The following is a 976,594-nucleotide window of genomic DNA, read 5'->3' on the forward strand; positions in this document are numbered from 1 at the left end:
TGCTTTGTCTTGAGGAAAGGAGAAGTTCATTATGCATCTTTCAGACCGACCTCACGGTGACTCCTGGTCCTGACCTGATTTTTCTCAGGCTCCAGGCAGGGGCTAATTTACATTGCTGCAGCCACACATGCAGCCAGAGATCACTTCTCCGGCTGCAAGCCTTTGCTCAGCAGTCATTTTATTTGGGTACACATTGAGTTCCTTGAATTCTTGTGTGCTTACTCAGCAGGCCTGCTGTCTCAAAAAGAGGACACTGCATGACAATGGCCTTCAAGAGCCCTTTGGAGCTTTTAGGCAGTGGATTTCTTTGCTTCTGTAAACATTTATACCCACCCGCTAGCAAATTCTGATCAATAAAGGATAATGCTTTGTGGTAGTTTTAACAGAAACTCTTTTCCTAAACTCTACTGCCATTTAAGAGTTTTTCCTAAGACCATGGGGTCAAACTGATTGTGGTGCCATTAACTCATGCAAAAATTCTGTGCAGATGTCTCCTCTGCTCTAGGTATCAATCAAAAATGAACAAAACATTCCCTTTGGTTGAACCTTTTCAAACAAATAAAAGCCCTGGATAAAAGGGGCATAGCTTCCCTTACCCACCTATTTGCAAACTTAAAAGTAATTGCCAACCAACTTCTCAGGCTCTTCCCTCCTCTCCCCTCCCTCCTATTCCACCCCTCTCCTTTTCCATCTTTCCTTCCCTCCTTCAATCTCTCCCTCTTTACCTTCTCTCTTCCTTTTTTCTTTCCTTAAACTATATGCCTACTGGGTTTAGGGTAAGTACTACGGGAGGTCACAGATATAGGTGGACACTGGGAAAAGGTGGGAATAGCACCTACGTGACATAAGCCACATGTTACAAACTCATTAGAGGCAGATCCTATACAATTTACAATTCATTTTGAAGAGACCCCACCCCTCCCCCTCCACTATTCACTGACAAGCATACAAACGTGTCCACTAACACTGTAAGTTCATTCTCCCAAGACCTCTTGCTGCCATGAATATTAGCAGCAAGATCTGCCATGGCAAGCCTGGAGAGATGAAACAAGAAGCCTGGGAGGGAGTTCTCAAGTTCACAGAGCTTTCATTCTGCTTCATGTCCTGCTCCTGTTTGATTCTATTTTCTCTCTCATACTCATTCTAACACAATGAAAAACGGAAAATGTGCCTTGAACCCCAGCAGCAATCGTCCTACTGTCTCTGAAGGTGATCACGTGCTGCTACAAGCTATACATTATTCTAAAAGAACTCACATTTTAGAATCCTAAGAGAGAAGAGGTATGGCCCAAATGCTACACAGCCCAATACATGGCCTGATGTGGTTTAAACTCCCTCTTTCCATTTTAATACCATTCATGTAATTTAGAGGGTATATCCATTAAGAAGGCTGAGAAATTGTCTGAGATAGCCCCACTGACCAATATGTAGTAGAGACTTAGGAGAGACAAAAGTCAATGCCAAGACACAGCATTTAATCCACATGGAGGAGACTGTCTTGGAAAGTGATAAATACCACAATGTAAGTAAGAATATAAAATTCTCCAATGCTTTATACTAAGACTTACTTGCTAGGACTCCAAAAACATAAAGGATAACAGAGAGAGAGAGAGAGAGATGGGTATTTCCTAACATGATAAGAAAATGTAAAAGAGCACAGGAAAAAAGGAAAAAATAAGTAGATTATAGAAGGAGTATTATTCAATGGTGGAAATATAAAAGGAAAGAAAATACCAAAATTCCCCAAATAAGAAAGTTAAAAGATAATAATTTCAGATTCTTCTCAAACTGTACTGACAAGCTTTACCTTAAGAGTTTCTAGGTCGTTTAAATAATTGCAAGTATTAGGACCCAGCAACCAATCTCAAGTGAGCAAACTTGTCAGGATGCCAAACCCTCAACGCTTAAAAAAACCCAACAGGATGTTGGTGAGGATGACCATATTGATGTCAATCATGGCTACTATTATTGCTACATCAACAACAAGAAAACATCAGCAAACTGTTCTAGGTACTTTACAAATCTTGGCTTAATGGTAAGATGGTAACCATATTACTTGGATCCTTTCTACACACGAGAAAACCCAAAGCACCATGACAAGCCACCAGCTCTGCTGCAGGTGATAGTAAAGAAAAAGCTATCTGCTCCATGAAGATCAGATCTTCTGGGGTAATTTGGAGTCACCCCAAGTTTCAGGGTATGGTACTCATCCTGATACAGTCAAGAATATCCTTTGTTGAGTTGACCCAAAGGTAATCAAGTGTCAAGGATGGAGCTGAATCAACCAACATGATTTCAGACTTAATTACAAACCAGAGTACCAATTTATTAATTGAGATTCCTAAATTTCCATTGGTTCATGGTTCAGTCATTTTTTCACTGCACCCCTAATAAAGGAAATATCTAATCATTTCTTTTATTCAGTATCTAAGGCCAAACAACTTAATAAGCATTTATGTTCTAAACACTTTAGCTGTTTAGAAAAATATGAGCATTGAATGAAAAATAATATACTTTCTTATTAATGTGATGTGAGTGACTGTTGGGCTCTGCACTTTCTCCAACCTTGAAATTTGATCAGATGCTGTCACCCTCATCCCCTGCTCCATGTTGGTTTTTGAGCTGTACCTGCTTTTATCACAGCAACTGCTAAAACCCTGCTTTGCAAAGATCTGACATCATCAAAAGGAATGCAGTACAAGCTAATGCTTCATGTGTACTACCTGGAGCTAGCATTTCCTGCGATGTTCAATAAATTGCAGCACTGCTGTGCTTCCCTTGAAAACAGAATATCCCATTCCTGTGAACTTGCTGTGGGAAACCAGGCGCCTCAGTGCAGTTGGGTAACTGCATTAATTTACACTATGAAAAATAACTGTCAAGCGTACTGTACTTCTCACATATTTTCCCCAGTAGCATTGGGAAACCAACACAGAATCAGAAAACCTTTGGGACCGAGAGTCGATATGGAGGATGACCTGGGGTTGACCAATCTTTGATTTGGTTACTGCAGTTATAGTATAGTCTAGAACAGTATAGCTTGTGTTAGTGTGTGTGTGTGTGTGTGTGTGCACGCGCACACATACTATACTATTTCACCTGAATACTCAAATCCCAGGATCAAACAAAAACTCACAAGTTATTTTTTCTTTCATATAACATCTGCTAAAAGGCAAAGGCTTGATTTGTTAACTAACTACAACTTTTTATGAAATACATATGTATTTTTTTAAGATTTTATTTGAGAGAGAGAGAGAGAGAGAGAGAGAAAGCATGAGCAGGGGGAGGGGCAAAGGCAGGGGGACTGACTGTGCTGTGCACTGGGGCTCTATCTCATGACACTGGGATCATGACCTGAGTCAAAATCAAGAGTTGGACATTTAACTGACTGAGCCACCCAGAAGCCTAATGAAATATATATGTATTTTTAAATGTTTCTTTAAAAATTTTTCATCTAAGGGAATTCTTAGAGAAAGAATTCTCTAAAAGAAAGATACTTTCAAAAACAGTACTAGTTTTTAATTAAGAAAAACAGTATTTGCTTTAATCAGTGTGTAAGGAATAGTAGCAACATTTTTCCTATTAGGAAGTTCATATTTTCAGTATTTTAAAAGTCAGAGGCACCTGGGTGACTCAGTTAAGCAACTGCTTTCAGCTCAGGTCATGGTCCCTGGGTCCTGGGACCGAGCCCCGTGTTGGGCTCCCTGCTCAGTGGGGAACCTGCTCTTACCTCTCCTTCTGTCCCCTGGCTCATGCTCTCTCTCTTCCTCTCAAACAAAATTTTTAAAAAGAGAAAAATGATAAATGTCAATAAAGAAAATGAGTTAATAATCTGCTCTCAAACCTAAAAGCTAGAAAGGTCAAGTTAAAATAATCTGCTGTGAGATATAACGACTTCATCTCACCAATGCCAAGCACATGTTCCCCCTCATTTTTAACATCTCTGGGGTCAGGGTGCATCTTGCAGGTGCTCTTGGCCAGGCAAGTGGCCTCAGTGATCACGCTATTATTGCTCGCCACCTTCTGGCTGGATCAAGAAATGCCAACTCAAACCTGGCGGAATGTCAGAGCTGGACTCAGGCCATTTTAGGAATGCCTTCACCTAAATGCATTTTGCTTCTATTTCCCTATTCATCTATGTACAAGACTATTATGTGCCAAGACTCTATGTCTGAATGTTGAAGGAAGCTCTTCCAAATATATGAAATAGGACCAACTTCCATGCAAGATCTGATTCATCTTGGACCACCAACATCCCTCCTAAAAGGCACACCACTGTGTCTGTCTGCCCCAGCTTGCCTCCCAGGCACAGACACTTGCTCAGTCCTTGTGCGTGCACACTCAAGAAGTGCAGGGGAGTTAACTCCTGGAAGCAGCCTTCAAGGGCAAGCAGGCTTGGGAAATAAACAACTCAGGCTCCTGTCAGTGGGTAGACAACTGGATGCTTCTTTGAGGTCCTAAAGGGATTGAGTTTCTACTGCCTACCTGCAGCACTGAACTGATACTCAGTATTTTACTGGTCTTTCCCCTTCCCTGCCTCTCTCTCTCTCTCCCAGGTCCCTGCCTCCTGAACCCTGGGATCTCCTCTCAAATTCTGCACTCAAGTCCTTGGCTCAGGTTCTGCATTTGGGTGGATCCAAACTAAGAAACTTGTGCTTTTTATTACAGACATATGACAGTCAAGAACTGAACACGACCTTCCTTCCAGTAGTTTCAATTTCCATTTTGCTGTAATTCATTTGCCACCATATTTTTAAAATAAACTTTATTTTTTGGGTACAGTTTTAGATTTACAGAGAAATTAAGAATATGGTACAGATTTCCCAAATAACCCATACCCAGTTTCCCCATATTATGTGTGTATGGTACATCTGTTACAATTACCAAATCAATACTGATAATCATTTACAATCATTCATAAAGCCTGTATTTTATTCAGAATTCTTTTGTTTTTAGCTACTACTCTATTTCTGTTTTACAATCCAATCCGGGACACCACATTACATCTAGGAGTTCTGTCTTCTCAGGCTCCTCTTGGCTGTCAGTTTTTCAGATTTTTGTCTGTAATGACCTTAATAGTTTTGAAGAATTCTGGTCAGCTATTTTGTAGAATGTTCCTCAGTTGGGATTTGCCAGATTATTTGTAAAGAAGACCAAAGAAGTGAAGTATTATTTTCATGGTATCCTATCCAGAGTCCATAATAATAAATGACTTATCACTGTTGACTTTGACCATGATCACCTGCCCGAGATAGTGTTTGTCTCTATAAGGTTGCTCTTCCCACCTGCCTTTCCATATTATAAACTTTGGAAGGAAATCGCTATGTGCAACCCATGCTTAAAGGTAGAATATCTTAAGTCCAGAGTATCTATGTAAATTACTTAGTATTCTGTATGAGAAATGGTCTCTTCTTCCCCATTTATGTATTCAATCATTTATCAGCATGGACTCATGGATTACTTTATACTTTGGGTTATAACCCAATGTTTATTTTGTTGTTCAAAGGGTTCCAGCTTTAGCCATCAGATCTTTTAATTGGCTCCTTCATTCTTTTGACATATTCCTCTCATTGCAGTGCTTGTTTTTTGTTTGTTTTTTTTTTTTTAAAGATTTTTTAAGCACTGGGTGATATTCTAGATGTTGGCAAATTGAACACCAATAAAAAATAAATTTACCAAAAGAAATTTTTTTTATTTATTCATTTGAGAAAGAAAGATAACATAAGCACAAACAGGGGGGAAGGTCAGAGGGAGAGGGAGAAGCAGACTTCCCACTGAGTAGGGAACCCAACTCAGGGCTCTATCCCAGGACCCTCTGGGATCATGATCCAAACCCAAGCTACTTAACTGACTGAGCCACCCAGATGGCCCTTTTTAACACTTACACTTTACTTTTTTGGTGCTACAAGATGCTCCAGGCTAATCTTACATATTTTCTGCCACAGTTTTAGAATCAGCCATTCTCTGAAGAGCCCTAGTTCCTTTTTGGAGAAAGGTATTAGAAACCAGTAATCTGAGCGTCATATGTGGTCTTTGCTACTGGGATGCCATTGCTTTTATGCCTCTTCAACTGATGAACAATGTAAAAAGTGTATTTACTAGCCTGTGTATGTTCACTACCTAAATATATAATCATCTGTATCTATATTAAGCTAAACAGGAGTTTATACTGACATCTCCAACTCTAATCCTTTACTCCATGGATCATTTTAACGTCCTCTTCTTGCTATTTATAACCTCATAGGCTAACAGTGAAACCTGGTTCTCACCATCTGCAAACCATGTATTTAATTGTTCAATTTTACATATTCTAGCAGTGTCAGAATTGTTAACCCATACTGCTATGACAAATAACTATCAACTGGAACATGGTGCTTATACACAGATACTTTTGCCTTTCATCTTACAGACTCATTTCCAAGGTTAGGTCAGAATCCTTCCCCAAAACCCATTCCATTAGGTGGTTTCACACATTTGTAATAGTTAGATTGTTTTGTCACATCCTGCATTCCATCCAGGAACCTCCTCTCTAAATGAATTAATTTTTATGCATATATTAAGACTCACTCTTTGTGCTATAAAGGTTTATGGGCTTTGGTAAATGCATGTCATATCTCCACGATTATCATATCATTCAGAATAGTTTCCCTGTCCTAAAAATTCCATGTTCAACCCTTCCACCCTCCCCCAATCCTCTGGCAATCTCTGATCTTTTTAGTCCTTCCATAATTTCACTTTCTTCAGAATGCCATATAATGGGAATAGTAGAGTATACAGCTTTTTCAGACTGTCTTATTTCACCTAGCATCCATGTTTTTTGCGGCTTGGTAGCTCATTTCTTGTTATCGTTGTACAACATTCCATTCTGTTAATGTATCACAATTTGTTTATCCATTCATCTATTCACAGACATTTTGGTTGTTTTGGTGATTATAAATAAAGCTGCTGCAACATTTGTGTGCAGATGTTTGTGTGGGTATGTTTCCCATCAGTTGGTTAAACAGCTACATGCATGACTTGTGGATCAGATGGTAAGACTAGTAAGAGTATTATCCACTTAAATGTATTGTGACTACTGTGTTAAGATTTATTTCCAGCATTTTGGACTTCCTATGGTTCTGCCCTTTCCTTTTTATTCTTTATTTTGGTCTTTTAAATTAACTGAGGCCCCTCCCCACCCCAAGCCCCCACTACTTTAAAATTTACATCCTCATTTTCTTTTACTATTACCCAGAAATATTTTTATGTGCATATCTTCACCAACCTCCCCAATACTTTTTAAGGGCCTAAGAACATTTAAACTACAATTGAGCCCTCTACTTGTACCCTATTTTGTCCTGTTTTTTAGTTCCATCTTGCTCTTAACATCACAAATAAGGCATTATTTGTACTGTTTGTTCAGATTTACCTACATTTTGGTCACCATCCTTTCTTGGTGAAACCTCTCTGAACTTTCATCAGATCATTATCTTTCACTGTACATCTTCTAAACTTTCTTTAGTGATGGGTCTATTGGTGACAAACTCATTCTGTAGGAAATTTCATATTCATTCCTAAAATACAGCATTGCTGGGTATTAATTCTTGGTTAATAGTTTGTGTTTTTTCTTTCTGGCTTTCCTTGCTGCTAAGTCAGTTAAGTCCTACTACTACTCTATTGTGGGTAACAGGACTGTTCTCAATGACTGCTTGTACAAATCTGACATTCTGCAGTTTTATACACACAGACACACACACACACACACACAGAGGTGTTGATATATGTAACTCGTTTGGGATTTGTATAGCTTTCTGAAGGTTGGTATCTTTCATTTGTCTATAAAACCTGTCTTTATCTTTTCAAATATTGTCAATTTCCAATTCCCTCCTTCCAAAACTCTAAGACATATGTTAGATCTTCTGTCTCTCCTCCACATCTTTCCTAAGTTTTACATTTCTACCAATTTTCTCTGTGTGTTACCTACTGGGTAATTATTTGGCTTTACTTTCCAGTTCATTTTCTCTTCCAGTTTATTTCTCAATAAATACTGGTTATTTGACAAGGGATTAATTTTCATATGAGCAACTCCTATTTAAGATTTGAGAATGTTGTGTGTGTGTGTGTGTGTGTGTGTGTGTGTTTTAGAAGAGGGGCAAAGGGAAAGAGAGGGGGGAAGGAGACTCCCCATTAGCAGAGCCCAATGCAAGGGGGCTCATCCCACAACCCTGAGATTGTGACCGGAGCTAAACGAAGAGTCAGAGGCTTAACTGACTGAGCCATCCCAGCACCCCAGAAACTCTTATTCTTTACTTATTACATATTAAATGTATTCATCTTATATTGTATATCTGAAAATTCCACTAAGTCTTTGCAGGTCTGACTGTATTATCTGTGTTCTGCTGGCTTTCATTCAGGATACCTTATTTGTGGATTTGTGATTTAGGACTATGAACTCACGTTCCTTTGAAGGTTTATCTGTAGTGTGTTTAAGGACTAAGTTCAAGTTGTGTTCTTTCAGGAAGAACTTCCATGCAGTTGCTTTAGCAATGAGCTCAGAGGCATTACCATCTTAGGACCACTTTAAGAACTTGGTTGGAGAGGTTTTGAAACCGCACGTACCATGAGAATTTAAACTGCTTTTGACCTCTGAGAATGCCTTCCTTTCTTGTCAGCAACAATTTAGAACACTAAAAAATACTTTTATCCAATATTTTGAGTTATTATCACATGAGTTGTTCAGAATATCTAGTCCTTCACACACTGGAAATGCAAAGCTCTAAAGTCTAATTCCTGACATTACTGAAAGACAATGCTGATGAAGTAGAGGTAGGTAATCTAGACTGCTCTTCAGTTTTCTCAAGCCATGTGGAAGTGGTGAGCAGAAAGCTAGAATGGCTGAGGTTCCCTTTGGTGATGGGTAGGTGAGTGACTCTATCAGGAAATGTGTCAGTGGCTACTAAGAGAGACCAGGATGGAAGTCACTTCTTTCCCAGTCACAGAAATCTGGAGAAGGCAGTCCAGAACTGGCTTACAGTGGCTCCACGGTGTCATCAGGAATATTATCCTTATAGCTTTGCCTCTATAAAGATAGCCCTTGGCCCAAGAAGGCTGCATCCACAACTACACTTCTGTCAGACAGCAGAAGGGGGTTAAGTCCAGAAAGGGCATATGCCATTTGTCTGTCCCTCTGAAGAAGCATCTGTTGTAGCCAACTTCTGCCCACCTCCGTCCATCTGGCAATCCATAGCTCCAAGAAGGCTGGAAGTTTAATCTTTTAGCTGATCCTATTGCTCTTGGGGTAGAATTGGAGAATCCTGGATACATGATAGGCAAGTAGTAGTCTCTGCCACAGAACCTAAACATTCTCACTTGTCTGAGGTTCCCCATCAAGGGAGAGACTGAAATCAAGAGGATAATTTGCTGGAACAAAGTCCTGAAGAATGTGGGAGAGAGTAAGGTCAAAAGCATAGAAGGAGAGTTTCAACTTGGGAGAATAGACACATCCTCATTTGAGACCAAATGGAACAGAAGGAGAAGACAGGCCACTCTGTCGGTATGGGATGGTAAGACTGGAAGCCAAGGGGCTTCCTCATAGGGTGCACATGACAAGGTCTGCTATGGAGGTCACAGAGTTGTGGTGGGAGGGGGTCAGCGTGCAGAAGACAGACCATCTGCTGTGTGAATGTAAACAGTACCAAAAATGCATGTTGAAAGCCACCTGTCAAAAAGGTTATACTTATGAGTAAAAACTGGTTTCCATAAGCAGGAGAAAATCATTTCATAGAAACATGATTCTAAAGTAGGCAACACCGTCACAACACATTTGGCCTGTCACACTTGAAAAGCACTTTGTCAAAATCTGGTCTCGTTACATAAGAAAACTGAATCTAAAGTTGGAGGTAACAAATGGCAAAAAAAAAAAAAAAAAATTTAGACATCGGTGATAAAGAACACCCTTAACATTCTTTTCATAACTCTCCTAAAGTGCCTTTCATATGCAGTAGAACTCTTCTGAAGTATTTCTGAGCCACCCACCTTGGAAGCTCTGTGGTAGATATCTGCTGAAGCCATGGTCAGCAACCTTGGGGAGTGAGGATATAAATTGAGGTTTGCAATAAGATAGGAGTATACAACTCATCTACAGCCTTTCCTTCCTCTACAAATAAGGAAGAATCAATTTTATTTGATTATTCTTGTTCTATTTCACTTCTCCCAATTATTATCCCAATTTTCCTGAACCATTTCTTACCAATCACTTAAGAAAGGACTACCTGGGGAACCCTGGGTGGCTCAGCAGTTTAGCACCTGCCTTCAGCCCAGGGCGTGATCCTGGAGTCCAGGGATCAAGTCCCACATTGGGCTCCCTGCATGGAGCCTGCTTCTCCCTCTGCCTGTGTCTCTGCCTCTCTCTCTCTCATGAATAAGTAAATACAGTCTTTTTTTTTTTAAAAAAAAAGGGCTACCTAGTACTTCCTATAAACCTTTCCTCCGAACACTGGAAGACAGACTCTAGGTATCCTTTTTGTTTGCCTTCCCTAATCACTGTGTGTTTCTGCTGTGGAATTAGATAAACCCAATGTTTAAGCATCAAATTGTATCAACTGTCACATCACAAATGCTCCACATGAAATAGAAAGTTAGTCGTAAATAGCAAAGTCTCCCAAAATTAACTTACAGAAATTTGCCGCTCAGGTTCTAATAGCAAAGTCTCCCAAAATTAACTTACAGAAATTTGCCGCTCAGGTTCTAAATCACAATACTGATTTTAGAAGAGAGATGTTTCTATTTAAATCAAGTTCAGCCAGCATGATTAAATAGCTGCCTGGGGCCTAGGTGCCATGTGGCCAGAAAGGGCTCACCAGCCACATCCAGAGGTCCCAGAGCTGGTGTTGAGCTCACACTATAAGCCTTAGCCCAGCAGAGAGGCAGGATGATGAGGCAGTTCTCAAACTTACAGAGATCAAATTCGCACAGTGAACATTTAGAAGTACATCCTGCATGAGCTCCACAGTGGAATAAAGCCTGCTGTTTTCCATCACGGTGGACACTGCCCCCCACCACGCTCAAGCAGTGTTCTCTCAAGAGCTGTATGCATTGCAGCTCTCAGTCAAATGCAGCACTCTAGATTTTCACCTTTATTCTTCCCACAACATTTCACTTTAATGTCAGCTAACAATAGAAAATCAGAGGAGGCAGCTCTCCCACAAAACCCATGGTACTACCAGGCAAGTGAAAGAACTGACCACACTTGTATCAACCTGCAATTAAAATTTCATGAAAGATCCTTCAAAGTAAATTTGTTAGATGAGTACATTTTTAAAACCAGCACTGGCTCTCATATGTAGGAAAACAAATATTCACTAATACAAACACTTCTGACAGATAAAAATGGGTCACAGCTGTTTGTTACTCTGAATTACAGCAAAAATAAATTTTGTAATGTAATCTGAAGGAACTCTAGGCCTTCCATAATTCTTAGTTTTAAGATTCAAACCCAGATTAAATACTACATCATTCAACATAAACATTAGAGAACACTTCCCCTAATTTTTCTATTAATGTTATTTTGGCAAGAAGTGTTAAGTGCTAAGAGGATTCTACTTCAGAAAATACTTGATGCTTTTTACTGATGGAGATATAATTTATCATTTTATGTGCTATTATCTGTCTACAAAAAAATTTAAGGTGGTCTTTTACAGTAATTGGGATTAACTGACATCTCAGGCTGAGACAAAAATTATTTTAACTAGAAAAAAACATTTAACCAAAAATGGCAAGAAACTGGAATCTTTCAGTTACTCTTTTGAAAAGACAATGTTTTATTTTTTTATTTTTTTAAGACAATGTTTTATAAAAATGATTGCCTATTTCTTCTAAATAAGACAAACACTAAAATTTTTCCTATCAATCTTTTTTTTAGTAATTTTGTTGCTATCCTTATAAAGCAAAAATAAATGATAATGTAACTATAAAGCTTAGTTTGCAATTTTTCCACTGTATAATTTAGTCACATTATTAAAAAACACTTCACATTCACTCTTATGTAGCTGTATGTGGATAAATGGTGAACAGACAGTTTCATAGCTTAAAATATAAGTAAGGAAAACTTAGACATCTGCCATACCAATAGCTGGGGTTTTGTTTGTTTATTTATTTATGGAAAGGTTATTCATTTAAAAAGAGAGTTCTAAGAAATGTAACACAATTCTCAGCAATAATGATTCTTGAGATCTGTGAGATTTGAAATATAATTGTAAAAAAATTAAAAGCTGAAAAGAATTTCTATTTTTTCCTTTTTAAAAAAATCCAAATGATTTGTCACATCAAGGAAGTCTGGCACATTACCAAGGCCACAGTCTTAGTCATCCTCAGAATCGCTGTCCCTTCTTGTGGGAATGGAGCACCGCACTGAGGATAGCAAAGTGTCTTCAATTGGTTTCTTAGGGTTTTCCTCCAAGTCTGTCTTGATGGCTCCAGACTCTGACAGTTTCCACTCCAACTCTACATGATAAAGAAAAACCAAATTACCTAAGACAGTCGGCACAGGACCCTCACCCTCAAGCCCATCAAGCCAGTTTTTATCTAAGCAGAACTATGCAGCAACATTTGATGATAATTTTAGTGCTGTAATTATAAGGCACCTAGAAAAGAAAAAAATCAGACCTTTAAGAAGGAAAACAAAACAGTTGTACTTTTTTTAGAAAAGGAGATCAAATGAGATACTATATATATTTGAATCTACGGTAATTAAAAGAAAAAAGACTAAACCTGTCTTCTAATGACTAGTTTCTCAACTCACACAATTTTCCAGGAAAGAAGTCAGCAAGAAGCATTTAAAGGAAATACTTTTCACAGTCCTGCTGGCAATCTAATCATTACATCTAATTTTAGTTAACAAAAGGAAATTCTTAGGCCTCATTCCAGTATCTCAATCTATTAGAGTCAAAGGATAAATGTATGATGACATCCTAGAACTTATAATTTGCTCCAAGTAATAAAAACAATACCAAGAAAATAAAGAACCAGCAACCAAAGCCTCAATTCCTATTTCACTCTCTTAGGATCCAATGAAACTCCATATGGGTGTGAGACCTTGTGAAGTGAAATCAAGTGATACATTTTCCACTGCAGAAAAGACCCCAGACACTACATGAGTTAGGAACTACATGAGACACTCTACAGCAAACTGCCTGGTTTCAGTGATGCTCTGTTAATTAGACACCTCTATTAAAATGTGACAATCAATTTTATTTAAGTTCTATTAATTAAAATGCTCCATGGAGATCAATAATACCAGTATTTAAAGTCCTCAGAAAAAAAAAAAAAAAGAAAGAAAAAGAAGAAAAAAAAAAAAAGTCCTCAGTACCTGAGTTGAGTGTTATGAAAATTCAGAAAATTTCTTTAGAAAAAAAAAAAAGAAAAACCTTGATTCCAATTCTTGACTCAAGAATATATTTAGATCCACCTAAACATACATATATATTGGTGTATGTATTAATGTTACTGTTCATTTACACACAGTAATCAGTGTAAGTTCACTAATCTTCAGGTAAGACTTTTTCTAGAAATACACTGACCTACTATTATATTCCCATCTCTTTTCCCCTCATGGTATATCAAAAGACCAGACTAAGATGCAAACATATACTTAGTTTGAAATGCAGTATGCCTTTGAACATTAGAATAATGCATAATTGTTGTAACACGCATTGTATATACATGTGCACAGATGTTAAAACTTATCCCAGTTGAGCGCCTTATATATTTATATAAAATGGTATATAGAGTCATACCGTAACATGTTTTTAAGCACAGGTAGACATGTTATTTCAATAATGAGTGACTTAGGAGAAAGCCCTCAGGCCTTAAGTTCTATCTTTCATGTTATGAGTATATACATTTTTTTTTTTTGGTTAAAGATTTTATTTATATATTCATGAGAGACAGAGAGAGAGGCAGAGACATAGGCAGAGGGAAAAGCAGGCTCCCTAAGGGGAGCCTGATGCAGGACTTGATCCCAGGACCCCAGGATCACACTTTGAGCCGAAGGAAGCCACTCAACCACTGAGCCACCCAGACATCCTGAATCTATACGTATTTTGACACCTCGTATAACAGGTAGAAAGGAATAAAAAAGATACATCCTTCAGGAATAAAAGGATACACCCTTCAGGAGTTAAGAGGTAGAACTCAATAAAATTTTAACTTAATAATCACTAAGATATTCAACTGAGAAAATATGAATGGGGTGTGTGTGTATATGTGTGTGTATTCACACACATATACATATAACCTATACACGTACATAACCAATATATGTATACAACTTACGTATATACATATTTAAGCATCTGTTAATAATATATTCATGTGAATTAAACAAAAAATGAATGTTGAGATCTTGATCTATAACTTAAAACATATGCAACTATAGGGACAAACAAAAGATATTAGACATTAATATTAAATATACATACTTTAAAACCCAGTGTGCTCTTTTAACAGAATTCTTAGAGAGCTGTTATAACTGCCCCCAATGACTCATCATCTTTTTTTTTCCCCCAAAGATTTTATTTATTTATTTATGAGAGACACAGAGAGAGAGGCAGAGGCACAGGCGAAGGAGAAGCAGGCTCCTCACAGGGAGCCTGATGCGGGACTTGATCCCCGGACCAGAGGATCACGCCCTGAGCCAAAGGCAGATGCTCAACCGCTAAGCCACCCAGGCATCCCCTCAATGACTTATCTAATGAGAGAGTAAATCTGCTTCCTCCTTTTTATCACTCACTCACAGGGTCAAAGGTAACTTTGACAAATCATCATAACACATGTCTCTTCAACAGAAACATCCTCTCATCATTTATAACATGCACTGGTCATCCCTCATATGCCCTGGACCATCTCACAAAGAGACTCTTACCATCTATTGTCAGATTCATGCCACCAAACACTAGAGGTCCAATAAATTGAGCCTTGATATCACCTTCAAGGTAAACAAATATTGTAGGCAGATTCCTATCAGGATAATTGGGTATGCAGGTTGTTGAAATGGCTTTGATAAATTTGACATCAGGAAACTTCCTGGCAAGTCTGCTGAAGTGTTGATTTATGAGGGCACAGAGGGGAATCCTGTAAAAGAGAAATGGGAAACAATGATGAGAGAGGAACTCTATAAAAAAGAAACAGAAGCAACTGTAATTCTGCATTTCTATAGGGCAAAGCTCAACTACCTTTCTACCTATGTAAACTCTCATCATAGCTTCATAAGTGATTCTGGTACTCCAGCCTAGATGAATTAACATCTTTTTAAAAAACTTTCTAGTATGTTCGGGGAAAATGAAGAACTCAAAATCCAAAATCCAATTTAATTTGACTCAATAATAAGTGAGAAAAAGGGCTTCAATGTTAAAGATAATTGTTTTGCCCATCTGTATGAGAGAACATTCAAGATTTAGAAGGTGTGAAAGGGTCAGAAAGCATTTCCTGCTTTTAAAAAAAAAACTTCCACACAAGTGCACAGTAGGAGAATACGGCTGGAGGTGAGAAATAGTGGAGGGCCACTGCAACACTTGGCCTGGAACAATTATTATAAAGGTCAACTCTGACATCTATGAGAATGATTCACTACATGGGATTCTGAAATGCCAGAGTTTCTCTAGAAGAGTAAATCGGAATTCTTTTTCAATAAAAGCAATCTTCATTGCTACAATGTAACAAAAGCATTATTTTTAGTCACAAATATTAATTTTAAAGTCTGAAGACGGGACACCTGGGTGGCTCAGCGGTTGAGTGTCTGCCTTCTGCCCAGGGTGTGATCCTGGAGACCTGGGATCGAGTCCCACATTGGGCTCTCTGCATGGAGCCTGCTTCTCCCTCTGCCTGTGTCTCTGCCTCTCTCTCTCTCTCTCTCTCTCTCTCTCTCTCTCTGTGTGTCTCTCATGAATAAAAAAATCTTTAAAAAAATAAATAAATAAAGTCTGAAGACTTAGACATTAGGTGTGGGCAAATCAGCAACAAAACACACTAGTAAAAAAAAATGATAAAACAAAAACAACAAACCTCCAATGTGGATTAAGCCTGAGATGTCCAAGACATAAATTCAAATTAACATTAAGGACAGTGTGTAAGATCAGCTCACCCTTGTTTGTAAAGGTGCAAGATTACCCACAAGCCCTCACCGGCTTTGGTAACTTCTTGAACATAATCCTTTCCTGAGATCTCTAAAACTTCTCCAAATTTATTCTTCAGTTGTGTTGCTTTCCACTCAGCCAGCCTTTGCTGCCTGCACAGCACAAGGAGAAAGAGCGACATCTTACACATATACACACACCTTTCAGACAGTGACCTTTATAAAGATCCAGATCCTTTATAAAGATCCTTTATTTGCCATGTGGCAAAAGTCTAAGACCAGTTCACTGAGGTCCACAATATTACTACTTAATTATAGTCCTTCCCAAAAGCTATCTCAGGCAGAAATCTAACTTTTCAAAAGACACACATTTTAGTGCCACACAAAAAACCAAACAGTCCCTCTCGGTGGCACTAACCTGTACATTTCAATAGCACGTTCATCTTCCTCATTAAATTCGTCTTCATTATCCTCCAGCTCTTCCAAAGTCATATCTTCATACGTTTTCACTGAATGTAGTTAAGTTAGCAAAAACCAAAAAATGTAAAAGATGAACAAACCTGCATTTTGTTTTTCCTCCTTTATTTTTCTCCTAAAGATGTGCATGCAACATCAAGCGAAAATAAAACTCATTCACCAAAGCTAAAATAAAAAATACTGAAGGTATTACACTAGTAAATCAGAACCTGAGATTGTTTTAAAAAGATATAACCATGTTGACAAATGCAGCAGGACTAACTCTCCTACCTCCACACAATAGTAAGTATATGAATGAGAAGTTTCCCAAGTTCATAAAACCAGAGAGTTGTATTTGCCTGAACTCACCTGGTCTGCTCTTCAAGTACATACACCCATGGACCAGTGTATTAACAATTCTATCTTTGAGGACATGGAACGATACAGTGGGTGTCCCCCACACACCCTTCCTAGAGTTAAAGGGGTCATCACAGGACGTCTTGGTCTCCAGAGTGATAGGCAGCTCCCTTTTCTTTTAACCAACTGCTATAAAATCTTTATTTCATTTTTATTGCCATAAGCATTCTTGCTTCTTGACATCAAATCAGATTTTTGTTCCCCCATTCCAATTCTATCACTACATACTGTTCTTACCAGGGTCAACAATGACCTCACCTTCCTGACTGATGGGTAATAGCACTGATCCAACCCACCACCGCTTCCTCTTTGAAGCTGGTCCTCCTCTGGCCTCCAGGATGCTTTCTCTCCTACTTCTATGACTGCCCATCCTTTGGACCTTGGCTGATTTGACTCCTTTTACATCTATACCCACTCCCTTGGTGATTGCATCTCATGGCTTTATGCCTCCAGCCCATATTTCTCTGATTTGGAGAAAAACAGACAACTGCCTACTTGCCATCTCTATTTGACTAATAAAAATCTCAATGTTTCTATGTTCCAAACAGAGCGCCTGATCCTAGCTCCAAACTGCTATTCACCAAGCCTTCCTCATCTCGGTTGGAGGATATGCCATCCTTCAGGCTGCTCAAGCCCAAAGCCTTACAGGCATCCTTCACTTCATTTTTCTCACAGCTCTCACAGGATCCACCAGCAAATCCTATTGGCCCTACCTTCAAACTATTTCCAGATCTGACCACATCTCACCACTTCCACCAACACTAAGTGGACTGGTCTAAGCCAATGGTGCCTCTTGCCTGAATTACTGTAGTTTCCAGACTCATCTCTCTACTTCCTGACTTGCTCCCCATCTTCCATACTTGGAAGGGCAGCAACAGGAGGGTGCTGTCAACATGTCAATCCTCTGTTCACACCTCCAGTAACTTCCACCCAACTAGATATAAAAGCCAAAGTCTTGGTTATAACAGATACAAGGTCCTCAGCGGTTTGACCCCACTTGACTCTCTGAACTTACAACCCTTTCCTAGTCATACTGGCTTCCTGGCTGGTTCTCCAACATGCTCTTCACTCACTTAAGTAGCTCAGTTCAACTCCCTCCCATCTACTTAAATGTCACTCTCAGTAAGGCTCTCTCTGACCCTATCTAGATTTATACTCACCCTTCTTCCAACCCTTTCCAGGCCCTTTCCCTGCCTTATTTTCCCATATTTACTTATGTCTTGTTTATTGTCTGTCTCTCTCACTAGAATGTAAGCCCCATAAGAACAGGGATGTTTTGTCTGGTCTGTATACAGCAAGAGCCCCAGTGCTTAGAATAACACCTGGTAGACAGTCATTATTCAATAAACATTCACTGGATAAATGCTTTCTAGTGAATTCATCTCTAAATTAGCTCTAACATGGAAGAAGACAAAAGTATTGGCCCCTGTGATCAATGGGGCATTAAGTCAAGACTCAGAAATATTTTCTTCAGGATTATCAGGTGCTCATCTGATACAGACAAGAAGCTGTGGAAATGTGGAAATTCTACAGCTCAGGAAGTTGAAGGTTAGAGGACAGCCTGTGACACACTTAAGGTCCCAGAAATAGTGTCTATCCCAGCACTCCAATCCCTGGTTCCCAATTCCTGCTCAGAACATCCTTCTACCAAAGCAGTTAGAGGCTTAAAAAGTTGTTTCTTAATCCACAGACAGAACAAATAAAGAATATAAGCAATCTCACCAACTGACTGCTGAAGGACTCGCTGTTCTTCTTCTTCTGCCTCCTTTTCCAAATCTTTCAAACTTTCCTTTGAGGGCAAGATGCCCTTTTTGCGTAAGATGTCATTCCACTCAGTGTCTGCATTAGGGTCCTGGGGGAAGTGGACCAAAAATACTATGAGTGCAAAGTCCACTACAAAGGGTGTCATGTTAGGGAAAGGGTTGAATGGGAAAGGTGGCGGGAAGAGGAATTCAAACCAAATTATTCTGTGGCCTATTTCTGAGAAAGTGTCAAAAGATCCACCAGCCCTGTTCTTTTCCTGTTCATTCAATTTCACCCTCACCATGCAAGACACACACCCAGTAAATAGCCTTTGGTAAAAATCAGGATATGATGTGCAAATCAGTATCAATTCTCACACCAGGACTCTAACCTGGCTTCTATTTGATATTTTTATTAATGCTTCAGAGTGATTCATTCAACATATACTAAATGCTTGTGGCAAGTGTAATGATCAACAAGCTGTCGATCTAGAGAGTTGTAAGAGGTCTGCATTCCACAGAATGGGTAGGGATATTGTCTCAGAAGTAGATATTTAACCATCACTGAAAAGTGAGAAGGAAGCAGACGTGAGGAATGATAACTTAAGAAATTACTTTCCAGGCAGAGGAACCAGCACGTGCAAAGGGCCCAAGAATGGAGATAGGAGTATCGTAAAGTTCTAAGTGGCTCCAGTAGAGTCAGGAGGAGGAGAGCCTGATCCTAGGCTGACAAATTCTCAAACAGCTCAACCTGAGAGGAAGAACGGAGACCCCTTGGAATAGCTCACAATGGGTAACGCCTACTGAGTACCAGGTGCTGGGCACTCTCTGAAGCCCTTTACCTGGACCTACTTAGTAAATCCTCACAAGCCTAGGAAAAGATGTGACATTTAGGAAGACACTGTCATACTGGGACGAGTCAAATTTACCAGGATCAAATGTCAGAAGGATACATGTCAAAGTGGGCTCTAGCTCCCCAAACTAGCGAGTCAAACACTGGTTTTGCCTGGCTGCTAATGGACCGGTCTGGCATAGGAACTCCAAGAGCACTGTGGAGAGAGCACTAAAACAGCCAGGCTGCAGCCCCAACTCCACATCACTGTCTTGCTGAGATCTATCAAAAGAAAATGAACAGAATCCTTTCAACGGGGTGGTCAGGGAAGGCGCTCAAGAAATGACATTTCAACGCAGGGTTCTAAGGGACAGAGAACGCCAAGGAGGCCAGGGCAGCCCTGGAGCTCTCTCTTCCCCACTCCCGAGTGTCTGGCTTCTGGTAGACACACTCTATTTGTAGACGCTTATCCTGCCCAGCTCCCAAGCAAACCCACACTAACTCCATTTGTCATGTGCCACTTAGCCAGCGAGGATTTCATCAGAATTCCTAACTACAGTGAGGTCTAGGAAGCAGCAGGATGACCTCTGGCAAAGGGTCCTTCGACAAGGGGCAGCATTTAGTCCAAAACTTTTGCTAATTTCCATGATGTCTTCATTTTCTTTCGCTGTAAGTTTGTCCAATTCCATTAGAAAATTTCTGATACGAAAAAAAAAAAAAAGAGGACAAAACTAGGGGGTTTGGTTTTATCTATTTTCAGACAGTAACTGAGAAGGACCTAGGGCTGAGCTGGGAACCGGGGAATCGGAGAGGGAGCGCACCTCAACCTGCACACCAGCGCGAGGGAGGGAGAGGATGGGACAGATCCCTCACCCGGCTCCGGCTCCGGCTCCCGCTCCGGGTGGGGTCGGGGACACGGGCTGCGACACCGATTACGTCATGGGATCTCCAGGCGGGACCCTTCCCTCATCCGCCTCAGCTTCCACATCCACACAACGGGCCCCTGACACACTTGCTCAGGTGCGAAGAGAATTAACAAACAGGAAGTAACCCTGTCAGGTGGGATGGGCGAAGCTGTTCACACACGCCACGTGACGGCCCCAAAAGCCTGAGATTTAGGGGCGAGGCCCACGGGGTGCGGGTAGCCAGCCCGCGGCGCCCGGCGGGACCACGCCCGCCCTCCCGCACTGCGCCTGCGCCTGCGCTCCGCCTAGGCTCGCGTGACCTTTCTTGCGCCGGTGGCGCCCGGCGCTCCCCACGGTCCCAGCCCAGACGGTCTGCCGCTGCCACGGACCCAGCGGGGCAGACGCGCTGCGGCCCCCCCAGGCCTCGGCCCCCCAGGTTCTTTACCTGCATGGTGCCCAAAGTTGGTCACGCCAGGCGGAAGCCGTGTCCCCGCCCCTCAGCTCTCCGCGCATGCGCCCAGCCGCCACCCCCCCTTCCAGCCCGGCCTTGGCCCCGCCCCCTAGCAGGGAGCAGGGCGGAGCCAGGGAGTCAGTGAGACGTCTGCGCCTGCGCCTGCTGCTCTAGAAACCGGCGCGGAAGCTGTGCGCATGCGCATGGGGTCCTGTCAGTGCGGGGGGCGGTCCGCTGGCGTCACGTGACCCGGAGCCCCTTCTCTTTGCTACCTTATTAGGGCAGGCCTCGGTCCTTGGAAAGGTGGGGCCGGATGGAGGAGGTGCTCGTTGCGAGGTGTCGTCTGCTGCCTCAGACCCTACCGTTGTAAGGAGGGCTCGGCTCCCGAAGTCAGAAATAGAAAGGTGTTTCAGTGCGCCAGTGTTAACAATTGAAAATGATGCAGGGTCGTCCGGAATTCACTCGCTTATCGTTTCAGCGTCAGATAAGGCAGTTAATTCAGACACATACTTACCAGGAGCCTATGTGCACCAGGCACTAGTCTAGGCTCTGCGGATACGGCGGTGATTACGACAGACAAAAAGGTGAAAGTCATTTCACCTGGTTAAGCCTCAGGCGGCCCATCTTTGCAAGTGTTCGGCCCTGCCCAGGCACACAGGAGGCACCGAGTAAACCAGAAGAATCTAAATTGTAAAAATGCAGGTGCTGGGCTCCAGGCTTCTGGCTACACAGCGCTCCGAATTTGAGTTAAGAAAGTAATCTCACTCCTGGGACAGCTGGGCTGACGTGCGGCCTCAGCAATGAAGCAAACACAGAAGATACACATCCGCACATCTGGGAGTGGGCTCACGACTCCCAACGTCGACCCCCTGGGAGCTTTCAGACACTGCAGTTATGCTGGGGCACCATCCCCAGTTAAAAGAGTTGACTGGAACTGGTATTTTCTTGAAGATCCTCAGGTCTTTGCTGCTAACATGCAAAACCAGGGATACAGAGTGAAAATAAAATGATTCCTTGAAGGCAAGGAGCTTTGGTTTTTATAATTTATAAGGATTCTTAATATTTACCTAACTCCTTACCGCAGAATTACAGGTCTCCTGAAATATTTGTTTATTTATTTATCTGCAGCAAACTGTGAATGAATTGTCCCTTGTCTTACTACCAAAATCAGGAACCAGACTAGTTTGGGGTGAGTTTGGCCCTATGCTAAGTTTTGCAACCTTCCACAGCAATAGAGTGGGTGCTGTTATAGCCTTTCTTCATTCCCAGCCCTATTTCCTCACACCAGGACTCATCCCCACCTGGTGATTCCTCTCTCCAGAGATTGACAAGCCAAAGGCTCAAACTGCACAGCCTCCTCTGTGGAAATGTGTGTCTCCCACTTTTGTCAAAGACTCTTACCTTGCTCTAAGTCACAGTCTCTCCCACCTCCCTAAAGACCCCTGTCCATCCTTCCATTCAGCACTCTTGGGTCTGGAAAAAATAATTAGGGCTCAGGAGAAAAAAAAATCAGAGCCAAAGGAATTGTAAAAGAAAATAATTGGAAAATAAATTTGTTTGTAGGTCATATGACATAGTAGCATACTTGGAAAACCCAAAGAATCAAGTCTTAAATCCTTGCAATATGAGAATTCTATATAGGAGCAAGATATAAAATTAACATACAAAAAATAGCCTTTGAATTTACAATGACAAACTAGAAGATACAGATGTACAAACTAGAAGATACAGATGTTAATTGCAATAACAGAAAAGAAAAAAGCACTTAGGAATAAACTCAAAAAGTGTACAAAAACCTACATGAGGAAAATTATAAGACATTTTTGAAGATATAGAAGTAGATTTGAACAAATACAAAGAAATCCCTCCTTTTTGGATAGAATGACTCGATATCACAGAGATGTCAGTTTTCTCCAAGTTTACGTGTAAAATTTAACACAATCTTAATTTTAAAACCCAAGTATTTCCTGAGGCTAGGCAGGTTGATTCTCAAGTTTTTATGATGAAATAAACAGTAAGAATTGCAGACTACGGGGGCAGCCAGCCTCTACCAAATATTAAAACAATGTGGCAATGGTAGATGAACAAATAGATCAATGGAGCAGCATGTTCAGAATTAATCTACAAATAGAGCCAAGTACATACAAACGTTACTGTATACTTAGGATAACATCTCAATATGCTGGGGGACAGGGTGAAGTTTTTAATAAGTGGTGTTTGGGCAATTGGACAGCCATTTGAAAACAGATGAAAGTGGATGTATACCTCATGGTATATCAGGTTAAAAATTGAAAACTAAAAGTGCTAGAAGAAAATAATTTTTATAACTCCAAAATAGAAAAAGTCTTTGATGACTATTACTAAAATCCAGAAAATCAGATGAAAATAATGATAGATTTGATAACTTAAAAAAAAATGCATAAGAAAATGAACACCAGCATGCCACCTTCGGTGTAAAATAAAAGGTTAAGTAAAAATACATATGGGGGCGCCTTAGTGGTTTAGTCAGTTAAGCATCTGACTCTTGATTTTGCCTCAAGTCATCATCTCAGAGTTGTAAGATAGAGCCCCATGTTGGGCTGCACACCGACTATGGAGTCTGCTTGATTCTCTCTCCCTCTGTCCTTGCCCCTTGCTCGTGCTCTCTCTTGAAAAAAAAGAAGAATACATATGAGTATATATTCCAATTTGCCTTATTTTACAAAAAGAATCACAGAAAGAGGAAATCAGAAATTAATGAAATGGTTAACTGTGGCAGTGAGGCAGGGTGGGGGTGGAGATGAGGTAGTAGCAACAGAAAAGTAGGAATGAGAATCCTCTGGTAAACTTTATTTTAGGGGAAAGCAAGTTTTGTGGGGCCTGAAACACATTCAGTCTTGGAGGATCTCTTTAAGAATCTGTCACTTATAAGTGGAATCTAAAAAAACAAAAACTAAAATTCATAGAAAAAGAGATTATGATCTTTCTTACAAGGAAAAAAGTATTTTCTTCTTTTTTCTTTTTCTTGTATGAGAAGAAGGGTGTTAGCTGAATCTATTGTGGTACATGTTGTATGCCTTAAACTTATACAGAAAAGTATGTAAATTATTTTTCAATAAGACTACAAAAATATTACACTCTTTACAAGAGTGTAAAGGGGCCCTGAGACCCTATTTGAGAGATTTTGAAAATTTTTGTTTAGTGATTAAATGAGATATCTCCTAGAATAATGCCTGCACAGAATAGGCATTCAACAAATGTTTTTTAAAATGACATTGACTATGATATTGCAAGAACAGTAAGTTTATTATTTTTTTCTAAGGATTTTATTTATTCATTTGACAGAGAGGAAAAGAGAGAGAGAGCACAAGCAGGGGAAGTAGTCAGAGGGAGAGGGAGAAGCAGACTTCCTGCTGAGCAGGGGACCCCTCCCCACCCCCGATGTAGGTAGGGCTCCATCCCAGGAACCTGGGATCATGACCTGAGCTGAAGGCAGATGCTTAACTGACTGAGCCACCCAGGCATCCCAAGAACAGTAAGTTTTTTATGCTATCTTTCCTGTCCTTATAATTTAAATGATACAATATAAACATACAAAAAAATAAGTATACTCTGTGTTGAGTAGAGATTGGCCTATATAAACATTATGATGACATTTGACCAAATAAAAATAGAAAGTTTAAAAAATACAAAATTATGCATATAAAAGTGGGCATGAAAGTAGAAATTTATTTAGAATGGAGAAATAGTAACAAATTACCATTTTTAAAAGCTGATGAATACCATAAACATCACAAAATCCAGAGAAATAACATAATATTTCTATTAATTTATTCTCTAACCCATCTAAATGATACATAGATTAACTTCTGACTTGTGCATATTGTTAGAGAGGGAGACATTTCCTCTGTACCCCATTTCCCAGTGTTATTCTCCCTGGTTTAAGAATTAAACTGACATGAGACAGATCAACAGGAAAAAAGACCAAAGTTGTATTAAGTGTACTTGGAGGCCCAATATTGAAATTGAGACCTAAAGAGATGACCCAAACAGGCAGTTTTTATATATTTTGGACCAACAAAAAATAAATTTGCAAGAAATTGACAGGATAAAGAAAATACAGCGTAAGGAATTCTAAACAGAATTTGGGCTGAGATAGTTAAAATGAAAAGTAGCAAGGTTGGGGTGTCAGGGTGGCTCAGTCAGTTAAGTGTCTGACTCTTAATTTCAGCTCAGGTCATGATTTCAGGGTCATAAGATTGAGCCCCACATGGAGTCCAGCAACAGGCTCAGCACAGAGTCTACTTGAGATTCTCTCCTCTGCCTATCTACCTGCTTAGTGAGCTCTCTTTCTCAAATAAATAAATGAATAAATAATCTTATTTTAAAAAGCAACAAGATTTATTTCCACAGTTTTCTTAGCTTTAAAGTGCCCATATCTGATGATAAGGATGTCATTTTACTTCTTAGCATAGGGAGGGTATTTTTCATATGGGAATTTTATTTCCTGTTTTCAGGGGGACAGAGGAGGGTCTGAATGTCCTTGTACTGGCTGTCTCCTAAGTAACTTTTACTTAAAATACTCAATGTGCCAAGAGGGCACATTTTGGGGTAGCCTGCCCATGGCTCCTGGAATATAAGATCCTGTTTCTTCCAAAACTACCTAAATATCTCATTCAAAGATAGACTCCATGGATTACTTTTATATCACATTATGTTCACTGGCCATGCAACTTCATGTCATGTTACTGGTTGAGAAGCCAGTAGTCTTCCAAGTTATTTGTCCCCTGGATGGACAGCTGTAACTATGGGTGGAAATAACTGCAGGCACATAAATGTATATCAGTAACTATATCCCCTGTTCAACTTTTCCTTAGCCAGATTCCAAAAATATGTGTGACTGCTCTAAACTGTCTGACAAAGAGATGTCATTGTGAATACAACTGGTGCATATGTACACTGATACCGTATGTTGCCTTGGTGACTGAAATACTACAGGCAGAGTGAGGATTTTCTAAAATAGTGAACAACTTGGTAAAATTCCAATGAAAACAAAGTACAATCTTCCCTCGTTTTAAAAAAGAATTGCTGTCCTAGTAAATTTGGTGTATTCCTAGAAAAATTCAGCTAAAACTGGACAAAAATATATGCTTAAATTTAAGTAGTTTCACAGCTACGTGAAAGTCCCATGCCTCGTAGAACATCTAGCTTTCCTGAACCCTAGAGATGTCAGCAGTATCCTTCTCCCTATTCAGTCATTGAAGTGGCCAAAAAATTCTCAGTATTTGCTGAGATGTCCCTTAGGGGCTGTCTCTGCCCTCCTTGAAAATCATTGCCAGACCCAAACTTGTCAGGCTGACGTATTTCAAATCAAGTTCACTAATCCTAAGGTCAACAAAGAGTAACCAAATGTAAATGTCATTTTACTTTTTAGTATAGGGAGGGTATTTTTCATATGGGAATTTTATTTCCTGCCTTCAGGGGGACAGAGGAGGGTCTGAATGTCCTTGTACTGGCTTAAATTTCTTAAAATGTAACCAAATGCTAAGAAGGATATGGTATTTTCCAGAGCTCAGGATCTTTATCTCATTGGTATAATTTTCCCCAAAATGAACAGCCTACCCCTTCCATAAGTCCTTTTCTACTATACACAAGGAAATAGTTTTGTGTAGTCTCAACACTATGAAACTACATCCAGGAAGCAATGATCATGGCTTGTATGTAAGAATTCACAAATGGAAAAAGCCAGTTAATCTCTTTTATCAGTTTTCTCAGCTGCAAAATAAAAACAACAACCTTATGGGGTTGTTTTAAAGATCCAATGATTTAGTACATGTAAATACTGAGAACAGGTGTTGCTTGGAAAGGATGTGCAAAATGACCTCCAAAGGCCAAAAGAGCCATAAAACTGAAGGAAAAAGACACACCCAGTTTGATGAGAAAGGTTTCTTAAGGGGACCAATGAAGAGAAGTATGTCTTGGGCAGCTGGAAGACTAGTAGATCTCTATAACATCACCACCTGTAACACCTGCTTTTATAGCCCTAGAAGCTGGGAAATAGTCATGAAAGACTTCCGGGAAGAAATGTTCAAAAATCATAGACATGGGGTGCCTGGGTGGTCATTTGAGTGTTTGCCTTTGGCTCAGGGGGTGATCCTGGTGTTCCGGGATCAAGTCCCACATCAGGCTCCCTGCATGGAACCTGCTTCTCCTTCTGCCTGTGTCTCTGCCTCTCTCTCTCTCTGTGTCTCATGAAAAAGAAAGAAAGAAGAAAGAAAGAAAGAAAGAAAGAAAGAAAGAAAGAAAGAAAGAAAGAAAGAAAGAAAGAAAGAAAGAAAGGAAGGAAAGAAAAGAAAAGAAAAGAAGAAAAGAAAGAAAAGAAATAAAGAAAAGAAAAGAAAGGAAAAGAAAAGAAAAAGAGAAAAGAGGGGGGATCCCTGGGTGGCTCAGCGGTTTAGTGCCTGCCTTTGGCCCAGGGCGCTATCCTGGGGTCCCGGGATCGAGTCCCGTGTCGGGCTCCTGGCATGGAGCCTGCTTCTCCCTCCTCCTGTATCTCTGCCTCTCTTTCTCTCTATGTCTATCATAAATAAATAAATAAATATTTAAAAAAAAAGAAAAGAAAAGAAAAGAAAAGAAAAGAAAAGAAAAGAAAAGAAAAGAAAAAAATCATAGACATATCTCCAGAGCAGATCAGGGACATTATCTTCCCAGAGTGTACTTGAGGGTGTGATTAAACAAAAAGAAAGAATGATGGGAGGGATGTGTATTCAAGAACACTTCAGTTCACAGAGTGGTCACCATGGCATCTGTCCAAGATGGCATCAGACAGGTTCACACAAATGCCCAGCATGTGGTAGGTGCTCAGTGTTAACTGATTATAGTAAGACAGTTGTAGCCTTGCTACAAGACTTAAAATAAAATAGATTGAATCTTCTTAAACATGAAGTGGAATATCTCGTGGAATGCTCTTGGCTTTATATTGCCTGACAGGATTGAAGGACACATTTAGAGCTTCACCTGCTCCTTGTAAGATGGCCCCCTTCACCCATACCTCACCCCAATCTCAGGCAGGACCTAAACTGGCCCACAGAGCTCTATTCCTTGAATATCAATACTTATCTTTCCCCTTTGTTAAATAATAAAATTCAACCAAGTAAATTTGACAATCTAATTGGCTTTATTAAACAATTCATGTGGGGCACCTGGATGACTCCGTTGGTTAAGTGTCTGATCTCAGATCATGATCTCAGAGTCCTGGGATTGAGCCCGCATCGGGGCTCCCTGCTCAGCAAGGAGTCGTTACTCCCTCTCCCTCAGCCCCTCCTTACCTCCACTCATCCTTGCTGTCTCTCTCTCTCAAATAAATAAATAAAATCTAAACAAAAAACAAAACAACAACAACAAAAACCAATTCGTGTATTAATAGCATCCCATCTGGCAAGTAGAGGGGAGCTCTGAGGAGGCATACAAAATGGAAGGTCTTTCAAGAAGAAGGATGGAGCAAGAAAGTTATTAGCAGAAGAATTATTCCTGGCAAAGTCACTTTTCTTAAGGGAAAGAATAGATCTTATCAGGCTGATTAGCTTATCTTTCTTTGGAGGATGTAGAGGGCCTGTCAAAAGATTCCTGATTGGGCTATTAACACTACATTTGTGGGGAGGTTGAAACTGCAATTAGATTATGTACTAAGCCCCAGTTTGGGGACTCAGCCTAAGTGACACTATTTTGGGACTGTGGTTTTCTTTTTAATACTGTGATATCTATACTCCAGCCATTTGGGTCCATTAACTTGTCACCTTTTTGCTGTTTCTCAGGTCTTTTTGCTGTAGGGAGGGAAGTGAAGATTCATATTTTATCACCCTTCATTCTGATCACTCTAGACTCCCTTGCTCTTTTATCAAACTTGCATATCATCCCTTAGTACTAGTTACATCCCACCTCTTGTCCACTTGGGGCCCAAACATAGCTGTAGAAACACACACCACTAATCCAATTTGCTTTATTTTTTTTAAAGATTTTATTTATTTATTCATGATAGACACAGAGACAGAGAGAGAGAGAGAGAGAGGCAGAGACACAGGCAGAGGGAGAAGCAGGCTCCATGCCGGGAGCCTGACATGGGACTCGATCCCGGGGCCTCCAGGATCGTGCCCTGGGCCAAAGGCAGGCACTAAACTGCTGAGCCACCCAGGGATCCCCTGCTTTGCTTTAGATTTATAACCACACAGCAGTCTCCACCTCCCAAAAATGTAACCTTTAGCCAGTTAAGTTGGAATTTCCTGATCAATACTAGGAAACTTACTGATGGACCCCCTTCTGCTCTCCTTTGGAGAACAACCTTGACAAAATAATGCATTCCTTGCTAAGAAATTCCTTTCTTCCTTTTTTTTGTGCCCTCTGTCTGCCTTCAAAAATCCTTCTTTTATTGGACTCAGAGGAACTCCGCTCCACTTGCTAGTTGGGATGCTGCCCAATTTATAAATCATTTAATAAAGCCGATTAGATCTTCAAGTTTACTTGGTTGAGTTTTTTTTTTTTTTTTCTGTTTTGTTTTTCAAAGATTGTATTTATTTATTCATGAGAGACACAGAGAGAGGCAGAGACACAGGCAGAGGGAGAAGCAGGCTCCACACAGGGAGCCCGACATATGGGACTCTATCCCAGGACTCCAGGATCAGGCCCCAGACTGAAGGTGGCGCTAAATCGCTGAGCCACTGGGGCTGCCCTGAATTTTGTTTTTTAAAGGCCCTGTCCAAAAAAAAATAAAAAATAAAAAATAAAAAATAAAAAATAAAATAAAAGCCCTGTCCTAGAGAACTATTTTATACCTTCCCTTTTTTTCAAAATCCCATTGCCTTGTTCCTTTCCTGAGTCTCAAAAGATGATCTTGAATCTATTACACCTAGATCAAAAAAGAAATCTCCCATGCTCCCATTGGCAGCTCTACCATCTACAAATACTTGAATTCATGGACTCTACTATCCTTTCTTGTGATTGTCTTGTCTGTGCTATTGAAAAGGGGAAGCCCCCCACACCTACCCCTTTGGGCGGTGGAGCCCCTGCCATCTTTTGTCCACAGCTAGACTTTGTTCCAGCAAGTATTCCCCCTCCCACTCCTGTGCCTACAGTGGATTTTATCCTCTCTAGTGTCTCATTACATGAACACATGAACATGCTGAAATATTTCTAATGTTAAAAACAAAAAACCCTTCCTCGACCCCACATTCCCCTCCAGCTACAGAGCCTCCCAGCAAAGCTCCTTAAAGACTATGTTCATTGTGTCCATCCCCTCCCTCCAATTCTATTCAGCTCACTTCTGTCAGGCTTTTGTTCAGCCATTAAATAGGCTTTTGTTGAGGTCACCCTTGACCTCCACGTTGGAAAATCCAATAGCTCATTCTCTGTGCACTTCTTCCTCAGGTCTCAGTAGATTTGACTCTGTTGCTCACTCTCTCCTTCATGAATCCTATTCTTTGCTTGGCTACTCCAACTCTCTGCTCTCTTGAGTGTCCTACCTCACTGACTATTCGGCTTGCTGGGTCCTCTTTTCTTCCTAAACTCTAAGCTGAGATTTTTACAAGGACTCTGTCCTCAGCTCTCTTCTCTATCTAAAGAGATGGGGGATCTCAACTGGTTAATGGTTATGAATATAAATGCCATCTATATGCTGAAGGCTTCCGAAATAAACTCCCCCCTTGGTCTCTCCCCTGAACCCCAGGTTCATAGACCCATGGCCTACCTGGATGTCTGTTGGGTGTCTCAAATTTAACAAGTCAACCCCAGAATTTGGGATACCCAACCCCCAACTTCTCCCTCCACTGTTCATATCCTGGTAGCATTAGGCTCAGCCCAGTGCATCAATTTCTCTCATAGCCCACGTGTAATCCAGCCTTAAGTTCTGCCATCACACCTCTCTTACCAAGACATTTTCATGCTCTACTGGACACTGCAATGTCCCAATGGATCTCCCTCCTCCTCCCTTCACTCTACTTCCTAGTCCATGACCATTGTCCCTGGAGAAGAAAAGGACCTGTCCTCTTATAAGGTCAGATCATATCACTTTTGTCAACCTTCTCTATATCATAGTTAGAATGAAGTCCAGAGCCTCAGTATGCTCAGGCCTCTGGCCCTCCCTGACTTCCCTGCCACTCCTCCCATCTTTACTCTCCAGCCACATTGGCCTCTTACTGGTCTGTGTACATGCCAAGCATGATTCTGTCTGGACTTTTGTATTTGCCATTTCTTCTTCCTGAAAACCTAGCTCCAGATCTCTGTGTGGGTCACTTCCTCATTTCTTTTGGTTCTCTGCTTAGATATCAACGTAGAGAAGACTTCTCTAGGAGTCTTTCTACAATTGCAGCCTCCTCTCTCCCCATCATGCCTCACTCTCTTTTACTCAACTTCATAGAACTTACTGGTCACTATGATTTAGAGTAATTGATCTAATGATTATCTGTGTCACATGTCTGTCTTGTTTACTATGTCTCTGCAGCCTAAAACAATAGTTGGCACATCACACTCTGTTGGTAGATGGGGATTCAAAGTGACAGTGGCTTTCAAGCTTGGTTTTTTTGGTTTTGTTTTTTATCAAGCTTGGTTTTAACAATGAAATCCTTTCTTTCCTTTCACATCAAGGCTGTGTATCTGGTTGACTTTTTTTTTTTTTTTTTTTTTTTTTTTTTTTTGTGGTGGCTGGGGAATGGAGTGAGGGTTCCAGTGAACAGGCTAGGGCTTATGTAGTTTGAGCTGCCTGCTGGTACCTAAGAAGAGAACACTCAGGTTTTCTCATCAACTTGCAAAGGTGAGAGGCAGAAGTGGAAGAAGAATGGATGTGGCTTAAGACTCTTAGCAGTCAAACATAAAGAAATGGAGTCAGATTCTTTATTATAGGGGATAAGAAATGTTCAAGAGGTAAGACTGGCAATTTGTCCAAATTAAAGATAAAGATAAGAATCCTTGGATTTCAGAAACACAGGAAGTCCTGAGCAGGAAAAATGAAGATAAATCTACACACAGAGATACTGTAGTAAAATTACACAACACAGATGTGCTAAATATTATGTATTCATACTCAGATTGTCCATTTATCCTTTTATGATCTTACCTATACCACTGGGACATTTCACAAATCCCAAACTCCCTTGCTAGCTAGGTTCTAAGGAGATACTCCCAATCTAAAATGGGAGGCACAGAGAAGCTCTTCTGCTTCTGGTAGTGCCTCTCTGTCAGTGTTGGAGGCACTGTTTCCCACTCAGTGATGGCAGCAGTACCTTCAGCAGCATCAGTGAAGGTTGTGTCAGTAGTCTCAGACAAGGCTTTTAAATCAATGGAAATTCATACTTATTGCAAAAATTTACAATAAGCTATGTTCACTGCTTTGCTTTGCAATTCCATTTTACTGGGGAAATTACTTAAATGTTTCCTATTCATTTGTTGTAGCGTTTGTGCAAACTCAATAAGGAAGTGTATTTAGTTGCCTTTGTGAAGGAATAAAACTGCTTGAGCTAATCACATCAAAATTTGAAGCTTTTCTCAATATTCTTAAAGCAAATTTCCATACTACTCAAAATAAAGTTATTCCAACAAAATAAATTTTGTTCATTTTCAAAACAGGAGTTTGTCACTTCTGACTTCTCTTTATTTGAGTGAAATCAGGGCAGTCAGAACCAAGATGTTAATTTTCCTATCTGACTACTGGATTGAGCAGCAGAAGGCCTAATAGAGGCATGGTAGGGCCTTGAACGGGTATTGAAAATTGTTGCATCAAATCTACCCCGTGGCACAATGGACTGCAGCAGCGCTCTATGGGATGGTGGAGTCTGAGCCAAGGTCAAAGAACTTGCAAACTGAAGGAAGCTGATACTAGGGAAAGATCCAGAGATCTGGAAGAAATGGAGGAATGTTCTTCCTGAGTCAAATGCACCAATGACTGCTGCAGATTTTTCTGTGATGTCCCTGGCCAATGACAAGGAACAAGGGTGGCTGAACAGAATAGATAGATATAACCAAACTCACTGGGGGCCATTCTCTTTCAAATTCTGAGTTCTTTTGTAGAAATCAAAACCTGGAAATTTAGGAGAAAGAAAGTGAGCAGTAAGTGCTGTCTTTCATCTTTGTATAATAAATCCCCTCATCAATAGCTAATTGATTAGAATATTTATATGTTCCTTCATTTAGGAACATAATGAATATTTTACTGAACTCAACATTTATCAAGCTTCTACCTACCATGTGCTACAACCAGTGGCAGATGCTAAAAATCCAAAGATGAATAAAACACAACCCCTACTTTCAAGGTACTCACTATTGAATTGGCAGTCATGTACATGAATAAGTTTAATCAGGTGTTGTATAGGTTACATCAAAATACCACTACTTGTGAATATGTAATACTATTAGTTCAGGGTTTTTTGTTTTTAGTTCAGGTTTTAAAAAACCAAAATCTGATTCATTTAAATCTTGAGACCTGCTCAGAGTTTGGGATCACATTGACATTTAGAATAAAAATATGAGCCACAATGTCCTTCGACAGATGAATGGATAAAGAAGGTGTGGTCTATATAAACAATGGAATATTACTCAGCCATCAGAAAGGACAAATACCCACCATTTGCTTCGATGTGGATGGAACTGGAGGGTATTATGCTGAGTGAAGTAAGTCAATCCGAGAAGAGCAATCATCATATGGTTTTGCTCATATGTGGAATATAAGAAATAGTGAAAGGGATTATAAGGGAAAGGAAGGGAATTGAGTAGGAAAAATTAGAGAGGAAGACAAACCATGAGAGACTGCTAACTCTGGGAAACAAACAAAGGGTTGTGGAAGGGGAGGTGGTTGGGGAGTTGGGGTAACTGGGTGATGGGCACTGAGGAGGGCACTTGATGGGATGAGCACTGGGTGTTATACTATATGTCAGCAAATCTAACTTAAAAATAAATGTAAAAAATAAAATAAAACAAAAATAAAAATAAAATTATGGCCTCAGCTTTTCACCTGTTTAATACATTTCTGTGGTTTCTTGGTACTGAATCAGATCATCCATTACATCCTTCAGACCCACCTCTGACTTCAGGAAGGGACTGTTTGGGAATGAAGGGTATGTAGGAGGGGTCTGGGAGACTAGATGGGAGGAACAGGGAAGTAAGGGTCTCATGCCTCATGGTACACATGCCTCTAAATCCAAGCACCTCCAAGTATCTCATCAGAGTTAAACTGCCCTTCTTCCTCACCCTCTGTCTTCTAAGGCCAAGTTCTATTCTCTTTAGCAGGGCTTCTCAAGCTTTAAAGTGCATGTAAACCACTGGGGATCATGTTCAGAGACAGATTTTGATCAACAGGTCAGGGGTGGAGCTTAAAACTGCATTTCCAACCAGCTCTCGGATGAGATATGCTTCTGGCCTCCAGATCACACTTGGAGTGGCAAGGTCAGTACTTCTCAACATTGGCTGCCCATGAGAAGAACCTGGAAAGATTGAACATATGCAATGGCTGGCATCTACCCCAAAGGATTCTTTTAATTGGCTTAGACAAGGACAGGGAGGGGGTAGTGACAGAGACTGGCATTATTTTTAAAACTTTGGTGGCAGGAGGGATTAATATGCAGCCAGGATTGGAAGCCACTGTCTCAGATCCCATCATCCTCCTATAGCATAACAGGATTCTCTTCCGCAATCATGCTGCTTGAAAAGACTCATGCCAAAAGGCACAGGAACCTATTTCTGGAATGCTGGCCTTCTTTCAGGTAGATCAGCAATGGAGTAGCAAAGCATAAAGGAAAATATATTACTATTATGTGAAATAAAAACAAGGAAGATGTCATTTTGGTGTGTTATTGTAGTCACTGTGATGAACCGAATAATTGCTTGTGCATACCTGGATGTGTGTGTGATGGAAAACAGGCAGAACTGGAAGACAAGAGATCTTTCCCACTTTCTGGATTCAAGCTGCTTCATGGTAAAAATTATATGATAATTTAAGGACTTTGTAAGCCTCAGAAGGCCAGGTATCTCTGGGTCATTGACAATTGTCTGATACAGGATGTATGACCATTTTTCAGTTTTGTATGGAATTTGGCTTTAAAGCTTTTTCAATAAATTGTAAATATGAAAAAAAATTGTAAATATGATCTGAAATATCATCATAGAACCATGTAAAATAGTAGGTATTGTCATTTTATTGGGTTACTGGTCAATGTCTCTCAGCTGAGGACAAAAGATAGGGAGAGGGGAGAGACACATAATATCAAGGTCTTCCAAAACTAAATCCAGGGATATTCTCACCATGTGATTCTGTCACTAAAGTTCCCTGTGAAATTTGTTATTGGCTCAAATTTATATGAGAACAGTGGCAGGACTTGTCTTTTTTTTTTTTTTCTTTTTTGAGAATCTAGAATCCATTTTATAATAATGAACACAAGCTCCTTTGTTGTGTCAAATGATTCTCAAAGCCTCACAAGTGCTTAGTATTCCATTACTGAGCCCTGGGAATTGAGTGTAAAGGCTTTGTTGTAACTTAAAATATCAAGATGAGTCATGGCAGGATAGACGGAAGGAAGGCAGAGAATCAGAGATTATTACTGTAAGTCAGTCTTAAAATATAGTTCAGATCTTACCATATTGAACTCATCCCCAGCACTGATCCTTGTTAACCACTTCTCTAGACTCCCCAGAAGACTTCCTCAGAGCAAGGATAAGCCATGCTAGATTCTGACTTTTCCCCTGGAAGTGATGGTTTCAGTGCAAGGAGAAGTGGAGTGGGACTTTTCCTGGTATCTAGAGATTGGTGCTTGAAGTCCAGACAAAGGCCAGAGGGAAATAAACTCCTCTTGGTTTAAAGAGCTGATCAGGGGATCCCTGGGTGGCGCAGCGGTTTGGCACCTGCCTTTGGCCCAGGGCGCGATCCTGGAGATCCGGGATCAAATCCCACGTCAGGCTCCCGGTGCATGGAGCCTGCTTCTCCCTCTGCCTGTGTCTGTGCCTCTCTCTCTCTCTCTCTCTCTCTATGTGACTATCATAAATAAATTTAAAAAAAATAAAATAAAATAAAGAGCTGATCAGTTGGATCCAGATACCTCCCTTGTACTTTTTAAGGTGTTGGTTACCTGCCTTTGCATTTTATTAACCAGCTAGATGTCTCCTGAAACTGTGGACAAGCATGTTTGCCCCTGTGCCATTCTGAGCAAGGAATTAGAGAAGCCCTTGTTGCCAAGGAAACAGAAGTTTCTGGGAGTATGGAAATAGCTGTACTTAAATCCCCGTGCTTGATGCAGTCAAAGAGGGCTGCGTGTATGGTGAGGAATCTCTGGAACTTATGAGGTGCTGAGGCTTCTGCTGGGGTCAAGAGTCCAGTAGGGATAGAATTTGAACCAGCTCTCAGCCAGTTGTTCAGAAAGGCTGCTCACCATAGACCTCTAAGGAGCTCTTGTGGGTGCCAGAGAAATCGGCAGGAAAAGCAGCAGAGGACACCAACTGCTGGTTGTTAGGTAAAAAGATGTTTACCCTTCCCCCATTATCATTCCCAAACCCCAATGCCAGAAGTAGTTGGGTGCTAGTAATGAGGAAGATGTAGTGTCCCAGACTCAGATCACCTTCTCCCCTTTCTCAAGGCACCTCCTCATACCTGCACTTGGAAAAGAAAGAAAGGTTTTGTAGACTGCTCTATGCCCTTGAGAGAGGGCTCAGATGTCTACCCTGGACTAGTTCAAGTGTCATAGGTGTGAGGAGAGAGGACCAGCAGAACAATGTCTAGAGTTCTTGGACGGTTCCCTGCTTTTTCTCTTGTCTGCTTTGGGGGCTGACCCTGGCCACGAAAGCGCCTGAGTCTTTGTGCAAGGGGTCTCCAGGTAGGTGAGGAAGCAGCTGTCACCTATCCCCATCATCAGCTCACACAACTGCGTCACACAGAGAAAGGGCTCTGAGCCCTAAAATAAACTACCCATGTTACTGTGCGAGCACCAATCCCCCAAATAGGTTACACCTTGACTACTATCTTGTAAGGTACTGACTTTATCCTTGACTTTCTTGGTGCTGATGATGACAGATATATGATGCCCTTTGTAGAGATGATCATTTTGTGGGAAAACCACAAGAGGTTTTTTAATTTTATTTTTTAATTGAAGTATAGTTGACACACAGTATTACATTAGTTTCAGGAGTACAACATAGTGATTTGACAAATCTATTCACTGTGCTAGAGAAAACCACAGCTTTTTGCAACATAATCAGACCTGTGTGTACGTGTGTGTGTGTGTGTGTGTGTGTGTGTGTGTAAACTGCATACTGTTCTCTGAGCCTCTGAGATCTGTCATTAATTTTTGGAAAATCCTGTTTCAATTTGGATAGTTTCCCTCCCTATGTCTTTAGAGTTCTAATCTTTTATTCTGCCATGCTGATCTACTATTAACCTCATTCACTGCATTTTTCTTCTTAGATATTGAATCTCCAGAAATTTGACTTCAGTCTTTTTATCCCTTCTAGGTCACTCTATTTCTCTACATATGATGCTCAATCTTTCCTCTTTCCTTGTAGTTTATTCCCATTTATTAGTCCCTTACCAGCACAGTACTTAGTGGAAGTGGCACTAAGCACACATGCTCACATTGCTATGTTTACCAAAAGTCCAGACTTTCTGAATTTGATCTAGGAGGCAACTGATTGATTAGCTGGTTTCTCAGCCAACAGTAGAACAAAGAGAGGAGGTGGCTGCCACTGCTGCAAAAGTGACTGAGTGGAGAGAGAAGATTCTTTCCTCCTTCATGTAACTAAGAGCGACACTGTCAAGACTAGCTTTCTGTCCTGCATCCCACTACTTCAATAGTAAAATCATTTGGTCTTAGTCACATGATTTCATTGCAATTTTTATAAAGTCATCACCCAAATGGTCCATTGTTGGAGGAGTGTTAAAATCCAAGAAACAGGGTCCATATACCGAAAAGAAAATCCAAAATGACTTTGCCCTTTCTTGTGTTTCTCACATACTAGACAGGAACTTGTTGACCACAGGAAGACTTATAACAACCCCATTTTCTACTCCATGAACTGCTATACTTTTGTAGCTGCCCATACAGACTCTTTTTCAAAGTAGCATGGGAAACACCCCCACCCAACCTCACTTTTAAGCTTTTTATCATTTTCATTCTGATTTCATTCTAATTCTGTATCTCAAAAACCAAGAGAATAAGTTGAGCAAGGCAGGACCCTCCTTAAGCTAGTTAACTCAGAATCTTCTTTACGGTAATGGCTGGCTGGAAGACCAGGGAATCAGACATAATTATGTTTTCTCCAGCCATGTAATTATTTGCAGTGGGATGAGTTTACTTCCTCTAATTCTGGTACTTTGGAATGTCCTTTCAGTCCCTTCATGATGACCTTTCTCCCAGGGCCTTCATGTTTTCATATTTGCACACCTGCCCCAAATAAAATCCCTCTTACTAAATTGTATGTGGAGGATAAGGCTAATTATCTTCCAAAGGCATTTACATTTTTAGGGGCAAAGCTTTAATCCAAGAGCCCCTCTGCCCCCAGCAAGCCTAGGAATGGGATTGAGATATCATCCATCTCTAGAAGAAATTAGACCATAGAAATATCCATCCACCAAGAGGCACATGGAGAACTCTGCCTGAGGTGCCCCAGGGATACATAAACTGGAGTTAGAAAATCATGTTAAAGGAGCAATGGTTGAGCTCCTTCTGCTCCTTCTCCAGAGAAATAAAACTCATGAACTCAAAAGAGCATGACATAACTTGGAAAGGGCTGCTCAGCATTATGCTTGGAGAGACAGCTTCTGCAAGTTGCTCAATGACTGGTCTAATTCACATGTCACTTATTTTCATCTTCCTCCCATCCTACAGACTTATTAAGTCATTTTATTCTCTAAAATGAATGAGGGATGAAGATTCATTTTGTCTTAATGTACACAGAACCTGGGTATAAACCTTCTAGGAATTAATATAAAGCAACTTATTTATTGTTGAAGACACCATAGGGAATTAGATGCAGCTACGGGTAAAATAAAAATTCGGAGCTCATATCTTAAAAACACAGGAGTGAGCAGGAGGCAGAGCTATTTCACAAGGAATTAAATATGTTACATACTTCGGGATGCAATCCTAATTTAGGAATGAGCTGCTCCTTATTTAAGAATGAATATCTGCAAGTATCATTCTATACGTTTTACAAATATCTTTAAACCATCAAAGTTATTGTACAAAAACAGATGATCTTATCCTTCCTTTGCCTATGAAGAAACTGAGGCACAGAGAGGTCAAAAAAACACCCTAGGTCACACCATGGCTGAGCAGATCTGTGTTCCTGTCAATGTTTTCTGTGGCTAAAACAGGGGTTCATTTCTCCCACTTCATTAATCCCACTTAATGAAATCACTATCTGAAAGAGATATCTGTCCCCTCATATTCATTGCAGCATTATTCACAATTGCCAAGACATGGAAACAACCTACGTGCCCATCAACAAATGAATGGCTAAAGGAAATGTGATACATATAATGGAATATTATTCAGAATCCTGCCATTGGCAACAATATGGATGGACTTTGAGGGCATTATGCTAAGTGTAATAAGTCTGATAAGGAAAGACAAATACTATATGATGTCACTTATATGTGGAATCTAAAAGCATACTGATAGAAGCAGAGTAGAATGGTGGTTGCTGGGGGCTGTGGGGTGGGAAGAAAAGGGAGATGCTGGTCAAAGGGTATAAACTTTTAGCTTTAAAATGAGTATGTTCCAGGGACCTAATGTACTGCATGGTGACTATAGTTAACAATATGGTGTTGTATGTCTTAAAGTTGCTTTTAAAGTTGTTTTAATGTTCTCACTATAATAAAAAACAAAATAACAATCCTATCAGGTGAAGGATGTTACTACTTAACCTTATTGTGGTAAACATTTCACAATATATACCTGTATGAAATTATCACATCGAACACCTTAAACTTACACAGTGTTGTATGTCAATTATTTCTCAATAAAGCTGGGAATATAAAACAAAAAATATGGGCCCTTGACATCCTACCATCTTACCTTTACTTCAGTACCTAAACATTCTAGGAGTCCAGAAATATGTTAATTTAATTCATATTTGTCATAAAGTACTTCTCATCACCTCTAATACATTTAAAATGATAGATTACAGGATCTGGGGCCATGATTGTCTATGTTTTATTTCTGTTTTTGCAGCACATATACTCAGATCTACATTGTGTCTAGCAACTTCTCAGATTGCGGTAAGAACTGTAATTCTATTAGCATCACACAGAAAGAATATGATTTTTCAAGAAGCGACTTGGCCTTTCTGTGGAAGAGTTTCTCCTTCTTAAGAAGACTGGTAAAAACACAGGGCCAGTGATTACCATTTAACATCAGAAAAGATGAAATAAATGTATTAACTCTGCCTTGACTACCCCAGCAGGCATATTTCATTGCTCAGCATTTCCTGAAGTTGTAGAAGCACTTTTTATCCTGCTGGGACTTACTTTATTAATGGAGGCACCTTGATTCAACTCAAGTACATGGCCCTGAAAAATGATACTCTTGTTCCTAACCGCTGAAATGAGACCTTCTCCCCAGCGTTAACCACAGAAGTGGTCTGAACTCAGCTCTGAGGCTGCATTAATCTGTGAGTGGAGGAGGGGAAAAATCTATCATGGGACCCAAGAAAACTGCAAAATCACCGGGGACCCTGTGATTATTTCTTGATAGTTACAACCCAGAAAAAAGATAGGGGCAATAAAAGATAATGCAATGCTGGGGCACTATCTCTCTACTTCCAGCCTTTCCTTAAAAATGTGTATGTGTGTGGGAGCTGTAAATGATTTATCAGAGCTGAATGATTCTGTATGCACTCTGTTCTATTTTTCATCTCCACACTGGGCTCAGTTTGACTTCTATCAGGAATCCCTTCCTCAGCTCCCATACCCCCTGCTACTCACCTTCCCCACCTTTGGTTGGCCAATTCCTATCCAACTGGTCCACTCTTCCAGAAGCTTCTACTGAAATTGATACTGTGGTTCTCTTTGAGTGCACATCATTTCTGCATCATTGTAATATAGTATGTATCTATCTCCCACACTGAAATGGGAATTAATTTGGGACAAGACTGGGCTTCTGTTTATTCTTCAAACACAAAACATAGAGCTTGGCATGGAATAGGTGTTCAGTAAATATTTTGAATAATTGACTAAATACATGAGTAAGTCTATTCCAAAGCTAATCATCAAAGCTCATTCAAAAATGTCAATCAGGAAGGAAGCAACACAGGCAGATTGACCTGTTGTCTTCTGCTGCTCTGCAGCAGACATTGTGTCCACTTGCACATCCTGGCCCCCAGCTCCCTTAAATACATAGAACTCAGGAAACAAATAAGTATAGGGCACCAGGGATGACTGGGAGTAATAGCTGGAGATTCATGTTGTTCAATGACCTTGATCCCAACTGTGCAATTTTTCCCAACAGGCCAATAATTGACACTATGTCTATCATCCAGAATGATATTAAAAATCAGAGATAACTGTCATCCTACCTTGATCCGAAACTTTAATAATAGAAATTCTTAATGGGGTGCTGATATTCCCCTTCAGAGAAACATCATAGAAATGAAGTGAATGCAGAAGTAGGAAACAAGCTGACAATATAAGCATATTGTCAAGCCACATTTTCAAAGCATATTCCAGAATGCACTGGTCGCTTGAGGTGCTGTGTTAAAAAAAAAAATCCCAAGTCAAATACATTTAGAACCCTGTAGACCAATTCCTTTTCTGACTATTCATAATGTATTTCAGTCCTTTAAAGGGGCCAAGCCCTTCTTTAATAAAAGAAACCACTCTTGTTCTGTGCAGTGCATACCAAACTGATTTAGCCATGGAAACTTGATTTCACATAAAAATCTATTAGGACCCCAAAAGCTACGCTTGGAGAAAGGATGCATCACAGAGACTCATCTCTTCACACTGTGATAATGACTACAACTACACCTCACAGTTAAAATCATGGATTTCGGGGCAAGTATATCTGGGTTCAGGTCAGATTCAGCTGCTTAATAGCAGTGTGTCCTCAGGAGTCAATAAATGTAGAGTGCCTGGCATGATTCTAGTGCATAGTTGATACAAATAAATGACAGCAGCTTTCACTAAAACTGCATGATGTTAAGACAGATATTTATACATCAGAAATCAAAGGAATAGAGAGAAGCTAGGTGTGCTCATCAAATCCACATCACATCCTAATCCTGAGCTCCCAGAGACAAGTTTTTGGATAATCAACAAGCAAGTTAGGGAGCACTCTCCACAATGGGCGATACAGAAGTTTCAGAAGGTGAGTCCCTACCCTGGGAGATTTCACTGAAGGAAAAATCAAACAGTGAGTGATAAATAATGGCGCAAAGGGACTGTTACAGTTCTCAGAGTGAAAACTTGCCCTGTGGGTTTAAAGTAGAAGGAAATCAATGAACTGGAGCTGAGTTTTCAGAGACAGGGAAGGTGTGGAAATTTGAGAGAAGAGGCTGTCCAAGGGAAGAGAAGTGTAAGTGGAATGGGTTTAAAGTGAGTGAGGATGAGCTCGGTGTGTGAGAATGCAGAGCAGAGGGGCTTGGAGGGGGGCAGGAGTCAGATGCGGGATTAAGACAGATGATGGAGAGATTTGCAGGGGCAGGCAAAACTGAGATGTGAAGAACTGAAAACAGGGAGCCACTGAAGGTATTTGAGGAGGGAGAGCAGTATTATTGAAACAAGATTTAAGGCAAATGAGGCTAACAGCAGGGTGCAGAGTGGATAGGAAGAGGAGAGATCATGGGCTCCAGACTACAGGCTAAAATAGAGTAAAACCACCATTAATGAACTAGTGAGCATGATAATCCTGAGAGATGGCTGAGGCACAAAACAACTTCTGAAGGGTTTGGTTATAAAGTTGAAATTTCAGATCCACAGTAGGTTATTTCAGAAATCAGTCCCTTGGATTCACACCATCAGTATCCCCCCTCTGAACACAGAATTGCAAATGCTAAGATGATTATTTTGACCTCCATCATCTTAACTTCTGTGTCTTTCTCTCTTTTGGTTCAGACCTCATGAGGGAAATGGAGAAATACATGTTGACCCGTGCTCCCTCAACAGGAAGCATCATGCTCTTGACCATTTTGTAGGCCTAGGTCTGGCCTCCATCAATAAAAGCCCACTGTGGTCCCCAATCTTAGGAACCTTCCTATGACGAAGCCCCAAGGGCAGAGAGGAGGGGTGTCACATTGAAAGACTCTACAGACCTTCCATTTCATGGCTTCAGGCTGGTAATGGCAGCTACATCACTGCCTCAGCAACTTCTATAATGTACTATATGGCTTTGCTGAGTATTGGGATCATGGAGGAAAGAAAAGAATTTGGTGGTTGAAAGTAACTAGCATCCATCTCATTCTGCTACATAGAGGAAAGAGGATTATGAAATAGGGTTTCCAGATAAAAATATAGAATGCTGACTTAAATTTGATTTTCAGCTAACTAATAAATATTTTTTGGAGTATGTCTCAAATATTGCATGTAACATATACTAAAAATTATTCATTAAAATTAAATTTTAATTAGGTGTCCTGTATTTTATCTGGTTTGGAGTAAAAAATCCTGGTTCTCAGAATAAACTTACCATGGACTTAGATGTATGGACTTGAATAACCAGGTAACTTCTTTAAGCCTGTTTTTGCAAGGACCATATATACATAAAGGCATCTTGTAGGTTTAAAGTTCTACAAATGTACTTGTTGTTGTGCTTTATTTGACCCTTCTACTCTGCAAGATTTTTTTAAAATTTATTTATTCATGAGAGAGAGGCAAAGACACAGGCAGAGGGAGAAGCAGGCTCCATGCAGAGAGCCCAACGCAGGACTGGGTCCTGGGTCTCCAGGACCAGGCCCTGGACTGAAGGCAGTGCTAAACTGCTGAGCCACCCGGGCTGCCCTACTCTGCAAGATTTGAGAGAAAGGCCATATATTATTTAGCTCTGACTCCTTAGGTCACCCCAGGAGGGCCTTGACCTGTAGAAGGAGGTATCACGTGTTCATTGAGACAATAACAGCATTATTCTCACCTGAAGTCTATCATCTGGCCAAGTCTCAGCCCAAAAGCCATAAAGATGCAGACAGTCTCTCTGGCAAAGCGGGATGGGGGCTGTTGTCCTCAGGTAGCAAGACTTTGGAAGTCATGCTTATGTGAACCCGGGGAAGAGCTGGAGACAAGACTGTGGAAAGAGTTGGAGATGTAGCTGTAGGTTTCAGACAGGAAGATCACGCAGAAGTGTTTTATGTTAGCGCTTCTCATTCTTAAATGGTCATGAGACTCACTTGGGGATCGTACTAAAATGTGGGTCCTGATTGTAGAGCCAATCTCCACTCCTGAAGGAGTGGAGGATCTAACACAAAGTGACCATGGCAACCAGTGTAGGCTATTCACTGCAATGTATCACCAAATGAATGATGACATTAATCACAGGGGAGTCAAAACCAGTGATTCTCAGAATGACTGCACATTGAAGGCACCCCAGAGCATTGAAAATCCATCTTTGCTCAGGCTCATCCCCAACCAATTTACTCAGCCTTCGGGAGTGGGACCTGGGCATCCTTTTTTTGTTCTTGTTTTTAAATCTCCCCCTCTTCCAAGCTGTTTATTCTCAGGCATTGATTTGGACACAGGTAAGATTCCATTCTGGTCCATGAGATGCAAAGAGCTGGGTGATTCAGAGTAGGATTTTGGTGTTGACACATAGGGGAGGAAAGACTGTTCTTCAACTCAACACTGTTCTATCTGCTTTTGATGCTGTCTTATAAAAGGTAAGTCTCAACATACTGAGGATGGAAGAACCCAAAGATCCTGGGTCCTTGTCTCCTTTAGTACTCCTCCTCTGTGAGACAACAAATGTCCTTGTTTTGGGTTTTCTGCTATTTAACAGCCAAAAATGTTGATCTGTCAAGCACCAGACTGTATACATTGTACACATAATTTAAGCCTCACAATAGTCCTTCAAGATAAGTATTATCTCCATTTTACAGCAAGGAAATGGAGGCCCAGAGAGAAATGAGTTATAAGCATATCTCAGATCTAACTGGTGTCATGGTCATGAAGAAGACTTGGTATTTTAGTTAGGGTGGCGCTGTTGGATATACAGAGTTTTTTCTGTGCCCCATCTCCTCTCTCATCAGCCTGAGGAGTCAACAGAAGCTGAAATAAACTCCTTTACTGTGGTTTTTCAACCCTGGGTGCACATTGACTCCCCTGGGAAATTTAGAAAAATTCAAATTCCCAGGTAGAATTTTTTTCAATAACTCTAGAAGTTCATCAAAGGCAATGATTTTTTTAAAAAAAGAGCCAGCTTTTTGTTTCATTAATTTTCTCTATTTTCCTATTTTAGTTCCATGATACCTATCATTTATTATTTTCTTCTTTCTGCTTAACTTGGGCTTATTTTTCTCTTTTTTCACTATTTTTCTTGTTTCTTGAAGTAGAAACCTAAATTATTGATTTGAGGCCTTTTTCTCTCCTAAGCCGAGTACTTAGTGCTATGAATTTTCTGTTAGCTTTGCTTAAATGCATCTTAAGAAATTCTGATATGTTGTTTTCATTGTCATTCAGTTCTATTCACTTTTTTGTTTCTTTTGAGACTTCCTCTTTGACCCATTGATGATTTTTTTTCTAAGTAGGCTCCATGCCCAACATGCGACCTGAATTCATGACACTGAAGTCGATAGTTGCATGCTGCACCAACCGAGACAACCAAAAACCCCACCCATTGATGATTAAGAAGTGTTGAGTTGGGACCCTTGGTTTCTGGAACTGTTTTGAAAGCATACACAAAACTATGGTTGTATTAGTTGCATTATTAACTTAGCTCCATATTCTGCTTTGTTCCCTACTTACTTATGTTCTGTGCACTTTTTAACCTCATGCTTGACCAATTATTACTCCTATTCATTTACCCAGTGGTTGCAGAAACCTAATGGGAACAGGATGGTATCATTTGTTTTGACATATCTGATCATACCAGGTCCTAAATAGTATCCCATTTTCCAAAAGAATGCTTACCTCCAGACTATTTTAAACTGTCCACCCTTACCCCCCATTTCAAGGAATCTCTTACCTTTCTCTCATGTATATAAGCTGTCCATAGGCTCAACAGGGCAAGGCAGCTTTGGGAATGATTCCCTGCCTTTTCATTGGACTGTTTTTCTTTTCTTTTTTTTGGGGGGGGGGCGCTGCTTTTCTGATAATAAATCTTTCTTTGCTTCAAAATCAGTACCTCAGACATTGCCTTACTATGCATCAGGTGCACAGACAAGTTTGAGTTTGGTAAATATGTGCTGTTAATTTTCCAAGTGTTTGGAGATTTTCAAGTGCCTTTTATTTTTAAGATTTTATTTATTCATGAAATACAGAGAGAGAGAGAGAGAGAGAGAATGAGAGAGAGAGAGGCAGAGACATAGGCAAAGGGAGAAGCAGGCTCCATGCAGGGAGCCTGACATGGGACTCAATCCCGGGACTCCAGGATTATGCCCTGGGCCAACACTAAACTGCTGAGCCACCCAGGGATTCCCTCAAGTGGGGAATATATAATATAGACTCAAGTGGCTTTTTATTATATATGTTTAGCTTGATTCCACTATGGATGGAATGGACTCTGTACAATTTCAAATTTTTGAAATTTGTTAAGGTTCATTTTAAGATCCAGGATATGGCCAGTCTTGGTGCATGTTCTCTGGGCACTTAAAAAAGGTGTTTCCAGTCCTGCAATTGGGGAACTCTCTCTTGACTGCCTGCTCCACCTAGATCTTCCTTATGGAGCAGGAGCTGTGTGTACTGACAGTGGGGAGTGGAAAGTGGTCCCATACTAGGCTGCTGCCACTCCCGAGTTTATCCCCACTATGGATCATCTGCAACACAGGTCCAAAGAGGATAAGATCTGAAATTTACTGGTTGCCAAATCTACCCAGAATACATTTTCAGCGCTGGGGAGCTAAGGAAGAAGGGAGCTGTCATTTATCTTCTGAGCCCAGGAAAGTATCTCTTCTGAGACATAGAGCTGTGTTGAAAAGGTGGGTTTTACTCTTCAATAGCTTCCCTTCCAGGATCTTCTTTACATAGTGGAGGTTGTGAGTAAGGAAATAAATGCCATCTAACTGCCACCACTCACTTGCTATAGGCCTTCTACAGCACAGAAATATAGAAAATGAAACCTACTCATGCTGTCTGCTAAAAGCATCGGGAATATCTATTCCAGCCCAGAGAGCTGGGAGAGACATGAACTCCCATGTGGTTGCTGAGCTCATTGGAACAGTTCTTCCATAAGGCAGAGCTGTGGGAAGATAGGCTTGAATACCATGGATTTCTACTCTTCCTGCTAAGTTTCCACAGATTTTGTTCAATTAATGTTTCTCCGTTTGTTGCAAACCCTTCAATCTCCAGAGATTTTGAACAATTGTCTGTATTAATTTTGACCAGCTTCCTAAGGGTCTCTGTTGGGGAAGGTTGCCTGAACACCTCACAGTCCCATTCCAAGAGGTCCTCCTTGGGGTCTTTGGTTATGCAGTAATAAATAACTAACAACAATGGCCAAGAAGGAGGTATAACAAATCAAGACAGCAATCAGTTGGGTGGAAAGCAGGGAAGGCATTTCAAGCAAGAAGAACAGAAAGTGCAGGAAGTAGAGAAAGTACTAAGGAAGCTCCAGGTAAGAGGAGTGGTTCTCAACTGTGGTCCCTGCACTAGCACCATCAGCATCATCTGGGAACCTGTTAACTATGTGAATTCTTGGGTCCTACTGAATCAGAATATCCACAATCTTGGTTTCAGCAAGCCCCCAGGTGTTTCTGAATCACGTTAAAGTCTGAGGACCACTGGAGTGTGAGTTGTTTTTTATCAGCCACAATAGCTGGGCTCCTCATGTGTCCAGATTCTAAGTGGTTTTTGTTTATTCTTTTTTTTTTTTAAGAAGTGAGAGATAATAAGCTAATAAGCACTTTTTCTTATTGAATGCTTTAGGGCCTTATTAGAGATAACAGTTCCCTGACACCAGTCGCAGGAGGTTGGTCATGCAACAGCAAGCAGATAGCTCACTCCATTTTTGCTGGGAATAAGTCACCTCTGATTTGAGCCTGAGTTTTATTTGACTCCAATTGTTTTAATGAACCATCCTGCAGTTACCCTGCACATGGCCACATCCGGCTTGGCAGGGCCTTTGATCCTGAGTGTGCTTGGTGGTCATCACGGCAGAAGGAAATGTGGGTATCTGGCTTTAGCATGATTTTTTAAAGGAATATTTAAATTGGCAAAAGCCAATTAAGTGAAAGAGTTAAAACTTATCCAGGCCTAAAAGAATGAAAATAAGCTCAGACTGAAAAACAGTAAAAACAGCCCTGCTGTTTACCAAGCTGGCAGAACAGACCCAGATAAAGCCAAATGCAAAGTTCACAGAAAACCACATTTCTTCTGGTTGTGGTTGTAAAATGCCATAACAACCCCTGCTTTGAATAGCCACTGCTTTCTTACCAGCAATTCCCCTAGATCTGCTTTACTACACCCATCTTTTACTAGGGATATCCAGATGCTGAGCCATCCTTACCACGGTATCCAACCCCTGGTTAATTCTACTTTCTCCTAATTCTGCCTCAGAAGCTGCAACCATCACAGATATGCTCCCCACTACCTTTAGACTCTCCTAAGACCCTTCAGCAGGAGCCTTGACCTTACAAAGCTCATCCCTCCTATTGAGCAGATTTCACAGCTCCTTTGAAGTGCCTTCTTCACTGCCTCATGTCAATAAATCCAATTTTGTTGGCTTGTCCCTGGAGGTCTTCATGATGAAGCTTTAATAGAAGGAAAATGGTTCCTTGGTCCTGTATTTGGGGGAGGGGGTGGTGGTGATGTTTGTTGTTGTTGGTTGGTTTTATTTGACTTTATTACCAATTTTAGATCCCAGGTTACAGAAAGGAAGCCAGGGGACTGAAATTGTCAATGATGACTTGTCATCACATTTCAGATAAGACCTTACATCTGTCTCCCCTTATCATTAGGTATTTTTCTTATAATAGCCTCACACAAAGATCTAATATTATCAGCTCTGTGGATAAGGTGATCAAGAAATCCAAGTCTGGAGTGTCAGACAGATGTTTGCAGGGGCTTTGAGGCCAATCCGGATGACACAGGACAAGAAGTAGGGAAGGAAACCATGAACAAATTCCTGTATTCCTTGAGGGAAGAGAGAAACACAGCCAAGATGTCTGTAGATGACAAAATTGAGGAGGGGAGGGCTGACTGAGCCTAGAAAAATGAGCTGCCAAGAAGTCCTGAGTTTTAGAGGAAGATGGAGGACAACTGGTCTGGAATTCTGGAATTCTTTTTTATTTTTTAAATTAAATTAAATTAAATTAATTAATTTACTTATTTATTATTATTATTATTATTTTTGGTCTGGAATTCTTAAGGTAGTGAAGAGGACCTCCCCTGGAGGCATCCTGGAAAACCTGGTGCTGGACACTGAGCAGTCTCTCCCATCCCACCCCCAGCCCAGGAAGCCTCAGGGAAGAGAAAGGAAGTGGAGGTACAGAATTCCGGGAAGAGATTGGATAAAGAGGGCTTTTTATCCTGGTGCAAGGGTCCAAGATCCCAGAGGGAGCAGTGGCCCTGGGAACAGAGCGGCAATGTGAGGATGGCTGGGAGAAAATTCTAGGGCAGTGTGATGCTTGTCTCCTCTTCTGTGAACCTGTAGCTGCTGGCAGCATGTGCAGTGACCATGTGTGTGGGTAATGAATGGGTCCATTGGGTTGGGCTGTTTTGAGGGACCCTAATGACTGATGCAGTCATGAGCAGCTAACAGTGACTGGCCTGGGCAGGTACTCAAGGCCTCCGTAGATCAGATACCCTGTCCAAGGTCCTGAGGTTGATGCAGGCAGATGCCAGAGGTGGCTCTGAATCCCTGGGAGTGATCTCAACTGCATTAAACTGCAGTCCCTCCATTTGTATTGTTAGAAGCCTTTCCCCTGTTTGGTAACAGACCATAAGGCCTCGAAGAAATTCAATTCTTGAGCACTTACTGTGTGTTGAGCTTTTATTAGGAACTCTAGGTATAGCATAGACCTAAAGAGTTGGGGTCTGTGCCCTCAGGCCCTCCTGCCTTCATGGTGATTTAATCTCTGGGTGAGAAGATACATTGAGTCAGGAATTATGACTAATGAGTGGTTCGAGGGTGAAGCACAACTTACTAGAGGAGAATGTCAAGGAAAATCTGCCTTGTGTGGGCCAACAGAGTTCCTGTCGAGAACCTTCTCACTAAGCTGGAGAAGCATAGCCCTGCAAATGTTCCTCCCACCCCTAACACAGTAGAAGAGAGTAGAATGGTCCATCCCTAAACAAGCTGCTCAGGATCCAGAAGGATTTCTCTTTTTTAGGATTTTATTTATTTATTCATGAGAGACACATAGAGAGAGGCAGAGACATAGGCAGAGGGAGAAGCAGGCTCCCTGCAGGGAGCCCAATGTAAGACTCAACCCTAGGACCCTGGGATCATGACCTGAGCCAAAGGCAGAGGCTCAACTGCTGAGCTACTCAGGCATCCCAGGATCAAGAAGGATTTCAAACAGTTTTTCACTTCAGGTTCCAGTCATGCCTTCTCATCCTTTGAGAGAATATTCACAGGAATGTTGGGGAATAGTCTCCTTACCATCCAGCTTACCTTCTCTCATCAGGTATCTCTTCATCAAACACAGCCTTCACTTTGCTTCTGGGGCAGCTACATACATCCAGCCCTTCTTGTAGCCACAGGGTCACTGACCCTTCCCCTTTACATCCTCTCTCTTTCCTCTTTTGGGTGGTCTGGTCTGCAGAATACCATCTATTCTCCTTGACCTCCAATTTTGGTAGACAATTGTCAAGTTCATCAAATTCCACTCAGATGAGGTGAAGAGAGCATATTGGATCCTGTTGGTAGATGTCCTACCAGCCCATGACAGGCTTTTGTACTATTGACATCCTCCTCCCCATCACATATCACAGCATTAGTACTTTGCTGAAAGAATTGCTTCTTCTAAAAAAAAAAAAAAGAATTGCTTCTTCTTCCTCAACACTGAGTCCTGTGTTAGTCTGTAGTGGCCCACCAGGCACCTTTCTTCTCTTCTTCTAAGGCAGGAGGGCTGTAGTGGAACATGGCCACCCAGGTACAGATTACATCCCCCAAGTGTGGCCCTGTTGTTTATTTCTCTCCAAGGGAGGGAAGTGGCCTTAACACCTCACCAAGCTGGAGCACAGACTGGTGGCAACTCAGCTCTGACAATGCACAGTATAGTGGGGCAGTGATTTTCGGGCCCCGTATCTCTGAATGGCTCATGGCACAGAGCTGCTCCACAGATCTGGGTCATCCACATTGGGACTGTAAGCTGGGAGAAAACCTTACTTGTTCTTTAAATCACAATATTGTTGGGTCTTTCACTCTAAATAATATAAGTCTCAATACCCAAAGATCTATTTGTTTTCTAGTTCAGTGGGAGTGGTCCTTATCCCCTGATTTAAAAAAAAAAAAAAGTAAAATTTACAGGGCTATCCATTGCTTAAGCACCAATCAAGCATCAAATCTACTCTCCTGCGACTTTTTTCCCACAAATGTTCCTCACAGTTCTTCCACTGCTTGAGGTCAATGGTGAGTTTTCCCTGGGAACTGGTAACAAGTGGTAATGCTTCCCTTTGGCCACCTCTTTTTCTGGGTCTGCAGCCATATAGTCTGCTGCCCATTGCCCGGTGGTCCAGCATCCCTGTAGCTGCTTTGCACTGAAAGCCTCTTCTCCTGGGCTCTGCTTTATTACAGCAATTTCATAAGTTCCATTTTGCCAATGTCTGGAAGACAAAGACTAAGAACATAAATAATGTAAGTCCTATTACCTTCTTCTTCAAGGTTTCTATTGATTGTGACTTAATCTCTTGAGGCAAATTGATGGCTTTAATATTAAACTGAAATGCCAAGAGTCAGCAAAGAGATCAGAGAATTGAACAAAAAATAAAATTGTCCAGAAGTGGAATTTTTCCAACTCTCTGAAGGGATTTGTTTGGACCAGGCACATCTGTTTCTTACAGGGACTGAGATACACAAGAAAAATACTTTAAAAAGCCAGAGTGTCTAAACATCTTGAATTAGGAAAGAACTTGAGAGCCCAAGCAGAGGTGGGGAGGTCCCTGCTCAACCTCACCCAGTTCATCCAGATCCCTCCCTCAGCCCCTAATCAGACATGGCCCTGGAATTAGTTGGCGGCAGTGAACTCTTGCTTCACTCCATTCTTGCACTAGGCACATCATCTCTACCTAGCAAGTCAAGGGCTGAGGTAGCAGTGATTATAGCTTGTAACTTCATGTACAACTCAACACTCTGACCTAAAGCCATCCACTCCTGCACCCAGCCAAGGGCTAATGCTGGGGGACAGAGAGGCAATGGTGAGTCAGCCAGCAACGTTGAGTCATGAGCTATAGATATTGGAGCCAGTTACACCTGGGTTTGAATTCTGATTCTGCCATTTAATGAAAGATCTTGGGCAAGTATTTAATATCTGAGTATCAGTTTTCTCATGCCTTAAAGATAATGCTTTTACTATAGCAGAAACTAACCAGCTGTTTATCAAATCTGCCACTCCTTCTTCTAGGCCACTAAGCTAGGTTACATTTCCAGTCTCCTTTCGAGTCAGGCATGATCATATGACGGAGTTCTACTAAAAGGAGTGGTCTGGTCCATAAAAATCCTCCCTCCTGAGAGCCTCTTATCTTTCCCCATCCACCCACTGAATAGGCCTGTAGACCCTTCTGCTCATCCTAGACAGCACCTATCATGGGAGAGAAACCTGAAGAGTCCAATAATAAGGAACATTTGCAGTGCACTATCTAAGAGTTGTAAATGAAATTCTACTGGATTAAGCCAGCAAGAATATAAGATTTTTCTGAGGCAGTAACTAGCATTTCACTAATACACTACTTTTTAGGACTGTGAAGATTAATGTAAAATATCCACCAGAGTACAGACTCAGGAAATGTAACTAATTCAGGTCTCCATAAATGGAAACTCATTGCTCAGTACCTATGATATAACATTGGTATGTAGATATGTGTTTGTAAATTGTGTGTGCACCACACTTACTGAGACCTTACATTCATTCTTATGTTTAATCATAACACTATTATATAGTAGATTCTATTATTTGTCCCACTTTACAGATGAATAAACTAAGGCTTTGAGAAGTTAAATAAATTATCCAAGATTGTAAGAAGACATTACACAGGGAATAGCCAATGACAGAGCTGAGCCCTTAACTCAGTTCTCAGTTATAATATTTTTTTTTAAATTCAGAAAGGAGAAATCTATAGGATACGCAAAGGCTAATCATTAATTTAATGTAGGAGAGAGAGAGAGGTTTTAGAGCCCAGTCAGGGTGACTTCCCTGGCATCAGGCCTCAGAAAATCTCCTTTACTCATGCTGTAATAACAATGAAAATAACAAATACCAATAGAATTCCTATAAGATATCAAGCACTGTTCTAAATTCTTTACAAGTATTAACTCATTTAATACTCAGAACAACAACAACAACAACAACAACAACAACAAGAACTCAGAACAGCCATACAGGATAGGTTCTATTATTGTGATCACATTAATGTAAGGAAACAGGCACAGAATGGTGAGATAATGGGCCAAGATTACACAAAAAGTGAGAGGAAAAGTGGAATTTGAACCCAGGCAGTCTGGCTGTCAGGCCATACACACCACCCATATAACTAAACTATGGCTTGTCATAGTACCTCAACATGAGCCATAGCCTGATCTCCCAGTTGCTTGAAATCTCACCTCACCCTAGTTTCAGCAAGTGATATCTAGCTTAACAGGAAGGTCGTACATGTGTGTGGGGGCTGGGATGCGAAAGCAGGAAGATACCATCCTACTACTTGTGGTCCCTTGAACATGTCCTGAATCTTCTCACTTTCCCATCATTATTTGTTATTCTTTCTATCAGGGATGCTCTTTTCCATTGCCATCTATAAAAATCCTACAGATGCTTCAAGAACCAATTCAAGAACCACCTCTCTCTTTGATTTTCCTGGACCCAAACAATCTCTTCCTTCTCTGTGCTTCCACATAAATTCATTTACTGATTATTACTTTTTACAATATTAATACCTAACATAAAGATTACCAATGCAATAGAAGCCCACTGTGGCCCTCCTGGTTTGTGCCAGTCTTCCTGCCCTCAGGAATCACTGGTCTTCTAAATTTGGTATTTGTTCTCACCATAGTATTCAACTTACATAAATGTTGTCTTGTTATAAAAAGCATCTTGCTTATTTCACTCATCATCATGATTTTAAGACTCTTCTAACTTTATGCAAGTGATTCATTCATTTTTGTTGCTATATAAATGTCATCTATATGAATATTATAATGTTTATTTTTTTCTCCTGTTAATGGACATCTGGGTTCTTTCCAACTCTTTTGCTTTAAGAAACCACGTGAACACTCTTATCTGTGTCCTCACGGACTTTGAAGACTTTCTCTGGTAAGTGGGTATCAGGAAGGATAATGTGGCAGTTAAGAATTAAAAGGTCAAGATCTGATTAAGATGTAAACGCAGAAAGATAAAATAAGCCTTGGGGGCTAGTATATTTCTTATATGAATTGCTGAAGGTTTCAGAAGGGCAGCTTTGAAACTGAAAAACTGGGCAGCAGTCTTTGTCATCCTTTAAGGACCAGGGGACAAAAACTGGAGTCTTGAGTGTACAATGGGGGAGCTCATGAAAAACTCTCAGCTATTTCATTAGGGCCCCAAAGAACTAAGAGGTAGGGTGAATAACAAGCAAAAATTGAGATAAATAACACAGTGAAATAGACATCAAGGGAATCTAGGTAATTTACTCATCAGAAAGACCCTGAAAATATCTATACTTACTATGTTAAAGGAGAAAAATGGTAAGATTGAGAATTTCATTAGAAAGCTAGAAAATAATGAAATTAGCAAATAGAAATTCTGGAGTTGAAAAACATAATAACCAAAATTAAGAACTGAGCTGGTCATTTTAATAACATAAGAGACACAGCAGAATAGAGATTTAGCAACTGGAAGGTGGTGGATCAGAAGAAAATATCCATAATGCATACCAGACAGACAAAATAATATGGGAGATATATAGATTGCAGTGGAAAGAACTAATGTAAATGTGATTGGAGAAAAAACAGTAAGGAAGTATGTCTCAATATCAGTGTTTAAAGAGTATCTTTGAAAGAGAATAGAAAGGCACTAGACAAAGAGGAGAGGCCACATGAGGACAGAGGTAAAGAATTGAGTGATGCTGTACAACCAGGAGAAATATCTGGAGCCAACCAGAGGAGAGAAGAGGTGGGGAAGGATTCTCCACTAAGGTCTTCAGAGGGAGCATGGCCCTAATGATACCATTATTCTGGACTTTGGCCTCCAGAACTATAAGAGAATACATTTATTTTAAAGATTTTATTTATTTATTTATTTATTTATTTATTTATTTATTATTTATTTATTTATTTATGAGAGAGAGAGCACCAATAGGAGGGATGGGCAGAGGGGAGATGAAGAAGCAGGCTCCCCAATGAGCAGGGAGCCTGATGTAGGGCTTGATCCCAGGACCCAAGATCATGACCTGAGCTGAAGGCAGATGCTTAACCTACTGAGCCACCCAGGCAACCCAAGAATACATTTCTGTTGCTTGAAGTCAATAAGCTTGAGAAAATTTGTTACTGCGGTCCCAGAAAACTGATATGAGATAATAAAGTTAGGGTGAAGAAAGCAATTAGGCTTTAATTGAAAGATGTGAGTTCTGTTCTGGACATGGTTGCCAGTAGACTTGTGGCCATGAGCAAGTCACTTGGCTTCTGTGGGCTGCTTTCCTCTGAAGCCCACAAGAAGGTGGGGGTGAATGATCAGCGAGGCCTCTGCCCCCTTTAACGTTCTGAGAGTTCCTTTCAAGTTCTGTTCTGCTAGCCTCAGACCTCTGATCTTCCTGAGGCCCCCAGGGCCTGGGCAATTGCCTGAGGCATGGCCTCTTCCTATAAAGTGACCACGAGGGTTATGAAGGCAGGCAGCCTCTCTCTAGAGACCAACATTGGGCCTAGGACTCGGTCTTATTTGATGCGACACCTGGTTAGAGTGAAAATGTAAGGCTCCTTCTCATAGGACACCAGGCTAAAAATACCCCAGCACTGTACGTAGGGAGAACCAGGTGTCACAGTGTGGAAGCTGAAGCTGTAAATCATAGTCTGCTTTCCTCTCTGAATTTATTGGCACTGGTGGTGCATCACTGGTCACTGCTGTAAGCGAAAGGAGTGAGGTGATGTCTGAGATTTCAGAGTCTGTCTCTACCTCCCCATCATCAGAGACTGGTTTGGCAAAGGAAGAGCTTTTAGCTCAAATAGTGTTCCTTAGAAGCAGTGGCCCTCTTTGCCCACCCTTCACTCTCATAACCATTGTCCTGCAGGCTGGCCTGCGGCAGGTCCGTGCCAAGTGTATGATCCTCCATTGGAGTGGAAATGATAATCACTGGTTTAACGAAGAGGATTCCAGGACTTTGAGGTGGAAACAGTCATCCTTGGTCACTTCAAAATGTTGAGACTGTTCCTACAGACTTGTACTGGAACATTGTTCACGAACACTGTGCTCTGCCCACCCTGTCACGGAGCTGTGAGGTCAAGTCCACACTCCCTGTGCTCCCAGGACCTGGGATATACACCAGGAGGCCAAACCTGCCCTGTTTCCTACCTACTGCAGGGTCTCAGACCAGTGCCTTGATCCCTCTGCCTGCAGCCTGTGCTCAGCAAAATGTCGTGTGGAGTCAGGTTTGCTTGACTCATCTCTGTGTGGTAAGATCTACTGAGGGGTCTTAAAATATCTTATTTGAGAGAATAGGCTTGAGACTTATTACAAGAGCTTATAAATGCTAAAAATAAAAACTAATCCTAAAATGTGACATCTACATTATATTTTAAAAGGAGGACTTTTAAATTTCATGAGAAGCTTAAAAGGAGAATGTTTCAATGCAGCTTAGATTCGTTGCATGTATCACTAGGGTCCCTCCTTGTGTCACTGCCCATCTTCTGCATCATCTACTCCTTTGAATGATCTTGGGAGGTCTGGAAGTCAAATACTGTTTACAGAGGAGGAGCCTGAGAAAGTAAAATGCCTAAGCCTCACGGTTTCCTGAGAAGTCTGGAATTGTTATATGTTAACTCAGTGCAGTAACCTCAAGTCCCTGGTCAGCAAGATAGAAGAAGCTGTCTAGGGCAAGTCGTTCTGGTACTATTTGTGTCATCAGAATCATCTTTGAAGTGTAATTAGAGCCAACACCTATTGCATGCTCTCTAGGTACCACCACGCTAAGCCTTTACGTAGGTGGTCTCTGCAGTCCTCACAAAAATTGTGTGAAGGTACTATTATTACCAATCCCATTTTACTGTGGAGGAGAATAAGGCACAGGGATGGGAAGTGACCAGCCCACAGTGCCCCAGCTAAAAGATGAACCAGAACAGGAAGACAGTCTATCCCTAGCCCCAGGCTCTCAATTCTTGATAATAACAAGATATTTGGGGTGTGCTTAAACAATCCCAAACACAGAACATTAAAAAAAAATAGAGAGAGAGAGTATTATTTTTAAAATACATCTAATCCCTCCCCTAAAACTTCCCAATAAGAAATGAAAATATTGTGTCCATGCTCCTTTATTTTTTATACAATTGCATATTCCAGTGAGTATAGAGCAAGAGAATTATCTTTTATTGTTCACAGAAAGAAAGTTGACATTTGTTCAAGATAATTGCTCGATTTCTTTATCTGATCCAGTTTCTCTTTGCCACAGAACTCTGAAAAAGAGGAGAAAAATGCACTGCTTGGATCAAATCATTACCAGAATCAAGACGAGGCCTATGGGCATGTTATTGTACAACATATTTTAAAATTACTCAATTTGATAAGTCACAAATGCCCCCAAATCGGTACTTATTCATTTTTGCAGCATCTAATTAGACCATTCGGTCTGTGTCAGTGCTGTGGCCTCAGGGAACCTCTTCCTCTCCTTTCACCTGGGGAGTCCTGTTTTGCAGCATCTGGACAGCTTTCTCAGGCACCCTTGGCCTGCCCAGGCTCTGGCAGGTCAGATCAGGCTCCAGGAGGGAGGCTGGGACACCTCCAAAGGACAGCCACCTCAATGACCCCAGGACCACACCATCATGAGAGACAGAGGAGGCCCAGAGCTGCCCTCATACGTGGACTTCAATTCCATGGGCCTGAAGACCAAGGAATCTCCTGAGATTTAAACTCTGGGTCTCAGCTCACTGTTGAACGGAGGGAGTAGCCTTGCCCGGCTACGTCTGCTGTACTCAGAGATGTTCCCACTATAAGGTACCCCCCTTCCCCTGCCAAGGCTGCTAGGGCGGCTTTGCCTTCCTTCAAAGGGTCAGGTGAGAAGTCCCGAGGATCAGCTGGGCCACGTGTGGCCCTCACTGCCTCGCAGGTCCTGCTAGAGACGACATACCTGCAAAGGGCCAGCACGGAGGCGAAGGCTGCCTTGTGTGCTTGGGACAGCCTGTTTCTACCAGGCTGCAGTGGGGTCTCTGTGGTGTGGAGAGTAGGGAAGGGAGGGAGGGGGTGGAGGACCCTCAGAGGTTCCACGTGGCCCCCCTCTATTTTGAATTGCCACCCCTCTGGCTGCCTCTCACCACCCCCCAAGTCAGACACAACATTTACTTGGAGGAGAACAGTAGCAATGGGGCTGACCTTGGACTTCCCTACAGGGTGTTATCTTCAGTGTTTCTTCCATTCCTTGGCTGGGGGAGAAAAAAAAAAGGAGCAGTTTACAGATACTGAGACAAAACTGCCTAGAACCTGTTTCCAGGCCTTGGATCCTTCCTCAACTGACCCTAAGACTTCGTTTTCCTAACTGAAATGTCAGCAGCCTCCCTGGGAGTTCACCTGGTCAGCCCTAGCCCAGGGCTACCAGGCCAGTGCTCCAGGACCCTTGCTGCTCCTACAGCCCTGACACTGTCCTCTACCCCACCGCTCCCCCACCCCAGGCTCTATTTATGTAGCAGAATGGTCTTCAAACCATTTATCACAGGACTTCTCACCCTAAAGACATTGTGGAGACCCATTGTTCCTCAAAGTACCTTCTAGAGAATGACCACCAATAGGTCATACAGGGCCTCTATGATCAAACAAGTTGGGAACTATATAAGAAAGCTGAGAAAAACAGGTTGTTTCCTGCAAGACATGCTGATATGTGCTGTAAACTTTTGAGAGTGTTTGGTGCAGTGTTTTCCCATCTTGTCTGATCTTTGCAGAGTAACCTCTTGGCACCAGTGACCCATAGAGTACAGTTTGAGGGGCATGAATCTGTCTGATTCAGAGTCCGATTTTTTTGATGCAAACACTTGAGGATCTAGGGGAAGAAGCAGAGCTAGTGAGTGGCAGACCACAAACTAAGACAGTTTCTGACTCTGTGACCTTCACAAGGGGCTCTGGGACCCCAGGAAAGGGGAGAACAGTGCCTATGCTATTTGGGTGCACGGAACCTGGACACAGGGACACAGACCCCAATTCTGGTTGGCTCCCATGTCTGTCTGTCAGCAGCACTCCCACCTCCTACCCATGCTCCCGGAGCCCTGGTTCTCTCAGCCTATGTCTTTCTGCACCTTTTCTTTTCTAAACGTCAAGTTTATAGGAGGAGACTTTGAAGGTCTCTCCTAAGGAAAGTGTGAGAGAGTCCCCATAATTATTCACTAGCTTGCCATAGGGTGCTGGGCTGTGCTCATTCTGCAGGAATCCATAATTGGGTGGCAGGAGGGAGTCCGAGTTCAAAACAGAGAAAAAGAATGCTATACCCTGAAAAGGAAAAATGGTCGTCCCCAGGTGGCAGTGTGATCCTGCAACATAAAAACACAAGCCATTATGCAACCACTTTGTGCCTAAGGTCTTCTGAAAATGTCTATGACAACAGTTTTCAAAGTGTGGTCCCCAGACCAAAAGCATCAATGACACCTGAGACTTTGTTAGAAATGGAAATCCTCAGGTCTCTACCAACTATCTGGAGCTGGGACCCAGCCATCTGAATTTTAACCAAGTCCCCAGGTATCTATGATTCATGGTCAACGTGGAGAAGAACTGGTATATGGATGGGGTTGTGCCACTTGCAGTTTACCTCTCCCCAAGTTTGTACAACTGGCATGTGGGCCCCTGAGCCACATAAAGCAAATCCTCAGGAACAGATGGTTCCAGGTGACTCATCTACAAGACTGGAGATGAAATATAGTCAGCCAGCAGCATTGCCCCATGATTCCTTTCTGCCTCGGAACAAGCTCAGAAAAACCTGAAATTAAACTCTCGGCCTCAGATTTTCAGGGGCAATATTGTGGGACCAGTTCTTTCCAGAAGTGATCTAGAGGAGCTACAAGATTGCCCAGCTCCAAGCACTTCCTAGGCTTCTCCTGCAGATCTTCAGGAGGTTTGGGTTCTCAAAAGGGCTTACACACCTTCTTGGTGAAATCCACTGCAGCAGTCCTCGAATCCTGTGAGGGAATGAGGTGCAGGTTATTTAACAGGAACCACACCCCCTAGGGTTGCAGTCATTAGGCTGTGACCCTGTACCTCCTTGGCTCTGTTGTGCCCAAGAATCCAAGGAACCACAAAGGAGTCGACACCGATGCAAGTACACGAGGGTTATTTACAAGCTTGAGCTTGGGTCCAAGTATACTCCACACAGAAGAGTGGGGGCTTGGACCCCGAAGTGGGTTACAGCTCCGTTTTTTATGGGCTGGTCTAGGGGATTTTCAGAAGAGGTAGAGGAATTTTTTTTCTCATTCCAATATGGGGGAAAGTGTGGGGGAGTTTCTTAAGATCTGATACGGGGTTTCTCTGCCTAAGGCATTTTGAGCTCTGTTGTCTTTCTGATATGGGATTCCCTGTCAAGGACATTCTGCAGTTTTTCCTATAAAGTTCAGCTCTTATTCACAGGGGGCTAAGATGGCTGTACTTGTGCTAATGCTAAACTTGAGGTGGAATGGCCTTACTCTTTTCAGCCTCCACAGCTCCATCCTCAGGTAGCCAGAAATCAGGAGCAAAAAAGTAGTTCAGGGGAAGGGCTAACCACGTAGCCGATTATAATCTCCTGTTCAGGAAGGCAGCCGTGTTTTCTTGATTGAGGTACCATTTATGTCCAAGACAAGGTTAAATCGGCTTGTTCTTCCCAACAGTATCACCTTGAAATGGACCCCCATCCAAGGATAAGCCATGGCAGCTTCTCCAGCTTGTCTTTGCTTATGAGTCTAGCATAACAACAGATCGGACTCAATCCGGAAGGCTGTGCAGTGAATCAGACAAGACAAACTGCTGTCTACACTTACGATGACCCACCCGCTTTCTAGGAACTGAGCAGCTTCCTGAGGGGTCTTGGGATTTTTCAGAGCTAAAACCAGGAAAGTCCGGGGCAAACTGGGATGAGTTTCAGTATTCAAAAGGAATATTCTTTTTATTTTATTTTATTTTTTTATTTTGGCTCCCATGTAATTGTGGAGGCCGAGAAAAATTTAGGCCATTCCACCTCAAGTTTAGCATTAGCACAAGTACAGCCATCTTAGGGCCCTGTGAATAAGAGCTGAACTTTACAGGAAAAACTGCAGAATGTCCTCGGCAGGGAATCCCATATCAGAAAGACAACAGAGCCCACGCCCATGGTAGAAAGTCCCATATTAGAATGAGAACAGAGCTCAATGCCCTTGAAAGCCCCATATCAGAATAGTGAACAGAACTTGAGAAATTCCTCCACCTCTTCTGAAAATCCCCTAGACCAGCCCATAAAAAAAACCCAGCTGTAACCCACTTCGGGGTCCAAGTCCCTGCTCCTCTGTGTCAGGTATACTTGGAACCAAACTCGAGCTTGCAAATAAACCCTCGTGCGCTTGCACCAGTGTCGGCTCCTTGGTGGTTTCTTGGATTCGCAATCTTGGGCACAACATTATTCTTTTATTTTGGCTACCATGGAATAAAACTTCAATTAGGATTTTGGACAACTATACCTGTTACTGAAGCTGGTAATTTCAAAGCTTCAAACCAAACCAAACAAAAAAAAGCTATTTTTAAAGAAATAAAGTTCTGAGATAGGACAAAAGGCCAGGCGGAGCCACAAGGGGAAGCCCAGGGGTCACCAAGGCAAATGTCCATCGGAAGAGGAAGGGTCAGGGAAAGTGGAAGGAAACTTGGAAGACGAGAGCGGAAGAGAAGAGGCCATCTCTGCCCTAAGGGGACTCCCCGGGCCCTGCAGCCATTCTGTGGGGTTCAGGGTAGGGGACTGTGGCATAAGGTAAGGCCTGCTCTCCTTCCCAAGGTGGAGGCCGATTCAAAGAGAGCCTGCAAGTCAGCGCTCCCTTTCCCGCTCCCCTGCTCCCTGCCCCCCAGCGACCACCTGAAGTCACCACGGTTAAGTGAGGAGAACACCTACCCGTGGTTGCAGAAATCTTCTCATCCTGGGGCTGACGAGCTGCGCGGCCAGGCGCATCAAGGGGTGCACAGGAGGGAACTGCAACAGATGGGGGGGGTGGGGGTCGGAGGCTGGCCTCGCCAGGTCGCAGCCCAGGCTACCTGTCCTCTCCACGCCCTCCCTTATGAATGGGTTTAATACCCCGGATAAAATTCACATCCACACCTAGGCTTGAAATTTTGTGTTTTCAATAAAGAACTGCTTGCCCTTACAACAGATTATAATTCCTACACAACACTTACAAATATTCCCTTAGGGTAAATCAGACTTTTATGGGCCTTATCCACAAGTGTTCTGTCCTTCTGGGGAGGAGTGCACTGTCCCAAAGAAGCAAGCCCACGCAGATCCTTTTGCGCCCCAGGTGTGCTCTCCTAGTCTTGGGCGGGGGGAGGTGGAAGGACAGCACCTTAATCCCCCCTTCCTAGTGCATTTGATATTCCTGCAAGTGCTAACACCTGAAAATTTGATATTCCCCCAAGTGCTAACACCTGAAAATCAGCACAACAGGCCCCTCCCCCAGAAGACCAGCTAGACGGACAAGTTCCAGGGGAAGTCAAGGGACTTAAAGTATACAGAAACAGAAGATACTCCCCCGTGTTTTTTGTTTTTCTTTTTTTTTTGCTTTTTGATTTCTGTTTGCTTCCCCCCACCCCCTTCTTTTTCCTTTCTTTCTTTTTCTTTCTCTTTTTCTTCTCTTTTTTTCTTTTTTCTTCCTTTTTTCTTTTTTCTTTTTCTCTTTTCTTTCCTTCTTTCTCTCCTCTCTTTTTCTCCTTTTCCCAATACAACTTGTTTTTGGCCACTCTGCCCTGAGCAAAATGACTAGAAGGAAAACCTCACCTCAAAAGAAAGAATCAGAAACAGTCCTCTCTCCCACAGAGTTACAAAATCTGGATTACAATTCAATGTCAGAAAGCCAATTCAGAAGCACTATTATACAGCTACTGGTGGCTCTAGAAAAAAGCATAAAGGACTCAAGAGACTTCATGACTGCAGAATTTAGATCCAATCAGGCAGAAATTAAAAATCAATTGAATGAGATGCAATCCAAACTAGAAGTCCTAACGACGAAGGTTAACGAGGTGGAAGAATGAGTGAGTGACATAGAAGACAAGTTGATGGCAAAGAGGGAAAATGAGGAAAAAAGAGACAAACAATTAAAAGCCCCTTGCCTTCCTGATACTATCTATCCCCATCCTCACCTGATCCTCATTCCTAAATCTATGCTACTGATGAGTCTTTACCTCTTAGGGAAAAAAACACTTCACTATTTTTTCTTTAAAAGGATGTTCTTGAAGACGTGAAAAGATATGGTTATATAAATGACTTACTAATGGTAGAATTTCAGTTACTGTAACAGAGCCACTGAATTAAAAATTTTATACTATGACCTTCCTAATATTCCTCAAATCATACCCTGCAGAAATTCACTTACACAACCTGCTTCTGAGGGTATTTCAAGTTTAAAATAACAAAGTTAGGGGTGATGCATGTTATCTCCTTAGCATATATACATAGTGATGGTTATAGAAGGTGCACCTCTATGGATCACTACTAAGGACACAGCACTTTATGCTTCACAAAATTCTTCTTAAAATAAAAAAGTAGGGATGCCTGGGTGGCTCAGTGGTTAAACATCTGCCTTCAGCTCAGAGTGTGATCCTGGGTCTGGGGAGGAGCCTGTTTCTTCCTCTGCCTGTGTCTCTGACTCTCTCTCTGTCTCTCATGAATAAATAAAATCTTTTAAAAATTTAATTTAATTTAAAAGGTAGTATAATAAATGTAAATTGAGCTCAGTTTTATCAGGTCTTTTTCAAACATCTGTTAAAGTGCATAATAAAAAACTCTCCTCACTTATTTTTTCCTTTTCTATAATATACTATCTAACCTTTTCGATCTCTCAGCCTCCCACCAGCCGTAGCCCAGACAGGGAAAGAAGAATCTCTGAAGCTCCAGGAAAAAGCCCTTAGAAAGCTATTACACAGACAATGTCTGCAAGCCCCGTGCTTTTCTACTTATCTACACATACTAATTTGGATAAGATAAAAGGCAAGCAGAGGAGAGTCACTTTTACAGAAAGATGAGAATGGTAAAGTACTGACCCCACTTTTAACTGGATGTGTTGGCTCCTGAGTTCTGGAGTAGTGAAATAAAAACTGAATAATAAAAAAGTTTATTTTAGTACAAGTGTCACTTGCTATAAACATGAAAGTTGCATGCCTGTGTTACCACGCTAGGCAGTACTCACCCTTTTGTATATGTCTTGATTATCCTAGAAAGAGAATTGTGAGGGTAAGATACATGGAATTTAATTGGAGCAGGCAACTATAGTTGATGAAGGGTCTTACAAAAAAAAAACAAGTTCCCAGTAATACATAATTATTTTAAGGTTGACTCTCATTTCACCTTTCCAATCTTAGGGAGAAAAACATATTCTGTAGTACATAGAAGCAATACCCTAATCCATTCCGAGATAACCATCTAAGACTTGGAATAAAATTAATGATTGCAATTTTTAATTTGTTGCTGAGTATACTCTAGAATTCAGTTTTTTAGAGTTGATTCAAATTGACCAAACTCGTTTTCCTCCAAAAGCTTTCTACATAAATCTCCACTCTTTTTGCAAAAAGTCCAACTTTTCATTTCTAAATCCTTGCATGAATGACAGTTGTATACTAAGCATATTCTACTCTGATATCTTGCTGTGAAGAAGATGTCTTACAAAACAATAAATCAAGTTTCTATGTGTGCATTTTGTATTGCTTAAGATGATTACTGTGAATATTTTAAATATGCTGATCTGGCTAAGATTGATCATTCTCATCTCAATCACCTTGAAACCGCTTTGAGTCGGCTCAAACTTCAATCGAGACAGAAATGAAAGTTGTTAATAACACTTATAATTTGTTGCTGTTGACACAATTACATCTTCCTACCTACTGTGAAGAGTTTCTGCATGGGAAGCCACCCATACTTATGTATTCTACATACACACACATGCACACATACCCCACTCGTTATGTATGTGTGAGTGTATGTGTGTTTTCTGGACACTAATTAGTCAAATAATTGTTTTTGTGTACCACACTTATCAGCTTAATGCTGTTAGATTTCAAGCCAAAAAACAACAAGAAATATGAAGATGCTTTTCCTGGTGCTCAAACACCACTCTCAACATTTTATCTGCACCTTCCTTGCTTCAATTTTTTCTTTTTACAGAAAAAAATGTATTTCCAAATGTACTTAACTGTCTAATTTATTATTTATGTCCCCAACTAGAACTTTTTACAGAAAAAAATGTATTTCAAAATGTTCTTTACTATCTAATTTATTATTTATGTCCCCAACTAGAACTTCAGTTTCATGAGAGCAAGTAGTTTTCTCTGTTTTGATCACCATTGCACATTTAGCACCTAACACGTGGTGTGCTCTCAGTAGATATATTTGTTTGAAGGGATGAATAGTAGTACTGTGTTCCCAAGAATTCATTGTCCCCTTTCCTGTCTGAACTTCTGATCCCACCAGAAGCACAAAACAAGAAGACTTTCTGCAGGTGCCATTATTTGTAGGATGTAACTGTGCTTTCTGAAATGCTTAAAGACGAAAGTCCCGCAGACACCCAGATCTGGCTTTTCTGGAGACCAGAACTGGAAGAGGACTTAGAGCCCAGGTAGATCATCTGGACATGAGATAGTTGAGGGAACCAGAGCCCCAGGAGAGGGAGTGACATGCCAAAGGTCCTTTATTAATGCAGCAGCAAGACCAGGAAGAGCTACAGTGTCTCTATTAATAGATTTAAGATATTGAGAGTTTTGTTCACTGAATAATCTCTTGCTGTTCTATGACTGGAAATGATGAGCAGGACCAGCTTTGGGAAAATGGAGGAAGTGGATGGAAATTCATTCCAGGTGGGCCCTTGCACTTGGGGAAGCCCACAACCCAATTTAAGGCTATAGGTAGCACATGTGACAGCCACACTTTCACTTCTGCCTATGTAGGGGACATCCCTACAGCCTTTATGTGAGGGATAGAGAAGCCCATTCTGTGTGAAGTGAAGAAACAGTGCCAAGGAAATGGAAAACTTTGGATTTTCACCCTGAATTTTTGCTCTAGATAGCAAGGCTGTAAAGATTAGTTCTAAAGATAAGAAATGGCAATTGTCTTCAAACATGTGCATAAGGATAAACTGAAAATAAGGAGAAATAGGCATGATATATTTATGAAGTTTAAGAGAGAAAGCAGTGACACCTGTACGGCTCAGTCTGTTAAGGGTCTACCTTTGACTCAGGTCATGATCCCAGGGTCCTGAGATTGAACCCCATATTGGGCTTCCCACTCAGCAGGCAGTGTGCTTCTCCCTTTTCCTCTGCCACTCCCCTGCTTGTGCTCTCTTGCTCTCTCTCAAATAAATTTAAAAAAATAAAAGAGAGAAAGTAATGTTTGAGTTTTCAAGAATGGCCATTAGTTGCATCAGGGACAATGCTAGCAGGTGGCACTTAGGTGCTGTCATTTACTGTGTTCTAGACACTGTTGAAAACCCTTCAAAGATTCCAGCACTCAATCTTCACAACAACATTATGAGGCTAGTATAACTATTATTCCCATATTACAGATGAGGAAACTGAGACATAGAGAGATTAAGAATTTTGCCAAAGTTAAGTAGACTAGGTTTTGAACCCAGGTTTTAGAATCTGAGCTGCAAAGGCATTTTTGGCTGAGGAAAAACCTGTGCAGATATAAGAGTCTGGGGTATTAGGGGAATAATAAGAAGTTCACCAAGATGAGGTATGCTGTGGCTTGGGGGAGGGGAAGGAGGAAGAAAAGATATGGTTCAAGGTGAAAACATTCAGTTTATGCTTTAGAATCATGGGCTCCACCCTAACACCACCATCCTACACTTTTGATTGAATCAATATTTACTTTGTATCCACTGAAACATATCCGTTTTGGTGACTATCACTGTTAGGTCCTTCACCTGAAATCTATTGTTTTGAAGAATTATCATATCATACTATATCAATGTGTAACATATGTCATGATATCTCATAACATACATAATTAATGTAATTATACATATATATTATTATAATTGTAAGAATATACATGAATGACCAATATTCCATGGTATTTTATTTTGAGAGATTCACTTGTTATTTCCTACAACTACCTTCTTACCCATATGCTTAACCATATACACAGATTTCTCCTGCAGGTGGCAAAAAAGTGTGCTTGTTACAGATACCAATTATGGTATAAGCATGTGCATTGTTATAATTAAAAGAATTCTTATATGGGGGTGCCTGGGTGGCTCAGTCAGTTAAGTGCCCCATTCTTTTTTCCCCCTTTCTAAAATTTAAATTCAATTTGCTAACATAAAACACTCAGTGCTCATCCCCATCAAGTGCCCTCCTTAGTGCCCGTCACCCAGTCACCCCATGTCCCCACACTCCTTCCCTTCTGCAACCAAGTGCCCCACTCTTGATTTCAGTTCAAGTCATGATCCTAGAATCGTGATATTGAGCTGCATGTCAGGTTCCGAGCTCAGCCAGGAGTCTACTTGAGATTTTCTTCCTCTGCCCCTCCCCCTGCTGTGCTTTCTCTCTCTCTCTCTCTCTCAAATAAATAAATAAATCTTTAAAAAAATAAAAATAAATGAATTATATGTATATAATTTTTTTTACCTTAGGTTGCTTAGAAAGAGTGGCCCAATATGCCAGTCGCTAAAGAAAAATATGAACAATGAATCAAAGATTGGTACAAATTAGTCAATAGCAATCTATTAAAACATATGTAAAATACTAAAGTTGTCCCATTTATGAACCTTGCATTATCTTCTCACACAGAGGCAGTGAATTTCAACACAACTCTCGTGATGTCTTAAATGAGGCCATGAAAATGGCAACATGAGTTCCTGCTGCAGCCAAGAATCTGATCTTAAAATAGTTTCAAGTGAACACTATCCACATGATATTTTCAAGGCCAAGACTAAATAAAAATCTCACATTACTGAACAGCAGTGTACCTCAAGCTGCATGATATCCAAGCCATTTGGGGGATCAGCTAGAGGTCGAGGAGATCCTATTGTGAGAAATCATAAAAATATTAATTAGAGGGGAAATAAAGGTCATAGCATGGACTTTTAAATCTTTACCATGAAGAACATACAAAGATTCTAGAAATACAGTTTTTTTTAAAAGGATTTACAAAGAAAACACACTTCTGCCTACTAACAGTAAATATGAGATTTGTACCAAAATTAATTAAAAACAGAGTGTTTCTTTATTCAAGAGTGACCATTATAAGAGTAACTAAGAAAGAGGGAAAGATATCTAGGTGATGACATAATGTGTATTTTGATGGAACTTATGAAAATAGAATATCAGGAAATGTTGTCAAGAAAGTATGTACATCAGAATCACTCTTGGAACTTTTGAGCAATACAGATGCTCATCTCTATAGGAGTAGGTTCTGGGCAAGGTTGTTGCCCGCACGCAGCTGCACCCTATGCTAATCAACCTTTATCTGGTCTAAATGAAATCTGCATCTCATTTGTGTGTGATACAACACTTGGGAGGATAGTTAGGAATCAATTGGATAGATGAAGTTAAATGGGGTTAATGTAAAACCCTGAACTTAGATTTTTTATTTTATTTCATTTTTAAGATTTTATTTATGTATTCATGAGAGACACAGAGAGAGACAGAGACATAGGCAGAGGGAGAAGCAAGCTCCTCCCAGGGAGCCCGATGTGGGACTCAATCCCCAGACCCCAGGATCACGCCCTAGCCAAAGGCAGACACTCAACTGCTGAGCCACCCAGGCATCCCTGAACTTAGATTTTTAAAATGTGGGACAGGGAATATCTGGCTCAAAAGTAATATATATATATATTTTAAAATATTGAGTGATATTTTGCTTCCTGTAACCTCTGTATGAGCCGAGAAAAGCTAGGGCAATCTTGTGCTTTATAGAAATAATAGTGTCCAAGCCCTGAGTAGTAATCCTACTAGAATGATAGAATATGTGGTAAAGTTAGAGAAACAGAATAGTTTTCTTTGGCAAAAAGGAAAATTAAGAAGTGTATGCTAACTGCCTTCAATTATTTTGGGAACTATCATAAGAGATATTAATCATATTCTGTTTTCCCAAAGGATAGAACTAGGGCTAATGGTTAGAAGGCACATGTGATCAGATTTTAATTTAGTGTAAAGAAATTTTTGCTGATTGGAGACACTCAAAGATGCAAAGTAATTTAAACTAATCCTATAAGGATTTTTCGAGAGATTCTGTGTTAACAATACAATGATAGGGCAGCCCGGGGGCTCAGCGGTTTAGCGCCTCCTTCAGCCCAGGGCGTGATCCTGGGGACCCGAGATCCGGTCCCACCTCGGGCTCCCTGCATGGAGCCCGCTTCTCCCTCTGCCTGTGTCTCTGCCTGTGTGTGTGTGTGTCTCTGCCTGTGTGTGTGTGTGTGTGTGTCTCATGAATAAATAAATAAAATCTTTAAAAAACAAAACAATACAATAAAGAGCATAGGGACCCACCCTCAGGAAACATAAAATCAAATAGGAAATAGGGAGGTGTATATAAATATACAGACGGATAGGAAATAATAATAAATTCCCCAAAACGTAATACAAACAGATTCTATTGGAGCCCAGAAGAGGAAGCTACTGGCTCCCTTAGGCTGGTAGTGAGTTGGCTGTCACTGAAAGTAATTAGAGAAATCATAGATTCCCTACTCTCCATAAAAGATTAAACTAGATGACTTCCAAGGTTCCCTGCAATGCCTAGGTTTTGTGATTACACTACGGAACATAGCGAAACAAACATACTGTTTGAAATATATTTTCTGTTTGAATATACTTTCAAAGATTTTCTATACTCCCTAAATCAAAATTCTAATGGAAAAATCTGAAATTTTGAAATAGTCCCTGTTTTCAATCAGAGTTTCCAACACATGCTTCCTTGCATAATTTGGTGAATTACCTTGAAATGGGTAATGCATTCTGACTACTGATCCCATACCCCACCCCTGGTTCCCTGCAAAGGCACTGGTTCTCAGAAGTTAGGAAAGCAACAACGCCATCCAGTCAGCACCTCGGACAGCACCCAAGCCCAAGAAAGATTGGGGCGTCCACAGGTTTGTCTGGGATCCTGCCTCCTGGGAGACTACAGAAAAGCTATGAAAATATTCCTTTTTTTCCTTTGTGTGCTCCCTCTCCAACTGCCCCTCAATCCTCAGTCTTTGGGTCTGTAAAACCCAGTTTTACCACCTCTGTTCTCCTCTCTGCAGAATTCCTGGAGTACAGATTACTAAGACATTGGGGTCCCCAACTCATCCTTCACAGTTTTAGCAGCACATCTTTAGGACAGCCCTGAGTCAGCAGCTGTTTAAAGAGAGTTCCACAAGGGAAAGGTGCCTCCTTTGGTGAAAGGCTATGGCTTCTGGTTCTGTCCACCCTCTCAAAGTTAGAGACAAATGGGAAGCCATTTCAAAAGGGTAAATGGGGTAGGTGAGGGGATATAGTTTGACTCCCTCCAGAAACCAGAACCACTGTGAAGGATCAAGGTCTGTCTCAGTCTTCCTTAGAGCTCAGGCTAGTTGGGATCTGATGAAGGGGTCCCCTTACCTGAAGAGGGAATCTGTAGCATGCAGAAGCAATAGATGGCCAAGATGGAAGGGAATTGAGGAAGAAGGTGTTTCATCTTCAAAGCTGGTTTCACTTAGCTGGCCACAGATGTATTTTGCTAGGACAGGAGTTGAGCATTTCCTAAAGTTCCACAGGCAGAAGCAACACACTATCCTGCATCTGAACGGGCCCGGTGGAGAAGGTGGTTTTATTTGCAACGCCCTGGAGCCCATTGGCTGAGCACCAATCAGTTTTGCACAGAAGGACCCTGGCTTTCTCATAAATGTCACGCTGGGCCCTTATTTGTAGAATAATATCCTCCTGGTGCAGGCATTGTAGACAGTCATCTTTTTCAATCCAGCAATAAAAATGAAAAGTGGAGAGTCATAATGGTTATTCTATAGTGGTTTGAGAAACGTTTCTAACTCTAGAAAGGCTTTTTCTCTTTTTTTTTAATCAAAGAACTGGACATAAATCTATATACTCTTGCATGACGGAGTTTTATTTCCTAAGAAGCTGTTTATTTTCCACCATTAACAAAAGATGTTTTATAGTCTTTGGTGCATCTAAGAACAAAATTTGGAGTCCTGAATATAATATTACAAGAAACTCAAAAGTTCAAGTAGATTTTTTTTAAATCATGGTTGGAAATTAGACTCCTTAAGTTTTCTCCAGACTCATTTCTATGAACAAGTATTTCAAATTAAATCAGAATGCAAGAAAATATGTTTAATAATAATAATTATAATAATGTTTCATCTACTGAGATCCTACTTAGAATTTCACATAGATTATTTCATGTAGTTCTCATAGAAAACCCATAAAGAATGTATTATTATCCCAATTAAATGAACGGGAAAATCAAGGATGAGAGAGAATAAGGAACTTGTCAAGGTCACCAAGCCATAAAGAATACAAAGCAGGGATTTAGACTCAAGGGTATCTGAGCCCATTCATGTCTGTAAAAGTGTGGAATTTTAGTCAATGTGTTCATTTTTTTATAAAAAGATCCTCCTTTTTTGGTATTTTTTTTATTGGAGTTCCATTTGCCAACATATAGTATAACACCAGTGCTCATCCCACCAATAAAAAGATCCTTCTTGATAGGAAAGTCAGTCAATCTGTAGATCACTTTGCATAGTATTGATATTTTAACAATAAGTTATCATGCTAAGTGAAATAAGTCAAAGACAAATACCATATGATTTCACTTATACGTGAAATCTATAAAACAAAAAAGCAAACAAACAATAGCCACAACAAAACCCAGAAACAGACAGATTCATAAATACAGAGAACAAACTGGTGGTTGCCACAAGGGAGGAGGGTGAAGGAATGGGAGAAACAGGTAAAGAGAATTAATCTTACAATACAAACTTCCAATTATAAAATAAATAAGTCACAGGATGAAAAGTATAGCATAAGGAATATAGTGAATAATATTGTAATGTCATATGATGACAGATGGTACCATGGTGAACATGGTGTAAGGTATAAAGTTGTCAAATCACTATGTTATACACCTGACACTAATATAATAGTATGTCAACTATACTGCAATAATAAAAAATTTTTAAAGAGCCTACTTGAGATTGGATATGGGATAGAAGGAAGGAGAAAGAATGAAGTTTGCTGTCTTGCAGAAAGTGTAACCTATATAAAGCATATAGCAAATAAATATCTTTTTTCATTATGCATATCTTTAATTTTTGCTCTTAAGGGTTAGAAGGTAACTAACAATTTTTGAATGTTTACAATGTGCTTAAAACAGGTTAATCCTTTATCTAAGTCATCTTATATCATTGTTTTCAATGAATGAAAGTTTTAAGAATAATTTTGGGTGGGTGTGGGTCAGAATGGACTATTTATGACTTAAAATGTGGTATTTTGCTAAAAAATTCTAAGTCATAAGACGGTGGGAATTATAAGCTACTGTATAGCCATAAAATTTTGTCTACTTCCGTGAGATAGCAAGAAAGAGAGATTTCTATTTGTTACAGTATTTACCACTTTAGTACAAGAAGAATAATCTAAGATCTTCAGGCAGCAGGAAGAGATGATGCCTTTTTATTGAAATGCACCCATTGTCCAACTCCAAGTCTTTATAGACCACTAGTTAAAAATGAATGATTGCTTTTTGAACATAAACCATCTATCTATATGGTATTAAACATCCTTATTTATGGACATTTTAAACACAACACACATATAATAGCAAAGGTTTGTGGCAGTTCTACTGTCAATTAATAGGTATTTTTTAAACAGTTGGTTTCTCTCTACCATGAACTAGGTACTCTAAGTACAAACATATTTTTCAAGTAAACCTATGTGATAACTCTGATTTATACCAAATTGATTTTGCTTCTTCTGTACATTGTACACTCATTATTTCTCAGATATTCAGAACAGAAAATAAAACATTATTGAAACCATTATTTTTTTCAACAATTTTATTTCTAAGTAACCTTTACATCCAACGTGGGGCTTAACTCACAACCCCAAGATCAAGTTACATGCCTTACCAACTTAGCCAGCCAGTTGCCCCTAAAATAATAGTTTTTAATGCTAATGCAGAAATGCGATTATGTTGATATCCCAGAAATGAAATATGTTGAAGCCCTGATCCCCTGTGTAACTATATTTGGAGATTTGGCCTTTAAGGAGATAATTAAGGTTAAATGAAGCATAAGGATAGAGGCCTAATCTTTGAGGGCCGGTAGCTTTAGAAGAAAAGGAAGTGACACCAGAACTCCCTCTATTAGTGCACACAAAGAAAGGGCCAGGAGAGGACACAGTGAGAAGTCACTGTCTGCAAGTTGACAAATGAGGTCCCATTGGAAATGATCTTTTTTGGCACCTTCATCTTGGACTTCCAGACTCCAAACTGTGAGAAAATACATTTTTGTTGTTTAAGCCACCCAGACTGTAGTCTTCAGTTATGATAGCCTGAGCTGACGAATACGAACACACAGGGGGTTTTAGCCAATTCAGTACCAGAAAAAAGAAGAAGAAGAGGAAGAAGAAGAAGAAGAAGAAGAAGAAGAAGAAGAAGAAGAAGAAGAAGAAGAAGAAGAAGAAGAAGAAGAAGAAGAAGAAAAATAATGAAATTAAAGGTAAAATAAAAGAAAGTCTCATGGGTTTTTTGTTTTTGTTTTTGTTTTTAAGATTTTATTTATTTATTCTTGAGAGACACAGAGAGAGAGGCAGAGACATAGACAGAAGGAGAAATAGGTTCTCCCCTGAGTACGGAGCCTGATGTGGGACTCAACCCTGGTACCTCCAGGATTACCACCTGAGCCAAAGGCAGATGCTCAACCACTGAGCCACCAAGGAGCCCCAAAACTCTCATGGTTTTAAATGATATGATTATCTACCCAGAAAATCCAAAGGAACCAAATGACAAATTATTAGAATTCAGCTTACCAAAATGCTAAAATTTAAAGAAAATTTTCAGGAATAATTTTCTCAAACATGAGCAAAAATAAAATTTAAAATGTATTTTTAAATGTAAATGGCTTTAAAAAAATGTCATTCTGAGGACTAAACCAAAGAATAAGTATGCAATATATTAAAAAAGAAAACTGTAAAACATTACTGAAGGACATAAGAAATATATGAATAAGGAAAAAGGCATATCATGGGGTGCCTGGGTGGCTCAGTCAGTTAAGTGTCTGCTTTCAGCTCAGGTCATGATCTCAAGGTCCTGAGATTGAGCCCCGTGTTGGGCTCCCTGCTCAGCAGGGAGTCTGCTTCACCTTCTCCCTCTGCCTCTCCTCCTGCTTGTGCTCCCTCTCAGTCTGTCTTTCTCAAATAAATAAATTAAATCTTTAAAAAAAAAACAGAAAAGGCATATCATGATCACTGACAACAGGAGTCAGTGTTTGTTAAAAGTTCAATGGATGGCAGATTATAAAGTTAATGTCAGCCTTATTAAAATTCTGAAATGACTTTTTTCATGGAATTTTAAAGCTGATTCTGAAATTATTTTGAGAGAATATTGAAGAATATTCAAGACATTTTTGAAAAAAAAAAGAAAGATATTTTGCCAATGTCAAAACTACTAGAAGGCAGCAGTAATTGTTACATTGTAGTAGTAATTTTGCTACTGATCTGGTAACAGGCAAATAAATAGATTAATGGAATAGAGTCTTGAAGCAGATCATTTACATACAAAGTAAAGGTGGTACTTCAAATCAGTACAAAATGATGAACTACTCTAAGTGGCGTTTAGAACAATTGGCTATCCAGTTGACAAAAAAATTCCCTATTTCACGCTATAAATTCAAATGAATTTCAGAAGATTCATGAATTAAGCCTAACACACCCACACATGCACATAGACACTCACATAAAATTCTGTATTAGAAAAAATAGAGTATATATTTGATTGGAAAATTGCTCTTGAGCAAAATTTAGAGTGGGGAGGCCATTAAGAAAAAGACTGATAAATTTTATTGTATTTTAAAAATGTCATGAAAAAGATAACCAATATTAGCAGAGAAAAGGCGGAGTAAGGTAAGTATAAAACAACTATAGAGATGCTTAAAATATAGAAAAAATGGGGGGACAGAGAGAAGGAAGGAGGCAGGCAGGCACAACCTAAATGTGTGACTGAGAAAATAATAAACTGTAGATAATTCATAATATAGAAATGTATACAACTCTTAAAAAGAAGAAGATGGATCTTTATGTATTGACAAGTCAAATTCTTTGTAATGTAGTAAAGAAAAAAAGTTATAGAACTACATACTATATGGTCTAGTATCAGCTTGCTTCTGCTCATAATAAAACCCATCCTCACACTTAGCTGTTTAAAAACAACCATTTATTTAACTTAAAATGCAGGTCAGTAATTCAGGCTGGACTCAACTGGGTGATTCTTATGGTTTGGGCTGGGCTCAGCTAATCACTTACATATTTACATTCATCTGGTAAATAGACTGGGGTGCCTGGGACCTCTTTCCATGTGGTCTCAGTCTCCAGATGGCTAGTCCAGAATTGTTCCCATGCTGGTTTCAAAGTTCCAGGGCAGTGAGAGTAAAAGCGATGAGGCCTCTAGGTTTGGGTCTGGCACAACATCCCTTCTGCATTAGAACAATCAAAGCAAGTCACAAAGCAAGCTGGAATCAAGGGGTGGGAAAATAAACTCCCTCTTTCAATAAAAGTAGCTGAAAAGTATACAGCCAATTTTGCAATCTACAGATTTCCACTTCGGGATAATTTTTTCAAAATAGCAGACGCAATTCTATGAGTGCATATGTAGGTAATGCAAAGAAAAAGGGTTGGGATATGACACAAACACACAAATAGCAGTGGTTCTAGAGAAACAAGATTGTGAGGGGGTCATAAAAACCTTTTACGTTATCTATACTTTTTAATGATCACATTGGCTGATTGTAAATTACCTGTATAAGTAAAATTAAATCTTAAAAATGTAACAAACTCCAAACACTATTGTTAGTATATGGGTTCATATTTAAACATCTGAACTTACATATATGAAAAAGCAACTTCTTTCTTTATTTCATTACATTTATTTTTCCAAAGTGTTTCCTTTGTTAGACATTATTGAAGAGGTTGTGACCAGTGGATTTGTCAGTGCCAAGCCAATTTAATGAGATATCTTTTTAAAAAATATATGAACTCACCATGTGGAGCTCCCACACCATCTGAAGCAGAAGCGAATGCTGAGAATTACACTAAAAATTCCTCCCCCTTTCCACATCAGCTTAGCTCCCACTTTGTAATTGGTTATTATGAAAAAACTCAGCAGGCTTTTAAGGAACTGGACTTTAATCTATAGGATATAAAAAATGTAATTTCAAAATTGATTATATGTTCCTGTGTTCAAAGCATAACTTTCTGAGTTCTTCAGTGGCATCCAGAGGGTCCTTCAAGAGCCCTCTGAGTCTACAGCAAATTGAGATGCAGGTACAAGGATTAATGTTTGAGGGCTTCTATTCCTAGCAGGATTTCACAGAAAGTAGTGACAGGTTTATTTGAGAGGCTGGCTGTTAAACTCCCAAAAAGCTGTTTGGTGACAGAAAAGGCCATCCTCCCACATCTCTAGCACTGTCTCCACTCACCTGAACACACCCTCTCTTTTCTTCCCACCTTCTGTGCCTGTAGCCTGTACTTTTCTCTTGGCCTTTACATCTGCACTTATGGTGAGCTACTTAGTGGAGGCAGGGGATGGGAGAGTGTGTAACCTCAGGGGAACCAGCATATGCTAATAGACAAAATCCATGACAGTAAGAACTGTGGCTTTACTTACTACATATTTTCCTTTGCCAAGAGTGATATATTAGACAGTTGAGCCAGTTACTTGTCCATTGGCTTTCAACTCCATAAATGCCTTTCCTTATTACCCTCTGATCATGAAGAGCTAGAAGGCTACAAAGTCAACACTCTTCTCAGCCAGCTTCCTGTTAGCTTCTGTCAATAGGAGAGGAGGATGGGAAGAGTTTGGAAGATGGAAGGGAGAGCCATTTTTTCTTTTCTGCTTTTGGTGATGCCTCCAGCAGAGGCAGCTCTCCTGGGCTCCACGGGCACTCCACAAGCAGCAGCACTTACACATGACTTCACACACCCCAGGTGTAATAAGAATGTGTGCTCCTGGCTTCTTGGAGAGAAGTAGAGGTGGTAGTTGAAAGAGCAGTTTTAGTAGAGACCCCATTAGTCTTAGTGGCCAAGGAACATGGGCTCTGGGAATACCATTTTTCCTTATGTTCCTCCAATCCTAGGGGTAGACAGGGGCTTTATGCAGTTGCTAATCTCTGGGTTATGTCACCACTTTTCAATTCCAGACTCCTTTTGAGATTATTTGTTTACGGTTTTGTTGAGATATATCAAATGTATTCAAACTACATAATCTGATAAACTTTAATATAAGTATATGCTGTGATACCATCATCACAGTAAAAATAACTTGTTATTTCCCATGCTCCAAAAGTTTCTCATGCTCCTTTGTAATCTCTCCCTCTTCTTCCCCCACCACAGATCTGCTTTCTGTCATCATAGCTTGCATTTTCTAGTATTTTATATAAATAGAATCATACAGTATGTATTTCCTTTTCCTTAATTTAAATTCTTTTAATTAGCATAATTAAACTGACCCATGTTGCATATTTTAATCATTCATTCCTTTTTTGTTGCTGAAGAATATTCTGTTGTATATATGTATCACAGTTTGTGTTTTCATTCACCAATTTTTTTTTTAAACAGAGAAAGAGTACATATGTGCAGAAAGGGGGTCAGAGGGAGAGAGAAAATCTTAAGCAGGCTCCATGCTCAGCACAGAGTCCCACCTGGACCTTGATCTCATGACCCTGGGATCATGACCTGAGACGAAATCAAGAGTTGGACACTCAACAGACTGAGCCACCAAGGCGCCCCTTCATTCACCTTTTGATGGACATTTGTTTGTTTCCAGTTTTGAGCTGTTACAAATAAAGCTGCTAGGTCACTTGTGTACGAGTCTGTGTATGAAATCTGCTTTCATTTCTCTTGGGGAAATACCTAATCTGGGAATGACTGGATTATAGGGTAGTTTTACATTCTCACCAGCAGTACATGAGAATTCTAGTTGCTCCACATTCTTGTCAACACTTGAGATGGTTTGTTTTAACTTTAGCCATTCTACTCCTTCCAGTACTTTTGTAACCAAGTCACTAAATTAAATTCCTGTTTAAGATAACTAGAGTGATTTCTTTTTTTTTCTCTCTAGTTTGGTGCTAATTCCATACAAAAATTATGTGACTCAACACTCAATATGTATTGGATGAATAAATGGAGAGGAAAGCTCTCACGGCTTGAAAGGATGAAAGATCACGTCTAGGCAGGCAGAAACTAGGATGAAATGAAAATATAATATCTCTATTTGAAGCATAGGCACAGGAGCGAAGCAAGAAAGGATCTCTAGCACACACATAGGTGAAGGTTCAGAGGTATGAGATGGGAAACATTTAACAGAGAAGAGTAAATTGCCAGTGTTTGTAAATAGAGACTAATGGAAGAGTATAGATGAAAATCATATTTTGAGCAAAGTAAATTGAGCAAGCAATAAAGAGCAAAGTAAATTGAGCAAGCAATAAAGAGTAGATAGGAATGGCAATCAATAGAAAAGACAATGGCTTATGTCCAGTGGAGTTCTATATAAGGACAAATTTCAAAAAGAAGGAGGAGTTTCATGGCAGCCAATTAAAATAAATGAACATAAGAAAATATAAACAAACAGCTCACCCACCCCAGGACAGCCTCAGGAGATCAGACCAGGTACTGACCAGGTACTGATATTGACTAGGTACTGACTCTAGTGCCTTCGGGACAGGTGACTGGGGTGGGTGGGTGCGATGAGTCAATTTGCTGTGGGCAGGCACACAAGTCCTTCTAGCCTGATGATTCAGGAGCTGAAGGAGAGGGGAGGATGACCAGAGCAGGAAAGAAAGGATGACTCTTGCTTGGAACATGGAGCACCTGGAAACAGTGTCTCCTCCTCCCAAACTCACCATTTATTAGTTAATTCCACTGTCCTGTCTGCCCATGGCACCTGGAACAATGGTATCATTCACTCGTTCACTCATTCATTTCTTTATACATTTGGGGAACTCCAACTAGATGCCAGGCACCAAAGATAGGAAGATGAGTAAGAAACTCAAGGAGGTCCCGGTGTAGCAGGAAAGGCAAACGCATCAATAATTCTCTATGAGAGCATGAAAGAAGGGCATCCATTGCAGGGGAAGCAGGAAACACTCTACAGTGGAGCTGGCTTCAACAGGGGTTTTGAAGACAAAGTAGGTTTGGCAGGCAGTGGAGGGGGATTAGCCATATGAAAGATACATTGGTGGGAAAACATCAGGCAAAAGTGAAGTTTGGTGTTTCCAGAGGCTGTGACAGAAGCGGGGCTAATAGCTGGAATGGGAGGAGAGATAGTTGTGGCATCTTTTGGAAGGTTCCTTTGACAACGACAAAGATGTTAAGGGAAACAGAAAGATGAGTGAAATGGAAACAGGTTGTCAGGCTGCAGACTTGGAGAGAGTGTAGGAAATGAATGGTGTCGTTTTTATAAGCTCACTCTCCCCATCTGCAAACGGAGTGCCTGCCACCAGCTGGGTACCTCTGATGTTAGAACTTGGCCTCACTTCTGATAGGGAAGGGAAGCGAGAGGGAGAGGATCACACTGGTTAGAGACATGGAAATGCTGTACTGGAGAGCCCGATATGGCATTTCAGGTGTGGGATGTATTGTGTTTCAGGAAGTCATGAAAGATTAAAAGCAGGGGGTGTTGGGATCTCCCCCAGCTGTGGCTATAGAGAGAAGCTTAAGCGAGAGGTGAGACCTAAAATGGAAATCTATCAGGAAGCATCTGCAAGTGAAAAATAGTGAGGACCAGTCCCAAGGTAGTGTCAGCAGGAACGGAAAGGAGGGGGTGGACTCAGACATTTTAACTGGAGAATCCACAAGAATTGGGGATGATTATCTGGAGGCTAAAGGAAAGGAAGGAGCAGGAGAGGCCTCCAAGGGGTTAGGCCTATGACGCCAGAACAGAGAGTGGCCGCCTTCACGGAGACTGGGAATGGAGAGAAAACAGTGGGTTGATGTGTGGGACATATGCCTGTGGAGGACGCAAATGGAGGTGTCCAGGACGTAGCTGGAGATGAGTGGCTCGTGCTTAAGAAGGAAACTGAAGTCATGTGTGTAGATTTAATCATCAGGAGCACGTGTGTGGTGGCTGATGTCACCAGAGAAAACGCGATCGCTCTGGGAATATGAAGGGAGTGAAGGAACATGAGACCCTGGCAAACATCAGGGCTTGAGCAGAAGCCAAGAAGCCATCATCAGGGAAAGCGCCCTGCAGGAGGGGAGCAGTTAGGGTGTCACTGGTGAGCAGTGTCAATAGGGGCTGGGCTGAGGGTGTGCAGAGGAAGCAGATACAGACCAGCCTTTCAGGAAGGACAGGAGGTGGAGGGCTTGGGAACCAGGGACGCTTTATAATAAATGAAGGGTGAAGGAGACATGAGCATGCAGACAGGCAGAGGAGAGGAAGTGGGGAGACCGGGAAGCGAAGAGTCAAAGTCATGGAATAATCGAGAGGGAAATAATCATAACCCAAGAGGAGAGATGAGTCTTCTACCCCTGAAACAAGAGGGAGGAAGGCAAAGACACAGAGAGATCTGGAGGTGGTAGGAAGGAATTTGACCAGGTCACATGATGGGGAACCTCTGCTTTCTATGTAAAGACGAGGCCACGTTACCTAGTTGGAGCCTGGTGGGAAGAAGCAGTGAGCTAGAAAGGGTAAGCTAGCTGCTAGACCTCACACTCCACTTGTTAAATTCTCTTTTTGCTTTTTCCTGCTCTATCGTTTTTTAAATATATCATCAAAGCAGGTTTGCATTATTTTTCATAGTGCTAAGTAAAGAAAATCAAAGTCTTGAAATAACAGATCCTTCTAACTGCAGGTGAGAGAAATCTCAGCTAGTCAAGAAGAAAATAGATCTTCTACATGAAACAAAACAAAAACACAAAGAAATATTCTTTGACGTCTTTACCTATGCTCATTAATGTTATTTCTAACTCAGGAGTAATAAAACATCTGAATTTTGGAGATTGTTGCTACGGCTTGTGGATGTAACCATAGCTTTCACAAAGGTGGTAATGCTCATTGGTCTTGTTTAAAAACATGTGGCGGGAATCCCTGGGTGGCTTAGTGGTTTGCTGCCCGCCTTCGGCCCAGGGCGTAATCCTGGAGACCTGGGATCGAGTCCCACATCGGGCTCCCTGCATGGAGCCTGCTTCTTCCTCTACCTGTGTCTCTGCCTCTCTCTCTCTCAATCTGTGTCTCTCATGAATAAATAAATAAAATCTTTAAAAAATAAAAAAATAAAAAATAAAAACATGTGGCTCGAGTCTTGTTCCATTTGAGACATGTTTTCCTGAAAGGCATACATATTGGTGAGTCTCCTAAGTCAGGAGAGGGTTATGGACACTTCTCTCATCTCTCATTCATGCAAAAGTAAGAACATAATAATAATAAAATTAAACTCTATGAATCTTTTATCTTGTTTAAATAGAGTTTGAAAGAATAATTCATGCAAATTAATAGTAATAAATGCTTGAGAAGTCATGTAGTAAATGGAAAAAAATATCCAAGGGCAGAGTTAAGGTTAGCATGGTCAATATGGATGCCCTCTGTTACTGTTACTGTGTTACTGTTACTGTTCTTCAGCCCACCGTGAGAGGAAGGTTCTGGAAGCTCAAGGAGCTGTGGAGGGGGCTCTGGAACCGAAGCCAGAGGACTAGAAAGACCTTCTAATCAGACCTTTGACTCTAAGGGTCCTTTCCCAGGCCTTGACTGAGGAAAACCAGCACCTGGGGGAACTCCATGCTCCTCAGGCTATCTTTGTGAGCCATTAGCAAGGCTGTTTTGTGCACAGAATTGCACTGCTATCTTTGTTTGCAGAGACAAGCTGCTTATCCATCTCAGTGGGATGTCTCTTTGAGCACTTTCCCAATAGTGACAACAGAGTCACAGAGACCCAGCCATTCTCTGACCAAAATTCTGTCAAGCCAAGTATGTTCATAATTCTGAGATGCTAGATGGGTCTGGGTGAGTTATCTGAGGTTGGAGGTGGAGAGAAGTTAAATGCCTTCTGTAGAAATAGAGATCTGATCATTAGCTTCGTGGAAACTGTATGCTGTCACGGTTTGTAACTTCTGAGGGGACATGGATCCTTCTGAATATGTGAGGAAAGGTATGGATTTTCATCTTTGAAAAATGCCCAGGCACATATGGATGCTCAAGTTTTCATACTGTTTTGGGGGTTCAGGAGCATGACTCTTTTCCATAGTCCTTTTTCATGAACCCCCACCACAAACAATTACCCACCAGCAGTAAAGGGTTTCCTCTGAATATAGTCCCCAGACCACACATTTCAGAAATACCTGGGGTGCACAGGTTTGTGGGTCCCATTCCAGACTCTGAGTCTGAATCACTGGTTGTGGGGCATAGGAATCTGCATTGCAAACAAACTGGATTTTAAACAAATCCAGAGGATTCTATACCAGTCTGAGTTTGAGAACAATTGCCTATGGGTTCAGACTCTAGGTTGAGAATCTCAGTTCAGCAGAACTAGGCATTTTCTCTTTTTTGCTCAAGTGCTCATTCTCAGCCCATTTTGGGCTCTTTCTGCCTTCTATCTCTAGCCGGCATGATCCTGGACTCTCCATTCTCCAACACCATAGAAATGCTCAGGACATGCAAAGTTATATGTATATTGGTTCTTGAAAAACTCTTACAAAAATAAATCTTATGCCCAAAATAAGTAATAGAGAATTCCCCAGAAGCCATGTGGAATGTCTTGGGTGATCCGTGCCACAGCCCGGTCCCATCACAGCTGCTGGCGCCCATATGATCTGTGCACGGCCATCTGTATATGTAAAAATATCATTTGTGCACTTGCCTAAGCAGCCCTGGTGAATGGAAAGTTTTGCAAAGCCTTTGATGACTGCAATTTGTCATTTAGGGAAGCAGTATGCAAACAACACCCGAGTATTGCTGGCTGCTCTGCTCAGTGGGCATCCTGGCCTTTTCATTTTATGACCCACTATGAATGATTCTCACTATGCTCCATCTCCCTATTAGTCAGATGTCACAAGCTTATTTTTTTTCATCCCAGAGCCATATTTTAATACCATGTAGCAATATTCTTCCTCAGGATTCTGTGTTTTTAATATCCATCATGACACCATAGCAGCATGCTTCCCAGAAGGCATTGAGGCACATATACTGACTGCTACCAAGGAAGCAATCAGTTCACGGGAAATTAAACTGGACTATACCCACACATTTATTCCTGCACTTCTCATGCTAATAATTTTCTTTGTGGAGAGTTTGCTGACCAATTCATGGGCTGACTTAGTTCCCTACTGCGGATTATTGCAATTATAATTACCCAGCTATATCTGATACCACTGTATTTATCAGAAGGCACAACTCCAAGTCCCAAGCCCATGCCATACTATTAGGCATCTGTATAAAAGGCTCTGGATTGTGTTATGAATCTTTAAAAACTGGAACGTGTCATCCAAAGGAAAATGAGGATTTCGATTTCTTTCACTTCAGCTCTGAAGCATTTAGACTTTGGACATTTAGAATCCACAAACCAAAATCAAGATGCTAACATTTGAAGTTGTCTGTTTTACATAAATGATTATATTAGCTATTGTATTCACAGAGAGACACTGGCTTTTAGGGGTATTTGATGTGGGAGATGTTACCAATCATGGGGAAGGACTGGTCAGTAAATGGAGTTGTGTGTTGTCTCATGGCACTGAAATCTCAAGGAGGCCCAATTAGAAATAGAATAGAAGATATGAGTTGTACCAATATCTTCATGAGATCACAGGGTCATCCTTAAGTGTTGATGTGACATTCCCCCCCAACAAAGCCCTTTCAACCTCCGAGATGATATAAAAGGCAGGCCACCTCGATTCTGCAGCCTCTGGGACTTTTCTCACCCCACAGGCTACTGAGACCCCCCAATATTCAGACACAAAACAAAGGAGATTTTGGAGAGCTGTTTCTTCAAAAGCATGCCCTTAACCTCCTATGATCCTTTGTCCTGGTCATTGACTGGCTCAGTAGCAAATAAGAGAGAAAGCAACCCAAGCCAAGTGAGGTCACCATTCTCAACAGTCCTCTTATTTATACCAGCACTTGTGATCTGGCCTCAGTATCATTCTAAGAACCGGGAAGACCTCAACTGAATGAAAAGAAAAGGCAACAGATCCTAATACCAAGATGACAAAGGTGTTAAGATGATCATACAAAGATGATCATACAAAGATCATACAAAGCAGCTATCATAAAAATGCTTAAACAAGCAGTTACAAACACATCTGAAATAAATACATAAAACCAAAACAGAGTCTCAAGAAAGAAATAGAAAGCCTCAAAAAAGAAATAAAGGATATATATAAAAGGCAAATAGAAATTTCAGAACTGAAAAACGTGATAACCAAAATTGAAAACTCACTGGATGAAGGGGAAAAAGGACTCAGTGAACTGAAAAAATACAATGATAGAAATTACCCAATCAGAAAAACAGAAAGAAAATAGACTTAAAAAAAGAAAAAAAAAAAGAGCAGAGCCTCAGGGATCTATAAGACTCTAACAAAATATCTAACATATATATAGAACACTCAAAACTCAACAATAAAAAATATCCAGTTAGAAAATGGACAAAAGATTTGAAGAGTCATTTCAATGAAGAGAGTATACAGATCCAGTTAAGCATATGAAAGGTTTGGGGTTTTTAGAAAAAGATTTTATTTATGTGACAGAGAGCACAAGCAGAAGTAGGCAGAGCGACAGGCAGAAGGAGATGGAGGCTCCCTACTGAACAGGGAGCCTGATGTGGGGCTCCATCCCAGGATCCCAGGATCATGACCTGAGTTGATGGCAGACACTTAACCAACTGAGCCACCCAGGTGTCCCACAGGTGAAAGGCATTTAACATCATCAGCCAGGAAGGAAGGAAAGAAAGAAGTATTTATTGAGGGCTGATGTCGCAGGTATTGTATGAGGCATTTGTGGGGATGCTTAGATCTTAAGACAAGGATCCTTCTTTCAGGGTATTTACAGTCTAACAGGGCAGGGAAAGTCTCAGATAAATATTATGTGGAGATGGAAAGTGTAAGTGTCCCACTAGAGAGAAAATAAACCCTTTAGGGTTTAGAGTTTCTTTTCCTTTATTATTATTTTTTTATTCATGAGAGACAGAGAGGCAGAGACACAGGCAGAGGGAAAAAGCAGCTCCCTGCAGGGAGCCCAATGCAGGACTCAATCCAGACCCCCAGGATCACAACCTGACCCAAAGACAGATGCTCAACCACTGAGCCACCCAGGTGCCCCAGGTTTAGAGTTTCTAGCTAACATGTACCAAGAAAGATGTGTGTCATGGCTGACATTGGGCATGAAGAATGAGTAGGATTTGGGCAAGAGGAAACATAAGAGAGAAGACATTTCAGGTGGAAAGAGAATCAGAAGCAAGCCTTGGAATTAGTACAAAGTAGAGGGTTCACGTGGCTGGTGCAGCCAGGATGAAAAGGAAATGCTAAACTAAGGAAGTGAGGCTAGAAAGGGGGGATGGAGGCAGAGCCTGGAGGATTGTACGGATACTAGTTAGAAATGTGCTCTTCGTATTAAAGTTGGCATGATCTATGTTGGTTATATGTGAAAATAACTTCATTTGGTGACTATCCCACAGGAGCAAACTAAATGGACCTTCTACTCTTAGGCTACTCTTTTTTTTTTTTTTCCTTTTTTTTTTTTTTTTCTTAGGCTACTCTTAAACTTTGAGAAGAGAAGTGCCAATCTCTGATCCTATTGCTCTAATGGCACTAAAATTTGGAGCTTGGAGCCTGGAGCTAAAAGAGGAAAGCTAAGGACACAAAGAATATGTTTCCATCTTCTCAAAAAACATATGCTGCAGCAAATTATCAACTGTTATAGATTCATTTGATTCCCAAGCTCCTCTTTTAAAATGCAAACACCCTCAGGAGTTTGGGATTGGAGGGATGGTGGGTTAAATAATTTCTTGAGTTGTGCTTTATCTTCTTTGATGAATTCTTTTTCTATAGCGGTCTGTTCCATTTGCAAGTTCTTAGATAATCCATCATATTAACAGATAAGAAGAAGAACACAGACACCTCCCTAAAAGGAAATTCAATCACCATGTTGCTTATGTCCGTGGAACCTTCAATTATGTAACCTCAACATAAATTTGTGTGATAGGGATGCTACTCTGAGCACACAGGGGAAATAGAAGCTGTTCTGAAAGCTTAGGTTAATCACTGAAAATCAACCAGGCCACTTTCCTATCAAGTCTAGCAAATAATGAATTTCAACACTGAATATAAAATTATCTGACCTCCCCACACCATTTTGTGGAGAATAGTACTGTATGCATAACAGTGCTTCTCAAACTTTAACACGAAGGCAGATTACTTGCTGATCTTGTTATACTGTAGATTTTGATCCGGTAAATCTGGGTATGACCCAAGATTCCAATAGCTTGCAGATGCTGGTGCTGCCGGTGTGTGGACCACACTTGAGTCCTGAAGATAAAGGCAAAGTTTGGGCATCATACAGAACTGTCCAAATTCCAGCTACACAACTTATGAGTTTTGTAGCCTTGAGGAAATCACCTAACTCTTTTGAGGCTTCATCATCTCATCTGTAAAATAGAAATATGAATATTTATCTTGTAGAGTTAGAGAGAAAACTAAATACTATGTATTAAAGGTATTTGGCCAGGGCATGATACACAGTAGTGACTCAACACATGACAATGTAGTTTTTAGGCTTAGTGGGCAGCATTACTATAAAAGGCAAAACTTAACTACTAATAGCCAGGATGCCTGGGTGCTTCAGTGGTTGAGTGATCCCATGGTCCTGGGATTGAGTCCCACATCAGGCTCCCTGCATGGAGCCTGCTTCTCCCTCTGCCTGTGTCTCTGCCTCTCTTTCTGTCTTTCATGAATAAATAAATAAATAAAATCTTTTTTAAAAAAAACTACTAATTACCTGCTGTTGACCAGAAGCTCAGTGGAAGAGAGAGTTGTAAATTATTGTTTTAGTACGCAGATAAGAGACATACTATCATCGTTTTCCTATCAATGAAGATAAAACCTCAAGGTGTTCATTTGCTTGTTAGGAATATTGACATACTCTTATGAGTTATTCTTGGCTGATACACATTAGCTTCTTTCTATCAAATCTAAATATTTTATATATTTTATATATTTTAATAGTTGCCTTAACAGTAAGCGGTACATCTATAGGAAGGTCTATGTCAGAAAGCAATGAACATAAAACTTAAAATGATTATACAAAATTAATCCTAACATTCACACAATAATTTTAGGTCTAGTCTTTCTAATCTTTACCCCTATAGATACAAAGCAAAAAGGAGGCTAGTGCTGTTTCTTTTTTTATCTTAGAGAGGTTTGGAGACCCAAATAGGATGGTGGAACAACTCATGCTGTTCAAGGGTCAACTGTGTATCTCTACCTGGTTTGTAAGAGTCTGGTGTGGTTGCAGACCATGACTGACACTGCAGATTCCCCCTGACTGGTGTGAGGCAGCAGCCAGACCCACAGCTCTTCCAACCCCAGTTGCATTCCTCCCTAGGCTTCTGGGCTTTCTATCTCCTGCAAGGGGCACACTAGCTTTGTGACAATGGGCACACGATTCTTCTTCAGGTCGTCAGTGAAGTCAGAAGAACGAAGGCAAAAATAAAAAAAAATAAATAAAAAAAGAAGAAGAACGAAGGCAGTAAGGGACTGATATGGATTTTAGTTCATCCTTGCAGGTTCCAGCTTGTCCTTGCTCTCATTTCATGCACTTTCTTTCCTGACTGCCTTCCCTAGTGACATCAGGCCCAGCTCCAGATACAGAGGCAACCTCTGTGTGTAAGCTGTTTAATTAGCTCCCACAATTGTGTAAGGCCAAATCCCTGTAGTAAAATCCATATTATTTATCACTCCTACTGGTGTGCTTCTCTGATTGAACTCTGATGGGAATATCCAGATTTTTCCACCTTCCATAACCATAGTCTTGGTTAACATTCCATCAAACACCCTCCCATCTATGCCTACGGACAAGGTAATTCAAAAAGAATTAAACACTTGGGGTGCCTAAGTGGCTTAGTCACTTAAGTGCCTGACTCGTGATTTCGGCTCAGGTCATGATCTCAGGTCATTAGACTGAGCTCTACATCAGGCTCCATGCTCAGTGCAGAGTCTGCTTGTCCTTCTCTCTCTGCTCCTCACCCTTGCTTGTGTGCTTTCTCTCTCTCTCTCTCTCTCTCTCTCAAAGAAAAAAGAAAAAAAGAAACACTTTTTAAAATGTCACTCAATGTCAGGTATCTGGAAATTCTCACAGCAAGAGTCCATATTCATTCATTTCTCAATTGCTCTAAAGCAATAGCTTCTATTTTTCTATATTACAAACATGAAGCATGGACTTTTCTTTAGAAGTTATTTTAAACTGCAGAGAAGCCAAAAGAAAATATAATCACCTATAATCCCCACTCCAAGAGGTAACCACTGTCAACATCACATATCTCTCTCTTCTGGTATTTTATCAATGCATACAGTATATAATATACCATGTGCCCTTTTTAAAAAATTGAATTACATCATATATCATATTTTTCTTTTAAAAATATACTATGAATGTTTTCTATATCATGATATATTTATCAGAAGCATCATTTTTAGCTTTATCATATTCCAATATAGTAAACTTCTATTACCTAATTGAGAATATCTAGGCTTATTTGCAGTTTTTATAGAATTCTAAACAACATTATGATGGACATCCTTAAAGTTAAATCTTCACACATATAAATAGTTATTTCTTGTGACCAAATTCCTAGATATGGAATTGCTGAATCAAGGGACTGCAAAATGTTGTCTTCTGAAGCAAATTTTCTGATTTCCAACAACCAAGACCAAGTCCTGTTCCTTCCTAAAAACTTTGTACTGCAATTAACTGGACCAGTTTTTATCCCATTGGTGCCATGAGTCAAGTACGTCTATGTTTCAGGATTTCCATTAGTGCCCATGGTTCTTGGTCATACTGTTCGAAGAATGAAGAGGTAGACCAGACAGTGGCCAGTAATGCAAAGTTTATTGAGTGATAGCAGAAAGTTCCATAGGTTCCCATATGTCTTCGCTCTCTCCCACAACTACAGCCCCCGACCACTGCTTTCTGGCTGACAGTCTCGGCTATCCTGTCCACTGCTCCCTTGCAGTGGATTCAATAAATTTTTATCTCCTTTGTTCTGCCTTGGGTGAATCCTTTCACTACCTGTGTTAGTGGCCTCCACCCGATTGGGTTACTCCACTCTCCTGATCAAAGCCATTTCATAAGATTCAATACCAAAAGATGTTTTGTTAGATATATTTTAAGTAAAAAACGATTTGGGAAATTGTGTGAATATTGTTCTGATGGTCACAGAATTATGCTGACACACTCCCCAAGATGAAAGAAATTAAACAGAACAAATCGAACTGAACAAGCATTGGGTTATTGACGCCAGCAGGCCAGGTCCAGGGACCCAGATGGGGTCCTGCAGGACCAGCCAAGAGGGTCCTTGGCTTCACAAAGGGTGGAAATCAAACTTGAGCCAACAGGAAATGAGAGCAGAGTTTTTTTGAACATATATAGAAAAGGGAGATATAGATGGAATATCCAGAAGACTCAGAAAGGAAAAGAGCATGAGTCTGATCTTTGTTTGGGGTCTGGGGCTTTTTATTGGGGATTGTAGTCTGGTGCACACGTCCTCTCAGGAATCCAGGAACTTGTTAGAACAAATACAGAGGCCCAAGTGTTACTTCTTGGAGACAGGGGGCCTTGGCGTTGAGATGTCTAGAACCTGGTGATCTAGAATACACATATGATGGCCTTGTCCACTCATTCTCACCTGATTCTTCCTTAAATGTTATCTTTTCCATAGAAATCATTAACTCTTTGTCTCTTACAAAGAAGACATACACTATTTGCACCATGAGGCATGTGCAAAGTGCGGATACAGGTCCTAGCAAGAATAGAAGCAGTAAAAAGCAGGTTTTTATGGAGTTCTTCAATCTCCCTGTCTCATTATGACCTGGAATATTTACATGTCAAACCTTATAGAATGTAATCAAAGCCATACTTACAGAGATATTAACTGTTTTAAATGTAAATATTTTTTTAAAAAAGAGAAAAGTTGAAAATAAATAATCTAAGCTTCTATCTTAAAAGGAACAGCAAACAGGGATCCCTGGGTGGCTCAGTGGTTTAGCTCCTGCCTTCAGCCTCGGGCGTGATTCTGGAGTCCCGGGATCAAATCCCACATCAGGCTCCCTGCATGGAGCCTGCTTCTCCCTCTGCCTGTGTCTCTGCCTCTCTCTCTCTCTCTCTCTCTGTCTCTCATGAATAAATAAATAAAATCTTTAAAAAAAAAGAACAGCAAACAAATAAAAAGATAAGAAAAAAGATAAAAGCAGAAATCAATAAAATAGAAAGTAGACTGCAACAGAGGAAATCAATAAGATCAAATAAATTAGTTTCAATACATTTTTATAAATTAGTAATAAATTAAACATTAGTAAGACTGGGCAAGAAAAGAGAAAAATACAAATGACCAGTATCAGGAATGAAAAGGGAGACATTAATGTAGATTCCACAGATATCAAAACAAGATAAGATACTATGAATAACTTCATGCAAATAAATTTGAAAACTTAGATGAAATGGAAAATTTCTGCCCAAAACACAACTAACCAAAAGACAACTAACCAACTTACATAAAAGAAAATAAAAATTCTGAATAGCCTTATATCTGTTTAAAAAATTGAATCCATAATTAATGCATATTAATGCTCCTAGTAATAATGTTCTAGATCAGTGGCTTTAAAACTGTTTTGAGCAAAACAATAGGAAATACATTTTATATTGTGACCCACTGGGCATAGATGTATGGATGCATATGTATATGAAATAAAAGTTTTATGAAGCAATTCTTACTGTTGTTGGGGAGGAAGAATTTCCTCTGCCCTTCAAGACCCTTCTACCTGGACTAAGAATCAAGTTGACTTGACACAGATTAACGGGAAAAAATCAAATTTGATAGTGTACACATGAGGAAATCAAATAGCGAGATGGAAATCCCAAAGACAATGAGGCAACAGGAGACTTACATCAGCTGAATAAAGGGGTAGGGGTCCGAGGACACAAAAGGGAGAACACCTCAGCAGGAAGAGTAAGGAGATGTTTGGAAAACACAGGCACCCTATTATGCAGATAGGTTTCTTAGGTAAAGAAGAATCTCTATTAAAAGCTCTTTTCCTTGTATTAGCAGGCAGCAGATGGGGAGATAAAGAGCTTTTCCTGAATCTGCTGAGTTTTGATTGCTTTTAACTCAAAACAATGTTCATGCCAAAATGGCCCATCTTGGGACAGCTGGCCCTAAGCCCTACAATCTTAATATGAGGGAACCACTCCATTATTTCAATTCTCCTCTGTTCTTTTAAATGATGGTTGTGAGGTGGGAGCAAAACCAACGCCTGGCTCAGAGCAGTAGCCTCGCCGGCCGCCAAGGATTTCTCTGGCTAGTGTTGCTCCCACCAGTCTACAGCATGGGAAACATCTTCGCGAACCTCTTCAAGGGCCTTTTTGGCAAAAAAGAAATGCGCATTCTCATGGTGGGCCTGGATGCTGCAGGGAAGACCACCATCCTGTACAAACTAAAGCTGGGTGAGATCGTGACCACCATTCCCACCATAGGCTTCAACGTGGAGACCGTGGAGTACAAGAACAGCAGCTTCGCCGTGTGGGATGTGGGTGGCCAGGACAAGATCCGGCCTCTGTGGCGCCACTACTTCCAGAATACACGAGGTCTCATCTTTGTGGTTGACAGCAATGACCGGGAGCATGTGAACGAGGCCCGTGAGGAGCTCATGAGGATGCTGGCGGAGGATGAGCTCAGGGATGCCGTCCTGCTGGTGTTTGCCAACAAGCAGGACCTCCGGAACACCATGAATGCGGCTGAGATCACGGACAAGCTGGGGCTGCACTCCCTGCACCACAGGAACTGGTGCATTCAGGCCACCTGTGCCACCAGCAGGGATGGGCTCTATGAGGGACTGGCCTGGCTGTCCAATCAGCTCCGGAACCAGAAGTGAGCCCCCCCCCCCCGCCCCAACTCCCTTCTTCCACCCTGCTTTGCTCTCCTGTGGTGTGAGTGCCAGAAGCTGTCTCCACGGTCGGTCACAGTGTGCTTCACCACGCTGGAAATGTGCAGACGCAGCCTGCAGCCGGGTTTTTATTTAATGTAAATAGTTTTGTGTTCCCAACGAGGCAGTTTCTGGTACTCCTATGCAATATTACTCAGCTTTTTTTTATTGTACAAAGACAATCAACCCACTGTTCAATACTGAGAAGGGATTTAGGCACACGGGGCCTCCGGGAGTCGCTGTGTGGGACCAGCCTGGCACGCCTCCTCGGGGCATTAGGTCTATGTTGAGATCCATTTTGGTGGTTGGTTTTTAACCCAAACTTAGTGCATTTTTAAAATCGTTACAAATAACAAGAAAAGGAGAACACTTGAACACACAGAAGGGAGATATGTGCCTAGTGTAGGTTCTGCAGGGGCAGCCAGAGTCCAGTCCACCAGTGGGCCACTTCCCGTCGGGAACGTGAGACTGGGGCAGAACCAGCCACGGTCCATTCTGCATGGTCACAATAGGGTCCCTGTGATCACTCTTGTCTCGGGTCATCCTGTATCCCCTAGTGTTTGTGCTCGTACTTGTGCTTACATGGCCATCCAGGAGATGGGCTGGGGGGCTGCATTACCGCTCACAGACCCCTTGGAGGGACCCCGGCCTCCCTGGGGGCAGTGTGGGCACTCTGGCTTCCTCTGGGCCGCCTGGGGTCTCACCAGCAGGAGTGCAGGGGGGGGGGGCAGGCCAGTCATCCCAGCGCCTCAGCCCCGAGCCCCGGGAGCCCCTGTCTACATGTGCTTTCACTCCCTCAGCCTGCAAGGGTCAGGTTTGCCATCAAAAGGATGACCTCTATTGTTTTCTTTTGTATAAAGTGTATTGATAAACACTGAAGAAGCTGGAGCTGTTCAACTTTATCTTGGGGAAGTTCTCAGAACTGGTTTATTTGGTGTCGTGGAACCTCTTACTGCTTTCAATACACGATTAGTAATCAACTGTTTTGTATACTTGTTTTCAGTTTTCATTTCGACAAACAAGCACTGTAATTATAGCTACTAGAATAAAATCTCTTAACTATTAAAAAAAATAAATGATGGTTGTGAAACACTAAATTGATTTTGTGACCCACTAATAGGTTGTTATGTGCAGTTTGCAGAACAGTGCTTCCATAGGGTAGTCACTATATAAATGTTTGCTATTATTACTATTATTCATCTAAGGATCTCCAACACTTGTGCAATATCTGGCACACAGTAAGCATCTGATAAATGACTGTAAATGAATTATTTGTGGCCTTTAAGAGAGTGGTCTCAGTAGAGAGTTGGGAGTAGTATCCCCCTCTTGAGACATTCTTCTCCTTAACTTTTACTAGGAACTAGGGTATCACCTACACCCATGTCTACCTCTTATAACTAATAACAAAAGAAATTTGCCAGTCACCAGAATGAAAAAGAGGTGGTCATGTAGTTGTCATCAGCTGTACATGTATAAACTGTCTCACACAGGCAAGGCATCTCTTCACTGCATTTTCATCTCAACTACTTTGGTAGCCCCAAATGTGGCTGAAATTTTTTTTTTTAATTTATGATAGTCACACAGAGAGAGAGAGAGAGAGAGAGAGAGAGGCAGAGACATAGGCAGAGAGAGAAGCAGGCTCCATGCACCGGGAGCCCGATGTGGGATTCGATCCCGGGTCCCCAGGATCGCGCCCTGGGCCAAAGGCAGGCGCTAAACCACTGCGCCACCCAGGGATCCCATGTGGCTGAATTTTAACTTGAATTTGGATTACTAATTTTCATTAACAAAGAAAAGGCCTACCACCATGATGCAGCATTGAAACTGGGTCTTTGGATATACAAAACAAGTCAATTCAAGGCAGAGGGAAATATTAAACCTTTCAAATCACAGAATTTCCAAAGCTACATAAGGTCATTGTAACCAACACATACACTGGAATAGTCTATTCCAATGCATTGAACTACTCAAAAGCCTCTGACCAACTTTGAAGAAGAACTTTTGAACATCCAGTCATGCGTGATTCAATTAAGGGGAGAGGAAACAAAAAAGATTTTGACCAAATGTAAAATACAAGTCAAACACTAGTATTCTTCAATGTGTTTCGAAGCACTCAATCCTAAGAGTTTTCAATCCTAAGAGTTTTCAAGCAATTAAGAATATGGGCATAGGTTAATAATGGCAGCTTGTTTCCACACTGCTGTGCATCACTGTCAGGGAATCAGTGGCCTCTGAAAACTGGAAACAGGATGTAGGCTAAAACTTTGAATGTGGTGCTGTAAAAGGAAAGGTATGTAATTGTATGGATGCATGATTACTATTTTCACTTTGTAAAGAGTTTTAGTACAATTAATGTAGTGTTTCTGTTCTGTCCCCAAATTAAATAGAAATTAACAGTGCAGCTGGGGCATAAGGGCACAGTAGCACCTGACTCCCAAACAGACCAAATTGGGCTCACTCACCACTGACAAAATCCAAAGGCAGAGAGATGACTGGCAGCGAAACAAGGAAGGAATATATCTCCAACACTGGGAAGGCCAACACTGAGGAGACATTGGACTAACATTTCAAAGACTGTTTCCAAAGTGCTGAAAATACTTGTACGTTCACATAAGGAAAATGTGGGACAAAGCGGTGGGCAAAATGTGGTACATGCAGGTGCGCAGTAAAAGTCAGGTCCATCGCTGTCTTGGAGTCAAATACAGGGGGTCTTGCTAGCAAGAGGCAGTTCCTATTGCTAGAGGGGTAGTTTTCGTTTGCATCACAGGATTCTTTGCCTGCAGGGTCCTCACAACACAGGATACTTTGCCTGTAGGGTCTTTTGCCTGAATTAAGAGATAAGCTGGAAAGAAGAACTTAATCAATTGGTAAATACAGACTGAGGTCAAAATGGAGATAGCTGAAGTCCTCTTTCAAGAGTGTTTTATAGTCAGTGGCATCTGAGTACTAAGGATATATAGTAATTCAGGGCCTTGATTAGACAAGTATTCCCAACAGCTTTGGGAATACTTGTCTAATCAAGGCTCTGAAGAGCTTTTAAAAATTAGGGTCTCCAGGCTTTAGCTGGACCTATTGAGTATGAATCTCTAGGGAACAGAGCCACTGATCTGCATTATCTTTACAGATTTCCCTGATGATCAGCCAGGTCTGAGAATCAATAGTAGATGGAACCAAGTAATATTCTCATGGTGTGAAGAATCAATGCACCTGCACAATTATTTGGGTGGTGACAAAAATAAAGCATATGTGTGGTGAATTTCCAACATTCCACCTGATGTAGAGATTTTCTGATAACAATCCTAAAAAGAATCTTTAGTAATAAGACCTCTGGAGTTTGTTACTTCTTAGTCTACTCATGCTTTATTATTAACACATCTTATCTGGGAAGGATACTTTTTCCCATGCTTTATGAACTCAATGTCAGAAGTGAGGGCCAATTTTTCAAAGTGCCACCCTAGCACTACGTAACTTACTTACCATGCTGCATTCTGGATAACATTTTTTTTTAAAGATTTTATTTATTTATTCATGAGACAGAGAGAGAGTGAGAGAGGCAGAGACACAAGCAGAGGGAAAGCAGGCTCCACGCAGGGAGCCTGACATGGGACTCGATCCCGGGTCTGCAGGATCAGGCCCTGGGCTGAAGGCAGCACTAAACCGCTGAGCCACCCAGGCTGCCCAACCATGCTGCATTCTGAACAGCACTGCTTGTATGAAAAAATATAATAGTAACTTTATTTTAATTGGCAGTTTCCTTATCATAAGTAAGAGATGTAAAAGTAGGTCCCATCTTGCCATGATTGGAAAGAAAGTAGTAATTATATTTTCAACCAACTGGATAAGTAGTTAATTATGTAACCGTATGTCACACACACACAAAATTTACTTACTTTTTTTCTTTCTCTCTCCTTATTTCTCCGTATTATTTTCTTCTTAGATGAACATTTCTGACATTTTTCCTTCCACACTTCACTATTTTCGTTACAGGACTTAAACCCAGATATAAATGTACATCCCCCACAACAACTCTGCACAGATTCAGATCTAGTTCCCATAGAATAATTGGCTATTAGTGCTGGAGAGGAACACAGTAGTCATTCAAAATATCATATTTGACTTCATATTAGAAAATTGGGGCTCAGAAGTTAAGTGATTTACCAGATTCTACACAAAAGCCAGATTGGGAATCACATCTCCTATTAGCAGAGCATTTTTCCACCTTCCCTTCCATTCAACAGATACATATAATGAAGTGAACCACAATATATGTGAAGGAATTTTTCTAAATCACTACATCTGCCCATTTTTAATCAAAAATTTTTATAGAGATATAATTCACATACCCTAAAACTCATCCTTTTAAAGTTCAATGTCTTTTAGTATGTTCAGAGTTGTGCAGCAGCAATTACTACAATTTGATTTCAGAATATTTTCCATCACCTATATCTATGAATAGTCACTCCCAATTCCTGATCTCGTCTCCAGTCCCAGGCAATCACTATTTTACTTTCTGTCACTACAGATTTGCTTATTTTGAACATTTCATATAAATGGAATCATAGGGTATGTGGCCCTTTGTATCTGGCTTCTTTCAATTAGCATAATGTTTTCAAAGTTCATTGATGTCATTCCTTTTTTTTCCCAAGTCATATTCTACTGTATGGATATGCCACATTTTGTTTATTCATTCATCACTACAAATAGTGATGTGAACATTTACATACAAGTTTTTGGATACACTTATGTCTTCATTTCTCTCAGGTACTCACCGCAGAGTGAAATTACTAGGTTATATGGTAACACCATGTTTAACGTTTAAGGAACTACCAAGGAGTCTTCTAAAGCAACAGCACCATTTTGTATTCTTACCAGCAATGTATGAGTGTTGCATTTCTCCATGACTCCTTGTTTTTGTCTTCTTTGATCCTAGCCATTCTAGTTGGTATAAAGTGGTATCTCCTTGTGACTTTGATTTTTATTTCCCTAATGATTAATGATGTGGAGCATCTTTTCATGTGCTTACTGGCTATTTGCATATCTCTTTTGGAGAAATGTCTATTCAGATCCATTGCCCATTTTTATTGAGTTTTTTTTTTTGTCTTTTTGTTTTAGAATTGTAGAAGTTCTTTTTTTTTTAATTTTTATTTATTTATGATAGTCACACAGAGAGAGCGAAAGAGGCAGAGACACAGGCAGAGGGAGAAGCAGGCTCCATGCACTGGGAGCCCGACGTGGTATTTGATCCCGGGTCTCCAGGATCGCGCCCTGGGCCAAAGGCAGGCGCTAAACCGCTGCGTCACCCAGGGATCCCGAATTGTAGAAGTTCTATATATATTCTAGATACCAGTCCCTTATCAGAAACATGATTTGCAAAAGTTTTCTCCCATTCTATGGATTGTCTTTTCATTTTTGTGATAGTGTCCTTTGAAGCACAAAATTTTTTAATTTTGATGAAATGCAACTTATATATATTTTTTAATTTGTGCAGTGGTGTCATACATATCTAAGAAACCATTGTCTCAAGGTTGCAAAAATTTATGCCTATTTTTCTGCTTGTTTTTTAGTTTTAGCTCTTGCAATTAGGTCTATGGTCCATTTTTAGTTAATTTTTTAATATGATATGACAGAGGTGTTTTGTTTTTTTTTGTTTTTTTTTTTTTTGACAGAGGTGTTTAAATCCATTATTTTGCATGTGGATATCCAGTCATCCTGACACCATTTGTAGAAAAGACAATTCTGATTTCATTAATTGCCTTAGCAATCTTGTCACAAACCTATTGACCATAAATATGAAGGTTTATTTCTGGACACTCAATTCTACTCCATTGATCTTTCTATCTCTTCTTATGCCAGTTAGACACTCTCCTGATTACTGTAGCTTTGTAGTAAGTTTTAAGATTGAGAAGTATGATTCCCCTGACTTTGATCTTATTTTTCAAGATTGTTTTGGCTACTCTGAGTTTCTTGAATTTCCATCAAATTTTAGGGTCACGTTGGCAATTTCTCCAAAGAAGCCAGATGGAATTTTGATGAGGATTGCAATGAATCCGTAGGTCAATTTAGAGAGTATTGCCATCTTAACAGTATTAAATCTGATACAGAAACATGAGATGTCTCTACACTTGTTTAGGTGTTCTTTAATTCCTTTCAGAAATGTTCATAGCTTTCAGATTATAAGTTTTCTACCCTTTTTGTTAAATTTATCCCTAAGAATTATATTACTTTAAATGCTATTATAAACAGAATTGTTTTCTTCATTTCATTTTTGGATTGTTCATTGCTAGTCTATAAAAATACAATTGATTTTCATAGGTTGGTCTTGTACACTGTTACTTTGTTCACCTCATTTATTGGTTCTAATAGTTTAATAGAATCCTTAGGATTTTCTGTATGCAAGACCATGTCATCTAAAATAGAAATAGCTTTGTTTATTGCTTTCCCATATGGATACTTCTATGTCTTGTTCTTGCCTAACTGTCCTACCTAAAACCTTCAGTAAAATGTTGAGTAGAAACAATAAGAGCGGACATCTTGTCTTGTTCCTGATCTCAGGGGAAAGCTTTTAGTCTTTCACCATTAAGTATGATACTGTCTGTGGGGTTTTGTAGATGCCACTTATCAGGTAAAGGAGATTCCCTCCTATTCCTAATTTATTGCATGCATTTCTAATAAATGGGATTTGAATTTTGTCAAATGTTTTCTGCTTCTAGTTAGTCATGTGATCTGTCTTTATTGACATGTGTATTACATTAGTTGACTTTCAGATGTTAAGGTGATCTTGCATTGTGAGATATATCCCACTTGTTCATGGTGTATAATCCTTTGTATATGTTGCTGAATTCAGTTTGCTTGTATTTTGTGGAGGATTTGTGTGTCTGTAGTTATAAGACATATTGGTCTATAGTTTTCTTGTGATGTCTGTGTCTAGTTTTGGTATCAGGGTAATACTAGCCTAGCAAAATAAGTTGAGATGTATTCCATCCTCTTCAATTTTTTGGAAGAAGTTATGAAGGATTGATATTAATTCTTCTTTAAATGTAGAATTCAACAGTAAAATTACTGGGGCTTGGATTTTTCCCTGTAGGAAGTTTTAAAACTAATAATTCAATCTCTTGCATATCACAGGTCCACTCAGATTTTCTTCTTGAGTCAATTTTAGGTAGTTTGTGTCTCCCTACAAATCTGTCCATTATGTTAAGTTATCCAATTTGTTGATATAAAATTGTTCAAGTATTCACGTATAAAACATTTTATTTCTTCAAGTTTGGTAATAATGTTCCCCCTCTCATTCCTGATTTTAGTAACTTTATTTATTCTCTCTTTTTTTCTTGGTCAGCCTAGAAAAATGTGTATCAATTTTGTTGATCTTTTCAAAGAACTAATTTTTTTGTTTTGTTTTTCTCCCCATTGTTTTACTATTTTCTTTTTCATTTCTTTCCATTTTAATATTCATTATTTCCTTCCTTTTTTCTTGCTTTCAGTTAGTTTGCTGTTCTTTTGCTAGTTTCATAAGGTGAAGGGTTAGGTTAAATTTGAGATCTTTCTTCATTTTAATGTTCCCATTTATAGCTATAATACTGCTTTCAGTGTACTCCATAAGTTTGGGTATGCTGTGCTTTTATTTTCATTAATTTGAAAGTATTTTCTGATTTCTTCTTTGACCCATTGGGTTGTTTAACCTAATTTATGTATTTTATGTGTTTCTCAAATTTTCCCCCATTATTGACTTCTAATTTAATTCCACTGTGTTTAGAGAATTTTTCTTTATATAAATTCAACCCTTTTACATTTATTGAGGCTTGTTTTATAGCTTAGCACACACATCCTGGAGAATGCTCTGTGTACCCTTTTTTTTTTAAATATTTTTATTTCATTTATTTCATGAGAGATACAGAGCGTGCACGCGCGCGCGCGAGAGAGAGAGAGAGAGAGAGAGAGAGAGAGAGAGAGAGAGAGAGAGAGGCAGAGACACAGGCAGAGGGAGAAGCAGGCTCCATGCAGGGAACCCAACCCACTCGATCCCGGGTCTCCAGGATCAGGCCCTGGGCTGCAGGCGGCGCTAAACTGCTGCGCTACCAGGGCTGCCCTACTCTGTGTATTCTTAAGAAAAATGTGTGTTCTGCTGTTATTGGGTGGAATGTTTCATAGATATCTATGAGGGCTGATGTTTATAGATGAGAAAAATGAGATACAGAAGGCATTAGTGGACTATCCAATGTTGCATGCCTACCTGGTCACAGAGGTGGAATTATTAAGGTGAATCATGTGAAACTGCCATTCTTGAACATCAAAAATTAATGATTATCAACAATTTCTTATAGTTCAATCCCACACAACCTAAATCTCCTAACTCTCAGTCCAGCATTCTCATCACTTAACCAGAATATTATGTTAGGATAGTCTGTGCTACATAAGGCATACACCCTGAGCTATTTTTGGCTTACAACAATGCATACTGATTTTGTGCTCATCTTATTCTATTCAGATACTGCAACTTTCCTCCGAATGGTGACAGAGGGATCACAGCTGCTTCTATTTTGTGTGCTTGCCTTCCAGGGCATATGTCAGGGGAAGAGAACTTCAGAATCACATGGCATGTTCTTGATGGTGAGCCCTGTGGGTGGCTTAGATCACTTCTGTGTACAGCTCATTGGCCTAGTCACACAGCCCAAACTTACTCTGTGTGGCTGCCTTACTTCCAATAGAATTTTCTATCCTTTGGTCAACTACATTGAGAATGTAGTCTAACCTGACAGTAAAGTGTGCCTTCTCATCTCAAGAGTTCAGCATTTGATTCTTCAATCTCTTTGGCTTTTCTCATTTTAAGACTTAAAATGTATTTTAAACAAATCAAAATGTAGGGCTGAAATATGCCTCAGAATTCAAAGACGAAATAAATCCTATTGGTGGATTTTTCCTAATGTGAAGCCCTATCATATTTTAGCTAATTTAGGAGAAATTATTAACAAGACAAAACAAAGCCCCATAAAGACCATAATAAACTCATTGGAGGTTTTCTGAGAGTCAGAGCATGGGATCAGCCTATTTCACTTCACTGCCTCCTGGTAAACAAATAAATGAATGAAAACCCTTTGAATTACAGGGCCATCTATAAACTGGAAAGGGACATCAACTTGTGTGGGTCTGGATAATCTCTACTTCTACAACATGTCTACTGAGAAGAACCCTCTAGGGATCCCTGGGTGGTGCAGCGGTTTGGCGCCTGCCTTTGGCCCAGGGCGCGATCCTGGAGACCCGGGATCGAATCCCAGGTCAGGCTCCCGGTGCATGGAGCCTGCTTCTCCCTCTGCCTGTGTCTCTGCCTCTCTTTCTCTCTCTCTCTCTGTGTGACTATCATAAATAAAATAATAAAAAAAAATTAAAAAAAAAAAAAGAGAAGAACCCTCTAAGTAACTGAACATTTCACAGTTCTAGAACTACATAGAGATGCTTGGCTGTGGCCACTACAGCTTTCTCAAAGGCTCAACCCAGGAAAAATCTCATTTCAACTCTGTTTTAAAAAATCTCATTTTGACTCTCCTTGTATACCCATCAAGGGAGCCAAGTGCAATTTTTCAGTGGGCTCCGAAAAAGGAACTTGGATGTGCGCTCTCTGTATGCAATTTTCCATTGCCTTTACAGTCCAGGGTGGCTGAGAAATAATTTCCAAGCACACGCTGTTTAAAGAAAACCCAAGGAAGCCTCTGAGTGGCTGATGTCAACTGTCAAAACTGAGATGAGAGCTCAAGAGGGGGACAGCCAGGATTGTGGGTACTGTCTCTTGCCTGGGCTGACATGGAGAATGCATGTGGCATATTGAGGAGATGGGGAAGTGGTAACAAGGAAGACAATGTCAATTTCTAGTATCTGACACCAAAGGACCCCAAGTCCATTTGTGCTTAAGCCAAAATGAAGTACTGTAGAGAAATTTGTAAAATCCTACCACCAAAAGATGATCAGAGGAACGAACAAATTCTTACTCTCACAGAAAGATAGTTCTTCATATAACCCATATCCCCATAAGGACATCTGGGTTTCTCTAGATGTATTTATTTGCTTATTCCACTGGTTTGGTTCAAATAGACAGCAATAATTTGGGTCAGTGGTTAACTTCCATTATTTCATAGTATCATCTCCAGTCTTGACTTTAAAGATATACAATTGGCAGTTGTGGAAGGTGAAAGAATCTGGTATATTTTTCTCTTACCATTAAGAATTTGGGTTTCTCTTAGAGCAGCAGTTCTCAAACCTTTTGGCCTAAGGATTCATTTACTCTCTTAAAAATTATCAAGGGGGATCCCTGGGTGGCTCAGCAGTTTGGTGCCTGCCTTCGGCCCGGGGTGTGATCCTGGAGTCCCGGAATCAAGTCCTGCATCGGGCTCTTGCATGGAGCTTGCTTCTCCCTCTGCCTTTGTCTCTGCCTCTCTCTCTCTCTGTATCTCTCATGAATAAATAAATAAAATCTTAAAAAAATTATCAGGGAATGCAAAGAGCTTTTGTTAATCTGGATAGATATCCAGATATCTAAACTTAGAGAGTCAGTAATTAAAACTGAGAAATTTAAAACCTGTATTTATTTATTCACTTGAAAATAATAACATTCCCATTATATGGTACCATAAGTAACCTATTTTAAGGAAAAATAACTATATTTTCTACAACAAAACTTTAGCACTGTTTATCTTTTTGCAAATTCTTTTAATGTCTCGTTTAATAGAAGATAATTGGATTCATATACTTGTTTCTGCATCCAATCTGTTGCCATGTTATTTTGGTCAAAGAATATGAAGAAAATCCTTCTCATGCAGATAAGTAGAAAAGGAAGAAGTATTTTAATAATCTTTTCAGATAATTTTGGGTGTTTTTCTTTAACACTAAGCTTAAACTCGCCAAGTGGTAGTTTCTTGAAGTTTAGTACAACGTGGAATCTAAAACACTGTCATGAACTTTTCAAATTCTGTGACATTAAAATTCATCAGCCTGGGTGTTTTCCAACACCAAAAACCAATTCTCTGATTCTCCAGACACTAACTGAATGTCTCACAATTCAATTTTATTCTGACACTCCCTGAAGTTAACGTCAAACTCCACAGGATTAAGGGCTCAGTCCCACAAGGATGTTCCCACTTCAGACACCACTCAAAAATATTGGATCCCCAAGATACCCATACTTCTGTCTGAGTCTGGCTTGGCTACAAATCATAGGTTCCATGAGCCCCCCCTACCCCCCCCACCCCCCTCAGTTTTGATTATGTTAGAACAGCTCACAAAACGAAGAGAAACAGTCTATTTATTACTACAGGTTTATTATAAAAGGACACAACTCAGGAACAGCCAAATGGAAGATATTCCTAGGGCAAGTTATGGGGGGCTGTGTGCATAGAGCTTCCATGCCCTTTCTACATGGCCACCTTTCCAGCACCTTAATGAGCTTACCAATGTAGAAGCTCTCCAACCCCCGTCATTTAAGTGTTTTTATGGAGGTTTCATCACATCAGCAGAATTGGCTATTAATTCATTCTTCAGCCCCTCTGCTCTCCTCAGAGGCTGGGGGAGGTGGGGTTTAAAGTCCTAAGCTTCTAATCAAGGTTTGGTCTTTGTGGTGACCAGTCCCCATCTGAAGCTAGCTAGAGCTGCCTCATTAGAACAAATGATGCTCCTATCACCCAGGAAATTCTAAGGGATTTAGGAGCTTTGTGTCAGGAACCAGAAACAAAGGCTAAATTAGAACAAAAGATGCTCCTTTCACCCTTATCATTCAGGAAATTACAAAGGTTTTTGGAGCGGTGTGTCAGGAACCATGGAAAAGGCCAAATATATAATATATGTGTCTTATTGGGCCACAATCTATCAGTATACAATATACCAAGAAAGAAAGAAAAAAAAAAAAAGAAAGAATGAAGGGAAAGGTTGTTAACATCACCACTGACTGAATCAGAAAAATCTTTAAATATTGGGATACTGTCAAACTCCTAGTGGCAGATACAGGTTTTCCAAAAGCTTGAATTTTCACTTAAAAGCCTGCGTTTTATCACTGGCAACAGATACCATCAGTTGTTTCCCTGAAGTGACAGGCTCATTTCATTCATTTTGGAGAAAATGTCTGCCAAATACCCAAGTTTGTGTAACCACAGTGTGTCTGTCAGTTCTCCTTTGAAGTAAAATGGTGTTCCATGAAAAGAAATATCACAAACCATCACCCAAGAGCACCCATACTTGGCTATGCAGCAAGAGGGCTTGTGTGCACTTCCCATCCCATCCCAAAGGGTATGCCTACTTCATGAAGGACATTCCTCAGTGACATTTTTTGTTTTTATTGCAAATGCTTGATGGTGACAAATGCAATGCCCACCAATCCCATTTTATTCCACTGCCTAGATTCATGCTAAGTGTCATCAATTTTACCCATCACTACTTTTGTGCCATCAGAACAAATGTCTAAATAGTGAAGACAACCAATGTCCTAGCATTGCTGGGAAAAAAAAGTCCAACATTACAGATCCAGGGGTACAAGGATCACACTTTGAGAACCACTACATTAGAAACTATCCTCCTGTTATAAAGACTAAATATTAATACTTTCCTGAAGTTCATTCATAGAAACAAAAAGAAGAACTAGAATAATTTGGGAAATACCCCAAGAAAAATACTCAGTTACTTTAGTCACCAATGTGTATGCCCTAGAAAGAAATATATTTTTAAATATTTGAATAGCACCTTGAGAATGCAGTAAGTAAATGGTAACGATGAAAGTCGTTTATGTTTACTGTAATATTTACTACTGGAAGAGAATTGTGCTATGCATTTTATTTATTTATTTATTTTAAAGATTTTATTTATTTATTCATGATAGACACAGAGAGAGAGAGAGGCAGAGACACAGGCAGAGGGAGAAGCAGGCTCCATGCAGGGAGCCTGACGCAGGACTCCATCCCAGGTCCCAGGATCAGGCCCTGGGCTGAAGGCGGTGCTAAACCACTGAGCCACCCGGGGCTGCCCTGTGCTATTTTAAATGCATTATCTCCAATATTCTATAGAGCCATATCCTTATTTTAAAGATAAGGAAAACGGGGCACAGAACAATAACATAATTCGACAGTGTCACAAGCTGTATGTGGTGCTGTAAAGATTTGAACCCACAACGCTTAATTCCCAGAGCTTGGACCCTTAAACACTGCATTATATTCTACTTCTCATTTGAGCTCCAAATTTACTTATTGTGTGTCTCCCACGTCTGTGTGTCCATTCAGATCCTCATGGAGAAAGCCAACAGTCTTGTGTCAACCGTAGTGCCCAAGGAAAGGGTTTAATAAATATCAGGATGAGTGACCAAAAGACCAAGTAAACCACCTTGCTATCTTTAAGCCACAATGGTTAGTAATCATGTTAAAAGTGAAATTCTGAAATGGCCAGCCCCATCCATATTATGTTTAACTCCTTAAGAAGGGAACCAACAGGGTAGGCCAATAAAACCGTGATTCTTTGAAAGCTTGACAAGTTTTACCAGTGCAGGTGAATGCGGGTGTGCACAGTACCTACCACCTCGTCGGCTGAACAGATACAGCTAAATAGATACAGATACAGCGTCTGTAGGTTAGATCAAAACAAAGCTAGTTTACCTTTTCCAGGGCAATAACCCCCCCAACAGCTTTGGGATTGGCTTCTCTACCAGGCTCTACAACCTCAGCGTCTTACCCACTTCTGCAGGTTAAGAAGTCACAGCTCTACAGGGCAGTAAACTGTCGGGGCCTCTATCAGTTGTGTATTCATCACCTGCACCTCGACAGCAAAGCTGCATCCCCCGGACTGTCAGCAGAGGGGCGGTCTGCAAAGAACAGAAGGCCCAGCTTTTACTGGGACGGCTCATCAGAAAATGCTGGGAGGAGGTAAAAACCGGTTGGGCCTTTTTCCAAGTTTGGATTTGTTTCTTCTTCATTTTTCCAAGTTTGGACTTTTTTTTTTTTTTTTTTTGGTCCTCAAACATCATACCTGTTTTTCCGGATGGAGATCCGGCGGCATCAGGTTCGGCCGCACGTCTCTGTGCAATTTCCTGGGACGGAGTTCGTTGGGGGTGCAGGGGCCCCTCCGCCGCGCCTCCCCGCGCGGCCCCGGCAGGCGCGCGCACCGTGGGGACGGCGGCGGGGGCGCGCACGGGGGGGGGCGGGCAGGCGGGGGCGCGCACGTGCGGGCCGGGGGGGGGGGCAGGCGGGGGCGCGCACGGGCAGGCGGGGGCGCGCGCAGCCGGGCGGGGGCCGCGGCGGGCTCGCCCCCGGGAGAGGGCCTCGCGCGCCCGGCTTCCTCCTTCCGGCGCGCCGCCGCCACATCCCGGGCCTGGCGGGCCGCGGCGCGGAGGCCGCCGGTGGCGGCGCCGAGGCCTCCGGGCGGGGCGGGGCGGGCCTGGCCTCCCGCGCTCCCGGGACGCGGGGCCCCCGCGCGCTCCGCCCCCGGCCAGGCCCGCGAGGCCCGGGCTGAGCTTCGCCGCCGGCGGCGCGGAAGGGCCCGGGGACCCCGGCGAGCTGCGGCTCCACGGAGGGTGAGCTCGGGGGCGGGCGGGCGGGCGGGCTGTGGGTTCCGTAGCGCCGCGGCCCGGTGGACGGCAGCACCGGGCGGGCCGGCGTTTCTTTGTGAGCTCCGTCCCGGTGTGTTCGGTGACTTGAGGACCTCGCTGGCTGGTGGGATGAGTGAGGAGGTCGCTCCTCGCGCTAATTATGCAATAGGCGGCGGCGTCCTCGCGGCGGGACGCTGTGACCGGCGGGATGACTGATACTTGGTGATCCGTAATTCACTCCTTTCGTCTTTGGCTGATGATGTGCATTTGCGGTTGGTGCACAGCGAAAGAAAACGTTCCGCGTGGGCGCGAGGAGCCGGCGGAGAGGGCAGGTGCGAAGGCAGGAGCGCGCCCTCCCGCAGCGCGCAGCGAAGTGAGTCGGTGGGCGAGAGGGGCCAGGGTGGCTGGAAACGAGGTCTCCTGGCGGAGGGGCTGCGGAGGGGCTGCGGAGGGCTCTCGATGTGGACGGTCGCAGAAGTTGGAGGACGAAGTAGGAATTTCTGCACTTCTGGCTGGGAAGATTGAACCAGGTTTTCCAAAAGCTGTCGTTTTTGTTTTTCCAAGTCTCTGAAGGCAGGAAAGGGCCGGGCAATGAATAGAAAGCGGTGCAGCCAGGCTCTGCCTGGTTAGCTAAGCCGAGGACTGTCATAAAGGGCTTTTTTTGGGGGGGGGGGGGGGTCTGAAACACCCAGAGCCTGAGGCTTTGGGCCATAAAGAGTTGGGTAATGGTCAGTTTTGACTGCCAGGGTGAGAAATGCCTCAGACATTCTGAAAATTAGGTAGCTCAGTTCAGGCTGGGCAGCTCAGGTTCGGTCCTGCAGCTCAGGCTTGCTGGTCTCCAGGACCTTACTTATTCACTCGGAAATTTTCAGTGACTGGGTGAAAAGAAAAAGACACAAAGGAAATAGTCTTCTCCCTTTTCTACCATTGTAATTATGAGTCCATCTCGGCCCAAAATTGGAATTTCAAGATGGAAAGAAAAATCTTTCCATCTTTTTTGCTCTTGACCCTGAAGAAGAGAATCTCAAAGTAATACCTGAGAGAAAAATTCTTTCCTTCGCTGGAATGAAAACTGGAGTGCTTGCAAAACTAAACAAAACAAGGAAAGACTCAGGAAGTATCCCAGGCAGTTTGCAAGGTATATTCAGATCATCGTTCAAATGCGTGAGGTTAGATGATAAAAAGGTGGGAGAGAGCTGGAAATAGAAACGGGAGAGAGGTGAATTCAGGACCTTTCAGATTGCAGAAAGGAAGAGTCTGTTTTCTTCTGATACAGGTCTGGAAGAATCTGGATGTGAGTACATAAAGCTTAATCTTTCCATCTGCATAATGTGAAATTGCTTTTAGTTTTAACATTGAGCTCTTCAGAGTAAAAGGAAACACGGCTAGACTGTGCTACATGAATCCCAAGCAGTTTGGGCTACATTATGTGTTAAATGAGTTGTATGTTTATTTTGCCAGCCAACTCTATTAAATCTGTAATCTCTCTAATTCCACAAGTTCGGCTTGTTTCCAGTTATTCATTCATGATGTGTCATTTGGCTAGAATTTTGCCGGGGTGTTAAAGCCTAAAGAAATGCAAAACCCAGAGAACATCTTGCTTTGGAAGATTTCATCATCCTCTACAGGAATCCTTTACCCAATGTCAAACATATAAAATAGATAAAACAGAATTTGATTTTTTTTTTTTTTGCTACAAAACTTATTTTATTTTTCATATGAAGTTACAGGGAACAGTCTTTTAAACAGCTACCCATTTTGGCACAGTTGGAACATTTATTCATTTGCCAGGAATGCCAAGTATAGCCCACCTCTGTAAGAGACCTGTTGTGCAAACTGTACTGGAATAATCAAAGTGGTTAACTATTTCCCAAATATAAACCAAGTTGTATTAAATAAGTTGATCTTATCATTTCTAATGGTGCCTATTGTTTTTGTTTTTGTTTTTAATTATCTTATACAGTGACAGGAGGAACCAAGAATCTCAGGCAAAGCAAATACTGCAAGGAAACGTGGATGCCAGGCCTCAGAAGTTAGATTAAGGAGAATGTGAGCTCACTATTTGAGATTCATGTCATTTACTGTTCTTCTCACTGCCTCTTTTCTTGCTTGTATGGAGATTTTAGGAGATTTAAAACTCTTAAATAGGAGTATGTACACTTATACTTAGAAATGTTTTCTTAAATATAATAATAGAAGCACCTTCCCAGGCTGGGAATTAGGTGAGTTTGGTCCTTACTGACAGCAGTGCCTGACATGTAGATAACCCCAGGCAGGTGTTTGCTGTATTTTATCATTACTCATGAAAATCTGTCTTTACCTCAGATACATTCTTCAGCTGGACAGAGTAAGGAGTGTGTTTGCATTTCTGGTAACTAAGGATGATTAATCATTCTATGACAGTAAATTGTAATGATCATGGCCAAGTAGACAGAGGAAATTTCTGAACTTAGATTGAGAGAAACCCTATAGGAAGGGAGAAGAAATGTGTGGGAAATATCAGAAAGGGAGACAGAACGTAAAGACTGCTAACTCTGGGAAACGAACTAGGGGTGGTAGAAGGGGAGGAGGGCGGGGGGTGGGAGTGAATGGGTGACGGGCACTGGGTGTTATTCTGTATGTTAGTAAATTGAACACCAATAAAAAAAAATAAAAAAAAAATAAAAAAAAAAAAAAGAGAGAAACCCTATAAATTTAAAAATCCCCATGACTGTCATTGTCATGGCACTTTATATATAATATGCATATATAATATATATAAAAGATATATAAAGATATACATAATACATTTATATGCAGTATTTTATTGCATAGTAATTTATTAATTTTATTGATTAGATGATAAAATTTTCGTTCAAAATCTAAAGATACAGAAGCGTTGATTGTAGAATGCCTCCGGTTGCTCCAGCCTGTAGCTATGTAGTTTCCCTTCTTCCTGTGAATCTCCCCAGTGCTACCAGTTGCTTGTGCATTACCAGGCTTTTTTTGGTGAAGTTTCCTTTAGTGCTTGGCTGTGTTTTGAATGAATGTTTTAAAAACTGAACATTGGATGCATGGTCCTTTCCCTGGAGTATGTATGTGATCGGGGTGGGGATCTAGGAGTTTCCAGCTCAGTAAAGGACTGTGGACAGGATTCTTTATCTGGGCCACTCCCTAGACCTCTAGCTCACTCAGCACGAGGGATGCTGTCTCCTTGCTGCTTTTGAGACACTGGGACACTGACCAAGCTGTTGGCTTGGGTGCTGCAGGATTTCCCTACGCTGTTCCGTCTCTTCTCAGGATTCCCCTTACCCTTCTTTGTTATTAACCGTGGCCCTACACACTTGGTGTGATCACATAGATTTGTTTATTGGCTGGTCCACCTCTATAGAAGCGCCGTGAAAGCAGGGAGTGTTACGTTGCCATATCCCCAGGGCCTAGGACAACTCCTGCCTCAGAGTGGGCACTTGATCAATATTGCTGAATGAATGACAGTTGGAAAAGAAGCTATTTAAACAGAGTTAAACGGACTTATTTACCATAGGATTTTTCAGAACCTTTAATAAGTATGTATAGCAAAAGTAGAACAGGGCAGGTGGAGTCAAGCTCTTCAGCAGAAACCCAGAAAGGTTTTGTGCTTTTGGATGATAGCTCAAACACAGGGAAAAGCCACTGGCAGCTGACCAAAATGGATTTACAAGCATCTTTTTGAAAATGCAGGGGAGGGAAAATCTGCCCTAGAGGATGGTAATAATACCAAACCCATTGTTAGTCATTACAAACATATAAAATGTGTGCTGTGTTTCTTTTAGATTAGAAGGGGGAAAAAGGACTGAGACTTCTGGTAGGTTCAGCTATGTTCTTGCTTCCCTAACCCTGCTTTCCCCATAAGAGGGGAAACCACCTTAACCACCAGTCTGACTTGTGGGTTTTCTGAGTCCAGCCCTCTGGCTTGGCTTCAGAACCTGACATCTCTGAGTGAAAGTCTCATTTAATGAGTGGAAATAGGAAAGCTCTAAAGACGGGTATGCTGACTCCGGGGGGCCCAGGGTCTCAGTTCAGGGCAGCACACTGTTACCACAGGGGGCCTGAGGAACACTCAGGTTTGCCACCATTAGCTGCAAGAGGCAACTTGAGAGTTGTCTTGGCTCTTTGAACAAAGGAGAGTTAATTACAGAAAATGTCAGGCTTTTTAAAGGCCATTTGTCACTGAGCTACTGGGAGAGCAGTGGCCCTTGGCAGAGGTATGGAGGAAGAACTGTTTGTTTCAGGCTCTAGTCTCTGTGCACACAGAAAATGAGCCTTGAGGGTGTCATCGTTGTAAAGGAGGCAAACCTCATGGAGAATTGGTATATTCAGGGAAACAATCCAGATTGTGGGATGGGCTTAAAGGAGCTGGCCCTAAGGGAATTTGGAATGCCTTTCGTTTTACTTAAACAAATGGGGAAAATTATTGTAATTTTTCCAAAGTCGGACCAAATCCTAATTCAACAGAATCTAGTTACCTATAGGTAGGAGGGCTGGAAAGAAGAATAAATTGGAACAGTGATGGAGTTCTTTGATTCTTATTAAACCTCTTGAAGCTGTTTTTACAGAGCATCAATGGATGCTAGTTGACAGATACTCTTTTGCTGCTAGTTTTTGTTCTTATAATAGAAGGAGGTGGTAGGAAAGTGGCTATTATGTCAAAATGCCTAGAATCTGCATTTTAACAGGATGCACCCTGGGATTTATGTGGGCATTAAAAGGAAGGGCTGGGGACTTGGACAAGCAGTTCTCAGCCCTGGCTGCTCATTAGAATCCTGTGCAGAGCTTTTAAAACAAGCCCTGGATCCATTGCCAGAAATATGTGTTGTCTTGGCTTCAACATTCTTGGGGCCCAGGGCCTTGCTATTATTTTTTTTAAAGTTACACAGGGCTGGAACCACTGCCCTAAACATAAAGTCAGACATCATTAGGTAGATACCTAGATTCAGAATGTATGAGCTCTCAAAGCAGAAGCATGCTATGGCTAACTGGAACCCCTAGTCTTTAGGATCCGTGAAAACCCAACCTGTTAGATATTGTGGATCTTTACTAGTTTATGTGCTAGGTTTTAGCAACCTTGATGGCAATGATGATGATGGCAGTGTGAAGGCAGTGGTGGTGGTGGTCCTGGTTGTCATTGTGGTCATCTAGGAGGGTAGGTCTAGGTGGTGATGCAGAACACTTAGCTGTGTTAGAACACTTCTGTGCCACTTATGTAAATGATGTTGAGCCTAGAGAATGACCAAGTGGATAGTGCTTTACATTTTTGACTGTGCTGCTGGAGAAATAGTTTCAAAATTTAAATCAGGTCATGACACTGCTGCCCCTCTTCTTGTGGAAAACTCTCTTCTGTGGCTTTTCATTGCTCACAAGGTGAAACTAAATTCCACAAACTGCTCTTTAAGATGCAGTATTCTCTGACCATAGCTGCATTTGCTCATCTCTAACATGGATCTGGAAACTCCGGCCACTGGGGTTTCCTTTGGTTCCTCAAAGGCCCCTGGCTTGCTCCTGCCTACCCTCAGGCCTCCATTCCCTGCTGGTCCCCTGGGGACGTCCTTACATAAGTGCTGTCCCTGACCTCTCCACCCAAGTTCTATCCTTTTGTATTTTCCTCTCATAGAGCCATGTCTCCACCTCACACCACTTGTGGGATAGACTTTGTTGCATGTGTGTCTCTCTGTTAGACTGCAGACTCTATAAGGACATAAACTGTGCAAATGTGTTTGGTTTGGGAGTCAGTGTCATATCCCTGGCTTCTGGTTTGTTGGATGGATGAATATCCCTTTTCATGATGAATTTGGCAAATAATTATCTTTAGGTTATTGTGTCCTTAAAAGTATATGCAGATGAACATCTACTCATGTTTGTGTGTCATATGTTATGAGCTGTAGAGATAATGGGCCTACGGGAGGGGTATTTGAGAGGGACCAGGCTTTTGTCTTACGGTTCTGGTTGGCGCATGTAGTGCATGACTTGGAGAACAAGTGCTGGTTTATCTAAATTTTCACCTTGACAGCTTTTTTTTTCTTAAGTCTGTGTGTAATTTGTGAATTTCTTCACAATAGACCATGAAAAAAAAAGGTAAGCACTTAAAACAGTGCATCTCTCCACCCCAGGGTTTCTCAGCCCAGCAGGAGCCTCCCTAGAAAGCATCATCATGTAATGCAGTGTTTTCCTGTCAGCCTTGGGTGAACATGCTTTCCCACCTTCGGCAGCCAGCCCCGCCTTTCTCTGTGCAGGGAAGACTACCTTCCTAACCCCCTTCTGTCAGAGGAGTTGAATCTGACAGGTGTAACCCCCTGATGGAGCAATAGCTCTCGGGTGCAGGGTGATTAGAGCCGGGCGGGGGCATACAGGGGCTTCTTTCCTTTAAAAACACTTAAGTGAGTACAGCAAAACTATTAGAGCCAAGAACCTGTTTTTGTTCTATTAGTCTCTGTACTTTGTTTTAAATATTAAATCATTTTTAAAATAAAATAAAAACTAATGAAGACAGAGATGTATTTACTGAATATCCAGATACATGTTGACTTTGTCAGTTAACCACATTTTCTCCCGGCTGGAAAAGTATTTACCATCCTTTCCTTCGCTTTACTAAGCAGGAACTCTAGTGAGATCTCTTAACCCCCACCCCAGTCAGTATATTTAAGTTGTATATCTATTCAAATGCATGTCAAGTACTCTAACTTATAATTTTATTTTCTAGTAATACTGAAGTCATAGTAGTTTTTGTTTCCTACTCTTAGGTAATAGGTATTAAATATATAAGCACTCTCACTGGATATTAGAGAAATACTTTGGGGTTGAAATTGGAGGCTTCATCCTTTAAAGAATTCGGAAACTCTCAGGTAGAAGGTTGGGTGAGGTGCCTTCAGAAGTGCCTTTCAGCTCTCCAGAGTTTTCCCTTTAAGTTTCTAGGTGGATGTAGGCATTCAGCAAATAATGGTTGTTGTCTGACTGAGTGCCGGGTACTATTCTAGTCCTTGTTCTACTCAGAGGCACTTATATTCTAGTAGTGGGCCAGATGGTGAATGAGTAGTAGGTATGGTGCGGAAATGAAACAAGGCAGAGTGTTGGAGAGGGGCTTTGGGGGGTTCCAACAGAGTGGGTGTCAAGGTGAGCTGACTTTTCCTCTGCTGTGCACAGGAGGAGAGCAGGCCCTGCTTACTGCCCATTTACAGAAGTCTGCTGGCCAGCAGCGAGCACTCCCTCCAAGCCACCTTTCACAGTGACCGCTCTCAGGCTCTATGGCCTGCGAGGGCAACTGCACAGGGTCATTGTCAGGCCTCAGTCTTGTCTGGGCAGCTCTACCCAAGACACTTTATCTTTTTTTTTTTTTTTTTTTTAAGATTTTATTCATTTATTCATGAGAGACACAGAGAAAGAGGGAGAGACACGGGCAGAGGGAGAGGCAGGCTCCATGCAGGAAACCCGACATGGGACTCGATCTTGGGTCTCCGGAATCACACCTTGGCCTTGAAGGCAGGTGCCAAACTGCTGAGCCACCCAGGCTGCCTAGGGCCTGCGACTTTATACTCCTCTTCTCAAGAGAACATTTTTTGGCAGGGCCTAGGGTTTATGCATCACACAAAACTTCCCACGCCTGCAGCCCTCATCAGGGTCCCCAGGTGTCTTTGGTTGTCTCTGCCCAGTCCGGGTGGGCTGTGATAGGGACGAGAGGGATGTGGAGGCCTTACAGATCTCACTTCTCCTGACCTAGGGTAGCAGCCAGGCTCACAGCAGGAGAGGACACTCTAGATGTCCTAGTTCAGTAGGGGGTTTGATTGAAGTCCCTTTTGAAGTTGAACGTGTTTCAAGTAAAATTGCCCATCGGGAAGAAGACATTGGCTGATGTAAGTTGTAGAGAAGGTGCTTCAGTGGGTTCTGTCTCACGGGGGGCCTCACAACACACTGGTAGGTGTGCAGTGGTGGTTTTATCTTACAGATGAGAAAATTGGGGAGATTTTCCAGAAGAGAATAGACTAACCGCCCCATGCCCATCCCTGACCCCAGGCCTGGGGTGAAAGAATAAAGTATTCCTGGCTTGAAATTAAAATCCAAGATTTAGGAAGGCAGGCGTGGCTTCAGGATAATGCAGGTCTCACTTTTCTCCTAGCCCAGATGTAGAGATCCTATCCCTGAGCTCCTTGGCTTCCTGAAAAGCAGATGATATGACCCTTCATTTTCATGTAAGGCTGTTTATTCATTATCTTCCTACTTTTATGTAGAGGTGGACTCAGTCCGCAGACTCAAATTAGATCTCTTCAGAAAACTGGCTCCCATTAGAAAGATGCCCCAAGTGCCGGCTTTATACCCAGGAGGGTGCCCAGGGGCCAGAAGCTTCAGCCTCCATCTGAGCATGGCAGGACACTGTGAGTGAGCAGTGCCGGGAGGTTCTCTTGCTCTGCAGTGAAAGCCCATGTGAGGGAAGCAGCCCGAGGTGCCTTCCCTCATCTGTATTCACTTGTCTTTAGCACTTCTCTTAGCAAAGTGGGGTTGCAAGCCCCAGGCCACTCAGCAACCAGAGTGTTCCTGGGCCTCTCAGGCTTCCTGAAAGCTGGTATAAGGGAACAAAGTTTCTCTGTTCTGGTCACTTATCTCCTGCCTCCTTTCTTTTTACCCCCTCCGCAGCCCTCACTGGTTCTTCTGCCCCTCTGCCCTTCTGTTAGAAAAGGCCTGCAGTTGGGATTTCCCAGTGGAGTGCTCCCACTGGAAACCATGGGGATGGACACCTCTAAGTATCACTGTAGTGAGGGACAAGGCCAGTGGACTCAGGACTGCAGTACCCTATGCCTCTGGTCACAGCCTATACCTTGGTTGTCTCTGGAATAGAAGAATTAGGAACTTGAGTCCCCTGGGATGAGTCTGGCTTTCTTTCCTCCCTTCTTGGGAAGACTAGCAGCTGTCTCACTCATTTCTGGCTATTTAGAAGGCTGTTTGCAGATCAAATTGGAAAATCAGAGAGGATCACTTTATGTTTACAGGGGGACAGCTACAGACCTTTTAATCCTCATGACCACCCTGGAAGGAGGAGAGCCTTGTCTCACGAGTGGAAAATCAAGGCTTAGGGAGGTTAAGTGACTTGCTGAGTCACAGAGCTGTGAGTGGTGGAGCCATCTAGGCTTTCTCCCTCAGTCGAGCAGAACTGAAGGAGAAATGGAGACTCAACTCAGGCAGGCCAGCTGGCTTCAGGCAGCTGGAGAGGGGTGGGCATGCCCCATGTTAGGCAGTGTGACCGGGTAAAATACAGGACTCCCAGTGAAATTTGAAACTCAGGAGACAACAAATAGCTCTTTATAGTGTAAGTATGTCCCATGTAATATTTGGGACATACTTCTACTAAAACGTTATTCACGGTAGTCCCCTCTTCGGTGGTTTCAGTTACCTGTGGTCAACCGTGGTCTAGAAGCAGATGATCCTCCTTCTGACAAATGGTCAGAATGTTAGTAGTTGCCCAACACTATGTCGCTGTGACTATGTCATTCCCCTCACTGTATCTCATCTCATAGGCAGCTTACCATCTCATATCATCACAGGGAGGGTAAGTACAGCACAGTAAGATCTTTTGAGAGGGAGAGGGCACATTCACATAACTTTTGTTATGGCATATTGTTATAATTTTTCTCTTTTATTATTAGTTATCATTGTTAATCTCTTACTGTGCCTAATTTGTAAATTAAACTTTCTCGTAGGGATGTATGTATACCAAAAACCCCAAAATATATAGGGTTCAGTACTCTCTGCAGTTTGGGGCATCCACTGGAGGTCTTAGAAAGTATCCCTGGTGGATTAGGGGACACTACTGTATTGTTTATCTGAAATTCAGTTACAACTGAGTGTCCTACATTTTTATTTTATTTAATCTGACAACCTTGTTTGAAGACCCCAGGAAACACACTGGGTCTGATGTGTGAGAAAGACAGAGTTTGGCTCTCAAGCCGCCCAGTAAAGTAAGGTGGTAAGCTCCCCATTGCAGGATGTATTCAGGTATAGGCTGGATAATCACTTGGTGGAGGGAATTCAGGTTTCAGATGTCTGGTTCCATTGAGATTCTAGGAAGTAAATGTTGTTGAGACAAAGTGGAGAGTTGATTACCTGGGTCCCCGCTGAGCTCTGTCCCATCCAGTGTTCAGAAGCTGTCTGAAATCATAAGTCATCAGCACCTTGTTGAGAGGACCATTTCTCCCTGCTGCCCAGGAGTGATGGATGGCCTCAGTCAGCTAGTGGAAACCAACCCAGCCCAGCAGGGTCTCTTTAAGTGGTTTGGTTTGGCTTGAAGAAGCACTGTGTTAAAGGTGAAATGAAACACCCTTTTTGTTTTCTCTCTCTTGCCAAGAATTGACTGTGACTTCCCTGCTTTTTATGTGTCCCTTGCAGCATGACCTGTTGAGGATTGACATGCCCTGTGTTACTCTCGGGCCGTGACAGCATGAAAAACACCCACCCCCAAGGTTCTGCACAGACTCTCACAGGCAAGTGAATGGAGACAGAAAAGCTCCAGTGTTCATTTTTACCATTTTAGAGATTCTGTAGGTGTGGCTACATCTATCTTGTCAGCATGTCAAGATTTTACCCAAGGCCTGCTTGTAATTGCCTCAGTATGGCTTCTGCCCTCTGCAAATTACCACAGCAAAGGTCTGACCCTTGGTAGACTTCCTTCTGCCCACCTGCTTCCAGATGCAGGCTATTGCTGGGTACCAGCAACTGGTTTTGATGTTAGGTTGAGCCAGAAGGGAGTTACAAGGCAAATCTGCAAAAGCCAAATCTTACCATGTATTCTAAAAACAAACAGAAATGGCTCCTTTCCATTAGAGTGTTTTAAATTTGTTTGAATTATCAGATTGATAACTTCATATTATTAATAAAATTTAAATACTAAGTCAAAATTCTGTGTCAATAGAAAATTTTTTTTCAAATATTTGCATTGATGCTATTAATTAAAATCACCTGTTCTTTTTATTACCTTTTGTTTAATTGACTTATTTATGAGCATCAGGGGCATTTCACTTTTGTTTTCCAGGAAGAATTACTGAATGGCTGACATTTGACAACATGCACCACCAGTGGCTTCTGTTGGCCGCATGCTTTTGGGTGATTTTCATGTTCATGGTGGCTAGCAAATTTATCACATTGACCTTTAAAGACCCCGATGGTAGGTATGCTTCCTCATGGGATGGATTTCAGTTAATCCAGATAATGCCGTGGTATTGTTCCTGGATACATACATAGATGACCTTTGTCACAGAATCAGAGGAACATTAATGCCAGAAGCGACCTTGGAGGTCATGGCGTCCAATTCCTTCATGTTACAGAGGTGCACAAGAGGAGGTGGAAAGGGACAAAGGTGTCTTCTCTGCATCTCCCCTGGGGGCAAGTGGAGCACGCTTTCTATGTGGGCTCCTTTGGTGGCCTTTTCCCAGCAATACCATTGCCAGGTTATCTCCTGGGCCCCATGCTTGGTAGGTCTCCTACTCTGTGTCATCCAGAGATGCTGCCGTGATTGACCAGCATCCCTGTGTTCTAGCTGGCACTGTGTGCTGGTAGCCATGCGTTTGAAAGTCACCTTCAGTTCACTGGAGGGGAGGTGATTTAAATACTCTGTCCAGTAGTCTTTGAGGACTTTTTAGCTCTTCTTGACTTGATGTAGGTGTTCAGGTGAAGACATATAAAGAACACCAAACCCAGATTCAGAAGAACTTATTTTAAGTTATGCCCTTGACCTTTGCTTACTGAGGCATTAGTGTTTTTTTTCTACAAAATGGACATGTCTGACAGCTCCAAGATTGACCTGAGTACAGTGAAGCTCTCTGATCTGTGAGGATGCTGGGTACGTAAGGAGGTGCACTGATGGTCTGGAACCCCAAGGCGACTCCTTCCATGGCAAAGTGAGACAAGGCAAACGGGAGATACTGAAAAGGCTCATGAGCAGCTTCAGATTGGCCTATGTCTACCTAATAAAGAGGGTGCTTGTGAACATGGGTATGCACAGCATCTTCACTGTGTACAAGCCTTCACACATGCCCCTGCAGGTCGGTGGCCCTTAGGAAGGGGGAGTTCAGGAGAGTATCCATTCATTCCAGCAGTTTCCCCCACTTACTGCAGCTGCAGGAAATGTGCCTTCTAAGTGGCCAGCAGACTACCATTCCGCTCCAGCCCAGAGAGCCCCCTGCTGGGCTGAGGGCTGCTCAACGGGCAACCCTCCTGCTCCCACTCATCCTCTCTCTTCCCTCTCCCCTCCGTCTCTCAGCCTGTCTATAGAGGAACAGTGAGGCTGGAAGGCAGATGTGTAGACCAAAGAGGAAGTCCCTGAAATTAGCCCCAAGAGGTGAATCTCAGCTCCGTGCTTTCCACTCAGTAACTCAGCTAGCTCCTTTGTGCTCAGGCCTGATAGATTGTCATTTCAGGTACCACCCCCACCTTCCAGGAGCCCTTGTGAGAACCTGGGAGGTTTTCACAGCCTTGGGAAGGCTGCTGTGTTAACTGCAGGTATATGGGGTGGCCAGGAGCATCACAGAGCACGATGGATAATCACAGATACTCAGGGCTCACACCATGGACCAGGGCCTCTGTCAGAACAGCAGGCATTGAAACTTTAGGGAGTCTTTGGAATCTGAGACAGTCATCTCAGCTTGACCATTTAGATGTTTCTCTAGCTGCTCCAGAACAGTTACACTTACCTGTGATGGAGATCCCTCATTAAGAGAGCACTGGGTCTCATCCCCATGGTACTTTAGAACTATCTGCAAGACTTTGTAAACCTTTCCCTGTTAGCTCAACCAGAGACCAAATGAGTTAGAGTTAGAATCTCTAGGAGTGCAACTGTGGAGACCCACAAATGTAGAAAGAGCTGCAGCTGCTGAGAATATGAATTTGTTGGTACAGCAAGTCCACACATTTTAATGGTTCCCTTAAATGTCACCTCCTGGCAAGGAAGGCACTTCAATGGCAAGTCATGAGGTTAAATTGTTTATTATTTATTTTGTTTCAAAAACTAGGAGTATAGGGAATATATTTTATGAGACTTCCACCAAAAATAATTAAGTGAGGTGTGTGCCTTTGAGTTATAATATTCTTTGGCAGAATAGCCTCTAAAGAACTTTTCATTCCTCAGTATGAGGATAAGCTAGGATCTGATAAGCTAGGATGTGGTGAGTTTTTTCAGGAAAATGTAGAAGCCCTAGAGGGCTTTGTAAAGTGTGGAGCAAACAGTTAAAGGGATAGAAGGAGAAACCCGCAAGGAAGGATGAGAAGCTTTAAGATTTTAAACCTGGAGGAAAGATCTATGGTAGCTTTAGGTGCTGCTCACCAAATGTTTCTCACACTGGTGGATGTTCGGTGTGATTGCTGTGTTTAGTGAATGGGAGTGCAGTGGTGTGGACTACTTCTGGTTGGAACCCTAGATCCGGTGCACGCTTGGCCCCACTGCCCTTCTCCCACCTCTGGGAAGCAGGGTGGGTCACCAGTAAGCCCCACAGCATGCAGGTAACTTGGGGTGAGAACCCTTTGTTGTCAAGGCCAAAACACAACCTAGCCTTTATGAGCACACAGAAACTTCTCTAATTGTCCCTAAGTACCTGGTTGGGATCACGAAGATGGGCTGAGTTCTAAAGGAAGGAAGTGAGCTCGCCTGCAGGGTGTCTTGCTAGCCTGGGTGATTGAGCAGGGATGGACACCCATGAGAAGGTAAACATGCAGCTTCTGAGGAGGCCATCAGAGAGGGTATCTCCTGCCCCCTTTACAGCTGTGGTTTGGTGGGCTTAGTCACTTAGCCTTAGGGGGCCCCCTTTGTCTAGGGGAGGCACTTAAGCCCCCCTGGTGAGTCTTACTGCTCTGTACAGGGAACTGAAAGAGGTTTGTTAACATGTGACTGGAAGAGATTTTTCTCATGCAGGAGTTTGTTTCACTCATGTTCACAGTGTTTTGGTTTTAAACCAAAAGCCCAATGTGTAGTATCATCACAAAGAAATAATTGACAACACAGTGGTCTCCTATATGATGAGGTTCCATTTCCTGTAAAGCAGATGGGGGATCCGTGGTCTCATCATTCAAGGGGCCTGATGTAACTTCAATGTCTGTGTGGCTGCTCCTTCTGGCTGTGACCTCTGGGACACAGAGCTCTGTTCCAATCTGTGACCGGGCATGTGTGTTTTCTTCTCACCTACCTGTTCTTAATGATTTCCCTGCCACTTAAGCTGATAGGAAGAGCAGATTTACCTTGAAGTACTGTTCAAAAAGTTGTGTTATGGTCTGTCTTCAGCTCAGCAGTGAAGCCATAAAGGTATTTGTAGCAATGATCCATCCTTAGTTAACAAACTTCAGTGTCATATGGAACTAGGCTCAGATGTTATAAGTAGACTCTGGCACAGGGACATAAAGCCCATTCAGTGTTGGGAAATTTGATGGCATGGTATGGTGACACTTGAAATCAAAAACGACATCCTTGTCAATCTGGTGTGTATGTGTAGACACTGATTTTTCTTCTCAGCTCACTTTGACTTCCTCTTCTAATCTTTCGCCTCTACTCAGCCTCTCAGCTTGGCTGTCAGCTGCTTAAGGACGGAGCCCATGCTTTGAGTATCTTTGCCTTTCTACTGCCTAGCATGTGATGGGGCAGGTGACAGACACTGAGGTGCTGGTGCACAGCACGATGAGGGAGATTCGTGGATGTGATCCCTTCTAGAAGAACAAGGTGGTACATTGCTTGGCAAATGTAGACATCTTATAAAGCATTGCAAATATAGTGATGCCTGTAACAAAAGTTATCTGATACACTGGGGGCACCTGGCCATACCTAGAGGCTCAAAATGCTTGATCCTGGAGCTGGAAACTTGCTCCTGAGGGTCAAGATGGGGAACGAGACCATCTGTGCCAAATATAATGACTGGCTGAGAGATGAGATGTTCCACAGCTGCCAAAGCCTGTTCTCTCTGCTTCTGAGTATGGGAAACAAGTTGCTTCAGAAATTCATTGACAAGTCAGCTGTTTAGAATTCAGGATGCATTGTCCCATCTAAAATGTTATTAAGGAAACTTAGGATTCTGCAGAACCCATTCAACCTGTGACAGAGCTAAGCATTGCAACGCTGGTCTTTGAAGATGCCATCAGAACACAAAGTGACCAGACAGGCATCAAGTGTGAATTGTCTTGTTAGCATGTGAGTACTCAATGATGACAAGGTTGCAGTGGAGGAGGATGAATAGAGGGTGGTCTTTTGGGGTCCTCGGGGTGCATTGAGGAACTCTGGGGGCTAGTGGCGCCGATACTCTGTCCATTTCATACCATAGAAAGGGCTCGTGACCTTTTTTTCTTAAAGATTTTATTTTATTCATTCATGAGAGACACAGAGAGAGGCAGAGACACAGGCAGAGGGAGAAACAGGCTCCATGCAGGGAGCCCGATGCGGGACTCGATCCCGGGTCTCCAGGATCATGCCCTGGGCCGAAGGCAGGCGCCAAACCACCGAGCTACCCAGGGATGCCCGGGCTCTTTGACCTTGTTGCAAGTACAGAAGAGCTTCTGTGTACAGCTTTGGTTAGGATGGCATTTTAAATCCCACGTAGGCTAGGAAAAAGACTTTAGTGGCATTCCTAAAGGTGTGTGACAAAGAGGTTTATTTTGGAGGCAGAGAACTCAAAGATGTGTAACAGATGGGGAGATGGGATTATTATTATTGTCAGGTACCTGTAAGATGTTTTACCCTCCCTGAGTAGGGTGGATAGCAGGCCATGGTGCATACTAACAGCAGGGCTGGCTAGGGCCTGGGGGGAGGTGTAACAGCCAGCCTTGGGGCAGGTAGAGGGCTCCAGTCCAGTGTGTGTGGTGTGGCTATTAATGACCCAAGATGAAGTTTTGATTGTTTTTTAAATGAAAAAAATGTGCCTTTGTTTATGCTTTGTTACGCTGATTTTATGCTTTTTTTGTTACCTTTTTTCTAATTATGTTTTTAGGCTTTGGAGAATTTTGAAAGTAAATGTTTCTTTGATTGTAGGAATTTGAAAATTATCTTCAAATTCTACCCAAAGGATTTTCCCAAAGCAGTTTTTTTTTTTTTTTTTTTTTTTTTTTTTTGTAAATTATTACTCTGGTCTAGCATTTTGTAAGATTTGTCTCATCTCATCTCACTATCCATGAATTTTTAAACTAATGTATAAATACTAACTTGACTGCTAACTTGGATTTTTGTTTTTTAGATTTTATTATTTCAGAAAAAGAGAAGAGTGGGGGAGGAGCAGGAGAGGAGACTCTCAAGCAGACTCCATGCTGAGTGCAGAGCCTAATATGGCTCTGAGATCTCACGAGTCTGAGATCATAACCTGAGCTGAAACCAAGAGTCAGGCACTTAACTAAGCCACCCAGGCACCCTAACTTGGGTTTTTTTAAATTACACCATTAATTTTGAGATCGCTGTAGAGTCATGTAGTTATAAGAATGCAGAGTTCTATGTACCATTTACTCAGTTTACCCCAATAGTAACATATTCTAGAACTACAGTGCAGAGTTGCGATCACAATATTGACATTGATACAGTCAAGATGCAGAACATCTCCATCACCACAGGGAACCCTGGGTTGCCCTTTTATAACCATACCTAACTGCCTCTCCCTATCTCCCTCCCCTGGCCTCTACCCCCTCCTTGGAAACCACTAATCTATTTCTCTCTCCGTAATTTTTTTTTTTTTAAAGAATGTTATAGACAGTGTATGACCTTTTGGCCTTGGCTTTGTTTATTCAACATAATTTCCTGGATAGGGGATCCCTGGGTGGCGCAGCGGTTTGGCGCCTGCCTTTGGCCCGGGGCGTGATCCTGGAGACCCGGGATCGAATCCCACATCGGGCTCCCGGTGCATGGAGCCTGCTTCTCCCTCTGCCTGTGTCTCTGCCTCTCTGTCTCTCTCTGTGTGACTATCATGAATAAATAAATAAAATCTTTAAAAAAAAAAAAATAATTTCCTGGATAGTCATCCAACTATTATTTTGTGTATCAATACTTTGTTCCTTTTTATTGCTGGGTAGTATTCCATAGTATGGATGTATTACTGTTGTTTATCCATTCACTTGTTGAAAGACATCTAGGTTTTCTTCCAGTTTGGGGCTACTACAATATAGCAATGAAGTTGCTATAAACATTTGTGTTTAGGTTTTTGTATGGATATAAGTTTTCATTTCTCTGGGATAAATTCTCAGGAATGCAATTAATAGGTCATATGGTAGTTAAATGCCTAGTTTTTAAAGAAACTTCCAAGCTGTTTTACATTCCCACAGCCATGTAGGTTCTTCAGTTTTTCTGCACCCTCATTAGCATTTGGGAGTTTTCACCTTACTTCCTTTTAGCCATTTTGATAGATGTGTAGTGGTATCTCATTGTGGTTTTCATTTGTATTTATTTGCCTGATTGCTAATGATGTTGAGTATCTTTTCTTGTGTTTATTTGCCATCTGTAGATACTCTTTGGTAAAATGTCAGTTTGTGTCTTACCCGTTTTCTAATTGGATTGATTTTTTCTTTTCTGTAGAGTTTGGAAATTTCTTTACATATTCTAGATACTAGTTCTTTGCCAGATATTGATTTGCAGATAATTTCCCCCAGCAAGTGGCTCGTCTTTCCATCCTCTTTATAGGGACTTTTGCAGAGTAAAAGCCTTAAATTTTTATGAGAGTCAGCTTATCAATTTTTCCAAAGATTTTCTCCAATGTTTTTTAGCTTTTTTTTTTAAATTTTATTTACTTATTCATGAGACACACACACACACACACACACACACACACACACACACACACAGAAGCAGAGACATAGGCAGAGGGAGAAGCAGGCTCCCTGCAAGGAGCCCTATGTGGGACTCGATCCCAGGACCCCAGGATCACACCCTGAGCCAAAGGCAGATGCTCAACCTCTGAGCCACCCAGTGGTGGCTCAGTTTTATTACATTTAAGTGCTGATCCATTTTGAGTTTGTTCTTGAATAAAGTATGAGATTCAGGTAAAGGTTCTCTTTCTTTCTTTCTTTCTTTCCTTTTTTTTTTTTTAATTTTTTTTTATTTATTTATGATAGTCACACACACAGAGAGAGAGAGAGGCAGAGACGTAGGCAGAGGAAGAAGCAGGCTCCATGCACCGGGAGCCCGACGTGGGATTCGATCCCAGGTCTCCAGGATCGCGCCCTGGGCCGAAGGCAGGCTCCAAACCGCTGCGCCACCCAGGGATCCCCCCTTTTTTTTTTTTTTTTTTGGTCTGTAGAGGTCTAGTTGTCAGACCACCATTTTTGAAAGGACTCTTCCACTGAACTGATTTTGCACCTTTATCAAATGTCAGTTGGGCATATTTTTGTGGGCCTATTTCTGGGGCCTCTGTTCTGTCCTGCTGATCTGTGTATCTGTTCTGTTCTTCCATGAGAAGACACCTTAACCTCTTTGTCTCCTAGCATATGGCGCCAAACAGGAGTTTCTGTTGCTGACAGCCGTGCCTGATGCAGGGAAGCCGCCTGGAGAGAAACACTTTCCTGAGGAACTGAAAGTAAGCACAGCAAGGTGGAGGGTACTATCCCCTCTGAGGCCGTCAGCGGAGGGGCAGGGCTGCCTCTTCCTCATTTAGCTGTGGTGTCTTGTTCTCACCCTCTCTGGCCTCCGTGGGGATCCCCATCACATGGGACTAGCCTCCCCTCTATCTGTACTCACATCAGCTGGCTTCCTCTCACTGTCTCATCACATTCTGCTCTAGAGTTGTGGCTTTTGTTACTTCTGTACATTTCCACTCATCTTTTAGTTTCTCTTTGGAGGTGGCACAGTCACATCTGTTTTTAGGTTCTTCACAGTGCTTTGTACATCATGGATCCTCTGTAAATGTTGATTGTATTGTGTTCCTGACCAGCTTAGAAGGAGCCTTGCCAGGGGAATGGAGGATGTTGAGCTAGATCAGGAGAAAACCAAGGGAGTGGGGGAAAGTCTCTGACCTAGAATCATGGAATTTTTAAGTTTAGAAGGGTTCTTGGATAGAAGAGCAGCTAATCTCACCTTTGAATGGTATGGATGAGAGAACAATTTAGAGAAAAGGCTAATCATCCCAAATCATATGGGAGTTGGTGGCACAGCCCAAGGCTGCTGACTTACCTGGTGCTCACCTTCCTGCGTATTCTGACTCCCAAGTGTTTCTCCTCAGGCTCCTTTTATACAAAAATTCCTAATTAATCCCAGCCAAGATGAGGAGGGGACACACTCTTGAGATTCCCCTCTCACTGGCTAACCTCTATTCTGGGTCTGGAAAGTTTGGGTTGCAGGTATGTCTAAAGGAATGAAATTGGTAGACCAAACTCTAAGACATTTATCAGCCCAGCATTAAGCTGCAGAGAAGGAGACGTTCTTGTCCTTGATTTGCACTGCACAAGTTAGAGCGCAACAAAGTCTAGAAAGTGTGTACCTGGCCAGAGTGAAGTGCTGTTGGATCAAGTTTACAAGATGCAGAACACTGATTGATTGGTGAAGTCTGCAGAACTCCCTGAAGCATGCCTGGAATGTTGCTTTTGGGTCGAGGCATTCCAGGACAAGGGAAGAGAGTGGATGGACCACAGAGGAAACCAGAAAAATCTGTAGGAAATAGGAGGGTGGGAAGAGGAAGGGAAATAAACGTTTAGGTGTTGAGATCAGTAATGATACAGAGTTGGGGTAAGAGTTTCACAAGAGGAACACAGTGCTCTGAGACAAGGGTGCAGCTACAATGCAGTAGCTCGTGAAGAACAAAAGTGACCATCCCAGGAGGTGCTCTTGAGGAAAGGAGGAGCACCCTTCCCACAGACTGTAGGCCCTGTGGGGGAGTAATCGTGGTTGGAAATACAGCAGCAGAACATGCCTTGCAGTCCACAGAAGACTTACTGGGTTTTATTCTTACAAAAACGGCCCTCTGAGCTCTAAGTATTTTTATTCTCATTTTGCATTTGGAAAGTGTGAGGCTTCAGGAACAGAGCCTGTGTGTCAGAGGCAGCAAGTAGTGGGCTGGGACTTCCAACTACATGTCCTGTTTTCCGTTCTTGCTACCCTGTCCCCTTGAGGCTCATGAAACTCAAATGCAAGGTAAAGGGAGTGGGAATCAGCTGGTCAGACACAATTCTCTGAGACCCGGAGTCATTAGATGTTAAACTCAGCGTCTGTCCTCCCAAAAGAAAGGTGATTTATAAAAGTGATCAGGTTGTGTAGCTTATCTTTAAAAGTTGATCTTGTGTAGCTGTTGAACCAATATGTCATACACCTGAAACTAATATAATGTATTTCATTTACACTTCAGTTTTTAAAAACTGCAAAAGAAAGTTTAGCTGAATATTTGAATGGAAAACAATGTTAATCACTGAAATTGGTTTAGTATATTTGCAAAGGAAGAAAACAGAAAACCATGCCAGTCCATAAGCACAATTGAATGAGAAATTGTTTTTCTTTACATATAAGGCTTAAGCTTGAGGAAAAGCAAATTTAAAAATGAAGGAGATTTTTCTGCAGTTTCTCAAGAAAACTTGTTTGGGGGTCAGTACTGCCCTGTGATGCACTGCTCTGGAGTGTCATCCATGATCCAGGTTGGAATAGAGTGAAAGAAAAGAGAGAAAGACCATATCAATAAGTGAGCAAGAGTTGGGGTGAGTGAGGGAATGAGATTAAATTAGACTCCATTTGGAGGAGCAAGATGGCGGAAGAGTAGGGTCTCCAAATCACCTGTCTCCACCAAACTACCTAGAAAACCTTCAAATTATCCTGAACATCTATGAATTCGGCCTGAGATTTAAAGAGAGACCAGCTGGAATGCTACAGTGAGAAGAGTTCGCGCATCTATCAAGGTAGGAAGACGGGGAAAAAGAAGTAAAGAAACAAAGGCCTCCAAGGGGGAGGGGCCCTGCGAGGAGCCGGGCTGAGGCCGGGGCGAGTGACCCCAGGACAGGAGAGCCCCGTCCCGGAGACGCAGGAGCTGCACCGACCTTCCCGGGCGGAAAGGGGCTCGCAGGGGGTTGGAGCAGGAACCAGGAGGGCGAGGATGCCCTCGGGCTCCCGGGGACAGTAACAGCAACTGCGCGCCCAGGAGAGTGCGCCGAGCTCCCTAAGGGCTGCAGCGCGCACGGGGGACCCGGCGGGACCCGGAGCAGCTGAAGGGGCTCGGGCGGCGGCTCCGCGGAGGGGGCTGCGCGGCCCCGGGAGCAGCTCGGAGGGGCTCGGGCAGAGGAAGAGGCTCCGTGCAGAGGGGGCTGCGCGGTTCCAGGAGCAGCTCGGAGGGGCTCGGGCGGCGGCTCCGCGGAGGGGGTTGCGCGGCCCGGGAGCGCGAATCCACCAGCGCAGGCTCCGGAGCACAGGGCGCCGGGACACAGCCCAGGATCCCGCCTCCCCCGGGACAGGCAGAGGCCGGGAGGGCCCAGGACAGCGAGGACGCTCCTGCCCCAGCTGAGCAGATCAGCGGCCCCGCCCCGGAGCCTCCAGGCCCTGCAGACGGAGTTCCTGCCGGAGCTGAATCCAGGTTTCCAGAGCTGCCCCGCCACTGGGGCTGTTCCTCCTGCGGCCTCACGGGGCAAACAACCCCCACCGAGCCCTGCACCAGGCAGGGGCACAGCAGCTCCCCCAACTGCTAACACCTGAAAATCAGCACAACAGGCCCCTCCCCCAGAACACCAGCTAGACTGACAACTTCCAGGAGAAGCCAAGGGACTTAAAGTACACAGAATCAGAAGATACTACCCGGTGGTTCTTTTTTTTGTTTGTTTTTGTTTTTGTTTTTGTTTTGTTTTGCTTTTTGATTTGTTTCCTTCCCCCACCCCCTTTTTTTCTTTCTTTTTCTTTCTCTTTTTCTTCTTTTTTTTTTTCGTTTTTTTTTCTTTTTCTTCCCTTTTTTTTCTCTTTCTCTTTTCTTTCCTTCTTTCTCTCCTCTCTTTTTCTCTTTTTCCCAATACAACTTGCTTTTGGCCACTCTGCACTGAGCAAAATGACTAGAAGGAAAACATCACCTCAAAAGAAAGAATCAGAAACAGTCCTCTCTCCCACAGAGTTACAAAATCTGGATTACAATTCAATGTCAGAAAGCCAATTCAGAAGCACTATTATACAGCTACTGGTGGCTCTAGAAAAAAGTATAAAGGACTCAAGAGACTTCATGACTGCAGAATTTAGAGCTAATCAGGCAGAAATTAAAAATCAATTGAATGAGATGCAATCCAAACTAGAAGTCCTAACGACGAGGGTTAACGAGGTGGAAGAACGAGTGAGTGACCTAGAAGACAAGTTGATAGCAAAGAGGGAAACTGAGGAAAAAAGAGACAAACAATTAAAAGACCATGAAGATAGATTAAGGGAAATAAACGACAGCCTGAGGAAGAAAAACCTACGTTTAATTGGGGTTCCCGAGGGCGCCGAAAGGGACAGAGGGCCAGAATATGTATTTGAACAAATTCTAGCTAAATTAGACTCCATTTGTGGAAGCAAGAAGGCAAGAGCCAGAGTGGCAGACTCATGCTTGTGCTTTCTGGGGAGGAAGGGATATCTCTGCAAAGGATCAGACCTGGGTAAGGCTGCAAGTGCCCACTCTCATTTCTAGAATGTCTTGACCTGAGAAAGTAGCTGTTAGGAATTCCCAAGACACTTCCCTTCACCAGGGAAACCCAGGAAATTCAGTCAAACACTTGAGAAGGTATGTCAGGGAGTTTGGTTATGGCAGATTCATGAGGTAAGAGCAGGGAGCTGGAGTCGTGGGGTGGAAGCATTTATTATCCCAATATTTCCAGTGTCCTTGTTCTCTTGTGTTCTGGAAGGCTATGTCCTTCTCCCCCATTTTGTAACTGACACAGTCCCTAGGGGAGGACTGGTTTTACAACTGCCCATTAAATGGATTGCCTGAAAATCTTGGTGCATTTTAACAGATAAAAGGGCATTTTGGTCCATTCAGTAAAGTTAATTTAGGGGACCATCTGGTTTGAACTTTTGGGAAGAAGTTCTGGGTAACTTAAAGGGAATGAATAGACAATAAACAGCAACAGAAACATTTCAAAATGCTGAGGGGAAGGCGCCACAAGTAGGGGTAGCCAAAAGAGTGGGGTTAGAGGAACAGACTCTTTATTCAGACCTGCCTTATGGGATGCTTCTTGGAAAGCCAGAGGTCTCTGTGGGCAGACATTCCACCATGATGTGAACAGGGAGGGATTAATAAGTCACTGAGGACAGGGTGTCACTGAACTGCCACACACGTTGTTACTCAGCTGAGGTTTTCTCAGTGTCTGCACAGAACACCTGTAACTGCATCCAAGCACAGAGTAAAGACTTGATAAATATTTGTCAAATGGTTCACTCTGCCGAGTAACAGAGCAGTAGATTTTGAATCAAGTGTTAACGAAAGCCCTTTTCTGTTATAGATATTCTGTTAGGTTCTAAAGCTGTCCCAAAGAGTATGTGTCATAATTTGGAATTTGAGCTTTTTCATCTCTTTTTGTTTTTTAAGTCAACTTTCTCTTGAGAGGAAAAGCCAAATGAACCCATTTTGTGTCCACTTTCCTTGCCAACCATACTGACTCATCTCTGATTTATTGGGCAGTGGAAGGGCCCTGAGGCCACTTCAGGAAGTGGCTGGAAATATTGGCTGTTGCTGTAGAAAAAGGGAGGAAGGAAAGATGAGAAGGGGCCCATGGCTGGTAAGAAAGGGACAGGTGAGCCCTGGAAGGAAATTCAGAGGGGGCTCTGCAGAGTTGTGGCTTTTAGTTAGTGATGATTGTGCTGAAGGAAGAGAGACAAAAATGTGCTGTTTTTACAGAGCCACCTTTTAATATAGAAAGTACCCAGATGCCATTCACAGACAACTTGGAACAGTTTTCTAGAACTTTATAGAAGTGTTTATAGGTGCTCTCCCCCAACAGCCAATATTTCTAAATCAAGTTTTTTATGAAGGAGATAAACTCTTTGTATATTTTTTTAAAATATCCAGCCTTAGAAGGAAAAAGACCTCAGCTATACCCATCACAATCCATAATTTTCTTTAACCACTGTCAACACTTTTGTATGTTTCTTTTTTAAAAGACATCCATTGAGGTGTAACAAATATATGGTATAAGACTCCATCCCTTGAGTGTTAAGCACAGAGTTATGCCTCTTAAACTACCTGTAAGCAGAGGGGATGGGTTCTGTTTGGTAGGGGTGTCAGTCTTACGGCAATGGTAGCCATTGTGAAGAAATGCTGGAGCACAGTGGCACTGGTTTCTGTTCTAAGGAGTCCCTCCCACCTGGTGGGAAAATCCATGTGAGCTGCGGGGCGAAGACTCTGATCCAGAAACCCTGCCCACCTCCTCACATAGGCCTCCTAACCTAAGATAACTTTCACCCACTGTCGCATATGAGCTCCACCCCTGCCTAAGTGTCCTGAGGAAAAAAAGACATTTTCTGAACCGAAAGTGCAGGTAGAAAGGGCTCCCTGCCTTTGAGGCAAATCAGAGGAGAAACCCACACTGATCTATCCTGATGAATTTTTTCATGTGGTGGAACATTACAGAAAAAAATCCTACAAGCACCTGGGTATTAAAAATGGGTTGCTTACAAAGAGTGGCAGTTGAGGCAGGGGTGGGAAGGGTGGGCCACAGACTTCTCTCCGGTGTTCAGTGCCAGCTAGAGACTTTGTAGGGAGGATGATGACTCAGTATTCACACTCAAGTAGTATTCCATATGTGAAGTCTACAGAGGAACTGTCCTGTGTCCTAGATAACACACAGACTGGAAATTGTACTGCTTTTGAGAGGAAAAACTATTGAGAGATCTATTCCAGATAACTCAGAGGTGATCAAAAACGCTTGAGACATCACAGAATAAAAGCAGCAACAATGCCCTTGTGCAGCTTGCACCCCAACCTCAGAAACCCAGCCGGAGGCCATGCCCCAAGTGGTCCCCGTGATCCTGGGTCATCCAGGGCAGCCCACATGCCCACTTCTGCTTGCTTCCAGACCCACTTTCCTGGCAGGTGGGGGTTTCTGGATCAGAGCCTTTGCCCCACATTCACATGGGTTTTCTCACTTGTTGGGAGGACTCAGCAGAAACCAGTGCCCCCAGCACTTGCCCACAGTGGCCATGCTTCCAGGAAGACTGACACCACTGCTATACAGACCCCATTCCCCTCTCCTTAAACTGCCTTACAAAGAAGCTTGGCCCCATGCTTGTCATGGAGGAGATGGAGTAATGGCTCTTGCATTTTTAAAACCCATACTGAATGACCTAAAGTAGGTTTTTTTAAATTAGTAAACCATTACACCAATAATACCAGTAATACCAGAGCATCTGTGAAACAATCCGCACGTGTGTAGATGACTGGCCCTTCTCTACCATCCATCTACGTATACAGAATTAGGTGGAGGGAAATGCTAGGGAGAAGGAAGGAGGCACTAAAATGCTCAAATGCAGAGTATCCTGCTATGCCCGAGATGTTGTGGGCCATAGTGCCCACCATCAGCAGAGTGACAGGCAGACAGCCCATCCGCTGCCTCCTCCCAGGTCTGTTCAAGCTGAGGGTGAAGAAATACCCTCAGGTCTCTGACCGAGCTTTGGTCCAGCACATCCATGCAGCCTGAATTCCAGGCCCCTGGAGGTGAATCATGCCTGCAGAGTCCTGCTCTTGCTAAGGTGGCTCTGGTTGTTGCCCTCTACCTGCTAATGTGCTGCATGAGGTCAGGGGTTAGGGTACCTTGGGTGGGCCCCGTGGTGGGGGTGTGCTCCCCTGTTTCCTGTTCAAGAAGCTCTTATGCCCCTTTTGCCTCCTTGTGACTTGCAGCCGACTGGGAAAGGGCTGGTTCAGCCCCTGGTCTATATGGAACGCCTGGAACTCATCAGAAACGTCTGCAGGGATGAAGCCCTGAAGAACCTCTCGCACACTGCCATCTCCAAGTTTGTCCTGGACCGTATATTTGTGTGTGACAAGCACAGGATTCTTTTCTGCCAGACTCCTAAAGTGGGCAACACCCAGTGGAAGAAAGTGTTGATCGTGTTAAATGGTGCGTGCAGTGCCCGGTGGCCACCTGCGGTCTATGGTCGGGCGCAGGGTTAGCCTGGGGGTGCCCTGTGGCCTGAGCAGGGGAAGCTGAGGGGGACAGCACAAAGGAGCCACAGGCAGGGACTGTCGACTCAGAAGGGCTGGTAACCTTATAGACGGTTCTCCGTTGTGTTTCCCCTGTGGGTATTATACTTTATTATTATTATTATTTAATATTTTATTTAAATTCAGTTAGTCAACATACAGTATAACACCCAGTGCTCATCCCATCAAGTGCTCTCCTTAGTGCCTGTCACCCAGTCACCCTGGGTGTTGCACTTTAAAAGCTGGTGGTTTAAAGTTTTAAATATTGAGGTTTTCAAGCCACTGCCCCCACCCCACCCCGCCCCCAGTGGTCAGGATCTCTCCTCACTTTCCAGAGCGGAATCCCTATCTCAGACAGCCTGTCCCCCACCACCCTGGGCTGATCTCTTTTCTTCTCTTCAGAGGCATTGCTTTGCCTCTTAGCAGTTGCTAGCTCTATGGTGGTAAGTCAAGGCTCACACTCAGTGCCCTCCCAGCTGCTCCTCTGCAGTAGAAGGTCCTGTACCCAGGCCTGGGAGGGGAGCCCTGTCAGGTGGGGGTGTGGGGGCCCCTTCACCCACAGATGAAGTATTTTGTGCCACTTGGCTAAGAAAGAAGGCGTCCCATTTTGTACAGAGCCTCTATGTTCAGAGGATTGAATCCACTTGCTTCAGGAAATCATGTTTATTTAGGAACAAATTAGGTCATTGGAAAGTGACCTCATACACTACAGGTTTTGATTACTCACTGCTCTTTTCAGATACCATGTTTGTTTGTTTAAACTCCAATTACCCTGAATTGGTCCAAGATAATTATGGGCTCTGTCTGTTAAATCCAGCTTCAAAAGGAGCGTAATTCCAGTTGACAGCACTGTGACTCCAGGACCAGGAATCAGCCCTCAGAGCACTGTGAGAGGTGGCCCTGTGGCCTCTCCTCCAGCCTACCACTCTTGCTGCTGTTCTTAGAGTTGGTGGTCAATCGGCCTTCTCATGGTTGCTTCATTTGACCTTTTTGTGGTTGTTTGGGGGAGAAAAGTGAGACACTTGCCTCATCTTATAGTATATAATTAATGTGTTTCTTGGAACTCTGACAGTACGTTGGATTTTTGACATCAAAGAATGAGGTTACAAATCAAATTTAAAACAATAAATACACAAAAGTTTTATAAGTCTGCCGCCATAATATAAAGCATCACACTTTAAATAAGTAAACACCAATTTGCAAGCGCAGAATAAAAGTGGGGGCAGGTTTGCCAGGCCATAAATAGAGGATGGTCCTTGTGGCTGTCTCCAGTCGTCCCTAGAGACACCTGCACCAGGACAGGTACTTGAGCAGGTCCAGGTATAAATCTTCAGAGCTGGTTCTTTCATTATCCTCTTCAGAGCAGTTGCTCATCTTGCTCATTTCATGGCCATCCATAGCACTTAGCGCAGAGTTCTGGACTGGTGCTTACGTACTTGGGGAAGGGATAAATCAAACAAGGCAAAAAAAAACCAAACAAACAAACAAAAAAAAACCAAGGCAGTGGCCCTTGTATAAGGTGGCCCAACAGAGATCCTCCTTTGCCAGACTCCAACAAGACAGGATTAATATAACGATGGATGGGAAGGTTTGCAGAGGCCTGGCTAGAACCTTTGTGGGTAATGATGCTTTGTTTCCATTTGTCTTAAGTTGAGAAGAGAAGGAAAAACCTGCCCAGTCCACCAACCTGAGGGTGGGGTGCACTCAAGGCTCCATTCAGCAACCCCAACCTGGGCACTGTGGCTTTGCTCCTGCCCTGCCTTCTTAGACACATTTTGTCCTCTTTGTCCCCTGCTTCAGATATATCACCCTGCTCCCACAGCATTGGCCAGGTTTTCCCAGCACCAATCAGCTTTGCCACTCGCCAGTCTGGGATGTGGTGAGGTTACCTAGGAACCACCACAGGCTTAGGAATGTGGAACTGGGAGGGACAAGCCTGTTGGGAGTGATGGGCCCCTGATGGGGCATCAGCCAGCAGTATGTTTCATAGTCCTGCTCCCCTGGCATTTCCTCCCAATTTCAGAGTAGAAGGAGCATGGCTCGTTTTAGGAATTCTTTCTGCATGCAGGGAGCTTTTTTAAATGTCAGATTTCACCTAATTTAGGTGCATTGCCAGGGGTAGGGATTGGCAGTGTTTCTTCCCCTGTTCCCCCACCTACCGTGACTTGTCTGTTTCCTCTAGTTGGCTTATGGATTACCAGAAGCTTTTCTTCATTCTCTCATCCTGCTGGCAGAAGCAGCTGGAATTCAAATACCTAAACTGGGATTTTGGTGGATGGGCTTGTGGGGAACTTGGGGCCCAGGTTAAGAGACCAGGCATCTTCCTTGAAGGGTAGCACTGAGGCAGCCAACCTGTCCTTCCTTGTTTCCTTCCCAGGGGCTTTTCCTTCCATTGAAGAGATCCCCGAAAATGTGGTTCATGACCACGAGAAGAATGGCCTCCCTCGTCTCTCTTCCTTCAGCGATGCGGAAATTCAGAAGCGGTAGGAGTAGGTTCCTAAGGGGGTGGGTGGACTCAGAAATGTGCTCGCTCCTCACGGGATTTTGGTAAAACCCGAGGCTTAGTTCTGCCCTTGCCATGCACTTCAGATTGTTCCAAGGACTACTGGGGGCTTTTGGTTTACATCGGTGAGAGGCAGCCAAGTATACACCCAGGGTTCAGTGCATTTAAATTCCTTCATGAAAAAAAAAATCCTTCATGAGAATTTCAAAACATCTCCTCCACCCTTACCTTTATGCAGTCCATTAAAACAAAGGTTACACAATTTTCTTAATAGAAACGAGTAATTTTTTTTTTTGTTCTCCTTTAGTTCTGCTAAGCTTTATGGACTCCTTACTGAATATGACCTTTAGATCATAGGAAAGGGATTTGGATTACAGAGGAACCCCACCTAGTTTTTTACCTTCTTCCAGAGGCCTTACCCCAACTTTCATGGTAGCTGCCCAGAGGACTGAACCTAACACAGGCCGAGAGAATCAGACCTCACTGATCACAGCAAGGGCAGAGACTCGGCATTTAAAAAATTACTTAGCTAGTAAATTGAAAACTTCTTTTTAGTAACTATGAAATGACCCTGCAGAACAAGGCTTAAAAGAAATCAGAATGTTGTTAAGGGCACCAAATGAACTTTGACTCCCTTGCTTTTTAGCCATTTGATTCTAATTTTTTCTGGTGCTGGTTATTTAGTCTTCCTGGTTTGTGCAAAACCTGTAGAACGCAGGTGTTAGATGCGGGATCAGAGAGCCTCCTGGGTCAGGGCTGTCCTGCTGCCCGCCTGAGCACTGACCTCATAGGGGCTTCTGTGATAGAAGACAAGTCCAGGTGTGCAGGGCCCTGATCTGGTCTCTGGCGGGGAGTGGGCACTGTCATGATGGCAGTGGTGATGTCACTGTTCTGTCAGCACCATCCCAGGCCGTCACGCTGCTGCCACTGCGCCAGCCCCGCCACTACTGGCAGCTACCCCGGGCCACCTTCCTGCCACCTGGAGCTAGCAGCCTCGCTCCCCACTTTCTCTTACCTACTCCGTGCTCTAGGTGGCCTTCCCCTGGCAATTGTAAATTGAACTTATACAGAGGTTTCCTAAAGTAACTTCCTCTGGCCTCCACTGTTCTGCCTCACTCAGGGTCCTGCCCTTAAATCAGTTCTCTGCCCAAGAACAAGACTTTTAAACCCCTTTGAAGTTTGGAAATACTTGAGTATCTGTTGAGATAAGTAGATGTCTTCACGGTGGCCCTCTGGGATGAAGAGTCCCGTGGCCTGGGACAGTTACGGTTCTGAGTCTCTATTTCCTCACTGTAAAATGGGTCAGTAACAGTCTGCTTCCGAAGGTGGGTGGGTGGACTCAGAAATGTGCGAAGCTCGCTCCTCACGGGAGGGCGAGTTCTAGCCACAGTGGCCGCAGCTGCTCCAGCAGACGCTCTTCCGTCGTCCCACCTCTCCCTGGTTATCACCAATGAGCATCAGCCTGACTGCTTGTTTATCTTCATTTTTTTCCTTAGCTTGAAAACATACTTCAAGTTTTTTATCGTAAGAGATCCCTTCGAAAGGCTGATTTCTGCGTTTAAGGATAAGTTTGTTCACAATCCCCGCTTTGAGCCTTGGTACAGGCACGAGATTGCCCCTGGCATCATTAGGAAATACAGGAGGAACCGTACAGAGACCAGGGGCATCCAGTTTGAAGATTTTGTACGGTACCTGGGCGATCCAAACCACAGGTGGCTGGACCTTCAGTTTGGGGACCACATCATTCACTGGGTGACGTATGTTGAACTGTGCGCACCCTGCGAAATAAAGTACAGTGTAATTGGTCACCATGAGACCCTGGAGGACGATGCCCCATATATCTTAAAAGAAGCCGGCATAGACCACCTGGTGTCTTACCCCACCATCCCTCCGGGCATTACCGTGTATAATAAAACCAAGGTGGAGCGCTACTTTCTGGGCATCAGCAAACGAGACATCCGGCGCCTGTATGCACGTTTTGAAGGGGACTTTAAGCTCTTTGGGTATCAGAAGCCAGATTTTTTGCTAAACTAATGTGTAGAACTAATGTGAATTCAAATACCTTTTAGACCAGAGGCTAACCAGATGGGAGACGTGAGCACAGAAATGACATGTCCTCCATTCAACTCCTTCTGGAGACTCCGCAGCCTCCCATGGACCTGTGCATGCCTCGGCCAATGAAGCTGGACCCTGACCGTTACAACTTAGTTTGGACATCAGGTGCACTGAGGGCCCTGGCAGGTCCCCCCTCGGTCTCCTCCCAAGTTGATGCCATTAGAATTCTCTCTTCAGAACGTGAAAGGGACTGAACATCTGCAGTCTGACAGGCTGGGAGGAGAAATATATGGTGTAGGAGTCATTTCCCTCGGTTGTCAAAGAGGCAGACACACTGGCAGCTCCCCTAGAGGGTGGGTGGTCCTGCCCGTCACTAACGGATTGCAAGAGTGGCACCTGGCACTTTGAGGAGAGATAGAGAAACTAATGGTCTGCAAAAATCGCATGGGGCTAATACAGGATCAAATCTGGCTTTCATCTTAGCGCTGCTATCATCACAGAGGCAAACCATTCTTTCTTTCTAAGACTCTTTTGTTCCTGTGAAACTCAGAGGTGACCTGAGGGTACTTTTTGGCAGTCCATCTTTCCAGGATACATGCCTTGGTACTTCTAGTCTGTATTTCTGAACTGCGTGCTGAACAGTTGTCTCACTCACCCCGAGAGATGCAACTTAGGAAAGAGGGGAGTGTACATTCTTTCCACCTGAGGAAAGGAACATCGTGGGGGGCCTTACAGGATACGTAGCTTGGGAGAAGGGAGAGCTGGTTGGGTTCTGGCACTCCCACTGCGGTGGGTTTGAGCATGTCCATGCTGATTATTGTTCACCTCTTTGTCCTATCCGGAGGTGACAACACCCGTCTCTGGGGCTGTCCCTTGCGGCAGAGGCAACCATGGGCCACATGCCGGCACTGCAGAATCAATGCAGTGTTCACATGGCAGTTTCCATTCATCTCTGCCACATGCTCGCCACTGGACCCGATTCTGATAACACCATCATCCTGGACTATATGTTGGATAATCAAGTTCACCAGCAATAAAATCCTGGGCCGAGGCATCTTCCAGGCATGAAGGAGCAGGCCACAGCTGCTCTTTCAGATGTCGCCTGACAGCGAGGGCTCTTGAGATATAGGCCAGGTATCCTTGTGAGAAGTCCTAAGTGCCCGACTCTGCGCAGTACCCACGAGCCCAGCTTTTCTTCCAGGCAGCCTCAACCTCCCCTTTCTCCAAATGGCTTCCTGAATTTGTAAATGTGAAAGTAAAAGAAAATAAAAAATATGTGCCAAACCTGACATGTGCTGCAGTTCTAGGGAAGGTGCTCTGTGGCCACACCTGGTCCTTAAGGCCTGGCAACAGTGATGGGTGGCTTGGGCCTGCTTAGATGGCTGCTGGTGACAGAACTGTGGAGGAGAAGCAAGACTCAAGTGTGACTGTTGGCATTGACGAAGGGCAGTCGATGTCGCCTTTCATCCTCAGCTGACACACAGAAGATGTAATATGAGTTATTTTTCTATGAAGTTTTAGCAAAGTCTTGTTAAAATCATTACATACCTAATGAGCTGATTACCTCCTTTCTATTTGAAACATAATAGCGTGAATAACGTATGTGAATTTAAGGCCCTAGAGTTAGTCCTAATTTATTTTTTTTTTAAGATTTTATTTATTTATTCATGAGAAACACAGAGAGGGGGAGAGAGAGAGGCAGAGACACAGGCAGAGGGAGAAGAAGGCTCCATGCAGGGAGCCCGATGTGGGACTTGATCCCAGGTCTCCAGGATCACGCCCTGGGCTGAAGGTGGCGCTAAACCGCTGGGCCACCCAGGCTGCCCGATTTAGTCCTAATTTAAAAAGGTATTTTCTTTTGGAAACAAAACACTGGGCCCTGGGGTGCCAGCCCCTACCCTCCTTACGCACCACCGCCCCCCCACCACCACACTTCTGGCATTTAGATTTAGGTCATTTTTGTCTAGCATTTGGTTCATTTTCCTAGCATTTTGCCAAGCAAACGGAGGCTGCCATCACATCTCCTGAGCACTCTACCGTGTGTCCAAAACCTGCATTCCCACAACCATCCCTACCGACCAGGGTCCTAACCCTGCATGGCCAGTCCCCTGGAACTGTGCAGCCCCTCACCCCCCACTGAGGTCATCTGACTTCCTTCCACCCCCAGAACCCACTGCCTCCCTTCTGGGCCTGGGCAGGTGTCCATGCCTCTGTGTCCTGAAGCAGTTTTCTCCCATACTGCTGCAGCAGAGCCTTACAAAAGCAATGTGGAGCAAACCTGGCCGCTTCCTTTCTGGTGTCCTTCCTGGCAGCACCGAGGACCCAGGACCTCCTCCCCCAACAGTCCCAATCAGCCAGAGCCTGCTCCACTGCCCCCCTCCACACCTCTCACCTCACTGCTTCTGTGGGGATGGGTGGGCTGGGGTCAGGCCAGAGTGGTGCCACCACCTACCTGGGAGCACAGCCTTTGCCTCCGGGTAAGAAGAGATGGGCAGCCCCCATGAAATGTCTAGGTGGAAACTCAGAAGTAACATTAAGCCTGGATTAAAAGGAACAAGTAGTCACTCTGCCTCCCAGAAGTGGTCTTAAGATAGGGAGGCCAATTCCTAAATGTAAAAGTTTAATGATTGTAGGTTGGCTTAATAGGCTTGTATCTTAAATTGCTTTCTCTTATTGGATTTCTCTCCTCACATGTTTTAGTTTTATTGGTCTAAGCCCTGAAAACCATCACAGTGAAGTGTTTAGAGCCAAGATGAAATTTGATTTTCATAGTGGCTGAGCGTACACAGAGATGCTGCAGATCCACATGCAGGCTCTCCAGCTCCAGCTCAGGTTCATGGGAGGAAAAGCCTCCAGGGAGGGGTCCCAGCAGGTTCTCAGGGATGTTGGTCTCCCAGCCCCCACACTGGACCCCTCACCCTATCCTGACGCCAATCCCTGCCTCCCCACTTCTAAGCCCCAGCATGGCCTATTCAGCTGGAATCTCCAGAAGCAGGAAACAGCAGAAACCTGGATTAGGAGAAAGCAGTAATAAGGATGGTGGCTGTTTGAGAGGAAGCAAGCCTTGCCACCTTTGGGATGAAATTTAAGTTGTTCAAGGTACATTTTCCAAGCTTTGCACCAGGGCTGTGGGGTTCCAGGCCTGAACCAGGAACAGCAGGCTCACAAGAGAGGAGAGACGTGGCAAGTGCTGAACAAGGCGGCAAATTTACTCCCCTGGTAAATGGCGGAGTTTCTGGTGAAAGTGGCAGGTAAAGGGGAAGATCAGGGAAGGTGTAGGGAGCAGGAATTATGTCTTAGCTTCCTTGCCCCCAAGCCAATCTTTCTGTCAATTACTGTTTATCAGAAAGCCATTTTAAACAAGACTTGGATGAGAATATCATGTCCATAATAATTTTCCTCAAGGCTGAGTCACTGCTTACCTGACAAATCATAATGGGCCTTTGCTTCAGGTCTTTTTCAGTCTTATTTCCTATTGTCTGGAATCCTTAAACACTCAATTTTTGTAACAAAACAGTCTCTGTTTTCTCTTTGTCATCCTCATCACAGGTAACAGTTTCACTCAATATTGCATTACAGTAGGACCTGAGTCTCAATCCATCTACAGTATTTTTTTTTTTTTTTTGCCACTCAGCACCTTACTAGTAGTTCATGTATGTAAGTAGCCTCAATATCAAGGTATCAGGGTTTTTTTTTTTTTATTAGATAGGAAAACACTAGCTGTTGCAACAAACACCAGGATTTCAGTGGCTTAAGACAGTAAAATGATTTTCTTGCACACCCAATAGTCTGTTCCTTGTAGGCAGGGATTTTTCCATCATATGGTTCCATCATTTCAGTGCCTTATCCCTCTGCTTCTAAGAGAAGGGTAAAGAGCCTGGAGCAGCACTGGGGACATTATTTTGGGCCAGTTGTGGAACTGGGACACAACTTCATTCCTTTGGCACAGAACAATTTCAAGGGAGCTAGGAAATGTTATTCCTGGCTATTATTAATAGATATTTCCTGGTGACAACTCCACAAATTTGTGGGGGATGTTGACTAATTGGTAATAGCCTCTGTGTAACTAAAGTGCTTTACCATTTATAAAGCATTTTAATGTAAATAATGACATGAAGTAAGCCTAAAAGGTTTATTATCTCCATGTCATAAAGGGAGAAATGGATACAGAGATGTTAACCTGTGCAAGATTGTATCACTCGACTTCTGGTTTCAGATCCAATGCGTAAAGAGCTTGGAAGTTATCACTCCTCTTACAACAACAAAACAAAATTGAAAGAAAAAGAAAAACCCTGAAAATCAATGCCTTTTCTTGTACTCACCAGAGAATTGAGGTTACAAGACAAACTGCTGTCCTGAAATCTGTAGAGAAGGGTGAAGACAGAGATTCACAGCTGAGATCTGCTTACCTAGAGTGAAAACTTCCGGAGCCATCAACTGTAGGAATCACTTAGATGGCCATTTTGACAAATCACTGGGTGCTGAGTGTGGGCTAGCTTGAGAGTGAAAAACTCCTGGAGGCCACAGTCATAGGAAATTTTACAGATTTTCAAAGGTTTTACCTCCAAGAGAACCCCACCAGTTTATTATGATGAAGAATCAAGAAATACCTCCTGCTGGCTCTGGCAGGTGGAAGAGAAAGATAACCATTTTGAGATATGCCCAAAACATTCTCCATTAGAAAGACTTACTTTCTAAGGGAAAAGACTACCAGAGCATTATCCTGCATAAGAAGGTCATTTACCCAATTCCAGTCCCCTCAATCCTTCCTATTTTACCCCAGGGGTAAAAAAAATAATGCCAAGAATCCCCTGTAAAGGTCGCAGCCTGGGGACAGGCCCAAAAGACAGATTTTATCATTAAAATTATAGAATGCTTCCCCTCCCCTACACCTTGCCACCACAGCAACAGGAATCAAAAATAATTGAGTTCCAGTTAAAGGAACGGAAAGAGCAAGGAGCAGACTCTGAAGAGGAGTTCTTAGGGAAGCCAAAACAGCAGAGGACACAGAAGCAGAAACCCTAGAGGAAGCCAAAACCTCTGGCGCCTACAGTAACAATAAACATTAAACACAGCCCAAATCCTTGGCAGATTAACATAAATCCTCACACTAAAGGCCTTTTACCTCAGTTTCTGTTACCTGATACATTATGGCTGGAGTCTAACAAAAAATTGCAAGGCTTGCTAAAAGACAAGGAAAAAAATCTGAAGAGTATCAGAACCAGAATCAGATATTGACACAAATGTTGGAATTATCAAACAAGGAATTTAAAATAACTGATTAATATGTTGAGGGCTCTAAGGAAAAAAGTAGACACCACGAGTGAACAGATGGGTAATGTAAGTCAAGAGATGGAAACTCTAAGAAAAATCCAAAGAAAATGCTAGAAATCCACAACAATGTGACAAATTAAAAATCCCTTTGAAGGGCTCATCTGTAGACTGGACACTACATCTGCAGCAGTATATTGTGCTGTTTCAGGGTGGACTTAGATTATTTATTTATGTAAATGCAAACTCAAGTCAACTACTAAACGGTATAAAAAAATAATTGATATTCTATTTTTTAAAACCTTTATTTTTTTAAGATATTATTTATTTATTCATGAGAGACACAGAGAGGCAGAGACATAGGCAGAGGGAGGAGAAGCAGGCTCCATTCAGGAAGCCCAACATGGGACCCGATACCGGAACCCAAGGATCATGCCTGAGCTGAAGATAGATGCTCAACTGCTGAGCCACCCAGGCGTCCCTGTGATTGATATTCTAATAGAAGAGATAAAATGGAGAGAATAACACTAAGGAATTAGCCATAAGCATATTGCTCTGAGAAATTATCTGGAAACTAGGATAATAAAAAAAAAAAGTAGTGATGTATCTAGTCTCCAGTGGGTGAGTAAATATAAGACAATTGTGACCAAAGGCTGGACTTCCAGGCCAAGGACCACCCCATAGAAGGCATGGTCACCCCATCTAAGTCAGGAAGTCAGGGAAACCCCAGGACCTCCAATCCACAACAGCAGAAAGAAGGGACAAACTGTTTCCTCCTCCTCCAATGTGTGTGTGTGTGTGTGTGTGTGTATATATATATATATATATATATATATATATATATATGAAACCATGATTAATGAATTTCCTGATGTTTTGCAATTTGGGCTTTCCCATTGATGGTATCTCTTACTGATCTTAAAAAATAGCCAAATATGGGAACACATAAAATGTTGCATAAATCGAAAGTGGTTCTTTAGGAGGAAAATATCAAGGGCCTCTGACCTGCATGGTATTGTATACACTACCAAATATAAGAAGATGAACAGGAAGACTGATGTGAGAATACCTGTTTCACAGTTGGAGACATCAAAGAACAGGAGCTGCAATGGTACCAGGGCTTTAAGGGCCACCCCATTGTTCACCGGCAGTTTCTCTGCCCACTTAGTTTCACCATCTTCCTCCAGGGGGTGCTGTTTCCTATTCTAGCCCCTGCTAACCCTAGGTTCCCTTTTGGCAAGCAGGGAAGTCTGCTAAGATATTTTCAGTAACTACAGGGATGACAGTACAAAACACTACTGTACAGAAATTAGGCCCAGGGGGTACATGGACAGATTTTTCTCTGCTAAAGAGCAGGTAGAGAATAGGAGATCAAGTCTACAGAGGGATCCCTCAAAATCTCTGAGCCACGGAAATAGAAATCTTTTCTATTTCTTTAATTGGTAAGCTGTAGAAAAAACAGTGGATAGCTTCCTCATCAGGAGGTAATTCTTAGTAAAAGCTTCTAAAGCTTGCAGTTTTTGTTGTTGTTGGAGGGGTGGTGTTGGTAGTGGTTAGTTTTAAATCTGGAACCCCTTGCTTTGGTCTTCGTACAATTCCACCCTGATTTTACTCATGCTTGCCCCAGTGATAGCTGGAGCCAATCAGGCTAACTCTCTGTCTTGTTCTGAAAGGAATGGGGACCTACTGTGGACGCAGAGCAGCTGATCTGTTTGTGGGGGGTGGTCTTCACCTGCAGTGGAGAACTTGACAGTCCACCAAAGAGGGCTTAACCTGCCTCTGCCTGAACAGACACTCCTCAAGGCTTTGGTGTGAGTTTCAAAAAAAGAAACCTTTTTCCATGCCTGTCAAGAATTGCACACTTATTAACATCTACAAAACCCAGCTAACTAAAACCAAACAATGGTTAAGCATGTAGCATTTGTGAGCAGTTTTTCTATTCAACAGCTGCTCAAACTTGCAGATTAATTATTATTCTACAGAAATGCTGCTTTCCTGCTTAACAAGAGCCCAGCAACCAATACAATTAAGATATGCAGTAAAAAGCTTTCCGTGTGTGTGTTTGTATATATATATGCATGTGCCTATCTGTGCACATACACATATCCGCATATCTGTAGCTATGTGTAGTTTCAGTAAGCCTACAGCTTCTAGGCTTGGCAAACAGGTATGAAATGTATGCTTCACTTTCATGTGCTCACTGGGGTTTTCCTTTTTTAAAAGCTGTGTGTTCCATACATTGACTGGTGTGTTGCTTCGCCTGTTACGTACAGCAGGTTCATTGACGACCTTCAACCTATATCACCTAAGGTAATTATCTCCCAGGCAAGGAAGCCACAGCATCCTGTTGATTTTGCCTTCCCAGTATTAACAGAAGGTGGCTTTAAAAATGTAGGTGGGAACCCATGTGTGAATGCAGTCCCCTGGAGAGGCCTGGTGGATACAATCCTTTAATGCCATAAGTAAAGATCAGAAAGGTATGTAGTGAGTGAGTCTGAGAAGTGGGTACATGGCCCTTTCAGAAAGAGCTGTGAATGAAGACAATGCAGAATAGGTATGATTGTTTTATGTCTTTAATTTCTTCTTAGCCTACTTGCTTGCTTTTTTACCAGATGACTCTGGAGAACGGAAACCAATTGCTAGGTGGTATATGAAACTGAGTTATATATTTAAGGACTACTTTGTGAAGAAGATTTGCCAGGACATTGTGGAAAGGATTTGTGGAGAGAAATGTCTGTTGTAATGCTGTGCATGCTCAGGTTCAGGGAGTTTCCAAAGAAGAAAAAGGCCACAGAGCTTTTGTCCAATCAATAGCCTCATTACTGCTCAGCCAATAACTCCATTAACACTAAGAGCTGGTTTCCACTTTTGGCAACAAGTTCCAAGCTAAAGAATGATGGATGGTCACTTCATACAGAAATCCACGCCCTCTCTTGCTCACTGTGCATCTGTGTCACAGATGGTCGCAATGTTTCCCATAGTTTATTTTTATACTCTATGAAGCCTATAAGGTCTATGCCTGATTTAAAAAAAAAAATCCATCTGCCAAGGGCCAGTATATAAATGCAGTGATGGGTGATGTTAACCGTGTTGACCAGCTTTCACATCACTATCCTATAGGAATTCCTCATCCATCATTCAGCTCTTATGTGTAGAGAGTTCTACTCTTGTGGGCATTAGCATGTTTTCTCAATGAAGTCAGCAAACAGAATATGACAATAACAAGGAGTATCACTGCTGTATATGTGTGTGTATCTATCTATCTATCTATCTATCTATCTATCTATCTAATTTTTTTTAAGGGAGAGAGCATGCACATGGGGAGGGGAGGTAGAAGGAGAGAGGGAAAGAGAGAATCTTAAGCAGGCTCCACACCCAGCACAGAGGCCAACATGCAGCTTGACCTCACTACCCTAAGATCATGACCTGAGCCAAACTCAAGAATCGGGCACGTAAAAGACTGAGCCACCCAGGTGCCCCTGATTGCTAAGATTTTTAAACCAGTGATTGAAACCAAGAGAGATAATTTTCTTGCCTTTCTTTGTTTCATCTGAGCATAGAGTGATGTTGGGTTCATAAGTGAGTTGACCAGCTCCATTTCCCCATTATTATCTGTTCTCTGGAACAGTTTGTATAAGATATTTGTTCCCCAGAGATTTCAGAAACTACACCTAAACTGTACCTTAAATGTACCTTAAACCCTTGGTATGGAGAATAGCATTTTGAATTTTAATTCATTTTTTCCTATGGTTATCAGCCTATACATATTTTCCACTTTCAGCCAACTTGGGTAATTCCTATAATCATGTCTATTTCATCTAACTTTTAAATTTAATGAAGTAATATCAATTTCAATTTAAAAATCTTTTCTATATCTGTATTCAAGCCTCCTTTAATTCCTTTTGTTTTTCATTACTACCTTTATTTTTCTTGGTTATAGTTGTAAATATTTGTCAAATATATTGGTCTTCTCAAATAATCTTTTGACTGTGTTCAACTCCACTCACTTTTTTTTGTCTGTTATATCAATATTTTGCTTTCCTTTTATGATTACTTCAGTTTACTTTCTTTAACTTATCCTCGGGTTTTTTCTTATCTGTTTTGAGTGAAATTTATTAATTGTTCAATCTTCCTTTAAGGTTCCAATTTTTTTCTCTCAGCACTGTTTTTGAGTTGTAGGTCTTTTATTATTATAGATACAGTTTTAATTTACCCTTTAATATAACCACATGTAATTACTAGAATTTCATATTTTGTTTGCTTGTTGAGTACTTTCAATGACTCCCAATGTCATCACAGTATGTCCATATACACACACACAGTCCAGCATCTGGACTGTAGGACAATAGCTTCGAAATTTTTGTTGAGGTTTCCTCTGTAGACAGAAAATTGCCAAATTTTTGTGAATATTCATCGTATGTTTGAAAAGCATGTGTTTGCTTTTGTGAAAAGAAGTGTTTTTTATAGTAGCTTTATTAAGATGTATTTCATATAACATTAACCCATTTAAAGTTTCCAATTTGGTGGTATTTAGTATATTCAATATATTTAGTACATTCATTTAGTAGATATCTACATCCATAGTCATACAAGATAGTTATCTACTATTTTCTTGTGATGTCTTTGTCTGGCTTTAGTATCAGGATAATAATAATAGGAGTAGGATGAGTTGGGTACCTATCTTCAAGTTTGCTGATTCTTTTCTTCTGTCTACTCAAGTACACTGTTGGGACAGCTTAGTAAATTTTTCATGTAAGTTATTGTACTTTCCTATGCCAGAATTTCTGTTTTTAGTTTTGTTTTTGTTTGTTTACTCTCTAGCTCTTGATATCCTCTATTTGGTGAAGCATTGTTCTCATGCTTTCCTTTGGTTCTTTAGACATGGTTTCCTTGAGTTTTCTGAAACAGCTAACCTTTGTCTAGTAATCCAACATCTGGGATTCCTCAAGGACATATTCTATTGATTCCTTTATTTCCCCCCGGGTGTGGCCCTTACTTTCTTATTTCTATGCATGTCTTATAATTTCTTGTTGGCAATTGGACATTTTAGAGAACATAATGTGGCAGTTCTGGAATCCAGATTCGCCTCTCTCCCCAGGATTTTTGTTGTTATTGTCGTTTGTTTTTTCAGTAACTTTTCTGAAATAATTCTCTAAAGACTACTTTCTGTTACGTGTGGCTGCTGAAGTCTCTGCTCGGTTAGCTTAGTGATTAAGCAGACAGAAATTTCAGTGAGAACCAGTGAGTCTTCCAGTCTTCTCTGAGATGCTCTTTGTGTGTTGAGGCACACTTTCAGCACTTAGGTAGGCACCTGACAACTCTGCCTTAGCTTGCCCTTCCTGTTTTCACAGAATCACCAAGTTCGGTTAACATGAACACTTAGGGCCTTCTCAGGTCTTTTCTGAGTGGTACAGTCCAAATGTTTGTATACGCTCCCAACCCAAACTCTTGTGTTGAGATTCCAATATCCAATGTGATGGTATCAGTAGGTGGGGTCTTTAGGAGTTACTTGAGTCATGAAGGTAAAACCATCAAGGATGGAAGTAGTGCTTTTCAGGTTCCAGACAGATCCCTTCCCCTTCCCCTGTATAAGGATGTGGCTAAAAGATGCCAATTATACACCAGGGAGAGGGCCCTCACCAGAAGGTAACCACATTGGCCCCTTGATCTTAGATTTTTCTAGCCCCCAGAAATGGAACCAATAAATTTCTGTCATTTTATGCTACCCAGTCAATGGGTTTTGTTATAGCAGCCTGAACAGAACAAAACAGAGTATGTGCACAGCCCTGGGCACATGCACAGCCTTATGCGTGTGTGTAGCCTTTTCAATTCCCAGGAATATATATGGGCTTTTAAAAAGCCTTATGGATGGATATCTCATTCACCAGCTTTTACCTTTAGGCTTTATGGTTAGTCTGTTGTTTTCTCTAAATGTTACCCACCTCCTCAGGCAGGTGTAAGGTTGAACAATTGCTTCTAAATGTTTTCTACAACTGCCTTAGTCTTTCCTGCTTTGTCAAATATTAGTTGACCATAAAGTTGAGGGCCCATTTCTGGCTCTATTCTGTTCCATTGATCTATGTGTCTGTTTTTGTGCCAATACTACACTGTCTTGATCACAGCTTTGTAGTATAACCTGAAATCCTACGTTGTGATGCCCTGGCTCTGATTTTCTTTTTCAATATTCCCCTGGGTATTCGGGGTCTTTTCTGATTCCACACAAATCTTAAGATAATTTGTTCCAGGGATCCCTGGGTGGCGCAGCGGTTTAGCGCCTGCCTTTGGCTCAGGGCGCGATCCTGGAGACCCAGGATCGAATCCCACGTCGGGCTCCCGGTGCATGGAACCTGCTTCTCCCTCTGCCTATGTCTCTGCCTCTTTCTCTCTTTCTCTCTCTCTCTCTCTCTCTCTCTCTCTCTCTCTCTCTGTGACTATCATAAATAAATAAAAATTAAAAAAAAGATAATTTGTTCCAACTCTCTGAAGAAAGTCCATGGTATTTTGATAGGGATTGCATTGAATGTGTACATTGCCCTGGGTAGCATTGACATTTTCACAATATTAATTCTTCCAATCCATGAGCATGGAATAGTTTTCCATCTCTTTGTGTCTTCCTCAATTTCTTTCAGAAGTGTTCTATAGTTTTTAGGATATAGATCCTTTACCTCTTTGGTTAGGTTTATTCCTAGGTATCTTATGCTTTGGGTGCAAATGTAAATGGAATTGACTCCTTAATTTCTATTTCTTCAGTCTCATTGTTAGTGTATAGAAATGCCACTGATTTGGGGGCATTGATTTTGTATCCTGCCACACTGCCAAATTGCTCTATGAGTTCTAGCAATCTTGAGGTGGAGTCTTTTGGGTTTTCTATGTACAGTATCATGTCATCTGCAAAGAGGGAGAGTTTGACTTCTTCTTTGCCAATCTGAAAACCTTTTATTTCTTTTTGTTGTCTGATTGCTGAGGCTAGGACTTCTAGTACTATGTTGAATACCAGTGGTGAGAGTGGATATCCCTGTCGTGTTCCTGATCTTAGGGGAAAGGCTCCCAGTGTTTCCCCATTGAGAATGATATTTGCTGTGGGCTTTTCATAGATGGCTTTTAAGATACTGAGGAATGTTTCTACTATCCCTACACTCTGAAGAGTTTTGATCAGGAATGGATGCTGTATTTTGTCAAATGCTTTCTCTGCATCTATTGAGAGGATCATATGGTTCTTGTTTTTTCTCTTGTTGATGTGATCTATCACGTTGAATGTTTTACAAGTGTTGAACCAACCTTGCATCCTGGGGATAAATCCCACTTGGTCATGGCAAATAATCTTCTTAATGTACTGTTGGATCCTACTGGTTAGCATCTGTTGAGAATTTTTTATGTGTTCACCAGGGATATTGGTCTATAAATCTCCTTTTGGTGTGGTCTTTGTCTGGTTTTGGAATTAATATGATGCTGGCCTCATAAAACGAGTTTGAAAGTATTCCGTCCCTTTCTGTCCTTCGCAACAGCTTTAGTAGAATAGGTATTGTTTCTTCTTTAAATGTTTGATAGAATTCCCTTGGGAAGCCATCTGGCCCTGGACTTTTATGTTTTGAGAGGGTTTTGATGACTGCTGCAATTTCCTCCCTGGTTATTGGCCTGTTCAGGTTTTCTATTTCTTCCTGTTCCAGTTTTGGTAGTTTGTGGTTTTCCAGAAATGCATCCATTTCTTTTAGATTGCCTAATTTACTGGCATATAGCTGCTCATAATATGTTTTTAAAATCCTCTATTTCCTTGGTATTGGTTATGACCTCTCCTCTTTCATTCATGATTTTATTAATTTGAGTCTTTTTTCTTTGTAATAAAGCTGGCTAATGGTTTATCTATCTCATTAATTCTTTCAAAGAACCAATTCCTGGTTTTGTTGATCTGTTCTACAGTTTTTATGGTCTCTATTTCATAGAGTTCTGCTCGAATCTTTATTATCTCTCTTCTTCTGTTTTGTGTAGGTTTTATTTGCTGTTCTTTCTCCAGTTCCTTTAGGTATGAGGTTAGTTTGTGTATTTGAGTTTTTTTCCCAATTTTTTGAGGGATGCTTGTATTCCCTCTTAGGACTGCTTTTGCTGTATCCCAAAGATTTTGAACAGTTGTATCTTCATTTTCATTAGTTTCCATGAATCTTTTTAATTCTTCTCTAATTTCCTGGCTGACCCATGTATCTTTTAGTAGGATGCTCTTTAACCTCCATGTGTTTGAATTTCTTCCAAATTTCTTCCTGTAATTGAGTTCTAGTTTCAAAGCATTGTGGTCTGAAAATATATAGGGGACAATCCCAATCTTTTGGTATAGGTTGAGACCTAATTTGTGACCCAGTATGTGGTCTATTCTGGAAAAAGTTCCATACATACTTGAAAAGAATGTGTATGCAATTGCATTCAAATGGAAAGTTCTGTATATATCTGTGAAATCCATCTGGCCCAGTGTATCATTTAAAGCCCTTGATTCTTTGGTGATGTGCTTATAATATCTGTCATTTGCAGAAAGTGCCATGTTGAAGTTTCCTACTATTAGTGTATTATCTAAGTATGTCTTTACTTTGGTTACTAATTGATTGATATACTTGGCAGCTCCCACATTCGGGGCATAAATATTCATGATTTTTGGGTCTTGTTGGATAGACCCTTTAAGTATGCTATAATGTCCCTCTTCATCTCTACTACAGCCTTTGAGATAAACTTTATCTGATATGAGGATTGCTACCCCAGCTTTCTTTTGAGGACCATTTGAATGGTAAATGGTTCTCCAACCTTTCATTTTCAGGATGGAGGTGCCCATAAGTCTAAAATGAGTCTCTTGTAGACAGCAAATAGATGGGTCTTGCTTTCTTATCCAGTCTGAAATCTTACGTCTTTTGATGGGAGCATTTAGCTCATTCACGTTCAGAGTAACTATTGAAAGATATGAATTTAGTGCCATCATAATACCTATTAAGTCCCTGTTTTGTGAATTATTTCTTTGGGCTCCCTCTTTCTTTTACAGTGTCCTCCTTAATATTTCTTGCAGAGCTGGTTTGGTGGTCACAAATTCTTTCAGTTTCTGCCTATCCTGGAAGCTCTTTATCTCTCCTTCTATTCTGAATGAGAGCCTTGCTGGATAAAGTATTCTTGGCTGCATGTTCTTCTCATTTAGGACCCTAAATATATCCCTTCCAGCCTTTTCTGGCCTGCCAGGTCTCTGTGGAGAGGTCTGCTGTTAATTTAATATTTCTCCCCATGTAAGTTAGGAATATCTTGTCTCTCACTGCTTTAAGGATTTTCTTTTTACCTTTGGAATTTGCAAGTTTCACTATTAAATGTTGAGGTGTTGAAAGGTTTTTATTGATTTGGGGGGGGACCTCTCTATCTCCTGGATCTGAATATCTGTTTCCCTCCCCAAATTAGGGAAGTTCTCAGCTATGATTTGTTTAAATATGCTTTCTGGCCCTCTGGCCCTCTGGCCCTCTTGGTGCTCTCTGGAACCCAAATTATATGCTATATTCTTCCTTCTGAGGGTATCATTTATTTCCCTTAACCTTTCCTTATGGTCTTTTATTTTTCTCTTTCTTCCTCAGCTTCCTTCCTTGCCATCAACTTGTCTTCTTTGTTGCTCACTTTTTCTTCCACCTCATTAACCCTCATCATTAGGACCTCCAGTTTGGATTGCATCTCATTTAATTGATTTTTAATTTTGGCCTGATTAGATCTAAATTCTGCAGTCATAAAAATCTCTTGAATCTTTTGTGCTTTTTTCCAGAGCCACCAGTAGCTTTAGAATTGTGCTTCTGAATTAGCTTTCTGACATCAAATTGTAATCCAAATTCTGTAACTCTGTTGCAGAGAGTACTGTTTCTGATTCTTTCTTTCATGATGAGTTCTTCCTTCTAGTCATTTTGTTCAGTGCAGAGGCTGTATGAGTGGGCTGAGTCAAGAATGTCAACCATGACCTAAGTAAATTTCACCCTAGATGATTCTGATGAGGTCAGAGGCCAGAAAATTAAGACAAAGATCAGAACAAAATAAAACAAAAGCACCACTAAAGTGAAAAATTTTAAAACAAAGTAGTAAAAAATAAAAGGCCAAGAACTGCAAAGAAGAATGGAAAAAAAGAAAAGAGAAAAAAAGAAGAGGAGAAAGCAAAAGTAAGGAGGAAAAAAAAAAAAAGGAGGGGACTGGGAAATGGTGGTGGTGACGAAGTTGTAGTAGAGAGAGAGTGTAGTCTACCTGAGAGGTCCTAGAGGGTGATCCTCTTGGTTCTGAATGTATTAAGTTCTGTATGTTAGAAGATGCTCAGTCCCAAATTTATATAAACCAGAAATACTTGTAGAGAGCCCCAACATTGACCTTCAAAACATAAACAAGATAAAAGAGTGGGGAAGAATGGGAATGAAGAGATAATATAAACTCACAGAATGGACCAGCATGGTATACCACTTGGTTCTGGGTGCATGCTGGTCATGTTTTAGAAGGTATTCTGCCATTGTAGAACAAAATAAGGCAGAGAAAACAAAAAAACACAAAACAAAACAAAAAAACATATCTCATATATCTCCCAAAATTAAGTTGAATATATTGAAGGGCATCTGGAAGTGGAAAATATGTCTTGCTAGAAGCGAAAACCCTTATCTCTATGGCATTCTGGCTGTTCTTTCTTTAAATCTTAGGTCGAATTCATAGGTGTTCAGGATGATTTGAAAGTTATCTAGGTAAGTTGGTGAGGCCAGGTGAGTTGAGGACCCCTACTCCTCCGCCATCTTGCCCTGCAGCCTTACCAAAGTTCTAAAAAAAAAAGTTGATTCTATAAATTTTTGCCAGTTTTTTCTTTGCTTTTATGGAGAATATAATTTTTGAAGGTCTTTATTGTAATATTTCCCTTTGTGTAACCCTCTTATTAGCTGTTTAATGGCTGTAGGATCTGTAGGGATAATCCCTATTTAATTTCTGATGTGTCTTCCTTTTTATTGTTGTTGGTCTTGCTAGAGATTTATTAATATTAATGAATTTTTTCAAAGAAACATTTTTGTCTCCTTGATTTTGCTCCTGTTTTTCTATTTTCAATTTCATCACCTTCCATTCTGATCTTTATTTTTGCCTTATAATTTTCTTGGAGTTATTTTTCTTTCCTTTCTTTTTTTGTCTTTTTGTTTTCTTTTTTTGAGATAAGAACTCAAATAACTGATTTGAGACCTTTACTCTTTTCTAGGGTATCCATTTAGTACTATGAAATGTTTTTTCAGAACTGTTTTCAATGCATCCCACATATTTTGATATGCATTTTAAATTTTCTTTGAGACTTTCTATTTGGCCTATGGATTAATTAGAAGTGTATTATTTAATTTCCTCATATTTACAACTTTTTCCATTCTTTCAGTTACTAATTTGTACCTTGAATCTCTTGTGGTCAGAAAATATATTTATGATTCAATTTACTTTAAGTTTTTTTAAATTTATTTTATGACCAGGCTCTGGGGCTTTACTGGGGGTAAAGTGTATATTCTGCTGTTATTGGGTAGAGTACATAATATATATGAATTAGATTCATTGGTTGATTGTGTTGTTCAGATTTTCTTTATCTCAGCTAAGTTTTGAGTCTGGTAGTTCTTTCAGTCGCTGAAGGAGGATGTTGAAGTTCCCAACTATAACTATGGATTTGTCAGTTTTTATTCTTTTTATTTTTTTAGCTCAATAAGGCTCTGTTGTTTGGTTAATACACACTTAGGATGATTATATCTTTTGGTGAATTGATTCTTTTATGATTATGTAATGCCTCTCTTTGTATCTAGAAATTTTCTTTGCTCCAAGTCTACTTTATCACATATTAGTAAAATCTATTGTCTAAAAATTTAAATTCTAAATTAAAAATAAGTAAATATTAATCATTTCAACAAAACATCAAGAATTAAATAGTAGATATCACTATAAATATTTTTAATAATCTTAATTATTACATTTTTATTTTTTAATTGATGTTTTCATAGTATATATTTTTATATCCTTTTAGTGCCTTATGTCATTGAATTTGAAGTTGAAGTGATTTTCTTTTTTTTTTCATACATTCTGCCATTTTCTGTTCTTGGATAGTAGATCTGCTAGTCACAAATTCCTTTAGTTGTCCTTTGTCTGAGGTCTTTATTTCCCCTTTATTTCTCAGGAATAGTCTCACTGGATATTGAATTTGCAACTGACTTTTTTCTTTCATCACTTGAAAAATATGTACCACTTTCTGCTGCCTCCATGGTGTCACATGAGACCCACTATCATTTTAATTGGTGTTCCTTCATAGGAAATGCTTCATTTGTCACTGCTTTCAAGATATTTTTTCTTTGCTTTTGTTTTCAGAAGCTTAATTATGATGCATGCAGTAGGCAGAATAATAGTCACAAAGACATCCAGGCTCTAAGGCCTATTACCCATGAATATATTACCCTACATGGTAAAAGGGACTTTGTACATGTATTAGGTTAAGGTCTCTGAAACGGGAAGATTATCCTGGTTTATCTGGGTGAGTACAACCAAATTTTCCCAGCTATAATCAGAGAGCAATGTGACAACTGAAGAAGGCACAGAGAAATGTGATATTGCTGGTTATGAAGATGGAGCCAAGAAACATGGGGAGAATCTGGAAAAGGCATGGAAACATATTATCCCCCAGAGCCTCCAGCAAGGAATGTAGTATTGCTGGCAACTTGACATTAGTCTGATGAAATTTATAATGGATCTCTGACTTACAGAACTATATGGTAATAAACTTGTTATGTTTTTAATTTGTGGTAATTTGTTATGACAGCTATAGAAAACTAATACAGTATGTCTTGATTTAATTATCTTTGAGTTTATTTTGTTTCAGGTTCATTATGGTTCTTGAATCTGCAAGTTTGCATTTTTCACCAAATGTGCACTGATTATTTCTTTGAGTATTCTTTTAGTTCCACTTTTTTTCTTATCTCTTTTTTGGGACTCCAATGATAACAATGCTAGACCTTCTATTATTTATAATAATTCTGTAGGGCTCTGTCCATTCTTCTGAGTCATTTTTCTCTCTGTTGTTTTGTTTGTTCTCTCTTTTCTCTTTGTTGTTTTGAGAGAGTTCTATTAATCTGTCCTCACATTCATCAATTCTATCTTCTGTCATCTACACTATTAGAGTATACACTATACAAGAAGTTTGAGAATTTTCCATTGTATTTTTCAGATCTGTAATATCCAAAATGTTCTTTTCAAACTTCTATTCCAGGGCTGAGATTTTCCATTTTTTCATTTGTTTCAAGAGAACTTGTCATTGATTGTTAAAAAACTTTTATGAAGGTTGCTTTAAAATCTTTGTCATATAATTCCTCCTTATAAATCATGTCAGAGTTGGTGTCAGTTGATTGAGAATCAAGCCAAGATTTTCTTTGTTCTTTCTATTATGGGGGGCTTTTATTGTATCCACAGCATTTTCTCTGTTATGTTAGGAGATCCTGGGCCCTATTAAATCTATTATTTCTGAGGGAGTCACCCTGTTTAATTAGAATACAGGTTCTGGTCTACTTTTGTGGGCTGTGGTTTCAATGCCAATTTAATTTTCAGAAAACTCTTGAATTTTCAGAAACTTGGTAATTTTTACCTGAGTATCTGGTGCTGCAGCTGTCTAAGAAGGTAGAAGGGGTCTTTCATCCTGCCTTCCTGTTATCTCTCAGGTCAGGGAAGGGAGTCTCAAGCCCAGCAGAGAAGTAGAACATTTCCCATGGTGGTTTATTGTTGGCTGGGCTCCAAATCCATCCCTTTGCTGGTAGTGTTTGGCTCACTTGATGTTGTTAGATAGATTCCCATTAGATGTGGGGAAAGAATAGCCCATCTGGACTGCCTGATACTGCTGGGTCAGGAGTCAAAAAATGCCAGGTCCAGGTCACCTTATTCTATTGGTTACAGAGATGTAAGGCACTCTGCCACAGTGCTGTTCCTCTAGTCCTGTGGGTCTTCTTACCACATTTGAGATATCTCTTTTGATTATCTCTTATGTTACTTTCAGGGTTTACAGTTGCCTAATGGTTAGAAGCAGAGTGAGAACAGTCTACACCACCTAATATGGACTGCCTCAGTTACAACTTTTATCCTTCCCCTTACAAGGCAATAGTGTTATACTACTTTAGTTTTATTTACTACCCTCTCTCCTTTTTTATTACTATTGCCAAGTATTTCAGTTAGACATATATTTTAAACTACACAACATGTTTTTTATTTCAGTTCTTTCATATTATTTTAGGCTCTGTTTTTATTCATGTCTTGATACAAAATTAAATCACAATTCCTTTTTGCTATTGATAATGTTTAAATAAGGAGGTTTTCCTGCACTTTTAGGGACAGATTCTAGTGTACGGGTGGGGATGGACCAGAGTAGGTTTTTAGATTCCTGGGTCAAAGTCTTCTTCCTTTGTTGAAAGTAACAACAAATGGCCTGAGATCTGGCTCCCCTGATTCTCATTTTTCAGTATGGGTACCCTAGTTCTTACTATGCTCATCTGATCTACTACTAGCAGTTGTTTCATTGTGTTTCTGGAGGGGAGAGTTTGTTAAAGATGCGGGCCACTCTCTCATCTTCCCACTGCCACTCAGCAGATCCCTGTGGCCCCTCTGCCCTTGCACCCAAATGGGAGTAGAGACTCGATCCCAGGACCCTGAGATCATGATCTGACCCAAAGGCAGATGCTCAACCACTAAGCCACGCAGGCATCCCTGTATTCCTGTTATTAACCATGGCAACAACTACACTTACCTTTCATCTAAGTACACCACAATGCTGCCTTATTTTTGTGTGTGTGAGGTTCGCCATGCTCTCTAGATCTTTTTCTTTTGTTATCTCAAATAGAAGGAAATTCCTAATTGTATTTTTCACAGTTCCTCTTCCTCCCCTCTCTCCTCCTTCTTTTGTGGACCTTTCTTTTTTTTTTCTGAGCATTTTTCCCCCAGCCCTTTTTTAAACAACAAAGTGAAAGATTTAGACGAGGAAAACTAATTTCAAACCCTAAATGTGTACAAAATTGCCCACCAACATCTGTGAATAGATCAGCATATTTTTCCCCAAGGCATTTCATAAAATCTTTTAACAATATCTTCAGCATGATTTACAGGGATTTGAGCATTTTTTTCCACCCACGTGTTTAGCCATACTATTTATTAAATTGCACGTCTTTATGCTTCAGCACATCTTGTACTGACTATCCAGTGAGAAGAGGCTTTAAATGTTTTATTAATGCCTCATTCATTTATAGCCTGTACCTTCCTTGCTCTCACCACTGTTGCATTATGTGCTGCATGAATGAATATTTATTTGGCTCAGCCTTAGGCTTATAAAATCTGCTACTTAAGTCTTATTTTGTAATTAGGACTTCTCTCTGTGATTTTATTCCTCTTTTTTCCAGTTTTTTCTTTTTCCTCTCTACTTCACTCAAGACTAAAAATAATACATATAAATTTTCTATCTGCCTCATATGCTAGATTTTTTCTTTTCTTTTCTGATTTTCTGCTGAGACTTGCTATGATCAGGATACCCTGAATCCCTTTTATATTATCAGGTTAGCTGTAAAATAGAATTGAGAGGAATGTACCTAGCTCTCTTTGGGCTATGAAAAAAACAAAGTCTCCATATTAAGCAAAATTGCAGAAAATATATTAGTACCTGAAGAAGACTAAGGGAGTTTCATGTTTTTCAAAATTGGCTAGGAGAGATGATTCTCAATTTTTTCTTGGATCTTTCTGGCCAGTACAAGGGCTGGGATGGGTTCCTACTCTTGATAGCATTGACCAGGACTCCACCCAAAACCTGAAAACGGATCCTTTCTACAAGAGAATGTTTGATTTTATAAGAGAGGAGTTTGTCCTGCAGCCTCCTCATGCCCAGGAGTACAACCAACCCCATGCCCTGCAAAGAGCAACATCATTTTGTGTTAAGGAATGAGAGAATCAATAACATACTGTGCACTGACACAGGTGTCAGGTGAGGTTGGTGTTTTCCAGCCATCCTGGCTGATTGGCACAACACTCCCGACCCCCTGAGACTCATTATTATTTTATCAAAGATTGTTGGCAAAGTTAAAGGTTTATAACTATTAAATATTAAGGTGGAACTAAAATTCAAATCCAGGTTTTTCTAATTCCTTATCTCAACCTCTTCCCACCATTCCTCTATGATGGCATCTTCTTATCTGTTAACCCTGATACCAAGAGGACAAACACGTAACAATAGAGTATATAACTGCCATTTAACTCTAATGTATTCTTGTCCCCAGATTTTGGCTTTTTTTTTCTTTTTTTTCTTTTTTTTTTTTTTTTTTGGCTTTTTGGTATAAATCCTTGCTTCGTTCTTTACAGTCTTGTTCAATTTTGATCTTATTTAAGTATGTTAGATGAATGTTGCTGTTTTGAAATTGGAATTATTCAGAAATCAGGGTTTATTCATATGAATATGTCTTAGAGCTTACTTGGGTAGGTGGGCTGCCCCACTCAAATTGCCACTAAGCCACTGCTGATGAAGGGAACGTTCCCTGCAGGTAGTCAGAATCCTCTGGTTCTGGCATCGGGAGTGATCCAATGCCTTCCCCTCCATGTGGGTGATAGCTATCTCTCCCTTAATTCCTCCAATGTGATCATTGTCCATTTGGTCTCCTTTTCCTGCTGTGGGAGTTGCTGTCCTTGTATGCTTGCTGGTTCCTCTGGCAACTCCCCACTGTTCTCTGAGGGGTATGCCTTGGTCTAGAAAAGAGCTCAAACTCAAAGCACTTACAGCTCTGGTAAAACTGTACATTCTGATTCAATATATCCGAAGCAAGACCTGAGATCTTTCTTTATGAAATAGCTCCAGGTGATGCCAGTGCTGCTGGTTGGCAGACCCCCTTCTGAGCAGCAAAGTTTGAGAAGCTGCACCCTGCCCTACCCTATAGCATAGGCTATTCCCAATTATCCAGATTACCCAGTGGAAGCCAATTTACAGATAAACATAATGGTAAAAACAAGGCCATAGTCAGCCCTTGATTATCCAGGAAAAAATTAACTGTGACAGCTGCAGCAGAAACCTGGATCAAAGGGGCCAATCTCCCTAGCAGGTGTCCTTAATCAGGTTGATAATTAGGCACCAGTTAATTAGAATTTCTGACTGTCACAGTCCCAAAGAATGCCAACTGGGTGGGTGGGCAGCCCAGGAATGGCACAGAACAACAGTTGAGAGAACCTGAAGCCCAGATAGCCCAGGATGTTACGGGAGGGAACTGGGACTGACCATGAGCACTAACTGGGAAGGATAGAGCTTGCAACAATAATGAATCCACAAAAGGAGACCCTAAAACAGCACAGAGGTGATAACATTCAATAGAATGATATCTGAAAGTTGGCTTCCGAGGGGTCCCATCGTGACAAAATAGGGGATCCTGCAATCTGGCCTTGGGGTACTCACCCACTACACTTCTCAGACTCTATATGTATCTAAGATCCTGGGAGTCAAGTCTACTGACCACTGCCATGTTCATGATGTGTAATCTGACTCGCTTCTCCCAATTGGGAACATCACTATAGATGCCATAAATTACTCTGAAATGATATAATCTTGATCATTCTAATTTTGATAATCCTTCTATCTTGACCCTTTATGCTTTATAAGCATTTCCATGATACTAGCTTATTTGATCCTGAAAACAACTTGGGATTTAACAGAGCACTGGTCATCACCTCATTTATAGATAAGGGAATTGAAGCCCCAAATCACAGAGTAACAGTTTATAATTGAAACTAGAATCCATGTTTCTTTATTCCCAGGCTAGTCATCTTTTCATCATGTTGCCTGCATTGTCATTTCTCTTACCATTCATACAGTACACCAGAATAGTTTTAGATTAATCTTAGTGAAGATCCTGAAGAAAACTTTAAAATATCAGTTTCTTTTTTTTTTTTGGCTTTTTCTGGGATGCCGGGGAGAAGAAAAGCTGTTTGTTTAAGTAGTTTCCTTCCATGGACTTACTTCATTTATTTATCAGATTAAGTTTAAGCTGAGATAAACTTAGATCCTCAAAGAGCAGAGGGATCGTTTCTGTTTCAGTAGTAAATATTGTGGATATGGGAAGGTTTATTCTCTATTATTCTATGCATGCAAAAATTATATATATTTATCCCCATGATGCTCTAACAATCTACTCCAACTCTTTATTTGGAGGCACAGTTTGAATCATGGAGCAGGGAAGGGAATCCCAAACAGAACAGAATGCTCATGGACTTTAGGAGACAGATAGGAGTACAGGTCACTGGAAGTTGTGGGGCAGAGTACAAGAGAGAAAAGGGTAACAAAATAAAAGATACAAAGAGCCACAGAAATTTGCATGAGTGTCTCCTTGTATCTTTCCTGAATTATAAGATAGTGTGTACAGGATGAAACTACATGAGATATGGCAAAGGTCAGAGAGTAATGAGCTGAATGGTTCCCAGAATTCACACAATCCTAGAAATTATACAAGTTCACCATTAGCCGAAGAGTCCTCCTTTGTTATTCAAGGAATTCAAATAAAGGCAACTCCAGATGAATCATAACAAAGCTTAAAAGAAACATCAAAAGAAGCTGAAAATAACCTACCAGAAAAATGCCCTACACATTTGAGAACAAACAAAAATCCAGGGATGCCTGGGTGGCTCAGTGGTTGAGCATCTGCCTTTGGCTCAGGTCGTGATCACAGGTTCTGGGATTGAGTCCCGCATCAGGCTCCCCTCAGTGAGCCTGCTTCTCCCCCTGCCTGTGTCTCTGTCTGCCTCTCTCTGTGTCTCTCATGAATAAATAAATCTTAAAAAAAAACTTTTTAAAGTCCAGATACTTACCAAAAAAAAAATTATAATTTCCAGCATCCAATTAAGAATTACCAGAGAAGCCAGGAAACAGAAAAATGTGACCCATAACTAGGAGAAAAATTAGACAATAGAAACAGATCCAGAAATGATAGAAATGATGGAATTGACAGAGAAGTACATTAAAATGGCTACTATAATTCTGTTTATGTTGTTTAAAAGAAAATATTAATATAGTAAAGATAGAAATGAAAAACATATAAAGAACTAAATGGACTTTCTTTTTTTCTGTTATTGTCACAAATTTATTTATTTGTTTATTTAATATATTTTTTAACTAAGCTATGTATTAAAATGCCATTTTACATAATTATTTCCAGAAATCTGTTCTTCTGCATGTAGGTTTGGGTAACCTCTGGTATAACATTCACACACACACACACACACACACACACACACATTTTTTTGTATATTTTTTTATTGGAGTTTGATTGCCAACATATAGTATAACACCCAGTGCTCATCCCATCAAGTGCCCCCCTCAGTGCCCATCACCCAGTCACCCCCACCCCCATCCATCTCCCCTTCCACTACCCCTTGTTCGTTTCCCAGAGTTAGGAGTCTCTCATGTTCCATCACCCTCTCTGATATTTCCCACTCATTTTCTCTCCCTTCCCCTTTATTCCCTTTCACTATTTTTTATATTCCCCAAATGAATGAGACCATATAATGTTTGTCCTTCTCCGATTGACTTAGTTCACTCAGCATGATGCCCTCCAGTTCCTGGTGGGTATTTGTCGTTTCTAATGGCTAATATTCCATTGTATACATAGACCACAGCTTCTTTATCCCAAATGGACTTTATTGAGATTAAAAACAATCTCTGAGACTATTGGGTGGGGGAGGGGGAGAGGCTGGAAAGATGGTAGAATGGGAGGACCCTAAACTCACCTTGTCCCACAGGTACAACTAGATAACATTCACATGAGCAAAAATAACCACCCAAATTATCTGAAGGCTGGCAGACCAAGAACTCCACAACAAAGATAGAGAAGGCCACATAAAAGAAAGGTAGGAAGGGTGAAGACATGGTTTGGGACTGAAATGGAACATGGCTGTCCATGGTGGGATGGGGGCAGGTGGCATGGAGAAGGGCGAAAAACAGACTATCACACTAGGGATTCATTTTCTGTACTGGGAAAATGAATCCCTATAACATTTGGTTTTGAAAACTGAGTGAGGGCAATCTCATGAGTTCTTAGAACCAGCAGGATTTAAAGCCTGGAATTTTAAAAATTGGAGGGCTTGGCTCTGGGAGAGCCTGAAGGACATTAAGAAGCTGAGACCCCACCCTTCAGGAGACAGCATGGTAAACAACAGAGATATAGCAGGGAAGAAGCAGTTTGAAAAACTGTCATGGGCAGAAGAGAGGGAGAGTGTTTACTCATCTCAGAGCATGGCCCAGAGAGGCAAGAATCATGAGGAGAACCCCAGGAAAAAAAGAGCTGGCAGGTACCATCTCCTTCCTCTGACCAGCATAAACACAGTACCACCTGTGGGAACCAGTGTGGCACCAGCACTCCCTACCTAACTTGCTTACACCAAAGCTCCCCACAATGTTTCAGCAGATCCCCCCTCCCTAGTCATGCTTGCCTCAGTCCTGGCCGTGGGGCCCCTACCCCAAGAAGAACAGCAAAAACTTGCCAGCACTGTTTTCCCACATGCAACTTTTTACATGGCCGAGTTTCCAGTGGCAGTGGTGGCAGATCTCATTTTGCAAGCAGACCAGCACAGACCTTGTTAAAATGTACTCCACTTGGCCAGGGACCAAGCACTGCTTGCTCACCACAGGCAAAGACAGCCTCTGCAGACAACTGGACTCAAAGGAAAAGTGGCCAGGACTAAATAGCAGGGCATAGGCAACACACATAGGAGTCACTCTGTGAAGCACCAGGTCCTAGGGAACAGGGGACACCACACTGCAGGGCATTACAGGACCTTTTCTTCATAAGGTCATTACTTTCAAGAGCAAAATATGTAGCTGACTTTTCTAATATACACAGACACAGAGTTAGACAAAATTGGGAGACTGAGGAGTATCTCCCCAGTGAAAGACCGGAACCAAACCACAGCAATAGACCAAAGTAAAAAGGATATAAGTAATATGACTAATAGATTTTATTTTTTAAAAAGATTTTATTTATTTATTTATTTGCAGAGAGAGAGCACACAAGGAGGGGGAGTGGCAGGCAGAGAGAGATGTAGAAGCAGACTCCCCACTGAGCAGGGAGCCTGATGCAGGGCTCAATCCCAAGACCTGGGATCATGACCTGGGCTGAAGGCAGATGCTTAACCAATTGAGCCACCCAGGTGCTCCACCTGATAGAGATTTTAAAGTAATGATCATAAAGACACTCACTGGACTTGAGAAAAGAGTGGAGGACATCAGTGAGACCCTTTACAAAGAGATAACAAAGAACTCATCAAATATAAAGAACATAATAAATGAAATTAAAAATACACTTGATGGAAGGCTAGATGAAGCAGAGAATTAATGACCTGGAAGACAGAGTAATGGAGAGTAAAAGTGCTGAGCAAATCAGAGGGAAAAATATGCAAATTGAGAATAGTCTTAGGGAAATCATAACTCCATCAAACATAATAACATTCATATTATAGGAGTCCCAGGAGAAGAAGAGAAAGGGGGTAGAAAATTTATTTTAAGAAATAATAGCTGAAAAATTCCCTAATCTGGGGAAAGAAACAGATATCCAGGTCCAGGAGGCACAGAGATTTCCCCTAAAAAAGATCAACCCAAGGAGGTCCACAAGACACACTGTAATTAAAAGTAGTGCTAAAGAAAAAAATTTGAAAAAAAAAAAAAGAAAAAAATTTGAAGGCAGCAAGAGAAAAGAAAACAATTACATACAAGGGAAACCCCAAAGGCTGTCAGCAGATTTTTTTTTTTTTTTTTTTTTTTTTTTTTGTCAGCAGATTTTTCAGCAGAAACTTTGCAGGCCAGAAGAAAGTAGCATGATAGATTCAGAGTGCTAAAAGGGAAAACTCTGTAGCCAAGAATACTCTATCCAGCAAGGCTATCATTCAGAAGAGAAGGAGAGATAAAAAGTTCCTAGATAAACAGAAGCTAGGGGACTTCATGACTACTAAACCATCCCTACATGAAATATTAAAGGGGACTTTTAAATGGAAAGGAAAGACCATAAGTGAGAGTATGAAAAGTTAAAAACACAAAGGCAGTAAAAACAAGTATTTCTGTAAAAATCAGTCAAGGGATTCATAAAATAAAAGGGTGTTAACTATGGCACCATATACCAAACTCATATACCTAGAACAAGGGTGGGAGAGAAGAGTAAAAACTGGGTTCAAACTTGAGCAACTATCAACATAATATAGACAGTAATATGGAGAATATGTTATATACAAACCTATGGTCACCAAAAATTAAAAACCAGTAATAGATATGCAAAGAATAAAGAGAAAGGAATCCAAGGATAACACTAAAGAAAGCCAATAAACCAGGAAAGAGATCAAGAGAAGAAAGGATCAGAGAAAAACTACAAAAGCAACCACAAAACAAGTAACACAATGGCAATTAATACCATTGAGGTATATATTATATGTAAATTTATATAATAAATAAATTATTGAGGATAATACTCAATAAGTATTACTTATTGAGTAATAGTCACTCAATAAGTAATTGAGTAATTACTCAATAATTACTTTGAATGTAAATGAACTAAATGCTCCAATCAAGAGACATAGGATAACAGAGTAGATTTAAAAAAAATAAGACTTATCTATATTCTGCCTATAAGAAACTCATTTCAGACCTAAGGCACCTGCAGATTGAAAGTGAGGGGATGGAGAAACTATTATCATGCAAATGATGTCAAATGAAAACTGGGGTAGCAATACTTATATCAGACAAAATATACTATAAAACACAGACTGTAACAAGAGAAAAAGAAGGATACTCTATAATAATAAATAGGAAAACCCAACAAGAGGATGTAACAATTATAAATATTTATGTACCCAACACAGAAGCACCCAAATACATAAAACAGTTAAGAAACAAATATAAAGGAACTAATAGAGAGTAATAAAACAATAGTAATGGACTTTAATAATCCACTTAACCTGGATGAACAGATCACCCAAACAGAAAATCAACAAGGAAACAGTAGCTTTGAATAACGCACCAGATGGATGTCAGATGGATTTAACAGATATATTCAGAATAGTCCATCCTCAACCAGTAGAATACACATTCTTTTCAAGTGCATATGGAGAATTCTCCAGAATAGATCACAATTAGGCCACAATACAAGTCTCAAAAAATTCAAAAAGATCAAAGTCATACCATGCATCTTTTCTGATCACAACACTATGAAACCAGAAAACAACTACAAGAAAAAAAATCTGGAGAGAACATAAATACATGGAAGTTAAATAGCATGCCACCAAGCAATGAATGGGTCAACCAAGAAATCAAAGAAGAAATAAAAAATTATGTGAAAATGAAAATACAATAATGCACAACCTTTGAGATGCAGCAAAAGTAGTTCTAAGAAGGATGTTTATAGCAATAGAGGCTTACCTTAAGACGCAAGAAAAATCACAAATAAAAAATCTAACTTCATGCCTGAAGGAGCTAGGAAAAGAACAAATAAAAGAACAAATGAAACCCAAAACCGTATAAGGCAGGAAATAATAAAGATTAGAAAGAAAGAAATGATACAGAAACTAAAAACAAAAAAACAAAAAAATCAGTAGAACAGATCGATGATTGAACTGATTCCTTGAAAAGATCAACAAAATTGATAAGTCTAGGTTTCAGGTTCAAAGCCAGACTCATCAAAAAGAGAGGGAGGGGTACCCAAATAAACAAAATCAGAAATGAAAGAGGAGAAATAGCAATAGCCACCACAGAAATACAAAGTATTATAAGAGAATATTATGAAAAATTATATCTCACCAAGTCAGACAACATAGAAAGAATATGTAAATTTCTCAAAACATACTACCTACCAAAACTGAAGGAGGGAGAAATAGAACATCTGAAGAGACTGATTACCAGCAATGAAATTGAGTCAGTAATCAAAAAACTCCCAACAAATAAAAGTCCAGGACCAGATACCTTTACAGGGGAATTCTACCAAACATTTAAAGAAGAGTTAATCCTTATTCTTCTCAAGCTATTCCAAAAAGTAAAAGAAAAATAACTTCCAAATTCATTATATGAGGCCAGCATCATCCTGATGCCAAAACCAGATAAACACACTACAAAAAAGAGAGAGAACTACTGGCCAATATCTCTGATAAACAGAGATGCAAAAAATCCTCAACAAAATACTAGCAAACCAAATCCAGCAATACATTAAAAAAAAAAATCATTCACCATGGTCATGTGGGATTTATTCCCAGGATGAAAGTATGGTTCAATATTCACAAATCAATCAACATGATACATCATATCAATAAAAGAAAGGATAAAAACCACATGACCATTTCAATAGATACAGAAAAAGCATTTGACAAAGTATAATATCCATTCATGTTAAAAAAAATCTCAAGAAAGTAGGCTTAGAGGGAACATACTTCAACATAATAATGGCTTTATATGAAAAAACCCACAGCTAATATTATACTCAATGTGGAAAACTTTAGAGCTTTTTCCCTAAGGTCAGGAACAAGACAAGGATGTCCACTCTCACCACTTTTATTCAACATAGTACTTCGAAGTCTTTGCCACAGCAACTGGACAACAAAAAGAAAGAAAAGGCATCCAAACTGCTAAAGAAGAAGTAAAACTGTCACTATTTTCAGATGACATATTATATATAAAAAAACCTAAAGACTCCACCAAAAAATCTATGAGAACTGATAAATGAATTCAGTTAAGTCACAACAAACAAAATCAATGTACAGAAACCTATTGCATTCCCCTACACTAATAAAGCAACAGAAAGGGAGAGTAAGAAAACATTCCCATTTACAATTATACCAAAAAGAATAAAATGTCTAGGAATAAACAACCAAAGAGGTGACAGATCTGTACTTTGAAAACTATAAAACATGGGCAAAAGAAATTCAAGACAAAACAAAGAAATGGAAATGCTCATGGATTGGAAGAACAAATATTGTTAAAATGTCTATACTACCCAAAGCAATCTACAAATTTAATGCAATCCCTATTAAAATACAAACATCATTTTTCACAGAACTAGAACAAACAATCCTGAAATTTGTATAGCATCACAAAGACCTCAAATAGCCAAAATAATCTTGAAAAAAAAAGAAACAAAACTGAAATGTGTCAAAACTCTAGACTTCAAATGATATTACAAATCTGTAGTAATTAAAACAGTATGATACTGGCATAAATATATACACATATATCAATAGAACAGAATGGTAAACCTAGAAATATACCCACAATTACATGGTCAATTATTCTTTGACAAAGCAGGAAAGAATATCCAGTGGAAAAAAGACAACCTCCACAACAAATGGTATTGGGAAAACTGGACAGCTACATGTAAAAGAATGAAGCTGGACCACTTTCTTACACCACACACAAAAATAAACTCAAAATTGATTGGGACGCCTGGCTGGCTCAGCGGTTGGGTGCTTGCCGTCACCTCAGGTCATTATCCCTGGATCCAGGATCAAGTCCCGCATCAGGCTCCCTGCGAGGAGCTTGCTTCTTTCTCTGCCTGTGTCTCTGCCTCTCTCTCTCTCAGTCTGTGTCTCTCATGAATAAATAAATAAATCTTTTTAAAAAAATAAATAAACTAAAAATTGATTAAAGACCTAAATATGAGACCTGAAACCATAAAAATCCTAGAAGAGCACAGGCAGTAATTTTTCTAACATCAGAGAAAAGAAAACAAAACAAAAGCAATGTTGGGTTTTTTTTTCTTTTTTTTGAAGATATTTCTCCTGAAGCAATGGAAATAAAAGCAAAAATAAACTATTGGATTACATCAAAATAAAATGTTTCTGCACAGTGAAGCAAAACCAAAAGACAACCTACTGCATGAAAGAAGGTATTTGCCAATGACATATTTGATACAGGGTTAGCATTCAAAGTATATAAAAGAACATATACAACTCAACACCCAAAAGACAAATAATCCAATTAGAGAATGGGCAGAAGCCATGAACAGAATTTTCTCCAAAAAAGACATCCAGATGTTCAACAAGACACATGAAAAATGCTCAACATCATTCATCATCAGGGAAATGGAAATCAAAACTATAATGAGTTATCACTTCACACCTGTCAGAATGGCCAAAATCAATAACACAAGAAACAACAGATGTTAGTGAGGATGTGGAGAAAAAGGAGCCCTTGTGCACTGTTGGTTGGAATGCAAAGTGGTGCAGCCACTGTGGAAAACGGTATGAAGATCCCTGAAAAGGTTAAAAATAGAACTATCCTACAATCCAGTAATTGCATTACTAGGTATTTACCCCCCAAATACAAAAACACTAATTCAAAGGGATAATTAAACCGCTATGTTCATTGTTGCATTATTTACAATAGTCAAACTATGGAAGCATCCAAGTGTCCATCCTTAGGTAAATAAAGAAAAGGTGATATATAGATACAATTGAATATTATTTAGCAATAAAAAAGAATAAAATCTTGGATGGAGCCAGAGAGTATAATGCTAAACAAAATAAGTCAGTCAGAGAAAGACAAAGACCATGTGACTTCACTTATATGTGGAATTTAAGAAACAAAACAAATGAGCAAGGGAAAAGGAGAGAGAGAGAGAGAAACCAAGAAATAGGCCCTTAATTATAGGGAACAAATTGATGGTTACCAGAGGGGAGATGAGTAGCGGGATGGGTGAAAAAGGTGGTGGGATTAAAGAGTATAATTATTATGATGAGCACTGAATAATGTTTAAAACTGTTGAATCACTATATTGTACACCTGAAATGAATATAACACTATATGTTAACTATACTGGAATTAAAATTATAAACTTAATAAAAATAATTGCTATTGGATTTTAAAACATTCAAAGTTGTAGTCCCTATTATTAGAATTGAGAACATTTACATTAAAACTGTAAATTAAATTTTATTAAATTTAAATTACTCCCAGGATGCCTGGGTGGCTCAACAGTTGAACATCTGCCTTTGACTCAGGGCGTGATCCCCAGATCCGGAATTGAGTCTCACATCCAGCTCCCTGCATGGAGTCTGCTTCTCCTTCTGCCTATGTCTCTGCTTCTCTGTGTGTGTGTCTGTCATGAATAAATAAATAAAATCTTTAAAAAAAATAAATTTAAATTACTCCCAAATAGCCATAATTAACCATTGGGTGACCTGGCACTTTTTTCTGTGCTTAAAATTATTTCTAATTTTGTGTTTAAACAATGGGTTTGATTTTACATAAGCATTTTGAAGCTTGCTTTCTTTCATTAAGAATATTTCACAGAACTTTCTCATGTCAATGGACTTCATGTACTTTGGGACATTTAGTGGCTGCCTACTTCTTGATCCATGACTTCCCGTTATATATTAAAGTAATGCTTTCTTGGTGACCATTTAGGTTGTCAAAATCAACTTTTCATCCATTAAGCAAAACATGACAAAATAACATCTTATAAGAATCATTCATTTCAAAGCTTCCTTTGAAATCCTGTCCTGCTTTTTGAAAGAGATTGTCACTTTTACTTTGAGCCCAATATAATCCTCTCTATAGAAGTTTTGGAAGTAATAACAGTATAAGGAGACAAAAAACAACAACAACAACAAAAAAAACAAACAACCAATTAAAGTACTTAGATGTTCCCGTTCCCTGGGAGCAACACTATTCTTAATATTTGAAATATTTTCTCCTGGTCATTTTTCTATGCATATTAAATTTTGAGGTCATACTGTGTAATTTTGGTTTTATTTTTTATTTATTTTTAAAATATTTTATTTATTTATTCATGAGAGACAGAAAGGCAGACATAGGCAGAGGAAGAAGCAGGCTCCCTGTGGGGAGGCCAGCGTGGGACTTGACCCCAGGACCTTGGGATCATGATCTGAGTCAAAGGCAGATACTCAACCACTAAGCGACCCAGATGCCCCGTAATTTTGGTTTTATTTTTCAAATTTATGCATTTATTGAATATATTTCATTGTGTATCATCTCACAAGCAGTTATCTACGTCACAAAAAAGTCTTTTGTAATTCTTATTTCTAATAAGTGCATAACATTCCTTTAAAGGGTAAAAAAAAATCTCTGAAAATTAAAAAATTCACTGTATAGTAAAAAATGTATAGATTAGATCCTGCAAAAGAAAAGATTGGTGAACGTGAAGACATAGCAATAGATAGTAATAGAAACTATCCAAACTGAAGCACAGAGATACACAAGATTGAAAATAAATGACCAGAACCTCAGTGATTCATGGGACAATATCAAAAAGACTAGTGTACCTATTATTGAACTACCCAAAGGATAAAAGGAGGGACAGAAACATATTTGAAAGAATAATGGCCCCCAAATCCCCAAATTTGATCTAAACTATATACATTCATTGAGTCCAAGAAGCTCAATGAGCCCAAGAAGTGAAAACAAAACACATTAAGACACCTCAGTGTCAAAAAAGTGTTAAACAGAAAACCTTAAGAGCAATCAGAAGAAAAAAGACATATAACCTAAAGAGCAACAAAGAATAATCATGGACTTCTTATCAGAAACTATGCAAACCAGAGCAATGGAATGACATCTTTAAATTGCAGAAAGAAAGTAACTTTCAACTTAGAATTCTGTGATCACCAACAGTAATTTTCAAAATTAAAAAGAATTGAAGATTTTTTTCCAGAATAAAATATCTAGGACAGAAGAGCACAAGGGTGGGGTGGAGAATAGAAGTATGTTGTAAGTTTCTTGAGTTATTATTGAGATTACATAATAATCTGCTATAGGTTAACATAACAACCAGTGTGAACATTTTCAAATGTAAATCAAATCATGTCATCCCTCTGCTTAAAACCCTCTAAGAGCATCCCACTTCACTCAAAATGAAAACTAAGGTCTACAACATCCTGTGTAGTTGGGTAGAAACTACTCCTAATGCCCATTACTACTGTGACCACAATTACTAATATATTGACAGAAATTCATGTTTGTGAGTCTTCTTTCTTTAATAAAGTTTCATCATAATTCATGATTATCTTTTCTCTGGAAATTATGAAATACACTTTTTAAGATTTAGGGCACATGCCAAGTAATGCCAGCCTCTTATTCCTTGCCTATAATGCGCTCTAACATAGCAAACAATTTCTTGCAAGTTCACATCACTCCCCTTTTGCCAAATAGTCTCTCCTAGAACTGAGGTTGGAGCAGAGGTTCCTGCTTATCGCCTTAATTTTCAAAATGATTTTTACAAAATAGAAACAAAATACCTTAAAATCACATTCTACTTGAGCAGCTGCCAAGACACTGCACTTCTGTGATAATTTTGAGTTGTCCGAATTTTATAACCTGTGTCAGGCAGCTATAATCTGTCTGAGCATCTTTTCATGTATCTATTTGCTATCAATATATCTTCTGTAGCTGACTGTTCAAATCTTTGGTCTACTTTTTAAGTCAGTTATATGTTTTCCTATTATTGAGTTTCCTGTGTTCTCTGTATATACTTGATTAAAGTCCTTAATCAGACAGACACATAACTTAAAATTTTTCTTCAAGTCTGGGGCATATTTTTTTTAAAATTCAAGTTAGTTAACATATAGTATAGTATTGATTTCAGGAAGTGTGGGGGCATATCTTAGCAGTCTCTTTCAAAGAATAGAAGTTCTCAATTTTCATACATCCAATTTATCAATTCATCAATGCCCCAAACCACTAGGCACGCTGTGTCTTATATTTTTATAATTTATATTTTGGTTTATTATTCATTGCAATGAGGGAGAACACTTACTGTGGGGAATCATAGGTAGTCTTGGTGAAAGGATGTTAGAAAGAATCTGTTATGGGGCTTGGGGTTTGGTTGGGTAATATTAGCTTTGGCAGGTGAAATTCTGTAATTTAGGTTTTACTAAATCTTATTTAAAAGGAGAGCACACCAGAATGAGGATGAAGCTGCACTTGCTAAAGAAGTAGTTATCGGGATCCCTGGGTGGCGCAGCGGTTTAGTGCCTGCCTTTGGCCCAGGGTGTGATCCTGGAGACCCGGGATCGAATCCTACATTGGGCTCCTGGTGCATGGAGCCTGCTTCTCCCTCTGCCTATGTCTCTGCCTCTCTCTCTCTCTCTCTGTGACTATCATAAATAAATAAAAATTTAAGAAAAAAAAAAGAAGTAGTTATCATTCATTTTAGCTGGGAGAGGGGAATGGTTAATATTTTGTGAGTTACATAGTAACCTTGTTTTTGTGTTTTTTTAAAGATTTATTTACTTATTTTAGAGCAAGTGACCAGGGTGGGGAAGGGGCAAAGGAAGAAGGATAGACAATCCTCAAGCACTCCCCACTGAGCACAGAGCTTGACACAGGGGTTGATCCCAGGACCCTGAGATAATGACCTGAGCTGAAATCAAGAGCTGGCTGCCTAACTGACTGAGCCACCCTCTGATTCAATAGTGACCCAATAGTGACTTTGTTTTTGTTTCACTTTATCATGGTCTCAGGATGACTTTGTCTGATGTTGGTGTTTTATGAGATTGTTCATGTCCATTAGGAGAGCAACATTAACTAGCTGTGTGCACCAGGCTAGCTTTGTAATAATACTGAGGCCTCACTGTCAGACCAGATGTAAGAAACTCCTTTCTTTTATGGATCATGATTTTGCTGTTAAATATAATGCCCAGAGTCACAAAGGTTCTCTTCTATGCATTTTCCCCCCTATAAGTTCTGTAGTTTTACTTTGAGGTCAATAATCTTTTTAAAAAAGATTTATTTATTTATGATAGACATAGAGAGAGAGAAAGAGAGAGAGAGAGAGAGAGAGGCAGAGACACAGGAGGAGGGAGAAGCAGGTTCCATGTCGGGAGCCCGACGCGGGACTTGATCCCGGGACTCCAGGATCATGCCCTGGGCCAAAGGCGGGCACCAAATCGCTGAGCCACCCAGGGATCCCCTCAGGTCAATAATCTTTGAGTTGATTTTCATATATGATGCTTGGTATAGATCAAAGTTTTTTCTTCTTTTATTTCTCCCTCTCCTCCTCCTTTTCTTCCTCTTTTTTTGCCTATAAATAACCAATTAGTCCAGCAGTATTTGTTGAAAAGACTATCCCTTCTCCACTGTATAGGCTTTGCCAAGAATCAATTACCAATATATATATGTGTGGGTCTGTTTTTGGAATCTCTAACTTATTCCATGGATCTACTTGTTTATTTTGAAACCAAAACCATACTCTGTTGGTTATTGTTGCTTTTTATTGTAGAGTCTTGAAGACTCTGCTTTGTTCATTTTTTTAAAAGTAATTTTGGATATTTTAGGTAATGTGCATTTTCATGTGAGTTTCAGATGTAGCTTGCTAATTTCTACAAAAAGACATGCTGGGATTTTGATTTAGATAGTTTTGGGTTTATAGATCAATTTGGGGGAGATCCTTCAAAATATTTGAAGCAAAAACTGATAAAATCATAAGGTGAAATAAATTCATAATTATAGCTGGAGATTTCAATATCCTTCTCCCAAAAATCAAAAGAATATGTATGCTGAAAAGAGAATATTACCAATCAAGCTGATTGGTAATACTGGTCAGGTCTTCTATATCCTTATTGTAGAACATTTCACCTGTCAACAGAATACGTATTCTTCTCAAGTGCACATGGACATTTACTAATATACTACATATTTGAACCATCAAACAAGTCTCAATAAATTTTAAGAGATTCAAGAAGTCATACAAAGTATGTTCTTTGACTACAATGGATTGAAAATAGGAATCAGTAATAGAAAAGTATCTAGAAAATCCTCAAATATTTGGAAACTGAAGAACATACCTCTAAGTAACCCATAGAATGAATAATTGGAATGAATAATTAGATTTCTATATACTAGCAACAAGTGAAAATTGAAATCTTTTTTTTTTTTGAGAAAATTGAAATCTTAAGACAATAGTATTTATGCTATGTCAAAAATTATGAAAAACTTAGGGATAAGTGTGAAAAAAAGCACAGCGTTGAGAGAAATCAGAGAAGACCTAAACAAATGGAGGGACACGTGTTAATCTTTAGTGTATCGTCTTTGTAGCTCTAATTTACTCAGCTTTTTTCTCCTAGCTTTCTGGTTGTGAATTTGTTGAATAAGCAATCTTTGGGTAAGTGAATTATTACTGTATAGAGAAAGTAGATAAAAATTCAAAAGGAGGGGCGCCTAGGTGGCTCAGTCAGTTAAGCGTCTGCGTCTGCTCGTCTGCTGGGCTGGGGTCATAATCCCAGGGATCTGGAATGGAGCCCTGGGACAGGCTCCCTGCTCAGTGGGGAGTTGGCTTCTCCCTCTTTCTCTGTTCCTTCCCTTGGCTTGTGCGCTGTCTCTCTCTCTCTCTCCTCTCTCTCACACACACACACACACATAAAATCTTTAAAAAAAAAAAAACCCTCAAAAGTGATTAAAGAGAGAGTTTGGAATAATTCAGTAATGAGAAACAGATCAAAACCTACTTCGACTACAAATGTTATCAGTCAAAATAGAGAGCTGGGGTGGAAATCATTCATGGAAAGGGCTGGTGGTGGGATGGGAGGTGGTGGGATTGCCCTACATTGATCACAGGACTAGAAGGTTCGCCAAAGTTGTCTCTTTTTTTCCTATTGCTAATTAGTCTAATTTTTCTCTCCTTACCTAATGAGGAGGTATTTCCTCTTCCCCAAAGCCAGATTTGATTATTTTATATTTTCTTCAGTCATCAGTCTTAACGTTAAACCTCACCAATTTAGAACAGAGACATTCCGACCTGACACAATGAACATGCAGATTCTGGAATATTGCATTTTATTGCATTCACAGAATAAAATAAATGGTGAGACACTAGGCCTTATGTAGTGAAGAATTCTAAAAACTGGTTAATGAGCACAGAAGGGAACATTTAGTCCTTGCTTATACACCAACGTAGCTTTTAACTCCCTCCTTCCAGCAACTTCGGTCTGCAGAACCCCACGTTAGGAGACATTTTAAAAACTTCGATTTCTGCTTTCTAAATCAAGAGCACGCACACCTGTCCGTCTCTCAGGTCCGTCCTGCCCCGGCACCCAGCATGGGCTCTCTTTACGTTCTCTATTAAAACTCTTGCTCTAAAATGTTTGGGTCTCAAATTTAAGAGGTCCCCGAGGAGGCTGGCTGGGGATCCGCTCAGCGCCTACTTCGGGCTCTCGCGTCCCTGGAGACAATTTCCCAAGTCAAATTCGCGGCGTGCGGCGCAACCGCCCGGTTCCCTTGGTTACGGCGGCCGCAGGTTGTGGGGGCGGCGGCGGCGGCGGCGGCGGGAAGGAGCGCGCGGCGAGGGGCGCGTGGAGGCGGGGCGGGGCGGACGCGCACGCACACAGGCGCGGGGCCGCGGGGCTCTCACGGGCCGCCTGGCCTACGGGAGCGAGCCGGCGACGACGGGGGCGCCACGCGCGCGGGGCGCGGGGCTCGGGGCGCGGCCTGCGGCCTTCGGCGTGCGCCCGCCCGGCCCGGGGTGTGGGCCCGCGGCACCTGCCGCCCCGCCCCTGGGGGACCCCGCCCCGCCCCGCCCCTCCCCCAGGCGCGGGGCTCTCGCGGAGGGCGGCGGGCGGCGGAGCCTCCTCTCGCGTCCGGCCTGCGGCGCCACAGCCCGCGGCGATGAGCCCCGAGCCGGTCCCGCCGCCCCCGCGCCCCGGCGGCGACTGCGGGGAGCCGCTGGCCCAGCGCCTGGAGAGGGCCGACGAGGCCTTCCGCGCCGGCGAGTACGGGGCGGCGGCGGAGCTCCTCCGCTCCGCGCTGGCGGGGCTGGCGGGGCTGGCGGGGCTGGCGCAGCCCGAGCGCGGCCTGTGCCTGCGGCTGGGGGACGCGCTGGCCCGCGCGGACCGTCTCCCCGAGGCCCTGGGCGCCTTCCGCGGCGCCGCGCGGCTCGGCGCGCTGCGGCCCGAGGAGCTGGGGGAGCTGGCGGGCGGCCTCGCGCGCGCCCTGGGCCGGCGCGAGGGGCGGCTGCGGGCGGGGCGGCCGGGCGGCGCCCCCGGGGAGGCGCGCGGGGAGGCGCGCGGGGAGGCGCGGGGGGAGCCGCGGGAGCTGCTGGGCTGCCCGCGCTGCCGGCGGCTGCTGCACAGGCCGGTGACCCTGCCGTGCGGGCTGACGGTGTGCAAGCGCTGCGTGGAGCCGGGGCCGGCGCGGCCGCCGGCGCGGCGAGTCAACGTGGTGCTGAGCGGCCTGCTGGAGAAGTGCTTCCCGGCCGAGGGCCGCGTGCGCAGGCTGGCCGGCCAGGCGCGGAGCCTGCAGCGCCAGCAGCAGCCCGACGCCGCGCTGCTCAGGTGCGACCAGGCGCTGGAGCTCGGTAAGTCGGCCCGCGGAGCTGCCCGCCAGCCCGCGCAGGTGGCCCCCTTCCGAAGGGGGGAAGGCGAACCGGCGCCCGAGGGGGCCAGCGGCAGAGGCAGGTGCGCCCCCGGGCCGTCCCGTGCCGGACCTCCGCCTCCTTCCCCAGTGGCCGTGAGGCCGGCACCGCCTTCCACCCGGTCTCCGCCGCCCGGGAGTGGCGGGATGACCCGGTGTTTTTATTTGTCCTGCAGGAAAGTGCAGCACCCTAGAGGCACGCGGACGGGGGAGTGCCTTGTGCCGGGGCAGGATTTGCTCTGGGGGTTTCAAGTAAGGAATCCAGGAAGGAGGATCCTTTTCCGTTGTGCTTTTATTATTTGCACATTCTCTCTCAAAGGGCATTAGATGTCCTTAGGGTTTATTAGTTAAATTAACTAGTGTGTGTTTAATTTTTAAAAGTTACTGAAATTCGTGGCCAGCACCAGGCTCTCTGATTCTCTTCCCACCTGTTAAGAATATGTCATTTAAAAAGTCCAAACTTGGGGATCCCCGGGTGGCTCAGCGGTTTAGCGCTGGTGTCAGCCCAGGGCGTGATCCTGGAGACCTGAGATCCAGGCCCACATCAGGCTCCCTGCGTGGAGCCTGCTTCTCCCTCTGCCTGCCTCTCTCTCTCTCTCTCTCTCTCTCATAAATGAATAAATAAAATCTAAAAAAAAAAAAAAAAAAAGACCAAACTTCCTGTCATTGTACTTGATTCCCACTGCATATACTCTATTGACAATTTTTGGGGGGTGGTGAAGTCTATGTGGAGGGTGATTCGGATTCCCTGGTTCTGCTACAGGTTATGTGTGAGTTAAATCACCAGCCAAGAAGACTTCGCTTATTTTTTTTGTTACTAAAAGAATCTTGTGTGCTCTATTCATTATGCATTTTATTTTAAATTTAGAGTTAAGGTTTTCCCTTTTAGAAGATACACTTGTATTTAATTTGGGGGATTCTTTGTTGGATAGAGCAGTTAAACTGTATTATATAACAAATATCCTGTACCATTTTTGCAGCTTGTATCCATATTTTAACAGGCTGTATATTTTTGTATTTTCATCTATCATGTTTTATATATGTAGTGTTGAGCAACACTATCCAGTGGAAAAATTGTGTAAGCCACATATGTAATTTTTAAATTTCTGGTAGCCACGTGTAAAAGATGAACAGAAGCAGATAACATTTATCTTAATATTTTTAAACCTATATTATCGAAAATACTATTCAACATATCTTCAATGTAAAGTATGGAGATTTTACTTTTTTTTCAAACAGATCTTCCAAATGCATTGTAATTTTTACATGTACTGCCAACTTCAATTTGGATACAAAATTTTCATCAGAAATCCCTCCTGTATGTTTGTTTCATAAAACTTAGTGTTGAAAAAGTAGATTGCCATGTTGAAATTGTTCCAGATTAACTTAAAAGCTTTCCACTAGTCAATGGAATATCAGCTTTTAAAATTAACTTTCAGTTAGTTAAATTTAAAAAGTCCGTGTCTCACTTCCTTTGTCATTCCAACACCATTTCATTTGCCCTAGTGGCTATTGTCTCAGTAAGTATAGAACAGATAGAAACAGTTGCTGGGGTGCCTGGGTGGCCCAGTCCATTAAGCATCTAACTCTTGATTTTGACTCAAGTCATGAGCTCTGGGTTTGTGAGATCAAGCCCAGCTTCAGGCTCCCTGCTCAGCAGGAGTCTCCCCCTCCCCCTCCCCCTCCCTCTGCCATACCCTCCCTCTCCCTGCTTATGCTTTCTTTCAAATAAATAAATCAGAAATAAAAGCTGCTAGAAGTGTAGAAGATCACAATACCAGCTGTTGGAGAAGATGGAGGAAATGAGAACCATCATATGTTGCAGATGGGTCTGCAAATTATACACCTGGAAAATTGGTAGTATCTGAAGTGTTAAATAGAATATTGGCCAAGCAGTTTCAATAAGGTACATATATATGTGCACTGAAAGAATGTACAAGAATGTGCAAGAGCTTATATCCTTATGTAGAGATACCCCTGAAGTGGAAACAACACACATGTCCAATAAATGGAATGAATGACTAAATATATTATGCCTTTTGGAATACTGTACAAAAAGAAAGTAAACCAGCTACAGCTACACATTACAACATGGACAAATCACAAACATAATGTTGGGTGAAAGAAGTCAGACTCAAAAGCATTTTTACCATATGATTCTATTTATCTATAAATCCAAACAGACAAAATCACAATAGCATGTTGTAGGTAAGGGCAGTGGTTACCTTTGGGAAACAAAATATTAGCAGATTGAATCCAGTGATACACTTAAAACGGGTCACAATCAAGTAAAATGTTATTTCATCTAATCATTGTGTCTCAACTAATGTAATTCACTACATCTGTAGAATAGAGAAAAATCATATAAGCTGTGTTAAAATCTTTCAGGGAAGTAGGAGTACAAGGGAACTTTCTTAATATATTAGAGTATCTACAAAAATCTGTAGCAGGGAAATACAAATTAAAACCACAATAAGATACCATCTCTCACCTGTGAGAATGGCTAAAATTAACACAGGAAACAATAGATATTGGCAAGGAAGCACTGTTGCACTGTGGGTGGGAATGCAAACTGATGCAGCCGCTTTGGAAGACAGCATGGAAAACGTCCTCAAAAAGTTAAAAATAGGACCACCTTATGACCCAGCAACTGCACTACTATGTATGTATCCAGAGGATACAAAAATAGTGATCCAAAAGGGCACATGCACCCCAATGTTTATAGCAGCAATATCCACAATAGCAAAACTCTGGAAAGAGCCCAGACATCCATCGTCCATCGACAGATGAATCGATAAAAATGTGGTTATATATATATATATATATATATATATATATATATATATATATACATACATACACACAATGCAGTACTAAGGCATCAGAAAGAATGAAATCTCCCTATTTATAATGACGTGGATGGCAATAGAGGGTATTATGCTAAGCAAAATAAGTCTGAGAAATACAAGTACCATAGGATTTCACTCATGTGGAATTCAAGAAATTAAGTTCTGTTTATCTGTTAAAGGTAGGGAAGAGAAGGAAAAGTAAGACAGAAACAGTAAAGCAAACCATAAGAGACTCCTTTAACGCTAGGAAACAGTTGCTGGAGGGGATGTGAGTGGGGGATGGCGTAGCTGGGTGATGGGCATGAAGGAGGACACTTGATGGAATGAGCACTGGGTGTTATATTGCAACTGATGAATCACTACATTCTACCCCTGAAACTAATAATACACTATATGTTAACTACATTGAATTTAAATTTTAAAAAATCTGTAGCAATCTTCATAATGAAATATTGAATGTATTACCATTGAGGGAAAAAGTGACAAGGCTGTTCACTGCCGTTACTGCCGTTTTGTATCATATTAAGATTCTAGGTGCTGCAATGAGGAGAGAATAAAAAGTACTAAGATTGGAAAAATAAAACATTATTTGTAGATGGCATGGTGGAGTACATAGGAAGTCCAGAGGAATATTTGAACTATTGGAAATTATAAGTGAATTATCAAGATTGTTGACTATAAGATTAATACAGCAAGATCAGTGATGATTATATATACTTAGTAAAAACCAAAAAATAAAATAGAAAACCCATTTAAGTAACAAAAAACTTCTTTGGAGTAAATCTTGACATACCTGAAAGTTCAAGACCTCTTCACTGAAATACGAAACATTTCTGGGAGAAGTTGAGTAAGTGGAAAGGTACGTGATTTTCACAGATTGTAAAACTCAGTATTGATGTCAGTTCTGGGCATACTGAACTATAGATTCAGTGCATTCTCAGTCAAAATCTCAGCTAATGATTTTGGTGGAAGTTGATGAATGGCCAAGGCAATACTGAAGAAAAATAATGAAAGTGGAGAACTGATACTTGCAAGATACCAAGACTTATTATAATACAGCTGCAGTAATTAGCACAGAGTTGTATTGGCCCAAATATAGACACATAGAAACAGACTCTCATGTACAGTCACTTGATTTGCTACAAAGATGCCAATAGAGTTAAATGGTTGGGGAAGGGGGAGTGTTTTAAATAGTCCAAGTCTGTTGCTTATCCATTTGGAAAAAAAAAATGAACCTAGATGCCCATCATACATCATACATGGAAATTATAATCAGATATCTAAAAGAAATCATAGAATATTTTCATGAATTTAGGGGAGGTGATCCTTTTTAAGGCACAAAAAGCATAACCATGCAGGAAAAGATAGATAAATTCAATTAAAATTAATAACTTTTGTTCCTCAGAGACCTCCACAAAAGACTGAAAAGATGATGTGTATTGGTAATATGTATCTAAATGAGAATGCTAATTCAGACTATTGAAAATAATGCTTATAGCTCAAGAACCAAAAAGGAAGTCTGTCTAAATAATAGGCAGAGTTGAACAGATGCTTTGTAAAACTAGATCTCAGAATGGAAAATAAATATATGAAGGGGTGCCCAATGTAATTACTGATCAAATGCAAATTTAAAACCAAAGTAAGATATTAGAACATACCTGAAAATGAAAACAAGTAACAGTACCTGGTTTTGGCAAGTATTGGAAGCAATCGGAACTCTTACATTGCTAGTTGAAGTGGAAATTGGTATAAGTTAAATATACTTAGGAGTACCTACTAAAGCCAAACGTAACATAACTTCTGGCACGGTATTCACACTTTTGACTATGCCAAATAGAAATTAATGCTTTTACTTGACGGGATGAGCACTGGGTGCTATGCTATATGTTGGCAAATCAAACTCCAATAAAAATAATATATACAAAAAAAATTAATGCTTTTGCCCAACAAAAGACCTATACAAGAATGTTCATAGCAGCTTTATATTTATTTATATAAATAAATGCCAAGAACATTTGGATAACAACCCACCAGTAGGATGAGTATATAAATCAAATCATACAGTGTAGTATGCAGCAGGTCTTTTATTCTCTTAAAGAAACAGACATACAGCAGTATGAAGGAATTTCACAGAATGATAGTGACAGATACAAGAGTATATTCATATAGCCCCATGTATAAGTTCAGAAACAGGTGAAAGTAATCCATGGTGATAGAAGTCAGAATGCTGGTTACCTTTAGAAAAGGTGTACTACCTGAGAAAGTGCACAAAGGAGCCTTCTTAGGTCCTGATCTGGGTCACGATGACTTGGGTGTATACTATATAAAAGTTCAAGATACACACTTAAAATTTGTAGCCTTCACTTTATAAGTCCTTACATCACTCTAAACAAATAACCCATGAGGAGTATTACTGTTGATTCTTTATATTCACCAGGACCACTACTTAGCTGTCATTGCTTTATGTATCAATTCATTCAGCTCTTCCTAAATAACACTTGTACAGTTCTCTACTTCTCACCACTGCCCACTCATTTGACAGATCTTATGGTGGTAACACTAGCTCCCAGCACAATGACAACTCTGGGTTGCAGTTGGAAGAGAACAGTCTTTGATTAACCCTAAATGCAAATGCAGACAGTAGACTGTCTCTTCCTCACAAAGCCTGATTCTCAGACTGTACTCTTTTTGGCTCATTTCCCTGTACAAGGGTTAATTTATAAACTGTTTGCATATTTGTGTCAATTTCTTGGAAGGTGCACACATGTCTTTTTCTTCCATAAGCTGTCTTCACACAAAGAATTTTTAAGTTGCTTTTCCTCTTCGATTTTTTAGTGATTCCTCCATAAATTCTCTCAGTTTTATTAAGCTTAAGGCTTAATACTTAGGAAATGTGTAGAGATTTACTTGAAATGTTTTAAAAGATTAAATTTTGAAGTTCTGGCGTCATAAGTGGATTACAAATGGTGGAAGTCAACAAAGAAAACCGTTTGATTCACTCAGTGTCTTGGGTGAGAAATGACTTTTTTTGGACTTCGGTAAAAGCTTTTAGACTGTGAGGAGTAGAGGCTTAAATGCATTCATTAGAAAAGAATGATTAAAAATAAATGTAAATGAAGAGTATTTTTAACTCCAAAAACTTTGTCAAGATAATGAAACTAACACAAGTGTAAGCAAAGAGATAATGAAGAAAACATTAGTGAAACAAAAAAAAATTGATTTCGTTAAGTCAGAAGCAGATTCATTACAGAGACCAATAAAAGAAACAAATGTTCAGCAAATGTGATGAAGAAAAAGCAAAACACAGGATCAGGAATGAAAAAGGCAGCATAAATGCAGATATAAAGGAACATAACAGATTTTAAAGCCTATATAAAAAGGACAATTTTAAGGAAATTATAAATTATCAAAATTAACCCAAGAAGAGGTAAAAACTTGACACTGACCAATAATCATAAAATAGAAGTGCTACTCAGGGCTTTTCTTTTGAAAAAGACACAAAGGTCAAGCAAGTTTTAACAAACTTTGAAGGAATATTAACTTTCATCTTATTTCAGATCATGCAGCGATATGAGAAATTTTTCATTTAATTTTAGGAGATTAGTGTTGATACTACAATCAAGTAAAGCTTAGGAAAAAGTTTATAGGCTTATATATGTACATAGCTGCCAAAATCTTAGTTAAATCTCTTAGTATTTGAATCTAGCAATATAGTAAGACTCAAGGCCAAGATGAGATTATCCCAAGAAAATAAGGATAATTAAGTATTAGACAAATTGTTCAATGTAGTTACTATAAGGACAGATTTAAGGAGATATGCTCCATGTAATTTTTCACATGCTGAAAGAGCATACTATAAAATTCACCGACTTCTTATAATGTCTTCATAGAAAACGAGGAATAGAAAGAAGCTTGACTAATTTGATAAATATTCTCTGTCAGGAGCTTATAGTAATAGTTCATGTTAAAGCATTCCACATATCCCTCTTTAAGTTCAAAAATAAGAGGAAAATGCTATCACCACTGTTACTGCAATGTGGAGTAAAACGAAACACAAAGAATAAAAACTAGCTTTCCAGAATCAAAGCTGATTGCACATGATATGGTTGCTTAGAAGATTCAAGAGAATCAACTCTGGCAAAGTGGGAACAAAGTGGGAGATCTTCATTCTCACCCACATTTGCAGCAGGTGTATTTCTCAAGCTCCAGCTATAGTTTCAGTGGCATTTTCTTTTTGAGATTTCCAAAATCTCCAAAGATTATTTCTGTATTTGAAAATGTATTTAATTGTGCAGTTGAGGAATTTTCACTTAATCTTCAGTTGGAAATGATTAATCTGTAATTATATTTCCTGTATGACACACTATGGAGACAGATAGGAGGATCTGATAGGATTCAATAAAGAACTTCTAAGCAATAAAATGCTCAATTTAAAATCCTACCCTAGTGGATTGACATCTGTATTTCATATTCCAAGATGAAAAACAAAGTTTCATTACAGATCATAACCAACACGAACATTTTCAATTTATTTTGATGATAGGGAACATTAACTTTGAACTTTAAGGAAAATGTTATCCCTTCCCCCAAAGAATTCCATTCTTCGAATTAGTAGACCTTTGTCACAAAAAAAGTACTAAATTATTAATGTTTTTTTTAATTTTATCAAAAAAATCTGAAAGTTTGTTTTCTCTATTGTTATTTAAGTACTTGTACAATATTCTCAAATTTCTTCCTGGCCTGCAAAACCTAAAATATTTACTCTTCAGCTTTTTACAGAAAAAGTTGTTGATTCCTAATCTAACCAGTCAATGTCATTTTAAAAGACATTGTTTTGTTATTGCTTTTATTGTTAAGATTCTCCATTCCTGCCATTTCTTTCCTCTTTTCCACACTTTTTTTCCTTGTCATACCTTCTCTACATTAAACATATGTAGCAGTAACACAGTTATAAGTAGCCTCATCATCTTGATATGATGTCTTTCTGCATGAGTTCTATTCTGCACTCTTGCTCAGTTACCTACATAAGCTAAGAGGAGAGGTAGTCACGTTTGGAAAGGTGGCTAGCTTGAGAGTCAAAGTCTAGGATTTGGAGCAAACTTAAATGGGTATTGGGTAGAGAAATGAGACCACATTTTAGGTACTTACAATATTTATTATCAATTAAAATGCATACTGTAGCTCTCTTTCAAAGATCCTGCAATGAGTATAGGTAGAGTGAACCAGGTCCAGAAGTATGAAAATGGCTGTGATGGTTCTGTCACTTTTCCACGGTATCTTGCCAGGTCAAGGACTAAACATACTACACATTAGAGAGTCTATCTTGGCTTCTGCGTAGCTAGGCTTATGTCCATAGTCTAATATGAGCAGTTCTCAACCTTTCTTCTGTTTGAGAAAGATTTTTTCCCCCTTCTTTTCTCACTTAAGAGAATATACTATTGTAGGTACAATTATGATGATAAGTTCATATCCATGCAGTTGTATTAGAGGACAAGTTATGCATTCTTTTGTTTCTTGAGCATGAATCTCCTTGTGTACTTCAAGAAAGTTATTTTAAATCTTTTCATTTTTAATACCTAGTTACAGCATTAAGATGATTCAGCATTTACTCATTATTGCAGATTATGTTAAACCTAGTGTGTATTCAGCAGTCTGTTTTTCTTGATTTTGAAGTCTTGTTAATTTTCTTTCTGTTTTCCTGAGAGAGGTCTTTTAAAATATACTTACCAAGCTACCAAACCACATGTGATTTGAGGGAGGAAGTGTTTATTTTGCCTTTATGTTTATTTTCCAATTTAATGTTTTTAGTGACTTGAAGATTGATTTTTAAATGTAGTCATTTAATTTTTTTTCTATTCTCCATGTCTTTCAGCTCCTAGAGATAACTCGTTATTGCTGCTGCGAGCAGAGTTATATTTAACTCTGAAGAATTATGAGCAGGCTCTACAGGATGCCAATGCAGTTTGTCAGAATGAACCTCTCTTGACTAAGGTATTTGACTAATATATTGGTTGTCTTTGGAGATAATAAATGTTAAGTTCATGGGACTTCCTTAAGAATAAACTAAGATGATTGTATTAGGTGCCTAACACAGCATACATTTTCCTCATGATAGTAGTCTAAATGTAGCAATCCACTTCATAATAAACCAACTCAGTTTAAAAGACCAAAAAGTCTCCCACTTTTGGGAGAAACACTAATTCAGATTATTTTTAGGAGATACTCAGTTGCCTTATATAATATGTCTTATATACTAAATAAATATATAAGCATAATGATAAAGTTATATAAATTTGTGAGTAAAGGGAAAATGTTTAAAACCACACTTTATATAAATAGGAAGATTATATAATATTCATGATTAACAGTTGTACCCTAATATGCGTGTAGCATATAAATGTTATATGCCTTTGTTAGTGAAAGGATGAATGTTTTCTATTTATTTTGGAATAACTTTAGTCTGTGTTGGAAAGGTCTAATATTTCTTCCTGTGATGATACAAAATAAGCTTTGTTAATTAAAAATAATAGCTTAAGTTATCCTTGAAGATTAAGAAGCCAGACAATAAAAGTTGTAGCTTTTTCATGAATCTCTGGATTTTAAAACCCAAAAGATATTTTAAAGTTTTAAAGAACTTGTAATGAAATTAACATGGATCACATGCTCTATAGCTAGTAAATACAAATATTTTTGTCCTTCTATATTACTTTTTATCATTTTTGTTTTAGAAGCATTGAAGAGGCATTAACCCATGTTAATAGAAAAGATGCCCTTCTTTACTTTCTTCCATTCAACCTTCCATTCTTTAAAACAAAATGTTTTCAGATCAGATTGAGTGTTAAATCGAAATTGGGGATGAGTATAAGGGTGGGAAACAAATGTTTGTTGGACTAAGCCCAGGAATCTATTTTTTTGCTTGCTTGCTTCACTAAAAACATTTTCTCCTCCTTTTTCTGATGACTTTTCTCCTATCCCTAGATCTCTTAATCTTCTGAGGGAATTTCTGTCAGTAATGATTGAGCCTTGATTGTTATGAATTATAAGTTTAGGATTTCTGAATGACAGTAGACCTGTGTTGTCCTGTGAAGCTAGTTTCTTCTCTACAGTATTGATTTTTGAGCTAAAATCTTGGTAAGTTGGCAGTGTGTCTTTGAAGAAAGACAGACTTAGTTACTACAAAGTTATGGAGATAATTTTAACTGTAAGAGAGCCAGCAAATGAATCATTAGCTTTTGGGATTTGGGTTATATCTTTAGGGTTTATTGCAAATCTGTGGACCTCAATTTTTGATAAATGGCTAGAGAAGAACAGCTTTAGTGGAAGTATACCCTGATAGTATACCCTGATAAATCAGTTTAAGATAATGAAGGATAGAAATGTATTTCCAGGTTAATATTATAACTAAAGGATTAGGGCAGAAGCAATATTGGAAAGTAAGTTGAAAGGACTGAGGGAAGGATGATGTTGTCCAACTGTGTCTGAGATGAGATGGAAGCACTTTAGAACCAACTTCGAGTTTTCAGCTGGGGACTACTATACCAGTGTATTTTTTCCAGGCAAAACTATCCTTTCAAGCCATCTGTCATGGCTGATGCTGATTCACAATTTTTGGTGCAAATGGAGATAAGCCAATGCAAACAAAATATTTGCCCATATACAGAACTATAAATAGGCATGTGAAAGTTTGACCTTAGCAAATGGGTAAGCATACTTGTGCTTTTTAATGCTCATAGATTCCTATGCTGGTAAATTAAATCTCAATAAATTTCAAATTGCTGAAATCTTGAAGAGTCTGCTCTCTGACAATAGAATGAAAAGAGTAATCGATGATAATAAAATATCCAGGAAATCCTTAAATATCTCTTATTTAATTATATTACTTCTGAACAGTCCGTGGAACAAAGATGATATCACAAAGGAAATTAGGAACTATTTTTAAATCGTTGATAATAAAAGCATATTACATCTAATTCATCATATGCAGCTAAAGCTATTCTTTGAGGGAAATTTATAATATTAGTAAATTATTAAAGAAATAAGGTCTCAGAAGAGTGATGTTTCCTTCTTAAAATACTAAGACAAGAAGAGCAAATTAAAACAAAGATAAGCAGAAAGAAAGAAGAACTATAAGAAACAGGGAGTCAATAAAATAGAAAAAAACAATAGAGAAAAGTCGATGAAACAAAACTTGTTGTTTTGCAAGGATAAATGAAAGTGATATACCTCACCAGACTAATCAGGAAAAAAGAGAAAAGGTACCGATTACTAATAGCAGGAATGAAAGAGTTGATACGACTATAGATCCCACAGACATTGAAAGGATAAAAAAGGGGCACCCCGGGTGGCTCAGCGGTTTGGCGCCTGCCTTCGGCCCAGGGTGTAATCCTGGAGACCCAGGATTGAGTCCCACATTGGGCTCCCTGCGTGGAGCCTGCTTCTCCCTCTGCCTGTTTCTGTGCCTCTCTCTCTCTGTGTGTGTGTCTCTCTCATGAATAAATAAAGAAAATCTTAAAAAAAAAAAAGGATAAAAAAGAACAATTTTATGAACAAAGTTATACCAATACATTCAACAACCTAGAAGTTAACTCCTTAAAAAACACAAACTACCAATGTTCATTCAAGGAAAGATAGAGCCTCCAATAGCCCTATCTCTATTTAGTGAAATTGAAATTACAGTTAACGCCCCCCCCCCCCAATTTATCAGGACCTTATAGAATTACTGGTGAATTCTATCATACATTTAAGGAAGAAATAATGCCAATCCTTCAAGATTCTTTTGGAAATCAGAAAAGGAGGGAATACTTATTTTATGAGAACAGTATTATTATTGATAACAAAACTAGGTAAAAACAGTAAAAAACAAGCTTCAAACTAGTATCTCTATCTCATTTGAAAATTAATTTGTATTGACAGACTGAAAAAAATGCAATAAATGGAGATAAAGCACTTGATAAAATTGAACACTCTTCATGTTAAAAACTTTGAATGAACTAGGAATAGCAAGGGATTTCCTCAATCTGATAATGACTATCATACTTACTGGGGGGAAATGGAATACCCTTCTGCTAAGACCAAGAAAAATAAAAGGTGTTTGCTTTTAGCACTTACCAGTATGGTATTGGAGGTCCTAGCCAGTCTAGTAAGGCAAAAAAAAAAAAAAAAAAAAAAAAAGAAAAAGAAAAGAAAAGGCATATATATATATTAAAATATTTTATTTATTCATGAGAGACAGAGAGAAAGAGAGAGAAAGAGAGGGAGAGACACAGGCAGACACAGGGTCATTGTATGATTTACTTGCCTAAATGAAATACTGTGAAACTAATAACATTTCTTTTTAAAAGTTAAAAAATGTAAATAACTAATCACTCAGTGGAATGAACCCAACCTGGTGATAGGGAGTAATGGAGTGTCGATTGATCCATTCAGTAATGTGGATGAACCTCAGAAGCATCACATTAAAGTGAAGGAAGGCACACAAATAAATGTGTGATTTCATTTATATGAAATTCTCAAAAAGGCAAAACACTAGTGGCAGATCAGTGGTTCCTGGACTAGGAGAGAGGAGAGGATTGACTTTGAAGGGGCATGAAAGAACTCTCTGGGGTGATGGAAATGTGCTACATCACGATTGTGGTTGCAGTTACACACTGCATACATTTGTCAAAAGTCCTATATTATACATTTACAATTGATTAATTTTACTAGGTATAAGTTATACCTCCATAGAACTGTAGCAGCAAGAAAGCATAAACAAGTATAAGTCCATCACTGAAGGGAATCTCAGCAAATTTTTAAAATGCAGGTGAATGGATGAAAAAGCAGAGATCATGATAGTTCAAATGGGAGCTGAGCTCATGTCATAATACAAACTCCAGAGAAGATTCAATTTAAGCTCTTAGGAAAGGAGTAAGAAAGGTTTGTTTGATGGTACAGTTCACTCCACCATGCAGAGTAGTAGTAGGGGAAAAAAATCCTAGCCCCCCACCCCCACCTCCTGCAAAGAATTTGGACAGACTGCTTGGGGAAAGTTGTGGCTGCCAACAGGGCCCCCCACCCCTGAGTAAACCCCTCTAAATCCTGGTACATGAGGCTCCCAGCCTAAGGCCTGGCTTCTGTACCACACACACCTGAAAATAAAACATCTCAAAAAGATCTCCCACATGTAGATGAAGGACCCAAAGAGCCTTCCATTCAGCAGTGAAGTCTATAAAGTCAGGAGTCTGACTCAACATGGATGAAAATCAGTTGAAACAGTACATCTTTTTTATTTTTATTATTTTTTTTAGATTTTTTATTTATGAGAGCAAGAGCATGCAGGGGGAGGGGCAGAGGGAAAGGGAGAAGCAGACTCCCCGCTGAGCAGAGAGCCCAAGGCTCTGGATCCCAGGACCCTGAGATCATGACCTGAGGTGAAGACAGACACTTAACTGAGCCACCGAGACACCCCTAGTACATCTTTTTAAAATATGAATGAAGAAACAGGGATTAACAAGAAAAAATTCAATGAAATAAAGAATAAAGAGACTAATATGAATGATCAGGACACCTGACCCCAATGGAAACATAATATGTGAACTGATAAAACAAATTACAGTGTTTACTATGATTTGAGAAAATACTACAGGCACAAAAAAATGCTAGTGAAAATACTGATTCATATTGCACTTTGTTTATTTCTGTTGTAGTATTTTGTATGTTTTGCTTTGTGTTCTAGGTATTTCTGGTCATATCTGTCTTCTCTCACAAGATTGTATGCTCCCTAAAGACAGGAACATAGTTACGATCTGTGATGACTGAATGTATTTAAACTTGGTAGATACCACTTCTCTCTTACTTAGCATGTCCCTTGAAACCCACCTTGGGTTCATATTCCTAGTCTGATGACTGCTGTGTTCTGATTGTAGATTGTGTTTATGAGGTATTCAGATTTGCTCAGGTTCCAAGGTAGTAGAGCTAGTGTCATCCTAGGTGGGGTTTTGTTTATTCTAGCTAATATGAAAATTAAGTAATTCTAATGATTTTTTTTTATCAAGGCTCTTTGTATGCAAGTATATGATCACACTTTTTAAAATGCATATCTTGTCTTTTGATGAATTCAGGGGCATCATGTGAAGGCTCAGGCTCTTTCTGCATTGGGAAGAAGTAAGGAAGTGTTAAAGGAGTTTCTCTACTGCCTTGCTTTAAATCCAGAATGTAACTCAGTGAAGAAAGAAGTACAGAAGGTGTGATTTTCTTTAAACTTTCTTTTTTAGGTCTCATTTATAGCCTTTATGTCCATGCTGAGTAGCTCCTACATGGAGCATAAAGAAGAAATATAATCCTGAGTATTCATGACAATGTAGTTAAAAATACAGGAATAATAATGAGTTTCACATGTTTGACACCTTTTATCCAACGATAAAGCACAATGTTTCATTAGATGGCATTTGCAAGGCTCAGTTCTGCTGGGATAGTGACAGGGCTAGGGAGGCAGGGTCCGTGTGTGAGACTGGGGAGGCAAAGCAAATTTTCTTAGAGTTGTAATTTCAAGCATTATAGCTTGTATAGGAATTCTATGAAAGACATTGTGATAATATATAAAATATACAGGTTCAGCTGGTGTTAACTTAAAATTTTTAGAAAAGCTTTACTGGCACAATGCAGAAAGATCTTTTCTCTTATTGGGTCCTTAGCCCAATCTTGTTTAGAGGTCACTGAGTCACAGTTACTGTGGGAATCCACCCTATAAGAGCCTGTGCAATTGTTACAATCTTAGCACTTCCAGTGACCACAGTTCTTGTTTTTATGTCAGTGTTTCCCTATTTTAGCACTATTCATTGCTGACTTCTATCATACATTTACCTTGTAATTTTGACTTTAGAGTCTAGTTTTATTTTCTGGAGCAAGAGAAAATGAATCCATTCTTCCTCTTCCATTTTAAACTACCTTAGATATTTGAGATTGGCTGTTATCTTTGCCTTATGTCTTTGGACCCAACAACATCCTTTTCACATGGAATAAGGTTGTAGGGTTTCCTCCTCTGGATGCATTCTAGTGTACCTCCATATCTGACAGCTACAGGTGGGGAACTTTGACCTTCCCTTGTGTTCATATCATGAGGCATGTTTGTTTATTTTTAGCCTAATACCATCACACTGTTGGCTCCTATTAGAACCATAGTTAGCCCAAATACCTAGATCTTTGTTTTTAGTGAGAACCTTCTAGCAATACTTTTCGTCCTTTTATTGTGTAGTGGATTGGTCTTCATTAATGCTGTCAAATATCACTTACAGGTTTTGGCCATTGTTTCAACTTCTCAAAATAATAATGAATCTTAACATTGGCTCTTCTAACTATCCCTGCCTGCTCTGTCCCACCTGCAAATTTCACAAGAACCTTAAAACATAACTCAACTGCTCTTTACAACAGCATCGTAAGAAATTCAGCCTGAGCTCAAAATTAAGCATATTTACAAAGGTCCAAGGACCAGCATCTAGGTCTTGTGGTACTTGTGGTGCTTCATGTCTGTCAGGTGCTATTTAAATTATGATGCTTTTCCCTGTAGCATTCTGTGAGAGGTAGATGTCTTCTGTCTCAGGGTCAAAACAGTGCCAGCCTGTCAATGCCCATGAAATGTAGTAATCTACTGGGCAGCCTTCTGCTGCTTTACTGAAGCCTCTCAGAGCCAGCTCAGAGGACACCAGTGTCCCTGCCAAGTGCTGTTCCTTTTTGATAGAAGGGTCATTGGTTCTGGTGCATTGACCTGTCACATGAGGAACAGTGATGGGTTCTTTATTGGGTCTTGGTCACTCCTTTGTACCTCTCTTTAAGCCCTTGAATTCAGCTGAGTCCATGAGGTTTGGCAGGACCATCGAGTGACTGGCAGTCACTTCCCACCATCAACAAAGGCTGGTCCATGGCTTTTGAATTAGAATTATGGCCATTCCCTTGGTTTTCCTTTAAAATTCCGTACAAGGCAGCTCTTTCTGGTTCTCTTGTAAGTTGAGTAGTCCTCTAGAAATATCTCAGTCCTGTGGGTGATCACAGCTTGGATTTAATTTAGGGTCCCTGCAACCTCTACACCCTACTTTGCTCTCTTAACCATGAGACTTTTAGGGGTGATCTTCTGTAACAGATGTCTAAGGACCAGACAGAAAAAAAATGGTAATACTCATATTTTGTAATTGGTGAGACCAAGCTGGAAAGGGACTGGTAGCTAAAATGCCTAAAGCATTGATTTTGGTTTCAGAAACTTGAGTTTTGAAATAGTGGCAATTGAAATACGATAATTATTCTTTTCAATCTTTTAGGCCTATTTGGCCTTATAGTTTCCTTTGGATCTTTCGGGCATATTATTTATTTTTCAAGAGTGTTTAAAATTTTTTTTTCTTCTCGGAAATTTTGTAGGTAATGTGTGAGGTATTTTTTCCAGCTTCAGAAAATGTGCATCAGAATTTGACATCTTCCATCCAAAGCAGGATATTAAACAGCAGGTTGAAGGCTCAATGTGCTAGCCATGTGAACACCGAGCCTCTGGAAGAAGGGGACAGTGCAGGGAGTTCTAAGGTATGACGTGCATGTGTTTGTCAGTGTTATCTTGATTAAGCTTTATGTAATTCCTTAAAATTTGAACATAAGTTATTCAGACTGTGGCATTATGTTAGTTGGAAATACTTCTCGAGACTGGTTCCAGCTCCTCATACTGAAAGTTGATCCTTTTAAAGGAAGTTGGTGGAAGTAATGGACATGATCAAAAAAAAAAAACATATAGAAACATTTAGGACATCATATAGAAACATTTAGAACTTCACACATCACATCCCAAGTATCAGGAAACTTGAATTGGTTTTGGCTTGGAGAAAAGAAAGAGAGGGATGATTTGAATATATGCAGGTTGATGTTCCATTGATCTATCTCAAAAATAATTATTCTGTATTTTACCATGGAAAGCATAAAGTTCATCTAGAAGTTGTTAGATGAAACCAGTTGTGAAGGAAGAGTGTAAGTCCTTTTTCCCAGAGTTTTTTAAGAAAGGCCACTGCATGAATATTGTTTTCTCTTATGCTATGATTTCTTTAATATTCAGGATTCTTTTTTCCTACTTGACCAGAATCCATCTGAGAAATCTGATGTGTTTAGAAATACCAGTTCTTCAGTTTTGTATTTTATACTGGGTCTGCACTTTGAAGAGGATAAAGAAGTGTTAGAGAGTATCCTTCCAGTGGCACCCAGCACTGGTTTAAAGAGACAATTTCCAAATGATTTGGAGGATGTGCATGACCTGAATGGCCCTGGGAAAATTCCCAAGAAAGGTCAGTAAGCTCTTTTGTCATGAGCTATGTGACTCCAGAGTGATAGGAAGTTAGTTATATTCAAGATATTTTTTTAAAATTTTTTACATGGTTTTAAAAAATTATTAATAAAAGAATATATTAGCTTTACTGTTATAGAATAGTTTAAGTAGTTAATCCTATGAAGACTTCATTGTCAGAAATAGGGAAGATTTTGTTATAACTTTAACTCCCGTTTGTGCTCACTGTCCAGATAAATTATTGAACTATTCCTGCCCAGCATGGTTTGTGAAATTGGCAAAACACACTTTAGCCAGAATAAGTGAAGTTACTGCATGCTTTTGTCCAAATGAGCAATTTTAATTATAGCATTGTAACCTTTTTTCAGAGGTGGATTCCTCACCTCAAAGGAACATGACCTCCAACACAGGAGAAAGTCCAGAGCTCTCCATAGATGTAACTGACTTCGAGTGTGCCCTTTGCATGAGGTAGGATGACAGAGAATCTGTGCAACTCTCTGAAAAACTCATCGTTTCTGAATTTGATATCCTAAATATAATGGGCTTTTTATTACCAGAGAAATTATGTGTACCTTAGTAATAAGTGATTTATTTTCTCAAACTTTGATAAAGAAGATCTCAATGGGAATGGATATCAGTGATTTCTGCAGCCGTAAGGGAATTGTAAGCAATTCTTAGAAAATAAATAGTTTATTTGAAAATCTCTTCTGGATATTTTTGGCTAAAAGCTCAGATATATTTTCCAGGTTGCTCTTTGAGCCTGTCACTACACCATGTGGACATACATTTTGCCTGAAATGCCTTGAGCGCTGCCTCGACCATGCCCCTCATTGTCCGCTGTGTAAAGAAAAACTGTCAGAGGTAAGTATCTCTTCTGAAACAAGATTATTCAGCTCCTCTTCTCATCCCTCAGTAGATGCCCATTTCTTGGGTTGGCTTTGCTTCTACTACCCATTTATTAAAGAAAGTTGGATTTCTCTAGTCAAAGGTAGGTCTTTTTCCTATATGATTTCTCAAAAAATACACAAGAGAAATTTAGATACAGAAACAATTAAACTTCAGGAAAATTTTTAGGCATAAATTATAGTCGAGGTATACTGAAAACAGGTAATATAATTGGAGCTCTTACTATGTGTTTATTATAAATAGTTGAGATAACAGTACTGAGTCCTCACCATATGTTAATCATAAAGGGTTGAGATAACATTATGGTGCACTTAATATGTGCCAAGAATTCTGTCCTTTTCCCCATCTCAAGGTGAAGTTACATTGTAATACTCAGTTTTGCATAGGATTGAAGACTTGATCATTTTTGACTACTGGAAATCCCTTTGGTGTGCTGTCAGTTGTGTCTTCTGTCTGTAATCAAAGCCAGTAATATTTAAAACTTCATGAAGGGAAGCTATTTAATTATGTCTAACTCAAAAATAAACTGTTAAGTCTATATATTGGGTATGGTAAATATAATAAACACCACTTAAAGGCTTTTAAAGGCTTTCTGATCAACTTTTCAAATCGTGAATATGTATCAACTCTCTTGGGCTCTGGTGCCACTAACCTTCCATGAAGCAAACTATTTAACTTCCTGGGGTAGGAGAGGGGTTTTTTAAATCATGAAAATGATACTAATAATATTTGCCTTAATTACTTCTGGGGATTCAGCTTACTTAATGCATTTTAAGTAGGATAAAGTGTTTTTATTTTTTAAAGATTTATCTATTTTTTATTTTTATTTCTTTATTTATTTTTTCAGATTTTATTTATTATTTATTCATGAGAGACAGAGAGAGAGAGAGAGAGGCAGAGATACAGGCAGAGGGAGAAGCAGGCTCCATGCAGGAAGCCCGACATGGGACTCAATACCGGGTCTCCAGGATTAGGCCCTAGGCTGAAGGCTGCGCTAAACCGCTGAGCCACCCGGGCTGCCCAGATTTATCTGTTTTTTAGAGAGAAAGAAGCATGTGTGTATATGTGTGTGTGTGTGTGTGTGTGTGTGTGTGTTTGTGTGTGGGCATGTGTGAGCCAGGGGGAGGAGGACAGAGCAAGAGAGAGGGAGAGGGAGAGAATCTCAAGCAAACTCTTTGCTGAGGGTGGAGCCAGATGCTGGGCTTGATCTCAAGACCCTGAGATCATGACCTGAGCTGAAATCAGAGTCAGACAAGTAACCGACTGAGCCACCTAGGCACCCCAGGATAAAGTGGTTTTTTAAAACAGATGTCTGGTAAAATTTTTAAAATTCAAATTTATTTTTGAATTTGATATGGTAAAGGAGATACTATACTTACATGAATTTTCGAATAATTATAACTTAGTTTACTGCTAAAACTTGTTGAACTAAGTTATTATAATTAGACTTTTCTATATCATTATATGTTCATACTTGCTTTTTTAAATTGCATACATCCTGAATCTAGGTTATTTAGGGTTCTCATGAATACTGCTCATTGTACTGTGCACCACGTGTCATGACAGTGGATGCTTCTTGAGTCTGTGTAGCACTTCTCTTTGGCAGTTCCTGTGCGGGTCTACTGCACTGTGTTTGCTTTCTTTGCTTGCTAACAGTGACACAGCATCTGGCCTGCTGCCCTGTTGGGCCTATGCTTGTTGGGGCCAGTGGGTCTGGAGGCAGCTTGTTTATTCTAAGACAGTGAAACGCATGTCTTTGTGACCACTGTTTGTTCACTTTTGTTCAGTGCTGTCTGGTAGGGGGCTGTGTGATGAAGCAGTATGCTTAGGTTAGCACAGTAATATAAGCTCCATAGGGATAGAGAAGACTTCTGTCTTGTTTTCACTCTATCTCTAGGGGCCAGAACATACGCTAGAGGTTCAGGAAATCCGTGTTGAATGAATGATTAAATGAATGAATGATTAAATGAGTGAATGGTAAAGTGTAAGCTCTGCATAGACTGCCAGTGTTGCAGAAATTAGAAATTATAACAAAACCAATTAAAATTTAAAAACCACAATTTGATCTTTCTTCAATGCAGAAATCCCTTCATGAGCTTTGACTTTGTCACATACATTAGTATAAACATGAAGCATCAATTATCGGGATCCCTGGGTGGTGCAGCGGTTTGGCGCCTGCCTTTGGCCCAGGGCGCGATCCTGGAGACCCGGGATCGAGTCCCACGTTGGGCTCCCGGTGCATGGAGCCTGCTTCTCCCTCTGCCTGTGTCTCTGCCTCTCTCTCTCTCTCTCTGTGACTATCATAAGTTTAAAAAAAAAAAAAAGAATCATCAATTATCTATGTATGCACAGAAGTCTTTAACGTAATGCCAAGTAAAGCAAATTTTATGGTATTACTCTTCAACAAGATGGTGCCATAGCAGTATAAAATACTGATGTCATTAATCATGCTAATTGTGAATTAAGTTAAACTTGTTTCTGCTAGTTATTCTGTTACTGAGGGTCTCAAACACAGTCCTGTCCTTGAGGTTGAATTCCTAGTTCTTAGTCAATTACAGCAACACATGTAGCTTATTTCATAGAAGCTAAAGGGAAACTTGGCAGTATGTCTAGGACTCACCCAGATGTAACTGTTAGAAATAGGTAAAGCAGCCTAAGCCCAGAAATGCAGCAAGTTAACAAAGAAGCAGCAGCCCATTGAAACCTACCAGCCCTGAGGTCCTTGCTGTGCCATGGTGGCTCTATACTCACCCTTTAACCTTTCTGAGTCCCATCTTCCTTATGAGTGCATTGTAGAGAATACCTATGGGATAGTGCTATTTTAAGACCTAACTTAATTTACATGAAGCATCTGCAATTGGTTCCTGATACATGTTAGGATATTAGTGAAAAACAACTGTTATTTGCAAATTCACATGCCTAAGATAAAAGCAGTGCACACACACAGAATAATGGATCTTCAGCTACATAGGACCCTTCCACTCATACTAATCCTAACACATTTTAATGCAGTTTTCACCTGTTTCCTTCCCTTCACGTCCAACTGTAATTCCTTGGTTCCTCAGTCCCTTTCCCAATCCAGATAATGTCAGCGCTGCCTCTTGCACATGTCCATATAAGTAACGAAGCAAAGCTAGAGAAAAGCCACAAAATTGGGAAGATTGGTTTCAGTTTAAATTCATAGTCTTAAATCTTAGACTTGAAACTCTAGTAGGCACGGTGGCTGGCTGACCTCTGAGCTTTCCATCCCCATCCTTTTGTCTTACCGGAGACCCCAACCTTCACCCTCCTTGTTGGCCTTTTCTACTGGGGAGAGAGTATTTTGTCCTCTAGAATTAATTACCACGTGGTATTACTTAACATTTCCTTTTGTTTACAGTTGTTGGCAAGCAGAAATTTTAATATAACTATTCTGGCTGAAGAGTTAATATTTCGATATTTGTCTGATGAGCTCTCTGATAGGAAGAGAATTTATGATGAAGAAATGACAGAACTGTCAAAGTAAGTCCTCATGTGGTACGTACTTGGTCTTAAGTTCAGATTAAAGAAGGAAATCCTTGCATTCATAGCTTTATCTCAGGTTTTTCCCCCCTTGGCAGAGAAATTAGTACTTAAAAAAGAAAAAAAATTAATTGGGGAGTTTATGGAAATTTAATTGAAAGGGGTGATAAGAAATATTTCAAAAGTGTGTCTTCATGGGGCCCTTGGGTGGCTCGGTTGGTTAAGTGTCTGACTCTTGATCTCAGCTTGGGTCTAGATCTCGGGGTCATGAGTTCAATCCCCATGTTGGGCCCCATGCTGAGTATGGAGACCACTTTAAAAAAATGTGTCTTCAGAAGATTAGGTAGTTGCTTTTTGTATCTGAATAAGTGGTACTAAATTTTTCAGATTTGAAAAGGCACAGTATATGGAAACAGGAGGGGGAGAACAGGTTTACCACTGGAAGTAGGCTTGACAGTTGCTTTTATCTTTTAAAATGAGCAAAGTTGTGTATTGTAGCAACCTTTAACTATTGAGGTCTTATAATTCTTCCACTCTTTTCCTCTCATTTCCTTTGATTACTGTGTAATTTTTGCTTTTGTCAGAACTTTTTTCTCCTTTTCCTTTTATATTTTTTGAGGTAAAATTGATGCATAACATTATATTTGATATTTCTATATATTGCAAAATGATCACCACAATAAGTCTTAACATCCATTACTATACATAGTTAACAATTTTTTTTCTTTTGTTAGAAACATAACTTTTAAGATCTGTTCTCTTAGCATCTTTCAAATATGCAATGCAGTATTATTAACTATTGTCACCATGCTGTGTGTTACATCCCCAGGACTTATATTTATTTTCCATCTGGAAGCTTGTACTTTCCACCCCCTTCACCCAATTCATCCACCACCACCACCACCTCAGCCTCTGGCATCCAACAGTCTTTTTATCTCACTTAGCATAGTGCCCTCAGGGTCATCAGAATTTTTTCTTAGCATGGTCCTAAGCTATCACTTTTTCTAAGTCCATGAATACAATTCAGCAGTTCTGTTTCATCAGATTAAATAGGCTTGGCAGGAAACCTGGAGAGCTGAGAACTTTTTCTTAAGGTGGTCCTTGGTTTCCTTTTCCCACTAAAGACCAAGACAGGCCTGAGGGTTTTATTTTGTAAATGACAGAATTGAGGTTGGCTAGCTTTTGCTATTTTATAGGGACTAATATTGCTTTCTGCTTCTAACTGCTCCTCCTCCTAAGTCTACATTTTCCTTCACCCAACAGTCTGACCAGAGATGTCCCCATCTTTGTGTGTGCCATGGCCTTCCCTACCGTCCCGTGTCCACTTCATGTCTTTGAGCCCCGCTATCGGCTTATGATAAGAAGATGCATGGAAACTGGCACCAAACGGTTCGGCATGTGTCTCTCTGCTGAGCATGCAGGGTAAGAATTGTCAGCATTCAGAGGGTCCTAAGTAAATACATAACTTGTTACTTTTCTCAAAGAATAATTTAGATGATGTTGAAAACTTCCAGTGGCTCCCATTACATGACAAGGTATAAGTCTGAGGCCATCCTTGATGTGACTCCAGACTTCTTTCTAGTCCCACCTCCTGTTCCTTTGTTTCAGACATTATACTTGCTAGCCCATACCATATTATTTGCCTTTCTATAAATACAATTCATATTCATACTTCCATGCTTCTCTCTGCCTATAATTCCTTTCTAGTTCATCATCATACAAACAAATCTAGTCTAACTTTTAAAGTCTAAAAAATTTGCTAAAAAAATAAAAAAAACCTCCATCTACACAGCCAAATTTCAGTCTTTTTTTTTTAATTTTTTTTAAATGTTTATTTATTTATGATGGTCACAGAGAGAGAAAGAGAGAGAGGCAGAGACACAGGCAGAGGGAGAAGCAGGCTCCATGCACCGGAAGTCCGATGTGGGATTCGATCCCGGGTCTCCAGGATCGCGCCCTGGGCCAAAGGCAGGCACCAAACCACTGCGCCACCCAGGGATCCCGCCAAATTTCAGTCTTATAAAAACCACAGCCCTAAGTTTTTACCTCTTTTCATTTTACATCAGATTGGCAGGTGGCTCCCCTCCATGGCTGCTCTGGGGACTCTGGGGACTCTGGGTCCTTCCCATCTGTGGGCTTCCTTATCCTCTAGGGCTGTCATTACTGCTTGGTTATGATGAGGTCACTACATGCAAGTTCTAGCTGGTGAAAGAGGCACAAATGCTCTAAAAGGATTCTGGAAAAACAGATACACATCACTATTGCTCACACCTACTGCAAAGAAGGCTGGAAATTGTAGCCCACGGATGTGCCCAGGAAGGAAGGGAGAATGGACATGTGGGACCATCCACTAGTTTCTACCATATATACTTAGGAACACATCTTTTTAAAGATATGTGCAGGACCTTCATGGAAAAAATTCTACAGATTTATTGAAAAATATTCAGGAAGATCTAAATAAATGGAGAGAAATACCATATGTATGGATGGATGCATTGACTTCCATGTCACAGAAATCTCAGTTTTACCCAAATACATCTACAAATCTAAAGTAGTTTTCAGTCAACATTACAAGAGGGTTTTTTCATGGAATTGTTTAAGCTGATTTTATAATTACGGAAAAACAAAAGACCAAGGTCACGATAGTTTTGAAGAAATCAGCAGTAAGATGGGAGAACACTGCTGTAATAAACTCAGAAGCCCTAATAAGTAGACCACTGAAACAGAATAGGGAGATACAAAACAGAACCACTCATATATGGACCCATATTTACATACAAGTTTGTGAGAAAAAGCAAGCTGCTCACTTTAAAGGTACTTAGAAAATTTGTGGGCAGCCCAAGTGATACAATATTTTCTCTGCCTTGTACCATATACACAAATTAACACATGTTATTTACATCTCTATGTGAAAAACAACCTATAAAATTTTTACGAGAAAACACTGGAAACTATAATTAGGAAAAGGAAAAGATTTTTTTAAATACAAGATTCTGAGAGTGCATCACATAGAGGAAGAGATTAATAAATTTTAATGTATTAAAATTTGATTCATCAAAAGCAGAGTGAAAACCCAAGTTCCAGAAATTCTGCTTCCATGAAGGATACAGCACACTAAGAAGGGCATTATCCAGATAAACTATAGAACATAAGTCTCTTCAACTTGTTGGTGAGCAGAGGTTGCTGAGAGTAAGTGAGGAAAGGCAAGTCCTACCATGGAGAACAGTAGACAAAAGCGTGGCTCACCTGTGGCAGAGGCCAGGAGAAGGAGACATGCAAGTGTGTAGGAAGAATTCAGCTAATTTTGGGGGGCCATGTTCTGATGGCCTCATGAGAGTCCAGATGTCCTGAGAGTTATAGCTGCAAAGGAAATTTGCATTCATTCACAAGTTCTTGTCCACAGACAGGACAGTATGCTCATTGGAAAGACAGTTTCCACAGCTGAGACAGGCTTTGGGAGCAGCCATTTGAAGGCATTTGTCTGCCGATAGCTGGGGCAGTAAGTCTTCCTTTGAAGATCTTCAGGGTACCTCCGCCCATGCCCTGGCTATGGATAAGATAGCCCCGTTCAATAAGCAGAAAGAGTTTTCGGAGAGATCCAGGTAGAGGTGTCCAGCCTTACAGGCCTGTGTGTGACTTGAGAACTGTCACTTAAAGTTAGCTTGAAGGTATGTAATGAAGTTGTTCATTCACTTTAAAATTAGATAGGGTTAGGCTCAGGTCTCAGCTCAAAATCTTACTGTGGCCTTACATAAGTTATTTGACTTTTTTTAAACCTTCCTGTTTTGGAGGAGCTTGACTGAGTACATACTATAAACTCCACGTGGTGCTTGACGTGTAATAGGCACGATCAGTGTCCTCAGGAAGCAGACAAGAGTTCAAAGAGCAAGAGTGGGTAAGATCACATGGAAGAGTTTGGGAGTGAGGATGCCACCCTGGGTGACCTCCGTGTGTGAGGGACGTGTGGAGGAGGGAGGCAAGCTGTGAAGGGCTGGTCACAGCTGATCAGAGAGAATGGCAGAGAGCAGCAGTGGGGGTTGGCTCAGTGACAGATCAGCAGGCTCATGGCAGGGTTATTTGTGACTTCCAGTGGTAGAGTCAGAGGCCTGATGGGAAGCAGAAGATGAAGCAGTGACTGTAGATGACTTTCCATAGCGGTTGCTAGGGAGGACAGAGTTGGCCAGCAGCAGTGGAAATGGGGGAGGAGGGAGCAGAATCTGTGAATGGTATGGGGGCTTGGACATACCTTGTGCTGTGTGTACCTCCTGCTGGTGCCCGGACCACGATGATTCTTTCTCCACCTCTTGAGTCTTTCCAAACCACTACCTTGTTTGAGCAACCAAGGCACAAGGGCCTTTCCCATCCAGCCCTCCCTCTGCAGCCCTTGCACACTCTATGTTTCACATTAACAGAAGGAATCTCTGCCAGTGTCTCTTAGACAAAATAAGCTTGCTGGTCTCATGTGAAGACAACCATTTGTTTTTTTTGGATCTTCTGCATTTTTCAAATCAGTCATTTCTCCCAACTGTCCTGTCAGAATTTCAGAGTATGGCTGCATGCTGGAGATTAAGGATGTCAGAACATTTCCTGATGGGAGTTCGGTTGTGGATGCCATTGGAATAAGTCGATTCAGAGTCCTAAGCCACCGTCACAGAGATGGCTATAACACAGCTGACATTGAATATCTTGAAGATGAAAAGGTGAGGTTTATTTTACTGCTGCATTGTTTAGAGGTCACTCATCTTGGTTCCCTCTGCGTAGTGGAAAAACTTGGTCGGATTTTTATTGACGGTATTACTTACATCCTCCCTAATTCAGCATTTTGTTACTTATTACCTCAGTGGATTTTTCACCTGAGTTGGAGCTGGTGGAAACATCTCCTAAAAAAAATTTACCTTACTGCTGCACATTTGAAATGCCTTTGTGATTTGTTGTCTTGGTGTTCTAGTTCAGGACTTGGCAAACTATCTGCAGAAGGCCATACAGTCAATACTATAGACTTTGCAGGTCATACAGCCCCTGTTGCAACTACTCAGCCCTGCCATTGTAGCACTGAAGCAGCCATAGGCATTATGTAAATGAGTTGGCATAATTGGTTTCCAGTGAAATGCTACTTACATAAACAATAATACAATGAACAGGATTTGACTTGTGGGTAGTAGTCCATCCCTGTTCTAGATACTTGTATTAGTGCAGAATGAGATATAGTACAAAAAATGGTGCTTAAAAATAGGTTCTTAAGCCCAATATAAAAGGTTTGGATCTCTTACCCCTTAAGAAATATTGATATGCCTAATAGAAATATCAGAATCCATATTTTGACAGATTAACAAAATGTTTTCAAGGGATTCTTGAAAAGACGTGTACAAAGATGTCCCTAGCAGACATATTCATTAGTGGCCAAGACCAAGAAATAGTGCAGATGCTCATCAGCAGAGGAATGGATAAACAAACTGTAGTGTATTTATACAATGGAATACTACTTGGCAGTAAAAACGAAGGAACTGCTGACATAGAACAACGTGGAACAATCTTCTAGGTCTCTCAGGGAACACCTGTCTTAGCGTGATGCCAAGCCAAGGGAGCCAGACTCACAACCTCACATGATATGTGGCTCCATTTATATAGTCCAGGACCAGGCATCACTTGTCTATGGTGTTGGAGGGCAGACACTGGCTGGGGGTGGGGATGTTGTAACTGACTAGAGAGGGGATGGGAGGGCTATTGTGGGTGATGGAAATATTCTCTATCCTGTTTAGGATCGTGATCCCACTAGTGTGTACAGCTGACAGTACTTTAAGCCAACCATTAAGATCTATGCATTTTCTGTATGTAAATTATCTTGCAAGAAAAACATTACCACCATTTAGAAAGAGGAAATCCTTGGAATTACTGTATCCCTCTTTTGAATTCTTTGGTTCACATTTAGAAAGATGGAAAGTGAGTCTTCAGCTGTCTGACATCACACTGGAAGTCGCTGTGGGGACAGTGATGTCCATTCGTGATGCCCCTGAGGAGAGCTACCCCGCAGCAGCGCCAGCACTGTCTCTTTTCTGGCTGCTGGTTCTGGCTCCTGGTCATCGTCAGGACCAGGGAGGGGAGTGTAAAGAGTGTGACAGAATGGGATTGTTCTCAGGGTCTCTCTGCTGATGAGAGGGTTTACTGACTCTTGATGTGGATGGTGATTGTTAGTGGTATATATATTTAAAATGAGAGCTTACATGGCTACAACATGAAATAATTTTGGTGTTTTTTTAAAAACAGAAAATTCTCTACTACTTGTGAGTATTTAATTTGTATAAGTCAAATTGAGAATGGTTGTATGCATTATCATCTAATTCCTCAGTTTACCCTAGTTTTCAGAGATCCTGGAATTTTATAACCAATAAGGACCAGAATGGTTTATCCCCATTTTATAGATGAAAAAACTCTACCCTCAGGGGGCTGTGTGACTGGCTCATGAGAATCAGCAGTGAAGCCAGAACACACCTGGATCCCTGGCTTCCCCAACCCAGTGCTTTTCCCACTCGGTGTTCCTGAGTAGGACTGGGACATACTTAAACTGAGTGACTTGGCACCCAGAAGCAAAGCATGGTAAATCTAAAGTGGCAGGGCTTCCTGCTGCATAAGGCTAATGTAGGGAATGTGTGGTGATAGTAACATGTTTTTTGGAATATAGTTTGATGATATGGAATACAATATTTTAAATGTCTCACTCTTTAATTTGGCAATTCTTCTTCTAGGAAACTATCCTGAGGGAATGATAGCCCCTTCTCTTACCACCACCAACAAAATTTCTTAAAAAACACTTACTTTTGCATAAATACTTATATTGCTGTGTTATTTTTAAATCTTATCTGAATGGTGGAGTAAATTCTCAAATATAGATTTGCATGTAGCCAGTGAAAATTATTCATAGTAACGTGGGATTTATGTATACGTGGTTAAGAGAAAAATCAGGGTGATATAGACAGGGTAGATAGATCTTCCCTACGTAAGAGAAGTAGAGATTTGTGTGGTTGGGCATATAGTATGTTCTAAAACACAAATGAATCATCTAAATGCCACGAGTTCACATAGCAAATGCAGCAGACATCAGTACGTTCACATGTAAGAGTGGATTCCTTTCTCCTTGATCAGGTGGAAGGACCAGCATATGAAGAACTCACCAGTCTTCACGATTCTGTTTACCAACAGTCAGTTTCCTGGTTTACTTCCCTTCAGGATCACATGAAAGAACAAATTTTAAGCCATTTTGGGTTAATGCCAGACAGGGAATCTGAACCTCAGGTATATTCTCCTTATTTCTTTTATAATGCTCTTATTTGCTGCCGTAATGTGTTAAGACATACTATTCTGCTGGAAAATTAGGCAGTACTATGCCGCATACTCCATTATGCTCACTTATGAACCGATTCATTCATCGAGAGCCCAGAGAAGCACCTAACAGAGTAGCATGTGCCTTTTGGAGCAAAACAGTCAGTGCTTTCTGATTAATATACTGCATAAAAGTAATTTCTTTTCTATCGGAAATGAATTTGTTCTGATTGGCTGTTACCTTTAGTACTTTCACTTCTCTCACCAACTATTTCAGTCAGCTGTTTAAATCTTATAATTTAGGGATGCCTGGGTGGCTCAGTGGTTGAGCATCTGCCTTCGGCTCAGTCATGATCCTGGAGGTCCTGGGATCTAGTCTTGCATCAGGCTCCCTGCTTCTCCCTGTGTCTCAGTCTCTTTCTCTGTGTCTCTCATGAATAAATAAATAAAATCTTAATAAAATAAATCTTCTGATTTAGAGAGTAATAATCTTTGTACATTAACATGAATGCTCCATGTTTTACATATAATATTGCCTTGTGCCTAAGAAACAGGTGTTGAATAAATGAAGAGAAAAATCTAGCTCTGGGTAAACGAGAAGCCTTCCTGCCCTCTATCCAATGTGGCCTCCTTGGGTGCTCTGCAAGTATGCTTTTAGTGAAGCTGGCTCTTCAGGCAGAGTGTGGCTTCAGGCTGTGAAGCAGTTCTAAGTGCAAATGAATCCCCTCCTCTTCTGGATGACCACCAGGCAGGAATGGCTTAGGCTCATAGCTGAGAGTATGTAGTTCCTTCTACTGTACATGCTCACCTGTCTCATAGAGAAAGTAGAGCTGGAGGACCAGCTTTCAGCAGATCGGGGGGAAGGTGAAATGTCCTTTATATTTCTCTCATCCATTTTTAGGTTCTTTTTCTGTCTCTCGAGGACTTCTGTCTTGTCCCCACCCCCATCCAAATTATGACTGTCCAAACTCATGACTGTCCTGTCCTTGAAGCCAAAAATTGTCCCAAATATGATACTCCCAAACTTTCAGTAGAATCTTTCTCCTCTTAAGCTAAGATGACTCCAGAGTCCACCCTCTGTAGTTCCCAGTGGGATTCTGTATACCTTTGGGTGGAATTGGGAGGAGAATCCAAGACAGGAAACAGGGAGGCCTGGATATTGTGGTTCTTAATGCCAGGAATACTGAGAACAACTTTATGACCAACTTTGCTTAGAGCTCAATCCAGAATTGTGTGTTTTGGTATGTGAAATAAAGGCTGTCAGCTTAATAACTCTTATATAGTTAATTCATGGGATTAACAATAATTCATACATAGATGTTGCATCTATATGTGTACATTCATCACATAGATATTAGAAGCATTATAATACCCAGACACATATTTTTTGCCTTCCTAATATTGAACTTTCTAAAGTGTATTTAAAACTTAAAAAACAATAACACAACATTGGAAATAGAGGTAAAAATGTATGATCTCCTCTTCTGACTGATATATACTCACAACTAGAGCTTTGAGAGAACAGAAGCAAATAATTCATGGAATTTCCTTGTGGAAGATACTTCTCATTGCAAGCTCTATATTTTGAGTTCTCCCATATTTAAATGTGTAACAGGAATGTAAACTTTGTATGTCAAGGGCTGAATGGATGGAAAGTAGACCTAAAAGACAAAGTGGCATTTAATTCTTCCTCATGACTTGTTGGTGAAACACAAGGACAGTATCAGGGAAGAGACTTGTATTTTAGATGATAATTTTGTTTTGCTTTCATTTCTTTTTCAGAGTAACCCTAGTGGTCCTGCATGGTCCTGGTGGATCCTGGCAGTGTTGCCATTGGAGCGCAAGGCTCAGCTGGCTATTCTTGGCATGATCTCACTTAAAGAGCGTCTGCTTGCCATTCGGCGAATATTGGTCATCATCACTCGTAAGATGAATAGTCGGCAGGAGCTGGTTAATAGCAGGGAGAGAAATAATTGATTTTTTCTGGGAGCCCTTGTACATTTTTGAGGAGTGCTAGGCATGGACGAGTAGCATCCCATTCATCATGCTTTGTAATGTGCTTGTTAATAGGGTTACAAAATGGAACATTTAGCAAACATTGACTCCTACTGAAATGTTAAAAGTCTGTGCCTGGTGGAACCTGACTGTGTACAAGGTTAGTGTGAAGTTTGAACAGAGCCTATGGTTGGAAAAGAACCTAAGAGAATCTCTTTGAAGCAGATGCTCTACTTTGTAGTTCGCTAACAGCAGGGAACACCACAGATGGTTGAGGAGTGGTTTAGGTTTTGCAAGAAAGAAGGACTCCCTCCCCAGTAAAGTATTTTGCTACACCAGATGGAAACAGCATGCTTTAGTGGCTAGACAGTAAGGGGGAAACCACATTTTTATCTAGAAGCAGATTTCTCAGCGCACAGGCTAACTGAAAATGCACTTAGGCTTTGTGTGTCACTGTGAAGTTGTCTGTGAAATTGAGGAATCAAACTGTTGTCCAGTGCAGGAGCCAAAATTAGTCCTCACCCAAGAAGTAGTAGCTGCCGGATAGAACTGTGTTTTGTGTCCTGCAGTAGTTCAGGTGTTGTACATTGCATGTTGTAATCAAATGAACGTCAGAATACACAAAGGTGTACCTTGGATATAGAAAATCTGAGAACAGTATGGTGACTTAAGGATACATATTTATACACACTCAATGAAGAGTGAGAGCAAAAGTTAGCTAAAACTGTACATGCATTGGGATGTCAAACATAGTCAAATTAGTGCAAATAAATAAAAATAAAAACCTCCTTGAAAGCATAACCCTATCTCATTAAATTGGTAGATACAAAGCATTGAGAAAATAGCCCTCTTTCTGATGGATTTGCATTGGAAATTAGGCCCATCAGTAATTTGAGTTTACCATCCACCCAGTCATATATGAAGATATTAAAAAGCTCCTGTGGAATGGGAATTTATCTATTCCAGGAAAGCCTAACAGGACAATATGCAAGAAGAGGGAGATGGTTATGGGATGTAAATATTCGGCAAGTTTTTCCTCCATCCTCAACCTAAAAATTGGCTTTGTGTCTTTTGAAAAGAAGTTGTAGAAGTGATAAGACCTGGTGTTATCTGTTAAAGAACCATATAATGACAACTTCAACCTCTAACAGATGTTGGTAGTATTAATTGAAATAACCACTTGAACCTGAGATACTGAATTGTCCTCACTGGCCTAACCAGCTGGTGTGTTGATTGGCTTCTTGGTATATGCTGTGGATGTTCTTAACTAAAAGATGATGAGAACCAGACCAGGGAATAAATCACAGTTTTAAGTTTCGCTTTATTCATTCAAGGTATATGATATTTGAATTTTAACAAATATATTTCATAATGTCAAAAGTTGGTTTATCAATCCATCAAGCATTTTATTAGAAAGACTCTATGATTGTATTTTGTTTTCATTGGAGTTTTCAAGCTAAAGCTCAGTTCCATTATGGGAGTGAGAAAATACTATTCTTGTGTAACTTAGTCATAAAGAGAAAATGTGAAAGTATTTCCAGTCAGATGTTTCTAGTGCCTCACTTATTGCAAATCTCAAATTTCATCTTGAACATGGTTTAAAGGCTGTTTAGCCAAGTGATTTTTAAACTGTTTTATTGATTCATGTGTTAATGACAATATCCAGCAGTTTTAGGATGTGTATCCTAAGCTGATCATCTAAAAGAAAGCAAAACTGTATCTAATATGTCAGAGGACCTTTCTTAGGAATGGTTCATGAAAATAGGTATGTACTGACCATTCTCTTTCTTTTTCTTTTGGAGAATCTTTCCTACCCTGAAACCATATCATTGCTGTTTCCATCTGGGAATGTGTAAAATAACCACATTGTGATCATAGTTTCTCCAGGAGCTTTCCTGAAATTAAGTCTCTGTGCTCAGAGTACCAGGGCTTCTCCTGTACCCATTGGATGCTGTTGCTTTCTCAGTCTTACTCCTGAAATGTCATAACTGGCACAGATCTCTTACCAGAGCTATAACGTATCTCTTCCTAATTATGTCTGCCTCTTTCTGAGTTGTCTTCTCATTCTGAGTATTCTGGTGTAAAAGCCTGTTTGTCAGTAATGATGTAAATAGAGCAGCAAAACTTTCTGTTGTCTTTGTCTTTTGACACCCAAGGGAATGGACTGTGACTACTTCATGCTCTGTTGAGCATCTAGTGTCTACCTAAAGCAGAGCAGGAGCAGATGGCCACTTCGTGAGCACTTAGATGGCATTCTTTTTAAAAAAGATTTTATTTATTTCTTTGAGAGAGAATATGTGTGCACGAGAGCATGAGCAGGGAGATAAGGAGAGAGAGAGGGAGAAACAGACTCTCCCTGAACAGGGAGCCCATTGTAGGGCTCGATCCCAGGACCCTGGGATTATGACCTGAGCCTAAGGCAGACACTTAACTGACTGAGCCACCCAGGTACCTCTCAGATGACATTCTTTCTCAGGAAGTTGGACCAGGGAAATAATATCTCAAGTCATATTATGAGAGAAGCTTCCTTTTACAAATTTAAGGAAGCCTAAACTCCAGTTTGCTCATTTTGCTACTAATTTAGCTAAAGCAGTAGAACAGCTCCCCTCCACACACACACCTCTTTTCTATCATGGAGATGTCATGTCTAATATTTCTCAGAAAATAAGGTCTCATTCAGAGTCAGAACATTCAAGTTTAATTTTACTGAAAATGTTCCAACACTAACGGTCTAGTTGCATCAGAATAAAAACAGAATCTACTTAGAGTAATAATAACAGTGTGGAGGAGTAATTTTTCTTCTTTAAGTATAGTACTTGAAGTACATTCTGTACACTCTGTTAGGTATTTTTCCATTTCACTCTCCTAAGTGGCTTGACTCATAATTCCATCCCTGCCTACGTCTCTGAAATACAGCTGATATCCTGATGGGCAGTATGCTGAAAGCTCATGAGATTTTTAGGGTATCACATTCCCTGTGTATGCTCATCTTCAGAATGTTAGAATATTTTTTAAAGTTCTGAATTAAATTGTTTTTTAAATTTTAAGATTTATCCATGCAACCACAATAAGTGGTTCATAACCAGTTCATGTGCCAACTTTTGGAAGTGTTATCCCATTTTATAACCCTAAAGGTGTCCTTTCTTCTCTTAAGCATCACCCCCCTACCTCCCATATCAAAAGACACCAAGATTGTTTAGTAAATTATATCTCAACTAGTAACACATATCAAGTCTTACTACAGGACTTTTTAATCATCAGGGAACAAAATTATAGATGGTAGAATTGCCATCAACTGTGATATTATCATTTTTGTCCTAAAATTATTTGAAAACTGGCAGTTGTTATAATCAAAATACTCCATTGCCTGACCTGGCTGTATTACATAGAAGTCATTATGGCTTTTACATTGCTTTTTAAAAGTACTCATCTGTTTCTTCTTCCTTTCTCCTTTTATGTATCTACTTTGGTAGATACCACTCCTTAAAATTTAGATGCTATCTGTCAAATAATGTGACAGATATGAGGAAGAAAAAGCATTAGGAGGGAAAATAAATGTGAGTGGTTTTTGTTTGTTTAAGGCATGGGTTTTTATTTTTTCTAAATACCCCTATGGAATAGGGTAGAGAGGTCCCTATCTTCATTCTCAGCATGGATGCCAGTGGCAGCTTGCAGAAAAAAGTTATTTGTCTGTAGCTTTGCCCCTACTAAAAGACCCTGTTCTGATTCTATAGTTCATCAAAACTAAAAACCAGGGAGGCTAGATCTGAATGAGTAGGGTGAGCTATGCAAGTCATGTGGGAAAAATTGAACCCTGATTGTTGCCCAGTATCACCTCATCCCTACTAGGACTAATGTTTCATTCTGAGGCATTGCCTTCTGACTTGTGGGAGATCTTTCCACTTTGCAGCTCCTCGCCTTAACTTCACCTTAACTTTGGCCTTTCAACTGCTAAAAAAAATGTACCCAAATCTGCTTTTAGTCAAATAGCTTTTAGTAGTGTATCGGCTTTTGGGTGAACATTAGCATATTGAGTATTAGAATATTGCAGTAGCATAAACTACTGAAGAAATTCAAGTGCCCCCATGGTGGGTGGACTAGTTGGGGACATTAGCTCTGAATTGTGCCCAAGACTTCTAAAGTTGCCAAAGAGGTCCATGGCATTGAAAGGAAAATTCATTGCTACTCATATTTCCCCTAGAAATGACAGGCATGCACTTAGGGCCACATGGGGAAGCACCAGAGCCACAAGGCAGAAGCAGGAGTGAGGGGAAGAGCCCTTACTGTGTTTTGGTAGGAAACACCAGGCAGGGCAGTGGAAACAGCTTAGGACTGTCTAGTTTGGATGATGGTGGTGGACTCTGGATTATAAGGGTGGGATCTACTTGTCTGGTAGTGAGCCCTGGGTGATTAAGGCCAAGGACTCTTTTCTCCTAGACTGTAAGAGCCAGACAAAGAAGGTGGCTCAGAGTTTAGGCTCTGGACTGGTTAATTCTCATATGAAAGGTATGCTTCCTTGTGGGCCCTTTGCTTCTTCTGAATGACCAGCCCAAGACCAAGACCAGCCCAAGACCAGCCCTTGGTCTCCTCAGCCAGTGAGGCCCCCAAGGTGTCAAAATATCATACTTCTTAAACACATGATTAATACAATTGGCCCTCTGATGTGACATCATATTAAGGAATCTTTGGAGTGATGAGAATGGAGACATAAAAGAGTAAGGCATATGTTAGCTTAAACAGAACAGAAAGCATTTTATTATGAGAGTAGAAAGGAGAAGCACAGGCAGGGGTGTAGGGAGTCCTTGAGGCTGGTCTATAACTAAGGTTCCCATTTATACACATTAGCCAGGATCATAGATCTGGAATCTTGGGGGATCTTCAACACTATCTGGGTGGAGTTGTAAACTATATGAAAAGTGTGAGTGTGGTAATAATATCTTGATATGTTTCTTGAGTCAAGATGGCAGGTCCAGCAGTTATGCTATTGGAGCCTGTGATAATTTAGTAAATAAATTAATGATTAAGCAGTGAGTATGTGTAACCAAGGGAAAGGAGTATTATGATTGGAGACATGGGGCAGGAGGTTCTTTTTTTTTTTTTTAAATTTTTATTTATATGTGATAGTCACAGAGAGAGAGAGAGAGAATGAGGCAGAGACACAGGCAGAGGGAGAAGCAGGCTCCATGCACCGGGAGCCCGACGTGGGATTCGATCCCGGGTCTCCAGGATCGCGCCCTGGGCCAAAGGCAGGCGCCAAACCGCTGCGCCACCCAGGGATCCCGGGGCAGGAGGTTCTGGTGGAAAGCTGGAGAGGGCAGTAGGAGAAGGCAGTGGACAGTGAGTGAGTGGTCCTCTCCCAGAGACTTCAGGGGTTGACTGAGAGTTCCTGGGGAAAGTAATAATCACCATTCATTTTTTGGAATACTGTACAGATAGTAACTTCTATCAGATTTCACTTTAGGCATGAGAGTGTAGGAGTGTGTGTTTTGGCAGAGAGCAAGGAATATACCAGGGCAATGCACTAAACGGGCAGGAAGCTCAGAAACATAATAGAATTCTTAATATAGAAGGAAGAGAACTAAAAATGCCCTGTGTCTAATTTGTGACTTAGCAAAGGTAGTCCATGGGCATAAATTCTAGTGTCCAAGGTAGAGTTCTCTCCAGTGGCAAGCTTATGGTCTGGGAGATGTTATCTGAGTAGTGAGCTTCTGACCAGAGTGATGTTGTCTGGGGTGTGAGACATGGAGTATCCATTTTAAGTGGGTACCCACTCAGGTTGGTGTGGGTTTGATATGTTTGCTTGAAACAGTGGTTTACTTGAGGTGTTTGCAAACCAATGAAAGCAACCAGACCAGCAGTAATAAGACCAACGGTCAGTGGAACGGTGGGCAGCTACACTGGGCAGTTTTTGCTTTTGCTTTTTGGTTTAGGTTCACTTGGGTCTCTTAACAGTTGAGCAGCCGCCTGGCCTGTGGGAATGTCTGTGATTAATGGGTCCCAAGAAAGTATGTGCCCTCAATCTGGCCTATATCCCTTGTGGGATGAGGGCAAGATAGAAAAATTTATAAAGGGAGGGGGAAAACTTGTTAAAGGGCCTAACATGTAATGAATTTTTAATGTACATGAGGGCAACATACCCCCATTTATTTTTTTTTACTTAAATTTTAGGTACCTAACATATAGTGTGATATTGGTTTCTGGAATAGAATTCAGTGATTCATCATTTATATACAATACCCAGTGCTCATCCCCACAAGTGCCCTCCTTGTTACCCTATCACCCATCTAGCCCATCCTCCACCCACCTCCTTCCATCAACCCTAAGTTTATTCTATCATTAAGAGTTTCTTATAGCTTGTTTTCCTCTCTCCTTTTTTCTTTTCCCCCTTCCCATATATTCATCTATTTTAGTTATTAAATTTCACATCAGTGAAATCATATGGTATTTGTCTTTCTCTGAGTGACTTATTTCACTTGGCATAATACACTCTAGCTCAATCCATGTCGTTGCAAATGACAGGTTTCATTCTTTTTGATGGCTGAATAATATCCATCCTGTATATATATATATATCACATCTTTCTTATCCATTCATCAGTTGATGGACATTTAGACTCTCTCCATAGTTTGGCTATTGTAGATAATGCTGCTATAAACACTGGGGTGCATGTACCCCTACAAATCTGTATTTTTATATCCTTTGGGTAAATCCTAATAGTGTAATTGCTGGATTGTAGTGTATTTTCTATTTTTAACATTTTGAGGTACCTCAGTACTGTTCTTCGGAGTAGCTGCACCAGTTTGCATTCCCACCAACAATACAGGAGGATTCCCTTTCTCCACATCTTCGCCAACACCTATTATTTCTTGTGTTGTTAATTTTAGCCATCTTTACAGGTGTGAGATGGTATCTCATCTTGATTTTGGTTTGTATTTCCCTGATGGGTGGTGTTGAGCATCTTTTCATGTATCTGTTAGCCATCTGAACACATATCTCCCTTTAAATAGAGGAAAGTGCAATCAGAAATTTCTCCCCAGCTTTATTAAAAATGAATGAATATAATTATGTATATTCAAAGTGTACAACATGATGATTTGATGTACATGTACATTGAGATAACACAGCTGTCACTTTACAGTGTATGTGTAATGAGAATGTATAAAATCTATTCTCAGCAGCTTTTAAGAACATGATAATTAACTAATTAACTCTAGTCCCTATGCTGTGCATTAGATCCTCAGAACCAACTCTTCTTATAACTGAAAGTTTGTACCTTCTGACCTACATCTCCCATTTCCCCCTCTCCCCAGCCCCTAGCAACCACCATTCTATTCCTTATTTCTATCAAATCAGCTTTTTTGTTGTTTTTTTTTAAAGATTCCGTATGTAGTGTTACCATATGGTATTTGTCTTTCTGTGTCTGGCTTACTTCACTTAGCATAATTTATCCCTGTTGTCACAAATGATAAGATTTCCTTCTTTTTAAGACAGAATAATATTCCACTGTGTGTGTGTGTGTGTGAGAGAGAGAGAGAGAGAGAGAGAGAGATTTTCTTTATCCAGTCACCCATTGAAACACATTAAGATTTCCCTATCTTGACTATTGTGAAGAAGCTGCAGTGAACAGAGGGTGCAGAGATTTCGAAATCCTAATTTCATTCCTTATATGAGTTCATTTCATTTCCTGTATGGTTCAAATATTTTTTCCCATTCTATAGATTGCCTTTTCAATTTATTAATCATTTTCTTTGTTGTACAAAAGTACTTTAGTACTTTGTGGTCCTCCTTGTTTATTTTAGCTTTTCTTGCCCGTGCTTTGGGCATCTTACCCCAAAAGAAATCATTGCTAATACCAGTATCAAGGAGTTTCTTTTCTTCATTTTCTTCTAGGAGTTTTACAGTTTCAAGTCTTACATTTAAGTCTTTAACCAATTTTGAGTTAATTTTTATAGGTATAAGATAGATGTCTATTTTCATTCATTTGCATGTGGATACCCAGCTTTCCGAATACCATTTATTGAAGAGACTATCTTTTTCCCATTATGTTTTCTTGGCTCCCTTGTCAGGGTTACTTGACCATATCTGCATGGGTTTATTTTGGTGCTGTCTGTTCTGTTCTACTGGTCTGTGTGCCTTTTTATGCCAGCATGACATTGTTTTAATTACTGTAACTTGATAATTTTGTTTGAAATCAGGAAATGTGATGCTACCAACTTTATTCATCTTTCTTAAGATTGCTTTGGCTATTAGGGTCTTTTGTGCTTCCATAAGAATTTTAGGACTTTTTTCTATTTCTGTGAAAAATTCCATTGGAATCTTGATAGAGATCACATTGAATCTGTAGATTACTTTGGGTAATATGGGCATTGTAACAATATCAATTCTTCCAATCTAAGAACGTAAGATATCTTTCCATTTATTTGTGTCTTCATTTTCTTTCATCCGTGTCTCATAGTTTTCAATGTACAGGTCTTTCATCTCCTGGAATAAACTTATTTCTATGTATTTTATTGTTTTTTGATGCAATTGTAAATGGGATTGTTTTCTTAATTCCTCTTTCTGATAATTTGTTGTTAGTGTATAGAAATACTATTGATTTTGTATCATGTGACTTTACTGAATTCATTGATTAGTTCTAACAGTTTTTTGGTGGGACCTTTGGGGTTTTCTATTTATAAGAGATAATTTGACTTCTTGTCCCATTTGAATGCTTTTTATTTATTTTTATTGCTCAATTGCTGGGGCTAGGATTTCCAGTACCATCTTTAATAAAAGTGGTGAATGTGGACATCTTTGTCTTACTCATGACCTTAGAGGAAAGACTTTTAACTTATTACTGTTAAGTATGATGTTAGCTATGGGCTTATCATATGTAGCCTTTATGACATTAACATTCATTCTACACTTAACTTATTGAGAGTTTTTATCATGAAAAGTTGTTGAATTTTGTCATATATTTTTCTTCATTATTGAAAAGCTCATTCTGATAATGTGGATGTCATATTGGTTGATTTGCATATGTTGAACCTTCCTTGCATCCCAAGGGTAAATCCCTCTTGATCACGATGTAAATCATGATGTAAATAATGGGTAAATCTTTTCTATATGCTCTTGAATTTGGCTGACTGGTATTTAGTTGAGGATTTTGTAAGTCTATCTTCATCAGGGATATTGGTCTGTAATTTTCTTTTCTTGTAGTGCCCATTACCTGGTTTTGTATCAGGGCAATAATGACCTTGTAAAGTAAGTTTGGAAATATGCACTTTTCCATTTTTTTGAGATGGTTTGAGAAGGATTGGTATTATTTAAATGATTGATATAATTTGCAAGTGAAGCCATCTGATTCTAGGCTTTTCCTTTTAGGAAATTTTTTTTTTTGAAATTTTTGATCACATATTTCATCTCCTTGTTCGTTATTGACATACTCAGATTTTCTATTACTTCATGATTTGGTCTTGGTAATTTGTATATTTCTTTGAATTTATCCATTTCTTCTAAGTCCTGTCATTTGACATAAATGCTCACAGCACAGTAGTCTCCCCTACGGTCCTTTGTATGTCTGTAGTATTATATGTGGTGTTTCCTCTTTCGTTTATCACCTACTTGAATCTTCTCACTTTTTTCTTAGTCTGGTTAATGAATTGTCAATTTTATCTTTAAAAAAAAACAACTCTTAATTGATCCTTTCCATTGTCTTTCTAGTGTCTATTTCATTTACTTCTCTTATTTTTATTATTTCCTTCCTTCTGAAAACTTTGGACATAGTTTGTTCTTCTTTTCCTAGTTCTTTAAAGTTTAAGATTAGGTTTATTTGATATATTTCTTTATTCTTAATGTAGGCATTTATTGCTATAAACTTCCATTTTAGAACTGTTTTTGCTACATTCTGTAAGTTTTAATATGCTATGTTTCCATTTCATTTGTCTCAAGATAAACCTTTTTGATTTCTTTTTTGATACATTGATTGTTCAAAAGTATGTTAATTTCTCCATATTTGTGAATATTGTAACTTTCTTCCTGTTATTGATTTCTAGCTTCCTATCATTGTTAGGAAAAGATAATTCATAACATTTCATCTTTTAAGTTTCTTAAGACTGGTTTTGTGACCTATACATGATCTGTCCTGGAAAATATTTCATATACACTTGAGAAGAATGTATGTTATGCTGATGTTGGGTAGAATATTCAGTATGTCTGTTAGACCCATTTGGTATAAAGTATAGTTCAAGCCCATTATTTTCTAGTTGATTTTCCTCTAGATGAAATCCTTGCTGAAAATGGGGTTAGAGTCCCCTCTTGCATTGCTGTCTGTTTCTAGTTTCAGATCTGGTAATAATTTTTTTTTAAATATTCAGGTATGTGGTACCTGATATGTGGTATCTATATATACAGTTGTTATATCCTCTTGATGAATTGATGATCCCTTTGTCTTTGCATAATGACCTTGTTTCTTGTTACAGCTTTTTATTTTAGATTATTTATTTGTTTATTTATTTATTCATGACAGAGATAGAGAGGGGGGAGAGAGAAAGAGAGAGAGAGAGAGAGAGAGAGGCAGAGGGAGAAGCAGGCTCCATGCAGGGAGCCCAACACGGGAGTCAATCCTGGGTCTCCAGGATTACATCCTGGGCGAAGGCGGCGCTAAACCACTGAGCCAACTGGGTGCCCTCTTGTTATAGCTTTTGACTAAAAGTCTGTTTTATTTGACATTAAGTATAGCTACCTCTGCTTTCTTTTGGTTTTCATTTGCATGGAATATCCTGTTCTGTGTCTTTACTTTTAGCCCGCGAATGTCATTAAAGCTTAATTGAGTCCCCGTGGGCAGCATATAGTTGAGTCTTAATTTTTTTTATCCTTAGCCACTTTATGTCATTTAATTGAAGAATTTAAACCATTTACCTTAGAGTAATTATTAATAGGCAGTGACTATCACCATTTTGTGAATTATTATTATTTTATAGTTAATGTGTTCCTTTTTTTCTTCTATTACTGTCTGTCTTTCTGAATTAGTGAATTTTTATAGTGGTATGCTTTGAATTTTTTTCTCTTTATCATAGATGTATCTGTTAATAGGTTTTTGCTGTATGATTTCCATGAGTCTTTCATAACATATCTTACAGTTTTAATAGTCTATTTAAGCTAATAACAAGTTAACTTTAATTTGCATTAAAAGTTCTACACATTTACTTGTCCCATACATTTTATGTTGTTGCTGTCAGTTTCCCTGTTTTTATATTGTGTGTCCATTAACAAAATATTGTAGCTGTAGTTCTTTTTAACACTTTTGTCTTTTAACCTAGATGCTAGAGTTCAAAGCGATTTGATTAGAGTATTTTGAATTTGACTATATATTTATCTTTACCAGTAAATTTTATATTCTATGCTTTAATTTACTAATTAGCATCCTTTAGTTTTAGTTTTAGTTTGAACTTCTTTTAGCATTTCTTGTAAGGCAGGTCTAGTGGTGATGAATTCCCTCAGCTTTTGTGTATCTGGGAAAGTCTTTATTTCTTATTTCCTTCTGAAGGACAACTTTGCTGGGCAAAACATTTTTGGTTGGCAGTTTTTTTTCTTCATCCCATTTTCTCCTGGTCTGCAAGGTTTCTGCAGAGAAATCTGCTGATAGGCTTCTGAGGTTTCCTTGTATGTGATGTCTTTTTTCTCTTTGGCTGTTTTCAAACTTCTCGTTTTGATTGATTGATTGGTTGTTTTAGAGAGGGAAAGAGAGTAAGAGGTGTGGAGGAAAGGGAGAGAAAATATTTTTTTTGTTAAGATTTATTTATTTTAGAGCATGCACACATGCACAAGTGTTGGGGAGGAGCAGAGAGAGAGAATCTCAAGAAAACTCCCCACTGAATGTGGAGCCCCACATGGAGCTTCATTTTAGGACCCATGAGATCATGACCTGAGCTGAAATCATGAGTTGGAGGTATAACCAGCTGAGCCACCCAGGCACCCCAGGAGAGAGAATCTTAAGGGGACTCCCTGCTGAGCATGGATTGTGACATGGGGCTCAGTCTTACAACCCTGAGATCATGACCTGAGCCGAAATCAGGAGTCAGATGCTTAACTGACAGAGCCACCCAGGATCCCATCTTTGTCTTTGAGTTTTGAGAGTTTCCCTATACTGTGTCTTGGTGAAGATCTGTCCAAGATGAATCTGTATGGGAAACCTTGAGCTTCATATGCCTGGATGATCCATATCTCTCCCCAGTTTGGGGATTTTCTTCCATTATTTTTTAATTTATTTTCTCTCTCTCTTCTCCTTCTATGACATTCATTGATACGAATATTTTTTTGCTTGCTGATGTCCAGTAATTCACATAGGTTTTCTCCACTCTTTTTCTTTTTTGGCCTCTGATTAGATAGTACCAGTTCTCTGTCTTTACGTTCACCTACCCCATGAAGATTCTTTCTTCAGCTTGTTGAGCCAGCTTCACTGAAACTTTTTGTTGCATTTTTCATCTAATTTATTGTATTTTTCACTTCTAGAATTTCTGTGTGGTTATTTTTTATGATTTCTAATTTTTTTGCTGAACTTTTTGTTTTATTCACGCATTATTTTCCTGAATTCACTGACTTGTGTTTTCTTAAATTTCACTGAGCTTCCTTGAAATAATTATTTTGGATTCTTTTTCGGGTAACTCACACAGAGTTCCAATTCTTTGGGGTCAGTTGCTGGAAGTTATTGTGTTCCCTTTTGTCATGTCATGTGTCCTTGCTTTTTTGTGTGTTTCTAGTGGGTTTATATTGATGTCTGAGCATTTGAGGGAGAATTTACCTCCTCCAGCCTTTTCAGACTGGCTTTGATGGGGAAAGACTTTTATCTGAAGGTGGGCTGTGAGGGCACTGTCTGAGTAGGGTGCATTTCTTGTGGGGAGAGTACAGTGACACAGTCTCCACGCAGGCCTGTTAGATGAGCTCAGTGTCAGTAAAGGCTGTGGAGATCTTTGGTGGCCCAAACTATGGAGGGCTTGCTGGTGGCAATAATTGACTAGGGCTACTGCAGTCCTTGGTGGTGAAGGTGCTGAGGTTCTCTTGTTCTCCTTTGTTGTCCATGGAAGGAAGTTCTAGCTGAGAGTATCCCTGCTGGCACCAAGTCAGTACACTGATCCTCAGTGGAGCTGTGCTCCAGGGATGGGTTGCATGCAGAACTGCCATCGTCCTGGGTCCTCAGGCACATTAGCCCCAACCCTCAGTCCAGGGGAGCTCAGTACCAAGAGGGATCCCCTCAGAGGGATTGTATCCCACAGAGAAAGGAGAGCAGGGGCCCCCAGCAATGGACATTTACAGCCTTTGCTACAGAGGACCCAGGCAAAGCACAAAGCGGGGCTTGATCTCATGACCCAGAGATCATGACCTGACCTAAAGCCAAGAGTCAAAGCCTTAACCAACTGAGCCACCCAGGCACCCCTTGAAGCAACATGTTAAGCCTTTTGAGATCCGTGGTTTCCATGAGGAGGGCTCTCACATCATGTTACTGATGGATCCCTGTAGTGTCCTGGGGACTAACACTTGGATTTCTGCCAGAGACACTTTCTAAAAGGAAGATATTCTGGAGGAAGTTGGCATCAGTGTGATGGGATAAGTTGGTCACAGAATGAGGAGAGAGCTAACTCAGTCGAGCAGGCCTGACTGGCTTTGGCATTGCTGGCTTAGTCGGTCAGGCTTACATCTCAACAGTCTGTTAGAGGAAGCTACTCTCGGTCCTGGTCGGGAAAAGCCTCTTGCCTATGGGAGCTCTGCAAATGCCAGTAGCTCAGACATAAGTGTCACAGCTACAGCAAGTCCATGTGTGCCTTGTGTGTTTTCCAGTTATCCTAGTCCATGAGGGTCATTAGTCCAGAAATTAGGCATATCAGGGTAAGCAATCATGTGGGAGCCATGAGTCCAGTTATTTATCCCGGTAGGGAATTTGGATTCCCATCAGCCTAGGCTACAGCGCTTAAGAGTAAATGAGGACCATAGACACACACGCCTTTGAGGTCTTCCTACAAGTTAGGCTGGAACACCATGTCACCATATGGCAGGTGCAGCATAAGTGTAGCTGCCAGAGTACAAGCATGCCAACAGCTGGCTGTGCTTTCATAGGCAGTGCAGGCTACTTAGTGAATCTATTTAGCAAGTCAGGAGCAGTGAAGAGGCTTGCCCCTCTGACAAAATTGTCAGCCTTCTTGCTGCATCAGTTGTGTTAAAATATACCCAGAGGATTTTATTTATGGAGGCAACCGAGTGACAACATGGAAAAGCTAATGCCATGCCAAAAGCCACAGGGAAACACACCAGAGCCACTGAGGAGGAAGAAGCAGGAGGGCTGGGAAAGAATGGAGTGTTTTTGCAGGAAAGGCCAGGCAGGGCAGAGGAACATCTTAGGATTGGCTAGCTTGGATAATGTCAGAGGGCTCTGGGCTATAAGCCAGATTGACCTCTATTTGTGTGGTGCTGACTCTGGGTGATTAGGGCAGAGGAATATTGCCTTCCAGAGCATAAGAGCCAGATAGAGAAAGCAGCTGAGAGTGTGGGCTGTGGATTGGCTGGTTTTCATAGGAAGGGTGTGCTCAGTGGTGGGTCTTTTGTTGTCTCTAAGAATTGGCCAGACCAGGAAGAGCAGTTTCTTCACAATCAGGGAGGCCCCCATATTGCTGAAACGTCACAAAATCTTTTAAAAAATGATTAAAGAAGCTCTACTAGCATTTCTGACTACAGCCCCTGTAAAAGAGAGGTAGATGTATTCTCCGACGAGTAGGCATTTCTCTACAGAAGTGGGGCCTGGGCCCATGGGCACAGGCCTTCGTATGTGCAGAGCTCAGCAGCAGAACCACTGTTGTAGTTGTGCGGCAGGCAGAGGGGTAGCTCTGCAGAGCAGGGAGGCCTCTCAGCGTAAGACAGTCCCCAGGGAAAGAGCGTGAGCCCAGGTAACAACAGAATCCGTTGAGGGAGTCTGCCCAAGTCATAAAGCTGAGTTGGTCTGTGTGGCTCTTGAGGACAAAAACAGCATTTGCAACATGGATTATCTCTAACCTTTTACTCTTGAGATCATTTGAAACATTGCATTGGGACCTTTGTCATTTATTTGTCTTTTAGCTTGAATGGTTTGGTCAAGTTTTGTAAGCTAACAGTTTGATCAGTGACTGGCTTATCTTACCTCTCATACTACTCACCCTCTATCCCCCCAACCCATACACACAGTTTTCCACTGAACTGTAGAAAAAAATTGTTAATAGGTCAGAAAGCTCTATTTGTATATTGTTCTTTGCTAGTAGAGGATGGTGTCATTAGCATCTTTTATAGCTGTGAAATGATTTTACCAGTTAAAAATTTAACGTGTATTTTTTTCTTAATTAGAAGAGCAGGTTTGAACTATTAAGTCAAAGTAGATAAACTTAAAAATTATGCTTTTATCTGTTTAGAGATAGGCAATGTGTTATCACATTCATTAATGTAGATTATCCTGGCCTTTTATTTTTTAAGATCAAGTCAGTGGTTAAAGATGTAATAAGTATTTGGCATTTCCTGTTGCTTAAGTGAGGCCAGTCTTAAATGTTGCAGTATTTACTTCATGTATTCTTGTACTGTTCATTTTCATTCATTGGAATTCTATATCTAAGATGTGATATTTGGAGTAAATAAAATATACAGTGTTGTAAATGCTCTTTAATAAATAATTGCACCCAAATAATAGGGTACAACGGCTGGAATTTAGATCAGTTTAATGCATAGAATATTGTGTTCATTTCCTATGGCTGCTCCAACCAATTACCACGAACTTAGTGGCTTAAAGCAACAGACATCTATTCTTTCACAGCTCTGGAGATTAGAAGCCCCAAATCACGGCATCAGCATGGCTGCACTTCCTCCAAAGGCTCTAAGAAGAATTCTTCCCTGGCTCTTCTACCTCATGGTGGTTGCCAGCAGTCCTTGGCTTGTGGCAACTTCACAGCAAATCTGTCTCTGTCATCACGTGGCCTTCTTCCCTGTGTATGTCCATGTCTCCCTCCTCCTGTGTAAGAACACCAAGGAAATCTAAATCATTGGATTTAGAGCCCACCCTAATCCAGCATGATCTTGATTACCTCTGCAAAAACTATCCCCAAAGAAAGTCATATTCACAGTTCTAGTTGGATATGAATTTTGGAGGAACACCATTTAACCCAGTACAGATGTAGAACTATTCCAGCTTAATTCAGTATTAGAAAAATAAGGGAAGAGGCTGTCAGTGGCTTTGCCTTAAAAATAAAAATCACTTTTTAAGAATAGTTCTATCCAAGGCATATAAGATTTTATAAGAACTGAGGCTTATGCAGTTTTGGGGGAATAAGTGAGTGGAGTAGGACTTCATGAGAAAAGGAATATAAAATTGCAAATACAGAGTTAGGTTATAAAAAAATGTATATTTAGAATTGTAAAAGGAGTAAGTTAAAAATTTTGAAAATGGATATACCACACTCATTGCAAAATACTAAAAACTATTTTTATTAATAGCCTGACACCTTTATGATACATTTCCTCCTCTTTTTTTTTTTTTTGGTTGCATTCACTTTGATCTCTTCTTCCTATGATAATTTTGTATTAGTTTCTCAAGAGAGAATGATATTTAAATTCTACTTCTCTTGTGGTTGTTGAAAGAACTTTATGATTTAGAAGTTTCTTTTAGTTTCCACAAGTTGTTGGTTATACCATTTATGAGGATTGTTGCTAAATTTGGGAAAACCTAAACTGGTATTCTTTTATACATGAGCATTTTCAAGGTATTTCATGGAGTGCCTAACCTTAAATCCTTTAGCACTACATCACAGAATTATCTGAAATGATGGGAATGTCTATTTGTGCAGTCCAGTATGGTCACCAGTACCCATAGGTGGCTGTTAAGCACTTAAGCTGTGGTTGATGTGGCTGAGAAGCTAAATTTTTTATTTAACTCAGTTTTAAACTTGGCTTTTTGCCCAGAAATCTGCCCACTCCCAGCCCTGTGGCCCACCTCAGTACCCTCTTCTGGGCTTCCCTCCAGGCCCGGTGACCTGTTAGCAAATCAAGGCCCAAGCCAGTGAATTTGGTGAAACTAACCAAGGACATGGAGATATGAAAAAAATTGTCTGTCTCATCTACTTACATGTGTTCAGAATGATTATTGAATCAACATGTTTTAAAAAGAAAAGGCATACTATTCTGGGAAAAACGTTCCTTTTTATGTCCTTGAGACTTGAAAGATGTCTTTCCTTTCTTTCAGAATGCAATCAGATGTATCAGTCAGGATAGGCTATATGATGCTACAGTAACAAGCATCCTCTCAATCTCATGGTCTTCAAATGGCAAAGATTTATTTTTTAATTACAGGACCTATCCACAGAAGTAGCATAGAGATAATGCAAAGGCTCCTTCCTATAGGGGCTAACACTTTGTACCCCTCAGGATCTACCCCACCTATCCTCCTGGTTACTAAGCCTATAATAGGGTTAAATCACAGTGAAATTCTCCTGGGGATATTCTGAGCCTGATAAAGGGGTTGGGGAGAGTATTGTATCCCAAAGGAATAGACCTACCCCATTTGTACCAGCAGAAGGCAAGAGACTTCGTGGGGTAGGATTCTGGGATGTTCTCAACACAATTGGAATATAACCTGCTTAAAAGAGAACTGATCAATTTGGAAGCAGCCTCCTAGGACTCAGGATTTCTTTAACATGCTAACAAGGACCCCAAGAGATGGGAGAGTGCCCCAGTGAAAGGAGTCCCAGCAGCCCTAAAATCCAGCCAGAGCTGATGATAGGGGAAGGGTGTTACAGAACCCAGTCCACTGATGTTTTTTCGGATTTTGGACTTCCAAAGCAATAGCAGCAACATGACAGCATAGAACTGCCAGAAGCCAGGTGAATAGTTATTGTACTGTGTAGCAATGCCCCAGCTGTAAAGGGAGAGATGCTGTTGACCATACACACAAGGATGGATATTAAAACAAGGTATCCCGGGGCAAAATAGATGAATAGCCAGTGAGGGAGCTATTCAGTCTACTGCTGAGAATATATATTAAGAAGTCCAGAGGTGAAGGAGAGTTGCCCCAAGGAGAGTTGCCCAAATTCACAGTCCTTTGCCCAACTTCCGTATCTGAGTCCGTTTCAGACCCGGAACCTATTGAGTGAAGAAGATAACCAGCTCTCCACGTTGGAAGGGGACTGTAACACCTTGTTAAATCTCTCCTGGCCTTTCTCCAAAGACACCTTTGGACATTCGTTCAGCCCACAACGCACCAGGGGAAGAGAAATAGTTCATATAACAAGGACTCTTGGACAGATGATGCAAGTCCATATTGTTATCCAAGTCCACAAAGCACCATTGTGGTACCCCTTCTGGAGTGAAGCATATGAAGACCAGCAGGAGTAAGTGCAGTGTGGGTCAAGATCCAAGTCACTGTGGGTCGGTTGCTTCACAGACACCCCCGCCCCCCGCCAGTGGCCATTTCTCTGGTGGCTGAGTGTATAAACAGAATAGACACACTTTAGTGTCCTTGGCCTATGAGGTGAGAGCTATCCTAGTAGGGAGGGACAAACGAAAGCCTCTGAAACTATTCCCCCACTCCCTCAGCCAAGATAGCAAATGAAAACAATATCCAGTCCCAGCAGGATGGCAGAAATTTGTGTCACTATTAAATATCAAAAGGACACAGAGATAGTGGTTCCATCATTTCTCCATTTAACTTACTAGTCTAGCCCTTGAAAAATCCTGGTGGAGCCTGGCAAATGAGAGCAGACTCCTCTAAACTCAATTTAGGATTAGCCCTGACTGCAGCCTGCGATGCCAGATGTTCTGTCTTTGCTAGGACATATTGACTTGTGCTGAGGCAAATGGTATATAGATACTGATTAGGCAAATGCATTTCCTATCAGAAAAGAGGCACTTTGCATTCACATGTATACATTTACAGTCTTTCCTCTGGACCAGTGTTGACCTTCTGCTCTTTGTCATAATAGTCTGAGGAGGTCTGGACCATCCAGTTCTGCAGAACAGTCCACTGAACTACTGAGCTGATCCCAGTCAAACTGGATGAGCAAGAAGTGGCTAGCCCATGGAAGGCCCAGGTAAAACACATGCACTCCAAAACATGGGAAAGAAGCTCTACAAAGACTCAGGGCTTGCCACATCAGGGGAATTTGGAGGGAGTTCAGTAATGAGAAGCATACAGGATATCCTATCCAAAGTAAAGGAAAATCATTACACCTCCCACAGTGAAGAAAAAAGCATGGCATCTTGAAAGCCTCTTTAGATTTTAGAGGCACCATGTTGCATAAACCCACATGCAAAGTGAATCAAGAGCTGCTAGCTTTGGATGGGGCCCAAGGGGACAGGGAAGGCTCCTGCAAGGATCCCTAACATTGAGACCATATAACCAGGCAGATAGACCATTGGTGGGCAAGATGTTGAGCAGAATTTATGGCAGACTACAGTAGGAGAATTGTAGCACATTCACCCCTTTGGCCTCTGGAGAGCAAGACTGTGCCATTTCCAGTTTATGTATCTTTAAAAGACATTCCTGGTATGCTAGTGGGCCCTGGCAGAGACAGAACTCTTGACCATGGGGTATAAGGTGACCATGCAGCCACAAGTGCCCACGATGAGCTGGGTTCTGACAGACCCACATCATAAGGTTGGGTGGGCTGGCAAGAATCCATTTTTTTTTAAAGATTTTATTTATTCATTAGAAAGCACAAGCAAGGGTAGCAGGAGAGGGAGAAGTAGGCGCCCCACTGAGCAGGGAGCCCGATGCAGGGCTCTATCCCAGGATCCTGGGATCATGACCTGAGCCAAAGGCAAACACTTAACCATTTCAGCCATCCAGGCGCCCACTGGCAAGAATCCATTTTAAGATGGAAGTGGTATACCTACAGTCACACACAAGCAAGAGCAGAGGGCACAGCAGATGACAGCCAGTAGCCGAGATCTCTTCCCCATCCACCAGTCTTGCATCAGTGCACCTTCACAGCTCCTACCTACATCTGCCTTGGGGATTCTGTATGGCTGGATGAAGGAGAAAGAAAAAGTCCAACCTTAGTTCATGGGCAGGTAGTCTTGATATGGGTGTATAAGCAGAAAAGAGGTGGCAGCTGTCTACAGCCTCAACCAAGGGTGGTCTCAAAAGCATAGGGAGGAGGGGATCCCTGGGTGGCTCAGCGATTTAGTGCCTGCCCGTGGCCCAGGGCACGATCCTGGAGTCCCGGGATCGAGTCCCACGTCGGGTTCCTGGCATGGAGCCTTCTTCTCTCTCTGCCTGTGTCTCTGCCTCTCTCTCTCTCTCTATGTCCATTATGAATAAATAAATAAAATCTTTAAGAAAAAAAAAGCATAGGGAGGGGAAAACCTCTCAATGGGCAGAATTTGGGGCAGGGCATCTGGTTGTCCATTTTGGGTGAAAAGAAAAGTGGGCCAAAATTGGAATATATATGGACTCAACAGGCAGTGACAAGTGGCTTGTCTGGCTTCAAGATCCTGGAAGGAAGACGATTGGAAGGTGTGGGACAGGGTCTGCTAGAGGCATGTGGGTGGGCATATGGGGAAGGTGGGCAAAAGGTGAGGAGACTCATGTCACCTGTTAGTGTTAACTGCAGAGCATTCACCCAGTAGAAGCTCTGAGCTTCCAGGGGGGACAAAGTGATGCAGCCAGGCTCTGACACTGATCATCCTAGTGCTGACACGGTGGCAGGGATGGAGGCTGTGGACAGGCCTGGCAGCATGGGCTTCCACTTATCAAAGCTGATGTAGCTACTGCTGCTACCAAATGTCCAATCTGCCATCTACAGAGACACAAGCCAAGACACAAGCCGAGTCTGTGACATGTCCTCATCCCTCCAGGAGACTTGGCAGCACGCTGACTACATTAGACCCCTTTTACCCTGAAAGGGCCAGTAATTTTCTCTGACAGAAATAGACACTTTGGGTATTAATTTACCTTTCCCACCAACAGAACCACTATTAACGTGTGTAGGGAGTATTTGATTCACAGCATGGGGAGTCACATATCATGGAAGCTCAAGAGATCCTCTTCATGGCAAAAAGGCAGGAGTGGCCTGTGGCCATGGGTTCCTATCACATACTGAGCCCCTGATGGTGACTTGCTATGGCCTGTTAAGGAATAGTGCCACCTCAGAGGCCCTGCTTTACAAGAACGGGATGCCATCCCCCAGGATGCAGGATACACATTGGATCCAGCCCCCTTATGCAGGACTGTGTTCCCAGTAGGAAGAATACAGAGGTCTGGGAACTAAGGGCTGCTTACCGTGACTCCCAGTGAGCCACCTGGAGCATCTGTACTTCCCATAGCCTCGTTTTGAGCTCTGTAGGTTCAGATGTCTTGGTTCCCAAAGGCAGATTTCTGCCTGGGAACACGATCAGACTCGCTGGATTACAAGCTGCAGTTGCATCTAGACACGTCAAAGTGACTAGCAAGTAGGAAGAGAGTCCCCATCCTGTTGGAGGGTAGTTGACTTCGGAAGGAGGAGGCAAGTCTGTTGCACACTAGGGAAGGGAGGACTGTGTGTGAAACCTGGGTGATCCATGTAGGTGCCCCTTGGCACTCCTTTTCTCAGTTTCAATTGAAGATGGAAAAAGTGCAGCAACCCAAGCCTAAGAAGGGTGTGTAGAGCAGGGGTGCATACTTCTCAGAGATGAGGGTCTGGTTAAGGTACTGAGACCAGCAGAAGTGCTCACTGAGATGAGGGAGAATGGAATGAATGGTGCAGTGGGGAGATGGTGCTCATCAGCTGAGGCCTGAGACCAGCAACAGAGGCAGGAGCTGGAGAGCATCCTACTGATCTTGATTGAAGTTTCCTCCAGGAAAAGAGGCCCACCAGAATCTTGAAGGATCTGCTTCCCATACACAATAAGTCTGAGAGGCACTAGGTGTGGGCTGTAGTGAGCATTGTGATGTGCTGCCCAGACCCCTTTCTGTGGAGACTAGTCACTGTAGTGGCTGAGCACATTGGCAGCATGTGGCCTACAGCCCTCTGACCCTTCCAGAATTGTCTCAGGTGCAGAGACTTCCCAAGGAGCCTACATCCCATGACTGACCAATATGGAGGTGCAAAGGCCTGACCCTCTCTGCTAGACTTGGACATCTCTCAAGGATCATTCTGGCTCCAGAGCTCTCCAGGGGAGTCAGCCCAGGCTGTCATTGGGTTTGTGCTGTGGTTCGGCTTCTTTCTCTGCCCACTTCGGTCTGCTTTCCTTTGCCTTCCGCAGGTGTTGATTCTGGGTGCATTCCTTAATAAACGTTCTGCACACCACAGCCCATCTGGAGTCCATTTCCCAGAACCCAGCCTGCAGCATCACTCCCAACAGGGAAACACACTGGCTGCAGAATGTGTTAAGGACAAAAGCCTGTGTCTGTGACCAAATCAGAAGTATGGGGCTGTCAGCAGGGAGGGACAGAATAAGGGCACAAGGCAAGGACTGGATGGACTTCTCTTGGTAACAACAATTCCTCCAAACCCAGACTGAGCCATGCAAGAAAGCCTTACTCAGGTTCCCATGCTCCTCATTGGTGGCACCCTGAGAGGCAGTGCCTGCCTAAGTGCCCACAGGCTGTTGAGACCCCATGAGGTAGGCAAAATAATGAGCCCCCATAGATGTCCAGGTCCTCATTTCAAGACCCGTGCATATGTTAACTTACATACCTAAGGGACTTTGCAGACTTGAATGAATTAAGGATTCTGAGAGGAGACTATCTGGCTTATCTGAGCAGGCCCAATATAATCATAAGGGTCCTTAAAAGTGTGAGAGAGGGAGGCAGGAAAGTCAGAGGAGGAGATGGGATGATAGAAGCAGAAGTCAGAGTGATGCAGTTGTGGGCGTTGAAAATTAAAGAGAATCGAGGCACATAATGTGGGCAGCCTGGCAAGGGCAAACCTGAAGTTGGAAAAATGGATTTTCCCCCCCCAGATGCTCCAGAATGAAGGCAGCCCTGAGGACACCTCGATATGGGCCCAGTGAGACCTGTGTCAGACTTTTGACCTCCAGAACCAAAAGATAACTAACTTGTGGTCATTTGCGCCACCAGCAGCAGGAAACCCATATACTCCAGAATGGCTCTTTTTCCAGGGCCTGGCCCACCCCCTTTGCCAGTCCTCTTTGCAGGAAGGGTGAGACAGCTCTGTCAAAGAAAAAGAGACTTCTTACTTCCTTGGCTCTTCAAACCTAGGACTGTCCCAGAGATGCACTGCCTGGCATTGTCAGAGCTCTGTATTCCTTATGAAACCTTAGAAGCTGACTTTGGAAAAAACAGAAACAGTTCATTGTTTCAGAAAGAAGGGGAAAAAAAAGAAATGGAGAGGTTTGCACAGGAAACAGAAACAGGCAGCAGATTTCTTCCCCTTGCAGCAACAGTGTCAGCAACTCCCCCCAGACAGACGATAAAGCTATGGGTAGATGCTAAATGCTCAGGCTTCCCAGGGATGGAACCAACACAGGGGCGGCAGCACAGGAGAGCAGGTCCAGGCTCTGTTTCCAGATCACTCTTCCTTTGCTTCTTCACCACTTCAGGACTTTCAGAAATGCATTTTTGTGAAAAGGTCTTATTTCCAGTAGGAGCCTGAGGAGCAGAGCCTAGCAATTAGCATAAACAAGCCCTGGAAAGAAACAGCAGACCCTTAAAAGCTCAGCTCACAACCCAGGGCCATTAGATTGCTGCTGGGGAATGTAATTTTTTTTTTTTTTTTTTTTTGGTGTTTTGTTTTCCAGAAGAGTACAACCAATGTGACTGGAGCCAAGGCCTTGGAGCTACAGGAAGGGAGGGGGACTTCGATTGGGGATACCTGGTTTGTACCCAGAGCTGGCTCTATGGTGCTCTCTTCCTGCAGCCCACCTCCAGACAAAGCAGGACCCCTGCCCATCCCTAGCCACTGTTTACAGGAGAACAGGCCTTGAGAGGCCCCCAGGCCCTAGGTAGCTGCTGCAATTGAAGTCAACACATGAATCAAGTTACATAAAAGCAAAATACAGCACCCAAATAAATTATGTTACTGGACTATTCCTTAACATGTGCCATATTGAGCCATTTCTGTGTATATTAGTGAGGGGAGAGCTGCAGAGCCCATAGGAGATGAGCTAGCAAAGCGCACTGTGGTGCCTCAACCCGAGTCAGGGCAAGATGCATCAGTAAAGCCAAGAGGAAAAGGAGCTCAGGGACAAGTCATTCTTAGGTGTTCACCCCAGCTGAGTGACTAACCCAGATCCAGTAGTGTCTAGGTCCCCATATCCTGCTGGTGGGAAGAAGGCCATAGGCTGGGCAGAAAGGCCCCCAGCTCAGTGCTCTCTTGAAACCACTTGAGGATTCTGAGTTTTCCCTGGAAATTACCACACCCGGATTAGTGGGAAGAAAGGGATCCTAAGCCCCTGTGTAACCAAAAATGCCCCTCCTAGAGCTCCATTGGATCTGGGGCACTTTAGCCAATGGAAACGTGGAGCCATTGGCACAAGGCAGGCATCAGTTCACTGTGGAGCATCACCAACAGGTAGCCCAGGGTCGTTAGTGTGTTGTGATGTCAATTTAGTGGGTTGTGAACATCATTTCGAAGCAACGAAATAAAACGAAATAAAATAGAAAACTGCAGAACTCACTGCACATGGTAAGAACACGTTCGGCTATAGTTCTCAGCATGGCATAGGCTGTCGTGTGAAACGTAGTTCTGAATGGCTAGGGGAGGGCTACAACTCAAAATTTGGAACTCCTTGCTGGGGCCCAACCTCACACTTCAACCCAGAGTAGTACAGTGAAATGCTATGGCCACAGGCTAATTCAGGCCTCCCAGATCCTTGCCTCTGGCCTGACCTCAGTTTCAGCAAGATCACTTCATCTGATTAACTTGACATCAGCCCCTGCTCTTAACACAGAGCCAGAAAGCATGGTCTCCAAAGGCTGGAGCACCAGCTATGCCATGCAGGGCAGGATCTAGGAGACTAAGAACAGAATCTGTGGAATGAGCACCTGGCATATGGTTGGCACTCAATAAATGGGGTGGACAGCAGGGGAGGGATGTTGCTCAGGAGTCTACATGGTGCCAGGCCTGGAGGAGGAGGAGAGGGGCAGGGCTGTGCACGTGGGGGGCCCACACATTTCATCACACTCACAACTTGTCCTCCTGGATACTCATGCCAGATTTCCTTTCTTGGGACCCACTTTTCTTCTTCCTCCCAGTCTTGAAGTAGGGGCTTTCACCCCAGCACCATGCATGCTGTGCTTCACTTCTAGAGGATGAGACAGAGGCCCCAATGTTCCGCCTGGCCAGGAAGGGGCCATATCTCTCACCCCTGTGTACTCAAGGAGACTGAGGGCCCTGGTATCCCATAGACCATTATGCCCTAATATGGCACTGGGGACACACTCTGTGGCTCAGAAGGGCAGTTAGCACTGCCTGGCCAAACAACTGAGCCACCAGCCACTGAGCCAGAATTAGCAGCCCCACAGGCTGCAAAGGGCCAGACTCACTAGTTGGCCCAGGTCCCCAAAATGGAACATTGGCATGCCCTCAAACCCATGTTTAAGACTGCACAGGTATCATCTGCCCCAGAGCCCATTCCACTGGTGGATTGCCCTACCATCACTGGGCCTGGAGGGAATAGTCATCAACCTAAGGGAAGGGGGGAATGGGGGCTGGCCTGAGGCATCTGTGCCACCATCTGTGAGCAAACACAATTACTAGCCCAAGGATACTCCTGGAAATGGGTCAGTGGTGCGCTGGCTGCTGCTTCTGGGGCGGGAGGAGGAGATGTGGACTAGATTAGCTCAATGTACGGTGCCCTCCCAAGCGACAGTGGTTCTGTGTTTTGGTGTCCCTAGTAAAGGAGAAAAGGAGCAAAATGGGTCTGTGACATCAGGGGTTAGAAGGCACTGGTCACTCAAAGAGGCGGTCATGGTGGTATTTTCCTGCTGCAGCCTGACCTTTGGGAGAAGTGCTATTTCCTGGAACCCTGCCACTGGCTCTGAGTCTGTCCTCCCAGCCTGGCTAACATCGGGGCTGCTTTTTTCTCTTTTCAGTAAGCTGATTTTACAATTTTAGTTTTGGCAGATTTTTACTCTTTCACTGGGGAAGGAATTCAGAAATATGTTGAACAAGTATCCACATAAGCACAACTCCCCAGAGCACGAAAGGTTCCTTCAATCTATAACGTGCCTCTCAAAACAAGGATGGTCTTTTTAATGTGGCTACGTATGACAAATGCCTATGGAATAAATGCGTGCATGAAAGAATGAGTTACATGTGTTAAATAACATTTTGAGGATTTTTATGTGTTAAGTGTTTCATATCAAATCATGTACTCCAACGGTATGGAAACCTCATGGGGTGATCTACTGTGTCCCCATTCTGTGGAGAAGGAGACTGAGGCTTTGAGAGATTAAGGCACTTGCACAAAGTCACAGTAAGCATGCAGTTGGGACTTGAAGACAGACAAGGCAGGTCTAACTGCAAAACCTATAGGCTAAGCTCAAGGATGACGCTACTCCCTTAGCAACCTGTCAGCCTCAATTGTCTGTTGTATTTTTCTTCATATGCCCTGGGATCCTCAAAGACAAGGACCTTGTCCTAATTCATTTCCCCCACTATCTTGCACAGAGCCCAGCTTTAAGCTTTCATAGATATTTGACGAATCAATGAATAAAAGGAGAAAGGGAGGGACAGAGAAGGGAGGGAGAAAACAGGAGGGAGGGAAGGAGGGAGGAAGCCGCCAGGTTCGGGAACCATCCCCTCGGAAGGACAAGAGATGTTTTGCGCCATCTGCTGGGCGTGCTGCGGTCCTGCCAAGGCTTGAGTGCTGCCCGCAGGGATTCCCAAGGGGCCTCCTGCCTGTGTCTGATGGTTTTCCAAAGAACTTCACCCAAATAATGAAAGTCTAAAGTGGGATCCCATGACAAATGGCTTTAGGAGAACAAAGCACAAACACCATTGCCCAGGCGATTGATCGTGGAGCAGAGTGCTTCCAGAGGCCCGACTGTCAACATTTCTCTTCATTATCAGAAATCCTAGGCAGAGTTGGACTTTGCTTTATAGGAGAGACTAGTGGGAAAATTCTGGTTATAAATGAAACTCCATTTTCCCACTGATCTATACTGCGCTATCTCGTGATTCCCGTATGATCGTTACTTGGCAGTGTGTCACACAATCTCGTTTTAAGTTTCTCTGTCCGTAGGCGATTTAGCCAGCTAGTTAATACCTAAAAATATTGTATACTCCAAAATACGGGAGACCTCCAGTTAAAGGAACCCTGGAAGGAGTTCTGTTCTGAAGCCAAGAGCCTTTTTTACAACCAAAAGGATTGGTCTATTTTCTACATTTAAATGATTTTTTTTACGATTCTGGACTCAAGTACGCAAATAGTAAAAGATGACAGACTTCAGACCGAAATAGCCAAGAGTCCTGTGGAAGATTTCACTGCGATTACAAGGTCAGCAGCCAGGCAGAAAACAGAGGAAGGGTCTGGGAGAAATGCATGTGGGCAAACTTGTTTATTTAGACCAGACTGTTGCATTGAACGCTCTGCCTTTTACAACAGGGGCGGTGGCGGCAGAAAGGTCCTACTCCTGAAAAAGAATGTTTTAGTGTTGTTTCTCACCACTTACCATGAGGGACCAATGATAACTCCCAAGGATAGATCGGTGATAAATGCTCAGGGAGCAGCTTTGGAATGGAGCCCTTATGGTAAAATACCTGGAGGAGTCCTGCGGTTCTTCCCCTGCGCCTGGTGCTGTAATGTTAGGACTGTTACCGAAACCCGAGTTCAGCTGCTCACTGCTCAAAAACCAATACTCCAGAGACAAGTGTTGGTTGAGAGGAAAATTGCTTTATTCAGGAGGCCAGCAAACTGGGGAGATGGCGGACTGATGTCCAAAGACCATCTCTTGGGTTCTGGGTTAAGGAGTGGGCTTTTTTAAAGGGGAAATTCAGGGTAGGAGATTGAATAGGTATTGATGAGAAGAGCGGGAAAGCTTATGATTACTCACGAGGAAGGATGGAGCATGCACATTGAGCAAACATATAGTCAACATGCATCCCATGTTCACTTTGGGGTGGAGACTTGAGTCAGAATAAGGTGGAATTCAGCTGCTGACATCAAAAGGTTCTCTTAGAACAAGCACAGAGGTCATGGGCATTCTCCAAGGACCCGTATAGCCTGGATGGGATCCTGGGCTTGTTATCTTGGGTAAGGAACACGGGGGCCTTGCCTGTTGCCAGGCTGGAACCATTATCAGCTGACCTTGAGTCCAGGATTTTGCAGAGACAGCTGGCAGACTTGTTAGCGGGGTCTGGAAAGACACCGTAGCTGATTAGGGGGAACAATTCTCTGAAAAACAAGCTTTAAACTTTGTGCTGGTTTCAACCTCATCAACCCTATGATGCACAGTTTCAAGAGTGTGAAATTTGGAGTAAGATCCAGGTTCAGATTTTGTCCCATCTCTCACTGGCTGTAGTGCAGGTGACAACCTCGCTCAGCTTCGTTTTTCTCCCCTGTGAAGTAGAATAACAGATTCTGGCAGGTTATTCTGAGGGTAAATGAGACAGTGCGTGTAAACGCAGTAGACACTAAAGAAATAGCAGGCATTATAATCACCACTAGTTACAGAGGAAGCTTCTAGTTGTCTGTGTCTTCATTCTCCCTGTCCTTTTTTTTTTTCTTAAAGATTTATTTATTTATGTTAGAAAAAGAGAGAGAGTGACCAGGTGGAGGAGCAGAGGGAGAGGGATAATCCTTAAGCAACTCCATGCTGAGTGTGGAGCCCAACACAGAGCTGGATCCCAGGACCCAGTGATCATGACCGAAATCAAGAGTCAGGTGCTTAACTGACTGAGCCACCAGGCGCCTCTCCCCTTTCTTTCTTAGCAATGTGCCCAGCTTACAAAACTACAATTCCAAACCTCTTTTTACAGATAGGGATGGCCAATATGAAATAAGGGAAGTTATTGGATAATGGGAAAAGCTATTTAAAAGGAGCTTTTCAACTCTGGCAAGAGAGATTTTGCTCTTCCTCTTTTCTTTTTTCTGCATGGAACTCAGAATCAACAGGTGAGTCTCTAGCAACCATATTGTGATCACGATGTAACCTTATGGATGGAATTTATTCTTCAGGGCTGATGAAGCAGAGGGTAGAAGAGCTGAGGTCTCAGATGATATAGCATCTGTGCCAACTACCTCAGAGGGACTTTAGTTAATATTGACTTAAACAGGCTGAGTCTGAAGACCCAGAGGGGGTTCCTGAAGGACCAGCCAAGAGCGTCTTGGCTTTGCACAGGATAGAAATGAAATGTAAGTTGGAGAAAGTGAAAACAGAATTTATTGTTTGGTGATAAGATATATCAGACATAATGTCTAGGAGACTCAGAAGAATGAGTCTCCTGGTCACTGATTAGGGGTTTACATTGGAAAGGGGTCCAGGATATGTGTTCCTTCAGGAATCCAGGGTAGGGTCCCATCAAAGGCAAGTGACAAGTGAATGATAGGTGTTATTTCACAAATCATCGAAGGAAGGGGGTATGGGTGCAAGTATCAGCCAAGTTTTGTTTGAAACTGATATCCTGGAAAATGTTTGGGATCCAGCTCTTCTCAGATGTTATCAAATGTTGAAGGACCTAGGACAAAACTCAGAAAGTGATTAACTTGCTTGCTTCCCCCTTGAAATGGGAAAATGGCTTCTTTGGTTTATTCAGATACAAAACATAGAACATGAGTAAATAGGGCCCAGCAGAAAAACAGCAGAGATTGAGCCTTTCTAAAAATGGAGTCCCTTTCTGTTTCCCTGCCTCAGTATGAGAGAAAACAACCCCTACCTTCTTTAAATCACCATGACTTGACCTGTGTTAGTAGCAGCCATATGCAAATCCTTGCTGGGTGCCTTTAAGGAGAAACTTTCTAAGACTTCTGGCCCTTACTTTTATTTATTAAATAAAGGGGAGCTTAGATCACCCCCACGGGCCTTCCCAACTCTCACATCATAGGCCCCCATCTCCACTTCCTAAGTCTGGAGGTTACACCAGAGCAGTTTCCTGGTTGTGCCTGCCTGCTTTCATCTTCCTCTAGGATGCAGCAGGTTGGCCTGGGGAGCAGGGGAGGGCTGGTGGTGCTGTGGAGGAAGGAGCCAGGCGCGGGTGCAGAGAGGGTGGAAATGGACCTTGAGGTTAGCTGTCCTGATCACTGTATCACCGTGTTGTTGTCCCTCAAATACTGCCTTAAGGGGACGCTCGAGCCCACTTCCTGAGCTCTAAGGATCTTGTGGTCAGCTGACTGGAAGGACATTTTTTCCCACAAGTTCAGCCTATCACTCAGAGCTGCTTGTTTTGCCTGCCTTCTCTAACAAGACATCAATCTGATGATTTTTTAAAATAATGAACTATCAAGCAAGCGGTTGCACTGGGAAATGGCCACGTGGGGTCACTGCACGCTCAGGAATGAAGGGACAGCAGTGAGGGGCCTGTCCGGCACAGCTGAATTTAAGAAAGGAGCTGCCCTTGGAAGGGATGAAGATGCTCCCTTTCTGCAAAGCTGAGCTGACCAAGACACATTTGAGCCTCTCCTAAAGTCTTAAGTTTAGAAAACAGCTTGTGGAATATTACTCTTTTTTTATGTTCATTGTTATGGGATTTTGGAATTCCTTTGTGATCTTTTTTTGTCTCACAGCTGATAAAAGCTGTAAGTCTTTTCTCTAAAGAGGTCAAATGCCCACTAAAATAAATCAAGGCCAAAGCCTTTGTAAAGCGTCCTGATGTGAGTGTCTAGTTTTGTCTGCTGGGTGATTGGTTTTGGCGGAAAAGAACAGGTGGTGTGGTGGTGTAAAACGATTGCTATGCCAGCTCCAGACATAGGTTTGAATCTCATGCTGGCTGGGTGACCTTGGGTGAGATGCTTCACTTCCTGGAATCTTTATTTTCTTACTTATAAAGTGAGAAATCTAATATCTACCTTGGTTTGGAGTGAATGTGCATAGAGCTCCTGTCTGAGCTGGGCACATGGTGAGCAATCAATATGACCATGTTGCTCCCAAAGTAGGGAGCACAGGAAGCAGACAGGCTGGGGGAGAGGGTGGTGGGTTCGGACATACGTTTGGATGTGTTTGCAGTATTCTGGGAGGGGCAAGTGGAGGAGCAGCAGACAGGGAGCTCAGGACAGCTGGGTCTCTTCTCTAGAATGACGCAAAGGTAGAGCCATCCCCAAGTAACTAAGGTCACCGCAAGTGGTGTGGGCCACTGGTTCTCAAACTTCCACAAGTTCAGAAGCATCCGGAAGGCTGTTAAAACACATGGTTGTTGGGACAGCCAACCCCAAGTACCATGCAATTTGTAACCAGCTATTTTCAGGGTTCACAACACGAGGCCTGGACTGGTCCTTCTCTGCTGGCTGGTTTAAAGCCAAAAGTGAATTTGAGAATTTCTAGAGGGTTTGAATCGTGCCTTAGGAAGTGTCTAGCAGGGCACCCCTGACCCCATGCCATCACCTTGCTCCTTATTTTTGCACCTAAGAGATTTCATTTGATCAAAGGGTTCCCTGGCTTTAAAACATTTGAAGATCATTGGTTTGAAGCAGTAGTTCTCCAGGTACATTCCCAGATCGGCAACACCAGCACCGCCTGGGAATTTGCCAGATTGGCAAAATCTTGGGCCCTACCCAGACCTAAGTATCAGAAACAGGTGGAAACCAGCAAGCGGGGCTTTAACAAGCCCTGCAGGTGACATCAATGTAAATAAAGTCTGAGAAGCACTGATACAAAGGAAGAGTGGGCACAGTGCCCATGCTCCCGCCATCCTTGTGCTGGCAGACGTGCTTCTGGTGTCATTCTCCTAAGTGGCTCTTTCCTGTTTGGCATCCCAGCCCCACCCTTTCCCCTGCCCCTCATCAGACTCCAGGCATTGCTCCTGCATCTCTCAGCCCCCCGGCCTGGCACCTAGCAGGGAATAGCGAAGGGCTAACCAGGCACATTCATTTCTCCTGGTCCCATAAAGTGAGTAATGAAGTTCCCTCCCCGATTTCCACCTGCAACAATGCGTGCTTCCTTAAGAATCCTAAAAAAGAGGGCAGCCCCGGTGGCGCAGCGGTTTGGCGCCGCCTGCAGCCTGGGGTGTGATCCTGGAGACCCAGGATCGAGTCCCACATCAGGCTCCCTGCATGGAGCCTGCTTCTCCCTCTGTCTGCGTCTCTGCCTCTCTCTGTGTCTCTCATGAATGAATAAATAAAATCTTAAAAAAAAAAAAAAAAAAGAATCCTAAAAAAGAGAAAATAGTAACCGCGGGGCTAGATGTGGATGCTGGGATATTTTGTGGCCTTCTGACACCGTTTAAATGGCTAAGGGTAATGGTCACTGTTGGTTGCACAAGGAATAATAGCAGTAATGATAACAAGCCAACAAAAACAGCCCCAGCGGCTGACACTTGCGGGCACTTTCTGGATGCCAGCCACTGTTCTACACCAACTTACTGGCTTCTCCTAACAAACCACGAGGTTCTCAGAAACGTTACCCACTTTACCCAGGAGAGAAGAGAGGCTCAGAGAAGTGACCTGGCCTGCATTCACACACCTGGTTAAGTGGGGGAGCAGCCTTTGCAGTCCAGCTAGGGTGACCCCTGCCCCCCATGGACTCCTCACCCCAGCTCTCTGCCCACTGGGCTGCATGAAGATCTCCAAGGAGACAGTAATTGTAAGACAACTTATTGTGACTGAGCAGGTCTATACCTCTCAAATTATCCAGGTACTCCTGTCAACTGAACATCCTCCTCACATTATCAGATCAAGGAGATCTGAGACGCTGGGGGTTCAGAATTTCCATGACATTTTGGGACTATGATGAATCAAAGCACAGGCATGACTGTTGCACTTGGGAAGCACACTCAGGACAGCTTCTTAACCTCCTTGTACCTGAGTTTTCCCCGGTAAACTCGGGATGAGAATAGTGCCTGCTTTCTGGTGTTGCTGTGAGGATCTGATGCAGGAACATACGTGAAGGGATCCCTGGGTGGCGCAGCGGTTTGGCGCCTGCCTTTGGCCCAGGGCGCGATCCTGGAGACCCAGGATTGAATCCCACATCGGGCTCCCGGTGCATGGAGCCTGCTTCTCCCTCTGCCTGTCTCTCTGCCTCTCTCTCTCTCTCTCTCTCTCTATCATAAATAAATAAAAATTTCAAAAAAAAGGAACATACGTGAAGCATTCAGCACGGAACGAGGCGTCTAGCTGTGACTATGCACAAGCAGCAAACCAGACAATCCTCCTCCATCTCCCTGAGCCAGTCATCCTGCATCAGAGGTTCCAGCCACCAGAAGTCCTGAGAGCAAAGCCCTTCCAGGAGCCCCTACTCTTGTTTGGTGACAGCCTTCATTCTGGCTTCATATCTTGGGGGCTCAGGACAGGGAAGCCTAGGGAGAGGGCAGTGGTGGGCTGGTGCGAAGAATCACAGGTAGAGGTGGGTTGAGTGTACTTGCTCTGTGCAGGGCAGGCCCTGACTCCCCTGGATTTACCCCAGGCCTTGGGGAGATACTTTGTGGGCACTTTCTTGGTGCCAATTGCTTCTCTTTATTCACTCACTTGCTCTTCCAACTGCAAGTGTCTTCCATTTACAGCTTTATTGTATTCACCAAGCAATCCAGGAAGAGAGTTCATGAAGATCGGTGATGTCTGGGAAAAAAAAAAAAACAACAACAACCATGCCCTGGAAGCTGAGCCCCTAGGCTTTGCAGCCTCTAGTGTGGAACCCTGCCTCCCCAGCCACAGCTGCGACCTGGTAACACTGCAGATGTCCAACTGCTCTTGGGCATCTCCCCTTGCCCTTTTGCAAAATCTGATTCCAAATTCCTCATCTCATCATATGCTTTTCAGGGTGGGGTACAGTGCTGGGATTTGGTACCAGTCACTGACTTAGGTGGATCACTTTTCAATATACCAAGGTAGCTTGTGGAGCAATGCATCATCCACTCAGGAAGCTAGCTGAGGCCCTGTTTTTTTCATGGCGGTGATCACTATGAACATACCTGCTGGGGTGTGGCCATGTGAAGCTGGAGCCTCACTCTCCACTGGCTGGATTGAGGGAGTCTAGACAGACATGGCCACAGGGACAGGTGGTTCTGACCAGGTGCAGGTGCTGGTGACCATCTCAGGTGTTCTAAATAAATACAAGTTGAGCACAATCTGAGGGAGTTTACAAGTGGAATGTTCCTAAACAGAGCCAAAAGTACGTCGTCTACTCAGAATAGATGATACAGCAGATCTTGCAAACCATGACTCTATAAATGAAGTGAAAATATGTCCCAGCACTACTGAGTGTTCTTGTGAGTTTTCCAAGTGCCAGGAGGGTGTTTATTGCAGAATAAGTAAATAAGAAAAAAATAGATACCATTATAAATGTATGCAAAAGAGGAAAAGAGGGATAAAAAATATTATAAATAAAACATAATAAATGTATAATATAGTTATGTATAATTATATGTTATATAGAATTATACTAGCTATATATAATTATATATTAATACACACAAACACTTTTCTTTCTTTTTTTCTTAGAAAGAGCATGAGCTGGGGGGGGAAGGTGGAGAACAGAGGGAGAGGGAGAGAATCCCAAGCAGACTCCTTGCTGAGCATGGAGCCCAGTGCAGGGATCAAACTCAAGTACCCTGAGATCATGACCTGAGCTGAATTCAGGAGTTGGATGCCCAACTGACTGTGCCACTCAGGCACCCCCCTACACACACTTTTCAAAGGAAACATAGCCCTTTATTCTATTTTAAAAAATTGTTACTACATTTTGGTGTTGAAAATGCCCTTTCTCTCATGAAGCATTGCTGACAATCGATGGTAGTTTTCTATTTTAACCTCCTTATTTGGTGAAATGAAAAAGTTAGCAACCCTAGGCCTACTTCCCCAGATATTTCTGGAACGTGACTAGTCCATGAAATCCAAATCTGGGAGCCTACCCCAGTGGCCCCCTTCCTCCTTCCGAATTTCCTCCCACAGCCCTCATGCCCACTGCCTGGGGCGAGGGGTTGGCCAGACCCCAGAGACATACTTGCCCTCATCTGGGTGCTAAGGAACCTGTGTGGGCCCACCTGAACATCTCGGCCCTGTCACTCTGTCCATCCTTCTCCTCAAAGAGCTCAGCGTAGGGAATGGGGAGATCGTTCTCAGTATCCTCTGCATAAAATTCAGCTCCAAGCACACATTTCACACCTGCCTCATGGCACTTACCACGTCTTCCTTAAATTGAATGCAAGCTCGGGCACCGGGGTGGCTCACTGGTTGAGCGTCTGCCTTGGACTTAGGGCATGATCCCCAGGTCCTGGGATCAAGTCCCACATTGGGCTCCCTGCAGGGAGCCTGCTTCTCCCTCTGCCTGTGTCTCTGCCTCTTTCTGTGTCTCTCATTAATAAATAAAATCTTAACAAAAAAAAAAAAAAAATGAATGCAAGCTCCTGGGTGAGGGTCCCAAGCCAGGCCCATACATCGCTGAGATGGACTCCTGCCCAGGTCACTCTTTGCTCCCTGGGAGTGCTTAATACAGGGGCTTAGATTACAATCAACTCCTACGGACCTCCAGAACTTTGACTGGAGGACATAAATACCAAAGTCTTACGAGCCACTCTGGGAACAAAGCACTGATATTGTTGTAGTCACCCACACTGGAGTGGAGGACATTGGCCTCTCCTGGGCCCCTCTGAATCTGTCTTTTTCAGCTCCAAACCCCAGAGTAGTGTTTCAGCACGATAATGTGGGGTGCCTACAACAGGAAGGACCCCAGTGCCAGAGAAAGGCCGTGGCAGGCAGCAAGAAAGAGGAAGATGGTTCTGAACCTGCACTAAAGCCATCCCATTTGCCTACTCCGTTTCCTTAACACACTGCCTTGTGGGTGGAAGGACAGCTGAGAAAGAAGTCCCAGCTCCTCTCCTCTGCAGGGAAAACTGGCCCTGGGCCGCTGAGGGCACAATGAGCATGGATCCAAGAGTAGGAGATGGGAAGGGAGCACAGTGCTCCCCAGTGGATGGGACCCAGTGGATGTCAAGTTCTCACCAGTCAGATGAGCCCCGCCCCCACCCCTGATGTGAGATAATATGGGAGATTCCCTCCTCTCTGAGCCATGAGAAAAGCGAGAAGCCCCCACCCCGTACCCTATGTGCAGGAGGTGTTCAGTAAGTACATAATGGACCCATGATTGCTCATCTACCTGAGGCCCCCAGGGTCTGGGTCACTCCCTCCGTTTTTCCTGAGGTCCTGGTTACTAAGGACTCTGCTTTCTCCTGCCATGAAAAGGTGCCTATTTTTAGCCTCAGTTCTCCCACACAGCAGCACTATTGATTCACTTCAGACACTCAGCTAGGAGGAGTTCAGATTAAAGGATGGGGCAGGGGGTGGGGGTTGGGGGGAATAGGGGGATGAGCCAGGCTCAGCATCTAAATACAGGGTTTCGAAGAACCTAGGACCCAGGAGGTGCAGGAGCATAAGGAATGCCTGTGCCTTGCAGAGGAAGTGGTTCCAGGCCTCCTGGGTATCTGACGCACATGTGTGCACTTAAGCCAGGAAAAAGCAGGTTTTGGACACATTTTTGCAAGCTGATGAAAATCTACCTTCAAAGGGCCCTGGATCCAAAAGCTAAAATGCAATGAAAGGAGCTGCAAAGCCACAGGAAGTGATCATGAGCTTAATCAGAATCTCCCCTTCCCTGAGGGGCCTCCCTGGTTACCTCTCTTTCTTTGCTCCCAGCTCCTCTGGTCATGGTCCCAGCCACACTAGAAGACTAACAATGGTGGCACCGAGGATGCCAGGCATGGTCCTGAGCACTTTACACATGTGTTGCCTCCAGATGGATATGATCACTGTCCCCAGTGCATTGAAGGGGACATGGGCACAGAGAGGCCAAATGAGCTGCTCAGGATTGTGCAGCATGCAGTGGGGCAGCTAAGCGCTGGAGCCCAGATACTGTAGACTTCCTTTTCCCACCTCTTCCCTGGGGCTAGCCTGTGAGGAGCTGTGAAGGTTAATTTTATGTGTCAACTCGGCTGGGCCATGGTGCCCAGATATTTGGCCAAACATTATTTTGGGTGAGTTGAGAGTATTTGGGGTGAGATTAGTGTTTGAACTGGTAGCCTTTGAGACTACCTCCATAATGTGGGTGGGCCTCCACCAGTCAGTTGCAGGCCTGAAGAGAAGAAAAGATGGACCCTCCAAGTAAAAGAGAATTCCTCCAACCTGCTAGCCTTTGAAATGGGGCATCTCCCTGGTTCTACACAGCTGCTGGCCTTTGGACTTGGAATGGGGGCATTGGGTCTGCAGATTTGGGAGCTGCCAACCTCCATGATCGCATGAGCCAATTCCTTTTAATAAATCCTTTTCTATTTCTACACATCTTATTGATTCTGTTTCTCTGGAGAACCCTAATACAGGAGCCTTTCTTAAATTCTATGCTTTTTGCAGACCCAGGGCACTTAGTGTAGCACCAAGCCCATGGTGGGGGCAATGAAGGCATTTTGGGGGGGACTGGTCGACGCCTGGGGTCAGGGGAAGTCAGCGTGCACCTGGGGTGAGGCGGGAGTTAATGAGAAACTAAGGTGGGGGAGTCAGCGTGCATCTGAAGGGTGGGGGGCTGTAGGAGCCATTCCCCCGGGGGGCAGGAAGGTGCTATTCAGCCCTGAAGTTGTTTATAGTAGCAACTCGATGGTGATAATAAAAAGCAGACTGACTTTTGGTTGAGTTTTATTGTTTTTAAATTCTCTACAGACATCCCATCCCTTATTGCCCTCGCCAGAGCAGCCACTCCCACCACCCTTGGTAGGAAACCCTTGGAATAAATGAGTCATGGAAGCCAAGTGTTTGTGATTTTGGTCGTTTTTTAAAAGCCTGGATTCCCTTAGAAATATATAGGTAGATATTCCCTCAAAACAATTGAAGTATAATGTTAGCCACATATGCGAGTCACACGGGTGATCTAGTGGTCCTATTTTCAACAATGAAATGAAACAGCTGAGGATCCCTGGGTGGCTCCGCGGTTTAGCGCCTGCCTTTGGCCCAGGGCGCGATCCTGGAGACTCGGGATCGAGTCCCACGTCGGGCTCCCGGCATGGAGCCTGCTTCTCCCTCTGCCTGTGTCTCTGCCTCTCTCTCTCTCTCTCTCTCTCTGTCTATCATAAATAAATAAATCTTTACAAAAAACAGCTGAGATATAAATATTAACAATATTTTATTTAAACTAGCATGTTAATTCAATACGTAATGATTAATTATCTGATGTTAATTCCATATGAAATGATTAATGAGCTATTTGCCTTTTTTATTCTCTTGGAAATCCAGGGTGGGGTTTAAAGGCAGCCCCCGTCTCAGTTTGGGGGCCACCCTTCCCGCTCAACAGCCACGGGTGAGGAGGGGCTCCCCCACCAGGGGTCACACCTGGCAGCCCTGCCCCGGTGAGAAAATGACTCTAGAGACGTGTCCACTCAGAACACGTTAGTCGCTTGGCAGTGTTTTGTCTGCTTTTTATTTTTTTAATAGGATCATCCCCCAGTCAGCAGGCACGTGTCACTTAGGTCTCCGTGCCACCTGCGTGCAGCCACCTGGGGGGGGGAGGGGGGGCAATTCTGCCCATGTCTGCAGCAGGAGGGGCATGCGGCCTTTGGAAGGCAGAGGAGGAGCTGCTGAGGGAAGAGCTGCTTCCCCCTGTCACCTCCCCAGCCATCAGTCACAGGCGCGATTCTGTGGGCAGCCAAGGGCCCAGAAGGGCCTTCGGGAGGCGGGTCCGGCGGGTCACGGGCGGGTCACCGGCAGCTCCCGGCTCCTCTGCCCACCGCGGCCTGCCTGCTGTCCCTGCTGTCCCTGCTGTCCCTGCTGTCCCTGCTGTCCCTGCTGTCCGGGGCCCGCTCCCTTCCAGGCCGACGCTACTTGGTTCTGGTAAAGGACCCGGTGTGGAGGCCGCCGGGTGGGCGCTGGGCGGGAAAGCACCCGGGCCCCAACGCCGCGCCTGGCCTCAGCCCCCCTTCGGCAGGAGGAGGAAGAGGAGGAGGGGAGGGGAGGGGAGGGGAGGGCGAGGGCGAGGGCGAGGGCGAGGGCGGCCGAGCCTGGCGACCTGCGCGGCGAGGGCTCGCGGAGCCGGGGGACCACGCGACCCAGGCCTGCTGGCCCCCACGGGACAGTCCGGGTCGTGCCTCGCCGCCCTCGCCCCTGCAGGCGGCCCGCCTCCCGCCCCGACCGGCCGTGCAGGACGCACCCCAGCGGCTCCCGGGGCCCTCGTCCCGGCCCTTGCGCGCCCGCGAAGCCGGGCCTGGCCACCTCCTCCCGCAATGTGGACGGGGGGGGCGGGGCCCAGGAGGCCCACGCCCGAGCTGCGGGAGGGGAGCCCCGCCCGGCCCTCCCCGTGGCTCCCCCGCAGCCCTGTCCCGCGCCTCCCCCCCACCCCCCCACCCCTGTCCCTGTCCCGCGCCTCCCCCCCACCCCCACCCCTGTCCCTGTCCCGTGCCTCCCCCCACCCCCACCCCTGTCCCTGTCCCGTGCCTCCCCCCGACCCCCCACCCCTGTCCCTGTCCCGTGCCTCCCCCCACCCCCACCCCTGTCCCTGTCCCGTGCCTACCCCCCACCCTCCACCCCTGTCCCTGTCCCATGCCTCCCCCCCACCCCTGTCCCTGTCCCGTGCCTCCCCCCCACCCCCCACCCCTGTCCCTGTCCCGTGCCTCCCCCCACCCCCACCCCTGTCCCTGTCCCGTGCCTCCCCCCCACCCCTGTCCCTGTCCCGTGCCTCCCCCCCACCCCCCACCCCTGTCCCTGTCCCATGCCTCCCCCCCACCCCCCACCCCGTCCCTGTCCCATGCCTCCCCCACCCCTGTCCCTGTCCCATGCCTCCCCCCTACCCCCCACCCCTGTCCCTGTCCCGTGCCTACCCCCCACCCCCACCCCTGTCCCTGTCCCATGCCTCCCCCCCACCCCTGTCCCTGTCCCATGCCTCCCCCACACCCCCCACCCCTGTCCCTGTCCCGTGCCTCCCCCCACCCCCCACCCCTGTCCCGTGCCTCCCCCCACCCCCCACCCCTGTCCCGTGCCTCCCCCCACCCCTGTCCCTGTCCCATGCCTCCCCCACACCCCCCACCCCTGTCCCTGTCCCATGCCTCCCCCCTACCCCCCACCCCGTCCCTGTCCCGCGCTTCCCCCCACCCCCCACCCCTGTCCCTGTCCCGTGCCTCCCCCCCACCCCCACCCCTGTCCCTGTCCCGCGCCTCCCCCCTACCCCGGGGAGAAGGCCCTACGCCCTCCTTTGGGGAGAACCCTTGACAGAGGCAGAGGAGGTTCCAATTCTCACGGAGGGTCCACGCGTTGCGTTTGGTTGCGCCGCTCGCTGCGGGCGGTCTGGGAGATTCCTCCCCGGGCCTCGGACCTGGCTCGGTCCGTCCCGGGGCCGCAGAACACGCCGCGGAGCGAGCGGACGGGCCCTGGACGAGGGTGAGCCCAAGATGCGCGGACTCCAGGCTCCCCGCTGTCCCTGCGCTTCCCCTCAATTCAGAGTTCAAAACGGCGCGGGAGGAACGCGTGCGGCCAGGAGCAAGGCCTGGCGGCTGCACTGACGCCCACTCCCTCGGCTTGGGCAGCAGACCTTTCCTACCTGTCTCGTGACCTACTGGCCTCACCTCGAGACAGCATTACCTCCGCGCATCCTCCATCCTGCGCTGCGACCTCCGACAGGCCAGGGGCGCAGAGCGGCCGCTCAAGGATCAACTGCTGGCTCCCTAAGGGCACATAAATAAGTTGGTCATAGAATTCACTGACATGAAGGATATGTAGCACAGAACTTACAATGGTAAAACATATAATATTCTTTATTGTAAATTCTATATAGCTGGGCAGTCCGGGTGGCTCAGCGGCTTAGGGCCTGCTTTCAGCCCAGGGCGTGATCCTGGAGACCCCGGATCGAGTCCCACGTCGGGCTCCCTGCACGTAGCCTGCTTCTCCCTCTGCCTCTGTCTCTGTCAGAGAAAAAAAAAAAAAAAAAAAAGCACAAGAGGGGCATGTCAGGGTGGGGAAAAGGGGCAGAGGGAGAGAGAGAATCTCAAGCAGATGCCATACTGAATGCAGAGCGTGACTCGGAGCTTGATCGCACAACACTGAGATCATGACCTGAGCTGAAATCAAGTCAGATGCTTCACCTGTTAAGCCACCCAGGTGCCCCTATATTTGTTTATATTAATAAGAAGGTGAAACAACAAAGATGTATATTGGAAGTTCACTTGTCAATGTGAGCAACTTCTTTGCTAAATTAGATAATAGTTTTCAAATACTAGAGGAACAATTTTGCAGTTTAATAGCAAAAGGCACAACACACTTTTAAGTTTAATCTTCATTGTTAACTTTTTCTTCATCACTTTGTCAAATCTAGACAATCATCAGAATAATAAACCAATCCTTGGTTCACAGTATTTGCCAATTTCCTGAGTGTTAAGTACTCCCACAATGGGTGATTTCGAGTTACTGACTTGTCACAAAGAAGTGACACCCAAGCTCACTTTTGAAGTATAAGCATGGGTTACCTTGATGGACAAAAGAAGGAACATTCCAGGCAGAGAGAAAAGCATGAGAAGGGGATCCCTGGGTGGCTCAGCAGTTTAGCGCCTGACTTTGGCTCAGGGCGTGATCCTGGAGTCCCGGGATCGAGTTCCATGTCGGGCTCCCTGCGTGGAGTCTGCTTCTCCCTCTGCCTGTGTCTCTGCCTCTCTCTCTCTCTCTCTGTCTATCATGAATAAATAAATAAAATCTTAAAAAAAAAAAAGCATGAGGAAAATGTATGGGGCACAGACAGAGCCCGAAAGGTCATGGAAGGCCTTGTCTATCCACCAAAATTGATACTAATTGAGAGCTAATATTCACTGAATAAGTACACTGTGCAGTCACTGTGCTAAGCATGACCTCATTTGATCCTCATTAGAACCCTATGAGATAGACATCGTTAGTTCTTATTACATGCAAGGAAACTGTTGTGATTTAGAGCAGATGAATGACTTACCTAAAGTCACTCAGCTAGTAGATAGCAAAGCAGGGATTTGAACCTACGTTAGTCTGACTCTAGAACTCTGAATTTCCCTATCACCTCTGAAAGCCCTCTCCTTTCTTATAGAAGTCCAGGCAGAAAGTGATGGGGCCCAAACCAAGAGAGGCCGTGATAAGGGGATAGGGTGGAGGGAAGCAGTAATGAGGAAAAAGCCTCAGAGAAAAGCCATAACCAGCTGGTTGTGGGAAGTAAGAGAGAGGAGGAGGGAGTATAACAGCAGAATTTTTAACTTGAACAGCTAGGCGAGAACTGTTGCCATTAACCAAGGTAAGGACTAGGGAAGAGGAAGGAAGTAGAGGAAGTACGGAGGGAGATGATGAAGTGGTTCTGGATGTGCTGAGTGAAAGGCATCCAGGTGGAGGGTATCTAGGAAGCATCAGAAATACGGCCTGGATATTAGGAGGAAAACCTGGCCTGTCGGTCTGGATGTGGGTATCATAAGCCTGTGGGTGGTGGTCTCACCTGTGAGCATGTGAAATCATTCAGGAGAAGTGACAACATTACCCTTGGTAAACCAAACACTAAGAACCAACATGGAAGGATATGCCTCACATTTTGATAGTTACTACTGAGTTGAGCATTCCTGGAAGGTTGATTTTAATTACGACAGATTCTATTAAACCATAAGAAAGCAGTCTTTCTGGGAGTTGCTGCAGTACTTTATTTTCGGAGATAAGCCATTTGTTTCCTTTCCACTGGAGAGAACCCACTTGAATGTAGAGCCTGCTCTGCAGACCCCCACTGGGGGCTGGCCTGCCCAGGCCAAACCCAGAGGCTGCTTTCCTGAAGGCTCTCATTCTACTGTCTTTGAGGGGAAGGAGGAAGAGAGAATGAGGGACCTATGATCCTGCTGGCCAAAAAAAGGCCATTAAAGTTCTCTGCTGGCCACAAATCTCAGAGAAGAGCAGGTGTTCTCATTCACAGAAGAACAAGAATTTTCCCCTCACTCCTTGCCCCCCATGGTGCCTATAAGGTGCAGATTCCTGGGGTCCTCCAAAATTCTGATTCATTAGGTCTGGGACAGGGCTGAAGAATCCATATTTTACTGACTGCTTGTATTAGTGTTCTCCAGGAAAAAAAAAAAAAAAATATATATATATATATATAATTGGCTTATGCAATTAGAGAGGCTGAAAAATCTCCTAATCTGCTGTCTGAAAGCTGGAGGATCAAGATGGCTGAGTGGTATGATGCAACCCAAGTCCAAAGACCTGAGAACTAGGGGAGTTGATGGTTAAGTCTGAGTCCAAGAGCAGAAGAAGACTGATGTCTCAGCTTAAGCAGTCACCTAGTATAGGGACAAATTCTCCCTGCCTCTGCTTTCTGTTTGATACAGGCCTTCAAATGTTTGGACGATGCCCACCTACACTGGGGATGGCAATCTGCTTTACTCAAGTCTACCGATTCAAATGCTAATTGGATCCAGAAACACCCTCACACATGCACTGAGAATAACGTTTGACCAAATGTCTGGACACCCTGTGTCCTAGTCAAGTTAACATACAAAAATCCTCATCATATTACGCCAGGTGAGTCTGAGGCTGGGCAGAGGACCGCGCCGGGAGAAGAAAAGAGAGGGGGAAACTAGGAAGGATATTGAAGAAAGGTAAGCAGGGAGCCTGAGGAGGTTTGCACCCTCCAGACCTCGGGAGGGTTTTAGGAAAGAGGAGGGATCAGTTGTATCAAGAGAACTCCAGTCGGGCAGGACTGGACAGGGTCTGTGGACTCTTGACACAGAAGGTCACCGAAGGCTTGGGTTAGAGCAGCCCTCATGAGGCGGGGCAGAGCCTGACTGGGCTGGAGTGAAGCCTGACGGGGGTGAAGAGTTGGCCAGGAGGAACAGATAGTCTCGGGAGGCTAGCCAGAGAGAAGAGACAGGACCATGGCTTGTCTTGTCACCGAATGATCCAGCAGCTGAGGAGTTTCTACTGTTTCAGCTCTAGCTTGCTTCCCTTGCATGCACTCGCAGGCACATGCACACACACACACACACACACTCACACACTCACACACTCCAGAAATGAGTGCTAGGATCTGACCTTCTCCTTCTCTAGCCTGGTCAACTCTGTATTCTGTGCAGGGTACTGAGACCATTGAAGGTGGGGCTCCTTTGACCATTCGCTTTGTCCTTAAACTTGGGCACATCCTTTGCACTGTTTGCTGTTCTTCAGTAAAACAAAAGAAAGTAGCCTGTACCAAGCACGTGTCCTCAAACCTAGACCACCTTCCCCATTGTCCTGTACATTTCCCTTGGCAACACGCTGCCATGCTCAGCTTTGTGGAGAATTCATATTGTGTGACTGTGCCTCAATATACAGATCCATCCCCCTCTGGTGTACATTTAGGTTTTTTCCATTTCTGTACTAAACAAACCTATGATTAACATTATTTACCAGCACTGGGCATTGCTTTTAATTTCAGGTGATCTGACATGATTGAAATGGTGCCTCGCTGTGGTTTTAATTTGCATTCCCCTGCTTCTGGTGAGGTTGAGGATCATTTCATGTGCTATTGATCATACTACTTTCTTCTCTGAGCTGACTGTATGTATGCCCTTGGTACAGATAGTTTCTTCATGTAAGAGTGTGTCTATCCATTGTGTTTCTGTCCCAGGGGAAGGCACTGTAGAGAGGGAGCGATTACTGGCTAAGGGTGAAACAGAGGTCCTGAGGAGGAGAAGATGGGACCCAGAACCTGGGAGGGAGGTTAGATTTTGGGGAGAGGAACATTCCTCTGCCAGGAAGGGAGGAAGGAAGGACTGTTTGCCAGGTGGAGGGAGCCGAGGAAATTGAGGACACTCACCCTGGGCCTCTGTTCTCTCCATTTGAGTGGTTGTGGCTGGATGCAAGGCAGGCTGTGGGACTGGAGATGGACCCTCCGGGGAGCACAGTGAGAAAAATGAACCAGACTGTATAAGAGAAGGATCAGATGGGCCTATTGACTGTTTGGTTTGGAGCAACATTTTAAAGCCACTGTGCACTCCTGGATCATGTACCGTCTGCCGTGTGGGGAGAGATTGTTGTTAAAACAGTGCTGTCAGCTATTCCTACAGCAAATAACTGTGATTTTGTTTGTCTCCAAAAAAAAAAAAAATTGATTGAAGGTCTTTACAGAGCAATATCCAGACTCCAGATGCAGCTGCCAAGGAGACCCCATTATGCTGTGGGTACCAAATAGGACACGGGATGGGTGGCTTTTAGGCTCCCTGGTGCCTATCTGTCTCTGACATGATAAAGAGATATTCAATGATGAGAATGTCCTATCAGCAGAATGGCTCCAGAAAAGGAAACATTTGGTAGAGGTGTGAAGTACCCCACCAGCCAGAGGGGTTTGTCCAGCCAGTTTCCCAGGCACCTCTTCCTTTCACTGGAAATAATTTTCAGGTGTTCTAACAGACGGGGGCTAATCTTGATTTCAGTCACAGTAATTCCACTGAATAGTTTCGTTTAGAAACATTTACAGATGAAGCCAACTTGTGCTTTAAAAGTGAACATGTGTATCACCACTTTGTGTTCATATAAAACTATTTATATTTGTTTCCTGAATGGCTACCAGAACAAATTACCACAAAATGAGTGGCTTAAAACAACAGGAATTTATTCTTTCACAGTTCTGGATGCCAGGAGGGCAAATTCTAGGGGTTGTGGGGCTGGGCTCCTTTTGGAGGCAATAGGAGAGAATGTGTTCTCGGCCTCTTTCAGCTTCTGGCGGTGGTTGGCCTTCCTTGACTTGTGGTCACATCTCACCCCAGTCTCTGCCTCTGTCTTCACATGGGATCCTCTGCTATGTGTCTGTGTGTCTCCTCTGTGTGTCTCCTAAAAGACATGCTTGTCATTAGATTTAGGACTCACTCAGGTAATCCAGAATGATCTCACCTCAAAATCCTTAAGTTCCTCCACAAAGACCTTTTTTTTTTTTTTTTTTTTTTTAAGTCACATTCACAGGTCCTGGGGATAAGGATGTGGACATATCCTAGGGGAGCCACCACTCAACCTACTGTACTACTTGCTCAGGCAAACCTTCTAGAAAGCAGATGTAACCTGAAGCATCTAAGATATGTGACTCAGAGACCCCTCAGAACTGAGTCACAGAATGGCTGGGGTCCTAGAGAAGCCCCAATACAGTCCCATTGTGCAAAGGAGGATGTTGAGGCCCCAAGAAGGGAAGTGACAGAGGCCAGGAGAGGCTGATGATACTTCCTCTTTTCAGAAATAAATCTTATACCTGGAAACAACATTCATTTGCTCTGTCTGCAAATGACAAACCTTGTTTGAGCATCTTTTCTTCAATCCAGAAGTCAAGTCCATGAGCAGACCCTGGCACATATTCAGGAAAGTGTATAGGGAACAGGAACATATTGATTTTGGCTGAAGCTCTTAATGCTTCCTGGCCCGTGTAAATGATTGTCCTTCTCTTAAATTGATGCCTGGAACCCATTTGACTTTTCTTGAAGAGCACAACTGATTTTAAATGTCATATTTTGTAAACCTCTGTAGCTAAACCGCAGTGTATGTTGGAACAAAGACTTACTTGTTATTGTGAGATTTTTGTGGAGGGAGATGGAGGGTTATTGTTTCACAAGCTGGAGGAAGGACCTGTGTTCTAAATCATCTCTGATCTTTTCATTACTAAGCTCTGTGCCCCGGGCTAATTAATTAACCTCTCTGAACCTCTTCTTCTCCACCTATAAAAGGGGAGTGACCAGTGACCAGTAACGCCCAGCAACCAGAGTTGGCTCCAGGATTGGTGACACAGTGATTGTGAAAGTACCTGGCATGTAATCATTACTCAACAAATCACTTTGAATTTTGCTACCTAAAGGAAGAATGCTCACAGTCTAGAAAGGAAGGTAAAATGTAGTACTTAATAGCTAATGCTTAGAGGTTTTAGACTGCTCCAAGTGTATCACATGTATTCACTCATTTACTCCTCTCTATGAGGCTGTCTCTCTTACTCTCATTTTACAGATGGGGAAACTGAGGCCTATGGCAGTGAAGTGACTTGCCCAAGGTCACAGAGCTACTCTGTGTTAGAGCTGGGACTTGAGCTGAGGCTAATACACTCCTGAGCCTTGCTCAATGCTGCCCTCCAACATGTCAGAAGGAATGTGCTAAAGGAGGTAAAAGATGCTCGGGGTGGATCTAAGGGTTCAAAGAGAGAGGATACCTCTGGTCGAAGACATGCAGAAAGGCTTTAGGACACTGGAGGCACTTAAAGACTTGGGCTGGATTTTAACAGACCTGGGTGTGCAGCACAAGCCTTTTAAGTCTCTGCACATGGACAGGGCATCTGGTTCCCTCTAGCAGTACCTCTTCACTCTACCTCCCCTTCCTCTGGTTTTTCTAGAGCTTCAGGAAGCAAGCTTACCCCTCACCAACAGGGATGGAGATGCTTCAGACTGAGGCCAAGGAGATGGTGCTGGGCCTAATCTTATTTACAAAGTAAGGTGATCGTAGTTATTATCTAGATGGAGACTGTCTAGGGAAAGCTACTGGTCCAGGACAAGAAGTGTCATCGGAGACTGTCCCTGGGCAGCCAGGTGCCTAGGCCCATAGAACATATCGAACTATAGTCCAACAAGGCCTCTCTCACCTTGTGAGATTTGTGAGGATCTCACAAAGCCCTTTGCTAGGGGCAGCCAGGGACTGCCCTGGACACACTGTAACGACACCCAGCAGCCCCCACTGTGTTTTGGGAATTGAGAAGAAGCCCCAGGTAAAAGATCTCAAGCCTAAATTTTCCACCAAGAAGGGACTTTCTCACTTATGAAAGGAAGACACCACTGGGGTTGTTATTTGAGTAATACAGGCAAGAAAGCCCAATGTCTGCCTCAGTCAATAGAATAACAGGCAAAAATAGCCTTGTGGGTGGCTTTACTTCTTTTCACTAAACGGGCCTTTGAAGGGCTTGTGGTGTGTCCCACGTAATGATGTGCCCTCGAGAACTCTCAGTTCTCTTTTTCAGTGTCCCTGGGGAGGAGAAGTGGCACCGCTCCCGTGCCCCAGGAGCCACAGCTGTGCCTACACCCCTCTCTTCTTGTCCCTCCTCAGCATCTAAGACCCCTCCAGGAAGCCCTGCCTGCAGAAGGGGATCACAATATGCCTTGTTGTTAAGAATCTGTGTCCCTGAGGGGAGAAGCAGACACAAAGCAGGGCCCTAAGGATAAGATGAGGATAGGTTAGTTTTGCTGGAACACAGGGTGAGTGACACTGGGGTGCACAGGCAGCTTGAGGAGGGTGGTGATGACAAACTTCCTTCTTCACACCAGGGCCCCAGGCCAGGCTGTGGTGGGCTAGTCACAACATCAGTGAAGGCTCCCAAATTTTCCAGTGTTTTTGAGGTGGAGGGGGAGCAGGGCCAGTGGACACCAGTGTAACGACCACCCAGGCTTCCTGCAGGTCCTCATCCATGGCCCCGCTCCAGGTCACTGAGCCCTTTCTGAGACCACACTGCAGTATGACTAACCTACAACAAGTGCTTGTGCTTCTCTCTGGAGCAGAATTTATCCACTTACCCTCGGCATCCCATGAATTTGCTTTGTCTCTGGGGGAATAATTAACTAGTGTTAGTATGATATCAGAAAATTGCTAATTATGGCAATGAGCTAGCACAGCGATCTGAGAACTTGTGGAGCTATAGTTAGTGATGACAGAAGAGGAAAATATTTGACTGTTTTGTGCTGTACCCCGGTTCTCAGGAGGGGGCGAGAGACAAGGCTTGGCAATGTGCCACACACGGCACCCTGGTCCCCCCTTCCTGTGAGTTTGGAGCAGACACAGTCAGCTGGGAGTTCGAGATGGTATGAGGAATGAGGATGGCTGGGGGGCTCGTGTCACTGGGACCTGTGCCCGCCCCTCTGCTCACAGCGTTTCATGCACATTCCCATTCATGCACACTCACATTCATTCACACACACAATCTCAAATTTATATACCACATTCACACACACTTGCACACTTACTCTCAACCACACACATTCACCTGGATTTATATACACTCACAGTTTGCATACACTCACACATACTTTCACATGCTCACAGGTGCTCATGTATTCTCTCTCTTTCTCTCTCTCTCTCTCACACACACACATACACACACACACACCTCAAATCAGATTAGAGTTTTCTTCCTGGTCCTAGAAAGAAAATAGTCACCTCAGTGTCTTGGGTTCACCTCTGCCTCGGGGGTAGATCCTGAGCTGACAGTTTCTTGAGAATATACTTTCTCCACCTTTCATATTTTCTGGATGTTGAGAGAAGGACTGAGCTCCAGAGTGGCAGTATAGGGGGTTGGGGATAGGCAGAGAGAATTCTAGCAGCAGCACCAGATGTAAATTCTGCTAAGATTCTTTAACTCTGGGAAACATTGGTGTAAATAGTACTTACAAATTGTTGCACAAACAACAAAAAACAAAAACCTTCATTTGAATGGGTATCTTCTGTGAGGAGCATATAGGAACTCTATTACTTTCTCAAATTTCCTATAAATGTAAAATTTTCCAAAACAAAAAGTTCAATTTTAAAAAAGGTCCTGATTCCCAGCATACTAGTACCAGTGAAATCAGAATTTCTGGCATGGGAGTGGGCATTAGGACTTTTTAAAAACCCTTGATGATTTTGATTTGCAGACAAAGTGAGAAACTTCAGGCCAGTTTGTGCTACAGCAACAAATAGCTGTAAAGTCTCAGGTACTTAAGACAGATTTTTATGCCCTTCCAGCTACACAGGTTTTATGGGAGGCAAGGGCTTGCTGTTCATTCTAAGTGACTCAGAGGCCCAGCCTGGTTGGGGCAGCCATCTCCAGTGTTGGTGAAGGAGATCTCCCAGGGTCTTACACCAAGTAATTCCAGGCTCTGCCAGAAGGAACACATGCCACTGGCTCTCATGACTCGTTAGACTGGTCACATGACTCCATCCAACCACAAGGGGGACAGGAAATACAGCCCTACCGTGTCCTCAGAAGGTGGAAAGCAAAAATGTTTGGCAAAGGCTACAGTGGCTACCACAAATGTGCAGCCAGGGCTTAGCAGGAGGTATTTAAACAAAAAAGTTGTTCTTCCTGATGTGTGGTATTGACTGGGGGCCTGGATCTGCCTCATGCCCAAGCCCTCCCTCATACCTTGTTGGTGGAAAATGGCTGCCTGGCTTGTATCCTGTGCCCCTGGCTCTGTTTCAGTGCCCCATTTAGAGCTCCAGTCTCTCTAAGAGTAGGGACTCCTAGAGCCTGGAGTCCCAAAGAGCCACCCCTTGGCTGAGCAACTGATAGATGAGGTCTCACCATCTGCTGACCCTAAGGCCCCTCAAGATGCAATTTCTTTTTTTTTTTTAAGATGCAATTTCTGATGAGGATCTGCTCTAAATTACCCGTTTGGGGGCTCTGCCCAGCTGTCAGGACACCTGTGACTGCGCAAAGCCTGCTGACCTGACAGCTGAGCTCAATGACTGACCACCTCTTGTCTGTGCCCACACAGCAACTGCCACATGTTGCCTGGGAGGCCAGATTCCTTCTAGGTGTAGATACACCCCTATGATCTGCCCCATCCAAAGTTCTCAGTCTGCCCCCCACATTCCAGGGCTCAAACTACATGATTGTCAGGGTCCTGAAACAGGAAGGCCTTTCTTTTAGAGAGTTCAAGGATGGGCACGATCAAACTGACGACAAGTAAGGCTACAGGGAGAGGGAGCTGCATGAAGACACACCTAAGTTAGTTTCAACCTTCCTGCAAATCTCTCTGTGTTCCTTTCCTTAATCAACTGAAAACCTAACATCAATTTAGTTCAATTCTGAAGTGGAGCATGATGCCAGACATTGTTTAAGTGCCTGCGACCAGTAGAGAATAAAAGACATGGCTGTACCCTTGAGGAATTTAGTCTATGGGGAAGATAAATATTGTGAAAATATGAAAAAGGTGTGTGTGTGTGAGAGAGAGAGAGAGAGAGTGCACTATAGGAGCATGTACAAAAAAATGATTAACCTAGTCTAGGAGGTTAGAAAAGACTTCCCAAAGAGCATGGCATTAATGTGAAATTGAAAGCATCCAGTAGTATTTGGCCAGACAAACAGGGTATGTGGTTTAAATGGTCACAAATTCTTTATTCCTCCTTGCCCTGATATTTGGGGTCTAATTCTTCTCTCCTTGAATCTGAACTGGCCTTAGCTTGACCTATAAAATGTGGCAGAAGTGATGTTCTGGATCTTTTGAGCTAGGTCGTAAGAAGCCTTCAGCTTCTACCTAGATCTTTTAGAACATTTGTCCGGGGGAAAGGCAGGTGCCATGTAAGAAGTACAATTACTGAGGGGGATCCCTGGGTGGCTCAGCGGTTTAGCACCTGCTTTTGGCCCAGCGCGCGATCCTAGAGTCCTGGGATCGAGTCCCACATCTGGCTCCCGGCATGGAGCCTGCTTCTCCCTCCTCCTGTGTCTCTGCCTCTCTCTCTCTCTCTCTCTCTCTCTCTCTCTCTCTCTACCATAAATATATAAATAAATAAAAATCTTAAAAAAAAAAAAAAGTACAATTACTGAGACCGCCATGCTGTGAGGAAGACCAGCTAGCCTCATAGAAGAGCATGGAAGGAGATACCCAATCAGCCCCTGGCTTTTCCAGCCATCCCAGCAGTCCTAGGCACGTGAGTAAAGGAGCCTTTTGATGATTCTAGCCTCAGCCATTATCTGACTGTAACGGAGTAAGAATTGCCCATAAGAGTTCGGTCACCCATAGAATTGTGAAAAATACTAACAAGCTATTGATTTAACCCATTGAGTTTTGGGGTGATTTGTTATGCAGCTATGGATAGCTGGATACTAGGGGTGGTGGGGAGTTCTGGGCAGAGGAATAGCATGTGAAAAGGCCAAGACTCTGTGGCCTTAGACTTTCAGAGGAGAATAAGGCATTTTAAAAAATCTTAGAAGCACCCCTGCAGGACCAGTTGCAGTATGAGATTCGTCCCCAGGCATAGGACAGATACAGAGGGATTTTTAATCCATCCATGGATGGACTGGGGAGAGGAGTGATTCACACACCCCTAGAGACTATGGCTAAATTAGCTTGGGTACGGGTGCATTAAATGTCTTCTGGGCAGAGGGCCCACCAGATTTAAAAGGAGTCTGGGAACTCTAAGAAGCAGGGGTGGTGTTTCAGATTTTAAAAACAGTGTTTTCTAAGCCAGCCCCGGTTACGGTGGGAACAAATAAGACACACTCCTAGCTGGGTACAAAGTAGATTCTTTAAAAGAAGAATCAAGGGAAGGAACAGCGTTTGGGCCAGGAAGTATGTGCTTTACACGTCTTCTGAGCTGACTTAGTTTATAAAAATAAACATTCCCTCTGAGTTCTTTGAGTCTGTAGGGTTAGAATACATTTGGTGAGACTAAATGTGAAGAAAAGAACAAAACCCTCAAATCCAAGGGAAGCTGACAGAGCTCTGGCGTCTGCTGGCCTCTCCCTGGGTCCAGATTGCCCTTGGGGCCTTGCGAGTGAGAGGCCCTGGCTGTGCCTGAGCCTGTCCAGGGCTGGGGATTGAGGGCTGAGGGCTCAAGGCTGGGGAATGAAGGTGGGGAGAGTGGACCGCATTTGGCTTGGTGCTTGCTGTGGCCCGAGTCCCTCTGAATATTTAGCCACTGCTGCCTCTAGGTGGCACTCTGCAGCCACCATCCTGCCTCTACGTGGGAAGTGGCCTGGTGATCCCCGTTAGGCCTCAGACAGGGTCTCCCAGAGAACCTGGGGGCTAAGCCAGTCCTGTGGCTATTAGCAAACTCCAAGCCGTGCTTTCCAGAAGTGAGGAGAGAAGAGGGTAGGAAGGCATCCTGCCTCCTCCAGGCAGGGTCTCTGACTGAAGTTTTGCCTTTGGGGTTTTCTCTTCCTGAAGTAAAATAATTCACATCTTACACTCTTTTCTAGCCAGAGGAACTAAAACATTTATAACAGGGCCAAGCCTGTCCAGCATTTGCTTTCCTTTTCCCACCCTGTCACATTTTCTAACACCTGGGCAAAAGGCTCTTTCCAGAGCCAGGAAAGATTGCCAGCTTCCTCCCTATTTTATTCCCTTCTGTCGGCACCTCACATCCTTTCCAACAGGTCACATTCACCTGCTTCCCAGAGGCCTGAGCACCCAACCACACACAGCCGACTGGGGTGCTCCACCTTCCTGTAGCTCACACTGCTTCAGACAGGAAGTAGTTAGTGAGCCCACAGTGTGCTCAGGGAAGGGTGTTTTGAGTTCAGGAAGTGAGAGGACACTCTTTCTGCCCTGTGAGCCCCCTTTCAGCTCATACCCGTCAGGAAGTGCCTCTTCTCTGCAGAGACAAAGGATGGCTCTCCCCTCTAGTCTCAGCAACAGGTCAGCTTACAGAGCAGGGACCAGAGATCATCAGACTCTGGGCAAGCCCAGGGCTCTACAGCCTGTAGAGAGGGTACCAGCATGGACACTCCAAACAGAGGAAGGCACTTTGCAGAGTACTGCATAGAATGAAGCCTTTTTTTACAGTCCTGCCAATAAAACCACTGTGGCTCAGCTTTGTACCAGATCCTAGAAATGACATCCTAACACAAACTTTGTAGGACAAGCAAAATCCAGAAAAGAGAAAATACAGGACTGGCCAATGAAAAAAGCCAAGAAATCTGGACAAGCCCAGAGCAGATACAGTATTTTCTCCACATGAGGCTAAAGAGGTTCTCATGCATGAGGAATTGAAAATTAATATCAGAATCTTTTTATATTACCTACAGATAGTTTTATGTGACTATGTTTAAGTTAACTGTGTAAGAAACTAATGCACTTCTAGAGCAAAGAGCAGCTGGTCCTTTAGAGTCCTTATGGAACCCATGTTCATTGAAGCTCTTATGGGATTTGTCACAAATATGTCTTTGGTTCGAGCATCCAGAGGAGCCACCAGTCATGCTTATAAAATGTCGTTCTAAGCAGCCACATCCCTACCTGGTTCTCCATGTAATGTAATGTGTGGTAAGGGAAGAAGCTGGCAGTTCAGACCTGTGGGCAACTGGTTGCAACCTGCGGGGTCCTGGTTTCTACAGCAGTGGCTGTAAGAGGTGAGGCTGACGGGAGGAGAGGTGATGCACAAAAGGTGGCCCCCTCATAGCCACGGGCCTGATCAGTATAGGGTGATCGGTGGCATTCTGACCACACTTCTCCATTGAAAGCATTACAAATAAGTGGTGGCCTGACCCTGTGGGCCAGCTCACAAACAAACTGCAATCTGGATGAACTCATTGCACAGGGAAATGTAACATCAAGGCTTTTACTATGGAAGACAACAGAAAAATAATCATAGTGAGTAAAATAGTATTTTTAAAGTTGTTTGGCATGTTAGTGCTTGAGGAAAGCAGGTTTCCTTGGTGAGATAGAATGAGGTAGTTAGAGACTCATGGAGATTGACAGGTGCTTCTGGGTACTTTTCAGAGCTTTAGAAACAGCACTAGTGCATCACTGCATTTACCTCCATGGCAAATGTAGATGTGTCCCTTTCCTGGATGCACTTGGATTATCAACACTACTTTTATGTCGTTCTCCCCTAATTTTGGTTACTATTTGGTTCCCAAATAGAAGGGAGAGAGGATTAGAAAATGGATAGAGATTTTCTAATACAGAAACTCAGAGTTGCAAGAGAATGAGGAGGAAGAGGTTCTAGAGAAGATGGATGGGCATGTGAGATGGAGAATGTCCATGAGAAGTTAACTAGTTCTAGATTATTATTTACTGTATGCTTAAAGACCCAAGGACCACAGTGGAGAGAGGTGTGTGGTGTATATGGACCCCCCACCCCACCCCAAGGAAGCAGGGAAGCAGTGAGGAGCCAGCTGTAGTCACTGGTGCTAGGGGGCGCTGTGGGCGCAGGAAAGCTTGGCTGGTGCCTGCCAGGTGAGGCAGGGCAAGTGCAGTCATTGTTCATGTGAACGGAAACCTGTTTCTTTTTTTTTTTTTTTTTTTTTTTTTTTTTTGTGGAAACCTGTTTCTTAGGGGGACGGTGCAGGGCATGTGAATCCCAAAGGTTAACTTGAATTTTTAAAAACGTGATGCTGATATCTCACTGCAGCAGAAGAAAAGCTTTGGGTGTTCCGTAGAGTCTAGATTCTATCTCTGAAATGTTCTCACAGGTAAAGATTTATATAAAGTGCCCAGAGGAGGCTGTAATAGATTTTGATGCATATTTCATATTTTCAGGCATACCGCTTGATCTCACAAACAGATTTATGAAAATGCAGTCTTTATTGTACAATAGTCATTTTTTATTAAATGTGATTACATAGTGAGTAAGAGAGCTGCTCTAGCAGCCTTGCTGCAGAGCTGGAGCCCGACCCATCTCCCCAGAGGCCCCCGTGGGACCTCCCTCCTTGGGTTTATAACCTTGGGGTCATCCTGCCTTGGGGAAGTCCCTGTCTCTTCTGACTCTCCCTGTAGGAAAAGAACAGCACTAGCTCCTTTAGAACCGGGCAGAGTATTCATACACCTTCAGAGACAGAGGCGTCGATCTTATCTGAGGTAGAAAGGAGACTGGTTCCTTATCCAGTGTGCCGTCCTTGGCTTCTCTAAGGAGCCACAGAGCCTGGAATTCCTTCCTCGGTCCACGCTCCCAGCTCCCCAGCAAACCTTCCCTCCTTGGAAACTTGAGAGGGTTCGCTTCAAACACGGCTTTCTGGGCCTGCAATCAAATTGGCCTGGCTCCCTTCTGATCTCCCCAGTCTGGGAGCAGGGGGTCCAGGCAGCTGGAGTAACTCTACCCTGCACAACCCAGCTTCTTTTCTTTTCCTGGACAAGATTTATATGGCGGGTGTAGACTTACCACAGACGTTCCCGAGAGGCCCTGAACACCCGCGTCACCCCAGCCCCTCGGCTGCAAGTTAACTTTAAGATGGGTTTTTAGATAAAGTTGGGTTGATACTTAGGGAAAATCAAATTTGTGTGTGATTGAGAAACCACTTTATACAGCTTGATGGATTGCTCGAACCCTTATGGGGGGTGGGGGTGGAGGAGGGATGAAAGAACCCAACCTGCAGCCTGCAGTTTCAGATGCTTTGTCCTCCCCAATGCTAGAGCAGTGACAAGCTTGGCCTTGGAGTCAGAAACAAACCAGACTGGAGTCCTGGCTACCTCAGTTACTGGCTGTGTGACCTGGGGTAGGTGACTTACCCTTCCTGTGCTCAGGTTTCCTTAACCCCGAAGATGAGGATAATAATGTTATGGGATTGTTGTAACATAGTGGATATTAAGCACAGTGCCTGGCACAGAGGAAGATGTCAATGACTGTTAGCAATTACAATGAAGTCGTCAACTCATTCAAGCCACAAGGCCAATGGCTTTACTGTTGTTGTTTGATACGAGTCAGTTTTGACAAGTGGACAGTGTCACATACTTGGATATGAAGAGAGGAACCAAGAAAGAGACCCCAGGCAGGTACCAATCCCCACCTAGTGCTAGAGTCCAAATGGGCCAGGTGTCTGGTGTTGGGGGTAGAAGAAGTGCTAAGTGACACAAAATAATAAATTGCATTGTGCACAAAGTGTACCCCTGCATCTGGGGGGCTAGAGACATTTTCCACAAGATGGCTATGAATGCTGTGGGTGCAGGCATGCACTTTTTCTAAGGCGGGACACAAGAACATGCATAGTCTACAGTAAATGCCCTTTTATTTACCTGGAGATGTCAGTTCCAGACAGCCTGGGCCTCGCTGCTGATCTGAATAGTAATCAGATTCTCATGTCTCCCTGTCTTTACAAGAACCCCAGACACTAACAACATCCCCAGGGAGGGGCTACAGTTTTCCAAGTGTCCGCCACAGATGCACAGCTTGCCTTGCTCATCCTCATAGGCAGCAGCTGGGATAAAAAGGATTTTTCAGTGGGGCTGGGAATTTCATTTGGAAAAACAAAACAGAATAAGCACTTGTTTCTGTTGGACATAGTGGAATGACGTTTGTATTTTTTTAAGCAATTACTCAAGATTACTTTCTATGGAGTCTCCATTTTTATTTTGTTTGCTTTTAAAGTCACCCCAGAAAATGCCTGACCTCTATTGATTTGTAACTCAGTGCCCTAAGAGACTGTGACAACAGCCTTGTATCCCACTCTAGGTCTAATAGACAAAGGGCATTGCACTGGAGGAAACTCCAGTGTGTGCAAACACCTGGAGAAAGGACCTGAGCTGTTGTAAGGATGGTTTTATTTTAATGTCCGTGAAATTAGATCTAGCCATTCTTTCATTCAGTATATATTTGCTGTGTGCACACCTGGATGGATTGAGACCCTGCCCTCGGGGGCTTCCGATTCAAGACAAGAGTCTGGAAGCTTCAGCCTGAAGGTCATTTGGGTGCTTCTTGCTGCCCAGGTCCTGGCGTTCAGTAACCCTTGTTAACCTCCCCTCCCCAGCAGGTTGTGCTGGGGGTGCAAACAGGAAGGGAGGTGGATTGCCCAGCGAGGAGTTTGGAGGCCCTCTCCTCAGTGAAGCTGGGGCCTCCCCATGGACTTCAGGCCTGCCCTATGCCTGTCTCCCAGCCCCCGGAAGAATACAGATGATTACTGCGGGGACCTCTGGAGAGGTTTCCATTCCCACGTCTAAATTTATTCCATCAGAGTTTTTTCTTTGCCTAAGTCTAATTGGTACAGTCATTATGTCAGAGCGAATATTATTATTTTAGTCAAAAGCAGTAAACTAGGAAAGACGTTCTGTATTACAGTTCTTTCTGTCCTAGGGTCAGAAGCCTGATGAAAGAGCCGACAAGCCCTGATTGTGTACCATGGCCATCGTACCAGACCTTGCAGAGCTCTCAAAGAACAACAAGAAAACTGGCCTGTGGGGTGTGTCCCAAATAATCTTAAGTGAGGTGGTGAATCTACACATATGTAGACTACATCTGCATAGATAGAAAAATAGCTCTACTTCTTGGATTTGTTTATTCGGTCCTGCAGGATTCTTCATCATACAGAGTGCCCAGCCCAGTAACAGAGAGCTTGTTTGTTGAATGAATGAATGAAATATGCGGTGTCCATGTGTGTGGCTCTGTGCCATGCTTGTGCTTCATAAGGCAAATTAAACACTAGCCTCAACTTTTAGTGAGCTCGTGTCCTGACAGCCTGTCAGGTGTTGGATAACATGTACCAGTGATGGAAAAAATACAAAAAAGGAATTCATGTTTATCCTTTCAGCCAGCAACATGCATATCAGATTGCAGAAGAATTAAAATGTCTCTGGGTAAAATTATAGCACAAAGTTTTATGAAGTCATCAAGGTAAATCCTATTGTACAAAATGGCCACAAAATTGTGAATGTTCTCATGGCCCTAATTCAGGATGCATTCCTTAAACAAAGAACATCTTGGTTTGATTCCGTTTGTTTTGAAGCCCATTTTCTAAAGAATTATTGTTTTCAGTATGGTATAAAAACGTAAGAACGGTAAGTGGAAAAATTAGATCATTTTGCCAGATGTATAGATTTTTAATTGGCATTTATATGGAGGACCAAAACATGGCTAACTATGACCAATATACACTCAATCTAATTATCATCTAATATTTGAGACTTTATGCTTCAGGAATCAGCAACCTGTCTTTTTGTTTTTATTTAAAATATCACTTAAGACTCAGATCTATCCTGTAGGTGACATAATGCTACTCTTGATGTATAGATGGTTCTTGGAAGCCTTCCTAAGAAGTGAGGGAAATGTCATGGAAGGCCCATGGTCCTATTTTGGGTTGAAAGCACATAACTCTGCCTTTATTGTATTTTAAAGATTTATTTATTAGAGAGAGAGAAAGAGAGAGAGAGAAAGCATGAGCAGAGGGAGAGGGAGAGAGAGAATATCAAGCCGACTCCCCACTAAGCATGGATCCCAACTTGGGGATTGGTCTCACAAATCTGGGATCCTGACCTGAGGCAAAATCAAGAATCAGACACTTAACCAACTGAGCCACCCAGGTGCCCCTGCCTTTGGTGTATTTTAGTGTGTAGCTTTATACCTGAGAATTGTGGTCTACAGTGTAGGTTTTCTTAGCAGAGCTTTGAAATTGAGCTGTTGTATTTTAGTTTGTAGGACTGCCGGAACAAATTACCCCAAACTGGGCTGATCAAACCAGAGAAATATGTTCTCTCACAGCTGTGGAGCCTGGAAGTCTGAAATCTAGGTGTCTGCAGGGTTGATACTTTCTGAGACTCTGAGGGAAGTATCTGCTCCAGGCCTCTCCTTGGCTTGTAGGTGACCATCTTCATGTTCACATGACGTTCTCCTTGTATCTGTGTCTGTTTCCAATTTCCCCTATTTTATAGGAACACCAGTAATATTGGACTAAGGCCCATTGTACTCCAGTATGTCTTCATCTAAAGTAATTATGTCAGCAAGGAATCTATTTCCAAATAAATTCACATTCTTAGGAACTGGGGGCTTTACCATGAATGGGGGCGGCACACTTCAACTTATAAGGGTTATGAAGAGGTCTGCCTATGCCACATGATTTAAGTGACTGAGAAGCCCCCTCCACCCACCCCCTCTTCTCCATGGCCTCTCCTTGCTTGATCCCAAGCCTTTCCCCATGGGTGTCTGAAACAGTCTTAGAGTCTTGTTCATTTACGTCTTGAAGATGACTTCATCTTCAGGGATCTCACCCAGAGGTAGTTATGCCCAAGAGAGGTAGAAAAAATTGCTCTCATTTAACTCTTTAGCACATTGACTCTCAAATTATGTGGCTAAAACCTTCATTGCCAAATTCTGACCAGCATGTGGATTTTTAAAAAAGATTTTGGTGGGGGGTGGTGGGCCAGAGGTTCAGTGGTTGAGTGTCTTTGACTTAGGGTGTGATCCCGGGGTCCTGGAATCAAGTTCTACATCGGGCTCCCCACAGGGAGCCTGCTTCTCCCTTGGCCTACATCTCTGCCTCTCTCTCCATGTCTCTCATGAATAAATAAATAAAATATTTTTAAAAAAATTAAAAAGATTTTTAAAAAATTTATTTGAGAAAGAGAGTGAGTGAAAGTGGGAGGAGAGGCAGAGAGGGAGAAGCAGACTCCCTGGGATCATAACCTGAGCCAAAAGCAAACACTTAACTGATTGAGCCACTCATGCACCCCCAGTGTGTGGATTTTTACAAAACTATGCGTTCATTCTATCACCCTGCTGTGTCTCAAAAGGGGTTCTGTGGTGGGACCATGAGCTGTGCTGAGAGACAGCATCATCTGCAGTGAGTAAGGGCTGAGATGTAGGAGGTAAGGTTAGGCAGGCTCCACTTCCTCAGTGTAGACTGAGGGAGCTTGGAGTGTGGATGGTCCCATTCACACAGGGATGTGGGGCTGAATCTGACATGATCAGAGATGCTCTTTTAGGTTTTGGGAAACAGTGTGACATTGTAGTGTGATTGCTTTATAATTATCGCTTAGGTTTCTAATTGATTTTTGAATACTAATTAAGATTAGCCTTCTAACGTATGCAAAAGGACATCACAAACAGAGATAGATGGAGAAAGCCTGCTTTGGGCAGGTCCAGCTTTCTTAGTGGTTGGCTCATAAGTATAAGAGAATGATGTGGGACACAGGAAGGGATGGGAGACATGCCTGGAAAGAGCCAAAAATCAAAGGCAGCAATATGAGAGCAAGAGGAGCCAGGTGGATCTGAGTTTGAGCCCTGACCCAGTTTCTTTCTGGCTGGATGACTTTGGACATCTGATCTCTCTGACCAGCCATGACCTCCTCATCCATTCAATGCACATTGTAATGCCTGCCTCATGGAGTTGTGATGAGGGTCAGGCTGGCACAGAATGCCTACAACATCCATTACAATGGCTCTAATGTCGTTGACTGCATCACTCTCTGTGTCCAGCCCTGGCTGGCAGTAAAAGTGTAAGCTCTGCAAGACTGTTCCAGGTTCACTCAGTGGCTGTGAACTTGTCTCTGCTACAAATGCTGTTCTTACAGTGAGAATGGGTCTGGAGCCCCTGGCTCCCAGGGCTCCTGAGCTGCTGTGGAGTTCTGCATGCACAACCAGGACCGCACAGCTTCCTGAACAACAGGGGGGCCATGGGCAGGAAGGGGAAATGAGAGTGGCCAAGGCTGTGCACACCTGGGCTGCATCAATGGCCACGTTGTGGAGTAGGCCCTCCAGGGTGGCCTGGAACGTGGGGCTCTGGAGCTGTGTGTCAGTCATCACCTCGTTGGGCCTTGGTTTGTTTTACAAACTTTTGTTTGTGTGATTTACGCCTCTAGTAACTCATCTTAACTGCCCTCCTTCCTAATGACTCAGTTCCTTTCTCCTTTATATTTTTTCTTCCTAACACATTTCTCTCTGTTTCTCTCTGTCTCTGTGCGTGTGTGTGTGTGTGTGTTTCTGTCTCTTGAATTTTCAGAGTAGATGGGGAATCAGAAGGCCTGGGATGAATAAGAGAGAAAGTACTGGAGTGGGAAAGGCCACTGAGGTTATGCTAGAAAGCTCTGTGTTTAGCTAACTTAGAGGAGGTCTCTCAGCTCTCACTGGTCTGAGCTAACATGAGCAGCACGTAGCTGCCATTGCTAGGAGGAATCATTTGCCCACCCTCCACTTACCTGTCTGCTGAGTCCTTCTCAACTAGACCTTTAAAGGACACTTTGCCCATCTGCAAGTTACCGATAAGGAAACTAAGACTTCAAGAGACTTCAAAATTACTTGTTCAAAGACCCACAACAAGTGCAATTCTTGATGTGGGGATCTAAATAAACCTTGCTACATAGACTTGCCCATATCTCTCCTTGTTTATTCACACTGGAAATTAGTGTCCTAAAGCCTCTATGAAGTATCACTTCATATGCCCACATGTTTACAAATGTTATGAATAATTCCTGCAAATATTCATTGAATGGAACTAAGTTTCAGAACTACCCTAAGATGGGCTTCACTTCTTTCTTTTCTGAATAAATGGGCATATTTATGTAAAATTCCAAACTGTAACAGAAGGTACATAATCTCACTTCTAGAGACATGCTGTCAAAAATTGGTACAAAATTCTCCATCTTCTTTTTTACACTAATATTAACTCTTGATGTTGATTATTTTGGATATGAACTCATATCATTAATGCTGCCCTGGAGCTTGCATGTTTCACTTTCCACATCAGTACAGAGAAATCTAATGCATTCTTAAGTCATGTATAGTATTCCACTATGTGGATGTCCCAATATTTATTTAATCTTCTTTGGAGTTCATTTGGGTTATTTACATGTTTGTAATACTTTTGCATTTTTAGACAAAGTCATAAGGAACATATTGAGTACTTTGAGCACTTACAGAAGGGTTTTGGAGGCATAAATCTTAGAAGTAGAAAAAGTGGTTCAAAAGTATCAACTTTAGGGGCCCCTGGGTGGCTCAATTGGTTAAGCATCTGCCTTTGGTTCAGGTCACAAACCCAGAGTCCTGGGACCATACGGGCCTGGGACTCCCTGCTCAGCAGGGAGTCTGTTTCTCCCTCGACTCCCCCCGCACTGCTCATGCTCTCTCACTTTCTCACTCACTCTCTCTCTCAAGTTAATAAGTAAAATCTTTTAAAAAAAGCATCAACTTTTTTTTAAAAAAAGATTTATTTATTTATTTATGATAGACATAGAGAGAGAGAGGCAGAGACACAGGAGGAGGGAGAAGCAGGCTCCATGCAGGGATCCCGATGCGGGACTCGATCCCGGGACTCCAGGATCGGGCCCTGGGCCAAAGGCAGGCGCTAAACCGCTGAACCACCCAGGGATCCTTTATTTGGGGAATATAAATAATAGTGAAAGGGAATATAAGGGAAGGGAGAAGAAATGTGTGGGAAATATCAGAAAGGGAGACAGAACATAAAGACTCCTAACTCTGGGAAACGAACTAGGGGTGGTGGAAGGGGAGGAGGGCAGGGGGTGGGGGTGAGTGGGTGACAGGCACTGAGGGGGACACTTGACGGGATGAGCACTGGGTGTTATTCTGTATGTTGGTAAATTGAACACCAATAAAAAATTAATTTATAAAAAAAAAAGCATCAACTTTAAACATTTCAATAGATACTGCTAAGTTGCAAGACAAAAAGATATACGGATTTACACTTGTACCACCAAAGTGCCCAAAGCACCCATTTATTTCCTACACCCTCACCAATGCGAACTTCATCAGCCCATATTTAGCAGAGCCAATCTGATAAATGAAACAATGTCATTGTAGCTTAATTTGCATATCTGGATTATCTCCTCAGGAAAACTGTGGCAGGGGCTTCCCAGGCGAGGGCTGGTTTCTTCCTCCTGGCCAGTACCTGCTTCTTGAGGGAAAAAGAGTACCTCTTCTCTCATCCCTTAACATATATATGTGAATGTTGGGAACATATATGGGAACTGCCTGTGAATTTTTAATAGAAACTTCAGCAAAGCCTCATCAGAAAGGCAAATCTGATTCAAATTAATACCCTACAGTCCAAAACAGAGATTAAATGACTCTCAGGCTAGAGGTACTATCTCCTGCTTCTGTTAGCCCAGCTACAAGACACTAAACCAGCTTTATAGCTCATCACTGAGACGCTTTCTGGTGCTTTGACACAAATGGGAATGACAGTAGAGGGGATGGGAGCACTAAGGGTGCTTCTGTTTCATATGAAGGTGTCTTTTCTCCAGCCAGTCAGGCAGCCGTTCCAACAGCATTCAAAGCATGATGTCCCATATCAGGTCAAACTAGTGGGAAGGAGCATGGGCATGGAGAGTCAGCCCTGCTAGACCACTGCCAAGTGTCCTGTACAGTTCGTTCCCCACCTCCGACCTATTGAATGACTTCTCATCTCAGCGTTCGGCATGTGCTGACTTGTTGTTTCCTTTGTCAGCTGTGGGTCCTACCTCCACAAGAAGACTAAAATTCTTGAGAGCAGAGACCAGATCTTATCTTCAGTCAGCAGCTAGCCAATCCCAGCAAACTTCACCTGTGGTGGATACCGGTACCGGTGGTGATGACAAAGAAGCTGTGGGGTGGATGAGTTCTAACTCTATTTTGGATCTGAGGGCTCTGGTGTGCTTGGGGGCCCACTCTGTCCAGATTCCCCAGACAGTTTGATCTGCCCTCCCTCTCACTGGCTCTAATTTAACCTCATCTAATGAAGCCTGGAAATGAGCCAGTTCCAGAAATGGCAAGAAACCTGACTTGTCCAGGTGGCCATAAGACCACCCCCAAAGCCAGCTTAGACCTCTGCCCCCAAGTGAAACTTTTTATGAAACATGTTCTATGTTTCTTATCTCAGACACATATTCCTGAAATTAGCATGTCACCACTCTCATTAGGGTCACTGCCTGATGGAAGACAAAACTGGATATACTCAGGTACTTGCAACTATATCTGACTTTTTTTTAAAAAAAGAAAAATGTTCACATTTATTGCACCACGTATATTTCTTTAATTTGTGAAGATTAGTTTTTAAGTTCCATGTTGCTTTCATAGTACTTGGGCTAAACATAATTAAACCTACTTTAGCTAAGATTCACACTTGAAAAGTGTGAATAACATAACTCATTCAATCCCACTTATAAAAAGAGGAAACATATGCAAAGCTCATTAGAGTTTCTCAGGCATTCTTTCAGGAATTAATTGCCAGATTTTATACCCCATTAGAACCGTTGCAGCTCTCTTTAGAAGCCATTCCTAAAATGAGGACTTTATTAACATTTTTGAGCACACTGGCTCTCTGACACCTTCTAGGAAAGGAAAAATTCCTTTCCTTAAATTTTCATGCCTACAGAAAAATATTGTGAACTATAATATGAATGAGAACTTGTTGAGGATTGTGATTGGTGAGGAGAGAGTGTGTTGCAAAGGGCCTAAAAGATGATTGAGGGGTAAGAAGATAAAATGGTGAGACACTGAATAATTAAACTTGAGGAAGAAAGGCCCCAATGGGTGACTTAAGCAAATAATGCTCATTTAAGTTCTCTCCAGTATATAATTATTCATGCTAATTTTAGAGAAGAAAATTTGAAGGAGGAAGAAAAGTATCCATGAACCACCACCTAAAGATGACATTTTAACATTTTTCTTTGTTTCAACTAGTCTTCTGTACACACATGCTTTTTGCATTGTTGTGATCAGATAATATGCATTTATAACAGAGTCATATCTGTGTTCTCTGATCTAGATTCCCAAGACAATTTGTTTCATGATTATGGCTGCTGTTGCCGTCTTCAAACTCTTCATTTATTTGTTCATTCAACAGATATTTATGGAGTCCCTTGTTAGGTCTTGAAAACACTGCAGTGAATAAGACAGAGAGATTTTTGTCTCCCATAAAATACATATCCTATTTGGAGGAGATGCTGTAGATAAGCAAACAAATGTTAAGGGTGATGGTAAGTCACTAGAAATTTGTGAGCAGGGGGTAGCATAATCTGATTTATATTTTTAAAAATGATTCCCTTCCACGTGGAGAATGAATCATAGTGAGAGAAGACCAGAAACAAAGAGAGCAGGTAGGAAGTCGTTGCAGTCATCTAGATGAGCAAGATGGTGGCAGAGGTGGAGAGGAGAGGAATGTTCAGGCAGTTGGGTCTGTGGAGCTTGCTGATGTGGGTCATGGATGTATATTAGGGGTATGAGGCAAAAGGAGGAGCCCAGATTGGCTGCTGGGGTTCTGACTTGAATGGGTGAATGAGGGTGCTGATTTCGGGAGAAGACTTGAGGAAAGCAGATTTGAAGTAAAGTCAAGAGTCCTGTTAGAGATGGGCAAGGTGACAACTAAACATCCAGGTGGACATGGCAGGTTTGCGGTTTGATGAATGAGTCGAGTCTAGAGCCAGAGTTGCCTAATTGAGAATTATTGTCACAGGGACAATGTTTATAGTTGTGGAACTGGATGACATCACTTGAGGAGAGAGTATGACACGGAGAAGAGAAAGGCCCTGCAAGAAGTTACGTTAACTTTTAGAAACTGAGCAGAAGAGGAGCTTCTTGCTTCTTTCTCCAACCACATGCTCCCTGGCCCATACTGACAGTCTGGAGGATATGTGAAATAGGAGATCGGTTCTCTTATCAGTTATCCTATATTTTTTTTGAAGAAATACATTGCAAAACCAACCTAGATCCTCCTAAAAGTGTGGGAGTCAAAGCAGTATTCTACAATTTTGATTTAAAAAGATAATGGGGTATGTACTGACAATCTAGTGTTTAAATTACATAATAAAATATATTGAACTTATTTTATAACTACATAATAAAAACTATTTTCAAGAGGTGCTTTTATTTTATTTTATTTTATTTTTATTTATTTATGATAGTCACACACAGAGAGAGAGAGAGAGAGAGAGGCAGAGACACAGGCAGAGGGAGAAGCAGGCTCCATGCTCCGGGAGCCCGATGTGGGATTCGATCCTGGGTCTCCAGGATCGCGCCCTGGGCCAAAGGCAGGGGCCAAACCACTGCGCCACCCAGGGATCTCTATTTCTTTATTTATTTTTTTATAATAAATTTATTTTTTATTGGTGTTCAATTTACCAACACAAGAGGTGCTTTCATGCAGATCTATGTATATCTTAAATTTTTCTGAGGCTTCTTTTTTGACCAATAAATTATTTAAAAGTATGTTGTTTAATTTACAACTGTTTAGATATTTTTCCTGTTTTCTTTATCTTATTGAGTTCTAATTTGATTCCATTATGGTCAGAGAATGTAACCTGTAAAATTTTAATGCCTTTAAATTTTTTGAGGTTTGTTTTTGGCCCAGGATATGGTAGGTCTTGGTAAATGTTCCATGAGCACATGAAAAAAAAAAAGTTTGCTGTCATGAAATGGAATATTCTATATGTGTCAATTAGGTTACATTGGCTGACTGCATAGTTTAGATCTTCTCTATTCTTGCTGATTTGCATTCTAGAAATTCTATCAGTTACTGAGAGGAAAGTGTTGAAGTCTCCAACTATGGCTGTGGATTTGTCTATTTTTCCCTTCAGCACTTGCTTCATGGATCTCTGTTATTTGTTGTGTGTGTACTCTTTAGAATCATTATTTTTTTCCCAGTAGACTGATCCTTTTATTGTAGTGTAATGTGCCTCTTTGCTTCTGGTGAAGCGTATGTGACTTATCGTAGTGTACTATTATCAACATTTTACTATTCAAAGTGCAATGTGGAAACCCTACTTCCATTGAGGTCCCTATCTTCCCCATATTGACTTAAGTATCAGATGGTGTCATTTTTATTTCCATAATCAACTATGATTTATGAAACTCATATGGAGAAGGGTAGTCTATCTTATATACCCTTATATGTTCTCTTTCCATTGCTTTTTCTGCCTTCCTGATATTCCAAGTTCTTTCTTTTATTTTTACCTTTCTGTTTTAAGAAATTGCTTCAACCATCTTTTTAAAAGATTTATTTATTTATTTTAGAGTCAAAGAGAACACCTGCAAACTGGGGGAGGAGGGAAAGAAGGGTAGAATCCTGGGGAGGCTCCACACTGAGTGTGGAGCCTAACATGGGACTTAATCTCACTACCCTGAGATCATGACCTGAGCCAAAATCAAGAGTTGGTCACTTAACTGACTGAGCCACCCAGGTACCTTGCTTCAACCATTCTTTAAGGGTAGGTAAGCTAACTGCAAATACTTTTTGTATTCTAGTGTCAGATTTTATGTTTATTTTCTCTTTATTCCTGAAGTATACTTTGCCAGATAGAGAATTTGTGGTTGGCAATTCTTTTTTTTTTTTTTTTTTCAGCACTTGAAAAATTTGCCACTTTTTTCTATGGTTTCAGATGAAAACAAATCCACAATATATCATACAAACGTGTTCCCCTGTAGGTAATATGTCATCTCTGGCTGTTTTCAAGATTTTTTTTGTCTTTATTTTTCAAAAGCTTAATTATAGTATGTCTTAGCATGGATCTTTTTGGATATGTCCTGTTTGGAAATTCACTCAGCTTTTTGAATTTGTAGGTTGATGTCCTTTGCCAAATTTGGGGAGTTTTCCTCCATTGTTTCTTTGAATTATCTTTCAGCCATGATATTTCTCCTCTTCTCTGGGACTCTGATGTTACAAATTTTGGATCTTTTGTTATTGTCATACAGGTCTTTGAAGCTTCACTTGTTCCTTCTTTTTCGATTAATTTTCTCTCTTGAAAAAAATCTATATTTTCTCAAGTTTACTGATTATATCTTCTTGCATCTTCACTCTACTATTAAGCTCTACTACTTTAAAAAATTATTTTGGATTTATATTTATTTATATGCATTTGGGTTAAATATTGGATTTTTCAGTTCTGTAATTTCCTACTGGTTCTTTTTCATAGCTTCTGTTTCTTTGCTATTTTTATTTTTTCATTTGTGTCAAGAGAATTTGTAATTGATTGCTGAAGCGTTTTTATAATGACTGCTTTGAAATCCTTGTTAAATAATTCCAACATCTGATTCTTAGTATTGGCATCAGTTGATTGTCTCTTTTTACTCAGGTTGTGATTTTCCTGGCTTGTGGTGTACCTGGTAATTTTTTTTATTGTATCTTGGAATTTTTAGATATTATTTGCAGACTATCATTTTATGTTTAGCATCCAGGCTACTTTTTGTGGTCTGTGATTAAAAAGACCATTTAATTTTTGCAGTCTTCATGGTGCTATTTTGATCTATTTGGTTTCTCTGATGCTGTTGAGGCTCTCAGTGGTCCCTCGTGGTGCTGCCAGAGGGAATATTTCACTAAATGCCTCTAGATTACAGAAGGAACCTCCAAACCCTAGAAATAAAGCATGCTTTCTGGGCAGGATCCCCCTCACTGTTGCTACCCTGCCACCTGGTGATTCTGGGTGAGAGAAAGGAATCTCAAACCCTGAAGATAGAGAGACTTCCTGGACTCAAGCCTTCCTATAGCAAGATCCCTCTTGCCAGTACGGTTAAGCTTCCCAGTGTCTTTCAATAGAGGAGTTGCTTCTCAAGTCTGTAGGGGAAAAAGCACTTCTTCTGGCCATGTTTTGTCACCAGGGCTCCTGACCCTCCCTCTCAGCACAGTTAGGTCTTTTCTTCAGTCCAAGGGAAGAATGAGCTACCTGGGTTCTCTTGTAGAGTTGGGATCTGAAACATGGGACTTGAGTCATTTTTTCCTAGTGGGTGGAGGGATGTGGAAAAAAAAAGAAAATACATAGCCTGTTGCTCTCTCAGTTCTCAGTCTCTAATAAGTTCATCTTTCTCTTTCTACCTTTCAGTTTACTTTTCTTTTTTTCCATGCTCTTCTTTGGTTGCCTCTGACATTGAAGAGAAAATATTTGGGACCTAGGCCAAGCAGGGTTCTTTAGACTTGACACCAAAAGTATAGTCCAATTGATAAGGTGAGTCATCAAAATTAGAAACTTTTGTTCTATGAAAGACCCAGTGAAGAGGATGAAAAAAAAAAAAAAAAAAACAACTACAGACTGGGAGAAAATATTTCCAAACCACACATCCAATGAAACAGTAGTATCTCAAAATTCAATAGTGTCAAGAGAGTGAGAAGACAAGCCACAGACTGGGAGAGAATATTTGTGAAATTCACATTTGATAAAAGACCATTATCCAAAACATACAAAGAACTCTTAAAACCTAATGATAAGAAAATAAGCAACTGAATAAAAAATGGGCAAAGACCTGAACAGACACCTCACCAAAGAAAATACACAGAAGGCAAGTAAGCATATGAAAAGATGCTCTACATAATATGTCATCAGAGAATTGCAAATTAAAACAATAGTGAGATATTATCACATACCTATAGAATGGTCAAAACCCAAATCATTGACTATTCCAAATGCTGGTGAGGAAGTAGAATGACAGAACTATCATTCATTGTTGATGGGAATGCAAACTGGTACAGCCACCTTAGAAGACAGCTTAGCAACTTCTTGATGGGAATGCAAACTGGTACAGCCACCTTAGAAGACAGCTTAGCAACTTCTTAGAAAGTTAAACATACTCTTACCATATGTTCCAGCAATCCTACTCCTTGGTATTTACCCAAATGAATTGGAAACTTACATACATGCAAAAACTTGCATACATATGTTTATAGGAGCTTCATTGATAATTGCCAAAACTTGGAAACAACCAAATAGTTCTTTAGTAGGTTAATAGATAAATAAAATATGGCGCAACCAGACAATGGAATAGTATTCAGCACTAAAAAGCAATGAACTGGGGATCCCTGGGTGGCTCAGCAGTTTAGTGCCTGCCTTTGGTCCAGGACGCGATCCTGGAGTCCCAGGATCCAGTCCCCTGTCGGGCTCCCTGGATGGAGCCTGCTTCTCCCTCTGCCTGTGTCTCTGCCTCTCTCTCTCTCTCTCTCTCTCTCTCTCTGGCTCTCATGAATAAATAAATAAAATCTTAAAAAAAATAAAAAGCAATGAACTATCAAATCATGAAAAGACATGGAGGAACCTCTAGATGCATATTACTAAGTGAAAGGAACCAATTTGGAAAGGCTACATAGTGTATGATTCCAACTATATGGCATTCTAAAAAGGTACAACTGTGGAGATAGTAGAAAGATCAGTAGTTGCCAGAAGTTAAGGTAGACGAGGGGTTGATAGGCAGAGCTCAAGAAGATTTTTAGGGCAGTGAAATTTTTCTGTATGATACTACAGTGGTAGATACAGGTCAGTATAAATTTATTCAAATCCATAGAATGTACAACACCAAGAGTGATCTCTAATGTAAGCCATGGATTTTGGATGATGATGTGTCAATGTACGCTCATGGATTGTAACAAATGTACCACTGCAGTGGAGGGTGATAGTGAGGGAGTCTGTGAGTCTGTAGGGACAGAGGTATATGGGAACTATGTACTTTCTGCTCAAACTTCTATGAACCTAAAACTGCTCTGAAAAAATTAGGTCTGCTAAAACAAACAAAAAAACACCAAAACCTTCAATAGCAATAAATAAGTAAATTCAATCAGAAAGTGAGTAAAAGACCTGAAAAGATATTTCACCAAAAGATATACAGATGAAAAAAAACAAAAAAACATGAAAAGATGTTCAACATCATTGACTTTCAGGAAAATGCAAATTAACACTACTATAAACCTATCCAAATGGCTAAAATTAAAGATAGTAACACCGCCAAATGCCAGTAAGAATGTGGAGAAACTGGATCATTCATACATTGCTGGTGGGAATATAAAATGGTCCAGTCATGCTAGAAAATAGTTTGTCAGTTTCTTATACAACTAAACATGCAGTTACTATATGATCTAGCAATTGCACTCAGACATTTACCCCAGCAAAATGAAAATTTATGCTCAAAGAGGAACCTTCTCATGGATGTTTGTAGCAGCTTTCTTTATAACAGCCAAGTACTAAAAATAACCCAAAGCCCTTCAGTGGGTGAGTGGTTAAATAAACCATGGTGCATCCATGCCATAAAATACTACTACATAAATAGTACCCAAATATTGATAAATACAGGAACTCAGATGAATCCCTTGGATCTGAGTGAAAAAAAAAAAGCAAATCTCAAAATGTTACACATTATATAATTCCATTTATAGAATTTTGTTGAAAAGAAAAAAATTAGAAATGGAAAACAGACTAGTGGTTGCTAGAGGTTAGGGACAGTTGAATCAGGGGAAGGAAGTGGGTGTGTCTATAAAAGATCAATAATGGGATCCTTGTGGTGAGGGAGCTGTTCTGTGTCTTGACTTTGGTAGTGGAAACATGAACCTACATGTTTGATAAAATTGCATAGAACTCAACACACACACAAAACACACAAGTACATGTAAAACTGGGCAATCTGAATAAGATTGAAGTGTATCAACATCAATACCTTGACTGTGGCATTGTACTATAGTATTGCAGAATTTACCACTGGAGGAAACTCAATGAAGGCATCTCTCTGTGTGACTTTGAAGTGAATCTAAAATTATGTCAAAATTTTAAAATTGTTTTTTTAAAAGTCAGTGATCCATTCACTTTTTTGGATGAACTGAAGCCGGGCTTGGTGTACAGGGGTGTATGTGTGCAACAGAGAACAAAGAACAAACAATAGAGAACAAACTAAACAAAGTTTAGTATCTATAATTTTGGGATTCCTTCTGGTTACCCGGCAACTCTGTTGTCCCTTCAATTCCTGCTGGATTCTAAGTGGTAAGAAATAAGAACATATGATAAAACATGTCTTTGTTACTCCTCCCCTTCCAAATACGATTGATTCCAGCGTTGGTGGTATAGTGGTAGGCATAGCTGCCTTCCAAATACCACTGATTCCAACAGCCCATACACACAACAATCAGTTATCAATCCTAAAAAGAGAGAACTTGTTCTAGATGAGGCTTTTCCTGGAGGTAATAGTTTAAATAGGTATATTATAAAAAAATCAAAGTTTATATATTTCAATGTTCATTTATAGATGTGAAATATTATTACTTACTAAAGTGCTAATAATTCTTTACAATTTAAAAATTAAGCATGAAACCTCTGACATGATTAACAAATATATATATGTAGTACTAATGGAGAAGCATAGCAGTAGGGAGTGCATAGTGGAATCTTTATCTTTTATTTGTAACTAAAAAGAGCTCAGCCAAAACATTATGTGAATATACACTTAACTTTTTTTTAAAAGGATTTTATTTATTTACTCATGAGAGACACACAGAGAGAGGCAGAGACATAGGCTCCATGCAGGAAGCACGATGTGGGACTCAATCCCGGGACTCAATCCCGGGACCCCAGGATTGCGCCCTGAGCTGAAGGCAGATGCTCAACCATTGAGCCACTCAGGCATCCCTAATTTAGCTTTTGGAAACACAAATAGAAAATATCAAATCAGTAATTTAGAGCAAAAGTAAAAATTCTCCAGTTTCCTATAGAGTCTCTGTGGATGATTTCGCTCCTTATCTAGATAACCTAATGTCTTCTCCAGGGCTGATGTTTTAAAATTTAGTATCATATTATATTGTAAACATTTTTCCAAGTCAATAAAAGCCCTTATTAAATATCATTTTAGCAGCTTTATAATGTTCAATAGAGTAGATACATCATTTTCTTAACCATGAGACATGCAGACTATCTGATACATATATCTGATATATTATCTGACATGTTATCTGATATATATTATTTGATAAATACATATATTTCCATAGTATTTATTATGTTCCTATGCAATACTCCCAACAGAATTACCAGATGAAAAAGAATGAACATCTTGATGTAATATTATGCATTTTTGTACAATTTTTTTTCCAAAGGTGTTCTTTAAATTTATATTCCCTAGAAGAGCACCGGAAAGCCTTTCCAGAATCTGGCGGTATTCGTTTAAAGAGAAACATGTGTTAATTTAGTAACGGGAAAATGGTATCCTGTAGTTCTTTTAAATTGCTTTTCCTTGCTTGCTAGGTGGATAATACTTTTCCCCTGTGTGTCTGTTAACAATTTGGAGTCTTTCTGAAAATTGTTCATGTCCTTTGGGTAATACCTGTGAGTGATTCCATCAATTTTATTGACTATGTAAAATTCCATTGAGAAGTGAAACTGTAATTTACGTAATCATTTTTCTGCTGTTGGACACAAGTTATTTATGTCTATTATAAATTAATTATTTTATTCATACAGAAGATGTTAAAAGGGTGGCTTCTATGTTGTTAGTCACTGTTCATATAGCAGTGCACCAGTCAGACAAAGGGATTACTTTCAAGGAGCTTACATTCCCCTACAGGTACATAAGAGAGACTCTAAACAGATAAGCATATGATATGTCAGCAGGACCAAAGTACTATGAAGAAAAGTAAACAGGGTAAGAGGAATAGAGGGGGGTTAGGTAGGTAGAATTATGCTATTTTATTGTGTTTTAGAGAAGTTCTGACTGATGAGACAGGAAGAAGTAGGGGAGCAGCCCGGCAGATGTCTGGCAGAAAGTATACCAGTTAGAAGGTATAGCAAATGCAAAGGACCTGAGGCAGGTATTAGAAAAAGGTCAAGGAGGCAAACATGGCTGGTATGTAGCATGTAAGGAGAGGATGAGGAGAGATGAAGTCATAGAGAGTGCCAGCAACCAGATTTTACTATAAATAATATGGAAAGCCATTGTAGGACCTGGAGCATAGAAGTGAATGATGTATATGATATACCTTTTATATTTTGTAAAGGTCCACTCTGGCTACTGAATAGAGAATAAATTATAGACAGACAAAGAAGAAGCAAGAAGAGACAAGTCAGGCCATTGCAATATTCTGGGTTAGGCTATGATGTAATGGTGAAAAAACTAGTTGGGTTTTAGACAATCTGGAGCATTGACTGATGGTTGATTGTGACATGTGAGAGAAAGAGAGAAGTCAAGGATGATTCAAAAAACTGTCAAGAGTTCTATTTGGATGGGTAAGACTGAGACTGTGTCATCTAGAGGCAGATATCAAGTAGGCAGTTGGCCATGAGTCTGCCACTCCTGGAAGAGTCCTGGGCAGGAAGTATAAATTCAGTGGTCATGAACAATTAGAAGTAATGATTCCTAATAGGGAGTGGGTGTAGAAAGAGGGGAGCAGAGACCTGAGAACCAAGCTTTGGGCATTCCAGGTCGGATTGGTAAAAAAAAAAATCAACAAAGAGTCCAAGAAGGCACATTGAAGCAAAAGGAGAAAGGAGAGAGGTTGGTGTTCTGGAAACTAGGTAAATAAAATGTTTCAAGGAAGAGATGGTGAATAAGATGAGGGCTGGGTACTGAGAGTTAGGTTTGGTTGGGGATGTCAGTAGGGACCTTAACTAGAGCTGTCAGTGGAGAGATATAGGCAAAGGAAATGATAGATCCCATGAGAATCTAAGCCTGGTCAAGAAAGAGGCAAAAATATAAAGGATCTATTGTGATCTTCATGAACATTGCTTCTTCCATATTCCCATTTTTAGGTGAATCAGAGCAATCCCTTTAAAGAAGCTTAAGCCCTAGGAAATTTTAAGAAGGGAGATAATTTGGAAAATGAATGACCTTAACGGTTAACTCCAAAGTAATTTATTAACTTGGTTTAGGAAAGCCTGAACTTTGCTAAAGCATCTTTCGGGAATCCTGCTTTTTAAAAGGAAAGGTGGTAATAGTCTGAGCAGGGAATTTTGTTATTTCCCTACTCTTGGAAATAAGGAGAAAAATTTTCCCTTGAAGTTGTCTGGCCAATATGGTGGCCCTGGCCTCACGCAGCTAGTTAAATAAACCCAGGAGAAACCGTTACAGGGTTAACCAGGTCTTTAGGTATGACTGAGTGGCAGCATGTCAGGCAGTGGTAAAAGATGTCACTCAACGCCTGACCCCTTCAGTGAACAAAGAGCAAAACTTCTGCCCTCATATAGCTCACAGTCTACAGGGGCAAAAAACAATAACAGAATTGATAAGTAAAATGTAAAGAAATTAAGAGGCCAGAAGTTTTAGGGGTAAGAGTGAAAGTTAAATTTTAAATAGAGTGGTTGAGAACAGACTCGCTTTGAATGTAATGTTTGTCTAAAAACTTGAAGACAAGGTGAACCTGTGACTATCTGGAAGAAGACTATTCCAGGCAGAGAGAATAGCAAATGGTGTGATATGTTTAGGGAGAAATTGAAGCAGGTGGAGAGGTTAGAGAGTGGAAAGATGTGAGAGCAGAAAGACAGGTGGGGAGCCACATCAGGGAGAGCCTCATAGAACACAGTAAAGGCTGGCTTTTATTCTGAGACAGGAAGCAGTTGGGCTAATCTTAGCAGAGCAACAACAGGATCTGACTTATATTTTAACAAGAGCACTGGCTCTTGTGATGAAGATAGGTGTAGGGGGTGAGGGCAGAAGCAGGTTAAGCAGCAAGAAAGCTCCTGGAGACCCCCAGACTGGAGGTGATGGTGGCTCTGCCCAGGGAGGAAGACATGACAGCTGTTTACTCCTCTTGTGCAGTTCTCTTTCTACCTTTGCAGACTGCATGAAGGAAGAGGCATTATGCCCGAACGACAAGGGGAATCTAATTATTTGGGGCAGTTTGACAAGCTCTTCTCTCAGGAATAAAGATGGAAAACAAATAAAAACTAAAAGCCCCTGGGCCCCGGGAAGGAAGGAAGTCAATCCAACTTGGTTGGATTTCTTGAATCTTGCAACTTCTCCATATGTATTGGCTTTATGCCTTCATTCCATTTCCAGGTGATGATTAGTAATAAAAATTAAAATGCCTCTCAGGGCAAAAAAAATGAAGAAGTCAAGGAAACTGTAACTTCCTTGCAGCCAAGCTGGACTGGAAAAAAAAATTGCAAGGAACTGGGTCCATAGTGATGACTCTGAAGGGCTCTGGGGCTATGGGTTAGGAGGGGTTCTTTTTGTTGATGATAACTCTCCAGGGACTGCTGAGCTATCCAAGAGGAATAGAAAATAAGAGCATTTCTATATGCTTTTCCCAAGGGCTGAGCCATGTAATGTCACCCAGCCTTTCCAGATTTAAAGGAGAGCTATAAGGGTGTTTCAGTTAACACCTGCTACATTTCATATTGGGCTACAAAATAATGGGAATTAATTTCATCATACTTTTTAAAAGAAAAGGTGGATGGCATTGATGGAATGGCATGCAAATGTATGCAAATGAAGCCTCAGAGAACTGGTGGTGCTTTTCTTTATGTGTTTATTTAGTTGAGACAGAAGAAATACATGCTCATTGTAAACGAATCGGAAAAGATATGCACATGCTCATTCACAAGCCTATATTTTGGATCAAATGGTTCAAGGAGTTAAACTTGCTGAAGAAAAAAAAAAAGAACTATTTTAAGTTGAAAAGTTTCTAGATGCTGAGACTACAATCTAGTTACTTTGAAGAAAGAAAAGGACTCATTTGCAAGTATCAACTCTGTGAGGTCTCTGAGGGATGACTTGATTTTTTTTAAGAGCTCCCAAATTGAGAAAAAAGGAACAAGGAAACCTGAATATTCAGAGCTATGACACGCAGAAGGATTGGATTAGAAAACTACCCATGCCCAAATGGCTTCCCTGGTAAAATAAATTCTACCAAACATTTGAAGAAGAATTAATGCCAATTCTTAATAAGCTCTTCCAAAAAGCAGAAAAGGAAGGAACACTTCCCAACTCATTCTATGAGGCCTGTATAATCCTAATATCAAAACCAGACTGAGATATCACAAGAAAAGAAAGTTACAGATCAATACATCTTCAGAATACAGATGCAAAAGTCTTCAACAAAATACTAGCTGATCAAATCCAGCAACATATAAAAAGGATTCTATACTATGACTTATCATAGGAATGCAAGGTTGATTTATCATCCAAAATTTAATTGATGTCATATATCGTATTAATAGAATAAAGGACAAAACCACATGACATATCAATGGAGGTGAGGAATACATCTGACGAAATTCAACACCCTTTTACTATAAAAACATTTGGCAAACCAGAATAAGAGGAGAACTTCTTCAACCTGATGAAGGGCATCTATAAGAAACCCCCACAAACATCATACTTAGTTGGTAAAAGACTGAATGATCTCCCCCTGAGATCAGGGAGAAAGACAAGGATGCTCGCTTATACCACTTCTATTCAACATTGTACTAGAGGTTCTAGTCAAGACAATCGGGCAAGAAAAAGAAATAAAAGGCATCAGATTGGAAAGGAAGAAGTTAAACATGTCTATTTGTAGATGACATGATGTTGTATATAGGAAACCCTAAGGAGTCCACTAAAAGGTCATGAAAGCTAATGAGTTCAGCAAGGTTGCAGGATAAAAGATCAATCTGTAAAAATCAGTTGTTATTTGTAGACACTTGCAATAAACAACCTAAAACTAAAATTCTGAAAATAATTCCATTTGTAGTAGCATCAAAAAGAAAAGCTTCCAAATGTTTTTTCAGAGTTTGAATGTTAACATTAGGGTCATGAGCCTCAGTCAAGACCACAGCTGCAAGTGGTCCCAGAAGGTGATATTTTCAGCGGGTGTGAGGTGGAATAGGTTCAAAGATTGTGAGAGTTACTCTGTGTTCTTGTGAAAACTTTCAGATCATAATCTTGTCACCCATAGGTATGTCCTTAAATATTCACAAGCATGCAATTACCTATCAGTAGAATTTGGGGAATCCAGTATGCCTCACTACCCCCAAATTATTTTACCAGTATAAAGTCTTGATTCCTGTGACTAAGAAAAATATTTATTTATTATTTTATTTTATTTATTTATTTTTAAAGATTTTATTTATTTATTCATGAGAGAGAGAGAGAGGCAGAGACACAGGCAGAGGGAGAAGCAGGCTCCACTCAGGGAGCCTGACACAGGACTCGATCCCGGGACTCCAGGATCGTGCCCTGGGCCAAAGGCAGCCGCTAACCTGCTAAGCCACCCAGGGATCCCCGAAAAATGTTTTTTTAAAGACATTTATACCTTCGTATGAATGAATTTATGATTCATTTTATGCTTAAATGCAGAGATGAAAATGGAAAGAGATTGGCTGTCTCCAAGGACCAAAAAATAAACTGGGAAGCAAAGTATGATAAAAACAAACTTGATACTCAGTGTTCACTTTGACCTTTCTAATGAATAAAAAATAAAGGAAGATCCCTTATCCTTGGATAAAGTTTTATAGTTGATAAAGTATGTGCTTGATCTCATTTGGTCTTTATAAATAAGTCAGTAAAGAAGCATGAATGTGATTCCCATTTTCAGGGGACGAAAGTAGAACATAAAATGTAATGGCCACCCAAAGCCACCCTGCCATTGAGGGCAGAGTCAGGACTTAAACCCAGGTCTCTGAACTCGAGATCATGTGCTCTTTCAACTACAGTGATGTGGAAAGAGCCTACTCTACTGTTCTCCAAAGATTTTAAATTATAGCTAGTACTCCTTAATAGAGCTTAATAGTTCTTTAAAAAAAAATACTTTTAAAGGAGTTTCTTAGATCGACTGGAAAATGAAGGGAAAGAAAAACGACAGTATTCCTTCTATAAATTCATCACTAGAATGCTTCAGCCACTTTTTGCCCCAAAAGACCACATCCTGTGAAGGATGTATAAAATCGTTATGCCACGAGCCTGTGTTCGAGAATTTGCTGTTTAATTCAGGCCCTAGATGTAGCAGAGCCATGTTCTGAATTAAGGCATGTTTCAGAACTGGCCCTTGCTGGGAGGGGCTTTGATTGAATTACTATCAGTCCTAGGAGAAACGCTAATGATATTAGCATTTGTGCTATTCAGAGTCAACAGGAATCTGGCTTACCCAGGAGTACCTGTGTCGGTGGCCTGAAAGTGGGTCAGGGATTTTTTTTAAGATAAACTTTCTTATATTTCCATATTAAACACTATGTAGGTCATTGCCTACCTAAGGGCTCAGTTGATATTGAAGCTGCAAGAATCAGAATTGCGTGTGCTTCTGTTACACAGGGGTTTGGTGGCTGAGCAAGCAACTGCATTTGTTGTAGTGGGTGGCATGCAGTGGCATAGGATGGGAGAAATAAAAGAAGGAAGTGCATGCCTGTCCAGGTCCTCCTCCTGATAAGCAGCAGCCTTGAGACACACAGGGTCCCCAGCACAGGCACTTGGATAAAACAGAACCTCCCAAGCCTTCATGAGCAAATACGAACCACACTCTCATCTCAGGAGTCCCTGGTCACGTCCATCCTTTTCCTTTGGCTGGCAAGGGGGCAGGGTGGCCTCCAGGGGGCCTCTGAACCTAGAGAGGAGTGCATTGAGTTTGAGGTGTGCCACTAAGGGATGAACTGGGCACTGTGGTCATTTAGCAATGCAATTTAGAATCCCTACACCTCTGTACATTGGAGCCCCGAGGTGAAACCTGGGTGGACTCAGGTTAGTCCCAGTTAGGACTCTGGTGATGAAGATACCAGATGGAGGGGAAGGATGTCCCCTCCGTGCCTGCTAATTAGGATTTCTGTGATCTTGGGGTTTCCTGTCTGCCTTTATTAAAATTTTCAAGTTAGAGGAAAGCTGTTCTGGAAAACAAAGAGATATGTATGGCATTGTTTTTATTGAAGCATCTGGGTATTTTTAAAATATATACCTTAAAAGAGTCAGACTTCCAAGGGGTGGAAAAGAACAAATCATGTAATCTTGGCTTTGTGACTTCATTTCCTCAATTTCTTCATCAGTAAAATGAGGAAGATTTAGGCTGGTTGATGTAATATCTGGAAGATTCCCTGAAAACCCTCTTCTGCTTAGGAAAGCCTGGTGTGTGAGGATGTCAGGGGGGGAATGGCCAAACTCTTACAATGAAGATGTATGTAAGATTACGGAGAGGACTCTGCATGTTAGCAGACTCTCTGACATCAGGATGGCTGAGACAGGGTTCCTCTAAGGCCAGTTCCAGAAGGAGTGCTTGCTTCTCTGTACCTGGTCTCCCTTACACAGAAGGGACCCAAGACCCAGCTTTCCAAGTGAATACTTCTAGCGCTGATGAGCAGCAGGTCAGATGGGCCCAAGTTTGCCTTCAGGCTCCACCACCCACTGCATGGGGCCATCAGGCAACTTACTTCGTTTCTCTGAGCAACTCAAAATCTTTTTTTTTTTTTTTCAAAATCTCTTTATCTGTAAAACAAGAATAAAGATTTTGTAGATTCTACTTCGTGGGTTTGCAATGAGGGTTAAGTACCTGGAAACTTTCTAAGCAGAGGGCCTGACATATGGAAATTTTTTCAGTGGATGATAGTCATAACAGCGACCTTGGAGAAGCCCACAGGACTACATGTGGCACACTGTAGCTTTGGCCTTGTACGAAGGTCACTGCCTTCAAACATTTGGGTGACCATTACATGGGAGAACCTTAACGGTGGCCTTTAGGCTCTTGGCTCCAGCAACAGGTACAACATGGTGGAAAGTGCTGAGTCATCTGAGGCCAGTGTGGGATTTGGAGCTTGCTTTTGTGGGCATAAAGGAAAATGACAGGACCCGGCTTGGACACCTGTATGCCTTCAGTGCAGATATGACGCCAGGGGAAGGGCTATGGGTTTCCTCAGCTGAATGGTCCCTTGCACACAGAAGAGGTTCTAGCATTTAGTTGTGAAGAGTTGTGGACGGGGATGTGAGCTGGTTGTCATGAGAACTTTGGTGGGTACCGTGAGGGGCCACACAGATCCTCTTCAGGAACAAAGTGCCAGAGCGCTGCTGGAAGACGGCCCTGGGCTGTCAGCCCTCTTTAGGAATAACAACTAATTAGTGCAGCACTACAAAGGTTCAGGTCTGTTCACTCAGACCTGGGACACCTCAAAAGGGCCATCCCTGCTCCAGGGGTCCCTGTGGGGCTGGCTAAGGCCTTCATTGAGACTGCCTCGGAGCCCAGCCCCACCCTACTCAGTCCTTTTTCCTGCCCTGCCCTGCTCTGCCCTGCTTTGCCCTTCCACACAGGTATTGATCCTAGGAGCCCAGAGAAGAGCACAGAGGATCTTTGATAGGGGGCTGGGATGGGGGATCAGACAAAAAGGAGGAGGCTGGATTGAATGACTTTGGAGGTGTCCTAAATCTGTGACAGTGAGTCTGCAGTTCACAAAACATGATTCCCAGCCCTGAGTAGTGTGGGATGCTCACTAATATGGCAGGCTCCTGAGCCCTGCCTTGGCCCCTGCTCAGACCCACTGAATCAGACCCACTGGACTGCATTTTTAACAAGCTCCAGGATTATCCTTCCAACCATGAGGGAGAACAACTGCCTTAGAAGGTGGACCTTATATTCCTGGATCCAGCAACATGTATGAAAAGGCAGAAAGTGCTGAGTTGTCTGAGGCCAGTGTGGAATTTGGTGGTTGCCTTTCTGGGCATAAAGAAAAATGACAGGGACCAGCCTGGACATAAACCTTTCACAAATTCAACCCTTGTTTAAAGGAATGTCAGCACCCACAGCTTACCTCTTTTTTGGCCCAGCAGGCTGTCCTCACATCATCAGAATGAAATGACCTCCAGATTTGAATGGTTTTGCTGTTCATATTTCCTGCCAGGCTTTTACTCCAAATAGATTTTTTTTTGAAGAGGTAATTTACACAGGTTATATTGAAAAGCATGAGGGTCAGAGATTATTTGCAACATTCAAATGCAATTATCAAAGGATGTTGATTCCGATCCAAAAAAGGAAAAACCTCTAATCGACTATTAAATATTTATAGGTCACCTTATTATTAATTTATTTCAGCAGGAACTCAGGAAAGCACCCAAATTTTATAGCTGAGCTAGTCATTCAGTTCTAAGCCTGGCCACACAAAATGAGTATGAATCATATCAGGAACTTGAACAGTGAAAAATTCAAATGTCAGTTTTACAGTTCTCTTAGTCACCTCTTGAGCTGCCCTGCAGGCTTGCACCCAAACATCTCTCTGATCTGTCCTTACTTCAGTGAGACCATAGTCAGGGTACATGCTCAGAGAAAAGCACACAGACCAGTGCAGGCATCCAGGTCCAGCACTGGGTAGCCCTGTGACCCCAGGCCAGGTGTTGCCCCTCTCTGATTCTCACCCCTGCTTGCCTGTAAAAATGGGGCTTAAAAGCTCTTTCCTTGGCAGATTTCTTGTGGGGCTCCTAGCATGGAAGCTCCTAGCACACAAAAGGCTGAACAAGTAGTTACTATTCTCCTATCTTCCAGTGAGATTAGCTGTACCTGCGTGTACAGTAGGCAGTTAGCCACCGGCTCCTGCCCACAATTTGCTTAAATGTCCAGAGCCAGAGGAGTGCTCTTTGGGGGTAGATAGAGAGGGTGTGAAGGTACTCACCACCTACCCTGGGAAGGAGAAGTAAAACAGCAAATGACATTACAAGAAAGCAAATGCTTAGCATTGAATGAATGGCAAAGATTAGTATTCCAGGATTAATATTCTAGAAGCACAAGACGTGGGAGCCCAGGATGGGCTTCCTAAGGCAGTGGTTCCCACAGTAGCATCATCTGAGGAACCTAAAAAGAGTGCCAATACCTTAGCCACACCCCCAGGGACTCTGACTTAACTGGCTTGGGGTAGAGCCCAGATATTTATTTGTATTTCTCCAAAGATCTCCCCTGATTCCAATGTGTACGAGGTGGGGATCTGCTATGTTAAGGCTCAGGGTCTGGAAAAGGCAGGGCCTGTTTACCTCTGACATTTGAATAGGCCTTTTCTATTCCAAGGACTTTCACCTACATGGTTTCAAGAGCCCCAGACAGATAGACAGAGAGGCAGGAGCTGGAACAAAGGCCTGAAGGCCAGTCTGTCAGTGGTGTTTCCATTCCAAAGAGTCTGGGCCTCTGCCCTGGGCTTCAGGTTCCAGAGTGCTTTCAATTCCACTGCTAGCACTTCATCTTCAGGGAGGAAGAAGGGACTGTCCCTTCAAACAAGTAACTGGCCCATAAAAAGGAGCAGAAAAAAAATCCACATCTTTGGACCTCATGCAATTTGAGGGTGCCTTTGCAAATAAATGATACACAAAACTTGTAAAACCTTAAGCTTCACTAATTCAGGAAAGACTAGCCCTTGGGAGGGGATAACATTTAGTTTCTCATCAGGCTAAGTAACTGCCCGAGGTCCTAGGTCTACTAATGAGTAGAACTGGCGTGGGATTCCAGATCTAACTCCATAACCTTGTAATCACAATTGGAAACACTGGTGTCTGCCCTATTTTGAATCATTGAAATGTTCTTATATGACTGTTGGTCCCACAAGTGGAAATTATTGCCTGTTCACAGAGTTTCAGATGAACGTTCCTGAGTTAAGTCCCGAGTTGTAATTTCTATTTCCACCCTAGGTATAGTCCCAGAGGTGTTTCCCAGGAAAGACGCCAAAAAACATCTGCTACAGCGCAAAGCTCATGTCTACACTCTAAAGCCTTCCTTTAGAAAGCAGCCCCAGGCAAAACTCCAAAGCAAAGCGTGCAGAGGGAAACCTCTGGTGTGGCTTACTGTTGCCTCCAGCCAAGCTAGGGACACTTACGAGCTAGCCCTGCCAGAAGATTTTCTGGGATTTAAAAGCTGAGAACTGGAACTAAGTCCTTTTAGGGAGGCAAGAAGCCAGTGAAGATGCCTCTGCTGGCCAGCGGGGAGCCCAAGGCCCTGCCTGAGGAGCCGTCCAGGGCTGGCTGCTGGGGAAGGAAGGAAGTCTGTGAAGGGCCCAGGGGGGCAGGGCCAGGAGAATGCCCCTACCCTAAGAACACACGCCAACCCAAGTGATGGGAGCAGGAAAACAATGGGATGATGGGAGCAGAAGGAGTGCACAACCCCCTTCCCCTCAGCCTTTTGGTCTGTCAATATCCTTGGCGTCCCAGCAGAGGAGAAATTCTTTCTTCAGAGTCAGTGGGTTGGGGTGCAGCTCTAGCTCTCTCACTTCCACACCCTGAGTGAGATTTGAGGTAACGCTGCTTATCTCTTTCGTGCCATGATTTCCCACTGAAAAATGGAAGATAACTATAGCTTCTTTGCAAGGTGGTTGTGATGATTATAAAGGAAGTGTGCAAGAGATTGGGCATTGAGCAAGGTTTCAGTAACCCATCAGCTACACTTGCAATGAGCTCTTTAGGACATTGTATTTATTATTTTTTTAATGAGCAAGGAGTAAGGCTGCTTACCTTACTGGGAAATAGACACTGAGGACTTCAGGGGACCTAGAGGATGGGGACCTTGCCCCTCCCTGCATCACTACAGCCTCTAGAACATAGTGTCCTGCTGATAGTCTCAACGGTCAAGAAGCTTACAGATTGGCCTGGAGTCAGTAGTGTGCATGCTCAGAATTTACAGAGCCTGTAGCAGGGTGTGACTGCTAACCCAGAGCCACCATCTGGCAACATGGAGCTGAAATGCTTGTAGTAAAACCTGCGAGTCGTGGTCCTGGGAAAGCATGCTGGTGTGGGCTTGGGCGGAATGCATGGTTCCCAGGCCAAGCCACACTAGGGAAGTCATGAGTAAAGCTTTGGAAAGCCTCTTCTGTTAAGAGGCAAGGATTCTTTTTGGCATCTTATTACAAATGGTCCTGGTGAAAGCTATATGATGTAGTGGGCTCTGAGCTGTGAGGGCTGGAGTCCAGGCCTGGCTCTGCTGCTGGCCAAGTGTGTGAACCCGAGATGGCAGGCCCCTCGCTGAAGTCGAAGAGACCTCATTAACCAAATGGCCTGTATGATCTCCAAGCTGTGCTTGCACTTTATTTTACCTATTAGAAAGGTCCGTGAAAAGGCATCTAATAAGCTAACTTTGGCTTTATTATAGAACAATAAATATGTCAATGAGTGAATGAATCAACCAACTAGGTATTTATAGAGGAACTATTAAGGGTCTAGGATAGTTTTAAACACCAGGCATTTAGGAGAAACTCTGCCTACAGTTGGCCTCTCAGCCTCTAAAGAACCTACAATACAGCTGCCATACATTGTCCCATCCACTGCAGTGGCCTAAGTTCTGTTGCCCACATCTTTGTTTAAAGACTCTCATACACACTGGTCTTGGTTTCTAAATGCCATTCTCTGACACAAGGAACCAAGACTCCTTGGAAAAATGACTGATTCCAGGGCTCAGGCAGGAAAGAACACAATGAACCATCATCTTGTTATGCCAAAAAGTAAGGGGACATGTTAAAAGGACTCAGGAAACAGGAGCCACCTTGAAAGTGTTCAAAGGCTGACTAAATCTTGGATAGTTTGAGCATCAGAATAAGTAAGGACAGTAATAAATTTTAAACCCTTAAAATAATTGGAATCCATGAGTCTGTACCTATATAAATACATAACCACATACAAACCTACATACCTATCCACATACATATAGGGAAGAGGGAAAGTTCTTTCTTACAGCAGAATAATGCCAACTAATAAAAGTGGAAAGAATGATGGAATTTACAAAGCCACCATCTTGCAAAAATCACGGTAATTATTGATGCAGGCAAAGAATCACCAATTTTGTTAAAATTATTGGGTGACTTAATAATTACAGAGGGAACATTGGTAAATGTACTACAGATGAGAAATCTAGAAGATGCTTTCTCCACCAAATGATCAGAGTTCATATCACCACCAATGGGATAAACTGACACTGAGCAGGACAGTAGCAATACTAAACTTCCTGAATTTGGTAATGGTATCTTATGGCAGACAGACACATAAGGTGGTCCCCATGATTCTTACTTATGTTCTTGCTTTTTATGATAGTCTTCTCTTGAGATTGAGCAGGACCTATGACCTATTTCTAACCACCACCATATAATAAAGGTGACTAGAGGTCCATGATTACAGGCCCATGATCACACAGTTGCATTACATAGGACTGTAGCCCCATCTTGCTGGAGTCTTGCACTCCCTTGCCGGTTTTGAAGAAGCAAGCTGCCATGGTTTTGAAAAACATGCCTTTGATCTCATCATTTCCTATCCTTTCCTGCAATTAAGAGGTAAATTAATCTTATTCTGATTTCCTATTTTCTGACATTTTGAACTTGAGTTTTCCTTGACTGTCCATGCTACTATTCATTTGTGTTTAAGGGTCACGGGTTGAAAAGTTCATCTGAGGCTGGAACACCCCATTATTTTCAATGTTTCAAAGAGAAAAGAGTATTCATTCATTGTTTTTAAATGCATGGTTTTTATAAAGAGTCAGTTGGGTTTTGCAGAATTGGGCTATTTAATGCAATGGCCTATAATTATGGGGAAGGTTCAGGCCACCTACTGGCTCAGGTCTCCCAGGGGAAGCCATCTTCTGCCAGACATGCTCTGGATGGTCCCCAAACACCAATCAGAGTATTTTTTGATATACTATTATGGAAATTTTGCTCTTAAAGACTTCTTAGAGCCATTCTAATAGGAAAGCCTTATTGGCAAGATGATGATGATACCAGCAGAGGTCATTTGAAACAACTGAGAAGTGAAAATCTAAGAAGAATCCCTTTTGTCATTGGAATTGAGGCAAAGGGAGATGAGCCCAGACATAGAGTTTCCTGACCAGTAGACAGGATGCCATAGGCACTTGTGCACCCTTCCTTTTTTTGGCAGGCCCCTCGATTTTATTTTATTCATGAGAGACACAGAGAGAGGCAGAGAGACACAGGCAGAGGGTGAAGCAGGCTCCATGCAGAGAGCTCAATGTGGGACTCAGTCCAGTCATCCCAGGATCACGCCCTGAGCCAAAGGCAGAAGCCCAACTGCTGGGCCACCCAGGCATACCTTGTGCGCCTTTCAAAAAGAAGTATAGTCAAATAACCTCAGTGAAGATGGTGTCTAGGGAAGGAGGGATTCTAGAGAGCTGGATAGACCAGGATTTGTGGTAAATGAGCTTCCCCAAGATTACTTGTGCATTGGTGTGTCCATATGTGCATGGGCCTGTTTCCTAGGAAGGCGATGAAAATGAACTGAATCTGTGGCACTCGCAGGTGATCCAGAGCAGAAATAGCTGGTCAACATTGCCCAGCCTCACCCCTGCTCTTTGATCTGCACTGTGCTGACTCAGCTGCAGCTGTGGGTCTTGGACACCAGGGCTTGGGAGTCTCTGAGAAAGGGTCATTGGCCTTTTAGCCCATTATAAGCCAATGGCTGGCTGTGCTTTTCTCATGGAAATAATTCTTTTATTCCCAATGCACCAGTTTTCTGATAACTTTTACATATGGATGGGTGTTCCTTTCTTTTCCTGGACAGATGATGGCATCGTAACACTTCTGTAGGAAACAAAGCCCAGCAGCATCTTCCTGTGTTTAATTGAATCCAACATTCTAGAAAAGCCTGAGATTCACTGTTTTGCCTTTCATGTCCTGGGTGAAGCAGATGAATGCCATAATTTCTGTGTTTTCTGAAAGGGAGATATGAAAATCTTGCGTTTATACTAAAAAGTATTCTCACTTCATTGAAATTCTGGCTTGAACTATCCACCCTGAACACGTCCAGAAGCCCTTTTCTCTAATTCTGGAAGCAGCGATCTCGGGAGAGAAGTTTTCCATCTGTCTCCTTATGATGCTAAGCTGTTAGTGCAGTTCATTATTTATTACATCTCCCACTTTATGTTAAACTATGATTTTCTTTTTTGCTGGGCTTTAAGAATTCAGCCGGGTTGGTATAAAAATAGGGTTGGCATCTACTTTGCAGACTGATTTTTTGAACAGCATATTTTGGAAGAGGTTTGTAATTATTCCCAAACTGCTTACTTCCTTAGCCAGTACTTGATATCTACTCTGGCTGTTCACACTCATGCCATCTCGCATGAGACTCGTCTGTGTGATGTGTGTCCTCAAATTCAGCAGTAAAAAGATATATCTTCCAAGGCTCTGCACAGGTGTTGGAGGCTAGGTTATCTGCCCCCAGAAGCAACTAGGTGACATGGGAGCATGTCCACAAAGCAGAGTACAAGGTCTCACCTTCCATAGCAAATCCATAGCCTCTGAGTCGACAGTTTGTGGCATGTGCTTTTGAAAACAAACACATTAACAGACAAAATAGCCGAGATTCAAAATGTCTACTGGTCCTCCAGGGCAGGCAGTGATGTGGCAATGATGTGTTTATCAGGGTGAAGCTGCTTAGGCCCATGTGGAAAAGGATGCTGGCCTTCTCAGGCCTGGGGCTTTGAGCTGGCTAGCAGTCTCCAGGGCATCCTGCCCTTCCAACCTGGCAGGGACACAGCTAAGAGTACCATGGAACAAAAGTGCAGTCTTGCACATTCTAACCACATCAGTGACAGCCCTCTAGGGGTCTGGAGGAAAGAACTAGAACCATGACACTAGCATTCTTACAATTAAATCACTACTATTCACTCCTTACAATCTTGAGAGTTCTCTTTGTAGCAAACCCTGGCCACTCATGTCATGCTAACAGGGGCTCAGGATTGGTGAAATATCTGAAAAGGAAGATTATTTCATCGCAACAGAATTGGGTCATTTTCTACCTAGCATTTTGTTTATAGAAATATCCTATCAGACACAGGAAGGAAAAGATAGATATCTTTTGCACCATAATTAACATATTACTTTTCTCAATGAAACATTATCTGTAGATTATTCCTCAAAAAAAAAAAAAAAAAGAAAACACGATGTTTACGACAGTGACTATAAATGTAACGTTGCCAGTTTGAATTGTATAGAAAATGTGAGCTACTGCACCAGCTCCCACAGTTGTTCTTTTGATGTGCTAGTTCAGAATAAACAGGCTTATCTTTCCTGTCATACAACACTGTCTTTAATTTAATGGAGATGTTATTAAGATAAAATCTCTATTCAATCCCATATTGTACCATATTAACACACACAATTAGTAATGCTTTATCAGTTATGAAGAAAGATGATGACTGCTTTTAAGCTAAATTACCTTTATCATGGTAGCACACGAAGGAAACTACAAATATTTACCCGAGTGTATGTTAATTCTTATTTAATTTTAACGCTGCTTTTATCAACCAAATTAACCAATGAATTTTATTAAAAGGAATGTTATTATAGAAGAGAGCTTCCAATGCTGCATTCCATCTGCTTTTATTTATATAATTTTGATGGTTTCTTTTTCTCTTTCATTTCATTTTTAATTAAGAGGAACACATGGAAAATTGAACATTTGGGCTTTATTTTAGCAGAATTTAGAATAATTAGACCCATGTTCTTGTTAATATAAAGATTGTCATCAGTGTTGGGACTGCAGGGTTCATATTGGTTCATATGAACCCTTGCAAAGGACACCCAATAAATACGATGGTGGGGGTGTTGCCACAACCTTTAAACTACCAAAGACAACATGTAGCAAGAAAAAAGAACTCACCTGAGTGATTTTACCCTTAAGGAAGCCAAGCGGTTCCTATCTATATAGTTTAAGAAATGAGAATTGCATTCTAAAGGAAGAGAATATTATGGCAGAAAGCATCTTAAAATTCAGACCAAGAGCATTCTTCCTAGCAATATATAAAGAAATTTTGCTTCTTTAGGCTCTGGATCTGCCTGGGGACTTAGGTTTCTAGGATTCTAATTGTAAGGTGTACATATAGATGGAAGAGACTGCAATTAAAGAGAAACCCTATTTCGTTTCTTGACCTTCTTGGACTAGAAACTTTTGGACCTAAATTTTCTTGACCTTTTCTTCCCCAAATAAAATATCAAGTGTAGGAGCAGCATGTTGATGGGAAATTAATATGTCCTTGGGGTAGCAGTTTGTAATCAGAATATATGAGCTCGGGGTGCCTTGGTGGCTCAGTCCGTTAGGTGTCTGCCTGTGGCTCAGGTCATGATCCTAGAGTCCCAGGACCAAGCCCTGCAACGGGCTCCCTGCTCAGTGGGTAGTCTGTTTCTCCCTTTGCCCCTCACCCCACTCTCATGCTATCTCTCACTCTCTTTCAAAATAAATAAATAAAATCTGAAAAAGATATATATGAGCTCAGATCTTAGTGGACTTTAGGTTTTGAATTGTTCTAGACTATTTACTTGCTTTTTGGAAGCATTCTGTGAGACAGAACTTATGCCCACCTTTAACTGCTTTTAGAAAAGAAAACCAGAGTGACTAAACTTTTTGAAAGGTACCTCTTGGCTCAGATTCAGTGAGTAGATGGCCTTCAAAACATTGGAGGGCGGGGGTAGAGCTGGTGTCCCATGCACCAAGCATTGGGGCAGCACAGTTTGCCTGTCTCAGTCATCTCTTCACATTCATCAGATGGTAACTACGCAAAAAATAGACACCGTACAATGAGCTAAGCCCTTTGCTTTGGCCCAAGCTGGCCAGATCTAGCACTAATCATTGTGGGCTTATGTAAGACTAGTTCTCAGAGAGATTGTGATGAAAGTGTTGGGTTTTTTTGTTTTGTTTTGTTTTTTTTTAATTCGTGACTAGAATAATGTACACTTTCCATTATAGTCATTTCATGCTTCTGGTTCAAAGGTTGTTGTTTAGGACACCTGGATCCTTCTAATCTTATTGTAGACACATGACCTTGAACAAGCCATGTGGTCTCTCTAAACCTCACTTCCTTATCTGTAAAATGGGGCAAATAGCTGCCTAATCTACAAAGTGTAACAACACATGGTCTCCTAATCTCTTAAAGAGAGAATAAGAAAATAAAATTGTTTTTAAGTAGTTGAAAACACTGCACAGAACAAACTGTCATTGCAATTTTTTAAATTGAAATCTGAGTTGTTTCTTACTCTTTCTAAGCTAAAAAGACCTAAACATATTAATGAGAAATAGGTTCAAAAAATGTCTGTGAAGTAAAGAAAATCATGTTCAGTTCCAAAAGAACCAAAATGCACAGCTCTGACAATTCAGCTCTTGTTTGGATGCTCAGGACATTTATAGACATTTATAATGTTATAAATCTGAAAATAACCAAAGAATGCTTTATCAATTGGAAACAAATAATTTAATCTAGTTCATACATGCCAAGATTGAAGTAACAATTTGCTAGTAGTTGTTGGAGTAGGGGTAGCAGTAGAATGGTAGTATCAGTATTTCTATTGAGTTACAACAGCCCCCTGAAAGCCAGAGTTATAATGGACAGCCTTACAAAACTTTATAGCAGCCCTAAATAATAATAGAATATATCCAAAGCCTCTCTACCCCTTACTTAAACTAGCACTCCAGCTATGGAAGACTCATAAAATTCAGAGCCTGGCAATTTATACTTAATCTCTATAAAGATTCTGTGTTCAGGGGAGATCCGCATTCCATGAGATGGCATTTGAGCATCAACATATTCAGCTGTAGAAAATGGCTTATCCACAGTAAACAAATTAATTTGACCCCAAGGGAAAGAAGGTGAGAGTAAATCAACTAGAGCAAGCCATTTACATTCTTTATTTCTGAAGAGGAACCCTTCATTTATGTTCATCTTATCATCAGGCACTTGCCAAATACACAAAAATCTCATTTTCTATCTCTACAGCCTGTGTGTCTCCTTACTTTCATATGTCTTGTTTTTAGGAAATAGTGATGTTATAAAATTACATTTTAAACAGGAAAAAAAATCAGTCTCCATATAATTAGTGAATGTAACCAGATTACTTGCAATCAACATCTACTTAATGCCTTATTACCCTAATGGAAGTTATTGTAAGTGATGATAAAATTGTCAGAAAGGAGTTATGCTAAGTGATGATAAAATTGGCATTATTAAGTGATGAAAACCTTTTATGTTCTCCTTGGCTTTTTTTTTTTAATCTTTAATCTACCCAAATTCATTTCTAATGAGAGAATCTGGAAGACCCATTTATGTCACTTTGGCCAATGAAGGTAGTATGGACTCAATGTTCATGTCTTTCCAAAATTCCTATGTCAAAGCCCTAATACCCAGTGTGATGGTATTAGGAGGTGGAGCCTTTAGGAGGTGAGTAGGTCACCAGGGTGGAGCCCTCATGATAGGATTAGTGCTTTATAAGACAAAGGAGGGAGACAATCTCTCCCTCTCTGTCCTGTGAGGATCCAACACAACAAGAAGGCAGCCATCTGCAAGCCAGGAAATAGGTAGTCGCCAGGAAACAAACTGGCCAGCTAGGCGTCTTGATCTTGGACTTGTCAGCTTCCCAAACTGAGAAATAAATGTCTGTTGTTTAAACTGCTATTAGTTATAGCAGCCCAGGCTGAGTAAGACAGACAAATACTGCAGTTTTTATCCACAGCTGGTGGAAGACATCAGAAAGCAGAGGTGAGATGGACAGTTGGAAGAGCTCTCATGCTATTGTCGGCCTGCTTTGCGTGGTTTTGCCTGAGTGCAATTCTCTGTTCCTAACCTGCGGTTTTGCTGTGATTGGTCTGTACCACCAGGTTCTGGGTCAGAGAAGGAATCAGAAACAAAATGATGATTCCATAGGCAGAAGGGAAACAAAAGCAAGAGTATGCGCCCTGTGAATGAGGGGAGGGGTCCTCCGGTTAGGTGAGATGGCTCTGGGCCAGGAAAGGGGGGGACCACTGAGGACTTGCTCTCCCTGTGCCAGGCCACTCACTCACACACATCTGGTACCCACGTGACTCCATCTCTTTTTCTTAACACTTATTTGATTAGCCGAAGAGAAAAATAAATAAATGTGGATTTTCAAGTTAGTTGTAACTGACTCCGGGTTGTCCCATAAAAGCCCTGATGCCATCTTCATGTCCACGTGAATGACATGGATGAGGAAGATGAGCATGTGTTCAGGGGATGAAGTGAACAGCAAGTGCCTGGGAAGGGCTCGTGGGTGAGTCTTTGGCCTGCAAGTCCTGAGTTATAAGGCCCTTTAAAGAAAAAACAAGGTGCTTTGAAACATCTTCCCCACTGGGATACAAGCTCTGTGCAGGTCCTGCGTGTTTGCACCTTCCCTCTCAGCACTTAGGACAGGGTGTGGGAGGCACTCAGCAAATAAATACTTCTTGGGTGAAGGCACCCGTGATGATTACTAGCGCCCTGAATGAAGAAGGAATGAAGAAGCCAGTTATCTGGGCACCTGGCTGACTCAGTTGGTTAAGCATCTGACTCTTGATTTTGGCCCAGGTCATGATCTCAGGATTGTGAGATTGAGGCCCTCTCCAGGAGCCCCATGTTGGGCTCCATGCTCAGCAAGATGCTACTTTACATTCTTCCTGCCCCACCCCCTTGCTCATGCTCTCTCTCTCTCTCTTTCTCTCTCTCTCTCTAAAATAAATTTTTAAAATCTTTTTATTTTTATTTTTTTTTAAGATTTTATTTATTTATTCATGAGAGACACACAGAGAGAGAGAGAGAGAGAGGCAGAGACACAGGCAGAGGGAGAAGCAGGCTCCATGCCAGGAGCCTGACATGGGACTCAATCCCCGGTCTCCAGGATCAGGCCCTGGACTGAAGGCGGCGCTAAACCGCCCAGCCCCCTGGGCTGCCTTAAAAATCTTTTTGAAAAGTCAGTGATCTCCTACTTCCAAACTTCACATCTTTTCATCACTCCTCCTCTGCTTTTGTTAACCTCTGTGTTGAGAGGCCAACATTTGGAAGCTCTGGGTCATGTTCTTCTACTCACCATGTTCCATTAGCTGGCAAATCTTGCCCTTTCTGATCTATGGCGTCCTTTTTACTCCCTCCCTGGGCCCAGCCCTTTTGTCTAGGCAACTGCTCCGGGATCCTCACCAGTCTCCCTGCCTCCACAGTGAGTCCGGCAGTCTGAGGCCAGATTGATCTGTCTCAGGTATAGCTACGATCATTCCCTTTTGCTCAGGCGTTTGCTGAGGTTCCCCACTGCCAATGGACTGATGGAATCATTACTCACACAGGCATGTGAGGCTCTGCATTATGAAACTCAAACTCACTTTCTTAGCCCTTGCCTTTTCTGGGTATGTGACATTTTGTGGGGCTACTCTGATGTCAGAGATTTTTGACAGGACTGTTCTAAAATGAAGATTTTATTATTATTCAGGTATGGTGAGGCCAACATATCAGGAGACCCCTTGAAAAGGTAGTTCATTACTGTTCCTGAGAGGAGGGGGCATGCCATGCTATGCAGGACCACATGAGGAAGCCTGAGTGGGTCAGGAGGAGGAGGGAGTGAGGGGGAAAATGTAGGTGGGCAAGAGCCTTTATTGTGGTTCCTATAAGAAGGAACAGGTGAGGCAAGGTAAACAGAATAAGCAAGTTTTGGATTGGTTGTTTGAATAATTTCAAGAGGCTCTTGGCCATCGGGGCTATATTCTAGTTGTCTGGGAGTTGGCCCTATTATTGTTTGGGCAAGGGGTTAGTGATCCTAAGTGTAAGAGCCTGTAAGAGGAGGTGGTTGGAGGTAAAGGCTCTGGATAGGTTAGACCACAGACCCAGGAATTGTCTCACCCTGAGGAAGGGCATTCTTTCCAGACTCATCCAGGTTCCAGGGTATCAAAGCATCTGAAATACAGAAAAAACATGATTAGGGGTATCTGGGTGGCTTAGTGGTTGAGCATCTGCCTTTGGCTAAGGTTGTGATCCTGGGGTCCTGGGATTGAGCCCTGCATCGGGCTCCCTGCATGGAGCCTGCTTCCCTCTGCCTGTGTCTCTGCTTCTCTCTAGGTGTCTCTCATGAATAAATAAATAAAATCTTAAAAAAAAAAGCATGATTAATACAATGGTCTTAAGCCCTGCCCCCACATCCTCAAACTATTGAATAATGCCTTAAATAGTCTCCTGTTAGCTTCCTGAATGCCTAAGACCCACTCCAATGGAGACCATCCCCATTCCCACCCACTCCAACCCACCCAGTTCCATCCAGACTTATCCTTAATTTGCTAGAAAATGATCAACAATTGATGGGGAATAAGACTTGACTTTTCCCACTTGCTCCCAGGGAATAGTTGATCCTTTCACGTACATGGACCTCCAGCCTCGGTCCCTGCACTGACTGCTGCGTCTATGCCTGAGAGCCTGTTGTGGTCCATTTCCTTTACAACTGGCTATTAAGAACCAAAACCAGTCATCTGTTCAGCTAGGTATTTGCCGTTTGCCGAATCATAATGCTTAAAATAGTAATCTCAAACTATTTTGTTAATTTTTAATAGCGTCTGTCTGTGCAACTGGACACTGATGCCTGAGAGCAGCCACTCTGCTCAGCCTTCCGATTATTTAAGGACTTGGCCAAGCCCCCAAAGGCTTTTTTTCCATGCCATAGACTTTTATTCCAGCTTTAGAATAACATAAATTCCACCTGATTACTCACTTCCCTATTTTGCTCACACTTAGTTGTTAATCAGTTTTATTGGAAATGGTGACTGATCTAACTTGCCGTTGCACATAAAAGTGGTTTACCTGCAGTGTTTGTTTGAGGAGCACCCACTAATGGGTATCTTCTTATTTCAGTTGTTTTTGTTTTTGTTTTTTTGTTTTTGGAAAACATATGGATAATAAATAAAATGATGTGAGGAGATTGTCACTCCTTATATAATCTTCAAAACCTTTCTTAAAAGAAATATGTCATTCTTCATCTATTTTATTGTATTCTAGTAGCTTTTATAAAAACTTCCTATACATGTATATGAAACAGAGGTCAGGAAAACTTATTAAAAACTATAATTAAAGTCTATTCCCCAATCTGACATTTACCTGAAATAGTAGATGTTAAAAAAAACAAGTCTTGTGATTGAATTTTTCTCACCCGAATTTCTTCTGTGGCTGAGGTTGAAAAACACTCTCAGGGTATAATTTTTATATCTGCCATTCATTATGGTGGGGTTTTTAGTGCTCTGTAGATTTCTAGTCTGTGTAAAGATGCATACAAAAGAATAAAGGACATTCAGCTCTGGGGAGTGACTCACAGTTAATCCCGTGGGACACAGTCATCGCACAAAACATATAGGATCAGCTAATGTTAAATTTGCCTATTACTGAAGATGGTCAATGTGTAGCACAGGGCTTGTTTGAAGGGATGATAATGATGGTCACTGCACTAAATATCTGTCATCTTCTCTTCTAATTTTCAAAAGAACCCCATGAGGTAGGTACCCTGGCAATTCCCATTTCACAGATGAGGAAACTGAGCTGTGGTTCAGAGACCGGTCCCCTGACTCTCCAAGGACAAGGCTCCTCTCTACTGGGCTCCCTCCCTCATCACGCTGAGAGTCGGCCATAGCCTTTTTCTCACTGTAGACATATGCTGCTCACCAGAGGGCACAGTTCAACATCACAACATGCCCTTGAAGAGAACAATTTTGTTCAATAATTTGTGAATTATTTTGTTTTGAAGAAAATAATTCATTCCAAAATGCCATGGAGCTTTAAGAAAGACATGTTGGTGGCCATTTGGATAAGGAACTGCAGCACTTTGTCCCCAAGTAAACTAAGCTCCCTGGGGCAGGATATGTGTCTCTCTTCCTTTTATTATTCCCAGTGCTGGCCATGAGGCAGTGATCAGCTGGGGAAGACCTTGGTTTTGTGGACAGAGCTCCTGCCTGGGAGATCACACAGGAATCAGAACCCTTGCTTTTGACTCTTGGTTCCACTCTTTGCTGTGTGACAATAGACAAGTCACCTAACCTTTTCAAATCTCAGCTTTCTCATCTCTAAAGATGGGGATGAAATCTGCTTCCTGTGGTGGTTGTGAAAACAAGTGAGAAAATTATTGTGGAAGTGTTTTGTAAACTGTAATTAATATAAATATAAGCATGCAAATTCCAGTTGAATTGTAACACACTTTTGCCTAGGCACAGGGACCTCAAGCCACCTACTCTCCACCTACTCTTTCCAGTCCCAGGAACCCTGATTTCTGAGCCCACATTAAGCAGGTTCCCTGGGAATGCTAAGAATAAAGATCGATATGCTTCGAATACTACAGGAATGCCAAGCCAAAAGGCCACACGACTAAGTCTACTGGCCATACTCTGAGATGGCATGAACTGTGATCTCTCACATTCACTGTTACTGTCACTGCATGCTGTCCACTTCTCATGACCTAGCACTTTCAATGGCCTGATGAGGCAAATACTGTTATGATCCCCATTTAGAGGTGAAGGGACTAAAGTGCACAGAGGCTGAGCATTCAGCCAAGGCCGTGGAGCAAGGAAGCAAAGGAAACAGCAAATACTGTTATGATCCCCATTTAGAGGTGAAGGGACTAAAGCGCACAGAGGCTGAGCAGTCAGCCAAGGCCGTGGAGCAAGGAAGAGGCAAAGGCAGTCTCCTGATCAGTATAGTCTAGTTCCAGAGTCCCTGCACCTGACCACTGACCTATGTCTACTCTCTGAAAGCTTGAGGAATTATGTAGGGCAGGGGGACCTGTATATCCTATTCATGAGGACCCAGTTATATAGGGGATGGGATGCCACAGTTGCTACTGTCTCATTAAAATAGAAGTCTTGGGCAGCCTAGGGGGCTCAGCGGTTTAGCACCACCTTCAGCCCAGGGCGTGATCCTGGAGGCCCAGGATCAAGTCCCACGTCAGGCTTCCTGCATGGAGCCTGCTTCTCCCTCTGCCTGTGTGTCTGCCTCTGTGTGTGTGTGTGTGTGTGCGTGTGTCTCTCATGAGTGAATAAATTTTTAAAAAGGAAAAAAAAATAAAATAGAAGTCTTCCTGTGCACGTCACCTGCTCCTCACCCCTCCTCACTTGAGTCCATGGAACAGACAGAAATATCACTTTTCCTCTGACCTTTACAGAAGGTGGATCAGTTTATGGCCAGGCCCATAAAGCTGAAGCCCTTGAGGCATTTGTGCAGGCAAGTGTGGGCACCCCAGACAGAGGGGAGGGCTAGCCAGCCTGGGAGGGGGGCAGAGGACTGAGGGGAGGGAGCCTGGGCTCGCAGGAGGAGAGGTCTGGACAGGAGTTTTTGTTTTCTAGTAGGGTGAAATACGCAGAACAGACCACGAACTGCTTTAAAGTAGCATTTAGTACACAATGTTGTGAAACCATTGCCTGTATCTATTCCAGAACATTTTCATTACCCTCGAAGGACATCTTGTAAGGGGAGGTTTTGAAATTGTGAGCAGTGAAGTGTATGATATAACCCCCAACTGTGTTCCAACCCCTACCTCCAGTCAGTCCCTCTTGGCAGCTCATGTTACTTCTGCCTAAGTGGATTCCACTGGGGGACCCACCAGGAGCTTCCATCTGACCCCACTCAAAGACTGAGAACATGCAGATGAGGCATTTAGGACCCAGACCGAGAGAAAATCTGGGGGTGTTCAGGAGTCAGAGGCAGGCAGTGGAGGATTTGGGAGCTAAGGTGACCTCAACTCCAAGGTTAGTGAGATCCCAGCTGACATCTGGGTTATATAAGCAATTTGTGTGCTTTTCAAACTAGGCACAGAACATCTCGAGTACATAAAATGCCTTCCTCGGAGCTGTACCCATTGTACCTTGCATCACAGAAGCAACCGTGCTTCAGACAGCTGCCGTAAATTGTCCATGAAGCAAAGGCTGTTTTCCTATTGGCTCCAGGATCATCTGCAGGGCGGACTCCCATCTCACTGTTTCTGCCTGGGGCTGATAATGGTGCAAAGCAGGCAGGCGGAGGAGGGGGAAGGAGCTGAGAGCTCCTGGCTTTGCTGGCAGTGGCCCCCTTGGGCAGGCGTGGTCGGCTTCCCGGGGCCACAGGCAGTTCCAGCCAAGGAGTAGCAGACTTCCTTCCCCAGCAGGGCTGAGGCCAAGCTGTGCCCATCCCCCGGGCTCCTGCTCCTGCCTCCCGCCAGCAACCCCCCTCCTTGTCTGGAGTCTGAGCCACATTTTTTATTTCCCTTCTGGTGCATTTCTGGTATTTCTTAGTTGCTTTACCGAAAAGTCACTTTGAAGAACATCTCTATTCTTTAAAGCAAGGCATACCTATGTCCCCCTGAGCTAAAATTGTATTTTATTGAGGATTCCCTTATATTGTGATTATTTAATGGACAGTCTGCCCTGCTGGGAATGGCAGCAAATATAACTATTGACAGGAAAAAAAAAAAAAAAAACACCATGCACTTTCTGAGACACATTTGGCAAAGTAAATCCAGCTTCTTACAAGAAAAGAATGTAATGAATTTTTCTCTATTTTTAGTCACGCATAAATCCCTTTAATACATTTGAGCTCAAAACTCCATGTTTTTCTTGGTCTGAAGTTAAATCTACAGGATAAGTTTAAAGGACAGCATATTTGTCCAACACAATGTATCGAGGTTCCCCAAGTAGAAAGAGGTTTATAGGAGCCTGGGTGTCATGGCAACCCTAGAACTGAGGTCCTCGGGCACAGATGGGATGGGAAGGAAAGGGCTTCCCCCCAGCTTTCCTGGGAGAGATGGGATGGCAGCAAAGTGCCCATTGAGGGCCTGAAAAGGCCAATTTTGATACCCAGTCAGCACAGATGAGAGATCATCTTGAACTCAGCCCATAAAGAATTTAAAGAAGGCCCAAGTGGTGGGGAAGGGAGATAACAATACTGATATGGAAGATAAAGGAGAGCTGTAGCACAAGAGTCAGTCACCGAAAAGCTCTAAGTCTTCCTATTTAAGGATTAATTTTTTTTTTTTTTAATCAGTCAATTAGATGGAGAGCCCTTGCCTTATCAAGTGGTATGGCCGGGATCAGGTAGAGTAAAGGAGGTGCGCCCAACACTGGCAGTCAGAGGTGTGACTACGTAGACTTCACTAACAAGGGAGGTCAAGTCATGGTAAAATCTAAAGTTGCACAAGGGCCACACCATGTCACTGGCCCCCCAGTGGGCAGAGGCATGGGGCGGGAGAAAGTGACCAGGGAAGAGGAAGGCTCCTGACTTCAGAGGTGAAAGTTTCCAAAGGACACACATTATGAGGAACCACAGAATCCAGCCAAGAATCTAGAAAGACTTTGCATATGTGTTGGGGGAAAGAAGAGGAAATAGACTGAGGGTTCAGTAGACCCACATCCCCTTGACGATACCCTCAGGTTACTGTGGTTTGAGAGCTCCACCCATATATTTCTGCATCAGGGCGCCAAAATTGGAATGGAAGAAAAGCATTGCAGCTCAGGTTGTCTGTAGTCCAGAGGTCTCCTCACGTGTGCTGGATTTAGTGATAAGCAGAGTCCAGAGTGTCTCAGACCCAGAAGATGTTGACATCACTAGCTGGAGAGTATGCCAGCAGCTCACCTCCCCAACATCCAGTCTAACAGGCTGTGTGATACATGCAGCAAACGCTCCTTGCAAAAACAGTCCCATCCCACTCCCTTCCACCCCCAGGAACCAAATCATGTTCTACTACTCTATGCCTGGCAAACAGATGAGCTGTGCCATCTTGTGATGCTCTGTTCTCGTTCTGTCCCTATTGGCTCTAGATGAGGCAAATGAGGCAGAGATATTCATCTTAGTTTATTTACTGAGCAGTCAAGCCACAAAGAGGCTCAACCACTTGTCCAAGAGCAAAAACCTTTCAGTAGAGCATAGGTTGTTCTCTCCCTTTCTGATGGATTTTTTTTTCTTTTTTAAAAGATTTTTATTTATTTATTTATTCATGAGAGACACAGAGAGGGAGAAGCAAGCTCCTCTCAGGGAGCCCAATGTGGGACTCAATTCCGCAACTTTGGGATCACGCCCTGAGCTGGAAGGCAGACGCTCAACCACTGAGCCACCCAGGCATCTCTCTGATGGATTTTCCATGGCCCCACCTTGACCCCTGGGACAGAGGTATCCTGTTGGAGTGACTTTAAGAATATCCTTTTGAAATGTACCTAGCAAGGATAAGAAATTAATTTTTTAAAAATCTCCATAAATGTAAAGATTATAAAATACAGAGACTATCCTCCCTGAGACTGCCTGGTAGTGACAACACAAGCCAACAGGGAATTGGAAATCAATCAATTTGCCAGGTCAAAACACTTTAGCATAAACTCCCATTAAAGCCCTTTAAAAAGGACCTTTGCTACCTTTGCTACTATCTTCAAGATCTTTAAATACCTTTGTCTTCTCACTGCACCTTAAGTGTAAAAAGCACCACCCTGAGCACTTTTGATGTGGTCACCAGGTGTGTCTGCTGGTCTAGCCATGGCTGGGAACTCACACAACACCCTTGAATTTTTATTGAGGAGGCAACACAGTGCACAACTGTTGTCTGGTCTCATTATCAGCCAGATATTTTTGTTCATGTAGAGTAGATATAGGCTTTGAGATTTTTCAAACTGAATCACCGTAAGGAACATGCTCCGAATTTTACATCTAAACTTGCACAATTTGAATAATTACGAGCACCTGAATCCCTCCCAATCTACCGCCATCTTCATTCCCTTAAGGGCATAAATCGACCTTCTGTTCCTCCTATGAGGATGGAAGAACCATATCTTTCGCAAATGTTCCTTTTTTATATGAGCAAATAGAAGAACCTAATCAATCCAGATCTCACTTTTTATGGAATTAAATTTTGAGATGAGGACATTTAGGCACATTTTCTGTTAATTCAGAGCTACAGAGAAATCTAGATTGATCGTGAAAGTAGTTTCCAACCTTTCCTATAGTATTAAAAACTACACATGTTACATACATATGCCATTGCTGATGTCTGCCCTCTAGCTACTGTACCTGGTGCCCAAAGAAACAAAACTCGAAAATTACTGAGTACTTTTATTTAGATTTTTATTCCCAAGACCAATTGTTTAAGTGGAGATCTTCTGCCTTAGTGAATGAACACGTTAACTGTGGTCTGCAAAAGGTAGCTGCCTCAGCAAACACATTTACATGTGATAATAGCTGCAAGCAAAGCAGAAACACACACAGACACACATAAAATAACGGATAGATATAGATAATCCAAATCAATAAACTTAAGTGAAACAAAAAATCTTGAAAAGAGTGTTTTTCCTCCCTTCTTCAGCCTCAGCTCCAGGGTGACCTCTTCTTGGAAAGACTCTTGCATTAGCTGCCTTCTCTCTACCCGCCACCACCCCCCCACCCCCCACCACCAGATCCCTTCTCTCTCACTTCTATCCTGTTGTGCCCCAGGAGGCTGACCTCTGTAGAGTAAATCACTCTGACACCCTACCTGATGGCTTTCTGGTTGTCTTGAGCCAGTGGGAGAGACTGGCAGGAAATGGGAAGGCAGGAAGAGAGAGAGAGAGAGAGAGAGAGAGATATTGGGGTATTTCTTCCTTGTTTACCCCATATATGGGTACCAGGTCTCTGATTTTGGCCAGGTCTCCCAATTCTAGCTCTTATTAGGTCCAACAGCACCGTTTCCTCTTCTAGCCCTCTAGCCCCAGGAGAAGTAATGGCTTCCCAGTATCATGACAACAGCCCTTCTTAGTTCCTTAACTTCCCCACAGTTCTGTGTCTGGTGCCTTCACCAGACTCTTTGCTTGAGCCATCTGGCATGAATTTTGTATTCTGCTGGGACTCAGACATAGATTCTCTTTACCACTCAAGGTAAATCAGTCAACTACCCTCCAGTGCCCCTCCACATTCTTCTCTGATCCCATTTATCACCTCCACTGCAATCATTGTGTTTCTGTTGGTCTCCCCATTAGACTACGGCCTCACTGAGAGCTGAGGCTGACTTATTTGCCTTTTACCCTCAACATCTAGCACACTATCAGGCCTATAATGGGCAGTTAATTGATATTGCTTCAATGAACATGTAATTGTAGGTTAAACAAATAGGGCCTAAATGCTCTTCTGAGACAAACAACATACATTTTACTTTTCACTTTCATCTGTACATGCACTAAGTACCTGCTACATGCCAGGCCCTGGGCTGGGTGATTGGGACAGAACCACGAACAAGACAGAAACACTTATGACCCTCAAGGACTTTATAATCTGAGTATTGAGGGAGCTGACCAGAAAATGGGTGGTTACAATAATGTGATAAGTGTTTTGACTACAGGAGGGAAGTCTTTGTAAACAGCCAAGAAAAAAAAACAATCTAAATTGGAAACAGGTCTTCAGGGACAGTCTAAACCAGGGTTGGCAACCTCCAATGCCTACAGGGCCAGGCAGTCTATATAAATGAGTTAATCCAGTCAGGTGGGAGCTGAATGAACTGGAGAGAGCATTCCCTGTTTACAGTTGCCATGGCCCTCAGCTTGAGTGAGTGGAGTCTTGTGGCTATGTGGCGTCAATATCTCTTCCCAATTTTTAAGGGAAGTCAAAAGCTGGACCTTTATTTTTAAATGTCCCAACCGAATTAAAAAAATATAAAAATACTAAGGGAAACAAATAGAATACATAAATAGATCAGGTGCTGCCAGCTTTCCACTCTGGCTTAAACCACTGGTCAAAAGAATCATCAAGAGTTAACCAGGTAAAAATATGTTGTGTGCGTGTGTGTGTGTGTGTGTGTGTGTGTATGTGTGTGTGTTCTGGGGCAGGAGGCGGATGCTTCAGTAGAAAGAGAGTTCCAGGTAAGAAGACCAGCATGAGTGGATACCCAAAACAGAGTCAGTCTAGTAGGTTGAGAAATTTAGTGTAGCTGAAGAATAGAATGTGAGAGAGATGTGGCAATAGAGAAGGCCAGATACATAAGCAGGGTCAGATGATGCAGAGCCTCATGGGCCTGGTGGGTGGGCACTGCTGATTGCCTTACTACTAGCCATCCTTCTTTGCCTTGGGAATCTCTATGTTGTTTAGCTACTAAGCAGCATGTGATTGAGAGGGGTGAAAGCCCCTCCATAGACCAGGGTCTAAGCTGGTCATGGTAATTCTGTTACCTTCCTAAGAATTGGTTTAGCATTGGCAAGACTGCAGTTCTTGCCAATGAGATAGCACGGGAAGAATGCTCATTCAGAGAGTCACATAGAGGCAAACATACCACTCCCCTTTTCCTCTGTGGATATATCCTAGTTCAAAAAGAAAACTAACCCCAGAAGACAAATCAATATGCTGGAAAGACAAGAGTAGCCAGATAGAGGGAACCCACATTCATGATGAAGTCATTGGGCTGATGAATTAACCAGGTCTGAAGCTTCTCTGCCTGGGACTTCTGGTTATGTGAGGTAGCACATTTTCTTATTGTTGACTCTTTTGAGTTGTTTAATAATTACTGCAGGAAGTGTATGAAGTGAATCACCAAGTCAGTGAGTTTGAACTTTATTCTGAGGGCAGTAGGAAGCCACTGAAGGGTCTTTAGGAGACAAGTGTTATATTCAAATCTAAGTTTTAGAAGGATCACCCTTGCAGCAGTGAAGATAAATGATTGGAGACAGGCAATACTAGATTCCAGGAGGAACATGCATGTTTCATTTGGCCCAGGAAACTCTAGATTCCTTGAGGGTAAGAATTGGGTTTCATTAGTCTGTCAAAGTGCTTTTCATATGGTTGGCTCTCAGTGTTTGTTCAGTGAAGGAGGTCAGTTACTGAATGGTGTGTGTGTATCCCTTCCTTTACTGTGAGAACAGCTGGAGGCTGACCCCTAGCTGGGTCACATAGAAAATACCTACAGGTTTCTTGTCAAGAGTTGCCAGTTAACTTTTTAAATTTGTTCGTTCTTTCTTTTTCTTTCTTTCTTTCTTTCTTTCTTTCTTTCTTTCTTTCTTTCTTCTTTCTCTTTTGGTATTTCTTTATTTTTAAATTAAATTTAATTATTTAAATTATTTTTATTTGAATATAGTTCTCTCTTTTTCCTTTTAAGGTATGCAATATTCTTTTTTATTATTTTTTTATTGGAGTTCAATTTGCCAACATATAGCATAACACCCAGTGCTCATCCCGCCAACTATCCCCCTCAGTGCCCATCACCCAGTCACCCCAACCCCCCACCCCTGCCCAGTATGCAATATTCTTATAGCCTAAAGCAACACATAATTTATGGAGCCCAATGCAAACTGAATATTATCAGGCCTTTTGTCAAAAAGGAAGAAAAAGTATCATTCAAAGTACTACAATGTATAAGCTTTTCCTTTCTTATATGTATCTCCTCTGCTCGAGCATATGAGCATACCTGCCATTGGACTCCACTTATAAAACACAAGTTCAGAAAATTACTGAGAATTTAAAGATGGTGAGAGCAGAGCATTAGATCCCCAACCTGAGCGTGGGGCACTGTAGATGGCTCAGCTCTTGCCCCCATGAAGCCAGTGCTGCCTCAGCTGTGAGGTACACTGTGAGATAAGGGGGGTAGGTAATGGAGAAGGCACACAGAGGTGGGTCTCCAGGGTGCCAACTACCTTCTTGTTAGTGATGTAAGTGGCTTTATAATTACAGTTTACTGCAAATTTATTTTTTATGCACTTCTATTTATATGTATTGTATTTTCCAATTATAAAAATTTAAAATGAATGACAAAGATAAATTCATTATGAGTCTAATGAGTTTTCTGAATTTCCCTCTCCTGGGGTCTTTCTCTTTGTTTCCGTGATCGTTTTGGGTCTTTCTACCTTCTCATTCATTCCCTTCCAGCTTCTCAGGAGTAATTTGGACTGATAAGCCCCAGGTTGCACATTTCTTTATGATCCTGCACTACAATAAGTAAATCCAGAAGGAAGTACAGGGAGGGATTAAGGGGTTAACCTTTTCCAGAAGCATTGCCAGACCAAGGAAGAACTGTATCACACACCAGAGAGCTCAACCAAATCTCTTTAGTGCACAAACAATGTCCATTCTGCCCCCTCATGGCCAAAAGAGACCTTCAGCGTTTCTTCCATATAGACCTTGTTTTTCAATGGAAGCCTAGAATGACCTCCCTGTCTTAGAGTAACAGGATCAGCAGTCATCCAACAGAAGGTTGTACATCCCCACCCTCCACTTCAACTGGTGTAAATGGACCTCCTCCGTTTGTGGGGGACACTATTATTTTTGTCCTATGGGTTCAGGATAAAAGGGACTCTAGTCTTATATGATGGGGGAGAGGGTGAGGTTGTGTGCTCATTGCCCTCTTGAGTTATTAAATGATAATTTCAAGGGGGCTGGACTTAGAGTCTTCATATCAAGTGATTCATGTACAAACATACTTACCTGTCACACTTAATATTTGTCATCATTTTGACAACACACATTCTTTTTTATTTTTATTTTAACTTTTCGGAAATTAAGCCTTGCAATCAGTGACATCTTACATTATTTGGCAGTGGTCATGACATAGTTGCCGTTGCCTGGACAGGCATTGATTGAAAACACCAGCATCAGAACTTGCAAATTGAAGATCAGTGGCTTGGAAGAAAATCCCCAGATCACAGTGGAGCACTGCATTCCTATGAGCCAAGTGGCTACCAGGACACGGTGGGGGAGGAGGTAAACCAGACTAGTTAGCAACATTCTCAAAGCAGGAGTCACAAATAGGCTGACTCCACAGAAAAGCAACATTAGCTGAGGAGCCCAGTACCAGTTGTTTTTTGGGCCTGTTAAAAAAATGCTGCATCACCAATGAGCTTGATGATCCTACAGCATAGACTGTGACATTTCATGGGAAAACATCATCATCTCTGAGTCACTAAATGACTCAGGAAAGTCAGACAATATGAAAAAGTTCTAAGAAAGTCTGAAACTATTGACTTTTCTTGTATTTCCCTTTTTATGGATGCACAAGAGTGATATATGATTTTTTAAAAATGTCTATGTCTAATTAGGATGGTTGTCATAAAAAGAAAAGCAAACCAAAAATAATAAGCATGACTAGGATGTAGAGAAATTACAACCCTTGTAGATGGCTGGTGGGAATGTAAAATGGTGCAGCCTCTCTGGATAAGAGTATAGTGGGTCTTCAGAAAAATTAAGTACAGAATTACCACCATATGATCCAACAATTACACTGTGGGCATATGCCCCAAATTATTCAAAGCAGAGACTCAAACAGATATTTGTACACCCAGGTATGTAGCAATATCATTCACAACAGTCAACAGGTGGAAGCAAACCAAGTGTCCTTTGAGGAATAGGTAAACAAAATGTGGTATATGTATAGACAATGGACTATAATTCATCTGTAAATAGTAATGAAATTAGGACACATGTTCCAATAGGGATTACCCTTAAGGACATTATGCTCAGTGGAATAAGTCAGTCACAAAAGGACAAATATTATATGAATCCACATACATGAGGTCCATGAGGTCCCCAGTAACCAAATTCATAGAGAAGGGAAGTGGAATAGTAGTTATCAGGGGGCTCTGTTAAGGGGAGGGGCATGGGGATTTCTGATTAATAGTACATAGTTTCAGACTGGGAAGATGCAAAAGTTCTGGGCTGGTTACACAACAATGTGAATGTTTTTGATGCCATAGAACAATACACTTAAAAATGGTTAAAATGGTAACTTTTGTTACAGATATTTAGTACGATAAAAAAATCTATGTCTTAAGAAATGTATACACATTCTATTGGTAAGTATAAAATAATAATTTTAAGTGATCAAGTGTTTTGCCCAAGGTAATTAACAGCATTTTTTTTCTTTTTTAGTAGTAAATAAAATAATGATACATCTTTCATCATTGGCATCCTAGATTTGTGAAATATGGCCATGTGCTTTCCTTCACCTCCTTTCTCCATATTAAAAAGACCCATGTGAGAGGGTCATCCCTGAAAAGGAAAAGTTGTGCCCTGCGACTTCACCTCTGTTCAATTGTTAAGATTTTCTCTATGTTCAGTCCCATGGTAGGAGATGGGACTAGAGACCTATTCTTGACTCCAATGAGTGTATGGACTTGTCAGGTAAAAAAAAATATAAAACACTTAGGCAGAATTGTAAGCTCTGGAGCAGGAATTGGAAGAGAAGAGTTCTAGTCTAAACTCTGCACTGGACAAGTCACTTTGCTTCTCTGGGCCTCATCTGTAAAAGGCAGTGTTCGTATTAAACCTCTGAGCTTCCTTATTACTTTTCTGCATCTGTGGGAATAATTAAACAAAATATAATCAAAGTGAAGCAGCAAAGAATGTAGCAGAGACCATGCTTTATGTGCCTCCTGAATGGCTCCTCCTGGGCAGGTAGCACAATGACATCTCCCAGTGTCCCAGCAGATAAGTACGGCCACGTGACTCATTTATGGCCAAGGGAGCATAGTCAGATATTACATATGCCCCTCTCTGGTCTGGCATATGAAACATCACATTGAGACCTCCACTCTCTATGTTTTCCTGTGGTGCCCTCAAATGCCATGGGTTGAAGATGGCTCTGCTGTGATGGAAGGCACTTCATTCTGGGTCATTATTTGGAGAGGTGCTACCTAACCCACATGGACTGTACTGCAAGCAGGAATTACATCATCATAATTTTAGCTACTCAGATTTTGTTTTGTTTTATTTATTTGAAAAGTTAACCCACTTTGAATAAAACAAAAAGTGACCTAGGAGTTCAATAAGAATTCTTACGATTTAGGAAAGATCAGAGAAGTGACATTGACACCAGCCCTGAAGGCACAGTCAAAAAGGGAAAAGGAGATGTTCTAGCCTTGGCAGAAACAGGATTCAAAATCTGGGGATTTGGATGTGGTTTGTTCTGAGAGCTAGAGATGAATGGTTGATGTACTAATCTACCTCCCTCCATGTCCCTTCCTCTACCATACACACACATTCAAAGATCTCCATCATCCAATAGTATCATCAAAAAGTATGCAAATGACTCTGAATGGATCCTGAAATGTAGAAACAAAATATGAATCACTGTAAAGAAGCCAAGGCCATGTACAACCTGGTGTATTAACTGTGCAGATGCTGATATGGCTCATTTGAGATCAATTTTCAATAGTATAAGCCAGCAATCCCAGACTGAGAAGAGTAAGCCAAACAGGGACTAGTTGGAGTAGATGAAATGCCAAAGGTGCATCTTGCTAGGGGTCTTCCCATGAAGGAGATGAGAAGGATCTCTATGACCTCCACTGTGTAGTTAATAGGTAGTGTTGGCACCGAGGAAGAGAAATCACATCCACCAAGCCTTGCCTTGAGGACCCAACACCCCAAAGCAAGGTCACGGGTTTCATCCCAGGGCACCAGGTAGAGAGTGGGTGGCAAAATAGAGGAGGAGGGAAGCGGGGAGGGAGGGAGAGAGGGAAAGGAGGAGTGGGAAGAAGAAGGAAAGGAATGGAGGGGGGAAGTTAGTAAAGAAGAATTGACTTGACTTGGTAGGAGAAAGCTTGTTAAGAGTCTTAAATAAGAAGACCCTTCCTACATGGTTCAAGGTTTTTTGGCTCCTTCTCTATGATCAGATGATCTCCTTATATTAGTAAGAAGAGTCAACATCTAGACAGAAGGCAACAAAGTTAGTTTCTCTTCATCTATTCAGAAGCTTCTAAATTCTGGCAGTTTCTAGGAGGGATTTCAGCCATCTGAACACTTGATTATAACCTTAGCCCAGAGATGATAATGAGAATTGGCAGTACTTGCACAGGTGAGTCATGATTGTGCAATGATTGGCTTTGACCAAGAGTGGAAAATAGGATGGGGTGGTAGATGGGGATCAGGCTGGATGGGGGAGATGGCAAACAGATCCCTAGCAGCCTTACAGCTGCAGGCTTTGCACTTGCTACTCCCTTTGTCTGGAAGAATCTTCCCCATTGGTATTTGCATGGCTGACTCCCTCATTTCTCTCTTTTCTCTACTCTCTGACCAATTAGGCCATCTCCTCACTCTGATTAAGTTTTCTTTCATGACATTTTTTCCCCCTATCTGGCATTAAATCCTTTATTTATTTATCTGTCTTCTGTCTGTGCATGGCCTTTGTTGTGTTTTCTGCTGTGTCTCCAGGGCCTACAAGAGGTGGCTGGAACGTAACAGGGTTCAACAAATTCTTTCTTGCTGAGCTATCTTGCTTGCTAACTCACATCAGTAATTAGTGACCATTTGGAGGGCTGTGTTGAGGAAGATCTGGAACATCAGAGAATGGTAATCAACAATTGATATTTTGCCCAGCTATGGGGAGGCGGAGCCAGAGGGTAGGTTTCCAACACTGCAGTCTGATATTAGGATTAAAAATGGTATTGAATTTGGACTTCCCTAACGTGCTAGCCAGTAAGTCAACATTCTGGGTTTTTGAGTGGGAGAAGTGTCAACGAAATATGGCAGGGGAAGAGATTTCAGCTAACAAAGTACACAGGTCAGGACAGAACAGGGGGAATTAACATGGGACTGGGAAGCTGCAGTGGGAAATAAGCCAGTTCTGGGGTGACGAAGCCCTCTATAGACAGAATGCTCAGAGGCTGCACTGGGAGCAGGGCTTATCTGAGATCTTGCCCTGGTTTTGGGGGGAGAATTGAGACAAGGAGGGACTACTCCATCAACTTCCACCCCTGGCCACCACGGCATCCTCACATCAGCCAAAGCTATCCCAGAACTTTGCCGTTCAAAGCAAAGCTATGAAGAGTTCATGAAAGAAGAGTAAGTAGGGAATAAATAAACCCACAGGTGAATACATTATTAGATAATATTCTTTAAGCACTTCTTAAATTTGGACCAGTAGCGTGATTTCTCTTAGTCCATTAAGCAAAACTTGACAGAAAGGAAATCTCCCTCTCCTTTTTGGATTGGGGAGTCTGCCAAAACCACCAATGCCAGGATTCTTTTTCATCGTATTTTTAATGATAAATTAATTGTGAGCTCTAAAATCATTGTCCTCACAGTCATGCCAGGATTCAGCCTAATAGTGCTGGCTTCTCAGGGCTGAGAGGCCTTCTATCTATATCTCTCTGTCTCTGTCTGTCTCTTTCTCGCCAAAGCAAATTAATGAACATCGCCGAGCATCTTGGAACTGCATCACCCAATTTCTGGGATAGGACACAGAATCGATGGGCACATCTTCCTTTCTCTCTACAATATGCATTCTTGTGTAATAATCTCCTTCCTATTTCCTACAGTCTCTACCAGCCAAATGATGACAAACATAATACAAACACCACTTGCAGAAGAGATGGTCTTTTATTAGTTCTTAGAAAGGCCTTAATTTCCTTCTAGGCTCATCTTTATAACTGGGAACCAGCTGATGGTTGGGAGTGAAGCAAATAGATCAGAACAGTAAACACCGAGTTTTAGAAATATGGTTATGCTTCTAATGGTAAAATAATTATAAGCAGGGACCTTGAAGCAGGCTTTAGTTTACCCCCAGGAAGAATTATACTATTATGGTTTTATGCTAGATTAAGATTGGAGTTTTAAATGATTTGTGTCTCTCTTGAAGAGGCGCTACTTTATCTTTAGGGATAGGGAGAAAATAATACTTAGTTTCATATTTATAACCTTTTTTCTGAGTTGTTTGGATTTCAGAACCGATTTCTTATGCAGAAGAGACATGGAAATGTCAGGAAATTATGCAGAGTTCCATTTTAGTGATCACCACTTGGGATGATTTAGTCAGCCATAATGACCAGAGTTTCTGGTTCTGGTACATAGGTTCTTTTTATGCAAATAGAATTTTACACAAATGATCCCAAATCCCAGGTTATTCATTTCTCAATTGTTTATTTTTCACTTTTAAGCAATTGAGTTCAAAAGCATCCTAGTTATAGACTGTACATACAATTCATGCCACCTGCATACGCTCTTTCTGCCTGAGTGACTTTGTTGATGCCGCTTAAAATTAGCAGCCATTAGGGTTTATCTCTGCAAATCTACATGCCTCAGCCCAGATATTGCAGATCATTAGTGGGTGTAAATTGAGGTTTAGGAAATGAGCACCCTCCAGCACTTGTCACTTCACTTGACTGTTGCCTGGTCTGATAAAATGGAACAAGGCAGCAAGTGGGACTTTTCTTCCAGCTGAGACATTGAACATGAGACAGTGTGCTGGGCTAAGGCAGTAAGATCTCACTAGAGAGGCTGGCATAAATGTGCCTGTCCCCAGTCACTCAAGGAAAAGATTCTAGCGGATGGCAGGAAGCCAAGTGACAAAGAAAGCTAAAGGCACAATGGGAAATACCCTCTGAAGCCAGACTGTGAAGAGGTGAGAAAGACATTGACAATGGACCAATTACTAAAAAGAAATGAAAGGCGCTGTGTACCTGGCACTGAATTTTTGAGTGGCTTGCAGAACAGAAAGGCTAGCCCAGTGTGCATTGTCTGACAGATACAGGTGGTGCATGTGGGCATCCTCTGGGCCTTGACTCATCTGTCCTCTGCCAGGCCTGTATTGAGAGAGCCACAGGGGAAGCTCCTGTGGGGCCAGAGAGGTTGGACCTTCTGGACAATGTCTGCCATTCCTAAAGACCTTTCTCTTCCATGGGAGAACTCTCCATCTGCCCAGCTATGCCTGCATGGGTTAGAGACCTGTAGGATCTGCTTGCCTACACTCTCCACTCAACATTAAAACAAAATCATCTCAGGATGGGAGCCACTGCTTAATGAAAAATCAATGAGGGCCATTTTACTATATGATAGTTATTAATTAATGCCAGAGACAAAATGTAGAAATTACTCTGCTGATGATTTTGTTGCCAAAACAAACTGGAAGAAGTCCATAGAGGTAAATTTATTCATTTTAAATAGGATTCCTTTTAGGATGACCAGCCATCCTGGTTTTCTTTTTTCTTTTTCTTTTTTTTTTTTTCCATCCTGGTTTTCCCAGTGAAAAACATCCTGGGATGTTCCCAGTATCTGCTTCTGGTCAAACTGAGGTAGTTGGTCACTCTAATTTTATTTAATATCAGAGTAGCTGGTTTAGGATAGAAGTTTAAAAGGTTTTAGGTTTTAGAAGGTTTAGGAAGGTTTAGGTTTAGAAGTTTATTCAGACCTGGATAACAAAAATCTAGCAGTTCATTCCTTTACTTTTATTTCCAGAAGTAAATGTATTGAGAAAACCCTCTGTGAGTCAACTTAGCATGGAAACCCCAGTGATTCTAAAGTCAGGCAACAGGGACTTGAATCTTGGCTCTAACACTTACTGGCTGTATGAATACTGGCTAGTTACCATTCAAACCCTTTGTGCCCCAGTTTCTTTATCTGCAAAGTGGGGATAATAGGGCATATTTCAGAGGGTTGCTATCTGAATTAAGTGAACTAATACATGTAGGAGGCTTAGAACAGCACCTGGTACATAGTCAGTGGTTAATACATATTGATTATCATTATCATTATTATTCTTATGTCTCTTTTCATAAGCCCTGAATTACCACCAAATATAGCAAGTGTTAAAATAAACAACTCCTAAGTACTCATTAAGCCTTCATGTAATTCCTTAACTATTATAGTCTGTATGTCATTCAACATTGTCTTCTTTGAGACCTAAGAATGTGATCTTTTTTCTTCTTGACTCTACGCTGGCCTGGAACCTTTCCATATTGTTTGGCTGCATTTGTTTCATCCTGCTTGGAGAAAAGCATCAATTAGGTTCCTAACAGCCTTTCTGCCAAAGCTTACTCCTTAACCTGCTGTCTTACATCTCTGTTCTAGGGCTCTAGCTGCCTCTTCTTTCACACACACACACACACACACACACACACACTCTATGTGCACACATACACATATCACATGCACATACACACATCACATGCATATATATACATATATATATATATACACACACATGCATACATACATCCCCACACAACATTGTATACTGCATTCCTAGTGTGCTGCGGACTCCAGCTCATTCTCAGAGAGCATAGCAGAATATTTTTACCATTTCCATATGTATGTAAAGGCAGATCTTTTCCTAATGAATCTTAGGAAGGAAAAAAACCTGACACAAAAGGAAGTTATATGTGCTTTTCTTCACTGTCACTTTACAAATATCAATTATGTAAAAGACTATTGCAAATATCCAAACTTTTGTATACATGCTGGTCATTGACTTTGGTCAACAGGTAATCACAATTTCGTTGTCTGTAGCACTTTATTGTTTACAAAATGCTTTCTGACATGTCATTTCATTTAATGAGGAACTTCTACAGGCAAGGCATTTCATGTAATGCTGTCAAATTGCCTGGCCTTGGAGTGAGGATGTGTGCTCTGGGGCAGCTCAAATGGGAAACATTTATGGCTAGGTAGAGGCCAAGTAATACGTACTGGAAGTAGAAGGAATGAAAGCTGATGTAGTTCAGAAAGTACAGTTGGCAGTCAGGCATCATGTAAGCCTGGGTACACTGGCTCTGATTTTAGAAATGATTAGTTCTAAGTGGCCAATCAGGCAGCTGAGGGAAAGCAGAGGAAAACTGAGTCCTGGCTCCTATAGACCTGCCATGGTATCTAGAGAAGGAGATTTGAGAACCTTAAGCCATGGGGATGAACATGGTGAAAGGTAGCCCGGTCTAATAGCTAGGTAGGCTATTTCAGGGCAAGACACCAACTATAGAGGGAAATCAGGAAGGAGAGAGCCACAAAAAGAAGCTCTAGACCAGATGGGAGGTAGGGGATATACAGATTGGGTAGATATTTCTGGTTCTCCAAATCCTTATCTGATTGGAAAGAAAGGAGGGGGACATACAGAATGGCAATGGCATTTATGGCTGCAGCCCCCATCTACTTTATCTCAGGCCCAAACATCCCCAGATGGGGGCTGGAAACTATCAATCTAAATATTAGTCAGGACACAGCACATGATAGGCAGTTTAATAAAAACAAAAAACAAACAACAACAACAACAACAACAAAACACTTGTAGTGAAAAACTGAGAGCTTTCCCTCTAAGTTCAGGAACAAGAATGTCCATGCTTGCCGCTTTTGTTCAGCATAGTCCTGGAAGTCTTACCTATGACAATCAGACAAGAAAAAGAAATGAGCCATCCATGTTGGCAAAGAAAAGTTAAACTGTCATTATTTGCCAATGACATTGATGTTTGTTATATATAGAAAATCCTAAAGATTCTACCAAAAAACTACTGAAAGTAACAAATGAGTTCAGTAAAGTGGCAGGGTACAAAATTAATACTGAGAAATCAGTAGCATTCCCATACGCTAACAACAAAGTTACAGAGAGAGAAATTTTTTTTAAACCCCACATTTGTAATTGTACCAAAGAGAATAGAATACCTAGGAATAAACTTAACCAAGAAAGTGAAAGACCTATACTCAGAAAACTATAAAACAGTGATTAAAGAGATTGAAGATGACACAAGCAAATGGAAAGATAGTCCATGCTCAACTAATATCGTCAAAATGTCCATATTACCCAAAACAATCTACAGATTCAATTCAGTCCCTGTCAAAATACCAACAGCATTTTTCATAAAACTAGGACAGTGATGCTAACATTTTTATGGAACCACAGAAGACCCCATATAGCCAAAGCAATCCTGAGAAAGGGGAACAGAACTGGAGATATCACAACTCAAGATATCAAGATATACTAAAGCTGTAGCAATTAAAGTTGTATGGTACTAGGCACAAAAACAGACACAAAAATCAATGGGCTAGAATACAGACCCCAGAAAAAAAAAACCCATATTTATACAGTCCATTAATCTATGACAAAGAAGGGAAGAACATACAGTGGAAAAGACAGTCTTTTCAATACATGGTGCTGAAAAAACCTGGACAGCTACATGCAAAAGAATGAAACAGGACTTTCTAATAACATACACAAAAATAAACTCAAGATGGATTAAAGACCAAAACATGAGACCTGAAACTATAAAAATCCTATAAAAGAACACAGGCAGTAATTTCTCTGTCATCAGCCTTAGCAACATTTTTCTAGATAGGTCTTTTAAGGCAAGGGAAACAAAAACAAAAATAAACTATTGGGAATGCATCAAAATAAAAAGCTTTTGTACAGCACAGCAAAGGAAATGATCAAGAAAATGAAAAGACAACCTACTGCATGGGAGAAGATATTTGCAAATGATATATCTAATAAAGGATTAGTAGCTAAAATATAAAAAGAACTTCTACAACTAACACCAAGAAACCCCAAACAATCTGATTTTAAAAAGGGGAAGAGGACCTGAATAGACATTGTTCCAAGAAGGTATACATATGGCTAAGAGATACATGAAAAGATGGTTAACATTACTCATCATCAGAGAAATGCAAATCAAAACCATGGTGAAATATCACCTTACACCTGTTAGAATGGCTAAAATCAAGGGGTGCCTGGATGGTTCAATTGGTTGAGCATCTGACTTTAACTCAAGTCATGATCTCACAATCCTGGGATCAAGTCATGCATCATGCTGTGTGCTCAGTGGGAAGTCTACTTGTCCTTCTCCCTCTTCCTCTGCCCCTCTACCCACTCATGCTCTCTCCCTCTATCAAATCAATAAATAAAATTAAAAAAAAGAATGGCCAAAATCAAGAAGATAAGAAACAAGTGTTGGCGAGAATGTGGAATGAAAGGAACCTTCAAGCACTATTGGTGGGAATGTAAATTGGTACAGCCACTATGGAAAATAGTATAGAAGCTCCTCAAGAAATTAAGAATAGAAATACCATATGATCCAGTAATTCCACTACTGGGTATTTACCCAGGAAAAACAAAAATAGTAGCTCAAAAAAATATATGCACTCCTATATTTATTGCAGCATTATTTACAATAGCTAAGGCATAGAAGCAACCTAAGTGTCCGACAATAGATGAATGGATAAGGCAAACATGGTACACACACACACACACACAAATATTCACACAATGGAATATTACATAGCCATAAAAAAGATGAAATTGTGCCGTTTGGGATAACATGGATGGACCTAGAGGGTATTATGCTAAGTGAAATAAGATTGAGAAAGACAAATCCTGTATGATTTCACTCATAAATGAAATCTGAAAAAATGAATAAATAGAAAGCAGAACCAGAACTATAAATACAGAAAACAAACTGATGGTTGCCAGGGGGATGATTAGAGGATTGGGAAGGATAGCTGAAGGGGTGTGCAGACCTCCAGTTATGAAAAGAGTAAGTCATAGGAATGAAGAGCAGAACACGAGGAGTGCAGTCAGTGATATTGTGATAGCAGTGTAATGGGAACAGATAGTGGTTATACTTGTGGTGAATATGGCATAATGTATGAACTTGTCAAATCACTGAGTGGTGCACCTGAAGCTAATGTAACATCGTGTGTTAACTATACCAAAAAAAAAAAAGTTTAAGAAAAGCTACTTATAAAAGTATAGGCAGAGTGTAGAGAAAGCAACAAGAGAGTAGTCCTCATCACTAGAAACAGTGATTACCACCCGTTAAGCCTGAGTAGAACTCAGAGAGTAGAACTCAGAGAGAGTAGCAGTATAAGGAGATGGCTGCCTGAGAAACTGTGGCCTTCCATGGAGGGATGCAACCAACCCAAGACAATCCAGTATGGTAGAAAAATACCTCCACCTTATTTTTCTCCCAACCTCTGATCCTTTGCTGGTGCCTGCCATTGGCCAAATCAACCAAAAGGCAGAAGACAAGTATATCTGTTTCTATACTCCATATAGGCACAGAGTAGGGAGGAGAAGGGTGGAGAGTGGATCTGAAGGGACAATGGGAAATATCTAAAAGACTTTACCCTCTTTGCCTCTTAGCCTCTTCGCTTTTATTTTGTGGGAAATAATTGATATCCGCAACAGTCCTCTCAGGGATTATATTTTGATGGGAATTGGGAGACCTGACATAACTCAGGCAGAACAGTGATGGACTATCTGTATGTGCAACTGCTTCTGATTATCCTGTTGATGTGAATGAGAAAAGGATTTTCTGGACTATAGCTACATACCAGATATTAGGGACCATGTTGATTTGTTTTAGTAATTATACCACAACCCTAACCACAGCTGTGATCATCATCGCCATCTGGTTAGGTTTGTGATCATCTCAGTTATTCTCCAGGAGCTATCAGGCTGTTTCACCAGGTGATTTAAATAGAGATATGGCTGGAGTCTCCACCCCCGCGTGTGTCAGATCTTTGATAGCAGCATTAATCTCTGCAGTTCCCAGAGACGTAGCAATCCCTTAGTTTACTTTCTTAATGATGGGGTTGGGGGCATTTTCAGGGACTTCTACTTGGCTCTTCCTATCATAATTATCTTCACTTTATAGGTCAGGGAACCAATGTCAAGATTTGGCTAGTTACTGAGTATATCTAGTCTTGCTCTACTTCTGATGGTGGGGAAATTAACCACAAGAAGAGTGGACCCACAGTGAGACAGATTAAAAATTTTATCTATCACTTACTTCACAATGTCCCCACTGTGGCTTTTTGGTTCTCCAGGGATTAGCACCACTTCAGAACCACTATCTAAAAAACTCCTAGAAAAGTCTGGTTATCTTGGGGCATAGTCCTGGAAAATGACCTCAGAGCTCTCTGGGAAGGGCTTGGAAGAATATTCACAGTATGCTGTACTTCTGTGTACATATTGCTAGATCCTTCTTCAAAGAGCCCCAGTCACCCCCTTGAATTGAGAAGTTCTTGGTCTGTGAACTGATCTATGTCAGACCTGTGCATGAGACCTTGAATTTCTACTATAGCAACTTACATTAGGTTTCTACTCATCAGACCTAGAATTTTTTCACCTATATATGTCAAGTAGTATCCTAGGAAATTGTCCGTCTATTTCATTTCCAGGGACCCAAGGGACCTCCTCTTACATATGCAGGTGAAAACATTCTGATAACAGTTCTAGCTCTGTTGTTTGTTGTAATCATTGCACCTATCTTGGTGTGAAAGTTAAACACTATTTGGCTTCTAAATCTTCAAGTTCTCATTGAGATCAGAAAACCCAATAAGTTGCCACACATACCAATATCTCTGACTTTTATTTTTTTAATATTTAATTAATTTAATTTATTTATTTATGAGAGACAGAAAGAGAGAGAGGCAGAGACATAGGCAGATGGAGAAGCAGGCTCCCTGCGGGGAGCCTGATGCGGGACTTGATCCTAAGACCCCAGGATCATGATCTGAGCCAAAGGTAGATGCTCAGCCACTGAGCCACCCAAGTGCCCTTATCTCTGACCTTTAAAAAGGAATCACCTTTGCTCTGTCGTGTTGGTCATCATCTCAAGGTTTCACCAAGCCACCTATGAATGAAATAACTTGGATCTGTTGAAGCCTGGAAATAAAATATCCTTGAGAAGCATTTATGAAATCTCTATTACTGGAATGTGGATTAAAAATGCTTGCTGGGGTGAGCTGCTAAATCTTTACACATGTTTAGGATAAAGCACAAATGAGAAAACCATGTTCAACTAGGCTCTTATATTTTAGCTAACTGTGTTCTTAATTCTCTTCTGCTGAAATATCAGTGTTATGAGCAGGACCAAGACCGCAGACCAGATGGTGAAACCATTGTCCTGCTGTACTTGGGGTGACTTCTCCTCTAGATGTTATGCTCTCTGTTTCTAACTGTCTCACTTTCTCTCCCCCTGTCCCCTCCCTCCCCCTGCCCTCTATCCCTGCCCCCTTCCCTCTCACTCATGACAGAGAAAATCACTGTTTTGTTATTCTTATTTAATAACTATAGTGATATAAGTCACAACACAGTCTTCTAGGCGTGGGCTAAGTTTTTACTAATTAGGATAGCTGAAAAGAGGCTGGTGTAAAACAGCAGTGAGAAGAAAATAATTAAATTGTTGAGGGGAAAACTGGACTTTCAATATTTAAAGTAAAATTACATTTGAATTATAATATACAGGAAATGATGCAAATCATAAGTATGTAATACAATGAATTTTCACCGAATGAATCATGTGTAACCACCATCCAGATCAAGAAATAATATTGCTGGCCCCTTCGAAACCCAATTTGTGCCCCTTTTATTACTGCTATTACCTGCAAAAACCCCACTATCAAAACTTCTTAGTTTTTGGGGGTTTTGCCTAGATTGTGAGTATGCATTCTTGGGTGAATGGGTTCCCTCGTGTAAAATTGCATTGGTGAAATTCATTAATGTTATTGCATTTAGCAGTAACATACTTGTTCCTGGTCTAGAACAATGATGGCCAACTGCAGCATAATATAACTGTTCTTGTACAGCCCACCAGCTAAGAATGGCTTTAACATTTCTCAAGAGTTGTGAACAGGGCAGCCCTGGTGGTGCAGTGGTTTAGCACCGCCTGCAGCCCAAGGTGTGATCCTGGAGACCCTGGATCAAGTCCCACGTCAGGCTCTCTGCCTGGAGCCTGCTTCTCCCTCTGCTTGTGTCTCTGTGCCTCTCTCTCTCTCTGTCTCTATGATTAAATAAATAAAATCTTTAATAAAAAAAAGAGTTGTGAACAAATGACGTGAATATGCAACGAAGACAATATGTGACTTGTAAAACCTACAATATTTACTCGCTATAGAGTACTGTGTTGTGTGAATATACTACAACTTATTATGGCTTAATTCCACTGCCAAGGGATATTTGTGTTATTTTCAGTTTTTCGCCGTCATGAAGAGTGCTGCCATAAACATTCTTACACATGCCTTTCGGTGGACATGTATACACATGTCTGCTCAGGATAAACCTAGAGGTGGAAGTATTGGGGCGTAAGGTATGAAGATATTCAGTGTTAGTAAATACTGCCCAACAGTCGTACAAATCAACACATTTGAGCAGCAGTGATTGAGAATTCCAGTTGTTCCACATCCTTGCCAAACTTGGTATTATTTTTCTTTTTAATTTTAATCATTTTGGTGTATCTATAATAGTATCCCCTTGTGCTTTGGGTTTTTACTCACCTGACACCTCATGATGTAAGTACTTTTTCATGTGTTTATTGAATATTTGCTTATTTTTTTTGTGACAATACTGCTCACACGTTTTTTCCATGGTGCATCTGTATTTCCCTTTTTGATGGATTAGAGTATCAAATTCTTTGTTAGCAATGAGTTGCAAATACCATGTTCTATTCGATGATTTGTATTTAACTTTCCTAAGGGTATCCCTTGATAGACAGAAATCTTTAAGTTTAACATGATCTAATTTTGCTGGTTTTCATTGTGGTCAGTGCTTTTCGAGTCCTATTTAAGAAAACTTTGCCTATCAACACCCTTTTTGAACTTGGCCACAGCAACTTCTCATAAGGTACATCTATAAAGGCAAGGGAAACAAAATCAAAAATGAACTACTGAGACTTAATCAAGATAAAAAATCTCCTGCACAGCAAAAGAAACAGTCTACAAAACTAAAAGACAACCTACAGAATAGGAGAAGATATTTGCAAATGAAATATCAGATTAAGGGCTAGTATCCAAGATCTATAAAGAACTTATTAAACCCAACAGCAAAGAAACAATCCAATCATGAAGTGGGCAAAAGACATGAACAGAAATCTCACAGAGGAAGGCATACACATGGCCAACAAGCACATGAGAAAAAGCTCCATATCACTTGCCATCAGGGAAATACAAATCAAAACCACAATGAGATAAAAAAAAAAGAAATCTTTGCCTACCATTGTGTCATCAAAATATTCTCCAGTGTTCTCTTCTACAAGTGTTCTTACCTTTTACATTCATATCTAAAATTCACCTAAGTTTCTTTGCATGGTGTGAGGTAGGATATCAAGATGGATTGTTGTCCCTTGTGGGATCCAGTTGGTCCAGCACTACTTTTGGAAAAAATTACCATTTTTCCTTTATAACTGGAGTGTCACCTTCATCATAAATCAGGTACAGTATATATGCAGGTCTGGTTCTGGGCTCAGTAATGTCTTCTATATGAACTCATCTAAGGTTCAGTAAGAACTTAAGTTTTCTTCTTCAAGATTGTCTTGTCTCTTCTTGGCCCTCTCCATTCCCATTTAAATTCATTGAATTGAAGAGGAAAATGCAATTTTATAGTATAAAAATGAAGATGATATATCCTTCCATTTATTTAGGTTTCTTTAATTTTTCTGTATGCTATTTTGTAATTTTCAATGCAAATGAACTATATAACTTATTACTTTATTTTTAGTTCTAAGATGTTTGTTGATGCTATTATAAATGATTTTCTTCTTCAAGTTTTATTTTGTGATGTTTCCTGATGTATAGAAACATAATTGGTTGCTGTACATTGGTCCTGTATTCAGTGATCTTGCTAAAATTATTATTAATTCTAAGAGTTTGTAGAACCTTTTGTCTTTCATGTTTCTGTTTTAACCATGTTGCTGTTAATAATAAGTTTTATTATTTACTTTTCATTTCTTAAAACTTATCTTTCTTACCTTGTTTTGCTGACTATATTATACTGTATAATATTGAATAGAAATAGTGATACTAAACATCCTTATTTTATTCCCGATCACAGAGGAAAAGCTTTCATTATTTCACCATTAAGCATGTTTACTATAGAATTTTTGTAAATCTCTATTGTGTTAAGAAGTTCCCCTTTACTTCTAGTTTCCTAAGTGTTTTTTTCTTTTTAATAAATACATAGATGTTGGACTTGGTAAAATATTTTTTATAGATCTGTTCAGATAATAATCAGATTTTTCACACTTATTTTGATAATTGGTGAATTACACTGAATGATTTTTATAAATCATTACTGGAATAAGCCTAACTTTGTGACGTTACACTTTTTATAAATATAAATATATAATATAAATTGCAGGATATGGTTTGCTAAAATTCTTTTAGGATTCTGCATTATAAGAATTTGGCTGGGGATCCCTGGGTGGCACAGCGGTTTGGCGCCTGCCTTTGGCCCAGGGCGCGATCCTGGAGACCCGGGATCGAATCCCACATCGGGCTCCCGGTGCATGGAGCCTGCTTCTCCCTCTGCCTGTGTCTCTGCCTCTCTCTCTCTCTGTGACTATCATAAAAAAAAAAAAAATTAAAAAATTAAAAAAGATTTTGGCTGGCAATTTATTTTTTTCGTATTGCCTTCTTTTGCATGATTTTGGTATTAAGGATATGTTGGCATCATAGAACAAATTAGAAAGTATTTCCTTTTTTATCTGCTCTCTGAAAGAGTTTGCATAGAATTGGTGCTATTTCTTCCTTAATGTTTAGAAGTATCTGCGAGCAAATACATCTGGGCCTAAACATTTCTTTGTAGGAAAACTTTTTAATTAAATTTGAAACAGGTGTTTTTTGAGATATAATTGACAGGCAAGAAACTGTATGTACATAAAGTGAATTATTTGATACATTTGAATATAGGTTCCCATACTTGAAACTGTCACACAGTCACCACAATCAAGATAATGGAAATATCCATTATTTCCAAAAGATTCCTTGAAGTCCTTTGTATTGCTTCCTTTTTGTCACTCCCCATCCTCATCCTCCAGCAACTAATGATCAGCTTTATGTCACTTTAGATTATTTACCTGTTCTCAAATTTTATAGATGTAAATTATGGGGTTTCTTTTTCTTGTCTTTCTTCTTATGCTCAGCATAATTATTTTGAGGTTTATCCAAGTTGTGCCATGTTTTAATTCATTTTTTTCTTGAAAGATGAGCAGTATTCCATTGTATGTACATATTACAGTTCAGTTAACCAACTACCCACTGATGTATATTTAGGTGTTTCCAATCTGGGGCTATCACAATTAAAGTGGCTATATCTATTTGTGGACAAGTCTCTGCATGGACATATGCTTTCTTTTCTACCTAGGAGCAGAATGGCTAGGTCATGGTAGGTGTAAGTTTACCTTTAAAAGAGTCTGCCAAACTGTTTAACAAAATAGTTGTGCCATTTTACATTCTTACCAGCAGTGCGCAAGAATTTCAGTTCCTCTCCATCATCTCCAATACTTGGTATGATCAGACATTTTAATTTTAAAAATTCTAATCTAAAAAAAAATTCTAATCTATAGGTAGTGGTATCTCATTGTGATTTTAATTCATTGCCCTGATGATTTAATCATGTGCACCATTTGTATATAATCTTTGCTAAAGTGTCTGTTAAAGTATTTTGCCTATTTTATATTGGGTTGTTTGTTGCCTTATTACTGAATTTGAAGAGTTCTTTATTCTAGATCCAAGTTCTTAATCAAATACGGGGTTTGCAAATATTTTCTCCCAGTCTGTGGTTTACCTTTTCTTTCTCTTAAAGTATATTTTGAAAAGTAAAAGTTTTCAATTTTGATAATGTATAATTTCTCAATATTTTCTTTTAACACAGCTTGCTTTTGATGTTGTACTAAAAAAATTATTGCCTAACCTAAGGTCACAAACACCTTCTGTATGTTTTCCTCTATAAATTTATAGTTTTAGGTTTTACATTTAGGTGTATGATCCATTTTGTGATTTTTTTGTTCTGGGTTTTTTTTTTTTTCTTTTTTTGGCAGTTCGCCAGCTTCTTATAGAAGTAAACGTGCCACTACCATATGGTCCATGATTTGCACTGTTGGACTTTTATCCCAGAGAAATGAAAACTTCCGTCCGTACAAAAATCTGTATATGAATGTTTAGAGCAGCTTTATCCACAACAGCCAAAAACTGGTAAGAGGGCAGCCCCGGTGGCCCAGCGGTTTAGCGCGCCTTCAGCCCAGGGCGTGATCCTGGAGACCTGGGATCGAGTCCCACGTTGGGCTCCCTGCATGGCACCTGCTTCTACCTCTGCCTCTGCCTCTCTCGGTCTCTGTCTCTGTCTCTCTCTCTCTCATGAATAAATAAATAAAATCTTAAAAAAAAAAAAAAAAAAAAAACAGAACAAAAACTGGTAAGAGCCCAGATTTCTTTCAACAGGTATTTTAGCAAACTGTGATACACCCATTTCATAAATACTACATAACAGTAAATAGTAGTGAACTATTAATATGTGCAACAACTTGGGTAGGTCTCCAGGGAATTGTACTGAGTGAAAAAAAATTCAATCACTGCCTGATTCCCTTTATAAGATTTTGTTGAAACAACAAGATTATAGAGTATAGAATAGTTGCTGCTAAGGGTTATATTGGAGCAGGGGGATAGTAGTAAGAGAGAAGTGACTATGGTTATACAAGGGTAGCTTGAGGGCTTTTTGCAAGTGAACTGTTTATTTTGATTGTGGCGGTAGTCAGAGAGCCACCCATGTAATGAAATTGCACAGAACACACACACACACACACACACACACACACACATGCAGTGAGTACATGCAATTATTTTAAGCAATTTGATTGTGATGTGACTGATTAACAAATAGTCATTTGTTTTTGTGTTGTTGTTGTCCAGGGGTTGCTAGTATTTTGCCCAGAGTTTATCATTTTTATCCGTCGGAGAGTTAGTTAATCCAATATAAGCTTCTCCACCATTACTGGAAATAGAACCTCTTATTATTCACTTTCCATTATGATTCTTTGTCCCATAAGTTATTTAGAAATTCTTAAAATTTCCAAATATTTGAGAATTTTCAAGTTATCTTTTGTTACTGATATACGGCTTAATTTCACGAACAAATATTTTCTGCCTGAAAATAACTTTGAATGACCTTATTCCTTGTTTTATGGACCAGAATATGTTAAATTTTGGTAAGTATCAATGTGCATTTGAAAAGGATAGCTGTCCTGTCATTTTTGGATGCAGTGCTCTGTATAGAATAATCAGGTCAAGTTTATTAATCATGTTGTTCAAGTCTTTTATACCCTTATGAATTTCTTGTTGACTTGTTCTGTCAGTTACTGAGAAATGCATGTTTAAATGTCCCAGATTTGGTTATTTCCACTTTCAGATCTGTCAAGTTTTATTTTAAGTATTTTTAACTACGTAATTAAGTGCATACAAATTTATACTTTTTATACATTTCTTGAAGCTTCAATCTTTTGTTATTATGAAAGTTTCTCATTTCTAGTGCTGTTTCTTACCTTAAAGTCTACCTTATCATTTGACTAAAACTCATTAGATTAGCACAGCTACATCAGTCAGCTTGCTTCTGCTTTGTGTTTGTGTGGTACACTTTTCTGTATCTTCTAATTGTCATCCCTTTTGTTTTGTTATATTAAAATGCGTGTCTTGTTAGCCACATAGTTGGTGTTTGTTTTTTTTTTTTTGAAATCCAGTCCATACTAATTTGCTTGAGTAGCTGCCACCCTGCCTGTTTTGTAGACCTTCTATTTATCTTTTTTAACCTTTTTTAGATAATAAAAATATTTAATTATTCTATAATTTTCATCTTGCTTTTAGTTGTGCGTTCCTATACTATTCTTCAAATGGTTACCCTAGAGACTACTATCTGTGCTTTTTACTTCTTAAGGTTCAATATAAATTAGTTCTTTTACTACTTCTCAGGCCAGAATTTTTTTAACTCCATTTTTAACTTTTTTTTTGGTATGATGGTTATGAACTTTAATTGTGCATACACATTAAATCACATGAATTGTTGTTGACATCTTATTCATTTGTGTGTATCTCTTTTATTTATTCCTTTCTATATTTCAATCTGGTATCATTTTCCTTCTGCCTGAAAAGCCCAATTTCATGTTCTTCTATGGGAACCCCTGGCAATAAATTTTCTGTATTTATCCAAAAGTATCTTTATTTTTCTTTAATTTTTAAAGAATATATTTTTTTAGTATAAAATTCTAGTTTGGAGATTACTTCCTTTTAATACCTGAAGGTATCTTTCCACTGTTTTCTGGCTTTTGAAGTTTTTATTGAGAAGTCAGATATTAGCCTTATTGTTCATTGACTATTTGAAAGTGCTCTATCTTTTTTCTTTTGCTGCTTTTAATATTTCCCCTTTGCTTTTAAGTTTCTTCATTTTTCCTATGATGTAGTAGGGATAAGTGTTTTTTTTCTCTTAGTTTCTTTATACTTATTTGAGGGTCAGGGTGATCCTGTATCTGTAGCATGATGTCTTTTATGTGTCTTCTGTATGTCTTGGAAAGCTGCCAGATATTCTCTTTTAAATATTGCTTTTGCCCCAATCTCTCTATCTTCTTCTGAAATCCCAGGTACTATATTATTTTCAATCTGCTGCCATACCTATTTATTGAGCTCTTTTTAAATTTCAGCTATATTTTAAATTTCTAGAATTTCCCTTTAATGTATTACAGTGCTCTGTTGAAATTATTCTCTTCGCATCTAGTTTCATAAACATATCAATCAGATGCATGAACGCATATAACTGAAATATCTAGATCACCTTTTTGTCTTTTTATTGCCTATTTTCCTCTTGACCCTGTTTCCTATATACATGGATATGTTTAACTGAATGTCAAACATTATATAAGAAAAATGAAAAGGTTGAGAGTAATTTTTTCATCTTCAGAGAGGATTAATGCTACCCTCCACCAGACAGCTCAAATATGGGCAGCTGACCTTAATCCTTGGTTCAAAGTTATGTTACAGCCTTTGTAAGATTGAGTCTATGATTCAAACCTACCTTCAGTATATACTCCAGACTCTCACTTAGAGCTTGAGTGTTTGCTAGAACTTAGAGAATAGTGGGTTCTAATTCTCATTTCTCCACATATACGTGACCAGTAAAAACTTCTGCTGTTTTCCTGCTGTTTTCTTCAGTGGTTTCCTAGCCTTTTTGTATTGTTCAAATTAAGAATCCAACTTCATTTCTTTCTGAAACTTTCATTTTGTTCATTAAACTTTATAAATCAGGTGAAATCATGAAACTGGTAGTTAAGTAAAGGCTTGAAAGTTTAAATATGGCCTCTTGGATTCAAAATACCAGGAAGCATTTTTTTAGTGATTGAAATATCCATTATTGTTAGCTGACTCAATAAATTCATCCATGCGATATGGGAACATTTTTCTGTGTAATGTGTACATATGTACAAATATGTCCCCAAAACACATGTGTTCAGTTTACCCCTTGTTCAATTTCTTCCCTCTTCAAAGTAGAAAGGAAACTTTCTTCTATATTCCTTTAGAAAGGAAACTTCAGGAGATCACATTAACCCAGTATTTGTCAGGCAGATTGCTCCAGTTATGATGCAATATGGTAGAGACAAGTTATAAAACTAGAAGATCCATAATGAATTGAGCAGCTGTAGGGTTTGTCCTCATTCAAATATCACTCTCTACTTAATATCAGAATCTACTGAGTCAACAAATCAACATGTTTCTGGTCAGTATGATAGAGATTTTTGTCTCCCTAGATCAATTTCTCCCTTTCCACCTCCCTTTCTGCTGAGAGGCTGAATTCCATAAATGTATTAAATGGGCTCCCTTCCTCTCTGGATTCCATTTGGCTTTAGCCAGTGGATGTCATTGGCAGGAGACCAGAAAACAATAGAAGAATAATATCAGGATAATTACTCTCCCAGCTCCTTCTCAACTGGATTACTATGAATGGCCTGAATCCCTCTACCTAAATCACAACTCCTTTGTTACAGCCCTCTGCTCTGGCTATAGCTATGTGCTTTGGGTCACAAGTGGGAGTTTGGGGTTTAGAGGTGGTTGGCAATGGCCTTCTTCCTATCCACATATCCTTCAATATCCTTTCCTGGTTTCTCCAATTCTGCCCAACAACGTATTTTAAGGTTTCTTTAGTAAACTATCCTCAATTACACAGTCTGACTGAGTATGCCATCTGCTTCTATAGGGACCAAGACTGGTACAGTTTGACCCTCCCTATCACAAGTAAGCAGGGCAACACAATGCAATACAATGGATATATGATGTAAGTCCATTGCAGAGTGAAATTATACATTTTGCAAAAGATGGTAAAATTTTACGGAGCAGATGAAAGTAGTGTTGGAGAACTGTTTGAATCACATATAAAACTATTTATCTAATGCAGGTTAGCAAAGTTTCTCCAGTGGAAAATGGAGGAGAAAATTAGCACTTAGCCATTTCAAAAGAGAATGATTTTAATGTCAAAGAATTAAAAGAAGCATTAGGCAAATATATGAATTATTTGATTCATCTTCTTTTTCTTCTTCTTTCTTCTTCTTCTTCTTCTTCTTCTTCTTCTTCTTCAATAAAAGAGATGTTTTATTTATATTTATTTGTACCATAAAACTATATGAAGTAAAGGGTGTCCTTAGATATTACCCTACTCTTTTGTCAGGAGTGTTGTACCCAAATAGAAAAAGCCACCAAATAATACTCAGTTTACTTTTTCTTTGTCTTAAGAATTAGCATATAATTACAATTATAACCTACATTTTATTTTTTAAAAAGATTGTTATTTATTTTGCGAGAGAGAGCATGATCAGGGGAAGGGTCAGAGGGAAAAGCCGACTTCCTGCTGAGCAGGGAGCCGGATGTGGGACTCCATCCCATCATGACCCAAGCCAAAGGCAGATGCTTAACCAACTAAGCCACCCAGGCACCCTTATAACCTACATTTTACTACATGTAAAATAAACTTACTTTCACAGTTTTTCACTTTAATTTTTAAAGATGAAGTTACAGTGGAACTTCTTCTCTACTGAGAATCAAATTTTGGCCTCCACTTTAAATGGAGTCACTCTAAGTGGCTTTTTTCCAGGACCAATTATCTTTGGCTAAGAGGCTCTTTGAACATTCTCAGAGGAGTTGTAGCAGGTCACTCGTGGGGGCGGGGAGGACATCGGTTCCTTGAAAAGATTTCTAAGGCATCCCTTTGGATTTGGGATTGGCCTCTGTAGTCACACAGCCAAGGGTTTAGATTCTAGCTTCATCTACTGCTAACCCCTTGGCATTGGCTAGGATGAGGGAGCATATTCAATTGTCCTTTAATATCATTGTATAGTGGCAGATGGGAGCTACACTTATGGTGATCATAACAATGTATAGAGTTGTCGAATCACTATGTTGTGCACCTGAAACTAACATTGTATGTCAATTACATGTCAATAAAAATACATAGAAAGCAAATATTTTGAGGTGATCAAGGAGTAATTAGCAAAGTCCAAATGCAGGGATACAGTAACATACAATGCTATCCTTAAAAATAAAGCATTCAGTTATCTTAGCAGCAAAAATTGGGGTTATTTAGGAGTAACAGGGAATTGCGATTAAGGACATGTAAGCTATGGCAAAACCATACACAAGCCCAGCAAACAAAAGGAAGGAAAGCTAATTTAATGGAGAAGAAGGAGGAAGTTTGGAGGGGTTGTTCTGAACAAAAATCCATTGGAAAATCAAGAGTGCAGGGTGATGATAGTTTCTCATTGACTGAAGTTTCTTGTAGGAGATGCAGTGTACAACTTTCCTTGGTGAGGCCTGTAACTGATTCTTTCCTGTTGATTATTCTTTCCTTAGGGTCTGTAATTGACAATTCTTCCTGTAATTGATGTTGAATATTAAGGTTCCCCTGTTTAGCCTCCGACTTCACGTTAATGAGATGTCCCTTTATTAATTTTCATAGCATGTATCAGCCAATGGCATGTTGAGTACAAAAGTAATAGCCAACTCTTAACTCCCAAGTTTTAGAACAGAGTTTCCCAACCAATAAGCTCTCTTGTGCCATAGGTCCTTCTGAGACTTTAAGTCATCTACAGAGATTAGGGAGCTGAAAACTTCAGGTTAGCCACCTCCAGTCTTGAGCAGCTTTTCCTAGGACTCTGAGGAGAACTACTTGAGCAGATGGGAGTTGAATGGGGTCTCAGTACCTGAGACCAGAGAAAGAATACAAGGAATTACATCTGGCTCTCTCCAGTGCACAGAAATACACTGTGCATGGGCAAGGAAGTGTCCACCACCCGGGCATGTGATTCCACAGGCACCTGCAGTTGCCTGTTGTGGAGCAAGTAAGTTCAGGTGGGATGCCCAAGTAGCAAGGAGCAAGCTGTCCAACAAGGACGTGACTAGTAATTAGGGAAGATGAGCAGGAACATATCCAGGCCTCGGCCCTAAATCTCTTGGATACTTCTGTCCCTTTTGGTAGATTTTTTTTTTAAAGATTATTTATTTACTTACTTACTTACTTACTTAAGAGAGAGAAAGAGCACAAACAAGGGGAGCGGCAGGCAGAGAAAGAGGTAGAAGTAGGCTCCTGGCTGAGCAGGGAGCCCAACATGGGGCTTGATCCCAGGACCCCAGGGATCATGACCTGAGCTTAAAGCAGACGTTTAACCAAGGAGCCATCCAGGTGCTCCTACATTTGCCTTTCAGGGCTTGCAGCAGAGTGACTCCTCTAGCATTATATACACAAATAGAAAATGAGAGCTTCATCACTATTTTAAAAGATTGATATGAAGTTTCATTTGATACAAAATTCATTCCCTCTTCACAATTTATTCCAACAAAGCAGCTTCCAAGAAAAAGCAAAAGAAGACTGTTGGACTCCTTAAATACCATTTTAACTGTTGTAGAAGTTTTGAATGATTATTTATAAAAGTTCAAGTTTTTCTTACCTATTCATGAAAATGAATTTTGCATCCATGATAATGATGAAGTATTTTGAAGACGTTATTCTTTAAAAGTCTTGTCTAAGAACTGCACACAGCATATAACAAGAGAATAAAAAACAGTGTTTGTAAAAGTTAAAAAAAAAAAGAATGATTACCTTTAACCTATAGGAGAACTAATAATTTAGTATTTATTTTAAAATATTAGTTTCTAAAATAATAAGGCCAAGGAACACAAATAACAAGACAGACACACACAAAATATCAGTTAATTTTCTGAATTGAGAGCCACATACCTGTTTTAAAGCTCAGGAGGCCATTTGAAATTTATTTTGGTAATGTAATGTAGTTAAACCTGCATGGTATCAATTTAATGATTTTTTTTTCCCACTGACATGCTTTAATAACATGTATGAGGTCTTATCACTGTCCTGTTCCTGCGCTTTCAGCATCTCATTTGTATGCAAATTCTCTTGCATGCAACTTACTCTCTGGTAAATGCAACCAGCGGATTGAGTGTCTCCATAATTATGTTCCATCCTTGTCTACCCTATTTGTTTCTTATTATATCACTGTGGCAGTCCCTGCTTCGTGTTCCAGTCATGAATTACAGAGTGGCTCCAACAGTCATTTTCTTATGGGTGATGGGCCGCTCTACCTCCTTTTCCTTAAGGCGTTACCCGCTTACCCTTACTTTCAAGACCAAATGTGCGAGGCTTGTTCTGTCTTCCTTCTGGTTGTCTCCTTCTGTTTCTTATTTATTTTCTAACTAGAAGCCTTTTGGTTCTAAGAGAGATAATTTGTTCAACTTACTAATATAGCCCCTTTCCTCGCCCTCCCTTGGTTTGATTTGTGTGATACTGAAATATGAGGCGAAATTATTTTATATACACATGTATTTTGGGGTTCCTCACTAGGGCCAAGAAATCTAATGAAAATTCCACATGGGACAGCCATACCAGGAATAAACACTATGCGGATAGATTTACGTATCTAATACATAATATGTATACCTGCTTCTACATATGCATGTAAGTGTATGGGAATGAAGTGTGTGTGTGTGTGTGTGTGTGTGTGTGTAGGGAGAGAGATTGTGTTCTGAAACAGTAAGACCTATGTTTGAACCTTACATCAATCATTAATTATCGGTGTGACCTTGGGCAATTTCTTAAACTTCTGGACTTCATTTTCCTCATTGGTAAAATAAGGATAAGGGATAATATCTATCTCATAGGGTTTTGTGAGAAATAAATTAATTAATAAATATAGAGTTCTTCTTGGTACATTATAAGCATTCAACAATCCTGTCAGCTGTTTCTTTATCACACAGGATAAATAATATAGACATACACATACAGACATTGATGAGATTGGATCCTCCATACTCACTCAGCCAAAATTTACAGCACCAGAGTGCCAGACACCATGCAAGAATGCTCGGAGGTGCAAGGATGGAGAGTCTCTGCTCTTGGATGTACATCCATGATCCTCCCCAGTTGGATGTACATCCATGATCTTCCCCAGTCCTCCCCATTGTGGACCCTCATGGGCCTCCTCCCTCAGTCTGTCCTCAATACCAAGGCTGCCTGCACCCATTCTGGGTGGGAAGTATGATAAAGGCCCCAGGCAGCAATAACCAGGCCTTCCTTGCCCACCACTCTTCTAGCTGTTGCATTTGACCAAAAAGGAATTGTAAGATTCTCAAACACTCTTCTCCATCCCAGTTTCATGGAGAGACTCACCCACGAGGCCCCTCAGTGTCCAGTGAGTGCAGCCAGCGTGGGCTGCTTTCCAGGTCCTGGCAGACAGGACAAGCCGTGTTTCCTGTGCTCTTGTTCCCTATCACACAGCACACGCCATTTCCCTCCAGGGAGGCCTCAGAATTTTGCACAGCAAACTGAGAGGGGCTCAGGGGAACAGCAGCCCCATAAACATAGCCCTTCCTGGGCTCAGAGGTGAAACCTGGACTTTCTCAAGCTGGAGAAGCAGGATGTATTTAGAGAGGGACATTCTGCCTCTAACCTGCTTGGGCACATTCATCCCCATCTTTCCTGCCACCCTTTCTCATCACCTCTCTCCCCTCAACTCCAAATACAGCCTGTGGCGTCTGTCTTGTAAAGGTCAGGCTTTGCCATTTATGACCTGCTTTGGTAACTGCCCTGTTCTTATGGGAGGCGGTGTTTTGTGCTTCCCATTTTATAAGGAAACTGAGCTCTGAGACATTACAATTTGCTCAAGGCCGCACAGCATGACAAGGTTATACATGACAGAGTTTAAGGTCGACATTGGTTTTACTCAACTACAGTTTATTTTCATTTACGTACTCACTCAACGAAATTTATCGAGGGCCTACTATGTGTGACAGAGACAGGTGTAGGCAGGGCCAGTGCCAACTGTACCTGGCAAAGCCTCTGGTCTCCTGGAGAAAATGCACGAGTCAGTAACTGATTGTAACTAAGTGTGTTGGGTGTTGTGGCAGAGGAAGGACACTTACTGAACATTGTGCGGGAGATCTTGCCAGAGGCTGCAAAGAAGTTTCCATGAATGCATCTGTGACCAGCCCTACCTCCAGGGACCTGTTGCTGCTCACATCCCATGTCTGCCCTCTCATCTGTCCAGCTGTTCACCCAGGGCAGGGCCCTCTGTAGGGGGTACCCAGGGCTGATCTCTGAGAGGAACACAGGCTCCCTGCCAAGGTCAGCAACCTCACGAAGAAGCACAGTGGCAAGAGCAGCCCTGAGTGTTGAGCAATCTGCTAGTGGTGGGTTATTGCTGTGTGGGTGGTGAGAGGAGCCTGGAGGGGAAAGGTGGAGGAGGTGTGGCCTGGGAGTCCGCAGATGTCAGCATGTAGGTAGGACAGCTGGCGGAAAATGCCTTCTCTGAATTTCTGTTACAAACGCACACCAAAGAATCTTTTTTTTTTTTTTTTTTTTTAAATAAAGGCATTCTGCTTCACTGGGAATAGCTCTCCTTGGTATGAAATTTACAAATTTCACATCAAATTCATACAAATTTCAAGGAGTTTTCAGAATAGTAAGGGAAACAAAAAAATAGGATGTTCCCCACAACTTGCTGAATACTTACCCTGGGCATCGTGATGTTGTTTAATTTAGGCAATCGCTCTGACATGGGTATTGTAAGAGACGAGGAGGTTGAACTTAAGAAATGTGTCTGAGTTTCCACAGCCAGTAAATGGTAGAGGCAGGATTCGAACCCAAGTCTTTCTGACATCAGCGCTCACCCTCCTAACTACCAAATCGCCCATGGTATCTTCCAACATGGAGACCCATGGCTGCAGTGGTGGCTGGCAGGTGTCATGAATTATGCCTCAAAGAGGAACAATGAGGAAGGAATTTTAGTGTCTGTGGGGATTTTCCAGTTAGCCAGTGGGTGTAAAGGCATCCTTCACAGAGGAATAGCATGGGAAAAACATCAACCTAAAGTAGCCTAGATGTTCAGGAAATCCCCAGGGGCATGGTATTGTTGGGTGGTGAGGAAGGAGGGTGGTAGTGAGCATGAGAAGAGATCATGTTGGAGAGGGCAGGGTCAGGACTTTGGGATTTTCTCATAGGTGATGGGGGCGGGGTGGTTATGCAAGGAGGCATTGAAGAGTTTAAGGACTGGGTTTGGGGTAGGAGCTTGTAACATTAACATTTTTTGCAGGCATTTCCAAAGAAAATTTAGAGGCAGTTTGGAAAACACTCTAGAGCCGTCACCTGGGAGATGAGTTTAGAGACTATGTGTCCACATTTCTGATCATGTATCCTTCTCAGTAAAAAAGTCTTCAACAGATTTCCGGTAGATGTATGTTTATTCACAAATGATCATAATACAACTGTATTCAAACATTGCGTGCATTAAAATGTACACAAAAAAGTAGACACTAAAGATGTGACATAAAAATAAATGTGAGGTTTGGGACTAGATGGAGCTGGTAACCACCAGCACAATATTATGAATATATTCAATGTCACTGGATTATGCATTTTAAAATGGTTAATGGTTAATTTTATATTATGTGATGTGAATCTAACCTCAACACAAATAAAAAACAAGCAAGCATGAGCAAAATTCAAAACTTTTCTCCCCCAACTCTGAATTTTCTGGCATACCTTGGGTACACATGCCCTTTTGGGGTGTGGGGCATTGATGATGAAGCCTGATGTAAGGGCCTGGCTATAGGAAAAGAGAAGAGAGAAAGAATTTGAGGTGTGATTTAAGAGGTAGAACTGACAGGGCTTGGTAATTAAAGGTGGAGGAGTATGTGAGAAAGGAAAGAAGGCAGGAAGACGCCCCGTTTCTGATTTGAATATTGGACTATAAAAGAAAGGTTTTCCCTGTGCCCAGGAACTAAAGTGGTCAATACTTGGATAATTTCCCAGTGGTTGGCATAGGCTTGAGTGGGGCAGTTTCTAGGTATGTTCAGAAGTGAATCCAGAAGTAGGCAAGCTCAGGAGTGGGAAGCAGGAGCAAGTTGGGAACAAAGCAGGAAGGATTTCACAGGTTTCATGGAAAGGCAGGGGAGTGAGAGACCAGGGTTTAATCTTGGCCAGTTGAGCCAGAGTGCCTAGGGGACATGTTGGGAGAGCAGCAAAGACTTGTGAATATATGGATATGGGCTTGGAAAGAGGCCACCCATGGAGAACATGAACCACTAGACTAAGAATGTAGCCCTAGGGAGGGACAAAAATTAAGATGTTGGCAGAGGAATGGAAACCTGACATGAAAGAGATTGCCTGACCCAAACCAGGAGAATGTGGAGTCATGGAGGCCAAGAGGGAAGTTCAAGAATGAAAGACATGGTCCCGGGTGTCAAATACTGCAGAGGGACAGGTAAGACAGGAACTGAAGAAGTGTCCCTCAGTAAGCTCCCTGGTGACAGAAAGTAATTCCAGAGATGAATGGGATAGAATGGAAGGATGTGGAGCAAGAAGTCCTACTGTTGTGGGTTGACTAGTGAATGGAGATGAGTTGGTAGAAATCCTACAAATAGGGCAGCTTTGGGTCATCTGATTACTGATCTAGAGCACCTTCTCTCCTGCTGCATCTTATTCTAGAAAGTTCTAGAAGACTGATTACAGACCATGGGCAGCATAAGGCTTTTGGTTCTGGTCTTCTATATATGGGCAGTTTGGGAAGCCAGCAGAATTTCAGACAAGTAGTAGGCCATTTAAATCCGTGTACTTGAGGATAAGGATGTATTTAAAGGGTTCCAAAAATGTTCCTGGGATTCTTCTAAGGAGTCTACATAGAGTTAGGGAGAGGCAGAGCAATAGAGAACTTCCTTGGCCTCCACAACCAACTACATTCCTTTGGTTCATGTCAGGTGGTCCCCAAGAGTGGGGCCCAGGCTCTTGCTTTCAGCCTTCTGGTAGACCTTGCCCTGCAGTGAGTAACAGGAGGGCAGTTGGGTATCTGGTGGGGAAACGCCATTGGCTGGTTTAGTCACTCGCCTCCACACTTTCACATCCTCTATCAGCACCTGCACAGTTCAGTCGTGACCACACACACTCTTCCTGTTTATATAGAAAGTGCCATTCAGAAAGCTTGCCAGGGAGATGGGAGCTCCACACACAGCCTCAGAAGAAAGAAGCTGAACAACTTATTTGAGAGAGAAAGAAAAGGAGCCTCTGAGTTGAGAGGTAAGATTAAGCTGTAGAATGTCTGGTCTTCTGGGCTGCCATGGGTGGGAAAAAATAACCCTTGCCTTGGTACCCTTGTTCAGGGGTGCATCAGGGTAGCCTGGCCTTCCTCTTCAGGACTGGGCAGCACAGAGCACCCCCATTGCACCCCATAGAGATAATTCAGCTTTGGGTAAATGGCTGGGCAGACTAAGAAGGCAGATTTGGAACATTATCAGAAAAAGCCACAGAATTCATATGGATGCAGCATGTGAAGAATATATACAGCCTTCATGTGGACGTGTTGATACCGAGGGTAGCTGGGCCTATGGGCCTTATGAACAGTATGTCTGTACCTTATTTAGACCATTAGGTGTACCCCTAAAAAAGAGGTTATGACATGGCACAGACTAGACCTCTGTGAATGGTCATAGAGAATAACGTCCCAGAGGCCTGGTCACAGGAAAGGGAGAATATGTGTGTTTTACCCGAAGGCCACCACTGCTTCTGCATAAATAACTCAGAACAAATGACCTCAACAACAGGGTCTGACAGCTCTATCCCATATTCTTTGGATAGCACATTATATACTATGCATGCACATATGCTTGGGTGTGCAGATATCATACATATATATGTATAGCACTATCCACACACACACACACAATATACACATAGACACACATCTAATACAAAATAACAATAGTGACAATATTTTTGAAACCAGAGATCTGATGGTGTGACAAAGGATTTTGTTTCTTAATATGTGAATTCCTTGCAATTGAAGCTCTTACAAATGTAAAAGTAAAATCATGTTTAGATATGCAGTTCATAATCCCTTTTTTTTTCAAAGCGTTGAATATTCACGAGGTAGAGCATTCAGGAATTCTGTGACCTGTTACTGCAACAAAGATAACATAAGCCAACTGTTAACCAGTACCCACAAGAGCAGAGAAGTGGCAGTAAACTCGTTCGAGTCTTGATTGTACAACTAAATAATCCATTAAAAAAATTATGGTGTCTGCTTTTCTCAGAAGTATTTGCCCCTTAGTGCAAAGTGAGGGAGAGTTTCTTCCTTTACGTAGGTCTGTTGGGGTTTCTCATCTCACTGCTGATGTGAGATTACTACAGTGAAAGTAACACAACACTCAACATGCTAAGGTTTTGGTTTTGCTTCTGTCTACTGTGGTTCTCTTTCTCCAAGTATCACCTGCATTTAGTGTTTAGTTGTCATGCATATTTTTATTTATTTGCATTTAGAAAATGAAAAAAAATACATTGCTTGTTCACTGGATTTCTGGGCTCAAATCTTAACTCTAACACTTGCTGTGACTTCGGGCAAGTCATTCATTATACCTCTCTGCATCAGGGTCCTGCCATCTGTAAAGTGGGTACAATAGTCCCTACCTCTTATGTAAGGTTTAGCAGAGCTAATACATGTAAAGTGCTTAGGAGAGTTCCTGGCACACTGAAATAGCTCACTAAGTATTAGTGAACATCATAATTTATTATTATTATTATTAATCGTCATCACCCCCTTCTCTGCAATTAGGCTGTTAGACTTGGGGCTGCTGAGTGGTCACTTTAGTGTCTGCCTTCAGCTCAGGTCACGATCCCAGGGTCCTGGGATTGAGCTGCAGGTTGAGCTCCTTGCCCATAGGGAGTCTGCTTCTTCCTCTCCTCTCCATTCACGCTCTTTTTCACTCATTCACACACACACTCTCTCTCTCTCTCTCAAATAAATAAAATCTTAAAAAAAAAAAAACTGTCAGACTTTAAGGGAAATGGTAGGAGAGTGGGAAAGATTGAAGATGGGAGGTAGAGTAGGTAAATGAGCGTATGAGGGGATACGGAGGAGGTCAAAGCAAGGATACCCAACACATGCAGTGCAAACCCTGCAAGATGTAGTAGAGAGGGGGCGCTGGGAAAGGAGCCCAGGGCAGAGCTTCCCATGAGTCCTGCTGGTGATGGGAGCAAGCTCCAGAGCTTGGTGGATTTGATGACATGAGTTCATACACATCCGTGTGTCCATGTACACAGCAACCTGGGCAGCAGATACCTGTAACCAGCATCCATATGACAGTACATGGCATGGGCCCAGTGTCTGTCACTTGCATGTACATGTCACATTCCTTCTCATGCTGTTGCATCAGATTGCTTGTGATTGTGCCTATTTTAGAAGATAGCTGGTAGCTGGCCCAAGGGTGCAGAGCTGGGTGGGACTGGGCAGTGTTGGGGTCTGAGGGTCTGACCATCTCCGGACTCTGTGTACCTAAGCTGTCAGTGTCACCTTTCCAGTACTGAGTGATATTGAAATGTGAGTGATGAGAAAGCCAGGTCCCAGAGAATTCAGAAACAAGTTGAAAGTCTCGCTGAGATTTAACAGTCTGGGGAGGAGCTGGATGCTGGTGTCTGATTTCTAGACTCTTTATTCTACACATCAGTTCAGAGAAAGAACTTGCCTGCCTCCTGATGTTGACAGCTATGGGCCTCCCTCAATAACTCACTTTTTCTTCCATACTTCAGCTTCTTTATCTGTAAAATGGGTATAATAACCTGTCCTACATAGATCACAGAGTTTTAGGAGATTCCAGTGAGGGTACATTTACTATTCTTTCTTATTCATGTAGGAGAAAAATGTGAGAAAGTGACTTTCAGTACAGGCAGTTATAGGAAAAGTGAAAGGGAAAATATAAATGATATTGGTTCTTAATGATGCATCATTAGGTAGGATTTAGCTCATTTTTTCAAATAGCTGTTTTGCTCTCTGGTACTGATGTTCCATAAATCTGTTGAGTCATTCCCATACATGGAAAATTAATTTATTGCCAATTTTTATGATATTACAAATCAAATGGCAGCGACTGTTCTTCCACAAATCCTGTAGCACATTCTACAAGTTCTTTTATTTTTTGCAAATCTGATCAGCAAATGGTGTTCTCATTTTTGTTTTCATTGGCTCTTCTCTGATTATCAATGTGTTGATTCCCGGTGTTTTAAAACATAACTGCAAGAAAATAAAAACATTATCCCTCATCCAAAAAACAGCCCAAATCCATGTTCCTTTTAAAGTGAAGTAGCACCATTTTTCTCATAATTGAAATACAAACAGGTATGTGTGTACAAATGTGAACCCACTGAAAAGCACCTTGCCAGAGATTTCTCCTTATACCTATTATCAGTGCAAAGAATGGGGGGGGGCGGTTATCATGAAGACGAGACAACGAGACTCCTGCAATAACTAATAAACATGACAATTTGATTTATTAATGGTCCTCCACTGTAGTCTGTTGACAGATTTTTCTTTATGGAAAAATTACCATGGTTTAAATCTCTATCATATGGCACTTAATTCAATCGACAATATGTTACCAATTAGATCCTGCTTAAACTACCATCAGCCAGCAGACCACGGAACATGTTAAGTAGGATGACAATCAGATAACTAGTAAAATGCTTTGCGGCAGCTTTCTCAGGCCCAGGGTGCAGTGCTGAAGCAATGGAAAATGAAGAGAGTAAGGGCAAGTCTAGCATTTACTTCTCCCCATTCTGAAAAAAGAAGTTGTTTCAGGTTCTCCCGAAAGTGTACGAAGAGTTGGGTTTGAGTTGGTAGTTGTATCTGCTGATACTCGCTATCCCTCTTCCAACCCTCCATGCTCTTGCTTCCTCTGAGGATAAATTTGCAAACTGAGAGGCATTCTACTCCCAAATCCTCTCTAATGTGATAATGTAGAACTTCAACTCAGTCTTGATGTCCCATTTAGTCGTGTGTTTTATGAGTTCACCTTTCTCCCAAGCACCAGCTGTTGACAGCGGTAGAAGAATTCTTGGTAAGTGGGATGAACTTCTTTTCTTATTTTTGTCTTGGAATCGGGCTGTAGCCTGTCAGTGCACTGTTGCAAGAGATAGAAACCGAATTGCGTTGTGCTAAACAAAAGGGCAATCTTTTGGAACAATGGGGGTGGGGGGGGAGGGGTGGCGCTGACCAGGTAGGTATAAAGTAGAGTAGCAAGTGAAGGGGTCTGAAGGCCAAGCACCCAGAACCAGTACGAACACCATTAAGAACAACAGTAATAGGAACTTGAACACAGTTTGTGCCATGTAAGGTGGCCACCACTGTGACAGATATGACCTCAGTTGTCCCCACTTTGGGGCATTACTTAGGTAAAATACAGAATCTCAGAGAAGGGAGAGTGTGATGAGCTGCTTCTAGGTCACATGCCTGTTCCCAGAGAAGGGTCAGGTCTGTCCATTTGACTTCAGGTTCTACTTCCCAGGGCTATGTACAGGAAGGCATCCTCAAAAGGAAGAATGCAGTGACAACAGGAAGGGGTGGATAGTTGGAAGGTGACAGCAAAAAATGGCAAATGTCTGCCCCATAGTTACTGCACTGCAGCCTCTGAGTGGAGGCTGGTTAGTTATAAATGAGAGAGATCAGCCATTGGTGGTTTGTTTCCATAGATAGGTGCACAAAAGGGGGAACTAGGAGACAGACCCCACTGCTTCCCACATTCTCATTCTGGCCACTTTGCATCTATAGCTTTACTTGGCTTCTATAGCATGAGACCCAGGAATTTTCTTGAAGATCTGAGCAATAATATGGAACTTCCTTCTAAATCTTTTCCCTTTAAATCTAAGTACTGTTTCCTCAGCTCTTACCTATGCCAAGTCCTTTTCTGAGTCCTCATAACCACTCTACAAAGTAGATATTCACATGTAGAGAATAGAGGTTCTAAGGTTAAGTGACCTGCCCAAGTACATACAGTTAGAGGGAGGTTCAAACCGAGGCCTCCATCCCAGCCAGCCTTAAGATGGTCCTGAGTCTAGGCTGTGCAGCAGCAGTACACATGGCAGTATTTGAATAAAACCCCTTTTCCTCCAGGACACCACACTGTGTGTTGTGTGTGTGTGTACATGTGCATGCATGTATGTGCTATAGGCACACATAACCAGGAAAAATGCTGAGAGGAAAGTTAGGGGCTCAGAGAAAAAACATCCCATATGTTATAACTTTGCCTGGGCTGTCCCTGTTTCTAAATACCGTGACAATATTTTTTGAAGCAAAGATCAAAGGACATATGGTCTGACTCATGGGTTGACAAAGGGAAAAAATATTTGAAATTGGAAATATCTGGCACAATTTGAGATGTGTGGCTACAATCATTCTCAGAGCACCTGGAAATCATGGAGTTCTTTTTGAAACACTTTGAAATAGTGGCATATTAAATCCCATTCTCCAAACTAGGAATAATTTTATCAGCTAAAATGAGGACTGTTGGATATATTGGCTATTTGGTTCCATAGCTGTGAAACTTCTTGCTCATGAAAATAACAAAGGTGTGAAATCTGTTTACATCACCTGTAAAATCATTAGAAATAATAAGAGAATTCTTTATACAAAAATAAATAGATTTCTTATGGCAAAAATAACCAGTAAGAAAATATAATGAGAAAAAGGGGATATAATTCACAAAAACCACTGCAATTTAAATACCTAGAAAAGAACCTAAGAGAAAACACATGAGACTATATGAAAAAAAAATCTACTTAGGTTTGTGAAACATAAATGAAAATGCATAATATGTGGAGACTAGATAAGCAGACTCAGTATATACTCTCACCAAACTAATTTGTATGCCAAAAATATATAAAATAAAATTTCCAGTACAGTTGGGGAAGAAGGGGACCTGATAAAATTCCAATCTAAAATTCTGATGAATTTTAGATTAGAATAACCAGGATATTCTTGGGGAGAAAAAAGAAGAAAAGGTGTGGGGGTGGGCAGGCATAGTGCTTGCCTTGGGGGGTATGAAAGTTTCAGTGGTCACATGGTTCCAGGTGGATAAACAGATCAATAGGAGAGAAGAGAAAGTTCACACACATGTACACTCACACATGCAAATTTAGTAAATGATAAATGTATTGAATTGGTAATACCAAGAATGAGGACAATAATATCGGGAATGGTCAGTCCTCATTTGACTTGATTCTTTGGCAGATCTGACACAGTTTTTTGCTCTTTCTTTACCAAAGCAACTTCCATCTCTGCCTCCAGAGCATCATTTTCTTACTTCTCTTCCTATCTCACTGGGCACTCTGTCACCACCTCCTTTTTGTGTTCCTTCTCCAACTCTTCTACATCTCTAGATGGTAGAGTGCCCAGGGCTCAGTCCTCCAACTTCTCTCCTCCATTTGTGCTCATTTCCTGGGACATCTGGTCTGATATGACCTTGGAAACACCAACAATGCCCACACTTACTTCTCCCAGCCCTGATCTCTTTTCTGACTAGATACAAGTCTACCCAGAAACACTCAATGTCTCTATTTGAATGTATATTTAGCCTCCTAATCTTAACATGTCCAAAACAGAATTCCTGATTTCCCTGCCTCCAAGCTTCTCCTCCTGTAGTTTCCTTTCTTGTCACTAACAGCCCCCTCTGTTCTTCCAGTGTCAGGCCAACTCCATCCTTCACGTCTTGCTTTCACCACACACATCTAATCCATCAGCAAATCCCATCCATGTGTCCTTTGAAATACATCTAGAACTGAATCACTTCTCACCTGTTCAGCCTCTACCGCTCTGGTGTCTTAGCTGCTCTGCATGCTGCTTTCCTGTCTACGTTCCGTACTCTGTTCTCAGCACAGACCCAGAGGAATTCTTATAGAACAGGTCAAATCATGTGATTGCTCAAACCCCTCTAAAAGCCTCCTTCCTCACTGTTCCAGTTATCTGTTGCTGCATAACCAACTATCCCAAAACATGGTGGCTTAAGACAGCATTTCAATTTTTCTCAAGATACTATGGATCAGGAATTGGGACATTTAGGTGTTGAACTGTCTGGGGGATCTCCTTCTGCTTCTTTACCTGGAGCCTGGTGCCTTGTGGATCTTTGTACTTTCTGTCTCTTCAGGTGGCATCCCTTCTTCCAGTGCTCTCTATGTGGCTTGGGCTTCTCACAGAGTGGTGGCTTTGGAGTGGTTGCATTTTTTCCATTGTGATTGTCTTCTAAGAGTCAGGAATAAGAAGCTGCCACACCAGTTAGGGGCTACCCCCAAAACCATTATAGCATCTATTCTACCATATTTTCTTGGCCAAAGCAGTTACTAGGAACGCCTGGGTGGCTCAGCAGTTGAGTGTCTGCCTTTGGCTCAGGGTGTGATCCCACGGTCCCGGGATCGAGTCTTGAATTGGGCTCCCTGCATGGAGCCCGCTTCTCCCTCTGCCTACATCTCTGCCTTTCTCTTTCTGTGTCTCATGAATAAATAAATAAAATCTTTTTTAAAAAATTAAAAAAACAAAGCAGTTACTAGGCCTGCTGAGATTCAAAGAGGTTGATGGTATGGCAATCCCTTATTGCAAACAAGCACATGGGATGTGGCTGTGGCCATCTTTGGGGAATGTAATCTGCTATGCTCATCCAGTGCCAAAATCCCAAATGCTTACCATAACCCATTAGGTCCTCCATGATCTGACTCCTGCCACCCCTCTGACTCCTGGTCCCATTTCCCCTAATTTGTGATGTTACTTCAGCTAGATGTCTCTGCCATTCTTCAAACACATCAACTATAATCTGACCTCATGGCCTAGCACCTACTGTTCCCTCTGCCTGGAATGCCCTTCCTTGGGTACACAGATTGCCTCTCACTTCCTTCAGCTCTCTACCCTAATACCACCATTTCAAAGAGAACTTCCTTGACCTTGACCACTCTAGGTAAAATAGCCATTCCAGCCTCTCCTCATCCACTGCATTAAGCACCACCTAACATACTACATGTTTAATTGTCCTAATTGCCTCTCCTCATTATAATGTAACATATCTCCAGGACCTAGAAAAACGTCTGCTCATCATAGGCTCCAGATAAGGATTTGTTGAATTAATGTATGATTAGAAAAGTAACTTTCCAGTAAACAATATTAGGACACTGCCTAATTGTTGGGAGTGGTTGGAAGTAGAGTAAAATAAGGGATCCCTGGGTGGCGCAGCGGTTTGGCGCCTGCCTTTGGCCCAGGGCGCGATCCTGGAGACCCGGGATCGAATCCCACGTTGGGCTCCCGGTGCATGGAGCCTGCTTCTCCCTCTGCCTGTGTCTCTGCCTCTCTCTCTCTGTGACTATCATGAATAAATAAATAAAACCTTTAAAAAAAAAAAAAAAAAAGGAAGTAGAGTAAAATTAGATGCATACTAAGCTAAAATAAGTTCTAGAAAGATTTCAATGTATTATAATAAAGCTTGAAAATTACTAGAGAAAATTTAGGTACAGACTAAGTAATCTTGAGGTGAGCAAGGTTTTTGTAAGTCTATACTAAATAAATGAAATATAAACAAAAATAAGGATAGATTTGTCTCTGTCAAAGACACCACTCACAAAAAATGAACAGCAAACTTGGAATACTTTGATATATAATGTGTGATGCTATCATTAATACATAAAAAGCTCTGTCAAATAAACTCAAAAGAGAAAAATATATATAAATGCCTAATAAGCATTTGGGAAGAAAAATTCTACCAGCTGTGTGGTAGCGGGCAAGCCACTCAGTTCTATAAAAGTGGATGCCATGTGGCTTCAGTGAGCAAATATCTGTACCTTTCTTAGAATAACACTTGGCATATAGTAGGTGCTTAATAACCACTGGCCTTTAATATTATTGTTATCTCCTAATGCCACGCATGACGCATAGATGGAACCTCTAAGTGTTTATTAATTATTTCATTCTTTCATTCATTGGGGTGTACCTGTTAGATCACTTCAGAGGCAGCACTCTGCTTTCTTCCCCCATTGACTCAAAAATATAATAAAAAGAAGGTGAAGTAGAAGCAAGAAGTAGTTCTTGAGAACTCTATTTTAAAAGGCAGGTTCCCCCAAGAAAACTGCATTTATATCAATAATACTGACCGTGAAAATCACACTCATTTGAGTAGTTAAGGGCCGAGAAAGCACCGTGTCATACATTGAACTGACACTTCCTCTCCTCTGTTTGGTTAAAAAATAATAATAATCATAATTAAGTGTGTCTGTGGGGTCTGAATTTCACAGGAGTAGTGCGCTGCCCTGCTCTTAAAGATGTTGGAGCTATTGGGGAACTGGATTGTTGAGTCCATCTTTTTGTTTTTCAAATAGAATATTTACAGTCTGAGGTCAGAGAAGCTCTGGGCTGAAAATGTTCCTGTGGAATTTCTGGCCATTAATTTTATGAGTCTGTTATTCAATCTTCATTGTCGTCTGGCCTGCAATTATATTTTTGTGCTTTAGGAGATGCTCCACAGTCTTTGTTTAGAAATAAAGAATGAGCAGTTAACCTTCCTGACTGGTAAATGCCCTTCTGCTGACTCAACTGAGATCTTTGAGTATTGACGATGCCTCAGTTGGGTTATCCTGTGAGGCAGCCCAGTGATCTCGTCTTTTCAAACTACATGAAATGATTTCACTCATGAACCTTCTGAAAGGACCCCAGAAAACTTCGTACTTCAAGGCTTCCTGGAAATCAGCTTTTGAAACTGCCTCTTTTTTTTTTTTTTCATATGATCAAGTTGAAACTGCCTCTTAAGAAACAAAGGGCCACAGGGCTTTTATTTCAGGACAATGAATAATTCTGAGGGATGTAGTAAGATTGGTGCAGGCAATGAGTTGCACAGGGGCACACTGCCCACTGTGTGAGTAGGGACTGAGGTCCAGCCCACACTCCATTTGCCCAGAGGAAGGGATGCTTTTTCTCTATTGTCACAAAGGCACTAGCGTCTTAATAAGCTCTGGGCCCACAGGGCTGCACTCTTGAGAGTGAGTGTCTCTTATGCATATACATAGGACAGGCCTGGGTGAGAGAAGTGTCCTGTGTGGCAGAAATCTGTGGTATAGGAAAGGCAGGAATGGGGAGCTGGCATGGAGCCTTGCCCACAGAGCAGTCTTGAGCAAATCAGCTTTAGGAAGGATGACATCCACAAAAAGAAGCGGTATCATGCAGCTTCTGACTGTATCATGCAGCTTCTAGAAACTTCTAGAAAATTCATTGCATACCCTACCCAAGTTTGGAGACTTCTGTGTTAATTGTTATGTTTTACATGCCACGTGCCTTAACTAAGAGGGAGCTACTGAAAGTGTGACCAACACAACATGGCTCCCTTAGGACAAAGATTCATGTCGGTGACACTCAGCCATGACACACCTCCTTCTCATGGGCAGTGTAATTTGTATGGGGCAGAACCACATAGAGGCCATTGAAAGGCTTTGATGAGTGTTAGATCTCAACTCAAATCCCAGCTGTGCCTCCTAGTATAAACTAACATTAAGGATCACTCATTCAGCACTTCCTGTGCACCAGGCACTAGGAGCTGTGTAACTGTGGGCAAATTGCTTCCTTCTCTGAGTCTTGGTTTACTCTTCAGTTCAAATAGGGGTAATAATACACGTGGGTTGCTGTGAGGATTTAATGAGGCCGTATGCAATGCATTCAGAGTACCTGGAACACACGGAGTCTTCAGTAAAAAGTAGCTATTTTTTCTTATTTGGACACTGGACCCGTATCAACGTTAACGTGCCTATTACTTGAAGAACAAGTAAATTAGACATGTTGGGAGGAGGGTTAATTCCTGAGATTGGTGGAGCATTTTGTGAATAACAATAGTAATTTTCTAAATGGCTCTGAGCAACTTGGGAAAGAGCATGCATGTAGCACAGGCCCTGTTGGTTTCCTGGAGAGTAAATTGCCCATTGGAATGGCCTGACCATTACTTGCTCATAATGCGGACTGTTTTATATATATACTTAGTTATAGCACATTTGCCAGGAAAACTACTAGGCGGATGTTTTTGCCTAAATAGCCAATCTTTTTTTGTCTTGAATAAAGTGTCAAATAACTGTATATGATTTAGATTTTATGTTCAGCTGATTATTTACATCAGGAAGCATCAATCCAGAGTAATTGGCAAGTGGGTACACATTCAAATGATATGATGATATCTCTGCTACATTTTCCTATGATTCTGGGGAGAAAATCATTAGGGATTCTTGTTTCAGAATCTCATCAAAATAGATCCTTTGGTTTAGTTAAGTGGTTGCTGCTGCGAAGTTTGTCGATGGTGGGAATGTAGCTGAAACCGGGGAGCCTCTGACCTATTAGCTACAGGCCGGTATTTTGCCCAGCTGCTCTCCTGGTACCACATTCCTCGCTGGACTTAGTGGATGAGTAGCTTGGGTTAGCAAAGGCGACAGATGGACTGAAGATGCCTGACCGTTTACCCTGACCTCTGACCCAATTCCCTCTGTCTGTACTCCAGAAATGTGTCTATGGGAAAGATAAACAGATTAAATATCTCAGTATTGAACCTTAGAGGTCATCTATTCTAACCATACTCTTTCCAACACATTTCAGTAAGTGGTCATCGATTCAGTTTAACTACCTCTGGCAACAAAAACCTCATGGCCCCTTGGCATGGTCATTTTTTTTTTTCAGAGAGTTCCAATTACTTGAAAGTCCTTCATTTCAAAGTGAGATCAGTCTCTTTGTCATTTTGACTCTTGTTTCTCATTTTGCCTTCTGGTGTCACAGTGAATAAATACAAGAATATGAGACTGACTTAGGCAAACAGATCATAATTCTCTGTATTCCAAGCATCCTCTGAGCCAAATAACAATAACCAACATTTATTAATCTCTAGTGGCATGGGTTAGAAGAAGTAGGCTCTGGAAAACTCATTGCTTGAACTCTGAAATTAACCTGCCTCGAGTGGGTCACTCTGGTCATCCTTAACCCACCATGAAAAACATCAGAAGCCCCTTGAGAGTTTTTCCTATGAGAATGAGCAAGGCAGGGAGGAAGAGTGTGGGGAGGTGGGGGGAGGGAGAGAGAAAGGGAGAGAGAGAGAGAGAGAGAGAGAGAGAGAGGCAGTATTGTTCGTACTAAGGCAACTAGCAGAGAGGGTCAAAGATCTACCTGGTTCACGATTGTCTCTAATGCCAACTCCTCCGTGGGATGTATGCCATCCCAAGAGTTCCCATGCCTCTACGTAACTTATCAGCATCTAGCTGGGAGCAGGAACTTTCTCAGGGCTGCTCTTCCCAAGTCTTGTTTATTCAGACATTCAAAGCACTCTTATGGCAGGGGTGGGATGCAGTGGTTGAAGCTCAGAGGTCAGGCAAAATAGGGCTGAGGGTCACCTGAGTTCTGTGAGTCAGCAAGAAGTAACTGCAAGGAATCAAAAGACTTCCAGTCTGGTTCCGGCTTTACCACCCAGCAGCTATGTGACCTTGGGCAAGCATCCTCAACGTTTTTGTGCTGAGATGTTTCTTATGTACTAAAGGCAAATAAATAACCACCACCACCACCATCCCACCTACACCATAGCAATGATCTGAGAATCAGACAAGACAACAGAAGTAAATGACAATGAGTGCCCAGCTGAGGTGACAGAGGGATCAGAACTGAACATTCTGATTGAAATGTGAGAAATGCAGGTCAGTAATCCTGGATTTTCTAAACAGCCGAATCATGGGCATCAAACACCTGGCTGCATCATTTACTTTTCCTCTAGATGAATTGTAATTGCAGACTTACCTCCTAGAGATGACGGAATGATGCACTGCTGTGCCACCACCCAGCATTGCCGACAGTATTCCTATAACCTCGCAAGCAGCTGGCAGCTCATTGAAGCAAATTTATATGCATCAGCACTGTTTTCATCTTATACTTTAAGCAACTTTAATTAATAATACCCTCCTTTCCCAGAGTGTCAACACAACTCCACCTTTTCATTTTGAAAGAACTTAAATAAATACAGAAATAAAATATTCAATTATTGGAACTAGAAATGAGAAAATATAATTGATTTGAGAGGTTTTTGCTACAAAAATTCCCCAGGGCCACTGACTACATTTTATTAAAAAATATCACACACTTATATTTCTACATTTCTTATGTAATAATTTTGAGTTTCTCAGGGGGAAAATAGTATTATTGAAGGAAAAATAATTATGACAAGTGTTAAAGATTAGTGCGCCAGATTCCCCTGGTGTGCAACCAACATCCCGGGAGTAAGTTAAGTGCCTTAGGAAGCGACGTGAACTCTTGTCATTGAGTAAATTACTGCTTCGATGCACTAACAAGGACCCTAGTGGATTGGAAGAGTTCATTCAGCTTCCCAGAGCACCAAGCCTAATCCCCGTGCAGCATTTGTGCTCTGAGAGAATCTGGATCTGTGTTCATCCACATCTATTTCTATCTTCTAAGAATAGGCACTCCTTCAGGGTAGAGCCCATATCTTTACAATTATAATTGGTGTCTGGCCCGGCCCCATGCTTCTGAGAGCCCAGTACACACTCCTCTGGCTTCTTGAGAAGAATGTGCCTTGCCACTGATCAATGCCTAAATTGCCCTGATAATGTTTCTCTGCCTCCCTGCTAAAAGAGTATCACAACTTCCTGACAGGCACCAATACTTTGATGAGAAAATCCAGCTCTTTCCCCCAGCATTCTCTGCACATCCCCTTCAACTTATGCAATGAATACACAAAGTGTGCAGTAAGTTGACCATAGTCTACTCAGTCACTTAATATGTAGTATCCTCTTCTTCTTTGGGGGTTCAGAGTTATTAGATACTGGAAATCCAATCCAGAAGCCCAGTCCATTCCCGAAAGGCCAACAACAGAGTTATAAGCAAGCTGCGATCTCAAGTGTGAGGGCCTAGAGCCTGGAGAACCCAGCCTCACTGGTGATAAGGAAACACAGAGAAGTCAGAGTCCTCACTTTGTGTTTCCTGAGCAATTCATCAGCATCCTTATGTGGCCTGCTAAACCCTGTTAGACTTGGCCCCTGCCTACTTCCACAGGCTCGCACAGAGCCTACCCCGGCTTGGCAGTCCGCCCCAGCCACCCGGATCGTTTCTCCACCTGAAGTCTGCACATGTGTTCCTTCAGTCTGGAACTCTCTTTCCACACCTGGTTGATGCCTCTTCCAGGTCTCATCTTCTCTTTTACTTCTCCAAGGAGCACCCCCTTTCATGACATGCTCCATTCTCCTATGTCCTTTCAATATTATAATATTTTTCATCAAAGTAGTACCTTTATCTGGTAATCATTCAATGTTGGAAGAGACAGCCTCTGGCCCTTCTGCTCTGCACTCGTGTATTATTTCTCAGAGTCACCTTCTTTTCACTTACCAACAGCAGGTGTGCCAGTACCATTCGAGGCACAAGGGTACAATGTTGGACAAAGGAGATAGACAAGGTCCCATTCTAAGAGGTTGTTTCCATTTTCATTTCTTCTATTCTTTCCTCCCTATAAACAATATGCCATCAACTCTCTCTTTTTAAAAATGTATCAATAAAGGATATTATTTGCACACTCTTCAGTATGAAAGCTGATCATTTAGTCCAGTCCTACCACCCTCCCTACCTTCCCAATCCTGGCTGTTCTCCGTGTCTGACATTTGTATTGCAATCTTTTGTTATATTTATTATCTATTGTTCTTCCCATGTTTATACTTGTAATATAAAGTATTATAATTAATCTATTTCTTATTTCATTAACTTTTGATAATGTTGTATCTCTTGATTTCTCACTTTGAAAAGTAAAATTATTGATGCCTCTGCCCCTTTTTTTTTTTAAGATTTTATTTATTTATTCATGAGAGACACAGAGAGAGAGATAGAGCACGAAGCAGAGACACAGGCAAAGGGAGAAGCAGGCTCCATGCAGGGAGCCCGATGTGGGACTCGATCCTTGGCCCCCAGGATCACACCCTGGGCCAAAGTCCGTGCCAAACCGCTGAGCCTCCCAGGCTGCCCTGCCTCTGCCCTTTTATTGACCTTTCAAATCTCCTTTTGTCAGATAAACATATACCTTACATTTTGTCCTAAAGTTGCAACCAAATCTCCATGATTCATCCATAGATTGATCATGTCATGTGTTAGGAGTATATTCTTTTTGAGAAGCCTAATATTGTAACCCCTGGGTCAATTGAGAGAGGATGTTCCCATCATGGTTCAGTGGAATTTCTCTCGCTTTGTTTTTATCTTCCAATATTGCCACATTTTAGTTTGCTTTGTGTGTTAATTATGATTTTATTAAACATTCATTTTATTATACATTCCTTATCCTACCAGTGATCCCTGGAGTTCCCAATGGGAGCAATTGGGGTTCTTTTGCATTACTTGTCTTTGTGATTAGTTTTCCCCAAGCCTGTCTTTTCTGTCAGGTCCCCCTTTACTCCTGGACACCTCCATCCCCCCATCTCCCCAGCTTCCTTCTGTTCCAATCTGTACTGGTCGCCCTCTGAGCCTTTTATTCAATTGTCATAGTGCAAATTTTCCCCACTGCTCTCAGGAGTCTGGATTTTAACTAAGTTTCCTGGACCCCAAAACCTTCTTCTTATTCTACTCTTTCATTTCTCTTGGCATATCTTCAAATACTTTTCAAGGAGAGAATGTATGGTAGATAAACTTTCTGGGATCTTTTTGTTTGAAAATATTATTCTGCCCTTATACTTGATTGGTATCTGGCTGGGTATAGAAGCCTTAGAAGTTTCTTTTTATCCTTGGTGTTCTGATACATCAAAAATGTTTCTAGGTATGGCTCTCTTTTCTTTAATTGTTCTGGGTATTCAGAAGCTTTTTTAATTCTGAAGAATTTTGTCCTTCAGCTTTGGAACTTTTTTCTTCAAGTATTTTTTTGTGATAATTTTTTTTATCTCCAACATTGCATGTGAGACCTCCTAGGCTGAACTTCTGGTTTCTAGACTGATCTTTTGTTTCATAGTTTTCAATTCTTTGTTTTTTTCTCCCTATATTTTAAGAGAGTAGAGAAAGTCTTTGGGTTTATTTTTTAGTCTTCTGTAATTAATTTTTTTGTAGGAGTATTGTTTTTTTTAATCTGCAAGCATTCTCTTTCATTCTCTAATTGTTTCTTTTTCTTAGCATTTTGTCCCAATTTTAAGGATATCATATTTTCTCCAAAATCCCCCTGGCATGTTAATTAGAGTGTTTTTAATATTGTTTTCTATTTCCTAATTGTCTTTCTCCCCCTTTCTGGGTTAGTTTTTGTCTTTTTTATTGGTGTGTGTGTGTGTGTGTGTTCTGGGTTTTTTGGTTTTTGTTTTTTGTCTTTTTCATGACAGTTCTCCTTGTATGCCTGGTAATCCTTAGTTTTGCATTTCCATTTAAGGGAGAAGAATTAAGTGACTTGTATATTTCTGGTATTTATCTTTTGTAGGTCTGTTTTCTGGCTAGATCTCTCTACTTTAGAACTGTAAGTAGGATGGAGTAGGGTGTGTCTGCTAGGAAGATTTGCTTTAGGGTGGCATGACAGTGAGCAAGAATCATCCTGAAGACTTCCAAATGCTGAAATGAGCAAGGCTTTATCCTAGTACTCCAAATATTAATGCCACTTTACAAAGAGGAAACTGAAGCTCAGAGGCTTGCCTGTGCTTAAATAGCTAGAAAGTGATTAAGTCAAAATCTGAACTGCAGTTTGCCTGATGAACACATTTATTATCATTTGACGAAACCAAATAAATTTCAGTGTAAATTGAAAATTAGTATTAAATGAATAATTAGTTCTATCTTCTGTATGAATATACACTTTCATGTGCTATCTATGTCAAACTTCTGCCTTGATGGTCATATCTACAGTGGCATACCAGGGACTCTGCACCTTTCCATCTATGTAACAAACCTTCTTTTTCTCTTAAACAATTAATCTACTCTCTGCTATTAAAGAAAATGAGATAATTAAATTTCACTCACACTCAGAAGGCATCTAAGCAGAATTAACAGTTTCAGAGGAACTATGTGCTATGGAACTGGAGGGAATAATTTATCCCTGAATTGGGCAGGCCCCGAGATGGTAGAAATTTCTTTAATTATTTTTACTAGATGTTAAGAAAGCCACATTCTTTCTAAGATTCTGCCCTGATTCTGAAGGTCATGGCTACTTCACTTTTTAAAAAATCCATTTTTTGAAAAAACTGTTGACAACAAATAATGATTTTGTTATTAGAAAATTACTTATAAAAGATCAAAAGTAAGTATTTATCACTTAGTATGTACTAGACACTATGAAATTAAACATGATTTCTTAATTCAATATTCCCCACACCTTTCTGGGAGGTGGTACTAGATGTTCCATGACAAATGCATTTCAAGGTCAAATAAGTTTGATCAAATTTGGATTAAATAAAGTTAGTTTTCTTTTGCTGCTGGTCTTCTCGGAGTCTTTCATTGCTAATACTTAGCATTGTGAATCTCTTGGAGATTCACAATTTGGGAAATGCACATTTTGGGAAATGCTTAATTTAGAAAACACACATTTTGAGAGACATTAACTTAATTTATTAAAGAGCCATTTTGCTTTCCTCTCCTCTCCAGAGACATATTCTCAATTACACGTGTTTGGGCCATGTCTCCCAGCCATGTGGCATTTCATTCCAGAATAATATTCAGTTTTCACTACTTTGGATTGGGTAACCTCACTACTATATTCATCTTCATTCTTTGCTTTTGTGCTATGACCATCTTTAATTTGCAGCCAGCCTCCCTCCCAAACACCCTTCCTTGAGTGATGTTGTATTTTAATACAATTCCCTCATCTGGAAAATATCAACACACAAACACATTAGGCTTTAGTGAGAAATGAAAAAGAAAAATGACAGCCTACCTATTACATGAAGGTGACAATAAAATCACTGAAATAAAGTTTCTGCTTTTAGAGAGTTCTCTCATGGCCACCTTAGCCTTTAGTAAATAATACCCCATTTTGGTAGACAACAAAATCAAAACTATACAAAGACTCAAGATCTAGGATAATCACAGAATGTCCAACAGAAAAGGTTATAAGAGGATTCCAGTTGTGTAAATACAGAAAAGGTAATATGAGACAGTAACAAGATGCACCAATCTCTTGAAAATGAATTTCCCCAATTTGTGACAAAATATCATGTGTTTGTTAGTAATTTGACTGATGCCTCCTCTTCCATCCATCACCTTGTTTAGTTTATGGCACCACTGCCCATTAATCTGCCATAGTGGGAACTTCAAAGCCATCCTCATCCCTTTGCTTACTTCTCTGATTTGAGCGAATCTCTTCCTCAACTGGCTAATTTCATCCTTTAATATTGAGTTCAAAGCCTTTACCAGCTCACTTTCTAAACAAATATATTCACCCAACAAGCATTTGAGAATTTCATATGCCAGGCATTATCCAGGCTTGCCAACTGGTAGTGTGCAGAGCAAATATATAAGAACTTCATTTATATACCTTCACTATGGGAAAGCACTGCTATAGATGATATGATCCCTCCTCCTTCATCACCATCATCTTTGGAATGGGTATTTTACACCACTTTACCTTCACACTTAAACATTGGTATTAGCAGTCCTTGCATCAATTTCTACACAGACTGGTCAGATTACATTAAAAGGCTAAAGTAAATGAAGTGAAGGATTGTTTAATCTCATAATATCTTCCGAAGCTACATTTTAATTGTTTCAAGAAATTTAACAGGGGATTTATTTCCATCCCTCAGGTAAGTGAGGGTAACCAGAACTACTTGGGTAAATGTGGGCCTAACCCTTCAGACTTTGGGTTTCTCCTTGGTTAAGTATTCACAGGGAAAAACCAAAATCAAAATCAAAACCTTGTCTTAGTAGTCTAGGCAGCAGGACCATTAAGTAACTTAATAAATTTTATTCTTATTTAATTTCATTTCTACTCCATAAAAGAGCCTCAAGTGTAATGATTTGTGTGGAAGGCCTTGGTTGGGTTGTTAGAATCTTTAATGAGGGTCAATTCTGTAACATGGTTACCCACTAAGTGTGTCTAGTCAGAGATTTTGTGGAAACACATATTCTATTTGGGCCTAGAAGGTTAACTTTTCACAGTCTTACACTTGCAGGAGTGTTACCTTTCATTTTCTCAATTATAAGCTTCTGTAAGAAGTTCTCAATACCTGGTAGTGCCTCCTTTTCTGGATGATTTATTGAACATCATCACTGACACGACCAGGTGCTATCCCTTTGCTGCCAGACTCTTCTGCTCCTGTTCCGACGGGTTGGTTTTGATGCTTGCTAACCTAATTGTTTTAATTAGATCTTTAGTCTTTATTCTTACCAGGATAGTCTTTGAAAGCATAATCTGCCTCATTTTAACAGAGCAATTCTGTGGAATAACTACAGGCCTATTAATTTGCTGGATGTTCTTTCAAAGCTTCACAACAACCTTCTCCATAATAAAGTGAGTCTAAAATTTCTCTACCTAATATTTTATGTGGAGAGCACACAGATTCCAGGATTGGCTGACATGAACCCTGTTGCTCGTTTGTGGCTTCAGGTTAAGTACTTTGCCCCTGTAAACTACAGTTCCTCCCCTTTAAAGCAGGGGTAATGACAGTGCCTACCTCATTTGGTTGTTGTTGTTTTTTTTTTTTTTCATTTGGTTGTTATATGAATCAAATTAGAGCATGTGTGCATATTGCCTGCTACATTGTAAACACTCAATACTTGCTAACAAGCAACTATTGAACCATAATTAACTATTGTTAAACCCTCTCATTGTTGTGCCAAGTCTGCCAAGAATAATATAACATTGTTTACTACTTTTATTGACTTTTCACAAAGTTTTGACTCTAGGGTCATGACTAGGTTAGGACTTAAGCAGCATGAGGTCAATGAAGACTCCTAGTTATTGATGTTTAAATGAACCTGCTTTCAAGTGCCCAACAGGCAGAATTGGCAGGAATAGTCTCCTGAAGAGGATAATCTCTAGATGTGTAAAAACAAGGCCAAGTGGTTTAAACTAGGGCTAGAACAATGGGAGTCCTAAGGGTAATCACAGGGACTTTTTGCTAGTGCACCTTTGGCTTTACCTGTGTGTAAAGAGGGAGGTAATAAAGGCATTAAAACAATTAGGGTAATTGTAGAAATTCAAACACATGAAGTCTTACACATCTATGCACGGAAGCATGCTTTAAGGCTACATGTGGGCAGAGCCAGAATTTTCCCTAATTGAAGTTTTTAATTGACCCCAGAATGCAAGGAAGTATTCCACTGGGTCCCTGACTTCTATAGCATAAACAATGCTAAGATTTGGGTATGGAAAAATTACAAAGCAGGTACTGCCAGGACCCCAAAGCCATGACCTAAGAGTTCCTTTCTAAAATACAACACCAGAAAAAAACCTCATAACTATAATCATTTTAAATCTGAAATAGTTATCTTTGGCAGAAGTTATTAAATATTTAAATAGTTCATATTGAATAACAATAGCTGCCATTTGATTGTGCTTACACTAGATGCCAACTCTGTATTATATTTTTGCAATATTCTATTTATTTGTCAACAAAGAATCCATAATCATCATTTACATTTTACCAGTGAGAGAAGTGGGAATCAGAAAGTTTAAGTAAGCTACCTAAAATCACACTGCTACTAGAAGCAAAACAAGGATTTGAACCAGATTTGCTAGATCCAAATCCTGTGCTGTTAACCAATATGGAGGATAGCTTACATCCATCCTGTGAATGTCATTGTCAGAGCAAGTTACCCAAATCCAAATAAAATTTTATTTTTCATAGCCCATATGCATCTACTCAATTAATCTAAAAAGTTTTTGAATAATTAGGATATAAAGGCATTAGAGATATAAAAATTGAGTGAAGAATTGCAGAGTCAAGCTCCAGAAGGAGAAAGAGATCAAAGAAAGTGAGGCTGGTGTTTTCCCTGGAGGCCAAACCCAATTTTGGAGGCACTGATTGGGAGCTTGACACAAACTGTTGACAGTTTTCTGGGGCTCAAGTGATTACAATGAAGTCGGAGTTCACAAAGGAAAAACAATAGTGAATTCCTATTTTTTGGACTGGAATCATGAAGAATGAACCCTAAAAAAAATGGAGACTTGAAAGCAGACATGCCCCTAGAGTATAAATTCATTATAAATTCCCCCCAAATTGTGAAACTTTATAAAGATAATCCTTGATTGCTAATGCTTCTAAGAATCTGGCAGAAATGGACATACTTCTTTGGAGAAAGATAATATTACTATAACCCTCAAACTATTTCCAAAAATCATTTTGCAAATGCAGTGCCCACCATATAATTTAAAGGAATAACTGGACATAAGGAAGTAAGACAATATGAATGACATGTTCTCAGTAGAAAAATAGACTGTGGAAATATACTCATGGAGCTCCAGATAAAGGAGCCATGAGACATAAACTTTAAAATAACTATGTTTATAAAGTCTAAATTGAAAAAAGGTAAGATAGAGAATCTTAGCAGAAAAAGAGAAACTACAAAAGGAATCAAATGGGAATTGTATTATAAAAAAACATGATACTACAAATTAAGAACTCAGCAATGGGCTTAACAGCAGATTACATATAGCTCAAGAAACAGTTAACTGGAAAACATATTCAAAGAAAATAATTAGAAAGAAGGTTTAGAAAGGCAAGAGAATTAAAATTTCAAAAGACAGAGTAAAAGATAGAGAAGACAGAAATTCTAACATGCATAAAATTGAAGTCTCAGGAGAGGAAAGAGAGAATGAGTCAAACTCAGTAACTAGATAATAGCTAAGAACTTACCAAAACTGCTGAAAGATACCAAACTCAGATAAGAAGCCTTATGGATCTCAAGTAGGATAAAGAAAAAATAAACTACATCTAGGCACATCATAGTAAAACCTCTGAAAGCCAAAAATAAAACATATTATCTTAAAATGAGGCAGAGGGAAAAAGAGGCTTTACCTACACAGGAACAAATATATAATTGATAGCTGACTTTTTAATGGATATAATAGAAACCAGAAGACAGTGATATAATATCCTTAAATTTCTGGAGAAAAAAAAAAACCCTCTCAAGCCAGAATTTTAAGCCTAGCAAAAATATCCTTCAATAATAAAAGTAAAATAGAGAAGTCAATCACAATGGAGAGAGTGAAGGCTTCTTTCCTCTTCCCATGGCAACACCAAATGTACAGATAAACACAGAAATTACCTCTGAAGGAAATACAGAAAGTATCTGAGAGACTTCTATACATTGGACAAATGAGAAAATACTCATATTGGAATGGGTAGGAAATGTGAGACATAAACCCCACCACTGATGCAGAACCATCAATTGGGAGGGAACTCCAAATTCCCATATTATTCCCAAGGAGTGAATGGTTTGAACCCCACATTTAGCCCCCAATTTTTAAGACTCCCACCTGAAGGACAGTCCCACAAACACCTAGCTCTGAAAACCAATGTGCCTTGTGTTCATGAGACCAGTAAGAGAATAGCAAACAAAGAAGCAATCATTAATGGGCATGAAGGCACTTGCTGTGGCTGTCTCCCTAGGGCTCAGCATAGAGGGAACAGGGAAAATCACCCATCTTTAGGTCTTCCTAAAGAAGACAATCTGCAAATTTTGAAAGCTGTCGCCTTAGGATCAGACTTCTAATTTAGCATACATATTGAAGCTAGCTGGGATCTGTTCTTGAAACTAGAAAAACCAGCAGACAACTCCCTTTCTCTCCCTTTGGCATACTAAAAATCACTAGTATCTCCTTGGAAAGAGTTTGCACACACATGTGCATCCAGCTTTTGCTCTACTGCCTGAGGAATGTGTCCCCAGATCACGCAGCTCTGATAGCCAACTGGGCTTCCATTCACAAGTCCCACAAAAACACCACTGCAGCTATATACCTGGGCCCAGTGCAAAGGGAGTAGGCAAAAACACTATCTACCAGTTTCTCCCTGGAAGAGGCTTATATACCGAATTTCCCAAAGCTGTTTGAAGGTCTAGCTTCCAATTATACTGTATCTAGCTGCTGAATGCAGTTCTTCTTTAGGGACACTGACAGGTCTTGGCACACCCTCAAATACTATTTGAAAGGCACTTAGAATAAAACAAGCAGGTTGGACAATCACAGAGGTTTGAGAGGCAACCAGGAGCTCAGGCCAGGCTGATTGACAAGTTTCATCTTCTAGCAAGACTACTCCGTCAAGACTAGGAGAGTGATTGTTTTATCTAATGTACAAAAACCAACATGAAAAGTCAAGAAAAATTAATAGAGGAAAATTCTTCAAACGAAAGTTCAAGATAAATCTTCAGAAACACATCTTAGTGAAGTGGAAATAAGTGATTTATCTGACAGAGAGTTCAAAATAACAGTCAAAGATGCTCTCAGAGGTCAGAAGAACAACATATGAACAAAGTGAAAATTTCAATAAAGAGATAGAAAATATAAACAATTACCAAACAGAAGTCACATTGCTGAAGAATTGAAAAAAATCATTAAAGGAGTTAAACAATAAACTAGATCATGTGGAAGAAAGGATAAGAGAGCATGAAAACAGGCAATAACATTCAATCAAAAGACCAGAAAGAAAAAGAATGAAAAACATTGAAGACAGCTTACAGGAGTAGGGAAAACCATTAAAAAAAAAAAAAAAAAAAAAAAAAAAAACAATATACACACTATAGGGGTCCCAGAAGGAGGACAGTTTGTTCAAAGAAATAGTGACTGAAAAATTTCCTGACCTGGGGAAAGAAACAGAGATCCAGATGAAGGAAGACAAAACAGTACCAAGTAAGATGAATTAAAAAAAAAAAAACAAAAACAAAAAAACTTTTTTTCACCAGCACATTATAAATAAAGCGTCAAAAGTTAAAGACAAGGAGAACATCTTAAAAACAGCAAGAGAAAGGCAACCCGTTACATATAAGAGAACCCACATAAGACTATAAGCAGATTTTTCAGCATAAATCCTGTAGGCCAGAAAGAAGTGGAATAATATATTCAACGTGCTGAAAGAAAAACACTGTCAACCAAGAATACTCTACCCAGCAGAGCTGTTCTTCAGAATTAAAAGAGAGATAAAGAGTTTTCTAGGCAAACAGAAGCAGAAGGAGTTCATCACCACTAGATAGGCTCTACAAGCTGTTCATTAGAGTTTTTGAAGCTGAAATAGAAGGGCACTAAATAGTAACAGGAAAACTTAAGAAAGTATAAAACTCACTGGCAAAAGAAAATATATAGTTGAATTAAGAGTACTCTAATGTTGTAATGGTGGTGAGTAAATCACTTATAACTCTACAATGAAGATTAAAACATAAAAGTATTAAAATACCTATAATTACAGTGATCAGTTAATGGCTACACAATGTAAAAAGATGTAAATTGTGGTATCAACATAAGATTAGGGGAGAGTGAAAATGTAGAGCTTTTGTTTGCATTCAAAGTGAAGCTCTTATCAGCTTAAAGTAGACTGCCATAATATAAGATGTTTTATGTGACCTAGTAGCCTTAAAGGAAGGCTCATGGTAACCTTAAAGAAAGAGCCTGTAGTAAATACACAAAACATAAAGAGAAAGGAATCAAAGCATACCACTATAGAAAATCATTGAATCACAAAGACTGAGAGTGAGCAAGGAATAAAGGAAAAAAGATATCACAAAGCAACCAGAAAGTAATTAATAAAATGGCAGGAATAAGACCATACTTATCAGTAATTACTTCAAATGTAAATGGACTAATTTTTTCAATCAAAATATGTGGTGGTGGGGGGGAGATGTAGAGTGGCTAAATGGATTTACCAAACAAGGCCGAGCTATATGCTGTCTCCTGCAAGGGACTTACTTTAGCTTTAAGGACTAAATGTACTAAAAGTAAAGGGATGGGAAAAGGTATTCCATGCAAATGGAAACCAAAAGAAAACCGGAATAGCTATACTTTTGTCAGACATAATAGATATTAAGCCAAAAAGTAACAAGTGACAAAGAAAGTCACTATATAATGATAGAGGGGTCAATTTATCAAGGTGTTATAACAGTAGATACTTATGTACCCAACATAGGAACACCTAAATATATAAAGTAAATATTAATACATTTGAAAGGAGAAATAGCAATACAATAATAGAAGAGGACTTCAATACTCCTCTTTCAATAATGGATAAATCATCCAGACAGAAAATCAATATGGAAAAATCTGATTGAAACTACACATGGGATCAAATGGACCTAATAGACATTTATAGAACATTTCATCCAACAGCAAAAGAATATATATTTTTTTCAAGTTCACTTGGAACATTCCCCAGGATAGGTCAATTGTGAGGCCACAAAATAAGTCTTAATAAATTTAAGAAGATTGAAATTGTATCAAGTGTCTTTTCCAACCCCAGTGGTATAAAACTAGAAGTCAGTTACAAAAAGAAAACTGGAAAATTCACATATATTTGGCTATAAACACATGCTACTGAACAACCAGTGGATCAAAGAAGAAATCAAAAGGGAAATTTAAAAAAATCTTGAGACAAATAAAATTGAAAGCACAATACACCAAAGCTGATGAGATGCAAAAATTGAGAAAAATACATTGAGAAAAAAGAAAAGATCTCAAATACACAACCTAACTTCATACCTCAAGGAACTAGTAAAAGAAAAACAAACCAAGCCCAAAATTAGAATGGCAGAAAACCAAGGAATGGCAAAAAATGATGGAGACTAAAAAGAGAAAAGAATGATGAAAGTAAGAACTGTTTTTAAAAAGATAAACAAAACAAAACAGGCAAACCTTTAGTTAGACATACCAAGAAAAAAAGAGGACTCAAATAAAACTATAAATGAAAAAGGAGCTTTTACAATGAATGCCATATAAATACAATTGATTATAAGAGACCACTATGTACTATTATATGCCAACAAATTAGATAATGTAGAAGAAATAGACAAATTCCTAGAAACCTACAACCTAATAAGATTGAATCATGAATAAATAGAAAATTTGAATAGATCAATTTCTAATAAGGAGAGTGAATCAGTAATCAAAAACCTCTCAATGAAGAAAACCTCAGTCTTCATTGGTGAATTCTATCAACACTTTAAAGATTTAATACCAATCCTTCTCAAGTTCTTCCAAAAAATAGAAGAGGAAGGAACACTTTCAAACTCATTTTTTTGGGCCAGCATCATGCTGATACCAAAGCCAGATAAGGATACTCTAAGAAAATTATAGACCAATATCTCTGGTGAGAACAGATTAAAAAATTCTCAACAAAATATTAGCAAACCAAGTGCAGGAGCACATTAGACAGATCATACACCATGGTCAAGTGAAAATTTATTATCAGGATGCCAAGGTAGTTGAACATTCGCAAATCAATGTGATAATCACATTAACAAAATGAAGGATAAAAAACATATGATTATCTCAATATATGTAGAAAAATCATTTGACAACATTCAACATCTTCTCATGATAAAAACTCTCAACAAACTGGTTATAATGGGAATGTACCTCAATATAATAAGGCCATATATGAGAAGCCCACAGCTAACATCACACTCAGTGTTGAAAAGCTGAAAGTGTTTCCTCTAACATCAAGAAGAAGACAAGGATGTCCACTCTTACCAGTTTTCTTTAACATAGTATTGGTGTTCCTAGCTAGAGCAATTAGGCAAGAAAATGAAAGAAAAGGCACGCAAATTTTAAAAAGATAATGAAAATTCTGTATATCAAAACTTATAGAATGCAGCTAAAGGATCCTTGGGTGGCTCAGTGGTTTAGTGCCTGCCTTTGGCCCAGGGCATGATCCTGGAGTCTCAGGATGGAGTCCCACATCAGGCTCCCTGCATGGAGCCTGCTTCTCCCTCTGGCTGTGTCTCTGCCTCTCTCTCTGTGTCTCTCATGAATAAATAAATAAAATATTTAAAAAATGCAGCTAAAGTTGTGTTTAGACTAAAAAATGTATAGCACTAAATGCATATATTAGAAAAGAAGAAAGGCCAGATATCAAAGAACCAAGCATCCAACTCTGGAAATTTGAAAAAGAAGAGCAAATCACAAGCAAATAAATTCAAATGAAGGACACGATAAAGATGGTCACAGAAATGAGTGAAATAAAAAACAAATATATGATATTAGGGATCAAAGACAAAAAGGTAATTCTTTGAAAATACTGATAAAATTGATAAAGTGCTAGGGAGGTCAGTTTAGAGATAGAGGGAGAGAAGCCATAAAATGTGATGAAGAAGTGAAAAGGGGCTAACCAGATATCTGATTGATATTAAAGAGCCATTAAGTAAATATCATATCTTATGGAGTCAACTTGAAAATTTTCATGACTTAGACATCTTTCTAGAAGAATACAACTTGCCAAAATGGACAGGAAATAGACATAAAATGATTAAAAACTGAATCTGTAATTTAAAAATTTCCTTTAAAGAAAACTCAGGAGTTCAGATGACTTTACTGGTGAAAGCCACCAAGTTCTTAAAGAAGTAATTAAGGCAATAGTACAAAAACTCTCCCAGACAATACAAAGAAAAAGAGGTAAATCCAATTCATTTTCAAGTACTTTCTTGGCAAAAGCTAACAAGGTCACTTCAAAATAGGAAAATTTGTTCACTTACTCATGACCATTGATGTAGAAATTTCCCCACCCTGGCCAGATAGCACATTAATTCTAACAATAAATATATAACAAGCAATGCTTCACCACTGAGTTGTATTTATTCCAGAACACAAGGCTGGTTTAACTTTTGAAAATTAATAAATGTAATTAATTGCATTAACCATTACTAGAAAAAAAAGGAGTCAAACAGTGGAATCATTTCAACAGGCCACAGAAAATATATCTTTTTAATGCAGCATCAATTCATGATTTCAATAAACAATAATAGCTATAAAGCTGACAAACCAGGAGCAGAAAGGAAATTTCTTAATCTGATAAAAAGGTCTACAAAGAATCCTGTTTTGAAACCAGGAATAAGACAATGGTGCCCATCATTACTGCTTCTACTCAACATTGCATTTGAAGTTCCAGCTGGTAAGTTAAGGCCTCAAGATTGCAGAGAGGGGGAAAAACAGCCATCATTCATATGATGATATTGTTGAATTATTGTGTACATAGGAAATAATAAAACTACAGAAAAATAATTAGAATGAATAGACTAATCAGACATCTGGAGAAAAAAGTCTAACAAATAATATGCAAGATCTCTACACAGAAAGATGTGAAAAATTAATATAAGTGAAAGGAAATCTAAATAAACAAAGGAACTAGCATGTTCAGGTATAGAAGACTCAATATTGTTGAAATATTAGTTCTCCCCAAATAGATCTATGTATCCAAAGCTATTCCTGTCAAAATGCTAATATGTTTTCTTTTCTGTGCATGTATGTGTGTGTGTAAAATGACAAGCTGATTCCAAAATATTATTGAAAAACAGAGGGCTAGGAATAGAAGATTTTCTTTTTTAAAAGAAGTTTTTATTTACATAATCTCTAAACCCAACTCAGGACCCCAAGATCAAGAGTTGCATGCTCTTCCAACCAAGCCAGCCAGGCGCCCCAAAGATTATCTTATAGAAGAACAAGGTGGTCAGCCATCAGAAAAAAAAAAAAAAAAGAAAAAAATCTTGCCATTTGCAATGACATGGATGGAACTAGACAGAGGGTATTACATTAAGCGCAGTAAATCAGAGAAAGACAATTATCATATGATCTCATTCATATGTGGAATTTAAGAAACAAATCAGAAGATCATAGGGGAGGAGAGGAAAAAAATAAAACAGTGAAATCAGAGAGGGGGACAAACTATAAGAGACTCTTAATCATAGGAAACATGGGAAGGGAAGGGGCTGGAAGGGAAGGGGCTCAGGGAGGCGGGTAACTGGATGATGGACGTTAAGGAGGGCACATGATATAACGAGCAGTGGATATTAACTAAGACTGATGAATCACCGAACTCTACCTCTAAAACCAATAATACCTGATATGTTAATTAATTGAATTTCGATAAAATAAAAAAAAAAAAAAAGAAGAGGAACAAGGTGGGAGTAACAGACTCTACCATCCATCCGAGTCTTTTCTAAAGCAACAGTAGCTGAAGTGTGGAACTGAGCCAAGGAGAGACAAATAGACCAATGGAAATGACAGGATCGCCAAAGAAAGGGACCTGGACTAGGACCAAGAGAGCCACCTTCTCCTGGCCAGTGGTGTGATAGCTTCCCCCGAGTCAGGGCCTCTCCAAGCTGCTTCACACCAGTTAATCTTCACACTGTCTTGGGGCAGGTCGGGCCATTGGACCATTGGAATGTTCCCCTAGATAATTCTAATCTGCAGCTGTTTGAAAACCACATCCCCCCAACACACACACACTCTCTCTCTCTCTCTCTCTCTCACACACACACACACACACACACAACTCACCTCTGTCTTCTAAACTTTGATGAGCAATGCAGTTTTTTATTTGAGGCTCATTAGGAGGCTGGAGAATGCAATTACATCATATTCCAAAACTTTCTGAAATCCCATTTAGATATTTGTCTTTTCCCAAATTTCTACTCCCTTCAGTTGCTGCCCTCTCCTTTCCCTTTCTCTTCTAGCCAAGTTCTTCATTTCTTCCTGCATTCCTCCTGTTATTTTTTGGTTTATTTCACAGAACAATTTTTGCCTTCCCTCAGTTTCCCTCTCCTCCATCTCTATCATCACCTTGCTTAGCAAACAAAAGTCTTGTTGAGGACTTGATCTAATAAAAGGGAGAGAAAGATTGAAAGTACTTCTAATTTAATGTTTCCCCCTGCCACGTACAGCTGGGCAGGGCTTGCATTGTCTTCCTTTGTGTATATTTTCAATACTCTCAGGAAAAAAAGAAGCTTTTCATTTTGGAGTGAACTCAAGTGCAGGGGACTTGCATGGTGCAGACTGAATGGGTGACAGCGCTGTGCTCTAGATGTGCTGCTCAGCCCAGCCTGGTGACAGGCCCCGAGGAGCCAGCAGCCACTCACCCTGTTAGTGAAAAGGTGCCCCATGGCACAAAAGTACCTCGGCGGCCCCAGCTTTGTGAACATGTGACACAGGCAAGCACACGGGGCCCCACACTTAGAAGGGTGCTGTGCTTGTCGTTATTTGAAATTCTTACTAATTTATGCACAAGGGGCTCCTCACTCTCATTTTGCTCTGGGCTCTGCAAATGATGTGGTCAGCCCTGTGCTGAGGGAAGGGGTTTATAGTTTTGCTTGATTTTACAACAAAAAAAGAAAAACCTCTGGGCTGAGTGCTTTGTGAAATACTTTCTCTGGTTTCTCAGAAACCATTTCCTCTTTTCAGCTCTCAGTTGTCCCCCTGGGTTTGGCAGCTGCTGTTCACTTGCTGCTTTACTGAATCTCTGATGTTCGTTTCCTGCTCCTTTAAAATATTTTCACAATGGCAAAATTGGGTTTTTCACCACCTGGCCCCAATCTCGGCTCCTTTTCCCTTCTCCCTTCATTCTTCTTCTGCTCCCACCTGAGCATGACCCAATGACTACTGTAACGCCCCCTCCTCTCCAGCCCAAAGCAGGGCTTTGACCACACAGAACCTTCTCTGTCAGTGGAACATGACATGCTTCTCACCTCTGCACTCTGCCATGTGCTTTTCCTTCTGCTTGGAATGCTCTTCCATTGCTACCACCTACCCCACTTTGGCTCTCATTTTTTAGACCCCACCTGAATGCCTCAGGCAGAAGGCGTTACCCACTTGCTCTTGCTCCCAAAGCTTTGAAGACACACCTCTGTCGTAGCAGGTAAAACAGAATGGCATACAGAGGTGGTTCTTCTCTTTCATCCTCTCCCACCCACCTTATTCTGGAGAAGTCCATTCATGACTTGGAATACAAGTCAGTCATTCTTTCTAGAAAGTTCTTCCTGAGTACCTCATTATAGCACTAATCACATTGTAACATAATTGGTACCCCTCCTCAAGTGAAACCAGGTCTGTTTCACTTAGGGTGGTAACCAGAGTGCCTAGCATAGTTTTGGGCACGTAACTGGCTCGATAAATACTTGTTCAATTTGAGAATGAGTAAGTAAAGGACGATATATGTACATTATCATCTAGACTGTGGGTTTTATAACTTTTTTCTTAAACTTCTCCCTCTCTCTCCTTATTTCTTAACCCACTGATTGGCATGTATTAGCTATTCAATGTGTTTGTTAGGTAAACAAATGTCTGAAGGACTTAGGTGATCATGGAGCCTGACACCAAGGCCTGGGTGTGGGTAAGTATCCGCAGTGACTTCATCCTTGACTTGAGGTTGTATTCTTTAGAGGAGGATGGCAGGGATGACAGCACGGGGATCTGGCGATACTCACTGAGGACCAAGAGGAAGAATCTCCCTTTATGTTGTAATAAACCTCATATTGTTGTCTAGAGAGTGACAGAAAGTAATGCTAAATTCATAAAAATGTAACTGTGCTAAGTATATAGAATTATAATAAGCCTCACAGGAGAGTTGGGGCTTTGGAAAAACACTGGGAACCAACCGCCGAAAGAGCTGCTGTCTTTATTCAAGGGTGGGCCTGACCCTTAGACTAATAGCTTTCATCAGGGCTCCTTCCTGTCCTCATTGTCCTCCTCCTCCTATGATCTTGGGCTCCCATTTTCTACCTCCCAATGTGTAACTTCTTCCTTGAGATCCAGCAGAGAGGTACCTTTCTTTTGAGGAGTTTCCTGCCCCCACCCCCAACCCCTGTATCTTGTAGCATGCATTTTCATTGTTGTGACCAGCTCAAGTTCTTTTTTTTTTTCTAGAAGATTTTATTTATTTATTCATGAGACACACAGAAAGAGGCAGAGACATAGACAGAGGGAGAAGCAGGCTCCTTATGGGAAGCCTGATGTGGGACTCGATTCCAGGACCCCGGGATCATGACCTGAGCCGAAGGTAGACACTCAACCACTGAGCGACCCAGGTGCCCTGGCCAGCTCAAGTTCTTTTTGAAGCTCCCCTCTTCCAAGAAACCCCCTATCAGTTGGAAGGAGGTGGGGTTTCTCTCATTCCTCTGTCCAAGTGCTCCTTTTAAGAGTCTGGCTCTCCTCTGCACAGCATTCCCAACTGGACAGGGAAGTCTCTCTTCCAAAGGTGCCAACGAAATTACTTGAGCCCCCAAGTCTCAATCTATGGAGCATCAAGAGAAGGAATTTAGTGAATCTGAGCTCTATTTGAGTACTTACTGCAAGTTAGTAATGTGCTAGACAGTTACAGGAAATCAATTTGGGATTCATAAATATAAGGAGGAATGTTGTTGCAGTTAGAGCTGAGCTGTTTTAAAATGGAATAGGAAGCCTTTCAACAGAGTGAGCTACCTATCATTAGAAATGCTCAGGGAGCCTGGGTGGGGCTCTGTCGGTTGAGCATCTGCCCTCACCTCAGGTCATGATCCTAGAGTCCTGGGAGTCTTGTGATAGAGCCTTGCACATGACCTTGGGCTCCCTAGTAAACAGGGAGTCTGCTTCTCCCCTTCCCTCTGTTGTCTCCCCTTGCTTGTGCTTTCTCTCTCTGTGTGTCAAATAAACAAATGAATAAAATCTTAAAAAAAAAATGGAAATGCAGGGTGCCTGGGTGGCTCCTGGGATTGAGTCCTGCATCAGGCTCCCCACAGGGAGCCTGCTTCTCCCTCTGCCTATGTCTCTGCCTCTGTGTGTCTCTCATGAATAAATAAATAAAATCTTTAAAAAAATGCTCATGCACAGGCTGAACATACCAGGGCTGATCTGGAAGTAATTCCTGTATGGGTAGAAGGTTAGCTAGAGAGAGCCTCTATGGTTTCTTCCAAATTTCAAGCTTCTGCAATTTTATTATAGGGTTCTAACCCTATAATGTAGTTTGTATTTCAAAATACTGTACTTAATTAGTTGTTTTTCTAAACTCCTTCTGAAGTAAATCAGCTTCATACAGTGGTAATTAGTTTATTGGTAGAAACAATGACTGAGTCTGAAGCATGCATATTTTTATGTATGTGGCAAGGACACAAGAAAGGCTGACTATTATTATTACTGCACTATTTTCCAGAAATGAGATTTTCTAGCATCCTCGTGAAGATGTAATAGTAACTTAACCAAGTTAATAAATAACATGAAAATAAAGAAACAACTATTAATATGGAATATTTAAAAAGTGCTGAAGCCAGATGAATCAGTTTTCAGACAATTGAGCATAGTTTCTTATAACAGGAGTGAACCCAGAAGATTCTGGTAAGATTATACTTAAGAAAGCAAACACAGGGGGCACCTGGGTGGCTCAGTGGTTGAGCATCTGCCTTTGGCTCAGGGTGTGATCCTGGAGCCCTGGGATCACAACCTGTATCAGGCTCCTCACAGGGAGCCTGCTTCTCCCTCTGCCTATGTCTCTGCCTCTCTCTCTGTGTCTCTCATGAATAAATAAATAAAATCTTAAAAAAAAAAAAAAAGAAACAGCAAATGTAGGCTTCTCCAAAGCACAGTTGGTCCTCTCATAGACCTGCCCCTGCTGGGGCACATAGGCTGGGACATCTGGAAGACCTGACTGTATGTGGCAGTGTGTCAGGTACCCTGGAGGGACCATGACTTTCTCTATTAGTTAGCTGTAATAATCAAGACAGGACTCTAATGACTTAGCCAAATAGAGTCTTACTTTGTCCCCAAAAGTCCAGAGACAGGTAGATGGTTCAAAGATGGTATAGTTGTGTGAGGAAACCACCAAGGATGTAGCTTCCTTTTAACTTCAGATCTACAAACTCTAGTCTGTAGTTTTTTGCCCTCGAGGTCTATGATGGCTGTTCCCCCTCAGGCCTTTAAATACATTTTGGACATGAAGAAGGAAGTGACTTAGAGGAAGAGATGGTAACCTATTTCAGGAAAGCGAAATTTTCCAAGAAATTCCAGCCAACTTGAACTTAGGCGTCATTGACCCAAGCTGTGTTATATGCTGTTATATGTTCTTGCTGTAACAGAGCCTGGAAAATATAGTTCTTTCAGTTGGGTATATTAGCTCCCCAAACAAAACTTAGGTTTAATTAGTAAATAAGAGGAGGAGGCATATTGAGTAGGCAAACAGCAGTGAGTGTCATAACTCGTCTGTCTCCTGATGAGGTAGACTCTGCTCTCTATTTCTTTTTTTCTGGATGGAGGACTTTCCATATAGACTTTGAGCTATAGGAGGTGCCACTATCTGAAAGACCTCTTATACTGATGCCCTTTGCCCACGCCAATATTTAACCCATCCACACATAATTTTGAAATTTCTCTGTCTTCCGGCTATGAGCCTTAGTCCATCCATTTGCAGCTCCAGTGTCCTCCAGGAGCTTGGGGGGACCGTCAGCTCCATACTTGAATATTTTCTGGTGCCATAGAGAAAAGAGTCTGACACCTATAGTCATGTTCTGACTTCTTTCTCACACTTCCCCCCAGACCTAAACCAAGTCTCTTCCTCTTGGACATGCTGGTCTTGCTGTCTGTTAACACTTAACAGAACAGCAAGCTCTCCTGTTTAGAACAGATCAACACCTTGAGATTTGTTTAAGCCAAGAAGGAGGTCCTACCTTTAAACAACAACAAAAAAGATTTATGGCTCTCTTGACATACTCCAGGGATTCCTGTCTGGCAGTGCTCAGGAGGGACAACTGAAAGCAGAATTGTAACATTCTGTAACAGTCAGAGACAGAAACTGACAAAGGATGGCCAACTCAGCCCTCTCATGTTGCAAAAGAAGACACTGAGACTTGAGAGAGTGCGGGTCTTTACTCCAGGTGTGGCATGGCACAACTCAGAGGTCAAAACCTAGGGGAAGGAAGACTACAGGAAGAGAGGTAGAGGGCTCTCTTTCACTTTCTGAGTAGGTTTGTGCTGCATTCATTATTTAAGCACCTGCAGGCATAGGAATGCTCCAAAGCTATAGACAATCAAGGCAAAAGTTATGGGATGTGGTGTGATATTGTGGCTGCTAAATCTAATCCCCTTTCTCCATGCTTTGGTTTGTGATGCTTATCTGTTCCTTAAGTTTGCTCACCTGTAAAAACAATGGTAACGTACCCCGTGTGGTTTTAGGAGGAATAAAACGGAGTTGCCACTTTGAACAGTACCCAGTTATAATATGAAAATATTATAATATAGAAATGTTTGCTTTCATTATGATTAGTTGTCTCCTATTCTCAGCAGATTAATAGTCTTTGAATCTTGCACGATGGCCAGTGCACATCTTGAAGAAGCACAACAAAGAGCCAGTGGGAATATTAACTTTTAAGTCAGGATGGTTGGTTCTTGTTACCAACACCAAGGGAATCTCAAATCACAAATAATGGGATTATCCCCCAAGTAGGTCAGCATGGCATGAAATACATGATCTATGATAAGGAATACTTTTCTGATCTACTTTTATGACTAGCCTATGCATTTTCTGCCAGTATTTTCATTTTCAGTAGATATGCCTGCTTTGTTTCTTTTCTTTTTTAAAATGTGGTGAGCTTCACACACTAGTCTTTTGTACCAGCTATATAAGGAGCAACTAACACCAAAGACATGCATGGGATTCTTATACCAAATCAGTTTTTTTTTTTTTTTAAAGAACTCTTTAATTGGACAATACTTTAATTCTCTAAACAATGTTATGGTAGTTGACCACCTTTTGAAATTATCTTTGTCTTGTTTGGTACTTGAATGGCATGAAAAATTTCCCTCTGCTTCCCTACTCCTCTCCTAAGGGGTCATTTTCCCCGCTCTTTTCTCTGCCCTGCCTGGCCTCTGACCCTGCCAAACTCTGCTGTTTCCATGGACTTCTGAATCTAATTAACGTCTCAGTGGCTATATAAGTGAATTATGTAGGCAGGAGGATGTTGGAAAGTTTGAGGAAGGTACATACATTCCTTGGGGGAAAACCTGGTTTTGTACAAAGGAAAAAAAAAAAAAAAAAGGAATGCACTTGGAGGAGATGGAACGTCAGTAAAGCGTAAAACATCAGTAACATGCTTAAGCTCATTAAGTATCTCCTGCCTGATGAGCAGATGCAACCTTAGGAGCATCTCTTTTGACATCTGGGCAATAATCAGCCATTACAGAATCTGGCTGAGGGGACAGGTAATCCAGATATGCCACTACTGCAACACAACTGCCGCACAACTAGGTTATCAGCACTCTTTCCCCTCCCCCTTCTTTTTGCAGCCAGTTCACAACCACTTGTGGGGAGCATGTCCTTAGATGATCTCTGAAATGACCTGGCTACCAGGGCCACAAGTCTTTCTCAAACTCTCCAGGATGTGGGCAAGCAAGGGGGAGGGGGCCAGAGTGCTGAAGTTCTCTGCCAGAGGATACTGTCAGAGAGCCCAAGGCAGAGATGGTCCCTATGCCCCATGTTTCCATGGAAACATAGGAGGAGTGATGACAGCCAGCACAGCCACACCATCTGCTCGGGACCTGGTGAATGATGAAAAAAAATAGAAAAAGAGAGGCACCTCAGATCCCAGGCTAGAACCACTCTGAGATACCAAGGCAGAGGGAAAGGCCTGAAGACACTACAACTCCTGGGTGGATTAAAATCCAAGCTGTCCTGGGGCTCGACATATTAGCATGTCATTTGCAAGCAGAAAGCCTAGAGGGCTTATCCTGCAATCCCTAGATATAGTTACGAACACTCAAGAAGCCTCTGGAAGGAGAAGCAGACTGTGATGTGACTGCAGCCTTGCTGGAACATGAGAGAAGGTGCAGTGACAAACAATGCTGCAGGATGTGGGGTGGGGGCTCCCCTGACCTTCCAGCAAGATCGCCTGCACAGCTGGCTTTTAGCCAGGCATATTTTCTAGGGGAATGGTGGGAATATAAAAGGAAAATACCTACCCGGTCACAATTGTGACTTGAGTTGCAGCCACATCTTCAGAATAAGGCATGGATTAATAAAGCCAGGCAAGCTTTCTCTTCTCTCAGCTTGGATCCAGGAGATCTTAGTTGGATGTTACAGATTTGCTTCTGGGTCTGTTTTAGAGGCTTTCAATTCCAGGCTGGTGGAATGTGAGTGGGGCTCTTGCTGAGTGTGCTTGTCAGCCTGCCCCAGACTGAGTAGGATTCATTTCTCAGTTCCTTCCATTCACAGATTTAACTCAAAAAAACACCCCTGACCCAGGGAGGCCTTAGCTAACTCCTCACAGTGGCTCTCCAGAGCTGGGTGGTTTCAACCAGCTCTCTGGAGTATTATCTGCATCTACTCCAGGAAAAGAGTCCCTCAAGTCTCCAGGTCGTTAGTATGCACAGAAACTACATCTGTTTCAGAAGAAACACCAGTTTTTATTTTTATTTTTAATTTAGGTAGTCTCTTATTCCTTTACAAACCAAACCAAACCAAAAACCCAAACACCCCCAAACCTCCCTTTTACTTCTGGCATTCTAAATCCCAGAAAGTCCAAATCTTTTTTTTTTTTTTTTTTATTCAAGATTTAAAATTTTGACACCTGGATGAAGCGCTTGTTTTGGTACGTGTATCTAGGGGCTGGCATATTATGGCAACATCTTAATATACCAGATAAATAAAAATAATAAAAAGGTCACCTTATAAAGGTTCTCATTAACTCTTCTACATTTTACTTGTAAATACTATTAATTTAGATTTATTTCCATGACGACTTAGTAAATACGGTATCTACAAGTATGATTCGGGTTTCTTCAAAAGACCATATTCTCCAACTGGACACTAGACACAAAAATATAATTGGAAATAAAAGTGTTAATGCAACTTCCCCTATGTTCGGAGCCCCCGAACAGAAAATAACGATGATTCCTGAAGAAAAATATTTGGATACCCACACTGAAATTGCTTTAGGCTCAAGTACCTTCATGTAGTAATATGAGGCACTGCATTTAAATTCAAATATAAGTCTACCCACTACTACGAGGCTTTTGGGGAGAGAGACCTTTTATGAGTAAACCACTCCACTGGCTCTATACCCCCCAACTGCTTTCTCGCTTTCCTTTTCCGGGGCCATCTATTTATCTTCAGCCTCTGTGGTGAGGGCAAATCTGTATCTTAAGCTTCAAGCTTAGGATGGGACTCCCAGTAAACATGGTTCTGTTTGTTCTCCAGCAGCCCTCCTTTGTATAAACAGATGTGGTGGGAAGGGAAGGAAAGCCAGATCTCTGTGAGGGGTGGGAGGTCTTTCTGGAGAAGCTTCAGGCTGCAGCCATTAGCACAGGGACAGGATGCATTTCTTGTTCAGGCAGGGGAACTTGCAGTTCTTCCAGAGAGGGGCTGTTCTTCTCACTCTCCTCCACCCTCCACCCCCATCCTTTGTTCCTGGGAATACTGTCTGGATGTCTCCTGCATCTCACTTTTGCCAGAGCAAACATTTCCAACAAGGCTTATGCTAAGGAGATATTAGGAAGACAGATTTTTTTTTTCCCCTTTACTCTCCAGATGTCCTGTAGACTGGGATTTGGGAAGACAGCCCTTCACACCTGTACTTTCTCCTCTATTCACATTCTCTTTGTTCTTTTGCAGCCTCTTTACTACCTTCAACTAATGAGGGAGATTTTTAGGGGCTGGGAGTTGTCAGCTTGTAAAATAACAATTCCATTTTCTGAAACTATGTTGATACTCTGTCTTAGTTTAGTGTTTTACATTTTGCAACCAGTTATGGATGCTAATAAAGGAAGGACTACTCTCATCAGTCTTTTCTTCTTCTGCATGTTCTCCAGACTCAGTTTGTTAATCCTCATTCAGAGGTCAGAGAGGTGAGGAGGCTTGATGGAGGGATCCTGTGACTTTTTCGCAAGGGTCTAGATTTCTGGTGGTTCCAGTCAGTGGTCCTTCTGTGAGAATGAACAAAGGGGAGAGCATGGAAAAGGCCTCTCGGCCTGCAGGAATTGGGGGTTTGGTGCAAATGATGGGAGGGATATAACCACATCGCTCTGTACCACTCTCTAGGAGTTCTCTGGGATCCTGAGCTCTGGATCCCCAGAGCTGTGGCCAAGAGGACAGGGGAGTCAGGGAACTGAGGAGGGGTTCTGATTTTGGCCAGCTGTGGGGAAACAGAGCCACGGCCCTGATCTAGGCATGGACTTCTTGGCATGTCTGCAGAAGTAAGGAGGGGGGTGGGGGATGTTCTCTACGATCTAGGAAGTAATGGTAAAAAGGACCTGGTTTTTTTTTAGGAGCCACAATGATACTCTATCATCCTCCAGCTGACAGTATGTCACTTTCCAGACAGATGGGGCGAGAAGTTAGCAGTCTACACCCAGGGGCCTGCCCCCCCTCCCTGTAAGGAATAAAAAGAAAGGAGGTTAGTTTCCAGGGACGGCCAGCCGGAGGACGGTGGGACCCCCACTGTAGGCCAAACTGCGGGTCCTGTCAGTAGAGGTTTCCTCCCTTTCACTTAACTTACTGACTCCAGATATTTTAAAGGATTTGTTTACAGCGCGACTGCAGGCTGCTCCGTTCACTCTCCCCGTGCCTGGGGCGGCCAGGGAATTCCCAGCCCCCAGCTCCCCGCCCCCCCCCCCCCCCCCCGCCCCGGGCTGCAGGCGGCACAGCGCCCGGAGCGCGCGGCACGGTCGGGGCAATTCTGGGCCGCAGGAGAAGTGCGTGCGGCCCGGGCAGGGCCGGGCGGGGCCGGGCGAGGGCGAGGGCGAGGGCGAGGGCGAGGGGCAGGAGATGCGGCAGGCCCGGCCCGGCTCAGCATCCCCCGGCGCTCCGCACGGCCGCCCGCCGGCCCCCGCCCCCGCTCTCGGGGCGGCCCCGGGGCAGGCGGGCGGCGGGGGCGCGGGGCGCGGGGGCGGCGGGGCCCCGGGGAGCGGCGCGGGGAGCGCAGGGGCGCGCGGGGCGGGCGCGGCGCGGGGCTCACGGCGCGCGCGCGCCTCGGCCTCGCCCGCGCACACGCGCCTCCCCGAGGAGAAAGAGGCGGGCGGGCGGGCGCAGAGCTCCGCGGCGGCGGCGGCGGCGGCGGCTGCAGCGGGCCGGGCCGCGGGGAGGGAGGGGAGGAGGGGCGGGCGCGGGGCGGGAGGGGGGCGAGGCGGCGGCGGCGGCGTTGGCGCGGGGAGCTCGCCGCTCTGTGCTGAGTGTGCCTGCGCGCGAGCCGGGGAGCGGGTGAGTCGCCGGCCGCTGCCTCCCGCCGCGCGGGCCGGGCGTCGGGGGCGGGGGGCGCGGGGAAGCCCGACCCGGGGGCGGGGGGCGGGGGCGGGCGGCGGCTCCGGCGCGGCCGGGATGCACCTTGAGCGGCGCCTTTCGTTGCAGCGCGCGGGCGGCCCGAGCCTCGGCGGCGGCGGCGGCGGCGGCGGCGGCGGCGCTGACACCTCCCACCATGGACAGCTTCGACTTAGCCCTGCTCCAGGAATGGGACCTCGAGTCGCTGTGGTGAGTGCCGGTGCCGGGGCCGGCCGCCCGGGCGCGGGGCGGGGGCGGGCGCGGGGCGGGGGCGGGGGCGGGGGCGGCCGCGCGCTCACCTGGGCGGGGGGCTCGGAGCGGCCGGCCGCCGTGGGGGTGGGGTGGGTCGGGGCGCCCGCCGCCCCCCGGCCCCCCTTTCGCGTCCTCTCCCCTCGGTGCTGCCCGCCCCAGCCCAGGGCCGGGGAGCGGGGGAGCCGGGGGGCAGAGCGCAGCCACGGAGAGGAAAAGCCCCGATTTCCAGAACGTGTCCCCAGTGCCCGGGGATCCACCCCTCGGCCCCGGCCCCGGCCCCGGCCCCAGCGCCTCTCGGCTCCCTGCGCTTCGTCTGCGCCCTGCGTTCACCCCAGCGACCCCCGGAGTTGTGCTGCTGGAAGTGCCCCTAGAGGATGCTCCAGCCTCCCGCCCGGGGCATCGCTGCCGCCTCCTGCCCGCTCCCACCCGAGAGGGAAAGTGGACGCCGGGGGCAGGGGGCGAGGATTTCTCCGTGCGGGAATTCCGGAGGCCTTGGCCCGGGGAGGCTCGTTTCCTCGAGGTTCACGGTCCCTCTGGGCCCTTTCTTCACACCTCGCTACAGTTGTCCTCCTCCTCTCCCCGCTCCCCCCACCCGGGCGCCCCGCGCGCCCCTTTATTCCACGCTCCGGCTCCCAGCCTGGGCGGCGGGCGGCGGGCGGCCGCGGGAGCCCTCCGGGATCTGCTGCTCCGTGTCCTCACGTTGAGGAGCTGCTGTAGGCGAATCGCCGCTAGAAGCAGTTTAATTCTCGTTGCGGGTTTCTTAAAAATCCCATTGGCTGCCTCGGCATCCCTCTGATTTCCTACCCTCCCTTCCACCCCTATCTCCTAAATGTTTCCAACCAACCCTATTCAGGTGGTAAAATTACTGCCCGCATATTCCTGGAGGAACTTGTGTTATGTTTAATATTTACGGGAATGAACATCTGCTGGAACGAGCATATTAACTGCACTCTGTTCTGCCTCTGGTAAATTTTTTTTTTTCTGCTTTAATTCAGTAAAGAGTTCGCATGTGTCTAGAACTGCAAGTGGTGTGCACATGAATATGCAGTGTACAATTTTAAAGCTAAACTGCTTTGAGATTTATAGATTATATAGATGATAATGTGGATTATTTCCAGTGATTTAGGCTTCTAGTCACTTTTATCTTTCTAAAGCCAGGTGTAACAAACTAAACTGGACGCAGAGCTAGTGCATTATTGAGCAGTTTCTTATAAAAGATCTGATGATGAGTAACTGCAGCTTGCTCTGCATAATGCTGGTGCTTATAAAATACACAAGGATGGGCCCTAATGTAATAAAACTTTTATATATTACACTGGAAACTTCAAAGAGCCAGTGTAGAAAGAATATGAAACATGTTATTACTCTATAAAAGTTGCTAATTACTGTCTTGTTGCTCCTGGGGTTATTTCAGCCTTTCATTTACAGATACCTGTTATTTTACAGGTTTACATTTAGAAATGTTGGTTTCTGGCACAAATTCAGTAGTTTTCTAGATAGAGACTGTGCTTTAAAAATGACTTTTGCTTTTAAAAGACAGTTTTTCAATCAAAGGGAAGAACTTACTGTTTTGGCATGTTTTTATGGTGCTCATCAGCTTGCTGACTCAAACCGAAGCCCCCTCATGACTTTTACAAGTAATAGTTTGAAATTACCAGCTATAATCTGTGGGCTTTTCCAGCACAGGATCTAAGCTTTATTTCTCTTTTCATCCTTAGTTTCCAGCTGGGTTACCTGGATGGAGCACAGTTATACAATGTCTGTTGTATTGACTTGAAATTTACGTTATCTAGAGTACATTTATTCCTTTCAAAAATGAAAAAATTTAAGCATTTTTGAAAAGTTGCTGTATACGCAGTCAGCATTGAATCAGTGCATCGGTTTATCTTTGGCTTATAAAAATGTGGAGGGTTTCTTGCTTGTAGTATAGTGGGACAGTTTGGCTTGACCGAGGGGGTGTTTCTAGTTTGCAGACGTAAAACTTACGTTTTACAAAAGCTTGTGTATTTCTGATAAGTTAAAGATAAATCATACTTCTTGAATATGCATTTCTAACGTAGGCATTTTCTCAGTTTATGGACGAATTTTTGCATGGTATTTTCTCACTCAGTTTTACGGTTTATTTTTAAATTCATAAGTGATCCAAAATAACATTTGAGTACTTTGTGTGTCAAATGTTTTCTTATCCATTGTTTGCTTATTTGAATCTGACAACAATCTTGGTGGCAAGCAGTAGGAGTCTTATTTTATAGATAAGGAAATGGAGGCTTTGAATTGTAAAAGGACTCAACTGAGCCGGTAAAACAAATGAGGGCAGAATTTTCACACTAACATTGACTGAACACTCACCATTTACCAGGCACAGTTCTAAGTACGTTATATGTTTTAGCTCAGTTAGCCCTCACAACTGCCTCAGGAAGCATTATCTGTTATCGTTCCCATTGCATTATCTGTTACCGTTCCCATTTTACAGATTGAGAAATTGAGGGTGGGGAAGGCCAGGTAACCTGCCCAAGGTCACACATCTAGAAGTGGAGGAGCTGTATTTGAACCAGCCATTAACTTCTCAACACTCAGGTTTCTGACTCTAAATCCAGTGGGTTTTCTACAATATTGCAGATGTCTCCCAGTGTATGAGGGTGGCTCTAAAGTTAATTATGAAACAAAACCATGATGGACTGGAAGTTAAGGTTCTGTTAAAATACCAAAGAAAGAGAAGGTCAGAACCCTAGAAGATACTGATCTAAAATTAAAAATCTGAAAAATAAATACCAGGATTTAGGAAATTATGCCTGCCTTACATGAATTAACTTATAAATATCTATACATTTAAAATAAACACCACTAAAAACTTATTCTTTTCATTCATCTTAGAAAAACATGTTTCTTTGGAGATGGTGGGGGAAGGTACAGGTTAATGACAAAGGAGAATGGTATTTTAATCCCTAATAGTTCTTCCTAATTGGTGGGCATTGTTTTCCAATAAAACAAATTTATTAATTGTGACTGTGGCTTTGAACCTGAGCTAGCTTAGTCTGCCGGTCACAAAAAATGTCCCCAAATGACCGTATAGACAATATGAAGAGGAAAGCTCAGTATTATTGAAAAAAATCAAGGAATTCAAGAGCCATCTCCTCCACCTCCTTGTACCTCCCCCACATTCTGCCAAAACCCTCATTCTTATTTTTCAAAGGAGGCCTTTTGAGTCTAAATGGTCCAGATAGCTTGTTTAAACTTTTCCTTTCAGCCTTATTTAAAGTTGAAAAGAGTAGCCCTAATTTCTACTTTTTTTTTTAATTTTTTTTTTTTCTAATTTCACTTCCCATTTCTGGTTTAAAGAGAATAGAGAGCTTGGAACAGGGTGAAGGCACTCATCCTGCCCCCAGCTCCATAGCTTCACTGGGTAGAGTTGGATCCCTGGAGAGTTGGGGATTCTGTAAGTTTGCAGAGGCAGGTATCCTGAGGAACAGCACTCTTACCAGCCTCCCACCCTCTTCCCATCTGCTCCTTCCTGTTCTCCATCACCTTTTGATCAGCTGCTGGACATAGCCATTCCTCAGGGCCTTTAAAATAATGACCCTCCCTTTTAACAATCTAACATTACTTTCATTTATTCATTTAAATATTAATTGATCATTTCTTTAGTCTAAGACCTTGTGCTGATTGCTATAAGGAGTACTAAGATGAGTAAACTGTGGGTTGTGCATGTGATTATCTAGTAGGGGAATGAGATGAGTATACAAATAAAAAAGGAAGTTTTCAACACTGGTGATTCAGAAGAGAAAAAGACCATATTTGGGACTGGGGTGGGTGGTAAAGGAAGGAAAGAGGAAAAATTGAGTTAAAAAAAACCAAAACGCTTCCATGGAAAAGGTGGCCTTTGAACTAAGCCTTGGAAGATGAATGGGATTTTTACAGATGGTGGGGGTCGGGGTATTGAGAGGACATAGAGGCATCTTGGGCAAAGAAAGAACTTGAACAAAGGCTTTCATGGTGTTTCTGAAAGATCCTTTTATGAATCATGGTGGAATTACCTATACCAAGTATTTTAAAGATGCAGAACTTCTGTAATCAGGAGGCAGTTTCAGGGAGTGGGAAAAGTTTTCCAAATGAACTTAGTCAAAATTGTCTTAAATATAAAACTTTTCAGTTATTGGAGAGAAAGACTATCGAAATACAATAGAAATATTCATATTTCTCTCTACTATTTCCCTCACCACACTCCCCCCACCCCATAGATTCACATAGGCCAGAATCCGTTTACTTTTGTTCAAATAGGCATTATACTTTATATTCTTTCAAATTAGAACTTTTGAAGTATGATAAATGGATTGTTTCATACTTATCAATTTGTTCATTTAGCAAGTATTCATAGAGTATTAAGCATTATTCTGTGATAGGTACTATAGAACCAGTGGCTTTCAAGCACTTTAGACCATGACTCACAGTAAATCATTTAACATTTCGACCCCTGTGAGTATCCATACACATAACTGAAACAACTGTCACAAGGTAATGCTTATCCTTACTATGTGTGATGCATTTTGATATTTTCTATTCTATTTCCACTCTATTTTTTTCAAATTTTCCATCTACCCATAGGTTGAAAACAGTGAAGAAGAGCCACTGATAGTACTGGAGTGCTTCCCAGTAGTACCTACTGTCACATTTGGTTCTCTTCAAGTCAACTACCAATGGACATGGCCAGACCATGGCTTCTTTCATTCCTTGTTAGTTTGGCTTCCCAGGCCCAGTATAGTGTCAGAAAACTGCTCCAGATTCCTGACCTTGACCCTCAGGTGCCTTGACCCTTTCCTGTAGCCCCGGCAAAGCAAACATTTTAAGGCCTACCACTATGCCTCTTGTTGGCTCTTGGGGTCAAAGCAGTTCAGTAGAACACAGAAGGCAGAAGGAGAGGTGCACACAGGGACCCTCCACATGCTTTCTGCAGGGTTACTGCAGGTGACTGGCCCAAGGTGGCTGTATGGTTGGCAACAGTGGTTCTCTTTGGTTGAGAGCCCTAGAGCATATCCAGAGCTTAGGAAAGGCCTTACTTAGCATGTGTGGGGATGAAAATATTTCTACAAGTGGATTTCAGGGCTAGGACCTGTGGGCTGCAGTATTGAAGGGGGCTGGTTGCCTGGGTGCAAGAGGCAAGGAGATATCCATGGGAAGCTATGGAGTGCTGGGGGCAAGAAGCTGAGTGCCGCTCCCATCTGTGAAGAGCATGAGCCTGGCTGTGGGTAGGTGTGTCTTGGAGAAAACCAGGTGGGAAGACTGGGTAATGCACGGTGTTAAAGTTGAGGACTCAGGCTTGGCTGGGGGCCACAGCGTTACAGAGACGGTGAGCACTGGGTGTGCAGATGAATTTTAACCACATGCCTTCTGATGACGATGAAGATGAGTATTGTGTGTGGGGAAGTGATTCCTTCCTGTGTTCCAGATTCTCTTTTGTGAAAATGTAGGAGGGTTATAAAATGCTAGGGATCTATTTTGGGAGAATGTCCCTGTGAACCAGAATGGGTCTAATCAATGACACTTTAGATGTAGCAACTGGTACGAGGCCCTTTGGCATAATATTGGTTAGCATAGCAGTCGAATTGAAGGAAAAAAGTCTCAAAAGGAATGCAAGATTTTTTTCTGTATAAATGGGATTTTTAACCTGGTATAAGTTTGCCTGTTTAAATTTTCTTTATTTTGAAAATAAAGCCTTGGTAGCAAAATCAAGGCCATAAAAGACAATTTTAATATCATTTAATGGTAACATAATGTTTCCTTGTTTTATTTCAAAGTGAAATCCATAAAACTTACTTTAAATGTTGCCCATTCTCTTTTGTCTGGGAATTTAATTGAGGTTTCTGAATTCAGTTGGCTCCAGCCTTGCTTTCTGTTTGGCCCTGGGCAGCTCACGATTTTTCTCATTTCCTATTCTCAGTCTTGGTTTAATCACTTATAAAATGACAGCACTTATAGTGGCCTACCTCATAAGGTTGTGATGTTAAGTAATAAAAGTGTCAATTGCTTTGTGAATGCCAAATGTAGTTCTTTTAATACCCTTCGCTTCCTTAAAAAGTCTCTTTATCATAAACAAGGAAGGATACAGAAAGGCCACGTTGGGTCAGGTCATCCATCTGGTACAGAGTTCTGTCCCTGGCAGTGGGATCCAGGGACATTTTAGAGTGGAGGCTGGTAGTTTTTCTTAGTTGTATATCATACTCTAGCAGACAAATACACCCTTACTTGTGGTTGTGCTACTAACGTATGTAGATATATTAACCATTACATAATCTTTGATGTTTCACTGAGAATGTATTGAATTACCACCCATTACATCAAATGACTTCATTTGGCACTGTGGGTCTCATTAAATTATGTCAGGCTAATCATAATTTAGTTTCAATAGAAACAAAATACACAGTTATTACCAGGGTAAGAGGACACCACACCATCCAAGAAACTAAATGGGTTTAGTCTACAGAAACTAACCCCTGGAGACATGATAGAGCCCCTGAAGGGGTTGAAGCAGTTTCACTGGGAAGGGGGCCTGGAGCTGTTTTGGGTTATTTAAGGGCACTGGTGAGATCAGGGGGTGTGAGAGTATCTAAAGGGGATGTGACCCTGCTATGTTGGAGGGTAACAATTACCTGTCTGTAGGAGGCTGCAGATGCCCTGCCAGCTACTTCTTACAAAAGATTCCTGGGGAAGTGGGCCAGCAGCAGTAAGTTATCTGAGTTCTTCCAACTTCAAAATCTATGATCATTCCCATCGTAGGAGAGCAGGAATCAAAGAGTGCAGAAGTCATTAATTTTCTCTTGTGTATTTTTCCCCTTTGTAATTTCCCCACTCACATGTGGAGGATGGCATAGAGGGTACTTAAACTTCTTCACATAATTTCTTCCCAGGGGGCTCATTGTTAGCTGAGGTAAACAAAAAGAACTGTAATTTGAAGACCACTAACATAACAACTCTGTTTAGAGTTATGTGTTAACTTGATGCTGAAAATAATTTTAATTTTCCTTTTTATGAACAGGAAATTAATTGTCAGAAACCCTCTGGAGTGCTGTAATATGAGTCTGTTGGTCTTGGTTACATTTTGGTTGTCATACCTGTACTGTATCTAAGTTATGAAGTGACCACACTTTTTCTGTCAGTGTTCATTGAAATGTTAGTTAGTTGTCTGGTAGTTTAGATAGAAAAAAGCTTTGACTTCAGTGGATCATCACCAGTTCTAGGAAATAACCTGTTTTTATTTTCTAATTTCAAGGTATGTTTGTTTTTCTATAAACTGTATCTTGAGAAAGAAAAGATCCAGGGCTTATAATATTTTGAGAACATAAGTCAGTGTACTTAACTGTCATCCAGGAGGTGCTTCTCAGACATTAACTTGCCTTCGGGTAACTTAGGGAACTTGATAAAATATACATTATGATTTAATAGGTTCAGGGTGAGGCTATGATTCTGCATATCTAACTAGCTTCCTGGTAAACTGCTGGTCCACAGACCAAACTTTGAGTAGGGAGAACTAAAAGGTGAAAATTACTTTAAAAAGAAGTTCTTTTAAAATACTGCACTTTCTTCTCCTGATTTTGGGGGAAGAAGGGGTTGCATAATAACATTATAATTCCATGATGCCAGGAAGGTACGTTTAGAGCAGCATTTATTTTACTTTCGTGGGTCTTTCTAATACAGTTTTTTAAACGACTTTATTTTTATTTATTTATTCATGAGAGACCCAGAGAGAGAGGCAGAGACCTAGGCAGAGGGAGAAGCAGGCTCCTCTGATGCGGGACTCAATCCCAGGACCCTGGATCAGGCCCTGAGCCAAAGGCAGACACTCAACCATTGAGCCACCCGGGCATCCCTCGAATACAATTTTGATGAGTGAGGGGGTGGTTAATTGTATCCTAGTGGGGACACAGTGGCGAATAAACATAAAAGCCGAAGTAAATGAAGTTTGTAATAAATAGGCTAATCACTTTTTACAACTTTACAGTTCTTGTCAGTCCTTCAAAGGCCAGGTTTTCCTGTGTCAGCAGTGAATGCTCAGAGTAACTGGGTGCCAAGTCTTATAGACACTCCTGGATTTGTCGGGGAATCTCACAGTCTTTCCTAGAGCTGCCCAGGGCTCAGACCAAATGTCTGCATTCTCTCCTAGCCATTCCCTCTCTGGGAGGGAATTGGGGAGGTAGGGTGCTGAGGGGAAGGGAGGTGGCAGTGGTGGGGGAGAGGGGTAGCTATTTGCAGATTGACTGCACTACCCTGTGGCCATAGCTGCAAATTGCAACTTTCCTCAAGTCCTGGGAGAAATCAAAACTCAAGCTCCAAGTGGAGCCAAGGGCAAGTCTTCAGACACCTCAGGTGGGGGCCTAACCCAGCACTGCCAGCTGCCCTATCCCTCAGCTCTGACCACAGAGTGCCCTGAATCCATCAGGTGCTCACACATAGCTGCAGTTTCTGGGTTGAATTTCCAATCCTATTTCATTAGAAAAATAAGTGCAGATAGGAATGATTATATAAGCAAATATAGTGCAGTTGACTTTGAATGTGCTGTTGAGACGGACAGGAAATTTATTTACTTTATCTTCTTAATGAGGATTTGTGTGTGTGCGTGCACACATGCACATTTCCATTTTCTGAAATGGCATAGAAGACTGTTGCTGGTAAGAGCAAGCCACATTGGGTTAAACAATTGTGACCATTTCAGATTTGAAAAAGAAAGCTGACTTTGCAGGAATAGTAGTGACCAGTTCAAATCTTGCAGTCTTGGGACACATGTGAACCCACAGAGGAAGTGCTTCCAATAGCTTTCAGCCCATTGTTTGTGGCAAGACTCCTCATTTATACTTCTAGTTGTGATGCTGCCTTATACATCATAATTCATTATGCTGTCTAATAGTGTTTAATAATTTCTTGTAATTATTCCACCAATTTAACTTTTCTTTCAGATTGGGAGGAGGGGAGGGAAAATATTTCCCTCAAGAAGATAGGTCAGGCCCATAATAAGGAAGGTGGGTGTTTGTGAGTATGGCTTTGTTTTGTCCTAGTATTATCAAATTAATATATTTTCTTTTACAAGACAGAAAACACTGTTTATAGGCCATCAACATACAGTACAAACAGCAGAATAGTCAGGCGATTTAGACAACTCTCAGGGGTAAAAAAAAAAGGACTCTCAGAGTCAGAGGTTGCTCCTAAGAAGAAACACCCAAGAGTTGCTTAAGAACAAAGAAGCAACTGATCACGGTCAACTAAATTCTGAACTTAGGTTACATTATTCAGAGTTTTGACTGAGAAGACAGGCCATCAGCACAACCCTCCCTCGTTGCTCCCTTTTATACCAACCATATTCCATGACGGGGAGCCCACTGGTGTCAATTTTCAGAATTGCTGAGCAGGAAAATGCTGTTGGAGTTTGTGGACTTTACCTCAGGCTAAGAGACATGTATCTTCACAGGCCGTGGACACTGCAGCTCACTGAAATAGAGGGTCGGGATGGGGAGTGTTTTGGTCCTTCCACTTACTCCGATGTCCTGCCAGCTCTCCTCATGGTCTGCAGTGGTAGTGGAATGGAGTGTGGGACCCTTTGAGCAAAATATGTGAGTCATCTGTTGTCCAGAGGAAATAGATAGTAGCATCAGCAGTAACGGGAAAACCATGCTATCCCAACTGACATCCATATGTAATAGCCTCTATTTGATATAAAATCAAATGGTTTAATATTTTACTGTGGTATACCAGTTGTACCTCTGGCTGTGTAACTCTGTAGGATGAAGCCTTTGACCTGGCCTATATTGTCTGGGCTCAGGTTAGAGTGACGCAGATAAAGTCCATGCTGTGTCTGAGCACCAGACGCATCTGCTGTGGTAGGATATTCAGAGCTCAGGACAGATGTTGTGTGCAAAGCCTGCTGAGTCCTCAGAAGTGTAGGACAGGGCTGCTCAGCTGGTACCATACGGACTCTCCTATTTCTGTTCATTTCATTGAAGATAGGTCTTTCTCCAGAATATGGCATGACTTCTCCGGAGAACTAAATCTTTTAGATGACTTTCCTTTAGAGTGCTTTTTGTTTTGGTTTGTTTTTAATAAGTAGAGTTTATTCTTTTAGTATGAGCAGAATACCTGAGAAAGATATTCTGTGGGAAAGCTGGTATATTTTACCTGCTATCCAGCTACCCTCCCCCTCCCTCTCCTCAACTCTCAAATGAATACTCCAAGGCTGAGTTAACAAGTTCTCAGTATGGAAATTAAATATTTATAGTCTAGAAAGGAAGTATGGTATTTCAGTTTCTAATATTTAGGTAGATAATTAGTTACATAAATTAGTTTCTATTCTTTTTTTTTTTTACTCTTATCCCTCAGCAGGACAAAAGCAATATTTTAAAGTCCTAAAATATCGTATACAATAATGTAACACAGTATGGATGCTTTAAACTGCTCTTTGTAACTTTCTTCCTCTGGATTTATAGGTTTCTGGGTTGAGATGAACAACCATTTATTGAACCAGACACAGAAGTGAATAGACCACTTTTCCAGCCCTTGATGTGTTTATACTTTAGCCTGGAGCAGATTATTTCAAATAATCTCAGTAGAGTTTTTATATGCTGTAATAAGGAATCCTGGGGAGTACATAAAAAGGTACTCTTCTCAGTGTGGAGTTTTAGGGAAGATTCTTGGAGAAAATGAGACCTAATTTGAGTTTTACAGGATGAATAGGAGTTAGTGAGGCTGGGAATAGGGGAAATGTGGGTAGGTACAAAGGTGTAAAATAATGCAATAGTTACAATAGATAAGCAAAGACAAAAAGATGAAAAAGAGTGTGTTGTGAACAATGATGAATGCAGGTAAGTTGCAGGTCTGAAGCATTCAAGATAAGGAGTAGCAGGAGAGGAGTGGGGGAAAAGAGCCCCAGAAGCCAGACTTCCAAGGGCCTTGCTTGGCATTCCAAGGAGCTCGAATGTTTTCTAGTAGGTAATAGCCTGCTATTGAGGGCTTTGAGGTGAGGAAAAAAATGGCCACATTTGCATTTTATCATTATTTCTAAAAGGCATTGTCCATGGATGAGTCTGGTGGCTGTGAGGATGGGAACGTCAGTTCAGGGAGTGATGGCTGCCAAGATGAGGCCAATGCGGATGGAGAGGGGAGGAGGCAGTGGAGAGGTGTTCAGCGATTATACAGGAAGAACTTGGTGACTGGGACCAGAGATGCTTTTAGAATATTTAGCTTGTGTGATGAGGTAGGGAATATAAGAGGAAGAGCAAATTGAATGGGGAAAGATGAAGTGGTTGGATATAAATATATTGCAGTTGAAGTGCCTTAAGCCCTCCAGGTAGAATTGCCCATAGAAAGTTTATTGTATGATAATGACAGTTAAGGTTAGAACAGAAATAAAGATTTGGGAGTTATCTGCATACAGATACTGATGAGACCTGTGAAATTGGACAAGATGATCCAGGAAGAAAGGAGAGGATGAGAATTAAGCTGAGGGCACAGAGGGACATTGGTTTGGAAAGCAGCCCTTGAAGAGGGTTGAAAACAAATGGTTGGAGATGTAAGGAACCATGAGAAAGTGGGGCCCAGGTCAACTGCTTTAGAGTAGTTGCTTAACACGAGAAGGTTGAAGTGGTTGATGGAATTGGCAGTGGGGGTGCAAGAATGAATGGGAGGTGGGGAAGTGGAGATTATGAATGGTCTCCTCTTGAGGGGAAAGATGGAGCAAATGGATGGTGGCATGTCTCAGAGAAGGAAGTGGATGGGCTAGGTCAGGCCCAGAATAAGAGGAAGAGCAAGTGGGTGGTTATAGATGTAGATGAGTTGAGGGTGGTGGAGACTTTAAAAAAAAATCTGAGAAATGGAAGTTTTGGGACATGGAACCATAGAGAAGAAGGTAGTATCAAATATTAGACTCTAAAATGTAAATAATAAATGTTTCATAGATAGTTTTGAATAAGTGACTAATGAATGAAAAGTCTGCATACACCACTTGAGCATAAATTTATGTCACACCATCTGTAATTTAATTAGAGTGTTTTTTTAAAAGTAATTTTGATTTGGAAGTAATTGGATGAAGCTCTGTAGCCAGGAAAAAATTTGTAGACTTTTCTAATTGAGGACTGTTTAAAATGGATTTTTAAAAAGTGTTTTCAAACACACAAGACTGACAGAATGAGGTGCCCCAGAATGGTGTTCCGACATTTAACGGCCATAATCTCCTTGGAAGGGCACTTAGCCCATCTGGCGTCAGAGATTCTTAGTTTTTCTTACATGTAAGGAAGTGTAGTGAGCGCGTTATGTGCATCGTATCTCATTTAATCTTCATCACCCGTGAGGAGGTTCTTTTATTCTTTATTTTATATCAAGAGTGGGAAACAAAGGTGCAAAGTAACTTAATCCAAAGCCCCCACAACTAGTGTGTACAGAGCTAGAGCTTCAGTCCAGACAGTCTGGCTCCAGTCCTCACAGGTAGCCACCAGCATACAAAAAGTATCTCAGTGACAGAATCATAGGGCATGAATTCCAAGGTCCTTTCCAACTTTAAAATATTTGTGATTTCATATGTATATCTTTATAGTCTCCAACAGGTACAGTGAAATACATACGGAAAAACATCTTAAGATTTTGTTTGAACTTTTTAACTCAGAAGGAATAATATATTGTGTCCAAGTTACTGTGTATTTTGGACAAGAATTCCAATTAAACAGGTTTTACTATGCAAAGATCATAATTCATTGCCATTTTAGCTACCAGTTTTTTTGGTCAGTGTTTAAAACATAAAAATACGTTGTCTATATCTGTTTTCTCTCTTAATTATTTGTATACTCATAAAACCACTAATTTGACAAGTTTAATGGATGAAGTAAATGATAACAACTGTTCACCACAGCTGGTCAAATCTATCATAACACCTAAATGTAACTTTATTAATAATAATGATGGTGCAACAATAAAATACAACCACCTTAGAAAGGTAATCTGAAATTGTGTGTGAAGTGATTCTTTTCTGTGTAGATTATCTTATAATTTCTTTTTAGTTTCTACAGAAATACTATCTCTTCTAGCTATACAATTGATTCTATAAAAAGTGTTGCTTTGATGACATTGAAAGAATAAATGGGATTAATTTATGTCACTAGCACTTCAGGGGAAGTAAAATTAATAGATTCTTGGCATAAGGAATTGTGACATACTGGAACAGATGACAAAAATGATTTTAAATATGTAAAAATCTTTGAGTATAAGACAAATTAGACTTTAAGGTAGGTTAAAAATCCACATGGTGACAAAATTCCAGAAAGAATTTTGCGTCTGATAATGGGAAGGGCAAGGGGTTTGGAGCCAGCATGCAGTGGGTTCAAATTATGACTGTGCCATTCTCTAGTTGAGCAAATAACTTAACCTTCTTGTGCCTGTTTCCTTATGTATCAAATGGAGATAATGCCTGTGCCGCTGATGTATCATGAAGATTAAATGAGATAATATACACAGATAACCTGGCACATAGTAGATCCTTAGAATGGTAACTTTATTATTCTTTATTCACTTCTCTTGGTTACTTACTATTTTTATTAGCAATTGTATTTAATTGTTGTATCCATTCTGTTGATTAAAACATATTTAGAAGCATTTATGTGAATCACTCAGTTTGTATCTTTTTAAAAAATTGGTATTTTTTTTCAACTCTGGGCTGTGTTTATTTAATAACTACAGCAGATAAGAATAGAAGATAGTCTAATACTTTCTTCTATAGAGAGCAGAAATATTTTCTTGTGACTTCACAATCCTCTTCGGTGTTGGTATAAAGATCCCTATGCATTGTATGTGCCTATTTAAAAAAAAAAAACTATATACATTTCAATTACAATAAAAACTAAGAGAACTTGAACAATTATAATTGTTATAATTATGATATATAATATAATTATATTATGGAATTGTTTCGGTGGACTTCAGAGCAATGACTTTGGATAGCCCCAATGACAAAATTTCTAGTAATTTTTCATCAGTACCAAACTGAGGTCTTTCCACTATTTCAGATGGATGATTGTACCTTTACCTCATATCTCTACTTTGATCCTTATCCATATGATTGCTCCCCATTTTCAGACTTAGAATGACCTCAGATTCTCCAGCTGGATGACAGCCTATTGTAGTCTATAGAGTGAACCCAAGTGATGTATTCATTGTTTCCATAGACTTCAGATTTGGGTGCTTTCTATTCTCTTGATTCCCTTCTCTTGTCACTGCATTAATTGCTGCTGAAGAACATAGGATAGCTTTATATCAAATTGCTTTATTCTGGCAAACCAAGAAGATGAGTCATTACACATTTCTTTCATACTGAATTGTGAAATCAACATTCCCTAAAGGTTGTTTATGACATCCATCAGGTTTGTCTACTAACAGATAAATTAAAATGACAAAGTGGGTTAAATGCTAGAATTGTAGTTTGCATTAGTCAGCTTTTGTCAGGCATTGCTGTGGTAATAACCCCTAGATCTCAGTGGTTTACAATCTCAAAGTGTAACTCTTACCCACATTATGCGGCACTTGAAGGTCAACTGTACCCTCGTGTGACTAAGGCTGATAGAGTATATACCTTTTTTGGAACATGCCATCCTCTTGGTGGAGAGAATGAAAGAGCTTTTGCTGTATATGGCATACTATCACATGGCTCCCATTTCATTGGCCTAATTAATCATAAGCCCAAACCTGACATCAGTAGGAAGGACAAATATCCTCCTTTTATGAAGCAGTAGTGCCAGTCACATGGTGATCAGCAGGGATGCATATCCTCCTAAAGGAAGGCAATGAAAAACTGAAAACAATGATACATATAGTCTACTAAGCAATTCATCAGTATTTTATTGTTATTGTTAATCAATGTTTTTAAATGAAAGGAAACTAGTAAGCTTTGAAAAAGAGCTTCCAGAATGTCTAGTAGTGTGTTCTTTTATATTATAGAATTTTTTGTCTTTTGGCCCGTGGTTTTCTTTTTACTGGAATTTATCACCTTTTTTGAATTTTCATGGCAGAAAGGGTAGCTGATGAAAAAAGTTGGTGAAATATGTTCATCCAAAGAGCCAAAGTTTCCATGTTGTCAGCTTTACAATATTAGGGAAGTTATTTTTGAAACTATGTGTTTATTTAATATTTCATTTTTAAGCAATGTGCCTTTATCATATATAGTAGAATACTATTATTCAATTATAATGTCCAGGTTCTTAAATTAATAATCAGACTTTGCTTGCCAGTCACTAATTGGAATCAAATTGTGAATGAGGAGTAAAATCCATATATAAATTGTAAGGGAATCAGGCAATAAACTATCTGGGAAAAAGCCACATTAATGTTTTCTTTAACTGAAGCTTTGCTTATGACTTGAGCCTCATCTTGATTTTTGTTTAGAACAAATTTAGACATGATTTTTGTTTAAAACAAATTTAGACATTTAGACAAAAGATGTGGTAAACTACAAATATAGAGGGAATGATAATTAACTGTTGATGTGAGTGAATGAATGCATGCATGTTTATTGAAGTCTTGAGGGTAAGGGCTATGAAAGGATTTTCTTGGAATCTGGCAGGACCTTTCAGAGTCAGGCTTACTCTTGGTTCACTTTACACTTTGTGGATTTTAGGATAGCCTGGGTCTGTACTCAAATGTAATGCTTTTCTGAAATAATGAACAACTTTCCTTCCTATGTATGTTCAGTTTGTGTTACCTAAGAAGTGTATTCAATATTATTGGAATAAGATACCACTTCTATGTTAATTCTAATGAAATTGAAGAAGGAAACCCAATATTGTGAAGTGTTTAATGGAGTTAAAATCTCTGGGAGACTAGGCCAAAGTAAGAATATAAATGAAATAACTGAAAATGTAGTCATTACTTTCTAGTTTGTATGAGCACCAGGATGCAATATTTTGAACTAATTGCAACTGCTATAAAGTACTTAGAAGAAAACCCATTAGAGAAAAAGTAAAACCTGAACAGATTAGTGTTCTTTAGTGAGCCAGGCAGAATTTCTTTTGTTGCTTCAAAATTTTTCGTATCACTTAAATTTCTTGGCTCTATAAACAAAAGTATCCTTCCCTCCACGTTTTCCAGAACTGTGTGTATACCAGGAAACATGTCTCTTAACCAAATATCATAGATAGTATTGAAAGCCAAAATAAATTCTGAATTTTATATTCTGCATCTCAGGTTGAGATTATATGAAATTAGAAGACCAGACTTTTTAGTTGTTAGTATTTAGTGATGGGATTGTGAGTCCCTGTTATTTTTACTGTCTTTCTTGTATATTGATCTTGTATCCTGCAACCTTGATGAATGTATTCATTAGTTCTAGTAAGTGTGTATGTGCGTGTGGGAATGAATGTGTATGTGTGTGTATTTCTTAGGATTTTATATGTGCAAGATCATGTTATCTGTGAATAGAGATAGTTTTACTTCGTTTTTTCTAATGTGGGTATCTTTTATTCCATTTTCTTGCCTAGTCGGTACGTTAGAATGTTCAGTACTATGTTGACCAGCAATGGTGAGAGAAGACATTTTTTCTCGGCGTATTCCTATCTTAGGGGGAAAGCATCAGTCATTCAGTATTAAGTATGATATTGTTTGTGGGTTTTCATAGATGCCTTTTATCAGGTTGAAGAAGTTCCTCTTTCTATTTCTAGTTTGTTAAGTGTTTTTATCATAAAAGAATGTTTGATTTTGTCGAAGGCTTTAGGCGTCTATGGAGGCAATTGTGTGTTTTGTTCTTTATTCTATTTATGTAATGTGTTATGTTGACTGATCCTCGTATGTTGTACCAACCTTGCATGCCTGGAATATTTCACTTGGTCATGGTATATAATCCTTTCATATGTTGCTGGATTCATTTTACCAGTATTTTGATGAATAGCTTCCTTTTTTGAAAAGACTGTCAATTTATTCTTTGAAAATAGAAACTCAGGAACACTGGAGAGAAAAGTAAACATGACTTTCCCAGGACTTGGCCCCATGGAAATATGGAAACTTCATTTCTGTACATGCTCTGAGTGACTGTCCTTTAAGTGATAATCAGACTTCAAAATATGCCTACCCGAGTACTCAAGTTCAGAAACTTATGTAATAGTTATTTAAAGAATTTTACCTTGGCGTATGCTGAAAAATTCCCACATAATGTTATTTCTTATGTGACACGTTCAGATTTTAGATCCTGACCCTGTGGAAATCACTTAATTTTTCTTCTTAGCTTAGTTTCCTAATCAGTAAATAGAATTATGAGGAGTGAATAAAATATGGTGTTTAAATGTGCTCATATTACATAATATGGTAAGATACAATTGTTTATATAAGCAGGTAAATATAATTGCTTAGCACAGGGGCATAAGTTAAAATAAGTTCAAGAGCCAAAGAGACAAAGTAAATGTCTGAAGCAGTTACGTAATTGGATATGATGGGGCCTGTGGCCAGTTGGAAACCTTGCAACCTTGCTTCAGTACATTCAAATTCAAAGGAAAACAAACAAAATAAAATGAACAAAGCAAACTTAAATCCCCATTGTTCTGGCCAGACATCACATTTCTCCCTCCCCTGTGTGACACCCTGATTCAGTGACAGAATGTATAGACCAGGGTCTCATTCCAGGGTCTCATTCCAGTTCCACCATTGAAGAAATTCTTAATCTCTCCTAGTCCTCTTCTTCTCAGTCATAAAATGTTGATGATATGCCTTGCCTGTCTCCAGGGGCTATTGTGAGAGGCTGAAGGGGAATAATATGTGAAAATGACTCAAAAACTATTCAAGCCCGTATCCATGTAAGAAATATTGTTGTTTCTTAGTTTTTGCAAATCTTAGCTCTCCAAAGATGACACTTTCCTTGTTAAGAAGGTTTTGTAGCCAGACATTGGGAAACTCCAAAAGGCTAGCTAGAAAAGATAGAATGAAGCTGGTAATAAATGTAAGCCCGTTTAATGTATTTTCCTGACTTGAATTGTTACCTGAATCATACCACTATCATTATGGCAAAAAGAACCATTGTCTTGTTTTTCTCCCCATTACTTGCTATTAGAAATGTGAAGTATTATGACAGTACTATAGGCTTCATAATTCTTAAAAACCAGTTATATTAGTTATAAGGACTTTCTGTGGTTTCCTTAACAAATAAAGTCTCAGTACCCTGAGATTAGAAAAAGTTAATTTTGCAATTTTCTGACTGCAGCCAATCAAGTGCTGCTATCTTGAAGCCTCTGTAAGAGGTTCTTTTGGAGCAAGATGTAAACCAGCATCTGCATAAAATTTGCCAAATAGCCATTCAGTGGTATCTGTGGCTCAGCTAACTTCTCCTCAGTCAGTAGGACATAGTCCTAGAAACTCATGATCCTAAGTTTATTGAATTCCCACTAAGTCTGAAGCACTATGCTAGCTTGAGAGCACAGAAAAGTAATGTGGCCTTTTGAAAAAGCATGAAGTCTGGTTGGAGAGCAAGCAGTTTCCATGAAATAGCTCTAGAATCTGGACTCATAGACTATTAGCTTGTCTTGAAGGAGCCCTGGAAGTCATTTATCCAGCCATTTCCCTCATTTTACAGCAGAGAAAACTGATACCCGTCACTAAATATTAATTGCTACAAGGTAGTCCAAGTCTTCTCAAATCCTCAAGTCTAGCTGCTTCCCAGAATCACATGGGGATATAGTCTCTAGGATGGGGAACCAAGAGTTCATACTGAAGTACAAAAGATTGACAGTCCTGAAGGATTCCGGCAGACCGAAATGCTTAATGGATTTAGGAATGGTACCAGTCAGGTTATTAGTGTTTTTGGAATTTAGAGTTTAAGGAGTTCATTGAAAGGCCAAGAAAGGGCCCAATGGAGAACTTTAATGTTGCAGTAATGGGTGGGTAAGATTGAGATGACTGAGGCCTTGGGTGAGGGCATGGAGTTGGGGATTGGCATGGCCAAGGTGATGAGTATGGTGTTTTACACGTCATGAGTTTCTCTTGGATAGCAAAGTGCTTAGGGGATTTTGTACATTCACTTTGAAAACGAGCTGTGACATGCTCAAGACATCCTGATAGTCACTTGAACTTTTTTCGAGAAGGTTTCGAGAAAGTATTTGATTGCATTACAGGTAATTCTACAATTCTAAATTCATTGTATCTGGCTAAGCATTTTTTTTCTAGTTTATTATTAATATCATCATAGTATCTTCTCTGGCTTCCCCAAATTGTTTTGAGATAGACATTGATAAATTTGTATGCTCATTTCCTGTTTTTCTTGGTAATAAAGTAATTGATATGCAGTATGCTAATAAATATGTCCAGATAAAGAAGTGTACTAGAGACAACCAGCAGAAACATGAACACTTATAAATTATTCTTTGTTGAAAATAATTTTATTATCTCAAGAAAGTGAATTATTTTTATGATATTTTAAATATTGTTAAGGTACATGAAGCTGTATACAGTCTTCATGATAAATAAATAAGTGTTCTCAACCAGTGTTGACACCACACAATTTCCTTTCTGTAAAATGTCTGTCCACTTTGTATTTACATATATAATAATTTTATAGTTATGCATTCTGTATGCATTTTAAAGTTACATTCATTTTGCTGTCAAAATGTTCAACAGTTTGTTTTTGTACAATAACCATTCTCTCTAGCCTATGAATTGGTTGAAGGGGATAATGGCATAGTAATGATTAAAACCATGGACTCCGAACCAGATGATCTGAGTTCTTATTCCACGCCACCCCCCTTTTTCCCTTTTTGTTGCTTGCTAGCTATGGATAACTATTTTGTCAACTGTGAACTCTGGAAACAAATACCTATCACAAAGGATTGGCGTCATGATTAAATGAGTTAATCTATGTAAAGTGCTTTAAAGTTATCTAGTTAATGCCCTTCATTTTATATGTTGAGGAATCAAGGACTTATTCTAAGGACTCACTCAAGATCATTAAGAAATGAGAACCTAGGGATCCCTGGGTGGCGCAGAGGTTTGGCGCCTGCCTTTGGCCCAGGGCACAATCCTGGAGACCTGGGATCGAATCCCACGTCGGGCTCCCTGTGCATGGAGCCTGCTTCTCCCTCTGCCTGTGTCTCTGCCTCTCTCTCTCTCTCTCTCTCTCTGTATGACTATCATAAATAAAAAAAATAAATAAATAAAAGAAATGAGAACCTGGATGAGAACCCAAACCACCTGATTCCCAGGCTAGGTGAGAAGGGAAGAAAGTTGCTTCTCTCTGAAGTACTTCAGTGTTTTGGTCTGGCTCTTTTACTGAGTCCCTCTGGCCCTATTCCTGCCCTCCCGCCCCCCCCCCCCCCACCCCAGCTCTTCATTTCTCTTCTCTATCCCATTCTTCCTCTTTGGCCTTATAAATCCCGATTCTAAACCTGGAGGTTTGGGAAGCTCCAAACATCATATGCACATTTTTCTTTTTCTCTTTGTCTTTTCTGAGAAGAGAGCCTACAACTTTCATTAGACTCCTGAAGCAACTGTGACCAGAGTGGAAGCATCTCTAGTAGCAGACAGAGTCCATTATGAGCAGAAGCTGAGGTGGTGCTGGAGAAGTATAAGAACCGTATTCCTTTGTTAGTGTTTTCAGCTGCAGAGGAAGGAGTGGGCACTAATAGGGCTGCTGGGCAGAGCCATTGTGCCAGGCACAAGTGATTTTATCATGAAGACACTGCCGAATCTCTTCTTGACTGTGTGAACACGTGGGAGGCTTGGAATTTTACAGCCAGAACATAAAGACAATGCAGGCCATGGATTGGAAACTAAGCCCCAGAAGATCTAAGAGCCAGCAGGTCCCTCTCTTCTTCTGTTACTTTGTTATGGCAAGGTGGGAGTCAAGTGGCTTAAATTTGCCTTCCTTGCAAATGAGCTGATTGACCTGAGCTTTCTCACAATGATGCATAACTGCTAAAGGAAAAATTCTGTTTTGTGTCTCAAATACAATTAATGGACCAATGTTGTGTGTAAGGACTTAGGAATTCAAATGCATTATGATGTTATAAGAACCATTTTACAAGAATGCATATCATATATCCCAAGGGCTTTTCAAGTTAATTGTTGTTTGGGTTATCCTGTACCTTACTACTCAATGATAAAATTGTGACCAAAGAGCTTTATGTGCACCTTTTGTAGCTATCAGGTAGCTCAAGATTTTTTTCCTTCATTATGCAATATTCAGATTTATCACATAGCAACTTTAATATAACCCATGGCAATGCATTTTTTGTTGCAGTGGTAGGATCAAGGGCTTTTTAATCTAGTCTGGCTAGACATCAGGAGTATAGAAGTGATCCATTTCTTCCCTGGCAGTTAGGTGGAAAACAGGACGTGTTGGGGGCATTTAGTTAAGCATGGCCAGACAGGAGGGCTTTATCAGGCTGACATTCTTTTGCCAAGTATGTGTGATAAAGCCAGGGTAGGCTTTGGGCATTTGGGCCTGGTCTATATTTAGCATTCAGAAATCACTATTGGGCTGTCATTGGTTAGGAGTTTCTAGTCACAGTTCTTGCTGAAGTTACGTACTTTAGGCATATAGGACAGTGGTGCATTGTTTGTTCTAGAGTTTGTTAATTTGTTCATTTATTAGTTCGTATTTCAATATGTCTCTGTTTTTTCTGACATTAGGTTTACTTTTTGGACATTTTTTTACAAGGATCTGAATAATTTTTGTTGAGAGAAACTCATGATGAAAAATTAAAATTAGGAAAACATTAGAGGACTTACATACTTGCACAAACCCTCTTAAAAAGCTTTCCAAGGAAACAGATATTAAAAATTACTAAATAAAAGAAAGAAATGTCAATAGGAATTTCTTTCTTTAAACGAATTCTTAAAAAAAAAAGAATTCTTAAAAAAAACCCTCACAAATATAAGATCTTTCTGTTAGGTTACATCTCATTTTTCCCCCCAATAGAGATATTTTTGTTCTATATGTTCTATATGTTCATTTTACACCCCAATAGAGATATTTTTGTTCTATATATATTTTTGCTCTATTTTTGTTCTGTATGTTGCCTGTTGATTGTTATGGGAGAGCTGCTGATCAATGAAGGTCAAATGTGGGCTTAACTCTTGGCCATGCCATTCCCTACAATCTGATTTTTTATTTCTGTATCTATAAAGTTGGGATGATGATACTGTGCTCTCTAGTTTGTGAGCTTGTGCGGGTATTAAATGAATGAGCAGTGCCTTACTGTCAGCACCTGATAAATTGTAACTGTTTTTCCCCCAAAGAGTCTGTGAATCAAAAGGCAAATCAGAGTCAACTGTGGAGGTCCTTAATCAAAGTTGTGTTTCCTCTCCTTTTATCTGTGAATTTAGAACTTGGGTGGGATATAGGTCAAACCCTTCCTAAGCCAGGTGAGAGGGAGGCAGGGCAGGGCAGTGGAAATTTGGGAAGGTAGAACAAAGTGTGGATTCAACAGAACCTATCTGTTGGAGGAACTCACTAGGTGAACAGGTGGTCACTGAAGTTGTGGGGATTTTTTTGTTCTTCTAGCTCTGTTTGATGTGGCCATCCAGGGACTTTCCTGTCTCTAGATCTGAGTGAATGGGAGAAAATTGCTCTGAGGCAGAATCCACTTGGCTGTAGTGTGGAGATCACTTCATGGCTTAGAGAGGTAGCAGGCCTAATTATCAGGATCTTTTCTTCTAGCAAAACCTAATTATCCCCCTTCCTAAGGCAGTTTACCTGATTCCCCTTGGAGATGGTGGGCTTGACTTACTCTGTGGTTGGCTCCGCTCCCTGTAGTAGACTGAGTATAAGGACTTGTTCTTTCTATGGCCTTTGGACTGCCTTTCAGGCTGCTTGCTGGTTTCTGTAGATGTCTACTGTTATCTGACTTTTTAGCTGCCTGCTCAATCCTTGTTACTAGCTTCTGGATACCCCTTAATCTGCTCCTAGCCCAAAAAAAAGCCCCACCTTTGGTTCCCAGCCTTGTCTTGATCATCACTGTACATTTCTTTAGAGCCATTCCCTTTTGGAGAAGTGCAGTCTTCTGATCCTTTGGCAGCCCCCTGGGGGCAGGGAGCAGCATTTATGTGTTTTCCTAGAGGCAGAGGTGAGTGGCCCAGCAGATAGGATACAGGTTAACCTGAATACTTATCACAGACAACTCTATGTGGAGGCACTCTGTCCCATTTGACAAATGGGGCCAATGGAATTCTGAGGGATTAAATACATGTCTAAGTGTTGTGGCCAATGAATAGTGGAGTTAGGGTTATATCCTTGTTCCATCTGAGGGCAGAGGACTTTTCTTCTCTTTGTCCCTAAAAGAGGACAGTGCGCTCCTGCTCTGAAGTAGACATTTGCCTGAGAAGCCTCCTAAATACATTGATTCTTAATCTTTATGTATAAATCGGTCATTTAGCCCAAACAGTACAAATTATTTCCTTCAAGGAGAACATCTGAGGCAAACTGGTTAGAGCTTAGTGTATGTCTATGCTTTTTCTTTTTTAAATCAGTTTTACTTTTATTTATTTATTTATTTATTTATTTATTTATTTATTTATTTATTTATGTGCCCCCCCCCCCTTTCTTTTCTCTCTTCCTTTCTTTATGTAGTCAAGATGATAGGCTTTACTTTTGCCTCTGGTCTGCAGGTTTCAGGACAATAATTTATTGACAAATATGCATATGACCTTTTTCTTTCTTTTTTTTTTTAGCTTCAGCCACAGCCTTGGATAAAACATGTAAGGGAAGAGAAAACCTTCAGATGGACTATATGAATGTTTTAATTAGAAGTAATATATTCTTTGATAAAGCTAAGCAAAATTGCAGTAAACATCCATTAATATTATACAAGTAACAATAATGGTTAAGAGCTAATAATTAATAGAATCCTATCTACATTCTCTCTAGTCACCATAATAACTTAACCACAGCAGGGAGAACAGGTGAAGAAACAAAGGCACAGTGGGGTTTATGCCCAGTTGTGACACTGGACATAATGTCATTGGACTATGCCATCCTGGTTTTAAAGCAAAGCAGGTGCCCTGTCTTGTTGCTTTAAAGGGTATTGCAGGACAGCCGGGGTGGCTCAGCGGTTTAGCACCGCCTTCAGTCCAGACCTTGATCCTGGAGACCTGGGATCGAGTCCCACGTCGGGCTTCCTGCATGGAACTGGCTTCTTCCTCTTCCTGTGTCTCTGTCTCTCATGAGTAAATAAATAAAATCTTTAAAAAAATAAAAAAAAATAAAGGGTATTCCAGCTCTTCTAACCCTTTTTTGTATATTGTGGTTCTTGGTCAATTTGCTGTGTCTGAATGCTAAAGGACCAGCACAGATTATACACTACTTGAGTGATAATGACAAGAGTAACAGTGAAGTGTGTGGTTAGTCAGAGCAGGGAAAAGTAAGATCAAGATGTTCTGTCTACCTGGCCGGGAGCTCAAGAGTACCCTACTCAAGGGAGACTGACTTCTTATTCTTACAGTGAGTCTGGTGGCACCCCATTCACCCAGTGCTCTGAAGCAGCATATGTATCCATCAGACTCACCTTGGACCCAGATGAAAATGAACTTCAAATCAAGGAGCAAACACTGGTACGGGAACATGGACCACTACTAGAAAGTTTAGATAGCATCTGCAAGTGTTTATGAAGCTGGGGAACTTCAATTTCTATTGAGGGGGAGGCAGTGGAAAAAGGTGCAATTCACACTGTGGGGATCTCTCCATCTCTAAGAGCAAAGCAGGGATGGGTCATTTCCAGACGAATTCAACATGCACTGATTGTGTGCCTATCGTAAAGCAAGGGTGGCAGGCAAGAAGGAGAAGCGTGTCCACAGAGTGGCTGCCCTGAGTAGTTGACAGGTTAACTGAAACACTTGAAGTCTGCTAGTTTGCTTGTTTCTAGTGGACTTTTTATTTTTTTAGGTTATGCATACTCTCCTACACACAACACTTAATTCCATCTGACATCATATTATTAATTTAATTTTTTATTCTTTTATTGGGAGATGTTCAGAAGTCCATGTGACTCAGTTCAGTGGTAGCCAAGTGAGCCTGTTCTCTCTGTCGTCATTTACACCTGCAAAGCAAGACTTGAGGCTGAACCTGGGAGCGGAGCCCTCTGAGACATTGATTTGTGCTTCTGGGTCAGGACCGAGTCATATGTACATTCTCATGTAGAGAGGATTCTTTGACTAGATGAAAGCTTGAACTAACAGTCTCTAGTTCTCTTCCAGCTCTAAAGATATGATTTTGATTCAAAATAAAACAAACAAGCCTTGTAAAAAGCTGCGAGTTTGAAGTGGTAAAAACTCTCTTCAGTATTTTTTTTTTTTTCTCTTCAGTATTTTAGATGGCATTTGTAACACCTACAGCTTTGACAAACCTGCACATTGACTTGCAGCACCTTCTGCATTTTGGCAGAAGCTCAGTTCACCTGGTTTCAAGGTGTCAGTCTCTGGCAATCTGGTAATCCCCCTCAGGGCGTAACTGAGGGTTCCTTGTCAGGCTGGTTTGTCATGGATTTGCTGGCCTGTGTGTATGGCCTCCTCACTGGCATATGCAATATAGGTATATTTTGCTGATTGAAATATTTATGTCAAAGGAAAAATTTGTAAAGGGAATCAGAGGGAGGGAAGAATGTTATTTCTAAGGGTGGAATTGTTCACAATACAAGCAGGATACAGGAAATTTAGACAACTGGATCAGAAAGTCAGAAGAAGGCAGCAGTTGACTGGGAGTCCATGGGAGTTCCTTGAACCTCTCTGAATTCTTATTTTCCTCTTGGATAAGATTACAGGTTTGGCTTATTAAATGGCTTCTCTAGCCTTAAGAATTCTGCAGTCCTCCTAATAAAGGAGACTGTATCTGGTTAGCTTCTACTGATGGAACAGATAATCGAGAGTTGGAGTAGTAGAGAAAGTTTGGGGACTAGCTAGGTGTTTCCGCCACTTGTTTCCTCAAAACTCCTAGGTAGAATTAGTTAAGAGGGAGGAAGTAACATCCTGTATTAGTTTCTTCTGCTGCTGGAATAGAGTAGCACTGCCTTACTGGCCTAAGGCAGCACATATTTATTATTTTATAGTTCTGAAGGTCAGAAGTCTGACACAGGCTTCATGGGGCTAAAATCAAGGTGTCTTTCTAGAAGATCTAGGGGAGAATCTGTTTCCTTGAGTTTTCCAACTTTTGGAGGCTTTCCACAGTCCTTGACTTGTGGCCCCTTCCTCCAACTTCAAAGCCAACAGTCATCTCACGCTGACCTCTGCTTCTCTAACTCTCCTGCCTCCCTTTTATAAGGACCTTTGTGAAGGACCTTTGTAAGGACCTTTGGGCCCTCTAGGATAATCCAAGATAATCTCAGCTCAAGATCCTTAACTTAATCACAACTGCAAAACCCTTTTTGCTGTGTAAGGGGAACATATTCACAGGTTCTGGGGTTAGGAGGTGGACATCTTTGGGGTGCCATTATTCTACCTACCACACATACATAATGTTGATAGCATTGCAGTGGCCCAGGAGACCATGCTTCTCTCTCTTGAAAGAAATATTGCTAGCAGATTAAATCATTTTTAGCATTCACGAGGGACCTTCAGCTGCACTGCTCCAGCCTCTTGTGCCTCAGCAGGAAGTTTATTAAAAGGAAAAAGGGGAGAAAATGGGAAAAGAACTACACAGCTGGGAGGCAGTTTTATCAACTCAAATGGAGTCAACATCAAGGCCTTTGGAAGGAGAGTGTACGATATGCTCTGATTCAGTTGTGCAGAAAAAAAAGGCAAACAGGTTCCAGGGGTCAGAACCACAGGTATTTTGCGACTTGTCTCTTAGGAAATTTGGTGAGATATTTGGTTGTAGGTTCTCTGAGAGTTCAGCTGCAGTGTGCACCTTGCATTCAAGGTGGACATAACATGTGTTTACTTTCTGGAGGTGAGGCTTTTTCTGGGAAGTCTTTTTGCCTGGAAAGGCGTCAAATCTTTGGTGGGAAAGAAGCCCCTGCATAGAGTCTGAATGTGACATCGCAGTGTTTATAGTTCTCTACAGCAGAAACCACGATGAATCTGTGTTCTTAGTGTCTCAAGGGTGACATTTTAATTGTCACTGCATTAGATAAGGAGTTATCTCGGTTTATAGTTACAGACGTAATTGACTGAGGACAAGTTAGAGCGTGGAGAGCAAATGAGTGACACTAAAGCCACATCTTTCCCCCCATAAACTCCAGCCACTTTGCATTCATACTCTGATTTGACAGAGACATTCGTGTCATTGGCAGAAACTCATTTGGTTCCTGAGGAATTTTGTATTTCTCCAGTCCATCTTGACTTTTGGATTTGCTTCAATAGAAGCATGCTAACCTGCCTCCGAACACTACCTGGTAAATGGTGGAGAAGTGCTGACTGGTGTATTAAAGAAGGATGTGGGCTCCGTTCAGGTGTGGACGTGTCCAGTCAGCCTGGTGGTATGGGCTCTATAACCTGAGCCCCCAGGTGTCCTGACAGCACAATGCCTTCAAGGCATAAAACATCTTATAGAGGAGGGACCCACAGAGGTACCAGCAGCAGGAACAACTGGAGTATGTTATTCTGTTTTTGCAATCATACCAGACATCATCAGATAAATGTATGTTGGGAATTTGGCCAGAACCTCTAGGGAAAAGTGAAAGCTGGAAACATTTATAAAATACCACAGTTTTAGATTTTCCCTAATTATAGTGAAATTTCGTTAGTTATTTCCCTAATTAACAAGTTTTTTTTTTTTTCATTGTAGAAGTCAGTGTAATTATTGAAACCACAAGCCAAAAGGTCTTTATTTTATTTTTTGGCTTGTTTTTTTTATTTACTTTCTCTTATTGAAGTATAATCAACACCATGTTATATTAGTTTCAGGTGTATAATATAGTGACTTCAACAATTCTGTAACTTTCTCAGTTCACAGAGACAAGTGTCCTATTAATCCCCTTTATTTTACCCATCCCCCCACCTACCCTAATTAACACTTTTTGCCACTGTTGTTGCTGTGTTTAGAAATAGGATTGTTCTCGGCTGACAATATCTGGGAAACATACGTGCTTATTCTTTAATCTCTCTTCGTTGTGCTCTGAGGAAGAGTTACTTTCACTGAAGAATCTTGAAATGGGTATTCCTAGAGAGGCAGACAGCCTTGGCCATCTTTTGTTGCTCTGACTCTGTTGTTTTTCTCCAGTTCTCAGAGCTCTAGTGGAAAGAAGGAATACCCGCTCACTAGATGGGCATAACTATTGCCCTAACCTTTGTTGTGCTTCTTATGGACTCCATTCACTGAAGAAGGAAGACATTGATCATGGTGTTTCTTAAGAGGGTTTTAGAAGAGGTTGATTGAGGGGACAGGGACATTTGCCATATTTTACCTGGGAGCCTTGACATTTAACTTAGCCCATGGCCAGCTTCTGTGTGCCTGCTGTTCCCCTAAATGGGTCTGCTCTAAACTTATCTGATCACCCACCAAGAAATGTGAGCAGTTAGCTCAGGTTATTCTTTTGAAAGCAAAGGATACTCCCTGGAGCAGAGAACTCTATTCTATGTTTCCTTTCTAGAGGGGTTATATTTATAGCTCATTGTCATATAATTAAATGCTCTATTTACTGGCAGGAATTAAGGTCCAGTAATGGTCCTTTTGAACATTTAAATTAGAATTTTTTTTAACCTATCTAGGCTTCCTGCTGCCTCTCTTTACCTTCTTTTCTATCAGTGCTCGAAGGTGGGCTTTAATTTGCTTCCAAGTAGCAGGAACTATCTCCAAAATATTCTGTAATTCTCCAAGGTCAGATTTTGTGTTCTCAGGGTAAACAAGGCTAACACTCTGTTGGGTCTCTGCCCTTTCATTCTTCTTAGTTGTTCAGTCTTAGGGAGGACCTGCAGATCCTCAGTGTTGGACGCTATTAGATGCATATTGCCTATGTTGTACCCCTCTGATTCAGAATTTGGAGGCAAATTGGGCTTTAACTTTCCACCAGGTAAAGTGAGATAAAGACATCTGCTAAATGAAAGAATAATGTAAACAAGGTGCTGGGATGTGTTAACCTTCTTTGAGGGACTAATCTATCCACAGGCCATTTTCCAAGTAACCTTATCACTTTATGTTGTGTTAATCCTGCGGTGGATCAGCTGTAAAAACACAGTGTTTAGCAAGTGCAAATCTAAGTATGTGTAGGTACCAAGCATGTTGGTAACATGCAGTGATCATTAGCATAACTGTTCCCCAGAGATGACTGCTTAGGCACTGTGAGAGGTTGGGACTGAGAGGATAGGCTTGTCATGGCATATAGGGTACAGGAGGGAGAGTGGCAAGAATGGCATACAGGGTATAGGAGGGAGAGTGACAAGAATTAAAGAGAGTGAGAGGTGCCCTTGGCAGGTAGAGGAACAGACACCGAGGCAGGAGGAGAGCCAGGAGGCAACAAAGTCCAGAAGCCCAGGAAGGAAATATCAAGGGTCAGGGTCAACAGAATAAAATGCCACAGAGTTAGCAGCCCAGTGAGATCTGGAAAGTAACCATACCTGAGTCTTTTGACTGAGGAAACCAGTGCTCAGAATGAGTAAGTGTCTGATCCATGGCTGAGCCATGACAGGGCCTGGTAGGAGTCTTCCTTCTGGAACTTTCTACTCAGTCTCCTTCATATTTATGGGACTGGCTCTTCTGATATGACTTGTTTACAAAGTGCTCTATCATAGAGGCCACATGTTCTCATTTTTCATAATTTAAGAATTTCTCATTTCATAAGTCTCATTAGATATATATTATAGATTGAGTAATATGCTGCTTTTTGCACAGTAAGCCACCTGTTAACAATTTTAACTTCGATGTAACACTTTAAATGTAAATTAAAAAAAAAAAGAAAGATCTGATTCCCATGAGGTAGCCGTCTAGAAACTGTCAGGCAACCTTTGAATTGTAGGTGGCAACAATTTTTCTTTTAATTTTTAACTTCTGACCATGATGTATGAACTTGCCTTTATTTGAAAAGGAGATTGGTGTCTTATTTATGTGGCTCTGTGTTGTATTTTATTAGACCAAATAACACATTTTGTTGAGCTGCTTGGGCGAACAGAAAATGCGTGGCATGTGTATTAGTTTGTGAGAGCTGTTATAACAAAGCACTACAGGCCGGAAGTCGTTAACAACAGAAGTCTATTGTCTCACTGTTCTGGAGGCTAGAACTCTAGATCAAGATGTTGACAGTCAGCTCCTTTTAAAGATTGTGAAGGAGAATTTCTTCCTGACTGCGTCCTAGCTTTTAGTGGCTTTCTGGCAATACTTGGTGTTCCTGGGCATGTGGAAAACATCACACTGATCTCTACTTTCATGCCCACTTGGCAATTTCCCCCTTTTATCAGAACATCACTCATAGTGGATCAGGGGCCCGCCCTACTCCAGGATGGTCTCATTTTAACTAATACATCTGCAGTGACTGTGTTTCCAAATAAGTCACATTCTGAGGTAGTAGGACTTCAACATACGAATTTTGGGGGACAAAGTTCAACCCATGACAGACTACAGGAAGTAAGATTTCTCTGAGACTGAGGTTAGGGAATCTGTCCTCAACATTGGCCTTCAGGCGTAGGACTTTATCTTACACTTCATTGAAAAATGACATTTAGGAAAGTTCGACAATAATTTCTTCATATTTAAATCTGTGGATTAATTAGCCAAATCAGTTAATATGAGAACGGAACTAGAGAACAAAAGGACTCCGTTAGAGTAAAAGGGATGGCAGGAAACAGAAATGAAGATAAAATGGCAGAAATAAAGGAAATACGCATACTTGTCTGAATGAGCACTGAGAAATGTGTAGAATTGTTGAATCATTATGTTGTACACCTGGAACTAATATAACACTGTATGTTAATCATACTTTAATAAAAAAAATAAAGAATACAAATAAGAAACAGCAATGGTGGTTATGTTCAGAGCATATTTCACATGGAATTTTCCGGGTGCAGAAAATCTGTGAAGTATTTTAAACATACTTAATTGTCAGTGTTTGTGATATGATGGGTTCTTAGCATTTGTGATTTTAATCCTACGTGTAATAAACAAGAAAAGCAAAAATGTGGTTATCAGCATTATTTTGGAGATGTTTCAGTTCATTAATACCCCCCTTCTGAGTCTTTTCCGAGGAAAGTAGCATTTTCCTGGAGTGGGGATGGAGGTGGGAGGGTGTCCCAGCCTTTACCCATAGGATGGATTGGTGTGGCCCAACCAGGAAGCCAGCTCCAGTGAGTCACCTCCATGGATCCTGCTCTTCAAGGGCCACACATATTCCCTTAAAGGCTAAGGGGTCATTTAGAGGACAGCCTGAGCACATGGACACAAAGAGGCCAAAATATCTCATTTTGCGGTTAAAGCAGAGGTGATTTTTCTAGCCACCGTATCTCATAGATTAGAAATCTCCAGTTGTCAGTGACTCTTCCCTTGTTTATATTTAGTAACAGACGTCAGAAGGCATAAAAATACATGATAAATGCTGTTTAGTTGAGCAAGCTGGATTTACAGACTGTACTACCTGCAGATAACCACATCTGCTTTGCAGTATGTGCCTTGAATATACACTCACTGAGACTCTGAAATGGAGAATGTCTTCACAGGAAAAAGGCAGCTTGATTCACAGGCAGAAAAAGGAGAAATAAGACACAATTACGGTTTCTTAAAGAAAGCACCAGCCATTCACTTCATCATTTGGTATTTATGGACAGCTCTCCTCAAAGCATTTTTCGGTGTTCTCTTTCTTTTCAGTTCCTTCTAACACCCATGTCAAATACCAACCCCTTTAAAGGCAGACCCTTTAAAAGGGTTTTCTTTCTTCCAGGGGCCTCACAGGAACCACATCTCCTCTCTCTAGCTGTGTATGCATGCTTTTGTGCACTTTAACTCTTCCTTCAAACACGAGTCCACATGTGTAGAGTATGGAGTCACCTCAGTTGCAGATGGCTCAGCGTATATTTCACAATTTGTGTTTTGTAAACTGTTTGCATAAAACCCTGGAACTTGAAACTTTGAAACCCTCCTATATCTTCTATACTTTCCTTACAGTTGACCCTTGAACTGCACAGGTCCACTGATAGATGGATTTTTTTCCAATAAATACCATATAGTACTGTAAATATATTTTGTCTTGTGATTTCTGAGTAATGTTTTCTTTTCTCTATCTTACTTTTTGGGTAAGAATACAGCATATAGTACATATAACCTACAAGATATGTGTTGTTGAGGTTATTGGTGATGCTTCCGGTCAGTGGTAGGCTACTAATTAAGTTTTGGTGAAGTCAAACATTGTATGTGGATTTTCGACTGTGCAGGGGACTGGTGTCCTGAAGTCCCGTGTTGTTCAAGGGTCAACTGTAAAAGATACTTCAGGCTTCTCTCCTGTCAGCCATTTTTTTTTTTTTTTTGCCATTTTTGTTTTTAATAAGGTTCTCTATTTTATATGACAGTTCCAGAATTAAAAGCTTTTGCACACTTACTTTTTTTTTTTCTTTTGGAAACAGGTCATTTCCTCTAGACCATTGTTGATAAGAAGAAGTTTATGTTATTAAATTGTAACATGTTTCAAGTCAAGTGTTTTAATGCAATTACTTCTAACATGCACAACCCTTTTAAACAAATATTTGAACTCCTATGTTGTGCTGGACAACAATATAACTATAATTTATTCTATTATGTACTTTCATAGGTTATAAAATGTTCATTCTTACCAGTAACTTTAAAACTGAAAACCAGAAACAATATATTCCATTTTAAGAAAAAAAACCTCATTTATTAAAATTAAAAACTATCAAGCAAGTTTACAATAACAGAAAGAATTTACCAAAAACTGTCTTTAGGGAGTAGATCTTTGAGGTGTTACAGGTAATTACTTCATTCACCAAATCTTGATCAACATGTACTGTGAGCCAGACACTTGTAATTATGTGGTAGAAGTAGGCACAGAAATGGAAGGGAGCAGAGAATCATAGTTGCTGTGGCCAATTAGGAGCAGTCAGAAATGAAGATAATGCATTTCTAAAATCATGATGTGTGGAACAATGTGAAAATATAACTGATGATTAAAATTCAATTTATAACTTTTCAAGAACACATCTGTAGAATAATGATGAACACTGTATAGTGATTCAGGGGAACCAGAGTATGAACATAAATGAAAGGCAGTGATTCTATCTCAGTCATGAACAGGAAAGTTGACCCGAGGCATCAAACGACTGCTCCAGAAAGTGATGTATCTTCTAAAAATGCTCAGATTTCTACTTATAACAATTACAGCAACAATGATTTCACATCTGTTAGTCAGAGGGTTTTAATCTGCAAAAGGTGAAGTGTTTGACAGTTCCTTGTTCTCACATACAGATGAGCTGCGTGGAGTTTAACCTTTAGATGTGCTTAAGCAACCACGCTTTACAATTTTTTGTACAAAACCATCCAAACAGAAACAGTCTAATAACTTGCAACTAGGAATGCAGAAATCCAGGAGACATTTTTCCATTTGATATAAATTGCTTCAATTACCTCCTTTCTTTCCTTCTGTCTGGGGGTATTTTTAACACTCACCCTAGTGTCTAGAAGCAACTTTACAATTAAAGAATTGAAGCCATTTGTGCTGATATAAATGTCAGAACAGGATAATTCTTCCATTTCAATGCCCTGCAGGATTTTTAAATGAGTGACTGTGGCTGTTTGATATAGGGAAGATGAGAAATGGGGTCTTCTATCTTTACCTGAGTATGCTGGAATAAATATGAGTTTTAAACTCATCTGTGTAGAGAATTTATATCTTGAGCTTCTGATTGTTGTAAAAGAGCAAAAATTTATAGGCTTTATATACTACTGCTTTCTGTTTTTAAATGCAAGTTTATGTTAAATGATTTTAAGGCAACATTCACCCAGATAAGACATTTTAGTCAACTAATTCAAATTAGTTGCATCAGGTTTTGTTCTTTTTGCCATGAGAACACAGGATGAGAAAACAGACAAGAAAATAGATGGCCAAACATTAACTCTGCATGAACTGCATTGTACTTATTTTTAATTAGTGAATGCTCTTAAGTAAAGCTTGATCGTGTATGGTAGAAAACACATCTTTTAAGGCATTCCGGTGTTTATTAGAAATAGACACCAACCTATGTATTTTGCATGTTATCATAACTATCTCTTTAACTCAGGCAAAATGTAGCATTAAGTCATTTTACAAATGAAGATGTAGGGTAAAAAAGTTTATCAGTGGTCCCCAGATTGGTCTGCTAGCAAGTCCTGTGGGAGCTTTTTAAAAATAGAGATTCTTGGACCACCTTCTGGTGGGTAGGATTTAGAAGTTCTGGAGTATAGGTCTGAGTGTCTTTATGGCTAAGTAGTTTCCCCAGTTGATTCTAATGAACACCACCCAGGTTTGGAGGCCACACTTGGTTGGAAGAGCCATCTCATGTCACACGGTTGTGAAATGATAGCGTTAAGATTAGAACTCAGATCTGTGTGCCTCCAGAGTTCATGTGATCTGGAAGTAATGTCATGGGGTGCCTGAGCCAGAGACATTTGAAAACCACCATAGAGTCCTAAATATTTGAAAGAATCCTAGTAGGGCACCTGGGTGTCTCAGTGCTTGAGGGTCTGCCATTGGCTCAGGTTGTGATCCTGGAGACCTCAGATCGAGTCCCACGTCGGGCTCCCTGCATGGAGCCTGCTTCTCCCTCTGCCTGTGTCTCTGCCTCTCTCTGTCTCTCTGTCTCTCATGAATAAAGTCTTGAAAGAAAGAAAGAAAGAAAGAAAGAAAGAAAGAAAGAAAGAAAGAGAAAAGAAAGAAAAGAAAGAAAGAAAGAAAGAGAAAAGAAAGAAAAGAAAGAAAGAAAGAAAGAAAGAAAGAAAGAAAGAAAGAAAGAAAGAAAGAAAGAAAGACTCCTAGCTTTTATTTTGTCTGACATCTTTCCCAGCATGGGATTCTCTTCCCGACATCCTTGGCGGTGGGTTTCTGAGCCTCTGATGCAGGCAGTTGAGAGATGAGGCTCTAGTTTTTCCGGGCAGGCCCTGCTATTGCTGAGCAGTTCAGATTATTCACAAGTTCTGCTCTGGGCACATATATTCTTGCCTGTCACTTACTGCGTTTGCCCTCTGGAGCTATCCAGAATAAATCCAGCCCTTCTTTTGCATGACAGCCTTTGTGCTATTCAAAGAAACGTGGTTCCTTCGTTCTGTGGTCTTCCTACTCTAGGTTACTTGCATCGGGTGCCAAATTCAACTCCCCTCCAAAAAGAAACCACCACAGCCCCCACATACAGCCGTGATATCAACCATGGAATCTCCCCCGATCTTCAGAAGGCATGTATTATGCTGTTTGCCCTAGTATCATACCATTTTGTAGCCTCCCTAAATCCCCAGTTAATTTTCTTTTTCTTTTTTATTACTTAGCTCTGTCAGAATTAGGAGACTTGGGTCATTGTTTGTAACACAAATCTACATTTTGCTTGTCGAGAAAGATCGCTTGCATTCCAAATCAAAGATGTGGTGGAATTAAGAGCATGGGAACTTGGGACATTAAGAGAGGAGTTAGTTGTGCTGAAGCAGCAGGTATTTCAATGCCATGTTTCCCTTGAGCTTGTGGCCTTCTGCAGCACAGGCCAGCCTTTGCAGGAGGACAGGCTGTTCCTGAACAGCTCCTCCACTGTAGTAAAAGCAAACATATCTTTCTCCTATACTGAACCCTTCAGCCTTTTGTGTTTAAACTATTTCCCATCTTGTTTGAACTATTTTTTCTGGAACAAATATTTATTGTAGGCAGTGTAAATAACAGCTGACACTGTTTGTGTTGACTTTCCTATGACTCTTCTGGGCCTTTATTTAGTTAGCAGAGAGTTTGGAGACCTGAATTCATGTCTCTGCCTTGTCACCAGTTTCTAGCTTAGACGAATCTTTTAATTTTCTGGGCCAAAGTTCTTTTGTGAAATAGGGTAAATAAGTATCTTTGCCCTATCTAGTGGAAAGAGGTGTTAAATGTATTGGCTACCTAGAGGCCTGAGATGTCTAGAGAAATGAGTTTACATAAAATGATGTGATGCTATTGTGAGTATTTATTTGCCATTACTATAAATGAAAGTATTGGCTTATCAGTGGACTTTAGACTCTTCCTAGCATGCTGGTTTTTTTTTTTTTTTTTTTTTAGTTTTGCTGTTGCTGTTAATTTAGACAGGGTGGAGTTATCAAAAATATTTACCAGAAAATTCTGACTTTTCAGGGAACAGACTGATCACTCAGAAACAACTCCCTTAATTGATCTCAGATGAGCTTGGAGTGGGGCGTGCGTATGTGCACGCATACACCCTTAGATTTGTGTGCTTGCTCCATTTGTTCTCAGGAAGGAAACAGATAAGAGGCGCTTCCCCCTGCATGTTATCCAGCTCTTTCCTTAGCTGTAGACTGGACTGGAAGAAGTAAACTTTTTATATCTCCCCAGGGGCAGTGGGTTTAAGGTTATCTGTCTGGCTTTTTGAGCAACACCTTTTTTTAGCAAGTGTAAGAGTATGAACAGATCTTCAAGTGTGCTAGTTGAGAGGGAAATAATTATGAGTGTGATGGTTTGGATGATGATGCAAGTGAGTGAATTGCAGTTGCCCAGGATCACAAGTAGTATTTCCTTCACGGCAGAACACTGGCGCTGAAGATATGAATAAAAGTGGTATCCTCTTTTGTAGAAGCCCTCAGACTCTTGTCAAATTTTCTGAATATATGTCTCCAGTTTTCCACTCTATCAAATGTCAGTTTTGGAAAGTATTTCCTGTAGCTGTCCTTGCAGAGATGCTGTGGGGGTTAATTAAATAGAAAACTAGCAAATGCTTTGAAAATCAAAAGGTACTTCAGAAATGATAAACATCGTTTGGTGCTTATTTGGAGTGAGCAGAAAAGATACCTCCTTTCTTTAAAGTAATTTAAAGAAGATAGAAGAGAGAATAATGTTCCTCTCCTTGTGGTAATACGAACTACTTTAAAAAAAAAAAGATTTTATTTATTTATTTATTTATTTATTTATTTATTTATTTATTTATTTATTTATTTATGAGAGACACAGAGAGATAGAGAGAGAGGCAGAGACACAGGCAGAGGGAGAAGCAGGGTCCATGCAGGGAGCCTAACGTGGGACTCAATCCTAGGTCTCCAGGATCATGCCTTGGGCTGAAGGCGGTGCTAAACCACTGAGCCCCCCGGGCTGCCCACGAACTACTTTGTTTCAGTGCACTACTTAGGTTGTATTATGCGCAGGCCCTCTAAGTTAAGAAATAAATGGGACCTCACTGGGTCTGCTGGAACCCTTCTACTGCAGGCCATTACAAACACATTTCAGGTATGTTTGACATCTAGTACTATAGGTCTACAACGTGCCAATTAGAATACTTAACTGTGCAGTAAAAAAGGAGTTAATAAAACACATCTAAGAAATGGAAAATAAGATTAGAAGTGGTGTTTTGGCCTTTATTCAAGTGGCACAGAGCAGAAGAGGCTGTGGAAACCATGCCCAGTTCACTTCTTGTGTCTTTATATTCTCCACCGGCTTATGGAGTGTCTGTAGATATTTAGATATCACCCCCTCGTCCCAAATATTCTGCTCTCAGCTTGATTCAGTGCTATTTTTTTGTTTAGCAACATGGAAATTTTAGAATTTAAGCTCAAAATAGTAAAACTAATTACAATTAGAGTCCATTGATTTCTTTGTTGGCTTTTCTGCTTATATAATAAGACTGATTGCATAGATTTTGTACTTTATTCCCTTCAAAAGTCACTATGTAAGGACCCCCCAAAATACCTGGAGGTGGTTTTCTTTTTTTTATTTTAACGACAAGTGAACTGCTGTTTAGCAACATTGACTAGAACTGTGCTTCTTGGGAATTTCGCCACTACCTAATTGCCTTCTTCATTTCTTTTCTGGCTTAACTAGTGTATATAATCACTGATTTATAAGTGTGAGCTATAATAATGTCAGCTGTCTGCTGGCATGATTGGAGAACGTATTATGAAATGAAGTTAATTTTCTATCTTCTTTTCTTAGAAATTCTTTTACACTTAATTTTGAGCAGATAAGTGACATAAAAGACCAAGCCACTTGAAGATAATGCATTTAGAAATTGCTGATTGATGAGCTTATGCTTATCTAATTTTGTTTTAAAAAGATCCTAATATATCTTTTGAGAATAGATTTTTTTTAAAAAGATTTTATTTATTCATGAGAAACAGAGAGAGGCAGAGACGTAGGCAGAGGGAGAAGCAGGCTCCCCACAGGGAGCCCGATGCAGGACTCCATCCCCAGACCCAGGATCATGCCGTGAGCCAAAGGCAGACGCTCAACCCCTGAGCCACCAGGCATCCCAAGACTAGATTTTTGAATGGAGGAACAAAAATACTCTACGATAGGTGGATAAGATACCGGAAGAAGGAACACGGAAGGGCTCTGACTATTTCTCTGACCAAAAGTGATTTTAATATTAATCTTGGAATGTATGTTTTAGTCATGGTTGTCAGTGGTGGAAAATATTATTTAGCTTTAATAGTTTAAATTAAAATAAATATTTGTGTTTTAAGCAAAACAGTTTATGTTGTAATAGGATAATGGCAACATTTTATGCATCTCTTTCTTTGTTGGATTTTCTTTTGGAGATAATGATCTTTTGGGCTGTTTTCCATAAATATGCATATCATACTCCTGTTTCTGTTTAAATGCATGCATGAGTAAGAAGCATTGAATTTGATTAACTTTATTAACCATAAATAATGAAGTGTACTCTTTGATGTTAACCCTTGTTTTATTGTGTATCAGCCTTTAGACATTTGGCTATCTGGACAAGCAATCACTTATATCCTTTTAAAAAATATTTATAGCTTCTTTGACTAATTGCTTCTTACACAACTTGAAGCCTTTTGCAGTGGTACCATTTGTTAAAACACAGCCAGGAGCAAGCAGAGCAGTGTCATTTTTCAAGAATTTAGTGTCATTTTTATAGACAAATAACACTTGTAAATGATGGATAATAGCTAGCAGGATGCTGCATGGCATAAAATGTGCATGAATTATATTTTCTGGGAGTTAGAAGGTTAACTTGCCTATGAACTAATTGAAGAGCTTTATGGTAAACGCAAAATGCTGTATGCACATTGTCGGCGCGACTTAAACCAGCTGAAAAAGGGATTTCCTTCCCTTGGGTATTATTCATTATCTCATCCCCTTTTCTGGCTAGCTGGTGTGTAAGGAAAGCATCTAATCATAATGCATCTATAGAGTTTATAAAAGAGAGCACAGCATAGATGCTTTTCACAACAATTGGCAGATTAATACTTTGCACATTGGAGCTGGGAGTGGAGGTAAGTGCGGGCACTGAAATTATCGCTGCATAATGACATATTTTTGTATTTACACAGACCATGTTTGTCAGGCCAACTGTGGTGTCTGGCCCTGGGAAAACAAATGGTGAGAGATATTCCTGGTCGCTGGCGGCTTGCAATATAGAAGTAACAGGAATTTATCACCTCCCTTCTGTTGAGGAAGGTTAACTCACAGTTCTCTTTTTATCCTCTTTACACTGGACAGTTGTGTTAAGTTGAAAACACACTGTCTCCCTGTAGTATCAGTTAGAAAACTCAGTAAACTACAGTATTATGTTAGTGAAAGCCTCAGAAACTTCACTTGTTCAAAGGTGAGACTTTTCCTGCCCAGCTGAGGCCAGGTCGTACGCATCCATTTATCCTGATTATGGGAAAATTTGGTGTCTTTTTCATTTTCCCCTGCATTTTAACTGGTCTTCCTCATTGGGTTTGTGTTGGGGAAGAAAAGAAGTTGAGGGAAGGAAGGTAATTTTAAGAAATGGATGGGATTTCTTACTTGACTGGTCTGGTCATAAGCTATGTTTTCTGGGCTTAGTTGCTATTTAACATCCTTTGTCTTTGGGGCTTTTCCATTTCTCTACAATATGTCTAGATTGGATTCCTTTTTATTTATTGGATTCATGTCCTACCACCTTCAGGAAGGTCTCTGTTATTACAGCCTTAAACATTCCCTGTCCTCCATCCTTTTTCTTCCAGGACTGTGATTAGACTTATTTTAGACCTTCTCATTATATTCTTCATGTAGGTTAACATCTCTTCTATATTTTTTATCTCCTTGCCTCCCTGAATGGCCTTTTAGGCAATTTCTTCAGCTCTTCCTTCCAGCTCATTAATTCCCTTTTCAGCTTTGACTAATATGCTGTATAATCTTTCTAGTGCATTTTTTTCAATAGTTATAATTTTTTAAAAAGTAGGCTCCAGGCCTACTAGCATGGGGTCTGATGTGGGGCTTGAACTCACGACCCTGAGACCAAGACCTGAGCTGAGATTGTCACTTAACTGACTGTGCCTGCTAGGTGCCCTCAATAATTATACTTTTTATTTTTAAATGTTTTATTTGGTTCTTCTTAAATCTGCTGATCATTTAAAGAAGCTATGGTCATACACACATAAGATTTACCATCTTAAGCATTGTTACATTGTACAATTCCATTAAATTCAGTTAGTATTAAGTACATTCACATTGTTGTGCAACCAGTCTCCAACACTTTTTAAAATTTTTTTAAAAATTCAGTTTGCTAACATATAGTATCACATCCAGTGCTCATCACATCACATGCCCTCCTTAATTAAGCTTATCACTCAACTTTTTAAAAAAATAGATTTTGTTTACTTATTTGAAAGAGAGAGAACACAAGCAGGAGAGAGGAGGGGCAGAAAGAGAGGATGAAGCAGGCTCCCTGATTGACATGTGCTTGATCCCAGGACCCTGGGATCATGACCTGAGTGGAAGACAGACTCTTAACCAGCTGAGCCACCCAGGAGCCCCTCCAGCACTCTTTTCATGTTGCAAAACTAAAACTGGTCACTTTTGATAGTCACTTATTGCATGTTTATTTTTGTGATTCTTTTTGTTTTTTTAAAAAATGTTTCTATAATAATTTTATAGGCTTTCTCTGGTAATTGAAACTTCTGAAGTCCATGGTAGCCTAAATCTGTTGTTTGTTATCTGTTCTGACTCTCATGCATGGTGCTTTGTTTCCATGTGTACTTAGTAAGCCTTGATTGCTAGTTCATATTTGATTTGATTGATGCTAATCTGTAGACAAAGCCTTAGGACCTACATCAAGGATGCTTTTCTGGGAGAGGATTTGCATTTTCTTCTGCAAGTTGTCTTGGGGCGCTGCTGTCCTGCGACCATTTCACCACCTCCCAGGTGTTCCAGAGCTTTAGTTGATTGCTCCTGTCCAATGGCACATGTAAGGCCCTCCCAAAAGCCACTTTGAAAATAGCGCTGTCCCTTGTAGGACCGACCCTCTCCTTTTTGTGTTCATTGGCTACAGTTTTCGTTTGCTTTTTCCTTTGGGCTTGTTGATGATTTTTCTCGCTTCCTCTGAAATTAAGAAAACAATAATGATTGCATTTTTATTTAGGATCTGATTGTTTTACTTGTAGATCCCAGAGTAGTTGGTCTGCTATACTTCTGGAAGCCTTAGCTAAAAACCTATAATCTCAGTCTAATGATGAGAGAAAACACCAGTAAAACCTAAAGTGAGGGACATTCTACACAATGTCTGACTAGCACTCCTCAAACTGTCAGTATCATCAAAAATAGGGAAAGTCTGAGAAACTTTCACGGATGAGAGAAGGCAAAAGAGCCACTACTGCAAACTGTAATGTGATGAGATCTGGGAACAGGAGAAGGACATCAGGAAAAAAAAGTGGTGAAATCCAAAGAAAGTGTGGCACTTAGTTAATGGTAGTGTACTAATATTAGTTGGTTACTTAGTTATAAAAGAGATACAGAGTAATGTGAGATATCAATAGGGTGAACTGATGATGGAGTATAGAGGGAATCTTTGCACTATCTTGACAACTTTTCTGTATGCCTAAAACTATCATAAAGTAAAAATGTTACTCAAAATTTTAAGTAGATATCCTTAAGTAAAAATAGGTATTTACATACTTTTCGTAATAGCACTGAGAAATATTATCTATATGTGGTGTTATCGATACTTCAGCAGAACCTTTGACCATTTTCTAGAAGAGATAAATTGTGGTGGTCAGGCACATAGCCTAGTTGAGCAGATAGCAGTTAGCGTGGTGATGAAGGGCATCACTGGAGCTAGACTGATGGGGTTTGAAATGCAATTTCATTCCTCCTAGCTGGGTGACCTTAGGCAAGTTAGCATTTCTGTGCCTTAGTATTTCCACATGCAGTATCATTATCCTACGTTGGATGGTTGAGGACTAATGAGATAACACACATAAAGCTCTGTGTCATAATCTACATCCCTGCTGTAGTGCCAGGACTTTCACCCTATTTTTCCAACATCTTTACTACCTATTCAAATGACTCAGAGACAAGTTAGTAGATAACCTGATGCCAGGCAGGTTAGTGTGAAAATGTCTGTTCTCAGAGGCCAGTGTTGAACTGGACAAGGATGGGGAAGGTGTGTTTCCCACATTGTTTAGTAATAATATCATCACTTGCGTATCCTGGATCCTTTGGGTACTCTAAATGTTAACGAATGTATCAGATTAATACATCTAGTCATATGCGTTTTGTGTTTTTGGTTTTGCAGAACTTTATTTATGATTTTGAGGAAACACATCATATGGCTGGGATCATAAAGCTTATTCTCTGGACACTGCTGTGTTTCATGACAGATAAGCTTTCATTGTCCTCTTTCAAAGGCATCAGTGCCAGATTCTGGGTCGTCTTCTTCTCGTCCTGACATCTGGTTTCTTGGCTGACTCTCTAGCCAGATGGGAGCATTGAAGTGGCCTCTGGATCAAAATTAGCCCTCTTTTTCTCATTGTCCTTTTGTTAACTTGCATTGGATTAGAAGCAATGAGAACATATAATTTTCTTTAAAAAATAACTTTATTGAGATAAAATTCATATACCGTACCACTCATCCATGAATGTACAATTCAGTGACTTCAGTGCAATCACAGAGTTGTACAACCCTCATACAACACGCAATTTTGGAGTACCTTCATGACCCCCAGAGAAATCCCACACCCTTTAGCTCTCATCCCCCAACTCCCCACTATTTCCAGCCTTAGAAAGCCACTAATCTGCTTTCTGTCTCTGTGGATTTTCCTGTTCTGGACCTTTCATATGAGTAAAATCATATAATACGTGGCCTTGGTATCTGGCTTATTTTGCTTATTAGCATAACATTTTTAGGTTTTATCCATATTGTAGCACATATCAGTAATTCGTTCCTTTTTATTGATGAATAGTATTCCATTGAATACATAGACCACATTTTATGTATTTGCTCATCAGTTGATGAACATGTGAGTTTTTTATACTTTTTGATTACTACAATAATGCTGTTGTTGTGGATGAATATTTTCAGAATTGCTGGTTCATATGTTTAAGTGGTTGAGGAACCACCAGACTGTTTTCTAAAGTGGCTACATCATTTTATATTTTCACTAGTAGCTTATTTGGGTTCTAATTTTTTATATTCTTGTCAATGCTTGTTTCTCTTTTTTTGATTATAGACATCCGATTGCTTATGCAGTGACATCTCATTGTGGTTGTGATAGACATTTCAGTAATGACTAAGGATGATGACCATCTTTTCATGTGCTTATTGGCCATCTATATACCGTCTTTGGAAAAATGTCTATTCATATTTTTCCTGATTTTTAAATAAGTTATTTTCTCTTTATTTTTCAGTTATGAGAATTATTTGTATATTCTAACTCCCTTATCAGAAATGTGATTTGCAAATATTTTCTACCATTCGGTGTGTCTTTATGTTTTTGATGATAGTCTTTGAAACAGAAAAGGTTTGATGTTAATGAAATCCACTTTATTTTTTTAAAGATTTTATTTATTTATTCATGAGAGACATAGAGAGAGAGAGCAGCAGAGACACAGGCAGAGAGAGAAGTAGACTCCATGCAGGGAGCCCGATGTGGGACTCGATCCCAGGACTCCAGGATCACGCCCTGAGCCGAAGGCAGATGCTCAACTGCTGAGCCACCCAGGCATCCTTGAAATCTACTTTATTTTTTGTTGTTGTTGCTTATACTTTGGTGTCCTATCTAAGAAAGGTTTGCTAATCAAGTTCAAGAAGATTTACTCCTATGTTTTCGGGGATTTTTATAATTTTAGATCTTACACTGAGGTTTCTGATCTATTTCAAGCTAATTTTTATATATGGTATGAGGAAGGGATCTCTTGTGTGTGTGTGTGTGTGTGTGTGTGTGTGTTTTTTAATCCCGGAGGGTCTGTAATTATAGTATGGGCTAGGAAGAAGGTGCCTACGTGACCAGCTTTTGGTAAAAGTCTAGGGTGTGTGGTCTCTAATAGGGTTCCCTAGGTAGAAACACCATACACATGTTGCTGCATTTTTATTGCTGGGAGAAAAGTGCTGTGTGTGACCCCTCATAGGAGGGAGAGAGCCTGGGAAGTCTACACATGGGTTTCTCCAGATTCCCTTGTGTCTTTTCCCCGTGTGATCTAGCTTTGTATCTTTACTACATAACTGTAACAAATCTTGGTAATGAGTATAACTATGTACTGAGTCTCAGTCTTTCTAGCAAATATCTGAACATGGTGGTGGTTGTAGGGCTCCATAATACAGCGTCCAACTTCATTCTTTTGCATTTGGATATCTAGTTGTCCTAGCATTATTTACTGAAGGAGGACATATATTTTCAAAGAGAAATTCAAATCCTGAAAGCTCAGGAACAGCACATGTGTTATACAAGGTCAAACATGTAGCAAGTATATGGACTAAGATAGGAGCCTATCTTAGTTCAGGCTGCTATACAAAAGTATCCGTAGATTGGGTAGCTTAAATGATAGACATCTGTTCCTCATAGTTTGAGGTCTGGAAAGTCCAAGATAAGGTGACAGGCAGCTGATTGCATTACCAAGGAGGGCCTCTCTTTCTGGTTTGTGGACATATGCCTTCTTGCTGTATCCTCACACGGTGGAGAGAGGGAGGAATTATGGACTTTTCTACTTTTTATATGGGCATTAATTTTATCATGGAGGGTCCTATCACATGACCTCTTCTAAACTTTATTACTTCTTAAAAGCCCTATCTCCAAATACCATAATATTGGGGAGTAGGACTTACACATAGGAATTTTGGGAATACATAAACATTCAGTTCATAACAGAACCCCATCTTCCAAATTTAAAACCAACTCTGGGCCACTACATGAAATATAGATGCTGAGGGATTCATGAAATATGTTTGTGCATTCCCACTAGAGCAGCTCTCGAATCATGCAGGTTAGAGGCGCAGGTTGCTTTTTTGCCAGAGGAGAAACTTCCTCTGCACATCGTAGCTCTCTTTGTGTATAGTGGAGACAAAGATTTCTTCAACTTTCTCTTTGGGACACTTTCTCTTTGGTCCCGCTTTCTCTTTGGGACACAGGATGAATCAAAGTGATACCTTTCTTGAGTCTCTTGGAATTTTACTTCATTGTAGTTATCTGCTTTGAACTATGGGCCTTGTATATATTATGTAAGTCTTCTGTAAAAAGCACCTTTGGGATACTAGCCTTTCATCATCCAAAATTGTTGATTAAAGTCAACCACCCATTCAACGATCAAGGTGTATACATTTCTCTAAAATGTATATAAATCTTACTAGCTTTGCTTTTTTCATGGTGGCTTTTTATTTTTCAACTGTGTCTAAAAACAAGCTTGGATTGTCTTTATAAAAAAAGCCTGGTATATCTGAAAGAGTTTAGACTTGGGTTCAGAAGATCTGGCGTGAATGCTATTCCTGCCATTTATCAATTATGCGCCTTGGTTGAGTGAGTCCTGAGCCTCATTTTCCTGCAGAATTTCTGAGAGGAATACATAATACAACATTTCTAAAATGCCTAGGATGTCATGTCTTGGCATATAGTAGTCACTCAATAAACGGCTGCTATTTTTGACCCGGAAACACCAACTATCACTAACTTTTTTCTGTGTGGTCCTTTTTCTAATGCCCTTACTTGAATATGGCTTAGGTCAGACTTTTTCCTAGAAAGTTTACATAGTCATATCATCTAGCTGGTGTGATTTACTCTAGCTATTTGAAAATTGAAATCCCCCAAGTTTTCGGGATGTGTTCCCAAGGGAACCACAAAGGATAGCAGTTTATCTTGTTCCAAGAAATATAGATGCTGAGGGATTCATGAAATATGTTTGTGCATTCCCACTAGAGCAGCTCTCGAATCATGCAGGTTAGAGATGCAGGTTGCTTTTTTGCCAGAAGAGAAACTTCCTCTGCACATCGTAGCTCTCTTTGTGTCTAGTGGAGACAAAGATTCCTTCAACAAGATAGGAATGACTTTACAAGACTGTGGCAAGGCAGAGTTTGAATGAATAGCAAGAGATTAATGAGAAGAAAGAATTCGTGACTAATAGAAGACGAAGGAGAAGCCACCAAGAGAGGGTTGCACATACTGTGACCCATGGAGGGAGTTGAAGGAATTAATAATATTGGTAATTATACTAGTAGTAATAGTAGGTAACATTTATTGGGTATTTGCTCTGTCATACATGTGCGCAAAGGACTCTGATCACGTATTTGTTCATCTAATAGATATGAAGATTCTACAGAATCCAGTCAGGAGTTAAAATAGAGTAAAGAACTTATTCACAGATCACACAGCTAGTAAATGGCAGATCCAGGAAATGAATCCAGTGTGGCTAGAGACAGCAGAGATGTTTTTCTCTTTTTCTTGAGAGTGTGAGGGACCTGAGAACTCATCAAGCCTGTGAAGTGCTGTCTACTTCCATTTCCTTAGCTTTCCTATGGAGCCAGCTGTTCAAACTGGATGGTTTTTTGGAGTAAAGAGGGCTTTCTTAACATTTACCTCAGGGCAAAAGATATATATCAGACTGTCCCAGGCATATGGTCACCTGTGTGGAGGGGTTTTAAAATAATTATATTTGAAGCAAAAAAAAAAAAAAAACGAAAGAAAAGAGACAGTCTTATTTAGAACAGATGATGGTATAGTATAAACAGATGACATGGAGAAAGCAGAACTGCTTTACTCCTATTTTGATGTTATCTTATTTATCAGGAAAAATGATCTTGAAATTGGTATGGGAGGAATGAAGATGGTTACAAGAAATTAAAGCCCAAGATAGAAGAGATAATAAATGCTGCTAAAAATGCATTTAGGTCTCCTGTGCACTGAAAGAACTTGCAGATGTGATTGTGGAACCACTTCAGATAATATTTTGTGAATCAAGGCAAATAGGATGCCAAAAGATTGTAAATGATTTCAGTGAACATGTACCAGTTTTCAAGGGGGGAAAGCATAGTTTAGAAACTACAGATGGGTGAGCTTAAGTCAGTGTCTGATGAAATTCTAGAAGCGATATTAAACAGATGTTTGTGAACATATAAAAAGGCAGCAGTGATTACTGGGAGACACAAAGGATTCTCTAAGAACAAGTTTGTTCCTGTTTGGATGGGATCATTAGTGTGACACAGGAAGAGGATGCCAGATACTGAATATTGATTTTAACAAGACATTTGAGAGTCTCTTGTGACATGGCAAGATAGAGAGATGTGAGGTGGGTGATAATACAGTTCGATGACTTTCCTTTTTGCTGCAAGAGAGAGCCATTTAAAAACTTGTGGTGAATGGATGAATTGACAAACATGGCCCATGAGCCAGTATAGCCCACTGCTTGTTTTTATAAATAAAGTTTTATTGGAACACAGTCAAGCCATTCATTCCTATGGCTCCTTTTCTGCTAAAGGGAACAGTGAGCAGTGTGACAGAGACCATGTGGCCCACATAGCCTAAAATATTTGCTGTCTGGCTCTTTATGGAATAAGTTTGCTGACTCCTGGCCTGGACAAAACATGGGTTTTCAGACCAACTATATATTAGAATCACCTAGGTTCTTACTGATACCTAGCTTGTGCTCCCCACTCTCCCCAGCTGAATAAGAAACACTGAGGCTGGGACTGGCTTGCTTATTTGCTTGTTTATTTATTTATTTATTTATTTATTTAGATTCCCATGTAATGTAATGTGTAGTCAGTCAGGGCTGGAGACCTCTGACCCAGAGGTAGGGTACTAATGAGGAGTTCTGTAGGGGCCAGGAGCCATCTCATGTTTTCTATTAGAGCTAAGGAAATATAATTAATCTCTGGATGATGCAGAAGGGAAAGGAAGAGATAGTTCTCTAGATGACAGGGTAAGAATTACAAAATTTCTGCCCTTAGGGTAAGAAAATGATGTTGGTTATAGTAATAAATGCAAAGTCCTGCATTTATGTACTAAATGTCCCCGTATAAGTATTGGGTGATGACTTAGCCTCATTGTAATTCATGTGAAAATGAGCTGAGGGTTAACTGCCAACATTATGATATAACCAGGAAAACCAAAATGAAACCAAATCAACAATAACAACCAAGGCAGCCTCAGCCTGCGTTAACCTAATTGTAATGAAAAGCAAAGATACTATACCCTGTTTAGGTCAGATTACATGTTAGATCTAAGCTCCTTATAGCTGAGGATATGGCTGATTCTGCTTTGGATTCTCGCCCAGGGGTAGGATGAGCTGCCATGGGAAGCAAGGAAGTCCCCTCTCTAGGACGTGTTCAAGGGAAGATTACATGACTATTTGGTATGGGTTAGAGTTGAAAATATTCTTGATGATTGTATTAGGGTTCCTCAGAGAAACAGACCCAATAGGATATATGTGTGTATGTTTGTGTATTTATATATTTATAAAAAGATATATTGCTCATGTGATTATGGAAGCCAGCAAGTCCCAAGATCTGCAGGGTCAATCAGCAAACTGGAGACCCAGGAGAACCAATAATGTAAGTTCTAGTCTGAGTCCTTAAGGCCTGTGAACCAGAAAAGCCGATGGTGTCAGTTCCAGTCAGAAGGCCTGCAGGTTCAAAACCCAAGAAGAGTTAATGTTTCAGTTCAAATATGAGGGCAGGAAGAAGCCCTTGTCCCACTTTGAAGGTATTTGGGCAGAAAGAATTCTCTCTTCCTCAGAAGAAACTGCCTTTTTGTTCTAGTCAGGCCTTCATTGGATTGTATGAAGCTCACCCACACTGTGGAGAGCAATCTGCTTTACTCAGACTACTGACTCAGCTGTTAATGCAATCTAGAAACACATTCACAGACACACTCAGAATAATGTTTGACCAAATGTCTGGGCACCCATAGCCTAGCCAGATCAACACATCAAATCAGCTACTATCACAGTGATCCTTTTTTTCTTTTTTTTAAAAGATTTTATTTGTTAATATGAGAGAGAGAGAGAGAGAGAGAGAGATAGAGAGGTAGAGACACAGGCAGAGGGAGAAGCAGGCTCCATGCAGGGAGCCTAATGTGGAACTTGATCCCAGGTGTCCAGGATCAGGCCTTGGGCCAAAGGCAGCGCTAAACCGCTGAGCCACGGGGGCTGCCCTCACAGTGACCTTCTAATGAAGTGTCTTCATTTCGTGGAAAAGAAAACAGTCTCAGGATGTGACTTGCCCAAGGTGCTCCTGTGGCCAAGGCAGCTTTAGGATTTGGGTCTCCTTAATCCACAGTCCTTTGCTTCTCTGGCCAGACTGTTCAGTAGATGTGGATGGTGTGTGGGTGACCTCCAGGATCTTCTCCAATGCACAGAATTAAACTGACTCTGTTAGAAGAAATGAAAAAGTAATGCCTCGGAGTGAGAAACCATAACCAGGACAAGCACTGTAGCCACTGGAAGTAGTGTGCAGTTTTGGGGAGCACACCTGTCAACTAGATACAGAGGTGGTCAGTGTACCAACAGGTGACAGCCTTAGGCTCAATTACTTCCATTTTATACATAAACCCCTTTCAGGCCTCTCAAGGAGCCTGAAATGCTAGTTAATCTTTTAATGCTCTGAAGAGGAGGAGGAAGAGGGATCTCCAGGTAGGGTACCGTGCTGGCATGCATAATTATGTGAGTGGCAGTCCATGGGCTGGGGGTGGTAGCAGCTCCCTTGTGTTCTCAGCATCTGACCTTGTGGAGAACCAGCAGATAATTGGCCAGAAAGATGCAGGACACTCAAAGGGGGAGCTCTGCCTCCAGGACATTGTTCCTGACAGCCATCAAAACAGGCTAAGCACCTACCTGGTGTCAAATACTATTTAGGCACTTCACATGCATTGTTTTTTTCTAGTTCAAATTAGCTCTTCAAGTCACACATTATTATCCCCATCCTACAGACAAGAAGACTGAGCTCCAGATGCATTTTCTTCATTTTGGAAGAAGGTTATTTGAATTGACAGCCTAGATTCAAGCTTCTAATGTCATGCCCCTGCATGTTTCCACACTGCTGGCACTGAGCCCATCTGATTTTAGGGAACAATAATAATGCAGTTATTCAGAAGATTGCTCTCAGAGTCAGCTCCCAGTTACTGTCAAACAGCAGAATTTGAAATTCCGTGGTGGCTAACGTGCTGACACCCAACACAGTTCAGGTGTTGTATAAATAAAGTCAACAGGCTGACTTTTGAGTAAAACATAATTTTTCAACTGCTGCCAAGAGGAAGATAATTGATGATAAAAGGCAGATATAAATGACTTTTTGATTACCTGTTGTTTTAGATTATCCTGGCTTCTCTTCATCATTGCTACAGAGACTTAAAAGCTATGCAAAAAAGCCTCTTAGTATAAATTTACCCCCTTCCACTTCCTCTCTTGTCACATTTCCCCACACCTTTTAATAGAAGCCCTACTCCTGGGGAAGTCAGGAATTAGTTGCTTAACTTTCTAATTATTACAAGTGTGTTAAACAAATCACTGGTAAGAGGCTTGTGTGTTGCACGTGCCCGATGCCCGAGCAGATACTCAAAGAGGGCTACTGGAGAAAATGCTGGCGGGTGCTGCTGCCCCTGTCCTGCCCGAATTTAGGATGATAGTAGATGGACTTAGGATGCTTTGAGGAGTATTCTGTCTAGATGTACAAGTACACTATCTTTAGGCTCTAAACCCTCTAAGTTGGTAAGTGGACTCACCGCTCTGAAGGGCAGTCTAAACCCAGCTCTTGGACTTGAGTAGGTAGTTGGAAAGTTTGGGGCTCTTCTGGATCATTTTCAGCAAGAATAGTTCTAGAAGGTAGCTCTAGGTAGTCCCCAGACAAAATGAGCATGGCATCCCCATTGCCCTTTCCCAAATTCATTCCTGCAGGGGAGATGGTGTGTGTGTGGGGAAGATAGAAGATCTAGAGTTGTTTCTGCCATTTTACTTTAAAACTTCACAATTTAGGGGCACCTGGGTGGCTCAGTCGGCTAAGGTTCAGCTCAGGTCATGATCTTGAGTTCTGGGATCAAGCCCCACATGGGGTTCCCTGCTTAGTGAGGAGTCTGCTTCTTCCTGCCCCCCCTTCCCCCAACCCCAACTCGTGCTCACTCTCTCTCAAATAAATAAAAAAAATATTTAAAAAAACAACTTCACAATGTAAGTTTTGTCAATTTCTTAAACCATAATTAGAAATCTTACTGTTTCCCCTATCAAATTAGATTCAATACTGAAATTTTAAACAAACTGAATCACATGGCTACTCATCCCTGGATTAAGGCGTTATGGTAAAACATTTAAATCACGTGAACTACAAGACAAACAAATGTGAACATAGCACACAAAGGAGGGAAGGAAAGGAAGACTCCATATAGTAAGCTTAGAACTGGGTTTCCTTCCTTCTTCCCACCCTCTCCAGCCCCCTTCCTCAGTCTGTGATTGAACATCCTAAGGCCCTTTGAAAATCCATTTGTGTTTTTTTTTTTTTTGCTGAATGCATCTTAGGTCTTGAGGACTCACAGCCTGGAGAAGTATTGATTGCATTTAAGGGTCCATTACTTAGGTAAACCAAATAATGTAACTGATCTTGGCTCTAATTGATCAAATCTCTCCCACAGTGTTGGAAAGATTGTAATCTAATTACTCCAGTTCCTGGTTTCTAAGGCGAAGGTTACATTTTGCTGAAATTTAGCCTCTTCAGAGGCCTCTCCCCTTCTTGAAACACACATGCAGTGCATGTTGTACATCTATAAACTCAGAGGTACAGACACACACAAATAATCTATGCCTGTAAAGCTCCCTGGCTTTTACTTTCAACTCTCTATGTAAATGGTAGGTTAGAAATGTAAGCCATTTCAGTTTTTTTCCTTTTACCTTTGGACTTTTTACAGCTTGCTAAGGGCAGTTGGAAGACGCTATTGCCTAATCTGGGTCACTACTAGCCTCTCTTGTTTCTCCAAGCGAGCTTTGCCTCATCCCAATACTTCTGTTTCTGGAGATAGAAGATGTGTTTTCAGTTTCAGAATCTGTAAATGCAGTGTGTTTGAAGACTGTTAAAAGCTGCTGAGCTGCCAATTTATCCATGGATTGGCTATCCTGGCCTTAACTTGTTCTTCACTAGCAGCCCTCTGTACCTTCCTGAGAGGTGTTAGTGGCTCAGCTTGGATTTTCCAGGTCTTTTTACTTCCTTAGCTAGGCCTGGTCTACCCCCACAGGTTAAAATACAGGGCTGGCCTGGGAGTGGACCGAACCTTGGCCAAGAAGCTTGTTATCTTCCCTAACCAGCAGGATAACCACATTTAATGAAGACTGCCAGAATGACTGAGTTGGAAGCAAAAGGCCCTGCCATGGGGAGAAATCGGAAATTTAATTAAAAAATAACTTCGCTAGTATTGCCTAAAAATGCCATAGGTAACTGGAAAGCTTGGTGGCAGGCTCAAGGAGTAACAGAGTGTGTGTCCTATAGTTCTTTGGATAGGGGAGGATTGGGGACAGGGATCCTGGAATGTAGTGCCCTTCTTGCCAGTCCTCCTTCAGCGGGACGTCCCCTTACTGGTTGTTAATCCACATTAATCAGACTGCAACAGGCATTTTCCTAAAAGAGATCCTTAGTTCACCTGCCAGGAGGGAATTAGTGGGCGTGGTCCAGTATATCTGCATTTGTAGGAAATACTAGCCTGGCCTGGTTGGGGATGAGCAGGGAAAGCTCTGAACTTTAGGGTTCTGGGGGATTTCTCTTGGCCAGGCAAATCCTGGGTATGCTGATGTTTGTTTTCCTTTCTTAAGAGAGTGTGTTTCTACGAATGTAGAAACTGTGTTAGGGAACTTATAGTAACTGTCTTACAATTAAATAAAATGTATAAAAATACATTTTAAACTCTAAAAATAAAACCTCAAATAAAACTCTAAAAAATGCATCTTTTTTTAAAAGATTTTATTTATTTATTCATAAACTCAGAGAAAGAGGGGCAGAGACACAGACAGAGGGAGAAGCAGGCTCCATGCAGGGAGCCCGATGCAGAACTCGATCCCAGGTTCCCAGGATCACACCCCAGGCTGCAGGCGGCGCCAAACTGCTGCGCCACCGGGGCTGTCCAAAATACATCTTTTCTGATCAATCTAAGCACTATACTTCTCACCCAGGCTGGTGGGGTGCATGTCTTTAGTAAGAAGTGTCTCGGCTATTCAATAGCATGGATTCTTTCTGGGGTCTAAAAACATAAGGTGACTAGAATGTGCTTCACGGGAATTTTTGAGTCAATATATGGAGTTCCAAATGTAACTCTGCCCATTTTAATGGGTTTAATATTCATGCTAAAAAGTTTAAATTCAGAGTAGTGTAATAATGTTTCTTGCAAGTCTGTATCTAAGAAGTTGTAGAGAGTATTCCTAGTTTGGTCTCCCATTCTGCCTGTTGGAGGACTCCTATTTCCAAACTTTTGATTTCAAAGTTACAGAAAAATTGGAACAAGGGTGTAATGAACATGATGAACTCTTTACCTGCCCCCCAACCCTGTGTACCAGGCATTTCACTGCACTTGCTGCATAGCTCCCACTCTGTTCTCTGAAAAAAAATTTTTTAAGTATAATTTTTATTTATTTATGATAGTCACAGAGAGAGAGGCAGAGACACAGGCAGAGGGAGAAGCAGGCTCCATGCACCAGGAGCCCGATGTGGGATTCGATCCCGGGTCTCCAGGATCGTGCCCTAGGCCAAAGGCAGGCGCCAAACCGCTGCGCCACCTAGGGATCCCTGTTCTCTGAAAATTTGAAACAATGTTGCAGACCATGACAATTCATCCCTACCCACTTCAGGTTCCTAAGAATCAGTTTTTCCTTTACAAAATCTGTTACCATTAAAACACCAGGAAAATGGCAGCCTGGGTGGCTCAGCGCCGCCTTCAGCTTGGGGCATGATCCTGGAGACCTGGGATCGAGTCCCATGTCGGGCTCCCTGCATGGAGCCTGCTTCTTCCCCTGCCTGTGTCTCTTTCTCTCTGTGTCTCTCATGAATAAATAACTAAAATCTTAAAAAAAAAAACCCGGGAAAATACAACTTTGACATAATAATATCATCTAGTATTAATTCAGATTTAAATTTCCCAGTTGTGTCAGTTATTTTCCTTATAGCTATTAAAAAAAAAAAACCAAAACCCAGGATCTAACCAAGGACCACATACTGTATTTAGTTGTCCCATCTCCTTAGCTTGCTTGCTTGCTTGCTTTCTTTCTTTCTTTCTTTCTTTCTTTCTTTCTGAAACAGCACATGCACATGGGGTGGGGGGAGCGGAGAGGAGCAGAAGGAGATGGAGAGAGAGAATCTTAAGTAGGTGTGGAACACTACTCAGGGCTCTATCTCATGACCTGAGCCGAAATGAAGAGTTGGCCACTTAACCAACTCAGCCACCCAGGCACTCCTCCTTAGTCTCTTTTAAATAGTCTCTCAGTTTTTTCAAAGTCTGTTGTGACATTGAATAGTCCAGGCCAGTTCTTGTGAAATGTTCCACAATCTGTGTCTGTTCAGTTGTTTCCTCTTAAAGATTGAAGAATGCTACTTCAGGAGGGTTATCTTCTCATGGCGATACCTCAGGAAGCACAGAGAGTCAGTCTGTCCCTTGGTGGTAGTGTTGGCTTTGGTCATGTGGTTAAAGTGACGTGTCCACTAGATTTCTCCCCAGTGAAGGCATTTTCTTCCTCTTGTGACTTAGTAGCTTGTGGGGTGATTTTGAGACCATGTGAATATCAGTTCTTGAATTGATGGTTACCATACCCCAATTTTGAGACAGAAAATGTCAACTGTACTTTGGGTACTGGAGGAATGATTCTAGGGAGAAAAAATTGCATATCCTTTTTTAAAAATAAAGATAATTTGCTTTTTCCATATTTAAAAATTTTAAATGAAATTTGTGAATGTGAATATCAGTAAATAAAAGCCTTTGTTAATTTTGGGTGCAGATAATAAAATCATGAGCTTATAAATTTCTAAATTTTGTACACCATCTCTTAAAATTTGCATCAAAAATTTTAGGGTTGAATTCTTGTTATTGCAGCATTTGAACCAAAAGTGGGAAAGTATTCTGTTTGCATGAGTGAAAGATCTTCATACTCTATTACTGTAGAAATATCATCTAAGGAATTTACGAAACTCTGAATGAATCTGTTGTATTTTTTAAGCAGCACTCATTTGAGAAATTGCTTGTGATAAATGGGTTTCACTAATTAAATCATACACTTCCATAGTACATTACATATAAAACTAGACTAGGAAATAAATATAATTAAAGTAAACATGCCCTTCTAATTAGTAATTGTTTCTGCCATTTTAAGCAAATTTCAGAGTCACAGAGAGCTGCTCCACTATAAACCTAATAATGAAGCTTGTGATAACAGGTGTAAATTAACACAATGGAAAACATTTACACTGTAACATGCTAAATTAAAAATGACATTAACAAGTCTCATTTTCAAATTCTGTATAATTAACATTTGTTCAACCCGGAGATGAATAAGTACAGTACAATGGTAGATGTCTTTATTTATAGCTTATAATATTTGTCATAGCTTTATCTTTGTTAAATTGTAAACAAGAGAGATGCATTCCTCCTTAAAAATATATCATGTTTATGTAATCTTAGACAGTTCTGACAAAGGGTAAAATGTGATATTTACTGGTGTCATTACTGTGGGTAATATGCAGGTATGCCACCAGAACAGCTTTGGTCGAGGATAGAGATAGACATGAAATATTGAGAGTGGCTTGAGTATGGAGATATGCAGGTACAACGGTAATAATACACACGACATGATAAAATATTAGGATTCCCTCGAGTGTTTCCCCTCAGTGCACATATGTGCTTCTAAGTGCTTTGAATCGATGTTTGTTTCTGCAAATAAATATTATCTTAAAGGCTTTCTTTTATGGCACTCGTTAATATAAGCTAGAAACCAGAGAACAGAGGAAACAGCTTTGTAGCTTAATTTCTCACAAAGGACATGATGTTTTACTCCTTACAGAGAATTTCATCAGTACAGTAATGATTGAACGAAGAATTAAGCATTATTGCATTACATTGGCTTAGATCTTATAGTTGACTTTTGTTTGTTTTTATTTTTTATAGTTGACTTTTTAAAAACTCAAGATTTTAATTACTGTAACTGAATTTAAAAAATTGTCAAGGAGGGGCAGCCCGGGTGGCTCAGCAGTTTAGCGTCACCTTCAGCCCAGGGCGTGATCATGGAGACTCGGGATCGAGTCCCACGTCGGGGTCCCTTGCATGGAGCCTGCTTCTCCCTCTGCCTATATGTCTGCCTCTCTCTCTCTCTCTGTGTCTCTCATGAATAAATAAATAAAATCTTTTAAAAAGTTGTCAAGGACATATATTCTGGATTGGTTTTGAGGTTTTTTTTTTTTTTTTAATTTTCGGTTTATTTTATTTAGGTTGCTTTGGGGTTTATTTTAGAGGTAGAGGATAAAAAGGTTTGTAAGGACAGAATCTGTGTTATGTCGTTAGGCCTGGCCCACAGCAGGTACTCAATAATACTTGGAGAATTCTAAGACTCAGTATGTACAAGTTCTGAAACCTACTGTTCTGTGGAGGAAACGGAAAAGTAAAACAGTGAGTGTTTTTACATCATTGGGCTCTCCTGGTCCTCGGGTCTTCAGACTCAGACTGGATCTCCAGCTTGCAGCTCACCCTGCAGATCTTGGGCCTTGTCAGCCTTCATAATTGCATGAGTCAAGTCCTTATAATAAATCTGTTTATACACACATACACACACACACACACACTCACATGCCCCTTGTTGATTCTATTTCTCTGGAGAAACCTGACTAATAACCAACATAACAGGATTGTAAAGTAGGTTAGAAATTTTATATATATATATATATATATATATATATGAATAATAAATATTTATTGGTACCCTTCAAGGGAAGATTTAAGGCAATTCTTAGCAGAATAGCTGACATACAGTGAGCACTCAATAATGGTGGCTGTTCTTCTTATTAAGAAGTAGATTTGTCTGTAGTTGCTTGGCCATTTTCTCTGCTTCTTAGAGGCAGAGCAAGAACGCTGATAAAAATACGATTGCTGCTGCTAGATAGTAGCTGCTCCATAACTCATCAATTGCTTGCTTTCCTGAGGTTATTTCACAGTCTTCAATAGCTACCACTGGCCACTTGATGAAAGAAAATTGCCAATTTCCCACCTCTTCCCATTCTTGCCCCTCCATTGCCCCCATGGCCACGGTGTATTCCTTCCCTTCCCTTTCCTCTCCTTTCAGACCAATGATGATATGATGGCTCTGAATTTGATGAGGATGGCTGGGGAGGTGCTTAGGAGCCCTTGGGCTGAGGCTCTTTCTCCCAAAGCACATTACCACCCTGTACTTGTTAGATCCTCCAACTGACCTTGTTCCAGTCCATCTGGTCAGGTCTGTCTCATTGCTTGATGTGGTCTGACCTGAAGGACAGCAAGACAGCCATGGGACAGAAGGGTTTGGCAGGCCCCTGAAAGGACATTACCGTTTTCTTTTTTCCTCTTTGGCACATCTCTAGGTTATTTTTGAAGGAATATAAACGTCCCCCAGACTGAATCTCAGAGATCAACCAAAACCGAATGTCATCAGCCCATGAACCGGCAGACAGTAGGCCAACCCACAGAGAAAAAAAATGAGACAGTATGCATTTCTATTTATTGCTTAGAGAATTCCCTTTCGCTATTGGCTACTGCATTGGGCCGGGAAAGTGAACTTAGGTTGGGTGTTGAGAATGAAAAAAAATCTTGAAAAATGGTGTTGAAGTTCGTTGCACTCCCTAACTCATATAGACAGATCTAAAGGGAGAGATTGACAAGGAGTAATTCTGATTAAATTCAATAGCCTCATCCAGAGATTTTCTCTTTGTACCATCCCCAATATTTAGAGCACAGGGGCAGATAAATACAGAAAGAACTATTTTGTTCAAAACACGTAACCGTTTATGAATATGTAGGTATTATTACTGCTGGGAAGGGAATGTTTATAAGCTGTCTTCCATGAGCGAGGATTCTACTAGGTGCCCAGAGAGAGCAGAAGTGGAGGATGCATTCCTGCCCTCCAGGCACTGACCATATAATTGAGAACCTGGCCACCTCGAGGCGGAGGAGGGTGCGGAGAAAGGGTAAGAGCAGTGCTGCTCCCAGTCACAGCTCCTGAATATGTTCAGTCCTGGCCCAGTGGCTGAATGGGGAGGAAAGTACCACCATGAGATCTAATTACCAGAGGCAGACATGCTCAGGTGTGAGCTGCCTAATTATGAAAGCCCAGGGCACACAAACTCTCATGAGACCAGCCAGTGTTAAAGATACTGAAAAAATAATTTTGGCAGCAAATTTAAACTCAGATGAACTCCACTAGGAGTGGCAAATGTAGGAATGGAGTCTAGGCTTTCTTAAAAACACAGAAAGACCTCGGCAACAACTACAAAAAAAAACCCTTGGATTCATTATTTCAAGCCAAATCATCATGTTAGTTTCACAAGTGTGTGTAGAAAAACAAATGCACATGAATAGGGCCTTTAAAATGTTCATAATTAGGCAAAAGATCACACAGTTGATAGTTTGGTAGATGGCAATAGTAAAAACAATTGCTCTTTGTGGTATGTGTTGGTTAAAAAGAAAAGTTGTATTTTCTAGTATCCTGCATCATGAAACTTTTTTTGAATGCAGCTATTTTTTTTCAACCATGTTTAGTTTCTCTGAAAATAAAAATCTCAAGTGTGGTGAAGCTATTTTGCATCTTTTTCAATATAACATTCTCCCCATGTGATTGTACAGAATTCATTTTGCATGGCCCCAGACCAAATCCCTCCAATTCCTGTCCTCATCTACAGCAGAGCCATGTGTTTTGCACATGACGCCAAGCCTGGTAGTAACACAGTGTTGCTGTCAGAAGATGCTTGCTGAGGGGACAGGAATGTGCATTGCACACCATGTCATCCCACCTGCCCTTCCTGTTTGGGGCTAAGGCCACAGATTCTTTCAAAGCCAAATTGATATTCTTTTGAAATAAGCATCTGGCTTCTTGGCAGCTCCACAGAAGTTATCTTGGTCATTTGAGAGTTTCTTCTGCATTTATCACATATTTTAGATATTGAAAGGATTCCTGGCATTTTATAATGTCCCAATTTCTGGGCATGAGAAACGTGAAAAAGCTGAAGTCTGTTTGCACTTGCAAAGGCTCTTTGAAATTTGTAGGGCTAAAAAAAAAAAAAATCCTCCCTACTTAAAAAAATTTTTTCTTCCAAGTTATATCTTACCTAGATTCATGGATAGTTTTTCTACTGCCTGATTTTAATATCCACAAATCTGGTATTTATGCTGGAGTGGAACATCAGTAGGGATTATAGAGAAGTGGTCCTTAAAAATATTCACTGAGAAAACGAAAATAACATTTTAAGTTTTTCTTAGTTTGAATATTTTACAGTTCCGTGATATTTATTGAACAGCTATGATATTCCAGGCAGTATGTACCATAGCAGACACTATGTGTATCAGTCAGCTTGGACTACTGTAACAAATATTCCATAGATGGGGGGATTCCAATAACAGACATTTACATCTCACAGTTGGAGGTTGGAGTCCAAGATCAGGTTATCAGCAGGCTTCGTGTCTGATGAGGTCCCTCGTCTTGGCTTACAGAAGGCTGCCTTCTGGCTGTCCTTACATGGAGAGCTGGGAAGAAAGGGGAGGAGGAGAGGGAGATATGTTTGTTCTCTCTTTTGTTTTTTATAAGGACACTGTTCCCATCAGAGGGGCTTTACTCTCTTGACCTCTTTAAATCTAATTACTTCCAAAAGGCCCCACCTACAAATACCATCACATTGGAGGTTAGGTCTTCAACATATGAATTTGGGGAAGATATATTCAGTCCATAAAATCATATTAGAAATTTCATCAGGTTCTTCATTATCAAATTTCAGAAAGCCTTCCCAGTCTAGGTCACTCACATTTCCATGTGACCCTTCTTTCTTTCTTTCTTTTTTAAAAGATCTTATTTATTTATTTGAGAGAGAGCAAGAGAGCACAAGCAGGGAGAGGGGCAGGGGAGATGCAGACTCCCCATTGAGGAGGGAGCCCAACATGGGGTGGGGGGTGGGACTCGATCCCAGGACTCCAGGATCATGACCTGAGCCAAAGGCAGACAATTAACCAACTGAGCCCCGTGACCCTTCTTTATTTTATTAAACAATTTATTCATGTTGTATAATAGTGTTAAATTTATTTGTGTTGGATACCTTCAGTTAAACTTGATTACTTAATCATAATTTAGTGTCCAACTGCTAAATATTTTTCTGTTTCCATTTATTTCTCAGTCATTAGATAGTTTCAGGCATGTGGATTGCCACATCCATAACTTGTTTGTCCGGCTTCTAGCCCAGCATTCAATTATGTAACAAACATGTAATGTGGACCTATTGTGTGCCAGGCACAGCTTCCAGACACTGCACTAAAAAGAACCAGCTTACCTACTGGAACTCACATTTTAGTGGGCCAAAAAATAGCTTTCAGAACAAAATATATTTGTGCTATAGAGAAAAAAAATGGGCGACATGGTAGAGGTGCTTGCAGGTGGAGGACATCAGTAATTAAGATAGCCAGGGAAACCCTACTGGTGAGATGACATTTGACCTGAGATCTGAGAAGTTTACCACACAGAGGTCTTGGGGAAAAGCTTTTCAAACAAAGGAAACTGCAGGGTCAGGGTGGGTTGGGGTGGCCAGGGATGGCTTTTCTCCTAGCTCACTCTGGGACAAAGAACAAAGAAAAAAGGCCGGTGTGCCAGGGGTAGGATGAGTGATGGTGGGACAGGGCCAGGGGGTTTGCGAGGTTGTGGAATGGGGTGGGGGTGGCATGAGGTGGGCTCAGAGTGAGCACTGGCTGGAGGTTTGGAGGCGATAGTGAGGAGTTGGACATTTATTCCAAATGCAGAGGGAAGCTGTAATAAGCAGGTTGAAAGCAGGAGAAAAATAGGATTTTATTAATGCTGTAGGTTTTATTCAGGAAATACCATGATGTTTAGTAGTATTGATAGTGGGTATATAATTACATGTAATAATAGCATGTGTACTTGCTATGATGTGAACACTCCCTAAGTATGTTTGGTTGAAAACAGAAAGAAATGAGTAAGTAAATTATATCTTTCTGTCTTTCTAACAGTTTAATATTCATCATTTGGAGAAGATATATACATTTTTATCCATGTGTAGGCATAAATTGTTCATTTGAGTAGGGCATGCCAATTTTAGCTAGGGTCTCCTCTTAATTTTGATTGTATATCCCTTGTGGCTACGTGTCAAAATATGACATATCAGCATAAGCCAACCTGGATTTAATGAATAGGAAACCATGGAATTTATATGATTTGGGGGCACATGGGTGCTTTTCTAATGCCAATTCCAAGGATAAGTGGCATGGAGGTTATTTGATTAATTGGACAAGCATAAACTCTAGGTTCTGCTGCCTGCCTGTCATCTGAACAAAAAACATTGAAGATTAGTTGACTTAGCACTCCAGAATTAAAATCATGATACTTCCTTTACTGTTAACAGAATATTTTGCTTAGCTTTACACTGTCTTTTGGATAAGCACTGACAGTACTCTGAATATATAATTTTTACTTACAAGTGAGGTATTTTCCAAGGTATATTTCAAAAATACTCTGCTCCCTGAAATTCAAGGGTAGACAAAGACCTATCTTTGAGATGAGGCCTGGTTCATAGTTTCTCGTTGAACCTGTGTGCTGCTTTTGTGGAACTAGAGAATGCCATGTGCTCAGGAGGCACTTCCTTAACAATTCCTTGCTGACATCTTGCTGGTAGAGCCATCAATCACAAACACTTTTTTTTTTTAAGATTTTATTTATTTATTCCTGAGAGACACAGAGAAGGAGAGAGGCAGAGACATAGGCAGAGGGAGATGCAGGCCTCCTGTGGGCAGCCTCATGCAGACTCTATCCCAGGACCCTGGGATCACGACCTGAGCTGAAGTCAGATCCTCAACCACTGAGCCACCCAGGCATCCCACACACACTTTTATCCTCAAGAAATTGTGCATTTGCACATAGGTTTAGCTCAGTGTTGGCCTTATTTTGGAAGACCCAGAGACCTCGATTGGCTTAACTTTCAAGGTGATGACGAGGGAGGCCAGACTCTGATGAGACCCTGACCGAGCTGATGTGATCCTGAGTGCTATTCTAACCTAGGATGACATGGCCCTTGGCCTGAAGAGCTGGTGTTGAGTCTGGCCATTCCTCACCCCCAGGGATTAAAAGAAATAAGGACTCTGAGACTTACCCATTTGGTAATCCAGACCCTTTAACCATCATTAGAAAGATCCACCATTAAGATACTACTCACACATTCAGATTTAATTCATATGTTTTTAAATTCATATGTTTTTAAAAGAAAGTTGTTGACTTTCTTTTAAATAAACTATACCCCCAGCATGGGGCTCGAACTCTCGCAACCCCAAGATTGAGATTTGTATGATATAGCAACTGAGCTAGCCAGGTGCACCCATGAAAGTTGGTGCCTTTTTAAGAGGCTCAAAAATAAAATTTGGTAATTGTTGAGACAAATATTCATAGCCCTTGACAGGACCTATCCTACAGATTTTAATGTTTTGTTATTAATACCAGTTTTTCTTTCCTTGCTTGACTATATTCTGCACTTTTATTTGAATAATGTTTTAAAGTGCAGGAGCAATTTCTAATTTTGTCTTTTCAAAAATACACAAAGCATATAGAGTATCAGCATTATTATGCCCACTTTATAGATAAAAGACACTGATAGTGTTTTCTGAGGGAGCTATCCATCCAGCAAGTTGTAGAACTGTGTGCCATCCCAGATGTGCAGCCATCAAGCATTGTGCTTTCACCACCATTCCACGCTGAATTTCAGTTTGCAGGAAGAAATTACTAAATGCCAAAGTCAACAAAGTTTAACTCTTTCCGGTTTAAATAAGCATAGGATAGTAAATGTTAATCTATAGCGTTTTAAGATTTCTTTTGCATTGCTTTTTTAGGTACGAAGTTCATAGTGATCAAGAGGATACAGCCCTCTTCAGGATTACAGCTATTTGTGTTGAGATTGAAGTTTATCTTTTTTTTAGAATTCATAGACTAGATTTGGTCCAATTTGGTTCTTGCTATAATCTGTTGAATTGAGGACACATAGAAAGATGGTTGTATAGCATTGGATGGTAGTAGAGGGAAGGGGTGGAGAGAAATTGAATGCTTTTTTCTTATACATCTTCATTTTTTATGTCTTACTGAGAACTCTCCACTTTTCTGTTTACTTTACAAATCCTAGTAAAGTGTATGTGGTGGGGTTGACACAGTTAAGAAACTTGCCACAGTATGAAAAGACTACAGTTGGAACACAGGCCTGATTCTATCATAAAGCACATTCCCCAACTAATTGAGGTTTTCACCCTTCTTGTCCTCCTTCAAGGGTTTATCTTATCTAGGTGAGGTTCTCTCCTTTCAGGGGGAGTTTGTCCCATCATCGCTCAGGGTGACTTCCCAGCTGGCCCAGCAAAATGACACTTCTCAAGCCCTGAAACTGTTTTCTAACACTGCTCTTGCTTGTGATTGTCCATGAGAAAATCATTTGAAGAAAAGGCAGGCCTTGTAAGTATCAGGTGAATGAAGCAGGTGCTTCAGCACCCGAGCCCTGCAGTGTTCTTGCCAGGCAGGTGTGTCAGACCTGGAGATACACCGATTTTAAGCACTGCCTCAATATCCTGCTCTCCTCAGGGGTTCATGGTGGTCTTCTGGTGTAACTGATAAATGTAAAACTAGGACATTTTCTCCTACTGCTAGTGACTACAAAAGGGGTCTGGTTATATATTGGTTTCCTTTACTGGCGAGAGGGAAGTCTCCAGGAGCATTTGGCCTTTTGCAACTCAGTGATGTACATTGGCCATATTAGTAAAATGGTTGCATCTCAGCTAAATTGAACTCTTTTCTCAGAGCAAAGGAATGCTGTGATCATTGGGGTGGAGCTCTTTGTGTTGAGTACTGTATCAGGGATTCAGGGACTCCAAGTAATTTGTCACATTATTTTTCGTTAAGGAGATTATAGTCAAATGGGGGAGGTTGCAAGCAACAATAGCGGAGTGCTTAATAATATTGCGCACCCAGGGTCCGAGTGACAACAGCTTTAGAGAGGTCTGGTAGAGAATATAAAGGCAGAGGAGCACGTGGGGGAAGGTCAGGGGAATGTGGTTAGGGAGGGGAAGCACTCTGTGAAGGAAATGACAAGAATTGTGAGGAAGGTGGAATGTGATGAGTCATGCTGTAGATGGAATCCCACTTTGAAAGCATGGCAGATATAGTAAGTGGGTTTGAAATGGGAGGTAGCATTGAGGCAGGTGTTTGCTAGGCTGGAGTATTAGAAATCTCTGTATTTGAGATTTCTGTGAAATAGAACAGTTGAGATGAAAACTTAATTTAACAAGCATTTATTCAGTGCCCCTTTGAGCTAGGTAATGAGCTAGGTTCTGGGGAGAACAGAGATGAGTATGTGCCCCAGAAGTCACAGTCTCCCAGGGAAGAGAGAAAATGGAAACTAATCTGTGCTGGATGTGAGCCCAAGGCACCTGGATCAAGGAAGATGCAGCAGTTGGTTATGTTATGGACTGCTTCCTAGAGCAGAGGGACCTTCCAGCAGAGCTGACAGTGAATGAGAGGTGGGGAGAGAAAGAAGAGGAATTTCAAGTTAAGTAAGAAGGTTAGCAAAGATGTGTATGTGAAAAGGACTTCGATGTGTTGGGGAGAGGTCCTGTGTGTCTCCTATATGGGCGTGTGCAGGAAGGTAAGTTATGTAGAGCTAGGGAGGGAGGCAGGTAGGTCAGCACTGGTGGGGAGAGTCTTTTATGTCATGCTGAGGCTTCTGGACATGCTCAGGTCTGATAGAAAATATTTGAAGGCGTGTGAATTTAATAGGATAGCCCCTGGTTACTAGGAAACCACTGTAGATTTTTGAGCAAGAAAGTGACATAATGAAGGTGGTATTTTATTTAACTAATTTAAAATGTGAACATTGTTATAATAGTTTTCTCTTATAAAAGTAAGAGATTAATTTCAGGAAAATTCAAAATGAAAAACTAAAAGAAGAAAATAGATATGTTGCATAATCCCGTGACCCATTTATAAAAATTAAGCCATTTGAATGCTTTGTTATATTGTGGTCTTTTCTATGCATAGATGTGGCACTGGTAAAATCATGGGAAGATTTTGGATGGGTACCCAGACTCCTTTTCCCCCCAACCGCAAGCCGCGTGATGTCTTTTACTTGCTCTCTCCAAGGTTTATAAAATACATGAGAAACAACATCAAAGCTCTCTTTGTATTATTAATCTACAAAATGGTTGAGTTTGTTTACTTTTTTCTGTGTCTTTCTGTAAGACACTCTTTGCTTTTTGCAGCTCCTCTCTCTTTGATATGTACATACTTTTACATTGTTTGGAGGGGGTTATTGATATGAGGAAAACTTAATTTGACTGATGCTGGAAGGCTGGAATTCTGGGAGGAATGAAATAAGGGGCCACATGGTCTCTGCTGAAATCTTTGAGAGTAAGACCACATGACACACTTAGTATGGTGGGAAAGCACCACAGGCATAGGCATACTCGCTCAGCTGAGATGTCCATGGGTGCCTCTGGTTGTGTCCTATGTCCTCTGGAGGACCATACGGGGGACTGGTGATCCTTCTCTTCTTCTGTAGAATTACTCCTATATTGTATTTGCAAACACCCTCCCCGTTCTCTTTCTCTCTGTGTCTTCCCTTAATGACTTGAGGATTTTTTTTTGGGCTGAGAAGAAATGTAGCCTAGAGTTTGATCGTTTGAAATACTGACTTTGAAAGTATTTCTTCTACTCAAACCATTTCATTGTCTACAGAGACCCAAATCAAACAATTACAAAACAAAGCAAAAAACCAAAGACACTCCAAGTTGAAGTTGTGGGTGCTATTCTTGACTTTTATATTCATAAAATGTGTGTATTCATATTTGCACCTTTCCCCCATTTGGATCATAGCCAATATAGTTTTGAATGTTCCATTTTCATTAATATTGTGGCTATTTATCATTACATATCATTACATTTTCCTTGAAAACAGATTCCTAATACTCAATAATATGGATTTACCGTACTTGCTTAACCATCCTCCTATTGGACATTGAGGTTTTTTCTCTTAATACTTTAGCTGTTACATGAACACATACAATGATAAACATCCTTGTATAGAAGTCATTGCCCGTATTTCCAATAATTCCTGATTGGAGGATGTGAGCTTTTATATAGTTTTTGATATATTGCCAAATTTCCCTTTAGAAAGATTTGACCTGTTTTGGTACCAGCAGGAGCATATGAGACCTCCTGCTGCCCTGTACAGTTGTCTGTATTGAGGATTATACTCTTAGTTCTATGCCTGTTTGGTAGGGAAAAATGGTATTTCTTTATTATTTATTTTTTCTTTTTTAAAGATTATGGTTGTTTGCTATTTTTTTTTTTTACATTTTTGGTTATTTTTTGTTTCTTCTTCTCTTTTATTTTTTTTTTGTCAGTGTTCATGACCTCACTCACTTTTATCTGATTTTTTAAAACCATTTCCTATATTTATAAGAAATCTTTATATATAGAATAAAACTATTACCCCTTTTCTTATATGTTTTACATCCTTTCTCAGTTTATCCTTAATCTTTTGAAGATAAATTTGTGGGAATTTAATGATGTGTAGAAGTGTAAAATTTCCACATGATCAAATCTGTCCATTTTTTTTTGCATTCTCTTTCATTGCTTTAATGACTAGGAATGCCAGCCTCTTCTGAGATCACATAAATATTTACCTATATTTTCTTTTGGTTGTATTATTGTTGCATCATTTTGTTTTTGTTTTTTAAAGATTTTATTAGAGAGAGAAAGAGAGAACTGGAGAAGGAACAGAGGGAGAAGGACAAGCAGACTCTGTGCTGAGCATGGAGTCTGACATGGGACTTGATCTCATGACCCTGAGACCATGACCATGAATTCAAGAACCAGACACCTAACCAACTGAGCCATCCAGGCGCCCGAATTGTTGTTTCATTTTAAAACAGTTTATTCTTCAAACTGTTAGGATTTATTTTTGAATATGGTATGAGTAGGGTAAAACAGTGTCTTTCCCAAATAGTGTACTTAATATCTTAAAACCCAAAAGTGGATCTGTAATAATACGTTAGATTTTAAAAAAAACTGGTAAGAGGGGATCCCTGGTTGGCTTAGTGGTTTAGCACCTGCCTTTGTCCCAGGGTGCGATCCTGGAGTCCCGGGATCGAGTCCCATGTCGGGCTCCTGGCATGGAGCCTGCTTCTCCCTCCTCCTGTGTCTCTGCCTCTCTCTCTCTCTCTCTCTCTCTCTCTCTCTCTCATAAATAAATAAATAAATAAATAAATAAATAAATAAATAAATCTTAAAAAAACAAAACACACAAAAGAACAAAAAAACCTGGTAAGATAATAATGGCTTAGAGCAACATGTGGAGGCAACCCTGGGGTTATTAAATAGAAAGAATTGAATGTAGCAGCAGGTGGGTGGCAGACACTTCAAACCTAAGGCATTGTGAAGATGGTGGCACCATCTATCTTAATGGGGAATTCATGGTGGGGGAGATCATTGGCAGGAAAAAAATTGATACATTTTCTTCAGCACTTTATTTTTCAGAGCCCTGGCACACATATTCAGTTTTGATTAGAACCATATCATTGATCTCTTTCAGTGGATGGAACATCTTTGTGAGCCAAAATATAGGTAAAGTGGTTCAAGGGATAGAAGAAATAAGGACTTTTGAAAACTATGTTCCTTGAAGATCCCTCATTGCTACCACTACCCCCATTCCAGGAATGCTTCTTTACTCAAAAGTTACCTCTGTAACATACTTTATGGGGAACAGATAACTTTCATATCTATTCGTTCAGTTGGTTCTCACAACAACCCAGTGTAGAAGACATGCATGCATTATTATTATGTCCTTGTTTTTAAAGATTTGGAAATTTATACCAAAAGACATTTGGTGCCTAAGGTCACACAAAGAATATATGTTTTTCTGTTCTCTCATTGGAAAAATACTCATCAAGGGCCCATGGTTTGCGGAGCATTGTTAGGTACTGAGGATGAATAAAAAGGAAGGTTCTTGTTCTGAATCAAAATAAGGAAGAAGCAGTCTCTTTTCCTTGCTCAGACTTCACTTTTTAAAGCCAGGATTTGATGTTTGGCTCTACCCAATCATTAAAATAAAATAAAACTCACATGAGGCAATTAATGTGGGTGACATTGAATACTTCATACATGGTGAACTTGAGTGGTCTTAAAGGAATGGAGGGACTTGAGTGGTAATTATTAGATCAATGTATTATGTTGCTTTCTACCTCGGTATCCAATGTATACCTTTTTAAAACTCTTTTTATTGGTACTAGAGCAAAAGCTGTATAATTTCTTCATTCTTTATTATGTAAAGTGTAACTTAGACTCGCTCAGGCTCTTCGTTTAAAGAGAAATGTTTTCTTTGTTGATATTCTGATATAAATGTCCCACTATCATTCCTCTAGAAAGTTTAGTATTTGCAGATAAAAAAAAAAAAAGAAAAAATTGGATTTCTGTGGACTTTCATTGTAAGAGAAAAAGTTAGTTATTCCAATGATTTAATTTTTTTGAATTCTTTTTTTTAAAAGATTTTATTTATTTATTCATGAGAGACACAGAGAGAGAGGCAGAGACATAGGCAGAGGGAGAAGCAGGCTTCCTGTGGGGAGCCTATTGTGGGACTTGATCCTAGGACTCCGGGATCATGTCCTGAGCTAAAGACAAACGCTCAACCACTGAGCTACCCAGGTGCCCCTAATTTTTTGAATTCTGAATTGAAAAGAGATTGCTATATTTGAAACCTAAAGATGGGAATGAGTTTGTGCAACTTATTTTTGTCAAGTTTAGTTTTTACTTCCGTATTTAATTCTTTTTTTATATGTCTATATAAGTTATTAATTCTGTTGTTACATATGTATATTTTGTATGTAATACCACTTTATGTTTCCATTTCATCTTAGATTATTATTCATTGTTCTTTTATGTGCTCCAATAAAGTCATTGTTTCTATATGTGTTTTCTGATTGACAAGTTGAATAAAGAAATTGATTTTCTTTGGAGTAAAACTAAGTATTGAGTCACACAGGAAAGCCTTTGGAAAACAAATAGAGCAATCCTTTTGTCAATGCTAATATTTCAGTTTTTCAAGCTACTTGCATGACTGGAGTGATAACCGATCTTAGAACAAGCATTTGATATTGATTTGCCAGTCTAAAGTAACAAGTTACCGCTTCACTTCTTATCAAGAATTAAATCAAAATAATTCTAGGCCTATATAATATGTATCTTGAGAGTTCTCTTGCATGATTTATGTGTTGCAGTGTAGCAGGGATAAATGTTGAAGAATCATATGACTTTAGATAAAGGTTGTATATTATTACATAATTTTATTATATAATAAATCTTAATTTGATATACACAAAAAGCTGTTGCAGGGGTTTTTATTTTTATTTATTTGTTTGCTTATTTATTTATTTTTAAAAGATTTTATTTACTTATTCATGAGAGACACAGAGAGAGAGAGGCAGAGACACAGGTAGAGGGAGAGGCAGGTTCCATGCATTCCCCCGATGTGGGACTCGATCCTGGGACTCCAGGATCATGCCTTGGGCCGAAGGCAGGCACCAAACCACTGAGGCCCCCCCCCCCCCGCCGGGATCCCCAGTTGCAGGGATTTTTAAAAAGTTGAGGGGCATATCGTATTATAAGAATTTGCATCTTTTTAAATTAATCCTGATGAATTTTTAGCCCATAAGGCTTTTTAATTGTCCAATAAAAATCCCAAATGGGAAACACTGATTTGCTTACAAAACATAGATTTTTTTTGCAAATCTGAATTATCATTCAAAGCTGATATTAGAAATAAAAATTCTATGTTGTTTCCTCTTTTTCAGAATTAAAATATGAGGTTATAATTAGGTACTCTGTGTTTCATATAAAAGTCAGATAGTATTTTTTTGCATATTTTAAATTTATTTCCAGAATTTACCATCTGGTAAATGGTTTGAGTTAATTTCAGAGAGTTGCAAATAACTCAGATGTTTCATACAGAATTAACAATTCATGCATCCCATATATGTGTGTATGAGTCTATATGCGATAAGCTTGTTGTAGCTCAGATATTTAAAATAAATCCAGAATTAATATTGGATCTTTTTCTTACAAGCCCTCTTCCTTCTCGAAGGCCATAGAATTGTTTTTGATAATGTAGGTCTGTTTCTTGCTTATGCTACATGTTCATAATGTGTCAATGGGAGTAGGGTTTTTTTGTGACAGCAACCCTACTTAGGCACCCAAGTGCAGGAAAACTATATCTTTATGCTTCTATATTTGGCAAGGGAGGAGATGTGGATGTGACATATGAGAGGATGTGTGTACCTGTTCCTAAACAAGCTCCTAGCAATTGTGTGTGGAATTGGCAAGCTGATTCCAGAATATGTATGACAGATACAAAGGGGTCACTATACTAAGACAGTCTGGAAAAAGAATAAGGTTGTAGGGCTTACTCTACTGGATATCAAGACTTTATTACAAAGCTGTAGTAATTAAGACATATAGTGTTGGCACAGGGATAAGCAAATAGACAAATGGAATTGAAAAAGGAGTCCAGCAACAGAACCACACCTATATGAAGACCTGATTTATGGTGAAAGTTGGCACTGTATAGCAATGTGAAAATAATGGTCTTTCCAACTAATAGAGCTGGGTCATTTGGCTTGCCGTGTGGAAAAAAATGAAACCGATCATCATATTACATCAAAATCAATTTCAGGTGGTTCCTTCCCCCCCCCCCCCCAACTGACGTTGGTTTCATGCATAGTATGTGGTAGTGGTCAAGTGTAATTCATTGAGTTTGATTAGATCATGGATAGAACATATCCATTAACAAGTTTAATAGAATATTGCCAGCATCTCAGAAATCTCTCCTGGGCATCCTTCCAATCACTGTTTCTTTCCCTTTTTTTTTTTCCAGAGATAACCATTATCTTGAATTCTGATGCTAAAGTTAATGCTTACTTATTTTTGTACATCATACAAATGGAATTATATAGTAGATACCCTTCTCTGTTTTGCTTCTTTTGCTCAGTATTGTGTTTGTGAGATTAATTTATGTTGCTGGTTATAGTTGTAGTTCTTAAGAAGTGTGGAGTTATGCTTCTCCTCCCTAAATGGAGGTGGAGTATCTATATAAATTGTTTGGATTTGTTTACTTAGTATGGACTCATGGATATTTCTTTGATACCTTGGATTATATTCCAGTACTATTTTAGTCATTTTCTTGTTCAGGTTGCTCCAGCTTTGGCCAGCAGAAACTCTTTCAGTTGCCTTTTATATCTCCTTGGTATAGGCTCATCATTGGTGGTGGTGGTATTGCTTTTTGGTGCTACAAGTTGGTCAGATCTATCTTGTACATTTTCTGTGGCAGTCTAAAAGTAAGCCATTTCTTCAAGAAGCCCTGGTTCCTTTCATTGGAGAATGCTGTTGGAAACCAAGATCTGAGTGCTAGCCATGTTCATTGTCACTGAGGTGTTGATGTTTCTAGGCCCACTTAGCTGACAGAGCAAGGACATATATGTGTATATACTAACCTGTGCATATATACATATATATATATATACATATATACTATAAATATTTACATATGTATCCATCTGCATATATATTAAGCTGAACATAAGTTCAGGCTGATGTCTAGAGCTCTAACTCATTATTACATGGATTGCATAGATCCTGCCAGGTTCCCCTCACCGTCTTATGTGAAGAAGATTCCAAAGGTTTTTGGCCAATTAGAAGAATGGATTTGCTATTTATTGAGAGGAAAAGACTGCATGGGAGCAAAATTGGGGTGAACATCTGGAATACTGTTATCCTATTGTTGAATGACGTGAATTAAATAGATAATATTTTATTTTAAATGTTAATAAAATATGTATAACATTTATAATTGTGAAGTAATCCTTTTAACTCAGATTGTCACTTTCTTTCTTAAATTAAGTAAAATACATGCAACTTGGAATTTGCCATTTTAACCATTTTTAAGCATACAGTTCAGTAGTGTTAAATGCAGTAAATCTCCAGAACTGTTTTCATCTCACAAAACCAAAACTCTTTATGATCAGCTCATTTACTTAGCATTATATCCTTAAGGTCCATCCATGTTGTATGTATTAGGTTGCTAGGATTATTTAACAAAATGCCACAGATGGGGTGGCTTAAACAGCAGAGATTTCTTTCTTCACCGTCCTGACAGCTGGAATTCCCAGATCAAAGTGTTAGAAGGTTTGGTTTGTTATGAAGCCTCTCTCCTTAGCTTGCAGATGGCTTCTGTCATCCCTCCTCTTCACATGGTCTTTTCTCTCTGCATAGACATCTCTGGTGTCCCCCTGGTGAGGCCAAATTTCCTTTTCTCAGAAGGACACCAGTTGGATTGAATTAGGACCCACCCTCATGACTCATTTTAACTGAATCACCTCTTCCAAGGCCCTGCTTCCACATACAGTCACATTCTAGATACTGGGGGTTAGAGCTTCGATATTTGACTTTAGGAGGGACACAGTTTAGCTGATAACATTGTAGTATATGTCATGTGTCAGAATCTCCTTCCTTTTCAGGCTGAATACATTCCATCATGTGTGAAGAGCACATTTTATTTATCCATTCATTGGTTGGTTGGGTTGCTTCCACCTTTGGGGTGTTATGAATAATGCTGCTCTGAACATGGATGTACAGATGAACATGGATGTATATATTTGAGACCTTGCTTTCAAGTCTTCTGGGAATATGCCAGAAGTAAGATTGTTAAATCATACAGTAATTCTATTCTTAGCTTTTTGAGGAACTGCCATACTGTTTTCTAATGCACCTGCACCAATTTACATTCCCAGCAACCGTGCACACAGGGTTCCAGTTTCTATACATGCTCGCCAACACTTGGTGTTGTCTGTGTCTTAGAGCAGCGATCCTAATGTATAGGAAGAGTCTGAAGACTCAAACATACCAAATACAAACAAAGGAAAAAGAAAGTTTTATTTCTAATGTTTCTCAGGAATAGCCAGCATTAACATCTTGGTATTCTTTTAGATTTTTTTTCCTGTGTATGTATGCAGGAATACACAGAAATATGTATACACACATACACTTTTGTATGATTTTTTTTACTTTTGTATAATTTTAACAAAACTTTTATCATTTGCTTACATAATTTTTATCCTGTTTTTTTTTCATTTAACATTACGAGTATTTCCTGTGAACTTAAGTAGTATTGAAATACATGAGTTTTAATGGCCACAGTAAATTACGATTTAATTATTTTCTGATTATTGCACATCAGGTTGCTTCTAGTTTCCCTTGTATACAATTCTCTGATGAAAATTTATCTGTATAAATCTCTGCATTTCTGACAATTTCCTTTGAACAGATTCCTAGGAGGAGATGAGCAAGATAAAAGATCCTTTTTAAAGGTTCTGAATATGGATTACAAAACACAGAACTGTTGTCAGGAACTTGGTTCTGATCTAGACTCCCTCCAGCTACATGGAAGACACCACTGTCAGCCAACACTTACCAGACTTGAATATTAATTTTTCCAACTCACTTAAACATTTTTTTTCTAATTGGGTAGGTAAAAATGGTTTCACTTTGATTTGCCTTGCATTTCTTTAATTATTAGTGAGGATGTGCAGTTGTTACATATTTATTATTCTTTCTCTTGTGAATTTTATGTGCCTGATAAAACAGTTGACGTGGATAGAAAATGGCACATTGAATTTGCAGAATTACCAATATTTTTCTAGTGTAAGAATAGTATAAGAAGATGTTATTGGTCATAGCCTTTAATGTTTAAGAATATATAATATGCCTAATATTAAGAGATGTTGCATTTATTAATGCTACTTTCCTTGTTTTATGAGATGTAAATACTAGACAACTGCTTAAAATATAAGTATTTGTAACAGAGGAGATGCATGTTATAATTTGAAGAAGAGTTCATTTTTATTTAAATTCCAACATTATTACTTACTAACCTGAAAATAAATAATTAATACAGTAAATACTATTACTCAAACAGCAAACAAAATTAGATTAGATGAGAGAGAAGGAGACAGACAATCTGACACAAAAACTCAGGACTACTGATAAAATTATAAGGGGAGAGAGATTTGGAGGGGAATGGTGCAGACAAGGGAGTAGGATGGACAATTAACCAATTTGTAGCCAGGAGAGCAGAATTCAGAGTTCCTGGAGGGCTTTGGCAATTCAGTAAACCCTTTTTGAGGTAAATTGTTATCCTCCTATAAATTGAAAGTCTCAGATGCCTCTGTACCCAGGTTTGTCATATTGGGGTTATGTTTCTCTCTGGAGAAGTAGGCAAGCTGAGTTCATAAAGAGACTTTCCCAGACTTGGTATCATGTGACCTGGTGTCTTCTGAGTTATCCCTAGGGTTTATGCAGATTATTTGTCTGAAGCCCAGATTATATCAGTGTAGATGCAATTAGATACTAACAGGATGAACATGGTGATTTTATGTTTGTTTGGTATGCTTAAGTACAGGGGAATTACTGACAGATTCAGAAAGTCTTTGATCAACATGAAGTTTAGTTGGATTAAAGTCTACAGGTTACATTTGTGGAGACATCTGTTTAGTTCTTCCTTGGGGAGGAAGAGTGAGTGGGTAGGAGGCGTGGAGCCTGGCCTGGTAGGGAGAGCCAGGATCCCATAGAGTGTCACATATAAACCTGTGCTATATTTACTAATCATTGCTTTAATTTTACATTTTACATGTTTATAGCTAATTCAGGAAGGAGAAACAAATTGAAACTTAACACTGTCAATATTTTAAAAGTATAATGCTTTCTATTAAAAAAGTAATGTGCTTGTAAAATGTCCAACCTAGGCAGAAGAATATAAATCCCTTCCCACCCCCTGCCACTTCATTGTTTACTTCAGAGATGAGTATTTTAAGATTTTCATATGTTTGTAAAAACACACATGTTATTTTATGTAAAAGAGATTATATCATCCATGCTCTTCTATAGCTTATTCTTTTTCCTTTAATATGTATGTTTTTGGTATTTTTCTATGTCTGTAGATCCCCTCCATCCAATGGCTTCATAGTCTTCCATTGTATGAAAGTTCATAATTTATTAAGCAGTCTCTTCAGAATGATATGTAATTGACTTTAAATTTGTTTTGCAGTTTAAATAATGCTACAGTGACATCCTAAATATGGATGGTGTATTATTAAATATGAAATCTTTGAGTCAAAGTCAGTATTTAAGGACAGCCTGAGATGGATAAGAAGTGCATATTTTTCTGCATAGTGGGTATTTTAATCACCTCTGTCCAGGCATTAAAAGTATTTTACCTTGGCAGAGCACTTTAACGTTTTCAAAGAATTCTACATTCATGACTTCATTTGCTTCTTACAAGTGATCAGCGTATGGATTGGTTTTATTAATCTTGCTAAAGCATGGAGTGGTTCCTAACTTGTCTATGGCTGGACCTTACCTGGGTCTCCTCATTCTTGGTCTGATATTAATATATTTGAAGATAGTGGAGTGTCCTTGAAAGGTATAGGGCCAGTGGTAGGAAATGTTCTTCTTGTCCAGTGGGGAGGTTTGCTAGGTTTTTCTTTTTATGTCATTTCAACCTGACTCTGAATCATTAGCTTTTTATTCAAGAAAGCTTTAAGTTTAGTGATTTTCAGGTATGTTTCCCATTGATATATTACAATATCTTCTGTTAATGCATATAAACTTTTAATTCTAAATGGACAATATGACACTTTCATGTTTCTTTGTGCCAGTCATTTAAAGAATTATTTGATAAAACCTTGCTTTATCAACTCCTTGAGACTGCTGCCTTCAGAATGTATCTGAAAGCCCTTTTTGTATCATAGCATATGTTTTACTGTCCTGAGAAGACCAGATAAATCTACTCATAGTATTGTTTATCCTTACTGATTATTCAGTGAAAGGAGGGGTTGAGTGAAAATTAATGTTGGCAGCCATCCATCCATTCATTCAACAAATGGTGACAGAGTGCCTAATGTAAGCCAGGTATTATCCTTAGCTAATTCTGAGAGGTGTGGACACTAAAATCTTATGGAGGGAGACCTTAGGCACTCCAAAAGCTGGGCAGTTAAGATGGAAGCCCACAGAATGGAATCCTCCTTCTAACTCAGCAGAAAGCTAATGTTGAATTGCCAGAGATCAAAGGTGAGAAGTCAAATGTTTCTTCTCTGGTCTCTCCCTCTAGTATGTGCCACTAACTGCCCAACCTTGTTCTGGACATAGCATTTTGAGAAAGAAGAACCTTTTTCCTAGACTTTCTTCATAATAAATGTATTTTAATGCCACAGAGTCGCCTATGTTGCCTGTGATGTTGAATTTACTTTGTTGTGAATGGTTGTATGTTGAACACATTGAAAGAAACAAAAAGAGTAAGGAGCGAGGGAAGAGAGGAAAAGAGAAGGGGAAGGAGGGGTATTTTAAGTTAACATGAAGCAAATATATTGGCAGAATATGTATGAGTGTCCTGTTTACAGCATTTCTTAAAAGAATTGTGAAAATTATCATCATGTGCAGGCAGCCCCATAATGTATAATATTCCTAATGTTCTAGGAATCTAATAAAATATTTTTATGATAAATTAGATGTCTATTTAAAATTGGGAACTTGTGAATGATACATCAGCCATAGGAAGACCCCTTGGTTTTCTGACACTGCATTATACGGATATTTAGAATTAATCATCTTTACTTCGCTAGCACCTAATGAATTATAGAACTATAGAGTTCAAATAATTCATAATTTTTAACATCGTCCTCTAACTCAAGCTTAATCGACTATAGAGCTTTCACCATGGTAAGTTAGAGAAGTCCCCAAGAATGGGTATTTTTTCATATCTACCTAGCATTTTGGTATATAGTGCTAATTAAATTTTTTGAATACAAATATATATATTTTAAACACTTCAATTGTTTTTAATATCCAGAACTTCTGTGGAACTTAGAATTTTAATTCTAACAGTTACTGTTTAGGCAACTCATTTAAATTTTCTTTTTTTTTTCATTTTTTTTCATTTAAATTTTCTAAGCCTCATTTCTCCATTGAAGACAGGCATTTATCTGTAAAATGAACAGAAGAATGTTTATGGCACACAGATTTTCATTTTTATATTTGCATGTTCCTTTATTAAAATCTGTGTTTTTCATAAATAAGGGTTACATAACAGTTTGCTGAGAGGGATAATAAAGTAACAAAACTTACTTTACAAATTGTCCGACACCAAACAGTTGCTCAGTATTACTGTTAATATGATTCCCATTGTTATACTCTACAACCACAAAGAACATTTTAAGATCCAGGATTTTTTTTTAATTCATGAGAGACACACAGAGAGAGGCAGAGACATAGGTGGAGGGAGAAGCAGGCTCCCTGTGGGGCACCAAATGTGGGACTCGATCCCAAGACCCTGGGATCATGATCAGAGCCAAAGGCAGATGCTCAACCACTGAGCCACCTAGGATTTGAATGGATTTTTATTCTGTTTGTTCAAATTGTGGTATGTATATAGGCTAAAATTTTTTTTAAAACTTTTATTTATTTATGATAGTCACAGAGAGAGAGAGAGAGAGAGAGAGAGGGGCAGAGACACAGGCAGAGGGAGAAGCAGGCTCCATGCACCGGGAGCCTGATGTGGGAATCGATCCCGGGTCTCCAGGATCGCGCCCTGGGCCAAAGGCAGGCGCCAAACCGCTGCGCCACCCAGGGATCCCTAAATTTTGAAAAGGAATGAGAAAAAAATTTAAAAATAATTTATCATGTATTTTAAAGTACTTTGAGTATTATTTTTAGTACCCACTCTGTGCCAGGTAGCATTCTAGCTGCTGGGAATATAGTTTTACAGAAAAAAGATACAGATCCTCTTCTGTGGGGCTAACCATTTCATGGAGGACTTAGATGATTCATGTAAGACATGTGACTGGAGGGAGAGTGTAGGGTTCTATATAGGACATATGAAGGGCACCCTTGTCAAGACTTGGGTCTGTTGAGAGCATCAGGGGATATTTTTGTGAAGGAAGCATCACTAAATTGAGACCTTCAGGATCAGGAATAGGTAGGCAGGTGGAGAGCATACACCTCGGCTCAAAGAGAGGCTATAGTATAGAGATTGGGGGAGATTTGAGCTGACATTGGAGAGATAAGCAGGGACCAGGCCCTACAGGGTCATGGATACCAGATTTGGATTCTGTCCAAGAGAGGGTGGAGCATCACAGTGATGTGATCAAACTGCTATTTTAGGAAACACCACTTCACTGTGGAAGAGCAAATTGCAGGAAGAACAATAGGAAGCACTGTGAAGGACTAGGAGAGAGCTTCTGGTGGCCTGGACTGAAGACATAGCATTGGAGAATGAGACAGACAGTTGGACAAATTGGAGTGATACTGACAGGCCTGGGGGATTGACTGGATGCTCTTGTTTCTGACCAACCAACTATGTGGGTAGTGATGCCATCCACCAGCATAGGCAACAGAGTGGAGGCAGAGGCTGGGTCAGGGAGTGGCAATGAGGTATGTGTACACTTGCTGCACTCTGTGTAACTGTGGGAAATATGACTTGAGAAGATGAGGTGGATAGTTGCATAATTGGGTCTGGAGCCAAGAAGAGAGACTTGGGTAAGTCTTGGGAAAGAAGAGACCAAGCCTAGACAAAAGGTCTTGCCCAGATCTTAAGTGGCAACAAATTCTAAAGGAGTGACAAAAGAGTAGAGACAAGCATAGCACATTCAAGAGTAGCCCAAAAGGCAGGAGGTGAATTATGAGTATATATTTCCATAGAGTGTAGGGAAGAAAGCTTCTCAAAAGGCAATAGTAGCTGTGTGGGAGGTTGTAGAGTGAAAAGTATCCATTGATTGCCTAGTGAGGAAGTTGTGACCTTGCTGTGAAGAACAGAACCAAATCACATGGGTTTAGGAAAACCAAAAATTGGAGAGAGAGCAAGTGTGGATGGCTCTGCAGAAAACAGTGGCTGATGGAAAGCAACAGCCAGAAGGGGGCAGAGGGTCAGGGAGGACTTGTCATTTTCTTTTTTAGAAGATAGGAGGGACTTGAATGAGTTCATTAGCTGATGGAAAAAATCCCAGGGGAGACCAAGATGGCGACTAAGTACGAGAAAGTGGCATCTGTAGAAGGCAGGTTGGGGGCAGTAGGCTTCGGTGTTCAAATGGGAGAATTAGCCTGGGAAAGAGGAAAGAGGAGTGAGGAGTAGGGGAATCCAGAAAAGGATGTGAGGCCTGAGGTGGCAGGTGAGGTGAGAAAGATTGGAGGATGAGAAGTTGAGAGAGCATCTGCCCATTACCTTCTGTTTCCCTGTGACCGAGGAACTGAGTCCATGTCTCGTACCCCAGACCTGCAATCCTGGTGACATAGAGGCTGCATCCTCTCAGTGGTTCTCTGTTCTTATTCAGACACTGAGGATTTCCATCGTATTTTCCTCTTCCCTCTTCCCTTTACCCACTAAGACTTCTAGCTCAGCTGATAAACTGCCCTGTACTAAAATAGGCCATTCTCAATTTCAAAATAGGATCTCTCTCCCTTTCAGATAAATTATTGGGTCTATGATAGTCTTTGCCATTTGTATTTCCTACGTGGAAGACTCTAATGGTTGGTCTGTCAGATTGCTTCCACACCAGAAGGTATTTGAGGACATGCATATTCCTTTAATTCTTTATTTCCTTTAAGTTAGCTGTATTTGCTTTCATTCTAGCCTGGGGTTAGTTCTGTACCTCACAGGTAAATTAATTCAGTTCAACAGATGAAAGTAGCTCAAGTTAACTCTTAACTCCTTTTCAGAAATCCCATTTCAACCAGATAGTGTGTGTCATTAATGGTTCTGGGAGGAAAAGAAGTTGAACAGTTGGATTCAGGGAGAACAGGAGCCATTCTTTAATGGCTGATGTTCAGGATCTTTTCTGTGTCCAGAAAGTGGACCCAGCCAATATCAGGAAGTTATATGAGAGGACATGGCTACCGTTCTGTCCCCTAGTTTAGTGTAGAGTATCACATCCATGACCCTGAGTGGCCACAAAGGGAGGGTATGGAAGGACATCATAGTTAAAACATAAGCACGCTATTAAATATGACTTCTTGCATATGGTTTTAAAATTCCTAGGAATATAAGTTTAGAAACTGATGTTGCAAAGTGAAAATGAAATTTAACTGAGTATTTGGTGGAGGAAAGTACTTTATTGAAAGTCTTGGGAGTGAGTGTCCTTCTAATAACGGACACCGTGATTGATGGCAGCTCTGTGCTGCTGCTGGCTAGAAGTGAGCTCTTTGAAATAGCATAGTAGGGACTATATAGGTGGGTCTTGTTTGGTTAAGTTACTACTGCTTGTGTGAAGCTCCACTGCATCTTTATATTCTAACAAGGAGAAGATGGTAAATCAGAGTAATTGCTTCATCCCAAGGCACTTTTATATTGTAAAGGAAAAAAGGTCCTGTTAAGAAACTCAAATTAACTTCTCTGTTTATACTATGCTATGTGGAAAGCCTCTTGGAAAGCTGCTTGTCATACAACCTGGTGGTTTATTTATAATGGAACAATTCCATTAGAACCTGACACTTGTTCTCATGCCACGAAGACTTTAAGATCCCTCAGGAAAAGCATTTAACCCTTGGAAATGCAAAGCTGTCATTTATCTGTCATCTCTCTAAGAACTCACTGGGGGCTATTTACAAGAGAGAGTTGAAACAGTCATCATTTCCACTGAGAAATGGAGTTAGGACTAACTAAATGATCAGTATAGAACTGACAAATGTCCAGCACCATATTGCAGAAGTGTCTTGTCTTTGTAAGTGTAATTATGGTATTCCATAATTTTTAAGGAGCTCACTGTACAGAATTAATACTGGAGTATTTTTTTAATACTGGAGTATTAATTGCTAGTGCTGACTCAGTTGAATTGCTTATCCCACTTATATAAGTTTTAGAAGAATTCTTGAAGTTAACACTTTCCAACTAAAGAGACTTAGCAGATCTTAGAAGAATGAACTGAAATTGTCATGATCTGAAAATTAATACCCTTCTGCCTGGCATTTACTAGCAAAAGATGGGGATGCCATTTGTCAAAGCCTGTCAGTGAGCAGATTCCCCGGGGAGCCAGCAGAGCAGAGTCTAAGAATTCGGTTTCTGGTGCCAGACTGCCTGGCTTCAGACCCCAGCATTGTCGCTCACCGGCTATGGACTTGTATGAGTTAGTTAACCTCAGAGCCTCTTGTTTCTTCACTGGTAGATGGGGATAATGTCTCTTACGGTTTTCAAAACCACTCAGTGAAATAATGCATGTAAAGTGCTTCAGTAATAGTAAAGGGTTGCTGTTATTAGCAAAATTTAATATGGGCCTGATGGGCTTGGGAAGATGTTACAGATTATCCCAAAAGGCTATTTTTCTTTGGAATATTTGTGGGCTCAATTTGTCTATGAGTGTTCATTATTTTGTGACTCCCTTCTGTTTTCCTAGTTTCACCAAAGCTGTGGTACGGGACAAGTGATTATGGCCCAAACCACTCTCAATTTTTTTCCCATTCTTGTAGAATAGATCGGCAGTGCTGAGGCAGAGATCTGTAAATGCTCTTAGAGGGTTTCAATATTGAATTAAGATTGAGATCACCTTTGTGATCCAAGACAAACAAGTAAGGTTGGACTGACCTTTCCAGGGTACTTGTCGAAATGATTTTGGGGATCATACTTACAAAGCTGATGGCAAAGCCAGTAGTGTAATGCTCTTGGGGGAAAATGGAATCAAGAGATGTGAGAAGGGAATTACTTGGCTCTCCAAGAAAAGCCTAGTATAAGTGAGCAGGACAGAATGCTGTTCTTCAGGATTTAAGGGTTATATGGGCCGTTGACCAGTCCTCACTCCTCAGCAGATCTTTAACTACCAACCTCACCACTCTTCTCATCACCATCACCCCTTCCCACCACTCTCCAGCCCCTCTTCCCACCACTTCACCACTACCACTCTAACCACCACCATCACTCCTGTCATTTCCATTACCCCCCAAACATTACCAACCCCGCCAACACCCCACCCCTTCTCACTTCCCCCAACTCCTCTTAATGCCACCACCCCCTACCCCTCTTATCCTCAGCCCCATCATCACCACCATTACCTCCATCCTTTATGTCCTCATCCCCACCCCCATCCCCATCGTCACTGCCATTACCTCCATCACCCCCCGCTCCCTACCTTCTCATCCCCACCCCACCCCCATCATTACTACCATCACCCCCACCCCCTACATCCTCATCCCCACCCTCACCTCCATCATCACCACCAGTACCTCCATCACCTCCATCCCCTACCTCCTCATCCCCACCCCACACTCATCATCCCCATCATTACCTCCATCACCCCTACCCCCTGCCTTCTCATCCCCACCCTTACCTCCATCATCCCCACCATTACCCCCATCCCCTATCTCCTCATCCCCACCCCCACCTCCATCATCACCATCCCTACCACTATTACCCTCCCCATCCCTACCCCACACCCCCAGCACCAGTACCATGGCTACAACAGTTCAGGACCTTGAAGGACTCCGGTTGGGGAATCTTTGCCTCTTTACCCAGCTGTGATTCCAACCCACCTTCTCTCTGACTCACTTCTCACACCTGCTCATTCTCTGACCACCTTCCTGTCTCTCAGTCTTCCAGCTCTGTCTGTAGATTAAGGAAGGAATTTGCGAGTATACTTTAACAGTCTTACTTTTCTTTGACTTAAGGGATTACTGATCTTTTATCATTTGCTTTATAAATAACAAGAGATGATAGTTTTACTCATTAAGTTTAAAGCAATTGTTATAATTTTGCAGTGTTTGATTAAGTTTCTTTAATTATACAAAGTTGTTGACATTGCTACTCCAAAGAACAGGAGAGTTTCTGCAAAACATTCTCGCTACTTGTTGTCTTCTCTTTGTGTTTGCCCCTGTGGCTGCCAGTGCACTCTAGGGGAAGGTTAGTGTGTTGTGCAAGGGCTTTGAGGGTCCCATGACTGAAAAGGTTATCTTCTCTGTGGTCAAGGTGTTCAAGGCCAGTCCTGATGCAAACTGTAAAGAAAGGGACAGTGTGTCTTTTATTCTTCCTTGTGTCCACCCTTCATTTATTTACTCCAAACCAGACCTGCTCCAGGAAGGGATCAGATTAAACTCATTTAGGGTAAGGTAGCAACAACATGGTGGCGGTGGAGCTCACCAAACAAATGAAGCTTTAAATGTGGAATTCCAGCAGGTTAAAGAACTAGGATGGTGTAGGCAGGGCAGAGGTCACCTCCTCCACATCCTTTCAAAGGCTGCCTAGTAGTAATTTGTGTATCATGTACTTTTAAGCCCTTCTTCCCTTCATTCTCCTCTACCCACCCTTTTCTCAAGACCCGGCTCAAAGGCAGTCTTTTGCAGGAAGCACTCCAGATTCCCTGTGCTTCCTTCTCTGATGCCCCAAACACATGATGTCAACATGCTCTGCTTTAAATGGGCCACTTCCCTCTTCTCCCCGTCTCCTGAACCATTGGCTTCACAGTAACAAGGAAAGGCCAGTCACAGCCCTAGTTGTCTCCCTTGGACCTAGCACCATGGCTTTCAGAAAAATACTTTTGGACTAAAGTGAGTTGTGTTTCTGCTGTGTAAGAGGACAGTAGATTTTAACCATAGAGAACATGATAACTTTCTTCAAAAGATTGGTGAGAGGTCGTTCTCTCTCTTCTCCTTGAATTTACTTGTTTTCCAGCCCTCAACTCTGGAGACATACCAGTAGATAAGATAATGTTTTTTGTTTTGTTTTGTTTTGCTTTGTTTTGTTTTTTAAAGAAGAAAACAGTTTGATGACTCTCATCGAGGGGTGGGATTAGCTATGTATGCCCTTGGCTGATAGCATCCTCCATGGGAAATGCAGTTTGTCTGCAGCAAATGTTCAGATATAAACAGGCTGCATATGAATCAGTGCCAGAGGGAGGAGAGCAGTCCCTCCTGGCCAGCTGGGCCTTCTGGGTCAAACCTGGGCTCAGCTGAGTGGGTGGCTCCACCAGCTCCACCACCTCTCCCTCCAGGAGGGCTGCTTAGGCAGAGACAAGAGCAGGCTAAGGGATGGGTAGGATTTGATGCAAATAGTGATACCAGCAGCCCAAGCTGACTTATTACTTCAGAGTCTATAATTTCTAAATTGGCTCATCTGTGCTCTAGTCCACTATTCTGTATTACATGGATATCATTTTATCGCGTGTACTATGGAAAGAAACTGATTTTTGTCTTTTGTGGACTATAAAAAAATTTAACAACTTAGCCTTTATTCCAGAATTCTCCTTTTAGTTCTTTCTGAATGGAAAGTAGCTTCCCTATGTTTCATTTGCCCTGTTTTGCTTTTGTGAGGTTCACATTCACTGTTTATCAATACTTGGCTTGTAGACATCAGGGTTTAGGAAGCATATCCACCTCTTGCTCCCAGGTAGCTCCTCATCCATGGATTGACACTGCTGTTCCTTCTACATGATGTCTTCTTTATGACATTGTTTTGATTATCAAAGTCTTACTGTAAGTTCCTTGATCTTTAGAAAAGTTATCCCAGCAGTGATAAACACCATCGTTTTCTTTCTTCAAGGGACATTGTAAGGATAAGTAAGGGACCTGTGTGTGGGATGTTTTGAGCTTAGTAGAAGGGAGAAGCCATTAGATTCAAAGGTATTACTATTATTTGGTTTTATACTGTTACCATATGATCAAGAATACATTAATTTTAGAAATGGTGATAATTTCATGTTTGAATTTCTATTCCTATCTACTCAGCATAATTGGCTTTGGCCTGAACCTTACACTTACTTACTTCATTTTATAGATTAAAAGCAAATAAAGGGAAATTATCAGAAATGTTTTTACTATAGTTTTCATTGCTGTTTTTTAATTCTAAAAATAAATAGGTCTTTTAAAAGGAGTTGATTAAAAAGGCTCATTTTCTGGGAATGTTATGCATCTGCAATAAATAATAAATAATATTGTAGCAGTTGGCTGCCTCCACTTTCATACAAAATAAATAAATACATTTGGTGACATACATTTGAGGAGTGTGATTCTTATAATTTTCATGGAAATAAGGAATAACTTTACAGAGATTTCACCATCTGCTAGTCATCAAAAAAACAAAAAACAAAAAACAAAACAACAAAAAAACAACAAAAAAAACTCCAAAACAAACCAACGCAGCTCATAACATGAGGCTTTTACTGAGTCTAATGTATGTATCAGCATGCCAGGAATCAGAATTCTCTACAACTTTAGTCAGCCATTCCCCAGGGAAGCTGACCTGACTTTTCAGCATGTCAAGGGAAAGGTTCCTTTGCTTCTAAAGCAAATGGCATGATCTTTACATTGCTTGAATGACAGAGGAGGGAAGAGAACTGAGTTTTAATGGTGAGAGATCAAGAGAAAGGCACTCTCTGGAGTTGTAAGTACCTGCACAGATTTCACTGGTAATTAGTGGAGTGGTGGACTCACTGTTGAGAAGATACTGTCTTTATGAGTTAAAACATTTAGCGTTGGTAGAAGAGATAAGAGTTCAGACGTTTAGAGAAAGATGGGGGGTGGCAAGTCCAGACTTTCTCTACAATGACATTTGCTTTAAGCAGGTGACATTTTAGCTTCCAAGGCCTGACAAGACAGGTGGGGGTTGTGGTTCTAGTGAAGGAGGTGGAGTCAGATGGGTCACCTTTAGGAAGTGTTGAATGCTCAGTAGAAGCAACAGAGCTGCCTTCCAAAGAAGGAGAAGAAAAACCAAAGGGAAGGCACTGAAGAAGCATTAGCTCTCCTTTTGGATTTCTTTTGTGCTCTTCTGGAGAAGGTGGGGATGATTGTCATTTTTTGGTCATTCTGGTTTCATCTAGTGGCATGGAGGTTACTGCATGGCACAAGCATCATGGCAGTGCCATAAAAGATGGCAAGTGCATTTCTATTAGCAGGCTGTGTGTAGGTGATCCTGAGGGTGTTCAGTCCTTCTTAGTATGAGAAGGAATAGGCTGGGTGTGCAAGCCGAACCTCATTAGGGAACGTTAGCCAGCCCAGATGTGCATCTTGAAGTGCTTTTGGTTATCTTTAAATGGATTGTGGAATAGGCAGATTTAGTTAAAGAGGAGCAGCTTGCCTCTCACCTCCAGCTTCTCCATATTTTGAAGTGATTCTTACTCCCTGACCCTGAATGCAGCAAGTCTGATAGCTGCCTGATTGAATATGGCTTTTAGCCTAATGATAAACATCTAAACTAGGTTGCAAAGTAGACAGAGCTTATAAATTTGTTTTCATTGCTATACTCTATGCTGTCCCTCTCCCTTTTTTGTTATACCTCCTATTTGGACCCCCTTTGGGCCTCTATGTCCTCTGCCCTTTCCCCTTGGAAACTCATGCACACTCAGATACCAAGGCCTGCTTGGGTTAAAGTGTTTCCTCTTCTTGTGGTGTCTACATTTTTTACAGGGGTGAAGACATCTTAAACCAGAGGAATGACTCTCTAGTTGTGGAATTTCAGTCTTCCGCCAGCAGATGCAGGAGGTATTATTTTGGGCATGGGGGCCTCTTAGGAGCCCTGAAATCATTCTAAATGACCACTTGCCTGCCCCATGTCACATAAGGCCACTTCATGCATCACACCAGTCTCATGCGTGTGGTTGGTTTGACTTGCCCTGAGGGCAGTAAGCATGTTTGTGGGAGTCTCTGTGCATGGAGTTCTGCACAGTCGGTGCTTCACAGATGTCTGGACATGCTGGAGAGGGGAAGAAGTGCAGTGCATGCAATGCAAGCTTGTATTTCTGACTGCAAATGCTGGTATTGGTCCCAAAGTTAGCAAGTTCATAGTAAAACTCGGATTCACTTCGTGGTTAAAGCTTACTTCATCTCCATCCACAGCATGGGTCAGTCTCCATTTGAAATCCATGGAATGTTCGTGAAAGCTGGGGTTTCATATTGCAAACATCCACAAGCAGGGCAGGACAATCACAGCCTCTTATTTGAACTGGAAGCTTGGTTCTGTGAATAAGAGTGTCATTTTCATCTTACACTAGTCACTATGACCATAGCTGCCCAGAGAGTTCTTAGTGATGGCTATGTTGGAGCAATGAGCCTCTCAGTTGGTAAGGCTGTGGCTGCAGCCTCCGTTAATGTGAAGGTCACTGGTTAGACTCCCCAATATAATAACTTTGGGTAACGTGCTAAAGATGAATTAAAATGCTAATAGGTGACACGTTCTGGGTATTTTAACATTCCCTAATCTTAAATTTAAATGGAATGCCTTAGGTGTTCTCACAGCCTTGCTGGAAGCATATTCAGCATTGCCCCTTAGCAATTTAAAGTATATTCTGTTCACCTGGGCATAGCTAGAAGGATAAGCAGTATTTATTTTATGATCATTTTATTTGTGTCCTCTACAGCCACATGACACAATATTCTCTCTTATACTCAAGATAGCAATTTGGCTAAAACAAAACAAGACAAAACAGAATCTCTCTCTTTTCATATGTTTCTGTAAACTCATGGATTCTTTCATTATTAACAACACTTAAAAGCAATACATTGGAGTTTGGGTACCTAAAGCTATTCTAAAGCCATTTTGTGCATTATCTTCACATTGAAACCTTACCACGCCATGAAGAATCCCTGTTTTATAATGAAGACACTGGAGTGAGAGAGTTTGTGTGCTCTTCCATCATCGAGTCGCTGGTTATGGGAGAACCGGTTAGTAGGTAGTTGTCCTGGCTCCCAGCTCAGGCATCTGAGTATTAGACCAAGTGGGAGCTCAAAGGAAAACAAGGTCAGTTAAACCAAATGCTTCAGCTAGGAAATGAAGACAGTGCACATTCTGAGGGACATGTCAGTTCTCCACTGAGGCCAGATTTCCTTATATACTGAGCTGAAAAAAAACAAGTGTATTTCCTTCCTTCAGTAAATGGGTCACTTCCTTATTATTAGTTGAATTAGCCTATTTTCTCCTTATGAGGGGGAAGGAACACTATTTCTCCCTTAGTCCTCCCAGTTATCTGGTGTCTGGTCACTTCATAATTGTATTTTGGGAGAATAGATATTAATTTTCTTTAACAAAAAAAGCTGAGATCCTTGATGACACACCATAATTCAATTTCCGTTCTCTCCCTACGTTGCCTGCACCCCTTCCTCCTGGCACATTTTTCATAGTTAGGAGGAGTGATAGTGTCAAATATATCAGAAGGAAGAATTGATTCAGTAGTAGTTTGACGACTTGACTGATTAACAGAGATCAGAAGAAGGCTCATAACTGTGAAAACCATTGCAGCATGGAGTTTTAACAGCTCTTTAGGGAGCTAGTTAATGAAAGAATCACTACAGAAACACAGCCATACAAAAAAAAAAAAAAAAAAAAAAGGAAAAGAAAGACAAGAACAGGAGCATTCCCATAGAACATTCAGAGGCTATGTCATAAGAGGAAATATGCTCGTAATTTCTATTTACACATCACTGTAATTACTGTCTGCCTTAAGATTACTTTCAGTCTTCTGTCAAAGCTGCTTAGATATTTCCTGTCTTAGATATCAGGCAGAGAGGACTAGTACTGGTTGGAACTTGCCCTAAGGATTTTTTTTTTTCCCCCTGAAGAATGTAATTATCAGACACCCAAGCTCCTACTGCTGGGTGTCTAATCTGATCCTTGTTCTCCTTGTCACGGCCGTCTATCCATGAACCAGACTTTTGCACTCAGGGGAATGTTCCACAGGGTTTTAGCCTTTAACTTTTTCCTGTGTGGTTGTTCTCTTTTCTTTCTCCTGATGCAGCGTCTATGAACCAGATAGAAATGTGTTACGAAGGAAGGAACGAGAGAGAAGAAATCAGGAAACACAGCAGGATGATGGCACATTTAATTCGAGTTACTCCCTCTTCAGTGAACCTTATAAGGTAGATGATTTTCAATTCATCTTCTCCCCGACTTGTACCTCTACCCCTGTGATGGCAGTCTCTCCTTGAAGAGTTGACCAACCAAACTCCAGCTTGTTCTCTGCCTGTTCAGCCCAAGAAGACAGCTCTGCCTCTCAGAATGAGGTCTTTTCCCACAAATCTTGGTGTCTAGTTCACATGACTTGACTGCCTGTTTCCTCAGTAAAATGTAACTTTTGCGTAATGGTGAGAGCTGCTTGCTGTGAATTTTATCAATAGTATGGATTTCATTTCTGCATTGATTTTCAAAGTTAATGCCACTTGTAATGTTTTTCCTTCTAAGCTATAGGAAATAAAAAGAGGTTGGGTAACATATTTGCCACACATAGGTTATGCTGTGATCAGGCTACCTGATAAGATAATGAGAAAAAAAAAATGGCTGGATTGTTTCTCATTTACACCAAAGGCCAGAGATACAAACTCTGCCAAAATGAAAGGTCTTCCAAGATTTCACTAATATCTGAGGCCTGCACGGAACTGTGGATAGTTGGCCTCTTGCACATTTAGCTCATGTTCATTTTTAAGCTTTATGCTGACTTCTTTTGCCTGTCACTCTGGGTTTCTGACAAGAATATGATATATTTAGAAATTGGCAGCAGAACAATTTGAGCCCAATTTGAATTTTCAAGAAAAGTTTCTAAGGGACTCTAAAAAAGCAAAGAAAACCCAATCCTGGAAAGCCTTAATCCTGATTTCCATTGCTGCATCATACCACCAAGGATAGATTCCCTTTTGGTGTAGTCTAAGGCTCTTAGTGGCTTCCTGGTTCTGGTGCCATGCAGCGTAGATGGATTTCTGAGACAACGATTTTGATTTCACCTCCCAGCTCTCATTCTGAATGTGACAGCCCTGACTCTATGAGCCATCAAGGCACCTCTCCATTGTTTCCTGTATTTCCCTTGTCTCTAACGACAAGGTGCTTACTGTGTTTTTCTTTCTCCAGACTAACAAGGGGGATGAGCTCTCCAACCGGATCCAGAATACTTTAGGCAATTACGATGAAATGAAAGACTTTTTAACTGATCGATCTAATCAGAGTCATCTTGTTGGCGTTCCCAAACCTGGGGTTCCTCAGGCTCCCGTGAACAAGATCGATGAACATTTTGCTGCAGATTCAAGAGCCCAGGCCCAGCCCTCATCTGTCTGTAGCACTGCTTCTTCCACACCAGCAGCTGTCCCTGTGCAGCAGAGTAAGAGAGGCACCATGGGCTGGCAGAAGGCCGGGCATCCGCCATCAGATGGCCAACAGAGAGCAAGTAAGCACGGACACAGGTTGCTTGATTTGAACCGCTCTGCTAACCCAAAGAACCATAATAAAAAACCTAACCAGTCTGTGTTGAGCCCCTCATCCTCATCTTCCTCTTCTTCTTCTTCTTCCAACTCAGCACAACAAGGCTCTCTCAGGACCTTGCTTGGAGATGGTGTTGGCAGACAGCAGCCACGAGCCAAACAAGTGTGTAATGTAGAGGTGGGTCTTCAGACCCAGGAAAGGCCACCTGCTATGGCAGCCAAGCATAGCAGCAGCGGACACTGTGTTCAGAACTTTCCTCCATCCCTGGCTTCAAAACCCAGCCTGGTCCAGCAGAAACCAACTGCATATGTGCGGCCGATGGATGGCCAAGATCAAGCTCCCGACGAGTCTCCAAAGCTTAAGTCGTCCACAGAAACGGGTGTGCACTGCACCTCATACAGGGGAGTCCCGGCCACCAAGCCAGAGTCTGCCAGAGCCAAGGCCAAACTTTCCAAGTTAAGCATCCCCAAACAAGGAGAGGTGAGTCTCTATTCAATGCCACCTACCATCTGAGTCATTCTCAGTGATAGCTTGATACAAATTTACTTACCATGTTTATTTTCAGTGTGTGAACCATTCATGTGATAGGATTTGTAGCAATTGCTAAAGGAGAATGTACAGATAAACAATGATTTCTTAAAATCTCAGATTGATTATCACCCATTTTTTTTTTAAGTTCCAACATAATGCAGTTACATGTCTATGTTCGTTCTGGAGGGAATGTTTCCTTCAGTATAGGTCAGGGTTTTTTTTTGTGTGTGTGTGTGTGTGAATGAGTTGGTGTTGACATGAAATAGTAGAAATAAAAGTATTGTAAAGGCCGTATATAAAGAGGTTAATTTTTATGTGAAAGAGTTCAGAAGTTCAATATTTTTGTCAGTTTTGAAATATTCCAGGACAAACTTTACAAAGTAAACCTCGATGATTTTTAAAGTAATTATTAAATGACTCAATATTGAATATGGTGAATATTCGAGTGTATTGTATGTCCCATCTATATTATAAACTTAAAATCCAGATTAATTGATGTTAATCAAGTAAGAACTTTTCTTGCCCTGTAAAAATGATCTTCGGTTGTATGAAGTGTGTGAAATCTTTCAGTTCAGATTCTTCTGATTTGCCTCTTGAATTTAATCTGAGGTATTTATTTATTGCATTACAAAATGTGTAGGCTAGATGTATGGAATATTAGAATTCATAAAGCAAATCTCATAATCACAGAGGTAGCAAAGAGTCTAGTCTACTTGAACAGTAAATCTGGATGGAAAATGAAGTCTTGGTTTAGAGAAGCACATTTCATACTATATTCCAAATTGATGACAGTTGTCAAAAGCATAGGAAAAAGTATGCCTGCACATTTTTTTTTGTTTTGTTGTGATGTGGTATATTAAGTAACATGAAATGTGAATTCTAGAACATTGGACTTAGGAAATATTCAGGTTTTTTTTTTCTTTTTGACATTTGTTTTTAAAGATGGAGTAACACTGTAGCTAGCATATTCTTTGTTTCTTAATTTGATTTAATGACCAACTAAAACACAAATGATTTGATGTTTCTTGTGGGGAGTCTGACAAGGCTGAACTTAATAATTTCTGAGCTGAGCTCTTACCTCAGAAAGCACAGTGCACCAATTGGGAGATCAACATATTGCCCTTAGAGAAGATACATCCAAGATGTTTATGCAGGTTCTAATGAGGAAATTAAGTGACATTCACTTTTGATTATTCATTTATGATGGATCCCATAAAGTATTCTCAGGAATTAATTGGAGCAACATATAACTTCCGCAAGCATTCATGTTTTTAAAAATTTGCAGGAAACACGTATTAATATCACCTTATAAAATTGAATTTATCAAGTCCTTTGATTTGTGTTATCATCATCCAGTGACCTGGCAAATAAAACATGGCTTATCCTTGAACAGAGGTGACTGTAATCCCCAGGAATCCTTTATAATTTTAATCCCAATTGATTCCTTGTTAAAATGATTTTTATGTGCCAAAGAAACTTCAAATTTATTAGTAATTTATTTATTTACTTTGTAACCCAATGAGCTGATAAAGCCTGGTTAAAAGCCAGTTTTTCATAGCCAGTACAGCCTTATGTAGATAACTGTACAGTTTTCATTAGGCTTTTGGGTATGCCATTAATAACGTGGACACTTTCAGGACGCCCTTCCAAGACCCCAGATTGGGAATGACACATTGTACTACGGTTCAGTAATCACAGAAAGAGGGAAATGCCTGAGATAGAAAGTCATACCGAGAAAAATTAGAGCTTTTATACAGGAAGTGTTTCATTTCCCCCATGTAATGACATTGAGCCTGTGAGCTTGCTCCCTTCCTAACATTTTGTACTGAATAGTTTAAAGAGGCCAATCATGCATTGATAGAAAAGAGGGAAGAAGTGTTGTTTGCAGAACAAAATTTTAATTGGTGGATTTGTTTTTTTGTTTTTGTTTTGGGTTTTTTGTTTTTGGTAGGGAAGATAGTACACTCTTTACATTAGCAAAAAACTCCATATTATGGAAAATATGATAATTTGAATCATGCAACACACACTGTGTTATAATAAGTTCATTATAATAGATTCTTTCCCAGTTAGCAGCAGGGTAGTATCTATCAGTTATATTTCCCATCCTTCAGACTTTTCAAAGAGTTTTTTTGTTTGTTTGTTTTACAGTACTCCAAGAGATTAAAAAATACCTTTTTGCAGGTATATCATTCAGTATTTATAGGGCATCCCTATAAAATCCACAATTATAGCATAGGAACTAAATTTTATTGGCTAATTAGATGTTATTTTTGAGGGAATATTTGCTTTTATTTTTCAGAGAGACTAAAACAAACATGGCAAATGAGAAATATTAATGCCTATATTTTTTTACACAGTACCTAGGTGAAAATGTCCTCTTGATTAGTACTAATATTAATTCCCAGTGAGGTAGGGAATGCGTTTTTTTAGGGAAATCTACAGAGGCAATGACCTGATGGGAACTTTTGCATGACTTGACTCTAGTTTCCTAGGACGTTAGCTGTACAGCAAAACTTAATGCCAATGTGAGGGATTTGGGGGCGTAAAGAAAGTGTTAGGTAAAAATGACGTAAAGACAAAGGAGATACAAATATAGCCATATGGCATTGTGTAGCTATAGTCCTCATAAGAAATCAAATCAATGACTAGGTGTAATGTGATATGCAAAATTAAAAAAAAATCTACGATATGATCTCTGCCTGCAAGAAATTTACATGAATTGAATAAATTAGACTCTAGCCCTTAATTTGCAGTTTCTCTGACATACAGTCCAAACTAAATTTAAAATTTGCCTTTTAGTCGTAGAAAATTTCCTCACCTTCATAATCCTTGTAGTAGAAAAATATTCTGTTGTTTTAAAAAATTGAGAATTTGTGGATCTCTTTCGCCTGATTTTATTCTTCATAAATTCTTCATTTTTTTTCTTACAACATCTGCACTCTATCTGCTGCCCTGGCAAATTATTTGTTATAATTCTTTAGTCTTCAATAATAGGTAATTAGTGTGGAAAAATTCAGTGCAATTTGATGTGGAAGTTAAAGACCTCAAGGGAGTTCTTTAACTGATACACCTGTCTCTTGGCTGGTTTTTCCCTGCTCAGTTTTATGTTTAATGAAAAACATATTTTTGTTGTTATAGCTGAGTTTTTTATTCTTGATGCCATCCCTCATTAAGTGAGCCTTCCCTGGAGTGCCACTGGGAAAGGTGACTAGTGTTAGATGAGAGACAGGGACATAAGAAGGACTGCAGCATGCATTCTAGAACATTCTAGAGTAGGGCACAGTAAATCTTATTTCCAGTTGAAGCAAATTATTTTTTGTTTCACATACACACACAAAATAAATGTTTTGCCCTTCACATGTAATTCAAGATCCAGACACGGGGGGCTGTTAACCTAGTGGGGCAGATACAAGTTTTGTGGGACCTAAAGTATATACCATCTTGAGGATTTTCTTCAGGAAAAAAGGACTAGAAAATTATATTTGAAATTCTTACAAAAAAATGTATTAACTCATTGCTAGAGCCCCTCCTGGGGCCTTGGAGGAATCTTTGCTTAAGAGGTCTTGAAGATTATGCATCATTAGCTTCATGCTGTACCTATCTTTGGCTCATGGAATAATAAGAAATTATTAAAATGATAATTTTAGATTTGAAGAGAGTGCTTTATATGGCCTCAAACTTTATAGAATTTAAAAATACACATATATGTGCTAGGTGATATAGAAAAGCAGAAATGGGACAATCCTATAAAAAAGCCTAATATGCAGTGCTGTTGAGACAAAATATGGGAATATGGGTCTCATAGGCCATGAAATCAGTTTGTTTGGCAAGTTTCAGCTTCAGTGGTATTCCAAAACATATACATTTTAGTTTCTGTTACTAATTTAATAAGTAGCAGTGATTTAAGACCGCACTTACAGAGGGGCTCTCATGGCCGAGAATAGAACATATCTGAAAAGCCAGGGAAGGAAGGAAGGAAAGCAGAGCCTGCTGCTCTCAGCTTAGTCAGTGATAAGGGAAGAGACACTTAAATTTGAATATCAATTAATAGACTGTAGTATGTATACTAGGAGTTTTTGTAGTGGTTGATAATTCATCTGCAAGAACAGAGAGACCATTTTTGGTTGGTCAGAATTTTATTTGTTAAAATAAGCAATTAAGTAGTTTAAGATGGGGATGCCTGGGTGGCTCAGTGGTTGAGCGTCTGCCTTCAGCTCAGGGCGTGATCCCAGTGTCCCAGGATCAAGTCCCACATTGGGCTCCCTGCATGGAGCCTGCTTCTCCCTCTGCCCGTGTCTCTGCCTCTCTCTCTGTGTGTGTGTGTGTGTCTCTCATGAATAAATAAATAAAATATTTTTTAAAAATAGTTTAAGATGTATTGATTAATTAGCATTTTCACAATGGGCATTTTAAAATCACCATTTATATATAAATAAGAGCAGAAAGATAAAGCACCATGATTCCACAAAATAGCTTCCTAGAAAAGCAATTAACTGATTTTTTTTTTCTAAGTTCATAGAAGATAAATGATGTAGGCTTCCTATTTCCTGTCACTGTTGGTTACCTTTGTATGAAAATGGATTTCTTCCAAATTAAAGTCGGCACCAGCCTGTCGGACGAGAAAGGCATCTGCAGAGCAATGTGTACATTACATATTCATGCCAGTCTAGATTTCTTAATTACATTTGAGATGTATAATGTTTTCAAATGACAGTATGCTATCTGATTGCTCATTGATGAAATGAGGGTGCGTGGCCAGGCTGGAGACTCAGTTTCCCTGTCTGTTGTGGTTTTATCCTCCCCATCACCATAACCTCCATCCTCCGTCACCCACTGCAGCATAAGGTTGCATCCTGTGGGACAGTGGGGCTTAGTAACAGCATAGCTGATTACACGCAGTGTGTTCTCTCAGTGGGAACACAGACAATTTGTAGCCCTTAGACTTAGAAGAGTGAAGAGCCACAACTTTGATCTTAGATACTAGATGAAAGCACTCGTTTCTCATCTTATAGATGGGTCACTCTGAAGGTCATAATGAAGGCTGGCAAGTGGAAATGTTTCCATACTTTTTGGTATTTTTATGTTCAGCTAGCGAAGCCCTAAAAGGTAAAGCACTTAGCCAGTTTAAAATAACTTCAGCTTCTATAACTCTATTGAAAACTTTGAAGAAAGCATATTAAAATGTGCCTTGTGTAAAGGTGCTGATGTCTTTTGCCGTCGTCCCCTTTCCTCTCTGGGCTCCTTTAGGTTCATATTATAAAACCACATTTTCTAGCCATAAGATAGGAGACTACTCCCAGTGATGGAGGCGTTGAGAGTGAGACCCAGGGGAGGCTATTAGAAAGCCTCACTTTACTTTCCCCGTATATTTTCTCAGTTCTCATAAAGTTTCCTTTCCCAGACAGCATCTGGACAGATTACGGGGCTGTTTGCCCTTAAACCGCAACCTTACATGTGTTGACTCCAAACCTGGGACTAATCAAGAGCCTGAGCTCTCTGTATTTGGAGTCCCTTGAAGAGATGGGTGTGTGATCCAACAACCTCTTCCACCCTGGAAAACGTATCAGTGTACAGCCCAATGACAAAAGCCTCTTCTCTTGTATTTCATTCATTCTTGGTTGGAAATCCCATGCAAGCTTTCAGATGTACAGGGATACACAGTGGAATGATGATGGCTCTGCCAGGCATAGGTTCAAATCCTGGCTCTGCCACTTAGCCATGTGGCCAAGAGCAAGTAGTTTAATGTCTCCGAGCCTCAGGTTTCTTATGAGTGGAGAAAATGATAATATCTACATTGCAGAGTTACTGGAAAAAGGAGTTGATCGATGAGTTGAAGAATGTCATGTGCTTAACGCAGTGACAATATAGTAAGCATTCAGTAAATATTGGCTATGTTACTCTTATTAGAAATACCGCTGAAATGACAAAAGCAAACAAGATCTAGAAGTGAGGGTATTATTGGAAGTGGTTGTGTGTGTGCATGTGAGTGAACTAGAGAGAGAGAATGGCAGAGATATGAGGTGGGTAGAAAAAGGAAAATGAAATCCTGAAAGTTCTTTTGTGTTTATTTGTTGGAAATAATGGAAATCTTGAAGACTGAGATTATCCTGGATTAATATAGCAAAGCCTGAGTGACATGATTCTCCCTAATTTAATGCTTAGCCCCCTCCTGAGATTTTATTGCCAAGCCTGGGATCGAATTTTCTCTCTTCTTCTGTGTATTTGGCTTTCCTGAGCTATTACCTGTAGTAGAACTTATCACACTTGAGCTTTATTTCCAGTTAAATGAAATATAAAATCAACAAGATATGGGCTGAAGAAAAGTGTTAAAATTTTCAGGTAGTATTTAGAATGACTCATTGAAATCGATCTTTTTAAAGCTACAAAGTATTAAATAGCATGTTTAATTGGGCCGATCACTTATCCACATGATTAACCAGCATTAGCAATGCCTTTATAGTAGAGGAGAGTGCAGTTTCCCTGCTGCTAGTCACACGTTCCATTCTGTAGCTGCATGTGTGACAAGCAGCCTGTGGTCACCCCCAGACATAGCAGTTTTCTATTTTGGCCAAAGGTCAGGCTTTAGGATCAAAAGACACTTTCAGGAGCAATACTGACTGGGACCCATCTCTGCAGTAATTGGCCTGGTTTTAGAACCAAATGAGGAGTGTGGTTTCTTGAGCTAGATTGTCTGACTTCAGCTCCCAGTCTGTTGGCTAGCCAGATGACCTTGTGTCTCAGTGGCTTTATCTGCAACATGGAATCATGACTGTACCTTTATTAGTATGCCAGGGCTGCCATAACGAAGGACCACAAATTGGTTGGCTTAGAACAAAGAAATTGTCTCACGGTTCTGGAGGCCGGAACGCTAAAATCATGGAGTTGATAGGGTTGATTTCTTCTGAGGGCTGCGAGAGAGAATGTGCTCTAGCCCTCCTTCCCTGGCTCAAAGATAGCTGTCTTCTCTTTGTGTCTTTACGTTGTTTTCCCTCTACATGTATGTCTATCTAAATTTCTCCTTTTTTGTAAGGACATCAGTCATATTGGATTAGGGCCACCCTAATGACCTTGTTGTTAACTTGATTACCTCTGTAAAGTCCCTATCTCTATCTCAAATTTAAAGTTGTGAGGGACACAATTCAATATAACAGTGCTTGATAGCATTTGATAGTCTTTTTATGACTACTTAGTAAGTTAATACTGGTACAGTGCTTAGAATAGTGTGCCTGGCACAAAGTAAGCACTTAATAAGCCACAATAATAATAATAACTCAGAATTACTATTATAATTATTTATAGTAACTCTTTACTTCACATTTACCTTCTACTGTGCTCAGCCCTAGACGGTTTGAGAGCTTTGAACCTGGAAACTGAGATGAGGTGATGAATTTTACTAGAAAATGAATGCCATAAGAACAAGGATTTTTGTTTTGCTTTTTGCTGCGTTGCTTCCTTGAGCTTTCCTAACTGTGCCTGACACATAGTTTGTGCTCAATAGGTGTTTGTTGAATTAGTTAATTCGTTTAAGGATATAGGTGAAGGAAGTCACTCCCTTCCAACCACTGACCTCCTCTTCTTGGGGCCTCAGTAATTCCTGCCAAACCTTTTATGGGAAGAGAAAAGCCAAACACTTCCAACATATAATTTATAGCTGCTGTTACAAAGAGAAATGGGAACCATATTTACTGATGTATGTAAACACAATCCATGTAAAATAAACCGTAGAGCTATATGTTGGCCTCAGAAACAAAAGCCAAAGCAGGCAGTGGCTCTGCCAGGGATATGTGCTCTGTCTCTTTTTTCATGTTCTTCTTTGTTTGGTTTGTGTGAGCAGAAGCCCTGGCCTGGGGGCAGTGTGGACGGTGTTTTGTGTATGTGCTGCAGGCAGATGCTTCTGTTCTCTGGCCACATGATGTGAGCTGTAGCAAAAGGATGTGGGGATGAGAAGGGTGGTGAAGGGGACAAGGGACAGTGGGGAAGCGACCCCATTTTCAAACTCTCTGCCATGTGAATTAAGTTTTAATGGATTTAAAATATCCTGGAACACATGGAGTTCTTAGAGGTACTCCTTGATTCCAGTGGGTACCGAGTCCCAGAATTGCCCTTTTCTTTCTATGTCATTTTGTGCTTCATGGGTCTTGTTTCTGTCACGATTCCTATTTCACTCCTTCATAGTAATGCATTATTTCATAATTTATGCAAACACAATCCACATTATTTATCCAGAGCTCTGTTTATTTGTTGTCTTGGAGACATATCCTTCAGAAATATTCCTGGTTACAGAGCATTTGGGTCCACATAGCCAGTGGCATGCCTTTAATACATAGTAAATGTTTGACTCCTTATCTGTGTGACAGAAGGCTAAACTAGAAAATAAAAAGATGTGTACATTCAGTTTGTGATCTACATAAGCCCTGAAAACAATATAGATCAGCCGCTCTCCTACCCTCTCCCTCATTCTTGGACATCTTGAAAATCTTACAGACAGAGCATGGGTGATGGAAGGTCTCCTCCAGACCTCCTGCAGGATGCTTGACTCCTCTCTGTGACATCCCCACTGAGGCTCTTCCTGTCTGTGTTCAGCCCCACGGCTAAGAGGGAACTTCCTACCTCCTGGCGTAGCCTCCCCATCTTTGGACAGCCCTCACCCTTCTTTATGTTGGCCTACAAACCAACCTTCCAGCAACTTGCGCTTCTTAGCTGTAGTTGTGCCCACTGGGCTTTCACATTACTGGCTATTTCATTCATGTTTGTGTGTTAGTATGAATTCCTGTAGGTTAGGTTCTCTGGCCAGTCCCTCCCTCAGGGTCATGCCACCCTTTTCCAGTTGGCATCATAGTAATTTAAACATGAGCTTTCAGAGGAGCCTTTCTTGCTTCAGCACAGCCTATCTCAGCAACTCCTTTACCATTTTGAATTTTACCCTTTTATAATTTGTGATAAGTATTACAGAAAAGAGTCAAAGTGACTAGCTTCACACCTGTAAAGGAGTGCAGACAGGTTGGGAGGAGGGGGAGCAGATTGCTCTATTAAGTAGGATAGTTAAAGTAATCCTCATTAAGAAAGAGACTTGAGCAGGAAGTTAGGAGGAAGGTATCTGGAGAAAGGAGGAATTAGTTAGAGCAGAGTGGATAGCTAGGGCAAAGGCCCGAGTGGGAGTATACCTCCTCACCCTGTAACATCAATGGGACAGTGTGCTGGAGGAGAATGCATGAGGTGAAGGGAAATAGGAGAGGAACCCACATCACGTAAGGCCTTTAAGCTACCACAAGGATCGGGGTGTTACTGCGAGTGAGAATGGGGAACCCTGGAGGGGTTCTGAGCGCAGAGCATCATGGTCTGACTTAAGTATTACAAGAATCTGTCTGGCTGTTGTGTTGAGAATAAACTGTAATGGGATAGACGTGGAAGCAGGAGATTACTTGGCAGATTATTTCCCTAATCTGGGGGAGAGATGACAGTAGTTGTAGGAGCTAGGTGGTAGCAAAGATGATGAGAAGGTTGGATTCTGGATATATTTTGGAGGAGAGTCAGGTAAGAATCGACTGATTGGATGACAGATGGAGAGGAATTGAAGACAGATTTTTGACTTGAGTAGCTGAAAGTTGCTTTCAACTGAAATGGGAAGTTATATATGAAGCCAATTTTTGAGGAAAAGAGCAGGAATTCATTTGAGCCGACTGAGTTTGGGGTGTCTGTTAGACATCCACGTGGACACCTTAAGTAGACACACACATTGGAGCCATAAGCGTGGAATTTGGAAGAGAAAGAAATACGTATCTGGGCTAGAAGATAGAGATTTGGAAGTGGTCTGCATACCTTGATAATGCCTTCAGGCTGGATGAGGTCACTTAGGGTGTGAGTGACCCTTTAGGGTGTGGCTAAAGAAGAAGGCTAAGCCCTTATGCATTCGTACATCAAGGGATTAGTGAGAAGAGAAGGTGCCAGCGAGAGAGACAGAGAATCAGGAGGTGGGAAGAAATCAGTGTAGTATCTAGCAAACGAGAGGAGAGAAGGTATCAAGAAGAGAAGGGAATTGTCAGTTTCATTTCTGCTGATGATGGTCATCAGTTACCTCAAAGAGTGTTTTGGGGGCCAAAGTCTAAGTTTTAGAGAAAATCAGGAGGAGGAATTAGAGACGTTACATATAGACCACTCTTTCTGGAAGTTCTGCTGCAAAGGGTAGCAAAGATTTTTAGAGTAATATGTCTTCATTATAAAAATTTGGGTAACATTAAGAACATAAAGGAGAAAAAAACCCACATGTAATGCTGCAGTCTGGAAATAGTCACAGTTTACATTTTGGTATAGATTCTTTTGGTCTTTTTCTATACTTAGACCTTCTTTGTTGAATCAGGATGAAGCTATCATATATGGTTATTTTCCCAATTATTCTCCTTGCATACCATAACCGCTTTGCTATGTTACTGAACAGTCTTTGGCAATGTTCAGTGTATGATCTTTGCATCGCATTTAGTTGAGAATTTCAATAGTTTTATCCTATGCAGATACCATAATTTGTTACATAATCCTTTTGTTGGGCATTTAAACTGTTTTCAATTTTTTTCACCATTGTGAATTATTCTGCAATGAATAGCCTTATATATAAATTTGTGTAGATATCATATTTTCCAAGGAAAAATGCATAGACATCTAATTTATAATTTCAAAATGAACAAAGGTGATCATGTATAATTTTTTGTGATTTTCTTTTCATGCTCTTTACCCATTTTTCTGTTGGAGTCTTTGTATTCTTTCTTACTGAGTTATGGGTTTTTAAAATTAAGGAAATGAACCTTTTCTAAATAAATTATAAGCAATTCTCCCAGCTTCTTGATTAACCTTTGTTTATAATGTAGAAATTAAATTTTGTATCTTTCTTCTTTTTGATCTCTTCTTTTGTAATTATGGCTAAAAAGGCTATTTCCATAGCTATGTTAAAGAGTTAAATCTGATGTGTAAAACCATAAAGGAAACTAGATGAAAAGTTAGCCATCTGGAATTTATTTTAATATAAGGTAAGCCTTTACTTACTTGTTTATTTTTCCCTACAGTCATATTCCAGCCTAAGCGATGACTCAGTCCATCTTTTCTTTATAGTTCAGTATGAAAGAAAGATAAATACTCCATCTTTATGGAATTGTGATGTAGCTGTGGGTAGGGATCCTACAATGTAATTTCTTGTGAGACTGAAAATCTTAATTCAAAATGCTCCAGGCTTTCTTCAAGCCCATGGCATAAGTCATGCCACTTCCACAATCTGCTCCAACCATCAAAGAATTTCCTTTCTTCTAAATTCCTATAGAGTCTGTGTGTGTTATATTACCATATATTATTATTTACTGCTTTGTTGTCTGTCTGGTGTCACCAATGTATCGTAAGCACCTTGAGTTTACTCTCTACTTCTCATCTGTCTTTGTGCCATCTCTTAGAACTAGTACTGAATTATCTTGTCCCTGAGGTCTGGACTTTGTGTTTTTATACCTGAAAAATAGAGACAAACATACTGTAACTGGTTTGAATGATGTTAGTTAATATCAGTGACAAAAATAAAGTCTAGAATGAAATTCAATCATAGCATATAATCTGACCCAGACTTCATCCTTATCTACTTACCAGACCTCTTGCTGTTTCCTAAGCACACCATTTTCTTTCATTATTTTCTGGCTTTGCTTATGCCTGGAGTATTATTCTTTCCTAGTTTGCCTGCCCAATTCCTCCTTCAAATCTGGTTCCTCTTATAAAAAAATGATAATAATATTTGGAAATTAGAGAGTCACCACCCAGAATTGATTGTTGTTAATATATTGTCATGTTTGCTTTCCATCTTGATATTTTTCTGCTTACTTACTCATCGTTTTTGTTAACATGTTACATGTTCCTTCAAATTATCTAAAAATGAAGAAAAATGAAATTTAAAAATCAACTCAAATCCCGCCATCCAGAAGAAATTCCACAAACATAAGATGAATTTCATTCAAGACAACATTGTCTCTCTTCCTTCACCTCTCTCTTTCTATTTTTTTTTTAGTTTCACCAAATTTGAAGACTCTCTTGAGCTTTAGTATCTATATTCCTCAAATATGCCTATCCTGTTAAATCTTGAAGATGATGCTCTTTTTGCTTGAATATCCTAAGTATTTATTTCTTCAAACTTCTGCAGCTTAATCAAAATGTGTCTCAGTATTGAGCATTTCCTGAAACATGGATTGGTCTTTCAGTCTTGTCAGATTAATACATTATTCCAGCTCAGAGGTTTTTTTTTGTATTGTTTAAACACATTGTGTGCACACACGCTTTTTGATTTGCCTTTAAGAGGCAAATTAAAGGAAGTAAACGTATTACTCTTGTGTTGAATCATCTTTGTTTTTCTTATCTATTAGTTCCATTCTAATTGCTTTGACCTGTACTTTTTGTTTTTTATCTGTATTCACTACTATTTTCCTAAGTCTTTCTTACATGTTGAAGATCAGGTTTTGAGACCTATTCTGTTACTTACTAGGTTGATTTTTTTTTCATTGCCTCTATCACATGATTATATAGTTTTTTTTAACAAAAACTTAGGCCCCCTATCCCAAATGACTTAAGTCATTCTCTTCTAGGAATTTGTAAAGTTTTAATTCTCATTTCTATTTTGGTATTGTAAGATTAGTTTATTTTTATGGTTCAGGGTTTTATTTTTCATGAAAAAATTATAATTCAAGCTTTCCTTTGCTTTTACTATAAACTTTTGGTTCTTCCTTTTAATGGACATTTTCTGGTACCAAAATTCTCAGAGAAAGAACCATGTCTATTAAATCTTAATTAGAACATGGTGCTGTTTCAGGCAGCCCCAGTGGTGCAGCGGTTTAGCGCCTCCTGCAGCCCGGGGTGTGATCCTGGAGACCTGGGATCAAGTCCCACGTTGGGCTCCCTGTATGGAGCCTGCTTCTCCCTCTGCCTGCGTCTCTGCCTCTCTCTCTCTCTCTCTCTGAATAAATAAATAAAAATCTTAAAAAAAAGAAAAGAACATGATGCTGTTTTATGTGATGGATTCCCAAAGAAGCAACTTAAAAACAAGACAAAAGCTTGCTTTTCTTACATTATAAATCTGAGGTGGAACGGTGGCTTTGTTCTCTGACATTCTATCATGGACTCAGTCTTCTTTTATTCTATAGCTCTACCACCTATAATGAGTGCTACAACTTGTCCACCTGATCCAAGGTGGCCCAGATTCCTTTTGAGCCCTCAGGAAGAGGAATAGGAATGGGGAGGGCATATCCTCCGCTTTAAAGCTTCAACCTGGAAGGAGCACAGACTACTTTCTTTCAGATCCCATTGACCCCAATTAGTCACCTGGCTGTCTTAGCTTTAAAGAGGGCTGAGAAATGCATCCAGACTTAATGTTGGGTCACCACGTGTCCAGATAAATTTATTTTGCTATAGACAAAGGCATGAATAGATATGGGGGGAAACAGCAGCCTTTGCCCTGTAGTAGTTATTACTTTATATCAGTGGTTCTTTCGGGGTTTGTCTCATGATTTGTGTGAGCCCTTCAAAAAAAGGAATCCTGTTCTTCATCCTCATTTCCCCAGTGCCTGAGTCCAACATATAATAGGTTGTTCAGTAGTTCTTTGTTAGTTGTTTTTGCATTAAAATGACACAATCTGTATAATTTTTTGAATTTCTCAATGAATGAGGTCTGTAAACTCAAAGTGCTTTTAGAACATTATAGAAATGTTTGACAAAGAGGACGGGACTTCCTGTTATATTATTCTAGTTTGATAATTGTCCCTGAAATCAATGATAGTTACAAAGTATATGAATTTGATTGAAGTGACTATAAATATAACCAGTAATATCAGCTCTTCTTACTCAATATGAAAATGTCTTTGGATAATAAGTGGATTCCTATCTAAATTCATGAGTTCTCTTATGACATTTGGGTTAAGCCTGAAATGGATTAATCTTTTTCTGATAAAGTTTCATAAGCTGTGATTTCTCTGGTGACCACATTTAATTAGATATTAAATAAACTGCTTATCTTTATACCAACAGGTTTTATGACAGCATTTTTTTCCTGAGCTGTATTTCACAGATTAAGTAGCTAACAGTAGTAAAAAAATAAAATAAATTTTTGTAGCCATATCATCCTTAGATTAGAAATTAAAACATGCCCACTTTTTAAATGAAAAATGAATATTCAAGATTAGATTTAAAGAACAGAAATAGTAAGATAGTCTAACTATATACATTCTAGTGAAAATAAACTCATTTTGTTTTTCTAAGTACTATTTTCCCCTAGAAGTTGGCTATGTATTTTTTTAAGTGAAAAAAATTCCATTTAATCTGCAAAGGCTGAAACATTTTGTGATAAGATTCTGAAGGTTTTAATTAAAAAGTTGAATTTTCTTTTCTTCTTCTTTTTTTATTCCTATACATTACAGTAAGATTTTCTAATCCCAATATACTAATGGCATTCTGATTTACCTGGTTTTTCCTCCAAGTGTTTGTGTGGAGAGGAGGGACCTGCAGTTCTTGTGGATGCTAATTTAATCTGCTGTTGTAGTGACTCGAACACCACAGAGATTGATCTGGAAACACCAGATGACCTTTTGTACAGATCAGAGCTGGAGAGTTTCTGAGTTGCCTGCAGTACTGAGATCCAAAAGGAGAGGATTTGTCCTTTTGGACAGTGGTTGTCAGATTGCCTAAAGGCATAAAGTCTATCAAGGGTTTAATTTTTTTCAGCTCTATTCTGTTTCGTAGAGCACAGCAAATTTTTAAAAGAGACTGTTTCACTCTCAAGAGGTTTTTTTAGTTCCATCAAATTGGAAGTGAAATGATTTTTACTTTTCTTTGTTAGTCCCTTCACCTTCCCAGGTAAACTTCAAGTGAAGAAGGCACAGGGACAGGTGAGTGGTGTAACCTCGCTGGGACAAAACCTGATGGCTGAACTGGTTGATGGACTTCATCTAAATTCCTGGTTCAAATTTACTGGCATATATCTCAGATTTGGTGTCTTTGAACCTTGGTGGTAAAGGTTAAAGAACATCCAGGCTACAGTGTTTTTGTTTTTGTTTTACCAAATGCTTTTTTTTTTTTAAGATTGTATTTATTTATTCATGAGAGACACACAGAGAGAGAGATAGAGACACAGGCAGAGGGAGGAGCAGACTCCATGCAGGGAGCCCAATGTGGGACTCCATCCTGGGTCTCCAGGATCAGGCCCTGGGCCGAAGGCGGCCCTAAACTGCTGAGCCACCCGAGCTGCCCCTGTTTTACCAAATGCTTTCTGGGTATTTTCGTTTTACCAAATGCTTTCTGGGTATTTTCGTTTTAATGGTTAAAGCTCAGGTTGACCATTAGTAGCATGTACCATGTTATTACTGGAACTTGATCTTAGATTCTCTTTCTTTAGTCATACCATATCTTGTTGATTACTGTTTTCATAAGTCTTTCATAATCTTCCAAACCTTAGTGCTACTTTCCTATTTAACTGTTTCACTTTGTTAACTAGCTTTTCTAGCTTTTGAATGTTCATCTTGTCACATCTCTTTAACAAGCCCTGAGTAACATTGTCTGATTGATTAACCTAAAGATCCAGTTCCACCTCTTTCTCACCATCTGAAAATGGTGGCCGGCTCCCTATTCCTTGTAGGATATAAAACATCTTCTGGACAAAAGTATGTTAAAGTGATTTAATTTCATGATTCCTTTAAAATTTTTTAATTGTGATAAAAAACATGTAGCATAAATTTATCATCTTCATCATTTTTTAAGTAACTGGTTCAGGAATGTGAAATATATTCATGTTGTTGTGCAACAATATTTTATAACTCTCAAAGGTTTTATTCCCCTCTCACTGAGGAAAAATGTAAATTCTAACACAGATAAAAAAATTTTTCAATTTTTTTACTTCAGTTATGATTGTGCTACTCAACTCTTTCTCTGATGTTTCTCACATGAGTAAGGATGTGCTTCACTTACATTAGTCACTTAGTAACTTTTGTTGATTGGCTATGTGGGATATTAAGACCATTGTTATATAGAAGGCATATAGACCACCCTTCCAAGAATACAGGAACATAATTCTGTGATATTCCTTCCAATGAAGCACAATTCAACTACATAAGAAAAAATTAGCTAATATTGTTAACACTTTATAGCTATTAAAATTAAAGAGTACATGTGAAAATTACAAAATGCTTTTCTAATATCTGTTAATGATATTATTTGAGTGAATTATATGATTTTATTTATATTCTCACATGCCTTAGAAACAAATAAAAGGAAAGAGAACATCAGATTTTGAATTAATTTTTAGATATTGGGCTAGTTGCAAACAGGACCAATTTGCTGCAAGACTTCAGTCAATTCTCTGAATCGCTCTGGACTTCAGGTGTATTTAATTAGCCTCTGTTCTGTTCCAAACATATTTTGATTTCTTTACGTGATGTACCAGTGACCAAAGTAACAATATAAAACAGTGTCAGGCTCAACACTGTATTCTGTTTCTGGATAATGTAAAACAGAACCTTTTACATTATAAGAAAACCTTAAGATTACAAAAACTCTTAAGATTACAGTATAAAAAATGTCACATAACATATTAATTAACTTTGTATTTTAACACTGAAATGTTGGTATTCTGGATTCTATACTCTTTTTGCCCTACATTTTCCCCAGAGTTGGGAGGGGAGCATTTTATCTATTCCAATGACTTCATATACCATCTGTATGATTACAGTATGTATCTCTGGTCCTGACCTTCCTTCTAAACTGAAAGCCATATTTCTAACTGCTTGCTTTCTTTTTCCTTTTTAATTTTTTTAAATAGGAGTATAGTTGACACACAGTGTTACCTTAGTTTCAGGTGTATAGCATAATTGCTATTCAACTTCTCTAGATGTTATGTTATGCTCACTGTCTAACTGCTTTCTCAGTATGCCTCTGTGGATGTTTTTGTAGGTACCTCATACGTAAAATGACCAGCACTGATCATACTGCTTTTTTTACAGAGCAGACTTCTTTGAAATTCTGTCTTGGCTAAAGGAGCGCCTTCCACTGGGTCTTTAGGCTAGAATCTTTGAAGTCCTTCTCATTTGCTGTGTTTCCATCATTCTACTTTTATCCTATTATGAATTACTTTTGTAATTTCAATCTGAGATAGTGTCTTGTGTAGAGTCCCTCCTCCCTGTGTTTTGTCACCTCTTGGCTATTTGCCGGTAATCTCTTTCAAATTTAGTGCAATATCTACTTCATTACCAGACATGAACTGCTAAAAAAATAATTTTCTAATGAAGGGAAATGGAAAGGAACAAATAAATCTGATCATGTTCTATTCCTGCTCCAAAAGTTTTTTTGTTCCCCTACTTTCCTGAAGCAGCATTTAATATCTTCCATGTGTATTCTGTAGAACATTAGTTTTGAGAGATGTCAATAGTTATGTGAAGATGCTGTTCAATTAAGATGGTTTTTACGGCTGTCTTTCTCAACCCTATTACACCAAATGTGTATTATGAATCTCTGAAAGGAGACTATAGGATGCAGCATTTTCTAAACTTACTTGATCAAAAAGCATTTTGGTTTTTTGAGGGTTTTTTTGGCAAAGCAATTCAGGGAATTAGTATTCTCAGAAACATATTCTAGAAAATACTAACCTAGAGGTAAAAAATCTAATACTTAGACCTAGCATACAGCCTTCACAACCTTATATCAACTCACTCCTCTAGCTTTAACCTCACAACACTGAGCCAGGTATACTATGCTTTACTGACTCTGAACTTGATGGCTGTGTTCCCAGCCTCCTCCCAACCCCCCAGCACACCATGCGCTTTCATGCCTTGATGCTTTGCCATCAGTTTTTCCATACCAGACACCTTCCGCATCCATTCACCCCACCCCATCAAGGTAACTGTCACTAAAGCTCTTTATCATCTTCTCTGTGAAACCTCTACTCCCTGTGGGATGACGTGCTTTCTATGTGTCTTCACAGAACTTCTTGTCTCTACCCGTTCCCCGCCATCTATATTATCCATCCATCCATCCATCCATCCATCCATCCATCCATCCCATAATGTTTTCATTAGGTTTACATAGTTCTCTTTCACTAGTCTATGAGCTCCTAGTCAGGCTAGTGCCCTGTTTTATTTGTCTTTACATCCTTGGCATCGAGTACATAGCTGTTCTTTTTTTAAAAAAAGGATTCATAGTGTTTTATAAACAAGCATTATCCCAGCCTAGAGATTAAGAAAATAATATACTTTACATCTTACATTCTGTCAGGATTCTGGCTGGACATGTAATTCTTAAAGGACAGAGAATACGTTTTTAAAAGGTGTGGGTAGTGCAGGAGTAAGCTCATAGATAAAAGCTTCATTTGGGATAGTCGATGATCAGGAGAGAAGTGTCCACACTCTGAGAGTGAGTAGGAATTTGAAATCATAATTTCGTTAAGGATACAGATTTAGTTCCTTTAAATTATGATTGCAAAGGAGTTCTTTAAAACAAGCAAATACTCATAGTTTGGCATAAGCTAAAGTTCAAGTAACATCAAGTACTCCATAAATCAAAATTCATTGAGCCCTGAATGGTCCTGGGTCACAAGCTAGATCTCAGGATGACAGTCTGAGAGGTTGTATAGATGGATCTAAATGAACACTAGCTGAACACGCCAGTTCCAAGTCTCCTATTTGTGGAAGCATTGCACGGGAAAGTGAAGCCTAAAGTTATTTCAGCTATTTAACAGACAACCAGTTTGTGGGGAGTTCCATTGTGCTATGTACAAGTTCTCTATGGCTTTCACTTATAAACGTGAACCCCAAATAGATTAACACGAAGACTGTGGATAATGTTTTCCATATCCCTGTCTTTCAGGTATAGTTTAATGATAATTATCGTGTGGGATCAAGCGATCAGGAGAGAATTCAGCCTTTGCAACAGTGTTGAACTAGATGAGCAAACATGCAGAAAGAGGTCAGAGAGACCCTCCTCTTAGGCTAAGAAAGTGTCTTTATGCCTTTGACCCCTGGTTCATGCATGGGTGGTCACTGTTTGAGAAGTGCAGCTGTGAAGCCACTTAGAGTAAAGGGCACATGATTATGTTTGTAACTCAGCCGCTGTTTTGTTCAAAGCCCTAGCTGGGACAAAAGTGTAGAAAACACCACCCTCGTCGTCAGCCACCACAACTTGTTTAGTAAGTTTACTTCTCCAGATACTCTGATGCCTTAATGCTTGTTTCCAGCTTCATTGCATCTGTAAATGCTGAAATTTGAAATTCTAAATGAAGATTACACCACTATTTAATCCACCAGTTATATATTCCTGATAATTTTAAATATTCAGGCTCTTAGAAAATATGTCAGCTTGAGTAGGCATTATCTTGCACGTTCTACCTTTGAATTGGTTTACTTAAATCTATGGATTTCTGTAAGGATTATTGTTCCTTAGGTAAAGCAGTGTAACAGTACATCATTGAAAGATGCTCTTAGAACCACTTTTTACTTAAAATTACATGTTTGGAACTGCTTCTTTGCTTTAAATTATACACTGGTAATGAAACACACAAAAATTTATTTAACATTCATACCTTTTGGGAGGATAATCTGTTGAGCATATTAGACAAGAGACTATCCTAAAACATTGAGCTATTAATTTAAGCTTAAATATTCAAATGTCCAATTTAGTCATTCAAAAGTAAAACTTACAACTTGATAAGTACTGTTAATAAAGACACTGTGACAACAGTGTCAGGAAGCTTATGAACACTGCATGGATTGAGTCATGTGAAGAGGTTGGGAGTAACTTCGGTGAATAGGTACTTATTGTTGACATTGAAAATCATGAAGTTCAGTGCATGCCTTGCCTATCTTTTATTCATTTTACTTTACTTCATTTTATTTTATTTTTTGTGGAAGTACAATTTATATGTAGAAAAATGATCCTGAGAATATAGCTTGAGGAATTTTTACAAATTGAACGCATGTAGTATAACTGGCACCCACATTAAGAAATGGAGCATTAAAAAAAAAAAAAAGAAAGAAAGAAAGAAATGGAGCATTACCAGACCCCAGAAGCCCTCTTTTGCCCCTTCCCAGCAACTACCCTATCTACCCAGGAGGGACCACTATCCTGACTTCTAACAGCAAAAGGATTTTTCCTGTTTTTGTACTTTATATTATGGGCTTCTTTTGTTCTTTTTTCTTTTTTTATGTTTTTTTAATGTATGTGAGTTTCATCAATGTGTGAACTGTAGACTGCTTTCTCATTGTAGTGGAGTGGCATTCCATTAATTTGTCCTTACCTATCTGTTTTTATCATAATTTTATCATTTCATTAATTTTATTTCTCTGATTTAATGGCACACCAATTTACCTTTAAAAAGGTCAAATGCGATTCCTTTTACTGCATGTGCCGTGCAATCTTTTAAAACATGGATAAATGAGGCAGCAATAAATTTAGCAAATTTTACGAGTAAAAGAAACTGGTAGCGCATTTTCATTATTTGAAAGAGGTCATGTCCATGGCAGCGCATTGCAATTTTGAATATGTAAAAAGAAAGTGAATCTGGTAGAATGCCAAAATAAATTTAGTTGCAAGATGATGACAGAAATATAGTTGTACTTCAGGTTTGGACGTTGCCTTATACTTCATCATTGGCTAGATGATATTTTTAAGAGAGTATCCTAAAGCAAGATAGGTAAATTTGGTTTGGTTACCCAGTACAAAATATCCAGTATGTAAATGCCTTACATCTGTGTATTTGTTTTGCTGCAGACATAACCAGCAAGAGTTTAGTGATGAAATCTGTTCTTAATTATGAGAGCAGCTGTTGGAGTGGTAGCCATTTTTTTTTCCTCCTGATGTGAAGTTGCCTGATTTACTCATTTTTGCCTGCATTTTTCAGGGTTGCTAGTGCAGAAAAGGGCCCCTTTGTGAGAGGTTGCAATTTGTTTTCTGTATGAGAGCCAGTGCAAATGGACTAAATCTGCACAGCAGGGTGGTTTTATCTGTCCTCCTCGTGCACTGCAAGCTGTCCTACCTCTGCTCAGCACCAGAGACCTATAAAACCACCCAACAAATGAGGGGGCTGTTAAGTGTTCTGGCAAGAATCTCAGGCAGCAAGCAGTTCATGTGAATTAACTAGGTCCTTCTGATGGGGTGGGGGGTGGCAAAGTTGGACGGTACAGAACTGGAACAGATGGTATTAACATACTATTTTGTTTTTAGTTTTGTAGATTTATTAACATACCTCTTTCCATTTCCATCCAGTTACTTTTCCATCCATAGGGCTATAGCATATTTATGACCATCTAGGTGACCAAAACAAAGCAAAAACACATTTAGATTAGCTTTCACATTATTTCATAAGCAATCTTCATGCTAAACCCAGGCCTTCACAGAAGGGACCTATTTAATTTCTGTTGATATTCATAGCATACTAAAATAAGGACTTTGGATGAAACTGAATATGGAAGCTGAGTGAAGAGGATCTTTCATTATTAAAATTTTCTACTCAGGTCTGAATTTAAAAGCTTCATAGATTCCTTTCATATACAGAAATCAGCGAATTGTTTAGTTGAAGTGATTGATACCTCTGTCAGTCTTAGGTGCATTGAACATTCGTTCCCTCTCCACATTATTTCAAATCTTGTCACAATCACCTTAACACCTCAAGCCTGACATCTGAAATATTAGGAGCAGTTTGTACTACATTGTAAAATTAAAAAATAAAGGACAAAAACAAAAATGCAAAAACAAAGCTCACTCTTGACGAGCTGGGAGGAAAACACTTTTACATTTTATTTTATGTAAAAGGGGAAAGAGAATTTCTCTCTCATGCTTGAAAACCAGTGTTTTTATAAGCTTTGTGAAGTGGATTTCTCCCGGAATTAGTGAAATTAAAACTAATGTTGTTTAGATGAATTTTTCTGCTCTGCTGGCACTTTCTGAAGCCATGTATTCCTACTGCAAAACCTTTGGAGTGCACAGTACTCTAAACCTTCTGAAAAGTGCTTGCCTGGCAGCATTATTTCCTTTCTTGTTTTAATTAAACACAGACCAACACATTACTATTATCTGAGTAATTCAGTCCATTAATGCTGCTTTTACACAAATAATTCAGGGAAAGGTGAGTTTTTCTCACCTGAATTGTCCAGATAATTGTTTTTGCCTTCTGAAGTCAATAGATAAAAAGACACTGGCCCTATTGCTCTTTCTGCCTCCTCACCCCTCTCAGATGGCAAACAACTCCAGACCGTGAGGTCAGGTCTCTGCCTCCTTAGCAGATACTTTAAGTACTTGATATCATTTCAGGATATATTAAAAACAGGAATGGTAATAGTAATAACAATTACATTTAAAAATAATTCACAAGTGGTCCACCAAAAAAATGAATTATATCATCTTGGATTAAGGAAAAAACAGAAAGGTAATCAAGATATATGGAGATCATCCTTTATATGAATTTTGAAAATTTGTAAACCATTTTGGAGAGAGGAAGAAATGGGTCAGATGAAGAGAAGGCCCCATTCAACTTTGTTCCTTTGCCATTGGGATGGATGGTGACTGTTGACTTGATGAGACCGTTCTGTTCGAGGAAAACTGGATTAATCTCACACTTGTATGAGGCTCTTCTGATTAAGGAGAACTTAGATTTCATCTAATATATTTTAAATGCCTTATGGTTGCGTCTAGTCAGCCAGAGACATGTGAGTAATTCTTAAAGGGGCTGAGACTCTTGTCTTTATTAAAGATTTGTGGATTATCCCATGTATCCCTGGTTATGTCCCTGCATGAATTATATATACATATTCTGACAAAGATTATGCTCTGTCCCTCAGGGAGACTACACGTATGTGGCAATAACACTTGTCAGTGAGTGAGCACAGCTCATGAAGCCTGGAATGTTTTTCCTCCATGGTTAAAGACTCCCCTTCTTTCTCTCTTTTTCTTTTTTAAAGATTTTATTTATTTGAGAGAGTGAGTGAACAAGAGAGAGCATGAGCTGGGGGAGGGGCAGAGGGAGAGGGAAAAGCTGATTCCCTGCTGAGCAGAGAGCCAGATGTAGGGCTCAATACCAAAACCCTGGGATCATGACCTGAGCTGAAGGCAGATGCTTCACCGACTGAGCCACCCAAGCGCCCCTCCCCTTCTCTTTATTTTTTTTTTAAGATTTTATTTATTTATTCGAGAGAGAGAGAGAGAGAGAGAGAGAGAGAGAGAGGAGAGACACAGGCAGAGGGAGAAGCAGGCTCCATGCGGGGAGCCTGACGCAGGACTCAATCCCGGGACTCCAGGACTGCACCCTGGGCCAAAGGCAGATGCTAAACCGCTGAGCCACCCAAGGATTCCCCCCCTTCTCTTTAATTAGGAAATACTTCTCTGTCCTTTTTGATTTTCTGTATTATTTTTTATCTTTACTTGGTTGCTTGGTTTTTCAGTTTCATTTTGAGTTAAATGCTCCATATTTAATACTTTCTGCAAATTTCTAGTAAATTTAATATCCTGGGCCCACAGTGTGAGGGAATTTGGAACATCAGACCTGGAGAGTCATGAGGAATATACTGCCAATAGTTGACATGCCAGAATGAGACTCAGAAATTCAAGTAACTCAGTGAGTGTGGTTGCATAGGCTGGACTGCATTTTTCTGTTATGTTTATGCTTCTCTGGTTAGGTCACATTAGAACTCCAAACTGAATCCCAAAGGATGGTGGTTTGGTACTAGGCTGCCTTTGCTTGTATGTGGCTCATGTGGCTTGAGCAAGAGCATTGTAGGGGCTAGTATCTTTGAGGTGTTGCTGGATCCTGACATTGTGAACAGCAAAAGAGCAATGAAAATTACTGGCTTTTTTGGTCTTCTGATAATTGTTAGCTAAAGGCTCTCTTTTTCAAAAGGTTTTAGTGGTTTTATATTTTAAGTGGTAAATAGTGGACAAGTTCAGAACATTAAATACATCTGATTATTGTAAATGGTATGATTTTCAATAACACTTTGAAGTTCAGATGAGAAACAACACAGATATAAGTTCCTATACATTAGAGTTTTTAAGACATGATCATCTCAGATTTAAAGGAAAATGACAAACTGAGGAAAATTTACAGGCTGTTAATATCCTAAGAAACATAAAGAATTCTTAAGTGTTATTTAAAAAAAAAAAAACAACAAACCACAAATCTTTGCTCTAAAAAAAAAAATAGGCAAAGGTCCTGAGTAGATAGCTCACAAAAAGAAGATATCCAGCCATCAAAAAAATCATGTGGGAAAATAAACATAAAGACACATGAAAATATCAGTGCCTTAACCCATCTAATTGGCAAAGATTTAAAAGCTGTGAAGGATTGGGAGCAGTCATTCTTGCAGTATCCTTATAAAAGTCTACATTGTTAACTTTCTGAATTGCAATTTGGAGTGTGAATGAAGAAATTTAAAATATTATCTACAGGGATGTGTATCACAGTTTCATGTAACACATCAAGGAACTGGAAAAAAAATCCCTCTGCCCTGTGTGACATTAAAATACGATTTTGTAAAGAACTTAATGTCATGGGAAAGTTTTTATGATATGTTAACAAAAAATAAATCTATAAAACAGTACTTAGAGGATGATCCCAATTTTATAAATACATAGTTTCTTACCAGAGCCCGTTTTGATTGGTGGCGTTAGAGATCATTAAAACATTTTTACTCTTTTTACTTACAGTGAGCATGAATTTTATCATCAGAAACAACTCATGTATTTAAAAAGTAACTCTGTGACTTAAAGTTCCCTTAGGTTGAGGATAAAAACATGTTATGCCAAGATATATTTTGTTTAAATAAAATACAGTGACTGAAAGACACATTTTTTTATAGCATTGATCTGGATAAAAGAAAACTGATACATGTAATAGCTGCCCAGGGAGTACTAAATAAGAAGAAAATACCTGGCCCCATGCTTAAGGTCAGCATGCCTGGCCTTAATGGAATCAGGAAAAGAAAGGCAATTGCTATAAATCAAATCCTTTCATAGAATGTGTCTATCCATTATGCCTCTGAAACCTACAAGTTGCCACATATTGGGCAAGAGAAATCATCGCCTTTCTTCGTTTTCTTCTGGAACACTTGTTCTGCGATGTGCCCTATCTCTCATTGCCACTCCATGCACAGTTGTGCTGGTGTCATTATATCTGCAGTGAGAGGAAAGAAAACATTGACATCGTGTCTGTTAGGGCTCATCTTGTGTCTTCTGTCCTGGCACAAGGGACAAATGTGCTAGACAGCCCTCGAGGCTGAAATGAGACGGCGGAACAGCAGGGAAAGGCAAACAGCACGGTATTTATTTCCATAAGTGACATTACAGCAATGAATATGAGACTCAGAATCCTCTATTAACTTCAGTCAAGCAATAGCTGAGGGTGAATAGCAGGCTATAACCGTAATAGGCCATAAACCCAAGGACGTTGTCATGAGTTTTTACATTATAAAAAAATTGGCCAGAAACTTATATTTAATTAAGGACGCATGATTATGGCAAGAAGTGTACTTGAAAACCAGAGATAGTGAGCAAAATAGGCAGTAAGATATTCGGAGCAGTGTTTGCTTATCTACATTGCTTGTACTTTATGGAATTCAAGTTCTTATTGATATTCAGAGTTCAAATAGTGGATTGGCAGCAGGAAAAAAATGTTTAATATAGAGATCATAGAACTAGGGAGTGATTTTTTTAAAGGTATAGAATATAATAAAGGAAAAAAGGAACATTAAAAAAGAAGTTGGTTTTTGTTTTTTTTTTTCTCTGTGTGGACTCTGGCCCTTTTTCATGGCTTAGGAGACTGTTCCCTGAATCTAAATATTCCCACTGAATCTTAGATTCATAGCTGTTCTGAGCTTATCAGCCATTTCACTCTTTTTCTACAAAGACATCTCTAACAGAATACCTCTTACTAAAATGAGCTCGTTCTCAGGCACCGACTTTTACCTTAAGAAAATGCAGTCTGATTCAGTTTAAATGTGTGTTAAGCATCTCATGTGTACAAGGCCCTTCAGAGTCTCTGGGTGACACAGGGATAACTTAGTCCCGGTCCTTGTCTTTGAAGAGACTCATAGGGAAAAGTATTTATTAAGGAAATATTCCCCTTTATAGCTTTCCAGATTTTGAATAGACTTAAATATCATGTTCATTCCCTTTGTACATTCGTCTCTTCCAGTTGAAGAGCCCTATTTAGTTAGTCCTCTTACCACGTTGATCATGTTAGTTGTTCACCTCTTCCTTCCCCTGTCATGCATACACATAGCACTGTGGCTTCACCCAGGAGGAAGAGAATGCCTTCATTCTCTGATGATGTCCAGCATTTCTATTCGTCATGTGGGCTATAGGCCCTTGTGCTCTCAGAGAGAAAGAAATCAATAATGACTTCCACTTTCATATTATTCTCATTGATGCTCTGAGGGTTTTTTTTTATTAACCAATAAGTAATTTTGACATTGGCAGTATTAATAAAATTACAATGCAAGTGTTTTCTAAATCTTTTTCCCATATTGTGCTTATTAGCCTCTTCTAGTTTCTGCTGGGTTTGTAGCTTTACAGTAGGCACCCCCACAAATACACATGTTTACCCTATTGTTATTTTCCTGTGGATCTGAGTTCTGTGAACAGTCTTCATTTGTAAAGTATATTCAGGCATACTTTTCAGATTGTTAATGTTTCCAGGAATTCTGTTCCCAAACCTCTGAAGGAATGTACACTGCAGCTGTCTTTGAACCTTTATCGCCCAGGTGAATGTACTGCTTTTGGATCTTTGGATGAAGTTTCACAAACTAGTGTAAAGTGGACATGTATAGACAAGAGGGAAGGCAGGTTTCAGCTGAGCTCTTTCTCTCATTTAGAGTAGGATAGCTTTGGGATGAGCCGATTGCAGATAATGAGTTCTTCCCCCTAGAGGGAGCGCTGGCAGGAATAGGGTGATCAGTTGGGAGCTGGGATGGAGGGGCATGTATTGCTGATAAGGATTGATCACATGTTTTCCGGGATCCCGAAATAACTCAGCATCCTTGAATCTATGAGGACAGAACTGGCAGGTGGTGGGAGAAGCTGAACCTTCCAGCTCCTTAAGTGTCCCCTGGGGTTCCCCTTGAGAACCCACACAGAAACTTTTGAGGCCAATCTGAAGGGATAAGGCTATAGACATATCCTCCGCTCTAAGTTGGGGCAGGATTGTCCAGCAAAAAGGCAAAGACCAGCCCAATCTTATAGATGGTTGTTTTGAAAGAAGAGCTGGGCTATTACCTGTTCATCAAAAGAAGAAAAAAAGTGTCTTGCAAGGCTAATAGGGATTTAAAAAAAATCTGACATTCATGTAATTTCTGCTAAACAGCACCTGAGATCAATTTTTTTTCTTGGAAATTTAGGATCTCGGTGGCATTGGGGGGATCTGGGGCTAGAATTACGGGAGCAGTTCTCTCCTCCTTTTCGGAAACCCCCTTTCCAGCCTCAGGCAGGAACAGGTCTCCAGTTACACCATAGCAGTGGTGGCTAGCCACAAGGTGGTGAGTCTGTGAGATTTATTAGTTAGCTGCCACCCTCCTCCCCTGTTAGAGGGACAAGTGTGGGCTTCCTGGGTTAGTGTGGAACTTCTGATAGGCCTGTCATGCCCTTAGAGTCATAGGCCAGGAGGAGACCACTGGTGGTAAATTTCACCTTGCCACATTGAAGCCATCTCAGGCATTTAAGAATCTATCTGGTCATATACTGTCCAAAAACAGTCCCTCATTCTTTCAGTTTAATGTTATGACATCTTTATGTTAGGAAATTTAGCTTTAGAGCAAACTCAGATTCTTCTTGACCATTTCCTTTGGCTATCATCTTCTCTCTGAGTACCCTTCTTGTATTTGAAACCAATATTAAATTGGCTTTCAGCTTTCTCTTCTCCCTAGGTAGAATAATTTCAGTTCCAGTCACTTGAATTCAGAAGAAAAGCTTGCTAGGCAAATTTAAATCAAGTAAATATAAGCCCTTTTCAGGGGGGAAAAATAAGAGAGAAAGGGGGGGGGGCAGAAAGAGCAAGAAGTGGTTTTTAAGCTGATAATGTCCATCTAAAGTTCAGGCTACTTGAAATGAAGTTTTATATTAAGTTTGCATCACTGCAGAATTAATCAGTTGCTGTCCATTGCCCTTGCAGTGGGAGCTGGAGTTTACTTTTCTTTGTAAGTCTTACGGATTTCCTTTGTGAATTTAAAAGTAGTTGTGTGAATTGAAGAGATTTAGAAACTGTTGAGAGAAATGAGATTGTGGAGTAAGGATTCCTTACTTTTGCCAAAACCTCAGCCCTTTTTGGAACCAAAGTTATTAATCTTTGGGGAGAGCCATAGACCCATTTGAATATCTGATAAAAGCTAAAAATCCTTTCCTAGAAAAAAACAACATATGTATATATAGGAACTATGCCATAAAATTACGTCGAGTCCGTGGACCTCAGATTCTAATCCCCAAACCTAAAATAGGTTGTATTTTAGTCAGAGGTGAAAATGAATCATTTTGCATAAAACTCTTAATTTATAAAAAGAAAGGAAAAAGTGATTTTTTTCTTTTTATAAAAGGGTAAGGTAAAGCATTTCTTTTTAAGTATAGTTCTGTGACATAATTGGATATTTAATTTAATTTAAATTGAAAATACTTTTTCATTTCTGAAGTATTCCCACCAGAAATCTATAATATCTAGTAGAATTTAATTTTGAGTAAGAGTTGGTGTTAACCTCCTCCTCACAGTGCAGTGAACTGTGTAAAGAAACCCTGGACAGGCACCAGGATGATGGATTCTTCTCTTGCGTCTGTCACTGGCTGGTTATATGGACCTGGGTACATCTGTCACCTTCTTGGGCTTTCTTATCAGTAAAATGCTGCTTTCAGAATCTATTACTTAGTTTTATTTTTCTGTATTTGTCTTACATCTTCATAGGTATGCTTTTCCAGAGTTTAGTGAGATGTTCCTTGATGCACCACTTTTATAATTTAGTTAAGGTGGCTTGGCAAAAATGAGTGGAGGAAATAGTGTAATAAGGTCTTGGCACAATGGGCGGCCACCATAATTGCTCACCAGAGCTCATGTGTCACTCATTTCGTCTCAGCCACCTGGGCTCCACACATTGTGGAATAAGATGGAAGCTCCAAAGTCTCATCACTCCTAGCCCACATACATACTTTAAGGATACACAATGTATGAGAATTCAGATTTCCTGAACAATTTCCTTCGTTTTGACATATGCAGGCTGTGTCCAAGGACCCAGAGTAGGTCCTGCAGGACCGGCCAAGAGGATCCTTGGCTTCACACAGGATGGAAATCCATCTGGAGACAGGAGGAAGTGAGAGCAGAGTTTATTGAATAGTGTAAGGGATAGAGTATAGCAGATGGAGTGTCTGGGAGACTCGGGAAAAGAGAATGAGTGTCTCTGTCACTTGGAGTTTAGGAGTTTATATTGGAAAGGGGTTCCAATATAGGGGTTCTTTCTATAAAGAAAGAAGGTTATCTTTCTTTGAGCGATCCAGGGTAGGGTCTGATCAGAGGCAAGTGGCAGGTGAATAACTGGTCATCCAGAATAGGGGGGTATTGATACCAGCATCAGCCGAGGTATTTTGTTGCAGCTAATTTCCTGGAACATGTTTGGGATCTGACTCTTCTTAAATGTTATCAGGTGTTTGGGGGGCTTAGGATAGAACTCAGAGAATAATGAACTTTTCTGTTTTCCCCTTGAACTGGGAACATAGCTTCTTTGTTTTACTCAGATGCAAAATATAGAATGTGGATAAATGAGGCCTAGCAGAAAAACAGCAGAGATGGAGCCTTTCTAAAAATGGACTCCTTTCATTTTCCCTGTCTCAATTTCAGTCCCATGAAATTAGCAAAATGCCATAGTAAGTGACTTGATTTAAAGAGAACTACATTATACATATATTCCCATGATCAATATTGACATCTATAGATTCGAAATGGGAAGATCTCCCTGCTGCCATTGCTAGTATTTCATGATCAGGGATACCCTATGTAGGTGAAATTGTTTAGTCCAGATAGCTGGACAACTTCAATAGATTGTTTCATGTTTCCTGCTTTGTGTGATACTTAAGAATATCCAATTCTATCCCAATTGATTGGTTAAAATGAGACATCAGTGATTTGGCAGGCCTGGATGGATTCCAGCTTTAAGTCAGATGTGTATTGCTCACTAGCCTAAGTGGCTGTCAAGAGAAAACACCCAAAGAACTTGGTGAAACAAACCCAAGTTTACCTTGGAATAAGAGTAGGCAGCTGTGATTCCCAGGTTAAAGATGCCTTCCAGTTCAGCAGGCTTTTTGGTTGGGCTCACATACTCTTGGTGAAGCCAAATAGAAAATTTTAATATTCTCTTAGTATTTGAAGTTATATATTTCAGAAAGTATGTTATTAATTATCACTATCGTGAACTGCAATCTGATGATACGATTCCTTTGTGTCACCACAGCATGGCAGGGCTGCATCCTCATAGACACCACCATTGGCCCTGGTAGTTTGTTTGGGGTGTCACAACTTGGAAAGGCCATGTGTCTATAGTCTCCGTTGGTACCAACGGGTGGATTGGGGAGAAGGTGTTCCAACAAATCGCATTAATTCATCTTTTATTTCTGCAGCGTGATGACAACTGTCAGCTTTTGCATTTATTTTATACTCAGTTGCTGAATGAAACCGCCACACTTGGAAGAGATCCTTCGCAGTTGCAGGCGCAGCAGTGAAAGATCATTTCCATTTTTCACTGGTCAGAGAGACAAAAGGTGGTCAGACTGGGTAGAGACAGGTTTGACATAAATGCTGAAGTGCCTTGCTAGTAAAGAGAGCAGGTTATCTTTGGATCATGGCAGCGATTACTCATGCTTTTAGCGGTGTGCCTTTCATCCCTGCAATTAGCTTCTTGTCTGGGAGTGTTTGGATACAGAATCTGTGGTTGTCATGCAGTCAGTGTCAAAATCACTCAACACTGTGCTCACTTTTGTGCTTGAGTACACTTATTGATGAGCACACAGGTGTTAAATTAGATTGTTTTCAATCCATTGTATGAAGTGGCCAGACACCAACTAATCCTCCTCTTGCTAGGGTTTCTGAAGTCTAGGTTACAGGAAAATGAAGAATGATCAGATAGTTTTAATCAAATAGGAATTATAAAGAGTCACTTAATTTAAAAAATCCCATCACATTTCACCTAAGGGAAAAAAATACAAACAACCTGTGGTAGAAAATAGGCATTTAGATAAAACTTATACATTTTGCATGACAATGCCTTTGACTTTCATTTACCTCCATTGTATTAACATAATTTGTACATATTCAACATCGAAACGCACCTACTCCCTGGCTCAGAAAAATCACAGGTGAAATTGTTCTTCAGGAGTTAGGTTTAAATGCAAATTAGAAAGGCAGCTTCAGAAATGCAGGAGCATTTTTGCTCCTTGGGGTATATCGGGTGCTCTGGCTTCTGGCTCAATACAGGGCTCTTATTATTGAAATGGCTCATTACTGCTTGCATTCCAGAAGAAGAACCCTCTGCAGGCACCCCTGCCCCAGAGCAGGCCACAACAAAGGGCCGGCATACAAGCAGGCAAACTAATTAAAACAATAGCTGCAGAGACAGAATAGAAATTGGAGACCTGTACCTGTAGCAATAATTTTCCATTAAAGGTCTCATTTCTTTAAAAAATGAAGACTACCTACAAAGGGGAAAACATTGAGAATTAGAATTAGGCAATTAGGGCTTATACAGTACAATTTTGAATACCCAAGTCGAAATAGAATTATTTCGATAGACCTGAATTTGTGATTACAATTCTAGGCAGCACAGATTTGGGGGTATCAAACTTAGGAGAAATTTAGGTCCATTTTAAGTGATTGCCCCCTCACCCGCCCCATGCATAGAGTAGAATAAAGTATAGCCATCTGTCTAGGTGTCAGTCTGAATCTATGGGCAAAAAAGAGTCAGGAAGTATTCTGCACTCATGTAAATGGTGAGAAAATGGAGCCAGTAGAACAACTTGCTTATCTGCTTCCATTGTCTACCTTATACTTAACAGAATTTCAGCAGTTGAGAAGTCCTGAGGAGCTATGTTTTCCCTCCTCATATCTCATTTTAACAAAGAAGTATTTTTCTAGTGAGCGGGTGGACTGCTTTTTAGCTGCATCTGTGCCATGATAACAAAACACAGGGCCTCAGTGAGTGAGAGCTAAGTGCTCCTAGTGAATGCTAAGAACAACTCTATAGTGAACACTCAATATTGAGCTAAAAGGTCCTGTGAATTTAAGTTGGAAATTATACAAGGCATATCAGGAGAAAAATTACAAGTATCATGTGTTGTTTTAGGGTCCATTTCTGATCAGATCAAGTATGACAAATATTGCACTAAATAAAATCACCAAAGGAGAAAAGCTTGCATGTTTATTTACACTTAACCATTTGTAGGTGTTGAGGTTTAGCTTTGTTATGACGAGGCCAGGCCTAACAAGAGCAGTGCGGTATTTCTGTTGAGCCTAATTGGCACCAGAGCTAGAAAGAGTAGCTCCGACCTCTAGGAGTTGGGTGGGGAGTGGTGAGAAGAGGTTTGGAACATCTTTGCCTCTTTCTGGTTTTTTATTGACTGTGCATAAAGTCTGCAATCATTCATAATCCTTTTTAACTTGTTACAATTTATCACTTATCTTACTCATTTTCTGGTTTATTGCCTGCTCCTTGATATATTAAGGACCTTATCTGTCTTGTTTACTGTTGTATCCTGGGTACCTACAGCAGTGCCAGGCATATAGTAAAAGGCCAATAACTTTTGTTGAATAGATGGAAATACCATCCAGAACGAAAAGCAGGGTAATATAGATAGTCTATATGAAACTCTGCATGGTGTCATTGTTTGTCTTTATCTGACACCTCCTCCCCACTGCCCACCATGATTTCTATAGAATTATAGGAAAGGATGCTGTTTGAGGCTTACCTGAATCAAGAGCTAACCAACTGTAGCACCTGCAGAGATAAGTAATTATTTTGGACTTGCCCCTGCTCAGCTCTTCTGGCTAAGCACGATAGATGTGTGGATGACCAAGGAGCCAGCCTGTGTCTTCTGAGCCTGGCACAATCCTTATAGCCTCTGCACTAGACCCTCATTGACTCCAGCCCCGGGGCTTGAGGTATATCCTGGGTTGATACCAGTATTATGGCCTCACGTGCTTAGTGCCCAGTAGATTTATCAGTGCGTCCAGCAAGTGGTCAGCTGGCTTTAAGGTGGGACACTTTGTGACACTGGAAAGGACACTGGTTTGATGTGGATCTCATTTGAGTTGTTTCACCTGTTAATAGATTTAGTCATCTTCTGTCTTTACAATGCACAGACATGTTGAATTCTTTTAGTTTCCTGCTTATGATTTAGATGGGAGAAATCAACCCAAATCATTTTTTTCTACCATAAAGTTTTGTTAACAGAGCCTCAAGATATGTTTCCAGATCAATCATACTGAGTTGAAACCTCCAACTAATATATTTTTGTTGCTCATTTTTTGGTTTGGCCCTGGGCCTGACTCCCCAGTGTAGGGCTAGATGATGAGTTATTATTTAAACCAAAATGGCCTTCAAATTATATTTTATGATCATATTACCCTGCTTAAAGTTTTCAGTACAAGATGGACCAAACATTACATGTTCAGTCAAGAGTAGTCTACACCATGTGGATTACACAAAATAAATTTAAGTCATGTTTTTTTAATATATATATATATATTTCAAGGAGCTTTTGGCCTCAAGAGGAGACATGACATTTACATTTAGTAGTGGGTTGTGGTTTTGGATTAGTTGGAGATAATTTTGATTGGAAAGAAAAAGTTAGATTGTAGAGGATTGGAAAGTCAGCCAGAAGTTTGAGTCTGGATATCTTCCTGGGCGGAGTGGGAACTGTAATCAGTTTAGGAAATGGGAAAAGATGTTGTGGAAGTTAAATCTTAGAAAGATTAGTCTGGGGGTAGCATAATGGAGTGAAGAGGGAGAAATGGGAAGTGTCTGAATTAAGGAACTATTGCAGGAAGCAAGTAGTGGTGGATGAAGGACATGGCTGAGGGTGGAGTGGACAAGCACAACATAAAAGATGTCTTGAAGGAAGTAATAGGGCCTGGAGATGCTCTTCTGTTGAGGGAAGGGACAACAAATTGGAGAAGATGTTTATCTGGTAACTTAGTAAAGAAAGAGCTGTTCAGACGAATGGGAGTGGTAAAATTGCTGTGACAGCATGTTAGGTATTTACAGCGCTCTGTGGATGAGAAGACCATTTGATTGTTATGACCACCCTCTGGACTAGGGAGGGAAGATCTTTTGACTCTCATATTATAGAGGTAGATGCTCAGAGAGCTCAGAAAAAACAAGGTACATGGCTAATAAAGTGGAGAAGCTGGCATGGAGCCTAAATTCTCTGGGACCTGGTCAAGAATGTGGTAAATTCTCATCTGGATATGTTGAGTTTGAGTTAATGCTGGAAAATTTAAGTGGAATGCTGAGGAAGCATTTGGAGATACGTGTAGGTGCTTGAGACTAAAGTCCTCAATATGATAATTAAATCAATGAAGCAGTAATTGAATCTCTTTGGGAAGGAGATTTAGAGGAAGAAGAGTAGGAGGCCAAGAATTCTATGTTGAAGACCGTGCATCATTAGAAGGATGGTAAAGAAGTAGAAGAGAAAGGGAAGAAGTGTTGGCAGAAGAAAGAGTCAAGATGATGAGCAAGAAAGAGAAGGGATGGTCTCTGGGTCACAGGGGCAAGGTTGCTTTTCAGAAGGTGGGAACATTTCTTCCTTCGGGACTGGAAGGGTGTGACTCTGGTTTATTGTCAGCTGTACAGTAGGTGCCCCAAAGGAAACGTGTGGAGCACATCTGTTCATGTCTGTGCCTTTTGCCATTTTCTTCCTTTTCGTCCCATTCAGAAAATTTTGTCACTTCTTGCAGAGATGTACCATTTGTAGACTTTTATGCACTGTTTATTTCTCAGTCCAATGAGAAGTATAAAAACTGGGACTGAGGTAGATGATACCGATAAGTGTTTAGTGATTCCTGAGTGGAAAATATAGAAATGGATGGTGCTATTGTGATAGTTCTGTGTATAATTTCAAATATCCTAATTATTTAAAAAATGATAAATAGATATTCAGGTTTAAAAATACTAAAATTATTTGATTTGTTAGGTGTTTATTCATTTTTAAATATGGATCTTTATTTGGTAGAAAATTTTTAGCTTGCTAACTTTCTATTAATAAAACATAATCTGTCTTCATAGACAAGGGAATTTACAGATGGAGTTGTCCAAACATGGGTCATTCCACCAATTAGTACATTTGTTCAAGGCAGATTGAGGTCACTGCTCACCAAGAGAGAAAATGCATGTCTGCGTTGTCTCTGAAGGTGGTAAAGGGGGTGGAGTGATCCTGTGGACTGACATCCATGGGGACTTGAATAAGAGATGTGGCATGCACACCTGAAGATTGCCTGGTGGCCATCCTCTCACCTTTGTATCCTAGGATAAGAGAGAACCATAAGTCAGAAATCTGCTCCCATGCTCGGTTCTTGCTCTGGATCTTAGGAAGACAGTGACAGCTGTAGGGCAGGAAGCAGTTCACCCTAACTCCAGGGCCTGTTCTGCTCTACTGCTCCTCTCTCTTTGCTTCATTTCCATCTCATTTCACTTATGACCCTGAAGCATCCAAATCTCTTCTTTGGCAATGGAACATTGCTAAATTTTGATACATAGTTAGGAGGATATTGCTTTAGCTGCCTTAGAAGTGGGGAACAAAGAGTAGAGGGAAGTAAAGGCTGAAAAAAGAGATAAAGAAATTTTACAAACCTGTGACTGGCCAGAGCTATTGGCTTCCCATAGGTATTTTATGACAAACCAAGCATCCTCTAGGCCACTTCCCTCCTTGCTGCTCACTTCATGTTTTACCCGTTAGTATTTGTTGAGGGCATTCCTGTTCCTTGTTTCTTGATGTTACTTCATGCTAAATTATTCCAGGGCAGTCTCAAATCCAAGTTGTACCAAAGCAGAAATGTCAACTGAATTATCTTTAATGAAATCATTTTCTTTTTTAATCATAGAGTCAACCAAAGGGAAAAAAAAAAAAGATTTGCTTTAATTGCAGGCCCTTGGAATACCCAGCCTGAGGTTAAATATCCTTTCATCTTGCATGATTGTGACAGACAGAGTAGGCATTCTTAACTCTGTAAATGCTTATGGTTTGGGAATAATTAAATTGGGTTAGGGAAGCAAAATGAAGGAAATACGTGGTTGAAAGGAAAATAGAATCTCCCATCAGTTAAAGGCAAAAGGAGGTTTTAAAAACTGATGGAAATGAAGTTGATCGCCTGCCAAGTTGGGTACACGTGAGACCCTGAAGCACAGAGTTAGAAGAACAAGTAGTGATGCAAACAAAGGTTGCGTAGGCATAAAGGAAGGAAGAGTTCATTCTTACTGGGGGATCAGGAAAGGGGCTTCTCAGCTGAGTGGGCCTCGAGAGGAGGATGTGCGTATGGACATTTAAGGTTAAGGGAATACAGAAGAAGCCACAGATGGGAATGTGTAGGCATATATTGTATCAGGGAACACAGGATGAGGTACTGTGTTTTGAACATCATTCCTTAGAAAATGGTGAGATACTGAAGCAGAATTGAATGTACCAGGCTGTATTTTAAAGGATGGAATCTTGTGGCCATGTGAGATTGATTGTGTAATCAAAGACAAGCCAAGGAGACCAGTTAGGAAGCTATTGCAATAGTCTAGGCACACACTGCTGGTGGCTTGAATAAAGCAGTGTCATTGAGTAGCATGCTGAAGAATAATACAGAGAGATCCTGTTTCCCAGTGTCCCTGACGTAGATACACCCACCAAAGTCAATTCCCACCTCTGACTATGGGTTTGAGAAGAGGTGCACACACTCAGTATACAAGCTAGATCGAGCTGGCCCCAGAAGCATTGTGTCCTATAGATTGTATAGAACTATGTGAGGTCCAGTTTTGAATGGTTTGAATTAAATATATCTGTGGAACATCCACTGGAACATAACCGGTGCTCAAGAGAAAGGGCAGGGTGCGATTCGTAGATTGACATCATCAGCATTAAAGTGGGGGGGGGGGTGGTGAGGAGAAGGTGGAGGCAGGAGAGGGAAAGTGGCTGGAAGAAGGGAGCGTGAGGGAGAGAGAGAATTTATACAAATGGGCTTAGGATGGAACCTTGGGGAATACCTATGTATAAGGGGCAAAATGTGAAAGGAAAACCACCCAGAAGCGAAGGCCTGAGGAAAGGAAAGCGGGGTTTGGGGGGTTGGGGGTTGGTGAGAATCAGGAGAAGGCAGGATGGCAGCACCTAAGATAGCAAAGAGTTCAAGCAACAGCATGATGTCATCAGGAAGACGGGATGTTTAGACTCCCGGTTTATGAACATAACATTTTAATCAGAATTGGCCCAGCATGAATTAATTTTCATGAAGTTCCTGAGGGAACATCATTAAGCCAATTTAATTCCTTCCCATAATCAATTTTCCATAGAGTGCTGTTAATCTGTTTCCATTTTTTTCTGTTTTCATATTTATCTTAATAAAATTATTTAAATCAGGATTGGTTATTTTCTTCATAAATATCATGGTAAAGATTGGATTTATCAATAACTTTTTAAAGTCTCTATTGGGTTTTACTGATTTTATCGTCTGGTATTCATTTTCTTTTGAGGTCATCATTTGTGGCCAGTTTCCCTAGGTCCTTTTTTGTTTTTTAACTATTAACAGTGAACAGATGATCCTTTAGGCAATATTTCATATCCTTAAATTTTAGTCTGTGGTCATTATTAGCCATGTAAGTTTTATTTTGTCTTTAAACATAAACCTATTAAGTTTTAGCTGGTTAGTTGCTTTTTCCTGACAGCTTACTTAAGCCCAGGGCAATTAAAAGTCCCATTAAAATGGGAACCCTAACAGAGAAAGATGACATGGTTTGAGAAGCTCTTTCTCTAGTCTTCCATATCCTAGATTCAACAGACTTAATTAATAAAAGCTTTAAAGTCTGGGAGAAAGTAACTTCATTGCCTCTGTTAGAATAATTTCAAAATCTTGGGTTTTCATAATGCTTTAAAAAACATAAAATTATTTCATTTGCTAGTCAAAATATAATAAAAATCTCATGTATATTTCCACTTACCACATGGCAATTGTGTTAGTACAGTCAAAGAAAAAAACATCGTATCCAATTTGAGATTGCTGGCAGAAGAATGAAGAACCCAGAAGTGGGTTCAGAAAGGTCACATTGGACCTCAAAACATATAGAGGGAATGATCATCACCATGAGAGTCAGCCCAGTTCCTAAAAGGCCACCTATGGTTTGGTGCCATTTCAGTAGTAAATTTGCTGATTTTTCCACCAAACTTTTAAGACTGGACTCTCTATATTAATCTAATGAAATTGATGTGCAAATCTAGAATGTCAGTTTATTCATTCAAGTAGGAAGAGAACTATAAATTTAGGAAAGAATATAGAATTGATATGTGGCTGGCTTGGAAACGAAGGAAAAGCTAAATGAGTATACAATGAAAACTTTCAGCTAGTTGTTATCAGATGCAGGTTTTACTATTGATTTCTAAGTATTTTGATTTGTTTACTGCGCACCCCAGGAGGGGAATATTCCAGGGGCTGGAATATTTGAAGTCCAGTAAGTATAATTCTGTGCTTCCATCTCAATGGTGTAAATACCTGCCTACAAACAGGGTATCAGTAATAGATTTGGTTAAGGCTGGTTCCTTCCTGGAAAGGCCTGGCATGGATGCTACACTCTTGGCTTTTTTCTTTAGTGCTTGGCATGGTTGCTTCAATTGCCCTTCTGAACCATATGGCCTTATTTTAGATAGATAGCTTCAGTCAGATCACAGTATAGTCTTACTGGTCTAGCATTCATAGTAATTTTTTTTTTTTAGCTTTTATTTTTTATTTATTTATTTTTTTAAAGTTAATTTATTTTTTATTGGTGTTCAATTTACTAACATACAGAATAACCCCCAGTGCCCGTCACCCATTCACTCCCACCCCCCGCCCTCCTCCCCTTCTACCACCCCTAGTTCGTTTCCCAGAGTTAGCAGTCTTTACGTTCTGTCTCCCTTTCTGATATTTCCCACACATTTCTTCCGCCTTCCCTTATATTCCCTTTCACTATTATTTATATTCCCCAAATGAATGAGAACATATAATGTTTGTCCTTCTCCGACTGGCTTACTTCACTCAGCATAATACCCTCCAGTTCCATCCACGTTGAAGCAAATGGTGGGTATTTGTCATTTCTAATAGCTGAGTAATATTCCATTGTATACATAAACCACAGCTTCTTTATCCATTCATCTTTCGTTGGACACCGAGGCTCCTTCCACAGTTTGGCTATCGTGGCCATTGCTGCTATAAACATCGGGGTGCAGGTGTCCCGGCGTTTCATTGCATTTGTATCTTTGGGGTAAATCCCCAACAGTGCAATTGCTGGGTCGTAGGGCATTTTTTGAAAATTTATTTTTATATTTCATCTTTCATTCATTTTGTGTTATTCATAAGTTGAAACCTCAGAGAACAATCTCAAATTTTAGTTTTGGGGGGGAGTCTAACCCCTAGGAACCAAGAACCACAATACCCTCAGTCTTCCATAATATAAGATCACTTAAAGATTGTTTTAATCACACTTCTTATTTTGAGATCATTGTAGATTCACACGCAGTTAGAAGAAATAATACAGAAAGATCCCATGTACTCTCTACCCATTCCTCCCCAGTGGTAACACCTTGCAATCTATGGTATAGTATCACAATCAGGATATTGACATGGGAAGAGTCAAGATACAGAAGAACTCTACCACCACAGAGATCCTTTGTGTTGCCCTTGCATCCCCCCAAATTGGTTCTACTTGGTCATGGTACATAATGCTTTTCATACATTGCTAGATTTGGTTTGCTAATATTTTATTGAGGATTTTTGCATTTAATACTTGAGATCTTTTCTGTTTTCTACTTGCAGGCATTTAGTATATAAATTTCTCTTTAGTACTATAAATTTCTCTTTCAGCACTGCTTTAGCTGTGTGCCACATATTTTGATATGTTGTATTTTCATATTCTTTCATTCTGTCTATTTTTCATTTCCTTTGGGGTTTTGTTTTTGACCCATGGAATGTTTAGAAGTGTCTTGATAATTTTCAAGGGCTTGGAGATTTTCCTCTTGTCTTTCTGTTATTGTTTTCTAGTATGATTCCATTTTGGTCTGTGTATGATTTTAATTCTTTTACATTTGTTGAAGTTTATGACACAGGAAATTCCCTGTCTTGATGAATGGTTCATGAGCACTTGAAAGAAATGTTTATTCTGCTGTCATTGTGTGTAGTTTTCTGTATATGTCAAGTAGATTTTGTTGGTTGAATGTGTTGTTCAATTATTCTATATCTTTTTTGATTTTCTGCCTAGTAGTTCTGACTGTTGCTAAAAGTGGGGTGTTTAAGTCCCCAGCTATAATTGTATATTTCTCTGTTTTGCTTTTCAGCTCTATCAGTTTTTGTTTTAAGCATTTTGAAGTGTTTTTATGTAGTTTGGTGCATGCATGTACTTTTAGGACTATTTTGCCTTCCCAGTGAACTGATTGCTTTATAATCATGTAATAATCCTTTTCATCTCTGGTATTTTTCTTTTAAGTCTGTTTTATCAGTCTAATAATATTAATACAGCTGCTTCTGCCCTTTATTTTTTTGATTGATGTTTGCATGGTCTTCTTCCCTCCTTTTATTTTGACCTAGTTGTAGTGCTGTACAGGAAGAAAGTTTCATGTAGACAGTACATCTGTCTGTCAACTTTGTTGGCTCATGTTGTTCTATCCACTCTAACCATCTGCTTTAGTTGGTTTATTGAGACCATTTACATTTAAGGTAATTTTTGACATGTTTGGGTGTAAGTCTTCCATTTTACTTCCATTTTATTATTTGTTCTCTGATTTGTTTTCACTGTTTCTCATTTCTCTGTTTCTCTTACATTTCCGTAGGTTGTGTGAACACTTTTTTAATGATTCTGTTTTGATTTATTTATGGTTTTTTAAGCATATCACTTTGTATAGTTTTCTTAGTGATAGCTGTAGGTATTAACAATGTGCCTATGAAAGAAACATCGTAATCTCCTGGTATCAAAGTTGTACCATTTTGATTGAAATATAGAAAACTTACAGTCATTTAGGTATCTTTACCTTCCCTCTCTAAATGTAATCGTTTTAAGTGTTTCCTCTTTACATGTGTGCCACATCAGATGGTGTAAAAATTTTTGCTTCATCAAAAAAAATTTTTTTTTGCTTCAACCATCAGTTTTACCTATTCTGATATTCTTTTTCTCCAAAGCTCCAGGACTTTCTTCTGTTATTTGCTTTTCTAGCCATTTTTAAGGGTGGGTACAATTTCTCATACTAATCCCCTTAGTTTTTCTTCATCTGAGAATGTTTTTATTTCCCCTTTCATTTCTGAAGGATATTGTTACCAGATAGAGAATTCAAAGTTGACAGTTCTTTTCTTTGAAAAATATTTGAAGACTTGACCACCATGGTTTCAGATGAGAAATCTGTTTTCGTATGGATTGTTATTCCCTTATAAATAATACAACTTTTCCCTCTGGCCACTTTCAAGATTTTTTCTTTGTCTTTAGTTTTTCAGAAATTTAATGGTAATGCATCTTGGTGTGAATTTCTTTGATTTTCTCTTATTTAGAACTCACTCAGTTTTTTGAATCTGTGAGTTACATGTCTTTCACCAAATTTAAGAAGTTTTTAGTCATTGTTTTGTTAATAATCTTTCATCCACATTCTTTTCTCCCCTTCTGGTGCTGTGATGATAAAAGATAATAGATCTTTTGTTACTGTGCCACAGGTCTCTAAGACTCTGGGGTTTTTTGTTTTTTTTGTCCATTTTATCACTTTTGCTCAGATTGAGTAAATTCTTTTGATACATCTTCAAATTTTATTGATTGTATCTTCTGTCATCCCTACTTTACTACTGAACCTATTTAGTGAATTTATATTCATTATAATATTTTTATTATACAATTTAAATTTTGTTCATTTTTATAACTTTTATTTTTTTGCTGAGATTTTCTGTTCTTTCATTTGTTTATTTGATTGTTGAAGCATTTTCATGATAACTGCTTTCAAGTCCTTGTCAGATAATGCTAACATCTGATCATCTTGGTGTTAGCATTAGTTGACTATCTTCTCTCATTTCAACTTGTGGTTTTCCTGGCTCTTGTTATGATTGATTTTACCATTTTATCTTGGACATTCTGGCTATTATATTAAGAGTCTTTCTTTTTTAGGTTTAGCACCCAGGCTACTTTTGTAGACTGTGGTTACAATGACATTTACTGTTCAGAGCTTTTGTAGTGCTATTTTGATCTGTTTGGTTTATCTGGGCCTTCATGTTGCTTGAGGAAAAGGAAGGATTATTTGCATGCCTTTAGTCCAGGGAGGAGAGTATTTGGCTCATGGGGAGGCCATAGATGAAAAATGTTTGTGATGGGATCCCCCTTGCTTGCTGTGTCCGGGTGAGGAAAGGCAATCTTAGGCCTGGCAGGGTAGGAGAACACTTCTGGCTGACTTTTGTCAGTGGGGCACCTGGTCTATCCCCCTACCAGTTCTACCTCACCTGGCACTGTTGGTGAGAGTCTTATTCAATTCGCAGAAGGAATGAGACTACCTGGGCTGCCTTCTGTTCCTATAGGTTTGGGTTGGGAAACCCCAAGTCTGAGACTCCCTCTTCTGTTGGGTGGGAAGGTCCTAAGGTTCCCTGCTACTCTGTAGACCCTTGGATCTTGGGTCCCTAGCCAATATGCCTTCCTCTTGACACCTTTAGATATTTCCTTTGGCTGCCCTTTGTGTTATTTCCAGGGTTCATTGTTTTGCTTGGCAGGGATAGGAAGAAATAAGTCTTTATCATCCTGTCCACACTTGATGCCCACAGGTCAGTCCTCCTATTTCTGAGACCTCATTTGTATAGTCTGTGGAAAATGCAGAAACATATAATCTACATAATCTTTGTGCACCAAGTGGACTGGCTAGTTGGAAACAAAGAGTGTAAAGAAAATGGTAACAGGGAAACCGCAGGTGTCTCAAAGCAAAATGTAATTGATTGCCAAGTGAGTGATATGTGCAAGAAACACTGGGGACTCAGAGGGAGGAGAGATCAATATATCTCCTGGCCTGACCTGAGCAATTAATAACCACAGTTTTTCAGTGGTCGTGACACCCATAGGATATGATCGTCAGGTTAATGAGGTTTCCTAGCTGGTAATATAGAACCGCCAGCTAGAAAGCCACATTTTTAAATGAGACGTCTTCCCCCAAGTCATATCGTCCTTGCTTTACCAGGTGCTGGGGGAAAGGGAAGCAGGGTGGTGAGCTATCAGTGGGAGACAGGCGTTGGGGAAGACTTTGGAAGAATGTCTTTCAAAATGCCTACACGTGGTGACTAAAACCCTGAAGGCGGTGACTAAAATGCTAAAAAGGTTGAATGGCTGGCTCTATGTGATTTCCAGTTTTGAGAAAACAGATAGCCAGCCCACCATGTGGAAGGGCATGTGACTGCGGGGACGCGAGAATCACAGGACTATGTGAAAGTAGGTCACAGGTTTGGCAGCTCTGTCAAGACCGCTCCAAAGGAAACAGCACAGCTTTCTGGTCGCTGGCGAGAGGTGGAGGCTAGATCCTTAATTAGCATATCAGAGTGCTCAGAGGGGGACCTGGAAGGCCCACCTCTCTGGTGTGTGATACCCACTCCATTCTAGAACCTGCCCGTGCCCCTTCCGCAGGTGTTCTAAGCACCTGGTCCTATTTGGAGGGTCCCTGTACAAGGTGGTTTGCAGGCATAAAGGGCAGGGGGCAGGGAGGCAGAGGATAAAAAAAATATGACAGAGATGGCAAGCCTGATTTTTTTAATAAGAGGTCTGTTGTATGAAACACAGCACTTGAAGGAAGGAAAAATGTTGGGGGTTATTATAAGGATAATAACATTTAGCGTATTGTTTATAAAATGCAACATCCCAGAAGGATATCTTGGAGTTAGTCCATATGGTGCTTGTTGTTTTTCTTTTTCAGTATACATAAAAACTAATTGTAAATAGTGATATTAAATGAAACATCAGAATGACTGCTTTCCCTGTAATAGCTAAGAAAATGTGAAATTATATATGACCAGCAATTTCTGGTTGAGTCTCAAGATCCCAGTAGAGAAAGCTGTAATACTGTCGTTATTTAAATACAGTTCAAAATTTAAAGAAGAGTGCTGGCAAAGTGATGGCTCAGATGTTACCAACGCTAGTGCCCACCAAAGAAGGAAGAGTTTACCCTTTTTAAGCATGAACTTCCCCATTTCATTGAGTGTAACATCTTGATTGTGCCACTCCGTTAGTATGATAGATATTTTTAAGAAGCAAGTAAGCAAGCAAACAACACCACACATAATTTTATATTCTGCATAAGTTAAACATCTGTTTGCGTTATCCAACAACGAAATATTTATTGACCACAGACCGCGTCCCTGTTCTAAGCACTGGGAATATAAACAGTGAACAAAACACACAAAGTCCCTGTCCTTGTTTGTTCTGTCCGGGACACCATTCAAATATCCATGGTCTTTGCTTGGGTGTAGGTGTAATTGGGTGTGGTAGGGAGAAGCCATAAACTGTGTTGGTGACCAGGGAGAGCTAATATGGAGTTTGAAATGGGGCCTACACCATGCATGGGAGTTAAAAGCATGCATTTAGCAAGAGTGGTCTGAGTTTACAAACAGAAAGAAAGGGGAAAAATATAGGACTGATCTTTTAGGAAAATTGCTAATAACCTCATATGTATATGTGCTATAAATTATCTTTAAAAATATCAATTTATGTTTTCATTTGGTTCCGCAATCCATGATTGAGCGTTTAAAAGGTACAGACCTCAAAAGTATGACTTAGAACCAAGGATTTGTGAGGAAGAATTCTTGTGCTTCATTTCCCTAACTACAAATGGTATATATTGTAGTTCTATGTTAAAAATTTTCATGAAATACAAATATTCCTTGCAAATACATAATTCACATACCAATCTTACATTGTTTTCTTTATCGTATTGTATTTTCCAGGCAAAACTAGACTTCTTTTCCCAACCTCATATGTTTCATGTTCTACTTGCACTTCTTTGTTCATCCTATTCCTGAAAGTGTCTTTGTTTCTTACCCACTCCTCAAAAAAAACCTCTGGCAATCAAAACTTTATCTCTCCAAAATGTCTTTTAGTGAAAAATGATCTTTTCCTCCCATAGGTCCATACAACATTTTATGCTTCCTCGGGCCTGCCTTGGGTTGGTTATGTGTTTATTTACAATTTTCCTCTGCCCAAGTTAGATTGCAAACTCCCTAAGGACAGTGACTGTTTCTTACCAGTCTCATCCCCTCTAGGGATCTGCATGGAAGTTACTCAGTAAATATTTATTGAATTATATTGTATAGTGAGCCTTCATATTTTTGAGTATAACTATTCTGTTCCACCAGTTTTTCCAGGCTATATTAACTCCTTCAGTTCTTGAGATTCAGTATTTCCAAAGCCTTTGTCTTTCCACTTGCTCTTTTCTAGACACAGAAGGACTGAAAACAGTATTCTTATTGGGGCCCAATGTAGCACAACCACCAATTTCCTCAGAAGGGGGTTGGGGGGTAGCAATCCACCACTCTGAGAGTCGTCGTCGTCTTCTTCTTCTTCTTCTTCCTTCTTCCTTCTTCCTTCTTCCTCCTCTTCCTTCTTCCTTCTCTTCCTTCTTCCTTCTTCTTCCTTCTTCTTTTTTAAGGATTTTATTTATTTATTCATGAGAGACAGAGACAGAGAGAGAGAGACCTAGGCCAAGAGAGAAGCAGGCTCCCTGTGGGGAGCCTGATGCAGGACTCAATCCCAGGACCTTGGGATCACACCCTGAGCCAAAGGCAGACGCTCATCCGCTGAGCCACCCAGGCGTCCTGAGTCATCTTCTTTTAATTATTGTGGGAAAGTCCAAATGGACCAAAAATACTTTGAACACATAATGAATGTGAGCCATGCTGTCAGGCCTTGTGGCCATTCAGCCCCCTTATGCCTGCTTCGAAGCTGTTACTACATTTCTACTGTCAAAGACTCACCTGCCTCCCTTGCCGTAGACATTGAAAAAAGATTAAACAGAACAGATACAACCCTTTGTTTCCACATACTGAGCGGACTTCCCCCCCAAAAAGCTTTAATGTGCACACTTTATCTTCCACGGATCTTGAGAGTTTGCTTTTCATTACCCATTACATACTGCTTTATCTGAAAGATCTCTCCAACCTGACGATCCAGTTGGTCCTGTTAACACTTCATACTGTCTTTTGGAGACAGTGCTGCCTTTGAACACCCTGTTGAGGCCAACAATTGGAAAGTGTGCTGGTGTTTTGTGACTCCATGCTGTATCTTTTTCTCTCTGTAAAGAAATATACCAGCTCACTTCTGTTTTCTCCTTTCTCCCTCCTTCCACATCCCACACACATACATAAATGAATTTTCTTATTTGACAGGCTGTCTGGAGAGATAAATTTAAGTGAGATATCACAGTGGATTACTATCACTTGATTTTAATCTATTTCTGTGTGCAACCCTAAGGTGTTAAATGTTACTGCCTTTCCTGTAAAGGAGTGATAAATTTAAAAAATAACTCTGGAATGACCTCCCAAATTTCTAGGGGTTGACATTTAATTAAGTAAGGTGTCTGTAACTAATGATGCAGGGACACACACATATATACACACACGCACACACGCAGCTTGTGAATGTGACGGGGCCTTTGTGGTTCTTGTGCAACGGGGCCCTTTTCAGATTTTGTGGGCACTAGAATAGAATGCATATTGTCTCTTCATCCCAAGGCTCTAATGTGGGGCCTGGTGTTTATTGGGCACCACTCTCAGCTGTTTTTTTTTTTTTTTTTCTCTCAGCTGTTTCTGCTGAAGCTTCCATAAATTGCAATTTCTGTGGGTAGGTGCTTATATTATTTTTCTACTTAACCTACTACTTTTATGCTGTGGTTCTTATGGCACAGAGTTCACATTTCATCTTCAGTCAAAGGCAACAGGGTGAATTAGCATATGACATCGATGAGTTCCTTATTTCCTGTTCCTCCCAGAAACTCCTTGCCACAATTGCTTACCACTGTACTCCAGGTATAATCTATTGCCTATTGCTTAGTGATGCTGAAATGTATTGTCATGGATAGTGATGGGTAATGAACATATGTGGCTTTTAATGGCATAATTTTAGTCAAAATTAGGCAAATTAAAAGAATACTGCCAAATCATTCCAGTTTCTTTTAATGTTAAATCAAGACATAGTAGGTGAGGGATAACTTTCATATTCATTTAAAATCAGTTCTTCAAACCATAACCTGCTTATAAAAACTAGATGTCAGTTTTGTGTCAATCAGCTTAACCTTACTGATGCTGTTGTAACAAACAGCCCCTGATCTAGTGGCTTTGAGTATCATGGTTCACATTAAATATCTATCAGTTCCATTTAGTTCTGCTTCAGGAAGTATTCTTTGGAGACTCAGGCTTTTTTCTCACATCAACAAGGGAGGGCCCCTATTCCTGCTGGCCATGTCTTCCTCCTTCCTTTAACCTGATGTCCCTGTACTGTTACTGGACTAAAACAACATTTTATTAAAAACATCATTTGTGGACGAAGAAGTGTATGGCAAGGAAAAAATTAAAACTGATTGGATTTTTGAAGGCTGTTCCACACACACATATACATACAGAATTCTCAGATTTTCTTTTTGCCTACAGCTCTACACACATATTTTGACTAGAACCATCTTCATTCTTGAGTGGTTACAAATTTTGTCAGTGTAAAAACATGTGAAATCCTAGCTCCCGCCACAGGCCCCCTGCAACAGTATAGAGGAGTTTATGTTTACAGCTACCTACCTAGAATTCTCTGGGCTCTTTGAATATGCTGTACAAAGGCCAAAAGGAGAGATATTTATGCCCTTTTAAAAACCTAATGCTTCCCATAAGGGCATTGGAATGGTTTTACGGAATGGTGTCCTAGTTCCTTAAATGATACAGAAACAAACTGGTGTAAAAACTTTGGCAGGATAATTTTTAGTTAAAATATATTCTGCCAGCATTTCTGCAGAATATTATTTTTGCATTAAAATTAAATTCTTTAAAAAATAAAAATTAAATTAAATTAAATTAAATTAAATTAAATTAAATTAAATTAAATTCTTCCTTTAGTTTAAACTGTCCTCTGCCTTGGCTATAAGAACATTAGACATTTCTAATGTCTAATGGGAGCAAAAGTCTGTTCTGTGTGCACCAGAAATGGGACAAGTGCACCAGAGTCCTAACTGCTTTAAAATTAATTTCTTATTTGTTTATAACACACATCTTTGAGTTTATGGCAGCGTTTCCCATTAAGATGTTAAACAATTGTAAGAATTTTTTGGAGGCAATTCTCAGTGAAAATGTCTTGAGTTCACAGTAGTAAAGCGTCACAGAAGAAACTTAACAGTTTTCTATAAATTTAATTGCTGCCTTGAAGTAATTATGTCTAGAGAACAGAATACTGTATATATTTTATTATCCATCAGTTTCTTTTTTAATAGGAGTGCTGTGCTTTGTACAAGTCAATTATTTTTGATAGTTTCTGTAATTAATGTTTAATTATATTTTATTATCCTCATTTTACTACATCACCTTGGTGATAATTGAAGCATTTCTAAATACTCTACTTCCTCAGAGTGTTTTGTATGTGTATATACTATCACCTCGTTAACATTTCCACAAAGTTTCAGGATGTATGTGGGTGTGTGTGTATGTGTGTGTGTATATGTATACAAATATATATGGATATTTATATTTACTGGAAAAAATATGATACCCATTTCCTCTATATTTGGCAAAGTAGCCCTTAAATGTGAATAAAGATAGAAAAACAGCACCTGGGCAGCCCACGTGGCGCAGCGGTTTGGTGCCGCCTGCAGCCTGGGGTGTGATCCTGGAGACCCAGGATCGAGTCCCACATCGGGCTCCCTGCATGGAGCCTGTTTTTATCCCTCTGCCTGTGTCTCTGCCTCTCTCTCTGTGTGTCTCTCATGAATAAATAAATAAAATCTTAAAAAAAAAAGAAAAGAAAAGAAAAACAGTACCTAAGCATTGCCTTCTATGTATATTTATCAGCATGGCAGATTGATAATTAAATGGGTTTTTTTTTTTTTTTGGTACCACAGGATTTTAGTCTCCCTACATTTATATGATGCTAAGTGTATATGAAAAGACATCACTGACAGTAGAACTGTCTGCTGATTCTGTCATAGAACTTATTCTTTGAGGATTTTGGTTGGTTTGTGCACAGCGGTGGTGTACTATCTGTAGCACTCCATCACTCCACTTACACACACACATTTTTGTATACAAGGCAAGTCTTAAGCCATAACCTTGGTCAATCTGTCAAACCCACAAGACCCTCTGTGTTCTTATTAATCATTTTTTAACATGTCCCAATGTCTCGGTTGTACTGGCCAGAGCTGAATCTCTTCTACTGTGGAGAGGGAGGGGAGGATCATGGGAGCAGGAGCTGCAGCGGGTGAGGGAAGCCCAACTCCTCACTTGGGTCGGTCCTTCCTGCACCGTGATCCCTCTGTCTCCACATTTGCAGCTGACTGTGTTGGCTGTACGATTATTGCCATCCATCACTTTGTTTCTCATTTTCCCATAATTTTCCTGCCTATTTTTAACAACTGGCATTTTTCCTCCTCTTCTGAATAAAACAGTCCAAGAAAGGATATTATAAAACAACTTTCTCAGTTCATTGGTTAGCCACTCCGTACAGGATGAAATAATACATTTTGATGAATTTGAGAAATTACAGCTATTACAGATCCTCAATCTTCGAAGACTTGTAGTTTGGACATAGAAGGATTTAAAATTAACCAGAGTGCACTTTATTGAAATGGCTCATTTTCTTCTAGGTATTTGCAAATTGAATTTATGCTCGTTTTTCTAAAGAAGGGAAGGGAAATGAACATTTCTGGAGTATCTCTGTGAGTCTGTTTTAGATGCTTTCTCACATATGTCTTGTGTATAATCATTCCAAAACCTGGGTGAGTTAGGGAGCATTGTCTCCATGTCTTATAGTGGAAGAAAGAAGTCTAAAGACATTAGATACTCCATCAAGAGTCAGACAGCTGCTAAGGGGTGCAGGTGGCTTTGAAAGTCTGTCCCTGCTTCCGCATCCCAAGTTACACAGCCTGTGAATGTGAAGATGCCTTTGAAGTCCATGCAATAGAGATCTCTTTTCAGATTTCAGGGCCAAGGGAATGCATATTATCTCTGTAGTCCAAGGCTCTAGTCTGGGGCCTGGTGTTAACTGAGGACTGAAGGGTACTTGAAGATCCCAATAAGGACTCACACTTAGCGCTTACTGAGTACCAGATCCTGTTTTAAGCACTGCACATATATTAGCTTATTTAATCTTACTGACTGTGTGAAGTACAGCACTCTTCTACCTCCATTTTACAGGAAGGAAACTACAGTACAGAAAGGTTAAATGACTTGCTTCAGGTCACATAGTAAGTTAGAGCCAGGTTTTGCACCCAGCTGCCTGTTCTCAGCACCCATGCTCCTAACCACTGGGGTGCATCTACCTTGCATTTGTAAGTCTTCTGAATAAAGAACAGAAGGACCCTGGCAAAGGAGTGTGTAGAATGAGAGGGCCTCTGCACGTTTGTTCTTCTCAATCATAAATAGTATATAATTCAGGTACATTTCTTATATTGGGAAGTTACCTTCCTAATGAAGTTTTGAAACAATAATACAGAGGATTGGAAAATCACGGAAGGAGGGAAAGCAAGGTGCTGGAGGGCAGGTCAAGGTGAGCATTTTCAGGGTGAGAGCAGTGGGACAGTGTGAGGACTTGGGTGTTTGAAAAGCAAAGGACCTTTCTGAAGCAGTGGAAGAGAAGCTGAACTCAATTGGTGCAGCTTTGGCACCTCACTTAACATCTTCCAGGTAGTCATGCCCAGAGAATTAACTCAGTTTCAGAGTTTCAGAAAGTATCAAGTCATTGTAGGGCACCTGAGTGGCTCAGTGGGTTAAGTGTCTGACTCTTGATTTCAGCTCAGGTCATGATCTCAGGGTCGTGAGATTGAACCCTACGTCGAACTTTGTGCAGTCCACTTAAGATTCTCTCTCTCTCCTTCGCCCTCTGTCCTTCCCTCCCTCTCTCTAAAATAAATAAATAAATCTTAAAAAAAAAGAAAATCAAGCCATTGTAATATGATGCTAATTACAAATGAGCTGACCATTTGTAACATGAATTTCTACTCCTCTTTCCTAACCTTGCATCAGTCTATTTGTTCCTCCTAAGGAGTTATTATAAACATCTGACAAAAAATTCCAAATACAATGCAATTTGGAATTGTGATGTCCATGCCTTACCAAAATATGAGATTTCAATGATGCCAATGAAATTGGTGTTGGAGAACTAGTCAGATCATAGGCAGAACCACTGGCAAATCAACATTTGGCAGAGTTAGACAAGTTAGTAATTAAAAAGAAGATCAACCAAGATGATGGCATGGTAGTTATTTATTAATTGTTTTTATTTTATTACATATATATATTTTAAAGATTTTATTTATTCATGAGAGACATAGAGAGAGAGAGGCAGGGACACAGGCAGAGGGAGAAGCAGGCTCTATGCAGGGAGCCCTACATGTACCTTGATCCCGAGACTCCAGGATCACGCCCTGGGCCGAAGGCAGGCACTAAACTGCTGAGCCACTCAGGGATCCCCTATTTTATTAAGTTTTTTAAGAGAAAGCCTAGTAAGAATTACAGACTTGATTATTTTTTACAAAAAAATCAGGTTCAAAAATCAGAAAGGTGTTCTTGAGGGCAAGTCATACAAATTTTTTCAGAAAAATTATTTCGAAGAATAATTATGACTCAATTCATTCTTTGCTTAAGACTGAGTGGGTAGTTACAACTAGAACATAAAAATTGTTAAGCTATAAAATAAATACATTTTCTCATTTAGTTTTTTTTCAATTTTTTTTCTTTTTTTCTCCATTAGTTTTTTTAGGCAACATCATAAAAGCTCATTTAAGTATTTTGTATAGAATCTTAGCCTCTGGTTTTGGTGGATTTATTTTACCTACCCCCTTTGGGCACTAAGTCAGAATATAAGGGACATCTGTGCACATGTTTGGGTATAGGCATGTATTTTTTCATTATTATCAAATTTCTTGATCAGTAGTTTTCTTTCTACAAACTAGATTTTATTTGCTGTCCCAACATGAAGTATGTCTCAAAGTTCTTAAAAATTTGTCACAGTACCACTAGAGCATGGAGAATATACATAATACACAGTTTTAAGTAGCAGATTGATGTACGAGTCTGATTCTCCTGTTGTAATTGTGCATAATAGGTGCTTCACAAACATTTGCTAAATGGATGGATAAATTCTCCATCTATGAATTTAGAATAGTTAAACCTAGTTTTTAAATCTTTTTTTGTAAAATAAAAGATTTCATGGATATGGAAGTTGATTGAGCACACACAACGAAAAACTCACTAAATTTTTACTTGGCCATATTATTTTCACTAGTAGTAGCAATAATGAATTGCTGTGATCATTCATTCAAAGTCAAACACTGAATTGCCTCTCATGTCCCAGGCACCGGGGTACAGAATACAGTAACTTTATGTCTCTTTTTACCAAAGAGAATATTCACATTCAGCAAATTATTTCCATTCTTCCTTTCCTGGAATCTGTCACATATTCACCCACACACCAGCTCTCCTTAACTTGGTTTCCCCTTGTTTTTTTTTTTTTACGGGTTAAAAAAGAAAACAAAACCTAGAAAGCTAACCACAAATGCAGAAATACTTGGCTGAGGAAGGAGAATATAGGGATAATCCATTTAATCTTACTGTTACATTTAATGTTACTGCACGATTAATCATATAATTATTTGTCCAAACTGAACTGACACAGCTGCACATGTAATTAAGGTTTAGCGATAAAATCACTTTGTTAGTACTGCTTTCTCGTCTTTTATAAGTCAAATTGCTAGTAGAGACTTGGTTTTTAAAAATTTCTTTGTAATGGCTAGGAAAAGTGTAAGAAATAAGGTGGTTTCCTTTTAAGTACTTGGAAAGAGTGAAAAATACCATTTCATGATTATTGTGTGAAAAGACGTTTTATTCCATTCCATTTTTTTGATACTTGAAACATGATTTCAGTAGCTGTAGAAGATGCATATCAATGCCTGTGAGTGTTTTAGAGTATTCATGCACCAGATGGAGTTCACATACGTGCCCCAAAGTTCATCTTTTCTCCTGCCTTTAGGGAAACTAAAAGGAAACAAATGTTTCACTTGAGATGGAAACAGTGAAATAAATAAAACAGTTTGGATACATGAATATTAGCAGCAATGAGATATCCTAAATGGATGGATTAAATACTTTTATATGCATTACTTCATTGAATGCTTGACTACCCCAGTAGGTTGGTACTATTATTTTCCCATTTTACAGATGAGGACTCTGAAACCTGAGTAACATGCCAAAGTCAACTTGAAAGTGACCTTTAGTTTTTTTCCAACTAAAAAAATTTTTGGAGGAGTTAAATTGAGGATACATCCAGAGGTTTGCCTCCCATTTCTTTGCCAGGATTCATATTGCTCTAGTTGGGAGGATTATATGTGGTTGTGAGCTAGTGGTAGAGAAGACACAGCTTTTTTTTCCCTTTAGCTTATGTGTTCTTTATTTAGTCCATATGATACTGCATTTAACATTTTTTAAATTAGACAAAAGAGCATATTCAATATCGAATGCTCTGTCATAATGAATTTCAAATTTTAATCCCAGTGGAATTAACATATACAGTGCTATATTAGTTTTCGGTGTACAATATAGTGATCCTGCAGTCCCATATATTACTCAGTACTCATCAAGACAAGTGCAGTCCTAATCCCCATCACCTATTCCCGGCCCCCCGCTGCCCCCCCCCCACCCCCCCGTAGCCATCTATCTGTTGGTTCCCTATACTTAAGTGTCTGTTTTTCTGGTTTTGTCTCTTTTTTTCTCTATGTTTTGATTCTTAAATTCCACATATGAATGAAATCATATGGTATATTTGTCTTTCTCTGACTGGCTTACTTCACTTAGCAATTTTTATTTTCATTATTTATTTATTTTTGGACACAGTGGTTTTAATTCTCAGCTGTTTTCCTCCATGAATCACAGGTTGAAGATGAGAAGAGGCTATGCATGCTACTAGCTCTGCCCTGGACTTTCTGGAGCTGTGTCTTTAGGATGTCAGTTCTTTCTCCGAGTTAGGCAGGGAGGTCCATCTGTGGATAGCAGGAGAAGCTGACTTGGGGCAGGGGGTGAAGGTGTCCTTTCAACAAGGCCCTTGCTATCCACCGTTCTCATTCATCATCCTTCTTCCTTTGAGTTTTTCGATTCCAAATGAAATACAATAGACTATAGCAGCAAAGAAAAATTCCTGCTGTCTGCATACAAAGCCAAGTAAGACTCTCAGAGTGTGCTGCAGAAGCTGAAACGTGTAAAGGAACAGGTAGATAGAATGCAGGGCAACATGGGGAGTTGTCTCAGGATTCATTTAGTGTAAGATTCTCCTACACCTGCAGTTTTATAAAGGGGTGAGTTCTGTCGGAACTGAGCCCTGCAGGCGGAAGACAGCCAGGCCTTCCTCCCGGAAGGAGTGGGCCCCAGGTAACCGTGGAGCTCTCAGTACCCCAACTGGTGACCTGTACAGCAGCGTTCTATTAATGCAGACTAGTGTTAGGGAGAGAAGTCAGCCAACCTGCATATACCCCAAGGTATAGAGGACTAGAAAAAAAAAGTGTGGTTTTATAGCTCTTCAGTACAACTGCCATGACTTCCTTTGCTTAAAAGAGTTTTGCCACTCACTTCTAATGGCCAAACCAGATGCCTGATCTTGGCTGCAGGAAAATCCATGCTAAGCCCCCATTCTTTCTCCCCATCTTTCTCCCCCACCAGTCCCTTCATTTATTCTGTGCATTGAAAAAACCGAACGTCTTAGTATTTCCTGTGTACTCCCATGCCACTACTGAGCTGATTTCCAGCCCTCCCTTCTCTACAGGCCTACTTAATGCTTGTCCCCCAAGCTGGTCCTAAGTGCCTTTCTCTTGCCCTCCTTGTTCACCTGCATCTCCCACTTCCCATGAAAGCTTTGGGCAGTTTGTCTATATAAATCCACGTTTTAATTTTATATCCATGCACTTGCTGAGATGTGTTGTTTATCTTTACATCCTGTTACAATACTTTACACAGGGCTTTGCACATATAGGTACTGAATAAATGTTTATGTAATGACTGACTAAAGCAAATAATACATTCTCTTGCATGAGAACAAAATGTTGAAAAATAGAAGGCCCTAAGGTGACATATTTTAATAAGGATCATTTTATCCAGGATGTAGGGAATGCAGGGTTCTCTGAGTAATACACAAATGAAAAGATATCAGTCACTACCCTAAAGATTTGAGGTTAGTTTGTTAGCTATTTGTGTATAATTGAGGATTAAAGGTGCCTTAGATACTGTAGTCTCCTAAATAAATTACCAATGATCCACCCACACACCAACTCTTGGTATTGTTAGCTCCATAAACAAATCATTTTACCTAAGCATCAAACAATGTGAACGTTAGCCTAATTCCTATTCACCCCTTACTGGCTTCTAATTAGGGTGGCCCAAGTGAATTTCTTCTTTCCTTTATTCTTGATAATGGTCAGTCTGCAAGGGAAGTTCCATGTCTGAGCTTGGGGCATGTTATGAAGAAATTCTGAAGACATGGTGCATACTGAAGCCCCAGCAGGATGTCAGTCAGAGCCTCTCTGTAGACCATCAACCATCGTTTAGGGACATTTGCCACATGTGGCATCTCCCAGAATTTAAGTGTGTCTTGGGTGGTGGGGGCTGTGCCTTTTAGAGCCTCAAGGAGGACTTTATGGGGAACCTGGTTCTTGAAGTTAATTTTCTGTGAAACATTTAGAAAATCACTGAAATAGGTAATGGGGGAATTTCTATTTGTTAAAAATTTGACTATCTTTGCACATACATTGTCATTTGTACTAATTGTTCAACAAGTGTGTTTTGAATGCCATCTAGGCTGTGCTGGGGTGTGATAGATCCCCCACCCCCACCCCCGTCACATGCCTCACAGTTTTCCTCAGTGGCCAGTAAGATTTTTGTCGGCAGTCTCTGCTTTCTAATCCCAAAAGCATCTTCCCCATGTATGGTTTACTCTCAGTGATTATTTATTCTAGAATGCAGAGCTGAGCTGTCTCTAAAAATACCCATAGACTAGGTTTGGGAGTAAATGAGAAGCTGTTTGAAGGAATCATTGTTGAATAACCTAGATCCCATATGGTTTCCCTAGTGAGGGTGAGATGGATGGTGAGTTTCTCATTTCTCCTGGCTAGACATTGGGGGACAGAAATTGGACAAATGGAAACTCACCATTCCCAATTGCCTTCGTGAAGAGAAGAAAGGTCCAGAACTGATTGCCCTGTGGCAGGGTCCACTGAGTTGCCTCCGGGGGCAGTCTGACTTCTGATGAGGAGGTGTGGTAGGAACCGAGGAGGCTCAGTGTGCTCGTCAACACCAGCTCTTCACCCATCTGGGGAAATGGAGAGGAGGTCCTCTTTGCCATGAGTCTTCAAGGAAAGTGTTGGAGTTTACTTTAGCGCTCCCTTAGACTAGTGTTTTACCTAGTCAAAGAACTGTTTTCTTGCTGTGTGTTTTGCTAGCTATATAGTTGAGACTCATTTATTTGTATCTTCTGCATACAAATATTCAAATGATCTTGATAGTGTCTGATCAAAGGTCCTTACAGTGAAGGTCCATCGCCTTTCTTAATTAAATGTAAATGATATTTTAGGTTCTGATGATTACATTTTAGCTTGAAAAATAAAGCTCTTTCTGGACTTGGGTCTTATGGGCTACTGGCTATGTGTCCTGGCTATAGGGGACCTACTTGGCAATTCTGTCATTCACTGCCTTGTCTTTTCCTTCTTTGTATCTCTAGGGTCAAACATGGTTCTCTGCATGTAAATGTTAAAAAATTTTAAAGCAAAGAGTTGTATAGCATGTTGATTCATCGTTAGACTGTAAACTCCTTGACTGCCAATGAAAGAAGAGCTGGCTCCTGCTATGTTTCTTTCCATGCTAGAGCCCCTGGCAGGTGGTGTAATTTGGTGAAGATGGAATGCTTTGACCAACCTCTGCACTTTGAAGAAGTAGGAGTTTAGGTTTTCCAACATCAGCCTTTCACAGTCTGCTTTGCCTTAAGTTTTTTTTTTTTTTTTAAGAATTTATTTATTTATTCATGAGAGAATGAGAGAGAGAGAGAGAGAGAAAGAGAGGCAGAGACATAGGCAGAGGGAGAAGCAGGCTCCATGCAGGGAGCCCGATGTGGGACTCAGTCCCAAGACTCCAGGATCAAGCCCTGAGCCTAAGGCAGACGCTTAACTGCTGAGCCACCCAGGCGTCACGTTAAATTGGGTTTTTGTCTAATTAATCCCACTTGACTTATTAGGACATTCCTATATGTGGATGTTATTACTAATAGGGGAACAGATAATATGTTTAAACAGCTTTAATTTGATAGTGAGAAATATCCACACTATGACAACATGGAAAAAATATAATCAACTCCAACCCAAGATCATCAACTCCAATCCCAATTTGGGCCCTTAGAACAAAAAGTCAACATAAGTAGGCTTATTTTAAACACAGAGAACTCATAGAAGACAACGTGGGTTAGGTTGAAAGCCAACATTCAAACTAATCTAGATGATCATCCAGACAAAGATTGCAAATAGAGGCACCAGTGGAAAGAATGATCTGCTAGTCCCAGTTTTACATAAAGTACTAATCTGAGAGAAACATATAGGAGGGAAGACACCAGAAGACTCCACAAAATGTCATCAGTTCCACTTTTAGATGGGAGACTGAACAATCAGCAGGAAGGTAATGGGAAACCAAAGAGAAATTATTTTTCCACATTCAGCTTCTTTTTTAACCAAGTAGACTTCATTAGAAATAGATCACCAGGTAATAACTTGACAATTATTGAGTGCAGTATATCTGTGAAAAGAGAGGAAGAATCTTCATTAAAATGAAGAAAAACCTTTTCACTTGATAAACTCATTTTTTTTTTCTAGAGGAAAAGAGCTTGTTTTGGTTTGAGGAGAAGACAGTGCCACATTTTCTCTTAATGATCAAGGAATCATTGTCCATGTGATAATATCATCATTTATTAAAAATTGGATATATCACCTGAGAATCTGCTAAAGTCAGTGGACTGGTGTGTTTCTATACTTCCCACCTTTTTTTAAAAAAAGATTTTATTTATTTATTCATGAGTGACACAGAGAGAGAGGCAGAGACACAGGCAGAGGGAGAAGCAGGCTCCATGCAGGGAGCCTGATGTGGGACTTGATCCCAGGTCCCCAGGATCAGGCCCTGAGCCAAAGGCAGACACTCAACTGCTGAGCCCCTCGGGCTGCCCCTACTTCCCACTTTTTAAATAATGCTGCCTAAACCAAAAGACTAGGGATATCCTCATCATCTTGGCAGTGAAGCCACTGAAGGGTATTCAGGACAGGCAGTTACCAGCAAGCTCATGTTCCTGGGGCCTCATACAGAACTAGGTTGGGGTTTTGGAGTAAGGGACATGAGTTTGCATTGGTTGCTCCTGTGGCTTTGAGGGCATGGGCTGCTTCTGTCCACACTGGCTTGGCATATGGTCAGTGAAGATGCAGTTGACATCTTGGAATTGAGGTAGCTGGCAAACTTTGAACAGGAATTGTGTGTTAGTGAACTTTTATGTGGCAATTGATCGGGGTACAGGCTGGACCTTAATCATGACAACTGCTTCTGAAATGGCAGGGCTGCCAAAAATTATTTTCCTCTAATACAGAAGGGGAAGGATGGATTTCTTCTGCTTGTTTGTTTGTTTGTTTGTTTTTTCCTCTGAGTCTCACATGATTATTTCTCAGGGAAGGAAAATCTGTTGGGAGTGAGGCACAGACAGTGGCATCACTGAGTAGGGCCCCAGGTAAGGTTGGGAGAGGGGATTTGCTCGCTGTATTCTTTCTCTGCTGGGAACTCCTGTGGTCTAGAGAGGAGAAAGACTTGGCTGCAGCCAAGGTCAACTTGGGATACTCGGAAAACTTTCCTCCGATCCCCCTAAGTCAGGGCTAATTCTCTCCGGATTAGCACGACTCTTGAACATGCTAAACTTATACCTGCCCAGGACCTATGCATTAGCTGTGCCTTCTGCCAGAAACATTCCTCCCCCAGCTCTCCACAGGGTGGTTTTCTTTTTCCTCTTTGTTTAGGATCTCATTTTAAATATTACCTTTACAGAGAGGCCTTTGCAGGCTACCAGCAGTCACTCATGATCATTACACCCATATTTTCTGACATTGTCTTGTTCACTAATCTTATTATTGTTTTTATTTCTCCAACTTGCTCTTCTCCATGCCATTTAGAGTATAAACTCTTTATCATATCCCTGGGAGTAGTGCTAGAACTTAGTAGGGACTTAATAGGCATCTTTTGAATGGGTTGATAATGCACGCCTTACTATAATACAACACGTACTCCGCTACTTACCTGAATGTTTCCGCCAGTAGACCGTTAGCTCCTGAACAGGGAGCCCGACGCGGGGCTCCGTCCCAAAGTCCCGGGATCATGACCTGAGCCGAAGGCAGATACTTAATCAGCTGAGCCACCTGGTGCCCCAGGATGTCTAGCAGATTAAATGTAACAATACAGGCAAACCCCATGCACACTTACATGCAAATATACACAGAAACTCTGGGGTATCAGGGTCTCCTGGTTTAAGATTATAGCACAAGTTTCCTGCCACATCAGACATTTAAATTTAGGGATAGGCTTCAGTGAAAAATCTAAGATCTCAGTGGTTGTGGAAGGCTGATTTTCTCTGTAAGTTCGCTTTTAGCTCAATATAGCATAAAGCATCTAACTATAATTGCAATGCTATGGGCCCCATCAGAACAATATCTTCATCATTTGGAACAAGACTTAAATATAAAGCTCTTATGTACTCTTAATACCTTAGATTTGTCCCAAAAGAAAACTGACAATAGAGTAATTAGCAAAGCAGTTCTTATTAATGCCATAAACAGATAATGAAAGAAATACAGATTTCACTTTTTATATTTCAAGTGTTTCATTAATCTAGCAGAAGTAGTCAGAATATCAGATGTTTCAGGAGGCTTAGTTTTAACAAATAGCTCTATTTGTCCCTCTCTGGAATGAAGAGATATTAAAACTGCTAGTCTCTTAATATATTATAGCTTTTCTAAAGCTGCATGGAATTGTATTTTTCTTCTTGGGCAATTCATTTGCATTTGTTACAAATATTTAAATGTTCCTTAGATACAGTGTCAGTCTAAACTGATAGGAACAATATATTCTGTAGGAAAGGGCTTAGGTGTTCTTTAATGAGAGGGGAATTGAGAGAGGCCTTTTTCCCTTCTAAATCCAAGAACTGAGTTGTTGTGTTTACATGATTGAGTTGAGAGTGAAGCCCTTTGCCCCTGGGTGTGATCAGGAAGGTTAAATGTTACTTTATTTTATTTTAATTAAACATTTGTATTTATTTTCTAATAGAAAGGAAACAACTAGGTATGCATTAAGTAAATTGTCCTCTTGACATTCAGCCAGCATTTTCAGGGAAACAAGATCAAATAGGATGGTCCTTATAGAAAGTTCATCAGGTTGAAATCTTGTTTGTGATATTGATCCCAGCATTTCTTTCATCGTTTTTGGCCATAAAATAATAATAATAATAAATAATATTTGTGTTCGGGTGCTCCAGAGAAACAGAGCCAATGGAGTATATGTGTGCATGTGCATATACATTTACCTACATATGTGTATACATCCATACATATAGTAAGAGTATAGTATATGGTAAGAGTATATACACATACACCATGCAAAAGCATATGTATAAAATACATATATATGAATGGAGAGAGAGAAATTGAGATGGAGATGGAGATTAAAAATTGAATCCATGATTATGAGGCCAGACCAGTCTGAAATCTGCAGGGCAGGCCAGCAGGCTGGAGACAAAGAGTAGACTTGATGGTACAATCTGTCTGACTTTACAGGCAGTCTGGAGCCTCAGTTGTTTTCTCCTAAAGCCTTCAACTGATGAGATGAGGCCCACCCATGTTACAGAGGATAATCTGCTGTACTCAAAATCTCTTGACCTAAGTATTAATTTCTTCTAAAAATATCTAAAATACCTAAAAATAGCAACATCTAGAATGGTCTTTCATCAAATATCTGGGTATTGTGGCCTAGCCAAGTTGACACATCCAGTTGACCGTTACATAATATAACATAGATCAGCCGTACTTCAATTTAAAAAAGGCTAAGATGCCTGGGTGGCTCAGCAGTTGAGCGTCTACCTTTGGTTCAGGGCATGATCCCCGGGTCCTGGGATCAGGCCCTACATCGGGTTCCCTGCAAGGAGCCTGCTTCTCCCTCTGCCTATGTCCCTGCCTCTCTGTGTGTATCTCTCATGAATAAATACATAAATCTTTAAGAAAATAAATAAATAAAATTAAAAAGGTAAAAAAAAATCAACTATCACAGCAGCAACATCATCACCACCATCATTATCATTTATTCTGTGCCAGGTACTATTTTAAGTACTTTACACGTATTAACTCACTAGATCCTCATCATAGCCACATCAGATACATACTCTTTCTCTACCCATTTTATAAATGATAGAGTTGCAGTGAGGTCAAGTAACATGCCCACAGTTCTATAGCTCGTTTTATTTCATTGTATACATGTCTACTTTGCCTATAAAATTTCCTTGAAGATGTGGCTGGTACTATTCTTTTTTCTTTTCACTCCCAGCTTTTCCAACCTGGATATCACTGATTCTTTTGCCTGTCCCTTATGAAATACATTGCACTTTTCTCTTCTTTTCTTCCCAAATATGAATAATCATTCCAGAATGTTACTTTTTCTGTTTGGGAACTCATCAAATAGTTACAGATGCCCTGGATTAAAGCTGTGTCGGAGGACTGCATCCCAGTGGCACAAGATGATGCTACAGATAAATCCAGCTCTGGCTAGTGTCTGGACCGAGGTTAGAGAATGCATGCAGTAGTTACTGAAAGAGAAAACAACTTCTTGACTAAGGTCATTAGTACTTTAAAAGAGTGTTCACCTTTCCAACAAGTGTGTTCACACTTCACTAGTCCAGTAATTTCTCACTGGGGCCAACATCTTTATGCCAAATGAATATACCCTTATTCCTTCTTCCTTCCTAAGGACTTCTGAGTTTGAAGTTGGACTTTTTCCCTCAATATTGTGTAACTTGTCCTTACTGTTCTAAAACAATTTAGAAGATGAAGTTAAGAGCTATTAACTGCATAACCACACAGCCCCAAATGGCATTTCCTCCTGTCTATATAGGAATATATATGGAATTGACAGATAACAAGAATGCCTTTTTTTTTTTTTTTTTTTTTGTAATCCTCCTGTAGCTTTGTGGATGTGTCCCTGAAACTCAGCTGGCTTTCTTGTCACTGCAGTTCCTGGGTGGTCTGATTAGGGTAAAACCCATCATCAAAGCAGGCCAGGTGCTGACACTCAGCATATGAAGCTGTCAGGAAATGATCCTCTCAATTTCCTGGGAACTCCTGCCCACACAGCACCACCAGGCCCTGATGGCCCCTGGTGCCTCAGGTGAGGGATTAGCAGAGCATCGTGTGGCTAGCTCTCACTAATCCTTCCGTACCAGCAAACTTAGATCCTCTAATTAATAGCCAGCTAATACCCAATTCCGTTTCTCCCAAGGCTAGAGTCTTTGAGGGATAGAAGGAAGAAGCAGGGGCGGGGGGGAATGAAAATGAAAAACACGAGTGCGTTCGTTATATTTACTTTTCCTTTCAAGCCATCTTGGAAAATTCTCTCTCTCTAGCTTTTGCCATGGATATCTACCTACTTACCTACCCACCTACCTATCTAGGCTCCAAGATCAACCAACTAGTATAGGTGTTTTTCCTCTTCTGATTTTGAAGTATAAATAATGGAGGGCTTTAGGTTTTGGCTTTGTTTGAATTCATGTTCTTCCCCCTTTCTTCCATTTCTTCCGTTTGCTTTTGTTGAATGATTATCATGCAGCTCCTAGACTGGGGACGAATGGTGGGGTTACTTACCAGAGAGCATGTTTATTTGCAGGTACACTGCTTCAAGTAGATGTTCACAGCTCCTACTTGCATGTTGATCAGTTCTCCCCTAACATTCTTAAGTGGAATGGAAAATGTTGAAGTATATTCAAATTGTGGTGTGTTCAGAATAGACAAGTGATGTTAGAATTTTAGGACATGCCATAGGCCTTTTGATATGGGACTATTTAGAGAGTCCCAGAAATACCCATGATGAGGCTGAGGTGTCAGGAAGTTCTCTGCTGTTAAATGGAATATAAGATGGTCACACTCATTCCTGCGGGATGGCCTGCCATCTCTGGGAATGTTTGAGCTTTTTCAGTCTCTTTCTTTCTAAATTGTACCCTCTAGTGTAGCAAGAATATGTCTTCTCGTTAAGGTTCATGGTACTTTATTATCCTCAGTACTTTTATTATTTTAAAGAAGTTGTATAGAGACAGTTAGCTGTTCTCTGCTCCCCAATTTGGGTTCTAAATTGCTCATTAAATATTTGTACAGTGAGTGAATGAATGATGACCACAGATAACCTGTCTGGCTAAGTATAGAAAGAAGTTCTTCAGAAAGGACTAGAACCAGTGTCTAATATGCAATGGTCTGGGGTAATAGATAATTTCACATTGCAGTGGCAGTTTATTGGTGGTGACTGTCAACATGATCGCCATGTCGAGAGTGCTTCTAAGGTGTCTCCATGGCTGAAAACAAAAGAATGTCACTCGTACCAAAGGTGACAGTGGACATATGCCATCTCCTTGCTAATGCTAAGTATTAGGTAACCTCCTCTTTTCAAACATAAAGGTGTCAGAGTATTAAGTGGCAGGTAAACACACTCCTTTTGTCCCCTACCGAATCTAGAACTAATTGGGAAATAAGACACCAGTGACAGTCAAATGTATGTCAAAATCTCAGCTGCTAAAGTGGATTACACAAGGTGGCCTTTGATCTGTGTTTCTTCTCCCCAGAATTAAACATTCCTATCCCAGTGGTCTTGGGAAATCCTGGACACCTGCAGCTTCTCCTGAGAGGCAGGTCCTACCTTGCTAAGCTTTCTGCATGTCAGGAAAGCAAAAAAAATGTAATGCCACTGTATGGTGACAGAATGATAACTACACTTAATGGCAGTGAGCATAGCCTAATGTATAGAATTGTCAAATCCATATGTTGTAAACCTGAAACTAATATAACATTCCAAGTACAGTATGTGAGCTGTACTTCAGTAATTAAAAAAAAAAAAAAAGTACTATTGTCACAGAAAGATCCAAAACACCAGAATGACCAAGGTACGTGGATCCTTCTTCCTTAGGCAGAGATAGGAAAAGGGACTCCTGCCCAGGAAGGCAGTCATGAGGGAGCAGGCCAAGTGAGGTTGGAAGTACTTATTCCCAACTCGGGAAGGGAATGCAAGTTCCTTCCCTCCTGGGGTAGATGAGAAGAGGGAATAGTATCACAGTAACCAGCTAAACGTAAACATCTATTCTAATACAGGTTGTTCAGAAAGCCCACCTGGATCTGTCTTTTTGTTCTGTCTAGGTTCACTGCATCCCTCACTGTTGGATTAAGCCCCACACTGTCCCTGTGCCCCATCCCCAGGGGGATGTCTGCAAGACATCCTTCTCTCTCCTTGTCCTGCGCCTCTACTCCCTGAGAGCGGATTAGCTTTGTCATGAGCTGCCTGTGAGGCACTTAAGGACACATCTATATGCAGAGGTGTCTTCTCAGAAATTTTGGACATTCAGAACTTTATGAAAACTCACATAAAATATTCACCTTCTAGACCTGAAAAAGCCCAGTTGATAGGTTAGTATCAATTGTCAAACCGTGGAACTAAGACACCATGCACTTGACCTAGACAGCACTATCTCAATCACTGTTGAGGGTACGTGGGCGCTGTGGTGGCTAGAAGCTTCAGGAGGAATGGGGAGACATTGGGCAAGGGTTCTGTTCTTCACCCACGGGGCCCCTTTCAGTTCCTTGTGCTGTTGTTCTAGGCCCATCTACAGGGATTTCTGGCTGTCATAGAGATGCTGACACTCTCTCCCTAGGCTGGGAGTACACAGTGGCTGTTTGTGCCGAGGAGGTCACAGGACCAGAGAAGGCTGTACTGCTCAGCTGGGGTTGATACTACAGTTGAAGCCTGCTTCCTCCTGGGACTGCCCTTGCCCGATTCTTAAATACCTCCAGCCATCTTTAGTTATCTGCTCCACCAGCTCTCAGGTCTTGTGTTTGAGAGTCTTCCAAATGTTTAACCTAAGTACTTCCACCCCTATTTTAAGCTTGCTACTTTCTTGATAGGTCCTCAAGGGAACCAACTCATCTCAAGCCTTTACTATTCAGAATGTTGCATTTTTCTGAAAAAGACCTCAGGTGAAATGCATCACTAGTTGTGTAGAGCTTGGAATTTCTGCACTACCTTCATTCCATTTATGTTTCTTTCTGGAAAGATAAATCTCTTTTAATTATGAACATACATATATTTGTTATCTGACAAGCAAATCTAGTTTGGCTTTCTGTGGAATTACTTCATTGCAGTGCAGCTTCTCAGAGCTTATTTAATATCAATTAAAAAGCCCCACATTATTGAAACTGTACATTTTGATCAGGAATAGAACAAGAAGATCTATGGAGCACTGTGGAAAAGTTAATTGGAAAATATGATTAACTGAGAAGGCCAAAGGACCCTATGGAAACTGCTGACCTTGTTGCCTCTCTGTGTAGCCTTTTAAACTCAAGGAAATACATCCTCTGATCCTAAGAGTGTGGAACTAACATTGAAGAGCATTTTGTGCCTGCCAGACACAGATTAATGCGAGATGCAGTCTCTGCCCACCTAGTTTCTGCAGTTTAGCTGGGCAGATAGGCAGTTAGTTTGTAAGGTGACACAGAGTTCCAGGTATAGTACTGTCCCTAAGCAAGGAAAGTCAGCACAGTCTGACTGGGCCCTTGCAGAGTTTGCCAGTGGGGCTGTGGTAGATGTGTTGAGAGAGGCCACTGACATGGGACACCTGTGGAGTAGAACAGTTCTCCTGGTGGTAGCTGTTATTTACCCGAAATAACTGGAGAATGCTCAACTTCCAAAATCTTGTGGGGTTTTTTTTTTTTTTTTGATCAGCATAAAATCTGGAATGAAGAGGAATATCTTCTGAAATGCTTATTCTCAATGAGAAAAATAAGCAGAGTGAGCTGTTTCATCTGTACACTGATTGTAGTGCTAAATTAGGGAAGATAAATGGATGTCATCTCTGTAGTCGCCAAAACTGTGCTATTTAGCATCTTGTTCTTTGGGGTCCCCATGGACTGAAGACAGTACATAGCAAACCTTGCAATATAAATTATTTATACTTATGTTTATATAAATAGGACAACAACAAAATTATCATAGTAATCTTTAAATAGTACTCTATGACTAACTGTGGCTTTAAGTACTCACTGAAATGGAAAAAGAAAAGAACCCACCAGTGCTCTTCTAAGACTTCAACTTGTGCACAAAGCTGAAGTCCTTCTTCGTTTGTACCCAGAAAGGTCCACTCTGTTTCTTGGCCATACAGGTCCCTGAAAAAGGAAATATACACTTGGCTTCTCTTGTGGACAGAGACCAAGAGTCCCATGAGGCCAGCCTGTGGTTTGCTATTCTTAACATCTCAGCAAGTGCTGGAAGGTCATCAACTAGTTAGTGAATATTTCTCTTAGGTCCTGACTCATCATACCCAGACATAAACCAACGAAAAATAATGATACGGGGAGTATGCCATTATTTTTTATTTTACCATGTTGTTGATTTTGTGATAAAGAAACTGATCCTAAGGTCATGATAATCTATGCTTATTCCCTGTCTTAAAATCATGAACCTTCTGTGATGTCGTAAAGTCTTAAAAAGCAAAGAGTCATACTGTGACTTTAAACCCTCTTCCATATAAATTCCAGTTCTAAATCTTAAACTGTTGGTTGTTGGAACCGTAGTATTGTAAAAGCTTAGGCAAGTTACTAAATCACCCCCAGATGTGCTGTGGGAGCCATTATAAATGGACAGCGCTCAGGTCTCATTAAAGCCATGTAGAAATGGAACATGTCCTTGAGAACCATACATTAGAAAGTACATATATTTGAACTTGTGTTTTGGGGCTAACTTCCTGGGTCCCAGTGGTAAACTTAACCTGTCAATGGCTAAATGCTTTAAAGAAATATAAAAGCCCTTAGGCTGGTCACACACACCACCCTCCCACTGCCCCCCCACCCTTCCACCCCCCTCACCCCCGTCTCATGGATTTGCATAGGAAGTATGAGCATTAATCAACACTTTGAGGGACGACTGGGTGGCTCAGTGGTTTAGTGCCTACCTTTGGCCCAGGTCGTGATCCTGGCGTCCCGGGATCGAGTCCCACATTGGGCTCCCTGCATGGAGCCTGCTTCTCCCTCTGCCTATGTCTCTGCCTTTCTCTTAACCTAGAGTCAAGAGTTTCTTAAAGTTTAGAGAGATGCTAGTGTGCAGGTCTATGGCAATCTCTGTATAATCCAGAAAATATTTTAATATCTTGGGGTTTTCTGCTTTCCTGAATTTGAAACATAAAAAGAAGTCAGATGTTCATTTAAATAAAATAAAAATTCTAAATGCATGATAATGAATTTACCCTTGGTTCTCCTTCACTAAACATGTCAAACTGTATTTTAAAATGATGCTCATTCTCAGATATTTGTTGGCATCGCAGCCTTTTCATTTGTTTGGAAATGCTATTTTCAAGCTATTTTGGTTGAAAAATGTTATACTCAAAACATATTTATTTTAACATTTTTGAATTTCTTTTTACTTTATTATAGTATGAGTTTAAATCAAGTAAGGGCAATGCAATGTGATGTCAGAAAATGCTTTATTCCAAGAGGACATTTTTCTGCAAAAAGATATGCTTTAAGTAAGGTGGCTTTTCAGATGATTCATATGACAAGTCCTGGGGAAAAAGAAACCAAATTTATTTTTAAAAAAATAACCGAGGTCTGGGATGCCTGGGTGGCTCAGCAGTTAAGTGTCTGCCTTTGGCTTAGGGTGTGATCCTGGAGTCCTGGGATTGAGTCCCACATCGGGCTCCCTGCATGGAGCTTGCTTCTCCCTCTGCCTGTGTCTCTGCCTCTCTTTCTCTGTGTCTCTCATGAGTAAATAAATAAAATCTTAAAAAAAAAATAACCAAGGTCAACAAAAGTAACATGAAGTTATACTGAAGGAGGTAGTTGGTCATACTTCATGATGAGATGAAGCAATGTGTCCTTTTTTCTTCTCAAATGGAGTTGATGCACAGACAATTTTTATTATGTAATCTGTGTTGGTTGTGAGTTTTGTGATCCTTAGTAAACTTTTTACTGACATTTACCCATGCCATTTCTTTTTTTTTTTTATAAAGATTTTATTTATTTATTCATGAGAGACACAGAGAGAGAGGCAGAGACACAGGCAGAGGGAGAAGCAGGCTCCATGCAGGGAGCCTGACGTGGGACTTGATCCCGGGTCTCCAGGATCACGCCCTGGGCCGAAGGCAGACATTGAACCACTGAGCCACCCAGTTGTCCCTCCTTTTTTTTTTAAGATTTTATTTATTTATTCATGAGAGAGAGAGAGAGAGAGAGAGGCAGAGACACGGGCAGAGGGAGAAGCAGATGTGGGATTCGATCTCGGGACCCCAGGATCACGCCCTGAGCTGAAGGCAGGCGCCAAACCGCTGAGCTACCCAGGGATCCCCTCATTTTGTAAATCATAGCCTGAAACGTATTAAACTTGGTCTAAGTTATTTTTTGTGCTTTTCTAAAAACTGGCTTTAATATACAGCATTTAATCCAAGTCCTGAAAGTTTGGTTTCTGCGGCGTATATATGATTTATATGTAGGCACTGCTGTGCAAGGTGTTTTGTGATGAAAGTTCTTCTAGTTAAAGACTGTGGCAACTCCAAGAGAGTTGATCTGAATGGACTACACACTAATTTGACAGGTCCCTTAGAGCTGGGATGATGCAGTTCCTTGTTCAAATGAATTGAGGTTGGAGCCATCACAAACCACAGCGGTGATATCACCTTACCCAGCAAATCGCCAAGGCCTGCCTGTGGAACTCTAACTCATTTTCTGGCTTCTTTCTGGGTTTCCTATTGAAGAATGAGTAGGACTGGCCTTATTTACCTGAAGTGATATGGTCAAAAAAAAAAAAAAAGAGTGACTCAACTTAGTTTATGCAGATACATTACTCAGCTTTTGAAGGAAGATTCTTTTATCGGTGGTGGCTTTCAAGTTCCAGCCCATACTGGCAAACAAAGTCCAGCTTGTTCTCGTTATATAAATATAATTAGGTGAGTATGTTCTGTGAAGATGACCTATAAATATCAGCCTCCACTTGCAAATATTTATAGGACAAAGAGACTTCGGAAACTTATATTCAAAGAAGGATCCCTGGCTTCATGTCGTGCATATTAAAAGGACTTACATAATGCTATTTAGCTACCATTCTGAGGTTTTCATGAAGTTATTTAGCCTTAAACTTTAATTTTCTTTCCCATATTAGTACATCTGTCCCACAATAGCTTTGTGGGCTCTGAAGCATGAAATAGCCTCCCACATGCTCTGTGGTTTCTCAATATACATTCATGGTTCTCTGATTAGGACACGTTAGTATTTTTAAGGTTTAGAGCTCTGGAGAGGTGCTGGATTGCTTCTGGCTCATTTGCAGACCCTTGGAAAATTGTTTAATTACTCATCTCCTTCTAGCTTTTGACCTCTAAGCAGGCACTGCTTTGCACCAGTAGGGGCATGATGAGAAGTTGAGAGATTGAGAGACACAGCTTTCACCTTTCCTTCAAGGAGACAGGGATCTACTCTCAAAAGAATTCCAGTATCACCTTGCATATCAGCTTATGCCCTGAGCCTGTATGAGACCACAGGAGCAGCTAGGAAACTTAGTAGAAATTAAGCAGGATTAGCATATGGGCTGTGACACTTTTCTTTAGGTTACTTGGAGATTTACATTTGTAGGCAAAATTTCATTCTTAATTGTTGATGTATTAATATATGCAAAGGAATAAAATCAGGTTCCTAGGAAAAGATCGTTGGAAGCATTGTCAAGTGTACGTGGTGTTTTCGAAGCAAGTTGTTGCATAATAAAAGCGTAGATCATTTTTGATCCACTTCAGCCCTGCAGGCACATCACACTTGCTCCTTCATCCAGGTCCTGTGTGTCTGAAGCACTTTGTACATACAGTGGGGAGCCACTAGATTCAAAGTTGGAGTATGAGATAAAAACTGTCCTTGAGAACCCTAAATCTCCCGCAAAGAACAGTTGAGACCTGTTCTAATGTATCTAGTCCTGAGTGTATGTGTAAATTAATAATGTGTGAAGTGGGTGGTATGGCTTTAGGGATTTTGCTATATGAAAACTTATGTATCTTTAAATAATAGAATGAGCTCAGAGTGAGAAAATGAGAAGCATAAAGAACTTGCACCTGAATGTGGAGCAGCAAGTCTCTGGCTCTGGCTATACATGCACTCTGGGCATGTGTGTTTATTGCAGAGAGTGGCAGGTGGACTCAGTAGTGCTGTTTAAATTCCTTTTGTGCTTGGTACCAATGTGTTGGAGCTTTGCTGTCTTGCTATCACTGGCTGTGTTTCTTCTCCAGGCTTATGTATTTGGGGTCTGGTCTCCTACTTATTGATTTAAGTTATGACTGTGTCCCCATGGCAGATTACTCCATGAGGACTGAGGACTGCGAATTATTGATTTTTGTATCCTCAACTCCTCACACAGTTGAATTGGGTCCCAATAAATGTTTACCAAATGTATAAATGATGACTTCATTTTCCTATGAGCAACCTTTGCAGATATATTTTTTTCAGGTTGTCTTTATGTTTATTTTGATTTAGTTTGGCTTAGTTTAGTTTCTCGTGTTTTTAACATTGCAGTATGATATTAGTTTCAGGTGTACAATATAGTGATTCATTTCCATCCATCATCTAGCCTTGGCAGATATTAATTAAATGACTCCATGGTTGCCTGTAGCATAAAAGGGACATTATCAGCTCCTGATCCATAGTTGTGAGACCTTGGTTTATTCGCTGATAATAAAGCAGCTCCCTGAGAATGGAGCTCAGCTTGTGGCCTTGGAATAATATATGCTGTTTACTGTGTGTCTTCTGTTGCTAAGCTGATGCCAGGGTCTGGGGTTTCCAGTCCTGTTCTATGCATGTCCTGCACCCTGCCCTCCTCCATCTGTGCTTGACTTACGAACTGCTCAGTGTATCAGCACAGCCTCGGAGATGGCAGGGACTGAGCCCCTGGAGAGGCACAGAAAGGAAGGCTGAGATTCCAGCACACTTTCTTCATTTTTCAATTGTCTTTTCATCTGCCCAAGAAAAAATGTAGGGCATCCATTCTGTAAACTTGGATTGAGTGCTGACTAGGTACCAGGTGCAATGCTATCTGCCGAAAACACAAGATATTAATATGTGGTCCTTGACCTCAAGAAGATCAAAAGCAACAGAAATAAATTCCTAGATCATGCTCTGGGGTAGTGAGAATCACTCCTTGGGATGGCTCACATTTCTCTACATTAATAAAACGTATTTTGTAGGAAAATATTATTGAGCTTGAAGAAAACAGAGTTTGATCATCTGTGCCAAGCCTGAAGTAAATTTGACTGAATCGGTATGAGCACAAAAGGAAAGAAAATCTATAATAACAATAATATTAACAATAAAAACCTTAGCCATTTGCATTTGATGGTGTAGTTCTAAAATAGAAATTCCCTTTTGTAGTGTGTGGACATGGGAAAATTAAGTTGATAAAGTAGCATTTTGGGTTTTATGTGTCAGTTTAATAGTTTCTAAATCTGAAACATAGCATGTGATAGAATGACCTCCTGATGTTGCTATTTTTGCCAGATTAATGTTAAATTTATAGCAATAAGCTAAAGTAGAGTGAAGTTTGGGTTACATGATATGGCAGACTGAGGAACAGTGATAGTAATGCAAGAAGGATATTCACCTCTTCACCTTCCTGGTAATGACCATCTTCTTCCATATTCCCAACTTAAATGAAAAGGCCAGGAATTCAACTCTTATTTAGTGACACTGCCTGCATACATGGTGCTGTAGTAAGCACTGTGGGAAGAATTCAAAGAGGAATAGAGATGGACAGTATATTATAGATCATAGCAGGATCAAGTAAGAGCTATAAGAGAGAAACAAGTTGTGATGTGAGTAGGAAGGTTGATTTCTTTGGAACCTCTAAGAAAGCAACTCAAAGGAAACGATGCCCAAGTAGAACCTTGAATAATATGTAAGATTTGTGCTAGCTGAAGGGGGAGGAATTGCATTGTTGTCTGTGTGTGTTGTGTATGCCTGTGTGTTTTCTTTCCAAAAATCTTAAGTCCCTGAGGCATGTCTTATGAGGAGAAAGAAACTTCCTCAATCCCCAGCCCAATGTAGAGCACAAAGGTTTGTTCATTGGTACTTGTTAGAGGAAGGACAGGATAGGAAAGCTTAAGGGAAGAATGTTATAACAAACCTACAGAGAATAGCCTGAATTGGGTAAGATTCTGATTTTCTTATGAGGGTCATATCCAGCAAGGTGATTCATAGATAAGCACACTCCCTACATGAAGCTGACTGCTGGAATTCTCTCTTGCCCATTCTATAGTCCAAAAGCAGAGATGTTTCTTAAAGCAGGACTTGCTTACTCTTCCTATGCAGCCGTTATTGATTTTATTCTTTACCTTGGTTTAATTGTAACTCTAAGAAGTACAACATTAAAAGTGAATTCTATGGTGTGATTTTATAGAGGCAAAAAACACATTTAATATGCTTAGTACACGCATACTGGGGTGGATCATAGCATCCCCGCCTCCTTTTTTTTTAAGCCACACAAATCTCAGAAACTAAGGATGAGAAATTTCCTATTTTGGGAATGTTTTTCCCAAAGCAAGATTGAGTTTTTATTGCAAAAGAACTATGGAACAAGTCCTTTAAAATATCTGATTCAAATGATTTACAGTCAGCATAGTAGATATGCTCAAATGCCATACAACAACTATTGTCACTACGTGCTTTCTCTCTTTTGAATGAATTCATCGGACCTCACTTTTCCACCAACTAGAATTCAGAAGATGCTAGTCATCTTTAAATGTTCCTTTTGGGGATCCCTGGGTGGCTCAGCGGTTTGGCGCCTGCCTTTGGCCCAGGGCGCAATCCTGGAGTCCCGGGATTGAGTCCCACGTCGGGCTCCCTGCATGGAGTCTGCTTCTATCTCTGCCTCTCTCTCTCTCTCTCTCTCTCTCGCTATGTCTACATGAATAAATAAATCTTAAAAAAAATAAAATAAATGTTCCTTTTGCAACAATACAAGTTAACCTCTAAATTTATAGAACTCGTAGCTGTGGCTCTTGAGAATACTTGGGTAGAATGTGAAATAAAGTACTTGCTGATTCTTAAGCCCAAAGCATATTTCTTTCCAGATATTCCATATGCTTTTTAGCATTGAAAGCTTATATCTAGAAATTGACAATCTGTACTCTGGTAAGCATCACAAATGTTCAGACCAAAGTCCTTTGTATGCAAAATCCTATAACTCCCTAAGGAGCCATTTAACTTTGAGCAATTTGGCATTTGGAAGAGATGGCAACTGTGAGAAGATCCTGGTAGATGGAGGTTACTCAGCTCCAGTTTTATCTTATCTTCAGATTTCCCCTATATTATCCTATCTAAAATGGAGCTAGGTTACTGTTATGCTTCCTGTGGGATGAAGAAAAGTTTGCTTAAACATACTGTATTTGAGGGCACCAGGGTGGCTCAGTGTGGAGCATCTGCCTTCGGCTCAGATTGTGATCCCGGGGTGTTGGGATCAAATCCCGTATCAGGCTCCCTGTGGAAAGTCTGCTTCTCTCTCTGCCTATGTCTCAAGAATAAATAAATAAAATCTTAAAAAAAAACTCAGAAAAAAACTAAAAAAAAAAAACCCATACTGTATTTGGCATGGTAAAACATACTGTTTTAAACAAGAAAAGTTTGCTTAAAACATACTATATTGGCATGGTATTTTCCCTCTTCCAAGGGAGGGGTGATGGTAAAACTCTGTTTTTTTTTAAGATTTTATTTATTTATTCATGACAGACAGAAAGAGAGGCAGAGACACAGGCAGAGAGAGAGAGGGAGAGAAGCAGGCTCTATGCAGGGAGCCTGATGTGGGACTCGATCCCAGGTCTCCAGGATCACACCCCGGGCTGAAGGTGGCGCCAAACCCCTGGGCCACCAGGGCAACCCTGTTTTTTTTTTTTTTTTTTAAGTTTATAAAATATGAAACATTTATGAGGTTGATGCTCTGGATGGGTGTATTGGGAGTGAATAGCACGTGCATGAATATACTATATTACATTTGGGAAGTGTTTCAAGGACACCTGGTAGAGCAGTAACTTGCCCTAGCTGAAAACTCCAACAGGCTGGGCTAAAATATTTACCACCATTCCATAAGAAGTGGCCAAAGGACTGGAACTACGAAAACGGCTTCTTTCATCCCCAGAGGTAGGAAAGACTCTAGGCATAAGGAAAAAAACATGTTAAGTCAAGAACCTATAATGGTTCTTAATTCTTAGGAACTGTGTTACCTTTTTCTTTAATTGAGGTACAATTCGCATGCAGTGGAATGATCAGTTACCTTTCAGTTTTGATAAATGCAAAAGCTAAAGGCATCATCTCCAGGCCTCCCTTCCAGTCAGTTCCCATGGCCCCCAGAAGCAAGCCTTGATCTTATTATTTTACCCACTCTAGAATTTTGTAGAAATGGGATCATACAGTATGTACTTTTAATTTCTGGCTTTCTCCCCCTCAACATAGTATTTTTGAGATTCATTGATTTTGTTGCCTGCATCAGTGTTCCTCCCCACCCCCCCCCCCCCACTTATTGTGTAGTAATCCACTATATGAATATATCACAGTAGGTTGATACTTTAATAGAAATCTAGGCTATTTGTAGGTTTGGGTCATTATGAATAAAACAGCTATGGACATTGTAGTACAGAACTTTTTACAGACCTATGGTTTGATTTCTTTTGTATAAACACCTAGGAGTGGAATTGATAAGTTGTAGAGTAGATTATGTTTAACTTTAAGAAGCTGCAAGAGAGGGCAGCCTCAGTGGCTCAGAGGTTTAGTGCCACCATCAGCCAGGGGCGTGATCCTGGAGACTCGGGATCCCTGCATGGAGCCTGCTTCTCCCTCTGCCTGTGTCTCTGCCTCTTTCTCTCTCTCTCTGTGTCTCTCATCAATCAATAAATAAAATCTTAAAAAAAAAAAAAAAAAGAAGCTGCAAGAGATTTCCAGAGTGATTTTACCATCTTATATTTGACCAAGAACACTGAAGAATTTTGGTATTGCACAATCCTCAACATTTGGCGGTGGTTGTCTTTTTCATTTAATCATTTTAGTGGGTGACTGTTGGTATCTCATTATGGCTTTAATCTGCATTCCCCAAATGGAAATGATGTTGAGCACTCTTCCACGTGCTTATTGACAATTTGTTTAAACCTCATTCGTCAAGTGACTCTCTTCATGTCTTTTGCCTTTTCTTATGCTGTTATTATTGTTTATTAGGTACCAGAGTGCTTCTTATGTACTAGATAGAAGTCACTTTTCAGATTGCATTGCAGATTTTTCCTTCCATTCTGTGGCTTTCTTGTTTATTCTCTTGTCATGCTTTTTTCATCACATTTTTAATTGTGATGAAATCCAAGTTATCAGTTATCATTTTTGTTCTTTTTACGTTTACTGCTAAGAAAAATTCCTATTCTGAACAAGCTTTGTCTACTTCACTTTCACGAATATATTTATACTTTGTTCTAATAACATTTTAAAACCTTTTTATTTTGAAGTAATTTTAAATTTACAGGAAAGTTGCAAAGATGGTGCATTGAGTGCCTGTGTACCCCTTACCCAGCTATCCCTGACGTTAACATCTTTCACAACCATTGTACAATTGTCAAAATTAAGAAATTAATGTCAGTACGATATATGATGTACTGACTCTGTTCAGATCTCACCAGTTTTTCCCTTATTGTCTTTGTTCAGGATCCAGTCCAGGACACCACATTGCCCTTAGTTGTCGTGATTCCTTAGTGTTCTGTGGTCTCTGATAATTCCTCAGCCTTTTCTCATCTTTTATGACCTTGACACTTTTGAAGACTACTCAAGAGGTTTTGTAGAGTAGCCCTCAATTTGGTGTATCTGACATTTTCATCATGATTCGACTGAGATTATGGAATATTGGGAAGAATGAGCCGTAACAGAGGTGGTGTATTCTTTTCAGAGTCTCTAGTAACTTGTTTGTTGTAGCTTTAATGTTGGGTCCATGATTCTGTGCCTTTTCTTTTAATTTTTTTTAATTTAAATTTTAATTTTGTGCCTTTTCTTTTAAGAAAAGACTGCTGAGACTTTGACTGTAATTGTATTGAATTTCTTGATCAATATGAGGAGAATTGACCTCTTCACAATATTGAGTGTTTCAATGTCTGCATTTGTCGTATATATTTTTACTTATTTAGGTCTTCTTTAGCTTCTTTCAGCAGTGTTTTGGACTTTTTAGTATAAAGATCTTACATGACTTTTATTAAATTTATCCCCAAGTACTTGATATTTTTTATACTTGTGTAAATAGTGTTTTTAGCCTTTTTATTGTAAATACTTGACTTCATATCTTACAACATTGCTAACTTCGTTTAGCAGAATTCGTTTAGCTAAATTCGTTTATCAGATCTAGTAGTTCTCTTGTAGGTTTATCCTGACTTTTTATGTATACATAATATGTCAGCGCTGCATAAAGGTAGTTTTGCTGCTGTCTTTTCGGTCTATATACCTTTTATTTCTCTTGCTTGTCTGATTTCTATGGCTAGAACCTTCAGTAAATGTTGAATAGAAGTGGTAAGAGTATACATTATACATTGTTTTTCTTGTTCCCAACCTTAGGGAGAAACATTTAATATTTCACTGTTAAGTGTGGTTAGCTATAGACTTTCCTTTTTTTGATGTCCATTACAGGCTGAGGAAGTTATTTTCTATTCCTAGTTTGCTGAAATATTCTTACATAAATGCATGTTGCATAAGTAGGGTATGTATTTAACGTAAATGGATGTGTCAACTGCTTTCTCTGTATCTGCTGAAATGACCATATAAATCCCCCCTTAATGTGTTAGTATAAGAAGCTACATTAATTAATTTCTAACCATTAATTCCTAGAATAAGCTCTACTTGATTATGGTATATTTTCCTCTTTATGTTTCTAGGTGATGTAATAACATTTTGTTAAAGTTTTTTTTTTTTTTCCTTTACATTGATGTTCATGAGGGATTTTGCTCTGTAACTTTCTTTTCTTATAATGTGTTTGGTTTTTTTCAAAATTTAAATTCAATTAGCCAACATATAGGACATCATTAGTTTCAGATTGGTTTTGATACCAGAATCATAATGACTTCACAGGATACATTGGGAAGTATTCTTTCCTTTGTCTTCTAAAAGATTGTATATGATTGATATTATCTCTTTTATTAATTCTTGGAAGAATTTAACAGTGGATAGATTTAGTCCTGGAGTTTTCTTTTAGAAAATTGTTTAATTACAAATTCAATTTCTTTAATGGATATTGAGTTCTTTAGATTTTCTATCTCTTCTTGTGTCAATTTTGGTAAGTTGTGTTTTAGAAACTTGTCTATTTCATATATAGTCAAATTTGTTGGCATAAAATTGTTTATATCTTTTCATTATGCTTTTAATTTTTATACAATCTGTATTATGTCCACTCTTTTATTCTTAAGATTGATCATTTCTGTTTTCTATCTTTTCTTTTTTCCAAATCTTGATTGGTATTTGTAAGTGGTTATCAATTTTATCAATCTTCTTAAAGAATCCAATTCTGGCGTTGCTAATTTTTTTTGTCAGTTTTCTGTCTCATTAATTTGTATTATTTTCTGTGTTCTACTTTCTTTGGGCTTAATTTGGGGAATGCTATTACTTTTAACCTTTGCCTTAAAGGAATTACAATTAGTAAGGGGAAAAAAGGGATTAATTAGTATGAAATCTTTTTAAATAAAGAATAATTGTTTTATAATATATTGTGGGTAAATTGAACTTGATCCTAGTTTTCAAAAATGAGTAAAATTTGCCTGTTAGATCTAAAATGATTTGAACAGGAATAGCTGTCTGGTCTTGGTAGCAGCTGCCCAGGGGATTGGCTAATTTTGTAGAAGGAACCATCCCATATTCTACAACCCATTCTAGAATTGGCAAAGGAATGCCTCCTGAAAGGTATGTATAGGAGGGCAAGAACAGATCTTCACACAATTAAATTCATTCAAAACATGAAAATTATACATCTCATTTTAATTGCTGCGTTCAACTGTGGGCATTGATATGGGAAATATGGTAATTATACTTAAGAGATAAACATTAATAGTGTTATGCTCTTGGATCTTCCATAAAAGAATTAGGTGCCCCAAATGTTTTTCATCCATGTCCTTAATGGGGGAAAACATTACAGTGCAGTGAAATGGTTTTATACTGCTACTGGGAATTAATGATTGTTGTCTATATTCATAAAAACCGACAATAACCTAATGAATATCATACAGCAATAACAATAATGAGTAGGATTAAAAATACCTCTGGCTTTCCAAACCCGGATAGTGGTACCATTTTTTGTAAAAGGCACAAGTGGAACGTTGAGTATGTATGGTCAGTAATTCTGACCCCCAGAGTGTCTAAAGCATGAGGAATGGGGATCAGGGTGATGTTCATTAGTAGATTTTTAAGGACGTGAAATGCAATGTATAACTAATCTACTTTAAATTATTCTAAATTATCTTAAGTGCCCAAGATATTTCCAGGATGTTTCAAGCTTTGGCTTGATTGCCTTTTCCTTGTTGTCACCAAAGCAAGATGTTGGTGTTTCAAAAAACTTTTCTTTATGACTTCTGAGCTATCATGCTCATAATCAAAAGATATACAGCAATGTAACGGGCAAGCCAGGGGGAAAAAAATGCTCTCTATTTTTTATAACTGCAACCAGAATATATTTTTCAGATAATAGGAGACAATTGCTTGGTTGAAGGAACAGTAAATTATTTATTCCCTTTAGAAAACGACACTGAAAGAGAATAGCTGGGGTTTTTTCTTTCCCCTTTTTTTTGCATCAGAATTGATTGTGCACTAGCATATTACTATTCGGTCCTATAAGAATTTGTTAGGATTTTTTCCTCCTCCTAAGGTTTTTATTTCTGTAATATTTTCATATAATGACCAAGTAATAAATAACCAACAGAATTTTTTTCATGCTTTTTGTAAGGCAGATAATGCAGTTTTCTTGTTAGTGAACTACCTTCATCATTTACTTTTCTTACTAGGTTATGTTGTATCTTATGCAGAAATGTGTATGAGTTGCTCCAGAATTCTGGCTTCTGTTAATGAGATAGATACTGCTATCACATATAATCAGAGTATCATAAATTGTGATGCTTTTAGGTCATTTTTAATATCAGAAAATCTGACAGCCTGTTTAGTAATCTCTCATAGGATCACTAAATTATTGTGATTATTTGGTATGATATATGATTATATGATAATCTCTTTAGGGAATGCAGGAAGAATAATATATGATCCCTTCCCCTGAAGAGCTGAAAAAGACAAGGCTGGCACACAAGAAACAAGGGTTGACCTCTAACAAGAGAGGATATAATTGTACATCCTTTGTTATAAGTATCTAGAACACAGAAATAATTGTCAGTATTCAGTTTCTTCTATATGCCTGTTCCAGATCTACTCTCACCTCTTCTCCCAGCCGTTTCGTGCTAGAGAAGTGCTAGTAAGTAGTGCATCAGGCTTTCCTACCCTCTGGCCTCTGGTTGAGCTCAGCCAGTGAGGAGATCAGAGGGAGGAAGGACAGTCAGGTCCTATCTCCTCTCCCTGCTTTGGCCCCTGTTATCACCCTCTGGGCTCTGACCTTTCAGGCCAAGGAGCAGTCATTACCCCTTTTGTGCCTAACCTTAGGCAGAGTGCTGCACTAGCCTACAGTTCCAGCCCGCTGCAATGGAGTGTGTAAATAATCCCTGTGTTAAACTCTCATCTTCCAGGTCCTTGCTTACCCAATCTTCCAGAACCCTGACTACACAGTGGGCTGCAGTCCTTGGGGCAGGTTTTCTGAAGGGAAGCTCAAGTCAAGCTTTGGAGATCAGGCATCTAAAAAACTAGATATAGCATGAACAAGAGCAGAGACACACAGAAGTGCACATGTTCTAGAGATTTCTAGTCTTGCAGAGGTGGCATTAGGTGTCAGGCCCTTGCCTTTGCAGTCTTTGCCTTGGCCTTGTAGACTTGCAAGACCACCTTGAGATGAAGATTTGAAGTGACCAGAATTGATGACCCAGAGACACTGCTGTCCCTAAAGAGGTAGTTCATAATTCTGTTTAGGACTGTTGCCAGGATATGTTTTCTAAGGGCATGATTGGAGAATGTGATTTCCAAGGATTAGGGTGTCCCCAGCTTCCTTCAAGTCTGTGTTTGCACACTTAGTGCATCCTGCAAGCTCTTAGAAAATCTTACTCTGGGCTGGTTACAAAAGCATGGATACTTTTAGGTCTTTCTCTATGTCTGCAAATCTTTCTCGTTGTCTCTGCCCCTCATTTTAAGTTTCTTTTTTAATGGACATTAGACACTTGCTATGTGCCAAGTCCTTTTTCAGGTGTCAGAAATATGGAAGCAACAAGGAATACAGAGCTCCTAGGATTTATATTCTAATGAAGGAGAATATAATATAGCATGACTACATAAATAAATTATGGGATTTCAGAGTAAGTGCTATGATAAAACAGAGTGAGGGGATGGAGTGATGGACTAAGAAGGAAAGGAGGAGTTGTAGATGAAGTAGTGAAAGAAAACTCTTGAAGTGGTAACATTTAAGCAGAGAAGTAAATGCAAAGGATTTGGGCAAAGGAAGAGTGTTCTTATAGACAGCTTCTCTTTTAAACTGAACTTTAGGGCAACCCAACTTTGCAATGCTGAATATAGGGTTGTTACTGTTGTGTTTTTTTCACCACAAGCTATATTAGTGTCATAAGATAAACTTGTGAAAAGATTCTTTTTAACTTGAAAAAAATATTGAAATACTGTGAAGTACATAGAATAACCCAGTAAACACCTGGGTATATGCCATCCAGAAATAGCTAATTTATTTTAGTTATTTTTTATGAAAGAAAGTTATAACAACTTGTGGGGCTGCATAACTTACGAGGCTCAGTGCAAAATGAAAATGTGGGTACCTATGTTTAAAAATTAAGAATTTCAAATAACATAGTAATGTTTCACCTATATATTTTAAATTACATAAATGATACTGTACTGTTCATGACATGTGAACTTGCCTTTTTCACTTAATACATCCCTACTGATACATGTGGCTCTATTTTTTTGTGTAATTACTGTTAGAAGTTAATATATAATATTTTAATTAATCTGTTCCATTAAGCCAATACTTTTCATCATTTCATACCTATATAATTTTAATACACTTATTTTGAAGTAATTTTATGCTGAAAAGTTGCGAGGAGAGTCAAAGTATTCCCTGTACCTTTTATTTGGATTTCTCAAATGTTAATACTTGATCACATTATTTTTCTCTTTTCCTTTTCTCCTTGCTCCTTGTAAGTGTGTATAATATAAAATATATGGCTTTCGCATATATACATATAATTTTTCTGAACCACTTGAGGAAACAGTGCGGACACAAAGCTCATTTCTTTTCTAAATAATTTAGTGTGTATTTTCTTAAAAAGCAAGAGCATTCTCTTACCTATTCATAGTACATTAATCAAAATTAGGAGATTAACATTAATGCTGTACTATAATCTGTAGACCTTATTTTACTTTCTCAAATTGTGTTACTGTCTCTTTTCTTTCCCTGATCCAGGGTCCAATTCAAGATCATCCACTGCATTTAGTTGATATGCCTCTTTAGACTCCTTCAATATGCATTATTTCTTAGGCTCTTTTTTTTTGTTTGTTTGTGTTTTTGCTCTTACAGTCTTGACATTTTTGAGGGCCAGAGCCTAGTTTATAAACTATTTCTCAATTTAGGTTTGTTTAATGTCTTCCAATGATTAGATTCAAGTTTTGCTTTTTTTTTTTTTTTTTTTTTTGGCAGGAATGCCACAAGAGAAATGCTGATTCATCTCAAAACATCATGTTCAGGGGCTCATGATATTGACTTGTCTCATTACTGATGATGTAAACATGCTCACTTGGTTAAGGTAGTACCTGTCAGTTTTCTCCATTGAAGTTTTTAATAAGTATTATCAATAAATATCTTCGAGACTCTGTAGACATTTTATTTCTTATGAAGCTTTCACTCACTAGTTTTAGCATCCATTGATGATTCTTGCCTGAGTCATTTATTTTAGTGGTGTTTGCCAAACAGTGGTTTTGCTAATTGTGTAATTACTCCTATATTTATTAGTTGACATTCCTATATAAGGAAGAGCTTTCCCTTCTACCTTATTTATTAATCCAATCAGTGTGGACTCATGGATTTTTATTTTATTCAGTAGGTTATAATGGATTATTCACATTATTTTAAGATTTTTTCAAAATTTTTTTTATTTATGATAGTCACACAGAGAGAGAGAGAGAGAGGCAGAGACACAGGCAGAGGGAGAAGCAGGCTCCATGCACCGGGAGCCCGACATGGGATTCAATCCCGGGTCTCCAGGATTGCGCCCTGGGCCAAAGGCAGGTGCCAAACCGCTGCGCCCAGGGATCCCCTATTCACATTATTTTAATGCTCAAATTATCCCAGATATGGTCAGTCAGATTCCCAAGAAGCTGGCTTGTTTCCACTTGGCATATTCCCCTTTCCCTCCATTATTCCTTTTCTCTGGTACAGCAAGATGTCCTAAAATAATTTTGTAATTCCTCAACCTTAGTTCTGGAATCAGCCATTTCTCTAAGGAGGGAGCCCTGGCTCCTTTTATTGAAGTCATGGTATTTAGAAACCAAGATCTGGGTACTATGTGTGCTCATTGCTACTTCGATGTTGTTGCTTCTAGGCTTTTTAATTGGAAAAAGGTAGTAAACACATATACATTTTCTCTCTGTATATATGCCTGCTACTTATTCTCAAATGATTCAGAAAAAAATCATATGTGCATATGCTAGTATATATGTTACATACGTATATACATTACAAACACATATACTATCAATATTAGATACCTAGGTATCTATCTTATGTTTATCTTCCACATATCTATCTACCCTTCTCTCCAACAAAAATCAGAGATCATATTGACATCTCTAATTCTAATCCAGTTCCACAGGATTCATTCTAGCGTTCTCTCTTTCTGCATTTATAATTCCCTTTTCTTCTATTGAAAAGTCTTATTCCTATTATCATAATATATTTATTTTTATTTCAACTCAATTTGCCAAAATATCATATAACACCCAGTGTTCATCTCCTCATGTGCCCTCCTTAATTCCCATCACCCAATGCCCCCACCAACCTCCCCTTACTTATTTGTTCAATATTAGAATACACCAAAAAATTGATTCAAAATTGCTAACATATACAATTGTGAAAAACAAACATACTATCAAAAATTCACTATTTTAGAGCTACCCTGTGACCCAGCAATTGCATTACTGAGGATTTACCCCAAAGATATAGATGCAGTGAAAAGCCAAGACCCCTGTACCCCAGTGTTATAGCAGCAATGTCCACAGTGGCCAAACTGTGGAAGGAACCTCAGTGTCCATCAAAAGATGAATGGATAAAGAAGATGTGGTCTATATATAAAATGGAATATTACTCAGCCATTAGAAATTATGAATACCCACCATTTGCTTTGACGTGGATGGAACTGGAGGGTATTATGCTGAGTGAAGTAAGTCAATCGGAGAAGGACAAACGTTATATGTTTTCACTCATAAAAAATATAAAAAATAGTGAAAGGGATTATAGAGGAAAGAGAAAATGAGTGGGAAAAATCAGAGAAGGTGATATAACGTGAGAGACTACTAACTCTGGGAAACGAACAAGGAGTAGTGGAAGGGGAGGTGGGTGGGAGATGGGGTGACTGGGTGACAGCTACTGAGGGGGGCACTTGACGAGGTGAGCACTGGGTGTTATATGTTGGCAAATCAAACTCCAATAAAAAATATACAAAAATAAATAAATAAACCTCTAGTTTCTGATGCTAAAAAAATAAAAAAAGAATTTACTATTTAATATAATTCCTTATATAAGGTTCCTATTGTATTAGACACAATAGTAGGTATAGCCAAGTAGGAGACTATCCTTGTCACTGAACTACTTCAACTCTTCCTCTTTCTTCTCCTCTCTGAAGGAAAGGAGCCAGATAGAATTGGTTTTGCCCCAGTGTTTTTCAGAACATAGTAAGTGCTACAGAGTCCAGGCTATGATGGGGTTGGGATTAGTGGGGGTGCAGATGGAGGTTACCCTTACTCTTCCCTGTTTGGGTACTATGTAGTATCTGCCAAAAGGATGGCCCTTCACATGCATGTTACTGCTGCTCCATAGGGAGTGTTTGGATTAGCTTTTGCTGTAAAACAAACCACCTTAAAAGATAGTGGCTTAAAACAACCATAATAATTTATCTTGCTCATGGATATGCAATTTTGTCAGAGCAAAGATCAGTCCTTTGATACAGAAACAGTAAGCTAAGAATTTGTTACCCTGTGTTATCATTTGGGAATGTATGACCCTGTGAGATTTTGTCCCTCATTAAATTTAAAGTTTTCTGAGTTAATATGTAGCCTCATGTCTCTTTCATACCCTAGTGATTTCTGATCTTGAGACTATTCAGTGAGAAATACAACTATATTTATTAGGGTTAAAAATATGACCTTTGGAAACCTTTGTATGATTGGAAGGTACTCTAATGGAGAAAAATCTTCATAATCAGTGGTGCAGAGAAGCAATTTATTGGGTTTTAATGGAGACATATAGCATAGTTATAAATATGAGGACGTGTTATAGCAAGTTATGTGGTATTTGGAAGCATGTGTGCCCCAAGTGTGACTTTTGGCTATTAATTTTTACCAATGCAAGTTACCAAATGACGTTTATGGACTGTGTTTGTCATCAAGCATAAAACTTTAGGTAAATATAGAACTATTGATCCTTAGTGTCCTAGGAAGATTTTTTTTCCCATGAGTCACAGTGGATTTTTGCCCTAGGTCTCTAACAGTGCTAGGTTCTTAGATTAATAAATAGAGCAGTCTTCCTTTTATAGACTAATCACTTGGAGAAATCAAGACTCACCATTTCTCAGTACCATGAATGTAGCCTTATTCTCCTTTGGGCTAAAGAGCAATATATTACTCCCATTGACCTCTGAATTACTTCCACATGCCAAGGAATACTGTGTCTGAGCCTTGGTATCCTGGCTGTAGATGGATTCTGCTTCTCTCTTTCATTTGGGCACTTTCTCCTGCCAGCTATTATTTTGTGCTTGTAAATTTCTGCCACTTTCAACAAGACAGACCTGATGAATCATCAGGGAAGTTAACCTTTACCATCTAGAGCTTTTAAAATGTTAAATTGCTTTCAAATACCCAGTTCTTCTTAGAATTTCACATCCCAGCTGTAAGTAACAACATGGGGTTCTTCACCACCTAGCACAGGTATTGGTTTTTGTTGCTGTGGTGCAGATCTTCCTTTCTAGCCTCTTGGCTGCCATAACCCGGTATACCCTCTTCAGTTACCACATGGCATCCTTTCAAGCAGCTGTTGCTGAGTACGGCAGTTTGTTTTTTAAAGGAACATTTGCAATAATACATAACACCTGTATTTACAATCTGTTTTCATAATGCAGTTCAAGTGTTGATCAGTAAATTGCAGTATGAATCCAGGGACATAGGAAACCTCTAATGACCACTCAACCTTCGTACTTAGAATTTTGCTCTATCAGAGGGGTCAGTGCTCACCATAATAGCCAGACTCACATCCTTTGCCCTGAGTGAACATAAAAAGTGCAAATCTTTAAATGAGCACAAAAGTTTGACAAAACCAGTTAGATCTACTGGGGCAGCTAGTTTATAATTTCCAGTTTCTACTGAGTTTTTGAGAGGAATCCTTTTCTTATAAAAAAAAATCTTTTTGTACTAACTCTTGGTACATGCTTAGTCTTATAAAAAATAACACATAGAAATAAAAGATCAAACAATGATTGAAAGTTCTTCGGATGTGATAGTCACACACAAAACCACATAGACCCTTGATGCCATACCTCCTGCAATACAGGCCAATCCGCCGTCAAAGACAGAGCATCAGACAGCTGGAAGAATAAATGGACTAATATGCTTCTCTCCAGGAAGCCCATACCCCAGCAGCTCTGACTCAGACATCGCACTGGGTTATTATACTGTACGCACAAATCAAAAGCATTTTTTATGCCTTCCTTAACATTTATGTAAAAGCCTTCTTTCAAGATTCTTCAGTAAACTTCACCAATCCTCAGAGTAGCCTTGGATATGGAGGAAGGAATTGTAGAGTCCCTAATTCAGTATTTGGAGCAATTATGTGATTTGTGTAGCCAAACAGCAAAGCCAGTGAGAGCTCCTTCAGTGATCATATTTAACTTACTCCATCAAACCACAACATTACTCGTATGTCTCTTATTCAGAAAAGGATCTAAGGTAACTTACCAGAGCTTGTACAATTATCATATAGTAAGTGAAAGTAGCCTATAAATTGTCTCTGAGCTCCCGAGTGGCCAAAGTGAAAAAGGAAACTTGAAGGGCTTCAGGAATCACATCATCCTTTAATATAAACTTAGCCACTTAGGACAAGCAGACACTTTGCTCATTTTGTGGTCTAAGAGACATTTCTCCTTATATAGCTTAAGGGTAGTGATATAGAAGAAAAGACTATTTATAACATTCTTGCAATATCTAGAAATTTTCATCCAGCTGTTTTTGTTGCATTCCTTTGTGCAGATAGTGATCAAAATGCTACAATATAATACAGTGGTGATAGAGAATGAATACACTGCTATTTTACCTCTCCCCTATCTAGGTTTTTCCTTAATGCTTTAATACGGTATCCAAATGCTACTGCATAATACAGTATTTTAAATTATTAATCAAGTCTAGTTTTTAAAAATATGCTTGGGGATGAAAACAAATGAACAATAAAAATATTAACCAACAGTACTTAGTGAATAAATAATGGGAGGATAGTTTTCTATCACTGCCTAAACAAAAGTATATTTATTCCCAAATCAAGTATTATGAGTGCCTTACTCTTGAGTGGTCATCTTTATTTTATTTTATTTATTTATTTGACAGAACATAAGCAGCAGGGAGCTACAGAGGGAAAGGGAGAAGCAGGCTCCCCACTGAGCGTGGAGTCTGATGCAGGGCTCCTTCCCAGGATCATGGGATCATGACCTAAGCTGGAGGCAGATGCTTAACCTACTGAGCCACCCAGGCACCCCATGAATGGTCATTTTAATGCAATTAATATTTAATGGAATTCTCTGTGACAGAGCATAGTATTGTGGTTATGCTTTTTTTAGTCCAGATCAGCACGTTTTATATTTTGGAGTTCATCTGAAATTGAGAATATGCTGCTATACATGAAATGGTGATTTTTTTTAAATGATGAATTTTAAACATCTTTTGATAAGAAACATGAGTGAAAGATTGAAAACTATGTTCAGTGGCATATAAGTGACCTATTACTGCCTTTAGACCAAGAAGCAGAAGGTAAAATAGCCAATGAAGATTCAAAATTATTAAGATGAGAGAAGATGGGCAAGTGTAAGCCACCTGAATTAGAAATAAGTATCGGGTAGACACTTTTTTTTTAAGATTTTATTTATTTATTCATGACAGAGAGAGGGGCAGAGACACAGGCAGGGGGAGAGAAGCAGGCTCCATGCAGGGAGCCCGACGCAGGACTCGAACCCGGATCTTTAGGATCACACCCGGGCCAAAGGCGGCACCAAACCACTGGGCCACCCTGTTAGACACTTTTATTAAAGACAAAAGCTAGCTGTGAGAATCACATGGTCAGAAGGCCAGGACTCATTCATTTCAGTGAGGAGGGAGGAGGGTAAAGCATCAAGATGCCTTCTGCTTGGCAGGAAGAGAATGAGGGGATGGTCTGCAGTGGTGTGGAGAAGGGTATAGTAAACCCAAAGCTGAATATGGTTGGTGAATGTTTTTTTCATGGTAAGAACAGCATTCCTCAACAACTCAGACTCTCTTATTAGGAAACTGAATCTAGTGTTAGCTTCTTAGGATGAGAAAAAATAAATAGTAAAAATTCCACGGGCAAGCAAGACTTGCAATAATTGCAAGACTGGGTGCATGATTCACGGTGAAGCATTAAGGGAGAGTGGGTTATTTAACCTGAAGAAAAGAATGGGCTTTCCTAAACTAGTGCCTGAGGAATAATATTTTGGTAATACTTGAAATATTTCACTTTAATCTTGCACATAGAATGACTGAGTTTTGCATGAACTTGTTAATTATGTAAAATGGTAAAAATTGTACACAGTGCAACAGAGTTGGGCTAGTGTTAGCTTATGCAGATATTACATAATTTTAATATTTTTCATATCAATGACATATGAGTAACTTCAAACAGATGAGTAGGAAAGGTTTTCCACCTCCATTTAGGATAAAAGGAGCCCTAAATTACAAAAGGAGGAATAGCTGTGCTTATTGTTAGAATTCATTTGTTTACACCATTAAGGGACTTGGGGGGGGGGGTGATCTTCAAGAATGTGGTGCATTCACTATTTTCCTGGCATGTTGTATGTCTAGACTTGCTGGATAGTAACAGGTGAGAGTGCTTAGCCCAGTATTGGTACATGATAGCTCCTTAAGCATCAACACAGTTCTTAGATGGTGTCTCAGCCATGGTTCAGGAGATAACCAGAAACAGATCTATGGATATATGTAAATAAGTGATAGATAGATAGATAGATAGATAGATAGATAGATAGATAGATGATAGCAAGGAATTGGCTTATGGGTTGTAGGAAATGGCTAGGCAAGTACAAAATCCATAGGCCAGGACATCAGAAAGAACAGACTGGAAGCTCTTGGCCAGGAGCTGATGCTGTCTGTAGTCTACTAGGGGAACAACTTCTTTAGGGAGACCTCAGTTGGGCTCTTAAGGTCTTTCAACTGATTGGATCAAGCCCAGTGAGGTCATCCATAATACTCTTTTCTACATAAAGGCAGCTAATTGTGGACGTTAACCACATCACAGCAACACCTATTTTAGTGATTGAGCCTAGCCAAGTTGATACGTACAGCTGACCGTTGCAGATAGATAAGGGTACGGTTATGTTTCAGGCTAACATGCTGGTCCTAACGCACGCACTTGGTAGTTGGAAAGTGTAGGTCTGAAGCCCAGCTCTGGTCACATCCTGGTTTGAGCCTGCCAAACATGTTTCCTGACATTCTTTGTTTCAGCTCCCTCATATATAAAATGGAGTAGTAATGCCGACTTTCCAGGGTTCTTAGGACAATCAGGTGAATTTCTGATATGATGAAAGTACACAGTTAACAGTAGCTGTTGTGGTTTGTAATGTTTTAAGGTTTAAGATGCAATTTAGAGAATTTTATCTTCATATTATTTGGAATGGCATCCAGAAATGTAAAAATGCCTAAAAATCATCTGGATGGAGTGGCATGGAAGAAGTTGGAGTATTTTAGTGTTGGGATTTATAAAAGTTTCTTCTCATGTCTACAGTCACACATTAGTCAGGCCTGGTTTTAATATTCTTTTATTGTGTAGAGCAGAGATTATCAGCTTATTTATCAAACATAAGGAATAAAAAAAAACCCCAGTGAATGGGAATGATTCTCTGATGGCAGTGGAGGGCATGATAAATGATAACGTCTGTATGAATTCCAAATGCAGTCATTAGGATCTATGCTGCTGGTATGAGTACCAACTGAATTCATAATGACGGGACTCTTAAAATAATGTATTACTTAGGATGTGAGGAAGTGGAGCGCTTAATTTTTCTGTTGGTTTATTGCAGCCCTTAACAAGCGTGGCTGCTAGTAAGTAGACAGTTAAATTAAACTCATGAATATCTGTTATAGTTTTTAAAATATAAAATTGAAACAAAAGCCTTATATTGCTGTTTGTACGAATGCACTGAACTGCACGAAGCACCTCTCTTTCTCTTTGCGGGTCTGAGGCTAGGAATCAGGAGAGCAAAGGGGGACAATTAATTGGAGTGCTTTCTCCTTGTCGTTTACAATAATCAGTGTCTAAAATGATAAGAGAAAAAAATAAAATGATAAGAGAAGAAACTGTAACTAATGATATGATCTCTGTTTCTGAGAGAAGGGGAGGTAAGATGGGGAGACAGGCAAGAAGCATTTGGACCAAGAATGTGAGGCAGATCACTGTCCTTGCCTTTATTTGGGGAAGTCACTGAGACCAAGGGGGCTATTAAGTTTTCATTAGAAGCTTTTTCCATAACTAGCAGAGGTAAGCTGGCAGGAACTTGAACAAGCATCTTCAGAGCAACCCCATGAAGACTTGGGTGGCAGCATCGAGAAAGAGCAGCAGAGATTTCTGGATGGCACAGAATCATAAGATGCCCCGCAAAGTTTAGCCAACACAATTCCATCCCTTGAATATTGGCCTTGGAGTAGCCAGGTTTGTGGGCCACCCCAGCACAGGGGCCAGCATGGGAGGGAGAGTTCAGGAGTGTGACCAACCAGAGGAGGAAGCCAGGAGGTGTAGGGGAACAGAAGAAGGCAGGAGCTGCAGCAGCCAAGGGGGGGATGGAGGAAAGAGAGGGCAGGATGGTGAGGCACTAGGCATCTGTGCATCATCCCTGAGCAGCTGGCCTCCATGGCCACAAGGAGAGATAAAGGCACTAGAAGTGTGGGAGGGGCTGTTACTCTAGACCCTAAGAGGCACCTGGGAAGGAGGACCAGATTATGTTGGTGTTCTGGATAATCTTAAAACAGATGGGCTTAGAGAACTGGTCATGCTCATTGGAGACCTTTTCCTCTCCAAAGGGAAAGAAGGATGCCTGGGGAGTCTGGAGAACAAGGCAAAAGCAAAGTCAGTTATTGAAGAAATGGAACAGAACAAAACAATGAATAAACTAGGGAAATGTTGTCACTGATATTGCTTACACCAAATGTATTGATAAAGAGAAAGCCCTCATTTAATTGAAAACTCTACGAGGCAACTCAGAGTATTAAAGCATTTCAGATAACTGGGCCTGATATTGCTAGATCAACTCGTGTTTGCCTCATCGGATACTGAGAGGAAAGGGTGTGAGATAAATTAATTCAAAATCAAATGGAAAGGGCCCCAAGCCAGAGTGTATTTTTGGATAGGACTTTTTCTACACTCTAAATTTAACCAAGTGAATTCATTTATAAGTACTATCCTCTTCAACCTTTAGAAATGAAGGATTTGCCATTTAATGGGAGTTGTGCATTTTATTGTACAGATAGAACATGATGTCCTTGCTTAGTTATTCTCCAGAGGTCCCTGTTTTGCATTGTGCATCGAAAGTGCAGAGGAGACACTGATTTATCTCAGCCCTGGCAGACCTGGCTTTTCTACATGAAGATCAAGGCTGAGGGAAGCTGTAGCTTCCATTCTCAGTGGAGTGTCAGGTGTCAGAACTATCAGAAATGACCTAACCAGTTTCTGGTTTCATACTCATGAGCCCACGAAGGCAGAACAAATGAGGAAGAAAAGGGAAGTTTTCAGATGAAGGATAAAATTCACAAAGATGTGTAAAGCAAATGACTAAAATCCAGCAAATTTAAGCAACAAGTGAGAAGTTGTTGAATTCCTCTTTGTTTTTAAAACTGCTCTCTGCTGGAAGTATCTTAAAATGATGTCAACAGAAGAAGAGAAATATAATAAAGGAAGAGTATTCATGAGGTTTATTTAGGAAGAAAGCTTGTAATTGGCAGCATCAGCAGGTAGCTGGCAATTGTAAAATAGGACATTTCCCATTCATATTACCATGATTGCAGACAAGCTTAAGGTGTGTTTGTTCAGTCCCAGTAAGATCCCCCCGACTTTTGAGATAAGTCTGATATAAGTAATGATTGTAAAGTAAAACTCAGAGGAAAATCTATTATAAACCATACCAGAAAGGCATAGCAGGGCATTCATTTTAAAATCTAATTAAAAATAATCTCATCAAATTTATATATGATTTTGTATATCTTAAGCCTGATTGGTATCTATTTAATGGAAATTTGTAAAGAGGTTATTATTTGTATTCTAATTTCCTGAGCTGCAATTTCAAAGAAGAGACAATCTGGTAATAAAACAACTGCTACTTTTAAAAACTTGTCATCAGGACAGCCTGGGTGGCTCAGTGGTTTAGCGCCGCCTTCAGCCCAGAGCCTGATCCTGGAGACCTGGGATCAAGTCCCACGTCGGGCTCCCTGATTGGAGCCTGCTTCTCCCTCTGCCTGTGTCGCTGCCGCTGTCCCTCTCTGGGTCTCTCATGAATAAATAAATAAAATCTTCAAAAAAAATTGTGATCAATGCCCACCACTTTTCTCATTTTTCTATATAGGTATTTATTTCACTATATTTTAAATATTCAGTTATTATTTTTTCAGCCACTCAGCAAATATCTATAGAGAGTCAACTACTGCCAAACACCATTTCAAATACAGAAAATAAAGCAGGAAAGAATCTGTTACTTTATATCATTGATTATAGGATTCACATTTTCTCATATTTTAACATCTCCAAAATTGGAATGTGTCTCACAATCTATTATGTGTCATTATTTGGTTGACAGTTTTTCTTCCTAAATGGTATACAACATTATTGTGCATCTCTCAATTGACAGCATCTTAGAATTGTTGAAGTAGAGTTTAATGATATAATTACAATTATACATATTGGTGAACCTAAACGACTACTTCATATTTACTTATTATGAAAATTGAGAGTATTCTTCCAAGATTATTTCGTTGTTGGGCCTTAGGAAAAAAATAGCTTTATTGTCCTCGGTAGTTGTGAACTGAGAGTAAAAATATTTTAAATTATAGATAAAATGGGATTCAGAAAAATATAAATACTAAATTTTCCTATATTTCTTCTCTCATTATGTATGAGAGTTCTTTACAACAGCTTAATCATCTCAGTGTTTGTATTATCTAGGATGTTGGCAGTGTGCGTGTACATATCTTATATTTCTGTTTTTTCTTTCTATTTTATTCTGTGACTAAAATCACTTAATTGCTTTATAATACTGCTATAAGTAAATCCAATTATGAAGGTCTGGATTATTCAGGAAAGTTGAATTAGGAGGTGATTCTTCCCTTTGAACATGGAATTACCATAGAATTCGCTCAAATGGGACATTTAAAATCAACTTTGATTCACAGAAATTCAGTTTGTGTGTAGTTTTAAAAGCATGCCTGTCAGGTAAAATGAGGTACACCTGCACTGATGTGGTATACCTGCACACATTGCAGGTATACCTGAGCTGAATTGTTGAGCTGAATCAACAATTGAATTCAGCAGAAGAGACTCAGATACATAGCATACTAAATATATATTTAAACATTATTCAGAAGAGTCACCCACTGGGAATTAGAATTTATCACTCATTGATTTTAAACAAATGTTCAATTTCTCTGATCATAAAAAAGAAATATTTCCTCCATTGTACATGTATAACAAGTCAGTACTAATTGTACCATGTGACTTCCAGATTTTAAGAATTTATAGGGCTATAAATTATGTATACTGTTTATTAAAGTTTAGACTTTAGTGCATGAGCTTACAGTTTAAACAGTCATGAGCAAATATACTTCCAAATACATCTAAAATCTATATTTCATGAGCAGTGTTAATGACCACCACACACGGGGTTCTGTAGGAGCACCGAGGAGGTTCCTCTCTTCCAGATTTGAGGAGGAAATTACATTCAAGCAGAGACTTCCATGATGCACTGGGGCAGTGGGAGAAATATTTGCAAAACCTTGCAGTGTAGGTGAGAACAGAAAGTAGGTGAACAGGGAGTTGTGAAGGGAAGTAAAAGACTGTTAAGCCAAGCCAGATCCAAAAATGCCTTCTTAACTGTGACAAGCAGTTGACCTTCTCTTCTAAGGGCACAGCCATCAAAGTGTCTCAAGCAGGGAAGCGACATGATGAGATGAGCCTTAGTAGATCCCTGTGGCCACAGGGAGAGAACCCACTAGAGCTGTACTGGATGCCAGGGGACTTCTCGGGAGGTGGCTTAAGCAATTTGAGAATTTGAGAAGCAGCAATTTGAGAAGCAATTTGAGAAGAAAGAATGGAACATGAGCTAGAGACTGTAAGGAAGGAAGGGGCACCCAGAACAGAGCTCTTCAGGAAGAGTTGGTAATGCCCTGGATGCGGGGTAAAACATGGGCAGAGCTGTGGCTGACCAGAGCCCCATTTCAGGCAGCTGGAAGGATGGTGGTGCCACTCTCTGAGAGTGAACACATGAAGAAAAGCAGATTGCAAGCAGGGGGTCAAGATGATGAGTTCAGTCCAAGTGGAGATGTCCTATTGGCCATGGAGTGAGAGGGAAGAGCAAGGGTTTAGTAGACCCCGCAAGGTTTGGCAAAATCTGTTGGAAAGTGGGAGACTTCTCACTGGAGAAACGGATTGCTGCACACCCCAAGCACCAGGGTGAAGGCCCTGTCTACCAAGTTATGATGAGAGTTTTCTCCAGCTATGCTACATAACCCACATGTAGATGACATCCTGATGGAGAGAGAGAAGCCTCCCTGATGTAACGCATTGTGAAGACAAGTCCAGGTTCCTCAGAATAACTGGCAGGAAGAAAAGAGAGAAGAAAACCCACATTACGGAAAGTGTTGCCTTATTTCCTTAGTGTCTCAATACCTGAGAGATCTTCTGAAATAAATTCAGAGCTGATGACATGTGTGCACAGACATATGCATGCATGGATACACATATGCATGCATGCACATTCTGTTCCTTCAAGTGACAAGGAGGGATGCTGCCATTAGAGGGGACATGCATTTCTACAAATCTGTGGCTAAGCCTGCACTTTCAACTCCTCAGGAGGAGCAAAATGAGTATCATTGTACACTCTGGACTGTTTCCTGTGACCTGCCTTTACGGGAATGTGCCAGACCTATTTCATGGAGATTGTCCAAGCCTGTCAGACAGCCTTTCGTCATGGGCATTTCCCCCTTTGACTGTACCCATGGCTACCGCTCTGTTCCTGCCCAGAGTAGCTTTAGCAGCTGTTAGAACCACATTGCCAACATCCTGTGACCCCCAGAGAATCCCAGGCCTGGTCTGGCCACCCAGACACTTTCAGTCAGAAAATGCCATTGTATCCAGTGCCCACTGTGTCCCGCTGGGCATCACCCCAGCCCCTAGGAGATACACTCCTTTTAGCTGCCTCACCAAATGCCGAGCAGGCTTTCCTCCAACAGGACCTTGAAAAGCGTCTCTCTGGGCAGGGGTCTTTGAAGGCAGCAGTGGTCTGTGTGAAGGAAAAGAAGAAAAATAAGGAACTCTTGAATGGGCTCCTGGTAGTTAACGAAAAGAAAGCCAGGGAGGGCTTGGATCTAAGCACTACATATTTGGATTGGAAATTTTTTTTAAGTTTGAGAGCCCTTTGAGAAGTTGCCTGAACCAAGTTTATAATCTTTAGCAGTCCATGCATCCTGACGGCCATGTGTCTCCCTGGGGTATGGTCATTTCTGAAGTCATTATTGGGCTGAAATTATAGTATCAGCGTGGGAACCTCCATCATCAGTCCCATCACAAGATGAAAATGGTCATGCTGCCTTCACACAACTGCAGTAAAATCTTCTTGCCAGTGTAATTTCTCAGGGTAAGTTATCGCCTCTTCACAGGGTTCCCACTGCTCCTACACTTCAATTAAAATTCTTTAGGAGACTTACCATCCTACAGAGCCTTGATGTTATGGGTTCTCCGTGGCCTTGCATCAAAACCTTTATAAGATCGTTGTGGTGCAATTAAGTGGTTTTGGTGCAGTGAGGTTTAACAATGAAACCCTAAAAAGCGACTTCAGAGTATACCCCATTCTGACAAAGTTTCAATAAGTCTGCCACTTCCAAACATACCTTCAAAATATCTAAAGACACTTGTGAACGTTAGGGACTCTAGCAGTTACTTTCTGATAAAGAGGGGGAAAAAATCTTTGTTTTCCTTGCATTTCTATTTCATGAGGACTTGACTTGTGTCCTCTGTTTTTCTCGGCCATGTGGCTCAGAATTTTACTTGGTCCCACACGGATTATGTAGAGCAAGTGAAAAAGGATGTTTCTTTGTGGACAGCTATTATTAAAAGTGCTAAAATCTTAAGCCAATTGTGTGTCTCAAATAGCAAAACTGTCTGTTCTCTCTTCCTTCAGATCCTTATGTCAGCAATATTTCTTTCATGATAACATTTATTTATCAAAGTTTATGCTACTTTGACTTTTTATAAAATACCAGTGAAGATAAATGGATCGATTGACCCCAGGAGCAGTTTATTTATCCCCTTAGTCACACTTCAGTGGCAAAATCAATACCCTTCTGAAATATCTGATATTACAGCAGTTCCAGTAAATAGTGACATTCCTGAGCTATGTGCAAGGGGAACTAAAATTTATTATCAACTTAGATTTTTTAGTACCTGTATTGATTTTCCTGGAGATGCTTGTGAATTTTTATTTATCCGTAGCTGAGCAAGTGACCTTTGTTTCAGAAAACTGCAGTTTAAACTTGCCAAGATGAGGGGAGTTGGAAGGACTTCTGTATATTTGTGTACATTTGTGAATGTGGGGTGAAAGGAAGAAAAGAAACCTTGGAGAGGTTTTTTTTTTCTTTAGCAGTGGGCTATTTTGTTTTCTTCCACAGTCGACATTTTGCACTCATTTTTTTGTGTTGTCAAATCCAGACGTTCAGAGCCCACATCCTTGTGCCTAGCCCTGGGAGGAGGGTTCTGGAGAAAATGGCATTCAAACCGGTCTGGGTTCTGAAGATGAGGTTAGCATAACCAAAGGGTGGAGAGAAGAGAAGGCAGTGGAAACAGGAAGCAGGATGGAGGCTGGGATTCTGGTGTGGAAGGAGAAGTAAGGGAGGATGAGGGAGAGATGCACCCCTGTTGGAGCAGGGGTGATCATTGGAGATGCAATTGGCTGGCATGAGGGTGCCAGTCAATGGGGCCTTGAACTTTAGGCCTAGAGGCCGGGAGGGGGTGGGGGCTGTTTCAGAATTTTATTTTATTTTATTTTATTTTATTTTATTTTATTTTATTTTATTTTATTTATTTATTTTTAAATATTTTATTTAAATAAAATTTAAAATCAGTTTAAAATTCTGATACAGAGGCACCTGGGTGGCTCAGTGGTTGAGTGTCTGCCTTTGGCTCAGGGTGTAATCCCAGATCCTGGGATCAAGTCCCTCATTGGGCTCCCCACAGAGAGCCTGCTTCTCCCTCTGCCTATGTCTCTGCCCCTCTCTGTGTCTCTTGTGAGTAAATAAATTAAAAAAAAAATTTTAAACTGAGATGAAAATGTATTCTTGAAAACCCAGTCTAGTCATAGGAGGTGTGCAGAAGGGATGGTTGAAAGAGGCTTTCATGAGAGAACAGAGCTACAGCAGGAGCCAGGTAGAGCCACCCTGGCTGGAGACAGCACGAGTGGGGACCAAACCATTAGCACGAGCAAGTGGCCGAACTGAGAAAAAGAAAAGTGATATGATACCTGGGGAAGAAAAAACCATGGCACAAGAGAAGACACACAAGATTTGCTTGCTTGTGAGGGTGCCCCTTCTGATTGTGAGCTTGTGCTTGAGATTTGAGATGATGGTTTCTCCCGTAGGCGGGTTATGGAGTGCTACAGTCAGTGTCAAGAGCTCAAGTTTGGGAATCTGAGGCTGGTTTGAGCACGCAGGCTGTGAGCCGCCCTCCCTGTGCCTCAGCAGCCTCATCAGATGCTTGTCTCTTGGGGCTGGAAGGATGCTTCAGTGAGGGAAAATGAGAAAAGCATTGGGCACCGTGCTTGGCACAGGGCAGGTACTCGATATGTGAGTTGTTACTATTCAGAAGATCATATAGAGGAAGTGTTAACTCTCAGGAAAGCCAAAACAAAAGCAAGGGAGATGACAAGATAGATTTTCTTATTATGCAAACATGTTTCTGAATTAACAGGAAGGGAGAAAAGAATCCACTTTTGTCTGTATTCTGCATATAACTTTGTAATGGACTCAGTGGAAATTGCAGAGAGGATAGGAAATAGAAAAGTCTTAAGACTTATTGACCCAGCTTATCAGTTAAGTTCTCCAGTATTTTCCAGCAGTTAGTCATTTGAAGGGCTTTGTTTTTTCTTATCAAGTCACAGTTAGTGTGTTTTTATTAAATTGGCAGATAATCATTGTACTTTGTGGTTTATACGCAATATTCATTTGCTCTGCCTCTATCATTTTTTCTTGCTAGACATTTCAATTCAGCATTTACTGAATTTCCCAACCAAATACTTATCACTATCCTGGGCAAATTAAAAGATGTAAGATTTGTACTTTACTCCTAAAGGGTGTCTCTTCAGAAAGACAAGATTATAAAATGATGATATATGAAAGTAAATGAATAAGGACTAAAAAGAATGGTGTAGACAGTAAGCACCCCAGAAATGGAGAGAAGTTAGAATTATGAGCCGAAACAGTCGGAAAAGGCTTCATGAAGGAAAATGAGCTGAGCTCCAAGGAGGCAATGAAGTGTGAGCCCTAGGAAGTAAGTGTGAGGAGAGATGAATGTTGGAAGAGGGCTTGCATGTGACCTGAGTCTTCACAGAATGATGAGCCAATCACCTGGCTAAAGACATCCTTTGGATCCATTCAAGGCGCCCTATTTCCATGGTCTCCTGGCACTCTTTCATTACTAAGTTTCTCATGAGAATCTGTTGGATTTGGTGGAGTAGTGGAGGGATAGGGTTGCTTTTTAAGACAAAATAAGTTAATTGCACATGACGAAAAATTAAATTAACTATATGATTACAGTGCAATTTGTCTTATATTCAGCACTGGATAAAAACTTCTGAAATGTGGCTTTTAAAATGTTAGTCTTTATTGTCCTAAAATGGAAATCATACCTATGGTAAATGAGGTGAATTTATTCTTCTAATTATTTTATAATAAATGTTTCACTTAACTTTGCAAGATAAAGTAACCATCTGTAACTCAGTTTCTGAATAAATCTTCACAATACAATTGAAAAAAATAGGAAAAAATACAAAAAATATTTTAAAATAAACCATTCCTTTAAAATTTATAGGGTGTACTTGCAAAACAGTTTACTCCTGGGATAGAGAAATACTGAAGAAGAATGCATTTTTGACAGGGGGGAAAAAGGAACAAATGAAAACATCTTGACTCGCAATTTTAAGTACTTTGACTTCACTTCACTTCAGAAGGAAACTTCTGACAGGTTCTTGGGTGAAGCTCTGTGTAAAAAGCATCAGGTACTAACCGAGGAAAATACTTCTAGCACCTGGGAAGCCTGCAAAGTGGCCCCGGGCGACACTGCTGATAGGTGGCTACAGCATGGAAGTAGTCAGGATAGACTTTCTTGTGTTTCTGGAATTTGGGTTGATAGAGGCGTGCATTGGATGGTGTTGATGGGAAACTCCTTGACCCTGGGTGTTTGGTTCATTCTACTGTACATTTTATATCAACTCATAATGTCATATGTTCTGTGTTTGTCAGACAACCAACTCCCTCCCTAGTTGTTTATCCAGAAACTGAAGGTGAACAGAATTTTCTGTAGCCAGGTGATTTCTCAGTTGAGATTTACTTTAGAAACGGGGAGGTGGGGAGGAAGAAGAAAAAGAAGACAGAGAGGTAGAGATAGAAGGGTTAGTGGAAGAGAAGAAAGAAAAAAAGACAGCCTTTTTCTATGGTAGAAGCAGCTGCTAAGGGTGTATAAATATGGTTTATTACTTTATTTAGGTCACCTTAAATCCTTTCATCAGCATATAGAGAGGGCACAACCCAGGCCTTTACTGCAGTTGGTAGGCAGCCAAGGTGAGGGGTTCCATGTGCCACTGTCAGAGGTCATGCTTTACGGGGGGTAACGATCCACTCTGGAGTGAGCATGGTAGCTAGCCTCTTTATAAAACCAACTTCAGAAGGTTATGTGAATAGATGTAATTAAATAATATGTAAGTGAAGGCTAGGATTCTTGTGCTCCAAGAATATCCTGTGCCCTTAGCATATCTGAATTTCAGCATGTCATCTGTTTAAAATCAAAGGCATGTTTCTATCCCATTTTATTGAATTGCAGTTCAACTTCAAAAACGCATTTATATCTTCAAATTGGCTCTTATATTAATTTTCTGTTGAAGTATGGGGAAATGTTCTGTTTGTGGGATTGTAAACTAGCATTGTCTTTTCAAAGTGCAACTTGGCAATATCTGTGAGCATTTGAAAGTATGAGCCCTTCAGGCTGGCGGTTTCATTTCTAAGAACATTTCCAACAGGAATACCCACATACGTGCGCAATGAACTTGTAATGGAGAAGTATCAACTGCCCAAACGCCTTCCTATAGGGAAGAAGTTAAATTGTGGTGTAAATATTTTGTAGATTATCACATGTCAGATACACAAAATGAAAACAGATCTATATGTGGTGAGCATCAAGAAATGTTAGATCGAAAGCAGTTGTAAAACTAATATGTAATATTATTTTATTTCTAAATAAATGACATATTTCTAAATAATGACACACAGAACTTAATAATTGGTTATTTTTGAAGAGAGATATAGACGGGTGCAGAAGAAAAGGAAGGGTTTACATTTTAAAATCTATGCACTTTTGCACCGCATAAAGTGTTTCAGAGCACAGACTTATGTATTATGTAATTAAGTTTTTAAAAACTATTTTCCTGACATCAGAAAAAAAAAACTTCAGACAATCAAAATGTTTACTAAGTACCAGACACTGTCCTTCCTTTTTCTTCCCTTCACAATTTATGTTCTCAAGTTTCCGGAGGCTGGAAGACCAAGGTCAGGGCTGGGTTTTGGTGAGACCCTTTTCCTGGCTTACAGAGAGATGCCTTCTTGTTGTGTCCTCATGCGGTGGAGAGAATGCAAGCAAGCTCTTCACTGTCTCTTCAAATAAGAGCGCTAATGCTGTGATGAGGGTCCCATCTAACCTCATTACCTCCCTGAAGCCCCACCTCCAAATACCATCACATGGTAGGTTAGGGATTCAACATGTGAACCTGGGCAGGGGGTGGGGGTGGGACACAAACGTTCAGATTATAACATTGTCGCAAAAGAGCTTGGCATGGGATGGGATGAGCACTGGGTGTTACACGCAACTCATGAATTACTGAAAACTACATCTGAAACTAATGGTGTACGATATGTTGGCTAATTGAATTTAAATTAAAAAAAAAGAGTTTGTCAAACTTCCAGTAGTAACATTTATTAAATATTTGCTTTGTGTAGCGTACTATGAAGTACTTCAGATATAATTCTAAGAAAACATTTCCAGTGTGGAGGTGTGTTGGGAATGTCGGACCCATCGTCATCCTGAGCAGAAAGTTTGACCAGTACCAGGGGGCAGGCAGGCCCAGCCGTGGGTAGCAAAGATCATTTATTTGGATTTTTTTTTAAACTGGAAAAAAATAAAGAAAAAAAAAATTTGGAGGAGGTGCAAAACTGGTTCATCCTATGTCTATGGAGGTAGTGAGAGTGCCATTTGTCTTCTTCCCGAGTCACAGAGCCATCTGTGTAAGCATCAGGATAAGGAGAATTAGGTGTCCATGATGGAGCCACTTCTCCTCTGTCACTCCCATCTGCCACCCCACAAGCCCACGACTTCCCTCTGTGCTCCCCTGGGATGGGAGAACATAGTGCTGAGTGCCGAGAGCCCCACAGCAGAGATTGGAGGCAATCCTGCGGTTATCCCCCATTGTATTGATCTCACAGGATTCTCTTTTACGCTCAAGATGTTGATGTGGATGTAAGATACAGCCTTTAGGAAGAATCGGGGGAGGGAGAGGGGTCACAACAAATGCTTGTTGACTGAGCTAATGAGGGACAGACAATAGCACCTGTGCTCTGTCATCTCATCATTATGACAGCCAGATAACGGTTGATTACTTCCCGTGAGTACAGGGGTCTTTTCAAAGAGACTTACATAGATAACCTAAAATAATACAGAACTTCCCTTCTTTTATTGCAAAACAATGTCATTTGCAAGTGTATTTAATAATAGTATCCTAGTTCCTAGCTGCCTAGACTGATGGACTAAATTTTTTAAATTGCCCAGGTCGCAAGGAGCTGTAGCACTGAAAGGACAACTCCCAGACTTTGATGCTCTTGACAGACATTCCACAAACTCCATTAGGAATCTGCCCCGTATTTGAATATTCTACCTCCTTTGTAATAGTTGGGATCACATCCTACAGAGTTTAAGGTATCAAATGCTGCAAGGAGCAGTGGGCAGAGCCCTTGAACTAGTCTCTATAGTAAGCGCATTCCCACAGGGAGCTCTGAAGCCACGTTCCACAACCCCTGTGGTCAAGGCAGGAATGTAAGTAGAAGGAGCCTGGATTTAGGAGCAAGGCTGAATCAGGCAGGTCCCTTTTAAGAGACTTCCAGGTCATTAGGCTTGCATCCTTTCAGAGGCCATACCCTTTTCCTGTTGAGCAACTTCAACATGTTTTATTTTAATGCTTTAAAACACTAAAAAAAAGTGTTTTTGTTTTTGTTTTTTTATTTTAGTGCCAAGCATGGGGCCCAATGCAGGGTGTGAACTCACAGCCTTGAGATCAAGACCTGAGCTGAGATCAAGAGTCAGGTACCTAACCGACTCAGCCACTCAGGCACCCCACTTAAAATTTTTGAAGGGTTTCCTTTTGAAATTATTTGACTATAATTCATTTAATTTACATTTGGCTTCTCTGTAATAATCAGACAAACTCAGAAATTCTTGGAAAATGAAAAAAAGTCTAAGCTACACATTATTTTCAAGCGTAATGGATTTTTAAAATGAATACTAAACATAATTATTAAAAATGAGTTATAATGTTTTTGGATATTATTTAAACATTTATTAATTTTGACATTATAGTTTTCTCTTTTTATTTTGGAGCCCTGATATTTACTTCTTCAGGTGTCAAATATTTGTCCTGGATACAGTCCTGTCTCTACCACCTCCTAGCTGTGTGACATTGAGAAAGGCGCTTTCAAACTTTGAACCCCAGTGTCTTCATTTGTAAAATGGGGGTGATATTGCCTACCTCAGGGAAGTCATGTCTGGTCTCTTGGCATTGCGTGAAATGTCTACCAGCAGCTGTCTTTCATTTGTCAGAAGGACCAGGTGGAAGGCTTGGTAACCCTCATAGCATGCACTTGAAACAGGGTCAAGGGCAGTCTTTCTTCCCCAGCCTCAGAATCCTGAAAGCTAAATGGGGCTCTGGCTGCCTTTGCTATAGGCGGGGACACTCTTACCTGCCTGCTTTCCTTCCCTCCTGTATCAATCTTGTCTTTTTATTCTGTAATTTTGATGCTTTAACATCTTGGGGCCTGGCTGACCCTGGAGGGACTTCCTTTCCCCAAGGGCTGGCTGATTCTTAGAGATGTAAATGACTCTCGCCTGTTTCAAAGGGGACAGTGCACCTTTTATATACAAAACCAGCCAATCCTGGGACGCCTGGGTGGCTCAGCAGTTGAGCATCTACCTTCAGCTCAGGGCGTGATCCCAGATCCTGGGATCTAGCCCCGCATCAGGCTCCCTGCATGGAGCCTGCTTCTCCCTCTGCCTATGTTTCTGCCTCTCTCTCTCTGTGTCTCTCATGAACAAATAAATAAAATATTTAAAAAACAAAACAAAATCAACCAATCCAGAGTCTACACCCCCAACCACCTCCTTTATCAGGCTACTATCCCTCAGCCCTGATCACCCCAGGTACCAGACAACTAGGGCCAGTCTCTGTACTGTAGAACCCCCTAAAATTATTCGAACTAGGAATCATAACCCCACTTTCCTTGCCTCTCCTGTTCCTTCCCTTGTAAAGCACAGTAAAGGCTCTTGCCCACATTTTCCCCTTGCTCCCTCTGCCTCCTCTGGCCAACCTCAGTGCTTCCCTGTTAGCACCCATGGTGTGGTGTGCCCTCTCCCCTTGGGACCTGTGAATAACAAGTTATCTTTTCAACAGCAGGTGTCTTCTGATCAATCACCTTCTGTCATCATTCCTGAATAATAATAAACTTACGTTTAAAAGATACCAGCTCTGAAGAGACCAGGGGTGGGAGTGGGGAATGGCAAATCCCACTGAGCAAGGAAACTAACTCAGTTGGCTTGGGTCTCCATGATGGTGAGGAAGATACAGCTGACAGGCCTTGATCCTGCATCTGGTAGGCCAGGGGCATGCAGACATTTACTTCTATCCAGACAGAACTGAGCCCCAAAGCCTATCTCTGACACTCCTGTTGTTTGAAGGACAAGAACAGCAGGGAGGGGCAGGTAGGGTGCCCTAGGGAGAACAAGTGGATTGTGAGAAAGTGCCGAATTCTTAGAAGTCACGTGCCTCCTCCTTTTTTTTTTTATTTATTTTTATTGGTGTTCAATTTACTAACATACAGAATAACCCCCAGTGCCCGTCACCCATTCACTCCCACCCCCCGCCCTCCTCCCCTTCTACCACCCCTAGTTCGTTTCCCAGAGTTAGCAGTCTTTACGTTCTGTCTCCCTTTCTGATATTTCCCACACATTTCTTCTCCCTTCCCTTATATTCCCTTTCACTATTATTTATATTCCCCAAATGAATGAGAACATATAATGTTTGTCCTTCTCCGACTGACTTACTTCACTCAGCCATGTGCCTCCTCCTGTTCCAGGTCTTCTCCCCACTCTGACCCAGGAACATTCTGTTTCTGTATTTTTTCTGACTTCTGCTTCCTCTCCATTCTTTCTTCTTTCTGATGAGTTTTCTGTTGAAAATTAATGCTAGAGTGCTCACTTCTGCAGCACATATACTGAAAAGTAATACTAGAAATAAGTGATTAGAAGCAAAACATGGAAGTGTCTTAAGCCAATTCTGAAAACTCTGAAACTTACCTAATGATAATCTTCTCGGTCCTCTAAATTGTTTAAAAATCAAAAAGCACTCCTTTACCCGCTGTGGCATTTCCCTCACCACTGCCTTATTGGCTGGGAGTGGCCACCTGCAGTTTTCCAGAATGTTCACAGAACCCTGTGGGCTGAGCTGATGCCCCATGCCTTCTCTCTCAAGGCATGCTCTGCCACAGTAACACAGAATGTCTGAGGGAGGTCAGCGCAGGCTGCTGTGGAAAAAACTAGATGAAATACCTATCTCATTTAGAACTTGCTATTGTACAAGCAAGATAATACTCATGTATTCAGTAGATGAAGCAGGGGTGGATTTACCACTAAATTAACCAAGCTTTAATTTCAGGGCTCCTGGGTTGTGTGGTCCTCTTATAAGGCTGTACCTATTTCACATTCATGATTTTGCATTCTCTCTTTTTTTTTAAGGAGAACTCCATAGGCTTTAGGGCCCTCAAAACTTGTGTCTGTCCCTGGGAAGGGGTTATGTGGTTGTGTGGTTATGTGGGTGTTATGTGATGGTTTTACTCCTTTTCATATAAATCTGTCATGATGAAAGCACATGTTGAGACGACATGTGTCAACATCATTCAAAAACAATGACATGGGTATTATGATAATAAATGTATTTCAAATATACTGTTCATTGCATCTTAACAGACTTATATTGAAGCCATTTGCTTTTCTTTACAATGTTTAGATCTATTAAAAACCTATTTGGACTACTAGAGAAAGAAAGAATTGACAAATCAGGACTTTTATTTCTCAGCAATATGTCTGTCTTTCTGGGTTTTAAACCTGAAAATGAATTTTTAAAGACTTAAAGTATATAGTTGCATCGTTATTTTTATGACCATCAAATTAATTCTTTCACCTACCACTTGAAACCAATGGATATTGACGGTCCTGTTTTCTTACTTTAATGATGTAAACCTCATTGAAAATGAAGATTCTGGAGGATAAAAAATGGTGCTGTGACTGCTATTGATTAACTGTCTTGTTGGCTTCATTGTTCAGCCCTCATTGGCCTCTTGGGCAGAGGGAGGCCCAAGAATAACATTGCTGACATTTCCTTGAAAAGATGCAATGCTTTGACAAAGACAGCTGCATGCTTTAAAAAGATACAGTTTTGATATACATGCTTTAGTCTTTCCAGAAGTACGAGTGATTGATTACAATGCATAAAGAGAGAGACTTCTAAAAGTTACGTTGGGTTAAATGTTTATCTGAAATACTTAAGAATGAGAGTCATTGTAAGATGGTGATTTGCAAAAACCACACTACTCATACAATTTTTAGAAAGAAATTGATGAAGTGGGAAGAAATCAAGGAAAAGATAATATACTTATCTACAAGCACTGGAGTAATGATAACGTTTAATTTAAATAAACATTTCTAGTCTTGTGGCTATGAAATCCTGAGTGTAGTTTTTAATACAATACAGAAAATGACATGCTATCTTAAAATGGCAACTCTCAACTATTATACACATGCTGAAGCTTCTACTTAATTGACAGTTTTTATTCACTTGAAATTACATATGATGTCCTCAATGTCTATGCTTTATAGGTAAGATCTGTTTAATTTATCCCAGTACTTTCATCATCTACTGTCTTCATTTATTCTCAAATTACAGTGAAGTTTTATTGTATTTCATTGTCAGAGTGAAGTCTTCCCATCCCAGTATTTTATTGAGAATATACCTTTCCCACCCCTTGCTTTGGAATTATCCAAAGTATTTATAATAGGTTCATTACTAAAACATTTGATGCAAAGTCTTGACTGTGTATGACAGTGTTTGTTATTAATAATAACACTTGCTGGGCAGCTCGGGTGGCTCAGCAGTTTACCGCCACCTTCAGCCCGGGGCCTGATCCTGGAGACCTGGGATCGAGTCCCACTCTGCCTGTGTCTCTGCCTCTCTCTCTCTCTGTGTCTCTCATGAATAAATAAATAAAATTAAAATAATAATAATAATAATAACACTTGCTGAGTTGGGTTACAGATAATAAGTGCAGAGAGGTAGCTGCTCTTAGAATCATGTGTGTTCATGGATATTTGGTGCAGCCAGGAGTAATGTGCCTGTTTGGAGTTGGACAGACCCAGACGGAAGTGTGTCTCTCGACCTGATGGCAGGGTCATCTGGAACAAGTTATACCTACCTTACTAAGCCTGGTTAACTCATCTGTGAATGAGGAGAAGTAAGGCTGTCTCACAGGGATATGATGCAGGATCAAGCAGATAAAGCATAGAAAGGGTTTGGCACAGGGTCGTTTACAATAAGTACTCAGTACATGTCATCAAGTGCAACAATAATAAAGATATCTATTTATTAAATGCTATTTGTGTTCCAGATACTGTATTATGAACTTGGATTAAAAAAAAAGAATAACAAAATAACCCTCAACATTAAAGAGTTTATATTTTCTGGTAAAAGCACAGATATTTAAGTGATAATTATAATGTAATGTGATAACCACATTACTCTGAATATACTCTATGATGTTTTGCAAACAGGGATGATGTGTTGCTCAGAAAAAATAGTCAACTTCATAAACTAGGCAGATGCTGAATGAACAAGCATAGTGCCAACCCTGCCCCGAATAATCAGTTATAAGAAAGGCTTAGAGTCATGGAAGAATTCATAGTCTTTTATTTACCTAAAAAATGATTCTAGTAACAATAGTTTGGGGTTTTTCTCCCTTTTGTTTTGTGTTTCAAAAAATAAAAAAGAATTTTTACCTTTTCTGGACTCAGAGACTGGTTCTCTGGTTTAGGGCTGCAGGTGTAGTTGCTCTTTGCCTGAAACCCGCCTCCATTCTAGAGAGTGTAGCTAAATTGAACATGACAGGGAGGTTCAGGTGAACAGATTAGCTCAGCTGTCTTCCATCAGCACACCTGCTGCTTTTAGGGTCCCTTCTCCACCAGAGCAGGAAGGCAGCTGTGACCTGTGAGGGCCAACCAGGATTTCCACCATTTCTCTTCAAACACTGACTGCTGATAGGGGTTTGGGTGTGAGGGTAGTCCAGGCATCCCATTAAGGGTTATTGAGAGATGATAAGTGATGAAATTCTAAAACCTAGGTGTCACTGGAAGTTGAAGTAAGGAAATTAAATTTTGCTATTGCCTATAGCATTGGGTACAAGTTGAAGTTGATACTTTAAAGATGGTTTTTCTCAATTGAGATCTTAAAAAGAAAACTTTTAGGAAGAATCCCAAATTAACATAGTAAAATGCTTTCATGATTACTGTTGCTCTTTTGCTATTCAAGAAATCTACAAATCATATGTTAGAATGGAATTTCTTCCACAGTCTGCCTTATTGTCATCAATTTTTTTTTTCACTTTGGATAATAAAATTTCTCCCATAGAGTCTGGTCAGACCTTTCTTTAAAGGACTCTAATCCAATGGACTTGAAGTTAAAATAATCCAAAAGCAATAAGAGATTTTTTCTAATGACAAACTTGCATCCTTTGCATGTCTCCAGCAGGGAGGAGAGACAGCAAGGGGCTACAGATGCTTTTAGCTCTGCCTCCAGACCTGACGTCATGGGAGTGCGGCCATCTTGTATTAAGGAGGCTGTCTGACCATGCATGTCCCACCTTCATTCCTGAAAAAAAAAATTGCTTAGTGACTCTAGCGCATTAGTTTTAATTTAGTGGTGGCCATCTTGGAGTATCCATGTGTTGGAGTAGTCTAAGGCCAGTCTGAAAAGAATTCCCCAGCAAGAGCTGGCCAGGGATAAGATGAGTGCTCTCCCAGTTTGGCAATGTGGGTGGAAAGTAATAAGACCTAGCTAGTGTGAAGCTGAGCACCTATCTTTAGGGTCATGGAAACCTTTTTAAATTGGGAGAGAGACAATAAATCTAAAAGGTACAATGTAAGTGAACAAGATGTGAACAGGTTTGGATGTCACACAGAGGGTATGTAAGAGGTATGTTTAGAGGATATTTTTAAATGTATTTTGAGGATTTAGGAAAGAGCTGTACACATGGTTCGTGCCATGTTCTGTCTTCTCCAGATCAATTGCTAAGAGTAAACTGGATCAATAAACTTTCACTGTCTCCTATGTTCCCTGTTCCATCTTTAGACAGTAGGGGATGAAATAAAACTGACAACAGAGAAGCCCTTCCTTGCCTGTAATAGCCAGAGAGGGTAGATGGAGAAGCCTTACCACATAATAGACTCCAAAGCTGGCCCTGTGTATGGTCTACCCTCCAAATGAGCTTGTTCAGATGACCCAAGAGAGTGGTTGAATTTCTCTCCCAACCAGAAGTTGAGACATGGCGAAAGAGCAGATTCACTACAGACAAGTTAGTAGTCATTGAACAGGAGAAGCGTTCTGTATCTTCTACTACCTCCAAAACTTACAAGGGGTTGGGGGGAATTTTCGGGTCTTAAAAGGCCCGTGTACCTTCATCCCTGGAACCAGCAACCATTGGGCATGAACACTTATTTGGAGGCCTGGAGTTTCTCTCTGAGACGCCTATTTTCTCAAATTGAAGATGGGAGTAGGAAAATAATCTTATGATTACATTTTTATTTGGTCTTTACTGTGGGTAAGGCACTATGTTGTATGTAGATTTTGTGCCTGGCAGTCCAGACACAATTCCTGCTATCAGAGATCAAAGACATATTGTAAACGTAAGTGAAACATTAAAATACCTCAGTAAGAGAGTGGGGTGTCTGGGAGGCTCAGTCAGTTAACTGTCCAACACCTGATTTCAGCTCAGGTCATGATCGCAGGGTTGTGAGATTGAACCCAGCATCAGGCTCCCCACTGGGCATAGAGCCCGCTTAAGATTCTGTCTCTCCCTTCCCCTCTGCCCTTCTACCCATCCCTCTCTAAAAAAGAAAGAAAAAGCTCAGTAAGACAGAAGGGAATAAATATCAAGCATAAGGGTTGTAGACATTGGTTTTAAGCAGAAAGATGAGGAGCACCTGCCTGGCTCAGTTAGTGGAGTGTGCAACTCTTGATCTTGGGGTTGTGAGTTCGAGCCTCATGTTGGGTGTAGAGGTTACTTAATAAGATCTTTTTAAAAAACCAGAAGGATGAGAGAAAGTCTTTATATTGTGAGGTATGGTTTGAGCAGACCTTCGGAGGAAGAATTTGAGGAGGAGGAGGAGAAAGGAGGGGCTCTCAGCAGGAACACAAAGATTGTTTAGAAGGAAATGCCCAAATGAGCCAGACAGGAACAGAAAGGCTTAGTAAGGGGCTGCACTTGGCTCTGTGGACTGCAGATTTATCCTCTAGGTAATGGGAGCCATTAAAGCTCGGAACATGGAGCATGGAGAACTGAATGGTGAGAGCTGTATTTTAAGATTAACCTGGTAGTAGAGGATGGTGTTGTTTGGAAAGGGTGGATGGCAGGCAAGCTTTTAGGGAGTTGTTTCAGGCTGAAGAACACCAAAAATGAAGAACATGGATTGTTCCAGTGAATATCCTTGATTGAGGGGAGGACAGGTTCCAGGATGGTAGGAGAAGCAAATACGGTGAAGCCAGCAATCCCTAAACAACCGTGTGTCTCCTCTGCTACCTGCCTTGTGTGGTCTTCACACTGAAAGTTGGTAGATAATATAGACTCATCTTGCTTTATCTAAATATCTAACTTTTAACATCTGGATTAATCAATAAGCAAATAAAGGAATAATTATTTGCTTTTCAAAATGGTTCTTTGCTGAAGAAGGAATTATGGTGGCATTGCTTTACAGACCAAACTCTAAAGTATTTAAACCATGATGTCTGTATCTTTAGCATCACACCCATTGGGTGAAATAAGGCAACATTTATCTTTACTATACACAGACTTCATCTCTTCATTTGTCCTATTAAATAAATCAACAATATTAATGTTTGGTGGTTGCTTTGTGGAATGATCAAGCTGAATTGTGTCTACTGACACATAAGGCCTTTTGCAATGAAGAACAAAATCCAAACCATTTTGAATTTAACAAGTTTTTATTTACCTACAATGCTTTTTTCTTCCTGAAATTTATAGTAATTCCACCTAGCCTCGTTTTAATTTTTGCATATACCTAAAACTAAATGTTTGTCCCTTCCCAATTCAGTAGATGGCTATCTGTTGATTTTAGATTTAGGATGTTTCAGTGGAGGACAAAGAAGCCACCTTGAGGGCGAGACTGGAGAAATGATAAAAGAAAATGTATGTTATTTCTCTTCTCTCCATGAAATCATGATTTGCCAAAAGAAAAAAGACCTTTGTGAAATGCAGTGGTTCTCTTCCATATGAAACTGAAGGGTCACTCCAAAGATTAATGATTCTGAGATGTTAATTCAGAAGAGAATTTATTTGTAAAGGCTGAGATTTATTCTGAGCCGGAGGATTCGGAGTTCAGCTGGGGGACTAATGAAGCATGTATTTTATTCTGTGGAGCTCCTAGTGGTATACCGTCAGTCACTTAACATGGGGCCTATTTGCAGGAATTTCAGATCTGGTTGAAAGTCTAGGCATTCAGATGGTGAGATCCTTCTTCATTGGGAAGTTTCTCAGAAAACGTTTAGAGGGCAGCTTATTTCTTCTATACTTGAAAGGTTTTATGTGTGAGTTCTGTGTTTCTGTGAAGGCGCCATATTGGTATGAATTTGTATTATTAATATTGCAAAGGTTAAAAGGGACATTCTTCACAGTAGGGCACCTTCCAGTCCCTGGATTGTTCATTGTTTTCCCTGCCTGGGGTCAAAAACAAAACAATTTATTGATATCCTAGCCATTTATCTTCCCAGACTCCAGGTGAGGCTTAAATTTCATTTAAAAATACATCTCTGAATGGACAACGCTTTTTCAGAGTTGAAAATTACATGGAAAAACACCTCTTTTTCTTTGTCAGAAGTAATCTTTAGTTCTCTCTCAGATTGTACCCCTTCACTGGCTTTGTATCCCCTTTGTACCAGTACTTCTCAAGGCCTCTTTGACACATGGCATTAGCTTCTCCCTCCCTGATTAGTGTTGTTCTTAGATCATAAATGAATCAATGTGCCCATCAAAATGTGCATTAGTAGGACATGGATAGGCAGAAATAAAGTGGCCATGATTTGGGTTCGGACTATAGAGTTTCTTTATGAGGTCAACTATCATTTTGACAGTCCTGAGCCTTGTACTGAATTTGTGCAGTCATGTTATAAAGAAAATTCTCCATTGGAAACAACCAAATAAATAAATTAAAACAAGATATTCAGTAGAATATGTTGACTTTACCACTTGTCACCATGTGTTCTTTTGTTAGCCAAAGCTTCAAAGAGAGATGCCACTCATGTAGAGATGGGCTGTCATTGGACCCTGCTTCCCAGAGACAACAATCCCAATGAACCAGACAGGCTTTGGGGGTGTACCCCAAGCCAGGCCAGCAGTGGGTCACTAGTCATTGAAGAACCCAGGCTTCCTTGTAATGCTGTTCACTTGGCTCCCTTTTTTCTAGCTGGGTGGTTTCAGTCTCTGCTCTGGGATATTTCTCCAGCATTTTGACCTCATAAAATATAACGTCTCTAGAATACCAAGATTGGCTAATTATAGTTTATCCTGCAGAATGGGGCTGTAGAAACCCCCTTGCACAGATAATGGCTGTTCCCTAGACATCAGGTAAACCTCAACAGTGTAATTATTTGTATCTTCATTTTATATACATTCACTCACACAGAACTAAAGCTGGAGAGACACATAGGTCCACTGAGCTCTCACATAAGCAGGGACAGCCAAAGAATGCAAAGAATGATTTATATGTTGCAATAAGAGAGGATGGGTTGGGGAGGGGAGATATATATATATATAGAGAGAGAGAGAGAGAGACAGAGAGAGGCAAATGAGGACCAATCATGCCGAAATGAGACATGATTTGCTGCTATTTTACTTTTTCAGTGTATTTTTCCTGAATGCCTCCCTGGCATTGCTGTTCAGTCACTTGTGTTGTGTGTGTGCTCGTGCATAAATTCAGGTCAAGTACAAAACCCTGATTTCTCTATTCATCATTGGAACAGGTAATGTTCTTATCAATACATAACAAGAAATTGCAACTAATTTGGCTCATGACCTTATTCTTTTATCATTAATGGTTGAAATGGTGTTTGCCTAGCCATTAATGCATTCGGTTCAGTAAACTAAAGCTGTTTGAAATTTTCACTAATCCCTTCCCATTGAGGGCTTCCCTGGACCAAATCACTTCTGAATAAAACAACAAAGCAAATGCATGCACAGGTTTCTAAGATTTTCCGGATCAAACGTAATTTACAGGGCACAGCATTTTAAAATGGGATTTCTTCTTTTTGAAATCACAGAACCCAAAGTACTGGAGAATGAATGAACTGTTTCCTAAAAATATGAATTGCATGAACTTACCCCATAAAGTGTTCATTATTGAGGGCCTATTTTTTTCCCAATGAAAACATGAACCAATATATAGCATAAAAGTAGAAAAATGGTTTAACACCTAGCACAAAGATGCTTTTCGAAGGAATCCGTCTTTGCTATTTAATTTACATTTTGAGGGCTCATTAGGATGATGAATGACACGACTGGAGAATAAAACATACTTCCTGAACAAAAGACGATCTCTGTAGCCTAATAACATTTTATGCCAGCACTTACATTTGTCAGAAGTGGATGCTATTTATCCCTATGATTATTTAAAAATCATTTTTATTGTCCTTTGTGCTGTGTCCTCTTCTGGGAATTTTAATTCAGAGTTTGACACCTACTTATTAACTTCGGTGAAGTATGGAGTACAAAGGCCCATACTCTATAAAGAATTCTAAACAGCCATGTTTATATTGCCTGCAGCTGTACACAAATTAGCTCAGTTTGGATTTGTTTCGATCAGAAACAGAAAGCCTGTTGGAATAGCATGTAACCTCAGCTTCCTGGGCGAAGCAAGTGCTCTCTCCGTCTGAACCAAGAGAGGCTTACGGGAGTCGACAGAAGGGGCAATTTTCCTAATTATGCTGCAGCCCTTATGCATTACTTCCATTTCCCTGGCCTCCTCCAACTGCTCCTCCCAAACAACACGCTGTCATCTGTCGCCACATACTGATGCCCGTTCTCTCCTCTCTGATCTCCTCACCCAGCCTGCACTTCGACTCCCACACCCTCACTATTATTCCAGATTGCTTCTTCCTAAGCCATCTGTTTCCCTGGCGGTGCATTTTCACATCTCCTCAGTGGGCTAGGGTTTTTTTTTTTTTTCCCAGGGTGGGTAGCACCCTTTTGAAATTGAGTAGGAGTCCTAGCTGCATGATGAGATCCACACCAGGAATCCTAGAGTGAGGGATTCTCCATGTGGTGCAGCCATAAAAACCCAGCCCACATTGCTTGGGAAGCAGCCAGCAGGATCATCCAGCTCATCATAGGGCCCCCCTCGCAAACCCTGATCTCCACCCGCCACCTCAGAATGCCAACTAATTTTACTGGTGACTCATCCTAGAGGTTTTTATAAAGGGCAAGTGTCTGGTCTTTCCCAAGAGGAAAACAGCCCCGGTATTGTGAGTCAGAGCCTCAGGATGAGCTGTGCCCTGGGAGATGCCTCCTCGGCAGAGCCACAGTGGGGCTCTCCCAGGGCGCGTGACATACAGCCAGACAGCGTGAGGTGTGTTCCTCTCCACTTTAATATGATGTACAAATGTTTCATCATAATTCCATTCCTCCAACTAGACTCATGCCTGCTCGCTTCAGGGGACCTTACATTTGTTTCTTAGCGGGCTAGAAATGAAACCACTAGCCACAAAATTTCAAAGATGAGTTCTTGGAAAGTAAAATCCTGGTACTAATTTTATATCTCTCTTATCAGATGATCCTGGCTGATGCTACTTCAAATCGATATTCTGCAGGGAACCCAGCCTTGAATTATGGGTCTGGCTTCATTAGCAATTTAATGAACATCTAACCATCTTACCACTTTCATTGTTATTTTAAATGATATTAATAAAGGAAACTATTTCTATTTGGTCCTTAACTACCTTAATATTTTAATGAAAGTTACAGTGATAATTGATGATAGTCCATACCTAAAAGACTAGTTACTTTAGCAGTTACCATGGACATTAATAATAATTGAAAAGGGCATTAAAAACTCAAGAAGAGGTGAAGACACGAAGATCAAGTTTTCCGTATTTGCACAAGAACACAGATGTGGCCCTTGAGCACATTGGCAAGACCTGAGTGCTTGCAAACCTGGCCACGTGTGAAATGATGACCAATTTCGACCTTTTGCAAAATATAAGAGATTATAAACACCAATTATTTATGCCCAGTTGACGCTGAGTAAACTATCCAGAATCTCAGAATTACCTTCACAGGGAACTTCTGACCATTCCCCTACCTCGAATTGATAGAGAAATTTTATAAAAGTGGCTTACTGCACCTCAAGGAAATGGAAGAAAAACTGATACACATTCTGTATAGTTTTTATGTAATGCTTCATTACTGTTATTAATATTGTTGCGATACAGACATTTATGGAGCTAGTAGGAAGTTGATGAGCATGGCTCAGAAGATATAAACATAGCCCCTGTTCACAATCTGAATTTAAATAAGCTTGGAGATGGATAGTATAAACATAAAAATTCAGGTAAAGGAAATGATTTCAAGAAAGGAATTCCATGAATCTGCAGAACTCATTATGGACTGCATGGGGAAGTCACTGACTTTTTTCAAAAGCATAAATAATAGGTATTTTTGTTAAAGAATACAATCTGGAAAACAGTTTTAGAACTACATGGTCTGTGTTTCCATCCCCATGACCAGCTCTGGGACTTTTTTCAACCCCTATGAATTATTACTTCATTGCTTCTATCCAACAGATTCCTGGGCTGCCCTGAGTGTTGACTTCATGCACAAAAAGAAAATCTGACATCTCTGAAGTGACCTAATTTTGTGGCCTTTGGTTGTCCAGTTTTCTTAACCTCTGTCCACATTTAATTCAGAGAAAGATTCAGTATTTGAAAGATACTCCATAGGCTTACAGAATCAAAGGCTGTAAAAAGGATTGCTGCTTCAATCTGTATGAACTGTACTGACCAGGGTGTTGTTGAATAGGAGTGCAAAAACAAGATATGTTGGCAGGCAACAGGAATCACCCATCCACCTACTCTTTCACTTGAGAGATTTAATGTTGCCAAATCAAGAGTTTAGTGACAGCTTTCTTAAGTAATTGACTGGATGTCTAACATGGTCTTAAATTTACTCTTATCATTGATTATTTTTAGATTGTATCAATTTTCATAAAAGTACAGCTCCAGAGAACATGATGGGAATTAGAAGTAATATGTCAGTGCGTACTGACAGAACAGAATTTTATTTCCTTTGTTTTTACTAAAATTTACTTATTATAGAGCAACATAGTAAAGGGAGAGATCATGAGACTTTGGATTAATTTGGAAGGCTCTGAATGTTTAAAAATCTGCTATGAATGGGAAAACACACACACACACACACACACACACACAAAAACCTCTTAATCTCCCAGTAAAGAGATGATTATTGAATGGAATTTCCCTTCATTCTGACTTAAGAGCCTGAGTCTAATCACACAGGGAAGGGCATTCCATGACAAGAACTATTTCTCCCCAGAAGTTGTGTTTTAGCCACTTAAAATCCAATCAGAGTTTTATTCTGAAGTCAAATTACCCTGCCTTGATTTTTCTTCACAACTCAAGCAAACTCATGTTGACTGGAATATTGCCATAAGAGGTTGTATGAACTTTCTCGTCCTGCTGTTTTCTCCTACATATTAGTACAGAGTTACATTTTATTGGATGTCTATTTTAATGTAGAACTTAAGTGTTGGGTGCTTTTGCAATATTTAATAACTTACCAAGCTAGGTTCACCCCTACCTAGCATCATGTGTGTGGCATTGAGAAGATGTGTTAGAGATGAGATATTATGATATGATTTGATTTGGCACATTCATTAATCACACGTTGTATAAATATGTATCTTTCTTACCACCTCATCTCCAGCACCTGGATAATGTCTCTCACATAGTAGGACTCTGTGAACGGCTTGTTCAATGAATGAGGAATGCACTTTTTTGAGAATTACACAGTTTTTGAATGGAAGGAAATTAACACCGAGTATCTAGATGATAGTATCTAGTCTCTGTTTAGCAACATCTCTACTAGGAGCAAACAAAAGTTCTAGTTTGCTTCTAAATAAACTAGTATATTATGCTTGTAAAATAGTTTTATGTTTCACTTGACATTTTCATTGCATTCCAAAAATAGTCATGCTGGCTTCATGTGTTCTGTGAACATACAATGAATGTATGGCTACAGAATAATGGTCTTTAATAAAGTGCAATGACAATTTCCATTTAAAGGAGGCTCCCTCTCAGGGTGCCAACAACTATAGCAGCTCTCACCACCCACGGGCCCCCAGCATCTCCTTCACATTTCTAGTCCACTCCGTTTCTCGTTTCTCACAGTGGCAGTTCCAGCCTGCTAGTACCCTCCAAAGCCCCCATCACAGCAGGTGACGGACATTTCTGCCTGATGTCTCATTGACATGCCAAACGCATGTCCCAAACTCCTCAGGTAGGCTCATTAAGGATTTGGTTTCTATCCTGAAGGCCATAAAAAGCCACTGGGTGGTTTTAAGCATAGAAGTGATGTGATGTGATTCCTCTTTTACAAAGCATACCCTGGCTGCTGCATAAAGTATGGAGGTGGGTAAGGAGGAAAGCTAGGAGACAGGTTAAGAGAGAGGTGAGAGGTGATAAGACTTCCAGCTAAGGTGATGGCATTAGAGATGGGTCAGAGTACATGGATATAAAATATCTCCTGGAGGTAGAATCGACATAACATTGATAAAGTGGATGTGACAGTAACTGTAGGTTTACAAGGTGGACAGTCCCTGAAGTGACCAGGACAGAAGAAGTTTAGTAGAAAAGACCAAAAGTTCAGTTATAGACATTTTGGGATTTCTTTGAGATATTCAAGTGGATGTACCAACTAGACAGTTGGATAAATGAGCTTGGGATTCAATGATAGATCGGGACTGGACATGAATGTTTGGGAGTGAACACACAAATGGTATTTGGAGCCACAAGAGTGCATGGCACAGCATAGGGACTGACTGTGGCATGGGAAGTGAAGGAGGCTCAGGACTGAGTCCTTTGGAACCTCCAGAATAGTAAATGATTTGGGAAGAGCTGGTAAAGGAAAGCTAGAGTCTGAGAGAAACCAGAAGTCGCCAATGCCCTGGAAGCAGGGAGATGAGAGGCAGTGAAGGAGGACGTCCTGAGCAACAGGCCTCAGGCAGGACAGATCAGGGACTGTTGGAAGCTCACAGGGGAAGTCCTGGGCTGCAGTGCCCTGAGCAGGATAGGAGGAGGCCGAGAGAGATATGTGTGGCATGGAGAAGATTGCCTGTGAGCACCATCACTAATAAGCGCTGCCAACAAAAGCAAAAAAATGTCTCTAAAAATTCATACATGTTTGTATTTTACAATATACATCCGTGTCTGCTTTCCTTTTAAAATGCCACATTAGGGGCACCTGGGTGGCTCAATGGTTGAGCATCTGCCTTTGACTCCAGTCATGATCTTGAGGTCCTGGGATCGAATCCCACATCAAGTTCCCCGAAGGGAGCCTGCTTCTCCCTCTGTCTGTGTCTCTGTCTCTCTGTGTGTTTCATGAATAAATAAATAAAATCTTCAAAAAATAAAAATAAAACACCACATTAGTACCATCAGGAATAAACAAACCCATATCAGCTTCCTATCTTGTTGGCGGGGGACAGATGTTTTTGTCCTGAGTCTGCTCGTTTTTACAAACCATGCTAAACTGCAGAGAGCTGACATTGCACAGCAGGGTCAGGGGTCCAGGCCATCTCTCATCTCTCTCTCGTGTCACAATATTTTGAGAACCCAGCCACATATAAAAGCATAAATATAAATAAATGTCAGCTTTTTTCCTCCAGTATTTCCAGTGATTCCCTGGCAACCCCTAAGAAGAGATGCTCAGAAAGCTGCACAGAGGTGGAGTAGGTAACATTCTCAGGCTACATCAAGAGCCATTACAGCGATTAGAGCTTTTTAAAGAGTGGTGTAGTTCTTGTGGCATTTAAAGGAGTCTCTGACCAGTTGATCTTTTTAACAGTCTCTGGGAAATACCCCACAAGAACTTTTTCAGTGGAGATGGCCAATAGATGTTCTTTTTTGCTTTAACCACTGAAGTGGTTATTTTTTTTTATCATATCTGAATGAACCAAGAGTCTCAAGTGATCCCCAGGCCCCTTTTAGCCAATCTTCATATGGCACTTACCACAGGCCAGCTTTGTTCTTTGGTCTGTACCGGACTTGTTCTGTTTGGTCATCACAGCAACCCTGTGGGATACATGCTGTGAATGATCTCCATTTTACAGATGGGAAAACTGAGGCCTAGAGAGATGAAGGAATCTCCCTAAGGCAGCAGTTCTCCATATGTAGTCTCTGATGGCCCCAGACCCTTAGGATGGGTACACAACACCAAAACTATCTTTACAGTAATACAAAAATGCTATATTGTCTTTTCTTTTCCCCACCATGTTGACGTTCAACTAGGAAACAATGGAGGATAAAGCCCAAATGCCTTAGTATAAATCATAGCAGGGCCACCAAACTTTATTAGTAGTCGTTGTATTCTTCATTGTCATGTACCCCCAGTTAAAAACCAGAACATAAACTGTCCATTTCATTTAAGAATGCCCTTGATTAAGAAGCACAGAATTATGAATTTGATCTCAATAGCTGAGTACATGTCTCTCTAACCCTCTGTAAGTGGGAAATATATGGAAGATACTTCTACTTGTCTGCCTACCCGAGTAGAGTGGTCCTCTGGAGAAAAGACACTAAAGCACTCAAGTGAGATGGAACAGTGTTTTACCTTAAAGAACAGCCGACAGTCAGACTGTGGTTCTCAAACTCGGGTATTTGGCAGACATTTTCTCAAAAGTGAATGAAGTGAAATTGTCACTTCAAGGAAAACTGTTTGTTGCTAATGGCGAAGCTTGAGCTTGCAAGCAAAACTTAAAATTTCAGAAAACGTGGCTGCCACCAGGGGCTTGATAAGTACTTAAACACTGAAAGACTTTTTTGGTGAGACTGTTGGTAATAAAAACAAACATGATTTTTTTTGATGTTCTATATTGAAATGTGTTAACATATGGAAGATCTGTATAATGCAGTGAGTTGGTAATTTCCAAATGACCAGTGCGTAATGTCACAAAATTGTGCATGTGCAAAAGGTTCATTCATAGTGCCAGATCATTGGATTTCAGTGTAACTAAAATTTGGAAAGTCCATTGCTGTGATTTCAGAGTTCACGTTGCAACTTACTGTTACTTGTTTCTCAGAACATTTTTGTCATGTGTAATCAAAATATTCACAACAGCATTTTACGTAATTGTTGATTGAGAGTCAGTTTTGAAGAAACATCTGTAAGACAATTTTATGAGCATTTCCTTATCCTTAAGGCAATCAGGAATTTTATTCAGTTTATCCAGGTTTTTAATCTGTTTTCTAATGGGTCACAGAGAATTCACTGAGGTGAGAAATAGAACAATGCACTGTGCTGTAATGTAAATATGTATTTAAATAATAATAACAATAGCTAATATGTCTTGAGAGGGAGCGCCTCCTATGGGCCTGGTGCTTTGCTATGCCTCTATTACTTGTAGAATCCCATTGAGGCAGGTCATCTTCTATTCCTCATTTTTATAGGTGAGGAAACTGAAATAGAGAGAGGTTGGATGACTACTAAGTGACAGAGCCAGCGTTTAAACTCAGCAGTCTACTTCCCAAGTCCAAATTCTTGATACAGTTTATGGAATTTAAACCAATTTGAGGGACAGAGGGGTTTCTTTGTGTAATAATTTTTCAAACACTCCTTCTTATGGTTGCTAATTCATTTTTCTTCGGCAAAAGCTTTATTGTTTTCCTCATCCCATAGCTTCGCTAGAAGGCTCCCAGTGGTTAAAAACTCCCTCAGAGACCCAGGAGGACCCTAGTCTTTGAGGGCTAGTCTTTCCCAGGGTCCCTTGCACAGCCCGCGTGGGGACCTTCTGGCCTGTAGAAGAGAGTCAGGCAGTTACCCAGCTCATCTACGTAGTGGTTTTCTGGGAACTCACAGGGATGGGGTCTGTGTGAGCCCATCTAAGAGGGCTGGTGCAGGTTCTTTGCAGGGCCAGAATGTCCAGGGTGGGGTGTCCATTCTTCCTGGCCAGCTTCCTGAGGAGAGAGCAGGAGTGTCCTTCACCAGCTAGGGGTAAAGGGCCCATTTTTCCCAAGGCCACATCCTTGGGGTGGAAGTTTAAGTCCAGAGGGAATATATGAGTTGGAGGCTGATGCTGTTTGACCAGACAGCTGGCTATGATCTTATCCTAAAGGAGTAATTCTTTTGAATCTGGGAGCTCATGGCTGGTCAGCAGCACAATGCCAACCACAGATGTCAGTATTTGCTATTCCCAGAGGCAGAGGAGAGTTGAGAAGATGGTCCCTAGGGTGAGGCTGGTCAGTGCTGTTTGGTCTAAGCCCTGGTGTTGAAGATAAGATGTAGACCCATAGGGCCACCAGGCTTACATTTCTAGATTCTAAATTCTTTTTCTGTAGAACCTACTAATGGAATCCCTGAAGATATGCTGGGAAATTGCAAGTTCACAGCCCTGGGTGATGCCACACTCTTGAGCCTTTGTGCCCTACTCACTCTGCTGTGGTAAACTCCATAATGTGGGTTTTTCTTTATCCCACCAATCTCTCACTAAACATAAAGATTCCTATTCTTTATGAGCTTTCAGGAAAAGGATGAAATTAGCTCACATAGAAGAGCAGAATTTTGAGTGCATTCTGTAGTAACAACTTTTAAAGAATATATAATTCCACCCTCATATCTTTCCATAAAAGAGACCCTCTGTCATTATTCTTTGGCTTTGATTGCAGTCTGGCACATCACTTAGGGTGCTACTTGGGGTAACCAAGGATGAGCTGTTACCCTGATGTTTCTTGAAAAGGCACAGTGGTGGTCCTTCTGGCCAGAGAGGAACACGTTTGAATACCTCTTGTTCAACATTTCTTATTAATTGATGAAGTCCTATGTCAGTCACTACACTTCCTCAGGACATATGTCATGATTTTCAAGGCTATATTACTGGAATTTTATGCAGTAGGAGGTCTCTTTAGGTCATATTTTATTCTCCCCAACCCACCTCCTGCTTCAGCCCTATACCTGACACATGAGCCATAGTAGGTGCCGGGTAAATGTTTATTGAAGGAAGGGCTTCTTTTTATGGACGATCTTTTCTGAGATTTAAAAAGTACTATCAGTCTATCAACCAAGCAATTACAAATAAATTGGGTATTTTCTGGGAAGATTGCTAATATCACCTGTTCCAAATCCTGGGCATGTGTTGAATAGACTACAGCCTTCTCTGCACCTGCTACCAGGGGGCCCACTCTGCTTGGGGTCAGTGTAGTGAGACCCTGAGCGGGCTGAGGCCAGGTGGGTGTGGCAGGAGACCACCGAGAAGTCCAGAACTAGGAGCTTCAATTAAAATGGGACTGTTGGATCTTCGCATAGCTTCCTTTCTTCTTTATACAGAGACAGCCTCATACAAAGAGAACACAGTGTCCATCCAGAGAATAGTGACTTTATTCTCTTTGCCTCTTTGATTTTGTTCAGGGGATCGTGTATGAAACTGATTAAAATGTTCAGGAAGCCACAGGTCATCCAAGACAGACTCATGGTTCTCAGTACTCTCCCTCCATTCCTCATTATCTTGCTGTTTCCATACAAAAACTCCCAACCCCTTCACTGGAACTTTCATAACAAGATAAAAGACCCCTCCCCCAAGTCCCTCCTGCTTCAGGACGCATCTCCCCTCAGGGTACCACCTGTCAGACGCCCCTCTTGCTTGCCCTGCTGTCTCCCCTTCTGGCCTGACATTGAATTTCAGTAGGTTGTGGCTAATGTTGAATATATTTCAAATGCTGTGCCCTCTCTGTGAACTATGAAGACAAGATTAGCAGAGACAATTAGCTGCTTTAGGATTAAAAAACAAATCAAAAAGAACTAGATTTTAATTATCGCCCTATTGGTTATTACTACTTGGAACATAGTCTTCTGTGATAGCCTATTTCTGAAGCAGGAAGAGAGTGGGGAATGGGTAGAAATTAGAATACAGGGTTTTTTTCTTCTTAAGGAAAGAAACCCAGCACACTTTCAAAAGCTGTGAAAGCGTTCTCATGATCTGGTAGCTCCCATCTGTGCGGTTTTCAATGACATACTTCAAGTACATAAGCTACATTCAAAGGACCTAAAAGAAAAAAAGAAAGAAAGAAAAAAGAAAGACAGAGAAACGTGGGTGTTAATGAGAGGCCCCAGCTTGACAGCTGTAGGGAAAGCTAATCTCTCTCTCCACGTGCCCACCTGTCCCAGGGGCACGATTAGCGTGCTCACACTTCCTGGAGGAAGTCTGGTGTTCTGAAGTGTCACCCAGAGTCTGGAATGCCCCAGTGGATGCACCCCGGTGGTGGGAGGTTGCTCTGGCTCTGTCCCCCAGCACTGTCCTATGGAAACCGCAATGAAATTGCTGGAAGAGATGGTGAGCCCCTCCTCTCTGTTTTCCTTACTGAGGTGGGAGGGTATGGATGGAAAGAACATCATCAAAGAACATTCTGACCATGAGATATATGACATCTGCAGTTCTCATTTATCTAGGGAGGTTATCAAATGACCTTCCCTAGAGGCTTTTAGAGAAAGGGAACTGCCAACCATCTTTTTGGAAATGCAGGCCCTGGGGACACTGTGTGATGGATTTCTTGACTGCTGGAGGTTTCTTCCAGTCCTGTGATACTAGTAAGTTATTCTTGGTCACTGCTACGGTAATTAGTTTTCCAACAGGCTGACTTGAAAACTCATCTGCCATAATACGACCTGAAACTCCCGAGTTTCTCTTGGGTTTTGCTTCCGTTATCAATTCCATTCGAATCCACTATGGCAATTTTTAATCATTGGTAACCATGTTTGTGAGGGACCATGACTATCAGAATTCTTCTTAAAAAAGGAGTTCAGAGAAGCAAATACTCCCTGTAATATTAGGGAAGTTAGGGCCGCCCAGTGGCTCAGCGGTTTAGCGCCGCCTTCAGCCCAGGGCCTGATCCTGGAGACCCGGGATAGGATCGAGTCCCACGTCAGGCTCCCTGCATGGAGCCTGCTTCTCCCTCTGCCTGTGTCTCTGCCTCTTTCAATCTCTCTGTCTTATGAATAAATAAATAATCTTAAAAAAAGGGGGGGGGAGTTAATTTGCCAACTTTAATTTTCTCATCTTTTGGCCTTCTGTTTCAGTTTTTGGCTTAAAGTATCATTTTGAGAAGAATTGCTATAATTTCCTTTGAATGTTTTTACAACATTATTAGATTTTAGGGACTCTCAGCACCTGAACACTCTCATAGACTCCCGTGTCTTATGAGGCGGGGCCCACCTATCGAAGCTGAAAATGCCAGATACTTGAAAATTCCAGATACTTGGAGTACTTGCCAGATACTCCAGCCTCTCTTCAAGCTGGGACTTAGGCCCATGATCCTAGCTCTGCCTGTCCAATTCATCCCCTCCAGATGTTAAATTAGAGGCAGGTGATGTGAGGGTTTAGGGAATGCATGGAATCTGTTCCACTGAGGGCGGGAGGGGAGGCAACGGTGGCAGTTTGGTCCAGTTTTCAGGCTGCTGTTTTCTTGTAGCACCATCCAGTGCCCATTGATAGTAACATGAGCTCATCAATCATGGCAGAGGTATGCCCCAGCTCTGTAGGTCCCCTGGAGAGCCATTGAGACACCCAGTATCCTCTTCAATAAATGCCATTTCTGCTTAAATTCACCAGTGTTGTTTTGGTTGCTTTCTGCTGAAATCCATGTCAAGTGAGTTAGCCTCTTTCTTACCATGTGAAAGAACTGAAAAAGAGAAACGCATGGTATAGCACATGGATGATCATAAGCCACTAAAGGTAGGAAGCTTAAAATTCATCTCTTCTACTTCCAAGTGGTCTAACACAGACATGTAGCTTCTGGCTTTACCTTTATCTTCAGCAAACATGTACTGTCTTCAGAAGGCAGTCCATTTTGTTTCTGGAAAGCTCTGAGTATTGGCAGGAATTTCTCCTACCTTGCAATTCTGCTGCCTAGCATGATGCCTGATGCATGATTGGAGCTCAACAGATCTTTGCTGAATGAGTGATTAAAGTGTAATGTCCATCACTGGCTCTAATTTTGCCCATAATACCCTCATAGAATAACTCCCATCTCTTATCTGTATCATAACCCTTAAAAAATGTGAGGGCTTTCTGATATTTTTGAATTCTCATACCCTTTAAGCAAGCATTTCAATGATTTCATGTGTTCCTCTTCTTTGGGCACCTTCCTCATGGATGCATCTGAAACACAGTGCACTACATCTGATCCATAAATAGGGTTATGCTCCTTTTTTTGTGCATAATTAATCAAATTAACTTGATTAATTCTGCTGCACTATTGACTCCCAACTACAACTCTTCCAAGTCTTATCTACATGTGGCTGCTAAGCTGCAATGCATATATTCTTGGAGTTTTATCTTTGGGTCTAGATATAATTCATTCTCATGTATCTCTATTAAATTCCATTTTGTTGGAATGACCCATCCTAGCTTAGTTGAGATCATTCTGAATTTAATTCTGTCATCAAACATATGAAGTATGTGTGGCTAAAATAAGCAATTTGACAGCCAAGACCTTCCATGCTCTTGTAAATAATTCTTTGGTTTACTCTTTAACTACTCTCTGTTTCCAGAGTCTATTGCTCATAGGCCAAAGCTGCCCACATTTTTCCTTGAAGGGTTCCAAAGACTCTACTCAGAAAAGCTGGCCCACTTCCACTGCCCAGGATGGTCCCCTGTTGCTGTCTCCCCCAGCACTTGATGGCGGGGCCACTGCAACTCAAGCTGTGCCATTGTGCCCACAGAGCATTTTATCTACCCACACAGCTTATGTTCAGTTCCATTCACCATCTAACATAAATGTTGCTTAACTGTCTGATTTCCCTCCACCGTGTTCTCAGCAGTATGAGCTCAGCAAAAATTATTGTAGTCTTGTCAGATTGACTCTGTTTAAGAATCTCTTTTCTTTCTATTTAATGCTAAAGAAAGTTCACAGAGGATACTAATTAAAATGCCTAAGAAGCAACATGTGGCGTCAGTATCACCTCGGTCTCTAGCTGCAAAGAAGGCATGACTCTTCGCCCTTTTGTTTGATTTGGAGTTTGGTGGGGCCTTGATGTTGCTGAACCCTATCACACTCCCCCAAAAAACAAATCAGCCCTCACTTAATATTTCATGTTCAGTGAACACATTGGGGTGTGAAGCAGAATTCAAGCAAAGCTTTCAGTTCTTCCCTTGATGAAGTTCTTTGGTCACTTGCAGGGTGATGCGTTAACCTCAGGCTTCTCACTGCTCATTGTAGGCACATTTGCAATAGAGTAGATGCAGAGTGGGCTCATTCAGAATAGTCATGAATAGGCAGCCTTTGAATAACTGGTCATATGGCTGGTCGTAAGGACTTTTCATGACATTTGTAACCTATTAAATCGAGAAATTCCACAGGGGACTAGATGCATAGATATATCAGTTTACAGGCCTCTGTTTATGCTTTTAAATAGAACTACATAAAATAGATTGAACAAAATGGGAGCTATTGTGGAACTCTGCTCTACTACAGGCACAGTGGGGACAATATCTGTGGACATTTTTGCTGCTCCTGGGCTTATCACCATGGAAAAGACTAGACAAACTTTTAAAGACATATGTAGACTTTTATCAGTAGGCAAGCTTACCAACCTCCCAGAATCCAAGTCCAGTACTGATATCAGATGCCCTTTATCTTATCCGCTGTTTTCAGTCTATTATGCAGCCATCATTGGGTTCCTTGTATCATAAAGCAAGGAAAACTATATAAATGAATTCTCCAAGACCACAACAGGTCATATTAGGAAACAGCTCATCTACTCAGATGTTGCCAGCAGTAGTGAACTGTCAGGGCCATGGCAACAACTAACTTCCTTTGCTTCCCTTGAGAAGGCGATTCTGTGGTATTGAAGTATCAAGTAGATAATTGATGTCTATCCTACTTCCCTGACACTCTGATGGCTTACAAGGCCTCAAAATAGCTTTCTTTTGTCTCTCTCTCTCTCTCTCTTTTTTTTTTTTTTTTTTTTTTTTTGTCATTTCTAACATGGAGTTTGCTCCACCAGTGTGAAAGAAGTAACATCTTTGTGGCAGGTGGATTTCAAATAGAAATTGATCATGAACCTGTCATATTCTTTCATTTGATGCTTCTATCCTAATTTGCCTCCAAGCTGCTCAGTTAAGATGCTGTCATCTGACTTATATGCTCATACCACATTCATCCCCAAAACTTCTGGGTAACCTTGTTAAAATTAAGTGTCTGCTTTGTGGATGAATTAGCCTCATTACATAATATTTTTGTATCTTGGAACCAAAGCATAATATATACATTAATAGTTGATTTTTAAAAATGTTCTCTACAACATTGCACATAAAAAAACATAAATCAATAGAAGAATCCAAATATTTTCCAGTGTCTGTAAGTCATACTTATATTTATCTAAGATACTTTATTTGATGGCTAAAGGATTAGGGTTGGGGTTATGTGAACTCCTTTCTGAAATTTTTCTTAAAAGAAGAGACAAAATAAATAGAGCAGTCTGACTCGAATGTTTGTATGGTTTAAATCAGTCATCATCTGGCTGCATACCCCATGAGAAAGTGGTATATTTATACCGAAATAGTTATCTTCAGAGCACAGAAGTGTTCTTTTACTCTGAAATAGTTATCCTTTTGCACAAGATAAATTTTTACTTTTTTGTCTGAAACGGGCAATGCAGAAGCTTCTTTGTGAATGACAAAAACATTCACCTTTAAAAGAGCTTACTTCTTCTCAAGCTTCTCTGTTATTACATACAGAAATCGATGGTCATAGCACACGAACAGTAGAGTCTTTATTGAGCAAGGTGGATAGATTAGTTTTGAATTTCTGTGGTTCCATTTCCTTTGCAGGAAAAACATCTGTTGAGATATTTTATTGCATGTTTCCATTTAAAGCTATATTTATTTTAATAAAAAAATCCTTGTAATATTAGTTTGCCAAAATGGCATCGTTAGATGATAGGAAGTGGGTGGAATAGAGAATAGCCTAGCACGACCAAAGGGGTCTTTTTAATTGCAGGACAGAGAAAGGAAATCTTTTGGTGTATGGCACTAGATTTTAATTTAGAAGAAGAAACTAAGTAAGTTCAATGACAACCTCATTCAGTTCCTCTTGTGAAGCCTTAGCCTTTGGCATACTGACACATCAAATAGGTTTCAAAGATCCCTTTTATGTTTGTAAAATATTAATTGTTTTTTACTCAGCTCTTCCACAGAGTAAAGAGCATAAGGAATGAGATGAGACTGTGGAAATTTCCTACCTCAGTCATTCAGGCCAGTGTCAGGACCACACTATGGAGCATCGGACCAGATGGATGATGCTTGGCATTATCCATAAACATGACCATAGTCACTGGACAATTAGGGGAGGGAGTTTTGAGGAAGATAGAGGAAGCCTTCAAAAACTAAGCAATGGAAAAAAAAATGACAGTTGTGGTGAACAAGACATTTTTTCAAAATCTGTGACAGTCTCCCAATTGTAGAGAACAGAAGAGTCTTAAAAAGGTGGCAGATGGAGAGTGTTAACAAGAAAATAGATCATAAAAGAATTTATGGACTTGCAAACTTTCTTTAAAAATAGTAATAAACAAATAGGTAGTAAACATATAAAGAAAAGAAGAAATGACAACATTTGGTAATAGTGAAGAGAAGTTGGTAAGTAAGGAGCACAATGATTCCAAAACTTGGTTTTTATGATTCTGTATTTTAAGCTGTTTAGGTACACAAATATGTATTTTACTGTTATTCTTTATGCATATACATTATGGACACTTTTGTATGTATGAGATTACCTAAATATATGTGTGTATATATATACATATACATATATATATATAATTTTTTAGCGAGAGAGAGAGAATATGTGAGCTTGGGGAGAAGAGAAGAGGGAAAAGAAGAGAGAGAATTGTAAGCAGGCTCCATGCCCAACATGGGGAGCCAGACGCGGGGCTTGATCTCATGACCCTAAGATCATGACCTGAGCCAAAATCAGGAGTTAGATGCTTAACTGACTGAGTCTCCAGGAGCCCCTGTGTGTAATGATATATTTTGAAACAAAACCTTTAAGGGATGCCTGGCTGGCTCAGTCATTAGAGCACATGACTCTTGATCTCGGGTTGTGAGTTCTAGCCCTACACTGGGTGTAGAGATTATTTAAAAATAAAATCTTTAAAAAAAAACTTTAAGAAAATGGAAAGAAGTGGTTAACTGCACAAGAGTCCAGCTAAAGATTTATAATGGTGCTAAGAATATACTCAATGTTCTTAGTGTAGAAACGATAACAACTTGCACAACTTGACTTCTAATGAAGCAAGTACTGTTCATGCACTTGTAAATGCAATAATTTATGTAGTGCACAGGCTTGTGTAGTATGCCATTGTCATCCACATTTACATAGCGGCGTTACTGAGACAGAGTGTGACCAGGATCAAATCCAGATACTTTGGCTCTGAAGCCCATGCTGTTAGCAACTTTTCTACACACCCATATAGTATTAAGGAGACTAAATAAAATTTTGTATCAGTTCTTATACAGAAAAGATTAACTTGTCTTTTGAGTGTGAAAGGTTGGAAGCCACAGATGAAATGAAACCAGTGGCTGCACCAATTTTGGAGCTATTGATTGAAACCCTCATGTAACTGGCAAATTGCTGAAGACTTGGTTGGCTACCAATTTGACTTCTTTCCATAAGGAACTCAATGAATTAAGATTTGTGAGTCACCACTTTATGAGGCCAGCCAGTGAACTCCATTAAAAGCAAAATGCAAGGACTAAGCTTTGAGGGCTGGAGCATGTGATTTCTTTGGGGAAAATATTTGACTAACCCAAGTACTACATTTTTTAAAGAAAATGTAAATTTGTTAACAGAAGCCATTGAAATAGTATATTTATCAAAAGGTCTTTGAAAATACTAGGTACAAAGGTTAGTAAAAAAAAAAAAACTTGAGCTTTCATGTGATTAAAAGTGAAGGGAAGAAAAAAATAACATTTTGAAGTAGATAGAAAATGAACATATAGAAAACAAATAAAGGATAGAGATAGAGAGGTACATTTCTGGGTAATGATAGATAATCATTTAAATCAGGATGCCTGAGTGGCTCAGTGGTTGAGTGTCTGCTCAGGGTGTGATCCCCCAGTCCTGGGATTGAGTCCGCATCAGGCTTCCTGTGGGGAGGGAGCCTGCTTCTCCCTCTGCCTGGGTCTCTGCCTCTCTCTGTGTCTCTCATGAATAAATAAATAAAATCTTTAAAAAATCCTTTAGGACTCAGTATTGGCTTGAGGTCTGATTAGTTAATATATTCACAGTATTGAAATATTTTGCAAACTTTGTTGTAATATAAGAATTTCCTAGGGAGTTTGTTAAAAATGTAAATTCCTGGATCCCACCCCAAAGGTTCTGACTCAGTGGACTTGGAGCTGGCCCAGAAATTGGTAATTTTAACGAGAGTTCTAGGTGATTGTGCTGCAGATGGTTCCTGACCCTTCTCAAGAAAACTAAAATCCATACCACAAATGATGTGATTCTAGAAGACAGGGTGCCGAGTGACATGTTTGCAGATAACCTCAACTTTTCTGAAGAACAGTTTACCAAAGTGTAAAGGCTAAATTACAAAATGATCTTGAAAGACTGGGCAGAAAAGAAAAACAGCAGCTTTAATGTAAGAAAGTATAAGAAAATGGCATTAGTGGAGAGCAATCCAAACTCAATTTAGCACTGTCCTTAAGAGAAGCAGAGCTAGTATATTTTGGAGATCATAAACATATTCATAGAGGATAAAAAACCCACATTAATAAATATATCAGTCAGTTATTACTGAGGAGCAAACATCCCAAAATTCAGTGGCTTAAAACAAAAATCACTTATTCTTGCTCCTTTATCCAGCCTAGGCTGAAACTGGCTAGCACCAGCTCCATGTTGAAAGTTGGGTTCAGGGATGCCTGGGTGGCTCAGTGGTTGAGCGTCTACCTTTGGCTCAGGTCATGATCCCAGGGTTCCAGGAGCAAGTCCCACATCAGGCTCCCTGCAGGGAGCCTACTTCTCCCTCTGCCTATGTCTCTGCCTCCCTCTCTGTGTCTCTCAGGAATAAATAAAATCTTTAAAGAAAGAAAGAAACTTGGGTTCAGATCTCTTCTATGAGTTAATTTTCTTTCAACCATATACTATCTGGGGCATGTCCTTTCCCTGGTGATATCAGGAGTTCAGAAGGGCAAGCCCTGCTGAGCAAGCATATTTGAAGTTTGTGTCATGTCCGCTATATCCCATGTGCCAAAGCAAGTTATTCAGCCAACAAAATTAAGGGGTAGGGAAACATATTCCACCCACAGTGGAGAGAAAGGGGAGTGGATATTTTCTGGAAAATAACCTAACATAGCACAGTAGGGAATTTTTCTTTAATTTATGTCAGGAGAAAAAACTAAGGAGATAGCCATAGGTTCAAGGTCAAGGTGTGGAGGAAAACTTACCCAAATTAACGGTATGCTTAGGGGAAACGTGACAGTGGAGGCCCAGGTAGAAGAGAATCATTAACTATTTTTAGGATCATCCAGGAAGATTGAATTGACTGAGGTTTGTAGAATGGATGGGCTCTTTCACCATCAGAAACAGGAAGTTGACCTGATCCAAGCTGGGATTTGCATGTGTCTGTGTTCCAGTGTTACATTTTCTACCTTACTGTTCATTGCACCTGAAAAATCCTAACATATATTCACCTTACCTTATTATTCTAATGAGCTATTGACAGAATGACTTGGAAAAACCTTTAAGTTCTTGGGAATAAAGCAAATACAATGAAATAAAAGCCCTATATTTCAACATCCAAAAATGCAATGATTATATTAAACATTTTCTAAATGTTAAAAAAACAAATAATACAGAACCATTTTATAATCAGCATAATTATTTTAGGATTAAAAATTATTCAGTCTTATAAACAAACTGTGACAATTGATCACAATTAATACTAATAAGTAGGGTGCAGTATTATGTTCTGATTCACTCAATTGTGCCCCTAAATGAGTGGCACAATTATAGGAACAGTTTGTAAATAAGCTCCCAAACATAGATATTTAAAATAAAAGAAGATCAGTTTTACAGATGTTTTCCTTTTGAGAAAAAAAAAATTCTTTAGGACAATCTTTTGACTCCTATGTATCTATGCCCCTTTAGTGATAAGTAAGGATAAAAATGAGAATACTATTTGTCTCCATGGTTCTTTCTAGGAAAAGCTGAAGGATTTAATGAGAGATACTCTATAAAAACAGAACTCACTAATTTTTTTTAAAATTTTATTTATTTATTCATGAGAGACACAGAGAGAGAGAACAGCTGAGACATAGGCAGAAGGAGAAGCAGGCTCCATGTAGGGAGCCCGATGTGGGACTCAATCCCGGGACTCCAGGATCATGCCCTGGGCCAAAGGCAGGTGCTCAACCACTGAGCCACCCAGGCTTCCCAGAACTCACTAATTTCTAACAGAATTTCAGTGCCAGAAGAGGGAAAGGGGTCCCCTATCAGGATAACAACTGAGTCATCATTTGAGAATTTTCTGAAAGACTACCCTTGCTCCAAATGTGCTATCTCCAAAATCCTTTGAGAGATGTTAATATGCTTATGTATAATTTGATACCCAAGTAATCACGAGTCTCACATTCCTGAACTGAAGATGGGATCTGTACCACATTTTCTAAAATGTTTGGTCACCAGTCTAAGAAAGGACCACGTGCCAAAAGATGTTTTGCCATCTGATTATTTGAAACTTAGAACATAATTTCTCAAAGAAATACTGTTATGAATAGTGGTTGAGTTCCAGAATAGTCTGTAGGAAACAATATATCTCACACTGTAACTAAAATAGTACTAACATAATATTTCAACTGCATCAGTCCTCCTTTAAAACTACCCTGGGGCAGCCCCGGTGGCCCATTAGTTTAGCACCGCCTTCAGCCCAGGGTGTGATCCTGGAGTCCCGGGATCGAGTCCCACATCGGGCTCCCTGTATGGAGCCTGCTTCTCCCTCTGCCTGTGTCTCTGCCTCTCTCTCTTTCTCTCTCTCTCTCTCTCTGTCTCTCATGAATAAATAAAATCTTAAAAATAAATAAATAAATAAAATGTACTCTGGTTTTGTTCATTTTTCGAGGTATAATTTACATATAATCTACCAATTATGAAAGATTAACAATTCAATGAACTTTGATAATTTCAACATCTGTGTCATCTCACCATTGGCATCTATTGTCTTTTCCTGTGTGAACTGAGATTTTCTTGGTTCTTCATATGCTCAGCAACTTTGGATTGTATCTTGGACATTTTGAATATGATCCAGTTAAGACTGGTTCTTGTTTAAATCATATGGAGAAGGTTGGTATTTTTGTTTTATAGAAGGCAATCAGCCAGCCTGGTTGGATTCAAGCTTTATGTTGAATCCTTCTGTGAGTTTTAGTTTCAGTGCCAGTTCTGTTTTCAAATCATTGACTTGCTGTTTGGGCCATTTCTGCGCATGTGCCAGCCAATCCAAGAGTTCGGATCTGAAAGTCAGTGGTTTGCTGTTTAGAATTAGATCCAAACATGTTCTGTTCAGAGGTGAGCCCAGGAGATCATTAAAAACCTTATGGGATTCATTTTCTAGTCTTTTTTCTCTTGGTAATCTCTCTGGAACTTTCTGGTTCACTGGGACTGTCTTTTTAGACATTCCACCAGGAGTCTGGGACTTTATAGCACTCTCTACACGCTTCCTGCAACCTTGCCCAGGGGTTTGCCCGCCTTCATAGGAAGGTCTGTCTGATATGAGCTATGATTTGTGTTTGTATGTGCACCATTGTTATATGTTCACCTAGCTCAGATTGACTGGGCGTTCTTCTAACCCGAGAAGAAGGTTCTTGTCCATGGCATTCCTAGGCTCTTGCTGGCACCTATTTGCTGCCACTGTAAAAGCCATCATCACCAAGGGATATTTTTGGAGCCCAGGGTGTGAAAAAGTAGAGAAATGGAGGATTCTCTGCACATTCTCTGAATATTGGTAGCATCTTGTACTTCCCTTTGGGCCATATCAGCAGGCTTCTCCTAGTACTTTCTCCCTGTCTTCCTCTCTCCACAATAATGCTCACTTGTGGGTTTCACGCTTTCTGGAGTACAGACTGGGAGATACCAGAGAGAAAAGAAAATGGTTCACTGGTACTTCAGATTCTGGTCTTCTTTGCTAGCCAGCTGCTGCTGTTTAATTTTTACTCCATACATTTGTCCAGGTTCTTTAGCTGCATTCAGTGTGAGAGAGAGGATAAAAGTCGGCGTATTCCATCTCACCCGGAACTAGAAGTGAACATGTCAGGCTATTTAACTTCAGTCTAGAATTTCTAGTGGATGTATAATGTTAGCTCATTGTGGCATTCCCTTTTTAGCCAATGATATTGAGCATCTTTTCATGTGCTTATTTGCAAGAAGATACAGGTATCTTCTTTGGCAAACTGTTTTTCCAAATCTTTGCCCATTTTTTTTGAGAAAATTAACTTTTTCTTTCAGTATAGTTAATATTTACAAAATGTTGCAGATAGTACTGACATTCCCTATACCTGACATTCCAGTTTCAACTATTAATAATATCTTACATTAGTATAGAACATTCATCACAACTTATGAGCCAATATTGACCCATTATTATTAACTAAATAATACTTTATTCACATTTACTTAGTTTTTACCTAATATCCCCTTTCTATTCTAGAATCTCATATAGGATACCACATATTTAGTTGTCATATTTTCTTAGGCTTCTCTAAACTGTGAGTTTCTAGACTTCCCTTGTTTTTTATAACCTCGACAGTACTGAGAAATACTAGTCCAGCATTTGTAGGAAACCTTCAGTTTCGGTTTGTCTGATCTTTTTCTCATGATTAAACTGAGGTTATGATTTAGGGGAGGAAGACCCCAGAGGTAAAGTGCCAGTTTCATCACGTGATATATAGGATACATACTGTCAACATGACTTAACAGTGTTGATGTTGACCTTGATCATTTTGCTGGAGTGGTGTTTGCCAGATTTCCCCCCTGTAAAGTTACCTCTCCTCTCCCTCTTCCATCCCAGCCTTTGGGAGAGAAGTCCCTGTGTACAGCCCACACTTAAAGAAGTGCTAGGTTATGCTCTATCTCCGTGGGTGCATATTAGCTACATAACTTATTTTAATTCTGGTGCACAGGAGACTTACTTGTTCTTCCCTATGAATTTATTTTTTCAGTCTTTTTTTATAATCAGTATGGAACCATGGGTATTTATGTCATACTTTGAGTTATAATCCAGCAATCCAGTTTCAGCTCTGACCATTAGGAACTCTTCCAGTTGACTCCTTTGTCCTTTTGACATAGCTCCATCATTGTGATTTTACCCATGTTTTATTGAATTGTTTTCTCATTATTGAACTGTAAGAGTTCTTTATTTTGCTTATAAGTCTTCTATTTGATAAATGTTTTACAAATATTTTCTCCCAGACTGTGGATTCTCCTTTTCCTCTTCTTTTTTATTTTGTGACAGCTTTATCGAGCTATAACTCATATACCATACAATTCGTTCATTAAACATGTACAATTTTTAGTATATTTAGAATTCTGTAACTACCGTCAGTCAATTTTTGAACATTTTCATCACCCCCAAAAGAAACCCTGTACCCTTTATCTTTTCATTTTTACAATGTCTTTTGAAGAAGGATAGTTTTTAATTTTAACAAAGTTTAACTATTTTTTTTCTTGAAGTTTATTCTTTTTGTGTCTTAATTAAGAAATAATTTGCCTCATTCAAGGTCATTTAGATTTTCACTTATGTTCTAGAATTTTGTATCTTAGCACTTATATTTAGGTCTAAGATCCATTTTGAGACAATTTGTGAGGTGTGTGGCAAGGCTTGAGGCTCATCTATTTGTATATGGATATGCAATTTTCCTAGCACCATTTTTGGAAAGATTCTTTTCCTCATTGAATTACCTTTTAACAAATTACCTTACTTTCTTAAAACATAACTTGACCATTTATGTGCCATCTATTCCTTAACATCATTAACATTTTTGTTAATATTATAAAATGCCTAAAAATGTACACCCTTCCAAGACTGAATTGTGAGGAAATAGAAAATCTGAACAGACCAATAAGTAAGGAGAGTCAATCAGTAATCAAAAACCTCTTGCTAAGCAAAAATGGCATCATTGGTAGATTTTACCAAGCATTTAAATAAGAATTAATACCAGTCATTCTCAGACTCTCCCCCTGCCCCCAAAAAAAGAAAGAAAAGGAAGGTACAGTTCCAAACTCATTTTAAAAAGCCCACATTGCCCTGATACCAAAGCCAGATTACAAGGACACTATAAGAAAAGAAAATTACAAGTCATTATCTCTGATGAGTATAGTGCAAAAATCCTCAACAAAGTATTAGCAAACCTAAATCAAGTACGATTCATTCGCCATGATCATTCACCATGATCAAGTAGGATTTTATCCCTGGAATACAAGGATAGTTCAACATACACACATCGTGAGTACAATGAAGAATAAAGATCATACAGTAATCCCAGTAGATGCAGAAAAAGCATTTGACAAAATTCAACATCTTTTAGGATAAAAACTCTCAACGAATTAAGTATAGACAAAACGTATCTTGACATAATGAAGGCCATATATGACAGCCCCACAGCTGACAGTATACTCAATGGTGAAAAAAAGCTGAAAGCTTTTCCTCTAAGATTAACAATAGGACAAGGTTGTCTACCCTTGCCATTCTATTCAACATGGTATTGGAAGTGCTAGCCAGAGCAATTAGGAAAGAAAAATAATTATATTTCCAATTCTGGCACCCCAAAACTTACCATTTTTATTGTAGGGACTCCCTAGTTAGTGGAGAAGAAAGGGGACAAGTTCTATCTCCAGGCAACTATATTCTGGTTATATATATTCCACTTTGCAAAACTAAAATGCCACTCCAGGCCAGAGATTTACCAGGTGTCCTGAATTTAGGGCACAAAAGGCAGAAGTGATGGGAGGTTTTGAGCTGTACCTAATGTTTATGTATTTATGTGGATTTGGTTGTGTGGATTTTTCTGTAATAAGTTTGTAACTCTACAACTGTTTATCATGCTGACTTGTTGTTTTTGTATTTTATTCTTTTTATTCTGTTTATTATTCTGGCTAAGTGGGATTTAAAGGGTTACTAAAGACAGTCAAGATTGCTAATCAGTCAAGAGATAAAATCATTAATTGAAAGCAATAGATGATATGAAAGAATTTTATAAAATCACATACTTTTCTCCACTGACACTAATGCCCATGGCCACATGCATCAGCAACTCATTTGTTGGCCAATTGGTAGACACAACTAAAGAGCAATGTAGGTCTGTGGATAATTGGAAATCACTGAATACAGGCAAATCTATTCCTACTATGGTTTTTGCATTTGTTAGGGTTATATTTAATTTAGAGAGCTTAAGTGTTTGGCAAATGTTCCTACTGCTTGACTTCCTTTGGGTTCTTCCTGAACTATTCGTCAAGTTGTTTAAATATGCCTTGTTACTTTAAAAAGTCTTCTATGTTTCAGATACAAAAACAACTTGAGCCTTTAAAATTTATCTGCCAGATACTGATCATTTGAGGTAATACTGATTTTTACGTCTGAGTTAATACTGCTAATCCAATAATCTTGTATTTAGAGTCTTACTGTATCCATGAGACACTATATGAAGCTGTTAAGTTGAATGGAGTTAGTTTTTAATTCATTTGAAGCCCCAGGGATTTCCATTATAAATATGTAATTTTCTAAGTCTTGGTACATTATGTAAATTTGACCAAACATTGGAATTGGTTTATGAGATGAATTATGAACTATAATACAACCAATGGGCTTCAGGTTGCTTTTCCATCTCACAGATTGAAATAATAATCACAAGCTCTTGACTTGCCAGACACAGATCTGCAGTGCTAGTCAGCCACTGTATTAGGTGCAATTGACCTGTCCTTGGACAAATGCTAGAAAATGTACTCTAACATAAACTCTGCTTTTGTGATTGAATAACCGAATTCCTCTGGTGGTGGGTGCTTTGGGTTATACAGTGGGGCATATCATCTGTTGCTAACAGTGTAAGCGATGGCTTTGTAAATATCATTTTAAAAGTTAGCCTGAAATTTTAGATCTCTGACTTATTGTGGGGCAGGCTAAGTTTTGTTGATCTTAATCTGTTTTTAACTGCCTTCTCAAAAACCACACTTGAAGTATTAACTCACTCACTGTCCTCCATTTGTTCATGATTTTCCCAACTCTATGACTGTCATTATGTCTTGTGCTTCTGGAAGAGTTTGTGTTTAGACCCCTTCCTCTATTCTTTACAGTTTAAGGCACTTCTCCAAGAGTCTCTTCTTAATGAGACAAGGGAGCTGCTTCTACCCTGAACCTTGAAAAGTTGACACTGTTGTTCCCATACAGACATCTGAACAATAAAGTATTGCATGTAAGAGCAGTTGAGAATACGGGCTTGGCCCACAAAATTGGGTTGGGGCTATGGCCCTACCACAGGCTCGTAGTATGACCTGGAAGAAGTTCCTCTTCTACAAAATGTGGATAATAACAGTATCTGTTTTGTAAAATTGTGATAATTGAATGATACGATGAATGTAAAGCACTTAGCACCGTGCCTGGAAAACTGCGATACTCAATGAAGTTAGCTTATCAGTACTGAGACTGTGAGATCAGTAGGGATAAATCAATAAACCTAAAACGAGATGTGTTCAACAAGTTATATATAGTCACCTACATGTCCTTTCCTGGAACAGATGACTCAGTCTTCCTCCCTACATTATCTCCAGCTTCAGGAAGGGTGAAATGAATATTATGGTTTTAGGCATAATTCAAGAAGCTGTAAACACCGAGGAATTTAACAGGAAAAAAAAGTATTCAAATAGGAAAAAGAAACATGTTTTGGAAATCATTGGGTTGAAGTAGAAAATGCAAGCAGGGTGATTTTTTTTTTAACCTGCTGTAGGGCCATATGGTTGCTGAATGTGTTGATGCTGGTTTTAAGATTCTTGAGTATTTTAAACTTGACATGTTATTTTTTTAATGATTTCAAACATCATTTCTTTCAGAGCCTTTTCCCAATGTTGCCGTAATATTGAACAGATGGCTCAGCAGCATTTACATTTGCATTTTGCAATACTGCCATGTTATTTGCAAAATTTCTTATCAAAAACCTGTTATTCTTTCTCTACCTTTTCAGAATGGCTGCAATGAAACTGTAAATAGGTTCTTCCCAGAGTCTTGAGGATGTAGTAGAAATTGGGATCGCATATTGCTTCTTCTTTTCAATTTTACGTTGTTGTATTTTTGGGTTTTATACCTACCGTTATTAGTATACTCTTTCGTCCTAAACAGCCCCTTTCTTCCAAATGACTGAACATCCTCATCATACCTTTGTGATAGGAGTAAAAGTGAGGTGATGTTAGAACTAAGAGGAATCTTGAAGATTATATACCAGCCCTTTCACGCCACCCTGTTTACTATTCTAGCAATTGCTTGTCACTATGTGAAGTGTCCTGTTTATTCTGTTTATTTGTTGTCCACCTCACCTATAGAATGTAAGCTCCATGAGAGCTAGGTTCCTGTCTGTTTTGTTTACTACCTCATCCCTAGTATTGGCACAGCGCTGGTGCCCAGTAATCATCTGTGAATGAATGAATGAGTTAATGAAGTCATTAATAAGTAATTTTCTAGATGCTGAAATTCTTTCACAAGCAGAATATGAGTTCCATGAACATAATTGCTTTCTCTAATCTGTTTACTTTTATGTTATTTAGCTATATTTTTAAGAAGGCTTTTCCAGGAGTGTTCTCTTGATAGTCTTTATTTCCTTGTTTTTTATGGTTGCTACTTGTTTTTTTTTTTTTTTAATGATTATGTGCATATAAACAGGTAGTCCCATAGGAGGTTTGTGGGGGATTTTTTTTGTTTGTTTGTTTGTTTGTTTTTTTTGTTTTTTTTTACTTTGGGGGCACAGCAGGATTAGTGCTGGCATAAAGGCATTTTCTTGCTTAACAGATTGAAAAGACACAGGAAGCAGGAGGAGCTGTATTGATCAGAGCTGACTATACACCTTTCCTTTTAAAGGCATGTGATGATAAAAAATAAGCCCACTAATATCTCTGTTAAGGCTCTTTGATTTTTCTTTTTTTAAATGAGGACTGTGAGGGTGCCTCTTTGGCTCAGAGGGTGATTAATGCAACAGGCCATACTGTGTCTGACTGTTGGCTTCATGGTTCATATTTTTCTGGTTTTGCCCTTGGCTATTGTTGTTCTCAGCCCGAGACCTGCATTTAATATCTCCGTGACTTCAGGCTAGGAACTAGTCTAAGATTTGTTCAGTCTTAGCCTTGCACATAGAACAAATAGAGAAAATTTTAATATGAAATGTTGCACTACACTGTATCTAGAAGAGAATCATTTGCTCTGATTATTGCGAAGTGTTGGCATGTTATTTGTCAGTAGAGTAACAAATTCTGTCTATCAGCTCAGAGGTACAGTGGGAGGTGAAGAACCACTTTTATTGGTACAACCATGTGTCTAGAAAGCATTTTAGGCTTCATCAAGTAGGTCTTTATAGATATTAGAGATTCTGTGAAAAGGGACAGGAGCTTCATCTCTGCTGAATGAAAACTTTGATTTTTCTAAAGCCAGAATTACAAAAGGATTTTAAAAGTGAGGGTATTTGTACTGTGGGTTTATATTTCCCACTTCTGAACCTAGATTTTTGCCGCAGGCAAGCCCATGAGAAGCCTCCAACTGTGCTCAGAGTAGGAGATAAAGTGCCATAGAGAACAAACTCCAGCCCCAATGCAGGAATGAAAAAAAATTTTTTTTAATATTTTTTTCTGGCCTTCACAATACACCAAATGGTTTGGCATATATATAAAACATATATACAGGTAAGATTTGAGGAAGCAAAGAGAGAACATAAAAGCAGCTGCAGTTTAGCCTTTCCCCATACGGTAGGATTAGTGAAGTCCAGTGGAGGTGTAGTATTTCCTGGACTCCCTGTACTCACCACCTCACCTTGGAAGATCTTACCTGTCTTAACATGAAGCTTGCTTTATGGTGTATTTCCTAAGGCAAGGCTCTGCACTACGGGGTTAAGTGTATAATAGATACTGCCTAAGTGTAGTATTTTCCTCAATAACGAGTTTAACTCTTTGTTTGCTGTGCCCTGTGGCCATGTGACCTTCCCGTCTGTGAAAATGAATACTAATTATCATTATAAACAGTTCTTCTCATTATGTTCCAATGGATGGCATCTTTTATAGCTTGCTAATTATAAGCACACAGAACTGAAGTGCTTAAAGTTAAATAATGTAAACAGGGTTGTAATAGATTTTCATGTTGAATGCTTTTATTGATTAATTGTTAATTAAAATTTCTCAAATCTCTACCCAATTAATCCATTTAATTTATTAGATACTGTAGTAACTCTGATTCTGTACTTGTAGATTGTACTTATAGAATATTCTTTTTATTCTCTTCAGAGGATTTCTTCATAAATCACTAAGTCATACGGACCTAGAGTGCTATGCTAAACCAGAAGATATAGAAATTTACCATTCAAGATTTTATTAACCAGAAATTGGTTAGAAATGACCGTAATTATAGTCTTAAAGTTGGAAAGAATCTCACATTGAGAGATGTGAGGTAGCAACTAACTTCCATTCAGAAAGTCATTTAACTTCTGGTTGAACATGTAATCAGTTGAGGAATCCTACCCATTCTCTTTGGACAGCCCTGATTGTGAAAAGAACTCTGATGGAGCTAAACTCACCACTGTACTGTACCCCATTGGTCCATACTCCCCTGTAGGGAATGGCCCAGATTATGTTTAAACTCTTTCCCACAACAATGCCCTTTAGATATGTAAGATGTCTAGTGTGACATCTTCATTTAACTCTTCTCTTTCCATGATAGATTATTTCTACTTTCTTCAGCTATTCCTCAGATGCTCAGACCCTCCATCAATATTGCTGTCCTTTTCCAGACTCACAGAGCCTTCAACTCAACAATGAAAGGAAAAATTAAATCCACAACACCAAGAGTAATGAGATTCTCATAGTGGAAGAAAAAAATACTACAGATTTGTAGCTGGGAAAGGAGGTAGGGAAAGGGACTAACCTTCTAGCCCAGTCTCAAAACCTCTCTGGGTCAATAGAGATAACATGCACACCAGATGAATAGATTACACACAAAATGCCCCATCCCACATTCCCAATCCTTTTACCCTGTTCTAGTTTTCCTCCATGACACTGCATCTTCCAGTATATTACATAATTTATTTGTTTATTATTTTACTGTCTCCTTTCGGTAGAATCTAAACTCCATGAAGGTAGGAATTTTTTCTGTTATATTCAGTTATGAATCCCTACCATCTAGAACAAGCTAGACACACAGCAAGCACTCAACAAATATTTATTGAACAGTATTTATTGCTTAGGTGTGGCTGTTCAATTAGCTACCAGTCCATCTAACTAAACTTACAACCAATTCATATGTTTCCATCTTACCCACTGGGAGCTTTTGTAAGACTTGACAGATGCCTTGTGGAAATCCTAATACATTATATTTAAGACCAGGGGAAATTGTAGAGATAACATCATCTGGTCTTTGTGAATCATGTTGGCTCCTGGTAATCATTGCTTTCTTTTCTAAGTATGGAAATACTCTCTTTGTAATTATAACCTAGAATAATTATTCATATGTACTATTCAGCTCTCCTGTTGAAGGAACCCCGCTCAGTGACCTGTACAAATGTATTGGCTCATTTAGTCCTTGCCTCATTTAGCCCTATTTAGGAGGTCCTGTTATCCCTGTTTTACAAATGAGATGAATGTGGTCTGGAGAAGTTAGGTAACTTCTGGGGGAACAAGTATGAAGTGGTTAAAAACATTCTCCTAGTATTACCTCTTCACCAGCACTTAATTTCCCTCTTTGTTCTACTTCTTATCACTTTGAAGATTGTTCTTGGTATGAAAGCAGAAGCAAGACAGAAGCTGAATTATGTTTTTGCTGGCATCTGTTGATGTTGTGCTATTTCACATAACACCATCTACCTAACCGGTGACCATCCTTTTTCTAAAAAAATTATTGAGGTATAATTGATGAACGGTGTTAGTTTCAGGAGTATAACATATTGATTCAACAGCTCTATACATGACTGAGAGCTCACCATGATAAGTGTAGTCACCATCTGTCACCACCTGTTCTGACTCCTTACACTACCTTACAGGTTTCTCAGGTCCCTCTCTGGTTGCGTGTTACATTAAACAGTCTGTATCTTTTATTCCTTTACAACTGCTTAGTTTCTAGGTGTCCTTTTTCTATAGCCCAAAGGAAGTGATTTCTAAATATATCTACTTTTCTGGTGCTAGAGATCAAGTCCATAATCAAACATGGCACATTATTTATTGGTATTATGTTAGAGAGGAGGGCTTAACTGAATGATTTTCTTCTTTTTGCTTTTTCTGTAGGCCTCTACGCCCTAGTGTTAAATAGAAAGTAACTGTGACTAATTTCCATTCATACTTGGACTTAATTTGACTGCTTTTGGTATTTGTGACAAAATGATCATTTTTGGTTAAGTTGTTCCAACGTAATCTTGGGTGTGTTTTAATTGGATTTCAAGCCTTTTATTATACACACACACATACAGCTCAGATTTTCTCTGTTGAAACGAGAGACATTGTTGATGTAGAAATTTGCCTTATGGATCAATTCCATACTCTAACAATCTACTAAGAAAACCAAAGGAGCCAAAGCCTGTGAAATGAAAAAGTGACCTAAGCACGAAGTCTTCTTCCCATAGTTTCCCAGTATCTCATGCTATAAAGGATTTCTCATGGTGTTAACTTATGTTGAAGAGGGAATGTCTGTATTCTGCCAAACAGAATCTTGCCATCATGATCGCAGCATATTTAGAATGTGGTATTTATTTCTTATTGAAATTTTTGTTTTGGCAATCTTTTGTTTTTCTCTCTCTGGATTACAACTCCAAGGGGTTTTGTGATACCAGTGAGGATGTGAAGATACAGAGAGGTTGCCTTCTCATTGGGCTTCACACAGAAGCTTTGGAATAGGCATAGAAAACAGCTCTGCCATCTTTATGGTAGGGTCGCAGGAGCTGATATGTCTCTTCTCTTCCTTAATTGCCCAGCAAGGACCATCAGAGGATAGTTAATCTGGTGATGTTTTACATGGAAATCCAAATGCCAGCAGGCACTTCCAAGGGACCTTCTGGGCCCTGCCTTAATACTGGAAAGGGCAGATGTATGGACTAACGTCCCAGGTTCAGCTCCAGGTGTACGAAGTTCCACAGGTGAACAAACTCACTCTCTTACACTGTGGCAAACATACAGAAAGGAACTGAGTATTTTCTAGGAGTGAAAGCAAAATGTAAAATCCATTGCCATTATGACAGGTCCCCTCTCAATAGACTCCAAGTGTTTTCCAAGACTAACAGTTAAAGAAAGCTACATCAACAGAGTCCAGAATGAAAATGCTGTAAATGTGCATTCAAAAAAGAAGAAAATCTTTAAGTGTGGCATTGTAGGTGGCTTTTTTCTAAAAATATATTAAAACTCTGAGTATTAAAAAACCCTCACCAGCCAATAGAAATGCGTACCAATTTCTCACTCATGCTTTTCAGTGCTGCTTGCTTCCAGCCTCTCAGGTCAGCCTCATTTTCAGCTGGATTTCTTCATTCAGCTTTTATTTATAGCCTGTCTCCTCAGAGAGCATACATAGAAACAGTTGATGTCAGGCACAGACAGAATGAACTCTCTTCTAGGGGACAGCCAGACCTGAGACCTTTGTGAAAAGGTGAGATGATAATGGAGAAAGATTCATGAAGAAACATGACATATTAAGAGTTACTTGTGAATCTGTCCTTTATTTCTTTTATCTAAGTACATAAGTAAAAGTAATAGAATGTGCCAAACAGAATATTGTTAAATACGTCATGCCACTTCTGCCATTTACAATAGTCATTTCAATTCATGGCTGAAAGAACATTGATCATCTATCTTTCTGTGGGACACAGGGTAGAGCAGCCCTAAGTATCCTTAATTGGCTAAATTCTTTAACCACATCAAATTACACTCTCCATCTTGCAGGCTTTTGTGTCCAGAATTTCACGAATGGAAAAGAAAACAATACTCCCAACTGTAAATGATAACTGTAAATGATAACCGTAAATGTGTTTTTTCCTACACATTTCCCTCCATCATTTAAGAAAAAAAAAGATGATATATTATAGGGATGCCCTATCAGCAAACCTTCTGCTACCTACAAAAAAAAAACCCACATAATTTGTTACTGTAGATGAGGTGCAGGACAAAATTCAGGAAAACATTAAAAAGGAAGTAGTACATTTCCAAAGTCTGCCTGTCGCGTGAGGGTTAATAACGTCAGCATTGTCACTTGCCTGAGCCTGTGTGGTCTTCCTCTCGCTCAAAGTAATGACTGTGCAGTTTTAGATGAAAGAACATAGAGGTCTTGCAGCATTCTTGTCAATGTCAGATTACAGGTGGAAGGCACGTGTTCACTATTACTGTTAATGTGGTTTCTTTACCGAGCTTTGACAGGACAGTGGAAGACGGCTCCAATATGCACTACTCAGGCACTTTATTGAGACATGACCCTGTGGAAAAGCACTCAATATCAATCAGTGATCAGGATGTAAAACCACTGTCTCTGGTTCTAATCTCTTTATGCCATCAATAGATTTTTGACAAGGTCAGTGCACTGACCACTTAACTTTCTGAAAACCAAATGCACTTTTAACTACACGTTCTGACTGAGGTCACTAATTTTCATTATAAAAATAATAACATAATTGAAAGACCTTGTCCTATGACTAAGAATTTGATAGAAAATCGATTATTAACTCTTTAATAATACTGTCTGTTGATAGCAGGCTAATAATACTTGTCCTCTGATTTATAGATGCCAATATGGAGATTAGGGAAGTCACATAACATGCTAATGGATTTTGCCTTAAGGTATATAAGCTTAATTTTAATGAAGCAAACACATGTTGATATTCTAAGGATTTGTTTTTGTTTTTAAGATAACTCTGGTGATTTATTTGGGAGGGATGGGAGTGGCAAAGCAAAGACATCCCTTTGTCATGTTGATGACCAGCCGTATTATGAATAAAGTGCAAGACTTTTAATTTTTAAAAGAGTCTCTTTTTAAAAATATCAGACTCTTATTTATTCATTCATTCAACAAATATCAACAGGCGCCTATGACATTGTGCCAAATACTCTGCTAGGGACTGGTCATAAACATAATGAGACATAAACATAAATGAAAGATACCATTTCCACTGTAAAATCTATTCATATAAGTAAATGATACTTATCAATGGTTTTCTCATTCTGTTCTTTTCAGTTCAGTAAAGTATTCATTCAATAAAATCATATTTAAAAAGCTAATGTGAATGGGAATGAAACTGCTTAGTAGGTACTGCATTTTACTTTGAATTGGTAGAGATGTTTTGGAATTAGAGGTGATTGTGATTTACAACATTGTGCACTAAATGTATGTAATAAATGCCACTAAATTGTTCACTTATTTAATGTAATTGATTTTCTGTTATGTGACTTTCATCTCAGTTTTTCTTTTTTAAGTTAATGCAGTCTGTGGTTTGTTTCTCTTAATATATTTATTTGGCTTTTATTATACATTAGAGTTGAGAAGTCTAGCTTGGTCCCTTTAAGGCTTTTTTTTTTCCCCCTTTGGTTTTCAATAGAATTCTGAAGATATTTCTTACAGGTCTTAAGCATTTCTTCTGAAGATTCTTCCTCATTTATTTTTCTTGATATTGTGGGTGGGATTTTTTTTTTTATATTTTAAAATTCTTTAGTGCTGCCACACAGAAGAGCGATGGAGCTTTGACTCTTTGGTTTATATCTAGCACCTTTTAATCTTCCTTTTTAATAAGACTCACAGTAGAGTCTTTTGGATTTTTCTGGGTATGTGATCAGACATCTATTAGCTGAGATGATCCCAGCTTTACATATTTTCCTTAGTGATATAGTACATCTGAAGTGCCCTAATATTAAATATTTAAACCATTTTGTAGTCCCTAGGATGCACCCCACTAATTATTGTGATATTTTATTGAATTATATTTACTAATAATATGCTGGGGATTTTCCATTTATCTTCATAAGGGATATTGATTATTCTCTTATGTTAGATTTTTATACTAATTTAATAAAATCACTCATAGCTTTCCATTACTGTCTACTCTGGAAGAAAAAAATATATGGAATTAGTTTACTTTGAAAGTTTGAAATGCTTCACTCAAATTTAATGTAATCTGCTCTCTCAGGATGATGGATACAGTCTTTCCTTTATTTAAGTCCATTGTTTTGTTTTACAGAAAGTTGCCAATTTCATCACAGTTTTTCATTTCTTAGTATTATATTCTTTTTTAAATATTAATATCAATAACCTCTTATAATTCCTTCCATATATTTTATCTCCTTATTATGTTGAAGTATGTTTATTTGGGCTTTCTTTTTATTTGAACAGATTTTTAAGTGACTTTCTATTGTTGTTTTGGGTGGTGGGTTTTGTTTTTAAGAAATTACATTTTGACTTTCTAAACTCTACTGATTTTTCATGTTATAAGTTTATATTTCATTGGCTTTTCCCTATGTCTTATTTCCTCCCTTTTGTATCTCCTTTGATTTTAAATTTTTAATTGATTGCCTAGCACCTAAACTTTCTTTTAAAGCATAGTGAAATTTTTTAGTGTGTGAATTTTTCTCTAAGAATATTTTGGGGTATCCCATAGTTTTCTTTTGCAGTATTTTAATTTTACTTTTCTGTGTCTATAAAGAGTTATTTATAAGTGTGTGATATTTGTTTTATTCCAAGAATTCTAGGAGATTTTTATGTCTGTACAGTGTTTAATTTATAGCTCCATCGTTTTGATAACTTGTGGTTAAAGAGTCTAGGCTATAAAACAACTACTTTTTTGGATTTTTTTTTGAGCCCTCTTATACCTCGGTATATGACTACTACAGTGACTGCCACTATGGTAACTGTCTCTTGTATGCTTGAAAAGCTGGGGTTCCTCCCTAAGTTCATAATAGCTAACAAGTTAGCCTTCTTCATTTTATTTAATTTTTCAAATTTTCTTTTTTTTTTAAGTTTTTATTTATTCATGAGAGACACACAGAGAGAGGCAAAGACATAGTCAGAGGGAGAAGCAGGCTCCATGCAGGGAGCCTGATGCCGGACTTGATCTTGGGACCCCAGGATCGTGCCCTGAGCTGAAGGCAGATGCTTAAACACTGAGCCACCCAGGCATCTCATAATTTTTCAAATTTTCTAACCCCTTATATGGGGGAGGGTGCAGCATCATTCTTTTCTTAGGAACAATATGGGTGAATTAATTGTTTCCAACCATAATAATTCTATGTCTCTGCTTTTCTCCTAGCCTACTTATTTTGATGCTCTATTAATGCCTGAACTATTTTTTCCTCATTTTTGCTCTCCAGTTCTTTTTTTTTGCTATGAACTATCCTTTAGTTGATATTAATATTGCTACTACCTGTCATAATTCTGTTTGCATTTTTATATTATCTTTGAACATCTTTCTTTTCTTACTACTCTTTTTGCTTATTTTTCCTCTCGGTGTGTAAATCTATCGATGATAGTGTAACAGTGGAACCAGAGAGGAAGGCGCGGGTGTGAGTAGCAGAGGAAAAGAGCACTGATTTGCTGAGCTCCATCAGGGATTCAGAGATAAGAGGGGACTAATGAGGGATGAAGCAGGTTTTCAGCTTGGGTGACTGAGAGCAGAGTGTAGCCTTCAAAAGGGGAGGTGTTAGGTTGGGTGTAAGACAGGCTGAATTTGAGGGAGAACTGGCTGGCTGGCTACCTCCCTGTCCATAGGTGACTCTGGCCTCAGATGAGACTGGGGATACAGCCAGTGGATGGGTTGAACATAGAATTCAGTTATCCCTGAATTCAAGCTTAAGTCCTCACCCACTGCTTTGCTGGCATTGATGGCACACCTGATTTCTTTGAAACTCAGTTTTTCTGTGAATCAAGAATAGTAAGACTTATTTAAAAATACTCCTGTAGAAGTATTGAAGAGTGTTCATGTGATAAACAATTGCTAAATGCTTGAGGGCCTTTTGAGTGCTTGCAGACAAACAAAGGTATTCTGACTTTAAAGTAGCATTATTTTATTTTTTTAAAGATTTTATTTTATTTGACAGAGCAGAAGAGAGACTGCACACGCACACACAAGCAGGGGGAGCAAGCAGGCAGAGGGAGTGGAGAAACAGGCTCCTCATGGAGCAGGGAGCCTCATGCGGGGCTCGATTCCAGGACCCTGGGATCATGACCTGAGCCAAAGGCAGATGCTTAACTGACTGAGCCACCCAAGTGCCTGAGTACCATTATTTTAGAATGAAAGTTCTGCCTTAAATGTGTCTGATGAAGAGTTAAACTATTTTTGAAAATAGGATGTGTATAGCTTCATCTATGCAGTGAAATGCCATTTCCCACTGATTTGATCGAGCCTTTTCTCCTTAAGCCTTGCTTGCTTCTTCCAGGGCTCTGTGCTTGGCATGGTAATTAAGGACTTCTGCTCTCAGTGATAGGATGCTCCTGGCTATTTCTCCAGTTCTACTTTCCCACAGCTTAGCTCCTCACATTTCCCTGGCAGAATGTGTGGTGTGTATTTTTAAGTGGTAGGATTTGAGGAAAGCAGTTCTGTGAAAAAAGGAACGTGATAGACAAGGCTGTAGAGCAGGAGAATCAGCTGGGGTTGCTAGCTTTTAATTGAAGTTTAGTTGGAGGTTCAATGAGGTGAGACTGTTATGACAGATTTCAAAATGTAATGATAGGAAATGGGGTGGGTTCATCAAAGTCAGAGTAAATACGGAGCAACGACTCAGTAACTCAGCATGAAACAACAGCTACAAACCCTCAAAAAAAATAGAGTAATTAAAATTTGCATTGTGCAGTCCTCCTTCTCAGTGGGTACCTTTCCAGGGAAAGCAATAACTTTATTGTGAAAAATATAAACACAAATTTAGAGATGTAAATTACATGCATGTTTTAATCTTGTTCGTAAACACTAAAAGTTTTAAAAATCGAAATAAAATCAAAGCACACAAGTGTAGCTAAAACCAGATTTGAGAAAGACCTCAACAAGGTGGAATGCCCCTCAGTCTCCCCCAACCCTCATCCCCTGCCCACTCCAGTCCTACTTGCCTACCCTCTTTTGCATATTTGGAAAAGAAGAAGTGGGATTCTGTCTTCCAACTTCAGGGGGCACAGATGTTTGTCTCTAATCTGTAAATGTCACAAGGAGGGAAGGTGGGTTTAACCCTTTCCACTTCCTCTCCTATCTCTTCCCCCTTTAGTCTATGCATGTGATGTTAATGGTTAGTAAGACACGGGGTGACTAAGTGTTGGATGATCTGTAGCATGGAAATTTACCTAAATACCCTCTGGATTCTTTTATTTCTGTACTTCAGGCATGACAGTGACTTTAAATTGAGCCAGTTCTAAGGGTTGATCTTAGAGAGACAGCATGATATAGCAGAAAATTCACTGAACTGGTATTGAATAAATGAGTATGGGTTCTATCTTGATTCACTGCCAGAATGATTTTGGAAAAGTCTCACTTCTCTAGGCCACAGTTTCTCCATCTGTTAAAGTCATTGAATTGGCCTAAAATGAGCTCTACGGTTTCTTCCAATTCAAATTTTCTACAATACTGTGCTTCATGGACTGACTTCAATCCAAATGGGGTCCTGGGGATTCTGATTCAACATGGTACCCTTCTTAGGTTCTTAGGTGTCCCCGGGAGTAAGAAATGTTCCAGAGAAGGCCCAAGATTTTCCGTTGTCAAGTACTCTCCATACTATAATGTAAGGCCAGGGCTTCCTGAGACTATTATTGAAAATCTTTGTCCTTGGCCTCACTTCTGACACTTTCTCACCTTTATAAGGGTCTCTCCCAGTAGGGAATGACCTGATGTCTGTCCAGACCATCAAAACTCATAGTTGGAGCAGTCATCAATATGACCCAATGTAATAATCTTACATCCTCCATCTACAGTGAAAAGGGAAGTATTTTAATAGGATCTATACCATATGCCTCTCTCTGAGTTCTCTTTTCAGAGTAGAATAGTGGAAATGTATAGGATTATAGGGAGAGATATTCATAAAAGCAACCTGTTATTTATATAAATCACTTCAAATGAAATTATTGTATTTGGGGGAAATATAGTTTTAAGGAATCAAACCCAAAGTTCAATCTGAAGTATCTTTTTAGTTTGTTGTTTACTTGAGTGAGACTACCAGACAAACATGAAGTCAAGTTTTTATTGATTGACTGTTTTAAGGTGGAAAACAGAAAGTACATGAGAACTTAGCATTTGCTCTGCCAGTATGTTATACAGTAGGAAAGAATTGGGACTTGGAAGTAAGGTAAGAGAAGTGATTATGAGTTTGAAGACATGTTTTCCGATTGAGACTATTCATCCCCACCACTGAACTCCAAAGAAGATGATTCTAAACATCATTGAGCCGTGCCCTGGCCGAGACTTCAACATACAGCCTTTGTGATGATTGCCTCAGGCTGCTCTGGAAAGGCAGTAGGTTTGGGGCAAGTTCCAAAAAGAGCTCTCTGATCCAATTTGATTAGAGTGTCAGAATACTGAAGTTTCCTAGAGCGCCTGGGTGGGTCAGTCGGTTAAGCATCAGGCTCCTGATTTCAGCTCAGGTCATGATCTCAGGGTTGTGAGATCATGCTGGGCGAGGAGCTTACTTAAGATTCTTTCTCCCTTTGTCCCTCCCCCTACCTCTTTCACTTTCTTAAAAAATTAAAAAGGATTGTGAAGTTTCTAGAGCGATCCTGGGATAAGGCATTGGGGATGGGAGGAAGGGCTTATTAGATGTGTGTCACCAACCTGGAACTTTTGGGGGAAATAGGAGGGATGGATGTAAGAAAGGTTAATGAGATTTTAGTAAAAGCATTTGTGTCTCCTAATCCTGTCATACCATTTAACACTATTTTTCTTGATTTATAAGGATAGACATGTATGTTGTATTCAGGCACCATTAGTAATAGTGGCTGTGCCTTAAACATTTTGTTACTAATCTTTTGTGATGAGACCAGCATGGAGTGATTTATACAAAGATAATATTCTATTTTAACTAAAAGTTACCAAATAACCAATAAGGAAATAAACTTTACCTAAAAGTTCTCAAACTAATGGATTGAAGACCTAAATATAAAAACTAAAACTATAAAGCTCTTAAAAGAGAACGTGGGCACATCTTCCAGAACCTTGGATTTAGCAATGGTTTCTTAAATATAACACCAAAAGCAAAGGAAAAGAGAAGTAGATAAAATGGACTTAATCAAAATGAAAAATTTTGTTCATCCATGAACTACCAAGAAAGTGAATATACAGCTCACAGAATGCAAGAAAATATGTGTAAATTATTTATCTGATAAGGGTCTAGGATTCAGAATATATAAGGAACTCTTAAAACAAACAATAAAAAGATAAATTAAAAAGTGGGAGAAAAAAAAGTGGGCAGAGGACATTTTTCCAAAAAAGATACGCGAATAACCAACATACATGTAAAGATGCTCAGCATCCATAGTCATTAGGAAAATGAATATCAAAACCATAACAAGATATCATTTTTACACTAGGCTACTATCAAAAACAAAACAATGCAAAACCGAAAATAACAATACTTGTGAGGATATGGAGAAATTAGAACCTTCATACATTGCTGATGGGAATGTAAAATAGTACAGCCAGTGTGAAAAACAGTTTGGCAGTTCCTCAACAAAGCTAAGCATAGAATTGCCACGTGACCCACTAATTCACCTCCTAATTATATACCCAAAAGAACTGAAAGACGTTCAAACAAACATATACATTCATTGTATATGAATGTTTATAGAAATACTATCACAAAGGCCAAAGTGGAAATATCAAAATGTCCATCAATTAATGAATGGATAAACAAAATGTGGTATATCTACACAATGGAATATTATTTGGCCATAAAAACGGAATGAAATATGATACATGCTATAACATGGAGGAACCTTGAAAACATTATCCTAAGTGAAACCTGCCCACCAGAGATAAAAGGCCACATTTTGTATGATTCCATTTACATGAAATGTCCAGAATAAAAAGATCCAGAGAGACAGAAAGTAGATTTGTGGTTATTAGGGGCTTGAGAGAGAGAGAATGGGAAGTTCCTGTTCAAGGGGCATGAAAACTTCATTCAGGGTGATGAAAAACTTCTAGAACTAGATTATGGTGGCATTGTGACTATATTTAATGCCAGTAAATTATATACTTTAAAATGGTTAAGATGGAAAATTTCATGTTATGTATATTTTACCACACGCATGAGAAGTTCCTAAACTATATAAACTTGTAGAAACCCTGGTGTTGAAATACCTTTGACAAACGATCTCAGATCTGCTAAGGAATTAGATATAATTCAAGCATAGCTTTAGGCTTGGGGAAAGCTTCTGGAAGTGGAAATGTGCATGCTCCAAAGTCAAGAGTCCTGTGTTTTGGTCCAGGAGCTCCTGTTATGTGGTGTGGGGACAAGTCATGTAAGATTTCTGGGCCTCAGTTAGGGTACTTGGACAAATTTTCTCAATCTGTGTGGGATTGAGAAACTTCGCATACCTTTATGCACCCTGGCCCCTTACCCAGTGTGAAGGGTAGGATATTTCAAACAGACTCTTCTACCAGAACAAGGGAGTGGGGAGGGTGCAAAGATGTGCCCTTTGGTAGAGCCTTGGCAATATTCCAAAGTCCCGGAGCCAATTGTGACAGTGCTCATATTCCTGAGACTGTAGGAAGTAGGTTTACTCATTTCTTCATATCGTGTCCACTAGCAAACATCTACCTCACATACTCAGGACTGTGTGAGGCACAGCTGAAAGCACCGAGCTCCTGAATTTGTGGAATGTATATTCTAGAGGGAGGAGATACCATGTAAGAGTTAACTATTGAACGTGGCGAGTACTCTGAAGAAGACGTAGATGCTGCTGAGGATGAGGACTCCAGGCTTAGGGACAGCTGCTCTGAGAAAGTCATGACTGACCTGTGATCTGCAGGGTGACTTGGCATTAACCAGGAAACCTGGAATAGGCCCATTTGCTTCCCTGGTGGAGAGAGAACCGTGAAGAGAATAAAAGCGAGGGCTTGGAGAAGACTGTGAAGACAGCCTCATTCTGGAACATCATGCTGAGTGGTAGCCAACATCATTGAAATAAAGGCCAGAGGAAGTTTCTCCCTGAGACCACAGTGGGCACTTCTACCAGCAGACGCTGCTTTCATGTCCCCACCATACCACTTCCTGCGCTCCGAGCTATGGAACCAGCAGTAACCACACAGAATCTCTGGAACTTAAAATGCTCCCCAGTGTCGACTGTGACCTGAAGCCACCATTCCTCAGAGCCCTTAACATCTCCACAGCACAGGGCAGTGTGGGTCACAGAACAAGTGGCTCTGGAGTATGACACCCAGCATGCTGTGCGAATGTTGAGAGGATGTTTCTCCTTTTGGTCTTTCAGTTTTCGGCTCATCAAACCAGTAAATCTGGGCTTTGAGGATGGTGGAACTACCAGACTTTTACTTAAAAAGTGGGGACAGACTTTTACTTAAGTCTTTGTGACCATTGTGCTCCGCAAAGCCATTGCACGTGTTTGGTGGGTGATCTGGTTCCACTTTTGTGGTGGAGGTCACGTTTCTACACGTTGGTGGAGCCCAGGGTGAACAGAGCTCACACCTGCCAGTTGGCTCCTGTGCTCCTAGGAGCCTGCCCTTTCTTAGCGTGGATGCAATTGGAGGACCCAGAGCTGAAACGCAGGAGTGTGTGGTGCTCCTGGGTGGCCCATCTGCTACGCTGCAGAGGGGAGGGGAACAGTCATACCCGTGACTCAGGCTACCCCGTTAAGGAAAGGAGCTTCTCAGGAAGGCATCCCCGGGCCAGACTCAAGTTTAGAAGCTTATGTGTCATCTCTTCCTTTTAACCATAAATCTATGTTACCAGGCCTAATTTTTTTTTCCCTTTGCTTTCAGGAGAGTAGATCTGGAGACACAAACAGCTGTGTTGAAGAAATAATTCGGGTAAGGACTTTTTTTTTTTTTTTTAACAAATCTCATCCACTGGTTGGACGTAGATGCCGAGTAGAAGGCATGTGGCCACATTGTCAAAGGAGCCTCTTGTCTGTTTCTTGTTTGACGTGTACCTTTTCTGAGGGCAATCATGTAAGTTGCCTACATGCCACTTTACAAAAACAGTACCTCTTTTTGAAATCTAGGAGCTACACATCAACCTGATGCGTTTGTATAGGCTGAGGTGAAGTATATTAAAGTGATTAGCTGGGAGACAGAAGAACAGAGTTGAGATGAAAAATATGCTTGTGCTCACATTTGAATGCTCCATTTATCACCCTCCTCTTTAGAAGCACCCTTTCATAGTCTATCCTCTCCAGCCAGGCAAGGGTTGCCTTGTTATTTTTCTCCTAAACTTAATTAGGAGCACAAGCACCCTGACAAACAGGCAATGCTCAGTGTCTGAAAATGTACTTCCATATTGTCTTGCTTGTTACTGTCTGTAAGACTGTCCTTTCCTCCTCCTCATCTCTAGTTGGTGCCCTCTGTGAACCAGTTTCACACCCAGATTTACTCAGGTTGGCTCTTCTGCCACATTAGTGTTTTCCCGAGTATTCAAACTTATAATCAGGATGTCATCTTCAACCCATATTTTTTCTTCACTCATATTTTTTTCAGGGGAGTAACCTAATAATTTGCATTCTCAGAGAGCTGATATTACGCTGGGCAAAACACCAAGACAAATTAGACCAGATGGGATGGCAATTCCCTATAAAGAAAAAAACCTTTATTTTAATGTGTTTCTAACTTTTGGACATCCTATACACTTTATCTCAAATTGCTAGTGAATGACAGTAATATAATTATTTGGTTTAAAAATTTGCATTAATCATCAAATTGTTTTCGGAAGGCAGAGTTTTTTTTTCTTCCTGGAAAGCATTCTTTCATAAATAAATCTTTTAACTCTCAAATTGACCAATATAAGTAATTGAAGGTTGATCTGTTGAGTTCATAATGATTTTTGTTTTCCTGGAAGAGATTTGTATAGAAAACAGTTGTCAAAATGGGGAGCTTCATTTCTGGCATTTAATATGTGTCAAATAAAATACATATTGTGTATTATCTTTAACCTGGGGCTTGTTTCAAATTAAACAACAAATAGTGTAAAGTGCTAATATACCTTTCCTATTTCTCTTTTGACATACTTGCATGTCTGGAGTCTAAATACTCAGTGTTTAAGCCTTCTTCCCTTGATTAGTTATGGTGTTTATATCAGCAAAGTAGTGATACCAGAACCCAGCAATCCCTCTTTGGTTTCCCTGTTTATAAAATCCTACCCATTCTTATCCTTTCTCCTCTTTTCTGATGATATGGTAGAAATCTGTCATTTGACCTTCCTTATCCGTATTCCAAGCAGAGCCTAAAGTTTGAATAAGGGCTGGAGCAATTCACACACCAAAATGATATAGTTGAGGTGATATAAAATTCACCTAAAATAAAACTGAACACCAAGAGTTTAAGGCATTATTATTTTTTTTTTCTTAAGAGGGCGGGCTGATGGAACCCCCTGGCCCTGCTCTGCTTCCTGATATTGGCCCTAATATTCCACTGGTCCTGCCTCTGCTGTGGCCCACTTTGAATTAGGCATAGAACAAAAGGGAAAGCCTAGACCAAGCAGATCATTGATTCATAAGCATATTGCAAGGTTCAGGACAATGGAGATAATGATTTCATCAGGTGGCAGCTGAGCTCTGTCTAAGTCCTGGTCTTCCTAGAGCCCATGAGGAGTGGTGCAGAATGGGAAATGGGATAGACTCAGAAGAAACAGGGGATGGTGGTGTCCAAGTGGGCCTTTTCTCTGTCCTTACCTGTCAGCCTGAGGCGATAGTAGTAGTGGTAGTTAGTAGTAGTATTGTCGTACTTAGTAGTAGTAGGTAGTAGTAGTAGCAGCAGCAGTAGTAGTAATAGTAGTTAATAGTAGTAGCAGTAGTTAGTAGTACTTAGTAGTAGTAGTAGGGAGCTCCTAGAGGATCACATCGTGTTCTCATTTTTGCCTGCAGGGTTTTCCTGGTTGTCCCCTGACTCACTCATACCAGTCATTCTTCAGGGTTGTCTTCCTCTCGTCCTAAGCAAGTCCTCTCCTCCAAACACAAGCATGGGGCTCCTTCTCTGTTCAGCCAGTGGGATTTATTATGTGTCTGCCACATATTGGTTTTCCTCCCACCCTGTGGCCCTGATGTCTGGAACTGCGAATTCATGATTTTGTAGAATGAATAAATAAACGAGTGAGTGAGGGAAGGAAGGAAGGAATCCTCTAAGGGAGAATGAAGAATATCCTTGTGATGGCTCACAAACAGATTCCGTTTGCTCTAAACTGTGGACGTGACGTACTGGGCTTTTTAGCACTGGGTTCCCATGGATAGTCTTTATGGAGTCCAGTCTTCCTTATCACTGTCTCCTCCCTTGTGATCAGCTCAGGTAGACCTAATGTGGTCAGGGTCACCAGTCATCCAGGCACTCATTACTTATAACCATCACGCTTAAGCGATGGCTCTCTCTTATTGTGGAGAATGAGCAGGTCATGGAAATGCCTTAAAATAATGAAAATTGAGTTATTTATTCCCTTAACAAGCGTTAGTGTGCCCTTTCCATGTGGGAGGTACCAGGAGAATAATAGTGGGCTGAATGGGCATAACCTTCTAGAAACCAACCGTGTACTGGAAGACATAGATACTAAGTTTTATTTTTAATCTTATAAATAAATATCTAATGTTAATTGTAATAAATACCATTCTATGAGAGCCCACTGTAAGGCACACGACTTCATTTTAGGTCAAGAGCAGCTTCCCTGAAGAAGCAACATTTGGACTTATAGTTGGAGGATGAATAGGAAACTGTCTTAAGGAGAAAAATATTGAAGCTACAGGCAGAGGGAACAGGGGAGTTTGGCTAGTTAGGGACCCAGAAAGAAGTGAGGCCAGAGTGATTAGAGAGTAGGTGGCAAAAGCTAGACAGGACAAGCCAGGTAGGGCTGTGCCTTCTCAGCCACGTCCAAGATGGGGGGGCCAGCAAAAGATTTGAGCCAGGGTGATGTGATCGAATTGGCTGTTTAGATACTCTACTCTGACTGCTACACAGAATGGATTGAGGGGAGGAGAGGAAGAAAAGAGGAGTGAGAGTGTGTTGCAGCTGCCCAGAAATGAGATGCAAGGTGGGGCATTTGTAGGCATGGGAACATTGAGGGAGATGCTAGTTTGTGGGGGAGGGATGAAATCATACAGTACTTTTTTGACATGTTGAGTTTGAAGTACCTTTGAGACAATCCAGTAAACATGGAGACTGTAGATGAGCATATGTTGGTCTGGGGCTCAGAACTGAGGTCTAAGCAGCAGGCCAACATTTTGGCCTAATTAGCATGTTAGTAATAAATAAAACCATAGAAATGGGTAGATTTGCCTGGAGAGAGGCAAGAGATTGAGAAACAATGAGAGGCAGACTCCAAAATTTAAGGGCCAGGGAGAGTAGGATCCATTGGCAAATGAAAGAGGGAGGGCGTGACTCAGGAAGTTGAGGGCGAATGGTGGCCATGGAAGGTCCTAGACCCAGGAAAAGAGTTTCAAGCTCAACAGTGCACAGGACCTCTGAGAGGACAAGAGAGACAAGGATTGAAAACCACTCTGTGGATTGGACAACAAAAAGCACATTAGTGCCTTTATTGGGTGCTGTAGAGGGGGCAGCATCCAAACAAGAGAAAATTGAGAATATGAAGCCAGTGAGTCAAGAGAGCTTTAGTGGGGAGGGGCTGTAGTTTCCATCCAGGGCCTTTTCATTTATTTGCATTCAGACCTATAGTACGAACACGTACCAAATGATGGAGAGCTAACATTTATGGAATGTTAGGATTCCGGATGAGGAACTATTCTGTTTCTTGCCTACATTAGCTCATTTAACCATCACAGATGCCCCATGAGGCAGGCGCTGTTAACACCCCCATTTTACAGATGAAGAAATTTAAATAGGGTTTGCCCAAGGTCACAGAACTAGAAAGTGGTAGAGCTGGGGTTTTAATGAGCACCGTCTGGCACCAGCACCCTCTCTATCTTCTCTACTAAGCTTTCTTATTAAATGAAGAAGTCCCCCTGTCTCAATAATGAAACCACTCAGGCATTTTGTCGTGAAAGGGAGGCTTCCCATTTCCCCATGTTTATGATTCAGAAATGCCAGATCATGCATTTGTGCACTTGAACTCACAGAGGCTTTACGGCCAATGTTATCAACTTCATCTTTAAACTTCTTTTTCCTCTCCCTTCTCTTATTTTTGCTGAGGTGACTGTTTTCAAGTCATTTGAATATTACATTATATTCTAAAGTGTAATTATTTTTTACTCTTACTCAAAGAATTTTAATCCTGGGACCTAATAAATCTGTGTATTATTGCAAAATTCAGTTAACCAAGGGAGAAATTATAACTGGGTTCTATGAAGATGGGCGATAAGAGCTAGGAGCCCTCCTGGCTGACATATGCTTGTAACAGACAGTTTTGTAAGTTATACTATATTTCATTCTTAAAGGTTCCAGTGCTGTAATACTTAGGTGCTTTTTGTAGCATTATCCATTAACGTAGAATGGCATTAACATTTGTTCAGCAAATAAAATGCGTTTACAACTTAATGGGGTTGTGCAGGGCTAGAATCTAGGGTGCACAAATTTTATGCAAGACAGTTTTAGGTGGCAGTTGTTGAGGGGCACCACTCACAGTGTAGTGAGCCTTCCTAATAAGAGACCAGTGTTTGAGATCCTGGTTTGGACTCAAAGGATGAATTTAGAGACAATTTCAGGGTAACATCTGAGCAGATTATCTTCTTGGTTTTCATCTTTAGTCACTAATTTAATTTCAATTTGCTATGAAATATTTATAGTGAATATTTACATAGAGTTGCATTTCTGTTGATAAGAAGGGGGTAACCGGTACTCATTTAAATTCCGGAGACCCAAATCAGTTTCCTGAAACTATAATTGAACAGACTTCCAGCAAATAAGGGAAACTCCTTTTCTAGAAACTAAAGAGACTGCTGGACAAGATTTTCGGTTGTGATTCTGGAAGATCTATAATAAGTGAAGAGAGCTTTCAGCACACCATCGTTTGAAGTGCATATTATCATGGCCCCCCACACACATTCAAACCATCATGATGGGCCAAGGTAAACCTTGTGCTTAAATGTCTACATGCTCCTTTAACCCAAATGAATATATGCTAGCCAGTCTACAGAGAAAATAGAGAACAAAAAGACAACTTGTTTTAAGTGACCTGTTTGGATCATTTACAGAGATGGACCTTGGTCATATCTCCCCTGTTTCAGCCAAGACGGGCTTTTTCTAGTTCATGCTCTTTCCTTTACCAATTACTTCATTTGTTTCAAACAGTAAAGGTTTTATTAGTGACAAAATGAAGCCCGAAAATGGCAAAATCAATCCAGGTACAGCTGCAGAGGAGTTCCATTAATGCATCCCATTACTTGTCGTAGTGAAATAAAATCAAAGCAAAACTAAACCTGATGTAGGCCTAGAGAAATTCACCAGACAAAACCTACAAGTCTTGTGCAAGACAAATTATTGTCTCATAGTGTTTTGTTTTAATTTCTCTTTCTGCATTTGATCATCTGAATGAATAGAGACAGAAATACCACAATTTGTATCTTATTTTACAACCATAGATGCATTTTTAAGAGATGTTATTATGTCAGTCCTTTTGGCTGAAACCAGAAGTCCTACTTAAATGACTCCGTTTCTGCTTGGGAAGGGCATCTTTGTGCCGTGAGGGGCGTGAAATTGAATGTAACTCAAAAAGTAGTAGATTTACAACAGGACTTAAGACACCTGCCAGACCTGTAAAAGGGACAGATCCTTATGGAATGAGTAAGAGAGAGAATGTGGGGAAGAACGCAAGTAGGGATGCATTCCTTTCAATGATGGCGCTCCTCTGAAAGGTGCCTTGCAGAGTCTGCCCTAACAACACAAGAGTGTAGGAGGGTGGGACAGAAGCAGAGACAGTCACTGACTGTCAGAGCATATGTGGTCCATAGGAATCTACTTGTCACCCATGCATGCCTCTCAGGTTTTCATAGCACCCTCATGGTATTTTGCTTTTTTGTATTTTGGTGAGTCTTCATTTGCAGAAAAATAAAGACTTAACCTTGGATTGCCGAGACTAAAGCATGCAAATTCTTATCTTTATCTATGACCAAAGTTTATCATTGCAGTGTGGTTTCTATTTTACTTATAGAAAATGTTAATACACATGAGATTATAATATCTGATAATACTTTGAAATGTATAAATTCCCATAGAACATACTTATTTTTAATCTTGGGTCCTCTTGAGTGCTATTCTTCAGCAGTGAAATGCTAATGTTTAGTGCTGGGCACTCAACTTGTTTCATGTCCTTTGCTAAATTTACCTAACAGAACAAATGCAATTTTGTTTTTTCTTTCCTGTTTCTAAACCTAAGTTATAATATAAGCATATGTGCTCCTTGGACTTTGAAACCTTATCAAAGATCAAAACTGGTAATTATTTATGGAATTATTATGTTAAGTCATTTAATGAAGAACATTTGGGAGTGCTAATTAAGAAGCACAAAAACATTAGAATATTTGCTACAGTGATATTAGTATTTAACATGTACAGACAAATAAGATTCTCTTTGTTTGCAAAAGTATTTTCAGACTGTGAATGTGTGTGTGCATGTATATAACCTTTGTGTCAGAAAACTTCTAGCGTAAAAGGCTCATAACACGACCTTCTTCACCTCTACCCTACGTTATTTGCTTCTCTCTGTAACCTAGAAATTCTCTCGGGCAGCTCGTCCTTGTAAACAGGTCCTTGCATACAAGTCACTGAAGACCTCTTACTACTGTTTCTGCCCCATCAAACTCCCTAAGGGCATGGCCGTCTTTTCCCCAAAAAAGCTTGCCAGTTTCATCCTGTGGCTGGAATGGCCATGTGTGAAGCATTACCTTCCTCTGAGGTGGGTCCTCTGTTGATGCTCTCCCCACCCCACATTAGCAAGGCACCATCGTGCTTGGTCTCTGATCCACCTTCAGAGTCCACAACACCTCTCAGTCCTTCCAGGACTTCTAGGATAGAGCAGTGAAACCTTTTCTTGATCAGCCAGCTCTGAGAGCAGGATCATGGACCCCTCCAAGCATCCAGCCAATTGTCACCTCTTGTTTATGCGGAATCCCACTTTCAGGGCAGGATCACGGTAGCTGGCCTGTGCTGGTCCCCTTAAACAATGACTTACTTCCACTGGAGTTCACTGTCGACGTGGTGTTCACCAGGCATTGCTACTATAGGTGTCCTGTAGGCTTTCTGCCTTTGCCCAGTCAGTGTTTCTCAATCTTTTCCATTATCTCCTTCTAGGGAATCTTTTGACACTCTTCTAATTGCTGCCCCACAAAATTCTGATACCACAAATATACTGTACATCTGTGTATAGTATATTGCATCTGTGATTTATACACAGAGAGTAAAACTTTTTCATCCCTAAGAACCAGATTCATCTGGCTTAGCCAAGCCATATCTGTTGCAGGGTTCACACTTCTGGTGCCTGCACCTCCCTCCTGCCTCAGCAGGAGCTTCACCTTTCTAGATATTGAGGAGATAGCTGATTAGTTATGAGCACTTTGGCCTGCTCGCTTCATTGGCCAATGTGCTAGGCTCTGTCCTAGGTACTGGGGGTACAGCAGTGAACCAAATAGGCCTATGTTCTGTCTTGCTGGCCCCACGCCAACTCAGGAGTTGACATGTGCCCTCTCTTCCAGGTCTCCTCCAGCCTGGATCTCCTGTAATGTCTCATCCTCAGGGTAAACATGTACACATGCTTTCCATCTTTGGAAAAAAGCTTCTTCAGTGCTGCACTTCTCATGGCTCTTTCCCCTTCCTCGGTTGACTTCCCTGGCCAAAGTCCCTGTGTACCCTCACTTCTACTTTCTCATCAACCACTGCTGTTCGATTTCTCCTCCTCTGCTCCCCTGAAACCACTTTCACCATGGTCATTGCTCCAAGCTGGCTTCTCACTAAGCACAGAGACCATTCCCAGTGTGATCTCTTGGGGGGCATTCGATGTGCTGACTCCACTTCCCACTTTAAAGTGCTCGAGCCTTAGCATCTCTCACCACACCCTCCTGGGTTTATTCCTTTTTTTTTTTTAAAGATTTTTATTTATTTATTCATAGAGACAGAGAGAGAGAGAGAGAGAGAGAGGCAGAGAGAGAAGCAGACTCCACACAGAGAGCCTGACATGGGACTCATCCAGGGTCTCCAGGATCACACCCTGGGCTGCAGGCGGCGCCAAACCGCTGCGCCACCAGGGCTGCCCCTGGGTTTATTCCTAATTGGTGGTCATTTTTCTTGTTCCCTTCCATGCACCTCTCTTCCTGGTAACTACCCCTTATGTGTTGGGATTCCTTGGACTTCTGTCCTATTTTCTTCTCACTATAGTTTCTCCAGCTTCTGCTGGCATTTTTGCTGTGAGGAGGGTCCAGTGTGTTTCTTGAGCCCAGCTGTTTGCTGAGTTTCGTGCTCGTCTATCCAGCCACCCTCTAATTGCTCCACTTTTTAAAAATATTTTGTTTATGTATTTGAGAGAGAGTACTAGCAGGGGAAGGGGTGGCGGGGGTAGAGGGGAGAAGCAGACTCTCTGCTGAGTGTGGAGCCCAACACGGGGCTCAATCCCAAGACCCTCAAATCATGACCTAAACTGAAGTCAGACGCTTAACTGACTGAGCCATCCAGGGCCCCAACTGCTCCATTTATATGTGCCTCGGACACCTCCACCCTAGTGCCATTTCACACCTCTGCTGGCTCTTCCTCCAGCATGGATTGTCCTCATTCACCTAGCTGCTCTCCTCACACTTGCCACATTCAGTTCCAAACCAAGTCTGTTATTCTGTCTCCTGAATCTCCCTCAAATGGGTGTGCTTCTTTCTATCTCTCTGCTACCCTCCTTGTTCAGTCCACCATCCTTTCTCACCTAGATTATTCCAGAGACCTCCTCCTTGGCCACCTGCCTACTGGCTGCCTCTAGCCAGCTCTCCCAGTGTGGGCAAAATCAGCTTTCCAAAGCATGTTTGCTCTAAAAACATTTCCATGGCTCCTGTCTGGGTTCAGGACAGAGGCAGAGTGGGTGTGGTCCCATAGAGCCACACAGGTCCTAGCCCTGCATTGCATCCCAGCCTTATCTTTCCCTACTGCCCTCCTCACACTCTATACTCCATTCTGCAAGAGTGCTTTCAAGCACCTTTGCCTCACCTCTGGACTTACCTCACGATCTTCTCTACCCCCAGAACATGCTCTGTCTACTCCTTACCCCAAATTCAGCTGTTTCCAAGCCTCCCTTGAGAGGTCACTCCCTCCAGGAAGCCTTCCTGATTCCCGAGTCTGAGTTAGATGCTCCTTTTCTGTATTCTGCAGAAAAGATACCCTTTATTCTTATAAGACCACTTGTTCCATTGAGTCATAATGGTCTTTCTTAGCGTGCATTAAGCTGTTACCATCTATCCCCAGGGACTATCAAAATGACTGTCACATAATGAATGTTTAATAAATATTGAATAAATGGATGGAGAATAATGAATGAATGACTTTGACCTTTTGCTCAATGTCTGTTCTTGCTCTCTACCTTATTGTCCTTCTAATCCTGCAAAAAAGAAAAAGAAAAAGAAAAAAGAAAAATGTTGAAGTGCCATTCCCCTAGAACATACCTCTATAAGGACAGCCAAGACTGTCATGTGACCTGGGAGCATAGGACACATCCTACAATTAGCACAAATGCAAGAGAGATGAAAATTCACCTCCTAACTCCTGAGGATTGGAAATGAAAAGGAGTCCAGCAGCTCTGGCTGGTGTACACATCAGGAGAGCTCAGACCTTTCTATCCGCTATTTGTGTTCTGATTATCTTTCAGGAGATGGAGTTTTTCATTTTGATAGATAATGAGTGTAATGTACAAGTTGAAGAAATCAAGATAATAAATTTGCAGAGATAATTTGGTTAATTACCATTTTGCTGCTCAGAGAATCAAGGGCTAGAAGTCAGAGCTCTTTCCACTGCTAATATGCTCTGTGGAAAGCAGTTCTTAGAACAATTAAAACACATCTACCCAAAAGCAATCAGCTCAAGACATACATTTTAAAATTATCTTTATTATCATGAAAACCACACACAGTGTTCTCTGTTACTTTTTAAATTCAGGGGTGTGAAATTACAAATTTGCTACAAATTTGTACCCACATAGGAAAGTTGAAAATAATTTTTTTTAAGATTTTATTTATTCATGAGAAACACAGAAAGAGGCAGAGGCAAAGGCAGAGGGAGAAGCATGCTGCCTGTGGGGAGCCCGATGTGGGACTCAATCCCAGGACCCTGATCATGTCCTGAGCTGAAGGCAGAGGCTCAACCACTGAGCCACCCAGGTGTCCTGAAAATAATTTCTTAAATAGAAGATGATAGTTTACAGATTAAAGAGATAATGGCCTTGAAAAATTAGACCATCCATATGGATATTAATCTGCATTTTCTATAGTCCTTATTTTTTTAAAAGATTTTATTTATTTATTCATGAGAGACAGAGAAAGAGAGGGGCAGAGACATAGGCAGAGGGAGAAGTAGGCTCCTCGCAGGGAGCCTGATGTGGGACTTGATCCTGGATCCTGGGATCAGGCCCTAAGCCAAAGGCAGACACTCAACCGCTGAGCCACCCAGGTGTCCCTATAGTCCTTATATTCATAATTATTTAAATCAACATAATCTGAAAAAACCTAGAAACCTAATTTTCCCTTTCCATTTCATTTATATGTTATCTTATAAGTCCGAAGAAATGTGATTTGTAGATGTGAAATTCTTTTGTTTTTATGTTGATTGGATGCAGTGCAATGTGAGTATATTTTAAATGTAGGGGTTGGAACTCAGACATTTTGCATAACTTTTAGAACGTGATCCCATACTTACGGGCATCTTATTTTGTTCTGATTTTGAAAACTATCCACACAGCCCATAATTTCAGAATAGGTAACCTAGCATCAGCTAGGGCATCTTTCTTCCCTGACTTTCCTAGGACATTAAAGATGTTGTGACCTATGGGCAGTTCACTGTTTATTATTACAGAGTTTTCAACATAATGTTTTTACTGCTTTATTTTTGCATTGTAATCCTAAATAATTAGACATCTGCAGCTCTGTGGAATTAAAAATATTAAAGATTGGGCAGCCCCAGTGGCGCAGCAGTTTAGCGCCGCCTGCAGCCTGGGGTGTGATCCTGGAGACCCAGGATCGAGTCCCACATCGGGCTCCTTGCATGGAGCCTGCTTCTCCCTCTGCCTGTATCTCTGCCTCTCTGTCTGTGTGTGTGTGTCTCTCATGAATAAATAAATAAAATCTTTTTTAAAAAATAAATAGGGCAGCCCCGGTGGCGCAGCGGTTTAGCGCCGCCTGCAGCCCAGGGCGTGATCTGGAGACCCTGGATGGAGTCCCATGTCAGGCTCACTGCATGGAGCCTGCTTCTCCCTCTGCCTGTGTCTCTGCCTCTCTCTCTCTCTCTCTCTCTCTCTCTCTCTCTCTCTGCATCTCTATGAATAAATAAATAAAATCTTTTTAAAAAATTAAATAAATAAATAAATAAATAAATAAAATGTCTATGCCTCTTTTAAAAAATATTAAATATTTTGTTATTTTTTTAAACAAAAGTATCTATGAACATTGATTAGGCTTCTGAAATTTGATTAAAACTCTTAAGGTTGGCATGCTTATTATTGACATATGATGCAGTTATTTAAAACTCTATCCTCAGCTACTTGTTAATATCTTTTTAATATTCTCAAATATAGATTTATTTCTGTATGTAAAGTACATATTTCTTTTTAAATTACCCAGGGATTCTACATTAATTCATTTAACATTATTGAAATACTTGCATCTGCATATTTCCTTAATGAATCATTTTAGTCTTCCCTTCCCTAGCAATAACTTGTGACTTAACAGTATTTTTGGCCAATTTTTAAACATGCTTTTGCGTTCACCTTAATGGTGTATATCTGGGGATAGGGTGGGGTTGAAGAGTAGGCTTTTCAAAGCAGAACCTTTAAAAGTTAGCTAAAAATGTTAGAGTTGCAGCTTCTAAAAAATAACCATCCCTGAAAACCTACCCAGGCTGCTTCTATGTAACCAGATTACAGATTGAGAACCTGGTAAATCTGTGACTCAAGTTGGACTAAGAAAGCCATTTGAAAATTCCATTGCAAAAGAAAAGAAAAGAAAATTCCATTGCAAATAACTAGTGAGAAAGAAGCAAGAGGGATAAGAAAATACAGCCACGTGCAGTGAAGAAGATGATATTGCACAAACAATGAGGTGCAACAGGTTCTCTCCAGACAATGAGATAAAAACCTCTCTTCTAATCTGCAAAATAAGCGTTTGCCGTTCTGACTTCTTAACTTTCTGTTTCCTTGTTTTGTTTCACCAATGCCTCTTACCAGCCTCTCCACACACATCTCAACCCTAGACTCAGGAAAAAGATGAGAAATGAACACAGAGTTCTTTTGGAGGTTCACCAGTTATTGTTGTATGAAATGAGAAGCCCACTGTGATATGAATAAAGACTCCAAAGCAGATTCCTAACATGTTTAAAATGGTGTGGATGGTGGGGGAGGAGGGGTCATCGTAGCTGGCATCATCTAGAAAGATCAGCAGCAGCCCTTGAATAGTTGAAATGATTAATCGCTTCAGCACAATAGAACACAAAAGGAGATTTGTTAAGAATAAGCAGGGGACTGAGTGCTAGCTCCAGGGGTGACGTGCTTGTCTGCTTAATAATGTATTTTTAAAGTGTGTGCCACATCAAAAGCAAAGCACATGCAAATGGAGGAAGATAGAAAGACAAGGCAGTGAGCAAACTATTTGGCGAATTAGAACAAATGTTTAGGAAATCAGCTGAACGGTAATTTTGATTTGAACATTTTAAAAATGCATTCCCCTCCCCTCCCTGCTCCTCCCTCCTACCCCAGTATCTTAGGAGCACTGGGAAAGCTTGCAGGATGGGTGCTGGACCTTTCTCACTGAAAATGATGAAGAGCTAATCAAATCGATATTGCCTCCTAGCCTCCCTGTCTTTAAGGTATGGGAATTTGAATAGGCTTCTTGGACCAGAGCAAACTATGTGACTTAAAGCATCAGAAAGCATCATATTGCCATTGCTTTACATGTATTGATGGCTGTGCCCTTCACGTCTATTACCTCTTTTAATCCTCGAAGTAACTCTATATGATGTCATCCCTATTTTACAGAAAAGACAACGGAAATGTAGAGAGCAATTAAGAGACATAGTTTGAGTTCAAACTCAGGTCTCCAGAGCCCAAGCTCATAAACACAATATGATGCAATCCTTTAAACTCTGAATATTTTCAAAATATAAGACTGAGCACATCCTTCTTGTGGGGGCATATCAAGACTCGCATTTGTACCAACCTCTTTCTTATGGCCTTGAGGAAACAAAGGGATGCATGATGGCCACAGTTGTTTCCCAGTGGTAAGAAGCTGCAAAGCGTCTGGAAGGAGTTAGATTGAGGATTGGTATGTGCTGTGTGGCATGAGGGATGCACAGTGAGCATTAGAAATACTGCCGACAGTTCCGTACAAATTGATCTCGAGTGCATATTCATGCGTAAGCTAGTTACTGAGTAATATGTTTTGAAACCGTGGGTTCCTTTGCATCAGCCTATGTTATGTGCTGCCTTGTATGGAGCTGTACGTTACTGACACCTCCTGCCCATATTACTCTTGGTAAGAGCAGCTGCAATCAGTGCTCTGCTCCTCCCGAGGAGAGGGATGGTTAAAGATGGAGACTCAAGAGAAATCAAGAATTCCAGGTGACAAACCCAGGCACCCCTGACTGCACAGGTGTGAGTTGCCCTGGAGCTCGAGCTTTTGCATCAGATATACTCCTGTGTTCAGCCACAGCTCTGCCACCAACTGGCTGGGTAACACTGAGCTAATACAGATTTCAAGATAGTGCACATTTTGCCCAGAAAAAAAAAAAAAAAGCTATTGTTCTCACTATTTGATATGGTTGTGACATCTATTGCTGGGTAAATTTGTGAATACACACATCTTAGTGAGTCAGCGTCTAACAAAATATTTTCATTCATCAAATGCAGTTTTGGAGGTAAACCAATTTTGTAAATCTGTGATTGAAATAAACATTTTATTTTGGAGCTGATGACTGTTAGCTGCTGGTATTCTTGTTAGGATAATCGAGTATTTTCAAATTAATTAGAGATGAAGTTCACTTAAAGAAATGGCAATCTAGACTGTCTAGCTGTAGGGTATTTGTGAGATTATCTTTGCTAAAGGATTCCTAGCTATAGGAAAAGATCGACCTAGGATCAACAGCAAACTCCCCCTAAAGAACCTGGATGTCTGTTTACAGTTTCTTTAAAACTTAGCGTTAATAGGAAAACAAAAGTGTAGGAAATCATTGAGTTTGACAAACAATAAAACGTGGAATAAAATCAAAAGCCAGTGGGACATTATAAATCACTTTACAAAAATAGAATTTTTTATACAACTGTTCAGGTGCATGTACTAAGTAAAGTGGCTGCAACGGGAATAAATGCAGACTACACCCCCTGGTGGAACATTTGTTTGATAGGTGGTTGATAGCTTTTTATCTCATTAAGTACAGTTAAAGTACTTATTTAAATTTCTTTGCCTTTTTAGTTGATTATAAAACTGTGTCAACTTATGCCTATAAGTTGCTTTTACAAGTATATGGTTATTCTAACTATGCCTAATTATAAATCAGATTACTGGGGCAAAGTAATTTTTATATGTGTTGTAGTCTACTATGTTCCTAAAGATTCCTTTTGAGAGCTCACAAAGGATTAAAAATCATGCAAAACTTCTAACTTAGAGCAGTATTTTCACATTGAAATACACTTGGTACATTGCTTGGAACAGCTGGCAAATGACATAGAACCCTCCTACTTAAATATAAATCCTTTCCACATATACTTATTCAACCAAGGAGAGCAATGTAAAACTCAGAAATACTTGGACTTAAAAGGACAATGAATTAAAATAGTGGAGGTCTTCAAAGGGGTAGGTTCAGAAAATCTTAAGCTTTTATAGAGACTCTTAAAAGAAGATATGAGAAGGGAAGTGGGTTGGCATTTTTTATACCATGTATGAAGGATTATTTCTTTTCAATATTTTTCAGAGATGTACAGACTTAATTTCAATTATAATGAGATTGCCTACATTTGTGTTTGACTTTGTAGCACCCAGCAGTCATTCTGATAAGTACTGGAATCGTTTATTGAAAATCTAACTTCATGAAAAAATAGACTTATTCAGTATTTAAAGACATCTTATATACTTTCAAGCATGGGACATATTACTTGCTAAATTGTATTCAGTGCCTTGAACTATTCCTATTATGAAAGCCAGAGAATTCTAGGGTCCAAAATGAATAAGAGCTAGAATTTTACATAGAAAATTCGTGTCTTCACGGGAACTCAGAAGCATCTAAAATTATAAACTTAGTGTTACCTCTGATAAGAATCTACTCTTGAGTGAATTAAGAGTTTATAATGATACCTGTCAATACTTGGCCATATATATTCAGAATTGTTAACAGTAAGTTTTCTAGCTGGTTGTCTTATCTGCCTTGGCAGCAGTAATATGTGCTTGACCCAGGTTTGTTGTGTAGCTCAAAGATGATTAAGGATTATACACACATGGTAAAGTGCTATTAAAAACAGAAGTGCTTCAGCTCAGAGCTACAGAAAGAAGACAAGAGAGCTGGACGATGTACTGCTTCCACTCTCACAACGAGAAAAAAGAGCTAGAGAAACAGCGAATTAACTATTTAGCCCATGAAAGAACTGACATCATAGGGCAAACAATTAACCTGAAATGTGATGAGAGACAGGCACCTTCAGGAAGAAACAGGACCTGAACATTTGCTGATGTGGGACACCACCCAAGGCCATGTAAACCAGTAAGAAGATTCATTTAGAAATTTGTAATGAATTGCTGAAGTCAGATGTGGGCTCACAGGAGAGTGCCACAAACATAGAGGTGGTTACCTCCACCAGGCACTCATAGGAAAGACTAGGGAGCATACTGAGGAGGCTCTCTTGTGGTTGGCTAGGGAGGGGAATAGCCATCACAGCTCAACCTCCATCCTGACCCAACTCCTCTATCCCTCCGACTGCTTGGAAGCCTTCATCCGTAGGAAGAAGGGCATGAAACTGCAGCCTGAGAGCACTGGTGGATCCCCCTGGTGGGGCAGAGGAATGGCAACCACTTCCAAAACTGAGCTCAGACCCCTCTCCCTCTCATTCCTAAGAAACAAAAGCCTTAATCTCTAGAAGGAAGGACAAACAAAATGCATCCTGAGGCCCCTAGGGGGGAGATCCATTGTACTGAGGAAGAGAAAACAAACAGCACTACCTGTGGGGAAAACACAGGAATATGTGCTACCTAAGGACGGCCACACCACCAAGACTCATGTTCACACTGCCTACCTGACACCAAGTCTTTTTTTTTTTTTTTTTTCTGACACTAAGTCTTAATCAGAACATCAGAGTCCATTTTCCCTCCCCAATTCTCCAACCACCATACTAGCAAGCATTGAGTAAAAATAACAGTGGGATACAATCGGAAGAGCCATGCATAGGGAAGATCCAAAGTCAAGTGGGGAGAACTCAAGCCGAGCAGAGAGCAAAACTTCATATCCAGACCAACTTCTGACTAGATTAACACAAACCTGCACACTAAAGACCTAACAGAGAGAAAGGTGTTCTCATCTACAAGCACAGGACATACTTACCTCAGAGTCTGCTCCCTATATGACATGTATGACTTTCAGCACCAACTTAGAGGAACAATGAAAAGGCTTCAGAAAAGCATAGTCTGAAGGGACAAAGCAGTCAATCAGAACTGGAATCCAATGTGACGCAGACATTAGAACTTAAATGTCTGTAATCAATACATTAGTGTCTCTGACAGAAAAGACATCTAAAATTATGAAATTAGTTTTTACCTCAGCTAGGAACCCAAAATCATGCTTGCAGAATCATAGGTAATTTCTTTGGGGAGCTATAAGAGAGAGCCACATGAAAAAATTGGAAAAATGGAAAAAACAGTGGGACATAAAATGCCTTTGATGAGTTCATCAGTGGCCTGGACACAATTGAGGTAGAGTCCAGAAGCATGAGGATAAGTCAATAGGAATTGCTCAAAATGAAAACAAAGAGACAAAACTATAAGAAAAAGAAAACACAGAGCATCTAAGATCTGTAGGATAATAGTAAATGGTGAAATATTCACGTAACTGGAATCTGAAGAGGGGGAAGAAAATAAAAGAGAATAAGACAAAACAAATAATGGCCAAGAATTTTCAGAATTAGTGATCAATCCCAATGCACATATCCCAGAAGCTCAGGCTCGAAGAATGCTGAGCAGTGTAAATACCAACACATTGCCCCAAGGTGTATCATATTAAAACTGCTGAAGACCAAAGACAAAGAGAAAATCTTGAAGTCAGCCAGCCAGAGAAAAAAGGCACATTACCAACAGAGGAATTGAGATGAGAATGACAGAAGACTTCTCATCAGTAGCCAGGCAAGCAATAAGATAATAAATAGAGTGACATCTTTGAAGCAGTTAAAGAAGAAAAAGCTGTCAGCCCAGAATTCTCAGCAAAAAATATTCCTTAAAAGTTAAATTAAGAGTTCCATAGACAAACCAAAAATTTGGGAATTCATTACCAGCAGACCTACTTTGCAAGAAATGTTAGAGGAAATTCATAAGCAGGAGGACTATGATACAGTCTGAAACTCCGATCTCCACACACAAAAATAAGAGCATCAGAAATGGAATAAGTAAATAAAATAGCAACAAAAGCGTTGTAGTAAATTCCAAGGCCAAGAGCTAGACCTTATGCTGAGTTCTTTTATTTGTGCTTTAAAATGCAACTATTATATATTATCTAAAGGAAACAGAGCTTCAGTTTGGAAAGATGAAAAGGTTTTGCGGACGGATGGTGGTTACACAACAATACAAATGTACTTAATGCCACTGAACAGTATACTTAAAAATGGGTTAAAATGGTACATTTTGTGTTACATATATTTTGCCACAGGGAAAAAAAAAAGAAAAAGAAAACAAGAAATGCAATTGTTACATCCAAAGACTCAATAGGTTTGCAAAGCCCGATGTTTTTGATCACATGATCTCTTGAAATCCTTTTTGTGGGCAACTTCTGCCCTTAAATGAAATCTCAGTAGTTTCCATGGCTTTCCCAGACACTGTTAGATGATTCAAAAGTCCTCTAGTCACTCTTAATGACAAAAAAATAAAATCTCACTTCAGTAACTAAAATGCCCAGTTATAGGGCATCATCAAAGCTCTGAACTTCGTTTAAATTTAAAGATTCTCTTACCCCCAACTTGACTTCCTTCAGGCTGGAATCCTAGAAGGGGAGGAGAGACATAGGTGTTCCTTCTATATTTCACTGGTTTGCATAATTCCTTTTTTCAGCTGGGGTTTCTGGCTCCCCCGCGGCTAGAACCAGGGTGACAATAAAGTACTAAGGGCCCAGGAAATCATACTTGGTTATCCCTGTGAACTGGCACTGGTGTTCTGTGAAGTTGGTGGGTCTTTCTCTTTGGGAAAGAGCACTGGTTCTTTGTGGGATGTTTTGATGGTTCTAAAAAGATTTGTCCCCATTGTGAACATTCAACTATAGCTCTTTTGATGAGGGTAGTGCCTCTTTCCATCTTCCATATGACCCCCTCTTCTCTCCATGTTCTTGTGCAACCCAACTTCTGCATCCAGGGTATATCTTGTCTCTCTGTAGGTCAACGTGCAGTCCACACATGACATAGCCTTCTGTGCCGCCCTGTCAGCCATTCAGTGGCTGCTCCCCTGTTGATTTTTTTCAAACTTAAGTTAGGTAACCCCAAGCACCCAGAGCAAATACAAAGTCTTCTCAGGGTTGTTGACGTGTGCGTGGGTGAGTGTCAGAAAGCCCTTGCATTTAGGCTTGAGGTGATGAGGAACCAACTCCCTTCCCCTCCCCCACTTTAGATGGGGGAGAAAAACATCCCAACCTTAAGGTATCTTTCTCCAAAGAAATCCTCTTCCTAGGCCTTAGATGAGTATTAAGCAAAAAGTCATAATACTCTCCTAAGAGCCCATCTACTGCAAGTTTTGTCTTGCCTAGATGCACCTTCCTTTGATTATATAGCATTTGTTGTTGTGAATTATAAAACAAAAATCAGTTCCTTTTTCACATCCTGTTTAGTAGTACTTAACTTTAGCATGATCAGGAGGTACATGGTTAGCTGGAAGATACACGGACTGAGAGGATTACCGTTTTGTCCTATGCTACTGCATGTAGTATCTACCATCTAGGTTACAAATAAAACACAGTTTTGTTGAGAAAACCTGACATCTCAGACACAGGCTTTAGCCAGGTAGAAAGAAGTATGTTCTCTTCTAATTTTCTCACATCCTCAGCCTTTTTTATCCTTCCATAGTTTCCCCTTGCCTTTGTTTGTTTGTTTGTTTGTTTGTTTCGACAAGGAGTTTGGTCTCAGACAAGGTTCACTGACCTCACTGAAATCACAAGCCAACATCTGCATGAAGATCCCAGTGCCCAGGCCTTAGTAAATACCCAAGTCAGAATCTGGTTTTGGAACTTTGGTAGGACCAGCCAGAGGACGAAATTAATTCCCATTAAGAGCTAGTTCTCTTACAACTTAGTAAATGTTTCTTATCCTGTGTTTCCCAGCACTGCTTAAAGAGCTATTTTTAAAAGATCATTTTAGCATTGGAAGAAAACTAGTACAACAATCCACTTAACACAAATAGTATCTTTGTTTAAAATGAGAACATCACAGTGTGATTGAGCTATAGTTGGAACTGGTACATTCTAATCTTGAGAGATGTCTCCTGTAAGCAACTCCATAGCCTCCCCTCCTTGATGCCCCTCTAACCTGAGCCAACAGTGGCTGTCACAATACACAGATTAGCATTGCTACCCAGAGATGTCCTTGAAATACTTGTTTAAAGTGTGTTATCACATGGCATGAAAATGTTGAAGAAGGGAAACACGGACTTTTAAAAACATGTCAGTATTTCCTGATTATCTTTTTTTTTTAGGTCAAACCCTTCATTTTGACACTTAATGAATAAAATGCCCACATGGCAAGAAATGAGATAATGAATTGTAAAAAGACATAATCAGCAATGACTAAATAATTAAGGGAATTGAAATGCAGAGTCATTTGGGAATGCATTAATAATAACACGATTTGTTCCATATGCTGAAGAATTCTGTTTTTAGAAAATCAGTCATCACACATGCTCCATAGCAAAAATAAAAAAAAAAATTAATGTTGACTAATAGGAACTGTAATTAGATGTTCTGCTTTTAAACAGCTGAATAAAAGATGAAATCATATAGAAAGTATATTTAGATACAAGTCAGAAAGTAAACTGATTATTATTCATAGGGCTGTTAATAGGAACTATAATTTATGCATCTAGTGGGAATTGTGTTAGGCAATTAAGGTAGGGAGTCACACTTGAGTTCCCTTTATGCATTTACATTTATGTATTTTCCTGCATTATACCAGGGACTATCTTTCTTATCTTTCACTGGCTTAACCATTAGAGTCACGTCTTGAGGTAGTGCACAGTGAGCATTTGGGGGTTCTGGGGCTTGGAAGGTCTTCCCTCAGGATACCACTCGGCTAGGATGTACCATGCACTTTTGTCCAGCACTGCCAGCTGGCGACTGTGACTTTTCAGCTTCTGTTTGTGTTTCACCTTGAGAGGTTTCTTCAGAGGTTACTAGGAAGGAAAGAGTAATATCTGACTTGGAAAGGCTACTGTGGGCAGCCTCTTAATCGAGAAAGTGGAAGATAACAACCCCATGCCGTCACTGTCGACTGGCCCTAGCCATGCATTAAGCCAGTCATCAGGAGTGGTCACATTTCACTAATCATCAGCACATCCCTTTAGAGGGACATGAAATTCATTCCTCTTATGTTTTTAAAGTATGAAACAGAACAAATCTGTGAGATCATGATCAAAATGGACAAGTTTCTGATTTTGGATTTTCCATTAAAATGATGTACCTTTTTGGAGAATAAAATCGCTCATAGGGGCAAACAGGAGTGCAAGATTTTAACAAAACCCCTCAACCTCTCTGGCTATCAAGTTTATATTCCTAGTTGCCAATGTGAACACAGGCTCTTAGCTGTCCTGAAGGTGCATTCTTTTACTACTATAAAAAAAAAAAAAGCCCACCAAAAATACAACCCACAACTCTGAACCATAAAGTGAGCAAGTCCTTTTACTATGGATGTGAGGCACACACATTGCTCTGCTGTGCCTCAGTGCTATGGTAACTCTGCCTATACAAGCAGCTCCTCCTGTCGTCTCAGCCCATTACTGTGTCACTACCCATGGCATCGATCAGAGATAAGCTCTGAGTTGTTGCAGAGAGAATCACCTCAGCTCCATGAGAGGCATGCTTTGCGTTCTTCATTAAATTTCTGAATAACCTCACACCTGTTTCTCCTTTCATAGAATAGAAGCAAGGTCTCTTACAACAATTCTCTGGGCAATATATGTTGATATGACACATGCCATGAGGGTCTTGCAGTATGGGTAATAGAACAGTGGGCCTGAACTCTGCATATCTGGGTTTGAATCTGATTTTGTGGCCTTAAGGAAATCCCTCTGTGCCTCAGTTTATGCATCTGTAAATCAGAGATAACAGTGCTTCCCTTATCTACCTTGCAAAGTCGTTATGAGGGTCTTATAGAAAATGTACGTGTTAAAGTGCTTTGCAAACTATAAATCATGTTATAAATGTCAGGGTTGTTTTTGATTGTAGGGTGAATATTTTATGTATATATTACCTTCCTTAGAACATAAAGTTTTGAAGGCAATAGATAGTCTTATACAGGTCCCAGAGCTGTAACCATAAAATTTATAACCCACCATTGCTTTTGATAGATAATTACTCATAAACATACACTGTGGTAGGCAGAATAATGCACCCTCCCCCCCGCCAAAGATGTCCATATTCTAACCCCCAGAACATGGGACTGTGCTAGGCTATATGGCAAATGGGAATTAAAGTTACAAAGAAAATTAAGGTTACAAACCAGCTGATCTTGAAATGGGGAGATTATCCTATATTATCTGGGTGGCTCCAATGTAATCACTAAGGCCCTTCCTGAGTAGAGGAGAGAGGCAGAAGAGATGGGAGTATGAAAAAGGTGCCTGACTTGGAAGATGGAAGAAGAAGCCATAAGCTAAGGAATATGGGTAGTCTCTTAAAACTGGAGAGGGCAAGGAATAGATTCTCCACCAGAGCTTCCAGAATAGAACACAGCCCCACTCACACCTTGATTTTAGCCCATTCTGGACTACTAAAATTCTGAACTGTAAGATCATAAATTTGTGTTGTTTTAAGTCACCAAATTTGGGATGATTTGTTTACAGCAGCAATAGGAAAACACACACACACACACACACACACACACACACACACACACACATTCTTACTAAAGTTAGTAGACAAGATTATTCAGATACTAATTTTAAAATGCCCCCAAAGCCTCAACTGCATAAGGCCGCAATCACCTGGAGGATTTCAGAGCCTAATACTTTTACTGGTGCCTCGTTTGCCCAGGTATTTGGACTAATCCTCTGCTTTGCTTTAGCCTTATTTCCTGGCTTAAATAAGCAGTAAGTTTATTGCTTTGTGCCCTGTGGGTATTCCGTAAATGCTTGTTGACTACCTGACAGTGTGTTCTAAGTATTTCCTAGGTCAGGAAACAGGGGAGGTTAGAGAGGCCAGACAAGACCAGGAACTTGTCTGGGGTTGCATAGCAACCAGGAGGATGCTCAGCTGCTTTCAAGTAGTCTTCACCTATAATCGCCTGGCCTTCCCAGTAAACAATACGTCCACTTCAGATTAGCATCCAGTGATGATGGATCGTTTTGCTCATCTCAGGCTGTTTTACCAGTATTGATTCAAGCTCCAGAAGATCGTGAGTAAAAATCACTGGTCAATCAGCTAACTGGGGAAACCTTGAAATTCATGAGGGCATAGAGTTGACCTTATACATAGCTGTGAGCACTTACTATATTCCAGCACAAGTGATGAATATGACAGATCCATTTCTGCAAAGATCTCAGAAAACTGAGTGTCCTTTGTTGCACAAGTTATCCAGCAGTACTTACCAAAGGTCTCCTAAATAAGATGCTCTATTCAGCAGAAAATAGTTTGTTGGGCTTTCTTCTAACATATTACATGGCCCCAAAGTAAGGAGTTAATGATCCCACAAAACAGTGATAAGAAATTTGCAAAAAAAAAAAAATCCTGGGAGCATGTAAGTTAACACATGTCCACATGAATATAGTGCAGTATGATCTGAGGCTCAACAGGCAAGTTTGGTTTTTGTCTCTTTGTTTCTTCAGGGGAAATAGGTTTCCTCCTTCACACCTTGGTACATGATCCCAGAGCATCCCCCACAGCAGGACCTCAGGAACAGCCACGTGGGGCAAAGATGAACTGTGGCTTTGAGGCCAGATCTGGTTTTGAATCCCAGCTTTACCACTTACTAGCTGAGTGATTCTGGATAAATCACTTAATCTCATTGAGCCTATTTTCTGCTTCTATTAAATGAACTCATAGGAGGATGAAATGAGATAATATATGTAAAGCTCCAGCTTGGGCAGATCTGCTCCCCTTCCCACCTGCCAGAGCAGCAGCTGTGTTAGGAATGAGGGTCCCCTGATTGAGGGCTTGCCCATGTGGCCACTGAGAGCTCAGCCCCTCTAGCCCCTGCCTGGTCTTCTCTACCAGCCCCTCCGATAAAGCTCTCTGCTGTCACTTTCCCTTCCTGTTGCACCTTCACTCCCATATCCAAAGGCATACCTTGGAACCTCCAAGGCTTTCTGCCTTCCAGAAACTTCTTTCACATCCAAAGAAGAAACTTAAAAATCAACAAGAAGGGATCCCTGGGTGGTGCAGCGGTTTGGCGCCTGCCTTTGGCCCAGGGCGCGATCCTGGAGACCCGTGATCGAATCCCATGTCGGGCTCCCGGTGCATGGAGCCTGCTTCTCCCTCTGCCTGTGTCTCTGCCTCTCTGTGTGTGTGTGACTATCTTAAAAAAAAAAAATTAAAAATCACCAAGAAGTACTAATACTGCACTTTAGTTTCATTTGCCTACTTTCCCTTTAAAACACATATAAAACCATTCCTTGTGCAGCCTGGGTGGCCTAGTGGTTTAGTGCCGCTGTCAGTCCAGGACATGATCTGGAGACCCCAGATCGAGTTCCACGTCGGGCTCCCTGCATGGGGTCTGCTTCTCCCTCTGCCTGTGTCTCTGTCTCTCATGAATAAATAAATAAAATCTTAAAAAAAAAAAAAAAAAGACCACTCCTTGCCCTGTTCTCTCCCCTTTTATGTATGAATTCTGGTGTTCAGTTTTATGTGTGAATTCTGGTGTTTAGATTCATTACGTTTGCTATCTATTGAACTCCCCTGGCCAGGGAATGAACCTATAAGCTTAAAATGGAAACAGAAAAACTCCTTCCCTTTTGTAGCTGCTGCTTCACTGAGTAGTCATTAAGTAAATTCAGTGTTTTAATGCACTAAAACACATGATTGTTTAACAGAGTATATTATGGAAAATGGTAACGTTAATAGTCTCGGTGGAGTTCTAGTTGGGGAAAAGTACATTATAGCATTGCCAAGGCAGGGGGCTGTTTTTGTACGTGAAAATAAGTTACTGACATTGTACATCATTTTTATATCTTGTTGCTAGGCAACATTAAGAATGTGGTTATTGCCAATGTGTCTGCTTTTTAAAAAAAAAAAAAAAAGCCACTTCTTAATTCTGTTAAATTAGCCCTGTTATTGATTCTGTGGTCTTTCCTGAGTGTATTGATTGAGGTTCATCCATTAGCTTGGGGTGGGATGGGGGAGGGGAGACAGATTTGCGTCTGTAACTCGAACACATACATTAGTACTAATCACTAATTCTCTTGTTCGTCACTCTTTGTTTTCACACAGAGACAGGTAGAGTTTTGGTGTCCTGAAATGCGATATCCAGTGAACTAGAGTTAAGATGTGGGTGGAATCTGCTGGTGAATTGAATGAATAATTACACATTTTCTAGAATATACTTCAAGTCACCGATGGTTTTGAGACCCCAGAATATTTCCTTATTTTCTTTTTCCTCAATTGTGACTCTTGTTTCCACCTCTCTTCACTCAGCTTGTTTCCTAAGCTCTTGCTACGTCAGCAGCCATACCCCACAGTCACTTAAGAAAACTCAGGAGTGGTATTTAGAGAAGATGGAAAGTGTGAGGAAATGTGATTTTTAAATTTGCATGAAATTGAGTTCTTCTGGCCTCTGTTTCGCCCACTCTTCCCAGGTACATAAGCCCTCCTACTCACATGCAGCTGCTCTGATTGTCTCTACTTCACCCCATTGCTGAGGGAGGGATTTCCACCCCCACCTCCGGAGAAATAGGGACAGCCAAACGCATGACACCTGACACTGGACAGATGAGCTTGGCAGCAGTTTATTAGTCACATATGTTCACAGCCTGGCAGATGAGGATGCAGGGCTACACGGGGCTGCACCCTGGAACAAAGTGAACCAGCAGGGGCCGTGAGAAGCAGGCTTCATAGTAACAAGAGAGTGAGGTGTCCCCCAGTCCCCACAGGGGTGAGATTGGCTTGTTTGAATAATTCTGCAGGCTAGCAGGGAGCTATATCCACCAGTCAAGGATGAGCTGAAAGTGTGCTTGTCCCTCTCAATAAGGAGGGTTGTTTGGCTAGGGGATCTTATCCACAGGGCGTAGAATGGTGGCAGATTTGTGGCTAGACCATGTGAGGCTCCCTGGTTTCACCAGATGTCAAGGCAACACATAATATTGAATCTTAATGTTAGGCCTTACACCACAGCAGTAGATGATTAGAACCAAGTCAGTAGGTTGGTTCTTCTGACTTCAGGGTGAAAAAAACAGGACCAACGAGTAGAATTTGCAGTTTGCAGCTTATCAGGAAGCCCTTTCTATCAGCTGAGATATCAGAAAACTAAGTGTCTATTTGGGAACACAACAGTTTCTCATCCTAGGAAGAACAGAAACTGGGTGTTTGGTAAGGATTCATACATTAGGGTCATGGCTGGCCCAGAGTCCTGAGACTGGGAATTCTGTGATCTTAAAGGACTTCAAGAACCAGCCAACCACGTAGCAATCCAAAAACAAAGCCATTTTCTATTACCTATACAATGCTCTACCCCCTTCCACCTAGAATACTAATTCTTCATTTCTGAGATGACACCCACTAATCTGATGAACCAAATTTACATTCATGGGTGATAAGTTTCAGTTCATACACATGTTAATAGTGGCCTTCTATCAAAATTTGCTGACAGATGCAAGGAGTAGGCCTAATGATGCCAGTAATACCACACAAAGCAAGGAACATTTTGGGATTAGGCTAATACTTATTTCCCCCTTCCCAAGCCTTTTCCAAACCTCATTGGAGCTTTGAGATCTTAAACATGGCTTTGATTAAACACTGGAGGTCATGATCAAGTTCATGATCCATGATAAATCAAGAGGTTCCATGTACTACTATATCTCATTGGTATGTCTCTTCCTCCCAAAATGATAAACAAAAAAATTATTGGAAAAAACCACTCACATGTATTATACCATGGATTATAAGTGGTACCCATGTAACTTGTGGATTCAACATTCAACCTGGAATTGTGCTGGACCCCAGCCTACCAGTTTATTTCCCAGCAAAGATACATTAAGAATAATGCTTGTGAATTTTTATCTGGAACAAGGGTGGGGTGGGTAGAGACAGGTAGATCTGGAGGGAATGGGACTCCTCTGAGACTAGTGGATCCACTCCAAGTTCTGGGACATCAGGGTTATCCTGAGTTACTTGCGCTATCGTTTGAGTTCAGCTTGGATTACCCTTATTAAATCTGCAGTGGCTCTCTAGAAGAAACAATATAGGGAGCTAGAGTCCTGGTGCAGTGCTTTGAATCTGTCAAGGAGTGCCCACCCTCCTCCACACACCTTGAGTCCCCACACTGTCATCATAGGGCTGAGCACACGCACCATTATGTTTGTTCATGTGTCTGCCCCATCCCTGGAACGTGAACTCCATGAGGTTATTTTTTGCCCTTTATTGCATCTTCTGTAACCAGCACACCACTTTGCATACAGTCGACAGAAGCTCCATAAATGTTGATGGGAGTAATTAATTAAAGAATGGAACATTAACCTGAAGCACATGAACTCATAAGATGGTCAGTGACAGAGCAGTCTGTGGAAACTGGGCACCTCTTAAAATGAGGCTGTGGTTGACTCTAACTATTCTGATTTTTTTCCTGCCATCTCTGAGAGGCATGTTCTTTATTTAGTGCATGTGTTTCCTTTTTTTGTCCAAGAATAAGTTATCATTTGACAGTGATCTTTATGAATATTTTCAAGTTAAACTGTTGGGTTTTGAAAGATATGCTGGTTATGTGTGTTAAGAGACACATTCTGCTTCTGTGAAAAGGGCAGGCAAATGTTACTTTGTTGTGTGTACACCCATGTGTCTGTGTGCACGCGCATGTGTGTGTTCAGAAGATACTCTTTGCAGGCATTAACACATGTGAATGTTTCCTGCAATGAGCAATTTCCCTCCTGGAACTTACATTCTAAAGAAAAAGCAGATGTATACATAATTATGAGATTATAGGATAAGTACTTTATTATGAAGTATGTACAGAATGTTATGGGCCTAAAGAGGAGTAGAAATTTCCTGCACAGAAAATAATCAACTGTTGTGTTGATATGGATCAGAAAAATCTAAAATCAGTTGCTGGCTTAGAGAATGAAGATTGTTTCCTCAGGCACCAAATTATGACTTAGTAGATTAAAAAAATGTTTTCAAAAGCTATTACGGCCCGCATTCTCTGTGTTTCACTTATTGGCTTGTGCGTCTGTCTGAATAATATAAGGCCAGAGAACACTTCTGATTCCTCTTTGCATCTCTGGCATAGTTGAATTATTATCATAATACCACTGATGTAATATACTTCTAACTTTTAAAAATTTTTTATTCTTCAAGTGAAAGTGGTATAAATAGAGGTGGATTTTTCTTATTTTGAAGCAGATATATACTTGACATTTATCTTAAAAGTCACATTACACCTTTGAGACCAAGCATAGATTTTGGGGGCGAGGGTGCAAAATGGAATACATGGTTTCCTGGATTCACCAAAACACCAGCAGGGTAATGATTTTCATATGAGTTACCACTGCTTATTCTTTACAGTCAGTTATATGAAGTAAACTTACATGTGTGGGAATAGGTTAATAATGCAGCCAGACCTCAGGTATACTTAATGAGAGCTGCCTTTTTTTTTTTTTGTCTCTTTATCCTACACTCAAATGTTGAGCTATTGAAGGTTTTTAATATTTTAACAAAATAAAAATCCATTAAAAAATTTAAAATATCCAGCATATCAAGTGAAAAACTGGTGACTGAATTTTAAATTGTGTTTTCTGTTAAAATGATTTTTAGAAGTCCTAAGTTGTGAACTTCAATAGTTGCCTACTCATACATACATTATTCATTGAAAAAAATAATTTCCATAACTTTTTAAACTTGGTAATTACATGTTTTAATTATGTAATTACACATTCTAATTATGCAGTTAAATCCGATTACAGTAATTATGTAATTATATGATAATTGATACATAATACACATGTAAAAACCTGTATAAGCATGTATTTAACAAAGGAAATAGTTCTGAGCGAGATAATTATGGCAAGAGTTGCAAAAGGATTGACTTACAGAACTTGGCTAATTAATGACTTGGAATAATAAAGTGACCCCCCTCCTACAATTTTGAAGAAGTTCTCATGCTGTAGCATCTGTGTTCACAATTTCTACTTTTTCGGTCACAGGCAAACACATGAACTGAAAAGTTAGAACTCAGGGGATGAGTGAAAATGAGAGATCTTATAACTAGATGTTAGGATAGGAGCATAGTTGGTGAAAACTTTTTAACAGAGTAGGCTCTGGATGGCTCCTCCATCTAGATTTTCCTGTAGGAAAGAAATACAGGCCCTGTGTTTTGGTGACAGGAACTTTCTGCTCCCTGGACATGAGTCTGCTACTGGATTAGTAGCTGCCTTACTTAAGGATCCACTTCTCCCTTTCCATTTAACAGTGGCTTCACCTTCTTGTCTGTAAGTATCCACAGTCAGTAAAATCTTTGACATGGAAGACCAAGTTAATGAAAACATGGGACAATACCTTGTAGCACCCATGGATGAAGGTTGGAAAAGAAGGTTAATCTATACAATTATAAGAAGTAATTGAAGTGGACAGCCTTTGAAATTTCTGAAAAGTTTCTCAAAATTATTTAGCTGGTTTTGCTGAAAGAGACTCTGCTTACAGAGAGGATCTATGAAGTCTATAACTGCTTAGTATTGAAAGGAAATAGGAAGTGTTAGTTGTGCCTTTCTTCATTGAGGTAAAATTGATATACAATGAATTGCACATATTTAGAATGGCAGTTTGGTAAGTTTTCACAGTGCATGAAGCTCAAGATACCTGTGAAAACATCATCATAATCAAGATTATGAACATATCCATCACTCCTCAAATTTTTCTTAGATTCCTTTGTCTTTCATCCCTTACCCTTGAATGCCCCACCTATCCCCAGGCCACCACTCATCTGCCTCTGTCAGTATAGAAGAGTTTGCCTTTTTTACACTTATATGAATGGAATCATATAATAATATATACTCTTTCTTGTCTTCTTTCAGTCTGCCTAATTATTTTGAGATTCATCCATATTTCATTCTCATTCCTTTTTATGGGTAAGCAGTATTCCATTGTATGGATATACCACAACTTGTTTATCCATTCACTTTCAAAGGACATTTGATTTGTTTCCATTTCTTGGCTAGTACAAGTAAGTCTATTATAAATATTTGTGCACATTTTTAGAATGTACAAAAAGTCTTTGTATGGAGTTATGCTTTCTTTTCTCTGAAGTAAATACCTAGCAGTGGAATGTTTGAATCAAAGATAGAAGTGTGTTTAATTAAGAAAAAAAAAAAAACCTGCCAAACTGTTCTCCAGACAGTATAAGCATTCCAAAGTGCTTATACCATTTTCATCTCTACCAGCAGTATGTGAGAATTGTAGCTTCTCTACACCCTTGCAAATACCTGGTCTTTTTAATTCTAAACATTCCAATGTGTGCAATGGTATCCTTTGGTTTTTATCTGTGTTGACTCAGTGGCTAATTACCTTAAACTTCTCTTCACTCACTTATTTTCCATCCATACATCTTTGGTAAAGTATCCAAAACGTTTGTCCTTTTTAATTTTATTACTGAGTTTGAAATTTCTTTATATATATTTTATATACAAATCTTGTATATACTTTGCAGATACTTCCTTTGCAAATATGTCTGTTCACATGGGGTTTGTCTTTACATTCACTTTAACAGTGTCATTCAAAGATGACACTGTTAGTTTTTATTAATTAATTTTGGTGATGTTCAGTTTATTAATTGTTTTTCTTTATGGATCATATTTTTAGTGTCGTACTACAAAATCTTTCCCTAATCTATGATCATAAAGATTTTTTTCCTACTTTTTTTTAAACATTTGCAGTTTGAGGTTTTACATTTGAGTTTAAGATCCACTTTGAAGTATAGATGGAGTTCAGTTTTGCACATGAATATCTAATTGTTCCATCACCAATGGTTGAAAACACTGTCCTTTCTCCATTGATTTACCTTTGCACTTTTGCTGAAAATCAATTGTCTGTGTATGTGTGATATATCTCTGGATTCTTTATTTTGTCCCTATATATCAATCTTTTCACCAATATCAACCTCTCTTGGTCACTATGGCTCTATAATAAGATTTTCTAGCAGCTAGTGTTAGTTCTCCAATTTTGTTCTTGTTTTCCTAAGTTGTTTTGGTTATTTTCACACCTTTGCATTTCCGTGTGAATTTTAGAATCAGCACATCAATTTCTACCAAAAAAAAAAAAAACCTACTGGGATTTTTATTTGGATTATATTGAATCTACAGATCAATCTGGAAAGAACTGATATCTTAACAGTATTGATTCTTCCAAGCCATGAATACAGTATATATCTCCATTCATTTAAATCTTATTTAATTTCTCCCTTCAATGTTTAGAATTTTTAATGTATAAGGCATGAACATCTTTTGTCAGATTTACCCCTAAGTATTTTATATTTTTATACTACTGTACATGGCACTTATTTTTTAATTTTAATTTATATTTATCAGTTGCAAGCATAGAGGTATACAGTTGATCTCTGTTGATCTTAACATCTTAAAGTATTGTGAAAGTAACTTATTAATTTTAGTAGCTTTTTTATGGATTCAATTATATTTTCTACATAAATATCATGTCATAATGTTGCTGTTCAAGCCTGTGTTGTAACTGGTTTTCTTCCTACTTATTCTGTCAGTTACTAAGGGAAGGGTATTGAAATCTGATGATAATTATGGGTTTGTCTATTTCTCCTTACTCTTGTGTCAGTTTTTGCTTCATGGATTTTGTGGATTTTGGGGTTTGGTTTTTTTTTTAAGATTTTACTTATTTATTCATGAGAGACAGAGAGAGAGAGAGGCAGAGACATAGGCAGAGGGAGAAGCAGGTTCTATGCGGGGAGCCCGATGTGGGATTCAATCCCAGGACCCCAGGATCACGCCCTGAGCTGAAGGCAGACACTCAAACCACTGAGCCACTCACGCATCCCATGGGTTTTGAAACTCTGTTATGAGAGGTGTAAGTATTTAGATTGTAATGTCCTGTTGACGGATTGATTCCTTGAACATAGTATAATCTCTTAATTCCTGGTTACACTGAGATGTACTTCAATATTAATATAGCCATTCTACCCATTTTTGAATTCATGTTAGTATGTAATTTCTATTTCTATCATTTTATTTTAATCTATTTGATTTTTTATATTTTACGTGTGGTTTTTATAAGTAGCATATAGTCAGGTCTTGATTTTTTATGCAGTCTCATCATTTTTGTTTTTTAATTAGGATTGGAAGTGTTTACATTTAATATAATTATTGATATGGTTGAGATTAGGTCTCTTGTCCTGCTATATTCTATCTATCCTATCTTTTCTTTGTTTCTCTACCCTCCTTCTCTGCCTTCTTTTGTATTGAGTTGTTTCATTATTCTAATTTATTTACTTGTTGGCTTAGTAACTAACTCTTTGTTTTGTTCTTTCAGTGGTTATTTTCAGGTTTACAGTAGACACCTTTAACGTATCACAGTCCACTTTCCAGCGACACTATCCCTCTTCCCATACAGTCTGAGAACTTTGCAACAGGATGTTTCATTTTCCCTTCCTAGCCACCTGTATGCTGCTGTTGGCATATATATTTACTTCTTTATGTTATAAACTTCTCATAAATTAATATTGTTGTTTAAGTAGCCATTTATGTTTTAAATGCATTTAAATAATAAAATATATTTTTCTATATTTACCTCTGTGGTTATCATTTCCCATTCTCTTTAGTCCTTTGAATATATCTACATTTCCATCTGCTAGCATTTTCCTTCTGCATGAAGGACTTCCTTTAACATTTCTTGTAGTGCAGATCTGCTGATTATGAATTTTTTAGCATTTGCATATTTGAAAATGTCATTATTTTACCCTAGCTTTTTACAGCTATTTTTGCTGGTTATGTATCACTGGGCTGGTATTTATTTTTTTTCCGTATTTTAAAGATGTTGTTTCACTGTCTTCTCTCTTATGTTGTTTCCAATAAGAAATTTCTTGTAATCTTTATCTTCATTCTATTTTACTCTGGCCAATTTTTTTTTCTTTATTGCTAATTTTGACCATTTTCATCATACAAGGCTTTCTTCATGGTTCCCATGCTTAGAGTTCATTGAGTTTCCTGAACCTACAGGTTTGTCATTTTCATTCAATTTGACTTTTTTTTCTCTTATTATTTCTTCAAACATATCCCCCCCCTTCTCCTGTACTGACTCCGATTTCATGTACATTAGGACACATGTTATCCTATAGTTCAATGATACTCTTTTTTTATTTTATTATTCTGTTTTATTTTGTGTGTTTTCTGTTGCTGTGTCTTCAAGTTCATTAGTCTTTCCTTCTATAATCTCTATTCTGCCATTAATTGCATTCAGTGTACATTTTCATCTCATACCTTGTAGTTTTCATCTCTAGAAGTTTGATTTAGTTCATCTGTGTATCTTCTATGTCTCTCATCTTTTTGGGCATATAAATTACAATTATAATAACCATTAAATTTATCCTTATATACTTATTTAACATCTGTGTCAATTCTGAGTTCGTTTTGATTGATTGTTCTCTTCACTATTTTATTGCTTTTTTGTAGGTCTAGTAATATTTGGTTGATTGTTAGACAGTGATAATTCTGCCCTTTTTATATTTTGATAAATCTTGAGCCTTGTTTTGGGGTGCATTTAAGTTGCTTGGAAACAACTTGATCATTTGGGGTCAATCTGTTATTTTGACAATCTGTTAGGTGAGAAAAGAGCAGCATTTAGTCTGTTGCCCACTACTGATGCAAGGTTCTCTTTAGTCTCTACCCAATGCCTCAACATTTACAAGGTTTTCTACTCTAGCTACTGAAAATAATTACTGTTTCAGGCCTTGGGTGAGCACCCAATGTCTTCTTTCTAATCCTTTTAGATGATCCTTTCCCTGGATTTGATCTGTTTCCTCCTCATACTTGTGCTACTCAGAACTCAGTTGAAGGCCCTCAAGGGGGGCCATCTGCAGATCTCTAGGATTCTCTCTGTGCAGCAATCTCTCTGATCTTTTGTCCTGCAAACTCTAGTCAAGTTGTTCTTCCAGACTCAGAGTGTCCACTGGGCTCTACCTGGATTCCCTTTTCTGTACATAGCCTAGCAACTCTTTATAAGCTGCAGTGTTAGTATAGTTTACCTCATTAGTTTTCCATCTCCTGAGAATCAGTGTCATTGATTGCCTAACATGTATTTATCTTGAAAACCTTTGTTTCATGTATTTATCCCAAATTGGAAACTTTTTTTAAAAATTTTTATTTATTTATGATAGTCACACAGAGAGAGAGAGGCAGAGACACAGGCAGAGGGAGAAGCAGGCTCCATGCACCGGGAGCCCGACATGGGACCCGATTCCGGGTCCCCAAGATCGTGCCCTGGGCCAAAGGCAGGCGCCAAACCGCTGCGCCACCCAGGGATCCCAAATTGGAAACTTTTTAATTTAAATTTTATCTTCTTGGGGTTTTTTTCTTCTGTTTTAAAGTGAAGTGTAGTTGATGCACAGTGTTACACTAGCTTCAGTGTACCACATAGTGACTCGACAGTCTCTAAATTCTACTATGCTTATATGTGTAGCTACCATCTGTCACCATATGATACTATTACAATACCATTGACTGTATTCCTTATGCTGTACCTTTTATCCCCATGACATTCATTCCATAACTAGAAGCCTGCATCTCCCTAAAAAGGAGAAAGAAATTATGACATAATATTAAACTTCAGAGCTTTGAGTCAAATAATGTGATTGTGAGCATGGTGTGTTCATATATGACAGTTGCAATGGGTACTGCAGTAGGATATTCAATATAGTTAAGTAGGAAAGGTATTTTCCCAACATTAAAATTCACCAAATTTTGGCAGGTTTGCTTAGATCATAAAATACAGAGAACCTCCATACTGAGGTTATCACATTTAAAAATTCTGATTTTCTGGGATCCCTGGGTGGCGCAGCGGTTTGGCGCCTGCCTTTGGGCTGCCCTCTGAATAGGTTTTGACTGTAGTTGAGAATGTAACAAGAAAAAGTAGGATGATTTGGTGTTAAAAGGACATTGGGCTTCCTTAGTGTTGAAGGATGAGGTTAAATAAAATAAGAGATACTGAACACTCCTCTGAATTACCTTTATCACATATCTTTTATCCAATTTTTAACAAATACTGCTTCTGGTTACTTTTCTAAAACATACTTCTTGATTTTGCACTTTTTCAAAAAGCTAGTTTATAAGAAGAGCCAAAATGTAAACAAATTAACACACTTCCATGAGGGGCATGCCAAATGAGGTACAAAGCACTACATAGACATAGAGACAAGATAATGTTTTAACTACCTGAAGGGAAGAAGAGGAATTTACTAAATGGACAAGATAGGAGAGGTACTACAAACAAAGGAAAGCAAACTGTCAAAATATTAAAGCTTGGTAGAAGATGGGGGAGGGGCTGCAAGTGAGACCCTAGAAGCTATGCCAAGATGTATGAAAATGACAGAGGTCCCTATAATACCTCCTTCAGATGAACATTTTAGCACTTCAAAAATACACCATATAGACAATAAAATATGTAGTCAGCTTTGAAAGATTTTAAGCTAAAGAGTGACTTCATCAGGTTTGTATTTTTGAATGATTAACCTGGTTCCTCTGATAAAGTAATGAATGGCACAGAATTTGTTCTTCTGCCATAAACAAATAGAAGACTGCACAAAATAGGTAAAAATCACTATTTTCAGACATTGGAAAATAGTCCGTTCGGAATTGCGGATTTATAAGAAGGAAAATAAATTAGGTGACTACTGCATATTCACTTCAGATTTATATTCAGAGGTGCTTTCCAGACAGTGGTGCAGAGAGGTAGCTTCAGGCAGAACCTAGAAGTCTCACTGAGATGAGGGGAAAGAGAAACAGTGTTTGGAGAGGCCTAGGGAGCTCGAATTTGCAAGGCAGAATACAAAAGTGGAGGCATTCAGAGAAAGAGTTCCAGAAATCTGCATAGGGAGCCCCTTGAGTCTTTGGCTGAATACTAATCCTTGCATACATAATGTGAAACTCCACAAGGCCATGCAAATAAAAATTTCCATGGAGCTATAAACTGAACAATTCCCAGAGCTCTCATAGGGCAGAGGTACATTTGAATTCTCACAAGCCATAATGGAGAAATCTCATTAAAAAACCAGAACATTAAGTAGAGTCACCAGAAAAGTCATGCCTTAGTAATAAGGCTAAAATATCCCCAGAGTAAAGGCTACTTTGGACCCAACCTAACAAACTTTAAAATTAAGCCTTTAAGGATAAACCTGATCCACAAGTAACAAATTTCATCTTTGAAGAAAGAAAAACGTTAAAACAATTACCAATACACATCTGTTGTCATCAAAAAGACAAGAAATAACAAGTGTTGACAAAAATGTAGAGAAAAAGAAACTCTTGTACACTGTGGGAACGTAAATTGGTGTAGCCACCATGGAAAACAGTAAACAGTATTTCCTAAAAAATTAAAATAAAACTACCATATCATCCAGCAATTCCACTTCTGAGTATTTATTCAAAAGAAAACCCTAATGCAAAAAGATACATGCACCCTCCAACTTCACTGCAGTATTATTTATAAGAGCCAAGCTGTGAAAACAACTTAAATCTCCTTTGACAGATGTATGGATAAAGAAGAAGTTTTGTACACACACACACACACACACACATGCACACATGCACACATGAATATTACCCATAAATGAATGATTAAATCTTGCCATTTGCAACAACCTGGATGGACCTGGAGGGCATTACGCTAAGTGAAATAAGTCAGAGAAAGACAAATATTGTATGATCTCACTTACATGTGGAATTTTAAAAACAAAACCAAAAAACAAGCTCATAGATATAGAGAACAGGTTGGTGGTTGCCAGAGATGAGATGGGAGTGGGTGAAATGGGTGAAAGGAATCAAAAGGTACAAATTTTCAGTTATAAAATAAGTAATAAGTAATTCAGGTGGTTGTAATGTATAGCCTGGTGACTGTAGTTAATAGTACTGCATTACACACTTAAGATTAAATTCACAACTTTTTCTTTACAACTTTTAAAAGTTCTGATCACAAAAAAATTCTTTATGTATAGTGACAGATGTTGACTGGACTTGTGGTGATCATTTTGCAATATATACAAATATCAAAGCATTATGTTGAACATCTGAAACTAATATAATGTATGTTATTATACCTCCATAAAAAAATTGAAAACGATTACCAATAGAACACTCACATAGTTAAGCATCCAATACAAAGAAACATGAAACATATAAAGAAACAGCAAAATGTGACTTGTGACAAAAGGAAAATAAAAAGGTTAATGAAAACATTCCCAGAAATGAAAGACATAATAGAATTATCAGACAAGAGCTTTATAATAGCTAATCCAAATGGTCTTGAAGATTTAAAGGAAATGATTAATATATTAAAGAAACCAAAGATATAGCAATGTAACTTCTAGAGCTAAAAGTACACTTTTTGAATTTAAAATTCACTGGACAGATTTAACAGTTAATTGGCACTTTAGAAAATAAAAATCAATGAAGCTGAAACATTACGATAGAGAAACTACCCAAAATTAGGTCTAGAGAGAAAAAGAACCAGAATTACACTGGTCTGTGTCACAATATCTAGGTGTTTATCATGTGTATACTTGCAATTAAGAAGGAGAGGAGAAAGAAAGGGGCAGAAAAAATATTTTGAAGAAATAATGGCTGAAAAGCTTTCATATTTTTTAAAAGATTTATTTATTTATTTGAGAGAGAGTGTGTGAACAGGGGAGGGGCAGAAGGAGAGGGAGAGAGAAACAGACTCCCCGCTGAATGTGGGGCCCAATGCAGGACTCAGTCTCACAACCCTGAGAGCCTGACCTGAGTCAAAATCTTGAGTTAGACACTCAACCAACTGAGCCACCCAGGCATCCCATGAAAGTCTTTATATTTGATGAAAACTATAAACCTACAGATCCAAGAAGTTCAACAAATCCCAAATAGGATAAACATAAAAAACATCATATCAAAGCAGGTTATACTCAAACTGCTAAAAATGAATAACAATGAAAATTTTAAGGTAACTAGAGGGAAAAAAAGGAACATTATACACAAGGGAGCAAACATAAAAACATCAGTGCAAACTTACTGTCAGTAACAGTACAAACACCATCACAATGGAGCAGCATTTTTAAAGTATTGAAAGAAAAAGCATGTTAACCTAGATATTAATGTACAATGAAAATATCTCAAAAATGAATGCATGGTAGAGCTTTTTTTTTCCCCATGGTAGAGCTTTTCAAATAAAAAGTGAGATAATTCATTTCCAACAAATTGGACAAATATTAAAGTTTTTTAGGCTTAAAAAAATAATGCCACATGGAAACTGGGAGCTACATAAAAGAATGAAAACCTCCAGGAATGCTAGATATACTAGTAAATATAAAATATTTTTCTAGTTTAATCTGATTTTAAAGATAACTGGTAATCTAAAGCAAAAAGACAGAGGCACCTGGGTGGCTCAGTAGAATAAGCATCTGCCTTTGGCTCAGGTCATGATCCTGGAGTCCTAGGATCAAGCCCCCAGTTGGCCTCCCTGTTTATCCTGGAGTCTGCTTCTTCCTCTCTCTCTCTCTGCCTCTCCCTTGGCTTGTGCACTGGCGTGTGTGTGCATACATTCTCTCTCTCTCAAATAAATAAATAACATCTTTTAAAAAATAAAGCAAAAATACAGCAATTTATCAGTGTTCACAATATGTAAAATAAGTTGCAACAGTAGTACAACAGACTGAATAGAGCTTACTGCTTTAAAGCTCTTACATCAGAAGTAGAATGATAGGTTACTTTATGACAGACCATAATAATAATCTATATTGTAAACTAAAGAACAGCTATTTAAAAATTAAATGGATATATAGCAAATAAGGCAATAATGGAGGAAAAAAATACAAGAAAGATTGAATTAATACAAAAGAAGGCAGGACAAGAGAAAAAAAGGAACATAGAATGGACAGGAAAACAACCATCGAGACGATAGACTTACACCAAAGCCTAACGTACACTTAATACTAAATTGATATAATTTTATAATTACATTAAATGAAATGGCCTACACACTCTTAATTAAAAGACTGAGATTGTTAGAATGGATATAATAAAAGCAGAAAGGAACCATTTGCTGTCTACATCCTTTATATTTAAAGAGATAGGTAAAGTAAAAGGATAAAAAAAAGCGTTTAGCAAGTTATCAGAAGTACATAACAATCTTGTATATGTATGCCATTCATAGTAGCATCAAAATCATAAAGTAATTGATAAATTTAGCAAAATACATCCAAGAATAATACTCTGAAAGCTATAAAAAATTACTAAGGGAAATTAAAGAAAGCCTAAGTAAATGGAGAGCTAAACTGTAGCACTTGGGAAGCAGACACTGAAAATAGACATAGAAATGCAAGTGTAGGGCAGCCCAGGTGGCTCAGCGGTTTAGCGCCACCTTCGGCCCAGGGCCTGATCCTGGAGACCAGGGGTCGAGTCCCATGTCAGGCTCCCAGCATGGAGCCTGCTTCTCCCTCTGCCTGTGTCTCTGCCTCTCTCTCTTTCTCTCTCTCTCTCTCTGTGTCTCTCATGAATAAATAATCTTTTAAAAAAAAGAAAGGCAAGTGTAATAGAGTCTAGTGAAAGACCCATGTATACTGTCAGTTCTCATTATTCATGGTAGTTATGTTCTATAAAGTTGCCATGAATATGAAATTTGCAAATATTGAAACTGGAGAAATACAGTGTTAAGTTCCTGTGAGCCTCTCGGGTCACAACACTTTCATCAACTCATTAGTGCATAACCTTGTTTTATGTGTGTTTTTGTTTAAAGACACCTTATTCAATAGGTATTGTTGGTTCCATAGCATTGAATTCATGGCCAGTACTCTAACTCAGGACTGAATGAAGTTTATCTAACACATATGTCTTCTCTGGAAGGCACATCACAGCTTTCTTGCACCTAAGAACTTTAGATGGCACTTCAGCTCTACGCTTGGGGCTATTTTAAATGGTGAAACCATCAACAAAAAGCACAAAAATGAAAAAAACATGGGGCTAAATAAACCACAAAAAGGATGTTTGTTTATAGTGTAAGAGCTGAAAAAAGGCAAAGCATCACCTTTCTTGGACCTCACTTAGGAACGTGAGCATTGAACATTCATGGGCAAGTCCTATGGTGTTGTGATTTATAGTAAGGAATATATATATTTGGTCTTCATCCCACTTTCTGGCACAAAGCTCCAAAAATTCTTGGAATTTCCTAAGTGATCAGCAAGATAAAGGTTCCTTTTGTTATTCATAATAAATCTCTTTCAGCCACATCTGAGTTTGTTAATGAGGTGATTTTTGGAAAGTCCCTAGATTACCTAAAGATGAAGGCTAGTTGCCAGGAGAATCAACCTTGTGATTAGAGGGTTGGAACTTTCAGCCTTACCTCCTGACTACCAGGGAGGGGAGAGGGGTTAAAGATTGAAGTGATCACCAGTGGCCAGTGATTTAATCAATCATGCCTATATAATGAAGCCTCCATAAAAATCCAAAAGGGCAGGGTTTGGAGAGCTTCCGAGTTGGTGAATAAGAACCTATTCATGTGCTTGGGAGAGTAGCACACCCCAAACTCCACCGGGACAGGAGTTCCTGTGTTCAGAATCTGATGGACCTCACCACCCTCTGTATTTCTTCATCTGGCTCTTCATTCATGGATATATATTTTCACTTATCTTGGGTAAGTACCTAGGAGTAGAGTTGCTGGATTGTATGTTGATCATGGTTTTTCAGACTTGGCACTATTGACAATTTGCACCAGATAATTCTTTGGGGAATTGTGGAGAGGGGATTGTGCAGAGGATGTTTAGCAGCATCCCTGTCCTCTACCCACTAGGTGCCAGTAACACCCAAAAATGTCTCCAGACATTGCCCCTGGTTGAAAACCACTATAGAATTTGGTGGCCACTTAGTGGGGATTTATAACAACATTGTAAAAACAATCAGTGCTCACTGAAGGAAATATTTTATCTTCAGATGCATGAATATATCTCACAGTCCCTTTACTGGGGAGAAGCAAATCTTAGATCTCTCATTCATTGACAGAAGATTCTGTTTAGTGCATTTCATTCAAAAATTCTAAAGCATTAGTTCCATTGTGTTTAGATATTGAAAAGCACATGGTGCTTTTATTAGATTTTCGGTAGTTTCGCTATGCTTGCTAATTGGCAGACACCGTAGTTACCTCAGTTACATGGTCCTTAGTTGTGTTTCAGGCAGTTCTTGTGGCACTTCATTGACTGTATAGGCTTTTCAGATGGTTCAAGATTCTAATGGTGTGATCCCATTTCTTCCCTTATCTGTGCTGTATACACATTTTTGGACAAGAAGCATTAGCTTGCAGTATTTTCCAAAGCAGGTTGGTAAATGCTTGAGTAGTCACTTTGTTGGAAGAATTTATCACAGGCAAGAGAGTTTCACACAGAAACGTATGTATTTTCTGATGAGCAATCACTTCGCATTTATTTTTGCAGGAACTGCCACCAAGAATCTAATTTTAGGTATCATCACCAGCGTCCATGCATGTGTAATTTTGACTGGATCTACATTCCTTTCATTGTTGAAATTAGTTGAATGATTCTGTAATTTGCTTTAAAATGCAAAGAAGATAATTTTGTAGCTATATTTTAATTTGCAGAGCTTGTGCTTCTGCCACTGATGTTTATTTTTCCTGACAAGACTTTAAAAAGTACGGGAAGGACTCAGCACTGTAACTTAGCCATGGAAGCAGCCTGAGTCCTTGGGCTCTCCCTCCACTACCTTCTCTGTGACCCATTCTCAGTGCTGATTTTCAACATTTCCAATTGAAAGTCTCTCCTAACGCTGGAGGCAAGAAGAGGCATGGCTGCTATCTATTGCATGTTCATCTCCCTGGTATCCAGAGAGGCCTGATGGAAGTTCTGAGAGCCACATTGCCATTCTGGTCACAAATACGTGATCACTAGGGTCCCTAGAAAAGAAAGTACCAGTGGCCCGAGTCCTCAGGAATGAGAAGCATCATACCAACTCTAAGAGGCATTTTACAGATGAGAGAACAGATTCAGAGCATGGCTAACTCTAGATCACAGGGCTGCTACATAACAGCAAACTCAAAGCCAAGCCTCTGAGTAAAACTAAGGGTTTGGTTTTGGTTTTATTCACCCTGCCAGAACTATCTCCATCAAATTTTGAAACCCAGCCTAATGGCCTCTGACCAAAAATGTTTAGCCTTTCAGGCCAGCAGCCCTGATCAGAGCTCTTCAGGATATACATCATAAGGAATTGATAATTTGTTGGTTATATGTTGTGTTCCCAAGACAGAAATTTATGACCTGTCTGTGGCAAGGAGCGAAGAGTGGGCAGGAGATGGTTGGGGGGAAGTATATTGCCTTGAAGTCCTATAAACTGAAAGCCAAACTATTAGGCTTTCTTAGAAAGCAAAGTATACCACTTCACAGTACATGAGTGAGGGGTGGTACCCAGTAATGAGATGGGAGTTGCAGCCATCCAGAGAATTTAGTATCTAGAGAATACCTAGATCATCATTTTTGTGTTTTTTGCCTTCTGTGTTTTAGCCTGGCACTCACTGGCCTCTGATTTAGAGAGTTGAGTTTGCAGGCAGTTTGCTAATTATGACCCAACGAGGCACTTCTGGCTTTGGTCAGAGTGAGTGGGTGTGAGCCAGCACACAGCCATGGCCTCCCATTGCCATCTGTGATTTAGAGCAAAATCTTTGAGAGAAGTATAACTGCCTGAATTACTGCTCTTTTATATGTTTTTAAATGAGAATGTAAAGGCCAAGGGCATTTTTTCCCATTTAATACTATTAAATCCATCATTAAATCTCTCGCTGAACACTGGCTGATTTTAATGATGCCCTCCAGTCCCGATCCTGATGCTTGACTGTGTTAATATTGTTGTATATATAGATACAATAAATAATGCTTAGCTAAGATGGTATGAGAAGCATTGCTATGTGTATCAATAAAAATAGTCGTGCTAATGAGACCAAGTGTCAGGAACAGATGGTGTGGTGGGAATTCAGCCATTGGTGCTAAAAGTACAGTAAAGGACAAAGCTCCATGGCACACTGAATCTGTCACTAAAACCGGCCCGAATCCTCTAAATATTTTACAGCAACTTGACATAAAAGGATTAATTTGAAGTTTGAAGTTATCATTTATATTTTTACTATCTTACTTTATAGCGCTATGACATAAAAAAATCACAAATGCTTTCCAGGGTTGGTTCTATTTACTGACTCCCGCACCCATGCCTCCTGGGCAGTCAAAGACACTTACCTGCCTGATTCCTTATCACATTGCTGGGTGACACATTTTTATCATGTAAGACCGAATGTGGGAGGTCTTGATTTTGATTTTTAAACATTTGTCATTCTGAAGATGAAACAGTATTTTTTACCTGAATATCCAATATTATATCTTCCACTTTGAGTACTTTGATCTTTGTAGCCACAACTAATATCTAAGGTCAAAAAGGAACTAGTGTGCTGGTGCTGGCTTTGGTGCTAACATCTCATTTGAACCTCCCATTGAACCCGTGAGTCAAGTACTGTTATCATTCCCAACTTAGAGATGCAGAAACAGGACCTGGAGCTGAAATAACTTTCCAAAGGGCACAGAGCAGAGGTCGGCAGAACTGGGATTCAAACCCCACCAGTCAGATTATAGGACCCATGCCCCCTTCACCCCCACGCTGTTTCTCTGCCTCACACACTAGACATTGTGCTGGGTGAGTATAAAGTTTCAGAGCAGGCTCAGAATAGATCCTCAACGGATGTGTGGAGTAGAGCGCAGAGAATACGTGCATGGGGTGGATTGCACTAGGTAAACTCAAGTTCTTTTTTTTTTTTTTTTTTTTGAACTCAAGTTCTTAAATAACTCCTTAAAAGTTTATACTGACTCCCAACTCCCAGAATTCCTGGAGTTAGAAAGAGAAGTTTTCTAAAGATTGGAAGAAGATATAGCAGAGAAACCTTTCATCTATGATACTTTTTAGAACTTTTATTTAAGTCTCTACTAGGACCCTGAAGTGAAATAAAATGTTCCTCTTTTATTGCCCTTATAGAACTTCTGATAAGATTCTGCTGTAAAGAGAGAAAAGGAATGAGGAGAGAGTAAAGTTTTATTCTTTTTAAGCTAGTCTTCCTATCTTTAGTAGTCGTAACCTTTACAGGTAATTGTTAGAGATTGGGATGTAATTTTCGAACTAGTGCTGTCCTTTTAAAGGCAGGGAGAATCCACCTCTGCGCTATTATTTTAGATTTAGAAATGGCCACTTAATGTGAGTGTGGCACTAGGGTAGTGATAGATAATTTCATTACTCAGAGACTCCCTGACTGTAATTCTCTGTTCTCTATTTTACTCTCTTCCTATTACACAGGTCCACGTAGACTAGAACTTGGAATGACTTAGCCAGGGTTTGACTAGGAACAGACAGGCCAGTTCAGGCCGACCTGCGGTAACTAATTCATTCTTCTGCCTGTGGCTACCGGGACACAAGCAGGGGGGGCAGATGGGGCTAAGGAGAATAAAACCTCGGAGGGTTCCAACATCACCCTGTGCATAAACAAGATCCAAATGGTTAGAATTCTACAGTCAGAGTCTCCTTAGTAGATCATTTCAGAGGAGCGAGGGAGCACACGAGCGCGTTGAGAACACATCCACAACGAGGAAAATGAACATGACTGGCTTATCGGGTCATTATGAATTTTTCAACTCTAATAACTCCAGGTGAACTCATGACAGAAACAGCTTCTAAAGGTAGTTGAAAAGGTATGGACTAAATTTTAGGGCAGTGCAATTACATTTGGTGTATTCTTCAGATCCTGAAATAAAAAGCGGCTCAGAAAATTGAAGTCCTCCAATTCACTAAAAGAAAATTGCTCTTATATTTAGTGCCATGCATATAGAATTTGTTCCCTTCAAGCCAACAGCCTAGGATTTTAAAGTTGAGAAGCAGAATATCTTCATATTGCACAAAGCATTATATTTTTCTCATATACTGATATGTAGAATGTGTTAGCACACACAGTTTTGTTTGCCAGCGCATTTGCCTTCCATTCTTCCTTTGCTTAGAGTCTGTGCCTTGTGCCTGTAGAGATGTAAGTCCCAGGCCTTGTGCCTATCACCTCTATTCTGTGGGCCCTTGGTGTGATCCTCTGCATTCTATCAGATTTGGAACTTACAGAGGTTTGACAGATTTGACCACACACACACACACACACACAGAACTCAGACCCTCCACAGGGTGCTGGAAATTGCAGCTCACCCAAGCCTCTCTTCTAGGCAGGGAAGCGCCCAAGAGGATGCTTGGACAAAGTCCTGGGAAGTCTAGGCTGTGTGGGCCTGGTTGTTATCAACAGGTACTGCCAGTGGATGCTCAGGACTGCCTCAGTTTCTCTGGGGGGCCTGGGGCTTAAATAAACCCCTTGCTAATCATTCAGGCCAGAGAAGCTGGTGAGCTAAATCCGTGCTTCTCAGTAAGGCATCTGTGGAGGCTACCTTGAGTGTTTTCTTTGAGGACTAATGGAAAGTGCTGGCGTACACCTAAAAAGTAGACTTTCAATCAAAGTCTATGTAACTCCCAAAAGTATTTGCCATGGATGACATGTGATTGATGAGGCGCAGTATCTGTGCTTAGCACATTTTAAGTGCTCAAGAGAGTGTTGATTTGCTGCTCTGAAGACTCTTGAATAACTTTTTCTATAAGGGCCCTGTCTTGACATATCTGAGCAAGAATAAACTATCTTAGAAAAGACGCTGGTTTTATATCCTCAGAATGGTCTTTAACCATTCATTGCTTTTCTGAAAATTTCTGAAAATGGCAGTCTCCACAACACAAAGCATGCCTGGATTCTAGAAGGACAGCCAGGCTAAATGATTTATTACAGAGATGTTTGGTGGAGAAAAGAACACATATTTTGTCAGTAACCAAGCTTGACTTAGTCCTTAGGACAGCATAAGCTTGAAGTGAACCCTGTTAGGCTGCTCAATTCCTTGCTGTCACATGGTGTCATTGGCCAGAATATGTCAAGTGCCCTTGAGAGAGAGGCCTGAGTTACACATCCTGAGATAGGGTGAGTTCTGCTGTCACAGAACTGCAGCATTTATGTCTGTACTCTCCCCTTGTACATTGTCTACCCAGAGTCCCTGGACACTGACAGCACACAAAACCCCCAGTCTGCGACCACTCTTCAGAACCTCCACAGTTAGGTCCAATGGCAGAGGGAATTTCTATCCTTCAAGTTTGGAGGAGGATATTAAAGAATATTTGGGAGGTGAGAGTTGGGAATGCATGGCAGTTACCAGACTCCGAGAGCAAAGGTTTTATTGCCATTGTGAAATTGAGTAATTACTAGTATTTTGTCACTTAAATCTCTGTTCACTGTCTCTTTTCCTTCTGTGAGTGATGGATTTTATCTTCCACTGTCTTCTGCAAAAAAAAGATACCAAGAGAAAAGGTGGCCAACCTGGGCCCTCGGTTCCAAGCATCCATTCACTGTCTTTATACCCTATTTAACACCCTTAAATACCCTAGAAACATGTCTAAAACAACAAGGCAAAACAGGCTTTTGGATGTTGAAAATGGTTCGTCTAGAAAATATTCAAACTTAAGAAAACAGATCCTCTATATATTCACAAGCCAAAATAAGCATTTCTGGCTTCTTTTTCTTTTTCTTTTTCTTTTCTTTCTTTCTTTTTCTTTTTTTTTTTTTTTTTTGGCTTCTGGATATCTAAATGTCATTAAAGTATTTTGAGTCTTTTTATGGGGCTGTATAGTGCTAATTTTATCTTCAGAAGTCTTATCTCTTGAATTTACTATGAGTGCTATGTGTGTCTGTGTGTGTGTAGGGCCAGGAGTATTAGTCCATTAATCTAATTACCAGTTTAAATGGTCAAATACTGGTAGAGGTCTGAGCCCTGATGTTACACAAAAAAGCAGAACACAGAAGGAAATAAGCAAATGCTTTTCAAGCTAGATCTTTTGAGAACTAGTGTTGCAGGTCAAGGTTTAAAAAGTTTCAGAAGTATTTTCAAATGGATTACCACAGAAAACCTTTGCAGGGTCATTGTAGGGCCCTTGTCCTACAGTGACAACAAAGGTCAGAGCTTAGGCAGTATGTCCCCTAAGTGTTCAGTTGGGACTTTGTACTGTCTTATAAATTCTAATGCTGACCTTTCCTTTTTGGGTTCTTTTTCTTCCTCTTTCTCATGCTGGCAGAATTAGTGCCTTAAAAAAATAACATCATAAACCTGGAATCCTGTTTCTTTATTTTATAATGTTCACTAGCATTTACAGATGTTTGGGCTACTGGGCTTTTGGTAACATCTATGTTAAGCCTTTCAAGTACACTTTGTTTATAAGTATTACGATGTAAGGACCCTAAATCCAAAAGAAGACTGCCTTCATGCCCAAAGGGAAATGGAAAATCAAAACATTGGCCAGAATAATTTAAAGAAGAAAAGGGAAAAAAACCATTCCTCCAGGTTTCAGAAGCCATAGTTTTTGGTGTGTGGATGTTTGCTTGTTTGGACTTAAATCACCCAGATGATAAAGCCCTACATGGCCTTAAATGTCATGCAAGCTAGCAGTATTCATCTCAGTACTTCTCCTACATCACATCAGAGAAAATACTTTGATTATTTTTCTCTCAGAAATACTGAGATTATTCCCAATGTACAGAAAACAAAATTATAAAATATTTTTCATATATATTTGGATTTTAAGTTCAAATCACTTTATAATTTGCTATATTTGGTTAATCTAGTAACAAATGCAAATATCCTTTTGTTATGATACTACTTTACCCCACTTCTTTATTTCTTTTTTCTTTCATTCATTCATTCATTGAACAAGTGTGTTGATTGCCTTCTACTATATACTAGCATAGAATTCTAGGCCTCAAAACAGGAGTTAGCAAACTTTATCCATAAAGGGCTGGGTAGTAAATATTTTTAGGCTTTGTGGGTCATACAGGCTCCATTGCAGCTACTCAGTTGTGCTTCTAGAGCACTAAAGCAGCCATACAAGTCATAGTGAATGCATGGATTTAGCTCTGTCCCAGTAAAACTTCATTTACAAAAACAGGTGACAGGTCACTTTCATCTGGAGGTCATCGTTTACTGACATCTGCTCCATGTTAGAGCAATGAAGAGAAGATTCTTTGTTCTTATGAAATTTACATATTACTAGATGGGGGCAAGAAATAAACCAGTGTATATATATATAAATGTCAGGTAGGCCATAAGTGCTAAGAAGGAAGCAGGTTAAGAGGACAGGGAGCAGTGCGGCAAATGTTATTTAATATAGGACAGGCAAGGAGCCCTCTCTGTGGAAGTGACAGTGGAGCAGAGATGTAACAAATGAGAGAATGGTGTTGCTATCATGCAGTCAAGTGGGCAGGCTACAATTACAGTAAGTGCAAAGGCCCTGAGGTAGGAACTTGTTTGGCTTGTTGAGAGGAACAGCAAGGAGGCCATTGTAGTTAAAATAGAATAAGCTGGGAGACAATAATGGAAATTAAGTCATAGAGAGAACCAGATGCCAGATCATATAGGACATGATATGTTATTGTAAGAACCTTGGGTTTTATTCTCTATAAGATAGGCAACCATTGGAAGTTTTTCATCAGAGGAGGGACAAGATTGGTTTTGTGCTTTTTAAAGCTCATTCTGATCTGTTTCTGTAGTAATTTTGCCACATTCACCTAAAACATCCCTCTGGTTAATATATGGAGAAGAGACTTGTCAGGGGACAAAGATGGAAGCAAAAGAACTGATAAGAAACAAAAGTGGCATATACCAGGACATAGTAGTGGACAGTAACAAGTGATTGCATCCTGGGTACAATTTGAAGGTTGAGCTGACAGGATTTGCTAATAGACTTAAATGGTCAGTGTGAGAAAAGAAAAATCAAAATGACTCTAAGGTTTTGATCTGAGCAACTGGAGAAATGAAGTTCCCATTAACTCAGATTGGGAAGGCTTTGGGAAAAGAAGAGCTGTGGTGGAAATCAAGAGCTCAGTTTGATTTATTTATTTATTTATTTATTTATTTATTTATTTTCAACATTTTATTTATTTACTCATGAGACACACACAGAGAGAGAATGAGGGGGCGGGGACAGAGACACAGGCAGAGGGAGAAGCCAACTCCATTCAGGGAGCCCGACGTAGGACCCGATCCCGGGTCTCCAGGATCACACCCCGGACTGAAGGCAGCGCTAAACTGCTGAGCCACCCAGGCTGCCCAAGAGCTCAGTTTTAAATGTATTAAATTGGGATGCTATTCTGATATCCATGTGGTGGTCAATGGAAAGCAGTTCAATATACAAGTTTGGAATTAGGAGAAGGATATATGTTAGCAGGATAAATGCCTCCAGGATGAGATCACCTTGAACGTAAGTATACTTGGAAAAGAAAAGTGATTATAGGGCTGAATGAACCCTGGTTCACACAATCCTCTTGCAAAGGAAGTAAGGAAGGAGGAGAACTAAGGGAAGCTGCTGAGGAAGAACTAACGGCAGGCGATTCAATGACTAGGTGCAGAGAGATTCGTGGAGGAGAGAATTCTCAACTGAAACAGAGTGCTGAGAGGTCCAGTGAGATGGAGACTGAGAATCGGCATTGAGAATGCCAGAGCCCAGCGCCAGCTCAGTGTGACTGGAATTGGCAGATTGAGGAGGGGAAGTGGAGACAGAGAGTACTGATAGCTCTTCCACGGAGTTTTGCTGTAAAGGAGAGCAGAAAAATGGAACAGCTGCTAATGTACTGAGATTAAGGAAGAGTGGAGCTGGGACATACTTTTTGTTGTTTCTATAGCGATAGGAATGACTCATAGAAAAGGATTATGAACAGATGACCACCAAATGTTTCAGTGATACTTAAGATGTTGAGATTCTAGTTTTGAATGAGATGTCCCTACATTTCCATATCATGATGCTGTGGCTATCTTTTCAGTATAATTAGAGGAAACTTTCTATGTATGTATGGCAATATACAGACTGGAAATGAAAGACCTGGAGCCTGGACCTGGCTTCACCATTTGCCTATGCTATCCTTGGGAAAATTTCTAAGCTTCAGTTTCTTCACTCGTAAAATGAAGATTAATAATAATAATGACTATGTGGTCACTTTCCCAGAGTTTTTTGTTTGTGTAAATTCCATGAAAACTGTGAATCACCACACTGGTATGTGATGCTAAATGCATATTGATTATCTTCCTGCTGTTTTAAGAATTATTCTTTAGGGATTTACTCTAAGTAATTCAAAGTTGATTCAACATATGAGAATCAAATAATATATAATAACTAAATTATAAAAACCACAAATTATCTCAATAGATACAGAAAAAGCATTTGATAAAATCCAGCACTCTTTCATTATAAAAATGCTCAACAAACTAGGAATAGAGGCAAACTTCTTCAACCTATAAAAGGATATCTGTGGAAAACCCACCGCTAACATCACATTTAATGGTAAAAAACTGAAAGCTTCCCCCCAGCCAAGGTCAAGAACTAGTCAAGGATGTCTGTTGTCATGGTTCCTGTTCAACGTGTATTGGAAATACTATGTAGGGCAGTTAGGCAAGAAAAAAAAAATGCATCCAGATTGGATGGAAAGAAAGAAGAAAACATATCTCTACTCACTGATAACATCATTTTCCACTTATAAAGCCCTGAAGAACCCCCATCTCCAACTCATACACAAAACTATTACAACTAATAAACAAGTCAACAAAGTTGCAGGATACAAGATTAATATACTAAAATAAGTACTTCTATACACTAACAATGAACAATTTGAAAATGAAATTTTTAAAAATCCAATTACAATACCAACAAAAGAATAAAATACTTAGAAATAAAATTAAACAAGTGCAATACTTATACACCCCAAACTGTGTTGAAAGAAGTTCAAGGCCTAAAAAACTGTAAAGACATTTGGGGTTCATAGATTGGAAGAGCTAGTATTGTCAAGATGGCAATATTCCCCAAATTAGTCTAAAAATTTGGTTCAATCTTTATCAAAATTCCAATCACTGTTTTTGCAAAAAAGAAAAAGCTGATCTTAAAATTTATTTGGAAATTCAAGAGACCTTCAAAGCCCAAGAAAAATCTTGAAAAGAAAAAATTGAAGTATTCACACTTTCTGATTTCAAAATTTACTACAAAGCAACAAAGTATAGTACTGGCATAAGGATAGACATATAATCAATAGGATAGAATTGAAAGTCCAAAATTAAACCATAATTTTATGGTCAAGTGATCCTTGACAAGGATATCGAGTCCATTCAATGGGGAAAGAAGAGTCTGTTGCAGGGACAAGCAGATATCCACATGCAAAAGAATGAAGTCAGACCCTTACCTCACACCATATACAAAAATTAACTCAAGATGGATTAAAGACCTAAATTTTAGAGCCAAAACTATAAAAATCTTAGGAGAAATCATTTTGATTTTTGTGGATTTAGATTAGGCAGTTTTTTCATAAATATGACATGAAAAGCACAAGCAACAAAAGGGAAAATAGCTTAGTTATATCTCATCAAAATTTAGAACTGTTATACTATCAAAGGATTAGAAAAATAACCTACAGAGTGGAAAAAATATTTACAAATTATGTATCTAGTAAGGGTTTATTATCCAGAATATGTTTTTAAAAACTTGTTAAAACTCAACAATAAAGAGAAAACTCAACCCAAAACGGGGCAAAGGATTTGAATAGACAGTTCTCTAAAGAAGATACATATAAGGTGGCCAATAAGGACATGAAAAGAAGTTTTTCATTAGTCATTAGGAAAATAGATCAAAATTATGAGCTACTACTTCCTACCACTAGGATGGCTAAAATGAACAATAATTGACAATTATGTGTAGAAATTCAAACCCTCATATGTTGCTGGTATGAATGTAAATGTTGCAGGGACTAGGGAAAACAGGTGACAGTTCCTCAAAAACTTAAACATAGAGTTACCGTATGACCGAGCAGTTCCATTTGGAAATACATATCCAAGAAAATTAAAAACATATGTTCAGGGGCAGCCCCAGTGGCTCAGCAGCTTGGCGCCACCTTCGGCCCAGGATGTGATTCTGGAGACCCCGGATCGAATCCCACATTGGGCTCCCTTCATGGAACCTGTTTCTCCCTCTGCCTGTGTCTCTGCCTCTCTCTTTGTGTGTCTCTCATGAATAAATAAATAAAATCTTTAAAAAAAAAACACATTCACACCAAAATTTGTACGTGAATACTAGTACTGGCATTATCCCTAATAGCCAAAAAGCTGAGACATCCTGAATATTTCTATCAGCTGATGAGTAGATTAAAAAATTGTGCTGTAGTGAAGCATTATTTGGCCATAAAACCTGACACATGCTCCAACACGGATGAACCTTGAAAACATGATGCTAAGTGAGAGAAGACACACAAAAGTCCACATATTGTATGATTCCACTTATAGGAAATGTCCAGAATAGGCAAATCCACCAAGACAGCAAGTAGCTAGATAGTGGTTGCCAGCGGGGAGGAGAGTGGAATTGGAAGGTACACAGTTTCTTTGTGAGATGACAGAAATATTCTAGGATTTCGATGTGGATGGTGGTTGCACAAAATTGTGAATAACATAAATCCAGTGAATTGTGCATTTTTAAATGGCTAAAATAGTGAATTTTTATCTCAATTTCTAAAAAGTTACTTTATAGTTCCCAGTAAAAGAAACATAATAGGAATTTCAGACACTGAGATGACAGAAAAATACAACTGCAGTATATCTTTTATTGGAAAGTGGCCAAGTTCTCCAGGATGGGCCTCTCTTAAACACATACACACATGCCTACACACAAACCGTAAACGTCTTTTCTTTCCTACTATTTTCTTCCTTTTGATCATGAAGGTAGACAGTTAAGACCAAAAAATAGCAAAAAATAGCTTTCACATAGGAAATCCAGTTAAGTTCTGTGGTAAGTGCCTAGTGCCCTAACCATATGTGGTCAATTATGTCTTAGAGCCTCACTATCATCTTTTTCTTTCCCCTAAAACCTATTTAAATTCCAAGTTCTAGGAGTCAGGAATCAACATGTTTTTCTGTAGCAATTAGAATTAGAAATGATTTAAGATCCCCAACACCATCACTCCTGGCCATGCGAAGTAAGCCACCAGAAGAGGCCCTAATTCATCCCACCATTTCATTAGTGAGAGTCCAGAGGGAATTGCTAAATTCAGAATCGTCCCTAAGGAGGGGCTCTACGGTTTTAAATGTCATTTTTTCATAATGGTTATATGTGGTATGTTCATGTAAAGGTGATAGTGAGTGTAATAAAAAATTTTTTTTAGTCATTTCCTTGTCAAAAATCCTAAAAACTACATGCTTGCAACAATCCATGCATGAAATGTTTGTGGGGGAACTGCTAAAATGGAGATGGCTTTTCTAAGCTCTTTGTATGTGACACACATGTACACACACACACTTAGTACTCACAGAGATGCTCTCACAAAACACTCTTGACAGATAGATACATAGGTATATAGATAGAGACACAGATACACAGGCAGATGGGCCGCCATATGGATCATGCTGATACTCACGTAAAAGAAAAGATGGCGGTGCCAGCCCTATCCCTGCTAGCTATTGTTGAGAGATGGGGAGAATCACATTGGGTATATGTATGTGAATACTTCTGTTGCTTTCTACATCTGCTGTGAACCTCCCCCTGCCCTGTTCCCTTCTTCCATCCCAGCCACAGCCTGTCTGGGACACCCACTGTTTGATCCCTTTCTTGTACCATTGGGACATTCCTTCATTCATTAAGCAAACATTTGTGAAGCTTCACTCAGTGCCAGGTACTGTGTAAGATGCAGGAAAAAAGCCATGGAGCTGTAGGAGGTACGCGCCAAGAAGGAGGAGGGACACAAGGAGACTAGATGAAGGGGAAGGAAGGGGAACAGGCTCAGGCAGTGGAGACACAAGAAAGCCCAACAGGGGCTGTGGCAAGTCCAGTGATCACTCTGGCTGTGGTGCTCCAGAAGCTGCTCTGCATTTGGCTCTCAGCTCTCCAACCAACCAATTAAAACCTGTCTTTATTACACAGTCAGACTTGCAGAGGCTGGGCCATACGGACATGCAAGCTGCCCATTTGAACTGGCAGTGCTGGGACTCATTTTTCCAGGTTTTGGTTTTGGTTTTGAAAGAACCCCGGGGCCAGCTTTGTTCCTGTCGTGCAGATCAAGTCTGTACTCCTGGGGCCCACGTGGGTCCAGGCTCCACCTACAATTGTGTCTCCACTGTGCAGCCATGGGGACCTGTTGGCAGTTGACTTGTCCATGTACATAAAGGCCATGCCTGAAGGGGGTGGCCTGACAGCGACCAGCTCTTCAGGGCATTTTCAGGCTGCAGAAAAGAAAGGAACAGAGTAGAAAGCCTGCCAGATGCTAGAGGTGTCAAGCAGAGCAATCCTTATCTGAGGTGATTTAAGAGTTACGAATGAGGAGGCTTGTACCTGAATGGAGAAGCTCACAAGGCCACACAGTGAGAACACTCAACCCAGCCTGGCAGAGTGAAGGCACAGGTGTCCAGTGACATGTCTGCCCACCTCAAGGAAAAGCTGGCAGCCACTCTTCTGTAACTCAGCACTCAAGCCCAGGACACGGTGTGGTCAGTCTGTGGACACTCAGTCTGGGGGCATGCTACACTAAGTGGCCAGTGCTCAGGGTGGCACCAACCACTGTCTGTCATCAGCTGCATTAAGGCCCACAGAGAAGAGACCTAGGTGTCAGACATGAAGTCAGGTATTTCTCTGTGCAGAAAGAACTGAGGTCTCTTGGGACACCTCCCTAAGCAGTCCTAGGAAGGAAGCAGGTAAATGAGAGGCCCTCTGGCCTGTGTAGGAACTTAGCATGGGGCTTCATACATGTGAGGCTCTTGACAAATGTTAGTGTAAAAACAGAAGCACCAAAGATACTACAGCTTCCTGAAAAGCCTGATTATGGCAGAAAATCACAGGTCCCTTTCTCTAGGCCAAGGTGACTTTATGCCCAGACTTCTCCTTACCCCCACACACTCCCTCACCTCACCACAGTCTCCATCTGAAAGTATCAAGTTCCCTGGAGCTTTCTATGCTTATAAAATTGTAATAGTGGAAAGTAGATTTTCCCTGAAAAGTCAAATTCTCCATGTTTCAGAGAGTGAGTGACAACATGGAGCCTGTGTCCCCTCTGGAAGTAGCTACTGTGGAGCCCCAGAGACACACACCCCGCCCCCTGCCCCATCCTCTGCTCTGTAGCTGTGTCTAGGGCTCGATGAGTCACAGAAGGCACATTTGAGGGTGGTGGGAGCACTGTCAGCAGCCACGGTCCCAGCCCCACTGGCAGGAGGCTCACAGGCCTACGGAGGCATTGCTCCTTCACTTCCTGGCTTCGTGACCCTGGGCAAGTTCTTTAACCTCTCAAATTCTCAGTTTCCTCATCTTTCACATCCTGCTTACCTCACAGTTCTGAGGATTACATGAGATAAGTGTAGAGCAAGTGTTTGGTGTGGCTCTTGGCACACAGTGACCACTCAGTACACAGTGCCTTTGAGAATATATTAGATACCTGTGCTCTGCTCAGTGATGGCGCAAGGAGCTGAACTTGCTAACCTCACCCTTGACTTGGGATTTTTCGCTGTGATCACAGTTGTAGTTAAAGATGACTTGGTGATTGCACTCGCCATTCCTCATACTGCGTTCACTCTGAGTTTATCAATTCATACTTTCCTTCTTCCTCAAAGCCCAACCCTTCCTCTGTTTTAAAGTCTTATCTTCAATAGGAGCCAGAGTTCTTTAAGCAAGCCTGCTCTGCTCCTTTGGGGGCTCTTTATGCTTTTTAAAATTATTTGATCATAGATTCTAAATGTCTCCAAAGTCCCATTCACGCTCTAATCTAAAATACATAAGGTTGTCATAAATTACATGCCATTTTGTGATGCCCAGTAACTGACGTGTGTTCACTGGGCCTCCAAATTTTAATGTGAGTCTTCTTAGGGGAAGGTCTGCAGTTTACAAACCTTCTGTATGGCCAGAAGGCAGACAAAGACCATTATTAAGCCTCTAAATGCAGTTGAATAAATCAGGCAGGCTGGTATACATTCTTGTTTGTTTAACTCAAGTACAAACTGACCAGGTCCATTCCTATCTGCAGTAATAACTCAAGAACTCAGGAGAGCAGAGGGGAGCTCGTCCTGCCCTGGCAGGGCTCAGGGCAGGGCTGGGCTGGGCAGTGATCTAGAAGCTGAGGTGGGACATGATTGCATGTCCCCCTCATGGTTGTGCGTCTGAGCCTGGGTGTGGTGTGCTCTTAAAACTGCCTTTGAAGAAATCTGCTCTAAGGTCAGAAGTTAGCCCTGCAGACTTTGTATCCTCTAAAAGTAGTTCCTTATTCTGTTGCTAAAACATCTGATTTTTCCTGAACCCATCACCTCCTCATTCCTATTGTAATTCTGTTTCTCTTCTGTTTTAATAAGATTTTTCTTCCCAGAAGACTTCCTTCTCTCCCACTGTCCCTCATCCAAACAGTCTGGCTCAGGATCGCCACGTTGCTCTGCCCAAAGCAGCACCTGGCATGTCTGACCCTCCACATTTAAACCCTCATAACCTGCCACCACCAACTCACCCTCCATGGCACAATCTGGCATTCAAAGCCCTTTGGAGACCATGCTTATTACTCCCCTCAGCTTCTACTCATCCCTTCACCCCTGCTCAAATACCCCACCAGCCTATCCCTGGGATTACCCAGGAATCTCCCCTTCTGTCACTGGCTTGCTCACTGCTCACCTCCTTCATAGACCCCTGAACACACCAGCTCACAGAGCGCTGCTCCCTTGCTCAGTTCCAAGCATCACTGCCCATCCTACATTTGGAACTTGCCACACAGTCCCAGTGCCCAAGGGACTGTATTGCCACCTTCCCAACTGCACTGTAAGCTCCTTTACAGGAGAGCCCGTGGTTCCCAATTACCATGCCCCTTGACATGCTCAGCCCAGTGCCCTGCACCAGCCAGCTCTCCACTGACTTCTGTAGATCATGATCATGACACTCCTGGTCCTCTGGTTTCTACCTTACTTAGGGCTGCTATTAGGTGTCTCAGAGCTGAGCCCTCTCATTTTGGCTGGAGTCTACCATTGGGCCCCAGACAAAGCTATTTTTTGTATAGACAGGAATAATAAAAAATGATTTTGGCAATTGTACCAGCAGCCCTTCATCTGGGAGTCTGCAGCCCACTGCAGGAATGGTGGAAAAAGTATACTTCCTCATGCCAGTTCCCTCTCCATTGTAATTAGGAAGCTGGCTTGTTTGAAATATAGTTTCACAGGTGCAGGATTCATCCTCGACAGGTGATTATGTTTTGATTTTTATCATCACTTATAAAACAGAATGGGGAAAGAGATTTCAGACCATAAAGCATATTCCACTGCAAATGAGATATTAGTGTTAAAAATTCGCCAATGTTGCTAAATATTTACCCAATACAGGGTTTTTTACCTTCTGCCAACCTGAAGCATTCTCTTGGCAAATGTGCTTCATGGAACTTTGGAAGTCTTTCTGCATTACTAGTCTAACTACATAAATACAACCATCTGTCTGTACTAGGTAAACAGACTGACCTCTGTTCTTCTTTTTTTTTTTTAACCTTTGTTTTAATTTCTTGGAATTTGTCCAAAATAATCCTGACTCTGCTGCTGGTTCTTTGTTTGGAGCCAAAAAGATACAATTATAAAGAACCCCAGAAACATCTAGTACATTCCTTTCTTCTCCATGTAATTTGAAACCCCTCTGAGAATTATAATTTTAAAAAAAGTTCCCCACACTTTCCTTCCTCCCAAAAGGTAGCCATGCATCTTTGTGTGTTTCTTACTGTTGTGTTGTTTTATTGTTCTACTATAGAAACTTGGTATTTTTAAAGCATCAAATTTATTTTGAAGTTCATGTTTGCACAGAACCAAACTACAACCATTAATAAGATTAGATCAATAGGTGTTGATTTAGTTCCTACTAATGTTCTTAGTTGCTAGGTTCACCTTTATTTTATTTTTTAATTTTTTATTTTTTTTGCTAGGTTCACCTTTAAAAGAAATACTCATGTGGGGTATTTTTAATGCATTCAAAGGCATTACTCACTGTCCTTCAAAAAGTCATTTTGAGAAGTTAAATACTCATTCTAATGATGTCATCTCTCAGGCATTCCTAGAACTACTTTCTTCTTGAGAGCAAGGAGGATGAGCAGGGAGGAACCAGCATCCTCACTTGGGCTCTGATCCAAAATAGCTCTCCTTAGTTAGTAGTGAACTGATATGTGATGGAAGGTTAGGGATGTGAACAGGGAAGTCAAGGCAGATGTGCCAGCACCTAGCAAAGCCCTGCAGGTGAGAAGGACAGAACCTCCTTACTGTGAGCGCAGGGGATCCCGGCTGGCCTAGATGAACACTCCGAGATCGTCAGGCAGGGCCTGAGACAAGACTGAGAAGTGGGACTTCATCTAAGGATGAAGTCTGGGACCCTCTCGATGGAGCAGACTCTTAGGGAGGCAGGTGGCATGATAGAAAGGGTGTTAAGGGAAGATTAATCTGGCGCCAGGATTAATAACCTTTCCCTTAGCTGCAGTTGTCCTAACTTGCTTGTGCTCAACTACATTCCATGATAGATGGTTCTAGAATTACATGTCAGAGATTGGGACATGAAGTTCCCCAGGGTGGGGAAGCAATTTGAAAATTAGAGCATGACTGTTTAACTCTGGAGTAAAAATGGTGCTTTGCTTAAGCACATGACTTGACACCGATCAAAATAAATTGTTTTTAAAAAATTGTCACCACATCGTCCTGAAGAGATACAAAAGAAATAACAAGAAAAGGGAAGAGGCAAATGCCAGAGAATCTGAGAACATTAAGACCCTGGCTGTGTATTGAAACCAGGTTTCCAGAGTAAATACTTTCCATTTCTATCACTCAATAGAGCTGAATGGAGCCAGGCAATTTCTGTGTAAACTTTAGCAAGAATCTTGCTATGTGTGTACACAGTTGCTCTGGAGGTAAGAGTGGGGTAGGATCCATCTAACAACTTACTTTTGAAAAGTCTGTGATTATTGTGTTTCTTCTCACAGTATGCACAGGTAAGAAACCAAAGGCCCAGCAAAGTCAAGCACACATCCTGGTCAAGGACAGAGCAAGGTGTCCCGGTTCCTAGTCTACTTGCCTTCACCTGCCCACTTTGCTTAGTTCTGGTCTCTGTTTTTTTCTTCCCCTTCCCTTTTTTCTCTTTTGTCCCACTTCTTGTTTATTTTTGGTGGGAGCAGAGGTAGGAAAAGAGGGGACCAGGATTGAGTAAAAAGCATTAAGAGAGGGATCCCTGGGTGGCGCAGCGGTTTAGCGCCTGTCTTTGGCCCAGGGCACGATCCTGGAGACCCGGGATCGAATCCCACATCGGGCTCCCGGTGCATGGAGCCTGCTTCTTCCTCTGCCTGTGTCTCCGCCTCTCTCTCTCTCTCTGTGTGACTATCATAAATAAATAAAAATTTAAAAAATGAAAAAAAAAACATTAAGAGAACCAATAATGCTAGAATAGTGTATAGATCACATTTACACTTAAGAAATACCGCTGATGATGGGGCATCTGGGTGACTCAGTCGGTGAAGTGTCTGCCTTCAGCTCAGGTCATGATCTCAGGATCCTCGGATCAAGCCCTGAGTCAGGCTCCTCCCTCAGCGGGGAGTCTGCTTCTCCCTCTCCCTCTGCCCCTCCCCACTGTTTGTTCTCTCTCTCCCTCTCTCTCTCTCAAATAAGTGAAATCTTAAAAAAAAAAAAAAGAAAGAAAGAAATACTGCCAGTGCTCCTTATTCTGCACAAGTAGCATATTTATGAAATAATATCAAATACAGTACCTTATTATCACCAAACCCTGGTTAAATGATCTTATCTTTACTTTACAAACTGAATGAAAATTGAAGGATGTAGAAGCCAGAGTGTCACATTTTAGGTGAGTCACAGAATGGCTTGGTGGCCTTAAGCAGATAACTTCTCTGGGTCAAGTGCTCTCGTCTTCCAACCCCTTGGTTCCATGGCTCCCTATGGCTCTGGGACCAGCCTCAGTGTCTTCTCATTCTGAGTCCAGTGCTTTTTCTATACCTCTTTGCCCAGTGCTGTTCTCTTCATCTCTGGGGCTCCGAAGCACAGTTTTAAAATATAAATATGCTTTTTTTATATTTTTATTTTTTAAAAAATTTTTATTTATTTATGATAGTCATACAGAGAGAGAGAGAGGCAGAGACATAGGCAGAGGGAGAAGCAGGCTCCATGCACTGGGAGCCCGATGTGGGATTCGATCCTGAGTCTCCAGGATCGCGCCCTGGGCCAAAGGCAGGCGCCAAACCGCTGCGCCACCCAGGGATCCCCTAAAATTTTTATTTATTTATGATAGTCACAGAGAGAGAGAGAGAGAGAGGCAGAGACATAGGCAGAGGAAGAAGCAGGCTCCATGCACCAGGAGCCCGATGTGGGATTCGATCCCGGGTCTCCAGGATCGTGCCCTGCCAAAGGCAGGCGCCAAACCACTGTGCCCCCCAGGGATCCCCTAAAATATAAATATGCTTTAAACGAGGAAACATTTTTAAAATGTTTAGTTGGAATTCTGCACCTCTAGCAATTTCTTGATGTATCCCACTTGTGCCAATCTTCTTTTTTGTCAGAACCATTCCTGTCATGACACTTGGGCTTAGACCTCTTAGCTGACTGAATTGCTCTATTACAGGCTTCCATGATCTGGGTGCTTGTTCCCTATTTCAGGTTCATCTCTGTCTCTGCCAGAGCACTCACTACCACCCAGCACCACCTTCCATGCTGCCCTCATCAAGCCAGGTTCTTCACTCCCAATACCATCACTGACATGGGTTCTGACCTTCCATCAAAAACCTACTCCTCTGTGGCTCCTTCCCTAAGTCAAAAGGGTCCTTATCTTCTCTGTACTGCTATTCTACCATAATCTGCAGGGCATAATTGAGCACTCTAATTCTCCCTTTTATGACGTTGTTGTGGCATAGTTTACATATCAAGAAACTAGCCCATTTCCAGTGTGCGATTCAGTGGTTCATAGTAAATCTAGAGTTGTGCAATGATCACCATTATATAGTTTGATTTCATCACCCTGGTGAGATCCCTCATACCCATTTTATAGCCAACATTCACACACAAACATACACACACACACACCTGCTGACTCACACACACCCTCACATGTGTATACTCACTCAAACATCCATTGGATCAACTAGAATATTACTATCCTCTTCCTTTTAGACTTTTACTACGACAAATATTTTTTTGCAACCAGGTTTCAATACTTAGACAAGTCTGCTGCTATACAATAAAATTGCCACATACTTTGATGATTACATTGAATACTTTCAAAGATAAAATTTTTACTGTTCCCCTTTTCTTCCCAAGAGTTGATTTTCCCTTCAATTTTTGTTATGCATATTTACTTCAAGAATTCTTTCCACAAAGATGTGATTGGAAAATACATTCATGTGACAACCTGACAGAGACAGAGCTGATCTCCAAAATACCCAAAGGATATTTTTTTTCCTGTAAAATTGGCAGTTAGGTAAAAAATGATTGTTTGTTGAGGTATAATTGACAAATAAAATTGTAATATATTTAGAGTCCAACATGATGATGAGATATATATATACATTATGAAAAGATTTCCACCATGAAGGTGGAAATGATGGAATGACTTCCATCATTTCACATATTTACTTTTTTTAAAATTTCTATTCTTAACAAATTTCAGTTATATGATACAGTATTTATAATACATTATTAGCAACTATACTTTTGGATCTAAGACTTCATTTATCTTATAAGTGAAAGTTGATACCCTTTTACCAACCTCTCCTTATTTCCCCCACATCCCAGCCCCAGGCAACTACCAGTCTACTCTCTGTTTCTATGAATTCAACTTGGGTTTCTTTTTTTTTTTAGATTCCACCTATATTAATGCTGTACAGTATTTTTCTTTCTCTATTTGCAATATTTTACTTAGCCTAATTTCCTCAAGTCCATACATGTTGTCACAAAAGGCAAGATTTTCCCTCTTTTTAAGGCTGAGTAATATTCCAGTGTAAATACAAAACACAATTTCTTTTTCCATTCATCTATCAGTGGATACTTAGGTTGTTTACATTCTTTGGCTATTATGAATAATGCTGCAATGAACATGGAAATACAAATATTTCTTTGAGATGATTTTGTCTCCTTTAGATATATCCCAGATGTGAGATTATTGGATCATGAAATAGCTTTATTTTAATTTCTTGAGGAACCTCCATGGTGTTTCCCATAGTAGCTGTCCCAGTTTACATTCCCACCAATAGTGTACAAGACTTCCCTCTTCTCTACATCCTTACCAGTATTTGTCATCTCTTATCATTTTTACAATAGATATCCTAACATGTGAGATGATGTTCATTGTGGTTTTGACTTTCATTTCTGTCTCTATGTCTTCTTTGGGAAATGTCTATTCAGATCATCGGGTTATTTGGGTTTTTTCCATTGGGGTTCTATGAGTTTCTAGTATATTTTGGGTATTAATCAGATATGTGGTTTGCAAATCTCCTATGCTAGAAGTTATCTTTTCATTTTGTTGATGTTTCCTTTGCTGTGTGTACAAGCTTTCAGTTTGATGGAGTCTGACTTGTTTATTTTTGCTTTTATTGCCTTCGCTTTTTGTGTCAAAACTGAGTGATCACTGCCAAAACCAATGTCAAGGAGCTTATTCCCTGTGTTTTCTTCTAGGAGTTTTATAATATTAGGTCTCCCATTCTGTTTCACAGTTAACATCTTTTTAAATTGTGCATTTATTAACAAATTGTTGTAGTTATTTTAATACTTTTGTCTTTTAACCTTTATACAAGAGTTACAAGTAATTTATGTAACACCACTATAATGTAGGGTTTTCTGAATTTAATAATATTTACCTTAGCCAGTGAGTTTTATACTTTCATATATTTTTATGTTACTGATTAGCATCACTTCAGCTTAAAGAACTAACTCCCTTTAACATTTTATGAAAGGCTGGTCTAGTGATGATGGAAGGACTTTGTCAGGTAGAGTATTCTCAGGTGGCAGGTTTTTTTCACTGTGAGAACTTTGAAATATGTCATCCCACTTCCATCTGACCCACAAGGTTTCTGCTGAAAAATCTGTTAAAATTTTATGGTGTTTCCCGTGTATGTAACAAGTTTTCTTGCTGCTTTTAAGGTTCCTTCTTTGTCTTTAGCCTTTAACAATTTAATTGTAATGTGTAACAGCATGATTTGCTTTGGATTCATCTCCTTTAGTACCTTTTGGGATTCCTAGATCTGGGTATCTGTTCCCTTTTTCAGTTTAGGGAAGTTTACAGTCATTATTTATTTGAATATATTTTCTGCCCATTTCTCTCTTTTTTCTCCTTCTGGGACCCCCATGATGTATATTAGTACACATAATGGTGTCCTAGAAGTCCCTTAAGCTAACTTACCTTTTTTATCCTTTTTGCCCCTCTTAGTAGATGAATTCCACTGCCCTGTCGTCTAGTTCCCTGATTTTTTTTATTCCTCTTGATTTAGTCTGCTATTGAATCCCTCTATTAAAATTTCCAATTCAGTTATTAAATTCTTCAGCTCTTAGATTTTTTTATACTTTTTAATATTTCCTGTCTCTTTGTTGAAATTATCACTTTGTTCATAAATTTATTTCCTGACTTCATTGAGCATCTTTATGAACATTACTCTGAACTTTCTTTTGGGTAAATTACTTATCTCTATGTCATTACTATTGGTTCTTGGAGATTTATCTTGTTCTTTTTTCTGGAACATATTTCCTTGTTTCTTCATTCATTTCTGAGATGTTCTGTGTTTCTTTCTGCACATTATTTAAAATAGCCAACTCTCTTTGGCTTGACAGACTGGTCTTATATCAGAGATGAGACCCATCAACCAGCCCAGCTCAAGCTCCTGATTATTTCTCAAACATTTGTGATTGTCCAAGCTACCATTTTTGCTCTTAATAGCTCTTAGTAGTTGAGAGTATGCCAAGACTTGTCAGTATCCCAAAAGAGAGGATTGTAGTTAGCACGTACATGCATGTTGACCAGAAGCCAATCCCTCTAGCAGTCCCCTTTTACTCCTTCCAGGGAGAAACTGGAAGATGGGCATTTTTGCCTGCTACCTTTGCACTGTGCCCAGGTATATAGACACAAATGCTCCTTCATCCCTTAATGACTCCTTCTTTGTTTTCTATAATCCTGTGGGACTCATGAATGCGAAGCCCTGTTGGCTATTGGAGCTAGGTGATATGGAGGCCCATTCCTCAAGGTGTCAGCCTTCAAATCTGTGGTGCTAGATTTGTGATCTAGAACTTTTGCTTCTCAGAGAGAAGCTGGAACTTGGCAGATTCCCTCCCAGTTATATACTATGCCAGGGATGGGATTTATGGCATAAGTCTCAGCCTATTCCCTGTTTCAATGTGGATATTTTCTCTGTCACCTGGTATATAGGATTCACTCATCTAATTCCTCGATTTCTCTGAGAGGATATTGTTCTATGTGTAGACGTATATTCAGTGTGTCCATGAAAGGAGGGAAATTCAATAGCCTCCTATATCTACATCTTGGTCTAAAAGCCATGGCAAATATGACTTTGAAAGAGTATTAATAAAGGTAGTCAGGATATGTAAATTAATAGACCATTTTTGGAGAATAATTTGACAATATATTAACATTTAAAATAATTTATGCCATTTGATCTAGAAATTCTATACAAGGAATTTATACTCTGGGAGAAATACACAACCGTGAAAAGATCGATGGTCAAGGATTTTTGCCAAAGCATGGTTTAGAGTCATGATAAAAGGCAATAAATCAACTCTCCATTACTTGATTAAGTAAACTATAATACTTCCAGGCAGATTAAATAAACTATGATACTTCCAGGCAGTGGATTGTCTATGTAGTCTTTCAAAAGAAGATACATTTGTATGTTGTGTTGAGAAGGAAGAAATGAAAAATGAAAAAGATTAACTTATCAAACAGTATCTTGGGATGCCTGGGTGGCTCAGTGGTTGAGCATCTGCCTTTGGCCCAGGGCATGACCCTGGAGTCCTGGGATCGAATCCCACATCAGGCTCCCTGCATGGAGCCTGCTTCTCCCTCTGCCTATGTCTCTGCCTCTCTCTCTGTGTGTCTCTCATGAATAAATAAATAAAATATTTTTTTAAAAAAAGAAAAACAGTATGACCTCATTAAATATATATATAATCCCCATATTAGTGTGTGTGTATGTGTGTGTGTGTGTGTGTGTGTGTGTGTGTATGTATATATATAAACTAGATAAGTACCCAGTGCTTAAAACTGTTCACTGGGGGCATTATCCATAGGTGTTAAGATCCTGGGTGGCCTTTGCTTTCCTGCATTTTGTATTTTTGCAATGTTTAACTTTTTAACAAGAAGCATATATTATTTATGTAAACAGAAAGATTCAACGAAGATAATTTTTCAATTAAATTAAAATTAAAGTGAAATCATGTGTCCTTAGCCTAACAGAGATTACATGTGCAGTTAAGAACTTCACTGAGTCATACATAGAGACACACAGAGAGGGCAGGGGTGGCCTCACATCCCCCATGTGTTCCCACCAAAGTCAGAAGGAAGTAGATATTCCAGACTTGGGATGGACAGAAACCTCTTGCTGTTATGATTGCAGATGCTTCCAAGGTAAGCAGCTCACTATTTTAAGAAATGGCCAGTTTACCCCTGAGAAGTTTTGCTTTTTTTTTTTTTTAAGATTTTATTTATTTATTCATGAGAGACACAGAGAGAGGTAGAGACACAGGTAGAGGGAGAAGCAAGCTCCCTGTGCGGAGACTGATGTGGGACTCAATCCCAGGACCCTGGGATCACTACCTGAACCAAAAGCAGATGCTTACTTAACCACTGAGCCACCCAGGTGCCCCTACCCCTCAGTAGTTTTAATGGTTCTTATGTCATATCATATTATGCTAACTCAAACTGCATTGTGTAGTTACAGATGCTGTATAAAGTCATATACATGTTTGCTGTCTATCTCACTTTGGCCAGAATGTAGTTTCCATGAAGATAGGGTCCATATTGGCAGCTGTGTCTCCAGCACCTAAAACAGGACTTAGCACAAAGCACCTGTGGAATATTGTCAGAAATTGTTAGAAAGTTTATAAAAACCAAACTCTTCCTGATAACTTTAACCAATGGACTGTAACTGTGGCTGCTTGTCTCCATAAGCCACAAGGTAGGCCCTTGTATGTCTGACACAACAACTTGTGCTTCTTTTTTGCCAGACTGCTTATACACATCAGACCAGGGGAGCAACCATGAGGAATGATTCCTCAGCCAGCATCTATGAAGGCCAGGATGGGCATTGGTGGCAGGGGTGCCCCATGAGAAATAAACCGGAAACAAAAATGTGTCAACCACAAAGAATATGGATGCGTTCATTGTATTTACATCATTCATTGTTTATTGCTTATCTGTCCCACTGGCACTCACAATGCCATGTCTGTTATATTCTGTGTTGTATCCCCAGGACATATTGTTACACCTGGTACATAGTAGATGCTCAAAAATTAGTCCAGTTGGATGTCCATCTGGGTGCACTAGTAGAAACTGAATTGATTAGTCTAACTAAGTCATAAACTCTTCAGCATGATTTCAGACCCCTTCTCAAGACAGGAAGCTATGTCTGACATTGTCAGCAAGGATCAAGGAGTAGAAACATCTGTCTCAAATTTGTAGATTGTCCATTTGCTTTTGCACATTCTGAACCTTCTCACTTTCTCCCCATAGAGACATCTGTAAGATCATCTTTGCTTCCTCGTTTCTTTAAGTTCTTTTCTTTCCCCATTTAAAGACACACCATCTGGGTTCAGGTCTTATCTTTCTTAGACATCATTCACTTGGTGCCTTCCTCTTTTATCTTCATTTATAGTTCTGAAGGAATACCTTTTCCCGAGGGGTAAGCTCTTTGCCAGGCTGTACTAACCCGGTCCTTTTTGTTGCTTTTCTTCAAATAAAAGTAGTTATTGTCCTGTTTTCATTTTGGCCTTAACATCTCTTTTCTCATAGACCTATAAACTCCTGAGGGGAAATACTTTGATCTTTTGCTTCTCCATTTTAAAGATATTTTAACTTCATGGCTTAAAAATTTAAAAAAAAAAAAAAAAAAAAAAGGTCGTTTCTCCAAGACTAACCAGCTTTCCTTCTTTCTCTGGATTTGGCTGGCTGTATCTGGAGTACTTCAGTAGACATTTCCTGTCTTTTACATTCATCCCTAAGATGAAGAAACATCCCCCTTGAGACTCGGGCAGTGCCACTCAGTGATCTATAAATCACCCCTCAAACTGAGAAGAAATACTTGGGTGAAGTTAATAGGCAGAAACCTGCATGGCCAAAGGGAACTTAGCTGGGAAAGGGCTTGAAAGGGAGAAAGATGTGCCCCAACTGCAAGGTTGCACTAAGGGCAGCACAGCTGCTGAGACTTGCCTTTCCTCTGGGGAACCAGATGTCCTGCTGTACCAGGGACATTTATCTCAGCCCCAGTGGGGAAGACAGAGTCCCCTCTTGTCCAGGCTGCCTGCGTTGCTCTGTGTCCTGCCTGCCTCCAGGCTGACTTCTACTGCCATGACACAGTAGCTTTCCACCTCCATATTCACATCTCCCCATTGCCTCCTTCAGGTCATCTTAGAAGAGCTCTCAGGCCAGTGTACCAGCTTAAGTGCCCCAACTGTTGCCCCAGGGGTGATCTGGAGGCATAAAGACAAAGCTTCTAAACTCTTTTGAACCCCAAACCAGCTTTTGGAAAGAGAATGCATTCTGCTTACTAGTAATGGTCCCATTTAAGAAAAATGTCAGACCATGTGACAGCACACTCTCCCCATTGTGTACATGGCACTCTAGTGGCAAAGGGAGTAAGGGAAGCAAATTATTGTTTGATAAGCACACTTTCATTATGCCTTCTATTTGACTATGAATAATTAACCAGGTAAATATTAAATAATTAACAGAGTGAAATAGATTAAAAAACAAACTCATAAATGTCTTCTCCTATAGTCATCCCCATCTCTTCACAAAGCTCAAGCCAAAAGCTGCCAACAGTAATGATAAAGGTAGTGACACAGCAGTAATCACCTTCTGTGGAGCACCTACTTGGTGCCAGACATTATGCTAGGTACTTTGTGTGTTTGTCGATAACCCTTTTAGTAATGCTGTAAGATAGGGTTATTAACACCAAGTTACAGATTAGGTCATCAATAATCAGAAAAGCGAACTTGCCCAGGGTCAATCTATGGTTCACGGCAGGGCCAAAATGACATGTGGTTTCTCAGATGCTGACTTCAAACATCTCTGTTCCACATTCCACTTCTCTGTAATTGAGAGATGAGTATTGTCTATGGAAGAGGGTTCGGGAACATGGTAAGAGGAAAACATGGCCAAGAATGTAATTATCACCCTCTTCCCCTTCTGGCTTCCGAGTCTTCCTCTCTGCCCCAAATAATACCTTCTTTACCCTTAGATACACATGAAAGAGCTGTTTGATTGTTGCAAACCACAGCTAGTTCCAAGATTAATTACAATCCATACATCTATTAGGAAGGTGTTAGGTAGATCAAAAGTAAGGTGACAGTGGCATCATTAATAACATGACCTTTCTCACGAGCCGGTCAGGAATTTGGCTCACTTCTTATAAACCTAGACTTACTAAGACTTATTCTTAGAAATGATAGAGGAAAATACCAGCCCCACATTCAGAATTTGGGAAATCTTCTTACTGCCCCCAAATGCTTTATTTTTTTCAAAAGCATCTTTTAAAATTAGACTAACTAGTGTTTCTCAACAGGGGCATAAGGATTTTAAGGAGTGAAGTTGTCACCTGAGCTTAACAAGAGTCACTAAGTTCCCGCAGCTGTACACTCAACATCAAAACGCTCTTCTTTAAATTCTGAGAACCCAAAGTAGATTTTACTACTTTTTTTGAAGATTTTTTATTTATTTGAGAGAGAGAGAGAGAGCACAAGCAGGGGTGAGGGGCAGAGGGAGAAGCAGACTCTTTGCTGAGTAGGAACCCCACATAGGGCTGATCCCAGGATCCCGGGATCATGAACTGAGCTGAAGGCAAACACTTAACTGACTGAGCCACCCAGGCACGCCAGATTTTGCTACTTTTAACATTTCAATCCAACATTTAGTTCCAGAAACAATGCACAATTAAGGAATAGGAATTATAATATTTTTAAGGCTGGGGGGAAAAATGAAATTGAAAGCCAGGTAAATATAAAAATGAATTATAAAAATATATGGTTCTTACTGTTCCAGAAGGTCCCAATTAAACAGATAAAACAGAATGCACTTAACACAAAGAGGCAAGAGAATAAGATCACATCCATCTTCCTGCCCCAGAAGAAAACTGGAAAATAAGCCAAGCTGCATCTAGAACGAGAAATCTTCAGAAAAGTCTGGAATGAAGGCATCTAGCAGGAAATAATTTTTTGGACTGGCACTTGTATCTTGACTTCAGTCTGTGCTCTTATCCTGTTATTGGAAAGTCCAGAATTTGCAGGGAGGCTGAAATCAGGGAGATAAGAGTTGAGTCTGTAGTGCACGGGATGGATTTCCTTACAAGGACTCACTCTTTACATGTGAAGGAAATAATGTGCCTCAGAGGACTGAAAATCCTATGGCCCAGGGAGGAAGTGTGATGCACAGGCCGAGGGCACCCTTGGAATCTCTTGTTTCAAGGCTGGCTTTTGTACTTTCCCGTCCCCAGTGCTTGCCCATGGGGTCCTATTGTTATCTAACACATGTGTTCTCCTTGTCTTTCTCAGTCAGTGAAAGCTGAATTGAAAACCGTTTCTCGAATTGATTCCATTAATCTTTACCTACATGGTACACCCACCATTCTGTCCCTTGTTGAAGAAGCTCACTGATGGCGGAGGGGGGAGGAGGGTATAGCCTGGAGTTAAAAAGCACTGGCTTAGATTAGTTAGTGTTCCAATCTGCGAGTCTCCCACCCAGGGGACATGCACGAGACCAGAAAATACATCCATGGCTCCAGGGAATCCCCTCCTCAAGCCAATTTTTGTTCAAATTGGATGTATTCCTGGGTTTTCAATATAAAGAAACAAGATCTCACTATGATTTTTAGTAATGCTGCAATGACACATTTTTATCGGTTATTTGCTTACTTATAATTTTAGCAGCCTAACTGGACTATAAAAAAAAAAAAAAAACAGAAGGTACTTTTCTTTTCCAGCAGCTACTGTTTTTCTAAAAGCTTTCCATGAGCAGTGTTTCCATCAAAATCATGATTGTTGTTATTCTTCATGGACATGAATACACTATATCTACTATTATTTTGCAAACTGTAGGTCCTCTTACTATAGCAACAAAATGAGAAGGCTCTTGAATTTTTGTTGATTTAGGGAGTACCTTCAACCTACTTGTTCAAAGCCAGGATCTGCTCACCCTTCAAGTCTGGTGTTGGAGTCTATGGAAAGTCCAGGGATGGACTGACAATTAGAATGTACTCTCAGCCCCATTAGAGAAGTAGAGTTCTCCTGGTTTTTCTTCCTCCAGGGCTGGTGCTCTGACTCCCAGATATGGGCCTGCAGGAGTGTTTCCCTTTGCTGGATACAGCTCTTGTTAGCTCCCCACACTTAAAGGGTATGCAGTGTAATAAAAATTACGCTGTCCTGTTGTTGGCAGCACTTATCGGATAGGAGTATCATAACATGAATAATATGTGTGAGAAAACTGAAAAGCTGAGGGATTATCCTGATATGGAAACTGAAAACAAAACAACACTCTGGCCTGCAGGAGCTACTTGCCACATATAAGAACCAACTTTGGCATTTTATATTTTTATTCCCAAGTGACAGAATTAATCCAGTGTTTTATTTTGAAAAGAGGGAGTTTCTGAGCACAAAGAATTCTGGAGTTAGCTGTGGTCATTTGCCAGGCCTGCGGAGATAGACACCCCTTTTTAGCAAACCTCTGAGTTGGCAGCAGATGTTGAAACATTGCTGAAAGAGAAAAGAAAATTCAGTCTCTCCCAATTCTGGCAACCATCATATGTATTTGGTAGGACAAGTATAGCTTATTGGTGCCATCATTTTAAAAGGCGAGAAAAGAGAATCTCAAAGAAATTAAATGAATTCCTATTCTTTTCTTCATTGTGGTAGGCCTCCAGAGAGTTACGAGAGTTTAAAAGACACAGTCCCTTCCCTCAAAGAGGTTATAGCCTAATACGGGTTTTAAAAATGTAGAATTTATATAATCTGGGAGTTCAAAGAGCACAATCCCTTCTCTCAAAGAGGTTATAACCTAATAGGGGTTTTAAAAAATGTGTAATCTGATGACACATGAAAGGTAAACTCACATCCCCAGGTAACGTGGAAATGTTAAGTAAAGGACACAGGTCATGTGAAATGGAGAGTGGAGGGCATGATGCTTGCTAAGGATTGCACTGGGCAGTGACTTTCATAATGAGATGAGAAAGAAGGAAGAGGTAAGGGTGAGTGGGTGGCTCAGTCATTAAGCATCCGACTCTTGATTTTGGCCCAGGTCATGATCTCAGGGTCCTGAGATAGAGCTCCGAGTTGTGCTCCCCACTAAGCTGGGCATTTGCTTGAGATCCTCGCTCTTCCTCTCCCTCTGCTCCTTTCCCCATCTTTCTCTAAAATAAAAAATCTTTAAAGAAGAAGAAGAAGAAGAAGGAAGAGGTAAATGAAGTCATGAAGGGAAAGCATGAAGGGAAAAGAAAAAAAAAAAAACCATGAAGGGAAAAGCAAAAAATGTTGGGACAGGAAAACGTAGGGTAGGACAAGAAGTAAGCCCATCTGGCAGGGAAGGGGTAGGACCATATAGAAAAGTAACAAGCAGTAACACCGCAGCGTTTCTTGATGGCACCATATGACAGAGCATCTTGAATGCTTGGACCAGAGTCCCTGGAAGCTTTTGAGCAAGTGCAGGATAGTAACTATTTTAAATAAAACACTTCGTTGACAGTGATCAAGATAGATTGTAGTGCAGAGACAGTAGACAGGGAGAGAAACCAGAGAAAGTATTTCTCTATTTGCTGATTTTAATAGGAAAATTTAAATGTTGTTCAAAATTTTTCTAATTTACTCTGTTTGCAAACTAAGTATACTTCACAGCTCTTTATACTGTACATTTTGAACTCTTGAGATTTTGGGCTAAAATTCCATTTTTGTTTCTTCTCACCTCAAATAACAAAGAGTTACACTGCATAATGAATGGATACCCTGTGCCTTTGACCAGTTGTGCTAGGTCAGGCTGATCCAGGTGACACCAGAGTAAAAGTGGAGGGAGAGGATTGTGCAAAATGAGTACATGGACATTTGCTCACCTTGAGGTTCTGGATTCCTGGGACTCAGGGCCAATCTTGCTGGACAATAGACATGAAAATGGACACTGGCCCATGTCCCTATGGCCTTTTGAAAACCGCTATATGGAGGATAGAAAAAAGTTGGACAGTTAATGAAATGCAGTATTCTATACTGTTATCATTTAACCATCTGTTCCTTCATTTAGCAGAAAAGTGAGTGTATTTACTATAAAGAGACTTGGCATTTTAAGCCTATCTAAGAAATAAGAAGACACCCTGAAATATGTCCCTTGGGTAACTAGACATCTGCTTAAAGAGATGGGACTGGTGAGGCTGTGTTAAGACAGATACGTCTTATTCTTAATCCTACCAGTAGGCTAAGCAAAGTAAGCTCAAAACTGAGGCCCTGTCAGTGCTGAGGAATAGGATGTAACCTCGTTCCTAAGTGACAAGAAAATCAAAAAGGAAGGAAGGCAGACAGATTAAAGAAGTGGCAAGGGACTTTAGAAGATCAGAAGATAGCTTCCTAATAAACTCTGGAGTAATTGACCTTACATTGTATTTTTTTCCTGTCTTACCATGATCCAGAAAGTGGCTACATGACAGCCAAGTGGGGGAAGAGGGAGCAAGGCAGTTATGAAGGGAAGGTTGAGGCAAAGGAGGTCGGGAGCATGAAGGGGTTAGGGGACAGCAGTGGACACAGTGGCATGGGATTGATGACCTGGCAATGGATAGGAATCTTTCCCTGTGAAGAAAATGCTGTGAGATAAACTAAGTGAAATTTTAACAGTTATGAAAATTTTTTTACATTTTAAATTACTAGAATAAGATATAAATTAAACACCCCTTTATTTTGTAAACCAAAACTTATCTCACTATTATTATGTCAAGGCTGTGTTCCCATGAAAAAGCTTAGGGACATCTTCTCCAGTGTAACGTACAAATCATACTTAGGGATCATAATAATCACCTTAAATAACTTTCTGTTTTAATACTGTATAGTTTGTATTGATAATTACTAGCTTAATTACAGGTTACATTTGCATAATGCCTCATTTTTTTTTAATAAAAACACTTCCCCATATATTCTCTCAGTTTCCCAATATCTAAAGCTCAGAGAGAAATTCTGTTTCTCATTTTAGAGACAAGAATTCTGAAACTCAGTTTGATATAAATCAGTACTGTCTTTTATTGGATGATTAAACATAAGGGAACCATTCTATGCCCTTTATATGTATTATCTCATTTAGTCTTTGTGACTAAACTATGAGATCATTAACATCTCTATTTCCTCTGGTTCTAGAATACCACAAGCTTAGATTTAATTAATTCCTAACTGTGGTTTGAAATCACTACAGTTTACTGAAGGTGTGACTTACCTACGCTCACTAAACTAGTGACAGAAGAGGAAGTAGAAAGAATCTATTTGCTCTTAATTTTCCCATCTAACCATAGTGAAGAATTTTTATATACTAGGTAATCAATCTTAAAAAAATTCTTGCACATTGATTTTTAAAGTCTACATTTAAATAGTTTGTGTAAAGAATTCTTATGTGTTTAGAAATTCTGGAATGTTTTAAGAAACCCCGTTGTCTGTATTTACCATTCCTTCATATATTTAGCAAAATGCATTGAGTGGAAAAATCACATGGAAATACTTAGCTAGAATTAAAATAAAGTTAGTGAGCAATTTTGCATTGAAATATGGGCATTCAGTTCAATTCAGCAAGTTGATTTTGAGTGCTTAGTATATAATGTGCTTCAATCTACACAAAGATAAGTAAGCAGTATCCCTCTCTGAAGAAGTTTTCAGTGCTTCTTTACAGGATTATGTTAAAATATCTGAATGTTATTGAAAGAGATTCTTGAGATTCTGAAGTATGATTTCTATTCTACTTGGGGGGGGAAGGATATCAGAAGAAGGAGAAATGGTTGAGTGCAGAGTGAAGTACACTCAACTATCATAAAACTGTAACACAAAGAAGAATCTAACAGTTATGATGAGAGAGGAAAATGAGTAAATGCTTTGGAGAAGCATCAGAAGGAAACTGTCATATCACATTGGAATAGAAGGGGAATTAGCAAAGGCCTCAAGATGTAGATATGTTTAAGATGCACCTTAGTGAATGGATAGAAATCCAAAAAGCATATGAGAATAGGGCATTCACACACAAAGGGTCTCGTGTAACTGAACACAGAGGCGTAGCTTTTCTTATATTAGTGTATGTGTGTAGATTAACAAAAAGGCCCAAGGCTGAATACCAGGACTTTGTTGTAAAGGTCTTGAATACTAGGCTGAGGTCTTTGAGGGCAAATGCAGTGGAGTGAAAGACAAATACTGGGCTGGAGGTATGAGACATATATACAAATTTCAGCATGACATTTATGAATTGAGTGAGCTTGAGCAAATCAATTATCTCTTTGAGCTTTGACTTCCTCACCTGAAGTATGGATGTAATAGTAATTAAAGGTTGAGTATAAATTTTAAAATGTGTATGGAAGTACTCTGAAAATTGTAAAGCACAACAGGAGGCATCATTGCTGTGGTCATCATCGTATTGTTATGTATACAATGGCATGCAAAGATTTTGGAGCAGTGAAGCTTTTCATGTGCATCTACAATTTAGGAAAATTGAGTTGGCAAGAGTGTAGTGGGTAGATTAATAATAACAAAAGAGGGGCGCCTGCGTGGTTCAGTCAGTTAAGTGTCTGCCTTTAACTCGGGTCACAATCTTGTGGTCCTAGGATCAAACCCCACATTCAGCTTCCTGCTCAGCAGAGAGCCTGCTTCTCCCTCTCCCTCTGCTGCTCCCCCTACTTGTGCTCGCTCTGTGAAGTTGTGTCAAACAAATAAATAAAATCTTTTTAAAAAATAATAACAGAAGAGAGAGAACCAATCAGGAATTATTAAAGCAATCCAGGTTAAAAGTAATTAAGGTATGATTAGGATGGTAGAGACATTGCAGAAATACTGTTTAGTTTGGCATTCACTCAAAAATATGCTGACCACCCACTCAGTTCCTGGACACAAACTCAGGAGTCCTGCTTAACAAGCCTCTTCAAAAGAGACAGCAGGGAAAGATACAGGATAGAATGGGCAAATACTTGGGGAGCAGAGGTAAGAGGAGAGGGACATAGAAGGTCACTGGATCTTCCTTTGCTCCCATTGGAGAGACCTCAGGAACAGCGGAATGGAGAAGGGACATCTCAAATGCCTGTGAGCCTAACCCACCTACGGCACAGGTGTCATGGAGGGCAAGAGATGACGGTAGGGTCAGTAAATCCTTCCAGGGTGGGTTTGACTCCCTCTGCTCCCTGCCTGAATGGGTCTGCACTATCCGAGGTGCTGAAAGAGGAAAGTTACCCCCCAAAAGGGCACAAGACCCCCTCAGGAATCTACTGGACTTGAAAAACCTGTCAGAATCCCTCTTCCCCAAGAGAAATGAGAAAAATGTCTTCAACTAAAAAGAATTTCTCACTTTTCTTAAAATGGATCAACTACTGCTTCTGTGTTTGCTTATGTTTGAAAGTGGAAGGAAATTAAAAAAAAAATAGGGCTCAAAACCTATCTATAAACTCAAAGTAAGTATCCTGGTAATCAGAAGTTGATTGACTCCATTGAATTGTACAGTCATTCGGTGAATGCAGGTACCTTCCAGGAGATAGAACTGAGGAAGGAAACTGCAAGTGGATAAACATTGCTCCCTCTCACAGTTTAGTGAAAGTGTGTGTCAAAAAGCACACGACAGGTGATTGTGTATTGAGCTAAAGTTGTGTTCTTAATACTGTGTTAGAAAAATAAGACACGGGGATCCCTGGGTGGCTCAGCAGTTTAGAGCCTGCCTTCGGCCCAGGCCGTGGTCCTGGGGTCCCGGGATCGAGTCCCACATCAGGCTCCCTGCGTGGAGCCTGCTTCTCCCTCTGCCTGTGTCTCTGCCTCTCCGTCCCCCCCCTCTTTGCATCTCTCATGAATAAATAAAGAAAAATTTTTTTAAAAACTTAAAAAAGAAAAATAAGACACTTCTCTCTCTCTCTCTCTTTCTCTCTCTTTCTCTTTATTTTATACATATGATTTGTTTTTTCACTTCTCCATGAAGGAAATTTTTATGAAGGCCAAAGCAGTGTGTGGGGGCTTACTGGAAACTCACCCTAATATTAGTTTCTAATAAAATAAAGAAGTCCTCTAATAATGACCCTAAAGTCAAAAGTACTTTGTCCATTCCTTCAGAAACACCCTATGAAATTTTGTGGGATTAAGTCCAAGAGAAGCAGCCCCCTTTGTACGGCATTTTCCATAGAACTTTTACTACTGGGTTGTCCCTTTATGCAGGAGCTTAAATGAAGTAAAAATAGGACAGCCTTGCAGCTCTTTTTAAGATTAAAGAGAGAATGGGGATAGCCATGGAACCAAAAATTGGTAAAATTAGGAAAAGAGATCATGAAAGCTGGTCTCACATCCTTTTTTTAAAAATCCCTTTCATTCTTTACTCCTGTTCCTTCCCAGTGTTATTAAGGCAGGCTCGTATAGCTATTTTATATGCTACAGACTTTAAATACTCTACATATTACAGTGCTGTTTGTTTTTTCCCACCACTTAGGAGATGACCTGGCTCCCACCACTTTCTGCTATTCCAGCACCTGGAAAAGTGGAACCAAGCAAATTTCCATTTCCAAATAAGGTGAGATCTTGAAACACTCAGGAACGATATGCTTTACTCACATAGAGATTTTTAGTGGATAGTGGGTTTTCCCTTGATTGTTTTCCATCTGTAAATAGTCTTACCAGAGGCATAGGGTTCTGATTTTCAACAATTTGCAAACATGTATTTATTCATCAAAGGGAGAAAATTCGCTTCCATTTCCATACTTCCTGTAAAATGTGATACATGTTATACTTGTCATTTTATCTAAAACATTTGTAAAGTTGAAATGCATCATATAATCATTTTATGCATTTAGTGTGATTGTGTGTCTTTTTTTCCTAAAAAGCTGTTATTAAATTAATTATGTATCTTAAAATCAATGTCTTATAATTGAGGACATGTAGTATGTAATTCCTCTTGGGTACGTTTTATAAACCTTAAAATGTTTTCTAGGACTTTAAAAAACAAATTTCCATATTTTCTTAGGACAAGCACACACTCAAAAAATTCATCACAATATATTTAAATTATACATGAGTCTAATAGGTTTTATGTTTTTCAACCATACAACTAACATATAGATTCATATTCATAAAAATGAAATTATGCATATAGCAGGAGCAAAATATGAAAATGTACATTACCCTCCATCCAGATTTTTATTTCCCTACCCAGAGTTTACTCTCAAGAGTTCGGTGAATACTATTCCATTCATTTTCCCTGTGCATGATATACATATATGTGCATATGCAGTTTTTTAAAGTCCTTAAATGGTATGGTTCTAAAAGCATTTCTTCTATAAAAGTTGATTTTTTTTCAGATACCGTGAATACGTATTATTGCTAAATATTAACATCACAACTTTTTTAAGTGAATTGTTAAAATAACAGTTTGTTATAATTATTATCACAGTGGTAAATTTCATTCTAAGAGCTGATATTTATTTCCTTTAACCAAGTGTATTTGGAGATCTTTGTAAGTAAATATATGGAGATGTTCTTCATTCTCCTTAATAGCCACAAAATACTTTGTAGTCTGAATTTGTTGTAGTTTATTTGGTCAAGCTTATTTTGATGGACACTGATATTGTTTCTGGCTTGTTGTTATCACAAACACTATTACAGCCAACATTTTTATAATTGCCTCTTTGTATGCTTCTTGAAAGTTTCTAGTACAAATACCTAGAACAGGAATTGGGTGCTGGAGGCATGAGAAGCCAAGTTTAGCCTTGACTGTGTTTCAACAGTACTTTTTTATGCATCTTTGCCAGTGTTTAACATTATCTGGTGTTATATCATTGTGTCTGCAGTGCAGGTGAAAAATTGATATCCCATTGTTTTAATTTGCATTTCTCCAATTACTTCTGAGTTTGAGCATTGACTATTTTTCCGTTACAAATTGCCCATTCATATCCATTACCACTTTTAAAAAAATGATTTGTAGGAACTCCTTATATCTTATTCATTTGTCTGTTATATATGATGCAACTATTTTCTTACAACCTTATTTATGTACCTTTTATACTAGCAAAGTGTTTAATTTTATGTCAGGGAAAAACGATTTTTCCTGTTCTCCCACATTCTTACAATGCTCTCTATTTTATTATCATTTTTTATAGTTTTGTTTTTAGGTTTTAAAAAAAACTTTGTGGATGGTGTAACATAGGATTCTAGATTTATTCATTTCAGTGGTTAGTAAATTATTGTAACACCATCAACTGATGAGCTCATATTCCGCCCAGTGGTTTGAAATATCACCTATATCAACAATTGAACTTCTCATAAATACATGAATTTGCTTCAGGACTGTCCAGCCTCTTTTTTTTTTTTTTTTAGTATATTTATCTAATTCTTTCCCAATTACTCATTTTTAAATAAAAGGTCAACAAGCATTTTTTGTAAAGGATCAGAATGTAAATAGTTTAAGCTTTGCAGAGAATATCTAAATGAATGAATGTGGCTATGTTCAAATAAAATTTTATTTACTGAAACAAGTAGTGAAAAAAAAAAGAAACAGGTAGTGAGTGGCACAATATATAAAGAACTCTTACAACCCAACAATAAAAAGATAACTTATTTTAAGGTTAAATGGTGCAGCCTCTTTGAAAGACACTTTTAACAGTTCCTCAAAAGGTTAAACATCAGGTTATTATATAATCCAGCAATTCCACTCCTAGGTATATACCCAAGAGAACTGAAAAGGAATGCCACTGGGGGTTGTGTTTACTTTGAACTCCTTTTGGTTCTGGGAGGTTTTTTTGGTGGATTTATATTTTCCAAGTGGGGAAAAACAGAATATGTAGCAGTAAAATGTGTAACATGTTAAATTATGATATGTAGTGACGGAAGATAAATTAAGGAGAGGAAAATAATGAATGCTGATGGTGAATAGGGATGGATGAATTTTAAATAGTTTAAGAAAGGCCATCCTGAGGAGGTGACACTTGAGCTGAAGGAAGAGAAGGAGCAAGTCACATAGGCAAGAGGAGGAAGAGAGTTCTGGCAGATGGAAGTGAAATTGCCTGGATGCTAGAGGAACACCAAGAACTCAGTGGGGTCAAGGCAGAGTGAAACCAGGCAAAGAAACAGTAAGTGGCACAGTGAAGTAAATGCAGTCACATTATACTGGGACAGTAGGACTTGGACTTTAAAAGGACTTGGGCTTTACTCTAAGTGAATTGAGAAGCTGTTAAAGAGTTTTGCAAATAACAAATGTGTTCCATTTTACTCGTCTTGTGTCTACTGGAATCTATACATCTTTGCCATATTCGTAACATTAACAAGGATGATTCTAATCATTGAATGTAGTTGTTATCAATAAGTATAAGAATTGTGTATTATATGTCCAGCCCAGGTATCTCCTTCTATTTCTAGGTTTTTTAACACTTTCACAGTTTCTTTTTTTCATTTTTAAAACTCAAGGTATAATTTTCAAATAGCAAAATTTACTCTTTTTAGTATCCTGCAAGTCTTTAAAAACACATATACTCCTGAGACCACCACACTCAAGATATAGAAGCATTCCATCACCACCCAAAACTCCCCCTTGGTACCTTGTAGTAAGTGCCTCCTGCACCCCCAGTCATTGACGATTACTGATCTGTTCTCCAGAGTATACATGAATAGAACAAATTTGAATTTGGTTGAAATGTATTCAGTATTTATTGATCTATTCATAGCTTTTTTCTTTAATCTGCTAATGTAGAAAATTATATTAATAGGTTCTCTGATTTTTTAATCACTTGTATATTCCTGTGATTAGTTTCATTGAGTATGGTGTTCTGTTCATTTGATACACTTTTGGATTCAATATGCCAATACTTAATTTCATAATTTTGTTCCTGTGTTCACCATCAGGAATGACATCAAGAATATAATAGCCTTCTATAATGAATTCTTTAGCTTTCTACTTTTTTCTGTATTCTGGTTTATATAGTTTATAAATATGCCTATTGCCCCCTTCTTAGAAGCATGGAGTAACTCAACCATAAAAGGTACTGTCCATAGTTTTCTTTTAAGAGTCAATCTTTAATTGTATTTTCATTTTCTTCTATGCCTATTAGCTTTTTGAAATTTTCTACCTCTTCTTGAATTAACTAAACTTTCTTTGTTCTTTTTTTTCCCCTTTCAGATTTTCAAATGTATACATAATCTGTTTTTATAGTAATTGCCTTTAAATTTTTAATACATTAGCCTATTTAAACTTATTTTTATCAATACCTACAATTAACTCATAACCATATTCTATGCCCAGCTATAAAGCAATTAGGTTTAGTTTGGTCTCTCTCACCACTGTCTCTCAGTTTGAGATTACAATATTTCAAATTGTCATTATTATAACTATTTTTTAGCATTGCACCATAACAATTATTTGTGAGTTTCTTGATTGGTCATTGTTTCTTGTGCATCAAATCTGCTTTTTAAGATGTGCTTATTGTTTGCACTAGAGTGTATTTTTAAGCAGGTTTTTAGTCCAGACTTGAATTAAAGTTGCCCACCATCCCTTTTTGCACTTACTTTTAATCCTTCCACTTCTCCTGTTTGTTCAGTCTTTTGGTGATTTCATCTGGTCTGTTGCTTTAAATAACTCTCTATGCCAAGCTTATGACGTCTAAGTTTGTGTCTCCAGCCCCTTCTCCATCCCCCAAACTCCATACTTGTATTTCTACTTACTTATTCAATACCTCCACTTGGATACCTAACTAACGTCTTAAGCTTAGCATAGCAAAAACTGAATTTTTCACCCCCCTCCACAAACCTTATCTCAGTTTTTCTCAGTAAGTGATTTCTCCATTTTTGCAGCTGTTTCAAGCCAAAAACCTTGGAATCATCTGTATTTGTTTTCTAACAAAATACACAACTAGTGGGCAGCTTAAAATAAATGAATTTATTCTCTCTTAGTCCTGGAGGCTGAAGTCTGAAATCAGGGTGTCAGCAGTGCCATGTTCCTTCTGACGGCTCTAGGGAAGAATCCTTCTTGCCTCTTCCTAGCTTCTAATGACTGTCAGGTCTAATCATGTTCCTTGGCTTGTAGCTGCATCACTTTCACTTTTGCCTCTACATTTACATGGCTGTCTTCCCTCTGTGTGTCTCTGTGTCTCTATAAAGACAACAGTCTTTAGATTTAGGGCCCACCCTAATCTAGTGTGATCTTGACCTCATCTGAGTAGTCATGAGTTTTGGAAGATGCTATTCAACTCAGTACACCATCTTTGATTCCTCTTTCTCTCATACCATTCATCCATCTCATCATTAAATCATGTCTGCCCCACTTTTAAAATATATCCCGAATCTAAATGCTAACCCCACCATCATAGCTACCTCCTTGGTCTACACTATCACCTCTTGCATTAATTATTGCGGTAGCTCCCTAACTAGTCTTCCTGTTTCTACACTTGCTCTATCTACCACTCTATTCCAGGCCATCATCACATCTAGTTTGGACTACAGTTCCCCAGCATTCACCCTAATACACAATCTATTCTCCACACAGTAGCCTCAACAATATTTTTTTGAATTTGTTTTTTAATCCATTCAGCCACTCTGTGTCTTTTGATTGGAGAATTTAGTCCATTTACATTTGAAGCAACTATTGATAAGTATGTGTTTATTGTTATCTTGTTAGTTGATTTCTAGTTGTTTCTGTAGTTCCTTCTGTTCCTATCCTTCTCTTGCTCTCTTCCTTTGTGATTTGATGACTTTCTTTAGTGATATGCTTATATTCCTTTATCTTTTCTAAGTATTAACTATAGCTTTTTGCTTTGTGGTTACCATGAGGCTTACATGTAACAATTTATATCATAACAGTCTATTTTAAATTGGTAACAACTTTGATCCCATTCTAAGGCTGAACATTTTTACTCTCCTGCCACGTTTTGATTTTGGTGTCACATTTTACATCTTTTTATCTTGTGTATCCTCTAACTAATTATTGTAGTCATGGTTATTTTTACCACTTTTTTCTTTTAGCCATCATGTTACCTCTATAATAATTAATCCACTACCTTTACTAAAGATTTACTTTTCCAATGATATTTACTCTTTCACATGCTTTCTTGTTACTAATTAGGCCACTTCTTTTCAGCTTCATGAGGTACCTTCATCATTATGTGATGAAATCCTTTAGCTTTTGCCTGTGTCAAAAACTCTTGATCTCTCCTTCAATTCTTAATGAATTTTCTTGGCTAGATTTTTCTTTCAGCACTTTGCATATATCCTACCACTCGCTTCTGACCTGTAAAGTTTGTTCTGAAACTCTTATAGGGGTTCCCTTACACTTAAAAAGCTGTTTTTCTCTGGCTGCTTTTAATATTCTCTTGTTTTCTTAAACTTTTGATGTTTTAATCATAATGTGTCTTGGTATGGGTCTCTTTGGATTCATATTCTTTGGAATTCTTTGGGATTCCTGGATTTGGATTCCGATTTCCTTCCTCAAGGTAGAGAAATTTTCAGTCATTATTTCTTCTGATAAGATTTCTGTCCCTTTCTCTTTGTCTTTTCCTCCTGGGAGCCCTATATACTGCAGATGTTAGTCTGTTGTCCTGTATGGTCCTGAAGTTGTCTTCACTTACTTCATTCTTTTTTTTTTTTTCCTGCTCTGATTGGTGAGTTCCACTACCTTGTCTTTGAGTAGACTGATCCTTTCTTCTGCTTCGTTTATTCTGTTGTTGAACCCCTGTGGTGTATGTTTCACCTCAGTCATTGCATTCTTCACCTCTGTGACTTCTGTTTGGTACTTTCTTATATTTTACATCTCTTTGTGGAAGTTCTTACTGTGTTCCTCCATTCTTCTCACCCTTTCAGTAAGCATTTTTATGACCATTACTTCGAACTCTTTATTAGATAAATTACTTACCTCTGTTTCATTAAGGATTTTTTTTCTGAAGTTTTGCCTTCATTTGGAACATATTCCTCTGTATCTTCATTTTGCTTGATTCTCTGTGTTGGTTTCTATATAGTAGATATATAGTAAATTAATTAGCTGAATACCTCTCACAGTCTTGAAGGAGTGGCCTCATGTTGGAAATGAACCCTTTTATTCAGCCTTTCCTCACGTCTTGGTCATTTCTCAAACCTATGTATTTGTCCAAGCAATCTGCTATGTTTCTAACAGCCCCTAATAGTTCAGAATGTGCCAAGACATGTCAGTGTCCCAAAGGGAAGAATCTCAGCATGTAGATTCAAGCTGGAAACCAGACCTGCAGACAGCAGCTTTTAAAAGTATGCAAATATATATAGTCCTGAGGGACCACAGGCATAAGCACTGCTGACCACCAGAGCCAGGGAATCTGGAAGTGTTCCCTGCATAGCAATTGCAAAAAAATTGGGTTCCAGAGGAGTGGATAAGCTCCTTTCTGGGAGATACCAGCAAGCTAGAGCTAGGCAGAGGGAGAATGAAAAGATAGTGTCTACAGCATATCTTCCCTGAGAGCAGCTCCATTGGCCACTAAAGTATGTGCCAGTCCCAAAGACTACCTCTCAGTCTAAAGCTCTAGGACAAGCAAAGTGGCCTCCTTCACAGATTGGGGGAAAAAATATGGCTCAGTCTACTGTCTGTGCAGTCCCCTGGACATGATAGCCTGCCAAGAAGGCTATGAAGATAGCCTTCCCTGTAATTGCCACAGTCCTGTGGCACCCAGGAACAGAAGGCCCTTCAGGCCATCAGAACCAGGTGATCAAGAGGCATCCCCTGGACATCTGTTGCAAACACCAGGCACCAGGTACACATAATGCTCCCCTCCAAGAGATGTGGCATTCTGGAACCCAGCTGGGATGAATGCAAAGATAGCACTTACCCTCCAAGATTGCTGGAAAGAAATATAGTCAGCTCCTAGATGCATGTTTAAGTAGTAGCCTGCCCCTTAGGCCATAGCTATGATGATTAGTTACTAGGCCTAGGCCTCCCTCACAGAAAGACTGGGCTTCTAGGTCTATTGCTTCTTGTTGTGACCCAGGGATAGTAGTGGCTTAAGAACTCTTCTCTGTTGTTTATAGTTCTGTGGGACCCAAAAGTATAAGCCCCACTGGCCACCCCAACCAGGCAATGTCGAGGTATCCCCCGATAGCACACATCCCAAGGCCCATTTGGTTGTGACTTTACCAAAAGGACTGTACAAATTTGTTTTGTTGAATGTATATGGTTAAGTTGAAGTAATAACTTATCTTTACTTATCTTAACAGTAAAATTGAGACCTCATGTCATTAGTATAAAAAATATATTTTTCAAGGCAGAAATTAAGTTACAAGAATCTTATCTTCCATCCAAAAAGATACATTATCAAATATCAGATAGGGCACAGAATTTCAAATTTAAATTTTAAAATGCATGTTATTTAGGATTTTTATAGGATTTGTGTGGAGTTATGTCACTCCTAGATCTTTTTGCCTTGCCCAAGAAAGAAAGGTTAAGTCATTTTACAAAGTGTAAGAACATTGCATGATTTTAATAATGTTTTTCCTTCAAAAAGCTTGGAAGTACTATTAATTTATCTTGTACAGAAGAAATAAGACTGGATTAGTGTACTATGTCTGCTATAACAAATTACCAAAAACTTAGTGACTTAAGACAACATAAATTTATTGTCTTACAATTCTGGAAGTCAGAAGTCTGAGCTAAAATCAAGGTGTTAGTGGGCTGCATTCCTCCTAAATGCTCTAGGGAAGAATTTGTTTTCTTGTTGCTCTCAGCTTCTACAAGCTACCCTTGTTACTTAGCTCATGGCTCTCATCATTCTGACCTCAGACTTCCTTGTCACATCTCCTCTGAGACTCCTTCCTCCTCATCTCTGTCCTAAGGGTCTTTGTGATTATAGTGGGCCTACCTGATAATCCAGGATAATCTCCCATCTCAGAATTATTTAATCACATCTGCAAATCCCTTTTGCCCTGAGCAGCAGCATATTCATGGGGTCCAGTAATTAGGAAACAGACATCTTTGGGGGAGCCCTTACTCTGCCTACTACAAAGACTATTGCTAATTTTCACATACAGCGCATCTCTTTTAACCTGTATCTCAACTAATTAGTATTCTGACAATTGGAGGTGTGCAGTTCATTAATTGATTAATGTTTGAGATTATCACTATTGCTAGTGTAGAGGAGTTAGAATTATTTATGGAATATGAGGGGGGAAAATCTCCAAAATGACTCATAAATAACAAAATTAAGCCCTCATTAAGATTGAAGGAGCAATTTGACCTCACAAGGAAAAGTCTTTTTAACTGAGCATTCTGATTTACCACTAAATTAATTAGCTGAATATGTCCGAGAATTTCCCCAATTTGTCTCACTGTTAAAGGACATTATGTATAGTAAAATTCACTGATAATGAACTTGGATATTTTTTTTCTGTTCCCTAAAATCTTAATTGGGAGTCACAATTCCCTAGATAAAAACTACCAGACATGTCCACCTCATTCTTTAAATCTCAAAAGTAATTGAATTTGCTTTAAAAAAAACAAAAAAACAAAACAACAACAACAAAAAACCTGTATGCCATTATCAGGCATTTCAACCAAGAAAAAAAAAATTGAATTTGATTTTCCCTTTCTCTTCGTTTCTGGAACAGTCTCATAAATTTTGAAATGCAAATAAAGGACTCCGAGTGCTTGAACCTTTTCCATCCTCAGAAGGCATATGTGCAAACCTAATGACATTTCACAAACATTTTGTGTGGCAATGGATGCTGGCTCTGGTGGGATCAAACCTGGTCTGGAACTATACTTACTGATCAGTGTTTAAAGCATTATACAGAAGAATTCTAGCATCATTTTAGAAATGATAATCCTATTATTGCCTTTTTGTCCACTAGAAGGAGAAGGAAGGCAGCAAGTGTGAAGGAAAGTGCTTTACAGTTGGGAAGTTCATTTTGTATCTCGTTCTTGGGGTTCCTAACATGTTTTAAGTTGCACCACAAAATTTTTGGACTAAAACTCCATGATTAGCACTATCTGGAAACAAACATTTAAATTAATTATAAATTACCTTATTTCAATTCTTTTAAGCTTTATAGAAAAGAATGAGGAGAAATAATAGGTGTGAAGGGAGACTGCAAATCATGTGTGTCTTGTTCCTGTAGTAACTAGCTTTGTACATGGGTCTGAAAATATGAGATATATTTCCATTTCTTGCCTATCATAATTCTAACACTGGATTGATAGAAACACAAGGAGAGATCTGAGTGGAGCAGTCCTCAGATGATTCCAAAGAGCCATTTTTAAGTAATACCCTCATAGTATAAGGACCCTCCTTAAGCTATATGGCTTAAGAAAAACTGTATTTTACTGATCTAAAGTAGTTTTGTGGGGTTTTTTTTACATCTTATGTTCCCTAAAAATCAGGATTTGTTTTATAATTGATGGCATCTTAAAATTAATTGGCAGTAGTTTTCTTTCATAATAGTACGGCAGGGAGTGTAGCTTCAGACAGTTTTGCTGGCAAGGTACATATGACGAAATACAGTCTTTATTACAGTGCTTCAATGAAGAGCTTTCTAGATACCAGCACACTTCAGCAAAATGATTTGTACAAACTCTGCTTCCCAACTAAACACTACATTTAAAGAAGGTTTAAGATTCCTGTGTACCAAAAAATAGGTGTTGGGAATTCAGGACTTGGAGGTGGAGAAGCATAAATTCTCATCTATAGATATTCTTGTAAATAACCGGAAGTGGCTCTTGCCTTTGTGCACATGTCAAAATGATGCTCACTTGATGAATGACACTGGCAAACCAAAAGCAGTCAATTAACCTTAGCAGTGTCCTGTTACAGGATGACAGGCAACTTTTTAAAAATGTATATACTTTACTTTTACTACTTTTCTGAATTTTTTTTAATGAATAGATATTACTGTTGCTTGTTTCTTTAAATAATAAATGCTCCTCAATAAGATAGAGCTACCTTTGGGTCAAGGCAGGAATAATAGTAGCATCTTTTTATCCTATCCTATCAAATTGTATACTTGAAATATGTGCAGCTTATATCATTGAATTTGTACCTTAATAAAGCTGGGCTTGTCCTTCTTTTAAAGAATCATAGTTGAAAAGGTAATGTCTGTAGTGGCAGTGTGACACAGTGCAGTGAAAACATAAAGCAGATGAGCCCTTTCTGGATCAGGAAGATTTCAAAGAGCAGGTAACCCTTGAGCTTTTCTGTTCTGAGCCTTGAAGAAAGAATGAAGTTTGCCAAGCAGAAAACAGAAAATGACAGGGCATGCATCCCAAGGCCAAGGAAAGGTTGCAAAGGCTTGAAGTACTCTTGCAGAGCGGCCATGACATCCCTTTCAGCCCTAGGTTATGATATTTTGTATACATATCATCTACACTGCTAACTTGCCAGGCCCCGGGGCCCTGTAGGCAGGGAGTTTGTTCCCTCACTCTGTAACTCTTAAAATGTCTGACAGAACTTTGCAGCCCTCATAGAGTGCTCCCAGAGGGGGCTAAAATAAGAATACGCAGATGAGGTTAGCAACTCCCCAAGAATCTACTTACAGAAAACTTAGCAAGGGCCTTTGAGAGAAAGAAGAGAAGAGAGAGAGAGAAGACCTTTGAGACAAGCTATAGGTGGTAAGAGTGTCTGGGTAGGATGACAGGAAATACAAAATGGGAAGAACTTAAGTGCCTGGGCCCTTGGAGGGAGGGGGCTTTGTTTCCCTCTGCTCTGAATCCAGCCTGGCTCCTCTCAGTGAAGGATAAAGGATCTACACACTCTCTGGTGGCCCCAGGGTTTTGCAGCTGCCTGGACAGGGCAGGACTCTTTCAAGAAGCAGCAGCCACTGGCCCTATTGTTGGCCAGCAGAGACCTAGTCAGGATAAAGACAACGCCCTATGGATGTAGTCTTGAGAGGAGCCTCATAAGGTAACTCACACCCTCCACCGGCCCACTGGCTATGTGCTGGCCAGACATCAGTGACAATGATGATGGGATAACATTCGTACCCCCAGAATGGCATGGTCTAGAAACTGGGGTTAGAGTCCTTATTTTCAAGCTAATATTTGTTGGTTCAGTGCACCATCCAGAAGACATTGGTTACAAACATGACATTACATATTAAGACAAAGTATTTTGCCCCTCCAAAAGTCTCCTCCTTTCTGGAAGGGCAGATTTTTATGGTAATTTTTTTTTAACCAATTACTTGAGCCATTTTCTGCCTCTCTTCACTGCCCACACAAAATAGAAATCATCATCATCATTAATTATGCAAATGTTTTGGTAAAATTCAAAGTCTGCAATCTCTGAAATACATGATCTTGCAGTATGTAATTATAATTCAGGTTATATGTGACCTTACTTTTTGTTCTCTGCTCAAGAGTCACAGTCCATAGTCATTGTCTGAGCTTGAGGATGCCTGGTATGCATAAAGTAATAAAATGAGCTATTTTCCAAGAGTTTCAACCAGCAGACTCACAGAAATACCTACTTTTTCTTCTAAGAATGAACTTAGTGCAGGGTGCCTGGGGTAGCTCAGTGGTTTAAGTATCCAACTCTTAATTCCAGCTCAGATCTTGATATCAAGGTCATGAGTTCAAGGCCTGTGTTGGTCTTCATGCTGATTGTGGAGCCTACTTTAAAAAAAATTAAAAAGAAAGAACTTAATGCTAAAAACTATCTCAATTACTATTCTTGCCTATTTGATCGTGACTGAGTGTTTATCTCTCTAGTACAGGACACCTACAAAATGTCAAAATCTGTAGGCAGAGAAGTCAACTACACGGATTCAAAGTACTTTTCATGTATCAAAGCTAACACTAATTTATGTTCAAATATAAACTCTAAATTAATTAGAAAAGATGGAAAACATACCAATCCATTTGGAGGACTTAACTGTGGTTATCTTCTTTTTTTAATAACAACTATCCAAATTATTTATTTATGAGGATTATACTTTAGCCCATCATTTCAGGAACAATATTTCATCTTAATACACTGTTTCCAAAACCTGACTCTCAGGTTGAGAGTTGAGCTTGTTCTTTTTCTTCATATGAATAGCTCATCATTACCAGCATTAGCATGAAAAGCATCTGTATGTGACTCAGTCTGCTTAATAGAGCAGGAATCCCTTTCCTTCCCTATTTTCCCAACCAGCCCCTACCCAGCAGTCTGGCTGGTTTTATCATGTTTCAGTGGAATTCCTTTTGAAAACATCACATGGATTTGAATATGCTACAAGTCATAAAGGACATCTCCTGTCCCATGACAAATATATTCATGGAGCAAAACTCTAGTAAAATACATTAAACTATATAATAGAATTTAATTACATTTCACTAGATTTTTGTCCCATGCACTAAAATTACAAAGGAGTTTCACTGGATTTTATTTGCTGCTACCTATTCTTTTACATTCCTACCATCTCCATCAATTCATTCTTTTGTAACTCTCCCTTATATTTCATGCTAAAAGAGAATTTCGCAAGTAAGAAGGATGTGAATTCCCAAAACAAAATTTAACATTTCACTTTAGTGCAAATAAAATCATGATCAATTGCTATTTACCTAAACAGTAACTAAATTCAAAATACTATGTAGTACTGGCTTTCCACCATTGCAGGTTAAGTGGAAATCTGTAGTAATCTTTCCATCTACCAATGTGAGACTGACAACAGTTGTTCAGGAGAGTTTTCCATGGTAGGATGGTTGCCAGCATCATCTATAGAAAGGTGATGAGAGTAAAGATAGACCCAAAGGGAAATAGGTTAGATTAAAAGTCAGTCATACAATAAAACCTCAATATATGAACTAACATCATAAACCTCATGGAGAAAACATAGAATTAAATGTATGATTTGGATTTGGCAGTAGATTCTCAGATATACCAAAAGCATGAGCCATAGAAGAAAAATAAGTTGGACTTCATTAAAATTAAAAAAATGTTGTGGATCAATGGATATTATCAATAAAGTGAAAAGACAGCTAACAGAATGGGAGGAAATATTTACAAATCATGTCTGATAAGAGTCTAAGATCCAGAATATGTGAAGAACTCTTTCAACAACAAAAAGGCCAACAACCTACTTTAAAATGGGCCAAGTTCTTTTTTTTTTTTTTAAGATTTACTTATTTATGATAGACATAGAGAGAGGGGGGAGGGCAGAGACACAGGAGGAGGGAGAAGCAGGATCCATGCCGGGAGCCTGACGTGGGACTCGATCCTGGGACTCCAGGATCGCGCCCTGGTCCAAAGGCAGGTGCTAAACCGTTGAGCCACCCAGGGATCCCCTGGGCCAAGTTCTTAAATAGATATTTCCCCAAAGAACATATACAAGTGCCCAACAAAAGCATACTCATCATCATTAGCTGTTAGGGAAATACAAATCGAAACCATATACACACTAAGATGGCTATCATAAAATTTCTCAAAATTAAAAGAAAATAACAAGTGTTGGTAAGGATGTGGAGAAATTGAACCTGCATACGTGGCTGGTAAAAATGCAAAGTGATGCAGTCACTATGAAAAATAGTTTGACAGGGACGCCTGGGTAGCTCAGCGGTTGAGCGTCTGCCTTGGGCTCAGAGCGTGATCCCAGAGTTCCAGGATCAAGTCCCACATCAGGCTGTCTGCATGGAGCATTCTTCTCCCTCTGCCTATGTCTCTGCCTCTCTCTGTGTGTCTCTCATGAATAAATAAATAAAATGTTTAAAAAAAATAGTTTGACAGTTCCTCAAAAAGTTCCATATAGAATTACCTTATGACTCCACTTGTGGGTCCATTTGTGGGTATATACCCAAAAAGTTTTGAAAATAGAGATTGAAACAAATGCATATATGTGTGGGTTCATAATAGCACTATTCACAATAGCCAAAAGGTAGAAAACAGCTGAAATATCCATTAATGGATATTCCATTATGTTGTATATACACACAATGGAATATTATTTGGCCTTAAAGAGGACTGAAATACTGATACATGCTATGACATGGGTGAACCTTTGAAACATTATGCTAAGTGAAAGAAGCCAGACACAAAATGTCACATGTATTATGATTCTACTCCCTAAATATCCAGAATAAATAAATTCATAAAACAGGATGCAGAGTGGTGATTATCAGGGATTGAGAGGAGTGAGTAATGAGGAGACACTGCCTAAAGGGTAAGAAGTTTTATTTTGGAATGTTGGAAATATCTGCAACCAGATAGAGATAGTGGTTATACGTTAGGAGTGTACTAAGTGCCATTGAGTTGTTCACTTAAAACATTTTTTAAGATTTATTTATTCATTTTTATTTTAGAAAGAGAGAGAGTACAGGGGTGGGGAAGGACAGAGGCAGAGGGAGAAAGAATGCCAAGCTGAACATGGAGCCTGATGCAGGACTCGATCTCACAATCCTGAGATCACGACCTGAACTGAAACCAAGAGTTAGACACCCTAACCGACTGAGTCACCCAAGCACCCCTGAATTGTTCACTTTAAAGTGGTTAATTTTATGTTACGTGAATTTCACCTCAATAAATAAAAAGTCTACAGTACAAAAGTGAAGTGATTGTGAGCTACATTTCAGAACTGCTTAGTAAGCACATTTCTCATTACAGTATCTGGTAGAGACCACAATTAGTGAATAGGATCTGAATGACTGATAGTATGTCTCATATTCAACTTAGATTTTGAAAGTCAAAATAAGAAAATTAATTGATATTTCTTGTTCTTTTAGGACTCTCAGCTTGTTTCCTCCGGACACAATAATCCAAGTAAGAAAGACTTCTCTCTATAGCTTTGTATGTGGAGGGTGGGAGATAGAGGGGGTGAGGAGGGGACAATGCATACAATAGACTGTAGGTTGAGAAGAATTCACTAAGAAACAAAATCAGGTGGTGAAAAAGAGGGCAATTTGTTCAAGTACTGCCCAAATGGATAAGATTCATGGTAATCCAGAGTTCTCCTCTAGCTTTATTCAAAGGGAGGGAGAACCAAAATATAAAATGGTGAATTTCAAAGCAATCCTAGGAGGAAGGAACATTATACTTTATTACAATTGGTCTCTGGTATACATGGACAGGAAAAAAATCTTTAAAGGCAACCAGTGAGTTATTTAATTTGAAAGAAAATGAGTGGGCCAAGAGAACCAATTAGAAGACTTCAAGATAAATGACCTTAGAATCCACGAAGAAACCATGCTCTCTTCCAGAGATAGGCTACAGTGTCTGGGAAGGAATTTTCTTATTGAATCCAGTAACTAATGAAACACGTGGGCTTCATTGTCAAAGATAGAATGTTATCATTCCATGAAGTAGTGTTTTAATTCTCTTCTTTGGCACTAGTGATTGCTGTTAATATCTTCTTGAGCATTAAAAATGCATATGCTACCCCATTCATGTCATGAAAGCACACTCACAAAGACTGGGCATTGTTAGTCTCATGCCCAGCCAGTCAGCTGAGAGCACCCCTTGCCAATTACAAAGCCACGTTTGAACATGAAAATCACTCTGAGCTAGTAAATGTGTCTTTGGGAACTGAGGCTCACCCACTGAGCATCTGTGAGGCAGAAGGCTTGAGGAGAAAAGACATTCAGACAAATGTGTTAAAAAGCCCCAGACTTTTAATGCACAGCTAGAGAAAAGTCAGGGTAGGGGGATGGTAACATCATGATGCATAGGCAATATCACTTAATTATTCCACCCTCTTTGGAGATTTGCTGTGAGCATTGGCACAGTGAAGAAGTGAAAGACCAAGGGACTTGAAATCTAAAGAAAATGATAAATTCAATGGTAAGAAAAGGACTTAAAAGAAATGCCTGATTAAATCCATGAGGTGTGCAGTATTAGCATCATATGCTTTATGATCATACTAAAGAACATACTAAAAAACTAGAACATACTGAAGAGTTGCCATTCCTTTCCTATTTCTTTCCATTTGAATTTAAACAGTTCAGGGTAAAGGGAGAATATAATCAATGTACATCCATTGTACTTGCTTGAGCTTTGAGTTTTTGACATAAAGAACAAAGGAGTCTCTTCTATGTTCCAGTGCCTTGACATGTAATTTCACTTAATCCTAACCATAGGCAATTAAGGTAGGCAGTACCATCCCCATTTTACACATGATAAAAATGAGATTTTTGAGCTTAATAACTAACCGAAGGTCACATGGTAAAACAAAAAATGAATCTACCCCTAAGACAACAGATTATATCCCACTACCTTGACCCCTAGAAGCTTGCTTCTGTCATTTCACGTGAGTTTGAATTCTTGTCCAAAAACTGTATACTGTGATTTTTGTATATATCTAGTGTATTTTTATGGTGCGTCACACTTATACTGCAATTTAGATTATATAAAGCAGACCCCATCTTCTATGGAACAGGAGGTAGCAACTGCCTTCTGTGGCATACTTCCTAGCATTTTATTGTCTATGGAAACTTGTGATTGGCTTCCTCTTTTCTAGGGATAGAGAGGTTTTTGTTTTGTTTTGTTTTTTTTCAAATAAAATTTCCCCCAAAGCTGAGCACATCTATAAAAAAGGTAATATTGCTATTTAAAAATCTGAGCTTTTTCTATAGATTATAGCACATTTGAAACTTTAGGAGAGCTGATGCCACCAGCATTTCCAGTGCTATTTCTTGTATTTGGTTTCGAATAATTACAGTTTGGAATGTGCTTGAAAGTCTGATTCCAATAAATATGTAGAAAATAGAAAAAACTGAAATGCAGAGACACCAAACACAAAATGTGTATGTGTGGATTGATGGACTAACTGTCACTTTTGGTCAGTGCTTTTTTTTCTTTTTGAAATCATAAAAAGTCTGTCATGTAGATAATAAGGGAAAAGAGTGTGTGAATTAAACAGAAATTCTTTACAATCCAAGTCTTTTTTTTTAAAGATTTATTTATTTGAAAGAGATATAGCATGAACGGGTAGGGGGAGTGGCAGAAGGAGAGAGAGAAGCAGGATCCTCACTGAGCAGGGAGCCCTACAACATGGAGCTTGAAACCAGGACCCTGGTATCATGACCTGAGCTGGAGGCAGATGCTTAACCAACTGAGCAACCCAGGTGCCCTACAATCCAAGTCTTTAAAAGATGGATGCTTTAGTCAATTTGTTGAATTGCTGGTTAATTTAATATCACAAAATAGAAACTTACTAAACATTGTGAAACTTAAATATTAAAATAGAGGGCGTATGTCTATGTTTTTTGAAAGCTATGAGAGTGTCCTGTTCAAGAGGAAGACTAAGCATATAAGCACTTCTTCCCGTTTCTTCAGGATCCCCATTTAAATAACCAAAAGCTATATTAATGGAAATAAATCTATAATAGCACTGAGAATAAGAAAGGATGTCAACAGCAAATCAGAAATTCAGTTGAGTTTCTGGAAAACAGAAGCAGAAAGGACCATACTGTTTGATAATCCTGGCAGGAAAGATCATGGCCCAGAAAAAGAAAAAAAGGAAAAGAATGAAACAAATAGGAATAAGTTCTAGTAATGGTGGGAACTATCCTAGGGTGCTCCAGAGAGACTTCATATTTCCACTCAATCCCAAGAAAGAGTATATAGGAATGGATTGTGTACAATGATAGGTACACCTGGACCATTTTTCCCTGATTACCTCCACCTCCATCCTAAGTGGTTCTTATAGAGAGCATTCTGTCTTGTTTTTGTCCCCAAACAAACAAATAAAAAGGTAATATTTACTAAGAAAATGAACAGCTTACTAGAAGTCCCAGCTAGGAGGCTAATAACTAAGAGAGAAGCAGAGCAAATTCTGAGATAATACCAGACCTTAAAAATAGACATATATGGGTGGTAGAATAAGAGTCACATTTTCTCAAGAAGAAAATAAAAATGCTACACACTCAGAGTAAAATAGTTCCTACTTGTGTTGGGGTCAGGGCTCCCAGCTTACCTTGAGGCCTCTCTTCTGAACCCTCAGTGAAGCCTTCCAGTCACCGTACCCTGTGCACTTACAGAGAGTGCTAAATCAGCCCTTCCTTACAAGGCAGAGGTGTGTTAGGAAAAGAGATCAATATTACTGATACAGGAAATTCACACCAATTACCTTCATTAATCAACCCATTATCATTCAAAAATGTGAATGCATAACAGAGCACCAAAGAGAAGGAATGGCCCTGAGGGAATCAATCCATTAATTCAAAGAACAGAAGAAAATATTTCAAGTGTCATCAGTCTTCAGAGAAATTTGAAATTGTTTGTATTAAATATAAAGAGAACAGATTGGCATGAAAAAGAAGTAGTAGCAGAATAAATGAGCACTTGAGAATTTAAAATATGGTCAATAAAATTTAAAAATTTAATAGAAATGATGAGCAATAGCTGAAGTCTGGAATCTAAAATATAAGGTTGAAAACATTTTTTTCTGGGTATAAAGCAAAAGACAGATGGAAAATATGACAGGAAGGTAAGATACTTGGAAAATCAATCAGCATGGAAAGGTCAAAATCCAGCTAATAGGAATACCAGAAAAATAAAATAAATGGAAAAGAATAAAAATAGAATTCTAAGGGAAATGAGCAACTCACTCTCAAAACCACTCATATACTAAATTTAAAAAAAAAAATTAGGGGTGCCTGGCTGGCTCAGTCAGTGGAGCTTATGGCTAGCTTATGGCTCTTGATCTTGGGGTCATGAGTTCAGGCCCCACATTGGGTATAAGATTGTTTAAGTAAATAAACTTAAAGAGAAAACCAGTCACATGCAAGAAAAGGAGAGATCATCAACAAGAGCAATGAAAAACAGCAGAATTGGTTAGATTTGCAAGGACTCCAGAGATTGTAATTACCAAGCCCATCGCCTTGTGGGCTTTTGGCTAAAATCAAGTGGAATTACCAAGCAAATATAAAATAAGACTGCTTATCTTAATTCCCTGAAATAAAAGAAAGGATTGAAAATGTGGTAAAGAACAAGAAGCCTTGAAGAAGTACTAATCAGAACCTCTAGAAATGAAAAAATAATAGTAGGAAATAAGATTTCTTTGGTCAGGTTTAACAGCAGATGACTGGACATTACTGAAGAAAAAAATAATGAATTGGGAAATTGGACTTAAGAGTATAGCGTGGAAAGGGACACCTGGGTGGCTCAGTGGTTGAATATCTGCCTTTGGTTCAGGTCACGACCCGGGGGTCCTGGGATTGAGTCCCATATCAGTCTCCCTATGGGGAGCCTGCTTCTCATTCTGCCTATGTCTCTGCCTCTCTTTTTGTCTCTCATGAATAAATAAATAAAATCTTTAAAAAATATATGTGGGATAAAGTGAGAAGGTCTAACAGTTGCAGAAGGAAATAGGGAACAGAGAAAAAATTAAAGGAGAAAGTGGCTGAGAATTTTCCAGGATTGAAAGACACTACCCCACAGACTGAAGGAACTCAATGAATACTAAGCAGATAAATAAAAAAGAGGTCCCCCACACTAGACACATTATAGTTAAACTGCAAGTCACAAAGATAAAAGTTCTTAAAATAACCTTTAATAACTTCAGAGAAGCAACAATTAGAATTCCAGTTGAATTCTCAACAGCAGCAGTGGGATCCAGCAGATGGCAAATTTATAACTTCACTTTTGTATATGTGGAAATTGACAGGCTGATTCTCAAAATTATTTGATAGAACAAAGGGCCAAGAGTAGCTCAGACACTCCTGGAGAAGAAAAAGGTTGGAACCTTGCCTTTCCAGTACTTAAAATAAATACATATTTGTAGCTAAGTAATGAAGATAGTAATAGAGAAATTGAGCAATGAAACAGAAGACCCAGGAACAGACCCACAGATGTATGAAAACTAGATTTATTACAGAGCTGATAATGTAGACCAATGGAAAAAGAATGGGCTTCTTAATAAATAGTACCAGAATAATTGGTTATCAATAGAGAGAAAAATGAAATTAATTCCTACCCTACAGCATATTCAAAAACTATTCTTCATATTTTTATTTTTTTAGGATTTATTTATTTATTTGAGAGAGAGAGAAGAGGGGCAGAAGGAGAGGGAGAGGGGGAGAATCTCAAGCAGGCTCCCGACTGAGCATGGAGCCTGACACAGGGCTCAATCTCATGACCCTGAGATCATGACCTGAGCCAAAATCAAGAGTTAGATGCTCCACTGACTGAGCCACCCAGGTGACCCTCTTCCTTGTATTTTTAAGAGACCTAAATGTTGATACAAAAATTATGTACTTTCAAAAGATAATATAGAACATCTTTTTGGTGTATTTTTTTTATGGTGTATTTCTTAAAACAAAAAGTAAGGGAAAATATTGATCAATTCATGTACATTAATTTGAGAACTGATAGTCATCCAAAGATTCCAGAAAAAAAAGTAGAAAGACTCATTCATACTGGAAACAGTTATTCCCTGGAGTATGTGTACATGTATAAAAAAGAACAGAAGACTTGTATCAAGAACACAAAATGCTTCTATGACTTAAAAAAAAAAAAGAAATAATACTAAAATTTTTTTTTAAGAATTGACAAGGAGTGACACAAAGGCCAAGCATAAAATATCCACTTCACTGGTACTCAGAAATGCAAACACCATAATGAAATTGTGCTCTATGTTATTAAGTTGGAAAAAATGTTTAAAGTTTAACCAAAAGCTAATTTGGAAATCAGTTTAGGATTCTCTAGCAACATTGAGAATATGTAAGCCCCATGTCCCAGAACTCCTCCAAGATATACACAAGGAAGGATGTTCATGAATGTTTGTAATGACATCATTCATAATGGAAAAAAAAAAAAAACCATGAATGTCCATCAAGAATCAAATGAATAAGAAAATCATGGTGGATTTTTATAAGGAGATGCTGCATGACAATGAGGAAGACTGAACCAATGCTATAGCACATCATGATGGCTGAATCTAAAACCCCTAACACTGAGTGACAGAAGTAAGTCTCAGAAGAATGCATTTAGGGGTGTGCGGATGGCTCATTCGGTTAAGGGTCTGCCTTTGGCGCAGGTCGTGAGCTCAGGGTTCTGGGATCGAGTCCTGAGCTGGTCTCCCTGCTCAGCCAGGAGTCTGCTTCTCCCTCTCCCTCTGCCCCTTCCTCCTGCTAGTGTACTGTCTCTCACTTTCTCTCAAATAAATAAATAGATTTTTCAAAAAAGAAGAATCCATACAATGTGATTCCATTTATTTTTTTTTTTAACATCAAATTTGTAATATTTTGTATTTGGAGTTAGTATAAAACATTTACTAAAAACTCACAACTTACTAGATAGTAGACATACAGAACTAACAGAGCAATGAGAAACAAAATTTATTGGGACCTTAAAGGATTTATAGGAATTCAAAGTTACACAACAAAGACTGGGTGTCACCAAAGATAGTACTCAATGGATGCTGCAGGACCATCTCACAGGAGTTGTTTGCCTTAGTGAATTCACCAGAATCCAGGCCATGGCCTTCAATTTAAGACGTCTATAACCTGATCTTGGTTATATTCCAGAATTCATCCAAATTCAGGAGATGAAATTATGCTGATTATATCATAAGACTGGTGCAGGACATCAGAAAAAGCAGGGCAGCAGTGTCCATAATCTTCATTGTCCTCACTGGGTGAACCATTTTATGAATATACCAAGGAAATGGAGTCATTCTCCAATCCCTCTGAGACTGGTTTGCGATGTGAGAAGTATATTCTACTACTTCTCCGGAGGAGGAGGGTGCGACTTCAGCCCGGGTGATGCAGGAGAAGGTGCGGAGGGGAGAGGGTTACTACCTCCGTTGGGAGTTCCTTCCGGATAATCCCACCGTGGTGCTAGGAGGCAGTGCTTTTTTGGAGGCCTGGTTTCCCGCGTGTTTCCAGGAGGGAGCGTGGATCTCCCGGAGGCACAAGGTTGGTCCCTCATAAGGATTATAGGACTGGGCGTCAGCTCTCTCCAGTGGGCCCGGCGAGGCCGAGACCTCTGATTCCATTTATATAAATTTTAAAATCAGGGAAAACTAAAGAATATTTTATCTACTAACAAATAAATGGGTAGTAGAAACCATCAAGAAAAGAAAGGGAATGATTAACACCAAATTCCATTTCTTGATAGCCATGGGGATGGCAGAAAGAGGATGTAAGCCCAGGAGGCTTCTGGGTTACTTCATGGCAATACCCATTTCCTGGCCTGGAAGGTGTTTCCACAGTTAACTCATTTTAACTTTTTAAAACTGTGTATGTACACTTTCATATATGAATACATTTTATATGCCTTAAATGCATGCTCTCTTTAACTTTTTTTTTAAGATTTTATTTATTTGAGAGAGCATGCAAGAGAGAGCAGGGGGAGGGGCAGAGGGAGAAGGAGAAGCAGACTCCCTGCTGAGCAGGAGCCTGATGCTGGTGGTAGCCACACAGGCATCCCTCTGTTTAACATTTTTTAAGGAAAAGCATAGTCTTTCATTGAGACAGGTTAACATGTGGTGTGATGAAGTATAAGAATGGGAATAGGGATCCCTGGGTGGCGCAGCAGTTTAGCGCCTGCCTTTGGCCCAGGGCGTGATCCTGGAGACCCGGGATCGAATCCCACGTCGGGCTCCCGGTGCATGGAACCTGCTTCTCCCTCTGCCTGTGTCTCTGCCTCTCTCTCTCTCTCTCTGTGTGACTATCATAAATAAATAAAAATTAAAAAAAAAAAAAAGAATGGGAATACAGTTGACCTAAATGCCAGTAACACTTGCCTTCATCCAGCATTAGTGGCATTCTCTTCTGTACACATCCAGTCTTACTATTTTGTTCTTTAGTGACTAGTATTTAATCGTTACAATACTGTAAATCCTATTATTGGTTTGTAATTTTTCTAATGGGCCTACAGGCAATTCCAAAATTTAAATTATTAATTGGATTAATATTAATGAGGGTGACTCATTAATAATTACTGAACAGAATATAAATATTTTAAATCTTGGCTATGTAGAAGGAAAGGTATAGCCAGGCAGAGTTGTGTGCGGTGGAGGAAGGGAAAAATAGATGAGTGAATTTCCTCATACCACATACTTATAAAGGAAAAGATACTGTCAGCAGTTGATTAATTAAGAAATAGAAGGTTAAATTTAAAGTTATAAATACCCGCTAGAGGCACTAAAAGTAATAATAGAACTAGTAAGAATTGTAATCAGAGGTGGTAGTATCTTTAGTACCTTCTCTCTTGCCTTTCATATCAGCAATCATTACATTATACATCTAGAAACGATATCACTTAGCATAGTGGTTAAAGGGCTAACAGAACTAAAATGCAAGCCAAGTCATTACCGTGAACATGGATTACTATTGTTATAAAGGAAAGTCATAGTATACATAGGTGGGTTTTGATTCCTTTTCCACCAGTCCTTAGTTCACCTCGTAGCTCTGCTGATGGAGAATGGCAACTCCAACAGCGCAGTCATGTTACGTGTTTAAAGAGCATGAATTAGGTATTGTTTATCTTTATGCTTACCAGAGTGCCCAATGTATAAGTCCTCAGTGCATTTATTGGATTAAAAATGTCACTACTGTAATTTTTTTAAGTGGCATGTTGGGGCCATCAAGCTGTTTTATACCTCAAACCGTATATTCATCTCAGTGGTGAGTGCCTCTTTCTCCTCTTCTCTCACGGTAGCAGGGAATCTGTATTCGTGACAGGTCATGAGACAGAAGACGTGTACTGAGCATGTAGTATATGTTAGGTACTATGGAAGGCTCAAGTAGATGAATACGGAGCATCAAATTGATAGTACACATGTAATATATATACTATATATTAATAATATACATATTATTAAATATCTAGTCTTTTTTCAGAAGTGAGACTGTTTATACATATTATACATTATATAAATATATATATATATATATATATACACACACACACACAACCTGTACATTTACGTGTGTGTGTAGATACATATATCCTATGGCTCATTTTTTTTCCCTCTCTTCCTCTTTGTAACTATATTTCCACATGCAAAATGACTGCACTGCTCCTGAGCCATTCTTTTATGTCCCATTTCTTAATGGTCAGTGCAGGTTTCCTCAAAGGGATCAGTATGGTATCTATCATGAAAACAGCTGAAATAACCAGGGTGACCCCAAACAGTCTTCTTTGGTGGCTGCAGGGAAACCTCTCCTGAGCACCCAACTGACAATTTTTTTGTAGAGAATTTTCTAGTCTACATTTATTGTTTTCCCTTGGATCCTGATAAAGAGACCATGATTCTTAGTGGCTTGTGCACTTGAACATTTAATTTTTTTATATGAATCTTAATTTTTTTTAAGATTTTGTTTATTTATTCATAGAGACACAGAGAGAGAGAGGCAGAGACACAGGCAGAGGGAGAAGCAGGCTCCCTACAGGAAGCCTGACGTGGGACTCGATCCCAGGTCTCCAGGATCACACCCCAGGCTGCAGGCGGCGCCAAACCGCTGTGCCACCGGGGCTGCCCCACTTGAGCATTTCAAGTTAACTTCAGAAATTGCATCACCTAAAATTTCAAGATGTTGGGGGAAATTTTTGCATTTTATTTTTTCTGAACAATGAACACAGCTTAATCCCTCTCTCCATTCTGAGCTTACTTTTACCCCGGAAAGTTAATTCATTACCAGCATTGAATCTGCTGAGGACACTCCCTCTCGGACCATCCATAAATGCCCTGTTTGGCCTCATTGTATCCTTCCTATTCTGTTTTCCCTGTTGCCACAACATAACTGCTGCTTAAAGCAGAGGTAATCAGCTGCAGCTTTGTCCCTGCACTGATCCAGCCCACAATTCCTGCAGCCCCCAGTTCCCATGTGCAATAAGGCCTGGGCCCTCTCAACCTGCAGGTTGCTTGGCAGCATTGTTGGTCAAGGTAAAACATACTTATTCAGACATGCAAACAATTGTCTCTGTTTATATTATTGATTTCCTGGTTTTTTGACAGAATTTGTTTAGAAATGTTTACTATTGCTTGCTGCTACTAAACCTGCTGTTCTACATTCTTGATTATGATTGTATGTGGGATTATTACAGGTGGCTCTAGCATTGGGAAAATAACCAATTTTTCCAAATTAAAGGAAAAAAGTATATCAATATGTTTGGGAAATTAAACCTCCATTTAGTTTTGTCTTTTGTAATGCAGGTGTTGCAGCTCTTATTTTGGGATTCTGGCACAAATAGTGGTTACTTAGCAGAAAAAATGATTAGGAAAGTACTAAATTAGGTTATTTTCCAGCACTAAAGCCAGTTGATGAGGCCTAACATGTCTCCTACATAATAAGTGCACCATGGGCTGGCCTAGAAGACAAAAATATAGTATAAAACTATGAGCTTTAAAGCAAGTCTCTTAATTTGCTGCTTCTGCTTTCATTTCAATACGGTTTTATCTGTACTGGGGCTTCATCTCATCAGTGTTTGTGATCAAGGCACTTAAATCAGTTTTGTGGCTTTTTAACAAAGTGACTATCCCTTGTGGTTTTTCTGGCGCTGTGTAGACATACTAACCAGAGTTATATCTGAGATAGATGTGTGAACTATATATATAACTGTGCCTTCTTTGCCTCACAACTATTTAATTTCCTTTAAGAAAAAGAGAAGAAATTGTAAAGGTTACTCTGGAGTTCAGTTTGGATATCTTTGGGATATGTTCATCATATAATTTGATGATTACACTAGGTGATCACAAGCTAATGTCAGCAGCTGACAAGGGGAGCTCGTACAGTGCCATAGGCCTGAGGTTCTATGAGACATTCAGGACTGACTTGAAAAAACAAAGCAAAGCAAGCTGCCACCATCAGGCCCATTTCTTACAACCCACCACCTTCCCTAGTGTTTACTCAACTATTAGCACCACACAACCATCAGAACCATAGCTAACTCACATGTGCAGTCTTGACCCTTCTCCTTCTATCCCCTACCTGGCTCAGGGAAATAAAAAGAAGCCCCTTACAAAATGAGGATGCGTGCTTCAAACCCTTAGTGGTTAAGGTTCTGAGAATTACATTATGTGTATTGTTGGAAGAATTTGCCCTTTAAAACTACAAAAAGTGAACTGGTTCCAGGCTCCCTTAATTAAAACCTATTAAGTCTTCAGTGACCACAGACCGCAGAAACATTTCTTAGCTAAGCTTTCAGATGGTCTGGAAGGATTTCTGGCTTACATCTTATTCTGCATTAAATCAGGGTCCCCAAAAGATGCTGGCAGGGCTCTCAATAGGGTATAAATCTTGGGGATCTTGTAAGCTGTGATGCAGCCTTAGTGTTCTGTCAAATTCTCTCTTCCAAGTTCTGATACAGCCTGCCCTGGTTTGGCTTGTGTTAGCAGAAGGGATCAAAGTTCAAAATGCCTTGCACGTAGAATGCTAATAGAGTTTATTTCCTTAAATTTTCTGTAAAATGAAGTGGAAGGAAACAGGTTCCATCTGTAAGATATTCATCTTTTGGCAAGGTCTCCACTCTGAACCTCTGGTTGTTTGCAAACAGCTTCCTTAGTACCTACTCACAGATCTGTGCCTGGGCAATTGTAATATATAGAAGAAATGACTTGCAAATCTGGTTCTCAGACAATAAAAAAGATGTTTTAAAAGCCTCCTGCTGCACATTTTGAAAGATTTTTAATAGAAGCATTGAAATATATTTAATCTCTCTTAAATCTTGAAGACTGTAACACTCACATGTTGGTTTTTTTTTTTTTTCTGCTTCCTTTTTAAGAGAAAGGTGATGCTGAGCCAGAGAGTCCAGACAATGGCACATCGAATACATCGTAAGTCTCTTTCCTGTTTCTATCCAGATAATATGCCTGTAATATGAAGCAGTGCAAGTATCTTGTAAGAGGAATCATAATAATGGAAGGAAGCCTGTGGTTCTCTTTCTCATAATGATGTCTTTTTAAATGCTTTTGGGTGCAGATGCAATTTGAGGTCTTTCTTATGCTTTATCATAGTAAGAGTAATCTTCAAAATGCAAATACTCCTCCTTATGAAATAGAAATGTAGTAATATTTCAGGGTGTATGTCGTCAGGGAGAAAGGAGGCAAACCTTTAGAATTTTGTTGGAGACTTTCGGCACTGTCATAAATAATCGCAGGACTTTTCACACATCCTGAGATACTCTGTCCTACATAACTGTGAAGTACCAATGTGATTTTAAAAGCCTGCCATCTACAACCTCACCTCTGAATTATGCAAAAAGTATGATTATAAATATCTCTGGAATCCCAATAATTTGTTATGTTTTTGAATTAACGAATGCAGCTTTAAAAACATAATAGAAAGAACTTAGGAAGCATGTGTTCCTCACTCTAGATTTTGTCTTTTTCCTCTCAGTATTCAAAGAATCCGAACGTGTTTTAATGATTAATTTGATACCAGATTTTTCTACCAAAGTTTAAATTAAGTAATTCACAAGTTAACAAATTACTTTAGCTTCACAGGAATCAGTAACAGGTTGGCTCCTTAAGAATCTTTATGCTTATCCTCTAAGGGGTGAGATATGTTTTTGTATTATAAGACAGCTATGTGAATTTATCTGTGTGCTGGCCAGTGCTTATATTACTAAGCATCTGCAATGCTGTTTGTTAGAAATCACACTTTGTGATATATTATTGAATGTCTTATTTTGTCCAAGATCTGTTTCTCAGTCTAGAAAGATCCTTTGGCTTGCATAGGAGGCTATGTATTTCATAAAGGATATAATTATATGTTTGCCTTTATTAAGATATTGCCCTAAAAGTTCTCAATAGTCCCACTGTCATGATTTCTGATGATATAATGAATGTGACTAGTCTTAAATGGTTAAAATAGTATTAATTTTTAAATTTTTGTGCTGCAAAATATAATGGAAGAAGGGTTTTAATGCCATCTGGAGGCATTCTAGAGAATTGAAAAGGGTAGAATCATTTAAAAATTTGGTTCTTTTGAGTAACATTTGAAACTGGTAAGAATCAATACAACTAGAATGTAAGCTATTTGGGAATAAATTATATGCTTATGAATAATTTTATAAAAGTGCTAATTATTATAGAAACAATTTTTCAAATTCTCATTAACAAAATCATTTTTAAAACAGACAAAAGAATGTATAAAATATGTTGAAACACTGCTAGCATTCCACACTTAACTTTACAAATTTTAAAATTACATTCAATACATACTCCAATTTTGTTAATGCAGTTTGATGTACCATTAGTTCTTCTTTTCTTTTTTTTTAAAGATTTTATTTATTTATTCATGAGACACACAGAGAAAGAAAAGGCAGAGACATAGACAAAGGGAGAAGCAGGCTCCTTGCAGGGAGCCCGATGCAGGCCTCAATCCCTGGACGACAGAATCACACCCTGTGCCGAAGGCAGATGTTCAACTGCTGAGCCACCCAGGCATCCCTAGTTCTTCTTTTCTTAAGCATTTCTAAAAGTCTATTCTCTGAAAGAATTTGTTTCCATATGTTAGTTTCTTATAAAAATAAATAGTCTGAGGAATTACTTTTAAACCCTCTGGAAATGTCAGAATGTTAAAAGCTTGAAGCATCACCTCACATTCATCATCTGCCTCATATCCTGCCTTTTGCACTACATGAAGTCTTAGCTTGAAAGAATTTCTCTTTAAAAAGCAGAGAATTCTAGGGGCACTGGTGTGGCACAGTCAGTTAAGCATCTGACTCTTGGTTTCAGGTCGGGTTGTGATATTGGGGTGATGGAATCAAGCCCCACATCAGGCTCCATGCTCAGCACAATCTAGCTTGGGACATTCTCCCCCTCTTTCTCTGCCCTTCCTCCCTGCTCTTCCTTTCTCTCTCTCTCTCTCTCTCTCTCTCTCTCTCTCTCTCTCTCAAATAAATAGATAAATCTTTTTTTTTTTTAAGTGGAGAATTCTGAACTTGAGCCCTCTAACGATCTTGTAATTAGGCAAGAGAAGGAGCATATTATGAACAAAGAGCAAGGACTCGGGAAGCCTGAGTTTTGTGTAGCATTTTATATGCTCTTTGCGGTATTTTTTTTTCTTTCTTTCTGGTATTTTATTTGAGCTTTATTTAGGTACACAGTTAAGGTAGGGAATATCCTTATTTTATATACAAGGAACCTAAGAATCAGAAAAGTCATTCGACTTAAGTGAAAAAATTAAGACACAGATCACATATTTATTTTGCTTTTCTGCCCATTTACCAAGCTGAGGGGTGAGTAGATATTAGGAGACAAAGCAAGCCTTAAGTTAGAATCAAGTGGAAAAACTGTGATCAGATTATTTGCTAAGTGGTAAGTACATTAGTTTGCTAGGGCTGCCATAACAAAGTACCACAGACTGTGTGCCTTAAATAAGAGAAATTTATTGTCTTACAGTTCTGCAGGCTAGAAGTCTTAGAGCAGTCAGTAGGGTTGGTTTCTTCTGTGAAGGAAGGTTTCTTCTGTTGTTCCAGGCTTTGTTCTTTGTTTTACAGATGGCCATATTCTCCCTATGTTTTTCCACATAATCTTCCTTCTGTGTGGGTCTGTGTCCAAATTTCCCCCTTTTATGAAAATACCAGTTATATTGAATTAGGGCCCACCCTCATGGCTTCATTCTTACCTTATTACCCCTATAAAGACCCTGTCTCCAAATAAGGTTACATTCTGAGGTCCTGGAAGCCAGAATTTCAATATATGAATTCTGAGGGGAAATTATTCAACTCATAATATTAAAGTTCAGAAAAAAAAGAAGTTCAGAAGCAACCAGAATGATTCAGAAGCCAAGTTGGGAGAAGAGAGAGTGTATAGATGCCAGAAGATGAAACAAGGTGAAAGAACCTAAGTAAAACGGACCAAAAATGATAAGCTCCATGGGAGCTGAAGGGGTGAAGAAGCAGAGCAAAGAAAAGTGTACATACACACAAAGAAAAGATAACATACACACAAAACATGAGGAAAGCTATCTTTTTCTTGCTCGTGGTTTAGTGGGAGAAACTCCGCTTCAGTAATGCTTACTCATGCATCTATCTGTATAATTCAATGACCCTGTGAGTCATTCAAAGCCATTATATGGATTTAAATTATAGTATATAATAGGGAGTCTCCAGACAGGGAACTCATTTACTGAAGAAGCATCTTTCCTCCCTGGCCTCTTTTAAAAGCAAGACATTAGCATTATTTAAAATGGCCAAGACATGGAAACAAACTAAGTGATTACTAATGGATAAACAGATAAAGAAAATGTGAGGCATGCACACATGCAGACACACACACACACACACAGGAATATTATTTGACCATAAAAAAGAAGGAAATCCTGCCATTTTCAACAAGGTTGGAACTTGAGGGCATTATGCTAAGTGAAATAAGTCAGACAGAGAAAGACAAATGCCATCTCACACAGATGTAGAATCTTAACAAGCAAACAAACAAACAGACTGATGGTTTCCAGAGGCAGGGGTAGGGGAGTGGGGTAAGGGATGGGCAAAATGAGGGAAAGCTGTCAAAAGGTACAAATCTCCAGTTATAAAAATAAATAAGTCCTGGGGATGTAATGAACAACATCGTGACTATAGTTGATAGTAATCTGTTGTATATTTGAAAGTTGCCAAGAGAATAGATCTAAAAGGTCTCAAAAACAAACAAAAAAAAACTGTAGCTATGTGTAGTTGGCCCCTGAACAACACAGATTTGTAACGCATGGATCTGCTTACATACGGGGGCTTTTTCCATAAAATATGTATAGTACTGGAAGTGTATTTTTTCTTCCTTATGATTTTCCTAATAACTTTTTATTTTTTTCTACCTTACTTTATTGTATGAATACAGTATATAATACATAATATACAAAATATGTGTTAATTGAGTTGTTTATCAGTTAGGTTTCCAGTCACAGTAAGCTATTAGTAGTTAAGTTTTGGGGGGAGTCAAAGTTGTACATGGATTTTTTACTATAAGGGCATTGAGGCATTGACCACATTGTTCAAGGGTCAACTGTATGTCAAATCATTATGCTGTAGACCTGAAACTAATAAATGAATAAATAAAAACAGGAGATTAATCATGACAAGTTTAAGATAGTCGTTGCCTGGCAGGACAGAGTAGTCTGGATAATACTTGATCTCCTTAGGATATCTTATTTAATAAGATCCTATGAGTATTCATAAAGATGGAAGGTATAATTTATGCTTAATACACACACACATACACAAACTCATAAATCAAAATTTCTGTGACAGAGTTCCAGTTATGTCAATAATAGAAGAGCTTATATTAGATTAACTCTCCTGCAGATAACTATTATAAATGCTGGACAAAATGTTTTTTTGAAGGCATTAGAGGCTGACTAAAAGAAGGCAGATAATGTTGGATATCTGTTCCTTGAAAGAAGGAAAAGGACTGGTTGAGATCTACATTTATACAGCTTATCCCCTGAGGGCACTTCAATCCACCAAGAGCAACTGGAATTCAAGGAGAAAGCCACATTCATATTTGCTTGAAGTGTTAGAAAGTGGAGTTCAGGGCTGCCAGAGTAGATGAGCTTTAAGGGAGGAAATTCCAGAAAGCAAGGAACCATATATAATAGAGCTCCACTTCTTTATATAAATTTCTCTCAATCCTTGGATGACCACTAAACTGCATAAGTGTGGGGGAGATGCCATTGAGCCCCATGGAAAACAATAGCTTAGAAAGCTGTAAAGCTGAGCAGAGCTTTCAGCTGCTGCCTAATGCCTACAACTATTGCCCATAGAGTTTGGATTTTGATTCCCATCCAGTTATAACAGCTTGGTAAACACCTTGAGGTTTTTTTGTTTTTTTGTGTTTTGTGTTTTTTTTTAAAACCTCAGAGAGGCTCTACCTTACGAATAAAGGACTCATCCTAAAAACTAAAGACTAAACCAAAATGAAATATGACAAAGTGGAACACTAAGTATGCATAAGTTTCAGGCAATCAGCTAATAATTTGTGTGATAGAACAAAAATATCAACATTGCTTAAAGTCTTAAAACAGACTCTAAAGTCTCTATAGCATATCATTGACTAACATTCATTATCTAATATTCACTATCTAATAAAAAATTAAAGGATATGTGAAGAAATAGAAAAATGTGATCCATAATGAAGAGAAAAAGTGGTTACTATAATAGACTTTGAGATGACCTAGATGTTGGAATTTTCAGACAAGAACTTCCAAGCATCTGTTATAATATATTCATGGAGGTAAAGGGAAAAAAATTATCATAATGACTGAAAAAAGTGAAATCTTAGCAGGGAAATGGAAACTATAAAGAAGGACTATATGAAAATTCTGGAACTATAAAAAGAACAATATTTGAAATGAAAATTTCACTAGATAGCCAATAAGAATTATTCAGTATGAGGATCAGTAAGAATAAAGATTTAAAAACAATGAATGGAGCCTCAGTGCATTATGGGACAATATCAGATTGTCTAATATACATGTAATTGAAGTCCCAGAAGGATAGGGCAGAAAAAGAGATCAGAAAAAATTTTTGAAAAAGTAATAGCTGAAAGCTTACTAAACTGGGTAAAAACATTAACTTATAAATACAAGAAACTCAGCTAACTCAAAGAAAGATTTAAAAAATACATAAAACCACATCTCAAAACATTGTGAAGTTGCTAAAAACTAAAGATAAAGAGAAACAGAAAGAAAATATGATATGTGCAGAGGAGCAGTGATATAACTAGGATTTCCATTAGAAACTTCAGAGGCTAAAACATCTTTAAAGTGCTGAAAAACAAAAAACAAAACCAAAAGCTAAAGAGAGAACTATCAAGCCATAATTTTAACTCTAGCAAAAATATCCGTCAAAATGGAAGGTGAAATAAAGACTTTTGGATACAAAAGAATCAGAAAGAATTCATTTCAGTAGGCCTACACCACAACAAATGATAGAGGAAATTAATCAGGTTGAAGGGCAATATTATCAGATGGAAACTTAGCCATATAAGAAGGAAGTATATATAGGAAAAAATAAATATATGTATAAACATGAAAGATTGTTTAATGTAAAAACTAAAATATTGTTTTCTGGGATTTGCAGGGTCCAGTTGACCAATGAACAATGCAGGGCTTGGGGCCCTGACTCTGCCCCTCCACAATGCAATGAAAAACCCACAATGCAATGAAAAACCCTTTAACTCCCCAGAAACTTAAGTACTAATACCTGCTGTTAACTGTAAGCCTCTAAAGGTGACATAGTCAATTGACACATATTTCATTTATCTGCTATATACTGTATTCTTACAATAGAGTAAAATATGATTAAAAAAGAAGGAAGAAAAAAAAAAAGAAGGAAGAGAAAATACACTTATAGTACTGTATTTATTGAAAAAAAAAATCTCATATAAGTGGAACCACACAGTTCAAACCTTTCTTGTTCAAGGGTCAATAGTATATGGATGGAAAATATGACAAAAATAGCACAAAAAATAAGAAAGAGCTAATGGAATTGCATGACTACAAGGTTCTTACATTTTATGTGAATTAGTATAATATCAAATCTAAGTTTGGTGATAAGTATACATAGTAGAATACGTAGAAAAACAACTAAAAGCAACCCCCCCCCAAAAAAAAAATAGCTAGAGTTAAGTCATTGGAGGAATTAAAATAAAAAAATTTAGGTTAATACAATACATGAGAGGAAAGAAAGAACAGAAATAAAAAGCAGAAGTTATGGATATAAAAGAAATAAAAAAAATAGTAAATCTTATCCCAGCCCAATCAATACTTGCATTAAATATAAATGGACCAAAAACTCCAGTTAAAAGGCAAAGGGTATCAAATTGGCATAAATCAAGACTTTCTGCTGTCAACAAGATACACAATTTAAATATAAAAACACAAATAGTTTGAAGCCAGGTGGTGGAAAAGATAGACTGTGTTAACAGTAAGTATAAGAAAACCAATGTGACACTATTAATATTGCCAAATAGACCTTTAGATAAAGACCTTTAACTGATGATAAAAAGGTTAGTTATTAAAAAAAGCAATCATAATTATGTATTTATTAACAGATCTTTAATAATAGTTACAGGTTTTTAACATCTCTTTCTTCAGTAATCAGCAGGAAACTTAAAATATTAGCAAGTATGTAGACTATTTGGACATCATTAACTACTTTGGCCTAATTGACATTTATAGAACACTGCCCCCAACAAGTGCAGATTACAGAATCTCATCAAGTATACATGAAGCATTCACCCAAGACAGATCTTGTTGGGAGCAAGAAAAGAAATATCAATAAATTCATAGTATTAAAATCTTTACAGAGTGTATTCTATGATCACAGCATGATTAAATTATGTCAATGGCAAAGAAATAATCTAGATACTTGATAAATAACATCTAAATAGTCTTTGAGTTAAAGAATAAATCACAAGGGAAATTAGAAAGTGAGTTTAACTGGGAGAAAATGAAAGCACAATTTATGAAAATTATAGGATTCACTAAAACAATAAGCAAAGCAAAAAAAGAAATTTGTAGCTTCATATGCTTGTGTTAAAAGAACAAGGTTGAATATCAGTAACTTACGTTCCCACTCTAAGAAGCCACCAAAAGAAGAATAAATTAAACCCAAGATAATTAGAAAGAACATAATAAAAATTAGGAATAGAGCTTAACAAATAATATAGAAAATCAATGAAGCCAAAATTTAGTTCTTTTAGAAGATTAATAAAATTAACAAACACTGACGAAAGCAATTAAGAAAAAAAGAGTGAGAACACAAACTACCAACATTAGCAATGAGAAGACAGGACATGAACATATAGCCTACAGAAGTTTTAACAATAATAACTGGATATTATGAGCTACTTTAGTCAATTGATTTGACAATTTAGATGAAATAGTCACTTTCCTTGAAAATACGCAATTTACTGTAACTTTCACAAGAATATTAGAAAATATGAAGGCCCCATTACTATTTTAAAAAACTAAATATGTAATAAAAACTTTTACACAAAGAAGATTCTTCCAGGGTTAGATGGCTTCACAGGTAAATTCTATCAAAACTTCAAATAAAAAATGTTTATGCCAATGAAATACCAACAAATAAGCTACCAATCTTACACAAATTCTTTCAGAAGTTAGAGGAAGAAAAACTACCCAGTTGATTGTATCAGGCTAGTAAAACCCTGATACCAAAATCTGACATAAACCTTAAAAGAAAATAATCCAGTATCCTTTGTAAACATTCTGAAATTTCTTTAAAAAATGTTAGCATGTATACTCAGAGACATATGTAAAAAATATATGATTAACTATGACTCAGTGGGGTTTATCACAGGGATGTATGGTTGGTTTAACAGAAAAATTAATTGTAATCCACCATATTAATAGAATAAAGGAGAAAAACCTTGATCTTTTAAATGGATGAAGAGAAAGCATTTGGCATAATTAACACTCATGATTTTTAGAAAATCTCAGCAAGCCAAGACAAAAAAGAAACTTAGTCAACCTGGTAAAGGGCATCTACAATTAAAAAAAAGAAAAACCCTACTAGTGGGTTGCCTGGGTGGCTCAGATCATGATCCCAGGGTTCTGGGATCAAGTCCCACATTAGGCTCCCCACAAGGAGCCTGCTTCTCCCTCTGTCTGTGTCTCTGCCTCTCTCTCTGTGTCTCTCATGGATAAATAAAATCTAAAAATAGAATAAAAAACCTACTGCTAACATCATATTTAATAACGAAACACCAAACACTTTCCTCCTAAGATTGGAAACATAGCAGTGATGTTTGCGCTTATCACGTGTATTCAACATTGTACTATTTCTAGTCAGTGCAATAAGGCAAGAAAAGGAACTGAAAAACAAAGATTGACAAGAATGATTGTTTATAGAGAAAATCCTCAGAAATCTAATAAGCAACTAATAGAATCAGTAAATGAATTAAGCAAGGTCACCCTACAAAACTCAGTTGTACTTTTATTTATTAGCAATAAGGAATTGGAAAATGAAAATTTTTAAAGATTTTATTTATTCATGAAAGACACAGAGAGAGATAGAGGCAGAGACATAGGCAGAGGGAGAAGAAGGCTCCCTGTGAGAAGCCCATGCAGAATTCGATCCCAGGAGCCTGGGATCACCCCCTGAGCTAAAGGCAGACACCTAACCACTGAACCATCCAGGCATTCCAGAAAATGAAATTTTAAATGGAATTTTATTTACAATGACAAAATACATAATAAATCTAGCAAAAGACATAAAACTTGTTACTCTGAAAACTAAAACATTGATGAGAGAAATTTGAGACCTAAATAAATGGACAGATGTTCACAAATTGGAGGAATTAATTATGTTAACATGTCACTTCTTTTCATATTGTTCTGTAGATTCAACACCATCTTGATCAGATGGCTAGCAGGACACTTTTATAGAAAATGACAAGTTGATTCTAAAATTTTTATAGAAAAGTGAAGGATCTATTAGTCAAAAACAGTCTTGAAGAACAAGGTTGAAGGCCTTATGGTTCCTAATTTTAAGACTTATAAAACCGAAGTAATATAGTGTGGCATTAACATAAGAACAGACAAATAAATCAATGGAACAAAATAGAGTCTAGAAATAGAACCATACCTATATAGTCACTTGATCTTTCACAAAACCCCCAAGCAGTTCAGTGGCAAAAGCCAAATGCTTTCAACAAATAGTGTTGGAGCAACTGCTGGGGGTAAAAATAGGAATCTCACACCACACACAATTGAGAAAAATCATAGACTTCAATATAAAGGCTAAAACTATAAAGCTTCCAGAGGAAAACATAGGAGAATATCTTCAAAACCTGAGATAGGCAAAGATGTCTCACAGAAGTCACAAAAACATACAATATAAAAGAAAATCCTAAAAAAAAAAAGAAAAAAGAAAATCCAGTTGAATTGGACTTCCTCAAAATTAAAAATATCTTCTCATCAAAATGACAGGGCAAGACACAAACTGGGAGAATATATTTGCAATACATATATCTGACAAATAATTTGTATACAGAATACCTAGGGAACTCTGAAAATTCAATAACAAAATGATAAATGTTTCAAATGGGCAACCTCCTCAAACAGACAAAAGAATATACACAAATGGCTAGCAAGCAGCTTAAAAGATACATTTCACTTTAATGACTTAAAAGATGTTATTTCAATAACATACATCTTCAGGGAAATACAAATTAAAGCCATAATGATATACCACAACACCCACTAGAATGGCTAAAATTGAAAGGACTGATAACACCAAATAGTGGCAAGGATCTGGAGCAGTTGGAAATCTCATGCATTGCTGATAGAAAAGTAAAATGGCGTAACTGTTTCTGAAAACCATTTGACTGTTTCCTAGACACACATTTATTACATGACCCAGCAATTCCCTTTGTGGGCATTCGTGCAGAAAAAAAATGGGAAAAAAGAGATTTGTACAAGAGTATTTGTAATGGCTTTATTCATAAAAGTCAAAAACTGGAAGCAACCCCAATATCCATCGACTGGTGAATGGATAAATAACTATGGTATATTCACACTATGGAATACTTGTAATCAAAAGTCCACAAACTTCTCGACTTGATCTGTAGATTCAAAGCAATCACAATAAAAATTCCAGCAATTTATTTTGTGAATATCAACAAGCTGATCCTAAAGTTTATATGGAGAGATATAAAGTTTATATGAGAAGACCCAGAAGAGCCAACACGATATTGAAAGAGAAAAGCAACATTGGAGGACTAAAGCTATCCCACTCCCAAGACTTACTATAAAGCAATAGTAATCAAGACAGTGTGATTTTGGCAAAAGAATAGAGAAATAGATCAGTGGAACAGAATAGACCCACATAAATATAGTCGACTGATCTTTGACAAAGGAGCAAAGACAGTACAATGTACCAAAATATTTTCAACAAATGGTGCTGGAACACCATAGAAAAAAATTGAATCTAGACAGACCTTCTGCCCCTCACAAAAGTTAACTCAAAATGAATTACAGACTTAAATATATAAAACACAAAACTATAAAACTCCTAGAAGATATTATAGGAAAAAAACCTAGATGACCTTGGGTATAGTGATGACTTTTTAGATACACCACCAAAGGAATAATCCATGAAATAAATAATTGGTAAACTGGATTTCATTGAAATTAAGAACATATGCTCCATGAAAAACAATGTGAAAAAGATTGAAAAGATGAGAATAAGGAGACAAAACAATGTCAAGAGAATAAAACTGGGAGAAAATACATGTGAAAGACACATCTGATAAAGGACAGGTATCCAAAATATACAAAGAATTCTTAAAACTCAACAATAAGAAAACAACCCGATTTTAAAATGAGCCAAAGACCTTCATGTGAATAGATGCTCTTACTCCATATGTCATCAGGAAAATGTAAATTTAAACAATGAAATACTACTACTAGAATGGCCATTAGAATGGCCCAAATCCAGAACATTGACAACACCAAATGCTGACAAGGATATGGAGCAACAAGAACTCTCATTCATTGCCAGTGGTTGCTGTGAAGGGCTGGAGTTTGACTGGAAGGGGTCATGATGAAATTTCTAAAGTGATAGAAAAGTTCTATATCTTAATTTGGGCTATGTGAGAAGAATATACATTTAACAAAACTCCACTGAATTTTACACTTAAGTTCTCTGCATTTCACTGTCTATAAATTATACCTCAATTAAATAACAATTAATTTACAGAAAGGATAAATTTATGTGGCAGCTTTTCTACCTGGTGATAATAATAATTGACCTGTTTTGAGGTTTTACCTTGACCAAGTACTAGTCTTAATGCTTTACGTTTTATCACTTCTAATTTTTAGCAAAAATCCAATAGCACCTTATCTTACAGGCAAAAAGAAGAGAATAAGGTTTCTGCTCTATATAGCTTTTAAGTGCCAAAGCCAGGATTTAAACCCAAGATTCAGAACCTGCAACCAAGCTCTTAACCTCTGTCCCACTCTACTCCTATCTTTGAACTCTTCTGAAGTTTCTCTGGAGACAATAACCAGGGCAGGAAGAACAAGCAAGTAAGGTGGTGCCTGCAGAGGAAGAGTAGGTTCAGATCCTGCCAGGTTGTCATCTGTACTAGAAAAGTTCTAGAAATAACGAGCAAGTGGAGATTCCCAAGATACTGTGAAGGCCATATTTTGACAAGATCAATGACATTCACTTGTAGAAGAATCCTGAGGCAAGACCCTTCTACATTTGAATATGACCCTTCATTGAACAAAGCACCTGTGATGTTAAAGACTACATGAAGATTTGATAGCACCTTCATAAATGAAAGAAGTGGGGATCCCTGGGTGGCTCAGCAATTTAGTGCCTGCCTTCGGCCCAGTGTGTGATCCTGGAGACCCGAGATCGAGTCCCACATCAGGCTCCCTACATGGAGCCTGCTTCTCCCTCTGCCTGTGTCTCTGCCTGCCTCACTCTCTCTCTCTCTCTCTCTCTCTCTCTCTCTCTCTCTCTGTGTGTGTGTCTCATGAATAAATAAAATCTTAAAAAAATAAATGAAGTGGAATCAAACACCAAATATTCATTTCCTAGGAGAAAAAAAATAAATAAACAAATGAAGCAGAAAAAGAATGGTCTGTCAGGTGCACATGGTACAATAAAAGACTTAGAAATTATTATAAACTCAAACTGGATTAGAATGACTCATGCAGTGTTCTTTCTCCAAAGTTAATACAGTAGTTGAAATTAATATATGGAAAGTGCCAGTTACCTGGGAGGCACCCAATAAACATTAGTACTGCAATCATAACAGGATTCATGACTTATAAAAGGTAGAAAACAACCCTATCTTAGCAGTTGGTAATGATCAGATCAAATTCAGTTAGAATTTTAATCTTTCCTTTAAAAAAAAGTAAACTGAGAAGAGGTGAAGGGTGATAAAAATAAAGATTTCAAAAGGGGGACGCCTGGCTGGCTCAGCAGTTGAGCATTTGCCTTCAGCTCAGGGCATGATCCCACGGTCTTAGGATCGAGTCCCACATTGGGCTCCCTGCATGGAGCTTGCTTCTCTCTGCCTGTGTCTCTGCCTCTCTCTCTCTCTCTCTCTCTCTCTCTCATAAATGAATAATATTTTTAAAAAAAGATTTCAAAAGGTCTTCTAGTAGAGCTGAGGCAGTGAAGAAGAAAAGCTAGTGGTCAGACTGCTTCAGAGATGTTAACCAGTATGAGTTTTCTCTAATTTCAGACAATGGGATCTTAGGCAAGGAGCACATGGCCTTACATCTCCCTTTGAAGAATGCATGGCCTGGAGAAGGCTAAAAAATTTACCACTGACTAATGTTTTTAAATGTCTTGGAAGGTGTGGCTGCCATTGATTGGTAGAACAGAGTGGGTCTAGATGATGCCCAAAGATCCATTCCAGGTGTATGAGTCATTTTTAAAGATAAAAAGTTTAAAGATGAAAAGTATTCATATCAATGAAAAAATATTTGTCTTTGTCAGTTCAGGTTGCTCTAACAAACTACTATAGTCTGTGTGGTTTACAAGCAATAGAAATTTACTTCTCACAGTTCTGGAGGCCAAGAAGTCTAGGATCAAGGTGCTTGGCAGATCCAACATCTGATGAGGGCCCGCTTCCTGGTTTGCAGATGGCCATCTTGCTGTGTCCTCACATGGCAGAGAGCAGAGAGAGAGAGGAAGCAAGCTTTATTATATTCCTTCTTATAAGAGCATTAATTCTAATTACTTCCCAGAGGGCCTCCTAATACCATCACTTGGTGGTTAGAATTTCAGCGTATAAATTTTGGAGGGACATAAATAGTCCATGACCATATTTATTAAAAAAATTTCTTATGCTCATTGTAGAGCATTGTCTTAGAAAATGTTAAATATGAAGGGAAAAATACACAGAGAAACAATTGTATCTGAAACACAAAGAAATCTGTCATTTATACATGTGCCTTTAATAATAAGGTTACACAAACTGATTGTATAATAGGTTCTGGAAGTTGAGAGATCAAAGTTGATTTGAGAACTGTTACTAAAAGATGGTTTTATAGTTTGCGTGTGTGTGTGTGCATGTGCATGTGTGTTTTCAGAGAAGTTTGAAACCTTCCTGATATTTATTTTGGCCACAGTATTCCATATCTAAAATAATGAACTGTGGCTGTTCTTTTAGTCTATGAGGTGTCTGCCCCCAGAGACTTCCTTTCCGTATCTGTTTAAGTAATTTGCCAGGATTCTGTCTGCTAAGAAAATGAGAAACCTGGTGTACAGCCTTTACCTAGAAAAGATTGGCCAGATTCTGTTTCTTCAACTCTCAGATACAAAAAATAAAAAAATATGATAGGAAGGGACTTTAGGGCTCCTTGGACCCCCTTATTGTGTAGATGAACAAACTTAGGCTGAAGGCCTTTTGAGACATATGGTTTATTCAGTGAAGGAAGACCTTGACCCAGCCCTCAGATACCAATGAGTCCAAGGCTGGACAGGCTTGTTGAAAGAGAAGAGGTGTGTGTATCAGTTTTACCTGAGGGGGAAACTAGACGTGGCTGTCATATTGCTTGTACTCTCAGATTAAAATACAAAATGAACCCAAAAATGTAGACTGGAAATTATGCCATCACAGAACAAGATTGCAAACCTTTTCTTTTGTGCTCTTACGCCAGACTGGAAGGCCCATGGTCCCAGAGGTCACAAAAGAGAATTCTTCAGAAAAACTGGAGAGTGTATTCCCTGACCCATTTGGTTCCCCAGAGACTCACATTTTCTCTTTCCTTTATATCCAGGCTCCTCCCAGAATGTTATCTAGGTTAGGGTTTCTCAGTATTTTTTTTTTTGATAACTTAATATCTTTTTAAAATTTGAACTGTGATAAAAATACATGTAACATAAAATCTACCATCTTAACCATTTTTAAGTGTACAGGTTAGTAGCATTAAGCACAGTCACATTGTTGTGTAATCATTACTACTATCCATCCACAGAACTCCTTTGATCTTCCCAAATGGAAACTCTGCTAATATGCTGAATTAAAGAATGGCCAAAGCCATTAACTCCCATTTCCCCCTCCCCTGGTCCCTGGCAACCACCACTCTCCTTCCTGTCTCTATGAATTTGACTACACTAGGGACCTCGCATAGGTGGAATCATAGTATTTATCCTTTTGTGTCTGATTTATTTCACTTAGCATAATGTCTTCAAAGTTTCGTCCATGTTGTAGTGTGTGTCAGTTCTTTCCTTTCTAAAAGGAATTTGTTTTTCTGGAAAACATAAAATGAATGTTATGCACTGAATAACATTCTGTGGTGCATATATACATAGTGGAATAATATTCCATGGTGTGTATATACATTTTGTGTTTCCATTCATCCATCAGTGGACACCTGGGCTGCTTCTACTTTTTACCTGTTGCAAATAATGCTGCTTACAAGATGAGTATGTGAATACCTCATCGAATTCCTGCCTTTAGTTATTTTGGATATATACTCATTTCATCCTTTTTGAACATACCCTGCACAATCAGAAGTATATTTTACATCATATCCTATGAAAGTGTGTGTACTGAAAGAACAGAATCACAAAACATTACCTATAACTACTCTTGACATTTTCTATCCCTATTTAATATTTTAAAATACAGGTCAAGCCACACCAATCCACCTTTGCCAGCCAATATCCATATCACACTATAGGCTACTGACCAACTAATGAGATAGTCTGTGCCGAAGGTGGAGGCAGGAGAAGAAAATGTGTACTGGCCCCGCCATGCTTCCAACCCTCGCTCAGTCACCTGTGTAAATGACTTCCTCAGAAGGGGAGTTCTTCCTGAGACTGAAAGAGTATGAAAAGCTTGTCCAGAGATTTGTATCCAGTGAGTCTGTATCCCACTCAGCATTGCCACAGGCTCACACTGTTGGAATGTGACTTGTTTATACCCTGCAGTACTGCCCTCAGAGAACCTATAAGCATTCTCACAGGGCCAAGGAAAGCTTGAGCTCAAAGGCCTGACAACTCAGATTTTAGGACTCCTTCAGAGGCTTAAGAAGGTAGATAGTTGGAGTGTAAGTTATACGAGAAGGAGGTTTTTCAGCGACCCCTAATTAGATCACATAAGCATCTGCTTCCTTCATTTAACGATTAAAGTGGACACAGTTTCTAGATGGCACCTCTGCAATGAGCAATTCCAGTCCACAGAGACATTAATTAATAAACTTCAGCTACTCTGTATTCGCAGTGGCTTTAGCAGATGGCAGCGTTTTTCTGAGGAGTCACTTGGGCCATGCGAGAACATGGTAAATCAATAAATATTACCATATTTATTGATTGCAGTCGGTAATCAATAAATATTGCCTGGCATTAACAGACTGATTATGCTTCTTCCAAATGTTTTCTTTTATAAAGCTTCTTCATGCTTTTGTGCTGAAGCTTTGCCCAGCTATTTAGAACATAATACCTACATAATAAGATATTGTTGGTACGAATCAATGAATGAATTCGAAATAACACAAAGGATGGTTGGAATACATTTGCTGAGCACTTTCTGTATCTTCTTTCAGAAACACCACTACCGAGATTTGTCCTTTCTCTTGTACAGATTTTAATTAAGATCTAAACCTCCAAAATGCAGAGCTTTTATATTTACAAACTGAATTCTCCCAACCCTCCTCCTCCCACCCCCAGATCACAGATTCTCTTTGCCTCTAATGCTGATCCCTTCCCAGGCAGCCTGGTACTATTATGATACTTTGTAGGCATTAAATGCCTATTTTGTGCCAGACGCTGTACTAGACATGTTATCTTACTTAATTCTTAACAATAATCCAATGAGGTGTATTATTACATTATTACATCCCATATTATAGAACAGAAAATCGAGGTCTCAGAGCTGCGAGTTGGCTCAAAGAGATTTCACAGTTGTCAGTGGCCTAGATTTTAGCTAAGTCGGCTGGCTCCAGAACCACTTGCAGGAACCACTTTCAATCTGGGACCTGGTGCAGAGGGCACATGAAGCAGAAGTGATTTTAAGGGAGAAATCGGTTTCTACACAAAGCCTGGTATTTACCTAAAAGCCCTTTAATACCTGCCCTCCCTTCATATCGTCAGATAGATTGTGTCCCAAAGAGCTTGGGGTGAGGAGGGGGGCGGGGGGAGGCTGGAGGAAGCCTGATTATAGACAATGAGGAAGCATGGCATTACTGCACAGTGATGGAGATCTTGGAAAGAGCAGGGGCTGGAGCCTGGAATTCATCTGACAATCCAAATAGCTGGCAGAAGTAAAAGGACAGCTTCCCAGCCCTGGCCCACCTGCTCACCTCAGAGGGCCTTCTGCTGTTGGCAGAGTATATTTTGCTAAAGCAGTACTCACATGATCCCCCAAAGCATGTAAAATATTTAAGCCTCTGCCCTCAAGGTTCTACCACAGAGAATGCCACCCCCACTTTTAGCTTCTTAAACAGCTGAAAAATACAAAAAGGGACAGGGAATGTAGGGAAAATGGGCAGGTGACCAAACTTTCACACACATACACTCATCTTTTGATGTTAAAAAGGCCATTCCTGCTTTAAAAATGAGGACTTGGTGGGATTTAAAATATTTTTTTAGAATAGTAAAGGCGTTAGTCTATCATGATTAAGAGGTAACAAATACTGAATAGTAACTAGCTGGTCTGTATGCTAAATGCCTTATAAAAATGGACTAACTATATAATATAACAGTGATGGAGGAATGACAGGTGTAAACTGGAACATAGGCTCACCCTGTAGATGAATTGACTCTTTGAATCTTCATAGCAACCCAAAAAAGTAGATAGTATTAGAATCTCTCCTTTTATAGATAAAGAAAGTGAGTCTCAGAGAGCTCCCACAGGTAGTATGGCCAAGCCAGGATATTACCCTAGAGGTATCTGACTTGAAAGCACTCTTTCTTTGACACTGCCTCAGACTGCAGACACCTGAGCTGTGTTGTAGAGTAGACCTAGCACTGCTGGACTCCATTCCGGGTTCAAAACACAAACAAATGAAGTTCAAAGTGACCAGATGGCAGGAAACCCAGTGACTGGGGACTATTTCATTTGAAAGTCTGTTTAACACTATAGCTAGGGATTGAGTTAGATTAATTGGCTTGTAGCAATGGGGGAAAGAATGTTATTCATTTGCTTTTGGAGTTTGGGAGAGTAAAGAGAATAATAAGCAGGGTGAGAAAGAAAAACAACCAATAGTTGGATAGAACTGTTAACCATATAACTTCACTTCTTGAAATAATCTGATGCTAATTTCACACAACCTGAGAAGTTGTATACTCTGAAAACAAAGAGAAGATTTTTTTAATGGATAAATACATAAAATACTGTCATTTGTAATTTTAAAAATATGAATATATTATCCATGCGGCTGTAGGAAAAAAAAAATCATTTTATCCTGGGCCAATTGTAAAAATGGAGCCAATCTCTGATTTTGTGAGGTTTTTTTCTTATTGACAGTTTGCACTACTATCCTCACCCCCAAAATTTACTGAGCACTTTATTATGTGCTGGGTACTGTTCTAAGCATTTTACTCATATCATCCTCACAGCTCTCTGGAATGGTTATCCCCATTTACAGATAAGGGAAATGATGCACAGAGAGGGTAAGTAACTTGCCCAGCGTCACACAGCTAGTGTGTGACAAAGCTGGGATTTGAACTCAGTTTGATTCCTGAACCCGTGCTTCTAACCACACTTCTATATAGTCTCCATTCTGGATGTCAGACTTCAACATATTTTCAAAATACTGACTATCGATATGCCTTTGCATTTCTGAATTACGTATCACCCCTGGGTGTACTTAGATGTTGGAAAATATACTTGAATTAATCATTAATGTAATTAAGATCTTCATCTTATCTTTAAATGTCTGGAGGATATCAGTATTTTCATCTTCCCTTTCAAAATGTCCAAGAGGCGATCATTTTACTACATTTCCAAATACAATTGAATTCTGTTGTTTTTCCTAGTAATGACTATTATTAGTCATGCTAAATTGCCTCCAAGTGGGTACTACAGAGAGAAAACTCAGTGCCTTTGAAAATATTAAATTTGATGTACAAATTTCAAAAGAGAATGATCGATTAAAACTTGAGTATTTGTATGAATTTGTGGCTGAACTACAGTCTCATGCTGTCTTCAGGACTCATTTTGTGAGTTCTGGACTCAGGTGATCCAGAGCTCAAACCCTATGGACTTCTGCAGTCAGTATCAGGATGTGGTGTCTCAGTGGAGCTGCTAGTATAACTGGATGAGCCAAAAATAAACCAGTGCCATAGAGAGTTATACCTGGACAAAAAGCATTTAGAAGGATAGGAGTGGAAATTTCTCATCTTCCAGTTGTAAATAGATGTCTTTGTTGTTTTTTATCCCTTCTGTCTAACCTCCAAACTAGTATTGCCAGATAAAATACAAGACACACAGTTGAATTTGAATTTCAGAGTAACAAGGAATAATTTTTTGTATTAGTATATCCCATGCAGTATTTGGGAATAATTTTTTTAGCATACATATGTCCTGTGCAATTTTTGGGACATATTTATATTTTAAAAATTATTCATTTTTTACCTGAACTTCAAATTTAACTGGACAGCCTGTATTTTTATTTGCTAATTCTAGGGACCCTGCCAAACACCTACCCTTTCATGGTGTTTGGACTGGACTTTAATTTAAATCCATACTTTATCAAAGAATAGAAGATAGACAAGGTGAAGAAGGGAGAGAAAAGAGAAGTGAAAAGAGATAAAGAGGAGAAAGTAAGAATGCGTTCTGGCAACCTGCCAAGTAAAATAACTAACATTTTGCAAGAAAGAAATCCTAAAACTGAGGTCATAGGATGGAAAAAGTCTGTTTCACAGACTCTTTAGCCTGAACACTGGCCAAAAAAAAGCAGGCATCCTATTAACATCTGAATACCAAAGCTCATCCAGGAATGGAAAGATTTGGAATTTGAAGATCCTACGCTTCCAGCTTTGTTAGAATACCACAATTCTTTATTAATTGCAAGAAGGATTTTGTATTTTCAGTGAGATATGTAGGTAATTTGATATCAAAGAAAGCTAACTTCACTTTATGTTACTAACATGCATTTGAAACTTCGTGGATAACCTTTTGTTTGCTTGCCTCGCGCTAAAATGCAAAAAAAACTATCAGATACCTGATATGGAGAAGAATTTACCTCTGTTTAAAAATCAAACAGTTCTGCTGTGAAGTGTGAAGATGGCTTTGCTTTTTTTTTTTTTTTTTTTTTTTGAGTTACAAAATATTAACTGACAGCTTCAAGACAGATTTTTTTCTTTAATCTCTAACCAGACAAATTACTAGAAGCAAGAAACCTCTTGCCTTAATCTGGACACTTCACAGATGTGACATTGTTCTGTAGGAGATGCCTTTTTAACTGTGGATGGGGGAAAATAACCTTTGGAATTTTTAGGATGTTATTACAAGCAAGTTTACTAGTTTTTGACTTACTAAGCCACAGCTGGAGCCAGCCTTCATCGGGGTAAGAATATTTTCATGCTACTATTATATCTTTTGTATTTTGAGAGTAGGATTATTGCATTTGGGGGAATATGGCCTTTGAGGCTTGTACCGTCTGTTGAGTATGCAAATGTGAATGTCCTGTAGAAAGGGAGAGGAGCTGACAGTTTCCTTCTGTGCCGTAAACTTAAAGACTCCAACAGATGATACGTTGGGGCTGCTGGAGCAGGAATTGGATCACACCATCATGTGGGATAAAAGAAAATTTCGTATTTCTTTAAGAGGCATTAAAAGGGCTGGGCTTATGGCCTCCCTCAGAGCCAAGCAAGTATGTGCCAGGCTTTCATTTCTATAATTGTTGTACTGTTACTGTTGCTTTAAAAAAAAAAATCAACCCAAACGGTGCAAGGCATTTTCTGGCCAAATTATGAATCTGCCTGACAATCTTTTCTTCCCGATTAGTGAAATAGGAACCATCATTGCTTTTCCTATCCACTTTCCTCCATTCTGCATCTTTGTTTCTTTTATAAGATACATTGTGTCATTAGTTCAGAGAGTGGACAATGTTATTCTGTATGTTTTCCCTTAAAGAGACTTCAAAAAATTTTAAAGCCAGACTCTCTCCAAAGTGCCACAGATGGCATCCCCACAGGCCTGGCCGCCTGTGGAAAGGTGCTGAGGAGCCACAGAGAAACACATCAGTCCACCTGTGACAGCCAGGTTAGGAGCAGATGCCGTTTCCACAGGAGAAATGTCCAAAGGAAATTGTCAGGTGACATAAGTAACAGGGAACCAGTCAGCACAGTGAATTTCAGTATTCTATCCAACCAGTTGGTGTTTTTTTTTTTCTCATTCGAATCTCTTTACTATGGTTTTTATCCAGGGTGCACATCAGATCATCTGGGGAGCTTTTCAAAATATGAATACCTGTGCTCTGCACAGTCGCATTTAATCAGTGCTGGCCTCTGAGATTCTGATACATGTCCTTAGTTGAAAACTGTACTCAGGAGGTCCCAGACCCAGGTAACCTTCAAAATCACTGAAAAGGCTTTAAAATGAAAATTCCCAGGACACTTCCTCAGAGATTCCAACTTGGTATGTCTGGGTTTGGGCCTAGAAACACATATTCTTGAAAAGTTTCACAATTAATTTTGATGATTAGTCAGATTTAGAAAACCACCTTTGTCCTGAGTCACATTAATTTCAGCAAAAAAAAAAAAAAAAAAGTGGGGTTTTGAATTAGAAGAAAAATAATCTGGTTGTGTGTATAGTACCTTTGGAGCAATACCCTATGTATCCATTTTTTCACCTTAAATATTTTCCTAGCTTTATCCCTGCCTGCTTCTCTCCCATCTCAGCAGAGGAAATGTCTGATGCTTTTCTCCTCTGGTGCCGCTGACCTCATCTCCTCCCTCCTATCTTGTCCTTTTCTTAGCTACTCTTCCTACCTGGGCCTATAACCTGTTTATATTTTCCCAAACAAAATAAAAACAGTCACAGCCATCAACCATTGTAGCTACTTTGTGCTCAAGGGTCCTCTTCCTGACTACCTGTCTGCTACCTGTCTGCTTTTACCTCCTTTTGGCATCTATCTAGTCTTGCGGGCCGCCATGATCTATTTGTCACTGGGCAACCAGTGGCCCTTTCTGAGTCTTTAATTCCCTTGATGTCTTTGCAGCCTATAACTCTATTCATTGATCAGACCCTCCTTGAGCCATCTGTTCCTTGTCTACCAGGGTTCAGTCTTTGTTTCTTTTTCTCTACATCCTTCTCATGGTGATCTTGTCCACTCCCATAGCTGTAACTTTTTATCTCTGTCCAGATGCCTCTCAAATCAAGATCCCTAACTCTGATGTCTTCCTTGAGCTTCTAACCAGTCTTTCCTGCCATCTTCTGAGACCCCCAAATCCTATATATTCAGAATCTAATACTCTTCTTCATTCCTTCCCAGCTCTTTTTTTTTATATCACCTACTTTTGATAACAATGACCCCCCCCAACTCAAAACCATGGTCCCTCTCTCCCCTTCCTTGGCCCCAAGCGTTGGTTACTTGCTATATCCTATTAAGTTCTATGCCCACAGCTTCTCCTACATAGTTCTTTTTCTGTAAGTCTCTGTGGCCACCCGAGTTAAGGCCTTCTCTTCTCTCTTCCCTGTCCTCTATAGAATCCTGATCTCCTTGCTTCTCATTTCTTCATACCATCTCTAAGAAGCTGCCAGTTTAATTTATCTAAAATACAGTTCTGTGCCTAAGTGGCACAGTCAGTTAAGCTAAGCGTCTCACTTTTGGTTTTGGCTCAGCTAGTGATCTCAGGGTCATGGAATCAAGCCCTGTGTTGGGCTCTGAGCTCAGTAGGGGGTCTACTTGAGATTCTCTCTCCCTCTCTCTCTGCCCCTCCCCCTCAAATAAATAAATATAAAAAACAAGTTCTGATCATGCTACTTCTCTGCTCTAAAATATTTGATAACTATGTACTACCAAATATTAAATTCAGATTCCAAACCTGGATTTTAGAATCTTTTGTGATCTTCCCCATTTTTTTTTTCTAACTTCATCTTCCACTACCTACCCTCAGTCCCCACACACCCAAAGCATGATCCAAACTAGTACTTACTATTCCTCTGTCATGCTCTAAGATCTTTCTTCTACCTGCCTTTCTTCATGCCATTCTCTCTGCTGAGAGTGCATTTTGCTAATTCTCCTGAGAGTCTCTCTGGTTCTCACATGAGATCCTCTCCTAATTCTATGATGATGCTACATGAGTTTCAAATTTTAGCTCTGTTTCTCTACCATTACACCAAATGTATTGGGTACCTGATTTTGCCCCTAATATATTTTCTCATAATATAATGAATATACTAGTGATAAATATATGATAGGCATGTAAAACCACTACGAAATGAAATTTTACCTTAGTTATTGCCTGAACATTTTGAAATGTGGGTTAGTCAGGCATTAGCACAGTAACCCAGAAATGAAATACATGCCATGATCTAGAACTGTATGCATCAATCCACTGAGTAGATAAACCCAAGGGCTAAAAAAGCAAATAAAGGACACAAAGCATGATTGGTTGCTTTGTTGGTTTTAATTTCCAGGATTCAGAGATAGTATAGGAACCAAATTCTGAAAGTCGAATGGCTCTCCATGGTGAAATCCATACCTCCAACACTCAGTACTTCGTTTTACCTAATTGCAACCAAAGACATGACATTATGTATTGATGCTGACTTTCTGCCTAGGGCTTTTGTGTTACATCTGAGGTCTGGGCCAGAGTCAGGGGTTATATTCTTATGTTTTTTTTAACATCTCTGGGCATAAAGGAGGGTGTGTTTTATAAGATGCCTGCAGGCCTGGTGCCTATGTTGATAAGGTATTACTGAAGGTAATCATTTATAAATAAATAAAAATAAAATTTATATTTATAAATAAATTAACATTTAAAAACAGATAATTAATAAGGTATTATTGCACTAATGGCCAAGACCCCACTGGTGTTACTGGATGTGGTAATGGCTGAGACCTCAGGGTCACATTGGAAGTTCAAGGCCATGGGGCTTGAAGATGTCAGACTTCTAAAATTATTCCAATCCCAAGTGAATTTGTAAAGATAGTTTTCATAGGAGAGAGGATAAAGGAACTTAAATGGAATTAAAGTTTCTACATTTCACTCAAAGTGGATACTAGTAGGCTGTGATATTATCTATGTGTGTGGCAATACTGAGAACAACCCCTAAGAAAACTATACAAGCAATATACTCAAAGACATAATAAATAAATCAGAGTGGAATCTAAAAAATGCTCAAGTAACCCACATGAAGACAAGAAAAAAGAAGAATGAGAAACAAAAGATAAAAATAGTAAATAACTGATAATATGGCACACTTAAACGCTAACATATCAATAATTACATTCAATGTAAATGGTCTAAATATATCAGTTAAAATACAGAGGTTGGTAGAGTGGATTTTTTTTAAAGATTTATTTATTTATTCATGAGAGACACAAAGAGAGAGAGGCAGAGACACCAGCAGAGGGAGAAGCAGGCTCCCCAGAGGGAGCCCAATGTGGGGCTCAATCCCGGATCGTGGGATCATGCCCTGAGCTGAAGGCAGACACTCAACCACTGAGCCAGCCAGGCATCCCAATTGGAGTGGATTTTTAAAAAATGATCCAACTACTTATTGTCTACAAAAAACTCATTTCAAACACAATGGCACACCCGGGTTAAAAGCAAAGCTATCAGAAAGATATGTCATGTAAAAGTTAATTTTAAAGATTAGGAATGGCTATATTAATATTTTGAAAGTAGTTTTCAGAGCAGGGAAAATACATAATGATAAAAGGATCAATCCACTAAAATGATATACCAACCTGAAATGTATATTTAGAAACAAAACCACTTCAAAATACATGAAGCACAAACTGAGAGGGCTGAAAAGGTAAATAGACAAATCTGCAGTTATAATCAGGGATTTCAAAACCCCACCCTCAGCAATTAATAGACTACTAGACAGGAAATCAACAATAATACAGAGGAATTGAACAATACCATCAAGCAGCAACAGTATCTAACTGATATTAATAGAACACTTTACCCAACAACAGTTAGAACATATATTTTCCAGAACCCATGGAAACATTCACCAAAATAAGCCTTATTCTGGGTCGTAAAACAAACCTTAACAGATTTAGAAGAATTGAAATCATATACAGTATAATCTGACCATAACAGACTCAAACTAAAATAACAAAGACAAAAGGCAAATCTCCAAACACTTGGAAATTAAACAGCTCACTTCTAAATAACCCACAGGTCAAAGAGGAAATTTCAAAGGAAATTTGTAATATACATAGAAATGATTGAAAATGAAAACAGGATGTATCAAAGTGCTATGAGATACATCTAAAACAATGTCAAAATGAAAATTTATGGTACTAAATTCTTACATTAGAAATTAGAAAAGATCTCAAATCAATTATCTAAGTCCTGACTTAAGAAACTAGAAAAGGAAGAGCAAAATACACCCAAGACAAGCAGAAGAGAGGAAATAATGAGGATAAGAGCTAAAATCGATGAAACTGAAAACAGGAAAACAATAGAAGAAATTAGTTAACAGAAATCTAGTTCTTTGAAGAAATTAATAAAATGCCAGCAAGATTGAAGATAAAAAGAAATACAAATAACCAATATCAGGGATGAAACAAAGGATATCACTGTAGGACTGTGCAGGTGTCAGGATAAGGTAATCCTATGAACGTAACTATGCACATAAATCTGGCAATTTACATGAAATGGATCAAATCCTTGAAAATCCACAAAATATCAGAACTCAGCCAAGCTGAAATAGCTAACCTGAATACCCATATAACTGTGAAAGAAACTTACTTCGCAATTTAAAAGCTCCCCTCAAAAAAGAAATCTCTGGGCACAGATGTTTTCACTGGAGAATTTTATTGTATATAGAAAGAAACATTAACATTAATTTTGTACAGTCATTTCCAGAGAAGATTACCAAATTATGAGTCCAGTATTACCCTGACACCAAAACCAGATGAAAACAAACAAGAATATTATAGACCAATATCTCTCATAAACTTAGAAATTAGGGACGCCTGGGTGGCTCAGTGGTTGAGCGTCTGTCTGCCTTTGGCTCAGGGCGTGGTCCTGGAGTCCTGGGATCGAGTCCCACGTCGGGCTCCCTGCATGGAGCCTGCTTCTCCTCTCTCTGCATATGTCTCTGCCTTTCTCTCTGTGTCTCTCATGAATAAATAAATCTTTAAAAAAAAAACTTAGAAATTAAAAAAAAATTTTTTCAAAAAAATTTTAGCAAGTTGGATCTAACAGTGTATAAGAATAATAATATACCATGACCAAGTAGGATTTATTCCAGGTAATCAAGGCTGGTTCAATATATGAAAATCAACCCATCAGCAAACTAAAAAGGAAAATGCATATAATCACATGAATTGATGCCCCAAAAAAAGCATTTTTAAAAAATTGACACCACTCATATTCAATGTAACACTCAAAAGTTCAAGCCACTACAGTATGGCAAGAAACAGAAGGCATACTTTTTGGAAAACAAGAAACCCACGTGTCTGTATATGGAGACAACATGCTTGTCTTTATGGGCCTATCAAATAGAACTAACAAAAGAGTTCTGGAAGATTATAGGACACAGGATCCACACACAAGAATCAATTGCATTTCTGTGTACTGACATGTAAGAACCAAAATAAAAATACAGTACCATTTACAATGCCTCAAAGAAAATAAAATACATATAAATCTAACAACATGTATATGGGGTCTCTGTGATGAAAATTATAGAATACTGATGCCTAAATGCCTAGAATGTTCTCACTTGGTGTCTACAACCGTGTGTCTGTCAGCACTGTGGATCAGTCTCTCCTTGCAAAGGAGTATTAACTCTGATCTGTGGTGAGCCTTGGACATTTCTGGGTAAATATGTAAAAGATCAAGTGCTTAAATGGATAAAAATTACTGGTATCATCTATAAAGATATGTTTTCCATTTCTCAATATCAAAAGCCCAAGAATGCCCAGATTCCCAAAGTCAGTCAGTAGTCAGTGCTTGGATTGTTTTGCATGAATGTAGTTAGCCAGGGTCAACAGCCTCAGAGTTGAGCTTGAGATGGAATTTTCAAATTTTCAAATGTTTAGTGACATCCATCCAGCACCCCAATGCTGGGAAGTCCAAGGCATGAGTCACAGGCAGACTTTTGAACAGTCAGAGAGTGCTGAAGAGATGCCCAGATTGGCCCCAAAACTCCATTGTTAACAGTACCGGAAGACACGTAGCTGCCCCCGGGGCCAGGAAGTAAGCTTTAAAAAAACACAAATAAGTGGTAACAGTAGTCCAAAAGCAAAGATTAGGCATGCCTCGTTAGAGAATGTTGTTCCGTAGAACAGAGTTTTCAAACTGGGAAGTTTAAAGATGTTCTGATTCTTGGAACTTTGGGTTAGCTCCAGGATCAAGATAGCACTGTGCTACTGCCCAATCCTACAGACGATACACCCTTGGAATTCTATTTTGCACAGCCTGGGAATATATAGAGTAGTTTTAGAGAAGGAAAAAGCAGACATGGGCATCATAGAACATCATAGATGAGACCTCATGACACAGGCAGTAGATATATTGGCAGCATGCAAATAAATACACAAAGTCGGATATTTTTTAACTATCTTATTAATATTCATATGGCAGTATTTTTCAAGGCACTTTCAATTCTTCTACATCACACTGTCTTCAGCAACAATATGTGAAGAAGGCAGATGTGGTTTTATACTTCCCATTATAAGTACTTAGCGTCAGAACCTGGAGAAGGACTTGGGACCTCGGCTCTGACTACCTGGCAGAGCCAGCAGAGCCTGAAAGGAGTTGTCAGAGCCTGGATCCTTAGCACGACCCTCTCCACAGCCAACAAGAATGCCAACCGTCCATAGAAATCCCACACTGTGCTATAAAGTGTGCAGAGCTTTCATTAGTCCAAATTCTGGGCTTCCAGATACTGCATGTCTAGAGCAGAAGGAAGAAAAAGCAATATAGTAAGACAATAAACATAACTTGATTCTCTTTTGTGGCAAACCAAATGGGTGCAGATGTAACTGTGTAGAGTGGGGATGCATGCTCTGGATTAGACCTTTTACATTAAATATAATTCAGAGTTTAAATAATAGAAACATAGGATAAACTGGCTTAAAATTAAATACTCTTTGGCTGCAATGCAATGATTTTAGCTTCTTGGGCATAAACCACTTGAGTCTTGCTGCTGTAACAGGCAGTGATGTTGGTATGAGAAGATGGAGAATGAAACTGTATTAATGAAACTTTTTACAGTTCTTCTAAGCAGCCAAGATTTGATGTGATAATCTGTCAAATTGATTTCTTGGGCAATTCATTTGTGAATTTTATCTGCAAACTCACCAAAAATAATAATAATAATAATCGATTTTGTTTGAATGGGTTTGGACAGCTAACTGTTGTATGAGGCCGTCAGGCTGAGAAGAGTGAATATGCCCCTGGAAGGTGGTGACTGATGTGCAGTAAGTGTCCTGTTGGAGTGGTTTGGGGTGCTTCCCCACACAGGCAATCTTTTCACAGATTCTGGAGAATTCTTTGGCTAGGGAAAATGACGTGATTGATCGTCTTTATTTTTACAAACGCTTTATTTCAGCTTCTTCATCAGTTCTCCTGTTTTATAGCATGCAGGTGCTTATATGTGCCCACAAATTCTCAGAATTATACATTACAAATTTAATTCTATTGATCTCTAGTGAAGATAGAGTGCTATTCTCTTTGAGAAATATTGTGTTTATTAAGTTGTTGAAACTAACCATGGTCATTTATAATGAAAAAAGTGGAGGCAGGGTTAACCCTGCCTCCTGCATCCTGTGTAGCTCTGGATATGCATATAAACTCAGAGTTTTTACAGAAAAGTACCTTTTCCAGATTTTTTTTCTTTGCAATTTAAAGACACACTTCCAACATATCTCAAGAGCTCTCACTAAAAGGAGTATAATTATGTTCATAAATATAGGTACCTGGAATTAATCCCCTGATTGTGGGTAAACTGGTGAATTAAATGAGTCAAGCTGTATGTATTCAGGTAGGAGTATGGAGTGTACTACGGTTCCACCTGGGAGACTCACCTGTGGGGAAGCGTGAGCCACCTGAGGTATGAAACTGGCCCAGCTGTGGCATCTAGAGTTTACCCAGTCCAGGATCCCCCAGGCACGAGTGACTCTGGAGCACTGGAAATGTGGAGAGTCCAGGCTGAGATAGGTTCCTAGTGTACAGGACACATTTGGTACAAAAAAAAAAAATGTAGAAGATCTCAATTTTTATTGATTCTATGTTGAAATGACAATATTTGGGGTATATTGGGTTAAATAAATGTATTAAAATTAAGCTCGCCATTTTACTCTTTTAACATAGCTTCTAGAAATTTTTTAAATTACATAGGAGGCTCACATTCAATTTCTGTTACCACTGTTCTAGAGAATCCACTGGCATGTGGTGTGGGCAAGGAGAGGCCTTATGGAAAGCAATGCAAACAATTTCAAACTGATAACTAGGCATTCCTGTCCTAACAGCCCTCAGCTGCCCTACTCAGGGTCTTCTCCTTGGCTGCCTTTGACAGCTTCAGCACACACCCAGCACAGCCTGTGACCAGCTGCCCTCTCCTCGCCTTGCCTGCCGCCCTCCTGAGCCTCTCCCTCCCTCCAGCACGGCCCCACACTCCAGACAGCTCAGGGTTCTGTTGGCCTGAGCATTTCCTCTCTCCGACTTCTCACTCACTCCCCTTGAGGTGCTCAGCAGCAAAACGAAAGTCTTTGGTTAACAAGACCTCCTCCTTAGAAGGCTTTCCTTCAAAGTATCAACACATAATCTCTCCCTCAGCTCAGATGTTTTAAAAGCTCTAAAGGTCTGAAATTAAAAACAAAACAAAACAAAACCCCACCTCATCTGGCAGAACTGGCTGCAAGCTATTTATTTTATAGCTTTGATCTCACTTCCTGTGACTGGTCATTCAGCCGCCCCAGACCCTGCCCAGGTGTTGTAGACCATGTGATGGAGGGATCAGTTTGCCTTTCTAAAAAGAAGTTTTGAATCCCCAAACACATCCAGACCTGAGAGGTTTCAGATAAGGCATGATGGACCTGCAGAAGTTTTTCCCTCCCTTAAAAGCTGGCTTCCCTCACCCATCTAGGCTGCCTTAAAGATCATCTTCCTGCAAGACAGGCTTAACCATGTCTCTGTCCTCCCTTCCATCCTTGTAAGGAGTCCTGTGGCCCCCCAGGGCCCGGTGTCAGCTCCTTAACAGCTGTCCCAGCTCCTCATCCGCAGGTATTGATCACTTGCTACCGGTAGGCACAGGGCCTGAGGAGCCTCAAGACACTTGAAATACAGCCTCTGACTGAAAGAGGGGAGATGAAACACCAGGAACCGGAGTGAACAATGGAAAGATTAAATGCAAAAGTGCAAGAGAACAGCTGCAAGTGCAGGTAGAATGAGAGAATCAGGAGAGCAGAGCAGCATGGGATCTCCAGTCCCAGGTGGGCTGGACGGCAGAAGTGGAAGGGGAGTGCCGTTTCCTGCTCCCCCACCTGGATGTCTGTCTTATCCAGATAGTTAATGAGGATTGGCCTATTGCCTGCCTTTCCAGTGAGCCCACGGGACACCCGAAGGATCCTGCCTTCCAGAATCAAACGCGTTCCCTGCATTTCATCATTCGAAGTGATTCCTCAAACACAGAACCAGATGTCGACATTCATTGTTTTCATCCCTGCGTCATGCTGAGCCCAGATTAACCTGCCAACTCTCTTCACCACACTCCCTCACCTCTGGACTACGCGTAAAGTTGCCAGAGGAATTAGGGGTGGTTGCTGGGTAGCCTTTCCCTGCAGTTCTCATTTGTTGAGGTCCTGCTGTTCGCAGGGCTCTGAGCCTATGCCGGAATCCCAGAGCCCTCAGTCCCTTAGAATACTTATTCTGTGCTTCAGTATTTGCAAAATGTTTTTGTCTACATGATCTTTTTCAGTTCCCCAATAATCCTTTAAAGTTGATGAGATGTGTATTATTCATTCTCAGTTTACAGTCAGAAATGGAGGCTTAAAAACACCCACGAATTTACTCAGAGCCAGCAAGCTAGTAAGTGACAGAGCTAGAAGTCAAAAATTAACTCCAAATCCAGCACATTTACCAATACAGAAGTCACTTATTTCCTATATCTTACTAACTTGAGGGGTAAAAAGCTTTATTTTAGGAGCACCTGGGTCTCTCAGTAGGTTAAGCAAGCGTCTGTCTTCGGCTCAGGTCATGATCTGAGGGTCCTGTGATCAAGCCCCATGTCTGGCTCCCTACTCAGTGGAGAATCTGCTTCTCCCTCTCCCTCTCTGTGCGCGCGCTCTCTCTCGCTCTTTTCTTTTTTTTAAGATTTTATATATTCATGACAGACAGAGAGAGTGAGAGAGGAGAAGACACAGGCAGAGGGAGAAGCAGGTTCTCTGCCAGGAGCCCAATGTGGGACTCAGTCCGGAGACTCCAGGATCACACCCTGAGTCAAAGGCAGATGCTCAACCGTCGAGCCACCCAGGCATCCCTTCTCTCTCTTTCAAATAAATAAATGAAATCTTTAAAAAAAAAAAAAAAAGTTTATTTTAATTGATGTGTTGCACCTTTGAAGGTCATTGAGTAGGTATGGATGCATGCCCATTGCTGGCCCAAACATGGAACTTGTCTTACCAGTTCCCGAAGCAACACTGGCAACATTCAGCCACTTCCCAGAATAAATCTTAACAGCCATGCTAAATACCCTAGATTTGTGAAGGAAATGTTGACGCAGCCGTGTGAAAAGGCAGCAAACAATTTATGAGTATTGGTAGCGAAAACGACCCAGGGTGCTGGATCAGGTAAAAGAGCTGCACTCTTATGGGTGAATGAAAGGGAGATGCAAGGCTTTACTCGATAAATTCCACAGTTAAGAGACCACAGTATATCATATAACCAAATGACAGCTTTTAATGATGTTTTTATTCCTGGCAACACAAAAGCTTTTGTACCCATATCGTTTCTAAGATAAGTACCATGAGTACAGAATTTTCTTTTTCCCTTTATAGAGAAGGAAATTGATAATATTACCATCAGGTCACCAAGCAAGTAATGAACCCTGAGAAACAAAGCCAGGACCTCTTCCACTCCCACTCAAAGCACCTGGGCTACCATGTACCATCCCAAATGATGATACTAGAAAAGAAATCCTAGTGGCATGTAAACTGTCTCCATATGAAAATTCGGTTTGGGCATATCCAGTGTTTGCAGTGTCTGAGGGATAGAAAGAACGGTTGTTTCTATCTGAGAATCCAACTGAAACATACACAGAGAAAAATAAGATTTGTCTTGCAGAATCCCACTTAAAGTTCCCATTCTAAGTAATAATGTTAACATTACTACTAGTCAGTACTGACTTGAGTTGCAGTCAATAATGGAATTCCTGTTTCCTCTTACTCCATTACCTACTTCTTTTCTCTGTAACCTCATAGTGGTCTGTTCATTTTCATTTGATTCAGTTGGGGAATCTGTTCATTTGTGTGAGGTTTGTTTTTTTTAAGATTTTATTTCTTTGAGAGAAAGAGAGCACAAGCAGGAGGGAGCGGGGGAGAGAGAGAATCTGAAGCAGACTCTGTGCTGAGCAGAGAGCCTGATGCAGGGCTAGATCCCACAACCTCGAGGTCATGACCTGAGCTGAAACCAAGAGTCAAGATGCTTAACCAACTAAGCTACACAGGTACCCGGGAATCTGTTAATTTAAGTTCCTGATCTGTTCTGGGTCCAACACTGCAAATAACAAAATAAACATGGGAATATGGCATGGCCTCTGCTCAAAAGAAGTTCACCCTGCATGAGTGAGGCTGAAATATAAGGAAGGCATTTCCATGGGTGACAGCAGCTCTGATAGAGGCATACATCCAGACGGCTAGGTCCCCGGCAGCCACCAGAACAGTTCTGGCCCCAAGAAGCTGAGACGGCTGGAAGCTTTCACTCTGAGTCTCCCCCTGCTGCATTTAACCTGGTACCTGACAACCTGACTCTCCAGAGGACACAAGAGTTTCAAGGTTGTCTCAGTCCCAGAAGTCTAGGGAAAGGGAAAGGACTACTGGCACCCAGCCAAGACAACAGATTCTTGATGAGGTTCAGAGAGAAGAGAGGACACCAAGGAAGGAGGATCATCTGGTGGACTTCTTAGAGAAGCCGTTCTTGGGATGGACCCTCATAGATGCATGGGATTCAAATTGCAGAGGAATGTGGCCCATCATTGCAGGTGAGAACACAGCACACAGCACTGTGGGATTTGATCATGCTCCCTCTTCTCCCCCAGAAAATTCTTTCAAGACCTTTGTCAACCAGTCTTCCTCCTGCCACCACATATCCCAGGCACAGGCCCTACCTCCAACCTCCATAGCTTGGTAACCTCTTTCCCACTGTTACTGCTTGGGTAAGATCAAAGAGTAAGAATAAAGAACAGTGCTGCTTCAGAAGGGGCCAGGAACAAGGGACAAGCAGAATTTCTGTCCTGTCTCCCTGGCTGCAGGGGCCACCTGGCAGATGAGAGATGTCAGCAAAGGCCAGAACTGGATTTAGCAGCTAGGGTTGTTCTCTGCCTTCAGACTCAGTCCTGCAGGGGAAAGAGTTAACAGATTTGGCAGGAGGAGGGCTCAGCCCAGGGTAGGAGGTGGAGGCCAGGCCAGAAGGCCACACCTTCCCAGTGATCCAGCAAAGCCCTGACCTTGCCACTCTGGCAAGCTCAGCTGCCAGCCCTGGAGGGACTGGTCACCAGCCTCCAGAAGCTCCACCAAGAAGAGCGAGAAGGCTATTCGAAAGGGTCCTCAACACCTTCCATGTTTTAGATCCTATTAGTTACATGAACTTAGTTCTTCCCTAGGCCCTAATCACTAATTAAATATCCTCCTGAAACAAGACCTCCCTCAGAATGAATTTCCACCTTCTATCCAACAGCCCTCCCACAGGCTCTGCTGGGCTTGTCCCATATCCCATGGCCTCTCACTGATGGCAGGGTGACCATTCGCTTTGTCACTGCTATTTCCTTGCAGGAGGGAAAAGTGGCTGATAACACTTATCTGAGGCCTCTGCTTTCTTGCACATATTTTCCTCTGAAAGAGTTGGGGTGCCACCATTGATACCAACAGTTTATAAACCATGGGTCCCGATTATCACAAAAGCCTCTTCACCTCCAGAATCCTTTTTAAGAGGATTTTCCTGGTACACAAGCTCGTTTATGGTTGGAGTCCTCTGTGGTCTCGAGTGAGGGATTCCTTTGGGGAAGGCAGCTCAGAGAAAACAGGGAAATGCCCCAGCTTGGACACCAGCTGGGGACAGGAGCACAGGAGCATCAGCTACACTGGGTGCCCCAAAATAACACTCTGTCCCAAACTGCAGGCCACAGAAGTTCAGCAGGTGCATGCATTTTGGGCAGAGCTTTATTATGGTGTCTATATTTTTTATGAAAATAATTTGGCCATAGATGCACTGAAAGATTGTATACGGAGCTCTTAGTGCACAAATGAGACCAAATTTCCCCCAGAGCATCCGAGTCGGCATGGGAGGAGTACACAGTGACTGGGCACAGCTGGTGTGGAGACAAGCCTTGGTAATCAGGCAACCTGAGAATTTTCTGGAGCAGGAAGTGTGTTGCAGGTGGGAGGTGAGGAAATCCTGGTCAAGGCTGGTTTGATAAAGAAAAAGAAAAGGCAGTGAGGGAGCCCCTGATAAGGCTTAAACTATCTGCTTGCCCTCAGCTTCCTAAGGGACCAGCCTCTGGGCCCCAAACATCGAGGCAAAGTTAGGGTGAGTCCCTTTGACACGTATTCCTTTCATACCATCATCACTGCCTTTTGTCCCCAGCACCAAGACATTCAGACAGAATGTGCCCAGTTTGCCTGACACTGCATCCATGCTGGCATCTTCGTCCTTCCCCATATGGCTCCTCCCGGTCCTCCCCATCCTGCCTTCTCCATTAGGGAAACTAAAAGAAAGAAACTCCAGGGGCATCTGGGTGACCCAGTTAAGTGTCTGACTTCGGCTCAGATCAGGATCTCAGGGTCCTGGGGTCGAGCGCCGCAACCCACCAGGAGTCTGCTTCTCCTCCCTCTGCCCCTGCCTTTCCCCCACCACCCTCGCTCATGTGTGTGCGTGTTTGCTCTCTCTCTTTCTCGTTCTTTCTCTGTCTCCGATAAATAAATAAAATCTTAAAAAAAAAAAACTCCACCATGCCTGCATAGAAATTCTTCAAAACACAGATTTAATCTTTTTTTTTAAGATTCTTAAGATGTATTTATTTTAGAGAGAGCACGAGCAGGGGTGGGAATAGAGGGAGGAGCAGAGAGAGATAAGCAGACTCCCTGCGGGGCGGGGAGCCTAACACAGGCTTCATCCCTCCACCCTGAGATCACGACCTGAGCCAAAATCAAGAGTCAGCTGCTTAACCTACTGAGCTACCCAGGCTCCCCTAATCTTTTTTTAAATATTACCTTGTATCAGGATACCTTTAACCAAAATATATTTGTCAAAAGCCAGATTGTTACTGGGAAAAGACCTGGATAAAATGCATACAATAGCCAGTCATGTCCTACAGGAATTCTAGCAGCAGCACATGGCCATTAGCCTTGCACCTTTTATTTCACAAACAGCTACACAGTCACCTGGGGCCCTGGGATTCTCCGGCTGCTGCCTGAGCCCTTCCCGTTGTTGCTTTGGTTCTGTAGTAGACAAATCTGCCCAGCCACTTTTTGTTTTTGAAGTTAATAGGCGATTAAAAAGTGTGGTTATTATAAATTCAGTTGCTTCTTCAACTTTTATATAACTTATTTTGAGCTCATTATTTTTCAGCCCTCTAAAGACGTATTTTAATTCCATTCCATTTGTAGTCATGGATCAAGCTCTTCTCTGCAGTGTGACAGGTCTTGTCTCTTATTAAGGAAGGGTGTGTGCTTATGCCCGTTCATTAAGTAAATACTTGTGTGCCCCTGGCACCGGGGACACAGAAAGGAGTGAGGCTGGCACTTCCTTCAAGGAGACCATGAGTCAGGTAGATGACAGACTCTGAAGACAGATAATTACACTCTTGGGTGGCAAATGTGCAAATCGACAAATGTACAGAAGAGGGTAATTAATTAAGGTCACTGAGCATGAAGGCGATGTGCCCTTTGGGCTGGCATTTGAAGGGTGAGTAATTGATGAAAACGGGAAACAGAAAGAAGAGCGTTTCAGGCAGGAGGAGAGGTCAGGGCTGAGAATCAGACAAGTAGAACTATATATAGTTTGCATTGTTCCAGTACCGAATCCAAGGGCCAGGACAGGGGAGCAACTAACTGCAAAGAGCTGGGGCCAGGCCATGTAGAGCCTTGTGGGCCTTGATAAGCAGCAGGTAGTATGAATTTAGATTTTAGGAGGACTGCAGTGTGATGGGCAGTAGAAGAACCTGGAGGGAGGGAGATGGTAAGTTGTTACAGGACAACCACAATCGTGAATTAAAGCAGTATCATAAGGGATGGAGGAAGATGGACTCAAAAGAAAACTGAGGAAATTGGACATATACCTCTAGGAGGTTTAGTGTCTGTAAAGAGGAAAGGGAGGAGGTCAACAGCCATATGCAGAATGCCGGGTGGATGGTAATGCCACAGACCTGGGCACAGAATTCAGGAGTGCCTGTTGGATATTAGGTGGGGTACTGGGGGGGGTTCTGGTTTTAGACAAATCAAGGTGGAGGCCCATCTAAGTGGAGATTCATTTATTTTCTCCGCAAACATTTGTTGTAGGATTATTCTATGCCAGGCATTTTGCTAGACACTAAAGATGCCCAGTAGGATAAAATACAGTCTCTGGCCTCTAAACGGCCATAGTACAGAAATGCCAGGGTGCACTTGGGCCTACAGAACTGGCTCTTGGAGGATGAGGTCATAAATGTCATCTTCAGGAATAGTGAGGAGGTGAGAAGGGGGAGAAGAGAAGAGAACTGAGGACAGGATCCTAGGGTAACATCAACCTCTGAAGAGTGGCAAAAGGGATAGATTCATCAAAGGAAATGGGATGTCAAAGATAAAGAGAACCTTAGGAACCAGAGAAGCTGTGCAAGGAACATTTTAAGGAAGGAGTATTACATGAATGTTACATAAATCAGTATGAGCAAACCAGACAAAGAATCAAAGGTGTCTGTCTCATTTGGCAACTGAATATCTCTGATAGCCTTAGTGTATACATATGAATATGCAGACATCTGTCATTTGGAAAGAATTCTGTTCTTGCTGATCAAGAATATGAATGCTTTGTTGAGACTTAAAATGTCTCTTTGGCCAGATTTTAATAACTTTTCACAGGTAATGAGTGACAAGCCTTTGATTTATGCCTATAGCTACCATGGGCAACACATTGTGACTCTGCCCCTTGGCTCTATCTATAGAGTGTCAGAAGGACTACTCTGTCTAGTACTTTTTATGTGGTTAAGAAATAGTTGAGGGGTGCCTGGGTGGCGCAGTCGGTTGAGCACCTGACTCTTGGTTTTGGCTCAGGTCATGATCTCAGGGTCATGAGTTGGAACCCCACGTTAGGCTCCACACTTAGTGCAGAGTCTGCTTAAGATTTGCTCCCCCCCCCCCCGCCATGTTCTCTTGTGCTTTCTGTCTCTCTAAAAAGAATTAATAAATTAAAAAAGAAGAAATAGAAAAAAAAAAAAGAAAGAAATAGGGATGCCTGGGTGGCTCAGCGGTTGAGTATCTGCCTTTGGCTCAGGGCATGATCCTGGAGTTCCGGGGTGGAGTCCCATATCGAGCTCCCTGCATGGAGTCTGCTTCTCCTCTGCCCATGTCTCTGCCTCTCTGTGTGTGTCTCTCATTAATAAATAAATAAAATATTTTGGAAAAAAAGAAATAGCTGATTAGTCTTGGATTATAACCCAATATAGAAAGTATATGCAAGAATCCATACAGATATAAATAAGTGATTGAATAAATAAATAAACAGGGGTGAATAGAGGAATTTCTTATACAGAATAATATCAAATAATTTCTGTGGATACTGTCCATCAAGGACGTGGAATATAAATCCCTACCCCTTAAGTACTTAGTGATTTCCATATGCAGTCTGGAAAGGATGGGGAAAGAATAACTTTACAGTAAATAAACCTAACAAACAGTGTCAGCCAAGTGATTAAGCTTAGCATCGTAAGTCATAAGTCATATTGATAACATGCTCCCTTGATAAGATGGAGTAAGAATGGCACTCTACCTCTGGGGTCTTCCTCCTCAGAACCCATAACCCCAATCTCATCATGAGGAAAACATCAAACAACCCAAATTGTGGGACATTCTACAAAGTACATGGCCAGTACTCCTCAAATGGTCAGTCATCAAAAACAAGGCAAGGCTGAGAAATTGTCACAGCCAAGAAGCACTGTAAGAAGACATTACAACCGAATGCCACATCTATCTATCCCAGATGAGATCCTGGGACAGAAAAAGAACATGCTACATGAGAAAGGAGGTATGAACACTGGAATAGGGAGATGGTGCACCTAAAATGGTAGAGGTTTCCAAAGATGAAGTGCACCTTCGTTGCAATGTGTCTAGTGTTGGTCTGGAGCTCAATTGATTTCCTACGATTTTAAAGAAAAATTGTGGACCCGTCTTAAATTGGAAACTCAGGAAGCCTGCACTGGACTGGGGTCCTGTCTCTCTTCATCTCTACTCATGTCTTCTGTCAATGAACAGACCCACATAGGTAGGATTTATACCATGACCTCTAGGATAATAACTACATTTATCATGATTATTACTGGTTATTTTCTTAAGAAGTAGAACAAACACTACTCTGCAGTCACATTCTGTTTCAAAAATAGGCACTACCACTTAAAATTTTTCACATGCATTATTTTCTTTGCACTTGAGATTTCTTCCTGCCACCTGAAAGTCAAATAGATGAATATGTAAAAAGCTGGTTAGGCAACAAACAACTTGACTCTGCAGTTTTACTCATCTTGACTTAACCCCAAAATACACCTGATCTAAAAACCAGGAGGAAATGCTGAAACTTTTTTTGTGGAGTGACTTTGACTGATGTTTGTGACCCCATGTCAATCCAGTGAATGGAATCCTCCCCTGCAATAGTATGGTAGGATTTAATGTGCATGGGTTGTTTGATACATTCTGTTATCACTGTGAGCAGAACAACCCCCAAAAGGATGTAATTGGTGGATAGAGATTCATGTTGAATGGATAATTGTTTCCCATTGCAAAAACCAGTTGTGCATACCTGAAAATGAATATGGAACATTTAATATATTTGCCCTAATTTTGCACCCATTCACTTAAAAGAAAAGTAGTGAATTAGTCCTGGTATATATGAGATCTTTAAAAAAAATTGGGGTTATCTGATTTATATATTCAGACCACCTGGATTAGTTTTATAATGAAAAATTCTAGAAGTACCAGAGATAATATGCAAAGTACTACAAAAGTGGTAGCATTAGCTGAATTTATGGAAATGCCTTAGTTTGAGGATCATATACCAATCTCCCAGTTTCATGAATAGCTAACAGGATAGTTTTTTTCTAATATGGAACATGGGATATCCTCTTCTCCTCTTCACATTTAAATGGTCAGTTTATTGTGTTTGTGGCAAAGAGGGTTAGTGGATTTAGCACAAAAGCCTACAGCTAGTCACAGGTAGCCAGAAGTCCTGAGGCATATATACCAGGGACTAGACAACTTGGGATGGGGATTTGGCTGGATCTCTACAGTATCCAGTTCTGGCTTGGTCCCTTCCACAGTTGCAGAAGCCAGAATGGTCATTTCGGTCCACTTAAAACAGGACAAGGTTGTTAAAATTTGTTGATAAATCTCACATAACTTATGGTATCCTGAACAACAAGGCAGATGGACAGGGAGGGAGCAACTAAATGAACAAGGTGGAGAACTATTGGAACTCTTGACTTCCAATGTAGGACGGTGTTTCTCCCACTCCAGCTAATACTGATAGAGCCTAGATAGTGGACTGTGTCCCTCACATGACTCTGTATGTTGGGAAGAGTCAAAGAACTTAGAGTTGACCCAGAAGAGAACTACAGAGCTGTTTTAAAGCCTAGAGAATAAAACCTTATGAAGAAAAATAAAAGGGGCCAGGATTGTCCAACCAAGAGAGAAGGAGATTATTTGCACTCTCACTTTTTTATCACTCTACTAGGTTTACTTATTTGCCTTTCCCTCTAAAAGTCAGTGAGACACTTGAAGACAAAGACTTTTTCAACTTTCTCTCACCAGCAACTAGAACATCCCTGGCTCTTTGGAGATGGTCAATAAATTCAGAAGTTTGTGTTCTCTGTTAGAAAAAGTGAAATGGTCTTAAATTATAACATGCTGATTGTTACAATATGGAATGGGTCATAAAATACTGATAATAATATTAAATATTTATTGGGTGAGTACTGCGTATCAGGCCCAGTACAAAATGTTTTATGCATTTTCCCCATATAATTTCCACAATATTCCTGGGAGGTAAACGTTCTTATTATTCTGTTTTAATGATGAGGAAACTGAGAGCAATTCTGAGTTCTTTCACAAGGACACAGCTAGTAGGTGGCAGGGCCTAGATGTACATTAATAAATAAGGCTTTCTGACTCCAGAGCTCATGCTCTTAATTACTCTACATGTAAGTCAGAGTTTGATCTGGGAAAGAGAAACCACTCTGGTATTTTAAGTAGAAAGGCACTTACCATAGGACATAACCCATCAGGAGGGCTAGGGAAGCTACAAGGATGGAGCCACTAGGAAATCAGTAAAACTAGAATTACAGAGAACTGCTAACAGTCATCTCAGATGTCAGCAGCACCTACAGGTGTTACAGAAGGATGCCTGGAGGCCATTGGCAGACAGCACATCTGCTGAAGTTTATACCCCTGCTTTCACTGCCCTGGAAGCATTAATGGCTTCCATTACTCTTTGACCTTCTAAACCCTATTGAGTGCTTCTCACTGGTGACATCTAGCCAAAAACCCTGCATGCAAGGAATGCAGTTCCCAGGCCTCTAGACACTACGGTACAGGGTAGTGCTTTAAAGGGGAGCTGAGATGTCAGCTGTGCTATTTGGTCTTGAAGAAAATTTGGGGGCTTCCTTAGAGAACTTAAAAGGCAAGATAACCTATAACCTTCAGTATTTCTGCCTGGGGGCTGAAGAACAAGCCAGAAAACAATCTCAGGTGCCCCAGCACTTTCCATGGTTTCTGAAAAACAACCATTGAAGAATTCTAGAACACTAACAATATCTTCTTAACTCATTAGTGATGATGAGTTTGGGCCTTACCTAGGTATTGAAGAAATACACCTCTCCCTTGGAAACCATTCTTATTCAAATGGAAGGTGAGGGGAAAAGTGGAGCCCGATGAGTTGACAAGCTGCCCTCTGTAGTCCTTTAATTCTGTGCAAAATTAGATAAGATGTGAAGAATTCTGACCTGTGGATTGAAGATGGCTTTAATGAGAAGGTGATCATTCACTTGGAATTGAGGCAGTGGTTTTTAACCCTGGCTGAGCAGTAAATTCATCCAGGCTCCCTGTCAAAATACTGATGCCCATGCCCAACCCAAGACCAATTAAAAATCAGATTCTCTGGGGATAAGGCCCATGAACCAGTATTTATTTCTTTCCCCTTTATCTATTTCACTCATCTTCCTCACCAACCTACCCCCAGCCATCATTGGTTTATTCTCCGTATAGAAGTCTGTCCTTTTGTCTCTTTTTTTCTTCATTTGTTTTGTTTCTTAAATTTCATGAGTGAAATCATGTGGTATTTGCCTTCTCTGACTTATTTGCATTATACCCTTTAGATCCATCCCTGTTGTCACAAATAGCAAGATATTCTTTTTATGGCTGAGAAGTCTTCCACTTTGTGTATGTGTGTGTGTGTGTGTATATATATATATATATATATATATACACACACACATATATATTCCACTGTGTGTGTGTATATATATGTATATATATACACACACCTTCTTTATCCATTCATCTATTGATGGACCAGGTTGTTTCAATATCTTGGCTATTGTAAATAATGCTGCAATAAACATAGGGGTGCTGTATCTTTTTTAATTAGTGTTTTAATTTTCCTTGAGTAAATAGCCAGTAGTGAAGTTACTAGATCATATGCTAATTCTGTTTTTAATTTTGAGGAACCTCCATACTGTTTGCCACAGTGGCTGCACCAATTTGCTTCCCACCAACAGTGCATGAGGGTTACACTTGAATCATTTGAGTCAACTATCATCCTATTTTATTAATGGGTAAAATAAAACTTCAGAGTTTAGGTCCAGAACTGTTGAAGGCATACAGCTCTTCTGACTCTGTTCTATGTTATATATATATAACAACTACATATATAGTGGTTACAGCAAACTTTGCTGTAAATCAAAATCACCTAAGGGGCTTTTAAAAAACATGGATCCCCAGATCATACTCCTATTACATCAGAATCTGGGGATAGGGCGGGAGCCAGGCATCAACATTTTTCAAAGATTCCAGGTGATTCTGACGTGCAGTAAAGTTTAGAAACCACTGCATTATGCCAATCTCAGGCAACCTGTAAGGTTGGTATAGCTTAACGTGCATGCATTTGCCAGTTAAAAGATTATGCTTGGTTCTCTTTTCTGATTCTAACAAAGTCTTCTAACAGTCAGATTCTAATTCTAAGAAAGTCTTCTAACAGTCTAACAATAAATTGGTTCAAATAAATATCTCAATTAGGGACTCTCTTGTAAATTAACTTATTAGCTTATTAATAACAATAGCCACAGGAATGCAAAAACTGGCATCATGAACCAAAGAACAAATCTTAACCTAATGGATGTATTACCCTTATAGGTTCAATGCATTCTTAGTATCAAAAGTTATCAATTAACCATTAGTTAACAGAATAGGCAACCAGCTTACTAATTTAGTGACAACCAATTAATATTCGACATCACAAACAGCTGTATACGTACATATTTCATTTCCCCTCTAGTTAGGTATAAATTCCCCTTCAAAGAGGGTTTAGTAAAGAAATGCCCATCATTGAATCTATGCAGCCAAGAAAACTTTATATTTCCAGGCAGGGTCCTCAGACCCCTCTTCTGGTGTCTGCTTGGAAAAGGATCTTATTCTTTCACACGCTGTACTTGAATTTACTCAGAACTGAAGCCTCTAATACCAAGAACATCAAGTTCATAAACTAATTTTCTAGAAGTCCTTGTAACAAACAAGGATAGGAATTTTTAAACTATTTTTTAAGAGAAAGCATTCCCTATTAAAGTGCTATTTCTAAAGCCTCCATTGTTTTTTGATAGAAATGATAGAGTACCTACAGCCCTCTTCTCCTGTAATGCTTTCAGGAGGAAGCAATTTTAAAGTTTAATGTGCTCAGAGAATGCTCCTTTATTACTGTGGACTACACTGCCCTAAATGGGAAATATGGAGCATTTTCATATTTTCATAGTCACACGAACTGTGTGTGGCACTTATATACTTCTGGGTGCTTTCCATCCATGGGATATTCAAGGAAAATGGGCCCGGTATTCCATTTCTCCTAGACAGAGAGTTCGCTTGGGCCTCTCAGTACCCCTAGGGAGAATTGCAATTCCAAGTGGAAAAAAACAACCAGCACACTTTTAAAAATATGCAACTTTAAAAAAAAAAAAACAGAGTATTTGAAATAACTTTTGTCAAATATGTCTTTACTACATGCAAGAGAAGTGGGTATGAGATAAGTTGGAGCAACAAGTGTACAGACTTGCCCTGTATGGAGAGCCTTTGACAAGGTGTATTTGTAAGTCAGTCCATTGTTCTGCTTTTGTAAGCCATGGCTCCTAAACACATTGCCCTGAGCACACCCCTCCGGTGGGCCACCTGCAGCTCTGTGCAGGTTCTGCTTTCCAGCTCTTCCATGAAGCCAGAAGCTCCCGTGTTCATTGTGGAGTGTCATGCCATATGTAATTACCATCATCAGAATTAGAAGCAAGATGGGCATTGAAACATTTAACATAATGGGCCTTTGGGATCCCAGTCTCCATGAAGAATAGTCAGTGAGGGTACACATTTGCAGTGATTCTGACCAAAGCCTTCCCTTTCTCCTTCCTCAGCTCCTGCACACACTAAGTTACCAGGATTTTTCTTTCACAGGCTCCTACAACTACCCTGTTAAGCAGGAAGTGTTAGAGGAAATTGACATCTGAAAGAAGCAAAAGGGGGCTGAGGCCTGAGCAGGGGTGGGAAAAGCAAAAAACCTCCTGGAGATTTGAACACCCCTCACTTTCTACAAAAAGTATCAGCCTGGGTTGTCCAACACAGGAGCCACTAGCCACTTGAAATGTGTATATTGTTGTGATATGTATATGATATGTTGGAGTAAATAAAATATACGATTAAAGCTGGTTTTACTTGTTTCTTTTTACCTTTTTTAACATGACTTTTAGAACTTTTTAATTACCTTTAGGTCCACATTATACTTCTGTTGGACGGCTTGAATAATGTCTGTTAATGCTTTTAGTTGAAGCAGCTGAGGGTGATCTTGAAAAGGGACACACTAAATATTTAATGCCATCTGCCAGCATAAGAATTACTTATTGATGCCTAACAAATTACCCCAAAACTTAGTGGCTTAAAACAGCATTTATTACTATACCGTTTCTGTTGGTCAGGAATCTGAGCATGGCTCACCTGGGGCCTCTGGCTGTGGGTCTCTCACAGGGCAGCAAGGGGTGGGTGGGTTGTAATCATCTCAAGGCTTCCCTGGGGACAGACCCAGTTCCAAGCTTGCTCATGTGATTGTTGGCAAGATTCAGTTCCTCCTGGGTCGCTGGACTGAGGACCTTAGTTCCTCCTTGGCCATTGGCCAAAAGTCCCCCTCATTTCCCTGCCACGGGAATTTCTCCATACGGTAGCTCACAACATGGCAGCTTTTTCCCATCCAAGTAAGCTGGCAAGAAGAGTAAAAGAGTATGCATGCCAGTAAGCAGAGGTCACCTAAACTCACAAGTGACATCCTATCATTTTGCCCTACTCTGTTTACTAGAAGCCAGTCACTAGGTACAGCCATACTCCAGGGAGGGGAGTACAAAAGGACATGAATACCAGGAGACAGGATCTATGGAAGCATCTTAGAAGCTGCCTGCCACAGCCAGGTAATTAGGGTCTAGTTAACATTGTATTTGTCCACCACATAGTTGTTCTTTAATGTCAGGTACTTACCCTGATGGATCTAATGTGCTGCATTCATATTTACTTGTTAATGCATAAAGAAATTCTGAAATAATATATAAGAACCTATAAACAGGGGTGACTTTGGAGGATGAGAGTAGCAAGTAAGAGGTTATAAACAAGATGAGGATGGAAACATTTCACTGTATACCTTATGCTATTCGGGGGAGTTCTGAACTATGTATATGTATTACTTAAAAAATACCATGAGAGTAAAGAAAATAAACTGGCTCCATTCCCAAGCTCTCTGTGCTTGTCTGTCAACCCTGCTCTATGGATAGAGTTCCCTCTCAGGATAGAGGTCCCTGATTTCATCTGCCTCCTTTAGGACCTCGAAGCCCTTCAGGTACTCCCTCCTCCTTGCAGCTTTCCCTGAGCCCCGGGCCTCCAGAACTCATCTCACCACCCACACGCTAGTACCATTGACTATGTTTTTCTTATTAGTGTTGGTTTCCAGTTTTTTTTATTGTTTATTCTATATTAATGTACTAGGTACAGGTACTATTGGGAAAGGCAGTTGCTCAATTGAGATTTCAAAGGCACTCATTCACTTGTATCTCACCAGGGTTTAGCAGGTCTTCTAAATGAGGATGTTTTTTGTTTGTTTGTTTGATTGTTTGATTGTTTGTTTTGCGAGAGTCTTAAATGGTAGGAAATGAGATGCTGGCCCCCAGGAAAGACAGGCCTGTGTAGAAGGTAGCAGGTGTACTCAGCTCGTAAATGGGAGAAAAGGACCAATAGAACATACTGTCCCTAATAAAAAGTGAGGTTATAAACAGAAGAGCTATGGTGCACCTCCATCCTCCACCACAGGATGAGTGTGCAGAATCAGAAGGTTACTTGAGGAAGAGGAAGTCCAGGAAGGAGATACAAGTGAGCAAACACCATCTCCCTATGAACCCCCATTCTTCAAAAGATGTAGATATGAAACCCTGGATAGGAAAACATCAGAGTTGAAAACTCTTAGGTCATCTAAACCACTCCTTTGTCTTACTCCTGATTTCTCTATTTGCTTCCAGACTAAGTTACTTCATTTGTGCTTTGGATGCACTAAATCACTACCCCCCAGTGTGAGCCTATATGAGCCTTCCTGGCTTCCGATTGACTGGAATGGCATGAGCCAAATTCTTCTGAAAAAATGGGGCAGCCTCGGTGGCCCAGTAGTTTAGCGCTGCCTTCAGCCCAGAGCGTGATCCTGGAGACCCGGGATCAAGTCCCATGTCGGGCTCCCTGCATGGAGCCTGCTTCTCCCTCTGCCTGAGTCTCTGCCTCTCTCTCTCTCTCTCTCTCTCTCTCTCTCTCTCAGTCTGTGACTCTCAGGAATAAATAAATAAAAATCTTTTTATAAAAAGAGGCAAGTGGTTACCTGTTTGTGAAAATAAACCCAGGCAGATGGTAGCACTGACCCTGACAGTACAGTGGACTTCAGACAGAATAAAAGGTGTTTTATAACTTCTTCCCATGTTCCTAGCAGTAGAGACGATGGCTTGGGGAATACCTGCAGAGGGGTGCACTTGCATAACGAGTAGGCTATGGTGCACAGCTAATTGCTAGAATAGATATTTGCATATATGAATATGTTTAATAGGGAGTCATAAACATTTGTCTTTGGCTTTAAATCTCAAATAGGTGGAGACAGTAGTAGCACCAGCTACAGAAGCAAATCTGAAAATCAAACAGCCCAATTAAAACTCAGATTTCTTAAAAGCCATTAAGATCAAGCAAAATGAAATGAACTTTAAAGGGCTAAAGGATTCATATCTGTTAAGGGCCCCAAATGGAAAGTAATTCTGGGGAAATACTATTAATTAAAAACCACTGCTCTGTGAAATGACTGCCATTACATTTGAAGGTAGTTAATGTGCTTGTTCATGATACCTGTGAAGAAATAGGGGCGCATGAGAAGCAGTTGGCCATCTGCTTAGGGTAGGCTACTGTTCCTGCTCCCTGGGAGGCAGTGTACCTCAGAAATGTAAGGACTGGCAACAACATAAATGTGTCTGTATGCCCAAATAAATACCACACATGGGAAGGTCCCCATAATCAAATATTAAAGTCGTAAGGGTTTTATTTCATTTCTCCCTTTCCTGAGCACCACCAAGGTTCCCAACAGATGAGGCAGTTGGGTTCTGTTAAGTTATGTGTGCAGAGCTTTGCAATTTGGAGGTCTTTTTTTAAATGGCCAAGGTGGCAGCACTGATGTGAATGTAATATGTGAGGGAGCCGGCCCTGGGAGGCAGTGTGCTCCCCCTCCCCGTTAGCACCTGACCACAGGAAAGCATCCGTGGCTGAGATCATGGATGCCAGTCCTGCTGCTGGTGCCATACAGCCTTCACTTGCAGAAAGAGGGCTCCCCCTGAGGGAGAACCCTGCAAACCCCAAAGGGAACTGTGTGTGCCTGCCTCCCTTGTCAGAGCTCTGAAGCCACTCTGTCACGCCTTCCTGGGGGACCCTCCACATGAGGCCCCCTCCCTGCGTGAGAGCATGGGACCTTCAGCCCGTAGCTTAGAACCTTCTGACCCTTTGCGCCAGGTGTTCGTGCGGCGTGTGATAACAAGCCTGGGACAATCATTTTAAGAAACCGTGGTCTAACGCAGTTCCCCAGTGGAAAATAGGTAGAATCTTAATCACCTAATTGCATGTTTAAAAATCCTGCCTGCATCCTTTAATGTCTCAGTTTTTAGTTACTTGGTTCAGACTCGCAGGCCAGTCACAGTCAGGCACGACCTTGGAGGGCTTGTGACAGCCCATCAGGTGTTCTGGGCACAGGGTCGAGGTTTCTCTGCACCTCTGGCTGCAACTCTGCTCTCTGGCCTTACTTCCAGAAGTTCAATTTTATTCTCTGTTTTATTTCGGCACCCCTGTTGTCATAATTCGGTGGGTCCTGCTGGGGCCTCCTGGCCATGTGGCTGACCCCTGGCCCTGAGGGCAGATCTCCTTATATACTGAAGCTGATGGGCATGTTTTTTTGTCCACTCTACCTCTGAAGCCATGTCCAATCAATCAACCATGGCAGCAGTTATAACTAAAATACATCACCCCTCCACAACCTCTAGAAAATCTCTTTTGTTTTCAGAATGTCCAGAAAGTAGAGCAAAGGGCTTAGATTTAAGGTATTATTATAGAAACATCTTTTCTCCCAAACTGTTTATCCATGCAAATTCCTTAAATGCTCTAAGGCATTACCCTCAGAGATAAATGAGGAATATTAATAAAAAACGAACATCTATTGAATGCTTGTTCTGTGCCAGGTTCTGTGCTAAGCACTTTCCAATGATTGTGTAACGATTTCTCTGGAAAACCCGTTGAGACAGGTATCGGGTCACTCAGCTAGTTGAGTGGTAGAGTTAGGATTCATCCTGGGCAGCCTGACTCCAGAGTCCGTGCTCTGACCAGTGCAGCGTGCTGCCCCAGCAGTGCCCACCTTGGAGGAGGTGCGTGGGGTCGAATAAGGTAATATGTAGAAAGTGCTTTTAGCTGGTCTGGCTTGAACCTCCATTCAACACTGAGTGCTCCTACTAATAACAGTTCAGGCCCCTGGGAGGGCTCGGAGGGCCTTAGAAGGGGGAGGGCTAAGGGAATGGCTCTGGCTGGGTAGACATTACTGGCTGGAGGGAGGACCGGTGGTGGTCAGAGGTAGGGGTGCAGGGGTACAGCAGGGTGCCCATACGAGCCAGCATGATGCCAAAACACGGGCCCTGCACTGATGTGCAGATGACCCATCTGAAACTCTACCTTTGGCCCTTCAGAGCATTGGGGGCTTTGCCTTCCTTTTTCGAAAATAGAGTTGGAGAACCTCCACCTCTGCCCTTGGGCCTCACCAACACTTAGTTTGGATTTTCTTTTACATTTGGTTTAAACCTTTGTTTGTTGTTTGTTCATGTTTAATATGTTTAATCCATGCCAATCTATTCCTTTCAGAAATAGATGATAAAAATGTTCTCAAACGGGCAGGATTGGAGCTGGGGCACAGTAGTGCCATTTGTATGTTTACAGGGAGCTAATCCCGGCCTCCTGTCTGCCTGCCACATGCCAAACACTGACATCTCTTAGGATCTTGTGGGTTACAGCATTTTTCTTCTCCAGCTATGCTTTGTTGTTCAGCTGTCACCTCAGACATCTCCTTTGGCTCCTCTTCCTTAAGTCTGGTCAGCCAGGCTGGAAGAACACAGGGAATGGGGACACGCACTGTGCTTTGGAAGCTGAGTCATGGAGGGTTTGCTGTGACCATGAGAATAAAGTAGGAAGGCTGGACTGTGTTCCTTGATGGGCTTGAGCGTCCGTCACCTCAGTGTGTGACTACTTACGATTGGGCAGAGTGGTGGTGACTGTCTGCTCCGGGCCTGTGGCTGCAGGGGTTGGTGACAGCGGTGTCCCAGAGCTGCTGTGGGACATGTCAGAGGGACTTAGTGTTTCAATGCCCTTTCCTCATATTTCAGGATTCAGAAATTTAACTGGCTTCTAACTTCTCTGGAGATTTTTCTTGAATACAAAGTATTTTTACATTTGATCCTTTGTTTTTAGATCTCAGCCAGAAACACAATAAATTCATTTTTTTAAGATATAAAAAGTTCACAAAGCAAGGTGGATTTCTGACTGCTTTTCTTCTAGAAATTATGGCAAAAACAGAAATGACGAAGCCGAGGCCCAAAGGTGTGACTTACCCAGGATCAGGGGATGTGAGAGACAGTATGAAATTCAAACCAACACCCAGTGATGTGTTTACACATTTAGCACATGCTCAGAATAAACAACAATAAGCTGTATTCCCTACCTTACAAGAGAACCTTACACCCTGTTCTTACTGTTGTGGTTACTTTCAGCATTGCCAGCCTCGTGTGGTGAGCGAGTCACATGGCTTGTTTGCGGCCAAGCTAAGATCCCTTGCTTTGGGGCACGTTGGGGTTTCTTGTTCTGGTTGACAGTGGCCTTCAAGTCTGTGTGTGCTGTTGCCCATATAAAGATGAAACTTCTCAGTCACCCTTGACATGACCTCTATCCAACAACAAAAGGGTTGTTAGTGATGATTATGTGTATCCTTCCCCCTCCTTCTTGCCACCCACTGACAGGACCACCCACGCTTAGAACACCCAATGCTTCCAGGGCAATCCTTGAGATCAAACCAAATCGCAGTTGGCAGTTTACCCCTAGAGAGTGAAGTATGGAGGCAAGAAGCTGTCCTGCTTCTTGCTTCTCTGGGTTTTTTCATCAGAAAGGCATTTGTGCCTTTTAGTAGGAAAATAGTCTTGGGGAAATTGCCCCAGCCCAGCCAACAAACTGGTATTGTACTCTGTGCTGTCATTGTGCTAGTCACTGAGGACTCGAGGACAAAGAAAACACAGTCCCTTTCCTAGGTTCTTCCTAAACAATGCTGTAATGAATCACCACCATGTCTCTTCTCTTTGAAGCTAAGGGTAGGAGTTTGTGAGGTCAAAGGGAATGGACCGCACGCCTGAAAGATGTGAAGGGCAGTCTTTGCTGATGCTTTCTTGGTTTGCCTGTGGTTGAAATAATAAGAGTGATACTCTCCATACTGGTAGAATGGCCATAGCCTGTGAGGAAACAGATCTGGTGTCCTCATGGTTATGGCTTAAGTGGTACAGCAGCAATTGCTTAGAAATATCTCAGCTGCAAAAAAAAAAAAAAGAAATATCTCAGCTGCGCTCTCTACAACAAAACAAGAGTTTTTCTACTTTACGGAAGAGGGGGTGACTTTATTCCCTAGACTCATGGAATCTGAAGCAGGACTGGATGTTAGAGATTGCCCAGCATAACCTGTCACTTTACAAATAAGGAAATGGGACCAGAGATTGAAGGCGTTAAGTGATTTTCTCCAAACAAATGGCCAACTGGGGAAAAACTGGGTCTGTGTGCTGCCCTGGCAAATCTTTCCCCCAAGTTCACCCCAAAAGTCACTGAAATTACTTTTAAAAATATTCAGAGGAATATCATGATGATGGATGGGCCTGTAATTGGCTTTTAAAGAAACTAGGCACATTTTAGGGAACAGTCTTTTGAAGGTGACTTCAAGGAGGACAATGAGGTCCTCCAAGCACATGGGCTCAGTGGCCTTCAGACTGATTCCTGGAGCCCATCAGAAATGGACCCTTCCCCACCCTCACCCCCACAGAGCAACTCTGCCTGCATTCATTTGTGTTACACAGTATCCCTCTGAGTGAGATTTCTTTTGAAATGAATTAATCTGAAAACTATTTTCCTATAAACAATTCAGCAGTGCCACCAAGAATCCAATTTTATCACCAGCAGAAATAAGAGGGTTTGATTTTTTGTTTGTATGCTTTTGCTTTGAACTTCTACAGACCCGAAAGCATCCTTTCCCATTGCTTCTGCCAAGGCAAATCCGACAGAGGCAGGGGGCACTTGAGAGTTGCCTTCAGAGTCTTTTCAGAATCTTCTCCCCCATGTGGTCTTCCTCATCCAGCAGGGTTTTTGGGCAGATGTCTTCTCCAGACCTTTGACTGGTGGAGACCTGAGCAGCTTCCCCTCACAGCTCCAGTTTATTGTGTTACTGCTGTCAGCACAGTGCTACCTGCCTTCTCTTTGTTGACCATAAATAGTAATGAAGACATAGCAGAGCACCTGTCACATGGCAAACGAGCAAATAACTATAGAGTTCAAACTTCACATGCAAAAGCACCTATTTGATTCTGTTACTCATCTTACCCTATTAAGGACTGTTGTGAGGGTTAGTCTTCATAATGGGGCAGTTTTTTATTTCCTAAGCACATCAGAAGAAAAAGGCTTAAAAGAAAAGGTTTCTTTTTTAATTAATTAGGAAATAAAATATACTTATTATTGGAACATTGCTCTAATAAAGATATTTTCGGGGCAGCCCGGATGAATCAGTGGTTTAGCGCCGCCTTCAGCCCAGGGTATGATCCTGGAGACCTGGGATCGAGTCCCACGTCAGGCTCCTAGGATGGAGCCTGCTTCTCCTTCTGCCTCTGTGTGTGTGTGTGTGTGTGTGTGTGTGTGTGTGTGTGTGTGTGTCTCATGAATAAATAAATAAAATCTTAAAAAAAATAAAAAGAAAAGAAAAGATATTTTCATGCTGAATTATTTTGAATTTGCTAAGTATCTGTACCTCTTTGTTCCTTTTTTTTTTTTTTTTTTTCAGAATGTTAGAAGATGACCTTAAGCTAAGTAGTGATGAAGAGGAGAATGAACAGGTAAGATTTTCTTTCGTGTTGCTGTCCTTTGAATGTGACAGCACCGCTCACCCCCCAGGCTGTCCTGGGTATTGACTGAATCATACACATTCGAAATTGTGGTTCTCTGGGCTGCTGGGTGCCCTCTGGTAATTATGAGCTTTCATGCTGTGGGGCCAGTCCATTAAAATATCTTAGCCTTAATTTTCCTTATAACTGTGATGTGTGATTTCTGTGTCTTTGAAACCAACAATGGGCACTTACAAGGAAGCCCCTAGCACCCACTGGACTTCAATACAAAATAGACCCTATTTTTGCTTTTCTTCTTCTTTTTCTTTTTTTCTTTTTTCTGGCAAAGCTCACTACTAGTCTTCTAGAGATCAAGTGTGTGACCTAACCTCATCAGCATGCAGTGGGCAAGCTGTAACATTAAATATTGAGAAGTCTTATACAGATATTATTAACATTGAGAAGAAGCAAACGCAGAGGTGAAACTTAAACGATGAATAAAAAATAATCATGCTCTGAATAGGCTGTTTGTCTTAGATGATAAATGTGCTTAACGTGTTCTCCCCTGGTGTTGATTTACCAGCTCAAGACATCAGTCAGGGGTTTATAAATACTCTTCCGATCAGTCAGTTAAGGTGAAAAAATAGCCACGCTACATTCATCACTTTCAACGTCTGCATTTCAGGAAATGTTTGTATTCTAAAGCAAGTTTGAAAATATAAAAAGATAGATTTTCCTACACCTCTGTTCCGTTTTTCTTATTATCCGTGTGGTATTTTGTCAAGTTTGGACAAATGTAGGTATAAAGACAATCCAGATAGGTTTCTCCAGAAGTTATTTTTACATGCCCTATAAGGTAGTATGCAATTGATCTTGGAATCATGAATTTTATACGAAGGTGTCATGGAGCACTATACAGGCAATTCAGCTGTCTAGCCATGCAAATGCAAATAATGCGCAAAGTGTGCAGAGGTGAGATAAAAGTCAAAGGAACATTTCCAGGAAGAGCATCTAAGCAGAATGTGGCTGTAAGATCACAGAGAAAGAGCCTGTTCACCTTGAGGAAGAAAGTGAATTAGCAAACCAGAGCCTGGGTGTGAAATAGAACTTGAATTGAAACTAGGGGGCAAGCCGGGAAAACCCAAAGTGAAGGAGAGCTAACTGAGCAAGGTGAGCTGCTCAGGCTTTGGGTTTTGTAGAGACTGACAACTTTGTTTCTAGGTGTGCACACCAGGACAGTCAGCTATCCATAACACAGCAATACTGAGAACTGAGAGTGACCTCACTCCTGATTTTGATTCCTCACCTATGTGACTATTAGCTAATGATTTCATCTCTTCATGTTTTTTTCCTAGTGAAGGGTTCAGATAGGTACATTGTGGATTAAGTCATATCAGATGTGTAGATTATGTCTCCTTTATGTTAGAAAAGGAATTCACAGAGTACTGTATTCAGCAAACTTTCTTAATTTGGAAAATTTTTTTCCAGAGTTATTTCTGGGAAATATTTCCACTGAAAACTCAATTTATTAAAAAAATTAGTTATCAAGGATGTACTAGACACATTCTCTAAGGCAGTAAGAACTTTTAGTTGAATCACTTTGCTCTATTAGCCACTCCTTTCTAATCTGTGATCATTGATAATATATTGTGAATATACAGGTTAGATCCTTTTTTCTTACGTGTGGTCCCTATGTGTGTACACCTTTCCATTGTTTACAATAAAAGTGGCTGACGGAATGAGTGATTTTTTATACAGTAGTATAATTAAGACTCTAGACATTGTATGAGGTGGTTTAAGTGATTGCTCTAACACTAATTATATTAAGTTATCCTCCTTTGGCCTATAATTATAGCCTGGCCTAATCACAAAATCATAATTTCCATGCTTTAAAAAAAAGGCTAATGATATGGTATTTTTCCCCTCCAAAACCAAAATGTGATTGTGACCCTGAAGAGTAGAGCCTATGCACATGCATGCGTGTAGACACACACACTCACACTGCATTTCTCTGGCATCAGGAGATAATTAAACATTTCACATAAATGAATTTGCCAGATATCATCAGAATTTGTCCCTTAACCCAAAATCTTTCAAAAATACATTGTATATTTCCCTGCCTCGATAAACAGAGCATGCTAAACTCCTTAGCTTTCTCTTACCCAACATCTGGCTGTCCTTGTGATTATTGGTCACTTCCTGTGACAAAGATATCTACAAGAGCTTCAGATTGCTGTGCCCATTTGCCCTTCCTCAGGTTGCCTCAGACTCACATGGATTTGAACATTCTAAGGTTTCCTTTATCCTCATTGTCTCTGTGCTCCCAAGGATGAAGAGACAGGCTAGTTTAGTGAGTAAGCACAGGCTGAGCAGCCCTGGTCCCTGGGTTCAAACCCTTGCAGTGCCAGTGACTTAGTAGCTTTCAGCCTTGGCCCAGTCCACAAGCTATTCTCTGCTCCAGGGTCACCATTTATAAAGTAGTGGGAAATTAATGTCAGATCCCCAGAGCCTACTCAGAACATGTGCTCATCTGTTATCTTCATGTTATCAGATCCAATAGGCCTTTAGTTTTTTGCTTTTTAGTCAACTTACAAATGAACATCCATACAAAGAGAAAAGTACACAGAACCTAAGAATGCAATGTAATGAACATTCAAAAACCACACACACCTGTCATCACCACACAGACACAACCAGCCTCTCAGGTCTCCCAAATCCCCATCCAGTCACCATCCTCCAGAAGAATAACCACTCTCCTGTTTTTCTAACACCATAGGGTAATTTTGCTTGTTTTTGAACTTTATATCAATGGAATCATATAGTGTGTACTCTCATTTGTAGCTTCTTTCACTCAGTGTTATATTTGTGAGACTTACCCATGTTGCAAGCAATTGAAAAGTACTCATTTTCATTGCCCAGTCGTATCTCATCATGTGCATATGCCCTAATTTACTTACCCTTTCTACTCCTGATGGGTACAAGGGTATTTGGGGTATCAGAGTAGTACTGTCATTGACATTTTTCTACAGGTCATCTGGTGCACATATGGAAACATTTCTGTTAGGTCTGTGCCCAAGAGTAGAAATCAGGCCCGGGAGGTATGTGCATGTTCAAGTTGGATAGATCACTTTCAACCATTTTCCAAAGCAGTTTCACCAATTGACACTCTCATCGGGAGTGTAAGAGAATTGCAGTTACTTCGCATCCTCACCATGTTTGTCTTTTTTGTATTGTCTTTGTCTGGTTTTGAAATAAGGGCATTCAAAAAAAAAAAAACGAAAAGAAAGAAAGAGAGAAGGTCATTACTTTACTGGCTTATGAAATAAATTGAGAAGTGTTCCCTGCACTTGTTTTTTCTTGCAGAGTTTATATAAAGTTAAAGTTAATTTTTCTTTAAACACTTGTCAGACTTCTCCAGTGAAACCACATAAACCTGAAGATTTTTAACACAAATTCTACTTTCTGAATAGTTCAAGGGCTGTTAAGAGTATTTCACATTGGGTAGGTTATGGCAGTATATGCTCTTTAAGTAATTGGTTTATCATGTCTTTTTAAGTTATCATATTTATGTGCAGAATGTTCTGTTCTTTTATTATCCCTTTAATGTCTGGGTCTACAGTGATATCCCATTTCATCTTGATATTGATCTTATTTCTGTCTTTGTCATCTTGCTAGAGGTTTCTCAATTTCATTGATCTTTTCGAAAAACAAGTTTTTGTTTCATTGATAGTCTCTATTAAGTTTTCTGTTTTCGATTTTATCTACTTCTTAACTTTATTATTTCCCTCTTTCCATTGCTTTCCATGCATTTTTATCTTCTTTTTCTGGATTCTTGAGGGACCTTAGATTACTGATATGAGGGGCACCTGGGTGCTCAGTGGTTGAGCATCTGCCTTTGGCTCAGGTCATGATCCCGGGATCCTGAGATCAAGTCCTACATGAGGTTCCCCAAAGGGAGCCTGCTTCTCCCTCTGCCTGTGTCTCTGCCTCTCTCTTATGACTCTCACGAATAAATAAATAAAATCTTTCTTTAAAAAGGATTACTGATTTGAGACTTGTCCTCTTTTATAATATAAGCACATAGTGCTGTACATTTCCCTCTCAGCAAGCTGTAGCCACATCCCACAAATTTTGGTATTTTGTATTTTCATTGTCCTTCAGTTCAGTAAGACTTCCCCCCTGGCACATGGATTATTTAGAAATGGGTGTTTTGTTTCCATATGTTTGGCGATTTCCTGTAATCTTTTATTGATTTCTGGTTTGATCCTGTTGTGGTCAAAGAACACATTTGTAGGACTCCAGTTCTTGTAAATTGACTGAATATTTTTTATGGCCCAAGATATAGTCTGTATTGGTAAATGTCTTACAGGCACTTGAACGAATGTATATTCTGTGGTTGGATGGAGTGTTCTATAAATGTCAATTAGATCCTGTTGGTTGATGTTGGTGTTGAGTTCTTCTAGATCCTCGCTGACTTTCTCTCTAGTTGTTTTATTAATCGTTGGGAGAGGAGTGCTGCAGTCTCCAACTATAACTGTGGATTCGTCTACTGCTCCTTTCCATTCTGTCAGTTTTTGCCTCACATATTTTACAGCTCTGTTATTTGGTGCATAACATTTAGGATTGCTATGTCTTCTTGGTAGATTGACTTTTTATCATTATGTAATGTTCCACTCCATCTCTGGTCATTTTCTTTGCTCTGAAGTGTACTGTATCTGATACTGACTTAGCCACTACTGCACTCTTGACTAATGTTTACACAATGTAACTTTTTCCATTCTTTAACTTTCCACCCACCTATATTGTTGTGTTTGAAGTGAGTTTCTTACAGTATGTTGTCATATTTTTATCTATTTTGCCAATCTCTGTCTTTTTTTAAGATTTTATTTATTTATTCATGAGAGACACAGAGAGAGATAGAGGCAGAGACACAGGCAGAGAGAGCAGCAGGCTCCATGCAGGGAGCCCAATGTGGGACTCGATCCTGGATCTCCAGGATCAGGCCCTGGATCTCCAGGATCCTGGATCTCCAGGATCTTCCAAAGGCAGATGCTGAACCGCTGAGCCACCCGGACATCCCAACCAATCTCTGTCTTTTGATTGACATATTTAGAACATTTGCATTTAATGTAATTATTGTTATATTAGGGCTTAAGTCTGTCACTTTATTTTTGCTCTTCCGTCACTTTCCTTTTCTTTCTGTTTTCATTTTTCTTTCTCCTGACTTCTGTAGGTTTCTTGAGCATCCTGCAGAATTCTGGATGGTTTTATTTACCTCTAGATAATAGAGGTTTTATTTACCTCTAGTGTTTTTAGTGTACCTCTTTGTATAGCTTTTCTAGTGGCTGTTCCAAGAACTACATTATACATACATAACTTATTAACAGTTCATTGGTGATAGCATTTTACAGGTTTTCTCCCTTAGTGTCCTCCATCACAGAACTGATAATACATGGATAACGGGGATTTCCTTCTCTATTTTCCTGACTTTTTGAGTGAGCAGCTGACTTGTGTTCTCTTATTCATCCTAGTGCATACCTTGGCTGACCAGCTTCCAACAGGAAAGCCTCATCTTTCCATAACCAGATCCACAAAAGTACCTTCATCTTCACTCATCCCCTCCTTTACTCCTATTATATGAGAACACTGCTTTCCTCTTATCAAAAGTCTGTCCCATTTCCTCTCTGTTACTTGGGACCTTGTTCTTTTGACTCCTTTCTGTCCCGTGTCCCCATCAGAATTATGCATTGGGTCACCAGTGACCTTCACAGAGCCAAACGTACTGGGCTTTTTTTAGTCTCTTGTCTTACCAGAAGACTTACTGCATTGAAAACTATTGATTAGGATCCCTGGGTGGCTCAGCGGTTTAGTGCCTGCCTTTGGCCCAGGGCATGATCCTGCAGTCCCGGGATTGAGTCCCATATCAGGCTCCGTGCATGGAGCCTGCTTCTCCCTCTGTCTATGTCTCTGCCTCTCTCTGTGTGTCTCTCATGAATAAATAAATAAATAAAATCTTAAAAAAAAAAAACTATTGATCACCCCACTTTTCTTGAGGTGTCTAATACTAAACTCCTGGTTTGTTTCCTACCATTTTGACTATTTCTTCTTAGGCTCCTTTGCTGGCTGTTCCTCCCCTGCCCAGTTTTACATATTGGAGTCTTTCAGCATTTATTCATGATTTCTGTTCTCCACTTCCTTTTTCTTTCTCTCTCTCTCTAGGTGATCTCATCCATTCCCATGACCTTCATTTTTTCTATGCTTACAGTTTCTAAAGTTACATCCTCAGCTCAGAACTCTTTTCTGAACTGCAGACCTACTTGACTTTTCCACTTGGATGTATCACAAGCATTTCACATTCAATTTGTGCCGGACTGGACTTCTGGTGTTTGCCACCCCTTACCCACTCACACACAGATATATTCTTCTTGTGATTGTTTCCATTTCTGAAAGTGGCCCTGCCAGACACCCAGATATTTAAGCCTAGAAAACACCAGGGTTATCCTTGACAACTCTCACTTCCCACTTGAATGTTAATTTCATTTCTAAGGCCTATAAATTCAACCTCCAAAATTAAATACTAGCCTTTCCATTTCTTTCCATCCTGGCTATTCTAAACCAGGGGCACCTGGGTGGCTCAGTGGTTGAGCATCTACCTTTGGCTCAGGTCATGATCAGAGTCCTGGGATCAAGTTCCGCGTCGGGCTCCCCATAGGAAGCCTGCTTATCCCTCTGCCTATGTCTCTGCCTCTCATTCTCTGTGTGTGTGTGTCTATCATAAATAAATAAATAAATCTTTAAATAAATAAATAAATAATAAATAATAAATAAATAAATAATAAACTAATCTAGGAGACACTAGCATATTTCTATTCTTTCTCTCCATAATGCAGCCTCTTCACAATGATCTTAAAAATATGAATCAGGGACGCCTGGGTGGCTCAGCAGTTGAGCGTCTGCCTTTGACTCAGGGTGTGATCCTGGAGTCCTGGGATCAAGTCCCGTATCGGGCTTCCTGCATGGAGCCTGCTTCTCCCTCTGCCTGTGTCTCTGCCTCTCTCTCTGTCTCTCATGAATAAATAAATAAAAGCTTTAAAAAAATATATATATATACATATATATATATATCAGTTCAGATCAACTCATTCCTTGGTCTAAAATCTTAAATAAGTTTCCTGTTTCACTTGAGATAAAATCCAGAACCCATAGCATGACTAACACTACCCTACACAGTCCAGCTTCACTCACATCTTTCCTTCACATCACATTAAGCTCATTCATGACACATTAGCCACATGGGCCTTCTTTCAGCTCCTCCAACAGGCCATGCTCAGCTGCTTCAGGACCTCCAGAGGCTTCTCCATCATTTTTTTTTTTTTTGTCTGACCAACACCTACTCATGCTGGAAGCATAACATAACTCAGTTTCTCAGGGGCCTCCCCATTATCTAAATTGGATCCCTAGTTAGTCCTTTTCCCAGCCATCTTAACCTTTCTTCTTAAGTCTCATCATAACTTTAATGATGTGTTATGTTTACTTTTTAAAATATCTGTCTCTACCAATGAGATTAGAAGTTTCCTAAGGGCAGGGACTGGGTCTAGCAGCAGGGTCTAAATACTTGCTGAATGGATGGATACATGAATACATACACAGTATCAAAGGTAACTTTTGCTCTAGCTTTATTTCTTTTACTGAGCACTACAATTTTTCAAGTTAATCCTATCCAAAGATCAAAGGAGTTGACAGAGAAGACAAAAACATAAGATCCAAAATCATAAGGTGGCCGTAGATTAATGTACAAATAATCTACCTATTTAAGAGGAAAGTTCTATCCAATCCCCATGGAAATGCCTATAATCACTTCTTAAATATTGTTACCGCGAAGCCATGTTGAAGTTACAGATGTTCAGAATTTATCTCAAACAGAAGCCTCCAAAACCAAAAGAATGGGTTTCTCGATAGCCTTCTCTTTCAATGATAGCAGAATTTTTACTGTGACCTCTAGAGCTAAGATTATGACAAAATTTACCTGGAAAGTTAAGGGATGTAATTAAAATGGAAGCGTATTCCAATGTTTGCTCTTATAATTTTCACACTTGATAAGGTTCAGACTGGGACTAGGACAAATAATATGAGAATCCATTTTCTAGTTTGGGTAAATGAAAGATGCTGATACATGTAGTAATTTGCTTAGATCCCCTTTTCTGTAACTCTTGACTTTAACATTCCAAAGGCCAATATCCTCATGTAAGAATGCAAAGAAATTAGAAGATTTAAGACAAAATTATTCCTAAAGTCACCAAGTACTAGAGGAATTTTTTTTAATGGACTTGAAGCAATTGATTATATTTCTTGTCTTCCAATTTGGTAAAAAGAGGAGCTCTGCCTCTCAAGTCAGGAAAAGCTTGGGGAAGTTGGACAAGGCAAATATCTAGATGAAATTATTATAGCTAAGGCTTAAGGAGAAGAACAGATGATTAAACTTTCAGCAAGGGGTAGCTGAGAGAGTGTCAACTGCAGACAGTGTTTCAGAGATGACAAATATATAAGCTTAGGAAGAGTAAAGAAGCAGGAATCCAAATTGAATGGCTACGTATGTGCCTGTAGCTTCCAGTAATTACATTATCCACACGTATCAAGCAGTCTTTTCATTTTAATTGTATAACTGAATTTTTCTCTTTAAATGAGCATAGTTTATCCACTCAAACTGACAATTTTAATTTTACAGGCACTAATCATTGGATATAATCTGTAGAGGGAAATTTTCCTTCTGGCATAATTTACTTCTTACAATGAAGAAAAGTTACCTTTAATCCCCAATCAATATTTGGAGAGCACACAATTAATTTAATAGATATCTAGGTAGTTAACATAAATCTTCAAGTTAAAGAGCCAGTTCTTTTCTTATTTTTAATGCATAGAGTGCTAATCATGTCTCTCAAAAAGAATCTCAGCCCTCTTGGAATGAATCTAGAGCCTCGCTACATCAAGATGTCAAGATTATAGGTGCAATTGCTCTGAGCACTGAATTGCAGTTCTCATTGTTTTTTGTTGCCTTTGGTTTCTTATGGGAAGACACAGAAGCATTCCCACTCAGTTCTCTCCTTTTTACCATAGAGGCCATTAGATAACTAACATCAGTTTGGGGTGTAATATTGAAAGCAGATTGCCAATTGTAATAGGCGCTGTTCATTTTTTCCCTTGTTCCTTTTTAATATGACAATTGCATAAGAGAAAGCAGAGCTTTCAAAAAGAATCTCTGAAGCCATTGGCAGTGCATGTCTATCAGTGACCAAATGAATTAGCTAAATGATATGCAGACGTGGAATAAAAACATAGGAGGTTTGTGCAGCCCAGCTCCACTTCCCTGGGTACATTTTTCTTCTCAAGATCAGCTTGGTTGATGCCGGAGTTCTTGGCCTGTGAAAATTTATTACCCACAGAGTCAATCTGCATTCAGGCGGCCAAGTCTGAATAAATAGAGTCATTGTGCTTGTCTGGGATTTGTGGCCAGAGTTCATCCAGTCAGCTTGACATTCACATCCCAGGAGATTCATAAAAGCCAACACCCTGGTATGTGCTCTTGAATCCTGCCAAACTTGTGTAGAATTATATAAACAGGAGTTGAAGCAGTAATCAGGACCAGGTTTGAGGGGCAAGATTCCAAAATCAAGTTTCTCCTACATTAGAAATGAACTGTATTGTAGATGTTATTTGTAGTCAAACAAGAGCTAAAAAATTTTTACATTAGAATCATTCTGAGAATATCTTAAATGCCCACTAAGTGCTGAACATCAAACAAGACACATTAGTGATATTCATTATGATAATTTAGCCTTAAAAATTTAAAGTAAATTTTAAATGCCAGGAAAAGCTCTGCCCTCAATGTACAAAAAAAAAAAAAAAAAATAGCATATATTAATAGAATAGGGAAAAAAAGAGTTGTTTATGTTTGGTTTTATGTTTAGTCTTGAATTAATGTTATAACTAAGCTAAATATCCAATTTAATCATATTGATGAATTGGTTTCTTTTTAATATAGGAATAGAGCAGTAAGTCAATTTGAAAACTGCTGCCTGTCAGGTTTTTGTCATGTGTATGAAGTAAGCATATACTCGAAGCTTCTGTTGAAGTCAGTAAAAACTCAAATGTGAAGCAGGAGGTTTTTATTTGTATAACAGTCCTAAAACTTAGTTAAGTAATCAGATTATATAAATAAAATTTTATTGTCACCAGAAGCAAATGCAAAATTCTCTTAATATGGCCAATTTTATTAACTCATGCCACTCTTCAAAAACATTTGTGAAAAACACGAGCATGGGTAGACACCCAAAAATGTAATGGCCTTTGTTTCAAGTTAATGAACAGTAATTTCCAAAACTGAAATTATCAGCTGACTTAAATGTCACTGAGCACAGATACACAAAGGCCCAGAACCCTATTTCCTAAAATATTTTCTCAGACCTCTTCCAAGGACCCAATTGAGATTTATGTCAGTTTAGTTATGCCCAGCCAGCCTGGACCATAGGATGTGACTAGCTTCAGCTGGAAGACCCTGAACAGAAATCCAGGAAATGAGAAAATTACATGAAAATTAAAAGATGATCCATGAAACTTGGGTAAACATATAATTAACACACACACAAAAAAAGAAACAGAGAATCATTGCTTTAAGTTCAAGAATTCATAGAGGACCTTCATTTTTGAAACTAAGCCAAGTGTTTGTTAATGGTGAATATCAGTACCAACAAAATATAGACTCTCCATTTGCAGAACAGAAGAAAGGCCATGCATGCATCAAGAGTTGATAGGCATGTTCCTCTTCTCAATACAGCTGCCAGGAGAGCCCCCGGTTGGCAGAGGAAGTGGAAATCCCCCTCCAGAGGATGTAGCTATTTAACTTAGAGGAATAGTCCTTTGTCCTGTGAGTTTAATGGTTTTTAATCTTCAATAGCTTCTTCAGAAGTGTAACCATTCAAGAATGGATGTTCCTCGGAGTATGTGCTATCACTCAGATCCAGGCTTGAGTGGTTTCATTTAGTGAGGGATTTACCTACAGTCACTCAGGTGTTTGGTCCAGATATACACTTGGAAAGTTTTATTTTTGTTTGTGTTTTTCCAAATCTTCCCCAAGTGGGGCTGGTTATCTCCTAGCACAGCTTTTCTCAGGAGACTCTCTTAGCCTGTTGTTTCTACATGGAGCATAATCATTTGTGGTAATTCAACGCCCCTTGGCACTTGCCAGTTCCATCCTGACCATATTTACAGCCAACAGGTTGTGCTGAGTGATAGAACACCATCTTTAAGAAGCTGACCAGACAGTTCCCAAAACATCAGGCCACCTAAACGTCGTCTTCATGCTCAAAAAGTGCAAGTTAGCTGGACTATCTCTCTAGGGAGGTCAGTTCAACAACATGTGTCTGGGTGCCACTTCTTTCAAACTGGGATTCATTCTTAAAACTTCAAAGCAGTTCAGAGAAGAATATATGATTACAACATCTTATATGTGAGACTATTTTCACATATAAACCCTAAGGCAGTGGCCTCCTGAGAGGTGAAAATGCTAATACTAATAGGAACACAATCAGAATCGATTTAACTTTCTTTTATGTCAAAAAATTGGTTTGCAAAGTGCAACCATAAGACTCTTAACTATTACAAAACTATTTTTACCTTCAAATATTGCTATGTCATCTAAGTGAAAAAGATGTTTAAGTGAAACGTAAAGCCAGACTTAAGATTTTGGTTGCATTTACAATAAAACTATCAAAACATCTATGTGACTCTCATCTTTATACAATAACAAAGTAACATTTATATTCCACACAACTTAGGCTCCAGTTGCATTCATAATAATTGAACACAAACCAAGGTCAGTGGGAAGTGAATGGGTCCCCACCAAAGCATTATTTTGAGGTAGCATAAGGATTTTGTTGAAAGATTTAAAAGGCATTTGGCAAACCCAACAAAGTAGGAAGTGACTGAACCCAGTATCTACCTGCAGTGCCAAAAATGAGAGTTGTTAACAGGCCATCACCGTCTTGGCCATGCTCAAGATCTGGCCCGCAGTGAAACTGCTCTGTGAGATGAGTTCTAAGAGTGTGTGGATGACCAACCCTAACAAGCAGGCCACAAAGCCACAGTAGAATTGCAGGGCTTAGGTTGCATCCCCTCCACACTCCAAATTTAACCTTCCATTCCATTCAACAACCAGGAATTATTTAAATCAACATACTACCTGTAGACTATCTCCAAGCTACTCAGCCATCCTTAGATATGTTGATCATTCTTGCTTGTTTGCTTGTTTGAAATTGCAGATGCTAGATAACCACTTGCACACACACACACACATACACACTCACATGGAAGGCTATTACCTTGCCAGCGTTCTGTCCCAGAACCCAGATGTTTCCACCACTGTCACCATTGTGAGAATTTACAGCTGAGCTTGGATTTTTCATCATCATCCAGCAATACTGGTGGGTTTGCCTCATTTGCCTGGTGAATCCTCAGCGATCTCTGCACCTACCTAGACTTGACCCAGGCAGCAAGCACTTCCTTTATATATGCAATTCTGTCCTGGTGAGCTCTAGAGGTAAATTAATTAATTAATTAATTAATTAATTAATTAATTAAAATAAAATAAAATAAAATAAAATAAAAAAATACTTCCTCCTTAGGAGTTTCTGTCAAGCTCTGAGATAAACTATATGTTTCTACCTGTAAACCTCTTGAGAAAAAGACTTTAGTCTCAGAAACCTAAAACCCTCCCATCTCCTTTGCAAACACCTGTCTAAAAGGTGGACTCTTATGCTTCCTCTTCATTAGCATCCCCACAGGAAGCTTGCCCTGTGTGTGTGTTAGTATCCATACAGGATCCCACTAGTCCTTTTGGCACTGAGATTGAAAGAATTCCTAATTCACCTTCTGACAAGAATAGTCACAGTGAGGTAGAGACAGGACTTGGGTGCTCTGTGGTACCTCAGTGGCCTGAGGTTCCATTACTTACTGACTCTGTGACTATGAGCAAGTCAACCTTACCGAACCCCCTGTTTCAATATCTTAATGTAACTGGACAAAAATACTAAAGTAGATTAATAGAAAACATTTTATATTAATATAAAATATGTATTATTGTAAAGCTGTTAAAGTACACATTTTAACATCCTCCCCTCTCCCTTCTACTTCTCTTCCTTCTCCCCAAGAGTGTTCTTTATTTGTATTTCTGGAACCTTTTTTAATGGCTATTTAGTAATAAAAGGAGAGGAGTAGAGGAAGACGCCAGGAAAATTGATTTATATCAGAAAAGGCAAGGAGTTAATCATAGAAGAAAAGATCTGGAAGACCAGAGGAAGAGGAGAGAAGTTCTGGAGCTTTAGGGGAGAGAAAGAGGAGGAGGGAAGGAGAAGAGAGACAGGGCCACTGCCACACAGCATGGAACTTGGAAAATATGTCTGAATAAAGAAGAATGGGGTTTATAGTGTGTTACAGTCTATCTCCCCAACCCTCTCTTGTCAAGAGGCTTTGATACTTCCCTTACTTTTCAAGACTTTCATAGTCTTCGTGCAATGCTATGTTCAGACTGGCCACAAGACAGCCCTGATTTACTTTACTCTCCATTTACATGGAGAATAGGGATAGATTCACACCAAGCTGCTAATGGTAGCTATCACCCCAGTGGCAAAATGGAGGTGGTTTTTTGTTTTGTTGTTGTGTGTTTGTTTGTTGTATGCATGTCATTTTTCCTATAATGCACATATACCACTTAATAATTGAAAATTATGATAAAAACTGGAAGCCTAGAGTTGAAACTTAGTCCCCAGGTATGTATGCCACGCATACAATGAAGATGAAATGTGAAATCTGAAGATGTAGGCCTAGATGTTACAAGTTTTTATTTATCTGACTCTTATCATCTCTCTCCTAAACAACTGAAACATTCTGAGAACATAGATAACAAGACAACCCAGCCCCTAATTAGTGGGGATTAAGTTTTGTGAACATGTTCTTTAGGACAATAAAGTAGTTATGTTTGGAACAGAAGGGGAGAGACTGATAACTTACCACCTGTCCAGCAGGGGCCACAAATAGTCCCTAATTTAGTACCTTGAAAGAAAGTGCTAAAGGTTTTACTGGAAAACACCACAAGGAAAAAAAAATTAATTTCTTGCAGGGAAAGCATTTTCATAGAGAGTGTCATATTGGTTTTGAACAAAATAATAGTTCAGCAAAGATGTGCTAGATCCTTTTACACAAGAGGGCAATTGACAATTGAATGATGGTAGCTGTTTAAGAGCAAAATACTGCCTTGTTAATTCCTTAAAACAAAAACAAAAAGGAACACGAAGTTTGTAATTATACTGACGGAATCTGCCTCTCTCTGTCTCATGAATAAATAAATAAAATCTTTAAAAAAAAGAGAGAGAAAGAGAGAGAGACAGGCAGAGGGAGAAGCAGGCTCCACACAGGGAGCCCGATGTAGGACTCAATCCTGGGTCCCCAGGATCACACCCTGAGCCGAAGGCAGACACTTAATCCTTGAGCCACCCCGGCATCCCTAATGGAATCTTGAAAAACTTTATTTTTATTTTTTTTAAACTTTAGAATCCATGTTAAAACCTAAAGCCCAGTTGCCAATTTTGAGTTCTCATCCTCTGCATAAAATATTTGTGGAATGAGAGTGAATGGAATGAATGAGATAAAAGCTAACCCATCATCCCCACAGCATTCAGGACAGGTCCCAGTATGACTTGGTCTTCTGGCAGCAGTATACTTATCACCATTTATGTGCTCTGTGCCATTGGTTAAACCTTGTACCGAAGGCTGTTCAATAAAGTACTTGCTTGGTTCACTCCCTGTCCTCAAAGAGCTGGTATCTAGCCTCCCTGAGCCTGACCCTTTATGGGGTCAGTGTCCAGCTGGCCAGCTAGATGCAGCTACTTGCCATGGACAGCAATGCCACATTACTCTGACCTGGCTTGGGGCTGGCTATTGCTTAGCTTACTTCTGCAGACCACCACCCCCGACATTGTGGTGAATCCTGACAGCTTCATGCCCCACCATAGGTCTTCCTACCATTGTTCTTGCACTTGACACTGACCTCTTACACTCTCCCACACCAGCTCCCCACCCCACAGGCTTCCAGGAAGCCACTGGGACCCTCTGTCCCATAATCTGCCTTTGCCTTGGGCCTCAGTATGGCCTACTATCTAGGGTGCCCTTTATGTTCTAGGCCCTCAGTGGAGCCCCAGCCCCTCTAGGAGGAGTCTGATGTCATCACCATGGACAGGGGACAGCCCCCGTGGCATGTGCTCACATAGTCCTCACATTTTTCCTTTCTATCCCCTGACTCCTAGTGGCTGCCCCTAAATTTTCATTTGTGAAGGCCAAAGCCTCCAGAACCTAGAGGCAGGAACTTGTCATCTTGCATAGCGGAGGTCACAAATTTTTCGTAGTTTATCTCCAATGAGTAAAATGTCCAGAAAATGCTCAGTGAAAACAAGCGTGTCTCCCTTAACTCCTCTCCGAAGATTTGAAAGGCCCAATTAGACTGTCACTGCTAATCTGACCTCAAACAAGTCCCCCAAATCAGTCAGCTGGTACAGGAGCCAAATTATGAGATACCATTATAAAGGCAGTCTTCATCTGCCTGTATAATATCAACTCTAGTCAGCATTTTCCAGGGGATATAACAGGTGCTCAATAAATATTTATTATTGTCTTTACAGAATTCCTGGTAGACATAAACAAATCTAAGCAATCTGGTGGCAGCAGGGAAACGAGACAAACTTTCTTCAAAGAGGAAAGTGTACCCTAGTTTTTTAAAGAAAGCAAAATAGAAGAAAGAATATATAGCTAAGAAAAAGGAATGTATTCCAACACTTAGATTGGAGCTGTGGCAAATAGCATCCATATTATCATCCCCATATGTTACCTACTCACATCCTGCCTGTGAATCCCACCCACCGTTGTCAGTCTCCAGGAAGCCCTTTCTGGTGAGGGGAGAAGGGCTAGGGTTTCCACCTTCAGTGATCCTCAAGGAACCGGTGGAGCCAAGGTTAGAATTCTCGCAAAGCAGATGGCAAAGTCCTCAAGAAAGAAAAGAACCTGGTGCTAACACGTGTTCTGGGCTAGGAGTTCAGAGAGAGGAAGATCAACAAACGCCTTGGTCAAGGAGCACTTATAAAAAGGGTGAGCTAGACCTCAGATGATAGGCAGAATGTAAATAAAGGGAAGAGCAGCTGGAAAGAGAACAGGAAAATGACAGAAACATTGGCTTGACTTAAACAAGAATGCAGGTAATTTGTCTGCTGCTGACCCCATTCCGCTGTTTGCTTTCTTTATTGACAAGCTCCTAAGCCCCTGAAACTCTATCTTCTCATCCTGATCTTATTTATATTTGTGCAGCATTGTCTTTATTAGAGCAGCCATACAATACAGCCCAGCGTGCCCAGAAAAGCAGATTTTCTTTGTTGCCCCCAACACCCATCTGGGTAGCATCCCCTTTCATTCTCCAAATGTTCTCATTTGGATCACAATTACATTGTCATCTCTGACTCTGCCCAGCCCCTGACAGAGGACAGGATAAGGTCAAAGGCTACTGAAAAAATCCTTCCTAGACAACATTTCTAGAAATCTGAAAATGCACAGGACTTATTATTACAGAGGAAATACTGAAGAGCATAAGACTGGACAAAGTTGTCTGACAAATATTGCTAACCAGGTTGAAAACAAGAAACAGAAGCTCCCAGCATAAAAAGTTAAGAGACCCATGAGCTAGGACTGAAGTGAAAAGCAACAGCATAAAAGTTAAGTTAATGAAACATAAGATGTGTTAAAGAGATGTAGAAGGAAATTAAGCCGTGAAATTAATTAATAAATACAAGCCTCAACTTGCAGAAAAATGGCAAGAAAACTAAGGCCTCACCAGACAGAAGTCCTGTAAAGGTAGGTGATTCCAGTCTAAATTTCCCAGAGTGCTTCAGTAGTGCCAAAACAGAAGAACTAAGGTTAGCTGTGATAGTATTTATTCAAGTTGTTGAATATGGATACAACATCCTAACACAGGTGAAGCCAAATGATTAAAATCACTGCTGCAGAGATACCTGCTTTACTGTCATATAATAAGCCTGAAAAGATAGAGGTTATTCAGATGCGGATGAAAAAATAAAGGAAGTGTTCTAACTACTTGAATCCTGAATCTGCTTCTCTGAGGATAGCAAACTGTAGATCCAGAAAGTTCAGCCATGTATCTCTATGCATCGGTGGCTCTTCATGCTTACCAGCGCCTCAAGCCAGAAACCTGGGACTCATTCCTGATGCCTCAGATGTCTGTGCCACATCTTAACAATCACCATTTCCCTGGGTTCTGCCTCCAGAATGTAACACAGACTCTCTCCTGTCTGGTGCTACCAAGCACTTCTCTTGCCTACTTTGTTGCAACAACCTCAAACATGGTCCCTTCCTGCTCAAATCCATTCACCACACAGAAGCCAGAGTGATACCTGAAAAATGCCAATCGTATTATCCTTCATGTAGTTCTTCGACTGAACAAAGATCTAGGCCTACCTTAGGCCTTTGCTCCCAAACTGTCTTCCCTGCCTGGACCCCTTCCTTCCCCACTCACTCCCATTTCTCTGGTTCAGTAACATCTTTATCCTGCAGGCATGAGCTTTTTTGTGCTTTACTTAGCGAGCCTTCCCTGACCAACCGAGATCTCCTTAGAATTCTGTCCTCTCTGTGCTGTTCAGTCGTAGACCTTATAATCTAGAACATTTGTGTATGTTTAGCTTTTCATGCCTGACTTGCTCTAGATCCTAAGTACAATGTGGGGAGAGTTTTGTCCACTTTTGCGTGTCACCCAAGCTGAGCCTAGTACCTGTACGTCGGAGATACTTCAGATTAAATTACACATCTGTCCACACATTCGTCTGTTTCTAGCAAGTAAAAAAGAAATTGAATTATCCTGAGACCCCTCTGAATTTCTCCTCCCCACTCCAGCATCCATAAACTTGTTCTGTGCACAAACCAATTACAAGAAGGGCACTTAATTTCCTCTTTGATTTCCCTTCAATAACAGATTGTGACTGGTAATTTATTTAGCATACATTGAAACCTGAATGTCTACTGATTATGTTCCAAAACACCGAGCTTACTGTAATGAAGACAGAGAAAAGATGTCATCTCTTGGAGAGAACCTGGAAAATGATTATTTCTGGTAGAAAACTTGTTTTGTCTTGTAGACTTATGCTTCAGAGTCATTCATGAATGAGTAATGAACTCCGGAGAGATCAATGAAGCATTCCCTTAACCTTCTCAACCTATTTTGCTGAGAACCGAATAAGAGGAAAGTTACTAGAGGAGTTGATAATTTAGGAAGAGAAAAATATGGTTGCTGTAATGTACAACTCTTGAAAGAAGGAAATTGGGCAATTCATCTAGTTTACTATGAGTAGTTTTTCAGGCTTCAATCATGAGTCACCTAAGTAATTTTTTCTCTGCTCTTTAATTCCAATGTTTATTTATTTTATTATTTTCCAACCATTAAGTGAAATAGTATGCAAAATCAAACTACTTTTAAGAGACAAGGCAGTAAAAAAAAAAAATGTGGTCTTTGCCTCGGTATATGACATACAGTTTTAATCTAAGGCCATAAAGCTTTTATTTTCTCAAGGAATTATTTAAAATGTTTAAAATACTCTCATCTCTTTGCTTGATGGATGATGAGTCACCCTCTGTAAAGTTTTTAATGGTGTAGAATAACTGCAAATTAAATAGCACAATCAAAACCAGGCATTGAAAATAGTAGTGCAGGCAATCAGAGGTGCTAAATACCACGGTGGGAAGTGGATGGTGACATGCATCGTGTGGACAGATTGAAGAGTGACTGTCACAGAAAGACACAGCTTAATGACTGGTGGGATGACCGATGTCTAAACCTTCGTATGTCTATGACTTATGTCAGAGCCTTTCAGCCCTAGCATCCCATCCATCTGCTAAGAGAAAGCAGCCCCTGCTCCAAGCTTCCAGTTAAGCTTATGTGAGAGCTTGCATCAGGCCTACAGTTATTCTCCACAGGTGCCACCGCCTGGGACACATCACTCCAGTGGTGCTTGAGCAATTGAGCTGTTTGGGTTTTGTTGCTTTTGCTGTCTAAATAATTTTCTTATTGGCTGCACATCAAAAAAAAAAGGGGGGGCACTGTTTCCTTATCACAAAAGTCAGCAGGGAGTATTTGGAGGCAGGAGAGAAAAGAGTCCATAGACTTTTTAAACATGGATGCCCATGGCAAGGGAAAACTTCAGAGGCCATGTTAGAGGTTTCTTTTTTTTTTTTTTTTTTAATTTTTTTTTTATGTTAGAGGTTTCTGATGAACTTTTAGTCACATCCCTTATGATTTCTGTTTTTCTGGGAAGAGTCCGTCTCCACTGCCTCCTGCTGAGATAATGTTAAGAGGCTGTACTAATAATGCATGCCATCTTTCCTTTGGAGAGTTCCAAATTATTTTTGTATATTTAGGCAGACTCAAGGGTAGAGAGTTAAGTTCTTTTTGAGGATAGCTGCCAAAAGTGAAAGCCATCTTGATGAGTGAGAAGAGAACCCTTTGGGAGACAAACCTGAGAATAGAAATGGCTGCTCGTCACTTGCTGGGTACTTTTCGTGGGCATGCTCCTAGGCTGGCTCTCCAGGAGCGCACAGAGAAAGGAGCACAAGAGAAGGAAGTACCTGTCCTCTGAGGTATCCGAGGGGGCTCCTGGGCTCCAGGTCTTTCTCAGGCTTCTCACCTCTTCCCCTATGCCTCTTCCTACTCCCTTGGGTGTCCTCACCAAGAGAAGCTCTGCGATGTTCTTCTTTCCTCTCTTGGACTAATTCTGTGATGCTAGAATGCCAGGACATTTGGGCCTTAATTTACCAAAAATCAGGAGAAAAGAGGAGGCAGTAACCCTTTAGATTGTCTGCAATAGCCTGGGTATTGACTGACTGGCTCCCTTGTCATCCCCTTCAAGGAAGGAAAGCGCAATTTGGAAACAGACATAGGTTGAGGGGCCAGACTCTAGGCTGCCATATAAATAAATGACAAAACCTCTCACAGAACGTAAGACTTTCAATTCCCAGGTTTACAACTTTGTGCTTTTTCTTAAATCAATGTGGTTATATCATTTGTGGGAATTACCTAAGTTCCTCTTATTTGTTTATTTTCAATTCCTTTTGCCAGGCCCGGAGGCAAATCTGACTTCTTTCAATTCTGACTTGCATTCCTACTTTGCTCTGGTGTTTCTCCATAGAGCCACCCTTGTCGTTTTAAGGGGATGTTTCCTCACTGTATGAGGGACCCTCCTGATCTTTGAAAGTTTTCTGCACCCCCGACCCCAGGCACCTAACACCAGCAGTGATCCCCCTCATGCATGTAATGGGAAGAAACACCCCTACTCACAGCCAGACACTCCTTGTCTTTCAAGTTCTGCTCCAACTTTAGTTGGGAAGGATTCCCTCATTGATTCATTCATGTAATGTTTACTCAGTGGATATTTACCGAGCACCTGCTGACAGTTCTAGGCACTGTTTGAGGAGCTACTGGTCCACCAACCTTTAGCAGTCACTCAGACCTGCCCCCTCCTAATGCTGTCCTACCTTAACCTTTTCATCTGTGTGTGATTTCCTAAATGTCCTCAAGTCATCCCTGTGCCTCCGGTGTGACTTTCTACCTACAGATGGAGCTTCTCCAAGACGATGATTAATTCTGCTTTTGTTTTTGTCCCTCCTGGAGCCTAGCGCAATAGTCTCTACACGGTAGTAATTCGGTAATGTTGGACTGACTGATACAAAGACATGCAGCTCCCATCCAGGATATATTTCATTTCTGCAATAGGGCTGATGACGCCGATGTGTCATTTTTTTTTTTCTATTCTGAAGATTCTATTTTGTCTGCTGTCTAAATGGAATGAGGAATAGCCTAGGAAACAGTTTCATGTCCCTGGTAAGCAGTACACTTGACATGTGTAGTGTACACAGTGAAAACAAACTGTGTGCACTCTTTATTTCCTGCTGCACCCTGAGTAAACCCCGGTCTTAGAGGCCATGCTTTGATCCCCTCCCATTTACAACTTCTGAGACACAGAATGGAGTAGGACCTTGGCCTTCTGAAGTTTCACAGTGCTTAGCAATAGAAAGCCAATGTACAAAAATATAGAAAAGGCAGACAAAAAAAGAAAGTGATTACAAACCTGAGAAAATCTGATGGAAAAATGGTGGCCTTTTTCTTTTCTTTTTCTCTTAGTTTTGGTATTAGGGAAAGTTTCAAAAACATACAAACATGCCCAGAACAACGGCACTTGGGTGGCTCAGTGGTTGAACATCTATCTGCCTTTGACTCAGGTCATGATCCTAGGGTCCTGGGATCAAGTCCCACATTAGAGTCCCTGCAGGGAGTCTGCTTCTCCCTCTTCTTATGTCTCTGCCTCTCTCTGTGTGGCTCTCATGAATAAATAAATAAAATATTTTTTTAATTGCCAAGAATAATATAATAGTATCCCAATGTGCTCATCCCCTAGCTTCAACAGTTATCAACCCAAGGCCATCTTGTTTCATTTATAAACGCCGACCCACTCTCCCTTCCCTCCGACTGTATTGTTTCAAAGCAAATCTTGACATCATATAATTGTATCCATAAATATTTCAATATGGTTCTCTACAAGACTTTTAAAAATCGCCCCAATGTCATTACTTTGCCTAAAACAAATCAATAGTCTCATAATATCATCACATTTCCAGTTGGCCTTCCAATTTCCAATGGTAGTGACTTTTTCAATAAATCTGAAAACTGAATCGAAGTTACACTTTCATTGAGAAAGATGCTACAAAGGAGCCAAAACAGCTTTTTTTCTTAGAGGAAAGTAGAATAAAACCATGGGAAAAGTGATTTCGGCAAGCAAAAATGAAACAGCTCTGATCCTCTCCTGGTAGATCAGCAGTGGGCACTCATCTATAATCTCCCCTGCCGAGCACACCATGCCTCCCGCCCCCTGGTGGCAGGTGTGCACTGCAGGGCTTCAGTCAACTGTTCTGGAAACCATCTCTTAACATGATGGGGCTCTCTACCGTGTTGCTGGTAGTTTAATATTTGCCCACATGGCAAAAATGTGTGTGACACTGTTTTTTTAAAAGTGTTGATTGAGTACATAATTTAAAGTCAGAATATTAAATAAACATCTCTGTCCTTCCTTCCAGCAGGCAGCCCAGAGAACTGCTCTCCACGCTCTGTCTGACAGGTACATTTTGTCATTTTTATGAACTATAAATTGCTTTATGAAACATTGAGCCCTATTTATTGTGGCATATAATTCATAATCGGATTTTGTCCCTAAAGTATCTGTGAACTGGGATGTTAAACATTTTGCATGCTTGGATTTGTCATGCATGTGTGGAGTTTATTACTGCAAAAATCGCCTTGTTGTATTTCATAGAAAGTATGAAGAATCCCTTGTTGTGCAATGAAACAGGAGATGGGAAACTTAGAGGGAAAGACCTGAATAGGGCAGTAAATTCTGAACTTTGGAATTGGTTGAGATCTAAGCTCATTTTTCAGCCATAAGTGCTTCATTTATTCTGAGATGTTTTCTTCAGACTTTTTCCATAGCATTTCACCAGGATCTGTCTGTCTCTTGATGAAATTCTCTCTTGAAATACTTCGTGCACATAACCCAGTTCATGGTCCCAAGTGCCTGACTTTTTACTCCTGGCTTTGGCTTGTGTTTTCAGACTTTTGTTATTGAAGGAGATAGAGAAAACTAATCAGTAAATACTCAAACTGTATTTCATGGCCTGCCCTGCTTTAAAAGGCTGTATGTAAAGAGAGCTGAACAGAGACATACCAAGTTACTTTCGGGAACAGACCGGACCCTTTCTGTTTGGTTGGTTTGTGAGTTTTCATTTACTGAGGTTAGGGTGTGTGTGTGTTTCTCTCTTTTTTTTTTTAAGGTTTTATCTATTATTTATTTATTTATGAGAGACACAGAGAGAGATTGAGAGAGAGAGAGAGAGAGAGAGAGGGGCAGAGACACAGGCAGAGGGAGAAGCAGGCTCCATGCGGGGAGCCCGACGTGGGCCTCGATCCGGGGTCTCCAGGATCACGCCCTGAGCTGAAGGCGGCGCTAAACCGCTGAGCCACCTGGGCTGCCCTGTGTGTGTTTCTTAAAGAACTGTCAGGAGAAGAGGAACTCCAGCTTCTGCCCCCAAGGGAGGCTCTTGCTGGGTTAGAACCCACTGGAGGAGATGTTCCCCTGGCTGGCTGGTGGACACCTCAGCATTATCTAGCTAACTGTCACCACCTTCCTTTTCTTCTCAGTTCTTTTTTTTTTCTTTTTTTTTTTTTAAATGAACAATAATTGACTGTGTCAACTAGCTCAGTTCAGTGCTTCTCCAAGGTAAAAACCTGTCACTTAGGCAAATTATCTGTGCACATGGGTGAAAAGCATTTTCTCTATGGTGGCAGGTTGAGCATGAGTATTTTTATTTCAGTTGAAAAGCCTTCCCCATGACAACCACACAAGCTTGTGTGCTCGAAGAGGGGCCGCCACATGATCTTCTGGTATTATGTCTGGGATTTTCACAAAAGCTGATAACTGTACTGCTTCTGAGTCTGTTGGTAGGAGACTCTGGATGGAAACATTTAAAATCTGACACATTAATTCCTTTCCTCTATGTATTTCTTTTTTCCCTTTGACTTAAGTAAGTTTCCTTCAACAAAATGCATTGGAAAGCAAGTGAAGCCCCTCAGTTTACAATATTATGTTATTGCCAATGGTTGGAAGATGTCTTTGGGGGGTATTGAAAATGTTCTAAAATTAGATTATCTGCTGATCTCATAACCCTGTACCAAAAACCATCAAATTGCATGTTTTGAAGGGGTGAGCTTTATGGTACATAAAATATATTTCAATAAAGCCACATGTACAAACCCAAAACATCATTATTACCTTTGGTAGAATGAATCAAAACCAATTTTAGGAAAATATGGAATTCCTTTGAAAACATGGTTGCAAATACGAAGACAAGTCATCAGAAACTAGAACTGATACATTCTAAGGCTGCTTCCCAAAAGATACATGACTCTGTTCTGGATAGAAAGTGTGCGTGGATTTTAATGATGAGCAACACTATTCCCCTTGACTTTTTTCTGATATTCTCTCTAAAACCCCTTAACAAAAAAAAAATAACAAAAAAAAAAAAAAAAAAAAAACCCTTAACAAAACCAATAGTTAACTAACTAGTAAGTTAGCATCTTAGCCTCTATTGATTATATAATTGCTCACAGCAGAATACTGTGAGAAAAGAAGCCCCAGGAAATAGAGATTCCCATTGTAGTTTCTCTTCTTATTAATTTCTGTCTTTAAATGTCCCTTAAGTCTAAAGGTTTTTCTGTTCAAAATTGGAGGAATTTGACTCATTTTAAAGTAATGAGTTGACTTTGCTATTCTAACAATGCAGTTGTGTAAAGCTACCTTCTCTGAGCTTTCTCTATTCTGTTTTCTATGAATTCAGGGCCACATGAGGAATTTCCAGAAGTGAGAAGTATCTGTAATCATTTGGAGATATGATTTTAAATCCTTTTTAAAAATAAGAACTTACTGGGTGGCTCAGTGGTTGAGCGTCTGCCTTTGGCTCAGGTTGTGATCCCAGGGTCCTGGGATCAAGTCCAATATCAGACTCCCTACAGGGAGCCTGCTTCTCCCCCTGCCTATGTTCCTGCCTCTTTCTCTTTATGAATAAATAAATAAAATCTTTTAAAAATATAAAATTAAATTAAAAATACAAATAAGGACTTAAAACCCCTACTAAGTTCATTGGATGAATATTTTCTATTTTCTTAAATTAAGGAATACTAATTTATCAAGTAATAGATGTCATTTTCTAGCACATTACTTATTCTGTTAAATAAACCAGTATTTTTTTAAAGATTTTTTATTTATTTATTTATTCATGAGAGACACAGAGAGAGAGAGAGAGAAAGAGAGAGAGAGAGGCAGAGACACAGGCAGAGGGAGAAACAGACTCCACGCAGGGAACCCGACGCAGGACTCCATCCCGGGTCTCCAAGATCACGCCCTAGGCCAAAGGCAGGCACTAAACTGCTGAGCCACCCAGGGATCCCCTAAACCAGTATTTTCTAGAAAATGATGAATGTGACTCTGGGTCAAACTACTGCATGTCTTCTTGCCCAATATTCTGTCTGTTGGAGGAACCACCTCAGGGTCGAAATGGAATTGAGTAAAGATTCCCCCCAAGTTGTGACCTTTGCGAGGTGGAGATCTAATGCCAGTATCTCTGGCTACTTGGAGCCTGGTATGAATCTATTCTGCATTCCTTCACATAATCTATTCTGTTTTCCTAAAATATTGTTTTCAGTCTATTAGCACTTCTTGATATAAAATTCCATTGATAAGGCAGCACTTTCATTTTCTCCTAGAAAATAGAGGCACTTTTCAGACCTGAAAAGGTGCTTTCATGAGTTCTGCAGTTCTACAGTTGGACAGAGCAGCTGAGTTGGCCCAGCCTATGCCACCACAGATTTCTTATCTCATGTCCTGTTAGTTTGTTCACATGTGGGTCTAACTTCTGGTTAGCCTTATAGTCACCTTGAGTACATGGTGGACACAAGGACATTTGATACAGGAGTAGAGCCATTTTGTTTCAAGATGTAAACTTGACAATGACCTAGGGTTTACTTGACTTGGGTCGTTGGTGGGTATGAGTGCACACTGAAGGATGCCAGTGACTGTTCTCTGCTTCCCCCTGAGAAAACCTGCATCCGGGTCTTTGAGACCCGACCCGATGAGACTAGTTATAAGGAAAAGAGTTGACATTTCCCTTTTCTTTTTAACGGCAGGTAGAAATCTTGTTTCTTCTCTCAGATGAGAGAATATCCAGATGTCTTTTGAAGGCCAGTCCTGTCTATCTTTTCATTTCTCCCATTTCCTGGTTTAAATAGACGTTCTAGCAGAAATCCAATATCTGACAGTTAAGATGGTACTTTAAAGTTCAGTGAGTCCTAAGCAATCAATACACACCCTTGATAAATTAAAACTATGATATTTCTGTTACCTAAATGTAAAAAGTCTTCTGTGGTCACCTCCAAAGAAAACCCGTAGCCTTGTTCAGTTTTGCCCGAGCAATGGGCTTAATTTATGGTTCATCCAAAGTAGCTAAAGTGCCGAAAACTGGATGGATCATACTAGCAAGACAAATTTGGGCTTTGGCCAGCTCACCTGTGCCACCCTGCAGTGACAAGAAGGGTTGCATGAGGGTAGAATGGCACTTTTTTGTTGTTGTTCTTTCCTATTGCTGACTGCAGAATTTATCATCTGTTTTATCCCTTTGAGAGTCAGCTGGCCTACCAGAGGCTCACTGATTCCCCAAGTCGAGAAAAACAGCAGGAGACCAGGGCAGGAAGAGATGGCAAAATTCTGAACAAGGCAAAGCAAGCCAATTATAAGAAAACCTCAATCTACAAAGAGACACTCTCCTTCTTACTTATCACTCCTTATAACGTGCCTCCCAAGTGGTTTTTTCTCCTTATGGGTTATTGTACTGGACAAAGTAGAGAGAGGCAGAGGAGAATAAGGATAAATGGGCATGAGGCCCATTTATAAAGGTGTGTCTTTGGTGTAGACTGTCTGTACTGTGAAAGCTGCCACATTGCCGGTAATGTGGAAAATATGCAAAGTGCTGTTCAGAGAAGAAGGGTATGTGTGCAGCATATGAAGTGCCTCTGAATATGATTAACTTCACCTCATAAGTAGTAAATAGTAGATAACTGTGATCAAAAAAGGGATTCGTGTGATTTATCAAGCTGAGCAACTGTGCATTTGCAGAGAAGCTGGAGGTCAATCTTGAAATCTAGGGCAAGAGGAGCACTAGGAAATTGCCAGGACTAAGAAGTTAATCATACCCTTGGACTGCTTCCATCTGTCTCAGAGCGACAGAGCTGCTGCAGAGCGAGCGGGGATGCTTTATAGCAGCAGATCAGGAATTAATATTTTCTGTGAAACCTCAAGCATCATTTGCAGTAACTTGGGTTTTATAAAAATGGGGCATAATTTCATATGAATAAATCACATTCATCTGGAAATAGGAACTGGGAAAAAACTGTGCCTGACTTTAAAAAAGGGGGGGGGGGGATGAGCAAGAAAGCTAACATGCAAACAGTTGTTGAAGCGATGGCACTTGGAGGGCACAAGTGGCCGTGTGGTTAAATTGTGCATATAATCATCTTCTGAAATGTCAGCATGTGACTCCAGAAATGGCTACATTTTTATAGCCTTGGAGATGCATCACCAGACTGTAACCTGTCTGCCCATCTGGCAATATCTCAGGTCCAAAATCCATTTATATTGAAATCCAAACAACTGCCATTGATTGATTCACTTATGCCACAAGCATTTATTGAGCACATCCCGCGTGCTCAGCCAGGCGCAGAGCTGGCCAGGGGTACAGTGGTGAGCAGACATGGCCATGCACCTATGCTCAGGACTTTACCGTGTACAGGGATGTTGGCTTTGCAGAAAAGAAGGGCTTCTTTAGGCTCATTCAAATAAATCTCTCCCATCAACTCTCCTCTTCCCATTCCGGAGAATGTAATGGAATTAAGCAAATGAGAAATAGACTAAAAGGAAGGGCTTTTCTTTCCACGTGGGGCTGTTGTTCCTCCAAAGGCAGGACTGGAAACGACCCCAGTGCAAGGTGAGAAGGGTTGGGGGGCATCACACTGCAGGGTCGGGGGTTTGCATTCCACTTCATCTTCCTGACCTCTTGCCAACCAAACAAAGGGAGCATGCTGGGGGTGGCCACCAGCACAGAAGTGTAACTTTCTGGGTGACATTTTACACAATGACCTGAGAGGAAAATCACAGCTGCCATGCACTACTAACAGTCGGTCTCTTCTCAAAGGACCCAAAAAGGGAGTGGGGGGTGGGGGGTGGAGTGGGGAATGCAGAACTTTTTAAGAAAGCTTTAAATTTCCAACTTTAAAGATAATAACATGGCATGCTAGAGGGTATCTGTCAACCCTGCCCTTGAAACCCACAGCAGTCTCTCCAATGCAAGGGATTCCTTACTTATAATGAAGCCTTTTTGGTATATCATGTAAATGAAAAACTTTTTTAAAGAGCTTTAAAGTTTACAGGCACTATCACATTGACCGTCTCATTTTGTGATCCTCACAGCAACCCCATGAACTAGAAAAGACTCATTTTACAGATAAGAAAACTGAGCCTAAGATAGGTGATGTGGTGCATCCAAGGTCCCGAGTTAGCACGTGGCAGAGCTGGGACTAAATTCCTCTGACTCCCAATGATTATGATTCATCCTCCACCACACAGCAACAAAGCAGGTGTGGATGGGGTCAGAGACTGGTGGCTCTCACCACATTTTACATTAACAAATAGTTAACTCAGTCTGTACTAATACTTTGTCTCTACTAATAATTATAATAATCTTAACATTTCTGGCTTGGTTATCTTTTTATCCCTACCACATAGCACAATTTCTAACAATTAGAAGACACAGTAAGTCACTTGATGAATGAAAGAAAACAGTGAGCAAATAAATGAATGAACTAAGTACAATGTGTAGTTTTGTAGTTGAAAGATGGCAACATTGGGCTGAAAATAGAAAATACTTTCTGAAACTGACTGTGTGCCACTGCAGCAGACCACCAAGGAGACAGACATTGACGGTCAGGACTCACCACTGAGGGGTTAAAGCAGGTGTCCATGCCTGTAAGATGCTATAGAATTGAAAAACACCATTAATTGCCACAGAGATAAAGAGTGGGAAAAATGGAATGATTAAAAAAAAAAAAATCAGTCCAGAGCATGCTGGTGGCTCAATTGGTTAAGCATCTAACTCTTGGTTTCAGCTTGGAAAGGGTTGTAGGATTGAGCCCCACATCAATGGGAAGTCTGCTTGAGACTTTTTCCTCTCCCTCTGCCCATCCTCCACTCATTCTCATCTGCTCTCTCTCTCTCTCTCTCTCTCTCTATCTCTCAAATAAATAAATAAATAAGTCTTTTAAAAAATTAGTCCAGGGATCCCTGGGTGGCACAGCGGTTTGGCGCCTGCCTTTGGCCCAAGGCACGATCCTGGGGACCCGGGATTGAGTCCCACGTCAGGCTCCCGGTGCATGGAGCCTGCTTCTCCCTCTGCCTGTGTCTCTGCCTCTCTCTCTCTCTCTGTGTGACTATCATAAATAAATTTTAAAAAAATAGTCCAAAAGTAGACAAGAAATTGATGAATGGGTAAAGAAGATGTGAGAGAGACAGATATTACAATGGAATATTAGCCATAGAAAAGAATGAAATCTTGCCATTTTCAACAACGTATATGGAGCAGGAGAGTATAATGCTAAGTGAAATAAGTCCATCAAAAAAAGACAAATACCATATGATTTGACTCATAGGTGAATTTAAGAAACAAAAGAAATGAAAGGAAAGACAGAGAGAGAGAGAGAGAGAGAAAACAAGAAAGACTCTTAATTATAGAGAAAAAACCAATGGTTACCAGAGGGAGGAGGGGGGAGGGATGGATGAAGTAGACGATGGAGATTAAGGATGCAGTTGCCATGATGAACACAGTGTGGTGTATGGAAGTGTTAAATTGCTATATTGTACACTGAAACTAATACTACACTGTATGTTAATTATACTGGAATTAAAAACTTGGGGAAAAAACTTAAAAGGATTAAAATCATCCAGTGCAATTAAATTAAAGTGGAATTAAACTAGAAATCAGTACCAATGGAGAACTCTACGATGCCATGGAGAGATTTCCCGCATGGAGAGGGGGCGAGACTAGATGACCTCTGACCCCTCACAGTCTCCCCACCTCACTCCTCATTTCTGTGATTCATACTCCTGCCACCACTTACAGTACTCTCCCATATTCTCTCCGCCAGTGATTCAAGCTCCATTTTCACCTTCATTCATTTGAAGCATGTTTATATTACTGAACCCCTGCTATGCGTAAGACATTGTGCTGGTCTCTGTGGAAGACACAGAAATTCATTACCCGTGGATCCCAGTCTCCAGGCGTTTACAAGGTGGTAGAAGAAACTTAGACATATGTGTAACTACAGTGTACATTAACCGTCGACATGTGCCCACCTGGCCATGGGTCTTATTAGCACAGCAGTCATGTGGAGGTGCTAGGCTCTGCGCTTCACATGCATAACTTCATTTACTCCTCACAGCAATCTTCTCGACTAGGAAGGAGGGATTTAATTAATATAAGGTCCCTGAGGAGATGATATTTTCGATGACGTTTTATTTCATTTCATTTTGCAAATACTCTCCCTAAAATCCTAGTGAGTTGGGTGACCGGAGATAACATAACTTTCCCAAAGTCTTATGGACATAAAGCCTCAGAGGGCTCTGACTCTGGTTGATGATGCTCTTAGCTGCTTTAGTAATCACCCTTGCCCCCCATCAACTTATGAATAAAAGCCACTGGAGGGATGCAGTTAAAACCTTGAAGTACCCTCAGAACAAAGAAAGAGGATAGCTGTGGGGAGCGGGGAGGTGTTTGAAGTAGCATATAAAGGATGGGTCGCATCAGAAGACACTGGGATGGAGAAGGGAAGCACCAGCCTTCTCTGAGGAACAAATGGCCTTGGTCTGAGCATGCAAGGCCGTGGGGGTAAACAGGGAGCCACAGGCCCCTCATTTTGCCAGGATGTAGGTGTCTAAAGAGAAAGGGGTCTGAAAGCCAGCTCTAGATAGCCACTGGTACAAGGGGTAGGGGTTACCTTTTGTGACACAGTGCTTCCTTCAAATGTGGAATCAAGCTTCATCTTCCACAGAAACCCTAAATAACCAGCTTACCTGCTCTCACGCACCTATTCCATCAGCACCTCATATAATTGTGGACCTAGGTCTGCTTCCGTCCTCTGCACACCTTATGTATTTGTGTCTGGTCTCAACAGCTGACTGGAGCCTAGGAACCCCATCTGAAATATTCGGTAGTACTTGATACCAAAGGACTGGCTTTCAAACAATAAAGACCAAGAATTCCAATTATGCCTTCTTATCTCTACTCTCTGAGAAAAAATACCAAACCTCTGGCCCAGCTCTCCCTCACCTCTCCTCATCATGCAGGAAGGACGAGATTTTGAATGCTTGAACTTGAGCTAGAATTTACTTTGGCTAAAATATTCATCCATCTGAGTTTGAACTTCCTCAGTTGCGTAAACAGGATGATAGTAATGCCGTCCTTGTGTGGTTTATGTCCAGATTAAACGAGGTGATAAATGGGAAAAGTGCTTTGTAAATCTATCCATATGATAGTAATTACTCTGTTGTATGCCTAAGAAGAGTCACTCATCAAGATACCATGAGATACTCTTGATTAAGTCTTACCAAGAAGCTTAAAAGCCAGGGGAGGGAAGTATTACAGTTTGAATTTAATGTATGAAACCCTGGAGAGCTAATAGTGTAGGTCATGTTCTTAAATTGACCTTATAGAAAAATAAAACAACAAATCCCGAAAACTGTGCCTTACTATATTGCTCCTACGACCCCTATTTTGTAATATATGTATTCTAATCTAGCCTATTCTCCCCTAAAAGCAAACTTGTGGATCTGTGGGTCCTAGATGAGGCTCACATATGCCTTTAAGGAGGCTCTAGCCTGTCTCTACCGCATCATCTTCCTCCTTCAGTCACATAGAAAAGTCAGTCTGGGGCAATTCCTGACACCCTTTTTGGCAGATCTCCAAAGAATTGGTCTCATTTATTATTTTAAAGCAAATAATCTTTATTTTGAAAGCAAACAGTGATTCTTAGATACTATGGGGATCCCGGGTAGAAATCTGTTCAGGGGGACCTTGTAGAAGGAGAAAAATTGCTAAGTCTCCAAGCCAGCCCTCTCCTCTCTAACAAGGCCTGATGGTACCCATATATACTCACAAAAGTGGACCCCCTTGGCCTTACTGCTTCTTCTGGAGAGGCCATGTAAGTGTCCCCAACCTCCCTTTGGTAGCTGTTAGCTCAATTGACTGCGTTAACAATGTGAGCAAACGCAGGCTGTCAGGTCTAAAATTCGGCTTTTAAAAAGCCCCCCTACTACTAATTTCCACAATAAAACTGAATGGCTCCAGAGAAGCCATTGAGTTCTATCAGGTAAATAACACACATTTTAAAAGGTCCCAAACATGTATTTTACACAGTAGAACAGAGCAGCCTAGAAGAAACAGTCTTTTGAGTAAATAAACAATGAATTGTGTGAAGCCACTAATTGCCCTTTAAAATGGTCTAGTGGGTTTGGGGACACCTGAGGATTAGTGGGGACCTGCCTGCTGTCTGGGCAAAGGGATGCCACCATAGGCCTCAGGGTGAAAGTGAGTTTTACCCGTCTGTCGTTGCTCACAATTCCTGTAAGCCTGCAGGAACGCATGCGGCCTTCTTAGGAGTGTGTGGCCTCTTTAAAAAAGCCACACAACAATGTGAATATATGGAATGCCACTGAATTGTATACTTACATGTGGTTACAATGATTAATATGATGTTATATATATTTTACTATAATTTTAAAAAGAAAAAAATGAATGTACATACTAATATTCCAAGCTCTTCAGGATGGTCTCCTTTCTCACATGTCTCCGGTGGGAAGTAGTTCTTTCTGTCCCGGGTTTGAGGGGCTGGAGTTCTAATCCTGAGATTCCTTCCTTCCTTCTCTGATAGAGGAGAAGGCCTCTCACGGGCACACCTGGTCTCCCTGTGGTGAAGAGACCTGTCATCCCATCCCTGCCCCAGCAACCAGTGGGAGATCTGTGATCACCCAAGAGCAGAGCTGATTGTTCATACCACCTGACTTAATGAGCCTTGAAAAAGGGGGTCAGAAGGAACCAGACACCCCATAAAAAGCATGACATAACTATTATTACCATACTTTAAGTGACCAACTTTGACCCATTACCATCCACACTGTATTCCCCTCTTCTGGACTCATTCTCAGACTAAATTGATAAGGTTAGTGAAGGCGAAATATTTAAATCACAGAACTCTAGGTTATTTTTACTTAAGTCTTTGTCACTATGTCATACTCCTTTGAAAGCCATATCACTTTTAGTTCTAGACCAAGGACAATGGTGTATGATTGTAATCCAATTTTTAACATCAAGAAAAGTTACTTGTATATTCAATACACAAAACATCTCAAAGTTGGCATTAAGAGGAATAAAGCTCTTGTGTAACTAGCAGAGTTTTCAATATTTGTCACTGCTGTCCACTCTTTTTTTTTTAACTGAAGTGCAGTTACAGTGTACTGTACAGTACAGTGTAGCACACACAGTTACATTAGTTTCAGATGTACAGCATAGCAATTCAACAAGTCCATTTGTTGTGCAGTACTCACCACAAGGGTAGCTACCATATGTTGCCATATAACACTACTAAAATACCGCTGACTCTTCCCAATGCTTCCCAATACCTTTCATTCCTATGACCAACTTGTTCCATAACTGGAAGCCTGTATCTCCCACTCCCCTTCACCCATTCTCCCCATCTCCCCCTTCTCTCTGGTAACCACCAGTTGGTTCTCTGCATTTATAGGTCTGATTCTGCTTTTTGTTTATTTGTTTTATTTTTTAGATCCTACATGTAAGTGAAATCATATAGTATATGTCTTTTCTCTGTCGAACTTATTTTATCTAGCATAATACTCTCTAACTCCATGTTGTTGCAAAAGGCAAGATCTCATTCATTTTTGTGGCTGAATAATATTTCTTTGTGTGTATATGTATATATATATATATATATATATATATATATATGCCATATCTTCTTTATCCATCTATTGATGGGCACTTAGATTGCTTCTATATCTTAGCTCTTATAAATAATGCTTCAGGGCAGCCTGGGTGGCTCAGCAGTTTAGCACCACCTTCAGTCCAGGGCGTGGTCCTGGAGTCCCGGGATTGAGTGCCACATCAGGCTCCCTGCATGGAGCCTGCTTCTCCCTCTGCCTGGGTCTCTGCTTCTCTCTCTGTCTGTGTCTCTCATGAATAAATAAAATCTTTGAAAAATAAACAAATAAATAAATAAAGCTTCAGTAAACATAAGGGTGCATATATCTTTTCAAAATAGTGGGGTTTTTTCTTTGGGTAAATACCCAGTAATAGGATTATTGAATCATATGTTATTTCATTTTTTTATCTTTTTTAGGAACTTTCATGCTATTTTCCACAGTGACTACACCAATTTACATTTCCACCAACAGTGCACGAGGGTTGCTTTTCCTCCACATCCTTGCCAACACTTATTATTTTTTGTCTTTTTGATTCTAGCCATTCTGACAGATATGACGCAATACTTCATTGTGCTTTTGACTTGCATTTCCCTGATCATGAGCGATGTTGAGCATCTTTTCATGTCTACTACCCTTTGTGTGTCTTCTTTGGAAAATGTCTATTCAGGCCCTCTGCCTACTTTTTAACCAGATTATTTGGGGGTTTTTGATGTTGAGTTGTATAAATTCTTTATATATGTTGGATATTAACCCATTATCAGATCTGTCATTTGCAAAAATCTTCTCCTATTCAGTAGGTTGCCTTTTGTTTTGATGATAGTTTATTGTGCAAAAGCTTTTTATTTTTGTGTAGTCCCGATAGTTTATTTTTGCTTTCTGTCTACTCCTTTTTGAAAATATCTATTTCTAAGGTATAATTACACCTGTACCTTCTTGAATAATACTTAGTTTTAATTCAGCATTTACTATCCTACACTGAATATGTTGATGATTAGTTAATTAGTGGTCAGTTCTTTTAAAATGTTTAAACTGATTACACAGGAAGATACAACCAGTATCTTCCTGGGGTAAGCCATCCCCTTACCCATGCTTTTACCATTCTCACTGACCCAGATCTGGGCAACAGAACTGAATATAATAGAAACCCAAGAGCAACAAGTAATATATCTTACAGGGGGGAAAAAAAGAAGATTCTAAAAGATGAAGTACATTTTAGTTACATGTATATTTCTTAACACACTGATGCCACTGTCTTGAGATATTTCCCTCACGTATGTGCCTTTAAGGAGTGGGGGGCCAGCTGGAGAAATATTGGTGGCAGGTAGATAGTTTTAAAGCCAAGAGATAGATTGAGGAGTTGTTTTGTTTTGTTTTGTTTAAAACCAAGCTACTTATCTGCTTTTGATGGAAGTTTATTTAATTTATGCCACCACCATTGTGTTTTGTTTTGTTTTGTTTTGTTTTGTTTTGTTAAATCTCCTTTTAGTGGAGAAAACTAGCCAAAGCCTGGAGCCTTCCTTCTCTCCTTTAAGAGCCTTTCAGGCTAACACCTCTCACCGGTCCAGGCCCCCAATAAATTCCCTCCCAGACAGTCCCACCCTGGTCGTTTCACTTTGGACTTCCCAAGCCAGCTGGAACAAGTTGCCCCTCCAGCTGCTAACTCTGGGCACGAGGCCTGCCCCTCCTCTCCTCTCCTCCACTCCCCAGTGGCCTCCCCGTGACCCACTCCTCCAACTGCCCTCCCAGAGGCGGACTTGGGCCAGTATTGGCCGAGCTGCCCGGCTGGCCTTTAATGACTATGTTTTGGAGGCTGGTGAGCTCCCCTGCTGCTGTTGAAAGGTTAATGTGCTCCACGTCAACTGAAGCAGCCTGACCTTTCCTGACTTCATCCAATTCCTTTCCCTGTGCTAGCTTCCAGGCAAGTGACTGGCAGGCCAGCTGCCACACCGTATCCTCCCAACAGCCCGAAGAGTGCAGCACCCACTCTGCCCTCGCCAGCCAGCATCAGAGCCTGGCCATCTGCACCCATTATTCTGAACAGCCGTCAGAGCTGCTGGATTCTGAGTAGGTTCCCCAGCCGCGCCTCTTCCCTCTGTAATTCTCCGTGGCCTCGGGTTGGAGTTTTCAGGCTGCCCTCTCCCCATTGCTCCTCCCAGCGAGAGAGGCAGTCTTCAGTATGTCAGTTAGGTGTCAGTCCATGGCCCCTTTTCCATTTCACAGACCAGTTCTGCCTGTCTACTGGCCCTGGTCCAACTAATTGCACAGGACCTCCATGAAGCCTAGCCTAGCCCTAGAGTTTGTAGGCCCAGCAGCTCCCCAGGGGCTTCCCTGTGGCCCTGTTTGCCCTGTTCACAGCCAGTGAGTCACAGGGCCACGTTAGGCCACAGTTCCTCATCTTACAATGGAGACAGTAACCCCTATTCAGGCAGCCAGTCCTGCTGCTGGGAGAGAAGAAGGCAAATTATGTGTGTGCAGGCATGAATGCTACTGAAGCACAGAGAAGTAAGGTATTTATTAGTTTGCTGAGGAAATATGTGAAAGGAAGTCCCTATTTGTTTTGAGTCCTCACTCCAGCCACTAAGCTATTTAGTGTAATTCTAAAAGGACAGTAGGCTTGGACCTTTGCTATTGTTGGAAGGTGAACACAAAGTTGAATGATAACCCACCTCTCCTTGACAAAGGCGTGTTCTCATCAGGACATCATGTTACCCTCTTTGCTCTTGGAGTGGCTTGCCTGCTGCAGTGAGCCCTGTGCTAGGGCTTGATGTCGTTACCCCATTCCATCTCCATGATAGCGCTGGGGAGTAGGTGCCCTTGTCCCCACTTTACACATGGGGAAACTGATACCTAAAGTGATGAGTCCATTGCCCAAGGTTGAAGAAGGAGGAGAGCTGGCGGGAGCCCAGGTTTTTGGGTGGCAGTGGGGCCTTGTGTGGGGATGTTTTTGCACACTGAGTTGGTGACAAAGGCACATTGTCCTTGTTGCCCAAGGGCCTCATCCTTGCTCCACCACCACCACCACCACCCCGCATCCCCTTATAAAAAGGATGAAATCCCACCTGCCGGAAGCCTGCATTCACAGCACAGGCTTGAGCATTACACACCGGACCGAGGGCTGCTCTTGCCCTTGACCGGAGGGTGGTCTGTTCCCGCCACATTTGAGCATAAAACAGGAATGAACATGCATCCTCGGAGGTTTCTGCTGGGAGCTGACTTGGTGGAACACACCTCATCTGCTCCTGTTCTCTTCAGGAAAGTAGTTCTAGGGATTTTAGCCCTCCTTCTGTGTCCTGCACTTAAAACAGAAGATGACTAAAAACTTGAAAAGTGCTCCAGTTGTGCTTAGATTTATATGATGAGGAAAGGAGAGTCAAGCCAACATTATTTCCTAAGACTTATATTTCCTGAAGATTTTTTTTTCCTTCCAGCTGGCTGGAGAAATACTGGTTATTCACTAACACTTCAGAATGAAGGCCAGATTTTGCTCACAGCTCTATAGCAGTTCTGTACCTCATGAGTCTTTAAATGTGAACCCTACCCCTAGATTGTTCCTGTGGGCGGCACTAGTCATCAGTTATCCAGAGTCCTTACCTCAGTCAGGGGAAGTGAAGCTCCAGACAGTGGATACCACATAGACTCCGTAGATTTGAGAAGGTCTGGAACAGTACGGACCCAACCAACATGACTCCTCCTGGCCCAGTCAAGCTCTAGCTTATCACAGACTCACTCTGGATCTCCAAGCACAGAAATTGTACTTCTCCCACACCTGCACACATGCTGCTTCTTCTCCCTGGAACAGTCTTTCCCTCCCTCTCCCCTCCCCCCTTTCATGTTGCCCAGCCTACTCCTAGTCTAATACCAGGTCGCAGCTTAAACATCCTGTAACAGGATGTTACCCCGTTAGGCCTTCCCCCCTTTGCCATCTGTTCCCCCAGCACCCTCCACTTGCCTCTTGGTGACAGTCACCACTGTTGTAATGAACTTCTTGATTTCCTGCCTTCCCACTGAAGACAGGCTCCGTCTTATCCCTGTCAGATCTTGGTATCTAGTGTAGTCCCTAATGCATGGCCTTAACACTAGCTGACCGACTTTATTTCTCTGAGTCTTTTTTCTTGTCTGTTAAGTGGAGAGAGTGATGCTTGCTCTATCTACCTCGAAGCATTTGTTAGGCCTTATGGGATTATATTTTGCAAAAGAGCTATGTAAAACAACTTATTACAAATAGTATACATTTTTAGTAAAATAGCTGCTAAGAAGGACTAAGGAAGGGAGAGAGGGAGAAACTTGAATGTCTTCTACCACCCTTGGTGAGTAATGGAAGGTAAAGTAAAAATGCCACATTCCATCCATGGCACTTAAGCCTTTACCCTTAACCTAAGGATGGCAGGCAACTTTTCTCCAACAGTAAATAATGAAATAAGTTGTACAGTGGCAATGGTAGTAAATACTATAGTATAAAAGCAATTACTGAAGAGACAGTTTTAATTCAAAATTATTTTATTAACATGAGACTGCAACTTATTTAAAATTCTGGCTCCATAGAGCCTCCTTGAGTTTCCAAAACCATCACCACCTTGGCTACCCAGAGACAGACTGCAAAATTTTATTCCACCTTGACATTAGTGAGAAACTTGGGGAATGCAAGCAGACAGGTAACTGGGTAGGTTACAGGCAGGAACAGAGCCCCCTCAGAAGGCTGTTATGCCACTCTACAACAAAACCTTGCATTCTGGGCTTCTGGGCCAGTAGATCTATGGCCACAGAAGCAACATTCCCTATGTGATTCCCTAGGCTGATTATAGCTGCAATGACCTTACAACCCAATGATTGCCCATGCCCCATTATAATCACAGATAATGCCTTCTTCACCTTAGACGTGTCCGGATTTAGGGCACCTGGGTAGTAGCTCAGTCAGTTAAGCATCTGCCTCCGGCTCAAGATCATGATCCCAGGGTCCTGGGATCAAATTCCGCATCAGGCTCCCGGCCGCACAAGCTCCCTCTGCCCCTCCCCCCCCACACTCATTCTCTCTCCCTCTCTCTTTCGAATAAATAAATAAAATCTTTAAAGAAAAAAAAAGTGTCCTGATTTAAACCACAATGAGACACCCATTAAAATGGCTACTATTGTAAAAATTAAAAAATGAAAAAACAGAAAATAACAAGTGTGGAGAAATTGGAATCCTCATACACTGTTGGTGGGAATTCTAAAATGGTATAGACACTATAGAAAAAATATATAATTCTTCAGAAAATTAAAGATAGAATTACTGTATGATCCAGCAATTCCACTTTTGGATATTACCCCAAGGAATGGAAGCATGATCTCAAAGAGATACTTGCACACCCATGTTCAGAGCATCCTTATTCATAATAGCTAAGAGACAGAAGCAACCCATAGATGGATGAATAGATAAACAAAATGTGGTATATACCTACCCTGGGATATATTTAGATTTGGAAAGGAAGGAAATGCTGATGTGAGCCGCATAATATATTTTGAGGACACTATGCTAAGTTAAATAAGACCGCTTCCAAAAAGATAAATAACTATGTAATTCCACTATATGGGTTCTCTGGAGTAGTCAAATTCAGAAAGAAAGTCAAAGGGTGGTTGCCAGAAGCTGTGGAGAGGGCAGAATGGGAAATTAGTGTTTAAAGGGTATAGAGTTTCAGTTTTTACTGTAAGATGAAAAGTTTCAGAGATGGATGGTGGTAATGGTAGTGAAACAATGTGATATAGTTAAAGCTACTAAACTGTACACTTAAAACAGGGCGACTGAGTGTCTCAGGCAGTTAAGCATCCAGCTCTTGATTTCAGCTCAGCTCCTGATCTCAGGGTCATGAGATGGAGCCACATGTCAGCTTCACGCTCAGCAATTTGGCAGGTGGTGTCTGCTTAAGATTCTCTCTCCTTCTCCCTCTGGTCTCCTGTGCACACATGCAGTCTCTTTCTCTTTCAAAAAAAAATGGTTAAGATTTATGTTATGTGCATTTTATTTTTTTAATATTTTATTTATTTATGGGCAGCCCCAGTGGCGCAGCGGTTTAGCGCCGCCTGCAGCCCGGCGTGTGATCCTGGAGACCGGGGATTGAGTCCCATGTCAGGCTCCCTGCATGGAGCCTGCTTCTCCCTCTGCCTGTGTCTCTGCTTCTCTCTCTCTCTGTCGCTTATGAATGAGTAAACAAAATCTTTTTTTTTAAGATTTTATTTATTCATTAGAGACACACACAGAGAGGCAGAGACACAGGCAGAGGGAGAAGCAGACTCCCCACAAGGAGCCCCATGTGGGACTCGATCCTGGACCCCAGGATCATGACCTGAGCCAAAAGCAGATGCTCAACCACTGAGCCACCCAGGCATCCCTGTTATGTGCATTCTAACACACTTTTTTAAAAAAGTATCACGGCTCAGACCAAAATTATATGGTCACCCTAATTATAACTAATTTTAAATTTATATCAGTCAGTATTACTCAAGGAAACATTTTCAGTGTTAGCCTTTTCTTTTTGACTATAGAAAGCTCTAATGAAGGAATCTAACCTCTCAGCAGGCAGATGGGGAGCAGTTTGAAGGACATTGGTTTGGTTTGGGTGGCATGGTAGGTGGCAGTTCACACAAGCATCAGGCCACCAGCGCAGGTAAGTCCAGCTAAATCCAGCTTCTTCCTTTCATTGACACGGAGCTAGGGTTCTCTGTGAAAGAAAGGCTCCTGAAGTTTCTAGAGTGCTTGTCCTAGGGCCGAGATGGGCCACTCCCAAGAGCTAGAACCCTCACTAGCTTTCCCAACTGGACTGTGCCCCCTTCCATGTTCTGCTCAGGCCAGCTTTCCTGAAACAGCTCACAACACTTGGGTCTAACAGACTTAGCTAGTAAGTGCCTCCTTTGCCCTCTGCACTCAGAGGCCCGTATTCTCTCAGAGTCCAACTCTTCATAAAGATGAGTCCAGGACCTGCCAAGCATTTCTCTTTTCCCAAGGTGTGGTCCCTTAGCTACCTCACACCTGTGTGAAAGTGATTCTCCCCCAGGAGGGTGATACTTCCCCCACCGGCTTCATCCCCTTCAGCAGCTGAGAAACTTCCTGTGGGCAGTGTGAACATGGAGCCATAAAGTCTTCTCCTTATTTCTTTGACAGGTGTTCAGGAGCTATTGTAGACTGTTCATTTTTTGTTTTCTAACATGATTGCCATAACTATAGTTAGTATTTAACTTTGCTGTCTTACCCATCCTCCTTTCCAGGCTTCACACAGTGTATCCCCATCATGCTTCCAGTGTTATTTTTTTTCTCCAAACTTTTGATGAAGATCATCTGTTGGAAGTCTTTTTTTCTTTTCTTCTCTTTTTATTTTTAGAAGTCTTAATGCTAAAAACCCTGGTAGAAGCAAGAGCTCCTAAAAGTCTTCATGAGCTCTTTCCTTTGTGACAATCACATTTCTGAGGGGTTAGGTCACTTGCCCCCATGAGCAGTTTGCCCTAAAGAGGAGTCTAGAGTGAAACCTGTGCCTGTAGTCAACCTCGTCTCTCTCTCCATCCTACCACCTGTTCTAAATAGGGTAAGCTGCATCTAGTGCAGTAGGAAGGTCTAAATAACAGAATCTAAAGGAGAATTGCTTTCCAGAGGAATTTTCTATCTTTTGTGTATTATGAAAATAAAACTGGCAATAAGAATAAACATGAGCCCAAGACATGGCTCTAGGTTTACAGATGCCACTTTCTTTCAGTGAAACACCCCAACGAGGGCATATCTTATTAACTCCCAACATTATGCCCAAGCCTACTCTGTTGAATAAAGCATTCTTCCAATATTCTGTTGTCAAAATGCAACAAACAACACACAGCTTAGGATGGGTGGAGTGTGTCTAGTTTGGATGCACTAAAGATCCTTCAGCGTTGACATTTTCTACACCTGCCCTGGAAGGCAATTCAGTATATTTCTTTTCCCAAAAACTAATCTCTTCACATGGCCACTTTAGGATTCTCAACTAGCTGGCAGGTGTTGCAGTCATGGAGATATAAACAAGTTTGTTACAGTAAGAAAATGGTTACATGAGCCTCACTTTTCATCCTCTCAACTCATTCAGAAGCATAAAAGGCAATATTTAACCCTGAATTTTGTGACTTTGAAATAGACTCATGATATTTTATTACCCCTTTATTATATTATCTAACAGTTCCTCCATCACAGTGTCTGTTGTGTGACACCACTCTTAGAATACAGCTTTGGCAACCTGAAAGATGAAGTCCCAGGCCCCAAACTTTCAGCTGTGTGATTTAGTTGCAATTTATCCTCTCATGCGTCATTCCATCTAGCATCTTATCAAGAACCCAGAAGAGATTTTGCAAACTTTCAAGCAGGAAATCCCTGCACACTATTTAATTGTGGTGCTGTTTGCCAAGTGTCATGCAAATTTCTTAAGTAAGTCATCCTCAAACGTTCCAGGAGTGTCTCCTTAGTGCTTGGTGCCAGACGTTTTCATGTTGGATGGATGAAAAAGATCACAAACCTAAGATTGCCAGGGTTAGCAAATAAAAATACAGGAACAGGGAATCCCTGGGTGGCTCAGCGGTTTGGCTCCTGCCTTCGGCTCAGGGTGTGATCCTGGAGACCCGGGATCGGTTCCCACATCGGGCTCCCTGCTTGGAGCCTGCTTCTCCCTCTGCTGTGTCTCTGCCTCTCTCTCTCTCTCTGTCTCTCTCTCTCTGTCTCTCTCTGTGTGTGTGTGTGTGTGTGTGTCTCATGAATAAAGAAATAAGATCTTTAAAAAAATACAAGAATAATGAATAATTCCTTAGCTTAAGTATGCCCCTCAGATTACATATTACGCATTGGTTCTCTGAAATTCAGACTTCATTGCGTTCCCTCTATTTGATCTGGCAACCCTACAGAAACCATATTTTGGTCAAGAGACCATTATGAAAAGAAATTTCCTATAAAGTATTTGATCTTTGTTGGAAATTATGTAAGAAAATGTGAAGATCTTGGAAGGCCATCTGTATACAAACCATGGATGCGATTCTATCTTGCTCTTCAAGAGAGCTTCCTTGAAAACTAATTTTCTCTTTTCAGTAGAATAAGCATCTCCCTGCCAGAAGTGGTGCGCTGTGTCTCCTCTTGATTTTCCATACGAGTGTGTATATTCGTATGTGTGTGGAGTGGGTGCTGTACTTGCTGCAAGTGCTGGGCCTATTTGGAAATCCATGTAAGGGTGGGAGCATTTGCAGGTCAGAGGCATCTGGCTGAACTCCTGTCCCCCACCTCCCACCACATGTGTCCTGATGGAAACATCAGACTTCCACTTTCTGTGAGGCATGGGCTGCTGCCCCAGCACTGTGCTGACCTCTTGGTGCCCTTTCTAATTTGTATTTTGCTGAGTTATTTGTGCCAAAGACTGTCTGTTTTGATAAAGTGGAGACTTTCTTGCTGCCACTGACCTGTTTCCACATATGCAGTGAAGCCAAAGAGAGTTTTCTGTTGACCTCTAAGAACAGCAGGTGATGGGCTGAGAGCATCACCTCTGAGCATGTGGCTGTCAGGCTGTGAGACTCTCATTAACAAGACTGCGTGTGGGTGACACTTTCTTTTAAGCTCTGTTTCTTAACCGCTATGACTCCCTTGGTTATCACATCATATTAATTATTCATTGCTTAACTTTTTTCCAAATGTAATTAATGAGTTAAGTTACACAATGGCAATGGTAGTAAATATTAAAATACAAAAGCAGTTACTGAAGTGGCAGTTTTAATTCATTATTTTAATTACATGGGACTCCAACTTATTTAAAACCCTATCTCCACAGAAATTCCTTTGAGCTTCCAAAACTGTCACCACCTTGGTTACCTGGAGATAGTCTGTGAAGTTTTCTTCCACCTTTACACTAGTGAGCAATTCGGGGAATGCAAACAGGTGGTAGGGTGGATTACAGGCAGGAACAGAGTGCTCGCCGAAGATCACAGTCCCAGGAGTCTAGATGATGTTCTGTATGTTGTGGCATTTTGTTTTAGAGAAGAACGAAAGTAGAAGGGACCTACAGCCCCAGGTAGGACCAGCTTCATGGGCTAGTGAACTGTGAGGTCTCAAAGGGCCCCTATGATCAAATGGTCCACACTTAGTTTAATGCTCTGCAGTTGCTCTCCTGAAAGCCTTAATGGTTTAGTCTTTGAATCTGTGTTTCATAAGCAAAGTCCACTGAAACCGTGAAGCGTACAGCAGCAGCTTGGAGTGTTGGGTCACATGCTTCCCAGGGAGCTTCCTGCTCCCCCACCCCGCCTGGTTCCCTGGCCCCACTCTGCATTCCCTCTCCCCACTGTGCAGCAGTTGCTGCCATCCTGCACCCCAGGGGGAATGTGGGTGCACTGGGGGGCGGGGGTAGGGCACACATGCCTAGGGCACCATGGTGGCCCTATCTGCCCCAGCCTGGCAGCTCCAGGCTCATTCAAAGGGCAACACTTCCAGAGCAGGCCTCTCCCCTGCCCTGATGCAGGTGCCTCCAATGTTCCAATGCAGAGGTCACCATACCCTTGGGTGTCACCCTTTGCCCATCATAGTTGGAGCAGCAGGCTGTGGAAGGGGAAGATGCCTGCTCATCTTGCCTACCCGCCCCCATCCAGGACACCAGAAGACAAGTTCCCCAGATGCCTGAGAGGGTCTGTGCCCACCCCATAAGTACCCTGGTACCCAGAAAGCACAACATGAAATAGCAAATTTAAAAAATGCCATGACCATTTGAGAGACCATGGAGAAAGGGGAGAGTTTTTTATTTTAGTACTTGCCATGATGCCTTTTTTCCCTGCTTTTGAACAAAGGACTTACATACTTATTATGCAACGGGCGCTACAAACTGTGTTGCAGGACCTGGCTCCCAGGGCTTTGGGAGCTGGGCCGCCACTGTTCATGTTTAGCATCAGGAAAAGCCTGTGTTTTCAGGTTTTAAGATCCTGATGGAGTGTTTTCTCTCCTGTGGCACTCTGAGGCCCCACATGCATGTTGCTCCTTGGAATTAACTGAGGCACACACTGCCAGGTGTGCTCTGATAGCCGCCTGTATGCCTTCCTCCCATCCTCTCTTCCTCCTGTGAACTCTCTCAGTTTTCCTTCATTAGAAAAAAAGTGAGACTAGCTTTGAAGTATATCCTGATCACAAAAACAAGCCAGTTGGAAGCTCCCTGAAGACAAGGACTGTCTCTAGCACCCATCTCAGTGCTCTTTCCTTTTACCCAGAACTCACTTGGGGCCTGACCGCATTTCCCAACTCTGTGGTGTGTGTTCAGTGAAAGAACAGGCTACAGCCCTGCAGCCCTGGCTTGTCACCGGCGCAATGCCTGGAGCCATTCAGACCCTGCTGGGAGAACACCATCCAGTCAGGCCGACCCTGGGCTGGGAGTTTTATTGATCTGTTGTATGATGCTTGGTGATGCTTCTTTTAGTGGGAAGTTCATTTCTGGAAGCAAGATTACTCACATTTTCTGTGATGGTGGAGCTGGGGAGTCACAGAACTCAGACTTATTGGCACCATCCTCAGGAATAATAAAGCAAATAAAATTATATTGACCACATTTCAGTTTATTTCCTTGCCCCTTCTGTTTCTTACCCACCCCCGCCCTTCCTTTCTCCCTCTTTGCTCAGCCTGCCCGTAAAACAACCTCTCTATTTTCAGCAAACCTTAAAGAAACAAAGGCCTGACTTGAATGTTCCTTTCCTCAAATAAAATGTCATTCTTGTAATTTCCCTCTCAGAATCAGCTCATTCTCAGCTTCTGCACGTGGGTGTCACTTACAGTCATGGGCATCTCCCAGGTGCACAGCCTCCACAAAGCATCATCAGTGGTTGAAGGAGATACCACTTCCCTGAATCGTTTGTGTCCTCTATGCTCCAGCAGTGGCCACACCAAAGTGGGGTTGGAGACCCCCGATCCCATAAGCCTCCCATTCAGAATGGTCTTACTAGTTTATTTATTTTTAAAGACTTATTTATTTATTCATGATAGAGAGAGAGAGAGAGAGAGAGAGAGAGGCAGAGACACAGGCAGAGGGAGAAACAGGCTCCATGCCGGGAACCCAACGTCAGACTCGATCCCGGGACTCCAGGATCACGCCCTGGGCTGAAGGCAGGCGCTAAACCGCTGAGCCACCCAGGGATCCCCTGGTCTTGCTAGTTTAAGTCACGCCCATATGCTTACAGAATTTCTGCTTCACCCAATACAGAAAATCAGTCAATCCCAATCTATTTCTTCAGCTCTTTTCTTCACCACCTGTGTGTCTACATAAAAGGGCTACTTGGTGCCAGACTCCATAAATTCGAAGGAAAGATAAATAGTTCCACCCCAATCTGAGCCTGTTTTGACTTCGCCTTGGACAATTGCCCTCTGTGAATCTCTGTTTCCTGCTAAATTCTGGATTCCCACCTGTAACCCGCCTGCCTTGCCTAGAGCTTGTCGCTTTCTCTATTCTCCTAGTTAAATCCTACCTTATGCTTCGGGTCCTACTCAGGTACCACCTCCTCCAGGGACACCTACCTGCAAACTCCAGCCCTCCTGGATTTTTTCTGGAGTGATTCTCCTGGTCTCTAAGCTCCTACAAGTAAGAATTTAATCACAGATATTAGCACTTGAAATATACTGTCTTCTTTTGAACATTAATCTAGGCCCTCCAACTTTGAGGATACAGATTAACATGATGGTGCTTGCCCCCACCAAACTCAGAACAGTGCCAGGCAGGGAGTGTGTACAAAGCAACAGCTCAGGGCAAGAAGCACTTACAAATTCTTAATGGCAGAAAAATCCTCATTGACCTAAAACTAAAATGGAAAGTGCTCTGGATATAACTGGCTTCAGGCAGATAATGCCTTTGGCTCATCCTTGAAGTCCCTTTACACACAGCAAGATAAGAAATCTCCAGCCCCCAGCACAGCACCTGGCATATCAGAGGCTCAGTACATAGTTGTCAGGGGAATGTTTGTGATTGCCTAGACTTCTAGCACTAACAAAGCTAGGTTGGCACACGCTCAACCGTTACACAGGAATCCTATGTGCACATTCAGGAAGAAAACATAAGACAGCGTGTTATTGTCAACTCAGGACTAACTACCAGTAGAGAATCATCTCTGACTTCTGGCACTAATGTCCTCGGGTTGTTTTCTTTGCCTCCCCACTGTTCATCATCCTGAACGGAGGAAAGGAAAAGAATTCACATAGAAATTAACATAGCTTCTAGTTAGAAATTCTGATATAAGGCATTTCTAAGGACAAGTAACTAAAATGAAGGTCATTAGTGTTTTCTTTGTAATTAACTATGAATATTGGAAGTCAGAGGAACCTCAGACACCCTCTTCTCCATGCCTGTCTCTTAACAGATGAGAAAGCAGAGGCCCACAGGTGTGACTAGAATGCACATGTGCAGGTGTTGAGGCTACACAGCATTCTGCTTGAATTTTAGCTGGGATGACCAATCAAGCCAACTTTAGATCTGGCTGTTTGGATTTGTTTCCATTTATGGCATATGCCCCACTAATGGAGCAGGCTTCTCGTATGCAGAAGACACCATTGATTGCCTGTACAGCAGCCGCTCTCCACTTCCTTACAGGGTGGGTTCACCCTACACTGAACAGCACGTTCTTCAGGGGAGGTTGGTCAGTCTCCAGCCCTAAGGGGTGACTATTGATTAGTCTAAGCCAAACTTAATGGTCTTAATGGCCTTATTAGGCTTGCTGTGGAATTGGTTTAGTCCTGGGCATGTGATACCAGCAAGGAGGGGTCTACTTAGCAAGAGAATCTGGAGAGGAATGTCCATTTGTCCGGACATTGTTGTCTGCACATGACTATAACAGCCACCTTAGGGTAGTGAGGACAGTTAGTCTGCAGACGAGCCAATGGCAGCAGTGAGAAAAGATGCAAAGAGCCTGGGTCCTTGATGAGGCCCCCAAACCTCTGAATTAGCCAGTCCTGGAAATGCCCTTCCCCGGGGCTTCTTACTAGGATATGTGCACGTCCTTACTGTGTTTTCATTTCCTTGAGTTGAGGTCCCAGCTTCCCATCACCAGACACAGTCTATCAGCTCCGCTGTTACATAGCCTTTGAAAAGGCCTCTTATGAACAGCACTTCCCACAGAAACACCTGAATAATATTTTACACATTTGCCCTGAGAGTCCTTACCCAAGAAACAAATCCGGCTCGGTTAACGACAGCTAACAAGATCACAGCTTGAGCTGATACGGCCACGAGTCTGTGTCTCAAATGCTGTAATTTGGTTTCCATAAAAATCCCTTTTGCTCATCATCCTTAAGTCTTGTATTCCTCAGTGAGATGCAAATTAAACACCACATGCTGCTGACATTCAGAAGCTCGCTTTATTTGCTTTAAACACAGGAGAGAAATGGAATTGGTTTATTCAGACGGAGATTGGGTTAGGAGGATGGTTTTCAGGAGCCAAACATTATCCCAGACTAAGACTAGGGCGCTGCCATCTCTCTGAGCCCCTCCAGCCTGCCGTGGGTGCTTTTTCAGCTTTGACCTTGTTCAAGATCAGAGCTGCCTGGAACTTTGCACTAAAAACAACCAGGTTTATGGAAAATTGAAGAGGAGATGTCTACGAAGTAGTGTTGGAAAGCTCATTGGCCATGTGATCTTGGACACACTGCACTATGCTGCTTCCTAGAGATCTGACTAGCTGATCTCCCAGGTTCTTTCCTGGATGAACATTTTACAATCCCATGAAATGATCAGATGGATCTGATGTGCTGAGCCCTGGGTGTCATACTATATGTCGGCAAGTTGAATTTAAATATAATTTTAAAAATTAAAAAGGAAAAAAAAGACCCTTATATACCTCCTCCTTCATGTGTAAAAAGACAGTTGTCATAGTAAATAGCAGTAAACCATTTTTCAATTTTTAAAAAAAGAAATGACCAGATAGGCAATGTGAGTTAAGAATGCAAGTAAACTGGAGGAATTCTTACCTGTTTAGGCTACTGTGTTGGAAGAAGTCATAGTTATCAAAAATTAATGAATAACGTTAACCTGTATCTATTAAGCACTTGCTCTATGCTTGGCATTGTGCTAATTGAGAATATCAGCTGCATTTTCTCATTTAGACCACCTAGCAACCCTCTGAGGCTGGCACTATTATTGCCCCCTTAATGCCAGTGAGGCAGCTGAAGCTCAGAGAGGTTAAACAACCTCCCCAAGGTCACACAGCCAGCAAGCAGAGAAGGTAAAATGTCCATTGGGCCTGTCTGATTCTAAAGCCTATACACACACCATCCTGCTTCATGTGGCAAAATTTTCTAAATGTGCCTGGCGGGGGCCAAAAAAGGCTGACTGACAATTTACCCTCTTGCTGGGAAAGTTTGGCTCCTCAGAGAGCACTGGTTAACATTAGGAGCTTAAGACCTGGATCCCAGCCTCTCTTGTGCAATCTTGAGTAAGCAACTTGGCCTCTCTGTTTTACCTTCTATAGAAAGGATGCAATGATACTTGAATTTCCTACTTCATAAATTTACTGAGGCTTACATGAGAGGCTTGAAAGGAAAATGCTTTGAAAACTCCTAAAGAATTGTATAAACCTAAGCATCTATTACAGTTAAAAGTAGTCAAGGAAGGAGAAGTGACCAAAGAAAACTATGATTAATTCTATTAATTAATTAATATAAAAAAATTAATTAATATAAATAGAAAAATAGAATTAATTAATTAATTAAAAATTATTTTGCTGCTATAGAACTGTGCCTAGTGCATTTGTGTTCAATAGATATTGGTTGCATGGTTGAATAAATGATTGAATGAAAAAAATTATTTTACTGCAAGAATACCATCGAGACTGGGAGAAAATATTTGCAAATTGCATATCTGATGAGGCATTTATATCCAGAATATATAAAGAACTATTACAACTCAGTTATGAAGTTTTTTTAAAGGCAAAGGATTGGAGGAGACATTCTCAAAAGAAAGATAACACACATGGCCAATAAGCATATGAAAAGATGCTCAATATCATTAGTCATCAGGGCAATGCAAACTGAAACCACAGTGAGCTCCCACTTCACACATACCACTATGGCTACAATCAAAAAGATGAACAATAACAAGTGTTGACAAGCATGTGGAGAAATTGGACAGACATCTCATACACTCTTCATAGGGATGCAAAATGTGACACCTCCTTTGGAAAACAGACTGACAGTTCCTCAAAAGATCAAACGTACAGTTACCAGAAGACCTAGCAATTCCACTCCTAGGTATAAACCCAAGAGAAATGAAAACATGTGTCCACACAAAACTTGAACAAAAATGTTCATAACTTGGCTCGTAATAACTGAAAAGTAGAAACAAACCAATGTTCATTGACCAATGAATGACCATATTGTACTCATACATGCTACAACATGGATGATCCTTAAAGAGGTTATGCCAAGTGGAAGAAGCTGATCACCAAAGACCAAACACTCCATGCTTCCATTGATATCAGATGTCCTGGAATAGGCAAATCTGTAGCAATAGAAAGCAGATCAGTGCTTGCTTAGGGCTGGAACAAGGGGAACTAGGGACAAGGGAAATGACAATTGACTGCTAATGAGTACAGGATTTCTTTAAAGGGAACAAAAAATGAGATTGTGGTGATGGTTGCACAACCCTGTAAACATAATACTAAAACACATTGAATTATACTACTTAAACCAATGAACTCGGTGGTACGTAAATTATATCTCAGGGAAGCTGTTTTTGATGTGTTCCCTTAAGTAGTCCAGGAGCTCGGGTAAATTTTTATTGCCACATAGATTATAGTGTTCCCTTGAGGGCAGCAGTATGGGGCTGCACTGTGTCTAAAGCCTTCCTTGAGGCCTTTGAAAAAAAATATATATATATAAGAAAACATAAGAACTACATGAGCAAGTACACAAGTGGCAGGATTTCTCATGTGCTATATTGCTTCAAAATACTCCTAAGTGCTGCAAGGTACAAGAGGTACCCTTCACAGTAGAATTTCTTTCTTCTGGGTCTTTCGTATTGAAGCATGGGACTCAGTAGGGGGCACTTTGTCCTGCCCGTCCCCATGACAGGATTTCACCTCTAGTAGCAGTCCTTGCACAACCTAACCCTGAGGGCAGGGTGAGAAAGAAGCTCAGGGTAGGGCAGCCCGGGGTGGCTCAGCTTTGGCGCCGCCTTCAGCCCAGGGTCTGATCCTGGAGACCTGGGATCGAGTCCCACATCGGGCTCCCTGCATGAAGCCTGCTTCTTCCTCTGCCTGTGTCTCTGCCTCTCTCTCTCTCTCTCTCTGTGTGTGTGTCTCTCATGAATAAATAAATAAAATCTCTAAAAAAAACAAAAAAACAAAAAAAAAAAAAAAAACAAGCAGCAACAGCAGCTCAGGGTAACATTAAATTAGGATCACTAAGAATCTCAGCATTTCATCGTAGATCCAGTGGCTGAAAAACAATTGCGTGGGGAGGCTCCCTGCCCACAATCCAGCAGCCATGGCTCAAGGGAAAACACCGAGGAAGTCAGAAGAGCTGCATTTGTCTTGTGAGCAGATCAAATGAAATGCTGCTGGGGGGTCATTCATCTGGGTGGCCGGCCCGCTCGTAGCAGCAGGAGCACAAACATCCACACCTGGCAGCGCCCGCCGCACCCATCAGTCAGCTAGCTCAGCCTCTGGAGGCTGGTGCCCTTCCCTTTCCACCTTGTCCCCCATAATCCCACCCAGATGGCCTTCACCTAATCCGTGTTTCAGCTCCTTCCGCGAGCGGAGTAGTTGTGCCAATAGTCTTTCCAGCCCTCTGGCCTTTGGGTACAGGCCCTCCAGAGCTGCTGCCACTTTGCAGCCCCCAGCCCCATTTGCAGAGAAGGATGTTGAATTCCCTGCTTTGAGGTATTCTCTAGACCAAAAGGCTTTTCAACTCAGTGTTGCAAGTGGTACCACTCACCTGACTATAAAGGAAGCACAGTCGTGTGGCCAGAAGCCAACTGCTTCCTGGCACAGTGTCTCACACAGTGCTAAAGACAGGATAGAAATGCACCTGCAAACTGGGCTTCGAAGCCTTAGCAGTGCGGTGCAGAGGTAGCCCAGCCAGGGCAGTGTGGACATTTCTGAGAAGCAGTCCCTGCGGGGACTAGCCCAACATCCTCTAGGATGCTCACACATCAGGACGCCCAGCTTAAATGCTTGTCTGTTACACAAACAAAATGTGCAGATGTTTCTCTGCTTCCCAGTGATATTACACACACACATTCCACCCCCACCAAGAACGCTTGCATCTGAGAAGGGACCAGAGGGCTCTACTCTATTCAAAGCCGTCAGCCCAGAGAAAGTGGCTGGCTGGAAAATGTTCTCTGATGGGCCTTTATTTACAAATAAGTAAATATTATTTTAGAAACAGACAAACGCTATCAACAAACCCAGGAATATTTAGGAGCCAATGTATATTTGTGCGTTATTGTATTTTTTCCTTTTTTGTGAAATACCTGTTTGTTTGATTGGGTCACATGTGGGTCTTAGTTCAACTGGAAGTAAAAGTTTGTTCTAAATATGATCCAGCATTCTAAGCCATAGCTTTTTTTTTTTTTTGTCTTAGTGTATCTAGAATATTCTTCACTGAATATTCTGACGTCAGAACAAAAGAATTTATATTCCTTAGCAAATATTATTAGTCAGCTAGTAATTATGTAAACTCAAGAATCCTAAGCTCAAGATTGTTTTAGTGCTGTTCAAGCAGATTCTCCAAGCCAAGGCACACATCTAAGGGAAGCAGAGCATCAGACAGCTGGTTAAGAATTAATGGCTTATTGTCATCTAGGACATTTGATATCATAAAAGATGGAAATTCAGGAAATGACACAGGCCCCATGAGGTGACATCTGTGCTCTGGTGTCTGAAACTGAGGATCAAGCCTCGTGTCCCAAAGCTTTTCATAAAATTGAAATTTGGGCGTTAGTTCCTCATTTCCTCTAGGACAACGTAAATGGCCCATTTGGCTGATAAGGAGGATCTCTGGATTCTTTGGTTTGTAACAGAAGAATTCCATATGCTACAATAGCATCAGCAGTCAAATATGAGGTATAATTTATGTCCAAGTTGACTGACCTTCTGTATCACTGAATTTCTCTCTTGCTAAATGTAGCAAGTTCTGTTTACTTTTATCCTTCCCTATGGCCAATGGAAGATTTCAAAGACCTTTGGGATAGACCTAGTGCTGAATAAATTTCCTTTATGACCTTAATTGCTTCCCCAGGCCATTCCCTGCCACCATCCCACTCTAGTTCACAGTAAATGGGCCCCTTCCTTCTCTCCTTTACTAGATTGTCTTACCTGAACCTTAAGAAGCCACCATCCCACTCAAAGTTTTGATATATGCTAAGCTACATCCACCATTTTTATATTGGGGACCCAAATGTAATGTTTATCCTTATTTTTTTTTTAGATTTTATTTATTTATTCATGAGACACACAGAGAGAGAGAGAGAGAGGCAGAGACATAGGCAGAGGGAGAAGCAGGCTCCATGCAGAGCGCTCAACATGGGACTCGATCCAGGGTCTCCAGGTTCAAACCCTGGGCTGAAGGCAGATGCTCAACTGCTGAGGCACCCAGGCGCCCCAATGTTTATCCTTCTTAAATATTTTGTATTGGGAAGCTGTCTTCTAAATAACTGTTTGATCAAAGGAGAACTTAAACTACTACAACCATCTATTTAGAGAGTAAATAAAAACACAGCATAATGAGGAGGATCACCTGCAACCATAGATGTATTCAGAAGCAAAGTGATAACCCAAATGCTTCCATTATTAAGAAAGAATTAAAATAGCTGAAATAAGCCTTCAACTCAAGAAGCGTGTAAAGCTGTTATAAAATAAACCTGAAAAATATAAAAGGAAGCAAAGCCAGAAAATACAGATTGAGCTGTTCCTTTGAAAAGAAAATAGACAAATTTTTGACAAATATAAGGAAGAAAAAGGGATGGGAAAGCAGAATTTAGCAGAAGTGATATACTAGATACCATGGTTTTAAAGAGAATATTCTATAAATTTTGTGAAATAAATAAGCTTGAAAATAGAAATTAAATAGAATTTTTTGGAAACAAAATATAAATTAACAGAATCAACAAAAGAAGAAATGAGTAGTAACCAAGGAATAAATTATAAAAGGTATCAAAGGATCACCATTCTGAAAAAGCTCTGTTGACTAGATAGTTTACTGCTGTAAGTACTAAACTTTCAAGGAACAGATAATTCTCATATTATTGAAACTTTTTTAGAGCACCATCCAGTTTATTCTTCCAAGCTAAACTCCGCATGATGCCAAACCTGTCAAAAACTGCCCCCAAAATATAAAATAGATGAATATAAATATATGTCAGGTTCACCAATAAAGATAGATCCTCCCAGAATTCTAAATAAAATACTAGCAGGCTAATTTTAATGATATATTAAGAGAATCATCAATCAAATAGACTTGAAAAGGCTAGCATATGTTCTGTTGGTTAAAAATTGGAAAATACAGAAAAGTTCAAAAAATATTTAAACCTCATGATACCACCATCCAAATTTATCCACAGTTAACATTTGAGTATATATCCTTCCAGTGTTTTTTCTCTGTATATATATTTTCTCTATATATTCATGCTGCTTTGTAGCTAATAGACTGTCTGAGAAAAACCACATACATATACCCTGGGAGGTTAGATTAGGTCCTCAGTTTATTTGCCAAAGGATACAGAAACACCACTGAGACACGAGGGCCCCACAGAGCTGGGATAGGCACACTGGCACAGATCCCCAGGTATCCCTAGAGCTTCTTTTTTTTTTTTTAAGATTTTATGTATTTATTTATTCATGAAAGACACAGAGAGAGGCAGAGACACAGGCAGAGGGAGAAGCAGGCTCCATGCAGGGAGCCCGACGCGGGTGGGACTTGATCCCAGATCTCCAGGATCATGCCCTGGGCTGAAGGCGGCGTTAAACCGCTGAAGCACCTAGGCTGCCCTCCCTAGAGCTTCTAACAGGATTCTCATACCTCAGTCCCTTTATGCTTGGGCCTCACATAACTAGTCAAGGAGATTTCCACAAACTGTACACTTAATAATCCCATTGAAGAGCCTGTTTATAGACAATGGGACCATCTGATAAGCTGAAGTAAAACTCAGGGTCGGCAAAACTCCATCCTCCCCCAGGGGGAAAAAAAAGCAGAATCAACACCTGTGTGTTCCTGGTCAGTTTCTCTGCCCTCAGATGACAGGCATACTGGAAAGCCCATTTCTGCACAAATATACTGTGAGAATTTTTCATGAAGTATTCTCATATGTTTATAATGACTGTATAATACTAAAAAATATTCCCTCATAAAGGTGTATCATTATTTATTTAACAATCCCCTATTGTCAGGCATTTGTTTATAAGTCCTTTCCTATTGCAAATAATGTAAAAGCATATATCCTTTAGATAAATGTTTTTAAACACTCTTGATTATTTTCATAGGGCAAATTTCTGGAAATAGAATCTCAGCTCTGTCTCTTATTAGGGGTCTTCTTGTCCTCATCTATGAAGAGAAGAATAATACCTATAAGGAGGCAACAATGGTATAAAGTAACAAAACAAACAAAACCTCCAGGGGTCTAGGATCCTGAGGGAAGTATTGTCCAACTGTCCTGAGTCACTGTTTCATGTTGATGTAGGTAACTACTTCCCTCCACCTGGACACTGGCTAATCCTTTATGACTGATTTTAGAGCTTTTCTTTGATTTTTCTAAACTGATGAAAATGCAGTTTTTGCATTGTCAAAAAGTAGTATATGAGGCGCCTGGGTGGCTCAGTGATTGAGCATCTGGCTTCAGCTCAGGCCGTGATCCCGGGGTCCTGGGATCGAGTCCCACACTGGGCTCCCCACAGGGAGCCTGCTTCTCCCTCTGCCTGTATGTCTGCTTCAGATTCCACATGTAAGTGAAATCATATGATATTTGTCTTTCTCTGACTTGTTTCACTTAGCATTATACCCTCTGGGTCCATTCATGTTGTCACAGATGGTATGATTTCATTCTTTTTTTATGGTTAAATAATAGTCCTGTTTGTGTGTGTGTGTGTGTGTGTGTGTGTGTGTGTGTGTGTGTGTATCTCACATCTTTTTTATCCTTTTATCTATTGACGGACACAGGCTGCTTCCATAGCTTGGCTGCTGTGAATAATGCTGCAGTGAACGTAGAGGTGCATATATTTCTTCAAACTGATGTTTGGGATGTCTTCAAAAAAACATTCAGAAGTGGTATTGCTGAATCATATGACAATTCTCTTTTTAATTTTTTAAGGAATTTCCATACTGTTTTCCATAGTGGCTGCACCAATTTAAACTGCCACCAACAGTGCATGAGAGTTCTCTTTTTCCACATCCTCATCAACACAATTTCATGTCCTTTTGATAACAGACAGTCTGACCAGTGTGAGGTGCTGTCTCCTTGTGGTTTTGATTTGCATTTCCCCGATGATTAGTGATGTTGAACATTTTTTCATGCACTTGTTGCCATCCGTATGTCTCCTTTGGAAAAGTGTCTATTCAGATTCTCTGTGCATTTTTTAATCAGGTACTTCGTGGGGTTTTTTGATACTAAGTCATGTACATTGTTTATATATTTTGGAAATTAACCACTTATAGAATCCATAATTTGCAAATATCTTCTCCTATTCAGGCTTTTCATTTTGTTGATGATTCCCTTCACTGTGCAAAAACTTTTTAGTTTGATGTAGTTTCATTTGTTTATCTTAGCTTTTGTTGCCCTTGCCTGAAGATACTGGTCCAAAAAAAAATATTTCTAAGACCAATGTCAAGGAGCTTATTGCCTATATTTTCTTCTAGGAGTTTTATGGTTTCAGGTCTTACATTCAAGTCTTCAATCCCTTTGAGTTTATTTTTTGTATATGGAGTAAGAAAGTGTTCCAGTTTCATTCTGTGGCATGTAACTGTCCAGTTCTCCCAACACCATTTGAAGAGACTGTCCTTTCCCCCATTGCATATTCTTGCCTCCTTTGTTGTAGATTAATTGACCATACATGTGCAGGTTTATTTCTGGACTCTCTGTTCTAGACCATTAATCTATGAGTTCATTTTCATGCCAATGCCATACTGTTTTGATTACTATGTCTTTGTAGTATAGTTTGAAGTCATAGACCTGATCTTTGGGACACCTGGGTGGCTCAGCGGTTTAGCGCCGCCTTCAGCCCAGGGCATGATCCTGGAGTCCCGGGATTGAGTCCCACATCTGGCTTCCTGGATGGAGCCTGCTTCTCTCTCTGCCCGTGTCTCTGCCTCTCTCTCACGGTGTCTCTCATGAATATATAAATAAAATTTTTTTTTAAAAGAGACATGATCTTCCAGCTTTGTTCTTCTTTCTCAAGATTGCTTTGTCTATTCGCAGTCTTTTCTGGTTCCATCCAAATTTTAGAATTCTTTGTTCTAATTTTGTAAAAGATGCAATTGGTGTTTTGGTGGAGATCACATTGAATCTGTAGATTGCTTGGATAGTATAGAAATTTTTAGCAATAATAATTCTTCCATCTGTGAGCACCGTGTATCTTTCCATTTATTTGTCTCACCTTCAATTTCTTTCACTAATGTCTTGTTCTCAGAGTTCTCAGAGTACCAGTCTCCCACCAACTTGGTTAAATTTATCCCTAGATATTTTATTCCTTTTGATGCTATTATAAATAGGATTGTTTCCTTAATTTTTCTCTCTGATAGCTTTTTATTAGCATGTAAAAATGCAACCAATTTCTATATGCTAATTTTATATTTTGCAACTTCACTGAATTCACTTATTAGTTCTAATAGCTTTTTCGTGGAATCTTCAGGTTTTCTATAAATGGTATCATATCATCTGCAAATAAGGACAGTTTTTATTTCTTTCTGATCTGGATGTCTTTCTTTGTTTTTTTTTCTTGCCTGATTGTTGTGAGTAGGACTTACAGTACTATGTTGAATAAAAGTGGCAAGAGTGGGCATCCTCATTTTCTTTCTGATCTTAGAGGAAAAGTTTTCAGCTTTTCCTCATTAAGTGTGATGTTAGCTGTGGGTCTGTCATATATGGCCTTTATCATGTTGAGGTATGTTCTTCCTATGCCCACTTTGTTGAGGATTTTTATCAAAGTGGATGTTGAATTTTGTCATATGCTTTCTCTGCATTATTGAAGTGATTGTAGGATTTTTATCCTTCATTTTGTTAATGTAATGTGTACCATGTTAATTAATTTGCAGATGCCAAGCCACCCTTGCATCCCTAGAATAAATCCTACTTGACTATGGTGTGTGATTTTTCTAATATGTTGTTAAATTCTGTTTGCTAATATTTTGTTGAGAGTTTCTTATCTATGTTCATCAGGGATATTGGGCATAATTTTCTTTTTGTAGTGTCTATGTCTGGTTTTAGTGTCAGGGTAATGCTGGCTTCATAAAATGAGTTTGGAAGTGTTCCTTCCTCTGCAGTGTTTTTTGTTTTTTTTTTATTTTCCAGTAATTTGAGGAGAGATACTAACTCTTCTTTAAATGTTTGGTAGAGAGCAGCCCTGGTGGCTCAGCAGTTCAGCGCCACCTTCAGCCCAGGGTGTGATCCTGGAGACCCGGGATCGAGTCCCACATTGGGCTCCTGGCATGGAGCCTGTTTCTCCCTCTGCCTGTGTCTCTGCCTCTCTCTCTCTCTCTCTCTCTCTTTTTCATGAATAAATAAATAAAATCTTAAAAAAAATAAAATAAATGTTTGGTAGAATTTACCTGTGAAGCCATCTGGTTCTAGACTTTTGTTTTTGGGGAATTTTTTAAAGATGTTATTTATTTATTAGAGAGCACGCACATGAATGCACACATGTGTGCACGGATGGGAGAAGGGCAGAGGGATGAGCAGACTCTCCTCTGAGAGCCTGACTTGGGCTTCAATCCCAGGACCCCTGAGATCATGACCTGAGCTGAAGTCAGATGCTTAACCAACTGAGCAACCCACATGCCCCTGTTTTTTGGGAATTTTTAAATTACTGATTCAATTTCTTTATTTGTAATTGGTCTGTTCAGATTTTAAATTCTTCATGATTGAATCTTAGAAGATTGTGTACTTCCAGAAGTGTATCCACTTCTTGTAGGTGTTTCAGTTTACTGTTTCATAGTAGTCTCATGATTTTATTTTTTAATTTCTGGGGTGTCAGTTGTAACTTGCCATCTTTCATTTCTGATTTTATTTATTTGGGTCCACTTTTTTACTTGATGAGTCTGGCTAGAGGTTTATTGATTTTGTTTATCTTTCAAAAAAACTGCTTTTAGTTTCATTGATTTTTTTTTCAAAATTTTTAGTCTGTATTTTATTTATTCTCACTCCAATCTTTATTATTTCCTTGTACTATCTTTAGGCTTCTTTTTCTACTTTCTTTAGGTGTAAGGTTGGATTGTTTACTTGAGATTTTTCTTGTTTCTTGAGGTAGGCTTCTGTTGTTCTTAGAACTGCTTTTGCTATAGCCCATAGATTTCAGCAAGTTGTGTTTCCATCTCATTTGTGTAAGGTGTTTTTTTTTATTTTCTCTTGATTTCTTCATTGATACATTGGTTCTTTAGTAACATTTTGTTAGTCTCAAGTGTTTGTGTTCTTTCCAGTTTTCTTCTTGTAATTCTAGTTTCACACCATTCTGGTCCCAAAAGATGCTTGATATGATTTCAGTCTTCTAGAATTTATTTAGGCTTGTTTTGTGGCTTAGCATGTGACCTATCCTGGAGAATGTCCCATGTGCACTGGAGATGAATATGTATTCTGCAGTTAGGGGATAAAAAATTCCATATGTGAGTCCATCTCGTCTAATGTGTTGTTTAAAGCCAATGTTTCCTCATTGATTTTCTGCCTGGGTGATCTATGCATTCATGTAACTAGGGTATTAAAGTCCCCTAATACCATTGTATTACTGTGAATTTCTTCCTTTATTTCCATTAATATTTTCTTTATGTACTTAAGTGCTCTTATGTTGGGTGCACCCAAATAAATAAATGTTTATGAATGGTATATCCTTTTCTTGTATTGACATGATTATCACTATGTAATGCTCGTCTTTATGTTTTGTTAGTCTTTGTTTTAAAGTCTATTTAGTCTGATATGAATATTGCTATTTCAGCTTTCTTTTCATTTTTATTTCTGTGGAATATCTTTCTCCATCCCTTCACTTTCAGTCTATGTATGTCTTAGTTCTGCTGTGAGTCTCTTGTAAGCAGCATATACATGGGTCTTGTTTTTGTTTTTGTTTTTGTTTTTACCCATTGCACCATTCATTGTCTTTTGATTGGAGCATTTAGGTCATTTACATCTAAAGTAATTAATGATAGGTATTCATTGCCATTTTGTTCATTGTTTTCTGGGGTTTTTTTGGTAGTTCTCATTCCTTTTCTTGCTCTCTTCCTCTGTGATTTAATAACTTTCATTAGCTTTATGTTTGAGCTCCTTTCTCTGTTTTGTGTGGGTATCTAGTGTAGGTTTTTGGTTTCTAGTTTCCATGAGGTTTATATAGATTGGCCTATGCTCTTCTATATAAATAGCAGTATATTTTAAACTGATAATTGCTTAAGTTTAAATGCATTCTAAAGTCACTACCTTTTTACTGTCTTCCACCATGTTTTATGTTTTTGACATTATATTTTACATCTTTTATTTTGTATATCCCTTAACATTTATTGTAGTTATAGTTGATTCACTATTTTTGCTTTTAACCTTCATATTAGCTTTCTAAGTAGCTGATCACTGCCTTTACTGTATATTTGCCTTGTAGTATCAGTGAGAGTTTATTTTTTAACCAGTGGGTTTTTTCTTTCAATGTTTTCTTTTTTCTACTTATAGCCTTTTCTATTCTACTCAAAGAAGACTCTTTAACATTTCTTGTAAGGCAAGATTAGTGGTGATGAACTCCTTTAGTATTTGCTTATCTGGGAGTCTCTCCTTTAATTCTGAGTGATAATCTTGACAGGCAATGGTTTCAGTTATCATTTTTCCCCTTTTTCCAGCACTTTAAATATATCCTGACACTCCCTTCTGGCCTACAAAGTTTCTGCTGAAAATCAACTGATAGACCTAAGGAGTTTCCCTTTTATGTGACCATTTTTCTCTTGATGCCTTTAAAATCTCTCTTTATCTTTAACTTTTGTCATGTTAATTATAATATGTCTTAGTGTGGCTCTCTTTGGGTTCATCTTGTGTGGGATTCTGTGTGCTACCTGGACCAGGATGTCTGTTTCCTTCCACAGGATAGGGAAGTTTTCCACCATTATTTCTTCAGATAAGTTTTCTGTTCCTTTCTCTCTCTCTCTCTCTCTCTCTCTGTCTCTCTCTCTCTTCTTCTGGGACCCATATAATGTGAAATACATTATGCCTAATGTTGTCTTGAAGGTCCCTTAAACTAACTTCCTTTTCGGGGGGCAGGGGGGAGCGGTTCTGATGGGGTAACTTCCACTATTCTGTCTTCCAGGTCACTAATTCATTCTTCTGTATCATCTAATCTGCTGTTAATTCCCTCTAGTGTGTTTTTCACTTCAATTAGTATATTCTTCAGTTCTGATTGGTTCTTTCTTATATTTTCTGACTCTTTGTTGAAGTTCTCTCTATGTTCCTCCACATTCTTCTCCCAAGTTTGATGAGTGTCTTTATGACCATTACTTTGAACTCTTTATCGGGTAAATTACTTATCTCTATTTCACTAGGGTTTTTCTGTGATTTTATCTTGTTCTTCTTTTTGGAACATGTTTCTCTGTCTCTTCATTCTGTCTAACCTTCTGTTTGTTTCTATCAATTAGGCAGAGTAGCTACCTCTCCCAGCCTTGAAGAAGTGGCCTTGTATAGGAGCATTTCCTGTGTTGACTGCATGTGTTTGGTGGCTTTGGCAGGCCAGCTGGAGCTGGAGCTGGAGCAGGTATAGGCCAGGGGTTCCCAAGGCATGCTGTATCAAAGTTGTTCTGCTGGGATGGCTAGAGTTAGAGTGAACACAGACCAAGGAGTCCCAGGACATGCCATTCTAGGAGCCAGTGTAGGCCAGGAGATCCTGGGGCACTACACCAGGGACTCCCTGGCAGGACAGCTGGAGTAGGCATTAGCAGGGCTGCCCTGGTAGAATGGATGGAGCAGAGCAGGTGTGTACCAGGAGGTCCCTGGATGTACCATGCCAAGGCTGCTTTAGTGGATAGCTCAAGCTGAATCAAGCATGAGCTAGTAGGATCCCAGGGCATGCTGTGTGGGGCTGCCCAAGCAGGAGGGCTGGAACAGGCATGAACGCTGGAACAGGCATGAACCTGGGGGTCCCAAGGCATGCCATGCTGGTGCCTTCTTGAGAGGACTGCTAGAGCTAGTGTAAGCCAGAGGTGTGGGACATAGTGGGCAGCACTAGCAATTTGGCTAGAGTGCCTCAACCCTGTACCACCTACACTATCAAGATGGAAGAGGAACATAAAAAATGGTACTTGCCATCACCCCCAGCCCTGGAGAGAGTTCCAGCAGTTTCTGCCCACTGGCAAATGCTCTACAGCTAGTAAATGGATTTCCTTCACTTTAATCTAGTTTCCCTTTAAACCACTGTTTTTTTGCTGCCCCAGGTGGGTGAATCTGCCCATGGGCCCCTCAGTGGTAACCCTCCCTACTGCAGGTCACCATGTTGGGGATGGGGTTTCCATCATTACCAGGTCTCTGTCTCTCCTACTCTTCTCTGTATTCTTTCTACTGTTTGCTGTGAGGAAACTCAAGCAGCCCTCGGTTCTTCTTTAGGAAAAATTATTCTATATGTAGGTATAGATTGAGTGTGTCCACGGGAGGAGGTGAGTTCAGAGTTTTCCTACACTGCCATCTTGGGCCACCCTCTCAAAAAGTGGATTCTTAACAAATGTCACACAAATATCATTCCTAGCTCTCATGCCATTTACTCTAAATATAACTTTTAGAGTACTCACCTTTTTATCCTTAACATTTTCAACCTCCTTTTGTTTGGGTCCTTTTTCTCATAATGATAAAGGCATTCTTTATAACATGATCTGCCTAGCTTTAGTACATAGACATTTAAAATCTGAGCTTAATTTCCACAATAAATGGTTTTTGTTTTTGTTTTTTAGGATTTATTTATTTATTTATTTATTTATTTATGATAGACACAGAGAGAGAGAGAGAGAGAGAGAGGCAGAGACACAGGAGGAGGGAGAAGCAGGCTCCATGCAGGGAACCTGATGTGGGACTCGATCCCAGGACTCCAGGATCATGCCCTGGGCCAAAGGCAGGCGCTAAACCGCTGAGCCACCCAGGGATCCCCAATAAATGGTTTTTAAATAAGTGAATTAATGCCTAATATGGCTAAGTGATAAAAGTAGGCAAAGACTGTAGCAGACACCTGCATGGTTGTTTCATTCATAAACTCTTGATACAATTAACCAGAGCAGAAGTTAGAAGTACTAAGGAGTGAAAGTTCCTTTCTACTTGATAAATATCAAGTAGGTCATTCTCATTCTGGGACAAAATACTAATGTACTTTTCCAAATCCTTTATGCTAAATACAACTAAATGCTTAGATAGTATATATAAAACAAACATAGGACTATAAGATAGAAGGCAGATCAGCTAGGCAAATAAGTTCCAAGAAAGGCATGGCAGGTGGTTCACTGGGTTTTCATTTTTCCTCATATAGCTCAGAGTGAATGCTGCAAAAGCCAGCAACCTGGAAATGCCAACAGGCACAGATTTTAAAAAATAAAAATAAAAGCCCCAGGAAAGCTAGTCAAAGAGCCAGGAAGTGAGTATCCTAGCAAGAAGAAAACTTTTAGACAAAAAGTGACTTTCATGGTGTTCCAGCCAAACACCATGGGGGAGGGGGGGAGTAACCACATTTCCACCTTTATTAGGAAAGGCAAAGTTAGAAGCCTTGAGTTCCTTCTCCCCTTGCCCAACTATAAAGTGGTACTCTTCTGTCCCCTTGCTGATTTTGTGTTAGTGGAGAGCTACTAAAATAAGTGTTTTTTCTGAAATCCAAAGTCTTATAATATGAAAATGTTCAGGATACAATAGAACATCATTCATCATATCAAGAACCTGGAAAAATCTCAACTTGAATGAGAGAAGACAAACGACAGATGCCAGTAGTGGATGACACAAATATGAGAATTACATGACAAGGATTTTAAAGGAACCATTATATTGGGATGCCTGGGTGGCTCAGTGGTTGAGCATCTGCCTTTGGCTCGGGGTGTGATCCCGGGGTCCTGGGATCAGGTCCCACATCAGGCTCCCTGCATGGAGCCTGCTTCTCCCTTTGCCTGTGTCTCTGCCTCTCTCTCTCTCTCTGTGTGTGACTCTCATGAATAAATAAATAAAATCTTTTTTAAAATAAATCAAGGAACCATTATAAAATGCTTCAACATGCAATTAAGAGCATACTTGAAACAAATGAAAATATAGAGTCTCAGCAAAGAAATAAAAGATATAAAGAGGAACTAAATGTCAATTGCAAAACTGAAAAATACAGTAACTGAAATTTAAAAATTCAATGAATGCATTCAAAAGTAGAATGAGGAAAACATAAGAAAGAATCTGTGAACCTGAAGATAGAATAATAGGTATTGCCAAAATGAATAACAGAGAAGCATAAACTAAAGGAGAAAAAAAGACAGAGCCTCAAAAATCTATGGAACTATAACAAAAGACCTATCATTTGTATCATTAGAGGCCCAGAAAGAGAGAAGAAGGAAACTCCATACAATAAATGATATCAAGAAAGAAAGAAAAACAGTGGAAACAATAAAAGTAGGGAAAATATGAGAAATTTTTTTTTTTTCTCTTCATGGGGTTTCTAAATTGTATTTGGCAAATGAAGCAAAATTTGAAACATTGTTTGGTGTGATCCTCCAATGTATATAAAAGATATATTTTTTTAAACTTTATTTATTTATTCATGACAGATACACAGAGAGAGAGGTAAAGACACAAGCAGAGGAAGAAGCAGGCTCCATGCAGGAAGCCTGACATGGGACTCGATCCAGGGTCTCCAGGAAGGATCACACCCCAGGCTGAAGGTGGCGCTAAACCACTGGGCCACCGGGGCTGCCCTATAAAAGATATATTTATGGGAATCCCTGGGTAGCTCAGCAGTTTAGCACCTGCCTTCAGCCTAGGGCGTAATCCTGAAGTCCCGGGATCGAGTCCCACATCAGGCTTCTGCATGGGGCCTGCTTCTCCCTCTGCCTGTGTCTCTGCCTCTCTCTCTCTCTCTCTCTCTCTTTCTCTCTTTGTCTGTCTGTCTCTCATGGATAAATAAATAAAATCTTTTTTAAAAAAAGATATATTTAAGATAGTGAAGGAGGTAAGGTTTCTACACTTCACTCAAACTGGTAAAATGACAACAGCAGTAGATTGTGATAAGTTATATATAATGTAGCATCTGGAAAAAAACAATTTAAAATCTGTACAAAGAGATGAATTCAAAAGCACTATAAGTAAAGCAAAATATAATTCCATTTTTATTTATTATAATTCTATTCTATTCTTGTGGTTGCCAGAAGTGGGGGATGGGAGGGTGGGAGAAATGGGTGAACTGGTTTTGGTTTTTTAGTTTAAATAGAGTGAGTTTGAGTATATGTAAATATATATGCACTTATCTACGTATACACATATATAATATATAATTATAGATATATATAATTCTAAAGCATGTTAGAGATAGTCAAAATTATGAGAAATTTATTATGGCTGAGGTTTAGGGATAGACCCAGTAAGGTGAGGATGGAGATCTGATTGAGGACAGACCATGAAGAGCTTCAAAAAGCCATGTTTAACAGAAGACTTGTTCCTGGTGCTATAGCAGAGCAAACCAAAATATTTTATATAGAACCAACAATCCTACCAGTTTTGTGTTTTGGAAGATAAGTTTGGCAACAGTGAACCTCCTTGTGCCATCTTTTACCACTTTCACTTCTCATAATGTAGATATAGTTTTAGATCAATTAATATCAAAAAAGAAATACTGTTGCCGGAGCACTAATCGCACTTTAGAAATCAAGTGTTTGGAAATTAATACAGGGTGTTCAGTGAGAAGGTGCTGTCGCCCCTTCTAAAACATCATCATCAGACCAGTACGGGTGGAGTGGCCACAGGAAGTGAGGCTCCTGCTGGGCATCTCAGCTGTCCATACAGTGCCAACCAGGCCAAGAGCCTGCCCCTAAGTTACTTATGAGCTGAAAGCTTGTGGACAACTTTGGGTATTTATCCAGACTCCACGATACACTTAGCAAACACCAGCACCCTTGACTGTGAGGTCCAGGATTTGTCAGTTAGGTTCCAGATCTGTCTGTATTCAGACTTTGCCCAGCCCAGATTCTGAAAGAAATGTGTCACTGCAGCCAAAGGAAGAGACACAGTAAGCAGATCATTTAGAATAAACCCAAGACCCTCCCAAAGGTGTGTTTGATCCTGACCACTCACAAAACCAGCAAAACATTGCATGAAATCAAAATACAAAAAGTAAATAAACCATCCGAGAGAGAACTGTGCTTAAATTATAGGAGATGAAATTTAGAGCACATTTAAAGAAATATTCTCTGAAAGGAAAAAGTATTAAAATTGGAAGATCACAGGAGGTGCTGAAGTCCCCTTAAATACATTCTTTGTTGGAGAAGAGAGGTTGTACCCCTTTTGAAAGGTTAAATCCATTTTTTAAAAAAACTCATTAACCCAGTGATAGATTTTCTCTATTGATTTTTTCATTCAGCAGTTACATGTAAATGCTCGTTATGTCCCAGCCATGGTGCTAAGTTTGATGACAGGAAGACTTTCATTCCATTATCTCATTAATGTTGTCACATCTGTAGTCTCCATGGCACCATGTTCCTGAAATGGCATAGGGTCCAGAAACTCTCTTAAAAGTTGGCTAAGACTGTGTCATCATGTCAATTAATCAGTTTTATCATTTTAGGAAAAAGTTAATTTTTAATTAAATTAATATTTTTTTAATATTTTCGGTATGGAAACATGACAACTTCTTGGCACACTAACATGCTCAGTCTGCAATTTGAAATAAATTGAGTCTAAAGTCTTCTTTCCAGAAGATCTTTCTTCCATCTTTTTCCATCTTCTTGATTCCATGACTCCCAAGAGCCCTCCTGATTTAACTGATCTCATCCTTCTGTTGGTACTAGTCTATAGTGATGACCATCCTTGGCTTCCTCATCTCTTCTGCTACCCTCCCCTCCCTGCTGCAGAGGCCCATGGAGGCACAGCAACTGCCTGTACTCATGGCAACAACATTTGTTGAGTCGAAGCCAGAACGACTAGTTGTCCCTCAAGGACCTCTGCATCAAGACTAATTACTGGAACAGCATCCATGGAGGTTGAGATAGTTATCTTGATCCCACAACTGGAGCCTCGACAGTCTTTCCAGGCTCCCATCCTTAACATGAATTGTTTCTGGCAACATATTCTCTACCCAGACCATTGAAACACAAATATATTCAATCCCGCCCACAGAAGCATGGTAAGCCTCACAGCCCTTACAACCAAAGCCTAAAGAAAAACCTAAAATTCTTGGCTCTCTCAATTGTCTTAAAAACAAATAATAGTTACACTAGTAGAACTGTCATTTTAGGTGAATTTCCTCCCTTAATTTAAGGGAGGAAAACATAAAAGTATAAGACTTTTCTGCCAATCTAATTCAGATCAGAGATTCTCTCTCCTTGGGCTAGTATGTCTCATTACTATAGGACAGCAGTCATAAAAGGAAGGCAGCGTGGTAACTGTTTAATGGACATTTTCTCAGAAATTAAAGTGCCGCTTTTCAAAAGACAGTCAATCACTTTGTGGTGCAAGCCCCAGGGAATTGCACACACATTGCTGTTTCTGCTGCACACACAATGCCCAGGTACACACAGCACCAGCATCACATGTTCCTTTGTGGTTTGAATTAAAGCAAGTAGAATGTCCTGCCCAGTGATCAAAGCCTTTGACCATCACATGAAATCCATCAAAATACTCTTTATTCATAATAATTTCCCCGTCTTCAGCAATGTCATTCCAAAGCTTGGCAGGGACACATATCTCTTTCCTCCACCATGTGTTGCTTTGCTGTTTGGGGGTTTTGGAGGAGAAGGTGTTGTTTGGAGTTTTTCCCCAGTGTTTTGGGGGTCTCCTGACAAACTATTATCGATCTCAGATGTTCATGTTGGGTCAGAATCTAATAGTTGTTTTTTTTTTTTTTTTATGACTCCATTGATAGTAGCCATCTCTACTCAGCCAACAGGAAAAATGGATTTTAGTTCATAAAGGAAGAAAGAAATATTACAGCCCTTTGATCACTAACATTCCCTTTCCCACCTCTGTCTAAAGATCCGGGATTCCTCTCTGAACACCAGACACAAACAGTAGCCTGGTAAAGAAACCACTACAGCTCAGGCAAGGCATAAATGTGCTGGTGTTGTCTGATGTTGAAGAATTTTGTCAGACAGTAGGAGTGGACCATGACTTTGGTGGGAGAAATGTTCCCACCAAACAATGTTCCCCCACAAGGGAAGGTTATGTTCTGGCTCCACTTTTCTCTATCTAACCCTGTAGTTCAAAACGATGCTTCCATTTTCAGATGTATCCTGCAAGATAGCTTCTTGGCTGGTCATTCTTCTAGAAGAAGTAAGGCTCAATGAATATTAACCTCCCTCCCTGCCCCCACACTGAGGATTTATGAGAATCTGTCCTTGGGCAAAGACACTTGTCAGAGATTTAAGGGGTAGGTGAAAGGATGGTTCACCTTGTCTAGGCTGCTTCGCACTTAGGGCCATAAACCCTGACAAGCTCCGCTCACCCCTGGCTTTCCCTGAAGTCCAGTCCTGATGAAACAGTAGTCACAGTTGGAAGTGGCAAGCAGATATTTGCTGACTCAACATTAAAAAGTGACCACTGCATTTTCTGGGTTCAGAATTTGACCTCAAAAGAACAGATTCAGGCGTGTTGCAATGCAGTTAATAAAGGACTCTGAAGATGTTGTATAGTATGTGAGTACCGAAACTTCCTTTTTGGCTCAAACACTCTCTGGGTTGGTGTGTCCTATTTGCATTTTTGTGATTAATTACCATTACAAACTGCCCACTTTTCCTGTTGTCTTTGAGTATATAATGATGACTTCTGGCAAATTTCAGCATGGATATGAACATCAAGCATTTGAACGTTTAAAACATTTGAACATTTGAAATGCTGTTACTATAAGCCACCACACTGGGGTTAAATTTTAAAGTGTGGAATATATGAAAATGGGTAAAGGTTGAAGCTTCAGTTCTTTAATGAAGGGCTCAAAAGGAAAGTTACTGTTTATACAGCAAGCCAGCTCCTACAAACACTCCAGCACTCAACTCCATGGGCAGGAAGAGGTAGGAAGTAGGACTATATAACTTTGTTGATGCTCCAGTCTCTAGAACCTTTCAACAGGCCATGAAAGCACAGAGCAGAATGCTGTGCCCTTCCTTGCAGCCCACTTCCTAAAAGAAAGCAAACAGATATTTTCAGTCTCTACAAAATATTTCAAGCATTTTGGATTTCCCTGCATTTTTTGTAGCTGATTGGATCGGGGGTGCATTTGCAAAGCCATTCCCAGAAACAGTCATTCTGAAATGACACCCCCGGCCCCCCTTCTTAAAGCACCACCAGATAGCGAGGGCTCGACTAGCAAGGGGCACCAACTCTCGTTCCCAATTTTATTTATATACATAATTTTTTTTTTTTAAACCATGAGGATGCCTTTGACCTGATGATTGCTCTTCAGGCTCCAGGTGATGGTTGACAGACACGCAGCCAGTGTGCTGCTTCTCTCCTTTGGTCGAATGACAGCTTGCTTGCTCGGTGGCGGCGTTTTGTGTTTGCTCACTTGGCTTTCCTTCCCTCTTCTTCCCGGGGGGCCTCGTGGGCTGGCAGCACCGTGGTCCAGCAGGCCAACTGCAGAGCCTCTGTGCCTTCCAGCAAGGGCAGCAGCAGTGGCAGTAGCAGCAGCGGCAGCAGCTCCTCCAGTGACTCAGAGAGCAGCTCTGGATCTGACTCGGAGACCGAGAGCAGTTCCAGCGAGAGTGAGGGCAGCAAGCCTCCCCACTACTCCAGCCCGGAGGTAAGAGCCTGAGAGCCTCCTAGCCTGAGCCCCCCGGGGCGGCCAGCTGTGCTTCTCTCCCTAAGGTGAGCGCAGTAAATCCCTGGAGTCTGGTTCTCACACCTACCCCCTCCCCCCACCCCCTCCCTGGGCTCGGGCAGCAGACAGCGACTGGCCCTACTGGCTGGGAGGCCACCACCCATGGCAGCGGGTCAGGGTCTGTCTGGGCTCATCATTTTCCCCACTCTGCCCCCTGCTTGCAGTTCTCCTAACTACAGAGCTCCCTTTGAAGTATAGAAACTTCATCTTTCATTGTCCAAAAATCTCTATGTTGACTTCCAGAAATTTCCAAGTATGCCATATACATCACTGCCTGGAAATAACCTCTGGATCAGGTCTCCCTAAGGGTTAGTGGAGGCAATAACTAGACGGGGCAGTTCACTGCCTGGGAAGTGTGGCCCACCCATAAATCAGGGGGAAAGGAGTTTTATGGATTAGACATGGTTAGAATCCTACCTTTTTGCAGTTTGTCATGGTTTAGAAGAACAAGGGCTATAAATATTAATAAAACCTTCTTAACTGTGTTTTCTTTGTGAAAATATAAAAAGAAAAATTAGCATCGACCTACAAATAATAATGAAACCTTTTATGGCTATGATGAGTATCTATGTGGAAGATTTAGGTGCCTCATATAAAAGCATTATAAGGTACCAATAAAAACCACTGCTATTTCTACTTTAAAGGGGAAAGGGGGAAATTAAATAGTAATTCAGTGCATAGAGATTCTTAGGAGAGAGTTGAAAGCAAACTTCTCAAGTCCCTGAATCTGTAAAGGTAGACTTTGATTGCTAAAGAAAGCATAAAACAGTTTCTTCTTGGGTATATAAACATTTGACATTACCACAGATTATAGGATTTCCATTTTTTGCCCACAGCCCCTCTGTACCACTCTGGGGCAAAAATTTCTAAATAGGCTCTGAAAACCAAAGCCACTTTTACAAACCCTGGCAGTGAGAGGGAAACACCATTAAGGGCCTACACAACCCACATTCCCAGCTTTGGGTCTGTGCCTCAGGACATCATCACACCCAAAGCAATTGTCTTTTTATCTGCAATTCATAGAACTACTCTTAAATTCCCTCAGGTTTTTCCCCTTCCAGTCTCCTCCCAAGAGGCTGAGGCTTTTTGCAGAAGCATCAAGAATGTCCCCACACTGCATATTCCTTCTTCAGCACCTTTCTACTCTGCACTGAGAGCTCTCCATTCATCCCGAAATCATCCATCTCTCCATATCTCCTCCATTTTTCTCTCCTTTCCATGACACTCACCTCCTCCCCACTCCCTCTCTCTCTATTTCTGTATCTATACATAGAAGGGGAAGGCCCTTAGCAGCATTAACCTATAAATGCCACAAGTTGCTATAACCCTGATCGTCCCAGAAACTAAATTCTTATTCTTTCTTCATACTTGCAATCATTCATTCACCTATTTAGTGTGCATTTGACAAATATTTACCAAGCATCGGCCATGGACTTGGTGCTTGGCTCTGGAGTACAGTAATTATCTGACAGGAAAGGTCTCCGTCTTCAGAGAACTGACATTCTAATAGGAAGAATTTGAAACAAACAAAAAAATACAGGCATTAAATGGGCTTCTTGAAAGCCAGCTTTGTAAAGCTAGAATTTGTTGAGAAACTCCAGAATATTTCGTTATAAGAAATAATGGCAACAGAGACATCACAAGAGCCAAGGGGGCCAATGGAGAGGTGTAAGAGGTATTCATGTCTGTGAATAACCCTGCTTTGAAGGTGAAATTCATGAATGTGGAGTCTTATTTTCATGCTGCATTGGGAATCCTGGAGCTACTGGCTAAAGGTAGTCTAAGAGAAGTACAGTTAAAAAGTGCTTGCAGCACATTCTTTCTAAATGTCATTGAGATAATTACAAAGATTTGAACTCCTTGGTGATGAAAGGAAGCTCTCACCAGGGAGCTTCTAGCAGCTATCCGAGGCCCCTCTCCTAGGAGAGGGAATGCAGCTCTAGTGAAGCCGGCCTTAAAGTTTAAGTTGCCTGAGGCCACAGAGTTTTTCATTCTTGCTTCACTGTGCAGAGGGAATGCAGAAGTGACAAGCGATGTATGATGTATTACCCATGCTGCACATTACTTCCTTCCGCTGGAATGGAATGTATCCGTTGGAGTAAAAAGTAAGGTTTCTTTTAACGTTTTTCCCAAGATTAATACGGACACTCACCCTTTAGAACAAAAATGAGTTTGCAGAATGAAGATTGCAAAGACAGGACGTAGCTTTTCATGGCTCACTCTCCCCAGCATCTGTTTTACTGGGGCTGAGCTGGCCCAGGTCACCTTAAGGTGACCGGTGAGACTCGTGCCCCTGACCCTCAAAAAACAATCAGACTCTGTATATCCACACACCCCGCATTCCACAGCACAGACAGTTCATGCTGCTGCTTTGAAGCAAAATGCTCCTGGCCTTCCCTTTCCTCCCAGTACCATCCTGATGTGGGAATAGAAGTAGGCGCTCCTGAGGTTCCAAGGCACCTGCATACTCCCCGTCAACGTGCCAGCACTGGAAACCCACTGGGCCCGGCTGAGTTTCATCTGAACTGTTCTTCATGGCTCTGGTTGTAGCAATCTACTGCATTTAACCTGAATCGCCGCGGGTAATGTCATATCTGCAGCTAGCATGATGGAGCCACTGTAAACTGTTTCCTCACTACAGATCCCCTCTCTACAGCCTGATATTTGCTTCCTTGTCCCAGCCAAGTTTTCTTGACTTGAGTCTCATCATCTTTCCTGGCGTGGTGCATCCTTTCATGTCAGAGCATTCACGGGGGGGATGCACCTTCCCCCTCAGCTAGCACTGCACATGAGCACACAGAGCTCCCTAGAGCAGTGTTCCACAAGTCATAGGTGCTGTGTGGGACAAAGAGAGCCTGGTCACATGATTTTGAGGAGTGTCAGGATAAAGTCAGTTTAATTCATCTCTTAGGTCTTCACCATTTAAACTTCCTTGGCCACAATTGCCTCCTCCCCACAATGGCAAATATTCCTGTCCTGCCTCATCTATAAAGCTGTTCTGAGGAATAAGTGATATAATTTGAGCAAAAGTCCATCGTAAGTTGTTCTTACTAGGAGCAGTCACAGCACTTGACCTCCCTAACCTATTACAGACAGATATGGGTTTAGTCTTGGTAGCTCTGCAGCTTTGGACATGTCACTTAACCTCTCTGAGCCTCATCTTCAAACTAGGGATCATAATATTTCTGATCTGTATAGATTAAATTAGATGATATGTGTAAAGTGGGGAGCACACTGTAGGTGTTCAGCCATGAGAGATGGCTGTAAGATGAAAGATGCCCTTGAAAACCAGCCCAAGGCATTTGGATTTCTTCTGAGAGGCAATCAGAGGTCATCGTAGATCCTTAAGAAAGGGAGTGTGATTTAGTGATGTGTTGAAAATGGTACTTGAGACTGATTTTTTCAGCTGTGAAGTGCAGGAAAAAATGACCCTAAAGCACATCAGGCAATGGGCTCATACTAAATTTATTAAATTCTCCCCTTCACTGTTAATGCTCCCATCAGGAAATTTTAGTGCAAATCTCCCTGTGTGCAGCTGTGTTTTGGGCTGTGTTCTCTCACGTAAGGTGTAAGCTACGGAAAGCTCAGTGTGGTGGGAGTGAGGGTGAGCTAGTGTTAAACATGGTGGCAGGGCCAGTGTGAGTGCATGCTCTGCCATAAATGTTTGCACCCTCCCCCCAAATGTGCCCCCTTTCTGCAAGAGGCCCCTTCAGCATCCATTCAGATTGGCCATGTCCCATTACACTAGGGAAGCTGAGGCACACAAGTCATCAAGTTGCCAATGGTCATGTAGAGAGGGAAGTGGGACAAGGAGGAGATACTATCAGAAGCCATACATTGTTTGCCACCAAATTAGCTTTCATTCACACTCAGCTAATCCCAGGAAAGGTGAGAGCTTCCCCTTGGCCACAGAGCTATTCTGTGCCCTGTTGTCCTGCTCTCTCTATTGCATGCATCTCCCATTGCAGTATGGGCTGGGCGTGCTGTTAGGGTTCCTGTGCTCCCTTTCTCTGGAGAAACCAAAATAAAGTGAGGTCAGAACTTAAATAGAACAACTTAGACATGCAAAATGATAACTTTTTGTTCTTTTGCATCTTGCCCTGGTCCTTTTGGTATATGAAAACAAAGTCCAATCAAAGGCCACATTCCCCATCGAGTCCATGAGGGTCTCCCCTCATCCCTATGTCCCAGGGTAAAGCCTCTCCATCCTCACTGCCATGGGAGAAGGGCCCCAGATCCTTGTGCTGGCCTCCCCTGAAATGTCGTTTGTCCTTCCCAGTCACTGGACACTTTATGTGGTGTACCCTGAAGTACAGTTGACCTCATCTCTTTTGGGGGAACCAGCAGGATGTCCATGGTCCCTGCCACAGCCCCAGTGCCTGGTGCCCATACTCTGTGGCCTCTTCATCTTGGCCCCAGGCTCCTCTAGCCCATCAGAGGCTTCCCATGTCTTAAGCTGTGTCCAGCCCCAGCTGACTCCATGACATTGCCTGCACCACTCTCCTCAAATCCTTGCTGCATGTGCCTGTGCCCCCAAGGTCTGCACTGAACCTGGACCTCACTGTTGAAAAACAAATTTTGACACATACAGACAAGATTTAGGAAAGTATTCTGTATGAAAAAGTATGAAAAAGATTTTCTCCTCCAAGGGAGCATGACTTGCTCTAGACTTGAACCAATCAAGTTTAAATGCAAAAGGTAAGCAGTGCCTCCTTTATTGACTGGAAACTAATCTCCTGAAACAATGGATGCCACAAATTCAGAGGGTGGGAAGCCACAGGGAAGGAAAAATACATCACTTTAAAAAGTCAAAATATTTCCCCCATGTCATGTGCAGTCACAAATAGAAAAACACTCTTTAATGTTTTACATTTACTAGTACACCCTCTTTTCTATTAATAATCATAGATGCTGGAAAAAATGGACTTGTATTAGAACTCAAAAGTATTTACACTCTGTAAAATCATCAATTCTTAGCCTTTTTATGAGCCATAGATCTCTAGAGACTTGAATGAAAACTCTGGACCTCTTTCAGAAAAAAGGCATCTACACAGCACCCTGTGTCAGGGTGTTCACAGACTCCCTGGAACCAATCCGTGGGGCAGAGTTTAAAACCTATACCCTCATGATTTGCTCTAAGTTAACAAAACCGCGTGCAGGAAAAGTTCCCATCATCATTTCCGCTTCTGAAACATTTCCAGCAAAGCGGAATGGAAGCAGGTTGAGGATGAACTAACCAAATCCAGCTGGCAAAGCATATGGGGTTCCCTTTGAAATAGGAGTTCTCTGCCACTAAACAGGCCACCCCCCTAAAAAAAAAAAGTTACTGCTTCTACTGTTAAATTACCATACCCTACTTGCCTTCACCACGGAAATTATATGTTAATTGTTTGGGATTACAAGTTCTATTTAGTTCCCCCCTTTTAATTTCCTCTGAATTTTTCAGTCTTACAAAAAAATGTGTGCTTTAACGTTCAGCGCCTCCATACTATCCCCCAGTTAATCCTGGAATCTCAAGTTTATGTATGTGTGATTATGCAAAATATACATCGTATAACACTCAAAAGGGCTGGAAACCGGTTCTCATGAAGCACAGGGATGGCCTCTTATTTTTTCCAAATAGGTTTCATACTACTGCGCTGATAATAAGTGCCTCGGGACGGAAAAGGGACACCATCCCTGCATCCCGTGGGCCAGTGCAGCCGTGGCCACACACACCTACTGCTTCCATTTTGCCGTTGCTTGCAGCCCCTCACTTAGGGGAGTAAGTGAAGATTCAGAGCAGCCGAGCATCTTTTAAGTGAGTCTAATAAAAGATGTTTTGTTTGTTGCCGGTTTTCTGCTTTTAGGCTGAACCAGCGTCCTCTAACAAGTGGCAGCTGGACAAATGGCTAAACAAAGTTAATCCCCACAAGCCGCCTATTCTGATCCAAAATGAGAGCCACGGGCCAGAGAGCAATCAATACTACGCTCCTGCGAAAGAGGAAGTGCAGGACTGTGCGAAGCTGGCCGACGTTTGCCAAGCCAGCCTGCGAGACAAGGACATCAAGAGCGCCTGCAAGGAGGAGCAGAGGCCAAGGACTGCGAACAAGGCCCCGGGGAGCAAGGGAGTGAAGCAGAAGTCGCCGCCCGCCGCCGTGGCCGTGGCCGTGAGCGCAGCCGCCCAGCCGCCCGCCGTGCCCGGTGCGCCCCCCGCCGAGAGCACACCTGCGCCCGCCCGGAGGGCCGCGGGCAAGAAGCCCACCCGGCGCACCGACAGGACCGCCGCCGGCGACGCCACCAACTGCCACCGGCCCGAGGAGCCCGCGGCTGCCGACGCGCTGGGGGCGAGCGTGGTGGGCCCCCCGGAGCCCGCCAAGACCAGGCCCTGCGGCAACAGCAGAACGAGCCACCGCAAGGAGCTGCGCTCCTCGGTGACCTGCGAGAAGCGCCGCACGCGGGGGCTGAGCAGGATCGTCCCCAAATCCAAGGAGTTCATAGACACAGAATCCTCCTCTTCCTCCTCCTCCTCGGACTCGGACCTGGAGTCCGAGCAAGAGGAGTACCCTCTGTCCAAAGCGCAGGCCGTGGCCGCCGCCGCCTCCTCGGCGAGTGACCAGAGGCTGAAGGAGGCTGCGGGCCCCATCAGCAGTGGCGGCGGCCCCCGGGCCCCCGTAGGCTCCATCAACGCCAGGACCACCAGCGACATTGCCAAGGAGCTGGAGGAGCAGTTCTACACGCTCGTCCCTTTCGGCCGCAACGAACTTCTCTCCCCCTTGAAGGACAGCGATGAGGTCAGGTCTCTCTGGGTCAAAATTGACCTGACCCTGCTGTCCAGGATCCCAGAACACCTGCCCCAGGAGCCCGGGGTCTTGAATGCCCCTGCGGCCAAGGACGCCGAGAGCACGCAGCCAAGCCATCCGTCTGACGCTCCTGCCGAAAAGGCTTTGCCAAAATCCAAGAGGAAACGCAAGGTGGGCCTGGGGCTGAAGGCGGGCGGGGAGGGAGGGCTGGCTTTCCCTTAAGTCGTGGGGAAGTGGGGAAGCCCACGAGGGCTGCTGGTCGCAGTGGACAGGCAGCAGGAGTGTCCTTGTTCAGCAAACATTCCTGTAGTACCAGGTATATGCCACACACATAAGTACTTGACGTAGATTAACTCCATTAAATCCTCAGAACTGCTTGATGACCGAACACCATTCGTGGTCCCATTTTATCGGTAGAGATCATTAAGCCCAGTCCCACAGCAGGTGGATAGGCATACGAGAAATCCTTACCAAATGTGTGCACAGGCAGGCTGGCTGCTGGACCAGTAGAAAGGCTGAACACGTGGTGCACCTCACTCTTTGCTGGAAGGGACAGGGGGACCTTGAACAGTCATGGACCTAAGAAGCCAAGAGCCTTGTAGAGTTTAAGGCTGTGACTAGGGCAAAGCATGAAATAAGTGCCAGCTGCCTGGTGGTGGGTGGACGGGCCTAGGAGGGTGAGCACCAGCCTGCTGTTCCCGCTAACCTTTACCAAGGAGAACCCAGTGGTGGAGAGGGCCTGGGAACAGGGACCTGAGGAGAAGGAAGAGAAACATTGAGTCATCAGAGAGCCGGGGATGATGTGGCACCAAAAAAGAGAACCCAGGGCAAACCGGGAAGGCGTGGAGTAAGAAAGATGGCCCGAATGCAGAGAGAGCTGGCCACCCATCTGGAAGCAGACCCAGATATCCAGCAGTGTTTGCAGACTTTTGAGGGCAGGAATAACTTCACCATAAATTAAAGCCAATTTTGAGGAGTCTGAGCCCCTCCTGTTATGGTTACCTTCAAAAGTAAGTTGGGCCACAGCGAAAAATATCAGGGGTGACAAACCAAAGATTGCAGTATTGTGGATGGTTCCAAATTTAGAAGAAAATCATTAACAACACTTGACATACATATTATGAACCCATGAGTGATGCTGTTTCAGCACTTTGTACATATTCAATCATTCAGTCCTTATGACTTTATGAGGCAAGTATTTTTGTCACAGAGGTTTTACAGATGAGGGAACTGAAGCCCAGGGAGCCTAAAGCATCTTGCACCAGGTTCACACAAGGGCTAGGGGTGAACCTGGCCTGTCTGGCTCCAGGCTTTCCAATAAAAAGTCAGTCTGAGGGTTGTGTAGTACTTTCCCCACAGGGCCCCTGCCCAGAAGGACTCTGTGCTTGGAATTTAATGCTTGTGGTTGCCATCTTGAAAGTCATTTTCTCTCTGAACTTGTGTTTTTCAGTGTGGCATGATGGAGGGGACCTGTGGAACTCTGACATACACGTGGTCCTACCTCCTGCCTGGTTCCCCCAGGACAGGTTCTGCTGGCCCTTTGGCCCCTCAGCACTCCAAAGTTAGCAAAACGGCTTACAGGAGAAGTCTCCATCATCAATCCCATACTGAAACACTTCTGGCAACACATTGTAGAAGCAGGCCCTGTGCAGCCTTCCGGTCCCCATCTCCCTCCAGGCACCTGCACTGCTCCCCAAAGCCAGGGGCCAAGGCAGGTTGACCTAGGCATCTCACCCAACCCTAACCCAGGACCTGAGAGGTCTCAGAGAGGGGACTGCAATCTCCTAGGGGTTGCAGATTCGCCTGGGGGTTGAGGGGTGGGCCATGGAAAGGGGAAATTACCTGGCTGGACTTCCCTGCCTCTATACAACTGGCAGGCAGGGGGAAAACCTCCCCTGTTGGGCCATGTGCGTGTGCATAGTCACAGGACTGGCCCCAGCACCTCGTCAGCCTGCGCCCCCCACATATCCGCATGCCTCAAGGAACACAATATGAAATAGTAATTAAACACCACCATGACAAGTCAAGAGAGAGACTTTGACAGGCAGGAAAATGTTTTCTACTTTAGAACTTTATAATACTACTCTTTCCCTGCTTTTTTTCTTTCAATTTATTTTTTGAGGTATAATTGACATTAATTGGTTTCAGGTATACAATATAACGATTCAGTTTTTATAAATATTGCAAAATTATCAGAGCAATAAATCCAGTTAATATCCATCACTATACGTAGTTATAATTTTTTTTTCTCATGGGAACATTCAAGATCCATTCTCCTAGCTACCTTCAAATATGGGGTAGTATTAACTATAATCACCATGCTGTAACATTACAGCTCCATGACTTACTCATTTTATAACTGGAAATTTGTACATTTTGACCCCCTTCACCCATTTTGCCCACCCCTTACCCTCAACTTCAGGCAACCACCAATATAGTGACTATATACAAGCTTGGGCTTTTTTTCATTATACGGATTTTGTTTTTAGACTCCACATGGAAGTGAGGTCACATGGTATTTATCTTTTTCTGTCTGACTCACCTAATAAAATGTCCTCAAGTTCTATCCACGCTGTTGCAAATGGCAGGATTTCATTTTTTATGACTAAATAATATTCTCTTATACACACATGCACACACACACCTCATCTTCTTTATCCATTCATCCATTGACAGACATTTAGGTTGTTTCATGTGTTGGCTATTGTGATTAATGTTGCAGTGAGTATGGTGTTACATAATATCTTTTTGAGTTAGTGTTTTCTTTTTCCTCAGTTAAATACCCCAAATTGGAATTGCTAGATCATATGATAATTATAGTTTTAATGAGGGGGGCGCCCACCATACTGTTCTCCAGAGCAGCTGCATCAGTTTACATTCCCACCATCAGTCCACTTTCTCATCCTCGCCAACACTTGTTATTTCTTGCATTTTTTTTTAAATTTTAGCAGTTCTAACAGTTGTGAAATGATCTTATTGTGGTTTTGATTTGCATTTGCCTGATGATTAGTGATGTTGAGTATCTTCTCATTTATTTTTTGACTATCTGTATGGCATCTAAATATCTGTTCAGATTCTCCGCCCCCCCATTGTTTAATGGGGTTGTGTTTTTGCTATTGAGTTGTATGAGTTCTTTATATATTTTGGATATTAACCTCTTATTGTATACTTGCAAATGTTGTCTCCCATTCAGTAGGTTGCGTTTTCATTTTGTTGATGGTTTTCTTTGCTGGGCAGAAGCTTTTCGATTTGATATAGTCCTACGTGTTTATTTTTGCTTTTGTTATCTTTGGTTTTGGTGTCAAATTCAAAAACTTTCACCAAGCCAATATCGAGGATATATTCCTGCGTTTTGACAAAGGGGCTCAGTGTTTTCATTCTACGCTGAACCCTGCAAATTATGTAGTTGGCCCCTCCTGGATAACCTTAATCAGGGGACCTTACTTCTCTGTACTTCAGTTTCTTCCTTTGTAAAATGGTGATATCCTTGCAGAGGTATTGTCAGGTTCAGACCATATAGTACAGTGAAACAGCATAGCTTACTACTTCTCTACCCCTCTTTCTTTCTGTTTCCCTCTAGCTACCCTGCCCTCCTCATTACTTATTAGATTTATGGGTAATGGATAGACTACTGGAAAGAAAGAGAGACAGAGAAAAACAGTTATAAAAAATATGCATAACTAGAAATTTATAAATATTGTTTAGAAATACATGTAGCTATCTAAACATACATACAGAGATGTGCAGAAAGACATACATATAAATTCCATAATATTCTATATTTAAGTAATTTATGATGGCCTTTTAAAAAAATTTTCAACTTATGAAACTTCATTTATACTAAGCCTGACACCTACCCCTCCTCCTGAAATCTGATTAATCATCATTAAATACAGACACAGAGAAGTGAAAGAACATTTTCATACCAGTCTTCACTCAGCATCTGAGGTGTTAAGACCCAGTACTGGGACACCATAGACATGGCTGCCAAAGGTTCAGAATCTAGAACCTGCTAGAACCCCAGAGCAGAAGACTAGGGATTTGGAGCTTTGGTTTGCAACCTCCTTGGGGTCACTATTCAGTGTGAGCATCTGGGATCCTGTGACAGAGGCTGTGACAATCCCAGCTAGAGAGAGAAGGTCAAAGTCTTTTTATCTTTGAAGCCAGCACTTGTCTCCTGGAAAACACTGCTGAGAGCCGTGGATATACTGTTACTGTGTTCCTGCTTTCTCACCAACAATAGAACTTTGTTGAGTGTGTTTACACTGCACCCTAATACACATGTAAAAGGTAACCACAATCATGGAAACAAGAATTCCATTGAAATACTCTTCTATAAAAAGGTACATTAAGGATTATAAGATGTCAAAGGATAGTTATTGTTAACTAGAATTAAGACACCAAGAGGTAACAACCTTTGCTTGAAATTCATAAAAGCCATAAATTTCAAAAGAAAGGTCTAGGCTTGTCATTGCCTTTATGGCATTAAGCTTAGGATATGGTGGTTGTACTTTATTCAGATATGAAGAAATGCCAAAATGAGAGACACTGAACATATAGTGTGAATTCAGAACAGGTCGTCTTTGGAGAGCTAAATCAGATGTGTTGATGGTAGACCAATTTTCATCATTCACAGTGTTCTCTCTCTAACAGTGATCGCAGGGTCATGCTTTTCCTCTCAATAAACTGTCAGTAGTAAAAATGACAGATTTCATGGTCGAGGAGCTGTCCGGGAGCCTAGAACAGGGGGAAGAAAACAGCAAACACACTGCTGCTCCAGACCCTTGCCAGAGAAACTGAGTGAGCTGGTCTCTCAGGAGGCCCTGTTCTGTGGAAGGTCGTGATGGGAGCTCATTATGATCCCTTGAAATCCAAAGCTGATTGGCTTTTGCTTATTTCCATGCAGTGTGACAATGAAGATGATTACAGGGAGGTCAAGAAGGCCCAGGGAGAGAAAGAGAGCTCTTCGCGACTGACCACCTCTGCCAATAATACTTTATCTGCAAACCATTGCAGCATGAACATCAACAGGTATGCATGTTCCATTGAAGGTAAGAGGTGAGCCGGACGGATCTCTGGGTCTGAAAGGCAGGTACCATGTTGGAGGAGAGTCAGAACTTTTAATGCCTGCTCTGGTCTGGGTCCCTAGACTTGTTTCCTTTGATCTAACCTAAGGCTAATAATTATGCCCAGAGGTGTCCTCGTGTCACAACCCCAGATACAGTGTCAGTACTTCTTTCTAACAAAAGACCGGTTACTCTCAAAGACTTGTGCTCTCAAAGACAACACCTTCCCTCTGAAAACTTAGTAACTGAATTTTCAAACCCTTATTTTAATAGCCACTAAACCTGTAAGAACACTAAGCTTATTACATGGTTGAAGAAATATAAACTTTGAGGGGAATCGCTTATAGACTAAAATTGTAACATTAGGCAGGATCTGTGTCTCCAAGGTTAAATGGCACCCAGTTACTCCTTTAAAGGGGTTCCAGACAGACCCACATTGCACCAAATCCCCTGTGACAAATGGCTTTCTAGCAAGGCAAGGTCCCCAATATTTATTAGAAGTGAGTAGCTTATCATCAGTCATAGAAGCTCTTTCCATTTAGAAATACCACAGCTCAGAAACCACTTTTCCTCTGCTAAGACACTCCTCACTCTCCCTGACTGTGTACATAGAATTTTTAAGGGGAGATTAATGTTTCAGCACAACACATAAAAATGTAAACTGAAAGGTTAGGAGAAGATGTAGAGCAGTACTAAAACTCAAAGAGGAAATTGGAGAGTGAGGATACATGAGCACAGGCGCACTGCAGTGTGAGAGTCACCTTGGGAAAGAAGGCGAGAGCTCTTGAAGGTTGAGCGAGAGAGTGTGTGTGCAAGCTGGCCCAGCCCACAGTGCTCTGGGCCTAGTAGGTGGTCTCCCAAAATACTGGGGAAACATGACGAGGAAAAATCTGGTTCCAAGATGTCTTTTTTAAATGTGTGATATAGTTGTAAATGTGCTTCCTTGTTAGTGCATTGAAAGCCTTTCTAGCAGGTCCTAGTAACTGCTGTAATCTCTAAGTAGTGATGAATAGACATAAACAATATTTTGAGATGTCTGCAACAACTATGACATGACACAAGGATATCTGTGGTTTCCTACTGATGACACAATCACGCATTGCTAACACTACTCCTGCCCAACCACTACTCTGGAAATGCTCCATTTCAATGAGAAGTTGTAACTTTTTCCCACCCAAGTTCATAGACCCCAGGCAGGATAAAAGCTCTTGCTCTAGAGCCTTTGCCTGGCAGAGCGTCTAACTCCAGTAGCTTTATTTATGTTACATAGTGACACTTGCATGTAAGAGTGTTTTGAATTCCTTCTATGAAAGGTGGTCCATGTACCTCAGGAACATATACAAGGGGAACACCTCTCCCAAAGATGAGATCCAGAGCAAGTTCTTTTGGTCAACTTGAGTATGGAAACTTATAATGATGAAGAAATAGTCCTATGTCCATAACAATATTTAATACAATAATTTAGTTTTCTATGAACATTTAAAACCACATAAGATGGGGCACGTTGGTGGCTAAATGGTTAAGCATCCGCCTTTGGCTCAGGTCATGATCCTGGGGTCCTGGGATCGAGTCCCACATCGGACTCCCTGTGGGGAGCCTACTTCCCCCTCTGCCTATGTCTCTGCATCTCTGTATTTCTCATGAATAAATAAATAAAATCTTATTTTAAAAATTAAAAAAACATAATATGTAAAATAATAGAGGTTTAGAAGTATGACTTTTTCACTCACATGTCAAGACACAATTATATACAGACTGTTCACATCTATCTTCAACATCAGTGTCTTCATCATCACTAACTGAGCCATTTTTTATTTGCTTCATGGAGTTTTCCAGAACACATCTTCTCACTTCTAGGTTGTTAGATGCACAGTACTTTTTGAATCAGAAATCAATCACCAGAAACTCTATCCCTACACAGATCAATTTGCATGACACTAAGAACCTTGTTACTTTAACATTAAGAACCTTGGCTTTATTATCTGTTCTAAAGGGCTGTGTTTGTAATTTCTACACTGTGACCACCAACTTAAGGAAATTGCTTTTTGAAGTGACTTTAATGGCTTGTTTGCAGTGATAGCCAACATGTGCAATTAAGAATTAATAACTGCAGGAATAGTGACTAAGTTTTTGTTAAATGGATTTACCCTTTTTTAACTAACTCTGTTAAGTGACTTCTATGAGCATCCCAAATTAGCAATGTTGGAGTTTATTTCAGGTTATTGCATGTCTTCCTTCAATTTTTTTTTCAGGGTAAAGTAACAGAGAGAGGCCTATCAATATAACATACACTGCAAAGATTCAAATACATGTGACTCCCTTCTCTGATGGTTAATTTTGGGGGGAGTTATGTTCACGCATAAACAAAAGTTTTACTCATTAGTTTGGGGGTTTTTTGTTTTAATTGATGTATAGTTGACATACAATATTATGTTAGTTTCAGTTATATAACATAGTGATTCAACATTTGTGTGTATTCATTTGTTTTGCTTTTTAAGTTGTACATATAAGTGAAATTTTACAGTATTTGTCTTCCTCTGGTATAAACAATTAATTTGGGAGGTGAAAAAAGGAACTAGAAATCAGAAAATATAACTTTTTTTTTTAGAGAGGGAAGGGGAAGGGGCAAAGGGTGAAAGAGAATCTTAAGCAGGCTCCACACCCAGCCCAGAGGCCAATGTGGGGCTTCATCTCTTGACCTGAGATGAAGACCTAAGCTGAAATCAAGAGTTGGACACTTAACCCACTGAGCTACCCTGGCACCCTCAGAAAATATAACTTTTAATTAGAGTTTTCTATTCTGTGTTTGTTCTGATCACTATCTGGTTAGCCCAGAAACCTAACAAATGAAAGTTGGCCTCATACTTTGCAGATTATTCTGTGATTCCATTATTCTCTATATGATAATTAGTACAAGCTCAGGTGTTAGCAAAAGTCCTTTTAGAAGTAGAGAACTCGTGTACCATGTGATTGACTTTCCCATTACTTGCTGCTTAGATTTGTTAGGAGAGCAGTAAGTGTTGTGTATTTTGAGATCCTTGGATGAAAAACTCAGAAAGATGAAAGTCTTATTAGTCTTAGTCATTTAACACCAGAATTATTATTCATCCTGATAAGACAAGGAAGGAAACAATGAGTAAAATTTACTTATTGTTTGCTATGGTCCTAAGGCCATAAAATTGTTTCCTGGTATAATAATTCTCAAAAAACACCTTCCTACCAATAGGTTTTAAATGGGAGGTTTGGGTCATATATAAAACATTTACCTTTCCCTGTGCTGACTGTGTGACATTCCATTACTGTGATTTCCTTTTTCAGCTTGGCAATACCAATAAATAAAAATGAAAAAGTGCTCCGGTCACCCATCTCACCCCTCTCTGATGCATCTAAACACAAATACTCCAGCGAGGACTTAACTTCTAGCAGATCAAATGGCAACTTCACTTCTGCTTCCTCCAACAAAAAGCATAAGGCTGAGAGCCAGCTGCAGTCTCATGCTGGAGACCTCACGGTATGTTGATTCCCTTCCTTTCCCAGTTAAAATAAAAATGAAATTGAACACACCCCTGTACTCATCTGTCTCTAGCCCAGCACAGCCTAAACACATGCTTGAGGTCCTGCAAGAATCCCTAAATGCTGCCCTGGGAAGACCTGGTGAACGAGCATGCCCCATTACCTCCTCCCACAGAGAGCTCCAGAAGACAGCAGAGGAAGCATTGCAAGCCTCTTCTGCTTAGCACACTTCTTGGCAGGATTGCATTTCCCACTCTGAAGAGAAATGGCCCCAAAGGAGTACTATCCCAAGGCATTGTAAATTGGGAGTTTGGGACCAACAACCAACCTTTTCATTTGGAAATATTCCTTGCCCCAGGGCAGAGTTAAATCTGGGACTCCCACTCCACTCTTGGTGACCAGCTTATAGTGACTGAATTGTGGGACCCTGCTACCACCCTTTCTCCAGCACCCTTCCCAGGGATGATTCCAGCTGCCGGCACTGCCCTCAGAAAGGTCAGGAGACTGGGGTCCACAGTCTGTCTAGCCTCATATCTTAGTCAAAATGTGACTTCAAGCCAGTTGCTTCATCTCTCTGAGCTGGTTTCATTTGCAAAATAGTGGCGAAAAGATTTTAATGACCTACTATTATCTGAAGAACTGACGGCCTCTGGATACCTATGCAACTAATACTTCATGTTAGTTCCTCTTTACGGCCACTGGTGGTCCTGGATCATGCATCCTCTGGGACACATTCTTTAATTCCAAACTCTCCTTCCGAATTCTCTCAGGTCACCACCGTGCTATCAGTACCAGCAGGGCTTTGTGAGGCAGGGAGAGAAATGAGACATGAGAAGAGGGCCCTGCAAGGAAAGATGAGGGAGGCAGTATTTAATGTTCTAGCCCATTTAATGTTCTAGAGGTAAAATAGTTGGTAGAAGGTCTGGCAAGAGCTGACATCTTGTCACATCAGGAAATTAATAACCCACTGATGCACCCTTATTTGGGAACAATTATCTTTAATTCTAGACTCACAGAATCTAGAAGACCCCACTAGAAAATCCTAGGGGATCCCTGGGTGGCTCAGCAGTTTAGTGCCTGCCTTCAGCCCAGGGCATGATCCTAGAGTCCCGGGATCGAGTCCCACGTCGGGCTCCCTGCATGGAGCCTGCTTCTCCCTCTGCCTGTGTCTCTGCCTCTGTGTGTATGTGTGTGTGTGTGTGTGTGTGTGTATGTGTCTCTCATGAATAAATAAATAAAATCTTAAAAAAAAAAAAAAGAAAAACCTGGAATAAAAAACTGCCGATTCAAATTAAAACACAAAACATTTCTTCACCTCCAGATCCTGATATAAAAGCAACCATGATGTCTAGAGAATTGTAAAATAATTACAGTCTTTATTCAGTCATTCTTTCACCAAACAGATGTTTATTGAGCAAGTACTTACCGTGTGCCAGGCACTGTCAAGCAATGGAGGTCTAGCGATGATCTAACAGATTCAGTCTGTGCCTGTGTGAAGCTCACAGTCTAGCTGAAGAGAATGACATAGACAGGAGACCACACACATCCATAATGACTGCCCTGAGTGCCAAAAAGGAAATGCAGAGTCCTAGGGGCTCTTAACAACAAAGAGGCTTGACCTGCACATAAAAATCATTCCATATTTAAAGAAGCATTTGTACACACTCAACACATTTTATTTACTTCAGAGGAATCTATTTGAATTTCATAACCAAAGACAATTGCTTTATGATTCGTGGGTCTAGCACACAATAGGTGCTCTATAAATATCTGAATCTGCAGGGAATAAGATTTTTTAATTTTTCACAGATCAATAGTGTTCCTTTTAAAAACATTTTAAATAATTTCTATTTATTCCCTTTGCCTTTTCCTATTCTTAACAGACAGCTAATGAGAATCAGTCCATTTGTGACCTGAATGACTTTTCTTTTGCAAGGGAGTATAACTCAGCAGTTCTGAAAGCTTGGTTTCTGGATCAGCATCACCTGGAACTTGCTAGAAATGTGATGTTCTCAGGCCGCACTCCACACCTACTAAATTCAACTCTGGAGGGGTGGGGGTCCAGCCATCTATGTGTTGACAGACCACCACCACCACTACCAACCCCGCAATGATTCTGATGCAGAATTCACCTTGGAGAGCCATAGGTCTGACCAACTGGGAAAAAGTAGGAGCTTGAGTCCTAGGCCCGAGGCGTCACCCACAATAGCTATTTGAACTTGGGCAAGTTACTTAAACTCAGCTAACCTCAGTTTCTGGACCCATGATAGTGGGCAACTGAGAACTTCCCTTTCAATACTGTTATAAGAATGACATTTGACAACACGTGTAAAAGCCCTCAGCACAAGAACTGGAACGCATGTATTTCCTTGTTCATTATGTAGACAAAAGAAATCATCAGTCCTAACAGAACAATGGGTTGCTCTTTCAGCCAGGTGGCCAGTTTTTAAAAGAGTGGTATGTTATTTTGTTTAGAAAGCTGCTCACAACAATTCCGAAAACGTTCTCCACAAGCCACGGCCACAAACAGAGCCATGGTCTCCAGGTTCCAACGGCCACAGGGATTGCAAGAGGCAGAAACTTGTCTTCGATGATATGTGAGTGTGGACTCTTTGTTGATATGGTGAGGGGCATGGTAAAACAGAAACTCCTTGGGTAGAAGGTTTTTATATGCATGACTTGGTTAGGGTAAGTGGGGTAAGTGTTGCCTTCTCAAAGGGAACTGGAGCTTAACTTTGAATGCACCCCTGAGTCCTAGTGGGCTTTTTGAATGGCTACAACAGCCAGAGCTACTGGGGTTGTGTCCAGGATGTCAGGAAGCTAAGGCAAGTGGCATCTGTGAGTCTTAACATTTCTGAGCACCTGCATTTTGGACTGTTGGCAGTTGTATGCAACCAGAAAGAGAAACATTGTTGGTTTTGTAAATTATTACATGCAAAGGATAATAGCGACTCACTCCTGGCTTGTTTTCTTCTAAAATGCTATATTCTTTATAATAGTATAAACAGTACTTATACAGGAAAAAAATATCCTATCATCCTTCTAGGAGAAGTGATAAAATGATACTGAAAATTACTTAGGCTCTTAGGGGGAAAAAAAATAAATGTCAAGGACAAGCCTAGAAGACAGAAAATATGGTTTCAAGAGTTTGGCTTGAATCCTGTTTTCAAGCATCCAGTGCATGGGGTGAAACAGTGCCCAGCACGGAGCCTCCTGTCCTCCACTCGCTTATATGAGGGGACAGACTATAAATCACTAACCCCACCCAAAATTGGAAAAATAAAAGGTGCCAAATGTCTTCAAGTTCCAACTCCCTTATCAGGAAAAATGAATCATGACACCTCTCTTCCAGAGGCTCTCCTAAGACTCAGTTAGTTGAGATCTCATGAGGGAGACCATCTGTGCAGAAGTGATGACTATTCCATCCTCATCTTCTACCCATCCTCTTCTCCAGCCCTGACTTCACCCAGGGTATAGACGTGCTCTATTTATTCACCCCATAGACTTCTCTGAGAAATGAGAGGACTAAGTTGTAGTCCTTAATTTACACTGGGACTTCAGTGAGCTAATTAAGGGCACAGAATTTGGGAGTTGAAAGCCAAATCCACACTTTTGGTTTGTTCCACTTACTGAACATATTCCAAGATAATTGGATTTATGAAAGTTTAAGGGTGGCCCAAGAGGGCATATATTTTTCTCTTCTTCCCATGGCGGCTGCAGCTGCACTCAGCCCCATCACAATCTCCTCCTGGCCCTTACCACCTCCCCTCTCCTCGGTTTCTCCACTGCCCTAAGAATGCAGCAAGGGAAGTGGTCATTAATCCCCGGAGAGGGTGCATGTAGTGGGAGGACAGTCCCATACATATATATAATTAGGTTTGATAGTATAAATTGTTCATGTGAGCTCTAGCTCTAGCCATTTGTAAAAACCGGAGATTAGAACTGTGTCTGATGACAACATGGCAATTTACATTCAGAAGTCATAATCTAACAACATGATCAAACACAACGTGCATTAGACTCTGAGGTGCTTAACACATCCAACATTTCCAGCAGGTGTTGTTGTTAAGGGCATGGTATTTTAATATACATACAATGGTACCACATGTATTGATACAATGATATTAAGCACACATATAGAACATTTAAATGTAAGGAATTTTCCAATATATGGACCAAAAAGCTAAGTCAGAAACAGCAACAACTAAATGGCCGTACTTCGATCTGCAGTTTCTTGGACCATTTACAAGAGGAAATGTTTCTCAATCTGCCAGGGCTATTGCTAATATAATTTTTTCAGTATCTGTGTCAACAAAAAAGCTGTTATCATTCGTTCTTCCCATTAACAATATGTATAATTTTTCTGGCTGACAGCTACAATAAAACTGTTTCTCTTTTTACCATTATAGATATAATATAATAAAGAAGCACTCTTACATATACCTCATATGGAGAGATAGATGTCATGTTCCAATTGCCATGTGTCCCAATTGACTTGAAATCCATAACAGTAAAATAAACATGCAACTCAAACAGCCACTCAACCTGAACTAAGAAAGTCTTGGGAAGATCCTTGAAGCTTGAAAAGCCAAACCAGGCATTATTTCTTCCTTAAAACAATAAAAATCCATGTCCCTTAAGAGATCGCTAGGAGGAAAGCCACCTAAACTTATACAGAATGTCTCCCAGGTCCAGTTGGTATGTGCTGGCACACTGGCTGAGCTAGGATATGCAATTAATTAATCCTCAGTTATTAATGCAGGGGCTGGGGAGGCACATGAGTGGCTTCCCCAGGAAGGTGCCTGGGGACCACAAAACTTCAGTCTCCTCCTGTTCCGCTCTGCTCTGCACCAACCTCCCCACCAGCAGCCTCTGTTGACAGACAAGGACCTGGCTCCTGTCACTTTCCTTGACTTCTCACTTGTCAACAAGCTGTGAAACAACCAGAGAGGGCACCAGTAGAAAAGAAAGAAAGTGATAGAAAAATAGCCCAGGAGTAATTTAGAGTTGATGGAAATCCAGTTACAGTGATCCAAAAAGGAACAGATGCCACCCTGCCATTTAATTTTTAAAGCCGCATCATGTAGCTTTTAGGAAAAAAGTAAACTCATCCTTTTGTATATAAATACTGGTTAATGGTTGAATAAACATGCAATTCAGACAACAGCTGAATTCAGTGGGCGCTTAATAACAAGTGCTGAATGAACACAGCTGAATTAGAATAACATTCCCAGGAGAGTAATGCCTGCAATTTATTCCCCCACGAATATAAGGAATCTCCATGCAGGTAGATTTAAATTCATGGACTTCTAAGCCCCTTTTCCTATGTTACTTACCAATTAAACAGGCACCAGTTTGTGTCTTCAGGATGCAGATGGGACTGAACGAAATAACACTTATTTATAAAAACGTGATCCAGGTCAACTTGTTCTGCAGAATTTGCAGGCTCAGATTGGCAGCAGTGTGACTGCACCTCCTCCCCGACATTTAGCCATGCTCGACATTCACTACTTGACAGCCACGGTTTTAAGGTGACACTGGTGTGATTGCCAAACTTTTGTTAAAAAAAAAAAATCTGTAAGAATTTATGTCAATGAGTGACAGCACTTGATTCAACTCAAAGTCTAGAAACTGATCTTATTAGTGCGAAGCCACGAGCTGTAAATTACTTTGTGTCATAATTAGTGACAGGGGAGTTCTTGGCCTGGGAAAATTGAGAGAGAACAACTGTGTCATGAAGGCCTCAGTACAGAAGTCCTGAGCCGAGCTAAGTGGTGAAATGCTTGGCTGAGAAATCAAGTCTCCTTTCCCACCAGCCATATTGCTGGTTTGGGAAGCCAGCGAATCCTGAGTGCCAGAAATGCCTGCTGCTCCCAGAAGGATGCACTGTCTCCTGCCCATATTTCACAAGGAAGAGTTGGTCACGATCATCACATTCAGCAAAACCACCAAACGTTCCATCTGTCCCCGTGGCACTAGTAACCAGAGCCCAGCTACTTTAAACCTCCCAACATTGAGAAGACTCCCTCAGGGCACCTGAGTGGCTCAATGTTGAGCATCTGCCTCCAGCTCAGGGTGTGATCCTGGGGTCCTGGGATCCAGTCCCACATCAGGCATCCTGTGGGGAGCCTGCTTCTCCCTCTGCGTATGTCTCTGCCTCTCTCTCCATGTCTCTCATGAATACATAAATAAAATCTTTATTAAAAAAAAAAAAAAAGACTCCCTCAGCTACACGGCGCTGAAGGCCATGGTGTGTGTAATGTGGCTGGCCGGGAAGGAAGGATTTGGCATTTGTGATGTAATTATGCTCCACAATGCTAAAAGCAATTTAGCTCCACATAGCTAAAAGGATTTAATCTTATAGAGGACGGGAAGAGTCTAGTACGTTAAAGGTCAGATCTCTTGTGTTGATTTAGTCAAAGGACACCAACTGAAATCCTCGAGTAGGTGATAGTACATGGCACAAGGTGCTCCCACGGAGAGCGTGCTGTGGCCATTGGTTTTTCTCCTGAGGGTCTCACTTTCCCCACCTTTCCTGGTAAACCATAAGCACTTATGTTCTTTACATAGGATTTTCCCTTTTAAGAGATCCCAGTCCCTCAGCCAAGTTATTTTGTTCTAACTGAAACAGAGAGACAGACAGACAGACTAGGCTTGAGGCCATTGGGAGTCGTGGAAGACAAGGTCTTTCAGACCTCCCTAGTGGAAATCTTACTTTTCTGATCATTTGTAAAATGCTTTATTTGAAATATCACACCCAGAGAAGAACAACAATCAAACTGCTGAGTTTCTATTTCAACAGAAAATTGCTTGTGACTGAATGACAAAAACCTGCCACACTTAGCCTGTGTGTCCTAGAAAACACACTGTTCTCTGTCACAACCAGGAGAGAAGCAGTTGCACACAAGGGCCCATGGCCTGTACGAGACACGATGAGTGGTCACTTGTGATTCTGAGAAGCCAGGTTCTTGAGATTCTGGGGTCCCCGCCAGCATCAAGCTAATGGAAACAAAAACAGCTGCTTAAATGCAGTCTGCCTACCTCCTTCAAGAAGCAGTCATAAGGCCAACACCAGCACACCAGCAACCCTGACTCTGAAGTGGATTAAAAAGAATTACAGGTTCTCCCGCTGTCCGAGGGTAGAGCGTTCCTATGAAACCATTTGTAAGTCAAAATTGTGTAAAGCGAAGAGCATCCCGGCTTTCCAACATATCGCTTTGCACTACTCCATTTTTAAGAAAGACCTCCATCGGCACAGTAAGGCTTTTTTCAGAAGAGTGAAAATCCTCTCCAGGTTAGCAAAAAACATTCTAGGTCTTTCGTAAAAGCAAAGTGGCATACCTCAAACTTTCAGAAAGCAGGGGGATGCCTGTATTTAACTCATCATGCTTCCTTCTTTGTGAAGAGAGTACCTCAAAGCTGAGGGACACAGTAACACCCATGGGGCTTATCAGATGACAAGCTGACAGGATATGGGATGATGAGTTCATTTGGTATGCAGTTGCCTACTTGTCTGATTTGGACTTCAACTTCCCTAAGAAAATTATCCAGATTTCTGCTGTGCCAAGGAACCTGTTTGTTCAAACACATTGAGCTCCCATCCCTGCCAGTTTTCACAAAACAGGCGGCTCTGCTGGGGAAGGGGCGGGGGGGGGGGGGGGGGGGGGGCGGGGGCGCACATTTCACTGAGGTAGGAATTACAGAAAGAAGGTTGCCAGCCTCTCCATGGGAGACCATTCAACTCGATCCCAGCCACGGAGCAGAACAAAAAGCAAGGTTGCTTTAATACTCCTCTGCCAGAAGAAATATCGGGGTAGCTCAAACCCTGTGGCTGCTCAGAACTAAGGCTGCGTGTTTAGGTGGGGCAGTGGGAGGGTGAGGAGAAGAAAGAAAACATTCTATTTGGATCAAGTGTTCAGATGTTTTTTCTTTGCTGTTGTTACAGAGAGCTCTTACAACAAAGCTACACATGGCTAAGCCTTGGCTTTTAAAAAGATCACTCAAGAGCCCCATTTCCGAAGCACCCAAGATACAGTTACATGTATGATGTTTAATTGAACTTGTATTAGGTTTATTCATATATCGTTATAAAATTACCATCACTGTGAAAAAACAATATGAGGAATGTTATTATCTAAATGAAAAATGAAGACCTTAGGCTTTTCATGTAAAAAAAAAATTAGATCACAAATCTGTTTGAACACCAAAATAATTAGATTTTATTGTAGTACCTTGGCCAAGTCATAGTGTGTAACAGCCACAGTAGCGACAACAGTTCTGCATTCCTCCTGACTTGTACATTGCTGTCAGAGTGATGCCTTCATGATAGCATGCATCCACTGTGCTGCTGGCTAGTCTTCAGTGGCGTCCAGTTGGCCCCATTGCCTCAATGATGTTCTGATCTAGGAGCGTGGCACTAGAAATCACCTGAAAGGAGAAAATGAGCCAATCATCAGGCAATCTGCAGTGACTCAGTATAGTGAGCCCTCCATTACATGCGAATATGAGAATTCTAACTAATGTGTTTGTAAATGGCCTCCGGATGGTACATTTTTTCCTATCATCTCAGGTTAGTGTCAGCTGCTATGATACAGTCAGAAAATTAGATGTGTTACTTACCCTCGTACAGTATTGTGAGAGTTTGTAACTCAACCTCCATATCAAATTTTAAAAATACATTTACATGCTGTAGATGAAAACAATGTTGAGGGTGTTATACTATAAGCTGGCAAATTGAATTTAAACCAAAAAATTAAAAATTAAAAATATTAATCAGAAATTAAATAAAAATTGTTTAAAAAGAAAACAATGTTGATCAAGAAACATATATGAGGAATTAGACACTGCCATCCCTAAAGGTAACTTAGAAGGCTAGTTAAAACTCAGATGCCATAGCTGATTGCCAGGAGAATCCTTTCATGAAAATGAATGCATTTGAAATGATGATCTGTTAGTGACAAGGTCTACAGAACCGGGCAAGAAAAAATTGACCAAACTCATATACTAGAGTGTGGAGTGGATAATGATGTGGAGAATTTCAAGTTGCCATGGAGACGTTCTCTGGCTTATTGGCTGTGATGCTGCACCCCATCCGAAGCCACCACTCTCTTCTAAGCTCAAAATGAATTCAGTGCTATTCCAGGGGGGTTCATGTACCTTCTACCATGTGCCTAAAACCATAGGGTGGGGATGATCAAAGATGTCCATGGCATATTCCCTGCTGAAAATGTACCAGCTACAGAGCTGTCCACGTGCAAGGATGGTAGCCCTAGAGCTCAGAAGATAATTAAATGCCTAGAAGTATAGTGTAAAGAAGAAGGTGCATCGAGGAAGGACAGGGGTAAGTGTGGACCAGAGTTCACAAGCAAGGCCCCACAGCATAAGAATTTGAGGGAGAGGTAACATTTGACTCATAGAAGGCATACACTGTATGTGCAGTCAGTGAGCAGGGTGTTCCAGGTGAGAGGAAAGGGAGGAGCAGAGAGGTTCTAAGACAGAGATGGCATGTGAACAACACAGTGAGGAAGCCACCCCAGGCTGTGGTTCAGAGCCTTGGTGACTAACTGATACCATTAAGGAGGCTAGGCAAGATCACTGGGGGCCTGAACTGAGATTTGATCCTGTGGGATCTGGAGATTGATTTTAGGCCTGTAAGTAAGATGGTGACATAATGAAAGCCATGTTTTACGAACACTGGTCAAGGGTTAAAGCTCAGGACAGGTTGGAGCAAAGCAAAACGAGAAGCCAAGAAAGGTGATGAAAGCCTAGGTTTGGGTAGTGGATGTGCTAACCAAGAAAAGAAAGGATGTTTACAAGGAGGATGCACTCACAGCATCTGATAACAGGGAAGAGGAATGGATGAAGATACTGGAACTCCTCTCCTGAGCAGATAGGCTCTGGGAACTCCTCTGAAGCTCAGGAGTCAGGTCTGGGTCTGGACTAGAGGTAGAATCTGGTATTCTATGCTGGGACATTCAGCAAAAAGATGAACAAAAAATAATCTAAAGGATTTTCAGGGCAATGAAACTCTGCTCTATGATACTATAATGGTAGATAAATGTCAATATACATTTGTTAAGCCTTACAGAATATACAACACCAGAAGTGAACCCTAATGTAACTCTGGATTTGGGGTGATAATGATGTGTCAGTGTAGGTTCATCAGTTGTAACAAATGTGCCACTCTGGTGAGGGATGTTAAGGTATATAAGAGAGGCTGGGGAGAGAGGAGCAGGAGGTATATGACAACTTTCTAAACTCTCTATACTTGCCATTCAATTTTGTTGTGAACCTAAGACTGCTCTGAAAAATAAAATCCATTAAAAAACAAAGACAGTAACAATAAAAATGTAAACCGTCAGACTTGGAATCCAAGACCAATATCCAAAAGGTGTTCAAAGGTCAATGTGTGGACAAAGAAGGGAATACCATATGCAAAGGCACCCAAAACCCATTTAAATGGAAGATGTGTGAACATCTAGGAAATGACCTAGAGGAAGCAAAGCCAGTAGGAGCAAGGCCTTCCTCTAAAGGAAACCTCAGGTCCCACCTGCCACAAAGACCTACCGAGATGAATGGAAGGCTTCAGGCCAGAGTGGCAGTAAGAATGATAGAGGGATGATGAACCAAAGATGGGGAGTTTAATTTTACGCATTAAGGAAATTCTGCAGCTATGTTCCTTATCTCCTTGTTGGAAAAGTAAAATATTCTCAGCACATTACCACAGGAATACAATATTTTACGGGGAAATTCAAAGACAGAAAACCAAGGTCTTTTTCTTGCCTCCATGATTTATACTCGAAACTAATTATTTGTTATGCTGCTGGTTTGTTTATTTGCTTGATTGATTAAAACCATTAAAATGAGGATAGAAGTTTGGGATTGCAATGTCATTATCATGGTACACATGGTTTTTCCAAGCATTTTGACCTCTTTGGATAAAAGGATGCTCTGACCCCTAATATTGAAGTAAGGAAAAAGACCCATTAGAATCTGAAAGAAGAGAGTTCAGAATAAGCATGTAACAATAGGTGAGTCAGTCCGTGATTAACATCACTTCTTACATCTTAACTCATTGGAGGAGTCCTGGCTTATATTGGATATTCATGAATAGATCAAGTTTATTGATTACATAAAGACCCATAATATAAAAAGCTTGGGCTAATGATATCTACGGTATGTAGATTTTTAAAAATCTATCAGACTAAGCATTTAAAGGTACTGTCTGCTGAGTAGCTTTGCGTAACGTGGGGTCATTACACACACTCAGATTGGTCTCTGTATGAATTACTTTCATCTCCCAGCAGAGTTAGTGCTGGCAGGGGCTATTGTTTCAATAATGCACATGTCTGCTGTTAATGTTTACCAGCCAGCTAATCAGAACTCTGGAGAATACATGCTACTTTGAATTGTTACAAGGTAGACATCACTTTACAATTAACTTCATTATAATTGGAATATAATGATACAGTATTACCTCTTTTCATGTTTCACTGTGAAGCCTTAAAATAATTATATATAGATAGATACAACTGTAGGTGCCATTTATGCATATAAACGACATGTACTTTCCTAAGAATACATAAGTGTACTCACCCATACATATCTATACAGTTATTATGAGGTATATTTATGATCTTTACAGTAAAAAGGAATTATTGTATACAAATTTCATGTAAAATAAGGTTTTTTTGTTTCCTCAGCCATGCAATAAGAAATCTAATTCACAAATTAACCACTGGGGAACCCAATTAAAATCATTGTAGATGTAGACTATCTGCAGATATTGAGTGTGTTTTGAATAGCTAATGTAAGAGAAAAGGAATTATGATATTTTACAGATAGGCAGTAATTTGGGAATGCAAAAATGCTTGATTCCCTATTAAACCAACTTTGAAAACTGTGATTCAAGTTTGAGCAAAAGGGAAGAATATTTTCCAAAGATCCTGCACTTACAGAATAATGACATTTAATATTCTCTCCTGTAGGCCACGCAGTGCAGATTATTTTATGCAAGAAGCTAAACGGATGAAGCATAAAGCAGATGCAATGGTAAGACCCTTTTCTTTCCAGATATGTTCCTCCAAATTATGTTTGTACTGCAGCTTCATCACTGGGGCAATATAGCTGGGGTAATTATAAAATCTATTACAAGGATGGCTGGGTCTGTTAAATGGAGAAATGTTTATATAATCAAGTGCTCATAGCCCAATAAATTATGACTTCAACCAATAATGTCTGACTGGGAGAAAGTGCCGGATAAATGAATATTTCAATTTAGTTCTAAGGTCTGAATAGTAACTAGAGGCAATGGAGTCAGTGGGTGGTAGTATTTTGTTCCTTTAAAAAAAAAAATCTAGGTTTGCATTTTTCTTTCTTGTTAGCCTGGCCAACCCTTGGCTTGGTCCCAGGATCAAGTCCTTTTTCAAAAAGACTCATGTTCTGCCTGTGTATCTGCCAAAATTAATACTTCCTCTGAAACTGTACAACACAGAAACTATTATGCAGCTCATAAGACCCAAAAGTCACCATGATTTGATGTTTTGAAAAATAATAATAATAACTTTTCTTACTTGGAAAATCTCCTGTTTTGGAAAGCTTGACTCTTCCAAGCAAGAAGTAGAAAACTTCTGGTTTTTTCTAAAGGAGATAACATGATTGTTCCATCTTAAGATCTCATCCAAAGAGACTCTTCCTACCTAGTAATTCCTGTTCTGTCCCTCTCCAGCATTCCTGAGCTGAGGGTGCCAGAGATGAATAAGGCATTTCAAATGACCTTCAGGGTAGTATTCTAGGGCTGAAGGTACTCAGATCATAGCATACCTCTCTCCCAGTGCTACCAGTGTTGCCCATCAGACATTTATTTGTATGAATATCTCTGCCTCGGTACACCAGTGTGCAGGGGGAAATAAACAGAGTTATCAGAAAATAGACAAGGGAAATGGAAGGTATGGTTCTTGTCCTTACCACCCCACAGTCTGATGGAAAGCTCTGGTCACCCAAAAAAGCTGATGCCATAGTCACTATTGGAAAAGAACACCATATTTTAAAGCAGAATGAAAATTTCTGCCTGGATCATCCAAGGCTTTCCAAGGATTGTTCCTTCGGTGTCAGGTTACCAGAAGCTGACCTTTCCTATCAACATGCTGCGGCAGCCAGGCTGGTGCTTTCCTGGTCTCTGAGCACACATCACTCGTGCCAGCCAGTGGGCCTGTGCCCCAGTGGGCCTGTGCCGCAGCAGAGCCTCGCGCACACACACAGCTACTCACACCTTCAGCTTCCTCCCCAAATCCAGCCAAATTATACCATTCCTTCCCATTCTCATTTTCAGGTCTCCCTGAGGCCTCCCCAGCCAATCTGCAGCCCCATGACTTACTCCCTTCCTACCATCTCTTAGCATTGGACTCTTGGCTTTGTATTCTGTTAATCACAGACTGCCTTGCACTTTGAACTATCTTGTGGGTGCACGTTTTCTCTCTCCAGGTGCATTCTGTGTTCCTGGAAGGAGTTTTATGTCTCAAATGCGTACTGCACAGAACTAGGTGCTATAGAAAATACTTCTTGAATGAAGTGACCTCCTTGGTCTGAAAGCGCTGTCAAGAAGTATCTCTCTATAGCCTATTAGGGTTATAAACTGTTTAAAAACTTGATTTACTAGGGCACCTGGGTGGCTTAGTCAGTTAAGTGTCTGCCTTTGGCTCAGGTCATGATCTCAGGTCCTGGGATTGAGCCCTGCATTGGGCTCCCTGCTCAGTGGGGAGCCTACTTCTTCCTCTCCCTCTGCCACTCCTCCTGCTTGTGCTCTCTTTCTCTATCTCTGTCAAATAAACAAATAAAATCTTTTTTAAAAATTTTAAAACTTGATTTGCCAAAGAGAGAGAGTTTTGCTCTACATTGACGTTTTCTAAGGTATCCATTATGAATGAAAATTGTTTTCAGAGGCAGGACCTAGATCAGTAGTCTTTGTGTAATTCTCTTTTGGTTGATGAATGAATATGTGAAAACCGGGAAGATGATACGATCCAAATTTAGAATATGTAATTATCACAGAGAGTAACAATATATGGTTGCCTTGATGTGTGAGTTCAGATTTATGAGAGTCTAAAAATATGAAGCCAATTCTCAGTTATCCTCACTGACATGGGGGGAAATTAACATAAATTTAGACAACTTGAGATAATCCTCCCAAATCATTTTTTATTTAGCATAGCATGGAGGAAAAAGGAGGGAAGCTGCCAAGCAATTAGGGGTTAGAAAGAAAAAGAAATTAGAGCAACCATGTAGTTCTGACCAATTCTGATTGGCAGCTATTGTATGGCTTTGGTACATTTCTGTATGTAACTATTCACTCACTTACTCTGAACCAGTAGCAATTTGCGAAAATAACTAGAGAAGGAAGCATCCTGTTTCTTTCTTCTCTCAGCTCCAGTCACAGGATTTGGGGACTCAAATGTCGGGTTTCTCAAATAAAGCATATAAACTATGTAACAATGCCATTTAAAGAACTATACTTAAGAAAGACACTGTATTAACTCTGTTGATCAGGTGGAAAAGTTTGGAAAGGCTTTGAACTATGCTGAAGCAGCTTTGTCATTTATTGAGTGTGGAAATGCAATGGAACAAGGCCCAATGGAATCCAAATCTCCTTATACAATGTATTCGGAAACAGTAGAGCTCATCAGGTAAGCACTGTGTCTTGTTGGGGAAGTGGAGGGGATGAGGGATGTATGTCAGCTACCAAGAACTCCTGTTCATTCCCACAAGGAAGAATGTAAGATTTTGCAAGGTACTTTCACATACCCTGCCTCCTTTGCTCTCTTTGTGACTGAGCAGGAGAGCTCCTCTCACCCCTGATTGCTGGAGAAAGGAAGCTGAGTCCAAGTGAAATGTGACATGCCTACATCACCCAGCTGGGAAGTGGCAGATTTTGAACTAATTTCACCTTTATGCTTTTTTTTTTAAAAATATGATTCAGTTTAGTATAATAAAAATCCTAACTCCATCAGTAAATGATTCAGGAGTATTTGATGAGAGGAAAGAACATTCGGGAGGATTTTAGGAAAGGAAATTCTCTCCTATGAGATGCTGTCTCAACAGGTACTGATGTTTTATTCTTAGACCTGACTGGGAGCACCATCCCCCACCTGGGTTGAGACATGTAATGTGAGTAGAAGTAGAGTTTCTGACATGCCCACATCAAGGAGTTGGATGGGAGACTCTTGTCTTCCATCACGGAGACCCAGAAAGGCACATCTTTAATGTCTTTTTAATGAACCATTAAGGGAATCTCATCCATGAACCATACTAAGAACCTTGTCATATAGTTTATGTCTCTAGTTAGTTCAACTGCTTGAGATAATATATAATACCCATATGTAAAATTATTCTTCCCCAAAACTAACTTTAAGAGACTTTCCTAATTCTGGAATTCTTTGCAACCTAAGATTAAATGCTTTAGCATGCCCCATCATACCAGATGGAAGATTTCTAGTCATCTTCAGTTATAACCTTTTTGATCTTTATTGGCCCAAAGATACAATGAGGTATTTTATACCACTCTCCTTCAGTAAGTAATTTCTAGCCTTTGAAACTGTCACCCCAGCATCAGAGAATACATCATCTTTAAAAAGTACCTCTTAAGAATGTTTTGAAAGTCAACACTGCCCAGTCATTTTTCTTATTAAAATATCCCTACTATATCAGTGTATTATTGGATCCCTTCATACTGTTTTCTTACATTGTATGCTATTTTTGTCAGCGAACAAAAGAAATCACCATAGTAAAATACTTAAAATTACTCTAAGAGATCCTAGATTCTCCCATTCCTTCCTCAGAGTAAGGCACAGACTGAGGGACCCACAGACGGGTAAGAAAATGGTGACCCTCGATAGGCACACAAAAGAAGTGATGTGTCCTAGCATTCCCCAACACAGAGAAGTTGAGGGGAGGGGTTCTGATTTGTTTATTGATGTATCCTTAATCCCTAGGATAGTTCCTGGAACATGATACGTGCTCAATAAATATTTGAATGAACAAATAAGTCAGAGGTCTTATGGCAAACTGGAGTGGGCCTGGCCCCCTTTAAGGCATTCAAATTTTAAAAGACAAATAAGCAAACAACAATGAAAGCCTGATGCCAGTCAAATACACCTGGAGATGCTGATGTGCTACACCTGCTCTGCACCAGAGTTAGGACTCAAATGTATTCACTAATGCAAGTATCATTGCATGATGGAGAACACAATCTATCTTCTAGATAATTCAGACTGAATAGAATCCCTTAAACTACTAAGAAAACTAAGACAAAAGAAATTATTTTTATCTGAATTAGAAAATAGCATTAATTCACCACGTAAATCTAGGCATGTTGCCTGCCAGACTTAAGACTCTCCTCCCCCACTGAGAGACAATGGGGGCTGAGAGCACTGGCAAGGGGGATCTCACCATGACTGTCCAGCTCAGGATGCCCTCTTTGTCACCATAGGCAGGAGAATTCCTTTCTCCTCAAAGGATACCAAGCATCACAAATCAAAATGGTACCACAAGCACTCTAAAAATTAAATTGTAATTGGAACTACAACCCAGAAGTAGGCCAGGACTTGCCTGCTAAATCTGAACAAGGCAGCTTCCTTTTAAAATAAAAGATTTAGATAGGACCCAGAGTCTCCTAACATAATAGCCAAATATTCAAGTTACAGTAGAAACTCACTTATCATACCAAGAAACAAGAAATCACAACTGAATAAGAAAATGGCAGTAAGAAATGAGAAAAGACAACCATTTGACACCAATCGCCAAGACGAATCAAAGGTTGGAATTATCTGATAGTATTTTAAAGCAGCCATCACAAAAATGCTTCAACAAATTGATAAATTCTCTTGAAAGAACAAAAAATAAAAAATTTCAACAAAGAAATGTTATTTTTTTAAAGAATTGAATGTAAATTACAGAAATGAAAAATATAACAGTAACAAAAATCTCACTGGATAGGCTCAATAGCAGAGTGGAGATGTGTTAGTTCATAACACTGCGTCAGGAGCTTCCCAAATGTAATCTGAAACTGCTCCCTTGTAGATAAAGGGGGTAAGGAGACATGAGGGGAAAAGGGCAGACCACTCCATGTTCCTAGGTGGCAGGTTTAATAAGCAAAGAGAACTTACTTGGGTGACCACAAGGTGAATGGATCCACTCACACACACACCAAATCTTAAAGTTTACATAGGGGCTTTAACTGGGTTTAGCCAAGTCTACTAGGCAGATATTCTCAACACTGTATTTACTGTCTCAAGGCTCTGTCCTTGGAGTAGCCTCTGGGAGCAGAAGAGGCAAGTAGAACCCACATTTCTTTTTTTTTTTTTTTAAGATTTTTCATTTATTTACTCATGAGAGACACACAGAGAGAGAGAGAGAGAGGCGGAGAGACACAGGCAGAGGGAGAAGCAGGCTCCATGCAGGGAGCCTGATGCGGGACTCAATCCCAGGTCTCCAGGATCAGGCTCTGGCTGAAGGTGGCACTAAACTGCTGAGCCACCTGGGCTGCCCAGAACCCACATTTCAAGAACAAGGAAGATGAGGAGCCTCTGTTCACCCAGGTCCAGCTCACAGGTCAATTGGCAGTCACCGCTTTTTGAAGATCTTCTCCAACAGAATGACAGAGGATAGAATTAGTGAACTTGAGAACAGAAATTGGAATGTATCCAATCTGATTAACAAAGAGAAAATAAACTGAAAAAAAAAAAAAATGGGTGGAGCCCCACGAGTCTCAAACACACTGACAAAAGATCCAACGTGTGTATCATTGGAGTCTCAGGAGTGGAAGTGAATGGAATTAAAAGAATATTTGAAGAAGTAATGGCTGAAATTTGCCAAATTTGGCAAAAACATAAATATGCAGGTACAAGAAGCTGAGAAAAACCCAAGTAGAATAAACCCAAAGAAATGCATGACAAGACACATCAGCACTATGTTTCTGAAAACTAAAAACAAACAAACATGAATCCTGAAGACAGCTGGAGAGAAATGATGCATTACTTATAAAGGAGCACCAATTCATATGACAGCAGACTTCTCATCTGAAACCATGGAGGATGGAAGAGAGTGGCATGACATTTTTCAAGTGTTGAAAGAAAAACCCATCAAACTGAATTTTAGATTCAGTGAAACATCATTATACAGGAAAGAAAAGGAAATAAAAATATTCTCAGACTAAGAAAAACAAAGTTATTTGTTTTTAAACTATGAAGATTAGCTAGAAGAAGTTCCTCAAACTGAAAGGAGATGACAAATGAAGGAATCTTGGAGCATCAGAAAGGAAGGAAGAACAACAGAAGAACAGAGTACAAAAACATGCAATAAACTATCCTCCTCAAGAGTTTCATAAATCATACTCAATGATCAAAACAAGAATCATATCACCAGCTGATCATTGTCACCAGACAATGTTTTTGAAAAGTGAATAAAGTAAAGGGACTTAAAGGGAAATAAAGTCTCCATGCTTCACTCAAAGTGAAACGTGTTAACACCAGTGAATTATGGTAAGGCACATACATGTATATTGTAAATACTCAGAGCAACCACTAGAAAAACTATGCGTGGAGATATATTCAAAGACACTACAAATCTGCATGCTGTGGAGCTAGTATAATAACAGTATCATTTTTTTTAGCAACTTACAATGACCTTGACCAATACTCTCCATACAACAATACTATATGATCAGCAATATTAGTCTTATTTTATCGGTAAAGAAATTGAGGCTGAACTTGGATTTGAACCCAGGACTTTCTGATCATTTAACCTCTGTCTGAGCTCTCTCCCAGAGCCTACAAGTAACTTGGTATATTACTGAGAGAATGGAATGACCATAGTCCCCTTGGTTTAGAGAAATAAGTGGGATTAAGTAAAGTTCATAAGAGCCACTAGTTATGCGCCTAGGACATTTACACAGCCATCAAAGTAAGAGTTCCTGAACAGTGAAAAGGGTAAAATCCAAGCATTCATCTGAATACAGGAAGTGAATATTTTTCTGGAAATTAGTTTAGAAGGATTGAACTTCACTCCATCTTGTTAGTCATTCAGCCATAAGTCCAAATTAGAAAAATGGATGTGTCACCATACACCTAGATAATGCTTGAACTGGTATCACTCTCAACGATCTGTAGCATTTGAACTTGGAGCAGTAAGTACCTAGAGGGCCATAAAAGTCATTTTGTTCTAGCTGTCATAGTAATATAATGCTTAGGGGAAATGGGGCAGCATCAGCTTAGCTTTTAAGAAAGAATTAACAGGGGGGCATCTGGGTGGCTCAGTTGATTGTGCATCCCAAGTCTTGATTTCAGCTCAGGTCATGATCTCAGGGTTGTGATATCAAGCCTCACATTAGGCTCCATGCTCAGTGTGGAGTCGGCTTGAGATTCTCCCTCTCCACATCCCCCCTCTAGAAAGAAAGAAAGAAAGAAAGAAAGAAAGAAAGAAAGAAAGAAAGAAAGAAAGAAAGAAAGAAAGAAAGAAAGAAAGAAAGGAAGGAAGGAAGGAAGGAAGGAAGGAAGGAAGGAAGGAAGGAAGGAAGGAAGGAAGGAAGGAAGGAAGGAAAGAAAGAAAGAAAGGAAAAGAAAGAAAGCCAAAAAAAAAAAAAAAAGAATAGCAAGTGCTATGAAAAACTAAGTACTAAGCAAAGAGAACTTTGATCACTGAAGATGTTCTATTGTTAATAAGAAAGCTTTTTTAAAAGATTTCTTTGGTTTTCCTTTTTTCCCCCTAGGTATGCTATGAGACTAAAAACTCATTCAGGCCCCAATGCCACACCAGAGGACAAACAACTGGCTGCATTATGGTGAGTGAATGATGAGAAAGCTTAAAATAGCTTCCTCAGCCTTGCTATATGTTCATTGGCAAACAAGGTACTGAAACGCATACATTTTTCTAGTGACTTCTGATGTGCAAAACCATATGCAGTTCTAATGGTGGCCAGAGAGAGCCCACACTATTTCATGCATGATGTGAATTCACAGTGATTGAGAATCAACAGGTCCATTACACAAGGATAGTAGTTTTTCTGTGTGTGTGTGCATGTGCGTGTGTGCATACATACATGTGTGCACCTGCATGCGTGCACAATTTTAAAATCAGGTAGGCCTGTGTTTTAATCATTTGAATGTGAGTTGTGCCAAATGTCATTTCTCTTGTGTTTAACACGTTAGACACGATCAAAATAATGCATTTGCCTCCTTATATGTGGGATTAGTATGACTGAATCAAGATGATGTGCAAAAGTTCTCAACATATCAAACTAAGGAACAGTTCATTACACTGTGATAATAGAAGTATTTCTTTTAAACTGTTCACCATCATGTAATAGATGTTTCCTATATCTGTAATGATTATAATGGTACAGATTATGTGAGTATAATAATCTTCCTCGTTACATCTCCTTGGGACACTTCACCCCATTCTCCCAAATGACAGGACACCTATCTATAGAAATCCAACATTTTCAGCTCTCTAGTGGTTCATCCCCTACTCTAGAACCTGATCTGCAAGTCAGAGAATCAAGTCTCAAAGGAAATAGCAGCAACATACACAAAAGAGAGGGTCCTCGGGTACTTTTACATCATCTGCAGTTTTATGTGCTCAAAAGAGACTATTAAGTTGTACTTGGCATGTTGACATTCCAGCATGTCAGCACCAGATCTGAGTTATTAGCAAATAATTATGACTGAAGAGCATCAATGCAAAGAGAGTATGTCTCAGGAAGTACTTTCTGTACTTTTCAAACTGAAAATTCCGTATTAGGATTAACAAATTAATGATGATTAATACTTAATATTATGTAAGATAGAATACTGATATATTATAAATAATATAAAACAATAAAATAGCTACTCTCAGCACTGAGTTCCTCTTGTTTATAAGATGTTCATATCTGTTTCTTTATTTGAACTACTCAGAGTCCAGTAGTTTAAAAGTGAAGAAAGAAAAAAAAAAAGTGAAGAGAAAACAAACAGGTGGAGGAGCTATTCTTTCAGCAAAGCCAACACTGCAGAAGTCTGGGGCGCCAGTGAGGAATCAGAGTAAAGAAGGTGGCTCTGCCTGGAGACTCCCCGTCTCCGTGAAAGCTGTGAGCTAGTTCTCCCTCACTCCTCCCATGGAGAGAGACTGTCCTCTAGTGGTGGAAGAAGAAAATGGCCTCCCTTGGCCCCAAGAAAGAAGTGCTAAAGCCACCATCTAGTGGTACATACACTTGTGGGGTAACTCCTTGAACTTTAGAATTAGATCTTTTGAACACATGGCAAGTCAGATACTCAACAGACATAAACATAAGCATAACAATGTTTCATATACGTAATCCTGATATAAATATGGAGTGCCTTAGAACAAAAAGAGTTTTGTGTAAGTTTTGTTGGCAGAGGACACACTTACACTCCCCGGGGCCCATTTCTCTCTTTCTGCCACAGTTACCGCTGCCTGGCTCTCCTGTACTGGCGGATGTTTCGACTCAAAAGGGACCATGCTGTGAAGTATTCAAAAGCACTTATTGACTATTTCAAGGTATTGTCTGGTTAATGGGTGACATTGCTGCTTGTATCCAGTGGTCAAGGACATTTTCTAGGAGCCTGGCAGATTCGATGGCTTTGGGAGGAATACAGGAACCCTCTGATGTCAGTAGTAACCCCCTTTATGGTAATCTCGTGGTGTTCAAGGCTCAGAGAATGGCCTTGAGAGCCTGCCTGATTCGTCCTCCTGCCTTGTGTCTTCATATGTCCATGGCTTCAAGAGAAAAAAGATCCAATTACCCACTCGAGTGTCCTCGAGAATTTCCTTTCTTTATAGCTAACAAATTCCTCATGTTCGCTTAGAGCTTCTTCCTCTCAGAAGTAACAACTTAGGACTTCCGGGTAGTCAGTAGCTAATTTAGTTTTTAATAAGGGTGTTGTTTGAAGTGATAAGAAATGGCTCGTTGGAACTCAGAGGCACTAGGACAACAGTAGTGGGTAAAGATAAGGGTAGAATTGGAAACCAGGCTCTTCTCCCTATCTCAGGAAGTGAAATCATTTTCACTGGGAGAATGAGAAAAAAGAAAGCCTTCCTGCTGTACTTGTGAAGCAGACATGAAGTTATAATGCATTTGAGATTTCTAGGCCTCTTTGCTGTCCATTTGTCTATAGAAACAAGAAATTATACCATTTTCACCTCTACCAACCCTTTGTCAGATACACACCATCATTTTAGATCCTTTAACCCCCAACCTCCATACCTTAGAGATCATTTCTGATGACCAGGCTGTGTTGGAGGTTCCGGGGGCTCTGTGCGACCTCCTTCCTGGTCATGCATATGGAATAACATGTTCTAAGGCAAGGAGATGACTGTTTTTAACATATTGACCATTCTGTGTCATAATGACAAGAACAGACACTAAGCCTATTCCTTTACTTTGGAGGACCAAGGTCAAGAGAAGTAGTTTCTAAAACGTCAGAATCTAAGAGCTAATGCTGAAGAGCATTATTACAGTACAAAAAAAATTAAAAAGCTTGAATAAAAAGGACTCTGAACTCTGTAAGCCATGGAGGTTATAACAGAATTTTTAAGGCATACAAGAAGTTCTTAGCGTGTATGTGTGCCATCCATGAATATGTACCATGAATAGACAGAGAACACAAACATCAGTTTCCCCTCCAGGGATCACTGGTTGTTACCCTTAATTAAAAGCTATTTAAGGGGGGATCCCTGGGTGGCGCAGCGGTTTGGCGCCTGCCTTTGGCCCAGGGCGCGATCCTGGAGACCCGGGATCGAGTCCCACGTCGGGCTCCCGGTGCATGGAGCCTGCTTCTCCCTCTGCCTGTGTCTCTGCCTCTCTCTCTCTCTGTGACTATCATAAATAAATAAAAATTTAAAAAAAAAAAAAAAGCTATTTAAGGGGATGCCTGGGTGGCTCAGGGGTTGAGCATCTGCCTTTGGCCCAGGGCGTGATCCTGGAGTCCCGGGATTAAGTCCCACATCAGGCTTCCTGCAGGAAGCCTGTTTCTCCCTCTGCCTATGTCTCTGCCTCTCAATCTGTGTCTCTCGTGAATAAATAAATAAAATCTTTATTTAAAAAAACCATTTAAGAAAAGCTATTTAAATGGTACTTAAAGTTTAGAGATTATGGGGGCGTCTGGGTGGCTCAGTTGAGTGTCCAAATCTTGATTTGGGCTCAAGGTCATGATCTCAGGGTCATGGAATTGGGGCCCACCTCAGACTCGCACTGAGCATGGAGTCGGCTTAGGATTCTCTCCCTCCCTTCTCCCTCTCCTGCTCCCTCTCCTCTCGATCTCTAAGTTAATTAATTAAATCTTTAAAAAAAAAAAGTTCAGGGATTATGAAACCTTCAGGTAACAATGAGAATTTGTCCACAAAGAATGTGTTTTATCAATATAGAGCTACTTTTGGGAAAAAAAAAAAAAAGACCTGCTCCCCATGTGTGTTTTCACAGTCACAGGGCTTCCTGGTAGTAGAAGAGGCCTGAAGGCAATTGAGAATTGCCACCTGCTAGGCCATTTCTTACCATTTTGGTAACACCTCCACTAAAAACTAAAAACCATTCACCACTTCATAAAGTCCTTTTTAACCAAAAGAAACACCTTGTGTCTGGGGAACCAGGCTCAGGCTGTTTTCTTGTCTCTGGACGGGCAAATTCACATCAGTATCATAAAGACTATTAATAATTTAAAAATACCCTAAACTTATGTGCAAGAACACATGATCAGGCTTTCAGAGTAGAAATCTGTCTGTACATCTAGCAACTTTCCTTGCCATAGGCAAAACTTCTTTTCAATGCCTGATGCAAACAACTGGCTCATGTATTATATAGCATCCTAAATCAAAATATTCAGATAAACCGGTTTTTGAATGCTCCAGTAAGGACATATATTTTAATCTGTTCTTTTAGAAAAGTTCAACAGCAATTTCTTTTAAGAGAAATTTTTAAGCCTTGTAAGTCAAAACAATAGGATTTGGTGTCTCATGTCTTTTCAGGCATTAAATGTATATCAGTGGTTTCTGCAGATATGCCCTATATTTAAATATAAGATGGTCTCAGTAAGTGTAGTGGGGGGGACTCCCACTCTTTTTTCCTTTTCAAGAAAACTAAGCTAGTTGAAAAAATTTAGGCTGGTTCAGGATTCAACAGACTCTCAGGATTATGATTTAATTTGGTACATAGAATTCAGTGGATGAAAACCCAGGCTGTGGGGCGAGTTGTCCATTTTAGCCCACCGTGGAACCCAACAGGCCATGCAACTGCCCCCCGCCCCCAGCTTCCAGAAAAGAGACCAGTCGCCTAGTGATTTCAGCTTCCCAGATCCAGTTTCTGTGAGTCTTCACTTTATCTGCAGTCTCTGCCATTACTTCTCCCAACGGTCACCTGAGAACATGTAACTGTCAGCTGTTTAAACTCAGACAGATGGTAGTCACTGACAACGTTTTTATTTTCCTGCAGAATTCATCTAAAGCTGCCCAAGCCCCATCTCCATGGGGAGCCAGTGGAAAGTAAGTTCATTTCTCCAAAGGAAAGGTGATAAATGAGACACTGCATGATGCTGGGCCATGTGCTGCTTTGCTTACCCTGGGGGCCTGTTCTACCTCCCCTGGTACCAACCTCCCCACTCTTGTTTTTTTCCTACTCTCTCCCCTAACAGGAGCACTGGAACCCCATCCCCTATGTCTCCCAACCCCTCCCCAACCAGCTCCGTGGGATCTCAGGGGAGCCTCTCCAACGCCAGCGCCCTGTCCCCTTCAACCATCGTCAGCATCCCACAGCGCATCCACCAGATGGCAGCCAATCACGTCAGCATCACCAACAGCATTCTCCACAGCTATGACTACTGGGAGATGGCAGACAACCTGGCCAAGGAAAACAGAGGTGTGTGTGCCTCTAGGGGGTGTGTGCAGGGTTCTACCACAGCTCAGGGAGCCGGCCTGACCCTGGGCATCCCCGAGCAAGTTTTCATCATTTACCAAAGAAGACATAGTAGGAATTGTCACCTACTGTGAGAAAATTTTCCTGACCTCTCCCCCTCACTCAGGGCCTCCTGTGCCTTGACTGACCTTAATCTTGACTGTGGGAGATTAGAGATGGAGGTAGATATGGAAATAGATATAATACAGATACATAGGGGATGCCTGGGTGGCTCGGTGGTTGAGCATCTGCCTTTGGCTCAAGGCATGAGCCTGGATCCAGGGATCGAGTCCCACATCGGGCTCCCAGTGAGGAGCCTGCTTCTCCCTCTCCCTGTGTCTCTGCCTCTCTCTCTCTCTCTCTCTCTCTCTCTGTGTGTGTGTGTGTGTGTGTGTGTGTGTCTCATGAATAAATAAAATCTTTACAAAAAAATACAGATACATGAAGATGATGTCAATACAGAAATAGATATATACATGTACGCTTTTCCCTTGAGACAGTGAGCTCCTTGAAGGTAGGGGTCACGTTCTATTCAGCTTGCTGTTCCCAAAACCTACAGGGCCTAAAACACAGCTGGGGAGCAGAAACATTGAATGAATGAATTGATTGACTGATTAATTAATGAGGATGAATGTCCCTAGCTATGTAAGTGGTAGCTACTTCTGACTGAAAAGAGAGTGTCTTCTAGGTAGCAGTAAGCTCTCTTTCTCTTTAAATAAGAGAAGATAAGGTTTGTTTAAATAAGGTTTAAATAAGGTTTGTTTTCACAGATTATAAGACAGACACATGTCTACTGTGGCTAAATTTGTAATACATGGAAAACTACGGAGAAAAACATTTTTTAATTATCAGTAATCTTATCACCAAGAAGTAATTACCATTAACATTTTACCGAAGTTTCTTCTAGTCTTCTCCAAATATGCAAGATTCTTACCAAAATAAAATTGCAATCCATATGCAGTCTTATATCCTGTCTGCTTCCATTTAACATTGTATCAGGCATTTTCCCATGTCATGAACTTGTTCAGAAACATCTTTTATGATGGTTCTAGAAGACTGTCATAATAGTGCTTATGCAGTCATAAAGTATCATGATTTCTCAAAACCATTCCCTTCTTGTTGGACATGTCACTTCAAATTCTTTTCTATTATTGCAAATAATGTTATGATAAATATCTTCATGTAAGTCATTGTCCATATTCTAATTTTCATAGGAGGGAGAATTTGGGGGTCAAAGGTATAGATTCTTTTAAGGTATGTATTGTTACGTATCTTGACATATATCATTAACTTTCTCCCAAAAGACTATGCCAATTTACTACTCTCCCTCTAATATCAGTGAGAATGCAAATCTGAGCTCACTTTCAAGCCTTTAAATGTGAATTTTGTTCCCATGATAGCATAAGCTTCTGAGGACAAGAACAGAATGTCCACAGTGAGATGAGGGATTAATGGTATAGATAAGCAGATGGGGCCTGCATACATGAAATTGATAATTAAACCAGACAGCACATAACATGCATCCCAGAGGTGGTGCATGAAAATCTAATGAGAATGCCAGGGAGGTCAATGCCAGGGGATTGAGGCCACCAGGAGAGGCTTGAGAGAGGAACTGGCATGGGACAGGGATTTGAAAAGCAAATTTGAAAAGCAAAAAGATTTGCATGGTAAAGACGGAGTAGGGTAGGCATCACAGGTGGACAAAACAGAAGGGACAGGACATATAAAAATTGACGTGGCCAGTTTGGGAGACCCTGAGCAGACCACACTCCAGATGGCACTGCCAGCTGGCTGCTGGATATCTCGTACCCAGGGGCTCAATGCTGCATGTCCAGTGCAAAGTCGGCATTGTTTTCTGGACCTGCTCCTCCTCCCCTCTTCTGCTCCTAGATTCCTGCCTTGGCTATCCTCCCGGCCACCTGGGAGTCTTCTCTGACCTCTCCCTTGCCTTCTCCAGCAGGATCAGCATGTACACGAGCACCTCTGAAAAACTTCTCCCAGAGACTTACTTTCAAGGAGTGTTATTCAGTGATCCAGTTATGACAGCATAAGAGCCATATGAATTTGTCTCTATCAGCCACTATACTGTGATCTCTAGAGAGCAGAGCCTATACATTATTCTCCTTGGTATACTCCCCAACCTCTACCTCCCCGCACCCAGCACAGTGCCCTGGCACATGATCAATATTTAATGAAAGAATGTCCCAGAACTAGAAGGTGACCTCGGTAGGATTTTTCAGAACCCGTCCCTGATTTGCCCCCAGGGACCTGGAGCCTCCTCCCTTGCTCTCACTCCAGGGGTTCAGCACTTGCTACAGTTGAGTACAGTTAGGGCAACAGAGCCACAACCCACACCCAGGGTAGGAAGCATTAATGTACAAGGACAATGCAGTCTGAGGAAGTAAATGTTCTTTGCTTTTTGGCTCAGTAAATGTTATCCATTTAAATGAGAAATGGCCAATAGAATTATTTGGATATAGGATGAGTTCTCCACTTGGGAGTTCTGTTCAGTTGAATGCTAAAGTTGCACAATGGACTAGAGAATGCTTGATGTATATAAAGGCAATGAATGGGATATTTTTCTTAAGTCACTCAGGTCTCTCAGGGTGGCACGCTTAGCATGCGCATCACTCAAACGACTCTCTCTGTCCCCTAGAATTCTTCAATGACCTGGATTTGCTCATGGGGCCTGTCACCCTGCACAGCAGCATGGAGCACCTGGTCCAGTACTCCCAGCAGGGTCTGCACTGGCTGCGGAACAGCACCCACCTGTCATAGGGACCTTGGCCGTGAGCCGGACTGTGCTCTCATCTCCGTGGATGGCTCGATGTTTCTGGACACTGCGCCACTGAAGTTCCCAGCCACAGCATTTCTCAAACCGCGGTGAATATTTCCTCAGCATCGAACAATGGTCTTTTCCCAGGGCATGTGTGTTTGTACGTGTGGGTATAAAAGAAGTTGCCTGTATGTGTGTAAGATATATGGCTCTTTAGAACCATAGGCATTTTCTTTGTCTAGTTTCCATAAACCCAAGCTAGACAAAGTGATCAGAGGTTTCTGCTTAAGAGAATATACACTTACACACACACACACACACAAAATCACACACACACACACTTTCTATTTCAAAGCTAAACCATGACTTCTTAGAACATTCAACCAAAATCTCATGGGTTAGTTAACCAGGTGCAATACAGCACACCAAAAGCTTGACTGCCAGTTAAGATGACCCTTAGTTCTTATATTATTGATTACTTTCAGTATTAATATACTATTCCCCAATTAATTTTTGATTGTGTGTATTAATGGGTAATTGAATAATGAAAAGAAGTCAGTTATTTTTGTGCTGGACGTTTACTAGATTGCATGTTACCAAATACCTTGCCTTTTGTCTAATACCCACCTCTCCCATCCAACTTTATACTCAACTAAACGCATCATAAGCAAACGGATCAAATCCCACAGGCCTTCCCTGCCCTTCCCCCCAAAGAATATGAAAATGGCACTGGAATTTGGTAAAAAGTCAGTGTCTTTGAAAGCTAACTGACATTAAAAGACAGCTGTGCTCAGAGCACAGTCAAGAACTGCAACCTTCTGCACGTGCAACAACCAGCCCACCCAGCACATGTGTTGTTTCTTCCTGCCACTGTGACACGGTGGCCATAGAGCCACATGGCATTTGTCAGCCAATATTTTTCAAGTCTTTTTCTCTCCACGATAGCTTTCTTACAAATTTTCTTGGCCAAATTAGGACATTACCTAGAATGTCTCTTCACTAGGAGTCTGTATCTGCTGCTTATCAAGCTAAGAACTATTTGCTAACACAAGACTGTCCAATCCTCTCACTCTTCGTGCAGAACGTAGGCCTTTGTTGCATTTCGATCTGGGGGATACATTTCAGGCTTTGGTTAGCGAGCTGCTTACTGCGCAGGGTAAGTTATCTTTGCAAGGACCGCAAATCTGTTTGGGGTAGCAACAACCAGAACATCATGCCTACATCCCCAGTACCTGGTATGTTTACATCTTGCCCTTGATTCTGCTTTCTTTTTTTTTTTTAAATGAAGTTTACATTTTAGTTTTTTGACATCTTGTTTACAGTTTTTGTCTGAAACTTACTTCTTTTTATAGTCTCTTATCGTGCCCTAGATTTAGTCTTCTTGTTAAATAAACTCAGTTATAAAAATACTGGTAAAAAGCAAAATTCTTAGGAAGGAAGATATGCCTTGCCATATCCTTAAAAACAAAAACAATGTCCTTGAAGCCTCTCATTCAACAGAATTGCACCAGAATGGTCTGAGAAAGATAGGTGATGCGGGATGTGGAACACTCTGTTTTCCAAGGTGACAGTGGCACAAAACATTTATAATGGATAGTGATATGCTTTCCCTGATGCTCTTACTGGTTTGGTTGTAATGTTACCATTTGGTCACCTGACCTGTAGGTGGGAAATAAGATTGCTGTACTTCTAAGCACTGATTCAAAATGATTGAACAACTTCAGTGACTTGAGATGAGTTTAAAATGAAGGGTTCAAAGGGAAATGAAGCCACTGAAAGATTTGTGAAATTTGCATTTGGCTTTGGCCTTGGACCATCTGGAAATATTACCAGTATTTCTACTTTCCATTTATCCAGCTGCGGTGCTCCTCACATCCCTTTCACTAGTCATTGGCAGAGTTCGTGATCCCACAGTATGTTAGAAATTTGAGCATAATTTAGGAAATTTTGGATTTTTTTTTTTTTTGAGGACTGAGGCTTATTCTACTTCCTCTTGCTGAATTCTGATGAAATGTTGAAACTCTCACATAAAGGGATGATGAACCTGAGAGTCCATTGTGCATCCCTGGGTCACTTTCTGGCCCTGCCCATCCTTAAAGTCACAGGTCTTGTGGGAGCTACATGGGTAAGCACCCACAAAACCCCATGTAAACACACAGGTGGCCCCTGGCTGATTATGCCCCAGCATTTTTATTAGCACTTAGGAGGCTCATGTTTCACAACAAAACTTGGAACTGGTCATTTTGGGGATGGTCAGAGCATACAGGTCCTCTCCCTGTCTTTGATCTCATCATAGACCATCTGAGGGCAGCAGTTTTTGTTCACTTTGGCATAGATGATTTTGGTAAGGAACCATCTTCTGATTGTTGTCCGTGAAAGTCATTCATAACTTGTTCCTTTTATTTAGCTTTGTTCAAAGTAGAAATACCTTTCTTGTGTTTTTGGATTGTAAAAGTAATACATGCTCATTGTAAAGATTCAAACAATACAGCAAATGTATAAAGTAGAAAGTAGTAAGTCCCATACCCCCGAAGACAACCACTGCTCACAGTTTCATGTATATTCTTCTAAAGATTCTCCCATTTAAACATATAATGTCTATGATCATTTTTTTTCTATTGGAAGACTTATTATTTCCTCAGAAGTTAAACACTGAGTTCAACTGACCTTATCCTTCCATGACCTGAGTGGATGCCTTCCTTTATCACAATGTTAGAGTTATCTTTGAAAGAAAGTAACCCCAATATATTCCTGATCAAAATTTGGGATTTGTTACTACTCTCTACACAGATCAGACTTATGTGCAGGATTGTGCCTGGAAAGAGAGGTTTGGTTAAAACAGATATTTCTGGAAACTTTCAAATTGCAAATGGAAACTTGGACCCACTATCTAAAGAAGAATGTACTGGAAAAATAATCTGAAGAGTTGACAAATTGTGTACTAGATCGAACACCCAGAATGGAATGCAATGAGATTTTCTGCACTAAAACTTACCCTAGTATGTAAAACAATGATGTGTGTATTATATAACAGTGATGTGTACATTTCTGACATCTCATACATAATATACACAGTTTGTATAAAAATGCATACATTTAAAAATATATATGTACAATACAGCTAACATAAAACTGTAGTATGCCTGAAGGATATTACTAGTGCCTAATATTGAGTATAAGTCACTGCGTGTTCGCATCACCTTGGAAGTGCAGTAATTGTTACAAAATTAATCAGTGCAGCCAACATTATTTATGAATCACATCTTTGAAACTGTGCAGTAGTATATACATATATATTTTTAAATAACATTTTTCACAGTTTTCCAGAGTTACTGTTGAAATCTGTATCACCAAAAAAAAAAAAAAAGCAAGATTTTTTTAATGATGTAGACACTCTTCAGACCCAGTAATCTGTGTGTGATTTCCTGTTTGTAGATACCCAAGAGACTTTAGCAGTCACCAGCCTTAATGCATGTACAGGATATTATTGTGACTTAATTTATCTGCAGTTTTTAATCCATGTGAAATTGGAATTTATAAACTGACTTGGATTAAATATGTCTGCCTTTCTAAGGTTGCAAATGTTACATTAAATGATTTATGTTGTAAATGAGAGAAACCGAGTTGTATGTAAAAAAAAAAAAAAAAATGTCCGCCAATTGCTGTGAATATTTTTACAAGGAAACTTCCGAATCAAAATACGTAAATACGTTCAAATAAGTATTCTGGTCCCCAGTCCAATAATCTCTTCAGAAGCAACGTTGTCATTTCACAAATTTTTTAAATGTAGCTCCCATGGATTATCGTTACTAGATCTGCTATTTTCCACCGGCAAGACAGAAGCATGTTTTTCTTCATTATAACTACAGTTTACTATCTGTCTTTCCCATTTCCCAGCACACATATACACGTACACACGTGCAGAATAACACACCCCAGTGGCCCAGAAAATGCTAACTAGGAAGCTTGAAGGAGTTCATATTGATGACTGCATTGATGCCTGTCCAACCAGTAGTCCCGGGACACTGGGACACTTTTTTACTCAACATTCCTTAATGACACAAGTTAATTCCTTAAGTTCTATGTGTCAGGTTTTTTCAACTCAGACCAACGTGTTGGAACAATGCTTGCAATATTTGGTTGAGTAATATTTGGTTGAGAATTTTGATGAACTAACGAAGATGGAAAGGTTAGAACAGCAGCTTGCCATATATATCCCCCTGTGTGGGAGAGTTTTTTGTTAACCTTATTTTTCCTCTTCTCTCACAACTTTTTCAGTCCATTCCATCCCAAAGAAGCAGAAACAGCAACAGAAACAGAACGATCATTCTAGCCCATACCCTTAGATTCAAATTGCCTTGTCATGCAGCAGGACCCTAGCTCCAGGCCACCACAGAGACCGTCTCATCCCACACATGTCCAGGACGGGGGACAGGCTTTGCTTGCTCCAGGGACCTTGATACTCATTTCAGAAGTGGTTTGGGCTAAGAAACACTCAACAGTCTTTCAAGAACTGTCTTTGTCTTATATGGTTTGCCTGCTACTGAAATCTGTTCTAATCAGAATTATTTTTTTAAGAAGTAACACATTTTCAATGAAACATGGATCAACAGGAGTCTTGAAAGACACTTTTTTAATGAAAGAAAGAAAATTTAACAACATAAACTGCATCTCCAACAATTTTCCAAGCACAGTTTTCAATAATACAGCTTCCTAACAAACAGCACAAGAAATGTTCAGAGTTGAGATTTGTGTTCTTTTTGTCCAAACTGAATTATTCTATAGATGTCATCAGAGGGGTCAATTTGTTTGCATGAGGCATGAGGAAAATCACAAAACTCTATTCTCAAACTAATTACATCTGACCACAGTTTTGGTTTTTATGATTTAATTGGCATTCTGAGGCACCAGGGGTTAATTTTGGGCTGGCTCCAAGGGCACTTAGATTCACAGCTCTTACGGTAATGGGGATCAGGGGATTAAATCCCTATGCGCGTTACTTGGAAAATCCACCTCTTAGAGGCAGTTTTAAACACACTGATCTGAGGGATGAATTCAAAGTACTAATTGCAAGTCGGCACAAGGATCAGCCTTTGTCTCTAAGCATCAGGAAGAAACGATGGGGCCTGGAGAGCTGAATCAAGGATTTGTTTACTATTCATTTCTGACATAGAAAAAGCTTATCAGAAAATATTTATATCCAAAGATGATGTAAAATAAAAGAGTACTAGTGTTTAGGATTTTCAAACAATGCTGATTGGTGATAAAAACAATTACAATATTCTGCTTTCTATCATGTTCTTCAGCCCTTCTTCAGTTTTCCGTAAAACAAAACTGACTTTTTCCCCAGTGTTTATCATCTCTTGATTTCTAGATCTCCACATGAACAAAGAGAAAATACTTAATGCTGAAAAATACATACTCTACATGACTGAACAGCATTGTACCCACATTAGCCAAAGATATATGACTTCTTAAAGAACATTCTTTGAGTCTCCTGTGTTACCTTCATCCTACAAAATGAGAGATCACAAAGCTTCAAGTATGGCCAGGTAGTTGAGATGTCAAAAATTCTAAGCATATAACATACTAATCTTTAGTGATAGACACTTTTATAGCATTGTCAGCCATCCGTGGGGCCTGTGTGGTGAAATAATATAAACTCTTTTCTTTGAGTAATCTGCATTCTGATTATTAATCCCCTGAAGTTCTAGGATTACCAGCTCACCCCAAAATATCCCTCTCCGTGAGCTGGGTTGATTTTTTGTTGTTGTTGTTCCTTTGGGGTATTTTTCCCTTCTAAGTTCTATAAGTCAGGTTTAGTATCTTGACTTTTTAGGAGAACAGTTATTGGAGACAGTGGGAGCTTTGAGGAAACAAGGATTAAATAAGAGAACTCATCGATGTTGGGATGAGAAGTCAGGAAAATAACTGGAGTGCCCAAACGTCTCCCTCCTTCGCCTGCTGTGCCTGATCCTTGAATAAAGCTCCTCTGCATCCTTCAGTCTCCTGTATGCGAAATGTAACTCAGAATACCCATGACCTCAGGTAGTGTGAGGATCAACAGATTTGGGCAAGCATTTCGAGATCCCAATTGTCACACTTGGCAGGAGTAACCCATGATTGTCAGAACAGAGGCAGCAGAAATATACCGTATCTACACACACCAGTACTCAAAAGTGTGATACGGGGCACGCTACTCTGTCCCAACCCTGCCAGGTTTTTAGAGGACTAAGAGGATGACAGTGGGTAGCCAGAGCCCCCTTTCTCCATAAGATTCTTCACCCTTTATTGTTACCACTTTGAGTCCTCCTGCCTGTAGGCAGAGCTCTAAGACCAATGAGGGGGTGAGGGAGTCTGTCCTCGCCAAGAGCAGCAAGGCTGCCAAGTACCCCAGTTGGTAGTACAGTCCCACCCTCCTCTTTCTCATCGAGTCCTGACCTTAAGAAATCAGGGGTGTCCAGATGGAAAGGGGAAGAAGGAACATTGGGTCCAAGCTTCCAGTATGTGCCATCTTCCATGAGAAAATAATGTGCCTATTGAACACCATGTTTCAAATATCTTCATAGAGCCAGAGAACATAGCACAGTCTCATTTTCTGTCTTGGTTTTTGTTTGAGTACCAGGAGGCTGAGTTCCAAGATATGGATCATGTGCCTTCGATGGTATTTTTGTTTGTTTGTTTTTGTTTGTTTGGGGCCAGGAGGTGGACAGCTGCTCTGAAAGGTTTGTCCCTGAGAAAAGAGATCTGTCATAAGGGACATGGGTATGTCATGAACTTCAGGAAAGAGGAGACCTCTCTTGAGAGAATAGATAGATGTTTTCTCTTGTGGGTTAGGTTGCCTCAACATGATCACTTAATTGCAGGCTGCACCTTAATCAGTGTACCAGGAGAGAGAAAAATCAACATAAGAACTTGGTGATTTTTGTGATGCCCACCTAGACACTTCATGTTCTAGCCCTAAACATCGAAACAAAAACTGGAAATCTGACCAATCTGAATGTTTCATACAACCGAGACCAAGGCCTTCAGTGTTGGATTGAAATTTTTTAGCTTTTATCTAAAATTTGTATTATTTAGACACAGGGCTTCCTTGTGTCCCTAAATCAGTGCTTGATGCAATCAAAATAATCGTGAAATACTCATCCTACAGGGCCCTTTCTTTTCACACATCCTGGAAAATCCCTAGCCTTTTTCCAATACAAAAGAGCAGTGGCTGAAAATCTTGCAAGATCCATCCTCATTTAGGCCCAAATTGATACTAACACCCTATCCCCGGAGCACCACACCTTATCCAGTGTGAATTCTGAGTTTTTAGATAAAAAAAAAAAAATTCTAGAATGGCAATATGACTTTTATTGGCATGAGGAGGTGTCGCTACACTAGCTAGACACTTGGATGTTACATTTTCTTGGCCAAGGTATAATGGAACACACACTCCTACTACATCATAATAAATAGCTGCCTACCCTATGTATGGTTCTGTGGAATCAAGTTGAAAGTCACTCCCATGTAAGTTTGCCTCAATTGGAGCAGGAATTTAAAATTCCACCATTTTATAGTGTATCATCTAGGATGTTTATTCATGGAGCTGGCAACTCTAATTCAATATTCCTGCGTAGCATGTCACATGAAACACCATTTCAAGTTCTGCATCTCGGTCTCGCGAAAGCTGTCAGCAACTTAGGAACCTGCTTATGTCCCACAAGACTCTCCCACTGATCTATTTTGAGCAGCCACAAAACCAAATTAGAGGACTGTCATCTCCTCTTCCAGGAACTGGTCTGACAATTGTTTCCGGGATTGAAGAGGATGCTAAGCAGGACAGTTCTGTACAGTAATTTATGCTGTATACATGTACCCATTGTAGCATTGATTAAAGTGCTGTATTTATAAGGTCAAATACCATTTTCATTTGTGTCTAGTCATTCAATATTAAAATAGCTTAAGTTCATTTTTGTTACATGATATTTCTTTGGGATTTCTTGTTAGGGCATTTGAAATATGGTTATGGAGAAAGTCCAGAATCTGTGTCACTATTTTAATCCAAGTAGTTGTAATGGTCTATTAAGCATCAACATTATGAACACTATTACTGATGAAACCATGTGCTCTTGTCTGTGTCTTTAAGTGTGTGATAAAAATCTTAACCCAAGCAATTAATAAAGACCGGTGGCTTTAGTAAGGTTCACTTCCTCAGGCTTTTCTTCTCAAAATTCATTAACACTTTTTCCAAGGAAATTCAGTGCATCCTTATAAAGTCTTCCCAGATCTCTTACTCCTATAGAGGGGTCTCATCTCCCAGGCTGCTTCTAAGATGTCTGCATGCATGAAACCTAAAGTACTTCACTTTGGTGTTGGTTCATGTCTGCATAAGGAAGGGCAAATAACTAAATCCTCTCTCTCTCTCTCTCTCTCTCTCTCTCTCTCTCATAAGGAAAAGTTTCTCCCGCATAGCAGTATTTATCATATTGCAAATAAAACTCCACATTCAAGCCATGAACAATTCAATAATGAATTGTTTTGGCAAGGTGTTAGGAGTAGAGTGTACATCTAATATTAAGGAGTTGTCTAGGGAGATCTTATGTTTTGTCTGAGTTTAAACTTATGTGTACAAAGATGATGGAATCATTGACCATTATTTTACTGTTTGAAGATTTTGCTGTGTCTATAAGTCACATAAAACTCATGCAGAACAGTTTCTGGAATGGAGAAACATCTTACTATACTGTAACAGAATGAGCCTTAAGGATTTGTAAGAATAAGCACTTTTATATTTGAAGGTAAATATTAATGCATCAGTGAAGTTACTTTTTTAATGTCTTAATAAACCTTGAAATCAACATCTCTCTGTCTCAGAAACATCCTACTGTCTCTTTCTAGAACTTCTGAGTAAAATGTGCTTTCCCATGTGTTACAGGATTTTGTTTTAAATGCAATCAACTAGGGATCCCTGGGTAGCGCAGCGGTTTGGCGCCTGCCTTTGGCCCAGGGCGCGATCCTGGAGACCCGGGATCGAATCCCACGTCGGGCTCCTGGTGCATGGAGCCTGCTTCTCCCTCTCCCTCTGCCTGTGTCTCTGTCTCTCTCTCTCTCTCTCTGTGTGACTATCATAAATAAATTTAAAAAAGAAAAAATAAATAAATAAATGCAATCAACTAGTCACAAACTTATCTTTTCCTCTATAAAAATATGAACCTACCTGAACTACTAAACTGGACAGTGCGTTTTACAAAAAGGAACACCACTCTGAGAATGCTCTTGGTAGGAAATGTTAAGTGTCACTTTAGAGTGAAAAAACAATCTACAAGAGAGCCTGGAATATTCTTGCTAAGCAAGGTTTTGATTTTTGTTTCTTTGATTTATTACATGTCAGGCTTTGTTTACTATAAAGCAATGCCCAAGTGGAGGCTGTTACATTGTGACATAGTTCGAACACAGCTGAGGAACAAAAATGTTCCATGCTGAGACCCACTCCTGCCATTTGTAGTTCATTTCTTTTTCCGTTTCTTTTATAAAATTTATCCACAATCAAACAAGTAATATGAGAATATGGCCTTGCTTAAAAAAAAAAAAAAAAAAAAAGAATGTGGGGGCACCTGGGTGGCTCAGTTGGTTAAGTGTCTGCCTTCAGGTCACGTCATGATCTCAGAGTCCTGGGATCGAGCCCGTGTGGAGCTCCCTGCTCGGCTGGAGTCTGCCTCTCCCTCTCCCTCTGCTCCTCCCCACCCTCCTGCCCCGCCTGTGTGTGTGTGTGTGTGTGTGTGTGTGTGTGTGTGTGTGTGTGAGAGAGAGAGAGAGAGAGAGAGAGAGAGAGAGAACGTGCACTCTCTCTCAAATAAATAAAATATTTAAAAAATTAAAACTAAAAAATAAATTTTAAAAGTTTGTGGTACAAATAGGCAAGGATTGCTCAACAGTAGTTCACCCTTTTAAAACGTAGAGTGTGTTGTTTTTAGTATGCTCACAAGGCTGTGCAAACACCACCATTATCTAATCACAGAACATTTTCACTACCCCAGAAAGAAACCCCATACTCAGTAGTCACTCCCCATATCCGCTTCCCCCAGCCCCTGGCTATCTCTATGCATTTGCCCATTCTGGACATTGTATATAAATGAAATCATCCAACAGGTGGCCTTTTTTGGGGGGGCTTCTTTCACTTAGCATAATGTTTTCAAGGTCCATCCTTATTATAGCAAGTGTCAGCACTTTATTCCTTTTTATGGCTCAACAAGATTCCATTGTATGGACATAACCACATCTTATTCACCAGTCAATAGGTGTTGGCTTGTTCTCACTTTTTGGCTATTATGAATAATGATACTGTAAATATTCATAGCACAAGTTTTATGTATGTTTCCAGTTCTCTTGGGTATATACCTTGGAGAATTGCTGGGTCATGGGGTAATTCCATGTTTCATTTTTTGAGGGGAGCCTGGGGAGGGGTGCTGATGAGTGCAGGATTTCTTTTTTGGGTAATTAAAATGTTCTGGAACTAGATAGAAGTTATGGTTGCACAACATTGTGAATATACTGAAATCCACAGAATTATACACTTTAAAAGGATGAATTTTGTGGTATGTGAATTACATCTCCATTTCAAAAGTAGTCATATTTATTTAGACTTAGCATGAAGGCTTCCCAGTTGTTTTGTTGCTTCTTGTATCCTACTTCTTGAGTTAATTCTCCTTTCAGATCAGATCTGAGTTGTAACATTTTGCATCTTTGCACATCTGAGAGTATCTCACTTTGTGCCCTCACCCTTGTGTCCGGATTTCGCCTATTATGGAATTCTAATTCCAAAGGATTTTCCTTGCAAGGTTGAAGATACTGTTCCAGTTTCTTCTTGCATCTCATGTTATCTTTGTAGTAACAGAGTCCCTCCTCTCCCCATCTCCCTTCTCCCAGGACTCATTTAGGGTAGTCCCTTTATCCTTGGTGTCTGAAATGTCACCATGACATTGCTTGGTAGGAGTATGTCTCCTTTCGTTGTGTCTGTCCTTGATTCCACTCATCCATCCATGAGTTCCACACCTGTCCTCTGGGTCCACACCCGTCCTCACTCTAGGACGGTGTCTTCCGTTACTGCCAGTGTACTCTGAACTCCGTGCCCTCTGTCCTTATCTTCAGATCTCTGCGATGCATGTTGGGAACTTCCAGGTTCCTCTGATTCTCGTTTTTAAATACTTTCTGTCCTCGTCCATTTTTGTGATTCTGAGAGAATTCCTTGGCTCAGCCTTTCAACATATTCTCTTGTCAGCTTCAGTGCTTCTGCCCACTTACTGAGAATTTCACTTCAATAGTCAATTTTTTCATTTCCAACATTTCTAAAGCATTCCTTTTTATGGGTGCAATATCATTTTATTTCTCTCTGAGGATTCTAATTATATATGTGCCATTTTCTTGTTCTGTCTGCTCTATTAACTCTGCTTCTTTGGATGTAAACTTTTCCATTCTTTGGGGTTGGTATCTCTCTTTTATGGCCTTTTCCAAATGTTTAGGGGTTATTGGCTGTGTGCTACACTTCACATCAGCCTTTCTGCCAATGTTCTTTCTTTTTGCTGCATCTAGTCTCCTGGACAAAGAGGGCAGCCTGTCCCTCCTGGTGTTTGCCAGGGCCCCATTTGGCCTCCCCATCACAACATCTGAACCCACTGGTCCACGCTGAGGGGCTAACACCCCTGTTGCCTGCTTCTTGGCCTGAAGGTGGAGAGGAGACTGCTCCTAGATGGTATGCCGAGTGATACCCTCTCCCAAGAGGTACCCCCTCCAGGGTACCTCCCAATATTCTTGATCTCCAAGCTCAACAAATCCTGGATTGGCCCTGTATATTTTTAGTTCTGCACAACCTCAGGAATGTGCTTTTCTTCTTTTTGATGATCCTAGGCTTTTTCCATCCTTCAGAGGTGCCTCAAAGTTCCTGGGCCTTTGAAGACACCCCTTCTTGTATTTTAGTGCACTTGCAGATTTGTTGTTGCTGTTGTCACAGCAAAGAGATATAACTTCATAAAGTCAGGTCCTAATGTTTGCCAGTGGCAGGAGATTTGCCCTATAGCAATCAGTCTTGATGCAACTGAGGCTTCTTTATGGGATGATCTGCATGTTGCTGGTTTGCATCACTTCTTATTCCATCTAACTTGCATTCCAAGCTGGCCTTAGACTTCTAGACTCCACATTGCCAGGAGCCTCACTCGCAGGTATCCTGGCCCTTCTGGTGCAGTTGCTGCTCAGCCCTTTGAAAACCACTTTGCTGCTCATTCCTGCTGCTGCTGTACCATGCCTCCAGTATATCCAGTGGTGCCTCTGAGAAGTCTCTCCTTGCTGCCTGTTTCGTTGCCTCTGCCACACCCATGAGTCCAATATAAAGTGGATTTTTGGCATCCATCCCTGAATTAACCTTAAAAAATGCCCCCTGGAGGCAGAAAGTTCTTCTCCATCACAGGCCAGGTTGAGACCATTTCTCTTCTGGCCTTGAAAGCACCACATGCAGAAGCCAAGTCAGATGATTCCAAGTCCATTGCCGGTCAACACAGCACATCATGCCCTGAGTCTAAGCCAGGGACTGATCCCAAGAACAGCGGCAGAAATCAGTGATTAGTGCTGGGACAGAAGAGCTGGACCAACAATAAGGAAACTTGCCCGTGAGTTGCCTGAACACTGAGATGTGAGCCCTGACTTGGGATAGTTTAGAGTCCAGAGCCCAGGGTGGGTGGCTTGCAGGTGGAGGTTCTGTGGCCTCAGTGGTGGGGAGGGAAAGGCTCAGAGGTAGAGAGAAAATAAAGGGAGTCAATACTTTTCACGACACCAACTCTAACTTGCTGACCCAGAGAACGGTTCTACTTTCAGCCACTTAGCTGAAGACATTTCTAATGCGGGGTGTGGAGATCTCAGTTGGTGCTTGATGTCATGTCAAAGCAAGTAAGTAGGCAAAGTAAGTAGGGCATGATCCATGAAGCATCCAGGATGTTGAGTATATAGATGGACACATGAGCCTTGCCACAGGACCACAGGACCTACCCCTTGGGGAGGTAGAGGCAGGTGACAGCCAGGTTGTTGGATTCTTGGAGCACTGGAAAGAACGTTCGACCTCCCTCAGAAAACTCTCAGAAGACTGCTTCCAGACTTCTCTTGTAAAAAGCCCACATTCCCATAAGGTGTCCCACAGGAAGTCCCTCCCACATCCATGGCATCTTATCACACTGTTGCCACTGATCAGCAGGAGGAGACCATGAGGAGGCAAAGGTGCCAGGAGGGGGTGGCCAGGAAGTTGGAAGCAGAGAAAGGGAGACAGGCCTAGCGGGGCAAGAAGGCCCATGGTCACATCCAACCACTGCTGTAGCACTGTTCCCAGCAGGACCTTTACCTGAGGTCGTTTGCCTCTGAAATGGGCCCTCGATCACAGAGACGGATGACTCTAGGAACATTCCTGACCTGTCCTCCCCGTGCATTAGATTCCAGTGCTGGAACCTAAGTGGAAACTCCCCAGTGGATGAGCATCGCTGCCTTCCTGGGAGAACTCAACATGTTTATCTTGAGCTTGAGGTTGTAATTATGATTTAGTGGAATGCCACTTTGGAATGTCTTTTTCTTATAAATTTCATGTAAATTAAGTTGCTGGTACATGTGGGAATGCGTGTGTCTCTATTCCTAAGGGGAGTTGGAAAATCCATTAGTTATCGTCTAGGAAGTGCTCTGCAGATAAAAAGCTCTCCAGAAATGTGAGGTATTATTATTGGGTGCCTTCAAGTTGTAAATCATCTTGAATGGGTTGTTTGGTTTTATTCTGTTTTGTTTGGGTATGAAAATGAAAGCTCCAAACCCTGAGTTCAGCAATGGCCAATACACATGCCAAAGAACATGTGCAAGATATGAATACAGGGTGTTCAGTGGTTTTGATTTATTCACTCTGAGGGTTTGCGAGACACTAAGAATTCCAGTGAAGCTAAGAATTCCCAGACTTTGAGAAATCCCATGAACTGGCCTGACCTCCAAAATCAATGTGGAAGGCTGTGGGGAGCGGGGCAGGTGGTCTGCAGAGGGTGTAGAGTCTGGCTTTCATTGTTGAATGAATGAGTGGATAAACTCGTCGATAATTCCTACCCTCCAGATTCTCAATATCTAGAAAAATAGTGCATTTTTCTTACCATGATGAACGGTTCTAGGTTTCTTGATTCATTCAAAAAAGAAACAAAACTTTCGAACAGCCTGTATTTGCTCCAAACATTGAAAGGGGGAAATTTACATAAAGCAAACAAAGACACAAAGAATTGGAAATTGATATGTTCATAGCCAAAGGAAACCCTGATCAGTGCCTGTTAGGTCAAAAGCCATCTTCTCATCTGAACCTTGCAAATTTAAGTGGCCAGCCCTGGGGAACGGTCCTGTGCATTGTAGGATGGTTAATGGGATCCTTGACCTCTACCCACTAGATGTCAGTAGAGCTCCTCTCCAGATTGTGACAATGACAGTTGTCTCCAGACCTTGCCAAGTGTCTCCTGAGGGACAAAATCTCCCCATGTTGAGAGCCACTGCATTTGAAGAAATTCCAGCTGCTTTGATACATGAGACCCTCAGTAATCCAGCCTTTACCTCTCTTCTGTGAGCCCACTCACTTCTCATCCAGGGCTCCGGCCATGCTGAGCCTACACGAGGTTCTTGAACTAAGCCACACTCATGCCTCCATGCCTGCGTACACCTTCTTGCCACTTCCTAGACCACCATTCTCCTACTTCACTCACACAGGCATCGTCCAGCCCACTCATGCCCAAATCCAACCTCCCTTTGCTTTTTTCCCTCTCACCTTATGGGTGAAGGGCCCACCTTTGGGCTCCCAAAGCAGCTTGCTCAGCTCCCACCCACCCCTTCCTCACTACCTGATAATCACCTGCGTGCAGACTTTGATGGCACCACCTGGTGAGCTAGACTGTGAGGCTGGGGTGGGACTCTTACCTACAGTACCTACAGTAAGTGTCTAGCACATAGTAGATGCTGAATAAATGGGTGTGGGAAGGAGGGTGGGAGAGAGGTGAAGGCAAGCAGAGAAGCGGGAGATGGGGAAGACAGGAAGAGAGGCTGTTAGGGATTTTCCTAATGTTACATGAGTAGTAAATGTCGCTCTCTATATTCAGTTTCTACTTTTAGAAGTCCATTAACTTGGCCATAAAAATAAATGCTGGTCCCTCATAAAAAAGATATATGGCAACAAACAGGCCTTTAGGATCGGTTGCTGGGTTGTTGTTGTTTTCTTAAATCCCAGGCAAAGTACTTTACCCTTCCTCTGATTATGACTGCTTATTCCAGATGGTTCTTGTTCAAACACTGGCCTTTCTCTGTGGTCCCTCCTTCCCTGCTGCGCCCAGAGGCAGTGGCTGCCTCTGAAGGAGGGGTAGGACCCACTAGTGCCCAGCCACTCCCCCAAGGCCCTTCAGACTTGCTTCCCAAGGTGAGCATGCCCCACCCCCAGGTTCTCCCTCTGCTCAAGGACCATTCTGTTTATTCAGTCATTTCTGAGCTGCTAGGGCCATCTGCTTTCTCCACCAAGTAAGTGATCGAATTCCCTTTGAATGCTGTAAAGGAGTTCCTCTTCTCTCTCTTACTCTCACCAGATCCTGAAGTAGAAACTGCTGAGGAGGCTCCTAGAAGCAACTGAACTGATGGATTTCTGAGCAGAAAATAGGCACTTAATCCCCTGGCTTCCCTGAAGCTGGGGTCATCTTCCTACTGGAAGTGAAGCAGCACAAAGCAATATAAAAATAAATTCAGGCCCTGAACTTGGGATGAGAAAGTCGTCATGAATAAGCCAAAAGAAAGAAAGAATCAGGTGAAGAACATGCAGAGGACCTACAATGAATGAAACATTTCCTTTTCTACTGGGATAATATTTTTCCAGGCATTTGCCACCTGTTTCCACTTTCTTTTCAACCTATCACCTGCCACACCTCTGCGTTCAAGCACTCCGGGCTATTCTGTGCTCAGTGTCTTCAAGGGAAGGATGTGGCTGTCTGAAAGGGGAGCCAGGGCACGGAGCACTTGAGCTGGGGCTAGACTCAGTTGAAATGTGCTAAGTAAAACATGCCCTATAGATTCCGAAGACAGTATTAAAAAAGAAGTTAATTATTCCATTTAAAATTTTAATTGTATGTTGAAATAAGATTTGTGATATATTGGGTTAAAATATTATTTAAAATAATTTCATCTGCTCTTTTTGCTTTTTTTAATGTGGCTCCTAGGAAACTTTATATTATATATGTGGCTTGTGTTATATTCCACTGGGCAATGCTATCTGAGAGAAAAGGATAAAGGCGAGGACAATGGCGATGTCCGCCATCTGCACGTCTCGAGGATTCTTCTCATAAGCTCAGAACCAGCATTCTTGACTTATGAATGATCATACAAAGTCTTTTACTACTTCCGCATTATTTATATGATACATTTAAGGTTTTATTTAATGCATTTGGGAGCAGTGTAAATGGATAAAATGTTAGATGATGAGAGTTTGAACATATCTAGTTATTTGACAATAATTCTTAATGGAAATAATTTCTTCTTTCGGGTCTTCTGACTGAAAGTTGCATTTTCTTCTAATATAATATGTATATTGTGGATCCTCTGTTTTAACTCTAATTCTCTTAAGTTAGAATAGAGTTTTCCAGTATGGACAAGATGCAACAGACTCCTCTATCTTCACTCCCCCAGCCAAGTGCAACTGTAATCCCTGGAAACAATGCAAGAGGCAAACAAAGGAGAGGTCTGAGAGATGGAAAGAGGATGAGCTAAAACAATCTTTTTTTTAAGATTTTATTTATTCCTGAGAGACACAGAGTGAGAGGCAGAGAGAGAAGCAGGCTCCTTGCAGGGAGCCCGATGCAGGACTCAATCCCGGGACTGGGATCACACCCTAAGCCAAAGGCAGACACTCAACTGCTAAGCCACCCGGGCATCCCTAAAACAATCTTAACAGAAAGGAATATCTAACTCTAATATCTAGAGTTAGATATTAACTCTATCTAATATTAAGGTTTACTATGTAGTTATAGTACACAGTGTGGTACTAACAAAGAAGAGTTATTATATAGATTAATGGAACAAAATCGAGAACCCTGAAATAGATCCATACAAATATATTCAACTGATTTTTGACAAAAGTACAAAAGCAATTCAGTAAAGGAAGAATAGTCATATATATATATATATATAGCTCCATGCCCACCATGGAGCCCAAGGTGGGATTTCAACTCACAACGTTGAGTTCAAAAGGCACAGGCTGGGCAGCCCTGGTGGCTCAGCGGTTTAGCGCCACGTTCAGCCCAGGGAGTGGTCCTGGAGACCCAGGATTGAGTCCCACGTTGGGCTTCCTGCATGGAGCCTGCTTCTCCCTCTGCCTCTCTCTCTCTCTCTCTCTCTCTCTGTCTCTCAAGATTTTAAAAATCTTAAAAAAAAAAAAAAAAGGCACAGACTGAGATCAAGAATCTGATGCCTAACCAACTGAGCCACCCAGGCATCCCAGAAGGATAGTTTTTATGGCAAACAGTGTTGTAACAATTAGGTATCCACAGGCAGGGGCACCTGGGCAGCTCAGTTAAGTTAAGCACCTGACTCTTGATTTTGGCTCAGGCCGTGATCCCAGGGTTGTGAGATCAAGCCCCCGGTGGAGCCCTGCATCCAGCCCATGGGGCTCTGAGCTCATTAGGGAATCTACTTGAGATTCTCTCTCTCCCTCTGCCACTCTTTCCCACTCACATGCACTCTCTCACTCTCTTTCTCTCTCTAAAATAAATAAAATCTAAAAAAAAAAACAAACAAACCCACAGGCACAACCAAAAATTGAACCTAAACTTCACTCTTTATACAAAAATTAACACAAAGTGGGTTATGACTTATATGTAAAATGAAAAACTAGAAATCTTTCATAATCAAACATTGAAGAAAAAAATATAAGTTTTAAGAGGACAAATTGGATATTATCGAAATTAAAAACCTTTGCTCTGTAAGGATGCTGTTAAGATAAAAAGATAAGCTACAGGGGTGCCTGGGCGGCTCAGTTGGTTAAACGCCTGCCTTCAGGTCAGGTCATGATCTCAGGGTCCTGGGATCAAGCCCTGTGTTCAGCTCCCTGCTCAGTGGGGAACCTACTTCTTCCTCTCTCTCTCTCTCTCCTGCTTATGCTCTCTCTCTCTTTCTCTCTCCCGCTCTCAAATAAATAAATAAAATCTTAAAAAAATATATAAGCTACAAGCTGGGAGCAAATATTTGCAAACTATACATCTGACAATGGACTGGTACCTAGAATATATAAAGTCCTCAAAACTTGTGAATAAAATAGACAATAAAATAAAGTTAAAATTTTTAAAAATGGGCTAAAGACAGACATTTCACTGAAGTGAAATTTAAAAAAAAAGTTTCAACATTAGCCATCAAGGATTTGCAAATTAAAATCACAGTGATAGGGCAGCCCCGGTGGCGCAGCGGTTTAGCGCCGCCTGCAGCCCAGGGCGTGATCCTGGAGACCCGGGATCGAGTCCCACGTCGGGCTCTCTGCATGGAACCTGCTTCTCCCTCTGCCTATGTCTCTGCCTCTCTCTCTAGCTGTGTCCTTATGAATAAATAAATAAAATCTTTAAAAAAATTAATAAAATAAAATAAAATCACAGTGATATACCACTACACACCTATCGGAACAGCACCCAACACAGGAGCACCTAAATAATGACACGTGTGGGCAAAAATATAGAGAAACTGGATCACTCATGTATTGTTCGTGGGAATGTCGCTGGAATGGCCACTCTGGAAAACAGTTTGGCAGTTCCTTATGAAACTAAACATGCAACTACCATATGACTCAACACAACAATTGCTCTCTTGAGCATTTATTTCAGATAAATGAAAGCTTGTTTATGCAAAAACCTATACATAAATGCTCATATCAGCTTTATACATAATAGCCAAAACCTGGAAACAGCCTGTCTTTCAATGGGCAAATGGGTGAAAATGGAATGGAATGGAAATGAAGTGAAAATGGAAAATGGAATGCTATTCAGCAAGAAAAATGAATGAACTAGTGATACACACTAAAATTGAATGAATCTGCAGACAATTATACTGAGTAAAAAAAAAAGAATAAAAAAGTTGTATGATATTTATATAACATTTATGTAACATTTTGAAATGACACAATTTTAGAAATGGATAATGGATTACTACTGACTGCTAGGGGTTAGGAACTCCGGGAAAGGAATGGGAGGGAGGTGGATGTGGTTTTCAAGGGGTAGCAGGAGGGGTCATTGCAAAGATGTCCTATATCTTGACTGGGGTGGTAAATGCACAAACCTACACATAGTGTAGAATCATACAGAACTACATACACATACCCACACAAATCAGTACAAATACAGCTGTCTGAACAAAATTGGCGGATTGCATCAATGTCAAATCTTTGTGAAACTGTAGTGGTGTTTCAATTGGGAGAAACTGGGTAAAGGATACACCGGATCTCTCTGAATTATTTCTTACAAGTGCATGTGAATGTACCTTTTCTCAGGAAAAAGTTAATACAAAATAATGAGATGCATTTCATTCAATCAGGACACCTTAAAGTACAGGAAATGAGTGAGAACTTTTTGGAAACTGTAACACAAGACTTTCTTAGGAACAAACAAACAAGCGGACAACAACAAAAACCTGGATCTTGATTCAATCTTGCAAAAAACAAGGGAATGAATCCAACGAGGCTTTGTCAACAGACTAATCACATTTAGACAATATTCTGGTTTAGCTCCTGATGTTCTGATTTCTAATGCCTTTTGTACCTTCCTTTGTTAGTGTTTCAGAGGCAGCAACTACAGATATGATACATAAAAAGTTGGTTTGCAAATACCCCATTCTATGAACTTTGGCTAAACATTTTGAAGAAGCTTTAGATACCCCAAAGGAAAACAAATGAATAAACAAAGCACATCATGTTATAATTAAAGCAATTAAATCTCTCCTCCTCTCCCTCAAGAGACAATAAAAACTTTCCCTTTGACAAAGACACTTGCCAATACAGTAAAAAAAAAAAAAGGGAAAAGAAAAAAAGGTGGGGAAGGTGGTACTTAGGCACTGAAAAAATAACTGCCCCATCTGAACTAAAATGAAACAGAATTATGCAGCCTCCTTGTTATCCACAGAGGAATAATGAAGGGACTCTGAGGGATAGTGTGGTGCCCAATTTCCAATGATTCTTTTAATTCAATAAGGAGGATTATAATAGAAAGACAAAGGCAAACCTTTCTGCTAGATACGCATACTACCCTGTCAGTTATCAGCTTTACCATCATCTCTACCCATCTTCCTCAGAACAATTCCTAATTCAAGAATTTCAAACAGTGCTCAGACTCTTCCCATGACCCAACCTGCAACCCCTTGGCTCTCTCAGTCAACAAGCATTTGCATTTCTTCTCTGTAACACCATGCTGTTAAATTTTATTGGGAGAGATCTTTTATGTAAATTGAGCTGACAACTCAAATGTTCCTCAAATGAACTTTTTCTACAAACACCTGAAGACTCTCTCATGCATAAGTCCTTAATAGTGTGACTAGATGGCACTTTGCCTGTCCCTGAAAATTTAACTTGGTCTCAGTTTTAGAAATGATTTGAAGTCTCTGATTCGCTCTGGAACAACAGTTGTCCCAAATAATTCTATAAGTAAACCCATTAAAATAGAAATTGACTTTTCTAAACCCTACGCATCCTTTAAAGCTCGAACCTAAGGAAGGATTGAGGCCCACCACGAAAGACTTTATGAAGCAGAGGTTCATTATTCTTCACGTCAGCCCTCATAATACTCTAGGTTTGCCTGGTAAAAAGCCTCACGGGCATAGATATTGATTTATGCAAGACTATAGGACTATAGATGAGATCACGATTCCTCTTTTTTCACTGGTCCTCCACCCAAATTCTGTTTTGTCCTCAATACTACTTGAGGCCACCTACTTCACTATGATGGACTTACATTCTTCAGCAACCCATTAGCTCCAGGCAGTCAATATTCCCTTCTCATGAGAAAAGCAACCATACACCTGGACTGTTCTGTCTTGAGGATTTACTGATGCTCCCCTTATGTCTCTCAGATGCTTAATTGGGACCTTGAAGATTTGATATTTCCTTGTAATTCTGTCCACTGTGTTCAACAACAGAACAAAACTTTTGAGATTGATGCTGTGTATGTATTAAAGACCTTAGTTCACAAAAGACAACAGGAAATCACAATTCTGTGACAACAAGAACAAAAAGTTCATTAATTAGGGAATATTGTAAAAATTACAAATAATTCAGAATTTTCCAAGACCAACTACTAGGGATTCTTACGATGACTGTATATGGAAGTCATGGAGCTCCAACATTGATACCATTCCCATGAGCTGAGCCCTCAGGCCCTGCACTCTTACCTAAGAAGATAAATAAGCCTTCTGAAACCTAGAAAGCTCTGCAACAACCCCCTCCCTTGGGTTGCCTGATTAGCATAAGCCAATTTCCCTTTTTGTTCAATAGAGTCTTCTCAGACAGACCCACGTTGCAATAAGACTCCCTCTCCCAATGGAGATCATGTGGGCAGGCAAGAAGACAGGAAACAGACAGTAGAGGTGGGGTGGTGGTGGAAAATGAACCAAAAAGACGGTGATGGCAACTGTACAGAGGCTGTTCAAGGAAGGTCACTCTGAAGTGTTGAGCCATGACTGAGGTGGGATTGGGCAGCAGGAGCTGGCCAAACAGAGAGCATTTCAGGCCAAGGGAAGCATGAGGACCCAGAGGCCAAGTCAAGGAGAGGAGCTAAATTTGGCTGCAGAGTGGGAGGCCCACAGCAGATAGACACCCCGTGAGGAAGCAGGACCAGATACCACAGGGTCTTGGATGCCAGGCTAAGAATTTTGCTAAGGACGGGGAGCCAAACTGCACAGACCCTGCTCACTTCCCAAGCCACTGTCCTCACCATTCTCTCCTTTCCTGCTGTCCTTCCCAAATTCCCTCTTGCTTTCTGGGCTTTCTGAGCAGTAGTATCCTCATCCCAGGGCCACTGATAGGCCACCTTCCTCCCTTTTCCTGGTTCTTAAGGGGGGCAACTTCCTAACTTCTGACTCAGCATTTCCCATGCAGGAATTTACAAATAATCCTTACTAAAACTGTGTGCTGAACAGCCTGGACATCAGCTTTCCTTCATAATTACAGTAGCAACTTGCAGAAATGCCCTCCATTTGGTTAAGTGTGACTAGCTTGTGCCTAAAAACAAGGCCAAATTGTGCTTTTAAAAATCCCAGTGACTTTCCCACAGCTTTCTTGGGTTTTTTTATTGTTGGTTTTTAGGATTTTATTTATTCATAAGAGAGAGAGAGGCAGAGACACAGGCAGAGGGAGAAGCAGGCTCCCCGCAAGGAGCCTGATGTGGGGCTCGATCCCGGAACCCCGGGATCATGTCCTGAGCCAAAGGCAGAAGCTCAACCACTGAGCCTCCCAGGTGCCCCTCTGGTTTTTTGTTTTTGTTTTTTTTTTTTTTAGTATCATTCTGTATCTCTGCCTATTTGCTGAACACCTTTGAGACAATAATATCTGAGCTTGGTGCTTTGCTTAGCTGAAACGCACTCTGCCTACTAATAATCATTTCTACCATCACCACCCTTTCACTCAATCTCCTGAATATCAACCATGGTTCCTGGATATAAGGCTCTTCATTTTGGCAATTTGCCACTCTCTCCCTGTCAGTAATAAAATGGTGTGTTCAAAACCTAGTCTTCCTTTATGCCTTTTATTCTCTGAACCCCTCTTCCCCCCATGTGAAAATATTTGATGTCTTGTGTATGTGGTTTAAAAGCCTATGATTATGAATGCTGTTTGCAGTATTGAGCCTCTTGATTGTTTTAATCTCTCCCTGATTAAACTCATATAATGATTAATTCTGCTTGTCTTTTATAATTCCCTTATTTTTATTCTGGTTTCCTCATATCTAAAAAAAAAAAAAAAAAAAAAAAAAAAAGGAAAGAAAGAAAGAAAAAAGAAAGGAAAGAAAAGAAAAAACAACAGACCAGAAGCAAAAGGCCTCTCCATTGTTCTGTCTTTAATTGAATATATTTCTGTGACTTTTGCAGCTTTTTAAAATTGTATTAAACACATTGTATTATTTTGAATACGTCAGTACTGCATACTACAACCATCATTCCAATTTATTTTATCCAGTTTCTAAGCCTTTAAAATTAAGGTTTCTTAGTATTTTAGAAATAGGGGAGACGTTGTTTGCTGCAACCCTTTCATTTGACAAACCAGGACTTTGAGGTTCAGAGAAGTTAAACTACTAGTCCCAAATGAAGCAGCTCATTAGTGGCAGAGTCAGATCCAGAAACCAATGCTGTTTCTGCAACAGAACTGCATCTCTATTTAAAGTGCTGTTTGTGTTTGAATACCATCAGTATAAGTCATCATTCTCAGAGCATGTGTATTAATCTTTCTTTCCCTTCAGTATTTGTATTTGGAACACCCACAAAAGGGAAATCTTCCAATAAAATCCAGAAACAGACTCCATCCTTCAAGGTCTCTGCGGGTCCCTGTAGTCGTTAATGATAGAGTGAGTAGTAAAAGTCCCCGGGTTTATTTTCAGTTCTCCCACTGATTTGGCGTATAACTTTGGGCATATTTCCCCCGTGGGCTTTCCTAATGTGTTGGATTCTAGTTATAGACAGATCCTTTGAAAGACCTTGTCTAAGACAATCGCAAAACAAGACATACAGCATCATTTAGGGTATTAAATTCAGGGGAGTATACTTACTTTTAGTCCAGAAATGTGATCCTCATGTCTCTCATCTAGTTCAAAGTGCATTTCTTTTTTTTTTTTAAGATTTTATTTATTTATTCATGAGAGACAGAGAGAGAGAGAGAGAGAGAGAGGCAGAGACACAGGCAGAGGGAGAAGCAGACTCCATGCAGGGAGCCCGATGAAGGACTGGATCCCGGGTCTCCAGGATCACACCCTGGGCTGAAGGCGGCGCTAAACCGCTGAGCCGCCCAGGGATCCCCTCAACCCCTCATTTCTAATCCTCTCCCATCAAGCCCAAGATTCAGGGCAATTTAGAGTGTTCTTTGGGTTTGCTTATTGTACCAGTGAAAGGGGAAAGGAAGGCACTGATAAGTTAGGCCTATGTCCTTAGGCAGCTTTCTCCATTTGGTGGAATCAGCCCCTAGGATCAAGTGTTGCTAAAGCCCTACAATTGGCCTGAGGTCGTGGGAATTGACTCACCACTGGGAAAGTTGATTTGAGAGCTGTGTTGTCCTAAATTCTGGGCTCGTTCTTTGTGATGTCAGTAGACAGAGGTGGACTGTTCTAACTCTCCATGGTAAGTTTGATCAACCTTCCAGACTGGCGAAACACAGATTTTTTTTTTTTCAGATCTTATTAATTTATTCATGAGAGATACAGAGAGAGAGGCAGAGACATAGGCAGAGGGAGAGGCAGGGAACCTGATGTGGGACTCAATCCCAGGACCCCGGGATCATGACCTGAGGCAAAGGCAGATGCTCAACCACTGAGTCACCCAAACGTCCCAAAGCACAGATCTTTAATCTTAGTAGGTGCCCCTTAGCTGCAAGTTACTAACACCAATTTAAGTCAGCTCAAGCTGGAAAGAAATCCATTCCAAGGACACACACCTAAGTATTTCTCTCCACCTGTAGCTGCTTTGCTCTGGGAATCTACTGCCAGAATCTGCGAGAATAAGCTTCCTGACCTCAGCCTATAAGTTCACTTGGCGCTGATATTCTTAAATGGTATGGCATGCTTTTTTCCAGGCTGGTGCCCGGTGGTGGTGTTCCCAGGCAACTTTGAATAACATACATTGCTTCATGCAAGAGAAGAATTGGGGGACGGGGAGAAGGCAGAAAGAAAATCTATCACTCAGATAATTAATCTATCTCAGTCAGAAAACACAGGCTCTGAAACATCTAACATAAGGACCAACTGACCTGACCAAACTAGAGAAATAACCATTTGTTAATTTAAAAAAAACAAACAAGGGTGCCTGGGTAGTTCAGTTGGTTAAGCATCTGTCTTCTGCTCAGGTTGTGGTCCCAGGGTCCTGAGATGGAACCCAAGTAGAGTTGGGCTCCCTGCTCAGCAGGGAGCCTGCTTCGCCCTCTCCCTCTGCCTGCCCGCTTGTTCTCTCTCTCCCAAACAGCCTGTGTACCCAGATGACATTATTTCAAATAGATAAAATCTTAAAAAAAATAATAAAAATAAACAAGGAGACTTTCTGTTAAATTTGGGGTTAAGCACACAATATTTTCTCTGCCCCTTTTCAAATCTCACAAAAATGACTATACAGGGGTTTTGCTTGGTTTTTTGTTTTTATAAAAGGGACTCAAACACACAAGGAAGAGGAGAATGGGAAAGGAGAGACAGCAACAAATTTGGAAGCTGGAAATCGGAAGGATGCATAGCAATTCATACGGCCACCCAGGAGAAGCTGAACGTGGAGAGCTATTGGTGAGGCAGCAGGAAAAGCAATCTGAGAAATCTCAGGTGTTCACGGGAAAATAGGGCCGAAGGTGAGAGAGTGGAAACAGGAAGATTGGTTGAAAGTCTGATTCTCTCCTTCTTCCCCGTTCTTCTGGTGTTCAGGCTGAAAACCTACATCATCTTTCACCTTTCACACCCTATTCCCCGTAGGCAATTCATCAACAAATCCTATTGGCTCGATCTTTTTTTTTTTAATATTTTATTTATTTATTCATGAGGGACACACAGAGAGAGAGGCAGAGACATAGGCAGAGGGAGAAGCAGGCTCCATGCAGGGAGCCTGACGTGGGACTTGATCCCAGGTCTCCAGGATCAGGCCCTGGGCCAAAGGTGGTGCTAAACCCCTCAGCCGCCCAGGCTGCCCTTGGCTCAATCTTAAAACCATCTTCAGAGTCTGGCCCTCTCACCACATCCACCACAACCAGCCTAGATCGGGCTGCCATCATCCCTCGCCTGAATCCATCTTCTTCCTCCCCTCTTTTTCTATTGTGTCAGCCAAGACTTTGTCCACAACTCTCCACAGGATTTTTCCAAGTCACTAGTGACCTCCATATGCCAAGTCCAGTGTTCATTTTTGGTCATTTTACTTGAATTATCAGCAGTATGTGACTCAGTCAATCTTTCTTTCATCCTTGAAATACAACCTTACTCCGTTTTTGTTTTTGTTTTTGTTTTGTCTTTCAGAACACTCTTCTCTTTTCCTTCTACCGCACTGACAGCTCATTGTTTTCAGTTTCCTTTAATGGATCCCTATCGCCCTGACAACATCCTAATACCTGTGTTCTAAATCTCAGTCACCAAACATCTCTCTACATACTCATTCCCTGATTGTATCCAGCTGCATGGAATTAAACATCATCCATAAACCAACAACTCCAAAATGTAGATCCCTCAATCCTGACATTTTCCCAGACTCTACAGTTGAATCTAACTGCCCTTTTAACATCCCCATTCGTGTATCTGATGGACATCTTGGACCTAACAGGACTAAAACAGAATTCCTGATTCGCGCCCTCCACCCCCTGCTAAAACCTGCTCTGCTTTTGCTCTAACCTTCCTCACATGGAGGTGTCAGGTTTAATCTGATCGGTAGTGAAATGGAATAGAGAGGCCAGGCAAAAGTTGGTGGAAACAGGCTTTTAATGGGACGCGCTCTGGGCGGGTGAGGTTCCAGGTAAGGTTCCAGGTGAGGTTCCGTGGCCCCGCAGGGGAGGGAGAGAGCGTTGGGGGGTGGGGGCGGGGAAGTGGCGCACAGTTGGGGGGAGAGGGGCAAGCGGGCTTTTTAAGGGGGGAGGGGGAAGGGGTTGTGTCTGTCCCGGGTGATAGGTATTAGGCATATTACTGGTGGCATCGGCCTGGGGCAATAACTGCCCGTGCCCTTTTATGGGGTCTGGGTAAGTACGGTTCAGGTTTCCTGCGTAGGTCCAGTCTCCCCCCCCATGACGTGTCCTCAGGTGGTGAGGACCTGCTGGTGATGGGAAAGTTCTGAGGTGGGGGCAACAAGGTGGAGGGTCGATGGCCATTTTGATCCCAGTTGATCCCACCAGCCCAACAGAGGCCACAGGAATTACCCTTAAAAGTAAGTCAGATCACACCTTACTCTTCCAGTCAAAACCTTTTAGTGGCTCCATCACACTCGTATGTAGCTCCAGGGCCTGACCTAACTGGCTTTCTGCCACACCCCTGACTTCATCTCCAGCTGGTCCCTCCTTTGTCACTCTGCTCCAGCTTCACTGTCCTTAAATACTAAAGCATATTCCCCCCTCAGCGCCTTTGACCTTGCTGTCCTCTGAACCTGGAATTCCCTTCTCCCTTCTTGGCTTCTTTCCTCACTGCTTCTGGTCTCTGCTCAAGATTTCTTGTCAAAGTGGGCTTTCCTTACCACACTTCTAAATACACCCACCCTTCCCCAGTCTGCCCTTCTTTCCTGTTTTACTTTCCTCCATAGCACTCCCCACTTCCTGTGTCTTACTGACAGAGCTTTTTCTTCATTTATTGATTACTTTTACCCACTGGGAAGTAAGTGCCACAAGCACCGGAAATTCGCCCAGGTTGCTGACTGCTGCAAGTACTCAGCACCCAGAACAAACTTGGAATGAATCTATAAAAAAGCAGTTAAACCCTTTAGTTGGCCTCCAAGCCTGTGACATCTATTTCCCAACCACAGCATAAGAGAAGAAGTTTGCTCCTGGAAATGCTGATCTGAGAAGCTCTGGATTCAAGGATGCAAAGCAAGTAGAAGGAGGGATATCTTGATGAAAACGGGATTAAATGAAAGTGTATGCATTAGAGGTTGAGAGTCCCAGGTTCCTGCCCACCCCGATCTTGCCTTACAAGACTTTTTTTTTCTTTTTTTCTTTTTATTTATTTATTTTTTTTAAGACTACTCTTGTAGTCTCTGTAGTACAGAGATTTTCAGTCAGGCCTAATCTCCCTTAACTGGACCGAGGATCTCCCTATAGACAAAATAAATCATCCCTCCTAAAAGACCAATAGTCACTGATATTTCTGGGTCCCCAGTCAAGCAGGTAGCTGACCCTCTGATTATCTGGTAAGAAAACTCATCATTCAACAGACCCTTCTAAGATACACAGTTCTTCTAAGGTCTCATGCTTAAACATGAGCAGATAATCATGGTTAGCAAATTTGAGGAAGGTGTCTGTAATGGGCTAAATTTTGTCTCCCCTCAAATTCATATGTTAAATCCCCACCCCCCAATGTGATTTTATTTGAAGATAGGAGTAATTAAGGTCAAATGAAGCCACAGAGGTGGGGCCCTGATCCAATAGAATTGGCATCCTTATAAGAAGAGGAAGAAACACCAAGAATTCATATACACAGGAAGGAGGTTGTGTGAGGATATAGTAAGAAGGTGGCCATCTGCAAGCCAAAGAGAGAGGCCTTACCAGAATCTAACTCTTTTGACACCCGAATCTTGGGCTTCTAGCTTTCAGAACTGTGAGAAAATAAATTTCTGTTGAGAGCCACCCAGTCTGTGGTATTTTGTTATGGCAGCCTGAGCAAACTAACATAGTGTCTAATGTGAAAGATAACCAAACCGAAAAATGACACAAAAAAAGAGATGATATAAAAGGACATAAGAAGATAATCAAGGAAAGAAGAAAAATTTTGAAGTAGTTACTTTCATTAATATTTATAGAGAGATAAGATTTCTTTAATAAGAACAAAAATGGTATTGTTAAGCAAATGAGGAAACCTAGTAGTACAAAAAGGAGCTCTTAGAAGTGTAAAATATGGTGGATCCCTGGGTGGCTCAGCGGTTTAGTGCCTACCTTTGGCCCAGAGCATGATGCTGGAGTCCTGGAATCGAGTCCCACATCAGGCTCCCTGCATGGAGCCTGCTTCTCCCTCTGTCTCTCTCTCTCTGTCTCTCATGAATAAGTAAAATCTTTTAAAAAAACAAAAAGAAATGTAACAAAAAGAAATGTACACTACGATAGTATGAAGTTTTTTTCAGCCCACCGCGGTGCCCTGATAGTATGAAGTTTTAAAGTTAGTTAAGATTTAGAAGATAGGGATCCCTGGGTGGCTCAGCGGTTGGGCACCAGCCTTCAGCTCAGGTTGTGATCCTGGAATCCGGGGTCAAGTACCACATCGGGCTCCCTGTGAGGAGCCTGCTTCTCCCTCTGCCTATGTCTCTACCTCTCTCTCTGTCTGTGTCTCTCATGAATAAATAAATAAATCTTAAAAAAAAAGATTTAGAATATAAAATTGAGGGAACTCCCAGAAAGTAGAACAAATAGACAGAAAACAGAGACCATTTTTTTTCCAGCTTTACTGAGGTTTATCAGCAAGTAACATTGTATATATTTAAAGTATACAATAGATGATTTGATGTATATATATGCTTTGTGAAATCATTATTACAATCAACTTAATTTACACTTCCATCACCTTACATAGTTTCCATTTTGTGTGTGTGTGTGTGTGTGTGGTGAAACAATTAAGATCTACTCACTTAGATCTATATTCATCAGGGATACTGGCCTGTAGTTTTCTTATACTGTCCTCGTCTGACTTTGGTATCAGGTAATGGTAGCTTCATAAAATGAGTTTGGAAGTGTTCCCTTCTCTTCAATTCTTTGAAGAGTTTGAGTTTGAGGAGGATTGGTATTAATTCTTCTTTAATTGTTTCATAGAATTCATCAGTAAACCAGTAGGTCTTGGGTTTTTATTTTTTTCCCTTGGGAAGTTTTTGATTACTGACTCCAAGAAAAAAAATGAAATGATAGATAATATGATTACAAAAAAAAATTATGGTCATATAAATATATGAGTCACCCTGAATGCTAATTTAAATAGTCATGATAATGTAAACAATAAGCACTGACATAACCAACTTTTATGACATACCTAAATAGAAAATATATGAAGTGGAAAATGTATGTTTGTGTGTATGTCTGTTTGCACATAAATTCTCACTTAAGGCAGCCAGATACATATATTTCATAGTAAGAAATCAGTAGACAATATCTAAAATTGAAAAAGCAAGTATTAGCAACATATACATGCTATTAGAAACATGAAGGTAAATGCCAGCATAAATTGTTACAAAAAATTGACAATGTTGACTTGGAAATCAGAAATTAAGGGGCGGAGAGAAGTTATAAGTTTTCAACAAAAATAATATTAAGTTTAAAAATAAGGAAGTTAGGAAACTATGTATTTTTATGCCACTAAAAATTGAAGAATATAAAAATACAAGAGAATATAAATATAAACTATGAGTTATAAATGTATAGCTCATTTGTTTGACAAGGAAATTCCTGTCTTTTGTTGCTAAATTAAAAACAGCATGAATTAAGCTGTCCATTTGAAATAAGACAGGATGATTTCAACATACATGCTACATTAGTAGTAATTAGCTATTATCTTTCCATTTAAAATGCCATTGATGACTATTCTTTTAAGTAATATCTAAGGCCAAAATGAGGTTTGGACTCATAACTCCAAGATCAAGAGTTGCACATTCCATCAACTGACCTAGCCAGGTGCCCCCATTGATGACTATTGATTTCTTATTTTCATTTCAAATTCCAATTATGCTTTGCTGGTATATATAAAAGCAAATGCCTTTTGTATTGACTATTGATTTCTTATTTTCATTTCAAATTCCAATTATGCTTTGCTGGTATATATAAAAGCAAATGCCTTTTGTATATTGATCTTGTATTCTGTGACCTTGCTATACTCACTTACTTGTCATAGGAGATTTTTTATAGATTCTCTTTCAGGTTTTCTACATAGACAATTATGTCATCTTTAAATAAAGACAATTTCATTTCCTCCTGTCCAGTCTGCATAATTTTATTTCCTTTTCTTGTCATATTGCATTGGCTAGGACTTCCAGTATGATACTGAGTAATATTATGAGAAAGAATATACTTGCTTTGTTCCTATTCTTAGGAGAAAGAATTCAGTCTCTCACCATTAAGTATAATATAAACTGTAGGTTTTTTATACCCTTCATTAGCTAAAAAACTATTTCTAGCCTAAAAATTTTTAATATTTTTTCAGCAACTATTGACATAATCATGTGAGTTTTAATAATCCTTAATATGATTAATTACATTGAATGATTTATGAATATTGAACCAGTTTTGCATTCTTAGAGTAAATTCCATTTGGTTGTAATGATCATAGATTTTATATATTGTTGAATTCAATTTGCTAATATTTTAAGGATTTCTGTGTCTCGGTTAATGAGAGACTGTATTTTTCCTTAGCTGTCCCATCTTCAATTGGTTTTGATAATAGAAAAAGGCAGGAAGTATTTCTTTTTTCATTTTCTGAAAGATCCTGGGTAGAATCAATGTTTTTATCTTTGAGTATTTGGTATAATTCACCAGTGAAACCGTGTTGGCCTGGCATTTTTCTTTGTTGGGAAGACTTGATTCAATTTCTTTAGTAGATAGAGATTTGGATCTTGAAAAGACTATATCCTTAGGTGAGTTTTGGTAGGTTGTATCTTTCAAAGTATTCATCTTGGCTATCAAAATTGTTTATAATATTACCTTATTCTATTTTTAACGCCCATGGAGAATTAAGCCATTACCAATATCATTCCTGATATTGGTCATTTATGTCTTCTTTTTTCTGGGTTAGCCTGCCTAGAGGCTTATCAATGTTATTAATCTTTTCAAAAGAACCAAATTTTGTTTTTGTTGATTTTCTTGTTTCCCTGTTTTCAATTTCACTGATATTGGCTCTAATTATATTATATCCTTTTTTTCTGCTGATTTAACTTGTTCTTATTTTTCAACTTTCCTAAGGTAGAAAATCATTGATTCTAGATCTTTTCTCTTTCCTAATATATGTATTTGATATTAAAAATTTCTAAGTACTGCTTTCACTACACCCCACACATCTTTTTTTAATTTTTATTTATTTATGATAGTCACAGAGAGAGAGAGAGAGAGAGAGGCAGAGACACAGGCAGAGGGAGAAGCAGGCTTCATGCACCGGGAGCCCGATGTGGGATTTGATCCCGGGTCTCCAGGATCGCGCCCTGGGCCAAAGGCAGGCGCCAAACCGCTGCACCACCCAGGGATCCCACACCCCACACATTTTGATAAATTGTATTTTCATTTTCAGTTTAGTTCAAAATATTTTTAAATGTTTCTTGAGACTTTTTTGATTCTTGTGTTATTTAGAAATGTGTTGTTTTAATCTCCAAACATTTGGAGATTTTCCCAGCTATCTTTCTGTTATTCATTTCTAGTTTAATTTCATGGTCTCAGAACATACTTTGTATGATTTCTATTCTTTTAAATTTGTTAAGGTGTATTTCATGGCCCAGAATGCAGTCTATCTTGGTGAATGTTTCATGTGCAATTGAGAAGAATGTATATTCTGCTCTTGTTGGATGAGTATCCTATAAATGTCAATTAGATCAAGTTGATTGATAGTGCTGTTCAGGTCATTCATATCCTTATGATTTTTTGTGCCTGCTCGATTTATGAATTACTGACAGAGGGTGTAAAAGCCTTCAACTATAATAGTAGATTTGTCTATTTCTCTTTTCAGTCCCATCAGCTTTTGTTTCGTGTAGTTGGACACTCTGTTGTTAGGTACATATAAAGTACAGATTGTTATATCTTCTTGGTAAATTAACCCTTGGGATGCCTGGGTGGCTCAGCGGTTGGGCACCTGCCTTTGGCTCAGGTCATGATCCTGGGATCCAGGATCGAGTCCCACATCAGACTTCCTGTGAGGAGCCTGCTTCTCCCTCTATGTCTCTGCCTCTCTCTCAGTCTGTGTCTCTCATGAATAAATAAATAAATCTTTAAAAAAAAGAAAAGAAAATTAACCCTTTTATCAATATGTAAATGCTCTTTATCCCTGATAATATTCCTTGTTTAGAACTCTCTTGGATTAAAATTATTATAGCCATTCCAACTTTCTTTGAGTTAGTGCTAGCAAGGTATACCTTTTTCTACCCCACTACTTTTAACTGAGTCCTTATATTTGAAGTGGGTTTTGTTGTACATAGTATCTAGTCTTGTTTTGTTTTAAATCCAACTTCAGGGGCACCTAAGTGGCTTAGTTGGTTGTGATCCCAGGGTCCTGGGAATCTGTCTTGCATTAGGCTTGCTGCAGGAAGCCTGTTTCTCCTTCTGCCTGTGTCTCTGCCTCTCTGTGTGTCTCTCAGGGATAAACAAAATCTTAAAAAAAAAAAAAAAGAAAAAACCTGAAAACATCTGTTGTTTAACTGGTATGTTTAGACCATTAACATTTAAAGTGATTTTTTAAAAATATTTTATTTATTTATTCATGAGAGACACAGAGAGAGGCAGAGACATAGGCAGAGGGAGAGGCAGGCTCTATGCAGGAAGCCTGATGTGGGACTCGATCCCGGGACTCCAGGATCATGCCCTGGGTGTGAAGGCAGACACTCAACCAGTGAGCCACCCAGGCGTCGCTAAAGTGATTCTTACTATACTTGAATTAAAGTCTATGACTGCTGCTCCCATGTTTCTCACTCTTACATTAGTCCAAATAGCTTCTAGCAATTTATCAAAATTTCCATGTAAGTGTTCCTACTTTCTTATGGCATCCAAAAGTTTCTGCTCTGGGGAACCAGATCCTATGCTATATACTCTGGATATGCTTATCTCTAGATTTTTTGGGTGGTGGTTTGTCATGTAATCTCAGTTCTCTAATACATCTAAAAAAAAAAAGTTACTGATTCTTATAAGGATGGGAGTGATGACTTCCAAGGTCTCTAGAGATCAAAAGTGAAACTGGAAGTCCAAATTCCTTTTTTATATTCAGGATCATACTTAATATATATCTTAATCTCAAAATTACTGTCTTATTTAATGTGAAACATTGAACCCATTCCCATTAAAATTAGGAACAAAGCCGTTTCCCACTATTTTAGCTATGATATATTGGAGATATTAACCAAAGCAATTAAATAAGAGAAAAATGATTGGAGGAATAAAAATGACAAATAAGGAGTTAAAATGATATCTGTATGCAAATTATATGAAAAGCCCAAGAAAATCAATGAAAAAATACCAATTCAAACAATAGGCCTCTTAGTACAGTAGAAGAATATACAATTAACATAAAAATCAATAAATTTCATATAAACAATAACCAGTATAAAAAGATAATAAATAAGGAGACTATTTACTATTGGAACAAAAACACATAAATAAAATACATAAAAATAGAAATGTGCATAAACTTATACAGTCAAATTTTGGGAAACTTCTGAAAGATTCCAATGTGACAATGAATAAATGGAATGATGTCCCAGGTCCTTAGATAAAATGACTCCCCATCAGAAATTATCTCCAAGTTTACATATAAGTTTAATGAGATCCCAATAAAGATATCAAGTTCCCCCTCCCCAGAGAACTATATAAGTTGATCCTAAAATCAAAAAATTAGTAAGCATCAATAGCTAAGAAAGCCCCAAAAGAGAAGAGTAATAGTGGTAGCCTTATTAGATTACAAAACAAAAGTTTAAACAAATAATGGGGTGGGGGCACCTGGGTGGTTCAGTCAGTTAATTGATCAACTCTTGATTTTAGCTCAAGTCATGATCTCTGGGTTGTGGGATTGAGCCCCACATTGGGGCCTTGTGCTCAGTGGGGAGTTTGCTGGAGATTCTTTCCCTCTCCCTCTGCCCCTCCTCCTGCTGGCACTCTAAATGAATACATACATACATACATACATACATACATAAAATCTTAACAAAAAATAACTACTTGAGTGTGTTAGGGGATAGGCATCAACTTGAATGGGCTATAACTGGCCAAATCTGGAACAATTTACACATCAAAAAGGATGAGTATAATTAATTGCAAGATTACAATAAATAAATATTTATGAGTCCAAATTTTCAAGAAAAAGGAGGAAAAACAAAAAGAGAAAGAAAAAGCTCATTTATCACCATTGGAGAGAACTATTAGATAATACTTTTTCTATGAATATTAGTAATTAAAGGGAAAGAATTAAGCATTTGCCTTCCTTTTCAAGGAAAAATGATAGTTTATTCCCAGTTGATATGGGCAGTTATTTTTTTAAAGAAAAATGCCATCTAATCAATGTGGGAGAAAATATGGAATTAGAAAATTACTTCTTTGCAGCCCAATACAACAACTGATTCAGTACAAGATCATCCACGAATATTGAAACCATTGGGTTAAAAAATTGTTGAAGAGACTATTCACTTGCTAAAAAGTACTCAACAGCATGCACAGGGGAAAAAATGTGCTTTTACAATGGAGAGATCTGGCTGTCAGCACCTAGCCAAGGATTTAACTTATTATCAGCAGTAATGGGACAAACTGTACTTCCTGTTTTGCTTTTTTGTTTTTCTGTTTTTTTTTTTTTTTTTTTTTTTTTAAGATTTTATTTATTTGTGAGAGACACAGAGAGAGAGAGGCAGAGACATAGGCAGAAGGAGAAGCAGGCTCCATGCAGGGAGCCCAATGCAGAATTCTATCCTGGGACTCCGGGATCACGACCTGAGCCGAAGGCAGATGCTCAGCTGCTGAGCCACTCAGGTGTCCCTGTTTTTTTGTTTTTAAGTAGGCTCCATGGCCGGTATGGGGCTTGAACTAATGACCTTGAGACCAAGAGTTGCATGCTTTACCAACTGACCTAGTCACATGCCTCTATACCTGTTATAATGGACTATGAAGCAATATGTATGAATGGTTTTTGCCAGTGTGGACTGGGAAATGAGGGTAGCAGTGTCCAATCTGACCCCATAGTTTGAGAAGTGTGAGAATGGCACCTCGGTCCCATTGGGTAGTAATGGTTGTTTAAAAATGAAATTCAAGTATTATTTTTGCTTCATTTTACATGTATTTTTTTTTAAATGTCTACTAAGTTGTTATGTCACGAATGCTTATTAAGTTGTTTGGCCTTACTTCCTTTATAAATAAAACTGTTAGGTATTTCTTTTGCCCAAGAATGCTGTGAAAAAAAAATTAATGAGCCTCAGTTCCATGATCAATCAATATAATCCCTCCCTTGAATATATCCTCAATTTCTTTGCCTTTTCTCTGTGTATTATACTTGCTTTGCAAAACCCCTACCCTGGTCAAATCCAACCCACTGCTTCCCCTGTGGCTGTACCTGGGCACCTGGACCTAATACAAGACTTCCTGACTGCCTCCAACCCTACTTTCCATGCAAGAGCCAGAGTGACTTTGTGAAGTCACTTTATCAGCTAAAACTCTTTATGATTTGAGGTGCCTGGCTGGCTCAGTTGGAAGAGCAAGTGATCTTGGGGGTCTTGAGTTCAAGCCCCATGTTGGGTATAGAAATTATTTAAATAAATTAAAACAAACAAACAAACAAAACTTGTGGCACCTGGGTGGCTCAGTCAGTTAAGTGTCTGCCTTGGGCTCAGGTCATGATCTCAGGGTCCTGGGATGGAGCCCCTGCATTGTGCTCCTTGATCAGTGAGGAGTCTGCTTCTCCCTGTACCTCTGTCCTTCCCCCCTCTTCCTACTTGTGCTCGCTCTGACTCAAATAAATAAAATCTTTAAAAACCAAAAACGAAAACCAAACAAAAACTTAAAGCCAAACAAACCCTTCAATGATTCATTACCCTTAGGATACAGTCAAAACATTCATATACTGTAAGGGGCCCTTTATGCTCTTGCCCCTACTTGCCTCCCTAACCTTTTTTCAATATACCCCCCACCTATATCCCTCTGTACTTTGCAGTTTCTGGAATCTTCCCTGTTCTCTTTCTCTTCTTTGCCTTTGCACATGGTGCCCTCTCCATGGAGAGTGGCATTCCCATAGCCAACTCTACTAGTATCTCGGTCTTTACTGAGATGTCCCTCCCTCTAGGAAGCCGCCCTGACACCCATTCTGTGTTCCCATAGAACACTTTCCAGTGGCAGTCCTGAACCTGTACTGCTGGTGCCTGTTTAAAGATTTGCCTCCCTTTCTACCCTGGAAACTTTTCACAAGCAGGAAGTGGATTTTGTTCTTTATTAACCAAAGAGTGAGTGGCATTCAGAATGCTCATCATTACTAATTGTTGAATCATCCTGAATTTTGTGAACTATGTTATTTAAATATATATACCTGTCCATGGTCTCTTTTTACTCTGTAAAAACAGATAATGTGTTTAGATGAATTAGGTCTTGGTAAACCAATTCTGGTTCCAAATTCCTTTCTAAGTTTCTGTGGGTTTGTGCTCATTCTTCCTTGTTATTATTTCATCTTTCAGCATAATGTGCTGAATGCCTTACAACCATCAGCATGAGGTTCTTTCCCATGAGTAAATCACAGGAGTTATTGTGTGTATATCACCCAAGGGACTTGAGTACAAATCTCTGTTTTAATGGTTTCATGTTCTTATTTTCTGTTTTTGGTATTTGAGAGACTAGATGTGGATGTTTTCAAGGAAAGTTTACTGCCAGATACAGAGGTTAAAGGATAAGAGCCATGTCCTTTCCCAGGGCTATCCTTGCAAGTGTCTGCACTTTCATAGGCCCTTTGAGATGTCAGTAATGATAGAAATCTCAAAAATAAATTTTAATGAAGCTCAAAAAAAAAAAGTAATAAGGTAGAGTGCCCCAAAACATCTCCCAAGTGTGGGAGTCCAGAGTGGCTCTCTCAGTTGCATTACCCAAAGGTCAGGCCAGTTCCCCTCAGACTGGGAAAGATGGTCCTCATGAGAATACATGGCAGTAAATGAAGGATGAATGTAGATGACTGGACAAAATTGAAATAAAAGGCTCTTCAGACATTGTTTAATATATTATGGGATAGCATGTAACAGAATATTCCAGAATGAGCAAAAATAAAACTGACAAAATTATATGAAGGATTCTAGAGTTTGTATACATTTTGTTTTAAATGTAGTTTTCGGCTCTCTTTTTATTCTATTTTTATGTAAGGAGCAATGTGATTTTTTTTTCTTTCTTAGCAGAGGCTTTCTACTAGTTAGCACTGAAATGCAGTCACACCATCCTACCATATTTTATAAAGGTGTTGCCAAGGTCAGTTAGCGCAATGTGTTTCTTTCTTGAGAAAAAAAAAAAAATCTCTAATAGGATTGAGTGGGAAAGGAAACTGCAGTTGAAATACAATAGTACATTTCCTGTAGATTTCTCAAGTTTTTTTCAATTTGAAAATCAAGTTTTGCCATTTTTTGTGAACAATGCTGCCATTTAGAGACGCTCATTAAAAAATAGTAAGAGGTTACTACTGTTCTTCTGTGAGATCTCAGCAGATGAAGATTACCCTTAGTTGCAGTGGGCAATTGATTGTGAGCCTGCTGAAAATACGCAATTTGTACTAAATTATGACGTCTCAGAAAAACATACCACTTGATTTTGCTGGGTTAGAGACAATACCGGAGTTACAGTGCATCTATAAGTCTACAAAATGGCAAAACCAGAAAAGGCTAGGATAAAAGAAACAAGTCATTCGAATATTCTCTGAATTACCAATAAATCAGTCTCAGCTCCGCAAAATCAGTTTTCCAAAGAGTACCGTTTCCTAAGTACGTTCAAACTCTTCAAGTATCTTAGGTAAGGGACTAAGGGAAAGAAAGTGTTGGGGCTTTGCACCGAGGGTCGCTTCATTTTGCTCATTACAACAATAAAGACTATTATAATAGTAACGTGGGATCTCTTGGCAAAGCGACACTGCCAAAAAGGGGGGAAATGGTCCTTATGGAACAATTGTCTTTTGCCGCAAGGCCTTCAATTAAGATTGTATTCAAGCATACACAGCATACGACTTCTTTTTATTTTTTTTATAACGATAGTTGAAAATCGCTTTCGAGTGTCACCCCCGCGCTGCACGTGGGCTGGGCCACCCGCCGTCGCTCTGCGAACACCCAGGTGCCGTCCCGGGCGGAAACTCACAGCGCCAGAGACCGCGCTGGCGTCCCTGCGGGCGCCGGCGACACATCGCCTCAACTCCGTGGCGCAGTGTCCGTTCCCGCTAACCTGCGAGGGCCGTGGTTCTCGGTCGCTCCCCGACACAGCGAAGTGTCGGCTCGCGAGCGTCCCCTTCTCCGCTAGATGTCACTGCAAATCAGTCGCTAGCGGAGAGGGGCACCGGGTTTCAGGTCGTCTTGAGGCACTACAGGGTTTTAAGCGTGGTCGGTCTCCTCCCGGGCTGGGGAGTGCCTCGCGGGGCGGGGGCGGGGGCGACCCTCGGAAGCGCAGGCAGCGCCCCCTCGGCGGCCCGAGGCGACCGGGGCGCGGCGGCCCGAGCGGGAGGCCAGCAGGCTGCGCGGTTGCAGGGCCGCCCTCCGCGCCGCGCTCCTCTCCGCCTCCGCGAGCGAGACGGTCACGTGCCGCGGAGGCGCTGCCCCCAGCGGGCGGCGGCGGCGGCGGCGGCGGCGGCGGGAGGGGGGGGGGCCGGGGGGCCGGGGGGCGGGGCCGGCCGCCGCGGAGCTCCGAGGCGCGGCGGCCGCGGGGCAGGGCGGCCCGGGGCGCGGCGCGGGGTGAGCGCGAGCCGGGGCGGGGACAGCGGCCGCCAGCCGCGCGCCTCGGGCCGGCCGGCGCGCGCGGGGGGGCGGGGCAGGGGGCGGAGCCAGGGCGCGCGGGCGCGGAGGGGGAGGGGCGGGGCGGGGCGGAGCTGCGGGGCTGCGGCGCGCGCGCCCGCCCGAGGGAGGGAGGGGCGGGAGCCGCGGCGGAGCGCGCGCAGGGCCGGCCGCCGTGAGCGTGGGGCGAGCGTGGGCCGCGGCGCGGCTGGGTGACTCCTTCCCGCGACCCTCTTCTCGGCCCCCGGCGGGGGCGCGGTGCGGCGGCCGCAGCGGCGCCGGAGCCCGCGAGGCCCAACGGGCGGCCGTGCCCGGGCATGGTGGCCCGGGGCAACGCGGAAGGTGAGCGACCCCCGGGCCGGCGGCGGGGTGGGGGAGGGGTGGGACCGGACACGCGTCGCCCGGAGGCGCCGCAGACCCGCCCGGCGGCGGCCCGAGCGCGGACGGCCCGAGGCGGGGCTGGGGAGGGCGCGCCGGCCCGGGCGCCGCAGGCCGTCCTCTCGCGGCCTGGGCGGCCCGCGGCGTCCCCGAGCGCGGCAGCCGCCGGGTTATGTAACGCGTGACCTCCCCTTCCCCCTCCGCCATGGCGCGGCCGGCCGGGCGCCGCCGACCCCGCCGCCCGCTGCCCGCCCGCGGCCGCCCCGCGCCCGCGAGCTGCCCGGCGGCCCTTCCCGGGTGCTCCCGGGGCCCCGCCGGCGGACGCCACCCCGGCCCCGCTCACACCGCGCCGCAAACTCCTTCCCCTGCGGCGGCGCCTGGGCCGGCCATTGAGCGCCGCGCCATTCATTCGTGCGCGCGTTCGGCCGCGGGTTCGTCGAGCGTCGCCGGGGTCCCCCGCCCGCCTCCCGCCTCCCGCCTCCCGCCGCCCGCCGCGCCGGGCCTCCCCGCCCCCCCGGGGGTCCCGACCTCGGCGTTGGACTCTCCGACGGCGGTTTTTATTCACTTAGTTTTCCCTGTTCCCTTAGCGTGCAGGGCACCCTTCCCCAGCTGTCCTTACAAGTGCCCTTTCCACACTTCCCTCGGCATTGAGATGACCGAGCGAGCCCCTGTGTGGACCCAAGGGGGCCTTTCCCTGTGTATTTCGCTGCTCTTACTGCCCAAACCCGGTCTGTGAGGAAATAACATACCTGAATATATCACACCTCAGTTGAGCCCCCCCCCCCCCGCCCCTTGTTTAAAATAAAATAATTACAGATGGTGTAAGTTTATGATTTCTGTCGGTTACACCTTCGCAGGGCATGTACAGAGATTTGGCAATGGTATCGTTTAGACGGGCACCTCCTGTAAAAGGACCTGTAACTAACTTTTAAGGACTTTTATGTAACGGTTCTTAATTCTGTGTGTCTGGTCTCTCTGGCCTCCCCACTTCAGTCTCGGGGAATTGGCCGTTTCTTCTTTAGGATTGGGCACACCGTGACGCTGGTTCTTGCTGGGAGTACGCAGAGGTGCATCCTGCGGCGGTCCGGTCCACCTGCTCTCCAGATTTCCCATCTCTGCTTCCCCACGAGCCTTGTCTTAGCCGGTGCAGGTGCTGCGAGCAGCGGTTCCCCCCTTAGGTTTCCTATGCTGGACTCTTGGAGGTTCACCTCGCAAGGACCCCAAGTCCCTAGGAGGACCTCCACTCAGCTCTTCTTTATCTGCCACTCAGATTCTACATGTGTCATGTCATGATGATTATCCTTTTGTCGGTGTCCTCTTTTTCTCTCCATCCATTCCAAACTCGTCTTTTGTCATTGAACTTTCATTTTATAGTAAACAATGTGGTTAAGATTTTTTTTTTTTCCTAAAAAGACAGGAATCACTCTTTTAGGATTAATGCTTATGATACCCCAAGTGGAAAATAATTTTTCCAAATTAATGTGTTTGAGTTGGTAGGATCACTCCATGCAAACTCCGTTTTGCTGAAGAAAAAGAAACCCCGTCCTCACGAGCAACAAGTTCGTCATTAATAAGTTGGGAATACTTCATATATTTGATAGTTCTTTGACAGTTGCTGTAGTGGAAAGATCACTTTAGAGATACACGTAGACTTAAATTCTGGTTTATTGCTGTGTGACCTTGGACAATTTAGGTTATTAATATTTGATTTTTTTCCTTAGGTGTAGTATGAAGACATTATTTTCTACCTTGAGTAGCTAAGGATTAAACGAGTCTTTAAAAAATGTAAGGCATCCAATGAGTACTTGGTACACAGTGATGCTCAATAAATACATATTCCCTTTGGTATACTTTTTTTATTGCAATTCACAATCTAGAATGAGCCAGCATATGCTGGAAACAAAACATGAGAAGAGAGTTGATTAGAAGAGGTGCTAGGTACTTCTTGTCTCCAGGTAAATGAGTGAGCTCTAAGCTAAACATTAGTAAAGCTCTTTCTGCTTCTCAAGAATGTAGGCATGTATGTGGCATGTTATACATTATAGAATATTGAACAGGACACATAAATGAAGGAAGTCTGGTGGTTTTTTTTTTTTTTTTTTTTTTTTTTTTTTTTAGAGAGTGAGCAGGGCTGGGTAGGGTAGCAGAGGGAGAGGGAGAGAGTATTAAGCAGGTTCCACTCAGGGTTTGATCTCACTACCCTGAGATTGTGACCTGAGCTGAAATTAAGAGTGGGACACTTAACTGAGCCGCCCAAGTCCCTCCTGAAGAAAATATGTTCTAATCTTTTCCCCCCTATATATAAGCGCCAACTGAACCATTAACTTGGATATTAAAAAAGAATCTGATTTTTTCCCAGTCAAGTCAGGAAGAGGGGATGAAGATGACGGGAGGAAGCATATTTTAAAAACACTCTTTTAGAAACAATTGAGTCCATGGTCTTCTTTTAGTGTCTCATCTGCTTGAAAACCATGAATCCTAGTCTGAGTTCCAGTACTTCTTCCTTAGGCTGTTGTAACAGTGCCTCCCTGATATCCCCGTTTCTCTTGCTTTTCTTCCTGACTGATCCCCACATAAAAGAGTAATTTTTTTATTTATTTGTTTTTTTATTTTATTTGACAGCACTCACGTGTGCCCTCAAGGATGAGCACAGTAAGGGGCAGAGAGAAGGAGAGGGACACGCAGACTTCCCGGTGAGCACGAAAAGGAAAAAGGGAGGGCTGGGTCCTAGGACCCTGAAATCCTAACCTGAGCCCAAAGCAGCTGCTTAACAGAGGAGCCACCCAGGCGCCCCCACAGCTATTTTTTTAGCTACATAAATCATACTGTCATTCTTGTGCTCAAAAGCCTCTGAAAGCTTCCTGTACCCTAAGTATTGAATCAGAACTCTTTGCTGCAGCCTCTCGGGACATTACGTGATTTGGCAGCTACCAATCCTAAGTGGACCTCTTACTGTGTGATTTTTAATCACCCTGCCCCAGCCCCCTGATCCTTTTGCCATTTTTTTTTTTTTTAAATTTTTATTTATTTATGATAGTCACACACAGATAGAGAGAGAGAGGCAGAGACACAGGCAGAGGGAGAAGCAGGCTCCATGCACCGGGAGCCCGATGTGGGATTCGATCCCGGGTCTCCAGGATCGCGCCCTGGGCCAAAGGCAGGCGCCAAACCGCTGCGCCACCCAGGGATCCCTTGCCATTTTTTGAACTATCAAGCTGTTCCTACATTAGGGGTGTAAAACTTGGCTGTTCTCTTAGTTGAGCTACCCCTTCCTCCTCGTGGTTATCTTGGATGTCATCACCTCAGGCCTTCCCTGATCCCTTTCGTCTGCCACTTTTGATGCTTTCATTTTTATTTTTGTTCATAGAACTTATTGCTAGGTGAAGATACACTGTTTACTTATTTACTACTTTTCCCCATAGACTTGTTTGCTCCAAGGCCTCTCTCCCACTAGAGGGCGGGGGCCTTGTATGACTTGTTCTCACCGTTGTGTCCCCAAAGCTCAGAATTCTTCCTGGCACACAGTAGGTGCTCAGCAAAGCTTGTTACATGAAAGAATGGTATGCAGAGTTTAAACTCTGTTATGGAATCAGACAGGCTGGGTCAGCATCCTATCTCCTACTATTTACTCATTCTGGAGTCTTGGGCAAGTTAATATCTTTTGGTGCTTCGGTTTGCTTCTCTGTGAGATGGGGACCATATGTACCTTTTAGGATTGTGGTGAGTAATAATTGAGTTAATATACGTTTGGTGCTTAGAACAGGGTTATTTTGTAGTTTTTAGAAACAGTATTTGAAATTAGCTTGGAATCACTTAGGATTTTGTGTTTTTGCAGGAGACAAAGGCATAATCATTGAAATTTGTATTTTGGTGTTATTTTTGGCCACCAAAGTCATATGTATGGACCTATTTAAAAACATTTTGTGGATGCCTAGAATGGATTAAAAAATAAACTGTTGGGACGCCTGCGTGGCTCAGCGGTTGAGCGCCTGCCTTTGGCTCAGGGCGTGATCCCAGGATCTGGGATTGAGTCCCACATTGGGCTCCCTGCAAGGAGCCTGCTCCTCCCTCTGGCTGTGTCTCTGCCTCTCTCTCTGTGTGTCTCTCATGAATAAATAAATAAATCTTAAAAAAAAAAAATTAACTGTTGAGGATGGCAACTAGTATTGGTCTTAATGTGGAACTCAGTTTTTTCATTTTCAGATCTGTGGAAGATGCTAGGAGAGATTATCTTAGCAGCTGCCCACCAGAGTAGCTTTTACATATTTCCCTTTGAAGTTCTGCTGGAGATAGGACTGTGGCGATGAAAGGACTTGCTGGAGGCTGAAGATGGAAAACCCTTGAAGATCCGGTTGAAGGATGAGTCCCAGAGTATTTGGGAAAGGGGAAGTGTTTTATCATCTTTTGTGTTCAGTTTCTGTTATTTTTCTTTATGGGTTTTCCCCCCAAAATTGCATTTGGTTCTTAATTAGAGCTTATAGTGATCCAACTATACTTTATATATATATATACATATATATATTTAAGATTTATTTTGAGAGAAAGAAAGTGTGTGCGAGTGGGGGAGAGGGATAGAGAGAATCCCAAGCAGACTGACATGGGCCCAATCTCATGATTCTGAGATCACAACCCTGAGGTCATGACTGAAGCCAAAACCAAAAAAGGGGCACCTCAACCAATTGCGCCACCCAGGTGCTCTGACATTGCATCTTTTTTTTTTCCCCTTTTCTTTTTATCTTTTCAAAATGTGATTTAGTTTTTTCCTTAATGTTTTATAGAAATTGAGAAGAAAGAATTAATGGGGACAGACACTAGATATAACAATTGATACTTTGATCTAATGCAACTTGGAATTCTTAGAAACTAAGTGTCCCTGTAGTAACCGCACTTGCTTGCTTCCAGTTATTTCTACTTAGGCCACATATCTTTAGTAAAGTGCCTCTTTATAGGAACATGTTTAATTTCTTAGTCTGAACTTTAACCAGTAGGATCCTATCTGTGGGCCCTAAACTTATGGGAAAAAATCAAAATGTTGCTTCTCTGTGTAACATTTGTTCGAAAATTTAATAATTGCTAAGTTACTAAACATTGTGTCAGGCCCTTGGCTAAGCCAGTGTCTCATTTAATATCCATAACCACTCTAAGGTAGGCACAGTTACAAAGAAACAGACAATGTTCCTTGGAGCCAGACACACAGGTAAGAAAGGAGCTAGGATATCAATCTATTCCTACCTCATTCTGTAACCCAGGGTCATAACCAGTTTGCTCTGAAGCACTTTTTTTTTTTCTGAAGCATATTAAAACAAAGTTTCTGTTTGGAAACTTGTTATTATGTTTTATCATGTTAGTTTGTGTGTGGTGTTGCTCTAACTACAAGTAGTTTCATTGTTTGTGGCTAAGTTTTTTTGTTTTTGAAATTAACCCATACTTAAATACCTATATATTTTATTATAAGTGAAGAATGTTTTGATAGGCAAAATCATTTTCTTTTTCATTACAGAGTTACTGAAACAAGTCAAAGCATCTGTGTTGTGGAAGGTCAGCTTTATAAATAGTTTGAAAAGTTTTGCATATAATAGATGTGATTTAAGAAAACATGGATATTTTTCAATTTGCTTAAGGCTAAAACTTCAGATGGCAAGTAAACAGTAAAATTAATGATTATGAAGTAGATCTTTATCATTTTAATAAGGAGGATATTCAGTCAGAATATGTTTTCTCATGTAGTCAGGTAGTTGCCTACGCACACAGGATAGTTTGAGTAATTTTTTTAAGTTTGTTTGTTTTAAGAGAGAGAAAGCTTGCATACACGCAAGCAGGGGAAGGGGCAGAGAGGAACTTCAGCAGACCTCTAGCTAAGCGCAGATTCCCCAAGTGGACTCTATCTCAGGCCCCTGAGATCATGATGTGAGCTGAAACCAAGAGTCATGCGCTTAACTGAGCCACACAGATGCTCCTAGTTAGAGTAACTTCTAAAAAATATTTTATTTCCTTATTTTGAGAGACCAAGAGTGAGTGTCTGTGTTTTAGGGCGCTGAGCAGGAGGAGGAGAAGAACCAGAGGAGGAAGCAGACTCCCTGCTGAGGTGGGGGAGCGGGCTTGATCCCAAGACCCCAGGATCATGACCTCAGCTCATGGCAAACACTTTACTGAGCCGCCCAGGCACCCCTAGCTTGAGTAACTTTTTAATTTTAATTTTATTTTTTAAAAATTTTTATTTATTTATTCATGAAAGACACAAAGAGGGAGGCAGAGACACAGGCAGAGGGAGAAGCAGGCTCCATGCTGCCCGATATGGAGCCTGATGTGGGACTTGATCCGGGGTCTCCAGGATCAGGCCCAGGCAGAGGGAGAAGCAGGCTGCATGCTGCCCGATGTGGAGCCCGATGTGGGACTTGATCCGGGGTCTCCAGGATCAGGCCCTGGGCCAAAGGCAGGTGCCAAACCACTGAGCCACCCAGGGATCCCCTTGAGTGGATTTTTTTTTTAATTTTTAATTTTTTTTTAAATTTTTTTTTAATTTTTAATTTTTTTTTTTTTTTTTTTTTTTTTTTATGATAGTCACACACACACAGAGAGAGAGGCAGAGACACAGGCAGAGGGAGAAGCAGGCTCCATGCACCGGGAGCCCAATGTGGGATTCGATCCCGGGTCTCCAGGATCGTGCCCTGGGCCAAAGGCAGGCGCCAAACCGCTGCGCCATCCAGGGATCCCCCCTTGAGTAACTTTTTAAAAGTCCATTCTGGTGTTGTGGCTTTATGGTTGAATTAAAGATTAGGTAGGGTGGGGGAAAGTTGATTGTCATGTGAATGATTATTTGAATCCAGTGTCTGAGTAACCAAAATGTTTCTTAGTGGCTTCAGTTATTCCTGATTATAACCAAGGCTAAAATGAACTTTTTGAAGATTTAGTCAGAAAATAGCTGAATCTTATATTTTTCTAAACTCCATCATTTCTACACTTGAGATTACTAAGAATGAACTTGATATATTTTTATCATTTAGGCATTTGTCTTATTATTTATATTCCTTTCCCTTTTAAATGTTTTTCACCAGACTTCTGAATTTTATCTTAAAATAAGTTCTATTTAAGCATTTTTCCAAAAAATTAAATCGGACAATCCTGAATTTAAAAAATATTTTAAGTTTCTTCCTTAATATTTTTTTATTTTTAAAAAGATTTTATTTTATTTATTCATGACAGACACGCAGAGAGGCAGAGACACAGGCAGAGGGAGAAGCAGGCTCCCTGTGGGGAGCCCAGTGTGGGACTCGATCCTGGGACCTTGGGATCACAACCTGAGCTGAAGGCTCAGCTACCCAGGTGTCCCTCTTCCTTAATATTTTTGAGAGCATAACCAAAAAAGTCCTTTACTCTTTGTAATGGTTTATGCCTTAAAAAGTGCTTTCCCTTGGCTTTTTCTCATTCAGTCCGTATAGGAGAGAGATGAAACTGTATCCTGTTGTACAGCTGCCATATGATTCTGGCATTAACTACCCACGGTTAGGGCAGACATTAGATTACCCACTCTAAGCTCAAGGGTTTCCAGGCCACCTGTACTTATGACCAACTGGCTACAAATTTGGGAGTTCCCACTACTTCAGATTTGATAATTTGCTAGAGTGGCTCGGAACTCAGGAAAGTGCTTGCATGAACTGTACTTGAAATAATATTTTTATTATAAATGATACAAATCAGGGCAAGCCAAATGAAGAGATCCCTAGAAAGAGGTCCAGAAAGGTCCCAAATATGAAGCTTCCATGTCATCAGGATGTGTTATCCTCCTGCTACATTGAAAAGTGATTATCAACCAGGGAAACTCACCTAAGCCTTGGTGTCCAGAGTTTTTATTGGAGTTTTATTACATAGGCATGATTAATTGAATTATTGGCCATGTGGTGAATCAGTCTCCAGCCTTTTCCTCTTCCAGGAGGTCAGGTTGATACCATGTGGCTCAAAGGCTCAGCCCTCCAATCACTTGACTGGTCTTTTTTTTCTTTCATTCTTAAGATTTTTTATTTATTCACTTGAGAGCGAGGGAGAGCGTATCTGAAGCCAACTCTGCGCTGAGCACAGAGCCACACTCTGGGCTTGATCACACAACTGCAATATCATGATCTCATGATATGAGCCAAAACCAAGAGTTTGTTTTTGAGCCATCCAGGTGCCCTTTGCTTGACGGCCTTTCAAGTGTGGCTAGCCCTGTCTTGAAACTAAGGGCCCGCTAAGAGTTGTATGTTAATATAAAAAGATATCTTAGGGGCCCACCAAGGATAACAAAGACACTTCTATCAGTTGTGAAATTCAAAAGATTTAGAGTCACCATCCCAGGAATCAGGGACAAATGCCAGCCAAATTTTATATTGTACAATAATAGCTGAAGAAGTGTGAACAGACATTTGCCCAGTTTGTGACAGTTGAAACTAGAACATATTTCTGTAGTAGTAGCCCAGTGATCTCCATTACTAAAAATTATAACAGGTTGCATTTGAATATATTTATGTAGGTAGAAAGATTGCTTTCTGGTGAAAATTGTAACATTTTCTTTTATTGCTAAAATTGTGTTTAAAACCTGGGTCCATGTTCATTTGAATTATATACTTACATAAATTGTGTTGTGAGTTTATAAACTACATACTTTTTAGTGTTTCAAAAGCTCAGTAATGTTGGCTGTGAAAGTTTCGTTTTTGGCATTTTTGAATTTGTAATTTTAGACTTAGGTTATTAGTGTTAAGTGAGAATAAATCTAAATATGAGGTGAGATTTTGTTAGTGAGGTAGAGGTGTTGATAATTTATTGATTGGTTGTTAGTGTTGTAAAGTGTTTTTAGTAACTTAATTGCCATTTTGAATTTGAGCTCTCAAGTTAGTAGCTGTTCAGGTTTACAGTATTGAAGGTTGATAATGTTCTTTTGCGTATTGTTTATGCCCAATAGGAAATCTTATTGCTGATTGTTATGTTTAAAGGTTGTATTACATTCTGTTGGAACTCACTGAATGCTTCTCAGAAATAATCTATTAGCTAAACAAACTGTTTCATTGAGTAAGACCCCTAATGTTTTTTGTGGAATGCAGTATCCTATTTGGAATGTCATATCATCTTAAAAATTAGTGAGTTCTGTTGTTGGTGTTTTGAATACCTGATAGGGAGTTCTTGGCAAAAAACAAAGGGAAAAGAGGCTAGAAAGTTAAAACAAAGGCGATTTCTTAAACATTCTACTTCCTTTATTTTCAGTTGCAGGTACATTTAGTATAAGGACTTGCAAGAAAAGAGATTTGTAGCAGGTGGAACTGATAGCGTATCTACGAAATAGTGAGTTTGACCATATTTTTGAATTTCAGTTATTCAGAGGAATTTGTTTTTAGTTGTATGTCATTATGTGTGCCAGCCTTATCTTCTGAGTTTGGAGTTCTAATTTATTTAGGGATAGAAGACACAGGATGAGGACCTCTGCTAAGACGGGTTTATAGACAGGTTTGTAGATTAGGCTCAGGAGACAGAACTTCTCCTGGTCCACGTGCAAGCCACCCCCACCCTCCAGCGTTTACATACACAAATTTATTCTTCATTTCCTAACTTTTACAAAGGTTCAAACTCCTTAGTATGACATTCAGAGCCTTGTGTTTTATTTCCTCAACTACCTTACAAGTTATCACTACCTCTGTCCATGTGTCAATCCAGAATGTTGCCTTGAATTTCTTTTTTCTTTCTTGCTTTTGGTCATGAATTTCCTTCTTCCTGAAATCCCGCCTCACCCTCTTGTGCCCATTAAAATCCTACTCCTTGTTCTTGGCGCATATCTGCCTCTTGAGTGAAGTCCTCTTGGATGGCTTCTCCAACATGAAATTTGTTGCTGTTTTCTCTGTGTGTTTGTTTATTCCTTCTTGTCACTGCCTTTGTAGTGTAGTTTTACACAGATCTTTTTGCTCTAATAGATAACGTTGGATTTTGGTTTATACTTTACTTCACTCACTTTGAAAATAAATTATAGTAAATGTTCTGTGAATATGGAGTAAACGGTTAGATCAGACCTGGAATTTGGGGAGAGGGAGTGCAAGGCACTGGATGGAAGAGATCTTACCTATAATCTAATCAGCATTTTGATCTGGTGAGTTGCATTTACTCCTGTTATTTTGAAATTCTTTCTCTTTGGTGTACATTATTGCAGCCTTCTTTCTATTTGATGTATACTTGATCTCCTCTGAACTCCTCCTTTACTTGTCTCTGTTTGCAATTACCACTCTAGATACACTGCAGGCAAAATCGGTGGTTCTCTCATTGTGTGCCCCAGACCTGCCACATCAGCATTTACTTTTTAGAAATGGAGATGCCTGGTTCCACTCCAGACCTACTGAATGAGAAATTTTGGAGTTGGGGCTCAGCAATCTTTGTTAAAAAATATTGTGGTGTATGCTCAAGTATGCGAACTACTGAAGATGCAGTCCTCTCTTCTTTGATATTATCTCCTTTATTCTCCAGATATGCTCTGTCCTTGTTACTAAACTTCTGTGGCCTTTGGAATCCTTGATTTACTGCAACCTTGAACTTTCCTATGGATAATTATTTGGCTTCCCTGTGAGAATATACCACTTTTTTTTTTTTTAAGGTTTTATTTATTTATTCACAAGAGACACGGAAAGAGGCAGAGATACAGGCAGAGGGAGAAGCAGGCTCCATGCAAGGAGCCTGACGTGGGACTCAATCCCAAGAATCTGGGATAAAGCCCTGAGCCAAAGGCAGATGCTCAACCAGTGAGCCACCCAGGCATCCCTATACCACTTCTTAATGAAGATCACTGGCTTTTTATTCCTTCTAGACTCATTTTTAAATCATGTCTTCTGCAGAAGAACATACCTTTGTTTTCTTTACTTTGTAGCTTGAGCCTGCTTTTGGCCATGCTTACTTTGAGATGCATGTGGGACATCCTGGTGGAGATTTCTTTCTTTTTTTTTTTTTTTTAATGTACTTATTTGACACACAGAGCAAGAACTACCGGGTGGGGGGGGGGATGGGTGCAGCAGGCAGAGGGAGAGGGAGAAACCGGAGTCCCTGCTGAACAAGGAGTCAGATGTGGGGCTTAATCCTAGGACTCTGGCATCATGACATGAGCTGAAGGCAGATGCTTAACTAACTAAGCCACCCACGTGCCCCTCGTAGAGATGTTTAATAAGCAATTGGGCCCATGGTTTGGAGTTTTTTTCAGAAAGTCAGGAAAATTGAGGGAAGGTGTTTAGAAATTAGTTGATTTCACTGTACCCTGGAGAATCAGAGAAGGCGGTTCTTTGTACTTTATTAAAATAGCGGTCTTCATTTTTTTTTCCCCTTCTATGGAAGTCTGTAATTACACAGAAGAAAATTTTAGTAATTCTTTTAGAATGCCTCTTTCAACTTGTATTCAGATGACTGATTTTATGAAATCAATCATATTTTTTATTTTTGTTGTTACAACAAAGAAGATGAGAGAAAATTTTTTGTTGTATTGAATCATTTGGGATAAAAACTTTTCTTTTAATAAGATCAGCCTCAGACTGGGACATTACAAACATTTGTTATATGTTTTTATTTGTAATATATCCAAATATTTTTCTTACACATCTCATTTTTCTCTGTAGTTTATTTAAATACTGACATTGTGTTAATGTCACTATATTAAATACTGACATAATATTAAAATGCTGAAATGTACTTCTATTCATTAGAGTACAAGGTAACCTGCTATAACAGAAACTTACAAACACAATGATGCAAAAAATAATGAAATTTTTCTTTTTCATGTAGTAGTAGGTAGGCAGTCCACAGTGGATGAGGGACTGCATTTTATTTTTAAGGTTATTCATGGTCTTGGGTTCCTTCTGTTTGCTTAGCCATCCCCTGTGGTATTGTTCTAATTTTCAGGTTGAAGCCAAGTTACCTCATAGCTACATACCAGAAAGAGAAATAAATCCCTTCCTTTAAGAAGATGGCACAGATTTTTTTTTTTAACAGTATTATTCTGTTGATATCTCACTATCCAGAACTTAGTCACATGGTTGCTCCTGATTTTAAAGGAGCTTAGGAAGTGTAGTGTCTAGTTGGTAACTCTGTTTCCCACTGGGGGTAGGGAGGGGGAGAAATGTTTTATTACTAAAAGAAAGAAAAGGAGAATGAATACTGGAGGACAGTTGTCATTCTCCCACTCCAGAGTTTGAGAGTACCAAGACCACTCTTGTACCAAGTGCAAGTTTGGGGATCCTCAGGACCACCCTCACTCAGGTTCAAGAATTCTTTTTTTTTTAAATTTTAAATTATTTATTCATGAGAGACACAGAGAGGCAGAGACATAGGCAGAGGGAGAAGCAGGCTCCATGCAGGGAGCCCGATGTGGGGCTTCATCTCAGGATCCCAGGATCACAACCTGAGCCAAAGGCAGATGCTCAACCACTGAGCCACCCAGGTGCCCAGGTTCAATAATTCATTAGAAGGACTCAGAACTCTTGAAAGCTGTTGTGCTCATGATTATGATTTATTCAGTGAAAGGCATAGATTAAAACCAGCCAAGGGAAAAGGCACATAAGGCACAGGTGGAACTTCCACTTGTCCTCTCTCACTGGAGTCTGGGACAGCACTAACTTCTGGCAGCGAGTGACAGTACACACAAAGTATTGCCAACCAGGGAAGCTTACCCAAGCCTTATTGTCCAGAGTTTTTATTGGAGTTTGGTCATGTGGTTATGGTTGGCTACCTATGTGCCTGACCTTTAGTCTCTAGTCTTTCAGGAGGTTGATGATGCATGACCCAAAACTTCCACCATAAATCACATTGTTTGACTGTTTGCAGTGGCTCATAGTCCCTAGGTAAAGAAAGACATTTATGAAGCAGGACATTCCAGGGGCTTAGAGATCACCTTCCAGAAACCAAGGGCAATGGCTAGTCCTCTTTTTGAGTAAGGTTAATTTTTTACTAGATAGCTGCTTCTGCAGATAGGCACATCTTGTTTTCCAGAAGCATAGACAGCATTGCATAGTATATATGCCTTCATTCTAAAAGCTTTTTATTCTTAAGTGAATAGATATATAGAATCATGTACATTTTAAAAACTGAAAGAGACTGGGTTTTGTCAGGTTCAACTCTATCCACAAAAAGAACTGAATCTGTGTGATTTGCTTAAGTTCAGAGAACCCATTTAACAAAGTTGATACTGTATTTGGATCTCAACTTCTTATGAGTATGGACTTCTTACATTTGGAGTCTAGATGGAACCTTATCTGTAGGACCTATTTTCTTCCTTTGTCCATGCGTGTCTGTGAACTACTGTATCTGACGCACACAGATGCTAGATTCAAAGCATCTGTTTTGATAAATTGTGTGAGGCTGGTTCAATTCAAGATGAATATTCTTACTTTTCAGAAGTTTATTATGTTGGTAATATTGTTAGTTTTTCCACTGAAGATTGGGGACTGTTACAAGTTAAGTGTGATTTTGTACCACAAACCAGCAATGCAGCCTTATTGAAAGCCTTTAGTCTTTCTACTCTAGCAGGCAGCCAGGTACAAAATAACTAGTATTTGGCCTACATACTCCACAGATATTTGTGAACATAAATAGTAAATGTAAAGACCTCTTTGAAAAAATAAAAGTACTAGAGAAGTTTAAAATACAAAAAAAAAAAAAAAGTTTAAAATACTACTAGTATGTTTAAATCTAAAGAACTTAAATGTTAAAAATTTCATACTTGAAGGAAATATAAACTGTCAGTCAAAAGGTGAATTTTTTTAAAGATTTTATTTATTTGAAAGAGAGTGAGTGAGCAGAAGTGAGCCTACGGTAGGGGGGTGGGCAGAAGGAGAAGCAGACTCTGAGATCATGACCTGAGCCAAAGGCAGATGTTCAACTGACTGAGCCACCCAGCCCTCCCAAAAGGTGAAATTTTTAAAAGATGGTGGAAATATGGTAATTTTCTCTTTCATTTTTTTCTCTCCTGTATTTTCTCCATTTTCTGCAGTAAACATGCAGTTCTTTTATAAATAGAGTGAAGCAAACTTTAAAAAAGGACCCCATCAAGACCAAATACTGGCAATATGACAAAGCAGTGTATCTTTGTGTGATAAATCATGAATCGGTGGATAATAGAAAATTTCTCAAGAAAAGATGGAAAGATCAGACTCACTTCTAGAAAGGTTTATGTACCCAAGTCTATCAGCTGTTGTTTAGACAGTGCTGTGTATGCTATAGCCACTTTTATTTGGTGGTTTAAAGTTCTCTGATTTCTGTGTGTATTTTGGTGTTGATCAAGAAGTTATCTCCTATAGTTTAGGGATTCTTTCATTGCACCAGAAACAGTTGGTCATAGGAAAATGTCTCAGTATACTGAAGGTGAGGGAACCAGGTTAAAAACTTTACGAGTCCTGTTAGGTTAGGAAGAATACTTGGTTGAAATCTCTAGAAATTTTATATATTTTTCAAAGGTATTTTAAATATATACAGTATTCTTAGGATGTAAACTGTCAGTTTGGTTTTGAATCTCTAAAAGCAAATACATGGTAAAGTCTAGAGCTGCTTTTTGTGCTTCTTGGTAATAGTTACAAGGGCCTGGGGATCCCTGGGTGGCTCAGCGGTTTAGCGCCTGCCTTTGGCCCAAGGTGTGATCCTGGAGTCCCAGGATCAAGTCCCACATCAGGCTCCCTACATGGAACCTGCTTCTCCCTCTGCCTGTGTCTCTCTGCCTCTCTCTCTCTCTCTCTCTCTCATGAATAAATAAATACTCTCTCTCTGGCTCTCATGAATAAATAAATAAAATCTTTAAAAAAAAAAGTTACAAGGGCCTAATGTCCATCACCTAGGTGTCTGATTTTTGTTTTTAATAGATTGATGAGAGTCTTCAAAGTTAAAGCCTGACTAGTGTGTGGATATGTCTAGAAGATTCTACTTCTCTGGGTTATGAAATTCAAGAATCTCTGTGCCCTTGTAATTTCAGCAGTGTGGGAACTATATAGATCATGATGGTTTCTATGGTTGAATCAACCTAAAACCTCAGAACAGCTGTATTTTTCTATTTAAATATTACATAAAAACTTGTTTATCTGATTTTAAAACCTTTACCATGTAAGGACAAATAAGAGCATGTTGGAGCAGTCATTGTCCAATCATGTTAGTGACTATGTGCTAGCACTTCGTTTACTTAGTCACTTCTGTGGGCAGTACTTGGTCCTCATAGATTAGTTCTGCAAATGGCTTCCCACTGTCTTCTCCAAGAAAAAAAAAGTCCTACATATTGCTATATAGGTTCTTGGAGGAATAGCCTTTTTCCCAGTGTTGTACTCCAAATGAACATTACAGTTACCCTCTTCTCTTTAGCTTGCCGGTCTCTGTGATCCCAGCTGCCTATGGAATGTTTCTAGGGTCAGAAGTCCTTTTTCTCTTTGCTTATTTTTTAAAATTTTATTTTTAAATTTTTAATTGAGGGAAAGTCACATGTAAAAGTTACCATTTTAACCATTAAAAAAATCTTTTTAGGGGCACCCGGGTGGCTCAGTCATTGGGTGTCTGCCTTTGGCTCGGGTCAAGATCCCAGGGTGCTGTGATCAAGCCCCACATCAGGCTCCCTGCTCAGCGGGGAGCCTGCTTCTCCCATGCCCTCTGCTGTTCTCACTTGTGCTCTCTAGTTTCCTCGGTCAAATAAATCCTAAAAAAAAAAAATTTTTTTAAAGGTTTATTTGAGGTAGAGCACAAGTAAAGGGGAAGGGGCGGAGGGAGAGGGAGATGCATCTCCCTGCTGAGATGGGATCCATCCCAGGTTCCCCAAGATCATGATCTGACCCGGAGGCAGACACTTAACCGACTGAGCCACCCAGGCACCCCATTTTTAACCATCTTTAGGTGGACTGTTCAGTGGCGTTAGTACATTCACACTGTGTTATATAACTGTCACTACCATCCATCTCCAGAATGCTTTTCATTCAATAGCTAAAACTCTACCCATTAAACTGTAGCTCTCCATTCCCATTCCCCTCAAAGCCCCTGGCTACTCTTGTTTTACTTTCTGTCTGACTACTTTAGGTACCTCATAAAAATGGAATCATAGCAGTGTTTCTCTTTTTATGACTGGCATAGTGTCTTCAAGGTTCATCCATGTTGCAGTGTTTGTCAGAATTTTCTTCCTTTTTAAGGCTGAATTATATTCCATTGTATGTATATGTCACATTTTCTTTATCCATTTATCCATCAGTGGACACTTAAGTTGCTTTTTTTTGTTGTTTCAAATTTTTATTTGAATTCTAGTTACTTAACATATAGTGTAATAATATTGGTTACAGGGGTAGAGTTTAGTGATTCATCACTTACATACAACACCCAGTGCTCATCACAAGTGCCCTCCTTAATACTTATCACTCATTTACCCACCTCCCTCCGTCAACCCTCATTTTTTTTCTCTATAGTTAAGAGTCTCTTATGGTTTACGTCTCTCCTTTTTTTTTTCTTCCCATATGTTCATATTTTGTTTCTTAAATTCCAGGAGTGAAATCATACGGTATTTGTCTTTGACTTATTTCACTTAGTGTAATATACTCTAGTTCTACCCCACAGTGTTGCAAATGGCAGGATTTCATTCTTTTTGATGGCTGAGTAGTAAGTATTCCTGTGTGTGTGTATGTGTGTATGTGTGTATCTTTATCCATTCATAAGTCAATGGACATTTGGGATCTTTAGTTTGGGTATTGTTGATAATGTTGCTGTAAACATCGGGGTGCATGTGCCCCTTCAAATCTGTATTTTTTTTTCTCTCTTTTGTTTAAATACCCAGTAGTGCAGTTGCTGGGTCATAGTGTAGTTCTATTTTTAGCTTTTTCAGGAACCTACATATTGTTTTCCAGAGTAGGTGTACCAGCTTGCACTCCCACCAACAGTATAAGTGAGTTCCCTTTTCTCCTCATCCTCACCAACATCTGTTGTTTGCTCGGTTGTTAATTTTAGCTGTTCTGACAGGTGTGAGATGGTATCTCATTGTGGTTTTGATTTGTATTTCCTTGATGGTGAGTGATGTTGAGCATCTTTTCATGTGTCTGTTAGTCTTCTGTATGTCTTCTTTGGAAAAAAGTCTATTCATGTTTTCTGCCCATTTTTTAACTGGATTATTTGTTTCTGGGTGTTAAGTTTGAAACATTCTTTGTAGATTTTGGATACTAACACTTTATCAGATACCTCATTTGCAAATATCTTCTCACTTCTACCTTTTGCCTATTGTGAATAATACTGCTGTGAACATGGGTGTACAAATACTCTTTGAGACTGTGCTTTCAGTTGTTTGGGGTATATACTCAGAAGTGTAATTGCTGGATCCTAGGGTAATTCTATTTTTAATTTTTTGAGGAACCACCATACTGTTTTCTGTAACAGCTACATCATTTTACATTCTTACCAACAGTGTACAAGGGTTCCAATTTCTCCACATCCTTGCCAACACTTATTTTCTGCTTTTTTTTTTTTTTAAGATTGTATTTATTTATTCATGAGAGACAGAGAGAGGCAGAGACACAGGCAGAGGGAGAAGCAGGCTCCATGCAGGGAGCCTGATATGGGACTCGGTCCTGGGACTCTGGGATCATGCCCTAAGCCAAAGGCAGACATTCAACCACTGAGCCACCCAGATGTTCCACCACTCAGCTACCCAGGGGTCTCTTCTGGTTTTTGATAGTATCCATCCTAATAGATAGGAAGTGATATCACACTGTGGTTCTGATTTGCATTTACCTAATGATTGGTGATGTTGAGCATTTTTTCATGTGCTGCTTGGCCATTTGTATATTTTTAGAGAAATGTCCATTGAAATCATTTGCTCATTTTAAAATCCGTATTTTTTTTAAGAGAGAGCATGTAAGCAGTGGGAAGGTGGGGGGAGGGAGAGACTATCAACCAGGCTCCATGCCCAACTTGGAACCTGATATGGAGCTTGACTTCATGACCCTGAGATCATGACCTGAGCTGAAATCAAGATTTGGATGCTCAACCAACTGAGCCGCCCAGGTGCCCCAGTTTGTTTTTATTGTTAAATTATAGGAGTTCTTTATATATTCAGGATATTAAATCTCTTATCAGATTGATGATTCTAAAATCTTTTCTCTTGTGGGTTGCCTTTTCAGTTGATTGTGTCCTTTTGCTGCACAGTTTTAAATTCTGATATAGGGATCCCTGGGTGGCGCAGCGGTTTGGCGCCTGCCTTTGGTCCAGGGCGCGATCCTGGAGACCCGGGATCGAATCCCACATCGGGCTCCCGGTGCATGGAGCCTGCTTCTTCCTCTGCCTGTTTCTCTGCCTCTCTCTCTCTCTCTGTGACTATCATAAATATAAATGAAAATTTAAAAAAAATTTAAATTCTGATATAGTCCAGTTTATCTGTTTTTCTTTTTGTTGACTGTGCTTTTGATGTCATACCTATGCCATAGTTAATGTCATGAAGTTTTTCTCCTGTATTTTCTTCTAGAAGTTTTATTGTTTAGGTTTTTGATTCATTTTGAGGTAACTTTTTGTGTGGTGTATCATAAGGATGCAACTTAATTCTGTTGCATGTGGATATCCAGTTTTCCCATTTCCTTTGGCAAAAAGACTGCTTTTCTCCAGTGAATGGTCATGGGGAAGTCTTCTTAAATACATGTCTCTGGGGTGTATCATACCATAAACCAGTTATTAATAACTAGGTCCTTAAATGTTAGAATTGACAAGCTAAGGTAAAGAAAGAGACCTTGAAGAAGAAAAGAAAGATGTTGAGTATCAATATAGTAGAGAACCAAAGGTAAACTTACTTTACTTCAGACTTGCCTAGTGATGATCTGGGTGGCCACAGGCTACTTTCTTTGCATTTGTGTCATATGCATGAATTAGTATATTACTGTAATATATGCACATTCATTCATCCATTGCATATTCATTTGTATATTCCAATTCTGCAGCTGTTTCTTAACTATTAAATGAAGATAAGATAAACCCGTACATGTACACAACTAGACTAATAAAACTGCATAAAAGCCATTCAAAGAAAGTATATTTTGTTTTGTTTTATTTTATTTTAAAGAATTTATTTATTTGAGTGAGAGAGAATGATCAGGGAGGAGGCGCAGAGGGAGAGGGAGAAACAGACTCCCCACTGAGCAAGGAAGCCCAATACAGAGCTCTATTCCAGGACCCTGAGATGATGACCTGAGCCATAGGCAGACTTAACCGACTGAACCATCCAGGCACCCCTAGCCTATATATTTTTGAGTTACAGATCTGTAACTAACAGATTAACACCAATGAATATGTATTTGGGCAGTTTCTGGATATGTAGTGGGAGTTTTGCTGGTGTATAAACTGTTTAGAACCCTATATTAATAATTCTTCAGGAAATAGATGGAATACCACTTTTGCATGAAAATTATTCCTCCTGGTGGGTAGGTCTTAAAAGCCACCATTAATCATAATAAAGCAGACAGAAGTTTTGTGGGTTTTGTTTTGTTTTTTAGTAGGATTTGAGTAGCTGCTTTTGAGAAGCAGCACATTGGAAGTCCAGAGGGAACTGATAACTGTGTGCTCCAGCAAAAGATGAAATAAAGTTAGGGGAAAAGTATGAATAAGTAATTTTGATATACTTTTTAATAAGCAGATCCTTCATAAGACTCTTCGTAGGGTTTTGAATATCCCTGTTAAGAGAATGAAAGAGGCAGTCTTTAGCATTGCAAGGAATTTAGGGTCCCTGGGCTCATAAATACAGCTGCTGTCCTGTTCGGGCTCAGCTGGTTAGCTGTTATTCTTTGTTGACACTGGGGGCTGGGCATGACTGCACTGACAGCTTCTCATTTTGTTGGTCTTAATAATTTCATTACTTGAGGACTGGTTAATAGGTGAGTCTTTCAAGGGGTGGAACTATTCCATTTTCAGCACCTTTTGTAGTCATATATGGGAACACAGAACACAGCCAGAAGTTTTTAGTTCATTCATTTTGGTTTTGGTCTTTTTCCATTGAGCTTTTTCTTTCTTTCTTTCTTCTTTTTTTTAGATTTTATTTATTTATATGAGAGACAGAGAGAGAGGGGCAGAGACATAGGCAGAGGGAGAAGCACACTCCATGCAGGGAGCCCGATATGGGACTCAATCCTGGGGCTCTGGGATCATGCCCTGAGCCGAAGGCAGATGCTTAACTGCTGAGCCACCCAGGTGTCCCCCATTTGAGCTTTTTCTTATTCAGACCTCAGATCACTTAAAACTTTACAGAGCAGGTTGTTAAAATTGAAGTGGATTTAGAGAGTGGACTCTTACCTGCTTGCTCTTTACCCAAATTCTGTTTCCTCTGTGCCACATTCATCCTATATATTGAGTTCATGGTTCCATAGGGATTCTACTGAGCACTAGTCAGTCAGACTTTGCTTTGTAGGTGAAGAGATATGAAGCTCAGTGCTCTTGGATTCATCCCAAGTCATATAGCTAGGCAATGGTAAAACTGATTAAAGCCCAGATCTTGTGTCAGTAAATCTATTACTCTTTCCATTATGTTGTACACCATGGATAATGCATTTAAAATAATGTTGTGTGTGCTTTATAATCTTCAAAGGGTTACCACACATGTGGTCTCATTTGATTTTCACTCTGTGACTTGGTGGGGTAGATTAGTATAATAACAGCTAATGTTTATTGAAGGTATAACCTAAATGCTAGGGATAAAGGTACTTTTGCATATATGAGTCATTTTTTATCCATTTTTTAACTAGTTTTTTAAAACCTTAGCAGTTGACTTCTGTCGATGCTGCATAAGATGTCCATAGATTATTCTAGGTAGTTTATTACGGTTTTAGAAACATTTATCACTTTCCTCAAGGTCATCAAGCACTGTGGGACTAGACTGGGAATCCAGTCTGCAAGAATTTTATCAAGAAGACAATTTTTATTTACAAGTCTGATAATTGGATGGCTTGTTGATAAAGGGTTAGCAGAGTTAGTCAAGAGGACACGTAAGTCAGAGGTTGCTTAGAACAGAGAAGATGAGAACTGTGTGAGTTATTTTTGAGGATTATTTCTATCAAGCTTTGGTATCCTGACTTAACTGCTCTTTTCCCTTCTATGGTAAGTCCGATTTGAAAAAGTAAACCAGTCATCTAGAGTGAAGAACTCTTGTCTTGAATATGGCTTGGGAGCCTCTTTTTTGAAGCTCCATACTGGTTTGCAGAAACATAAACCTTGACTTACCACTTTGTAAGAATAATAGGTTTTTATGTTAGCTGTTTCCTGATTTCACACTACAAAGGAAGCACTGTAGTCTTCAGAACCCCCTAAATGATTTATACTTAATCCCACCTGTTGTGTGGTTCTTGATAGCATCAAAAGCATGTATCATTGACTAATCTTGTCTGTGTACCATTTTGGGAGGAGGAAGTGTATCTTATTTCTGTTTATTAAACAGCACAGAATGTGTCAATCTTTGGAAAGTTGTTTTAAAATAAGAGAAATAGGGGCACCCTGCTGGCTCAGCCAGGTGAGCACGTCCTTCTTGATCTTGGGGTTGTGAGGTGTTTTTTTTGTTTGTTTGTTTTTTAAGATTTTATTTATTCATGAGAGATGCAAAGAGAGAAGCAGAGGGAGAAGCAGGCTCCATGCAGGGAGCCTAACATGGGACTCGATCCCGGGACTCCAGGATCACGCCCTGGGCAGAAGGTGGCACTAAACCGCTGAGCCACCGGGGCTGCCCGGGGTTGTGAGTTTGAGCCCCACGTTGGATGTAAAAAAGAAAATAGAGAAATTAAAAAATAGGTAAGGTTAAATATACAAGGTACAGTTTCAAATACAGATACACTGGGGTACACCTTACTGAGACATTACTCTTGCTACCTTCCTTTATTTCTTTCATATGCATTCATTTTCTTTATTCAGCAAGAATTTATTGACTTTCAATCATATGCAAAATTAATGACTTTTATATATATAGTATGTTCTTCATATTTTTATTTTATAATGTTTCGAGTATGAGAAAGGAAAAAAGTGTGGGTCTAACTGAAGTAAGTGAAGTATGAATAATCTTTGATGCTGTGTACATATGAACAGAAGTGTGATAAGCCTACTTATTACTTGCTTCCTGTCATCTGGGTTTCTCTTTTATTGACCTTACAGTTTAGGTTGTCAGGTAGCTTTGCTGCATGCCAGATTGGTCTGTTACTACTCTTTGCCAGCATCATAGATGTGGGTTATGTAGTTTTCTTTGCGTCTAGAGTTAGTTTTCTTTTTCCTCCCTACCCTTCTTGCCTAAAATCTTTCCCTTCAGTTCATTTGTAGAGCTAGTTAGTATTTCCTTAATTGGTGCTCATTTCTTTTTAGATTGTAAAATATTTGAACTCAAACAAAAATGTCTATAATTTTATTTATTTCAGTATTGCCTGTGATAATATGGTGCTTTATACACAGTAATATTCCATTAGCTTTGATCTATGGGTAGTTTAATGTGATGTCCCTTATACACATTATCTGAATTATTTCTTAGATGCTATAATTGTGTATGCTATGAGAAGTAATCTATAGTTGTCTGCTGAACTATCTAGCATCTATTGTTTGACAGAAGAGAGTTACACAACTGATGTCATACAAGAGTGACAGTGATAAATTGCCACTCCTGATATTCAGCATATGCCAGATTTGCAGTTAGGTTTTTTTTTTTTTTTTTTTTTTTTTAAGATTTATTTATTTATTCAGGGGGGGGGGCAGAGGGAGAAGCAGGCTCCATGAAGGAAGCCTGACGTGGGACTCAGTCCTGGGTCTCCAGAATCCCACCCTGGGCTGCAGGCAGTGCTAAACCGCTGTGTCACTGGGGCTGCCCTGTAGTTAGGTTTTTATCCCAATCCACTGTCATAGGCCATCTTAGTCTATACGTAGATTATTGAAATGAATTTGATAGGACAAATTACCTTAAGTCTTTTCTGGAGTAAGTAAAGGAGATGTGCATAAATAAACATAGAGCATCACAACTGTTACATAATCAGATTCTAAAATTTGTTGCTAAAGTATATGGATATAGTATTTTTTATATTTGATTTCTGAAAATAGTTCTTTAGTGTGTCTTGCATAGAATACAAAAGGGAATTGTGAAGTAATTTTAATCTAAAATGGAGCCAGAGGATATGAAATGAAGAATCTTAAGCATATGCCCTCAGAGGAATAAACTTAAAAACTTAGGGACTGATTTCCTGTACGTGCCTGATGTACAGAAGATGGAGTTTTCTCTCTTGACCAATGAAGAGCTGCCAAGAATCTCTCCTCATCCTCATGCCTTTGAATTTACTGCTTGGACTCTAGCTGAGCTTACCCCCTTGGCAGTCCTTGCCCATAAATACAGTCCATCCCAAATCCTCAACTTGTCTTATCCCAAACTTGCCTATAGCTTGGTAGAGCATACATTTCCCAAATTAGAATTCCTCTGCTTTTGTCAAATAAATTCAATTTCTGGTAATAAGAGCTTTCCTCAGTTTTCCTCTTTATTTAGGTTGACAGAAATCTAGTAGTCAACTACCCAAACCTCTTACGGTAAAAGACCCAGACAATATAATAATTGAAACTCAGAGAGATGGAAATGTCCCAGAGATCAACGAAACCAGTTAGTGGCAGAGCCTGGATTAGAAATGGTTCCTCATATCCTTACTCTTTTATTTATAATCTTTTGATTGACTTGTGCTTTATATTATGGTACCAAAAAAAAAATCAAATTGACTGTCATTCAGTCAGTATTTAACAATGGTTAATCCAGATATTTATTGTTTTCCTTGCTGCATTTTTTCCTGTAATTTTGACCTTCCAAGATAATTTTTCTTCTACCTGAGGGATGTATTTTCAGAGTTCTTTTGCAAATGTGCTTGTGGCATTAGCTTCTGTTTTTATTTGCCCAAAATACCTTTATTTCATCTTTCTTGACAGCTTTTCTCTGGGTATAGAATTCTAAGTAATTCTTTTCTTTCAGCACTCCTGTCTTTTGACACTATTGTTTCTACTGAAAAGACAGCTGTTGTTTAATTGGTGCTCCTTTGAATATTTTGTTTTTTTTTTTCCTTTGAATATTTTGAATGGATTCTCTGCCTTCCACACCCATGACAGCTACTTATTTATTTCATTGAACATAGTAAGCATAGTTTAATTTTTAATCTGGGTTAAAGTCAGTATCTGGAGTCGGTGTAGGTCTGTTTTGTTTCTGTTGGTTCTCACTCTTGTGATCTTACTACTTAGTGTGCCTTGTTATATTTGTATGCCAGACTTTATATTTTCAAGATGATTTTCAGAAACATGGGAAGGTTGGGATGTTGTCATCTTCCATAGAAGGTATACATTGCTTCAGCCAGATGCTTTGGAGCACTGAGGAGTCTGGGATCATCTTTTTGATTTTCTTTTTCCATTATAATTCCAGTATAGTTCACATACAGTATTAGTTTCAGATGTACAATATAGTGATTCAGCAATTCTGTACATCACTCAATGCTCATCATTAGTGTACTCTTTTATCCCCTTCACCTATTTCATCCATCCCCCCTCTCACCACCTTTCTAGTAACTATCAGTTTGTTCTCAGTCTGTTTTTTGGCTTGTCTCTGTTTTGTTCCTTATATTCCACTTATGAGTGAAATCATATGGTATTTGTCTTTTTCTAACTGGCTTATTTCACTTAGCATTATACTCTAGATGCATCCAGGTTGTTGCAAATGGCAAAATTTTATTTTTGTAATGGCTGAATAATATTCCATTGTAGTGTGTACACACACACACACACACACACACACCACCTCTTTATCCTTTCATTTATCGGTGAATACTTGGGCTGTTTCCATAATTTGGCTATTGTAAATAATGCTACAATAAACATCTTTTCAAATTAGTGTTTTCATATCTTTGGGTAAATACCCAGGAGTGAAATTACTGGATCATATAATTTACTTATTAGAAATAATATAATTTATTTTAAAAATCATTTAGTTTTTTGAGGACCTGTATATATTTTCCACAGTAGCTCTACCTGTTTGCATTCCCACCAACAGTGCAAGAGGATTCCTTTTTCTCTATATCCTCACCAACACTTGTTTCTTGTGTTTTTGATTTTAGCCATTCTGGCAGGTGTGAAGTGATAGCTCATTGTAGTTTTCATTTGCATTTCCCTGATGACAAGTGGTGTTAGGTAACTTTTCATGTATCTCTTGGCCATCTGTATGTCTTTGGAGAATGTCTGTGTCTTCTGGCCATTTTTAATTGGATTATTTGTTTTTTTGGTATTGAGTTTTATAAGCTCTTTGTATATTTTGGATACTAGCTCTTTATGGGATATGTCATTTGCAGATATATTCTCCCACTCAGTCGGTTGTCATTTGTTTTGTTGATTGTTTCCTTTGCTCTGCAGAAGCCTTTAATTTTGATGTAGTCTCAGTAGTTTATTTTTGCTTTACTTTTTCTTGCCTCAGGAGACATATCTAGAAAAATCTTGCCAGAGCTGATGCTCTCTTCTAGGATTTTTATGGTTTCAGGTCTCACATTTAGTTCCTTAATCCAGTTTATTTTTGTTACATGGTTTAAGAAACTGACCTAGTTCCATTCTTTTGCATGTAGCTATTTTTCCCAACACTATTTGTTAAAGAGATTGTCTTTTTCCCATTGTGTATTCTTGCTTTCTTTGCCAAAGATTAATTAACCATATAATGGTGGGCTTATTTCTGGGCTCTCTTCTGTTCCATTGATGTTTGTGTCTGTTTTTGGGCCAGTACCATACTGTTTTGATTACTACAGCTTTATAGTGTATCTTGAAACCTAAAATTGTGATAGTTTTGTTTGTTTTGTTTGTTTGTTTTTTCAAGATTGCTTTGGCTCTTTGGGATCTTTTGTGGTTCCATACAGATTTTAGGGTTATTTGTTCTAATTCTGTGAAATACGCTGTTGGTATTTTAATAGAGATTGTATCAAATGTGTATATTGCTTCAGGTAGTATTGCTTTAACAATATTGGTTCTACCATCCATAAGCGAGGAATATCTTTCCATTTGTTTTTCATCTTCAGTTTCTTTCATCCCTGTTTTATAGTTTTCAGAGTACAGGCTTTTCCCATCCTTGGTTAAGTTTATTCCTAGGTTATTTAGTTATTTATTTGGTGTAATTATAAATGGGATTGTTTTATTAATATCTCTGTTCCGTTATTATTGGTGTATAGAAATGCAGCAGATTCTTGAATATTGATTTTCTACCCTGCAACCTTAACAAATTCGTTTTATCAGTTTCAGTAGTTTTTTGGTGGAGTCTCTAGGGTTTTCTGCATACAGTATCATGTCATCTGTAAATAATGAAAGTTTTCTTCTTTACCAATTTGGATGCCTTTTATTCTTTCTGTTATCTAATTGTTGTGGCTGGAACTTCCAGTACTATTAAATAAAAGTTGTGAGAATGGACATCCTTGTCTTGTTCCTGATCTTAGGAAAAAAAGCACTCAGTTTTTTTTTTTCATCATTGAATATGGTGTTACCTGTGGGTTTTTTGAATATGACTTTGTTATGTTCTCTCTAAACCTATTTTGTTGAGGGTTTTTTGTCATGAGTGGCTGTTGTACTTTGTCAAATGCATTTTCTCCATCTATTGAAATGATCATAGGATTTTTCCCTTTTTTTTTTTTTGTTGATGTGAATATTGAACCACCTTGCATACCTGCATCCCACTTGATCATAATGAATGATTTTTTTTAGTATATTGTTGGATTTAGTTTGCTAATATTTTTTTGAGGATTTTTGAATTAATGTTCATCAGATAATGGCCTGTAGTTCCCTTTTTTTAGTAGTGTCTTTATCTGGGTTTTGATATCCAGGTAATGCTCATAGAATGAGTTTGAAAGCTTTCCTTCCTCTTCATGTTTTTGGGATAGTTTGAGAAGAACAGGTGTCATCTCTAATTTAAATGTGTTCTAAAATTCACCTGTGAAGCCATCTGGTCCTGGACTTTGTTTTGTTGGGAGTTTTTTAATTACTGATTCAATTTCATTGCTATTAATTGGTTTGTTCAGATTTTCTATTTCTTCCTGATTGAGTTTTGGGAAATTATTCTTTCTAGGAATTTATTTCTTCTAGATTGTCCAATTTGTTGGTATATAATTTTTCATAGTCTTTTATAATCTGGGGTACCTTGGTGGCTCAGTTGGTTAAGTGGCTGCCTTCAGCTCAGGTCATGATCCCAGGGTCCTGGGATTGAGCCCTGCATCCAGTTCCAGCTCAGTGGGGAGTTGGCGTCTCCCTCTGCCCCTCCCCCCTGCTTGTGCATGTGTATACTCTCATAAAATCTAAAAAGGAAAATATATTCTCTTATAATCTTTTATATTTCTGTGGTGGTGTTTGTTATTTCTCCTCTTTTATTCTGATTTTATTGATTTGAATCCTCTTTTTTCTTAAATTTTTTTAAATGAGTCTGGCTAAAAGTTTATCAGTTTCGTTGATTTTTTTTGTTTCAAAGAACCAGCTCATGGTTTCATTGATCTGTTCTGTTGTTTTTTAAATTTCTGTTTTGCTTATTTCTAAATAAATAATCGTTATTATTTCCTTCTTTCTCTACTGCTTTAGGATTTTGTTTTTTCTTTTTTTTCTACATCCTTTAGGTGTAAGGTTAGGTTCTTCATTTGAGATTTTTCTTCTTGAGATAGGCCTGTATTGGTATAAACTTCCCTCTTAGAACAGCTTTGGTGCCTTCCAAAGATTTCGGGCCATTGTGTTTTCATTTTCATTTGTCTTTAGGTATTTTTTTATTTCCTTCTTGGTTTCTTGGTTGAGTCATTCATTGTTTAGTAGCATGTTACTTCCATATATTTGTGTTCTTTAGGATCATCTTAAATTACCTTCAGAGATTGAAATAATCCAAGGCAAGATATGTTTTTTGGCAAAATTGGGTGTACTTCCAGTTTACTTACTCCTAGGATCCTACTCCCAAGTGTGGAGATTTATATTCTTGGAGGATCCTTAAATTCCAATTTTTGTTCCCTTACTATTTTTGTTCCCTTGTTGTTTTTTTCCCCCAAAATCTGGTCCAGCTTTTCAACCACACTTTTATAATTGCCACATGCCCTCAGAGGAAAAAGCTGTCCCAATCTGGGAAGGCCAGGTGAGGTGGCAGGTTTTCTTTTTCATCTTCTAAATCTTGACCCAGTAATTTTTCTTTATTTTCTGCACCTTCTATGCCTTTTTTTTTTTTTTTTTTTTTTTTTTTTAAATAATGTTTTGTCTAGATTTCCTCTTCCTTAGCAGGAAGGTTGATCCAAATAACCTAGTTTACAATTTGTTATGGGATTTCTCAAAAGCAGAATTTGAATGTATAAAATAAAATATGTTTCTTGTTTTTTTTCCCCCCCTTTTTTGGTCTTATTATTTGAATCCTGAACCAATATGAGTTTGCTGTGCTTGGTCAAGTTAGTGGAAATGAAGAAATTACTAATTTCAGTGTCTCATTCCTTTTCCTTTTCAAAGCTTAAACGTTTGTCTGGAAGAGCTGTATTACTTTGGAATAGAGGAAGAACCTTTAAAATTTATTTATTTTGTAAAAAAATTTATTGCAAGTTTGTTTCATACTTTTCTACCCTCATTAAACCACTGTTAAGGATTTTTTTCATATTGGCCTTTTGCAATAGTTACCCAGTAGATCTTAAATGAATAACACTTTTTTTTTATAAATAGATTTTAATTAGGAAATATTTTATTTTATTTTTTAAGATTTTATTTATTTATTCATGATAGTCACAGAGAGAGAGAGGCAGAGACACAGGCAGAGAGAGAAGCAGGCTCCAGGCAGGGAGCCCGACGTGGGATTCGATCCCGAGTCTTCAGGATTGCGCCCTGGGCCAAAGGCAGGCGCCAAACCGCTGCGCCACTCAGGGATCCCTGAATAACACTTTTAAATAAGTGATTAGCCAACTGAATTAAACTTTTAAAATATATTTCATTCTTTAATTTACCTTCATTTAGCCAGTGAATTGTTGCCTTTAATTTTTGTGAGTATGCATCCTTAACATATAATGGCCAGAACTCCCAAATTTTTTACTTGTAAGGAGAGAAGTATAGATTGAGTTTATATGAATCAAGAACTATGTGCTAACATATTTCCCAGACTCCTTTTAGAGAAGTCTTGAGGGACTAAACAAAGCGAGTCTCTTAAAAACAGAACTATTTAGCAGAGCAAATATGGTAGTTCTGGGACTCAAATGAACACATTGTATAGCCATGCCCCTACATTTGTCAGACTGAAAACAACACCGTCTCTTCTCTCCACAAGCATCCACGACCCCTAATCTGGGTTAATCCCCTTGCCTCCTATTTGCAGAGCTCTTGCTCATGCGCCTTTTCTCTCTATTGGACTTATTTTAAGAGACTGTCTATACATAACTTTTAGGCCTCTTTTAAGAGTAGACAGTAAAAATTCATAATTAATACGAATGTCAGCAAGGGAAAACTATAAACCATGCAATATATCAAATAAAGAAATATTCGAAAGAAAATATCTGCTGTTGTTTTTGGCTAAAGTGTCGTATTTTAAGGTGCACTCAGTAACAGATTCTTATAATCTGATTTGACTTGGATAAAGTAACAGAGCTTCTCCAGTAGCTTATTAATTGGTACTAACTTTTACATTGTTAGTAGAAGAAAAATAACCTAAATAGAGGGCATGTTAATTTTGTGAAGGGCAATGCAGTCATGTCTCAAGATGTAGCCATATAGCTAGAAGAATTCCATAAGGAGTGTCATTAAGTGTCTGCTTTGACTTCTGAACAATTTATATCTTGCTAACCACTAAGCCAGCTGACACTGGAGATAAGCCATCATTTGGTCAGTTTGGTGGTTTAATAGGATAGTGGGTCAAGTGTAGCCTTAAGGAGAATGCTAGACTTAATAGTTTATTATAAGTGATAATCTTTCTACATTATTTCCCCTAGATGTGTTGTTTTAATTGATTTCTTTTAAGGGTTTTTGCATAATATATGAATTACATCTATTATGTGACTGCATTCTTAAGTGTCTAGTATGTAATAGCAAAGGCAGTTTAATAGCCATTTCAGAGGGCAATTCATGAAGGAAAATGTTTTCTTGGGTTCTGTTAATACTAATTAATGTTAATGAGTAAGCATGGCCACATTAGTCTGATTTGGTGATTCTTTATGCATATGTATATTAGGTTTGGTGCTTAGGAATACATAAAAGTTTTTACTATAAAATTAAATTTATAAAAGTTATAATTTAAACCTGATACTTATCTATCAGAGTGTTTTAGGAACATTTTCATGTATGAAGCAGGAGAATATATGTTTTGGAAAAAGTTTTAGCTTTCACAAATTGAATATTTGTGAAATATTTGAGTTTCTTTTAAATTCTCATTTTTCTTGATTTGAAATAAAATGTCAATAATTAGACATTATAATATAAAATTTACAGTTTTGTTTTGTTTTTTTCCCTTAATACAGAAGCTCCACCATGAGACGAGGTGGATGGAGGAGGCGAGCTGAAAATGATGGCTGGGAAAAATGGGTGTGTTTTAAAAGAATAAAAATACTTATATTTAATTGTCTAGGTATTTTTCATTCTTCTTGTAGATTATATATTATATTTTTTAAAAGTATAAATCACTTTAGATATCAACTCTTCTGAGGTTTCACAACGTATTGAAAGTTTGTTTAAACTTTTTAACACTTGAACTTTATTTTATCCTAAGGAAATAAATGTTCTGGTACACAGATAATAATTTTGATAATTTTATTGCAGCATTGCTAGTAGTACTGAAAAACAGGAAAACATAAGATATATTGTAGGTAGGGGATTGGTCAAATAAATTACCTTTGTTCAACTATTATTTAGCTTTTTCTTCTTTCTTTCTCTCCTCCCCCTTCCTCTCCCCTTTCCCCTCCCTCTCCCCTTCCCGTCCCCCTTCCCCTCCCCCCTCCCTTCCTTCCTTTCCTCTTTCCTTCCTTCCTGAGAGAGTGGGGTGAGGGGCAGATTGAAAGGGAGAGGATCTTAAGCAGGCTCCATGCCTAGTGTGGAGCTCAGTGTGGGGCTTGATCTCACAACCCTGAGATCATGACCTGAGCTGAAAGCAAGAGTTGGGTGCTTAACCAACTGAGCCACCCAGGTGCCCCTTACCTTTATATTTAAACATGGCAAGATGGCCTTGACTAAAAGGTATGATATAAAGGACTATTATATATGAGCCTGTTGTTCTAAAACCTCTATATTCTGAGACATAGTAATAAGCTTTCCAAGTAGATTGATTAGCTCCAGAATTTGGTCACTGAATCGTTTATTTTAGTATCTACATGTATGGAGGGCTGTACTGGTTTGTTGAACTGTTTCATTTTACTTTAAGTTACTAATTTTAAGCTTCCTGTATTCAGAAGATAGTGGAAGCCAGTACTCTTACTGATCACTTGTCAACTTTTTAATTGGTTTAAATTTCAGTGTAACTTCTGCTGGACTTTGTAGATAAGAACAAGATTTTATGGCATTAAACATTATTTTTGACCTACCTTTCTCTGATTTTAAAGTAACTGTTATAAGAATGTGATAAAATAATTAAAAACTGAAAAAAAATAAAAATTGAGTTGATAGAGGGGAAAGTCTTCCTTGACCTGCCTGTTTTATTGCCTTGCCTTATGGTTAATGTTTATAATTATACCTTATGTTGTCATCATATCTTGGTCACTAGCATAGAATAGGGTCCAGTTTATTTATTTATTTGTTTGTTTGTTTAAATGTAAGTTTCCTTAAGGAAAGGGGCTGAAGAAAATATAACCTTTGTGATTGGTTTACCTTTTTTTAAATTCTAGGGTGGGTATATGGCTGCCAAGGTCCAGAAATTGGAAGAACAATTTCGATCAGATGCTACTATACAGAAGGATGGAACTTCATCTACGATTTTTAGTGGAGTCGCCATTTACGTTAATGGATATACAGGTTGAGTCCTTTTAACTTTTTAGGTACCCTATTTTGGCATGTAGTGTTATTAGGATTGAGAGTGATTTGTTTTAAATTCTGTTTTTATTTATCTTCTATATAAAAATGATAAAATCCTCTGCTTAAAGTCTTTCACTTTTCCTTTTTTGTACCCCCTGTACCTGCCATTGTGTTTTTCATTTTAATTTTTTTGAATTACCATAGTTTTAAAAAGCCAAAGGAGGTTGAAAATGGAAAACAGTAGTCGTCTTTCATAATCATCTGACTGGAAACTCATCACACATGTGTGAGGCATGTACACTGTAAGCTTCAGTATAGTGGGGTCTGGTAGGGCCATTTCATTGGTGAACTGTAATTATCCATAGGTCTTTTTGAGCTGATTGGGGTAGAGGGTGGGGAGTGTGTTGGGTTTCCCAGAATCTTACTTAGAGAAGGTATAAACCTAGCTGCCAGCATTTTGGTTGTCACAGGGGAGAGATAGTGGCACAGTTCTCACAGTTTAGAAAATAGAATTTCCTAAAAAAAAAAAAAAAAAAAAAAAAAAGAAAGAAAATAGAATTTCCTTTAATATTCCTCTTCATTTTTTATCCCCTCTATCCACTTCTCCCCTCCTGTATACCTGTTGTCATTGAGTCCATTCTCTGGAAGGGACAGGATGGTCTTCTTTGTGAGTCGGAGTGGAGATCTGGATTTCTGATTTGTCTCTTAGACATTTCAGCCATAAATTCCTTGTTTCATGACCTTTTCACGTGGCCACTTTTGAAGGTGCCCAGTGCTTTTTCTGGGCACTGAGTTTCTCTTGCTTTCACTGGCACCAAGCTGACTCTTCTTGTTTCCACATAGCCAGCTTAGATTTTACCTTTCTCTAATCTATAAAGTCAGTTATCACTTGTCTGTTGGCTCTCAGCTTTTATTACTAAAATTTTCATTCTCTTGAGAATTCCTTTCCTCTTGAGATCATTGTAGTGGTTTTTTTTTTTTTTTAAGTGAATGGCTGTAAGTATTTATGTCATTCTGTTATATTTATCCCTCTCTGCTTCTCAGCTGGCTGTACTTGCTTATCTTTAAGGTCTCTTTCTACATCACTTCCCCTCACTTGTCTGATTATCTTCCTACTGGTGTAGGTGACTTCTAATGCTCCTGTGGAGCTAATGGCTCTTTAGTATCTTAGCATTTATTGGATCTTATTGTAGTTGCTTGTGTACTAGATAAGAGGAAGAGCTACATTTTCATTTTCATTACTGTTGTATCCTTGGTGTCTCTTCAGTGACTGGGCATTAACTACTCAGGAAATATTTGTTGAATTAATGTTAAGTTTTAATTAACAGATACATTTTCCTGGTTAAGTTTTTTCAGGCATTATTGACCATGAATTTCATCTAAGAATGTTATCTCAAAATGAATGCTGGTGCAGCTTTGGGAAAGTTGGTAAATGCAACTTTTCTACTTAGGTATCCTGGAATATTCAAGCTTCACAGACTTTCCTGAGATGCATTATAAAGATTAAAAGTGTTTAAAAAAAAAAAAAAAAAGGAAAGAAAGGAAACATTGTGTGTTATATTAGCCAGTAATGGAAGTCCCCAGTTAATGGGGGTGCACTTATTCATATAAGAAGAAAGAGAGATAACCTTGTGTGAGGGAGGAAAAAAACAATAGCGATCACTACTATGGTTGGCAATTTGAAATTCTAATTCTACTTTTGTCACCAATTTTTGTGTGACCATAAGACATTTTCTCTGTGGACACATTTTATTCAGACCCATTTTATCCCCATCCTTTTCATTATTAACCCTGTCCTTTTCATTATTTTCCCTGTCCTTTTCTTTAGGATAGGGATAATACTAATTTTTGCTCTTAGGATTTACATCATAATTCTACAAGTAAAGTTCCATTTTGTTGAATTTCATAGGGACATGCAAACTGTGATGATACAGTTTTTTTTTTTTTTTTTTGGAAAAATTTTGAGTTTTAATGAGTATTCTGTCAGTTTGTAGATAAAAGAATTGACAACCTCTGTGTAATGAATTAGCAGTAGTCAATTAGTGCTTTAGATGCAGTAAGACTAGTGGAAATGCTATATTATTGTTGATTCTTAATCATGCTCCCCATAGACTTTAACACTTCAAGTTTTCTTGATTCCTTTAAAGTTTCCAGTTCTACCAACTGAACTTCTCTTTGGTGACTCCCA

At 40.4% G+C, this 976,594-nt stretch overlaps 8 protein-coding genes and 4 long non-coding RNA genes across 28 annotated transcripts in view; 6 read left to right on the forward strand and 6 right to left on the reverse strand.

Annotated features, from left to right (window-relative positions):
* Window positions 1-12,110: 12,110 nt before the first annotated feature.
* Window positions 12,111-21,025, reverse strand: PDCL3 (phosducin like 3). Its single transcript, XM_025463862.3, has 6 exons — window positions 20,906-21,025; window positions 18,704-18,833; window positions 16,527-16,617; window positions 16,118-16,261; window positions 14,900-15,108; window positions 12,111-12,480 (listed from the first exon to the last, which is right to left on the reverse strand). The coding sequence occupies exons 1-6, from the start codon at window positions 20,909-20,911 to the stop codon at window positions 12,338-12,340; spliced, it is 723 nt and encodes a 240-aa protein (XP_025319647.3). The 5' UTR covers window positions 20,912-21,025; the 3' UTR covers window positions 12,111-12,337.
* A 14,923-nt stretch (window positions 21,026-35,948) lies between these two features.
* Window positions 35,949-40,659, forward strand: LOC112670284 (uncharacterized). The gene is made up of 2 exons (XR_003142852.3): window positions 35,949-36,372; window positions 40,087-40,659. It is a non-coding gene; the product is annotated as an uncharacterized LOC112670284 (long non-coding RNA).
* Window positions 40,660-57,629: 16,970 nt separating this feature from the next.
* NMS (neuromedin S) lies at window positions 57,630-107,006 on the reverse strand. 5 transcript variants are annotated; one of them, XM_025463905.3, is made up of 13 exons: window positions 106,856-107,006; window positions 106,562-106,691; window positions 75,998-76,167; window positions 71,084-71,430; window positions 68,473-68,528; window positions 68,132-68,170; window positions 64,699-64,722; window positions 64,553-64,606; window positions 62,415-62,492; window positions 60,451-60,486; window positions 59,803-59,844; window positions 58,700-58,749; window positions 57,630-57,786 (listed from the first exon to the last, which is right to left on the reverse strand). In XM_025463905.3, exons 4-12 carry the CDS (start codon window positions 71,157-71,159, stop codon window positions 58,711-58,713), a joined length of 444 nt encoding a protein of 147 aa, XP_025319690.3. In that variant the 5' UTR covers window positions 71,160-71,430; window positions 75,998-76,167; window positions 106,562-106,691; window positions 106,856-107,006; the 3' UTR covers window positions 57,630-57,786; window positions 58,700-58,710. The 5 variants fall into 5 exon arrangements, with proteins under 5 accessions (XP_025319690.3, XP_025319685.3, XP_048971402.1 ...); XM_025463900.3 differs by lacking the exon at window positions 75,998-76,167; XM_049115445.1 differs by lacking the exons at window positions 106,562-106,691; window positions 106,856-107,006 and adding an exon at window positions 76,732-86,381.
* On the forward strand, window positions 92,138-92,815 carry LOC125755947 (ADP-ribosylation factor 1-like). Its single transcript, XM_049115444.1, has one exon. It carries the CDS (start codon window positions 92,165-92,167, stop codon window positions 92,813-92,815), a length of 651 nt encoding a protein of 216 aa, XP_048971401.1. The 5' UTR covers window positions 92,138-92,164.
* Window positions 107,007-107,248: 242 nt separating the features above from the next.
* Window positions 107,249-139,327, forward strand: CHST10 (carbohydrate sulfotransferase 10). 7 transcript variants are annotated; one of them, XM_049115454.1, is made up of 9 exons: window positions 107,328-107,399; window positions 107,699-107,787; window positions 109,378-109,463; window positions 117,801-117,899; window positions 118,448-118,579; window positions 125,841-125,932; window positions 133,178-133,397; window positions 135,858-135,963; window positions 137,480-139,327. In XM_049115454.1, the coding sequence occupies exons 5-9, from the start codon at window positions 118,573-118,575 to the stop codon at window positions 138,015-138,017; spliced, it is 963 nt and encodes a 320-aa protein (XP_048971411.1). In that variant the 5' UTR covers window positions 107,328-107,399; window positions 107,699-107,787; window positions 109,378-109,463; window positions 117,801-117,899; window positions 118,448-118,572; the 3' UTR covers window positions 138,018-139,327. The 7 variants fall into 7 exon arrangements, with proteins under 7 accessions (XP_048971406.1, XP_048971407.1, XP_048971411.1 ...); XM_049115448.1 differs by having other exon boundaries at window positions 107,331-107,399; window positions 118,448-118,575; XM_049115450.1 differs by lacking the exon at window positions 107,699-107,787 and having other exon boundaries at window positions 107,291-107,399; window positions 118,448-118,575.
* Window positions 139,328-176,931: 37,604 nt separating this feature from the next.
* LONRF2 (LON peptidase N-terminal domain and ring finger 2) lies at window positions 176,932-224,181 on the forward strand. Its single transcript, XM_025463994.3, has 12 exons — window positions 176,932-177,619; window positions 186,397-186,515; window positions 191,624-191,746; window positions 193,911-194,069; window positions 194,614-194,815; window positions 195,183-195,282; window positions 195,561-195,675; window positions 199,100-199,221; window positions 200,485-200,643; window positions 203,759-203,921; window positions 206,362-206,511; window positions 208,321-224,181. The coding sequence occupies exons 1-12, from the start codon at window positions 176,932-176,934 to the stop codon at window positions 208,513-208,515; spliced, it is 2,295 nt and encodes a 764-aa protein (XP_025319779.1). The 3' UTR covers window positions 208,516-224,181.
* Window positions 224,182-348,063: 123,882 nt separating this feature from the next.
* On the reverse strand, window positions 348,064-379,708 carry LOC125755948 (uncharacterized). The gene is made up of 3 exons (XR_007413586.1): window positions 379,570-379,708; window positions 359,407-359,524; window positions 348,064-348,264 (listed from the first exon to the last, which is right to left on the reverse strand). It is a non-coding gene; the product is annotated as an uncharacterized LOC125755948 (long non-coding RNA).
* Window positions 379,709-383,394: 3,686 nt separating this feature from the next.
* LOC118350006 (uncharacterized) lies at window positions 383,395-384,440 on the reverse strand. The gene is made up of 2 exons (XR_004802934.2): window positions 384,146-384,440; window positions 383,395-383,818 (listed from the first exon to the last, which is right to left on the reverse strand). It is a non-coding gene; the product is annotated as an uncharacterized LOC118350006 (long non-coding RNA).
* An 800-nt stretch (window positions 384,441-385,240) lies between these two features.
* On the forward strand, window positions 385,241-906,175 carry AFF3 (ALF transcription elongation factor 3). 2 transcript variants are annotated; one of them, XM_025464016.3, is made up of 25 exons: window positions 385,259-385,358; window positions 386,254-386,365; window positions 472,349-472,423; window positions 474,673-474,793; window positions 475,776-476,088; window positions 476,218-476,603; window positions 632,545-632,592; window positions 709,698-709,778; window positions 724,887-724,923; window positions 736,831-736,882; window positions 755,602-755,655; window positions 789,499-789,550; window positions 811,763-811,803; window positions 859,233-859,419; window positions 865,347-866,450; window positions 871,186-871,310; window positions 874,664-874,856; window positions 877,334-877,455; window positions 886,846-886,909; window positions 889,403-889,539; window positions 894,618-894,689; window positions 896,311-896,404; window positions 899,331-899,380; window positions 899,530-899,753; window positions 902,446-906,175. In XM_025464016.3, the coding sequence occupies exons 2-25, from the start codon at window positions 386,316-386,318 to the stop codon at window positions 902,565-902,567; spliced, it is 3,804 nt and encodes a 1,267-aa protein (XP_025319801.1). In that variant the 5' UTR covers window positions 385,259-385,358; window positions 386,254-386,315; the 3' UTR covers window positions 902,568-906,175. The 2 variants fall into 2 exon arrangements, with proteins under 2 accessions (XP_035551872.1, XP_025319801.1); XM_035695979.2 differs by lacking the exons at window positions 386,254-386,365; window positions 755,602-755,655 and having other exon boundaries at window positions 385,241-385,358.
* LOC112670362 (negative regulator of P-body association-like) lies at window positions 731,426-732,086 on the reverse strand. The gene has a single exon (XM_025464047.3). It carries the CDS (start codon window positions 732,028-732,030, stop codon window positions 731,824-731,826), a length of 207 nt encoding a protein of 68 aa, XP_025319832.1. The 5' UTR covers window positions 732,031-732,086; the 3' UTR covers window positions 731,426-731,823.
* LOC112670371 (uncharacterized) lies at window positions 857,068-901,792 on the reverse strand. Its single transcript, XR_003142923.3, has 8 exons — window positions 900,724-901,792; window positions 883,090-883,285; window positions 880,195-880,412; window positions 875,484-875,700; window positions 860,914-861,000; window positions 859,915-859,950; window positions 859,066-859,348; window positions 857,068-858,799 (listed from the first exon to the last, which is right to left on the reverse strand). It is a non-coding gene; the product is annotated as an uncharacterized LOC112670371 (long non-coding RNA).
* A 36,080-nt stretch (window positions 906,176-942,255) lies between the features above and the next one.
* REV1 (REV1 DNA directed polymerase) overlaps window positions 942,256-976,594 on the forward strand; it is a 96,972-nt gene continuing 62,633 nt past the window's right edge. For 2 of the 6 annotated variants that reach the window (XM_049115456.1, XM_025464079.3), the window contains exons 1-4: window positions 942,258-942,450; window positions 945,109-945,179; window positions 972,924-972,987; window positions 974,280-974,406. In XM_049115456.1, the coding sequence (XP_048971413.1) occupies window positions 945,130-945,179; window positions 972,924-972,987; window positions 974,280-974,406 (241 nt within the window). In that variant the 5' untranslated portion in view covers window positions 942,258-942,450; window positions 945,109-945,129. Of the gene's footprint in view, window positions 942,451-945,108; window positions 945,180-972,923; window positions 972,988-974,279; window positions 974,407-976,594 lie in introns of those variants that run through there. The other 4 variants (XM_049115457.1, XM_025464100.3, XM_025464090.3 and 1 more) reach the window with 3 other exon arrangements.

This window comes from Canis lupus, chromosome 10 (assembly GCF_003254725.2).
Source record: "Canis lupus dingo isolate Sandy chromosome 10, ASM325472v2, whole genome shotgun sequence".
NCBI lineage: Eukaryota > Metazoa > Chordata > Mammalia > Carnivora > Canidae > Canis > Canis lupus.

What these genes read in the sequence shown, in the direction of transcription:
- PDCL3 (XM_025463862.3), bottom strand. An exon ending in AGTCCTTCAGCAGTCAGTTG is followed by an intron (nt 16,618 to 18,703) that starts GTGAGATTGCTT and finishes AACTACATTCAG; the next exon opens with TGAAAACGTATGAAGATATG. An exon ending in CGTGCTATTGAAATGTACAG is followed by an intron (nt 16,262 to 16,526) that starts GTTAGTGCCACC and finishes TGTGCTGTGCAG; the next exon opens with GCAGCAAAGGCTGGCTGAGT.
- NMS (XM_025463900.3), bottom strand. Translation starts at nt 71,159, where the DNA reads ATGAAACACCTTCTTCCTCAATTCCCTTCCATCTTGGCCATCTATTGC. An exon ending in TGGATATCATGCAGCTTGAG is followed by an intron (nt 68,171 to 68,472) that starts GTACACTGCTGT and finishes ATTTTTCTTTAG; the next exon opens with CGACTGGCATATTGGGCCAC. An exon ending in CACATCCAGTTAAAAGTGGG is followed by an intron (nt 62,493 to 64,552) that starts GTCAGTACTTTA and finishes CATCTGTTGCAG; the next exon opens with TTCCCTCCTGTGCACCCCTT.
- LOC125755947 (XM_049115444.1), top strand. Translation starts at nt 92,165, where the DNA reads ATGATGGTTGTGAGGTGGGAGCAAAACCAACGCCTGGCTCAGAGCAGT.
- CHST10 (XM_049115449.1), top strand. Translation starts at nt 117,853, where the DNA reads ATGAAAAACACCCACCCCCAAGGTTCTGCACAGACTCTCACAGGCAA. An exon ending in GACCTTTAAAGACCCCGATG is followed by an intron (nt 118,576 to 125,840) that starts GTAGGTATGCTT and finishes TTTGTCTCCTAG; the next exon opens with CATATGGCGCCAAACAGGAG. An exon ending in AGTGTTGATCGTGTTAAATG is followed by an intron (nt 133,398 to 135,857) that starts GTGCGTGCAGTG and finishes TTTCCTTCCCAG; the next exon opens with GGGCTTTTCCTTCCATTGAA.
- LONRF2 (XM_025463994.3), top strand. Translation starts at nt 176,932, where the DNA reads ATGAGCCCCGAGCCGGTCCCGCCGCCCCCGCGCCCCGGCGGCGACTGC. An exon ending in ACAGTGCAGGGAGTTCTAAG is followed by an intron (nt 194,070 to 194,613) that starts GTATGACGTGCA and finishes CTACTTGACCAG; the next exon opens with AATCCATCTGAGAAATCTGA. An exon ending in ACAGGGAATCTGAACCTCAG is followed by an intron (nt 206,512 to 208,320) that starts GTATATTCTCCT and finishes TTTCTTTTTCAG; the next exon opens with AGTAACCCTAGTGGTCCTGC.
- AFF3 (XM_025464016.3), top strand. Translation starts at nt 386,316, where the DNA reads ATGAACATCTGCTGGAACGAGCATATTAACTGCACTCTGTTCTGCCTC. An exon ending in TCTTCAGTGAACCTTATAAG is followed by an intron (nt 474,794 to 475,775) that starts GTAGATGATTTT and finishes TTCTTTCTCCAG; the next exon opens with ACTAACAAGGGGGATGAGCT. An exon ending in CCATGGGGAGCCAGTGGAAA is followed by an intron (nt 899,381 to 899,529) that starts GTAAGTTCATTT and finishes CTCCCCTAACAG; the next exon opens with GAGCACTGGAACCCCATCCC.
- LOC112670362 (XM_025464047.3), bottom strand. Translation starts at nt 732,030, where the DNA reads ATGAGGGACCAACCTTGTGCCTCCGGGAGATCCACGCTCCCTCCTGGA.